Below are 1,153,433 nucleotides of genomic sequence, written 5' to 3'. Positions count from 1 at the left end.
GAGATATTTCTCCCACCCAGCATGGGTATGTGTAAAAATACACCCCAAAACACATTATACTACTTCTCCTGAGTACGGCGGTACCACATGTGTGGCACTTTTTTGCACCCTAAGTGCGCTAAGAGGCCCAAAGTCCAATGAGTACCTTTAGGATTTCACAGGTCATTTTGCGACATTTGGTTTCAAGACTACTCCTCACGGTTTAGGGCCCCTAAAATGCCAGGGCAGTATAGGAACCCCACAAATGACCCCATTTTAGAAAGAAGACACCCCAAGGTATTCCGTTAGGAGTATGGTGAGTTCATAGAAGATTTTATTTTTTGTCATAAGTTAGCGGAAAATGACACTTTGTGAAAAAAAACAATTAAACTCAATTTCCGCTAACTTGTGACAAAAAAAAAAAGTCTTCTATGAACTCACCATCCTCCTAACGGAATACCTTGGGGTGTCTTCTCTCTAAAATGGGGTAATTTGTGGGGTTCCTATACTGTCCTGGCATTTTAGGGGCCCTAAACCGCGAGGAGTAGTCTTGAACCGAAATTTCTCAAAATGACCTGTGAAATCCTAAAGGTACTTATTGAACTTTGGGCCCCTTAGCGCAGTTAGGGTGCAAAAAAGTGCCACACATGTGGTATCGCCGTACTCAGGAGAAGTAGTATAATGTGTTTTGGGGTGTATTTTTCCACATACCCATGCTGAGTGGCAGAAATATCTCTATAAATAGACAATTGTGTGTAAAAAAAATAAAACAATTGTCATTTATGGAGATATTTCTCCCACCCAGCATGGGTATGTGTAAAAATACACCCCAAAACACATTATACTACTTCTCCTGAGTACGGCAATACCACATGTGTGGCACTTTTTTGCAGCCTAACTGCGCTAAGGGGCCAAAAGTCCAATGAGCATCTTTAGGCTTTACAGGGGTGCTTACAATTAGGCACCCCCCAAAATGCCAGGACAGTGAACACACCCCACAAATGACCCCATTTTGGAAAGTAGACACTTCAAGGTATTCAGAGAGGAGCATAGTGAGTCCGTGGCAGATTTCATTTTTTTTTGTTGCAAGTTAGAAGAAATGGAAACTTTTTTTTTTCCTTTTTTTTGTCAGAAAGTGTCATTTTCCGCTAACTTGTGACAAAAAATAAAATCTTCTATGAACTCACCATGCCTCTCACTGAATACTTTGGGATGTCTTCTTTCCAAAATGGGGTCATTTGGGGGGTATTTGTACTATCCTGGAATTTTAGCCCCTCATGAAACCTGACAGGTGCGCAGAAAAGTCAGAGATGCTTGAAAATGGGAAAATTCACTTTTGGCACCATAGTTTGTAAACGCTATAACTTTTACCCAAACCAATAAATATACACTGAATGGGTTTTTTTTAATCAAAAACATGTTTGTCCACATTTTTCGCGCTGCATGTATACAGAAATTTTACTTTATTTGAAAAATGTCAGCACAGAAAGTTAAAAAAATCATTTTTTTGCCAAAATTCATGTCTTTTTTGATGAATATAATAAAAAGTAAAACTCGCAGGAGCAATCAAATAGCATCAAAACAAAGCTGTATTAGTGACAAGAAAAGGAGGTAAAATTCATTTAGGTGGTAGGTTGTATGACCGAGCATTAAACCGTGAAAGCTGCAGTGGTCTGAATGGAGAAAAAGGCTCTGGTCCTTAAGGGGCGAAAAGACTGTGGTCCTGAAGTGGTTAAGCTACAGGGCGGAAGGTTAACTAACCATTCTCCCAGTAAAGGTCTCATTTTATACAGTAACCTTTCAATAGCAAGTATACCGCAAGTGGACTGTGTAGCTGTGCCTTTAAAAGACACCTGAAGTGCAAGGAATATGTTCCCTGACATTTTTTTTCAACAATACAGATTGCCTGGCGTTCCCCCTGATCATCTGCCTCTAATACTTGGGAAAAGTTTTGGCTGACTTTCAGTTTAGAAGTCAATGCTGAAATATTCAAATCTACGCGGAAACAATTAAAACTCTTCCAGCAAGTTGGGCTTCATTTGTATACATCATCTGGAGTTGTTGTCTCTTTGCCCTTTTCAATAATGCAGTAAGATCTGCCCGTGCAATCTCTACTTTGTTTCTTTAATGTAATTTGGCAGTTTAGAGCCAAAACGGTCAATAAGCTTCATCAGATTTCACAATGAGCTTTTGTAGTTCAGGCCAATGAAAGCTAACTTGTTGGAATGAATGTCAATAGCCTTTCACGGGGGTGCAAACCACTTACTTGTCTCTGGCTGCCAATTTAGGTTTTTCTTTACTGTGGAAAGGAACTATGGAGATAAATAGCAGATCATGATCAAAATAATTGTGTTAATGCATCGGATAAAAAGGAGAGCCACCGATGGAGGGATACTGATTCTCTTCACTTTATCTTCAAAACAATTGTGAAATTCCAGTTTAACGGTAGTGTTAACATTATTTTTTCCTTAAAGTGGAATGAAACTCAATATTAACTGAAACAATTAAAATAAATCCTCTAATAAGAAATTATTTATTTAGCTTACCTATCCTATAGTTTTTAGTGTTCACTGTCAGATTTAAGATAAATGTGATATGAAAAAAGAAAATAATATTTCTGCTGGTTTCCATCTTAACTGTTTCTCTGGGATGCCAAAAGTGACATAATTTCTGCCCATTTCTTTCTTTTTTTTTTTTTTTACCCAGCTCAGCGTTAATTTATGGCTTATTTTACAGATTACTGTCCCTCCCACAGCAAACATCACCTAGATAACAGGCTTACGTCCCTGTGTAGTGTCTTCAAATGTTTTTAGGGGGGATTCAATTATTATTATTATTATTATTTTGTATTTATATAGCGCCGACATCCGCAGCAATGTACATAGTATGTAGTCTAGTCACTAACTGTCCCTCAGAGGAGCCCACAATCTAATCCCTACCAGAGTCCTATGTCTATGTATGTATCGTGTAGTGTATGTATTGTAGTCTAGGGTAAATTTTTTTTAGGGGGGAGCCAATTAACACTTATCTGTATGTTTTTGGGATGTGGGAGGAAACCAGAGTGCCCGGAGGAAACCCATGCAGACACGGAGAGAACATACAAACATCTTTGCAGATATTGACCTGGCTGGGATTCGAACCGGGGCCCCAGCGTTGCAAGGCGAGAGCACTATCCACTACGCAACCGTGCTTCTAGTCATAGTGTCATTACCTTATCTGAAAGTGGAAGTTTCTATTATTTGCATTTAAAGATAAGCTTGTGACTTTAGCTTGGGAAAGACGTCCCACAATCCTGTTTGCTCTGTACAGTTCTGCAAAGGCACCCAGACTAGGTAAAAAAAAACATGAATTAAAAATGAGGGTACATGTAGTGACCTATTTTAGAAAAAAGGTTTTTACATATATATTTGGTGCACTAACTAAACGTCTCTTTACTTGAGCCCATCTCTGCCTTACGTTTACAATATCACAGTACCATCTTTGCTAGCTAGAACTGCAGAATCTGCAGTCTTGTTGCATGGGGGATGCCATATTTTTTATTTTGATCATTTTAAATGTTGGATATTCTGTATATGAAGCTGAACAACCAATAGTATTGAGTGAGAACTGAAAGCTGTTGCAGAAAAGTGATCTAAAGTGTTATATATGCTGCTCTCCTGCAGGATGTTTACGTATGGCACAGGGACACAGCAGGGTCTAACAGTCAGGCAGTGCTGTTAACATTACTGAAACTCAAGAAGAGACTTTTTAGTGAGAGAATGTTCCAATACCTAGGTTCTCAACACATGAGTACATGGAGTTATTTTATTTGCCCTTGAAATGTATGATACATTATGTATAAATAATCCTAATTGGGTATTTAAAGGATCTTCTCAAAAAATTAGCATATTGTGATAAAGTTCATTATTTTCTGTAATGTACTGATAAACATTAGACTTTCATATATTTTAGATTCAAATACACACAACTGAAGTAGTTCAAGCCTTTTATTGTTTTAATATTGATGATTTTGGCATACAACTCATGAGAACCCAAATTTCCTATCTCAAAAAATTAGCATATTTCATCCGACCAATAAAAGAAAAGTGTTTTTAAAACAAAAAAAGTCAACCTTCAAATAATTATGTTCAGTTATGCACTCAATGATTGGTCGAGAATCCTTTTGCAGAAATGACTGCTTCAATGCGGCATGGCATGGAGGCAATCAGCCTGTGGCACTGCTCAGGTGTTATCAGGGCCGCCATCAGAAATTTTGGGGCCCCTCACACATCATCAGGTCTGGGCCCCCCTCCTTGGGCCCACCCACTGGTTGCTGTGCCTGCCCACTAGCCACCCCACCCCCATGTATGTGCGTGAAGTGCGCTGTAGTGAAAAAATGTGCATGGCACCGACACTGAAAAAAGCGGCATGTAAAGCATGATGCGGCAAAAATTGCGCGTGACCATGGCATATTGTGGGAGTACCCAAATAGTAGTCCCCCGTTAGCAAATGAGATAGGGACTTGAAGGTCCGTTCTTATCCTTAACCGTTCTCTTTTGTCCCCCTCTTTTCTCCCTGTGCCTCCTTTGTCCGCCTCCAGCAAATTCAGTCCTTCCAGCGCTTTGAGGGGGGCCCAGGACCCCCAGAAGTCCTGGGCCCCTCACTGCAGTGTTAGTTGTCCCCACCTGATGGCTGCCCTGGGTGTTATGGAGGCCCAGGATGCTTCGATAGCGGTTTTAAGCTCATCCAGAGTGTTGGGTCTTGCATCTCTCAACTTTCTCTTCACAATATCCCACAGATTCTCTATGGGGTTCAGGTCAGGAGAGTTGGCAGGCCAATTGAGCACAGTAATACCATGGTCAGTAAACCATTTACCAGTGGTTTTGGCACTGTGAGCAGGTGCCAGGTCGTGCTGAAAAATGAAATCTTCATCTCCATAAAGCTTTTCAGCAGATGAAAGCATGAAGTGCTCCAAAATCTCCTGATAGCTAGCTGCATTGACCCTGCCCTTGATAAAACACAGTGGACCAACACCAGCAGCTGACATGGCACCACAGACCATCACTGACTGTGGGTACTTGACACTGGACTTCAGGCATTTTGGCATTTCCCTCTCCCCAGTCTTCCTCCTGACTCTAGCACCTTGATTTCCGAATGACATGTAAAAGTTGCTTTCATCCGAAAAAAGTACTTTGGACCACTGAGCAACAGTCCAGTGCTGCTTCTCTGTAGCCCAGGTCAGGCGCTTTTGTCGCTGTTTCTGGTTAAAAAGTGGGTTCATGCTTCCATCTGTTGAAAAGCTTTATGGAGATGAAGATTTCATTTTTCAGTACAACCTGGCACCTGCTCACAGTGCCAAAACGACTGGTAAATGGTTTACTGACCATGGTATTACTGTGCTCAATTGGCCTGCCAACTCTCCTGACCTGAACCCCATAGAGAATCTGTGGGAGATTGTGAAGAGAAAGTTGAGAGACGCAAGACCCAACACTCTGGATGAGCTTAAGGCCGCTTTCGAAGCATCCTGGGCCTCCATAACACCTGAGCAGTGCCAAAGGCTGATTGCCTCCATCCCACGCCGCATTAAAGCAGTCATTTCTGCAAAAGGATTCCCGACCAAGTATTGAGTGCATAACTGAACATAATTATTTGAAGGTTGACTTTTTTTTGTTTTAAAAACACTTTTCTTTTATTGGTCGGATGAAATGTGCTAATTTTTTGAGATAGGAAATTTGGGTTCTCATGAGCTGTATGCCAAAATCATCAATATTAAAACATTAAAAGGCTTGAACTACTTCAGTTGTGTGTATTTGAATCTAAAATATATAAAAATCTAATGTTTATCAGTACATTACTGAAAATAATGAACTTTATTACAATATGCTAATTTTTTGAGAAGATCCTGTATAATAAATTAAAAGCAAAACAACATGTTAAAAAAAATTATATGCAATTGTGGAGAATGCTTAATAAATATAAATGTGTTAAGAGGCACTTGAGATAATGTTATCCACAATAAGGGGTACTTGGCCAACAAAGACATATGCAAAGGTGTACAAGCTAAAATAATGTTGCAAAACACAGATGTAGCTATTTAAGCTAACATTGTGTGGAATTCTATTTGTGAGGGAAGCTTACCCACAGCGTTGTTTGAAACTGCTTTGTTTGCTGCAGCATTTGTAGGCTTTAAAAAAGATTGTGCACTGAATGAATTTTAGTGATTCAGGCTGAGATGGGTCTTATGAAGTAAATATTATAAAAACACTTGCCTATTTGCTATAATTCTACTTTTCTTGGTTTATTAAGCTCTGAAGAGTATGGAATTCTTAAGTGTCGGATATGAGACTTAAAGCTCATCTTCAAACAAACTTTGCTTTGGGTAGATTAGCAGAGGGATGTACCTTCTAAGCTCGCCGCATGCACTCATACGCTGTCGCCTGCAACAAACAGGTCGGCCAAGAATCATTTTAAGAAAAAAAAGTGTCTCAATGGCCGTAAAATACAGCAATGATCACGGGGGCGTAATGATCATGCCTGCAATGGAGGTGGGGGGGTTTTGGGCTGTGGGGGAGAAGCCTGGGGGGCTCGACCAGGACCGTTTTTAGGGATAGGAGGGGCTTGCCTCTTCCGTGTTCCATGCGCCGGAGGTCTGGTCTTCTCAGTTGCTGCGCCTCGCTCTTCTTTTGATTCCCAGCCAGTGTCCGCAGGGGGCCTAGTCATTTTGATTTACCCCCCTGGATTATCATCCATGTAGACTGGATCCGTCTTGGTGGATTGGTTTGGTTGGTAATCTGTGTTAGTCGTTCGTATTGAACTATAACAAGTTATTGCTCCATTTAAACTACTCAGGTGTGGCAAATTTCTCACTTCTACTAGCAATCCAATTGGTGGATCGTTAGTCACAAACCATTGGGTATCTAACGCTCATTTTTTGAAAATGGACCATGTGAAATTTGATTCCATTTTCAAGCTGCATACATTTCCTTACAGAATTTGCATCAACTCGGAATTATTTGCATATCCCTGACTATTCCTAGGGATAAAAGCTTCAGGGTTAAATGTCTACAAATGAGTTTTTATAATTCATTTAGTTTGATGGGGGGCAATGAGAGGGTATACCTGCACGTGGGGCCTCCTGCTGGTGACATTGTCTACGATTATGTCTGACCAAACCCTCTCACCTGAATTTTGCTGAGCTTATGCAATTCCTGGTATATTTGGTATTGCAGACTCTTGTGTATACCATTACACGTACCACCAAACCTCCTTTCCCTTTCTCCCATGATTTGGTCATATAGACCAGTGGTGCCCAACCTTTTTTGGCCCGAGGGCCGAACTTTAAATCAAGAAAAATCTCGAGGGCCGGAACACATGCATACAAATTTTCGATGTAAAACTTTAAACGTTTTTCTAGTAACAGTTAACATGGTGTTGGAAATGGAAAGAAAACGACAATATAAGAATTGTTGTACTCACCATTTGAAGCACATTTTTCTTAATGAGAAGTTTGCGGCTGTTTTTCAGAAACCAATTTCTGGATATTTGGCTCCAAATTTGTAACATTTATTATGGGGCTGAGTGGGCTGCCCGCTCTGTGTGGGGCTGAGGAGGCTGCCCTGTCTGTGTGGGGCTGAGGAGGCTGCCCGCTCTGTGTGGGGCTGAGTGGGCTGCCCGCTCTGTATGGGGCTGAGTGGGCTGCCCGCTCTGTGTGGGGCTGAGTGGGCTGCCCGCTCTGTGTGGGGCTGAGTGGGCTGCCCGCTCTGTGTGGGGCTGAGTGGGCTGCCCGCGGAGGAGGAGAGGATCGGGTGGTATTGCGTAGTAAAGTATCGGCGTAGTCCCGCGCATACACGAGAATGTGCTGGTATTCAGCCCCGGGTAGCGCTGGGATAGTTAGAAAGCCTCGCTCATTGGTTAGTGCAGGAACCTTCCTCCAATAGGAATCAGCCTAATTCCTATTGGAGGAAGGTTCCTGCACTAACCAATGAGCGAGGCTTTCTAACTATCCCAGCGCTACCCGGGGCTGAATACCAGCACATTCTCGTGTATGCGTGGGACTACGCTGATACTTTACTACGCAATACCACCCGATCTTCTCCCCCTCCGCGGGCAGCCTCCTCAGTCTCCCCCAGCCTCCCCCTCCGCAGGACACCGCCGCGCGGGCCACAGAAACTTGCCTCGCGGGCCACAAATGGCCCGCGGGCCGTAGGTTGGGCACAGCTGTTATAGACTATCCTACATCCGGACCCAGCCCAAAGAATGTTCTGAAAAGTGCTCCGCCAGTCGCTAAACACATTGTTGGGAAGGGTAAGCTCTGTATCACCAAGAAAGGAAAGGCTTGACATAACCCTATTTCACAATTCTTTCTATGAATAAAGTTGTCTATCCTATCCTTTCTAAAAAATGAGTCAAACAAGCTGCTTCCTTCTGAGGTGTAAGGCCCCTACCCTCTCCCCTGTCGGTGTCTTCATTATTCAGCAGGGCTTGCGACCCTCTTAAGGCCCCTTTTACTTTGTATTGGAAATCTGCTTTGCATTGCCCTTTTATACCGCAAGGGGCCACAAAAGCAATACAAGGCCTTGCACACTTCAAGAGGAACTTAAGCGAAAAGGGCAAAAAAAAAAAATCCATACCTCGAAAAATAGAAGAGACCAAAAAATGATTGTTATTTGTTATGCAATTTGTCCATGTTGTTTGATCCACAATCAGTCTGCACCTATTGTCTCCACCCCACCCTTTAGATTGTAAGCCTCTGGCAGGGCCCTCCTCCCTAGTGTTTCCAGTTTGATTATGCATTCTTACTGACAATCACCCCTCTTGTAGACTAGAACAGTCTCTATTTTGACCTATGACACTGTATTGTTATCAAATCATTTGCTTGATCTTGTTTTGTTGTGAGTTTCCTTTATGTCCTACCTTGTGTGTTAACCCATTTCTCTATTGCGCAGCGCTGCGTTATATGTTGGTGCTTAATAAATATAATAAATAATAATATAATCCTTTTTACTGCTGGTAGACAAGAAGAAAAAATAGACAACACCAACTGCCATTATTTATAACACCCACTGACATTGCGATAGGCTGAAAGGTTGTTTTTTTTTTATTGCTATGCACATACACAGAGACCAATACTAGCTGCATGGCACTTGGAAACAGCTGTTATTTCCCTCAATGCAACAAGGTTCACAGACCGGAAACTGTCAGGACCTAGGCCCTGACATCACACTGTGTGAGGGGGGGGGGGGGGGGGTTTCACCACAATATCAGCTATACAGACCCCCCCCCCGCCCCCCAACCCTGATGATCTATTCAAGAAAAGTTATGGGAAAGGAGGTATCCGCTACTGATTGTGATGAGGTTCAATGCATGGCTACAGTTTCTCGTTAATGTGGTGCGTTCAGAAGCTGCCTATCTGACGCAAGGGCTGTATCTCGTTACCGCATGCACTGCGCTTGATGCATGGAGCATGCTGTAAGTCTATAGAGGATGCAGGTAGTGTGAACGATGAAGTGTGGCATGGATGCCAGTAATCCCAGTGATGTACTTCCTGCCCAGCAGGGAGTATTTCCTGCCCAGTAGAGAGTATGTCACAGAGCGAGGGTATGCCTATGCATATGACTCTTAATGCGCACTCTGCTGCAGGGTCATATGACTGACATATTTTACCAAGTGGCAGGAGCATTTCACTTCACAAAATATGTGTAAAAATGGCACTTATAACAGATTTAGTGCTTCACTATATAATTTTGAATGCAGGATTTTTCAGCACTGTTTTATATTACATCATAATCTTACTGGTAATCCTACCTTGCTTCCCTGAACTGAATTTTAAGTACTATTTTTTTCTCCTTTTTAATTCATCTGACATGTTTATTATTTCTATTATAAACCTAACTACCCCAGCATGGGATTTATCCCATTAGCAGATTCACATTACACAAAATATGCTCAGGTCCTGCAGACTGATCTGACGAGCTTCCCAGTGTCTTCTGCACTAAGCTGACTCCCTCAGAAACAACTTAAAGGGGAACTTCAGCCTACACAAACCTACTGTCATCAAGTTACATTAGTTATGTTAATTACAATAGATAGGTAATATAATCTCTTACTCACCCTGTTTTAAAAGAACAGGCAAATGTTTGTGATTCATGGGGGCCGCCATCTTTGTCATGGGGGCAGCCATCTTTTTGGTTGAAAGGAGGTGACAAGGAGCAGGAGACACAGTTCCAACTATCCTGTGTCCTGATTACCCCTCCCAGCTGCACACGCTAGGCTTCAAATGTCAAATTCAAAATGTAAAAAAAAAAAATTGCACCAAAACAGCAGAAAGAGAACAACAAAATCAGAAATCCCATCATGCTTTGCACAGCATCAGGGGAAAAAAGCCCGGGCAGTTTTCTTCCGTGCAGCTAAAAATGAGGCTTGTATGAGAGAAACAAAGTTCTAATGCTGTGAAACTGTTAAAGTCGATTTTTAGTCCGGATGTTCACTTTAACAGTCAACACAATGGATCCAAATGATCTTTAGGCTGCTTACACACAGGGACGTTACAGGCGCACGTTAGTGCGCCTGTAACGCTCCCCCAATGCACAGCAATGTAACTCAAGTGGGCTGTTCACACAGCCCACGTTGCGTTACATGTAACGCTGTACGTTGCCCGGAAAGTGCAGCATGCTACGGCGTTAGAGCGGCTATAGCCGCGTTAGACTGTTTACACATGCGCAGTAGGGGGCGGAGAGGAGGCGGGGAGGCTACAGTAGCCGCGCACATGGCTACTTAATATTCACTGCACTGGCGGCCGCTGATTGGCCGGCGGGACCACGTGATGCGGAGTGTCTCGCTCCGCGTCACGTGGTCCCGCCGGCCAATCAGCGCCACTCTGGGAGACTTTATCGGAATAGAGCCGCCTAACGCGGCTCACTCTACTGTCGGCTCTTGCAGCACCATATGTTGTTAGGTGCACGTTATGCGACCTTAACGTGGCACCTAACGCAACGTCTTGGTGTGCAAGAAGCCTTATTGCAAACCACACAATAATGTAGCGGAGCGAATCCATAGCAGACAATAAAAATTTCTTTAAAACAAAATTTGCTTTTACCACAGATCAATTAGATATATTAAATGTCATTGATTTCTTTGTTTCCTTCCAAGTGGCTGATGAGCTTTGTGTTTATTGTGGAGAGAGAGAAAGCTCCTATGTGGACTTCAGAGCTATTGGAGACATCATAGATTAGTACAGAGTGACCATTCAGTATCAAGGAGGGTGGTCCATCATTGAATATTTGTTTAATGTAAAGGGATTGATTCGCTATGGTTCTTCTCAGGCCTTGTACACACTCGCATGAGCCAGGCTGCAAGCATGGGTGTCAGCTGTGTATCCAACGAAGCGCTGTGTTGCTATGAGGGACGTCACACAGGTGGAGCGGCACAAACTATGGGATCGGTGGGGGTATCTGTGTCGCTGGGGGATGGGATTGCTTGTGGGCTGGGGCTACCGGCTGCCATAGATACCTGATAATCGGCTGAGGCAGTTGATAACGACTGATACGTCAGGCGTGTGTACGAGGCTTTAGATGAAGGGGGTAGGGCGTATCAGAACATAGGAAGAATTTCTAATACCTTTGTGAATTAGTCTCCTACTTCTTCACCCTCGTTGTCCTCCCGCCATGAATGTAACCTTTGTGTTTGTGCACTTCTATTTTACGTAGAGTTGAAGATGAGTTATGCAGTGGACTTTGGATGGATAGGTCGGTACCATCACAGTAGTAATAAAAGCTCTTTATTAATTACAGTTCTTTAAAAACTGGCATCAGAGGCAGTAGCAGAAGTGATGCAGTTCACATGTGTCATTAATTTTAGCTCTGCTTTAAGGCTGCTTACACACAGGGACAGCAACGCACAGCAATGTAACACAAGTGGGCTGGTCACACAGCCCATGTTGCGTTACATGTAACGCTGCACGTTCTCCCGAAAGTGCAGCATGCTACGGCGTCGGAGCGGCTTAAGCTGCGTTAGACTGTCTGCACATGCGCAGTCATGTTGGGGAGGAGCGGAGAGCGGCCAGGCACATGGCTAATTAATATTCACTGCACGTTGTGACGTGCAGTGTTTACTTCCTGGAGCGGCCGCTCTGTGCGGTGATTGGCCGGCGGGACCACGTGATGCTGCATGCGTCCAAGAGTACGCATCACGGCATTGCGGACACCAGAGTGAGCTGCACAACACGGCTCACTCTGACGTCCACATAGAAGAGCATCAGGCGTCGCGTTAGGTGCACGTTATGCGACCTTAACGTGGCACCTAACGCAACGTCTTAGTGTGCAAGTAGCCTAATACTAGTAAACCTATTGCTGCATTGACTCAATGTGTTTATTCATCTAATGTTTTTTTGTGTGTGTTTTTTACAACAGCAATTGGCGAGCCCTACAAAAGCGCTGCCACTTGGCTCCAGGCCTAAATGAGTTTTCACAGAGTGAGCACAAGTGTCTGCAGAAGGTACCATGCCTTTAAAAACCGTGATGCCCCCCCCCCCCCCCCCCCATCCCCACAAGAGATAGGAGTGCATATTGCATTCAGCAATCATAGCTACTTAATAATCTGGCACTTGACGGTCGCAAAAGTTTTGTGAGGGAATTCAAAGTCCAGTCCAGATTTGCTGGATCATTGATTTTCTCTCAGTAATGCATGTTTCTTGGTAATCCTAGGTATATTGTGGCAGCTTTAACAAAAAAAAATTTTTGTCTTGAAAGACGGAAGCAGATCGGGTGCAAAAATGATCAAGGTTTCTGATTGGCTGCTGTGAGCAACTGCTCCACTTCTGCACGTGCTTTGCGTTGATTTGCTCCAGTTTTCCTTGCCCTGGACTTGATAAATCTATCCCATTATTGCTTACTGTATAACCTAGCCAATAGGCAGTCCTCTCCCAGCTATGTTTGCTGTACAGACATGGGGACAGGGTTAAGGGCTATTCTGGGTGAACAGCCGTGATATCCAGCCAGTCAGGATAATGAATGCTTTCTGTTTCCACTCACTCATAAGCAGCTCTGCTCTGAGGTGTTTATCCGTGGTGCTACATGTTGTACTCCGCTTATTTTTCAGCCTGGATAGAACCAAAGAAATAATGCCATTTTATTTTTTTAGCTCCATAAATATGTTTTCATTTCCAAGGTTGACTTATAAAAATTCTCTTACCCTTTATTTGTTGTTGTTTGAGAAGAAAATGCTAAGTGCTTTTTTCAGTGAACTTTTCAGCCTGTTTTATGGTGTTCTCTGCTTCATGATAAAATAGACAGACAGAAGTTGTTTTCTAGGTTTTTTTCATTCAACCAATAAAATCTAAATTAAATCTAAAATTCAGCTAAAATTGTAGCTTGAAGATGAAATAGTACAGCGCATTTGATAAACAGTTATCAGCTGTTGAATAGGAACTGTTGAGCGCTAATACTCCACTGTAGCAACACAAAAGCTGAATGCTAAGACATGGTACGATTTTACCAGAAGAGAGTTACCGGTATTGATCTGGATAAGCTCTCAAGAGATGCAGTCTCTTCTTCATCTACACAGATTTTAAAACGAGGCTCAGGAACAAATTATATCAGTGGCTGTGTCAGAGCTTGTTGTGAAAAGCTCAAATAGGCGCTACCAAACTTTCCAGTCAACTATCCTAACATCTACCACAGTCCACAGATCCTCAGCTTCTGTATACTCTGTTTCCCTAACAACTGCATTGTGTTGTCCTTTTCACATGGTTAGTGGCAACTCCAAGGTTTGTTTCATATGCTGGGAATACACGGTTCGTTTTTGCCTTCGTTTAAACCTTCGTTTCGATTGTGCCTTTTGTCCTTTTCGATCCCGAAATAATCGGTCATACGGTTAATATCACCACCCACGGTTTCGGTTTTTTTTTTCGATTCTGATGGTTTCGTTTTTCCAATGATCGAAGGCTGCAAAGAAACGAAACGAAAATCCCTTTTTACAGGGACGGACTAGCATAAACGAATATATAATCGATCTGAACAGCCATCAAGCCTACCAATGGCTCGATTAGATGGATAAAGAGAGATAATATCAAACATGTTCGATCACTAGTCGTTCGTTTTTGGGGTCTATTAATCGAAACTATAATGAGATTATGACTATTTTCACATACGTTTTCAACACTCGATTCGTTTACCGAACGAATCGAAGGTTTAAACGAAGGCAAAAACGAACCGTGTATTCCCAGCATTAGACCTTTCTTACGTAAGCAGTTGAAGGCAGAGCCTATGTTTCATTCATTTACCTGGGCTTTTTCAAGGCTTAATGGAGACTCTCCATTGAGCCTTGACAACGCCAAGGTAGTTGGGCGAAACATGTAGTTTGGAAGGTGGCAGAACCAAACACGCAGCTGACAGACCTCTGTTTGAACCAGCCCACAACTGAGATAACTCTGGAGCGGTACATGTTTTCACTTCCAAAGATGATTTCTAACATTTATCTTACCCTTTATTTGTTATTATTTGAGAAGAAAATGCTAAGTGCTTTTTTTCAGTGTGCTTTTCAGCACACAGGGTAAACAGGGTATCAGAGGTGAATGCCATCCCAGGACTTCCCTATTTGTTTGTAAGTTTTTTTTACTTACTAAAAACAGATTACTTTTTACACATTGGTGAGTACCGTGATTTAATTTTGTGCATTGTAATCTCCACTTACCCCGTCCACTGCAATACACATTTTGGCATTGCTCCAATTCTGTCCCACCTTCCGCAAAGCAACAGAACACTTTGCTGACCTGTAGGCTAGCAACACATCTGTTATGGTCAGGAGACATGAGCCTGGGTGATGGTCAGTAGACATGAGCCTGGGTGATGGTCAGGAGACATGAGTCTGGGTGGAGATTATAAGATAGATGAGGGGGTACAAAGTCTATGGTGGCAGTGGGCACAATGTGTTAGGGTGAGCGGCTTGGGAGGAATTAGGATATGTAGCATGTGAGGTTTATAAATGAGGAATTGGTGGGTAGGAGAGAGTCCAAAGAGAGTCGAATATATTACCTAGGAGTATAGATGTTTGGGTGGATAACTGGGGATCAGGAGAGGTCACTTGGTAGGCGAGGATTAGAAATGGTGCATTAGGGCATAAGAGAGGTGACATGGGTGGGAGGAATGAAGAGGAGGGGTTAGTAGGTGGGTATGTAAGAGGCAAGAGAAATTACATTAGGGTGCAAGGACAGAGATGGTAGGCCGTTGAGATGTAAGCCAAGATTCAACCAAATAGTATTTGGCATTTCATATGGACCCCAGTTACCCAGACTGTACCAGAACTCTTCAGGAGGATTATGAAATACAGACACTAATGATTAATTAACTGACAGCTTCAGGCAGTGTGATGAGTGAAGGTTAGGAGATGTGTCATTAACCTCCCTGGCGGTATGATTATTTCGGGATTTTAGGGTCTTTTCAGCATGTTTCAGACCCTAAAATCAGGAAAAAAATCATGCTGCCAGAAAGTCAGCAGCAGCCTCAGCACTCTCACCTCAATTTTCCCTCCGTCCTCCGGGTGGTGCTGTAACTCTGTAGTGAGATCACTGACAGCGATCTCACCAGAGTGTTCAGAGCCTTGGAGGACAGAAAGAAGAATCTCCCGCTCTAGCGTGGACTGAGCGTAAAGCTTTGGACACACTTATAAGGCATGTTGCCTGCAGGGCTGTGGAGTCAGAGTCTGAGCAATATTGGGTACCTGGAGTCGGTGGTTTTATAAACTGAGGAAACCTATTGAAAATCGATCTAAATGCATTATTGGATCATTAGCTATAGTGCAACTCGATGGGCCATCCATCTGCTGCCAGCAGCAGATCAACCTAGATTTTCCATCCTGTCAGATCAAATCAATCGAAATCGGCCGCAAATCGATCGATCAGTGTATGGGCCCCTTAAGAAATAAAACATTAGCAACAGAGACATACGTTTAATATTGTTTCCCGTACAGGAAGAGAAACTCCAGTTGTTATCTATGCAAAAGAGCCATTGAGTTATTGAGCTCCACGACTTTCAAAGTCGCAGAGAGCTCTGTCTTCTGAAGCTTGTTATCTCAAGTGTCTGGCACTGTATTTTTTTTCCTGCAGAGAACCGTTCAAAAGTTCACTAGCCTGCTTTGTAAAATCATTTAGAATGCTGAGTAGTGTGTAAATTGCAAATATTAGAAAATAATGCAATGTTATAAAAAAACAAACAAACAATATAACTGAAAATAAAAATATGAGAATATTTTCTTTGCTACTAATGTTCTAGTAATTATTCGTACTACACATACAATTCTTTTATCATTTTTTATTTTTTTATTTTTTTGCCTCAGTGTCTCTTTAAGAGTAGGTACTTAAATTTTAGTTTAGTGAGTTTAATCCCACTAATGTAAAATGTGCATCAACTTAAAATTATAAGTATGTCATTGATAATTTCTTGCAGCAGGTCCACAGTTTTAGGTACATTAGCCACTTTTTTTTTCAGTTCCTCACATAATAGCTCCTCTCCTCCACATGCAAATAGCAGCCTTCCAATCACACGGGCATTTTATTTTGTTTCAGCCCTAATGTACACCTGTAAGGGAAAAAAGTGCCCCTGGAAGTACTTACCTGGGTAGGGGGAAGCCTCTGGATCCTAATGAGGTTTCCCTTTCTCCCTCCACCTGCCCCATCCAGTGCCGGCAGCACAGAGCAGAAGCCGACCACAATATATACTGTACATCTGCTCCTGCACAGGCTCAGTAACGGCTCTCTGCTTGGGCTCCAGCAGCAATAGCTGAGCCTGATTGGGTCCACTTTACTGTGCAGTCGGCTTTCGTCTGAGCCGTAAAGTAGACCTGATCGCTACTGTGCATGTGCACACATCAACAAGCGCCAAGAAGGAGTGCTTTGGGCGGTCTCAGCGCTGGATCCCCTCTGCTGTGGAGGAAGGGGGAAGCTTCTTTAGAATCCAGAGGCTTTCACCTCCTGAGGTAAGTAGCCCCCAAGGGCTTTTTTTCCCCTTACAAGTTTACTTTAATTTTACATATCTCGATAGCAGAAAGATTTGTCTAAATATTAATTTCTGCTAAGCTATAAAAAGGAAAGGGATTTCGCGGTGTGTCTCTTTCAAATCGTAGACCTCCAAAGCTGAATTAGATGAATCTGTGTGGCGGAGAGAATTTAAAGGAATAGTATCCAACTTCATCAATTTCTGGCAGTAGCATAAATCAAAATTCAATCAACAGTCTGATGGAACACAGCATATCTTTTTGCTGTGCAGTGTCTTATTTTATTTATTTTACCTTATAGATTGCGTCCCCTGAGAAACTGACGGCGACGGGGAATGGGGCAGCTCATTATATGAGAAGGGATTCCTCTATGACAGTGTAGCAGTGCCTATCCTACTTTCCCCACATCATAGCGCATTATTCAGCGCATGACCCGCCTAAGTAGCCTGCTATGAGGAGCGAGAGACAAGACAACCTCTCTCGCTCCTACTCTGCCCAGCCAATCTGCCCCAGGAGGCTTCTGTGTGTCGGGCTCGGGCTGCCGTCGCCGCATCGTCATTGCTGTTTGCTACGGAACGGCAAACACATTAGCTGGAGGAGGGCGTGTCATTGCTCCTGAAAGCATTGGAAGCAGGAGCGGAAGGGGAGGAAGGCTCATGACACGCCCTCCTCCAGCTAATGTGTTTGCCGTTCCATAGCAAACAGCAATGACGATGCGGTGGCGGCAGCCCGAGCCCGACACACAGAAGCCTCCTGGGGCAGATTGGCTGGGCAGAGTAGGAGCGAGAGAGGTTGTCTTGTCTCTCGCTACTCATAGCAGGCTACTTAGGCGGGTCATGCGCTGAATAATGCGCTATGATGTGGGGAAAGTAGGATAGGCACTGCTACACTGTCATAGAGGAATCCCCTCTCATATAATGAGCTGCCCCATTCCCCGTCGCCGTCAGTTTCTCAGGGGACGCAATCTATAAGGTAAAATAAATAAAATAAGACACTGCACATCAAAAAGATATGCTGTGTTCCATCAAGACTGTTGATTGAATTTTGATTTATGCTACTGCCAGAAATTGATGAAGTTTGATAGTATTCCTTTAAACATGAGAATATGGAACGATTTACTCATAAAACAGCTATGTAAAAATGTCCTTAAAGCAAAGACGAAAATGCCGGTATTTAGCAGCTCGGAATGTGCACGTTCTCTGAGACACAGTGGGTGATTCATGTTGTGTGACTCATGTCATCATCTTGTTTCTGCTGTGCCGTTACGACCTGTGGCTGCTTACATAACAGTGGTATGTGTAGTGGGCCATGCAATGTGCATCCTGAGACCCAGTGATGGGAGATGACAATATGTAACAATGACCTGTCAACTCGTGAAGCACATTCATTTCTTCTTTCTTTCTTCTTCACTAACCATTATGGCCAGTTGGGCTGGGCAACATGTTCTGAAGCTTCCTCTCGTTTCTAATGTAATAGACTACCTTCCAAAAGCTTGACTTCAGCCAGTCTGAAGTCCTGTGAAAGTTTTAGCTCCCTGAGGATTCACTGGAAGTAATATCTTTGTCAGAGCTGTCGATTACAAAGGTGCGAAGGTGACCTTTTGCCCAGTGAGTCCATGCTCCAAGCAGTCAACTGGTGCATTAACTATAGATGGTGTGCAGAAAAGGTTGCTGCGTACAGTTCCAGAACCAGCTCAACCAGATGAGGTACAATTTTTATATTTTTACTGAATGTTATGTCAGAGTTTCATGCAGCTTTAACACCGTATTAATGCCATTTGGTGGCACTAGCCCAATCCTGAGGAACACTCTGCTCCTTACCAGTGAGACTCCTGCCAGCCGCATCTTTTGCCTGGTGAAAACCATGAGAACAGGTTTTAGACCTACAACTCATCTCTTCCCCCCCAATCATTGTGCCTGTAAATGATGCTTTTTTCAGAGAACACTATTGTGACTATGAATAATTTAGTTGTTATGAGGTCATACATAATGAGACTCAGCAGTCCGCTGTTACATGTTTCGTGGGTCTAGCCTGCTTCATCAGGCAAAGTATAAGAGCGCAAAATGTGTCTCATATGGCTCAGTAGATACCTGGAGCCTCCAGAGGCAAAATTCTGCATACTGGGAGCTGGTGTCACATCCATACACATTAGACCTGGTAGAGGCTTTGATTGGCTCAATTCAGTTTCCATCCTGGGTCAGTGAAGGCTTTGCATGTTAGAATTTTTTGCCATTAACCACTTCAGTACCAGCAGTCTTTAGCCCCTTAAGGGGTGGCGTAGTGGTTAGCTCTCTCGCCTTGCAGCGCTGGGTCCCCGGTTCGAATCCCAGCCAGGGCACTATCTGCAAAGAGTTTGTATGTTCTCTCCGTGTCTACGTGGGTTTCCTCCGGGCACTCCGGTTTCCTCCCACATTCCAAAAACATACGGATAAGTTAATTGGCTCCCCCTAAAAAAAATTGGCCCTAGACTACAGTACTTACACTACATAATATATAGATATATGGCAATGGTAGGGATTAGATTGTGAGCTCCTTTGAGGGACAGTTAGTGACAAGATATATATATATACATTGTACAGCGCTGCGTAATATGTCGGCGCTGTATAAATACTAAATAATAATAATAATAATAAAATAAGGACTAGAGACTGTTGGTACCAAAAACGGGGCTTACCGACATCACTCGGCACAGACCCGCCGATCTTGCTGTTCGCCCGTCGCTGAAGCTCACTTGCTTTGCCGTCGCTTTGACAGCAGAGCTCTGTGAGCCGGTCAGGAGCAGATTTCGTTGGCTTCTGACCCTGTGATCACAATTATTATTATTATTATTATTATTTAGTATTTATATAGCGCCGGCATATTACGCAGCGCTGTACAGTGTATATATATATCTTGTCACCAACTGTCCTTTAAAGGAGCTCACAATCTAATCCCTACCATTGCCATATGTCTATATTATGTAGTGTAAGTACTGTAGTCTAGGGCCAATTTTTTTAGGGGGAGCCAATTAACTTATCCGAGTGTTTTTGTAATGTGGGAGGAAACCGGAGTGCCCGGAGGAAACCCACGCAGACACAGAGAGACCATACAAACTCTTTGCAGATAGTGCCCTGGCTGGGATTCGAACCAGGGACCCAGCGCTGCAAGGCGAGAGAGCTAACCACTACGCCAATGTGATTGGCTGACAGTGATCACAAGGTCAGGAGCCAATGAAATCCGCTCCTGACTGGCTCACGGAGCTCTGCTGTCATAGCATCGGCAGGGTGAGTGGGCTGCAGCGACAGAAAGCAGCACAATCGACAGTTCAATTGTTTTTTGCCCCGAATGAAATTATGATTGATGTGGCTTTTTGTCAATGCGGCTTGCACAGATAACTAGCAAAGTCGATCAGAGTAGTCACTATCCGTTAATTGCACTCATTGTTATACTCGGCCACACAAGTGTTTGACTTCTAAGTAGTTATCAGTGAGCATTGCTGTAAAAAAGTAGTTTAGAGCCCTGAATTCTTAACCCTTACAGTGTGTGTGTGTGTGGGGGGGGGGGGGGGGGAGGGTAAAGGAAACGGGAATACAGCCTAGTTCTGAGTAGTATTGGGACTGTACATACATATGTTTATCTCATTGTGTCACTTCAGGTACCCTTGAAGAACTATAATTAGAGCTTCACTATTATAAAATTTGCTTTTTTATATCAGGTGTAAGAGGCTGATATGCTACTGGATGTCAGCATTTGTGAGCAATCATGGTCTTTGGCTGTACATTTCCATTGTACACCTCCTATGATTGTCTCCAATTTTGTAATCCTGTACTGTACTTTAAAAATAATCAAATTTAGACACACATTTTGATAAAACAGCACATTGTTTCAGTGATGGTGAAGTTCTTTCAAGGTCCTTTATATGTTACAGCATCTCTTAAGCCTTTCTCTCTTCCCTTAGCTTTGTTCTTCCCTGCAGTTTTCATTGTCATATGTCACTTTGCTAAAAGCTGCTTTTGTTGACGTCTTTGTGGGCTTCCTCATTACAATATGTGCTATGATAACTGTCATATATTTCCTTCGGTCTCCTACATATATCACAATTACCTGTTACTTGAAGATTTACCGTTTGCTATAAGCAGCCAGCTGTCTTCCTGCAGACAATCACCCTGTTACCTTGTGTCTGCTCATTCATTATTGCTATATATCACTCCTGAGATGAGCAATTTAGCGGTATATTTTCCAGCACCGCATGCTAAATGCAAGACAGTCACTAGGGCTAACATTTCCGTGTCGGCTTACACAAAAAGCATGCTATTTCAAAACAAAACAGCAAAGATGGTAGGATGTAAAACGGAGCTTCTGCCCATAGTTGTCAGACGGCTTATATTTTAAAAGCTGTTGCATAGGATGTAACGCATGCACAGAAAATCTGAGGATTAAAAATGTGCTTTAACCTGCCCCTTCATTGACTAACACAGTGCGCATCAATGGGGGGAAATGAACATGTATTGCCCTTTGCCGCTGCCATGCATTGTGCGCATCAACAGAGCGGTTACTAGGCTAAATTGCTCCCAGGGCGAGGTGGTAAAAATTGCTCCCCCCTCACAAGGAAGCTTTTTGCGATGTGGTATTTAGCCCTCCAGTATAGCAGAAGTAGAGTAAGCGGCGCTGCAGACAGAGAAGACCGGCGGCATGATCCTCTATCGCATGGAGCCCAGAAGAGGGGAGTGTTTGCTGTAACCTGCGCCCGCTGTGCTTAATCTCTGCAATGGAGGGGCCCAAGGTGAGGGAGGGAGGAGTCACCCTCCCTCCCCGCGGCTGTGTCACAATGTGACCACAGCTTTTCTGTCCTGCACTGCAACCCCCCTCCTGCATTGCGCTCTGGATGGACACCCGCCTTGCCCGCTCCTAGAAATGGGGCCGTGCATCAACACATGCAATTCTAGTAACACACTTTTAAAGGACTTAAAAGACAACTAAAGTGAGAAGAATAGCTGCCATATTTATTTCCTTTTAAACAATACCAGTTGCCTGGTAGCCCTGCTGATCTATTTGACTGCAGTAGTGTTTGAATAACACCAGAAATAAGCATGCAGCTAGTCTTGTCAGAACTGACAGTAATATCAGAAACACCTGATCTGCTGCATGCTTTGTTCAGGGTCTTTGGCTAAAAGTATTAGAGACAGAGGATCAGCATGATATTCAGGCAACTGGTATTGCTTAAAAGGAAATAATGGCAGCCTCCATGTCCCTCTGGTTACAGTTGTCCTTAAACTTTTTTAAAATACATTTTTGTATAGTTCTCTTTATAAAAAATGAAGATGAGCTCATAGATTGTTTGTCTTTCGCTAGTTGTTGTTGACCACTTCAGAATGGCTGCATCAAGTGCACTTCCTATATTTGAGTGCATCTGTGATTGGAAATAATGGGAGAAAATGAAATTTAGGCTTTATATAATTTCCGGTGTTTAGTTAGCTCAGAATATCGTCAATAAAACTCCCCAGTAGTCAGCAATGTCATGCTATAGCCAGGCTTGCTCACAAGATGCTGGCTAAGATGGCTGACAAGAGCAAGGATTGAATCTGTTTGAGATCCTCTATTCAATTAGTAGGCTAACTGATCAATACTATTGTCCATTACTACAATAATTGACTGTCAAAGCCTCTGGGTAAAGAGAAGAAGACACCGCTTATTGAAGTTGAGTAAAATCGCTTAGTAGCATTAATTGTGTGTCAGTGACTACTCAGGGTAGGCTTTTGTGAGAAGTTTTTTTTTTTCCCCAGTCGAGCTCAATATTATTGGAGAATATACTAAGTTAAATGATCACCTTGCAGACTTGTTGAGTGAGATGCTGGTAAACAAGCATCATTATTTAATCATGTACAGTATGTGTATGGGATACACCTTTGGATGTTATTTATTAAGAACTGTAGGGTAGGTGCAAACAATAAAAAAGGAACCTTCAGTTTGATATGTAGAATATAAAAACATGTTGAAATTGGTTTTAAACTAACTGCCCCCCCCCCCACTCCCTTCTTCCATAATGCAACAAACACCAACCCCCCTCCCCCCCCCCCCCCCCATGCTCGTCTATGGTGGTCTTCAATTCCTCAATTTTTAGACACGCAACCCAACTAAGTGGACATTTAGGCCACTTAAGTTGTGACCACTCTGTCCCCTTCCACTATCTCTCAGGCTACATCCCAGAAACCCCAGTGCCGATCCAACATTGTCACACTCCTGGCCACATTGTATTGCCATGCCAACCTCCTCTCAATCACTATACTAGGAAGGAGGTCAGTGCCCCCTCCCTTTCCAATTAGTAGTGAATAGAGAGATGCAAGTGACTTGATTATCAAACCAACTTTCAGAAGCAGCTGCAGAAGTTTGGGCCACTGCAGTTATGTGGTGAGTCAACTCTAGAAGGTGATGAAGACCCAAATGAATGCCTCAGTGTGATGACATTACTAGAGCTTCCAGGGTCCTGTTAGTGGGAATGTGGGAAGAGAAGGACCCTCCTTAATGCTGGTGGTCAAGCGTGGAACATAAGGTTTAAACAAATAGAAAATGTAGTTGATTTCACTAGAAAAGTCTTTGAATATTAAATGTCAGTAGAGCATTTGACCCATCAAGAGAGAGGGTTGCATTTTACAGCTCAGGGCCTTCTGCTTGCAAACAGAAATGATTAATTTCTTTTATGTAATTTCTCCAATGAGAGTTATGGAGAGAATGGATATTTAGTTTAAGTGATCTAGCGCAGAGACTCTACTTTGGTACGTATGACTATTTGACTCTAAGCAGCCAAAGACTACAGCTGCTGACAAACCACCAGTTTCCCCATGCTTTTTGCTAAATGAGAAATTATGAAGGAGAAACTTATCATTCTAGTTATAATTTTCACGTGTAACATAGTAGGTAGAGGATGTCAGGACACCTTCTGGAAAAAGACACAGGGAACAAAAACGGGGAGCCCAATGGTGCAGTACGTCGAGATAATTGGGTAATTGTAGAAAGTAAAAGTCTACTCACAAAGGTGGGTTGCAGGGGGGCAACCGACTGCAGAAAGCAGGTGGAGTCAATGAACCCGACTCCACTCGGGGAGGTCACAAAGGACCTGGATGCGGTCGCCCTCCTTGGAAAAAAGAAGGGGACAGATGTCCACCGTGGTGTGCACCACGTGTGGTCTGTCTCCACCCCTCAGACGGGGACCGTGTGGGGGTACAAGTGCACTAGACGATTGTAAAGAGGCGCCCTGGTGGTTGATAAAAGCATCTAAAAGCAGTTTAAAAGTAACAAAAATTTGAGGTAGCTTACCTCAATAACGACAAAGGCAACGCCTCTAGCTAGAGGCGCCTTGAAGCCGGCTACCGGCATTTAGTGGCACTTCATTTGGCCTGAGGAAGTGGGCGAGTTGCCATGAAAAGTGTTGCCTGTGCTTATTATTTTTTTACTAATAAATATCCATTCCTATATGGGTGTGTCCTCATTGAGGCACTCGTATTGGCCTGAGGAAGCGGGCTTGGACCCGCGAAATGCGTTGCCTGTGCTACAAATAAATCTTTTGTTTTTTTACAAGGATTTGTCGTCATGTGTAACAGCCACTGCTAGCTTCTGCTATATAGCATTGTTAAGACAAGGCATGCTGCTCATTCAGCTCATTACAAACCCCACCTTATGTTAGGACCAGCTGTTGTACAGAAAGATATTTTGGTGAATAAGCATCTTGAAGTTGCAGAGGGTGGACTGTAAAACATGATTAGCTTATAGGTAAGACATTCTGCTGCGTTTTCCATAGGAGCAAGGAGCAATGAATGGAGGCACTTACACTTTAACCTCTTGCCGCCCGCGTCACGCCGATGGGCATGGCCGCGGCGGCAGCCCCAGGACCGCCTAACACCAATTGGCGTAAAGTCCTGGGGCTCTGTTTTGCAGGAGATCGCCAGGAAGGTTAACAAAGTTGCCCAAACTTTCGCATCCCACTGTTTGTTCCCTAAATAGCGTGCTCTGCATTATTCTAGGTACTACCCTGATTTGATTGTATAAGGCATAGCTGTTATACTTGTTGTTGTTTGTACTTTCATTATACACACCAAACTACTGTATAACTTTTTTCTCTCCTTTCTGCTGATAACTTTGTAATAACTGAATGTATTATTGTCATTATTACTTATTCTTTTGAAACAATAAATTTGGTGTATTGAGTTTAGTTGAATTCAGTCCTATAGTACGAGTCTGCATGTAAATTCTGAATATTTTAGATGAAAGTTCAGCTAAAAGTTGAGTGTTGTGGGAATAAAGGATTTCTTGGTATTAGTTTGTTTATAGCATCATTGGTATTTGTGTTTTTACATCATTGCTGATAAACTAAGTATTGTTTGAAAATAATATTTTCTTTCTTGTCTTCTAGGGGTGTGTCCTGTCTGTGAGACGATCATTACTTGGGATTATAGTTCCATCATCCATTCATGTATGGCTTGGCTAAAGTTACAGCCCCTTGCATCAACTTTCCTCCACTTCGGACTTATTACCTTTATATTGTTTCTCCAAAGCCTTCAAACTCATGCTTCTGCCACAGGACACCCCTCAAGTGTTGGACAAAACAACAGCTGCGTTGGTTCCTATGAGTGTAAGGAAGGTGTCATTTTGCCAATATGGTACCCAGAGAACCCATCCATGGGGGACAAAATTGCCAGAGTAATTGTTTACTTTGTGGCAATGATTTACATGTTTCTTGGGGTCTCCATCATTGCAGATCGATTCATGGCATCTATAGAGGTCATAACATCGCAGGAAAGGGAAATTGTCATCAAAAAACCTAACGGAGAGACCTCTTCAACAACTATTAGAGTCTGGAATGAGACCGTCTCTAACTTGACCCTAATGGCACTTGGCTCTTCAGCCCCTGAAATCCTTTTGTCATTAATTGAGGTTTGTGGCCATGGGTTTGTTGCAGGAGAGCTTGGTCCATCAACTATTGTTGGGAGTGCAGCTTTTAACATGTTCATCATTATTGCTCTTTGCGTTTATGTCATACCTGACGGAGAAGTTAGAAAGATCAAACATCTGAGAGTATTTTTTGTAACTGCAGCTTGGAGCATTTTTGCATATATATGGCTTTACATGATTCTCGCTGTCTTCTCTCCTGGGGTGGTGCAAGTATGGGAAGGTCTCCTTACTTTATTCTTCTTTCCTGTCTGCGTTGTCCTTGCCTGGGTTGCAGACCGACGTCTTCTTTTTTATAAATACATGCACAAAAAGTATCGGACAGACAAACACAGAGCAATTATGATCGAGACAGAAGCAGACCATCCCAAAGGAATTGAAATGGATGGCAAAGTTATGAATTCTCATTTTCTAGATGGAAATCTACTAACCATGGACACTAAAGAAGTGGATGAATCTCGTAAAGATATGATTAGGATCCTTAAAGAGCTAAAGCAAAAACACCCAGAAAAGGACTTAGACCAGCTGGTGGAAATGGCAAATTATTACGCCTTGTCACATCAGCAAAAGAGCAGAGCTTTCTACCGTATACAAGCTACCAGAATGATGACTGGAGCTGGTAACATCTTGAAGAAGCATGCAGCTGAACAGTCTAAACGATCCAACAGTATGCAAGACATATGCATAGATGAATCAGAAGAATTTGTATCAAAGATTTATTTTGATCCGTGTTCCTATCAGTGTCTTGAAAACTGTGGTGCAGTTTTATTGACTGTAGTTAGGAAAGGTGGTGATATATCAAAGACTATTTTTGTGGACTACAAAACAGAAGATGGTTCTGCCAATGCAGGTGCTGATTATGAATTCACAGAAGGAACTATAGTTTTCAAGTCTGGAGAGACTCAAAAGGAGTTTTCAGTTGGAATTATTGATGATGATATCTTTGAAGAAGATGAACATTTCTTTGTGAGGCTTAACAACATACGAATAGCTGAGGCACCAGAACCAGTGGAACCTAATACTTTTAGCTACCCAAAAGCAGTTTTAGTCTCTCCTTACGTGGCATCAGTTACTATCCTGGATGATGACCATGCTGGGATATTTACATTTGAATGTGACATCATTCGAGTAAGTGAGAGTATCGGTGTGATGGAGGTTAAAGTCCTAAGGACATCTGGAGCCAGAGGCACAGTGATTGTCCCTTTTAGGACAATAGAAGGAACTGCAAAAGGTGGTGGAGAAGACTATGAAGATGCGTATGGAGAACTGGAATTCAAAAACGATGAAACTGTGTAAGTAGCATTTCTACATTTTATATAATTTAGTCTTTTTTAGTGTGTGCAGCGAATCCCAGAAGCAACGACAGCAAATATTCACCACAGTTTTAAGGCATTTAATTGAAAGAGGGGGTATTTGATCATTGGAATTTGTCTTGTTCATCTGAAGTCTTAAAGTACTTAATTGTATTTAGCGTTATGTTTCTGTTGGCAAGATACAGGTGGCAAAACAAAAGGGATTTGTTCATTTTTATGTGTCTTGTTTTTGAAAATGTGCTACTTTTGTAACTGTCAGCTAGACAGTGAACGCTTACAGTGAAATCTACCAGAAACTGTTAAATTAGTACTAGGTGAAAGCAATGTGCTCTTTCCTTATACTGTATGCCTTCGGGTCCCAATGGCCAAGTCTTTTAGCTGCAGGTCAGATTCTATTTTTCAATACTGCTACTTAATTTGAGGTTAACACAGCAATGTTGAACTCACAAGAACCTTCACTGTATTATAGAGAGGGTGCCAACATCACTTGGCTTTTTCTAATCTATTCAGACCACAAGTATTCACGTAATGCTAAACTCATGAAAACTTTTAGTTTTTAATAAAATGGAAGAAGATTAAAGCTTCATTTCGGCTTTTCATTTAGTTCTTCGCCCTTTAGGAATAGTTCTCCTCATATCATGTTTTAGTGAATGCTGTCAGCTGTCACTGTGCTGTGAGGTAATTCTTTAAAAGAACCCCAAGAACAGTGATTTGTTTTCTCGTACATTTAGAACCTTTGGAAGGTTGTTTTTTTTTGCTTTTAGGATAAGATGGTAAGTTTTCATAGACATTCCCTTGAGGAAAATTCTTGGAGACATGTATAACTTATTTGACCAAGTGGTTTATTTCTAAGGCCCATATTGCCTAGTCTTGATCATGTGATCATGTATGCCTTCTGATTCCTGTTTAGGCTAAAACAAGAATCAGAGGTGAGATGATCACATGATTATGACCAGTTGCTGGGGGACTTGTAGATCAGTTTCCTGTTCAATTGGTCATATGCTTCTCCTTGAATACTTGTCAAAGTAAATCAGAAATATTTTTTAAAGCACTGCAATCAGTTAATCTGATCAAGTTCTTTCACAGACTATGCTTTCAAAAACAACCAAATCAGTTCCACCAAATTGCCAGAATGTTCTCTCTTTTTCAATACCATATGTAAAAAGTATTCAAAAAAGTCCAGCATAAAATAATCATATACAAATACAAAGTCCAGCGATCGGTTTCTTCAAAATGTGCGCTCTATGCAGGAGCCCCCTATTGGCTGTCTGCTACATCGGACAATGTTACCGCATGAAGAGTGCGATTTACCAGCTGATCAGAGCTGGAGGCATTACCACCGAGGAGACTGACTGACTATCTGACACAATGCCATAAGGACACATTAAAGGAAACGTGAAGTGAGCGTGATATGGAGGCTGACTTGTTTATTTCCTTTTAAATAATGCACATTGCCTGGCTGTCCTGCTAATCCTCTGCCTGTAGTACTTTAAGCCATAGACCCTGAACAAGCACACAGATCAGATGTCAAATGTGACAAGATTAGCTGCATGCTTGTTTCGAGTGTGGGATTTAGAGCCTACTGCCCAGAAAGATCAGCAGGACTGCCAGGCAACTGGAATTGTTGTGTCATGTAAGTTCTCTCCCTGCCAGGGTTTCCGGTGGTGGATCTTCAGATGATATTGAGCGCTGTATACATTTTTTTTGTCAAAGTAAATACTTGTAGAATAACGTGGCCATCTCTATATTTTCTAGTATGGTGACACCTGGCTTTTTTATTCCATGTAGGAAAATAGTAAAGACCTAACATGTATTCTTTCTCGTCTTCATTCCCTTCAGAATGTTTTGCCCTTTGTGGGCATTTACCCAGCATGCATTTTCTACTTTTACAGAGATGTGTTTGCATTCGCTTTCCAAAGAATATTATGCAGAGTCTCCTTACCTATAGAATATATTTCATGTTTAGTGTGAGTGATTGTACGGTACATAATTGAGAGTCAATGCAAATATGGAGAGGAAAAAGCACTTGCATAAAATTCAGCAGGGGTGGATACTGCCTGCCACACTGGGCTTACCTGCAGCATGCTCCAATGGTAGTCCACAATTTCAATCAGAAGAGAAGAAGGAGATGGGCACAGCTGCTAAAATACCCTTTACTGTGGCTGGGTTGACACAAAAAAGCTTACAGCAGTGGGGGGGGGGGGGGGGGGCGCCGGGGAGGACAAGTCTGACAGCTGTTTCGCAGGAACTAGCCCTGCTTCATCAGAGGCGTCTCTGATGAAGCAGGGCTATTCCCTGCGAAACAGGGTATTTTAGCAGCTGTGCCCATCTCCTTCTCTTCTGATTGAAATCATAATTGAGAGTATTGTAGTTTTCATCTGAGACATTTTACAGAGGCAGTTTGCTTTTTTTTATATGTATTTTCTATAAAGCCAGACATTTAAGTGATGGTCATTGTGGGAAGCACACTGACGATCAGTTGGGACCTCCTGCTGAAGAATTTCTCTGCGGGAGCTCCAGAGGGGAATAAACAGTCAGCATGGGTTTAACAGCGTATGTCCATCCAACATAGATTTTCCAATTTTGGATGGGTTTAGTCTTTGGAGACATGACAATTACTGCTGTCATTTCTTATAGATGGCAAACAATCCTGATAGTCCTAAAAAAGACCTAAACACATGATGCCCTTTATCTGAGGCCCTGTGTTTTATTGCAGATTTGGAAATATTTGTCAGAGTATATTCAGCCTCTCACCTAAACTGTATTTCCCTGTTTAATCAAATTTGCCTCTGCCTTAACCTCTCTAGTGTTAAGGAACCTCATAAGAGAGATACCCTCACATAGCATAACTCTGTTTGGTTAACGGGGTAAAGCCCGATTTACGCTTTATTGCAACAACTCAAAGTCGTTAGAAGAAAACATCTCACATCATGGGTCCTGCATTAAAGTGGACCTGAACTCTTGCACAGGACAGAAGTAAAACATAGAGAAATCCACCCTGTACACTTAGAGTTTAGCCTGTTTAATTCCCTCTTGTGACTAATCACAAGTGTAATTTGATCTCAGCTGTGTCAGCTCAGGGATCTTGACAGTCCTGGGCAGAGCAGCTAATTTGTAAACACAGAATGTTAACCCTTTGTCTGCTTCCATTAAAACAGGAAGTAGACACACTGCAGATTTATTGCATGATTTGTGCCAGTTGTAACAAAGAAATGTTTTTCTTTGAAAGTTATTGTGCTGTTGCTTATCTTTTGCAGCAGAGAGGAAGTTCTGAGTTCAGGTCCACTTTAAAATGCATCAATACACTACTGAACTAAGCCCTGACTCCTACGTATATGTTTGGTAGCGGCCACTGTCTCTAATATTGAGAATGGGATGTCTGCAAGCTTCTCACTGTGGGGGAATGCTAAAGAGTACTTATCTTTTCCCTATAGCATTTGTTTTAAAATTGATAGTAAAGCTTATAGTGCACACAATCACAAGGCTAGCACATTGGATTGGTTCCTTTATAAATTGAAACACAGATGTTCATTTTTCACTTGCAAGCACTGCTTATCCCATACAGATTGTTCAGAATTGTGCCAGTTTCCCCATGCCTTCTCGTGTTATTGAATTTTGCCTGGCTTCACTCCATAATTTCAATTTCCTCCAGATTTCATACATCAGCCTCATGCCTGGAATGGCAACTCCGATATTAACCAGAATCGCTATGTCTGAGAGCATCTGTGCGCCATGTGATCTCCTGTGACAATCATCTGTTCATTTTATCTGGCAGCGGTACTAATTCATGAGCATTGTTGCTGCAAGGAGCTGTAGTGGTCGCTTCCAGGGTTATGTGCCAAAGAAAAGCGTGAACCTGTAGTGGTCACTTCCAGGGTTACGGGCCAAAGGAAAGCGTGAACCTGTAGTGGACGGTTCCAGGGTTATGGGCCAAAGAAAAGCGTGAACCTGTAGTGGTCACTTCCAGGGTTACGGGCCAAAGGAAAGCGTGAACCTGTAGTGGACTGTTCCAGGGTTATGGGCCAAAGAAAAGCGTGAACCTGTAGTGGTCACTTTCAGTGTTATGGGCCAAAGGAAAGCGTGATCCTGTAATGGTCACTTCCAGGATTATGGACCAAAGGAAAGCATGAACCTGTAGTGGACGCTTACAGGGTTATGGACCAAAGGAAAGCGTGAACCTGTAGTGGTCACTTCCAGAGTTATGGGTCAAAGGAAAGTGTGAACCTGTAGGGGTCATTTCTAGGGTTATGGGCCAAAGGAAAGTGTGAACCTGTAGTGGTCACTTCCAGGGTTATGGGCCAAAGGAAAGCGTGAACCTGTAGGGGTCACTTCCGGGATTATGGACCAAAGGAAAGCGTGAACCTGTAGTGGATGCTTCCAGGGTTACTGGCCAAAGGAAAGTGTGAACCTGTAGTGGTCACTTCCATGGTTATGGGCCAAAGGAAAGCGTGATCCTGTTGTGGTCACTTCCAGGGTTATGGGCCGAAGGAAAGCGTGAACCTGTAGTGGTCACTTTCAGAGTTATGGGTCAAAGGAAAGCATGAACCTGTAGTGGACGCTTCCAGGGTTATGGGCCAAAGGAAAGCATGAACCTGTAGGGGTCACTTCCAGGCTTATGGGCCAAAGGAAATCGTGAACCTGTAGTAGTTGCTTCCAGGGTTATGGGCCAAAGAAAAGCATGAACCTGTAGTGGTCGCTTCAAGGGTTACTGGCCAAAGAAAAGTGTGAACCTGTAGTGGTTGCTTCCAGGGTTATGGGCCAAAGGAAAGCGTGAAGCTGTAGTAGCCGCTTCCAGGGTTATGGGCCAAAGGAAAACGTGAACCTGTAGTGGACGCTTCCAGGATTATGGGCCAAAGGATAGCGTGAACCTGTAGTGGTCATTTCTAGGGTTATGAGCCAAAGGATAGCATGAACCTGTAGTTTTCACTTCCAGGGCTATGGGCCAAAGGAAAATGTGGACCAGATGTTTCCAGTCGGTACATTTGACTCTGACTCATGATCGACTTTGACTCCAGGTACCCAAAATGTATCCGACTCCTCAACTCCAACTCAGACTCATGCAGGGCTATGGAGCGGGTACAAAAATCATTGAACTCTGACTCCTCAGTTTATGAAACCTCTGACTCCAGGTACCCAAAAATTGCTCTGACTTCAGAGCCCTGTTTTTTTTAAACCAAAGTCTGGTTTTGATCAATTCCCAATCTTTTGTTATTTGGCAAAGTCCAGTTCAGTTTTGTTACTTGGCAAAGTTTTTTTGGTGCAGAAGTTGGTTGATGATGGTGGTGTTCGTATCTCAAGAAGTTTATTATGGATATATCAGCATGCTGATTAGACTGTTCTCTCTTAGTTCATAATGTGCTTTTATTATCCATTTTATTTAGGAAATTAAATCACTGTCATGTTTGATGGTTTTACGGTGATGAATGTAATTGTCACACAGGCAGTCCGAGCAGTAATGGCATTGGAATAGCCGTTTGGGGATTTTTCTGTGCTTTAGTCCTGATTCTGTGTCTTGCCAATGACTCAATTGGCAACGTCCGTGCAGTAAGCCTGCTGTAAATAAACAGCAGTTTGGGTGCCTTTCATGTGGGTGGCTGGGAGGTGGTTGGCAGGTACGTGACTGTCTCTACTAAGTGCTGTTGTATCTGTTCCCTAACACACATTAGTAATTGCCTCATTTTAAGACAAACTAAATATTGAACACAAAGCATTGCCAAAAAAAGACTGTGGTGCCTGCCAGGAGAAGCTAACTGATGTCTGCAGTGAATGCTTTTATTATGATTCATCAGAGCATTCACTGTGTAATCTATCATTTGGATCGGTCGCCGCTTTTGGAAAAGAAAAGTTCAGATCTTAATGGAACTTGTCATCTCCATAACCCCTTTGGTTACATTCTATTTTGTGCATTATGTGCTGTGGAGCGGGAGCTGAGCTGGCGCTCTACTTTTATTTATTATGAATGTTACAAGTGAATTCCTTAGCACATACACAACAAAATCTCCACATATGGCCCTGATTAGAATCTTGGCTTACTGTATAGCAGATCCCTTCCAAACATTCCAAAGAGGAGCTGTCATGTTGAGAAGACTGAGGAGGTGTTTGCTTTGCATACATTATTTTTTTTTATGAGGGCCTGGCAGTTTTCACCAAGACGTAAGCCTTGCATTGGCAAAATGTCACCCATGAGAACATTTTACACTCTTATGGTACGCCGCGCAAACACATGTTACTTAAATCTGGGCACAGAAACTAGAGCTTGTTCGGTGCCATTTTTCACATGCAGACTTTAAAAAACAGTAAGAGAAGAACTGTGTTTTTTATTCTTTTTTTTTTTTTTTTATTCATGGAAATACCCCAGAGATCATACTGTGTGTGATCAGATGTGATCAGAGTACAGTAGTTATTGGATGAACCAGTTAGTATTCAGTTGTAAACGATGGCTGAATCACTTTGCCAGTTGTGATCAACATGCAACATAGAAAAGGCCTTATCTGTAGCCCCTAACATCGCCAGAGGAGCCTATGGCCAGCCGTGGTGAAGAGTCTTGCAACTGAGCAGTGAGTGCCATTATAATTATGTACCACCTTTGAGTTCCCATACTTCGCAGTAGGGATGCTCATTCGGATTCCGCGGAATTGAGATTTCCGCAATTCTGATCGGAAATTGAAATTCCGTACCGTTAAGCCTGAATCGGAAAATGTATAGTGGTAATCAGTAATAGCGGAATTTCCATGTGGAATTTCTTGTTGGAATTTTTGGGCCAATCAGAAGGATCGGAAGGGATAGACCCATCACAGAAGCTTAAAACACACTGATTTCTGCATTAAAATCGGAATTTCTTTACAAAAACCAACCAATCGTATGTTCGCAACCAGCTCCTAGCTACCTATCATCAGCTTTCCCACCCATTTTCTATATAAGAGAGGTGTGATAGTAACAACGCTTGTGGGTTTCAGTCTGGTGTTTTGGAGAGAGGAGAGACAGACCCATATTAGTTGTTTCTTCATAAAACAATAGTCTTTTTAAAGACTGTATATAAAACAAAAGTCTTTTTAAAGACCGTGAGAGAGAATTAGACTGAGTGTGAGTTAGTAGTAGTAGTAGGTGTATTGTGAGAGAGTGACAGTAGATTGTTAGTTTGAGTGATAGATTGTAGTGTAGTGTACTAGTAGTTGCTGTGTGGAAGAGGGTTAGAGAGAGCCAGCCAGGCCGCAGGCTTAGTGTTTGACAGGGTGAGAGAGTTAGGCGATTGATTAGTTGAGTGTAGTGCAAGTTTTTTTAGTTTTGTTTTCGAAGTTCATTTTTTTTGTTTTGTTTTTTTTGTTTTCTTTATTATGTTTTTGATTTATTTTCTTTATTTCACAGCCTTATTTTCTTATCTGTTTTTTAGTTTGTTAGGTGGATTTATTTTACTTTGGTTCTGTCGCTCATACCCCTTCCCTAATAAACTTTATTTGCCCCAAAACAATGGAGCGAGAGCAGCAGCAATTTCCTGCTACTCCTAAAAGAAAATGGAGTGATGGTGGTGTTGGTGGATCACGTCAAGTATGTGATGAGATTGAGGGTGGCAGCACCCCCTGATCAGAAATGTCTTCCCTATGTTCGCACGCAGGAAAATTTTGACAGAGCAGCAGGCGAACAGAGTTGTTGATTATTTTGATCAGGAACCCTCTACCCAGTCTGAGGAACTTGTAGCTAGTTGCAGCAGCACCAGTAGTGGCCAGGTTCCTCATGACCAGAACCCGACCACAGCTGCTTCTCTTGACGAGGATGCTTCCTCCCAGTACTCTCCTCCAGAATTAAAGCACGCCTTTCTAGATTAGTCGATAAGTATTTATCTACTTATATGTTGTTGTTTTTTTTCTGAGCTAGTATGGCTGATAGCTCCTCTTTAAGAGGACTTGTCACAAAACAGAAAATGTTCACCCTAAGTGAACAGGAGATCATGATGTCACTGGATTATGCCATGGCCCCCACAAAGATATGTGGTGCTCTGAGGCAGGCTGGAGGAGATGTGACACCCTCTTTGTTACATTCATAGTGAAATGGAGAAATGGAAAAGTAGGTTGATATAAAAGGGTTCCCCCCCCCTTTTTTTCTAAATGCACATGCAGAAGGTGCAGGAGAAGGGCACATTCATAAGAGTTTCCCTGAAACCCTTTAGAAGTGAACAGGGAAAGACTGATGCAGAGAATGAGAGAGACTAGAGGAGTCCTTTAGATCTAAAGAGGTGCCTCTTACTCTTGTCTACACACAATCCCTTTATAGTAAACTTTAAGGGACCTGGCCAGTTTAGTTTACTAAATCAGAAGTTACTATATTAAGTCTTTATACATTGTATATTAATATAGCACATGACTGGAACTTGGGGACAGAGGTTTACTATATCAGAGTTTACTAGAACGAGATTCTACTGTATAAGGCAGTTGTAATATGAATGGCGTGGTGCTGCATGTGCATATTACAACTGCTGACTACTGTGCTCGTGGTGGGAAGAGGGAAAGGGTGCACTCGCATGCAGGCTCTGTGATGTGTGTGATCGGGATGCACGCGTGGGCAGCGGGGGTCAACGTAGGGCCCTCCGGCGGATTCTGTACAGAATTGGGGAATTACTGGTAGGACAGAAGCAGCAAAGGATTGGCTAGTGTTTTAGGCAGACCACTTGTACCAAAAGAATGGTCACAGCTCTGGCCAGAAGTGGTAGAACATTACTGCAGCAGAACTCAGCTTAGTGCCGAGACCCACTCCTCAGCTGGTTAGACTTCTACATTTTAGCGAACATGTCTTACTGAATTGAAGACCTGTTTTTGGTAAATTATCAAACTGTTACCGCAAGTGTGACAATCTTAGGGAATTCGGAAAAAAGTCCAGTCTGTATTTATTTACGTGCGTGTGTGTGTGTGTGTGTGTGTGTGTAGGTGGATCTAGGGTGTGTGTGTGTGTGTGTGTGTGTGTGTGTGTGTGTGTGTGTGTGTGTGTGTGTGTGTGTGTGTGTGTGTGTGTGTGTGTGTGTGTGTGTGTGTGTGTTTGTGTGTGTGTGTGTGTGTTTGTGTGTGTGTGTGTGTTTGTGTGTGTGTGTGTGTGTGTGTGTGTGTGTGTGTAATTAAGGTTAGTTCTAGTTAGGTGTAGACTAAGGAGATATCTGTCAATGGTTCTGATCCATGTTTGAATTGATTATAGATATCTGAATTAATGCCATCAGTTGCATTTTGGCATTTGCAGTCAAGAACCTTTGATCCATCATGGAAGTAAATGGAATTCACATGCTAAAGTTCAGAGAAAGTCAAAGCTTTACTAGCACATCACACAGACCCAGTCATAATTAAGACATGTAGCTAATGAGTCCTGTCATCAGATAATATGTTGGACATTGTAAGCGTATTTTCACATTCCTGCATTTAATGAGGAATAACCACTTAGCTGTTCTTCTCTGCTGTCCAGTAATCCATCAGTTGCAGTAATTAATCAGAAGCCATTGCTGCCACCTACTATGTGGACCTGACTATGGCTTTGTGTATGATAATTAAAGAATGGACCATTTTGTTTGGTTATGTGGCAGTTGCTAAGAAATATGGCTGCATTCTTTAGCCTGTCAGTTAATTATGCAGAAAGAAAATATCTGCCAGGTTTCAAATGTCTGGGTTTCTGTCCACCCTGGAAAAAGAGGCACAGGCCCAGCCATGGATGTTCTCAGTGTACCCAAAGAGAAAATGAAGTGACTTTATCCTGACACCTGTTTATGTTCTGTAAGACATTTTAGTGCTCTCACTAAGCAGCCTCTTCATTTGAAGGTGAAGACGTTGCTCTGTGAGATGATGAAATGCCTTCTAGAGGAAAAAATGATGAGCTGTATAAACAAGAACCAAAAATATTTTCAGATTGAAAGTATTAAAGGAAAATATACTTTGTGAAACCAAATCTGTAACCTGCTTTAGTCCCTTTATCTGAAGTCTACAAAAGACTGTTTCACACTGAAAATCGCAATCGACATGACAAAGGTGCTTTAATGCAATCCTGATTTTCCCTATTGAACGCATGTATTGTGACGCAATTAGCATGTATGTGGAGGGGTTGCACGGCACAATTGCTGGGTAGCAAGAAAATCGCATAGCGCCACAATTTATTATTTAGTATTTATACAGCATAGCACCGTCATCTTTCACAGTGCTGTCCTGAGTATATTGTCTTGTCATTTAACTGTCCCTCAGAGGAGCTCACAATCTAATCCCTAAATATAACTATATATGTCTATGTACTGTATGTATGTTTGTGTCATGCAGTGTATGGGCTTGATTCACAAAGCGGTGATAACTCAGTTATCACGCCTAAAAGACTTTAGGCGTGATAACCTTTGCACCACTGAGTTATCACCGATTTGTGCTGCTCTTCGCGCGAAGCTACCGCGCGTACGCGCGCGCAAAGTCCCATAGGGCTTAATGGGAGCTTCGCGCGAAGCGCCGGGTGCTGCGCGCGCGCCTGCGCGCGCGCCGAAAACTTTGCACGCGAAAAATTCGCGCGAGTTTCTTCTTATCACGCCTAAACTGAGTTTAGGCGTGATAAAGGGCTTTTCACAGGCGTGCAAACACTTTGCACCGCTTTGTGAATCAAGCCCCATGTATCACAATGTAGGGCCAATTTAGGGGAAAGCCAATTAACTTATCTGTATGTTTTTGTGTTGTGGGAGGAAACTGGAGTTCCTGGAGGAAACTCACACAGGCACAAGGAGAACATACAAACTCCATGTAGATAGTGCCCTGGCTGGGAATGGAACCAAGGACCAAGTGCTGCAAGTTGCTAGGAGACTTTTTTTTCTTGTGTGTTTTTATACGTACTACACAAGTGCAAAAAATGCAGCAGGTTATACAATGCTTTACTTGGAGACTTGAGCTTGTGCTGCTAGTGAACCCGGCTCCATGTGTTGAAAATGTGGATGACAGTCTAATAAGGATCACAGTCAAGCCTATTGAGGAGCTGATACTCTCTTTGGAAGTCATGACATGACATACTTTACACCTGTAAGGCCCCGTTCACACTGCACGCGTTTCCAGCCGCGTTTTGGAAACGCGTGCAGGTGGCTGACACGCACGACATCAGACAGTGCATAGAGTGCACTGTCTGATGTTCACACTGCATGCGTTCCGGACCTGTGCGGTCCGGGAACGCATGATGCACGCATTTTTTGCCAAAACGCGTGGCTGTCCCATTCACTTTTCAGTGACGGGATCAGCCACGCAACGCATACAAACGCAGATGGCGTGCGTTCGTACGCGTTGCGTTCCGCGTGCGTGCCCGTCCGCGTTTGTAATGTGAACGCGGCCTTAGTGAATTACCAGTAGATAATAAATGGTATCATCCTTACTCCAAACTGAAGAATACTTGAACTCGCCTTAATATCATTTTATACTTGTGAGAAAAAGAGCACATTGGTAACTTGGGCACTGGGGATAGCTGCTAGTAGACTATTGGTAAATTAGCGATATTCTACTATTCTAATTGGGCTCTAGCTAATTCCAAAAGTAAAATATTGGTAATTCGTAAAAATATTGGTAATTGCCTAACCTGACCCTTTTCTTACTTGAACCCTCCCTCTAACAATCCGAGATAGATTATGAATAGAGCCCTAGGTAAGGCTGACTAGGGGCACATTTAGGTATCTATACTTGGGAGGGGGGTTACATAATACTGGAAGAATATCTGTCTTTGTGAGGTTGTTATGGGGCCCAATGGTTTTTCATGTGCCCGCCCCATAGCCCTGTTCCCTGCCCGAGTTGTCGACTGCCACCCACCAAAATGGACCAAAAAGCGGTCCCCGTGCCGAAAAAAGTTTGGGACCCCTGCTCTACAGGATCCAGAGCCTTCCCTCTCCATAGGTACCGTGTTTCCCGAAAATAAAACCGTGTCCTATATTAATTTTTGCTCCAAATGATGTGCTAGGGCTTATTTTCAGGGGATGTCTTATATTTCTATGAACACACAAGTTCCTGTGCTGTGTGTCCACCTGCCTCTCCCACTGTGCCACCTCTTCCTCTGCTAGATCCAGCTCTTGTGTGCCTCTGTGTTCCCCTTGTACCTTTAGTGTCTTCCTGGTGTCCCCCTCTTTACGCGTGTCCTCGTTCCCCTAAATGCCTGTGTCTTATGTAACTCTATGTCCTCCTGGTGTCCTCTGTGTTTCCTAATGTCCCCCTGCATCCTCCACTTACCCCTAGCTCCATGTCACACTGTCCCCATGTCATGCGATGTCCCCCAATCCTCCTCTTCCTCACAGCTCCATTGCTGCAGTGTCCCCGATCTTCAGCCTACAAATGTACAAATGTACGCATTGAACCAGTAATGCATAAAAATGTATGTGTTAATGTTCCTGCACTAGCGGGAATGCGTAAAAATGTACGCAATGCGTCCCGCCGACCTCCGAGGTCGACAAGCCGCCAGCGGGGGACTGGAGCAGCAGTGAGTGACTACGAGGGCACAGGATGGCTGCATGGGGCTGGTAGAAGCCCCAGGTAAGTGAAACTCATTTTTATTATTTTGCTGAACCTTCCCTTTAAAGGGATACTGTAGGGGGGTCGGGGGAAAATGAGTTGAACTTACCTGGGGCTTCTAATGGTCCCCCGCAGACATCCTGTGCCCACGCAGCCACTCACCGATGCTCTGGCCCCGCCTCCGGTTCACCTTGAATTTCAGACTTTAAAGTCTGAAAACCACTGCACCTGCGTTGCCGTGTCCTCGTTCCCGCTGATGTCACCAGGAGTGTACTGCGCAGGCACAGACCATACTGGATTTGTGCTATACACTCCTGGTGACGTCAGCGGGAGCGAGGACACGGCAATGCAGGCGCAGTGGTTTTCAGACTTTAAAGTCTGAAATTCCAGAAGTGAACTGGAGGCGGGGCCGGAGCATCGGTGAGCGGCTGCGCGGGCACAGGATGTCTGCGGGGGACCATTAGAAGCCCCGGGTAAGTTCAACTCATTTCCCCCCGAGCCCCCTACAGTATCCCTTTAAGTCTCAGAACAAGTCTATTTCCTTTCTTTCTAGATGTGTGTGCATTAGGCCCAGCAAAGCCTCACATTATGTCAGTGGTGCCGCTGTTCCATAGACTGCTCCTGCTTTCCCAGCGACGTCTGTTTCCTTTCAGAAAGCAGCAATTCATGCTTCAATTCCTTTTGCCCGCTTGAATCGCTCCCTGTGTGATCAATGCCAAGATTGTCATAAGCACATATAGACACACAGATAAGCATTCCTGCTTACATAGACAAGTGGATTGCAACAGCATGTTTCATTCCTACCACAATCAAAACTTTATTTATAAAAGCAAAGCCTGCTTCTTAATGCCTCCATATGCTGAACATGAACTGCCATGGCATAACAGGCTGTCCGCTCACGCACTGTATCAATCATGACCATCTTGAATTGGTTCAATAAGCGGAATAAGTCTGCTGTAGCTTTTATGCTCCAGAATGATGGATGTAGGCGTCTGCCCGTTCTCACAAATGAATAAGCCTCTCGTGAGTTGTGTGTCCTCTAGATAGTTGCAGGCAGCTGAAATGTAATCCGCATTCAGGAACTGCACTGGAGATAGAATGTTAATCCCACACTCCCATGACAGGACTGTAGAGGAGAGAGAAGGAGGCATAACTAGCACAATCCAGGATGGAATGACTGCTTGTCTGCTGTTTACACGGCCCCTTCAGATGTTACGTGCCAACAGCCTGATGTCATCACTTCCTTATTACCTTATGGACATTTTATGGAAGTGGTTAGCCCTGCATCTGGTTACAAGGCATCAGCCTAGCCAATGACTTAAGTGAAATATGAACTTTGTTTGTACAGATCTCCCCCTGTCAGGTTTAGCGTTTAAAATATCTCAGATATCAGCAATGGTCACCTGTCAGATATGGGATTGGCGTCCCCCAGATTTCACTGCTAACTTGTGTGACACTCACTAGTGTTTGTTATTTGCATTCTTCCCAGACACCTTTAGACACACTGGTCAGTATTGGAGCGACATTGAAACGTGACACTATCAGATTTTACTTTCTAGTTGGGGATTCCATGTCCGACACTATGCTTCATATTACTGATAGGAGGTTCACGCGAAGGGCCCTTTTACACTCAGTTGCTCTCAGTTAAAACGGAAAGAAAACTGATTTTCAAAGTAATGCCCATGTTTTCCTATGGCACCTTTCACACTTAACGCGTTTTAACTGAAATCTTCTTCCCAATGCACTGCTATGGAATAATGCGTACCAACGCGCACTAACGCATACTAACGCATATCAACTGATTAAGTGTAAACGGGGCCCTAACACTTTTTATGCATAATTACTTACTGAGATGGAAATAAAAGCACAGCTGCTATTGTTCAGTGTTCTCTCTCTGTTCTCTCTCTGTACTCTCTGTTCACAGAAGTCTGTAGTGAACTGCTACTAAGCTAGGTTGCTCTAACACTGTTTGAGTGCTTCCCGTGATTGACCCTTGCACTAGCCTTGTACCTTGTATAACGCTGCAGGCAATAACATTCAATCATATTGTGTGTCAAGTCCCACTTAGAGGGCACAGTAAGGGCCTATTTCCACTACACACGGATTCTGGATGCGAATTTCTGCATCCAGAAAGCAACAGGTTGGTGAATGGAGCTATTTCCATTCAATGCAAATTTTTGGACGCAATGCAGATTACCCAACAAGAACAGCATTATTTCCAAGGTAATTTTACTAATGAGTTGCTGGGCAGTACACATGACGTGATGTTGCTAGGCACTTTTCAAATCGCAATGCGTATGCATATTTAAAAATGCATTAAAAAATGGCTACGTATTTCCGGACGTGATTCGAACGCGTGCTAGTTGAAATAGGCTCTTAAGAGACAGAACTGCAAAGTCAGTCCGCACACAATGCATATAGGCCAGTGATCTGCAAACTTGGCTCTCCAGCTGTTAAGAAACTACAAGTCCCACAATGCATTTGCCTTTATGAATCATGACTGTGGCTGTCAGACTCCTGCAATGCATTGTGGGACTTGTAGTTCCTTAACAGCTGGAGAGCCAAGTTTGCAGATCACTGATATAGGCCAACTTTTAGGGGGCCATACATATCCCATCTCAAATCAAAAAATATAAAAGGAACGGGGAAGACCGGCAGATATGGCCAGACCACGCGGCTCATGTAGGCATAGATTTTAGTAGAACTTCCATACATTTGCAGGCTTATAGTAGGTACATGGCAAAGAAATGAACAGCGCTACTTAAAGCGGACCCAAACCAAACATTTTTTTAATTAAAAATATTTAGTTGCATTACTCTGACACATACAAAGATAAATAAACACTCCTTCAAACCTATGATCATTTCACTGCATGCTTTTCCCCCTCCTCTTTTCATAGCTAGGGTTATACTGGGGGCAGCCATTAGCAATTCCTCCATTGCCGGACACCATCTACTCCACCAGTTTGCCGGAAAAATCCCGGCAATTTGAAAGGAAGGGAGAGGTTCCTCCAATAAATGTCAAATATTTTATATTTGTCATCATGCAGCTGAAAAAAGGCTGCTATTTATTAATATAATTTAGAAAATAGATTTTATTTCTGAAATCTTGTATTTTTAATTTGGGTCCACTTTAAAAACAGATAAGTGCCTACCTGCAAGAGAGTGCAAGCCCCACTTGTGGGATAAAATATACACCTAGCATACACATAACCTGTCTACCACTGGAGGATGTTGGTTTCCTGTAACAGCTTGCATGCAACTTGTTAAGTACTCGTCCCTCCCACTGCAAAGAAGTCATCCTCATATGGCAGGAAACCTAACACTAACTAAATCCTAACCTATGCATATGCATAGCCTGGGTGCGCTACCAAGTAAAATCGAAAATTGAAAATTGCGCGAAAGGTGGATCAGCGCATTATAGTAGGTACACATTGCCAATAATTATATGAAGATTGCACAGAAGTGAGTTTGGCTTGGGAAAGATTTTTTTCAGCAACTTTTGGGAAACACCAGTACGTTTCGGGCATAGGCTGCCCTTCGTCAGGCCTTTGCATATAAGTTCTCCTCGGTTGATCTAAACTTAGGGATTTGATTTTATCACCAAAATGGGAATATTCGTTAAAGAATATACTGCAGACCACACAGCCCATAGAAGATGATGTGTAGTTTGGTAGTAGAGAAATCTGGGCAGCCGTTTTGCAAGTCTGTGGAAGGATTCTGTATCGCTACATCCATTGCTTTTCTCTGGAACTTGGTGAAATTGAATTACTCCTGGCAGAAAACATTTTGTCACATTATGTTCATTGCTATTTTTAGTAGAGGCATGACCATATATAAGTTGGCTTTTTATTTCTTAGAGAAAAGGATGTTGTTGTGGATAAAATATACTTGGAAATTAATTTATATGTGTTATTTTACTCTTGGAGAACATTAGATCAATAGTTACTGCTTTGTAATTTGATCGTTTGGCCACATGGGGCAGTGTTCCATCTGCAGATATTATTTTATTGTTATTGTGAAAAAGAAGGAGGCTTGCTGTTGAGCTGCATTATGATTAATACAATGGTAGAAATTATTTATACATAATAATAGCTTGTAGCCAAATGTTTTCATGTGCCCGCATTGAAACTAGCATTTTGCAATTTGGGGTTTGGTTTGTTTCCAACATTACGGCAATGTTTGCTGTGTGTATGTAATGAAAGCAAGTGGGCTTATTTAATTTCAAGTAATTTTCTTCCATCCACTGAGAAGAGATGGATTCTGCCCTACACCACCAGTGCCATCTGTCTAGTATGAGTAACATCCAGTGAAAGCAGATGTAGCCCAATCTGTGTAACAATCCAGTAGTTTGGGTCAGCTGATGTCTCTGCAGAGGAGGAAGCCTGCCGGCAGCTCTATACTTTGTACACAGATCTCTGAGTCACGTGACTTAAGGTGAATACTCACCTGAAGATGGTCCAGCAATAAAAGGATGGAGCTGCTCAACAGTATTGCACTACTCTGCACCCTACCAGTAATGTCTATTTCCTGTCCATATAAACCTATGTCATGGATTCCCCTCATTCTCCAGATAACCATGGATGAGCACCACCACACCCGATGTATACAGACTCAGCAGATGTAGTGACCTATAATGCAGGTCTAATTGCCTTTAGGACACTTAGGAGCCGTCCTCCATCACTCCAGGCTTGTCTGGATACTGTAGTCTTTAATACGCTCTCCTCTTGTTAATCAATAGTATTCACCATATAATCTCGGATAAAAAAACCCTCATAGTATAAAACCATTACATGTTTTAAAAATATAAAATAATATTGCGATTATAGACCATAGAAGAAACTGTTCTTAGTTTTTATATGGGCTCTCCCAAATGTATTGGGCTCCAGCTGGCTCTGCCCACCACTCCAAACATTACTAGCCACTTGCAGTACACGTGTAGGGGATGCCAAACGCTTGTAGCCACGTGCATCAGCTCTCAGTGCAGTATCCACGCTCCATCCTCCGGCCTGTACTCACGTCGCAAGATCGCAAAAACGATCATTCCAAAAAATGGCCAGTCGTGAAAATTGCGTAGAGGGTACAGGCCTTCAGGGTGCCCATACATTACTCAATTTTTGGTACTGATGTCTGGCCGTTTTGACCATAATGATCGGATCTGTCAGATATTGATGCCGCAATATGGCCTCCCAATCCATTGTTTCGATCGATGACAGGCCGACATCGGTCTAAGGGCTCTACCGGGTGTGCAGAAAAATCTTAGTTGCAAGGGCCCAATCAGGAGCGCGACATTCAATTTTCAATTTCCCAGCGACTATCCCCCCCGCGAGCGCTTGTACCATATGACACCTCTGCATGTAGTAACATCAGTACTTGTACCGATCACCAGAGGAGGCGAGGATTCGCGCTGGTGTAAAAAAACCCGGACTTTTGCACTCAGCAATAAGTGTGTGCTGGGGCTTTAAGAGGCAACAATGTTAAAGAGCGAACACTATATAGCCCATAAATTAGCACACCACATGTATACAAATATAACTAATTTTATTTATCAAAATATAGGTAAACACTACAATGTTTAAGACCAATTAAAAAAGCAATTAATCCTCTCCACAGATAGCCTGCACGGCTGAGTGTAGTGGAACTATATCTATAATATGAACTGATGGACACTTCTATGTATGTCCCTTTAAATGCCAAAATATTCTATATGCAACAAATATGCATACGTTTTGAAACCTTGATATATGATGTCAGTATATACAGTATGTACACAATTGCCCCTGTATAGTGATTGATGTTTTATTTCAGCGGTGGCCAGATTTGGGGTTGACAGTGCTGCATAGGAATGTATGCGCCGACTCGTATGCATATGCATACCTACTTCCTGCATTCCAGCGTGGTCACGTATTTACAGGAAGTGCTCACCAATGGTGGATGACATCACTACCGGTAGGTCACATGTGCGGCTGATCTGAATGCGCACACGTGACCACCCTCAACACTACATATATCGGCACTAGACGCCGATCACACTAGGAGCAACCCCCAGCATCTCTTGATAAAGAGGCTTGGACGTTGCGAAACCGGTGGAGCAGTCCGCCGAGGGCTCCCTTCTCCTCTCCATGCTTTTCCCACCATACTCCTGGTCTGGGTATAGTATTGCCTCTCATCTTTATCACTACCTACTGTTACTGTGATCATTGTCGCCTCATCACCTCACTTGTCAATCCCCAATCCTACACTAAGGTTTCTATATGTATGCACTTTATTGATTTGATATACTTGTATGGATGTTGATATTCCTCATATGCACTGTTTATTTGTTTGATGCAATACTAGTGAACCCGGGTTCTACAACCCATAGGTAGTTCTAACTGAACACCTTGGGCTAATAAGATACTATTAGGTGTGATCATATACCCTTGCATATATTTGGGATATTATTGATGCTGTGCAGGCTATATGTGGCGAGGATGAATTGCTTTTTAATTGGTTTTAAACATTGTAGTGTTTGCCTATATTTTGATAAATAAGATTAGTTATATTTGTATACATGTGGAGTGCTAATTTATGGGCTATATAGTATTCACTCTTTAAAACAATTCGCGCTGGTGTGACAAGTTAGCATTCAACACCCACCACTGGGGAAGGGGGGGGGGGGGGTTAGCGGGAAGAAGGAAGAAGGGGGCATACACTTAATGGGGCAGGAAGCGACGCTATCACGATTTCCAATAGATTTTTTACTTAAATCTATTGGAAATCTGTCTGCAGTGTGTGGGCTGGAATTAGATCCCTCTTTAGTCAGATGTGATCAGCAAGGCATCTATCTGATGTGATTTTTTTTTTTCTGGAAAAACTGTGCCACATCTGAAAATGTGTGTATTGCCATTGTCCCTTATCTTTACCATGTGTCCAGTGCAGATAGGCGAGTTCACAGCTGCAAGGCATTCCAGTCAGACACAGTGGGGGAAGAAGGCAAAACTGGGAAGATGAGTGACACTGGGGGCAGCGAAGGGTGCTAAGGAGTTTGTAAAAGGTAGAATAACATTGTTTTCCTTCACAGGTTTAGTCTGCTGCTGGTTGGCACAGCCCCGGCTGGACAGAATTATAAATGATTTGGCAGGTTTTATTTGTGTGGTATTTCTGTGCATTTTGCTGTGTGCCTGGAAGGAATGCTTTAAAGGGATACTGTAGGGGGGTCGGGGGAAAATAAGTTGAACTTACCCGGGGCTTCTAATGGTCCCCCGCAGACATCCTGTGCCCGCGCAGCCACTCACCGATGCTCCGGCCCCGCCTCTGGTTCACTTCTGGAATTTCAGACTTTAAAGTCTAAAAACCACTGCGCCTGCGTTGCAGTGTCCTGGATCCCGTTGATGGCACCAGGAGCGTACTGCGCAGGCCCAGTATGGTCTGTGCCTGCGCCATGCGCTCCTGGTGACAGCAGGGGAAGCGAGGACACGGCAACGCAGGCGCAGTGGTTTTCAGACTTTAAAGTCTGAAATTCCAGAAGTGAACCGGAGGCGGGGCCGGAGCATCGGGGAGTGGTTGCGCGGGCACAGGATGCCTGCGGGGGACCATTAGAAGCCCCGGGTAAGTTCAACTCATTTTCCTCCAACCCCCCTACAGTATTCCTTTAAGTGGTGGTTGCCTAGCAGCACAGAATATTGTCATTTATGTAGTTGGCAGGATGGAGGAAAGGTATGCCCCTGAAAAGTGAAATATCAGGCGTTGCAGCTCAGAAACATTGTGTACAAATAAGTCTGATATCTGTTCCCATAGTCACCGCTAAGAACACTGTGATAAGAGCATCCATACGGTACATTTGCATGTAGAATGGGGACTGCTGAGATTGGGACTCCATATCAAGTGTACGTACATCATATCAAAAAATTCTCCGGACGTGTGTTTCTCCATTGAGAGAAACTTATATTTAGCCAATCAAAGACTCTAGTTTCTGGTTAATTAAGCAGCAGCCAACTAATGAATATGCAGCTTCTGACTGTCTCTTTCTCTGCCTGGGTTATGAAAATGTACATGTTAGGACAATTTTTTGCTCATCACCAGTCCTTCCATGTAAAATAAAGTCTGTAGAGACCTATTAGTAAAGATAAGGCAAAACAATGCAACTATGCAAAAGACCTACTAAAAAAGATTTATTTTACAAACTACACATACAGAAATGTTAAAAACAAGCCATGGGGCGCATCCCATTAAACGTAATGCATGTATAGTATTTTGACTCAATATATAAGAGCTATGATACAGACTCGCAATGCAGTCAGTGCATGTTTCTGGCAATGTTCCAGGGAACAAGACAAAATGGATTTGGACTCCAGCCCAATAAGGTCTGGATAGCAACAGTCCGGCGTAAAGGACAGATGGGGCAAATGTTATCCTACTCTACTCTATCTATAGGACAAATGATAGCAAGTATAAGGCCTGGCTCACACTGGCAGATCCTAATGGAGGGCAAAATATTTTGTTAATCAATAGGATCTGAAAAACCAAAAACAGGAAAAAGTAGCCCTACAAGCACCACGCTAGAACAGATTATAGAAAATGAATGAAAAATCATCTTTATTGTAACATCAAAAATATAAAAACATGTAAAAACAATGACATGGGTCTGGGGTCCAAAATAACAATAGATAATGTATCAGCACTGATGATAATGGGCAAAGACAATACTGCAGTGCATGATAAATGTACAGATACAACAAACTCTCACAATAGCCAACAAGGGTAAACAACACTGGAGTAGGGAATAAATGTTTCAAAACTGGTACAAAATTGATATTTAATAAGGTGCAAAAAATACAATGAGATAATCTGTATACCAAGAGGTAGTATATATGAAAAAAAGTGACAATGTGCAGCAAGGTAAAAAATAATAATAAATATTGTGCAAAAACAGTAGTTGTAAACAATCGAAGAAATGTGAGAGCATGTGCAAAAGATGCACTGAAGTGCAACAGGGTATCTGGGGAACAAACGCAATACTCACTGGTGGATGGCTAGGAAGAAAAAGAGGGGACCCCAGGCTCACGGAAAGCCTTAGTGCACCTCGCGGGAAAACGCCCGCTTCTGAGGCTGTGGATCAGCCTCGGAAGAAGCACCGCCGAGCGAAACGGCCGTTAGGCTATCGTTTTTGCCCTGCACCCACCACTGCCACCTCTGATATGGTAGGACATCCTCCCCTTGCAACTGTTTGAATGCACAAGATGTTTGCACATGACGATTTTTCTACAGATGATGATGTTTTGTACCTACCTTTTTGAATGTTACAATTTTTTGACACAACAATGGTGATTTTATCCACAATCAGAAACACCATTAAAACAGTTATTACTGCAGTGCCTGATTCAACTGTTCTTCTTTTTTGATGCTGATCCAATGTGTATGTTTCGCTATTTGGTCATGAGCACGCAGTGTCTGTTATAATATCAAGGTGGCCTTTAGAATATCCATCCATCCTCCTTCCCAGTAACACGGCTAGAGACTCTGTAGTGCCGGCAACCGCTCACTTTTTGATAAAATTGATCCATGTAGTAATCCTCCACAATATTATAATGACATGCAGCCGCACGATTGGCAAGAAGAGCCGAGCAGTAGCTGTGTGTGTAGCCTGGAAGTCAGGCAGAGTATTCCTGTAGCATGCAGCAGTACCAAACAATCCAGCAGACAAGCAGAGAAAGATGCATGTAGTACAAGAGCAGCAGAGAAAGGGCAGGGAGATGGTGGTTCCTTGCAAATGTCCAACGATGTATACTCAGAAGTCCTCCTAGAGGGAGTGGTGCCAGGTGACAGCCAAAGCCACCCAGAAGTCCATGCAAACCATTTAATGAATGCTGGTCTAAAAGGGGTCCAGAAAGCCAAGCTGGGGTCCTAAATGAACTTAAAGTGGACCCAAATTAAAAAAAGATTTCAGAAATAAAATATAATAAATAGCAGCCTTTTTTCAGCTGCATGATGACAAATATAAAATATTTTACATTTATTGGAGGAACCAGGGCCAGCGCTACCATAGAGGCAAAGGAGGCAGCTGCCCCAGGGCCCCAGAGCTTGTAGGGGCCCCCAGTGGCTACAAGAGGAAAACAAATTTTTCAAATCGACCTTATAGTTTTTGAGAAAATCGATTTTAAAGTTTCAAAGGAAAAAAAATACACATTTAAAAACCAGCCGACTTTAATGGTTAATAGCAAATCCACCTTAAATTCTAGAAACCCTAAATTTGCAGGATATGTTAAAGAGATCATTGGGAATAAGAGGAAAAAACTATTTTTCAAAAAGACCTTATAGTTTTTGAGAAAATCGATTTTAAAGTTTCGCAGGAAAAAAGTATACTTTAAAGAGACTCTGTATTGTTAAAATCGCACAAAAGTAAACATACCAGTGTGTTAGGGGACATCTCCTATTACCCTCTGTCACAATTTCGCCGCTCCCCGCCGCATTAAAAGCAGTCAAAAACAGTTTTAAAAAGTTTGTTTATAAACAAACAAAATGGCCACCAAAACAGAAAGTAGATTGATGTACAATATGTCCACACATAGAAAATACATCCAGACACAAGCAGGCTGTATACAGCTTTCCTTTTGAATCTCAAAAGATCATTTGTGTGTTTACCTTCTGTCCCCTTCTTCTCTCATGCACTGAACATTACAGGCTTCCTGCAGACAGCTCTGCCTGTGTTTGTAATTCCTCAGTATGTGTCAGCCAGCTACTTTCACAGCCTAACAGAGGAGGATTTTTATCCAGCTCTCTTCTATCACTGATAAGATAGCAGAGAAGCTGCTGGCTTATGTAAATAAAACACACACTGGAGTGTGCAGAGAGGAACAGACCAGCAGGGAAGAGTTGGCAGCCTTCCAGACACAGGCCGACAAGTCTGACAGGGGAAAGGTACATTGATTTATTACAGAGACCGTAATAGTACAAAGTGCTGCAGTGAGCCAGAACAGATTAGAATAGGTTTAGGAACTTGTAGGATGGTAGAAAAAACGTTGTAATTTTTGTTACAGAGTCACTTTAAGGCTAGTTACACACCAGGACGTTGCGTTTAGGGGACGTTATAGGGCACATAACGTGCCCCTAACGCAACGCCTGGTGCTCTCTGGTGTGGACGTCGGAGTGAGCCGCGTTGTGCAGCTCACTCTGGCGTCCATGATGCAGTGATGCGTACTCTTGGACACGTGCGGCATCACGTGGTCCCGCCCGGCCAATCGTCGCTCCAGGAAGTAAACACTGCACATCACTGAGTGCAGTGAATATTAATTAGCCATGTGCCCGGCCGCTCTCCCCTCCTCCCAAACATGACTGAGCATTTGCAAACAGTCTAACGCGGCTTAGCCGCATAGAACGCACAGCATGCAGCACTTTGCTGTGTTACAATATAACGCAACGTGGGCAGTGTGAACAGCCCACTTGTGTTTCATTGCTGTGCGTTGGGGGAGCGTTACATGCTGCACTAACGTGCGCCTGTAACGTCCCTGTGTGCAAGAAGCCTTAAATGCAGTAAATGTCACTTTTAGTACCTAACGGTAGTGTACTTTTACATGTATCAAAAGAAAGAGCAATAAATTTCCTGACAGGGTTTCCAGGGGGTCCATACGCAGCCGCAGCGCTTTGGCCAGGGATCGCTATACAGCTGCAATATGGCTGTATGAAGATCCCTGGCATTTTTTTCCTATTTTCCCAAAAAAATTTTTTTTTTTATGTTTAGAGTGTGGAATTTTTTTTTTAATTATGTGGGGTCCCCCCTCCTGAAACTGTTTAACCCCTTGTCCCCCATGCAGGCTGGGGTAGCCAGAATGGGGAGCTCCGACCGATTGGGGCTTCAAACCCTGACTATACCAGCTGCAAAAAAGGTCCCTTACTGCCAGTTTTTGCTCCGGGGTATCTTTTGGGGGGGGGGGCAGGTTTATTTTGCCCTGGGGCCCCATTGTTGCTTAAACCGGCCCTGGGAAGAACCCCTCCCTTCCTTTCATATTGCCGGTACAAAATCCGGCAAACTGGTGGAGTAGATGGTGTCCAGCAAAGCAGGGCTGTGGAGTCGGAGTCGTGGAGTCGGGCAATTTTGGGTGCCTGGAGTCGGAGTCGGGAAAAAATGCACCGACTCCGACTCCTAATGAATTTGTAACTGTAATTAAAATAGAAAATATGATAAAATGTTCTATTTCTCAGATAATAGTCATTAAAATAATGTATATATACAGTATATATACAGTAATAGCTGTGCTTAGTCCACAAAAATGAAATAAACCAGTCAAAATTAGTTACTTGTGCTGCTTCAATAAAGCAGTCCCCGTATTTTTAAGGTCAGATATACATATATGATTGTGACTGTATATATGATGTGTACACAGGAATCTCTTATATATACTAAATAACATCTATGCTGTAAGAATAAAGCCTGATGTGTAGCTGTGTCACTAATAGAGATGGTCAACGAGATGGAAATAATTCTGCATTGATGCTGATTTATGCAAATGTATGCACTCCCTTTGCTGATGAAATCAAATAATGTGATATGTTATTAAAATTTGTTTTGGTGACTACAAATTAAAGGGTAACTGAGACGGATGAAAAGTAAAGTTTTATACATACCTGGGGCTTCCTCCAGCCCCCTTCAGGCTAATCAGTCCCTCGCTGTCCTCCACCACCCGGCTCTTCTGCTATGAGTCCTGGTAATTCAGCCAGTCAGCGCTGTCCGGCCGCATGCCGCTCCCACAGCCAGGAAGATTCTGCACCTGCGCAATAGTGCTGCACAGGTGTAGTATGCTCCTGGCTGCGGAGTGTGTGCATGCGCACTACACCTGACTGGCTCAAGTACCTGGACTCATAGCAGAAGATCCAGGTGGTGGAGGAGGACATCGAGGGACTGATTATCCTGAAGGCGGCTGGAGGAAGCCCCAGGTATGTATAAAACTTTAATTTCATCTGTCTCAGGTTTACTTTGTTACACAGTAGTACTATACTCTACATATGCACTCCCCACAGAGCTGCAGGGAATCCACTGAGAATGCTGTGCACATTGAACACAGAGGTGTTGTCTGTTTACAATCTCCTCATTCCCCTGCAGAGTACCTGCACATCATTCTTACATGTACCCACACTTACATTGCCTAGGGCCTGATAGATGTTCTTGGTTCCGGTTTGTACCTTTTACAAGTACTCTTACCAAGGACTAGTTTTAGTCTAAAGGGAATAAATATAGTAGTCTACATATCCTTCTCACTTCAGTTGTCTTGTAAAATTCCTAAGCGTTGGCAGTTAAGAGATGAATTTCGTGTTACATACTTTTAATCAACAAAATTGTAATATGCAAATTAGAGGAGTCGGAGTCGTGGAGTCGGAGTCGGTGGAATCCTAAACTGAGGAGTTGGAGTCGGTGGATTTTTGGACCGACTCCACAGCCCTGCAGCAAAGGAGGAATTGCTAATGGCTGCCACCTGTATAACCCTAGTTATGAAAAGAGAAGGGTGAAAAGCATGCGCTGAAATGTTCATAGGCTTGAAGGAGTGTTTATTTATCTTTGTATGTGTCAGAGTGGTGCAACTAAATATTTTGAACTAAAAAAAAAAAGTTTGGTTTGGGTCCGCTTTAATAACAGCAATACTGCAGATTTTCAACATGTATCTTGTATCAACTAGGGATCTCTCTTTTGCCAGCCAGGCAGAATCTGGCTAAATATCAGCTGTTGGCAATAGAACCGGAGGGCAGTTTAGGGTCTGGAGGTTTCTTGAGTTCGGGACCAACAGAGAAGGGGTTGGCCATTGGCAGGCTAAAGCAGGGTTCACGTTGTGACGGGGGCTGCCATACTGTATTTTATTTTACTTTTTTATTTTAAACAATACAAATTGGCTGGCTTGCTGATCATCTGCCTCTTATACACAAAGCTCTCTCTATACACATGTGTTTGCTTGGGTATATAGAGACTGAAATAATAATGTGGAGTTGAAAACCACTTACTAAATATATGGTGCAGTAGGCAGACTATAACCAAGGATGAGCGGAACGCTCTGTCCCGTCTATCTCCTTCACAGGAACGAGCTAAGCTGAGCTGAAGCCACAGGAGGCAGATCTCCACCCTGCTGTCAGCCTCACTGGAGGAGGCAGATCTTCCCACTGCTAGCTGGAGCTTGCAGAAAGGTCAGGGATGACTCATATGATGATGTGCAGCAGGGGGAGGGAGAGGCAGATAGCAGGGAGGAACAGCTGCTGTTAGTCTGCCTCTTCCTGCAGAACAACATTCGTCTAACTAGACGAATAATTAGAAAGGAGCAGGAGAGAGACAGCACAGCCGTTTCTAAACCAGACGAGGAAAAAAAGGTTTGTACTTATGAAAGGAACATATCTATTCGTTTAAATAGCATTTTGAAAGACGGCCACATAACTCCTTTAAAGCCATAGACCCTGAACAAGCATGGAGATCAAATATTTTTCTTACATTTAGATTTGCTGCATGCTTATTTCAGGTGGATGAGTCAGACACTACTGACGCCAGAGAGATCAGCTGGATGCCAGGCTTCTATTATTGTTTAAAAGGAAAGAAATATGGCAGCCCTTATAAACCTCTCACTTCAGGTGTCTATTACGATGTCTAAAGATGCACAAACCATGCGGTCTGCAGGGATCTGAATTTCATCTCAAGGGGCACAGTTTAGGGCCAAGTGCTGTACAGAAATGTTGCAAGGTTACAGCTTAGCAATGTTTTCTGCTGCTATGAAACAAGGTGTAGGGATTGCCATGTGGCCCACAACAGAGCAACTTCCAGCAGAAGTGATGAAGAGGAGAGCAGTCTGCTGTGAGACAACCTGGCAGCAGGGCCGCTTTTAGTCTTTATGCCGCCTGAAGCTATACATTGTGAGGACGCCCCTCCCCTTACCCAATCTGTGTGTGCAAAGACGGACTGGAGAGGAGAGATACTTTGTGCTTTGCATTGCAGGCATTGGCACTACATTAGCTCCCTCTACTTTCTCCAAGACCACATCTCCTTCCTGCTGTCCCTCAGCATCTGATTCCCCCCCCCCCCCCCCCAAGATGCTGGGTATGTGCTGCATCGGCGCTGCATCACTTACCTGATCTCAGCAGATTAGCAATGGGATCACCAGCCACATGTGAAGTCCTGCTTCCTCTCTGACCACAGCGGTGCCTCATGTAACCCGGCAGCACATAACGGTCACATGAGGCACCACTGTAGCCATGGATAAAGGACGCTGGAAGGGCGGATGGAGATTCCGCATCTGGAACGCTGAGAGCAGGTGAGTGAAGCGGCGCCACGCATCTAGGGAGGGGGAGACATGTAGTGTAAGGAGGGGGGGACTGCCTTTTATTGCCCTCCTGTTGCTGCCCTTAAACATGTGATTCACGTTGCTTTGAGAAAGAACCGCGCTGCCTGGCAGTCCAGATCCCTGGGATAGAGGAGGAGGCTGTACACACACTAGATTCTCAGCACAGATGGCCCAGACCCCTTACCCATTGCAGGGAAAAGTTGCTAGCTTATCATTGTGCGTTTGCTACCAAGTAAAGCTTGCTTGAGCTGGAAGAGGGAATTGTACACTAGTGTACTGGTGACAATTTAAAGTGCACCTAATAATCTAATTTTCCATTGATTCCAATGAATTACTTGCTCGTGATTTACTAGTTTTATCACCTAAATGGCTGCTTCAGTTTGCGACGTCCATGTCTTTCACGCCAGTTTTCATAAATGTCCCTCCATAATGGGGAACAGCGGTACACTTCTGTGGCATGACAATTTACTTGTCTGTCACCACTCTCGTCTTGACATTAGCTTTCCCCCTGCGCTGATCAATAAACAATTAATTTTGCCTATTTGCAGGCTGTGCCTCCCAGCACAGCCCTTCCTTCTGAGTCAAAAGGTACAAAAACAAGAGATACATCTGTGTGAGCCCGACAACAACCGAAAAGCCTTTCTACACGATTGTAAGTGACATTGTATACACCACACTTCATATGTTATTATTGTAAGACAGAAAATATTACATTTTAGCAAAACAGCATCTCAGAGGAATTGTTTTACAGTGCAAATGCTTTTAAAGCCAATCCTTCAGTCCCTCTGGATGTCTCAAATGTTTATGCTCAGCAACACATCACAAAGCTGTTGTGAGATTTCAGGTGCAGCCCAGATCCGCAAAGTATAGTTAAGATTATTCTACAGCTAGTCTGTCTTCTCCCTAGTGAGCCATAAGAGAGAGTGTCGTGAAACTTGGGGGGAAAGTGCAAAGCAGCTTAAAGGGACTCTGAGCAGTGCAGAAACTATGGAAAGATGCATATCATTTTAAAGCTCTCTTTCTCCTCTTTCCAATGATATATAAATCTCCGCCCTATGCTTTTTAGTTTTCGCTATTTTCGCGATTGAAATTGCCGCAGCTGCGATTTCAATTACGAAAATAGAGAAAACTAAAAGGCGTAGGGCGACGATTTAGGGGTCGTCAGAAAGAGGAGAAAGAGAGCTTTAAAATGATATCCATCTTTCCATAGTTACATTGTATTACACAGGGTGACTTTTTCTGCTGAATGGAGCTGCTGACTTTGAGAAAAAGTCGCCCTGTGTAATATAATGTACCTATGGAAAGATGGATATCATTTTAAAGCTCTTTCTCCTCTTTCTGGCGACACCTAAATCGTCGCCCTACGCCTTTTAGTTTTCTCTATTTTTGCAATCAAAATTGCAGCCGCGGCAATTTCGCGAAAATAGCAAAAACTAAAAGGCGTAGGGTGGTTTATATATCATTGAAAAGAGGGGAAAGAGAGCTTTAAAATGATATGCATCTTTCCATAGTTTTTGCACTGCTCGGAGTCCCTTTAATAAAGCTTGTTCCAGATGAAAGTGGGATAGTTGAAAAATCAGTATTGTGCAGAAATTGTACAATTTAAAATGCATGTGTATAAAATGGACATCTGTTCCAGAGTGGAATGCACTATGAATGCATTCTTTCCTGTGGTGCGGTCACTTACAGTAGGGTATAAAAATTCGACAAGTTTTGTAATAGTCCATAATGTCATGGGGAATTTTCAAGGCTTCCTTTATCTTTTAAGACACTTACTGAATACCAGTTGCGCAGTCCAACTAGAAAAACTGTGTGAGAACTAGTAAGGAGAGCATCCTGCATCTTTTCATAGATTCTTTCCATAGACTGTTTTTTTTTTTTTAAGAATAAAGAAGATACTACGAATGCCTTCCATAAAGAGATCTGAGATCTGTCTCAGTTTTTACTGCCTACTGTAAGTGACAGAAACAGGGAAGGAAAGTAATGTATGGTTCATTTACTCTGGGAGAAATGTACTTCTTATAAGTATCCGTACACATGAATTTAAAATGTTACAATTTTTCTGTCATAGTGGTCCTTTTAAAGACTACCTCCAGTATAAAAAGACAGAGTCTGCCACAAAGCAAGACCTATAATTGCTTTCTTTACAACCTCTCAGCATCCATTCTACAGAGCAGAGATCCTCCCATCTGCATATGCAGCAATTAGGGAATCACTCCCGTCTCAGTAACAGCTGATATTGGGCAAGGCAGCTTCAACCGCTTTTCCAGTGAGGCATCTGAAGAGGCTCTGATGAGAGAACAGGAAATACCAGAGTAATCACAGGAATGTCCATTAAATGCAGCTTATTAAAGTTATTGAATATAGAGATGATTTGATAAAAAATAGTCAATATGGAGATATGCATTCAATTGTGTGTGTATATAGCGTATGCCAGTGTTAGTTCAGGAACTTTAATCCAAGACTGAACTTCATCCCAATACGTAGTTAATAGCCCCTTTCCCATGAGGAATGTTTACCTTTTCTCTAATAGATCATAAGGGGGATCTGTATGCCTGAAATTGTGGTGAAACTCCTCCCACAGTGTGATGTCAGGGCTGTGGCCTTGACAATTTGCTGTCTGTGAACCTTTTTGCATTATGGGAAATAACATCTGTTTCCAACTGCCAAGCAAGCAGTATCTCCCTCTGTGCATGGAGGTCTTAGTAAACAAACATTCTGCGGAGATCACCTGGCAGGAATAAAGATGCCGCCACCGGTGTTAAATTTCAGAATATATATATATATATATATATATATATATATATATATGTATATGTGTGTATATATATTATAAAATTTGGATACACGAGGTGTCATGATGAGATAGACAAGGGTATGTATATACAGTGCCTAGCACACATATAACTATGCTATGTTCCTTTTTTTTCTTTCTCTGCCTGAAAGAGTTAAACATCAGGTATGTAAGTGACAGTTCCTGTCTGAATCATGACTGGGACAGACTACAGAGTGACCCTCACTGATAAGAAATTACAACTATAAAACACTTTCCTAGCAGAAAATGGCTTCTGAGAACAGGAATGAGATAAAAGGGGTAATACTTTAGATTTTAGCTTTGGCATACCTCAATGAATGTGTCATTGAGCAAAAACCAATAAAACAGTAAAAACTTAGAAACTAGATTTAAATATAAAATAAAACTGTGGAACCTCTTAAAAAGTCATTTTTAGGAGGAGGATAGATACAATTGTTTAATTCATTCGTTTATGTTCACCTCGGGTGTCCTTTAAGGGCTCCATACATTTGAATATTGTTTTTTAACATTTAGAATAATGCAAGGAACACAGAGAATCTGCTTAACATGTTCACCCTGACAACATCATTTGCAGCTGGTCACCCTGATGGCTAAATCACTACGCGATGGTTGTCACCTACTCAATGGCTGTAACCTGCATAAAGTCACTGATGATGACTGGAACATCTATTATTCATTGTGCACATAGCTATTTGATCAAAGCTGGGTCTGATATATCCTTGCAATAGGCAGAGAGCTTACTGAAATGATTGAATTCTCTAATTTGCAGCCGCTTCTCCCATCCCTTGCCTGACGCAGAGGCTGTGTTATTTGCTCTGTGAGTGTGTGAGCTATTTCCCTTCTGCACAGCTCTCACAGGCATTCACTGTTATTTGCTTTCACATCTATGTCTCTTTAGCTCGTGCTGGGACTGACTGCTTCCTTGCAGATTGGATGAGGTGCAGGGGTTAAAAGGTCAGAGGGTCCCAAGAGTGGTCTGTTAAAATGTCCATTATCAAGAATAGTAGAAAAAAATCCTTTGTTTCCTACTTATTATTACCCATGCAGTTATCATAGCCATGATTTAGAGACACTGAAGCAAAAAAAAAATGGATATAATGAATTGGTTGTGTAGTACAGATAAATACTAGAAGATTAGTAGCAAAGAAAATATTCTCATATTTTTATTTTCAGTTATATCGTTTTTTTTTTTTTTTTTAACATTGCATCATTCTCTAATATTTGCAGTTTACACACTACTCAGCATTATAAATGATTTTATAGAGCAGGCTAGTGAACTTTTGAACTGTCGTCCTGTAGGAAAAAAAAACAATACAGTGGCAGACACTTGAGATAATAAGCTTCAGAAGACAGAGCTCTCTGCGACTTTAAGTCGTGGAGCTCAATGGCTCTTTTGCATCGATAACAATTGGAGATTCTTAACTCTTCCTGTACTGGAAACTTGTGTCTCTGCTTCTAATGTTTTATTTCTTAGCTGTACTACACATACAAATCATTCTATCATCATTTTTTTTTTTTTTTTTTTTGCTTCAGTGTCTCTTTAAAGCCGGATTCATCTCTGACATAATATTTAGGCTGCTTACACACTAAGACATTACAGGCGCACGTAAGTGCGCCTGTAACGCTCCCCCAACGCACAGCAATGTAACACAAGTGGGCTGTTCACACAGCCCACGTTGCGTTACATGTAACGCTGCACGTTCTCCCGAAAGTGCAGCATGCTACGGCGTTAGAGCGGCTTAAGGCGCGTTAGACTGTGCACATGCGCAGTCATGTTGGGGAGGAGCGGAGAGCGGCCAGGCACATGGCTAATTAATATTCACTGCACGTTGTGACGTGCAGTGTTTACTTCCTGGAGCGGCCGCTCTGTGCGATGATTGGCCGGCGGGACCACGTGATGCCGCATGCGCACAAGAGTACGCATCACGGACGCACACCGCGGCTCACTCTGACGTCCACATAGAAGAGCACCAGGCGTCGCGTTAGGTGCACGTTATGCGACCCTAACGTGGCACCTAACGCAACGTCTTAGTGTGCAAGTAGCCTCAATAAAAAAGTGTTTTCTCAGAAGTTGGATGCTTTATGTTTATACTTAATAATAATAATAATGATAATGATAATTATTATTGTGTATTTATATAGCAGGAGTCAGAAATCCCATTCCTTGAAGGGTACCCTCAAAACTTAGATTTTAATTAATACTGAAAGGAAACCAGAAACGTAAGAAAAAAAAAGTTTTATACATACTTGGGGCTTCTTCCAGCCCTATGCGCACGGATCGCTCCCATGCCGCCATCCTCAGCCTTCTCCGGCTCCGGTACCAGGTCCTGTAAGTTCTTCCAGTCGCGGCCAGTCTGCGCAAGAAAATTGCGCCCTCTGCGTAGCTCTGCGGCGGCTGCCCTCTCACTTCAGTTGTCCTCTAAGAAGCATGTGGTTTAAGCATGTTTGCCGTCATTACTTTTCAGTGAAATTGAATTTTTTTTTTTTGTCTTCAAATTATTCAGTATATGAAATGTAGAAAGAAAGAATATATGAATCCGTGAAACTGGCATTGTCTGTTTATTACTTAGGCCCAACGAAACACACAATGACAAAACCCAACACATCACTTTTGTCATTTCAGATAATAAAGCCCCATCTGGCATACAGGCTATTATTATAAGTAGAATATCGTTTTTTGAATCCTTTGTGAGATGGCTGAGCCACAGCAATTCACAATGGAGGATTTGGGGAGATGTATGTACAGTGATTGACAGGAAGTCTTTGATATACCAATCTGCGTCCTGATTCTCAGCAGAAACGTCACCTTGCTTTTCCCATTCAAATTTCTCTGCATTTCATTATCATGTATTTAATAACATGAAGGAAAATGGCATTTACAATTCTAAGCAGATCTGCTAATGTTATCCCTTGTCAAAGGTTCAACATTAATCTTACCACATCTTAAAGAGAACCCGAGGTGGGTTTGAAGAATATTATCTGCATACAGAGGCTGGATCTGCCTATACAGCCCAGCCTCTGTTGCTATCCCAAACCCCCCTAAGGTCCCCCTGCACTCTGCAATCCCTCATAAATCACAGCCACGCTGCTGACAAACAGCTTGTCAGAGCTGGCTGTGTTTATCTCTAGAGTGTCAGTCTGCTGCTCTCCCCGCCTCCTGCAGAACTCCAATCCTTGCCTGCATCCCTTCCCTCCCTGCTGATTGGAGGGAAGGGACAGGGGCAGGGAACGGAGCTATGCAGGAGGCGGGGGAGCAGCTGAGACTGACACTACAGATGTAAACACAGCCTCACAACACGGCTGTGATTTATGAGGGATTGCAGAGTGCAGGGGGACCTTAGCGGGGTTTGGGATAGCAACAGTGGCTGGGCTGTATAGGCAGATCCAGCCTCTGTATGCAGATAACATTCTTTAAACACACCTCGGGTTCTCTTTAAAGGAAAACTTAAATTTTCATTATAATTATGCACAATGCACTGTGCAATAGAACACCACTTAAAACTATTTTTTAGCAAGTCCCTGAACTCCAGTGTATTCACTATACAGACTTTTCTGTAGTCCCTAGTGATATGGCAGTTCTGTATGTCTAATGCAAGGTACACACCATACAATTTTCTGTTATGCTGGGAACACACGGTACGATTTTCCGTGCGATAGATGGATTAGATAGATAAAATTCGTCATGTCCGATATTGCTCCCGATCGTTTCCGTGCTCTATTTCTCATAGCGGTGAATGGAAAAAGATAAGAAAAATGAGTGAAAATAAGAGAATCGAGAGCAAAATCGAGTGTGGAATTGTGCCGAAAAACGATCGGGTCGCAAAATCGCACGAAAAAATGTAGCTTGTGTACCCAGCCAGATAGATTTACCTGCCAGATAGATAATTTCCAACATGTTGGCAATTCTCTATCTAACCATCTATCTGCCTAGCAATTAGGCATTGTTCTACTCAGCAGGAGATAACCAGAAGACAATGCACCAGAGATAGTGACCAGTCTCTACAAAAAATAATCTAACAGAAAAATCTAACAGAAAATTGTATGGTGTGTACTAGGCATAATGAACTGTTTCACTCTATATGAAACCTCAGACACCATGGGGATTAGCTTACTACGGTCCTCTCCTGAACAGGGGCGCAGCTAAGGTTTTTGTGGCCCCAAGCAGCCCATATTTTGAGTATAGGTAGCCAGGTATGGGTGGTGCCCCATACCACCCATGATACCTCAGATTTGGATTGAATTTTCTTAAAATACTCTCCACTTTGTAAACTCCACCTACTTTCCCACCTAATATTGGAATGTGGAACAATGTCCCCTGTGTGAGCTGGCCTCCTCCATGTGTCCCAGTGGAAGGAGGGCTGATTGGCAGCACAGTCAGGAAGGAGTAGTGAGTGGTAAGTTGGCCACACTTCCCCTTACAAGCAGGCCATGCAGCTCCGTATGAGAAGGAGATGCAGGACTGAGAGCAGTAGCACAAATAGCCTACCTGCTGTGCTTAATAGCAAAATTAAGGTATTCTCACTCTTTTTTTTTCATACATGGAGTGTGTTACATTGCGTTTTTGGGGAAATGAATAGGGAATGTGAATGGGGAATGGAGACAGGGTTTAATGTGTACCTGAGACAAATGGGTCATAAGGATTCATACTTACCTAGGGCTTCCTCCAGGCTCTTGTGGTCCGTCTGCTCTCTCGATGTTCCCTCCGTTGTGCTGCTGTCAGCTCCGTAAGGTCCACGACTTGGCTGAGTCGCAGACTATTGTGCAATTGTGGTCCTGGCCGAATGCACCACTCATTCATGATCCCGAGGCTGGGAGCATTCTGCGCATGCACGGTGTGTTGAGGCTAACTACGTTTGCACAGATTGCCCTAGGCCACAGGAGTGCGATGGTGTGGTGAGCACGGTGGGGACAATGCATGCGCAGTAGCTCGCAACAAAGCTGGATTGTGGGCTACACTGCCACAACAGTGGGCACCAGAAGGACATTGAGAGGGAGTAAATGGACTACAGGGGCTGTAGTCTATTGGTGTGGACACACGGATGTAACTACAGTAGGAGAGACACTAATTTGCTAACCTGCCAGCACTCCTCAAATGTTTTGATAGTATCCAAATAAGGGTTGCACATTTTTGCCATGCAATGTCTAACTTTTTCAAAAACCCACCTTAGACTTGCTGGATCACTCAAGTACCTTTGTAAATCAACCCAACATTTCTTACTGTACAACAGGCCTTTGTCTTCTGTTGGTTCCAGATGATGCACTCCCAAGACAACGGATGGCGTGAGTGGTTTTGCTTCTCAATTTAATTTGCATTACTAGCGAACATTAGTGGAAGTGGTGTGCGCATGCCCATTAGTACGTCGTTCACCTTGGAACTCCTTTAAAGTGAACCAAGCACCTTTTTTATCATTCAGGACATTTCTATAGCACATGAAAAATGCATGCCGACAATCTGTTCATTATTAAAATAAACTTTCATTTTACCTTGTATTTTACATTCAAAGTAGATTAATTACCCTGTTTCAGCAGGGCTGCCCGGCCGTCCCCGGCCGCAGAGCTTTCAGGTTCCTAATTGTTTTATTGGGCTAATTACCAAGAGGTAAACAATGCTATTAGACAACAAAGGGGGTTAGTAATTAGGACTGTTTCTTCAAAGACCTAGTTTGTGTCAATGTGTCAAGATAGCATCTCTGACTTCTGTAAATAAGGAATGTGAGAAGGGGAGGGGGGAACATGGCAGCTTCTATGCCAGGAGAGATTCCATTGAAAGAGAATGTGCTCAGTTCCCTTTAACAAACAAGCAAAAAAGAGAAAAAAAAATTAGGCTTTTAAAACCTCTATAAGCAGAAAAAAAAAGTGGAACAAGGTTTTGCAGGTAAACTTTGCACTGAGATCTTAAGTGCCATGTGACCTCCACCCGATTCATGCTTGCTTGTAGCCATGGTAGCACTTTGCTGTCTGTATCACAACCACGGCTGCCTCTTCATACTTTGCAATCATACATGCTCATCATATACAAGGATTCTTCCAGTGTGTATGGAGTGCTTTCAAATACGTTCATAGATCTCAACCAGCCCACTGTGTTGCGGTCTATCCATTAGATGAATATGTGGGATACCCAACTGTCAGAGCTGCTATTTATGCACCATGGGTGCTCCCTCTATTACATTACTCCCTAACCCACCGGGTTCATGACCCCCACCTTCCGGGAAGTGTAACCGCACAGGGGGAGAAGCAGCACACGGGGTGCCAGATAGTTATGCCCAAGCCTAGAGCATAATGTTGCACTGCCTATAGAGGGGGGGCATTTATCTGCAGAGATAGTCAGTAACAGAACAGCAGGACTACCAGTGGCACATAAAGAAGAGCTTTGACAGTTGTACATCCCACATTTATACCAGACTGGATAGACTGCAGAGCATTTTGTAATATCATGAGAGCAGGTTGGAATATGGGACAGCATCAGTTGGATGGATTTTGTTGTATATGATGTATGCCAATAACTGCAAAGTTGACAGCAGTAAGCAGCATCCACAGGTTCCCATACTAATGGGAGCATGTCTGTATGAACTCATGTACTACTGAAATGTTTAGAGGTTTAATAACCTAGTACACACTTTCAATTATGATTGGCCAATCACTGACCAATTTTACCACATCCATGTAGTCTGAAGGTTAACAGATATTGAAAACTATCAGCAAATTGTCTAGGTAAAGCCTTTCACTACATGGAGGTGGTAAAATTGGTCATTGATTGGCCAAATATAATTGAAAGTGTATATCAGGCTTTAAAGATAATCTGTATTGTTAAAATCGCACAAAAGTAAACATACCAGTGCATTAGGGGACATCTCCTATTCCCCTCTGTCACAATTTTGCTGCTCCCCGCCGCATTAAAAGTAGTCAAAAAACAGTTTTAAAAAGTTTGTTTATAAACAAACAAAATAGCCTCCAAAACAGGAAGTAGGTTGATGTACAGTATGTCCACACATACAAGATACATCCATACACAAGCAGGCTGTATACAGCCTTCCTTTTGAATCTCAAAAGTTCATTTGTGTGTTTACCTTCTGTCCCCTGCAGCTCTCATGCACTGAATAGTGACAGGCTGATCGTTTCTTCCTGCAGACAGCTCTGTGTCTGTAATTCCTCAGTATGTGTCAGCCCAGCTCCTTTCACAGCCTAACAGAGGAGGATTTTTATCCAACTCTCTTCTCTCACTGATATCAGAGAGCAGAGACGCTGCTGGCTTATGTAAATAACACACACACGGGAGTGTGCATAGAGGGGCCTGGAGGGGGGCGTGCATAGCAGATCAGTACTGAAGAGTTGGCATCCTTCCAGACACAGGGCTACAAGTCCGACAGGGGAAAGATACATTGATTTATTACAGAGACGGTGATAGTAGAAAGTGCTGCAGTAAGCCAGAGCACATTAGAATAGGTTTAGGAACGTGTAGGATGGTAGAAAACAGGATGACATTTTTGTTACAGAGTCTCTTTAAGGTGCATATACCCTTCCAATTTTGATTGGCCAATCACTGACCGATTTTACCACCTTCATGTAGTATGAGGGCCAACAGACTTTAAATACTATGAACAGTGGAAGTGGCAAAATAGGCCAATCATAATTGGATGTATGTACCAGGCTTTACCTACACAATCCGCTCACAGTATTCAAAATCTGGGCCTCATACTACACGGAAGTGGTAAAATTTGGCCAATGATTGGCCAATCAAAATTGTGTACGCACCCTCAAACCTGGTACACACATCCAATTTGTATTGCCCAATCATTGGCCAATTTCACCACTTACCTACCTGTACAATCTGTTCATAGTATTCCAAATCTGTTGGTCCTCATACTGCATGGAGGGGGTAAAAGTCAAACTTTGTATACTGTACTGTATGTACTGGTGCTATACTGTATAAACAGGTACAGATACTGGTGCTCTACTGTGTGTGGTACCCAGTATACAACAACCAGCCAATCACGGCAAGCGATGTACCCTACCGGCGATTGGCTGGTTGTTTTATACAAAGCATGCTTGGACTAGTCAGCTATCCCTGTCTCCAAGACTGCTTGTACAGCACCGCCCTTGCTGCTGCATACAGCGAGGATGCGGCCACGGACGTTTTTGTACTCCTCCCCCCCCCCCCCCCCCCCCATATGCGGCAACCGCAGATTCTCCAGTCTGGCTCGGACATTTTAGCACCCACCCTATAAGACGACCCCCGACTTTTGACAATATTTCTTATACGCCAGAATATACAGTATGTTATTTATGTATAGCACTTTATTGTGCATCTGTGTATGGAGGGTGGAGATTGATGCATGAGGCATCCCTATCTGAGTACAATATATTCACCAGTTCTTGGGAATTATTCGCTGCTTTTATTTTTGTTTCAGCAATACCAGTTGCCTGACAATCCTACTGATCTTTCACTTGCCTGAAACAAGCTTGTTCAGAGTCTATGGCTAAAAGAAATAGAGGCAGAGGAGATCAGCTGGATAGCCAGGCAATGTTCATTTTTTTAAATGGAAATAAATATGCCAGCCTCAATATGTCTCTCACCTCTTTTATTTTATTTATTGTAGTCTGTGTTTCTTTTTAAGGCTACATTCGCACCGCGCCGGGTTCCCAATGTGGACGTCATTGTATTGGTTGTACAATCTGCTGTGTCTATCTACATAATCATGGTTCCTGTTGTAATGGACATGTCATAGGTGCTTTGCTGTCCATGACATGTCCATGTTCTGTGTGGTGTCCAGACAAGTCATGCAGTGTCTGAACTTAGCATTTTGTTTTCTCAAAAGACATAAATGACACGTGTCGTTCATTATGGATATTTCTGAATGCATCCTATAAATAACATTGGATCTATCGACCTGACCATTGGTGTCTGCTGTAGGGACCTTCATTGGAGCTTTCTGGTATTAATATGGGAAAGGTAGTCCTGTGGACGGGAAATAAGGGATGATGGGGTTGACTTGCTAAGCTTACTTGCTTTTCACCTGAACTGTAATGCTAGGTACACACTAGGAGATTTTCTGGCAGATTTATTGTCAGATCGATTATTTCCAACATGTCCGATCGGATATCTGATAGTTTTCGGATAGAAGTGAATGGAAAACACTCGGAAATTGTAATAATCGATCTGACAGAAAATCTCATGGTGCGTACCTAGCATAAGAGCTAATGTATGAGATAGACAAGTTAGATAATTCATGACATAACCAGATAAGGAGAGATACATTGAGTTAAGTACTATAAGGAGAGATAAATCAGAAGTTAAGTATGGATAAATTGTGAATTGATAGTAAGATGAGATGATTCAGCAGAAGAGCTTTGTCAATCAGCCCCATTGTCAGGATCTCCTTAAAGTAGCCATACATCTAGCGGTGATGGGCAGATACAACCAAGAGACAAATCTCTCTCTAATCAAATCTGATCACAGAGAGATCTGTTGACTGCCCATACACCACAGGCGATTCCCAATTTCATGCTGAAATCGATCTGGAATCGGCCTTGTGATGCCGCATCCGTCTGCCTCGTGCCCTGACGCTGTTCCCTAATGATAAATGTGCCCCGTGCAAGGTATACCTTACCTGTCTGCAGCCACCGCTTGTCCCCCATTGGCTTCCGGGTGCATTCTGCTGTCCATACATGCGAGCCCCACAGGGTTTCATAGTTTCCCAGTAAGGGAACATGTGACGTTAAATACATGCGCCCTAACTAGGAAACCACGTGGGGTGCGCGTGTACAGTATGTAGAAAACCACGTGGGGTGCGCATGTACAGTATGCAGAGCGGGATGCACCTGGAGCAGCGGAGGGACACGCACAGGCCACGGACAGGTAATATATACTTCACACTGGGCACCGGGGGGCCATTTATCATTGTGGGACAGCGCCAGGGGTTTTGCCGAGTTTGTTGATCATCACGAAATTGCACGGCGGCCCAACATCTTGCAGCATGCGTGATCGACAATGTGAATTTTCATCCCGAAAATTGGTCACATTGTCGCTTGAACATGCACTAGGCAGCACCGTTTTTCATCCAATTAGATTATAATGATCAAATCGGTTAGTCGATCGGCCGCCAAGTCACCTGATGTATTGGCCACCTTTACTCTGTACAGAAAATATTGTATTTGTAGATGTCTCTGTCTCTCTAGGATACATTTCTCTACTTCCTGTATGGACATGTAGTGATGGAAATTGTTGTTGATGGGGACTCAGGGCAGCAATACAAATTTAAAAAAACAAATTCAACCTTATCAAACCATCCAAAACTAATTTTATTCCTAGAATTTGGCTCCTTAAATTGATTTTTTTATGCACATAGGGAGCATCTAGGTACTTAGGTGAAATGTATTCAGGAAGCCACTCAGCTGAGTATATCTACCTCTGCTTGGGACGATACCGTCTGATATCAGATGCTTGAGAACAAATGTCTGTTTCTAGAGTTACACTTCCTAGGCTTGACATAAATAAGCGAATATTAATTCACAAATGGAAATGATTTTGATTTTAATCAAGTAGTCAAAGTTGTGGAAATTGGGCATTTTTTCCTCTTTCGAAATATTGTTGACCTTAGATGGACGGATAATGGATGGGCATACTTACAAATGAATGTAAGTGGGGATCACTGTGCACATGATGAGCTCTCGATGGCAGGTCCATCATTTTTGTCTACAAGGCTGAAGACTTCTACAATGACTGTGTCATTTCTAATTTACATCCCCCCTACATATTTCCTCTATTCATAGTACTCACTATATGGTCCTTGTTCAATTCACTTTTTCTCCTATGCTTTCTTGTAGGTGATATTTTTACAACTGCCTTTTAAGCGACTAGCAAGCAAGAACATACTCAGAATAATATTAACAGCACTTTTTCACCTGCTTTTTGGTTTTGTTCATTTACTAAATGCTGAAAATGTATTTTAAACAGAAAATTACCTCCTAGGAGAACAAGTCAAATAAGGGCCTGCCATATTTTTTGGACAATAAGACACACTTTTTCTCCCCCAAAAGTGTAGAGGAAAAGTCACTGCATCTTATGGTCTGAATGTGCAGTGCCAGGTGAAGGATGGGATGGGATGTTCGGGGTTCTGGTTTATAGTGGGTACCTGGTAGGTGGAGGCAATGCTGGTGTATAATGGGGGAGTAGTGTATGAGGAGAGGAGACTGGCAGATGTAGGGCTGATGGTAAGGCTGGGCTGGGATGGAGGTGCGGTGAATGGGGGCTACTGGTGAGGCTGGAATGGGCTGCGGTGATTGTGGGATTAGTGTAGCTGGTAGGAGCAGTGACAGTTGTTTTAGCTGGAAGGTCCACCGGAGTTACTTTAGCTGGTGGGTGTAGATTTGGAGATAGAGGCCCATATAAAATTAACTTTTTCTCCTGAGTTATCTCCTTGGAGATAATTTTCATCTTTTCTTTATAATAACTTTTCAGCATTTTACAATTGGATGCACCAGGCTTTGAATTTTTTTCCCCTGCTTTTGTCCTCTATACCTAGTTGCGTCTTATGGTCCGAAATATATGATTTTGCAAAAGTGCGGAATGTTGGAACATGATTGCTTTGCTGGATACTGTGTCCTCCATGTGTGTGAATAAACATTTTTATTTTTAATTTGGATAACCTCTGATATTAATCTAAACAGACTATCTGAAACCTGGACAAATAAGCGGCATTGTACAGCAGGGAGTTGCATTAGTGGATTTACCGTAGTTGGATCTAGTTATTATGGGCCTTCCCTATGCATACAATTTCTACACTTGCTACAGTGATGGGATCTGTTCTCTCTGGCAAATAAGAGTTCTTCATTTATTCCTGGAAAGAAAGCAGTGGCTGTTCCCTTCAGGGAGCCATTGTACTCTATTGGAGCCCTGTAGTATTAATCTCTGCTCCCTCTTGCAGTCTTTACAAGTTTTGCTGGCAGCTGAAAACATAATCTGTATGCACCAAATGCCTTGTATTACTGAACTTGGCTTGTGCAGCGCACAGCAAACAATTATTAGAAACTTCACAACACATTTTAGCGGCAGTGGAGAGGACTGAGGCCTGGCCTTTAAAGCTGGTCAGGCATATATTTCTACAAGGCTGAAATGAGTGTGAGTTCTTTGTAATGCCTTGACAATAAATTACAATAAAGCTGTTGAAAGCAAAATTGGCCAATGCTAGTAACAAAATGAAAATATTTTGTTTCAGATAGTTAGGAATGGTTTAGATTCGGTTCACATTGGAGAAAAGAAAGGGCCATAACAGAACGGACACTAACGGAGGTGAAGGGATCTTATGTTAATCAAAAGGATGCTTTCACATTGCTCTGTTTGATTGGGTCTGTACTGCCAAATGGACCGCAAGTTTGGGTCTGCATCGTTTTTTTCCTGATTGACGCCTTGCGTCACATTGACCTCGCTAACCAAATGAAACATTCCACAGATCCGTTTTTTTATGTGAACCAGGCCTTAAACTCTTTACTGGGATGTATTTCTGTCAGTTTTCCCCACTGTCAAATTTTCACTTCCTTTCTGTTCCTGGGATGTCCATGAACTTTTGTAGCATTACTATGGACAATGTGGTACTTGGCAAATGATGAAGAGCAATGAAAACATCACAGGAATTGTAAACCTTCTCCACTCTTCAAAAAAAATTAAATCTTATTGCTGAATCCATCCCTGTTAGTTATCAACTTCCTGTAAGGACAGGAAGTGAGGTAGCTTGCCCCAGATGGAGACTAAAGCACCAATGGAAACCTGAAAGATATTGATATACCGTATTTTTCAAACTATAAGACGCTCCTGACCATAAGACACACATAGGGTTAGCGGTTAAAAACCCAGGGGAAAAATATATATATATAGTAAACCTGGTGCATCCATGGTGAAGGGGTATGTTGTAGATTATGCCTCCTTTGTACCTTATGCCCTGTTTTATCTCGTATGTCTCCGTGTCCCCTATGTGTCCACCTCTGTCCTCCTTGTGTCCAACTCTATGCCCTTTTGTGCCCCCCTTCTGTCCTCCTCTGTGTCCCTTTGTGTCACCATGTCCTCCGTTTTTCCCCTTGTGTCCTCTTCTGCATGGGCACAGTACAGGGAGTCCCCGACATAGCTCAGGGTTGAAGGTTCATATTGGTAGGCATTCACAAGTCAGAAACTCCCTGCATTTGGACTATTAGAAGCAGTGACTTTTTTCCCCCCAATTTAGGGGGAGAAAAAGTGAGTTTTATAGTCCAAAAATACAGTAATCTTTAAAACAGAGCCACTAACATGTAAAATACACTATGATCAGTTTAAAAAGGGCGGTAGTGGTGGACTCATTCATAGAAAAACAACTTTTTTTAGGTACAATTCCACTTTGCATCGCATTTCGCAGTATAAAACCCGCTTCTTCGGGCAATAAATGATATATGTGAGTGTCTGAGAACCAGTTTCTGTAGGCTCGGTGCCTTGGAGGTGAGCACTACTGCAGCACTGGCTGTGTCCTGTGGCAACTAGATCTCAGCACATGGGCATAATCAATTCAATTGATCAATATTAATTGATTATACCCACGTGCTGAGATCTGCTTGCCATGGCATTCAGCCAATGGTGCTCAGTGAGGACAGATATTGCCATATGAATAATTCATGAGACTAGTATTAATGCCTGTGCTATAAATAAGCTATAGTGATCCAGTTGGGGGTGTTATGCAATCTGCAATTAAATGTGGTAGGAGAGGTAAAAAGTGACTCAAAACAGCATAAAAAGATGTGTGTTGCTACCTGCTATGATCTATGCAATTTTCAAGTCTTGTCTTCAGGTCTGCTTTACAATGAAGCAGAAGGATCAGTTTATTATTTTCCATTGATGCCTGTGACTATGTATGTTAACCCCTAATTATCTTTTCTGCTTAAGAGAAGCATCAAAGTTATTCCAGAAATAAATATCCCCAAGGACCTTTTTGCATACCCCAAAAATGTGTGGCTTTGTTTTAGTCCACTGGGAGTGTCATTTGAAGGAACAACATTGGTTTAGAAAGAGGTCCAAAACCTTGTTTCCTTACATAGTTACATTATTAAAAACACATTTGTGCTTTACGTTCAAGCAGATTTGTAGAAGGAAAAAAAAGAAAACACAACAACAGCTCTTCACTTTCCGATACCCCAGATGATCTAGTCGAAGTTATCAAAGGAATACAAAGTTTAGGCTTATGTACTTCAGAAGGAAAGAAAATACCACTTCCTGACTCCATAAACAGATACCATCCTGGATATAAGCATTCTTCTGTTAGTTTTTGGAAATATTGGTAGACCCCCCAGCCTCTCCTCCCCCACCCTTTCGTCACTTTGAAAAGTTTGTAGTCCCTCCTCCGCCCCCTTGAGTCGCTTCCACCCCCATCCTCCACTTGATTCCATTTAGCCTATGAAGAGCTTGATAAGTGTGATGTTGCTTAGCAGCACAAAAATGCCTCGGTGTTGAGAAGTGTGATGTTGCTTAGCAGCACAAAAATGCCTCAGTGTAGAGAAGTGTGATGTTGCTTAGCAGCACAAAGATGCCTCAGTGAAGAGAAGTGTGGTGTTGCTTAGCAGCACAAAGATGCCTCAGTGTAGAGACGTGTGATGTTGCTTAGCAGCACGGAGATGCCTCAGTGAAGAGAAGTGTGGTGTTGCTTAGCAGCACAAAGATGCCTCAGTGTAGAGACGTGTGATGTTGCTTAGCAGCACGGAGATGCCTCAATGAAGTTACATGTCAGTGGTTTTTCAAGTTTTGATGCTCACCAGTGAGACCAGCTAGACCCACCAGGCACACAGGGCACCTGCATGATACCACCTGGTAGACTGGCAGATCTCTGTAGGATAAATGCAATAAGTCTTATTTAGCTGATCTGCATGTCTGAAGAGAATTGAAAATAGTCATATTCTTTTTACCTGAGGTATTCTAGTAATCTTCCTGGTGAGACCGTGTTGGTATCCTCCATTCTGAAGCAAAATGTTGTTGCTTTTCTGGCCACTGGAGGGTCCAGGAAGCAATAGTAGACCATCTCTCCATTATAGTGTTCTAGCCAATGGAGGGGAAGCTTTCCTTTCCTCAGGCTCTACACCTTCCGGTGTTGGGAAAGCACAATGAATATAGACATTTTGATTTTCCTTCCTTTTTTCATTACAAGTGAACTCATTCTTTAAAACAGAAAATGTTTTTAAACATTTTGTGACATGTTACTGAACACGGCTGTAGATGCCTGTGGTGAAATGCATGAATATATGGATTGATTTCTTGATTTACAATCCCATTTCCCAGCATACGCATGACGGATTGGCTTCAATAACACTGGGACAAGAACATCTGTCTTTCACTTCTCCTGGTGACAGACAAGTGGCACAGCTGCTATGGGCACCTTTTCCTTTAAATGAATTGGCCCTGGAGCTTGCAAATGTCAAGTGTCGCCTCCTTAATGAAAAATACATTTATGAAGTGTTAAAGTTTAATGATCTCATCCTATATTTCCACTTGTGTACTAGTCTGGGAATCCTCAAGGATAATGAATTATTCTGAGTGTATGCAGTATAAAAATAAGTATGTGCCCCCCTTTCACATTCCCACTGCTGGTATGCTTGGCAGCCCCTTCCTGCCAGTTGGAGTGACAGAGCACCTGACTGCTCTGATCTCGTTTCTGCTTAGAGGAAAGGATTCCCTGTGCATCAGCAAGGGGCTTGAAATAGACGAGTTCAGCCGATCCCTCATCTGTTTGATCCAGTCGTGTCTGAATCCGTTAAACCTTACCTTAGAAGAAGGCTATGCAGATGCAGGCAGTGTAGCTGTTTATGGTTGCATAATGTTATCACTTCTTGTGTGTGCAATATTTGGGTACATATTTTGCACATTTATACAACAGCTTTTTGAAGGAGGTTGTAACATCTAAAAATTAAAAATGTTCTGCTGAAGGAGGTATCTGAGCCAGTAGTAATGGAAACCTTATTACTGGCTCCGATGCCTCTGGGGGCGGGACCTAGAAGTCCTGTCTCAGCCAATTGCCATCTGATGCAGAGCCGGTAGCCAATCCAGGAGGAGGCGTTGTAGCCCCACGTCACACATTGAGATGGGGGACCAGGAAGTTAGAGAAGCCTGAGCCTTCCGGTGCAGTGTCTGGTTCATCCACGTTGCACCAGCTAGGGAGTGGAAACTATTCTGAGCCTCACCGCTGCTCCATGGAGAAAGCATGCCTCTTCATTGACTCCCTGGCAGACTCCCATCTTCTTCCTTCCGGTCAGAATGCATGACGGCTGGATCAGGTGATCGTGGAGATCAGGAGGTGGTGAGGTAGGAAGGATTTAGCAGACGCCGCTGCAATAGCGATGTGGGGGAAACTTTTTGGCGCAGGTCCAAATTTTGAGAGCGAAAAAGTGTGTTTTATGGACCAAAATATGCGGTATGTGCCCATATAGCCATCCTATCCAGATGTTTTTGCAATATGTTCCTGAGAGTTGATGATTTTGCACAATTTTGTATCATCTGCAAACATAGCAAAATTGCTTTCTACTTCATCTACTAGGTCATTAACAAATACATTGAAGTGGACTGGACCCAGTACTGACCCCTGTGGGACCCACTGCTAAGTCACCCATTTTGAATATTATCCATTGACTACAACTCTTTTTCTGTCCATTAGTTCCCTATCCATGCACACAGACTCTTCCCCAGTCCTTGCTTCCTAAACTTTTGCACCAGACTGTTGTGGAGAACAGTGTCGAAGACCTTTGTGAAGTCCAAGTATATCACATCTACAGCATTCCAAATATCCACACTAGCATTAACCACCTCATAAAAGCTGACCATTATAGTCCAACAGGAAGGGTCCTTAGTAAACCCATGCTGATGCTGAGAAATAAAATTATTCTCTACTATGGAGTCTTGTATATCATCTCTTAGTAACCCCTCAAATAGTTTGCACACAACTGATGTTAAACATAGAGGTCTATAATTTCCCGGATCTGATATTTTGCCTTTCTTAAATAATGGGAAAATGTGGGCTTTATGCCAATCTATTGGAATTCTGCCAGTTGAAAGTGAGTCACAAAAGATAAGGGGATTTATTGATAACTGAACTTAATTCCCTTAGCACCCGGGGATGTATGCCATCCAGGCCAGGTGCCTTATCCGGTTTTATTTTAGTTAGTCTTGCCTTCACTTCTTCCTGCATTGAATTTTTAATATTAAAATTGGAAGATTGGGATCCTTGCGCACCTGTAATTTGCATCAATGATGGCTCCCTGGTGAAGACCGAAGCAATGCAAGCAATTTTAACTGAGCAAAGTCACATTATCAGGCAGGATGAAGCAGAAAATGGGAGGGTGATAGAGGGAGCATCACAGCAAGCCTTCAGGTTCATACAGGAGGTTTTGAGGCAGGAAATGGGAGTGATAGAGGGAGCATCGCAGCAAGCCTTCAGATTCATACAGGAGGTTTTGAGGCAGGAAATGGGAGGGTGATAGCAGCATCGCAGAAGGAACTTTGGTTTCTCTTAGTTGTTTAGCAAGAAAGGAGGTTGCCATACACAGTGTGAAATGGACCTAATCGTTATCGGAAGCATCTACCAATATACAAAATGCCATAATAAAAAATGTCACACAGAAAGTCCAAGTGTTTGGCATTTAACAATTATTTTTGGATAAACCTCAAAATAACTGAAATGTATACTGAATAAAAATACATTATAGCTCAGCTTTAACATTTTGAATTAATAAGTAAATGTAATGTATAAAGTGCAGTAACCCGTAACGCCCAGCTGGCAATGCTGACGTTGTTGTGACAGCTGTAAATGGATGAAGGGTGAAGCTTGGTTGCTAGGGTTAGGGTTGCAGCACCTTTCATGTCATCGTGGCTCATCGCACTGGCTTATTAAATAAACCCCTAGGTGCCGATAAATAAAGAGATTCTGGCCTACAGCATGCATAGAGTTAGAGAGACGGATGCTACTAAAGCTATATGCAGACATTAGATAGATGGCTGTTGCTCAATCTAACCATATTTGGTAGCAGGGCTGTGGAGTCTGTACAAAAATCTTCCAACTCCGACTCCTCAGTTTATGAAACCACCAACTCCGGGTACCCAAAATGGCTCAGACTCCTCGACTCTGACTCCTTAGTCTAATACTTACCAGGGCTGTGGATTTTGTACACAAATCATCCGACTTAGACTAAACAGTTTATGAAATCATCCTCTCCAACTCCGGGTATCCAAAATTACTCCAACTCCAACTCCACACCCCTGTTTGGTAGTACTGGGCTATGATGAATTCTCTCTTTACTAAAGGGAACAATTGTGCTAGTAAACGGAAAGCTGGCTTTTTTTGATTGACTGATGTTGTATTCCCTTGCAGCAGGAGGGGTCTCTTGTAGGCATGGTCGGAAATACCGATTTCCAATACTGATGGAATTACGCATTCCGAGAAGTGTTTTTCCAATTTCTGAGTAAATCAGAATATCTGATTTCATCTAAATGTTTTGGGGTTTTTTATTTTGTTTTTGTCCTCCGCAGCAGAGGTGACTCTTAGTCTTCCTTTCCTGGGGCGGTCCACATGTGAGCCAGTTTCTGATGGTTTTTGAGACTGCACTTGGGGACACTTTCAAAGTTTTCCCAATTTTTCGGAATGACTGACCTTCATTTCTTAAAGTAATGATGGTCACTCCTTTTTATTTACTTAGCTGCTTTTTTTCTTGCCATAATACAAATTCTAACAGTCTATTCAGTAGGACTGTCAGCTGTGTATCCACCTGACTTCTCCACAACGCAACTGATGGTCCCAACCCCATTTATAAGGGCCCGTTTCCACTAGCGCGAATTCGCATGCAGACAACGCATGCGGATTCGCATAAGCAATACAAGTGGATGGGACTGTTTCCACTTGTCAGTTTTCATTTGCGTTTTTATGTGCAGGATTTTTCTGCACGGTAGACCCTGCAGAATTCGCTTGCGTGTGGAATGCAGACGAATCGCAGACAATGCATTTAATAGGGAAATCGCATGCGTTTTTTGCATGCATTTTTTCCCGCGATTTCGCGTGCGATTTCGCATTGAAAGTAATGTAAACTGACACAGGCAGTGACATGGTTAAAATCGCATATACCCTGTCTATTTGAAATCGCATGCGAAATCGCGGCAAAAAACGCATGCGGAATCGCATCCGCATGCGATTTTGTCAGCGGTGATATGCGGCGATTCCGCACCACACTAGTGGAAACGGGCCCTAAGGCAAGAAATCTCACTTATTAAACCTGACAGGGCACACCTGTGAAGTGAAAACCATTTCAGGTGACTACCTCTTGAAGCTCATCAAGAGAATGCCAAGCAGTAATCAAAGCAAAAGGTGGCTACTTTGAAGAACCTAGAATATGACATATTTTCAGTTGTTTCACACTTTTTGGTTATGTACTTCCACGTGTGTTATAGTTTGGATGCTTTCAGTGTGAATCTACAATGTTCAGAGTCATGAAAATAAAGAAAACTCTTTGAATGAGAAGGTGTGTCCAAACTTTTGGTCTGTATTGTGTGTGTGTGTGTGTGTATATGTATATGTATATGTATATATATATATATATATATATATATATATATATATATATATATATATATATACCGTGGAGGAAATAATTATTTGACCCCCCACTGATTTTGTAAGTTTGTCCAATGACAAAGAAATGAAAAGTCTCAGAACAGTATCATTTCAATGGTAGGTTTATTTTAACAGTGGCAGATAGCACATCAAAAGGAAAATCGAAAAAATAACCTTAAATAAAAGATAGCAACTGATTTACATTTCATTGAGTGAAATACGTTTTTGAACCCTCTAACAATAAAAGACTTAATACTTAGTGGAAAAACCCTTGTTTGCAAGCACAGAGGTCAAACGTTTCTTGTAATTGATGACCAAGTTTGCACACATTTTAGGAGGAATGTTGGTCCACTCCTCTTTGCAGATCATCTCTAAATCCCTAAGGTTTCGAGGCTGTCTCTGTGCAACTCTGAGCTTGAGCTCCCTCCATAGGTTTTCTATTGGATTAAGGTCCGGAGACTGACTAGGCCACTCCATGACCTTAATGTGCTTCTTCTTGAGCCACTCCTTTGTTGCCTTTGCTGTATGTTTTGGGTCATTGTCGTGCTGGAACACCCATCCACGACCCATTTTCAGTTTCCTGGCAGAGGGAAGGAGGTTGTCGTTCAGGATTTCACGATACATGGCTCCGTCCATTTTCCCGTTAATGCGATTAAGTTGTCCTGTGCCCTTAGCAGAAAAACACCCCCAAAGCAAAATGTTTCCACCCCCATGCTTGACGGTGGGGACGGTGTTTTGGGGGTCATAGGCAGCATTATTCTTCCTCCAAACACAGCGAGTTGAGTTAATGCCAAAGAGCTCTATTTTGGTCTCATCAGACCACAGCACCTTCTCCCAGTCACTCACAGAATCATTCAGGTGTTTATTGGCAAACTTCAGACGGGCCTGCACATGTGCCTTCTCGAGCAGGGGGACCTTGCGAGCCTTGCAGGATTTTAATCCATTGTGGTGTAATGTGTTTCCAATGGTTTTCTTGGTGACTGTGGTCCCTGCTAATTTGAGGTCATTCACTAACTCCTCCCGTGTAGTTCTAGGATGCTTTTTCACCTTTCTCAGAACCATTGACACCCCACGAGGTGAGATCTTGCGTGGAGCCCCAGAGCGAGGTCGATTGATGGTCATTTTGTGCTCCTTCTTTTTTCGAACAATCGCACCAACAGTTGTCACCTTCTCTCCCAGCTTCTTGCTAATGGTTTTGTAGCCCATTCCAGCCTTGTGCAGGTCTACAATTTTGTCTCTGACATCCTTGGACAGCTCTTTGGTCTTTTCCCATGTTGGAGAGTTTGGAGTCTGCTTGATTGATTGAATCTGTGGACAGGTGTCTTTTATACAGGTGACTAGTTAAGACAGGTGTCCTTAATGAGGGTGACTAATTGAGTAGAAGTGTCTAACCACTCTGTGGGAGCCAGAACTCTTAATGCTTGGTAGGGGTTCAAAAACGTATTTCACTCAATGAAATGCAAATCAGTTGCTATCTTTTATTTAAGGTTATTTTTTCGATTTTCCTTTTGATGTGCTATCTGCCACTTTTAAAATAAACCTACCATTGAAATGATACTGTTCTGAGACTTTTCATTTCTTTGTCATTGGACAAACTTACAAAATCAGTGAGGGGTCAAATAATTATTTCCTCCACTGTATATATATTATATATTTTTTTTTATTAAGAGTAGCTATCAATACTATAGAACGGGTAGAGGCGCCCAATGCGTAAAATATAGACTAATGAGCTATTAACCTTATAAACTGAGGGGGAATCTTACCTCTCTTGAAGAAATTGGACCAGTTTATTGAAAAAAGGTCTGTTATTCTGGCACATAAAATTGACAACGTGTTTCGTGGGTACTTGCCCACTTCGTCAGGTCAGTGAAAAAAAAAAGGTGCCTTAACTGCTATGGCTGTGTAGCAAACATGCGCGCATCAGAGGCGCTCATGCTTGCTACACAGCCATAGCAGCTAAGGCACCTGTTTTTTTCACTGACCTGAGGAAACGGGCAAGTAACCCCGAAACACGTTGTCAATTTTATGTGCTTGAATAAAAGACCTTTTTTCAATAAACTAGTCAAATTTCTTCAAGAGAGGTAAGATCTCTCTGTTTATAAGATTAATAGCTTATTAGTCTATATTTTATGCATTGGGCGCCTCCACCGCTGTTTTAAGTGTCTTGTCATACCTCTTTTAGAGGTGATGGTTTTTTAGTTGTCCTAAAGAAGTTCCGGAGTGCGACCACCCAGTTCCTGCCACAGACCTGGGAAACAGAGTGAGGACTTTTAATTTCCCGCCTTCTCTGACGGTGGTTGCAAGGATTTGCAACCCGCCTTTGTGAGTATTACATCCTTAGCAATTTGCTTTCCTGAATCTTACACAATTCTGTACCATTGGGCTCCTGGTCTCCTTTTGTCTTTTAGATTAACCTGAGGTTGTTATAATCACAGCACCCATCGACATAAGTTACCAATACTATAGTAACTGTTTGATAAGATTGACCAAACCATATTTATAGAATTTCCTGATATAATTCCCAAGCAGTGGGATAAAACTCTGAGAAAACATTCAATAAAAATGTGTTTTCCTACTTTTTATTACCCTTACAGTTATCACATTTGCTTTTGTGTGCAAGTAATATTGTCTGTCTACAAATGACAAGTTCCCAAAGTACAGCTTATCTGCTCTGAAAGCTGCCATTCCATTTTACTGCATAGCTGCTATATTTATATATTAGAATGTATCAAGTGATTACTTCTCAGCTCTTTCTGGTTCAATGTGAGCAGTTTAGTGTCCGCATGCTCCTGGCTGAATACAAATTGAAGCAACAAAGGAATGTAAACAAAAATAATCTTATGACCTATCCAGATGCGGCCAGAAGCTTTCCACTGAAGAACAGCTGTGTTTAAAGTGTACCAGAGATGGTACTCTATCGCAAATGTATACCTCTTTATGCTGCTTCCTCCATCCCCATGAACAGCACTTTGACTTTCCTCGCTGTTCTCTTTAGCCCCTCCATTCTGGCGGTATGACTCCTGGTAATCGGGTCAGTCGCTGTCAGTTGAGGGCTTCCGCGCATGCTCGGCCACGTGCACATTCCCGCCATGCTCCCTTCCCCTGGAGCAGTACTACTACGCAGGCGCAAAGTGCTCCAGTAGACGAGAGCGTGATGAAAGGTGCGCACGTGGCCTAGCGGCACATGTGCAGAAGTCCGCAACTGTCCGAATTACTGGGAGACGTACCAGCTGAACGGAGGGTCCTAAAATGATGCCGAGGAACTCTGTGCTGCTCATGGGGCTGGAGGAAGCCCCAGGTAAGTATAAATTTGTGATAGTGAACCATCTCAGCTTTATCAAGTATACATTTTACAGGGTAAAAAATTGATGATCAGAATGCAGTTTGGACTGTAATCTCTGGGGCAGGGTAATGGTCCTTGTGCCTTTTTTGTAGAAATGGTCTTCCACGCTACATGACAGAGGATTTACTGCACAGATAATTCCAGTAGCTGCTCAGAATGTAATTGCTACACCCACAACTCTTCCACTTTGTCAGCAAGAAGATTAGTAGTCATTTAATAGCCTTTAAGCGATATGCTGAACGTATCCTCCATTGTAATAGATCCCAGGGTGTGATGTAACCGTGTCAAACGCTTTACTAGCTGTATCATCTGTGTTCACATTCTGCCTCCCACCAAGCCTTTTATCTCATGTAATTACCATGTTAAATGATTGCTATAATATGATGCTGCTGCTGAGACTTTTACTTTTGTGTATTCATGGTGGATTTTTAAGTGGACATGAGGGGGAGTTGTGCGTTAGGAAAAGCCAAGAGTTGCTAACTTTACATAGTTCATTTGGATGAAAACAAACTAGTCCTTCAAGTTCAATCAGTAGGAAAAAGGCATATATGTGGTGTGTAGGGCATACATTATTATTATTATTATTATTATTTAGTATTTTATATAGCGCCGACATATTACGCAGCGCTGTACAGTGTGTATATATATATATATATATATATATATATATATATATATATTGTCTTGTCACTAACTGTCCCTCATAGGAGCTCACAATCTAATCCCTACCATTGCCATATGTCTATATTATGTAGTGTAAGTACTGTAGTCTAGGGCCAATTTTTAGGGGGAGCCAATTAACTTATCTATATGTTTTTGGAATGTGGGCGGAAACAGGAGTGCCCGGAGGAAACCCACGCAGACACGGAGAGAACATACAAACTCTTTGCAGATAGTGCCCTGGCTGGGATTCGAACCAGGGACCCAGCGCTGCAAGGCGAGAGAGCTAACCACTACGTTCCCAATAACAGCATAGAGGGCGCTATTGTGGCTGGGAACGCGAAGAATCACTCGTGTTCCTAGCCTGTAGGCGACTGTCGCCGAAACTAGAAGCAGCCGCCGGTGGGCTGAGGGAAGCCCCAGGTGAGTAAAACTCATTTTTTTATTTGACTTAAGTATCCCTTGAAGTCTTGTCCCTAATCTATCTTTTTATTACCATTTGAGGACTACTTCACAGATTAGACATAACATTTTCTACTATTACTAACATTTAGCACAATGTAGCTTCTTCTTTAGTAGGTAAATACTTCTATTTACACAGATCCATGACACAAGCTAAAAAACCAGACATTAGAAGAGGGAATTGGGAGTTCAGTTCCAAAAGGAAGGACAGTTGTGAGCTATGGGTTAGAGCTATAGAGGCTGCCACCTTGACCTTATTCACAAATGTTATTGTCCTGAATGTAATTTTGATTTTTGGTAATTTTTTAAATCCCTCCCCTGAAGTGAACAGACATTCTTCAGACTCGTCTCCCCCTGTACACGTTTCTGGGGGTACATTGGCAACATTGAAATAAGTAAACTAGAAATATATACAGCTAAAGCGGAACTGAAAGGAAAAAAAACACTTACCTGGGACTTCTGCCAGCCCCTAGCAGCCGTCCTGTCCCGCGCCAGTCCTCCCGGATCCTCCAGCTAGTTTTGTTACCGCCAACGTGGCAACTAGTATTAGCGCAGGACGCTGTTGCGAGTGGGAACTCACAGAAAGATACATGTGGCTCGGGGCGCTCAGGCACAGTTGCCGTCAACTTACAAGTCGACGGTACAACAGTAGCGAAACTAGCTGGCGGCTGGAGAACGGAGGATTGTGAAGGACCGGTGCTGGACAGGAAGGCTGCTAGGGGCTGGTAGAAGCCCCTGGTAAGTGAAACACTTTGGTTTTTTTCTTTCAGTTCGGCTTTAAAGGGTATCTGAAATACAGGGAGATAGACATGTGTAAGTATAGTCTCAGCGCTGCATGTGCATTATGCACATCCTGTATCCTTCCCCTCACAGGCATTCTGAAGCTACACCTCCCTACTAGACCCCGACAGCTCTGATAGGCTATCAGTCAGCAGGGAGGCATGGCCTCAGCTGATGAACAAACCACTCTCCACCTGCATGCTCATGTGACTAAAGGGGGAGTGTTTCAGACTGACTAGTATTGAGTAGACAGCTGTAGGTCTGGACATGGAAATTAAGTTCTATGAACAACATGCTGCAATAATGTTCTATTAAATGCAGTTAAAAGCTGTGCCTGTTTTAAGATGGCAGTTTGCACAGCTTTCTAATGAAGGATGCACTGTATTAATATCTACAGCTGGACATGGTAATAAACATACTATGATGATTCCTGTGTTGGAACTATGCGGACAGCAAAGGCATGCTTCATGAATGCGGGTCATACTGTACTGCAGGCTGCCTCTGCTGTTGCTAGGCCACTGCTAATAGTCATAAGAAAAACCCATTATGCAATCTCAGTGAAATAAGTGAAAACCTCAAAAAACACACAATCCCCCAGCAAGTCTCTAGTTCTCAGTATATACCTGTGTGAATATTTACATTGCTGTGTTTGCTTGGTCTGTGCAGAAGAAATCCTAGGTGCTATAAATAATGCCTAGAATTATATATCCAGAGAATATGCATTCCGATACATGCTTTTACATCCACATTTCAAGTGTAACTGTCGGGCATAAAATCAATTCTTTATTTTTATCTGGTAAATAAGTAATATGGATGCTAACCAGGCAATCCAAAAATTAAAAATCACTCTTGGATTTCTTATCCATAAAACAACATTCCCCAGTTTCCCTAGCTCCTATTTGGTACATCTGCCGCACAAAGGAAGTTGCAGGTATGCTGGGTTGTCTCTTTTTTGCTTCTTTACTTTCCTAACAGACTTAACTAATGCATCCTGATTGGCTGAAGCCTCTTCCCCTCCTGTTTTCCCCTCCTGCACATCTGTTCCTCTCTAATTGGTCAATATTTCTTATGCTGAAACAATACACTTTCAATTGCAGAGCTGGGTGGGAGAAGATTGGGAGGAGGGCAGGTAATGCATACAAAATTGGGCAGAGGAGAGTAAGGGAGGAAATGACATCAAGATTAGCTTTAAGATAGACAGTTAAAATGGAGAATCCTAAGAAGGATTTTCTCTTTTTTTACTATAGAAAACTCACTAAAATCAAAATGTTGACAGTGCAATACGTATGTTATGTAAGCAGAGCAAGTATTTACTTATATATGTTGTTTTTTTCTGAGATAGGATGGCTGACAGCTCCTCTTTAAACATAATCTGTTAAAAATATGTTTAGGTCCATTCAGATTGTTAGGATGGATTTCTACCTTTCTAGGCCAGTTTTTCCTGCCATTTAATTACTGTACATCGTCTTTCTGCAACTCTGTCTGCTATATCTTCATATGAGACTGGAAGGGACCCCTCTGGTGCAGTCCACAGCAACTTTCACAGTTCCCGCCAATTCAGGCTCATGTTTCTTTAATGCAAAGTGTGTGAAACATAACTTGCAAAGCACAAATATTTTGTGCATCGCATTTAAACCATTTTTACATTATCAGTTTTGTATAGCCTGGCTGTCTGGCATTGCAGATTGCATACATTTGAAAACGGCGCCGGTAGACTTGGGTCGCAGGATACAGCGGTATATGGCTGATCCTGCTTCTGCACAAGTCCCGGCCAGTGTTAATTACTATTCCCCCTCCAGGCCGCCATGGATAGTGGGGGAATGATAGAATTCAGCTTCCAGCTATTGCTGGAGGCCGAATTATTGTGTTTTTTTAAGCAACTTCGGCTCAGTCTTCTGACGGTGCCGACGTTACTCACTGAGCACTGTGTGATGTGATTCCCATTATAGTCTATGGTGGCGCCGGCTCCGCCCAAATCTAGCAGCGCCGAAAAGCACTGCTCCGTGCAGATCTGTCTTCCTGTACATCTGTCAGATGCTGCTTAAAGGGACACTTAAGTCAAACAAAAAAAATGAGTTTTCCTCACCTAAGGCTTCCAATAGCCCCCTGCAGCTGTCCGGTGCCCTCACCGTCTCCCTCCGATCCTCCTGGCCCCGCCGGCAGCCACTTCCTGTTTCGGTGACAGGAGCTGACAGGCTGGGGACGCGAGTGATTCTTCGCATTCCCAGACACATTAGCACCCTCTATGCTGCTATATGGTATATGATATATGCTATAGCAGCATAGATGACGCTATTGTGGCCAGGAACATAAAGAATCACTCGCGTCCCCAGCCTGTCAGCTCCTGTCACCGAAACAGGAAGTGGCTGCCGGCGGGGCAAGGAGGATCGGAGGGAGACGGCAAGGGCACCGGACAGCTGCAGGGGGCTATTGGAAGCCCCAGGTGAGTAAAACTCTTTTTTTTTTTTTTTGACTTAAGTGTCCCTTTAAGTAAGATAACAGCATGTCTGTTGCGACTCCGACAAAACCAGCGTTGGAAATTTGGGCACACCAGGTGCTGCCATAGACTGTAATGGGAATTGCGGTTATAGCGCTGCTCAGGTATTCATTTGGGCGCCGTCAAGACATACTGCCTAAATTACAATAAAAATTGCATTATGTCTTCCCCCACAGTCCACGGGGGCCTGGAGGGGGAATAGTAATTAACAACGCCAAGACTTTTGCACAAGCAGGGTGAGACGTTTTTGGGCTTCATCCTATGGCCAAATTTCCCGGCCCCTTCATTACATGTACACGTATCTGTGACCTATCTAAACCGCTCCCATATCCAGTCATCATTCACATTACTTAAACAGGGAGGAGCTGGGATAGAGTACAGCCTATGCACTTCAAATGAGCCCGACCGACCTTGCCCACCTCCTCCATGTGCTCCATGGGAGGAGGTGGGTGAGTCCAGGTGATGGCTCTGTGCTGCAGAACCAAATCCCATGCTTTTGTCAGCTCGTTACTTTGTACAAAGATCTGGTCATGTGACTGATTTTCCCAAAAGGAATTTCTCTGGAAGGGCTGCATCAAATATGATTGTGTGAGTAATGACATTGCCCCCGTCCACCATTCCTAACAATTACAAATCTGAGAGGATGAACCAGGGCAAAATTTGGGCAAGAAACTAGAGCCCCCAACCCCCAGGAAAACCTAAATGAAAGAACATGTAAGCTGCCATTTATTTATTCTAAGTGGCCTGGCTGTCATGCTGATCCTCCTGGTTTCAGTAGTGGCCTAGGTCATACACCTTGAACAAACAGGCAGTGGAGTCAGAGTGCCTGAGTGCATATTCATTGGATTTAATGCTTAAAGGATACATGAGCAAAAAATAATAAATGCTGATCTACTTACCTGGGTCTTCCTCCAGAGTCTCTGTGTCCCTCATCGCAGCCACTCTTCTGGGGTCCCCTTCGTAGCAGCTTCTGGGGCTTCGGCATCAGAGGCTTCTGTTCATGAGTCAGTACGCGCATGCGCTGTTCAAGGCTACGCCCACGTGCCCAGGATCCTTCTGGGCAGTCACAGTACTACTGCAGAACACTTTCGGCCATTGAGCTTGTGTGAGCCCACTTGAGTATGCACAGAACCACCATCCTGATTGAGTCAGCGGCCACTACGGAGGGGACCCCAGAAGAATGACCGACAGCGGAGCTGCAATAAGGGACGCAGACTTCAAGCGGCTAGAAGAAGCCCCAGGTAAGTTGATCAGCATTTTTTTTTTTTTTTGGTCATGTATCCTTTAAGGCCTCATTCACATTAACCAACCCAGATGGCCGCGTGTTCTGAACGCCATCTATTTTACTGTGTGTTGCGGCACTGATTCCGTGCACTACAGTGCATGAATGGGTCAGTGCTGCCTTTTGTTGAAAATGTGTGCAGCGGTGCAAAATCGCAACACACTGCTGCACAGTGCATAAAGTAAAAACATCAGACAGTGCAGTCTTGCCAAAATGCGCAAGGCAATGTGTATAGTGTGTCTGAGCCCATAAAAAGGAAGATAATTCGTACAGCAGCCAGAAGCCCGGAACATAGTAGCTTGCATGGAGGAAGTAAATAGTTCAGCTGTCCTGGAAAGCTGGCAGTCACATGACTACTTTTTTCCTTTCTGCCTCCCGATTCCCAGAAGTGGGACCTGCGTCACTAGTTACTAATGGAGAGCCTATCCAGCTGTGGGATTCTGGGACGGGTGGTGTTCCCCCAGCTTGCATAATGCATGACAGACTAAGAAGATCTGGGACTTGAAAGTAATTGTGCAGAGCAGTCATGAGATTATCAGATTTAAAGTGCAACTCAAAGTTTATTAAAATGATACGGCATATGTTCTTGCTGCACAAACCATCTAATAATGTAATGTTCTTTAAAGCCCTCGCTCAGACTTCTGTTTTTCAAAGCATGTTGTGTGAAATACTGTATACTGTAATCTGCAAAGCACAACATTTTGTGCATTAAACAAACTATTTTTACATTTATATTTTTATTTGTTGTTTTCCTGGCTGGGTTTGCAATGCTTCTAGTTCTATTGCCAGAGGCAGCTTAGTTATACTGCCCAAACTCCTCCCCCTATCCCATCAACCACAAGAGGAAGTAGAGGAGGAGCTGGGAGGGGAAATCAGTCAGTCGTTCACCTGACCCTGCCCACCTCCTTCATGCGCTCTGCAGCAGGAAGGGATGAGTGAGGTCAAGTGATTGCTCTGAGCAAAAGAAGAAATCATACTGCCCAATCAGCTTTATACAGCAGAGTCACGGTTAACCGGAACTCAACTAACCAGCAGTCTCAACCAACCAGCACAAATCACCAGCAGTACCTACAATGTCTTCTTAGGCTGTTTGTGGGCTCTGTTGTGCTTATAGACTGGATTCCTTGGCTTCCCCAAGGTTAATGTATTTTCAATAACTGTATTTTAAAATGTAATACAGAGTTCACAGTATGTATATAGAGTGGGGTATAGTACTGTATTAACTAGGCCTATTTTTAACATTAAGTCTCAAACAACCAGAAAGCACACTTATCTAGCATCAGCCGATCCCCATCGGTGCCGGATAATCAACACTCTACCGTACTTTGTGCTAAGATCTCTAGGTCATGTGACTGGCTTTTCCCGAGGGAATATATCTGGAAGAGCTGCATCAAATTTTAAAAAATTGTGTATTTGCATAGTCCACTGTTACCAACAATTACAAATCTGGGACAGTAAACTAGGACCTGCCTTTTCAGTTCAACCTGCAACCATTTTTATGTCTAAAGGGGAACTGTAACCAAGGCTTTAACCACTTGAGGACCTAGGGCTTTCTACCCCTTGATGACCGGCCACTTTTTTTCCATTCAGACCACTGCAGCTTTCACGGTTTATTGCTCGCTCATACAACCTACCACCTAAATGAATTTTGGCTCCTTTTCTTGTCACTAATACAGCTTTCTTTTGGGGCTATTTGATTGCTCCTGCGATTTTTACTTTTTATTATATTCATCAAAAAAGACATGAATTTTGGCAAAAAAATGATTTTTTTAACTTTCTGTGCTGACATTTTTCAAATAAAGTAAAATTTCTGTATACATGCAGCGCGAAAAATGTGGACAAACATGTTTTTGATTAAAAAAAACCCATTCAGTGTATATTTATTGGTTTGGGTAAAAGTTATAGCGTTTACAAACTATGGTGCAAAAAATGAATTTTCCCATTTTCAAGCATCTCTGACTTTTCTGACCCCCTGTCATGTTTCATGAGGGGCTAAAATTCCAGGATAGTATAAATACCCCCCAAATGACCCCATTTTGGAAAGAAGACATCCCAAAGTATTCACTGAGAGGCATAGTGAGTTCATAGAAGATATTATTTTTTGTCACAAGTAAGCGGAAAATGACACTTTGTGAGAAAAAAAAAAAAAAAAAAAAAGTTTCCATTTCTTCTAACTTGCGACAAAAAAAAATGAAATCTGCCACGGACTCACCATGCCCCTCTCTGAATACCTTGAAGGGTCTACTTTCCAAAATGGGATCATTTGTGGGGTGTGTTTACTGTCCTGACATTTTGGGGGGTGCTAAATTGTAAGCACCCCTGTAAAGCCTAAAGGTGCTCATTGGACTTTGGACCCCTTAGCGCAGTTAGGCTGCAAAAAAGTGCCACACATGTGGTATTGCCGTACTCAGGAGAAGTAGTATAATGTGTTTTGGGGTGTATTTTTACACATACCCATGCTGGGTGGGAGAAATATCTCTGTAAATGACAATTTGTTATTTTTTTTTACACACAATTGTCCATTTACAGAGATATTTCTCCCACTCAGCATGGGTATGTGTAAAAATACACCACAAAACACATTATACTACTTCTCCTGAGTACGGCGATACCACATGTGTGGCACTTTTTTGCACCCTAACTGCGCTAAAGGGCCCAAAGTCCAATGAGTACCTTTAGGATTTCACAGGTCATTTTGAGAAATTTCGTTTCAAGACTACTCCTCACGGTTTAGGGCCCCTAAAATGCCAGGGCAGTATAGGAACCCCACAAATGACCCCATTTTAGAAAGAAGACACCCCAAGGTATTCCGTTAGTAGTATGGCGAGTTCATAGAAGATTTTATTTTTTGTCACAAGTTAGCGGAAAATGACACTTTGTGAAAAAACACAATTAAAATCAATTTTCCGCTTTTGACAAAAAATAAAATCTTCTATGAACTCACCATACTCCTAACGGAATACCTTGGGGTGTCTTCTTTCTAAAATGGGGTCATTTGTGGGGTTCCTATACTGCCCTGGCATTTTAGGGGCCCTAAACCGTGAGGAGTAGTCTTGAAACGAAATTTCTCAAAATGACCTGTGAAATCCTAAAGGTACTCATTGGACTTTGGGCCCTTTAGCGCAGTTAGGGTGCAAAAAAGTGCCACACATGTGGTATCGCCATACTCGGGAGAAGTAGTACAATGTGTTTTGAGGTGTATTTTTACACATACCCATGCTGGGTGGGAGAAATACCTCTGTAAATGGACAATTGTGTGTAAAAAAATCAAAAGATTGTCATTTACAGAGGTATTTCTCCCACCCAGCATGGGTATGTGTAAAAATACACCCCAAAACACATTGTACTACTTCTCCTGAGTACGGCGATACCACATGTGTGGCACTTTTTTGCACCCTAACTGCACTAAGGGGCATAAAGTCCAATGAGTACCTTTAGGATTTCACAGGTCATTTTTGTTTCAAGACTACTCCTCACGGTTTAGGGCCCCTAAAATGCCAGGGCAGTATAGGAACCCCACTAATGACCCCATTTTAGAAAGAAGACACCCCAAGGTATTCCGTTAGGAGTATGGTGAGTTCATAGAAGTTTTTATTTTTTTGTCACAAGTTAGCGGAAATTGATTTTAATAGTTTTTTTTCACAAAGTGTCATTTTCCGCTAACTTGTGACAAACAATAAAATCTTCTATGAACTCACCATACTCCGTACGGAATACCTTTGGGTGTCTTCTTTCTAGAATGGGGTCATTTGTGGGGTTCCTATACTGCCCTGGCATTTTAGGGGCCCTAAACCGTGAGGAGTAGTCTTGAAACCAAATGTCGCAAAATGACCTGTGAAATCCTAAAGGTACTCATTGGACTTTGGGCCCCTTAGCGTACTTAGGGTGTAAAAAAGTGCCACACATGTGGTACCGCTGTACTCAGGAGAAGTAGTATAATGCGTTTTGGGGTGTATTTTTACACATACCCATGCTAAGTGGGAGAAATATCTCTGTAAATGACAATTGTTTGATTTTTTTACACACAATTGTCCATAGAAATTTCTCCCACCCAGCATGGGTATGTGTAAAAATACACCCCAAAACACATTATACTACTTTTCCTGAGTACGGCGGTACCACATGTGTGACACTTTTTTGCAGCCTAGGTGCGCTAAGGGGCCCAACGTCCTATTCACAGGTCATTTTGAAGCATTTGTTTTCTAGACTACTCCTCGCGGTTTAGGGCCCCTAAAATGCCAGGGCAGTATAGGAACCCCACAAGTGACCCCATTTTAGAAAGAAGACACCCCAAGGTATTCCGTTAGGTGTATGGCGAGTTCATAGAAGATTTTATTTTTTGTCACAAGTTAGTGAAAAATGACACTTTGTGAAAAAAAACCAATAAAAATTAATTTCCGCTAACTTTTGACAAAAAATAAAATCTTCTATGAACTCGTCATACACCTAACAGAATACCTTGGGGTGTCTTTTTTTTCTAAAATGGGGTCACTTGTGGGGTTCCTATACCGCCCTGGCATTTTACAGGCCCAAAACCGTGAGTAGTCTGGAAACCAAATGTCTCAAAATGACTGTTCAGGGGTATAAGCATCTGCAAATTTTGATGACAGGTGGTCTATGAGGGGGCGAATTTTGTGGAACCGGTCATAAGCAGGGTGGCCTTTTAGATGACAGGTTGTATTGGGCCTGATCTGATGGATAGGGGTGCTAGGGGGGTGACAGGAGGTGATTGATGGGTGTCTCAGGGGGTGGTTAGAGGGGAAAATAGATGCAATCAATGCACTGGGGAGGTGATCGGAAGGGGGTCTGAGGGTTTGGCCGAGTGATCAGGAGCCCACACGGGGCAAATTGGGGCCTGATCTGATGGGTAGGTGTGCTAAGGGGTGACAGGAGGTGATTGATGGGTGTCTCAAGGTGTGATTAGAGGGGGGACTAGATGCAAGCAATGCACTGGCGAGGTGATCAGGGCTGGGGTCTGAGGGCATTCTGAGGGTGTGGGCGGGTGATTGAGTGCCCTAGGGGCAGATAGGGGTCTAATCTGATAGGTAGCAGTGACAGGGGGTGATTGATGGGTAATTAGTGGGTGTTTAGGGTAGAGAATAGATGGAAACACTGCGCTTGGGTGGTGATCTGATGTCGGATCTGCGGGCGATCTATTGGTGTGGGTGGGTGATCAGTTTGCCCGCAAGGGGCAGGTTAGGGGCTGATTGATGGGTGGCAGTGACAGCGGGTGATTGATGGGTGGCAGTGACAGGGGGTGATTGATGGGTGGCAGTGACAGGGGGTGATTGATGGGTGATTGATAGGTGATTGACAGGTAATCAGTGGGTTATTACAGGGGAGAACAGATGTAAATATTGCACTGGGGAATTGATAAGGGGGGGTCTGAGGGCAATCTGAGCGTGTAGGCGGGCGATTGGGTGCCCGCAAGGGGCAGATTAGGGTCTGATCTGATGGGTAACAGTGACAGGTGGTGATAGGGGGTGATTGATGGGTGATTGATGGGTAATTAGTGGGTGTTTAGAGTAGAGAATAGATGGAAACACTGCGCTTGGGTGGTGATCTGATGTCGGATCTGCGGGCGATCTATTGGTGTGGGTGGGTGATCAGATTGCCCGCAAGGGGCAGGTTAGGGGCTGATTGTTGGGTGGCAGTGACAGGGGGTGATTGATGGGTGATAGGTGATTGGCAGGTGATTGACAGGTGATCAGTGGGTTATTACAGGGAAGGACAGATGTAATTAATGCACTGGCGAATTGATAAGGGGGGGGGTCAGAGGGCAATCTGAGCGTGTGGGCGGGTGATTGGGTGCCCGCAAGGGGCAGATTAGGGTCTGATCTGATAGGTAAAAGTGACAGGTGGTGATAGGGGGTGATTGATGGGTGATTGATGGGTAATTAGTGGGTGTTTAGAGAAGATAACAGATGTAAACGATACATTTGGGAGGTAATCTGACGGCGGGTTTGCGGGCGATCTAATGGTGTGGGTGGGTGATCAGATTGCCCGCAAGGGGCAGGTTAGGGGCTGATTGATGGGTGGCAGTGACAGGGGGTGACAGGGGGTGATTGATGGGTGATAGGTGATTGGCAGGTGATTGACAGGTGATCAGTGGGTTATTACAGGGAAGAACAGATGTAATTAATGCACTGGCGAATTGATAAGGGGGGGTCTGAGGGCAATCTGAGCGTGTAGGCGGGTGATTGGGTGCCCGCAAGGGGCAGATTAGGGTCTGATCTGATAGGTAACAGTGACAGGTGGTGATAGGGGGTGATTGATGGGTGATTGATGGGTAATTAGTGGGTGTTTAGAGTAGAGAATAAATGTAAACAATGGATTTGGGAGGTGATCTGATGTCGGATCTGTGGGCGATCTATTGGTGTGGGGGGGTGATCAGATTGCCCGCAAGGGGCAGGTTAGGGGCTGATTGATGGGTGGCAGTGACAGGGGGTGATTGACGGGTGATTGACAGGTGATTGACAGGTGATCAGGGGGATAGATGCATACAGTAAACAGGGGGGGGTGGTCTGGGGGGGGGTCTGGGGAGAATCTGAGGGGTGGGGGGTGATCAGGAGGGGGCAGGGAGCAGGGGGGGGGGATAAAAAAAAAAATAGCGTTGACAGATAGTGACAGGGAGTGATTGATGGGTGATTAGGGGGGTGATTGGGTGCAAACAGGGGTCTGGGGGGTGGGCAGGGGGGGGTCTGATGGGTGCTGTGGGCGATCTGGGGCAGGGGGGGGAGAAATCAGTGTGCTTGGGTGCAGACTAGGGTGGCTGCAGCCTGCCCTGGTGGTCCCTCGGACACTGGGACCACCAGGGCAGGAGGCAGCCTGTATAATACACTTTGTAAACATTACAAAGTGTATTATACACTTTGTATGCGGCGATCGCGGGGTTAACATCCCGCCGGCGCTTCCGTATAGCCGGCGGGATGTTGCGGCGAGCGAGCGGTGACAGGCGCCGGCGGAGGATCGCGTCACGGATGACGCGATCGCTCCGCCCATGCCCTTAAATGGACCGCCGCCTCTGTGGGTGAGCCGGTCCTTAAGGGCTCCACTTCTCGGCCGCCTCTGTGCGTTAGGCGGTCGGGAAGTGGTTAACTTCATCCCAATCAGCAGCTGATACCCCCTTTCCCATGAGAAATATTTACCTTTTCTTGAATAGATCATTAGGGGAGTCTGTGTGGCTGATATTGTGATGAAACCCCTCCCACAGTGTGATGTCATGACCATGGTCTTGACAGTTTCCCGTCTGTGAACCTTGTTGCAAACAACATGAACAAATTACATGGCAAATATCAAACATTTCTTGATCTCTCTTCAATTTTTTTTTAACTTCTCACTTTGCATTGTATTGATTTATTTATTTCTCATTTTCGCTAAAGTTCTTCTTTAACTTGCTTCCCAGAGTTAAACTTTAAGATGTGATTCTCTATAGCTGGTAACTGCATGTAGCAGCCTGATCTTACATTAGAAGTTCCCATTCTAGATTCTGCTGAGACATTCACCTTCACCTACTCGCATTGCTTCTGCCTGTTTAAATCCATCCAGCATTATGTGAGGTTCAGTATTCTGTTCCGATCCTGCTTCATTCCATGTCCGCAGCCAGGGACAAAGCTCTCGGGGACCCACTTCTCTGGACAAATACATTTCAAAACACTGATGAATAATGAATTCTGCAGCTACATTCATGTCAGGCATCTATTACCATTTATATTGCATCCCAAGTGTCAAGGACTGTCTCTAAGTGCCTTTGGCTTTTAATTTCTTTTAACCGTGGAGTGGATTGCTGCTGCACAGCACAGCCAGTACAGGGATTACTATCTTAACTAGGGCTCCATTCAGTCACGACCCCTCTAGCACATCATAGAGCTGGATGATAGACTGTACTTTCTCCCGTTACCTGCTGGAAGAGGAAGGGGATAACAGCATTTGTCCTTATGTAACACAATTAGTATTGTAATTGCTTTTCACTTCTGTAGAGTATCCAATGCTTTGTTAATGGCATTTTAGACGTTATTTTAATACCTTGGTATATTTTTGGCCTTCAGCAAAGAACATTTTTTTTTAAATGAATGTAACATTACTGCATAATCTTTTGAAAAGAGACGATAATTTAGCAACCAGGTGATATAGAGCCTTGATTCCCAGCACATGGTATGAGGACTCCGGGGGGTACTTGTTTGGCTCAGTATAGTAAACATGGACAGCTAATTGAATGCAAACTTCCAAACTTTTGAATATGAGAATAGGGAACAAACTGCAAAGCAGAGAGTAAGTAGCGCATGAAGCATGTCACAGCGAAAAGTGGGCATGACCAAATGGGAGTGCCTAAAACTCAACAAATGTCATATGACGGCAAATACTGCAATATTTGCAAAAGTAAAATCAAATGCTTTATACAACTCGTAATAACAAATGTTTCAATCCTGCAGAATCTCTGTGTAGTGTGTATTGGTGGTTCTACTATTCTAGAATATTGGTGATGTTATTCAAACTACACATAAATTGTATGTATCTGTACTTGTGTCACTGGTTGTCCTGATTGCACAGTATGTTGAGCTGCTCATGTATTTATGCTCCCTATTGTTGTATGTTTTACATGTTGTACAGCACTACGGATTATGTTGGTTCTCTATAAATAAAAATAATAATAGAGCTCCCTCATTATAGTGTTTATCATTTGTGTCCCATTGATTGTAGTGCCCCTCTCGTTATAGCACCCCTCATTATAGCGTTCAATCCAAGAGACCACGTGAATGCTGATATTTGGCAGTAGGAGGCCATGTGAATGCTGATGGTAGGCAGTAGGAGGCCCTGACAATGCTGATGGCAGGTAGTACAAAGCCCTGTGAATGCTGATGGTAAGCAGTAGGAGGCCATGTGAACGCTGATGGTAGGCAATAGGAAGCCCTGTGAAAGCTGATGGCAGACAGTAGGAGGCCCTGACGATGCTGATGGCAGACAGTAGGAGGCCCTGACGATGCTGATGGCAGGTAGTAGAAAGCCCTGTGAATGCAGACGGTATGGTGTAGGAGCCTTTTTGTATGCTGATGGCAGACAGTAGGAGGCCCTGTGAATGCTGATGGCAGGCAGTAGGAGGCCCTGACGATGCTGATGGCAGGCAATAGGAGGCCCTGACGATGCTGATGGCAGGTAGTAGAAAGCCCTATAACTGTTGATGGTATGTGGTAGGGGGCTCTGTGTATGCTGATGGCAGACCATATGAGGCCCTGTGAATGCTGATGGTATGCTGTAGGAGGCTCTGTGTATGCTGATGGTATGCAGTAGGAGGCCCTGTGAATGCTAATGGTATGCAGTAGGAGGCTCTGTGTATGCTGATGGCAGGCAGTAGGAGGCCCTGTGAATGCTAATGGTATGCAGTAGGAGGCTCTGTTTATGCTGATGGCAGGCAGTAGGAGGCCCTGATGATGCTGATGGCAGGTAATAGAAAGCCCTGTGAAAACTGATGGTAGGCAGTAGGAGGCCCTGACAATGTTGATGGCAGGTAGTAGAAATCCCTGTGAATTCTGATGGTAAGCAGTAGGGGGCCATGTGAACGCTGATGGTAGGCAAAAGGAAGCCCTGTGAATGCTGATTGCACACAGTAGGAAACCCTGAGAATTTTGATGGTGGGCATTCAGAGGCCCTGTTATAATATAGGTTAAAATCATGAGACTAGTGTGAGCAAAGTGCCTCTCTGTTGGTTATTTGAATACCATTATGTTATTTTTACTGGTACCATTACAATTATTCTGATGCCCGTATCTGGGCTGAAACACTCAGGGAGTATGTTTTACTTTCTCTCTATGCAAGCACTGCCAGCATCTCCTTGTATGCACCCAGACTTCTGATTAGCTCTGTGCAGTGTAGCGGCTCCTGCTATGGCACTTCATATGCAGAGATGCCAGAGAATAATTGGGGTTTTATGGATATCATTTCTCATGAAAGGTGTACTTGACAGTTATACATTGTAATTCTGTTATTAAATGTGCTCACTGTAATGTGTCAAATTAAGAGACCTCGCACTGAAGCAATACTTTTTTTTCGCAGTTAGCTCGAAACAATAAATACACTTTAATGCTATTGGCAAACAACAAAGTAGCTCCAGGAATATGTGTGTTTGCTTGAATCGGTGGCCAACTGCAATAAACCGTTTCAAGTGTGCCGGGAAAATGTCACATAAGGGGGATATACAACATCAGCTTTGATCATCACTCGTGGGTATCTTCTGACACGGGGAAGCTTCAGACCAAGAACAGAGCTGGAGACGTGTCATTGTCACCGGCGTATGAATTTCTGGCTTTCTGTCATTCACAGACAGCTTATTTGGATGTGTGGGCTTCATTTTACAAGTCTGACAACCGGATTCATGTATTAACTTTATCCTTCCCAGTTTGTTTGCCAGCAGTTTCTGGCCTTGATTGCTGCACACGGCTCTGTTTTTTTTAAAGGGAGCTCGAAATGAGTGTTATAGTGGCTGCCATATTTATTTACTTTTTGAACAATACCGGATGCTTGGCAGTCCTGCCGATCTTTTTGAGTTTAGTAGTGTCTGAATTACACACCTAAACAAGCATGGGCTAATCCAGTCGGACTTGAGTCAGATAACCTGATCCGCATGCTTGTTCAGGGCCTATGGTAGAAGGCCCTGAAAGTATGAGACACAAAAGATCAGGAGGACATCCAGGCAACTTGCATTGTTTGAAATGAAATAAATGTCAGCCTTCATATCTTTCTCAACTCAGGTTCACTTTAAGGGCTTGTTCACACTATGAGCGCTTTCGTTTTTTTTAAGTGCTGGCGATTTTGAAAAGCACTTTAAAAGCGCTTGTGTAATGTTACTCTGTGTGAGTGTTCTTACATGAGCGATGATCTTTCTTTCCGAGCGCAAACGCGGCTCCTGCACCATTTCCTGAGCGTTTGTCCTTCATTGCAAGGTATAGGAAAATCGCTAAGCGCTCTAAAAAGTGCTTTGAAAAGAGATTTTGGCCTCAATTCATAAAAAAGTGTTCGGTGAAGTAAATCAGTGCGGGGAAACTCCGCGCTCGGTATTTCTGACTTCTGGGTGGGCATTCATAAAATGTTGCTAGTTGCGAGATAGCAGAGCGGAGATTTCCCGCTGTAGGCAGGCGGTAGGCTGTCGGGAGCCTTGCAGAAACACAGGAGCTGGCCGAGTCCCTCCGTGCGGTGTTCTCTCTGCTGCTGCTTGGGAGGTCTGTCCCATTCACTGCACTGTATTCCGCACGCTTCTCGCCACATCAGAGGGAGCGGTAATCTCCGTCTGCATACCGCTTCCTCTAATCTTTATGAATTGACATTTTGTTACTTTTGTTAAGATAATCACCTCACAAGGCGGTGATTTATCGCTCTTCTCAGGAATGTCGGCTTTTCATGCGGAAAAAGCCTTTATGAATACAAGTTTTGCTATGTGGTCGGTAAAGTGAGCTGTTTTCAGCATTTCCGCATGCGGGAATGCTTTATGAATCGAGGCCTTTGTGAGCGCTTTTGCTCACAATATACTGTATTAATTACATTCAGTTCACTTCCTGATTGTTTTCCGGAAGAAAAACTCAAATCGCTTAACAAAAGCGATTCGAAAAGTGCTTCTAAAAATCGCAAATCGCTCTGAAAAAGCTTTAAACAACGCTTGCGATTGCGCAGGTGATTTATAAAGTGAACAAGGCATAAGTCATCCTGTGAGGATATAAACATTCCAGTTGATGTGAATAAGTTTGAGGTTCAAGCTCCTAGGCATTTATTATTATTATTATTATTATTATTGCCTTCACTGCTTGGCTAGCTGTTGGTCATTTCATGAGATGTAGAGGGACTCTACATCTGCAATACTTTTTCTGTCCAGGCTGGTGACCAGCCATTGCAGTGTTCTCCCCAGGCTCTTTTAGCCGGGTGCTCCACCCGGCTACTTTTGGTGACCACCCGGCTGTCATCGGCTTACCTCCTGCTATCCTATAAGCAGACTTATGCAGAGAAGCACCGGCCCTGCATTCTATCATCTCACCCCACCCGGCTACTTTTTCATGCCACCCGGCCGGAAAAAATTTCTGGGGAGAACACTGCATTGCTTGGATGGTATCTCTGTAAGTACTCTTGTAATAATCCCTAGTTACAGGGTTACAATTTTAAATTTCCAGAGGGCAGTACAATATTCCCAAGAGTGTAAATACAGAATTATCTGAGGGCAACTATAGATGATATGAGGATAACTACAGATTATATGACACGAACTACAGATGATCTGAGGGTAGCTACAGAGATTTATCTGAGGGAAACTATAGATGATATGATAACTATAGATGATCTGTAACTAGAGGTGATCTGAGGGTAGCTACAATTGGGCCATTTTTGACTGTTACATACCAGAGGACAATTTCTCTGTAGGCTCTCTGCAGAGATGTAAATCCCTCATACTACTAGTTTGACCGCTACTAGTCTACTGGTAGTCTACTAGTCTTCCACAACTCCATGATAAGTGGGTGCTGGCATTGTTCCTGTATGGCCATGTGTGTTGCCACAATACCATGATAAGTGGGTGCTGGCATTGTTCCTGTATGGCCATGTGTGTTGCCACAATACCATGATAAGTGGGTGCTGGCATTGTTCCTGTATGGCCATGTGTGTTGCCACAATACCAGTTGGATTACAATTGGATTTGTGGAATAGGAACAGTGGAAAGATATTTTTTCTTTCATTAACACCATACATAAAAGTGTAATTGTGGCAAGTACCAAAGCACCCAGAGACCTACTGAGTTATTTTTCCTATAACAGGCATGCAGCTAGTGCTGTTTAAAACTGCCTATGCTGTAATGGCCTTCCCATAAAAATAGTAATGTCCCCGCAGAAGTATTGACCTCTTTCTAGATATATACAGTCCTGTTCCCTGGTATTTTCATCTTCCCTCATCAACCCTTGCCATGTCCCCCCACAGGTATCATTCCACACTGCTTCCCCCATACAGCATTGAGCAGGGAACCAGCACTGCTGGTTTAAGGCACACCTATAGCTCATTCCATTTCCAATGCCATATAATCCAACATGCAGACAGCTATTTCAGTGGGAGCAGACAGTGTAGTGTGCTGCTGTGGTCTGGCTGTAGCCTGGGGCAGATGCGTTACCACCATAGGCTATATGGGGAATGCATCGCCTATTCTGGGATTATCACAGATGGTATCGAAGTCCAGCCCATGTACTGCAATGGATCCAGTGGATCCTTTACAGACTGACAGATGTGAACAGCTCCTGTATATAAAATAGGAGCCAATCACTGTCAGTTTTGCAATGAGCAGAGGGTGGACAAAAACATTTCCAGCTTAAGTTGGAGCACAGCCCAAGTGTAATGCTTTTTCAGTCAGATTAAACACTGCCATGTTTGTTAGACGGGGTCAAACACCCCACTGTGTGCCCTGCATTGCTAATTTATATACTGCGTATGATATTTTAACCAAATCAATAACAACAACAACAACAACAAATAACATTTGTAAAGCGCTTTTCTCCCGTGGGACTCAAAGCGCATAAGCATGGCTCCGACCATCGTGGTACAGAGGAAGAATTTTATAAATCTGGAAATGCCAGGCTAAACAGGTGGCTTTTCAGTCTGGATTTGAATAGCTCCAGGGATGGTGCTGTCTTTACTGGGTGTGGTAGGGAGTTCCAAAGAGTAGGGGCAGCATGACAGAAGGCTCTGTCTCCAGATTTTTTGAGGTGCACTCTGGGAGTGACCAAGTTTATAGAACTTGCTGATCTGAGGTTGTGAGAGGTGTGGTGCAGCTTCAGCAAGTCCTTCATGTATCCAGGGCCCAGATTGTGCAGGGATTTGAATGTCAGCAGTCCAATCTTGAAGAGTATTCTCCATTCTACTGGTAGCCAGTGCAGTGAGCGAAGGATCGGTGTAATGTGACAGTGGCGAGGCTGGTTTGTTAGCAATCTGGCAGCAGCATTCTGCACTAATTGCAGGCGACGCAGGTCTTTTTTGGGGAGGCCAGCATAAAGGGCATTGCAGTAGTCCAGCCGTGATGTGATGAAGGCGTGGACTAGGGTTTGAAGATCCTCTGGGGGAATCAGATGTTTAATCTTTGCAATGTTCTTCAGATGAAAGAAGGAAGATTTAACTACAGATGAAATTTGGTTTCTGAAACTCAATTCCCCATCGATTAGTACGCCAAGGCTGCGCACAAGGTTGGAGCTGTTTATGTCTGAATTCCCAATCCTGATTGGTGTTGCTTTAGGATAGAGCTGTTTTGATGGCGAGCACTGGCTTTGGACAAACAGGACCTCAGTTTTGTCAGCATTCAGTTTCAACCAGTTATCATTCATCCATGCCTGAAGCTCAGCTAAGCAAGAGTTTATTTTTGGGGTAGGGTCTGTTCCACCAGGTTTGAAGGACAGGTATAGCTGTGTGTCATCGGCGTAGCAGTGGTACGTCAGGCCATGTCGTTGGATAAGTGTACCGAGTGGCAACATGTAGATTGCAAACAGCAGAGGGAATAGGATTGATCCTTGTGGCACTCCGAATTGTAGAGGTGCAGGTTTGGACATTATAGGTCCTAGGGATACTCTCTGTGTTCTGTCAGTCAGGAATGATCTGAACCACTGGAGGACTGATCCACTGATGCCACAGTACTCCTGCAGTCTGTTAAGCAGGATTTCATGGTCAACTGTATCAAAAGCAGCTGAGAGATCCAACAGGATTAGGATGGAGCATTCCCCTCTGTCCCTTGCCATGAGCAGATCGTTGCAGACTTGGATGAGGACTGTTTCACAGCTGTGGTGTTTCTTAAAGCCAGATTGTAGAGGGTCCAGGATGTTGTTTACTGACAGCCTGGTTTCAAGTTGCAGATAGACAGCCTTTTCAATAACTTTACCTAAGAAGGGGAGGTTGGAGACAGGACTGTAGCTGCTCATAGCATCTGGATCCATGGAAGGTTTTTTAAGAAGGGGCTTGATGATTCCTTCTTTTAGAGAGGTAGGAAACCTCCGTGCTTGCAGAGAGCAATTTACTATTTTGTGAAATGCTGGACCAAGCAGGTCAGGGCATTTCAGCATATGTTTAGTTGGTCCAGGTCGCAGGTTGTCTGGCGGAGACGACAGAGGATGTCTGAGATCTCTTCCTCACTAATACTTTTGAAATCAGTCCAGGGTGTTAGGTTGTTTTTGCAGCTATTTCCATTAGTTGCAGGAGTCTTGGGTGCTGTGGACTGAATGAGAGACCGAATAGAAGATACTTTGTCAGCAAAGTAGCAGGCAAATTTCTCACATAGCTCCTTTGAGGGAGTTATAGTGGGTTTTAGACAGGATGGATTACATAGTCTATCAACTGTGCGGAATAGTTGGGCTGGTCTGTTGGCGGCCTTTGCGATCTCCTGTGATAGGTAGGAGGATTTTTTCTTGGTGATCGCATTTGGGTAGCTTTCCCGGTGAGAGACAAGAGTGTGTTTATCTTTTGAATTCTGAGATTTTCGCCACTTCCTTTCTAGTCTGCGCACTTCTTTCTTTAGGTCCTTTAGTGAGCTGTCAAACCACCGTGCATGGTGAAGTGGTGTAGATCGTTTGATGCGAAATGGAGCGAGGGCATCATAGGCAGATGACACTGCATGGTTGTATATCAGGACCATGGAGTCTGGGTCTGCGCAATGATTGGTTAATGCGTCGAAGTTGAGGATATTCTGAACGTGCTGGGGTGAGACATCTTTCAGTGAACGGTATTTTATGAGTTCTTTCCCTCTGTGTTTTATCGCTGGTGCTGTCAGAGAGAAGTGGATGGTGTGGTGGTCTGACCATACCACTGGGTTTATATCCATGTGTGATATTAAAAGTCCGGAATGAAATATAAGATCCAGGGTGTGCCCTTTCGTATGGGTGGGGAGGTTGATAGCCTGAGAGAAACCCAGTTCATTCATTATGAGAAGTAGTTCACTTCCTAGCTGGGAGTCGTGATCATCCACCCATGCATTGAAGTCTCCCAGGATGATCCATCTAGGGTGTTCCACTGTTACGCAGGATAAGAGTTCAGATATTTCCTTAAGAAAGGCTGGACCATTTTTTGGGGGGCGGTATATGAGCAATATGTTGATGTTTACTTCTGCTGACAGTTGAGCTGCAATACATTCAAAGGTTTCAGTGGGGAATATGGGCAGGGGCCTTATGTTCAAGGAGGATCTGAAGCATATGGCAATCCCCCCACCCTTGCCGACTTGTCTCTCACAGTGCAAGATTGAATAATTGGCCGGCACGGTTGCTTCAAGAGTTGGGCCTGCATGCTTCCCAAGCCAGGTCTCTGTCAAAAAGGTCAAATCAGAGAGCTCTATTAGGTCATGTATAGTTGCAGTCTTATTATTTATCGATCTGGCATTGCAGAGTGTAGCTGTGATTAAGCTTTTCTGAGGGCAAATATGTTTTTTATACTTGGATCCACTACCTCTCCACCCCCTTCTGCATTTCCTGAGTATCCCAAAGGATTTTAAGAGAAGAGCCAGAGAGGTGTTAATTTGTAATTGATTCTTGGGAGGGCAGGCAGAGAAAAGGTCCTTTGATGAGTATTTGTATGTTGACATTAGAGACAATAGACTTGTTCAGATAGCTTGTACTTCTGGAGTCCTGCTGGGATCAAAGGGGATCTGTGCAAAATCCTTTCATTCCTACACAGAGTTGGATCATAGATTTATTTTAAGTAAAGTTCCTTGTTTTAGAAGATAAATGATAACATAAATGTGGAAAATAGTCACTTGGTGCATATGCCTTGGATAATGTATAAAGGATTACTCACAGAGTGGAGTGAGGGCAATCACAGGCAATCAAGTTTCCAGAGAGGTTGAAGGTCTTGTTTCAGGTCAGCTGTTAGAAGGCTTGGTGTGTTCAGCAGAGGTAAGCTTCATGGAGGATTTCAATCCAGTTTAAATCTCTGCCATCCAAAGTAATCCGATTGTTCTGGTTGGTTGTAGTTGTAGCCTTGGTCGTGGTGGGTGGAATTCCTCTGTATTTTGAGTCCAGTTTCAGCACAAATAGGTTTAAAGGTGTAGAAATCTGAGACAAGGTCTGGAGCAGCTTAAGAGAGCTGCAGCCCGGCTGGGCGCGCTCAGACAATAAAAGTGATGTATAGACATTGGTACATATAGGATTTGTCATCTGGACCATGTACTGCAACCATATGAGTGGTTGACATGTGCTGTACTTCCTCCCCTCCAATGTTTTGCTTTCTCCGAGAAAAATGAAGGGTTAGTACTTAATCTTATACTTGCAATTATTAAGTACTAGTTGACCTAAGCCCGTTTAAAAAAAAAAAGGGCTGTAGGTCTCTCCACACCGCCGCCAGTCAGTGTGCGCAAGCATGCACCTGCCCGCTCTGTTCCCTGGCCCTTCATCCCCTCCCAACGGTCTGTACGGACACACATCCACAGACAGGAAGGATGACGCAGGCACAGTTAGGGGTTATTATAGAGGATACACATTAGAGAGGGAAAGTATAGAGTTTCAATTCTTGATGGTTATCCGTAACCTCCAAGTGTCTGTAAGATGAAAGAAAACCAGGAGCCAAATGGTGTGGTATCGTTGAGTGGACTTATGTAAGAGATCTATCTATCTACTCACAAGGGTGGGTTGCAAAACTTGCAACCACCATAAGAGATTGTGGTAATTTAGCAGTCCCTGCTCGATGTCCCAGGTCTGTTAGTGCAGATGCTGGTTGGTCGCTCTCCTTGGATAGTTCAGAGGCTAAAACAAATCCTTGTGGCTATGAACCCCGAAGGGTATGCAGTGTTCTCCCCAGAAATTTTTTCCAGCTGGGTGACATGAAGTAGTAGCCGGTTTGCATGAAAAAGTAGCCAGGTGGGGCGATATGAGAGAATGCAGGGCTGGTGGTTCTGTGCGCAACTATTACAGCATAGGAGGAGGTGAACTTATGACAGCCAGGTGCTCACCAAAACTAAGCCGGGTGGAGCACCCGGCTAAAAGAGCCTGGGGAGAACACTGGGTATGAACTGTACTGAAAAACACACTGGCGGGGCCCCCTTGATAAATGACAACTATAAGCCATGCTATAATGAGAATGGTATGTCTTACCTTCTTAGAAGAGCAATCCAAGTGAAATGGAAAAAGTAAATGTATTCATGCTCGTTAAGACAACTCATTATTCATCAAGAACACGCCCCCCACCAGTGTGTTTTTCAGTATCATCAGAGAGGGGGCTTGTATTGTTGATGCATTGCAGAGGAACTTCTTTAGACAACACGATTGTTAGTTTTGGCACTCTCGCAAGTCAACTTATTTCTCTTCAGTCTGTTGTCTCCAGTCATTTCTCACGTAATTATGGACATCACACGGCTGTGCAATCTACTCTGTGCCCATACAACACTTCCTTTCACATACTGTGGCTAGGGATTTACCATTACTGTTTCAGGATTAGGTCCCTAATCATAGATTAATCTGGCTAGTGAGTCCCTTAGATAACTCATATGCTAACCATCTGCTAGCTGATCCTTTTCTTGACAGTTCTAGTCACTGCTGGGAAATACTCTGGTTGCAGACTTGCTAAATTATTAGCATATCGCTAATTCCAATTCTTGGCTGGATATTAAAACTGCAGCGGTAGAGAGAATTTATTATTGCTGAAATTTGTGGACAGAAAAAAAAAATTAATTACTACACTTGTTACAAATTACCTGCTGCCAGCAGGTACAAATTAGGGTACGTCAAACTTCAGTTCTTCAAAGTGATGGTAATGATCAGGCTGATTGATCAAAGCTCAGACAGTCAAAGAAGATGATGAAAAGAATTGAACGCACTTAATACTCTTATCATTTTTTGAAGACTTTTCATGTGTCGTGGTGATCAGCCTGGTGACCTCATGGGAACATTCAGCAGCTACTCGTCCCACCTCTCCCAGCCCTGCTATATCTAAAATAAAGTAAGGTTTTACCTACCTAAAACAGAAGTTATTTGCAAGTATTCAGTGTTAAAGAGGAACATTAACCCAGGATGGAACTTCATTCCAGTCAGTAGCTGATACCCCCTTTCCCATGAGAAATCTTTACCTTTTCTTGGATAGATTATCAGGGGGTCTGTGTGGCTGATATTGAGGTGAAACCCCTCCCACAGTGTGACTTCATGACCAAGGTCCTGACAGTTTGCTGTCTGTGAACCACGTTGCATTGTGGGAAATAACTGCTTTTTCCAACTGCCCAGCAAGGAATATTTCCCTTTGGACATAGAACTCTCAGAATGAACATTCCATACAGATCAACTGGCAGAAATAAAGGTGTCACCACCAGTGATACATTTTAGAATGTAAATTGGGGAAAAGAAAGGTTTTACAATGTGCAAACACTCACTAAATAATAACATGAATATTGTAAAAAATTAAACAATTGTGTAATGTTATTTTTACTACAGTTCCTCAAAGAATACAGTATATGAACCATTCTTCAGGCCCCTGAAGAGTCAGGCATATATCCAGAACTGCTGGTTTATGGCACACCTATAGCTCATGACTTTTCCAATAATCCAACATGCATACAGCTGTTTCACGAAATATTGACCTTCGTTAGTGCAAGGTATGGCTGGATGTAGCTCTTTGGATAGGACTTGGCTGGTAGATGGGTTACATAGAACGCAGTTAAAACATACTTAAAGTGAAAATTGGATTAAAAAAATTAGATACTTACCTCAGTAGTGGGAAGCTACCTGGATAGCGCAGAGGCTTCCCCCATCCTCTAATACCACATTGTTCCAATGCTAGATCCCTCTAAACATATCTGTCAAAGACTTGTCACATATGCTTCTTGTGGCAGTGCAGTCAGGAGGTAATTTGAACAGAGCATGTGCAAGTTAAATCTGCTCATGCCCAGTATAATGAAGCCGCTTATGCCTGGCTTTTTTTCCTCCATGAAAGAGGGCTTCATTCTGTTGGACACGCACAGAGTAGGAGTGCAGTTACAAGAAGAGAAGTGTTCTGTCCAGAAACAGAGGGCTAGAGAAGGATTTTGGAGGCCTTTGGATCATCTTCAGGCTTCCGACAACTTTGGGAAGTATTCAAATCTTCTGTGCAGGTTTATTTTAAGTTAAAGAGAACCAAATCCCTGAATGGTTATGCTTTACATACTCCTGCAAGCTCCAATAATTGAGTTTCTGTATTCCTATCGGATGTGAATCTGCAGGAATAGGAATCTGGAAGATTTTCATTGGATGGAGAACACTGGAGAACAGAAGTGATCTCACCAACATGGTCTGGAGTTATTAAAAGTTGTTTATTACATAGCTAAAGATTGCAACCCTTGCCCTAATCCTATTGTGCCTTAGAGGAGATTGTGGATGAGCAGCTATGTGATTCCAGTAAGATACATGCATCTGCACAAAGCATTTTTAAGAAGTCCAGGGCTACATGGATCACTTTAAAAAATAAAAAAAATGAAACAGAAAACTTATTGCTGTGGTTGTGTCCACATGGTTGGAATCACACAACTGTTAATTCACTACCCCTTCCATTTTCTTGTTTCTTACACACATCACTATTGTATTCCAGTTAGACTGCTACAGCACTCTCTTAATCCATCCTGAACTCTGCTGCTCAGCTTTTCTAGCATCAAGGCGTTTGTGCTTGTAACCCCAATCACCTGCTACCAAAATCTGCCCCTTAGGGCAGATTTGATTTTTTTTGTTACTTTTTTCACTGTGCCCCTTTTCTTTTGGGTCTACTTCTACTAGTTTCTGCCTTTGGGTGATAGGGGGATGGCTGCAATTGATCTACATAACCTCTCTGATTGTAAACTGCAATAATCCTGTACTTTCAACTAATGGACTTCTCACAAGCCCCTCACCTCCTCAGGAGCTGCTTTCCATAATGCTTTCAGACTCGCTATCCTTCAAGATCTTAAACTGACCTGGGACATTTTATCGAACTGCCATCCTAACTTGGTCTCGTCCTCTTCTACGCGGGCAGGAATTAGCTTACTGACTCCCTTTATCTTGTGTTTCAACCACTTATTCCTTTTGATTGTAAATTCCCACTGACAGGTCCATCTCTCCTAATATATAGAATTACTGCAGGATGCCCCGCTATTTCTGCTGTGCACCTCCCACTGGGCACACTGTATGATTGTATATTCTCTATCTAAATTTGCTTGTATGTCGTAATTGTATATATACATAGCTTGTATCAACTGTAGGAATCTATAACAATAATAATATTATAATAGACTGATATGAATACCTAGTAACATGCTGTGTATATAAATATTATTATTTGTGCAATTTTGTCTATATTCATATGTCTGTTTGTATACCTATATTTCCTCTTTTATACATCAAGATTATATTTTCATGTGCTCTGCATTTCACAGCAGTTGATTTTAGCCTGGAAACAGCAATTACGTTGCAAAAATATGCTTTGTATTGTATTACGTCGGTGTTGGCCATAAGGAAAAGAACATCAACATGAAATTACAGTCATAATTGAAAGTGCATCTTATGTTGTATTAATCATATCAAACGTCTGTTCAGAACTATTTTTGTACAATACATCTTGCTTGCGAAGTTATTTTTAATACTGCAGTACTGAGCAAAAATAACAAATTCTCTTTCCGCAAGCGTAAAGCTTCAATTGAACCAAAACAGTTGATGGGGCATATAAAAACAATTGTTCTGCACATTCTGTACTACAGTGGCCCGTCTAAAGCAGAACTGCCCACACACCACAGAAATAAACTGTGACTTAGCAGTCGCATCACATCTCTTATTATGTGTTCCACTAACTACAGGTTAAAATTACAGAAATCTTACCTCTGACTTGGCCTTCACCTCTGACATTGCCTTCATCTCTGACGTTGCATCATCTCTAACATTGCCTTCACCTCTGACGTTGCTTTCACCTCTGACATTGCCTTAATCTCTTGCTTTCACCTCTAATGTTGCCTTTATCTCTGACATTGCCTTGGTTCATGGCAGTTCCTTGAGGTTGCTTTTGTTCATGGCAGTTCCATAATGTTGCCTTTGTTCACGTTAGTGCTATGACATTGCCTTTGTCCATGGCAGTTCCATGACATTGCCTTTGTCCATGGCAAACATTACATTTGTCCATGGCAGTTCCATAAGGTTGCCTTTGTCCATGGCAATTCCATAAGATTTCCTTTGTCCATTAGAGTTCCATCAGTTTGCCTTTGGCTATTGTAGTTCCATGACATGGCCTTCGTCCATGGCTGTTCCATGATGTTGCCTGCAGCCATGGATTTTCCATGATGTTGCCTTCGTCCATGGCTGTTCCATGACCTTGCCTTTGCTCATAGCAGTTTCATGACATTGGAATTCCCTTCACAGGATAAGTACCAATGAAAAGCGGCATTCCAGCAAAGTTGGCCGTTAAAAAAAAAAAAAAAAAAAAAGTTTGATTCTGTGTAATAGGCCAGCAAGCCCATACAGTTAGTCTACCATCTGCAGGCCACCCTATAGAATCTGCAGTTTGAGGTCTGTTGCTCTACTAGCCCTGAAACATCAGAGTGTAGAAACACATATTTCATATAGAAGAATTCTAGACAAATAAAGTGTGATTTGCCTTCTTAAAACAGAAGGTTATTTGTGTTAATTCAGCTTTAAGTGAACATCTGTGGTTACCCACAATGAATCACTACTGAATATGCAAATTATCTCTTTATGCCCCTGAAGCCAGGCTTGCATCCAGAACCACTGGTGTACATGGTGTATAGCAAGCCTATAGCTTTAAATTTTACAGAGCCACAGACTTTTGGTCCTCATCAGTGCATGGCAGGGATTGATATGGCTCTACGGGATAGGGCTTGGACCAGCACAACAGAATACCCAAGCAGCTCGGGGTATTCCGCTACACAAATATAGGAATACATTTAAAAACAAATCATGCATTTTTTTGAGCATTGGTTTCTCCTGCTTCTAAAAAAAGAAAGTGTAATCTTTCATCCATAGCCTAGGCTCTGAACATACAGTATGCGTACCCCATGGGGAGTACTTTGGTTGGGCTCTGGGGGTATATAAGCCAACCTGAATATGTACTTTATGGTTAAAGAAAAAAAGTATGAAGTAAAACAATTGTATGTGCAGTCCTAATCCTAAGTGGGACTTTCCTGGAATCCCAAATCTTGATTTATAAAATGTATTATAGATAATTATTTATTTTTATAAATTATTTATAAAACATCATTACTAAATACTGTATAGTTTGCTTTTAAGAAGGTGGGAACTCTCTTCTGATCTTGCAGAGTTCACATCTACAAAGTCCTTGCTAACCTTCCTTGAAAGTTTCTTACGTTTTTGCTAAAGTCAATTTTTCAAAAGCTATGCCACCTTGCATTAACCCCCCCCCCCCCCCCCCCCCCCCACACACACACACACACACCTCTGACGGTTTACAAAATCCTTTGTGCTTTAGCGCTCCGTATGACGGGAGGGAAACTGTCAGACAGATTCTGAGCTGGCTTTGTGGTCCTCTTTAAACCATGGCTGTTTTTCACTTTCATGAGTTCCATGTTCTGCTGGTTTGATCAGAAGCGAGTAGACCTCTCTATCGGCTGCCATCTCTCGCACAATAGCAAGCAGGACACAATCGAGGCGGTAATGAAGAGTGTGTCAAATTGGGTTATAATAGCGGCTCGTAACGTGTGCATGGAAGCGCATGGAGAAGCTGCTGAAGTGATACTGATGGCGCCTTTCTATTTTTACCACCTGCAGACACCGGCACATTGAAAGGTTTTTATTTTAGGGAAGAAGAGTCATGTTTTATGATGCATAACATATTGTAGAAGAACAGCGGGTTATCTTTAGCTCCAGTTAAAGTAACAAAGGAGTTTTGCAATAGCAATTTTATTCTCTGTAAACCCTTTTTCTGGAAGGTGGCGTACTGCATAGAACATATTACTGGCAATGTAAAATATCATTGTGGATAGTGGCGTATGCACAGTATAGCAGCAGATGAGTCATTCCCTGTCGTTGAAGTGGTCTTGTGCTGTATATAATGTGCTATGAAAAAAATACATTAAAAATTTCAATGAGCTAGTAAGGAGATTTAAGGGGCCTGACTTACTAAGGCATCCCCACACATCTGCAGTGGGGAAATGATAAATGATTAAGCAAGTGGGCAACATGATGGCGTAGTGGTTAGCACTCTAACTTTGCAGCACTTGGTCCCCGGTTCGAATCCCAGCCAGGTCAACATCTGCAAGGAGTTTGTATGTTCTCCCCGTGTCTGCACGGGTTTCCTCCGGATATTGTTTCCTCCCACATTCCAAAAACATACAGATAAGTTACTTGGCTTCCCCCTAAATTAGCCATAGACTATGATACATGCTTTACACGATACATACATAGACATATGGCTATGGTAGGGACTAGATTGTGAGCCCCTCTGAGGGACAGTTAGTGACAAGACAATAAACTCTGTACAGCACTGCATAATATGTTGACGCTATATAAATACACTGGGAAAGTGGGTTCTTCGTAAATGTAGGACAAGGGATTATTTTAGTGTAGTTATTTTGTACTCGAGTATAGTAGCTGTCACAATCCACATCTGCTGGTGACGTTATGAACTGCCTGCCTGAACTTCCTCCATTTCACCAGCAGATGTCCTTGCCCTCCTCAGGCTGTTTGCAACATGTTCTTCTCTCTGCCTACCAGTAGAGGGCTCACTCCTTCAGGAACTGTATGTCTCTACAGACTATTGCTGGGAGGAGATCTGTCACCTGACCTTCCAGCATCAGTATTTAGCCAAGCCTGAAGATTCTCCCAGTGTTAGTTAATTATTCCCATGTCCTGACCTGACCATCCTAGCCCGATTTCCCTGTCCTGGTTTCTGTACCTGTTCCTAGTTGCCCTGTTTCCCTGTGATCTATTGCCTTTCTATGTATGACCTTGCTTGCCCTTTGACGATTCTCTGCCTAAGAGACTACTTATGTATGAACTTGTGTATGATCTGGTTTTTGAACTCGGCCTGTTGTGACTACCCGATATGTCTGGACAGAGGCGCTCACTTCTGCATCTAGACCCATTGAGTTATACTCCTGTTTGCCCGATGAAGCAGGATCACACCTGCGAAACGCGTTGCACTAAGTGGAGTTAAATAAAACGTTTTTTGTATTGATATATTGTGACTCAATTGAGTTCTATATTTTTGAGGGAGGTAAGTCCACCTGAACATCCCCCTCTTTTAGACTGTTTTTAAACGTTTTTATTCTACTCTGACGCCTCTGTACACCAAGCCTTGCTGAAATCTTGATTCCACCCTCGGTGGAGGGCTGCTACCCCATTTCTTATCTACAGAGAGCGACATCTTAATAACCTGAGTTGGGTCAGGTTCTAATACTCCCCACCTGCACTTGAAGTGGTTGCCTATGGGTAACCCATGTTTGTGAGTATTTCTAAATATTTTGCTTTAAACCACAACCAACTTAAAGGGGAACTTCAGCCTAAACAAACATACTGTCATTAAGTTACATTAGTTATGTTAATTAGAATAGATAGGTAATATAATGTTTTACCCACCCTGTTTTAAAAGAACAGGCAAATGTTTGTGATTCATGGGGGCTGCCATCTTTGTCATGGGGGCAGCCATCTTTTTGGTTGAAAGGAGGTGACAGGGAGCATGAGACACAGTTCCAACTGTCCTGTGTCCTGATCACCCCTCCCAGCTGCACACGCTAGACTTCAATGTCAAATACAAAATGTAAAAAAAAAAAAAAATTTGCACCAAAACAGCAGAACGAGAGCAACAACATCAGAAATCCCATCATGCTTTGCACAGCATCAGGGGAAAAAAGCCCGGGCAGTTTTCTTCTGTGCAGCTAAAAATGAGGCTTGGATAAGAGAAACAAAGTTCTGATGCTGTGGAACTGTTAAAGAAACACCAGGCCTTTTCAGTGCTGCTGAGTCGATTTTTAGTCCGGAGGTTCACTTTAACAATACTAAACCATATTGGGCTCTCGATTTCTCTTTGTTCTTCCAAGCAAATTCTATAATGTAATAGCCCAGATTTGAATTTGGGACCCAGGCGAGAGTACCATGCCACTTCTATATCTCTGACGGATACATGACTCTATACCTTTCTGCTGCTGCTGTACTGTAAAATTACAGGGTGAAAGTCAATAATATAAGTCGTTTTAACTAGAGAGGAAAAATGCATTCAGTTGTTCTTTAAACGTATTCAAGGATAAATATGTGCAAATGTAACAATAATATGCTATTTCTATAAATGTCATGCTGCTATTTTGGTCTTCAAGGTCAGTCAGTGTGACATAGGCCGGCACATACACATGGAGAGGCAGAATCTTGCTTGACATGCACACAGCATCCATTTTGTATGCACAGCAGCACATTTTTACATGCCCTCAGAGGCTGCTTCTCTCGAGACCATGAAAAGTCCTGGAGCTGTGTGTTCATCGGACCACAGTGACACCCCCCAAAACATCATTTCATGTATCCCCAAATCCCAGAATGGCCAGGGGCCTGTGGGTCAGTCACACAAGGAAGTGAGGCCACTAGTAATTGAAACGCAGGTGCCCGGTCTTTTTTTTTTTTTTTTGTGGCACAGGGAAGGTTTTGCCTGGTGAACAGAGTCAGCCTTGTCACAAGTGCCTGTCTCTTTCCATCTCTGTGTGGAAGCGTTGCTGTAGCTCCTGGCTAAAATTCTGTCTGAAACATTTCTCCCTTCCTCCCACTGCTATCTCTCCAGCACAACCTCTCACGTTTATGTTTCTCAGTCTTTCCATTTCCCTGTCCTGCTGCTGGGGAGGTTTACAGAATTATTCACCAGTAACGCTGCGTTGTGCCGGCAGCACTCTTATCACAGGAGAGCTGATAACAAGAGCAGCCAAGCAACCTGCCATTATATAATGACATGTAGTTTTATGTAATGACAGATTCATAAATAGATTAAGGGAAATGAAAGTAATGCGGTGGGCGGCGGCATGCAGCCTTGGTTGTGCACATGCGCTGAGCACTCCTGGCCATGGAACAAGGATGCTCGCCAACGGCCAGCGTCTGTGCATTACTTTTAAGTCCTCGCCGACACAGAAGTAGCTGCAAGCAACAAACAGTTTGTCACAGGGGCAGGTAAACCGTCCTTCCCATCTCAGTTTTATTTATATTTACTGAGGAAAATGTGTGTGCTCTCTAATTGCAGTTGAAGTGAAGAATTACAGCATACAGTGATGGTTTCAGGCAATCTTTGCTCTTTTTCAGGCTGACATAACAAAGAATGCTAACTCAAAAAGAAAAATTAGAAAAGTGGAAGTGTTGTGCTGCAACCCTGCATATGCTTTTCTATTGCGCTGGGGACAGAGACTCCTCTGCTGATTATTTAGTATTTCTAGCGCTGACATCGTCCTTAGCACTTTACAGAGTACAGCAAAGCCCACGTTACCCAGAACTCAGGCATCCAGAAATTATATTTTTGGCCAGTTGCTCAAGCAACCAGCAAGCACACGTATCGGACATCAGGCTGAATACTGGGGACTTTGCTGTGCATAGTCATGTCACATGGTGCCCATTATAAAAACTGTGATTTGCTGCAATTTATGGAAATTCGGTCACACGGAGGCGCTTGATATAAAATAGTGGGTGCTGAGTCTTTCCGCTTTGCTAATTGCAGCTTTGCATAGCGGGTGGCGAGTTTTCAAAGGCTGGGCACCTGCTATTGGTGTAATGGTTAAGGGCTTTGCCTCTGACACAGGAGACCAGGGTTCGAATCTCGGCTCTGCCTGTTCAGTAAGCCAGCACTAATTCAGTAGGAGACCTTTGGCAAGTCTCCCTTACACTGCTACTAACTATGTAACTGCCAATAGAGCGCGCCCTAGTGGCTGCTGCTCTGGCGCTTTGAGTCTGCAAGGAGAAAAGCGCAATATAAATGTTATTTGTCTTGTCTTGTCTTATTTTATCAGACTCCCAAATTACCTTACTTTGCCATGGATTGCGGTTCGTGGCGGGAGAGGTATCGTTTAGGTGCCACACGGGGGGCAGGGTTAGGTATGGGTAGAGAGAGGGTTGATTGTTAGGCAGAGGGAGGGTTAAGGGTTTTTGAAGTGGTAGAGGGAGTGTTCTGTATGAGAATAGGGTTAGGTTCAGTCATAGTAAAATACCAGAATTAAAGATAATCTGTAAATGGAAAAAAACTTACCTCGGGAGGGGGAAGCCTCTGGCTCCAAACGAGGCTTCCCCGTCCTCCCCCTTCTCTCCATTCAAGCGCCGGGACCCCCCCGAAGTGCGGTGAGGTAAATATTTACCTACAGCGATCCTGTGCTCCTTTCAGGTAAGGCGGAAATAGCAGAATATCCGCTCTACTGTGCAGGCGTGAGTCCTTTGCGCCTGTGCAGAAGAGCGGATACGATCAGGCTCGTCTATTTCCGCCTAGCACGAACAAAGAGCCGCTCGTGTGCCTGCGCAGGATCGTGGAGAGGTAAATCTATCACCGCTTGTCGGGGAGGATTTGGGGGAACCAGAGCTTGATTCCTCCAAGCTTCAGGGAGCATTGGGACCCTGAGGCTTCCCCCTCCCAATTATTATTATTATTATTATTATTTAGTATTTATATAGCGCCGACATATTACGCAGCGCTGTACAGTGTGTACATATACATATATATATACATATACATATATATATACATACACACACACACACACACACACATACACATATCTTGTCACTAACTGTCCCTCAAAGGAGCTCACAATCTAATCCCTACCATTGCCATATGTCTATATTATGTAGTGTAAGTACTGTAGTCTAGGGCCAATTTTTTAGGGGGAGCCAATTAACTTATCCGTATGTTTTTGGAATGTGGGAGGAAACCGGAGTGCCCGGAGGAAACCCACGCAGACATGGAGAGAACATACAAACTCTTTGCAGATAGTGCCCTGGCTGGGATTCGAACCAGGGACCTAGTGCTGCAAGGCGAGAGAGCTAACCACTACGCCACCGTGCTGCCCAAGGTAGGTATCCCCCAGAGGGTTGGTTTTTTTTTGTTACAGGTTCTCTTTAAGTAGTAGTAGTATACTGTATCAGTAATTTGACGATATTTTACAAGCAGCAATCCCCATGCACCCTTTTTTTCCAGGCACCTTTATTACATGAAACTTTCTCAAACTGTAAAATGTGAACTTTATAGCCATTAGATTATATCATTGTTGCAAAGTTTTTCCACTGTTCTCGTAATTCTCTGGGCTAATGTGGTTTCTTAGTGGAAGCAGATTCTTTAACCTTGTCCATATCTTATTTTTGTAGCATGATCAAAATTCAAAAAATAGAAAATTCTTGGAGTTGTTTTTTTTTTCCAGTTTAAAAGGGTTCTGTGCAGGGTTAAAAAAACAAAAAAGACACTAACCTGGGGCTTCTATCGGCCCCCTGCAGCGGTCATGTCCTGCGCCATCCTCCTACGATCCTCGGTTCCCCGCTGCTGGTCCCGGTCTAATGTTCATCTAACTAGACGAATAGTGCTCACTCCCATGGCGCAGTACGCTCCACACCACATGTGAGAGATTGACAGCAGCGTTTACGTAGTAGAGGACGACCTTGAGGTTGGCCTCTGCACCGGCAGGGACACTGGGCCGGTGGCTGGGAGTGGAGCTGCGGCGCTGGATGTATCGGCGGCAAGGGGCTGGAGGAAGCCCCAGGTAAGTAGATCGGGGAGTAGCATATTTTGGCTGATAATTCCTTTAAAACAATGCAGAGCTAATGACCCTTTGAGCTTCCCTGCTGTAAAATCTTATCTGAAATTGTCTTTCACAGTTTCTTTGATGTATAAGTGCTTCAGAAAATAGCACTTCTCTCTGACTAAATTAGTCGGAGAGCTCAGAAAAGCTCGTTTGCATAGATAACAAGTGAAGTTTCTTAATGCTTCTTGTACGGGAAACAATATGAGGCTCATATCTGTGCTTCTAATGTTTTATTTCTTAGCTTTAATACACATACAATTCATTATCTTATAAGTTTATTTTCACTTCAGATTCCCTTTAGGACATCTGTTTTTTGCACCTTATCGAGCATGCCAACCTGAGATTTTCCAGCATGTCCGATTGTTACATGCGATCGATACATGCAACCGATTTCGGCCCGAAATTGGATTGATTGTCAACTAGGCATGCTCTTGATGGCACGGATTTTTATAATATGAATTATAATTGTCTTATCTGATGGTTGATTGGCCGCTAAGTCCACAGATGTATGGCCACCTTTATCTAGAGCTGTGTACATTCCAGAATGATACATGAACTGATAAGCGGTAAGTGCTGTGATCTTCTAAGAAAAAGAGGGGTTTTTTTTTTACTGACACCACAAATTTTTTTCATGGACTTTACTGACAGCCCAGATTTGTTGACTTTTTTTACTGACTGTCAGTAAATTTACTGGCGGTTGGCAACACTGACGAGCGCCTGCACGTGGCTACTTTCCGCCACCTGTGGGTAGCCGGGAAGTGGTTAACATAAATCTGTTGGGCTTATTATCATCAGCCTTTCCTGAGTCAAATAGACATGTTTTGTTTCAGAAGCTGGGCTGAATTTGAATGCTGTTTGACTGCCTCATTTACATAGATAAAAGTACTTTTTTTTTTTTTTACCCTTGCAATTCAAGAAATAGAAAGGGTTCTCAAACAAGTTGGTAGTAGTAAGTAGTGACTAGTACACTGTGTATGCATGTTTATCTCCTGTCACGTCAGTTAAGTTACACAGCTGAAGCGAGAGGTATATGGAAGCTTCCATATTTAATTACTTTTAATCAATACCAATTGCCTGGCTGTCCTGCCGATCCTCTGCCTCTAAAACATTTAGCCGTAGCCCCTGAACAAGCATGCAGCTGATCAAGTGTTTGGGACATTGTCAGATCTGACAAGATTTGCTGCATGCTTGTTTCCGGTGTTATTCAGACACTACTGCAGCCAAATAGATCAGCAAGACTGCCAGGCAACTGGTATTGTTTAAAAGGAAATAAATATGGCAGCCTCCATATTCTTCTCACTACAGTTATCCTTTAACCACCTCATGACTGCTCCCCCAGGACTGCCTAATGCCAATTGACATCAAGTCCTGGGGAGGACATTAGCAGGGATTGCGTGCCCATCCCCGCTTGAGTGACGGAGCTCTGCTCTGTCAACAGTCTGCCAGCAGCGATCATTGCTGGCAGACTGTAAAAAACAGAAACGGCTGTTTGGTTTGCTTGTACAGCACTGCGATCTACTGCAGTGCTGTACTGGGGTCAGCCCTGTCACTTGGCTATTCCCTGGAGCTGCTCACTACGCGATCCCCTCTCATAGTCTGATGCCTATGAGAGAGGATTGCCCTGATTGTTTCTCCGGGGGGAGGTAATCTTAAACAAAATTTCTATTCAAAAAAAAAAAAAACAATAAAAACAAAATAAAGACTGCAGAAAGTTCTGTTGGTGGGCATAAAAGGGAGGAAGACTCATTTGGCTGCTAAGTTGTATGGCCGTGCAGCACATTGTTAAAGCTGCAGTGTGCTCAATTGTAAAAAATAGGGCACTAGGGGGTGTAAGCCTGTGGTCCTCAACTGGTTAAATGTATTTAACCGTACTTGCTAAGTAAAACAATATGATTTTTTTATTTTTGTTCTTGATATAATGAATGATTCACGATCTCTGCGCCCAGTTGACACTTATATTAGCTGCAGATTAAAGAGACAAGGGTAGCCCCTCCCTTGTCAAGAAAGTAAATGATAAACAGTTTTTCTTAATCTGCGCAGATTAAGAAAAAGTGTTCTTTATAAATTTAGCCAAATTTTTACTTACTGTAATACTCTTCAGGTTAGTGAAACGTGTTCTAGCATCAGACTTTAACCAGTGGTGAAGTTTATGTAAAAGGTGTCAATGTGCCTTGCAGCAGAATTGTAGGTCCTGTTGTTATATTCGTTTTATAGCATTACCCCAAAAGAAAGTACTGCCAGAGGACAAATTAGAAAGTTTTGAGTTGATTTTTGGTAGTGATATTATATCTCCTTTAACTGCTTTCATGTGAGAGAAGATAAATTAAAATTATCTCAGAAACTGTCAGTATTGTGCATTGAGTGACTGCCAATTACAGTTTGAGAAATCATATTCAATGTTTTCTTTTAGCGTGAGTTGTCTAACGATTTGCATACATGATATAAAAGAACTTCTTGCAGTCTAGCCAATCTGTGGATGTTTAAATGTTTGTGTTTGCCATTACTTATAGTATACCTTGCTGTCTCCCCAGGCAGGCTGAAAGCCTGGCCGAGTCGTGCTTTGTCGCGCTTTGTCGCGCATGCCCAGCCAGGCGCGCTCCCTTGTCTCGCTCCTGCGGTTGGGAGCATTCTGTGCTTGTGCAGTATTGCTGCACAGGCGTAGAATGTTCCCAGGGACAGGAGTGCGACGAGGGAGTGCACCTGGCCGTGTAAGCGTGATGAAAAGCGACTCGGCCAGGCTCTTTTTGAATTGCAAGCGACAGGAGCCACCCGGAGAGACGGCTGGGGACGAGCGGCCTTAAGGGGGCTTAAGGAAGCCCCAGGTAAGTATGATACCTGAGACGCTTCTCGTCTCAGGTTGCCTTTAACCCCTTCCCTACCAAGAACGTACGCTGTATGTTACTTGGCAAAATGTCCCTCGGGAAACATCTGGGAGGGAGGCTGACATCATTCCTCCCTCCCTCCACATAGCCCCCCCTCCTGTGGCCTTCCTGGGTGGCTGGAGTAGCGTCGGAGTGTAATTGCTCACCCGATTACTGGCTCCATGCCCGTGTCCCAGGCCGGTGCAGCCATCCTTTCTCTCTCCCCTCTACCTCCTGTATGACGCGCATTACATACGCGTCATACAGATCGGTAAAGCAGAGAGGAGCCTGCAGCCGGAGGAAACACAACGTGGAGCCAGTGATCAGGTGAGTAATTACACCCTGCCCGCTGGCCTGCTGCAGACATACAGGGGGGCCACAGGAGAGAGGCCCATGTGGAGGAAGGGAGGATGATGTCCGCCCCCCTCCCTGCAGAGGTGCCATACCTGCTAACTATACTCTGTGGGCTCCTATACCTACCTATGCTGGGGCAACTATACCTGCTACCTATACTGGGGTTACCTATATTTACTACCGATATTGGGGTACCTATCTCTGTTACCTATACTGGGGCACTTATTCCTGGCTACCTATACTGGCTGCCCCTATACCTTGCTACCTGTACTGGCGCACCTATTCCAGGCTACCTATACTAGCTGCACCTATATCTGGCTACCTGTACTGGCGCACCTATACCAGAACAAGAAAACGTGGGATACCAGTACATATCTGGTATCGTTGGATTCAGCAGAATCAGGGCTTTTACAAACATTAACATTTTTATCAGTAAATGTATTTCTTCTTTGAAAAAAAAACACAAAAAAGCTTTTATTTTTTATTTCACTTTTTTTTTACATGTTTCACTCAAAACTTTAGTTATATCGCCAGAAAAAGAACAAAATTTTGTTTGTGTTCAAGCCCAATTCATTATGGAGAAAACAATATGTAATGTGTCCTATTTCATGTAGGTTTTCTTGATAAAAATCAAAGTAAACCTAATGAGTGCAAAATGTCTAAAAATGGTTTGGCAGCAGATGTTCGTGTTTAGGACAAATTGGTTGGCAGGGAAAGGGTTAAAACCTTGCCCTGTACAGATGATTCTTGGAGCTTTACCTTCTGTCTCCCAAGCTTCCCTATCAGTCCTGGGATGGATGGTATCTTTTGGAAAACTCAAGACTTGACCGCACTCTTGCAGTCCGTATCTCTAAAACTACTGATCGTTTTGACATGCAGATTTTTACTTATGTCATTTACAAAGTAAATATAAGCCGAGGGGATGCTGGAACAGTTGCAATGTTTCCCTGCCTGCATCGCCGGTTCAGTAATTGGCTTTGCTTGTTTGCCTGTCGTTACCCTTTAACCCCTTAAACCACATTTTGTTTTTAACTTTGTTCCTGCTGCCTGCAGAATAATGATGAAGCTTGTCAAATAATTGCTATGCTTGTAATAGACTTGTAAAATAAATATTTGTTTTATTTTATTTCTTTCATTTTACTACAACCCAGTCGGCCATATTTTCACGCTGATCAATAGCTGGTACGGTTTTAATATGCACTGAAATGAATGATCTTATAATTTCCAGAATATCGAATTCCGCAGAGTAAGTAATGTAATTTTTATAAATAACACATTGATTTGAAATTATCTAAGCTCGTTTAACCAATGCAGCATGTGGCCTGCATTCTAAAGCTGTTTCCCTGTACTATTTGGGTCAGGCTTTGGCTCTGTGATGCCACCTGCTGCTCAGCTAAGTAATGTCTCTTCCACAAAGCAAAATATACCGTGTTACATTGAAAATAAAACCGTGTCTTATATTAATTTTTGCACCAATATGTGCTAGGGCTCATTTTCAGGGGATGTCTTATATTTCTATAAGTTCCTGTGCTGTGTGTTGTCCTGCCTTCCCCCATGTGCTGCCTCTTCCTCTGCTGGATACACCTCTTGTGTGCCCCTGTGTCCCCCGTATACCTTTAGTGTCCTCCTGATGTCCCGCTGTACACCCGTGTCCTCCTCTATCCACTGTCCTTCCTTGTCCTCCGCTGTCCCCGTGTCCTGCAATATTCCCCTTGCATCCTGTTCTTTTCACCCGCTCCATTATCTTATGTTACTAATATAAATGTGAAAGTTTGGATGTTTGTTACTCAATCACGCAACAATGGCTGAACGAATTTGAATGAAATTTGGCACACACATAGTACATTACCTGCAATAACATATAGGAGGAGACATTACTTAACTGAGCAGCAAGTGGCATTTTTATCCCCATAACCAAAAAGTGGGCGGAGACAAATACAAATTTCACTGGGAAAATGTAAACAGCAGCCATTATTACACTGTTAATTTCAGGGTTCTTAAACTTTGCACAGTTGGTCACTGGGTGACTGGTATTAATATTCAGAAACGTGGGTGGAGTCTACAAAAGCCAATCAAAATTCACCCATTGATTTTCAGGGGAATATTTAATTGCTGCCATTCTTGCACTGGTAATGGCACAAGCCTCAAACCTGGTACAGTCACTGGGTGACTGGGGTCTAAATTCAGAAAAGGGGTGGGGCCACAAACAGCCAATCAGATTTGTTTAATTTCAATGCAAATACCAAAGACAGCTAAGCTCACAAACTAATTCATTGAGTATTGTGTGTTAGTGTTAGAAAAAGTGGGCAGAGCCAACACCAGCCAAATACATGCCCGGGCAATGCCAGGCCATCAGGTAGTGTATATATATATATATATATATATATATATATATATATATATATATATATATGTGTGTGTGTGTGTGTGTGTGTGTGTGTGTTGGATTGAGAGGGAGAAAAAAAAGTAGTTTATCTAATTCTGGCAGGGAGCCAGGAAGTTATCAATGATATAATAATTCTAGTATTTTTATAGCGCTTTTCTCCTGTCAGACTCAGTGTCTGAGAGCTGCAGCCATAAAGTGCTCACTAAGTAGGCCATCCTGCAGCATTGGAGAGTCTTGCCCAGGGACTCTTTAATTTGTAGGTACTGGCTTCAGCCAAGATTTGAATGCTGGTCTCCTGTGTCAAAGCTGTTGCGCTTAATATCCCAACATTTTGCCCATGTATCTATTTTATGTATAGTAGTTATCTTATGTATAGTAGTACATGTGTAAATAATATCAACAGCTTGCTTTCGCATGTCCTCCGCTGTCCTCCTCCTGATCTTACCTCCAATGTTCCCATTGGTTGTTGGCCTGTCCTTGCACTGTCGGAGGACTGTAATACATTTTGATTAGTGCATGCCATAAATGTCACTTAATCTGCTTTATGAATGTAATTATGTTGTGATTTTAGAGAGCAAAGGAGTCACTTTTATTATGATTATCCATCACACTTGCTATTGAGGCCCATAAGTACTGGGCTGACTAAAGCTTCATCTGGTAATTCTAATAATGGATCCTGCCTCACTTTTATCAAGGAAAGCAGCATTTCTCATGCATGTTGGCCTTGAATATTTATTATTTGAAGTATTTCAATGTGCCCTATACATGTGCATTTAAAGGGAATCTGAAGTGAAAATAAACTTTTGATATAATGATTTGGCTGTGTAGTACAGCTAAGAAATCGAACATTAGCAGAAGAGATTTGAGTCGAATATTGTTTCCAGTACAGGAAGAGTTAAGAAACTCCAGTTGTTATCTATGCAAAAGAGCTTCACTGAGCTCTACGACTTTCAAAGTCGCAGAGAGCTCTGTCTTCTGAAGCTTATCATCTCAACTGTCTGTCACTGTGTTTTGTTTTTTCTGTTGAGGAAAGTTCAAAAGTTCATTACCCTGCTCTGTAAAAATCATTTAGAATGCTGAGTAGCATGTAAACTGCAAATATTAGAGACTGATGCAATGTCATAAAAAAGCCCACTGCACCTGCGCATCCAGGGCCATGTGCATAGTTGTTTGCGTTCCCATCTGCAAGAGCATCCTGCACAGGCACAGTACAAGAAAACCATGTACTGCGCCTGCGCAAGGACACTCTTGCAGATGGGAACGCGAACAAAGATGCGTGTTGTCTCATACCTCGTACTGCGCCTGCGCAAGATGCTATTACAGACGGGAACGCCAACAAGAATGCATGTGACCCTGGCTGTGCAGGCGCAGTTGTTGGGAAAAACAAAACTATGCCTTGGCGAAGGAACTGAGGATCGTTGAGGACTGGCGCAGGCACAGGACAGCTGCAGTAAGGGAAACTTTTTCTTTACTTGGTTTTTGTTTCTCTTTCAGATGCTGCTGACCTATCCTCCTGCGTCACATGGTACTATAGTCTCCCACGCCACATGGAACAATATCGTCCTGCGTCACATGGGACAATTTTGTCCTGTGTCACTTGGGACAATATCCTCCAATGTCACATCGGCAAGGAGCGGAAATTCAGCGGGAGTCAGGACCGCCAAATTTCTTCTTGACAATAATTACAATGGGTCCCTATGGCAGCACCCACACTTCTGCCGCTGGCGGTCACCCAGATTTCCTGCTTCCTTTTGGGGTACTGCTATGTATTGCCAAAGTTGCAAAATTGCTGTTAGTATTGTGGGAATCTGTGCAGGTCATTAAGCAATGTCACTGCTCTGGGGTAAACCTAATCTTTACCTGTAAGGTTTTGTTTTGACAGTTCTGTATTTCTCTCCAGTAAGGAGTAGGTGGAATATGGTGAGGACAGAGTGAGAGCGATCGATGACCATCTTCTCGGTTATCTTCTTCTCCTACTGCTGTAGAAGTTCTGTTGAGAGGGCAGGTTGCAGCCAGTGATCACCCCTGCTGATTAGATGATTTGTTTCATGCTGCTCGGAGGCGAGATTTCCCAACTAGAGTCTCTTATCATGTCTTCCCCCATTATCAATTGCAAAAGAGTTTTATTGTTTCTGCTGTATCCTCATAAAATAAGCGGTAAACGGAGCTTCAGTCTTTGAACCTCTGGTAATGGGGAAGTTGTACGCTAAGATACAGGGATTTTAGAAGCAGTTTAATTAGTAATAAAACAAATTGAAAGATCAGTTTTGGCTGTACCCATCCATTAACTGGGGAAAAAAATCATTAGCGGTTATACACTGTGCAAGAGTTTGCTGCTGTCTTGTATTTGATCATATCTGCAGAATATGTTCACAGCAGACGTCTAGGTTTAAAGTCTACTTCACATCAACCCTCTTTAAGACACAATGTAGTTTGGTGGGGATTAGTGAATTTCCCAGTGCGATGAACATAACTAATCTACAGTACCTCTGATTCCTCCAATATCGCACATAACGTAACACGTTAGGTGGTGACTGTATGAACTTTTGCTCAACTCCGTGGGCTTGCAAAAGACTAACTTGAATCTGACTTCGTACACATAGCTACTTTACAAAAAAAACAGCAGTCTCTTGACTGATGTGGGAGCTGCTGACAGGCCGTTTCAGCTGTACACTCCGCATTCTATATACTATAGGACTGTGTTATCTTGTGTACAATTGTGCTCATAAGTTTACATACCCTAGAAGAATGTATGCTTTCGTAACCATTTTTCATAGAATATGACTGATGACACAAAGGCCTCAATTCACTAAGATCATGCTAGAGATAATAAGGCAAGAGAAAACTTTCCTCCACACGTGAGAGAGTTATCTTACCTCTTCATTCCTTAAGTTACCTCTCCTGTAGTTAATTTACCTCCTCTGTAGTTAATTTACCTCCTCTGTAGTTAATTTACCTCCTCTGTAGTTATTTTCACATGCAGCTAATTAACAGCCTGTCTTTAACTCTGGAGTTATTTTAAGGATTGGAGAGTTAATTTAAAGACAGAAGAGTTAACTTTAGGCTTGCCTGAGGTAAAATGTTTCCTGAATACTACATGCCTTATCACCAACTCTAGAAGAGTTATTAAAGACAGGAGATAAGCTTAGTGAATTGAGGCCAAAGACTTCTCTTTCACTCATGGTTAGTGGTTGGCTGAAGCCATTTATTGTCAACCAACAGTGTTTACTCTTTTTAAATCATAAACACTGTACATTTAAGGTCTCACCAGAGTGACTCAATGATACTGAGGTCAGGCCACTGAGATGGCCACTCCACAACCTTCACTTTATTGTTCTGTAGTCAATGACAGGTCATATTTCACAGTAGGAATGTTGTTCCTCTCATCATAGGCCTTGTTGACTTCTCTCCAAATGTAGTATTTATGGTTATGGACAAAAAGTTTAATTTTAGACTCATCACTCCAAATGACTTTGTGCCAGTAGGTTTGAAGCTGGTCTCTGTGCTGTTTGGCATATTGTAAGCGGGATACTTCATGGCATTTGCATAGTAATGGGTTTCTTCTGGCAACTTAACCATACATATCCTCTTTCTTCAAGTGCCTCCTTGTTGTGCATTTTGAAACTGCTACACCACATTTTTTTTGAGTGCTCTGTATTTTATCTGAGGTCATTTGTGGGTTTTCCTTTAGTTGGTCTACCTGACAGGGGTTCTTTTGCAGCAAACCCATAATTTTAAACTTCTTAGCGTTGGAACACTGCTGATTGACGTTCTCAATTCCTTAGATATTTTCTTATATCCCTTTCCTGTTTCATAGAGCCCAGCGACCTTTTCCAGGAGATCCTTTGACATTTTATTTTGCTTTCCTCATGAATCAGATTCCCAAAAAATGTCTGCAAGTGGTATATAAAAATATTAATATTCACATTCATTGAAGTTGCCCTTCAGTACTGAAAATATATAAAATATTTATAAAAAATGACACAAGGTCAATAACCAAAGCTGCTGCCTTCTACAGCTTTCTCTTTGTACTATCTTTGTACTATATACCAAGTTGGCATTAACAAAACTGGCAGCACACTGGCAAGAGACGCTACAGATTTGTAAAGGTAATTAAGCTCAACTTATTTCCATGGGTATTGTTTTCTTTTAGGTTTAACCTTGCTCTGTTAATTAAAATGGATTGCTAATTACTACTAAGACTGCCAGATGGTTTGACTTCTTCCCATGGGTTTTCAGAAGTTTCTGTCTTTCCTTACACCTTACAGTGATTACAGTTCATTGATATCTCTAGTTTGGTTTATATTGGAAGTGTCCGTATCTCTGGCCATGTTGCAGGAGCAAGCCTTGAGCATTATTTTTGTGTGTGTTTGGATGAAGGTAGGCTGCTTGGAGGGGGCTATAGATGGGGAAAGGTGTTTTAACTTAGGGGGATTATGCTTAAGTTATGCAGTAGAAATAGTTGGGAGAGGAGTTTATAACGTCACAGTTGGTGATCACATTTGCAATATATACAGAAGATCAAACACAGTATATAATGTGCAATATGTACAATAACCTTAACAAAAGCAATAACCCCTCCACAGTGAATTAATCTCAAACACGGTAAACAAACCAAACTTCCAACATGTACCTACACTATTTCTCATGCAGAATGACTGGGGTGGCCAGTATGGGATTCCACCACCTGAACAATACCACACAGTTCTTCACTTGGGAGCTCTGCAAGACAGTGGCCAGGGGCTTAAAGTGAACCTCCAGATTAAAAATCTACTCAGCGGCACTGAAAAGGCTTGGTGTTTCTTCAACAGTTTGACAGCATCGGAACTTTGTTTTTCTTACCCAAGCCTCATTTTTAGCTGCACAGAAGATAACCTCCGCCTGATCAGAGAAATCTGCCAGGGCATTTGTCCCCTGATGCTGTGCAAAGCATGATGGGATTTCTGATGTTGTTGTTGTTATCCTTCTGCTGTTTTGGTGCACATTTGTTTTGCTTTTTTATTTTGAATTTGAGATTTGAAGCCTAGCGTGCGCAGCTGGGAGGGGTGATCAGGACACAGGACAGTTGGAACTGTGTATCATGCTCCCTGTCACCTCCTTTCAACCAAAAAGATGACTGCCCCCATGAAATCACAAACATTTGCTAGTCCTTTTAAAACGGGGTGGGTAAGAGATTATATTATCAATCTATTTTAATTAACATAACTAATGTAACTTAATGACAGTAAGTTTGTTTAGGCTGAAGCTCCCCTTTAACTACAGGGGACCAGCACATGCAACTGTAAGAGGTCTCCAAACACTGCTTCCCTTCCTCTGATACAGGGATCATCTTCTATATCGGGTGTTTTTGTGGCTACACTTGTTATGGGTGTAAAGATTACGATATCCACACTTGTTTTATGACCCTTATAAGATGGGCCTCCAAGCTGTGACGGTCACAAGGAATAAGCAAGCAAAAGGGTGTGAACGTTAAGGGACCCCATCATAGTTTTGCTGGGTCGCCCCGTGATTTATACTTGTGTCCTTGACTGAGATCCTTCCCAACACCTCCCCCCCCCCCCCCACCCCCATTGCAGTGCACCCTGGTCTATGTCAAGTACCACTTGTGTTAGTATGGAAAAAAAGTTAAATGAGGTTGTGCAGGGTCACTTTTTTAAATGAAATGAAAAAGAATTAAAGCGTGGGTGCAAAAATGACTTGGAGATTGGACCCAGAGATTCCAAGGACCGCAAAACACAAAGGGGACAAATACCAGGAGCCAATAGTAGGATATTGCAAAGTACAAGAAGATTCTTAAGTAAAGAGGATTACTCACACTTATCTGGCTGCAACAAGGATGTGACCACAAATAAGGCCTGCAGAGGATTCCTCTCCAGTGTCTGGGTTTGTGAGGATCCTTACTGGTCCCGCTTCTGATGATGATTAGGTCAGCATCAGAAGGGGGCTTTACTATAAAACATTTGCTGAAAATTAGGTGTAAAAATGGTTGGCTAACCTCTCCTGAAGAATATAGCAGCCAGTACGACTGGTAGTTGAAAAGTTTATTGCACAGAAATAGGGTCAGATAATGTGTGTAGCCTGCGTTCCTCGCTTCCTCATGGCAATAGTACCCAAAAAAGTTGCCGTGCTGTTTTTAGGATCACATTGTAGAGCCTAAGACAGTAAGCTAGGTGTACTCACTAGATTTTAGTCTGTTGCCTCAACCAACTGATGATGTTGATCTGTCATGTAAGTCCAACCTCTACTGTTCTTCTCATTTGTATTCTCCCCCTGCCTTCTCCATAGGACAGAACTGGTGTCTGAGCAGTTACTGTAGTTTTTGTACAACCATTCTTCCCAGAACCTTCGCAGGGTTTTATGAGTTCTCCAAGCAAAATTGGCAAAATGGGGTGTATGCATATTTATTGACTTTCATTGCAGGCTTCCTATGAATATAACTTTTTTGTGCTTTCCTAAAGTGGTGCTGTGTATTAAGAGGTATATGGAGGATGCCATACTTATTTCCCTTTAAACAGTGTTACTTGACTAGCTGTCCTGCTAATTCTCTGCCTCTAAACTACTGACCCAAAACTTGTATGCAGATCAGGTGTTCTGACCACACTATCTGCATGCTGGACAGCCAGGAAATTGGCATTGTTCAAAAAGGAATGCATATGTTGGTTTCTATAATCTCACCCACTACAGGGCCACTTTAGACAAGACAAGAACAGAGCATTGATATAGTGGTTTTCTCCTGGTGAACTCAACACTTCAGGACTGCAGCCCCTTAGGGCACACTTCTGAGCAATCAGGATCATTAGGGAGCCATGCTCCAAAGACTCCTTACTGTTTTACTTACTGGCTTGAGTCAGAATTAGAACACTGGTCAAAGGCTCAAATCTCACATCAAAGTCAACAGCCTTACCAGTACACTGTCCGGCTGACAAATTATTTATAGTGTGCTTTTCTCCTGGTGGACTCAAAGCGCTTCAGGGCTGCAGCCCCTTGTGGCACACTCCATTGGTGACCAGGATTATTAGGGAGCTTTGCCGAAGGACTCTTTACTGTTGTGCATACTGGCTTGAACCCTGGTCAAAGGCTCAAACCTTACTTTAACCAGCTGAGCGGTCTGGACGAGCTCAGCTCGTCCATCACCGCCGGAGGCTGCCGCTCAGGCCCTGCTGGGCCGATTTTCATCAAATAAAAAGCAGCACACGCAGCCGGCACTTTGCCAGCCGCGTGTGCTGCCTGATCGCCGCCGCGTGTGCTGCCTGATCGCCGCGCAGTGCGGCGACCCGCCGCGTGCAGCGGCGAAAGAGGGTCCCCCCAGCCGCCTGAGCCCAGCGTAGCCGGAACAAAAAGTTCCGGCCAGCGCTAAGGGCTGGATCGGAGGCGGCTGACGTCAGGACGTCGGCTGACGTCCATGACGTCACTCCGCTCGTCGCCATGGCGACGAGGTAAGCGAAACACGGAAGGCTGCTCATTGCGGCCTTCCGTGTTACTTCTGGCCGCCGGAGGCGATCAGAAGAATGCATCCGGAGCGCCCTCTAGTGGGCTTTCATGCAGCCAACTTTCAGTTGGCTGCACGAAATAGTTTTTCTTTAATTGAAAAAAAACCCTCCCGCAGCCGCCCTGGCGATCTTAATAGAACGCCAGGGTGGTTAAAGGGATCCAAGCGTTTTTTTTTTTTTTTTTTTGCAGTGTGCCCTGGTTTGTAATAGCTGTAGGAGCTGCCATTCCCCCCCCCCCCTCCCCTTTCCTCTGCCCTTCTTTATCCAGAGGAAGGTGTAAATGTAGTCAAGTGTGACTTCTTTAAACTGTTTGAAGTACAGTGCCCCCCCCCCCCTTTCTGAGGCCGGCTGGCCGTGGAAGTAGGTCAATAAAATCCTTTAACAAACATTTAAATGTAAAAAGAAGGGATGGAATTGGATTCTTCTTTAGTAATGAGCCACATTGTTATCATGCATTTTTAATGGGCTATTGAGATGCCCTGGGGGCTAAAGGTGGACACTAACATTCCAATTTCTAGCAAAAAAATTGTTCGAGCGATCATAAAATTCTGAACGGAAGTGAAATCGTTCGCTACACCATCAACGAACCAATCTTTGCTTCCTATCTATCACACCCAACAAGAAAATGCAAATTTTGGTTTGACAAAAATCTAATCGGCCGACTATTTTTATAATCGTTCATAATCTATTGTGCCCATCAACGGAGATAATTTACAACCAATCCGATAAGAATTTCTGATCGCTCGAACGATTTTTCCCTAGAAATTGGACCGTTAGTGGCCACCTTTAGAATATTGTTGGGTTCATTTAAACCAATATACTATACAGCTGACCCTGACATTTAATAAGCACTACTATTCCATAAACATCAAAAATAAGATATGTGGCCTCCTTTATCAAACAGCATTTGAAGTAAGGACCTGTCTTTGAGACTCAGAGCCTTCAGATTGCCTTCGATCCTGGTGAAGAATGACAGGAAGCACAAATGTGCGCCTATACACCCCTCACCATATGTTACAGGAGACATTAGTGTGGAGCATTGCCTCTGTATATCGGCAATTCTCCTCTCTCAGCATGACTTGCTACAGTGATCAGACTGCCGGAGCAGAAGATTCCTGACAGTTCTGATGGTTACTTTCTGCCTGCAGGCTTTACATTTGACCTCACACCTTGCATGTCCTATTTCTGTGTATTTTATTTCTTGTAAAAAAAAAAAGTACTCTGAGGAGATTTCCAGCTTAAATAGTCTGTTTCTGGAACTGCTTTAATGAAGGGGCATAAAGGACATTTGCTTCAGGCCCACCTAGTGACTTAGAAGTAATTGAACTTGGGCTGGGGAGGCTGGAAGAATGCGGAATATCTAATTCCCATCCCTAGGTGATGTAGAGAGGTATTAGACCCCAATGTCTAAAAACAGGGAAATGACATCACTGTGATCATGTTAATCTGGAGATATTAAAAAAGGAAGGAGCCCTGTGGGGGTTATGTGCAAGTTCTGTAGCAGAAACCTTGAATGTGAGATGTTTACCCGCGAGGCCTCGTTCACACTGTGTGCAGTGAAGTACGGTATAAAGACCAACTGGGTTTTCTAAGAGTTTAGATGTGTGGATTTTTTTCCATTCATTAAACCTAATGGGCAAGTCTCTTTTTTTTTTTTTTTTTTTCCCCGGCCATGCTTACTGTGTAATGTAGTGACGCTGCTCCTAGCTTTAGGGGATGCAGAGATGACAACCACATTGGGGCCCCTGCAAGGAGGGGTACACTAGGGGAGTACATGTTGACTGGGCACCGCTCAGTTGGGGTGCAGGTTGACCCGACTCTCCCTGATGCTGCTAAACTTCAAGGTGGTGTTAAATATCATTCCCCCTCAGAGTTGTCGCAATTAGGATGGAGATGCAATTTGAAGTCTGCCAAACGCCATTGCCCCGAAATACCGCTACGTAGGTTGCGCATCATAGCATTGCTGCTATGACGGCGCCCAGCTATGGCACTTACCGCCTGCGCGCCAAAAATAACCTGCTTCGACAATAGGGACCCTCCTTCAGACACTGTATTAGCTCTTTGCTGGTGCTATGCTGGTAATGATGACCGCTATATGTGCTTTAAGTAGTGGTAGTCATTAGCAAACTATTACCCTGCCCTGCTTACACCTCTTGTGCGAAGCAGGTTGATTTGGCGCATGGCACTCAGCGCCGAAACTAGGTGCCCCGTAGCAGTAATGTAATACTACGCGGGGCATGCAGGCGTAATTCGGAGTTCCTGCAGTTGCCGATCCCCGAGTTACATCTCCCTCTGAGTTGACACCACCAGGGATTTTTGCATCAGCAGGGAGAACCATTGTTCGGATAGCCCTGCGTCCAACTCACCGGCGACGCATAAATACGTACACCACTGCAGCTGCCAGCCCTTGGCAGGTTTTGGTGCCCCATGCTAATTTTTATGCATAGAGTGCGTGAGGGGGCTCAAAGTAAAACTCACACTGGGGCCCATCGCCCCTTAGCCATACCAATAGCTATGAAAATGAAATGCAAAGATATGCGCCCATCAACTGTACACCTTCTATATTATTATCTTTAGTGTCAATAATTCTGTTAAAGAATAACTGTAGTGCTCATGAAAACCCTGTGGGCATTGAACAGCTTTTACCAGGTGCTGGGGGGGAGACTCATGAAGTCTGACGACAGTCTCCGCAATAGCCCTGGCCTCTCCTCTGATGATATATATCAACCCTAGACTCCGGTTTCTACTCCACTACCAGCACCATATAGCCCTATGTTAGAAGAGGTTTTGATAATCATATGCCTGAATTACCTTGCTAAATGTCCATAAGATTTCTCATATTCATGTTTCCGCTAATTTCATGTTAGTTTATGTATAACATTGTTGCTTGTTCATGATGTATTATATATTGGACCATATTGATGATTGTCTTATGAAAATGTTATGTTGCTTTAACTTTTCTGAAAAAACAATATTGATAACAAAGAGTAACTGTACTGAAAATGACGTAATTAATAAAATTGCTTATTCTTTACAATATTCATTTATACTAGTGACCTTAGCCCGTTTAAAAACGGGCTAGGTCTGTCACTGCATTGAGACACTGAGGGGAGCTGAAGGGAGGACGGGGCCAGAGGCGGCGGCCTCTGGCCCCGGCGTCCTCCCTTCAGCTCCCCTCAGTGTCTCAGTGACCCTCCCTGCACATGCGCTGTGCAAAAAAGCACTGACACAGGGCTATAAGGGACGCAGGGACACTTGCAAATTATATATAGAGATTTAGTCAGTGTTTGCCTCTCCCTGATTTAGATTCTGAAATGTATCACTGTTGGTGACCTCTTCAGTTCTGCCAGGTGATCTGTAGGAAATGTTCGTTTACTGAGAGTTCTATGCGCAGAGAGAGATATTGCTTGCTTGGCAGTTGAAAAAAGCCATCATTTCCCATTATGCAGCGAGGTTCACAGACAGAAAACTGTCATGACCATGGTCATGATGTCACACTGTGGGAGGGGTTTCACCACAATATTAGCCACACAGACCCCCCGATGATCTAATTGAGAAAAGGAAAATATTTCTCGTGACAAAGGGGATATCGGCTACTGATTAGAATGAAGTTCAATCCTTGGTTACAGTTTCTCTTTAAAGAGACTCTGTAACATAAAAACCTCCCCTGGGGGGTACTCACCTCGGGTGGGGGAAGCTTCCGGATCCCAATGAGGCTTCCCACGCCGTCCTCTGTCCCACGGGGGTCTCGCTGCAGCCCTCCGAACAGCCGGCGACAGACCCGACTGTAATTTCAATATTTACCTTTGCTGGCTCCAGCTGGAGGCTGTGGCTGCTTTCGGTACGGAAATAGACAGAAATACCCGATCTCCGTTGGGTCCGCTCTACTGCGCAGGCGCCGGAAACTTGCGCCTGCGCAGTAGAGCAGACCCAACGGCGATCGGGTATTTCCGCCTACTTCGGAGCCGACAGCCGTCAGAGCGCCTGCGCAGGAGCCGGGAAGGTAAATATTGACGTCATCTTTCACGGAGGGCTGCAGCGAGACCCCTGAGGGATGGAGGACGCAGTGGAAGGCCTCATTAGGATCCGGAGGCTTCCCCCACCCGAGGTGAGTACCCCCCAGGGGACGTTTTGTCGTTACAGTTCCTCTTTAAGTTTCAACAGGAGGATACATTTAGTTATCATGCATTCTTTCACATGGAGAGCTGAACTGCATGCACCAGCTACCAAGAGCCTTCTGGCTGCAATGTAATGCAGTGGATTGGCACTGTTTATAACCCCATGTATGTCGGCGCTAGACTCGCAGTTTGGTTACATGGCAGCAAAAAACCACCTGCTGTCACGTCTCTGGCAGACTGCAGATACCTACCAGCTGCCCACATTGCATGCTTCCCAGTGCCTGCTGGGTGCACCTCAGCAGCTGGGAGAAGGCCGAGTCACCACCTGCAGCTGCCTGTGTGAAACCCAACCAAAAGAGGAATTTTGTAAAAGCTGACCTGAACACAGAACTGTCAGGACCATGGTCATGATGTCGTACTCTAAAAGATAAGCAACAGCATAGTAACCTAGAAAGAAAAAAACATTTTTGTTGCGGCTGATACAAATCCTGCAAAAATGTGCGTCTACTTCCTGCTTTAATGAAAGCAGACACAGGATTCACATCCTGTGTTTACAAATTAGCTGCTCTGCCGAGGCAGTCAGCTGACACAGCTGAGAGATCAAATTACAGTTATGCTTTGTCACAGATGAGGGGGAATTAGAGAGGCTAAACTCTCTAAACACATACAGGATGCATGTCTCAATGTAAGAGCTCAGCTCCACTGTACTGGAAATTAAAGAAACTGGGCAACAATGAGAACAATTGCCAAAGCTGCTGCCCACAGTCGTGGCTCAAAGACAAAACTATGAATGAATCTGAATGAGATATCCAAAACAAGCAGTGATATAATACAACAGCTCTCCTGGTTTATGCTTTTATTACTCAAGGCCTTTTTTTCATAAAGGAGCAGCATAGAGCTGGCAGGGCTTGAGGAATGCAGTTCATTTTCCAACATAATTTTATTTAAAAAAATCTGACAGATCAAATTCTGCAGTGTTGGGAATAAATTGCTTCTTAACCTACCGCTGTTAGATCTGGTAGTAATCTGTTTAATTTTGTTTAATCGGCTTTACGTAACTTCTGAAAAGAACAGCATGACAGCCAGGTAACTGATACTTAAGGAAGAAACTATTGTAGCTTCTATACTCGTCTAACTGCAGGTTTCCACTGTATGGAGAATATTGCTGATTTGGCTACCTCTGCTCCCCTCCCCAAAGGCAGATTATTTCGGTATATTGGTATTCAAAGAATAATTTGGGTGTTGGACTTATAGCCAATACTGCTGGAGGGGACAGTTAGTGTTAGGCGTAGGGTGGTGTGGGGGTTGTTAGGGGTTGAGTTAGTGTTAGAAGGAGGAGAGGTGGGAGGATTGGTGTTTGGCTTAACGTAGGGCAGTGGTTCTCAACCTTTTCAACACATGAACACCTTTGTGAGTCATCCCTAAACAAATGTACCCCCTACCGAATAAGGCATTGTGGTGAAAAAGTGGGTGTGGCCATGACCCGATGTGGGTGGAGCCAAATACAGGTGCACTAGTCACGTAGTATAACAGCACACACAATTAAAATCTATAGGCCTCAGCAAGGAAAAAGGTTGAAAAAAGAACAAATTGTACACGTCTGCAAATGGCGCTGGACGGAAGATCCTCTGCCGCCTCCTTTGCCTTCCCCTCCCCTTCCCGTGGCCTGCTCCTCTGCTCAACCATCCCTGCCCCACCCTGAAAAACTATATTTTCCATATACAATATACATACTGTGTCTGCAGCACAGTTTAGAAATGGTTATCCACTGTTGAATCTCCCCGTAGTGCCGCTATGCTCCATTCACAGGCGCTTATGGGGAGATATGTAGTAACCTAGCTAGCTCTCTGATTGGCCCAAATGCTGCCTGTCACAGCAGCGGCTCTGATTGGCCGTGCTGGTGTTGCGGGCGGGTGCACCCGCTGCTGTGACAGGCAGCATTTGGGCCAATCAGAAAGCTAGCTAGGTTACTACACATCTCCCCATGAGCGCCTGTGAATGGAGCATAGCAGCGCTATGGGGAGATTTATGAGCGGATATTCATTTCTAAACTGTGCAGTAGTTCTCCGCCATTTTGTCCACGGCCCCTGGGGGACCCCCTGACAGGAACTGATGTACCCCCAGGGGTCCGCGGACCCCAGGTTGAGAACCACTGACGTAGGGGAAAGGTTAGTTTAAAGAGACACTGAAGCAAAAAAAAATGATGATGTAAAGAATTGGTTGTGTAGTACGGATAATTACTAGAACATTAGAAGCAAAGAAAATATTCTCATATTTTTATTTTCAGTTTTATAGTTATATGTATTGCATCATTCTCTAATATTTGCAGTTTATACACTACTCAGCATTCTAAAAGATTTTACAGAGCAGGCCAGCAAACTTTTGAATTGTCCTCTGGCAGAGAAAAAGAAAATAGTGACTGACAGTTGAGATAACAAGCTTCAAAAGAGGAGCTCTCTGCGACTTTGAAAGTCGTGGAGCTCATTGGCTGTTTTGCATAGATAACTGGAGTTTCTCTTAACTCTTCCTGTACTGGAAACAATATTAGATTTATGTCTCTGCTCCTAATGTTTTATTTCTTAGCTGTACTACACATACACATACAAATCATTATATCATAATTTTTATTTTGCTTCAGTGTCTCTTTAAGGAGTAGGGTTTATGTTAGGGGTAAGTTAGTTAAAGAGATAGAATAGCAGCAGTATTGCCCAAATTCTGCTATTGACGTCACCCAGCACCCACATTTCCCAACACCCTTTTTCAATGTATGCCTCTCCCTTTTCTCCTTGTACAAGGCTGAAAGAGTTTGTTTGCAATCAGGGCAGTGAAGTCCAGGAATCTGAGTAATTGTTGGGTACCTGGAGTCGGAGTCGGTGGTTTCATAAACTGAGTGTAATGATCCACTCCGCTGTCTGCACAGGCAGACAACTGTTTGACCTTTCTTTAGGTCTGAGTGTTGCAGGTCTCTGGAAAAGAGACCTGTCTTCGCTTTGCAACTTTCAGAGTTGCTCTGCTGGTGAGGAATTTTCATATACTTGTCATGCAAATTGTTAAGCTGCCTCCTTTGATGGCTTGCAGTATAAATACCTTTTGCTCCCAGAATTCCTTGCTGGTCATGATGGTTTGTTCCTGCTAAACTCTCCTGTAGTGTCAGCCTTGCTATTGTTTGCGAAAGATTATCTTAGAGTATTCCTTGGGACTGCACTAGGCATCCCTTCTAGTGCAGCCAGGTTGTATTATCTGTATTGCCTTGTTCTGTCTCTCTGTCTCGATTGTCTTGTCGCCAGCGGTGGTCAACAGGAAATCGTTCTGTCTGTCTAGGGGTGCTAACCAGAGCTGCGGTTGCTACTGGTAGCCCCATCTGTTTGTCTGTCTGGATCACATCTGCTCTAGCGGTAGCAGCGGTGGTTCCTTCCGTATCCTGCCTTAGGGGTGCTAGCCAGAGCAGCGGTTGCTACTGGTAGTCCCATCTGTCGGTCTTGTCTGGTACGAACGCTTGCTGTAGGCTTGGTGAGATAACTGTTTAGCAAGCGTTCACGTTCTCTATTTCATGTTTGTGTTTCATTGGTTAGTTAGGGTGGCACGCTTATCACTGGGCGCCTAACGCGCGGTGATCATGTCTTAAACGCGTTCGCTGTTGCGAATGAGTGCGGTGTTCGCGTTTAGCTAGCGTTTATTTTCCTTGTTATTCTGATCGTTGTTTTGTGTTATGTCTTTCTTGTTGCATTTGTGCTCTGTCTGATTCAGTCTTGTGTCACTCTTGGCAATCGCTACACTCGCGATTGCGTTCCCACTTCGTTTCCGTTGTTGTGTCTTCGCCGTCGCTGGGTGGCGACTGGATTGGTGGACTCACATACATTCTGTCTCTGTGCTCTTTCTCTACACTTGTGCTCAGTCTAGTTCGGTCTTGTGTCACTATTGGCAATCGCTACACTTGCGATTGCGTTCATACTTTGTTTCTGCTGATGTATGTTCACCGTCGCTGGGTGGCGACTAGATTGGTGGACACACATTCATTCTGTCCCTGTGCTCTCTTTCTTTTAGGGCTATCCAGTCCTGCATTGCTTCAACTCATGCAATTCCCATCTGGTTACTGTGGCCGTGCAGAGGCTGTGTTCATCTGCACTCCACAGGTCCATCTGCCGGTGGGAATCTCCCTCTACAGGTGCATAGCACCTTAGCTGGGTTCTCTCTAATAACACACTTGTGGAGGATTTCCGTAGTGTCGGCGCACGTCCTGTGCACTAACCACGGAAATAATTCCACAATCGTTACACTGAGGAGTCGGAGTCTGATGATTTGTGTACAGACTCCACATTCCTGTTTGCAATACATAGGTCTAAATTGCATTTTGGTGCTTCGAAATCTAACTGTCAAATATAAAGTTAGCAGTGCATCTCTCTGACCTGGGCTTTCTAAGGGAGCAATGGAAATCGGAGACGGGAAAGTAATCTGGATAGCAAGCTATTGGATTTCATTCTGGCCATATAGAAAGCTATAGGGTCCCGCTTGTGCAATTGGAGATTCACTTTATTGCCACAGTCTTATTTGGTAAACATATCTGGTGTTGCAGGATTTAAAGTGAAATTAACATAATAAAATTGCTTATATTTCCTACAATGCAACAAGGTTCACAGACCACCAACTGTCAGGACCTTGGTCATATCACATCACACTGTGGGAGGGTTTCACAACGATATCAGCTACACAGACCCTGACTATCTATTTGAGAAAAGGTAAAGATTTCTTATTGAAAAGGGGATAGTAATCTACTGATTGGGATAAAGTTAAATCCTTGGTTAAACTTCCTCTTTAAGCACTCATCCCAGTGTCATAAAGTAAAGAAGTAAATACATCTCTGATAAGCTGTTCCATGTCTTTCTATTTCTGTAAATATATTGTATTTGATTTCTGTTTTGAAGGGTTTCGTCTCATCATTTCTTCTTTTCTGAAATATCTTTGAATGCCCAGGGGAGGAATAGAACTGGATACACAGCATAATTGTGAAATCTGGTGCCTCATTAAGATGTACAGTAAGTACCTTAATGATTCGGAATATCTCCTTGGGAAAGGATCAGCCGTGAGAAAAACTCATAGTCCTAATGGCTTGTATGCGGTTATTATTCTGGATAACGCATAGGAGGAGGATGTCCAAACCTTAACCCGTCCTTTGGATGCCCTGTTGTGAAGACTGACTGTCCAGCTCTTTGTGGAAGTTGGGGATCCGCACATCTAGTTCCTCTAGAATGCCTTCAAGGAATCCTTGTGGGTTTAACAGATGGCCACAAATGTACTTCTTTATTTAATATGATGGTAAAAGAAGTGAATCACAGACAAGAGAGCAGCCTCCTGCTCACTAATATCATGGTCTAGGCTTGACGCTGTTAAACCGTTGGGCCAAATAACCATGTAGGCATGACTGATGGATCCAAGAACTTAATTTAAGCTTGCTATTAAAAGGAAATTACTATACTTTTTACTTTGATGGTGGGTTATACAGATGTCAGGAAAAGGCTGGAACTGCGTAAGCCAATCTTTCTTTTTTACCACTGCAAATACCACTGCAAAGACAAAATCCAGGAATTGGCTGGATTTGTTTCAACTTTAAGTGCTACCTTTCATTATATTGGTAAAAACTCATCAGCAGCTGCTATGGGGGCTAAGAAATTGTCGTCATCCAGTTGATGTGTTAGACAAAAGGATGTTCAGAGTCACTTCAAGGACTTCAGTCCACTCAGCTTCTGGTTACATTCAGCACAGACTGAGCAGGATAGTTCATGTAGCCTGTGTGGTATTTTGATAAGTAGCTGGCCGGTAGTGTATCTGAACCTTGAGCCTTCCAGGTGCTGAATATCTCCGAATGCAAAGCAATGCTTCATGATCAAAATTGATTTTGAATTCCTGGGTTTTTACCCTTTAAGATCCTTACAATTTTGGCATGTCAACGTTGTCTCTGTTAATACAGCAATAACTTTTTATTACCTATCCCATCAAAGTGATACATATACTGTATTTTTGTTTTCAGGACAATCTAGGCTTTCTATGGGTAATTTTTTTTTTCAAGTATTACCATATTTTTCAGACTATAAGATGCTCTTGACCATAAGACACACCTAAGTTTAAAGGACAAAAACCAGGAGAAAAAAAAAAAATACTAAACCTGGTGCATCCATGGTGAAGGGGCATCTTGTGGATTATGCCCCTTTTGTACCTCATGCCTCTTGTGTCTCCCTGTGTCTCTCATGTGACCACCTCTGTCCTTCTTGTGTCCTCCTCCTATGCCCCTTTGTGTCCCCATGTGTCCTCGTCTGCATAGGCACAGTTCAGGGAGTCCCCGACATTGCGGCGGGTTGGAGGTTCATATTGGCAGGCGTTCACAAGTCAGAAACTTCCTGCATTTGGAATATAAGACACAGTGACTTTTCTTGCCCACTTTTGGGGGAGTAAATGTGAGTCTTATAGTCCAAAAAAATACAGTATTTGATTTCACAGGCATTTTATTGAGGAAAATTAGGCATAAATGCTAAACATTACTCATTTTTTCATATTTCACCCTTCCTAATTCCTAAATGACAAGTGCCATAGATTTAAAACACATTAAAATACATTATTTGGCTCATCTCAGTTAAAATGGTACCATATATGCCATATTTCATCACGTGTTTGGCATAATAGAGCGATCTTGGAAGCATAATAGATTGACTATGACAAGTTCAAGTACCCTCTGAGCCCAGCAAAAGTACCCCTTGGGATGCGCATACCATGTTTTGAGGACCTAGAGCTCCCTTAAAGGGAAGGTTCAAGCAAAATAAAAAAATGAGTTTCACTTACCGGGGGCTTCTACCAGCCCCATGCAGCCATCCTGTGCCCTCGTAGTCACTCACTGCTGCTCCAGTCCCCCGCTGGCAGCTTCCTGACCTCGGAGGTCGGCGGGACGCATTGCGTACATTTTTACGCATTCCCGATAGTGCAGGAACATTAACGTATACATTTTTACGCGTTACTGGTTCAATGCGTAAATTTTTACGCATTGAACCAGTAATGCGTAAAAATGTATGTGTTAATGTTCCTGCACTAGCAGGAATGCGTAAAAATGTACGCAATGCGTCCTGCCGACCTCCGAGGTCGGCAAGCTGCCAGCGGAGGACTGGAGCAACAGTGAGTGACTACGAGGGCACAGGATGGCTGCATGGGGCTGGTAGAAGCCCCCGGTAAGTGAAACTCATTTTTTTATTTTGCTTGGACATTCCCTTTAAAGTAAACCTGTAGGAAAAAAAAAACATCTCCTGGGGGGTACTTACTTTGGCAGAAGGAAGTCTCTGAATCCTTATGAGGCTTCCCCCATCCTTCTCAGCAGCCCCGATCCAGCGCTGGCTCCACAGAGAAATGGCCACTACAATATTATCTGCGTAGTAGCTGCTTGCTGTTCTGGGTCTGGCAGAAATAGCTGAAACCAATCAGGTCCTCTCTACTGTGCAGGCGCAAGCCTTCTGTTCAGGGGCGTAGCAATAGGGGGTGCAGAGGTAGTGACCGCATCGGGGCCCTTGGGCCAGAGGGGCCCCGAAGGGCCCTCCCTCAACTACAGTATTAGCTCTCTATTGGTCCTGTGCTCATAATTATCACTTCTATAGATACTGTGAATGGTGGTAATCACTAACAAACTGCTCCCCATCCCCTTCTTGCACCTCTGACACTGTAGTTGCCATTGGCAGTTTTTGGTGCGCAGTGTCAATTGTTATGTATAGAGTTCTTGGGGGGCCCCACTGTAAAACTTGCATCAGGGCCCACAGCACCTTAGCTACGCCACTGCTTCTGTTCTTGCACTGTAGAGTGAACCCGATCAAGCTCAGCTATTTCCGCTGGAGCCCGAGTGGCAAGCTGCTACTGCTGTTCATGGGTCTCAGCAGTGAAAGCGGTTAGTGCACCTGTGCGATCCACCCACTAGCCCTTGTCGGTGGACTTTCTGGGGGGCCATCGCTGGATCAGGGGTACTAAGGACGACGAGGGAAGCCTCATTAGTATCCAGAAGCTTTCCCCTCCCGAGGTTGGTACCCCCTAGAGGCACTTCTTTTCACTACAGGTACTCTTTAAGCCCCGGCCTTTGGGAGACAACAAGATACTGATCTGTGTGGGTAAATTTCCTCTAGACATCTGTGTATAATTATCCCCCTTTATGTATTCAGTAATTCAGTCCATGACTGCCATGTTGTGGTTTGTGCGGCTTTCCCCAGTGAATTTCAGGTTTTTATCTATTGAGTTTGAGTTCAGGCAAAGGTTGTACATCACTTGTTTTGATTTTGATCCATGTGTCATACACGTGCCTGAACCTGTCACCAGTCGTCATTCTAGTAATGTGCTTAGGAGTCTCCTTTCCACCGTTTCCTCAGGAGAGCGGATGCATCGTAGCATTCATTTTTATTCTACCAAAAAGTGGCATTCCACCTTTTTGGGGTCTGAGCATGGTGATTACTTGTACAAGGATAACACAAATGCCAAGTATAAAGAGGAAGGATGTGTCCCAGTTTTCTTCTTGAATGAGTGGTGGTGTAGAGAATAGTATGGTTTTGTATAAATACACATATTTATATACTGTACCGTGTTTCCCCCAAAATAAGACTTTTATTATTTTTTTTCTCCAAAACATGCACTACAACTTCTTTTCAGGGGATGTGTTGTATTTACGTGAACAATCTATATGTATTCTTAAACAACAAAAAAAGCAAGAATAGTTATTTAAATATAGTCTTGTCAATGCATTCTGGAACATCATCATAACTTTCCAAACCCTGAATTCCATCATGATCTTCACAGAATCAACTATTTCCTTTTTCCAATTACAACAATCTGTATTTACCGGGAGTTCAGCACTTGCCAACCCTTATTGTTCTCCTGAGTTTTCTCCCAGGAGATAATTCTTCATCCTCCATTTTAAAACAACTTTTCAGCACTTAGTAATTGAACAAGTACTAAAACATAGTTGGAAAAGTTCTATCAAAATCATTTTGAGAATTTTCTTGCTTGCTGGAGGTGTTGACAACATTTTATGACTAAGTATCTTGCCTTTTAAGCCACCAGCAAGCAACAACATACTTAACATAAATTACTATATTATTAATTAAGATATAGTTTTCATCTTCTCTACATTTTCAGGATTTTACTGTTGAAAAGTACCCAAAAGATGGTGAAAAGATACAATCAAATTTATTTTGAGTATTTTTTTGCTTGTTGGTGGCTTAAAAGGCATTTTATGAGGAGTTGTGAAAATATCACTTAGGAGAAATTTCATACTAGCAAGAGAGTATAGCTTGCAAGTCTCATACCTTGTTCCCCGCATTGACTGACTGTGAGAAGGTCCAAGGATTCAGAAAGCTTTGGTCCTGCAAAATTATGTGTTGAGTGATCACTGTTGTGAACCCTTTCTTTTGCAGAGTGCTTTGAATTGTCTCTCTTGCTAGCATCTCCATTGTTTACCTGAATTGTAAGCAGAGCAAGGCCAGAGTCCACTCTTCACTCCTCTGTAGGGATAAGCACATTTGGCTAATCATGTTCATTACGCAAAGGCTTTTCCACAGAGCCCCTGTTATACTGAGATTGTACCTCCAATCACCTTCACAGATTAATTCCTAACTTGTGAAACATGCACAAGTGTGAATAACTGCTTGTATCCATGGGAATAGCAAAGGAGCTATGTTCTAGGTAATTTAATATCAGCTTAATTATAAAAGAGCAGGACCAGTGAATGTTAGTAAGGGCACAATGTTCAGCTTCTCTGTGGTATAACACAGGAAGGACTGGTACAGATAGGACATGCTTTGTCATTTTATACTATTAAAGTGACACTGAAGTGAAAAAAACCACAACTTATGTGTAAAAAACAAAAACCTTTATAGCTTTTTAACCACTTGCATACCAAAGTCTCTGGCCCCTGAAGGACCAGAGACTGCTTGATAAAAGAAAACCGGGGCTCATCGACGTCACTCTACACGGACCCGTCTCTCTCCCTTTTTGCATCGGTCTCTCGTTACTGCAGAGCTCCATGAGTCGGTCAAGAGCCGACTTTTATTGGCTCCTGACCCTGTGATTACTGTGAGCCAATCACAGTGATCACGACTCCGAGCTCTGCTGTCACACCAACAGCAGAGCAAGTGGGCTGCAGCGATAATAATCATAATCCGAACATTTGTATAGCGCTTTTCTCCTGTCAGACTCAAAGCCGTCAAGAGCTGAAGCCACTGTGGTGCGTTCAAGAGGCCACCCTGCAGTGTTAGGGAGTCTTGCCTTGAACTCCTTACTGATCCTAGCCAGGATTCAAACCCTGGTCTCCCATGTCACAGGCAGTGCCCTTAACCAGTACACTATCCAGCCACTGATGGGAGATCAGCACGATCAGCGGTAGAGTTCGGTACGGTAATTAAAACTACGCCCTGTTTAAGAGTTAAAAAGGAAAATGTCTTTATCTTGCATTAGAGATGTAGGATAATGTCTGGATGCTTTGTGTGTGAGAGCTGTATAATAAAGCTGTCCTGTGAGTATGAATATGCTAAGTTTGCCTTCCAGCTGTGCCAGGCATTTAATGCAGCAGCTAATGTTTGTCAGAATTAGCCACCAAAGCATCCTGTACCGTTTAGCTGAGGTGGACAGCTTGATGTCTCCACGTGGCGCTCCATTCATTGCCAAGCCTGTCAAATGAGGGAAATGTATTACCATTTAACAACCTACCCTGTGGTCTGTCTCCTCCAAAGGGTATTTCCTGTCAGCATTTAAAGTTCATATTCTTTTTGCATTCAGCAGATCTCAGTGTGCATAGCTTTGCTTTGTCTTGTGGTTCCGTAGAAAGGACAGAGTGCCAAGTCAGATACGTTGCTCTGGAAGAACAGAGTCCTGACATTGCAGTTTGTGAGGGAGATGCTCCAGGTGGAAGATGCTTTAACACAGCATAGCGTTCATCAGTAGATCCAGCAATTAGCAATCATTATAGGAAGTCCTTTCTAAAAGACCATCTAAGCCCATGGCAGCAAACACAATGCCACCCACGATAAAGTATATATTAAAGATACAATACAGTGGTTTGGGAGAGGGGATTAGTCAAATCTGGTCTAGGGTGGTGAACAGTAAAATCTGGCCATAGTTAAAAGCAAGGTATAACAAGACAATACCGTTAATTTGCAATTACAGCAGTTTCTATCATGCTGTGAGATTTTCTTGCATTTAAGACTTTTCATTTTCAGTTCAGGCACAAAACTGGTTTTACATTTAAAGCCAAAATAAACATACACACGTCTTGCTTGCCATCAATCTCTTTCTACTTTACTGCATTCTGTTTGTCCCCTGTGAATGGAATTCTCCTTCCTCCGTTTTGAAAGTGGCCATTACCCCATGACAGCTCCCTGGTAATATTGCCCACTTGACCCATAGGGAAACACAGACATTACCTTGCTCATCAGTTGTCTTTTCAGTTATAACTGACAGCAACTGATATATTTCAGTTCTGACAAAATCTTGTCAGAACTGGCAGGAGTCATTGTAAGAAGAAAATGGTGAGCTTCTGAGAGGAACTGACGGCAAGGTAAGTATGTAATATTCATTTGCTGGTACATCATGCGTTTATTTTAAATAATTTTGCTTGGTTCAGGTTTTCTTTAAACCCCACCCATCAATACATACTACACCTCAAACCCCTCCCCTGTTATGCAGATGGTAAGCTAGAACCATGTTCATATTGGTGTTGGTTTTCTCCATTCAAATCCTTTATTACTCAGTAAAATGTATGTGCTTCAATAAATTGTAAAACATCTCACCCCAGCGTGTCTACTGGGAAATCCGCCCTGCATGGAACAAGATTCCCATACATTGGACTCTTTTTATTTTTCTCTCTCTTGATTGAAAGGACTCTGGTTGCTCACCTAGAACATTGCTATTTTGCCCTCTGCAACAATGTCCTCATTCCCTGAGGCAACACTGTTTTTTCCTTTTTGCAAAGCTTAGGACGAGTTAGAATAAATGACAGATAGTTCTAAAGCCTGTGGAAACTACTGTGATGACATCACTGTATTCTACATCCTCCTGAGACCTTTTGAAAATACCAGGAAGTAGCTTATAGTATGCTTTCTTCATTCTCTTAGTCCGGGTCAGGTTGCCTAGGTTACAGCAAACCATATGGTCTAATTAGTTACAATGTTACCTATTGTATGCAGCAAAGGCAAAGGTGTTGCTTTTGCAGCATGCAGAGAGAACTACACATGTAACAATCTAGGCAGCACCCCGCAGTTGGAGAAAAGTGGAAATAAGATCTGCAAAAAGAGTTATTCGTACGAAACTAGTAAAACATCTTGCCTCGCCATATACCTAGTATTTATGACGCTGTCCCTTTAAGCAAGTGAGTGCTTGTTACCATGGGGAGATCGTCAAATTAGCATTTTCTCAGCATGGGATTTATCTCTGCTACAAGCCGTTATTTTTAGAAAATGATAGTTATTTGTAGAAAGATGTCACCATGACGAAGAGGAGGTGACCTCCTACTTACAATGATACATAGTCAATGAGCATAAACACAGCACCTTTATTTTTCTTAAAGAGAGGAAAGAGGTTGGCTTATTTTTGCCTGCAGGGTCCATAATTCTTTAGCCATATTTTCTGAGACGTAATTGCAGCGTTTGTAGGCTGAAAATGGATATTTTTCTCTGCAAACAAACTTTTATTTCAACTAAATATCCCCCCCCCCCCTTGTGTAGGAAAAAAAATGGCTAAAGAGAACCTGGACTGAAAATAAAAAGTCAAAATAACCATAAACAGGTCATACTTACCTCCTGTGTAGTCTACTCCTCAATCTCTTTCTCCTCTCCTGCGTCCCGTTTGTCCACTGTGATCAATCGTATTCTCCGTCCTCCATTTTAAAAATGGCCATTACCCCATAACAGCTTCCTGGCTAGCACACTGGTAAACTGTAATATCACCCACTTGAGCCATAGGGAAACATGGACATTACCTTGCACATTCAGTTGTAACTGACAGCTGCTGATATATGACTGACAGAAGCTGGTACATTTCAGTACTGACAAAATATTGTCAGAACTGGAAGGGATCACTGTAAGAAGAAAATGGTGAGCTTCTGAGAGGAACTGACGGTGAGGTTAATAAATATAATATTAATTTGCAGCTACGTCATGCGTTAGTTTTAAATAATTTTACTTGCTTCAGGTCCCCTTTAAGGTTTGCGCTATACATTACAAAGATATTGGCAAACATTCGTTCAGCTTTCCTAAATTATTTTTTGTACATTTACAAACACAGAGAGTTCTTAACAGAACATGCAAGTTAGGCAATCCGCTGCAAAAAGAGTCAATTAGTTCAGACAGGGGCGCCTCTAGCCATTTTGTCACGCCAGGCGAGAAAACCTATGGCGCCTCCCCCCCCCCATGAAAATAATCGTAATGCGGCAGTGTTTCACCAGCAAATACACGTACTGCGGAAGTGTTTCACCAGAAAATAATCGTATTGCAGCAGCGCTTCACCAGAATATAATCGTAATGCGGCAATGTTTCACCAGAAAAATAATCATAATGCGGCAGCGTTTCATCAGAAATGACACTTATTGCAGCAGCATTTCAACAGAAAATACACATAGGCAGGGCTCCACTTTTATGAGGCAAAAAGGGGGACAGAAGGAGGCACAGGGGGATTAAATAAGGCACACAGAGCGACATAAGAAGGGTCAGAAGAAGTCACAAAGTAGTACAGAAGGAGGCACAAAGGGGACAAAAGAAGGTACAATGGGCAACAAAAGGAGGCACAATGGAGGACAGAATGAGACACAAAGGACAGAAGGAGGCACAGGAGGGCGGAAGGAGGTACACAAAGGGGCAGTGGGCGGTACAAGGGGACAGAAGAAGCATGAGGGCCAGAAGGAGGCACAACAAATGACATGAGGGCCAGAAGGAGGCACAACAAATGACATGAGGGCCAGAAGGAGGCACAACAAATGACATGAGGGCCAGAAGGAGGCACAACAAATGACATGAGGGCCAGAAGGAGGCACAACAAATGACATGAGGGCCAGAAGGAGGCACAACAAATGACATGAGGGCCAGAAGGAGGCACAACAAATGACATGAGGGCCAGAAGGAGGCACAATGGGGGACAGATTGAGGCACAAAGGGGGACAAATCGAGGCACAGGAGGAAAGGAGGAGACACGGGGACTAAAGGAGGCACACAGGGGAAAGGAGGAGGCACGATGGGGGACAGAAAAAAGCACAAGGGGCAGAAGGAGGCACAGGGAAACAGTAGGAGGCACAAAGGGAAACAGAAGCATGCACAAAGGGGAACAGAAGGATGCACAAAGGGGGACAGAAGGAGCTACAAAAGGGTGACAGAAGAAGGCAGAGGGGGATGTAAGGAGGCACAGGGAGACAGGAGGCAGAGGGGGACAGACAGAGCCACAGGGAGACAGAAGGCACAAAGGGGCACAGAAGGAGGCACAGGGGGACAGAGGAAGACGCAGGGGACAGAGGTGGCACATGGGGACTGAAGAGGCACATGGTGACAGAAGGAGGCAGAGTGGGACTGAAGGAGGAACAGGGGGGCAGAGATAGCACAAGGGAACAAAGAAAGGCAGAAGGGGACATAAGGAGGCACAGGTGGACAGAAGGAGGCACAGGTGGCACAGGGGGACTGAAAGAGGCACATGGAGGCAAAAAGAGAGACAGGAGGCATAAAAAGAGACAGAAGAACAAACAGGGGGTCAAACATGGCACAAGGTACTGAAGGAGGCACAAGGGACTGAAGGAGGCACAAGGGACTGAAGGTGGCACAAGGAGACAGGAGGCACAAAAGGGACAGAAGGAGGCACAAAGGGGGGGAAAAAGGATGTACAAGGCACAGAGGGACACAGTGGCAGCTGCCAGCAACTTACGCTAAGCAGATGCAGCAGAAACGAGTAATAGAACACCCGTGGAGGTGGGGCTTAGTCAGGGGGGGTGTCTTAATCCAGCAACATGGCGCCCCCAGGACCAATGGCACTCCAGGCAATGGCCTGTACTGCCTATGCCTAGAGGCGCCCCTGAGTTCAGATATGCAAAAAGAGTAATACAATTTCCTGCTCAGTGCAGCTAGTTTGCCAATGTGGACCAAGCCATACGGATCCGGTGAAAGGAAGACCGGATCCGTTTGTCTTAAAAATACAGTGTGAACCGGGCCTAAGAAGGTTGCATGACATCCTAGCTTGGGAAGGGCGGGGTTATATTCTAATATAGAGCAATGCAGATTGAAGCGTTAATGAGGCTGAAACCAGGATAATTTAGGGAACAAAGGGTATCCTGAATACTTTATTCCATTTTCACTGTCATTACGGTTTAAATAAGGGAAAAGCAGGTGCTGGGGAATGTGGTCTGATTACATGCGAACGATCATTAACCCTCTGCTCATTTAATTCTCCCCCTGGGTCAGAGTAGATTTGCATGTTAGAATTACATGCAGAACAATGGGAAGTCCAGGCTTCAAAGTGCACAAATTCCATGCTTACAATGAACTGCAATGTGTGCTTCCTGGAAACTCACAACTGGCTGCACATCAAAAAGGAAGCAATTTTCAGTATTTAGTATTACATGATAAAAAGATGTGTGCAGCACTCTTATAGGCGTCAAGCAATTGTTTTTATTTAATTGAAGTGGAATTTCACTTTAAATATTTTCACGAGCATTATATGAGTATCGTCAAATGGGAACTTTTAATTCATATTGAACTTTTTTCTTTTGAGCAAGGAGTCACACTTCTGTTTAATACTTTTTTTTTTAAAGGATCACTGCCATGAAAATATTACAATTTAAAATATATGTAAACAAATACAAATAAGAAGTACATTTCTCTCAGAGTAAAATGGACCATAAATTAATTTTCTCATATGTTGCTGTCAATTACAGTAGATAGTAGAAATCTGACAGAACTGACAGGTGTTGGACTAGGCCATCTCCTCATGGGGGGTTCTCAGGGTTTTCTTTATTTTTGAAAGCTCTTAGTGAATGGCAGTTGCTCCATCCAACTGCCAAAAAAAGAGTACAGTGAGCAGGGAGGCTGGCCAGCATCTTTGTATAAATCCTTTTTTAGGGGGTGTCTTTATGAAATAATAAAGGCCATGTGGAGATTCCCCAATGTAGAGATGGACTAGCCCAAAACCTGTCACTTCTGTCCGATTTCTACTACTTACTGTAAGGGACAGCAACATAGGAGAAAAGTAATTTATGGCTCTGGAAGAAACACTTCTTATTTATGTGTTTACATTTATTTTAAATGTTAAGATTTTTGCGACAGGTAATGTGCATTGTTTAAAAGGAAACCAATATGGCCACATATCCCTCTCAGGTGAGTTGTTCTTAGACCTGGGCAGTGACAGACATTGGTTGTATGGCTCTAACAAGAGAATGCAAAATTTGCGATCACCTAGCGATTGCAATTTTGCGTTGCCTATTCCGTGATTTTTCGGCAATTGTAATTGGCAATTTTCATTCCAGTGAATGAAACTCGCAACACAATCGCCGGGAAAATGCTTCATTTTGCGGACGGCGATAATCGCAAACTTGCCACAAACGCTGCAGTGAGAGTAATCCCATAGGATTATTGAGCGGCGCTTCTGCAGCAGCGCTTTTGCAGATCCCCGGTGATCAGCAAAGTGCAAATTGCCATGTCCGATTATAAAAACAGTAATCAGATTCGATTTTCGAACGACCCAAAATTTGGATTTTCTTGTCGGAAGCAAAGATTGGTTCTTTGATGGTGTAGTGATTTTAACTTCCGATCAGAATTTTCTGATCACTCGAACGATTTTTCGCTAGAAATTGGATCGTTAGTGGCCACCTTAAAGAAAACCTGTAACTACAAAAAGTTCCCCTGGGGGTACTCACCTCGGTAGGAAGAAGCCTTTCAGATGTGATCGAGGCTTCCCCCGTCCTCCTGTGTCCCACGGCAGTCTTGCTGTGCCCCTCCGAACAGCGGGCATGTAAATTTTACCTAACCGGCTCCAGTGCAGGCGCAGTATCTGCTCGGAGATAGGTGGAAATACCCGATCGCTGTCGGCCCGCTCTACTGCGCAGGCACAAGTCTCCTGCGCCCGCATAGTAGAGCGGACCCGACAGATCAGGTATTTCTGCCTATCTCCGTACGGTTTGCCGCAACAGCGCCCCTGCTGGAGCCAGGAAAGGTAAATAAATCAGCGCTTGTCAGCCTTGTCGAGGGAGGATTCCGGGACACTTCGGGGGAGCCAGCGCTGGACTGCCTGCAACGATAGCAGAGGGGGAAGCCTCATTTAGACCCTGAGGCTTCCTCCTACCAAGGTGAGTACCCCCCCAGGGGACCTTTTTTGTTACAGAGTCTCTTTAAGCAATTTAAAAGGAAATACCAAAAGCACATAACCGATCGTGTTTAGAGGTAGCAGTGGATGTTTGTAATCCAGTCCTCCCCAACCATATTCAATGTATCTTGATCCTCTGCAAAGTAAAATATTTTATCCTCTAATAAAAGGTGGCCAAGCCTGTTTGAAAGCAAGGAATAGTTATTTTTTCCAAATAGAACGGAGTTGGTTTCATGTTTGGTTAAGGTTTTCCTGGTTCCTCTGGGACTGTAGAAATCCAGGGACCTGGGTTATTAGAGGCCACTTTATGGCTGATCTAAGGCATCATCTCTCTTGAGGATTTAGCTGGGAGCTATTTAGTAGGGAAAGCGAACCCGAGGCAGTTGGGTATTGATTAATGTTGGCGTGAGTACTCGGGGGATCACTGATTTCCTCACTATAGGCATCCAGCTGTCCCAGAGGAGACAAGAAGGTATTATAAAGAATGCTGCTGTAGTGTAAATCTTAAGCATAGATTTTTAACAAAAGCTTTTTTTATTGCTTTTATAGAACATGTTTTATCAAACAGAATCCACAATCCTTCCCCCCCCCCCCCCCCCCCCCCACTAAGAAAATGCTAAACAGACAGAATTGTAGATATAGCAGGACAAAGTCCTCCTGAAACTGGATCCTCTCTAACCAGAGTTTGTGAAGGTTACCATACTAAATGCCAGAAAATAGCACCATCACTTCCACATTTGGGAGTCTGGGACAACCATCATTTAATTGCCTTATTGCCCATTTTGTGCATTTAGCCATACCTGGAACTTCTTCAAGCCCCCAATAATTTAAAGTAAACCAGAGTTGAATAAAACAGAAAAGTAGATATTTACCCGCGGCTTCCTACAGTACAGCAGCATAAACCGGAGCTGATCACGGCTGAACAGAAGACCGCGGGAGGACGCCAAGGGACTCGCATGTGTTTATGCTGCTGGAGGATGCAGTGGGTAAGTATCTATTTATCTTCTTTATTCAGCTCTGGTATACTTTAAGTGGCATCTCAGTTCCTATGTCCTCTCCCCTTCGTCATGCTGCTGTGGCCCCTCTCTTTAATAGCTCTGACCTAGCTGGGTTGCAGCTACAGTACATGCTCCGTCTCACCATGCACCTCCTCCCATCACAGTGCTCCTGAAAGACTGCATACAGCAGCCATGGCCGGGAGCCTGCTGCGCAGAGTGCTCCCAGCCATGTCTGCCATACACAGCCACTCAGGAGTGGGATCAAGGAGGCACATGGACAAGACCAAACATGAGCAGTAGATGCAACCCAGCCAGGTTGGAGTTCTAAAGGAGGACCTTACGGAGGGGAGGAAAAACATTCTGACAGGCTACTTAGATTATGGTGGCTGAGAAGAAGCTCCAGGTATGCCTAAATCTTGTTTTTGTCTTTTAGTTCAGGTGTGTTTTAAGTATGAAATTTACAGTTTCCAAATACTCCAGTCATGTGCATACAATATTTGATGACCATTTATCTTTGACTTTATAGGTTTATAGTTAAATCAACAATGTATATGTAGCACATTCTAACACTCTTTTGTCATGTATGGAGTATATCCCAGTTAGAAGACGCTTAGAGTGTGGAAAGGTTAGTGCTCAAAATTGGTCTTGCAAGAAATGTGATAGTTGCAAGTAAATATATAGTAGGGTGTTGGGATCTATACATTTAGAAACTAACACAGAGAAGGAAACTACAGAATTACTCTTGACTAAAGCTTGTCCCAAGTGTGCTATGCCATAATTTTCTGTTTACTACAGGCCTTCTGATGTCCAAGATCACTCCATAACAAAAAAAAATTAGTATTTATAGGGGTACTAACAACAACTGTGTAGGTAGATGGGGAGATTAAACTGGTCTCCTCTCAGTTCTGTAGTGAATTCTCTGGGGAAAAAATACCCACGAAATGAGTTTTGTAAGATTGTAAGAAATGGCTTTAGTAAATTGGTTGTTTATACCCTTCGTGGTGTGTGGTATTCTCTTAGGAGGTGACCGACCTCTTGTCATCCCATTGTAAAGAGATTTTAAGTATTTTATTTTCCTTGGTCTCCTACTATCAAGTCCATTAATGTATATAATAGAAGTATGTGATCGTTGATATGTGGCAATCCAATAAGACAAGAAGCTGTAACCACGAGGAAGGAGCATCTTATAGGTATCTAGCTACGGAAAATGTTAGCGCTATATAAATAAAAATATTGAATGTGGGAGGATAGACCATTGAGCTACAAAGAAGGGGAATGCTTCAGGGACTTCAAGTAGTCAAGGGCTGGGAAAAGATCAGAGGTCACTGAGGAGAGGGCCTGCCAGTTAATTTGGGCGCCTCCGTGAGCGTGGAAATTTAGCCTTCGCACAGATTTCAAATTTTAATTATGGCTACAGCAACACCCAGTGTATAATTTAATCTAGCCAAACACTGGAGGGACATCGCAAATAGCAGCAGGGCTGTGAAGTCGGTAAAAAGATACTCCAACTTCTCAGCTTGTGAAGCCACCAACTCCTACTCCAGGCACCCAAAATTGCTCCGTCTCCTCGACTTGACTCCACAGCCCTTGCAGGGCTATGGAGTGGGTACAAAAATCAACTGACTCCAACTCTGACTCTAACCGTTCTGTTTAAGAAACCTCCGACGCCAAGGACCCAAAAATTGCTTCGACTCAGACTCCACAGTCCTGGGCAGAGGGACAGATAGCAACAGCAAGTGTAAGTGATACGGAGCATGATGTTCTGCCGAAACCGACATTGGCAAAGTAATAAAGGGATATTCGTGAAATTACACATATTTTTCTATCTGCATTAGCCAGTGCTCACTAGTAGAATATCAGCAATATTGCATACTCTCTACTAGCAGCTCCATCCAGTGCCCAAATTTCCAGATTTTCTTTTTCAGTGTATGTGCCAGAGAAGGCTCACTCTTGTCTGCATGTGTCTCACCTCCATGGCACAGTTCACTTATTATATGTACAGTATGTAAAAATAATTTTAACAGTATTTTTTTACCTACTTTTTGGTAGTTTTTCAATTGCAGAATGCTGAAAAGTTATTTCAAACAGAAGATGAGACATATTATTATTTATTTATAAAGCGCCAACATATTCCATGGCGCTGTACAATGTAAGAAAACAAACAAGGGATACATAATGATACAGACAATGATATACATCAAATATGAACACTGATACAAGATACAGCACTGCTGATTACAATTTGATTTAACATGATGACTAAAATGTATAAATGTCTAACAGTGTGCAAGCAATTAAATTAATAACATTCCATGACACAAAAGGGTGAGAGCCCTGCCCTTGCGAGCTTACAATCTAAAGGAATGGGGTGGAAACAAGAGGTGGGGATGTATACAGTGTATGTACAGGCAGTGCGCAATTAGGTTATTTAGTGCAGTGTTTCTCAACATTTTATTGGGATGTACCCGTTTTAAAATCCTGTACTCAACAAGTACCCCCTAGCATAATAAACATTATCACAAGTACCCCTTGACAAATAGATATTTAACCATAGTACATGATATTTGGTTCTAAACAATTTCCAAGCATTTACTATTGCTTTTAATTAGCTAAAACACTAATTTGGTGTTATTTAAATAAGATTTATAATTTTCTAAAACTCTAAATTTGTTATTCTTGGGTAATTATATCAAGCCTGAGTACCCCCTGGAACCATCAGAAGTACCCCCTGGGGTACGTGTACCACACGTTGAGAACCTATGATTTAGTGGGTGCATGGCCTAAGCTAGAGAATATGCTTGTCAGAAAAGGTGGGTTTTGAGGGAGCGTTTTAAGATTTCAAAGGTGGGAGAGTGGCCGATGTGTTGTGGAAGGGCATTCCAGAGGAGGGGTGAGGCACGTGAGAAGTCTTGTACACGTGAATGTGAGGAGGTAATTGTAGAAGAGGATAGAAGAAGCTCATGTGCAGATCTGAGATTGCGGTTGGGTTGGTATCTGGAGACTAGTGAGGAGATGTACAGGGGAGAGAGATTGTGGAGAGCTTTGTAGGTTAGGGTTAAGAGTTTGAACTGAATCCTCTCATTAATTGGTAGCCAGTGAAGAGCTTGACAGAGAGGGTCAGCAGAGGAAGAGCGAGAGGAGAGATGATTGAGTCGAGCAGCAGAGTTCAGTACAGAATTAGGAGAAAGGAGATCTTAGGAGAAATATGCAATTTACTTTTTCACCTGAGTCTTCTCCAAGGAGATACTTTTTCATCTTCGATTTTAAATAACTTTCCAGCAAAAATATCACCTAGGAGAAAACTCAGGTGAAAAAGTGAATTGCATATGGCCCACTATGTCTTCTGATTATTTTTCCACATAATCACATTCTTCATTTAAGCGTTTGTTACATCATCTTTTTCCAAGGTTTCCTTGTGTAGCAGAGAAACACAAATGGCTGTTACTTTTTGGATAAACCTTGTAGTGTTTCCATGCTTTTGTCTGCTTGTTTTTGATTTTTCTTTTGTAGTCTTGTGTATCATTGATTTAGGCTAAAGGGCAGATAGGATTAACAAATAAAAGTAGTTCCGTTTTCAGAAATCAGGCTGAGAAGTGCTCGAGATTCCCTTGTCCTTTCCCAACCCCCTTTCTCTGATTTTAGATTTTGCAAACTAAAAATGTAAAAAGCCATATACCTTTTCCAACACTCACTCACACTGTCTGCTAGAGTCTGATTTATCTCCTCAGACATGAACTTTAGATACTGAAATGTCACCTAGAATTGGACTTTTATTGTAGCTGTTACGCACACTATTGGAATTTGGCTTTCATGTATAGACCGCAGTCACACTGATTAAAAACACCTTTTAAATTGTATCTTTGGTCACAGATATGGGAGAGCAGCACTGTCAGAGTGACCAGGCTGAACCCCTGTACGCTGTTATGACCTGAGATTGCGTTTGTTAGATCCTGAGATTATAATGCATTAATGGTCTGAGAACTTCTCATGAGCAGATAGACCATTTTCCCATATCCTAAGCTTTACCATTGGGCAGTGACTGATCAGATCACAGCTATTGCTCAAAAACTCATAGGTTTAGGAAGTGGGAGGAGGCCTGGCCAAGCTTGGTTTTTATCAGGGTGTTCTGAGTCATTGTCTTAGTGTTGGAGCTCTAAGGTAGCTGTAAGGCTTTGTTCACTGTGGTATGGTGTGACGTAAGGCTTGGTTTACATATAAAAAGTCATCCCTGTGAGTTTTTGACAGTAGGCATCAGTTTTCTATGGGTTTCTATAGGTTTCTGTGGGTGTGTTCTCATTTCCGGTCCAGTCAGGTAAACTCATAGAAAACTGATGAAAAACTAACAGGTCAGGATTTGACTGGACTGGAAATGCTCAGATTTATGTGTGAACCAAGCCTTTCTGTTGCATTGTAACACAGCTTTCCGCACTGCAATGCAACACCTGTGCAACGTTCACGGTGTGGCTGGTGCAATAACAGTGACAGTAAAGCATACTTTTCATTGCCTGTAACTGTATGCAGTACAATGTGCTGGTAACATGGGGCTCAACTTTCCCATTCTGTTGCGATCCTGCTGTTACAGGTGTAGGAAATGCAGGACAATAAAATGAACTTACTTACATATGGGGCCCAAACATTTTTGGGGGAACCTCAGAGCAAGATTGCGCTTTCTGTAAAAATCCCTGCTGTGGTAGAGGTAAAAGGTGTCGCCCATCTCCTACCCGACCGATTTCACTTTCTGGCATCACCATGTGTTCTTAATAAATTGTCTACTACACTTAGGGCTCATTCACACTACAAGAGTTTGCATAATTTCCAAACTTTATAGCAATCCTCACTATGGTCTGATATAATCAAAGCATGGTCTCCAAACCTTCACATGTTAAAAATTGTATGTTATCAGTAGACTGAATAGATACTATCTTTGGTGGGTTTAGGGATGATATGTTGCCTACTTGGTAGTTGGGGGTCTTTTTTTGCTTTGTATCATAATAATTGGAGGCCTTCTGCCATCTTGTTCTAGTGTTGTGAATTAGGGATGGCCCTGCCTAGGAGAACTCATGGAGAAGCATGTGATCAATAGAGAGAGCCCGAACAATTTGTTGGTGAGCAGTATTCATCGGCTGTTCGCATTCGCGGCTAACAGCGAACATTTGGCGTGTTCGATTCGTCCCCTATACATTATCATTGAGCTAAACTTTGACCTCTTATCTCACAGTCAGCAGACACATGGCAGCCAATCAACTAGCAACCCTTCCTGGACACCCCACCCCCCTACCAAAAAGCAGTTGCGGTGGCCATATTAGGATTCATTCTCTGCTGGCTGCTGACTTAGTGATAGCAGGGTTAGACTTGCTGCAGATAGGTAGGGAAAGCATTAGCTAGGCCTGTGTTCTTGTTCCTCACTTGCTGTGAAAACACCCCAAACAGCCCTTTTGAGGGCTAGCACATCGTTCTCCTGTTTTTTTTGTTTTGTTTTTTTTGTCTTGTTTTTTTTTGTTTTTTTTTGATAGTACTATTGCATTTCTGTGTGTGAGACACTCCACAGCCCACTGACACCCAGAGCTGTGCATAATGTGATTTCTGCGCTTTAGAGATTAAAACCCAACTTTGCGTCAACTCCGTAATTTTTGGTGGGATTTTAGAATGGATCCACCTCCTGCATGCCACAGTCCAGGGGTTAGACCCCTTTAAACAACTTTTCCATCACTTTTGTGGCCAGAAACAGTCTTTGTAGGTTTTAAAATTTGCCAGATTTGCCTGTTCGCAAACATTTGCGGAAAATTCTATGTTCGCGACATCTCTAGTGATCAGTTTGATCAACTTATAGATTTGTAACGTACCCAAACGAACAGAAGAGATGGCACACCACTGGCTGCAAACAATTTTGCTACATCAGGAGCAAGTGCACACTACATGTTACGGATATTACATCCTTCTAAACCTTTTAACACCTGAAGAAGGATGTAATATCCATAACATGTAGTGTGCACTTGTTCCTAATACAGCAAAAAAGTTTTCAGCCAGTGGTATGCCGTCTCTTCTGTTTGGGTACGTCCTGAAGCCGTAGGAGTAACCGGGCTGAGACAAGGCACCGGCAAAGTTACGGGTTAAGTCAACCATTCACACGTGTTCTCCAGCAGCTCCTGTGGGGGGATATAGATTTGTAACGTTTGATTTGCTGTGATGACTTCCTGGTTTAACGCATAGTCTTGACCAGCAAATCAGAGCCTTACAAATCTATCAGCTGATCAAACTGATCACATGCTTCTCCGTGATTTCTCCTAGGCAGGGCTATCTCTATCGTGTATTTTTTTCTGTCACGCCTGTCCTGTTGGTAGGTGCTGCTGTTATATTTTAAAATGCTCAATAAAAGTTACATAAAAAAAAAATTGTATGATATTAGATGGCAAACAAGGTTTGCTGGATCGCTCTAGTTCTCCAACATTAGAAAAATCAACCCAAATGAGTTCTGCAGCCAGTGAATGCTGGTGTTTCCCTTTCCTTCTGGGTATCTCTGCACTGCACTTGATGTATGGCTTCCTATCCCTCTGTGACATGCCTTTGCCTACTGTTGCTGCATATGTATGTGCTGCAGACTGCGATGTGAGCTGATCCACAAGGAATAGCCTGCAACGTTTTATTATCAGAACTTGCTTTGCACGCCTTTTTTTCTTCCCTTCGTCCGTCACCTCCCCTGCATCACCATAGTAACACAGGATTTCCACAGAAAATAACTCTAAATATAGATTTCAAATCCCCATGCTTTCGGCTAAAAGCCTAGAGACACAGGAGATGGCTGGGAGGATTAGGCTGCAAATGCAGAAAATTGTAGACAAAGTGGATTGAAGTGGAAAGGAAAATGGCAGATTGTTATCTTGGAAGCTTCGGGTCATTTCCAACTGAATGGCTGCACATGCAGGCTCCCTGCCTCCTCACACTGCTGTGTCCCATAGGCAGCACAGCCTAGCCTGGATCATCACCTCACAAGATCATCTTCTCCTCATCTCAGCTCTTCAAGTGTGTGCAGTTATTGTCCTACATTTACATACTGCCGTCTTACCTTCCAGGGAGTTTTTCACAGTTGTCTTCGTTGGTCGGTTTTTGAAACCTTACAAAGCCGGATTTCTGTTGTCTTGCTTTATAAACACATTGGGAAGCAACAATCACTAACATGGGGACAAATTGACTAAGCTGACTAAACTTACTAAATTGTGATCCTGCGGCAGGGGCGTAGCAATAGGGGTTGCAGAGGTTGCGACCGCATCGGGGCCCTTGGGCTAGAGGGGCCCTGAAGGTCCCTCCCTCAACTGCAGAATTAGCTCTCTATTGGTCCTGTCCTCATAATAATCACTTCTATAGATACTTTGAATAGTGGTAAGCTCTAACAAACTGTTCCCCATCCCCTTCTTGCACCTCTGACACTGTGGTTGTCCTTGGCAGGTTTTGGTGCGCCGTATCAATTGTTATATATAGAGTGCTTGGGGGGGCCCCATTGTAAAACTTGCATTGGGGTCCACAGCTCTTTAGCTATGCCACTGTCCTGTGGCCTAGTACAGGACTTCCCAACCTTGTCCTCCGGTACCACCAACAGTGCACGTTTGGTGGAAATCCAGGTAGATAATCAGTTCTGCTGTGACACTAATTACCCCACCTGTGTATATGTGTGGTTTTCTGCAAATTAAGTACTGTTGGTGGTACTTGACGACAGGGTTGGGAAGCCCTGGCCTAGTACACCACTGCTGCTGCAATCACTGCTTTGGGTGTGATACATGTCCTGTCCAGACAGTGTCTGACCATAAAGTATGAAGAACCACACATTGTCTCATATCTGTGCAATCTCTCCATTGGAATGCAGATTATAACTTGCGTTTGCATATTTTCCTATACAACACCAGGTAGCGCACTGGCGGCTGATTTATGGGCGAGTGAAAGAGACCTGCAACCTTGTAGCGTGACGCCTAGTAACAACATTTACTGTATATACTCGAGAAAAAGTCTAGACATTTAGGTTTGATTCACTTCATAAAAGTATGGGGGTCAACTTATACACGAGTCACAAGCCACATTGAGTGATGTGTGTACTAATAGTGACATTCCCATTTGCAGCTATTTACCCAGTGGTAAGTTATACTTTAAGGAAAAGAAATGCCAAGGAATCACAGGTCTGAAAGTCCTGGCCACAATAATTAACAAGGAAAGGGGCAAGGGGGAAATACTGGGCGGCATAAAAGGGAGTGTATAATTGCAGCACTTGTGGGCCTGGAGGAGGTATTGGCTGCACTTAAGGGACAGGAGGGGGTAATGACAGCAATGCTGTATGCATTGCAGTCATTAACCCCTCCTGGTCCCCAAGTGCAGCCATAAACTTTGCTGCATAGACTTATACTTGAGTCAATTAAAAAAAATCCAGCTTAAGAGGGTTGACTATTGGAGTCGACTTATACACAAGGTCAACTTGTATTTGAGTATATCGGGTATTTGCATTCCCACACATACACTTATGAGGTGAACGAATTTGTCTAGACTGCAGACCATAGAAGTTGAATGCCAGTCCTCGAGGGCCATATCCATGTCAGTGTTTAGGATAGACTCAGAAATGTGTTCTACTTGATGAACCACACCTTTACTCATTCACTCCCTTCATTTAATTTGAGCTGTTCCAAAAATGTGTGAGGGTCTTAGACTTTGAGGAATGGAGTTTGACATCCCTGGTCTAGACCAAATAAAACCTTGTCGGGCAAATTCATATAAGCTGGAAAATCAAATGGCTCAGGAGAAAGGATCCGCTTTGAGTCTGCCAGGAGAAAAGCGTGATATAAATGTTCTGTCTTTGTTTGTGATCCGATCCTAAAGCCCCCTTCATCCATTATTTGTATGACAAAGCAGTACCATAATCTGATTGAATATATAGAGAAATGCCACTGATGGTACCCACTGGCTGCCTATTACTCCTATTTATAAGAGGTAGACTTTTATTCAAACCCAAAACCAAAGACATGCTTCACTCATGCCTCATGGATAGCACTGCCCATCAAGATGCTTCACTCATGCCTTGCTGATACCCCTGCCCGTTGACCTGCTTCACTTATGCCTCACTGATATCCCAGCCCATAGACATACTTCACTCATGCCTCACTGATACCCCAGCCAGTCGACATGCTTCACTCATGCCTCATTTATACCCCAGCCCATAAACATGCTTGACTCATGCCTCACTGATACCCCAGCCAGTAGACATGCTTCACTCATGCCTCACTGATACCCCGGTCAGTAGACATGCTTCACTCATATCTCACTGATACCCCAGCCCATAGAGCTACTTCACTCATGCCTTACTGATACCCCAGTCAGTAGACATGCTTCACTCATATCTCACTGATACCCCAGTCAGTAGACATGCTTCACTCATGCCTCACTGATACCCCAGCCCATAGAGCTACTTCACTCATGCCTCACTGATACCCCAGCCCATAGAGCTACTTCACTCATGCCTCACTTATACCCCAGCCCATAGACATACTTCACTCATGCCTCACTGATACCACAACCCATAGACATGCTTAGTACCTATCTCACTGATGTCCATATACATGCTTCACTCATGCCACACTGATACCCCAGCCCTGTCCATACACATTCTTAATTTATGACTCAGTGACACCCCAGCCCATAGACATACTGCAGCAACATACACCCCCCTTTTCCCCACCAGTCTGTAGACCTGCTGCATGTATGCCTTACTGACTGCCCATCCCCAGTCATGGCCGATCAGCTTTCTGCCTAGCACAGGGTTAATACTGCATGCTAATTGTACTGCTATGCATAAATAAAATATGATAATAATATGTATAGCCTGATGCCTAGCCCTGGAGATAACAATGCCAAGGCATAGACCACAACACATGCAAATGCAAATGCAAGGTCTATGTATAAGCAGTCTGCCCGGAACAATGACATTCCACAGCATCAGCTTTTTACAAGAAATACGAGGGCCTGCATGAAAGGGGCATAATCTGACACACGCCGCTTTTATGTTCAACATTTGTATGGTGGTTGTTATACGAAAATTACAAAGGGTTGGGATCTCGAGGCCTGTCAACATTTTGTTGCTGCTGTTTTGTGGTTTATAAACAGCTAAAAAAGGAAAATATTCTGTTAGGACAACTGAAGCGAGAGGAATGTAGAGGCTGCCATATTTATTTCCTTTCAAGCAATACTGGTTGCCTGGCTATCCTGCTGATCCTCTACTTCTAATACGTTTAGCCGTAGCCCCTGAACAAGCATGCAGCAGATCAGGTGTTCCTGACATTATTGTCATATCTGACTAGATTAGCTGCATGCTTGTTTGTGGTGTGATTCACTCACTACTGCAGCCAAATAGATCAGCAGGTCTGCCAGGCAACTGGTATTGTTTAAATGGAAATAAATATGGCAGCCTCCATTAACTTCTCACTTCAGTTGTCCTTTAGGATGCATGAATTAGCCTAAATGCTGTACTGTGTGGCTTAGCTTTTATCAGGGAGAAGCGATAAATAAACCATGGACTATCTCCTCAAAACCTGTCCTGTATGAGTTGCACAGGCTTTATGGTTGATTATACATCGCATTACAACCCACTGGAAGCAACCCAGTCATGTGCCGCACAGTCTTCCCTTATCCCCCTACATAGCAATAGCACAGGGCCACACCCACCTCACCCACTGAAAGCACCTGCACTATGTGCCACGCAGTCATCCCTTCCCTGCCCCCCCCCCTGCATAGCAATAGCACAGGGCCACACCCACCCACTGAAAGCACCTGCACCATGTGCCACGCAGTCATCCCTTCTCCCCCCTGCATAGCAATAGAACAGGGCCACACCCACCCACTGAAAGCACCTGCACCATGTGCCACGCAGTCATCCCTTCTCCCCCCTGCATAGCAATAGAACAGGGCCACACCCACCCACTGAAAGCACCTGCACTATGTGCCACACCGTCATCCCTTCCTCCCCCCCCCCCCCTTGCATAGCAATAGCACAGGGCCACACCCCCTGGAAGCACCTGCACCATGTGCTGCACTGTCATCCCTTATTTCCTCTGCATAGCAATAGAACAGGGCCACACCCACCTCACCCACTGGAAGCACCTGCACCATGTGCTGCGCTGTCATCCCTTCTTTCCTCTGCATAGCAATAGAACAGGGCCACACCCACCTCACCCACTGATAGCACCTGCACCATGTGCCATGCCGTCATCCCTTCTCCTCTCTTCATAGCAATAGAAAGGGGCCACACCCACTGAAAGCACCTGCGCCATGTGTTGTGCCGTCATCCCTTCTCCTCTCTGCATAGCAATAGAACAGGACCACACCCACCTCACCCACTGGAAGCACCTGCACCATGTGCTGCGCTGTCATCCCTTCTTTCCTCTGCATAGCAATAGAACAGGGCCACTCCCACCTCACCCACTGATAGCACCTGCACCATGTGCCATGCCGTCATCCCTTCTCCTCTCTTCATAGCAATAGAAAGGGGCCACACCCACTGAAAGCACCTGCGCCATGTGTTGTGCCATCATCCCTTCTCCTCTCTGCATAGCAATAGAACAGGACCACACCCACCTAACCCACTGGAAGCACCTGCACCATGTGCCACGCTGTCATCTCTTCTCCTCTCTGCTTAGCAGTAGAACAGGGCTACATCCTCGTGATGCGTCTGTATGGCACTTGGCCCCCAACTATTGTCACAAGACTCCAGTCCCGACCCTGTAGGGGGCTCAGGGAGGGATTTGGAAGAAAAACACTCGGCAGGTAGTTAGACCTTTCCATTAGAAGAAATTAGATAGAATGTAGAATTAGCACTGAATTTTCTTTTTTAAACAGTTATCTGGGAGAGCTGGACTGCAGCATTTATAGCACTGGGTAATTCAAGGGAACCTAAAGCGAGGCTTCCATATTTATTTCCTTGTAAGCAATACCAGTTGCCTGGCAGTCCTACTGATCTCTTTGCCTGCAGTAATGTCTGAATCATACACTCGAAACAAGCATGCAGCTAATCCAGTCAGACTTCAGTCACAAACATCTGATTTGCATGGCTTTTCAGGGTCTACGGCGAAAAGTATTAGGGCCCATTTCAACTAAAGCATAGTTTTCTGCATGCATTTTCTGCTTGCAGATTCGCTTTTCAATACAAGTCAATGGGCCTGTTTCCATTACAGGTGAAATTCGCTTCCCCCTGCAGACGAAAAAAAAACCGTCTGCCTCTTACACAATTTAAGCATTTTCACGTTAACGCGCACGCATGTTCGAGTATGTATTTACACATGCGGAAGTCAAATAGTAATGGATGGCGATGGTAAAATAACATTTAAAAAATTGTGTACGCGTGCAAATTCGCATGAAAAAAAACACCTGCAAACGCACATGAATGTGCATGCAAATACGCAGGCGTTTTTTTTTTAGATGCAGATTCGCCTAGGTGTAGTGGAATTGGGCCCTTAAAGGCAGAGGATCAGCAGGACAGCAAAGTAATATACAGTGGGTTGCAAAAGTATTTGGCCCCCTTGAAGTTTTCCACATTTTATCATATTACTGCCACAAACATGTACCAATTTTAATGGAATTCCACGTGAAAGACCAATACAAAGTGGTGTACACATGAGAAATGGAACGAAAATCATACATGATTCCAAACATTTTTTATAAATAAATAACTGAAAAGTGGTGTGTGCATAATTATTCGGCCCCCTTTGATCTGAGTGCAGTCAATTGCCTATAGACATTGCCTGATGAGTGCTAATGTCTAAATAGAGTGCACCTGTGTGTAATCTAATGTCAGTACAAATACAGCTGCTCTGTGAGGGCCTCAGAGGTTGTCTAAGAGAATATTGGAAGCAACAACACCGTGATGTCCAAAGAACACACAAGACAGGTCAGGGATCAAGTTATTGAGAAATTTAAAGCAGGCTTATGCTACAAAAAGATTTCCAAATCCTTGAACATTCCACAGAGCACTGTTCAAGCGATCATTCAGAATTGGAAGGAGTATGGCACAACTGTAAACCTACCAAGACAAGGCCATCCACCTTAAATCACAGGCCGAACAAGGAGAGCGCTGATCAGAAATGCATCCAAGAGGCCCATGGTGACTCTGGATGAGCTGCAGAGATCTACAGCTCAGGTGGGAGACTCTGTCCATAGGACAACTCTTAGTCATGCACTGTACAAAGTTGGCCTGTATGGAAGAGTGGCAAGAAGAAAGGCATTGTTAACAGAAAGCATAAGAAGTCCCGTTTGCAATTTGCCACAAGCCATGCGGGGGACACAGCAAACATGTGAAGGAGGTGCTCTGGTCAGATGAGACAAAAATTGAACTTTTTGGCCAAAATACAAAACGCTATGTGTGGTGGAAAACTAACACTGCACATCACTCTGAACACACCATCCCCACTGTCAAATATGGTGGTGGCAGCATCATGCTCGGGGGGTGCTTCTCTTCAGCAGGGACAGGGAAGCTGGTCAGAGTTGATGGGAAGATGGATGGAGCCAAATACAGGGCAAACTTGGAAGAAAACCTCTTGGAGTCTGCAAAAGAATTGAGACTGAGGCGGAGGTTCACCTTCCAGCAGGACAACGACCCTAAAGATAAAGCCAGGGCAACAATGGAATGGTTTAAAACAAATATTCATGTGTTAGAATGGCCCAGTCAAAGTCCAGATCTAAATCCAATCGAGAATCTGTGGCAAGATCTGAAAACTGCTGTTCACAAACGCTGTCCATCTAATCTGACTGAGCTGGAGCTGTTTTGCAAAGAAGAATGGGCAAGGATTTCAGTCTCTAGATGTGCAAAGCTGGTAGAGACATACCCTAAAATACTGGCAGCTGTAATTGCAGCAAAATGTGGTTCTACAAAGTATTGACTCGGGGGCGAATAATTATGCACAACCCACTTTGCAGTTATTTATTTGTAAAAAAATGTTTGGAATGATGTATGATTTTCGATCCACTTCTCACGTGTACACCACTTTGTACTGGTCTTTCACGTGGAATTCCAATAAAATTGATTCATGTGGCAGTAATGTGACAAAATGTGGAAAACTTCAATACTTTTGCAACCCACTATACATTGTTTAATATGGAAATAAATATGACAGCTTCTACATCCCTCTCGCTTTAGTTTCCCTTTAAAGCGTATCCGAGATGAAAAACTAACTATAACAAGTAACTTGTCTATATATCTTATCAAAATTTACATAGTTTACACAGCAAATCTAGCTGCAAACAGTTTCAACAGTTCATGATTATTTATTCCTATGATACAATGAGAGCGCCCATGTTCTGTTTGTCACATTACACAAAGGCAAGCTGATCTGTATCTCCAGCCCTCAGCCTGTGAAAACTTCACCCCCCTCTCCTCCTCTCTCCTCCCCTCTGCCTCTGAAATCTCTGGCTAGTAACCTCCTCCTCCTGCCCAGACTGGGCTCCCACAAGCCCTTGCTACTAAGGCTCAGAGTGCCAAGGCTCTCTAAAGAAGCTATGGGCGAGGCTTGTTTAGTTTATAGGGAATTTGTGAATTTAAACAAACAAAAAAAAGTATTTGGCTTGAGGAATGCCCTATAAACTATATGAAAGGAACACAATTATGCAATGAGTAAAATTACATCTCGGATCCACTTTAAGCCTTAAGCCTAGTAGTGGTTGGCCAATTTTACTACCTCCATGTAGCACGAAGTCCAACAGATTTTGAACACTATGAACAGATTGTGCAGGTGAACCTCTCATTCTACATCGAGATAATAAAACTGGTCAGTGATTGGCCAATCAAAATTGGATTTGTGTACCAGGCTTTACAGTGGAAAACAAAGAAAAAGGGAATGTAGGCAAGTTCTAAGTAGGTTTGGTACTATATATACACATTTCTTTCATCACACTGCATGTCTCTGTGCATTTTAAAGCCTTTATTACTGTGTCCTCATAACTTCTGGCATATCTTGGAGGGAATAATACCCATTCTTTTGTAAACCGTAACCTTGGCATTAGGTTTCCTCTTCGTCTGTAGAGAGCGGTGGCCACAGGTGCCTGCTGACTTCTGAAGACACTCACACATCACAGTTGTTCTGATCCTGTGAAAGAAGCCTGCGGTATTGGGCAACCTTCATCTCATTTCCATGTAACAGTGAAGTGTGGGAATACAGCTCCCTGTGCTCATGTAATGGAATAAGGACTGGCGATGCTGCTTTATATGTGGCATAGCAGTCTGGCCACTTACTGTGCTCTGTCAAAATTGATTTCCTAGCTGTATTATGAGGAGCAGCATTTAGTAGATCCCATTCCTCTGGAGGATGGAGACATTTGCTCCAGATCATTATTCTTTACAGTCCTCTAGGAGTTTGTAATGACGGATGATTTTTATCACGCAATTTGGATTACAGCGATTCGGCATAGCTAAGGCATTATGTAGGAATGCTTTACAGCCCATCTCCAGGCATGGATCTAAATATACCATCTGATAGCTTAGTAAGCAGAGTGGCCAAATGTTACCGTCTGCAGCAGAAAGTGCTTTTTACAATGTTGTCATTGGAGCTTAGACTGGATAGTGTACTGGTTAAGGGCACCGCCTCTGACATGGCAGACCAGGGTTTGAATCTTGGCTAGGGTCTGTACCTATTCAGTAAGGAGTTCAAGGCAAGACTCCCTAACACTGCACGGTGGCCTCTTGAGCACGTCCAAGTGGCTGCAGCTCTTGAGCGCTTTGAGTCAGACAGGAGAAAAGCGCTATACAAATGTTTGGATTATTATTATTATAGACAATCCAGTTGCAGGTGGTAATAGCAGGATTTGTGGGAGGGGCTGCTGCTTTGCCATGCCGTTCAAATTGCAAAAGGGGTGAGGGACGGACTAACTATTTTAGGATGTTTGCAGTGTGCAGCGCTGGAGGTCTGTGCTACAGGAAGTAGATATTGAAGGGTATTCTGAGATTGTGGTGAGCAAGGGGAAAAACGTTTCTTAACTTTTAAATATCCAGTGTTCCAAGAAGGGAAAGAAATTTAAAGGGACACTTAAGTCTCTGTAAAAAAAAATGAGTTTTACTCAACTGGGGCTTCCAGCAGCCCCCTGCAGCTGTATCGTGCCCACGTAGACTCCATCAGATGCTCCTGGCCCCGCCGGCAGCCACTTCCGCTTTCGGCGAAAGGAGCCAACAGGACAGAAACACGAGTGATTCTTCGCGTTCCCGGTCACAATAGCGCCCTCTATGCTCACTCGCGTTCCCGGCCTGTCTGCTCCTTTCGCTGAAACCGAAAGTGGCTGCCGGCGGGGCCAGGAGCATCTGATGGAGTCTGCGTGGGCACGATACAGCTGCAGGGGGCTGCTGGAAGCCCCAGGTGAGTAAAACTCATTTTTTTACAGAGACTTAAGTGTCCCTTTAAGCCTATTGAAGTCAACAGCTTCTGATCAGTCTGGCGTATGGATGCAGAAACACCGATACACGTCCGCAGCAGTCTAAAGTTGCACATACATCTACCGATTTGGCAGCCAATAGACCATAATTATCAAGTCAATGCTGTCAAAAGTATGCCTGATCAACAAGGCAACTATTTTCATGCTAGGTGTCGGGTGGACATGCTTGATCGGGGGCGCGGCGGTAATTATGACAAAGAGAACGCAATGTAAACCCCTGCTGTCTGCCCTCTATCCAGTTTAAAATTCCCCCCAGGTGCCCCGTGCTGTCATGTTTCACCTGCCACAGTCTGTCTCTGTATCTGCACTCGTTCTGGATTTGCATGATTGCATTGTGTTATAGCATGTAGGAATGTGTGTGATGCAATGCACCAGCAACCACATGGGGCACAAATCTGGAAGGAGTGCGGAGACGGTGGTGGATGGCAGCAGGTAAAATATAACTGCATGGGGCAAACATTTTACACTAGGGAGGAAATAGGCCGGGGGCGGCATCATGAGGCCGATTCCTGAAAGATTGCATACAGAAATTGATTGGGAATCGGCCTGCGGTTTATGGCGCCCAACAGATCTCTCTCCAATTCGATCAGAGAGAGGCTGCATTCTCACTACAAAGTAGCAAAACGGTAGCGCCAGTGTTCTCCCCAGAATTGTTTTTCCAGCCAGGTGGCATGAAAAAATAGATGGGTGGAGCAATATGAGAGAATGCAGGGCTGGCACTTCTCTGCTATCAGCAGAGGAGGAGGTGAGCAGATGACAGCTGGGTGCTCACCAAAACTAGCGGGGTGGAGCACCCGGCTAAAAGAGCCTGGGGAGAACACTGAGCGCTACCGTTTTGCATGGGTGATTTTACCTCGATTAGCACTGGACACGATTCAGATCTCGCGGCAGTGAGATCACTGCCATATAGTTATAATTGCACTAGCGCTTTAAAAAGCGCTAGTGCTTCGGCAATTAGCAGGAATCGCCCGTTAATCGCCCTAGTGATACCTTGCCCAGAGATCTATCTTTTGGTGGATCTGCACATGCATCCTCTGATGTATGGGCACCTTAAGGGTTAATATCATAAGATCATCCTGTTGCTTGTCCAGTAATGTGGTATATCCCACAAGACATTACAATGGAAAATCCTCACTAACGGAGGAGAGAATGAATCCAGAGAGATATGCTATAACAGGACACAGAGAACATGATTATTGTTTTCCTCTCAGCCATCATATTTTCCAATCATAACATTCACTTTGAAACCTGACTATTCTGGTTTCTCCTATGTAATGATAGAACTGCATCTTTATATTCCGAGGTTTATGTGTTGCAATGCAATTGTACTAATTCATGTGATTTGACAAAGGTAGTGGCTCCTGAGAAATAATCCTGTAAACTTCTCTCGTTAGTGCAAATGAAAATAAAACCACAAACCGTACACAACTTTTTTTTTTTATCTAACCTGTAATCTTATAGTGTATAGTGCAGCTATTCTCAGAGAGGGAAAGCATCTAGGGAATGGGTATCCACACTTTTTAGGCCAAGGGCCACATCACAGTACTTGAGTGCTAGGGGGCCAAACAAAATTTTTTTTTGGGGGGGGGGGGGGGGGGGGGGTGAGTATAATTATGTTGGTTAAGCAGAGATATGCCAGTGACAATTTGTGAAATAAAGCGTTTCCTTGGTAAAATAACCCATATACTGTGTCATACTGTGTGTAGTTAGCACAGTGGCAGCTGCTAAACCGTGCCTGTTACTGCTGCTGTCGGGGCCAGATTTACTTGGGAGCACCTCTAGCTACCTAGCTACTTAAAGGAAACCCGAAGTGACATGTGATATGATGAGATAGACATGTGTATGTACAGTGCCTAGCACACCGATAACTATGCTGTGTTCCTTTTATTTCTTTCTCTGCTTGAAAGAGTTAAATGTCAGGTATGTAAGTGGCTGACTCAGTCCTGACTCAGACCGGAAGTGACTACAGTGTGACCCTCACTGATAAATTTCCCTTTTTATCTTTCTTGCTCTCAGAAGCCATTTTCTGCTAGGAAAGTGTTTTATAGTTGGAATTTCTTATCAGCGGGGGTAACACTGTAGTCACTTCCTGTCTGAGGCATGACTGAGTCAGCCACTTACATACCTGATATTTAACTCTTTCAAACCGAGAAAGAAAAAAAGGAACACAGCATAGTTATTTGTGTGCAAAGCACTGTACATACACATGTCTATCTCATCATGTCACATCGGGTATCCTTTAACCATTTCAGCCGCCTGGGCGGCTGCTCTGCTGCGGTGCCACGCTTCGAGGGGGTGCACCCGTGCTGTCCCCTGGTAGCCCTGGGATCAGTGAACGGGAACATGGTTCCCGATCACAGATCCGTGTCCCCAGCAGAAAAAGTGAAGCGCTCTAACTATAGGCTTCAGTCTTTCTGCAAAAAAAAGTTTTCCCCGTCCACCTTGTGCTTCCGGTTAACGAGAAGCACAAGGAGAAAACAAAAACTCAACTCAAATAGTAAAACTACATCTACATATTTTTTACATTATAATTGTTTATTTCCCACACCAAAATATTACCCAAATAACATTTTTAATGGAAAAGAATTACAATTAAAAAACAAAAAAAAACAAAAAAAAAAAAACATAAATGGTTACCTAAGGGTCTGAACTTTTTAAATATGCATTTGAAGGGGGTATACTACAAACATTTTTTTAAATTATAAGCTTGTAAATAGTGATGGACGCAAAACGGAAAAAATGCACCCTTATTTCCAAATAAAATATTGGCGCCATACATTGTGATAGGGACAAAATTTAAATGGTGTCATAACCGACACAAACAGGCAAATAAAAAATACATAGGTTTTAATTATGGTAGCGTGGATTATTTTAAAGCTATAATGGACGGAAACTGAGAAATAAGGATTTTTTTCCATTTTTTTCTTATTAATCCTGTTAAAATGCATTTATAAAAAAATTATTCTTAGCAAAATGTACCACCCAAAGAAAGCCTAATTAGTGGCGGAAAAAACAAGATATAGATCAATACATTTTGTTAAGTAGCGATAAAGTTATTAGCAAATGAATGGGAGGTGAAAATTGCTCTGATGCATAAGATGAAAAATCCCCGCGGGCTGAAAGGGTTAATACTGAGGGTACCTCCTGACTAATGCTAACCTGTAGCTATAACAGGGAAGAGAAGTAAACGAGAGGTGACAGCACACTTGGTGGGGGTTTCTAGGTTCATGAAGAGCAAAGTCTAGGGTGCCAGGATATCTGTGCCTATAGGCTCTTGTGCGGTAAATCCTGGCCTGGCTACTGGCATAGTAGCAGCTGCTAATCAGTGGCTGCTGCAGTGGTGGCTGATAACCTACATGCAAGCAAAGGGGGTGGCAGAGCAGCAATACAGGGCGGCACCACAGCTACGGCCTGCAGGCTGCATGAAATTGCAGAGAGCTGTGAGTGCCACTAGAAAAGGCTAGAGGTATTGGTGGGAGAGCTGCTGTCATAGTGCTATGGTGCCAGCCTTTGATGTGGGGACTGCTAGGCAAGGAATACATGAATATTGGGGGGGCATAATGCCACCAGCTATACTGTGTGTGTATGGAAGGAAGAGAAGGGGGACATCAGAGGATGCAGGGGTTAATTTTGCCCCAGAGCCCCATTGTAGCTAGAACTGCCTGTGCATTTCTTGGTGGTGAATGTTGCATTGGGTGTACCAGTGTTAATGCTTCTGTGACTGTTGTTACACCTTTGCTTGGAATATAACTGGCTGCTGGAGATAACATTTCCTCTGTCCGTCTTTTCATCAGAAATCCTCCAGCGGCTGTCATTTCTTTGCCTTTCTATAGAAAAGCAAATCAGCAGGGAAAAAGGGTTTCTTAATGACAGCTTTCGCAATAATGTAAAGAAAACAATATATTTTCTTCCAGGAATACATTTGAAAGTTTCACATCATTACATTCTGCATAAATAGACATGTTCAATTTCTTATAGAAATAAACTTCTTTATGTACCTCCTCGGTACAGTGCTTCTCATTCACAGCTTTACTGAACTCCATGTCTGAATATATTGCTTTCTGTATTGGAGGAACTTTCACATTATTCTCCTGCTACCTCCCACCCAGCCTTGCGATAACCCCCTCTGTTCCATAGCTGGGAAATGGTGCCATGTATGTTTGCTGCTGCTTTACTTTGCACCAATGTTCTTTAGATCATGTTAGGCTCGGTCCAAACTTGTCCGGTTCCCGATCGGATCTGTGTCAAACGGAAAAACCATGGAGAACTTAAGACACAACGCTAAGTACACACATGCAATCACCGTCGCTCAGAGGGATTGGAAATTGATACCTCGACCGACAGTTTTAGCTGTACAGATGCACTGCTCCTGTTACCATGGAGGGGGGTGGAGGGATGGCAAATGGTGCATGATGGCGAAAGAGGGGTGAAGAAGAAGAGCAGTTGGGCAGCGCTGTCTCTTGCTGACACACCAGGGAGGGTCAGGGCAGTGGCGCACTAAGGTGATGTCACCCGGTGTGGTAGATCATGGTGTCACCCTCCCTCTCATGGTATCGCTCCCCCCCCCCCCCCCCCCTGCCCCCCAAAAAAATAAATGAAAAAAGAAAAATTAAGCAGTAGAATCTTAAGAAACACATTTTACAAACTCCAGGAAGATTACTATCAGTACAGGCACAGAGTGACCGTTAATACTGTACATAATGGAGGTAGCAAAGATCAGCTCAGCAGACACTGCAGCTAGTTTACTATCACTACAGGGACAGAGTCACAGCTTACACTGGGCTCGATTCACTAACATGCGTTAAGCCAGTTAGCATGTCTAAAGCCCTTGTGTGCGCAAAGTAGGGCGCTAGGTACTTTGCACCCGCCTTTGCACGCGGTGCGCTGTTAAAGTTGCGCGGTGATCAGCCTATACAGTTGCACTGGGTGCCCCTAAAAGGTCGCACGTGATCCGACGTTATCGGCGTACCTGGTGCAACCTTTTAGGGGCACCCAGTGCAAATGTATAGGCTGATTAGTGCACGAACGGTGCGATGATAACTTCCCCCCCCTCCCTCCAGTAAAATAACTAGATGTGTGTCCCCCCCCCTCCCCCCCCCCAACACACAGCCCCCTCTCCAGTATAACACACACACTGTAGTAGCTAGAAGTGTCCCAGTCCCCCTCCCTTCAGTGTGGTAGCTCCTCCACCCCTCCTAGCATTACTGAGCTGCAAAGTGGGGGGACAGACAGGCAGCACACTCACCTCCTCCTTGTTATTCCAGGGGCTGCAGGTCTTGTCTCTCTTCTCTGTAGTGTAGCTCTGCACTTCCTGCCTCTGACATCGGGCACTAGAGCCCAAACGGAGGAGCAGGAAGTGCAGAGTAGCTACGCTACACAGGAGACTGACAGACCTGCATCGTCTGGAGCAAGGTTAGAGGTAAGCGAGTGCCTGCCTGCCTGCCTGCCTATTACCACTGCTGCTAGTGGGAGAGCTGCAGCTGTCAGCCTGTTAATGTAAACGCCATCCACAGGCTGCCAGCTGCAGCTCTCCCAGTAGCGGCAGTGATAACAGGCTGATAGCCATGGACCCGCTAGTCTTCCTGTCAGCCACACGTCAGGACCAGGTGGACCAAGCCAGGGGCTCCTCAAGCACTTCAGGCAGCCTCTTCCAATCCCGGTCAGGACGCCACTCTTCCTTCCTCCCTGGCTGGAATTACAAAGTAATTGTCGGGTCTGGCAGCCGGCCAAGGAGGTATCAATCTGCCGGCCAAAATAGTCCCCCCCCCCCCCCCTCACCTGCTATTTGTGGGGACTCGGGGAGGGAGGGGGGCCCAGCACCCAGCTTTTGTTATAAATATTTGTTTAAAAAAAATCCACTCTGCTGCGGGACCCCTGTGGCGTAGGGCTGGGGGCGGGCCCCATAATAATAGCTACTGCCCTGCCAAGCTATCACCTCGCACGGCACCCCCCAGCTCTCACGACAGCACCCCTGCCAATCAAGCTGGTGCGCATCGCACTAACCGCCCCCCCTTATGACGCTTATGGGTCAGGGGCTGCTGTACACGCACCAGATTTTTGGGAGAGGCACCTTTAACAGCCACCTCGGACAAGTTCAGTCTAGTGTGCGTACAAACCTTTATTTTTAAAATGGCCAGGTATATTTCCTTTTAAACAATACCAGTTGCCTGGCAATTCAGCTTCTCTTCCTGGCTTCAGTAGTAGTAGTAGTAGTAGGATCACTCGCGGGTTGGGGGTTGGCAGCCACTGCACACACACCTATCAGCTGACGCAGTTGTTATCGACTTAGTCTGGCGTTTGTATGGGCCTTATGTCTCCACTGCAGCCTCAAGCTTTGCTCTCCAGCAATGCAGTGTTGTCCTTGTGGTGCTTCTGTCCACAGCTTTCCGGCATTTTAGCCTGTTTTAGTCTGTCCCCACAGACTGGGCTGTGCCAATCATTGTTCACGCCACCTTTAACGTCCACTCCTAAAGCTAAACCCCTTCCCAGCGCCTTAACCCTAATGTTCTTACGCTAACAAGTAAAGCCAACCCCCTCCTCTCCATTCTCCTAACCCTAATCCTTTCTAAAATAATACCAAACAGCTAACTATCCATGATTTGTTTTCACTCCTAATGCTAAATTGAAGTTACAGGGACTGATAGCTGAGCACCTAGCAAGGTATACAATTAGGACACAGGACTAAAAACAAGTACCGGGGATTGGGTATAGATAATTTGGGCACTGGCTCTTTCATACAGTCCAGCACTGCTATACATCTTCAAGGTAGGGTGACCAAACACCATAAAAAAAAGAACACAGACAACAGGAGCCCAAACAGTGCAATATGTCACAAAAAGAGTGATGAAAAACAAAAAGGATTAAGGTACACAAAGGAGGGTTGCACAAGGGGCAACCAACTGCTGAAACCAGGTGGAGATCTATAAACCCGGCTGCACTTGGGTGTCCGGCTGGAGCTGGATGTGGTCGCACTCTTGGGAAAAACAAAAATGGACTATCAATGGAAAAGAAACTAGGTACCAACGTACACCCCTTCCAAAGGAGGGTGAAAAGCACAAAGGGGGTAAAAGGTGCCCCGAAGTAGGTAAAACTGAGTTAAAAACACGTAAAAATTAAAAATAGAGGTGGCTTGCCTCAATGACAAGTTCATATGAATTTGAATAAGCACAGGCAATGAGTTTTGTGGGTCTGTGCCTACTTCCTCAAGTCAAATAAAGTGCCAGAGTTCAGGGCCGGTTTAATCAACAATGGGGCCCCAGGGCAAAATAAACCTGGGGGCCCCCCCAACAGATACCCCGGAGCAAAAATTGGCATTAAGGGACCTTTTTTGCAGCTGGTATAGTCAGGGTTTGAAGCCCCAATCGGTCGGAGCTCCACATTCTGGCTACCCCAGCCTGCATGGGGGACAAGAGGTGAAAACGTTTCAGGAGGGGGGACCGCACATAATTAAAAAAAAAAAAAAAATTCCCACATTCTAAACATAAAAATGAAATTGGGAAAATAGGAAAAAAAAATGCCAGGGATCTTCATACAGCCATATTGCGGCTGTATAGCGATCCCTGGCCAAAGCGCTGCGGCTGCGTATGGACCCCCTGGAAACCCTGTCAGGAAAGGTATTGCTCTTTCTTTTGATACATGTAAAATTACACTACTGTTAGGTACTAAAAGTGACATTTACCGCATTTAAAAGTATACTTTTTTTCCTTCGAAACTTTAAAATCGATTTTCTCAAAAACTATAAGGCCTTTTTGAAAAATGTTTTTTTCCTCTTATTCCCAATGATCTCCTTAACATATCCTTTATTTAAGGTGGATTTGCTATTAACCATTAAAGTCGGATGGTTTTTAAATGTGTATTTTTTTTCCTTTGAAACTTTAAAATCGATTTTCTCAAAAACTCTGAGGCCGATTAGAAATTTTTTTTCCTCTTGTAGCCACTGGGGGCCCCTACAAGCTCTGGGGCCCTGGGGCAGCTGCCTCCTTTGCCTCTATGGTAGCGCCGGCCCTGCCAGAGTTGTATCACAGCCAGGTACGGAGCGCCTCCTTTTTAGCTGTTTTTAACTTGGTTTTATGTACATCTGGGCGCCTCTTTCCCCCTTCCTGCTATACCTCTAGCACCACCAAGCCAATAAGATTCATTGTCTTTATGTTGGCATCAGAAAACTATATGCCAAATCTATATACTTTGATAGTGATCTCAGCCCAGTTTGGTGCTCTAGGCAAGACATCGGTCACCTTATTTCCTTGCTGCTAATAACGCACACTAATATTTCCTGTAAAACAATGGCTATACTAATTAGGTCACTATTTTTTGCTTAATGGAGGCACCTAGTAGACGAGATGGCTAATTTCGGCACAGAGCTTTGCCGATCATTTGGGCACCGCCATAGGCCGGTATGTGAGTAATTTGGGTGCCAGCAATTGCTGGACCTTAAATTAGGGAAAAAAAGGTTATATGGCTGCCATATACCTTTATATGCCACCCTAGACTTGCAGCTGGCACAGGTTGACCCGTCTTACGGCTTCACCCTGCACCAAAATTTGGCCACGCCGTTTTTAAATATACTACTTAGTAGCTACTTTCATACTACTTTGGGTGGCTAGTTTTTATATTACTCCCTATGAACTAATTTCTTCCATAATGTATCCAACAGATATATTTGATAAATCCATACACATCAGTGGTGTACTGTGTCACAAGAGCCCCACTGGGCGTGAACACGCAAAACCGTCCGATCCGATTCTAGCACACAGATTGAGAGCTATGGACGCAATCTGCGTAGAATTGGCGGAGTTTGAGCGTCACGACGCAGTAGGGAGCCTGTGAGGTTACGAAAATACACTTTTACTCCAACCCAGGGGTAGATTTGCCACCATCTCTGTTTTCTATCAGCCCAGAGATAACTGCTAACTGGCTATAGACCTGTGAAACAAACAACCGGTTAAAACTGTGCAAGTCCTATCTATCTATCTATCAAAACAGTAGCGTCCCTTCGGAAGTTTAGGTCTCGTCCGTGTATACTGAATAGAAGGTTTTACTGAGAGGTAAAGACCTTTTAAAAAGCCTTTATTTGTTACAATATAAATAATTAATATATACAGACAATCGTGAACAATTAAACGATGAGAGACAGTGATAACACAGTACATAAAAGAAAAAGGGATAAAAAGAACGAATACTTATGATTCTGTGGAAAGTCCGTTCGGGAAAAGACAAAGTTCCTTTGTTGCAGTTAGTTCGCAATATGGCCGAACCACATGGCCGTTGCTCCGCCTGCAAGATGGCCACTGCTATTTCCCCAAGCAGTGGCAGTCTTTTCGGTATGATGGAAAGTGGGGGAATTGGCTGGGGGTCCTCATGCAATCAGTTTTGAGCACTGACATTTCTGGGCGGAGTCTCAAGCTCAGCCCAGGGGCGTGTCAGGCAGTGAGTTCTCAGGGGAGGAACTTCCAGCCATCCACAAAATATGTCCAATTTCATACCCCGCCGGGGTTTTGTCGCACATGCAAACCGATTTCATATTCAGATTGGGCTGAGAATACACGTTCATAGGACATCAAACTTGCAATATTTGGGGCGCACGGGGACCCCATTATTCATATCTCAGCCCCTGCTCGGGTTACCTGGCTATGTCTAGTATCACCATATTCTACAGAATTAGGGAAACAAAATTATGTAATTTTCATATTCCTCCCATGGATGGTATTTGCAAAATGTGACAAAGTTATCAACACCATGCATTCCATACTCAGTTTAGTCGGTGCCGTCAAGACTGGGAGGAATGTAGGTGTCAATAGACCTCATGCTGTGCTAGCTTCCCCTGTTGAATAGACTCTGTTGGTATTTCAGCTCTGCCCAATTAGCACATTAGTGTCACCAGAGCTTTTCCGGGAGCCTTAACAGGATTTCTTGCTAAACCAGGTTGCTTTAGCCATATGCTAACGCAGGCCCATTCAGCCCTCATGGCAAAAGGGGGGGGGGGGAAGGCAGGAAGGAAAAACTTCTATTTTAAAAATAAAGAATGTCAGTTTTCCGATCACGGTTGCGATCGGACAATCGGCCGCGAATCCTCGGACGACTGGGCGTCGCCCGACGTCACATACTGTGCATGGTTCTTTAGTGTCCCTAGCAGCAGGTGGTTCCCTAGACGTTTGCCTATGCATAGAAACTGCTATGCATCTTCTGGTAACCATGCCTCTCTAATGATTAAGTATCTATGCTAATAGTTTAGCCTTCCAGGGATGAAGAGACGTAGAAAAAGGCTTAGGCTGGCCTCACTATGAAGCTTGGTAGTGCGGTGTGGCCCGCACACCGCGCCACGCCAAAAACAGTCCTTCAGGGATTACCGTTAGTATGCGGTAATCCCTGACTGGCATTTGGCCAACAGGAAGTGACGCTCACTTCCTGTTGGGCAATCAATGACATGCACTGAAGCGTATTTCTAAAATACACTTCCGCGCATGCACGTTGCTGAAAACTGCAGCATGTTTTTTTAAAGAGACGTGCATTACCATAGATTTACATAAGTTCTGGTCCAACGCAGGTCGCTGCAGGAGCCGCATGGTAATGTAGGTATGCGCCCATGTTAGATAGGTAACTTCTGGTGCACCGCGGTTAATATGAACTACCCCATAGACTTAAAGGGAGGGGGTACACCAAGAGCCCAATAGTGTGATATTGTATAGAAGATAATTAATAATGAGTAATATAACAATTTAATACTCACAAACCAGGGTTACCATTAGGCAACCACTGTGAAGGCAGGTGGGGAGATTAACCTGACCCCACTCAGGATTAAAAGTCGCTCTCTGTAGATGGGAAGAAGATGGGTACAACCCTCCACCAAGGGTGGACTTAGCAATATGTAGAAGCTTTCCAGAGGCGCCAATAGAATAAAAGTCACTTAAAGTGAACCTTAAGTGTCCCAAAAAAAATGAGTTTTACTCACCTGGGGCTTACCTCAGCCCCCTGCAGCTGATCGGTGCCCACGACGAGTCGCTCTGATGCTCCGGGTCCCGCTGGCGGCCACTTCCGGTTTCGCCGTCAGGACCCGTCAGGCTGGGGAACGCGGCTGATACTACGCGTTCCCAGCCAAAATAGCACCCCTATGCGGCCATATGTCCGCATACGGGTGCCTATGCGGACATATGGCCGCATAGGGGTGCTATTTTGGCTGGGAACGCGTAGTATCAGCCGCGTTCCCCAGCCTGACGGGTCCTGACGGCGAAACCGGAAGTGGCCGCCAGCGGGACCCGGAGCATCAGAGCGACTCGTCGTGGGCACCGATCAGCTGCAGGGGGCTGAGGTAAGCCCCAGGTGAGTAAAACTCATTTTTTTTGGGACACTTAAGGTTCACTTTAAACGAGCTTAAAACCGATGGGGCAGTGGTGGGCCTATCCCATCCATGCAGACAAAGCAAACAAAGGAAGGACTGTGGCATCAACAGTCAAACAACAATTTATTTATACTCCACAGTAAAAATAAGCAACGCGTTTCACGGGCTCAATCCCGCTTCATCAGGCCAATCAAAAAGGAGCATACAGCTTAACAGCATCAAAACCACAGAGGCGCTCAGTGTGGTTTTGATGCTGTTAAGCTGTATGCTCCTTTTTGATTGGCCTGATGAAGCGGGATTGAGCCTGTGAAACGCGTTGCCTATTTTAACTGTGGAGTAAGTGACTGTTATTCTATTGGCGCCTCTGGAAAGCTTCTACATACCCCATAGACTCATTTCCCAGGGGCATGGTGCGGTAAATTTACCGTACCGAAACGCCCCAGTGTGAAGGGGCTCTCAAGCTGTTGGCGGTGAGAATGCAGGCTGCTGTGATCCATTACAGGAGGTACTTTTACGTTTATATGTTGTGAGCTCATTTTGCAACTTAATTTTAAAAGCGTATTTTGAATGCATTTACTAATAAATGCATAGACAATAAGTGTGCAGTAGCACTTTAAACGTTTAGAAGCCTGCCATTTGTTCACTTTGTTGTTTCATTTGCATTTGATGGTTTGCCAGGTGAATGGGGACATTTGTGTGCAGTTACTAAAGCGCATCCTTACATAAATGCACCCAGTGGCTCTGAGCCTTTGTTAATTCACAGAGAGATTTGTTTGGTGAGCCATCAGAAAGTTTGGGAATGAAGTCTGAATTGATTGCAAAGCAGTAATAAATGTTGCATAAACTGTGCCTCTTGATTTCAGTGTTGAAGAATAATGGAAATATGAAGGACTCTTGTCTGCCAGGGAAATGCACGGATGGAATAGTGATGGCAAGAGACCAATCTCTTGAATTATAATATTGGTGTTCTAGTGTATAGACAAGGTTATTCAGTTGCTGTATCTCTATCACTGTCTGCTAGCAAATAGGCTGATTGTTCCCATCACAGTGCCCGGGGCCAGATGTGCTTTTCAGCTACCTGGCTGCCAAATACTAAATGTGACGCTTTACTTATTTACAGTCCCAGTTCAGGCACAATTTCTCATATGCATTTAATAGAATGGTATTTTAAAGCAAACCTGTGGCATTCTTGTAGATACTTGACTCAGTAAAGTGAAGTCTCTAACTCTGAATCCTCCAGAGGCGGAAAAAGCCAAGGCCTCTCAGCTCCATGCTAGTATGTAGATGTGAGCAGTCTGCACAGTGCAGAGGTGCTCAAGGCCTTGTCGACGAGCTTTCGGGACGGTTCTAGACTTTTTTTGCTGCCTGAAGCAAACTTGTGAGAATTTGCTCCCCCATTTTGGAATGATCGCACATCACCCAACAATTTGCACTGCACGTTATAGCCGCGGTGCGAAAAATAACCCCCACACTCCGTATAGGTAGATGGTTAGTCCCTGTTTAGGGTAGCCAGGTATAGGTGCACCAGCATAGGACAGGTCACTTACCCGGGTCAGTGCTGTCTGGCGGCTCGTCCCTGTCTCTCCTCCTTCAGCGGCGAACAGCATCACTTGCAGTTTTTGCCCAGCGCCGCCCCCAGGCATGTGCTGCCTGAATGTCGCGCCTGAGGCTGCATCCTGGACGATTCGTGGTCCAGAGGCACCCTCTTCCAAGGTAAATGGCCAAATTGGGCAATTTTTTCCCTACAGATATACTTTAAATAATTTACTGCATTCTGTTGTAATGCAAAATAAAAACGAATAATAGCTGTTCATACCCAGCCTATCTGGAACCCTCTACCTTAGTCACATGGGCATTCAGGGGAAGAGTGATTGCCACCTGAAGCCACAGCTCCCCTCTGATATCTGGCTGTAGACTGACCAGGAGGAGGCGGCTAAGCAGGCAGCTGGATTTTTCTAAGGATTTATGTGCAGCACCCAAAACTATGATTAAGGACTAGTATGTCCGAAACACATCAGCTGTGATCGATGTGGATTTATAGATACGTCCAGCAATAAAGCAGGCTTGGTGGAGAGGTGCGGACTCTTTCTTCTTTCGCTTGTTGTTTGGGTCCTGCTAACCTAGTTGAGCACTGCCCAGTAACTGCATGAGGTGAAGCAGTAGTCTCAATATTCTAACGATTTCACCAATACTGCAGTATTTCCTTTATTTTTTACAAAAGCATTCCCTGAAAAGGATCTATAAAAACATAATAGCCGGCCTCCCTACTCGCTTGCACACTATTTTGGCAGCTGGGCTGAGCAACTACTGTTCAGTAAGTGCCAGTGGCGTAGCTAAGGAGCTGTGGGCCCCGATGCAAGTTTTACAATGGGGTCCCTGAAGCACTATATACATAACCATTGATACGGAGCATCAAAATCTTCCAATGGCAACTACAGTGTCAGAGGTGCATGAAGGGGATGGGGAACAGTTTAATGATTTCCTCTATTCAAAGTATCTATAGAAGTGATTATTATGAGCACAGGACCAATAAAGAGCTAATACTGTAGTTGAGGGAGGGCCCTTTGAGGCCCCTCATGCCCAAGGGCCCCGATGCGGTCGCTACCTCTGCACCCCCTATTGCTCCGCCCCTGGTAAGTGCTTTTGAAAATAAAGAAATCCCTGAAAATCCCCCTTATGGGAAGGTGTATTGCTCTAAAAAGTATCACATTTGTCAGAGTTTTACAGCCTACTGTGAGTGACAGCAACATAGGGGGGAAAAAAAGGAATTTGTAGTACATTTTACTCTGGGACAAATGTACATTTAAAGAGACACTGAAACGGGAAAACAGTACGATATAATTGGTTGTGTAGTACGGATAATTACTAGAACATTAGTAGCAAAGAAAATATTTTTATTTTTATTTTCAGTTATATAGTTTTTTTCATAACATTGCATCATTCGCTAATATTTGCAGTTTACACACTACTCCACATTCTAAATGATTTTACAGAGCAGGCTAGTGAACTTTTGAACCCTTCTCTGCAGAAAAAAAGAAAATACATTGACAGACACTTGAGATAACAAGCTTCAGAAGACAGCGCTCTCTGCGACTTTGAAAGTCGTGGAGCTCAGTGGCTCTTTTGCATATATATAACAACTGGAGTTTCTTAACTCTACCTATACTGGAAACAATATTAGGCCCAGTGCACACTGAGCGATTTTTGGAGCGATCCGCCGGCCGCATCCGCCTACAAAAACGCTTGTCTAATGTATTGCAATGGGATGGTGCACACCGGCGGTTTGCGGTTTTTGCCAAGCCGCAAACGCGCCTCCTGCTGCGCGTTTGCGGATTTCGGAAACGTTTCGTCCTCAATGTAAAGTATAGGAAAAACGCAAACCGCTCTGAAAAACGCTACTTCAGAGCGGTTTGCCAGGCATTTCTATTACAGTAACTGTTCAGTAACAGCTTTTACTGTAACAATATGTGTAATCTGCTACACAAAAACGCACCCAAAACCGCTAGGTATGTTTAGAAAACCTCTCTAAACATACCTAGAATCGCTCTGAAATCAGCTCCCAAAACCGTTAGCGTATTGTGGATCTGCTACTGGTTTTGGTGTGCACTGGGCCGTAGACTTATGTCTCTGCTCCTAATATTTTATTTCTTAGCTGTATTACACATACAAATCATTATATCTTTTTTTTGTTTGTGTCTCTTTAATACTGTGCATACATATTTATTTTACTTTTTCTTTTTTCTTTTTTTTTTTGTGTGATAGTGGTTCTAATCTATTAACAGCCCTGTCTGAGCTATCTTGTTACTTTAGGCAGGGCAGCAGCAGCTGGATAAACTTGGGCTGCTCTAATACAGCCTGATGCAGAGTGGACACAGGGAGCAGTCTCATATTTTCTTGTTCCATCCATTGGGTCACCTATTCTTCCTCCAGAGAGAACGCTGCAAAGCCAGGATCCTGTTCTGACTCCCAAACACATATGACGTGATCAGGACTGAGAGGGTGACATCAGCATTGCAGCGCCGCTCGGTGGTGGAAGAGGGGTGGTGTAAAAGTCTCTTCCACCACCGAGCAGTGCTCCAACACTGACCACACTTTCTAAATCTCTTGGAACCCAGAAAATGTTGGCATTGCAGCACCTGCTCCAGAGGGAGAGGCAATCCAGCGTCCGGACAGGTAAATATGAAAACACTCCCTGCGCCAACTCTGCATTACAGGCTGCTGGGGGAGGCACACTAGGGGAGCATTAAAACATGGCGCTGCAGCACATGTTGAAAAGGACCCAAAAGCTTAACAGGCAAAGGCACAATCTGCTTATGATGTAGCAGTTCCTAATAAAAGCAATTGTTTTATTGCGTTAGTTGTTCACAAGTTTCAGACACGGAGTTATAATACCGAAATGCTTGCTTTGTTATGATAGTGTTGTGAAATATAGTGATCTAGGGAGTATCAAAATTGGTAAATTACAAAAATTGTGTTTCATTTTTCCCAGAGCTGCAGTAATACCTTTATGCACCATTATGCTGTCTCTGTAAACATTCATTAACGTTTATTAACAGTTCATGCTCAGAGGCAGTTTTGTTCTCTCATCTCTGCATATTTTGCTTTGCAATGCATTATTGTATTCTTGATATTTTTTATAAAACTGACAATTTACCTTAAAGGAATACTTAAGTCAAACGAAAAAAATGACTTTTACTCACCTGGGGCATCCGCTATAGCAGCATAGAGGGGTGATATAGCGGCTGGGAACGCGGAAAATCAGCCGCGTTCCCAGCCTGTCGGCGGATGTCGCCGAACCCGGAAGTAGCCGCCGGCGGGGACAGGAAGATCGGAGCGGGGCTGCGAGGGCACCATCCAGCTTCGGGGGGCTGAGGGATGCCCGAGGTGAGTAAAAGTCATTTTTTTCGTTTGACTTAAGTATTCCTTTAAAGTACAACTGAAGTGGGAGGGATATGGAGGCTGCCATATTTATTTCCTCTTAAAGGAAACCTGAGATGGGTGGTATTGGTGTATTTATATTTACCTGGGGCTTCCTCCAGCCCCATGAAGTGTGTTTGCTTCGTCTCCGGTTGCTCCATTCTCTTATAATACCCCTCAGTAATCTGGCTGCGCGCACAACCCCCATCACGCTCCTGCAACCTCATCACGCTCCAGACTGAAAAGCCAACACGTTATTGTATTTTATTGTCTTGTAAAAATCTAGCATTAATAAAGGCTCGTACAAACGTGCAACTTTTCCACTCATCTATTGTCCAGACTTGGTTTGTTGAATGATAGTTGGGCATGTGTACGCGTAACGAATGACTAGACGAGTGATTGATAACAAGCGGTTTGCCTGATACAACCAGTGGATCAACTCACATGACTGTTGGACTGATATTGTGCAGTTGCCCACACATGTACAAGTCGTTTGAATGACGTCTACTTGTTATAAATGAGGCCATATCGTACAGTCCGTCGTTCCGCTTGTGTGCGCAGTATGCGAGTTTGTCGTCTAGTTTGTTTGGCTGTATGGAAATACAGGTCATATCCACGGTAGTTGTGCAGCCGGTCATGTAGTCTGGTTACGTGTGTGCTTTTGTTGGATGTGTGTACAGGCCTTAAAGGACATCCGAGGTAAAAATAAACTGTTGAGAAAAACAATTGTATCTATCCTCATTCTCCTAAAAATTACTTTTTATTTGTTTTTTTTAGATATCTCACAGTTTTTTATTTTATATTTAAATCTAGTTTTTAAGTTCTTACTGTTTCATTGTCTCTGCTCAAAGACACATTCATTGAAGTATGCCAGAGCTAAAATTTATGAATTATTGACCCTTTTTATCTCTGTTCTGCTCCCAGAAGCCATTTACTGACAGGAACAGATTTTATGGATGTAAGTACTTATCGGTGAGTGATATGCTATAGTCTGACCCAGTCCGACCCGGACAGAAACTGCCACTTGCATACCTGATGTTTAACTCTTTCAGGCAGAGAAAAAAAAAAAAAAGGAACACAGCCTAGTTATTTGTGCGCTTGGCACTGTACATACATACATATGTCTGTCTCATCATGTCACATGTCACCTCAGGTGTCCTTTAAGGGTTTTTCCTTGCTTTGTCACTGAGCGAATAACCACTATTGTCTGGCACCTCTCCCTTGGCCAATAGCCCCTGCCTCCACTCCCCATAGCCAAGCAACATGTTTGACCACTTTCGGAACAAGTATTGTGCAAACAGAGCGACTGTCAGTCATAAAGCATGTGTACAGTATTCGGCTTTACACTGAAATGGCTGATAATAGTAAAATGGACCACACACAAGTTCTTAGTTATAAATGTTAATGAACAGATCTTGGGCTTTGCTTAGATGTGGAAACTTGGACTCGAGTCTTTGTAGATGTGTTTATTTTCCATAGAAGGCACTTGCATTTTGTTAGCAGGACAGGATGTGCAATGAAATGGACTGCACTGGGATAGACAATAATGGAACACTTGGCATTGGCTGTGCTGTGCTCTCTGGTACACAGTGGATGAAAGATGTGCAATGTGTAATGAAATGTGACAAGAAGTAAATCCAGGAGCGCTTTCTGCAATACTGTTACATGCGTTCTGGATTAAGACTAGCTTAGCCGGCAAAGCCACCTGGATAATGTTTTATAATCTCTATTGTTTTGGTGACAATCTTGTTGTGTTTGAGTTGGTAACAATTGTGACAAGTAATCGCAGGAAACTGGCCCTTATTTCCTGCAGACACTTTGTGCCATTGAGCACAAGAACAAGACCTGACTTTTAGAAGATCTTTTTATTAACCACCCTGGCGTTCTATTAAGATCGCCAGGGCGGCTGCATGAGGGTTTTTTTTAAATTAAAAAAAAAACTATTTCATGCAGCCAACTGAAAGGCGGCTCAGGCGGCTGGGGGGACCCTCTTTCGCCGCTGCTCGCGGCGGATCGCCGCAGAGCGGCGGCGATCGGGCAGCACACGCGGCTGGCAAAGTGCCGGCTGCGTGTGCTGCTCTTTATTTGATCAAAATCGGCCCAGCAGGGCCTGAGCGGCACCCTCCGGCGGTAATGGACGAGCTGAGCTCGTCCATACCGCTAAGGTGGTTTTATGTGGACCTGTATTCTGAGGTCGTGTAAGCCTGCTCGTCATTCACTGGATGGGTGGAGACAATCCTGGCACTGGCACAAGGGTTGTATAATAACAAGGGTTGTAGGTAAACAGAGGCGCCACTTGGGATAAAATACACTAACGTCCAGTTAAAAGGAGGTAGCGGTGGACCTACCTCTGGCAATACAACAGAGAGTGGATAAAATGTGAAATATTTTACCACAGGAAGTAGTTATGACAAATTCTATATCTGCAATTAAAGGATACCTTAGCCCAAACGAAAATGTAAAAACAGGGGAGCAGGCATGTGTAGTGGGCTCTCCGTATGCCCACTGCTCCCCCCAATCTCCTCCAAAGCCTTCCATTACTGTGTACCAACCCTTCAAAGTTACTTCCTGGTCAGGTGCATCAGTGAAGATTGCACAGGCGCTGCCTGGCGCCGCGGATCTTTGAACTCGCACCCGTGGCCGGAAACGCTATGTGCCTGCACACTATGTCACAACTACGTAGTGCGCATGCATGGAGTGCTCCTGATCAGAATCACTTGTTTTGCCATGTACAAGGGGAGTTGCACCCGGAATTGGTTTTGGCTCATACAGGTTCTGGAAGGATGGAGGAATAATGTCTGAAAGCCAAGAGCCAAGGCTAACATACTACAGCGCCACCAGTCACACTTTGCATCATCTATTATCCCTAATGAGACATATTGGGGGGGGGGGGGGGGGGGCAGAGGGAGGGTAAGGCTCAGCAGTGATGACCCAGTTCTTCATGAAAGAAACCTACTGTGATGGCTGGTGCTGCTGAGGATACCGATTGCTGGCATCTGGCAGTGCTGGCCAAGGTGTTCTAGTTCAAAAGGTTCAGTAGTGTTCATTTCTGTGGTGAGTCCCGACTCCTGGGCAGCAATCGGCAGGAGTCAAGGATTTGTGTTGCCAGGCAGTGCCTGCGCAGTCTTCACTAACCATTTCCAGCCAGGATGTAGCTTTGGAGGGTTGGTACACAGTAACAGAGGGTGCCAGAGGAGAACAGGAGGAGCGGTGGGCATGAGGAGAGCACACCACACATGCCTGTTACCCCAGTTTTTAATTTTCTTTTGGGCCAAGGGATACTTCAAAAGAAGTTTGAATGCTTTTCTTGCACTGGAGAACATCCGCGGTTATAATTACTAGGTTTTACACAGCAGATTTGCTCTAGGGATTTTATCTGCCATTTGGAGCCTGGAAGGAATTCTTTTCCCTTAAAGTTAATTGGTCAAAGCCTTGTAAGAGTTTTTTTTCCCCTTCCTCTGGATCATCTGGGATATGTGAGGGTGAAGGAAAGAAAGGTACTAGTTCTTGCTTATTTAATTTTTCTGGTCTAACTTGGACAAGTGTCTTTTTTCAACCAAACTATGCATAGAGTTACCCAAATACAATAAAACCGATATGCTGTAAAAACTCTACATTCGTCTTTGAATCTCGGATAAGCCTGCTCCAGGCCCCAGTTGCTGTATAAATTCCCCCTAACATACTTGGAGCATGACCTGGGAAGGCCACATCTTTGGTGTGTTTTGAAAAGGGCAATTAAATGCCCTTGTGTGCAGCGTGTGTAAAGGTCAGCTTCACCTCATAAAGGTAACTGTGGTCATAGAACTGTGAATGTGTCATTATTATAACATTTCTGTTTTGCTGCTCATGCAGCTCTTCATTCACTGTCTCCACACACAGCAGTATATGTTTGATATGAGTGTAATTAAGGCTGAACTGCAGATATCTTGTTCTACCTCTCAGACATGGCGGTCACCACCAGAAAACAGTTTTTTTTTTTTTTTTTTGCTAAATTAGGCCTTTCACACTGCAGACTGAACTGTACACTTGTCGGGTAAGTGGAGGGCATCGGGCAGTTGCTTTCATTTCACCACCTTCAGCCTCCCGTGTGAAAGAAACCTAAGTGCAAAATATTATTATTATTTAGTATTTGTACAGCATTGCGGAACATGTCAGTGCTATATAGAGTATATTGTCTTGTGAGGAGCTCACAATCTAATCCTACCATAGTCATATGTCTATGTATGTGTAGTGTATGTATGAAGTCTAGGGACAATTTAGTGGGTAGCCAATTACCTTATCTGTTTTTGGGATGTGGGAGAAACCACTCAGACACGGGGAGAACATACAAACTCCATGCAGATAGTGCCCTTTCTGAGATTCTAACTGGAGACCCAGCATTGCAAAGCAAGAGCGATATTCACTACGCAACTGTGCTGGCCAGCAGACTGAAACAAGGCTTGAGAAGTGTCATAGCCCTGCAGAGAGAGGCAGATTTACCACTGCTAACCAGCGTTGTAGTGCTATCAATGCAGAGCTACAAATAGCCTTTGGGGATTGCCACGGTAATGCGTGGTAATCTCCCTTCTGGCTGCAGGCCAAGCAGGAAGTGAGGCCCTCTAGCGCCCACTTCCTGTGGCTGAAGCTTGAATTGCAACGAAGTGTATTGAGAAAATACGCTTCAGTTAGGCCTGGTTCACATTAGCGTTCGCTGTCCGGATTCGCCTGATCGGATCCGGACCGTATACTGTACAAACGGAACGTACGTTCCGCATAGCAATGCAAAGTCTATGCGGACGTTCACATGCGTCCGTTCCGTACAGAACGGAGCCGGATCGGATCCGGACTCCGGACACTTTTACAACATGCGCTATTTTTCGGGTCCGGATCATCCGGCCCACGCACCCGGACCGGAGCCTGACTGCACCATCCGCAAATAGAAACCAATGGGAAACGGAAAGCACAGAACACACTGGCTACAAACACCTGACGTTCTACCCCACTTCCTATGCGTATTCTTGCTGCCATTTTGGATGGGGACACATGGGCCAAGCATTTCTGGAGTGGAGCAGCAGTGACTAACGTGCTGGAGCTGTTTGGCAGTATGTCGGAGGTGGAGGTGAGGCCTAAACAGCGGAGGACCTGATTCTACAGGTGCACCTTCTGCTGACCTCCCAGACCCCAACAATTATATAGTTTTATTTATAACTTTTACCAAACTGATCGTGATCGCAGCCTTATTTATACCTGATGCAACCGGATCGGATCCGGATCGGAACCGTACGGTTCCAATCCAGATCCGGTCAGGTCATCCGGTCCGTTTGGCACAGAAACGCAAGTGTGAACGGGGCCTTACTCGTGCATCAAATTCGCAACTTCCGTTGTATTGCTCCATGCCAGGTTTGAAATGCCCATAGACGTTCATTGGCATAGCATTACCCTGCCGTAAAACAAGGTAAGGCAATGCGCCAGTGAGAAAGAGGCAAAATGTGCAGTCACACCCTTTCTATCAAGACAGTAGCCACAGCAGCTATTATGATGCCCAGGAGATAGGGGCCTTGTCTGACCCATTCATTGACCTTTTTTTTGTTTGTCCCCTTCAGCCTGTGATATGATATGCAAAATCTTTTCAGCTACCGTAATAGCGTACAGTTTGTAATAACTTACGCTGACTTTGTAGAATCGCTCACACGCTCTTATGATCTTCCGCCCATAGATGACACATAAGTATATCGCAAACCTGATGCCCTGTAGTAACGAAGAGAAAAGAAAAGCTTGAGAGCCAAGGTTTCAGTGATCTGAGCCTCTTTGTTGATAGGAGTCGCACATCAAGCCTCAAATGACAGTACAGAATATATACACATTCATATTAAAGATACCTGTAAATATGCTGGCTTATGTGTCTGTCTGAAGCTGAAGACCTCTTTAGACCTTTGAAATAATGCTGCCTGAACTCCATATCATCTCATAACTACAATGCTTGTGTGTTCATTTCAAGCTGCCATTATTTACCATGTATAAGTGGCATTGACAGATGCATGTATGAGACCAAACAACTTCTTTTGTTAACCAATGGGAATATCACGAAGCATCTTAAAGTGTAACCAAGGTGACGTGACGTGATGAGATAAACGTGTCTGTACAGTGCCAAACATTGCTAACTAGGCTGTGCTCCTTTTTTTTTTCTTGTACTGCCTAAAAGAGTTAATCTTCAGGCACGTCAGTGAAAACTTTTGTCTTATCAGAGCCTTGGAAGATTATAGCGTAACCCTCATTGATAAGGAATTACAGCTATAAGCTATAAAACTTTTCCTGGCAGAGAACAACTTTTGAGAGCCAGGGATAGATTAAAAAAAAGGTCAACAGTTTGTGTGTTATAATTCTGGGACTATTGATACACAGCCATTGAGCAGAGACAATTAAACATTAAGGCCTCTTTCACAGTGGGACGTTGAGTTTGATGCAAACGTTAAAGTCACACAACGTGTCCCTAACGCAGCGCATGTAGGTTATGACATTGGACGTTATTTTGCACTGCGTTATGTGTCTCTTGGTGCACCGTTTTCGTCGCATACTGAGGGAACGAAAATGGTGCATGTGTTATTTAAAAAAAAAAATTACTGAGCATGTGCAAAACAAAACGCAGCAAATGTATTGCTAAACGCACAGCATGCAGCACTTTCTAAATATTGCTACACGTTACACAAACAAACAAAACAACAAACAAACACAGAACATTTATATCGCGCTTTTCTCCTGGTGGACTCAAAGCGCCAGAGCTGCCGCCACAAAGGCACGCTCTATAGGCAGTAGCAGTGTTAGGGAGACTTGCCCAAGGTCTCCTACTGTATAGGTGCTGGCTTACGGAACAGGCAGAGCCGAGATTCGAACCCTGATCTCCTGTGTCAGAGGCAGAGCCCTTAACCAGTACACTTTCCAGCCACCCTCACAGTGCACACAAAACGCAACGTGTGCACTGTGAATGTCACACAGACTTTGTATTGCTGTGCGTTAGTCTGTGTTATAATTTTTTGTAACATGCGACTTTAGCGTCGCACTGTGAAGGAGGCCTTAATCTACTTTGTAAATGTTAAAACATAACCTAAAACCATGGCTTACCTAAAAAAAGGGACATTTTTAGGAGTAGGAGGATAGATACAATTGTTTATCTCATCAGCTTATTTTCACCTTGGGTTCACTTTAAGTAGTGAGAAAAATAAGGCCTAGTGGGTAGAAATCACTGCAAGACTTCCAGGATTATTAATATGCCAGTCTGGAATAAATCACCAAGCAATCTCATTTTTTTTTTTTTTTTAACTAAAAATAACCTTAGCTGCTTCTCTGCATTGCCTTAATTTCCTTATTGCTATGTTAAACAACCAATAACTAATGGAGCATAGTTATTTTTTTTCTTTTCTTTACATTCTTTCCTTCTGCTTTTCCCTTTGACACCTATTATTTTTCCATCCACAGCAAAACAATTCAGATCAAAATAATTGATGACGAGGAGTATGAAAAAAACAAGACTTTCCACATTGAACTGAGGGCGCCACGCGCTGTGGACATGAGTGTGCAGAAAGGTGTAGTAGCAGCTTTGTCACACTAACAGCCCGTGCTCCTGACTTCTGCTACCTGTAACCTAGGGATAGGCAGGCAGTTCTTGGCACTCCCGTTATTAGCGGCCCACATTTCTCAGGCTGAACTTCCAGCATCCTCTATAATAAAGCCCTACTGTCTCTGCGTCCCATGTCCCTGTGTGTGTCCTACATGCGCTCTGCGCATGTGCAGGGACGCAGAGACATTGAGGGTGAGTGACGTGCGGCGAGCGATGATGGGCAAAGGGGCGGGCGCGCATGGTCGGGCGTCGGGCGGGCAGGTGCGGCCGACGTGTGCAGCAGAAATGTGCATGCGCGGCGGCGCATGCGCAGTGACAGACCAAGCCCGTTTTTAAACGGGCTTAGGTCCACTAGTGAGGAGATAAAATGCTGGGGTTCTTCAGCCACAGGCGGAATGCCAAAAGCTGCTCATCCCTGCTTTGATCGCTGCTCTCCTCACCTCTTCCTTGTTGCTTGTGCTGTGTCTAACAAATAATAATACCTTCTGTTAACAGTCACTTACTGAGAATGATGCTTTAGCCAGTTGTATTAGTGAGTTGCCTACCGCTTTATCTATCTGTGCTACTAAATGGTATTTTTTCTGAAACCGAAAAGGCGTTACAGGGTTGTGGGTTAGGTTATGGAGAACCACAACCAATCAAGTCTCCTACTGAGTAAAGTACTGCAAAGTACAGTTCTTCCTTCTCAAAACAGGCGGTGTTTGCAGGTTCACCTATTCATGAATGGTAAGTGACACCCATGATGCATCAGTTCAGAACAGCCAGTGAATATGGTGTTTATGGTTCACCATAACTTAGCTGAGTACCTTGTAACCCTTCTATCTCACAGGTTCTACCATAGGGCAATATCATCCTATGTCTTGCACCGATGAAAGCTTAAATAGCCTAAAACAGCTCCCTGCAAGTTTGAGTGATTACTCTGTAAAGGTGTTCATACATCACTCGAAATTGCAACTCAATCGACCTTCCAATTCGATAATTTTATAGAATTGGAAGAGAATCGGTGCCCCAACATGGCCACCCAACCTATCTTTCAATTGATTTCTGGCTGAAATTGGTTGGAATGATCGATCAGACCTTCTGGAAAATCTCGAGTGCGAGGGCTCAAATGGGTGCGCTTCTGTTACAGCGTGTGATATCACAACGCTCAACGGATGTGACAGATCCATGGCCAGTGTTCCCCCAAGTGTAAAGTGTCTGTCACCATTGGCGGTGCAGAGACATATAAATATGTATTTCTGCAGTGTGTTGATACAGCAGTAGGCTCCTCCCATGATCCCCGCACCGCATAGGTGTAAAAGGGGCCTAAAAGTCTGTCTTGTCTGCCAGCAGGAGTCCTGGCCTCCTCCGATCTTCTACCTCACTACAAACCCCAGTATGACATGGCAATGCTGCATGTGTGACATCACGTGCTGAGCCACGTGTGCCGGCGCTGAAGACTGGAGGAGGCAGGACTCGCACTTGCTGGACAGTGTGTGGGCAGGCAATAGATTGGTCTGATGGGTTGATCTGGCCATATGTTGAATGATGTATGGCTAGCTTTAATTTTATAAGCTACAGGAGTGTTATAAAACAGATGTTCTGGGTGTATGCCTGGCTTTTCGGGGGACATAAAAGTTTGCTTTGCAGATTCCAGCCACTTCATTGAAGTGAAGTTTCATTGGTGTTAATTTTGCCTCTATAAAACAAGTATTCACCTTCACATGAGCATAAAGTGTTTTTATGCCTTTTACAAACCTACACTGCTATATCTGAAGTGGTGGCCATAACACATCTTCATCCAGGAGATCTTCCGTGAAACACCCAGTCATCTCTACACATTACACGTGTGCATTGATAGGCTCATAATCTGGGGTGGCCAACTGCTTTCCCCCAACCAGTCACAGAAGCCGTTTTATGTATAAACAGGTTAATGTAGAAGCAGTGGAAAAACTTTACTTTTGTTTTGGATACAGTGGTGAAGTGTTAGCTCATCTGTCATGTTTTTGCTGCTGCCTTTGACCCCCTTTTGGAAATTTCTCAATTGCTTTCTCTGGGACAATGAAGTTGAGTTTACCTTTATGGTTGTCATTACACTTCCTTTTCGAAGACTATAAGACCCACCTAAGGTTAGAATAGGCATTGGGTAGGCTGATATTTTACTAATAGTGGCTTATCCCAGTGCCCAACTGATGCAGTGTTGTGATAATACGTACCCCAGAGATTCACCTAATTTCCTGTCACAGAGGGTGTGTCTCTGTGACAGGAAATTAGGTGAATCTCTGGGGTATGTATTATCACAACACTGCATCAGTTGGGCACTGGGATAAGCCACTATTAGTAAAATATCAGCCTACCCAATTCCGATCCTAACCTTAGGTGGGTCTTATAACCTGAATATATACCGCATCCATATGCTGCTCACATCTGCCCCTTGCTCTGGTCCTGCTGCTGTACACACACTCCTTTTCTCCTTCATCTCCAGCTGCTGATATACACTGCGGCCATCTGCCGCTATACATGCTCTGGTCCCCATACTTCCTGGTGGGCTCCGTGTTAGTGGTTTCCTCTTACTGGTGGCTCAAGTGCACAAGGGACACACATGATGTGCGGCACACGTGCTGGTGGGGTCAGGTAATAAATGGGAACCACAAATCAGGAAGTACGGAGCCCACCAGGAAGTATACGGACTGGAGCCTGTATAGCGGCAGGAAGCCACAGAAAATATAGCAGCAGCTGAAGACAGAGAAAAAAGAGAAGCTTGTGTTCAGCAGCAGGAGTGGAGCAAGGGGGAGAGGAGTGCGGTGGCTGGATCAGGTGAAAGCTTGCACTGAAGTGGTAGTGTAGTGTTGTTTAGCTGGCTGAGCATCAGGGTCTAGTGTAGTGTAGTGCAGTGCAACTGGTGGGAGCAGCAGGGGTTAGGGCCCGTTCACACTGCACGCGTTTCCAGCCGCGTTTTGGAAACGCGTGCAGGAGGCCGACACGCACGACATCAGACATTGCATAGAGTGCAATGTCTGATGTTCACACTGCATGCGTTCCGGACCTGTGCGGTCCGGGAACGCATGCTGCATGCAGATTTTGACAAAACGCGTGGCTGTCCCATTCACTTTTCAGTGATGGGATCAGCCACGCAACGCACACAAACGCGGATGGCCATGCGTTCGTACGCGTTGCGGTCCGCACGCGTTCCGCACGCATGGCCATCCGCATTTGTGATCTGTACGGGTGTAGTGTAATTGGTCAGTGTAGCTTAGATAAGGTAGCTTAGAGACAGTTTGGGTGTAAAAAGTCCACAAGATGCCTCTGCTTTATAAACGCACGTGGTTTACTATATATTTTCTCCCTTATTTTTGTTCTCTAAACCTAGGTGCGTTTTATTGTTCGGAACATCTTATAATCCGAAATATATAGTCCCGTTTCCAGTCTGATTTACAGCTGAAAGGGAGGCTTAGCCAACATAAATCCTGCAAACCCCAACTGGGTAGCTAAACCACATATTTAATGCACCATTTGCTGTCCATCTGAAAGAAGCATTAAGGTGGGCATATATCATATAGATGACTGCCAGATTCAACCATCAGATTGCTGTAATCGAATTGGATCAGAGAGGGATCTATTACTGCCACATACTGTACACAGATTTTCAATAAATTATAACATGAAATCTATTGAAAATTTGTGGAGCTGCCACCCCATTTCAGGTCCCCTGGTCTCCCCCATCTAAAATGTGAATCCCCCAGGCCATGCAGAGTGTTGGCAGCAGAGCTTAAGCTCATCTGTCTGCTGACACACTCTTCCTGTGTATTTTCTCCATCACCACCAGGGGTGTCTGTACCCCATGACCAGACGACATGTACATGATCACGTTACATACATGGGTCTCGGAGTACTTGTGGCAATATAGAGAGGACCCCAAACACAGGATGAGTTGAGCCGGTGAATAGATGAGCTTAAAGGAGTCATCAGGGAAAAATTAATAAATGCTCCCAGCATGTCCCTCGCCGCAGCTCTCCCCACGACCGTTCGCCACAGCTCGCTCCCGGTCCCCGGCGATGACGTCAGGCCGACCTCCAGGTCTGCCTGTACAGCGCCTGCGTGAGCGGCGCCGTCAATTACTGCCACGTGGGCCGGAGCGGACTGCGCAGGCGCAGTAGTTGGAGACCTGGAGGTCGGCCTGACGTCATCGCCGGGGACCGGGAGCGAGCTGCGGCGAACGGCTGCGGGGAGGGCTGCGGCAAGGGACATGCTGGGAGCTTGGGGCTGGAGGAAGCCCCCGGTAAGTAGCACTTATTTTATTTATTTTTCCCTGATGACTCCTTTAACGATACAAGTCAGAAGATGGAAAGGATTCTGAGTGCTCCGGCTGGAGAGGTGAGGGCTCCACTGCAGTTATATGCTGCATGGGGCGGGGCTTACTGTTAGCTTGCAAAAGGGGGAGAGAGAGCACGGGTGGGTAGCCCTGCCGCCAGCCCGAATACGTGTTGTTTGGTCCATAAGATGCACAGACTCCACACACACAAACTCTTTTTTTTCTCTTTTTTTTGGGGTAGTGGAAGGGGGGGGGGGTCTCTGGAGTAAAAAATGCAGTAATTGAAATGATTCATTCCTGAATTTGACTGGTCCAATTCCAAGCTGCAGAACTTTGCATTAACTTGACATTATTGGCTTCTTCTCGACCATCTCTACTAAAGATGTGCCGCTAACTGTGCAAATTAACTGATACTGATGTGTTATAGATTCAAGGGAACTTCTAATATCTCTAACTCGTCCAAGTAATGTGACAACTCAACAGAACTGCAAAGGAATAAATCTACAGACACACAACACAAGGACCTAGAGAAAAGTTGTATTTCTTTTTACCATTTTTAACCAGTCAAAACATTCCATTCAAAGCCTGACTGCACATTTTATATTCCCATTCAAAACCATGATATAGGAAAGAGAAACAGACTTAAAATGATAACCATATTTAACACAATCATAGACTCTGTTAACCTCCGTGGCGTTATGATTATTTCCACGTTTAGGGTCTAAAATCTGCAATTTTTTTCACAAGCTTTTAGACTCTACAAACAAGAAAAAAAAAATACATACCACTGAGAGATCTACAGTCAGCAGCTCCTGCATATAACTCACTCAGGCACGGGATTGCCGCTCTGTGCTGCGGATTTCTGTCCCGAGCCTGACTCGGGATTACCGCTAAGAGGTTAAGGCCAGTTCACAGTGCACTAATCAGTGTAAAAATTGATCCGTCAAACAGATCAGCTTTTTTTTTTTTCTTAATTAACCATCAGTTTTCCATCTGTGACCCAGCAGTCAATGCGATGCATCCATCGATCTGGAAAAATCATGGCCCAAAAAGCTTGAGCTCCTCTCTGCCCACTCCACCTGCTTGAATAGAGCAATGTGAACGGATCCTATTCACAAACGTTAGGATTCGGTCCATTTAGTTCCTTTAAACAGTTTTTAATGCCAGTGTGATCCGGCCCTTAAAGTTTACTAGAGATGAACTAAATTAAAAGATTTATACATACTTGTATTATTATTATAATTGATTTATATAGCTACATTGTCATTCATATATGACAGAATTGCCTCTTATTTATGTGTTCATATGGTATAGTCCTGTACAAATTTTGGTAATCTTAGGATGAGAACAAAGTACCAAAACCTAACCTGATAACAGTCTTTACTAATAGAGTACATCAGTCAGTACTCACACTTTTTGAGACTACTGCAGAGAAATTAGAGAACACATGTTGGCAGCTACAGGTCAAGATACATTTCTGTTTAATTATAAAACAGGTTGCAAAGGTGCCCATACATCTAGCGATTTTGCAGTCCAATCAACCACCCGATTTGGATAAAAATACATGTCTCAACAAGCATGACCGATCAACGATTTGATTGATTTTTGGCTGAAAGTGGTCAAATGTATTCAAGCATGCTGGAAAATCTGTGACTTTTGGGCAGTTGGGTGCGCAGCAGTAACGGGGTTTGATATGGTGACGACAGACGGACCTGGCTGCTGTCCCGCCCAAGTGTAAAATGTACCCCACCCCCCAGGGGCTTGTGTGCAGTGTAAATTCTCACCTGTCCAGCTGCCACAGCCCCAGGCCTCCTCTGCTGTCAGCCCTGATCAGATTCAGTCAGAGAGAGATCTGGGTGATGTATGGGGACTTTAAGGATTTGGGACTTTGTGCTAGATGTAGATCAAATTTTATCTTTTGTTAGTGGCTTATCTGCAAGATTTGTTTTGTTTCTCCTTTTAATACATTTTCTTGGAAATTTAACATACAAAATGGTCACTACACCCATTTATGATTTACATTGCAAGTTAGCTGCTATCTTGAAGAAACCAGTTATTTATGCCAGCGTGCCACCAACACTGTTTTGGATAAGCAGTGTAATCTGTCATCTGCATGTGCAATCACGTCTTGACAAAGCACAGATGCCAGGTTACTATGGTGCTGAAGTATTTCTGTCTCCTGGCAAGCAGCCGTACAGCTGCGTGAGTTGCTGGATCCTAAACAAACACCACACTATAACAATGCTCGTGTAGGCAACACCGTGACAGGCAGCTGACCCTCTCCAGGGATCTTTCTCCATTAGCAACTCTAAAAATAGCTTTCAAGGACTTGGCAACAGGTACCATAGAATTATGGTCAGGAAATAGTTAGTAAATGCCTTCAATCTGTTTATGGTCTTCCAGATGATATATGTTGTCAATTAGAGGACAGTTAATTTTCAGTAAAGTGGTTTATAGCTTGGCTGTTGTCATCAAGGTGACTTGTATCCTTGTCTGGAAGCCCAGATGGGTGGCTCTGTCACTCCCTAAATTATTCAATATAAGACATCTGCCAGGGCCATCAGTGGCCTTCCTTTTCAAGACAGATAATCATAACTTTCCATAGATTTGTTATTGTATATTCTAAATAAAAACCGTAGAACTGTTGTGCTCATCAGTCTATCACCACGCTCTTGATGTTGGGCATAGAATCTCATCATGGTTTGCAAATCAGATTTTATTAAATATTACATAAGATTGGAGAAAAGAAAAGTATAACCTGAGAAGGAAGGAAAGGGGGCAAACTTCCAAGGAAGGGAAGACAAAAGGAAGGCAGAGAACACTTAAAAAGCAAGTGTAGAGGTGTGTAAGATATCGAATTAAATAAATCTACCCTTATTATAAATAGTATGGCTGATTTTTTTTTTTTTTTTTATCGGAATATAAATCGTAAAGCTTTGTTTATCTGTTCTGTACATTGAATCATTGAATCATACGTTGAGTAATCATTGAGGCATCAAATGGGGTTTCAGGTCTCTACCTCAAGGAGCTCATTATATCCAGTAAGCCAACTTGATGCTGTAGGGCTTATGTTTGTACCCCAGTACTCTACAATTAGTTTCTTACCCACCAAGGTGGAAAACATTAAGAGGTCCATAGATAACTTGGTACTGGGTTGCGAACCCTGTCCAAAGATCACCTTCACTTCATTGATACAAACGTCTAGGCCTGTATTTATCCTGAGAAGAACCACAACATGTTTCCAAATTTGCTGGATTAGGGGGCAGGACCACCACATGTGGGAATAATAATTTAGAGTCAGTCGAGAGCATCTCCAGCAGATGGAGGGGACAGAACTGTATAATTTATTAATATTATTTGCAGTAGATTACCATTACTTTATATTGCATGAACTGAAGTAATGTATTTTTAGGCAACCAGACATTCTCTATAAAGCTTGACCAGTTTTTATAATCCAGGGAAATTTTCAATTAGTTTTCTCATTTTCTCTTGCAGAAGAGACCTGTATAGAAGTGACAGGCACAGGGACCTGTTTTCATTAAGGCCTAGTTTCCACTTGTGCTTGGACATCGCGTACAATTTGCGTACAATGCTTTGTATAGGCAATGCGAATTTTTGCGTTACTTGCCCGAAAATTCACATTAGATCCATGGTTACAGGAAGTTGTCAGCAGTCTTGACTAAGCTGTTACTAGGCAGATTGTGTTATATTTAACTAATGCGAATTTTCACGTACGGAAATCCGCATAAAAACTTGTAAATATTTGCATGTGAATTTTCACCAATCAGAAAAATCTTATCCGATTTTTTTGCAGGCGAAAATGTCACGCTATATTGGAAACGTAGCCTAAGTATAACAAAAAAGTTATATTCTGACGTCTTGAACAATAAAGTTTAGTTGTAGACAGGTAGGAAATGTACAAACTCGTTTAAAATGTGGGGAAATAGCCATCTTACCCCCTATAACTGCTAATGAGTCACAATAGGGAGAGTACAGGGACCAAAGTGGTCAGCAGGTCATTTGCTAAAGCTAGCAGGTCCTTGTAATGACCCCTAATACACAACTGCTCGGACATTCAAAGTCTGAACTGAACTAAGACCGATCTCAACATCCAAGGAAGTTTACTGTGACATGGCTGTTGCATTTTCCTACACCTAGTCCCCAAGTCCACTGCCCCTCAGTATATCTCTTGAGAGGGTTTAGACGGTAGAACATTTGTAGTTTAAAAAGGTAAGTTTCCTAATCAGCGCACAGTTACAATAATACTACAATAACTGTGCAATATCAATTTAAATATTCAACTTCATCTATGAAACTCCAGTGGATCATACAGGTGAAACCCATAAAATTAGAACATTGTGCAAAAGTTATTTCAGTAATTCATCTTCAAAGGTGAAACTTATATATGGAATAGGAACTCTTTTCAGGTGTTTTGGATTAATTAGCTGACTAGAATCGGACACTTTGAGCCTAGAATACAGGACATTGTCACAATATTCGAATGGTCAGAGATTTTGATTTTGGGGTTCTCATAAGCTGTAAACCATAATCATAAAAATTATAACATGGTGGCGTAGTGGTTAGCTCTCTCGCCTTGCAGCGCTGGGTCCCTGGTTCGAATCCCAGCCAGGGCACTAACTGCAAAGAGTTTGTATGTTCTCTCCGTGTCTGCGTGGGTTTCCTCCGGGCACTCCGGTTTCCTCCCACATTCCAAAAACATACGGATAAGTTAATTGGCTTCCCCTAAAAATTGGCCCTAGACTACAGTACTTACACTACATAATATAGACATATGGCAATGGTAGGGATTAGATTGTGAGCTCCTTTGAGGGACAGTTAGTGACAAGATATAGATATGTATATACATTGTACAGCGCTGCGTAATATGTCGGCGCTATATAAATACTAAATAATAATAATAAACAAATAAAGGCTTGAAATATCTCGCTTTTACCGCTTGCTGCACAGCCATACAACTTAGCACAAAATGAATCTTCTCTCCTTTTCTGCCCACCAACAGAGCTTTCTGTTGGTGGGACCTGATCGCTGCTGCAGGCTTTTTTTTTTAATTAATTTAATTGTCTTTTTTTAAAATAAATTTTTATTTTTGTCAAAGTTTTCCCTCCTCCCCAAGGTCCAATCAGAGGGATCAACCTATGAGAGGGGATTGCGTAGTGAGCAGCTCCAGGGGACAGCCAAGTGGCAGGGCTGTCCCCAGTACAGCACTGCAGTAGATCACAGCGCTGTAAAGCAGAAAAAAATGGCGGTTTTACCCTCAATCAACCTGCCAGCAATGATCACCGCTGGCAGGTTGTTTACGGAGCGGAGCTCCATCTCTCAAGTGAGAATGCATCCTTGCTAATCTGCAGCTAAAGGACTTGATGCCAGTCAGTGTTAGGCGGTACTGTAGCTGCCATTCTCCCACTGCCAGTTGGCGTTAGGTGGTTGGGAGGGGGTTAAACAATACCAGTTGCCTGGCAGCCTGCTGATCTATTTGGCTGCCGTAGTGTCTGAATCACACACCTGAAACAAGCATGCAGCTAATTTTGTCAGATCTGTAAGGCCTAGCGCACACCAGAGCGGTTCGTCTGCAGTTTGCGATCCGCTTGCAGGTGCGGATCTGCTAGGGTAATGTATTTCAATGGGCTGGTGCACACCAGAGCGGGAGGTGTTTTGCAGAAACGCATACTCCCGGGCTGCTGCAGATTTTGGATTGCGGATGCGTTTCTGCCTCAATGTTAAGTATAGGAAAACCGCAAACCGCTCTGAAAAACGGCACTTCAGAGCGGTTTGCCAGGCGTTTTTTGTTACAGTAGCTGTTTAGTAACAGCTTTACTGTAACAATACATGAAATCTACTATACCAAAACCGCTACACAAAACCGCAAAACGCTAGCTGAAACGCTGCAGAAAAATAAGAAAAAGCGTTTCAAAATCTGCTAGCGTTTTGCGGATCTGCTAGCGGTTTTTGGTGTGCACCAGGCCAAAATGTCAGAAACGCCTGATCTGCTGCATGCTTGTTCAGAAGGATCAGTAGGACAGTCAGGAAACTGGTATTGCTTGAAAGAAAATAAATATGGCAGACTCAGCTGTCCTTTAAACAAAGTCATGATTTTTTTTTTAGCTTGAAGTGAATGCATTGTACAAGCTTCACTGGTAGCTCCAAGGTACATTGTTTGATACTGATCAAGGACAATATGTTCATGGAGATTGTATGCTGTTTAAGGGCTCGTTCACACTAAGGGCGTTTTTGCCCTTTTTTTTTTTTTCAAGTTCAGTCGATTTTCAAAATAACCCTAAAAACGCTTGTGCAATGATTCCCTACAGGGGGTTCACATCTGAGCGGTTCGTTTCCAATCTCCTCAGCAAAGCGGTGCCTGTACCTTTTTTGAGACGATTCCGCCTCAATGGATGGTATAGGAAAAACGCAAAACGCTCACAAAATCATTTTGTGCAGCGATTGCGTTCGCGTTTTTAAGCATAATTACATTGTATTTATTATTTTCCGGGTCAAAGAGTTCACTTCCTGACAGGGAGTGAATTGAAAACGCTCTGGAAAAGCGCTCAGAAAAGCGCTTTTAACAAAAACACCCCGCCCACCCAAGTGCTGGGAATTGTAATAAAAAATTGCGTAAAAAAAAAAAGGTCAATGCGATCGGAACGCAATGTGAACAAGGCCTAAGTGCTTGCATGGGTTTCCTCTAGGTTCCCCACCATACTTCCACAATCCCATCAAAATTAGACGTGTTGATAGGGATATTGGCACATAAACTGCTTGAGGTGCTGCATAATGCGTTGGTGCAATAAAAATACTGATAAAATATTAGTGATAAATTTAGAAAATAGAAATTTGTATTTTGTCTGATTACTAGTGCTGAATGGAAAATTTGCCCAATAGGCTATCTGCTCTTACCTAAAAAGATAAATTGGCTGCTGTCAAACCAAACATGCTAACAACTGATTGCTTACTGCAGCTGTGTTAATTATCTGTCAGCTACCTTATGGGGAATTAGTAGGGAATGTACAGACATCAAGGAGTTCTGAGGTAAGTGACCCATACCAAATGATATGTGGCAAACCATTTCATAAAGTGGAACAAACTTTAGTGATCAAGAAACTGTGAAGGTCATTGGGACTATACAGTAGTGGATGTTTTGTTTATCTCCTAACACACAAATGGAAGTTGTGACATTAGTGATCACCTCACCTGTAAATCATGGAATAAATTCACAAAACCTACTGTTCTGAAGCCCATTTCATCAATCACCAAGACCAAGCACAGATCAGGGAACCCCACAAATCAACCTCCTGCTGGAAGAGTCCATAGCTTAGAGTCATGTGACTGTCCCTTCAAAGGTGCCACGTTGCTCCTTGTTGCTCTTCAAACTTCTCACTGTCCAGTAGTGTTCTATTTATCTCTTATACTTTTCTTCCTATAGCTTGGAATCGGGAAGTATCAGAGCTAAATTGAAAAAAACAACCCTTCCTACTGTCCGGTGCTGAAATGTTGCTGAATGAGGCTGTTCGGGTTGCAAACCACATGGTGCTGAAATAGAACATCAACACCACTGTCCAGATGCTGCGTACTCTCTAGGCTACACCTCCCTCCTATAGGAAAATAAGTGAGGTTGGAGTAGTTGTTCCCCTTACCACAAAAACCCACTCTGCATCCAAGAGACATCATAATTCCTCCTCCTCCCCTCTCTGCTGTGGAACATACCTTCTTCTCTGCGCACATCTTTCCTCCTCCTTCACTCCTTGTGGCGGCACATTTCTCCTCCTGCCCTCCTTGTGGCAGCACCTATCAGTGTCTGGGATTTGTAAATAAGACCTGAAAGAGCAATAATGTACAGATGTTGAACTGCAACCATACTCGTTTCCTTCACGTAACGCAGCCGGAAATGGCTGTATACTGTAATGTCACAACCAGCTTATTAAACACAAGTATTTACCACTTGTCCGAATGTGGAATGAATCGCTTTTGTTTTCATTTTCACAAGATACGGGTTGAGCAAGTCTCTCAAGCTTGATTTGCAATAGTTAATTATTACTGTGGCCATTGCTGTATTGATGAGGACACCTTAATGAATGTTGTCAATAATGTAATCTAATTTGATGATCTCCCAGCCAATGGCTTTCCCATTCATTAGAAGGAAAAACAATTATTTCTAAACACCTCATAATCTGTTATTATCTTTGCCTTTTCACAACAATTGGTTGTGTCATTTTAATTCATTTTGTGCAGTTACATTTTATTTTGCCCTGTTAGGGCCCGTTTCCACTATAGCGTTGCGAAATCGCCGGCGAATCACCGCAGGCAAATCGCATGCGGGTGCGATTCCGCATGCGTTTTTTGCCGCGATTTTGCATGCGATTTCGCATAGGTAAGGCTGTATGCGATTTTAACCATGTCACTGCCTGTGTGAATTAACATGGGTACCTATGCGAAATCGCGACAAAAAACGCATGGGGAAAACGCATGCGATTTCCCTATTAAATACATTGCGTGCGATTCGCCTGCATTCCACACGCAGGCGAATTCTGAGGGCCCTACCCTGCAGATTTTTTCTGCACAGAAAAACGTGCGGGGAAACGCACAAGTGGAAACAGTCCCATCCCCTTGTACTGACTGTGCGAGCCCGCATGCGGATTCGCGATAGTGGAAACGGGCCCTTACATTAACACAGTGAATGCAGTATGTTACGTTTGCTAATGCTACCATTGTTGAATGACTAATAAATTAAGTTAGGTATTTCTGCAGATATTGAAGTCATTCTTTACAGTAGAAGAGTGGTAAGAGTTGTAATACAGTTAAATAGTTCTGATCATGGCTGTGGAGTCGAAGTTGGAGTCGGAGTCGTGGAGTCCGAGTCGGGGCAATTTAAGGCACCCGGAGTCGGAGTTGGAGTCGTTGATTTCATAAACTGAGGAGTCGGAGTCAGGAGTCGGATGATTTTGGTACAAAATCCACAGCCCTGTTAAGTATAAGACTAAGGAGTCGGAGTCTGAGCCATTTTGGGTACCCGGAGTCGGAGTCGTGGTTTCATAAACTGAGGAGTTGGAGTCGGAAGATGTTTGTACCGACTCCACAGCCCTGGTTCTGATAATGTGAAATAAAGAATCCTCACTAATAAAGTAAATATTGAGTGATATGCAAGGTGGTATATGGTTAGTAAGCTGCAGGGCATTTATGAAAATGACTTCTATACAGATTGTATTGTAGCCTAACAGCAAATCACCCTTTGGAAAACCTTACACTTTGAGGGTGTTTTTTTCACATGAAATGTGCGTTTGCAGTGCAATGCCCCGCCTCATTGCACAGCAACGCACAAATTACCTAACATATAACTCTGAGGTAAGGCAGAGTGTGCCATCAGTCGTATGCATAGCGCCACACCCCTCACCCAGTGACATACTCCCTTCTGGACAGGAAGTACATCACTAAGATTCCCAAATTTCCCCTTTCCCATTGTTCCGCCAACATTTTCTGCACCACAGCAACACTTTAAAATTCCCTGCATCGCCCATTGAATTGCATTACTTCCGCCGCCGCTGAAGTCGGCCGGTAACGCGCTGCTGACTTTGGGGCGGCTTGGTGGTGGATCAGGCACTTTCGCTGTGACACGGTAAGTGTGCTAGACCGCATTGCCTTGCCTTGCGTTACCCTGCAATAAACAGGGTAATGCAATACAGGTTTACAATGCAAGTGTAAAAGGGGCATGAAGGGTACATCAGGGACATGGAGGTCATGCCAGTAGAAATTTGCATTTCATTACATCATTACAATATTTCTCATTTTACTGCTATGAAGAATGAAGGCTGTAGTTAAAACCCTGATGAAGAGAATGTTCTCTTCATACAAGATTTACTTCACCTTTTAGGAATTTAAGACTTGCTTGCCTGAGTATTCAAAGACAACATAAGGCAGCTTCAAACTGGATACAGTTTTTGTGTTGTAGAAGACATTTTGTCACTGGTACAAGCAACTTCCTTAAGGTGGCCATACATCAGGCGACATGGCGGCGATTGACCATCTGATCCGATTATTATAATCAGATAAAAATCGGTGCTGCCAAGTGCATGCCCGACTGACAATGCAACCAAATTTGGGGCGATAATGGTCACATATATATCAGTTAGACATGCTGCAAGATGTCGGGCTGTCAAGGTCAGTCTGGTGCATGTCGGCAACAGCGAGCGATATCAGGACGAGCAATGCATGTGATGAAACCCCCCGCGTTATAAATGTGTATGCAATGTGTGCATTTATACATTACCTGTCCTATGTCCCAGTGTCCATCAGTCTTCTGAATCACAGCTCTTTTGTTTGCCCCATACACGCCGCAAGAGTGACATCACACACCAGCGGTGTATATGAGGCTATGGAAGAGCGGCGCCTTCAGAAGAGGGATGAACACCGCGATACGGGACAGGTAATGTATAAATGTACACATTACATACATTAGGGGAACAGCGGTGAGGCGATGCTGAAATTGATCGGAAATCAGCCTGCAGTGTATGGGGCAGTTGACAAATCTCTGTCTCTCTAATCAGAGATTTGTCTCTTGGTCGATTCTGTCCATCATCACTAGATATTTGGCCATCTTTAGTTGAAATAAAATGAAAAAAGAAATACCAAGACAAAACACAGATAATCAACGTATTTATGGTTAACAATCTAGCCAGATCACATTTATAATACTGAAGTAAATTGTTTAAGTTGCCTGAATGATAGTGTGTGTTTTAGTAAAGGTGTTCAGAACTGATGATACTCATTTGAGAAGCGCATGCTATCGATCTGAGGAAGCAGTCGCCGCACAACAAAACATGTTGTCTGTCCTGTGCTATACTTTTTTTTTCTTCATTAAACTCTGAACTTCAAACAGTGTTGTTTTTGAAGTTAAGAACACCACTTGCCTTCCTTTAAACTGTTTTTAGATGTTTATTTTTTTTAAATAATATTTTGGAAGCCTATAAATTGTTGTTGTACAATTAGTACAACCTAGTTAGGGAGTCGAAAATAGTTTTTTATGATCATTTAATTGTAAATCATCTGAATCTGAAAGAGGCTGCTAGTGATGCTCTGTAGATAGGCATCATTGCTAGCTGTCTCACCATGTATAATGTATAAAGTAAAAACTTCAGTGTTAATGTACTATGATAAGTAAGTAATTCTTTTGTTTTACACACAAATGACAATCCTAGAAGACATGCAGTGCAGCTGCTATCCACAGCTATTGTTCATCCCTATGACTGTGGAGGACAGGTGAATATGCACCCTGCATCCCAGCACTGACTCCTGTGCTCTGACAGTCCCTAGCTGCCGCCTGCTAGGTCGGATGCACATAAGTACCTTGTTGTGCCTCATGAGACAAAGGAATGGATTAATTAAACGCTTGCATTCTCCTTCTTTCCCCATGTTTCACAACAACGCAGAGCTATGAATTACGATGGTAAGACTGCACTTCCTATTGTTATAGTTAGTAAAAAAAAAAAAAGTATTATCTTGTTTGCTTGTTTTTTTAATGTGGATATACTTAAAATGAAGGGGCATTGAAATAAATCAGCATTACTGCTCTTTAACCAAAGGCCACAATTCACTAAAATCATACTAGTGATTAATAAGGCATGTGAAATGAATCACCACACATCAATCAGTATTTTAAGTGTTAATTCACTAAAGAAGCTTGCCTTATTAAAGCGGTATTGACAGATTATCCGTCCATACAAAACATGCTGTGAACAGTATAAACGTGCATACACATCAATATTCTCCTGCACTGTATACTAGACCCTTGCTAGACACATTTTGGCAAGTTACAGGCAAAAAAGTTATAAAAATTAATTTTATCACTTTTTGCACAGAAATCCTTGGGAAATTGAACGCCAGAGAGGTTAACATGTAGTGATAAGTTTTCATAGTCCCCTTAACCACCTTACGACCACTTAACTCCTCCTTAACAGAGCTCCTCTAGGCCCACCTAACGCCGATTGTCGTCAAGTCCTGGGGGAGGAGATCAGAGGGGATCGCCCATCCCCGCTTGAGTGATGGAGCTCTGCTCTGTCAAAAGCGTGCCAATGGCGATTGCCGCTAGCAGACTGTTAGACGGCAAAATTTCTTTACATTGTACAGCGCTGCGATCTATGGCAACGCTGTACTGGGGACAGCCCTGTCACTTGCTTTCCCTGAGAAAAGTTATGCGTGCTCAAACACCAAGTTTAACCCTAGCAAGTCTGGCTTTGCAAATCTGGCCTAATTGGCTATTCATGAGGCAATGCTCATGCAAATATGCATTTGCTTTCGCATGCCAAACTATGCAGGGTCAAAAAAACAATACTGCAGAGCGGTCGCCCTGCGGGAATTAGTTCATGCTACATTAGCACTATCCAGGAGCGCCACGGGGAGGCTTCCCAATGCCCCCTGGTGTTTGAGCACGCATACATTTTCTCATGGAAAGCATTTTTTGTAAATAAATATTTTATTTACAAGTTGTAAAAATATCACCTAGGAGAAAACTCCTAGGTGAAAAAGTGAATTGCATATGGGCCCCTGTCTTTAACTTTAGAATTCTGATCTTATTTTAAGGATTAAAACTTTAACTTTAGAAATCAATCCTTAAAGGGACACTTAAGTCATCCCAAAAAAATGAGTTTTACTCACCTGGGGCTTCCAATAGCCAACTGCAGCTGTCCGGTGCCCATGCCGTCTCCCTCCAATCCTCCTGTCTCCACCGGCAGCCACTTCCGGTTTCGGCAACAGGAGCCGACAGGCTGAGAACGCGAGTGATTCTTTGCATTCCCGGCCACAATAGCGCCCCGTATGCTGCTATAGCATATATCATATACCATATAGCAGCATATGGGGCTCTATTGGGGCCGGGAAAGCGAAGAATCACTCGCATTCCCAGCCTGTCGGCTCCTGACGCCGAAACCGGAAGTGGCTGCCGGCGGGGTCAGGAGGATCGGAGGGAGACGACGTGAGCACCGGACAGCTGCAGGGGGTTATTGGAAGCCCCAGGTGAGTAAAACTAATTTTTTGGGTTGATTTAAGTGATCCTTTAAATTAAGTACAGGGTGCTTATTTTAAAGTTTGCCTGAGGTAAATTGCTTAGTGAATACTAAATGTTTTATCACCATAGTGATAACAGTATTAACAGCACAGAATTGTTATAAAAGACAGATGAGCTTAGTGAATTGAGGCCAATTCCTTATATTGTGGTTGGAAAAATAAATATTTTAATGACTAGAACGGAAGTGGAACTAGAGCAGGGACCAACATGCAGTCTGAGGTAAAAATTCAGGGCTACTCAAAAGGATCATAAAACTGTGTCACACTTTGAAGTAAAAAACGATTATAAAAACTTGTTAAAACAACAACAACTATAAGGTACTGTTCTCAAGTGCTTCTGGGACATTTACAGTAAATGAGTGTCTAGGAATACATTCCCATTAAACAAGGCAACGCTCTTCGTTATACATACGCCACAAAGACATATAAAAGATCTGCTTCTAGAGAGCGCTCTTCTAATATCTAATTTCTGTCTGATACATTGATTCTTGTTTGGGGATTTACACACCTAAATGCAGTATCTTGAATCCTGTGATGTTCTGTAACGCTGTACACTATTGTCTCTATTGTGTTCCTACAGGAAAACCATAAGGGTAAAAATAATAGATGAGGAGGAATACGAAAGGCAAGAAAGTTTCTACATTGCCCTGGGTGAACCGAAATGGATGAAACGCGGGATATCAGGTGTGAGCCTGTTACTACAACCCCTCCCCCTCTTCAAAATTAAACCAATAACATTTTTTTCCATTTTTCATACCCCTTTTCCTTTAAACATCCTTTTTATTGTTTCTTAAACAGTCGCATCTTCCCTCCTGTGTATTCCCGCTCTCTCCATTTTTCGGTCATCTACACTTGGTTCCTTCTCGCTTCCTTTTGCAGTTTTTTTTTTTTTTATTTAATCCAATTAATTTATGCAGATCCATTCCTATCCATCCTGGCTGTAACAATTTATTGCTCAATATATCATATCAATGAGATAATATGGTGCATGGCTTATGTACTTTGTGTAGTTAGTTACTTTGCCTGCTCTCTAATGTGTTGCCATGATAGACAGTGACCTCTGTGAATCAGATCTAGCTTTCTTTGTATGTCAGAAAAAAATATTAATTTATGGTATAATATAGATCTATAAAGGGTGATTCTAGAGCCTTTTCTACTTGCTTAAAGGACACTTGAAGTAGTAAGAATGTGGCAGTGGTCTCACTGCAGCAATCGCTGGTGATTTGCAGAAAATGCAAATGTGGTGCATTTAGCGTTTTCCCGCAATTTTAAAGTGATCGCAGTTCAAATGTTAATCGCAGAGATGTCCAGTAAAAATACAAGTGGTTTCCATCAAACGGGGGGTATTTGAAAAAAATGTTGTGATCAATTGTGCTTGGGCATCGTGAGTTGTTAAGGATGCAACAGCATGGATCCTTAATGCCCCCCGAGCAGGATCGGTTGATGGCCTCTGTACACACACAATGATCGTCACCTGAAATGGTCGTTAGCATCCGGTTATCCTATGGGTATACGTACCTTTTACTTTATTCCCAATCGGTGTGCAGTTGTGTTGCTTGATTCTTCACTAGGGAGTTTATTCTGTCCTGGTGCAGTTTACAGAAGTGAATACAAAAGTATTTGGTAGTATCTGGCGAATTTCTAAAGGTGGTCCACCCCTACTTGCACTAGATTTTTTTTAAACTATCATTTCGGGCAGCGGAATTTTAGTTTGTGTGCATAGCTTGTGAGCGTCATACATGCAAAAGCTGCGCCTAGAAATTTGAGTGCAGGGTAAAGCCAAAAGTCCAGTCGGTGTTAATTACCATTCCCCCTCCAGGCCGCCTTGGACTTAGGAAAAATACGCAATTCATCTGGCAGCTATTGCTGGTGGCTGAATTACACTGTTTTTAAAGTAATTTGGGCTCCATATTTTGACGGCACACAGATTATTGCGTGAGCACCGCTATAGCCATAATTCACATTATGGCCTAAGGCGGCGCAAGGTGCGCCTACATTAACAGAGCTGTTATGTCTCAGGCAGCCTAAGCAGATTATAATCACATGTGACACTACTCTGGTTGTGCCATAAGCTTATGCAAGCATGCAGGATCTTTTATTTCATCAAGCATGACTTGGTTGAGGCTGGAACTGGGCTTGGCAAGCACAGGTCTAAATACATCAATACAAAACAAGACCACAGCAATTTCAACAAAACAGATTAACAAAAGGATCGCCTACATTTTACAAAGTGCATCTAAGTTCTATCAAAATCCAGCAGAATGATCAGTGGGGAAGAAGGTTGGGGGGGGGGGGGGGGGTAGTGCGTGAAGAGAGTTCAGAGAGTTGACGGCTGAGGGGAAGAAGCTGTTCCTATGCCTTGCAGTCCTGGTGCCGATGGACCGAAATCTCTGACCTTTCAGGGAGCCGACTGAAGAAGCAGAAGCCTGGAGATGAGAGATCGTTGGCGATCCTCAAAGCTCTGGTGCACAGTCTGGGGTTGTAGAGGAGGTCCAGAGAGGGGAGTGGTTTCCCAATGATCCTCTCTGCTGTTCTGATTACCCTCTGTAGTTTGTGTCTGTCACTGGTGGACGAGCCAGCGAACTAGACCAGGATGGAGGAGAAGAGGACAGATTAGATTGTGGCGGTGTAGAAACCTGTCAGCAGTTTCTGGGTAATACCAAACTTCTTCAGTTGGTGGAGGAAGAATAGCCTCTGCTGGGCTTTCCCTGGGTGGAGGGGGTGTTAGTTTAGCAAGTCATGTCATTGGAGTTGTTAGTGCCCAAGATGTGTGCACAGGAAACTCTCAATTTCCATGCCATCGATGCAGATGGGAGGTGGGGGGAGGCATGCTTCCTCAAATTGACGAACAACTCCACGTTTTTTGCGATGTTGAGGACCAGGCTGTTCTCCCTACACCAGCAACAAATTCTATCCACCTGATGGCGGTACTCCTGCTCATCATTATTGGTGATGAAGCCAACTATGGTGGTGTCATCAGCGAACTTGATTACTTTGACAGAGTTTGCTGTGGATCTGCAATTTAGGAGAATAGGAATGGAGACAGTACACATCCTTGAGGTGCCCCCGTGTTGGTGGTCCTTGGTTGTGAGTAGATAGCACTAAAGGTGAGTACACACATCAGATAAATGTCTTTGGAAACTGAAAGATAACAGACAAATTTTACCCCCTTCCATATAGTATGAGAGCATACTCTACACAGTCTATTCTATTAAGCTGAACTCCCCATCAGAAAAAATCTTTGCAAGATGCTGTGCAAAAAGATGCTGTACACATTCAAAAGATCAGTATCTGCAAAATATCTGTTCCTGCAAAAGATTCGTTCCTGCAAAATGCATTCATAGTCTATGATATCTGCAGATCCTCATACACACCTTGTTTAACAGATATTCATCTGCAGATCAGATCCTCCAGGATGGATCTGCAGATAATTGTCAGATCTGCAGACGAATGTCTGTTTAACAAGGTCTGTATGAGGTTCTGCAGATATCATAGACTATAAATGCATTTTGCAGGAACAGATCTTTTGCAGATACTGATCTTTTGAATGTGTACAGCATCTTTTTGCACAGCATCTTGCAAAGATTTTATCTGATGGGGAGTTCAGCTCAATAGAATAGACTGTGTAGAGTATGCTTTCATACTACATGGAAGGGGTTAAATTGATCTGTGATCTTTCCGTTTCCAAAGACATTTATCTGATGTGTGTACCCACCTTTAGCTTGATGGCCTTGGATCTGTTATTAGGGAAGTCTATGATCCACCGAGCTAGGGTAGGGTAGGGACTTCCAGCGGGGCAAGGTTCTCCTAAAGTATTTGGGGGTTGATGGTGTTAAACGCTGAGCTAAAGTCTTGGCAGAGCACTTTCAGATTTACAGTGGGTTGCAAAAGTATTCGGCCCCCTTGAAGTTTTCCACATTTTGTCACATTACTGTCACAAACATGCATCAATTTTATTGGAATTCCATGTGAAAGACCAATACAAAGTGGTGTACATGTGAGAAGTGGAACAAAAATCATACATTATTCCAAACATTTTTTACAAATGAATAACTGCAAAGTGGGGTGTGCGTAATTATTCGGCCCCCTGAGTCAATACTTTGTAGAACCACCTTTTGCTGCAATTACAGCTGCCATTCTTTTAGGGTATGTCTCTACCAGCTTTGCACATCTAGAGACTGAAATCCTTTCCCATTCTTCTTTGCAAAACAGCTCCAGCTCAGTCAGATTAGATGGACAGTATTTGTGAACAGCAGTTTTCAGATCTTGCCACAGGTTCTCGATTGGATTTAGATCTGGACTTTGACTGGGCCATTCTAACACATGGATATGTTTTAATTTAAACCATTCAATTGTTGTCCTGGCTTTATGTTTAGGGTCATTGTTCTGCTGGAAGGTGAACCTCTGCCCCAGGCTCAAGTCTTTTGCAGTCTCCAAGAGGTTTTCTTCCAAGATTGCCCTGTATTTGGCTCCATCCATCTTCCCATCAACTCTGACCAGCTTCCCTGTCCCTGCTGAAAAGATGCACGGGGGAGCATGATGCTGCCACCACCATATTTGACAGTGGGGATGGTGTGTTCAGAGTGATGTGCAGTGTTAGTTTTCCACCACACATAGCGTTTTGTATTTTGGCCAAAAAGTTCAATTTTGGTCTCATCTGACCAGAGCACCTTCTTCCACATGGTTGCTGTGTCCCCCACATGGCTTGTGGCAAACTGCAAACGGGACTTCTTATGCTTTCTGTTAACTATGCCTTTCTTCTTGCCACTCTTCCATAAAGGCCAACTTTGTACAGTGCATGACTAATAGTTGTCCTATGGACAGAGTCTCCCACCTGAGCTGTAGATCTCTGCAGCTCATCCAGAGTCCCCATGGGCCTCTTGACTGCATTTCTGATCAGCGCTCTCCTTGTTCGGCCTGTGAGTTTAGGTGAATGGCCTTGTCTTGGTAGGTTTACAGTTGTGTCATACTCCTTCCATTACTGAATGATCGCTTGAACAGTGCTCCGTGGGATGTTCAAGGCTTTGGAAATCTTTTTGTAGCCTAAGCCTGCTTTAAATTTCTCAATAACTTTATCCCTGACCTGTCTTGTGTGTTCTTTGAACTTCATGGTGTTGTTGCTCCCAATATTCTCCTAGACAACCTCTGAGGCCCTCACAGAGCAGCTATATCTGTACTGACATTAGATTACACACAGGTGCACTCTATTTAGTCATTAGCACTCATCAGGCAATGTCTATAGGCAACTGACTGCACTGAGATCAAAGGGGGCCGAATAATTATGCACACACCACTTTGCAGTTATTTATTTGTAAAAAAATGTTTGGAATCATGTATGATTTTCGTTCCACTTCTCACGTGTACACCACTTTGTGTTGGTCTTTCATGTGGAATTCCAATAAAATTGATTCATGTTTGTGGCAGTAATATGACAAAATGTGGAAAACTTCAAGGGGGCCAAATACTTTTGCAACCCACTGTACCTCGCTAATGAAGCTGTAGACATGTACATCTTTAATGGTAGGTTCATATTCAAAAAAGTATAATTTTACCTCCTTAAAGTGAACCTCCAGACTAAAAATCTACTCAGCAGCACTGAAAAGGCTTGGTGTTTCTTCAACAGTTTGACAGCATCAGAACTTTGTTCTTCGTACCCACGCCTCATTTTTAGCTGCACAGAAGAAAACTGCCCAGGCATTTTGCCCCTGATACTGTGCAAAGCATGATGGGATTTATGATGATGATGTTGTTCTGCTGTTTTGGTGCATATTTTTTTAAAATACATTTTGAATTTGAGATTTGAAGCCTAGCGCACGCAGCTGGGAGGGGTGATCAGGACACAGAACAGTTTGAACTGTCTCATGCTCCCTGTCACCTCCTTTCAACCAAAAAGATGGCTGCCCCATGAAAAAGATGGCTGCCTCCATGAAATAACAAACATTTGCCTGTTCTTTTAAAACTGGGTGGGTAAGAGATTAATATTACCTATCTATTTTAATTAACATACTGTAACTAATGTAACGTAACGGCAGTTTGTTTGTTTAGGCTGAAGTTCCCCTTTAAAACAGAAGTTCTAATCAAGCGCGATAATCACATTTGATGCAGAAAAAACATTTGATACGGTTAATTGGAACTGGACAAAGGTTTTTTTTTGCAAAAATGGATTTCCAGGGGGCTTCCTGAATTTATTTTGTGATGATCCAAAAGCTAGAATATGCACCCCTGAATTCCTATCTCACCCAATCCAACTACAGAGGGGGACAGGGCAGTGTGCTCCTTATGGGCCCTTTCATCCTACCATGGAAGGTCTTTAAATATATGCCATAAGAGGGCACCCTTAGTTTTGCACCTGGCATTCTGCATAAAAATGATAGAAAATGGATAGACAAAGGTATAACCAAACTGGGCAATCTACTGGATTTGGAGGACAATACGTGGTTAACATTTAGAGAGGTTTGATACAGATGTGGTGTTCCAGGGACAGATTCCCTGCTTTTTGAACAAGTGCAATCATTTGTTAGAGCCAATTTACATAATATATCATCTATAGTACATATAACACCTTTTGATACCTTCTCTAAGCCAAAAGGGGATAAGATCTCCTTATCCAAAAAGAATTGGAGATGTAGACATTCAAGACAAGGTGAAAAACATGTTTAGCTGGAATAAGCACTTTACCATTCCTCCGGTTGAGAAACGCATATTAGATGGTAATAATAATGTAATGAGAGTGATGTTTAGTGAACAATGAAGTTTAGGAATAAACTGCATAACAATGCACTCACCGAGGACCTAACTATGCTTCTATTTAACTCTCCTGAGGAGACCACAACACCTCCTAAAATGTATGACCTGGCCCGTATTGTGTTATTGGCAGCTCTCAAGACCATATACAACAGGTGGATTTATGCCACTCCCCCATCTATCTGGGACCTGCGGGAAGAATTGAGACACATCTTGTTACTACACAAACTGGAAGCTTGTCTCCATAAAGAAAAGGGTACCAAACAATTCTTTACTCATTAGAAAGCATTCTTCAGTGGCGTAGCTAAGGAGCTGTGGGCCCCGATGCAAATTTTACAATGGGGCCCCCCAAGCACTCTATACATAACAATTGATACAACGCACCAAAACCTGCCAATGGCAACTACAGTGTCGGAGGTGCAAGAGGGGATAGGGGGGGCAGTTTGTTAATGATTATCACTATTCAAAGTATCTATAGAAGTGATTATTATGAGCACAGGACCAATAGAGGAGTAATACTGTAGATGAGGGAGGGCCCTTCGGGGCCCCTTTGGCCCAAGGGCCCCGATGCGGTCGCAACCTCTGCAACCCCTATTGCTACGCCCCTGGCATTCTTGTTACACACTGTGTCCCCACATGACTTTGAGGAACTCCAGTGAAAATAATGTAATAAAAATGCTTCATTTTACAATAATTATGTATACATGATTTAGTGTCAGTGTTTGCCCATTGAAAAATCTTTCCTCTTCCTGATCTACATTCTGACATTTATCACATGGTGACATTTTTACTGCTGGCAGGTGATGTCAGTGGAAGGAGATGCTGCTTGCTTTTTTGGCAGTTGGAAACAGCTGTAAACAGCTGTTATTTCCCACAATGCAACAAAGCTCCCACGGTGTGACAGGTTTCACCACAATATCAGCCATACAGAGCCCCCTGATGTTCTAAGAAAAGGAATAGATTTCTCGTGGGAAAGTGGGTATCAGCTACTGGTTGGGGTGAAGTTCAATTCTTGGTTACAGTTTCTCTTTAAAGGCTTTGGTCGCCGCTTTCAAATATACCTCTTGGTTCACATAAAAGCAACTTAAAGGTACCCTAGGAAGATTAGAGCTGTGTACAAACTGACTCTTACTTTCCAACAGTGGAAATGGTTATTTACTTGCCAAAAACACATTGGTCTTTTAGAATGTCAGAATGAGGAGAAAGTGATTAGGTGGGGGAGGGAGGATGACTAAAGGGGGAGGGGAAAGGTTTTCTGTAAACACCCGTTAAAGGAAAACTGTAGTGAGAGGTATATAGAAGCTGCCATATTGAATTCCTTTAAGCAATACCAGTTGCCTGGCTGTCCTGCTGACCCTCTCCTTCTAATATTTTTAGCCATAGCCCCTGAACAAGCATGCCGCAGATCAGGTGTTTCTGTCATTTTTGTCAGATCTGACAAGATTAGCTGCATGCTTGTTTCTGGTGTGATTCTGCAGGCAGATAGCTCAACAGGGCTGCCAGGTACCTGGCATTGCTTAAAAGGAAATCAATATGGCAGCCTTCATATGCCTCTCACTACAGTTCTCCTTTAACTTGATACATTCACAAAATTGTATTGCATGGTTTAAAATGTGAAAAACGTATGGGTGGAAAAAACGAAGTTCTTAGCAAGGTTGATCCTCACAAGAGCGAGAAGCAACCTTAATAATGAATCACTTTAAGGATACATGTAAGCCAAGGTAACATCCCCTATAAAGCAGCAGCAGGTGGCCTTTGTTTTCCCATCCCCCCATAACATTGTTAGATGGCCTTTGCCTTTCCCCCACATAGTAGAATTAAGTGACCTTTGTTGTCCTTCCCAGAGAGTGGAGATAGGCCTAGTGCACACCAGAGCGGTTCTGCTGCGGTTTGTGATCCGCTTGCGGGTGCGGATCCGCTAGGGTAATGTATTTCAATGGGCTGGTGCACACCAGAGCGGGAGGCGTTTTGCAGAAACGCATACTCCCGGGGTGAGGCATTTTTTGGATTGCGGTGGCGTTTCTGCCTCAATGTTAAGTATAGGAAAAAACACAAACCGCTCTAAAAAACGGCAGTTCAGAGCGGTTTTGCAGGCGTTTTTGTTACAGTAGCTGTTCAGTAACAGCTTTACTGTAACAATATATGAAATCTACTACACCAAAAACGCTTCACAAAACCGCAAAACGCTAGCTGAAACGCTACAGAAAAAGAAGAAAAAGCGTTTCAAAATCTGCTAGCATTTTGCGGATCTGCTAGCGGTTTTTGGTGTGCACCAGGCCATAGGGAGTGGAGGCACCTTCCTAGGCCTGGATTTCCTGTAGAGTGTACAAAGCAAAGCACTCTCACCTGTCCAGCAGCATGCTACCTCCTTTTTTGTTCAGCCTTCCTCCATCTCCATCCCTGCTGGTGCCTCTGCTCCATGGATGGAGAAGGAAGGACACTTAGGGCTCTTTCATAGTGGGACGTTAGTCTGACGTTACAGCAGCCTGTAACGCAGACCAACTCACAGTAATGAAAAATCAATGGGCTGTTCACAGTGCCCACGAGTGTAACGCTGCACGTTAAATAAAAGTGCAGCATGCTGTGCGTTATACTCGTTTTCGGCTGCGTTAGACTGTTTGCACATGCTCAGTAACGTGTTGTTTTTTTTTAAATGTGCCGCATGCGCCATTTTTGTTGGATCCGTATGCGTCAAAAAGTATGCATCACGTACGCATCAAGAGACGCATAACACAGTTCAATGTAACGCCCAAAGCTAACATGCGTTGCGGTAGGGGCACGTTATGCGACCTAAACGTTGCATCAAATGCAACGTCTTAGTGTGAAAGAGCCCTAAGTGCTGGTCAGGTCAGGACCTAGGAGGGACCACTATTAAAGTAGACCTGAACTTTTGCACAGGACAGAGGGAGAACATAGAGAAATGCACTCTGTATGTATTTAGAGAGTTTAGCCTGTCTAATTCCCCCTCATCTGTGACTAATCACAAGTGTAATTTGATCTCTCCCATGTCACCTGGCTGCCACAGCATATAAGTTCATTTGAATGCACAGGATGTTAATATGTCTGCTTCCATGAAAAGAGGAAGTAGTAACAGTGCAGATTTATTTCAGGATCTGTAGCCGCTGTAACAAAGAAATGCTTTTCTTTAAAGGTGTTTATGCTGTTGTGTATCTTTTATAGCAGAGAGGAAGTTCTGAGTTCAGGTCCACTTTACCTAAAGGGTGGAGACCTGGAGAGGCCCATACAGCCAGCTCTAGGGATCTGGGCAAGTGCCCAGTATGCCCCTGTAGAGGTGCTGGCCCAGTCTATAGGTGTGCTATAAACTAGTAGTGGAGTGATTTGGAAAGTGCACTCACTATCCTTAAGTGATGCATTATGGGAACTGTTTCACGCTAACATCTAGAAAAAGCTTGAAAATGCATTGTTTTAAGAGGGTAAAATTATAGTGTTTCCCAGGATATGGCTATTTAGTCTTTACTACTATTATAAAATACTTGGTGATGTTGGATCCACGTAACTGAACGTAGTGCCATGCAATTAAAATAAAGCAGTGGTGTAACTAGAAATCATGGGTTACCCCAACAAACCTTTGACCCCCCCCCCCCCCCCCCCAATGTCCATACGCTTTCCCATGGAGACCCTCACAGCCCATCTGTCAAGGGTCTTAAGACAAGTGTGGACATCATAATCTTCACAAACTCATAACAAGTGTAGCCACAAAACACCTGATCTGAATGATGGCCTCCTTTATTGGAGGAAGGGATGGTTAGAAGTTGGGACCTCCTCACAGCTCTGGACTCCCCCTGTGGTTGCAGGAGCTGCTTCCCTGTAGTTAGGCCACTGAAATAGTGCATCTATCATGATTGAATTTGCTGCCCCGCCAGCCGAAGCAGATCTTTTTGGCCCCCGAAGCTGGGCGCTGCTATAGCACTCATGCTTTGGTGCTATCGCCAGACCCTGAATTACTTCTCCCTCCATGTTGCTACCACTCGGAGAAGGAATAGTATTTAATGCCGCTGGGAATTAGAGCATTGGCAGGGTGAGCTGTCATTCGGCTCAACTTGTGCCTTGCTTACTGTCAACATTACAATACGTATGCCCATCAGCCAATGTATGGACATCTTAAACTGCTTGTAGTTCCTGGACTTAGATTCTACGTCCTAATTAGTGCTTCTGTAGGTTTTAGGATGTAGAATCTACTTCCTGCATTAAAAACCGACCGCCGTGCACATGCATGATTCTGTGAATGACTGTTGCTAGCTAATAGCAACAGTCATTCAATAAAGTTAAGGGGAAAAAAGTTTTAAAAGTTAAAAAAAATAAAGTGACATGGTCCCAGTAAAATAAGTGTTTTTTGTTTTAATCGCAAGTTAATTTTTAACCCCAGCCAAGCCTGTTCACCCATAATTAACCCGTGTTATACCTAAACCTGTTTATAAACTTCTAATGACTGCTGCCTATAGCAATTTAATGCGATCGCTGGGGCAAAGGTTTCAGGCCCCAATGGTCTACAGATGCATCACTCTGCCATTGCCTAGCGATGCATCTGCACAGCACTATGGCCCCCGAACTGTTGCCCTAGTGAACGCAGCCTATCGCCACAGACACGCTGGCTGGGGATAACGGTCCGCAACATGCCCAGCTAGTAAGAAAATATGGCATATGAGTTATTGGTTTAACCCGGAAGGGCAAAAATTAATTTTTTGTGTGTTTTATAACTGTGGGACGGGTCATGTGAAAATTAGGATGGGTGAAACATAAAAAAAGGGTATTTTCTGCATTTACACCTAATTTTCCCCCATAACATGAGTAATTAAAAAGTCACTTCTGTATCAAAACAACACAGCTAAAGTGTCAAAAATGTCAGGAAGCTTAAAGTGGCCTAAAATTAAAAATACAAGATTTCAGAAATAAAATCTATTTTCTAAATTATTATAATAGATAGCAGCCTTTTTTCAGCTGCATGATGACAAATATAAAATATTTTACATTTATTCCTTTCACATTGCCGGGACAGAATCTGGCAGATTGGTGGAGTAGGTGGTGTCTGGCAAAGGAGGAATTGCTAATGGCTGCCACCTGTATAACCCTAGTTATGAAAAGAGAAGGGTGAAAAGCATGCACTGAAATGCTCATAGGCTTGAAGGAGTGTTTATTTATCTTTGTATGTGTCAGAGTGGTGCAACTAAATATTTTGAATTAAAAAAATGTTTGGTTTGGGTCTGCTTTAAGGGGTAAAAACCATAGAATGCAAACCAGTTAAAGGATACCTTAGTCCTAAATAAATTCTGTAATTTATGCTCTGTGTGTATGCGGGGAGGTTGGCATAGGCTTCCTGCACTACCCGTGGTCCGGCGTCTGTCTACATTTAGATGTAAATCGGCTCTTTCCAAAGTCATGGTCGGCGATAGTGCAGTATGTCCGTGGGTGTATACGTGCACTCCTGTGGGAAGACATAGCCGGCGTGTGCCCTATGACCTGGACATACTACGCGCACATGCTGCACAGTATGTCTGCTTGGACACCTTTTGACTGCGCTTCCCGCCCCTAGTACAGTGTGCGCTGGCTACGTCTTCCCATGGGAGTGCGCTCGCATACTCCAATGGCCTGCGCCGACCACTGCTTTGGTACGAGCAGCTTTACATCTAAACTGAGACAGATGCTGGACCATGGGAGGTGCGGTAAGTCTATGCGCACCTAACCCCCCCCCCCCCCCCACACACACACACACACGACATCAATTAAATAATTAATTTAGGAATAAAGTATCCTTTAGGGCCTGTTCACACTACTAGAGCTTCTCTAAGCGCTTGTGATTTTAAAAGCTCTTGCTTATGTTATCCTATGTGTGTGTGTTCACACTGGAGCAATGTGATTTTTTTTTTTCAAAATCCCCCTAGCATTGCATTAGCAAGAGCTTTTCAAAATCACTAGCGCTTAAAAAGCTCTTGTAGTGTGAATAAGCCCTTAAAGGGGTTCTGTGGAGGTGCTCAAAAGATAAAATCCGACACTTACCTGGGGCTTCTATCGGCCCCCTGCAGCTGTCATGTCCTGCTCCGTACCCCGCCTCCGGTCCCGGTCTAATATTCGTCTAAATAGATGAATAGTGCTCGCTCCCATGCGCGTCATCAGGAGCTTACTGCGCAGGCACAGTACGAAGTTTTCTTGTACTGCGCCTGCACAGTAAGCTCCCGATGATGTGCTCTGGAGTGAGCAAGCACGCAGCCGGCAGTGTCATTTTTTGCGTGATTACACTGGGACCAACGGCGGGGAACGGAGCATCAGAGGAGGACGGCATGGGACATTACAGCTGCAGGGGGCTGATTTTTTTTTTTTTTATCTTTTTAACCCCCTCTACAGAAGTCCTTTAAGTTAGATACAGTTGTTGTACAGTTGTACAGAGGCGCCAAAAGTATAAAAGTAGGATAAAATGTTTTAAAAGAGAACAATGGCGGGGTTAGTGGTGGACTTACCTCCACAAAATAGACACAGAAAAATGTTGCTTAATTCAACAAAAGCAATTTATTTACATACTCCGGATAGAGGCAACGCGTTTTGTGGGCACATCCCACTTCATCAGGCAGTAAAATTGGAGTACAATTGACTCATACGTTCTCAGTACAAGCTTAGCGCCTCTGACAGGTGGGAAGTATTAGACCTGGGGAGGTAAGTCCACCACTAACCCTTCATTGTTCTCTTTTAAAACATTTTATCCTACTTTTATACCTTTGGCTCCTCTGTACAACTGTACAATAAGTGTGTCCACCCCTGGTGGAGGTGACTTGGTTCCATTTTTTCCGATCTAGAGAGAGCGACTTCTTAATCCTGAGTGGGGACAGGTCTAATACTCCACACCTGCCTTCAAAATGGTTGCCTGATACGGTAACACTGATTTGCGAGTATAACATTATACTTCTTCTATACCCATGTTAGAGTGCATACTACACTATATTAGGCTCTTGGTGTGTGTCCCCCCCCCCCCCCCCTTAACCTTTAAGGAATATCTAAAGTGTATATCTAGCTTAGCTTAGCTTAAAACAATAATTCTCTTTTTCAGAGAAATCTAAAGAGTACAGATGTCCCTACTGCCAATGGCCTCTTTATTATTATTATTATTATTATTTAGTATTTATATAGCGCCGACATATTACGCAGCGCTGTACAATGTATGTATGTATATATATATATATATATATATATATATATATATCTTGTCACTAACTGTCCCTCAAAGGAGCTCACAATCTAATCCCTACCATTGCCATATATCTATATTATGTAGTGTAAGTACTGTAGTCTAGGGCCAATTTTTTAGGGGGAGCCAATTAGCCTATCCGTATGTTTTTGGAATGTGGGAGTGCCCGGAGTAAACCCACGCAGACACGGAGAGAACATACAAACTCTTTGCAGATAGTGCCCTGGCTACTCTCTACACGCTAGATAGCCAACTGAGTTCTAAGCAATGTTTCTGTAGAGCACTTGCCCACAAACTTTCGTCCGATCCCTGCAGGCGTACGAGGCTTAGAAAGCTCTGCAGCAAAAGGGTTAGAGCTATCTAATAACAGAAAATCAAATGCACTCACCAAAAATGATGTGGTCCTATGTGAAACATGACAAACTGATTTCAGTTGTAGATTATTCTGTATGATAACAGATACACAAGTCGTATGCATGAGAACACTGATAGCTTGCTTATCTAACATCCTGGGTGAATAAACGGTCAGGAAGAAAACATTACTTTTTGTGGCATCAATATGTGCAATTAAAGCAGAGCTCCACTTTCCCTAACTTCTTTGACTGCTCAGAAATTGTCCCTTCTGCCACTTGGAAAGTAAAGCTGGCACTTACATGGCTTAGATTTAGACCAATCAAATGCAGGAGCTGATGATTTTGATTAGTTGTGTAACAACAAGGGCTGTAGAGTCGGTAGATAAGGTCTTTGACACGGACTCCTCAGCTTCTAGTACTTCTGACTCCTCTGTAAGGATGGTCCGTAAGATGCAGATTAGTTCAAGTTTGTGGAGAATTCAGGTGTGTGCTTTAATGTGGCCATACATCTCTCGACTTAGCAGCCAATGGAAACATTTGATTCGATAATTATCAAATCAGAGGAAAATCGGTGCCTCCAAAAGACCATACCTGATCCAAGAATCAGCCAATTTTGGGCTGAAACTGGTTGCATGTTTAGATTGGACATGCTGGAAAACCTGGGGCCGATGTGCTTAATCGTGTACATGGTAGTAACGGTGTGCAGTATTTGCAAATTGCGAATGCGGCGTAAACCCCCATCCACATCCCGCCAAATGCTAAATGGACCACCCTGATGCCCGTGCTTTAATACTTTACTTGTGTCACACATTGCCCCCTGAGCATCTGCACTCTTCTTCCTCATTGGTCCCCATGTGGTCGCCAGCGTATTGCACATGGGGTGTGTGTGTGTGTGTGTGTGTGTGTGAGGTCACATGGACAGCAGACAGATACAGTATTGTGCATGGGGGGGGGGGCAAGGGGGAACATATAACATTAGGGGGACAGCGAGGCAACAGGGCGGTGTCACAAGGCCAATTACCAAAAGATTTCATGTTGAAAATTGATCAGCAATTGGCCTGCGGTAGTCAGTATGACAGCCAACAGATCTCTCTCCCATCAGATTCAATCAGAGAGAGAACTGTCGATCGGCACCCAAAATTGCGTGATTTATGGCCACCTTTAGACACAACTGATGCCACAAAAGTTAGCAGGACAGCCAGACAACTGCTATTGTTTACAAGATAAAAATATGGCAGCCTCCACATTCCTCTAACTTCAGGTATCATTTAATATGCTACGGTATTTTAGGCTAGTTTCACACTGAAAGAACATTTGCAGTGGCCTTCAATGTAATGGAAGCAGAGATTATATTTTAAAAGAGGTTTGCTACTGTGTTGCTGGCTACTGAATGGAATCGCACAGCTCAACACAATGAAATGCATGTAGCAGTGCGTTGCTGGAACTCCTAGCTGCACAGCACTTCAGTGTGGACATTAGACAGGGTTCTGAAGGCACTTTCTGATGTTGCTGTGGATATCAAAATGCATTGCTGACACAGATGGACTACACTAGTAACACAACTATGCACTGGACATTATTCTTACATCAAAAAGTTTTTTGAGAAATGGGACATTTGAACTTTGAGCTCCCTGCACTCAATAGACCACCCTGCAGTGTTAGGGAGTCTTTCCCAAGGACTCCTTACTACATAGGTACTGGCTTCAGCCAAGGTTCAAGCCCCGGTCTCCTATGTCAGAGGTGGTATCCTTAACTAGTACACTATCGAACCACAACGTAATGAGTTAAACATAGGCACATATAATACTAGCCCTAGTAAGACATTTTCAGAAGTCCCTTTTCAGTGCACCAAAAGTAAAAAATAAAACAACTTGATGTTATCTCTGCAAAAGAGTTTGTGAACAGTTGGTAGAATTTAGTCCAGTTTGCTGAAAAGTAAACAAAGGCTAAAACAGCTGAGAAACAGTGAGATAAGGTTTCTAATGCAGCATAAAGGTCCATACCCACGATGCAATTTTTTGTAGTGATTTTTCCACCTACCGCAAGTTTTTACGCAGTGAGCAGTTGTTTGTGTGATTTTTGCACCGTGGGTACATTCTTTCACAATGTATGGCGATCATGACTATCATGGCGGATAGGATCTTTAACCACTTTACCCCCGCCCGTACGGATTTCTCCATCCCTTTTTCCATCCTTTAATCCCCAGGGATGGAGAAATACGTACTTTGCGCACTCCCGCCGCTGCCCGCGCTCCCGCTCGTAAACACGCCGCCCGCCGCTAGTAAACACGCCGCCGCCCGCACGCCCAGAGATCAACGAACGGGAAAATCCATTCCCGTTCGTTGATCTAAGCCCCGCAATGATCTGCTGCCGCTCGGCTGAGCAGCGCAATCATTGTGAGCAATAACAAACTCCCAGCCTCTTTCTACTTCCTGCAAGCGTCCGGAAGGTCGCATGAAACAAAAAGTTACTGTTGCCATCTTGTGGCCAAATAGTAAAAATACACCCTAAGCATTTTTTACACACAAATAAACTAGTTTTACACAAAAAATTAACTCCTTACCTCCCACACTCCCCAATTTATTTTTTTTTGTAATTAAAAAATAAATAAAAAAATTACAATTTAAAAAATACATAAATAGTTACCTTAGGGACTGAATTTTTTAAATATTTATGTCAAGAGGGTATAACACTGTTACTTTATAAACTATGGGCTTGTAATTAGGGATGGACGCAAAACTGAAAAAAATGCACCTTTATTTCCAATTAAAATATTGGCGGCAAACATTGTGATAGGGACATAGTTTAAATGGTTTTATAACCGGGATAAATAGGCATATACATTTAATGGGTTTTAATTACAGTAGCATGCATTATTTAAAAACTATAAAGGCCGAAAACTGAAAAATAATACATTTTTTCCCACATTTTTTCCTATTTTCCCATTAAAACACATTTAGAATAAAATTATTCTTGGCATAATGTGCCACCTAAAGAAAGCCTAATTGGTGGCGAAAAAAACAAGATATAGTTCATTTCATTGGGATAAGTAATGATAAAATTATAGACGAATGAATGGAAGGAGCGCTGAAAGGTGAAAATTGCTCTGGTGGTCAGGGGGTAAAACCCCTCAGTTGGGAAGTGGTTAAGATCCTTAATGACTCCTTCACAAAGTATCATGATTGGTTTGAACTATCATTCGCACCCAACGTGTGCCATCGCGTGTTCCAGCGGTAGAAGATGGATCGGAGAATGCTTGTTCGTAGAGTCGTATTCCCGTAGGTTCCCTGATCCATATTCAGGATATTGATATATGGGTATTCAGCTTAAGTGCAGGAACATTCAAAGGGTCATTACATCTCTTTCACTTTCAGCTTAACCTCCCTGGCGGTATGCCCGAGCTGAGCTCGGGCTATGCCGCACAGGAGGATTTCTCAGGCCCTGCTGGGCCGATTTGAGTAATTTTTTTTTAATTACACGCAGCTAGCACTTTGCTAGCTGCGTGTATACCACGATCGCTGCCTATTCGCTGCTGCCTGCCGCGTTAGAGGGCCCCCCCGAGACCCCAATCAGTGCCAGGCAGCGCTGAGGGGTGGATCGGGACTCCCTCTGACGTGGTGACGTCATCGCGATCATCGCCATGGCGACGAGGAAGCCCTAAAGGAAATACCGCTCAGAACGGGATTTCCTTATGGGCAAGCGCGCCGGCGGCGATCGGAGGGTTGGGAGGGATGCCGCAGGGAGGGGGGGCATCATGTAGCTAGCGCTAGGCTAGCTACATGATAGAAAAAGAAAATATGCATGTGGCCGCGGGCAAAAAAAACCTGCCTGCGGCCACATGGCCATGGGAATCAGACTGCCAGGGAGGTTAACAAGGCAGAGTGTGGATTCTAAACAGTAGCTTGATGCAGTTTGAAAAATTAAGCCATTCCACCGAAAATAAAAATGAGACTCATTTTCATGTTACTACTGTAATGTTCTATTTATCTTTTGTACTACACATAAAATTAATTATCTTGTGGGTTTATTTTCATTTCAGTGTGGCACTTATGTGGTTGTGGTATATATACGTCCCACGGGACTTCAGTTCCTGCCCAGGGGCATAGATATTAGTCAATGGTTGCGGATGGTGGGTACTCACCACCATCCATTAGAGGGGAGATAAATGAATAGGAATCTAAGTCTCCTTGTCAGTGATCGCCAGCATCGGTGAGATTCCTGCAACATGGTATCTTCTTGAGCAACATGTCTACGCATTACGTTAATAGGAAAATGCGCAAGGACATCTTGTGTCCAAATAGTAAAATTACCCCTACATTCATTTTTAAACCCACCATTATATTTAAAATGAATCCCTTACCTCCCAACCTCTCCCATAGTTACTTAAACAAATGATATGCTTATAAAAAAAAACTGAACTTTTTTTTTATGTATGTCAAAAAGGTATAATAATGTTATTTATGAAATTATAGGCTTGTAATTAGTGATGGACACAAAACTGAAAAAAATGCACCTTTATTTCCAAATAAAATATTGGTGCCATACATTGTACTAGGGAAATATATTAAACTTTTTAATAACCGGAACAAATGGGCAAATAAAAAATGTGTGGGTTTTAATTATGGTAGCATGTATTATTTTAAAAATATAATGCCCAAAAACGGAGAAATAATATTTTTCCACCCAAAGAAAGCCTAATTGGTGGCAAAAAAAACTAGATATAGGTTGTTTCATTGTGAGAAGTAGTAATAAAGTTATAGGCAAATTAATGGAAGGAGCGCTGAAAGGTGAATATTGCTCTGGTACAGAAGGAGAAACCCCCCTCAGTAGTTCCCAGGGAACTGTATAGGGGAGGGTGTGGGGCATGCACAGAATGCACCGACTGATGCTACTGAGCCAGTTACCGGGGCTAATTGCGTCTGAACAGCAGACCACTAGAGAACGGTGAGGGAATCTCACGTGCTCATCGGGCTGGAGGAAGTCCTGGGTAAGTATCAAATCTGCAGCACTATTCATCTCTTGTACACTTCAAAGTGTACCTGAGATGGGGAAGAAAAAAAAATTATACATACCTGGGGCTTCCTTCAGGCTGATTACTCCCTCGCCGTCTTCCCAGGCTGCCTTGATCCTCTGCTAGGTGGCCCGGTAAATCCACCAGTTGGCTTCCGTCAGTGCATGCGCAGTCCATCCACGTGTACACCCCCGTTGCGCTCTTGTAGCTGGGAACATAATGAGGGAGCGCATATGGCTTGGCCGTGCATGTGTGGCTAAGCGCAACTTCTGAGATGTACTGGGCTGTCCAGTGTGGGATTGGAGTAGCTTGTGGAGATAGCAAGGGAGCAATCAGCCTGCAGGGGCTGGAAGAAGCCCCAGGTATGTATAACATCCTCCCATCTCAGGTTCCCTTTAAGACTAATGCACATTTTTGTTTCATCATTGCTTTATTATCACAATGCAGTACCATTCCATTTAGCGATTACTGTGGCCCAAATTCCAGAGTTGTATGGATTTTTTCATATAGGGTCCATCCTAATCACATACATTATTGTCAAATCACTCAGCAGTTTTCAGTTCCAAGGAATTATCAATAGAGTATCATTTTTTTCAAGGTCCATTAAATGAATTAATTATTGTGGGTTTTCCAAGAAATGCCTTAGAGGTCCATCTAAATCACTGGAGCGCTGCCGGGGTGATGTATTATAAACAAGTTTATGCATAGCTGGATTGTAACATGCCCATTAATTGGCTTTTATACTTGCAAGCTAAGCCTTACTGGACACACTATTTAGGAATCTGCGGAGCATTGCTGAAAAGCCACTGCGTATTCCCGCCTTTATATTATAGAAATGGCACCCCGATTTAAAAGAAACCATCAGGTTTAGTAAAGCATCTAATAAGGTATTGCAAAACGTAAGAGGTTTTCCAGCTTCAACAAGAAAATGAATGACACTCCAATAAGGCAGAATCGCTTCTCTGGCATCCCTGCTGTGCATCTGTTTGAGAGAAAACCCTCAACAGCTCAGAGGTCACTGCTGTGCTCAGAGCGGAGGAGAGATCGGAGTTCACTCAATAAAGCTTACATCTTGCATGTCTGGAGTGAACAGGACAATCCGTCACAAAGCAAGACTAATGCTGGATCCACACCATACGATTTTTTGGGCTGATTTACCTGCCAGATTGATTATTTCCAGCATGTCTGATTTGAGGATCAATTGTTTGTTGAGCTATTTTCTGATCGTTTTCTGTTCGTTTCTATGGAAATCGATCAGAAAATCGCTCAAAAAAGATCGATCCTCAGATCGGACATGCTGGAAATAATTGATCTGGCAGGTAAATCTGCCAAAAAATTGTATGGTGTGGATCCAGCACTAGGGGCCTGGCACACCAGAGAGCATTTTATAGGTTTTTAGTTTTTAAAAAAATGCTTCCATTGACTTGCATCAAAATCGTGGTAAAATCAAATTGCAATTTTTGATGTATGTTTTTTTTTTTTTATTGTGATCGCGTTAATGCAAGTCAGTGGAAGGAAAACGACCCGCAAAATGCTCTCCAGTGTGCCAGAGTCCCTATCTCAACACACATGCAGTTATCAGATACAAATACTAAAATATAAATGTGTAATTAACAGGGCTGGAACAAGGTTCTCCAGCACTAAGGGGCGGAGATTCTAAAATGTATGCACCCCCCTCACACAAAGTGTGCCCACCCCAATGTTGGTATCAGATGTGGTTGCCACATTAAGTAGCCCCCCCCAGTATAGGTAGCCAGCTGTGCCCTCAGTATTGGGTAGGTACTCCCCACCCCCCCACCCCCAGTCATGGACATCCATAGAAAATTTTACTGGGGGGGGGGGTCAAGCCATGAGGCGCGCATGGCAAGCCATGTGGCACGCTATGCACTAAAAAATGGGGGGGGTTGTGCGGCGTGCCATGCTGAAAAATGGGCATGGCCATGGACCAGGAAGTGGGTGTGGTCATGGGTGGAGCCAAATTTACATGAACTTTGCAATGGTGGAATATTAGACTAGGACTATGGTAGGGATTAGGTTGTGAGCGCCTTCATCACAGTGCGTGCCAGTTTAGGTAATGACAGGGAATGCCCATGTTTAGTGACAGGTGCCCCCCAGTTTCGGTAGTGACATGGACACCCACTCGCCATCAATCGCTCCCCCTTCTTTGGCCATTCCTGCTGCATCCCAGCAGCCAGCGTCCGAGACCTCAGAATCAGATGGCGACCAGTGAGAGCGGGCTCATGGTACCCAGTGCACCGCGCTGCATATGTGGAAGTGATGTCATTTCCGCATATCAGTGCGGTATCCGCAAGGTCCTAGCGTCCGCACTCACTGGTTGCCGGCTGATTCTGAGGTCTCACGTTGGCTTGCTGGGATGTAGTGGGGACAGTCGGGGGGGGGGGGCAGCAGCCGGCCAGGGGGGAGCCGTTTCCCTACCTTGCCGTAGGCTGCAGAAGCCCATGCCCCCAGTTTAGGCAGCCAGATGAGCTCCCAGAGTTAGGCATCCTTTGCTCCCCACGCTGGATAGCCATACCAGCCCCCAGTATTAGACAGCTCCCCCAATGAAGAGTCCTGATCGATGCCCACAGGTGTGAACTTAGCCGGGATCTCACAGCTCGCAGCACGTCCTCTTGTCTTCCTTTAGTGACAAACATAATGAGAAATGCCACTAGAGAAAGCCAAAAAGAGATGTATTTGTTTATTCATTGAAGTATTTATATAGCGCCAACATATTACACAGCACTGTACAGAGCATATTGCCTTGTCACTAACTGTCCTTCAGTGGGTCTCCCAATCTAATCCCTACCATAGTCATATGTCTATGTATGTATGTATCATGTAGTGCAGTGTTCCCCAACCCTGTCCTCAAGGCTCACCAACACTGCATGTTCTGTGGAAATCCACAGAGGTATTTGATCAGCACTGCTTAGACACTAATTACCTCACCTGTGAATGTACTGTTGGTGGGCCTTGAGGACAGTGTTGGGGAACTATGATTTAGTGCATGTATCATAGTCTAGGGCCAATTTAGGGGGAAGCCAATTAACTTATTTTTATGTTTGTGGGATGTGAGAGGAAACCAGTGTGCCCAGAGGAAACACAGGCATGGGGAGAACATGCAAACTCCTTTCAGATGTTGGCTGGGGTTCGAACCAGGGACCCAGCGCTAGCCACTAGTCCACCATGCTGCCGGCAGTTGTGACATGGCTGAGTTCCCAGCATGGTGAGGTGGATAGACCTTGTACAGGCTCCAATAACGACTCTACATCAGCCGTGGTGGGGGGCACTCCTGGGGGCATGCCCTCAGGTCTGTGCACTCGGAGGCTGGTGCCTTCACTACCTCTGCCTCAGCCTGGCTCTGGTAATTGGGAAGCCCCAGAGCAGACTTCCATGCCAATCCCTTTCTGGTGTGCCTATCCTAACGGCGAATGATGACATCCTGCACAACGAGCTCATCCTCTATGGAACACATACTTGGGTATATGAAATTTGGAGAGCTGACCATGGGATGTTAGTTGCAGGGATGACTGCACTCAAATCAAGCAGAGGAGAAAGAAATATTGCTTTCATACACCAATTAGCAACTGTAAAGTCATTGAATGGAGATGCGAATAACATGGATTATCTCATTACAATAACATATGTCAAAGGGCAGCAAGTAAATAGTTCTTGAAGGGGATTACTTGGAAGCAGGAATTCACTATTTATGATAAAGACACATTATTTCCAGTTCAGCTCTAAAGAATGAATGGACTAATGCCAAGCACACATTATTTCAGCTTAGTAACATGTAAGTATGTAAAACACAGTTATTCTACAGTACATAGAGACTGTGATATGGGAGCGTCCAAGTTTTCTGCCAGTCAATGGATTAGTGCAGGTGTGGAATAAGAGTAAAAAAACTCCTGCTCTGTGCAAAGAGGTCAGAGGTCCTAGTTGTTGAGCAAATGGGCATGTTGGAAATATTGTTGGCCCAGCACCCATTGCACGGTGTACATATGTGCATGAACAATCAATGTCTCAAGAACCGACAAGATTTTTTTGAGAACAAAAGATTGGACAGAACACCCACCCAGAATACAGGCTTTGGTTTTTCCCACCAACTGAAAAATCGACCACAATGATCGATTGCTAACAGGTTGGCCAAGTATTGACTCCTTAGGACTGCGTAGCTCTGATACTGTTTAGTACATACAGGTGAAACTCAAAAAATAAGAATATCGTGCAAAAGTTCATATTTTTCAGAAATTCATCTTAAAAGGTGAAATGAATAAAGTAACTAGACTTATTACATGCAAATCAAGATATTTAAAGTCTTTGTTATAATTTGGATGATGATGGCTTACAGCTTACAAGAACCCCAAAATCAAAATCTCAGACCATTTAGCATATTGAAAAAATATTCATTATTTTTGGCTCAAAGTGTCAGACCCTTTAGCTAATCAATCCAAAACCCTTGCAAATGGTTCCTATTGCATATATTAGTTCCACCTTTTAAAGCAGCAGGGTCAGCCATACTATGATAGGAAAAAAACAGAAGTAGATAACTACTTGTTCTCCTTAATAGATGTATTATACTGTCCTCCTTTTTATTTCAGTGAATTTTATATTATAAATAAAGAGAATTCTGTTTCAGGCGTTTGCCATCTTGGTTTCCTCTGACTGAAGCCAATCCTGATGTAATTTCCTCCCTTACTCTCTTTTTTTTTTCTCTCCTAGAATCTGCTTTGTCATAGCTAGCTTGCTTTGTAAACACATGAGATCACAGGCATATATTGTATTTCAGCAGCACTGAATTGCCCTCAACCAATCAATGAGGAGCAGAAATATGGGAGAGGATTGGCGTACAGCCCACGTTTTCCCATTTTTAAGAAGGGCAAAAAATCAGATCCAGGAAATTATAGACCTGTAAGCTTAACATCCGTTGTATGCAAACTATTTGAGGGGTTACTAAGAGATACTATACATGACTTCATAGTAGAAAACAATCTTATTTCTCAGCATCAACATGGGTTTACTAAAGACAGGTCCTGTTTGACTAACATGCTCAGCTTTTATGAGGTAGTGAACGCTAATGTGGATATTGGGAATGCTGTAGATTTGATATACTTGGACTTTGCAAAGACCTTCGACACAAAAGTCTGGTGCAAAAGTTGAGGATGCAAGGACTGGGGAAGAGTCTGTGTGCATGGATAGGGAACTGGCTAATGGACAGAAAACAAAGAGTTGTGGTCAATGGATCATACTCAAAATGGGAGACTGTTAGCAGTGGGGTCCCACAGGGGTCTGTACTGGGTCCAGTGCTCTTCAATTTATTTATTAATGACCTAGTAGATTCAGTAGTGAGCAATGTTGCTATTTTTGCAGATGATACAAAATTGTGCAGAATCATCAACTCTCAGGAAGATGGGGACATATTGCAACAGGATCTGGATAGGATGGCTATATGGGCACATAAATGGCAGATGAAATTCAATGTTGAAAAATGTAAAGTCATGCATTTTGGTCGTACCAATGGTCTAGCACCATCCAAAATAAATGGGATACAGTTGGGGACATCAAACTTGGAGAAGGACTTAGGAGTACTCATCGACAACAAGTTAAATAATCACACTCAATGCCAAGCCGCTGCAGCTAAAGCTAACAACATTTTGGGATGCATTAAAAGGGAAATAAAAACTCGAGATGCTAGCATAATATTGCCCCTGTTTAACTCTCTAATAAGGCCACATCTGGAATATGGAATTCAGTTCTGGGCACCACATTACAGGAAAGATATTGCAGTTCTAGAGCAGGTGCAGAGACGAGCAACAAAATTGATACGTGGTATGGAAGGTCTCACTTACCAAGAAAGGTTAGATAAATTGGGTTTATTTAGTCTAGAGAAAAGACGCCTTAGAGGGGATCTAATTAACATGTATAAATACATCAGAGGGCAATATAAAAGCTTGGCAGATGAGCTTTTTGTCCCTAGGCCTTCTCAAAGGACTAGAGGACATGATCTGCGCATGTAGGAAAAACGTTTTATCCATTTATTTAGGAAAGGGTTCTTTACAGTAAGAGTGATTAAGATGTGGAATGCATTGCCACAGGAAGTAGTTATGGCAAACTCTATACCTGCATTTAAAGGGGGCTTAGATGCTTTCCTTGCGTTGAAAGACATCCATGGCTACAATTACGGTACTAGGTAATGCCTAATGATGTTGATCCAGGGATTTTATCTGATTGCCATCTGGAAACTGGAAGGATTTTTTTCCCCTTTGGGGCTAATTGGACCATGCCTTGCAAGGTTTTTTTTTTGCCTTCCTCTGGATCAACAGTGATATGTGAGGGAGCATGCTGGTGTTGTACTTTGTTCTCTGGTTGAACTCGATGGACGTATGTCTTTTTTCAACCCAAATAACTATGTAACTATGACAAACTTCCCTCTCCCCCTTCTCCTTAGCAATGGCGAGGCTGACTGAGATCAGATCTATTTTCTATTGATTTTTTTGGCTGACAATCCCCCTTTAAAGGACCACTATTGCAAAAAAAATTGTACAATGTATAATACAAACTTGTATGAAGTACATTTCGCCTAGAGTAAAATGCATGATAATCTGCTTTTCTTCTATGTTGCAGTCGTAAAAATGTGACAGATCTGACAGGTTTTGGTCTAGTTCATCTCCTCATGGAGGAGTATAAGTATTTCCTTTATTCTTTACAAAAGAACTCCACGGAAACGATCTGAACAAAGATGCCAGCCGTCCTCTCTAATAATTTGCACACTATTCTGGCAGTTGAACTGAAGGGGAGACCCTCTGTTTTCATAAAATGTATACAATGTGTTTAAAGAACTCTGAAGTGCAGTACAGTCTAACACAGCAAAGTGTCATTTTATGCAGTTTAGAAAAACATTTTTCCCATGAAACTTTAAACTCAATTTTTTTCAGAACGACTCTGGTCTCTTCACACACTTTTTATCATGTTCCAACTGATCTCCTTAAAATACGGGACACTTGGTGACGATAGCATGTACAGGGGCTTTGCCATTAACCACAGAAATCTGTGCTGTGCCATTGACTTCAATAGAAAATGCCTTCGGAACACAAAAGTCGAAACATGAAATTCGGTATTTGCCAGCAGAACTCAGAATTTCGATGAAATCAGAATGTGGCTATTCCTATCAACCCTTTTTGCCAGCATCATCTAATACCCAGTATCTTCAGCTTGTTTTAATTAAAGAGATTAACAGAGTTCAGAATTCTCTGGGGTAGGCATATAATTAATTAAATGAAGACAAGCTTTGCTCAAACAATCCTTCTGGCAAACAGATAATAAAATTAAATAAATAAATAAGTTAATTGAATAAATTCTAAAAGTAACAATATGGTATTAAGAAAATAAGAGATTTGCAAGACAAGACAAATAACATTTATATCGCGGTTTTCTCCTGGCGGATTAAAAGGCCAGAGCTGCAGCCACTAGGACACGCTCTGTAGGCAGTAGCAGTGTTAGGGAGACTAACCTAAGGTCTCCTACTGCTGGTGCTGGCTTACTGAACAGGCAGAGCTGAGATTCGAACCCTGGTCTCCTGTGTCAGAGGCAGAGCCCTTAACCATTACACCATCCAGCCACTGCAGATTTTGCAGAGGGTGAGGTTAGGGTTAGAGCATAAAGTGAGGATTGGACAAAGGGCAGAGAGGTTAGAATGAGGCATAGGGCAGAAGCTGAGATTAGGGTTAGGCGTAGATCAGGATGTGAAATTGGGGATAAGCTCAGAGGTAGGCAGGGAGGTTAGGGATAGGCATGGGCAGGGCCAGATTTTTGGAAAAGCCACGAGACCCAGGCCTTTGGTGGCTGTAGCCCAAGGGGGCACCTGGACATGAAATAGGGGCTACTACATATGAAAGAAAAGGTTGCAAATGGGGAGCAACACATGAAAAGGGAGGTTGATTTCCAAGGGAGCTGTACATGCAAGAGAGAGTCTGCAGTACAGGGATGATACACATGGAGGGGAGGCAGCACATGGAATGGGAGGGGCACTTGGCCTAGGGGCGAAAAAAAGTATAAATCCAGCCTTTGGCATGGGGCAAGAAGAGAAGTTACGGTTGGGCGGGTGGTGGGGCTATAATTGGGCACTGGGCAGGAGGTGAAGTTAGAAATAGACACACATCAGAATATGAAATGAGGATTAGGTATAGGGCAGGAAGTGATGTTAGGCATAGAGCAGTAGGCGTGGTTAAAATTAGACATAGGGCAGGAGTTGAGGTTGGGGATAGGCAAAGGGCAGAAGCTGAGGTTCGGCTTATGATTATTAAGTGATAAGTAAGAGGGTCTTACAGGAATTGTGAGCATGTTTGGAAATCTTTACTGCCAATATCCAGTGTCAAATCAATGGACACCCACATCTAATGTTCTGTAGACAGGATGCATGGAATTCGGTATCACTGCAGATTTTTAAAGAATACCGGTTGAAAATTATGTATTAGGGCTTGTAAAATTCAAAGAACAATAAAATTACTTATATTTTATTCAGAGTTTCCTCAAAATTCTTGTGTGTTGCTTACAGTTAAAGCTGGTGCGTTCTTTTACATGAACAGAATTCTGATACACAACGGTTATTGTTGGATGTTTAGAAGCCGCTACATTCAGAAGAACTGTATAGAAAGGTTCAAGTTGGCAAACAATAGACAAAAGTAGACAATGACCTACTGTCTCAGTATAAAGGAATGTACACTCTTTTAGTAAAGTAGGTGACTTTCATTTGTTCCTCCTGTCCATGTAGGATGATCAGAGGCATCCACAGTCATAGGAACACACTGTGTAACACAAAAGTAGTTAATAGATCATGGCCACCTACCATCATGGACGAGGCTGCATCTTTGGCTCCTTTGTTCTTAACGATTTTGCTGCTGATTTTCTTGTAAGCTGTAACTGCATTTTTCTTTGGGCTAGTGTTACCTGACTAATAAAAACATCTCAGTGATATAGTGATCTGTGCATTGTCCTCAACACTTATCTTTATTAAATGGGACCTCTCTAAAAGAAGTCATTTCGTTTTGGTCTCTGGCAGACTCTGACCCATCCTGAATCATTATGATGAGCTTGCTGAAAAGCTGAATTATAGTGAACCCTGGGTAGTAAAACAACAGTATTGTATTAATTGCATTAGAGGAGGCATTATAAGCAGTTACTTTATGTCCCGGAACTGTATCCTTACAGCCAGCAAGTTGTTAAATTCCCAGAATCCTGGAGTGTGCTTAAGTAGACCACCAGGCAGTTTTCACAGCACCTCATAACTATAATTGTAAGTTTACCTATTAAAATGTTATGGCTGTCATAAGATGATTATTGTAGTCTGTGAATCAGTTTTCTTTATAATTGTTGGGCCTCTTTCACCAACGCAGCTGACAGGTAGTAATAATGGTCATTTCTAGGAGAACTCATGCATGTGATCAGTTTGGTCAGGTGATAGATATGCAAGTCACTGATTTGCTAGTCATGATCATATGCTAAAGCAGGATGTGATCACAGCAAATCAGAGCTTTGCAAAACTATCAGCTGATCAAAAAATCACATGGTTCTCAACTAGTTCTCCTGGACGTGACCATAAGTATTGCAGAGCATCCACCCGCTTTGAGCTGCTGGCAAGCATGTGCAAGGTCTCTGCATGGGCAGTGCAGCTGCTTCTGCCCTCTGCAGTGAGCCGCGCCTGCCCACTAACGTTACCTAATAAAGAATCTTTACCACAGGAAGCAAAATGGATTACTTTAGTCGTGTTTAAAACTAACAACATGGATGGATTTAGTTATTAAAGATAGTCTATAAGATGCAAGTATTCCGAGAATGCACATGTTACACAACAGAAGTGTTTGATTGCTCAGTTTTCAAGCTGCATAACCTTAGCATAAGACTTATTTGCAGCTTTTAGCCCATCCCTCTTGGTTTTCTGCAAACATGTTGGCAGCGCTTTCCACCTTCATGGATGTGGAGAGAGAGATTTTTTGAGACAGAATGGTGGAGGGCCAGCTACAATACATGGAGTTCTTGTGGTGCCAATAGTCGGTAAAACATGCATATAAAAGAGTGGATTGGCTTGCAATACCCCACCCCCCTGCAAAAATAAATAAATAAAATCACATAATTTGCCAGCAATTCCCTTAAAAATCATTTGGGATCGTTTCCCACCAAAATACACATCATTTGTCAGCATTCCCCCAAAAATACACATCGTTTGACAGCATTTGCCCCAAAATACACATCATTTTGACATTAGTATTAGGTTGGGTGGCGTTTCCCTGACGAAAAACACACTGGGAGTCTTTTCCCCCTCACAATAAACACAATGGGCAGTGTTACCCCCTTTCAAAAAACACATTGGACATGTTCCCCTCCCCCCATAATTATCACATTGGGCATTGTTTACCCCTCACAAAGACACATTGGGTGGCTTTTCTGCTCTATCACACAGAAAAGGAAGACTGCACAATGACAGTGTATGAAATTGTCGTAGTGCCATAGACAGGTGCAGAGGTCCTTAGATACAGGAATCTGTATGTGTATGGTCTAGAAAGTGTCGTCACGGACAACTGCTAGTTGTGACCGAGTCTTACAGAGTGTGGTTGAAGGGTAACAGCATTGTGTTAGCTTGAATAAGGCTGCCCCTCCTTTTGATTTTGGTTGAAACCCCGTCAGGAACTGTCTCTGCAGGTTTGCAGTGGGGCCAGTTCCTGACACTACTCTTCTATATTACAGACACACATATCTGCAGCAGCGTGCCTGGTGTGATGAGAGCTATCAGTGCTAACAACGCACAGAGAAGGCAGACTACTCTTTTATAATGCAGACACACATATCTGCAGCAGCAGGCATGGAAGTATTTTGCAGTGTGACCGGGCCCTGCAAAGTCACCAGTGAAATTACTGAATTCTGGTGTGGTGGAGAAGTTGCTCTGCAGGGAAACCCCTCTGGCAGAAGCCCCCCGCGTGGACTGCATTTTCAGAATAGCGAGATCTCATTACTGCAGGAGAATGCATCTTTATGTGTTCCCTGAATTCCCTTGAGCTGGCAGGGAGAAAATATCCTGACAAAGAGGAAGACACAGCACGCTGTGATATTTTTCTTTCTGCAGCCTGTGCTCTTATTTTCTCTTCTTGCTGAGCATCCATCACCTGATTTATCTCAGGAATACAAGGCCAGCTTTTTTTTTGATGGTCTTGACTCATGTAGGTCCTATCCTTAGGAGCAGTTCTGGGGAAACTGCTACCCACTAGTGGAGAAACAAAGATTGGCAGTTTATAGCTCTTCAATATGGAGTAATGAAAAAGGGAAATTTCGGTACTTTTCCGTTAGCCGGGCGCAACCGATAGATGGTGCTAATTACATTAATAGTCACGTAACAGAAGTGTAACTTGGAACAAATGTAATGTAATGTAAGAGTCACGTAACAAATGAAATGTAATAGTCACCGTTAGCCGCCCGTTCCTCATGTGTTCCGTGAGCCCGTTATCCACCGCCGGCTTCAGCTCTCTCTCCTCCCCCTGCCTCTCTCCTATGCAATACTGGCAGCCAGGGACATGCGTGTCCCCCCAGAGTTGTACGTCGCGGCAGGGAATCCTGCCATTCGTTCTTGTAGAACGGGTGCTGGCAGAAGCAATGTCTGCAGCCTCCCCGCTCTGCTTGTTTCTTGCGACGAACGACTCTCGGGGACACGTGTGTCCCCCCGCTGCCAGTGTTCTATAGGAGAGAGGCAGGGTGAGGAGAGAGAGCCGAAGCCGGCGGTGGTAACGGACTCTCGGAACACATGAGGAACGGGCGGCTAACGGTGACTGTTAAATTTCATTTGTTACGTGCCTCTTACAATGCATTACATTTGTTCCAAGTTACACTTTTGTTATGTGACTATTAATGTAATTAGCGCCATCTATTGGTTGCGCCCGGCTAACGGAAAAGTACCGAAATTTCTTTAGGTAATATTTTTTTCAAAAGCCTTTCTTTAAAAAAACAAAAAACAATTCTTTCATAATGAGTAAAATTCACTTTTTCAAGAGACCTAATCTTAAGTTATGTACACACATGCGATAATAGTTGTCGGTCATAGCTCGGGAAACAATCCCGTGTGCGACAGTTCGGGGACAAATGCATCGCTAGCCTTCAGGCTAGTGATATGTTCTGGTGCTATGGAGAGAGGTGGATGGACGATGATGGGCACACGATGTAGCAGATTCCTGCAGGTGAGGATGAGCAAAAGTAGCATTGTGATTGGTCCTGTTTAGGGGTCATTAAGGTGCTGACATGACCAATCTTTAATGACTCCGAAGCAGGAATGGTGGGTGGCTGCTGTATACACAGAACGATTGATGGCTGAAATGATTGTTGGCCATTTTGGCTGATAGTTATCACATGTGTACATACCTTTGGTCTTATTTTTTGCTCTACATAACATCCCAACCCTTAACAGATGGGAGTGGAGGGAGAAGGTACTCAATTTAAACTTGAATGAGGGGTAGGGTATCGAAAAGCAATTTTATTGGCTTTTAAAAGGATGACATGTTCCAGAATCAACTTTATTTGCAAACTACCCTACCATTGACGTGCCAGTGTATGTGCTGTACTTAATGCATGTACTACTGTTCCACTGTATTGTACTGCATTCACTGCATGGAATGATATTCTTGCCGTCACAGCAGGTACTGTAGCCCCTGACCCCACTCTCTTGCCCATATGCTAACCCACACCAGCCGTAGACTCTCACTACTCTCTGCCCATTCACTTCAAATTGTTTTAGTGAGAGTTACACCACAGTCCAACTGGCGGCAAACTGTGTTGGTGAAACAGTCATTCATAATCCTGTGATTACATTCCTTACGAGGAAAATAAAAAGGAACACTGCCTAGTTCTCTGTAGGCTCGGGACTGTCCATACACAATGTTTATCTCACAATATCGCATGTCCGTTCAGGTACCCTTTGAGCTGGTACATTGTCTTATTTTAGCTTAAGCCATCTCTGTTCCATGCTGTTTACAAATGAGGTAAAGCTATATGATTGCATATTGTTAGTGGTGTTACTGAATTCGGATTGTTATCCTATAAAAGCTGAGCTGTAATATATTCAGCACTCAAGAGTTAGCCAGTCCATCAAAGTGTTTGAATCTCATCTCAGGTATGAGAGCTGAAGCTGAAATGCATATACAGAGAGCACTATGAGGAACACCAGCACTACATCAATGCAGAGCTGCAGAATTGTAATCTAGAGAAAGCTAGCAATGCGACATTACAGAGAACTCTGATATGGAAGCTAAAATTACAACAAATCAGAACATGCCATGGCAAAAGCTACCACCATAATCAATACCATTTCACTGTGGTAGAACCTGGAAGTAAATTATACATAGTATGCCATAGTGCAAGCTGCAACTACAACAATGCAGACTAGGCTAAAGTGAATATTACAATTAAAAAAGGGAAACCTGACAGATGTGAGAAGTGTGGAAATATAAGGCATGGCCTCATGAAGGCTGGCCAGTGCAAATATATACTGTAACAATAACAGTGATGCAGATTACAAAATGGCAAAATCTGACACTCCAGACAGGCATATAACTATGTCTCATAAGCCCCCTGCAAAATGGCTAGAGGGCCCCCCTTTCTACATTCAGACCCCCTCCCCCATGCCCGGTGGGGAGGAGTGGCCCAGACTTCTTCCTTCCTCCTCCACCAGGGCCCCTATTATGTGCTTTCCTGGCTGTGCACATCTATTCATACCCACTGATCTGTGTGGCGGCAGTGGCAGGGCTTACCTCTTTCACCATCAAGACTCCTGCATTCCCGCTGCAGCCACTACGTGTCCTCTGATCTCGGTCCCCCTCCTCCTCTGAGTTTCTCTGAACGTCGCATGACTTCATGTGATGTAGGGAAGACCAAGAGATAGGCATAGACCAAAGGAGACCTAGTGGCTGCAACGGGAGCACTGAAGAGACCATCGGTGGAAGAGGTAAACGTTGTCCCTATCGCCGCTCTGATCAGTGGGTCTGGATGATAGGACACAGCCAGGGTAGCCCGGGAGATGGCCCTGGTGGAGAAGGAGGAAGAAAAAAGTTCGGGCCCCTTCTCCCCACGCGGATCCCACCCTTGCGATTGCAGAGGCTGCTACCTCATAGTTACTCTGACTGCAGAAAGAAACAATACCTCTGCATCATATGACCTCTCCCTGCCATTCACATTCTTGCTGAAGCCAATCTAGGGACACGTGCCTCTTACATTACAACAGACTGTCACTGCTATATGCTGCATTCTTATAATACAATAAATAAATAAATAATAAATTCTTCTCAAAGAGATTCAGTCTATCCCTTTCACCTTGCAGTCTTAATAGCAGTGTGAAACTAACCAATCAGCAGCCCAATCCAGAGCCTGAAAACAAACTCATCAGCTTGTGGTCCTGAGGTGAAATTTTCAAGTTAGGCTTTTTAGAAGTCTAATTTCACACACAAAAATATGATCACTAATTATATGGCATTTTTATATATATATATGCCTAGAGATGAGTATTAGGCACACATTTAGCAATGGAGTTGGCCATAGATCTATCATTACAGATGGTTTTTGCTGCCTATTGCAGGCAATGCTCTCCCCCCACCTCTATAGCAGTGGAAATACAAAGGCCATTTCCTGCATATCAATGGTTCCAGCACTGACAAGGTGCTTGTTACATCTCTCTCTGCAGCTTGACACATATCAGTCAAGCTTGCTGTATCTTAGCCTTTGCCCTCTGCCCATAAAACCATCTTGTTCTGCTGTCCTGACAAAGCTCTCGGGACCCTTTTAAGAATCATGACCTGCCTACGTGAAGGTTTTTAGCAAAGTTCTGAGCCTGGGGTATTGATCCAGTGAAAATGTCTTTATGCTGCAGAAAGTATATTTATTAGATATTATCAACGTACCATAAACTGAAGCTCCACCTACACATCTCAAGACCTGATCTTTTTTCTTTCTTGTTTTCATCAGAAGAAAAAGCAGGACATCAGATACCCCAAACCTGACCCTGTGTTATGTTGTATTAGGATGACATAAATTAAACAAATGATACAATCAAATTAGTGCATTTAGCAGTTTATTTTTCATTGCCGGAACACGATTATTCCTCCCCATTGTTGTACTAAGCAGATTACGATCGTCAAGCTCTGATGCTAACAGATGCTGACACAAGTGGGAAGATCTTCCAGGAGGCCCTCCTTTTGATCCCCAATCTGAATACGGCAGTTCTAAAGAAGTTATAATAAGTATTAAGTGATGGCAACTAAACAGGCACTTGCAGTATATGTATAGTTGAACAGGAAGTGTAATATGGCCTGGAATTTATGCTACTCAAACTCAAGAAAAGACAAAAAACCCTTTGACATGCCTTTGAAATGACCTCACACACAGACTTGTTTATAGGTCCAAAAGACATCTAGCTTGCTCCTCTCTCCTCCTGCTGGTCTTCCAACAGGTAGGTTAGACAATGCTTCCAGATAACTATTTATTGTACACTGAGTGGTCAGCAATACAGGGAGTGAAAAACAAAAGGTCTGGATCAAAGTCAAGTGCCTCTGTGGCTTTGATACCAGTCTCAGTCTGCGTTTATTTGATGAGGAGGTAAGTCCTCCACTACCGCCCCTTTTTACAGTTTTTAAAAGTTTTTACCCTAATTTGGCTCCTTTGTTCTAAGCTTCGTTTCATATTGCTAAGTCCACCCTTGGTGGAGGGGTTTTACCCCTTGTTTCCTGTCTACGGAGAGTGACTTCTTATCCTGAGTGAGTATAAATACATACACGTCCTTGGATCCGATACCTTGGCGACTTAAAGACCACCTCCAGCCAAAAAAAAAGGGTCTGAATGGCTATGCATATACTGTATGTAGTCTATGCGCAGTGTACAGTTAGATGAACATATAAAGTTTACATCTGGTACATCGTAGTGGATAGAACAGGCTCGCATCTATATCTGTAGTAGCACTTCCTTATTTCTGAAGTACACCCTCAGCATGGTGTGTCCCCTTCCAGCCTGGTTCCCTCATCTGCCCCTCCCCTGCTCTCTGCCTGCCTGGCGCAAATTACTTCTCTTTTCACAGTGTGTAGTAGAGAGAAGAGACAGGAAAACTGCTGCAGCCGTATTATTATCATGTCTGTTTGCTAGAATTCTTATTTCAGATGTCTGTCTGCCTGCCTAGATTAAATCACATGAACATGAGGGGTGGAGTTATGACATCAATCCCCCAGCATCCTTTGCTACTGTGGTTTGGAAAGAAAAAAAATGCCAGGGCCCAATTTCACACTGGAGGCGGGGATTTCAAAACCATATGGGGGATACGGACCCTGGGGGTGAAAAAAATCACACTTTATTATGTGTGATTTTATATAACTTATTAGGTTTTAAGCAAACTGTAATTTATAATTAGATACTCTTTAACATACTACACTATATTAGGCTCTCTGTGTTACTTTCTTTCTTTCTACATGCTGACATAATGCAGCTCTACATTGGGTCAAATTGGATGGTGGCATTTCCAAACCTTGAAGTGATTTTTTTGACTTCGTCCCACAAATGCTCAATAGGATTGAGGTCAGGGGACTGAGCTAGCAATGGAAGCAGGTTAAAGGAGAACTGTAGAGAGGTGTATGGAGGCTGTCATATTTATTTCCATTTAAGCTATACCAGTTACCTGGCTATCCTGCTGATCCTCTGCCTCTAATACTTTCAGCCATAGACCCTGAACAAGCATGCAGCAGATCAGGTGTTTCTGACAATTTTGACAGATATGACAAGATTAGCTGCATGCTTGTTTCTGGTGTGATTCAGCCACTACTTCAGCCAAATAGATCAGCAGGGCTGCCAGGCACCTGGTATTGCTTAAAAGGAAATAAAAATATGGCAGCCTCCATATACCTCAGTTCAGTTCTCCTTTAAACTCTGATGTTCCTCAAACCAATCTGAGACCGATTGAGCATGGTGACAAGGGCCCACAGCAAGCGTATTTTCCTATTTTCCTAAAGCCCATCCTTTGCAAAGTCCATCTTGTTGTGTGTTGGGATATGCTTTGTGATGCACCTGCATTGATTTCAGCTGTAATTTGCCATGTTATTGCCCTTCTGGTGCTGTGGACTATGCATGATACTTGCCACTGAAAAGTTCCCCAGTGTGAACCAGGCCATACACCACTGAAAACGAAGTACACTCTATCCTACGGCACTGACAGCTTGTTGTACTGGCAGAAGTACAGTGGTTAAAAGGAATTACAGTTGCATTAAAGCACACCTGAACTCAGAACTTCCTCTCTGCTCTAAAATAGAAGCAACAGCATAATATCCTTTAAAGAAAAACATTTCTTTGTTACAGCTGATATTAATCCTCCAATAAATCTGCAGTGTGTCTACTTCCTGCTTTTATGGAAGCAGAGAGGGTTAACAAATTAGCTGCTCTGCTGAGGTGACCAGCAAAAAGCTGAGGCTTCAAATTACACAGGTGATTAGTCACAGAAGAGGGGGAATTAGTCAGGCTAAACTCTCTAAATACACGCAGAGCACATTTCTTATTTTCCTTCTGTCCTGTGCAAGAGGTCAGGTCCACTTTAAATAAAAATGCTCTAAAACATACATCAGTGCAGTTTTCTTTTTTTTTCTCATTAGATTGTGAGCCCCTTCGAGGGACAGTTAGTGACATGACTTGATCAATGTACTAGGCAAAGCACTTCGGAAAATGTCAGCACTGTATAAACACAAAATAATTACTGTATGCCATACCCAATTTAGGTATGCACCCAAGTGCTGTTCTTTAGTAAGTACCCTCTAGAGTCTGCATATATTGTGTACTAATTGGCATGTGCCTTGTCATTGCCAGCACCCCTCATTTGCATATAGATTTTTTTTTGGTCTTTGTGTTTTAGACAATGAAATATATTCAGTGAGCTCAGTGTTTTATAATGATGAGCTATCTGCCAAGACTTTGAACTCTTGAGACAAGTCTACTTTGAAAACCAGACACAGACCCTGGAGTCCCAAATCAATGGACAAGCCTGTCAAAGCCTCAGCAGACATAAAGCCCATGGAAAGCACATGTTAAAATGATTCATTTCTGTGAAATTTTGTCATAAACTTTCTCTGGCAAATTTCCAGGGCTGGGCATAGTTTTGGATTTTCACAGAATTTTTGACATACTGTATATACTCGACTAGAAGTCTAGTAATTTAGCTCACTAAATTAAAGTTCAGGGGTCGACTTGTACTCTAGATGGACCGACACTTCTTACTCATAGGCGAGGGGGGGCACCTCTCTCTCTCTCTCTCTCATCCTTTGTAGAGCAAGCCATAGCGGCCAGCATGTTTAATAATACCCTCCCCCATCTACCTTTGCTTGGAAAAGCCCTACTTTGTATAGCTTTCTTTTCATATGAGGTTTTAGAGGCATCCATTGCCTATGAAACATTTTTACCAACCAATGTCTGAAAACACGGCGGTAATGTGTGTACTTTTAGTGACATTCCCTTTTGCACCAAAAGAAAGGACAAGGGGAAATATGGCTGGACTTAAGGGATACCAGAGCTGAAAAGAATGAGAAACCGGGGGAGCAGGCATGTATGAAGAGCTGTCCTGATGGCCACCACTCCCCCGTTCTCCTCTGTCCTCGCTGTAGGACACGTGCAGCCCAACCAGAGCCTGCTCACTGATGTCCGACTGCAGCAACCCGGAAGAGGCTGCTGGGGGGATGTTAAGCTACGAAAGGAGGTGGACAGAGGAGAATGGGGTAGCAGTGGCCATCACGACAGCTCCCCGTACATGCCTGCTTTCCCCTGTTTCTCCTAATCATTTCAGATCTGATATACTTTAAGGGCCTGAGGGGTTAATGGCTGCAATACATTGTGCAGTGCATTCGTTAACTCCTCCTGGTACCCAAGTGCAGTCATTAACTTTGCTGGGTAGACTTATACCTGAGTCAATAAAACATTCTAGCCTAAGAGGGTCCAATTTTGGAGTTGACTTATTCACAAAGTCGACTTATATTCAAGGATATGTGGTATTTTTACATGCTTATGACTTAAACAGAGCCTTGGCCAATAGGAACCTTTTTGACGTATAGCACAACTAATTTGTTAAAGGAGTCATCAAGCAATGTCTCCTTCCCACCGATCTACTTACCTTGGGCTTCCTCCAGCCCTTTGAAGCTGACATGTCCCACACCGCAGCTCCGCACGGCTCTCAGCCACCGGCCCGGAATCCCCGCACGGTGTCTGTAATCCTCTAATGCGCCTGCGCGAGCGCTGCTGTCAATCAATTCCACTTTGTTCAGACTGTACTGTGCAGGCACAGTAGTTCTGCACCTGCGCAGTACAGACCGGACAATGCGGACTTGATTGACAGTGGCGTTCGCAAAGGCGCAGTAGAGGATGGCCTGGTGAGGCATCGCGCTGGAGCAGTAGAGGACAACCTCGAGGTCGCCCTCTGCATCGGCGGGGACCCCGAGCTGGCGGCTGAGAGTGAAGTTGCGGCGTGGGACATGTCAGCTGCAAGGGGCTGGAGGAAGCCCTAGGTAAGTAGATCGGGTGGTAGGAGACATTGTTTGAGGACTCCTTTAAATGGCATAACAGAAATTAAACATATAATTAGGAATGGTCAATTATATGCTAATTTACAAGTGCATGCAAATTACATGCAAGCTGTTGTGTGTGATTAGTTCATGCCAAAGACCCATAACATTTTAACAGTAAACGGGGCAAGCATTGACACTCTTGCCTGATCTGAAGCAATGCAGTCCCTGATGTAGTAAGCTGCAATGCATTGTGTATTTCACAGATGTCAAACTCCAGTCCTGTAAGGCAATATCCATGCCAATGTTTAGGATAGACTGAGAAATGGAGAAATGCATTCCACTTGATGAACCACACCTTTCCTGATTCAGCTCCATCAGTTTGAGCTGTGCTCCACACTTGAGGACTGGAGTCCAACATCTCTGTATTCAGACACATTTCTCTCATTACCAGCATTGAGATTTTTTTTAAAGATTTTTTTTACTATACTAGCACTTCTGTGGCATCCCTCCACATGGACTAGCATTTGCTCCCCATTCTAGTGAGTGTTCCTTATGTGTCCATTTTATTGTTGATTACAGATATTTAGTAACCTTGCCCTAGCTTCCCTAGCTCTAGAACCATCACAGATGTTAAAAGACAACTGAGTCGAGAGGGATAGGGAGGATGCCCAAATGTCCTAGCATGTCCCCTTCTCTCCCTCTCCTCCCACACTCCCACCCTAACATGCCCCAATGAAGCGGCTGCACAATATAACCTTGCCCTCTCCTCCACTTTGGATCAAGCTGCCCTCTCAATCTTCCGCCCTAACAAGCTCCCCAACCCCCAACCTTGGCACAACACCCCCACACGTAACCTCAGGAAAGAAACTCAAGCAGCCGAACGGAAATGGAGGAAATCACGTCTCAATTCTGACTTCCGAGATTACAAGGCCAAACTGTTACTCTTCCACACTGCCCTCTCTGAGGCTAAACAAAGGTACTTTGCATCACTGATTGGAACCCAAGCTCCCAACCCTCGACAGCATTTTGCTACCTTTAACTCCCTCCTCAACCCCACTCTTCCCCCTCCCAGCTCCTCCCTCTCAGCTAACGACTTTGCCAACCCCTTCACCACCAAAATTGCAACAATACGCAATGAAATTTCCCTCCTCCATCCCTCCCTTCCCAACGCCTCTCAGGTGGTCCCCTTGCTTTCCCTCCCAGCTGCTCCCCTGTCTCATCCACCCCTCACCTCTTTCGCTCCTGCCACCATTGATGAAGTCAGCCTGCTGCTAGCGGCTCCCCCCCCCCCCCTCCTCCTCCACCTGTGATCCTGTACCCACAAATACTCTTCGTCCCCACTTCCCTGACCTGGCCCCAGTCCTCACCTCCTTGTTCAATCTTGCCCTTTCCACAGGCACCTTCCCCAAAGCATTCAAACAGGCCACTGTACTTCCCCTGCTGAAAAAACCCTCACTCGACCCAGCCCTACCCTCAAACTACCGCCCAATCTCCCTCCTTCCCTATGCTTCTAAACTCCTCGAATGCCTAGTCCACCAACGCATTACCCAATACATCAACACCAATACCCTACTTGACCCCCTACAGTCTGGATTCCGACCTGCACACTCAACTGAGACAGCCCTCACCAAGGTGGTCAACGACCTTACCCTTGCCAGGGCCAAAGGCAGTTATTCCATCCTGCTCCTCCTTGATCTCTCCGCAGCATTTGACACTGTTGACCGCCCCCTCCTCCTCCAATCACTACAGTCCATGGGCATCCATGGTCTTGCCTTGACCTGGATCTCCTCCTACCTATCCAATCACTCCTTCACAACTTCCTTCAATGACTTCTCCTCAACCGCTGCCCCCCTCGCAGTTGGGGTCCCCCAGGGCTCTGTTCTGGGCCCCCTTCTTTTCTCCATATACACTTCCTCAATTGGCAAGCTTATCTCCTCCCTGGGCTTCAAATATCACCTCTATGCCGATGACACGCCGATTTACCTCCATACCCCCTATCTCTTATCCACCACCATAAACAAGGTCTCCAAGTGTCTCTCAGCAATTTCCTCCTGGATGTCTGCTAGGTTCCTGAAGCTTAACCTAGACAAAACTGAGCTCCTGATCTTTCCACCCCATGCTGCTGCACCCCTCCCAGATTTCCACCTGACAATCGATAACACAACCATTCACCCTACCTCCCAGGCCCGCTGTCTGGGTGTCACCTTGGACTCTGAAATCTCCTTCATCCCACACTTTAAAAACATCACCAGAGCCTGCAATTTCCACCTCCGTAATATCTCCAAGATCCGCCCCTTCTTAACTCCGGACACGACCAAACTGCTCATCCATGCCCTTATCATCTCCCGCCTTGATTACTGTAACTCCCTCCTTTCTGGCCTCCCCTTGAAACGCACTGCCCCCCTGCAATCAGTGATGAACGCGGCTGCAAGACTTATCCATTCTTCGCTCCGCATCCACATCTCCCCTTTGTGAACCCCTGCACTGGCTCCCTATCCGTTTCAGGATAACTTTAAAGATTCTATGCCTGGCGTATAAATCTGTGCACAAAACCTGCCCTACCTACATCTCGGAGCTTGTTCACAGGTATACACCAGGTCGCCCCCTCTGATCCTCCCAACGACCTTCGCCTCACCACCCCACGCATTTCACACTCCCATGCCCGCCTGCAGGATTTCTCAAGAGCTGCCCCCACCCTCTGGAACGCCCTTCCACCACCCATCAGACTTGCTCCCTCTTTCAACTCATTCAAGCAAGCCCTCAAAACCCACCTCTTTATGATGGCCTACCCACCACCTACCACACAGTAACTCTCTACTGAATATTTAACAGCCCCACCTAGTATTTCCACCCCACCCTTTAGATTGTAAGCCTCTGGCAGGGTCCTCCATTCCCTAGTGTAATCTACAGGATCATGTGCTCCTGTCCTATGACAGCCTGTACTTGTATTACTGGGCCTACCTAACCAGCCCATATTGCATGATCTTGTATTTTGTACAATTTGCATGTATAACTTTGTTCTATGTTGTATAACCTTGTTATGTCTGTCATCCTTGTATCATTGTATATATTTATTGTCCAGCGCTGCGTAATATGTTGGCGCATTATAAATTCAATAAATAATAATAATAATATTTATTTCCTTTTAAGCAATACCAGTTGCCTGGCTATCCTGCTGATCCTCTGCATCCAATACTTTTAGCCATAGAACCTGAACAAGCATGCAGCAGATCAGGCGTTTCTGACAATATTGTCAGATCTGACAAGATTAGCTGCATGCTTGTTTTGGTGCTTTTCAGACACTGCAGTCAAATAGATCCGCCGCTCATCTTCCTCCTGGGAAGTGGGTGCAATAAAATTCTGTTAATACGTGAATTTGTCTTCACTGAGGTAAGCCACCTCACTTTTTAAATTTCATTTGTTTTTAATGCATTTTATCTCCTCTGGGCGCCTCTTTTCCCTTTATTCTCCTGGGAAGGGCTGTCTTGGGCATGTCTCCAAAGACTGCCAAAGCTCTTTGCCCACCTCCACCCTCACTGTTGCAGTCGGCCCCAGCTCAGCAGCCACCAATTAGGCAGTGGCTGCCAGGCTGTGAGTTGGCCGCAGCAATGCAGATGGGAGTGGCCAGAGTCTCAGCGACAAATTAAAAAAAATAGCCAGGGCCCATTCTGTGAGGCGGGTGGAGGTAAGTGGTTATCTGAACCCCCCCCCCCCTGTAGATTCCCTGTTTATGGTTACTAAAGAGCCTCTTTAAGCATTGCCTATGCACAGTAGGTCCAGTTTAAAGGGAACCCGAGGTGAGAGGGATGTGGAGGCTTCCATAATTATTTCCTTGCAAAGAATGCCAGTTGCCTGGCCATCCTGTTGATCTTCTGGCATAAGTAGTGTCTGAGGCAAACGCCTGGAACCAGCATATGGCTAATCCAGTATAACCTGAGTCAGCTGAGTCAGAGTACCGGATCTGTTACATGCTTGTTCAGGGTCTATCGCTAAAAAAAAATCAGGAGCACTGCCAGGGAACTGGTATTAATTAAAAGGAAATAAATGTGGCAGCCTCCATATCCCTCTCACCTCGGGTTCCCTTTAAGCTTGCATGGAGTAATACACTGGGGGTATCATTTGTGCAACTATAATATAGCGCTTGTTGTTTTATTTACCACCATTGAATTGTTCTCTGATTCAGATGTACCACCTAAGCAAATAACAATGACCACAAGCCACAACGATTCCGCTAGGTTACAATCAGGACATGGTTGTGCCATGCACTTAGGGATCTCTACTGCTGTTCCTTTGCTGCCAACCGAACAGATTCTCCCACCACAAGGCCATTCTGCAGAAGGGCTCTATGCACCCGTCCCACACAGAGAAAGTCCCAACACTGGCACTAGCCACACACTTTGCCAAAACTGCTGGATCTCAGAATCATTAACGTATAAACTCCCAGTGTTCACCGCAGGCTCTTTTAGCCGGGTGCTCCACCCAGCTAATTTTGGTGAGCACCCGGTTGTCATCGGCTCACTTCTTCCTATGCTGTAAGCAGAGTTTGCACCAGCCCTGCATTCCCCCGTTGGCCCTCAACCGGCTACTTTTTACATGCCACCCGCCTGGAAAAAATTTCTTTGGAGGACACTGTACTCCAGTATGGTGGTTTTGACTTCTATTTTATTATATAAGCTGGAATATTTTCATTTTTTCTGACTGGTCTCAGCAGCCCACCTCAGTGCTTTGCAGCCTTTCTGTGTGGAACGTATTTGTCATTGCACCAAAGAACAATGCAAAGTCCTCACTCAGCCCATCATGATAATTTCTTTTGGCTTGTTCTGCTATTTTTGCATACTGAAGCAGATGGAATGTCCACCTCCAAAAATGATTCCAGTAGCATGGGGAAGGTTATGCAGGGATGTTCTCATGCTGCCCTCATTTAATTAACAACACAGCATGTAGCTCAGCACAAACCTTAATGAAGAACATCCTCCTATTATCACATGAGCAAAAAGAATGATCATTTTGAAAAATACGGTATATTTAGATGTTCCTCCACATCTGAAAGGAGAATACAATCTTCTGATACAGAACACCTGGAAGAAAACACTGTTCAATGTCCGTATAATCGTACACTGTGGCAGGAGGTGACACGCACACATTACGGATCAGGTCGTTTGGGCATGGGGATCGTCAGGCGTCTTATAGATGGGAATGCAAATTATCGGTAATCAGCTGTTATTTTTTAACAATGCAATGAGGTTACTCTGTAACCTGTCAGGACTTTACACTGTGGGAGGGGTTTAACCACAATATCAGCCATACAGATGTCCCTGATGATGTCCCTGATGAAGGTTTCTTGTAGGAAAAGGGGTATCGGATGAAAGTCAATCCTTGGTTAAAGTTCCTCTTTAAACACAGCAGAGCCCACAAACAGCCTAAGAAGTTGACCTTCACCACTGTGAGTACTGCTGGTGATCTGTGCTGGTTGGTTGACACTGGTGGTTAGCTGAGTTCCAGTATTTTACTGTTATTAGGTTAAGCGATATATTAGATCTTGAGCTCCTGTAGGAGACAGTTAGTGATAGGACTCTGGACCCTATAAAGGGCTGCAGAAAATGTATTTGAATGCAGATGATATAAATACACAATCAATATAATGGTTTATAAGTATACCTTGAATTAAGCAGATCATAAAATACATGTTTTGGTGTACATTCGTTTGCAAAGTCCACAAAATAGAATATGGAAATAATGGGATCTTCTCCATTCAGTTCATCTCCTCTCTACATCTGGGAATTGTAGCCCCTTCTCAGCGCCAGCAGATGAAGATTTCCTGCAATAGCTTCATTTTATGAAATCCTTTATTTGACAGCAAGGAAACATATTGTTGACCCGAACGTCACCATATTTTCTAATGCAGGAATGTTTATGTGCCTGCAATAGCTAAAGCACACATTTCTCATACTGGTACATTGTGTGGTTGCCACTGTAGTTTGGGCACAGGCCAAGATGGAGCTCAGCCATGGACTCTACTTCTAATTAGGCTAGCCGTAAGAGGAAGCTGCAGGCGGCCATCACGCTCCCCACTGATTATTCCACTGACATTTTTTTTCTATTGACGTGTGGATTTGCAAATTAGAAAAGCACATTCAGACATACCAGATTGTCAATTTCAAAAATTGCTTTCCAGTATATGAAGAAATCTAATATAGTGAATGGTAATGTAAAAAGCAAAGCATAAATGTGACATGAAAGGGATTAAAATATTTAACCACATCAGTCTATCTAGACGACTATAGTCCATAGAGTCTATGTGACCAGTGTTATAGCGGCTGGTGCGCGCGCGCGCGCGCCCCCCGCTATTACCTGGCGGCATTTCCATAGCAGTAATTGGGGAAGGGAACTGAGGGTTCCCTTCCCCAATTGCAGTGCCTTGAGTGAATAGACGTGAACCTGATCAGGGGCCATGTCCATTCATAAAGACATACCGTAACTAATGTAAAATTGCAAAAAAATAAACACTACCTAGTAAACCAGGGTAGTGTTTCTAGCGCCATTAAAAAAAAAATATACAAATACAAAAAAAACAATGAATCCCTTCCAATTCCACCACCCCAGTTACCATCATTTACGTAAAAAAAAAGGTAAAAAAATATAATAGTTGCCTTAGGGACTTCACTTTTTTTAATATATATGTCATGAAGGTATATTACTGTTATTTCAGTACATAAGAGCTTACAATTGACTGGACACAAAAAAAACCCAACAAAGATACACCTTTACTTCCAAATATAATATTGCCGCCATACATTGTACTAGGGACATAATTTAAATGTTGCGATAGCAGGGACTAAAGGGCAAATAAATTGGGTGGGTTTTTTATTTTTAGTAGCATTGTATATTTGAGCATACTTAGGAGGATGGATTTAGTGTATTTAGTGTATTTTTTGTTTTGCCTATAAAATGCATAGAAGATAAAGTAGTTACTGAAAACTAGTATCACCCACAAAAAGCCTAATTTGTGGTGAAAAAAAAAACAAGATATAGATCATTCACGTGTGATAAGCATTGATAAAGTTATGGCCAAATGAATGGAAGGCATGCTGACAGGTAAAAATGGCTTTTGGCGCTAAGCTAAAATGGGCTGTAGGCTGTAAGTGGTTAAGAGCCTTAACAGTGATGTGCAGTGGGGTATTTAGCGTCCATGGAAAGTACTGAAATTGCTTCCCACCAGTCAGAGCCCCCTACTTCCGTAATATTAGCTTCCTTCCATACCCTCACAGGCAGAGCAAGCCCTTCCTTCACACAATCGCACAATCTGAACCACTCACACACTGAATCAGGGCACTCCTCCTACTCCCCACAGTAACACATTATCAGGACAACCCTTCTCCCAGGCAGAGCACCCCAACCCCATCAATACCCCCAACTCAAACACACAAAATCAGGCACATCTCCTACAAGTAGAATCTGCCCTCACCCACAAAACCAAGACACAAGTTCTCCCACAGGCAAAGCACTCCCCCACAAAATCAGGGCACATATTTTATGTATATTATATATACCGGTAGGCTTTGCTGTGCTCAAATACTGGGTTCTATAGCTCCCCGGGGTTAATATACTTTGAATTACTGTATTTTAACATTTAGTGCAGTGTTTGTGGTATGTATATAGAGTGGGGTATAGTACTGGATTATACATGTCCACCATCAGATAGCGCTTCCTTATAAGTTTCAGATCAAACAGTCCTCAACACCTCCACCAGCTTCACCCTGTGAAGTCCACTCTCGCCAACAGCGGTGGGCCAAGGTTACAGTGGCCTTCAGCGTCTTTGGGGCATTAACAGGTTCCCCATGCCTCAGAGCGATACTCTCCACTCATGTTCCTCAACAGCAGCACTTTGTCCTTAGTCACTACAGGCACATTAATTCATTCCACATGCCTCATTCAGTCACCACTCACTGATCCTCTGAATGAATCACGTGGTGACGAAACCGGTATGGATGAGCTATACACGGAAGCTGGATGGCGTGGAGGAGAGGGGAGTATAGCAGCGGTGGCGGCGAGCTTTGAACCCTGGCTTTCAATCCTACACGGCGGTCAGCCCGGGAGGCCGCACGGGGTGGAGCCCGTTGCAAACTCTGCAAGCTCTATCTATTCCTTTGAACATGTGAGTGTAATGTTTAAATAAAGTCTGTTAAATTAAGTAAGCTGCACAATGAAGGCTTTTTATTGCTATTGAGGTACTTCCATGGATTAATGTGCCTGCAGAGTGACTAAGGACAAAGTGGAGGAACACGAGTAGAGAGTATCGCTCTGAGTTGTGAGGAACCTGTTAATTCCCCAAAGACGCTGAAAAGCCACTGTAACCTTGGCCCACCGCTGTTGGTGAGTGTGGACTTCACAGGGTGAAGCTGGTGAAGGTGTTAATGACTGTTTGATCTGAAACTTATAAGGAAGCGCTATCTGATGGTGGACATGTACAACTGGAAGAAATAACTCATTCTTAAAGCAGAAGCCCACCTGGCTAAAGCCATTTCCATTTTATACTGTTTGCTTCCCTGGACTGCAAACATTTGTGTATTATATAGATCATATTGATAAAGAACTTGTTTATGAATATCACATTGATATAATTAACCAGTGGAGTTCAAGCACTGTACATTTTTTAGAAAGTTGCTTATAGTACTGTATTAGCTAGGCCTATTTTTAACATTGAGCCTCAAGAAACCAGAAAGCACACTTATCCGTCATCAGCCGATGCCTGTCAACTAAGACTCTACTATAGATATACAGTGGGTTGCAAAAGTATTGTCACATTACTGCCACAAACATGCATCAATTTTATTGGAATTCCACGTGAAAGACCAATACAAAGTGGTGTACATGTGAGAAGTGGATCGAAAATCATACATCATTCCAAACATTTTTTACAAATAAATAACTGCAAAGTGGGGTGTGCATAATTATTCGGCCCCCTGAGTCAATACTTTGTAGAACCACCTTTTGCTGCAATTACAGCTGCCAGTCTTTTAGGGTATGTCTCTACCAGATTTGCACATCTAGAGACTGAAATCCTTGCCCATTCTTCTTTGCAAAACAGCTCCAGCTCAGATTAGATGGACAGCGTTTGTGAACAGCAGTTTTCAGATCTTGCCACAGATTCTCAATTGGATTTAGATCTGGACTTTGACGGGGCCATTTTAACACATAGATATGTTTTGTTTTAAACCATTCCATTGTTGCAGCGGCTTTATGTTTAGGGTCATTGTCCTGCTGGAAGGTGAACCTCCGCCCCAGTCTCAAGTCTTTTGCAGTCTCCAAGAGGTTTTCTTCCAAGTTTGCCCTCCATCCATCTTCCCATCAACTCTGACCAGCTTCCCTGTCCCTGCTGAAGAGATGCAAACCCCGAGCATGATGCTGCCACCACCATATTTGACAGTGGGGATGGTGTGTTCAGAGTGATGTGCAGTGTTCGTTTTCTGCCACACATAGCGTTTTGCATTTTGGCCAAAAAGTTCAATTTTGGTCTCATCTGACCAGAGCACCTTCTTCCACATGGTTGCTGTGTCCCCCACATGGCTTGTGGCAAACTGCAAACGGGACTTCTTATGCTTTCTGTTAACAATGCCTTTCTTCTTGCCACTCTTCCATAAAGGCCAAGTTTGTACAGTGCATGACTAATAGTTGTCCTATGGACAGAGTCTCCCACCTTAGCTGTAGATCTCTGCAGCTCGTCCACAGTCCCCATGGGCCTCTTGACTGCATTTCTGATCAGCGCTCTCCTTGTTCGGCCTGTGAGTTTAGGTGGATGGCCTTGTCTTGGTAGGTTTACAGTTGTGCCATACTCCTTCCATTTCTGAATGATCGCTTGAACAGTGCTCTGTGGAATGTTCAAGGCTTTGGAAATTTTTTTGTAGCCTAAGCCGGCTTTAAATTTCTCAATAACTTGATCCCTGACCTGTCTTGTGTGTTCTTTGGACTTCACAGCGTTGTTGCTCCCAATGATCTCTTAGACAACCTCTGAGGCCCTCACAGAGCAGCTGTATTTGTACTGACATTAGATTACACACAGGTGCACTCTATTTAGTCATTAGCACTCATCAGGCAATGTCTATAGGCAACTGACTGCACTCAGATCAAAGGGGGCCGAATAATTATGCACACACCACTTTGCAGTTATTTATTTGTAAAAAATGTTTGGAATCATGTATGATTTTCGTTCCACTTCTCATGTGTACACCACTTGGGTTGTGTTGGTCTTTCATGTGGAATTCCAATAAAATTGATTCATGTTTGTGGCAGTAATATGACAAAACGTGGAAAACTTCAAGGGGGCCGAATACTTTTGCAAGCCACTGTAGATAGACACACACACACAGTCTCTGTAGACTTACATAAGTGATCAAAACCTCTATTTAGTCAAGTAACAAAATAACATACAGTAGTTAAATTATTTAAAGCAAGTTTGAAGCTTAAAAAAATAAAGTAACAAAACAGATAATTACATAAGGAGAGGGAAGGCTCTGGGTCCTATAGGAGCCTTCATGTTCTCACCATGTCCTTGTTACCCCGTTCCTACTTAGGTATCCGTTTTTTTATTTTCCCTTTAGACTTCCTTTAACCACTTTACACCCACAGGTGCGGATATTTACGCCCCTTTTTCCACCCTGCCAGGGACGGAGATATCCGCACCTCCCGCCCCGCTACCACCGCTGTCCGCGCTCCCGCTCGCTCGAGTGCGCACTCCCGCGCTCATGCATGCCACCGGCCGCTCGCCCGGAGATCAATGAACGGGGAAAACCGATCCCATTCATTGATCTAAGCCCCCCGCAATGATCGGCTGCTTCTATGAGAAGCAGCGCGATCATTGTGGAGAAAAAAGTTTCCCAGCCTCATTGCTCTTCCTGTATGCGTCCTTCCGACACTTACAGGTCGCATGAGCAAAAAGTTACTGTGGCCAAATAGTAAAACTACACCCTAAAGCATTCTTCATACACAAATACATTAGTTTTACACTATAAATTAACTCATTACCTCCCACACATTACCCAATTTTTATTTTTTTGGTAATTAAAAAAAAAATACAATAAAAAAAAAAAACATAGTTACTTTAGGGACTGAACTTTTTAAATATTTATGTCAAGAGGGTATAACACTTTTACTTTATAAACTATGGGCTTGTAATTAGGAATGGACGCAAAACTGAAAAAATGCACCTTTATTTCCAAATAAAATATTGGCGCCAAACATTGTGATAGGGACATCATTTAAATGGTTTTATAACCGGGACAAATGTGCAAATACATTTCATGGGTTTTAATTACAGTAGTATGTATTTAAAAACTATAATGGCCAAAAACTGAAAAATAATGAATTTTTTCCCACATTATTTCCTATTTTCCCATTACAACACATTTAGAATAAAATAATTCTTGGCATAATGTCCCACCTAAAGAAAGCCTAATTGGTGGCGAAAAAAAACAAGATATAGTTCATTTCATTGTGATGAAGTAATGATAAAGTTATAGACGAATGCATGGAAGGAGCGCTGAAAGGTGAATATTGCTCTGGTGTTTCAGGGGTAAAACCCCTCAGTTGTGAAGTGGTTAAACATAATTTTTAAAAGCACTACAGGATTACCCTTTAAAATGTGTATTTTGAGTGCTTTGTGTTTTTCATTTGAAGCCTAGCATGTAGTTGAAGTAATATTACTGCATTTCTTGCTTTGCATCCACCTTCCTATTAACCAGCATTATACTTTCCTTGTGTGATCCCGCTTCACTCAGTCATACCATGATTCTTGTTTTATCAAATACAAGAGGCACATTTTAATGCTTAATTTATCTCTCTCTCTTATCATTTGTGTTTAAAGCTCTACTTCTGAATCAAGGTAAGTCTACTCTTTGAATTGTAATTTCACCAGGAAATTTACGGGCAAGATAATATGGTTGTGTCCTTACATGGCTAGAGCAATGTGTTGTAAATAAGAAACATGTTGTGTGTGTGTGTGTGGGGGGGGGGGGGGGGGGGGGGGTAAATTACAGGCCAAAGTAGGTGTTGACCAGTATGGAGGAGGAGGATTTGGTTGGAGAGGAGCAGAGGTGGGGTGGGAGGCAAGAATAATGCATTAAGTGGGTGAAGGAGGTTATAATTGAGCACCAGGTGAGAGATTGAGGATAGTGTGATACCCAGGTGGGTGAGAGATTATGGAGAAAATAACACGTTTAGAATGAAACATGGGGAAGGGAGTTTAGAGTGAAGTATTGGTGGGAGTTAGGTTAGAGTAATGCCTCGCAAGGTTAATGTTAAAGGGAACCCGAGGTAAAAGCTATATTGAGGCTGCCATATTTATCTCCTTTTAAACAATACTAGTTGCCTGGCAGTCCTGCTGATATTGTTGGCTGCAGTAGTGCCTGAATAATACACCCAAAACAAGCATGCAGCCTATCTTGTCAGATTTTTCTCAGAAACATTTGTTCAGGGTCTATGACTTGGCCTCGTTCAGATCATTCAGCGCAGATGGCTGTGCGATCGGAATGCAATGCGTATGATCACACGCCATCTGCGCTGTGCTGCAGATCCCATTCACTACAGTGAATGGGATCTGCGCTGCGATTCCCGAAAATGCATGCAGCAGTGTGATAGTGCAGCGCACTGCTGCACAAAGGAATATGATGGGAATGGTAGAAGGGCTGTCTATGCCCTTCTACCGCTCTTGCGTGTCACACACTATACGAAAGTCACACACTATACCAAAGTGCGCATGGCAGCAAGTTATAAATGCAGAGGATAAGAAGGACTGCCAGGCAACGGTACTGTTTAAAAGGGAATAAATATGGCAGCCATCATATATCTTTCACTTTAAGTTCCCTTTAAATTTAGGTCCAAGCCAAGGATAGTTTAAAGTGTGGGGAGTATGTGTGGTGTTTAACCTCCCTAGCGTTCTGGATGAGCTGGGCTCGCCCAGAGACGCTGGAGGGTGCCCCACTCAGGCCCCGCTGGGCCGATTTTAATTAAAAAAATGTTTTAAACACGCAGCAAACACTTTGCTTGCTGCGTGCTGGAGACGATCGACGGCAATGTGCCGCTATCCGTCACGTAACAAGCGCCCCCCCCCCCCAGACCCCGTGCTCTGCCTGGCCAATCAGTGGCAGGCAGCGCTGAGGGGTGGATCGGGTCTCCCTGTGACGTCATGACGTGCGTCGCCATGGTGGCGACGGGGGAAGCCCTCCAGGAAATCCCGTTCAGAACGGGATTTCCGGACGGGCCATTGTGCCGGCGGCGATCGGAGGGGAGGGAGGGACGCCGCACAGAGGGGACAATCATGTAGCTAGCGCTAGGCTAGCTACATGAAAAATAAAAAAATAAAAAGTGCAAAAAACGTGGGCCGCGGGAATCAGAACTCCAGGGAAGTCAAGAGTGATTTACAGGGTTTTAGGGTGAAGTTAGAATATGTAAGGGTATTTATGAGGCTAGCATGAAGCATAGAGCAGTAAGCAGGGGTGAAACTAGAAATAAGTGCAGAGTGGGGGAGTTTGTTAAAAACACTTCGAGTGTGATTCAGAATTAGGCACAGGTAAAAGGAAGGGAGTAGCCTGAGTTTTTAAGTTAGAAACAGCTCGGGTAGGAAATTACAATTAGGCACAGTGCAGGAATATAGTTAGACAAATTAGGCTCAATGTAAGAGGTGGTTATGTAGCCACAGCATTGTTTAGGAAGTCATACTAAGACATAGTTCTGGAAGGAGAATAGACAAGTTAGGCACAGGGCAGGGCAGAGGGTACCATTAGGCACACCATTGTGGAGGGGAGCTATAAGATAGGAGTAACACTGGGGTGGAGGTTTGTGTTTGCAAAACGATGGGTGTGTAACAGTTGTGGTGAAACATTATGCAGACTCCACCACTATGTCCACCTCTTGTCCCTGTCAGACCATTATCATATTAGTCGTACCTCGACCAACCAAAACTACCTCCCCACCTCATCTCCACTAGGTGTCTTCTCCAGTGAATGTAATGTACATTTGAGAGATATGTATTTGGCAGTGGCAATACTGCTCCTTGGGAAGGAAGTGTTTACTTCAACTTCCTGCTAAAGCTGCACATGTGATTTTCACATTATCCAGTTTCACTTCGGGCAAAGGTTTGCCTTATTGTTGGCTGTCAATGATAATTTTTACTTTTACCAGAGAATGAATGATGCAACTTGATAACTGTGCGCAACAACTCTGTTTCTGCCCATGTTCATTGAACATCTGAAGAAAAGAAACTGCTGAGATTAAATAGGCGTTCAGTATATTTTATTGCTACATAAATGTACACTTTAGAATTTGCTGTTGACATACTGGTTAGTTGACCTTTCCTCAACCTGATCATTAGGTGAACTTTGTGTTGTGCTGGTGAGCATTGTGTGTTGGGGGCACTGTGTTTCATCTGTTTTCACGTAAAGAAAGATCGAAATACGACATGATCTTGTGAGCCCTTTTTATCTTTTCTTCTAATCACCTTGATAGGGTGGATCCTACTGTGACGCATTATTTTAGCCTTGCATAATGACAGACAAACACACACACACCACTATTGCTAGCTTTGTATTGCATGATGCGGTACAAAGCTAATGCATCTATTGCTTGCTTACTTTTCCCACATATACAATTAAAGAATGCCCTTTCCCTCACTTTGTTCAGTTGATACAATGATTGGTCATCAAATAAAAAGGGCTTTCATTTTGAATCAATTCCTAATCTAAAATGTAATATATTAAATAAAAATTGGGTATTGTATACAGGATCTTCTCAAAAAATTAGCATACTGTGATAAAGTTCATTAATTTCTGTAATGTACTGATAAACATTAGACTTTCATATATTTTAGATTCAAATACACACAACTGAAGTAGTTCAAGCCTTTTATTGTTTTAATATTGATGATTTTGGCATAAAGCTCATGAAAACCCAAATTTCCTATCTCAAAAAATTAGCATATTTCATCCGACCAATAAAAGAAAAATGTTTTTAAAACAAAAAAAGTCAACCTTCAAATCATTATGTTCAGTTATACACTCAATACTTGGTCGGGAATCCTTTTGCAGAAATGACTGCTTCAATGCGGCGTGGCATGGAGGCAATCAGCCTGTGGCACTGCTCAGGTGTTATGGAGGTCCAGGATGCTTCAATAGCGGCCTTAAGCTCATCCAGAGTGTTGGGTCTTGCGTCTCTCAACTTTCTCTTCACAATATCCCACAGATTCTCTATGGGGTTCAGGTCAGGAGAGTTGGCAGGCCAATTGAGCACAGTAATACCATGGTCAGTAAACCATTTACCAGTGGTTTTGGCACTGTGAGCAAGTGCCAGGTCATGCTGAAAAATGAAATCTTCATCTCCATAAAGCTTTTCAGCAGATGGAATCATGAACCCACTTTTGAACCAGAAACAGCGGCACAAGCGCCTGACCTGGGCTACAGAGAAGCAGCACTGGACTGTTGCTCAGTGGTCCAAAGTACTTTTTTCGGATGAAAGCAACTTTTACATGTCATTCGGTAATCAAGGTGCCAGAGTTTGGAAGAAGACTGGGGAGAGGGAAATGCCAAAATGCCTTTAGTCCAGTGTCAAGTACCCACAGTCAGTGATGGTCTGGGGTGCCATGTCAGCTGCTGGTGATGGTCCACTGTGTTTTATCAAGGGCAGGGTCAATGCAGCTAGCTATCAGGAGATTTTGGAGCACTTCATGCTTCCATCTGCTGAAAAGCTTTATGGAGATGAAGATTTCATTTTTCAGCACGACCTGGCACCTGCTCACAGTGCCAAAACCACTGGTAAATGGTTTACTGACCATGGTATTACTGTGCTCAATTGGCCTGCCAACTCTCCTGACCTGAACCCCATAGAGAATCTGTGGGATATTGTGAAGAGAAAGTTGAGAGACGCAAGACCCAACACTTTGAATGAGCTTAAGGCCGCTATCGAAGCATCCTGGGCCTCCATAACACCCGAGCGGTGCCACAGGCTGATTGCCTCCATGCTAGTGTTGGGCGAACAGTGTTCGCCACTGTTCGGGTTCTGCAGAACATCACCCTGTTCGGGTGATGTTCGAGTTCGGCCGAACACCTGGTGGTGTTCGGCCAAACTGTTCGGGGTTCGCCGAACTACTGAATGCATGGCCGAACAGGGCCCCTGTTCGGCCGAACAGGGCCCTGTTCGGCCGAATACTGCCCCCCATGGGGTCGCAGGCATAAGGGGGGAGCATGCCCCGATCGCGGGGGGGTCGGAAATTCCCCCCACCCCCTCCGCTAGCGCTCCCCCCTCTGCCCGCTTCCCCATACAAAAAGTTTGAAACAAGTTCAATAGTACCTGGGCTGGTGGCACTGGCTGGCAGTGGAGTGAGGAGGAGGAGGAGTCCGAGTAGCAGAGTGACGTTGAGGCCGGGCAGCGGGCGGTTCAGCGCTAGTACCCTTGTGGTACTTCCGCCCTTTCTCTGACCTCACGTCCTCTGCATACGAGGGTACGCATCACGCGTACCCTCGTATGCGTCATCACGCAGAGGACGTGAGGTCAGAGAAAGGGCGGAAGTACCACAAGGGTACTAGCGCTGAACCGCTCGCTGCCCGGCCTCAACGTCACTCTGCTACTCGGACTCCTCCTCCTCCTCACTCCACTGCCAGCCAGTGCCACCAGCCCAGGTACTATTGAACTTGTTTCAAACTTTTTGTATGGGGAAGCGGGCAGAGGGGGGAGCGCTAGCGGAGGGGGTGGGGGGAATTTCCGACCCCCCCCGCGACCGGGGCATGCTCCCCCCTTATGCCTGCGACCCCATGGGGCCCCCAAAATGGGCATGTTCGGGGGTCCCATTGACTCCCATTGAGTTCGGCGTTCGGGCCGAACATGCCGAACATCTGGCCCATGTTCGGCCTGTTCGGCCCGAACCCGAACATCCAGGTGTTCGCCCAACACTACTCCATGCCACGCCGCATTGAAGCAGTCATTTCTGCAAAAGGATTCCCAACCAAGTATTGAGTGCATAACTGAACATAATGATTTGAAGGTTAACTTTTTTTGTTTTAAAAACACTTTTCTTTTATTGGTCGGATGAAATATGCTAATTTTTTGAGACAGGAAATTTGGGTTTTCATGAGCTGTATGCCAAAATCATCAATATTAAAACAATAAAAGGCTTGAACTACTTCAGTTGTGTGTATTTGAATCTAAAATATAAAAGGCTAATGTTTATCAGTACTTTACAGAAAATAATGAACTTTATCACAATATGCTAATTCTTTGAGAAGATCCTGTACAGTACCCATCCTTAGAGGTCACCCTCCTGGATTTAGTCCTAATCTACTGCTAACTCAAACAGTTTGTGAATGCGTCACTGGAACGTCTGACTGCAGCCTGTGACAGTTCATAGATACCTGGTTCAGCCAAGCAGCATGTGTTGTCCAAAGAAGGGGGGGAGGAGCCTCGCCATAGCAGGTAAAGCAGTTGGCCAAGAAAATTCCACCATAGAGGATTGCTAGTCACCTGTGTTTTGAAAGACAAAGAAAGCGGCAGAAAGTCTATGCAACCAGCACACCCTTCGACTGAAATTACCATAACTGACTGATTGTTTCCGCAATCTGTCTGAATGTGTACATCACAAGACTTAGATTAAAGGTGCCCATATATCTAGCGATTTTGGTGACTGATCAACCAAGAGACAGATCTCTCCCTGGTTGAAACTGACTGGAAAGAGATCTATTGCTGCCATAAACCGCAGGCTGATTCCCAATCGACTTTAGTATAACATTTTTTGGGAAATTGGCCTAGTGACTCCACCTCGTAGCCCCTGGCCACTGCCCCCCCTAAATGAAGATGTACCACCCCCCCATGCATGAATACTTGTCTACTACTGGTTCCATCATCAAACTCTTCCTCACACACACATGCTTCACTGGGTTGCCAGCATATAGTATGTGGGGGCCACGTGCAATATGCCGGCAACCATGTGAAGCATGTGTGTGAGGAAGAGTGCAGAGATGGAGCCAGCGGTAGACAATCCCAGGTAAAGTTTTCATGCACGGGCACTGGGGGGAGGGGGCCCATTTTACACTAGTACACTACAATCCTGGCCAAAAGTTTTCAGACTGTCAAAAATATTGGAAATTAGAAAAGTTGGTGCTTAAGTTTTTATAATAGCAATTTGCATATACTCCAGAATGTTATGAAGAGTGTTCAGATGAAGTGCATAGTCCTGCTTTGCCATGAAAATTAACTGAATCCCCCAAAAAACTTTTCCACTGCATTTCATTCTGTCATTGAAGGACCTGCTGAGATCATTTCAAGAATAGTCTTGTAAACTCAGGTGAGAATGTTGACGAGCACAAGGCTGGAGATCATTATGTCAGGCTGATTGGGTTACAATGGCAGACTTGACATGTTAAAAGGAGGGTGATGCTTGAAATCATTGATCTTCCATTGTTAACCATGGTGACCAGCAAAGAAACGCATGTAGCCATCATTGCGTTGCGTAAAAATGGCTTCACAGGCAAGGATATTGTGGCTATTAAGATTGCACCTAAATGAACAATTTATAGGATCATCAACTTCAAGGAAAGAGGTTCAATTCTTGTTAGAGAAGGTTTCAGGGCATCCAAGAAAGTCCAGCAAGTGCCATGATCGTCTTATAAAGAGGATTCAGCTGCGGGATCGGAATGCAACCAGTGCAGAGGTTGCTCAGGAAGGGCAGCAGGCAGGTGTGAGCGCATCTGCATGCACAGTGAGGCAAAGACTTTTGGAAGATGGCCTGGTGTCAAGAAGGGCAGCAAAGAAGCCAATTCTCCCCCCAAAAAACATCAGGGACAGATTGATCTTCTGCAGAAAGTATAGTGAATGGACTGCTGAGGACTGGGGCAAATTCATATTTTCCGATAAAGCCCCTTTTCAATTGTTTGGGGCATCTGGAAAAAGGCTTGTCAGGAGAAGAAAAGGTGAGCGCTACCATCAGTCCTGTGTCATGCCAACAGTGAAGCATCCTGAGACCATTCATGTGTGGGGTTGCTTCTCATCCAAAGGAGTGGGCTCACTCACAATTTTGCCAAAAAACATAGCCATGAATAAAGAATGGTACCAAAACACCCTCCAACAGCAACTTCTTCCAACAATCCAACAACAGTTTGGTGAAGAACAATGCATTTTCCAGCACGATGGAGCACCGTGTCATAAGGCAAAAGTGATAACTAAGTGGCTCGGGGACCAAAACTTTGAAATGGCCTGGAAACTCCCCAGATCTTAATCCGATTGAGAACTTGTGGTCATTCCTCAAGAGGCGGGTGAACAAACAAAAACCAACTGAGGCCCTGTTCACACTGCATGCGTTGCCGTCAGGATTTCGGCAACGCGTGCAAGAGGCAGACACGCACAATATCAGAAAGTGCATAGACTGCACTGTCTGATATTCACACTGCATGTGTTCTGGACCAGTGCAGTCGGCGAACGCATGCTGCACACATATTTTTTCACGAAACGCATGACTGACCCATTCACTTGCAGTGAATGGGATTAGCCACGCAACGCATGCAAAAGCAGATGGCGTGCATTCATACGCACTGCGTTCCGAAGGCACGGCCATCCGCTTTTTATGATGTGTACAGGGCCTGATTCTGAGGAACTCAAAGAAGTAATTATGAAAGAATGGGTTGCTATCAGTCAGGATTTGGCCCCGAAGTTGATTGAGAGCATGCCCAGTCGAATTGCAGAGGTCCTGAAAAAGAAGGGCGAACACTGCAAATACTGACTCTTTGCATAAATCTCATGTAATTGTCATTAAAAGCCTTTGAAATGTATGAAGTGCTTATAATTATATTTCAGTACATCACATAAACAACTGAAACAAATATCTAAAAGCAGTTTAGCAGCAAACTTTGTGAAAACTAATATTTCTTACAATCTCAAAACTTTTGGCCATGACTGTAGACCGCACCGGAGGTTACGTCACGTTTGTCGCTCGTCCAGATATTGCATGTTGTTACTGCCACGCACCCAATTGAGGATGTTGGCCCGAGATTTTGCACCATGTCCGATCGATTCTTGCAACCAATTTTGTGGCTTCAATTTTTATCTGATTTGATATTTATCGAATCAGATAGTCGATCAGCCGGCAAGTTGAGTAATGTACCTTAATGGCCACCTTAATGAAATAAAAAATACGACCTTCGAAAACAAGCATTGAGGTATGTGATCGTACTTCATCTTAGTGGATTTTGCTAGTCATTTGGTCGTGTGGTAAAAGTCCTCTCATCAGAGTACGAGCCAGGCTAGATCTTACATGCAGTTCATGTCTAGCTTTATCGTGTGAAAGGCATCTCACATCACTGTCATTACTGGAGTAGATGCCAATTAATTCCTTGTTTTCTCACAGGAAATGGGAGGATTTTTTGCATGTGACATGTGGGCCCTGATTAGATCAGTAACAGAGTACACCAAGCATGAACCAGAGGAGACATCCATCTGACTCCGCTAGAATTAATTGAAATTTTTAAAACTGCAGTTTAAATCTCAAAAGCTACAAGACATAAAACTTACACAGACACTTAAATAATGACAAATGTCAACACGTAGAATTAGTGCGTCTGGCAGCTGAAGTTCTCGGGTTGCTGCTAAATGAATAATGAATGTTTCTGTTAAATTATGTTCACAATATTTTTTTCAGTAGTTAATTATCACATTTTTAGATGACTTAGTGAATCAGAGTATGTCTGAGCAACTTTTCTCTCAAGTACTTGTGCCTCAGAATCGGTATACGCCATTTCTGAAACTTGTAAACGTGTATGGAAAGTGTAGGACGGTTAGAGTGGAACTTTGTCCGGGCTTTTGATTTTAGTTTTGTACAGGGTGAGAAATGCTTAAAACTGCTGCTAAGTTTTTATTTTTAAATTAGTAAAAGAATATACCGTACATGTTATGTTACGGGCAGCAGTCCTTCCTCACTGGCTATTACATGCAGTGTGCACATTGCTTATATTAGGCTCTTTTTAGCCAACTTGTGCCTCGCTTGTTTCACCATTTCCTAGGAGTACTGGTAGTTTGGCTTCCTTATGGAGTTGGTGTAGCCACAGGGCAAGTGGTGCCGGTGACCAGGGGTTATACTGGGTGAGGGTGAACATCAGACACTTTAGGTCCTATATCAGATTTTTTCTGGTTTCCAATTTCTGAAGGACCTATGTCACTCTCTCCATGACGTGGGGGCAATTGGATTCCTCCACACATATGCTGAAGTAGCTAACCACACCTCCTCCTCAGCACCATAGCTGGAGGAAAACCCCCTGTACATAACTTGGACAGGTGTGCTTTGCCAATGTGGTGGAGGAGGCTTTGCCACCTTCCCTCAGCTAGGGAGCTGCACTTTTATGGACCAGATAGGCTCATATTGCTCAGGGGGAGGAGCCCCATGCCAGTGGGCTCCAAATTCCCTTGGAATACCAGTCTGCATAAGAAACAGATGGTTAACATTGCTTGAAGGTGGTCCCTATGCTGTCCATTTTTTGTTTGTTAAAGAAAATGTGTACGGTCACTTTAAATTTGAAAAACTTTGCCAACTGACTCTTATGGATTAAAGTATGGAAAAGCTAATCAGCTCAAAGCCAATGCGAACTGATGCTGCACATGGTATAAAGGAGTATTACCACCTAAACTTTAAAATCCATTTTCTCAAAAAACATAATGAATGTGATTGGGACAGATTCCCTTATCCCTAGCCAGAAAGACACAAGATTAGGCATCAGACCACGAGGATAAGCATCAGGAACGGAGTTGGGGAACTAATTAAGGCTGCTTTCACAGTGAGACATTACAGGCGCACGTTAGTGCAGCCTGTAGCGCCCCCCAACGCACAGCAATGTAACTGCAATGGGCTGTTCACAGTGCCCACGTTGCGTTACATTATAACGCTGCACGTCAATCTAAAGTGCAGCATGCTACGGCGTTAGAGCGGCTTTGCTGCGTTAGCCGGCTTGCACAGGCGCAGTGATTAGCCACATGGCTAATTAATATTCACTGCACTGTGCTGACGTCACTGGCGGGACCACGTGATGCGGAGTGTTCCGCTCACGTGGTCTCCACCAGCGCATGCGTACTATAGTACACATCACTGACACATCAAAGAGCCGCTTAACGCGGCTCTTTGCTAACGTCCTCTGCCACCACCACTATGCGTTGTGTTAGGTGCACGTTATGCGACCTTAACGTAGCACCTAACGCAACGTCTTAGTGTGTAAGAAGCCTTAAAGAGGAACTCCAGTGAAAATAATTTAATATAAAAAGGTGCTTAATTTTTACAATAATTATGTATACATGATTTAGTCAGAGTTTGCTCATTGTAAAATCTTTCCTCTCCCAGATTCACATTCTGACATGTATTACATGGTGACATTGTTACTGTGGGCAGATTATGTAGCTGTTGTGGCTTTAACAGACAGCTATAAACAGCCATTTCCTGTGTGTGTCATTGTTACATTGTGGCAGTTTGCCCAGAGTACCGTACGGTACCAGAGCCTCTTGTGGGAGGGGTTTCAGCACAAAATCAGTCATACAGCGCCCCCTAATGGTCTGTTTGTGAAAATCATTATATTTTTCATGTAAAAGTGGGTATCAGCTACTGATTGGGATAAAGTTCAATTCTTGGTCGGAGTTTCTCTTTAAGATAGCTGAATGATGTGGTAATTTAAAATGGCAGCTTAGATGAGAGAAGTGTAGCGAATCCTTCGCTGACAGTCAGAGGCAAGGAAGACATTTCATACTAAAATTAGGGTGCCGTTTGTGAATTTGCAAAATTGTGTTCGCTACAGAGGATATGCAGCTCAGTGGCTCCGCATTATATTTCTGACTTTGGGCAAATTAGCATTTGCAAACTTTCTGCTTCTCAAACTCGGAGGCTTATTTTCATGTGTGATTCCTGAAGTCAGTAGGAATTCATGAACACTCACATGTGATTTTAAAGTTAATCAGATTTTTTTTCATGCAAATTTACCTCATTTATAGTTGGAGTAAATTTCAACATACAAACGCATATATGTAAAAAAAACACACAAGCGAATGTTGATTCAAACAAGGATACAAAAATGGCAAGTGCCGAATCGTGGAGAATGCTTTTCCGTAAAGACAAGTGTGAATGGTCCCTTACTATTCTCCTCTTTTTCCTCCCTTCGGAAAATGTGTTTATAATTTTTATTATACAATCTAACTATACATTTTTGAAGAAAGTAAAAAAAAATGTAACTTCCTTCGAATCCTTGGACCAGCACTGTACACTTGCAAAAGCAGCACTGGGAAATTTGGGCGCAGGGTGAAGCCCAAAAAAAAAAAAAGATTCACCCTGCTCCTGAAAAAGTACGCGAGGGGTAATTACTATTCCCCCTCCAGGCCACCAAAGACTCAGGGAAAAGTAATTTGGGCGCTGTCAAAAGACGGAGACTGTCTGAGCACCGCTATAGCACTGATTCACATTACAGCCTATGGTGACGGTTGGCATTCTCACATTTTCCTGTACCATTTTGCACTATTTCAACTGTACTTTAGAGTACATGGTGCCCACAAATTGACAGCTTTAAACCTTATGGAAAAAGAGCTCCACAGGACTCATGTTTGAGCCTCTGGAATAGTGAAGCAATTGCGGCAAGGGATTGAAGTGATTTACTTTCAGAAACCTTTGGAATGACTGCGTTTTTATCATGTGTAGAAAGTAAGGTATCGGTCACAACTTTGCATTCCGATCCACCATAAGAATCCAGTGTAAATGGCTCCTATGCTTAACGTAGGATTCCTTTCTTCTATGCTGAATTGTACAGTTTTATTGCCAAGTGTGAACCAGCCCTTAGGGGGTTGAAATTAAGTTTTCAAAATCTGCGAGGCAGGGGTCACACTTGCCAAAAGTGCAGCTGTTTTCCACACTGGGAAAATGCACATAATGCTTCCCAATGCAAAATCCCAGTGCAGTTTGTGCGGTTTCCTGCTGAAGGGAAAAATAACGGCATTGCTGCTTTTTCACCTCCAATTCCTTATTGCTGACAAGTAGCTGCTCTCAATAGGCTGTTGATCAAAATTGCAGATTCATCCACAGAAAAATGCTTCCATTTTCTCTGCAGACTCAAGTGTGACCCCTTCCTCATCTCCTAATCTACAACATTGTGCGTATGGAGCGAAACTGTATAGGATTGTCTTTCTTTTCCTCAACAAGTGTCAAATTCTACCTTCAAGGCAATTTTTCCTACAGAGAATGTTCAAGTATTTGAGCAGCTATTGTGTTATACAAAAAAAATATATCCTCAAGTGAAGATGAAGCCTAGACATGTGTCAGTAAAATTCATGATCACTGCACGTCATGTTTACTTGCAGCATAGGTCAAAAGTTTAAATGCCAAGATCTCTTTGGAGCAGACAGTTCTTAAAGAGAATCTGTACTCTAAAATTCTTACAATAAAAAGCATACCATTCTATTCATTATGTTCTGCTGGGCCCCTCTGTGTGGTTTCTGCCACTCCCTGCTGCAATCCTGGCTTGTAATTACCAGTTTTAGGCAGGGTTTACAGACAAAAAACATGGCTTCTAACCAGCATGTGATAGGCTGAGAGAAGCTCAGTCTGTGACTCATACAGAGCAGGGGGCGTGGAGAGGGTATGTATAGCTTCTACCTATCACAAGCAGAGCAGCACATTCCTGCCTGAGTGCCTGAGCCCGACAAAGCCGTCAAAGGAAAGAAGATTAGATTAGATGGCAGAGATAATACAGCCACCGTGCAACTAGGAAAGGCTGCAGTAAGACAGACCACATTAGAACAGGTAAAGGAACTTATAGGATAGAATAAATGTGGCTGAAAATTGTGTTAGAGAGTCTCTTTAAGAATCTGCTGAAGGGCAGAGAGGGGGATAAAATAACTTATGAGACTGTGATGCATATTGCAAAATATGAAGGCATTAGGCTGTTAAATGCAGATTACTTTACTGTATTATCAAATTATGCACCATTGCTGAGAATTGTGAAGTTTTTAGGTGAATTTTCAAACCATTTTAAAGGACACCTAAGGCAAAAAAATATAAAAAAAGACACAGGGACACCGAGAGCCCAATCTCGTGTAGTATCGTCTGGTTAGTATTGGATAAATACGTAAGGTAGTATAGATATACTCACAAGTGTGGGTTGCAATCCAAGCATCCACTGTTATGCGCATGTGAGGAAATACCGTCCTCACTCTGCCTTTGTGGGAGTTGGTGTGGCAGCTCCAAAACAAAAAAATAGTCTTTTACTCAGGATGAGATAGAAGACTAAGTAAGCTCCTCTTTGGGAGGCTACTGTTAATACTGGGGGGAGGGTAGGAGGTGCCCAAGATATCAGTACTTACACTATAGATAGGTAATGAGGTCTAGCTTCAAAAATGCAAATTTTTCTTAAAAATAGATTTTATTATGCACATCAGACAACGTGTTTCACGGATGCAATCCGCTTCATCAGGTCAAATTCAAGTGCCTTAGGTGTATAGTAGGTGCCAATAAGGTCCTGAGCTAGACCTCATTAACCACTTTAAAACCCTTGCTACGCTTATCTACTCCCCACAGAACTTCACCTGGAGCTCAGGGGAGTAGATAGGCGTACTTGTGGTTAACAGTGTGCTGTATGCCCAATAAGCTATCTGATTATGTATATAGGATATAATTTTAACCGTGACAAGTGAGAGAATGGATTTTGTGTTGTTTGACAACTGAGGGCTAAGTCATGTAAGTCAAATAAAAAAAACAAAAGTGACAGCATTGAGAAATAATACTACATAAATAGTTACCCTAGGGACTTAGCTTTTAAAATATGTATGCCATGAGAGTGTATTACTGTTAATCATGAAGATAAGGGCTTTTAATTACTGATAGAGTACAATGAGAAAACAAAAAACACAAACCAGAAAATAATATGTTATCGCCATACATTGTACTAGGAACATTATTTAAATGTTGAGATAACCAGGACAAATTAGCAAATACAATGTGTGGGTTTTACCTATGGTAACATTGTTTATTTGAAAACTATAGTGCATGAAAATAGAGAAAGAGTGTATTTTTACTTTTTTTTTTCTTATTTTTCCCTTTAAAATGCACAGATAATAACATAATTACTAAAAGCAAATATCACCCTCACAAAGCATAATTTGTGGCAAAAAAACAAGATATAGATCATTTACATCTGATGAGTAGCAATAAAGGTATTGGTGAATGAATGGGAGGAGCGCTGAAATGTGAAAATTGCTCTGGTTTTTAAGCTAAAAACCCTGTGGTGCTGAAGTTGTTAAAGGGAACCAGAGATGAACGTTTCACACAAAATAAACATATCAGTTGATAGCTTGTAAAGAATAAATGCTCTACCTGATAATTTTGCCGCTCTGGTGTGCCTTTTTTAGTGTTTTTTATCCATTATTGCTCCAGGAAAAATCAAATATGGCCGCCGGCTCATATCCCTTCTCCTTCTGGGTTATCAGTTGTTCTGGATGTGCTGTCTAGGCTATATGAGACTATGCTGCTATCTAGGCTAAATGCAGCCTTTCATCTATGTGCTTTCATTTTGGTATGATGTACAGCTGCCTGTAGGAAGTCTCTCTCATAGAAATGAAACTGCCCATATTATCAGTATCTAGTGCACACAGAGCACACAGGGATCATATTACAACCACAGAGCTTCTCTCTCAGGAGCAGCAGCCTCTCCCATATCATCACAGCTCTCAGTATGCAAAGCAGGAAATCTAAGCCAGGAGAGGGGAAGGCTTGGGCTTGAAAAGACTACACAGAAGAGTGACTCAGCTATAATGATTCCAGGTCAAACCTCGACTGAATAGTCGGTGGATTCTTATCACAGTTGCTAATAGACTAATTAAGCAGATAACAATGAAACTAAAAGCAGGGTAGGTGTTTACTGTCAAGTTCCCACTGATAAATGTAATAAAATACATGAGGGTGCTTCATCTCTGGTTCTCTTTAAAGAGTAACTGTCAGGCTGCAGAAGCTAATTTAAACCTCTATTCTCCTGTGTTAAACAGTTTAGAAGGAAGCCCAAAAGCCATTAGTGAAGATAAAAATCTCAGTTACCTTTGATGTGTGCTTATCAGCAAAGCTGTTATAGACCCATAAGGACGCAAGCCGCATACTAAACTGCAAAGCATTCTGGGGCCCTCCCCTCGGCTGCTAATGAGACGTTACAGCAGCTTGTAATCAGTCCAGCGCGTAGCACTGATAAATCTCCGGGCAGAGTACACTGCAGGAGTCAGCTATTGTTCCTAGCCACATGGCTCATTAATATTCACTGCACACTGTGTTGTTCAAGTACGAGCTTATCTGTGATCAGGAAGCAGGCAGGACATGACGACACATTTGACAGAAAAACATGGAGCCTGCCATGAGCTGTCAGGAGCATCTATCTCTGCATATACTATATACAAATTCTGTGAAATCCAAACGTGGACAGTGAAATGCATATGTAATGTAAGTACAGCCAATCTTTAGCTACTGATATATGTGTTTATTTTCTCTGAGACCTTATACCTAACAGCTCCTCTTTAAGGTAAGACATCTTACCTATCTATAGTGTGAGTACTGATATCTTGGGCGCCTCCTTCCCTCCCCCTAGTTATTTGTGTGCTGGGCACTGCACATACCCATGTCTATCTCATGATGTCACATGTCACCTCGGGTATCCTTTAAAGGTTGCAAGGGCAAAGACCTCCCCCTAGTTTTTCTGTTTAATCAATGTTATCAATGAACATGTACCAGTATTGGTGATGTCTTCAAACTACACATCGATTGTATGTATTTGTACTTGTGCTGCTGGATGTCCTGATTGTGTTGGACTGCTCGTGTATCTATGCTCACAACTATTGTCCATACTATTGTTGGTACCATATGCAGTGCTATGGAAGATGTTGGCACTATAATAATAAGGTTGTAGCCTCTTCATAGACTGACATTTACTTCAATGCAAAATGTGATGAAAATATAAACAGAGGTGCCAGAAGTAGAGTAAAAAACTTAAAATCCATTTAAAAAGGGAGGTAGTTGTGGACTTACCTCCCCAAGACAGTCAATTAACAACTTTTATTCATAACTCAGGCTACAACAGGAGTAACTGCGGTAGGGAGACAAAAGCACATGCATCTTCCATCCTAATCAAAATTGGTTTATTGCAACTGTAGTAACATGGTGATCACAGAGGAAATAACAACTGTAAGTGTACCTCAAAAGTTGTGCTGTAGGATGCCGGTGGAGGAAGTGGGAGGTGAGTGACAATGGTGGGTCAATGGACAGCCATTTCGCGTTCCACTAGACGCTTGGTCACGCTGCTTTCCATGTGGATGCGAAACGGCCGTCACTTGACCCACAAAGTCCCTCACCTCCCACCTCCTCCACCGGCAGCCTGCAGCACAACGTTTGAGGTACACTTATGGTTGTTCTTTCCTCTGTGATCACCATGACGTTACTACAGTTGCAATAATCCAGTTTTGGTTTGAACGGAAGGTGCACATGCTTCTGTCTCCCTACCGCAATATCTGAACACTTTCTTCTACTAAGTTTAATGGAGCACACGTCCAGCAGCGGTGAAGAGGTATTCAGGCTGCAGTGAAATTCATGTTTGCCAGTGTGACACTTATACTGACCGGACACTTTTAGTGGGGAGTGCGCCCCATTATATTTCTTCTTTAGATATACATACAACAGGAGTAAATGTTATATGTTGTGAGCCAGCAAAATGCCTTCACTTTTTCTTTCTGCTGTCTTCTCACTCCTATCACTTTACCGAATGGCTGTTTGTTAGTTACCGACAGCTCCAGGCTGGAGGCAAAATGCAGAACATCTCATTTGTTTTACCGCATGTTTTCCTCTTTGTGAATTGACATACATTGAAGTATTTACTTCACTAGTTGGCAATTTTAGTTATACTATGCAGTATAACTTGACATTTCACAATATGTTTAGTAAAATCAGATGTTTTCTGCTTTACCGAATGTAGTAAGGCTTTGTCATGTCAGGCTGTCAGGCTTCTCATGAAGTAATATACTGACTATATAATAAAATGTCACCTTTAATAAGGTAATGAAAAGTGGGAGAGCTCTCAATCTACACTAACAAACATATATAACAATTAATGTGCAGGAATTGCATATGTCATCATATAATAGCTCAGGTCAGTTCACCTATATTGACTAGCAATACCATGCACACTGCAAACAACTAAACACTAAGTTGTCTTACATGTTTCGCCCCAATATCGGGACTTCTTCAGGAGTGATAAATGTAGTTCATAAATATGTACACAAATAAATACACAATGTCAATTGCTTTAAAGAGAGGAGGCTTTTGCAGTGTTCCCCAAACCTGTCCTCGAGGCCCACCAACAGTGCATGTTGGTGGGTGAGGTAGTCAATCAGCTCTGCTGAGACACTAATTACGCCACCTGTGCAGGTTTGTGGTTTTCTGCAAAACATGTACTGTTGGTTTGCTTTGAGGACAAGGTTGGGAAACTCTGCTTTACAGTGCAAGCTTGGGCAGGCTCTTTTTATTTTGAATTGTATTGATCATAGCATTTCCAAAACAGACAGTATATTCAAATTGTTCACCACTTTGTAACTATGGAAACAGTGTTCTGTTTGGAGTGCAGATTTTAACAATGCAAGAGACCTTTTTACTCATTGGCAAAACCTGCACCAATCCATAACCAGTGTATTTTATAGTGTTTCACACTGCCCTCTGACCAACAATATCCTAACATTCCCCTCCCCTACAACATATATACTCCTTTTCCATAGCAAACGTACAGCCTTAAAGGGAACCTAAAGCAAGCGGTTTATATGCATTTCTCTTTAAATATCTGCTGATCTCTTTGGCTGCAGTAGTGTTGTGAGTCACACACCTGGAACATGCATGCAGCTAATCTAGTCAGATTTGTGTCAGAAACATGTGATTTGCATCTTTGTTCAGGGACTATGGCTTATATGTATTAGAGGCAGGACAGCCAAATAATTTGCATAGCTAAATAAAGGAAATAAATATGGCAGCCTCCAGATCACTCTCACTTCAGGTTCCCTTTAACTGCTAAATTGAAATAATCTACTATAAAAATAAAAAATTGACGCTTACATATGAAAAGCAGTATTGACCACCACATATGTACGGCAGCAATAACCGCCGCATATGAAATGCCACATTGATCCCACAAACACACACATATATCAGTATTAACCCCTACATATGAAAGGCTGCAATGACCATCACACTTTTACAACTACTTTCACTGTGAATTGAACTGCTTATTTAATTGAAGGGAAGTGGAACAGCTGAGCTGTTCTCTTCTTTAAAACTTCCTGTGGGTGAAGAGCGCCATGAACAGAGGTAATTATGGAACAGCTAATGTCCTGCCAGCTGCAACATCACCCCAAAGGCCACAGCTTCCAAAGGCCACAGCCTTTTTGGACTTCCCTACCATTTCCTCCCTTGTTCCCCACTGCCCTACTTCCCTACCCTCTTCCTCTGGTCTTTGACCACAATATGTCAAAACAGCAAATGATAGAAGTTGATAACCTTGTGGTTCCTTCACCTTGTTTACCTGATATTTAAGGAGTAGTGACATTTTAGTATGAGCCTGGTAATACTGACTACATCGTTATTTGTGAGAACTAACCAAAGGTTCATATCAAGGTATGCACATTGAAGCTGTCCTATCCCAGTATAGGAATCGTCTTAAAGATAATGTTTTATGGAATTTTGTAATATTGTGCTCATATATAGATACTATGGTTTTGCCACTATTTTGGGGTGTTGATAGTTTTGATTATATTTATATCCATATAGGATGTATGCCTTTGCATAGATCTTTTAAAGTGTACCTGAGGTGACGTGACATAATCAGATAGACGGGTATTTACAGTGCCTAGCACACAAATAACTATGTGTTAAAAAAGCTGTGTTCCTTTTTTTCTTTCTCTGCCTGAAAGAGTTAAATATCAGGTATGTAAGTGGCTGACTCGGTCCTGGCTCAGACAGGAAGTGACTACAATGTGACCCTCACTGATAAGAAATTCCAACTATAAAACACTTTCCTAGCACATAATGGTTTCTGAGAGCAGGAAAGAGATAAAGGTTGTCAATCGTTCATAGATTTTAGCTCTGGCGTACTTCAATGAATCTGGCATTGACCAAAAACAATAAAACAGTTAAAACTTAAAAAGTAGATTTAAACATTAAAATAAAACTGTGGAATATTTAAAAGTCATTTTATGAGAAGGAAGAGAGATACAATTGTTTATTTCATTCGTTTTTTTGTTTTGTTTTTTTTTACAAAAATTAAGCAGAATCTTCTCCCTGTATACAAAGGAGGCTGTAATCCCAGGCACCACTATAAATATGTATACGATCTATATCTGTTAATGGACATAAAAACATTACTCAATAATAACAATAATAATATCACTCAAAAACATAATTCAACACACCCATCCATGTGTCGGGGTGTGCCTGGCCTGATGACCGTTTCACATAACAGTCTCCTCTGAGGTCTGTGTCACATAGCTAAGTTTATAGACTAGAATTCAGATTCATACACTTTGTCTCAAGTGATGTTTCTCTTGGAATCCATAGACTTGAAAGGTATAGACTTCTTGATTGCACTGTACCTTTTCTGTGAGACATTATACTGTACAAGCCGGCAACGCAAGCAATCAAGGTTCAAAGCACAGTGTCATCATTCAGAAAACTTTTATGATCTAATGGTTGATTACCGGAGCACTCCTTTAGTTCTTAATAGTTTTAAAAGATCAAAAGAGATGATTAAAGGAAGGAAAAATGTTTTACTCATCTTTTTGCCAATGTTAGGAGCTTTTTGTTGAATTTATTTTAACATGCATAAGGAGAGAAGCATTCAGCAGAATAAGGGGCAAAGTATGCTATAGAACAGAACAGCAGAACAGAGAATTTTTGCCTTCCATATGCAGATTATGAGGCTGAATTATAGACCACTGGAGAGGTCTTAAAGTGGTCAGCATTTCTACTTTGCTCTAAAAGATTCCTTACAGCTTTAACGCTTCTATCCCAGAAAACAATGGTAACAGAACATCACTGAAATGGTTAAACAAAGCACTTTGTCCTGCTATTCAGCTTCAAATCCGCATCCAGACTGGAGATAACAGTATCTTTGCTTACATTCCAATGTTGATACATTTGTGTGTAACAAGTAAAAAACACTCTCTGAGAAGTTGCCTCTGCTTCAGGCACGCACACAGTTCATTAGAAGACTTTACTATATAACAAAAAGCAGCTGGAATAAAATTCAATGGCAGCTTTCAGGGCAAGAAAAGCTACATTTTGAAAACTTGTAATTTGTAGACAGACAATATTACTTGTGCACAAAAGCAAATATGACTGTATGAGTAATAAAAAGTAGGAATGCACATTTGTATTGAATGTTATGTCAGAGTTTCAGACCACTTTAAAGTAAACCTGAAGCTAGTTGAATATAGAGATTGCCATCTTTTATTACCTTAAAAAAAAAACCTAAAAAAATAAGTCAGTTGCCAGGTGGACATGCTGATCTTTTGGCTTCAGCACTAGACTGACCTGTCCCTAAAACCATCTTTCCTGATTAATCAGTGTGCAGATGAGCTACTGTACTCTACTGAACAGCTTATTCTGTCCTGGGGAGAGGGGAGAACAAGCAGGTAGCATCCCTCTGAAACTTGCAGCAGAAGCTAGACCACCAGCAAAGGTCTAAATGTGTGATTGTTAAAAGGGATTCTGCTGACGTCCGGGAACACCCACACTCACACTAGTTCTTCAGCTGATCACAATTATTTTGGATAATTGAGTGCAAGCCATAAACATGCAGAAACCTCATAGTGAGTGACGTCAGAACAGAGTCTGGTCCGTATACTTTGTAGTTGGGGCAAAGATTCTTAAAGGAACACTATCGCGAAAATTTAAAATACATGTATGTAAAAGTAACATTTCTCCCAGATTCAAATGTGTTATAAAATTACTTTTCTCCTGTGTTGCTTTCACTTACAATAGGCAGTAAAAATCTGACAGGTTTTGGACTAGTCCATCTTTTCACAGGGGATTCCCAGCATTTTTTCTATTCTTTACAGAAGCACTCCCTGAAACTAAATACAAAGATGCCAACAAGCCTTCTTACTTGTATTCAGACTATTTTGACAGTTATACTGAGTGACTGCCATTCAGTATATGCTTTTGAAAATAAAGAGTGAACCCTGAGAATCCCCCATGAAGAGATGGAGTGGTCCGAAATCATATATGACAGAATTTTACAACCTAGTCTGACAGTGACGCAGAAGAAAAAGTATCGTGCATCGTACTCTGGAAGAAATGTACATTTTATACATATGCATTTTAAAAATTTTCACAATAGTGGTCCTTTAAAGGGGCACTACAGCAAAAAACTGTAAAATTAAAAATATGTGCAAACATATACAAATAAGAAGTACATTTTTTCCGGAGTAAAATGAGCCATAAATTACTTTTCTCCTATGTTGCTGTCACTTACAGTAAGTAGTAGAAATCTGACATTACCGACAGATTTTGGACTAGCCCATCTTCAAATGGGGGGATTTTTAGGGATATATTTATTTTCAAAAGCGCTTAGTGAATGGTAGTTGCTCTGTCCAACAGCCCAAAAACTGTCAACCAAATAGGAGAAAACCTGGAGGTTGGCACTACAGCGGCATAGCATACATAACTCTGTATATAGAACATGCAGTGGATAGAGATGAATTTCAAGCACACCCCTTCTCAAGAACTTCTACAGCGTGCTCTAGCTGTAGAATATAGATGAGGGTAAATGAAGATGGAAGGAAAGCTGGCACTGCTGCAAATGTTCAATTTATTGCTTCAGGTTTCAAAAAAGTGCAAAAAGTACAATGATGATAAAAGCTGCAATTGATGGTGCACATACCAAGTGAGAAGAGGCGTTGGTGGAGGCCTCCGTAGAAGTGCTGTTTAGCGAGAGACGGCTGTCAGGCATCCTGTGCCCTGCACCTACCACCACCAACGCCTCTTCTCACATGGTATGTGCACCATCAATTGCAGCTTTTATCATTGTTGTACTTTTTGCACTTTTTTGAAACCTGTAGCAATAAATTGAACATTTGCAGCAGTACCAGCTTTCCTTCCATCTTCATTTACCCCCTGCCAAAAAAGTGTGTAGGGAGCAGGGAAGCCGACCAGCATCATTGTTTAAATCCTTTTTAGGGAATATCTTTATAAAGAATAAAAGCCTTGCTGAGAATCCCCTATGAAGAGATGGACTAGTCCAAAACCTGTCACTTCTGTCAGATTTCTACTGCCTACTGTAAGTGACAGCATTATAGGAGAAAAGTAAGGCCTGGTGCACACCAGAGGAGTTTTTCTGAGCGTTTTGAGTTTTTAAATCTGCTGCTAATGTTATCCTATGTGTCTGTGCACACTGGAGCAATGAGGTTTTGTAAAAAGCCCCATAGCATTACATTGGGAAGAGCTTTTAGAGGTTTCAAAAGCTCTTCCCAATGTAATGCTATGGGGTTTTTAACAAAACCTCATTGCTCCAGTGTGCACAGACACATAGGATAACATTAGCAGCAGATTTAAAAACTCAAAACGCTCAGAAAAACTCCTCTGGTGTGCACCAGGCCTAATTTATGGCTTATTTTACTCTGGAAAAAAAAATGTACTTCTTATTTATATATGTTTGCACATATTTTACATTTTACAGTTTTCCGCTGTAGTGCCTCTTTAAAGAGGATCTGTAACGTCAAAATATCCCCTGGGGGTACTCACCTCGGGTGGGGGAAGCCTCCGGATCCTAATGAGGCTTCCCACGCCGTCCTCCGTCCCTCAGGGGTCTCGCTGCAGCCCTCCGAGAAAGATGACGTCAATATTTACCTTCCCGGCTCCTGCGCAGGCGCTCTGACGGCTGTCGGCTCCAAAGTAGGCGGAAATACCCGATCGCCGTCGGGTCTGCTCTACTGCGCAGGCGCAAGTTTCCGGCGCCTGCGCAGTAGAGCGGACCCGACTGAGATCGGGTATTTCCGTGTAGTTCGGAGCCGAGAGCAGCCACAGTGCCCCCGCTGGAGCCTGCAAAGGTAAATATTGAACTGACAGTCGGGTCTGTCGCCGGCTGTTCGGAGGGCTGCAGCGAGACCCCCGTGGGACAGAGGACGGCGTGGGAAGCCTCATTAGGATCCGGAGGCTTTCTCCACCCGAGGTGAGTACCCCCCAGGGGATCTTTTTGATGTTACAGAGTCTCTTTAAGTTTTTTTATAAGTATAGAAGGAAAGGATTATCAAAAAAGAGAAGCAAGCTGTATTTTTTTAAACTATACTCAGCGGTGGCAGCTTCCATGTTCACACAAATCAAGAATGTCTGACTGCTCAAACTGCTCTTAAAGAAAATCTGTAATTAAAAAAACTCCCCTGGGGGGTACTCACCTCGGGTTGGGGAAGCCTCCGGATCCTATTCAGGCTTCCCCCGTCCTTCTTGGCCCCACGGCGGTGATGTAAATATTTACCTTTGGGCTTCAGCACAGGCGCAGTATCCGCTCTTCCCACGGAGATAGGCGAAAATAGCCGATCTCCGTCAGGCCACTCTACTGCGCAGGCGCAAGTCTACTGCGCAGACGCAAGTCTCCGGCACCTGCGCAGTAGAGTGGACTCGACGGAGATCGTCTATTTTCGCCTATCTCCGTCAGAAGAGCCGCAACAGCGCACCCGCTGGAGCCCGAAAAGGTAAATATTGCACAGGCTGTCGGGTTTGTCGCCTGTGCGTTCCGGGGGCTGCAGCGAGACCGCTGTGGGACACAGGAGGATGGGGGAAGCCTCGATAGGGTCCAGAGGCTTCCCCCTACTCCATCAATTAATTTGAGCTGTGTCAAAAATGTGTGAAGACCTCGGCCCTCGAAGGACTGGTTTGACATCCCTGATATAGAGGCTTCCCTATTTAGTTCCTTCTAAGCAATACCAGTTGCCTGGCAGTCCTACTGGTCTATGTGGCTGCAGTAGTGTCTGAATCACACCAGAAACAAGAATGCAATTAATCTTGTCAGATCTGACAATGTCAGAAACATCTGATCTGCTGCATGCTTGTTCAGGGTCTATGGCTAAAAGTATTAGAGGCAGAGGATCAGCAGGACAGCTTAAAAGGAAATGCATAAGGCAGCCTCCATATACCTCTCACTTCAGTTGACCTTTAATTCAGTACCAGGGAGTAAGTACACCAGGCTGCACCTGGATCCTATAAGGTCCAAGGATGCATAGTTGAGAAATTAAATCAATTGGATCTCGACCTGCATTTAGCAATTATAGTTCAGTTTATTAGCGGTATCATAGCAGCAACACAGCACAAAACAGCTTCCTCACCCTTTAAATCACAAGAGATTGCAAATGCAGTTAACAAACCAGCCCAACTGTTCCGCACAGTGGAAAAACTCTGCAACCCAGCATGTCAAAAACTTAATATCGAGTCTTCAAAGGACCTCTGTGACCAATTTGCCCATTTCTTCACAGACAAAGTCTCCGCTATAAGGTCCGCCATCCAACTTACAGCATCTGAGCCTAATATAGCGCCGAAGACCATTAGCAGAGACAACTTAACACCTTGGTCAAACTTCAAAGAAATTGATGAAGAAGTCACATCAAGCATCCTCCTTCACGTCCGCCTAACTACCTGTGACCTGGATTCTGGCCCAACACAGTTCATGTTGAACTGCCCCGACCTGTTCGTACCGGTATTCCTCAAAATTGTTAACTGTTCCTTACAATCAGGGATATTTCCTGCTTTACTGAAGGAAGCAATCATCAGGCCTCTCCTCAAAAAACCCTCCCTGGACCCAGATGCAATGACCAGCTACAGACCTGTCTCTAACCTCCCCTTTCTGGGCAAGCTAATTGAAAAAGCTGTATACCTCCAGCTAGAAGCCAGAATCCTACAAAATAACAGTTATGACCCATTCCAGTCTGGCTTCAGGAAACACCACAGCACTGAAACTGCCCTCATCCAAATATGCAACCACCTGCTCATGGCAAGAGACAGAGGAGAGTGCTCGATCCTCATACTGCTAGACCTTTCTGCAGCCTTTGACACAGTTGACCATGACATCTTGATAAACAGGCTACAGGAATACTGCGGCATTGATGGCATAGTACTTCAGTGGTTCCAATCCTTCTTAAGTGGCAGAACCCACAAAGTGTCTATGGGGCCCTTCCTGTCCACCCCTGTAACACTTAAGTATGGGGTGCCCCAGGGCTCAATCCTCTCTCCCCTGCTTTTCACGATTTACATGCTACCGTTGGGAAAACTAATCCAAAAACATGGCCTGACATACCACTGCTACGCAGACGACACCCAACTATATCTTTCCTTCAAGCCTGGTGTGACAGACCCAACTCTAACTATAAACGCCTGCTTACGTGAACTACAGCAATGGATGAATGACAACTGGCTGAAACTAAATGCAGACAAAACTGAAGTCCTTCTGATTGGAGGGCAGAGCATGATAACAAAACAACTTAACTTGCAGTCTTCACCACTGGGAATAGGAGGCACGGATCTACGCAGCTCTGATCATGTGCGTAGCCTGGGAGTTCTAATTGATGGGGATTTAAACTTCAGAATTCAAATCTCTGCGGTGGTGAAATCATCCTATTTTCACCTGAAGAACATTGCAAAAATCAAGCACCTCATACCCCCAGAAGATCTGCCAAGCTTAGTCCACGCCTTCATCACATCCCGACTGGACTACTGCAATGCTCTCTACACTGGCCTTCCAAAAAAGGTCTTGTACCGCCTACAGCTGATACAGAATACTGCTGCCAGACTGCTAACCAACCAACCCCGTCACTGCCACATAATGCCAGTCCTGCATTCCCTTCACTGGCTACCTATAGAATGGAGGGTCCTATTCAAGATCGGCCTACTGACATTTAAATCCCTGAATAATCTAGGCCCTGGATACTTGAAAGATATGTTACAGCTGCGTAGCAATCCCCGCATTCTCAGATCCACAGGTTCTAATAATCTAGTCATACCCAGAGTCCACTTGGAAACTTTTGGTCCCAGAGCCTTCTGTCATGCTGCCCCTATGTTTTGGAACTCCTTACCTCAACAGATCAGGACAGCCCCATCCCTGGATGTGTTTAAATCCAGACTGAAAACCCACCTGTTCAGTCTGGCATTTGCAGAAATATAACTTTTGTTGTGTGAATACTTCATCCTACTAACTACTGAATCTGAGAGAGCCTAAGCACTTTGAGTCCTATGGGAGAAAAGCGCTATAGAAATGTTATTGTATTGTATTGTATTTAAATACCCCCATAGAGTTCCACACTTATGTCAATCATGGAAGCATGTGTGGGAAGAGCAAGTAGGCTCTTTTCACCGCAAACTGATTCATACCTATTTTGAATCATCTCCAGAAAAGAAACGGGTAGGCATTTGCAATTATGATGGGTAATAGTCGTCCAAACCACACAGACCTTAAAACCTATAATTCATTCACTGTACTGGTTGAAGGAGAGAGTAACGTCATACAGTCTTATTGAGTCCAAATGTGGGAAAAGATAGCTTAGAGAAAGCTGCCATCCAAAAAAATTGATGTCAAAACTTGTCAGACCAATTGATGTAATGAGAACGCTGGTGGTGGAAAAGTCCTCTTTAAATCAATCCAGGTTAATTAAAAGCCAGGAAAAAAAAAACTATAAAGCAAATGTGTTACAAAAGAAACAGTCCTAAAGCAATACATTTCATTATTATATGGTCAATATGATGCAGTATTTGAGGAGTAACTAATGAACAATGCTGGTTTGTTTTGTCTTCTCTAGCAGCTGACATGGTGACAAGGAAACTCACGGTGGAAGAAGAAGAAGCTAAACGAATAGCCGAGATGGGAAAACCAATTTTGGGAGAGCACCCGAAGCTCGAAGTGGTCATTGAGGAGTCTTATGAGTTCAAAGTGAGAAAGTCAACATTTTGTCAAACAAATGAGTTAAATGCTTTATGTTCCTGGGAAGTTTAAAACTGTTCCTAGTTCATTCATATCCAAACGAATCACCCCAACATGCCGGGGTGTAACTACAAATCATTGTGCCCCTCAGGAAAGCTTTGACAGGGCCTCCTACTTATATTCCAGTCCCCCCTGGAGACCCGCAGGGTCATATAAGAGGTGCAGCTATCATAGCCACTTTTTTCCATATAATAAGCATGCACACCATCTCACCCATTAATAGATCTAGCTACCTTAACCCCCTAAACACCCCCCCCCCCTCCCCCATAGCAACTGCAGCTGCCATAAACCCGTCTTCAGCTCCATAGCCACTGCAGATTCCATAGTATCCGCAGCACCGGATTGCTCTAAGACTACAAACCCCCCCCCCCCCCCCCCCATTGTTTTTCTCTTATATACTAATCGGGAACTTTTGTTTAAAAACAACTAGTCAGCATCTGTTCTATGGGAATACCTACCTGCATCAATTTCTAATTGAACAACATCTCTGCATATGGATGCTAACTTACTACTTTCCATATCAATTTTCTGGTAGAGCACAGTAGACAAACTCATAAAGAAGACTAACCTTGCCTTGGTGGTAGGGACTCATTCCTGGAGGGATCAGTTCATGGAAGCAATCACCGTTAGTGCTGGTAAGAAATACAAGTATTAAACAGATTGTTCAATTCAGTAATGTAAAAAAAAAAAAATCTTCTTGTGATATATTAATATGTAATAAAGCTTTGTTGTACCACTTCACAGGATGGTACTAGTCTGAAATATAATACATACTTAACAGAAAGAAAACCATGTGGTAGGAATCGCATTGCCCATTGTCTGTCACCAAATGATTGCTCCATTCCTGGCACATCCCTTGCGTACCGCACATGTAAGGGTGTACCACAGTATTTAAAAAAATGTGAATGCAAATACTGTACATTTGATAGTGTGAAAGGAGCCTTACAACCGATTTGTGGTTCTTTTGTACCAACTTCAGGTCAACATTCAATGGTCATGTTCAGTAGATGTTGAAGATGCAAATCACATATATTTCTGAGATTGTTACATAAAAAATTGGTCATTTTGATTACCTAGGTCTTTACTATTTCACAGCCATCGCAAGAAAGTAGACTTGAGAATGGGAACACTCCATTCTCTAGTTTATCTGGTTAGGTTTGGTTAGATTAATACTACAAGTTTGATTCTACCCTACATTTGTAGTGGACAAGACCTTTAATAAGTTTATAAAACCTTTTGAAGCATATCTGTTAACTTTACTTTGAGATTAATCAAGTTTAACTTCCCTGTATATAGATTTACTCCACAAAAACTCAAACTCGTGAAATAGCATTACCTGTCACCAACAGTGCCAAAGTCTTTGGGAAAAAAAAGTTTGCCCTTTTAAACTTTAGAATTTCTAATTTTCAGAGTGGTAATTTCAGAGGTATAAAGGGAACAAATGATTCATCACTTAATAATGTACAATTAATTGCACATTAGAGTTAGTCTCTATAAGCAGCCTGAAAAGTATTTACTTGGTCTGGCAATTTGCTATTTAAGTGTCTGTCCTCTGTGGCAGACCGGGTAGATTGCTGCCATTTACAGCTAGCCAATGCCAAAGAGCATCAATGTGAATATATCTCGTCACTATCACGAATGGGAAGTTTTAATTAACAGTCTTGCTGTGGAAGTTTAAAGTGCTTATCGGGATTATGTGGCATTTCATTTTTGAGGTCTACATGCAGAGTTTTGCAAAAGCTGTTAAAAGTTAACTGAAATTCTCCAGAGTTCACGCAATTCTATGTCATCTGCACTTCTAATGTAGTTGAACTTTTGTACAAACATTGTGTTCATTGCTGTTAAGAGAAAAAATGAATTTGTGTTTGATTCAATCTTAAAGTTACAGGTAGTCCCCGGTTAACGAACGAGATAGGGACGGTAGGTTCATTCTTAACCTGAATCTGTTCTTAAGTCGGAACACTGTGCCATCTCTGCTCCCTGTGCCTCCTCTGTTCCCCCCTTCTGTGCCACATCTGCTCTCTGTACATGCTTAGACAAGTTTAAAAGCCATTTTTTCTTTAAATGTTTTAAAATTGATTTTCTCAAAAACTACAAGTCCAATTTGGAAAAAAAATGTTTTACTTGTTCCCATGGAAACAGAGAATCCATGCCATTCGTATCAGCGGGTTTTTCATAAGTCAGGCATTCGTAAGTCGGGGACTACCTGTATTACAATAAATAAGAAGTCAGTCAAAACTTTGTTTTTTTTTAAATTCTGTTAAAGTTAGAGGATGGTTACAACTGCTGTCAGAATTATTTTATGTTTGAGAATTCCTCATTAGGAACCTGAAGTGAGAGGAATACGGTGGAATATGGAAGGCTGCCATCTTCACTCCCTTATAAATAAGGGCAGTTGACAATGGGCCTTCGGCAAAGTATCAAAGGCAGAGCATCAGCACAGAATTCGGGCAACTGTCATGGTTTCTTAGCGAATTAAGATGGCAGCCTTCATATTCCTCCCACTTTAGGTTCCCTTTAAGAACTGCACACCTTCTGTGTAGCACCCGTGGATCCAGTATGGGTTCTTGACCTAATGGTGGATTGTTCCACGAGCAGTTAGAGCTCCAGTTCAAAATAAAAAAAAATTGTGTTTTACAAATTGAAATTGGTAATGGGTTAAATTACACTTTCCAATTATTTTTTTTTCGTTTTAAAGCTGCTAGTGGATTCTAAACCTCTGTTGGCATATTTAAGGGTGGGGAGACACCGAGAGCCCGATATAGTGCAGTATGTTTTGTAAATATGGATGGAAATTAGTATAATGAGATTTATACTCACAGACGTGGGTTGCCCTCCAGGCAACCACTATATAGGCACGTGGGGAGATTAGACCTGTCCCCACTCAGGATTAAGAAGTCGCTCTCTGTAGTTCAGAAGAAAAAAAGGGAGCCAGTCCCCTCCACCAAGGGTGGACAACTTTGTGTAGTACGGATACAGAGGCGCCAAAAGTGTAAAACAAGATAAAAAGTTTAAAAATGGGGGGGTGATAGGTGGATCCACCTCTCCCAGGAGCAAACAAGAAATCAACACTCTCTCTTGTTTGCTTTTGGGAGAGGTGGATCACCCCCCATTTTTAAACTTTTTATCTTGTTTTACACTTTTGGCGCCTCTGTTGGCATATTGTTTGGCTGCCTAGAGCGGGTGGCAGGGAGCAGTTATATATATCTGTTGTGAACAGTTTCTTCTCTTCCTCCACCGGCGGCTCTGAACTTCCGATAGGTCTTCTAGTTTCGCATCACATTATATGACATGTTATCATGATACAGGAGACCTTGTCAGCGCTACAGAGCCACCCGGAGGTAGAAGAGGGGTTATGGAAGAGATGGAAAAGACTTTTCCATCACCCCTCTTCCACCCTAGATACTGATTACGTCATATCATGTGATCGGAACCGAGAAGACATGTCAGAATTGCATCGCCCCTTCAGAGGAAGAAGAAGTCGATCCAGCCATCCAGACAGGTAACTACGAAAGCTCCCAGATGCCCATTTTGCATTCCCTGCCAGGCTGGGGAAGGCATACTTCCCCAGCAGGAAAATTTTGGCCCTACAGCCAAATAAAGTTTTATTTTATTTTGCTGCTAAAGGCTTAAATCAGTGGGGAATATTAAGCAAAGTCTACTCCTAGCTTTTTATACACCTGTCCCTACTGGTTCATCTGTTATCACGGTTTCCTCCACTGTTTAAAAGCAATCGATAGACTTTATTCTATGGTTTTCCAAGCAAGTAAACTTTTGTCCTTTCTGCCATTTATTTAGCTGGAGATGAAGATGAAGATGAGTCGGGGGAGGAGCGCCTGCCGTCCTGTTTTGATTATGTCATGCATTTCCTGACTGTCTTCTGGAAAGTACTATTTGCTTGTGTGCCCCCCACGGAATATTGGAATGGATGGGCTTGCTTTATAGTGTCCATATTGATCATTGGCATCCTCACTGCCATCATTGGGGACCTTGCTTCTCACTTCGGCTGCACCATTGGCTTGAAAGACTCTGTAACAGCTGTGGTGTTTGTGGCCTTTGGCACGTCAGTGCCCGGTAAGTAACGCATCATTTACTGAAATGTTGTAATGTGTGGAAGGTCACAGTATTATGTCCTTGTTCCTCATGCAAAGCAACTAAAAAAAACCCTGAATTCAACATATGAAAAAAAGAGAACCTGCAAGATATCTACCTTCAAGGCTGAGAAGTTCAGAGCTGCAGCACCCAGGAAGTGAGTGGACACCAGTCACTGTGGCTCCTGGTCATGTGACTTCTGCCATCACTGTGATCAAAGGAAGGGTTTGCTATAGGCAACAAGGGGTTACAGATAAACAGATTTTTGTGCTTTTCTATAATACAGTACATATAGTATTTGTACATGTAGTATATGCTGAAAATACAAAAGTTGCTGCTGTATATGGCCAGTCATGGCTATGTCAGTAGGACACAGATAGCTGCTAGCAGTGTAGAGCTATTAACTCAAGCCAAGAAGTTCCCTCACTATTACCAGAAAACATATTTAGGAGTTTGCAAGAAAACAGAGTAAACGTAGGAGAGGTGGCCTATGCATTCTGCAGTGAGTTGCAGCATTGTCTTTAACTCATTTTATTTAAAAAAATAGATTAACTATGCAGAACAGTTGTAGCAAATACAGTACAAGTGTGTCAGTGACTCAACAGCAAAAAACAAATGATACACAAAAGTAGTACAAACAGCGTACTGAAAGGGAACATAGCATCATTGTCCACAGCTGTTCTGGTGAAAAATACTGAACACTGAACGGTTTCCAACTTTCAAGTAACAAACATCAAGCAGCACCCTCTAACACCCAACACCTAGTAAGAGATCAGTCAAGACAGATTTAGATGGACATGTTCAAATTAATCTTTTTTCCACATTGTCTTTGTAATGTGGAGTTTTTACTCTTCTGATAAAGCATCTCAAAATTTAGGGAACACCGATAGACAACTCTCAATCATCCCTGTGAAAGTCGTATGTGGCTCCATTCCCTTCAGCTTCCTGATGGTTTTTATTGATTATTGAGTATGCACAAGTCTAGTCAGCTAAAGTCTAACAAGATTTCCAGTGCTGCTGAACACCTCCAAAGCACAACATGCAAAACCTTTGTTAGAATTTACCGGTAGCTGTATTTCAACGAGTCCTCCAGGACGGCTGGACAATAGAAAGGAAGACTGTTCTGACGCTAAAGGCAACACACTATGATTAATTGCACCCTATATATCTTACTCCACAATCTACCCTCCTCAGTTTTGTAAAGTAATCCAAAGAAGGAAAGGGAAGAAGAAAAAGAATACATAACTCAGTTACCCCAAGGAAAAGAAGACAACTAGGGAGGGAACTAAGCCCATCCTGGAGGACTCGAAATACCATTACCGGCAAGTTCTAACTAGGGTGTAACCCGTGTCCTCCTGGATGGCTGGACATGAGAGACCAACAAGAAATCTTTACAAATTACCTTAGGGATGGATGACGTTCTACAACACCTTTCTCCTAAAAGTCAGGTCTCGACTTGACAGCAAATCAACTCTGTAGTTCTTGATAAAGGTTTTATGACTAGTCCAGGTTGCTGCTTAACACATCTGTTCTAAGGATGCAGCTGACCTTTCTGCCCATGAAGTGGAGAGGGATCGTGTAGAATAAGCATTAATCGTATTTGGGATAGACTGACCTGCATCACTATATGCTGTACTAATTGCTTCTTAAAGGGGAACTGAAGAGAGAGGTATATGGAGGCTGTCATGTTTATTTCCTTTTAATCAATACCAGTTGCCTGGCAGCCCTGCTGGTCTATTTCTCTGCAGTAGTATCTGATGAAAACCAGAAACAAGCAGGCAGCTAGTCTTGTCAGATCAGACTTATAAGTCTGAACCACTGAAACACCTGATCTGCTGCATGCTTGTTCAGGGGCTATGGCTAATAGTATTAGAGGCAGAGGATCAGCAGGGCTGCCAGACAACTGGTGTTGTCTAAAAGGAAATAAACATGACAGCCTCCATATACCTCTCTCTTCAGTTCCCCTTTAAAGCCATTTAGCAATCGTTGACTCAGGGATTCCTCATGGTCGCAATTGTCACACGTTGCTAAACTTTAACTCATTTTCGTGAAACAATGTTGTGAAAATAATCAATGGTCGGAAAAATTCACCCATCGTGGGAAAAAAAAAGCCATAAAAATTGGGTCATGTGTATGGACCTTCTGGCACACTAATTGGTTTAGGGGCCCCATGATCCCTTGCATCAATCATTGCTGCCTGGGGAAAGGGGGGGCATCAGGGACTCTCGTGAACTCTTTATTTTTTACTTTAAACGTTTTACTATTTTTTTTAATCAGTGATCACTGTTACTTAGAGTAACAGTGAGAATTGAGGGACTGGGAAAACATTTAGTCAGGGGATCAAATGATCTCGTTGACCAATCACTGCTGTCGTTTAAGGGAGGGGAGTTATTACAGGCAATTGTTAAAGGTCATGTACTGCATGTATGCATTTTTTGAGACTGATCGCTTTAACATCATCGGTGATGGGCAAAAACTGCCATCTTGCATAGGGCCACATTTCATCTTAATCCTTTTCTGTTTGCAGTGCAGTGGTATTGTCCATTGCAACACAACAGACATGCCATGCAATTTTCCCATCAGATCGATGGATTGATTGATAATTTCTAGCAGGTTAGATCTGCTTCCAGTCGAGAAAGAGATCGATTTGTGCAGTACTGATCTCAAAAGCGATCTCTTTCTTGATTGGAAGCAGATCCCTCTTGCTATAAATAATCAATCTGATGGGAAAATTGCATTTTTTATTTTTTTTTTTAAATCCGCCTTTATTTCATTAAAAGACGGATATAGTACAAAGAAGTACAGTGGTTCTGTCAGATTTTAACTGCTTACTTTTTCGGGAAAGCAAAAAATAAAGTGTATAACAGACAGTACTCAGCCTTTTCTGTCAAAGTATGTACTTGTAACTAGATGACATCACTCCAAACCCCAGTTGCCAGTATCTGTAAGCAGTGCTGCCACTGTTGTTCGAACCAACAAGCCTCAGCATTGTGATTTGACTGTTGTAAATGTAGACATTTCCCCTTTACTGCTAATTTTCAGCTTTTACAGAATTGCATGAAAGCTTTATTGTCATGATGAAATAACAGACCTGAAAGCATGTCAGGCTGGAACACAGAGGACAATATGTAGCATTTTCTAATGCACGGGGTATTCTTTTTCTTCCCCTAGATACATTTGCAAGCAAAGTGGCGGCTACGCAGGACGTGTATGCAGACGCCTCTATCGGAAACGTGACTGGGAGCAACGCTGTCAACGTTTTCCTGGGGATTGGTATAGCCTGGTCTGTTGCTGCCATCTACTGGGCATACCAAGGAAAAGAGTTCCATGTATCAGCTGGTACCTTAGCTTTTTCTGTCACCTTGTTTACTATATTTGCATTTGTCTGCGTCAGCGTCTTGCTGTATCGGAGGCGGCCTAGCATCGGCGGGGAACTGGGAGGCCCCAGAGGCTGCAGACTTGCCACAACTTTGCTGTTTGTAACCTTGTGGTTACTTTACATCTTATTTGCCACTCTGGAAGCCTACTGTTATATCAAAGGATTCTAATTAAAAGAAACCAAGCTTAAAAGCCAGCAACAAACCTGCCGCACTCAACTGTCGGCAGTCTCCTTGAGGAGGATCTCCAGAGCAGAAAGGATACCAGCCAATCAGATCTCTGCTGGAGAGACATGACATCACAATCCAAAGGATGGTGTGACTGGTATCATTGGTTGATGTGCATTAAAATCAAATAGCAGAACTCTGAATCCACGAGACCCCTCTAAAGAGGAAAGCAAAGCGCATTCTTGCCAACTGCTGACAAACATTACAGTGGATACACTTTAAATACTGGTCAATTTTTGAGTCAAATATACCATATGGGGGCTATATGTGCCACCCATGGTACCAAGAAACATCATACTAGACCAATGGCATAATAACCAGCAGCAATTTCCCTTCTTATGGTTTATTTTATTCTTTTTTTGTTTTTGAGATTTTGTTTTATTCTCCAGAGTCACTTTAAAACAAAAAACAAAACCTTTGTATTCATTTCATATTTATACTTAACCGTTACAATCAATTAAAAGGAGAAACAAAAATCTCAATAGTCACAAAAATTTGAAACTGAGGATACAGCAGTATCTTTATATAGGTCCATGGTTTTGTCATTCGATCAAATTGCAGACTGAATATTGCAAGTGGAAGAGCCTAGGGAATCTGCAGAACGCAGTCACCGATTGGGCGTACAATACATGGGAAGAGCCAGATGTCACCACCCTGACTACCAATGCGGATGGAGAGAGCCACAGAAGCCTTTGTATGATGTAACCGGCTGAAGTCACGGTTTTCACCTGTGTAAAATCAGATTTAAGCTCGAGTTGTTTTTAATCCAACAACTTTTATCCAGTTTTGTTTTTGGCCAATCTATTGTTGAAGCGTATGATAAAAAGGAATAAGCAGTGTAAGCTGCCATCTGGTTACCTAGGGGTTCAGTCCTTAGAGATGGGGTCTAGCAAGACATGTAAGTCATACAGAATATCAGAGAACTAGACTGAATGTTTGCTTTGTTAAAAGGACAACTGAAGCGAAAAAACACAAAAAACTTATGATAAAATGAATTTTATGTGTAACATAGATAACAAATAGAACATTAGTAGCAAAGAAAAGGGTCTCATTTTTATTTTCAGATATATAGTGTTTTTTTTTTATATATATAACATTGCATCATACTGCCACAGTTGCAGTTTAGAATCCACACTCTGTTTTTTAAACTCTAAAGCAAAGCAGAAATAATCACCCTTTGAACTTTCCTGCAGTAAAACCTTATCTCAAGCTGTCTCTCACGGTTTCTTTGCTTCAGAAAACAGTACTGTATTTGACCCAGTGGGTCGAGAAGCTCGGAAAAGCTCTTTTGTAAAAATAACTGAAGGTTTTTTTTTTAACTCTTCCTGTGCTGGAAAACCATATGAGACTTTTCTTTGCTACTAATGTTCTATTTCTTAGCTGTACTACATTTACAATTTATTAGCTTATAAAAAAAAGTCAGCTTCAGGTTTGATTTAAAGTCAAGTCCATCCAGAATTGTGTACAGAATTCTCAGGGACTTCATCAGCAAGATCCCATTTATGCTGGTTTAAATGGTTTTCACCGCAGGAGGACACTAGAAGGTTGTCACTCTTAGGGGCAGTCAGGGGTGCTGAGAGCTAGCACAAGGAGCACGTTATGCTCATCATACCCAAGTAATATCCAGAAGGAGAGGCAATTCTCGGTGCAGCTTTTATTGGGGATCATGGGCCATAATAATCCAAACAATACTAGCTTGTGGAGTGTGATCATCCATCAGTTACGTTACAGTCATAGGTTAAAGCGGATCCGAGATGAAAAACAAACTATAACAAGTAACTTGTCTACATATCTTATCTAAAGTTTAGATGGTTTACACAGCAAATCTAGCTGCAAACAGTTTTAATAGAATATGATTATTTATTCCTGTGATACAATGACAGCAGCCATGTTGTTTGTAAACATTACACACAGGCAGGCTTATCTGTATCTTGAGCCATCAGCCTAATCCCCTCTCCTCCCTCCTCCCCTCTGCCTCTGAAATCAATGGCAAGTAACACCTCCCCCTCCTCCTGCCCAGACTGAGCTCCCATGAGCCCTTGCTACTGCCAAGGCTCACTGAAAACCTGTGGGCGTGGCTTTTTTAGTTTATAGGGAATTCGAGTATTAAAACAAAAACAAAAAAAGTATTTGGCTTGAGGAATGCCCTATAAACAATAGGAAAGGAAAACAATTATGCAATGTGTAAAAGTTCACCTCGGATCCACTTTAAGCATATACAGGAATTTTCAGTGCACTTATACTTAGAACTGGGCTACAGCTGAGTCACGCTCGCACTGCTATTGACCACAATACATTTAGAAAGCACTTAAAATGCAGAATAGCCACATATGTTCCACTGAACGGAATGCAAAGGAATTCATATGGAAAGAAACAGAAACCCATCGTAGGGCGTCATTCACACTATGTGCTTTGCCGTGTAACACGTACACCATCAGCTACAACTCTCACACATTTCACGTTTGCAGTGGTTTTTGTTATCCCAACCTGCTGAGCATTTGGGAATGACACACACACAAAGCAGAAATGTAAACATGCTCATTGGGTTGTATGGGCAACTGATTTGCATACACAATTGTGCAATGCAATGTCTGTAGTTTTGAACTAGGGCCAAATTCTTCAGGAATGCATGTCAGTTGCTAGAAACAAACCTGCAGCCAATTAGCTTTAATACTGTACATTCACTTTGCCACAGCTACTTCATGTCATGTGACTGCTGCATCCAGTCCAGGGATAGACTAGTACATTTTCTGCTGCAGTCCATGAATCTCCACAGTAATAGAACCAGCCAGCAATTTTGTGAGTCTGCAGATTCCTTGAATGCTGGGTTTGTGCTGTGACTCTTTGTGTATGACTGAATATGATCAGACAAATGGTCATCAGCTGGTGATCATGGTAATTGCCCTGTCTGTCTTCAGTCCTAGGCACATATATGAAGGATCTGTCCCACAAAGAGGACAAGTCACACACAAGATAGCCGATTTGCTGCAACATCCAAAAATATATTTTTGCCACCTCTGCCACGCCTTGGTAAATAGCAATGGACTTTGTAGCTGGACTGCTTTAGGTCCTTTTCACGGTGGTGGGTTGTTGCGTAACAGCTGCTTTGTAGTGCGGCTTACTGTGCCGCAAAGCACCACATATTCGACATTCACAGTGTGGCGGGTGCAGTATAGTAACTCACTGCATGCAGTGTCTTACTGCTTAACGCCTGCGTTAACAGCAAAAGTGAAGCATACTTTTCATTGTATGCTTCACTGCATGCGGCCTAATGTGCGGTGCAACTTTATTGTTGCGTTCCTGTTACACAGGGAACACTATGCAATGTCCCACTGTGGACTTGGCCTCACTGTTAATGTGCAGAGGTGAGCATTGGTGAAGATCTGTAAAATTTTACCAAAATGTAAATTTACATTCAGCAGGCAACAGAATCTGCAGAGGCTGGACTGGGTCGGGAGCTGTTACTTAATAAATACATTGGCATCCTTTAAATCTTTTAAGGCCTCTTTTCCATGGACAGTTGATAGGCAGTGAAATGCCTCTCAAACTCTCACAACTGCTTGCTGCTGCCTGGTAACTGCTCACTGCTGTCTGATAACTACTCACTGCTGCCTGGTAACTGCTCAGTGCTGCCTGGTAACTGCTTGCTGAGCACACAGTTCGATTGCTCGTGGAAAATAGGCCTTAGGCCCCATTCACACTTGAGTGTTTTGCCGGCGATTTCGGCAAAACGTTCAAGCGCTAGCGCTTTTTAAAGCGCTAGTGCCTTAATACCCAATGTGCCCGTTCTCACTTGAGCGATTTGCAAATCGGCAAAAGCAAATTTGTATCCTGCACCATTTTCAGGTGATTTCCTGGCGATCGCGTTTAGTGCTATAGAAGCGCTAATCGCAATAAAAACGCCAAGTGTAAATGGCGATTTTTTTCACGTTAAACGCCAAAAATCGCCTGAACAAATGTGTGAATGGGGCCTGACTCTTGTTGCATCCTTGCTCAGGTCATGCAAATTCAGGTTCATTTTGAACCAGACTTTGGGCCTGATTCACAAAGCGGTGCAAACTGTCTAGCACGGGTGTGCTAAACAGTTAGCACGTGAAGTGCCGTTCGCGGACTTTTGCGTGCGCAATTTGCCGCACTTTGCGAGCGCAAAAGTCCGCGATCGCACGAATCGCGGCACTTTGCGAGCGCAAAAGTCCGCGAACGGCACTTCACGTGCTAACTGTTTAGCACACCCGTGCTAAACAGTTTGCACCGCTGTGCGAATCAGGCCCTTTGTATTCTGGACAAGATTAAAGCATTAATGACCCTTCATATAATGCTGTGTATTGGTGTATGGCCCCTGTGCATTGAAAATTAGTCAGCAGACTCTTTTTTTTCCATGACTAGAATTACTGCTTTTCTAAAAATCTTTACTTAAAATGGAAATGCAATTGAAGTAAGCCTGGCGTTGCTTAGCTCTCAGTAGCCACAGATCTGACCAGGGTCACACCGGTTATTGCCATCAGAGAGTTCTCATTGGAACCAGTATAAAGCTAACCAACATTTAACCAAATACAAGCCTCCTAAAACTACCATCACTTCTGAATTGACTTGTCATTTAAATAGATGATCCCATTGGGTTTTTGCACTTGTATTAGGTTTCTATTATGTTTTCCTGCGTTGCTTTTCCTTCTGTTCTTATTAGCCACCAAATGTCAGCTAATGTGATATTTACATGTTACTAAATCATCATGGTTTTGATGTCCATTTAGCACCTACCATTTGCATTACTGCCTTCCAGCTCATTGCACGCATAGATATGGCACAGGAAGTGCCCCTGTCATTTCGCTGTAGTCCTTTCTCTGATAGAGAGGGGGAAATGGGAGGGTGATAGGAGGGAACATCGCCAGAAAGCCCACCTCTTCCTGTTTGAAAATTGGGTGTGGGGGGAGACAGAAGTAGAGGAACGGCCAACACACAAAGGTACGCGAGTCCAGCATGAACATACCTCTATGTTTACCTTAGGTAGCTCTGCCTTGGGTTCAGGTATCCTTTAAAGGACAACTGTAGTGAGAGGTATATGGAGGCCACCATATTTATTTCCTGTTAAACAATACCAGTTGCCAGGCAGCCCTACCTATCTATTTGGCTGCAGTAGTAGCTGAATAACACCAGAAACAAGCATGCAACTAATCTTGTCAGATCTGACAATATTGTCAGAAATTGTTCAGGGGCTATGGCTAAAAGTATTAGAGGCAGAGGATGAGCAGGATAGCCAGGCAACTAGTATTGCTTAAATGGAAGTAAATAGGGCAGCCTCTATATACCTTTCACTACAGTTCTTTAAAGCAAACTGTCACTGGGTCTCCAGGAAAAAGGGTCAATGCGATGCTAATCATTTTGGCTGGTAAGCAGATGTAATGTAAATTGTATGCAGCTTTGCATCAACCCAGAATCCTTTGCATCTCATTGACCATCCATGGTAAAGACAAGGCAGGAGACTGCTGCAGCATCAGCTTCCAAGTGAAACTGGTTGTTGGGATGATATAACTAAACTAGGTTGATCTCTTGATTTTTGCCTTAATTAATCACCTCAAAGAAGTAGATCTGTAGGTTGGTGCTGCAGTAATTCCCTGGCCAGTCAGTCATGTAGAGGCTGTTTACATACAACTCAAGTCTTAAAAGTAAAATTCTGCTTTTTTGTTATGTAACCAGTTTGGCTGTACATATTGGAAGGGTTAATGGTAGGTATTTGTTTCAGACCCGATTCACACTGGTATTTTAAAGCCAAACAGATCCGCTTCAATAGATCTGTAGGTTTGGTCCACACTGGCAAACAGATCTGTGAAAACTGATCTGATCACCGATCGATCGGATGCGTTTTCACTCCGGTCTGCTGAGCAGACGGGGAGGGAGGGAGAGTTTCTAAGGATTCCGTCTCTTCCCCTTGTGTACCACATTGCGTCACGTCACGTGACTACTATGCTTCCTCCTTAAACATGGAAGGAGGAAGCCTGGTAGTCACAAGACACGACATGGGAACGAAGGGGAAGAGACGGAAGTCTGGGTAAGAAACCCTCCTTCTTCCCTCACCCGTCCAGGTACAGTTTAGCTTCCCCAGTCCCCACATCTCCCCCAGACCACCACCCCCAGTGGTGTGGAGAAACGTTCCATTCTCTTATAGCTCCCAATGCAGGGCTTTAGCTTCCGTTTCCATTTCGCTGGGCTCAGCAGTCCGGAAAATTTGGTCCGGCAAGAAAGTTGCGGTCCGTTCAGTGCATGTGAACTGTTCCATAGGTTAACATTGGATCCGTTTGCATCCGTTCTATTTGTACAGTATACAGTCCAATCCGTTCTGCTAATGGACCAGTTTTTAGACGCAAGTGTGAACCCGGGCCTAAGTAAGATCATTTTGTTCTATGTGCATATCAGTCATTCCACAGTATTTCTAATGGAAGTGAGGAGTTGGGAGAGCCACATTTCCTGTTAGTCACTGCATCAGTCTACATCTTGAAAACAAGTAGAGAAGCCTGTTGTCCTGCAGTATGTGGGCCATTTCTGCTGCATTCATACTGGGGCTCAACATACCTGTATCTTAAAGTGAATCTAACTTCCTGTCTGCTCTAAAGCTCCAGCCACAGCATGATAACCTTTAGAGCAAAAAAAAAATCTTCATTACGATTAATGGAAATCCTACAAAGCCCTGAAGAATTTAGTTTGGTATGACTTTCCTGGGAGCAGTGAAAGGGTTAAGCCACAGTGTTTCCTGTAGAAGCACAGATGGTTTCTGATTCATAGCTCCTGATTAAAGCTAATTGGACCCTTTAATCTAGCTAAATAAACACAGAGCACAGTGAAGTGAATTTCGTTTGCAAATATATGTGTAATCAAGATTTTTCATTGTGTGCTATGCAAGAATTCAGGACCGCTTTACAGTGGGTAGAATAAATAATACAACCTGGTAGGATTTCCTGACAGGCTTATAGCAACTTTACTCTTAACAGACTACATAGTACAGTTGCTAAAGCAGCAGAGAAGAGCAATATGAGCTTACGGGCAGTTTGGAAAATTCTTATCTGGCTGCAGCTTGAAATAGAAAGATACTTCTTCATAATGTTAAATTGCCGATCAGACTTGAACAGCACCCATCAAGGTTTATGGCAAGTCTTTTTTTCTACCGCCTAAAATTACAATTTCCCTTTAAATTAGGATTGTCCGGCTGTATACTTCAAGACTGAGCATTCTCCAGCAGCTGCTAATTGTATTTTCCAACTAAACATGTTAAGAGGCTGTAAATACACTAGTAGGGCTAGTGCACACCAAAAAGCGATAGTGTAATCGCAAAGGCTCGGCGCTTTTGAAATTATTTTTCTCTGTAACAAAAAGGCTTGGAAAATTGCTCTGATCTAGCGCTTTTCGGAGCAATTTTGCACTTTCCTATGCTTAACATTGAGGCTGAATCACTTTAGAAATCAACAGAAATAACCCGCGTTTGCATTTGGAAATCACATCGCTCTGGTGTGCACCATCCCATTCAAATACATTAGCCAATCGCTTTTTAAAGCGCCGTCGTTTTTTAAAAGCTCTCAGAAGCACTTTTGGTGTGCACCAGCCCTTAGGGCTCTTTCACATTAGGGCAGATTTTCTGCGTTTCAACGCAAAGGGTAAAGTTTGCGTTACCCAAGGTGAAATGGAAGTCCATAGACTTTCATTTTAGCTTTCACATATAACGCAGCCTTTTTGTGCGTTGCGTTACACTGCACCCAGGCGCAGTTTTTCGGCCGACGCTAGCTTTATGCGTTACAATGTTAGTCAATGTAAAACGCACACTATGCGCGTTTTTAATCCGTTAACGCAGGCAATCAGTCCCAGAATGCAACAGAGGAACAATGTAGAAAGTTGAAAGCTAAAAGAAAAAAAAAATTACCTGCGTTTTTCTATGTGCTGTAACGCATTGAAAACGGATTAAAAACGCACACTCACTGCAGTGCAACGCATATCAAAACGCATTAAAACGCATACAACAAAACGTATGCTTTGAGCGTTCTCCAACGCAAGCTCTGATGTGAAAGAGCCCTAACAGAGAACTCTTACGCTGAGGATACTTTGTGTGAACTGGTCATACACAGGCTGTTTTTTGCCATCTTTTCTTCAAATTGTTGTTAGAAACAGGAGAGGTACAAAATGCATAAGTTATAGGTATACAGAGGCGCCAAATGGATAAAAGTATCTAAAAAGTTTAAAAATAGAGGAGGTAGTGGTGGACTTACCTCTTCCAAGCAGACCTAAGATAATATTGATGTAATATCTATACAGCAGTTTATTTATACACTCCAAAAAATCAAACAACGCATTCCGCAGGATTGACCCCACTTCTTCAGGCAATAGGGATGGAGCATATACAAACAGGTCTGTAATTCAGCCAAGCGCCTCTGTCACAGAAGTGCTTGGCTGAATTACAGACATGCTTGTAAATGCTCCATCCCTATTGCCTGAAGAAAAGGGGTCAATCCTGTGAAACGTGTTGTATGATCTTTTGGAGTGTATAAATAAACTGCTGTATTGATATCACATGCATATCATCTTAGGTCTGCTTGAAGGAGGTAAGTCCACCACTACCTCCTCTATTTTTAAACTTTTTACATATTTTTATTCTTTTGGCACTACTGTATACTTATGTTTCTTATCTACAGAGCGACTTCTTAAGCTGTGTACACACTTGAAAGATTAATGAAAGATCAGAGACCAATTTTACCACCTTCCATGTAGTATGAGAGCATACTCTACACCGTCTATTCTGTTGAGCTGAACTCCACATCAGATAAAAATCTTTGCAAGATGCTGCACACAAAGATGCTGCACACATTCAAAAGATCAGTATCTGCAAAATGCATTCATAGTCTATGATATCTGCAGATCCTCATACACGCCTTGTTTAATATTCATCTGCAGATCTCAAAATCCATCCTGGTGGGCCTGATCTGCAGATGAATGTCTGTTAAACAAGGTGTGTATGAGATCTGCAGATATAGACTATGAATGCATTTTGCAGGAACAGATCTTTTGCAGGAACTGATCTTTTGCAGATACTGATCTTTTGAATGTGTACAGCATCTTTGTGTATATCATCTTGCAAAGATTTTTTATCTGATGGGGAGTTCAGCTCAATAGAATAGACTGTGTAGAGTATGCTCTCATACTACATGGAAGGGAGAAAAATTGATCGGTGCTCTTTCATTAATCTTTCAAATGTATACTGCACATAGCTTTAGTCCTGAGTGGGGTCAGGTCTAATCTCCCCACTTGCATTATCAGTAGTTGCCTGAGAGGTAACCCTGACTTGTGAGTATATTTTATTTACTCTATCATCTCTTCCTCTACTACCAGTACATACTGCACCATATTGGACTCTCTGTATCCCTCTTTTGTTTTATCTTAAAAGGCATAAGCGTAAACATACAAAGGTTCTCCATGGATGGAGTGCAATGGAGAATGCAAGTAATGATGTAAACCTGGCATGGGATTTCTGAAACTTGTCTACTAGGAAGCAAAACTTTGCAAAGCTCTTCTGTGTCATAGCAAACCATAGAAGAGTTACCCAAAATGTTTTAAATTCTGAAATGGTGGCCACTTACAGGGAGACATTTTTTGTAATAAATTCTAGAACAATGTAAATGTATTGCACCAAGTTCACACTGCAGGTATATAAATGTACATAGAAGTAAAATAAACCTGGTTCTCTAACTCTAGTCCAGGCATGGGCAAACTCGGCCCTCCAGCTGTTACGGAACTACATGTCCCACAATGCATTTGCCTTTATGAGTCATGACTGTGGCTGTCAGACTCCTGCAATGCATTGTGGGACTTGTAGTTCCTTAACAGCTGGAAGGCCAAGTTTGCCCATGCCTGCTCTAGTCGTTGGCACCAAATGGTGGTGGTACATTTCTCTCTCTCTCTCTTTCTCTCTTTATGGTGTCTATTAACCCACCAAAGCCCCCTACCTATCAGCTATAAAAAAAAAAAAAAAGAAAAAAGAAATCTGACCAATGGTCCGTCTTATCGCTACTTCACATTAGTGTCCATGTGGACAGGATGGCCACACACCCCTCAGTCGTGGTAACATTCTGATTCCTTTTTGTGGACTTCTGGTCTGTCCTTACAGTCAGGTTGCTCTGCAATCCTTATGGTATTTTGTGTTTCCTGATCACTACATCCACATGCAGGGTTTCACATGTCCTGCCATCCTCCAGCATGGTGCAGGTCTTGGATCCTCATCAGCAGTGGAGATCATTCCTACACAATACTGTGAATCAAAGAGCATCTAGTGTAAAAACAATTTTCTACCCTAAGATACCCAAAATATATGCTTACAAGAATGCATGTGAATAGCCATATATCCAATAAACAGTAGTATGAGGTGGAAGATTGCACCATCTTGGTATCCATTTCAGACAGCCACAACTACACCATCTCTACAGCTCCACTAAGGCCTCTATCCTATGCGCGGTTGAACTGCTTGTCTGGCAGCTCAGACTCAAACTGCGTAAAATGGTGCAGGTACATTTTGGCGCACCATGTGCCACCATAGGCCGTAATGTGAATTACAGCTATAGCAGCGCTCAGACAGTAATTTGTGCACAGTTAAAAGACAGAGTCCAAATTACTTTAAAAACAGCCATTTTTTAGCTTCACCCTGTGGCAAAATTTCCCATGACACCGTTTTTGCATGTATGCATTCAGCCTTCCGGCTACTGGCTACAAGTTCCATTTAGCTGCAATTGCATGCAGATGAATGTCAGTGTTTGCAATAACAGCGCATGTCGCTTCTGAAGATGGCAACCGCCGTGCTCAGCAGATACAACTCCATGGCGGGCTGCCTATCCACTGCCTGTGCTGAGTGCTAGCAAGTTCCCGGCTGGTGAACAGGAGCAGCTTACAGGCAGTGAAAAGTCCTGCCTTCAGCTGCTTGTAGAAAAGAGGCATTACAGGATGCTTATTACAGCATGGTTCAGTCCAGATTGTGTTCTTCACAGAAGTGCATACTTGTGACTACAGTTACACAACTGCTGTTACAAGTACCTTTAAACAAACCTCCCTGTTTTAGGAGCCATTCAAGGATTTCACACCTTGCCACTCAAAGCGAGGCAATTTATACAAAAATCCAGGCCAGGTTTGCTGAATTACTTTACATTCTAACTACTAACTGGAGCCCGAGGGATCGTGTGCCAATCCCTGCCAAGCAATAATAATCTGAAGCATGTATGAGGGATTAGACGTCCTCAAAGTTTATATTACCTGGCCAGTGCTATAGTGTCTGGCTTTTCAAAACTTAGTTCACCTAACCTCGGGGGGAACTGTAATGTGTCCCAATCATTTCACTGTACAGATGATTAACCTCTTAAATAAAAAAAAAAAACTAAAAAAAACCACCCAATATTTCTCTGCATGCCCACATCATTTCCCCTAATAATTATAGCCATTGATCCATAGGGCTCGATTCAGTAAACCGTGCTAAGTGTTAGCACACCTGTGAAAAGCCCTATAGCATGACTAAAGTTAGTTTAGGCATGATAAATTCACATCTAAAGACTTTAGGCATGATAACTAGGGTGCTAACTGGGTTAGCACCCTTTACTAAATTCACATCACGCGCACAGTCCCGCACGCAAAACTTTGCGCGCGCACGGCGAAAACAGTGCACCTGATGCGCCTATAAGGTCGCATTGGGTGCGACCTTAATGTCGCACCATGTGACGTTAAAGTCGCACGCAATGCGACCTTATAGGCGCATCAACGCACCATTTTCGTCGCACCGCAATGCAACATTTCGCGCACACCGCGCTGTGGGCACGCAAAGTTTTCAGTGTGGGATTTTGCGCGCGATGTAAATTTAGTAAACGGTGCTGACCCAGTTAGCATCCTAGTTATCACGCCCAAAGTCTTTAGGCGTGCTAACTGGGTTAGCACCGTTTACTGAATCAAGCCCATAGTATGTATATAGTAGATCAGGAGTTATAACACAAGTGTGCCTCCATACTTGTTGCAGGTGTGACATTGATTCCAAAGCAACGAGGTCAGCATAACAGCCAAGCAAATAACATTTTATAAAATGGAACAGGAATGGCCACCTCCACATTCCTGAAAATTCCATATATAATCAGACCAAAGCTCTAGCTGATGAACTTAGATTGGTTCATGTATTGAGTTATGTTGCATTTTAGCAATACAGATAAAAAAGACAATTGAGGCCCTTATGAAAGCCTCCATATTCCTCTCCTTGCAGACTTCTATGACCCTTCAACTAATGTGCATAAAATGTTGCACACGCATACAACAGGATCAGCGGTTTGATAAAATATATAAAGACCTGATCTTAAAGTGCTTACAGTCTTTCATGGTACCTGTATGCATTTTAATTGTGCAGAGGTTCATTTTGGCACGCAGTGCAGACATTTCTGTTGGTTTTACATGAAGGGCTTGTGGAATTTTCCAGGCAACAAAAGGAGGACATTTGCCTTTGACTCAGCAAAACGAGACCTATCAACAGGCAGGTTATTAATGATGCTCAGGCATTAGAAGTTGAAACAAAAAAACAAAACAAAAAAAACGTTCTAGTCATTCGCTGTATTCTAGGGACAAAATTAAAAAAGACAGTTTGTCAGTAACGGTTATGATAGTCTTAAGAAAAATGAACATAATGAACATAACATAAACAGATTACACCAGAGGTGTTGTTCCTTAAAGCGGACCCAAACCAAACATTTTTTTTAATTAAAAATATTTAGTTGCACCACTCTGACACATACAAAGAAATAAAAACTCCTTCAAACCTATGATCATTTCAATGCATGCTTTTCACCCTTCTCTTTTGATAGCTAGGGTTATACTAGGGGCAGCCATTAGCAATTTCTCCATTGCTGGACACTATCTACTCCACCAGTTTGCCGGAAAAATCCCGGCAATTTGAAAGGAAGGGAGGGGTTTCTCCAATAAATGTAAAATATTTTATATTTGTCATCATGCAGCTGAAATAAGGCTGCTATTTATTATTATAATTTAGAAAATAGATTTTATTTCTGAAATCTTGTATTTTTAATTTGGGTCCACTTTAAAGAGAAACTCCAACCTAGAATTGAACTTTATCCCAATCAGTAGCTGATACCCCCTTTTACATGAGAAATATGATGCTTTTCACAAACAGACCATCAGGGGGCGCTGTATGACTGATTTTGTGCTGAAACCCCTCCCACAAGAAGCTCTGAGTACTGAGGTACTCTGGGCAAACTGCCACAATGTAACAATGTTCACAGACAGGAATTAGCTGTTTACAGTTGTCTCTAACAGCCAAAACAGCTAGGAGCAGCTACATAACCTGCCCACAGTAAAAATGTCACCATGTAATAAATGTCAGAATGTAAATCGGAGAGAGGAAAGATTTTACAATGAGCAAACACTGACTAAATCATTTATACATAATTATGGTAAAAAATGAAGCACTTTTTTTACTACATTATTTTCACTGGAGTTCCTCTTTAGGATTTAACATTTATTCTACAGTTTTAAACTCAGTAGTGAAACTATAGCAACCTGGGGGCTACGGGGCCAGTTCCTTCTCGCCCTTGTGCAGAGTAGCACAGTGGAGCAGTGTAATATTTAGCTGCTCCACTGCTGAGTTGGGACTCCTCTGATCTTCCTGACAGTTGCGCGCTCTATGCTGTATACCTCTGGCTCCTAACGCATGTCATCGAGAGTTGGAGATGTGCAAGCACAGAGCCAGGGCCAGATTTGTACTCTTTACCGCCCAAGGCCACTTTCCGCAGCCACTCCCCTTCAGTATAGATAGCCAGATGACCCTTCCCCCTCCATCCAGTATAGTTAGCCCACTGACCCTTCCCTCCTGTATAGGTGGCCAGATGACCCTTCCCCCCCACCAGTATAGGTATCCTAATGACCCCTCCCCCCATCCCTCTAGTATAAGAAGCCAGATGACCCTGCTCACCCTACCGTATAGATAGCTTGATAACCCACCTCCCTCCAGTATAGGAAGTCAAGAAACCTTCCCCCTAGTATAGCCTGCTGCCCATCCGCCCTTGATCCTGTGGTGCCCTAGGCCAGTGATGGCTAACCTTGCCACTCCAGCTGTGTTGGAACTACAAGTCCCATGAGGCATTGCAATACTCTTAGCTCTAAGCTTAACTCGGGTAAGCAGAGGCATGATGGGATTTGTAGTTTTGTAACAGCTGGAGTGCCGAGGTTAGCCATCACTGCCCTAGGCCATAGCCTATGTGGCCTTGGCTTAAATCTGGCCCTGCATAGAGCATGCTGCTGCTGGGAAGAACAGAAAAGACATGACGCAATGCTGGAACAGGTAAATATTACACTACTCTAATGTATTACACTGCAATGTGGGGAGAGGATGCTGGAGGAAACAGGCATGTAGGTGTGTGTGTGTGTGTGTTTTACCAGCCACATGGGGGATTTGGAACCAATAAGAGGGCCCCCATGCTAATTTTGCTAGGGATTCCCATGGGTTGTTAGTACATCCCTGCACAAACTGACAAGGTTTCTACTAGAAACACTGTCACTGGTGTGCTCCTCTGGAGGGGAAGGCAGTCTGCTGCAGTTTTTTTCTGCTAAAAATGATCTGCCACTGCTCCCGACCCAATCAACCAATTCCATCGATTTTGGCCGAAGAAATTCGGAATTCCAGAAATTGATCAGAGTGGCTGGATAGTGTACTGGTTAAGGACACCACCTCTGACATAGGTGACCAGGGTTTGAATCCTGGCCAGTATCTCTAAGGGCTGGTGCACACCAAGAGCGCTTCTGAGCACTTTTAAAATTAGTGCCTCAAAAAGCGATTTGCTAATGTGTTTGTATGGGACTGATCACACCCGTGTTGATGTGATTTTTCCCAAATGCAAACATAGCTCCTGCAGCAATTTGGAGGTGATTACGTCTCAATGTTAAGTATAGGAAAAGTGGAAATCACTCTAAAAAGCACTGAACAGAGCCACTTTTCCAAGCATTTTTTGCCCAAAGCTGTTCACTTCCTGATCAACGTTTACAAGGATTACAAAATCATTACAACAAAACACTCCAAAATCACTAGGCATAAATAGAAAATAGCGAGGCACATGCCCAGAATCGCTACAAAAATCGCTAATTTTGCGATTAAGATTAGTGATTTTTGGTGTGCACTAGCCCTAACATTGCAGGGTGACCTATTGAGCATACCAGTAGTGGCTGCAGCTCTCAAAGTTGTGCTTTGAGTCCGACAGGCACTATACAAACCTTAATATTATTACTAGAGAGCAATCAAGATTCAGGAAAACTGGGTCTACAAAACAACAAATTACATGGAGATGGAAAGTGGACCTAACAATGGAGATTTACTAGAACATGGATGTTACAAATCTGAATCTTGGAATTGGGACCTTGCTTCACCGTGCAGCTATATTAGGAAGTGTACGAGCGCCACCTATTGTTGTTAATTTTAGAAAATGGATGTTAGTTTGGAAATATCTGAGTAAACAGTGAATTAGGGAGAACGCGCAACTTACACAGTAGGGATGGCCAATGAGATGCAAATAATTCCAGGTGGATACAGGACTCTGCAGTTTTTGCATGAAAATTTATACAGCCTGAAAATGGACCAATTGAATCCTGAAAAGGTTGAATTGATTTGACCAGTTTGCATAATGATGCATAAACTCTGAATCATTTGCATCTCATTGACTGTCCACAATGTACAGTAAAGAAATCTGATTGTGTGAGAGGGATAGAGTGGCCGTTATGTGGTGTGTGGAGAGAAGGATGGATGACGGGATTTAGCAGAGACAAAACTGTGAAAACTGTTTGCATTATTGAGGGGTTTTAAGGTAGCTGGACATGGTGACACCTGTTTAGTATAATAAAGTTTATTTAAAAAAAAACCAGAGAAACGCTAATTGGAAGCGCTGTACAGTTTACAGCGAAACGAAAAACACAATCACCCTAGGAGTTGCTACACACAGTAAATGATGAAAGTTCCAAATGCTTTGCGATTTTATGTGAAGTAAGTTCAGAGATTTTTACTGTAGTTTTCCATGAACAGAGTGGTGCACCCTCCCCATCTTTACTTAAAGGAATTATCAGGCAAAAAAAAAAAAATGAGTTTCACTTACTACCAGCCCCTTGCAGCCATCCTGTGCCCTCGTAGTCACTCACTGCTGCTCCAGTCCCCCGCTTCCAGCTAGTTTTGTTTTTGCCGACCTCTGGGTTGGCGGGCCACTTTGTGTACATTTTTACGCATTTCAGCTGATGCAGGAGCATCAACACATACAATTTTACGCATTGAACCACCAACGCGTAAAAATGTATGTATTGATGTTCGTGCATCAGCGGGAGTGCGTACAATTTTACGCAATGCGGCCCGCCAACCCCAAGGTCGGCAAAAACAAAACTAGCTGGAGGTCGGGGACTGGAGCAGCAGTGAGTGACTACGAGGGCAGAGGATGGCTGCATGGGGCTGGTAGAAGCCCCAGGTAAATGAAACCCCTTTTATTTTTTTTTGTTGCCTGATAACTCCTTTCAGCCTTTGAGATGATCTTTTATATTCAATCACATTACATTTTTCTTTTTCTCCTACCCCAACCTTTTTTTAAATGTATTACTAAGATCAGATTCAAAATAAAATTGTTCAGATTCAAACAAATTTGTCCTAAAGCAATAACATTTCTGAACTATTTTAGTGAAATGCAGGGCTTAAATTATTTGGAAACCATTGCATTCATTTTTTTTCCACTGATAATACAACATCCTCAGCATCTCAACTTTTTTGGAAATGATTGTGCAGCATTGGGTACTTCTGTGGATGTGCAATCAAACAGGAGTTTCAAAGAAAGGGCGCTATACAAACTCTTCTAGAGGAATAGAGATGGTCAATGACATACATAAATAAATAACTTGCAAGTAAATTTAATGTATACTTCAGGCAGCCTGGAACTCGGCCAATCAAATGTATTTCCTGCAGATTTTGGTCAAATTCCAAGCTGCGTATAATCTGCATTTATTTTGCCTGCATGTGAAATTTATCATCTCATTGACCATCCTTAGTTATAGGAAATAAAGTCCTGAAGGAAATGTTCCCCCAGGGTTGGTGTTGGCCAAGAATAGTGATGTTAGCTATGAGTAGCTACGAGTATAGAAATGTTATTGTATTGTATATTGTATACTCGTAATCAAAATTTAAATTAGAAAGTGCTGCCCGCAGCAGAGGGGGGTTAACTTACCTATGCCCCTGCCTATAGCCGATGCATTTCACTTGCAGCCTGCTAAACTCTACTACTTCCTCCTTCAAACCTGGAGGGAGAAAGTAGTGGCATTGCGTGGACCGCGGTGGCATAGGTAAATTAATCTCCCCCCTCTGCCATGGGCAGCACTTTCTAATTTAAGTTTCGATTAAGAATAGCTATGTACTCATAGCGAACATCACTAGCTAAGAATACAATGCCAGTAGGACGCTGTAGCGATTTTCTCCTTTGTCAGTCCAGTTTTCAGGTTAAAATCAACCTAGTGTAGCCAAGGAGGATGAACTTTATGGTGCGATTGTGCCACATAAAATAGGATAATTAGTTTTTTTGTTTGTTTTTGTTCTTTTACCGAAGCAAAAATTGGGCCCCTGCAGAGAGCAGCCAATCAAAACCCTTGTTTTGCTTAACATCTGAACTTGGGTTTGTTGCCAGGCAACGGCTGCAAATTTCCTTGCACCTGTTTTGATCATTGAGCCCCTGCAAGTGTACTCTTTTTGGTTTATAAAGAGACTATGATCTGGTCTAGGCTTAATCATTCAGTCTGTAGACTAAAGTAATATTTTAACCTAAAATGTCTGAAACCTTAAAAATACATTTACTGTATGTAGCAAACTAGCTGCAACCCTGCATAATGTGACTCAGCAGAAGTGCACAACTTTCTACCAGTCCTATACTGTGATGCTCTAGTCTTAAAACATTAATTTGAGATGGAGGGGGAAGAATGAAATGGTTCTGTTGACTGCTAGAGGTACCATCTCTGATGAGAGATCGTACCTTTATGTGATATATTCAAAGCCTTTTGTTTTTAATCGATTGTGCAGTGCCTTCCCAAAACGTCGTTCTTTGTCACTTTATCCCATTTCAGCAGAAGCTCAGATCCTTTCCTCTGACAGATATCCAGGCAACACATTCAGCACCACATGTTGTACAGTGACTACATAAGAGGACATTTCAGGTCATGGTGCCTTTTTTTGTCTGCTATCCAATGAAAATTTTAAATTGATGAAATTCATTTTTACAAAACGATCAGTGTCAAATTACATCTTAACCCATCCACACTTGGGCTATAATAATTTATTATAAAAATATTAAAATCATTGCAATACCATCAACCAGCACTTAGTGACTTCCGTAGAATGTTAAGAGTATGGCATGATCTTTAACCGGTACCCAAATGGTATTAATCCCAGACTGCACTTCTTACAGATAATAGACGGCATGAGTAGTACAAAGGGCCCAACTTATTACCGCTCTTGGTGGCTGGAGAAATAAAAAGAACCCACGTGATCCAACAAACCTGACCTGTTATTAAGTGACAAACGTCTACCACCACCAGCTAGATCCTAGAAAACCCTACTGAGGAATGCTTAGAGAACTAGGCAAAGTATTGGTCATGAATTGTAGTGCCATGAAGTGAAAGCCAGAGCTGGAGTTTGTATAGGGGCAAGCTGGGTAATTGCCAATAACAGCCCCCCAGGTCAGGGCTCTCAGAGGTCCTAGCCAGGATTGTTCTTCAGCCACAGAACACCCCAATTCCAATGTTGAAGTCAAGTGGAAAGTATTGGTTAAAGTAACCAGTTAAATTGATGGGCTTGGTCCAGTGATCTCTCACATCTATCTTTCCCTGCTGCTGCATGTCGAATGAGGAAGATGGGACTCAAAAGAGGATAACCCATACCCATAAAGGGATCACCAATTTTACCCCAAATCAGCCCTGGTGCAAACATTGTGTGATAAATGTATGCTAGGTTTGCTGGACCAATTAGATTCTCTACTGATCTCTTGTGTTCATCTACCTTGGTGAACCTTAGAAAATCAGGTCCTGCCAGCCTAAGTTAGATGGAAATTAAAGGTGTGTTGAGTGGCAGCCATCAGGTCCAGTCTGGTGAACGCCATTTCCGCTTGAATAGAACTTAGGCCCAATGCACACCGAGCGGTTTTTGGAGCGATCCGCCAGCCGCATCCGCCTGTAAAAATGCTTGGCTATTGTATTGCAATGGGATGGTGCACACCGGCGGTTTGAGGTTTTTGCCAAGCCGCAAATGCACCTCCTGCTGCACGTTTGCGGTTTTCGGAAGCGTTTCGTCCTCAATGTAAAGTATAGGAAAAACGCAAACTGCTCTGAAAAACGCTACTTCAGAGCGGTTTGCCAGGTGTTTCTGTTACAGAAGCTGTTCAGTAACAACTTTTACTGTAAAAATATGTGTAATCTGCTACACAAAAACACACCCAAAACCGCTAGGTATGTTTAGAAAACCTCTCTAAACATACCTAGAATCGCTCTGAAATCCGCTCCAAAATCTAGCGTTTTGTGGATCTGCTAGCGGTTTTGGTGTGCACTGGGCCTAACTTGGTAATATGAAGTAATATTAGAAGGCAAAAAGTAGTGCTTATGAATCTTATGGCAGAGGTATCTGCTTTGTTTAACCCACATGGACTTTTGAGATGAGTTATACTGAAGATACAATCAGGGTTGGTCACCAGAGTGCATTAGAAAAGTGTGCTACACAAGTACAGGTTTATATACACACTAAATCATAACTATAGAAAACTAATGCCAATGATTTTTTAATGCCATGACGCTCTCCATATATGGATAGAGTCAAAGGGCCAAATCCTCTGCAAGACTTTCTCATCACAGTTGTCTGTATAAACAAACCCTAGCTTTAAGAGATAGCCATGCAAGTTGCCACCTAACTGAGCAATCTTACGGAAAACTCTGAAGGGTTAATATAAGCCAGACACAGTACTGGAATACATTACAATGTACTGTCATACTAAATAGTTGTTGGTATAGTTGCACAAAGCTTGTACAATCAGATTGTAGTGTGCTTGGACATACTTGCTAGAGGGATACATCTAAACTGCAGTCCACAGAGAAGTTTACTAAAAAGAAGCCAGCAAAATACCCCAAACAAGATACCTTACATATTTCTGATAAGCTTCAGCCATGTTTAACAATTACTTCTGACTACTGTTTATTTTACATAGGTCAAGTTGCAGTTTAGGTTTGCACAAGAGGAAGCCTGGTTCATTTGAACTAATGTACACCAGAGGTTCTCAAAGTGTTCTTTCCACAAATCTATGTTTCATGAAACTTTGAGATCCACTGTCATATGGCTGCAACACAATCTAAAGAGAGGTCTACCATCTAAAATGTGCCTGATTGGTCTATGAACGCTTAAACAAACTCTTACCTACATAAGAAAATGACATGGTCTAAACTGCAGCTAGGAGAAGCTACAGACATGTTTTTGGGTTACCTACCCCTATTCCTTCTGTCATTTCAGACAGTGCAGGCTCCCCCACTTTTAGCCTGCTTTAAAATTTCAACTTGAGTTAAAGGTATGATAGGTATTTAAAAGGGGGAGAATAGGTCACTGCAGACAGCAGTTGAAAGTAAGCTAGTGTATATCCTCATGGAACATATGGAAGGCTTAAATCAATCTATGTGGAGTGGTTCATTATACATCTATCAAGTACTTTAAATAAGAACTCTACTAATAAGAACCAAACTTTTAAGAGCACTGGTCATGAAACTGCAATATACAAGCATTTTACAATGCCGAGGCATGTGTACACGTATATCTCAGGTGCACTGTACAGCTCACTAATGATAAGTCTGTTTTACCCATGTGACCTGAAACACTCTGTGATAGTTCCACCTTTTCCACTTCCCCTAATATTGGTATAAGCTATTTTGTACAATGTGTAGCAATGTTTGTTATTGGTGCTTGTACCTGTTTCTTGGCCTTTATCACTTACTGTAGTGACAGTGCAGCACACATACAACTGTAACATGCAATAGGTACCCAGTGTGTTTACCGTGAACCGATCTGACATTGGGGGTAAGGGTAGAATGCCATATTCCACCTGCAAAATTCCTACTGAACTACAAGTCTCTCTGAAGCGATATATGGACTGGTCTATAAGCAATTATGTACAACCATTATTTAAAGGAGAACTATATACTTCCTTCATAAAAAGCTTTACAGATAGCCAGTAGCCAACAATTCAAAAATATATTTATTTTTTGGGGTTGGGGGGGGGGGGGGGACAAGAAAGCCATTAGCAAACAGCTTCAGCACAAAGCCTAGCCTGTCTGCACCCCATGACCCTTGCCACTAAACAATCTACACTGATTGTATGCTAAGATAAGCTACTTAATGATCACCGAGCCATTTCAGGATGTCTTGTGCAGCTACAAAATCCTGCCTAGGCCCCAGGAGCTCAGTCTAGGCCAGTCTGTTGATATGGAAAGCATCATACCATTGTTATCACCACCGTAGGCTGCTCTGCTGATGAGAAAACAATTTTCTCCACTGTTCGGGCACAAAGCCTTACTGAAGCGTACCTGTTATACGGCCACCGGTGAGTTGGGCGCAGGGCGAGCCGAATGATAGCTCACCCTACTGCTGCTAAACTCCTCGGTAGCGTTAAAGACTATTCACCCTCTGAGTTGGAGCCACTTGAGAGGGGGGGGGGGGGGAGATGTAATTCGATATCTGGCAGTCGCCAGATCCCCGAATTACTTTTATGCACCCGACACAGGAAATTACCTGATTCAATATTGAAGTGGTCTGGTAACTCTGCCCTGACATTTAAGAATCTCTAGTATATTGTCTTAGTTCTTTAAAATAAAACATTTTTCAAATGGCAAATTGCTTGATAAAAAATAAAATTAGTTGATTGCCCAAGAGTTTTTCAACCCAGCCACAAATATGTGTAAGTAGCACAAAGTCACCCAAATGTGGTCATTCAACAATGCATAAAGTTTATATAATTGCCAAACCCGTGTGGTTATTGATGGAAACCAGTGCTAATGCGCCAGACGTTCAGCATGCAAATGGCACTAGTCTGTTTCAGGCTGATGTAGTACATCATATTGCATATGGAAATGTTGTGAGACAACTAGGAAGGAACATAAAATTTGCAACAAGATTAAAGAAAGAAAAAAAGGGGGGGGGGGGGGGGGGCAATACTGAAAATATCTGAAACAAACCCTGCAGCTGCAATACAGGACAAACAGAATCTCTTTGTCCTGCACATTCAGACCAGTGTTTGTGATTTTTTGCATCGAAAATGCTATTTTCGATTGAGAAAATATTCGTGAAAATACATTGTATTTTCGCAAAATGGTCAAAGGAAATATGTTTGCAAAAACACCCAAAAATTCAGACTTATTACAAAATTATTTTTTTATGCCATTTTCGCTAAACTTGGATTATTTTAGCAAAAATGTATGCGGAAAGAATATCGTCATTTTCATTCATCACTGTTTCAAACATCATGTTGCCACTGCTAAGGGTCAAAGTGAGGAAGCACAGACAGCTGTTAGACTGGATCTGTGATCAGCAATATACTTGCTTTAGCGAGTTTACTCTAGTTTAGCGTAACATTTGTGGCAGCAGGGTTTACACACAGTCTCTGCTTTGTGTTGCAGCCCTATTTAAACAATGGGGCTCTGCTGTCTTCTCACATTTTATGGGAGTAAAATCAATAATGTATTGTATTGTGTTTGGCTACCAATTATAATTTTTAAAGCTTTTGATGAAGGAATCTTTAATCCAGAGTTATCCTTTGAGTGCGTAAATTCACAAAAAAAAAAATATTGTTAAAATAAAAATATCTATTAAAAATTATATGGAAGAAAAAGTTTATTTTGATACATAAATACAAGCTATTGTTTTATTTCCAAGAACTGAGTGATCTAATATTGTTATATGTGGGATATTTGTTTATATGAAGTGCTCTTATATTATTATTATTATTATAATTATTATTATTCACGCTCACCTTCCCTGCTTTGCTTGTAATAAAAGCTTCCCAGCGCACCTCACCATCCCATTTTATCTATTGCTTTATATTCATACTAGTTTCCTTTGCAGGGTCCTTTCTTTCTGTATCAACATCAACAAAATATGTACCTTTATGTTTCCACTGAAAAATCTAATAGAATTTGTCTTTAACACAGCTTTACCTTTTCAGTCCTTTTATTGAATGACCTGTAATGTAAATCTGTTTCAACTGTTCGGATATTTCACATGTACCCGAGACCTGCACTAAATTCTTGATGCCCTTTGGTGAATTGAACCAGTAGTTGGCCTTTCTGGCGGTAACCCAGAGTCAGACTCTGGGTGGAAAAAAAAAGATAGCAGCGGTAACCTGAGCTTGACTCTGATTAGCCACCGGGAGGTCTATGCAGAGCCTGCAGTACAGTGCAGTGTTTCAACTCGCCTCTCCTGGGATCCAGACGCTGGCAGCCTTTCTTCCAGTCCTCCGAGGCTCTGGAACCCTCAGGTGAAATTGCTGTTAGTCATGACGACAGATGGTGGTCTCATGATAGGGTTACAGCACCACCTGGAGCATGGATGGAGAATTGCAGCGCTAAATCCCAGGGAGGTAAGTGCAGGGGGTGCCGCAGATCTCACTGTGGTATGTTTTTCCCTCCTTGTTTTATGGTCTAAAAGCGTGCAAAAAAATGCACCGCTTTTAGACCCTAAAATCCATAAATAATCATACCACCAGGGAGGTTAAAGGACACCTGAAGTGAGAGGGATAATTGAGGCTGCCATATTTATCTCCTTTTAAACTAAACCACGTGCCTGGCAGACTTGCTGATTTGTTTTGTTGCAGTTGTGTCTGAATCAGCCACCTGAAAAAAGCATGCAGCTAATCTAGTTAGATATTTGTCAGAAACACTTGATCTGTATGCTAGTTCATGGTCTATAGATAAAAGTATTAGGCCCGGTTCACATTAGCGGTTGTTTGCCAAACGGACCGGATGACCTGACCGGATCCGGACCGGATCCGGATCGGAACCGTACGGTTCTGATCCGGATCCGATCCGGATCCGGTCAGGTTGCATCAGGTGGTAATCAGGATGCGATCCGGATCCGTTTGGCAAAGTTAACGTAAAAAAAAAAAAAAAAATGTTGGGGTCTGGGAGGTCAGCAGAAGGGGGACCTGTGGAATCAGGCCCTCTGCTGTTTAGCACTCACCTCCACCTCCGACATGCTGCCAACATACTGCCAACACCTCCAGCTCGTGCTGCTCCACTCCAAAATGCTTGCCCATGTGTCCCCAGCCAATATCGCCGCAAAAATCCGCATAGGAAGTGGGGTAGAACATCCGGATTTCTCAGCCAGTGTGTTGTGCGGCCTCCGGTTCCCATTTGTTTGTATTGGCCGGATGGTGCAGTCCGGCTCCGCCCCGGATACGGCTGCCGGAGGGGCCGGATGAAAAAATAGCGCATGTTGGAACGGAGGCCGGAGTCCGGATCCGGCCCGGCTCCGGTTCTGCAGAACGGACCCATGTGAACGGACGCATAGGCTTTAATTGCTATGCCGTGCGTCCGTTCCGTCCGTTCTGCAGGCGGTGCGGCTCCGGCACGGCGATTCCGGAGGGCCACCGCAAGTGTGAACCGGGCCTAAGAGGCAGAGGATCAGCAGGACAGCCAGGAAATCTACATTGTTTAAAAGGAAATAAATATGGCAGCCTCCATTTACCCTCTTGCAAAATAAAACTTGAAAGGACATTTGAAGTATTTGGATAGATTAGAACATCTGTTAGGCTTTAATTTTATCAAGTCCCCTCTTGGGGATATTTCCCCTCAATCTAATGGACTGGTGTCACCTACAGTGAAAAGTTACTACTTTTATGAAGTAATTATTGCTGTCCGCATTTACACATGGAAGGTTCCCTAACTGCACAGAGATGGGACTATCTCCAATATGGGAACACGGTAATAGAATTCTGTCGATGCAAACCTGTCCCCCATGTATTCAAAACTAATGCCTTGTTAACATTATAAATCGCCAGTGCTATCCCAAGCGCTGAGCGATTTATTGAGCGATTTTGGAAGTGCTTTTGTGTAGAGAGGTTTTTTTTTTCCACTTCCTGACTTCAGTCAGGAAGTAAACTCTTTGCCCCAGAAATGAATAAGTACAATGTATTTATTCATTAAAAGCGCTCGGGAAATCGCTTTTCAAAGCGCTTAGCGATTTCCCTGTCCTTTCTGTTGAATCACAAACGCTCTGAGAATGGTGTAGGAGCCACATTTGCGATTGGATAGAAAGCTCATAGCTTATGTGAGAAAACTCACATAAGCTAACATTACAGAATCGCTTTTAAGACAAGTTTTTCAATCGCCAGCGGTTTGAAGTAAATCTCCAACCAACATCTTTTACTGCTTTTTTACATTCTAAGATATATCCTACCAAAACAGAATTATTGGTTAAAAAGAATATAATCTCTCGTCATATAGTAGGTTGACAAGTTCTTCTCCACAATGATAGGTCAAGTGTGGCTTCTCACATGAGGTACCAGTGTCACTGTCTATGTACAGAGCCATGCTAATCCAACATGCACCCAGGGATGGGCTCAGAGTAGTCAGCTACTCTAATTAGTCATTAAAATGAGGCTTAATTGTCTCAGGTGTGCGGCTGGTAGACAAGGGGTTATCTTCCCGGAATGCGTATCACGTCTCGCATGCAGCCTATTGGACACGTTGCACGACTCACTAGCACGCACTGCCTCCTTCAAGCCGGAATAGGTTGTGTGTGTGTGAGACATGATACGCATAGAAGCCAGCGGAATTCTGGGAAAGTAACCTCTCGTCTCCCAGCCGCACACCTGAGGCAATTAAGCCTCATTTTAATGACGAATTCGAGGAGCTCACTACTCGTGAGCACATCCCTGCATGCAACTCTGTACAAACTGCTCTCATTGCATTTCAGCAAATCTGGAGATGTGGTTAGTATGATTTGCATATTCAGCAGTAATGCATTGTAGGAGACATCATATGCTCACTCCACTCCAAAGGGCACGGCTGCGCAAGCGCAGTGGTTTTCTGACTTTACAGTCGGAAATTCCAGAAGTGAACCGGAGGCGGGGCCCGGAGCATCGGTGAGTGGCTGCACTGGTACAGGATGTCTGCGGGGGACCATTAGAAGCCCCGGGTAAGTTCAACTCATTTTCCCCCAACTCCTACAGTCGTCCTTTAAGGGTAAGTACTGTATGTAGAGGCAAGAGGTCAGCTCAACAATCAGACAAGCAGCATTTTCAAAGGGAGTCACATTCCTCAGTCTGAGTTTCCTTCAAGTTGCTCATAGACTGGAGATGAAGAAGATCAGACCTCTGGGCCTGGGAGACACATATATAAGCACATGGACAATAAATCCTATCTACGAAAACAAAAAAAAGACATTGGAGCAGGTACTCAAGGCTTCCTGAGCAATCATTCATCCTCTGAGGGCAGCATTTCTCCACAGTATGACAATTAGATTAAGCAGGCTTTAGATCTAAATTGAAAATGAGTAGAGTGTGATTGCTATTTCTCTGAAGTCTATGAGTATCCTGCCCACTTATCTTCAGGGTCTTTTTAAAAGCAGGCCATTGCCAATATTTATTTTGGCTATGGTATGTTTGGAAGTGGATAGATGCACACTCCGTTCAAATCCTGTTAAGTCTCGAAATATGCACTTTGTGGGTTTAAGGGACTCAACAAAGTAAGAAAGTTGCCTTTGTATAAACCAGTTGGGGGTGTCCTCCAAGGGGGGGGGGGGGGGGAGAGTTGGTCAAAGAGAATGTTTATGTTTACCTAATTGAAGGACCTGGGGCCTTGCCTCTCTGTCCCTGTCTGAGGCCGGAAACCCACTAGGAGCGATTTTCTGAGCGATTTGCGATTTGAAAACTCTTGCTAATGTAATGCTATGGGTGTGATCCCACTTGAGCGATGTGATTTTATAAAAAATACCCCATAGCATTTCATTAGCAAGAGCTTTTTCAAATCACTAGCGATTAGAAATTGCTCCTACTGGGTTTCTGGCCTAAGAAAGAACTGCTATGTAGGCCAGTGCCGAAATCAACATTATCTAAGACTGGGATTAGTGGGCCAGGAATGGAAGATGGGTGGCAGCCCTCCCTCGATTTGTCATATCCATGAAGGATTTCTGCTATCCAGAAAGGTAGCCATTTGTGTCTAGTTGTCTAGAGAATGACTCTCGGATCCACACATCCACTTTGAGTTATTCTGACTGTTTAGAGGTGAAAGGGTTTCAAGATCGGCACCAGGGATTGTCAATTAGATGCAAATTTTTCCAAGTTGATGTAGGATCATGCAAAGCCTGCCAAGGAGGAATTCGATTGGGCCATTTTCAAGCTGCTTATATTTGCATGCAAAATATACATAATGGGGCTAAGTCATATTCTCCGATGGAGCCCTTTCCGATTGTTTGGGGCATCTGGAAAAAGGCTTGTCAAGAGAAGAAAAGGTGAGTGCTACCATCAGTCCTGTGTCATGCCAACAGTTAGGCATCCTGAGACCATTCATGTGTGGGGTTGCTTCTCATCCAAGGTAGTGGGCTCACTCACAATTTTGCCAAAAAACACAGCCATGAATAAAGACTGGTACCAAAACACCCTCCAACGGCAACTTCTTCCAACAAGCCAACAACAGTTTGGTGAAGAACAATGCATTTTCCAGCACGATGGAGCACCGTGTCATAAGGCAAAAGCGATAACTAAGTGGCTCGGTGACCAAAACGTTGACATTTTGGGTTCATGGCCTGGAAACTCCCCAGATCTTAATCCCATTGAGAACTTGTGGTCATTCCTCACGAGTAGGGATGGTCGGAAATGCCAATTTCCAATTCCGCATTCTGCCATTGCCAAATACCGATTCCGCTTACCACTACCAATTTCCGCATTCCAATGCGGAATTTTTGCCGGAAATCGCGGAAATTACGCGCAACTTTTAACATCGGTTTTCTCAAAAACTATAAGGTCTTTTTGAAAACTTTTCTGCATCTTGTTTAGAAGATTTTGTTTAATAAACCCTGAAAATTTGGTGTTTTTAGGACGTACGGGGGCTTTGCTATTAATCGCTAAAGTCAGCGGATTTTTCCTGTAATGTAAAATGCAGAAAATCTGCTTCTGCCTAATAGAAAAGCCCCCGTAAGTCCTAGAAACACCAAATTTTCAGGGGTTATTAAACTGAATCTTGTGAACAAGATGCAAAAAAAGTTTTCAAAAAGACCTTATAGTTTTTGAGAAAATCAATGTTAAAGTCGGGCGGAATTTCCGCAATTTCCGGCGGAAATCCGCCTAACGCACTTGCATTATCGATTTCCGCATTCCGATGCGGAAATGCAATTTCCGATCGGAATTTCGGTAATTGCATTTCGGCGGAATCCGAATGAGCATCCCTACTCACGAGGCGGGTGGACAAACAAAAATCAATTCATTCTGATTTACTCAAAGAAGTGATTATGAAAGAATGGGTTGCTATCAGTCAGGATTTGGCCCAGAAGTTGATTGAGAGCATGCCCAGTCGAATTGCAGAGATCCTGAAAAAGAAGGGCCAACACTGCAAATACTGACTCTTTGCATAAATCTCATGTAATTGTCAATTAAAGCCTTTGAAACCTATGAAGTGCTTATAATTATATTTCAGTACATCACATAAACAACTGAAAAAGATCTAAAAGCAGTTCAGCAGCAAACTGTGAAAACTAATATTTTTGACAGTCTCAAAATTTTTGGCCAGGGCTGTACTTTTGAAATTTTTACTGCCTTATTGTCTCTGCTCAATGACACATTAGTTGAAGCATGCCAGAGCTAAAATCTATGCACTTTTGACCCTTTGTATCTCCTGCTCTCGTAAGCCATTTACTACCAGGAAAGTGTTTTATGGCTGCAATGCTTTATAAGTGGGGGTTATACTATAATTCTGACCCAGTCCCAACCCAGACAGAAATTGTCACTTGCATATCTGATGTTTAACTCTTTCAGGCAAAGAAACTAAAAAAGTAGCACAGCAAAGTCATTTGTGTGCTTGGCACTGTATATACACATCTTTCACATGTCACTTTGGATGTCCTTTAAATCATTCCATTAACCACTTGACGCCCACCTTGCTACCCCTCCCCCCCGAAGACCAGGCTGTTTTTTGCAGCACACTGGGCTGTGCAGCCTCCTACACAGCCCAGCAAAGGAGCCCAGCCATCGGACTCGCCCCCTTTTTTTTGTCCCTAAGGGGACATGCTGGCGGAGGGGTCCAATCGCTGCAGCAGTTTTTTTTTTTTTTTAGCCTCTATGAGGCTCTTTCTCCCTCCTCCCCTCCGTGCACTGGAAATGGAACAGGACGGCGATCCGTCCTGTTCCACCTCTTATAGGCATCAGCCTATGAGAGGACGGCGATCCCCAGCCAATCAGAGGCCGGGGATCGCCGATCTCGTACAGTGCTGCCGCGGACCGCAGCGCTATACGCATGTGCTGCTGGGAATACTATGTGTTGGTGTACTGAACTGATTGGGAAAATGACAGATTAGCCAAAAGGTTGCCGTGGATTGGCTTGTGTGCACTAGGGCTTAGTCATGTGTGCTGGGCCAGGTGGTTGTAGTTAAAGGAGAACTGTAGTGAGAGGTATATGGAGGCTGCCATATTGATTTCCTTTTAAGCAATGCCAGTTACCTGGCAACCCCGTTGAGCTATCTGCCTGCAGAATCACACCAGAAACAAGCATGCAGCTAATCTTGTCAGATCTGACAAAAATGTCAGAAACACCTGATCTGCTGCATGCTTGTTCAAGGGCTATGGCTAAAAATATTAGAGGCAGAGGGTCAGCAGGACAGCCAGGCAACTGGTCTTGCTTAAGAGGAAATCAATATGGCAGCTTCTATATACCTCTCACTACAGTTCTCCTTTAAGTTGTCCTGCAGTGGACAGCTGAAGCTATTATTTAAACTGAGGTGAGAGTGATATGGAGGCTGCCATATTTGTTTCCATTTAAACAATACCAGTTGCCTGGAAGCCCTGCTGATCTTTTTGGTTGCAGTAGTGTCTAAATCACACCAGAAACAAGCATGCAGCTAAACTTGTCTGATAAACACCTGATCTGCTGCATGCTTGCTCCAGGTCTATGGCTGAAAGTATTAGAAGCAGATGATCAGCAGGGCAGCCAGGCAACTGGTATTTCCTAAAAGTAGATAAACGTGGCAGCCTTCATATACCTCTCGCTTAAGTTGTCCTTTAATGGTGCTCCAATCATCTGGAAAATGCAGACATTTTGTAGGGGATGCATACCTTTGTTATAACTAACACAGCAACAACCTGTTCTAATCCTCAGCGAGGTGAATTGGTATTTCATACAAATTCCTCTGTAGAGAGATCAAAATAGATTTCTGACTTAAAATGGACTTAAAACTAAGCTTCACGCTTATGGAACATCCCAGCCCCAGAGACCCACCTGGGCTGTTGAATGATGAAGTTGCTTATCTCTGTTTTAAGAAAGATCAAAGTCTCCTATACAACAGTTTAATAAGTTTCCTGATTAAAAATAAACAAAAAAATTCTAACATAGTGCAAATTTCAACTGACCCAAAAAGGAAGAGATTCTCATCAAATCCACCCCCTGGTTAAAGGATACCTGAAGTGACATGTGATATGAGATAGACATGGGCATGTACAGTGCCTAGCACACAAATATCTATGCTGTGTTCCTTTTTTTCTTTCTCTGCCTGAAAGAGTTAAATATCATGTATGTAAGTGGCTGACTCAGACAGGAAGTGACTACAGTGAGACCCTCAATGATAAGAAATTCCCCTTTTTATCTCTTTCTTGCTCTCAGAAGCCATTTTCTGCTAGGAGTCAGGACTGAGTCAGCCACTTACATACCTGATATGTAACTCTTTCAGACAGAGAAAGAGAAAAAAAGGAACACAGCATAGTTATTTGTGTGCTAGGCACTGTACATACACATGTCTATCTAATCATGTCACATGTCACTTCGGGTATCCTTTAATGCTTTGATTGGAGATGCTTGCTTTGATTGGCCAAATGTAATGCCCTTCCAAATGGAGCATGAAGAATTTTTGCTGTTCATTTTTCCTGGGTACACACTGAGTATTAAGGCAAATGCTCATAGGCAGTTTTTAAGCTTCACGTTTTATCACCAGACAGGTTCACTTTAAGCTTGGCTTACTAGTAAACTGATCATTTACATGGACAAAAGAGGAGGATGTAATCAGAGTAGCCATGGGTCTGAGCACCCAGGAACCATTGGGCCATACCCTATAGTGTGCATCAACCCCCTCCCCATATTTGATCTACTCCGAAGAGGAGCTCCTAGCAACAGGTCTTCATATTTATTTACAGCACACAACACAGCCTCTCCAGTGTATTAACAGTCCATTGAATATTTGCTTTTCTTTCTTAATTTTGTTAATACAAGATTGATAGGAGTAATAAAGCCCACAGTATGCTGCATGCAGTTTATTTGGAAGAAATGGGGACAAAACAATTTCTCAGGGGCTTGTATGGTGTTGAGAATCCATTATTTAAAAAATCATAAAGAAAAAATATTTCTTTAATAAAATCTGGGTGCGATTTTTTTTCATGAATATGTGTCTAGTGGGCATAAATTTTGTCAGTGGAGATTTTACTTTACGCTCCCACTGGCAATGACTGCCAAAAGTCATATTTTAAAGCCAATAAACAGAGAAGATAAAAACAACTGGTAAACTACTTGTGTCCTTGTGCTGCTGCTAAACATACGGGGGCTCAGCCGGGATTTCTGGACTAATAATGGAGGCCCAGAATTTATATTTAGATCATCAGGTAATCCAGGTAAAATATAATAGGCCGAAATATCAAATAAAACCAATCACAAGAAGCAGAAGTATTTCAGACTATTCGGATATGGTAGCCTTTCCACCACCACCCATGGAGCACAAGTCTGGAGGAAACTGCATGGACATCCATGATTCTTAAAGGAGAACTGTAGGGAGAGGTATATAGTAGCTGCCATATTGATTTCCTTTTAAGCAAAACCACTTGCCTGGCTGTCCTGCTGACCCTCTGCCTCTAATATTTCTAGCCATAGCCCCTGAACAAGCATGCAGCAGATCAGGTGTTTCTGACATTTTTGTCAGACCTGACAAGATTAGCTGCATGCTTGTTTCTGGTGTGATTCTGCAGGCAGATAGCTCAACAGGGCTGCCAGGTAACTGGCATTGTTTAAAAGGAAATCAATATGGCAGCCTCCATATACCTCTCACTACAGTTCTCCTTTAAGGCTTATTCACCACAAAACATAACCAATGTTTGTTACCGGGGAAAACCGTCACATCGTCATATCAGCCACTGATGGACCAGTGAATATTATCAGCACTCAGGGCTGGAACCCACAGGAGCGCTTTTGGCAGCGTTTTGGCAGCACTGCGATACGCTAGCAGTTTGCCAAAACGCTGGGCTAATGTTAATGGATGGGGCAACTTCCACAGGAGCGTTTGCGTTTCTCAGAAACGCAAACGCAGGACATGCAGCATTTTGGGAGCGTTAGCGCTTCAATGCAAAGTATTGAAACGCTAGCAGAAACGCTCAGCAAAACCTAAACTGAGCGGTTCTGCTAGCGTTTTGCGGTTCAGCACACTGTAACAAAATTAAAAATTATTCACAGGACCAATCAGGATAAAAACGCGAAACGCAAAACGCTACACAACCGCTGAGGAAAAAAATACACTGTTGCAAAACGCGACCGAAAACTCGCATGAATCCGCTTGCAAACCGCTCAGACAAAACTCTAGCGGTTGCGTTTAGCGTTTGCGGTTTGCAGTGGGTTCCAGGCCTTAAAGTGAACCTAAAGCCAGGCAAAAAAAAATGAGATGAACTCACCTGGGGCTTCCCTCAGTCCCCTGCAGCAGCAATAGCAGCATAGGGGGCAATATACAGGCTGGGAACGCGAACAATCACTCGCTTTCCCATGCCTGTCGGCCGGCGACGGCCAAAACAGAAGTGTTCGCCGGCGGGTTCTGGAGCATCGGAACGGGGCTGCGAGGGCACCGATCGGCTGCAGGGGGCTGAGGGAAGCCCCAGGTGAGTTCATCTCATTTTTTTTTTGCCTGGCTTTAGGTTCACTTTAAAGGACAACTGTAGTGAGAGGGATGTGGAGGCTGTCATATTTATTTCCTTTTAAACAATTCCAGTTGCCTGGCAGCCAATCTGATCTATTTGGCTTCAGTAGTGTCTGAATGCGGCTAATCTTGTCAGATCTGACAATAATGTCAGAAACATCTGCATGCATGTTAAAGGTTTATGACTAAAAGTATTAGAGGCACAGGATAAGAAAGATAGCCAGGCAACAAATATGGCAGCTTCCATATCCCTCTCGTTAAAGTTGTCCTTTAGAAGACAGAACAACTGAAGCGAGAGGGATATGAAGGCTGCTTTATTTATTTCCTTTTACCTGTTTGGCAGTAATCCCGAGCTAGGGTCGGGGTGGAAAACTGCTGCTCAGAGAAGTAATCCTGTCCTGTGCTCGGGGTAGCTGCCGGAGGCTGTGTGGAGAGCAATGCACACAGCCGGGCGTTATTATATACCTCCCGGGGGATTCCGTCATCTGCTGCCATTCTTCTTCTTCTCCTCCGGGGCTCTGCTTCCTCCTGCTGAGATCGACAGCCATCGTCATGACGACAGCCGGCAATCTCACTTTAGAGTTGCAGTGCCACCCTGAGGATGGATGCATAACTGCAGCGCTGGAGCCAGGGAGGTGAGCAATTATGGAACTACTGCAGATCTCCATGGCAGCATGATTTTTTTCTAGGTTTTACGGTCTGAAAGGGTGTAAAAAAAATTTGCACCGCTTTTAGACCCTAAAATCCAAAAAGAATCCTAACGCCAAGGGGATTAAGCAATACAGTGCGTGTGTGTGTGTGTGTGTCACGCGAAAACGCCTTGACCGTTTTGAACGAAACTTGGTATGCAGATCCCTGACTACCTGGGATGATATGTTCTGGGGGTCTTGCGTCCCCCCTGCACACCTGGGCGGAGCTACAAACAGCCAATCAGATTCCACCCATTTAAGTGAATGGAAAAAATGTGTAAAAGGCTGCCATTCTCACAGTAATCAAGCCAGAGTCTCCACACTTGGCACAGTTGGTCACTTGGTGACCGAGGTTACAAATCCAGGAAAAGTGGGCGGAGCACAAAACAGCCAATCAAATTTCAGCCATTCATTTTAAAAATGGGAAAATGTAAACTGCAGCCATTCTTACACTGTTAATCGCAGGGTTTTCAAACTTGGCACACTTGATCACTGGGTGAATGAGATTAATATTCAGGAAAGTAGGTGGAGCCTACAACAGCCAATCAAAAGTCACCTATTGATTTTCAAGGGGAATATTAAAACTGCTGCCATTCTTACACTGTTAATGGCAAAGGCTTCAATCTTGCTAGTCAGTCATTGGGTGACTGGGGTCCAAATTCACTAAAGGGGCGGGGCCACAAACAGCCAATCAGACTTTCTTGGTGGATAAATTGCTTCCATTCACACATTTTTGATGCCAGGAACCTGAAAGCTCACAAACTTGGTCGAGTGACTGTGTGTTACAAGTGTTACAAATGGTTACAAAAAGTGGGCAGAGCCAAAAATAAAGTTCACTAGGAAAATATAAACTGCAGCCATTCTTACACTGTTACTGGCAGGGTTCTCAAACTTTTCACAGTTGGTCACTGGGTAAATGGGATGAATATTCAAGAGAGTGGGTGGAGCCTACAACAGCCAATTAAAATTCACCTGTTGATTTTCAAAGGGAATATTTACATTGCTGCCATTCTTACACTGTTAATAGCAGATGCTTCAAACCTGGTACTGTTAGTCACTGGGTGACTGGGGTTCAAATTCGGAAAGGGGGCGGAGCCACAAACAGCCAATCAGATTTTTTTTAATTTCAATGGGAATATACAAATTATTGATACCAAAAGCCCAAAGCTCATAAACTCAGTCATTGAGTGACTGTATGTCAAGGTTAGAAAAAGTGGGCGGAGCCAACAACTACATTTTTTTCCAGGGGAAAATATAAACTGCAGCTATTCTTACACGGTTGATGGCAGGGTTCCCAAACTTGACACAGTGGGTCACTGTGTCACTGGGATTAATATTCAGAAATGCCAATCAAATTTCACCTATTGATTTTCAAGGGGAATATCTACATTGCTACCATTCTTACACTGTTAATGGCAGAAGCCTCTTACCTGATAGGTGACTGGGGTCCAAATTTACTAAAGGGGGTGGAGCCACAAACAGTTAATCAGATTTGTTACATTGATTTCAGCCATTCTGTTATTGGCAGGGTTCTCAAACGGGACACAGTTGGTCAATAGATGACTGGGATTAATATTCAGGAAAGTGGGTGGAACCTACAACAGCCAATCAAAATTCACCTATTGATTTTTAAGGGAAATATTGAAACTGCTGCCACTCTTACACTAATAATTGCAGAAGCCTCAAACCAGCTACAGTCGGTCATGAAGTGGCTGGGGTTCAAATTCACTAAAGGGGTGGAGCCACAAACAACCAATCAGATTACTTTACTGGATAAACTGCTTCCATTCACACAATTTTGATGGCAGAAACCCAAAAGCTTAAAACTTGGTCACTGGGTGACTGGGATTAATATTCAGAAAAGTGGGTGGAGACTTAAAAGAAAATCAAAATTCACCTGTTGATTTTCAAGGAGAATATTTAAATTGCTGCCATTCTTACACTGTTAATGGCACAAGCTTCAAACCTGGTACAGTTGGTCATTGGGTCACTGGGGTTCAAATTCAGAAAAGGGGTGGAGCTACAAACAGCCAATCAGATTTGTTTTATCTCACTGGTAAATTACAAATTATTGATGCCACAGACCCCAGAGCTCACAAACTTGGTCATTGAGTGACTGTGTGTCAAGGTTACAGAAAGTGGGCGGAGTCAAAACCAAATTTCACTAGGAAAATATAGACTGCAGCCATTCTTACACTGTTAATGGCAGGGTTGTCAAACTTTGCCTAGATGGTCACGGTGTGGTCACTGGGTGACTGAGATTAATATTATGGGAAATGGGTGAAGCCTATAATAGCCAATCAAAATTCACCTGTTGATTTTCAAGGGGAATATTTGAATTGCTTCCATTTTTGCTCTGTTAATAACAGATGCCTCAAACCTGCTGCAGTTGGTCATTGGGTGACTGGGGTTCAAATGCCGGAGAGGGGCAGAGCCACAAACAGCTAATCTGATTTTTTTAAATTTCTATGGGAATATACAAATTATTGATGACAAAGACCCCAAAGCTCACAAACTTGGTCATTGAGTATTTGTGTGTTAGGGTTAGAAAAAGTGGCCGGAGCTAACACCAGCCAAATACATACCCGGGCAACGCCGATTCATCAGCTATTATTCATAAAAGTGGATGGAGCCTACAAAAGCCAAAATTCATCTATTGATTTTCAAGGGGAATATTTCATTACTGCCATTCTTGCACTGTTAATGGCACGAGCCCCAAACTGGGTACAGTTATTTATTGGGTGACTGGGTTCAAATTCAGAAAAGGGGTGGAGACACAAACAGCCCATCAGATTTGTTTCATTTCAATGCAAATTATTGATGCCAAAGACTGCAAAGCTCACAAATTTGATCATTAAGTAATTGAGTAATTGTCTGTTACTGTTAGAAAAAGTAGGCAAAGCCAACACCAGCCAAATACATACCCAGGCAATGCTGGGTCATCAGTGGGTGGAGACAAATACAAATTTCACTGGGAAAATGTAAACCATGCAGCCATTCTTACACTGTTAACTGTAGTGTTCTCAAACTTTGCACAGTTGGTCACTGGGTGACTGGGATTAATATTCATAAAAGAGGGTGGAGGCTACAAAAGCCAATCCAAATTCATTTATTGCCTTTCAAGGGGAATGTTCAATTGTTGCCATTCTTGCACTGTTAAGGACACAAGCTTAAAGGGACACTGTAGGGGGTCGGGGAAAATGAGTTGAACTTACCCAGGGCTTCTAATGGTCCCCCGCAGACATCCTGTGCCCGCGCAGCCACTCACTGATGCTCCAGCCCCACCTCCGGTTCACTTCTGGAATTTCAGACTTTAAAGTCTGAAAACCACTGTGCTTGCGTTGCTGTGTCCTCAATCCCGCTGATGTCACCAGGAGCATACTGTGCAGGCCCCTATGGTCTGTGCCTGTGCAGTACACTCCTGGTGACATCAGCAGGAGCGAGGACACGGCAACGCAGGCATAGTGGCTTTCAGACTTTAAAGTCTGAAATTCCAGAAGTGAACCCGGGCGGGGCCAGAGCATCGGTGAGTGGTTGCACGGGCACAGGATGTCTGTGGGGGACCGTTAGAAGCCCCGGGTAAGTTCAACTCATTTTCCCCCAACCCCCCCTACAGTATCCCTTTAAAACCGGGTACAGATGGTCATTGGGTGACTGGGGTTCAAATTCAGAAAAGAGGGTTGAGCCACAGCCAATCAGATTTGTTCATTTCAATGTAAATTATTGATGCCAAACAATGCAAAGCTCACAAACTAAATCATTGTGTGTTAGGGTTAGAAAAATGGGCGGAGCCAACACCAGCCAAATACATACCCGGGCAACGCCGGGCAATCAGCTAGTGTAAGCCAATATACAAAGAAAACAACCCTGAAAAATGCTCTCCGGTGTGACACACCACTCAATTATGATTGGCCAATTACTGACCAATTTTTCTACCTCCATGTAGTATGGTCAACAGATATTGAAAACTTTGAGAAGATTGTGTCGGTAAACCCTCATTTAACTTAGGGCTGGTGCACACCAAGAGCGCTTCTGAGTGCTATTTAAAACGCTTGTGCTTCGAAAAGCGATTGGCTAATGTATTTGAATGGGATAGAGCACACCGGAGTGATGTGCTTTTTTCCCAAACGCAAATGCGGGTCCTGCAGCATTTTTGCTGTTTTCTGAGGCAATTTAGCCTCAATGTTAAAGAGACTCTGTAACATTAAAAAGATCCCCTGGGGGGTACTCACCTCGGGTGGTGGAAGCCTCCGGATCCTAATGAGGCTTCCCACGCCGTCCTCTGTCCCACGGGGGTCTCGCCGCAGCCCTCCGAACAGCCGGCGACTGTGCCGACTGTCAGTTCAATATTTACCTTTCCTGGCTCCAGCGGGGGCGCTGTGGCGACTTTCGGCACGGAAATAGACAGAAATACCCGATCTCCGTCGGGTCCGCTCTACTGCGCAGGCGCCGGAAACTTGCGCCTGCGCAGTAGAGCAGACCCGACGGTGATCGGGTATTTCCGCCTACTTCGGTGCCGAGAGGCATCAGAGCGCCTGCGCAGGAGCCAGGAAGGTAAATATTGCGTCACGGCTGTACGGAGGGCTGCAGCGAGACCCCCGTGGGACGCAGGACGGCGTGGGAAGCCTCACTAGGATCCTGAGGCTTCCCCCACCCGATGTGAGTACCCCCCAGGGGCCGTTTTGTCGTTACAGTTCCTCTTTAAGTATAGAAAAGGGGAAAATCACTCTGAAAAGTTCTAGATCAGAGCGATTTTCTAAGTGTTTTTGTTACAGAAGCTGTTCAGTTACACCTCTACTGTAACAAAAAATAAAAACCGCTACACCAAAACGCTCCACAAAATCGCTTGATTACAAAAGGCATGATTAGAAAATCGCTAGGCACATGCCTACAATCACCTAGGAAATTAACTTCAAAAAGCGCTAAGCGTTTCCGATTACGCTTGTGCTTTGTGGTGTGCACTGGCCCTTAGAGCTGGTCAGTGATTGGCTAATCATCATTGAAAGTGTGTACAAGGCTTTAGTCATAGACCCTAAATAAGCATATGCAGATCAGATGTTTCTGACGTTATTGTCAGATCTGACAAGATTAGCTGCATGTTTTTTTTCTGGTGTTATACAGACACTACTGCAGCCAAATGGATCTGCAGGGTTGCCAGGCAAGTGATATTGTTTAAAGTGTACCTGAGACGAAAAGCGTCTCAGGTTCCATACTTACCCGGGCTTCCATAAGCCCCCTTAAAGGGAACCTAAACTGAGAGGGATATGGATGTTTCCTGTTAAACAATACCAGTTGCCTGGCAGGCCTGCTGATCTCTTTGCCATATTAGTGGCTGATAGAGATGGCCCGAACCTCTCCCGAAAGTTCGGTTCGCACGAACTTTCGCGAACCGCAATAGACTTCAATGGGGAGACGAACTTGGAAAACTAGAAAAATGTATGCTGGCTACAAAAGTGATGGAAAAGATGTTTCAAGGGGTCTAACACCTGGAGGGGGGCATGGCGGAGTGGGATAGATGCCAAAAGTCCCGGGGAAAAATCTGGATTAGATGCAAAGCAGCGTTTTAAGGGCAGAAATCACATTGAATGCTAAATTGCAGGCCTAAAGTGTTTTAAAACATCTTGCATGTGTATACATCAATCAGGAAGTGTAATTTGAGTACTGCTTCACACTGACACACCAAACTCACTGTGTAACGCACCGCAAACAGCTGTTTGCGTTGTGGCGGCCGTGCTGGACTGGTGCGCACCATGGCGAGATTGCTCTTACTCACTTAGTGATGTCAGGTAATGTCTGACTGTCTTATCAACTTTCGACTGTTCTTTCTCTACTATTGTTAAAGCTTACATCTATTTTTTAAAATACTTGTTCTGCTTGCTGTTCAGTAACTGCAACAAGAATCTTTTATGGAGGGCAAGTCTGCCATTGCGAGTGTCCACGGGTAATGACTGGTTCAATTCCGGTCCGGAGTGGGAGCCTAAGAAACGGCTACCACCACCACATATCCAAGGAAGGCAGCAGGCATGCTGTGGGCAAAGGAGCAGGAATGGCTACCACACATCCAAGAAAGGCAGCAGGCATGGCATGCACGTCACGAGGTAGTGACCAAAAATAACAATACAGGAGGACTTTCGAGGCCCTGCTGTATATGAGATGAATCAACTTTACATCCTTTAACGAGATCCTGTTATAGAGGGCAAGTCTGCCATCCATTCAAGTGAAAGGTATGCACTGACTGCCAGGTATAATACAGTGTGCAGATGCAGTGAAAGGTATGCATTGACTGCAAACAGCTGTTTGTGTAGTGACGGCCATGCTGGACTGGCGCACCATGACGAGAGTGCAGGTGATGGCGGCTTTCCAGCCCATATGGTCGCCGGGCTGAGGTAGCTGAATGACAGAACAGTGACTGTCCAGCTGATCAAATTTAGTCTGTCCACAATGAAGTAACAACCTTATTATCTTGGGTGTGCCCCCCCTCCCCGAGACACTCTTATAGCCGGCGGTCATTGCTTCATTGTGATAAGCAAGCCCCTTCACCGCGGCAAGGTAATGTTCACGAAGGGGAATTGGCACATGTACATGCCTTCTGTTTTATTGTTGCAACTGCAGTGCGGCCAGAAAAATTAGGCAGGCATGTACATGCACCAAAAAAATCATTAAAGCGCCCGCTGCTAGCAGCGGCCTTAAAGGGACTCCGAGCTCTGGCTAAAATAAAAATTTTCACTTACCAGGGGCTTTCTGCAGCCCAGTGCTGGTCGGGACGTCCCACGCCGGCCTCCTGGCTCTTCTCCCCATGGCTGTCCATATAGGGCTGTCCGGCGGCTCGCGCATGCGCCGTGCTGTCACGCCGGCCGCCGTGATGACGCGAGGCGGCCGGCGTGCGACGTCATTGATGAGGTTTGCGGAAGAAGGAGCCCCGACACTCGCCAGTGTCGCCCGGAGAGCCGCCGGACAGCCCTATATGGACAGCCGTGGGGAGTCCCGACCAGCACTGGGCTGCAGAAAGCCGCTGGTAAGTGAAAATTTTTATTTTAGCCAGAGCTCGGAGTCCCTTTAAAAAATCAGGAATCCGCCCGGAGTCCTGGACCCTGTTGGTGGAGGAGGAGAAGGCAGTCAAGCGGCCTGCGGGCAAATATGCTGTGTGGGGAGCGACTTAGTCTTGGGGCAGGCAGTCACACGGCGTGCAGGCAGAGATGCTGTGTGTAAGGACTGACTTAGTCTTCGGGCAGGCCTGAGCGTGCTTTGCAGACCAGGCATTCGTGGTCAGAGGGACCCTTGACCCAACGCTGTGTGCCAGAGATGTCACCACTTGCCGTTCAACATCACGGTACAGTTTAGGTATCGCCTTTTTTGAGAAAAAATTGCCGCCTGGTATCTTCCACTGCGGTGTGTGGCTTTGCTTTTGTGTGCTGCTTTTCCTCAGGTGGTCATCCCATTGCAGTTTGTGCTTTGTAATCATGTGCCTTCGTAAGGTAGTTGTTCTTACCTGGGTCTTGGTCTTTCCACGGCTCAATTTTCGGTGGTAGAGAGTACAGATGGCATTGCTCTCATCTGAGGCAGACACACAAAAAAATTTCCACACCGCAGAGCCCTGGGGTGATGGCACTTTGGTGGTGGTGGCCGACTGAGTGTTAAGTGGGGTGCCAGAATCAGAGCAGGAGGAGGAAGATATGTCATGCTTCCGTGCCGAAGCTGAGAAAGATTAGGTGTTCTGTGTTAAATAGTCAATTACGTCCTGACAATATTGGGGGTTGATGGCATGTGCCTTCTACTGAACACTGTACTTTGGTCGAGGGCCGCACGAAATCACGACAGCGCGACCTCGAACAGACCTGCCAGATGGCCTGCCTCTGCCTTTTGTTTTGTCCATATTGGGGGGAAGAAGTGAAAGGTATGCACTCACTTGACTAATACAATATGCAGTCACACAGGTGCAGTTAACAGGTATGCACGGAGTGGTATATCACACTGCGTGCACTCACATAGGTAGGTGGGTGCACTGAACACAACAGGTAGGTATATGCAGTGATGGGTATTACAATGTGCACCTGTCACACACAGACAGGTAGCGGACAGGCACAGTGACACTGCATGCGCTCCGCGCACGTAGGTAGGTGGGTGCACTGTGAACAACAGGTAGGTACGTATATGCAGTAATGGGTATTACAATGTGCACCTATTATACACAGACAGGTAGCGGACAGGCACAGTGACACTGCGTATGCTCAGCTCACGTAGGTAGGTGAGTGCACTGTAAACAACAGGTAGGTAGGTATATGCAGTACTGGGTATTACAATGTGCTGGGCCTGGCTGGCAGTGGCACACACACAGTATGAATTAGCAAGGCTGTCTATGCAACACAAGTGTCAGTGGAAAAAATTCTAATTGTGGCGCTAGAAATAATTAATCAATTCACTTGGGCTGCAAAGGTAAAAAGGGGTTATACTCTCATCCCCACTTTAGAAAAACATAGAAATTGAATAATACCTGCGCCTCCAGTAGTATAATACTACAAATCTTTAATAAAATCATTTCATACAATTCATAGAAATAAATGATGATAATGAGCTTCAAACACACTTGTATACAGATCGCTTAACTATCCAGCAAGCTGACAGCTTTCCTTACTGATTCCCTCAAATCAGCCTCCAATCTATCTATCAATAGTGCACTATTGAGCCCACCAACACCATAAATCTCATTTCTTTCTAATAAATCCTTTGAAAAAATTAAAAATAGTCTATTGACTCGTCCTCCAAATTGCACTTAGACACATCCGTGACAACGGGCAAAATCCATTAAGCAGCACACTTAAATCCACCAGCAAAGTAAAATTCAAAGCACTCTCCTCATTAGGGTATGGTTTCCGTATTTTGTAATGGCGGAAATAATTAAAATGGCAAAAATGAGCTTAAAATCCGCCTCATAGGTACAGTTCATATCACTGAGGTAAAAATTCTGTAATTTACAATGGCGGAAATGATTGTATTGGCACAAATGAACTTGAAAGTCCGCCTAGAGCAGGGGTGCCCACACTTTTTCAAGTCGCGAGCTACTTTTAAAATGACCAAGTCTAGGAGATCTACCAACATACGCACGCACGCACGCACGCACGCATGCACCCCCCCCCCCCCCACACACACACACATATCCCAGCATAGTTAGGCACATGGTTGGTCACAGAATCCTTCCCCCACAGAGTGTCATAATCCCCCCTCCCCATCACAGCATAGTTGTTAAAAAATGGTCACAGAACCCTTCTCTTCAACACCCGTCCCCCCTTCACAATCCTTCTCCCCCCACAGCACATGGCTCCTATAATCAAATCTATAAACACATCTATAAACGACCCCCCCCCCCCTCCAACCACCACAAAGAATTAGGCTCAATCAAGCAATCCCCCCATCTTCATCAAATCTGAAATTCCATTTGCCCACCTTGCAAAGCAGTCTCTTTAGCCCCCTTTCTGTGCGCAGGAAATCCTCCATTCAGTTGTCTCTGCTAATCTCACAAGAGCGGGGATGACTGTTAGCCACTGAAGATCCGCGGGACTTGGGGAGGCGTGGCCACATGGCTTGCATCACAGAGCCTGAAGGGGAAGGAGAGGCTTCCCATTTGCTCTTCTCCCCTTCAGCCACACCTCTCCCCATGAGCCGCGCCTCTCCCCTTCAGCTGCCGATCCTGGTAGGAGAAAATGACAGCCGCAGCTACATAGTTTCAGAGCCGGAATTAACAATTTGACAGGACGCGGCCGGACGGCCGCGATCTACTCAGAGGGCGGTCGCGATCTACCGGTAGATCGCGATCGACGTATTGGGCACCCCGGGCCTAGAGGGTATGATTCATATCACTCTTTTCACTGAGGTTTAAATTCCGTACTCTATACCGGCGGAATATAGGCAACATTAGATACAGTATTACTAGCAGCAGTGGATAATACACTCACGGAACCTCTGGGTGATGTGAATGGACAGAGTTATTCAGAAGTCCGTATAGTTCACAACGGCGTTGAGTCCCGGCCGGTGACTCTCCAAGTGATGTTCAACTTGTTGCCGTATCGACCCAACGGCATCACAAATGTCAGTGGGACACACACAGAAAAAAAAATAGATCACAAGAACAAGATTAGCTCTTAAAAGAGCTGTTGTGGGGTGCTATTTTAGCAATAAGAATCAGCAAGGCGCAAGCTAAGAAGCCTACCAAAGCCTAACTAATCTTTCCCTATGAGAGTCTGCTCTGTCTGCAGCAGCTGTCCCTTCTCTATTTACTGCAGGCACACGAGTGAGTATAATGGCCGGCGGTGCTTTTATAAGGGTGGGAGCGGCTCTAGGAGGGAGTATAGCCGGATTGGCTACAATGTGCCTGCTGACTGTGATGTAGAGGGTCAAAGTTGACCCTCATGATGCACTATGGGGGCGAACTGAACGTCGGATCGCAAACCACTGAAGTTCGCCGGGAACCGTTCTCCAGCGAACCATTCGGGCCCTCTCTAGTGGCTGAATCACACACTTGAAACAAGCATGCAGCTAATCCAGTCTGACTTCAGTCAGAGCACCTGACCTGCATGCTTGTTCAGGGGCTGTGGCTGAAAGTATTAGAGACACAGGATAAGCAGGAGAGTCAGGCAACTGGTATTATTTGAAAAGTAAAAATACATATTCTTCTCAGTTTAGGTTCCCTTTAAGGCCGCTCGTCCCTCGCCATCTTTCCAGATGGCTCCAGTTACCTGAAATTCAGTCCACTTCTGCGGGCGGGAGGATTCTGCGCTTGCGCAATACTACTGCGTAGGCGCAGAACAGAACGGGAGCTTGATGGGGGAGTGCGCCTAGCAGGGCCACGCATGCATGTTGAAGCGCGACTCGGCCAGGCTTTTGGGCTGAATTGCGGGGGGGGGGGGGGGGGGGTTGGGTGGGCCGGAGCCACCTGGGGAGATGGCAAGGGGCAAACAGCCTTAATGAGAACCTGAACTGAAAATGAAAAGTCAAAATAACCATACACAGGTCATACTTACCTCTCGTGTAGTCTACTCCTCAATCTCTTTCTCCTCTCCTGCATCCCATTTGTCCACTGTGATCGATGGAATTCTCCTTCCTTCATTTTAAAAATGGCCATTACCCCATAACAGCTTCCTGTTCAGCAGACTATTAAACTGTAAAAATCTATTAACCCTTCGCACTCTCGCATGCAAATGTTCAAACAAATGCATTCACAGATTCACTCATCCAAGCACCACTGTTATCCCTACAGCTAAGTTAAAAGCCAGGGTCTTAGTTCACAGAAGAATGCATTCTTATGCTTAGTCATCTATACTGCGCAGAAGTACCCAGGTAAACATAGGTGTCCTAACTCTGGCCCTGTAACATGCATAGTGCAGACATGCAAACATTCATTGCATCAAACCTATCTAGGGATTAGGAGCACACATCCTGACGTCTTCTCCTGTGACAGATAGCACATCTTACCAATTGCACAAGGGAGCTAATGTAATGTATCTATGCGCACCATGCACATACATCAGCATAAGCTGTTTGCATGCTGACAAAAAAACACATACAGGGGAAGGTGGGAGTGTACTGAATTGAAACCCTAGCCACAGGGGTCAGTAATGTCCTAACTAGAGGCGATGTGTCTGGATATATGTGTTTTTTTTCTTATTAAACTGTAATATCACCCACTTGAGCCATAGGGAAACATGGACATTACCTTGCACATTAAGTTGTAACTAACAGCTGCTGATATGTAACTGACAGCAACTGGTATATTACAGTTCTGACAAAATATTGTCAGAACTGGAAGGGATCACTGTAAGAAGAAAATGGTGAGCTTCTGTGAGGAACTGATGGTGAGGCTAGTATGTAATATTCATTTGCAGCTACATCATGTGTTTATTTTAAATAATTTTACTTGTTTCAGGTTCCCTTTAAGGAAGCCCCAGGTAAGTATGGAACCTGAAACACTTGTCTCAAGGTTCCCTTTAGAAGGAAATAAGTATGTCAGCCTCCTTATTTATCTAATTTTAGCCCTTTAAAGAGACACTGAAGTGAAAAATAAAATTATGATATAATGAATTGGTTGTGTAGTACAGATAATTACTAGAAGATTAGTAGCAAAGAAAATATTCTCTTATTTTTATTTTCAGTTATATAGTGTTTTTTATAACATTACATCATTTTCTAATATTTGCAGTTTACACACTACTCAGCACTCTAAATGTTGTTACAGAGCTGTCTTGTAAACTATTAACCTGTCCTCTGGGGAGAAAAAGAAACTACAGTGACATTTGACAGTGACAGTTGAGATAACCACATTTGACAGTGACAGTTAAGAAAACAAGCTTCTGAAGACAGAGCTCTCTGCAACTTTGAAAGTTGTGAAGCTCAATGACATTTTTGCATAGATAGATTCCAACAAAGCAGTGCTCCAATCCAAAATTCCTTCTATCCACATATCAAGGAAATGAATCACCCTATAACAATAAGCAGTACATAGCGCAATACTGTATGTATATAACAACCCCCCCGTTATAACTTCAGGACATAAAGAGTGGTGCCTTCACCCAAAGAAACACTTAATGGGGTGCAATCCCACAAGTGGGTTACACTCACTGTGTTTGATATGATAGCGTCTCAGCCCTCCTGTGATCTGGGCGTGGGAACCAACTAAGCCTTTAAAAGACAAAACCAGGAACTTCTATAGTGTAAAACTGCAAATCTTTTTAATCGCTAAAAAATAAAAAGAAAAAGAACAGAGCGCTTATCTGATCGTAACAGCATCTGCCGCAGTCGGATCTCGCTGCACGCCTTCAGTGTTATTCTTTCGTTCGTCTTGCTTTCTGGATAGTGTCAGGGCAGCCATCAGAGGGGAGACAACTGACACTGCAGTGAGGGGACCAGGGCTTCTGGGGGTCCTCCCAAAGCGCTGGAAGGGCTACATGTGCTGGCTGCGGGCCTTTGGCTCACTAACCAGCACACCACGTTCCAGCACTGAGAGAAGAGTGACTTCAGCGCTTGAATGTGGGGAGCAGATGAGTGAGCCTGCTACAGCGGACTTTATGTAGCCACCTACATGTAGCTACAGGCTACCTATATACTGGGCAACCACCTATACCTGGCTACCTATACTGGGGCTGGAACCACCTATACCTAGCTACCTATACTGGGGTACCACCTATTCTTGGCTACCTATCCTGGGGTACCATCTATACTTGCCTACTTATACTAGGGGCACCTGTACCTGGCTAACCTATACTGGTGCACCACCCATACCAGGCTACCTATACTGGGGGAAACTATACCAGGATACCTATACTGGGGGAAACTATACCAGGCTACCTATACCGGGGCACCACCTATAGCTGAATACCTATACTGGGGGCACCTGTATCTTGCTGGCCTATACTGGGGCACCAGCTCCACCAGGCTACCTATACTCGGGGCATCTACACCAGGCTACGTATACTGGGGAACCACCTATGCCTGGATACTTATACAGGGGGTACCTATACCTGGCTAGGGCAGGAGGACGAGCTGAGACAGAAGGGGACAAGAGAGCATTTAAAGGATACCTGACGTGGCATGTGACATGATGAGATAGACATGTATATGTACAGTGCCTAGCACACAAACAGTGCAGTTTCTAGGCTAAAATGCACCCAGGGCGAGGGTGTAAAAATTGCGCCCCCCCCCCGAAGCAAGGTATGGGTGCCCACAGTGTAGGTTAGCCAGGTCTAGTTGCACTCAGTATAGATTCCCCCAGAATAGGTACCCCAGTATAGGTAGCCAGCTATAGGTCCCCCCAGTATAAGTAGCCAGGCATAGGTGAGTCAGTATAGTTGCCTCCGGTATAGGTTAGCCAGGTAGGTGCCTCCAGTATAGGTAGCCAGTATAGTTGCCCACAGTATAGGTTAGATAGGCAGGCGTCCCCGGTATAAGTTAGATAGTTAGGTGCCCCCACTACAGGTTAGCTAGGTGGGTGCCTCTAATATAGGTAGCCAGAATAGTTGCCCCCCGCATAGGTTAGATAGGTAGATGCCCCCAGTATAGGTTAGTTAGGTAGGTGCCTCCAATATAGGTAGCCAGTATAGTTGTCACCTGTATAGACTAGCTAGGTAGGTAGGTGCCCCCAATACAGGTTAGATAAGTTAATGCTCCCACTATAGGTTAGATAGGAAGGTGCCCCCCAGTATGGGTTAGGAAGGTGCCCCCCAGTATAGGTTAGATAGGTAGCTGCCCCCCAGTATAGGTTAGATAGGTAGCTGCCCCCCAGTATAGGTTAGATAGGTAGGTGCCCCCCAGTATAGGTTAGATAGGTAGCTGCCCCCCAGTATAGGTTAGATTAGGTAGCTGCCCCCTCAGTATAGGTTAGATTAGGTAGCTGCCCCCCAGGTTAGATAGGTAGCTGCCCCCCAGTATAGGTTAGGTAGGTGCCCCAGTATAGGTTAGATAGGTAGCTGCCCCCAGTATAGGTTAGATAGGTAGGTGCCCCCCAGTATAGGTTAGATTAGGTAGCTGCCCCCTCAGTATAGGTTAGATTAGGTAGCTGCCACCCAGTATAGGTTAGATTAGGTAGGTGCCCCCCAGGATAGGTTAGATAGGTAGCTTCCCCCAGTATAGGTTAGATAGGTAGCTGCTCCCCAGTATAGGTTAGATAGGTAGCTGCCCCCCAGTATAGGTTAGATAGGTAGGTGCCCCCCAGTATAGGTTAGATAGGTAGGTGCCCCCCAGTATAGGTTAGATAAGGTAGCTGCCCCCTCAGTATAGGTTAGATTAGGTAGCTGCCCCCCAGGTTAGATAGGTAGCTGCCCCCCAGTATAGGTTAGGTAGGTGCCCCAGTATAGGTTAGATAGGTAGCTGCCCCCAGTATAGGTTAGATAGGTAGGTGCCCCCCAGTATAGGTTAGATTAGGTAGCTGCCCCCTCAGTATAGGTTAGATTAGGTAGCTGCCACCCAGTATAGGTTAGATTAGGTAGGTGCCCCCCAGGATAGGTTAGATAGGTAGCTTCCCCCAGTATAGGTTAGATAGGTAGCTGCTCCCCAGTATAGGTTAGATAGGTAGCTGCCCCCCAGTATAGGTTAGATAGGTAGGTGCCCCCCAGTATAGGTTAGATAGGTAGGTGCCCCCCAGTATAGGTTAGATAAGGTAGCTGCCCCCTCAGTATAGGTTAGATTAGGTAGGTGCCCCCCAGTATAGGTTAGATTAGGTAGGTGCCCCCCAGTATAGGTTAGATTAGGTAGGTGCCCCCCAGTATAGGTTAGATTAGGTAGCTGCCCCCCAGTATAGGTTAGATAGGTAGGTGCCCCCCAGTATAGGTTAGATTAGGTAGGTGCCCCCCAGGATAGGTTAGATAGGTAGGTGCCCCCCAGGATATGTTAGATAGGTAGCTGCCCCAGTATAGGTTAGGTAGGTGCCCCCCATGATGGAGGGGGGAGCCGCAGCCGCGGGGAGGGCAGCCCGACCTCTCCCTCCCTCTCCCCGGGCCGCCCTCCATGCGATCCCCCCTCGGACGGAGTGCAGAGTAATGCGCAGGGAAGCGCTACAGAAAACTACTCACCTCGCTGGCTCCAAGCGCTGCTCTCTCGCCGCCAGTCTCATCTCTGCTTACACGCTGATACACACACACGCTGCTAAACAGGAAGCAGCGTGTGTGTGTATCAGCGTGTAGGCAGAGAGAGGAGACTGGCGGCGAGAGAGCAGCGCTTGGAGCCAGCGAGGTGAGTAGTTTTCTGTAGCGCTTCCCTGCGCATTACTCTGCACTCCGTCCGAGGGGGGATCGCATGGAGGGCGGCCCGGGGAGAGGGAGGGAGAGGTCGGGCTGCCCTCCCCGCGGCTGCGGCTCCCCCCTCCATCACAGCGCCCCCCTCCCAGCAGCGCCCCGGGCGGCGGCACGCCCCGCACGGGGGTAGAAACGGCCATGCACACAAATAACTATGCTGTGTTCCTTTTTTTCTTTCTGTCTGAAAGAGTTAAATATCAGGTATGTAAGTGACCCTCACTGATAAGAAATTCCAACTATTAAACACTTTCCTATTAGAAAATGGCTTCTGAGAGCAAGAAAGATATAAAACGTGGAATATCTTATCAGTGAGGGTCACATTGTAGTCACTTCCTGTCTGAGTAAGGACTGAGTCAGCCACTTATATACCTGATATTTAACTCTTTCAGACAGAAAAAGAACACAGCATAGTTATTTGTGTGCTAAGCACTGTACATACACATGTCTAGGTCATCATGTCACATGTCACTTCGGGCATGCTTGAGGAGCAGTGGCAGTAGCCACCATTTAGCAGCCACCACTGTGCCAGCAGTAGCAGCCACCATTTAGTAGCCACCATGAGGATTCCGGACAGTGGTAATGTGATAAATAGCATGCTATCTATAACATGTTCCATGTACCTGACACAGAGGATTCTAGGAATAAGGGTTCACGGCAACCGTGCAACTGTGAACAAGTGTAATACAAACACAATAGACAAAACAACTCAAGGTGACAAATCCATACTGAATACCGAAAATGAACAGTAACTAAAGACACCAAAGAGAGATAGCCAACGCGCTTCTTAGCTTACTATCTCAAAGAATATGTACACTTTGCAGATTTTACTATTTGTATGTGAAGGAAGAAGTTCGAAAAGGTACTAATTAATGGAATGTTTCAATTCCAACACATAAGTCTTTTAAAAGCTGGCTAAAAAGCCATCAGCTTTTTTTAAACCCAATTCTCGCAGCTTTATTTCTACTTCTTTAAAGGGCAAACCCCTCCTTTAAATGCATGGCCTCCTCCACTTCCCCTCAATAGCCATGCCACACCTCACCAGATTGCTAGATTCAATGATTACTTTACAGCAACCCTGTAACATCTGCGGGCACGCAGGGTGTCTCCGCAGCAGCCTCGGTTCCCTGCTCGGAGGTTTTTCCTGTTCCGCTGTTGTCTAGCACGCCGAGGACAGAATTGTCATTGGCACATAGGGTTGCTGTATCGCGTAGACAGGACCTTTATGCTGGGAGGAGGCGCGTCAGCTGACCCGCTGGTCGGCTGACGTCAGAGGGGACTCACGCCGCTCAGGATTGGCTAATTGTAGTGGGCGCAGCTGTGAGGTCTCCTCTGCTTCTTAAGCCTTCACGGTTCACTTGTAACCTGTCTGCTGTTGCGAATACATACGTGTTAGCGCTCAGACCTTAGACTAGTATCTGGTGTGCTTTGATCTGGGAGGAAACCAGGGATTTCACACAAGACTAGGACTATTGCTTTATTGTATTATTATTGATATTCTGTGTATGACTCTGGCTTATCTCTGACTCTGCTATTGCTTTACGTTTCTGTACCTCTGCCCATCTGATCTAGTTGCTGAACCTCTGCCTGAATACCTACTACTCTTTTGCCTACTGATTCTGTACTGTATCTGCCTCTGAGTTGGCGAACCTAGTCTGTCTGACCTCTCTACTCACCAGTGGGCCCTTGCTACTGGTGAGGTGCTCTTCTGATAGTACCCACCAGCTCCTCTGGTGAGGTTTAGTTAAATCTACTCAGTTACTGTTTCTGATAGTACTCACCAGCTCCTCTGGTGAGGTCTCGTTAAACTAATCAGTTACTGTTGCACCAAGCACATCTCATTCTGTGTTCCTGTTAGCTATACTTGCATTATTGGTGATTCTGCAGATCATCACATAATCAGGTATAGCGTCTGTATTATTGGTGATTCTGTAGATCACCACATAATCAGACGCCTGTGTTGCTACACCAAAACGTTATACAATCGTTACAAACCCCTAATGGAAAAAAAATTGAACTTAAAAATTTCCCAGGATCGCATAAAACGCCCACATAAGCTGGTATAACAATATCCAATAGTTATTCTTATTGGATAAAGTGTTATAATCAGCTCGGAGTCCCTTTAACATTTTTTTGCTCGGTCATACAACCTACCACCTAAATTAATTTTACCTCCTTTTCTTGTCACTAATACAGCTTTCTTTTGGTGCTATTTGATAGCTGCTGTGATTTTTAGTTTTTGTTATATTCATCAAAAAAAGACATGAATTTTGTCAAAAAAATGATTTTTTTTTAACTTTCTGTGCTGACATTTTTCAAATAAAGTAAAATTTCTATATACATTTTTGTCCAAATTTATTGTGCTACATGTCTTTGATAAGAAAAATCCAATAAGTGTATATTTATTGGTTTGGGTAAAAGTTATAGCGTTTACAAACTATGGTGCAAAAAGTGAATTTTCCCATTTTGAAGCATCTCTGACTTTTCTGAGCACCTGTCATGTTTCATGAGGTACTAAAATTCCAGGATAGTATAAAAACCCCCCAGATGACCCCATTTTGGAAAGAAGACATCCCAAAGTATTCACTAAGAGGCATGGTGAGTTCATATAGATTTTATTTTTTGTTACAAGTTAGCGGAAACTGACACTTTGCGACAAAAAAAATTTAAATAAAAAGCTTCCATTTCTGCTAACTTGTGGCCAAAAAATAAATAAAATCTGCCACGGACTCACCATGCCCCTCTCTGAATACTTTGGGGTGTCTACTTTCCAAAAATGGGGTCATTTGTGGGTTGTGTTTACTGTCCTGGCATTTTGGGGGGTGCTAAATTGTAAGCACCCCTGTAAAGCCTAAAGATGCTCATAGGACTTTGGACCCCTTAGCGCACCTAGGCTGCAAAAAAGTGTCACACGTGGTATCGCCGTAATCAGGAGAAATAGTATAATGTGTTTTGCTGGGTGGGAGAGAGATCTCTGTAAATTAGATTATTTTTTTTTTTTTTTTTGCACACAATTGTCCATTTACAAAGATATTTCTCCCACCCAGCATGGGTATGTGTAAAAATACACCCCAAAACACATTATGCTATTTCTCCTGAGTATAGCGATACCACGTGTGACACTTTTTTGCAGCCCAGGTGCGCTAAGGGGCCCAACGTCCAATTCACAGGTCATTTTGAGGCATTTGGTTTCTAGACTACTCCTCACGGTTTAGGGCCCCTAAAATGCCAGGGCAGTATAGGAACCCCACAAGTGACCCCATTTTAGAAAGAAGACACCCCAAGGTATTCCATTAGGTGTATGGTAAGTTCATAGAAGATTCTATTTTTTGTCACAAGTTAGCGGAAATTGATTTTTATTTTTTTATTTTTTTCACAAAGTGTCATTTTCCACTAACTTGCGACAAAAAATAAAATCTTCAATGAACTCATAAGACACACAAAAGGTATTCTGTTAGGTGTATGCTTTCTAAAATGGGATCACATGGTTGGGTTCCTATACTGCCCTGGCATTTTAGGGGCCCAAAACCGTGAGTAGTCTGGAAAACAAATGCCTCAAAATGACTGTTCAGGGGTATAAGTATCTGCAAATTTTGATGACAGGTGGTCTATGAGGGGCCGAATTTTTTGGAACCAGTCATAAGCAGGGTGGCCTCTTAGATGACAGATTGTATTGGCACTGAAGTGCAGGAAGCGCAGGATGTTCTCAAATCGTGACCTGGACATGGCAGCAGAGAACATGGACATGTGATGTATTAGGTGCGTAGACCAATAAGACTTCAATACATTCTTTTTGACTAGACCCATGTTAAGGAGAAGGCCCCAAAAAATGTTGCATTTGGAAACTTGGAGTGGTTTCCACCGAAAAGGCTGGGCATGGTAGCTTCTTGGATTGGCGGTTGCGTATTGTGTGGCATAACGGTTGGTCTCAGCCTCAATTAAGTCATAGAGACCAGCAGTGATCAGAAAAATAAAATCTGTCACTGCGGTGGGGCGGGTGAGGGTTTGGCCGGGTGATCAGAAGCCCGCAGTGGCAGATTATGGCCTGATCTGATGGTTAGGAGTGCTAGGGGGAGACAGGTGGTGACAGGAGGTGATTGATGGTTGTCTCAGGGGGTGATTAGAGGGGAGTATAGATGCAATCAATGCACTGGGAAGGTGATCGGAAGGGGGTCTGATGGGGATCTGAGGGTTTGGCCGAGTGATCAGGAGCCCACACGGGCCAAATTAGGGCCGGATCTGATGGGTAGGTGTGCTGGGGGTGACAGGTGGTGATTGATGGGTGTCTCAGGGTGTGATTAGAGGGGGAATAGATGCAAGCAATGCAATGGGGAGGTGATCATGGGGGGTCTGGGAGTGTGGGCGGGTAATTGTAATTAGAGGGGAGAACAGATGTAAATAATGCACTGGGGAGGTGATAAGGGGGGGTCTGAGGGCACTCTAGGGTGTGGGCGGGCGTTTGGGTGCCCGCAAGGGGCAGGTTAGGGTCTGAGCTGATGGGTAGCAGTGACAGGTGGTGACGAGGTGATTGACAGGTGATCAGGGTGTGATTAGAGGGGAGATTAGATGCAAGCAGTGCACTGGCGAGATGATCGGGGGGGGGGGGGGATCTGAGGGCGATCTGAGGGTGTGGGCGGGTAACTGGGTGCCCGCAAGGGGCAGATTAGGGTCTGATCTGATGGGTAGCAGTGACAGGTGGTTACAGGGGGTGGTTGATGGGTGATCAGGGTGTGATTAGAGGGGAGAACAGATGTAAACAATGCACTTGGAGGTGTTTTGAGGGCGTGTCTGCGGGCGACCTGAGGGTGTGGGCAGGCGATCAGGTGCCCACAAGGGGCAGGTTAGGGTCTGATCTGATGGGTGGCAGTGACAGGTGGTGATTGATGGGTGATTGACAGGTGATCAGTGGGTGATTACAGGGGAGGATAGATGTATACAGTACACAGGTGGGGGGTCTGGGGAGGATGTGGGGGGTGATCAGGAGCCCCCAGGGGGCAGTTTAGGACCTAATCTAAAATATAGCGTTGACAGATAGTGACAGGGAGTGAGTGATGGGTGATTGGGTGCAAAGGTGGTCTGAGGGGGTGATCAGGGGGGGGGGGGGGGGTCTGAGGGGTGCTGTGGGCGATCAGGGGGCAGGGGAGGCAGGATCAGTGTTTGTGTGTGCTTACTAGGGGGCTGCCTCCTGCCCTGGTGGTCCCTTGATCACTGGGACCACCAGGGGAGGAAGCAGCCTGTATAATTCGATTTGTATACATTACAAAGCGTATTATACGCTTACTATGCGGCAGATAGGGGGTTAACAACCCGCCGGCGCTGCTAATTGGCCGGCGGGTTGACGACACAGGTTGGCGGAGCCTAATGCCTTCGGATGCGTGCGTATCACTGCGCGCGATCCCCGGCAATTCCGTCCCCCAGGTACCGACACCTATGGGGGTTACGCGGTCCTGGGGGTGCCACTTTGCCGATGCCCATAGGTAGTGGTCGGTCAGCAAGTGGTTAAAAATAGATTTGTGTTTTTAATAATATTGTTTAGTTTTATTTTGATCTGGATTCTGAGCCATGTATGATTTTACTGCTGAGAGATGTTGAAGGACCATTTCTAATAAACAAGCAGAATGGGGCCTGTTCATTGTACTTTGAAGGGGGGCTGAAGTTTTGCATCTCTGGGATCTAAATATGTTTTTATCTGGACTGAGCTTTTTTTTTTCTTGTTTATCTTTTTCCCCTGCATTTAAAGTGGGCCTGAACGCTTGCAGAGGACACAAGGAAAACAGAGAAATGCACCAGGTGTGTTTTTAGAGAGAAGAGCCCATCCTCATCTGTAAGTTATCACAAGTGTAATTTGATTTCACCCTTTGTCTTCTTCTATGAAAGCAGGAAGTAGACACACTTCAGAGTTATTGCAGGAGTTCTATAAACTAACACAGAAATGATTTTTCTTTAAAAAAGTTATTATGCTGTTGCTTAACTTTTAGAGCAGAGAAGAAGTTCTGAGTTCCAGTTCACTTTAGGATACCACAACACACACATCTGCAGCTTGTTAACATCTAGTTTATTGAATCATTTCATTTTATAAGAGATTTTAAAGACAAGAGTAGTGATGGCCATTTCTAGGAGAGCTCATGGAGAAGTATGTGATCAGTTTGGTCAAGTGATAAAGTCTCTTGATTTGCTTATCGTGATCATGAGCTAAAGCAGGATGTGATCACAGCAAATCAGAGCCCTGCAAATCTATCAACTGATCAAATCACATGCTTTCTCCATGAGTTCTCCTAGACATGACTATAACTAGAGAGGAAAGTCGTGGATGCACATACCAGATAGACAGACGCAAATCTTCACTGGTCATCTGAATGGACAGACACAGAGCTTCACTGGTCATCTGACTGTTCGCTCTCTTCTTGTGTATCTAGAAAGTGAAAGAGGGAATGGCCACATCATCATAAAGGATATAAGTAAAACAGTGGCTTGTGATCATTTTCAGTTGATTACTTCACATGTCGCTTGCAAAGATTTTGCAATTCTAGCTCAATTTATTAGTGCTAACATAACCACAAACAGCACAATGTTTCGTCACATAGGCCCAGGTTTTGTATCCTTTGCAATTGATTGTACATCCCCTGTGGGAACCGGGTGTATGCAGGTTGACTCCCTGGTGCTACAATTAATAGTGGTGTGTGGCTATCCTTTTTCTCTTACTTCACATATGCCCCCTGCTGCCTCTCCTGTAATTGGCTACAATTGGAATTACTGGTAAGTAGTAGAATATCTGTAATTTTACCAATCTTCTACTAAAGGCAATTCCCTGTGCCCTTTTTTTTCCAAGCGCCATTGTTTTTACATGTGCAGGAGACAGAGATGGCACAGTATTTTGACTTTTGGAGAGATAGGTTAAGAATGAACCTACAGTCCCTATCTCATTTAACTGGGGAACTGGGGAATACCTGTATACAGTGCACAATGCTCCTCTTCCCCTCTCCATAGAGCAGCAGGGCATGCTTTTCCTCTCTCCCCCCCCCCCCCATAGAGCAGCAGTGCATGCTTTTTCTCCTCCCGTCCCCATAGAGCAGCAGTGCATGCTTTTTCTCCTCCCGTCCCCATAGAGCAGCAGTGCATGCTTTTTCTCTTCCCGTCCCCATAGAGCAGCAGTGCATGCTTTTTCTCTTCCCGTCCCCATAGAGCAGCAGTGCATGCTTTTTCTCTTCCCGTCCCCATAGAGCAGCAGTGCATGCTTTTCCTCTTCCCGTCCCCATAGAGCAGCAGTGCATGCTTTTTCTCCTCCCGTCCCCATAGAGCAGCAGTGCATGCTTTTTCTCTTCCCGTCCCCATAGAGCAGCAGTGCATGCTTTTTCTCTTCCCGTGCCCATAGAGCAGCAGTGCATGCTTTTCCTCTTCCCCTCAACGTAGAGCAGCAGTGCATTGCTTTTCCTCTCCCCCCCCCCCCCATAGTGCAGCAGTGCATGCTTTACCTCTTCCCGTCCCCATAGAGCAGCAGTGCATGCTTTTCCTCTTCCCGTCCCCATAGATCAGCAGTGCATGCTTTTCCTCTTCCCCTCACCATAGAGCAGCAGTGCATGCTTTTCCTCTTCCCCTCACCGTAGAGCAGCAGTGTATGCTTTTTCTCCCCCCCCCCCCCCCGATAGTGTGCAGCAGTGCATGCTTTTCCTCTTCCCCTCCCCATAGAACAGCAGGGCATGCTTTTCCTCTTCCCCTCCCCGTAGAGCAGCAGTGCATGCTTTTCCTCTTCCCCCTCACCGTAGAGCAGCAGTGCATGCTTTTCCTTTCTCCCCCCCATAGTGTGCAGCAGTGCATGCTTTTCCTCTTCCACTCCCATAGTGTGCAGCAGTGCATGGTTTTCCTCTTCCTCTCCCCATAGAGCAGCAGTGCATGCTTTTCCTCTTCCCCTCACTGTAGAGCAGCAGTGCATGCTTTTCCTCTTCCACTCCCACAGTGTGCAGCAGTGCATGGTTTTCCTCTTCCTCTCCCCATAGAGCAGCAGTGCATGCTTTTCATCTTCCCACTCCATAGAACAGTACTCCCTGAATCCTGCTCATCATAGCTCAACTTCCACTCTGTACTGGGATCACTGCACAGACGAGAGGAGTATCTGATCAAACCCGATGGGCCAGAATTTATAACCACATTTTCCAGTTTAGGGCCCTTACACATTTAAACTGATGCACTAACGTAATTTAACTTTTTCTGTTTGCAGCCCACACCTACTGCATTGCAACAAAATGGTGCTTTACTCCCCAATGCAGAGTTGTGTGTCCATGTGCGCCATGATGCACTAATGTTAACAAATGGCAACCCAAGTTTACCTGAAAAGAATGTGACCTTTAATCATGGTGCGCATGCGCCTTTTGTGAATCTTGCACATTTTTAGAGGGAAAATTGACGTACAAAATTGATCAGCTGTGCGTTGTACCGCGTGAGACTGTTTGGGACTTTGTTGTGGTGCAACTTTTTTTATTCTTACTGCTGCAACACAACGCATTTAGTGTGTAATGGCGTTTAGAGCAATCCCCCCAAGTGTCTGTGCTGAGGCCACTGCATTGGTTCAGCGGCTGACATCACTGGGGTGTTTCCACTGTTCCACCACCTAGAAGTGTGCGCACAGATGGGGGAACTCAGCATTTCAGTACTGCCACAGACACCGGGGCAAGGTAAGGCCGCTGGGAAATCAGACTAGCTGAAAAATATTCTTACAGGTTTAGTCTAAAGTTGAGTTTTGCAAGAGCTATCCAAAAGTGGTTAAAATCATGGCCAAATACAATGATTATATTTTTGTTCCTGTTATGTCAGAGATAACATCATGATCACTGTGTACAATGGGGTCTCAGTCACAGTGTGTGATAACATGAAAACCTGTGTCCCGCAAGATCTGGAGCCTTTACCAAACTCCCTTTATAACCTACAGATAAATCACCTGTCATGGTTGAAAAGTAGGCACTATCAATGTCCACAAGATAAATGTAGGGCATTTTAAAGAGACTCTGTAACTTTAAAAAGATCCCCTGGGGGGTACTCACCTCGGGTGGGGAAAGCCTCCGGATCCTAATGAGGCTTCCCACGCCGTCCTGCGTCCCACGGGGGTCTCGCTGCAGCCCTCTGAACAGCCGGCGACAGGCCCGACTGTAATTTCAATATTTACCTTTGCTGGCTCCAACGGGGGCGCTGTGGCTGCATTCGGCTCGGAAATAGACGGAAATACCCGATCTCCATCGGGTCCGCTCTACTGCGCAGGCGCCGGAAACTTGCGCCTGCGCAGTAGAGCGGACCCGACGGCGATCGGGTATTTCCGCCTACTTTGGAGCCGACAGCCGTCAGAGCGCCTGCGCAGGAGCCAGGAAGGTAAATATTACGTCACGGCTGTACGGAGGGCTGCAGCGAGACCCCCGAGGGACGCAGGACGGCGTGGGAAGCCTCATTAGGATCCGGAGGCTTCCCCCACCCGAGGCGAGTACCCCCCAGGGGACGTTTTGCCGTTACAGTTCCTTTTTAAATGTAATGCTTACAAAATTGCTGGAGGTAGGTACACACCAGGCAGAAATGCTAGCGTCAATGCGTATAATGTAAGTCAATGGGATGCATGAAAAACCGCATATGTTTGCGTTTTGCAATGTGTGTTTTAGAAAACACTGAATTTGCTGCTTGTTTTTCTAAAACCCACCTAATTACGTCAATGGTCACGCAGAGGAATAGCGTTTTGAAGCTTTTTTTTTTTTTTTTTTTTTTTTAAACAAAAACAAGTTTGAAATATTTCCACTTTCTAGTCATTTGCATAAAACGCTGAGAAAAAAAAACATCCAAAATGCATTTGTGATTTATATGCGTTACACCAGAAAACCGCTTGTGCGAAACGCAAATACACATAAAAAGCACAAATGCATATGCAGCAAAATGCAACCTTTCATGCAACGCCTAGTGTGTTCCCAGCCTCAACTGGAACAAGTCTGCTGATGAGGTATCCTGATGTTTCCCATTATGTGTACTTGCTCCATAGGAATTGGGATCCTTTCACACTATGCAAGTTGCAGAAAAGTGTGATGAGATCATATAATACAATGAAAGTATGCTTCACTGCAAATGTGCACATGATGAGTCACAACCTGGCACGTGACGAAACGCGTAGGGCGGAGCTTGGAGGACGCACGCTGTACTACCATTGATCGAAGGAGACGCGGCCTGGGCATGTGAGAGGTGACCGGAGCTGGCGGCGATGTGGTATTGTGATATGCTAATATACAAGAAAATTTTATTGAAAGCAGTTTTAATTTGGGGGCCATTGGGAGCCTATTAAAGCGGTTTTATGCTATGAGAATACGCTTGATGTTTTTAAGGTTCTTAACGGCATGGATGTTTTGTGATATGCAGTATTGACAAGAAATCTTCTGGTGAGCAGGGAAGGAAAGGGGGGGGGGGGGGGGGTGTGTGATCCCCATCTACCCTGGTGATAGCACTTTTCATCCCTCACGCAGTGTGTGCGATTGCACAAGGGTGTCACTGATGAGACCATACTCACTATGAGAAGGCCTGGTCTGCTGTGTTTTTACTTCTAGGAATTGCTTGGATCACAAACGATGATACAGAATACTGGCGCGGCTATAGTGTGATAATTTACGTGACTGGGACTTGTCTCTGTGCATAGTCAGCAGCCTATCAAGGAGAGTGAGGACTGAGCGCAACATCACGGTGAAAATGTGCACATGACTGACGGGCTCCACCACACCTATTATGTGCATACCGTAGAAATATGTCTGGTGCGATGGAATGGATTCAGTGTGAAAGGACCCTAACAGAAGACTTGTTATTACAACTAGCAAAAGTCCAAGAGTGGTTAGTACACCATTGGTAAATTGCAGAAATATTTATTACTCAATGCATGCGTCAATATCACTTCTGCAATTTACCAATGGTGTGCTAACTAGTCTTGGATTTTCGCTTATTGTACTGGGTTATGCACCCAACTTCAAACGGCAAGGTGTGCCACTTCCAAACCTTCTACCTAACTGGTATTACAACTAAGTCAGTCAATCAGAGCTGGGGATCCCTGGGCATAAATTACTTTGGAGCCACCCTGACCCACAATCATCCCCCTCCCTTCAAATGTAGCATTAGGTGACCCCTTTGTGTCATCGTCCCCCCCCCCAAAGATAGTATGGAGCCACAGAGCCAATTGACAGCCCCCTAGTATCCCCTTAGGCCGGGTTGCTGCAGGGTACTTGGTGTGGAGCGCACTCACCTGTCTGGCCAGCACAATGCCTCCTGTGTCTTTCCATCCCACAGGCATGTAACTGCTCACCTGACATGCCGCCGGGTCACAGAGAACAGGTGCCGGTGTTCGGGGATGTAGACAGGACACAGGAGGTAGCGCTATTAGCATGCATGAGTGGGGCCATCATCCGGCTCTGGGGCAACTGCCCAGTTTTGTCTCTAGACAAACACTGGCTCTGCAGTCAGTATTTTTATAGGCAGTGTTACTATAACAGAGAGATCAGGCAGATGTACTCAGTCTATCAGGTACTGGATGCATGTAGTATAGTCACCTTGTGATTGGCCTGGAGAAAGGAGTGAGTACAGGAAGTCCTGTATAGCGGCCTTCTGCTTCTGGAACTGCTCCAGCGTCATCTTCAAACTGATGTCCATGGGAATCGTCACCTGCAATATAGAAAGGAACCTCTCAGTGGCTTGTGCTGCTGCAGTTCCCTGCGAGTGGCAGAGGCTACAGCTTGTGCAGACAAACATACATTTCATCATTGTAGGTGACAGTGTTGTGACGGACGAGCCGTCAGACCAGAAAACGCAAATACAATCGGTTTCCTGCCTCGATTGTCGTTGCGCTGCCAAATCAGAATCTTATGTCTGTGGATACCAGGCAGTCCAGCCTGGGGGGTCTCTGCTGTCTTCATAGGAGTTAGTCAGCAGAGTCTTTTCATGGAAACTGGCCCTGTGACTTGCTAATTTAGCCAGGGGTGTAAAACTCAGTTTGACCAAGCTAATCTCACACTCAGGTGTTAATTAACAAACCAAAAGGCCTTTTCATACAGGGAGAGCCCAGAGAGCTAGTCACAGCTTGAAACCAGACAGCCTGGCTGCAGCAATAAGCAGGAAGAAATGAATGTTGTATATGGTTTTTTGCATATTTAAGGAATACCTTTCAGGTGAGAAATGTGAAAGTTATATCATTCTGCTAGTCCGGATCTTGTGAGTATTTTGATATTAAATTGGGGCCACTGGCATAACCAGAACTCAGGGGATTCCACTGTTTTTTAACCAGGCATGCAAACATGCCCAAGTTTGGTATCATATGAATTGGCCTAGTCTGAGAAATATGAATATGTGATGGTCATGTGTATGCGGAAAGCGGAAGCCGAGATAAGACAAATGTCATATTTGGTGGGCATAGAGCACCCACCCAGGGAGCTCACCGCCCCTGTCCAACCCCTGGGCTGTACATGAGGCTCCACCCAAAGATGTGCATTGTTCAAAAGTGTTTGCGAGGGACTCCTCCCTCATTCCTCCATTTTCCACCTTCATGAACGCACGGCCACCGTGAGGAACAAGTGGTGGCCATTTTGCCTGGACTTTAAAATTGAGTTGAACAAAAGGACTTTACCAAGGACTTTATGACTCTTAACGATTGGTGTCAGCTAAACAGATTTTCTGATTATTGGTGATCTGCAGTATCACCAATAATACAGACGCTATACCTGATTATGTGGTGATCTGCAGAATCACCAATAATGCTAGTATAGCCAGAGACTACAGACAATACTGCAGCCAAAGATCACCTGAGGAGCAGGCGAGTCTGGCTGTACAACAGTTAAAGAGCACCTGAGGAGCAGGAGCTACTGGTAATGCTGCAAGGTTGATCACCTGAGAAGTAGATGATTCAGACAGTACTGTAGCCAGAGGACACCTGAGGAGCAGGTGCCACCGGTAAACTGCAAAAGGTGATCACCTGAGGAGCAGGTGGTTAAGACTATACTACAGCTATTGGATACCTGTGGAGCAGGTATACAGACAGTACTACAATAAAGCTTCACCTGAGGAGCAGGTGACTGCTACAGATCCCTCACCAGTGGCTAGGCCCACTGGCGAGGATAGAGAGGTCAGACAAGCAGAGTAGGCAACATACGGACAGACAAGGTACAAAGACAGAAGGCTGATTTAGTGTTGTTTTCAGGCAGGGTCGGCAATGTGAATGAGATAGGCAGAGGTACAGAGTCAGCAAGCAGGAGAATAGTCAATGAAGGCAGAAGGTCATAACAGATAATACAATGTAATTAGTACTTTAAGCTATCAACAGAATCTGGATCCCCAGCTCTGGCCGGTTCTAGCACACTTTGGGATCTGACTAAGGTCTGAGCGCTCACACGTAAGCATTTGCAACAGCAGACACGGAGCAACGGACAGTCTGGTACTATATATACTAAGTTGCTCCGCAGCGCCGCCCCAGCCACTCAGCCAATCCGAAGTATTGTTGGAGTCAGCTGACTTGACAGATCAGCTGACTCCCCTTCTATTCGCATAAAGGTCCTGTCGCCTGGCGCGCGCGTAGCCCTCAATCTATGTGCAATGGAAGGATCAGGCAGATCACCAGCATGAAACTGCGCGGCAGAGGCCGCCGGCTGACACGCGGAGACAGCCGCCATGCCGCCTGTCTTCGCGGCGGCATCTCCGCTATTCCTAACAAGGACATCTTTCTATGAAACTAAGTATTTTTTCTCCCTTTCTTTTATTTTTCATACTGGCTATTAATGTTTCAATAATTGTTGATTTTAATTATTGTCTGTATATATTAATTATTTATATTGCCCGTGAATAAAGACTTTATCAAAGTCATTCACTGCTCCGCTACCCTGCTACTCAGCCGCACAAACTGAACCAAGACTTCTGAAGAGACGCTACTGTTGTTACTAGCCAGACAGAATAGAGTGTGTTTAACCGTTTTTATTTGCAGGAACAGTCAGTCAGTCAGTCAGTCAGTCGGGTCCACTGGCCCATACCAGTGGTGGTGGCAGATACCCTGAAATAGTGTGTAAAGTTGTAATTACCGTACCTCACAGGCTCCCTTCTAGTCGGGCTGCTGCCCAAATTCAGCCGACTTCCGTGCACCGATTGCGACCACAGTTTGCATGGTCTGTGTGCTGAAACCGATTGGAAGGCAATTTGCGGTCTGGCCACCAGGGCTCTTGTGACAAGTGTGACAAGCCTTCTCTGTACAGGCAAGCACTCCCAGCTGAGCAGCATCTTGTGTGCAATAATTCTCTACGGAGAGGTCCTGGCTTTAGGCCTGGAACCCGCTAAGAATTGCTGCAGCGCTGTGCGCAGCAATTCCTAGTGCGATTGGGATCATGATTCCCAGATGTTTAGAAGCGAGGTACAGTAAAGAGTACAGCGCTTCTGATTAGCAAGTCACATGTTTTTTTTTAAATAAAACTTTATTATACTTACCAGGTATCTGACTTTTGTCCATTGCCCCGCCCCCTAATGGTTATAGGAGTTTTTCTAGGACCAGAGAAACACCTGTGACCTCTTCATTTAGGGGATGGGGCTATGGACAAGAAGACACCTGGTGAGTATAATAACGTTTTTATTTTCAATCGTTGTCGGTCCCACAAAGCACTGCAAAATCACTTTGCAAAATTGATTTTGCAGCGCTTATATACTTAGCATTGAGTGCCAACGTGCTCAAAATGCTACAAGTCCTGCAATTGCCCTTAATCTCAATTTCACTGGTGGGTTCCCCTCCACTCACTTTCAATGGCAAAGCGTTTTTGGGAATCGCCGGTGTTTCCAAAATGCTGCCATAAATGCGCTAGTGGGTCCGATCCCTTAGAGAGATTTGATAGCAATTCACTAGAAAAGCCAGTGCATCCCATGCTGTCTCCTCCTCTCTCCAGGCCCCCAAAATTTCATGTAAATGTTATGCAGCTTCAAGTTGGACTAATAAAAACTGACATCGTTTTTTGGATTGTATCAATTCCAAGCTGCATATAATTGATATGAAATTTTAATGCAAGGAGAAATGATTTGCATGCCATCAATCATCCCTTGTAATCACCTTCCCCCTGTGCTGCTGACAATAATTTCAGCTCAGTAGCCTCATTTTCTATCTAGGTCCTCCCTACTGTGCATGAAACAGAGCGTATCATGAAACAGCCAGGCAATTTGCATTGTTTAACCTCCTGGGCGGTATGCCAGACACTGTGTCGGGCAAGAGAATTTTGCTAAAAGCAGTATGCTGGACACAGTGTCAGGCATGCTGCTCAGAAGTTGTTCTGCAGTATTGTCCCCCCCCCCCCCCCCCCCAAGACAAATAAAATCACTTTAGCTGATCCAGTACAGCTGCCCCTACCCCCCTGGGATCTCCAGCACTGTGCCATTTACTTACCGTGCCTCCAGCCAGCACCGATTACATCACCTCCGCCGCACAGCTCCGTTCTTGAATGTTGGGAGCATCGGGACTCGGTGATGTGACGTCATGATGTAATCAACATCAGGACGTCACGTTCCACATTTCCCTCCTGTTTATAATTAATACTGTGGGTTGTGGCTTGATTATATATGAAAATATTTACATTCACATTTCTGTGCTCATGCTTGCTTAAGCCTTGGTTATCTGCAAATGTGTCTCCACTACAGGGATTGGAGACTCAAGCAAACACAGCCTTCTATTCCCCTTTACTGCAAATGGGTATGCACTACAGCAAGTCAGGGCATAGAAGTGAAATGATCAAAAAGAAAAATCAGGCTCTGGCCGTGAGCTGGAATAATTGTCTCACACGTTGGCCTGGCCATCCCCCTCCAGCATGCCATCATAATCTCCTCCCAGATCACCGTATGATTCTTCATCATGCTGTGCTAAGGCTGCATACATAGTAGTACTCATATGCTTATCTATCAATCTTGCAAAAAAATGTTCTCAGCATTGGAAAAATACAGCAGGCTAACAGGAACAGAACTATAAGAACAGTTAAAAATGCGATACCAAAACTCTGAAAAAAAATGAGGTCCAGCTTCCAAACCAGTTCTGTAACCAGTCTGTTATTGGGTTTGAAAACCCCTGAGTTTCGTTTTAGCTCTTCAGATAGGTCTTTTAACTGCTGAAGAGCCACTGTCACCTTTCCATCAGGGGACGTATTATCTGGAATGTAGGTACAACATTGTTCCCCAAAAAATTCACATACACCCCCTTTTTCTGCCAACAGCATATCTAATGCAATTCTATTCTGCAGTGCTGTTAATGATGTTGCTTTCAGTTGCTCTGCCAAACCTTCGATAGCATCTCTAGTATAATTAACAAATCTTTGCTGATTGTAGTAAATATAATTAATCCAATCCACATTTTTGTTAACTGTTGGCCATAGGAAAATTGACTTTGGTGCCTTCCTTTTACTCCGGTGTACCTTTTTATCCACCAAAATTTTAAAAGACTCATAGGGCAATATAGTTACATGTTCTATCATCCAGACAGGGGCACACAACCCTTTGCATTCTGGTGGCAATGATGATTCTGCTTTGTTAGGTTCACAAGTCCACCAAGTATCTTCTAACTGCCATTTTGTTCCTAGGCTCAACCCTTTATCATTTGTTACCTCCACTACTTCTCCACAATACTTAGTCATTGGATGGTTACTGGGGGCAGATCTATTATAGCACATAAGATTGCTGGCTGTAGCAAATGCAGGCTGCGGCGTGCCTGGTACCTTCATACGGGCTCTCTCTGTGATACAGTTCCGTGGTTGATTCACACTTATACGCTGTATCATACATTCTAATTCAGTCCCACTCGCCACTACTGGTACCAGAGCAATCTGCGGTCTAGCCGCTGCACATACAATACAGTCAGACACATTCATTTGGTTTGCAGTAAAAGTTGCCAAAGTAGTCCAAAAATTCCATCGGTCACTAGAACCTTGTTACTAGTCACGTTCATCTTGTTAATACTGTTCGATGAGGATGGGTCAGTAGTCTCTTTGTCTATCCTGTCGTTGCTGTTCAATGGAGGTCGTTCAGTCATTGTCATTCCAGGGCTCTTCTTCTTTTTCCCTTTAAAATGCTATGGTTTTAACCCAACTTCCCCTATGTAGCCTTTTAGGTATCTGTTACCCCTTTTTTTATCTCCTTTTCACCACAGTTCAAGATAAAGAACTACACCTGTGCCTTAGGAAGAATCTTCTAATATCTTCCCACAGCCTTTGAGATCGTGGTCGCACTGAGGTTCAAGCAAATGTTCCCGTCGCCTCAGGATCTCAAATTTCCGCCCCTCTTTTCCCCGTGGTGCTAACTATCAAGAACAGATTGTATCTGGCTACTGTTTTAAAAAGAAATGACCGCTAAGCACTCTTCTTGATCAAAATGCAAACAACATTTCTTTTATTTCAAAACCACCGAAGCTTCATGTGAGTGTTCGTAGTAAGCTGTGGCTCTGGATCTTTAATTAATATGGACTCGGAAAGCCCATGTGCGCCCTCTTACAATAGCTCAAATGTTCCCATGTAGTTTTATTTTAATTTAGCCACCATCCCTCCTGTTGACACATGTAAGACTCATGTGTCATAACCACAATTCAATTGAACATAGCCAGTCAAAGGAAGGTTAGTAGGTCAGCAGTGTACAGAGCGACTTGTAAGTAAAGTCTTAGACTGCAAGTCAGCAGAGGGAGCTGTAGTTGTAGACGTCAGGACTGCCAAGTCGTTGCCCCGGGAGATCAGGGGACTGGGATGTTGCACACATGTGAATGGCCAGTGGTATGGGAGCCCGGAAAGCATCCATGCAATACAGAAACAACTAAGTGGGACGGGTGGGCTCCCCAGTTGCTGACACCTAACCCTGCTTACGCCATTAAGCCGCAAACGTATGCATGATGGGAAAGCATACAGACTGTCAGTAAGAACAGTGGGGGACGGAATCCCATATGACAGGCTGGCGTAGGGAAAACGATAAAACACACAGCTTGAGCAAAGACGCAGAAAGAAGCTTATCTATTCTACGATGTTCTTCAGCTCACCACTGTAAGACCAGCTTAGTTGTCGATTTATTCCCTCCTGTGCACATAGAACAGATCCGCAAAGATCTGTTAATTCCTCTGCGGAAAAGTCACCGTGCTGATGCGGACGGGGAAAAACAGCCTCTGGTCAGTAGACAACAAAGAAAACAAAGGTTCAGGGGGCCAGGGTGGTGCAGCTTTGGACAATGATACGTAGGTGCCCAAGCAAACTGGCTGTGCAGCATAGTTGGGGCGGAAGGGGGGGGTTGGATGGATGGATGGATCTGATGGGGTGGGGCTGGTGGGGGTGGGGCTGGTGGCGGGCTCTTGGCAGAGAACTACAGTCATGCATCCCTCTGCGCAGTTCGTCATTAGACAAAGCATTGTAGTCAAAATATTTCCATCAAAGTAATTTTACTTAACTTCTTCTAACATACCCATAAATTATACAAAAAAAAAAAAATTTAAGCTATTTTGGTTCCTGGACGTAGAAACTACGTCCAGGAACCATGCGCGCTACCGCGGCCGAACGCGCACGTGCACTCCTGGCCGCGGATTCGGTAGCCAAGGAATCAATGTATCGGGCTATGGTGCCCGATCACTGATTCCTCTACCCCGCTGAAAAAGCGACAGCTTCTCTCGGAAGCTGTGCTTTTTCTGGCTGTTCCCTCACCGATGCGTCACTCTAAGCGTGTTACGCTTAGAGTGACGTCATGTAAACAAACTCATGGCCGCCATCTTGTGGCTAAAAAGTAATACTACAACTGTAAGGAAAAAAAAATAAAAATGAACACACATTTACATTATAAATCTATTGTTTACCTCCCACCCTCCCAAAACTACCCAAATAAATTGTTTACTATAAAAAAAAAACCATTACAATAAAAAAAAAAACATGTAAATATTTACCTAAGGGTCTAAACTTTTATAAAATATCAATGTAAATATGAAATATTTCTTTTTTTTTTATTTTAAACTTGTAAATAGTGATAGATGCAAAATGGAAAAAATGCACCTTTATTTCCAAATAAAATATTGTCGCCATACATTGTGATAGGGACATAATTTTAACGGTGTAATAACCGGGACATATGGGCAAATATAATACGTGAGTTTTAATTATGGAGGCATGTATTATTTTAAAACTATAATGGCTGAAAACTGAGAAATAATGAATTTTTCCATTTTTTTTCTTATTCTTCCTGTTAAAATGCATTTACAGTAAAGTGGCTCTTAGCAAAATGTATCCCCCAAAGAAAGCCTAATTGGTGGCGGAAAAAACAAGATATAGATCAGTTCATTGTGATAAGTAGTGATAAAGTTATAGGCTAATGAATGGGAGGTGAACATTTCTCACGTGAAAACGATGGAACGCGAATGGGTTAATCATGTGACAATCAAACAATCAGTCGATGACAATGACCCATATTCCACAGCAATACAGCAATCAATTGTTCCCAGAAAAAGAAAATCATCATATTTGCTCTTATAACTAAAAGTAATATTTGCTGTTTTTTTTTTGTTTTTTTTTATATCCCGCTTTCTGGGTTTCACAAAATATATATATTTCTTTCAAACAAACCTCTTATCTTGCTACATGCATTCTTTCAAATCACTCTGTTCTGCCTGTATACACACACACACACACACACACACAATCCACCATCTAGCTGGGATCAGTAGTCCATGAGGCTTATTGCCCCCTCCTCAGAAATGTGGGCGTAACCCATACTTCCACACAGATCCCAGGCAGAAACTCCACTCGAATTTTACAGAATTTAAACACATTCCAAGTAACCGACATTCACAGACAGACAAATGCAGACAGTAAGAATCGCTTTTAAATCTCCAATCTTCAGGCAAAACATCAGACAAACAGATTATAAAACTTTTACAGACATTTCTGTACTGCTGGAACCACACAAACAACAAGCAAACAACAGCTCATAACTTGTACTGGTGGAGGAAATCTCTCCTGTAGCCCCCCCTCCTCTCCTTCTGTTGGATACGGTTGGATACATATACCTCCCAAGGCTCTAGTGATTTAGATTTCAGAGCTCCTGAATTCCCAGCTTCACATCTCTTACGCAATCCTTTTAATACCACACTGTAACATTCTATTTTGACATTCTCGTGTCCATCAATAAATTCACTTACACATTTGCCTTCTTACTAGGGTGACCTCAAGGGTGCAGTGATTTTCCACAACTGCGGTACCCTTAACCACACCACGTCACTGTGGACCTCGAGCCCCCTCTGGGGGCACTGTCGGGCCAGGTGACCTTTCAAACCACATTCAAAACATTCTCCGCGTTCTCTGCGACCTTCGTATTCTTTAGATCTGCGCTTTTGTGAGCACGTGTGGCGGCTACCATCATTCACATAACAATTACTTTCATCCTTGTTGCAATCATAAACATATGCAGCAGCTTTCTTCCCTTTCTTCTTGATCACACATACAGGGTATCGGGTGCATTCTATAAAATCACTCGGTCCGCAAATTCTATGATCCAGCACATACTGTGTGACACACTTGCATATCCCTTCAGTCAAAACTTCACGTATAGCAATCTTAAATCGTTCATACGGGGAATCTGTTGATTCGGCAGCAGGGGGAGCTATACCTCTATATTTACTGAAAACCTCCATCACTTTATCCAGTAGCTCATCTATGTCTAATCCGTTTACATTATCTTTCACCTCATGTGTCTGGGAGGCCCCATCCACCTTTTGTGGGAGGGGCTTGGTTTGGTCTTGGGGAGGGTTCTGAGAAACCTGACATGCAGTACATGGTACCTCCTCCAAGTCTTTGTTCTCCGTTCCTGACCAATATGTTAAGACTTGGCCCCTTCTCGTATATGCCTCTAGTAGCCATCTTTGAGCCTCTGGTAAACCATATTGCTTTTCTAAAATCACATTACCCTGAGCATCACATTTAATTTGAGAAACAAGTTTTTTTTGTTTTTTTTTACAGCTGTCAAGATGCAGATGTCCTAAAAACCCATATTTATCCCCCCACAGGCTGCGATATTTCACCCAATTTTTACTTTTCCTGCGCATAACACATTCATCATTAGTGGCCATAATTTTGCCTGTACCTTGGCCCATTTACAACGCTCCCCCAGTTCACACACTTACACAAAAGGATTATTAGTCACAGGGTCCCCCCCGGAAAATATACTGCCTTCTATGCACAGAGATATAACAATTCCTGCATTTACAGCGCAAAGATCTTACAATTCCCGCTGAGGCAGCGTGCCTGCACTAAGATAGAAACTTTCCTGCTAAGGCACCTTGGGGGCTGCAGCTGGGGACCTGACCCAACTCCGCGTGTGGAACTTTATGTAGGGGCACACACTCCAAGATACTCTAATTTTGCGCAGCCCTGTGTTTGAAAAGTTTCAAAAATAAAAAGTAGTACTTACAATTAAGAAGCTTTCAGGACACCCGAGAACTTTGTGTAGAATCCTAAGCAGGCGATTTCACTGACCTTGGCTGAAGAAGTCTCCCGGTTCGAAATAAACCGTATGTCACAAGGACATGAGACCTAGTTGCGTTTGGCCACCTTTTGGAAGGGAATATTTGCCCCTGTGGACTTTCACTGGCCTGCTATTAGATTGATCGCCAGTCACAAACGCGCTCCTAGGCCTCAATTCTTTGTGACTATAGGTTCCGGTTCGAAGGACCAGATGTTAAAGGAAATAAACTACAACATGAGGCTTCTCCAATTTGTGCCAATGAAAATGAAATCTTTATTTACTCAGCCAAGGACTTTCTCACATGCCAGCATATAAAAACCGCAGCTAACACAGCTCCGCTGGAGAAAGTGTTTTTTTTCCTGGTGTGCAGAGTCTTTTAAACCCTAATTAATATGATAAAATATTCCTCCTTTCAGGCAGTTCTTTCTGGTAAGTGTCCAATCAGCATCATATGAAGGTGACTCAGTCCTCCTTTTTTGGGCAGGGTTACTTGACTTCTCTCTGTCCTCCATGAAAGTGAAAGTTAACTTTGGAGGAAGTCTTCTGAAGTCAGTTTCTTGTTTCGTTTCTCAAAGTCAGACCTGCCCTCGGAGAACTGGTTCAAACTGCCCTTTCAGATTGCTCCTTTGTCCTCTGGAAAACTGGAATTCCACTGCAAAGGACACAATAAGCTGTGCACAGTAAATGGTTCAAAAACATATATAACATATGTTCAGTGATATTGTGATAACTCTTTATTTAAAGTGTCATTCTAGCATACTGGTCTGATTATATAAATGTGATTCTTATAGCCACGTGAGAATATAAAAAATAGAACATGAGATTAATTATAAATCTTAATAATTCTTTCCACACTCTCGAATGTCTTGTCTTGCGATGTTATGTCTTGCGATGTCTTCTTATGTCTTGCGATGTCTTGTCTCTCAATGTCTTGTCTCTCGACGTCTTGTCTTGCGATGTCTTCTCTTGCGATGTCTTCTAATGTCTTGTGACGTCTTTTCTTGCGACGTCTTGTCTCTCGATGTCTTGTCTCTCGATGTCTTCTCTTGTGATGTCTTGTCTTGCGACGTCTTCTCTTGCGATGTTATGTCTTGCAATGTCTTCTCAGGTCTTGCGATGTATTGTCTCTCGATGTCTTGTCTCTCGATGTCTTCTCTTGCGATGTTATGTCTTGCAATGTCTTCTCAGGTCTTGCGATGTCTTGTCTTGCGCTGTCTTGTCTCTCGAATGTCTTCTCTTGCGATGTTAAGTCTTGCGATGTCTTCTCATGTCTTGCGATGTCTTGTCATTCAATGTCTTGTCTCTCGACGTCTTGTCTCTCGATGTCTTGTCTTGCGAGGTCTTCTCTTGCGATGTCTTCTAATGTCTTGTGACGTCTTTTCTTGCGATGTCTTGTATTACGATGTCTTGTCTTGCGATGTCTTTTCATGTCTTGCGATGTTTTTTCTCTCGATATCTTCTCTTGTGATGTCTTGTCTCTCGCTGTCTTGTCTTTGTGATGTCTTGTCTTTGTGATGTCTTGTCTCTCGATGTCTTCTCTTGTGGTGTCTTGTCTTGCGACGTCTTCTCTTCCGATGTTATGTCTTGCAATGTCTTCTCAGGTCTTGCAATGTCTTGTCTCTCGCTGTCTTGTCTTGCAATGTCTTGTCTCGCGATGTCTTGTCTCACGATGTCTTCTCTTGCGATGTCTTGTCTCTTGATGTCTTCTCTTGCGATGTTATGTCTTGTGATGTCTTGTCTCTCGATGTCTTGTCTCTCAACGTCTTGTCTCTCGATGTCTTGTCTTGCGACGTCTTGTCTTGCGATGCCTTCTAATGTCTTGTGATGTCTTGTCTCGCGATGTCTTGTCTCGCGATGTCTTGTCTCTCGATGTCTTGTCTCGCGACGTCTTCTCTTTCGATGTTCTGTCTTGCAATATCTTCTCAGGTCTTGCGATGTCTTGTCTCGCGATGTCTTGTCTTGCGATATCTTGTCTTGCGATATCTTGTCTCTCGATGTTTTGTCTTACGATGTCTTCTCATGTCTTACAATGTTTTGTCTCTCGATATATTCTCTTGTGATGTCTTGTCTTGCGATGGCTTATCTCTCGATGTCCTGACTCTCGATGTCTTGTCTTGTGATGTCTTGTCTCTCGATGTCTTCTCTTGTGATGTCTTGTCTTGCAACGTCTTCTCTTGCAATGTTATGTATTGCAATGTCTTCTCTTGTCTTGCGATGTCTTGTTTTGCGATGTCTTGTCTCTCGATGTCTTGACTCTCGTTGTCTTGTCTCTCGATGTCTTGTCTTGTGATGTCTTCTCATGTCTTGCGACGTCTTCTCTTGCGATGTCTTCTCTTGCGATGTTATGTCTTGCAATGTCTTCTCATGTCTTGCCTTACGTTGTCTTGTCTCTCGATGTCTTGTCTTGTGATGTTTTGTCTCTCGATGTCTTGTCTCTCGATGTCTTCTCTTGTGATGTCTTCTCTTGCAACGTCTTCTCTTGCGATGTTATGTCTTGCAATGTCTTCTCATGTCTTGCGATGTCTTGTCTTGCGATGTCTTTTCTCTCGATGTCTTCTCATGTCTTGCGAGGTCTTGTCTTGCGTTGTCTTGTCTCTCGATGTCTTGTCTTATGATGTCTTGCGATGTTTTGTCTCTCGATGTCTTGTCTCTCGATGTCTTGTCTTGAGATGTCTTCTCTTGTAAAGTCTTCTCTTGCGATGTTATGTCTTGCAATGTCTTCTCATGTCTTGCGATGTCTTGTCTTGCGAGGTCTTTTCTCTCGATGTCTTCTCATGTCTTGCGAGGTCTTGTCTTGCGATGTCTTCTAATGTCTTGTGATGTCTTTTCTTGCGATGTCTTGTCTCTCGATTTCTTGTGTTGTGAGGTCTTCTCATGTCTTGCGACGTCTTCTCTTGCAATGTCTTGTCTTGCGATGTCTTCTCTTGCGATGTTATGTCTTGCAATGTCTTCTCAGGTCTTGCGACGTCTTGTCTTGTGATCATTTTTCATGTCTTGCGATGTTTTGTCTCTCGATGTCTTGACTCTCGATGTCTTGTCTTACGATGTCTTCTCATGTCTTGCGATGTCTTGTCTTGCGATGTCTTTTCTCTCGATGTCTTGACTCTCGACATCTTGTCTTACGATGTCTTGTCATGTCTTGTTTTGCGATGTCTTGTCTCTCAATGTCTTGTCTCTCGATGTCTTGTCTTGTGATGTCTTCTCATGTCTTGCAATGTCTTTTCTTGCGATGTCTTGTCTTGCGATGTCTTCTTATGTCTAGTGACGTCTTTTCTTGCGATGTCTTGTCTTGCTATATTGTCTCGCAATGTCTTGTGTCTCTATGTCTTGTCTCTCGATGTCTTGTCTTGCGATGTTATGTCCTGCAAAGTCATGTCTTTTCTTGCGATGTCTTGTCTCACGATGTCTTGTGATGTCTTGTCTCGATGTCTTTTCTTGCGATGTCTTGTCTTGCGATGTCATGTCTTTTCTTGTGATATCTTGTCTTGCAACGTCTTCTCTTGCAATGTTATGTATTGCAATGTCTTCTCTTGTTTTGCGATGTCTTTCCTCTCGATGTCTTGACTCTCGACGTCTTGTCTTACGATGTCTTGTCTTACGATGTCTTGTTTCGCGATGTCTTGTCTCTCGATGTCTTGCGACGTCTTCTCTTGCGATGTCTTCTCTTGCGATGTCTTCTCATGTCTTGCGATGTCTTGTCTTGCGTTGTCTTGTCTCTCGATGTCTTGTCTTATGATGTCTTGCGATGTTTTGTCTCTCGATGTCTTGTCTCTCGATGTCTTGTCTTGAGATGTCTTCTCTTGTAAAGTCTTCTCTTGCGATGTTATGTCTTGCAATGTCTTCTCATGTCTTGCGATGTCTTGTCTTGCGAGGTCTTTTCTCTCGATGTCTTCTCATGTCTTGCGAGGTCTTGTCTTGCGATGTCTTCTAATGTCTTGTGATGTCTTTTCTTGCGATGTCTTGTCTTTCGATGTCTTGTCTTGTGAGGTCTTCTCATGTCTTGCGACGTCTTCTCTTGCGATGTCTTGTCTTGCGATGTCTTCTCTTGCGATGTTATGTCTTGCAATGTCTTCCCAGGTCTTGCGATGTCTTGTCTTGTGATGTCTTCTCATGTCTTGCGATGTTTTGTCTCTCGGTGTCTTGTCTTGAGATGTCTTCTCATGTCTTGTGATGTCTTGTCTTGCGATGTCTTTTCTCTCGATGTCTTGACTCTCGACGTCTTGTCTTACGATGTCTTGTTTCGCAATGTCTTGTCTTGTGATGTCTTCTCATGTCTTGCAATGTCTTTTCTTGCAATGTCTTCTCTTGCGATGTCTTCTTATGTCTAGTGACGTCTTTTCTTGCAATGTCTTGTCTTGCTATATTTTGTCTTACAATGTCTTCTCTTAAGAGGTCTTTCCTTGCGATGTCTTGTGTCTCTATGTCTTGTCTTGCGATGTTATGTCCAGCAAAGTCATGTCTTTTCTTGTGATGTCATGTCTCATGATGTCTTGCGATGTCATGTCTCACGATGTCTTGTGATGTCATGTCTCGATGTCTTTTCTTGCGATGTCTTGTCTCTCGATGTCTTGTCTTGCGATGTTATGTCTTGTGATGTCTTGTCTTGCGATGTCATGTCTTTTCTTGTGATGTCTTGTCTTGCAACGTCTTCTCTTGCAATGTTATGTATTGCAATGTCTTTTCTTGTCTTGCGTTGTCTTGTTTTGCGATGTCTTGTCTCTCGATGTCTTGACTCTCGAGGTCTTGTCTCTCGATGTCTTGTCTTGTGATGTCTTCTCATGTCTTGCGATGTCTTGTCTTACGATGTCTTGTCTTGCGATGTCTTGTCTCTTGATGTCTTGTCTTGTGATGTCTTCTCATGTCTTGCAATGTCTTTTCTTGCGATGTCTTCTTATGTCTAGTGACGTCTTTTTTGTGATGTCTTGTCTTGATATATTTTGTCTTGCAATGTCTTCTCTTATGAGGTCTTTCCTTGCGATGTCTTGTGTCTCTACATCTTGTCTCTCGATGTCTTGTCTTGCGAGGTTATGTCCTGCGATGTCATGTCTTTTCTTGCGATGTCTTGTGATGTCTTGTCTCGATGCCTTTTCTTGCGATGTCTTGTCTCTCGATGTCTTGTCTTGCGATGTTATGTCTTGTCTTGCGATGTCATGTCTTTTCTTGTGATGTCTTGTCTTGCAACGTCTTCTCTTGCAATGTTATGTATTGCAATGTCTTTTCTTGTCTTGCGTTGTCTTGTTTTGCGATGTCTTGTCTCTCGATGTCTTGACTCTCGAGGTCTTGTCTCTCGATGTCTTGTCTTGTGATGTCTTCTCATGTCTTGCGACGTCTTGTCTTACGATGTCTTGTCTTGCGATGTCTTGTCTCTTGATGTCTTGTCTTGTGATGTCTTCTCATGTCTTGCAATGTCTTTTCTTGCGATGTCTTCTTATGTCTAGTGACGTCTTTTTTGTGATGTCTTGTCTTGATATATTTTGTCTTGCAATGTCTTCTCTTATGAGGTCTTTCCTTGCGATGTCTTGTGTCTCTACATCTTGTCTCTCGATGTCTTGTCTTGCGATGTTATGTCCTGCGATGTCATGTCTTTTCTTGCGATGTCTTGTCTCACGATGTCTTGTGATGTCTTGTCTCGATGCCTTTTCTTGCGATGTCTTGTCTCTCGATGTCTTGTCTTGCGATGTTATGTCTTGTGATGTCTTGTCTTGCGATGTCATGTCTTTTCTTGTGATGTCTTGTCTTGCAACGTCTTCTCTTGCAATGTTATGTATTGCAATGTCTTTTCTTGTCTTGCGTTGTCTTGTTTTGCGATGTCTTGTCTCTCGATGTCTTGACTCTCGAGGTCTTGTCTCTCGATGTCTTGTCTTGTGATGTCTTCTCATGTCTTGCGACGTCTTGTCTTACGATGTCTTGTCTTGCGATGTCTTGTCTCTTGAGGTCTTGTCTTGTGATGTCTTCTCATGTCTTGCAATGTCTTTTCTTGCGATGTCTTCTTATGTCTAGTGACGTCTTTTTTTGTGATGTCTTGTCTTGATATATTTTGTCTTGCAATGTCTTCTCTTATGAGGTCTTTCCTTGCGATGTCTTGTGTCTCTACATCTTGTCTCTCGATGTCTTGTCTTGCGATGTTATGTCCTGCGATGTCATGTCTTTTCTTGCGATGTCTTGTCTCACGATGTCTTGTGATGTCTTGTCTCGATGCCTTTTCTTGCGATGTCTTGTGTTGCGATGTTTTCTCTTGTGATGTCTTGTCTTGCGATGTCTTCTCATGTCTTGCGATGTCTTGTCTTGCGATGTCTTGTCTCTCGATCTGTTGTCTCTCTATGTCTTCTCTTGCGATGTCTTCACTTGCGATGTCTTCTAATGTCTTGTGATGTCTTTTCTTGCGATGTCTTGTCTCTCGATGTCTTGTCTTACGATGTCTTGTGAGGTCTTCTCATGTCTTGCGATGTCTTGTCTCGCAATGTCTTGTCTTGCAATGTCTTGTCTTGCAATGTCTTCTCATGTCTTGCGACGTCTTCTCTTGCGATGTCTTCTCTTGCGATGTCTTTTCTTGCGATGTTATGTCTTGCAATGTCTTCTCTTGTCTTGCAATGTCTTGTCTCTCGATGTCTTGTCTTGTGATGTCTTCTCATGTCTTGCGACGTCTTGTCTTACGATGTCTTGTCTTGCGATGTCTTGTCTCTTGAGGTCTTGTCTTGTGATGTCTTCTCATGTCTTGCAATGTCTTTTCTTGCGATGTCTTCTTATGTCTAGTGACGTCTTTTTTTGTGATGTCTTGTCTTGATATATTTTGTCTTGCAATGTCTTCTCTTATGAGGTCTTTCCTTGCGATGTCTTGTGTCTCTACATCTTGTCTCTCGATGTCTTGTCTTGCGATGTTATGTCCTGCGATGTCATGTCTTTTCTTGCGATGTCTTGTCTCACGATGTCTTGTGATGTCTTGTCTCGATGCCTTTTCTTGCGATGTCTTGTGTTGCGATGTTTTCTCTTGTGATGTCTTGACTTGCGATGTCTTCTCATGTCTTGCGATGTCTTGTCTTGCGATGTCTTGTCTCTCGATCTGTTGTCTCTCTATGTCTTCTCTTGCGATGTCTTCACTTGCGATGTCTTCTAATGTCTTGTGATGTCTTTTCTTGCGATGTCTTGTCTCTCGATGTCTTGTCTTACGATGTCTTGTGAGGTCTTCTCATGTCTTGCGATGTCTTGTCTCGCAATGTCTTGTCTTGCAATGTCTTGTCTTGCAATGTCTTCTCATGTCTTGCGACGTCTTCTCTTGCGATGTCTTCTCTTGCGATGTCTTTTCTTGCGATGTTATGTCTTGCAATGTCTTCTCTTGTCTTGCAATGTCTTGTCTTGCGATGTCTTCTCTTGCGATGTCTTCTCATGTCTTGCGATGTCTTGTCTCTCAATGTCTTCTCTTGTGATGTCTTATCTTGCGACGTCTTCTCTTGCGATGTTATGTCTTGCAATGTCTTCTCATGTCTTGTCTTGCAATGTCTTCTCTTGCGATGTCTTCTCATGTCTTGCGATGTCTTGTCTTACGTTGTCTTGTCTCTCGATGTCTTGTCTTGTGATGTTTTGTCTCTCGATGTCTTCTCTTGTGATGTCTTCTCTTGCGACGTCTTCTCTTGCGATGTTATGTCTTGCAATGTCTTCTCATGTCTTGCGATGTCTTGTCTTGCGATGTCTTTTCTCTCGATGTCTTCTCATGTCTTGCGAGGTCTTGTCTTGCGAGGTCTTCTCATGTCTTGCGACGTCTTCTCTTGCGATGTCTTGTCTTGCGATGTTATGTCTTGCAATGTCTTCTCAGGTCTTACGATGTCTTGTCTTGCGATGTCTTCTCATGTCTTGCGATGTCTTGTCTTGCGATGTCTTTTCTCTCGATGTCTTGACTCTCGACGTCTTGTCTTGCGATGTCTTCTCATGTCTTGCAATGTCTTTTCTTGCGATGTCTTGTCTTGCGATGTCTTCTTATGTCTAGTGACGTCTTTTCTTACGATGTCTTGTCTTGCTATATTGTCTCGCAATGTCTTGTGTCTCTATGTCTTGTCTCTCGATGTTTTGTCTTGCGATGTTATGTCCTGCAAAGTCATGTCTTTTCTTGCGAGGTCTTGTCTCACGATGTCTTGTCTCGATGTCTTTTCTTGCGATGTCTTGTCTCTCGATGTCTTGTCTTGCGATGTCTTGTCTTTTCTTGTGATGTCTTGTCTTGCAACGTCTTCTCTTGCAATGTTATGTATTGCAATGTCTTCTCTTGTTTTGCGATGTCTTTTCTCTCGATGTCTTGACTCTCGACGTCTTGTCTTACGATGTCTTGTTTCACGATGTCTTGTCTCTCGATGTCTTGCGACGTCTTCTCTTGCGATGTCTTCTCATGTCTTGCGATGTCTTGTCTTGCATTGTCTTGTCTCTCGATGTCTTGTCTTATGATGTCTTGCGATGTTTTGTCTCTCGATGTCTTGAGATATCTTGTCTCTCGATGTCTTCTCTTGTGATGTCTTCTCTTGCGACGTCTTCTCTTGCGATGTTATGTCTTGCAATGTCTTCTCATGTCTTGCGATGTCTTGTCTTGCGAGGTCTTTTCTCTCGATGTCTTCTCATGTCTTGCGAGGTCTTGTCTTGCGATGTCTTCTAATGTCTTGTCTCTCGATGTCTTGTCTTGTGAGGTCTTCTCATGTCTTGCGACGTCTTCTCTTGCGATGTCTTGTCTTGCGATGTCTTGTCTTGCGATGTTATGTCTTGCAATGTCTTCTCAGGTCCTGCGATGTCTTGTCTCTCGGTGTCTTGTCTTGAGATGTCTTGTCTTACGATGTCTTCTGTCTTGCGATGTCTTGTCTTGCGATGTCTTTTCTCTCGATGTCTTGACTCTCGACGTCTTGTCTTACGATGTCTTGTCTTGTGAGGTCTTCTCATGTCTTGCAATATCTTTTCTTGCGATGTCTTGTCTTGCGATGTCTTCTTATGTCTAGTGACGTCTTTTCTTGCGATGTCTTGTCTTGATATATTTTGTCTTACAATGTCTTCTCTTATGAGGTCTTTCCTTGCGATGTCTTGTGTCTCTATGTCTTGCGATGTTATGTCCAGCAAAGTCATGTCTTTTCTTGCGATGTCATGTCTCACGATGTCTTATGATGTCTTGTCTCTATGTCTTTTCTTGCGATGTCTTGTCTCTCGATGTCTTGTCTTGCGATGTCATGTCTTTTCTTGTGATGTGTTGTCTTGCAACGTCTTCTCTTGCAATGTTATGTATTGCAATGTCTTCTCTTGTCTTGCGTTGTCTTGTTTTGCGATGTCTTGTCTCTCGATGTCTTGATTCTCGATGTCTTGTCTTGTGATGTCTTCTCATGTCTTGCAATGTCTTTTCTTGCGATGTCTTGTCTTGCGATGTCTTCTTATGTCTAGCGACGTCTTTTTTTGTGATGTCTTGTCTTGATATATTTTGTCTTGCAATGTCTTCTCTTATGAGGTCTTTCCTTGCGATGTCTTGTGTCTCTACGTCTTGTCTCTCTATGTCATGTCTTTTCTTGCGATGTCTTGTCTCACGATGTCTTGTGATGTCTTGTCTCGATGTCTTTTCTTGTGATGTCGTCTTGCGATGTCTTCTCATGTCTTGCGATGTCTTGTCTCTCGATCTGTTGTCTCTCTAGGTCTTCTCTTGCGATGTCTTCACTTGCGATGTCTTCTAATGTCTTGTGACGTCTTTTCTTGCGATGTTTTGTCTCTCGATGTCTTGTCTTACGATGTCTTGTGAGGTCTTCTCATGTCTTGCGATGTCTTGTCTCTCGATGTCTTGTATCGCAATGTCTTGTCTTGCGATGTTTTGTCTCACAATGTCATGTCTCGCAATGTTATGTATTGCGATGTCTTGTCTCTCGATGTCCTGACTCTCGAAGTCTTGTCTTACGATGTCTTGTCTCGCGATGTTAAGTCTTGCGATGTTATGTCTTGCAATGTCTTGTCTCTCGATGTCTTCTCTTGTGACGTCTTCTCTTGCAATGTCTTCTCATGTCTTGCGATGTCTTGTCTCTCGATGTCTTGTCTTGCGATGTCTTGTCTTGCGATGTCTCGACTCTCTATGTCTTGTCTTATGATGTTTTGTCATGCCTTGTCATGTCTTGCGATGTCTTGTCTCTCGATGTCTTGTCTTGCGACGTCTTCACTTGCGATGTTATGTCTTGCAATGTCTTCTCATGTCTCTCGATGTCTTGTCTCTCGATGTCTTGTCTTGTGATGTCTTGTCTCTCGATGTCTTCTCTTGTGATGTCTTGTCTTGCGAAGTCTTCTCTTGCGATGTCTTCTCTTGCGATTTTATGTCTTGCAAGGTCTTCTCTTGTCTTGCGAGGTCTTGTATCTCGATGTCTTGTCTCTCAATGTCTTCTCTTGCGATTTCTTCTCAGGTCTTGCGATGTCTTGTCTTGCGATGTCTTTTCTCTTGTTGTCTTGACTCTCGATGTCTTGTCTTACGATGTCTTGTCTTGCGATGTCTTGCAATGTCTTGTCTCTCGATGTCATGTCTTACAATGTCTTGTCTTGTTATCTCTTCTCTTGTCTTGCGATGGCTTGTCTCTCGATGTCTTGACTCTCAATGTCTTGTCTTGTGATGTCTTGTCTCTCGGTGTCTTGTCTCTCGGTGTCTTGTCTCTCGGATGTCTTCTCACGTCTTGCGATGTTTTGTCTCTCGATATATTCTCTTGTGGTGTCTGTCTTACGATGTCTTGTCTTGTGATGTCTTGTCTTGCAATGTTATGTATTGCAATGTCTTTTCATGTCTTACCTCTCGATGTCTTGTCTTGCGATGTCTTCTCATGTCTTGTCTTTCGATGTCTTCTCTTTAGATGTCTTGTCTTGAGGCACCTTCTCTTGCGATGTTGTCTTGCAATGTCTTCTCCTGTCTTGCGATAGCTTGTCTTGCGCTGTCTTGTCTCTCGATGTCTTGTCTTGCGCTGTCTTGTCTCTCGATGTCTTGTCTTATGATGTCTTGTCTTGCGATGTCATGTCTCTCAATGTCATGTCTCTCGATGTCTTCTCTTGTGAGGTCTTGTCTTGCGATGTCATGTCTTGCAATGTCTTCTCAGGTCTTGCGATGTGTTGTCTTTCGATGTCTTGTCTCTCGATGTCTTCTCTTGTGATGTCTTGTCTTGCGACGTCTTCTCTTGCAGTATTATGTCTTGCAATGTCTTCTCAGGTCTTGCGATGTCTTGCCTTGTGATGTCTTGTCTCTCGATGTCTTGACACTCGATGTCTTGTCTTGCGATGTCTTCTCATGTCTTGCAATGTCTTTTCTTGCGATGTCTTGTCTTGCGATGTCTTCTTATGTCTAGCGACGTCTTTTTTTGTGATGTCTTGTCTTGATATATTTTGTCTTGCAATGTCTTCTCTTATGAGGTCTTTCCTTGCGATGTCTTGTGTCTCTACGTCTTGTCTCTCTATGTCATGTCTTTTCTTGCGATGTCTTGTCTCACGATGTCTTGTGATGTCTTGTCTCGATGTCTTTTCTTGTGATGTCGTCTTGCGATGTCTTCTCATGTCTTGCGATGTCTTGTCTCTCGATCTGTTGTCTCTCTAGGTCTTCTCTTGCGATGTCTTCACTTGCGATGTCTTCTAATGTCTTGTGACGTCTTTTCTTGCGATGTTTTGTCTCTCGATGTCTTGTCTTACGATGTCTTGTGAGGTCTTCTCATGTCTTGCGATGTCTTGTCTCTCGATGTCTTGTATCGCAATGTCTTGTCTTGCGATGTTTTGTCTCACAATGTCATGTCTCGCAATGTTATGTATTGCGATGTCTTGTCTCTCGATGTCCTGACTCTCGAAGTCTTGTCTTACGATGTCTTGTCTCGCGATGTTAAGTCTTGCGATGTTATGTCTTGCAATGTCTTGTCTCTCGATGTCTTCTCTTGTGACGTCTTCTCTTGCAATGTCTTCTCATGTCTTGCGATGTCTCGACTCTCTATGTCTTGTCTTATGATGTTTTGTCATGCCTTGTCATGTCTTGCGATGTCTTGTCTCTCGATGTCTTGTCTTGCGACGTCTTCACTTGCGATGTTATGTCTTGCAATGTCTTCTCATGTCTCTCGATGTCTTGTCTCTCGATGTCTTGTCTTGTGATGTCTTGTCTCTCGATGTCTTCTCTTGTGATGTCTTGTCTTGCGAAGTCTTCTCTTGCGATGTCTTCTCTTGCGATTTTATGTCTTGCAAGGTCTTCTCTTGTCTTGCGAGGTCTTGTATCTCGATGTCTTGTCTCTCAATGTCTTCTCTTGCGATTTCTTCTCAGGTCTTGCGATGTCTTGTCTTGCGATGTCTTTTCTCTTGTTGTCTTGACTCTCGATGTCTTGTCTTACGATGTCTTGTCTTGCGATGTCTTGCAATGTCTTGTCTCTCGATGTCATGTCTTACAATGTCTTGTCTTGTTATCTCTTCTCTTGTCTTGCGATGGCTTGTCTCTCGATGTCTTGACTCTCAATGTCTTGTCTTGTGATGTCTTGTCTCTCGGTGTCTTGTCTCTCGGTGTCTTGTCTCTCGGATGTCTTCTCACGTCTTGCGATGTTTTGTCTCTCGATATATTCTCTTGTGGTGTCTGTCTTACGATGTCTTGTCTTGTGATGTCTTGTCTTGCAATGTTATGTATTGCAATGTCTTACCTCTCGATGTCTTGTCTTGCGATGTCTTCTCATGTCTTGTCTTTCGATGTCTTCTCTTTAGATGTCTTGTCTTGAGGCACCTTCTCTTGCGATGTTGTCTTGTAATGTCTTCTCCTGTCTTGCGATAGCTTGTCTTGCGCTGTCTTGTCTCTCGATGTCTTGTCTTGCGCTGTCTTGTCTCTCGATGTCTTGTCTTATGATGTCTTGTCTTGCGATGTCATGTCTCTCAATGTCATGTCTCTCGATGTCTTCTCTTGTGAGGTCTTGTCTTGCGATGTCATGTCTTGCAATGTCTTCTCAGGTCTTGCGATGTGTTGTCTTTCGATGTCTTGTCTCTCGATGTCTTCTCTTGTGATGTCTTGTCTTGCGACGTCTTCTCTTGCAGTATTATGTCTTGCAATGTCTTCTCAGGTCTTGCGATGTCTTGCCTTGTGATGTCTTGTCTCTCGATGTCTTGACACTCGATGTCTTGCGATGTCTTCTCATGTCTTGCGATGTCTTGTCTTGCGATGTCTTTTCTCTCGATGTCTTGACTCTCGACGTCTTGTCTTGCGATGTCTTCTCATGTCTTGCGATGTCTTGTTTCGCGAGGTCTTGTCTCTCGATGTCTTGTCTTGTTATGACTTCTCATGTCTTGCGACGTCTTCTCTTGCGATGTCTTGTCTTGCGATGTCTTCTCTTGCGATGTTATGTCTTGCAATGTCTTCTCAGGTCTTGCAATGTCTTGGCTTGCGATGTCTTATCTCGTGATGTCTTATGTCTTGCGACGTTTTGTCTCTTGATCTCTTGTCTCTCGATGTCTTGTCTCTTGATGTCTTCTCTTGTGATGTCCTGACTTGCGATGTCTTCTCTTGTGATGTTATGTCTTGCAATGTCTTCTCAGGTCTTGCGATGTCTTGTCTTGTGATGTCTTGTCTCTCGATGTCTTGTTATGACTTCCCATGTCTTGTGATGTCTTCTTTTGCAATGTCTTGTCTTGCGATGTCTTCTCTTGCGATGCTATGTCTTGCAATGTCTTCTCAGGTCTTGCGATGTCTTCTCTTGCGATGCTATGTCTTGCAATGTCTTCTCAGGTCTTGCGATGTCTTCTCTTGCGATGCTATGTCTTGCAATGTCTTCTCAGGTCTTGCGATGTTTTGTCTCGCGATGTCTTGTCTCTCGATGTCTTCTCTTGTGATGTCTTGTCTTGCGACGTCTTCTCTTGCGATGTTATGTCTTGCAATGTCTTCTCAGGTCTTGCGATGTCTTCTCTTGCGATGTCTTGTCTTGCGATGTCTTAAGACGTCTTTTTTCCGATGTCTTGTCTCGCGATGTTGTCTTGCGATGTCATGTCTTGCGGTCTTATGTCTTGCGATGTCTTTTTTTGCGATGTCTTGTCTCACGATGTCTTGTCTTGTGATGTCTTCTCATGTCTTGCGATGTTTTGTCTCTTGATCTCTTGTCTCTCGATGTCTTGTCTCTTGATGTCTTCTCTTGTGATGTCCTGACTTGCGATGTCTTCTCTTGCGATGTCTTGTCTTGCGATATCTTGTTTCTCGATGTCTTGCGATGTCTTCTCATGTCTTGCGATGTCTTGTTTCGCGATGTCTTGTCTCTCGATGTCTTGTTATGACTTCCCATGTCTTGCGATGTCTTCTTTTGCAATGTCTTGTCTTGCGATGTCTTCTCTTGCGATGTTATGTCTTGCAATGTCTTCTCAGGTCTTGCGATGTCTTCTCTTGCGATGTCTTCTCTTGCGATGCTATGTCTTGCAATGTCTTCTCAGGTCTTGCGATGTCTTCTCTTGCGATGCTATGTCTTGCAATGTCTTCTCAGGTCTTGCGATGTCTTGTCTCGCGATGTCTTGTCTCGCGATGTCTTGTCTTGCAACGTCTTCTCTTGCGATGTTATGTCCTGCAATGTCTTCTCAGGTCTTGCGATGTTTTCTCTTGCGATGTCTTGTCTTGCGATGTCTTATGACGTCTTTTTTTTCCGATGTCTTGTTTCGCGATGTTGTCTTGCGATGTCATGTCTTGCGGTCTTATGTCTTGCGATGTCTTTTTTTGCGATGTCTTGTCTCACGATGTCTTGTCTTGTGATGTCTTCTCATGTCTTGCGATGTTTTGTCTCTTTATGTCTTGTCTCGCGAAGTTATGTCTTGCGATGTCTTGTCTCTTGAGGTCTTGTCTCTCGATGTCTTGTGATGTCTTCTCATGTCTTGCGATGTCTTGTCATGCGATGTTTTTTCTTGCAATGTTTTGTCTTGCAATTTCTACTTATGTCTTGCGACGTCTTTTCTTGCGATGTCTTGTCTCTCAAAGTCTTGTCTTGTGATATTTTGTCTTGCGATGTCTTGTCTCTCAAAGTCTTGTCTTGTGATATTTTGTCTTCCGATGTCTTGTCTCAATGTCTTGTCTTGCTATATTTGTCTTGCGATGTCTTCTCTTGTGATGTCTTGCGATGCCTTCTCTTGCGATGTCTTTTCTCTAGATGTCTTGCGATGTCATGACTTGTCTTGCGATGTCATGATTTGCGATGTCATGATTTGCGATGTCTTGCCTTGCGATGTCATGTCTTTTCTTGTGATGTCTTGTCTCTCGATGTCTTGTTTTGTGATATTTTGTCTTGCGATATCTTCTCTTCTGATGTCATGCGATGTCTTCTCTTGTGATGCATTTTCTTGTGCTGTCTCTCAATATCTTGTCTTGCGATGTCTTCTCATGCCGTGCGATGTCTTGCCTTGTGATATGTCTTGCGATGTCTTCTCTTGCGATGTCTTTTCTTGAGATGTCTTATGTCTTGCGATGTCTTCTATTGTGATGTCTTGCGATGTCTTCTATTGTGATGTCTTGCCTTGCGATGTTTTGTCTCTCGATGTCTTGTCTTGCGATGTCATGTCTTGTCTATTGATGTCTTGTCTCTCGATGTTTTGTCTCTCTATGTCTTCTCTTGTTATGTCTTGTCTTGCAATGTCTAGTCTTGCGAGGTCTTCTCATGTCTCTCGATGTCTTGTCTCTCAATGTCTTGCAATGTCTTGCGCCGTGTTTTCTTGCGATGTCTTTTTTCTCGATGTCTTGTCTTGCGATATTTTGTCTTGCGATGTCTTCTCTTGTGATGTCTTGTCTCTCGATGTCTTACCTTGCGATGTCATGTCTTTCGATGTCTTTTCTTGTGATGTCTTCTCATGTCTTGTGATGTTTTGTCTCTCGATGTCTTGTCTCTCGATGTCTTGTCTTGCGATGTTATGTCTTGTGACGTCTTTTCTTGCGATGTCTTGTCTCTCGATGTCTTATCTTGCGATATCTTCTCATGTCTTGTCTATTGATATTTTGTCTTGCGATGTCTTGTCTCTCAATGTCTTTTCTTGTGATGTCTTGTCTTGCGACGTCTTCTCTTGCGATGTTATGTCTTGCAATGTCTTCTCAGGTCTTGCAATGTCTTGTCTCGCGATGTCTTGTCTCTCGATGTCTTGTCTCTCGATGTCTTCTCATGTCTTGCGATGTCTTGTCTTGCGATGTCTTTTCTCTCGATGTCTTTTCTCTCGAAGTCTTGTCTTGCGATGGCTTCTCATGTCTTGCGATGTCTTGTTTCGCGATGTCTTGCCTCTCGATGTCTTGTCTTGTTATGACTTCTCATGTCTTGTGACGTCTTCTCTTGCGATGTCTTGTGTTGTGATGTCTTCTCTTGCGATGTTATGTCTTGCAATGTCTTCTCAGGTCTTGCGATGTTTTGTCTTGCGATGTCTTGTCTCGTGATGTCTTCTCATGTCTTGCGATGTTTTGTCTCTTGATGTCTTGTCTCTTGATGTCTTGTCTCTCGATGTCTTGTCTTGTGATGTCTTGTCTCTCCATGTCTTCTCTTGTGATGTTATGTCTTGCAATGTCTTCTCAGGTCTTGCAATGTCTTGACTCTCGAAGTCTCGTCTTGCGATGTCTTCTCATGTCTTGTCTCTCGATGTCTTGTCTTATGACTTCATATGTCTTGCGACGTCTTCTCTTGCGATGTCTTGAGATGTTATGTCTTGCAATGTCTTCTCAGGTCTTGCGATGTTTTGTCTCTTGATGTCTTGTCTCTCGATGTCTTCTCTTGTGATGTCTTGTCTTGCAACGTCTTCTCTTGCGATGTTAGGTCTTGCAATGTCTTCTCAGGTCTTGCGATGTCTTCTCTTGCAATGTCTTCTCTTGCAATGTCTTATGACGTCTTTTTTTCCGATGTCTTGTCTCGCGATGTTAGGTCTTGCGATGTCATGTCTTGCGATGTCTTTTGTTGCGATGTCTTTTCTCACGATGTCTTGTCTTGTGATGTCTTATGTCTTGCGATGTTTTGTCTCTCAATGTCTTGTCTCGCAAAGTTATGTCTTGCGATGTCTTGTCTCTCGATGTCTTGTGATGTCTTCTCATGTCTTGCGATGTTTTGTCTCAATGTCTTGTCTCTCAATGTCTTGTCATGCGATGTTTTTTCTTGCAATGTTTTGTCTTGCAATTTCTACTTATGTCTTGCGACGTCTTTTCATGCGATGTCTTGTCTCTCGATGTCTTGTCTTACGATGTCTTATCTTGCGATGTCTTCTCATGTCTTGTCTATTTATATTTTGTCTTGCGATGTCGTCTCTCAATGTCTTCTCTTGTGATGTCTTGTCTTGCAATGTCTTCTCAGGTCTTGCGATGTCTTGTCTTGCGATGTCTTGTCTCGCGATGTCTTGTCTCGCGATGTCTTGTCTCGCGATGTCTTCTCTTGTGATGTCTTGTCTTGCAACGTCTTCTCTTGCGATGTTATGTCTTGCAATGTCTTCTCAGGTCTTGCGATGTCTTGTCTTGCAATGTCTTATGACGTCTTTTTTTTCGATGTCTTGTCTCGCGATGTTGTCTTGCGATATCATGTCTTGCGGTCTCATGTCTTGCGATGTCTTTTGTTGCGATGTCTTGTCTCACGATGTCTTGTCTTGTGATGTCTTCTCATGTCTTGCGATGTTTTGTCTCTTAATGTCTTGTCTCGCGAAGTTATGTCTTGCGATGTCTTGTCTCTTGAGGTCTTGTCTCTCGATGTCTTGTGATGTCTTCTCATGTCTTGCGATGTCTTGTCTCTCGATGTCTTGTCATGCGATGTTTTTTCTTGCAATGTTTTGTCTTACAATTTCTACTTATGTCTTGCGACGTCTTTTCTTGCGATGTCTTGTCTCTCAAAGTCTTGTCTTGCGATATTTTGTCTTCCGATGTCCTGTCTCAATGTCTTGTCTTGCGATATTTGTCTTGCGATGTCTTCTCTTGTGATGTCTTGCGATGCCTTCTCTTGCGATGTCTTTTCTCTAGATGTCTTGTCTTGCGATGTCATGACTTGTCTTGCGATGTCATGATTTGCGATGTCTTGCGGTGTCTTCTCTTGTGTTGTCATGTCTTTTCTTGTGATGTCTTGTCTTTCGATGTCTTGTTTTGTGATATTTTGTCTTGCGATGTCTTCTCTTGTGATGCATTTTCTTGTGCTGTCTCTCAATATCTTGTCTTGCGATGTCTTCTCATGCCGTGCGATGTCTTGCCTTGTGATATTATGTCTTGCGATGTCTTCTCTTGCGATGTCTTTTCTTGCGATGTCTTATGTCTTGCGATGTCTTCTATTGTGATGTCTTGCGATGTCCTCTATTGTGATGTCTTGCCTTGCGATGTTTTGTCTCTCGATGTCTTGTCTTGCGATGTCATGTCTTGTCTATTGATGTCTTGTCTCTCGATGTCTTGTCTCTCTCTGTCTTCTCTTGTTATGTCTAGTCTTGCAATGTCTAGTCTTGCGAGGTCTTCTCATGTCTCTCGATGTCTTGTCTCTCAATGTCTTGCAATGTCTTGCGCCGTGTTTTCTTGCGATGTCTTTTTTCTCGATGTCTTGTGATATTTTGTCTTGCGATGTCTTCTCTTGTGATGTCTTGTCTCTCGATGTCTTGCCTTGCGATGTCATGTCTTTCGATGTCTTTTCTTGTGATGTCTTCTCATGTCTTGCGATGTTTTGTCTCTCGATGTCTTGTCTCTCGATGTCTTGTCTTGCGATGTTATGTCTTGTGACGTCTTTTCTTGCGATGTCTTGTCTCTCGATGTCTTATCTTGCGATATTTTCTCATGTCTTGTCTATTGATATTTTGTCTTGCGATGTCTTGTCTCTCGATGTCTTGTCTCTCAATGCCTTTTCTTGTAATGTTTTGTCTTGCGACGTCTTCTCTTGCGATGTTATGTCTTGCAATGTCTTCTCAGGTCTTGCGATGTCTTGTCTCGCGATGTCTTGTCTCTCGACGTCTTGTCTCTCGATGTCTTCTCATGTCTTGCGATATCTTGTCTTGCGATGTCTTGTCTCGTGATGTCTTCTCATGTCTTGCGATGTTTTGTCTCTTGATGTCTTGTCTTGTGATGTCTTGTCTCTCCATGTCTTCTCTTGTGATGTTATGTCTTGCAATGTCTTCTCAGGTCTTGCGATGTCTTGACTCTCGAAGTCTGGTCTTGCGATGTCTTCTCATGTCTTGTCTCTCGAGGTCTTGTCTTATGACTTCTCATGTCTTGCGACGTCTTCTCTTGCGATGTCTTGCGATGTTATGTCTTGCAATGTCTTGTCTTGCGATGTCTTGTCTTGCAATGTTTTGTCTCTTGATGTCTTGTCTCTCAATGTCTTCTCTTGTGATGTCTTGCCTTGCAACGTCTTCTCTTGCGATGTTATGTCTTGCAATGTCTTCTCAGGTCTTGCGATGTCTTCTCTTGCAATGTCTTATGACGTCTTTTTTTCCGTTGTCTTGTCTCGCGATGTTATGTCTTGCGATGTCATGTCTTGCGATGTCTTATGTCTTGCGATGTCTTTTGTTGCGATGTCTTTTCTCACGATGTCTTGTCTTGTGGTGTCTTCTCATGTCTTGCGATGTTTTGTCTCTCAATGTCTTGTCTCGCGAAGTTATGTCTTGCGATGTCTTGTCTCTCGATGTCTTCTCATGTCTTGCGATGTTTTGTCTCTCGATGTCTTGTCTCTCAATGTCTTGTCATGCGATGTTTTTTCTTGCAATGTTTTGTCTTGCAATTTCTACTTATGTCTTGCGACGTCTTTTCATGCGATGTCTTGTCTCTCGATGTCTTGTCTTACAATGTCTTATCTTGCGATGTCTTCTCATGTCTTGTCTATTGATATTTTGTCTTGCGATGTCTTGTCTCTCAATGTCTTCTCTTGTGATGTCTTGTCTTGCGACGTCTTCTCATGTCTTGCTATGTCTTTTCTCTCGATGTCTTGACTCTCGATGTCTTGACTCTCGATGTCTTGACTCTCGACGTCTTGTCTTACGATGTCTTCTCATGACTTGCGATGTCTTGTTTCGCGATGTCTTGTCTTGTTAGGACTTCTCATGTCTTGCGATGTCTTCTCTTGCGATGTTATGTCTTGCAACGTCTTCTCAAGTCTTGCGATGTCTTGTCTCTCGATGTCTTCTCTTGTGATGTCTTAACTTGCGACGTCTTCTCTTGCGGTGTTATGTCTTGCAATGTCTTCTCAGGTCTTGCGATGTTTTGTCTTGCGATGTCTTGTCTCTCGATGTCTTGTCTCTCGATGTCTTGTCTTGCGATGTCTTCTCATGTCTTGCGATGTCTTGTCATGACTTCTCATGTCTTACGACGTCTTCTCTTGCAATGTCTTGTCTTGCGATGTCATGTCTTCTCAGGTCTTGCGATGTCTTGTCTTGCGATGTTTTGTCTCGCGATGTCTTCTCATGGCTTGCAATGTTTTGTCTCTTGATGTCTTGTCTCTCGATGTCTTGTCTTGCAATGTCTTCTCAGGTCTTGCGATGTCTTATGACGTCTTTTTATTCCAATATCTTGTCTCGCGAAGTTATGTCTTGCGATGTCTTGTCTCTTGATGTCTTGTCTCTTGATGTCTTGTGGTGTCTTCTCATGTCTTGCGATGTTTTGACTTTTCATGCGATGTCTTGTCTCTCAAAGTCTTGTCTTGCGATATTTTGTCTTCCGATGTCTTGCCTCAATGTCTTGTCTTGCGATATTTGTCTTGTGATGTCTTGCGATGCCTTCTCTTGCGATGTCTTGCGATGCCTTCTCTTGCGATGTCTTGCCTTGCGATGTCTTGCCTTGCGATGTCATGACTTGTCTTGCGATGTCATGACTTGTCTTGCGATGTCATGACTTGTCTTGCGATGTCATGACTTGTCTTGCGATGTCATGACTTGCGATGTCTTCTTTTGTGTTGTCATGTCTTTTCTTGTGATGTCTTGTCTTTCGATGTCTTGTCTTGTGATATCTTATCTTGCGATATCTTCTCTTCTGATGTCTTGCGATGTCTTCTCTTGTGATGCATTTTCTTGTGATATTTTTCAATATCTTGTCTTGCGATGTTGTCTTGTGATATTATGTCTTGCGATGTCTTCTTATGTCTTGCGATGTCTTCTATTGTGATGTCTTGCCTTGCGATGTTTTGTCTCTCGATGTCTTGTCTTGCGGTGTCATGTCTTTTCTTGTGATGTCTTGTCTATTGATGTCTTGTCTCTCGATGTCTTGTCTCCCTATGTCTTCTCTTGTTAGGTCTAGTCTTGCAATGTCTAGTATTGCGATATCTAGTCTTGCGATGTCTTCTCATGTCTCTTGATGTCTTGTCTCTCGATGTCTTGCAAAGTCTTATGTCTTGCGCCGTGTTTTCTTGCGATGTCTTGTTTCTCTATGTCTTGCGATATTTTGTCTTGCGATATTTTGTCTTGTGATGTCTTCTCTTGTCTCTCGATGTCTTGCCTTGCGATGTCATGTCTTTCGATGTCTTTTCTTGTGATGTCTTCTCATGTCTTGCGATGGTTTTGTCTCTCGATGTCTTGTCTTGCGATATGTCTTGTGACGTCTTTTCTTGTGATGTCTTGTCTTACGATGTCTTATCTTGCGATGTCTTCTCATGTCTTGTCTATTGATATTTTGTCTTGCGATGTCTTGTCTCGCAATGTCTTTTCTTGCAAGGTCTTGTAATGTCTTCTCATGTCTTGCGATGTCTTGTCTCGCAATTTCTTTTTTTGCGATGTCTTGTCTTGCGATGTTTTGTGTCTCGCGATGTTATGTGTAACATCACATGTCTGCATTACACCAAGCGTCACATGATGCTAAATCATGTGACACTTGGTGTAATGCAGCGCACACGCAGCCCAGGGGAGGCAGAGGAATCAGCGTGCTTCTGAGCCGATCGCTATGCGCATGCCAGAAGTGAAGAGGGGATGACACTGCACGCACAGGGCACAATATGTCCGGGTGGGGGGTCAATAAAGTCGCCGGACACCGGCAGGAATATTAGAGGAACGGCGGCAGATGGAGGGGGGCAGGGGGCGCTAAAGGTATGTGTTTGTATTCCCCCACACAATACAGCAATATTTTTTTGTCAGCTGTGGTAGCCTTTTGCGCGCAAAGTTCCTAGAGTAGCGGCACATTGCGTGCGCAAAAGTCAGCGATCGCGCGAATCGTGGCACATTGCACACGCAAAAGTCCGCGAACGGCACTTCACGTGCTAACTGTTTAGCACACCCGTGCTAAGCAGTTTGCACGGCTTTGTGAATGAAGCCCAAAATATGAAGTTGCTTTATATTATATAATATGCATTGGCTACCCTTCTCTTTATAACATATCAATATACCAGGCTGCATACAAACATACTATTGCCTGCTTCTGTTTAAATAAAACATGTATGTTTTCAATAAAGTAATAGTGTAAAAAAAGGAAAAGGAAAAAAAGGGACCTTGGAAAAAGTGAGAGCAGCAAGGAAATAGAACTACAATGGACTGCACTACATATATACCAGTTGAAGGTGAATAACCCTAAAGCCCTAACAATAAGGCCTTTTTTAAATGGGATGTCGAACTGCAACCTTGTCAAGCAGTTCAGTCTCCCAACTGCCATCAGAAGATCTATTGATTTTGTTCCGATAAGTTAACCGCACATTTGCATATGTGTTGTATTCCAGTGAATGTGTCAAATAGAATTTTATTTATAACATGTCTGATGTAATGGACACAAGAGTCTTTCTGTGAAGAGTTCACAGCAGCCGTGTTACTGCTCCCCCCCTTTGTTCCACTATTTCCCTCTATGTTAATTCTGTCACCCCTTGTGCCTCCATGATGCTCCCTCGGTTCCTCTATGCCTCCACCGTGTCCCCCTCTGCACCAGCAGTGCCCTCCACCCATACTTTCTCTGCACTCTGTGCCTCCCTGAGCTTCTTGTTTCCTTCTGCCTCCACTGTTTCCCCCTGTGCGATCTCTGTTTCCCTCTGCCTCTACTGTGTCCCCCCTGAGCTACCTCTGTTTCCCTCTGCCTCCACTGTGTTCCCCTGTGCTGTTTTCCTCTGCCTCCACTGTGTCCCCCTGAGCTGCCTCTGTTCCCCTCTGCCTCCACTGTGTTCCCCTGTGCTGTTTCCCTCTGCCTCCACTGTGTGTCCCTGAGCTACCTCCGTTTCCCTCTGCCTCCACTGTGTCCCCCTGAGCTACCTCTGCTTCCTTCTGCCTCCACTGTGTCCCCCTGAGCTACCTCGGTTTTCCTTTGTCTACACTGCGTCCTCCTGTGCCTTCAGTAACCCCTTGTGTGCCGCTTCTGTCTTCTGAACAAACAGTATCCCCCCTCCACTCGGTAACAGTTTCCTACAATTAGTACAAGTCCACATTTAAACCCCCCCCCCCCCCCCAACTGTGCAGCCTTTTCTCCCTTGCATGTAGAGTAGCACAGCAGTGGTTGGCAGTGTTGGGGTGCATTACCTGCTCCAGTGTCACATCCGTATCACCTTCCTCTTCAGTGCAGTCATCCATTCTCACTCACCTCCATTCTGCTCCAAAAAAGCTCTGTAATAGGATATAGAGATGAGACATGCAATTAGCATGGTGCAAGGTACAAGCATAGATAAACTGGTGTTTATATTACTATATAAGATTCAACTTAAAGTGCAAATGCCGAAAATTCTGAAAAAAAAATATTGTGTTCTAAAAAGTCAAACAGCAATATGTCTCCACTGGCTCAAAAATATACACAGGCAGTTGTATTTGATGAAAAAAAGATTCCAGATAGAATCCAACGTATATTTACTTAGCCAAGGCCTGACTGGAACTTCCTTACTAAAGGTGCCCACTAATGATATAATATTGAGGTACACTTATACCAAATCGATGTAGTAGAATGGTAAACTGAGTGAATATACATTGAATGGATACTTTAGATAGTCCATCATATTACATAAAAGTGGTAAGATTGTACAATCACGTATCACTGGTGGACACTTTTACTTACAAAGGTCTATACCAGAATGATGAGACAAATGGCAGCCATGCAGAAAGTGGGACACTGACTAAACTCACAGGCGAGCTGGAACATTCTATTACAAAATGTATTATACCAAACATACAGAAAGGCTGTTATCACAGCACACAAGCCTTACACATCTATCACCTTATCAAACTGTTCTCATAGTTCTACAAATGAGCAACTGCACACAGCACCAACAAAAACAGGAAAAGGATGAGTGGAATAGTTGGCAAGTCTCTACTGAGCAAGAAACTGAAGGCTATGTGGGCACATATGAGCAAGAAAGTGAGGGCAATGCCAACAGATAAAAGCTATCAGCTAAAGATCTTATTGGAAGCTACATAAACTACCCTCCGGTCAACTAGAGGCTAGTGACGAGTCTGTACAGTGTTGTTGGCCCTGCAATGTCACCCGAGAAATTGACTCCTGATCCCTGCCGGGTGACATGCATTGAGCATGTGTGCAGGCCTTTCCACTACCTGGGTCAGTTTGCGTTGTAGAAGAATTTTCCACTCACTCCTAAAGTCCTGATCTACATGCTTCTTGTGGGTCAGGGACTTTCCGCCAGGCTTGCTCAAATCCGCTCCGGGAGACATCCGGATATTTGCTAACCGGATAACTCCAAGTAAAGCTGTGCGGGGGGGGAGGGGTTGTATCAATCTTACCCGTATGATGCCTTCGGTCCATCCCTGGCGCCTCCCACAATGCGCTGCATGCGCTGGTCACATAACTACAAAACACTTCCTTCTTCCGGGTTGAAGGAGGAAGTGTTTGTAGTCACGTGACCGGCGCATGCGGTGCTTGGAGCGCATCGTGGGACAGAAAAAGACGTCATACAGGTAAGATTGACCCCCCCCCCCAGCTTTACTGGGAGATATCCGGATAGCAACTATCCGGATGTCTCCCGGACCAGATTTGAGCAAGCCTGCTTTTAGCACCATTCAGGATACATTTAGCACTGGCAGCCTTCGTATATCATATGTTTTGGCGTAGAAGATGCTCCGGCATATAAGATGCTCCGGCCTATAAGATGCACATAGGTTTGAAGGACAGAAATCATGAAAAAAAGAAAAATACTAAACCTGGTGCATCTATAGTGCAGGGGCATCTTATTTACCCCCAAAGAGACTTTATCCTACCTACACTGATTACTCTCCCAGTCCCAGCTACTTCACTACACTCACAGCTACACTGACTACTCTCCCAGGTACTCTCTCTCAACATTCCCAGCTACACTGACTACACACCCATCTATACTGACTACACTCCAATCTAACTGCATGGTCTTACCGATCCAGCGAAGTAATAGCCCTCCGTAGCTGTATACAGACAATTCAGCCGATGTATATGCTAGTCCTGCGTGACCTTCCAGGTTCACTGGTGCCCTCTAGCTGTGCATGTCATGCGTGACCTGAAGGTGCAAGTACACCATGCGCAGCTAGAGGGCACCAGTGAAACCGCAAAGCGGAAGCCACACAGGAAAATGTATACAGCGGAGGAGATAGAGCGCATTGCTGGGTAGGTAAGAGCTTGTTGAGGAACATGTGGCCAGACCTTTGGAATATAAGATGCACTGACTCTTTCCCCCTCCCCCCAATTTTTTTTTTTTTTTTTGGGGGGGGGGGGGGGGGGGGATGGAAGTGCGGCTTATATGCCAAAGAATAGGTTATTTCTCTGGTTTTCTTTTAATAAATTATACTCCACAAATTTACCCATTGAATACTGGGGTCGCTGGAAAACCAAAGTAGAACTAGTGTTAAATGTGCAAAAAGAGGAACAGAAGCCAAGAACAACCGATCTGAGCGCTTTAATAAAATCACATTTCACAGATCTACTCAAATAGTTTTAGCCTAACAAATATGCTGTTTCATCAGATGCAGACACAGTTCAGTCTCTTGTCAGCAGTGTAATCAGTATATGGGCTTCACATGGAAACATAAACCAGCAATGTGATAAAGAAAGCCAAGTCGCCTTCCTTGCACAGGCTTATCATCCAATTGTGTTTGCGATCCTGCTTCCCAGTGCACAAACTATTGCAATATCCCCTAACAGATATAACAAAAAAAAAAAAGTGAAATACACATTTAGCTGGCCAGACTCTAAATCTCAATGAAAGACTCAATGGGTCACAGGGCAAACTAACAATATGAAAATTTGTATTAAAAAACGAAACAGTACTAAACAAAATACCTAAAACATGTAAGATATACTGGGAACCAACAATCCATAAGACATGCTTTTAATTTTGCTTTGCTTAACGATTGCTGACCATGGCTGCGGCCGTCACAACAGCTTAAATTGCAGGGCAATATATTAGATTGAGTAGCATGAATGAATTCTCTGTACGGAGATAGTAATCCTCGTCTATATTCACATCACTTACATCCGTGCTGACCAGGGCTGTGGAGTCGGAGCAATTTTGGGTGCCTGGAGTCGGAGTCGGGCAAAAAAGCACTGACTCCGAGTCCTAATGAATTTAAACTGTAATTAAAATAGAAAATATGATAAAATGTTTTATTTCTCAGATAATAGTCATCATAAATAATTTATATATACAGTAATAGCTGTGCTTAGTCCACAAAAATGAAATAAACCAATCAAAGTTAGTTACTTGTGCTGCTTCAATAAAGCAGTCCCCGTATTTTTAAAGTCAGATATACACATCTGATTGTGACTGTACAGTATATATGTGTACACAGGAATCTCTTATATATAGTAAATAACATCTATGCTGTAAGAATAAAGCCTGATGTGTAGCTGTGTCACTAATAGAGATGGTCAATGAGATGGAAATAATTCTGCGCTGATGCTGGTTTATGCAAATGTATGCACTTTGCTCATGAAATCAAATAATTTGATATGTTAAAATTTGGTTTGGTGACTACGAATTAAAGGGTACCTGAGACGGATGAAAAGAAAAAAGTGTTATACATAACTGGGGCTTCTTCCAACCCCCTTCAGGCTAATCAGTCCCTCGCTGTCCTCCTCCACCCCCTGGATCTTCTGCTATGAGTCCCGGTAATTCAGCCAGTCAGCGCGGTCTGGCCATGTGCCACTCCAACAGCCAGGAGCATTCTGCACCTGCGCAATAGTGCTGCGCAGGTGTAGTACGCTCCTGGCAGCGGAGTGTGTGCATGCAAACTAAGCAAGACTGGCTCAAGTACCTGAACTCATAGCAGAAGATCCAGGTGGCGGAGCAGGACAGCGAGGGACTGATTAGCCTGAAGGGGGCTAGAGGAAGCCCCAGGTATGTATAAAACTTGAATTTCATCTGTCAGGTTTACTTTGTTACACAGTAGTACTATACTCTACATATGCACTCCCCACAGAGCTGCAGAGAATGCACTGAGAAGGTTGTGCACATTGAACACAGAGGTGTTGTCTATCGCCCATAAACCTGGTTCGGATTGTGCATGAAGAATGTGTAATAGAGAAAGAATCGCCTCATTCTACTGCAGAGTACCTGCACTTCACTCTTGCATGTACCCACAGTCACATTGCCTAGAGCCTGATCCTTGTTCAGATGTGTAATAGAGGAAGAAACCCCTCCTTCTCCTGCAGAGTACCTGCACATCATTCTTACATGTACCCACAGTTACATTGCCTAGGGCCTGATAGATGTCCTTTTTTGTTACAAGTACTCTTGCCAAGGATTAGTTTTAGTCTATGACTAAAGGGAATAAATATGGCATATGTATGTCTACATAGCCTTCTCACTTCAGTTGTCTTTTAAAATTCCCAAGCGTTGGCAGTTAAGAGATTAATTTTATGTTACATACTTTCAATCAACAAGATTGTAATATTCAAATTAGAGGAGTCGAGGAGTCTGAGTAATCCTAATATGAGGGGTTGGAGTCAGTGGATTTTTGTACCGACTCCACAGCCCTGGTGCTGACATCAATTTGTAGGGGGCCTCCCCTCTAAACAGCAATTGTCAGAAATGCAAGACGTCAGCTTGTTCCACCATAGGATGTATGCTTAATACATGCTTAGTCATCCAGGACACTGTGCATTACCATCTACAAATCAGCTGAGTGTTTAGCAAGTCTGCAGCATTAAATTGGGTGCTCTCACCCCATCAGTTGATTCCCTTAGCTCACATGTCCTCCGGTGTCTTAAGCTCCAAGAATTTTCACATAACCGCGGCATTGCCATATATGTATTTGGTGTGAACAGCTGATCCCACCCGAAAGTGGACACAGTATTCCGGACTAGGGATGCTCATTCGGATTCCGCGGAAATACAATTTCCGAAATTCCGCCCGACTTTAACATCGATTTTCTCAAAAACTATAAGGTCTTTTTGAAAACTTTTTTTTGCATCTTGTTCAGGATATTCTGTTTAATAAACGCTGAAAATTTGGTGCTTCTAGGACTTACAGGGGCTTTTCTATTAACCACTAAAGTCGGCGGATTTTTACTGTAATGTAAGATGCAGAAAATCTGCATCTGCCTATTTTCTGCATTTACATTACAGTAAAAATCCGCCGACTTTAGCGGTTAATAGCAAAGCCCCCGCAAGTCCTAGAAACACCAAATTTTCAGGGTTTATTAAGCAGAATCTCCTGAACAAGATGCAAAAAAGGTTTTCAAAAAGACATTATAGTTTTTGAGAAAAACGATGTTAAAATCGGGCGGAATTTCCGCGATTTCCGGCGGAAATTCCGAATTGGAATGCGGAAATTGCTAGCGGAATCGGTATTTGGCAATACCGGAATGCGGATTTACCGCGGAATCGGAAATTGCCATTTCCGACCATCCCTATTCCGGACACCAGGACCGCCCACACAAGATGCTGGTGATGGATGGTAGCTGGCAGAGCGGCTGGCCAGGACCCCTGGACTTACCATCACTGGCCAGAAAATGAATTCATGTTTCTCAATCTAATATATTACCTTGCAGTTTAAGCTGTTGTGACAGTTGTGGGCAACAACCACGAACAGCAATCATTCTGTTATATTCATATAGTTAGACAGCACTGTGATGCATTGCGCCTTTCATTGAAATGATTTATAATTAGGGTTGCGCCCCACCCCTTATCATTTGGGCATGGTAAAGAATATGTACTATGACTTATGCATGTCAGTTGTTGTTTGCAATCTCCATATCTTCCACCCACAAACTTTATATTTTTCAGAAACCTCAACCTTTTCTATTATCTTGTCTCTCCTTTTTATGTCTTGTAAGGTTTCTTTACATTTGTTTTGTCACTATAACAATCACACTATCTGCCAGTTCTGTATTATGTACCAATGCCTGTATTTTTATGTATACCAATGTATGTTTTTAATGTACTCATGTTTGTTTGTTTTTCTCTGTACAACAGCAAATGATGGAAATATATAAACCCATAATGATAATAATAACCTTGCCAAAATGATGCACGTTAACCATGATATAACCTAGTGCTGTGAGAAGATGGACCTTCCGTATTAGGAGAGGCTAAGAAGATCTCCTCCAGACTGACCTTTGTTTTCACCCAGTGGCAGTGACTATCTGCCAGTACCACCTGTCTCTGATGTCACCACTTACTGTCTCCTAATGACAACACTATCATCTGCCACAGTCTGTAAGGGCCATTTTCCAAAAAGTGGATTGCCCCGTGTTGCTGATGGCAACAGCACCAAGATTTACATGTATGTAATCCGTGTGCGCCTCTTCCACTAGCTTGGTTCGTTCTCTCCCAAATTGCAAACGCCAACAAGTGTAATTTTTGGCACCATTGTGCTCCATTCCCAACAGCTTCATGCGGGTTGCGTGATCACAATACAGCACAATTGCACTTGTGATCACGCCTCCCAGTGGAAAAGGGCCCTTAGGCACAGGAAACATTAAACAAGGAATATGATTAAGAAACAAAAATGTAACATATTTAATGCAGTCTTCCTGTATGAATACTAATGTGATGTGGAAAGTGAGAAAAAAAAATGGTCCTCATCTTTTATATGACATACTTAATGACACTACCACAAATTCTGAATCAACTAGCCTTGTACAGCAATGCCAGACAAAAGCTATGATGGAAGCCTTCCATGTTCCCAAATTGGAATGGGCTGGAGTACTGTTCAGATTAGAACAACTCTGCAATGTTCATATGTAACCCTGGCAGCATTGCAGTCAGCATTCTTCGAAGGTTCTAAAGTGCTATTATTAGTGGCATATCTAGGAAATATAGCACCTAGGACAAGCACTGACCTTGTGTGCCTCTTTTGCCGATTTTGACAGGACCAATTACAGGCTATGTATAATTTGAATTAATTGTGCATGCAATTTAGAAATCATAAGCATCTCATTGACTATATGATCAGTTGATGGCCTGGAGTCACAAAAGAATCAAGTTCTTTGAAGCTGCACACGCTCCCTTGAAAACTGCACAATAGGATGTAGCGTGACCATGATACTTGCATGGCTGCTACTACATTAATTACTGCAGTAACGGTCATGCTAGTTTAAACAGACTCAGAGACAAACTAAAGTACAGCTCTGATATTTACCCGGGGGTTCCTCCCACCCCATAAACAAATCTAAGTCCCACACCGTCCTAGCCGTTTAGCCGCGGTGAGCCCCGGTAACAGGCAATTCAATCACACAGCAAATGGGATGCAATTATATTGCAATGGTACATCGGCAAGTTAGCAAAGCAGTTTGGCATAGTCCATCGTAATAATGCGAGAAATCGGGTTTACAGTTGTGGTGAAGCACACTTTTTAGTGAGTTAGGATAACAATCAGTCACAACGCAGAGATAGGACAGTGAGTTCACATGTAGAATCATTATGCAATGCAACGCACATAGGTCCATATGATATTAACTTTTCTCCGGAATTTCCTCCAAGGAAGTATTTTTAGAACGTTACCCATAAAATACCTTGTGAATCTGAAATGAATGTGAAAAAAAACACCCAAAAACAAAACAAAACGTATACTTACCTATGGAGAAGAAAGGCTCTGGGTCCTTTAAAGCCTTCCTGTTCATCTCCTGGTCCCCTCGTTCCAGCGCCGTCAGTCCTTCCGTGAGCAGTCTTCAACCAATGGGTGGAAGACTGCTCTCTGCCACCGCGGGAGGCTTCGGAAGTCTTCGGGAACCAGAGTGCTCCGTACTGTACATGCACACTCTCTCACGCACTCGAACATGTGCAGTACGTAGTCACCCATTTAAGGGAGCACTCACATTCCTGAAGCCAACCACAGCAGGATTTCTGAGCGGGGGATCCAGCGTTGGAACGCGGGGACCGTGAGAGCAACAGGAAGGATCAACAGGACCCAGAGCCTTCCCTCTCCTTAGGTATCTGTTTTGGTTTGTTTTTTTTAGATTTACTTTAGACTTGCTTTAAAGGAAACCCAAGATGTAAAAAAAACTGCAGTAATAAATAATTGTATCTATCCTCCTGCTCCTAAAAAATACTATTAGAATCCTGCAGGTCCCCCCCCCCGCGTATACCTTTATATAATTTGCGGCAGAGGAGGACGGGTCCCGAAGGGGGGCAGGCCTATGAGCAAGCGGCGTTCGCGGGTGGGTGAGCGTGCGGGGTGGGTGCACGCGGCTAATTTAACCACTTAATGTTTACAGTACAGTATATCTACTCCCCTAAAAACTTCATCTAAGCCTCAAGGGAGTAGATATTCGTAACTGCCACAATCACCGCTGTGCGTGCTCTCACGTGCTCACGCACTAGTTCTCACTGCTACATGTTAGCCTGGAGATCAATGAATGGGAACGCAGTTCCCATTCATTTTTCTAGTTCCCCGTGTTCATGATCGCGACATCAATTAGATGCCTGCGGTCATTTGTAAACACTGTAGTTACACTTACACGCATTAGTTCCTGTTTGTGTACTAAAAGCATGCGCAGGAAGCTAGTAACTGAGGACATCTTGTGGCCAAAAAGTAAAATTACACCTACAATCATTTACTTTAATAAAGAGACCTACACATAATTTAAAATTAACCCCTTACCTTCCACTCTCTCCCATAAATACCCAAATAAAACTTTTGCATTTAGAAAAAATAATAAAATAAAGTAAAAAAAAACAAAACAACATAAATACTTACCTTAGGGACTGAACTTTTTTTATATGTATGTCAGGATATTACTGTTATTTTTTTAAATGATGGGCTTGTAAATAGTGATGGACGCAAAACTGAAAACATGCACCTTTATTTCCAAATAAAATATTGGCGCCATACATTGTGATAGCAAGATAATTTAAATGGTGTAATAACCAGGACAAATGGGCAAATAAAATACGTGGGTTTTAATTATGGAAGCATGTATTATTTTAAAACTGTAATGGCTGAAAACTGAGAAATAATGATTTCTTTTTAATATTCCCATTAAAATGCATTTAGAAAAAAAATAATTCTTAGCAAAAGGTACCACCCAAAGAAAGCCTAATTAGTGGCAGAAAAAACAAGATACAGATCATTTTGTTGTGATAAGTAGTGGTAATGTTATTGGCAAATGATTGGGAGGCGCACTGAAATGTGAAAATTGCTCTGGTCCATAAGGTAAAAATACACTCAGGGCTTAAGTGGTTAAAAAACAGAGAGACCAGAAGGGGGGAGGGGAGTTGGGGGCACGGCCATAGCCTAGTGCCCATTTTTAAACGGGCCTTAGGCCTAGTCAGCTATGAAAAGAAAGTTTAATGTTGTATTGTCTCATATGCAGTCTTTCAGTTTCCCAGAAGCTAAATATATGATTTATTGGCTTTTTTTTTTATCTATCCCCTGCATTCAGAAGCTATTTTCTGTCAGGAAAGAGTTGTATGGCTATAATACCCTTATTAGGGTTACACTATGGTCTGACTTAGGCTCTTCACACACAATACAATCTTGGTTGGTGAATCTTACCACTTTCATGTAGTATAGAAGCTTGTCAAAACAATCCTTTCAAAGTATTTTAAGTCTGTTGGTCCTTATACTACATAGATTCAGTAAATTGGTACGGTCAAAATTGTATGGTGTGTGGCCACCTTTAGTCACAACTTGCGGTTGCTTGCATGCCTAAAAAAAGAAAACTCCAGATAAAAATTGAGAGCCATTGTGTGAACTCACCACTTAACCTCCCTGGCGGTAAGCCCGAGCTGAGCTCGGGCTATGCCGCGCAGGGGGAGATCTCAGCCCCTGGTGGGGCGATTTTCATTTTGTAAATTGCTGTGCGCGCAGCCAGCACTTTGCTAGCCGCGCGCACAGCTTGATCGCCGCCGCTCTGCGGCGATCGGCCGCACGCAGCGGCTGAAGAGGGCCCCCCCCCCCCGCCAGAGCCCTGCGCTGCCCGGATCAATGAGTTCCGGGCAGCGCTATGGGCTGGATCGTGTGTCCCTGACGTCAGGACGTCGGCTGACGTCCATGACGTCATCCCGATCGTCGCCATGGCGACAGGAGAAGCCAAACAGGGGAACGCGTTGTATACGCGTTCCCCTGTTTGCTATTGTTGCCGGCGGCGATCGGACTAGAGGGCCACATGCGCCCTCTAGTGGTGTTTCATGTAGCTACCACTCTGGTAGCTTTACATGAAACTTTAAAAAAAAAAAATAAAAAAAATTGGAATTCTGCAATTTTTGCAGAAAAAATTACCCGCCAAGGAGGTTAAGGGATACTTAAGTGTATTAAAAAAAAAAAGTTTTTAACTTACCTGGGGCTTCTTGCAGCCCCCTGGAGTTGTCCTGTGCCCATGACATCCTCCTGATTCCCTCTGGCCAGCAGCGATGACCCCCACAAAGCTGGACCATCCCTGGCTACTGCTATAGCAATTTCCGCATACTGCGGTACGCAGTATGCGGTACGCAGTAGCAGGCGACTGGCCAGTGGGGGTCGCCCCTGCTGGCTGGAGGGACTCAGGAGGACATCGTGGGAACAGGACACCTCCAGGGGGCTGCAAGAAGCCCCAGGTAAGTTAAAAAAAAATTCTTTGATCTAAGTATTCCATTCAGGAAGAAAGCTAGGCTTTCCCATCCAGTACAATTGGAAATATCAAACACACACAAAGACATGTATATAGCACTTTCCTCCTGGCAGACTCAAAGTGCTTCAGAGTTGCAGCCATTTAGGTTGCACTACAATGATTGCACACAGCGCTGCAGCAATCACTAGTAGGTTCCAGGCCTTAAGGCAGTGTTGCCAACTCATCCCTTTAATTACTGACACATCTAAGTTATACAGGTTCTGGGGCTATTTACACACAATCAGTGCCTTAACTGCATCTACCTAGCCACAAAACCTGTATAATTCATATGTGTCAGTAATTAAAGGGATGAGTTGGCAACACTGCCTTAAGGTGGCCAAACATCAAGCAACTTGTCGGGCAATTGACCAATCGATGCGATTATTATAATCAAATTGGATGAAAATTGGTGCTGCCAAGTACATGCCTGACTGACAATGCGACCAATTTCGGGATGAAAATTGGCCGCATTCTCGATCGCGCATGCTGCAAGAGGGTGGGCCAACTTGCTTGATCGGGTGCGCAGCGGGAAGCGACGTGCAATTTTGCGACAGTCGACACGAAGCCCCTGGCCCTGTTCCTTCCCCCCCCAATGAAGATTGTCCCCCTGGTGCCATGTACCTCCGCTGCTCCGGGGGCATTCCCCTCTCCATACCTGCACACCCCACGTGGTTTCCTAGTAAGAGCGTGCGCATGACGTCACACATGTGCACCCTTACTAGGTAACCTCGTGGGGCGCGCGTGTATGCAGAGGAGATATCCCGCAAGCCGCGGGGAAAAGCGTAGGCCCTGGACAGGTAATGTATACTTTACACGGGGCACATTCTTCATTAGGGGGCACAGCGTCTGGGTGGTGGATGCGGTGCACAAGGCCAATTCCAGATCGATTTCAGCATGAAATTGATTGTGAATCAGCCTGTGGTGTATCGGCAGCTGACAGATCTCTCTATTATCAGATTCAATCAGAGAGAGATTAGTCTCTTGATCGAATCTGCCCATACATCTCTACATGTATGGCTACCTTTTGGGTGATTTCATTCACATTATTCAAATTGCCTTGCACATCCCAAAATATAGGAAAGCAACTCAACTCAATAGCCACTCAACAGTGTTGAAAAGTTGCATCACAAGTTACAAATGTGATGTGACACATACAGAAATAGCATAGAAGTATAGTGTGAAGTTTCTGCTGCATTCCTGGGATTACTAACCACTTAAGCCCAACTGGACGAGATTTCTCGTCCAGTTGCTGCGCGCGCCCGCGGGCCCCCCCCCGTGCGCGCCCCCGCTGCTGGCCGCTAGCCCACCGATCAGTGAAAGGGATTATAAATCCCTTTCGCTGATCGGACCCCCCCGGAGAAAAGCCGACAGCGTCTCTTCAGACGCTGCGGCTTTTCTGAGCTCTGGTCTCCTTTCCTCTGCCTGGGAGCGAGATCGATCGCTCCCAGGACTTTTTGATTCTGGCCATCTTGTGGCCAAATAGCAAATTACACCTTAAAAAAAAAAGTTTTAAGAATAAACCTATAAATATATTAAAAAAAAACCTGTTTACCTCCCACACCAAAAAATACCCACATACAAGTTTAAATTAAAAAAAAAAAAAATTACAATAATAAAAAAAAAAAAAAAACATAAATAGTTACCTAAGGGTCTGAACTTTTTAAATATTCATGTCAAAGGAGTATATCAATATGATTTAATAAATTATGGGCTTCTAAACAGTGATGGACGCAAAACGGAAAAAATGCACCTTTATTTCCAAATAAAATATTGTCGCCATACATTGTGATAGGGACATAATTTTAACGGTGAAATACCCGGGGCATATGGGCAAATACAATACGTGAGTTTTAATTATGGAGGCATGTATTATTTTAAAACTATAATGGCTGAAAACTGAGAAATAATGAATTTATTCCATTTTTTTCTTATTCTTCCTGTTAAAATGCATTTACAGTAAAGTGGCTCTTAGCAAAATATACCACCCACAGAAAGCCTAATTGGTGGCGGAAAAAACAAGATATAGATCAATTAATTGTGATGAGTAGTGATAAAGTTATTGGCAAATGAATGGGGGGTGAAAGTTGCTCGGATGTAAAAAAATTTCAACCCTTCGGGCTTAAGTGGTTAATACATGCAGATTTTGCCCAGAACTCCATCCTGGCTACAACAGCCCTGACCAGAAGTGACATTTAGCCAATGATGAGAGTAAAGGGGCCCATACACTCAGCCGATATTTGGCAGATCGCAAATCGATTGACCAATCAATCAATTTGCGGCCAATTTCTATCGATTTCAATCGATCTGACATGTTGGAAAAATTTGGCTTATCTCTGGAGATGGCTTATGAATTTGCATTGGACCTAATGGAAATCTGATGGCAACAAAATGCCATCAGATCGATTTTCAATCGATTTCATACTGACATCTATTGGAAATCTGTTCCCAGTAAAAAATGTTTTTAAACACATCAGATAGATCAAAAAAAATCTACTGATGATCTATCTGCTGCTAATCTAATGAGTGTATGGCCACCTTAACAGCTAGCCAATGACATGAAATGATGGGAGATTATGAAAGTGACAGCTAGCCAGTGAGGAGAAATGACAGCAGACAATGATAGTGAATTAAAGCAGAAGATGGGAATGACAGTTAAGGGGGTGATGAATGAAAGCAGAGGATGGGAATGACAGTTAAGGGGTGATGAATGAAAGCAGAGGATGGGAATGACAGCTAAGGGATGATGAATGAAACCAGAGGATGGAAACGACAGCTAAGGGGTGATGAATGAAAGCAGAGGATGGAAACGACAGCTGGGGATGATAAATGAAATCAGAGGATGGGAATAACAGCTATGGGGTGATAAATGAAAGCAGAGGATGGGAATGACAGCTAGGGTGTGATGAATGAAAGCGAGGGATGATGAATGAAAGCAGAGGATGGGAATGACAACTGGGGGATGATGAATGACAACTGGGGGATGATGAATAAAAGCAAAGGATGGGAATCACAGCTAAGGGTGATGAATGAAAGCAGAGGATGGAAATGACAGCTAGGGGGTGATGAATCAAAGCAGAGGATGAGAATGACAACTAAGGGGTGATGGAAGCAGCGGATAGGAATGACAGCTAAGGGGTGATGAAAGCAGAGGATGGGAATGACAACTAGGCGGTGTTAAATAAAAGCAGATGATGGGAATGACAGCTAGGTGATAAAGGGAAGCAGAGGATAATAATTACAACTAGTGGGTGATGAATGAAAGCAGAGGATGAGAATGACAGCTGGGGGATAATGAATGAAAGCAGACGATGAGAATGCTAGCTAAGGGTGATGAATGCAGAGGATGGGAATGACAGCTAGGGGTGATGAAAGCAGAGGATAGGAATGACGGCTAAGGGGTGATGAATGAGGATGAGATTGACAGCTGGCAATTAGTGGGTGACTGACAAGCTGTAACAAGCAGAAACTTACATAATCCCGGTGTTCCAACATTTTAGCATACCCGACAGAATAGCATACAAATGCTACTGAGCATGTGCAAAGTCATGCAGGGCATACATTAACCCCATAATACCCATCAGCAGCATTAACCTTTTCAACCCCAGTTAGCTGCCTGTGTGCTGGTGTGCAATCTCCACTATCCAAGTGGACATAGAGTTAGAATAAAAAGTTGTCCGAGCGAAGCGAGGACCGAGCCCGCAGCCCAGCGAGCGAAGCGAGCGGGCAAGGGGACACTGATTCTACTAACAAGGGGTATATCACTTTAAATGTATGCTATTCTGTCAATGTATGCTAGTTAGTTGGAACACCGGTGGCAGTCGATCAACCATCTGGAACGCCCTTCTGGTCAGCGCGGCACTGCAGCTTCTTCCCTCTAGGGTCTCCTCCTTAGTACCTGTACAGCTCCGAGCCTCCGACAACCGAGTCTCCTCCCTCTTCTGTCATCTTACGTCGTCTTTACTTTACGAGTACACCGAGCGAGGCTTCCAAGTCCTCCGACTCGCGGCTACTAGCGCTCGAGCACCGCTCCTTCTTTGTTTTAGGGCATTTGGGCTGTACTAGTGGCCGCAGCTGTGGCCTGGTGAGCTTTACTGCATCTCTGTCCTGCCCTCCTTCCTTTCAGCGACGCTTATTATGGGGAGGGCACCTGTACAGCCACCGCGGCTCTAGCCTCCAATTCAGCTATCTGCGGCTGCAGACTTCACTCCCGCCATGTGTAGCTCCTCCCCTCACTCCTTCCATCCGCGGCTCCACACCTCACATCAGCCATCTGCGCCTCTTCCCCAGGGGAGGACTGGGACCTTTTGGCCTGGGGGGACAACACAAACTAGAGGCCCGTTTCACGGCATCCCCAGCCCAAAGCCATATCTTTCTTGTGTGCAAATCTTCAAATTGTGATGACTAACACACACACACACACACACACACACACACACACACACACACACACACACACACACCCTGATGCCTAACCCCATTTCTCCGCACAATCTACCTGTCTGTGTCTGATGCCTAACCTTAAAGAGTTATCAGGCTTTTTTTTTTTATGAAAATAAGTGCTACTTACCCAGGGCTCGTCCAGCCCCAAGCTCCCAGCATGTCCCTTGCCGCAGCTCTGCAGTCAGCTATTCGCTGCCGCTGCCTCCCAGCCCCCGGCGATGACGTCAGGCCGACTGCGCCTGTGCGAGCGGCACTGTCAATCACCGCCACATGGACCAGAGCGTACTGTGCAGACGCTGACACTCCGGTCCACGTGGCGGTGATTGACAGTGCTGCTCGCACAGGCGCAGTACAGGCCGACATCCAGGTCGGACTGGTGCCATCGCCGGGGACTGGGAGGCAGCGGCAGCGAATGGCTGACTGCAGAGCTGCGGCGAGGGACATGCTGGGAGCGTGGGGCTGGAGGAAGCCCCGGGTAAGTAGCACTTATTTCATTAAAAATGCCTGATAACTCCTTTAAACAAACCCCCCCCCCCCCCCCCCCCCCCCCACACACACACACACACAAACCTATCTACCTGGTGATGCCTAATCCCACTCCTGCCCACCCACCATACAAACTACTTGTCTGACACCTACTCCCCCCCCCCCCTCCAACTACCTGTTTGACAGTGCCTAACTGCCTGCCTCCCCCCTCCCCTGCCGCCAATCACACCACAAGAAGAGAAAACGTTCCCCCTCAGGCCAGGGTCAGAATGGGGATGATTATCACACGAAAAAAAAACTCAGAGGGCACTGGCCTGGGCAGAGAATTGAATTTGACAGCAGTAGCAGGCAGGCAGCAAAGTGTGAGTAACTCAGTGACAAGAAGGGAGAAGAAGTACAGAAACAAAATTTATAAAAACCACCTTCTCCTCTGGCGACCTGGACCCGACCTCCTCTATCCTCCTGTCTCCTCAGTCCTACACTTCCTCCTCCTCCACAGCAGCAAGCAGCTGTAGGTGGCATCTCCGACTCCCAGCCCCCAGAGTGTCCGACTCCTCCAGCCAGGACAGCCAGCCAGCCACTCGTAGCCGCAGCTCCAGGCCCCCAGCCCCCCCAGCACAGAAAGCTGAAGAGTGAGACAGCTCACTCCGACGACACCTCAGGCACAGCAGCACAGGGGAGGACTGTGTCCGACTCCTCCAGCCAGGCCAGCCACACATAGCTGCAGCTCCAGGCCCCCAGCCCCCCCAGCACAGAAAGCTGAAGAGTGAGACAGCTCACTCTGATGACACCTCAGGCACAGCAGCACGTTGCGGGCGGCAATGGCTCCAGGCGGGGGGCGGAGTCAAGCAGGGTCAACCCACCGGGCCGGAGAGGACCTAAGCTATTTGTGTTCTTGTGCCGCTCACATCCACCGCAGGTGCAGCCACGCACAAGGGCACACCACAGCCGGCCGCCTCAGCCCCTTCTCTGATTGGATACTTCAACTTGCCGGGAAATATTGCGCGAGGTTGCGATCCCCACTGCGAACCTGTCACCTGTGGTATGTCTTCTGGCCCTAATTACTTAAGATTTGGGCGGCCCGGGGGGCAATTGCCCCCCGTCCCCCTGGGCCAGTCCTCCCCTGCTCTTCCCGTCACTCCCGCCATCCACGGAACCTCCGACCACTCCAGCGACCCGCAGATCCTGTTGTCTGACAGACGCATCTGACGTCATTTGCCTCGCAGCGGGGCTTCCGTAGTGACGCGCGGCTTCCGGCGCTGGTTCCGCACTCTTCCTTCCTCGTGAGGTGTGTACTATGTGCGCGGTGCAAGTGGCCGCAGCTCCCCGTGGGGTATGTGCGCGGTGCTAGTGGCTGAAGCTCCCCGTGGGGTATGTGCGCGGTGCAACTTAGTGGCTGCAGCTCCTCGTGGGGTATGTGCGCGGTGCAAGTGGCCGCAGCTGTAGGCGCTGCTAACCCTGAGGTGGCCACAGCTGTAGGCGCTGCTAACCCTGAGGTGGCCACTAACGTGCCAATGGAAAAGTAATGGTGCTTAAAACACTATATTTACTTTGTGCTGTAATGTAAGCAGGTCTTAATAGGCAAGTATCCGGTAGCACACGCCACCAGTCTAGTATGGTTTTGTCCCTCTTTATATATATATATATATATATTTAAAAAAAAAAATTGACACTAAACTTTATTCCTATCCTTTAAATTGATATATTACTAATTTTAAAATGTTACTTTGAAGGAAAATGAACCAGGATAGAAATGACCAGTGTGGTTTGAATTATAAAACATATTTTTCTTATGAAATCTTTATGGTATGCGTGACTAGGGGTGTGGCAGGAGCGTGGCTTAAGTGTCCCTCTTTCTCATCTCAAAAAGTTGGGAGGTATGCAGGTACCTCCCAACTTTTTGAGGTAAGAAAGAGGGACACTTAAAGTAAACCTAAAGCCAGGCAAAAAAAATGAGATGAACTCAGGAGGCCGCAATAGCAGCATAGGGGGCGATATACAGGCTGAGAACGTGAACAATCACTCGTTCCCATGCCTGTCGGCCGGTGACGGCCAAACCGGAAGTGTTCGCCGGCGGGTCCTGGACCATCGGAACGGGGCTGCGAGGGCACCGATCGGCTGCAGGGGGCTGAGGGAAGCCCCAGGTGAGTTAATCTCATTTTTTTTGCCTGGCTTTAGGTTCACTTTAAGCAACACCCCTGATCACACCCCTAGTCACGCATACCATAAAGATTTCATAAGAAAAATGTTGTTTTATAATTCAAACCACACTGGTCCTTTCTATCCTGGTGCATTTTCCTTCATATTAACATTTTAAAATTAGTAATATATCAATTTAAAGGGAAGGTTCAGGGAGGGTGGGTAAAAAATAAAAATCAAATTCCACTTACCTGGGGCTTCCTCCAGCCCGTGGCAGGCAGGAGGTGCCCTCGCCGCCGCTCCGCAGGCTCCCGGTGGTCTCCGGTGGCGCGCCCGACCTGGGCAGGCCGGCTGCCAGGTCGGGCTCTTCTGCGCTCCAAGGCCCGGAACTTCTGCGTCCCACGCCGGCGCTCTGACGTCATCGGACGTCCTCCGGGCTCTACTGCGTATGCGCAGAACTACTGCGCATGCGCAGTAGAGCACGGAGGACGTCCGATGACGTCAGAGCGCGGCGTGGGACGCAGAAGTTCCGGGCCTTGGAGCGCAGAAGAGCCCGACCTGGCAGCCGGCCTGGCCAGGTCGGGCGCGCCCCCGGAGACCACCGGGAGCCTGCGGAGCGGCGGCGAGGGCACCTCCTGCCTGCCACGGGCTGGAGGAAGCCCCAGGTAAGTGGAATTTGATTTTTATTTTTTGCCCACCCTCCCTGAACCTTTCCTTTAAAGGATGGGAATAAAGTTTTTAGAGTTGATCAAACACATTTTTTTAGTAGATACATATATATATTTACATATAAAGAGGGACAAAGTCCTGAAAGAGGGGCAAATGAGGAATAAAGAGACAGGGCACCCAAAAAGGGGCTGTCCCTCCGAAAGAGGGACATTTGGGAGCTATGATCACAGGTGCTGCCATTCATTTGATGAACACACATCTGCTTTCAGGCAGTGGTATGCTGGAGACATATTACATTACAATGGCATAATGTACATGTGTGTGGAGCTACTGTTCAACAAACTGAGGCTAACATCGCACACCAGTACTGGGCAGATGAGTATAATTAACACCTTTAAGAATGGATGCAGAGAATGGAAGAAGCAAAAGGCGCAAGTAGACCAATTGGGTGCCGCCATAGGCAAAATATTGGTATTTGGACGCTGATATAGCACCCACTATATCTATCGGTCACCGCAGGCACCCAAATGCCAATATTTATGTGGTGCCCAAGACATTACATTTTTTGGGATTTTTTTTCTGTGGGGGGGGGGGGGGCGTCCTGTTTGGTAGGTAGTGTCAGCGGGTGTGGGGAGGGGGGTTGTTTAGTTTTAGGCATCAAGCAGGCAGTGTGTGTGTGTGGGGAAGTTTAGGTGTTAGGCTGCAGGTAGGGTATGAGGGGAGGTTTAGGCATTAGGCAGGTAGTGTGTGCAGGGGGAGGGGAGTGTAGGATTAGGCAGTTAGTGTGGGAGGAGTGTAGTATTACAGGAACGCAACTGAAAGAAAAAGTTATACCGCATGTTTCAGCCGTATTACGTCTCATACAGTCAATGAAAAGTATCCCTTACAGTACCTGTTAATGTGCTTTTGCAGCGTGTTACCATACTACAACACGTTATACCGCAATGCTACTGCCACGTTGCATATGTGGTGGATTAGAAGCAGTAAGCCGTGTTACAAAGTGGCTGTCGTGCTGCACCACTGTAATGTGACAAATGGGATTATATATTTTTTTTATGACTAAAACCTCTTAGGCTACATTCACAGTGGTGTGGTGCTGCTGCATTAAGGCTGCTTTGTAACACAGCTTGCCGCACTGCAATGCACCACTTATGTGATGTTGGTTTGGTAAGTGCATTGTGATATAACAGCATTGTGTGGCATATAACGACAATGTGACTTTGTGACAAATTGCATGCAGTACGTTACCACTAAACACATGTTAACAGTGAAAGTGAAGCATAATTTTCATTGACTATATGCAGGTCCAAATTTAGATCACAGGTGCCTATAGGCACAGATGTCCTGGCACCTTAGACTTCTCCCTCCATTAACCTAGAACGCCCCACCACCGCTGTCACTTCTCTCTTACTTCCCTTGACCATCATAGGGATCTACAGGTGCCACTTAGTATTAGGTAGCCAGAAGAACCCTTAATATTAAGTAGCTAGAGGTGCCCCTCACTGTAGGGAGATCTCATCAGTGGATGCTGAGCGTACTCTGCATATGGAAGGAGGGAGGTGCTCAGAGTGGCGCAAGCCGACTTTCCGTCATCAGACGCCTGTAGGCACGTGCCTTATGGGAAATCCAGCCCTGACTATATACTTCACTGTAACCAATGTAATGCATGGGTAACTTGTGGCAGAGCTTTCCCATTGTTTTCCTGCTTTTACCAGGAATGCAACACAACTCCCACTGTGAACCTAGTCTTAAAATGCCTATTTTGAAATCCATATTGCACTCTTTAAGTGTACCTAAGGGCAAACCCACTAGAAGCCTTTTCTAAGAGCTAGTGGTTTGAGAAAGCTCTTGCTAATGCAGTGCTATGGGCAATTTTTATAAAATCACATCGCTCAAGTGGGCTCACACCCATAGCATCACATCACAAAGTGCTCAGAAAAGCTCTCCTAGTGGGTTCTAGGGCCCAGGCCTGAGATGGGCTTACTAAGAGATTTGATACTTACCTGAGGCTTCCTCCAGCCTTATGAGCACCGATATACGTCTCTTGCCGTCCTATCGTGCCTCCGTTCGGCCACAATCAGCCCTGGTAACTGACTCAGCTGCGCCAGTCAGGCTCTTATGCTTATGAGAGTAGGAGCCGCTGCAGAAGAGCCGACTGTTGTGACTGAGCCAGATTACCGGGGCTGATTTTGGGCGAACGGAGGCACTCAGTTTTAGTGAGCCCATCTCAGGTTTACTTCAAAGGAGTCGTCAAGCAACTCGTGCTGCCCATAGTACTAATTCCCTGGGGCTTCCTCGAGCCCCTGCTAGCTGCTATGTCCCTCGCCGCAACCCCGCTGGCCCCTATTCCCCGAATGTGCGACTGCAGGGTTGCTCGAATACCCCCAAATTCTATTCGAGTTAATTCGAATCTGGATATGCTCAAATCCAGATTCGGTTGTGATCACGAATAGAAACAGATATCCGATTCGAGTGTGGTTTTGAGTCAAATAACTGCATGTAATTACGAGTCGTGATTCAAAACCCGCCAAATTTAACGGTTAATAGCAAAGCCCCCTTAAATGCCAGAATCGCCAAATTTGCAGGTTATGTTAAGAAGAAAAGTGGGAGCAAGGTTCTTTTTAATGAATTGAATCGAATGAATCAGCTCTGAACTGATTCATTTGATTCAGTTTATTAAAAAGAACCGGATCATTCATGAACCGGTTAGTATAGCTGAGAATGCGTCCTGTGAGGATGCATAGCTGTCGGCTCCCGCTGTCTCTCCACACCTACCTTCACCTGTCACCCTCACCTAGCCTGGCACACCCATAGGTGGGCCAGGCTAGGTGAGGGTGACAGGTGAGGAGGCGGGGAGGACAGCGGGAGCCGGCGCTATGCGTCCTATGTGGACACATTCTCTGCTATAATTAGTATAGCTCGTCTGAGATCTTCAATCAACTTAATTGAAGATCGCAAGATTAGAAAATATTGGCGTGGGACATTTTCAAGGATATTGGCGTGTGGACTTTTTTTTTTAAAGGTACAGTTAAGTATTTCTGGTTACTTAAGAACATTAAAGGACTTTTTCGTTGTTGAGTTTTTATTTCATTTAACCCTTTGTGGAAATGGGTAAGGGGTACTTTGTACCCCTATACTCATTTCTCCTGGGAGGGTGGGCATCTGGGGTCCCCTTCTTAAAGGGGACTCCCAGATGCCACCATGAACCCCCCTCCTCCTGGGGCACCGGAGGTGGGGAAGAGCCCCTTGTCCATGGATTGGACAAATGGCTCGGGGGGGAGAGGGGAAGGCTTGGCCACCCCTCTCCCAGGAGCTTCACATACAATGGACCATGCGGGCTGGTATAGCTCAGGGTGCGAAGCCCCAGTTGGCCGGGGCTCTGCATTCTGGCTATCCCAACCTGCATTGGAGGCAAGGGGGTACAGCGGCTCGAGAGTGGGTATCCCACGCCATTTAAAAAAAAAAATTCCCACACTCTGAACATAGAAAAAAATTAAAAAATATATATATATTTTTTTAAATATTGTTTCCCACTATCTTTTTAACATATTGCAGATTTGGTGTTGCTATGTAAGGGGCCTTTGCTATTAACTGCTAAAGTCAGCGTGAATTGTTTCCCACGATCTGTCATTGACCGGTATTGAAATGTATACATTTTTTCCTTTGAACTTTTAAAATTGATTTTCTCAAAGTATAAGGTCTTTTTTTAAAAAATGTTTCCATTGCTTACACTTTTCTTCTTAACATAACCTGCAAATTTGGTGATTCTGGCATTTAAGGGGGCTTTGCTATGAACCGGTAAAGTTAGCAGGTTTTGACGGTTAATAACGGGTAGTAATGGCCGTGATCATGGCCGGATTTGGACCAAATCATGGTGCATTCGGATCTGAATTCGTCATTGAGATGCAATCACAAATTCCGATCAGGATGTCTGATAGTAAAAAAAAGGCATACCCATGATCACGAGTTTGTGATGAGCAACCCTGGGTGCAAGCCCCGCTGTCAATCTCCTCCCGTTCCGGACCACGTGGAGCTGATTGACAGTGGTGCTCGTGCAGGTGCAGTAGAGGATGACCGGAGCAGTACTTTTCAGCGCTGCTAGATTTGGGCGCAGCCATAGACTGTAATGGCAATCAGTCTATAGCGGCGCTCAGTGAGTAACGTCGGCTCCGTCAGAAGACGGAGCTGAAGTTGCTTAAAAAATACAATAAGTCGGCCTCCAGCAATCGCTGGAAGCCAAATTATTTCATTCCCCCACTATCCATGGCAGCCTGGAGGGGAAATAGTAATTAATACGGCCCGGACTTATGCAGGCGCAAGAAAAGCCATATACCAGCTGTATCCTGCGCCCAAGTCTACCGGCACCGATTTCAAATGTACGCGAGGATGACTTGGTGGTCGTCCTGTGCACCGTTGGGGAATAGGGGCCAGCAGAGCTGCGTCGAGAGACATAGCAACTGCCAGGGCCTGGAGGAAGCCCTGGGTAAGTAGTACTATGGGTAGAATGAGTTGCTTGACGATATTTATGTGGAGGTAATGTGTTTTTGTTTTTTTACAGTGGTGACCATAAGCATCCTAAAATATGAATTAAAGGAAGTTTTAAAGAAAACAGATACCTAAGGAGAGGGAAGGCTCTGGGTCCTATAGACTCTAGAGCATTCCCAGTCCTCCTACGGTCCCTGCTGGCTCCCCCATTAGACCATTGACTTCAACTTTGATCACAAATTAATTCTTTTGAAATGAATATTGATGGTCAATGAAATGCAAATAGTTCTGAATTGATGCTGGATTATGCACAATTTTGTATGCAGCTTGAAAACAGACTAATCAATTCCTGCTCAAGTGGCATTCATTTGGTTTGTCTGAGGCCTGGAACCCACTAGAAAGCGCAAAACGCAATCACTATCGATTTGCAATTTTGGAAACGATTTCCTTGCTCCTATACAATTCATTAGAATTGAAACGCTCCAAAAATGCTGCATGTCCTGCAATTGTGATTTGCTTAACCCCCTTGGTGGTATGATTCTTTCCGGATTTTAGGGTTTAAAAGTGGTACAATTTTTTTGCACCCTTTCAGACCCTAACACCTGGAAAAAATCATGCTGCCTGGGAGATCTGCACAGCCCCAGCAATCACTCACCTCCCTGGCGCCAGCGCTGCAGTTATGCCTCCATCCTGCGGGTGGCTCTGCAACTCTAAAATTAGATTGCTGGCTGTCATCATGACGACAGCTGGCGATCTCACCAGAAGGAAGCAGAGCCCCGGAGGAGAGGAAGAAGTATGGCGTCCGACGTCGGGATCCCTGGGAGGTATGTAGAAATGCTCCCGCTTGCATTGCTCTGCATAGAGCCTCCGGCGGCTACACCCGAGCAGAGGTCGGGATTACCGCTCTGAGCTGGGCTTTTCTGCCCCGACCCTAGCTCGGAGTAACCTCCAAGGAGGTTAATCACAATCGCTGTAGTGGAATCTGTCCCATCCATTTACATTGGCACAGCGTTTAGGGAAATTGCTAGCAATTGAAAGTGTTCCTTAAACCCTAAGAAAAATGTTCTAGTTCCCAGACTGTGGAAGGTTACATACATTTCCAAAACCACTTCAACTCAGAATAATGTGCGTACTTTATATCAACATATTTAAGAAATTGGAAAAAAAAAAAAAAACTCAAGTAGTCTGGTATTGCCTAGGAAGTCTGAACAATACTAGCTCACATGATTCTTGGTATAGAGGGCTATCCTGTATGATGGAGGCAAACTCTCCCCCTTGTCCAATTTCCAGGATAGGGGGCTTATCCACACATCTAGTACCGGGAAGGGGGGGGGGGGGGGGGGGGAGTGGTGGAATCTGTCTTTAATAATGGGTAAAAATGTGTCTCCTGCTAGAGGAATAGGTTTTGTACTCCATACCTATTTTTAAAAATGGGGGTGAATAGACAACACTAATATCACTTTTAAACAGATTTATAACTTAACCTTTTCGGGACCGCGTGAATGAGATCCTACGCCGCACTTGTGGCTGTTCTAGCCTGATGCGGCGTAGGGTCTACGCCGGCCCGCAGTTTCCGCTCCCGACGCGATCGTGCGCACCCGGAGGGGGGGGGGATTAAGCTGTCATATGACAGCCGACATCTCCCCCGAGTGATCAGCAGCCATCGCGTATGGCTGGTGATCACATGATCACTACGATCGCCGTCCGATCGTAGTGATCAGTTTGACAGCTGTGGCGGCAGAGGGGAAAAGAAGAGGATCCACTCACCTCCCTGCCATTCCCGCGACGATCGGCGCCCCCCTCCGCTCTGGCCGACATCTCCACTCCGCCTGACGTCAGCGCCGGGTCCCGGCTTGATGACGTCATCAAACCGCGAGCCGGAACTGATCGTCAGACAGAATGGAGATGCCGGCCGGAGAAGAGGGTCCCATGCGGCTCATCGCCGGAACCTGGAAGGTGAGTGAAGGCTGCTGGCAGAAGGGGGGGGGGGGGGGCACAGGCCACCATGGGGGGACACAAATCCAGCCAGCCACAGATGGGATTCGGCCGCCTGACTCTCCCCAAACGCGCGCACCCCCCTCCCGCGCAAAATGCTTGGTCCTTAAGGGGGGGGGGGGGTAGGAGGCCGGTCCCGAAAAGGTTAAAGCGGTATTGAAACCCAGAATTTCTTCTTTGCGCTAAAAGATTATTTACAGCATATAAAATACTACTATATTTTTTTTTTTTTTTTTTTTAGCAGGACAGCATTCAAACAGCTAAACACAGAACTTATTTTTCAATAGAAAGCTCCCTGCAGTGAGTTTCGAATCCGAATAGGTGATAACATTATCTTTTGTTTACTTAATTGCAGCAAGAGAGGAATGTAAACATTCCCTGGCAGAGGTGAAACTCCTAAGGTTTGCACATCAGACACAGCTCAGAAAAATTCACTGGGTACAATACAGTCTAATCTCCTTATAGTAAACTTCAAGGGAACAGGAAAAGGGGTTTACTATATCCGAAGTTTACTATATCAGAAATGGTCGTAAAATTAGCCCAGCATGCCCGGGTGCATTCTCTGCTGCAAAGGAGAAACTCTGTCTTACCAGTGGAGGTACAGTGCCTCCATGGGTGTGACTTGCATGTGTCCTGCAAAACTTTCTGCTCACACTTGAGCCAATCATGAAGCCTTTCTTCAAAATGCAGCCAATCATAATAAGCTACTTGCATCTGTAATGCGAGTGGCTCTGATAGCTCCACGGGCGGGACTTGGCACTACACTCTCCACTCTCCTTAGTTTTGCGGTGAGTAGGCCCGCTCTGATCTGCACTACAAGTGCAAGTGTTCTGCACTCCACATGCTACCAGGAGTGTCATTGCTAACAAGGGAAAAGATGCCCAGGAGTGCGTACAATCCCGTGGGAGGACTATGACGTTAAACATGAAAAAGGCCGTTCCCCAGTTTGTATTCTCACATGTCTATGAAGGTTTCCATTGTGAGTAAAAACGTTTCCCATATTATGAAGAAGGTCTGTCACCTGTGTGAGTCTTTTGGTGTCTATGAAAGTTTCCTCTGTCATAGAAGCCTTTCCCGAACTCTGAACATGAAACAGTTCTCTCCCCAGTGTGTATTTTCACGTATCTACTAAGGTTTCCATTCTGATAAAACATTTCCCACCCTCTGAACATGAATAAGGCTTCTCACCTGTGTGAGTTTGTAGGAGTCTCTGAAGGCTCTTTCTATCATGAAAATGTTTCCCACATTCTGAACATAATAGATGCCTCTCACCTGTGTGTCTCATCATGTGTTCTACAAAAGTCTGAACTTGAATATGGTCTCCTGTGTGAGTTTTTTGGTGTCTATGAAAGTTTCCTCTGACATAGAGATCTTTCCCACACTCTGAACATAAAAAGGCACCTCCCCAGTGTGTATTCGTATGTGTCCATGAAGGTTTCCATTCTGAGTAAAACATTTCCCACCCTCTGAACATGCCCTCTGAACATGAATAAGGCTTCTCCTCTGTATGAGTTTTTAGGTTTCTCTGAAGGCTCTTTCTATCATAAAAAGTTTCCCCACATTCTGAACATGACAGAGAGGCCTCTTACCTGTGTGTCTTATCATGTGCTTCACAAAAGTTTGAATATGATCTGTCACCTGTGTGAATTTTTTGGTGTATATGAAAGTTTCCTCTGACATAGAAATCTTTCCCGCACTCTGAATATGAAAAAGGCCATTCCCCAGTGTGTATTCTCACATGTCTATGAAGGTTTGCATTCTGAGTAATAACATTTCCCATACTCTGAACATGACCAAGGCTTCTCACCTGTGTGAGTTTTTAGGTGTCTCTGAAGGCTCTTTCTTTTAAAAAACTTAGGGGACTAAGACTTTTTAGATTTTGGCCTTTTTTAGATTAAGTGACTGGGTTTTACACACGTTGTAGAAAATCAGGTCTTAAAGAGAATCTGTAACGTCAAAACGTCCCCTGGGGGGTACTCACCTCGGGTGAGGGAAGCCTCAGGATCTTAATGAGGCTTCCCACGCCGTCCTCCATCCCTCAGGTGTCTCGCTGCAGCCCTCAAGACAAGATGACGTCAATATTTACCTTCCCGGCTCCTGCGCAGGCGCTCTGACGGCTGTCGGCTCCGAAGTAGGCGGAAATACCCGATCGCTGTCAGCTCTGCTCTACTGCGCAGGCGCAACTTTCCGGCGCCTGCGCAGTAGAGCGGACCCGACTGAGATCGGGTATTTCCGTCTACTTCTGAGCCGAAAGCAGCCACAGCGCCCCCGCTGGAGCCAGCAAAGGTAAATATTGAATTGACAGTCGGGTCTGTCGCCGGCTGTTCGAAGGGCTGCAGCGAGACCCCCGTGGGACAGAGGACGGCGTGGGAAGCCTCATTAGGATCCCGAGGCTTCCCCCACCCGAGATGAGTACCCCCCAGGGGATGTTTTTGATGTTACAGAGTCTCTTTAAGTGTTGCAATATTCTAGTAATTATTGTGAGTTAATGGAATTATTATAGTCCACATTTTAATTTAATGTAGATAATGTGACATCATAATAATTATTGCAATAATCTAGCACTAACTGTGAAAATGGGCCAATCAAATGCAGCATTTCTAGCATCTCATTGACCATCTTTAATTACATGACAAGTAAACTTTAAGCACTAAACTGGCTTGTGTTTTTAGGGAGCCCACTTGGCGTCTGTACAACCGACAGACACGCAGCAAACATTTGGCCATCAAGAAGATAAATGAAATCCAGAAGAACATTGATGGCTGGGAAGGTAAAGATATCGGGCAGTGCTGTAACGAGTTCATCATGGAAGGTTCTTTGACCAGTCAGGGCCAAACACGAACGGCACATCTTCCTGCTCCTGATGACCTGATGTTTAGCTGCAAGATGAACCATGGCCAGTCCCGCATCCCTGGCTTACAGCTCAGCTGAATACCACCTGAAGGAGAAGTTCATCATGTGGAAGGTGCAGGTCGTCGACCGGGAAGACACGCCGGAGTACAAACATGCTTTCGAGCTGGTCTCCAAAGATAAGAACTCTATTATTTTTGCTGCCAAGACAGCCGAGGAAAAAAACAATTGGATAGCAGCTCTGATCTCGCTGCAGTACCACAGCACATTGGACCGTATGTTGGACTCTGTTCTAATTCAGGAAGAGAATGAGCAGCCATTGCGTCTGCCTAGTCCAGATGTCTACTGCTTTGTGGAGGAGGACTCGGAGGAGAACATGGTTTTCAAAGAAAATGTGCAGAGCAGAGGTGGAATCCCCATTATAAAGGGAGGGACTGTGGTCAAACTTATCGAAAGTCTGACCTATCACATGTATGCAGGTAGGTTAATGCTGTGTGTCAACATTAAATTTTTCCACCTGTCAAAACTAGAAGGATGTGAAAATGAACTAATGAGATAAACAATTGTATTTATTTTCCTACTCCTAAAAATGACTTTTTTTTTTTTTTTACATATTCCATGTTTTTATTTTATATTTAAATATTTACAAAGTAGATTGAATGTTTTGTTGCCTCTGCTCGGTGGCAGTCTAATAAGTTTCCCAGAGTTAAAATTCATAAACTATTTATCTTTTTTTTTATCTCTTGCACTCAGAAGTAGTATTCTGCCAGGAATACTTTTATGGCTATAATCTGCTTATCAGTGAGGTCTACTATATTCCCTACAAGGTACAGACAAGGGAGAAGCTGTCACTTCCATGCCTAAAAATGAACTCTTTCAGGCTGCAAAATACAAGTAAAACAGCCTGGTTATTAATGTTTTGCAGTGTACATACGCTTACAGTATTTATCTCATAATGTCACACATCGCCTCTGGTATACTTTAAACTTTACAAATCAAAGCAATGGTCATTAAGGTGGCCATACAGATTCACATTCGACCATCAGATAGATTTCTGTCAGATGCCTGTCATGTCGAATCTGACAGGAATCTATCTGATGTGTGCCGCACACTAGGAACAGATTTCCAATAGATTTCAGAATGAAATCTATTGGAAATCGATCTAAATGCATTATTGGACCATTATATCCAATGCAACTTTATGGGCCATCGATCTGCTGGCAGTAGCAGATCGACCTAGATTTTCCATCCTGTCAGATACATCAAATTGATCGAAATCGGCCACAAATCGATCGAAAGATTTGGTAGAATTGATTTCTGATCAATCGATTCCATAGAATCGATCGATGGCTGAAATCGGCCAGTGTATGGGCCCCTTTTGAGACTTACCAGATTCTATCTTTTAGATATCAGCCAACAAGTGTTTTACCATGTTTACCTATAGCTGTTAAGAAAATAATTGGGAATAAGGATACCATTAAGTACTGTAGATAACTTAATGGTTTGAAACAGCATTCTAAAAACCTTTTTTGTTGCCAGCAGTTGAGACTTTAATGGCAGTGTGTTGAGTTATTTTGATGGGACAGCAAATTTACACAGACAGCTTTACACTGTATAAAAAGTCATATCTTCAGTGTTGAATGAAAAGATACAAAATATTCACAAACGTGAGGTTTACTCACTTTTGTGTGATCCACATACCTCTGTGCATGGTCTGTTTCTCTTCTCATTCCCCCTAGTCTCCATCATCACTCCTTGAAAAATATGGCTTTTGGCTAAAGCCACATTTTCAGACAGGAGGATGCAGGCTTGCCACAGTGTTTTGCCCTATCACCCCCCCCCCCTCCCCCCTCATTTCCTCTTTCTTCACCCCTAAGGAGATGGCATGGTGCAGGGAAGAGAAGGGAATTGGAAGGGTGATGGGGAGGGAAACATTGCTGTAGGCGTGAGGAGTGATTAACCACTTATTGAATTGTGCAGTCCGTTCATCCCCTGGTCACCTTACCCCTGTACACCTCAACACCTTCTTGGATCCAGGTTTGATGTACCTTTTTCCTACATGTAAACACTGTTTGATCTTTGGCTGAAGGACTGAATAAAAGTGCTTAAAGGAGACAGTTGCACAGTATTTTTTTCAATGTACCATGTTTTCTCAAGTTGCGATACTGTTTAAACTTGCTGCACGTCTCCCAGCTTGAACTGTATGCCATTTTTAGAGGTGTTTATGCATGAGGTGAGGACTCCATAATGCAGACTGCAGAGGTCAATTAAGGCCCACCCTCCAATGAACTTAAATCTGAGTGCCGAGTGAAATTTTGTGCTATAGTGTACTAGTCACTTATTGAATTAGGTACAGTATATCTACGCCCCCGCAAAGTTCATCTTAGGTCTAGAGGCGTACTTGCCGCCGTTCGTTAGCCCAGAGATCAATGAACAGGAACGCAGTTCCCATTGATTAATCTAAGTCCCCGCTTCAATGAACGCCGACGTCTATGAGATGCCTGTATTCATTGTACCTTCCTGTTGTTACAGTGCCATGCATTACTTCTGATTCACGGAAATAATGACTGAGGACATCTCCAAATCAATACCTTTTACATGTATAAACGCATATAATGACATATAAAATTTTACACATTGCATGCATACAATGTTATCTGTGAATGAAGATGGTTCATTTTTGCATATGTGTTACACTGTTATAGAGAGTAACAGAGAGACAAAAAGCGGAAGAAAGTTGAAAGGAGAAGGAACAACCACGTTTTAACAGTTCACATGCCTGACTCTTCTTCAATGTGAAAAATACGTGTGGAGCCCCATGTGTAAGAGAACAGAAGAGAGACAACACAGAAAAAGAGAAACCAGTGTACATGCATTAACACACAAAGTGACAAACAGGAAATATTACACATGACATGCATACAGTGTGACCTGTAAAAAAAGATGGTTCATATTTGCATACATATTATATTGGGGAAAAGAATAAAAGTGAGAAAAAAAAAGTGGAAAAAATGTTAAAGGATACTACTGTGTCGTCCTCCTCCCCAATAGCCACCCTATTCCTCCCCAGGTTGTTTCTTTTGTTCTGTTATATTTAATGTTGGTATTCAAATTCTGCATAGTGAATGTGAACACATGGATATGCCCGACCGCAACCGTCATAACAATTCACATACCCAACTCTTCTTCAACATGAAAAATACTTTTCTTTGAGAGACAACACAGAAAAAGAGAATTCAATGTACACGAATTAACACATACAATGGTAAATATACAATATTACACATGACACACATACAATATAACTTGTAAAAAATGGTTTATTTGCATACATATTACATTAGAAAATAGAATAAAAAATAGGCAAAAAGTGTAGGAAAGTTGCAAGGAGAAGGAACAAATGCATGGTTTAAAAGTTCACATGCCCAACTGTTCTTCAACATAAATCCTGGTCAAATCACATCTGTAAGAGAACAGAAGAAAGACAGCATAGCAAAAAAAAAAAAAAAAAAAAAAAATCCATCTTACATGCATAAACACATACATTTAAAAATACGAAATACTACACATGACGTGCATACAATGTGACCTGTAAAATAGATGGTTAATATTTGAAAATATATTATACTGGAAAAGAGCATAAAAGAGAGGCAAAAAGCACAAGACAGTTGAATGGAGAAGGAACAAATACATGCTATAACAAATCCCATGCCCAACTCTTCTTTATCCCTTTCCACTCGTATGTCCCGCATAACGGGACATCGCAAATTCCGCGTTGCACTCGTATGTCTCGCTATCCCTGCAGCGGCGGTTTGCAGCGCATCGCGACCGCTGAAAACTGCCGATCACTGTGCGAGTTTTGGTGGGCATGTATTACTACATGCCCACACTGTCAGTGCCCCCCAGCCCCATACCGAGTGGCCGGCATCATCGCTAGAAGGAAGTGACATTTAGATTTAAATGTCACTTCCTTTACTTTCCTGTTTTGTTTTTTTTGTAATAAAAAGTAGTTGCTGGTACATTTTTGCAGATTCCATTCTGCAAAAAAAAATGAAAAATAATTGCAGATTAATTTTTTTTCTTGCAGATTGCCTGCAAGGTATATACTGTAAATAATGAATGGCATCCTATGGGATGGACTGGGGGAGAGTGTAAATAGTAGCCAGTATTTTATTGCTAATCTGCCCAATCGAAATACCAACGATTGCATTGTGTGTAGGGACAGTAAGACCCCGGATATAATCACCTATTATTGTGAAACTTGCTCACGCAGGCCCGGATTACACCCAGGAAACTGTTTTTCAATTTACCATACCTTGGATTTCTCCTCTGCTACCAGCCAATAGAAGATGCCAAACTGTCCAAATAAGGTATCAAATTAAACGTTAAAATGTGTTCTTTAAAATAAGATATACCATGTGACGGTGTTATGTTCCATGTTAATATGGGAGAGAGAATAAGAGGGAGAGCGCATTTCTTTAAAACAACTCTGAACAGAAATGACTTCCTTTAGGAAAGAACTCAGAGTGGAAAGGGTTAACATGAAAAATACTGTTGAGGCCCATCTGTAAGAGAACAGAAGAAAGACAACACAGAAAAAGAGATACCAACTTACATGCATAAACACATACAATGACAGATATAAAATACAACACATGAAATGCGCAGAGTGAAGTGTAAAAAAAAGATGGGTCATATATGCATACATATTTACTGGGAAAAAAAAGAATAAAAGAGAGACAAGAAGTGCAGAAAGGTGAAAGGAGATGGAAGAGACAACATAGCAAAGAACAGTCTATCTGACATGCACAAACACATACAATAACAAATATAAAATAGTACACATGACAGTTGTACAATGTGGTTCGAAAACAGTAGAAAACTAGTGGTATGTGGTAAGTTGAGTGCGGAAAATCATAAACCACCCTTAGTGGCCATGGCAAAAAAATATCTTGCCGGTGGGATAGCGAAATTTAGTGTCCCATCATTCCCCTCTTTGTGCATGCAGCCCCAACACCCCAGAGGCATGCTCCTATGCTAACCTCTTGGGGGCGTGGGAGGAGTCTGCCATACTCTTGGACGATAAACTATTCCGGGGGTACGTCAGACAATGGTCGAGGTATATGGACGACATCCTGGTGGTGTGGCCTGGCTCTGATGAGCAATGTGCACAATGTATGCAGTATCTCAATCAGAATACAGTATATATGCATTTTACCTCTGAAATTAATGTTCTGAAATCACGTTTTTGGATGTGAAGCTAGTAGTGGAGAATTAGAAAAATACTTTGTGAGATAATATATGGAAGGGGTATGGCCTGATTGAGTACAAATATGCTGTTTATAAAAATACAAAACTTTATTAATCACTTGCAAAAAAGTACAGAATTTACCATAAAACCACATGTATGACAGCGGAGAACCCCATATCCCTCAACAACCCTAAACCCACAAACCCGCTATACCCAAATCCCTCTTGATCCACACATCCTACCTGTGGACTCAGTGCACATAAGTTCATGGATGAGAGCTGCGCAGCTCAAAAAACAAAAAGCACAAAAGAGTCCAATCTAACCATGCAGATTGAAGCCCAAATTCCTTGTTGATATTCCATGTATGGAGAGAGATTGGGAAGATGGAATAACAGGTGTCCTCAACTCCCAGCCAACCATGCAACAGCCACCTTGGATATTAGTAGCTCGTTAGTGTTCACATATGCTCAATATACTTGTGCCTCTTGATAATATCCATGCTGATGTGTGCACATTGATGTCTGTATGCCCGAGAATTAATTCGGTTTGCACATATGAGAAGCCAAAGCAATGCAGCATTCAATGGAAGCAAGAGTCCATGCAGCAGCAACCCAGACAAAAATGGACAGGTATTGGCATAGAGCAGTTCATTGCAGGTGAGCACATTCAAGCTGAAAGCAGATCATGCAGCCAGTTGTGTAATGGCGGCAGCCATAAAGCATGATGGCAATATGTATCAGTCAGAGCATGTGGATTGCCCAGTGGGCTCTTACTGGTTGTGGCAGAGTTCCTGCGGATGTCTGCAGCATTGGCCGGGAGGAGGTGATGTCCAGAGGAGCATGGGAAGTCAGGCACCAGGGGGATCCGGCGTCATAGGATAGGACGGCGTCCTCGATCGATTTCGCCAGCTACTACCGGCTTCTTCAGGAGGCGTAGTAGTGGAGAATGATGTGCTAATCAGCAAAGGATTTAGGAAGACTACTGCCACCGACTCTATCCTCCACGCACATAGCTTCCACCCAAAACACGTTATTGAAGCCATTCTGTATGGCCAATATTTAAGATTGAGGAGAAACAATAGCGGTGATACATATTTCAACATTCAGGCTAGAGAACTCACTTCTAGGTTCAGCAGGAGAGGCTATAATCCAGAACTCTTGACAAAATCCAGACTAAAGGCCTTAAGACAGGAGAGAAGTAGCTTACTAGCTCCCAAAACAAAACGTGAGAATGGTCGTGATAGAACCACGTTCACCTTCGATTTTTCTCCAATGGCGGATCGGGTTAGAAAAGCTGTATATTCCAATTGGTCTATGATTTTCAGAGACCTTGATCTGGTATCTGTTCTAAAGGATCCCTCACGTATAGCCTTTAGACGAGCTCCCACGTTAGGTAATCTGCTGACCAACAGTGAGTTTTCCATGCCAAAACCAAAAGATTGGAGTGCATCATTACCAAAAGGCAATTTCTGTTGCGGACAATGTAATTTATGTAAGAATTTATGGACAAGGAAATGTGTAAGACTAGGTAAAGAAATGTTGCAAGTGAAGGATTTCTGGCAAACAACGAGACCCATGAAAGTTAGACTAGAGGAACATATTAGTTCCCTAAAATCAGTCAAGGGAAATGGTGGTTGTATAAGATTTGCAGGATTGGAGAAACTGGAGATCCCTCCAATGGGAGGGGACAGAGAAAGATTCTTGTTGAGAAAGGAAACAAGACTGATATAAAAAAACGAAGCAATAGATGGGCCCTTTAGGCCTTAACGATAAAACTGAATTATCTTGTATGCTTGACCCTTAACCTTTTTGACGTTTTAATGTTGACCGTATTGTGTTGTATCCAAGTCTGTACTGATGCTGTATTATATAGAAGGCTTAATTGATCCTAAAATCGCAACACTTGCTCGTGCTCATCAAAAAAATGTTTTCTATTCCAAATTGTTACCATCAATTGATGGGTTGCTTAGTTATATGTTAAAATATATTTAAGATATGACTATGAATACTCTATTTTTGGAAATTTGTTCCTTATACTTTTTCATCCTAGAGTGGACATTATTTGGACTGGCGCGACCTACCTGTTCTTTGTTAGATGTGGGCTAACAATATTGATTGGTTCTAGCCTTGTAGCTAGATGTCGTAAATTTAAGATTTATGTGGCATTTTGGTGAATAAGATGTCTTCCAAGTGATGTTATGTTTGCTGACACTGTCACTTCATTTCACTGCTTTCTGATTGCCCTGTTCGGTGAGGACGCCTACATTGCGTTTAAATGTTGGCCTTTTTCCCGCAGTGGTTTGGGGAAACCACTGCGCAGTTCTTAGCATTGCCATATATTAAATATGACTGGCTTTGTTGGGGCTGCGTGTGCATTGAGGGGAATGATGGGATACTAAATTTCGCTATCCCACCGGCAAGATATTTTTGTTGCCAAAGCCACTGAGGGCAGTTTATGATTTTCTGCCCTCAACTCACACAGGGCGGCGCCCCGACTCCAGGGCAACCGATCTTAGTGCCACAGGACGTGACGTTCCCGGAAGAGGCGGAGCTTCACTCCGAGATACTCCAGGACACTCTCTTCCATTCTACAGTTGTACACAGCGTTACCAAGCGTCATGCCAACGCGAAACGGCCGCCGCTCCACCACCAAATGCTTACCACCACCAAATGCTTACCACCCACCTCCTTCACCGATGACCCTGCTACCATTGAACATGTAAGCAATGTATGGAACCACACTGTAATTACACTGGATCTGTTTGAGTGTTTTGATGCTGCATTGAGTATTGACTGTCACTTCACTGTTAAATTTGTGGGACGGAAGGTGCACGCTTGCTCTGCCTTTTTTTCTTTCAAGCAAAAGTTGTACAATGTGACCTGTAAAAAAGATGGTTGTTATTTGCATATATATTACACAGGAAAAGAGAATAAAAGAAAAGGGGGAGTGGCTTGACGCTGAACCAAGATGGCTGCATGAGAGACGCATTCCTGCGCTGCTTCCCGCTAAACTGCCTGCAGCTTTAACCTAGCGCGATGACGAAGAACCAGAACAAGGCTACTGGTACTCCTAAACCTCCTGAAAACCAGGGCACACAACTCAGCAAGCAAATCCCAGAGATGTTCCAGACTCAAAACGCTTTTACCAATTTAGCGCCAATGTCTGGAAGTTTGTTGGACTCTCGTATTGCTCCACAGGAGACTACCACTGAATGAAACATCTTAGACATGCTGAAGGAGATCCCAACTACCTCCATCATGCAAGAAATAGCTGCAGACATCAAGCGGACACCTACCGCCGCAATAGCAGATCTCGAGGAAGTGACAAGCCTGGCGCCTAGGTTAACCACCCCTCCCTTTGAACAGCACGGAGCCGAGATGGCGCAGCATGTCAAGGCCCTTCACACCTATTCCGTCTCCCATGAGACACAGCTTATGGACTTTACCATGAAAACTGAGGACCTCGACAATCGAGGACGGAGGCATAATTTCAGGGTGCGAGGGATACCCAAGTCGGTGGCTGCCGACCAGATCAGGTCAGCCATATCTTCCATTTTTAATAAGCTGTTGGACAGAGAACCTGCAACTCCCATAGTTATTGAGAGGGCTCATCGTGCACTGCGGCCCTGAGGTAAAGAAGATGATCCTTCCACGGACATAATGTTGCCTCCAGAGTACAACTTTATCTCTGCTCTAAAAAGATACATAACAGCATAATAACCTTTACATAAAAACATTTCAGATCCTAAAATTAATCTGCACTGTTTCTACTTCCAGATTTATGGAAGCAGACATATTGTTAACATCCTGTGCTTTCAAAGGAGCTTATCTACCATCTCTGCTGTGGCAGTCGTGACACAGGGGAGAGGTAAAATTACAACTTGTGATTAGACACAGATGAGGGGAATTAGACAGACTAAATTCCCTAAATACATACAAGGTGCATTTCTGTATGTTTTTCTTCTGTACTGTGCAATAGTTCAGGTCCAGAGGATATTATGTAACGGGCGAAGAGTCAGGATGCAATTTATTTTAATAAGGCAGAGGTAAAACTGTTCCATGATCTCTCACCCATTACCCTGCAGACTAGGACCCTTGCTCGATGAACTCCAAAATCATAATATGCCCTAAAGGTGGTGATTTCCTTTCTAATTTATAGGGTTGAGGTGACTAAACCTCTTCTGTCTGTGTTGCAGTGCATCCTATGGCGTCTATAGAGTTTAATGTGGGTACATACCCATCTATACAGTACACTTTCACATAACACCGCACTTCTATATACAACCAGTCTAAGTTATTTTAAATGAAACAGTATGGTCTCACGTATATGTGCAAAGCATATCAAACATTTTTTATTGAAATAGGTTAATAGTATTTAAAACCTGGGATATGGGATATGGGATGAAGGGAAGGAATAGAATCCATAAAAACAAAAAGACACACTGCGGGGCTATTAATAACACTTTGCTGGCCAGCTTAAAGTTACAGCATACCATACATACGCGCATTCACCACAATCAACACAACCTGAATAGCAGTCTATATATGGACAGTGGTACCACTTTGATATTTCCTTAATCTGCACTAAGTCAAGATGGCCATGATTCCAAAATTCAACTTTAGCTCAAAATAGCATTTAAGCGCCAGCAAGGTACTTAGGCTCTATAGGTTGCGGAGAGCAAGCGGTTTAATGGCGTTAGGCAGTCATTAGTATGTGCTTTATAATATAACAGCAAAAACTTCAAGGCGGTCCTTCAATCGTGAGTAGCCTTGAATAGCCTTTAGGCGCTGATAGAATACCTATACTGTGTAGGCAGCGGAAAGCAGGCGGTTAGGTAGCGTTAGGCAGACAGTTGTTTAGACTTCAGCTTTGAAACAACAAACCAGCGAGGCAGTCCTCCAGTTATAAGCAAACATAGGCACTTCATGCAATAAACAATCAAGTAGCCCTTATAGAATGTGCAGTCAGCTGAATACGCTGATATCTCACCACTCCTGGTCACTGCTGTGATTTCCGGTCGGCCTCTCGAGTAGTATTGCGCCTGCCGCTTCAGATACGGTCAGCGTTGGGCAGCGGTGTGCGGACCCTGGGGCAGCTGGCGTCCCAGCTTGCTAGCTCACTGGGTCTCCGCATACACCTTTCTCCTCCTTTGGCGTCTTCCGTATCTCCGTATCCTATCTCTGAGATACGGAAGACGCCAAAGGAGGAGAAAGGTGTATGCGGAGACCCAGTGAGCTAGCAAGCTGGGACGCCAGCTGCCCCAGGGTCCGCACACCGCTGCCCAACGCTGACCGTATCTGAAGCGGCAGGCGCAATACTACTCGAGAGGCCGACCGGAAATCACAGCAGTGACCAGGAGTGGTGAGATATCAGCGTATTCAGCTGACTGCACATTCTATAAGGGCTACTTGATTGTTTATTGCATGAAGTGCCTATGTTTGCTTATAACTGGAGGACTGCCTCGCTGGTTTGTTGTTTCAAAGCTGAAGTCTAAACAACTGTCTGCCTAACGCTACCTAACCGCCTGCTTTCCGCTGCCTACACAGTATAGGTATTCTATCAGCGCCTAAAGGCTATTCAAGGCTACTCACGATTGAAGGACCGCCTTGAAGTTTTTGCTGTTATATTATAAAGCACATACTAATGACTGCCTAACGCCATTAAACCGCTTGCTCTCCGCAACCTATAGAGCCTAAGTACCTTGCTGGCGCTTAAATGCTATTTTGAGCTAAAGTTGAATTTTGGAATCATGGCCATCTTGACTTAGTGCAGATTAAGGAAATATCAAAGTGGTACCACTGTCCATATATAGACTGCTATTCAGGTTGTGTTGATTGTGGTGAATGCGCGTATGTATGGTATGCTGTAACTTTAAGCTGGCCAGCAAAGTGTTATTAATAGCCCCGCAGTGTGTCTTTTTGTTTTTATGGATTCTATTCCTTCCCTTCATCCCATATCCCAGGTTTTAAATACTATTAACCTATTTCAATAAAAAATGTTTGATATGCTTTGCACATATACGTGAGACCATACTGTTTCATTTAAAATAGGTGATTTCCTTTCTGCTTGATAGCTAAAAAGAATGGGGGAGTTGTGAAGTTATAGGTACCTGCTGACCTTCCAAACTTCTGCCAAGCACTGTGATTGCCTAAGCTACAGATTCTGGATAGGTATGCTGCGATGGGACTAGCTCCAGCGAATGGACATTGTAGAGTGAGATGGCCCTCTACATCTGAATCGCAGGAAGAATCTGTGCAATCCGTGCGGAGTCCCAGCTACGATACCATAGAGAAAGCTCAGAGGTTAACTGAGTCCTATCTGCATCACAATCAGCTACAACAGCCCAGACCTCTATGGCCCGGGCTTCTAGCCATGTTGAGGCCTAGTCTACCTGAAAGTGTGCTAAGTATCTTATTTCCTTAGTATGACTATATATGTTATGCTCTATGATATTTTGCCTGTATACCATGGCTAGTATGGCCTTTGCGCCATACTAGTGTTTCCAGCATAAACTGATGACATTCCACTTTGTGCAGCTGCCTTGTTACTGGTTCCAGTACTCCACTCAAGAAAGATACTTCTAGCTGGAAACCCTTCAGCCTCCTTTTATACTGGTCTCTCGCACACCTTGCAAGCTATACGATTGTGACATTCTACCACTGACCAGTCACAGGCACCAACACCTGAGCTTTTCACAATGACATTACATATATATGAACAGGACTCAGCTTTTTAGTTTTGGCACGTTTGGGTCATTTCATGTTCTTATTGTTATGTTTGCTTTCAAGTGCAGGATTACATATATAATGCTTAGTATGTTTATTGCTCTGCTAAGGATTTCCTTTTTCTTATCCCTTTGTTTTCTGGTTCTTCTACATGTTTGCAATTACAATGCTGAAATGTTAACCTGCACTGACTACAGTAAACTTTAAGCCGATGGGAGTAGTGGTATGAGAGTGTTATTACCACTTGATCAGACTTATTATTTTGTGTGGCACTGAACCCTATCGGACTGAGTACTCAGTCAGTTCAAGTATTGGGCTGACTAATCTGAATATTGGTTGGGGCCCACTGCTTCCCCTTCCCATTATCCCTCTTTCTCTTTTGGGCTACCCCTCTACTCAACATCTTCTACAATGACCTCCCCTTCTGAAACTGGGGATATTCCAATCTCCTGGAAAATATGCTCCTACAATGTCCACAGGCTTAACACCCCTCAGAAAAGATCTATGCTCCTTGACAGACTTTACAAAGAAAGGATCCCTAAAGCCCTCTTACAAGAGACACACTTTCACTCTGATGCGGTCCCTTGACTAGTTTACGAACACTACATGTCCCACTTTCATGCTGCTACCCCACAATCTAAATCTAAAGAAGTATCAATTCTCTTGCATAGAAACTGTGATTTCCAGGAAAAAAATATGCAAGTAGAGCCAGAGGGATTTAATATCCTTATAAGGGGTACTGCTTACTCAAGAGATATCACTATAGCCACCTTATACTTCCCCAATACTGGTCCGGTGGGGTTTTAATGTTCAGAGTTAGGGAAAGATTTCTGACAGAGGAAACTTTCATAGACGCCAAAAAACTCACACACGTGACAGACCGTATTCATGTTCAGACTTTTGTAAAGCACTTGATACGACACACAGGTAAGAGGCCTCTGTCATGTTCAGAATGTGGGAAAACTTTTTATGATAGAAAGAGCTTTCAGAGACACCTAAAAGCTCACATAGGTGAGAAGTCTTATTCATGTCCAGAGGGTGGGAAATGTTTTACTCAGAATTGAAACCTTAATTGACACATGAAAATACACACTGGGGAGCGGACTTTTTCATGTTCAGAGTGCGGGAAAGACTTCTATGACAGAGGAAACTTTCATAGACACCAAAAAACTCACACAGGTGAAAGACCAAATTCATGTTCAGACATTTTGAAAAGCACAGGATAAGACACACAGGTAAGAGGCCTCTGTCGTTCAGAATGTGAGAAAACTCTTCATGATAGAAAGAGCCTTCAGAGACACGTAAAAACTCACAAAGGTGAGAAGACTTGTTCATGTTCAGAGGGTGGGATATATTTTACTCAGAATGGAAACCTTATCAGACACATGAGAATACACACTGGGAAGCAGCCTTTTTATGTTCAGAGTGTGGGAAAGATTTCTATGACAGAGGAAACTCAGACACCAAAAAACTCACACAGGTGACAGACCGTATTCATATTGAGACTTTTGTAAAGCACATGATATGACACACAGGTAAAACGCTTCTGTCATGTTCACAATGTGCCTTCAGGGCTGATTCACACTACAAGAGCTTTTTAAACACTAGAGATTTTAAAAGCTCTTGCTAATGCAAAATCACATTGCTCTGACGTGAAAACACACATAGGATAACAGTAGCAAGAGGTTTTAAAATCACAAAGCGCTTAGAAAAGCTCTTGTAGTGTGAACAAGCCCTCAGAGACACCTAAAACTCACACAAGTGAGAAGCTCTATCTATGTTCAGAGGGTGGGTAACATTTTACTCAGAATGGAAACATTAATAGACATATGAGAATACACACTGGGGAGTGGCCTTTTTATGTTAATAGTATGGGAAAGATCTCTATTACAGAGGAAACTTTCATAGACACCAAAAGACTCACACAGGTGACAGACCGTATTCATGTTCAGACTTTTGTAAAGCACTTGATAAGCCACACAGGTAAGAGGCCTCTGTCATGTTCAGAATGTGGGAAAAAGTTAGTAATAGAAAGAGCCTTCAGACACACCTAAAACCTCACACAGATGAGAAGCCTTGTTCAAGTTCAGAGGGTGGGAAATGTTTTACTCAGAATTGAAACCTTCATGGACATATGAGAATACACACTCGGGAGCGGCCTTTTTCAAGTTTAGAGTGCAGAAAAGATCTTTATTAAAGAGAAAACTTATATAGACACCAAAAAGCTCACACAGAAGACAGACCGTATTCATGTTCAGACTTTTGTAGAGCACATGATGAGACACACAGGTAAAAGGCCTCTGTTGTTTTCAGAATGTGGGAACATTTTTATGATAGAAAAAACCTTAAGAGACACCTAAAAACTCACACAGGTTGTCAAAAACCTGGGTGGTTTTTGCCTTTTTCATGATTGCCAACTCAGTAAAGGACCAGCCCTTAAAGCGTTGCTATCATATAAATCCGGCATAGTGGGGTCTGAACCCTCTATAACAGTAATTATAGATTGACGGTATACCTTGAAATGAATCAGAGCACTCAGTATATGATTTTATATAAAAAAAAATGTATTTGCTTATCATACAGCATATATATAAAATATGAACAGTTCCAAGTAGTGTTTCCTTATAACAGTATTCCATCTTATCAAGGCTTTAGAGCCAAGCAATTATCAATCATCTAAGTACATTCAAAAAAGAATATAACAGTTGTGTTATGTAGAATAAGATCAAAAGTAGTCTCATCTGTATCAATAGCTATGTATCTAGTAGCTGTGTAAAACTTGTAGTAATCTTCTTAAAGAAATAGCATAAAAAATAGCTTCTAAAAAACTTCTTGCTAACATCTTAATAAAACTTAATGCTGAAAAATTAATAAAGTAAATCACCAGAATATTAAGCATATTACCCCTTCTCTGTCATCTCTTCAGCATCTAGAACCACTTGTGGGAAGGTAGCTTCTGCCTCATGTGTCTTCTCAGGAGATTGTTGGGCTTCTGCAAACTATGAGCTTTCAGCCTCTACTTTTATAGGGGTTGGAGGCAATATGGCTGCCTAATCTGGACTTTCCCTGGATCCCAGACTCTGATTGGCTAAAGCTTTCGTGCGTCAATGCTTTATCATGTTTTGATTACCTAAGTCACAATATTATTGTTTATAAATTCTTAATTACCTTATCTTGTGGGAATTAACGTCATTTGGAGTGCTTGACATTTTGTTTAGGTCATTTCTGACGCACGTAATTAAAAAAGGACGTCAACAGCCCTCTTGTCTGTTGGCTGACCCAGACATGGAGACTAAACAATGTCATTCATGACGCATTTCTGATAAAGTGTTCGCTGCTAATTATGTTGGAATATCTTGGTACTTCCCCAGACATGAGATTGGTCAGGTTGACACTGTAACCAGACCTGTGAGAGCCTTCAGCAATTTAAGGCTTATTGAAACATACAGGGCTTCTAATATACTTATTTAAATATAAAGCTTATTATATAATTCTTCTTAAAACAATTAATCATATAAGACATAATTGCATATTTAATCTTAATAATATAAAATCATTTTCCATATATTTGTCTCTCTGATGAAGAAATAAATATCTAATTTCAACCGGCAGAGGTCAGCCTTTCATAACAAATAACAAACAGTATTAATAATGTTGATTTCATAAGACCGCCAGGTGGCATCATGGAATGATCTTTAACTAATTGGGAAAACAACTTCTTTGTTTAATATTTATATAACTTGTTCCCAAAACATCATGTGTTATCAGCTTTCTGAGACTAGAGCACGTCAACAATTCTTCCAGAACCAAAACAATCCTACGAGAATGTTTTACTTTCTCATCTTCCACGGGTAGACTACAGATTTTAAATGTCTTTCAGAGTAATAGATTCTATTATATAGGGTTTAACAATAACTATTTCTTTCTCTAGAAGGACTGTATTGATCATTATTATTTAGATTAATAATATCCGTGTGTAATAATTTTTGCAGTAATGTTAATTTTAAACCAGCATTCTGTCTTACACATACTGTGCAGTCTAACCTTGACATTAACAAAGAATGTTTTGGCTTCTTGTAACCAGTATATCAACAATCTTCCAGCTTGCAAGTTAAAATCTTTTAAGCTTTACAGCCTGGAATATGCTAATCACAGAGCAATATTAAAGAAGTACTATAACTTTACAGTTCACATTGAAATTTTGCATAGAACATTAAAGCTTAAACCATACACTTATGACAGCTTTTTCCTGCATAAATAAAACCGCTAGAATTCTGACATCCCCCCTTGCAGGAAAATGATGGCAGATGATTAGCGATCTCCGTAGTTGTAATATTTCTCCAGAAAAAAATAATTCTATAATCAAAATTAAAAGTAATGCAATCTTTCATTCTTGCAAAACCTTTGCTCATTAAGTAGCGTTGTCAGCTGTGTTGCCTGCCTGACAATAGACTCAATAGTAAGATTAACATCTTCTCAATAAACACATTTTGCTGATCTAGATATGGCTATAGTCTTGTATATAACACATGTATGGATTCACCCTTGAATCTGTAATTTCTATCACTGTGGTAGCTTGTGTAGATATGTAGGAAAATTCTAGGCATATTTGTCACCCATTTTAAGACATATGGTAAAACGTAAAGTTCAAAATGTATAAACAGAAATTATACCGTTCATGTGGTCCCTAGGTTATTTTGAACACAATACATTCAACGTTTTATTGTTAGCTTACAACAGGTTAATTAGTTAGTTGGTTAGTATTATGTATTAATACAGTTAATTACACCTTTCTCATACCACAAGGTTTCTTTCACAAATGGTATGTAGTGGAACAAAGTATGTGTAGTTTGCCAACAGAATCCCATAAAATAATGTCATCTTTCTATTTAAATAATATAGATATCATATAAAAAATGTAGGCATGGAAAAGTTATTTAGCAATTCAAATTGCAAGCTAGCTAGTTGCAGTAGCTGTTTTCAAATATGTTCTCAATAAAGCATATATATGAACATCTCATTGTTGAAGTTTCTTCTCCACTTCATGTTTCCAATATTATGGAGTAAATCTCTCTCTTGGATTTATCATGATCTTTACCACTGATTTAAAAGTCTCTTGAAACTTATGTTGTAGCCTGTCAGCATTCTTGTATGTAGAACTTGGCATGTTTATTTTCTCAAAAAGTCAAATGTGATAGATTATCTTGTAGATTAAGTGTGATATACGGTTGTTTTCTTGTTAAGCACAGTCTCTTCTCATGGCAATATTTAATGTAGTTACACGCTTGATCCTGGATATGTCATGTGTAGATCTTCTCTCTGATTGAAGTAGTTCTCCACACTAATCATTCATTAGTATTGGAATCAGTAGTCATTCAGAATTTTCTTTTCTGGAAACTTCTTTAACAGGTATCATATGTTTCATATAGCTTTCAGTCAAGTCGCTGTAATTCTTGTGTACGACATGCAGTTCTCATGATAGGATCCCCCCTTGTGCCGCTTTATAGCTATCTAGTATCAGTGCAGTGTTTTACTAGCAGTTTAATCTGCCACTTTAACGCATTATTGACAGTTCAGGCTGTTTGGAACATTTCATCTGTAATGAGATCTGAGAAGCCTTATTCATGTTCAGAGGGTGGGAAATGTTTTGCTCAGAACTGAAACCTTAATAGACACGTGAAAATACACACTGGGGACTGGACTTTTTTTGTTCAGAGTGTGGGAAAGACTTGTATGACCGAGAACATTTTCATAGACACCAAAAAATGCACACAGGTGACAAACCATATTCAAGTTCAGACGTGTGTAATGCACACGATAAGATACACAGGTATGAGGTAAAAAATAAACATACATAGGTCATACTTGCCTCCCATGCAGTCTGCTCATCAATCTCTTTCTCCTCTCCTGCATCCTGTTTGTCCACTGTGATCCCTGGAATTCTCTATCCCCCATTTTAAAAATGGCCATTACCCCATAACAGCTTCCTGGTCAGCACACTGTTAAACTGTTATATCGCCCACTTGAGCCATAGGGAAACATGGACATTACCTTGCACATTCAGTTGTAACTGACAGCAGCTGATATATAACTGACAGCAACTGGTATATTTCAGTTCTGACAAATTGTCAGAACTGGAAGGGATCACTGTAAGAAGAAAATGGTGAGCTTCTGAGAGGAACTGATGGCAAGATACGTATCTAATATTTATTTGTAGCTAAACCATGTGTTTATTTTAAATAATTTTCCTGAGTTCAGGTTCCCTTTAATAGACACATGAGAATACACACTGGGAAGTGGCCTTTTATGTTAAGAGTGTGGGGAAGATCTCTATTACAGAGGAAACTTTCATAGACACCAAAAGACTCACACAGGTGACAGACCGTATTCATGTTTAGACTTTTGTAAACCACAAGATAAGACACATCGGTAAGAGGCCTCTGTCATGTTCAGAATGTGGAAAACATTTCATGATAGAAAGAGCCTTCAGACACACCTAAAACCTCACACAGATGAGAAGCCTTGTTCAAGTTCAGAGGGTGGGAAATGTTTTACTCAGAATTGAAACCTTCATGGACATATGAGAATACACACTGGGAAGTGGCCTTTTTATGTTGAGTGTGGGAAAGATTTCTATTACAGAGGAAACTTTCATAGACACCAAAAGACGCACACAGGTCACAGACAGTATTCATGTTCAGACTTTTGTAAACCACATGATAAGACACACAAGTAAGAGGCCTCTGTCATGTTCAGAATGTGGGAAAACTTTTCATGATAGAAAGAGCCTTCAGAGACACCTAAAAACTCACACAGGTGAGAAGTCTTGTTCATTTGCAGAGGTGGAAAATGTCTTACTCAGAATGGAAACCTTATCATACACGTGAGAATACACACTCGGGAGCAGACTTTTTTATGTTCAAAGTGTAGGAAAGATTTCTATGACAGAGGAAACTTTCATGGACACCCAAAAAAAAAAATCTCACAAAAACATGAATAGGCTTCTCACCTGTGTGAGTTTTTAGATGTCTCTAAAGACTCTTTCTATCAGGAAAAATGTTCCTACATTCTGAACATGACAGAGGCCTCTTACCTGTGTTTCTCATCATGTGCTCTACATAAGTCAACATGAATATGGTCTGTCACCTGTGTGAGTCTTTTGGTGTCTGTGAAAGTTTCCTCTGTAATAGAAATCTTTCCCACACTCTTAACATAAAAAGGCCACTTCCCAGTGTGTTTTCTCATATGTCCATAGGAAAAATTTCATGATAGAGCCTTCAGAGACACCTAAAACCTCACACAGATGAGAAGCCTTGTTCAAATTCAGAGGGTGGGAAATGTTTTACTCAGAATTGAAATCTTCATGGACATTTGAGAATACACACTCGGGAGTGGCCTTTTTCAAGTTTAGAGTGCAGAAAAGATCTTTATTAAAGAGAAAACTTTCATAGACACCAAAAAAGCTCACACAGAAGACAGACCGTATTCATGTTCAGACTTTTGTAGATCACATGATGAGACACACAGGTAAGAGGCCTCTGTTGTTTTCAGAATGTGGGAAAATTTTTATGATAGAAAAAACCTTAAGAGACACCTAAAAACTCACACAGGTGAGAAGCCTTATTCATGTTCAGAGGGTGGGAAATGTTTTGCTCAGAACTGAAACCTTAATAGACACGTGAAAATACACACTGGGGACTGGACTTTTTTTGTTCAGAGTGTGGGAAAGACTTGTATGACCGAGAACATTTTCATAGACACCAAAAAAATGCACACAGGTGACAACAAACCATATTCAAGTTCAGACTTGTGTAATGCACACGATAAGATACACAGGTAAGAGGCCTCTGCCATTCAGGATGTGGGAAAACTCTGCATGTTAGAGAGAGCCTTCAGAGACCCCTAAAAACTCACACAGGTGAGAAGTCTTTCTGTGTCATCCTTCTCACAGCATATTTTAATTAGAGATGGCTCGAACCTCAGATTTTGGGTTCGCGAATGCGAACTTCCTCAAAAGTTTGCGAACCGCAATAGATTTCAATGGGGAGGCAAACTTGAAAAACTACAAACACTCTTTCTGGCCACAAAAGTGATGGAAAAGATGTTTTAAAGGGTTTAACACCTGGAGGGGGCATGGCGGAGTGGGATACATGCCAAAAGTCCCGGGGAAAATTATGGATTTGACGAACAGCAGGGTTATAATCCCTAATGGGCAGAAATCACATTGCATTCCTAAATTGGAGGCATAAAGTGCTTGAAAACATTTCATGTATACATGGATCAGCAGGTATTGTAAGTAGTGTACTGCTTCACACTGACACACTAAACTCACTGTGTAACACACCGCACCGCAAACAGCTGTTTGTGTAGTGACGACCGTGCTGTACTGGTGCGCACCATGACGAGAGTGCAGGCGATGGCGGTTTTCAAGCCCATATGGTCGGGCGGAGGTAGCTCAATGACAGAGCAACAGTGACTGTCCAGCTGATCGAATTTGGTCTGTCCACAATGAAGCAATGACCTTATTATCTTGGGTGTGCCCCCCCAACACTCATATAGGTCATTGCTTCATTGTGATGTGCAAGCCCCTTCACCGCAGCAAGGTAACAATCACGAAGGGGAATTGACACATGTACATGCCTTTTGCTGTGTGGCGACTGACTTAGTCTTGGGGCAGGTAGCAGCGGCAGGCAGGCAGGCAGAGACTTAGTCTTCGGTCAGGCAGTCACACGGCCTGCAGGCAAAGATGCTGTGTGTGGGGAATAACTTAGTCTTAGGGCAGGCAGTAGCCGTCTGGGATCCATGCCTCATTCATTTTGATAAAGGTGAGTTACTGAACACTTTTTTTGACCTAGACGACTTCTCGTCTCACTGACAATGCCTCCACCTGTGCTGAAGGTCCTTTCTGACAGGACGCTTGAGGCAGGGCAAGCCAGAAGTTGGATGGCAAATTGTGATAGCTCTGGCCACAGGTCAAGCCTGCGCACCCAGTAGTCTAGGGGTTCATCGCTGCTCAGAGTGTCTATATCCGCACTTAAGGCCAGGTAGTCAGCTACCTACCGGTTGAGGCGTTGGTGGGGGGTGGATCCAGAAGGGCTAAAATGAGGCATTGGACTAAAGAATGTCCGCATGTCCAACATCACCATGAGATCGCTAGAGCGTCCTGTCCTTGACTGCATGGACAAGCGAGGAGGAGGTGGATTACTGGCAGTGGCACCTTTATTCCGTTGTGCTTTGACATCACCCTTAAACGCACTGTAAAGCATACTTGCCAGCTTGTTGTGCAAGTGCTGCATCCTTTCTGCCTTCTGGTAATTTGGTAGCATCGCCGCCACTTTGTGTTTATACCGAGGGTCTAGTAGTGTTGCCACCCAGTACAGGTCATTCCCCTTGAGGTTTTTTTTTATATGGGGGCCGTCAAGACCCCATTTGCACAAAGTTGGATGCCGACCTATTAGCCATCTCCTCTTGCTCTTCCTCAGTGATGTCAGGTAAGTTCTCCTCCTCTCCCCAACCACGAACAATACTACAGGAAAGGTGAGCAGCATAAGCCCCCTGCGATGCCTGCTGCGTTTTTTCCACCTCCTCCTACAAAAAAACACCTTCCTCAGCTGACTCCTCTTCCCCAGACGACTCCCCCTCTTCCCCCCTCCTATGTGCTGCCGCAGGTGTTGATGACAAATCTGGTTCTGGTCGTGATGTTTCCCACGACTCTTCCTCCTCTTCCTGTTCACGCTCATTTACAGCTTGATCCACCACTTTACGCATGGCACGCTCCAGTAAGAAAGCATATGGGACTAAGTCGCTGATGGCGCCTTCACTGCGACTCACCAGGTTTGTCACCTCCTCAAACGGATGCATGAGCCTGCAGGCTTTACGCATGAGTGTCCAGAACTTCGGACAGAAAATGCCCAGCTCCCCAGAGCATGACCTTTGAGTGTAGCTGTACAGATACTTGTTGACGGCTTTCTCCTGTTGTAGCAGGCGGTGAAACATGAGTAGCGTTGAATTCCAGCAAGTCGGGCTATTGCAAATCAAGTGCCTAACCGGCAAGTTGTTTCTCTGCTGAATATTGGCCAAGCACGCCATGGCCATGTAGGAATGCCTGAAGTGCCCACACACCTTCCTGGACTGCTTTAGGACCTCCTGTAAACCTGGGTACTTACACACAAATCTTTGGATTATAACATTCAGCACATGTGCCATGCAGGGTACATGTGTCAACTTTCCCAAACTCAGCCGACAAGAGATTGCTGCCGTTGTCACACACCACATCTCCAGTTGGTGCGAGGTCAGCCACTGATCCACCTGTTTGTTCAGAGCAGCCAGGAGAGCTGCTCCAGTGTGACTCTCGGCTTTGAGGCAAGACATGTCCAAGATGTCGTGACACCGTCGTACCTGGCATCTAGCACAGGCCCTGGAGAGCTGGGGGTGTGTAGTTGTAGAGGAGATTGCAGCACCAGTAGAGTAACACTGCCACTCAGCGAAGAGGATGTAGCAGGAGGAGAAGAGCAGGAGGTGGCAGCAGGCCTGCCTGCAAGCCGCGGAGGTGTCACAACTAGGTCTGCTGCACAGCCAGGTACTCCCTGCCTGCCAGCGAGCACTAGGTTGACACAATGTGCTGTATAAGTAATGTACCTGCCCTGACCGTGCTTTGCAGACCAGGCATCCGTGGTCAGATGGACCCTTGACCCAACACTGTGTGCCAGAGATAACATCCCTTGCCTTTCAACTTCACGGTACAGTTTGGGTATTGACTTTTTTAAAAACCACAAATTTTCGGAAGGCCTCACAGTCCACTAGCTGGTATGGTAACAACTGGCGAGCTAACAGTTCTGCCAAGCCAGCTGTCAGACTCCGGGCAAGATATTTCGCTTAAACATTTCCTTAATGGACACCTGGCTGCTGTGGGCAGAGGAGCAGGAACCGCTCAAGGTGAGAGGCGGAGTGGAGGAGGGTGGCTGTGAAGGTGCAAGGGATAAAGTGTCTGAAAATGATGCACCTAAAGGAGGAAAAGGAGGCGGAGGTTGTCTTTTTATTATTATTATTTGTTATTTATATAGCGCTAACATCTTCCGTAGCGCTGTACATAGTACAAACACATAATGGGGAACAAATATACATACGAAATACAAGACACTGTACAGTCCTGACATTGACTACAATAAGTACAAATACATACATAGTTGATGTGTAGTTGGTACATGTGCATATGTTAAAGTTACAGCAGTATGAGAAACACTAGGAGGAGGTCCCTGCCTTTGCGAGCTTACAATCTAGAGGGTAGTGGGGAGGAAACACAGGGGTTAATGGGTGAGCCAGTGTGTCTTTGCGTTTGTGTGCTGCTTTTCCTCAGGTGGTCATCCCATTGCTGTTTGTGCTTTTTCATCATGTGCCTTCATAAGGCAGTTGTCCCTACGTGGGTGTTGGTCTTTCCACGACTCAATTTTTGGTGGCAGAGAGTACAGATGGTATTGCTGTCATCTGAGGCAGACATGCAAAAAAATTTCTACACCGCTGAGCCCTGGGATGATGGCACTATGGTGGTGGCGGCAGCAGCTAACCTTGAAGCGCATGTTGGCTGGCTGTCCATAGGTGGCGATACATGCCGCTGGACACTGCCACAAGCTGTTTCTGATGACGAGCTCCCCCTGCTTCTTTCAGCAACTCTTTTCCTCCTACTTCTCTCTGACTCCCCCTCTGAACTGTCCCCCTGTTCATCTTGTCTATTGAGAATTCACGTGACATCCATGGCAGTATCATCATCATAATCATCCTCCACAGCTTTGCTTGTATCAGACACCTCCAAAACTGCACCAACTTCATCATCCTTACACCTTACGTCCATACTGACGCCTAACTCTGACATATGAGGTGGTGTAACATGCTTAGCACCTTCATCTTTTAACAATAATGGCTGTGAATCAGTTAATTCCCCACCAAATAACTCCTGCGAAGTGTCAAATGGGGCGGATGTGGTGCTAGTAGTAGCAGTGGTGGATGCCGGCTGAGTGTTAATGGGGTGCCAGAATCAAGGCAGGAGGTGGAAGATATGTCAAGGTTCCGTGCCGAAGCTGAGGAAGATGAGGTGTTCTGTGTTAAATAGTCAACTACGTCCTGACAATCTTGGGGGTTGATGCCACGTGTCTTCTAAACACTGTACTTTGGTTGCGGGCCGCTCGAAATCATGCCAGCATGACCTCGAACAGACCTGCTGGGTGGCCTGCCTCTGGCTCTGCCTCTGCCTGTTTGGTCCATATTGGGGGGGATCAAGTGAAAGCTATGCACTGACTGGACTAATACAATGTGCAGTTACAGATGCAGTGAAAGGTATGCACTGACTGCTGATATAATACAATGTGCAGTCACAGTGATGCAGTGAAAGTATGCACTGACTGCTGGTATAATACAATGTGCAGTCAGTGTCACACAGATGCAGTGAAAGGTATGCACTGACTGCCGGTATAATACAATGTGCAGTCACAACACAGATGCAGTGAAAGGTATGCACTGACTGGTATTATAATACAATATGCAGTCACAGAGATGCAGTGAAAGATATGCACTGACTGCTGTTATAATACAATGTGCAGTCACACAGATGCAGTGAAAGGTATGCACTGACTGTGCTGTACCTGGCACAGTATAGCAAGGGCCAGCTGCAACAGACAGGGTTGTATATGCAGTGTCAGTGGCACACACACAAAAACACATCACAAGAACATTAGCTCTCAAAAGAGCTTTTTGGGGTGCTTTTTAGCAACAAATATCAGCAAGGAGCAAGCTAACAAGACTAACGCTTTCCCTATCTCTGCAGCAACCTCTCCCTTCTCTCACTAAGCAGGCAGGAAACAGAGTGAGAAAATGGCAGATGCAGCAGCATTTGTATAGGGGGGGCGGGGGTCCAGGAGGGAGTGCAGCCTGATTGGCTGCCATGTTTCTGCGGACTGTGATGTAGAGGGCCAAAGTTTAGCCCAATGATGTGGTAAAGGAGGCAGGTTTGAACTAGCTAAGCGTTTGCGGTTCGCCGGCGAACCGCTCTAACAGCTACACATCAGGCTTTATTCTTACAGCATAGATGTTATTTAGTATACTGTATATAAGAGATTCCTGTGTACACATCATATATACAGTCACAATCAGATATGTATATCTGACTTAAATAATACGGGCACAATCGTAAGACAGTAGGAGGCGCCCTTTATGTTTCAAATTATTTTGCTATTAGTTATGTCTATATATATACAAGATGATATGGTTCGCCTACCTTAGTAAGGGAGACTTCCTCTTTGTATAGTAAAAATATATTTACTTTATTGATGACAAGCACTGGACAACGCGTTTCGCGGCACAAACCGCTTCCTCAGGTCAAATAGGGTGCTTAAAACAAAAATAAATATTGGCATTCAGAATCTCATACATATTATAATAACTCTATAAAACAATCAGTGCAACATATATAAAAAAATAGATTAAATTAAAACGATAATAAATGGTTGTATCTAAACCTATGTGTGCAGCCATGTTAGGTTGAATGTTGGGTGCACCAGACATAGTTTGACGCATGCCTAAAATCAATCCTGTAATATCACTGAGACAAACAGCTAATTGTGCACTCTGTAATATCTAAAAATGGTCTCAAATTGACAACAAGAGGGAGGGATGGGTGAAAAAGTAGCTGGGGTGAAGGTGGAGAGGACTTAGTAGCAGCACCCCGCTGGGTGGATGGGCTCTGGTAGCAGACCCCTGTGGAGTGGTATAGAATAGATAAGACTCTGGATTATCAGTGAGATAAGGGAGCTGTGGCGCTGAAAAACATTTACATGCGCCCAGTACGGTGTGGTGCAGTGAGATGCGGGGGCTGCCCGCATAACAGGTTGAGAGTCATGGATGGCAGTACAGGTATAGGAGAGAAAGAGGAGCAACGGTCCACACCTGGTAGCTATGACCTGTGTAAAAGAAAGGTGCTCAACTAATTGTCAGGGACAGAGCTTCTGGGCGCCAAGCCTGTTTGTACGGCGTGGCAAGGTAAAATACTCTTACAACTTCCGTATACGAATACGGGACGGGGTCTGGGTGCCCGAGGGAAGGGGCGGGATCCTCTCCGGCGGCCCTTCAGATAGGTCACTTGATATGGGAGGGTGGTGATGTGTCCGTTGCGAAACAGCCGGAGGCAAGGCTGGGGAGGAGTCTAACGGGGATGCATGTGATGCGTTGCTATAGACGCATCACCACGCTAGTGAGGGAAGGAGGGTCTGTGGGGCGGGACGGCAGAGGGATCATATATGACTGACCTGCGTGAGGTCTGACCAGAGGGGAAGGTGGGGCGGGGAAGTGACTGGTATAGACACGTAATGTGTCGTAAGGCAGTAACGCCGCGCTGGTCAGGATGGGAGGAGCGAGGGGCATGGGAGTGAGGAGTGATACTGTCACTCACGGATTAGATCATGTTGTGGTCTGCGCATGTCAGGCTATAGGTAGTCAAGGGAACGGGGACGCTATGTGGGAAACATAACAGTGTCTCCCTCAAATAATTGAGGGAACAATCGAGTGGTGGGCAGCCACGGGCAGAGGAACGCCCGTAACACGGCGCGTCCCTACGCACGCAGCAGGTTGGTGGCTGACCTCGACTAGCGGAAACCGCTAGACTCAGGTGCATGCAAGATTGTGTAAAGTTGCATGGCGCCTGCGTTGTGAAAAATGCACATGTCAGCCCCACTCAATGTGTGTTCCATATCTGTGCACCAGCCTATTGAAATACTGTTGAGTAATTGTTCATCCTAAATAAATCATGTGATGTAGATAATAGATGTTATAATAATTAATAATAAATATACATATGAATATAAACCTGTGGCCAGAATATGAACAGGACTCAAGTCATATATATAAAAAAACTTATAAAAACACTGTGTGTGCCACAATATACAGCCACATAGTAATTTACAGTATTGATTGCAGATGTTCTTGTGACCAAAAGTAGTTACCTATACATAGGTCTGGGGTAAGTGTTCATTAGGACCATTTTTTGTGGATACTAGAGGACCGAGGGGGCGGGATAACCCAGAAGGGGATCCTATATGGATATGGAATCCCACCTATCATGTGCTGCACGAGAGATAGGGTGGGAGTGTAATGTGAACATCGATGTTAGGAGTTTTGTTGGAACTACGTCTATCTAACCTGTTGGGAGTATGGATCTACCAACAGGTGCAGATATTCAGATAACTTGTAGGGTTGTTTCTTAGACTATCGATTGGGTATGGTGGACTTATAGATGGGGGAGAGGACAGGTTATCTTACAGATTGTGTTCTAGGCAAATGTTCAAGCCCTCTGGTTGGAGGGTTCTTAATTTGTAGACCCAGTACATTTCTCTGGCTTTTAATTTCTCCTTTCTATTTTGTATATCTATGGGTATATGCTCTATGGGGCATACTTTTATTCCGGAATGACTTTGCTCATGTTTTTCTTTACAGTGCCTAGAAAGTCCATGTTTGTCATAGCCTTTAGTAATATTCCGCCTATGCTGTCCCCATCTCTCTCTTAGTTGCTGGGTAGTGCGGCCTACGTATTGGAGACCACATTCACATGTCAATAAATAGATGATGAAGGTAGTGGCACAATTCATGTGTTGAAATATTCTATAGGTGTCTCCTGTTGAGGTAGACCTGAAGGTTACTTGACCATTCGTAATTTTCTTACAGCAGAGACATTTCTTTTGTTTACAGTCCTCGACTCTTGGTGTTCCTGACAGTTTGGGTATTGTCCTTATTTTGCACTTTTTCAGTTTACTTGGAGCCAATTCATTCTTGAGAGATTTCGCCCTTCTGAAGGTGCATTGTGGTTGTTCCTGAATTTCATTTTTCAAGTATGGATCACTTTGGAGTATGGACCAGTGTTTGGAAAGTATTTTCCGTATTGCAGTATGGTTACTGGAGAACCGAGTGATAAAATTAGTCTGTTTCGGACGATCTTCGGGTTTTGAGGGTTTTAAGGGTTTTGTCTTGTTCGTCAGGATCGTAGTTCTGTCCGTACAACACAAAACCCTTTATCACTCGGTTCTCCAGTAACCATACTGCAATACGGAAAATACTTTCCAAACACTGGTCCATACTCCAAAGTGATCCATACTTGAAAAATGAAATTCAGGAACAACCACAATGCACCTTCAGAAGGGCGAAATCTCTCAAGAATGAATTGGCTCCAAGTAAACTGAAAAAGTGCAAAATAAGGACAATACCCAAACTGTCAGGAACACCAAGAGTCGAGGACTGTAAACAAAAGAAATGTCTCTGCTGTAAGAAAATTACGAATGGTCAAGTAACCTTCAGATCTACCTCAACAGGAGACACCTATAGAATATTTCAACACATGAATTGTGCCACTACCTTCATCATCTATTTATTGACATGTGAATGTGGTCTCCAATACGTAGGCCGCACTACCCAGCAACTAAGAGAGAGATGGGGACAGCATAGGCGGAATATTACTAAAGGCTATGACAAACATGGACTTTCTAGGCACTGTAAAGAAAAACATGAGCAAAGTCATTCCGGAATAAAAGTATGCCCCATAGAGCATATACCCATAGATATACAAAATAGAAAGGAGAAATTAAAAGCCAGAGAAATGTACTGGGTCTACAAATTAAGAACCCTCCAACCAGAGGGCTTGAACATTTGCCTAGAACACAATCTGTAAGATAACCTGTCCTCTCCCCCATCTATAACTCCACCATACCCAATCGATAGTCTAAGAAACAACCCTACAAGTTATCTGAATATCTGCACCTGTTGGTAGATCCATACTCCCAACAGGTTAGATAGACGTAGTTCCAACAAAACTCCTAACATCGATGTTCACATTACACTCCCACCCTATCTCTCGTGCAGCACATGATAGGTGGGATTCCATATCCATATAGGATCCCCTTCTGGGTTATCCCGCCCCCTCGGTCCTCTAGTATCCACAAAAAATGGTCCTAATGAACACTTACCCCAGACCTATGTATAGGTAACTACTTTTGGTCACAAGAACATCTGCAATCAATACTGTAAATTACTATGTGGCTGTATATTGTGGCACACACAGTGTTTTTATATATATGACTTGAGTCCTGTTCATATTCTGGCCACAGGTTTATATTCATATGTATATTTATTATTAATTATTATAACATCTATTATCTACATCACATGATTTATTTAGGATGAACAATTACTCAACAGTATTTCAATAGGCTGGTGCACAGATATGGAACACACATTGAGTGGGGCTGACATGTGTATTTTTCACAACGCAGGCGCCATGCAACTTTACACAATCTTGCATGCACCTGAGTCTAGCGGTTTCCACTAGTCGAGGTCAGCCACCAACCTGCTGCGTGCGTAGGGACGCGCCGTGTTACGGGCGTTCCTCTGCCCGTGGCTGCCCACCACTCGATTGTTCCCTCAATTATTTGAGGGAGACACTGTTATGTTTCCCACATAGCGTCCCCGTTCCCTTGACTACCTATAGCCTGACATGCGCAGACCACAACATGATCTAATCCGTGAGTGACAGTATCACTCCTCACTCCCATGCCCCTCGCTCCTCCCATCCTGACCAGCGCGGCGTTACTGCCTTACGACACATTACGTGTCTATACCAGTCACTTCCCCGCCCCACCTTCCCCTCTGGTCAGACCTCACGCAGGTCAGTCATATATGATCCCTCTGCCGTCCCGCCCCACAGACCCTCCTTCCCTCACTAGCGTGGTGATGCGTCTATAGCAACGCATCACATGCATCCCCGTTAGACTCCTCCCCAGCCTTGCCTCCGGCTGTTTCGCAACGGACACATCACCACCCTCCCATATCAAGTGACCTATCTGAAGGGCCGCCGGAGAGGATCCCGCCCCTTCCCTCGGGCACCCAGACCCCGTCCCGTATTCGTATACGGAAGTTGTAAGAGTATTTTACCTTGCCACGCCGTACAAACAGGCTTGGCGCCCAGAAGCTCTGTCCCTGACAATTAGTTGAGCACCTTTCTTTTACACAGGTCATAGCTACCAGGTGTGGACCGTTGCTCCTCTTTCTCTCCTATACCTGTACTGCCATCCATGACTCTCAACCTGTTATGCGGGCAGCCCCCGCATCTCACTGCACCACACCGTACTGGGCGCATGTAAATGTTTTTCAGCGCCACAGCTCCCTTATCTCACTGATAATCCAGAGTCTTATCTATTCTATACCACTCCACAGGGGTCTGCTACCAGAGCCCATCCACCCAGCGGGGTGCTGCTACTAAGTCCTCTCCACCTTCACCCCAGCTACTTTTTCACCCATCCCTCCCTCTTGTTGTCAATTTGAGACCATTTTTAGATATTACAGAGTGCACAATTAGCTGTTTGTCTCAGTGATATTACAGGATTGATTTTAGGCATGCGTCAAACTATGTCTGGTGCACCCAACATTCAACCTAACATGGCTGCACACATAGGTTTAGATACAACCATTTATTATCGTTTTAATTTAATCTATTTTTTTATATATGTTGCACTGATTGTTTTATAGAGTTATTATAATATGTATGAGATAATGAATGCCAATATTTATTTTTGATTTAAGCACCCTATTTGACCTGAGGAAGCGGTTTGTGCCGCGAAACGCGTTGTCCAGTGCTGGTCATCAATAAAGTAAATATATTTTTACTATACAAAGAGGAAGTCTCCCTTACTAAGGTAGGCGAACCATATCATCTTGTATATATATATATAGACATAACTAATAGCAAAATAATTTGAAACATAAAGGGCGCCTCCTACTGTCTTACGATTGAGCTTATCACCCCACTACGTGGGGCCTTCACGACCGGTCGGGGAGTGAGGATTTTTTTGTGAAAGGAGCAGCGACCAACCTGAAGAAAAGACCGAGTGGGGACGGGACTTCCCCACATGCTTGATTTAATGGTTGCCTCTCCAAGCAACCCACTTTTGTGAGTAGTACCATACTCATTGTTTAGACTCTTTTACCTGAGGATAATACACCACAAGGGCTCCCGGTGTCCCTGTGTTTTTTTCTTTTTATCTACACAGCCCCTAAAAAATACGGGGACTGCTTTATTGAAGCAGCATAAGTAACTATTGATTGGTTTATTTGGACTAAGCAGAGCTATTACTGTATATATAAATTATTTATGATGACTTTTATCTGAGAAATGGAACATTTTATCATATTTTCTATTTTAATTACAGTTTGAATTCATTAGGAGTCGGTGCATTTTTTCTTGACTCCGACGCAAGGTACCCAAAAATTGCTCTGACTCCTCTGACTCCACAGCCCTGCCTAGCTATCCTCTGCTGCCATTTGCAGTAGTACCCCTGTTACATGTGCAGCCCTCTGAGCGGCCTTCCCATTCTATTTAAACTCACCTGATTTCCCTATTTTTAGGAAGCATACTCCATAAGTCGCAAATAATTCTGAATTGATGCAGAATTGTACAAATTCTGTACCTAATTTTATGCAGCTTGAAAATTGGCCAATCAGATCCCACTAAGATAGATTTTGATTGGCCCGTTTTCAAACTGCATACGTTTCTATGCAAAATTTGCTTAGTTCTGTATTATTTGCATGGATTATTTGTATCTCGCTGACTATTCCTAATTTGCAGCTATTCTACATAGCAATCCAACTAAAGTATTCTTCTAATCTATTGACCTATAGCAGGGGAAGAAAACCTATAGCTCAGGAGCCAGGTGTGGCTCATTTGATACATACATTTGATACATCTGACTCACAGACAAATCAGTAGAGGTTGATTCACTAAGCTACACTGCTCAAGCAGCGCAAGTAAAATTTTCAAAGTAGTGCACGCTACAGCTGTAGCATGCACTGCTAACTAACTCGCGCTACCCCAAAAGGAACGGCTGCTCCAATTGTCCCACTCTGGACCCTGTCAGGTCCAGTAATTTTGTAGAACAAGATCCCCACACTTTGATTGGCCCAATAGGCTGCCTGTCACTTGAAAGACAGCCTATTGGGCCAAAGTGCAGGGATCTCATCCTACAAAGTGAATCAACCCCCATGTCAGCAAGCTAATTGTAGAAGATGTTAGTCGGTATTTCTCCTTTCTGGCTCTCAGGGAAATTGCTGATGTTGCTGAAACCCAAGAGAAGCTGAAGACGTGTCTGACACTTCCGCTGCCCGGCGGATTGACTGTATACACCTCACCATGGCAACAGGGACGTGAGCCCTACTGTCCCAGTTTGAAACATATTGTATGGCTCTTACGGAATTATACTTTAAAATAAATGGCGTTTATGGCTCTCTCAGACAAAAAGGTTCCTGACCCCTGACCTATAGTGTGCCTACCTTTCATAGGCAAGTCATATCACTAATGTCCACAAGGTGGAGCTCCGAACACAGTCTTTATGTCTGACATGCGCAGTGATTCATCTTTGCTTCATGAGATGCCTCCAGCGAGTAGGCAGGCTCTTGTTGTTTGGCAGGAATGTCAGTGTGCTTTAGGACAGGCAGGAGACGACTCTCTTTTCCTTGTACCGCAGCCAGTCTGTCGGCGGAGGTTGTTTCTTAGTTACCACGGCAACTGACCTTGCAACTGTGCGGGAAATGATGCAGCCTCATGACATCAGCATCCGTTCCCCTGCCTAAAGTTCTTTCAAAAATACTCTCCATTCATAAATAATGTAATAACCATAGCATAATTATAATTACATCACACCTATTGATTTATTTTACTATTTATTCTAACTTTTTGCATATTCTACATTTTACCATTTTTTTTACAGCACAGTGCACTGAATCACTGATTCTGGACTACATCTTAGGACACGAGCAGATTGGTACGTTGTGGAGCAGCCTTCACCACGTTCACAGTGTGGCAGGTGCGTTGTGGTGTAAAGGACTACGGCATTATTACTGCTCTGTGCTAAAGCTGATCAGTTTAAGGTTCTGGGGCTTCTTGCAGCCCCCTGGAGTCATCCTGTTCTTTACATCTGAGTCCCTCCATCGAGCAGCGGCAACCCCCTCAAAGCCGGAGCGGTTGCTGCCATTTGGAGGCTACTGCGCATGTGCGTCCTGAGCCCTATATACACTGATTGCGTTCTGCTGCCAGGAGCCGTCTACCCATGTGCAGTAGCCATTTTCAGTTACTGTGCATGAGCAGAATGCTCCCTGCTGCATGTATATGGTCAGGAAGTGTGTGGCCGGCCAGTTTGTGTGAGTCGCTGCTGCTTACCAAAGAGACTAGGATGGACGGCGCATGCACAGGATGCCACCAGGGGGCTGCAAGAAGCCCCAGGTAAGTGTTTATTTTGCCTTTAGATTTCCTTTAAGAGCTATTAGTAGCAGGTAAACAAGAATCAATAAAAGTATGAAGTGCAGTGCAAAGAAAAAGTCCCAACATAAAAATATTGCTTAAGAAGAACCTGACTCTCAGGGTCCATACTTACCTGGGGCATCCTTAAGCCCCCTTAAATCCGCTCGACCCTCGCTGTCTCCCCAGGTGGCTCCTGTCACCTGCAATTTGGCCGAAAGCCTGGCCAAGTTGCGCTTCGTCATATGGCTGGGAGCCTCTGTGCTTTCGCAGTACTACTGAGCAGGAGCAGAATGCTCCCAGGGATGGCAGCACATCGGGCCGCGCATGTGGGACAAAGCGTGACTTGGCCGGGCTGTTGGGCTGAATTGCGGGCAACAGGAGCCACCCGGGGGGAGACGACGAGGGACAAGTGGCCTTAATCACCGAGCCCCAAGCCTGGTGAACTTTGCGAGCGACTCCTGCACTTTGTCCATATTTTTTATGGCTCCTGTTTACCTGCTACCTAATAGCTCTTAATTATACAATCAGTTTTAGCACTTTCTTGTTCATATTTCCTGTTATTTGACTCATGTATATATGTTAGCATATTTGCACTTTATGGATTAGCTATACAATATTTAATCTGTGGCTATCTTTTGGTAGTTTGAAGAGTTGTATTTTGCATAATCTATCCAATTATTATTATACTAATAGACCTAAGCCCGTATAAAAACTGGCTCTAGGTCAGTGTTCCTAGTTTACGTGCTCACCCGCCAAGCCCGCCACCGGGCGCGCGCGCCTGCTCACCCACCGCCGCACGCGACCACCGCCAGCTCACCCGCCGTACATCCGGCCGCCTGCTCACACGTCGCCCGCTCGACTCCCTGGCCCCGTCCCCGGCCTCCTGTCTCTGGGTCCGTGCTGCGCACATGCGCAGTGGCCAAAAGCATGGACAACGCTACACAGAGACAGGAGGCACGGACAAAGGGGTTTTATTATAGAGGATTATATTTATTGTGTATGTCACCGGTCCCTATCACTTTGTGTCATTTGAATTTGTTTTATTGTGTGTAGCTTTTCAGTAAATCATTTTTCATTACTTGTATCAGAGTGGTGCTGTCTATGGGATGTCTTTTTTACATTTGTCTTTGTTACATGAATTGTGCATTATTTTTTCCCCAGCACACACTGAGGCTAAGTTCACAGTGGGACATTAAAGTCGCACGTTAAAACAACATTTAACGCAGAATAACTCACTGCAATGAAAAATCACAGTGCACAAGTTGCAATGGTGACTAACGCTGCACGTTAAGTGAAAGTACTGCATGCAGTGCGTTATACACGTTATTAGCTGCATTGTACTGTTTGCACATGCTCAATAATGACTTAGAAACATACTTTTCATTGCCTGTATGCTCTACTGTATGCGACGATAACGGGGCATTAAGTTGCGTTGCGACTTTTTGGGGGCATTGCGTTGTAATTTGCGTTGCGACTTTAACGTCGCATCAAAACGCAACGTCCTACTGTGAATCTAGCCTCACTGATTCATCAATAATTAACATGTAATCCAAATATAATTGTTTTGGTGCTTATCCAAGTTTAGTTTTTCTCATTTGCTGGTAATTTATGGCTATGGGATCACATTGGGCAAATTGCAGGGCAGTGTCTGCGGGGGCTGTGTAACTGCAAAACCCTTGAGGCCGGTTTCCCACTGGGGATTGGTGGCAGCAGTGCTGTGTGGCCAGGGAGCCACACTACCAAAAACAGGCCTGCAGGGATAATGCGTTACACAGCCATAGTAACAACGGCTGCATCTCCAGCGTTCGGGGCACTTGTGGTGGGCACACCAGGACCCCAGATTCTGGGCACCTTTGCCGAGGTTGGGGGCACTAGCCCCCAACCTATGCCCCTAGCGACGCCGCTGGCGTGGTGTCAGGCGGGCGAGCCCCCCTGGGGCACCAGGCCCGTCACTGATGTGTCAGCTCTCCACCCCCGATGGCAGCCCTGTAGCTGCTTATCTGAAACCTGATCCGCTGCTCACTTGTATTTACAAGCAAGGCTGAGGTGACTCAGCGATTGGAGGAGAAAAGAAAAAAGTAAAGGGCAGAAATGACATCAGGATTTAGCCTAAACTGTGGGCAAAAGACATGGCCCCCACCAGGAACAGAATTCCCTTCATTTACTATATAAAATTCACTGAAATATTGAAATCAAAACGTGGACAGTACAATACATGTGTTATGTAAGTAGATCAAGTATTTATCTACTTATATATGTGTTTTTTTCCCAGGCATAGTATGGCTGATCCTACTGCTTTAAGTGCAGAACCGCCTCGGGTTCTTAAAGTAAATCTGAAGTGAGGAGACTTAATTCAGGTTTGATACTTACCATAGTAAAGGATACTAGAGGATAATAGAGGACAGTAGAGGATAGTATAGAGTCTTCCCGTTCCTCTTCATTTGCAGAGCCATCCTCGGTTGTAGCTATTCCACCTAATAGTTCTTCGGAATGCTTCAGGCAATCTTCGGAACTACTCATTTCCTTGAGTAGTTCTGAGAATGAGTGAATCTGTACTGCACATGCGTGAGTCTGAACTCGTGCATGCGACACAAGTCCTTGGAACTACTTTGGGACTCGAGTAGTTCCAAACATTGCATGAGGAGTGCAGAACAGTGAGTTTCCACACTGTAGGGCTTGCTTTAACACTGGGGTGTTGCATTGTATTGCATTATAATGTACACATACATTTGCAATGTGATTATGTGCACCGTGATTGACAAACACTTTGTGCATCAACTTGTGCGATTCTAGCAACTCATTGCATCTTCTGTGTTATAACAATGGAATCAGTTGCATCACATTGCTGATGAGGTGTGGACTGTTCATAGACTTTAAATCACACCATGTTATAGTGTGCTAAACAGTGTCCATTATATCGCAATGTGTTAGTATGAGAGTACCCTTAGTCTCTGCACAGCAGCTGTCAGAGAAGAAGTGGGAGAAAGAGCCCAGTGTTGCCATTCTTGGAATACTAGTTTCCATACAGGAAGAGAGACAGCGTTAAAGGATACCTGAGGTGACATGTAACATGATGAGATACAGATGTGTATGTACAGTGCCAAGTGCACTAATAATTATGCTGTGTTCCTTTTTTTCTTTGTCTTCCTGAAAGATTTAAACATCAGGTATATACAAGACAGTGCATGTCTGAGTCGGGACTGGGTCTGACTACAGCATAACCCTCACTGATAAGAAATTACAACCATAAAACAATTTCCTAGCAGAAATGGCTTCTTAGAGCAGGAAAGAGATAGAAAGGGTCAATAGTTCATAGATTTTTGCTCTCGCATACTTCAATGAATGTGTCATTGAGCAGAAACAATCAAACAGTAAAAACTTAAAGTGGATTTAAATATAAAATAAACCTGTGGGATATGTAAAAAAAAAGTTGTTTTTAGAAGAAGGGAGAGCGATACAATTTTTTTATCTCATCAGTCTATTTTCGCCCTGGGTGTCCTTTAAAGGGACTCCGAGCACCTCTCATGGGCATGCCTTTAAGACTCCGACCAGTACTGCAAAGTACTTAAAGATGCATACCTTTCTGTAGCTTGAGCTCTCCTCTTTCATTTGATGCCTGAATCGCCATTCTACTCCAAATATTTTTCATTCAATTTAAAAATCGCTGCTGCCATCTTGGCTATGTTATAAATTCCGGGTCACCCCTGTCTTCTCTGTTAGAGAAGTGCATCACTGAATGAAGCAGGAAGAGGAAGTGACATGCATGGCCATTGCAAGAGGCTCCTCCAGAGGGGTCATAGCACGACTTTGTTGGAAGTTGTCTGTCTTAAAGGCATACCCATGAGAGGTGCTCAGAGGCCCTTTAAAGGCTAGTCAATGTGCTGCTGTGTATGAAGCTGTTTGCCTGGTAATAGTATACATTGGTATATATGGAATACAATATAGTTCACATGGCTAGGGCTGCTAAGTGAAATGCAAATAATATTGAGTTGATACAAGATTATGAAAATGTATGGAAATATGTGCAGCTTGAAAATGGACCAAAAGAATTATACTTCAGCGAGATTTGATTGGTCCATTTTCAAGCTGAATAAATTTCCATATACAATCTGCATAAAACGGCACCAACATGGAAAACCAGAAATTAAAATGCAGTACAGCATCTTTGATCATTATTTTTAATTTACAAAAGACGAGCAAAATAAACATGAATGCTATAGTCACAAGAGGAAAACTTGCAAAGAGGGACAGAGTCTAGAATCTAGTAAAAGACAAAAAGGGGTAAAGAAGACCTGTACAAATGGCACTGTACAATTTACATATACATTTATATACAAAACAAAACACTTCTCTTCTCCTCCAGAGTCACAATGAGTTCACTTACTAATTTGTCAGTAGCAGATTCTCTTTTTTAATTAAAAAAAAAAATCTAAAAAAAAAGGGGAAAAAGGCAGAAATTTCTTGTTTTTCCATATCAGATAATGGAATAAAAATGTTATGTATAAAGTCCACTTAAAAGTGCAAACGTTGAGCGCTCCATCGGCTGCCTCTGATTGGTTCGGATGCAAAGAGTCCCTTTCCTGTTCTTCATACCCCATACTACGTACGTGTACGGGCTTCTACACCAGCCGGCCAACTGCAATACAATACATGCTGCTGTTATTTCATTCATTGGCAATTTATCTGCATTTCTTGGGAAGAATGTTGGTATTGTATAGAGCACTTCTAGACAGAAGGTGACATCAGTTACTAAGCAGTAAGCTGTATGCAGAAGACACTACAACTTAAAGCGGATCAGAGATGAAAAACTAACTATAACAAGTAACTTGTCTATATATCTTATCTAAAGTTTAGATAGTTTACACAGCAAATCTAGCTGCAAACAGCTTCAATAGAATATGATTATTTCTTCCTGTGATACAATGACAGCAGCCATGTTGTTTGTAAACATTACACACAGCATTTTCAGCACTCAGCCTGTGACAAAAACCTAATACCTCCTCCCCTCTGCCTCTGAAATCTCTGGCTAGTAATACCTCCCCCTCTTCCAGCCCAGACTGAGCTTCCGTGAGCCTTTGCTACTGTCTGAAAATGCCAAGGCTCTCTGAAAGGCTGTGGGCGAGGCTTGTTTAGTTTATAGGAAGTTAGAGTATTAAAACAAAAAGAAAAAAGTATTTGGCTTGAGGAATGCCCTATAAACAATAGGAAAGGAACACAATTATGCAATGAGTAAAAGTTCATCTCTGATCCACTTTAAAGGATAAGTATTCTTATAAATATATTAAATCGGGGTTGCACTTCCTGAAACCACCAAAAAAAAGTCTGAGAAGCCCATGGATACCTATTTGTGTACACTGTGTACCATTTTTAATGCTGCCCTCTGTACCCCTATGTGAAGGTTTTACTTGCATATCTAGGATTTGTGCATAGGTCTCATCATTGCTCTTTGCTTTACATCCTATTCCTGTGAATGTCCCTCTACCTGGACACACAATTGTGGGAAGCGGCATGCAGAGAAGACCGATCAGGCATGAATAAAGATCACAGATGCAGGTATAACTTTCACACATAAATAGGCAGCACTAGGGGAATGCAGGCATATTTCAAGGACAGCAGAGCTGGTGGTACAGTGTACACAGCTTGCATGCCGTTATAAGGGAAATCTGAACTTTGAAAAAATGGATAATTAATTTATAATGCTATCATTGCAATCCTCTTTTCAAGACAATTTTTGCAATTGTATTTTAAAGACATTTCCAGGAGAAAAATAGTTTTGGATAGGTCTATGTCCCCAACAGTGTGAATTTCCATCAACAAACTATGCCCATCTATTTCTTTTATTATAAGTATGGACTGAATTTGCATCACTTCCTGTCCAGGCACAAAGCTAAGTGAAACAGGCAGGAACAAATACAATATCTGTCTGCTGGGTTGGGAAGGGTTAGAATCCTTGACTGGTTTGTATTACGGTTGTCCTCTGCCTGACTCGAGGACAACCACATGGACAGCGCTATGCTGGGGCACCGCCCCGCTCTTTCCCCCCATTGGGAATCTCGGTGCCCACACCCTGCTCAGTAACATACAGTTAACTGTTCTGAGACTCCAGCAGCGTACACTGAACAGAATAGGGTCTGTGGGCCTTTAAAAAAATAGGGTGATAATCCTGATTCAAAACGTCCTGTCTGTGAAATACAAGCTCTAGTCGTCAGCAATACTTAGCTACTAAGATAAGAAATTACACACACAGTGTTTCTCTCCCTCCTGCCTCTTCCCCCTCTCCTTGCTTGTAGAGTTGTGAGACACAGGCTGGGGGCTGGAATGATTTGTCTGTGACTTTTCCGCATATGAGCAGCTAGCTCGCAAGTGAGAATTAAAGCATGCCAGCCAACTAGCCAAGTACATCTGTAGGTAACTTTTCTTCAATAATAGCACCATCATTTGGACAATCTGCTCCACTCAAAAGCCTCTTGCTTGTGAGGTTTACATTTGGTTCCATTGCTGAACTAGTTAGCCTTAATTTTACCACCTGCGCTACGCAAAAAATATCTAAAGCTCGCCATACAAACATTGATTTTGATCTCCCAAATGGGCCCCACCAGCCAGCCATCGTGCTTCCTTTCACCCCCGAAAAAAATGTGAAGCTGGAGCCGCCACTGGACAATTAGTTTCATAATAAAGGCACCACAGCTTCACTGAGGTCCCAGGAGCAGGAAATAAGGTACAATCTAATAATTCCAATAATAAATTGGACAGCAATACACAACCTCACAATTATAAACTGAAATAAACGAAAAATCCTTAAACTAGACTTTAACCCCCTTGGCATTATGATTCTTTCTGGATTTTAGGGTCTAAAAGCGGTGCAATTTTTTTGCATGCTTTTAGATCCTAAAACCTGGAAAAAATCCTGCTACAGCAGCCCCAGCACTCACTCACTTCCTGTAAAGGGACCCATACACTTACCGATTTTCCTGCCGATACACAGCCGATTCGATCACTGTGATCGAATCGGCTGTGAAATCGTCGCGCAAACGCTGACCGAACGATCAATTTCCGTCCAAAATTGATTGTTCCCGTTGATTCCCGTTATCCTGTCCGTGCAGAAGATTTCGTTCAATCGCCGGTGGGTCAGGAGTGCGTTGATAGCGGCGTTCGAATGCCCGACACCTGACGCAATACAGCGGCAATACATTACCTGATCCGCCCGGCGCGTATCCCCACTGTCACCGCTGCTCCGTCTCTGCGCTGGGCTCCGAGTACGACAGGCTTCACTTCTTCCTGTCCGAGCAGGAAGTTTAAACAATAGAGCGCCCTCTACTGTTTAAACTTCCCCGAACAGGAAGTGAAGCCTGCCGGACTCAGAGTCCAAAGCAGAGAAGAAGACAGCGGAGACCGGGGGACTCGCGCCAGCCAGATCAGGTAATGTATGCGGGGCCGAGTGGCGGCAGCAGGGGAGGACTGGGACCTTTTGGCCTGGGGGGACAACACAAACTAGAGGCCCGTTTCACGGCATCCCCAGCCCAAAGCCATATTTTTCTTGTGTGCAAATCTTCAAATTGTGATGACTAACAGCCCCAGCCACACACACACTATGTACCTGATGCCTAACCCCATTTCTCCGCACAATCTACCTGTCTGTGTCTGATGCCTAACCTTAAAGGAGTTATCAGGCTTTTTTTTTTTGTATGAAAATAAGTGCTACTTACCCAGGGCTCGTCCAGCCCCAAGCTCCCAGTATGTCCCTTGCCGCAGCTCTGCAGTCAGCTGTTCGCTGCCGCTGCCTCCCAGCCCCCGGCGATGACGTCAGGCCGACTGCGCCTGTGCGAGCGGCGCTGTCAATCACCGCCACATGGACCAGAGCGTACTGTGCAGACGCAGAACTACTGCGCCTGCGCAGTACACTCCGGTCCACGTGGCGGTGATTGATAGTGCTGCTCGCACAGGCGCAGTACAGGCCGACATCCAGGTCAGACTGGTGCCATCGCCGGGGACTGGGAGGCAGCGGCAGCGAATGGCTGACTGCAGAGCTGCGGCGAGGGACATGCTGGGAGCGTGGGGCTGGAGGAAGCCCCAGGTAAGTAGCACCTATTTCATTAAAAATGCCTGATAACTCCTTTAACCCCCCCCCCCACACACACACACACACACGCACACACAAACCTACCTACCTGGTGATGCCTAACCCCACTCCTGCCCACACACCATACAAGCTACTTGTCTGACACCTACCCCCCCCCCCCCTCCAACTACCTGTTTGGCAGTGCCTAACTGCCTGCCTCCCCCCTCCCCTGCCGCCAATCACACCACAAGAAGAAAAAACGTTCCCCCTCAGGCCAGGGTCAGAATGGGGATGATTATCACACACAAAAAAACTCAGATGGCACTGGCCTGGGCAGAGAATTGAATTTGACACCAGTAGTAGGCAGGCAGCAAAGTGTGAGTAACTCAGTGACAAGAAGGGAGAAGAAGTACAGAAACAAAATTTATAAAAACCACCTTCTCCTCTGGCAACCTGGACCCGACCTCCTCTATCCTCCTGTCCCCTCAGTCCTACACCTCCTCCTCCACAGCAGCAAGCAGCTATAGGTGGCATCTCCGACTCCCAGCCCCCAGAGTGTCCGACTCCTCCAGCCAGGACAGCCAGCCAGCCACTCGTAGCCGCAGCTCCAGGCCCCCAGCCCTCCCAGCACAGAAAGCTGAAGAGTGAGACAGCTCACTCCGACGACACCTCAGGCACAGCAGCACAGGGGAGGACTGTGTCAGACTCCTTCAGCCAGCCACTCGTAGCCATAGCTCCAGGCCCCCAGCCCCCCCAGCACAGAAAGCTGAAGAGTGAGACAGCTCACTCCGATGACACCGCAGGCACAGCAGCACGTTGCGGGCGGCAGTGGCTCCAGGCGGGGGGCGGAGTTAAGCAGGGTCAACCCCCCTGGCCGGAGAGGACCTAAGCTATTTGTGTCCTTGTGCCTCTCACATCCACCACAGGCGCAGCCACGCACAAGGGCACACCACGGCCGGCCGCCTCAGCCCCTTCTTTGATTGGATACTTCAACTTGCCGGGAAATATCGTGCGAGGTTGCGATCCCCACTGCGAACCTGTCACCTGTGGTATGTCTGCGGCCGCTGCGTATAGCAGCGGCCGGCCCTAATTACTTAAGATTCAGGCAGCCCGGGGGGCAATTGCCCCCCGTCCCCCTGGGCCAGTCCTCCCCTGGGCGGCAGCGGCAGCTCCACAGATATGGAATCGATTTCATGCTGAAATCGATTCACAATCTGTTTGCAGTAAAGGCAGCCATACGATCCCTCTCTGATTAGATTCGATCAGAGAGGGATCTATCTGTTGGTCGATCTGATGGCAAATCGACTAGTGTATGGCCACCTTAACCCTATAGTGAGATTGCCGGCTGTCGTCATGAGGACAGACAGCGATCTCACCAGGGGGAAGCAGAGCCTCAGAGGCGAGGAAGAAAAATGGCGGCCGACGTTGGGATCCTCTGGGAGGCGAGTTAAAACTCCCACTGTGTGCATTGCTCTGCATAGACCTCCCGGCTGCTACCATAAGTTCAGCTCGGGGATACCGCTCCCGGCATGTTTTTTCCCACCCGAGCTGAACTTGTTATTACCTCTAAGGAGGTTAAAGGAAAAATTGTGCCTTAGGGAATTTGTCATGAATGGTCATTGCTCAGACTCCTATGGCTAGTACATACAATACAACTTCCCAATAGATCATAACAATTATTTCTGACATGTCCAATCTGCTCCGGGACCAACTTTATGCAGTAATCATCTGAAAATCAGTCCTGTTATCAAATGGGGGCAGATTGGACATGTTGGAAACAATCAATCTACCAGGAAGATGTACTTTTGTGTATCAGCCATTAACTCCCAAATCTCAAATCATTATCACAATGAAGCTTTTTAATCAGGCATAGCTGTTTACCTTGGGTATTTAAGTTCTCTGCCTCTTGAGAGTAGTCTTTTTAGTTGCCTGAAGTCTTTGTCAGGAAAGAGGAGGAACAGAAGGAATGAAGTCAGGGAGTACAGTAGACAATCCCTGTGAGGCTCCCCTCACAGTGGAGATTCAGATTACAGATGTCTTTTTGTGATTGTTTCTCTTTAGATCTTTCTTTACATAAAGTTTTAAAAGTAACAACTGATCATTAAAACAAACACTTTCCTTTTTTCCACCATTTACTATAAGAGATGAGCAGAGATATTTGTGTATTTGCTATTTAGTATAGTCCAGGATATATTTAGTACAAAACATATTCTCACATTGAATAACTGCTCTAACATTAATAGAGCAATGTTCCTATGCAGGACAGGAAGTGCATAGGTGGCTAAAGAGAGCAGATGCCACTTAGCTCAGTAAGCTGCCCCTATTGTGTGTAACCCCGTCATAATCTGCTATCCCTGCTAATAGTAAAGGCCATTTTCTTGGTGTTAGCCACTTAACCTGCCAAGTAAAGCAGGCCATACACTGGCCCGATTTGCGCCCGTTTCGACAGCAGATTCGATCACTGGGATCGAATCTGCTGCCAATCGTTCACGCTACACGCCGAATTTCGATCCATTTCGTCCGATCCCGTCGATCGTGCCGTGCGGAAAATAACCGTCGATCGCCCGCGGGTAAAGAGCGCATCGCTAGCGGCGTTCGAGTGCCCGACGACCGACGCAATAGAGCCCGCATACATTACCTGCTCCGCCGGCGCGACTGCAGTCTCCCGGTCACCGCTGCTCTGTCTGCGCTCTGGTCTCCAGGTCCGGCATGCCTCACTTCTTCTAGCCCGGCAGGAAGTTTAAACAGTAGAGCGCCCTCTACTGTTTAAACTTCCTGCCGGGCTAGAAGAAGTGAGGCATGCCGGACCTGGAGACCAGAGCGCAGACAGAGCAGCGGTGACCGGGGGACTGGAGTCGCGCCGGCGGAGCAGGTAATGTATGCGGGCGGGCGGGGGCAGCAGCAGCAGCACCACCACAACAGATTGTGAACGGTTTCAGGCTGAAATCGGTTCACAATCTGTTTGCTGTAAAGGTGGCCATACGATCCCTCTCTGATCAGATTCGATCAGAGAGGGATCTATCTGTTGGTCGAATCTGATGGCAAATCGACCAGTGTATGGCCACCTTTAGTCTTTGGATTTTGGGAAGAAACCAAAGTGAAGAAACCACACAAACACAAGAGGAACATACAGGCTAGGAATTAACATGTGGCTATCACTATCAGGATGAGAGTGCTAACCACTGCACCACCTTGCTTCACAGTATGAATAAATGTTAGAGTAAGCCCAGCATCTTCTTCACTGCATATCTCCTTTATTACAACACTGAACTGACAAGCAGCTTTCCATTTGGGCTCTGAGGCACTAAGCTTATCTCATAAGTTATTTTGCCTTAGGTTTGGTTCCCAATTGCGACAGACCTGGACAGATTCGCAATAAGCACATCTGTCCAGATACTTCTTATCTCATTTTGTGCTCTGTCGCAGATCCGTTGTCTGCACCACTCAGTTCCTGCCGACACTGCTCGAGTCCTTGGCGCTCAGCAAGCCGTCATCGCCAACAAGCGTTGAAATACGAATAGACCTCCGTTCGTAATGTGCCACTTGTCACCAATGACGACCTGAGCACCGGTGGAACTAGAGTGCCAGCAGCAACCACCACAGATAAGAGAAGATGACAGATGGAGGCAGAAGGTGACAGAAGAATGGATGTGGTAAAAAGCCAAGTACGGACACCATCCGTAGGTAACAGTAAAAAAGGGCGCAGGAGGCTAGTGGACAAATCGGGCGCCGCCATTCACTCCTATAATAATTATCGTTTACTGGGCGCCGAACAGGAAAAAAGGGCGCCCGAGAATAATAACGTTTTCCAACGGCCCCCCGAAGATTTTTCATGTTTTATAACTGCTTGTGATGATTTACGTTTCTTATTTCAATAAAACATTATTTTAAATGTTATCCCATACTGTTTGTAAAACATTATTATTCACGAAACAAAGCGATCAGTACGTAATGTAAATTGTAATATATTTTATCCCTTACTGTTTTTAAAACATTATTCTACACACAATACAGTGAGCACTAAGGAGGGTCTTAGGTTTAGGCACCAACAGGGGGGTCTTAGGTTTAGGCACCAACAGGGGGGTCTTAGGTTTAGGCACCAACAGGGGGGTCTTAGGTTTAGGCACCAACAGGGGGGTCTTAGGTTTAGGCACCAACAGGGGGGTCTTAGGTTTAGGCACCAACAGGGGGTCTTAGGTTTAGGCACCAACAGGGGGGTCTTAGGTTTAGGCACCAACAGGGGGGTCTTAGGTTTAGGCACCAACAGGGGGGTCTTAGGTTTAGGCACCAACAGGAGGGTCTTAGGTTTAGGCACCAACAGGGGGGTTTTAGGTTTAGGCACTAACAGGGGGGTCTAGGGGTTAGGGGTAGGTACAGGGAGGTTTACTTAGGCACCAACAGGGGGGGTCTTAGGTTTAGGCATCAACAGGGGGGTCTAGGGGATAGGGGTAGGTACAGGGAGGGTTACTTAGTAATTTTTTTTTTAAAACGTTATTATACGTTTCACTATTTAAACGAAAGATTAACGTTTTTACAATTGCTGATTTAATGCACATTATTTAATGATTTATAACTTTATAAAACATTAATTTTAAACGAAATACAGTACGATACATTTTTAAACGTTATCCATGCTTATCGTTTAAAACCCCGCACCCTTTTTTCCCAGCGCCCCTTTTTAACGTACGCCCATCCGTACCCTTAGGCTTGCATTGTATCTGTCGGCATTTGCAGTGTATGCTATGTCCGTAAAAAATGCAGCAGGTCAGGACTTTGTGTTGCGTCTACTGCAGCGCTGAAGACAGATCCATTAAAAATCACAAGAGGAAGCTTAAGCTATTTTTAACTTAAGATCCATTTGCCTGTCCGTCGTCACATTGCAGAAAACTTACAGAATTGGTGTGTTTTCGTTGCTAGTGGGAACCGGCCCTTGTCTGTTTTTCCCCATATAAATGTAACCAGGGCTGGATTTGTGGGCAGGCCAGGTAGGCCGTGGCCTAGGGTGGGGCTTGCGTAAGGGCGACATTGCAACTGACAGCTAATCAGCTGTATTATAATTACCCATTTCGTAGTGCTTTGCTTGTGTCCTGTATCGCTGACACGTCTGCATGAAGTCAGTGATATGTAGCCCTGCTTGTCTGACTGTCCTCGCTCGCAGCGCTGCATACACGGGTGACAAGCAGTGCCCACTTCCTGTATATACAGTAGTTGCGTGCACCGCTCACTCTGACTGTGTGCCACCAGGCTGCTGATGGTCTGCAGCTCTGCAGTGAGTGAAGGGAAGTTAGTGAAGGAGAGGCGACTTGGCAGGCAAGGCTGTACACTCGCTGATTGTGCAGGGGAGCCCGCAGTCAGGCAGCAATAAGAACAGACATGGTATGTAAGATGAAAGTCCTCCTACTGACCTGTAACGCAGTCTGGTAGCGGTATAGATAAGTTTACTTGCTAGATACTGGTTAAAGTATTGTCTCAGCCAGCCTTGCCTGATTTATTGCCCATTCTGTCACTCCACGTATTAAGTATCCTTTCCTCCACCTCTTACTTTTCTTCCGTTCACCTTCTCCCTCCCTTGTTCTCTCATGTTGTGCACTATTTCTGTCCATTTTCTACACTCTTCCCCATCTTGTTCCCCCTCTCCTTTAATTCCCCCATTGTGTGCTCCTCTCTCTCTTTTTCTTCCTATCTCTATCCTTTCCTCCACTATTGCTCATCTACCTTTCCCATCTCTCTCTCTTTTGCATTTTGATTGTCCTTAGAAGAACTCACAATCTAATCCCTATCATAGTCTAACATTTTGCCATATTATTATAAAGCATTTGTATAGTTACAGTAGTACATAGTCATATCACTGACTGTCCTCAGAGGAGCTCACAATCTAATCCTACCATAGTCATAGTCTAATGCCCTACCATATTATTATTATTATGTATTTATATAACACTGGCATCTCCTGCAGCACTGTACAGAGTACATAGTCATGTCACTGACTGTCCTCAGAGGAGTTCACTATCTAATCCTACCATAGTCATAGTCCAATCTACACGATATGATTCTTTGTGCGATTTGATTACAATTCTATTTACGATCCGATTAAATCCGACATGTCTGATCGGGATTCGATTCAATTCGATTTGCCATTGCAAAACAATGGCAAATCGAATTGAATCAAATCCTGATCGCACATGTCAGATTCAATCGGATCGTGAATATAATCGCAATCGAATCGCACAAAGAATCGTATCGTGTACATGGGGTTTAATGTCCTACCATATTATGATTATTATGTATTTATATAGCACTGACATTTTCTGCAGCACTTTACAGACATGTCACTGTTTGTCCCCAGTGAAGCTCACAATCTGTGATATAATATTGTGCATACGCTCACATGTACACACACACATAAGGTGGTGGTGGGTGGGAGGCGGTTTGTTGACTACTGGCCTAGGGCGGTAAAAAGTACAAATCCGACCCTGAATGTAACAGCTTTTCAGTACCGGACAAGCTACAAACCACTGAAAATAAGGTGAGAAAACTAAGGTCAAGGTTAATTTGACAAGGAACAGCATATTTTTAGTGCCCACTTTCTTTGAAATCTGCAGAAACATTAGTTTATAGATTACGTGAGAAATAGGCAAAATAGCTCATGAAAAAAATGTACCAGAAACTGACTGGTAAAATGATGACTAAAATCCTAAACTGGTTTCCCTAGGCTGCTACATGATGCACACCATTATTGCTCCCTGCAGTGGGAATTCAAGCTTTTAATATCTGAAGCTATGTTGTTAGATAGAGGCTCAGAAAGTTGCTAGGACTGAACAGTGAAGCAGCAGGAAACTCCAGTGACAGCAGTGACACGCATGCTGCTCTAAACTACAGTACAGACCTGCCAGCAATACAGGGAATACATATTTCACTGAATTTCTCTGTTGCTATATTCAATACTCACTGAAAGGGTTAAGTCCAGGTCTTCTTCCTGGAGGAAAACTGCCAGGATTAGTACCTGTGGAAAAATGTTGAGGATACTATAAGTATAAATAAAAAAAATCGATGTTGTAATTTTACAACTTGTAATATACCCTATGCATAGTGATCTAAATGAGTTTAAAGTAAACCAGAGACGAAGCACCCTCATGTATTTTACCATATATATCAGTGGGAACATTAGAGAAAACATCTACTCTGCTCTCTGTTTCACTTTTCACTGCACAATATGCCCGTTATCAGGCCTGATAAAATTCCCGACTGAGCATTCAGTCTGGCTTTGCCCCATAATGATTATAGCGGAGTCAGTCTTTAGTGATGTATTTTCAAGCCCAAGCCTGCCCCCTCGTGTCTCTGATTTCCTGCTATGTATCCTCATAGCAGGAAATCAGAGCCATGAGGGGGCGGGCTTGAAAAGACATCACAGAAGACTGACTCAGCTATAATGATTCCTGAGCAAAGTCAGATTGAATGCTCTGTCGGGATTCTTATCAGGGCTGATAACAGGCAGACTGTGCAGTGAAAAATGAAACAAAGAGCAGAGTAGGTGTTTACTGTCATGTTCCCATTGATATACTGTATATGGTAAAATACATGAGGGTGCTTCGTCTCTGGTTCTCTTTAAACACCAGAATACATTAGACTCTCCTTATAATGAACTCTGATATAATAAACCACTGGCTAAAGTAAACTCAATTGCCCGACCATGAATAGAAGTATAATGAATCTGGATATAATAAACGTCTGATATAGTAAACTACTTGGCCAGGTCCCTTGACGTTTACTATAAGCAGCATCCCTGCAATAACATGTACATTTGTTTCAGAATAAAATGCACTATTAATGTATTTTTTCTTACGTTCCTGTCACTTATAGTAGGTAGTTAAAATCTGACAGATCTTACAGGTTTTAGATTAGCCCATCTCCTCATCTGGGATTCCCAGGATTTTCTTTATTTTTCAAAAGCACTTACTGAATGGCAGTTGCTTTGTCTAACTGCTAAAACAGTGTGCAAGTGTGTAGGTAAGCTAGCTAGTATCTTTGTATAGTTCCCTTACAGGAAGTGATTTTGTAAAGTATAAAGGAGATACTGAGAATCCTCCATGAGGAGATGGACTAGTACAAAACTTGTATTTTAAATCATACACATTTCCGTGATAGTGGTCCTTTAAGTGTATTTGACAATTGAATGATACCAATGAATATGATTATTTAGCAATATAAGTGTGTTTGAGAAATCATATTATCACATTTTGGAAAAACCTGGCATTATTACAAAAAGGATTGAAGACAACGAGGCAAGGGAAACCGTATTTTGGGGAAAATATATTTTCTCACAGATTGTATTTTCTAGAAACAGTATCCTTTGGCAAAACTGAAATATTTGCATACAAAACCAAAAAACAGATTTCACCAGACAGCAGGTGAAGCCAAGTAAATAGATACTGTTCATTCTATACTGTTAAATGGCCTCAATTCATTAAAGGAATACTATCGATGTATGCATTTATTTTTAAATGCTGTATGTTGTAGCACACATTAGGACAAGTACTAGGAGCAATTTGATTCCTCACACAGCTGTTCCTCTCAGCTGTAAAATCCTCCGTCAGTTTTGGCCGTCAGTGTTTGATACAAATGTATCTATATGCTGAGGGCTCCCAGAGGGCTAAGCCCATGTCTGCACAGGGGAGTTGCTATCAACTCCTCAGTTTATAGTTTAATTATCACCTTGCTGAAAGAATCTTATTGATATGGTGGTAAGGGGTTAAAGATTCTAGCAATGTGTGTTTATTATCTTTGCTTCTCTTGACTGATAAAGATACTAATAATGCTAATTGTAGACAGTGGTCTGCCCCTCTCAGCAGCTTGTAAAGTGGATGCAGCCTGGAGTGAATCACCACAAGCAGGCAGCCAGACTGAGTGTAAACACAGACTATTGTTTATAGCTAGTTATATTCCAGCAATATTCCAGCTCATTTAGTTACCTGTTACCACCTCAGATCAGCCTATTTCTCCTCATGTCTGCTGATTGCTGTGAGTGACACTGAAATATATTTGTGAGCTGTGTGACAGAGTAACCAAGCAGCTCAGGGTGACCCAAACTACTATGAGCTGTGTGAGAAATGAATTTTTAAGCAGGGATAGCAAGAGAGAGACCTGGGTGAATAAATAAAGTGCCCCTAGCACTAGTGGTAATGTGTACACTAATATACAGTATTAAAAAAAAAAGTCGTTTCAATCGATAGTACTCCTTTAAGCAGTTTAGATTAGTCTACTGATAGTTTGGTGTAAAGCAGTTGCATCAAAAGGGAATTCACTAATAACTACCAAATGGTTTATACCTGTTTTGGACCTGGTCTAAAACATTCGGTAATTACCGTATTTTTTGGAATATAAGACGCACTTTTTCTTCCCCAAAACAGGGCGGGGGGGGGGGGGGGGGATTGGGTGCGTCTTATATGCCAAATGCAGCAAAAAAAATGTTGCAGAGTGCGCAGGGAAGCGCTTACTCATCTTACCGCCATGCTCCTCTTCCTCTCGCTTCAGCCATGATCCTCTTCACCTCCTCAGGCGCAGTTCTCGGGTGCCACCTCCGCCACCAGGTCCTCCGCTCCTGTGAAGGGGAAAAAAAAAAGCATTACTGGCATTGTCTCCCTCTCCTGCCGCGATCCGCTCGGCGCTGCCACTCACAGAAAGCCGCCGCCGCCCCCTCCGCCGTTACACACCGAGTGTCCATCCTCTTGCCCTCTTACTTCCTGTTTACATCACGTGCAGCCGCTTCATGCGTAGCTCCAGCCGCGTTGCGCTCGGGCTACGCATGACGCGGCTGCACGTGATGTAAACAGGAAGTAGGAGGGCAAGAGGATGGACGCTTGGCGTGTAGTGGTGGAGGGGGCGGCTTTCCGTGAGTGGCAGCGCCGAGCGGATCGTGGCAGGAGAGAGGGACAATGCTACTAATGCTTTTCTTTTCCCCCTTCACAGGAGCGGAGGACCTGGCGGCGGAGGTGGCATCCAAGAACTGCACCTGAGGAGGTGAAGAGGATCGCGGCTGAAGCGAGGGGAAGAGGAGCATGGCGGCAGGAACAGGTGTAGTATTCATGTCATTGTAGTGCAGCTTAGTGTTAGTATAGTACAGTGTAGTGTAGTGAAGCTGTGTGTTGTGTCAGTGCATTGTAGTGTAGCATAGTGTAGTGAAGGGTATTGCAGTGGTGTGTTGTGTTAGTGTAATGTAGTGTAGCATAGTGTAGTGAAGTGTATTAATGTGTTGTAGTAGTGTAGTGTATTGTATTGCTGTGTAGCTTAGTTGTTAGGTCAGCAGGGATTAGTGTAGTGTAGATAGAGTAGCTTAGAGGCAGTTTTAGGGGGTAAAAGGTCCATAAGACACCCCTGCAGTGTAGAAGCACCTAGGTTTAGTTTATTTTTTATTCCCTTATTTTTGCCCTCTAAACCAAGGTGCGTCTTATATGCCGGAGCGTCTTATATGCCGAAAAATACGGTAAGTTGTTAACCTCCTTAGCGGTAACCCCGAGCTGAGCTCGGGGTAAGCCGCCGCGGAGGATATCTCAGCCCCTGGTGGGGCGATTTCTGTTCTGAAAAGTGCTTTCTGTTCTGAAAAGTGCTGTACGCGCAGCCAGCACTTTGCTAGCTGCGCGTCCAGCTCGATCTGCGGCGATCATCCGCAGGCAGCGGCGGAAGAGCCCCCGCCAGAGCCCTGTGCAGCCCAGACCAATCACTCCAGGGCAGCGCAAAGGGCTGGATCGGATGGGTCTGACGTCAGGACGTCGGCTAACGTCCATGACGTCATTCCGATCGTAGCCATGGCGACAGGAGAAGCCAAACAAGAGATCGTGTTCTATACGCAATCTCCTGTTTACTTTTGTTGCCGGCGGCGATCGGACTAGAGGAACACATGCGCCCTCTAGTGGTGTTTCATGTAGCTACCACTCAGGTAGCTACATGAAACAAAAAAAAATTCAAAAAAAGTGCAATGCAGCCTCCTTGGCCGGAAAAATTGAACCGCCAAGGAGGTTAAAGCAGGGGAAATGAGCAAAAGATGCAATTCACAAACGAGTAGCTATGACTGACAACCTTTTCCTCTGATGAGCTCTCCTCTGGATACAATTAAACTCCTGCATAATCAATTCAAAAGGTTCCATCCTCACATCTAAAATACCTCACCGAATTACTTTACCGACAGAAATCAGCTGGCCTAATCTGTGTCAGAAAAAGTGGGTGTGGTTACTCCTTGTTTGCCTTTGTGAATTGCATCTTTTGATCATTTTCCCTGCATTACCGAATGTTTTAGACCAGGTCTAAAAACTGGTCTAAAACATTACACCAAACCATCGGTAAACTAAAAACCATCAGTAGAATAGTCTAAACTGCTTAGTGAATTGATGCCAATGAATCTACCAAAACCCACAATGTCCCTATAAAGTTATTTCTCTCTAGTTTTCCTTTATACATTGCAAGTGCTCAATTGGCCTCTAGATGGCAGCATAACACTGGCTGAAAAGTCTGTTTGCATGTCAACCAACCACAAACCTTAAATTACTGAGAATGCATCAGAAAATGATTTGGTAATTGATCTAATCTAGTTCTTGCTTTGTGGTCGTTACACAGCAAGCAATAATTATACGCTTTTTCATCTATATATGTACATGTGGTGGTAATGCTGATTTCTCCAAGCCTGCTGTGATAACACAAATATGAGTGTTATTAAGATGACATAATAAAAACCTCACCAGCCTCGGCTAAACATTTTCTGCTATTATCTGTTAGAGATAGATTAGCTCTGTTTTCTATTACTGATATAATTATAATGATTACATGCCAAGATCCAGTACAGTTAACCCCCGCAGCAGGCAGCAGACTTGCTTCCAGGCTGTGTAGAAATGATGGATTTTGAACAAATAACAGGAGTTTCTTGTTTCCCTAGTGTACATTTTGTCCACATAATAAGAAGAATATGCAACCAAAAAATCCCTTTGTTCTTCAAAAACGCACTGTATTAGACGCATGTGCTAACTGAGGCCTATTACACAATACATGACATCGATGTCTAAAGCATCGCTGCACTCAGAGCAGAAATATCAGTACCGCGTAAATGCGTACAGGTGAAATGACCGAAAGGGATGGTCGGAAATTACGTTTTCTGATTCCATGGAAATTCCGATTTCTGCCAATACCGATTACCAATTTCCAAGGAGAAATTTTTTGTCATTTTTTTGCAGTCTCTAATCAGCCAAATACTTCCGAGTTGACTCAGAAGTATTCAACCAATCAGAGAATGCAGAATTTTACCGCGGTAATCAGAATACCATGGAAATTTCAATCACAAGACTCGGGAATACTCTCTAGTATCTGAGTCTTGTGATTGATCTAAAATCTAACGGGAAAATTCTGCATTCTCTGATTGGCTAAATGATACCAAGTTCTGTGATTGGGCTAAAATTACAGAGTTCCGGTAAATCTTTTGATCCGAAATGTGGAAATTTCGATTCTTCGGAATACGAAAGAGCATCCCTAATGGCCAGCAGGTTCTGTCTGGATCTTGGCCCAGCTGCAGTGGTCAGTATAAAGTGGGCAGCCATTACTCTAGAAGTTATAGTTTTGGATCCCCATAAAATGACATTGGGAGCCTCCTCCATAGAGGCTGAACATGGAGCGTCTGGACAATGACCATAGCCTAGAGCAGCTGCTTCCCCATAGCGGAGGCTGAACATGGAGCGTATGGACAATGACCATAGCCTAGAGCAGCTGCTTCCCCATAGCGGACGCTGAACTTGGAACGTATGGACAATGACCATAGCCTAGAGCAGCTGCTTCCCCATACTGTACACTGAACATGGAATGTATGGACAATGACCATAGCCTAAAGCAGCTGCTTCCCCGTAGTGGAGGCTGAACATGAAACGTATGGACAATAACCATAGCCTAAAGCAGCTGCTTCCCCATAGCGGAGGCTGAACATGGAATGTATGGACAATGACCATAGCCCAGAGCAGCTGCTTCCCCATAGCGGAGGCTGAACATGGAACCTATGGACAATGACCATAGCCTAGAGCAGCTGTTTCCCCATAGCGAAGGCTGAACATGGAACGTATGGACAATGACCATAGCCTAGAGCAGGTGTTTCCCCAAAGCGGAGGCTGAACATGGAATGTATGGACAATTACCATAGCCTAGAGCAGCTGTTTCCCCATAGCGGAGGCTGAACATGGAATGTATGGACAATGACCATAGCCTAAAGCAGCTGCTTCCCCGTAGTGGAGGCTGAACATGAAACATATGGACAATAACCATAGCCTAAAGCAGCTGCTTCCCCATAGCGGAGGCTGAACATGGAATGTATGGACAATGACCATAGCCCAGAGCAGCTGCTTCCCCATAGCGGAGGCTGAACATGGAACGTATGGACAATGACCATAGCCTAGAGCAGCTGCTTACCCATAGTGGACGCTGAACATGAAACGTATGGACAATGACCATAGCCTAGAGCAGCTGTTTCCCCATAGCGGAGGCTGAACATGGAACGTATGGACAATGACCATAGCCTAGAGCAGCTGCTTCCCCATAGAGGACACTGAACATGGAACGTATGGACAATGACCATAGCCTAGAGCAGCTGTTTCCCGATAGCGGAGGCTGAACATGGAATGTATGGACAATGACCATAGCCTAGAGCAGGTGTTTCCCCAAAGCGGAGGCTGAACATGGAACGTATGGACAATGACCATAGCCTAGAGCAGCTGTTTCCCCATAGCGGAGGCTGAACATGGAACGTATGGACAATAACCATAGCCTAGAGCAACTGTTTCCCCAATGAGCATGGAACAAGGGACTACTATACAGTGGTTTGCAAAAGTATTCGGCCCCCTTGAAGTTGTCCACATTTTGTCACATTACTTCCACAAACATGAATCAATGTTATTGGAATTCCACGTGAAAGACCAACACAAAGTGGTGTACATGTGAGAAGTGGAACTAAAATCATACATGATTCCAAACATTTTTTACAAATCAAATACTGCAAAGTGGGGTGTGCGTAATTATTCAGCCCCCTTTGGTCTAAGTGCAGTCAGTTGCCCAGAGACATTGCCTGATGAGTGCTAATGACTAAATAGAGTGCACCTGTGTGTAATCTAATGTCAGTACAAATATAGCTGCTCTGTGATGGCCTCAGGAGGTTGTCTAAGAGAATATTTGGAGCAACAACTCCATGAAGTCCAAAGAACACACTAGACAGGTCAGGGATAAAGTTATTGAGAAATTTAAAGCAGGCTTAGGCTACAAAAAGATTTTCAAAGCCTTGAACATCCCACGGAGAACTGTTGAAGTGATCATTCAGAAATGGAAGGAGTACGGCACAACTGTAAACCTACCAAGACAAGGCCGTCCACCTAAACTCACAGGCCGAACAAGGAGAGCGCTGATCAGAAATGCAGTCAAGAGGCCCATGGTGACTCTGGATGAGCTGCAGAGATCTACAGCTCAGGTGGGGGAATCTGTCCATAGGACAACTATTAGTCGTGCACTGCACAAAGTGGGCCTTTATAGAAGAGTAGCAAGAAGAAAGCCATTGTCAAATATGGTGGTGGCAGCATCATGCTCTGGGGGTGCTTCTCTTCAGCAGGAACAGGAAAGCTGGTCAGAGTTGATGGGAAGATGGATGGAGCCAAATACAGGGCAATCTTGGAAGAAAACCTCTTGGAGTCTGCAAAAGACTTAAGACTGGGGCGGAGGTTCACCTTCCAGCAGGACAACGACCCTAAACATAAAGCCAGGGCAACAATGGAATGGTTTAAAACTAAACATATCCATGTGTTAGAATAGCCCAGACAAAGTCCAGATCTAAATCCAATCGCGAATCTGTGGCAAGAACTGAAAACTGCTGTTCACAAACGCTGTCCATCTAATCTGACTGAGCTGGAGCTGTTTTGCAAAGAAGAATGGGCAAGGATTTCAGTCTCTAGATGTGCAAAGCTGGTAGAGACATACCCTAAAAGACTGGCAGCTGTAATTGCAGCAAAAGGTGGTTCTACAAAGTATTGACTCAGGGGGCTGAATAATTACGCACACCCCACTTTGCAGTTATTAATTTTTTTTAAATGTTTGGAATCATGTATGATTTTCGTCCCACTTCTCACGTGTACACCACTTTGTATTGGTCTTTCACGTGAAATTCCAATAAAATTGATTCATGTTTGTGACAGTAATGTGACAAAATGCAGAAAACTTCAAGGGGGCCGAGTACTTTTGCAAACCACTGTATATGGATGATTTTTTTTTTAAAAGAGGGATAAATGCATCAAAAGGGCGCCTGTAAGGGCGCCTGGGCACGGGATATAGCCGAAATTATAAGTTGTAATGCAAAACAATATTTTTCGATTATAGCTTATAAACGAAAATCTAGTGCTACATAGGTTGCATAAACGGAAACAAAACGGCAAAATACTGTCTATGTGAATTCTGAAATGAAACGTCAAATAGCGTCTATAACAAAAAACGATATTTACACTTGTATTAAGCATAGTAGAACAATGGTAGATTTTACTGCAATTATACCTAACTATACGCTCACACAGATCTCTCCCTAACCCCTAGACCCCCACCTTTGTGTAAATTTACATAATTGAATAAATTGTATATATTACAAATATTGTATTGTAACCATACCTAACCCTACTCTCACACAGAACCCTCCCTGTATCTATCCCTAACTCCTAGACCTCCCTGGTGGTGCCTAACCTTAACCTCTCCCTGGTGGTGTCTAGCCCTAAGACCTCCCTGGTGGTGCCTAACCCTAAGACCCCTCTGGTGGTGCCTAACCCTAACCACCCCCTGGTGGTACCTAACTCTAAGACCGCCCTGGTGGTGCCTAATCCTAGGACCCCCCTAGTGGTGCCTAACCCTAAGACCCCCCTGGTGGTGCCCTAAGACCCCCCTGGTGGTGCCTAACCCTAAGACCCCCCCTGGTGGTGCCTAAACCTAAGACCCCCCTGGTGGTGCTTAACCCTAACAATCCCCCCGGTGGTGCCTAACCCTAACTATCCCCACTGCACAAACACCCTTACACACATTTAAACAATAACATATTCAATCCTTAAAATACTTCACTATACATAACTTGAATATAATAATTTATATATTTGTAATAGAATAAATAGTGTTAAAATCACGTACACATTCATAATATTATAAATAGAAAAATGTATGTATGTATATATATATATATATATATATATATATATATATATATATATATATATATATATATGTATGTATGTATGTATGTATGTATGTATGTATGTATGTATGTATGTATGTATGTATGTATGTATGTATGTATGTATGTATGTATGTATATATATATATATATATATATATATATATATATATATATATATATATATATATATATTAGAATAAATAGCCTTACAATCACGTACGTATTGAAAATCTTAAAATAACGGTAATATTAAAAGCGATATATTAGTAAGTTAATAAGTTTGAAAACTATAATCGGCGCATTATAAGTGTAAAAAACAAAGTTAATACCAAAAGCAATGTATTTCTAATACAATAAGGTTGAAAAGCATTATACATATGAAAACGAATTTTAAAATGATAATATAAGTGTAAACAAAGATTTACTTGTTACAGTCCTTAAAGGGATACTATAGGGGGGTCACGGAAAAATGAGTTGAACTTACCCGGGGCTTCTAACGGTCCCCTGCAGACATTCTGTGTTGGCACAGCCACTCACCGATGCTCCGGCCCCGCCTCTGGTTCACTTCTGGAATTTCAGACTTTAAAGTCTGAAAACCACTGCGCCGGCGTTGCCGTGTCCTCGATCCCGCTGATGTCACCAAGAGCACACAGCGCAGGCCCAGTATGGTCTGTGTCTGCGCAGTACACTCCTGGTGACATCAGCAGGAGTGAGGACATGGCAACGCAGGCGCAGTGGTTTTCTGACTTTAAAGTCAGAAATTCCAGAAGTGAACTGGAGGCGGGGCTGGAGCATCGGTGAGTGGCTGAGCCAACACAGGATGTCTGCGGGGGACCATTAGAAGCCCCGGGTAAGTTCAACTCATTTTCCCCAACCCCCCTACAGTATCCCTTTAAAGCGAAATTTGAAAATGGAAAAATAAGCAAAACCACCTATAAGCAAAATTTAAAAACGGAAAAATAAGTAAAACACAAAGTGTAAACTAATTTGTAAACGATATTTGTAATAAACATTCTGTACACGAGAAAATTTGTTAACACAATCCCTGCAACCGCTATTTCTCTATTGCCCAAATTTCCTGTTGGGCGCCCAATAAACAATATTTTGCATTGCAGTCTATGGCGGCGCCCTTTTCGACCATTATCCATATGCGCCCTTTCCTACTGCTTCCATATGCCGCATAGCACATGAGGGGCTGTTGGGAAGTGGAAGGGCTATTGCCTCACATGCTGGAGAGGGATGGAGGCCACTGTCTAACCCCTCCCTCCCACCAGTAAATAAAGCAGTGTGTAAGGGCAATGGCATATTAAACATCAGGAGGGGCGAGCCCCTGCTGACACTGAATCAGCATAGGAGGTTACGGAATTAGTGAAGTCGGAACAGCTAGGCGGAAGTGGCTATAGAGCCCCTCCCCCCCCCCCTGGTCCCCTTGTTACAGCGGTAGCTCCTCCATTTGAATCCCCTGTGGCGAGGGACTTCGGGAGCTGAGCTGCTTCCCCATAGCGGAGGCTGAACATGGAACATATGGACAATGACCATAGCCTAGAGCAGCTGCTTTCCCAATGAGCATGGAACAAGGGACTACTATACAGTGGTTTGCAAAAGTATTCGGCCCCCTTGAAGTTGTCCACATTTTGTCACATTACTTCCACAAACATGAATCAATGTTATTGGAATTCAACGTGATAGACCAAGCAGCTGCTTCCCCAAAGCGGAGGCTGAACATGGAACATATGGACAAAAACCATAGCCTAGAGCAGCTGCTTCGCCATAGCGGACGCTGAACATGGAATGTATGGACAATGACCATAGCCTAGAGCAACTGCTTCCCCAAAGCGGAGGCTGAACATGGAACATATGGACAATAACCATAGCCTAGAGCAGCTGCTTTCCCATAGCGGACACTGAACATGGAATGTATGGACAATGACCATAGCTCAGAGCAGCTGTTTCCCCATAGCGGAGGCTGTACATGGAACGTATGGACAATGACCATAGCCCAGAGCAGCTGTTTCCCCATAGCGGAGGCTGAACATGGAACGTATGGACAATGACCATAGCCTAGAGCAGCTGTTTCCCCATAGCGGAGGCTGAACATGGAATGTATGGACAATGACCATAGCCCAGAGCAGCTGTTTCCCCATAGCGGACGCTGAACATGGAACGTATGGACAATGACCATAGCCTAGAGCAGCTGTTTCCCCATAGCGGAGGCTGAACATGGAACGTATGGACAATGACCATAGCCTAGAGCAGCTGTTTCCCCAATGAGCATGGAAGAAGGGACTATTATATATGGATGATTTTTTTTAAAAAGAGGGATATATGCCGCACGTGCATCAAAAAAGGGCACCTGGGCACGGGATATAGCCGAAATTATAAGTGGTAATGTAAAATAATATTTTTTCGATTATAGCTTATAAACGTAAATCTAGTGCTACATAGGTTGCATAAACGGAAATGAAACGGCAAAATACCGTCTACAACAATAAACGAATTCTGAAATGAAACGTCAAATAGCGTCTATAACAAAAACCGATATTTACACTTGTATTAAGCATAGTAGAACAATGGTAGATTAAATGACATGAATAGAATAATTTCTATTATTTGTAATAGTGTTAAAATCAAGTACACACACATATATATATATATATATATATATATATATATATATATATATATATATATATATATATATATATATATATATATATATATATATATATATATATATATATATATATATATATATATACTGTATATATATATATATATACTGTATATATATATATATATATATATACTGTATATATATATATATATATATATATATACTATATATATATACTGTATATATATATATATATATATATATATATACTATATATATATATATATATATATATATATACTGTATATATATATATATATATACTGTATATGTATATATATATATTTATACAAATCGCCTTACAATCATGTACGTATTGAAAATCTTAAAATAACGGTAATATTAAAAGCAATATATGAGTATGTTAATAAATCTGAAAACTATAATCGACGCATTAAAGGGTGTAAAAAACAAGTTAATACCAAAAGCGATGTAATAGAATAAGGTTGAAAAGCATTATACGTATGAAAACAAAATTTAAAATGATAATATAAGTGTAAACAAAGATTTACTTGTTACAATAAGTTAAATCTCCTATAAGCAAAATTTAAAAACGGAAAGATAAGTAAAACAAAGTGTAAACGAATTTGTAAAAGATATTGTAATAAACCTTATTCTGTAAATGAAAAAATTTGTTAACACAATCCCTGCAACCGCTATTTCTCTGGTGCCCAAATTACCTGTTGGGCGCCCAATAGCCGATATTTTGCATTGCAGTCTATGGTGCGGTGCCCTTTTTACCCCCTCCCTCCCAACAGTAAATAAAGCAGTGTGTAAGGTAAATGGCATATTAAACATCAGGAGGGTGGAGCCCCTGCTGACGCTGAATCAGCATAGGAGGTTACAGAATTAGTGAAGTCGGAACAGCATGAACTAGGCGGAAGTGGCTATAAAGGCTCCCCCCCCCCCCCCTTCCCGGTCCCCTTGTTACAGCGGCAGCTCCTCCATTTGAATCCCCTGTTGCGAGGGACTTCGGGAGTCCTCCCAAAGACAGTCGGCTCTATAGTGCGCACGCACCAGTGCTTGAGAGAGGGAACTCGCGCGTGCGCAGTATGGGACTTCTGAAGTCTCCCTTCGGCGTAGATGAAGGCAGTATTTGACCAAATTGGTTGAATACTGCTACGCGGAAGCCAGCGCTGGAACGGGGAACAGGTAATTATCTGGCTTGTGAACAAAAAAAAAACAAAAAAAAAAGGAAAAAAATGATTCCCATTCACTTTAATGGGCGGAGCAATAGTATGTGGTCAGTAGAAGGTGCCTGGCTCTTCTACTGACCACATATGCTATTGCTCCGTTGTTATTGCCTGATAAAGCGGGACCAAACCTGCGAAACGCGTTGCATATTTGGAGTTCATAAATAAAATATATTGACTGTCTTTACTACAGTCGTGTGTCTACTTGGAGGAGGTAAGTCCACCACTACCTCCTCTATTTACCAAGAATTTGTTTTTTTAAGCTCATTTAGCTTCCTTATATCCTTTTGGCGCCTCTGTTCTCCTGCATAAGATTATAGGGACAGTCATCCTATAAAGTAAGCATGTGGTGTTTGAAACATGGGTGCCGGCCGTGCTGTCTTTTTTAAGAATGGTTAGTGCCCTTGCTGCTGTTACTAATTTTAAGTCCTGACAATTGAGCTTGCTCTGCGTTACTACCTCTCCAGCAAGTAAAGTCATGGGATGAGCAAGAGAGACGACTATTAGGAGCTTCCTACAAAAGTCAGCAATGACAACCCCTATATTTCTGTCATCACAGGCTCAATTAACTGCTATGAAACAAACATTTAACCTTTTCCCCTAATTTCATACAAGGCATGCAGCATTTTCAGAAAACTGCATTCACAGACAGATTCCTGTCTTCTTCCTGATAGAAAAAAAACTATTATTCCCAGCAATACCAGCACTGGGCAGGACATTATTTGGGACATAAAGTTGAAGCTACAAGTCCATCTACCTTCTATTTCTGGCAATAAATCACTGGTGATATCACGACACACAGTGCGAGAATGACTGCACTGCCAGAAAATGTCCAAACTATTCAGACAAACACTTTCCCATGTCTGCTTACAGACACTTACAGGAAAACGTCTGGATCAGCAGAGCAGAATTACCACGATCACCTTGAAGGTATTTTCCTTTGCTTAGCAGGAATGACAAAGTCTATTTCACTTTACTCAATACGACACTACAGCCGCTGCAGCATAGTGAGCATACTAATGGCAAAATAATAATGCAGCATCACTTTAGCATCCTAATAGCAAACTAGTGCATAACATGATTTCAAAATAGATATGCCTTGTTGCTACAAAGTGATATTGTGCCACTGAATGAGTTCACCAGCAAACAGCCTCATTGACACCCTAGAAAAAAATAGTCTGAGGCCTCATTCACAGTGGGACGTTGCGGAGCTGCTTTATAAACCCTTATAACGCAGCTTACCACACTGCAATGATAAGCCTATGGGGCATTTACAGTGCGACGATAGGGTCGCATTGTAACAGGCACAGGCAATAACAAGTGTGCTGCAGGAAAGCTACTTGTCATTGCCTGTATGCTTTACTGTACCTACTGCGGTAACGCAGTGTTAACCTCCCTGGCGGTCAATTAGAACCGCCAGGGGGCAGCACAGCACTATTTTTTTATTTATTTTTTTAAATCGTAGCTACCCTAGCTACACCCTCTCCGATCGCCTCCGGCGATCAGCGGAAGCAGGAAATCCCGTTCAGAACAGGATTTCCTGCTGGGCTTCCCTGGTCGTCATGGCGACGGTCGTCATGGACGTCGTGACGTCATCGGGAGTCCCGATCCACCCCTCAGCGCTGCCTGGCACTGATAGGCCAGGCTGCGCAAGGGGTCTGGGGGGGGGGCGGCGCGGCATGCCAGGCAGCGGCGAATCGGCGCGGAGCGGCGGCGATCGGGAAATACACGCAGCTAGCAAAGTTCTAGCTGCGTGTACAAAGAAAAATTATGCAAATCGGCCCAGCAGGGCCTGAGAAATCCTCCTGCGCGCGTAGCCCGACCTGAGGTCGGGCTTACCGCCAGGGAGGTTAATGTGCGTTACCACCTTTTTTTGCATTGCGGTGTAATGCTGCGTTGCGACTTTAACGTTGCATTACAACACAATGTGCCACTGTAAATGAGGCCTGAGAAAATCCGCCAAAAACCTAGTAGTGCAGGGTGCACATTGCGTAGATCGCGATCTACCAGTAGATTGCGAAGGACATCTTGGTAGATCGTGCACACTTGAGTGACGCACACCCTGCATGCAGTTTCTGACTCAGGCAAGCTTAGTCTGCCCATGTTAGTGCATGTAGCGTCATGTTGTGCACGGAAGTGAGAAAAGACCGGTATTTAAAATAATGGCTCATCTCCTATTAGCTTTTTTTCCTCGTTTTCTCCAGTGAGATATTTTCAAACCTTACCAATAAAATATATTTAATGCTTTCACCATGCAAGAAAATTCTCTAAGTTTGATATTAGATTTCCATCTACATCTTAGTACTTTTTCAGTTGCTAAGTGCTGAAAAGTTATTTTTTAGAGAAGATGAAAAATGACCTCATTGGAGAAAACTCAGGAGAAAAGTTAATTGGATAAGGGCCTATAGGTCCATTCCACGCTGTCCTATGTGTACTACCCCTCATAAATGCAAATAATCTGAAAGGACATTTAATATCATACCTGGATCTTTACGTACACCTAGACATCCTTTTAACTCTGTGAGGGAGATGGATTTGTCCTTATTAAGGTCACAGTAGTCAGTGAACTTCCTGGCACATTTCTTGGGCTTGGCTTTCTTCTTCACATATCTCTTGAAGGGCTTCATCTCCTTCTTATTGATGTCCTCACTGCCGTTGCTGTCTAGCTGGTTAAAGTACCAAACAACTACCCGTTCTTCCAATGTGTGGTTGGGATCTGGTTCTGAAAATCTGCAACAAGATATTTCTGGGTGTTATGGAAAGTGAGTTTATTATAGTATTTTATATATGACTTTTCTTCTCACTGATTCACCTAAAAAAAAAATAAACAACTAAGGGCCCAAACACAATTTTCCACAGCAATGGTTTCCTAGAGGCCTGTTTCCATTAGATGCAAAATTTGTATCCAGAAAAATAAATTGGACAACAGAGTTACTATTTTTCGGGATGCCGCGTGCATTGTCGCATTCAAGTTTTTTGGCACGTTCTTGTGTGTACTAACAATGTCAATGGGACTTCCTTCCTGGATTGAAACAGAAATAAAAATACTATGCAATTTCGCATTAAAAATGCATATTTTCTCATGCGGATTTTGCATCCAAAAAATTGCATGCAATCAGCATGCTTCTACTGGAGACAGAGTACATATATTATTACTGCCCGGCCCCTTTGGCACAGGGTGAGCCAAATGACGGCTCACCCAGCTGCTGCTCATACTTCAGGTGGCGTTAATTACGATTCCCCCTCCGAGTTGTAGCAAGCAATACGGGGTTCGGTTATCAATCAATTACACTGCTGCGCGGCCATAGACATAATAACATTAATAACATTATGTGTATGGCAGCACCCAGGTCAGGGTCAATGCAGGGCGGAGCGCACATCAATATGACATGCCTTGGAAATATACCATTAGGCTAATGCTGATCATGAATAGTTTATTTAGTAATGGCACTAATTTGTAAAATTAACGGCTAAAAATAAAAAGTTAGTACAACACAGTTGAGAAGGTGCTTCTGATCATTTGTTATATTCATTTACCACCAGCATATTATTTAAGCTGACCATACACATATAGATTTCCACTCAATGGTTTGAAACGACCAATTCCTCTCTACAGAAAGGAGTCAATTCCTACCACACTGGACATCAATTTTAAATAAACTCAAGAAGTAATTGAGTAAAAATAGATTGAACTACAGCACTGCAATGCAACACCACGGGCCATTGATCTACCACCGCTCCTGCCCCGCCGTTGAGAGACCTAGAATGTAATGCCCTTGCTATGATTGAAGAAAGGATGGGGGCGGGGAGGTGCACCACTTAACCCACCCATATATTTTTGGATGCGGTCTGTGAACCGAAACATTCAGAAGTAACCCACACAGATACAGGCACCACTTAACCCACCCGTATATTTTTGGATGTGGCCTGTGAACTGAAACATTCAGAAGTAACCCACACAGATACAGGGAGAACATGCAAACACGGATGGTACCATGGTGAAATTCAAACCCCCTGGAGATCCAAGACTCTTAACCATTTAGCCACCATGCTAATTGAATTGCAGTGTGGGAACAGATTTCTCCTGGGCAGTGATGACGTTATAAGGAAAACAAGTAGCTAAATAAAGTAGCAACGGTTTAAACTTCAGCACATTTCCTAGCATATAGAGGCATGGAGACAACCATCCCAAGGCCCCAGAGATGTCTCAGCCACTAAGCTAAACTTGCATTGCTCTGCAGGAGCTCATATTTTCCTGCTAAGCAAAGAAGTGGCTAAAACAAGGATTCAAAATCAAGCACATTTTCTAGCTGTAAGAATCATGGAGACAACCAATAAATGTATGTTTCTGAAATGAGATGACTGTGTGGGATTCTGTTACAGACTAATCTGAAAGGATACCGTTTGTTTAGATACAGAGTGCTTAGCCAATTTCTTTAATGTTTTGATACAGGCAATACAGGTTTTCACAACAAGATACAGTCTTTGCGGTTTCAGCCCGAGGGGATAGCTATAGACACGTTTACAGTGTTCTGCCCCTCGGTTTCCCTTAAAAACCATAAAAGTCAAATTCTTGGGAGTCCTACATGTTAACTCTCTTCATAAACGCAACCACAAAACACTTCTTTAAAGGCTTTCCTAGAGCTCCATGCCACACAGGCCGCGTGACTCAGATATCGGGAGTTCAGTCTAATAAGGCCTTGGGTTGACTTGCTAATAGAGGTGAGGGTGGCTGCTGCTTTGCGCTTATTCTTATGATGAGATGTTGGTGTTTTATGCTGCCCAGCTTGCGTTTAATGACTAACCTGCCGCCTGCTGCTGGGGCAGCGGAGTTGATGGCTTGCACCATGTCTGTAGTGAGAGCATCCAGTAGACTGGTGATAAACTCCAGCTTCTTTGCTTCTGGACAGCCTAGGAAATAAAAAGAAGAGCTCATTGCAATGAGTGAAAACACTACGATTTAATGATTTAACATGATCATGTATGGTCAAATGAAGCCGCCTCATGTAACTATTGTAATATGTCTGATAAGTAAAATAGCAAAAGAGTTAACCCCTTCTGTGCTAGTGGGGGTCTGAAGTGGTCGCCACATCAAATAGCAAAATATTAACCCCTTCTGTGCTAGGGTCGTCCGATGTGTTCCCCAAACGACATAGCAAAAGATTAACCCCTTCTGTGTTAGGGTAGTCTGACGTGTTCACCAAACGAAATGGCAAAAGATTAACCCCTTCTGTGCTAGGGGGTCTGATGTGTTCATCAAACAAAATAGCAAAAGATTAACCCCTTCTGTGCTAGTGGGGGTCTGACGTGTTCACCAAACAAAATGGCAAAAGATTAACCCCTTCTGTGCTAGGGGAGTCTGACGTGTTCACCAAACAAAATAGCAAAAGATTAACCCCTTCTGTGCTAGGGGGGGTCTAATGTGTTCATCAAACCAATTGGCAAATGATTAACCCACTTCTGTGGTAGTCTGATGTGTTCATCAAACGACATAGCAAAAGATTAACCCCATGGGCTTGATTCACTATGACAAATAGCATGCCTTATCCGAGTCAACACTCCTTATCAGAGGTAACAAGACTTATCAAAGTTAACACACCTTATCAGAGTAGCATAGCGAGCGCTACAAAATTATGCCTGCTAATTGGCAATGACGAGAGCTGCCCTGAGCTCCTGAGGGTTTGTAGCGCTTGCTATGCTACTTTGGTAAGGCGTGTTAACTTTGATAAGGCATGTTATCTCTGATAAGGCGTGTTAACACGGATAAGGCATGCGATTTGTCTTCATGAATCAAACTGCTTCTGTGCTAGGGGGGGGGTCTGATGTGTTCACCAAACGAAATGGCAAAAGATTAACCCCTTCTGTGCTAGTGGGGGTCTGATGTGTTCATCAAACCAAATAGCAAAAGATTAACCCCTTCTGTGCTAGGGGGGTCTGACGTGTTCATCAATCCAAATAGCAAAAGATTAACTCCTTCTGTGCTAGTGGGGGTCTGACGTGTTCACCAAACCAAATAGCAAAAGATTAACCCCTTCTGTGCTAGTGGGGGTCTGACGTGTTCACCAAACAAAATGGCAAAAGATTAACCCCTTCTGTGCTGGGGGGGTCTGACGTATTCACCAAACAACATGGCAAAAGATTAACCCCTTCTGTGCTAGGTGGGTCTGATGTGTTCATCAAACCAAATAGCAAAAGATTAACCCCTCCTGTGCTAGTGGGGGTCTGACGTGTTCACCAAACAACATGGCAAAAGATTAACCCCTTCTGTGCTGGGGGGGCGGGGGGTCTGATGTGTTCATCAAACCAAATGGCAAATGATTAACCCACTTCTGTGCTAGGGGGTCTGATGTGTTCATCAAACGACATAGCAAAAGATTAACCCCATGGGCTTGATTCACTATGACAAATAGCATGCCTTATCCGAGTCAACACTCCTTATCAGCGGTAACACGACTTATCAAAGTTAACACACCTTATCAGAGTAGCATAGCATTTTTTTTACAATAAATAACGTAAACTTCCTATTGGTGCCGTTGTCTGAAAATCTGCATGAGAGCTTTTGGAGAGCATACAAAAACTCAGCTTCAATTTGGAGTCTGGTGCGAATGGAACTTCCTGACTGACTTGGAGATGACAATCCTGACATCCTACACCTTATCATAGTGGTTTGTGCTGATCCACTGAGCTGTCCATACTGACATTGTCCACACTGATATAAGGTGAGTGTCTCTATGTATGGGGAATGCATATGCCCCCAATGAAGAGATGTTCTTATATTTTTTTTTTAACCCAGTGACATGACAAAAACAGAGTAAATCAGCTCAGAAAAGGGAAAATTTACACTTGACATCCAACAAATAAAGCTGCCTATACACTAGTAGATTTGTGTTAGGTCAGTTAACCACCTTAGCGGTATGGACAAGCTCAGCTCGTCCATTACCGCCAGAGGGTGTCGCTCAGGCCCTGCTTGGCCGATTTGGATCAAATAAAAAGCAGCACACGCAGCCGGCACTTTGCCAGCCGCGTGTGCTGCCTGATCGCTACCGCTCTGCGGCGATCCGCCGCGAGCAGCGGCGAAAGAGGGTCCCCCCAGCCGCCTGAGCCCTGCACAAAAAGTTTCGGCCAGCGCTAAGGGCTGGATCGGAGGCGGCTGACGTCTGGACGTCGGCTGACGTCCATGACGTCACTCCGCTCGTCGCCATGGCGGCGAAGTAAGCAAAACACGGAAGGCCGCTCATTGCGGCCTTCCGTGTTACTTCTGGCCGCCGGAGGCGATTAGAAGAACGCCTCCGGAGCGCTCTCTAGTGGGCTTTCATGCAGACAACTTTCAGTTAGCTGCATGAAATAGTTTTTTTTAAATTTAAAAAAAAACCTTCCGCAGCCGCCCTGGTGATCTTAATAGAACGCCAGGGTGGTTAAAGAGACACTGAAGCGGAAAAAAAATTATGATATAATGATTTGTATGTGTAGTACAGCTAAGAAATGAAACATTAGGAGCAGAGACATGAGTCTAATATTGTTTCCAGTACAGGAAGAGTTAAGAAACTCCAGTTGTTATCTATGCAAAAGAGCCATTGAGCTCCATGACTTTCAAAGTTGCAGAGAGCTCTGTCTTCTGAAGCTTGTTATGTCAACTGTCAGTCACTGTATTTTCTATTTCTCTCCAGAGGGACAGGTCAATAGTTCACTGGGCTGCTCTATAAAATCATTTAGAATGCTGAGTAGTGTGTAGACTGCAAATATTAGAGAATTACACAATGTTATAAAAAAAACACTATATAACTGAAAATAAAAATATGAGAATATTTTCTTTGCTACTAATTTTCTAGTAATTATCCGTACTAGACAACCAATTCATTATGTCATTTTTTTTCTCGCTTCAGTGTCCCAGCTTAGCGGTATGGAAGAGCTCAGCTCATCCATGCCCGCCGCGCTGGATTTCTCAGGCTCTGGTGGGCCGATTTTCAAAAAAAAATTTCCAAACACGCAGCTAGCACTTTGCTAGCTGCGTGTTTGTACCAATCGCTGCTGCACGCCGCCGATGCGTCGCTACCCGCCGCGTAACATGGCCCGCCCCTCCCCCCCCCCGAGACCCCGTGCGCAGCCTGGCCAATCAGTGGCAGGCATCGCTAAGGGGTCCCGATCCGGGACTCCCTCCGACGCCATGACGTGGATGACATCATCCCGAACGTCGCCATGGCTTAACGGGATTTCCTGTTTGCTCTGATCGGAAGGGGTGGGGGGATGCCACTGCACAGCGGCTATCATGTAGCTAGCGCTAGGCTAGCTACATGATTTAAAAAAAAACATTTTTTAAAAAATAGTGCTGCGCAGCCACCCTGGCGCATTTAATAGAATGCCAGGGTGGTTAAAAAGGATTAATATTTTCCAGATATTGATGGTTTATGCTACCACTATGCACCATTCTGCACAATGAGAGATCAGAGAAGTTGTGTCCTGTGCCATACACTACAAAGCTATGCAGAGCCTCGGTAGCATGCCACTGCTTCTGCCTGCAGCCCCTGCGCACTCATGGAAGCTGCCAATGGGATAGATTGTGGAAAGAATCAGCATTACCAATCTATAAATACAATCAGTATTTTAACTGCGATGTCAATAGAAAATGCAGTAGTTTCAATAGATTTTCATTAGATTTGATGCTTAACTACTTCAGCCTTCAGAGTTGTTGTCCCCTTATGCATCAGAGTAATTCTCACATTTTAGTGCTTCTCCCAATTATTCACCGATAACTTTATCACTACTTATCACACTGATCTATATCCTGACTTTTTCACCACACACTAGGCATTTTGGTCGTGATTTTTTTTTTAGTTATTATATTATTCTCTATGCATTTTAATGGGGAAAAAAGCGAATCCCCCCTTCATGCCCCCCCCCACACACACACTATTTCTCTATTTTAATAATTTTAATGAGCAATGCTACAATAGATAAAAACCCACACATTTTATTTGCCCATGTATCCTGGTTATTCCAGCAATTAAATAATGTCCCTAGTTCAATGTATTGGGATAATATATTTTTTGAAAATAAAGGTTTTTTTTTTTGTTATAGTGTTTTTTGTTTTCTTATTGTACCCTAGCAATAATTGCAAGCCCTTATTTGCAGACATAACAGTAATATACTGGTTCATGGCATCCATGTTTATGAAGCTGAGTCCCTAATGTAACAATTTATGTATTCTAATTTAAATTGTGTCACTTTGTTTTCTTTTTACAAGCTTTTTGATTTGGTTCAGAACATATGAAAATAAAAATGTTACTGCTTTTGATTCAGTTTGTCCCTAAAAAGAATTTACAAGACATAGGCCTCAACCCTAAAACACCCAAAATTGATTCTGCAACTTATCATGGTTAAAATAATACCAAATATCTCTCATTTGATAGCTAGTTGGGCATCTAGCAGGTCATTAACTCTAGGGATGATCAATGAGATGCAAATATTTCTGAGTTTATGCAAATGTATGTATATTTTTATGCAAATATATGCAGCTTGAAAATAGACCAATTAACATAAACCTGGGTGGAACTTGATTGATCATTTTTAAAGCTGCATATATTTACATAAAAATTTACACAAATGTGCATGAACTCGGAAATATTTGCATCCAATTGATCATCCCTAATTAACTCCAAAGTGTGCATGTAGCTTTGCACAGGACAGATTTTTCCACAAAGTATTTTTGAGCCATGCTTTCATATCCATATCCCCAGGATCAGAAAAAGGCCACAAATGTCGCCATTATGGAAAGTTAACAAGCAGCGCAATTCAAAAGTGGGTGTTTTTTTTATAAACTACTGACTTTCCTAAGTTTGATAAACATTTTGAAAATATTTTTTTGGGGGATGGAAGGAGTTTGTCCCTACCTAAGTTTTATTTGACAAGGGTGCAAGCTATGAGGCACATCAAAATGTACTCTACAACTCATTAGGATTACAATGTGGTCATGTATATAATAACATTTGATAACAAACTCGATGCACAACAGTCCATTATTCTCAAGATGCACCAATGGCCTTTTCGAAGGCCATTTTTTTCTGCACTTATTATTACAGCTCCATTCTTTGTTGGCATAACCCCAGAAGAGTCAGAGCACTTTAGAAAAAGCCTCAAATGTCACCACTATGCTAACAACCAGAGTTATTCAAAAGTGGGTGTTTTGTAATCCACCGACTTTGGTCATAAATATTGGGTTCAGGGTCGCCCACAATGCAAAATACAGCTATATTAGCGGTCGCAACTTGCTGATAATTCTATGGGGGCCTATGGCGGTGTCCAAATATCCTGCTTCCCCAGTTTTCATATTAAAGCCACCAAACTTCAATGAGGTCTCAGGGACAGAAAGTAAAGTAAAATCTCCCACTCTAGAGAGATTACAGGGATGGAAGTAAGAGAAAAGCAGCAGTGAAGCTAGGGCAGATTTCGCACAGTAGTGCTTCCTTTCTCCTCTGAAGCTAACCTAAGCTCAGCAGGAAGATGTCTAATGGACAGTGTACTAATGATCACCGCCATGCAAAGCACACACAGCAAAGCACATTACCACTATAATGTAGCAGATAGTACAGTAGCAGATAAAGACCTTGGGCAGCTCTCTGTAATAGAGGTGCCATTGCAGTCACCTCCTCTGCAATCCTTTCTCCTGCATTACAACATAGAGGTCCTGTAACTATTTTTGCTTTAAAGGCCTTAAAGAAATAGTTATGCTCCTCCTGCAGTCAAACATGGATAATACAAGAATGGTTTAAATATTACACTGTGGCACCAGATCATGCAACAAATGTCAGGCTGGGAAACACATTCAGCACAGGCTGAGGGCTCTTTCACACTAGGAGCTGCTCCGTGCGTTTTGACGGATCGCGTCTAGGATGTGGTAAGTGGGGTAACATGAAAGTCTGTCAACTTTCATTTTATCTCTCACATTAGACAAACTGTTCCAGAACGTTGCGTTGTAGGGCTTCTGGGAGCTTTGAATTGTCCAGTCACAGCGTTTCCTCGCTAGGTAAATTAGAACTAGCATTGCAGATCAGCGTCGAACCACAACTTCCCAACGTCATGATATTATGACATAAGTCAGTATGCGTGCACGAAATCGGGTTCGTGCATGCGTTATGTAATGTGAAAGAGGCCTGAGGGTTTCCTTCATATCAGCTGCCATGGCCGGATTTATACATTTTGTGCCCCTAGACCAAGTATGTTGTGGCTCCCCTTTTATGTGCAGCTGTGCCCACTCCCCCCTATTCCATTTCCATGTGTATCATCTATGTACTGTAGCCTCTCTCTTTCATTAACAGCTCCGTTGGGCATCAGTTTCCCTCTTTCAGGTGTTGCTCCACATTTTCAGCCTCCTTTTTCATATCTAGCAGCCCCTCTTACATGTTCAGGTGCCCCCTTGGGCAGCAGCCGCTCAAGGCCCAGGCTTTTGTGGCCTTTCCAGAAATCCAGCCCTGCCGGCTGCACTACTCCAACACAATACATGACAGTGACCAGAGCCCATGTGTATCTTTATATGTTTTCTGATTCACCTGGTTTATCCAATAATAATCACTGTAATGTTCTTCACAACTTTCTCTCTGGATCTATTGTTTATTTGTCTAGAAGTTAAGGCCCGCTCATTTGGCTCTCATTATATTTGTGTAGCTGGCCACAGTGAACAAGGTAACAGCAAATGTATCCCTGAGCCCCTCTCAGTTCTATTCTTCTCGCAACATCAACAGTCTTCTAATCCATGTAAGAAGGTCAGATTCTCATACAATGAGCTGAGATTGAGAACAGAGCAAAAGGAAACACAGATGCTTTTAATTTCAGCTGTCCATGTAACTTATGGACCAAGCACTGTTTTTGTTAAAAGAATTTCTTAGCTTGTGCTACTTTACATCAGGCTGCTGGCGGACATGAGAAGTCCCTGTTAACCCCTCCAGTGCTGCTCAAGAAGGTTCATTTGCAAAAGAACAAATTAGGGTGACACTGCATTATTGGCATAATGGGGTTGTTTGTTTTTTTCAGCATTATTGTGTATGCCATCTACACCAAACAACTTGTCAGAATAACAATGGCTGACTAAGGGCATTAGACTGATAGCTTAAGGATTCTGGAGTTTGCAGATCAGAGGCATTGCTTATTCCTAAAACATCGAGGTACCTTGTTATTGTTCTATGTGCAAAAACACTAAGGAACATTACTGCCTGGCTAAAGGCTGGCACAGACTTCACTATTGCTGCGCAAATAAACATCTCAACACACCAAGATATGAACAAGCAGCATAGCTTTGCCAAGGATTCCTGTTCAGCTCCATGGATTGGAGGGGTGGGAGAGAGGCAGCAAAATCCTCTGAGTGGAGGAGTACTGCAAAGCAGATTAGTTAGGCCTACAGTTAGGCGTTCAGCTATTAAATAGCCAAACTCTGGCTATTGGTGGAGACATCGGTGGGGGTCATTTAGCGGGGCTCAGAGTTTGGCTATTATGTAGCTGAACTCTGGATACTGGTGGAGATAGCAGCAGCAGGGCCTGGATAGTGGCTGGGTCAGTAAGCGGAACACAGAGTTTGGCTATCCTGTAGCCGAATTCTGGATACTGGTGGAGATAGCAGCAGCAAGTCCCGGATGGTGATGGGGTCAGTAAGCAGCACAGAGTTTGGCTATCCTGTAGCCGAATTCTGGATACTGGTGGAGATAGCAGCAGCAGCAGGGCCCGAATGGTTATGGGGTCAGTAAGCGGCGCCCTAGGCTCTGCTGTAGCCAAACTGCGTATATCAGCAATAGAGGTTAGTGAGCAATGCAAGGCGTTCGGCTATCATGTAGCCAAACTCCAGATACCAATGGAGGTTGTGGTGGGGGTAAGCAGTGCTCATTATCGGTTAGTGTTAGGCATAAGTGTGTGTGTGGGGGGGGTAGTGTTAAGGGTAAGCAGGGGAGAGGTTAGTGTTAGGTGTAGGGGTTAGCTGTAGGTAGGAGAGAGGTTAGGTGTGGGTGGGGTTAGTGTTAGGCATAAGGGGGGAGTTTGTGTTAGGTGTAGGTGTGGGGGGTTAGTGTTAGGCATAGTGGGGGAGAGGTTCGTACTATATGTAGGTGGGGGGTTAGTGTTAGGCGTAGGTAGAGGGGAGGTTAGTGTAGGTGGGGGGGTAATGCTAAGCATATGTGGGGCAGGCTACTGTGAGGTATGGGTTAGGCAATAGTAGAATAATCGGTAACATAACCAATATTCTTACTAACGGCTTGATCCAGTACCAAAATTACCAGGTACCTCGTTTAAATGTATATGGAATACTACAAAGATTAGTCAGCAGAATTTAACCTATTGAATCAGTATTCCCACGGGAAGAGTTGTCCAAGGAAGACTACAGCACTGTCACTATTTAAGTACAAAAGGATTTCTGCTTTAGCAGACAGCGTGACCATCCCCTAATGTCTGTACATTGACTATGATTATTCCCAAAAAATAATGTTGTGTGCATTGCAGAAAATCATGACAGATGATCACTGCCAGAATACAGTATTTAGTCCTATTTTTTATATTTCAAATTGTTACACTTTAGGACTCGAGCGTACAGACTGTTACCAGGTTGTATAAGTCAAAGAATTACATCAAATCAGTGCTATGTAAACTTCTTTTTATGATTCTCCCCTCTCTGACTAAACTTACTTCAGTGGTCTGGAGCAGCTGACCTCCAGGGAATGCAGGTCAGTGTATGAGCTGTGATTGGCTTAGGTTCATCTCTCACTGCAAATATGCTGCCAGACCAGCAATCTCGGGACCAGCCAGTCATGCACAGCTAGACAATGTAACTTGCAGAGAATCAGTTTATGTACAGTGTTAGCAACCTAACAATGCCCCAAAACCCCCACAACAAAAGACAGTTCACTGTGACAATGTATCCATTTCCTCAGTGGCTAAAGCAAAACAAACACAATTCAGACTAGTCTTCCAGATAGTGACACTAAAGTGGGATTAAACTCCCTAAACTAAAATGTAACCAACTACTTTTAAGTACATAAAAGAACATTTTAAAGCCCCCCTGTGTAAAAACGTTTACTTTCAATGCAGAGAGCAGTTGCTAATTGGCAAATATAATTGCCAGCTAGAAACTCTCTGCTTGGTCTCTTCACTTTGCACCCCTTCCCTCCCTGGGGGTACAGGGTGAAGACACCAGGCAGAGGGCTTATCCTGGTCAGCAATAATTACATTTGCTGATTAGCAGAGCAGTACACACTTTCACTGCTCTTTTCACTGAAAGTAAATGTATTTGCACACAGGGAATGCTTTAAAATGCTCTTTTAAGTACCTAAGAGAAGGTACTTACATTTTAGTTTAGGGAATTTAATCCCAGTTTAAATCGTATTACGGTACATAAATTGGAAGTGGTAGGACACATATGATTTCTAAGGCGACTCTACTGAATGTAAACTAATAACTCTGTACTGGAATGGTTGGATAGTGTACTGGTGTACTTTGACACGGGGGACCTGGGTTTGAATCTCGGCTCTTCCTGTTCTGTAAGCCTTCACCTATTCAGTGAGGAGACCTTGGGCAAGACTTCCTAACACTGCTACTGCCTATAGACTCCATAATACTGCTACTGCCTATAGAGTGTGCCCTAGTGGCTGCAGCTCTGGTGCTTTGAGTCTGTTCTGTGTCTTGTCTCTGACTTTTAATTAGCTTCCAAAGACATAACAATAAAAGTTGTTTAGGAGATACCTTTAATTACTAACTGTACAAGATTCCTTTGCAAGCTTTCGCAACTTTGAGTTTCTTCTTCAGCTTGCGAAAGTTTCTTCTTCAGGCATGTTTTAGAACTGGATCAGGACCATACAATCCCCTATAATAAAACCCCTGTGTCCCTGCGTCACATTGTCCCTGTGTAGCTGGACGGACCCGGACAGCAGTTGGGACTGGAGGACGGAGCCGTGTCCGCGGGCGGAAGGGTGACCGGTGGGTGTGTGCACGCCGCAAAGTTAAAAAAAAAAACAGACCTAGAGCCCCTTTTTAAATGGGCTTGGGTCTACTAGTAGTAATATAATGTATGGTTCTGATCCAGTTCTAAAACATGCCTGAAGAAGAAACTGTTTCACAAGCTTGCAAAGGAATCTTGTATAGTTAGCGATTAAAGGTATCACCTAAACAACTTTTGTTGTTATGTCTTTGGATTCTCTCCATGAGTAATACCGGACCACACGCAACTGTTTTAATTAGCTGTCCCTCATAGGGGCACACAATCTAATCCCTACCACAGTCATAAGTCCATCCTACTCTAGGGCCAATTTGGGGGGGAGCCAATTAAATTATCTGTATGTTTTGGGAGGAAACCGGAATGACGGGGAAACCCGTGCAGACATAGGGAGAACACACAAATTACATGCAGATAGTGTCCTGGCTGGGATTAGGGCCGGTTTAAGCGACAATGGGGCCCCAGGGCAAAATAAACCTGGGGGGCCCCCCTAACATATACCCCGGAACAAAAATCGGCATTAGGGGACCTTTTTTGCAGCTGGTATAGTCAGGGTGTGAAGTCCCAATCGGTCAGAGCTCCACATTCTGGCTATCCCAGCCTGCATGGGGGACAAGGGGTTTAAAAGTTTCAGGAGGGGGGACCCCACATAATTTTTTTTTTTTTAAATTCCCACACTCTAAACATAAAAAAAAATTGGGAAAATAGGAAAAAATGCCAGGGATCTTCATACAGCCATATTGCGGCTGTGTAGCGATCCCTGGCCAAAGTGCTGTGGCTGCGTATAGACCCCCTGGAAACCCCGTCAGGAAATTTATTGCGCTTTCGTTTGATGCATGTAAAATTACACTACCGATAGGTTTGCTACTAAAAGTTACATTTACTGCATTTAAAACTATACTTTTTTCCTTCTAAACTTTAAAATCGATTTTCTCAAAAACTATGAAGTCTTTTTGAAAAAGTGTTTTTTCCTCTTATTCCTAATGATCCCCCTAACATATCCTGCAAATTTATGGGTTCTAGCATTTAAGGTGGATTTGCTATTAACCATTAAAGTCGGCAGGTTTTTAAATGTGTTTTTTTTTTCCTTTGAAACTTTAAAATCGATTTTCTCAAAAACTATAAGGCCGATTTGAATTTTTTTTCCTCTTGTAGCCACTGGGGGCCCCTACAAGTTCTGGGGCCCTGGGGCAGCTGCCTCCTTTGCCTTAATGGTAGCGCCGGCCCTGGCTGGGATTTGAACCGGGACCCAGCGCTGCAAGGCAAAAGTGCTAACAACTATGCCACCATGCTGCCCAAATACCTTTGGTCTGATAAAACCTTATGAAATCAGCCCTTAGTTTTTCTAAAAAATAAAAAACCAAGCCTATACAGTATTTTTTCAGCTTAATTTGTATAAAATACCACAATGCCTAAAAGCATATAATAGCGATGCAGAGGACTATGAAGCTGAAGATTTATCCTCGAGGGCATAATGTTCTGGCTTATGTTTTCTTGCAGAACCTTCAAAGCAAAAGGTGTCTTAAGGAATACAAATGACCCAACCGAAGGCTTGAATTTATCCCTAAACAGCAGATCTTTCAAAAGCATTTTTCAGCATGGACACGCTCTTATTTCAAGCTAGGCTTTCCAGCTACATTTTCTCCGGCGCACGGTTTACACAGCGGCTCGTGGACTCCAGGTGTTTGAGGTTAAAAACTGTCGGACTTGCCAAGACAAACTGAAAAAAATGTATATGAGATTCAGAAAGGCTGTGAAATCAATTCTATATGTTGCTGCCAGTAACTATGCAGATAATGTAGCAGCTCAATTTATCCTATTGATATAAATGTTACCACTTCTATTTATTTTATTTGTACTACTATATGGGGAATAAGCCAAATCTCGCCATCGTTTCTGCTGGAAACCTTGGCCAGCTTTGCCGAGAGGAGAAATACTATAAATTACATCTGTGTCCCTACCTATTTTATTATAACCTCCTGCATAGATCTAGAACACACTGCAGTTTCTTCATAAATGGCTGAGAACTTCACTGAGGCTTTATATAAACAGTAAAAACTGAACGCAGCCAAGCAACTGTTACCAAATACAAGTTCAGCCCTATAAGGAGCTTGTGAAACTCACCAGCCTCGCAAGTATTAGGAATTTATATTACCTTTATGAAAGAAGGAAGAATGTCAGTCTAATTAAAATGCAGGATATTGTTTTACAACGAGGAGCTGTTGGAATCACTAAGGGTCTGGCTTAAAAAAAAAAAAAAAACTAAAGAAAAAAAAAACTAAACAAAAATGTTTCTCTTGCCAATAATTTGCTGTATATCCCCAATTTGTTTTCCATTAAAGCGGACCTGAACTCAGAACTTCCTCTCTGCTCTAAAAGATAAGCAGCAGCATAATAACCTCTAAAGAAAAACATGTCTTTGTTACAGCTGATACAAATCCTGCAATAAATCTGCAGTGTCAGCTTCCTGCTTTCATGGAAGCAGACAAAATCTGTGTTTGTAAATTAGCTGCTCCACCTGGCAGAGGAAATTCCTGAGCTGTCACAGCTAAGAGATTAAATTACAGTGGTGATTAGACACAGATGGAAGGGAATTCCTTCTCTCTAAATACAAACAGGGTACATTTCTTTATGTTTACTTTAAAGGAGAACTCCATGGAGTGTCAGTGATTTCGGTTTTGACTAGGAATAGCATTTGTGTTTTACGGCCCTTTTTAACTTTTAAAAAAAGTTGTCCTTCATAAGTCTAGTCAGCTGCAAAGTTTTAAAAACTCTCTCTAGTCAGCTGGCCGACTCAATGATTCGACTGTGTCTGGACATAACAGTTCAAACAGATTGTTTGCATTACAGTTTCAAGGACAAAAGGGTTATCTGGGAAGACAGAGGTAGTGCTTGAGGGAAGCCGCTTATCAGTCTTAACATAGCAGGGGGTATGAATAAACAGGCCATCTATCACACTCCAGATCAGGGCCGGATTTACCATAAGACACTGTAGGCACGGGCCTACAGGCACCTTTTGATGCAGGGGCGGCTCACTCCCCTCCCCTAGCGCCTCCCTCCTTCCCTGTGCAGAGTCCTAAGCAGAGCGTAAATGAGAGTTTAGTCACCTGGCTTTCGACATTCCAATGACAAGATCTCCCTTCAGTCGGGGCACCACTAGCTGGCTATCTAATGCTTAGGGACACACCTGTGGCTACCTATGACTGGTAGGGGAGAAGTCACAGCAGGGTCAGATAGCACAATTGCTGTGCGGTTCAGCGGGGGTTTGTGGGTTTCTGGAGGGCAAAGTTTACGATGCCACGACATCTGTGCCTATAGGCTCCTGTGATGTAAATCCGGGCCTGCTCCAGTTACGTTTGTATTATTTTCAGTAATTTTTCAAAGCATATTCCAAGCAAGGGAAAAACAATATTCAAGGATTAACTGCTATAGCTGATATACTTTTATTCAGCACATTCTGCCATTCCTCCTAAAAGTGAAAACATTTTTATCAAATTAAAGCTTGAACTGCATACAGACTTGCAATATCTGTCATGTGACATGACTGTTAGTGATAATTTTATAGGCAGATCTATTGCCTCCACCCCACTACTCTCTAAATTCACAAGGGCAGAGACCTCCTCCTAGTGTGTTTTATTCTGCTGTAATTTATCATATGAACATGGACCAGTACTGATGATGTATCAAACCACACAACTGTGCATGTATTTGTATTGCTGGATGTCCTGATTGTACAGTGTGTTGAACTTCTCATGTGTTTCCCAATATTTGTTTTATACTATGTACAGCACTACGGAAGATGTTGGCGCTATATAACCAGTTTGGCCTTTCTGGACGAGCTTTCTCGTCCAGAAAGGCACTGCTGCTTTCAATGCGTGGTGCGCGCGATCGGTGCGCGCGCACCCGCCGCCCGCCCCCCGATCAGTGAATGGGAATATAATTCCCATTCACCGATCTAACTTCCCCGCAGAAATACCGACGCTTTCTCTCCAGAGAGCGTGGTATTTCTGCCCCCAGGAAACAACTCCTCTGAATTTTGGTTCCTGGATGCGAGATCGTTCGCATCCAGGACTTTTCTCACTCAAATAGTAAACTGCACCCACATACATTTTTAATTAAAGAATTTGCTTATTTTACATGTAAAATAAGCAGTTTCCCTCCCACACCAAAAATTACCCGCATACATTTTTTATTAAAAAAAAAACCAACATAAATAGTTACCCAAGGGTCTAAACTTTTTAAATATACATGTCAAGAGAGTATGTTATTATATTATTTAAAATTATAAGCTTATAAATAGTGATGGACGCAAATTGAAAAAATGCACCTTTATTTCTAAATGAAATATCGGCACCATAAATTGTGATAGGGACATCGTTTAAATGGTGTAATTAACGGGACAGATGGGCAAATAAAATACATGGGTTTTAATTATGGTAGCGTATATTAATTTCAAACTATAATGGCCAAAAACTGAGAAATAATGAATTTTTTTCATTTCTTTCTTAAATTTCCTGTTAAAATGGATTTAGAAAAAAATAATTCTTAGCAAAATGTAGTACCCAAAGAAAGCCTAATTAGTGGCGGAAAAAACAAGATAAAGATCAATTCATTGTGATAAGTAGCAATAAAGTTATAGGCGAATGAATGGGAGGTGAACGTTGCTCGGATGCATGAGGTTTTCGGCACTGCGGTGCTGAACAGGATAAATAAAAATGATTGATGTGGAGACACTCTGCTCAGCTCCTTGCCCGGCAGCCTGTTCTGTTCTACGTTGAGCGGAGGGTATAGGATATGCAGGAGGCATCCTGCTGCAGGACCCTGAATGGAAGTTCCTGCATGGACAACAGAGGTCCCAGTTCTTCCATGATGGACCCCTTTTTTCAAAACTTGCCTCAGGCGGCAAAAAGTCTAGGGCCGGCCCTGCACGGCAACGCTGTACTGGGGACAGCTGTGTGACACGGCTGTCTCCCTGAGAGTGTGAGAAGCGATCCGCTGTCATAGGCAGAAAGCTATGTTGGTGGGCAGAAAAGGGGGGGGGGGGGGAATCACTTGTGTGCCGAGTTGTGATGCCCTGCAGCGAGGCCTTAAAGCTGCAGTGGTTTGTAATAAATGGCCAGGTGTTTAGGGGGGTTTAAGCACGTGGTCCTTAAGTGGTTAATACCGGACCTTAACCTACCCCATTAACCTCCCTGGCGGTTTATTAAAATCCGCCAGGGGACAGCAAATATGTTTTTTTAATTTTTTTTTTTTCATGCTCAGCGGCATCCCCCCAGCCCCTCCCAAAACGGGATCTCTTGTAGGGATGACGTCATCGGGGAATCCGATCCACCCCACAGCGCTGCCTGGCACTGATTGGCCAGGCAGCGCACGGGGTCTCGCCTGGGGGGGCCCTGCATCGCGGCGGGCAGCGGCGATCGGGTGAGACACGCAGCAAGCAAAGTGCTTGCTGCGTGTTTTAAAAAAAAATTATTCAAATCGGCCCAGCGGGGCCTGAGCGGCGACCTCCGGCGGTAATGGACGTAACAATGCGTCCATACTGCTAAGGAGGTTAAGAAAAAAACACTTTCTGACACATACCCATAATTTCTCCCCAACATTAACTCCTTTCCGATGAAAAAGACTCTTCCTGGCTCTATAACCGTAACTTGCCCTTTAACCTCCTTAGCGGTAACCCCGAGCCGCGGAGGATATCACAGCCCCTGGTGGGGCGATTCCTGTCCTGTAAATTGCTGTACGCGCAGCCAGCACTTTGCTAGCTGCGCATCTAGCTCGATCGCCGCCGCTCTGCAGCGATCATCCGCACGCAGCGGCGGAAGAGGCCCCCCCCCCCGCCAGAGCCCTGCGCAGCCCGGACCAATCAGTCCCGGGCAGCGCAAAGGGCTGGATCGGATGGGTCTGACGTCAGGACGTCGGCTGACGTCCATGACGTCATTCCGATCGTCGCCATGGCGACAGGAGAAGCCAAACGTTCTATACGTGATCTCCTGTTTACTTTTGTGGCCAGCGGCGATCGGACTAGAGGGACACATGCGCCCTCTAGTGGTGTTTTATGTAGCTACTACTCAGGTAGCTACATGAAACAAAAACAAAAAATTTAAAAAAAAAGTGCAATGCAGCCTCCTTGGCGGAAAAATTGAACCGCCAAGGAGGTTAATATTAATTCCTACCTAACTTTGTTATTGTTAACATCTTCTTTCATATACGGTAACTCTTTGTATCTACTCTATGCCTAACTCTAAGGGCTGGAACCCACAGGAGCGCTTTTGGCAGCGTTTTGGCAGCACTGCGATACGCTAGCAGTTTGCCAAAACGCTGGGCTAATGTTAATGGATGGGGCAACTTCCACAGGAGCGTTTGCGTTTCTCAGAAACGCAAACGCAGGACGTGCAGCATTTTGGGAGCGTTAGCGATTCAATGTAAAGTATTGAACCGCTAGCGGAAACGCTTAGCAAAACCTAAACTGAGCGGTTTTGCTAGCGTTTTGCGGTTTAGCACACTGTAACAAAATGAAAAATAATTCACAGGACCAATCAGGATCAAAACGCAAAACGCAAAACGCTAGGCACCCGCTGGGGAAAAAAATACAATGTTGCAAAACACGACCCAAAACGCGCATGAATCCGCTTGCAAACCGCTCAGACAAAACGCTAGCGGTTGCGTTTTGCATTTGCGGTTTTCAGTGGGTTCCAGGCCTAAAGCCTCGTACACATGCTAGATTGGACTTGAGAATCCAGCATTTGTACAGGGATGCCTCAAGGGCCCCTCCGTATCCCAGCTGCAGGAAGGTGCTCCATCATGTACCATTGCCCCTCCTTCCATCACCATGAAGACTGTACATCCTGCTTGGCTATTCTTAAGCAACGCATCTGTACAACTATCGTTCCCCAAAGTGTGGACTGCAGGATCCGGTTCGAACCTAATTAGCAACATGTATTGGAGGTGTTTGATCACTATAAAGAGGAGCTGTCAGCCATACTATCTCATAAAAAAACACCTCTATAAGTAGATAAATACTTGCTCTACTTACATTACACATGTATTGCACTGTCCACATTTTGATTTTAGTGATTTTTCTATAGTAAAAAAAAGAGAAAATCCTTCTTAGGATTTTCCATTTTGTCTGTATCTATCTTAAAGCCAATCCTGACATAATTTCCTCCCTTACTCTGTCTGTGTATCATTGCCCACCCCCTCCCAGTCTTCAGACGCTCTCACCCAGGTCTGCAGTAGAAAGTGCATTGAGAAATATTGGCCAATCAGAGAGGAACAGAGGTGTGGGAGAGGGAGGGGGAAACATGAGGGAAAGAGGCTTCAGCCAATCAGGCTGCATTAGTTAAGTCTGAGGGGAACGTAAAGAAGAAAAAAGGATAAACCCAGCAGGCCCTGCAACTTCCTTTGTGCCGCAGATGTGCCAAATAAGAGAGAGGGAAACTGGGGAATGATGTTTTATGGAGAAGAAAGTGATTTTTAACTTTTGAATTGCTTGGTTACCATCCTTATTACTCGTTTACCAGATAAAAATAAAGAATTGAATTTTTGATTTTATGCCCGACAGTTACTCTTTAACCAATACTCATTTTCTTAACCTATTTAAACTTCAGCAACAGGTGCCCAGTCCTGCACTTATATGCTTCTGATATAGTAAACTACTTGCCAAGGTCACTTGAAGTTTATTTTATGGGATTTAACTGTACCTGCAGCTATTGCTCAGTTATTTGTGGATACATAATCTGCAAACCACAGCAGTGAGAAATATAAACTGAATAGGGTAGAGTCAACTTGCAATAAAAAAACCCACCGCAATGTGGCTTATTAAGGCCGCATGATGTTCAATGCCACACAGACAGATTCTGCAATGTTACCAACACCAACATAGTGTAAGGGTCAACAAATGTAATATAATTCCAAAATTTTAGTTGACCAATTCCAGATAATAGACATGTCTTTAACCACTTGACCACTACAGGTTATGTACCACTTTATGGACGAGAGAAATTTTTACATTTCAGCACTCCTCCTGTTTATTCACCAATAACTTTATCACTAGTTATCACACCTAAATGTTCTATACACTTTATTTTTGACACCAATTGGGCTTTTTGTAGGTTATCCTTTTTTTTTTTTTTTTTTTTTTTTTTAGTAATTACAGGTTTGTTTGTTTTTTTTTTTTTCTATGTATTTTAAAGGAAAAAATGAGGAACGAAAATGAAAAAATTCACTTTTTCTCCATTTTCAACCCCTATAGTTTTAAAACAATGTTGCTTCTTGGAACATGTTAGGGCATTTCCTAACACTTGCATGTCCAGTGCCATTGTTCCCTTTGGTGCAAAAAAGGCGTTTGATGCAGTTAATTGGACATGGACCACTAAGGTCTGAAAAAAATGGGCTTTCAGGGGGCATTCCTCACCATGTTCTCTTTCATATATAAGAAACCGCAGGCCCGAATATTTAAACCAGGGTATTTATCCTAAACTTGTATACTACAATGTAGAACCAGACAAGGGTGTCCCCTATCCCCACTGCTGTTTAATATCGCACTAGAGCCCCTGGAAAGAACACCATATAAGGAATTAGGGAGTTCAGATAGGGCATATGAAAATAGACCAGACTTTATTCTATTCGCAGACGACCTATTGTTATTCTTATCAGAACCACAGACAGAGTTGCCTAACGACTTAACAACCATACAAGAGGTGGGGCAGCATTCAGGTGTTAAAATGAATGCCAATAAAAGTGAAATTCTGCCTTTGTCCAAGCTGGCTGACCTCCAGGGTTTTGGATAATTAGGGCTTAAATTAGCAAAAGAAAAAATTAGGTATTTGGGAATAGATATAGGTAGAGATCCAAGCTCCTTGTTTATATTCTCGCAATGTTTCGCCGTTAATCAAAACGGTTATTGAGGAGCTGCAGGGCTGGAGTAACATTCCATTAGAGGTAGCCAGAAGATCTGCCCTTCTCAAAATGATCAGCTTCGGTAGACTGCTCTACCCGATGCAGGTGTTTGCCGTTACTATGGAAGCATTCTAATGTGGAGACTCTAAATAGGGCTTTCACTAAGTTTATTTGGTGTAATAAGCGAGCACGTATTAAGTTGAGCAGACTGCAACTCCCAAAGGAGATGGGAGGCCTAGCTATCCCAAACATAAGAAGATACAATCTAGCATGTGTCTTTTGACATGTCCGAGACTGGATTGCAGGCACGGAGGAATTTTCTAACACAGCCTTGGAATGTCATGTTGCAGAACCCCTAGATCTCACAGGGTTGCTTCACGCAAATTGGGGAACCTTACCCATACGGCTGAAACATAGCTTCATTTATAGGGTCATGCTCATAGCCTGGAGGCAAGTGCGGAAATTGTTTGGTCTACCATGGCGGATTTCAAAGTATGTCTCCTTTGAAGGCAACCCAGGGTTTCAACCGGGTCTGATGAAGGCAAATTACCTAAGATGGACGGATAAAGGTATTACCAAAGTGGGAAACCTACTAGATCTGAGGTTGCATAAATGGTGTGAGAAAACGCGGAAAAGCCGCCGCATATGCCAAGAGCAAGGCGGCTGACTCCGCGTCCAAAGCGGCGGTTTGCACGCATAGACACGCGTCTGGTAGTATGGTGGAATGCGGAAAAGCCGCCGCATGTCCTGACAGCAAAGCGGCTGTTTCCGCGTCCAACGCGGCGGTTTGCATGCAGCAGCATGCGCTTGGTGTGGCTGGGTCTGTTAGTGCACATAGGCAGATGGAGAGCTACACGCGTGCGGGCCTGAACTCAGGACCTTTATACCAGCAGGGGAAGTGTCAGCTGATCAGGAAGATCAGCTGATTCCTGCAGGACTCATGATTGGCTGAATGACTCGGGCGGGGCGGCAGAGTCCAGCAACTATATATTCTGCTGCTTGTCAGTTGCTGGTTGTCTGCCATTGCTAACACTTGCGTGAAGGCACTCAGACCTTAGCTAGACCCGACAGTGTGCCAGAACCGGCTGGAGCTGGGAATCCACACTGAGTCAGATTCTTGATAGCTTAAAGTACTAATTGAATTGTATTATTTGTTAGACCAGTTCCAGGGTGTTGAGATCAAGGCCCTCACATCCAAGACAAGGGAACTGTATTATCATTTATGTTATACTCCAGACTAGTTCCAGGGTGTTGATGATCACGGAACTCACACCCAAGACTAGGGAATTGTATTATCATTTATGTTCTGCTCCAGACTAGTTCCAGGGTGTTGTGAATATGGACCTCACACCCCAGACTAGGATTGTATTATTACTGTGTTACGTTAGCCCAGTTCAGGGCAAAACCTTACATATTAGCAGCAGGGCTTCCTGCAACCCAGCCTTGGTCCCTCGCTCAGGGGTCCACAGGCTACAGGAATATCACCCACCGCTCAGGGGTGAATTCCTCAGGAGTATAGGCCGCCAGCTCCACTGGTGGTCTTTACTCAGAGTTGTTACTGTTGCACCAAACACTTACACTCTCTCCGGTGTCTAGAGGTTAGACATATCTGATTATTGACGATTCCACAGATCCTCAATAATCGGGTATATCTGTATTCTTGGGGATACTGCGGATCGCCAAGGATCAGATTCTCTCTCTGGTTGCTGACACCAATCGTTACAAATGGTTAACCTTTGCTGAGGTGGTCAGGAAATATGGTGTTCCAAAGGCAGACTTTCTGTCATATGGACAGGTTAGATCCTATGTGGGGACACAATAACGGGAGATATCCACTATGGCTAACATCCTTACCTTTAACCTCCTTATCGGTAATCCCGAGTCAGGCTCGGGACAGAAAGCTGCAGCTCAGAGCAAGAACCCCGAGCTGCATCCATGGGAGGTGTGTAATGTGCAGATCTATTTAGCAGTATAATTTTTAGGGTCTAAAAGCTTGTCGGAGATACAAAAGGAGCTAGTGGGTTTAGGGGCGCAAAAGCTGGCTATAAGGAACATGACAAGTCGGAATAAACATTTTGTGGTACCAAATCTAGAGCTTAGAATATTAGAGGGTAATAATTGGGTTAGATAATTGATCATCAGTGAAAAATGGAGAGAATCCCACCTGCTCATGATTTTCCAGGCTATATATGCTTCTAATATAAAGTATTGGGTACCCAGACCAGGATATGTAGACTTCTGTCCAAAATGTAAACCTTAGTGTAACGATAGGTGTCAGCACACAGAGAGAATCTGATTATTGGTGATCTGCAGTATCACCAAGAATACAGATTATACCTGATTATTGATAATCTGCAGAATCACCGATAATCTAAGTATAACTAACCTCTGGACACCTTTATAATGTGAGTGTTTGGTGCAACAGTAAAGACTCTGAGTAAGACCACCCGAGGAGCAGGTGGTCTTTGGCAGTATGGGCGATACTGCCTTCTGAGAAGTGCAAAAACCTTCCAGCAGCCTGAGACCTCCAAAGGGGTGGAGTCCCAGGCTGAAATTAGGAAAGACCAGTGAGTGAGTGACACCTGAAAGGTGGATGTCACTAGCAGGTCTGGAGACTATCTCTTAAGGAGAGAGATAGCTCTCAAGGTATACTATACCAGCCAATGGGGTCGCAAGGTGCAGAGACAGCAGGAAGCGCGAGATTATGTACATGGAGGAGCGCTCCTGCTGTGACTCTCTGGGTGGCCAATCATTGCTCTTGCTTTGATCTCCCCGGGCATCCGATCGCCGCTAATCCGCACACCCCCGGGCATGACATCGCTCCCTCTCATCAGCGGAACTCCGTGCAGCCCCGATCAGCTGGAAGCATCTTGCACTGCAGGCTCGCTCTGTATCACACAGCAGCTGATCTGCTCTCCCCGTGCATGGGATCACTGCCTGTCATCAGATGTTCTCTGTGTGCTCCTCATCGGCCCCGATCACTAGAAAAACGTCGCTGCAGGCACATCATCAGTATGCACTGTCGAACTCACCGATCCACTGCATTCTGTGAGGAAGGGTATGTACGGTGGTTTGTTTTACTCTGGGAGAGTACACTTTTTCAAAACTGTGATTGTTTAATAATTCAGCTCTTTTTCTTGGGGTAGTGGGTAACTACTAATCACACTGTCCCACAGCAAAATGTGGATGGGTTTTCCATAGAACATGTCCTTCCATGCAGATCAGGGTGGCTCCCATACTCTCATACTAGTGTGCTTTAGCAGGACTCTATATGCTAATTAATGAGTGGTATGAATGGACTTGGTACTGGTGGTATGAGTGTAGGCAGGAGTTATCTGCTACACAACTCATTTGTGTTGCTTCTCTCAGCACCACAAAAGTAAACATTTGCGCTAACAAGTGTTGAAGCAAAGAAAAGCGAGTAGGGGGTTGGGAGGGGAAGTCTCAGGAGCTGCTACATTTCCTATCCTCGGCTTATATGCGAGTCAGTCATTTTTCCTGGTTTCTGGGGTAAATGTTGGGGGGTCGGCTTATATGCGAGTCGGCTTATATGCGAGTATATACGGTATCTATGTTTACCTTTGCCAATCGTGGAAAAATGTATCTTTTTGTAAGTCAAAACCCACACATTTTATTTGCTTGTTCATCCCGGTTATCACAACACTGAAATTATGTTTCTAGTACAATGTTTGGTGACAATATATTATTTTGAAATTAAAGCGTATTTTTTTTAATTTTGTGTTTTGGTTTCCTCATTGTATTCTACAGTATAAGTAATTACAATCCCTAATTTGCAAAATAACAATAATATACCATCATGACATACATATGTAAAAAGCTAAGTCTCTAATGTAACAATTTATGTACTGTATATTCTGGCATACTACTTTTTAACCCAGGAAAATCTTCTCAAAAGTCAGGGGTCGTCTTAAATGCCGGGTGTCATCTTATAGGGCTGGTGCTGAAACTTCTGAGCCGGACTGGAGAATCTGTGGTTGCCGCATACAGTAGGGGGAAGTAAAAAAAATGTGGCGTCCGCATCCCTGGCCTGCCGTATGCGGCGACTGTATGAAAGCAGCAAGGGCGGTGCTGTACAAGTATGGTAGAAGAAAAGCCACTCACCAGGATTCCTGGAAAGAAGGGACTTAACGCGGTCCCAATGAGGAGGTGAGGGGGTACCTCACTGGGAAAGCTTTGTATACAACAACCAGCCAATCACCAGTAAGGTACATCGCTTGCCGTGATTGGCTGGTTGTTGTATACTGGGTACTACATACAGTACAGCACCAGTATCTGTACCTGTTTATACAGTATAGCACCAGTACATAGAGTACAGTATACAAATGTCCAAGAGTCAAGAGGGATAGTCTTGGGTGAGTATATCCCAAAAAAAATATTTTAACTTTAAAAGTTGGGGGGTCATCTTATATGCCGGAATATACGGTATTCTCTTTTAAATTCCGTCACTTTGGCATTTTGGTAACTATAGGGGCGAGGGAATGACAGAAACATTTTTTCACTAGATGCCGCATTCCTGCATAGAAAGCTGAATCACAGCCTTCTATGCAAAAAGAAAGTGAAACATAGCTTCTTTTTTTTTTTTTTTTTCTACACCAACAATGAATGATCTCTGCTGTTCATTCATTGTCAATCAGGCTCTTTGGTTGGCTTTGGGAACATCTTTTCCCATTCACCAATCTCTGCTGTAATGGCTGGCGATGGGGGAGAGCGCAAGCTCATGCAAAGACGAGTATCTACTTAAGATGAAGACCTGCAGGCCATTGATCTACTTCCCCAGATTCATTAAGTCGTTAAAGTGAACCTATAATTGTTTTGTTTACTAAGCACTTATAAGTCAATGGTAACGTATCTGACACAGAGGGGAACAATGTCAATTTAAAAAAAAAAAAATCCTACTTGGTTCTGCTTCTGCTCTGCTTCCATCTTATCATTGTCACTAATACAAAATTAGCCATAGCCTTGTGGCCTGCTGCTGACTGATGCCTATTTCACAACCAACACGATCACTTACCCACCCTCTCAGGTTCAGAGAAGGGGCGTGACACTCCTGGCTGTTCCTTTGCATGACATGTGTGAGTGATAACAATATTGACTACATGGCACAAGGGGGACCACACAGCGGCCCTTTCACCCGTATGTTGCCATTTGTACTAGGGAACTTAAGAAGCCCACAAAAAAAATAATAAATAAAATAGGTGGCCACCCTTTAAAGTTTCAGATTTACAGACTGCTTTAAGCACAAGACACAATTCACTTTTTCACCTGAGTTTTCTCCTAGGAGATAATTTTTCATTTTCAATTTAAAATACATTTCCAGCACTTTTCAACTAAAAAAGTACCAAAATGTAATTAAAAGGGGACTAATAAAATTATTTTGGGCATTTTCTTGCTTTCTGGTGGCTTAAAAGGCATTTTATTGACAAGTTTAAAAATGTCAACTTGGAGAATACTAAGGAGGAAAAGTGAATTGCATATGGGCCAATGTTACAAAGGAGGGATAGAGGCATTTCATTGGCATGTACAGTATTATAAGGGTATTGAAAATAAGCTGTCCAACCTTGCAGCTCTCTGTCCTTAAAGGGATCTTCTGCATCTGTATTTTTCCACCTTGCATCACTTTCACACACTGGAGTTTCATATCTACATTGGAATACAACACAAGAGAATCAGAGGTTGTGTCCTGCCCGTATTTTCTGTGGAAGCTGGAAGATCACGCACCGAGTAGATGTTCCTGGTAAAGGGCGTCCCGTGTCTACTAGAACACACCAGCAGTAGCCTGTGGATTGGTGACACTGCACTGGCTTGTACAGTCCTCCTGGAGCACACTCTGGAATCACAATTCCCTCTCGTGGATTATCTCGTGCCTCCTCAAGGGCACTCTGCCTCTCTTGGTCACAAGAGTTCACTTTCTCTACAGGGAGAGAGCAGAGAAGTTGATCAGTAATACACAGACACAGCTAGTAAATTGACATTGTGCAATTTCCCTCCCTTCCTCATTAGGACCTTCATGGGGAAGCAAGTGAATAGACTGCATGTTAAGTTTGGCACCACTATTCTCCTAATGCAAACTACTGGCTAAATGTCGCTTTGGTCACCAGTCACTTTGTCAGTAACTAGCTAAGGTACATCAATTGGCTGCTGGGTTCGACTATAGTATGGCTTCTATGATCATGACCTGCTCATCTCTCCCTCTCTGCCAACAAAAGGACCTGAATTCTCACACACTGGCAAGCCAAGTCTTGCCAGCTATGAAGATAACTAAAGTGTTGTTGAAGACATACATAAAAGTCATTGGAGTTGATTCACTATAACAAATAGCTTGCCTTATCAGAGTTAACATGCCTTATTAGCATTAACACGCCTTATCACAGTATCATAGCAAGCTCTACGAACTTATGCCTGCTAATTGGCAATGACAAGAGCTCCACTCGTCCTGCCCTGAGCCCCTGCGGGTCCAATCACTTTAAAGGACATTATCCACGCACTTTGAGTGGCCCAATAGGCTGCCTGTCACTTGACAGGAAACTTGACAGGTAGCCTATTGGGCCAATCAAAGTGTGGGGATAATGTCCTTCAAAGGGACTGGACCCGCAGGGGCTCAGGATAGGACGAGTGGAGCTCTCGTCATTGCAAATTAGCAGGCATAAGTTTGTAGCGATCTCTATGCTACTCTGATAAGGTGTGCTAACTCTGATAAGGCATGTTCACTCTGATAAGGCATGCTAACTCTAATAAGGCACGCTACTTGTTATAGTGAATCAACCCCATTGTTTGTCTGTTTGTGACCATGTGTGACTTCTGCTTCCTGTTTGAATTAAATAATATAGAACATTAGTTCATGGTGAGTTGAGGGAACTGGAACCAATAATTCCTCATCCACATATCCCTAGATTTTCATTTCTTGTCCCAACTAAAGCCTAAAAGCCTCAAACTTAAAGCCTAAAAGCCTCAAACTGTATGCAGGATGGAGTAATTAGGTATGTAGATTTAAATGATAACTGCATCCACAGCGTACAGCAATCCAAAATGCTCCTTCTAGCCTAATGAGTCTCAGCCCCAAGATACCAGCTCCCACCTGGCCTGCACCTACTGGCATTGGGGATTATGTGTTCTGAATAAAAGGAGCCAATCCTTTTAGACAGGAAAAAGGAACTGAACCAACTGAATTGGAATGGAATGGAAATGGATCTGTTTACCAGATAAGTTCTATCGTGAACCAGCCCTAATTGTGTTTTTGTGGGGAAGAGAACGCGCACAAATATAGACAAGTGTGACCCCTCCCTCAAACATTGCTAAACAGCACAACTGCCAAGTAAACAGTACATTTTTAATAAGACATCAGTAATGGCACCTTCCTTATTGCTTCAGGATGCCTTTAAGGTTATATTTATGCTATAAAGCTGAACTTGTGCCAGTACAGTTGGCAACGATGGCACAGAGAAGTGCTCTGTATGACTTCAGCTGCTGTCCTTAAATTAATTCCTAGTTTTCTTAACTGAACTGTGATAGAAGTCTTAACTATTAACACCATCTGATTCAAAAAGGAAGCTCTGTACTACTAAATGACCAGATGCTCTGGTTAATGGCGAGCCTTAGAGAAAGCTTTCCGCTCCTGGAGAGCTGAACCAATGCACCTGCATTTTTTCAGATGGAGAAAGACCCTCCTCTGTTATCTTTGTAAATTAGCTCCCATTTCAGCTGCCAGACTGACTGTGTGTCCTGCCACTGAATGATCAGAGAAGGGTGTTTGTGCGCAGGCTACGAATGAGAATATTAGCACTGTACCTGGGACAGCATTGCTCGACATCACCCCTACGCTTTGCCTTTCGGTATACAAACAGCTCTACAGTTCAGCATGGGTTTGGCTGCATGACAGCAAAGAATATCCCCAAAAAGCCTTGTCTTGGCCCTATCCCGTAAACTGACTGCCAATCCAAGTCTTGGCGTCATTATTGTAACTGGAGAAAGCTTCTGCAGCTTAGACACAATGAATTAGTTATGAGACCAAGGGAACACATTCACAGTGACATGTCCCCTCATCCATAAAAGGAGCATGCAGGTGAATTATGAGACGACAAAGTTGCTTGGATGGAATCCAGGTGAAGTCCAAGCCAACTTACACACATTACTCTAACGGTATGGCAGTACGGTATACTTGTGTTCTATACAATCAGTATATTTAGCTATGACAGCGCAGGTCTATTCATACGAAAACACAACCCTCACTATGCAAGGAACACTACTGAGCTGCCCAGAAAGCTGGGCCTGTACAAATATTTTTTGTTTTCCACTTTATCTAATGTAAATATTAACATGTTAATAGGGCTTTACTTTGTCCGTGAGAAATTGGTAGCTGGTCTAATTGCAAAGCCTAATGTGTTCTGTTTGTTATTTTTAACTTGCTAAATGTGATGGTGTCACTGCCTACATGTGCACAGACGTGAAAAGCAGACACTGGGCCTCCTGATTTATTATCCCCCTGCGAGGCAGCAATGTTCCACGATTGGAGAAATACACTGATCACAGGTATAAAAATGCCACACATAGCATCTACCCCATTCACAGGGTGATTACTGTCTATTGTTATGGAGCTATATGTGGCAGGAGATAACTAATTGCTAGTGATACAACTGTGTTCATTTGTCTGAGCTTTGCTAGCTCCAAGCTCTCCCACTTTTGGTCAAAGCTAATTATCTTGTAAGGAGGATCTTTAACCACTTAAGCCCACAGGGTTGAGATTTTTTTTACATCTGAGCAACTTTCCCCTCCCATTCATTTGCCAATAACTTTATCACTACTCATCACAATGAATTGATCTATATCTTGTTTTTTCTGCCACCAATTAGGCTTTCTGTGGGGGGTACATTTTGCTAAGAGCCACTTTACTGTAAATGCATTTTAACAGGAAGAAGAAAAAAAAACGGAAAAAAATCATTATTTCTCAGTTTTCAGACATTATAGTTTTAAAATAATACATGCCTCCATAATTAAAACTGACGTATTGAATTTGCCCATATGTCCCGGGTATTACACCGTTAAAATTATGTCCCTATCACAATATTTTATTTGGAAATAAAGGTGCATTTTTTCAATTTGCGTCCATCACTATTTAGAAGCCCATAATTTAATAAATCATATTGATATACTCCTTTGACATGAATATTTAAAAAGTTTAGACCCTTAGGTAACTATTTATGTTTTTTTTTTATTATTATTATTGTAATTTTTTTTTTTTTATTAAAACTTGTATGTGGGGATTTTTTGGTGTGGGAGGTAAACAGGGGATTGTAAATGTTTTAAAATGTATTTATTGAGTGTTAAGTATTTTTTGGTGTAGTTTGCTATTTGGCCACAAGATGGCCACAGTCAAAAAGTCCTGGGAGCGATCGATCTCACTCCCAGGAAGAAGAAAGAAGACGGGGAACTTTTTGATCTCAGAAAAGCCGCAGCGTCTGAAGAGACGCTGTCGGCTTTTCTCCGGGGGGGGGGGGGGGGGGGGGGGGGGGGGCCCGATCAGCGAAAGGGATTTGCTTAAGTGGTTAAGGTACATACACACGCCGGATTTTCGCAAACGACCAGTCGTTTGTACGTCAAATCGGGCGTGTGTACAGTCTATCGTTCAGCTGATAAGACTGGACTTGAGCGATCCGATTTGACGTGCAAATGACCAGTCTTTCAAAATCCGACGTGTCTACGAGCCTTCAGTTTGCATCACCTGCAAAACTGTTGATTTTGCTCAAACTGTTCTAGTGAGCTGTCTGACTCATACCCGTTGAATGAGTCTGAAATATAACACAAGAGAAGGTGTAAAACAAACACTAAAATGTCACCCAATTCCAAAATGAAAAACTCAACAGTGTTCTTGTCCTCCTTCTAGGGGTGTACACAAATATTGAGTACTCCTAACATATATACAGTATATATGTGAATGGGCAAATTATGTTATATACAATAGGGGGCAATCAACAAACCGCATCTTTCATAAAGGGGTCATAAAGGGGTACATGTTGTAGAAATGCTGAACAAGCAGCACTGCCTTAAAACATCTACATAGTTCTTTCATATATTGGCCCATATGCAATTAACTTTTTCTCCAGAGTTATCTCTTAGGAGATCATTTTTATCTTCTCTTTACATTATCTTTTCAGCATTTTACAACTGAAAAAGTTCCTAAAAGTTTGTGAAAAGGTACTATCAAAAGTATTTGGTGGTGGCTTAAAAGTCATGTGAAAATACCACCTTGGAGAAAAGTCAGAAAAAAAGTGAATTGCATATGGGCCCTTGAATGGTGGAAATGTCCTGCGGCAGGACAGCCCGGGGCAGGGCGATAGCACTGCACCAATTCCCTGTGCATATTACCCTGCTGCAGAATGTGTGACTTGGTAATAGGCCTTAATCTTCCACTTGAAGAGCTATCAAAAGGTAATCACGGGAAAAAAATCATCCTTTCTATCACAAGAGATTGCAAATGCAATTAACAAACCAGCCCAACTGTTCCGCACAGTGGAAAAACTCTGCAACCCAGCATGTCAAAAACTTAATATCGAGTCTTCAAAGGACCTCTGTGACCAATTTGCCCATTTCTTCACAGACAAAGTCTCCACTATAAGGTCCGCCATCCAACTTACAGCATCTGAGCCTAATATAGCGCCGAAGACCATTAGCAGAGACAACGTAACACCTTGGTCAAACTTCAAAGAAATTGATGAAGAAGTCACATCAAGCATCCTCCTTCACGTCCGCCTAAATACCTGTGACCTGGATCCTGGCCCAACACAGTTCATGTTGAACTGCCCCGACCTGTTCGTACCGGTATTCCTCAAAATTGTTAACTGTTCCTTACAATCAGGGATATTTCCTGCTTTACTGAAGGAAGCAATCATCAGGCCTCTCCTCAAAAAACCCTCCCTGGACCCAGATGCAATGACCAGCTACAGACCTGTCTCTAACCTCCCCTTTCTGGGCAAGCTAATTGAAAAAGCTGTATACCTCCAGCTAGAAGCCAGAATCCTACAAAATAACAGTTATGACCCATTCCAGTCTGGCTTCAGGAAACACCACAGCACTGAAACTGCCCTCATCCAAATATGCAACCACCTGCTCATGGCAAGAGACAGAGGAGAGTGCTCGATCCTCATACTGCTAGACCTTTCTGCAGCCTTTGACACAGTTGACCATGACATCTTGATAAACAGGCTACAGGAATACTGTGGCATTGATGGCATAGTACTTCAGTGGTTCCAATCCTTCTTGAGTGGCAGAACCCACAAAGTGTCTATGGGGCCCTTCCTGTCCACCCCTGTAACACTTAAGTATGGGGTGCCCCAGGGCTCAATCCTCTCTCCCCTGCTTTTCACGATTTACATGCTACCGTTGGGAAAACTAATCCAAAAACATGGCCTGACATACCACTGCTATGCAGACGACACCCAACTATATCTTTCCTTTAAGCCTGGTGTGACAGACCCAACTCTAACTATAAACGCCTGCTTACGTGAACTACAGCAATGGATGAATGACAACTGGCTGAAACTAAATGCAGACAAAACTGAAGTCCTTCTGATTGGAGGGCAGAGCATGATAACAAAACAACTTAACTTGCAGTCTTCACCACTGGGAATAGGAGGCACGGATTTACGCAGCTCTGATCATGTGCGTAGCCTGGGAGTTCTAATTGATGGGGATTTAAACTTCAGAACTCAAATCTCTGCTGTGGTGAAATCATCCTATTTTCACATGAAGAACATTGCAAAAATCAAGCACCTCATACCCCCAGAAGATCTGCCAACCTTAGTCCATGCCTTCATCACATCACGACTGGACTACTGCAATGCTCTCTACACTGGCCTTCCAAAAAAGTTCTTGTACCGCCTACAGCTGATACAGAATACTGCTGCCAGACTGCTAACCAACCAACCCCGTCACTGCCATATAACGCCAGTCCTGCATTCCCTTCAATGGCTACCTATAGAATGGAGGGTCCTATTCAAGATCGGCCTACTGACATTTAAATCCCTGAATAATCTAGGCCCTGGATACATGAAAGATATGTTACAGCTGCATAGCAATCCCCGCATTCTCAGATCCACAGGTTCTAATAATCTAGTCATACCCAGAGTCCACTTGGAAACTTTTGGTCCCAGAGCCTTCTGTCATGCTGCCCCTACGTTTTGGAACTCCTTACCTCAACAGATCAGGACAGCCCCATCCCTGGACGTGTTTAAATCCAGACTGAAAACCCACCTGTTCAGTCTGGCATTTGCAGAAATATAACTTTTGTTGTGTGAATACTTCATCCTACTAATTACTGAATCTGAGAGAGCCTAAGCGCTTTGAGTCCTATGGGAGAAAAGCGCTATAGAAATGTTATTGTATTGTATTGTAGTGCCGCCCCCTGCTCAGTGATGCACTTCCTGCTGGACAGGAAGTACATAACTGGATTACCATCACTCTGCACTTGTGCGCCATGCTGCTAATGTGATTGGGCATTTACTCTTACTGTGTTGCCATGTGTCGTTATAGACTTGCATTGCTGCATAATCCATGTGGTAGGCACAGATCATGCAGCAATCCACTGCAGAGTTTGTGGCCTTCTGTCGATTACTTCCATCGCATCACGTCGCCCCACACTGCGTAAATCTCCATAGACTTACATTGCCCTTGCGACGAGCTGCGGCGGACGAGAGTAGCGTGATGCAATGCGACACAGGAAGTGTGAAAGAGACCTAAAGGTAGTGGTGTTTTCTAATTTTTTTACTTTAAATATCAAATGCAAACTATCCATTTGGAAATATTCGCCGGTAATTAGGGTCATGCCTTGCCAATGTTTGCAGTCTCAAGGAACAATAAAGTTCAATTATCCCAAGTTAAGTGTCTCCTTCTCTGACTGTCAGGGCTGGCAACCCCTGAGTCAACTCACATACTTTGTCTACTCATAATAAATCACACTTTATAGTCACTGATGCTAGTTTTCTTTTCTAATAATATCCAAGTTAACATCAACATGTTTTATGAGTTTCTGAATGGGCGCACACAAACACAATAAACAAAGGTACACGTAGTCCCAGAGTGGTAATTCTGACCAGCAGACTGTGAAACCAGAGCTTTATGGCTGTCCCTTGAAGAAAAAACAAAAATCTGATAGACTAAAATACAAAATACCACAAAAGGTATATGAAATGTAGAAATGTATGGCTGGTGATGTTCTGGCACTTGCGCTGACTCTGAGTGTTCATCTGCGATGTTTGGCACGTTACCCTTGTAGTGTGGGGTGTCAGCACGGGCCTGGAGACAGGGAACTTACTGTGCCTCTATCCTTCTGCATCACTTAAAAATTGGTTTTAATAAAGAGAAATTAATCGTCCAGAGTTGAGGCTGTCACAGAACAGTCTGTCTCATGACATTTTAAACAGAAAAACAGAAAAGTGTCTCAAGCCACTGAAGTAGTTGTACAGTTCATCAACTATATGTCATAACACACAATAACCATTTAATTAGGTCTGAAGTGAGACTTTTCAAGGTTTTTTTTTTCTGACTCATGCAACAGTCACTTCTCATTCCATTTATTATGAGTGCTGAAACTGACACAGATGGTTCATGCTACTTTGTTTCATAAGGTTAACTGCATCCAAACAGAACATTGACTGTTCAGAGTCCTTCATTGGGTGCTTTTTCATGGTCTGTGGGAGTCTGGATCTTAGAGGCTGTACCCTCACACAGTCTAATCTTTAAAGACCAAATAGAAGGCATGGACTAAACCCAAGCTTTTAGAGACCAGGCCTTAAACATATCAAATCAAAGATAGCTTTATTGGCATAACCAAGCTTCAATACAGGCATTACCAAAGCAGGGGGAATGGGGGACCTGGGATGGGGTGGGGTGGGGGTGCAGTGAGTTAGCAGTTCATGGAAATTGTTTTGGGGTAAGTTTACAGTTCATTTATGCTCCTCTCAGTCTGTGGCATGCTGTGACATAGTGTGTGTAGCGATAGTCACTGTGGATTTTTCTCCTAGTAGAATGCAGTGTTTTCTCCCATCCGCTAATGTGTGAAAGTCTGGAAATAGTTCCATCAGTTTCTTAAATCACTTTATTGTCAGTCAGGACTGCTTAAGAAACAAAGGAACCAATGCCTTTGAGCCAGGAGTCTACCCATAAGAAAGAAGTACAAAGTTGGAGAAACAACTGGAGGCACAGCACACTGGAGTAATAACACTAGTTCTAATACACAAGGGGACTTAACCAAATTTTATTTTGACAATTTACTGAGTACCAAATGGCTAACCATTAAGAACCATGAATCAAGCAGAGCAGGAGGAGTGAAAAAAACAAAATGAATATAGAAAGACTGTGTGTGTTGTCTTAATTCAGATTTCATATAGAGGACCTATCATTGGTGTTTGTGGATTATTCCTTTCTCCCCTTCTTTGGATTTTTTTTGGGGGGAAGACGATATAGACTCTTCATTCATGACATTGATCAGGTTTCAAGCAGTATTGTCTTGCCTCCCTCAAACCTTAAGTCAGGGGAAAAAAAATGAGTTTAACTCACCTGGGGCTTCCCTCAGCCTCTGCAGCTGATCAGTACCCTCGCAGCCCCGCTCCGATGCTCCTGGACCCGCTGGCGGCTAATTCCGGTTTCGCTGTCACCGGCCGACAGGCTGGGAACGCGAGTGATTCTTCGCGTTCCCAGCCACAATAGCACCCCCTATGCTGCTATTGCGGCAAGGAAGCCAGGAGCATCGGAGTAATCAGCTGCAGGGGGCTGAGGGAAGCCCCAGGTGAGTTAAACTCATTTTTTTCCCTGACTTAAGGTTCACTTTAAGCAGTGAAAAGCAAAGTCTCCTAGACATAAACCACTCAGAGGCCCATATGCAATTCACTTTTTCTCCATAGTTATCTCCTAGGTGATATTTTTAAACTTGTCAATAAAATGCCTTTTAAGCCACCAGAAAGCAAGAAAATACTCAAAATAATTTTGATAGTACTTATTCCCCTACTTTATGGTACTTTTTTAGTTGAAAAGTGCTGGAAAGTTATTTAAAATTGAAAATGAAAAATTATCTCCTAGGAGAAAACTCGGGTGAAAAAGAGAATTGCATATGGCCCAGAGTGTTGTCTCCAGAGCTGCATATTGTTGCTAGTACTGTCATTCATATATTGTATTAGTCTAAATCCAGGACACCTGGGCCCATATGCAATTCACTTTTTCACCTGAATCTTCTCCTAGGTTATATCTCACAACTTGATAATAAAATGCCTTTTACACCACCAGCATGAAAACAAATACTCAAAATTAATTTTGACCGTACTTTTTTACCCACATTTTGGTACTTTTTCCATAAAGTTCTAAAAAGTTAATTTCAATTGAAGATGAAAAATTATCTCCTAGGAGAAAACTCCAGAGAAAAAGTGAATTGCATATGGCCCATAGAGCCTTATTCAATTTACTCTCCTAGGAGATAACATTTCATCTTCTGTTTAAAATAACTTTTCAGCACTCTACAATTGTAAAAGTACCAACAAGTAGGTGAAGCAGTACTCTCAAAATTATTCAATTTCCAAGCTAGCTGGTGGCTTAAAAGGCATTATATTGAAAATGTGTGAAAATGTCACCTAGGAGAAAACTTAGGAGAAAAAATGAATTGAATAAAGGCCCTAGTTAGAGAACTGACTAGAAAAGCATCCTAACCTTTGATGTTGATATTTTCCAGGCCAAAACATGTTAACTGCTAAACGACTGCTCAACGCCGATTGGCTTGAGCAGTGCGGCAGCCCCAAGACCACTCCATGCCAAGTGGGGTGAAGTCCTGGGGCGGGGCTTTGCAGGAGCGCACGCATCTCCGCATGAATGATGGAGCTCTGCTCCGCCATCAGTCTCACAGCAGCGATCTCCACTAGGAGACTGTTAGACAGCGAAACCGCCGTCTATTTACTATGTACAGCGCTGCGATCTACAGCAGCACTGTACTGGGGACAGCCGTGTGACACGGCTGTCCCCCTAGGAGGCACTAAATCGATCCGCTGTCGTCGGCTGAAGCCTATGACAGCCAATCGCGCTGATTGGCTAGCGGAGGGAGGGAGGTATAAAATTAAAAAAAACAAAAAACATTTATTAATAAAAAAAATATTTATAAAAAAAAAACATTGGGGGAGCAATTACAGCCCACCAACAAACAGCTCTGTTGGTGGGCAGAAAAGGATGGGGGGGGGGGGGGGTAATCACTTGTGTGCTGAGTTGTACGGCCCTGCAGCAAGGCATTAAAGCTGCAGTGGCCCTATTAGTAAAAAATGGCCTGGTCACTAGGGGGGTTTAACACCGCGGCCCTCAAGAGGTTAAGCAGATATTAGTGAAAAATGATTTTCTTATTCAACAATGAATCCTGTTAACATTGATGGAGTTCTCATGTAAAAAATTATTTTTACATGAGCCCTTACAGATTGCCCAGTGCCCACTGCTCAATAATGCACAAATAATTGCATTACTTATTTGCCAAATTACACCATAGGAGCTGAAAAAACGTACATGTTTTTCGAGTACTTTGTTAGCCTGGTAAGAAGATTGTTCCTCTCTGTGCAGTTTGTCCAAACCCCTCCCACTGTATCTAGATTCTCCTACTGCGTTTAACCCCCTCCTTCCCCCTCCCCCCCCCCCGTGTTTATCTCACTAATCCTACTGTTGATGCTTATGGTGGAGGTTTTAGTAGTCGGAGGAATAGATATAATGTAACATGCATGAAGCTGCTTAAATGACAACTGAAGTGAGTATAATTTGGAGGCTGCTATATTTATTTCCTTTCAAATACCAGTTGCCTAGCTGACCTGCCGATCTATTTGGCTGCAGTAGTGTTTGAAAAACACCAGAAACAAGCATGCAGCTAAACTTGTCAGAACTGACAATAATGTCAGAAACACCTGATCTGCTGCATGCTTGTTCAGGGTCTGTGGCTAAAAGTATTAGAGGCAGAGGATCAGCAGGACAGCCAGGCAACTGGTATTGCTTATAAGGAAATAAATATGGCACTGTCCATTTCCCTCTCACTTCAGTTGTCCTTTAAAAACAGGAGAAAGTCCCTCAATGAGTACAGAACCAGCTACCCCAAGGGCACCCAATCCTGGACAGACAGGCCACAGTAATGTAAACAATACGCAAGTGATGCCTTGTTGACTGCTTCATCAATGAAACAGGATTGCTGGTATCTGCCACACATTAGACAAGCAATGCTGTATCCACTAAGTAGTACATGGTGAATTTTATGTATCTTCTGATATGAAAATGCCTTGTTGAATTGCTTAGGCTGGATAAGGTAAAACCAACAATCAATGTTCAGGGAGCAATTTTTTTAGCGTATTAAAAAGAAAATGTACCTAAAGCTCCTTTAAAAGAGAAAAACAAAGGTCAAAATACAAAAGTGAAAATGTGTGGCGTGGACGATCTGGATCCAGCAAAGTGAGATCACTGGAAAAGATCGCCAAATGCAGGCAGAGCAGGTTTTTCATTATTCGCTCATCCCTTTCAATGCATAAACAGCTATGGTTCCAGCGAAAGCTCCAACGCCTCATCGGCAGAGAGTCTTCCCGCTGGGCCCCACAGAGCAGTTTAGCGAGAACAACGTGAACGGATTCAAGACCATAACTCAATTTACAGGTCCTCTTTATTTCGAATGCAGTGAACAGATGAAGCTAGCAATGTTAACATTACGGCACAGACTGTAAAAATATCTTTTGAGCAAACACATGTAATAGATTAGGTCATTCCTTGCTGCATGCTCGGTTTATATGAGCGCTCAGTCTTCACCTGGCAACCGGCCGCAAGACAGTCAAGAGACAGACTGACAGGTTGAAGGTTGTAAATAAATAAACTTATTTTTCTCTTTCTCCTCCACTTCATTGCGAGCCGGGTGTTTACAAGTGACCCTCACAGATGTGACCTATGCCACGGCGAAGGTATCACGGCACACATTGCAATATATTATTACAGCATTGCAAAAACTTTCCATGACATTCATAAATAGCAGTTGAAAGTGTTATTAAAATGTGGTGTTTTAGTGTCTAGGAGCAGAACATAAACCTTGCAGTGCTGGAGGGAAGCTTCTAAGACTCACTATTTAAAAGGTTTAGGTTATATGCTTGGATGGCCTATAAACACAAGTGTATGAGTTATAGTTTCAGATGTTCCCATGAGCCTTTATACAAATGGCTTGCAACTCAGGTTTTACAGATGTGTATATAAATGTATATATAACGCACTCTGTGCCTAATCCTCTATAGAGCCATGAAGTATATTCAGCACAGATAAACTTTGTTAGGACTATATTACTCATAGCGGGCCTTTCTCGCTAGATAGATGCTGGGTTTTTGTCATTTCATACAGTTTGTGTGTGTGGACTGCTCAGTGTCTTCTGGAGTTTTTCTTCAAAGTGTATTGGAGCGTGAACTGATCTTCAGCTAAGCCATAATAATATATGAAGACACTTATTTAAACAGATTCTAAGCTCACTATTATAAAAATTAACCGGTGCTTCCAGTAGACAGCAGGCGCTGTAAGCTACTGGCTGTCACATGGTTGCCAATGCTGCTGAGTCAAACTGTTACTGTAGGTCCTGACTAGACAAGGTCAATGGGATGCTATTAAAGTGATACAAGGAAAAATAAGTCACATACTCAACTATGGAGAGGGAAGGCTGTGGATCCTATGCAGCAGGGGTGTCAAATACAAAGTGGGCCGAAATTGTACATTGGGACCTAGTCGTGGGCCATGCTTAATGTGAATGTCTACTGGCCACCTTACTCCCTTATGAAGTTCCCTGGTGTCTCTAATGCCCCACCACAAACCACAGTTCCCTTCTGTCTAGAGGTTCTCCCTCCCCTATACATCTCCCTGGTGTCTAGAGGCCCCCACCTTCCCCATACAGTTCCCTAGTGTTTAGTACTTTACCCCACCTCCCCCATATGGCTTCCCTGGTGTTCTAGGGCTTCACCTCCAATATAGCGTCCATGGTGGTCTAGAGTGGGCCAAACATAATGCAAAGTGGGGGACTCTCTTGAGGGCCAAATTTAATGGCTCTGAGGGCTAGATTTGGCCCGGAGGCTGGAGTTTGACATGTATGCTATAGTGCCTTCCCTGTCCTCACTTGGTCTTTTCTTTCCAACACTGTTACCCCGTTTCACGTATTTGACCAACTGGTCTGATATGCCATCGGGGATCCTCTGAAACACTTGCATCCCTGAGTAATCCCGAAGACGGGTGGCACCATACTGTGCATGGACAGGGGCGCACTTGTGCATGCGCAGTACTGAGCCACCCGTCTTCGTAAGAACTCAGGGAGGGCTCCCAAGGGCAGCAGATTTGAATTGGGAAAAGCACTGGAACCAGGACACCATGAGAGGACCAGGAATGCTCTATAGGGTCCAGAGCCTTCCCTCTACATAGGCAAGTATGTGACTATTTCTTTGTCACTGCAGTTTTGCTTTAATTCTGGCTTGCATGCAAATACATGCTGCTTGGAAATGGACCAATTAAGCATACTTCCTGTCTATATTAAGTGCTATATTAATTGGTCCCACTCCAAACTGCATACACTTTGCATACTAGCCAGAAATATTAGCATCTCATTGACCATCTCTAGTCTAGATTCCCATTTGCCATTTCGAAACCCTTAAAGGGGAACTATGGCGAAAAGTGTAACATTTAAAATATGTGTAAACATATACAAATAAGAAGTATATTTTTTTCCAGAGTAAAATGAGCCAGACATTACTTTTCTCCTATGTTGCTGTCACTTACAGTAGGTAGTAGAAATCTGACAGAAGTGACAGATGTTGGACTAGTCCATCACTTCATGGGGGATTCTCGGGGATTTATTTATTTTCAAAGGCACTTAGTGAATGGCAGTTGCTCTGTTCAACTGCCAAAAAACTGTGTAGCAAGCAGGGAAGCTGGCCAGCATCATTGTTTAAATCCTTTTGAGGGAATATATTTATAAAGAATAAAGGCATTGCTGAGAATCCCCTATGAAGAGATGGACTAGTCCAAAACCTGTCACTTCTGTCAGATTTCTACTACCTACTGTAAGTGAAAGCAACATAAGAGAAAAGTAATTCATGGCTCATTTTACTCTGGAAAAAACGTAATTCTTATTTGTTTATTTTAAATTTAATTTTTTTTGCCATAGTGCCCCTTTAAAGGACCACTATCATTAAGCGCTTTGAGTCCCCAGGGAGAAAAGCGCTATATAAATATTATTGTTATTGTTGTTAACCACTTCACCACTGAGGGGTTTTACCCCCTGAGCACCAGAGCAATTTTCACCTTTCAGCGCTCCTTCCATTCGTCTATAACTTTATCATTACTTATCGCAATGAAATGAACTATATCTTGTTTTTTCCGCCACCAATTAGGCTTTCTTTAGGTGGGACATTATGCCAAGAATTATTTTTTTCTAAATGTGTTTTAATGGGAAAATAGGAAAAATGTGGGGAAAAAAATAATTATTTTTCAGTTTTCGGCCATTATAGTTTTTAAATAATGCATGCTACTGTAATTAAAACCCATGAAATGTATTTGCCCTTTTGTCCCGGTTCTAAAACCATTTAAATTATGTCCCTATCACAATGTTTGGCGCCAATATTTTATTTGGAAATAAAGGTGCATTTTTTTCATTTTTGCGTCCATCCCTAATTACAAGCCCATAGTTTATAAAGTAACAGTGTTATACCCTCTTGACATAAATATTTAAAAAGTTCAGTCCCTAAGGTAACTATTTATGTATTTTTTTTAATTGTAAATGTTTTAATTTTTTTTTAATTACAAAAAAAAAAAAATGGGGAGTGTGGGAGGTAATGAGTTAATTTTATGTGTAAAAGTCATTTATTTGTATGTGAAAAATGTGTAGGGTGTAGTTTACTATTTTGCCACAAGATGGCCACAGTAATTTTTTGTTTTAATGCGACCGCCAAGCTTCCTTCCGGAAGCTTGGAGGAATTATAAGGAGGCTGGACACGTGAGTTTTTTCTCACAATGATCGCGCTGCCCATAGGAGAGCAGCGGATCATTGCGGGGCTTAGATCAACGAACGGGAATGGATTTTCCCGTTCATTGATCTCTGGGCGAGCGGGCGGCGGCGTGTTTACTGGCGGCGGGCGGCGTGTTTACGAGCGGGAGCGCGGACAGCGTCGGGAACGCGGAAAGTACGTATTTCTCCGTCCCTGGTTGTTAAAGGATGGAAAAAGGGGCGGAGAAATACGTACGCGCGGGGGTAAAGTGGTTAAAACATGTAAAATGTATACTCCATACATGGAAAATGTACATTTCATCCACAATAAAATGAACTATAATTTACCATTTCAACTGTTGCTGTCACTTATAGTAGATTTTCTTAGTGGACAGATCTGACACATTTTGGACTAATCCATCTCCTCATTGGGATTCTCAGTATTTCTTTTCTTGTTTATAAAATCACTTCCTGGAAAGGATCTATACAAATATGCTGGCCAGGTTCCCTACTTGTTTGCAGACTGTTTTGGCAGTTGGTTTAACAACTGCTGTTTATTAAATGCTTTTGTAAATAAAGAAATACCAGAGAATCCTCCATGAGGAAATGGATTAGAACAAAACCATATTGTTTGGAATTTCACTTGCTACTATAAGTGACAGCAACATAAGAAAAAAACTAATTTATAATGCATTTTACTCTGGAAGAAATCAAACTTTTTTTTATCTATGTACCTTTGTAAATGATCGCAGGCATCAAAGAGGTGCTGCTGTGATCATTTATTTACTTCTGACAGGAACCCATGCATGCATTACTTCCTATTTAGCATACTATAGGTATGCAATAAAAAGTAATGCGTGTGGATCTCTTGTGGCCAAATAGTAAAATTACACCTACACACAATTATTTTTTTTAAACGACCCAGAAATACTGTACATTTAAAATTAACACTTTACCTCCCACACTATCCCATAATCATCCACATTTTTTTTTTTTTGCAATAAAAAAAAAAAATACAGATTAAAAAAATACATAAAAAGTTACCCTAGGGAATTAAGAGTTTTTTTTAATATGTATGTGCTTGTAAATAGTGACGGACACAAAACTGCACCATAATTTAGTTGTGATAAGTAGTAATAAAGTTATAGGCGAATTAATGGAAGTAGCACTGACAGGTGAAAAATGCTCTGGTTTTTAAGGGGAAAAACCCTTGGAGGTGAAGTGGTTAAGGTTTAAGAATTAGTAATGCGTAATGCAGTGGCAGAGCCTGCTGCATGCTACCAAATATGAGACCGAGAAAATCCCATTTTAACCCATTAAAAAAAAAACAACATTGATAATTCTTAAAGGGACTCTGAGCAGTGCAGAAACTATGGAAAGATGCATACCATTTTGAAGCTCTCGTTCTCCTCTTTCCAACAATATATAAACCGCCACCCTACACCTTTTAGTTTTCGCTATTTCGGCCACCGCAATTTCGATCGCGAAAATAGCAAAAACTAAAAGGCGTAGGGCGGCGGTTTATGTGTCGTTGGAAAGAGGAGAAAGAGAGCTTCAAAATGGTATGCATCTTTCCATAATGGTATGCATCTTTCCATAATGGTATGCATCTTTCCATAGTTGCTTGTATTAAACAGGACGACTTTTCCCCAAAGTCGGCAGCTGAATGGAGCTGGCGACTTTGGGGAAAAGTCGTCCTGTGTAATACAAGTAACTATGGAAAGATGCATACCATTATGGAAAGATGCATACCATTTTGAAACTCTCTTTCTCCTCTTTCCAACGACATATAAACCGCCGCCTTACGCCTTTTAGTTTTCATTTTCGCGATCGAAATCCCATTTTCCGCAATTTCGATCGTGAAAATAGCAAAAACGAAAAGGCGTAGGGCGGCGGTTTATATAAAGAGAGCTTCAAAATGGTATGCATCTTTCCATAGTTTCTGTACTGCTCGGAGTCCCTATAAAAATGAAGCAGACAAGGATGGACGACAATAACACGTCATCTGAAATTATCACGAGTCTCTGCTTTGAGTGACATTAGTATAATGTCTTCATTTAGCTAAAGTGTGGGCATCATCAGGGCTCTCTATAGTACAGTCCTGAGACATACAGTATAACCCAGTCGTGACTAAGCTAAGGCTCTACAGCATCATTATATGTGAGTTTATCAATAAACAAGTGATTAAAACTGGCGTTCATATAGACATGTGTTTAGGCACACAATGGTTTTACTTTTTGTTCATCTTTTCAAAAAAGTCTTTGTTGAATTAAGCCAGCCTGTCAGCAGAAATTAGACAAAACTCATCATTTGGGACAGTTCTAAAAACACTATTCAGCAGCTTAGTATTCAAAATACTCAAATGTTTTGGGGTTTTTTGTGCGAAAAGAGCTAACCATTGTGCCTTGCATTTTTGATCACATGACCAGAAGCTGCTGTAAGAGGGAGACAGATTTCAGGTTCTGTGGGTGTGGCTTCTCCCAGGGTCTATATTACATCATCTCCACTGTTTAGACTGGAAGTGGGCCAGCACAGTGTGAATCTGTCTGAGTAGAGTGCAGTCTATATAACATTCAGTGATGCAGGAAGTGGTCTGTGTCTGGATTCCTCACCGCGTATTTTACAAGTGATTTATTTGGCATCATCTAATAAAGCTGCTTCTACACAGACATAAACAAACTTTGACAGTTGTGGGCCTTCGTTCACAGATCTAAAAAAAAAAATTTGTGCTTGAATCGGGTCTTCAAATGCTTTCAAAAATGTCCAATGTTATGATTTGAGAGGACAATTCACTAATTTGACCAGTACCTAAGTTGGCTCTAGACTACAAAGGACATATGATCCTCGTAGGTATTAGATTGAGAGTCCATCTGATATGGATATTAACAGATACTGTGTCCTGCAGAAGACGCCAGCTCTAAAAAAATACCAAATGATAAATAATAATACAATAATAATAAAATCAAAAGAAAAGTTTCTGTCCACCATTATGGATAAAGTATAATAAAGCTACTAAACTGACTTAGGGTTAGGAATTGCTGAATGAGAAGTGAATTCCAAGCTGTTTTAGGATCCCTTTAAAAAATATATGAGTGCATCTGATGCAAAACAACAAGGCTTTGTTGCAAATCTCTGTTACTAAATCATCTCTTGGAAATCTCAATGGCAGTCTAGTAGCTTCTTCACAGCAACATATGAAGAACCCACATAAAGTGTATAAATGCTTGTACTGTAAGTGATTGCTGATAGCTTATGACAGAACTAAGCACAGAAAATTATGCTTTCTTTTGGGCTCACTTATTCCCACTGAGCAGTTGCCCTGCAATGTACACTGATATTCAGCCGCATATACATTGTCCCTGGTTTATTTTGACACTGAGAACCCTGTATGCTATTGGTGCAATTTCCCCCTATTGTAATTACTATCCCCCTAAAACCTAGCACAACCTTGCTACAAAATACATACTGTATGGCTTTCTCAGTATTAAGCTTAACATCCCTAAATACTGCCTTCACCTCCAAAAATGAGCATAACTCCCTAGTGCCAAATACTACTCTCCCAACTCGAGCATAGCCACCACTGGCACAAAACACTGCCCCCACCCATAACACACACACACAAACCGAGCATAGCCACCACTGGCACAAAACACTGTACACACACACACACACCGAGCATAGCCACCACTGGCACAAAACACTGCACACACACACACACACCAAGCATAGCCACCACTGGCACAAAACTCTGCCCCCACCCATAACACGCACACGCACACACACACACACAAACCGAGCATAGCCACCACTGGCACAAAACACTACACACACACACACACACACTGAGCATAGCCACCACTGGCACAAAACACTGTACACACACACACACACACACACACACACACACACACACACACACACACACACACACACACACACACTGAGCATAGCCACCCCTGGTACAAAACACTGTACACACACACACACACACACACACACACACCGAGCATAGCCACCACTGGCACAAAACACTGTACAGACACACAGACACACACACTGAGCATAGCCACCACTGGCACAAAACACTACACACACACACACACACACACACACACACACACTGAGCATAGCCACCACTGGCACAAAACACTGTACAGACACACACACACAGACACACACACTGAGCATAGCCACCACTGGCACAAAACACTGCACACACTGTAAACACACACACACACTTAAAAAATTACTATATCCCCTGCCAAATCAACCGTAACCCAACTAGACCTTGAAGAGATAGTATAATGAAAATAATGCAATGAATAAATTTGAGTTTATTCAATATTCATTTTTAAATTATTTACTCTGTGTTTTTTCATTGTAAAATTTTTCCTCAACATGCTGAGATTTATCACAGGTGACGACACTTTTAATCCAGTCAGGCAATCTCTGCAGAATGTTTGTTTACTGAGAGTTCTATGCAAAGAGGGAGATAGTTCTTGCCTGGCAATTAGAAATTTCCCACAATGCATTAAGGTTCACAGACAGGAAACTGTCAGGGCCATGGCCCTGACATCACAGTGTGGGAGGGGTTTCACCGCAATATCGGTCATATAGATGTCCCTGAAGATCTATTGGAGAAAAAGTAAAGCTGTCTCCTAGGAAAGGGGGTATCAGATACTGATTGGGATGAAGTTTAATCCTGGGTCAAAGTTCCTATGTAATACAATCCCCTCCTAACCCCTCTTCCTACACCAAAAAAAAAAAAAGTCCATTATAACTTACTCTCTCCTCAGTGCAAAATACTACTCCCCTCCCGAACCTAAAATAACTTCTCTAGTGCCTTAGACAATCCCACACCTCAAAACAATATGTAAGCAGCCAATGAGCTCTGCTCTGATAAGATCCTACACAGCGAAGGTCCAGCTAACATGACACAGCCAAATATGCAATTTTGGTACAGGCCACTGGGAGTCATGTGTGGCTTTGCTTTCAGCTTCTTATCGTGTAACTGACTTTTCAGCAGTGCTGGGAGTTCCTTTCATTTGTAAAAAAGGGAAAAACAAACCACCGCTGCGACAAGACTAGCCAGTTTATGATATCTGACATATTGCTGTTCACAGTTCATAGCATTTGAAAAAGATCGTGTCCTATGTGGCTGAGTTCCACCAGGTTTAACAGAACTGTGGAATTGTAATGTACTTTGCTGGAGTCCCACTCATCTCAATAACCAGAGATATGCCTGCTGAAAAACTCAGAAACCACTGGATTAGCTCTTACCAGCAAGTGCAGTTTATCATTCACACATAATCAATATCATGACAAATTTATTCAATTACATTTCTGTCTAGAAAAGGAAGCCAAGTATAACAGTGGGCACTGCACCGTACCTGGCTGCCTCATGCTCGACCCGTTCAGCTTGGCATCTTTGATAACGAGGTGCTTAATCCACAAGGTTGGCGCTGTGATGTCTACAAAACAAAAATATATACACTGCTAGTTTGCTTTCTAAAAAAACGAATATTATTATCAAGTATTTCTGAACCGAATAGCTAACAATTTTTGACTGATTTCGTTTTTTTAGGAAATAAAGAAAATTATATTATTCTAATATCTCCTCATGACCAATAAGTGTTATACAGACGTAGAACAAACACCCGTTATCCTACCCACATACCACACAGTGACCATGCATTAATGATAGCGTTTCCAGTGATATTTGCGCACTACAGGTTATAGTAGTATCATATCTCACTATTCAAAAAATTATAATTTTCTTATTGACTATTAGCTCAACGATGACACCCCCTCCCTTCCTCCTTTCCCTCCAGAGAAACTTACCCTCCATACTCACCTACAGGGTCCCAACTTTGGAGGTCACATGCTCCACCCAGCAAAAAGACAGCCATGATCCTCATGGCCACTTTGGGTATGACTGAACAGTCCTGATACATGCATTTCTTAAACCTCTTTGCCACTCCAATAATACCACACTGCCCTGCCACATTATGCACTGTCACCACCCCAGCTATTATAATGAAAGGAGGAGAATACCTTAGTTACTATAGGAGCCACATCCCCTACCATAGATAGTGAAGGCAGGGGCGATTGGTGCATGCAAAAGGGAGGAAGGATTAGAGAAAAGAGAGAGAAAAGACATATTTTGTCATAAGATTATGTTAAGTAAACTTACAGTTGGATGGGTAAATGCAAGGTGACCCATCTTTTTCCCCCACCCAGGGTTAGTCCTGACAACTATTTCAGTGTCACTAATCTGATGTGTCTAGTACAGGCATGGGCAAACTTGGCCCTCCAGCTGTTAAGGAACTACAAATCTTCCAATGTATTTGCCTTTATGAGTCATGACTGTGGCTGTCAGACTCCTGCAATGCATTGTGGGACTTGTAGTTCCTCAACAGCTGGAGGGCCAAGTTTGCCCATGCCTGGTCTAGTACCTAATGATGGAATAACAAGATACTGCAGAGCCTCATAACCCGGAAACAATTGTACGGAGCTACAAGGACTCCTGCTCTGTGCGTCTATTTGCTCCCGAAAGCACTGTGAGTTTAGGACTAGTCTGTACACCAGAGTACCGTTGCCATGGATGAAAAGAAGTGCAGTTTGAACTTAAAGGACAACTGAAGTGAGAGGCATATGGAGGCTGCCATATTTATTCCCTGTTAAGCAATACCAGTTGCCTGACTATTCTGCTGATCCTCTGCCTTTAATATTTTTAGCCATAGACCCTGAACAAGCATGCAACAGAACAGGTGTTTCTGACATTATTGTCAGATCTGCCAAGATTAGCTGCATGCTTGTTTCTGGTGTCAATCGATCACTACTGCAGCCAAATAGATCAGCAGGGCTGCCAGGAAACTGGTATGGTTTAGACGGAAATAATTATAGCAGCCTCCCTATTCTTTTCATTTCAGTTGTCCTGTAACATCAGTTATGAAAACTCTTAGCTGGCTTTGAAATTTAATGGAAAGATATTTTTTTTCATTATGTACATTTGGAAAAATACTTGAAATGTTAAAATGTAAGTGGAGTTTCCCTTTAAGCCTTGAAATATCTCCAGCCAACACAAAAGGCATGAAAACTAAAGTGGCACCAAGTAAGAGCAGGTGGGCGCATACGATATATTGCAGCGTGCCATAGATGCGGTTGCCTTCAATGCCTTGTATGTGACAGCACATGGCCTGAACTGGATGGAGGTGATTTCCTGAGTCATAGAACTCCATGTGCTGGGAAAAGGAAATTGCTGACCTGCAGGTCATTATCACTTTTGCAAACCATCAAGTGGTGAGAAGAAATACAAGAAACAGGTGTTCATCACAACTTTAAATGGAGAGATTAGAGACAGTTCAGCAGTCCCTTAATCTGGATTGTGAAGTTATTGTCTGTCAAATAAATCACAGTCATTGAAGTGTCAGGAGCAGATTTTAACATAATATATTGCTGACTCAAAAATACACAGAAATACTTCTAAGGTCAAACCATGTGTACTATGGCTTGTGCACCACAAACAACTAGTCTCCTGCTAGAGTACGTACTGTGACGCCGCCACATCAGTTGGGCACCCAGGTGGTGCAGCGAATAGTAAAATACTGGTAATTTAAATTACCAATATTTTATGATGCATTTAATTATAACATCCTCCACCATCTAATGCCCAACCCTAGCTCCCACTTGCAGGTGCCAAACCCTAAACCCCCCCCCCCCCCACCTAATGCCCTACCCTAACCTCCCCTTGCAGGTGTCCAACCCTAACTGCTCTCCCACCTAATGCCTAACCCTAACCTCCCCTTGTAAGTGCCCCCCCCCCCCCCCGTTTAATGCCTTACCCTAACCTCCCCTTGTAGCTGCCCAACCCTAACCGCTCCCCCACCTAATCCCTAACCCTAACCTCCCCTTGTAGGTGCCCCCACCTAATGCCTTACCCTTACCCCCCCTTGTAGGTGCCCCCACCTAATGCCTTACCCTTACCCCCCCTTGTAGGTGCCCCCACCTAATGCCTTACCCTAACCTCCCTTTGTAGTGCCCAACCCTAACCCCCCCTCCCCCCACTTAATGCCTAACCCTAATCTCCCCTTGTAGGTGCCCAACCCTAACCCACCCCCCACCTAATGCCTAAAGCTAATCTCCCCTTGTAGTGCCCTACCCTCTCCCACTTAATGCCTAACCCTAACCACCCCTTGTAGGTGCCCAACCCTAACTCCCCCCCACCTAATGACTAACACTAACCTCCCATTGTATATGCCCAACCATAAACCCCCCTAATGTCTAACCTTAAACTCCCCCACCATGGGTGTCTAGCAGTAACCTATAATCAGGTGCCCAAATGACCAATAGTTGTAGCCAATCGTCTACAATCACTTACAACCACTTCACTCTAAGTAGCAGCCGATTGGCTACTAGCTGTGTCAGGTACCCCAAACAGCACAGAACTGAGGAGGTCAATATTCTTAACTTTGGCCTGAAGTAAAGATCTGTATAAATAATTGTATCTACCTATGAAAAAGTGGTTAATGCGTTTGAGGAGAATGAAAAAAAAAAATAACCATTTATAATATTCAGTGCATTGCTTTTCTGCTGTTCATTTAAAGTGGTAGCATGGTGTTACATTGTATGGCTTATCTAAATTATTGCCTTGCTTACTTCACAATTATTATGTAAAGGAGGACTTGTAAATGAACAAAGTATGATTGGGCAGCATGTTGGCATAGGGGATAGTACCTCCATCCTGCAGCATTTGAGTTCCAGGCCGAAACTTGCCCATGACACTAACTGCATGTAGTTTATATGTTCTACCTTGTTTTTCTGTGAGTTTTCTCAGGGCACTCTGCTAGTATGTTATACAATACAATCATATTTGTAAAGTGCTTTTCTCCCATAGGACTCAAAGCGCACAGATATGTCTAAGATCAATACAGGGTTGCAGGCTGGACTGTACTACAGCGGAAATAGTCAGGTGTTCATAAGTGCCAAACTAAGCAGGTGGCTTTTCATTTTGGACTTAAATGCTCCCAAGGATGGAGATGTCCTGATTGGGTGTGCCAGGGAGTTCCAAAGTGTAGGGGCAGCATGATAGAAGGCTCTGTCTCCAAAGGTTTTGAGGTGTTACCAAGTTATTAGATCCTTTTGATCTAAGATTGTGGTGGTGTGATGCAGTTGCAACAAGTCCTTCAGGCATCCAGGGCCCAGATTGTGCAAGGATTTAAATGTCAATAAGCCAATCTTAAACAGAATTCTCCATTTTATTGTTAGCCAGTGGAGTGAACGAAGGGTTGGTGTTAAGTGGCAATGGTGGCGTTGGCTAGTTAATAGCCTTACAGTGGCATTCTGTACTAACTGCAGGCGGTGCAGGTCTTTGCTTGGAAGGCCTGTATAGAGAACCTTGCCTTTAGGGATATTCGGCTATGGCTGTGGTAGGGATTCAAATGTGAGCTTCATTGACAAACAGTGAATGGAATGGTTTGATGTGCTCTGTGTAGTGAACTGGAAAATGCCAGGGCTATAGAAAATAATCATAATGTGCTCTCTTTTCTTTTGCTCATAAACTCTTGGTGGCATGTTAGTATGTTAGAGAAGTGGTGAGACCATATTTTCCCCATAACTATGTCTGCTCCACAAAGTGTCCCATTTCCTTGTCTTAGAAGTTTGGGAGGTATGCTAAGAGCCAGCTGAAACAGTGATGTATCAAGATGATATGGAAAGGCCAATGGTCTAAACAGCCGGCAGTTACAAGTGTGAAGACAAGGCGGTAACAATAATAGTGATCCAGTTAATAGATCAGGACAAGCATCTGAAGCTCAGAAACACAGTATGATACCATAAGAGACCCTTTTGCTCAGGTACCTGCCAGATCCATTGACCTTCCTTCAACTCTACTGCTTTTCTGTGATGTCAGTTGCTTACAGGGAAATCCATGCATGCAGTTCTTCTTTTTAACCACCAGATGGTGTGCATGCCTAAAAATATAACTTTTCACTGGGGATGCGGAACCAGAGAAGAGCTGGAGGCATTACAGCTTGAGGAACAAATAACCTTGATAAATGATAAAAATAAGGGCCTGTACACACTGCTGAGCTGCGCTTTGGAAATTGCATGCATTTTTTAATCGCAAGATCTTATGAAAAATCATGAAAATAGTGAAGACCTGTACACACCAGTGCGATGCGTTTTTTCTATTTTAATGAAGGCTTTGCGATTTTAAAATCGCAAGCGAATTTAAAAACGCAGCGCAAGCGCAGCAGTGTGTACAGGCCCTATGGTGGTAAACACAAGAGCCAATCGGCAGGTTTACCTGCTGGAAAAGGGGGAGGGGGGAGTAAGAGAACAATGTGATAAGTCAGAGATTTGGATGTCTTAAAGCAGACCTGAACTGAGAGGGATATGGAGGCTGCCACATTTATTTCCATTTAAACAATGCAGACTGCCTGGCTGTCTGCTGAGCCTGTGCCTCCAATACGTTTAGCCATAGACCCTGAACAAGCGTATGCAGATCAGGTGTTTCTAAATGCAGTCTGACTGGAATGGCCATATGCTTGTTTCGGGTGTGGGATTCAGACACAACTGCAGCCAAAGAGATCATCACCAGGACTGCAAGGAAACTGGTATGGTTTAGAAGGAAATAAATATGGCAGCCTCCATATCCTTCTCACTTCAGGTGTACAGTTTTGCTGTTTATTTAGTGTTTGCCATTACTTAAGTTTAATTTTCTAAAATTGTGTATTAGCAAGTATTCATATAATACTGAACATTAACCTCCCCGGCGTTCTATTGAGATCGCCAGGGAGGCTGCGGGAGGGTTTTTTTTTAATTAAAAAAAAACTATTTCATGCAGCCAACTGAAAGTTGGCTGCATGAAAGTCCACTAGAGGGCGCTCCGGAGGCGTTCTTCCGATCGCCTCCGGCGCCCCCCAGAATAAACAAGGAAGGCCGCAACGAGCAGCCTTCCTTGTTTGGCTTTCCTCGTCGCCATGGCGACGAGCGGAGTGACGTCATGGACGTCAGCCGACGTCCTGACGTCAGCCGCCTCCGATCCAGCCCTTAGCGCTGGCCGGAACTGATTGGTCCGGCTGCGCAGGGCTCGGGCGGCTGGGGGGACCCTCTTTCGCCGCTGCTCGCGGCGGATCGCCGCAGAGCGGTGGCGATCAGGCAGCACACGCGGCTGGCAAAGTGCCGGCTGCGTGTGCTGCTTTTTATTTGAAGAAAATCGGCCCAGCAGGGCCTGAGCGGCAGCCTCCGGCGGTGATGGACGAGCTGAGCTCATCCATACCGCTCAGGAGGTTAAACAATGCTTCACAGAAACTGAGCCTTATCCTGCATTATCAGAAGCATAACTACAAATTGGTAACATTGAAAGAAGACAAGGACGGCAGAGGCTAAGATGGATAGACAGCATATGTGAAGCTATGAACATGCCTACGCAACAATTGAGCATTGCAAACCTTATGCATTCTGAACAATAATCCAGGACACATAGAGCAGGAATGGGGCCTTCAAGTCTGATTTTGCTCCTACATAGTTATAAAAAGGCCTACAATGTACTTATAGCTGCATCACAAAGCCTTGTTCACAAACTGCAGTGATTTGCTACAGACCGCAATTAAAACAGGAAATGCTCTCCAGACTAAAGGTTTTCTTTCTTTGTTAGCAGAAAATCTTTCAAGTGCATTTAACACAGTTGTGAAGGGCTAGCAACAGAACACTGTGTTGCTCCACTGCAGAGGCTGGAATTCAGTAACATTCACTAGGGGGCACAACATTACTCCCATGAGGCCAGTTTCACACTGCCCACCGGCGGTTTTGGTGCCTTGCGACCGGCACCTCTAAAGCAAGCCTTCGAGGATTCCCGTCGGGCAGCAGGCCAAGCAGGAAGTGAGTCTCTCTAGTGCTCACTTCCTGTGGCTGAAGAAAGGAACTGTGCGGAAGAGTATTGCTAAAATACACTTCTGTGTGCCACAACGCTAAATTGAAAAACGCGTCGCCTTAGACGTACATGACTTCTGGTCCGCTGTATGTCACTGTGTAAATCGGCGGTAATGTAGGTATGCGCTCGCGTCGGGGATGCAGAGTATCCAATGTTATATACATTTTGACATTTCCCTGCTAACAATTTGTTATATCTAAAGAGATTAGCTGTATGAATGTGTATTAAATTGACTCGTTTCACCTCTTGCAGTCTCTCTAATCTTTACCCCCCCCCCCCCAATACGCTTTCATCTTAAAACTACTATAAGGTCCATCCTAAGGCCACTTTCAAAAGGACGGCTGAACTGCACATTTGTCAAGCAGTTCAGCGTCCTGTCTGCGTCCTATGAGCACCATTTGGGTGCAATTTAAATGCAGCTGAATGGCAGTTGTAGTAACACCGTGCATGGCAGCAGTGGTGTTACTCCACAGCAGAAAACACTGTACAAGAGAAAGGTGTAGTGTTGAATTATGCTATTCATATGGAGTGAAAAGCCCTCTTACCATCTCCTTCAAAAACAGGCCGGGTCTCCATTGTAGGGGTCGCCTTGGATCCATCATCTGAATTGAGAGTAAGAAAAAAACGAAAGGAAACTACCATTATTGAGGTTAATGCTATCTACTCTGCAGAATTGTTGAATGGTTGGGGTTTGCACGTGGCCCGGCCACGCTGACACACACACACAAACACACGCATACACACAAATACAAAGAAGTACAACAAATCTCCAAATCAAGACATAAACATAACTCTGCACTCATGCAGTAGTGATTACTGAAATTATTTATAAGACTGTGATTATCTCTTACTGAAATGTTATGGCTCCTTTTTCAAAAAGTATTCCTATTTTTATAGATATTTGTTAGAGATGGTGTTATTTTCTTTACATTTTGAGACAATAGCCATGAGACTGGGGAGATCCGCCTCTTTCTTTCATAAGCATGCACTGTTTTATTACATTTGTTCTGTTATGAAAACTTTAAGAAAAACTATTAAAACTGAAAAATATTTCCTATTAACTGATTCATACAAATATAAAAACCACTTAAGAATATTTCATTTCTACCATCAGCTGGTCATGCAAAAGAGCCCTCTGTAAAAAATGACAACCTACAAAAATCTTTGAAGTCATACCTGCAAGCTGAAATCACAAATATGATGTGTTCCCTGTATAGTATTTTTAATAGATAAAAAATATATATGTTTTTAGTACTGAGCACACAAAAAATGGCAAAACAAAAGAGAAAGAAAATAAAGAAAGACAAAAAGATTAAAAACAACAGTTCCTTGTAACACTGTTGTGTTCCTCAACTGTTCACATAAAGTTCTCCCATAAAATCTTGCTGTGTGCTGATGCCTTTATAAAAGCTAGATCTGCATCATTGCAAGTATTAAAAATCACAAACACAATAATTAACATCAGACTGTCTGCATGTGAAAGAGAAATCACTTTCTTTCCTTCAGAGTAGTAGATGGCAGGGATTCAGTGCTGAATTAATGTGTAATGAGTGTAATGGCTAGTGTTAGTTATCCTTTTTAAGCCTAGTATCCTAAACAAAAAAACTCAAGGTGACCAAAACAGATTTCCCTAGAAGTCATGGAACCTAGCCATTCTTATAAAAAGGTAAGTGAACATATGAGTGTTGCCCACTCAACCCAACTCTCCATGAAACTAAAGGACATAACTATAATTGCATATATGTAGTTCTGGCTGTGGTGTTTCCTGAGCGTTTGCAGGAAGGGGCATGGAGAACCTGTCATAAGGTGGGTGGAGCAGCTGAGGGGGTGGAGGATAGCACTGCTTCCAGGTTGAGATCCAGGCATCTGGCAGTTGGACTTGCCCAGAGCTTGGTAGAGGTGCTCCACTATACTAATCAGCATAATAGATTTGATAGGGCCACTCATAAGTAAATACACAACAGTACATTCTATGTGTTAACATTAGCGATGGAGCAATTGGTGCTGATGATCCGTAAACGTACAGATATCACAGATCTGCAATAAGGGCAAGTTCATCACAAGTTTTGTCTCTATGGAGATGACGTTATTATGGTTATCACCAACCCTATCACCACTTCGCCCAACGTGACGGATACATTATTACAGTATAAGTATGTTTCAAGTTTCACTGTTAATAGCGCTATATCCAAAGCTATCTCCTTTAAGCCATTTAAAGGACCTCTATTGTGAAATATTTAAAATACATATGTACATTTCTCCCAGATTAAACTGCACTATAAATTACTTTTACACTGTCACAAAAGGAAGAAAAAGTGAAACACCTATTTTCTTTACCTCCAGACTTTACATATATGCACCATATAGTTCAGTTGTGATAAATTCACAATGCAGGTAGACCAACTACCAACCACTTCCAGGGATATATCCCAGGTCCTAGCCTGATACAGGAACTCTAGAAGTCTTCCCTGTGCACAGTGAAAGGATTATTATGGTGTGTTGGCTATTGTGCAAAGATCCATGCACATGCTAGATTTTATAAAGGCTCAGGTCCACGTCAGTATCAAAACAGTTTATTTCCACCTATAATATGTGATTTAATGTGAAGACGTTATGCTCCTCACACTAAACAGCATTTGCTTTTAAAACAACGGACATCAGGCTAAATTTGACTTTGTTTGACTACCTAAGTTTATCTCAACATGTCACATATCAGGTCAGGTATCCTTTAAAGCAGGAGGATTAGCCTTACTATGCCAGGGAATAAAAACACATATATAAGTAGATAGATACTTGATCTACTTACATAACATATGTTTTGTATTGTCCACATTTTGATTTCAGCGAATTTTATATAGTAAATGAAAATAATTCTGTTCCTGGTGGGAACCACGTCTTTTGCCCACAGTTTGACGCTAAATCCTGATGTCATTCTTTCCCTTAACTTTTTTCTTTTCTCCTCAAATCACTAAGCCTTGCTTGTAAACACAAGTGAGCAGAGGATAATGTTTCAGCTAGGCAGCAGTCTGATCAGCCAACCAGTGAGAAGCAGGAAGGTGGGAGGGTCATTGGCAATGACACCGAAAAGAGCCTGGGGGACTGAGAAAATATAATAACAGCAGAGATTCCTGAATAGTTTGGAGAGCTTGTACTTGCAGGGTGAGATTTCTGGCAGCATTTAAAACACACTGCAGTGTTTAAATAGAATTTGTTTTTTGTGGCTGACAATCCTGCTTTAAACTATTTGCAGCCACATATGGCAAAGCTATATGTGCGCTGCACGGCCATTTTTTTTTTTTGCAGCTGGGGAAGTGTGCCTTCCCCAGCCTGACAGGGTATGCAGAGAGCAACAGGGAGCTTTCCTATTCACCCGTTCCGGACGTCTGGATGGCGTCTCCTCTCCTCCACTGGTGGTGGTGCAATGCCGACATCCTCTTTGGAGTTCCGATGACGATAAACATGTAATCGTAACCCAGGTGGTGGTGTCAGCGGTACAGCGCTGCCCAGTGTTGGAAGAGGGGTGGTGCACCACCGACACCATCCCCCTAGGTTATGATCGCATGTCATATCATGTGATTGGAACTCTGAAGAGGATACCGAGAGTGCAGCGCCGCCGATGGATAAAAAGGAATAGCCAATCCTGGAACAGGTAAATATAAAATAGCTCCCTGCGCAGCTCTGCATAGCTGCATTAGGCAGCTAAATGGCATATGACGTTAGAAGACACCCTAGCATGCATTATCTATCTCGAGATAATGCCTGCAGGGCTGTTAATAGGTTTAACACATCTGCATCATGCATCTGGACTGATGTTTTTTGTACCTATAACTAGGTCTACAGTGAGAGGTGGGTGTGATCACATGCAAGAATGTAATTTGGGGTGTTGCGGGTGATGGGTGACAGAACTTAACTATCTAATGACCGCCTAACACCCATTGGCATGCAATCCTGGGGGCATGTTTTGCAGGAGATCGCGGGTGCCGATCCATGCGCATCTCCACTTGAATGATGAAGCTCTTCTCCGTCATCAGTCCCCCAGTGGCGAGCGCCGCTAGGAGACTGTTAGATAGCGAAACCGCCGTCTATTTACACTGTACAGCACTGTGATCTATGGCTGGGATGTACTGGGGACAGCTAAGTGACAAAAACAGTGACAAAAGAACTAGCTCCGTTTATTTAAAAACAAAGCAAAAAAATATTTACAAAAAACTCCCCAACCATTCTGGGAGTGATCAGAGCCCACCAACAGAAAGCTCAAAAGGGAGGGGGGGGAATCACTTGTGTGCTGAGTTGTATGGCCCTGCAGCGAGGCCTTAAAGCTGCAGTGGCCTAAATAGTAAAGAACAGCCTGGTCACTAGGGGGGTGTAAGCCCACGGTCCTCAAGAGGTTAAGGGGCTGGGTCTTTGTGTCTGAATGCGCCTGACACTTAAAAGACCAGAAGGACAATGAACTTCTTAAAGGTAATTTTAACAATCAGAGTGGTGTAACATAAATCACTCATTAACAATAATAATAGAACTATCAAAATATAGTCACAGTCACTGCCACTACTTGAGTGAAACAAGAATCCTTGCAGACCTGGTGAAATGTCCATTTAAGACCTCTGGTGACGCGGCTTACCTCTGTGAAATAGCTGTAACGTGGGGGGTGCACTTCCCACCTGGGGCAGCCTGCTAATCTGTGCCTGCTAATACTGGTTCTTTCCACTGGTTAAATGTACCCCAACTAGATCAACCTAGCATGGTAAAAGCATGTTGACACTAATGTCGTTAGCTATGAATAGCTACAAGTACATAGCTATTCGTATTCAAAATTTAAATTAGATAGCGCTGCCCGCAGCAGAGGTAGAGGGGGGGGGGGGGTTAACTTACCTATGTCACCACCTATAGCCGATGCATTTCACTTGCGGTCCACGTAACTCCACTACTTCCTCCTTTAAACCCGGAAGAAGAAAATAGAGTTATGTGGACCGTGAGTAGATAACCTCACTAGCAGACACGCATGTTAGTGTAATGCGAAGCTCTATATCTGCAGTGCTATCCTGTGTAGGTAGAATGTGAGGGGTAACAGAATCCGGGCACTGACAACAAAGCGTAATGCCAAAGTCACCTTTAATCCGTTCCCAGCAAGCCTGACATAGCAAGCAGTGTAACAGGCGGTAAGCCTTATACCATTGATATCATTGTATACAGTATATAAATGCACTTTGTTACGGTTAGTGCACTCCTATGTTAGCATCTGGATACATTGGATGTATACCTCGTCCGCCATTAGGATCATGCAATATACATCAGGTTGGTGCAGATGTTTCCTTGCTCCCTTGGTGTCTCTACCATGTATTGTCCACAGGAATAACAGATAGCACTTTGTGCAATTTGGCCTGACGAAGGGCCTTGTGTGCCCGAAACGAGCGTGTCGTTGCCTCATCAAAATTGCATTAAGTCTACAACAAAGTTCTTATTATTGCTATTGTCCTGTATTGGAAGAATCTGCAAGGAACCTCTTACAGAGATACTTTTAATGAATCCCTTTGCAATTTTGTGTCAATAAAGTTTTTGATATTTTTGTACTCAAAAAGATCCTGTATGAACTTTTTTCTGTGATCCTTTCTATATATATGAACACTGTTTGCTAGGTCAGGTTTGCTGGGAATGGATTAAAGGTGACTTTGGCATTACACTTTGTGGTCGGTGCCCAGATTCTGTTACTCCTCACATTCTACCATTGCAAGTTTGTATCTGGTGACACGATCACTGCACCTGTTTCTCCCAGCAGTGCCAAGGCATCTAGTGCCGGTCTACTTCTCTAAATCTCTCTATCCTGTGTAGGCTTTACTCTCTCTGGTTTATTTTTGTTGTTTGAAGAGTGGAGTCTATTCATTCTTTCTTTTTGTAGCGGTTGAAACTCAGTTTTGTAAGATATATATTTTTTGTACATATAGACGCTTTAAAATAAGACGATGTAGACAAGCAACCACAGCTTGTGTCTGAGCTCTTTGGCTGACACAGAGCAATAAGCCTTTAATGAAAATAATAGTGACATTTTGACAGAGATGTCTCCTCACGGGAGATTGAAGATGGGTGGAGATCTTCAGCATCTGCTTTTCCATTCCCATGGATGATTAAAGAATGCCTGCGCTAAAAGATCTGAACTTTTCTTCTGCAGTAATGATGCTTTTGATTTAAAATCTATACTAATATCAGAAATTACATCCACATTGCTGGAGGATTGTGCTCCAGGGATGAGCCAAGATACAGTACCTTCAGCTGGTATTTAAATGAAACAACCACAGCCAGACATTGAGGAATTCTAGGTACATCAAAGTCTTAATATATGGAACATGGCAAAGTTTCATTTTGAATTTTGATGACGGCTCATTTCTTGTCTCACAGAGGTGTAATTAGAAATCATGGGGCGCTGAGCAAAACTTTGATCCCCCCCCCCCCCCCCCCAAAAAATGTTCCTACCCCTCTGCCCCGGTTACCCCTACAGCCAAGTGGCCCTTTGATCCCTCCCTCCAAAAAAAACATGTTCCTACCCCTCTGCCCCCTACAGCCAAGTGGCCCTTTGATCCCCCCGCAAGAAAATGTTCCTACCCCTCTGCCCCCTGGTGAACCCTACAGCCAAGTGGCCCTTCAATCCCTCTCCCCCAAAAAATGTCCCTATCCCTCTGCCTCCTGGTGACTCCTACAGCCAAGTGGCCCTTTGACCCCCCCCCTTCTCCCCCCAAAAAATGTTTCTATCCCTCTGCCCCCTGGCGACCCCTACAGCCAAGTGCCCCATCTCCCAGGAATCATATAACAAGTGTGGTCAATAGTGATAAGCTGAAATTTAGGTTTTTCATAATTACAACAAGAAATTTGCAATTACGACACAAAACTGTTATTTGTAATTATTAGAGAATTCATTATTGCGTGTCGTAATTTCACGTTAAATCGTAATTTTGTGTTTAATTTCATGTTAATCATAATTTATTGCAAAACAAGAAAATTATACGAAATTACAAAATTACCAGTGTACATGAAAATGTGTCCCTTGAGATACTCATAATTACAAAAAATGTAGTAATTATGAAAATGTAATAACCTAAATGATCGTAATTACAGAAAACAAATTGAGTATGGTCATATTTACGCTTAACCAGTTCACCCCCAAGGGTTTTTATCCTAACTGACCAGAGCAATTTTCAGTTGTCAGTGCTCCTCCCTTTTATTCCCTAATAACTTTATTACTACTTATCACAATAAAATGATCTATACCTCGTTTTTTCCGCCACCAATTAGGCTTTCTGTGGATAGTACATTTTGCTAAGAATTTTGTTATTCTAAATGCATTTTAATGAGAAAAACAGAAAAAAAATCATTATTTCTCAGTTTTCAGCCATTATAGTTTTAAAATTAAACATTCTCCTGTGGATAAAACAAACACGTTTTATTTGCCCAGTTGTCCCGATTATTAAACCGTTTAAATTATGTCCCTATCACAATGTATGGCGACAGTATATTATTTTGAAATATAAGTGTTATTTTTCTGTTCTTTTTTTTTTTTTCCGGCCATAACTACAAGCCCCTATGTAATAAATTAAAATTAATTCCCCCCATAAAATATAGAATAAAAAAGCCCCTAAGGCAACACATTTTTTTTTTAAGCTGATTTTTTTTTTTACAAGTGTTTTTTTTTTGGGGGGGGGGGGGGGTGTTGGAAGTGTAATTTTATTAATGATGTGTATATACTTGAAAATTCATCCACAAGATGGCGCTAGTGAACACATTATAGGAAGTGTTCACTTTATTTTTATTTTTTTTACTACACTTTAATTGTTACATTTCCTGTTTATGTGAATGGACGTAGCCGCTGTTCGCAGTCACGTCCATTCACTCCAGGCACTGCGATTGGGTAGAGGACCGTTCGGTCTTCTTCCCCAATCACCCAGCACGGGATCCCGACGGGAACAGCGGCGGTAGCGCCGCGCACACGGCGGTAGCAGTGGCGGGAATGCGCGACGTATTATAACGTCATGTTGCTGTTAATAGCGGTAAGCATGACGTTTTACTACGATAGGATGCCGTTAAATGGTTAAAGTGAACCGAGCATCATTTTTAACACCCAGGGCAGCTCTATAGCAAATAAAAAATGCATTCTAAAAATGTGGTTTATTATTCAAAAAAAACTTTCATTTTACCTCATTTTTTACATCTAAGGGTTAAAATAGCCACTTTGTCCGACCGACCTTAAAGGACCTGCAGATGCTGAGCAGGAGATGGTGGAAAACAGATAAGAAATCACCTCATTAGACTTAATTGACCACAAACAAACCCCCATTGTACTTCAAACAGAAAACTTCAGTTACAGTTGAAACATTTCACACCTAGCCTAGATAATAGCAGTAGTAAAATAGCAGAGGAGTGAGCTTCTGAACAATGGCAGCCCTTTCAGTTATTTGAAGCCAGGAGATGCTTAGATCCCTTTAATTTTGCATTTTTTTGCAATTACAATTTTTTTCAATATGATCGTAATTACAAAAATTATGGGAAATTTCACAAAATTGTAATCAGCACATTATGATCATCACTAGTGGTCACCATGAAAGTCCTATTCATGAAGGCCCTACTTCACAACTCAAGTCTTGGTGCCGGATACCACAGTACACCTTCTGGGGTCTTATAAAGTCCATGCCTTGATGGGTCATCAAAGCTACTTTGTGTACAATCATTTTATTGACCAGTTGTATAAAAAATATTTCTAACAGTGCAACAATGAAAATGGGTAGCAAGGAATCTACCCTTTCCACAAATATGTAGTAAGAGGTCCACCCTTTCCACAAATAGGTAGTAAGAGGTCTACCCTTTCCACAAATAGGTAGCAAGGAATTTACCATTTTCACAAATATGTAGTAAGAGGTCTACCCTTTCCACAAATAGGTAGAAAGGGGTCTCCCCAACCCCCCTCCCCCCCCCCCCCCCGCGCGCGTACACACACACACACCATCATCATCAAAGTTATTTGGGAGCCACATAGGGGACTTTTTAATGTTTTGCCTGATAAGTGATATAACTGCATATCTACAGTGCTATTGTCATTAACTGATCTGCCTGGTCTGCTCTTGCTTACACTTTGACCCTTCACAGACTTTGTTCCTGTACGAGTCCTATCTCAGCGGTTTTCCACTATCTATCTATCTATCTATCTATCTATCTATCTATCTATCTATCTATCTATCTAGTGACACTTCTAGCATAAGAAATTAGCAAATATTGTTTCCACCATTATTTATGTAATACATGATAGCAAGGAAATATAATGGACACATTTTTATTTTAAAATATAATATTGTTTTGGTCAGTTACTTTTAAGATGATTTAATGTAATGCTGTTATTGTTCCAAAATGTATTTGAATATTGTGATGTTTTATTTCACAGGTGTGCTACTGCATACATTTGAAATCGGCGCCGGCAGATTCGGGCACAGGATACAGCGATATATGGCTGATCCTGCTTCTGCACAAGTCCCGGCCGTATTAATTACTATTCCCCCTCCAGGCCGCCATGGATGGTGGGGGAATGATATAATTCGGCCTCCAGCTGTTGCTGGAGGCCGAATTATTGTGTTTTAAAAGCAACCTCAGCTCCGTCTTCTGACGGCGCCAACGTTACTCACTGAGCGCCGCCATAGCTGTAATTTCTATTACAGTCTATGGTGGCGCCGGCTGCGCCCAAATCTTCCTGCGCTGAAAAGCACTGCTCCGGTGCTACCAACTCCTGTTTCCTCACAAGCAGTAACAGCAACAGACCAAGGCACAAATCAATTTTTCTCCTGAATTTCCTCCTAGGTGATATTTTAATTAATTGTAAATAAACCAGCAAGAAAGAACATTTTCAAAATAATTTTGACAGTACTTCTTACCTAAGGCCCGGTTCACACTTGCGGTGGCCCTCCGGAATCGCCGTGCCGGAGCCGCACCGCCTGCAGAACGGACGGAACGGACGCACGGCATAGCAATTAAAGCCTATGCGTCCGTTCACATGGGTCCGTTCTGCAGAACCGGAGCCGGACCGGATCCGGGCCGGATCCGGACTCCGGCCTCCGTTCCAACATGCGCTATTTTTTCATCCGGCCCCTCCGGCAGCCATATCCGGGGCGGAGCCGGACTGCACCATCCGGCCAATACAAACAAATGGGAACCGGAGGCCGCACAACACACTGGCTGAGAAATCCGGATGTTCTACCCCACTTCCTATGCGGATTTTTGCGGCGATATTGGCTGGGGACACATGGGCAAGCATTTTGGAGTGGAGCAGCACGAGCTGGAGGTGTTGGCAGGATGTTGGCAGCATGTCGGAGGTGGAGGTGAGTGCTAAACAGCAGAGGGCCTGATTCCACAGGTCCCCCTTCTGCTGACCTCCCAGACCCCAACATTTTTTTTTTTTTTACGTTAACTTTGCCAAACGGATCCGGATCGCATCCTGATTACCACCTGATGCAACCTGACCGGATCCGGATCGGATCCGGATCAGAACCGTACGGTTCCGATCCGGATCCGGTCCGGATCCGGTCAGGTCATCCGGTCCGTTTGGCAAACAACCGCTAATGTGAACCGGGCCTAATTTTTATAACTTTTTCAATTGCAAAGTGCTGAAAAATTATCTCCTAGGTAAAAACTCAGGAGAAAAAGTTAATTGCATGTGGGCCCATGGCCTTTTAATCAATTCACTTTTTCTCCAAAGTTTTCTCCTAGGTGATATATATCCACTTCCTTATATCCACTTCCTTATTAATAAAACGCTGTTTAAGCCACCCTCAAGCAAGAAAATACTCAGAATAGCTATGACGGTATTTTTTCACTTGCTATTTGGTACTTGGGCTGAAAAGTTATTTTAAACAGAAGATATATAATTATCTCCCAGGAGAAAACTTAAGAGAAAAAGTGAATTGAATAAGGGCCTATGTTTGATTGTGGTATAGATAAAGTATAATGTTGTTTAATATGGTAGCATTTTATTTATTTATCTGATCATGTAATGTAGCACTTTGAACGTTACAGCATGTATTTTCATATTGAAATATTTTATTTCACAGTCATGTGCCAAACTCTAATATGGATCTTAAATAGTAGCAGCTTCCCCAAAAATGAGACAGCACCTTCTCTTTGCTTTTTTTTCAAGAATATCTTATAGTAATGTTGCATTTTTAACCTGTTTAACAAATGTCTTCATTGTTTTTAAAGTTTAGCATATCATTGTAATTAATTTCTCCGGATGCAATGTACTATGTAAACTAAGTGCTTCCAGCTTTATTTGTCTATTAACATACGCATACGCATACACATATATGGTGTTGCGCTGATCCACCTTTTGCGCAATTTTCAATTTTATTTGATTAGCCGCACCCAGGCTATGCATATACATAGGTTAGGATTTAGTTAGTGTTAGGCCCCTCCCATGGAGGATCGACTTCTTCGCAGTGGGAGGGACGAGTACTTAATAGGTTGCATGCAAGCTGTTACAGGAAACTAACATCCTCCTCCAGTGGTAGACAGGTCATGTGTATGCTCAGTGTGTATTATATCCCACAAGTGGGGCTTGCACTCTTTTGCAGGTAGGCACTTGCCTGTTTTTAAGTAGCGCTGTTCATTTCCTTGCCATGTCTATTAACATATTGCACTTCTAAAGTTTAGAGAAGAGATTATGATTACAGGAGTTCAGTATCCCGTGACAGACCTGTTAATTTAATTCAACAGACCCACAGCACATGTACAAACATTTGCAACGTTTTATAATGTTGTAATAATTTTTAATATTTTTATAATGTTTTTACATTTTTATTACTCAGTCTAAGACTATTTGTGCTTCAGTATTCATTTTCGCATCATGTTTCTTCTACAGGTGTCATGGGTGATGGCAAGACAAGCAATGGCAATATTTGTCTAGTATTGCAGGACTGAGACTTTGGCAGAAGGCAGAATACATATGGAGGGATTTTACTGAATAAATTAGATTGCTGACAAATGCTAAAGTCCCTTACTCACAGTGGGATATCTGAGGGGGCCTCTGTTGGCCGACAGGGATTGGTACACAATCGAAGCTGTACAGGTACGTCATTAGTCTCCTGGCGAGGGATGAGTCTGTTGCTATGCGTGGGTGTGGAGGGGAGAGGGAGAACAAGTGGCGTGTGAGGGGCAGGGGATTGGGCAGAACAATGCATTTGCGCGGTGCTCGTGTATCAGGATCACTATAGATCTGGCACGCCACATGCTGATCTGTACGCACGCTGGTCTGACTACAGATTTTTGCCCGTATCGGTCGTTATTGTCCACCATGGCTCAGTTCATAGTTCAGACCAGCCTGTGCATGTAGCTTGAGTAAAGAACCTTTGTGGCCACTGCCAGTGTTTAAAGAAAGGTATTTTGGAGAAGTGACTTATGAATGGACAAAGTAGAGGGTGAGCAGTCACCCTGGAATGAAAAAATGCAGAGACACCAGGAGCCCTAATGGTGCAGTATGTCACAAATGATAGAAGCAAAATAATATAAACAGAGGGTACTCACAAGAGGAAGTTGCAACAGGGCAACCAACCACTGCAGGCAGGTGGAGATCAATATATCCACTCCACTCGGGTGTCCAGGCTAGTCGGAGATGGTCGCACTTTGAGGAAAGAGCCCTAGGGGCCTGTAAACGGGGTCCAAGGGTATCCCGTACCCTGAGCTGGGGGAAGGGGTATACAATGCATAACAAACAGGATGAAAAGGTGCCCAGAGAATTACAAAATGAATTAAAAACAATCAAATAAATACAATTTGAGGTGGCTTACCTCAATTAAGACAAATTTATATAAGAACTTTAATAGCACTGGCAACACGTTTCGTAGGTGCCCGAATCTTGGCTCTTCAGACAGCGAGGAACTTGATCTGGCCTGAGGAGGTAAGTGGGGACCCACGAAACGCATTGCCAGTGCTGTTATAGATCATTTTAATACGAATTTGTCTTCATTGAGGTAATCAACCTCAAACTTTATTTATTGTATTGTTTTTAATTCATTTTATCATTCTCTGGACTCCTTTTTATCCGGTCTGTGACTAATGAATGGTTGTAATACTTTTGCTAAACTGAGACCAAGCTGAGGCTCAGATTGCAAGAGAAAAATGATTACATTGATTGACATTTTTAAAAATGTACCAAGAAAACCCCCCAAAACAAAAAAATCAACACCAAATAATATCTGATCTAAAAAAGCAATTATAATCAATCATTGATTTTGAGCCACTAAAAAGATCTGAGAAACCCATAACTGGCTGTTTAGCAACACCGCACCGCACAGTATGTTATGTAACTGTGAGGGTTGAGGCCCACATTTTTGGCAATGTTTTGGGATCGCTTTCAATTGCTAGCGATTTCCCGAAATGCTTTGCCAATGTAAGTGGATGGAGCAGATCCCACTGGAGCGATTGAGGTTAGGGAAATCGCAATCACAAGACATGCAGCCATTTGTGAGCATTTCCATTCTACTGTATTGTATAGGAGCAGGGAAATCGCTTCCAAAATCACTTGCAAAGTGCTATCACAAATTGCTAGCAATTGCGATTTGTTATGGGTCCCAGGCCTGAGTCTGATTCCTTGACTTTCTCTCCCCTACCCGCAAACCTTCACTGCTGCCCATGGCAAGAATTTTCACATAAATGATACATAGACGCACAGATTGGCTAGCAGGGCACAGGAAGGGACAGGGGAAACTGTTATGCAAAATCAGAGCCATGCTGGTGTACAGGCTGCATCTGTACAGGTTTCTGTTAATATGGAAGTGTTTGGAAAGAGTAGGGGGCCATCGGGCAAAATCAGTAAGAGTTTATAATCGCATTATTTATCAAGAGGAAATTTGAACGATTATAGTTACATTATTTATGAGTGGGCAATTTGGACTTGATTTGGCCTATTTATCTTATAATAACAAATCCTGTAAGTACATCCACAATTTCACCAATTCAGATTTTTAATCATTTGAAATGTAAATGTCTGCCATATTTTTAAAAGCCGCCTCACGTGCTTATAAAGATTCTTAGTTCACAAGCAGTTAATGTGTCACTGACTTTAGTAAATTAAACTGGACATTTATTCTAATATTCTGGAACAGTGATGGACAAGATAAGGAGCCTTACTGCCTGTTTAATAAATGCAATGAAATCTAGTAAATCATGTGTGGAATTTGTTGGCCTTCGATAAAACAAGCAATAGTCCAAAAATGTGGGTCTTATAGCGAACCTAAAGTGAAAAAAACTATTGTATCTATCCTCCCACTCCTAAAAAATTTAGATATTCCAGAGTTTTAGGTTATGTTTAAAAACATAAACTTAAAATTGTTTAGTCTCAGCTCAATAACAAAGTCTGTCCAGTGTCTCAGGCCTAGAATCCACTAGCAGTATGTTAATAAGCCATTTCTAAGCGCTTGTAATTTTAAAAACTCTTGCTATTGTAATGCTGTGGGCAGGGCCGCCATCAGAAATGTTGGGGCCCTTCACGCCTTATAAGGCCTGGTCTCCCCCCCCCCCCCCTGGGCCCACCCACTGGTTGCTATGCCCGTCCACTAGCGACCCCACCCGTGTCCGTGCGCAAGGTGCCCTGTAGCGAAAAATGTGCATGGCTCCAACACAGGTGATGCCCCAGTATAGGTAGCCTAGTATGGGTGGTGCACCAGTATAGGTTGGACAGGTACAGATGCCCCCAGTATAGGTAGCAAGCTATAGGCGCCCCAGTATAAGTAGCCAAGTATAGGTGGTTCCCCAGTATAGGTAGCCAGGTATAGGTGGTGCCCCAGTATAGGTATCCAGATATAGGTGGTGCCCCAGTATAGGTAGCTAGGTATAGGTGGTTCTAGCCCCAGCATAGGTAGCCAGGTATAGGTGATGGTCCAGTATAGGTAGCCTGTAGCCAGATATAGGTGGTGCACCAGTATAAAAAGTCCGCTGTAGCGGGCTCACTCATCTACTCCCCACGTTCAAGTGCTGATGTCACTCTTCTCTCAGTGCTGGAATGCGGTGTGCTGGTTAGTGAGCCTCAGGCCCGCAGCAAGCACATGCACCCCTTCCAGCGCTTTGGGGGGGGCAGGGCCCCCAGAAGCCCTGGGCCCCTCACTGCAGTGTCAGTTGTCCCCCCCGATGGCTGCCCTGGCTGTGGGTGTGACCCCACTTGAGGAATGTGATTTTGTAAAAATCCCCAATAGCATTGAATTAACAAAATCTTTTCAAATCACACGTGCTTAGAAAATGCTGCTAGTGGGTTTGAGCCCTCACAGTGGTAAAATATATGAACTACTGACCTTTTATCTAGCCCGTCACTCAGAATCCCAATTACCTGCCAGAAAAGTATTGTATGGCTGTAATTCCTTATCAGTGAGGGACACTGGGTCCTGACTGGGGAGAGGCTGTCTGTTGCATAGCTGGATATTAACTCTTTTAGGCAAAAAAAGCAGAAAATAAAAACAGCATATTTATTTGCTTGCCACTGTACATACACATGTCTATACACATGTCTATCTCGTCATGTCACATATCACTTAAGGTTCCATTTAAATAAACACACAACAGAAGGTAAACTACATTAAGGTAAAAATTAAATGTATTCAGCTGAATGAAGATTCAGTATTGCCTTGAACAGCATAGCATAAAGAAAATTCAATAGGTGTAATATACAAAATTTCACAAAGCCATTTTAAAATGTTCAGTGGTATGGGCAAAATAAATATATATAAAAAATATATAAAATGTTTTACTTAGAAAATAATGAAAGAAGACTTGTATTTTACTAAGCACATAAATAAAAGCTGAAAAAGACAAGGGGGAAAAGTGTCTAAACCAGTGCAAGGAAAACTGGTACAAAAGTGTAATGGATTGCGGAGACACCACCGCGCGGTCTGACAGCGAGGTGGCCGGTTCCGCGTTCAGACCGGCGGTTTCTCCGCAGCAGCATGCGTCTGGTTTGTCTGAGCCTAGTAGTGCACACAGATGGAGAGCTACGCGCGCGCGCTAACAGGCAGGCCCTTTATGCCAATAGGAGAGGGATCAGCTGATCAGGACGATCAGCTGATCCCAGCGCAGTAGGTGATTGGCTGAATGGGACTGGGCGGCGCTGAAGAGCGCTCTGCTATATATACTTCTTGTTTGTCAGTTGCTGGTTGTCTGCCGTTGCGAATGCTTATGTGTTAGCACTCAGACCATAGTCAAATCCCTCAGTGTGTTTGAACCAGGTGGACCTGGGAATTCACACTTAGCCAGATTACTGTGTTATTACTGTGTTATACTTTAGACCAGTTCCAGGGTGTAGAGACCACGGACCTCACACCCAAGATTAGGGATACTGTGTCATTGCTGTGTTATACTTTAGACCAGTTCCAGGGTGTAGAGACCACGGACCTCACACCCAAGATTAGGGATACTGTGTCATTGCTGTGTTATTCTTTAGACCAGTTCCTGAGTGTTGAGACTACGGACCTCACACTCTAGACTAGACCTCTGCTTGATATCTGTTATGACCTATTGCTCTCTCGATCTCTGATTCGGTACCTTTGCATATCAGATTACCTGTTGCCAACCCTGCCTGTCCCTGGTTACCGAATCAGCTTTCTGTCTCTGTACTTTATCTGCTCGTGTGTTGCCGACCCGGCCTGGCCGACCCTTCTACCTGTGGCACCCCCCCGGTGGGGTGTCCAGGAGTTGCAGGGACTCCCTGTCCTTCAGAGGGACCTCTCTGCAATCCAGTTAGGGACTCTATTCCATAGGAGTCCTTTGACTGCAGTAGAGTCTGATTCCCAGCAGTTCAGGGAATCACCGACTCTCTGGTTATCTCCAAACTACTAGGAGATACTCGTTATACGGTCTAGGGTCACCTGCTCCTCAGGTGATCCAGGCTCATATACTGTTGCACCAAAACACTTACATTTCATCAGGTGTCCAGAGGGTAGTTATACTTGTATTATTGGGGATTCTGAAGATCATTAATAATCAGGTATATATCTGTATTCTTGGTGATACTGCAGATCACCAATAATCAGATTCTCTCTGTGTGCTGACACCGATCGTTACAGAACGGCAGACCTGAAAAACAAAATGGAGGCACTTAACAGTGCGTCTTGATACACTCACCACCTCGGTGGAAAATTTCATCAGAGTGCTGGATGGTCAGCAGGCCCAGATCTCTGCTTTATCTGGGTCCTTACAGGTCCTTCAAACGGCTGTAAATTCAGTGCGATCTCCTCCAGTTACAGACTTGCGTATGTCTGTACCCGAAAGGTTTTCTGGTCATAGATCTGACTTTCAGAATTTTAAGAATCGTATAATGTCGTATTTTGAACTGAGACCTAACTTGTCAGGAACAGAGGCACAGAGAATTACATTTATTAAGACCCTGCTGTCAGGAGATGCTCAAACTTGGGCATATAGCCTGCAGACAGGGCACGAGGCGCTGACATCAGTAGAGGAATTTTTTAAGTCCATGGCCATAGTTTATGATGACCCGGACATTGCCTCTACTGCTGAGCGGAAGTTAAAAACCTTGCGTCAAGGCAAGGATCCAGTAGAAGTCTATGCAGCTGAATTCAGAAAGTGGTCTGTGTCAGCTAGGTGGGGGCTTTTGCACTACTAGATTGTTTTTTATCGGGGTTGTCAGACGCAGTTTCAGAGTTGATGTTGGGACACCCTGAACCAAAAACTATTGATGAGGCAATCTCTTTAGCAGTACGGGTTGATCGCCGTTTACGGTATCAGAAGCAAACCCGTGGTAAGAACGTGGTCAGATATGTCTCTTACTCCTCTCCTCCACCCGTCTCACCTCCGTCAGAACCAATGCAAATTGGTCAGTCCAAGTTGACGCAGATGGAGAGGAATTGCAGGAAAACAGAACAGCTCTGTTTATACTGTGCAGAGGAGGGCCATAGAGTGCAGAATTGCCCCAAGAAGTCGGGAAACGCTGCCGCCTAGGTGTAGTCAGAGGTAATACCCTAGGCGCGCAGTCTTTACCTCTAGACAACAATCGTTTGCTCCTTCCCTGTTCTGTCACATGGAAGGGTCAGACTGTTACCACTGAAGCTTTCGTTGACTCTGGTTCAGCGGCTAACTTTATAGATTACGACTTTGCAAAAAAATTGGGAATTCCTATACTCCCATTGGACCAACCGATTCTGGTCACTGCGGTAGATGACTCTCCTCTGCAAAGTAAACATCCTTTGTCCCGTACTCCGAATTTAAGGTTCAGTGTTGGGGTACTGCATGAGGAGAATCTGCAATTTCTGGTATTGGGTATGGCAACCTCCACCGTCATTCTTGGCATGCCCTGGTTACAACTTCACTCCCCTCAGATAGACTGGGTTTCAGGTCAGCTAACGAGCTGGTCGACCCATTGTTATCATCATTGTCTAGCGAAAGTAACCATGGGTAATACCAGCATTCAGGTTGAAGGTGTGCCAAAACAATACGCAGAGTTTGCTGACGTCTTCTGTCCCAAGTCGGCAGAAAAACTTCCCCCCCACCGTACCTTGGATTGTCCCATTGATTTGAGATCCGGTTGTATGCCTCACAGGGGTCACCTCTATAATCTGTATGGGCCTGAGAAACTAGCTATGCAGGAATACATCAGAGAAAACTTGGCTAAAGGGTTCATCCGTCCCTCCCGTTCACCAGCAGGGGCAGGATTCTTTTTTGTAAAGAAAAAAGATGGAGGCCTTCGTACTTGCATTAATTATAGAGGCCTAAATAAGATAATGGTGAAAAATCGCTTACCTTTAATTGACGATTTGTTCACTCAGGTGACCAACGCCAAGATTTTCTCAAAGCTAGATCTTAGGGGTGGATACAATCTGGTGCGTATTAGAGATGGTGACGAATGGAAGACAGCCTTTAACACGCCCAACGGGTATTATGAGTACCTAGTGATGCCCTTCGGGTTGTGTAACGCCCCGGCTGTCTTCCAGGAGTTAATTAACGAGGTATTCAGGGAGGTGTTGGGGAAGTTCGTCCTAGTCTATCTGGATTAGCAGGGTGATATCGGTGACAGAAAGGCAAAAATGAAGAGATAAAATGTGTACCCACTAGAGCGGAGAATGGACATTTTTATTCCATTCTCCGCTTATCACTAAACAGACAGTGAACGGCTCAATTTTATCCATTGCAGTAAGCAGACCGCACTTCTGTGCAGTCTGCGATAATCCCGGACAAGAGGATGGAGTGCCCCATATAGCTTACGGGGGAGCGCATCCATCCCAGGCTGCATGTGGACCATGGTGGACCATCAGAGTGGCCACTACACTGTCCGCTCCCGCTGGCTGCACGTGGTCCACCACCAAGTGGGAACAAAGCCTTACTTTGATTTGTCTTATTCCAAGCTGCATACAATTTGCTTTACATTTGCTCGCAAGCTGGAATTATTATGTCTAATCTCAAGCAAAGAAAAGTTAAGTTTGGTTATGCTTTTGATCAATCCTTTTCCCATTTACCTAAATGGATCATAAGAATTATAACACTCTATTCTACATGCTCAGTAAAAAGAGTTCTTACTGATCCCAGACAACCAATGATGCGTTAAAAGGAGTTTTTGACAACAAAATTAGCTATATGTTTCATGATAAATGATGAGCAGCAACCTCGTTAAATCCATAATGATAACGACTGACATATTTCACGTCAGTGACGCCTTGCCATCAATCACCGACTGACTACACGCAAGATAATAATAAACTTAAAAGGAAATTCTGGCTATTGGGACAATAACACATCTGCACTATGTTAGGCTGGCTATCAGTGGGTTTTATCAACAATACTTCCACAGCTTCTAATCAGAACTAATACAAAGTAGAGCATTTGAAGCGGTAAGTTATTGTCAGGATACAAGCTATATGCTAAGTAGCAAAAAAGCACAAAATAATAGAAAACAGTAAGCTTACACTGAATAAATGAATTTTCCTCTGCTGCTTTGTTGTCATACAGACGAGAGACTTCAAAGGTTATCCAGGCTACAGATGTGAAATTAGCATGCAATGAGGACGGCCGGGGAACAATTCGCCTGGCTTTGTGGCAAACACGAGTTATGCTTCTTTTCCCTAACTCACTGTGCAGGTGCATCTCTGGGAGAAAATAGACCGCTTCTAAGGAGGGAGAGTGCAAAGCACAGAATGTGCCTGGCTGTGACAGCAATTCTTCTTCTCCCCTCTTCTGATTAAAAGCAAGGCACTGGAAACAGCGGGAAGCCCTCTCAGCCCCTAATGGCACCATTCAAAGCCTCTTGTGTTTGCCTTTTTGATTCTTGATTGACAAATTCACTGTGTGGCTCAGGCAATGGCTACCGAGAGGACAATGTTCATTGGCTCTGCCTATTCTTGCATGGGACTTTTCAGAAAACCAAACACAAGTGCACAAGATTCTTGAATGCAAGTCAAAGCAGAATGAGGAGACTCTGGTGAGTGAACTATAGAGGAGTTAATTGTGTGCAGCGTACAATACACGTATTCTGATAGCACACAAAGAACTTTCTCACTCAGGTCCTTCAATAGCATTATGTCAAAAGTCCCAGAGCCCACTGCGTTAATAGCAACCCTCTTACTTTAAAGCTGAACCTTTGCGATTATTACAACACGGGGACTCAACAAGGTGCAATTGTATCAGTAGTACAAACTCCTTATACAATGTAATAGAAAGTTTACTATTTGGTTTAAAGGTGAACTTGTGGATAGTGAATCTATACAGCAGTCTTTAATTACAGCAGATACCATAAGGTATCAATAAAATTAGATAGGGATGCGCCTGGGATCACCGTATATACTTGGCTATAAGTCGAAAAATGTAGGACTCGCAATGTAAAATTGTAGGGGTGGCCTTATCTGGGAGTCAGTCCTAAATCGATCCACTTATAGCCAGGAAGCAAGAGGGGGGGGGGGAGGGTTCCCCCTTAGCTTAGAGCAGCAGCTTGGTTGAGATTTGGAGGAGCCCTCTCTCCAAAAATACTGTTAAAAACAACTAAAATCCTAAAACAAGCATTTGGTGTAATTCAGCTATCTCAGATCAATATTCAGTATCTGCTGTCAATCCCTTGAACTCCCTCTATTCCCTCCCACCTCCAGTGCTCGCCCCCCCTTATGCCCCCTCAGTTGCAAAATTGATAGACTGTCTAGTGAAATGCGCTGCTTTTGTCATTTTAGTGTGCTTTGTTGTACTATTACTGTACTCTGTTGTACTATTCCTACTATTCCTTCCTAGTCCTGTCCACTGAGCCTTGTTGTACCATTCCCACCTCTACTCTGAACCGTGCAAGTGCCAAAACCAATTGTGGGCATGGCCCTTGTGCTTGGTGAATAAAATTCTTCTGATTCTGATTAATTACACAGTTGATCTTGTGCAAAATTAATAAAAAGTACAAGTTTAAGAAAATTAATAAGGCAACTTAATAAAGAAAATAATACTTCAAATAAAATGCAATAGTTATGCACACGTGTTCTATAAAATGTTACAAAATAATAATACCCTCATGCATGCATACATTCACTCATTGAGCCACCACTTGAGCTGGGGGGAGGCAAAAAGAGTGCAAAAATGTGCAAATTATGCTTAGAATTGGTTAAAAATGAATAGAAATAAAATTGCCTAAAAAGTCTATGCAAGCTATTAGTTTATATAAGTTGTGATGAAAAGTGCCTCCAGTCCTGCAGGGATTAATTAGACCAGATAATTAACTGTATTGCAAGCTTATGACACCATCATAAAAGTTAGCTGCAAGCCAGGTGAATTTGCAAGTTGAATGCCCAAGGAATAACATAAAAAAATTCAGTACATTTCTGTCCTGCACCTGCACATATCCCAGTTGATCCAGAGGAAGGCAAAAAACCCTTATAAGGCCTGAGCCAATTCCTTCCCAAGAACAGGTGGCAGTCAGATTGAGGGCTGGTGCACACCAGAGCGGTTCTGGAGCATTTTTTAAAACGCTTGCAGGTGGAAAACCGCTTGGCTAATGAAAGTGAATGGGATGGTGCACACCATAGCGGTTCGTTTTTTCCACAAACGCAAACTCGGTGCTGCAGCATTTTTTAGATTTCTGAGGCGTTTCTGCCTCAATGTTAAAGTATAGGAAAGTGGAAAAATGCTCTGAAAAACGCTAGATCAGAGCAGTTTTCCAGGCGTTTTTGTTACAGAAGCTGTTCAGTAACAGCTTTTACTGTAACAATATTTGTAATCTGCTACACAAAAACGCTCCAAAAAATGCTAGGCATGTTTAGAAAACCTCTCTAAACATGCCTAGAATCGCTCTGAAATCTGCTTCAAAAACCTCTAGCGTTTTGCAGATCTGCTAGCGGTTTTTGGTGTGCACTGGGCCAAAATCTGTAGATCAACTATGTCGGATATTATAGCCGTGGGTGTCCTTCAATGCAAGTAAAGCATCGAAGCCTCTCGAGTGTTTGCAGACCTATTTACGAGTACATTTTGCATGAGAGAACTATGCATTTTCTGTTTACCATAAATGTATGTCTAGTTCATATATCTCTGAGATGGACAGTTGTGAATAAAAAGTTCACTAGCACTATAGCTTTCAGTTTTACATAAGGGGGCATAAAAGGGGTATATTATTGACACACAGTTCTAGATGTGTATTAAAATAGAACAAAGCAAAGCAAAGAGAACAAAAAATACAAAAAGAAGAAAAAATACCCAAGAAGATTAGTAAGTGGGAGTGAGGCAGGCACCACAGACTTTCATTGCTATAGGCTGTAATCATCCCAGAGAGATTCACACTACCCAGCAGCAGGAGTGGCAGGCACTGAATTCCGCCTGAGGAAGTGGGCACAGACCCATGGAACATGATGCCAGTGCACATTAGAGTTCATTCTTATTATACGAATTTGTCTTCATTGAGGTAAGCCACCTCGCACCTTATTTAATTTTAGTAGTTTTTAAAGTGGCACTGAAGCGAAAAAAAATTATGATATAATGAATTGGTTGTGTAATACGGATAATTACTAGAACATTAGTAGAAAAAAAAATACTCTCAAATTTTTATTTTCAGCTATATATTTTTTTTTATAACATTGCATCATTCTCTAATATTTGCAGTTTACACATTACTCAGCATTCTAAATTATTTCCCAGAGCAGGCTAGTGAACTTTTGAACTATCCTCTGCAGAAAAAAACCAAAATACAGTGACAGATACTTAAGATAATAAGCTTCAGGAGACAGAGCTCTCTGCCACTTTGAAAGTCGTGGAGAGATCAGTGGCTCTTTTGCATAGATAACAACTGGAGTTTATTGAAGAGACTCTGTAACAAAAAAAAGTTCCCCTGGGGGGTACTCACTTTGGGACGGGGAAGCCTCAGGGTCCCAATGAGGCTTACCCCTCCCCTGTAGCTGCAGGCAATCCAGAGCTGGCTCCCCGAAGCGTCCCGCAATCCGTGCTAGACAAGCCTGACGAGGCTTGCTATAATTACCTTCCCTGGCTCCAGCAGGGGCGCTGTTGTGGTTTTCAGCACAGAGATAGAAGGAAATATCTGATCTTTGTCGGGTCTGCTCTACTGCGCAGGCACAGGGGACTTGCGCCTGAGCAGTAGAGTGGCCCGACAGCGATCGGCTATTTCCGCCCATCTCCGAGCGGAGAGCCGATACTGCGCCTGCGCTGGAACCGGAAAGGTTAATATTTACATCCCTGCCGTTCCCGGAGCTTTTTTTGCCGCCGCCGTGGGACACAGGAGGAGGGGAAAGCCTCGATAGGATCCGGAGGCTTCCCCCACCCGAGGGGAGTACCCCCAGGGGAGCTTTTCTTCATTACAGGTTTTCGTTAGCTCTTCCTGTATTGTAAACAATATTAGACTCATATCTCTGCTGCTAATGTTTTATTTCTTAGCTGTACTACACATACAAATCATTATATCATAAGTTTATTTTCACTTCAGATTCCCTTTAACGCATTTTTTATCATAGCTTGGGAACAGATTACTAAACTAGAAGATGGTATTTTCAGATCTGCAACCAGATATAGGCTATAATATCATCATTTTGAGCCTTATAAGGTCAGGAGGCTTCTATAAAATCCTGGTACACCATACTTTCTTGATTGAGGTATTGGCCTCGATTCATAAAAAGCAGTGCGATAAAGAAAAAATCTTGATGGGAAAATACCGCACTCGGTATTTTCCTGGTCTGTGTGCTAATTCATAAAGATTTCCCCAGCTGCCTTTGAAGGTCGGTAAATTACCGCAGCCCCATGAGCGGTAGAGTAGAGCAGTGTGGCGATTCTCTCTTTTGCTCTGCACAAATGACTCCACAAATGACTCCGAAAGATGACTCGCACAGACTTTCCCTGCCTGCTCAAATGACTCACACAGACGGCTCTCTGGCTCTCTCCACAAATGACTCAAACAGACTTCGGCTCTCTACACTTTGCATTCATCAGAGGTGTCGGTAACTTGTTAACGCCTCACCAGAGATGTCGGTAACTATGGTCAGGTTTACCGCTTGTTGCAGGCTTTTTGAATTAACATTTGCTGACAATTTACTGACATGTGTTGGCGGTAACTACAGCCAAGTCGGTAATTTATCTCCCTGGTCGGTAATGTCAGCTTTTCATGCGGTAACAGCCTTTATGAAATGACACTTTGCTAAGTGGTCGGGAAAGTCTGCTGTTTTCAGCATTACCGCATGAGGTAATGCTTTATGAATCGAGGCCATTGTGTTTTTTAGGGTTCTGCTGATTTAATTAAGAATAAGGACCTGCCTAATATCGTTCTACATTTTTTTAAAAACTGTAGTGTTGAGCTTCCACTACGGATTTCCTAGTTGAAAATATCTGTGAGTAAATTAAATTGACACCATGTATAGCACAAATATTTTTTCCTGTTTAAAGTGACACTTAAGCCGACAAAAAAAAAATGAGTTTTACTCACCTGGGGCTTCCCTCAGCCCCTGCAGCTGATCGGTGCCCTCGCTGTGTCCCTCCGATCCTCCTGTCCCCGCCAGCGGCTACTTCCGGTTTCGCCGTCACAAGCCGTTAGGCTGGGAACGCGAGTGATTCTTCCCGTTCCCAGCCACAATATCGCCCCCTATACTGCTATTGCAGCAAGGAAGACCGCAATAGCAGCATAGGGGGAGATATTGTATCCGGGAATGCGAAGAGTCACTCGCGTTCCCAGCCTGACGGCCGGTGGCGGCGAAACCGGAAGTAGCCGCCGGCGGGGCAGGAGGATCGGAGGGACACAGCGAGGGCACCGATCAGCTGCAGGGGGCTGAGGGAAGCCCCAGGTGAGTAAAACTTTTTTTTTTGTCGGCTTAAGGTTCACTTTAAGGCTTCAAAGTGTTCTTTTGCAACCTCCTGGCAATGCCTTTACATTTTAATTGGATGTCCAATCTCTGAGCATAGTGGTGGGGCATACAGGTAAAGGGCATACTTACTTTCTCACTAGAAGCCAATGCTTGTCCAGGAAGCTCTGGACAAACTTGCAGATTACAATTTTTCATCAGTAAAAAGAAAATGCTGCATCATTCTTAAAAGTGAGAAATGGCTGTCCTAGTTGTTTTCTTTTATTTGCTTCCCTTTATCTTTTATTTAGTTTTCTATTCTTTTCTTTCCTAAGTCTACCCATTTTTAACGGTGCACTGTAGTTTGAGTCTATCTGGCATGTTGGCTGTCCAGCCATCTGTGGTCCAGAGACCAGATCAGATCTTCATAAGGTACAAATAATATTCCCTCTTAGAGAGTTGCATACAATGAGACATGGGTTACCCAGTGATCAGGACCGAGGGGGGATAGCTCCCAATGGACTTTGTTTGCTGATTATTTCCAAATTGTTGTGGGTTTAGGATTATTGGGCTCAATTCACGAAGACCTGTTTGATAAACAGAAGTCTAATCAGCTGTGGAGTAGGTCTTAGCAGCAAGCTGTGTTCTGTTATGGTTAAGCATACCTTAAGATCTGCATGTTCCCTTTTAGACCCTCTGAATTTGTGCATTCGTTTTTCTTAACATTTTTTTTAATAGCCTGAGGTTAAATGAATAAACATAAAACACACCATGCTTAAGCATAAAACACATCATGCTTGGATGTTACCAGTTGCTCCTCTGCATCTTGGAGCAGGAGTCTAAAGAATTAATGTCTACAGGGCTGCAGGGAAAACCACTTCCTGTGCTTGATCTCTTCTCTGCTGCCTAGGGAAGAGAAACTTGTCCTGCCCGGAAGTATATCGGCAACAATGGAGGCAGTAGTAGGACGGGATGACGCCTCCTATTGACTGTCTCCTTTGCCTGTAATATTTTACCGAAGGCTGATGGTTGGTTACCATTACTGACAGCACTAGGCTGGCAATAACAAATAAACATCTAAATTGGATTTATTGAATGTTCTAATCTTTGTGAATTCACATTTTTTGGGATATTTGGTGCATTAGTTGGTAATTTGCCTCACTGGTCAGTAACTTCAGCTTGCCATGCAGAAACAGCCTTAAGGTAGCCATACACTGGTCGATTTGCCATCAGATTCAACCAACAGATAGATCCCTCTCTGATCGAATCTGATCAGAGAGGGATCGTATGGCTGCCTTTACTGCAAACAGATTGTGAATCGATTTCAGCATGAAACCAATCACAATCTGTGGAGCTGAGCCTACCCGCCAGCTATACATTACCTGATCTGGCCGGCGCGACTCCCCCGGTCTCCGCTGTCTTCTTCTTTACGCTGGTCTCCGGTCCGGCTGGCTTGCTTCACTGACCTCCCTGTCCAGGGGAAGTTTAAACAGTAGAGGGCGCTCTACTGTTTAAACTTCCTGCCGGGACAGGAAGTTCAGTGAAGTTGCAGCCCTGGAGCTTGGAGCGGAGAAGAAGACAGCGGAGACCGGGGGAGTCACGCCGGCCAGATCAGGTAATGTATCTACGCTGTATTGCGTCGGTCGTTCGAACGCCACTATCGACGCACTCCCGACCTGCCGAGGAGCGAGAAAAATCTTCCACACGGACGGATCAACGGGAATCGACGGGAACGATTGATTTCGGATGGAAATCGATCATTCTATTCATTCTATCCCTATCCACAGGCACCTTCCCCTCAGACTTCAAGCAGGCCACTGTACTACCCCTGCTCAAGAAACCCTCACTCGACCCCTCGCTACCCTCCAACTACCGTCCTATCTCCCTCCTCCCCTTTGCCTCAAAACTCCTTGAGCGTCTGGTTCACAAACGCCTGACCCAGTACCTCAATGCCAACTCACTGCTAGACCCACTCCAATCTGGATTTCGGCCTGCCCACTCAACCCGAAACTGCTCTCACCAAAGTGGTCAACGACCTTGCCTTAGCTAAAGCTGAAGGTAAATACTCCATTCTCTTCCTCCTTGACCTGTCAGCAGCTTTTGACAGAGTAGATCATCCCCTACTCCTCCAGTCCCTCCAGTCCGTGGGCATTCACGATCTCGCCCTGTCCTGGCTTTCATCCTACCTCTCCAACCGCTCCTTCACGACCGCCTTCAATGAGTCCTCGTCCACCCCCAACCACCTCTCGGTGGGAGTCCCCCAAGGTTCGGTCCTTGGCCCCCTACTGTTCACCCTATACACATCCTCCATTGGCAAGGTTATCTCCTCCATGGGTTTTAACTATCATCTGTATGCAGATGATCTACCTCCACACCCCTGACATATCCACCACTACTATGGACAAGGTCTCCTCCTGCCTATCAGCCATCTCCTCCTGGATGTCCGCTAGGTTCCTGAAACTAAATCTAGACAAAACGAAATTTATGATCTCCCACCCCGGCCATCCACGAACCTCCCAGATGTGCATGTCACTGTTAACCACACTACCATTCGCCCTACCTCTCAAGCCCGCTGTCTGGGTGTCACCCTGGACTCCGCACTCTCCTTCACTTCCCACATCCAAAATCTCACAAAGTCCTGCAACTTCCACCTTTGTAACATCTGTAAGATTCGCCCTTTCCTGACCTCTGCCACCACCAAACTCCTCATCCATGCCCTCATAATTTCCCGCCTTGACTACTGCAATGCCCTGCTATCTGGTCTCCCTATGACCCGAACAGCCCCACTGCAGTCCATCATGAATGCGGCAGCCAGAATTATCCACTGCTCCCATCGCTCCACCACGGCAGATCCCCTCCTAGAATCCCTCCACTGGCTTCCTATCCAGTCCAGAATCAGATTCAAGATACTGTGTCTGACCTACAAATCTGTCCACAAAACCTGTCCAACCTACATCTCCGATCTTACTCAGAGGTACACACCTAGCCGCTCATCTTGCTCTTCCAATGAACTTCGCCTAACCGCCCCCCGCATCACCCAGTCCCATGCATGCCTCCAGGACTTCTCAAGAGCTGCTCCAACACTATGGAACTCCCTACCTCCACTATTAAGGCAGTCCCCTCCTTCAACATCTTCAAGAAAGCCCTCAAAACTCACCTTTTCACTCTGGCCTACTACCCCTCACAGGTGCTCTAAACCTACAGCTGAACTCTAGTCCCCTACCATTCATGTCCTTACCTCTCCCTCTAGATTGTAAGCCTTTGGGCAGGGTCCTCCTCCTTTTGTGTCCTACCTGATCTTGCACCTCCATTACTGTGAACCCATGCTATGCATCTGAGTGAACCTAACTTGCCTAATCTCCATGCTCCATCCAGTCACTGACTAAGCATTACCTGGTACTCCTACTATGGTGCGTGATCTGGTTTTCTTGTATTCCTGTATTGTCATATTGCTGTATGTCACCCCTAAATATTGTCTGTAACCTAAATTAATGTTCAGCGCTGCGTAATATGTTGGCGCTTTATAAATACAATAAATAAATAAATAATTCTGTCAGCGTTTGCGCGACGATTTAACAGCAGATTCGATCGCAGTGATCGAATCTGCTGTATATCGGCGGGAACATAGTTAGGTGAATGGGCTCCTTTAGTGAATTGACATTTTTTAAGATGTTTAGTAAACAGCTGTTTGCTACGTTAACAAATGCGGTAATGCTTTGTGAATTGATCCGATTGTGTACTATCAGATGATTGACCTCTGTTCTGTTCTGTTGAGTCACCTTATGCCATGTTTATTTGTACCTTCTAAAACTGCAAATTAAAACTATTGGAATCAAAAAGTAAAAGATGGCACCTTGGAAACAATTCTTTACAAAATCAGCTTTGTCATCTTTAAGATGACAATGTATATTTACAGGTGACATTTCTAAATTTGGGCTTCTACTGTTAATAGGTATAAAGATCTAGAGAACCTCATAACAGACCACAATGTAGTGAGTGTGGAGACCCACCTTGATACCAAATGCAACCTTTGAGGTGAGATCTAAAATCGTTCCTCATCCTCTAATAGCTACTGCTTTATATTCACACAGTAAAGAATCTCTGGAATTCTCCATCCTCAACAATGTTTGCTCTGCATCACATTATATAAATGAAAATGACATGATTCATAGAGACTACAGATAACGTAGCACAGATGTATCACACTGTCATCTGCACAAGCCATACATGAAGAGCACTGCTCCACATTGCATTGATATAAACATACAAAAGATACTTTAAGTTGAAGTCTTTATAAATGGATTGATTACCGGTACTCACTAATGTTTTGTGATTAAGCATCAAAGCCATAAGGGCCCGTTTCCACTATTGCGGTGCGGAATCGCCGCATATCACCGCTGACAAAATCGCATGCGGATGCGATTCCGCATGCGTTTTTTGCCGCGATTTCGCATGGGTATATGCGATTTCGCAGGGTATATGCGATTTTAACCATGTCACTGCCTGTGTCAATTTACATTACTTTCAATGCGAAATCGCACGCGAAATCGCGGGAAAAAACGCATGCAAAAAACGCATGCGATTTCCCTATTAAATACATTGCCTGCGATTCGCCTGCATTCCACACGCAGGCGAATTCTGCAGGGTCTACCGTGCAGAAAAATCCTGCACAGAAAAACGCAAATGAAAACTGACAAGTGGAAACAGTCCCATCCACTTGTATTGCTTATGCGAATCCGCATGCGTTGTCTGCATGCGGATTCACGCTAGTGGAAACGGGCCCTAAGAGACACATTAATCACATAGTTAAAATATGACCATTAGTGATATTAGCTTTAACTCATTCAGTAAAAAAAAACAAAGGGTCTGTAAAAGACCACATTCTGCGTTTTAGACTTTTTTCCCCCTAAATTTTCTAAGATTTTCACACATGCAGTAATAGTTCGGTAATTTAAAGAAAAAAGTGACAATTCACTAAGACTTTTAACTCATGCAATATTTAATTTGGTATTTTAAAGTGTAACTGTCGGGCATAAAATAAAAAATCAAATTAATTCTTTATTTTTATCTGGTAGACAGGTAATAAGGATGCTAATCAGGCAATCCAAAAGTTAAAATCTCTATTACTTTTCTTGTTTATAAATGATCATTCCCCAGTTTACCTGACTCTTATTTGGTATGTTGCCACAAAAATGAATTTGCAGGGCATGCTGGGTTGTCCTTTTTTGCTTCTGTACATTAGTTAAGTCTGAGGGGAAATAAAGAAGCAAAAACACAACCCAGCATGCCCTACAACTTCCTTTGTGCGGCAACGGACCAAACAAGAGTCAGGTAAACTGGGGAATGATCATTTATAAACAAGAAAAGTAATAGAGATTTTAACTTTTGGATTGCCTGATTAGCATCCTTATTACTTGTTTACCAGATAAAAATAAAGAATTGATTTTTGATTTTATGCCCGACAGTTACACTTTAAGGAATCATTCTGTATTTCATTAGGTATTTCATTACTGCAGTGCAGACAGGATAGTGGATGTAAGATGTGTTTTTTTTTTTTTTTTTTTTTAATCATACTGACAAGCAAAGTGCAATTCCAAGCTGCATAAAATCAACATAAAATTTTTATCAGTTCAAATCCATTAGTATCTTTTTAAAGTGAACCTAAACTGAATAATAAAAAAAGTCAGTTTAACAATCTCCTGTCTGCCGCAGCAACCCAGTTTTGTTCTTGGCGAATCTCATACTGCGCATGCACAGGACGCTTCCGGCGATGGGAGTGTGATCCAGGACGCAAGTGGCCAGGGCTGCGCAGGCGCAGTGGCTATCGACTGGCTGAATCGCCAGAAATGAAACTCAGTCACTGCAGGGGACCGGAGAATCGGTTTGTCCTAGCATGGGCACAGGGCGGCTGCAGGGGGCCGGTGAATTGGTTTGTCCTAGCATGGGCACAGGGCAGCTGCAGGGGGCCGGTGAATTGGTTTGTCCTAGCATGGGCACAGGGCGGCTGCAGGGGGCCGGTGAATTGGTTTGTCCTAGCATGGGCACAGGGCAGCTGCAGGGGGCCGGTGAATTGGTTTGTCCTAGCATGGGCACAGGGCGGCTGCAGGGGGCCGGTGAATTGGTTTGTCCTAGCATGGGCACAGGGCGGCTGCAGGGGGCTGGTAGAAGCCCCAGGTAAGAAACTGGCTTTTTTTTAAATTGGTTTAGGTTTCCTTTAACCATTTTTAATTACTACCTAATAATATTGTGAAATTAGTGAAATAGGTTTTTATTGTTAGCTTTCTTATTTTCTTGAATAGTTTCATTTGTTTTCACCTTTCCTCTGCTTTGTTTACTCCCTTCTATCACAATACCGCATGGCTGTTTGTTAGTTACTGACAGCTACAGGCTGGAGGCAAAATACCGTACATCTCACTTGTACCTACTGCATGCTCTAATCTTTATGAATTGATATTTATTGAGGTACTTACCGCACTAGTTGTTAATTTACTTCCCTAGTCTGTAATTTTAGTTTCCCAAGTGGTAACAGGCTAACAGCCTTAGTGAATTGATATTTCCCAAAATGTTTGGTAAAAGGAAATGCTTTATCTGCTTTAACGAATGCGGTAATGCATAGTGAATCAAAGCCCATATATGCAAAATAGTATAAAATAACATTTGTAAGCTTAAAATATAGTTACATAGTTAGTTTGGTTGAAAAAAAGACATCCGTCCTTCCAAGTTCAAGCAGAAAAAAAAACACAAAAAAAACACACCATCCTGAACCTGCACATATCCCAATTGATCCGGGGGAAGGTGAAAACCTTACAAGGCCTTGGCCAATTAGCTGTAGAAGAGAAAAAAATCCTTCCCAACTCCCGAGGGTAGTCAGATAAATCCTGGCTCAACTTTTCCTGGAATTACCTAGTAATTATAACCGTGGACACCCTTCAATGCAAGGAAAGCATCCAAGTCTTCTTTAAATGCAGATATAAAACTTGCCATAACTACTGAGGTAAGATATTCCACATTTTAACCACTTTCACTGTTAGGACCCCTTTCTAAATAGATGGTTAAAACTTAACGTTAACCTCCATACGCAGATCATGTCCCCTTGTCCTTTGTACAACTCAATGGACAAAAAGCTCATCTGCCAAGCTTCTGTATTGCACTCTGATGTATTTATACAGTCCCCCTTTTTCCAAGCGAAATAAGCCCAGTTTGTCCAACCTTTCATGGGAAGTGAGATCTTCCATCCCTCTAATTCAGTTGCCTGTCTTTGTACCCATTCTAGAGGTGCCAAAAACTGTATCCCATATGCCAGCTGTGGCCTCACAAGTGATTATACAGAGGGAGTAGTGTACTGGCATTTCAAGATATTATTTCCCTTTCTATGCAACCCAGAATTTTATTTGCATTAGCTACCGCTGCTTGGCATTGTATACGATATATATATATATATATATATATATATATATATATATATATATATATACTGTATATATTGCCTGATACTACTAAAGGATATATTGCAACACAAGAATGGTGCTTCAGTGATCCTTTAATTGTTTAGAAACTAAATATATATTAAAAGTGTAATTTGAATGTGTCTTGAGAACACTTTGTAATTTTGCAAAGTTATGGTGTCTGAAAAAAAGGGAATTTTCAAAGTGGCTTGGAGCTCACATAAGATATTAAAAGGGGTACCCAATAAGTGTTCCTACTGCTTACTACCAAAGCACACAGTAGGTGGAGTCAAATAAAGAGGGAGGAACCAATCCAAGAAAACATTTTTTACTGTGCTGGGTAATGTTAATGCTCTCTGACTGCTCATTGTTTACATGCGGCCTCACACTGTTTCCCAAAGGAATGAAGTCCTAATCTCCCTCTGACGACATTCCACATACGTGTGTACGAGGCTTAAGTCTGCCAGGGTTAGTGAATGACACCTCGAGGAAGGTCATTAATAAGGGCAAAGGATTCCATACAGAGTGGTAATAGGGTGCAGCTGCTGTGTCAGGTCAGTGAAGGAGGATGAGACAAACAGAAGTTAGTGAACATCAGAGAGCGTGTGCAAATCTAAGTAGCGATAGCTTGGACTCCGTTGTGTACAGGTGTACAGCTGTGTACCTGTGCAGGGAGGTAAGGAAGAGAGCAGCTAGTGAATAAAGTAAGAGGGATATGTAGGCTGCCATATTTCTTTTATTTTAAATAATACCAGTTGCCTGGCAGTCCACCTGATCTCTTTGGCTGCAGTACTGTCTGGATCACACACGTGAAACGATCCTGTGGCTAATCAAGTCAGACTTCAGTCATAAACATCTGATCTGCATGCTTCTTCGGGGCTCTATGGCTAAAAGTATTAGAGGTAGAGGATCAGCAGTCAGGCAACTGGTATTGTTTAAGAGAACTATGGCAGCCTCCATATTCCTCTCACTTCAGGTGTCCTTTAATAATCTGTGATCAAAGAGAGGGGAAAAGGTAGTAAAATAGGAGTATAAAACATATAAATGTATAACGTGCACTACTATTCCATTTTGAAAATCTAGTATGTCCTCTAACTCAAGCTAAATTTAGTTCTCAGTTTTATTTGGATTTGACATGCCTGGTCTAAAGTATAAAGCTGTTTATTGAGAAGTCTGTAAAATGTAAGATGTAGTCACTGGATTTCAGTGGATTTCAGTAAGGCAACAGCCTTTCAAAATGTCCAGAAACAAAGTTATCTTACCAGGGTACAGATTAAGGCATGGTAGACAAATTGGCTTCCTAATCAGCAGGACTTTCACCCAGGGAAAAAATACAGAAAGACATTACATCAGGCAACACAGAGGAGGCTTGGGAGAGACCATCTCTCCTCTTCAGCAGTTTATAAGGACTTAAAGTGCTCAGACTTGATTATTGGTATACAGTTAGACAAAACATCTTAGAGCTAAATCCTGGCATCTGCTAAAACACTTGAACAGCAGAATCATGATGGATTTCCCTTTTATTTATATATATTTTTTTAATGTAATTTTGTCTTAAAGCTGAACTCCAGGCAAACCATAAAAGCCTTTACTTAATCCACTTAGGTATTAAATAAAATGTCTCTTCAACGGAAAGGTGTTTCTGTATATGACTCCTGGCATAGTATCGGAGTCTTTCTCCTGAAATGCATTGCACACTGGTTCTAGCCTTTGGAAAGGGAATGGCAACCCTGTGCTGTAAACAAGGAAGCTATCAGAGGAAGCTCCAGCCTTGGAGAGAGTCACATGATCCACTGTTCAGCCACTAAAAATACTACAAAGTGGAAAGGGTGGAACTTTCACTTTTGAGGACTGCGTATGATTTAACAGACATTTATCTATGGGGATGACAGGACCAACTTTCTTGTACAAACATCTTACTAATAGCATGCAAGTTGGAATTATTAGAATGTCTGACCATCTTGGTCCACCATAGAAAAGAATAGAGGCATAATTGTACAACAATCTATAAAACAGGAAGGAAGATAGTGGTTGGATTAGACTTTACACATCCAACTACATTTTTAGTGCACATACCAGGCTCTACACTCTGAACTTCCTTACAAGGCATGGAAGCAAGAAATGTGGGCGTCAGAGGTGCCACAGAAGTTTGGGCACCCATGTTAATATTGGTAAATGATGGAAATTGGGACGCTACATGCTCTAGTTTCCATCATTTACCAATATCAGCATTTGCGCCTCAGTAGCAACTAAACTTCTGTGGCCCCAATATTTATATTTTTCTTTTAAAGCAACAAGAGTGGTAATTGGTGGGTTTGCAGCGGCGGGATGGTTAGGCAGCTTGTGGAGGGGTGGGTTAGGTTTAGGCATTGGTGGGGGTCGGTTGTGGTTAGGAATCATTGGAGGGATTGGTCAGGTTTGGGTATTGTGGGGGGGGGGGGGTCAGTTAGGGTTAGGCATCCATGGGGGATTGGTTAGGGTTAGGCATTGTGGGGGCAGTCAGTTGGTCAGTTAGGGTTAGGTATCCATGGGGGATCGGTTAGGGTTAGGCATCGTAGGGGGGGGGGTCAGCAAGGGTTAGGCATCCATGGGGGATTAGTTAGGGTTGGGCATCATGGGGGGTCAGTTAGGGTTAGGCATCCATGGGGGATCGGTTAGGGTTAAGCATCGTGGGGGGGTCCAGTCAGGGTTAGGCATCCATGGGGGATCGGTTAGGGTTAGGCATCGTGGGGGGGGGGGGGGGGGGAGTCCAGTCAGGGTTAGGCATCCATGGGGGATTGGTTAGGGTTTGGCATCGTGGAGGGGGTCAGTTAGGGTTAGGCATCCATTGGGGAATTGGTTAGGGTTAGGCATTCGTGGTGGGAATCGGTTAGGTATCGCTGGGGGAAATCGGTCAGAATTAGGCATCGGTGGGGGGATTAGTTAGGGTTAGGCATCGTGTGTGTGTGTGGGGGGGGGGGGGGGGGAATTCAGCTAGAGTTATGCATCGGTGGGTGGATTATTTAAAGTTAGGCATCGGTATGAGGATTGGTTAGGCATCAGTAGAGGGAGGGCTCTAGGTGAGAATAGGTTTAGTGATAGTAAAATTAACGATTTTTACTATCCGAATTACCACTGTATAAGAGTAGAATATTGGTAACTTTACCAATATTCTACTAGTGGCTATTTCCAGCACCCAAATATCCTTAGCGCCCCTTTTGCATGTATGCACAAGACATATCTGCTGTTAATATGCACAGTATTGTCAGCATGTTGTGGCCTATAAGGAGAAATGGAGGAAAGCCAAGACAGGTGGCTGGCTATGCTTTCCAACTTTACTACCAGGTAAAGCATTTCACATATATTTTATACTAGCTGGACGCCCGGCATTGCCCGGGTATGTATTTGGCTAGTGTTGGCTCTGCCCACTTTTCCTAACCCTAACACACAATTAATTAATGACCAAGTATGTGAGCTTTGCGGTCTTTGGCATCAATAATTTGCAATGAAATCAAATTAATCTGATTGGATGTGGCTCCACCCCTTTTCTGAATTTGAACCCCAAATCACCCAATGGCCAACTGTACCAGGTACAGGTGATTAATATTGCAAGAATGGCAGCAATTAAATATTCCCCTTAAAAATCAATAGGTGGATTTTGATTGGCTTTTATAGGCTCCACCCACTTTTCTGAATATTAGTCCCAGTCACCCAGTGACCAACTGTGCAAAGTTTGAGAACCCTACCATTAACAGTGTAAGAATGGCTGCAGTTTACATTTTCTCAGTGAAATTTGCATTTGTCTCCGCCTACTGATGACCCGGCATTGCCCGATTATGTATTTTATAGGTGCTGGCTGTGCCCACTTTTCCTAACCCTAACACACAATTAATCAATTACTCAATGACCAAGTTTGTGAGCTTTGCGGTCTTTGGCATTAATAGCCTGCATTAAAATGAAACAAATCATATTGGCTGTGTGTGGCTTCACCCTGTTTTATGAATGTAAACCCCAGTCACGCAATGATCAACTTTACCCGGTTTGAGGCTTGTGCTATTAACAGTGCAAGAATGGCAGCAATGAAATATTCCCCTGAAAAATCAATAGGTAATTTTTGATTGCCTTTTGTCAGCTCCACCCACTTTTCTGAATATTAACCCCAGTCACCCAGTAACCAACTGTGCAAAGTTTGAGAACCCTACCAGTGTAAGAATGGCTGCAGTTTACATTTTCCTAGTAAAATTTGTATTTGTCTCCGCCCACTTATGACCCGACGTTGCCCGCTTATGTATTTGGCTGGTGTTGGCTGTGCCCACTTTTCTAACCCTAACACACAATTAATCAATTACTCAATTACCAAGTTTGTGAGCTTTGCGGTTTTTGGCATCAATAATTTGCATTGGAATGAAACAAATCTAATTGGCTGTTTGTGGCTCCACCCCCTTTCTGAAATTGAACCCTAGTCATCCAATGATCAACTGTACCAGGTTTGAGGCTTGTGCCATTAACAGTGCAAGAATGGCAGCAATGTAAATATTCCCTTTGAAAATCAATAGGTTAATTTTGATTGGCTTTTATAGACTCCACCCACTTTTCTGAATATTAATCCCAGTCACCCAGTAACCAACTGTGCAAAGTTTGAGAACCCTGCCATTAACAGTGTAAGAATGGCTGCAGTTTACATTTTCCAGTAACATTTGTATTTGTCTACGCCCCCTTTTTAGTTATGGGAATAAAAAGTATCCTATACTTTATTCCAGGTAATATACTATGTGTGTGCCAAATTTCATTCAAATCCGTTCAGCCATTTTTGCGTGTTCGAGTAACAAACATCCAAACATCCGAACTTTCCCATTTATTACCGGTATATTAGTAGGATTTCAGCTGTTCATTTAGTAGTTTGCCTGGAGTTCAGCTGTAAAGTTGAACTAAAGTCATGATTTAAATGGAAAAAACAAAATCTATGGCAGGGAACAGACTTGCATGTCTTTCCATAATCAGCTCACTTTTCGATCAATGAATGACTGTGACTCTGTTATAACAGATGTCTGTCTTTGGGAGTTCCATCCTCCTATACACTGTCTACACTAGATGTAACTATTTTCCCTCTCTGGTTCTCTTCATAGCTGCCTGATAAAAATAGCACAACTATGGCTAAAAAAAAAGTTTTATGAAAATAAATATAACGGACCACATCTCCCGGCATGCATTGCAGTGGGCGCACGCATGACACTGCTGGGAAGTTGAAAATTCAGTCCTGTGCTGGTAATAATCACTCCTGTAGATGCTTTGAATAGTAGTGATCATTAACAAACTGTTCCCCATCCCCTTCTGGCACCTCTGACTCTGCGGTTGTCCTTGGCAAGTTTTGGTGCGCCATATTAATTGTTATGTATAGAGTTGCTTGGGGGGGGGGGGGGCAATGTAAAGCTTGCACCGGGGCCCATAGCTCCTTAGCTACGCCATTGAGTCAAACATTTGATCTGGATGCTTCTTCGGGGTCTATGACTAAAATTATTAAAGGCAGAGGATTAGCAGGACAGCCTGGCAATCTGCATTGTTTAAAAGGAAATAAATATGGGAGCCTCCATAATCCTTCTCAGGTAAGTTGTCCTTTAAAGGGACTCTGAGCTCAAGTAAAAAAAGAAAGTTGTACTCACCCGGGGCTTTTTCCAGCCCAGTGCTGGTCGGGAGGTCCCACGACGGCGTCCTGGCTCCTCTCCTAGTCCCCGCTCCGGAATGGCTGACCGGCCGCAGCCCGGGCGACACTCTGCTGAGTGTCGGGCTGTTCCTTCCGCGTATGACGCGGCTGACGTCACACGCCGGCCGCCTCGCGTCATCACGGTGGCCGGCGTGGCAGTACGGCGCATGCGCGCTTTAATTGCGCATGCGCAGTACTTTCACGCCGGCCGCCGTGATGACGCGAGGCGGCCGGCGTGTGACGTCAGCCGCGTCATACACGGAAGGAACAGCCCGACACTCAGCAGAGTGTCGCCCGGGCTGCGGCCGGTCAGCCATTCCGGAGCGGGGACTAGGAGAGGAGCCAGGACGCCGTCGTGGGACCTCCCGACCAGCACTGGGCTGGAAAAAGCCCCGGGTGAATACAACTTTCTTTTTTTACTTGAGCTCGGAGTCCCTTTAAAGGATAACTGTAGAGGGAGGTGTATGGAAGCTTCCATATTTATTTCCATTTAAGCAATACTAGTTACCTGGCTATCCTGCTGATCCTCTGCCTCTAGTACTTTCAGCCATAGACCCTGAACAAGCATGCAGCAGATCAGGTTCTTTTTACAATTTTGACAGATATGACAAGATTAGCTGCATGCTTGTTTCTGGTGTGATTCAGACACTACTTCAGCCAAATAGGACCAGCAGAGCTGCCAGGCAACTGGTATTTCTTAAAAGGAAATAAATATGGCAGCCTCCATATACCTCTCATTACAGATCTCCTTTAACCACTTGAGGACCACAGTCTTTTCGCCCCTTAAGGACCAGAGCCTTTTTCTCCATTCAGACCACTGCAGGTTTCACGGTTTATTGCTCGGTCATACAACCTACCACCTAAAGGAATTTTACCTCCTTCTCTTGTCACTAATACAGCTTTCTTTTGCTGCTATTTGATTGCTGCTGCGAGTTTTAGTTTTTATTATATTCATCAAAAAAGACATGAATTTTGGCAAAAAAATGACTTTTTTAACTTGCTGTGCTGACATTTTTCAAATAAAGTAAAATTTCCTATACATTTGAGCGCGAAAGTTATTCTGCTACATGTCTTTGATAAAAAAAAAACCATTCAGTGTATATTTATTGGATTGGGTAAAAGTTATAGCGTTTACAAACTATGGTGCCAAAAGTGAATTTTCCCATTTTCAAGCATCTCTGACTTTTCTGCGCACCTGTCAGGTTTCATGAGGGGCTAAAATTCCAGGATAGTACAAATACCCCCCAAATGACCCCATTTTGGAAAGAAGACATCCCAAAGTATTCAGTGAGAGGCATAGTGAGTTCATAGAAGATATTATTTTTTGTCACAAGTTAGCGGAAAATGACACTTTCTGACAAAAAAAAGAAAAAAAAAAAGTTTCCATTTCTTCTAACTTGCGACAAAAAAAAATGAAATCTGCCACGGACTCACTATGCTCCTCTCTGAATACCTTGAAGTGTCTACTTTTCAAAATGGGGTCATTTGTGGGGTGTGTTCACTGTCCTGGCATTTTGGGGGGTGCCTAATTGTAAGCACCCCTGTAAAGCCTAAAGATGCTCATTGGACTTTTGGCCCCTTAGCGCAGTTAGGCTGCAAAAAAGTGCCACACATGTGGTATTGCCGTACTCAGCAGAAGTAGTATAATGTGTTTTGGGGTGTATTTTTACACATACCCATGCTGGGTGGGAGAAATATCTCCATAAATGACAATTGTTTTATTTTTTTTACACACAATTGTCTATTTATAGAGATATTTCTCCCACTCAGCATGGGTATGTGGAAAAATACACCCCAAAACACATTATACTACTTCTCCTGAGTACGGCGATACCACATGTGTGGCACTTTTTTGCACCCTAACTGCGCTAAGGGGCCCAAAGTTCAATGAGTACCTTTAGGATTTCACAGGTCATTTTGAGAAATTTCGTTTCAAGACTACTCCTCACGGTTTAGGGCCCCTAAAATGCCAGGACAGTATAGGAACCCCACAAATTACCCCATTTTAGAAAGAAGACACCCCAAGGTATTCCGTTAGGAGGATGGTGAGCTCATAGAAGATTTTTTTTTTGTCACAAGTTAGCGGAAATTGATTTTAATTGTTTTTTTTCACAAAGTGTCATTTTCCGCTAACTTGTGACAAAAAATAAAATCTTCTATGAACTCACCATACTCCTAACGGAATACCTTAGGGTGTCTTCTTTCTAAAATGGGGTCATTTGTGGGGTTCCTATACTGCCCTGGCATTTTAGGGGCCCTAAACCGTGAGGAGTAGTCTTGAAACCAAATGTCGCAAAATGACCTGTGAAATCCTAAAGGTACTCATTGGACTTTGGGCCTCTTAGCGCACTTAGGGTGCAAAAAAGTGCCACACATGTGGTACCGCCGTACTCAGGAGAAGTAGTATAATGTGTTTTGGGGTGTATTTTTACACATACCCATGCTGGGTGGGAGAAATATCTCTGTAAATGACAATTGTTTGATTTTTTTTACACACAATTGTCCTTTTACAGAGATATTTCTCCCACCCAGCATGGGTATGTGTAAAAATACACCCCAAAACACAATATACTACTTCTTCTGAGTACGTGTGTGACACTTTTTTGCAACCTAGGTGCGCTAAGGGGCCTAACGTCCTATTCACAGGTCATTTTGAGGCATTTGGATTCTAGACTACTGCTCACGGTTTAGGGCCCCTAAAATGCCAGGGCAGTATAGGAACCCCACAAGTGACCCCATTTTAGAAAGAAGACACCCCAAGGTATTCTGTTAGGAGTATGGTGAGTTCATAGAAGATTTTTTTTTTGTCACAAGTTAGCGGAAAATGTCACAATTTCCGCTAACTTGTGACAAAAAATAAAATGTTCTATGAACTCATCATACACCTAACAGAATACCTTGGGGTGTCTTCTTTCTAAAATGGGGTCACTTGTGGGGTTCCTATACTGCCCTGGCATTTTAGGGGCCCTAAACCGTGAGGAGTAGTCTTGAACCCAAATGTCTCAAAATGACCTGTGAAATCCTAAAGGTACTCATTGGACTTTGGGCCCCTTAGCACAGTTAGGCTGCAAAAAAGTGTCACACATGTGGTATCACCGTACTCAGAAGAAGTAGTATAATGTGTTTTGTGGTGTATTTTTACATATAACCATGCTGGGTGGGAGAAATATCTCTGTAAATGACACATTTTTGATTTTTTTTACACACAATTGTCCATTTACAGAGAGATTTCTCCCACCCAGCATGGGTATGTGTAAAAATACACCACAAAACACATTATACTACTTCTCCTGAGTATGGCGATACCACATGTGTGACACTTTTTTGCAGCCTAGGTGCGCTAAGGGGCCCAACGTCCTATTCACGGGTCATTTTGAGGCATTTGTTTTCTAGACTACTCCTCACGGTTTAGGGCCCCTAAAATGCCAGGGCAGTATAGGAACCCCACAAGTGACCCCATTTTAGAAAGAAGACACCCCAAGGTATTCCGTTAGGGGTATGGTGAGTTCATAGAAGATTTTATTTTTTGTCACAAGTTAGTGAAAAATGACACTTTGTGAAAAAAACAATAAAAATCTAATTTCCGCTAACTTTTGACAAAAAATAAAATCTTCTATGAACTCATCATACACCTAACAGAATACCTTGGGGTGTCTTCTTTCTAAAATGGGGTCACTTGTGGGGTTCCTATACTGCCCTGGCATTTTACGGGCCCAAAACTGTGAGTAGTCTTGAAACCAAATTTCTCAAAATGACTGATCAGGGGTATAAGCATCTGCAAATTTTGATGACAGGTGGTCTATGAGGGGGCAAATTTTGTGGAACCGGTCATAAGCAGGGTGGCCTCTTAGATGACAGGATGTTTTGGGCCTGATCTGATGGATAGGAGTGCTAGGGGGTGACAGGAGGTGATTGATGGGTGTCTCAGGGGGCGGTTAGAGGGAAAAATAGATGCAATCAATGCACTGGGGAGGTGATCGGAAGGGGGTCTGAGGGGGACCTGAGGGTTTGGCCGAGTGATCAGGAGCCCACACGGGGCAAATTAGGGCCTGATCTGATGGGTAGGTGTGCTAGGGGGTGACAGGAGGTGATTGATGGGTGTCTCAAGGTGTGATTAGAGGGGGGAAATAGATGCAAGCAATGCACTAGCGAGGTGATCAGGGCTGGGGTCTGAGGACGTTCTGAGGTGTGGGCGGGTGATTGGGTGCCCGCAAGGGGCAGATTAGGGTCTAATCTGATGGGTAACCGTGACAGGTGGTGATAGGGGGTGATTGATGGGTAATTAGTGGGTGTTTAGAGGAGAGAAGAGATATAAACACTGCACTTGGGAGGTGATCTGATGTCGGATCTGCGGGCGATCTATTGGTGTGGGTGGGTGATCAGATTGCCCGCAAGGGGCAAGTTAGGGGCTGATTGATGGGTGGCAGTGACAGGGGGTGATTGATGGGTGGCAGTGACAGGGGGTGATTGATAGGTGATTGACAGGTGATCAGTGGGTTATTACAGGGAATAACAGATGTAAATATTGCACTGGCGAATTGATAAGGGGGGGTCTGAGGGCAATCTGAGTGTGTGGGTGGGTGATTGGGTGCCCGCAAGGGGCAGATTAGGGTCTAATCTGATGGGTAACAGTGACAGGTGGTGATAGGGGGTGATTGATGGGTAATTAGTGGGTGTTTAGAGGAGAGAAGAGATGTAAACACTGCACTTGGGAGGTGATCTGATGTCGGATCTGCGGGCGATCTATTGGTGTGGGTGATCTGATTGCCCGCAAGGGGCAGGTTAGGGGCTGATTGATGGGTGGCAGTGACAGGGGGTGATTGATGGGTGGCAGTGACAGGGGGTGATTGATAGGTGATTGACAGGTGATCAGTGGGTTATTACAGGGAATAACAGATGTAAATATTGCACTGGCGAATTGATAAAGGGGGGTCTGAGGGCAATCTGAGCGTGTGGGCGGGTGATTGGGTGCCTGCAAGGGGTAGATTAGGGTCTAATCTGATGGGTAACAGTGACAGGTGGTGATAGGGGGTGATTGATAGGTGATTGATGGGTAATTAGTGGGTGTTTAGAGGAGAGAAGAGATGTAAACACTGCACTTGGGAGGTGATCTGATGTCGGATCTGCGGGCGATCTATTGGTGTGGGTGGGTGATCAGATTGCCCGCAAGGGGCAGGTTAGGGGCTGATTGATGGGTGGCAGTGACAGGGGGTGATTGATGGGTGGCAGTGACAGGGAGTGATTGATAGGTGATTGACAGGTGATCAGTGGGTTATTACAGGGAATAACAGATGTAAATATTGCACTGGCGAATTGATAAAGGGGGGTCTGAGGGCAATCTGAGCGTGTGGGCGGGTGATTGGGTGCCCGCAAGGGGTAGATTAGGGTCTAATCTGATGGGTAACAGTGACAGGTGGTGATAGGGGGTTTGATAGGTGATTGATGGGTAATTAGTGGGTGTTTAGAGGAGAGAATAGATGTAAACAATGGATTTGGGAGGTGATCTGATGTCGGATCTGCGGGCGATCTATTGGTGTGGGTGGGTGATCAGATTGCCCGCAAGGGGCAGGTTAGGGGCTGATTGATGGGTAGCAGTGACAGGGGGTGATTGACTGGTGATTGACGGGTGATTGACAGGTGATTGACAGGTGATCAGGGGGGATAGATGCATACAGTACACGGGGGGGGGGGTCTGGGGAGAATCTGAGGGGTTGGGGGTGATCAGGAAGGAGCAGTGGGCAGGGGGGGGGGATAAAAAAAAATAGCGTTGACAGATAGTGACAGGGAGTGATTGATGGGTGATTAGGGGGGTGACTGGGTGCAAACAGTGGTCTGGGGGGTGGGCAGGGGGGGGTCTGAGGGGTGCTGTGGGCGATCAGGGGGCAGGGGGGGGGGAAATCAGTGTGCTTGGGTGCAGACTAGGGTGGCTGCAGCCTGCCCTGGTGGTCCCTCGGACACTGGGACCACCAGGGCAGGAGGCAGCCAGTATAATAGGCTTTGTATACATTACAAAGCCTATTATACAATGTAAATGCGGCAATCCGGGTGCTAGTAACCCGCCGGCGCTTCCGAACGGCCGGCGGGTTACTACGAGCGGTGGGCGGAGCCAGTCCCCGGCGGCTGATCGCGTCACGAATGACGCGATCGCCGCATAACCACTCCCGCAGCCGCCCCCGCCGATGGGCGTATTGCGGTCGTTTGGGCCCGGACTTTGCCGCCGCCCATCGGCTGGGGGCGGTCCTCAAGTGGTTAAGCAAGAAAATACTCTAATTGTAACAGTACGTGTTCACCTACTTTTTCAGTTGCAGAGTGCTGAAAAGTTATTTTAAAGAAAAGATAAAAAATGATCTTTTAGGTAGGAGGATACTTACAGAGAACCCGAGGTAGGCCAGATGGGGGGCAGATGGGACACAGAAGCATATTCTCTGTCTGATGACATGCCTCTGTGTCTCCACAGCGCCACTCTCTTCCCCCCCACTGCCGCACTACACTTGGAGAGAAACATTTTGTTAGAGGGATTCCCTGTTTAAAACGCCTGACAGAGGCGTTCATGCAGGGTTTCCTGAGCTGCCATTGGGCCGCTCTCTCTCCCTGGCCGCAACTCCTGCCACTCCCCCAACTCCCTGCACGCTATGATAGACACACAGGGCCATATGCATTTCTCTTTTTCACCTGAGTTTTCTCCTAGGAGATAATTTTTCATCTTTGATTTTAAATAACTTTCCAGTAATTTTCAACTAAAAAAGTACCAAAACGTTGGGGAAAAAGTACTAACAAAATTATTTTGAGCATTTTCTTGCCTTCTGGGGGCTTAAAATGTATTTTATTGACAAGTTTAAAAATATCACCTAGGAGAAAACTCAGGCGAAAAAGTGAATTGCATATGGCCCACAGTCTCTCAGTACAGTGTTGCTACCCAGAGATCACGAAAAGTAAAAGTGGGCCATTGCAGCCCACTGGAGCAGTGGGGAGCAGCGATTTTTGCAGCTACCTGATCCGCTCAGCCCCACGGATCAGGTAGCCTTCCTTTTTTTTTTTTTACTTTTTGAGCCCACCTTGTGCTCTCTTTAAGAACTAAAGGCCTGATTTAATTAACTTTTTATCTTGTGTTTTTTCTAAGTGATATTGTCACATTATAAATAAAATGCCTTTTAAGCCACCAGCAAGCAAGAAAATGCTGAGAATAATTTTGACAGTACTTTTTCCCTTACTTTTTAGTACTTTTTCAATTGCAGAGTGCTAAAGTTATCTTATGGTGCCAATACATGGTACAATTTTTTCCGATTAGATAATTTAGATCGATTATTCCGTTAGATCAAATTTAAAGATTTTTCCAACATGTCCGATTGAATTTTAATTGAAAAAAATGGGATAATCGTTCGTTTTTCTTGATAAAAAAAAAAAAGATTCTTTTCAACTTTTCGATTTAATCATTTTGGTCGAAAAAATGAGAAAATCAAATGTTTTTATTGTACAATGGATGGGCACCATAAAACAGAAGATGATAAAGTATTTCCTGGGAGAAAAAGTGAATTGAAACAGGGCCAATGCTTTTTGTTTAGCTCTATGTATTGTAAGGATTAATACGTCACAATTTCCCTTTAACTGATAGACACAATAAATGACTTGAAAAGGGAGTCCGTTTATGAGCTGACAGGCTGATTGTATTGGGAATATATTTTGTTTTTGTTCTTGAATTACACAATCCTAACATTTCTTTTAGCTTCCATCCACTAATGTACAGTATTTATGTGCTGCTCACTTTAAATGTGTGTAACAGGACTGCAGTGTATATATGAGGAATTCACAGTGACTGCCCTTGAGGCACCATAACATGCACAGAATTTCTTCTATTCTGATGTACAAAGAGATATAATGGGATATAGTTGTGAGATTATGATGACTATCAGAATGTACTCTTAAGAAGGCTATAAATAAAGCGGGGCATGCCTTCGGCTACAGAACTCCCCGTGCGAAGATCCCTCAGCACGCTTTACCAACTCACGCAGGAGGAAAAATAAATACAATTTATATGCAATGTAAAAGTCCAGGAGTGCTCTGTCTCTTAAAGCGATACTCCACCTCCAGTGCCTTTTTGTAACTTCAAGTAAAATTTTACTTTGATTATTAAATTGCCATAAATGTAAATCGCTGCCATACAAGTCTTGGTGCCATCTAATATTATTAAAATAATTAACATTTACAGCCAGCTAAGAATTTACATTATGACATAAGTTTAAATCACAATTCATTCATCCTTGGCAATAGTATTCAGTATTCTGTTTGGAGTACTGCTGCCATTACACAGTCCAGAAATACTTGCCTTGCTGTAGAAGGAATTACCTGCACGCAGCAAGAGACTGTGTTATTCATTTATAAGTAATTTCCTCTATAACTTTTTATCCTTACAGAATTGTGTCTAATCATGGATACGCTTATTGTATGTGTGGGACACGAATGCATCCACTGCTAGAGTGGGGGCCGCTAAATAAGATTGATCTTGACACTAAATAGGGGGCTCGCCTACATTCTATGGACAGGTGGAACCAACAATTTTGGTTTTTGGAGGTGCTGTGCATCTGCAGTCTTCATGTCCCCCCCCCTTAAAAAATGGCTCTGCATGTATCTGCCCTTGAGCTACTCAACTATTAAGGTGGCCATACATCTAGCGATGATGGGCAGATTTGACCAGGAGACAGATTTCTCTCTGATCTAATCTGATCAAGAGAGAGATCTGTCAGCTGCCCATACATCGTAGCCTGATTCCTAATCAAATTTCAGGAATCGGCCTCAAGATGCCGCATCTGTCGACTCCATCACTGCCCCCTAGTGTAAATGTGCAGCCGTACCTGCATTTATACTTTACCTGTCCGCTGTTGCCCATCTATCTTCGGTTTCCTCTATTTTACACACTGTCGGTGTATAGCACATGTCGCGTGTGTGATGTCACACGCGACACGTGCTATACATTAACAGCTTGTGGGCTGCTGGTGTATTTTATGTCACCCGTGAAGAGATTTGCAAAGAAGTACAGCAGAAAGCCTCCCAAGTCCATGTGTGCAAAGCTCGTTGCATCATACTCAAAAATAGTGAAAGCTGTAATTGCTTCCAAAGGTGCTTGAAGTAAGCACTAAATAAAATGTATGAATACTTATAAAAATAATACTTATAAAACTATAATATTTCAGTTTTTTCTTTTTATTACATTTACAAAATTGTCTAAAATTGTATGTATGATTCCTTATCAGTGGGTGAGCAGATGCAGTCATTAGAATAATTGTGCAGAGATCAGAAAGTTTTTTTACTCCGTGCCCTTAGTTGTCAGTCTCTCAGGACAGGGAAAAAAAATGTCTCCCCCCATGGGGCCCCACTGCGGCTGCATCCCATGCAGGGTCTATTGTTATACCCCTATGTAATAGCTAGACACGCAATAGGTTTTTGATTGATACCAACCTCCAATAACACCTGCCCATGTGTACTATCAGCAACTATCCTATATGTACTGCTTTGATGGTTGGCCAATGAAGTTCTCATGGCGACAGCAGAGTAATATGACCCTTACTAAATTCCCCTTTTCTCCTAAGTTTTCTCCTAGACGATCATTTTTCATCTTCTGTTTAACATACCGTATATACTCGCAAGCAAGCCGAATTTTTGACCCCCCAAAAGTGGGCCAAAAGTTGGGGGGTCGGCTTGCTTGCGAGTCATGTGTGGGTGGGTGGGTGGATAGGTGCTGTCCCTCCCCGCTCCCCCCGCGGCCACCGCTGCTATTACCTTAGGCGGCGCCGCTGCCTCTATCCCCGTCCTCCTCCGGTAACTCATTCACAGCAGCGCGCCCCCCGCTGCTGTGATGACGCAGGAAACCATAGAGAGCGGTTCCCATAGTAACGGCATCACGCTACAGGAAGCCGCTCTCTATGGTTTCCTCGTCATCACAGCAGCGAGAGGCGCGCTGCTGTGAATGAGTTACTACCGGAGGAGGACGGGGATAGAGGAAGCGGCGCCGCCTGAGGTAATAGCAGCAGCGGCGGCCGCAGGGGGAGCGGGGAGGGACAGCACCTACCCACCCATACTGGGGCATTATGCTAGCTATATGGGGCACTATACTAGCTATAATGGGGCACTATACTAGCTATACTGGGGGCACTATACTAGCTATACTGGGGGCACTATACTAGCTATACTGGGGGCACTATACTAGCTATACTGGGGGCACTATACTAGCTATACTGGGGGCACTATACTAGCTATACTGGGGGCACTATACTAGCTATACTGGGGGCACTATACTAGCTATAATGGGGCACTATACTAGCTATACTGGGGGCACTATACTAGCTATACTGGGGGCACTATACTAGCTATACTGGGGGCACTATACTAGCTATACTGGGGGCACTATACTAGCTATACTGGGGGCACTATACTAGCTATACTGGGGGCACTATACTAGCTATACTGGGGGCACTATACTAACTATACTGAGCACTATACTAGCTAAACTGGGGCACTTCACTAGCTATACTGAGCACTATACTAGCTATACTGAGCACTATACTAGCTATACTGAGCACTATACTAGCTATACTGGGGCATTTTACTAGCTATACTGAGTACTACCTACCTATACTGAGCACTATACTAGCTAAACTGGGGCACTTCACTAGCTATAATGAGCACTATACTAGCTATACTGAGCACTATACTAGCTATACTGGGACATACTAGGGGGATCACGCGGCCAGCGTTTCCTACCCCCGGCTTACATGAGGGTCAATCATTTTTTCCTGTTTTTTGGGGTAAAAGTGGGGGGGTCGGCTTACATGCGGGTCGGCTTGCTTGCGAGTATATACGGTAACCCTTTTAGCGCTCTGCAAGTTTTTCTTTCTTCTCACAAAAGACATTTTACTGATAAGGGCCCACATGCAATTCACTTTTTCACCTGAGTTTTCTCCTAGGAGATTTTTTTTTAAAGTCTTTTTAAAATAGATTTTCAGCATTTTGTAATCGAAAAAGTACAAAAATTAGGTGAAAAAGTACTATTACATTTATTTTGAGTATTTTCTTGCTTAAAAGGCATATTATTGACAAGTTTAAAAATATCACCTAGGAGAAAAAGTGAATTGAATGAGGGCCCCAAGCCCATATGCAGTTAACTTTTACTCCTGAGTTTTCAGCCCCTGAGCTTTTCAGCACTGTGCATTAAACAAAGTACCAAAATATAAGTGAGAAAAGTACAATGAAAATTATTAGTAGTATTTTCTTGCTCTCTGGTGGCGTAAAAGGCATTTTATTGACAAGTTGAGAAAATATCACCTAGGAGAAAACTAAGGAGAAAAAGTGAATTGCGTATTGGACCCAGGCCCATATGCAATTCACTTTTTCACCTGAGTTTTCTCCTAGGAGATAATTTTTCATCTTCAATTTAAAATAGTTTTCCAGCACTAAAAAGGTAGTTGAAAAAGTGATATTAAAATTATTTTGAGTATTTTCTTGCTTTCTGGTGGCTTAAAAGGCATTTTATTGACAAGTTTAAAAATATCACCTAGGAGAAAACTCAGGAGAAAAAGAGAATTGCATAAGGGCCCCAGTTCCATATTTTTCAGAAGTTGAGCTTTACTTAAAGGAAAGGTTCAGGGAGGGTGGGCAAAAAATAAAAATCAAATTCCACTTACCTGGGGCTTCCTCCAGCCCGTGGCAGGCAGGAGGTGCCCTCGCCGCCGCTCCGCAGGCTCCCGGTGGTCTCCGGTGGCGCGCCCGACCTGGCCAGGCCGGCTGCCAGGTCGGGCTCTTCTGCGCTCCAAGGCCCGGAACTTCTGCGTCCCACGCCGGCGCTCTGACGTCATCGGACGTCCTCCGTGCTCTACTGCGCATGCGCAGTAGAGCCCGGAGGACGTCCAATGACGTCAGAGCGCCGGCGTGAGACGCAGAAGTTCCGGGCCTTGGAGCGCAGAAGAGCCCGACCTGGCAGCCGGCCTGGCCAGGTCGGGCGCGCCACCGGAGACCACCGGGAGCCTGCGGAGCGGCGGCGAGGGCACCTCCTGCCTGCCACGGGCTGGAGGAAGCCCCAGGTAAGTGGAATTTGATTTTTATTTTTTACCCACCCTCCCTGAACCTTCCCTTTAAAGGACACCCGAGGCGAAAATAAACTAATGAGATAAACGATTGTATCTATCTTTCTTCTCCTAAAAATGACTTTTTAAGATATTCCACAGTTTTATTTTTTTAAAGAAGAACTCCAGTGAAAATAATGTAGTAAAAAAAGTGCTTCATTTTTACCATAATTATGTACAAATGATTTAGTCAGTGTTTGCTCATTGTAAAATCTTTCCTCTCCCCGATTTACATTCTGACATGTATTACATGGTGACATTTACTGTGGGCAGGTTATGTAGCTGCTGCTAGCTGTTTTGGCTGTTAGAGACAGCTGTAAACAGCTATTTCCTGTCTGTGAACCTTGTTACATTGTAACAAACTGCCAAAAGTACAGCGGTCCCAGAGCTTCTTGTGGGAGGGGTATCAGCACAAAATCAGTCATACAGCGCCCCCTGATGGTCTGTTTGTGAAAAGCATTGTATTTCTCATGTAAAAGGGGGTATCAGCTACTGATTGGGATAAAGTTCAATTCTAGGTTGGAGTTTCTCTTTAAATCTACTTTTTAAGTATTACTGTAACTGTTTTATTGTTTTTTGCTCAATGACACATTCATTGAAGTATGCCAGAACCAAAAATGTATTAACTATTGAACCTTTTTATCTCTTCCCTGCTCTCATAAGCCATTTTCTGCTAGGAAAGTGTTTTATAGTTGGAATATCTTATCAGTGAGGGTCACACTGTAGTCACTTCCTGTCTGAATCAGGACTGAGTCAGCCACTTACATACCGGATATTTAACTCTTTCAGGCAGAGAAAGATAAAAAGGAACACAGCATAGTTATTTGTGTGCTAGACACTGTACATACACATGTCTATCACATCATGTCACATGTCACCTCAGGTATCCTTTAATAATCACTTGTAGCTATCACAATACAAGCTAAAAATCTGTCCTTTAATCCTTGTGTATGAATTAACAAGTTGGTTAGCTTTACACTAAACTGAGTGTGTCTAAATGATGTATGCCATGGTCAGGTAATGGAGTGTGGAACAATAGTAGCACAAGCAAGCATGGAAATAGAAGAGATATGGCAATCTACCCTTATGCCTTGGCTGTGAAGCTAATAATATGACAATATGCTCCGAGTCAGAAAAATGATGCCCATTATAATGTTACCTTGCAGTGTTACTTATCACTGAATGACACTGGGGTGGCTGAAACAAGCCAATCACTAACAGCTGTTGCATCGGCAACGGGTTAAGAAATGATTACTGCACAACTGAAAAGACTTTGCGTAATTTTAACCTTGTATAACTCTGTAACAGTATCTCTGAAATGTGTACGCTAACGTGAGTCTTGAAGGTTAAAAACTATGCAAGTAATAAATCATGTAATCGTATGATGAAATTTCATTTACTAGCATGGTTTTTTTCCCATGAAACATTTTCAGCAATAAATAACGGCACTTTCTACACATCACCAGCAGGTCAGAAGTCTCCCTGTGACTCGGCTGTTATTAGGCTTGTCCATCATGCCGCTTTGCTATGATTAATCACGAGCTGTCATTTTTTCCCCAAAACAGGAACACCTCAAGAGTTTTCACACTATTTAAACTATGAAGTAAATGATGAGGTCTTAGACTTGGCACAGGAACCTGGCAAGCGTTGTAAAAAAGTATACAAAAGCTAAGGGGGTATTCTAAAATTAGCCGTCATGGGAATAGGCAGATCATAAAGAAAGAGTTATTATTCGTGAGGATCCCTCGTACACAGCAGAACCTCAAGCTAGATACACAAATACTTTGCAGTTTCATGGCTACTTTATTTTAAAGCAGACCTGAACTTACATTGTGTGAGAGCCTGATTTGACTGGCATGTAGGTAATGCTCGATACACACCATGCATTTTCCTGTAAAATAGACGGATCGAATAGATAATTTCCGACAGGTCCAATCTGATTTCTGATCGTTTTTCGGATCGATTTACCAATCACTTCTATACAAGATCAACTGAAAAAAAGATCAAAAATCAGATAGGACACGTTGGAGATTATCTATTCGACTATCTATCTGATGGGATATTGCCTGGTGTGTACCAGGCCTAATGTTTTTCAGAATATACTCCTCCTCTTATGTAAACAGTAACCCCCGTATGATCAAAACATTATCTTATTCTGAATCAAGGGCGCCATATTTGTTTAAGGGCTGGTTCAGGCTTACGTATTACTGTACCGCTGATGAGATGGGTACATTCGGCTCACTCTGCTGCCGCTCAAATCCCGGAGGCAGTAAATTCTATTCCCCCTCTGAGTTGTAGCAACTTTGAGGGAGATGTAAATAGCTGGATAACCGAATTAACTTTGTGTGGGGTGCTCAGCATTGCACTAGTGCTATGATGGTGCACAGCTTCGGCCGGGCGCTGAAATATTCTACTTCACGGTTCAGATGGACATTTGCGGAAATCTGTCCCTGGCGTTAATCTCTTGGGATCCAATTGAAATGAATGGGAGCTTTCATCTCATGTCTTTTACTGTGTATTTCCGTCCTTTAGTCAAGCGCTGCAGTCGAGATATCCCAAATGCTACATGTAGTTATGTCGGTGGCATTCGTGGTTATGGTCTATCGTCCTATGGCGTGATGCAATGATGAATCGACAGTAAACACTATCCAATGCTTTTCTGTGTAGTAGTACAAAACTGCTGGGCCACGGTGAAACGAGCCACCAGCAACTGGCCACGTGAACTGGCCCTAAGTGTCCAGCTCGTTCAATAAATAATTTACTTTAAAAAAAAAAAGCTAGCATCCTTTTACTGCAGACCTACAGAGAAGCAGGGAGTGGGTAGGACTGCCTGCAGTCCTTTGGATCCAAGTGTTGTACAGATGTGTTCCTAGCCTACAGACTAGCAACATGTTCGCTCGCTATGGAGGAGGGCAGAGGGACAATGGCATGTCACCTCAATGATGAAGAAATGGAGTGGGAGAGGGAAGGTGGATGACAAAAGCCTCAGTCTGCACTTGGATGAAAACTGGCAGGCTGGATCTGTCGCCAACTCATCTGAGCCCCCGTACACGTCATGCTGACTGTTCTCACAGCATTTAACTTAAAGGGATACTGTAGGGGGGTCGGGGGAAAATGAGTTGAAGTTACCCGGGGCTTCTAATGGTTCCCCACAGACATCCTGTGCCCGCGCAGCCACTCACCGATGCTCCGGCCCCGCCTCCGGTTCACTTCTGGAATTTCAGACTTTAAAGTCTGAAAACCACAGCGCCTGCGTTGCCGTGTCCCCGCTTCCCCTGATGTCACCAGGAGCACACGGTGCAGGCACAGACCATACTGGGCCTGCGCAGTACGCTCCTGGTGCCATCAGTGGGAGTGATGACACGGCAACGCAGGCGCTGTGGTTTTCAGACTTTAAAGTCTGAAATTCCAGAAGTGAACCAGAGGCGGGGCCGGAGCATTGGGGAGTGGCTGCGTGGGCACAGGATGTCTGTGGGGAACCATTAGAAGCCCCGGGTAACTTCAACTCATTTTCCCCCGACCCCCCTACAGTATCACTTTAATACACTGAATAATTCATATCACTAACCTTAAACAAAAGGAACTCACATTCTAATGCTCACCACAATCACAGTCTAATATGTGGCATACTGCCTCAGAAGAAGCCCTAACAGGCGAAACGGCCATCAGACAATCAGTGCCCCCTGCACCCACCGCTACACCACCTATCAGGTTTGTACACTCTCATTAAAACCACTTGCCTTTTTGCCTGATCTGTGCAGCGTGGGCTCTCCAGCCCACAGCACAGATCAGGATAGAGCCAGGGTGACCAGACTTCCCCCTCTTTTTCCCCACTAGGGGGATGTCCTGCTGGGGGGTCTGATCGCCGCAGGCAGTTCACGGAGACACCATCCGTGAACTGACATGGAAAAACCACTTAACACCTAGGTCCGCCGATCGCCTGACCGTGGTCGTTAAGTGGTTAAACCAGCAAGGTATGAGCTGTATGTACACTTTTTAAAATAACTGCAGCAGTGCTGGACCTTGTCTCTCATTCTTCCAATATGCGGGACAGCCAATTAATCTACTCGTATTAAACCAACAAAAGAAAAGGATACTTCTGTCCTTCCTGATCAAAATAATCCTTAACACAACGGCAATATGTCCTGTCACCCTGCCTTTTTACATCATGGACAGCCTGGTTCCTTACCTGCATTTCCACTCAACATGGTGATTGGCCACATTCTCAGATGAATACCTGGTTGTTACAACACATCTGAATGACGAAATGGATGAGATCTGCCCACTGATAAACTGCCAGTATACACAGCCTTGCCGCCAGTGATTTAAGGGGCCCATACACTGGTCGATTTCAGCCATTGATCGATCGATTCTATAGAATCGCTTGATCAGAAATCGATTCTATCCAATTCCCCATTTGATTGATTTGTGGCCGATTTCAATCGATTTGATCTATCTGACAGGATGGAAAATCTAGGTCGATCTGCTGCTGGCAGCAGATCGATGGCCCATCGAGTTGCATTGGATCTAATGGTCCAATAATGCATTTAGAAAGATTGCCAAAAGATTTCATTCTGAAATCTATTGGAAATCTGTTCCTAGTGTGTGGCACACATCAGACAGATCCCTGTCAGATTGGACTTGACAGGCATCTGACAGAAATCTATCTGATGGTCGAATCTGCTGCAAATCTATACGTTTAAAAACACACGATTGGTTTGCACGATGGCCAGGGGCCCCGGACCTCTCTCACTGGCCGGGGCCCCAAAGCCAACATGCGATACCTGGAGGGGAGTGCAGGTGGGCCTGGACCTCTCACACCCAGGCTCTGGACCTCTCACATCCAGAAAACCCACCAACACTGCCTCCATACTGAATGCTAAATTCAACACACACAAGCAATAGAACACAGCAGTACATGCATCCAACTACATTTAAGTGGTCAGCAGGTGCTCGTCAGCCAATCAGGATGCACTGTCATACACCCTTTACCTGCCATACCACATCTAGCAGTCATTAGCATTCAGGTGTGAGGCTTCAGTTGGACGCCATCGCAAGATTGCGTCGCTAGCAGGACCGCCCCTTGCAGGCATCCCTTCCACAGGGGTCCTTCCCTAACCGCTCACCTGTCCGCCATGTCCTAGAGCTGACGAGCCCCTGTTGACCACTTAAATGTAGCTGGATGCATGTACTGTTGTGTTCTATTGCTTGTGTGTGTTGCAAATCTATAAGTGTATGGCCACCTTAACTCGTGATTACCGCTAAGGTAAAGAGTGTCCTGTATGTTTGTATGGGGACTGCATCTTCAGCAATTCTGGGGCTGCGATTGGGCCCATATGATTTTATCCATGCAAGTTCATACCGGACTGTGATTGGGTCCTGCTGATTTGTCTATATTGATATATGATCAGGTACTGGTTGTCCCAGAAGAAGTGATTGAAATTGGCTATAGATATTGTGGAGAACTTCAAAAACACCAATTGATGCCATCTGAACTTTGAGTTACCTACTTTGAACCAGGAACTTTCAAGATTTTATGATCTTATGTGTCCATACAATCTGTGGAGTATCAGCAGTGGCTCTACTGGGGATGCCCAGTTAGTACAGGAGCTATACATTGTCCATGGCAGGAAAGGGACAAGACATGCCATTTTAATGTGTTGAGGAAGAGACAAGCTTACTTGCGGGACTTTGTACGGTCTTTTATAGTTCTTTAATTGTAATAAACTGTTTTGGTATATATAGTTGTATTAAGGATTAATTTGATCAGGGGGGACAGAAGTATTTTTTCTTCTTTTGTTCATTTGCACTATGCTACATCCTTGCCTCTATAGTTGGTTCATTAAAGGACAACTGAAGTGAGGGGGATATGGAGGCTGCCATATTTATTTCCTTTTAAACAATACCAGTTGACTGGCTGTCCTGCGCATCCTCTGCTTCTAATAGATCAAGTGTTCCTAACTTTATTGTCAGAGCTGCAGGCTTACTTCTGGTGTCATTCAGACACTACTGCAGCTAAATAAACCAGCAGGGCTGCCAGGCAACTGGTATTGTTTAAAAGGAAATAAATATGGCAGCCTCCATATACCTCTCACTCTAGTTGTCCTTTAACCTGCTGGTATGTTTTCAGGATCCAGGAGGTAGCTAGACTGCAAGGCAAAAATGCTAGATACTTACGTGCACACATGTATACTTTGTGCGCACACACACCATTCTCTCTCTAACTTTTTATAACATCAGATTTTAATATGGAAAGCAAATGAAAACACAAAGTTTCATGATTATAGTACAGCATTTTGGACAAGTTCCCTTATTTGAGCCTGGGCTTTGTGTTTATTGATCTTCTAAAATAGGATGTTTAATATTTATTCCCTGTGTTTACTGAGGTCAGTTAATAGACGGAAATGTATCGTCAAGGTTTGTGTTGGAAGCAGCACTGGACTGGTAAAATTCTGCTTGCTTTACTCTTCACTTTTTTTTTTCTTCGCTATGTTGGACAGAGTTACCATCTTAGCATGGCAAGGTACTGGGAACAAGACACTCAGATCCTGGTTCAAGCCATGTCACTTTCGCAATTCTGTAGCAGAAATAACTGCAAGTTGTTACTTAATGCGGACCCCCAGTGTATATTATACATTCAACATGTCCCCTTCTAATAGCATTATAATGACTGTACCTGCTGTGTCTTTACCCTCTGAATCCCTCCTAATCCCCAGGGCCGCCGGCTTCCATTGCGCAGCCCTGCTCCCCTTCTAAAAACATAGTGTTGTTTCTATCTCGAGTAGAGAAAACACCATGACATTTTTAGCGGGACGAGGGGGGGGGAAGCTATGCTCCATAAGCTGGCAACCCCCGGTATACAGCAGGGATTCGAGGGTAATGACACAGCAGGTAATTATAACTCTATGGAATATGGAATATACACTAGCGGTCTGCTTTGACCTCCCTGGCGGTGCATTTCTGTCCGGAATTATGAGTCAAAAGCGGTACATTTATTTCAAAAATTTTAGGCCTTCAATTTTTCAGTCATAACTCACCAAAATATGTCTGATTAAAAGCCTGGAAGACATTCTGCATATAAATATAAGAATGGAAAACACATTTGTTGATTTTATTACATTAAAAAATTGGTAACTAATTGGATATTCTGTCATCCTGTGGTTTCAAATTAGCTTATCGCCATCTCTGCCTTGGCAGTCAGGTGACACGGGAGAGATCAAATTTTGTCGAATATAGAGAAATGAGGAGAAATTAGACACGCATATATATATATATATATATATATATATATATATATATATATATATATATATACAGTATATATGTATATACACACAGTATATACATATATATGCAGCGTATATATATAAAATAAATGCAGATCAGGCTTTTTTTTATTTTATTTTCTTCTGCCCTGTGTGACTCTTCAGGGCCACTTTATTTTTTTGTCCCGTCCCGTGACGTCACCCCGCGCTCTGATTGGCCGCCGGGTCCCCGGAACAAGAGTGTGGCTGTGGGGATCCCGGCGGCCAGCGATGCAGGGACAAAGGCCAGGGGGAGCCAGGGGGAGATTCTGGAGTCCCGCTGCGCAGCAGCGATCGCGCACGGGACTCCTACGCAGCAAGGAATTCCCTAGCCCGACCTGAGCTCGGGCTTACCGCTCGCAGCTCATCTCTCCCAGCCCGAGCTCAGGTCGGGCTTACCGCCAGGGAGGTTAAAGGATATAACTATACATGTCAATTGTGTGCCATGGCATTTATGGCAAATGTGTAAAGGTTTGCATAGCAAGAAATAGGCTTCCATAACTCTACCATATAAAAGTGCAAAGATAATGTGCCACAATGCATTGGGAAAATCAGACCTACAGTGGCTTGCAAAAGTATTCGGCCCCCGTGAAATTTTCCACATTTTGTCACATTACTGCCACAAACATCAATCAATTTTATTGGAATTTCACGTGAAAGACCAATACAAAGTGGTGTACACGTGAGAGGTGGAACAAAAACCATACATGATTACAAACATGTTTTAAAAATAAATAACTGCAAAGTGGGGTGTGCATAATTATTCAGCCCCCTGAGTCAATACTGTGTAGAACCACCTTTTACTGCAATTACAGCTGTCTTTTAGGGTAAGTCTCTACCAGCTTTGCACATCTAGAGACTGAAATCCTTGCCTATTCTTCTTTGTAAAACAGCTCCAGCTCAGTCAGATTAGATGGACAGCATTTGTGAACAGCAGTTTTCAGATCTTGCCACAGATTCTCAATTGGATTTAGATCTGGACTTTGACAGGGCCATTCTAACACATGGATATGTTTTGTTTTAACCACTTCAGGATTCTGCGTACGCTTAACTACGCCCCTGAATCCTGAAGTGGTTTCCATGGGGCCGTTCCATGTCAGTTCACGGAGGGTGTCTCCGTGAACATCCTGCGAGCCTCCGATCGCGGCTCGCAGGGTAAATGTAAACACGCGGGGAAGATCTTCCCTGGTGTTTACATATATACGGCGCTGCGCAGCAGCAGCGCCGTAGAGGAGATCGGCGATCCCCGGCCTCTGATTGGCCGGGGATCGCCGGCATCTGATAGGCTAAAGCCTATCCTATCTGGCGCAGGACGGCTTTCCGTCCTGCGCCGCACACAGGGGACGGGAGAGGGAGGGAAGGAGGCAGAGGGAGGACTAGTGCTGTGGAGGGGGGCTTTGAGGAGCCCCCCCCCCCCGCTAGGCACAGCAGCGTGGCGGCGATCAGACCCCCCCAGCAGGACATCCCCCTAGTGGGGAAAAAAGGGGGGAGGTCTGATCGCCCTGCCTGATTTCTGATCTGTGCTGCGGGCTGAAGAGCCCCCGCAGCACAGATCAGCCAAACCACCCGGAATCCGGAAGTGATTAAACAATTCCATTGTTGCCCTGGCTTTATGCTTAGGGTCGTTGTCCTGCTGGAAGGTGAACCTCCGCCCCAGTCTCAAGTCTTTTGCAGTCTGCAAGCGGTTTTCTTCCAAGATTGCCCTGTATTTGGCTCCATCCATCTTCCCATCAACTCTGTCCAGCTTCCCTGTCCCTGCTGAAGAGATGCACCCCCGAGCATGATTCTGCCACCACCATATTTGACACTGGGGATGGTGTGTTCAGAGTGATGTGCAGTGTTCGTTTTCCGCCACACATAGCGTTTTGCATTTTGGCCAAAAAGTTCCATTTTGGTCTCATCTGATTAAAGCACCTTCTTCCACATGTTTGCTGTGCCCCCCACATAGCTTGTGGCAAACTGCAAATGGGAATTTTTATGCTTTTCTGTTAACGATGGCTTTCTTCTTGCCAGTCCTCCATAAAGGCCAACTTTGTGCATTGCACGACTAATAGTTGTCCTATGGACAGATTCCCCCACCTGAGCTGTAGATCTCTGCAGCTCGTCCAGAGTCACCATGGGTCTCTTGACTGCATTTCTGATCCGCACTCTCCTTGTTCGGCCTGTGAGTTTAGGTGAACGGCCTTGGCTTGGTAGGTTTACAGTTGTGCCATACTCCTTCCATTTCTGAATGATCTCTTGAACAGTGCTCCGTGGGATGGTCAAGACTTTGGAAATCTTTTTGTAGCCTTAGCCTGCTTTAAATTTCTCAATAACTTTATCCCTGACCTGTCTGTCGTGTTCTTTGGACTAAATGGTGTTGTTGCTCCCAATATTCTCTTAGGCAACCTCTGAGGCCGTCACAGAGCAGCTGTATTTGTACTGACATTAGATTACACACAGGTGCACTCTATTTAGTCATTAGCACTCATCAGGCAATGTCTATGGGCAACTGACTGCACTCAGACCAAAGGGGGCTGAATAATTACACACACCCCACTTAGCTGTTATTTATTTTAAAAAAATGTTTGGAATCATGTATGATTTTCATTCCACTTCTCACGTGTACACCACTTTGTATTGGTTTTTCACATGGAATTCACATAAAATGGATTCATGTTTGTGGCAGTAATGTGACAAATTGTGGAAAATGTCAAGGGGGCCGAATACTTTTGCAAGCAACTGTACGTTCACTAAGCCCTATTTATTTCATTTGACCTGATCCCTGCTCTTGACTTTCATGAAGAGCGAGAAAGTCCATAATGCTCTACACATAGTGGCTGCATTGTGAGCCGGTCAGGATACAATCACATCTTGCCTAGCTGCGTACCCATGCACAATGCTTGTCACCCTGGGGATTGGAACTCACTCCCTAGGGCAAAAGTTTGGGAGCTGAGCACCGTACAGATACCTCACTCTGCTATAGCAACTCAAGGGATGACAAGGCCACACAATGGAGCAGATTCAGGTGGGAGAGGTGAGGAGTGGAACAATAGACTCAGCCCCCAACTGTTGCTTAAGGTTCTGGCATGGTACATCACGAATAAGCTTCTTCAGCTGAGAACTAGCATCTGTACGAGGCTTAAGCCCAATTCAGCCAATGCTAAATGCTTCTCTGCAAATGACCAGAGAAGCATTTGGCATCGGTTCCCATCGTTCAGTAAATGCGTCCTGTTTTGACCTCCGACAGGAGAGGACGGGATCAAGCGTGGAATTACATGAACAACTGTAAAAGTGTTTGAAAAGCTCCCCTTAACTGAAATATCATTATAGCTCAGGTTGTCTGAGCAATATCAAGATCTCTGATTCAGCTAGGGAGGCACAAACCTTGGTACTGGACTCTTCATTATGTCTCGACTTTTGACCTCATTGTAGAATATAAGCAAGAACTTGAGAGAATTCTCATTCCAAAGTCCACGTCTCACCTGCAGCAGCAGCTACATTATTAGGATAAAGTGTGCAATATTCACCCCAGACTTTATTTCCATATTACAAGTCTTTACTAGAAAAAGGCATGTTTCCTAAATGTATACGATATGTTTAATAAGGACCTCCATCCTCGGTAGTCCAGCAGTTCACCCATGAAATAATTGGTTATTTTTTTTTTTTTTTAAAAACTCTCTAGTAAATGTTACAGAGAACATTAAAGTGAACAGATCGAAACAAGAGCATTTAAGAGAACAGAAACTCAACGCCATTCACTACGCATCTGACTAGCTTCCATGTACTACGTGAATTCTTAAAGCAAAAGTAAAAATAAACTAATCAGTTAAACAATAGTACCTATAGTCCTAATCCTAAGCAGTACTTTCCTGGAATCCTGCAGTCTTATTTTGTATTTTAAGGTTAAAACTTATCTTTAGACTGACTAAGGGTTTAGAGGGTTGTTTTGGTATTCAGCTATCATACTGTAAAGACAACTCTTCAAATACTGAACTTGTTATCTGTTTCCTGCACTCAGTTGTGTTCTTCTCATCCACATAGATCCTTAGTTAATTCACCTTTTCTACTAAGTTTTCTCCTAGGAGATTATTTTTCATTTTCTATTTAAAATAACATTTCAGCACTTTACAATCGAAAAAGTAACAAAAAGTAGGTGAAAAAGTAGGATAAAATTTATTCAAAATATTTTTTTTGCTTGCTGGTGGTTTAAAAGGCATTTTATTGATAAGATGTGAACATATCACCTAGGAGAAAACTCAGGAGAAACAGTGACACATATGCAATGAACTTTTTCTCCTGAGTCTTCTCCTAGGTGATATTTTCACACATTGTCAATAACATTTTTAAACCACCAGCATGCAAGAAAATACTCAAAATAATTTTGACAGTACTTTTTTCACCTACTTTTTGGTACTTTTTCAATTGCAGAGTGCTGATATTATTTTAAAGAAGATATGAAAAATTACCTCCTAGAAGAAAAGTCAGGAAAAAAGGTGAATTGCATATGGGCCAGTGTCCCTTAATCAATTACTTTCTCCTGAGTTTTTCCCTAGGTGATAATTTTTCATCTTCTCAAGATTCAGCACTCTACACTTGAAAAAGCAGTAAAAACAAACAAAGTTCTATTACAGGAATCATCAGGCATTTGAATCCCCCCCCCCCCCCAATCTACTTAACCGTGGCTTCCTCCAGCTCCTTCAAGGTGACATGTCCCGCGACACGGCTCCGCTCGCGGCCCGGTGTCCCCACCGTTACTGAGGCCGACCTCAGGGTCGATCTCATACTGTACCTGCGCTAGCGCCGCTGTCAGCCACGGCCACATTGTCCGTAGTGTACTGCGCAGACGCAGAACTACTGCTTCTGTGCAGTACACCGCGGACAATGTGGCCATGACTGACTGCGGTGCTCGCGCAGGAGCAGTACGTGTCCGACCCTGGGGTCGGCCTCAGTAACGACGGGGACACCGGGCCACGGGCTGCGAGCTGAGCTGCTTCATGGGACATGTCGCCGTGAAGTAGCTGGACGGAGCCATGGGTAAGTAGATCGGGGGGAGGAGGGGAATTCAAGTGCCTGATGATTCCTTTTTTTTTTTTTTTTTAATTCTTTATCCTGATGATTCCTTTAAATGAATATGGGTATTTTCTTGCTTGCTGGTGGTTAAATTATTGAGGCATTTTATTGACAAGTTTGAAAATGTACCCTAGGGGACAACTCAGGAGAAAAATAAATAATTGCATATGGGCCAGTGAATTGAATAAGGCCTGATCCAATTCACTTTTACTTCTAGGTGGTGATATTTCACACCTTGTCAATAAGATGCCTTGTAAGTCCTCAGCAAGCAAGAAAATATTCAGAATAATTTTGACAGTACTTTTTCACCCACTTTTTGTTTCTTTTTCATTTGCAGAGTGCTGAAAAGTTATTTTAAACTAAAGATAAAAATAATCTCCTAGGAGAAAAAGTGAATCGGATCGGACCCATAGAGTTTTACGACCCTAATTAGTTATCAGTTAGAGCTACCCTACACTCCAACTACAAACATAGTATCATTTATATCTGTGGATTGTTAACTCTTATGGCCTAATATACACGGTACGATTTTCCATGCGATAGATGGATCCGATTGATAAAATCCGTCATGTCCAATATTGCTCCCGATCGTTTCTGCGCTCGATTTCTCATAGCAGTGAATGGAAAAAGATAAGAAAAATTTATGAAGATAGGAGAATCGAGCGGAAAAAACGATCGGGTCGGAAAATCTTAGCGTGTGTACCCAGCATAACAGTAAGAAAAAAGAAAAAGGGAGCACAAGCAGGTTCTAAGTATGATCTGATCTATACAAACATGTTTATCTCATCATGTATCGTGTCACTTCAGGAACACTTTAAAAAATGGATTTCTGCAGATTTTTCCACTCTTCAGTCTAATGTGGATTTTTTCATCTAGAGCCAGATTAGATACTGAACACCAAAGAGAATTATCTGCCAAGAAATATCAATGCCAGGGTTGCTTGCACATTTTTTGCCAAAGTCATTTTCACATTGAAAATGCTATTTTTTCAATGCATAGATTTGGAAAAAATGGGAAAAAATGATATTTTACCGGGGAAAAAATATATGTTAATTTTAGTGTAAAAATTCACAAAAATGTGAAAAATCACAAACTTATTACAACATGATTTACAATTGGATTTTTCAAATTTGAATTTTACAATTTTTTCACGAAAATGAATGTGAAAAGAATATTGGCATTTTCATTCATCGATCAATGCATGTTCCTGCATTTAAACATTCATAGCTGCCAAAAAATGTAATGACATTAAAATTAAAACCGAAACTGAGGAAATTAGAGGTGTGGTAAATTTTCTGTACAAGACACGATCCACTTTAAAAAGGAGCTCTACTACCTGTAGCTTTTATCCTTCTCCCTTCCTTTCAACTATGTCACACACAGTCTGAGAAGATTTTGTACATTGAACAAGTTTCAGATAACTGTTTCCCATGCAGCTTTGTTCACCCAACCTGTAAAAAATGAATATGAGGCCTTCCAACTGATGAAGCCTCGATACAACATATTTAGGATCAGATCAGTACCAGGAGAAACTGTATGTAAGCCACACCAACACACTCACAACAAAGAATATATCCCCTCAACTCGCCCTACTTCTAATTGGGACAGAATCTCTGCCTCCTAAATTTAAACCGGCAATCTGTCACACTATTTTTGCTATACATCATTTAATATTCTCTAACTGGAAATCTCAAGACCAAAACCACATTGCCCAAGCTATATCGATAGCACATAGCAACATCTCTATGGAAAACAGAATTAGAGCTAGGCTGGGCTCAACTCATAGCAGCTTTTTCTTCCCAAACCCACAGGTTATAGCTTAAAAGAATACCTCTTAACTCTAGATAATGGATTTACCAAGATAGTAGTTTACAGCATATTAGGGTGTACCTCAACATGTTGTAGTATAGCCATGTTTATATGTTATGTTTCTCCTAGGACATTATTCTAGGAATAAGGCTGAATTGTATTGAGCAAGTGTATGTCACATTTATAGTTCGATACTATCTTTTATATAAAGGTATAATACAGTGATCAGAACTCTCATTTCACTAGAACTATATACTTAGCCTTTGAGCTGGCAGGGGTGTACTCTTGTACATTACACCCGCCAGATTGCTAATATATCAATAGCTCTCTCTGACAACCCTATGGGTCATGTTAATGCCAGAGAGATCGCTATACTGTTAATACCTAGCTAGACAAGTTTGTAGTTCCTATCAGACTATAGATAACCGCTGTATATTATACAACCAGCTTGATCTTTGTAATCGTATGTTGGCATGCTATAATACGCATATTATGTATATCAATATACCTTTAATAAAAAGTTTTATGATGAAAAAAAGAAAACAAAGAATATAACGCTAAACTAGTAATGTCATTGCCCACTTCTGGGTGATGCTAGTAAGGAGAGAAGCGGCATTCTTGTATTACTGTGAGTTTGTGCTTTCAATGGAACTGTTGCATGCTATTGTCACCCTCATTACACATTTCCAGTTTTGTTTTGTTTTTGTGAATCAACAGAAATGACAGTGCTTTGTTAATGTTTTTTGTTTACTACATTTAGTATTTAAAAGAGGTTAAACATATTTTACTTAGGTAAATATGAAATTTTACATATGAATATTTCATGTTTACCATTTGTAGCCAGCAGGTGGAGCTCCCGAGCAGAGACCGATAGTCCTGAGGTCATTGCTTTACGGCCACCTGTGAGATCAGATCATCATTATTATTATTTCTGCATTTATATAGCGCCAACATATTACGCTGCACTTTACAAAGAGCTATTCACATTGCTAACTCACTGGCCCTCCAAGGGGCTCACAATATAACCACAATTTTGTGCCAATTTTTAATAAAAAGCCAATCAATCTACTGATACAGTATGTAGTTAAAATATGGGAGATAATGTAGTGGCTGAAAAAAACCCACGGAAAAAATGAGGAGAGCATAGAAAACTATGAAGGTTAGAGACAATGTAGACTACACTAAGTAAATAATAATAATAATGGCAGTATTTGTATAGCGCCTTTCTCCTGTCGGACTCAAAGCGCTTGCGAGGCAGCCACTAGAGCGCACTCAGTAGGCAGTAGCAGTGTTAGGGAGTCTTGCCCAATTAACTCCTTACTGAATTACTGGCTTACTGAACAGGCAGAGCCGAGATTCGAACCCAGGTCTCCCATGTCAGAGGCAGAGCCCTTAACCAGTACACCATCCAGCCACAGCCACAGCAAATGTTAGGTTAATGTAGATAATTCTGAACCTATTGTTGAGAGCTGTTCCTAATGCTGGGAATACACGATGAGTTCTTATTTTGGTAGACAGATGGCTTGATAGATCATTTCTGACAGGTCCGATCTCAATTTGTTTGTTTATCTGATCGATTTTCTCACAGAAGTGAATGGAATTTAAAAAACAATCAGAAAATCGATCAGCCAGTAAAATCTGCCAAAAACTCATTGCGTAGTCCTAGCATAAAGAAGAAGCTTCTGCTTCCCAAACCTGTTTCTAGGTAGCCCTGAAGATTACATGTACATTGGTAAGATTGCTCTAGGTAGTCTTTGTGTCTCATGTAAATTGGTAAGGTTTCTCTAAACAACCCTTATGGCTCTATGTATATTGGTAAGGTACCTCTAGACAGCCCTGGAGGTTCCATGTACATTGGTAAGGTGTCTCTATACTGCCCTGGAGGCTCCATGTATATTGTAAGGTGTCTCTAGGCAGCCCGGAGGCTCCATGTATATTGTAAGTTGTCTCTAGGCAGCCTGGAGGCTTTGTGTACATTGGTAAGGAGTCTCTAGGCAGCCCTGGAGGCTTCATGTACATGGTAAGTTGTCTCTAGGCAGCCCTGGAGGCTTTGTGTACATTGGTAAGGTGTCTCTAGGCAGCCCTGGAGGCTCCATGCACAATGGTAAAGTGTCTCTAGGTGTCACTAGAGGCTCCATGCACATTGGTAAGGTCCCCATGCAGCCATGCAGGCTTTATGTTTATTTTTAAGAAGTCCCTATGCAGCCTTTATATTCATTGGTAAGATGCCTCTGGGCAGAGAGCTTCTGATGTGCTTTAATACTACAAAACCCATGAGTGACATGCATTCACCCTGTACTAAATACTTATCTGTGATCTGTAATACAAAATCTAACATAAAACAAAAATGTATATATTAATGTATAATTATCTAAATAATAATAACAAAAATAAAACCGTTATATTTTCCTAAGTACAATAAGTAGTAGCTACCTAAGGGACCAATAACAGGTCTTATTTTCCTGAAATCCAAGTTCACCAATGGCGTATTAATCATAATGTGAATTAGCATTCAAATACTGTAAGTTAATTTGTGATTCTGGGAGGATATTTGGAGAACATGACTGATCATTATTTACTGAGGAGTGTCTGGGGAAAAAAATTCTGTGTAAGGATGCAACCACACCTGGGCCCCGGGACCACATGGGCCCTCCTCCATTCCATGCATTAGATCTTTATTGGCGCAGTAGTAGTAATGATCACCTCTATGTGTACTTTGCATAGCGGTAATCATTCACAAACCATTGTCCTCTGCTTACACCTCTCTCACACAGTGGCTGTTCTTGGTGAGGGAGGCCTTCTTGGCGCATGCTGTATAGCGTCTGAGTTTGGTGCAGCTATAGCAGCAATGATACAGTCCACGGCCAACACACAAGTGATTCGGGCATCTGACTGTCAGACCCTAAATTACTTCTCTCTCCATGTTACTACGACTACGACTCTGAGGGGGAATAGTAATTTGGCTCTCCCTGTGCCATAGTGACCAGGCGGTGAAAGCCAATGTAGGTATTCTTGGAAAACCCTTTTGGAGGTCTGTATTGTGCAGTTGCAGCGCTGGGTGGGGAGTTTAATATTTGCACTGGAGCCCATGACTCTGTAGCTAAATCAAGATTTCTTGCTCCTGAGATCTCCATCCAAGCACTTACAATGGCTGAAGGAGACCAAGTTATTCGTTAAGGAAGCTTACAAATGGTTTTCCATGAGAAACCATGGTAGGTGGTAGATGTAATTCAGCACTTTGTATGGGCATTGGGAGCATTTGTTATGTCATTCTGGTGATGGAATAAATCTGCAGCTTGGTAAGTGTAAAACTTTATGAACTTTGCATTCATGATCACCTTACCAGCTTTATCATAGCTACTTAGCTTTCCTACACATCTCAATTCTGAAAATCAAAATAGTACTTTAATAGTTTCAAAAGAAGAATTAAAGTATAACTAAACTCAAAACATCTTCTGTACTCTGAAATATTAGCTACAGCTTAACCTTTAAAAGGGGGGGGGGAGGGGGGGTGGGGCTTCATTACACTTTATGGAAATCCCCCCCAAAAACTGAAGTTTTACTTGGATTCACTTCACTAGAAGCACTGAAAGGCTCAACAAAAGCAGGCAGGTGTACCGCTACACTCCACAGCAGACGGAGCTGGACCTGGGTAACCACCCCGTAAGTAAAGGAAATAAGAAAAGGGTCCACCTCAATGTCACACGAGGTTTGAGGACTTATCCCAAAACAGAAAAAGGATGGACAGCAGAGTGTTCCTTTTGCTGTTTTGGGATAAGTCCTCAATAAACCTCATGTGACATTGATGCGGACCCTTTTCTCATTTCAAGCACTGAAAGGGTTAAGCATGTGTTTACACATGGCAATGAGCTGTCACAGCACAGCTCAAACACAGCTCTCAGCTCTGATTTACAGCTGCTCATAAGACACTCTGATCTAGCTAAACAAGTACAGAGCACAGTCCAGGGAATTTTCATTGTGTGATGTGCTAGAGTTCGGTCCACTTCAAATGCAAAGTTGGTGATGTTCCGGTTTGCTTCGGTGTAGAATCCACAAATGATATCCCAAGATGTTTTACCACCACAGACAGTACTATAGCTAGTCTACTAGTACATCTTAGGATAAGTCTTATGTGGCAGGGTTGTTTTTCTCTGGTGTTTCTCATGTTTCTCATTCACAATCTACACCACTTATAAAGTTATTGTATAGTGATGCGTAATATGTTGGTGCTTTATAAATTAAGGATAATAATAAATAAAAATGTTCTCAGCAGTGTGTTAAATTGGACAGAGGCAGAGAAGTTGAAAGCATTTAAAGTTCCCAGCCTTCACCAACAACTATGAGAAATTTATTAAAAAGTTTTGAGAACATAAATGAATAAACCTCTTGGTCCAAGCTAAAAGGGTTTAAACGTGTTATATTGCCATTTCAATTTGCAGCCACCATAAATTTCTATAATTTACTGTTTTGTGAGCATGATACACATAAGTTTTTAAAATAATTAACTGCCCAGAACATTCTCTCTTCATTAATAAGTAGTTACCTGTGCAGTAACTTTTGTTACACGTTTTAAACCCACTAATTAATCCAGAGTTTGGCAAGGAACACCAATGAACACTTTGGGATGACTGTGTTTTGTAGAAACAAAAATCAGGGTGGTTAAACAGGACTTTTTTGCCATTGATTCCTGCAGTGTTTGGAGCAGAATGTAAGAAATTACTTTTTCTTAACAAAAATAGAATTAAACGTAAGGCTGGGTTTAATCAGTTCCTGTCAGCTATAACAGAATGAACAATTGAAGAAGAAGGAATTTTTCATGTTTCACTATGGGTCAGTTTACATCAGTGGTGTAGCAACAGGGATGCAGAGGTTACAACAGCATTGGGAGCCCTTGGGCCAGAGGGGTCTGCCTCAAACGGAGTATTAGCTCTTTATTGGTCCTGTGCTGGTAATAGTAATCATTAACAAACGGTTTCCCATTGCAATCTTGCACGTTTAATACTGTTGTTGTCCTTAGCAGGTTTTGGTACGCCATATCAATTACTATATATAATATATATATATATATATATATATATATATATATATATATATATATATATATATATATATAGTGCTATGTCAGCTTGCACCGGGGCCCATAGCTTCTTAGCTACGCCACTGGTTTAAATCCATATTATAACACATAGATGTAAAGTGACTCATAGGGAAATATGGAACATTTCCTCTCATCAGTTGTCCTGTGTGTTGCTTTATAGCTGATAGCAACTGATTTGGTGTAAACCCAGCCTAAAGCACCCCATGGCCAATTCAGCTAAGTTTTTGGCATCCTCCCAGCACACTGGTGCAAGCTTTATCCTGTGTCTTGTGCAAAAATGTTCACACTGGCGAAAAAATAACAATGCTACTGGAGGTCATGAGCTACTCGATAAAAAACCTTCACTCTGGAGTAGTTATGCTACCATGGTTTCATGATTAGGGGTCCCTGTATGGCGCCAAAATGCTGCCAAGCTCCAGTTCTGTATCATGCATAGAAGAAGAAACGTACAGTTTCGAAAGCTTGCAAAGAAATCTTGTACAGTTAGTCATCAAAGGTATCACCTAAACAACGTTTGTTGTTATGTCTTCAGATTCTCTCCATGACTAATACCAGACAAATGCAAGTAGGCTGATTTCACTTATGAGTGAAAATAAAAAAAAACAAAAAGTTTCACCTAACACAATTTTCCGTTCCCCCCTTACAAAGCACCCTTGTCCCAATATTCATGGGTTGCATCTACTGCAGGTGCACCAGGTGAAAATTACAATCGCTCAGCTAAGCAAAGCAAAGCAGGCTCATAGTCTTACAGGTAAACTGAGTGACTCAGAAAGCTGGAGCTGCTTCTAAAAAAGTGTCCATCCATCAGTGAACAATTTCTAGGAATCATTGCCTTTCTTTGTTGTTAAAATATTTTACCTAATATTCCCTCTTCCCTTTCAGGTCTCTTCAACTCCCAACAAGATTAATATTGACCTAGAACACATCTGGGAAGACATTCAAAAGACATTACAGAAATCTTCTGCACAATAAAAGATATACACTGAAAAAAAAAAAAGATTTCTAGACCGTCAACTTGTTCCCATTTTCCTCTTTCAATTAATTTGCAGTCTGCTCTAGATTCAGTTTTCTTTCAAAGTTGAGACCTCAGGCTTTCTACATACCGTATATCTACTAAAATTCATTTTTTGATTAATTCATTGATCAAATCCCTCTCATACTCAACTAAAATTGACTTTCTGTAAACTTTAAATTTATAATCTTAAGTAAACACAAAATCCTACTTTCCAAAATCTCTCATATAATTTGATTTTTTCATAAACAAAAAAGGATTACAAGCATGGAAAATGGTTCTAGATGGATCGAAAAACAAAATCTTTTCCTCCTCACTTTATATCAAGAAAGATCTCCTGCACCTTACTTGGTCAAAATATGTCATCAGAGCTTTCCTCCATGCAAGGGTACAGCATCTGGGAATGATGCCATAAGATGAGTGTAGTGTGTGGCATCTGTGCATCCAGTAGGAAGATGAAGGTCTTTGGTCTATTTGGTCAGTTCTCAGGAGGCACAGAACCTACAGGAACCTTTTCCTAACATAAGTAACAAAGACGGTCCATACAACAAACTTGTGGTAACAGATGGTTAGCTCAGTCAAACAAGCAAAAAGAAGAACTCCAACCACCATAATTTAGCAGGGCGAGTGGATTAAAGTTTAAAGCGGACCCAAACCAAACATTTTTTTTTAATTAAAAATATTTAGTTGCACCACTCTGACACATACAAAGATAAATAAACACTCCTTCAAACCTATGATCATTTCAGTGCATGCTTTTAACCCTTCTCTTTTCATAGCTAGGGTTATACTGGGGGCAGCCATTAGCAATTCATCCATTGCCAGACACCATCTACTCCACCAGTTTGCCGGAAAAATCCCGGCAATTTGAAAAGAAGGGAGGGGTTCCTCCAATAAATGTAAAATATTTTATATTTGTCATCATGCAGCTGAAAAAAGGCTGCTATTTATTATTATAATTTAGAAAATAGATTTTATTTCTGAAATCTTGTATTTTTAATTTGGGTCCACTTTAAGCTAGGTTATCACACCAGTTTGAAAGTTCAGAGTTTATTCCATCAGTATACAATATATTCATAATTTATTCCATCAGTTAGTCTACATTGCTAGCTGACAATTGTTTTGGGGCTCCAAGGCTGTCCCGTTTCTCAAAGCACAGTGCAGACAAATCGGCATTCTGAACTTTAGGACTTGTGTGCTAACCTAACAAACTTTAATTTGTATAATGATTGGTGGCATGGCTTACCACCTAGGTTATTCACCCAGGACTCTCTTACGAGAGATGTGCCATTTTGATCCAATCACTAGCAGGGTGAGTGGGGGTAAGCCTGGGTATGCCTGCATTACACATCTATGTGTCACAGGGTCATCTTATGTGCCACATTTGCAGATTCCGGCTGGTCCACTAGATTGACTGACTATGGAACCAATGAACACCAAAAACAGGAAGTGTGGTGTGTGCAACCACTGGTTGGACAATCTCCATAAGTAAGTTGATCGGGCCTGCACTCACCTCTACTAAATGCACCCATGCTGCAGAGCAGTGGATAAGAGTCCTCCTTTTAGGAGTGCTTCAATAAATAAACAGTTTCTATGTACTAATTTGCCTGGAGTTCCTATTTAAACTACTGTCTGAAAAACTACAAAGGGCTAATGCTATTTATACTGTACTTTTAAGGGTTGCTCATGTTTATAGAGCTCTGCTGCCCAAATTGACAAATTATGCTTTTCTGTCTGCTGCTTATTACCTGGTTAAAAACGTACATTGTTGAATTATTCTATGGTTGCATGACAGAATATGAACGTCTCGAAAGCAGTCATGGAACTTTGTTGACCCTTGGTCAATCTTTATATCTGAGAACAACGTAGCCTGATTTAGGTCTCACTCACATAAACAGTGGATGCAGCCACAATTATTCCAGTGCCAGTGGCGTTCTCATGGTGGCGCTATCATGGTGACAGGAGCAGCAGTTGTGGCTCAACCGCTGCTGTGAAGATCAGGTCAGCACTGTCACCAACACAAATACATGTGAATGGGCTCTAATAAGGTATTGTGACATCATTATCTCTCAACAATCATTAACACAAGAAAAACAGTTATGTAATAACACATAATGGAGTACCTGTGATGAAACGCGGATGAAACGCGGAAAAGCCGCTGTCTCTCAAGGCGAGGCGGCTGTTTCCGCGTCCAGCATGGCGTCACAACGCGGAAAAAACGCCGCATGCCGCTTAGGCAGAGCGGCGGAATCCGCATCGGAGGCGGCTCCCGCACTCAGTTCACTGGATACATTGCAAGACAGTACTGGTGTGGCTGGGACGGATAGTCCACCAAGATTCAGACTTACACGCGCGCGAGCACAGAGGCAGAGTTTAAATAGCAGTTAGAAGGGTGTCGGCTGACCAGCTGGGTCAGCTGACAAATTCCACTGCTCTCATTGGACCAGCAATTAGGGAGGTCCTGGAAAGGTCCTAGAGTATATATACTGCTGGTTGTTCACTTGCTCTTTGTCTGGCATGCGATCACATATGTGGAAGCACCCAGATCCGTAGTCAGATCCGCAAGTGTGCCGGGACCAGCTGGAGCTGTAATCCTACACTTAGCTAGATTTTGTTGATAGCTTAAAGTACTAGTTTGATTGTGATTATTTGTTATGACTTTTGCCTGCCTTGACTACCCTTCTGAACTCTGATCTTGTACCTTGATATTTCTGATACTCTGTTGCCGAACCCCGGCTCGTTTCTAGACTCCGCCTCAGCCTCCTGATTCTGTACCTCGATATTTCTGATACCCCGTTACTGAACCCTGCCTGTACTTAGACTCCGCCTTTGCCTCCTGATCTTGTACTTTATCTGTCCGTGTGTGTACGACCTGGCTTGTCCGACCTCGAGAACCGACCTTACCGTTAGAGGCGGTTCCTCGCTCTGTTAGCGACCTTTCCTCCTGAGGGTCACTTCCAGACATCCTTCCTACTGTCAGTCTGACTCCTCCCGTCTTGGAGAGCTCAGGTCTGCAGAAGGAATCTGTGCAGTACTCCTTGTTGCACTGAGGCCTAGTCCTCAAAGTGTTACTGTTACACCAAACACTACACTCTACTCAGGTGAACAGAGGTTAGCTAGTATATCGGATTATCGGTGAGACTGCAGATCACTTATAATCTGGTATATATCTGTATTCCCAGTGATACTGCAGATCACCGGTAATCAGATCCTCTCTGTGCTTCACCGATCGTTACAGAACGCCAGACCAAATACAAAATGGACGCAAACACTGATTGTCTGGGTGTACTTGCCACTTCGGTGGACAACATCAATCAAGTACTGGGCGCCCACATAACTCTTATTGATGCCCTATCAGGGTCTGTACAAACCCTCCAGACATCAGTGGATCATGTGCGATCCTCTCCTAGCTCTGACATACGTATGCCTGTACCTGAAAGCTTTTCCGGCCACAGATCTGACTTCCGGAATTTTAGGAGTAGAGTATTGTCCTATTTTGAGTTGAGACCCCAATCTTCGGGTACTGAGACCCAGAGGGTCACGTTTATAAAGACTTTGTTGTCTGGCGACTCCCAGTCTTGGGCATATAGCCTGCCCGCCGGAGACAAAGCTCTTACCTCTGTAGAGGAATTCTTTAAAGCTATGGCAGTAATTTACGACGATTCGGACCTTGCTTCGACTTCTGAGCGGAAGCTCAAGCTTTTGCGTCAAGGCGAAGGTCCGGTCGAAGATTACGCGGCCGAGTTTAGGAGGTGGTCAGTTACGGCCAGGTGGGACACTTATGCCCTATTAGATCGTTTCTTGTCAGGGCTGTCCGATGAGGTCTCTGATTTGATGTTAAGCCAGCCCGAGCCCAGAACAGTCGATGAGGCCATCTCAGCGGCCATCCGAATCGACCGCAGGCTGCGCTACCAAAAACAGACCAGGGGTAGTTCCCGTGTCAGAGGAGTATCTTACACTACGGTCCCAGTGACTCCACCTCCTACTATTTCACCTTCTCCTGTCTTGCCTCCATCCGAGCCGATACAGATTGCTCGGTCAAAATTGACCCAGGTAGAGCGAAGACGGAGAATGACCGAACAGCTGTGTCTGTACTGTGCTGAAGGGGGGCATATAGTACAGAACTGCCCTAACAAGCCGGGAAGATGCTACCGTTTAGGAGTGGTAGGGGGTAGCACCCTAGGTGCCCGGCTCATACCCTTAAACGAAAAACGTTTGCTCCTTCCATGTATGATTACATGGGGGGACAAATCTGAAGCCACAGAAGCCTTTGTTGATTCTGGCTCCGCGGCTAACTTTATGAGTTCAGAGTTCGCAGAAAAGTTGGGCATTCCGCTCACCCCAGTAAAACCACCTATCCAGGTTACTGCTGTGGACGACTCCCCGCTGCAAAGGGACCGTCCGCTGTCTCAGACACCAGAGGTGGAAGTCACTATTGGGGTTCTGCATAACGAAAGTCTAAGTTTCTTTGTATTACACATGACCACCTCCACAATTGTTTTAGGAATGCCCTGGCTGCAGCTCCATTCGCCACAGATTAATTGGGCTACAGGACAATTAACTAGTTGGTCAGACTTCTGTTCCCAACAGTGTCTAGGGAAGGTGACTTTAGGTCAGACCAAGTTGCATGTGGAGGGGGTTCCCGAGCAATACTCCGAGTTCTCGGATGTATTCTGTCCCAAGGCTGCTGACAAGTTACCTCCTCATCGCCCCTTTCGATTGCCCCATCGATCTCCGTGCCGGTTGTATGCCTCCTAGGGGTCACCTGTATAATTTGTCTGGACCAGAGAAAATAGCGATGCAGGAGTACATTCGTGACAATTTAGCCAAAGGGTTCATTCGCCCCTCCCGGTCGCCTGCAGGGGCCGGATTCTTTTTTGTTAAGAAAAAAGACGGAGGGCTGCGACCATGCATCGACTACCGTGGCCTGAATAAAATCACGGTGAAGAATCGTTATCCGTTACCATTGATAGACGATTTATTTACGCAAGTCACCAACGCTAAGATCTTTTCAAAATTAGATCTGAGGGGTGCATACAACCTGGTCCGCATTAGAAAGGGTGATGAATGGAAGACGGCCTTCAACACTCCCGACGGGCATTACGAGTACTTAGTGATGCCCTTCGGGTTGTGCAATGCGCCAGCCGTCTTTCAAGAATTAATCAACGAGGTATTCAGGGAGGTGTTGGGTAGGTTTGTACTAGTATACCTTGACGATATACTAATCTATTCCAACAACCTCCCCGAGCACAGGGTCCACGTTAAATTCGTGTTGGACAAATTGAGGCAAAATATGCTGTATGCCAAGGTGGAGAAATGTATTTTCGAGGTGACCACTGTCACATTTTTAGGGTATGTGATCTCCACCTCAGGCCTGTCAATGGATCCTGCCAAGGTCACAGCTGTCCTGGAATGGCCACAGCCAGTGGGGTTGAAGCCCCTGCAAAGATTTTTAGGTTTTGCGAATTACTATAGGAGGTTCATAAAGGGATACTCCACGATGATTGCCCCTCTTACCAGTCTCACAAAAAAGGGGGCAGATACCAACCACTGGTCTCCTGAGGCTGTGGCAGCTTTTTCTCACTTGAAAAAATTGTTTTGCTCTGCACCCATATTGAGACACGTAGACACCTCTTACCCATTCATTGTGGAGGTTGATGCCTCAGAAGTTGGAGTAGGGGCTGTGCTGTCTCAACGCTCTGGGCTGCAGGGAAGGTTGCACCCGTGTGCCTATTTCTCTCGGAGGTTTTCACCGGCAGAGAAAAACTACGACATAGGCAACCGGGAACTTCTGGCCATTAAATTGGCATTTGAAGAATGGCGCCACTGGTTAGAAGGGGCAGAACACACGATCACGGTGTATACTGATCACAAGAATCTGGAATACATCGAGGGGGCTAAGAGACTAAGTCCCCGACAGGCCCGTTGGTCGTTATTTTTTACGAGGTTCAGATTTATTATCACATACACTCCAGGCAGCAAAAACATCAAGGCAGATGCCCTGTCCAGATGTTTCGAATTAGAGACAGCACAGCCCCCCGCTCCTGAGTCCATCATCCCGCAGAGGCTGGTGTTAGCAGCCACAGAGACCTGGGAGGATTGGACAAAGGTTTTGGGTCCCTTTCAGCAGGATGTCCCTGAGGGAAAACCGGAGGGGGTCTTGTTTATCCCACTGTTTTTTCGTCTACAGGTCTTACAAATGTTTCACGCCCATAAGAGTGCTGGTCACCCTGGTGCTGCCAGAACGCAGGATCTGATTGCCAGGTGTGCTTGGTGGCCTTCTATGGCATCAGACTGCAAGGAATATGTCAGGGAATGTGCGGTATGTGCCAAAAGTAAACCCACCCGGCAGGCACCTGTCGGTACCTTACAGCCTTTACCCGCCCCGAGTGAACCATGGACCCACTTGTCCATGGATTTTGTGGGTGAGCTCCCCAGGTCTGAAGGCATGTCGGTCATTTGGGTGGTAGTCGACCGCTTCAGCAAAATGCCCCATTTCGTGCCTTTGAAAGGACTCCCCTCGGCCCAAGAATTGGCTGACCTATTCATCATCCACATTTTCCGGCTGCACGGCATTCCGGAGAACATTGTGTCCGATCGGGGAGTCCAATTTATCTCTAAATTCTGGAGGGCATTTTGCCACCAAATGGGCATGAAGCTGTCTTTCTCGTCAGGCTACCACCCACAGACGAATGGGCAGACTGAACGAATTAATCAGTCTTTAGAACAGTTTTTAAGATGTTACGTTGCGGAGGCACAGAATGACTGGGTGAAGTTTCTGGCTTTTGCAGAATTTGCGCAGAATAATTTAAAGAGTTCTTCTTCTGGTTTTTCCCCGTTCCAGATTGTGACAGGGAGGTCGCCCAAGTTCTCCCCTTTGCCAGTTGCCTCTTCTCCGTTCCCAGCACTGGAGGATTGGCAGAGGTCACTCAGGGACAATTGGGGAATTGTTAGAGATAATTTGCAGAAAGCGTTCCAAAGTCAAAAGGGTCAAGCGGACAAGAGACGTTCCATGGAATGGAAGTTTCAGCCAGGGGATTTAGTCTGGGTGTCCACACGTCACTTGACCCTGAAGCAGCCTTCTGCCAAACTGGGCCCCAGGTTTGTGGGTCCGTTTTCTGTGACCAAAAAGATCAACAACGTCACTTATACCGTTGATCTCCCCGCCAGCATGCGTGGGGTGAGATCATTTCACATATCCCTGCTCAAACCTGCAGTCCATGTGGGCCCTACTCCTCCTCCTCCTGTCCTGGTGGATAGTCATCCTGAGTTCGAAATAGAGAAAATTTTGGACTCTCGCATTGTCCAGAACTCGGTACAGTATCTGGTACACTGGAAGGGATATGGCATTGAGGAGAGACAGTGGGTACCGGGGACTCGCATGCATGCGGATGAGTTGAGGAAAGAGTTTCATGCCTTACACCCCGAGAAGCCTGGTAGGAGTTGTCCGGAGTCCACTCCTCGAGGGGGGGGTACTGTGATGAAACGCGGAAAAGCCGCTGTCTCTCAAGGCGAGGCGGCTGTTTCCGCGTCCAGCATGGCGTCACAACGCGGAAAAAACGCCGCATGCCGCTTAGGCAGAGCGGCGGAATCCGCATCGGAGGCGGCTCCCGCACTCAGTTCACTGGATACATTGCAAGACAGTACTGGTGTGGCTGGGACGGATAGTCCACCAAGATTCAGACTTACACGCGCGCGAGCACAGAGGCAGAGTTTAAATAGCAGTTAGAAGGGTGTCGGCTGACCAGCTGGGTCAGCTGACAAATTCCACTGCTCTCATTGGACCAGCAATTAGGGAGGTCCTGGAAAGGTCCTAGAGTATATATACTGCTGGTTGTTCACTTGCTCTTTGTCTGGCATGCGATCACATATGTGGAAGCACCCAGATCCGTAGTCAGATCCGCAAGTGTGCCGGGACCAGCTGGAGCTGTAATCCTACACTTAGCTAGATTTTGTTGATAGCTTAAAGTACTAGTTTGATTGTGATTATTTGTTATGACTTTTGCCTGCCTTGACTACCCTTCTGAACTCTGATCTTGTACCTTGATATTTCTGATACTCTGTTGCCGAACCCCGGCTCGTTTCTAGACTCCGCCTCAGCCTCCTGATTCTGTACCTCGATATTTCTGATACCCCGTTACTGAACCCTGCCTGTACTTAGACTCCGCCTTTGCCTCCTGATCTTGTACTTTATCTGTCCGTGTGTGTACGACCTGGCTTGTCCGACCTCGAGAACCGACCTTACCGTTAGAGGCGGTTCCTCGCTCTGTTAGCGACCTTTCCTCCTGAGGGTCACTTCCAGACATCCTTCCTACTGTCAGTCTGACTCCTCCCGTCTTGGAGAGCTCAGGTCTGCAGAAGGAATCTGTGCAGTACTCCTTGCTGCACTGAGGCCTAGTCCTCAAAGTGTTACTGTTACACCAAACACTACACTCTACTCAGGTGAACAGAGGTTAGCTAGTATATCGGATTATCGGTGAGACTGCAGATCACTTATAATCTGGTATATATCTGTATTCCCAGTGATACTGCAGATCACCGGTAATCAGATCCTCTCTGTGCTTCACCGATCGTTACAGTACCATAGCAAAATCATTACAAGAACCTTTACCATTATGACTTCCATTTAAAGGACACCTGAACTGAGACAGATATGGAGGCTGTCACAGGCATTTCCTTTTAAGCAATACCAGTTGCCTGGGTGCCTCTAATGATTTTAGCCATAGACTCTGAACAAGCATGCAGAACAGATGTTTCTGACTAAAGTCTGACTGTGCATGCTTGTTTCAGGAGTGCATTTCAGACTCTTTAGCCGAAATAGCTCAACAGGACTGCCAGGTAACTGGTATTGTTTAGAAGGAAATAAATATGACAGCCTCCATATACCTCTAAGTTCAGGTGTACTTTAAAAGAAAAACAGAATGGCACCAGACATATAAATGAATATTCCCCACCATAATAAGGTGCCTTCTTAGCCAAGACAAATGCTCTGTATCCTTGGATAGCGCCCAATCTCGGATTGTTCCTCAACACAGCACTCCATGCACGTTCTGACACTCCTACCTATCATTCTATATTGTTAACCTGCATGTCTTCTGGTGGCTGAGTGGATTGGAAGATGCCAGAGAAGGGTAACTGTGTGGACAGACCACAGAGTGTGCTCAAAGCCTGGCAGCTTTTTGGTCCACAGAAGACATTTCCTCGACTAATAAAGGTGACAGTAGTTAGTGAGATGTATTACTAATAAGGAGACAGTCCACTTTCATTAAAATACAGTAGCTGTTTGCTGCAGCCTGTTTTGGATAATTACCTCGGGAGGCAGAAGCCTCTGGATACTGGAGCGGCTTCCCCGTCCTCCTCAGCCAGGCCGATCCAGTGGTGAGACCCCTGAAACGCGGCCGCACTGCTCCTACGCAGTAGCACAGACCCACTCGAGCTGCAGGAGAAAAAGCCGAGCTCTATCGGGTTTGTGATACTACACAGACGGCTCGCGCAAGCGCAATAGCATGGACCCTATCTGGCTTTTTCCTCCAAAGCTCGAGTGGGTCCATGCCAGTGCGCATGCATGGACCATCGCCAAGCAGTTTTTCAAGGTCCCAGGGCTGATATGGGCCAGAGGAGCAGGACAGGATGCAGAAGTTTCCCCCTCCCCGGTAAGTACCCCGTGGGGCACATTTTCTTCCTACAGGTCCAGTTCAAACTCCAACTACACTTCTCTACAAGCATGGCAACAGTATTTTGTCCAAGTTAAGGACTGCCCAGATATTTCCATCTTTATGCTCAGAGCAGAAGCCCTTGTTACACTCTTTGCCAACTTGGCGCAATCATTTCTTCATCAGTAGACTGCGACACCCCCACCTAATGGTTTACATAAGCACATAACAATACGGTAAAACAGATGAAATACAGTTTGCCCTTATTCCTTGCAGTATACAGATTTGAGAGTAAGGGGTTATTTTGTTTTCCTCAACACCGTTCGGTGGCTGCTTTTTGAAGTCCAGACACAGTGTTTCTATATGCATTTAATAAAGCATTGTTTATATGAATTATGCATAGAAGACGCTCATGAAAAAGAAGGGAAAATACCTCCTGAACCAATTCATAGCTCCTCTTTTCCTCCTCAACAATCTACAGATGCCTGCTTAGCTCACCCTATCTCTCCTCCAAGAGAGTTTGAAGCTAGTAGTAGTAGTAGAGACAGTCAGCCAGTGTGTGTGGGGGGGGGGGGGGGGGCAGCTTCAGCTGACTGACCAATCACTCTCCCCCAGGGCTGGATTTATACTTTTAGTTTCTTGTTTCTTGTTGACCAAGTTTCTTGTTGACCCCTTCCATGTGCAGCAGTGTCCTCCTATTCCATGTGCAGCCACTGCAGCCTCTTTCATGTATAGTTCTATTGGGCAGCTACCCTCTTTTATGTGTTTTTCCCCATTTGCAATCTCTCTTTTCAATTTGCAGCCTCCTCCTCCATATTCAGTAATCCCTCCTCTATGTCCAGCCTTCCCCTCGGCCGGCAGCTGCCCAAAGTCTGGGCCTTTGTGGCCTTCCCAGAAATCTGGCCCTCCACCCACCCGTCTTACCCATATGACTAAAGGGGGAATGAACCAGACCAGAGCCGGGCCGAGGCGCAGTGTAGGAGGGGGCGCACAACTCACTCAGCTATCATTACCGTATTGTGTTTGAAGCAGCGAGAAATAAGAAAAGGGGATACATGGCAGTGACTGCAAGCCAGATAACTAGAAATTAAGGTGTTGGGGGGGTTGGGACACTGCTTAGACTAATAGCAAGCAGTGTGTGACGGCCGGGGTGGGAGGGATTGAGGGGCGCACTTTGGTGCCCCAGCCTTGAGTGCTGGAGGAACCTGTCCTGGCTATGGTTCAGACTAGCTGTGTGTGAGCAGACGGTCTGTCATTTGCTATGTACAAAATGAACTAGAACAGGTACGGTAGTTTCCTTTATTGTTTTGGAAAAAAACAACACTTTCCAAACTTTGTGTGCACAATTCATTTAAAATATTGTAGTATTACATGCATATGAAAAGTGTGTCATAAGTGGGGCTATACTAGTAACTGAAGATAAACCTACTGGATTGGCAAGTCACTGCACATCACAGAGCTTCACTCACCTCTCCTGCCTGAGTTACCCTGGCTTGGAGGCTTATCTGTCACTGTACCTGCAAAAACAAAACACACAAAATAAACAATGACAAACAATGAAAATATAAAAACTGCTAAATATATTAATGAGTTTGCTTGGCTGCCATAGAAACTTGTTAATAGAATCAAAGGTATTCTGTATGATTTAGCAGAACACCTATGTGAACAATTAGAATCCATATATAAAGCATCTTTACAGCAAGCTTTCTAAAGGCCCAGTGACTAAAGCTGGTTAGGGATGTTAAAAAATAGCCGGTCCTGCAGATGCATACATGAAAAAAAGGCGCAGGGGTTTGCCTCAAAAATTGGCAATATTCTACTACTGAATTCCGATAGTAAAATATCAGTAATATTTACCGATGTTTTACTATGGCTAAACCTAACACTACTCTCACACAGAACCCTCCTTCTAACAATGCCTAACCCTAAGACCCCCCCGATGGTGCCTAACCCTAAGACCCTCCCTGGTGGTACCTAACCCCCCCCCTCCCCCTTTGGCATCTAACCCTAAACCCCCCTAAACCTTTACTCCCCTCTCTGCCCTCTCTGCCGCATTGTGGCGATATGCGGCAAAGGCAAGAAAAGTTCGGCACTTGCAGGCGCCCGATTACCAGCAATCATTTTAAGTATTGGTGCTGATAGAATGCCCGGAAATGCAAATAACAGCATTGCATAGTGGACGCTCAGCTATTTGCATTTCCGCAAGTCCTGGTACCCGCAATTTGAATGATTACCAGTATCGTGCGCCTCCGAGTGCTGAAATTTTCCTACTCTTCATCATTACCGCTACTTAGGCAACTCCAGGTGCCAAAATTCCCTGTGTTTGCGGCATATCGCGGCCATAATAAAAGCCGTGATTTGTGGCAAAGAAGGTCAATTTCATCACCGAGGTGCCCAAATTTCCTTTCTTTGCTGCCAAGCGCAGCTTTTATAATAGGTGTCAATGGCGATGATGGGTTTTTTTTGGGGGGGGGGGGGGGGGGGGGGAGTTGTGAAAGGGCTCCTGCGGCCTTTTTTCCTGCTTTGCTGCAGATCAAGATAGGAATATTATTCTCCAGGCAGCCCAATGAGATTGCTAACTAATGTAATAGTTGGAAAAGGGGCTACTGCAGAATGTAATGGTGTTTAATATGTATGGAACAAGGATTGCCCAGGAATGGTGGCCTCAGGGATAAAGATAATAAATCCAACCCCAGTTTCATATGAAGGTAATTCCGTGCCTGAGCTTATTTTAAGCCTAAAGGATATATATATATATGTCATAAAATACCTCTGACTATGAAGGGGTTAACGTGCAAGAGACAGGAACAGGAATTATAATCCGTAGATACGTTTCATAGCTCAGCAGCAGAGTTATCTTCATTCGTTTCAACATTAGCAGCCATGCAATGATATTACCTAGGCTTTCTTCGATACCTGAACATACAGGAGTCTTGTTCTGCACAGAGGATCCACTGACAGGTTTACCGTCAGGTGTAACGCACCAGCAATATCCTGTGTAAGTGTGACATTGCACCTGGCAAAAGAGAATAGAGACATTGTAACAGGACTACAATTTATACATTGTATTATAAACTGGAACAGTACTGCTGTGTTGGCTACTGCACTGCCTCTTAAAAGGGAGTCTATAGGATTTTTAATTTATTTATTCAATTCAGTACTAGAAAAAAATATGAGTATTGCATATACAGAGCTTCCAGTCAATAAGTGGGGCACCCAGTAAAGAGATGATTGATAACATCCTCAGTTTACTCTATTGCTGCTGCTGGGATCAGATTACACAAAATGCTCAGTGGCTCACACAATACTGATAAGCAGTGTGTATTTACAATTACTCAGGTTGGGGTGAGCTCTGAGATGGCTCCCACGATGCATCACTGCTAAATATGCAAATCATCTGGGAGCTCTGGTTCACCAAGAGCTTGCTGGGTACTTTGTAACAATACTGATACACTCTTTACTAAGGGCTCATTCACACTTCATGCGTCGCTGTAAGTGGTGATGCACCACACATTGCGTATCACACACAAGTCCATTGACTTTCCTGTTATCGTTCATAATATCGTAGTGTTTACTCACTCTCCGACATAACACAGCAGCTAGGGACTCTGGACATGTTATTGCACGACGCATGCAATTCCCTGTTGCGTTACATTGTTTTGGAGCTGCTGTTTGCACTAAAACATATCCACCACGCAACACCCCCGCCAGGGATGCCTTGTGTGGGGTATGTTGAAAAATAATCCCATCAGGCCTCCTTCACATCACCAGCGCAAATTGGCCATGCGATCGGAACGCAACACGTACGATCGCACGTCATCTGCGCTGCTATGTGCTGCGCTGTTGATCCTATTTACTGTAGTGCTGCGCTTTCCGGAAAAATGCATTCAGCAGTGAGATAGCACATCGCATATGATGTAAATGCACTTCTGCTGTTCTTGCTTGTCGCACACCAATGTGCTGCCGAAATGTGCACGGCGGCATGTATGAGGAGAATGAGGTCTTAGTGCACACGTTGTCTTGTGCAAATGAGTCCTTAATTACTTCCAACCACACAAATAAGACAAACAGGAGGTGGCTGCAAACATACAAGCAATGCTGGGCTTTTTGTGTCTTGCAATGTAATTATAAATAATAATCCTAACATTTGTATAGCGCTTTTCTCCTGTTGGACTCAAAGGGCACAAAGCGGCGCTAACTGTTAGCACGCCTGTGAAAACCCCCTTAACACGTCTAAACCAGCTTTTCACGCGTAAAACTTTACGCGCGCACTGCACAGAGCGCAGGGCGCTCCGCGAGAAGTGCTCATTAAAGCCTATGGGACTTAGCGCGCACATAGGACTTTGCGCGCGTAAAACTTTGCGCGCGATCTGATTGAGAAATCCGGTGCTAACCTACTTAGCACCCTGGTTAACACGTCTAAAGACTTTAGACGTGCTAAGTAGGTTACCACTGCTTTGTGAATCAAGCCCAAAGTGCTCAAGAGCTGTAGCTACTAAGGGCGCTAAGGGCGCACTCAATGGGCCACTCTGCAGTGTTAGGGAGTCTTGCCCAAGGACTTCTTACTGAATAGGTACTGACCCTATCCAGGATTTGAACCCTAGTCAGGAGTCAGTGTTTGGCCTTATTTATATATCAATTTTACTTTAATACTGAATTATACTTTAATTTCACCATAAAAAAGGCAATATCACAGATCCCATTTCCTCATTAAAGTAAACCTGCCATGAAATAATAAAGAAAAAATAAACACACAGCTTCCGCTCCTTCTCCATTGTTGAAAAATCTTATGGCCTGTCCGTAATGCTGATCCTCTGGCTATGATGGCTATGATGCTTCCTGACTCACCCAAATACATTATTTTCAGAGCTAAACGGCTCTGCCATTAGAAACTATAGAAACATTTTTGTTTACATCGGAATTCTTCACATCTTTACAAAGTGCACTGTCTGAATTTTTAGAATTTTGGGGAGGAAAGATCATTCCTCAGATAGAGCTCAGAAAGCGTTAGGGATCTGTCTAGGATTTATGTTTGCAGCACGGAAAAAAACAATACTTTTTCTTCTGTCTAACAGAGATTATCTTGGAAATACCACTATGAAAGATGATACTCCTATTTAAAATAAGAGATCAGTTTGTCTTCCGAGATCATCAGAGCCCTGAGGTTTTTGCTATTTTAGGACATTAGCTGCAGCGCAACATCAGGCTCCATTAACAACATGTGTTAGGAGGTGCCTTTGTCCTTGGGGATCGGGCCAATACCCTTTTAGACATTTATTAAATTACTTGATTTATCCTGTGAGGGTTACAGCGTTAACAAATCTATTTACTGACTTTAGTAACCTAAAAGCTATGCTTGTTCAAGGGTTACAATGTCTTCCTCTAAAGATCTAGAACACATCTATGGTATTGTTGTTACACCTATGGATAAACTCAATAAGAAGACTAGAATAACATGATAAATCAGTCCCAAGTGGCTTTCTGATCTGTAAAGCATTTATAATGTTCTATCCCTCAAGCATTGTATTGATTGCAATATACTTATCATCTATAGCAGCCTATATACAGCATGCACTCTAATCACCTGTTCTAATCATTCTACACTGTTCTGTTCTGCCAGCTTCCTCATCTCTTTTCCTGCGCACGGCATACTCCCACCACTTATTTCAGATCTTACTCACATATCTGCAATCCGTAGTCGGGTCTGAGCATTGCCTCTGTTCCTGACTGTGCCCAGGAAGCAGAAGATTAATTCACAGGAACAGGGTGGATAGCAGAGAGCAATGATTTGATATAAAATATATTATTATGGAATTTTTTTTTAAATATGAAATAATACAATTTATAGAGGACTGTCCACTTTTAGTCCACTTTTAGTCCACTAATGTCATATCCATGCCAGTACTGTATCTAGGTATGGACAGAACTAAGATATTGGTGAACCAAGTCCACTTCTCCACACACAAAACACACTGGTAATAACTGGCTTAAGTACAAATTGACTGTGGTTGGAACATTAGAATATAGGTGGCCACTAACGATCCAATCTTTTTCATCCAATCCTACCAGATCTATGTAGTAGAAGAGTAAACTGAGTGAATGTATTGAATGGATACTATAGGCAGTCCCTTATATTACATATAAATGGTAAGATTGGATGAATAAGATTGGATCATTAGTGGGCACCTTAGACTATGACTGGGTTTAGATTAGCTCCTCTTGGAGACAGTGTGTATACACCAGTTGTTTTTCCACATGAAAAGGCAGCCAGCTGATTTGTAGATCTCTTCACAGTTGCAAAATGAGTAGAGCATTTTATGATGATCAGAGGGCAATCTGAGCCTGAATTATTAAATTTCTGTTATAAATGCACAGCCTTTAAAGTTCTAATTCCAGTGGACGATAATGTTATTCACCACTAATACAGATAAATTGTGGACTAATGACTGTAGAAGTTTTTCTTTTCAAAAAATTTGTATTGAAATTTACAACATAGTATTATTACAAGGTACATTTACGCCCACACAAGGTGAGGGAATTGTCATAAACAACACAAATGGATACCAGCAGCCCACATGCTTCATATACTGATTTCCAATAGAAAGGAGGCCCATAACTTTAGTTGATCATCATAATAAACGTCATTGGGGATCACCTCCCAGGACAGGTGGCCTCTACAAACAGGGCAATACAAACCAAAGACACCTATCTCCCGGGGGCGTGGCAAATGTGCATGGAGTGAGGACATGCTTTTTCTTGCTCTCTCCTGGCCGAGCACAATCTTGCCTCATCCCCGCGCAAAAGCCCCTTAGCCACATAACATGCCAAAATACGGGCCACCGAGAGAGGGAGGACCGGCGGAGAAACTGGTGTACCGACACGACAATAGCAGGCCTAGAGGAGCAGGAGCAGACTGCAGACCAGACCGTGGATGCAACAATGGGTAAGAAACTACGCCTCCCCCCTCCTGCCACAGTGGTCGAGAGGAGGGCGCCCATTGAGCAACACCAGGGGAGACACAGCCTCTGAAGCTTCAAAGCAGGGAGAGGAAAGTGACAGCGAGCAGCCTATGCATGAAAACAGTGAGTCAGAGGTGAATGAGCCCACCAGAGCAGAGCTTATGGAAGCTATAAGGGGGACGCACGTCAGTGAATGCAAGATTAGACACCATACAGACGGAACTCTCTTTTGTGAAGTATGATATGTCCAAACTGTGTGATAGAACCACAGAGTGTGAACGCAGAGTGGGGGCTGCTGAAGATGAACTGAGACCATTACAATCTGCTGTTGCCAATGTTCAAAGGGTATCAGACTACCATTCATTTAAATTGGACGATCTGGAGAATCGTTCTAGGCATTCAAATCTGCACTTTATGGCTTTCCCCAAGAAATCTGAGGGAAACCGGTCTGAAGAGTTTCTGAAAACATGGATGAAAGATGTTTTACCTGATTTTACTCCATCACCAGCTTTTTGCTCACCAGCTTTTTGCATCGAACAAGCTCATAGAGTCCCTGGTGGTCCCCCTAAGCCTGGTGCCCCCTCCCGACCTCATTATTGCAAAGTTGCTGAACTATCGAGATAAACTGGAAATCCTGAGAGCTGCCCGGAAAGTTCTGGAACTGAAGTATAATGGAGTGAGAGTTTCCATCTTTCAAGATTACTCGACTGAGATTCAAACATAGAGGGCTACTTTCCTTAACATAAAGAAATGCCTGAAAAATAACCAAGTGCCATATAGTATGCTATATCCTGCAAAACTTTGTGTACAGTTTAATGACAAAACCTATTTTTTCATTGACCCCAAGGAAGCGAGTCAGTGGCTGGAACTGCAGGGCCTTACTATGCTTATGCAAGATGCACGTGCAGGAAAATAGGGTGTGCTAGACCCTATATTCACGCTCACTAAGATGATCCTCATGATGTATATGTGTATTAATATGACACTTCCATTTGTACGTACTGTAGCTCAGGATTATACACTATTGGTCCCATTTGTGATCTCTTTATGCAGGGGAAACTAAAATAACAACCGATCTGTGACTGATTTTTGATATAGCATAGATAAAGGCATAATAGCTTTAAAATGTCCTCTGACTTTATTTATCTGTCTGATTGTGGATCTTGATTTTCCTTTCAAAATTAAATGGAAATACTTCTTGTTATAATCTGTATGTTAATGGATGTAAGATCTGACGGATGACACTTCTTTTACTTAGTTCTACACTGCTGAGATATATTTGAGATAAGAAATAACAATGTGCCTTTATGACTAATCCTTTTTTCTCCAAGTCAGGCTTAAAACTTAACTGTTAATATTTAAAATATCTGTATGCCTTCCTGATGTAACTACAGGACTCTGAGAGTAGTCCTTGGGGTACCAACCCAAATATGGATAGATTAAGCAAAGGTGGTAAATCATTTCCTGCATTGCTAAAATGGATGGAGGCCTATGACCTGAGAGACCTGTGGAGATGGAAATTCCCTGAAGATAGGGCATATACTTGCTACTCAGATACATATAAAACTCTCTCCAGAATAGATATGGTTATGGGGTCATCTGAATTATTGACGTGTGTACAAGAGGTATAACACCTAGGACATGGTATCTCATACCATTCACCGATCATTTGATCTCTGACTCTACCAGGGCCTAGAGAGATGGGAATTTGGAGAATGGGTCCATGGTGGTTGGAAGATCAGGTAGTCTTAAATACATGTAAAACACATATGGCACACTATTGGTGTGAAAATGAAGGTACTACAGACTCCTTAACATGCTGGGATGCCAGTAAAGCAGTCCTTAGAGGTGCATTCAGCACTGCCATGACAATATTAAGAAATAATGACATTGCTCTACACTGAAAAATATGCCATTTTGGAATGGTCTAAACTCACTGAATCACCTTCTAGTGAACAATATATGAACTGGGCGTCAGCATGTAGGCGCTTTGAACTCAAACTATTGGACAGAACCAAGAACAGGGACCTCATTTTTTCACAAAAGGAATTTGAACTAGGAAACAAGTGTAGTAGAATTCTGGCTCATCTCTTGAGGGGGAGCTCAGAGAATATGGCCATGCCTAGAATTACGAACAAACAGAGTACTATATGTTCACATTTGCTTGATATTGCTGAAGCCTCCATATCTTTTTTGAAGACTTATATTCCACTAAAATAAGTGAAACAGACGGGCAGACTAGCAAATTCCTTGATGGCCTTACGCTACCATCTCTAACTAAGGAAGCAGTAGAAGCACTTGATGCCCCTATCTCAATATATGAAATAGAGACAGCTATACTCACATTTAAAAAGGGAAAAGCACCGGGTCCAGGCGGCATTCCCATTGAGTGGTACATTAAAAATAGGAGCTGGATTGCCCAAAGGCTCCAAACTGTATAAGTATATGTTCCAATCCCAAACTATTCCCAAATCTACGTGTGAGGCCCTTATAGTCCTTATTCTCAAACCTAATAAGCCACCTGACTCATGTGAATCTTATCGCCCCCATATCATTAATAAATGTTGACTTAAAGATTTTAACAAAGGTTCTTGCTCTTATGCTAGGAATACACGGTTCGTTTCTGCTGGTTAATTCTCCACTCGATCGTTTTTGCCGTCCTTTTATCTTCTGCTCGTTTTTTCTTTATTGTCTTTTTGCATTCACTTCTATCAGAAATCAAGCGGTGAAACGATCGAACGGGAGATTGGACATATCGGAAATTATTTATCGAGCCATCTATCTGCGGCAGAAACGGAAAGAAAAACAAAAAACGAACCATGTATTCCCAGCATTAGGCTTCAGCAATATATACTGTATGTCAAATTATACACCCAGATCAAACAGGTTTCATTCCTGGACGGTCCATGCGACTTAATATTCAACGCCTTTTTAAAATATACAGTTCCCTCATGTGAACTCAGGTACCAGAATAATACTTTCCCTAGATGCGAATAAAGCATTCGACTCTGTCGAGTGGCCATATTTGATCTTGGGGAAGGTTTCATTAGTTGGTTTCGGATATTATATAGTGAACCGATGGCCCAGATACGTGTCAACAACCATGTGTCTGATAAATTTAAGGTGGGTAGAGGTACTAGACAGGATTGCCCCCTTTCACCCTTCCTTTTTGCTATCACTATCGAATCTCTGGCACAGGGCATAAGAAAGTCAGAACTACTTATGGGTCTGCGCATTAACAGAGTGGAAGAACACATATTGTTATATGCAGACAACATACTCAAATACCTAGCTGATCCGGGACCCTCTCTCACTAACATATTTGATATTTATGAACAATTTGGAACTATCACTGGTTTGACTATTACTTGTTCTAAATCCATCCTTTTTGCGTTAGATAGCTTTGATAACTCTATTATTTTTACACGCTCTAGACTCAAGGTTGTTGACAAGTTCAAATATCTGGGGGTGTGGATCACTAGGCAAAACTATGCATTTATACAACACAATCTTACTCTCGCATTATGCCATGTAGAAGAAAAGTTTAAAGCCTGGAATTAGCTCCCACTAAATATGTATGGTATGGTTACAGCTGCTAAAATGGTACTGGCCCCCAAATTGTTATACTTACTACAGACGTCCCCCGCTTGGACATCTCTACCCTTTTTTAAAAAGATAGATTCAATGGTGTCCAGCTTTATCTGGTTGGGTTCATGTGAGGAAACGCTGAAAAGCCGGCGCTAATACTCAGAGTGAGGCGGCTGACTCCGCGTTCAACAGGGCAGCTGGCGCGCAGTCGGAGCGCGGAGAAACCGCCGCATGCTCAAACGACAGGGCGGCAGATTCCGCATCCAATGCGGCAAGTTGCACGCATAGGCCTGCTCCTCTCAGTAATGCGGAATGCGGAGAAAACGCAGCACGCACGGACAGCGGTGCGGCGGTTTCCGCATTCAACACAGCAGAAACATTACAACACATGACTGGTGTGGCTGGGACTGATAGTCCACACTGGTTTAGGAGGACGCGCGCGCAGAGAGGCAGGGCCTTTATGGCAGTCAGAAGGGGGTCAGCTGACCAAGCCGGTCAGCTGACAAGTTCAACCAGTTCCCATTGGTCCAGCACTTAGGGGAGGCGCTGGAGAGTGCTTTGCTATATATAGTGGGTACTGATCATTCTCTGGTTGTCTGCCGTTGCGATCACTACGTGGTAGCACTCAGACCTTGTCAGTATCTGTGTTTATTAGATAGTTTCGTTGGTGTTGATGATCACGGAGCTCACACCTTAGCCTAGGAATTCTGTTATTATCTGTATTATTATCTAGACCAGTTTCCAAGGTGTTGATGGCCAAGTAACTCACACCTTAGTCTAGGAATTCTGTACCATCTGTATTATTGTTATTATCTAGTCCAGTTCCTGGAGTGTGTGAATCTAGGAGCTCACACTCAAGTCTAGGCATTGTTGATTATCTGTTATGACCTTCTGCCTTCCTGACCATTCTTCTGATCTCTGATTCTGTACCTTTCTCTTTCTGATACCTTGTTGCCAAACTCTGCTAGTCCCAGGATTCTGCATCTGTCTCCTGTCTCTGTACTGTATCTGTCCGTGTGTTTACGATCTGGCCTGTCCGACCTCGAGAACTATCTCTCCTGTTAAGAGATAGTTCACAGATCTGTTAGTGACACTGCACATTGGTGTCACTCACGTTCTGTCCTTCCCACTCTCTCAGCCTGGCTCCGCCCCTTGGGGAGCATCAGACCTGTGGAAGGAATCTGATCCAGAGCAGTGTCTCTTACTGTCTAGCACCTATCTTACAGGTGCTTTCCTCAAAGTATTACTGTTGCACCAAACACTCTCATCTCTCAGGTGTCCAGAGGTTAGAAGATATATCTGATTATCGGTGATACTGCAGATCATCAATAATCTGGTATATATCTGTATTCTCGGTGATACTGCACATCACCGGTAATCAGACCCTCTCTGTGTTACACAGATCGTTACAGTTCACAACCTAGATTGGCTCTAACCACCTTACGTTTACCGGTAAACAGCGGTGGTCTAACACTGCCTGACTTCTTTACCTACTATCTGGCAGCACAATTGGTACCTATTCAGGGGTGGTTGAGTGACAATAGAACTGCTGTCAGTCTGTGTGTGGAGGCAGATATGACCTCTTCTTTTGAGGCCTTGTGTGGCTCTATATACAGATCTGACATACCTATTGACAGTGGGGGTTTGACACTTATTAAAGGGACACTTAAGTCAAACAAAAAAAATGAGTTTTATTCACCTTGGGCTTCCAATAGCCCCCTGCAACTGTCCGGTGCCCTCGCCGTCCCCCTCCGATCCTCCTGGCCCCGCCAGTAGCCACTTCCTGTTTCGGTGACAGGAGCTGACAGGCTGGGGACACGAGTGATTCTTTGCGTTCCCAGACACATTAGCACCCTCTATGCTGCTATATGGTATATGATATATGCTATAGCAGCATAGATGGCGCTATTGTGGCCAGGAGCGCGAAGAATCACTCGCGTCCCCAGCCTGTCAGCTCCTGTCACCGAAACAGGAAGTGGCTGCCGGCGGGGCCAGGAGGATCGGAGGGAGATGGCGAGGGCACCGGACAGCTGCAGCGGGCTATTGGAAGCCCTAGGTGAGTAAAACTCATTTTTTTTGTTTGACTTAAGTGTCCCTTTAACCACACAGTTAAGATATATAATAAAGCTCTTAAGCTTATTAAACACACACGAGATCAATGGTCACCCAGCTTGCCACTATGGTTTAACAAAAATTTGCACGAATAATTGCCCTTATCACCGGATAATTTTTGGCGCATACATAATGTTAAATACTTACATCAAATATTTGATGGAGGTAATTTCAAAGATTTTTTTAAATTAAGGACAGAGTTTAACATTCCGCAAAAATCTTTATTTAGATACTTCCACCTTAGACACGCCATAAGTAAGCAAATGGGTCTTTCAAATGTCAATATAGCACCATCTAATCTAGAATTATTATTGCTAAATAACGATACTGAAAAACAAATTACCCCTTATCATAATTTTTTTGCTACAACATACTTTAAAAGACAAGATAGAATCGGAGCGCTGTAGGTATATATAGGACTTGCCTGTTAGTTGCAAGTTGTCTGTCGTTGCGAATACATACGTGTGAGCACTCAGACCTCAGTCAAATCTTACAGTGTGTTAGAACCAGCCGGAGCTGGGAATTCACACTTAGTCAGATTCCGCTGATAACTTCTATTGTATTATTGTATTGTGTATGCAATAGACTAGTTACCAGGTGTTGAGACCAAGGACCTCACACCTTAGACTAGGAGATTGCTGTTGTGCTACTGTTATCTACTAGATTAGTTCCCAGGTGTTGAGACCAAGGACCTCACACCTAAGACTAGGAGATTGTTGTTTTGCTACTGTTATCTAGACTAGACTAGTTCCCAGGTGTTGAGACCAAGGAACTCACACCTAAGACTAGGAGATTGCTATTTTGCTGTTGTTATTCTAGACTAGTTCCCAGGTGTTGAGATCAAGGACCTCACACCTAAGACTAGGATTGAGAGATACTGTTTCCCGTTATGATCTCTGGCTTTCCTGACCACTCTCCTGTTTACTGATTCGGTACCTTTGCCTATCTGTCTACCTGTTGCCAACCTTGCCTGTACCCGGATACCGAATCAGTCTTCTGCCTCTGTACTTTGTCTACTCGTGTGTTGCCGACCTGGCCTGTCTGACCCTTCTGGCCGTCACTCATTCCTTGGGTGATCAGCCTTACTGTACTACCTGTGACACTAACTCTCCAGGTGTCCATTAGCTGCAAGGGCTACCTGCTCCTCAGGAAGTCCCTCTGGCAGTCCAGTCAGTGGGCTCTACCCCATAGGAGTCCACTGGCTGCAGTACAGTCTGATTCCCAATCCATCAGGGAATCCATGGCTGCAGTACAGTCTGTATCTCATCCTCTTAAGGAGGTCAGCTCTAGCACAGTCAGTGGTCACCTGCCCCTCAGGAGTCCACTGGCTGCAGTGCAGTCCAATTCCCTGCTCTTCAGGGAATCCTTGGCTGCAGTAGTGTCTGTATCTCCTGCTCCTCTGGAGATAACCTTTTCTTACTGTCGCACCAAACACTTTACCACATTAGGTGTCCTGTGTCAAGCTATACTTGTATTATTGGTGATTCTGCAGATCACCATATAATCAGGTATAGCATCTGTATTATTAGTGATCCTGCAGATCACCAATAATCAGAAATACTCTGTGTGCTGACACCAATCGTTACAGAACGACAGACCAAAAACATTATGGACGCACTCCACAGCCGAATTGACGGATTAGCCAATTCGGTGGATAATTTCATCAGGGTGCTTGATGGCCAACAGACTCAGATCCCCGCTTTGTCTGGGTCAATACAGGTCCTCCAAACGGCTGTGAATGCAGTGTGATCCCCTCCAGTTACAGACCTTAGAATGTCTGTACCTGAAAAGTTTTCTGGACATAGATCTGACTTTCAGAACTTTAGAAATCGAGTGCTGTCCTATTTTGAGTTAAGGCCTGACCTTTCGGGAACAGAATTTCAGAGAGTTACATTTATTAAGACCCTTTTATCAGGGGACTCACAAACATGGGCATATAGCAGGCCACTGTACTACCAGGCCACTGTACTACCCCTGCTCAAGAAACCCTCCCTCGACCCCTCGCTACCCTCCAACTACCGTCCTATCTCCCTCCTCCCCTTTGCCTAAAAACTCCTTGAGCGTCTGGTTCACAAACGCCTGACCCAGTACCTCAATGCCAACTCACTGCTAGACCCACTCCAATCTGGATTTCGGCCTGCCCACTCAACCGAAACTGTTCTCACCAAAGTGGTCAACGACCTTGCCTTAGCAAAAGCTGAAGGTAAATACTCCATTCTCCTCTTCCTTGACCTGTCAGCAGCTTTTGACACAGTAGATCATCCCCAACTCCTCCAGTCCTTGGGCATTCACCATCTCGCCCTGTCCTGGCTTTCATCCTACCTCTCCAACCGCTCCTTCACGACCACCTTCAATGAGTCCTCATCCACCCCCAAACACCTCTCGGTGGGAGTCCCCCAAGGTTCGGTCCTGGGCCCCCTACTGTTCACCCTATACACATCCTCCATTGGCAAGGTTATCTCCTCCATGGGTTTTAACTATCATCTGTATGCAGATGACACCCAGGTCAACCTCCACACCCCTTACATATCCACCACTACCATGGACAAGGTCTCCTCCTGCCTATCAGCCATCTTCTCCTGGATGTCCGCTAGGTTCCTGAAACTAAATCTAGACAAAACGGAATTTATGATCTTCCCACCACGGCCATGCACGAACCTCCCAGATGTGCATGTCACTGTTAACCACACTACCATTCGCCCTACCTCTCAAGCCCGCTGTCTGGGTGTCACCCTGGACTCCGCACTCTCCTTCACTTTCCACATCCAAAACCTCACAAAGTCCTGCAACTTCCACCTTCATAACATCTGTAAGATTCGCCCTTTCCTGACCTCTGCCACGACCAAACTCCTCATCCATGCCCTCATAATTTCCCACCTTGACTACTGCAATGCCCTGCTGTCTGGTCTCCCTATGACCCGAACATCCCCACTGCAGTCCACCATGAATGCGGCAGCCAGAATTATCCACTGCTCCCATCGCTCCACCATGGCAGATCCCTCCTAGAATCCCTCCACTGGCTTCCTATCCAGTCCAGAATCAGATTCAAGATACTGTGTCTGACCTACAAATCTGTCCACAAAACCTGTCCAACCTACATTTCCGATCTTACTCAGAGGTACACACCTAGCTGCTCACTCCGCTCTTCCAATGAACTTCGCCTAACTGCCCCCTGCATCACCCAGTCCCGTGCACGCCTCCAGGACTTCTCAAGAGCTGCTCCAACACTATGGAACTCCCTACCTCCACCCATTAGGGCAGCCCCCTCCTTCAACATCTTCAAGAAAGCCCTCAAAACTCACCTTTTCACTCTGGCCTACTACCCCTCACAAGTGCTCTAAACCTACAGCTGAACTCTGGTCCCCTACCATTTTTGTCCTTACCTCTCCCTCTAGATTGTAAGCCTTTGGGCTGGGTCCTCCTCCTTTTGTGTCCTACCTGATCTTGCACCTCCATTACTGTGAACCCAGGCTATGCATCTGAGTGAACCTAACTTGCCTAATCTCCATGCTCCATCCATTGACTGACTAAGCATTACCTGGTACTCATACTATGGTGTGTGATCTGGTTTTCTTGTATTCCTGTATTGTCATATTGCTGTATGTCACCCCTAAATATTGTCTGTAACCTAAATTAATGTTCAGCGCTGTGTAATATGTTGGCACTTTATAAATTCAATAAATATTATTAATAATAATAATAATAATATAGTCTTTATGCACAGCATGAGGCTTTATCATCAGTTCAGGGATTTTTTTAAGGCTATGGCCATTATATATGATGATCTGGATATTGCTTCCACCGCTGAACGGAAGCTTAAGACTCTGCGTCAGGGTCGAGATCCGGTAGAGGTTTACGCAGCAGAGTTCAGGAAGTGGGCTGTATCAGCTAGATGGGGAACATATGCACTGTTAGACTGTTTTTTGTCGGGTTTATCTGATGCAGTTTCTGAATTGATGTTAGGACATCCTGAGCCTAAGTCCATTGACGAGGCAATCTCCTTGGCAGTACGGGTAGATCGCCGCTTACACTATCAAAAGCAGACCCGGGGTAGGAATGCTGTAAGATATGTCTCCTACGCCTCCTCTCCACCTTCGTCACCTCCACCTGAGCCAATGCAAATCGGACACTCTAGATTGACGCAGGTGGAAAAGAATCGCAGGAAATCAGAAAGACTCTGTTTATGCTGTGCGGAGGAGGGTCACAAGGTTCAGAATTGTCCTAAAAAGTCGGGAAACGCTTCCTCCTAGGTGTAGTCAGAGGTAATACCCTAGGCGAGCAGTCTTTACCTCTAAACGATAATCGTTAGCTCCTTCCCTGCTCTATCACGTGGGAGGGTCAGACTGTCCCCACCGAAGCCTTCATAGACTCTGGTTCTGCGGCTAACTTCATAAATTATGATTTTGCAAGAAAATTGGGGATCCCCTTACTCCCTTTAGACCAACAGATTTTGGTTACTGCAGTAGATGACTCTCCTTTGCAGAGTAGACAACCTCTTTCTCAGACCCCTGTGTTGGTGTGTAATGTCGGGGTGCTACACAAAGAGAGTTTACAATTCCTTGTCCTGCATATGACAACCTCCACCATTATTCTAGGTATGCCATGGTTACAACTTCACTCCCCTCAGATTGACTGGGCGTCAGGTTAGCTAAAGAGCTGGTCGGCCCATTGTAATCATCCATGTTTGGAGAAGGTAACCGTTTGTGCCACCAAGATTCAGGTTAAAGGTGTGCCAGTACAGTACGCGGAATTCGCTGATGTGTTCTGTCCCAAATCTGCAGATAAACTCCCACCTCACCGTACCTTCGATTGTCCCATTGATTTAAGATCTGGTTGTATGCCTCCAAGGGGTCACCTCTATAATCTATCTGGACCTGAGAAAGTGGCAATGCAGGAGTATATCAAAGAAAATTTGGCCAAAGGCTTTATCCGCCCTTTCCGCTCACCAGCTGGGGCAGGATTCTTTTTCGTACAGAAAAAAGATGGAGGCCTCCGACCCTGCATTGACTACCGAGGTTTAAATAAGATTACAGTGAAAAATCGTTACCCATTGCCCTTGATTGACGATTTGTTCGCTCAGGTGACCAATGCCAAAATTTTCTCTAAATTGGATTTAAGAGGTGCATACAACCTGGTACGGATTAGAGATGGTGACGAATGGAAGACGGCGTTCAACACGCCCGACAAGCACTACGAGTATCCAGAAAAAGTCTCTGCTGTTTTGGAGTGGCCTCAGCCTGTAGGTTTGAAGGCACTCCAAAGATTCTTGGGCTTTGCTAATTACTACAGGAGATTCATCAAGGGGTACTCCCCTCGGTAGTTTCACCCCTCACCAGTCTTACCAAGAAAGGGGCTGACACTTACCACTGGTCAGCAGAGGCACATTCTGCTTTTTCTACCCTGAAAAAACTGTTCTGTTCTGCACCCATTTTGAGACATGTGGATGTCACCTTCCCCTTTATAGTGGAGGTCGATGCCTCAGAGGTTGGGGTTGGGGCTGTACTGTCTCAACGCTCTGGTTTGCAGGGCAAACTTCACCCGTGCGCCTACTTTTCTCGTAGGTTCTCTCCAGCAGAGAAAAACTACGATATTGGCAACCGAGAGCTTTTGGCCATTAAACTAGCTTTTGAGGAGTGGCGACATTGGCTGGAAGGGGCAGAGCATACTATCACAGTTTATACGGACCATAAGAACTTGGAGTACCTAGAGGGGGCCAAAAGACTTAGTCCTCGTCAGGCCCGTTGGTCTTTATTCTTTTCAAGATTCAGATTTGTTATAACGTATACACCAGGTAGTAAGAACGTCAAAGCTGACGCCTTATCTAGGTGTTTCGAGCCCGAGACAGTGCAGCCTTCAACCCCTAAAACCATCCTACCTCAGAAAGTAGTCCTGGCAGCTACTGAGACCTGGAAAGACTGGACGGCTACTCTGAGTCCTTTTCAACAGGATGTTCCAGATGGGAAGCCTGAGGGAGTTATGTTTGTACCACTACCTTTCCGCCTGCAACTCTTACAACTGTTCCATTCCCATAAGAATGCGGGGCATCCTGGGGCTGCCAGAACAGATTTGTTGGCTAGATGCGCCTGGTGGCCTACGCTAGCAACAGATTGTAAGGAGTTTGTAAGGGAGTGTGCAGTTTGTGCTAGAAGCAAACCCTTTCACCAGGCACCTGTGGGTACACTACAACCCTTACCAGTGCCAAGTGAACCATGGACTCATTTGTCAATGGATTTTGTAGGAGAACTCCCCAGGTCTGAGGGCAAGACGGTCATTTGGGTGGTAGTAGATAGGTTCAGTAAGATGGCTCATTTTTTTCCTTTGAAAGGACTCCCCTCGGCCCAGGAGTTGGCTGATCTCTTCATCCAGCACGTTTTCTGGCTGCATGGCATTCCGGAGAATGTGGTGTCAGATCGGGGAGTCCAGTTTGTGTCACAATTTTGGAAAGCCTTTTGCCATCAGTTGGGTATGGACCTTTCATTTTCATCAGGCTACCACTCACAGACCAATGGTCAGACCGAAAGAGTTAACCAGTCCCTTGAGCAGTTTCTCAGATGTTATGTGGCAGATGCACATTCCGATTGGGTGAAGTTTTTGCCATTTGCGGAGTTTGCACATAACAATCTGAAGAGTTCCTCTTCCGGATTTTCCCCGTTTCAGGTGGTTTCAGTTTTCCCCGTTACCTGTGGCCTCTACCCCATTTCCGGCCTTGGAGGATTGGCAGAGGGCATTGAGGGAAATTTGGGAATGGTTAAGAGGAATTTGGGGAAAGCCTTCCAGACTCAGAAGAAACAGGCAGATAAAAGGCGGTCTGTAGAGTGGAAGTTTTCTCCAGGGGACATGGTGTGGGTATCTACTCGGCATTTAGCTTTAAAACAACCGTCACCCAAACTAGGACCTAGATTTATAGGACCATACCCAGTGACCAGAAAGATTAATAAAGTCACTTATGCGATTGATCTCCCAGCCAGCATGAGAGGTGTGAGATCATTCCATGTGTCTCTGTTGAAGCTGGCAAGTGCATGTGGATTCCTCTGTCCCCCCCCCCCCCCCCTGTGATGGTCAATGACCAACCTGAGTATGAGATCGAGAAGATTCTAGATTCTCGCTTAGTGCAAAATTCCGCGCAGTATCTAGTCCACTGGAAGGGGTATGGTCTGGAGGAGAAAACCTGGGTGCCGGATTGTTGCATGCATGCTGAAGAATTAAAGAAAGAGATTCATGACTTACACCCTGGGAAGCCGGGTGGGAAATGTCCGGAGTCCAATCCTCAGGGGGGGGGGGGGGTACTGTAATGAATAGCGGAGATACCGCCACGCGGGCAAGCGGCAGGGCGGCTATCTCTGCGTTCCAGCCGGCGGCCTCTGCCGCGCAGCAACATGTCACTGGTTCGCCTGGGGCTTCTAGTGCACACAGATGGAGAGCTACGCGCGCGCCAGGCGACAGGACCTTTATGCTAGCAGAATGGGAATCAGCTGATCTTGCCGATCAGCTGATCCCAGCTAGGCTCCGGATTGGCTGAGTGGCTGGGGCGGCGCTGCGGAGCGCTGTATGTATATATATATAGGACTTGCCTGTTAGTTGCAAGTTGTCTGTCGTTGCGAATACATACGTGTGAGCACTCAGACCTCAGTCAGATCTTACAGTGTGTTAGAACCAGCCAGAGCTGGGAATTCACACTTAGTCAGATTCCGCTGATAACTTCTATTGTATTATTTTATTGTGTATGTAATAGACTAGTTCCCAGGTGTTGAGACCAAGGACCTCACACCTAAGACTAGGAGATTGCTGTTGTGCTACTGTTATCTACTAGACTAGTTCCCAGGTGTTGAGACCAAGGACTTCACACCTAAGACTAGGAGATTGTTGTTTTGCTACTGTTATCTACTAAACTAGTTCCCAGGTGTTGAGACCAAGGACCTTACACCTAAGACTAGGTGATTGCTATTTTGCTGTTGTTATTCTAGACTAGTTCCCAGGTGTTGAGATCAAGGACCTCACACCTAAGACTAGGATTGAGAGATACTGTTTCCCGTTATGATCTCTGGCTTTCCTGACCACTCTCCTGTTTACTGATTCGGTACCTTTGCCTATCTGTCTACCTGTTGCCAACCTTGCCTGTACCCGGATACCGAATCAGTCTTCTGCCTCTGTACTTTGTCTACTCGTGTGTTGCCGACCTGGCCTGTCTGACCCTTCTGGCTGTCACTCATTCCTTGGGTGTTCAGCCTTACTGTACTACCTGTGACACTAACTCTCCAGGTGTCCATTAGCTGCAAGGGCTACCTGCTCCTCAGGAGTCCCTCTGGCAGTCCAGTCAGTGGGCTCTACCCCATAGGAGTCCACTGGCTGCAATATAGTCTGATTCCCAATCCATCAGGGAATCCATGGCTGCAGTACAGTCTGTATCTCATCCTCTTAAGGAGGTCAGCTCCAGCACAGTCAGTGGTCACCTGCCCCTCAGGGGTTCACTGGCTGCAGTGCAGTCCAATTCCCTGCTCTTCAGGGAATCCTTGGCTGCAGTAGTGTCTGTATCTCCCGCTCCTCAGGAGATAACCTTTTCTTACTGTCGCATCAAACACTTTACCACATTGGGTGTCCTGTGTCAAGCTATACTTGTATTATTGGTGATTCTGCAGATCACCATATAATCAGGTATAGCATCTGTATTATTGGTGATACTGCAGATCACCAATAATCAGAAATACTCTGTGTGCTGACACCAATCGTTACAGACATACCATAAGACGGTCATTGCATCAAAAGACAAAATAATACAAATTAAGTGGCTTCACCAGTCTTATCTGACCCCGGCGAAACTAGCTAAATTTAGTCCCCTACATCATAGCTCCCCAACCCTGTCCACAAGGCCCACCAACAGTACATGTTTTGCAGAAAACCACACACAATAACAGGTGAGGCAATTAGTGCTGCATCACAGCTAATTAACTACCTCTGTGGATTTCTACAAAACATGAACTGTTGGTGGGCCCTGAGGACAGGGTTGGGGAACACGGCCCTACATGATAGTAAATGTTTTAGATGTGGAATGGAGGGAGCGAATTTCATGCACTGTGTTTGGTTCTGTCCTCTAGTACAGAAATATTGGAAGTCCGTAGTTCATTTTCTACAAACTAATCAATGTCTTCCGGTATCTTTATCACTCCATCAATGCATGTTGGGGGTTCTCGCTGATACGCCATGTAAGAAACATAAAAAAACAATTGATTAGATTATTAGTGTTCTACGCCAGAAAAATGTTAATATCAAAATGGAAATTACCAGTGATACCTACACTCAATGAATGGAAAAACCTGATAATTCTAATCTACCTTTATACAAACTAATGTACCAAGCGAGAGGCCACCCAGCTGTATTTGAGAACATCTGGGGACGATGGGTTAATTACTTCTCAACCGCAATACCTAACCTGGATATGATGTGGCCATTTCAGATATATATCTTTAATAATATTATACCTCTATAACATAGGTAATGGACTATGTGAATTTACTTATATTGTAATACTAAGATATCTCAAACCTTATATAGTTTTTTTTATATGAATATAGTGTGGAAATACTGTGCATTTATCACCATTGTAACACATCCGAAACTTGTACAAATGGCTTCACTTGTTGGAATAGTTTTTTTCTTGTTGTTTGTTATCTTTAACTCTTTTGAGCAAAAATTAATAAAAATTCTCTGTTAAAAAAGAAACCTATCGCCCAATAGCTAGAAGTGTAGAGAAATATCATAATACAAATAAAACAGTAAGTCAGGCAAAGAACCGGACCTAAAAGTGAAAAGGAAGAATGAAGAGTGATTCAAAAGTGGTAAAGGAAAGAGACAGAAGTAGAAAGAAATAGAGAAGAAGCAAGAAAAAGAAAAAAGGAGAAGGGGAAAAGGATAGATGGAAGAGCCTCTCGCTAGGAACCAAATAGTTCATCAAACCATTACAATATATAGCCTTATCAATAAACTCAAATTACACCCAAGACTATCACACCTCAGTAAAAGAATGAGGGGTCCAGTGCAAGTAATTACGCTCAGATTTGACTTAAATAAAGCGAAAGGTAATGTAGGAGATTTCCACAAGCAAGCAATCACTTTCTTAGCTGCAATGAAGATGTGTGTGGCCACCTCTGGGGACTTTGGGATTCCGGATTTGGTGGTGGGATAAATTACCTGGTAAACTCTGAACCAGAATCTATGGGCCCTAGGGCAGGACCACCATATGTGCAAGCAGGGGCGTCGCTAGCCCTGTTTTAGGGGGGCACGTGCCCCCAATCTTTCCTGGGGTGCCACGGATCTCCCGGCCGCCGCTGCCCCCTCTGTCAGCGGCTCCCTCCAGCCGCCGCCGCCGCCGCGTCTCAGACCTCAGGATCAGGCGGCGAGCCGGCGACCAATCGTGCGGGCGCTAGGACCCAGCGCCCGCACTGATATGCGGAAGTGACATCACTTCCGCATATCGAGCGGGTGCGTCCAGCGCCCGCTCGTACATTTGGTCGGGTCGCCGCTGATCCTGAGGTCTGCTGAGAGGTAGGGGGGGGAGCGGCGGCGGCTAGAGAGGGGGCCTCCCTGTCACTCACTCACTCACTAAAGGGGCTCCCTGGCACGCACTCACTCCCTAAAGGGGCTCCCTGTCACTCACTCACTCACTCCCTAAAGGGGCTCCCTGGCACGCACTCACTCCCTAAAGGGGCTCCCTGGCACTCACTCCCTAAAGGGGCTCCCCTGGCACGCACCCACTCCCTAAAGGGGCTCCCTGGCACGCACTCACTCCCTAAAGGGGCTCCCTGGCACGCACTCACTCCCTAAAGGGGCTCCCTGGCACGCACTCACTCACTAAAGGGGCTCCCTGTCACTCACTCACTCCCTAAAGGGGCTCCCTGGCACGCACTCACTCCCTAAAGGGGCTCCCTGGCACTCACTCACTCCCTAAAGGGGCTCCCTGGCACTCACTCACTCCCTAAAGGGGCTCCCTGTCACTCACTCCCTAAAGGGGCTCCCTGTCACTCACTCACTCCCTAAAGGGGCTCCCTGTCACTCACTCACTCCCTAAAGGGGTTCCCTGGCACTCACTCACTCCCTAAAGGGGCTCCCCTGGCACTCACTCACTCCCTAAAGGGGCTCCCCTGGCACTCACTCACTCACTCCCTAAAGGGGCTCCCCTGGCACTCACTCCCTAAAGGGGCTCCCCTGGCACGCACCCACTCCCTAAAGGGGCTCCCTGGCACGCACCCACTCCCTAAAGGGGCTCCCTGGCACGCACTCACTAAAGGGGCTCCCTGGCACGCACTCACTCACTAAAGGGGCTCCCTGGCACGCACTCACTCACTAAAGGGGCTCCCTGGCACGCACTCACTCACTAAAGGGGCTCCCTGGCACTCACTCACTCCCTAAAGGGCCTCCCTGTCACTCACTCACTCCCTAAAGGGGCTCCCTGTCACTCACTCACTGCCTAAAGGGGCTCCCTGGCACTCACTCACTGCCTAAAGGGGCTTCCTGGCACTCACTCACTGCCTAAAGGGGCTTCCTGGCACTCACTCACTGCCTAAAGGGGCTCCCTGTCACTCACTCACTACCTAAAGGTGCTCCCTGTCACTCACTATCGGGGTCCCTGTCACTCACTACCTAACTGGAGGCGCCTGTCACTCACTAGCTAACCTGGGGGTCCCTGTCACTCACTACCTAACTTGGGGGGGCTACCATATTAAGGGGGCATTCTGCCTATTTATGTGAAATGCTGTCTATTTATGTGCCTCATGACTGCTGAATGTGTCTTGTTGGGAGCCTTATGATTTGTTGGGGGCCTCATGATTGCTGAATTTGTCTTGTTGGGGGCCTCATGATTTGTTGGGGGCCTCATGATTGCTGAATTTGTCTTGTTGGGGGCCTCATGATTGCTGAATTTGTCTTGTTGGGGGCCTCATGATTTGTTGGAGGCCTCATGATTGCTGAATTTGTCTTGTTGGGGGCCTCCTGATTTGTTGGGGGCCTCATGATTGCTGAATATGTCTTGTTGGGGGTCACATGATTGCTAACTGCGAGACTATGGGAAAAGCTGAATCCTTATCATATGAGACAATAGCATTAAACCTACTTTTTTAGCGTTTTAAAACAGAAAATAAAACTGGGAGGTTCTAAAAAATTGAATACATTTTTCAGGAGTAGGATGGATGAAATTGTTTATCTTCACAGTTTATTTTCAACTTGGATTTTCCATAATGTTCATGTATGAGTTAAAACGTTTGTACAGTATTTAGTTTAAATTGCTGTTGCCACTTTGCGATAGATACCGGTAAGTGACTTTTGGATTGCAGTTTGGGCACTCGGCCTCCAAAAGGTTCGCCACCACTGTCCTAATCTGATGTCCCACCATTGCTAGGTTCATGTAAATTTGTCTCCACCCGTTACCACACCTATATTCTGGTCCATGGCCCACCCATTTTTTGGTGCGGCGCGATAAGCACGCCACACAACGTGATCGTCATATTTTTGGCACGCTAGCTGCAGTGTGCTGAATTCTGCTGCCTACAGTATGTACAGTATACGCTGTTCTCTAGTGCTTGCACTGTGTGCTGATTTACCTCCAGTGTGTACAGTGTAAGGTGTTACTCTGTGCCTTTATTGATTGTAAACCAGCTGTATTGTATGCTGATCCCTGCTACTTTCAGTATGTACAGTATTAGCTGTAAAGCCTGGTACACACATACAATTTTGATTAGCCAATTTTAGCTCTGTTCATAAAATTCATTGTCTGTTGGCCCACTTACTGCACGGGGGTGGGAAATTGGGGGTCAGTGATTGACCAATCAAAATTGTATGTGCGTATACATCTTTGATCTATGCCTATACTGATTGTAAATGATCGAAATAAAGGACAGGGGGCTCCGTCCAATATTTCGATGGGCAGGCCAGTTATCCGTAGCTTACACCGCTGCTAAGTTCATGTACATTTGGCCCCACCCATGGCCACGCCCACTCACCGCATGGCCACGCCGCATGTACCTCCCCTCCTGGTGCCCACAGGTGCCACTGATCTCCAGGGACCCTAGAAACGCCCCTGTGTGCAAGGATGTAACCCATTGTCCACAATTGTAAAAAAAAATAATCCATTAGTTTTATTATCAAATTTAGCTAATTGGGCCGGTATTAAATACCATAGTAAAAGTACATTATACTGGAGATTATTTTAATGGTTCCAGAGTTCCTCTTTAATTAATTCAAGTCAGGCTTGCTGGACAATTTATAACAACCTTTATGGAGATGCATGAAGTTCATTGGCGACGCCTCAATAAATCAGGTCCATTAAAATTAGTTTCACCGATGGTCACCCTATACAGATATGTGAAAACTTGATTACAGAAGGAACTACACAGCAGAAACTGGCAATGTATGTGTAATTTCCGTGCATGCTCAGAAATGCATTGAATGTGCTTTATTGTTTGAGTGACAGGTCTGCTTCAATGCAATCCATGGCTTGGCTGTTCCTGGTTACCCCAGAGAAGATCTCACTGGCATGTCAGCTGGGTTACAGGCTGCACATAGTAATATATGGTGCATTACTCATGTGTTACAATTTTAGATGCTTTAGAGAAATTAATGCTCTTTCTGTGATAGAAGAGTCTGGCTCCAGCATAATGCTTTCATTGCTGTTTTATCTTTTTATGTAGTAATCTATTCCCCATGTAGATAAACAATTCCACTGAAAAAAAATCCCTCAAATGGTTACAAAGCGAGAGTAATTTGATGCACCCTTATTATGGTGACATAATACAAGACAGAAACTGCTTCAAACAAAAAGTTTCCAGACTAAATTATTAGTAACTCTTCGTTATCAACCTAAATATATCATATTTTGCATGTATCTTTTTTTTCCATAGGCAGCGTGTTTATGGTAAGGTGGCAGAAAAACCTATGGATTTTGGTAACTTGTTTTAAAACTGACAAGTTAAATAAAATCTACAGTATGTTATGTCTATTAACATTTTACAAGTAAACGGTATTGATTAATATGGGTTGCATCTGGTTTATTCTGTTAATAGAGAGGAAGTAATACAGTATGTGTCCCACTCATGTGAGACAAGAGGAATTTCGTGTGTAATGTGATGTCAGAACTATGTCAGAACAGCACTCCTGGCACAACTGTTCCATCTTTCATGAAGCTTGTCACCTGCCGTTAGCAAGAAGTACATCTGGGATGCTGATGTACAGGAGGTTCTCATTTTACACATTTAATTTACACAAATTTAAAATAACACAATCTGACAGTTTAGGCATTTCATTTTATACGATTTCCTTGAAGTAACATGAGTTTTCCAGTTGTATTGCTGAAACTAGAATGTTAGGAGAAGCAGTAATACACGAGATACGAATGTGTTGACTTTTATGCTTATAATGCTTTGCTTGGTGTACCAAGAGTCACTGAGATTTGGTAAAATGCACTGATTAACTGAGATTTGGTACACTACACAGACTCACTGGGATTTGGTACGGTATACAGACTCACTGGGATTTGGTACGGTATACAGACTCACTGGGATTTGGTACGGTATACAGACTCACTGGGATTTGGTACAGTGCACAGTCTCACTGGGATTTGGTACCATACACAGACTCACTGGGATTTGGTACGGTATACAGACTCACTGGGCTTTGGTACGGTATACAGACTCACTGGGATTTGGTACGGTATACAGACTCACTGGGATTTGGTACGGTATACAGACTCACTGGTATTTGGTACGGTATACAGACTCACTGGGATTTGGTATGGTATACAGACTCACTGGGATTTGGTACGGTACACAGACTCACTGGGATTTGGTACGGTATACAGACTCACTGGGATTTGGTACACTACACAGACTCACTGGGATTTGGTACGGTATACAGACTCACTGGGATTTGGTACGGTATACAGACTCACTGGGATTTGGTACGGTATACAGACTCACTGGGATTTGGTACAGTGCACAGTCTCACTGGGATTTGGTACCATACACAGATTCACTGGGATTTGGTACGGTATACAGACTCACTGGGCTTTGGTACGGTATACAGACTCACTGGGATTTGGTACGGTATACAGACTCACTGGTATTTGGTACGGTATACAGACTCACTGGGATTTGGTACGGTATACAGACTCACTGGGATTTGGTATGGTATACAGACTCACTGGGATTTGGTACGGTACACAGACTCACTGGGATTTGGTACGGTATACAGACTCACTGGGATTTGGTACACTACACAGACTCACTGGGATTTGGTACGGTATACAGACTCACTGGGATTTGGTACACTACACAGACTCACTGGGATTTGGCACAGTACACATACACACTGGGATTTGGTACAGTACACAGACTCACTGGGATTTGGTACCGTACACAGACTCACTGGGATTTGGTACCATACACAGACTCACTGGGATTTGGTATAGTACACAGACTCACTGGGATTTGGTACAGTACACAGACTCACTGGGATTTGGTACAGTACGGTACACAGACTCACTGGGATTTGGTACCGTACACAGACTCACTGGGATTTGGTACCGTACACAGACTCACTGGGATTTGGTACAGTACAGTACATAGACTTAAGCTGAATATTCACCATAGCGATGCAGGAAGATGGATCCAGCGACGTTCCACAACAATGACTGCTCCCCAATCCATCTTCCTGCCGGCGGGTACACACGACATCCTGCGGTGGCACACGACCAGCGTGAACAGGAAGTAAAGCGTTTGCAGTATTTTGCATGGAGTCGTTAGGGACCCTTAAAGATCTGATCCAACGTGACGGTCATTATCGCCACATGTTGCTAAATGTCATTCAGGTGAATAGCGCACATGCACCCACGTCGCAAGATCATAGAAACGCTCACTCACAAAAAATCACTGGTTGTAAGAAAAATCATCTGGAAAATCACATAGTGGATACGGGCCTTTACAGAGGCTCACCGATGTCTGGTATGCTGCAGAGAATTGGTGCTCTGCAGAGGTTACTGAGATTTCATGCTCTGTCTGCAGAGATTCAATGGATTTTGGAACTCTTCAAAAACCAACTGAGGTTTTGTTCTCTACTTTTTATCAGAAGCTATTATTGCTTTATTTGGAATCTTATTAATACAGGCCAATCTTGGAACACAAGTGCATAAAGAGTAAATTCTGTTACTCCTTTAAAGTGAACCCGAGGTGAAAATAAACTGAGGAGATAAATAATTGCATTTATCCTCCTACTCCTAAAAATGACTTTTTTTTAGGTATCCTATGGTTTAATTTTACATTTAAACATTTACAAAGTAGATTAAATGTTTTGTTGTCTCCGCTCGGTGGCAGCCTATTAAGTGTCCCTACATGAAAATACATGAACTATTGACCCTTTTCTATCTCCCTTTGCTCTCAGAAGTTGTTTTCTGCCAGGAAAACTTTTATGGATGTAAGTTGCTTATCAGTGATGTTTACTATATTCCCGACAACGTAGTGACAAGACAGAAGCTGTCACTTCCATGCCTAAACATTAACTCTTTCAGGCAGCAAAATACGCGGAAGCATATTTTTTTCAATACACTTCCTTGCAATTCGTATTTCGGCCGCAGGAAGTGAGCGCTAGAAAGCCTCACTTATAGTTTGGCTTGCTGCCAAAAATTAAATCTCCAAAGCTTATTTTTAGCATTGTGGAGTGGAGCGATTATCCAATGCGTACATATTAACATAGTTACATTAAGGCCTCTTTTGAATGGGCACCTGTTAGCAGCTCTCCTGCACCGGCCGGGCGCCTGTTAGCGCTCGGTACTAGCACTAGACAGGCACCCCTTCCCCACATGGAGTCACATCTGGCCATGCTCAGACGCCACACCAGGTAACAGTACCATGTGTCAAGCGCTGACACGTGTGATGTTACAACCACTGCCATTCAGTTGCATTTTAATTGTACCTGACGGCGCTCATAGATGGCAGACGGGACTCTGAACTGTCCAACAAGTTCAGCCTTCCATCTGAAAGAGGCCTATTGTGAACTCTGGAAAAACTCTCTATATTCTGCTAAGCTAATATGAGAGCACCATGATTAATATTATACAAATATGATGGGAAAACATTATGATAGGGGTGCCAGGTTGAACATTTGAGGACATTGTAGGGGGCACATACCTTTCCAGTTACTTTATGCCTGCATGTTCCCCATTCAGGAAACGCCTGAGAACCAGTGATCAGAATTCCAGCCTTCTTCCTGGCTAATATGTGCATAGTCTCAGCAAGCCATCTACCAAGAGTGCTGTATATCTCCCTCTCTCACAATATTAGCACATTTTTAAGTGCTTACTGTATAGCTATGTTTTAGCCAAATTATTTCAGTTCTTTTCTTTGTCTTCAGACTCGTATTCACATTTTTGTTGCCTGCCATGAGGACATACTACAGCTGTCTACAGTTATGGTCACACAGGCACAGCAGCACATTATTGTCTCTACAGGCCTGTGTGGTATCAAGCAAAGCCCGTTCATCACCTGTTGGGTGTTCAGGGGTCTCAAACTCAATTTACCTGGGGGGCCGCAGGCGCAAAGTCAGGATGAGGCTGGGCCGCATAAGGAATTTCACAATCGCGGCGCATCACCGCCTCTGCCCGCCCCTCTCACTCTTCCTTTTGAGAGAGGCGGGGAGAGGCGGCGATTGACGTCAGGAGGGGCAGAGCTGAAGCTGAAAGCTCTGCCCCTTCCAGGAAATGCCGGCGGATTGCCCCCCGGGCGATTTAGGGGCTCTGCAGCCCTCGTTTAGCGGCAGGGATGCGGCGGATTACTTGGGAGCACTGAAGCGAACTATAAGGAAGCTTTTGCCGGTGAGGGCCACAAAATATTGTATCGAGGGCCGCAAATGGCCCGCGGGCCGCGAGTTTGAGACCCCTGCTCTAAGATAAGCATAATAGAACAAAACAGTTAATGTTACAATCTTAAAGCGTACCAGAGATAAATATAAAAAAAAAAATCATACATACCTTGGGGCTTCCTCCAGCCCCCTCCGGCCTGATCATTCCCTCAGCGCCGTTCTCTGTCGCCTCAATCTTCCGTAAAGGGTCCCGGTATCTTCGGCCAGTCAACACCTGCACAGTGTGGCTGCGCACTCTCCCCGTCTCGCTCCTGCGCCTGGAGAGTTCTACGCCTGTGCAGTAATACTACAAAGGCGCAGAGAGCTCCCGGTAACGAATGCGCAGCGGGGTGGGCATGCACAGCCAGGCCGCGCATGCGCAATAAGCCCCTACTGGCTAAGATACCAGGACCCCTTACAGAAGATCGAAAAGGGAGAGGACGGTGCCGAGGGAAAGGCTGGAGGAAGCCCCAGGAATGTATGATTTTTTTTTTTCTATTCATCTCTGGTTTCCTTTAATAGGCCCATACACTTGCTAGATTTACTTTTAAAGGCCCTCTGTAGAGAAAAAAGTAAGTAGTTAAAATCTGACAGAACCAACTGGTTTTGGACTAGTTCATCTCCTCATGGGGGATTTGACGGGTTTTCTTTGTTTTCAAAAGCATTTCCTGAATGGCAGTTTAACTGTCAAAATAATAAGATACCAGCCAGCCTCCCTACTCCCTGGCACACAATTTTGCCAGTTAGACTTAGAAACTGCCATTCAGGAAATGCTTTTGAAAGCAAAGAAAACCCTGAGAATCCCCCATGAGGAGATGGACCTGTTGGTTCAGTTAGAGTCTAACTGCTTACTTTTTTCACTGTAGTGGTCTTTAAGAATCGTTACTTAATTGATGAGGCGACATTACTGAGAACCAGCGTTGTACAGACATGGCTGCTTGGCTACTTTACAATCTATTTAGGGAGAGGAAGGAGGATTTGATGGTGCACCAGCAAGTTATTTTGGTGGCTGGGTACGTACGAGCACCCTGGGCCCATTCATCACTCTTTGTTTAGGGCAGGGGTCTCAAACTCGCGGCCCGCGGGCCATTTGCGGCCCTCGATACAATATTTTGTGGCCCTCGCCAGCAAAAGCTTCCTTATGGTTCGCTTCAGTGCTCCCAAGTAATTCGCCGCATCCCCGCCGCTAAACTAGGGCTGCAGAGCCCCCAAATCGCCCGGGGGGCAATCCGCCGGCATTTCCTGGAAGGGGCAGAGCTTTCAGCTTCAGCTCTGCCCCTCCTGACGTCAATCGCCGCCTCTCCCCGCCCCTCTCTGCGAAGGAAGAGTGAGAGGGGCGGGCAGAGGCGGCGATGCGCCGCGATTGCGAAATTCCTTATGCGGCCCAGCCTCATCCTGACTTTGCCTCCTGCGGCCCCCAGGTAATTTGAGTTTGAGACCCCTGGTTTAGAGTTCTTCAAGACAGATCAGTAAACTATGTCAGGGGTCAGCTGTCTAGTCACTAGATTTTTGGTCAAGACTCGAGAATGGCCTTGTCACTCATAGATTATCTAGTGTGTGTGTGTGAGCCTTTAGCCAGCAAGGTATAAAAAGAATTAACAAATCTTTTCATTCTAGTTTCACATATGGTGCAGTGCGACTGTCCTGCAGCAGGAGAGCCCGGTACAGGACAATTGTGCTGCACCATGTCCCCTTGTACATTACCCTGTGGCAGAGTGCGCCGAGAAGGTAATATGCATAGCTCCTCCCCTAGAAAAGTGATGTGCTCCCTGCTGTTTTTTGGTCGATTGACCCATTTGCGTCGCACCGCCACCGCAAAAATCTAAGTAGATTGTGGTGCCATAAACTCCAATACAAATGCCTGCCATTCAACCTTTGCGCTTGTGTGACCACTTCCACCGCATCGCATTGAGTGTAGTGTAGCCAATCTCATTGAGATAAATGGCCACTACGACAGAGGAGCAGTGGGGTGCATACTGCCCTACCTCCTTTATACAGTTCCCCGGTGTCTATTGGACTCCCACCCTCGCCTTTGCAGTTTCCTGGTGTCTAGTAGGGATGCTCATTCAGATTTTGCGTAATTTAAATTTCCACATTTGTGATTGGATTCCAGTCGGAAATTGGAGAACTGAACGGAAGTATTTGGCCAATCAGAGAATGCAAAAAATGACAAAAAATGTACTCCTCAGAACTCGAAAATAGGATTTTGGCGGAAATACCGCATTACTCAGTAGTTTTAGCCCAATCCCAGAACTCAGAAGCATTGGACCAATCAGAGAATGCAGAAGTAACTCGGAAGTATTTGGCCAGTCAGAGAATGCAAAAAATAACCCAAATAAAAGGCTACTCAGAAATCGGAAATCCGCGGAAACGGAAATTGGCAGAAATTGGATTTTCTGCGGAATCGGAAATCGGCATTTCTGGCCATCACTAGTGTCTAGTGGCCCCCTCCTTTTTCTTCTACCATTCCCTGGTGTCTAGTGGCCCCCCCCTCCCTCCACCATACAGTTCCCTGGTGTCTACTAGTCATATAGGCTTAGTGCTCAGGTGCTTGAAGGTCAAATATAATGCAAAGTGCAAAACTACTGGCGGGCCAAAATTGATGGCACTGCGGGCCTCTTAGAAGAATGTATTGGGAAATTTCAGAGAGAAGAGGACACACCACGATAGCTGGTCCTGTTTGGGAAACCTTTTTTCAGCCAAGTATCTGAATTCCATCGGTTTGACAGCAATCCTTCTGGTATCCCCAAGGTGGCAAAGAATTTCCGAATACTTTATGATGCTTTTTTTTTGAGGTTGTGAATATTTTAGATCAAATGTGATCTTCAGGCAATTACAATCTCAGCAGCGAGTATTTATTTTGGGAGCAGCTCCCTTCCAAGGTTGTCAGCTTGATGCTAAGCCAAAATCTGATGTCAGAGAGCCAAAGCTAATAGCGTGGCCTGAATGTTTTCTTATCTGTCACACAAACGTGTACATTTATTTTGTTATTACTTCTTTATGATAATGTCAATATTGATTCAAATTAATGACTTCATGTGGTATTTAAGTAGTCGGTGTATTTCCAAAGTGTTGAATAGACCTCATTCTCCATATGCCAGGGTCTCTACGAAATAACAAAGAGTAGGCATACATCTCCATAGGAAGAGAGAGAAACAACATTTTCAATGATCAGAACTGGTTTACAACTAAATTTTACAGCCTTGCTAATATAATTTAATGGAAATCTTTGGTGAGAGAAATATGGATGTTGTCAACGTTTCTGAATTTATGAAAAAAATTATACATGACTGGCTGATGTGCATATTCTCTGCCCCAATACATTCTGAGTCACTGACTGAAACCGAGTATGCTTATCAGTTGCCTGACTTAAAGAGGAACTCCAGTGAAAACAATGTAATAAAAGTGCTTCATTTTTATAATAATTATGTATAAATGATTTAGTCAGTGTTTGCCCATTGTGAAATCTTTTAAATCCCTGAAATACATTCTGACATTTATCACATGGTGACATTTTTACTGCTGGCAAGTGATGTAGCTGCTGCTTGCTTTTTTGGCAGTTGGAAACAGCTGTAAACAGCTATTTCCCGCAATGCAACAAGGTTCACAGACAGGAAACTGCCAGGAGTACCACGGTCCTCAGTTTCTTGTGGGAGGGGTTTCACCACAATATCAGCCTTACAGAGCCCCCTGATGATCCATTTGTGAAAAGGAATAGATTTCTCATGTAAAAGGGGGTATCAGCTACTGATTGGGATGAAGTTCAATTCTTGATCACGGTTTCTCTTTAAAGAGAAGCTGAACTGAAAATAAAAAGTAAAAATAACCATACACAGGTCATACTTACCACCTGTGTAGACTACTCCTCAATCTCTTTCTCCTCTCCTGTGTCCCATTTGTCCAGTATGATCAATATCTCCATCTCCATTCTCCATCCTCCATTTTAAAAATGGCCATTACCCCATAACAGCTTCCTGGTCAGCACACTGTTAAACTGTAACTGTAAATCAGCCACTTGAGCCATAAGGAAACATGGACATTACCTTGCACATTCAGTTGTAACTGACAGCTGCTGATATATAACTGACAGAAACTGCTATATTTCAGTTGTGACAAAATATTGTTAGAACTGGAAGAGATCACTGTAAGAAGAAAATGGTGAGCTTCTGAGAGGAACTGACGGTGAGGTTAGTATGTAATATTCATTTGCAGCTACATCATGATCATGTGTTTATTTTAAATAATTTTACTCGCTTCAGGTTCCCTTCAAGTCTGCCTGCACAGACTGCATGTTTATTGCAGATGTGTGACACTACTGAAGCCAAAAGATGAACATGGCAGGAAAGTAACTCACATTTTTTTTTAAAAAGGAATAAAGATGGTAGCCCCCATATGCTTCTTACCACAAGCTTCCTTTATGGCAAGGCTAAAATTACATAAGCATGTGATGTAAGTATGCGATACCCCTTTTATACTTGCTTTGCTAGTTTGTGTTACCGCAGGGTAACTGTAACGGTTGGGTGTCGTAGCTTAGATGTCTGATTATGTGGTGATCTGCAGAATCACCAATAATGCAGACGCTATACCCGATTATGTGTGATCTGCAGAATCACCAATAATACCAGTATAGCAGACAAAGAGCAGAGTGTGTAGTGATTTGGTGCAACCGTAACTTTAATAGCAATGAGACCTCACCAGAGGGGCTGGTGAGGTAATAACAGTACACTAATCGTGCACTAGCGTACAAGCTCCAGCAAGCTGAAGAACAAAACTGAAGAGGCTGAATCTCCCGAGGAGCGGGTGATTCAGGAAGTACTGCAGGCTAAGGGATACAGTAATACTACAATGACAGATTACCTGAGGAGCAGGCAATTAAAGCTGTACTGCGGCCTAGCAGAACTGTTTCACTAGAGGAGCTGGTGTAGCTAACACCTCACCAGTGGCAAGGGCCCACTGATGAGTAGAATGGTCAGGCAGGCAAGGTTCGGCAACAGAGAGGTAAGTATCAGAACGAGATCGTGAGACAAGAGAGTAATCGGTAATCAGGCAGAGGTTCAGCAACAGGAAGGTACGTATTGGTACAGAATCGTGAGACAAGAGAGTAATCGGTAATCAGGCAGAGGTTCAGCAACAGGAAGGTACGTATTGGTACAGAATCGTGAGACAAGAGAGTAATCGGTAATCAGGCAGAGGTTCAGCAACAGGTAGGCAGATAGGCGAAAGTACAGGATCAGAAAGCAGGATCAGAGTAAGGGTAATCGCTAAGAGTCATACACAGGAGATCAATACAGTAGCAATAACCTAGTCTGGGTGTGAACTCCTTAGCATCAACACCAGGGAACTAGCCTAAGGTCTGAGCGCTAACACGCAAGTATTCACGACAACAGACAAAGCTTGAATGAAGCCCGGAGGCTTAAGAAGCAGAGGAGACCCCACTGGCACGCCCCCTTGCCATCAGCCAATCCTGGGCGTCGTGGGACTCCTCTGACGTCAGCCGACCAGCTGACGCCTCTCCTCCCGGAATAAAGGTCCTGTCTATGCGCGCGCCCGCGCAAGACAGCGACCCTGTGGGCATGAGAAAGCCCCGTCCTCGGCATCCTACACCCCGAGAAGACGGGCAGGGGCAAAGAGACGGCCATGGCGGCGGAAGCGTTTGCCGCAGCCGACATCCCCCAGACCACCTCCGCCGGATGAGCAAGCGACAAGATGGAGGCAGCTGCAGCGGCGGTATCGCTCGCCGCAGCTGCCATTACCTTCCTCACAGTGACGCAATGACAATGCAAGTGAATGGGGCCAGAAGTATTTCATCCGCCACAGTCCTGACACACAGCCTGCAGTGCATTACCACAAGCACCACACTTAACCGACGGTGATTGGGGTAATGGAAGTCTATGGCCAACGTGAGTAGTGAAAACAATGGATTGCGGTGCAGTGCGGCCTGGCGGGAATCCCAGTGACGCACTTCCTGCTCAGAGGGCAGAACACACATGAAGAGGAGACCAGCAAAGAGCAGTGCATATTTAATTAAGAGGCATGCCAGCACACACAGACTCTGTAAGTTAGGCAGAAGCAGCAGAGCAGAGGGGGAGACTGACAAAGATCAGCTGAGTCTAGAGCTGATGCTGCCCCCTACAGTCTGCTGCCTTGAATCATGTGATTCAGTCGGCTTCATGGTAAGGCCACACCTGTGCAGTAAGCCCTGTGCTACTGGGTAAGCAGAGCCGCGCCCATGAAAGAATAGGAGCTTGGCCCTGATCAGCTGGGGGGTCCCGAGCAGCTGCAGAGGACCAGAAAACAGCGTGAAAATCGTAAAAAATTTTAATACATGTCAACACATACAAATAAGAAGTACATTTGTTCCAGAGTAAAATGAGACATAAAATTATTTTTCTCCTTTGCTGCTTTCACTTACAGTAGGTAGTAGAAATCTGACAGAACAGAGAGGTTCTGGACTAGCTCATCTCCTCATGGGGAACCATTCTCAGGGTTTTCTTTATTTTCAAAAGCACTCAGTGAATGGCAGTTGTTCCATCCAACTACCTAAAAAGTGTGCAGCGAGCAGGGAGGCTGGCCAGCATCTTTTACAAATCATTTTTAGAGAGTGTCTTTATAAAGAATAAAGTCCATGCTGAGAATCCCCCATGAAGAGATGGACTAGTCCAAAATCATGTTGGCTCTGTCAGATTTCTACTACCCACTGTAAGTGACAGCAACATAGAAGAAAAGTAGTTTATGGCTCATTTTACTCTGGAAGAAATGTACTTCTTATTTGTATGTGTTTGCATGTATTTTAAATGGTAAGATGTTTGCGATAGAGGTCCTTTAAGCATAGGAGAGGATGGAAAGTGAATGCAAGGGTAAGGGACAAGTTTTCTTGTGAGCCAAGGGAGTGGGTGTAACTGTGTATTGGGGAAATTAACAGAATATCAGGAGTACCCTTTAATAACCACTATCTTGCACCAAGATCATATGATATAAGGAAACCAGACTAAGATGAAGCATACCCGAGAGGTCAGACAAGTCTACGTAAATTAGCTAATACGAAGCAGACTATACAGAAATATCTACTGAAAAGGTGCAGATCACAGAATGTAAGCACTGCTCGCAGCCTGTGCCAAAATAAAGGCAATCCACTGCAAGAATTTGGCAGAGTGTAACCTGTATGGTCCTTATCAGAAATTCTCCATGAATTAATTACGGATCGAGCAATAAAAATGTCTTCTGCTATAATTCTTCTTAAAGGATCTGCTCTGAAGAAAGCTGGATAATAAAGTCATCTGTTATCATGCAAGGAAGCTGCCAAAGCCTGTCTTGTGTGAACACAGACTCCCCATGTTTGAGGTGGCCATGATTTGGGGCCTAAAAGAGCAACATTTCCTATGGGCTAATCTAATTAAATGTCAACTCAACAACAGCAACAGACTTAAAGGCATCCAGACCTGCAACATTGTCCTTGTTTAAGTGGTAATATGTACAGTATGAGATAAGAGAAAAAGTAAAAAAAGAAAATCTGTGCCGCCAAGTGAATGTCCAACCGACAATGCGACCAATTTCCATCCAAAATAGGTAGCATATATCCAGGGCCGGTTCAAGTAATAATTGGGCCCTAGGGCTAAATTAGCCTGGGGGCCCCCAACAGACACCCCCCGACCAAAAAAGTGTCATTAGAGGCCCTTTGTTGCTGCCAAATTTCCCTCCTGGGCCCCTGAGCTGGCTGCTGACCCTCCCCCAATCACCTCCCAACTTAACAGACTCTGCAGAGTCCCTGGGGAGCAACAGCTAAGATGGGGGGGGGACACATTGGGGGCCCCTACAGGCTCTGGGGCCCTGGGGAAATTACCCATTTTCTCCTATGGTAGCTCCGGCCCTGCATATATCAGACAGACATGTTGCAAGATGTTGGGCCGTCATGGTCGGTCGGGTGTGTGCTGGTAACAGCGAGCAATATCTAGACAAGTGATGAATGAGTGAACAAGTGAAATCCCTGGCGCTGTTCCCGCAATGTATACATTTATGTAATGTGCGCATTTATACATTACCTGTCCCGTGTTGCAGTGTCTTCCAAATGCCCCACCCCATACACGCTGCTGGCGCACAGCACATCGGCGCATGTGACGTCACAAGCCACGGCGGCAGTGTGTATGCGGCTATGGAAGAGCGAGGATTCAGAACAAGGATGGGCGCAGCAACACGGGACATGTAATGTATAAATGCACACATTACATAAATTTATACATAGGGCAACAGCGGCGAGGCCAGGGGCTCAGTTGATTCCTGAGAGATTTCATGCTGAATTTAATCCGGAATCGGCTTGCAGTATATGAGAAGCCGACAAATCTCTCTCTAATCAGCTTTGATCAGAGAGAGATTTGTCTCTTGGTCTAATCTGCCTATCATCGCTAGATGTATGGCCACGTATATAAAGAGATCCTGTTACAGGAAACCTAAATAGCTATGATAGTTGAGCCAACTAAGTGCCAAGATACACCACTTACATTTGTTGGCTCTGCTACAATTAGTGCTGCCTTATTGGTTTTTCCTTCATGGCAACTGCCAACATCTTCCAATAAGTGATGTGTGTGCTCTGCATTTATCTACTGTATCCTCCCAAGTATTGTTTTACTAGGGATTATTGATCGTCATGCCTAGGAGAACTCATGGAGAAGCATGTGATCAGTTTGGTCAGGTGATAGATAGTCTCTGATTTGCTAGTCTCAATCATGTGCTGTGTAGGATGTGCTCATCGCAAATCAGAGCTTTCCAAATCTATCAGCTGATCAAACAAATCACATGATGCTCCATGACTTCTCCTAGAAGTGGCTGAAAATAATCCTAACATGGAGAAAATATTCTAACATGAACATGAAGTCAGGAGGCTGTAACTAGTACAGTAAAAAGAAAAGAAAAAAACCGCAGGGGTACCGGGAGCCCTTATGGTGTATTATCTTCACGTAAATTGGATAAAAACAAGAGTAAATTATACTCACAAGTGTAGGTTGCTGTAAAGGCAACCACTTGTATAGGCATGTGGGGAAGTCCCGTCCCCACTCGGTCTTTGAGATGGTCGGTCGCTGCTCCTTAGGAGAAAAAGGCTTCACTTCTAGTAAGTCGTGAAGGACCCCACGGATGGGGTGGTAAGACGTCGTTTTACGAAGAGGATAGGAGGCGCCCTTTGTGATATTTCGGTAATTGATTCTTGTACAGAGACTCCACTTGATAGAGAGTAGAAAGGTTTTTTATTTAGCACTATAGACAACGCGTTTCGCGGCTTAAACCGCTTCCTCAGGTCAAATACAGGTGCTTTCAAAATAAACAAATGAACAAATAAAATGAATAAAATGCATTGGACACTCATTGTAGGATTAAATAAAAAATAATAATAAATAAAAATTAAAAGGTTATTAAAAGAAACATAATGTAGTTCTATTTAAAAATTACCGATAAGATCTATACAATAAGAGATATCATAATGTAGTGTTGTTATATAATAATGGTAGGTAAAAAATGAGTTATAATCAACCTGATAAGCATCATAGTAACATGTATATGATAATATCAAAATTAAGACAAAGGCATATGTGACTCACCGGTAGTGATATACCACCCAGCTATGAACACCCTATATATGTATAGGGAAAAAGGTAAAGTTAAAGATAAGTGGCTATGTGAATATGAAGGGCAGGGATAATATGGATCAGTGGATCCAAAGCACCGGATGTGGGCAGTAGAAGGTGAGAGGCATGGGCAGACCCAAAGTATGTCCATTAGGTAGGCAGGGGTTGTAGATAGTGAGACTCCATAGTGGAGAGTATGTATTTATAACGGGGGGGTGGTCTCCGTTGAGGGCCTCTGCATGTATACGATAGGCTAGCAAAAACTACAGATAATGAAACTCCGTTGTGGAGGTGGGGTAGGGTGGAGATATATAAGGAAAGGGGGTCCCCATCGGGGGATCTCTGCGTATGGGTATACCGAATTGGAAAGGAAGCGTAGCTGTATGTGTACAGCATACGGTTGGGCTACTATCAGACCGTGGCTGGGAAAGGGTGGGGAGTGTATATAGGTCACTGTCCGGGAGATGGCTCCTGGGAAGAGAAATTATATATGTATAAGGCTTACCTTAGAACGGCATACGAGATGCCTGAGCGCCAAGATGTGGGTAGTTCCGGTGGGAAGGAGTATGGAAATATATAACCCGGAAGAGAGAGCTGCCGGGTTGAAAAACACATGTGGAGGTAGGCGGGGGAACTGTCAGAAGGATGGGGGGCGTGGCGAAGGTCCGAGCTCGGACCAATGGAGGCAATGCGAGAGCGAGATGTGGAGGCGGGACGTGATGCGCTCCGTGCCTCGCTATAGAGTGCAGAGTGGGCGGGGAGACCGGAGCTGGGGACTCCCTGGTATACGTCAGGGATGGAGGATGCGGACGTGTGTGTGTCTGCCGGCGCCATAATGGTTATGGGCAAGGCAATGGGCACGGCAGGGAAAAGGAAACTGTATTCTTCTGGGGTGTGGGAGTGAAATAAGTATACCAATTTTTTATATAGTAAAAAAAATTAAGGAATAGGCTCAGATTATAAACGGAGATCCTAGATGTATTCAAATGTAAAAACAGAAGCCATACAAAGACTAGCTGAAGTACATTGCTGCCATCTTGTGGCCAAATCTGGACGAAACAGGTCACTCTGTTGTTTATATATCAGAAACAGGTAAATGTAGAAGAAAAGGAAATGTACTCAAATTCAGGTAGACATTAGCCAATAAGGGACCTGTACGCTTATATGGGTACATACATACATATGTGCACATGTGTACAAAATATGCCCACATGTGAAAACATTTTCATAGACAAAATTAAATATATATCATCACAAGAGTAAAAAATGAAAAATGAGGATATAAACTGTGGCACATCCGGGATCCGACGGAAGATTCCACGGATCAATATATATAGTTGGTGCTTCCAAGTGGTAATAACCACATAGACTATTGTATACAGATGGAAGTAGTCCAACATGAAAATGTTTTCACATGTGGGCATATTTTGTACACATGTGCACATATGTATGTATGTACCCATATAAGCGTACAGGTCCCTTATTGGCTAATGTCTACCTGAATTTGAGTACATTTCCTTTTCTTCTACATTTACCTGTTTCTGATATATAAACAACAGAGTGACCTGTTTCGTCCAGATTTGGCCACAAGATGGCAGCAATGTACTTCAGCTAGTCTTTGTATGGCTTCTGTTTTTACATTTGAATACATCTAGGATCTCCGTTTATAATCTGAGCCTATTCCTTAATTTTTTTTACTATATAAAAAATTGGTATACTTATTTCACTCCCACACCCCAGAAGAATACAGTTTCCTTTTCCCTGCCGTGCCCATTGCCTTGCCCATAACCATTATGGCGCCGGCAGACACACACACGTCCGCATCCTCCATCCCTGACGTATACCAGGGAGTCCCCAGCTCCGGTCTCCCCGCCCACTCTGCACTCTATAGCGAGGCACGGAGCGCATCACGTCCCGCCTCCACATCTCGCTCTCGCATTGCCTCCATTGGTCCGAGCTCGGACCTTCGCCACGCCCCCCATCCTTCTGACAGTTCCCCCGCCTACCTCCACATGTGTTTTTCAACCCGGCAGCTCTCTCTTCCGGGTTATATATTTCCATACTCCTTCCCACCGGAACTACCCACATCTTGGCGCTCAGGCATCTCGTATGCCGTTCTAAGGTAAGCCTTATACATATATAATTTCTCTTCCCAGGAGCCATCTCCCGGACAGTGACCTATATACACTCCCCACCCTTTCCCAGCCACGGTCTGATAGTAGCCCAACCGTATGCTGTACACATACAGCTACGCTTCCTTTCCAATTCGGTATACCCATACGCAGAGATCCCCCGATGGGGACCCCCTTTCCTTATATATCTCCACCCTACCCCACCTCCACAACGGAGTTTCATTATCTGTAGTTTTTGCTAGCCTATCGTATACATGCAGAGGCCCTCAACGGAGACCACCCCCCCGTTATAAATACATACTCTCCACTATGGAGTCTCACTATCTACAACCCCTGCCTACCTAATGGACATACTTTGGGTCTGCCCATGCCTCTCACCTTCTACTGCCCACATCCGGTGCTTTGGATCCACTGATCCATATTATCCCTGCCCTTCATATTCACATAGCCACTTATCTTTAACTTTACCTTTTTCCCTATACATATATAGGGTGTTCATAGCTGGGTGGTATATCACTACCGGTGAGTCACATATGCCTTTGTCTTAATTTTGATATTATCATATACATGTTACTATGATGCTTATCAGGTTGATTATAACTCATTTTTTACCTACCATTATTATATAACAACACTACATTATGATATCTCTTATTGTATAGATCTTATCGGTAATTTTTAAATAGAACTACATTATGTTTCTTTTAATAACCTTTTAATTTTTATTTATTATTATTTTTTATTTAATCCTACAATGAGTGTCCAATGCATTTTATTCATTTTATTTGTTCATTTGTTTATTTTGAAAGCACCTGTATTTGACCTGAGGAAGCGGTTTAAGCCGCGAAACGCGTTGTCTATAGTGCTAAATAAAAAACCTTTCTACTCTCTATCAAGTGGAGTCTCTGTACAAGAATCAATTACCGAAATATCACAAAGGGCGCCTCCTATCCTCTTCGTAAAACGATGAACATGAAGTGCAAGCCATGTTACCATATGGAAGCATTAAAAAATAGAAAGAGTAGTCAATAAAGAATAAGCTATAAATATATAATACAATATTTACAAATACGTTATAGATATATTAAATAGGCCTTAAATGTTTTCTGATCAATAGCACTATTGTAGTGCATTTGTGGTTTTGCTATACAGTGTTGTTACTAGACTAGTACAAAGGCCTGCCTGTTGTAAAACGGGCTCTGGGCCTCGGCCGCGACCACCCCGCAACGCGCACAAGTTTACGACCCAAAGAGTAGATTCTGTTGACTTCAATTTGATGAATGGCATTCCTTCGCTCTGAGGTGGTGGGAAACCCAACATTAAAATGGGCACCAAACAGATTGGTACAGTGTGAACCCAAAATATGCGTTTCTCTTGCCCTGCCATAGTTATAATTATCAGGTCCCAGTGATAATCCTGCCAAAATGCTAATTTTTGCTGCTAAGATCTTCAAGCACACCTGAACTGACATGTGATGCGATAAAAATAGGTACATATAGTACTACAATACACATAATCTGATTAATACAACAAAAACAAGAGTTGATTCCTACCCGGAGTAATTTATATATGTTTAAAATATAACTTTTATTATCATAATTAAAAATCCATATGTATTATATCCAGATTTGTGGTGGGGGGAATCTTTATAGTATATTAGCAATCTTGTTGAGGAGTAGGTTGATCAGAACTTATTTTTGGACTTAATAGTCCAATGTCTGATCAAGAGACTGTAACCTACCTCAGTTAGGATATAATACATATGGATTTTTAATTATGATAATAAAAGTTATATTTTAAACATATATAAATTACTCCGGGTAGGAATCAACTCTTGTTTTTGACATATAGTACTAGTCCTACTTAAAGCTTTCCTGTGCTCACTTTTGAATGTTTAAGCATTGCAGGAGGTAATAAGCCAGTGCTTTATCCATGCAAATTAGGCAGTTTATCTGTTTTCACAAAGACTGCTAATAACAACAGGGGATCCACAGGGATCCGTCATGGGTCGTGTGCTTTATAGATGCGTTCTGTTGCTATGGAGGGGAAAGTAGGAACAACAGCACGACGGAGCAACTTCCAGCGGGAGGGGTAAGGAGGAGAACAATGCTGTACCCGAGCAGCATGTCTGTGCAGCACTCCTTGTAAAAACCCTAATGATCGATTGATGAGATTTCAGGGTTACTAAAATGAAAGGGTATATGAATCTGTTCATCACTAAAGACAAATGACTCACTCAAGCCTATTATATTGTGAGGATTATCATATCTGAGAAATATATATCTGCTCATACAGTATATGCTACCCCAAGAGCACTGCATCTTCCTATGTTACACAATGACTTAAAACACACTTGAACTGAGAGAGATATAAAGGCAGACATATGTACTGTATTTCCTTTTAAACAATGCATGTTGCCTGGCTGTCCTGCTGCTCCTCTGCCTCTTATACTTTTAGCCATAGACACTGAACAAGCATACAGATCAGATGTCTCTGACTTAAGCCTGACTAGATTAGCCCCATACTTGTTTCAGGTGTGTTTGATTCAGATTTTCATGCAGCCAAAGAGATCAGCAGTATGCCAGGCAACTGGTACAGAGTAAAAAGAAATAAATAGGGCAGCCTCTATATCCCTCTCAGTTCAGATGTCCTTTAAATAAAACTATAAAAGAGAGAGAAATCGAGAGCCCAATATGGTGTAGTATGTCAGAGATACGAAGGGAAATGAATAGGTGAGATGGTTATAGTCACAAACATGGGTTACCGCTCAGGCAACCACTGTATAGGCAGGTGAGGAGATTAGACCTGTCCTCACTCAGGATTAAGAACTCGCTCTCTGTAGATCAGAAAAAATGGGGTAGGGTCACCCCTCCACCTGGGGTGGACTCAAGTATACTGGTAGGTGATCAGAGGCGCCAGCAGAATAAAATTAATATAAAATTGTTAAGAATTGCCGGGAGGGAAAGTGGTGGACTTCCCCTCAATAATTAGACACCAAGGTCTGTCATCGAATCAAACGAATACATTTATTCAATAGTACCCCAAAATCTGCAACGCGTTTCGTGGGAGCAGACCCACTTCTTCAGGCAATAAAACGGGGACAACAAGCACTGTGAACAAAGGACAGAGGGTATTGCTATAAGATTGCCGCAAATAACAAACATACAAAAAAGAAAAAAAAAATCACAAAACGATGATATAGCAATGATCATATATCAAAAATCAGGATAATGGTAATGTAACAAAAGTAGGGACTAAATCCATAGGTGGCACATGAGCTAAGTGGAGTATCCAGACGTATACATAGGGGTATCAACATATGTACAGACAACAAAAGTTGATGAAATTATAATAACAACAATAAGTATAAAAGATAGGGACAATAACTATATATACTAAGTTCATACGTTTGCTAGATCAAAAGCCATAACAATGTAAAACAGGATGGTAATATATCAATAAAAGAACAAAAATCAAAGTTGGCAATTAAATTTGTACAGAAGATAAAAAGGATGAAAAAATAGGGATAATAATTATGTGTTAAATACTTAAGGCATTAAAAAAAAAATATATATAAATATATATATAAAAAAGTGTATATTGCTGAAGGAGTGTCCCAATAAAGGGTGTAAACATTTCAAGGTCATGATTGACCCTATTTTTCCATCCTTAAAACATGAAGGGACGGGAAAAAAAAGGGACTAGGTATGTGCTTAGTGTCAAAGAACCCGTGGTTTTGCTAGTAAGAGATGGCCATGGGGTATAAGGTTTTGCATTAGAGATACCACCATTAAAGACAAGGCTATAGGAGTAAAGGATACAGGAAAGTATGAACACATGGGGAAAGATAAAAATAATAATAATAACACCACCTGGGACAGCGGTTACATGGTGCTAGAGTCATATTAATTAGTGACATGTTTAGGTGAACATATTGGGGCAAAAAAAGGGGGGTTAAAATTAGGCAAAAAAAAAGGGCATAAACAGCATAAATAACAGATGCACACTTACCAGCAATCAATGTGCAGTGAATTTAGCACCTCTGTACTGGTTCTGAGGATGCTGGCTGGTTTAAATGTGAAAGCAGAATGTCATCTAGCCAATGGGAAGGCTCGTTTGATGTGGGAGGGAGGTGTGAATGGTCATGGTGATATTGATCTAGCGAATCAGACTGCGGGGAGCCGCTGAGTCTGATTGGGCTGCTCTTTTTGGTGGGAAAGTGTCATCAGTGATGCGTACTGTCATGGGCGGAGGGAGGGGGGGGGGGGGGAAAGCAAAACTTATCTGGACAGTTTCCCCTCTTTTACTCTTCTCCTCCCCTTCCCTCTTTCTTATCCCCTCCCCCCCTCCTTTTTCCCTTCTATCATTTCTCCTTCTCCCTTCCCCTCCCCCCATATCAAAGAAATGCAAAAAACAGGGACAATTGGAGAGAAGAAAAAAAACAGGGACAATTTCTAAAAGTGCATGATATACAACATCCTGATATGCAATACCAGTGGCAAGCTATCCAAAATATATACATATATATAAATCTGCAACAAAGAAATGCAAAAGACAGGGACAATAGGAGATAAAAAAGACAGGGACAATTGAAAATAAAACGTAAAAATGCGTTAAACAGATCCATGTTAAAATACACGATACATAAATAATAACAGATTGTAAGGTATAAAATAGTAAAACAAAATAGCCATTAACCACCTTAGCGGTATGGACGAGCTCAGCTCGTCCATTACCGCCAGAGGGTGCCGCTCAGGCCCTGCTGGGCCGATTTTGATGAAATAAAAAGCAGCACACGCAGCCGGCACTTTGCCAGCCGCGTGTGCTGCCTGATCGCCGACGCTCTGCGGCAATCCGCCGCGAGCAGCGGCGAAAGAGGATCCCCCCAGCCGCCTGAGCCCTGCGCAGCCGGAACAAATAGTTCCGGCCAGCGCTAAGGGCTAGATCGGAGGCGGCTGACGTCAGGACGTCGGCTGACGTCCATGACGTCACTCCGCTCGTCGCGATCAGAAGAACGCCTCCGGAGCGCCCTCTAGTGGGCTTTCATGCAGCCAACTTTCAGTTGGCTGCATGAAATAGTTTTTTTTTAATTTAAAAAAAACCCTCCCGCAGCCACCCTGGCGATCTTAATAGATTGCCAGGGTGGTTAAAAGAGAGCAGCCGGGTCCAAGCGGTGCGGAGCGATCTGGAGAATCCTGTAGGAGTGGGCGCAATTTGCTTGGTGCTATGATGCTCCGAAGGTTGGGTGCTCTTCTGTAGGTGATTGGTGGGGTTTTGGGTAAGATTGGCCGTAGGTAGGGGTCCTGTAGCAGGATTTCCCATCTGTTATTAAGTATATTTCGGATCTTTGAGTGTTGCGCATTATATTGGGTGATGAATCTAGGAGGGCCTGTCCCTGTTTTTTGCATTTCTTTGATATGGGGGGAGGGGAAGGGAGAAGGAGAAAGGATAGAAGGGAAAAAGGAGGGGGGGAGGGGAAGGGAGGGGATAGGAAAGAGGGAAGGGGAGGAGAAGAGTAAAAGAGGGGAAACTGTCCAGATAAGTTTTGCTTTCCCCCCCCCCTCCCTCCGCCCATGACAGTACGCATCACTGATGACACTTTCCCACCAAAAAGAGCAGCCCAATCAGACTCAGCGGCTCCCTGCAGTCTGATTCGCTAGATCAATATCACCATGACCATTCACACCTCCCTCCCACATCAAACGAGCCTTCCCATTGGCTAGATGACATTCTGCTTTCACATTTAAACCAGCCAGCATCCTCAGAACCAGTACAGAGGTGCTAAATTCACTGCACATTGATTGCTGGTAAGTGTGCATCTGTTATTTATGCTGTTTATGCCCTTTTTTTTTTTGCCTATTTTTAACCCCCCTTTTTTTGCCCCAATATGTTCACCTAAACATGTCACTAATTAATATGACTCTAGCACCATGTAACCGCTGTCCCAGGTGGTGTTATTATTATTATTTTTATCTTTCCCCATGTGTTCATACTTTCCTGTATCCTTTACTCCTATAGCCTTGTCTTTAATGGTGGTATCTCTAATGCAAAACCTTATACCCCATGGCCATCTCTTACTAGCAAAACCACGGGTTCTTTGACACTAAGCACATACCTAGTCCCTTTTTTTTCCCGTCCCTTCATGTTTTAAGGATGGAAAAATAGGGTCAATCATGACCTTCACATGTTTCCACCCTTTATTGGGACACTCCTTCAGCAATATACACTTTTTTATATATATATTTATATATATATATATTTTTTTTTTTAATGCCTTAAGTATTTAACACATAATTATTATCCCTATTTTTTCATCCTTTTTATCTTCTGTACAAATTTAATTGCCAACTTTGATTTTTGTTCTTTTATTGATATATTACCATCCTGTTTTACATTGTTATGGCTTTTGATCTAGCAAACGTATGAACTTAGTATATATAGTTATTGTCCCTATCTTTTATACTTATTGTTGTTATTATAATTTCATCAACTTTTATTGTCTGTACATATGTTGATACCCCTATGTATACGTCTGGATACTCCACTTAGCTCATGTGCCACCTATGGATTTAGTCCCTACTTTTGTTACATTACCATTATCCTGATTTTTGATATATGATCATTGCTATATCATCGTTTTGTGATTTTTTTTTTCTTTTTTGTATGTTTGTTATTTGCAGCAATCTTATAGCAATACCCTCTGTCCTTTGTTCACAGTGCTTGTTGTCCCCGTTTTATTGCCTGAAGAAGTGGGTCTGCTCCCACCAAACGCGTTGCAGATTTTGGGGTACTATTGAATAAATGTATTCGTTTGATTCGATGACAGACCTTGGTGTCTAATTATTGAGGGGAAGTCCACCACTTTCCCTCTCGGCAATTTTTAACAATTTTATATTAATTTTATTCTGCTGGCGCCTCTGATCACCTACCAGTATATTTAAATAAAACTAATAACTGGATTTTTTTCTTACAAGTTGAAAAACCTTTGTTTGCAGTAACAAGCAGTTTTGGAGCTCAACACAAATAAAAACCTTTTGAAACTAACAGGCACTTATCAGAGAATGCAGAGTCAACTCAGACGTATTTGGACAATCAGGGAAAAAATGACCCCCCCCAAAAAAAAAGACTCCTCGGAAAACAGAAATCTGAAAACAATAATATGCATTGGCGGAAATTTAAATTTCTGCGGAATCGAAAATCGGCATTTCCGTCCATCCCTAGTCCCAACACAGAGCTTGATCAATACAAATAGCCCCTTTCATTGATAAACATTTAAACAAGACGATTCATAGTAGTTAGAAAAAGTTAAATGCCATTTCAAAGGCTATTGCAGTGTTTGTTCAGGCTTTTCATCCACGGTGTGGTCTAGACTGCTCGACTTATTTTTGTCTACATAAATTAAACAATTTTCTATTAATGACACACGTATCACCATAAGCATAAATTACCAGTTTAGTAGCCTCAGTAAGTTTCCCCGCAAAGCTGCAGCTAGGCCTGAATAATCTCAGATTTTCCTTGGAGGAGAATAAATATTGATATCTCCTGTGCAGAAAGGCCAGGTTGTTTTTCAAGAGATCCCCAAACTGGACACAAAATATTCGCTTTGTCACCAGCTCAGCAAGATTTGCTGCTCTAATGTTCCCTTATGTAAACAGCACTGTAAGGTTCTCCATATATCACTAACGCTCCTGCGTCTGGGTGAAAACCAAGTCTTTCCAAAAGTCTTTCTGTGGTTTTAATCCTGTGGTGTTGAATGGTACGTGATGGGTTACACATGCTGAAAAGGTCTAGGAAAATGAATGCATAATTAGCCTGACGGGGGTATATCTTAAATAGAGTTCTCTCCAACATCAACATGTTTGACTAAAGCCATGCTAATTAATGTGGTGCATGAGGAACCCCATGTTTTCTCATGTGTGTATCCCTCTTACCTAAGCAGTAAGAGAGAAGCTACAGTACAAAACCAGGGGTGGTCCTATGAAATGTAAATATTCTTTCATGATTGGCTGCCTGTCCTCTCCCTCCTCCAGGTGACAGAGCAAATTATGATGAATGTGGCTGAAAGCAGACCTGTCACTAAAATCACACTTCACATTAATCATTGGGACACATCATCACATGCTATATATATATATATATATATATATATATATATATATATATATATATATATATATATATACTCCCAGGGCAGCACGGTGGCATAGTGGCTAGCTTTGCAGCACAGTTTGTATGTTCCGATACATACACTGGACAATACATATAATGCTACTCTGATAAGGCGTGCTAACTTTGATAAGGTGTGATATCTTTGATAAGGTGTGATATCTTTGATAAGGTGTGATATTTGAGTTATCACGGTTTAGTAAATCAAGCCCAAAGAGTGAACTGTAACCAAGGATTGAACTTCATCCTAATCTGTAGCTGATGCCCCTTTCCCCATGAGAAATCTTTACCTTTTCTCAAAAAGGTCATCAGGGGGGCTGATATTGTGGTGAAACCCCTCCCACTATTTCACTGCTCCTCCACCCATATTCATGCATTTTAACAAAACTGGTGACCGCCTGTTTACAAAAGCTGTACAAGCCTATGCATAACAGTGTCTTGCACATTGTAATTAAAAGTCATTCTGCCAAGTTCAATGCAATAAATTCTGTCCACTGCTTCCCATGTTCAAGAGGTGCCTCCAGCCATGCTGTTGTATTTTATTCATTCAACAACACATGAAACTTTGCAAACTGATAAACATGGCTGCCCTCTGTACTAAACACACATTTACTTTAAATTAAACTGTAACATATGTAAATCAGAAAAAAATATAAAACTAAATTTACTTTTAATCTGTAAAGAGTCTAAGGCCTGGAACCCACTAGCAGCTCTTTTCTATGCACTTGTGATTTGCAAGGCTCTTGCTAATGCAACGCTATGGGTGTTTTTTATTTTTTAACTTCTTGCCGACCATATAACGCCGATGGGCGTGGCCGCGGCGGCAGCCCCAGGACCGCCTAACGCCGATTGGCATCAAGTCCTGGGGCTCTGCTTTGCAGGAGATCGCGCGCAGGCTGCGGGTGAATCTCCTGCTCAGGGGTGGGGCTCCATCTATTTACATGTACAGCATGAGAGCGATCAGCTCTCATAGGCAGAAGCCTAAGACAGCCGATCGCTGTGATTGGCTGGCAGGGGGTGGGGGGGGGGGGACAGGGGGAAAAAACACAAAGATACACATTTTTAATAAAAAGAGATAGAGATAAATATTTATAAATAGACAAACATACAACTGGGGGGCGATCAGACCCCACCAACAGAGAGCTCTGTTGGTGGGGAGAAAAGGGGGGGGGGAAATCACTCGTGTGCGGTGTTGTGCGGTCCTGCAGCTTGGTCTTAAAGCTGCAGTGGCCAATTATGCAAAACACAGCCTGGTCTTTATGGGGGTTTACCACTGTGGTCCTCAAGTGGTTAAATCACATCCCTCAAGTAGGATCACACCCATAGCATTACATTAGCAAAGGTTTTTCAAATCACAAGCGCTTAAAAAAGTGCTGCTAGTGGGTTCCAGGCCTAAAACTGTTAAAACAGAAGTGACTGAATTTTCCATTCAAAGGTATAAATATCACAATTCTACAGAGAAGAACAGAAAATAGTATTCCCAGTGTCCTCCAAATACACTGATATGTTTAGAGGCTGTTAGTGGAAAGATCATTATTCAGTGAAGAACCCGAAAGGTGAATGCCTTGTTTAGGATTTTTGCTTGCAGCAGGTTCGAAGCATTTGTTCTGCATTACCTAAGAACAATTTGGAATTAACATGAAAGAGAAGATGGTCCTCTTTAAAGTAAGGGTCTTCCCAGACATCAAGGTACTCAGTTATGAGCTATTTTAGAGCACCAGCTATCCAGCTCCATAAAAGAAATCCGGAGACCGCCAGTCCAGCGCGGCTTTAGAAAATGCAGCTGCCTGGCTAAAATATATTACTGTTATTTTTAGTACTTGCTGACTCATCATCTGAGGCAGAAATACAGGAAGTCAATTAATGCAAAACTGAACTGAAATGTTATTGTATTACAAAGCCAGTGCCCCCTCCAGCCCAGTACCATTCTTCACTCAGAGGTGTACTCACTTTTGTTGCCAGTGTTTTAGACATTAATAGCTATGTGTTTAGTTATTTTGTTTAGGGTCTATGGCTAAGGACCAGTTCACAAAAACGTTTTCACAGCGGTAAAAAAAAAGGTCGTGGTGCTCGTCATTTAAAGAGAAACCATGACCAAGGATTGAAGTTCATCCCAATCAGTGGCCGATACCCCCTTTCCCAAGATACATCTTTACATTTTCTCAAATGGATCATCAGGGGGCTCTGTATGGCTGATATTGTGTCGAAACTCCTCCCACAGTGTGATGTGAGGACCATGGTGCTGACATCACACTGTGGGAGCCATGTTGCATTGGGGGAAGTAACCGCTGTTGTCACCATGCGATAGATGTCAGAATGTAAATCAGGGAGAGGAAAGATTTTACAATGGGCAATCACTGACTAAATCATTTATACATAATTATTGTAAAAATTAAGCAGTTTTGTTCATTAGGTATTTTTTCACTGGAGTTCCTCTTTAAGCACTGTCAATTCAAGTGAATGGACTTCCACTGGCAGCATCGTTTGCCATCGTTTGTGTAAACTTCACGCTCTATCGCATTGTTTCCCATTCGTCTCGTGTTTTCCTGGATGCTACATGTAGAGTCCACGATCGCCTAACCATGGTGCTTCAGTGTCCCCTCGCGGGGGTCAAACCATGACACAAAAAATGAAACGATGGAAAGTGCCGCCAGAAGCTGCCAAATGCTTTTCTGCTCACGTGCAGACGCCCGTCTGAACCAGCCCAAGATATTGGAGGCACAGGATCAGCAGGGCAGCCAGGCAATTTGGTTGTTTTAAAGAAAATAGAAATGTCAGCCTCCATACCCCTCTTACTTCAAGTGTGCTTTAAGTTTGCAGTCCCTGCCTGCGTCCTATCAGAACACAATAGAGCTGCAGAAACATAAGCGTATGTGTGCTTATACTATTGCAGTCACATGAAAAAAGGCACCTGGAAAAAAGGGCTGATATTCTACTACTGTACTGAATTCCGATAGTAAAACATTGGTAAAATTTACCGATATTTTACTGTGGCTAAACCTAACCCTACTCCCACACAGAACCCTCTCTCTCTACGATCCCTAACCCTAAGACCCCCCTGGTGGTGCCTAACCCTACGACTCCCATCCCGGTGCTGTCTTACCTCAAGACTCCCTCCCGGTGGTGGCTTACCCTAAGACCATCCATAGTGGTGCCTAACCCTAAGACCCTCCCTGGTGTTGCCTAACCCTAACAACCCCCTCCAGTTGCGCCTAACCCTAACCCCCCTTAACCTCCACTGTCCCCTCTACCGCAAAGCCGCAATGTGCAGCAAAAGTAGTTACATTTTCATGCCGGGGGGGGGGCACCCGATTACCGGCAATCACTTTAAATATCGACACCCAATAGAATCCTGGGCGCCAGGGCTTGCGGAAATGCAACCAGTGACACTGCATAGCAGGCACTCCAAATGCAATACCGCTATTTGCATTTCCACAAACCCCGGCGCCTAGGATTCTATCGGGTGCCTATATTAAAAATGATTGCCGGTATTCGGGCACCTAAATGTACCTACTTTTAATGATTAACGCTACCTTGTTTGCTGCATATTGCGGTCATTATAATCGCCATGATTTGCATCAAAGAAGGTACATTTCGGCACCCAATAGAGGCCGCCACACGTCCAAATTTCCTTTCTTTGTGCTGTATTTTTCCAAAAAGGGCTCCTGCGCCCTCTTTTCCTGCTTCGCTAATTCACTGACCTTTTAACAACCGCTGATATAATGCAGACAAAACCCAATAGCAGCCATTTAAAAAGAAATCTGATTTCCTGGATCGCTTAGGTCTTCCACTGTACACAAGTTTTAGTAAATTAACCCCAAATTATCAGAGGCCTAGGATCAGCAATACAGCCAGAAAAACAGCATTTTCACAGTGCAATCAGCAATGGCAGCCTCCATATTTCTTTCATTACAGGTTTCCCATGGTCAGTTCTTTATTAGAAAAGCCATTATTTCTAAGAGCAGCTATTCCCATGGATGAATGCTTATCAGATGCAGCTCATAATATCTGTAAGGTATCTGGGCTTTAAGTACACCTCTATACACAGTGCAAATAAGCGTTGCTAAAATAACAAACCTTATTGCATATGTGAATTTGCTATTGGCAGTGTTCGCTATTATCACAATCATGAAAGCAGAAAGAAATTACTTTGCAGGACTGCAGAATGTTATTTGCCTTTGCAAGTAGAACATAAGAATCCCATTGGGACGTGCATCCCATTTCTATATAATCATGCTTCTTCCCAGCTAAGCCGTAGCATGTGTCTATTCTTCTCCCAAGACTTGCGGCCTCCCTTATTTACTCCCTTCATTGAGAATATTTATTGCTAAAAACATACCTCACTCCTCAAATGTAACATTAGGAAATACTGAGGAATAGTAAATATAATTCCATTTGTGAGTAACCTGGACACATTTTAATGCACATATCGCTTAAAGAATGAACTCTGGGCTAGTGGAAAATGTTCCATACACGTTCCTAACTCTCCTCTGATTAAGTTCATTTTAAGGGCAAATGTGCTCAGACGTTTGAGCTGAGTTTGACATGGTTTTGCTTTAGATTTAGGAATAACGTCTGTGAACGGCAGTGCAAAAGCAAAATAAACATAATATGCAAATATACCATGATAAACGCTGTATTTTCAAAATCCAAACGCAGCAGAATAGATTATGCTGACTTTAGAAAAACACAGTTTAAGCAAACACAGATCAAATGTGACTCAAACAAAGCGAAACCACCAGTACAGAAGCCTGTATGGCCGCCCCACCTCCCTCCCCCATGTTCACCTTTTACCCTATCATTTATCTGGTTCTTGATGCCTGACCATAACATCTACTCCTTGTTACAGCCTTCCGATACTTAACCATTGTTCCTGATACAATGCTTCTATCAGCTTCTGCCCCTGCCTGAACTACGGGAGTGCAACAGGCATGCGCGGTGAAGCATAGACTGGACAGATTGGAAACCATACAGTGGGGCACAGCAGAGAAACAGAGGGGCCCAGGATGTTGGCGATGGAGGCCACAGCAGAATAGGGCTGGAGGAAGCCGCAGGTAACTAAAAAAGCTGATAGAAGCATTGTCTCAGGTTATCTTTAACCTTCTAGCACGAACACCTAAAGCTAACCTCACTCTGCCCTATGTCTTTAACCTTAGCCTTCTAATCAGCACTTAACCCTAGCCAATAGCCCTATATTCACCTTTTGTTGAATTTCCTCCAGTATCCAATCCTCAAGTACCCACTGTTGAATTTTCTGTTTACTATGCAGCAGCAGATGACGTTTTTACTGAGTGCCAATGGTCGCACACCTGAAAATAAATCCTGTTTAGTGGGCACAGGTGAAAAATCTTTTTGTTAGGGCTGCAATAGTGCCGAATCCACCTGCTGAGAAGATATCTAACCATACATGAAAGCTTCTGATTGCTGTAATCAGGTTCTCAAAATACTTTTTTTTTTAAATAGGACACTTTCATTCACAAAAAATGTGTCAGGTGTGCTCTCACCTGATGTAGGATTTCAGCTTCTCAACAGTTCATAGTATTTTTCATTTAATACAACAAATGTTTTCAGTGGTTAGCAAGTGTGGACTCCATCCAGGCTAGTTCAGCAAGAACAAAGAAAAGAACTGGCACATCCAAAGTGGCCAACGCTTCGGAGCAACGTAGGACCTCTTTATTAAGGCAATGTTTGCTCGGAGGCAAAGATCTGTCTAGTACTGTGCAAATGTTCCTGAAAAGGAAGTGGCTCCTACGTGGTTAGCTCTTTTCCTTGTCGTATACTGCATAGAGGGCGTCATCCCTCTTCTCAGCTGTTGTACTCCCCTTAAAGACTATGGGTTTGATCCTTTAGTGACATTTCCACATCTGATATTTTGTCTTTGTGCTATTTTCAATCTAAGGTAGGATTTAACTGTTGTACAAATCATCATATTCTATTTGTATTTACAAATAGTAGAAGGAAAAGGAGAAATCCGGGCACCAGTTCAAATTGTCACCTTTATTGTCCCCTCAAACCTCCCGATATAAATTGCAATAAAATTGGCCTGACAGCCATTTCGCAGAGGAACCCTGCTTCACCTCCACCCACCAGTATTTCACACCTTTGTTGAGAGGGTGTGGCGGGAATTCCTTCAGAGGCCTTATTGGTGATTGCATTTATCAACCTAAAAAGTGCAAGTAATCCTTTATACAAAATCTTTTTGTACATAGACATTTTACAATGTTGAATCCTATTCCTTTTGTGTCTTTTTGGTCCTTGGATTTTCCAGGTCTATCCAATTCCAAGTTGTTGCTTTCTGTGTGACTCTTGGAGAGGTTTCCGCCCATCATGCTGGAATCTCACACATATGGCGAAAAAGGACAGCTATAAAAATCCAAAAGAAGTTCTAAATTCTTAACACGATATTTAAAACTAACATATATTTTTCCTCCTGAGAGAGGATCATCGTTAAAGCCAGACAATTGGAGAACTTAAGAAGGAAGTCCGCAATGGCAGCCTACATTCCTCTCATTATAGTCTTTTTTTAGCCAGCAGAGTTGAATAGGAAATTGCCCAAAACTTTCCAAGTCATGATCAACATCCTTCTGACTGTCGCTCATCTGGTGCAACTGTTTGCCTTCTGTACTCAGAAGTGTAATGCACAGCTGCATGTGAATAATTAGGATTGCCTACACAATGTATCCTTGTATGGCTAGCTTTAGGGTCCCTTTGTATAACATTAGCAAGCATTCCCCTCCGCTGCCAATACAGAAACCTCTATTGTAAAATAAGAGCACTGTATACTTATATGACTCTGGGTTACAGAACAGTGGAAGTAAGCAATGCACAAGATAAACTTCTGTAATAGCTCCATACATCTCAATTCTGATTTTATTTAGCAGAAGAAGCTGAGGCAGGATATGCTTACAGTCCTAAACTGTGTTTACAGAAATTCCAGCTCCAAGTATCTTGGCATTCTTCTTTCAGCCGGTACTGAACTCCTGGAATGTTGGATAATAAGACAGCTTCAGAGAAGGCAGATTCCAAATATTTCACCTAGCAGGCTATGGGCAGAGTGTTAGGAGGAAAATCCTGTAGAACGAATGCTTTATAACTGCAGATATATGTGTATAGTGGGATGTATGAGGATAGAGCAATCCAAATGGTAACTTATAAGGATGGAGAGTCAGTGGCATAGCAATAGGGGATGCAGAGGGTGTGACTGCATCAGGGCTCCTCCAGGACCTCCCACGCATGTGCAGTAGACCTGGACTGATGCGACTGAGCCAGTTACTGGGGCTGATCGCGGCTGACCGGCACACTGCTGGAGGACGGGAGGGAGTCACACGTGCTTATGGGGCTGGAGGAAGCCCCGGGTAAGTATCAAATCTTTATTGCATTTGATCTCTAGTCTTATGGTGCCCGTTAACTATACAATTCTCGTTCATTTCCAATCACTATCGTAATCGATCTAACCAATTTGATCACATTAATGGAATAGATTGTTTCAGATCGAACCTATTGACCAGATCGGATTGGTTATATAATCACTTTAGGCTAAAGCAAATACCCCCCTCAACTGACCTGATTACCATACCGATAGCCTTGTCTTTATTGGGGGGGGGGATTAATAGGGCTTCAATGTATGTATTTTATAACTATTTCTACATAAAGTTTATATGTATCCTCTGATCCAAAATGAAAAAGTAGCACTTAATTGTTGCTGCTAGATTTTATTTCTTGTTTGTTCACAGGCAGCCTGTTTACACCCAAACACTGGCTGCCTCGCAAACCTGTAGCTACAGCACCTACACTGCAACCTGCCTACTTTGCCAGCATCAGCAACACACTAAAAGCCTGCATGCATTTGCAATAATGGGTGTTCAAAACAATTGTTCTTGAACATTTTAGACAGCCTGTCCATGCACACAATGCTTGGTTATGTGCTGATCAGTGTTGGAGGGGAGGGTGAGCTGCTGGCCCATGCGGTGCTACATGACCACAGCCCTCAGACATGGTTTTCCAGCATACTCTATTGCTAATGAGCTGTCAGGAGACACATCTGTAAAAAGTGTCTGAAATGAACCCATTCTGGAGCAATTACTCTGGATGACCAAACTTTGCAAGTGTGTGTGAGACTTTATTATAAGCAAAGGTCAGATTGCTTACAGATCAAGCTTTAGTATATCCTGCTGTTCCTATAGTCTGTCTCAGCATCAGTCACAGGCATAGGCAGCTACATCAGCTAAGGAAGGAACATGTGGGAATAAAGAGGGTGGAAAGGGTCCAGGATAGTTTCAGCATTATCTATGTGGGCTGACTTATTAAGACAAGTGTTGAGCAAAGAAAACCAGAGAATAAGTGAAGCAGTGCTCCAAAGCACCAATAACATTTCAATGGTGGAATGAAGCAAGGATTTTATTTAGTTTCATCAACCTACTTTTCCACAGGTTTGTTGGCACCTGTTAGATAAATTATCCCTCATAATTTGTTAAAATGTAACTAATCAGTGTTTTTAAAATGGATCTTCTACACTACAACTACAAGGTCTTTAATTTTTTTTTTATGTTTTGACTTGTTCCACAGAATCAAATTTTACATTTTGCGCCGTTTATATGGGTGGGTCATTCGTAAGTCAGTTCTTGGTAAGTAGGGGACTCCCTGTAATTTAGTAACTTTCAAATTATAGATATTATTTAAAGGGATTGCAGGCAAAAAGTACTGGCCCGTAGCTGGCATTTAAAGGATAGTCTTTTGGCCTGCCGCTCAGATAGGATGGAAATCGCTTCAGCTACTGAGGTCTATTTTATGTTAAATTCTTCTCACGATATCTCCCCTGCCCTTCTCTGGGCTGCTCATAAGCCTGCTCTAAAGCTAAATACTCACTACCCGACGGAAGAAGATGGAGCCAGCAACATGTTCCTGACGACAAGGGTTCCACGATCCATCTTCCAGCTGACGGGTATGTGCAATATCAAGCGATGTTACACAACAGGCGCGAACACAAAGTCAAGTGATTGCGGTACTTTGCGCGGAGTCGTCCGGGATCTTAAATATCTGATCCGTCATGCCGATCTTTATTGGCAAACATCACTATACATCATTTGCGTGATCGTCTGCCAGTACCCAAGTTGTAAGATTGCAGAAACGATTGAGGTATTTACTCCTGGCCTTTTACAATCAGAATCAGATTTATTTCGTCAAGTGCGGCAGTTGCCACACCCGGAATTATTTGTGGTACACATTGGCATAGAGCATAGTACAAGAACAACAACAAAACATCAACAACAAAACATCAAAACATAACTAGCCAGTAGCAATACAGAAGTGCATTGAATAACAGATGCAGGCATTTAACCAAGGTAGAATTTGGAGTTGCATGGCCCCTTTTTCACGGTGGTTTCCACTTTATATGATAACCTTGTTACTGTTATTAGACTACACGGAACATCCTCTAATTCCACTTGCTTTATGCCTTGGCTATTGAACCCTTCACCGCCGCAAATGTTCTAATACTGATATTCACGGTTATGGTGATCTAAATCAAAAGCTTGTCCTCTTTGCGGACGACGTGCTCTTGTTTCTGTCCCAAATATAACATCCCTTCCTATTTTGTTTCTGGTTCTAGAATCCTTTGCTGCCCCTCGGGCCTGAGAGTAAATGCTGCAAAGTCCACTGCAATGCCAATTAACCTTCCTCAACCGGCAGTTAAACTTCTGGAAGCAAGTTTTGAGTTTCAATAACGTTTTCAGAAATGTAAGCATTTGGGGATTTTCCTTACTCCATCTCTTCTGGAGTGAGGAGTAATTATATGAAGCTAATTATCCTCCTTTATTTAGTTGAATATTAACCACTTAAGGACAGCCTTAAAACCCCTTAAAGTGGACCCAAATTAAAAATACAAGATTTCAGAAATAAAATCTGTTTTCTAAATTATAATATATAGCAGCCTTGTTTCAGCTGCATGATGGCAAATATAAAATATTTAACTTTTATTTGAGGAACCTCTCCCTTCCTTTCATATTGTCGGGACAGAATCTGGCAAACTGGTGGAGTAGGTGGTGTCTGGCAAAGGAGGAATTGCTAATGGCTGCCACCTGTATAACCCTAGTTATGAAAAGAGAAGGGTGAAAAGCATGCACTGAAATGCTCATAGGCTTGAAGGAGTGTTTATTTATCTTTGTATGTGTCAGAGTGGTGCAACTAAATATTTTGAATTAAAAAAATGTTTGGTTTGGGTCCGCTTTAAGGACCAGACACTTTTTTTTACATTCAGACCACTGCAGCTTTAATGGTTTATTGCTCAGTCATACAACCTACTATCTAAATGAATTTTGGCTCCTTTTCTTGTCACTAATACAGCTTTCTTGTGGTGCTATTTGATTGCTGCTGTGATTTTTAGTTTTTATTATATTTATCAAAAAAAACATGCATTTTGTAAAAAATAAAATGATTTTTTTAACTTTCTGTGCTGACATTTTTCAAATAAAGTAAAATTTCTATATACACTTTTGTCTAAATATATTGTGCTACATGTCTTTGATCAATAAATAGGCACTTTTTTTTGTTTGGGTAAAAGTTATAGCGTTTACGAACTATGGTGCAAAAAGTGAATTTCCCCAGTTTGAAGCATCTCTGACTTTTCTGAGCACCTGTCATGTTTCATGAGGTGCTAGAATTCCAGGATAGTATAAATACCCCTCAAATGACCCCATTTTGGAAATAAGACATCCCAAAGTATTCACTAGGAGGCATGGTGAGTTCATAGAAGATTTTATTTTTTGTCACAAGTTAGCGGAAAATGACACTTTGTGACAAAAAAAAATTAAAAAAAGTTTCCATGTTTGATAACTTGTGATAAAAAAAATGAAATCTGCTGCGGACTCACCATGCCCCTCTCTGAATACTTTGGGGTGTCTACTTTCCAAAATGGGGTCATTTGTGGGGTGTGTTTACTGTCCTGGCATTTTGGGGGGTGCTAAATTGTAGGCACCCCTGTAAAGCCTAAAGGTGCTCATAGGACTTTGGGCCCCTTAGCGCACCTAGGCTGCAAAAAAGTGTCACACATGTGGTATCGCCGTACTCAGGAGAAATAGTATAATGTGTTTTGGGGTGTATTTTTACACATACCCATGCTGGGTGGGAGAAATATCTCTGTAAATGAGAATTTTTTTTTTTACACACAATTATCCATTTACAGAGATATTTCTTTTGCAGCCTAGGTGCGCTAAGGGACCCAACGTCCTATGAGTACCTTTAGGATTTTACAGGTCATTTTGAGGCATTTGGTTTCAAGACTACTCCTCACGGTTTAGGGCCCCTAAAATGCCAGGGCAGTATAGGAACCCCACAAGTGACCCCATTTTAGAAAGAAGACACCCCAAGGTATTCTGTTAGGAGTATGGTGAGTTCATAGAAGATTTTATTTTTTGTCACTAAATGTCACCTCTAAAATGGGGTCACTTGTGGGGTTCCTATACTGCCCTGGCATTTTAGGGGCCCAAAACCGTGAGTAGTCTGGAAACCAAATGCCTCAAAATGACTGTTCAGGGGTATAAGCATCTGCAAATTTTGATGGCAGGTGGTCTATGAGGGGCCAAATTTTGTGGAACCGGTCATAAGCAGGGTGGCCTCTTAGATGATAGGTTGTATTGTCACTGAAGTGCAGGAAGCACAGGATGTTCTCAAATCGTGACCTGGACATGGCAGCAGAGAACATGGGCATGTGATGTATTGGGTGCGTAGACCAATAAGACCACAATACATTCTTTTTGACTAGACCCATGTTAAGAAGAAGGCCCAAAAAAATGTTAAGTTTGGAAACTTGGAGTGGTTTTCACCGAAAAGGCTGGGCATGGTAGCTTCTCGGATTGGCGACTGCGTATTGTGTGGCATAACGGTTGGTCTCAGCCACAATTAAGTCGTAGAGATCCACGGCGCAGAACAGATGAAAAAAGTCTAGGGCCGATCCTAGATTATCTGTCTCCACCTGGACTCCAGACTGGGCGGTGAAAGGGGGCAGTAGGGGTGCGGCGGAACCAGGGGATTGCCAATTGGGATTTGCCAGCACCTCTGGGAGACTATGGGTAGCACGGGCCCGTTTTGCTGGTGGCTGCGACTCGGGTCTTAATGCACGTGCCACTGAACCAGTTACTACTACCATGCTGGTGCTCGCTCGCCACTTCACCAGGGTCTATGGTAGTACTGGTACTAGGTCCAGGAGATGCTACGCTACTGGTGCATGCCTCACCAAGAAAACTCGGATCAGCGCTAGCACCACTCTGCTGCCTATGAGTCTGATCCTGCACCACCTGCGGTCCAGTGACATGGGGTGTAGTACGCCTGGCTCTAGCCAGGACCTCATCCTCGTCATTGCTATCGGTCAGAGAGCCACTGCTGTTCACCGGTTCGTATTCTGACCCGGATGATTTATCGGATGAGGCTTTCCAATCGCACTCACCCCACTGGGCCAGAATCTCGGCGGCCTCTTCAGCGGAATACCCCTTTTTGCCATGGTGGACTGCTAAATTTAGGGGGTATTCCTCTAAGACTACCCAGGAAAAAGAGCACCTACCTAGTAAAAGGGAGTACTTGTGAAGTATAAAGCTGTGGTCACTGAGTTTTGATTAAAAAAAAAAATCAAAACTGATCTTTACAGCGCCACAGCTATTGTACAGTGTTTTTTGCAGTGATCAGAAAAAAAAATTATGTCACTGCGGTGGGGCGGGCTGAACGCAAGTGCAGGCGAACGATCAGGCCTGATCGGTCAAACACTGCATTTTAGTGTATCCTAGTGACCCTAATGTAGATCTGACTGAGATCAGTAATGATCACTTACAGATACTATATAGTAGCAATGCTGATTAGCGACAGTGATGATGCTAATCAGCAACTAATTAGTGACTGCATTGTGGTGGGCTGGGTGCTAACTGATGCTAACTACCCAACGAAGGGCCCTAGCTAAATAACTGGCCTAACTGTTAACACTAATGATACTAAAAAAGTGACAGTTTTCACTGATCATTGTTTTTAGATCACTAGGATAGTAACAGGGGGGGGGTGATCAGGGGTGTTCTGAAGGGGATCTGAGGGTGTGGGCGGGTGATTGGAAGCCTGCAGGGGGCAGATTAGGGCCTGATCTGATGGGTAGGAGTGCTAGGGGGTGTTGGGTGGTGACAGGAGGTGATTGATGGGTGTCTCAGGGGGAGATTACAGGGGAGGATAGATGCAATCAATGCACTGGGGAGGTGATCGGGAGGGGGGGGTCTGAGGGGTCTCTGAGGGTGTGGGCGGGTGTTTGGGTGCCCGTAAGGGGCAGGTTAGGGTCTGATCTGATGGGTAGCAGTGACAGGTGGTGACAGGGGGTGATGGGGTGATTGATAGGTGATCAGTAGGTGATTACAGGGGAGAATATATGCAAGCAATGCACTGACGAGTTGATCAGAGGGGGTCTGAGGGTGATTGGGTGCCCGCAAGGGGCAGATTAGGATCTGATCTGATGGGTAGCAGTGACAGGTGGTAACAGGGGGTGATTGATGGGTGATTGATGGGTGATCAGTGGGGAGAAAAGATGTAAACAATGCACTTGGGAGGTGATCTGAGGGCGGGTCTGCGGGCGATCTGAGGGTGTGGGCGGGTGATCAGGTGCCCGCAAGGGGCAGGTTAGGGTCTAATCTGATGGTTGGCAGTGACAGGTGGTGATTGATGGGTGATTGACAGGTGATTTACAGGTGATCAGTGGGTGATTACAGGGGAGAATAGATGTATACAGTACACAGGGGGGGGGGGTCTGTGGAGGATCTGACGGTGTGGGGGGGGGGGGTGATCAGGAGCCCCTAGGGGGCTGATTAGAGCCTAATCTAAAATATAGCGTTAACAGTTAGTGACAGGGAGTGATTGATGAGTGATTAGGGGGGTGATAGGGTGCAAACAGTGGTCTGAGGGGGTGATCAGGGGGGGTTGAGGGGTGCTGTGGGCAATCAGGGGGGAGGGGGGCAGGATCAGTGTGCTTGTGTGTTTACTAGAAGGGCTGCCTCATCCCCTGGTGGTCGCTCGATCACTGGGACCACCAGGGGAGGAGGCAGCCAGTATAATACACTTTGTTAGCTTAACAAAGTGTATTATACATTAGTAACAGCGAGATGCTAATTGGCTGGCGGGTTGATGTCGCGGGTGGGCGGAGCCTAATGCCGGCGGATGCGCCGGCTGATTAGTCCCTCAGGTGCCGCTGCTGATCGGCGTTACGTGGTCCTGGGGGAGCCACCTTGCCGCCGCCCATAGGTAGTGAGCAGTCGGAAACTGGTTAAAGTACGTAGCTGATTGAGATAAATACAACATTTCTTGGCTGGGATGTAATTTAGCATGTAAACTTATACTTAACTTTCCCTAAATTCCTAAATGATTGTACTATTTCCAGGTTCTTCCAATCCTTCCCCATAAGAAACAACTTTCCTCTACTCCCTCTAAAATGAATAGAAATTATCCTGAGATATTGCCTTTAGATCTCTTTTTTTGGGGTCATTTAAATTTACTTCCTGCAAATGAGATTCCTTGGGCCTTTGATTGGTGGAAGGATCAAGGTTTGATAACGGTTGACAGATTCTGGATGGCGGATACATTTATATCATTTTATCACTTCAGATTCCAATATTGTCAGATTAGGTACTATATTTTCTTTCTATTTAAATTCCCGTTCCCCTCCTGAGACCCTTTGAATTGGTTTGAAAATCTTTACTTTAACCACTTCCGGATTTCTGCTCCGCATAGCTATGCCACTGTAAACTTTACTCATGGATCAGGAGCATAGATATGCACATCTGATTGTGTCCTCTGCTTGTGAACGTGCGCACACATGCGTGCTCCCGTCTCTGTCTCGCCGACCCATGATCAGTGAATGGGAACATGTGTTCCCAAAGCCATTCAAAGTGCCTGTAATGAATGAGCAACGGCATCAGTGAGATGCCAGTGGTCTGCCGGTGGTAATTCGGAAAATGATAGTAAAAACCACATAAACAACACTTCTGTTGTACTATTCACAGTATACAGGAAAAAAGTGTGGGGACATCTAGTGGCCAAAAAGTGAAAATACACCTAACAATACATAAGTAGTTACCTTAGGGACCTTTAAATATGTATGTTATGAGGGTATATTACTGTTATTATTGCAAATAAGGGCTTGTAATTATTGATATAGTATAAAGAAAGGCAAAACGGAAAAAATGCACCTTTAATTCCAGATAAAATACTGACGCCATACATTGTACTGGTGACATAATTTAAATGTTGTAATAACCAGGACAAGATTTGTGGGTTTTAGATACAGTAGGAATTTTTTTTTTTCACCAATAATGGCTGAAATCTGAGATTTTTTTATTTTTATTTTTCTTATTATTCTCTTTAAAATGCATAAAAAGAACATTAATTCTAGTAAAATGTACCACCCAAAGAAAGCCTAATTTGTGGCAAAAAATATATATATATATATAGATCATGGTGTGATAAGTAGCAATAAAGATATTGTTGAATGGATGAGAGGAAAACACATAAAAATTGCTGTGGTTTTTAAGGGGAAATAACCTGTGGTAGGGAAGTGGTTAAATTTGCTGGATCTAGGGGGTCTATTTTGTCCATTTATTGGGGTCTCATTGAGGTGGGTTCAGAGGTTGAGGCTTCTTATATAGTTGGGTGGGAGATGGATTGACACACTTCTACCGATCTGAAATTATTGCCTTGCATTTGAAAAAATGTTGTTTTCACATCTTCCTCTAATATTTTAAAAGATACTGCTATCAAACACCTTTATAGATGATATTTTACTCCAGACAGGTTGCATCCTATTTACCTCTCAGTATTTACCTTATGTTTCATGGGTGTGGGAGTGATGGTTCTCTGTCGCATATATTTGGGATTGCCCAGTTGCTTAAAGTGGATGCGAGATAAACTTTTACTCATTGCATAATTGTGTTCCTTTCATATAGTTTATAGTGCATTCCTCAAGCCAAATACTTTTTTTTTTTTAAACTCTAATCCCCTATAAACTAAACAAGCTTCGCCCACAGTTCCTACAGCGCCTAGGCACTCTGAGACCCATGTAGCAAGGACTTATGGGAGCTCAGTCTGGGCAGGAGGAGAAGGAGGTTACTAGTCAGAGATTTCAGAGGCAGAGGGGAGGAGGGAGGAGGAGAGGGTAGTGAGGTTTTCACAGGCTGAGGGGTGGAGATACAGAGTAGCATGCCTATGTAATGATCACAAGCAGAACATGGTTGCTGTCGTATCACAGGAAGAAATAATCATATACTGCTGTAGCTGTTTGCAGCTAGATTTGCTGTGTAAACTATCTAAACTTTAGATAAGATATACAGACAAGTTACTTGTTATAGTTAGTTTTTCATCTCGGACCCGATTTAAGCTTTTTTGGGCTGAATGGTCAAAGCATAAAACTCATTTGTTTGCCCTGTTGCATGTCTATTGTGCTGAAGACTTGCTCTGAATATCTTGTTTTTGTTTTGTTTTTTTAGTAACATCAATCATTCTATTTTCTAGTTTTGTACTGTGTTTTTTATCCTAAATAAAGCCTTGACGTATACAAAATGTACTGGCCCAAGAAACTCTTGAACAGTACTTCCTAATTAATGGATGCAAAATAAACACACATGGAAACCACGATAAAAAATATGATCGTAGAGCAGCAAAATTGCAAGGACAATTGTACTCCTTGCCTGAATGTTTATACCAATAACAGATCTGACCACCTTAATACCATCCAGAGCAAAATTCACTGTTTTTCACTTGTTATAGGTGTAGTCCCATTTCCCAGAATGCCTTGGAGGCAGAGCTGTCACGGTTTACTGTGTTGGTCTTTGTCTCTGCAGTATCTCTCCTTGAGATGCATATCTTTCTGTATGTAATGTTTTTGGAAGTGTGCAGTGTGGTGAATAATTTCTTCCTGAAAAATCAGAAGCATGAATAGCTACAGTCCCTCAGAATGTGCACAGTGATTGTGGAGACATCTATTGTGAAACATTTTACTTCTTGTTAGGATTGTATACTGATACAATTATTGTCACAATCACAGAGGACACTTTGCTTTGTAAAATATTTGCCTCTATCCTCTTAAATCTTTTCTACGTAAAAAAAAAAATAATACTAAGGAAATAGATCTGTGCAGGTATCCGTATGTGTTACTATATATATATATATATATATATATATATATATATATATATATATATATATATATATATATATATATATATATATATATATATATACACACACAGTAGGTTGCAAAAGTATTCAGCCCCCTTGAAGTTTTCCACATTTTGTCACATTACTGCCACAAACATGCATCAATTTTATTGGAATTCCACGTGAAAGACCAATACAAAGTGGCGTCCATGTGAGAAGTGGATCTATAATCATACATCATTCCAAACTTTTTTACAAATAAATAACTGCAAAGTGGAGTGTGCGTAATTATTCGGCCCCCTGAGTCAATACTTTGTAGAATCACCTTTTGCTGCAATTACAGCTGCCAGTCTTTTAGGGTATGTCTCTACCAGCTTTGCACATCTAGAGACTGAAATCCTTGCCCATTCTTCTTTGCAAAACAGCTCCAGCTCAGTCAGATTAGATGGACAGCGTTTGTGAACAGCAGTTTTCAGATCTTGCCACAGATTCTCGATTGGATTTAGATCTGGACTTTGACTGGGCCATAGATATGTTTTGTTTTAAACCATTCCATTGTTGCCCTGGCTTTATGTTTAGGGTCATTGTCCTGCTGGAAGGTGAACCTCCGCCCCAGTCAAGTCTTTTGCAGTCTCCAAGAGGTTTTCTTCCAAGTTTGCCCTGTATTTGGCTCCATCCATCTTCCCATCAACTCTGACCAGCTTCCCTGTCCCTGCTGAAGAGATGCACCCCCCCGAGCATGATGCTGCCTCCACCATATTTGACAGTGGGGATGGTGTGTTCAGAGTGATGTGCAGTGTTAGTTTTCCGCCACACATAGCGTTTTGCATTTTGGCCAAAAAGTTCCATTTTGGTCTCATCTGACCAGAGCACCTTCTTCCACATGTTTGCTGTGTCCCCCACATGGCTTGTGGCAAACTGCGCACAGGACTTATTATGCTTTCTGTTAACAATGCCTTTCTTCTTGCCACTCTTCCATAAAGGCCAACTTTGTACAGTGCAACTAATAGTTGTCCTATGGACAGAGTCTCCCACCTGAGCTGTAGATCTCTGCAGCTCGTCCAGAGTCACCATGGGCCTCTTGACTGCATTTCTGATCAGCACTCTCCTTGTTCGGCCTGTGAGTTTAGGTGGATGGCCTTGTCTTGGTAGGTTTACAGTTGTGCCATACTTCTTCCATTTCTGAATGATCGCTTGAACAGTGCTCCGTGGGATGTTCAAGGCTTTGGAAATCTTTTTGTAGCCTAAACCTGCTTTAAATTTCTCAATAACTTTATCCCTGAGCTGTCTGATGTCTTCTTTGGACTTCATGGTGTTGTTGCTCCCAATATTCTCTTGCACAGCCTCTGAGGCCGTCACAGAGCAGCTGTTTTTGTACTGACATTAGATTACACACAGGTGCACTCTATTTAGTTATTAGCACTCATCAGGCAATGTCTATAGGCAACTGACTACACTCAGATCAAAGGGGCCGAATAATTATGCACACACCACTTTGCAGTTATTTATTTGTAAAAATGTTTGGAATCATGTATGATTTTCGTTCCACTTCTCATGTGTACACCACTTTGTGTTGGTCTATCATGTGGAATTCCAATAAAATTGAATCATGTTTGTGGCAGTAATATGACAAAATGTGGAAAACTTCAAGGGGGCCGAATACTTTTGCAACCCACTGTATATATGTGTATATATATATATATATATATATATATATATATATATATATATATATATATATATATATATATATATATGCCTCCCCTAAATTAGCCATAGACTATGATACATACACTAGGCATAGATACTGTACGTAAACATATGACTATGGTAGGTGGGATTGAGGGAGCCCCTCTGAGGGACAGTTACAAACAATCTCTTTCAATGGAACCTGTTTGTTAGTGTATTGTCTTGTGTATATTTTTTTTAACCACTTAATGACAAGCAGACTTATAAAAACGTCCTGCTAGAGCCTCTTAACGGCTCCAGGACGTTTTTATAAGTCACAGTGCTGCTGCCGCTGTGCGCGTGCGTCTTACTGAGTGTGCATGCGTTCCCACAAGCGTGCATGTGAAATTAGTGAAAAAAAATCCATAGAAAAAATACACCTTTATTTCCAAATAATATATTGTCACCATACTTTGCACTAGGGACATAATTAAAATCTTGTAATAACCAGGACAAATAGGCAGATAAAATGTGTGGGTTTTTATGCACAGTAGCAGTGTTTATATTAAAACTATAGGGGATGATATCTGAGAAATAGTGTATTTTTTCATTTTTTCCTTGTTTTCCCTTTAAAATGCATAGAAATAAAGTAATTACTGAAAACAAATATTAACCCCAAAAAGCCTAATTGGTGGTGAAATAAACAAGATATAGATCATTTCATTGTGATTAAGCTATTAGCAAATGGAAGGGATGAGCACTGAAAAGTGAAAATCGCTCTTGTCCGTTAGGGTAAAAAACACTTTGGGGTGAAGTGGTTAAACAAAAAACAAGGCTTTATTCATTAGTATAATAAGATTACAAGGCATTCAATAGTACAGAATACGTGTATGTGTATATATATTTGAAAACTACCGAGTATTTGTAGAGATCTGCAATTATAACTGCGTTATTACACACTTTTGCAAATGCTCCATTGGTTTCAAATGTATATCAAAAAGTTGTATAATCAGCTGATGGCTCCCCTTTGTTTATGGCACAGTCCTATTTCCAAAGCTTATTGGTTATGTCTCACTCTTTGATCATGATCAGCCAATCTAACCTGATAAATTGGTCATGTGCTCCTTCCAGGAGAAATAATAGGAGAATCGATCATCTCCGCTGCATGTGTCTGAACCATAAGCAGTTTTCCTATAGCTGAATAATATTACACAAGATTGGATTGCACTTCCAAAAGCATAAAACTCAGCGTTTACATAAATGCTTTTAACTTTGGACAGTCTTTCTATATTCACAGTTGCCAAAGTTATGACTGATGGAAGAGTTAGAACAATATGTCCAGGACAGAATCATCAGTCATCTGAATCAGGCTGGAGGCTGCTGTGACAATGCAGGCGCTGCCAAATTAGCCACTAGTAGGGAGTGAAGTTAGAGTGGAGGCAACAGGCGCCGTTATCCAAGCAGCTTGGAAGAAACCTGAGCTCATGTTCATCGCCTTCACTGGCAGCTGAGCCTGGAATAATTGCCACCAGAGACTATTATCTAACCTCTGACCACATAGTCAGCTTTAATACTAATAAAGCCGAGCAGAAAACTGTAATTTACAGTGTAGAAACATTATACCAAAACTTCAAAAAATAGCTCTGTTATTGATGAAAATTATTAAATCTCTTTAAAAAACAGGAGCTGGTAAAATGTTTCGATTGAAAGGAAACATATACTGCTAGTAATGTGGGAGCCGCCCACTTTTTCCCTTTTTGCTACTTTTTTACAAAATGCTCCATATCTGGCTGTCTGGCTGGTCCGTCTGAATCACTGATTAAGAAAAAGTATGCAAGCTAGATGTACAATATGTCATTTTTCCTTTTTTTAACCTTTTCAAGTTACATTTAACTCAAATTAAATTTTTGCTTTTAAACAGTAACTACTTAAAGACCGAGGTGATTAAAATCTACGCCCTGTTTTGGTAGTTACCTGACTGGCAGGGCATAGATTTCAATCACCGCCGCAGCGTGTATCCGCCATTCGCGTCGCTCCCGCCGATCTCGCCGCTTATTCCCCACTGCGTCCCGTCGCAGCTCTCTTGCTCTGCCTATCTCTGTGATGGCAGAGCCCTGTGAGCCAGTCAGGAGTGGATTTCATTGGCTCCTGGCCGTGTCTATCAATGTAAGCAACTCCCATAGACTTACATTGATAGACACGGTCAGGAGCCCATGAAAGCGGCTCCTGACCGGCTCACATGACTCTGCCGTCATAGAGACGGTAAAGTCTATGTCCTGAGGATCCCGGCGTGCAGCAGTGATGGAGTTTGCGGTGGGTATATACGGCGATTCGTCGGGATTCAGTCATTATTGTACCAGCGGTCTCTGGTCCTTAAGGGGGCAGAGACCACTGGTACTTAAGTGGTTAAGGCCCTGTTCACAGTGATCAGTTGCATTGCAGAATAACTCACTACCCATACAACACTATAGGGCTGTTTACATCTCTGTGTTGTAACTAATTGCGTTAAAGCAGACCTGAACTCAGAACTTCCTCTCTGCTCTAAAAGATACGCAACAGCATAATAACCTCTAAAGAAAAACATTTCTTTGTTACAGAGGATACAAATCCTACAATAAATCTGCAATGTTTCTACTTCCTGCTTTCATGGAAGCAGACATATGATTTGATGTAACTTGAATTAAGGTCTATTTCCAGTCTTTATTCACACACATTATAACGTGAGCATTATGCAATGGACCACTGTGAACCTAGCCTTGTCATAGAAAAAAAAAACCAAAACAAATATCAAATACTATAAGACTAGTCTGATGTCATTTAATTACATATTTACACCTTACTGAAGTTAACTGATATTGCTAACGGACAAATTAACAGACAGACTTGTAATTAGGTTATTAGTTAGCAAACAGAGGAGAGAAATTTCTCTGCTTCCCCCTGGATACAGTAGTAACTTTTCTGCCTTGTTTATACAGTACACTTCCAACACAATCCAACAACTCTGGCCAGCAATGGCAATCTTATTAATTAGCAGTTACATTAAGTGAAAAGTCTGAGTGTTAACCCTTCCAATCCTTTGGAAATCAGTCAAAAGGTTTTAGCTATTAATGTTATGCTGTGCTTAATGCTTTAGACCATAGATGAAATTTACATCACTCTCAGGTTCACCTTGAACACCTGTCAATTTAAGCCAAACCAAAGAAACCTAAATATTGCTGAAATTCGGTTTTCTGCATTCAGGTGTGTATTTAAAGGACCACTGTCGCAAAAATCTTAAAAATTTAAAATATACAAATAAGAAGTATGTTTCTTCCAGAGTAGAATGAGCTATAAATTACTTTTCTCCTATGTTGCTGTCACTTACAGTAGGTAGTAGAAATCTGGCATTACCAACAGATTTTGGACTAGCCCATCTTCTCATGGAGGTTCTCAGGGTTTTCTTTATTTTTAAAAGCACTTAGTGAATGTCAGTTGCTCTGTCCATCTGCCAAAGAAGTGTGCAGCGAGCAGGGAGGCTGGCAAGCATCAGTGTATAGATCTTTTTCAGGGAATCTCTTTATAAAGAATAAAGGCTATGCTGAGAATCCCCCATGAAGAGATGGATTAATCCGAAACATGTCGGTAATGTCAGATTTCTACTACCTACTGTAAGTGACAGCAACATAGGAGAACGTAATGTATGGCTCATTTCACTCTGGAAGAAATGCACTTCTATTTGTATGTGTTTTCAATTTTAAGATTTTCGCGACAGTTAGTCCATTTTCATCCATTGACATCTGCATTCCAGTTTTTTTATTTTTTTTAACCACTTCCGCCGCCCAGACGTGAAGCTCACGTCCGGGCGGCTGCTCTGCTGTGCACCTGTGCGCGATCACAGGCGCGCCCCCGTGTCCCCGCTGTGTCCTCCGGTAGCCGTGGGATCAGTGAAAGGGAACATGGTTTCCCGATCACCGATCCCTGTCCCCCGCAGAAAAACCAAAGCGCTTATCCGTGAAGCTTCGGCTCTTCTGCCCGGAAAAATCTCAGCATCGCCCTTGTACTTCCGCTTAGAGTGAAGTACAAGGATGGAAAATGAAAATGAAGGTGGCCATCTTGTCTCCAAATAGTAAAACTACATCTACACATTTTTTACATTACACTTAAACATAAACAACATTAAAAACTAACTGTTTATGTCCCACACCAAAATGTTCCCCAAATAAAATTTTTAATGAAAAAAAAAAATTACAATTAAAAAAAAAAAAAAACATAAATAGTTACCTAAAGGTCTGAACTTTTTAAATATGTATTTGAAGGGGGTATACTACGAACATTTTTTAAATTATAAGCTTGTAAATAGTGATGGGCGCAAGACAATATAAGGGGGAGAGTTCAATCGTTGGAACAAGCAATGCTCTTGGCCAAAGCGCAATATGTTAGAACGTCCTCTTGTTCATATTGGCAACACTGGCAAGACATAATGAGACAGTGGAGATTAGAACTAGTCTCTATGACTAAAAATTCACTACTCCACCAGTCCCAGAGGATTTTTGAGTTTGGGGAAAATAACAGTAAGACTTTAGCATGGCTTTCCAAAGACTTTGAGGGTAGTGCGGCTGTCCCCGCTATAATGGATGCACATGGCATTGTATTAACAGACCCTGAAGACGTTAACAATACTTTTATCCAATATTACCAAGCTTTATACTCCTCAAGAGCCCATTATACTACTTACGAACTCCTAGAATATTTAGGTACTGTAGATACTTCTGCCCTATCCCAAATAGATAGGAATCTTCTTGATCAAGATATTACGGTAGAGGAGGTACAAAATTCTATAGCAGGTCTCAAACCACATAAATCTCCGGGACCCGACGGGCTCCCCTCAGAATTCTACCATGCGTACAGCGGTATACTAGCCCCTAAACTGACTAATATTTTTAATAACATTTTCCAGGGCGAGTCTCTCCCTACCTCCTTCTCTGATGCAATAATAATAATACTACTAAAACTGGGAAAGGACCCCTATCAATGTGGCTCCTACAGACCAATCTCACTTCTAAATGTAGATGCTAAGATATTGGCAAAAATACTTGCTAATCGGCTACAACCGATTATTACCTCCCTTATCCACTGTGACCAATCTGGGTTCATGCCACATAAAGGAACGGACATCAATATACGTCGACTATATACTAACATTTGTATCCCAGATACTACCTCTGGACGTAGGGTAGTGGCTTCTCTTGACACCGAAAAAGCCTTTGATTCTATGGAGTGGCCCTACCTTTGGCACTTATTAGAGCAATATGGCTTTGGCCCTAAATTTATATCGTTAATCAGGGCCCTTTACTCTTCACCCGCAGCACGTATAAAAACAGGAGATGTAATTTCCAGCCCATTCAGGCTCCACAGAGGCACTCGACAGGGATGCCCTCTGTCGACATATTTATTTGCCCTGGCTATAGAACCAATGGCCATACTGATCAGAGAGTCTGAGAGACTATCGGGTATACAAGTCGCTCCAATGAGGAACGGATTTCGTTGTATGCTGACGATACTCTCTTGTATCTTGGTGACCCAGATTCTTCCTTAGTGGAAGCACTGGAGATAATAAGGGTCTTTGGGATATACTCAGGTCTACGAATTAACCGTGAAAAATCAGTAATGATGCAGATAGATGAATTTCCCATAAATACCTCCAACTCACCTCTTACATGGGTAAAGACATTTAAATATCTCGGGGTAAATATTACTGCCTCGGCAGCCGACTTCTTTGAACTGAATGTTCTTCCTATTTTGCAAAGTTTCAAACGGAAAATTGGTGTGTGGAAGGGCCTCCCACTCTCCCTAATTGGCCGTATTAATTTATTCAAAATGATCTTTCTTCCCAAATTCCTATATATCTTTCGTCAAGCACCCGTTATAATCACAAAAAAGTTTTTTCGCACTCTTAAGTCCCTTATAATTATGTTTATATGGCATGACCAACCCCCTAGGATAGCATTATCTACACTCCAATTACCGAGTAATCATGGCGGGCTAGCCCTTCCAAACTTATACTTATATTACTGTGCTGCAGTATTGGTATCCGTTCGTTGGTGGTTTGCGCAAGACACATATAACCCGGCGGTCACAGTGGAAGCTGCCAGATTAGGATCATATGAGAGACTCACCCTGTTAGTGTTTAGAGGATCAAGCAATGATGCAAGAGTTACAACCCCAATGAAGACAACAACTAAAGTCTGGCAGGACATGATCAAGCTGAGCGGCGGGAATAAAACACTGTCGCCACACTCTCCACTTTGGGATAACCCCAACCTTTCACACTTTGAAGACATACCTGATCCCTTGCTTTGGGCTCAGTATGGCATTAAAGCAATACATCATATAGTAGAGGATGGGAAACTCCTGTCATTTAATCAACTTAAACAGCTCTACTCCCTTAAAAATAATATGTTTTTCCATTATCTCCAGGTCAGTCATGCCTTTCGCTCACAATTTCCCGGAGGCAGAATACTCAACCTAGGTTCATGCCACTTAGAAACTACACTAATGACGCGAATCATAGATAAAACACTATCCACATTATATTATGAGCTACTGCATACTGAAACTAAAGGGTGGGATAGATGTAAAAGTAAGTGGAACGAGGATATTGCGGGAATCGATAGCCAAGACTGGGAGGATATCTTGGAAGACTTTATCAAGCTCCCGATATGTTCTAGAGATAGACTGATTCAAGTTAAGTTCCTGCATAGGACTTACATGACCCCAGTACGGTTGAACAGCATTTCCCGTGAAAACAGTGCTACTTGCCCTAAATGCAACCAACAAGACGGTACCTTTTTTCATGTATTTTGGCAATGCCATGTCATCGCTACGTTTTGGACCGAAGTTTTTCAGATAATTAATGCTATTTTAACCGTTCAAGTTGTTCTTGATCCTAAGTTGGCGCTCCTGGGGATACTGGGCGAAACCTCCGTCAATAAGCATGCTCAGTATCTAATTCAACTACTTACCTTCTATGGCCGCAAAGAAATACTAAGAGTATGGAAGGGTGCTGGGGGCCCCTCGATTAATCATTGGAAAAAAACAGTGAACCAATCTTTGACATTATATAAACTGACCTATTTAAGTAGAAATTGTCCAAATAAATTTGAAAAAATTTGGTCTCCATGGATTGGTAATCCAGATATTACCTCTGACACTCCTTCCTAAGCTAAAGGTATAATCTTTAATATTAATAACTTTGATCTGGGTATAGTACCTGATGGTGTGGTGCTGGGGGGCGGGGGTGGAGGCGACCTAACTAACCTGTTCTTCCCTTCCTCTGTTTATTTTCTTTTTCTCTTCTCTCTCTTTTTAAGCTATATACCCTGCATTAATACAGAAGTATAATTTGATGTACTATAATTAAGTTAGGACGACGTATCTAATGCTCCTGAAACAATTTGGGCTCCCTGGACGCTATGGACAATTCTTAAAAGAATATCTAGGAAGGAGCCACTATGTACTAGAGTATCCTGTACTATGATTTATGATATTGTTGACCTCTGATTGTATATAAGCTTAATTCTGTCCTGTTGTGGCCTCATGGCAATGTTTTGTTGTATTAAAATCAATAAAATGATTTGTTAAAAAAAAAAAATAGTGATGGGCGCAAAACGGAAACAATGCACCTTTATTTCCAAATAAAATATTAGCGCCATACATTGTGATAGGGACAAAATTTAAATGGTATAATAACCGAGACATACGGGCAAATAAAATACATAGGTTTTAATTATGGTAGCATGGATTATTTTAAAGCTATAATGGCCGAAAACTGAGAAATAATGACTTTTTTCCATTTTTTTCTTATTAATCCTGTTAAAACGCATTTACAGTAAAGTGGGTCTTAGCAAAATGTATCACCCACAGAAAGCCCAATTAGTGGCGGAAAAAACAAGATATAGATCAATAAATTGTAATAAGTAGTGATAAAGTTATTAGCGAATGAATGGGAGGTGAAAATTGTTTCGATGCATAAGGGGAAAAATCCCCGCGGGCTGAAACGGTTTTAACAGGTACCTGGAAACATATGGAAAGCTTATGAACACTGTTGGAAAATGGATGGAAATGGCCATCAACAGAAAACCTCCAGCATTTCTTTCAAGGACTTCACTAACCCTAACATTGAGACTTAGTAGTCCAAACTGAAGGTAAACTGAACTAAGGGAAAGTCAATCAAAATGACTAGGCAGGCTTTCATAAGTCATTCTTTATGCACTTCATGTCAGGACTGCGGCCAATAGAAAATACCTCGGCGTGCGACGTACACAATATTCTTAACCTCTTGAGGACCGTGGGCTTAAACCCCCCTAGTGACCAGGTCATTTTGTTCTAAATTGGCCACTGCAGCTTTAAGGCCAAGCTGCAGGACCGCACAACACAGCACACAAATGATTTCCCCCCTCCTTTTGTCCCCACCAACAGAGCTCTCTATTGGTGGGGTCTGATCGCCCCTGCAGTGTTTGTTTTTTTAAATATAAATATTTATGTTATTTTTTTTTTTATTAAATTCGTGTATCTTTTAAAAATATTTTATTCCCTCCATCCCTCCCACCCCCCAGGCAGCCAATAACGGCGATCGGCTGTCATAGGCTTCAGCCTATGAGAGTCGATCGCTCTCTCGTTCTCCAGGGGGACAGCCATGTCACACGGCTGTCCCCAGTACAGCGCTGCTGCAGATCGCAGCACTGTACAATACAATTAAGCAGCGGTTTCGCCGTTACAGTCTCCAGAGCCGCTCGGAGACTGAAGGCGGAGCTACGCTCCGCCCACCAAGCAGGAAATGCGCGCGCATCCTGCGCGCGATCTCCTGCAAAGGCAAGCCCCAGGACTTTCCGCCAATCGGCGTTAGGCGGTCCTGGGGCTGCCGCCACGACCACACCTACCGGCGTGTAGCCGTCGGCAAGTGGTTAAATGGATAAACACCAGATCTGCAGGGAACGTATGTGTACAATATAGCCATTCTGCATAATTCTGATTAAATTATACAAGCTATAGGCCCAAATGTATCCATATATGAAATATAAATTCATTACTCTAATTACTTTAGTGGATTTGATCCTAGAACTGACAATAATAACACTTGTTTACACTCAAATTAACTTTCTTAAAACATATTATGGCTCAAGTAAAATAAAAATACTTTTTTTTTAAATGTACTATACCCCAGATTAAAAGTCTGTGACGTCAGGCTTCATAATAGCTTAGCTGGGCTTACTCTTGAAACAACTACACAATGGACATTATTCCTACATCACCTACGTTTGTTTATTATGTTACCACTGAAATAATATTTTATCATTACAATTTCAATCAATCAGGTGTCAGTACATTCTGATGACTCCTGAAACAAATAAATGTACCCGACTCCACAACTTTGACTCTATGACTAATTCCAACTTAACAGCACTGCTCCAAAGTAGTAATGGGCACAAGTTTCACATAATCTTGCTAGTTCTCAATTGCGATGCAAAATCCACATGACAAATTTTGGGGGGAAAAAATCGTAATTCATTTCATTTGTAAATGTAATTAGGAACATCCTTTTCGTGCAATTTCGTCTTGACTTTAGCGGTTATTAGCATACATTGTCACCAAAATTGCTACAGTGTCTCTTTAACTACTTGGACCGCTTCACGCCGATTGGCGTGAATGGCCGTCTATGGGGATAGCAGGAGATCGCGCGCAGGCTGTGCGCGCATCTCCTGCTTGGGTCGCGGACCTCCGCCCTGCCTTCGGTGGGAGACTGTTAGACGGCGGTTTTGCCGTCTAATTACTTTGTACAGCGCTGCGATCTGCAGCAGCGCTGTACTGGGGACAGCCATGTGACACGGCTGTCCCCCTGGCCCACAGGAGAGCGATCGGCTGTCATAGGCTTATGCCTATGACAGCCAATCGCATGATTGGCTGGCTGGGGGGAGGGAGGGAGGGAAGGGAATGGGGAAAAAAAATAGTAACATTTATTTAAAAATAAATGAAATAAATATTGATAAAAAAAAAAGTAAACAATGTGGGGGCGATCAAAGCCCACCAGAGCTCTGTTGGTGGGGGGAAAAGGAGGGGGGAATCACTTGTGTGCTGTGTTGTGCAGCCCTGCAGCTTTACCTTAAAGCTGCAGTGGCCCAATTAAGTAAAAATGGCCTGGTCACTAGGGGGTGTTTAACACCGCAGTCCTCAAGTGGTTAAAGACCTTGTAGTTTTTGAGAAAATCGATTTTAAAAATGCAAAAGAAAATGGTTTTTAAACTCTGAAAAATGACAATTTAAAAACCATTTTTTCTTTGTATTTTAAAATTGATTTTCTCAAAAACTACAAAGTGTGTTAGAATTTTTTTTTAACTTATTCTTACTAGTCTCCTTAACATACTGTACATAGCAATTTTGGTGACAAATAGTGATGAGCATGAATTTCGCATAATTGTAATTTCACATTGTAATTCGCAATTACGATGCAAAATAGTAATGCAAGATTAAGTCGGAACAAGATTACGCAAAATTATGAATGGATTACGTAAAAATCAATTGAACGTCCAAATCGTAATTACATATAACATTAATTGTGAAAAATGATGCAAAAATTTCACGTAATCGTAATTAGCAGGTTGCAATCATTACTAGTGACAATAATATGTATGGGGGGGCTTTGCTATTAACTGCTAAAATCAGCATAAAATTACCCAGAAATTACCCAAAATTACGAATGGATCACATGAAATCAATTAAATCTCCAAATTATAATTACGCATAGCTGTGTAATAGCGAAATTTTGTGTAATTGTAGTTGGCAGATTACGGTCATCACTATTCCAAAGTGGTCAAATACTCAAATGACAACTATGTCTGATAAAGCCTATATTGCAAGGATATCATGAAGCCATTTTCTCAGCCTGGGGCTTATCTTTTACACTTTTGCAAACTTCCTCAAGTTGATACTTTTTAGTTCACACATTTTAACTACTTAACCCGAAGGGTTTTTCCCCTTAAAAAAAACAGAGCAATTTTCACCTGTCAGCACGCCTTCCATTAATTCGCCTATAACTTTTTTACTATTTATCACAATGAAACAATCTATATCTTGTTTTTTTCGCCACCAATTAGGCTTTCTTTGGGGGTTACTTTTCACTAAGAATTATTTTATTCTAAATGTGTTTTAACAGGAAAAATTAAAAAAAAATGCCACAAATTCATGATTTCTCAGTTTTTGGCCACTATAGTTTTAAAATAATACATGCTACCATAATTAAAATACACACATTTGATTTGCCCATTTGTTCTGGTTACTGCAACGTTTAAAAATTTTCCCTAGTACAATGTATGGTGCCAATATTTTATATGGAAATAAAGGTGCATTTTTTCAGTTTTGCGTCCTTCCCTAATTACAACCCCATAATTTATAAAGTAACAGTAATAAACCCTCTTGACATACATATTAAAAAAAAGTTCAGTCCCTAAGGTAACTTTTTATGTTTTTTTTTATTCTAATTTTTTTTTACGAATTTTTTTGGGAGGAAATTATGGGGGAGTGTGGAAGGTAAGGGGTCAATTTTAAAAGTAAAAATAGGTCTTTTTATTTGAAAAACTGTTTTGGGATGTAATTTTACCATTTGACCACAAGATGTCCTCACGCATAACTTCCCAGAGGAAGCAATGCGTGGATGTGTAAGTATCAGCTTTTATGAATGGCGGTGCTGTCTCTTAGACAGCGGCAGTCATTCATATGGGGACTTAGATCAATGAAAGGGAACTGTGTTCCCATTCATTGATCTCCTAGCTAACTATTAATGGCGGTAACGTTTACGGGAGCGCAGGGGGGGGGGGCAAGCAGGAAAGAACTTAGTAGCTACATCCCTGCACAGAGTTATGGCATTTTGAAGGGACGTAGTTACTCGTCCCGGGGGAGGGGAATTGTTTAAAGTGTACCCGAGGCGACATGTGACATCAACATTTGCATGTACAGTGCAAAACATATTATTAACCAGGCTGTTTTTCTTTTTTTTTATTTTGCTGCCTGAATGAGTACATTTTCATGCATGGAAGTGACAGCTTCTCACTTGTCAGTACCTTGTCAGGGAATATAGTAAACATCACTGATGAGCAAATTATAGCCATAGAGTTTTTCCTGGCAGAATACAACTTCTGAGGGCAGGGGAGAGATAGAAAGGGCTATTGAGCAGAGACTATAAAACACTCAATCTACTTTGTAAATGTTTAAATATAATATAAATCCATGTGATATCTAAACAAAAAGGTATTTTTTGAAATAGGAGGACAGATCCAACTGTTTATATCATTAGTTTATTTTGACCTCTGGTTCACTTTAAGGCAAAAGACACACCCCCACCACACCTACAGCCACACCTCAAACAAACTTCCTGTCTGGCACATTATGAAGAATTAAGGCGCACAATACATGTTTTAAATATTCAAATTACCCTGGCCTGTTCTTCTGTCACTAATCTTATTTTCAAGATTAGAAACACAATCATTTACAAACTAAACATATCATTTTTCACAATATTACCACTTTTTTTTTAAATTAGGCGAATATATTTAATTTGATAGCTCAGCACAAAAACTTAAAAAAAGGAAGAAAAACGATACTAGCTTTAATGGGGAGGGGGCTTACACGTGAGTCAATCACTTTTTCCTAGTTTCTGAGGGAAAAGTGGGTGCATCGGCTTATACACTGGTCGGCTTATATCCGAGTATATACAGTAGTTAGTGAACGATGGACCTGAGAACGGGGGAGATTGGGAGAGAAGAATCAATGCGCTTTCTATTGTGCTTTCTATTTTTTTATTTTTTTTTATACAATTTGAAAATGACAATCATTTTTTAGATTGATTGCAACATATGACAACTCTGTGTATCACACGTTTGTGTTCAATTTTTCACCAATTATGTGAAAAAATATTGAACACTGTCATTTGAGAGTTAGTGTAAGGCAGCGCTGTCCAACTGGCGGCCCGCATCCGGCACGCCAGGCCTCCTGCTGCGGCCCGCTCTTCTCCCTGAGATGCAGGCATGGCTTGCGGTATGGGCGCCATGCCTGCTCCCTCATATAGTGCCCTCTCCTGTGTCCCCGCTGGCGCTGCCTCACAGCTCAGACCTCACAGATCGCAGCGACTGAAGCAAGCAGAGTGCACATGGTACGTCACATGCGAAAGTGGCATAATTAATCACTTCCGCATGTGAAGTTCAGCTGCGCGGGTGCCATGTGCACTCTGCTTGCTTCTGTCACCGTGATCTGTGAGGTCGCGCCAGCGGGGACACAGGAGAGGGCATTGGCGGGCAGCGCTCAGATTCTCCCCCCCCCCCCCTCCACGAGTGACAGCAGCTCTGCCCACAGCCCCCCACACGAGTGACAACAGCTATGCCCGCACCCCCCCCCCCCGTGAGTGACAGCAGTTCTGCCCGCACCCCTCCGCCCCCCGTGAGTGACATCAGCTATGCACCCACCCCATCCCCCCTCCCGCGAGTGACAGCCGCTCTGACCGCACCCCCCCTCCGCGAGTGACAGCAGCTATGCATGCACCCCGCCACCCCCCTGCGAGTGGCAGCGGCTTTGCCCGCAACACCCCCCCCCCCCCCTCGACTGACAGCAGCTTTGCCCGCATAATCCCCCCACCACCACCCCCGCAAGTGACAGCAGCTATGCATGCACCCCCCCCCCCCGGAAGCGACAGCAGCTATGCCCGAAACCCCTAACACCCCCGCGAGTGACAGCAGTTCTGCCCGTACCCCTCCGCCCCCCCGCGAGTGACAGCAGCTCTGCCTGCAACCAACCCCCCCCTGCCCCCCCCCCCCCCGCGACTAACAGCAACTAACAGCAACTATGCCCGCACATCACGCTCCCCCCCCCCCCCCCCCCCTGCAAGTGACAGCAGCTATGCCCGCATAACAAAATTGATAAAAAATCCCAATCGCTGGCGTTTGTGATTTGTGATTGTGATCGCTAGTGAAAAAGAGCTCTCACACATACCCTCACACAATAATTCAATGTAAAAGGAGAATCTAATATATGAAATAGACTCTTTAAATGCAAAGTGGGATATATTTCAAGCCTTTATTTGTTAGAATTTTGGTGATTATGGCTTACAGCTTATGAAAACCCCCAAATCAAAATCTCGGACTATTAGAATATTGTGAAAAGGTTCAATATTCTAGACTCAAAGTGTCAGACTCTAATCAGCTAATCAATCCAAACCACCTTCAAAGGGTTCCTATTTCATATATTTTTTTTATAAAATAATAATTAAAAAAAAGGATTTTTTTGAAGCATAGAAATGAAAAGTAACATCCATCTCTATACACCATCCTATTTCATATATTAGTTTGACCTTTTAAGTTGAATTACTGAAATAAATGAACTTTTGCACAATATTCTTGTAATGCTTGGGGGTTATACTTTGACCCCCCCAGAGCAACAAGGCTGGTAGCTGAATAATGGAAGAGGCTACACAGGCTGGCCAGAGCAACTGCAGCTCTGGGCTTCCAATATCGCTACAAATAAAACATAATGGCAGCGCAGTGTGATGTTGCGCTGCCTTAGCGATTGCAAGCATTCAGACAGGTACAAGACAGGACTAGAGATTGGAGCGTAACTAGTAGCAACCGCAGCTCACAGTCATGTCCACAGAAGAAGAGCAAGCAGGCTAACAACAGTCACCAGCAAGCATCCACCCAGGCAAGACTAGAAGATAGAACGTAACTAATAGCAACTGCAGCCTATAGTTACGTTCCCAGAAACTAGAGTAGCAGGAATACTATCAGTCACCAACGTGGTGATGGCAGAATCCAAGCTATCTGGATAATGGACTTCACTGACCCACCGCGGATGCAGCGAACGTCCATCAAGCATGGAACTAGGCAATACACAAAAATATAAAAATAACAAACGGCTCAACTAACGGATAAATATATATTAGCAAGACTGCATATATATTTATTAAGAAACTAGCTAAAGCCCAAGTAATAAGGTCGCATAGAACTACAATAACAGAACTATACAGAGTAACAAGATGCCCAGCAGACCAGCGTACTGACCGCTATGACGGGCAGGGTCTAAAATGGGAGGCAGACTTTTATGTGGACCTCAGCCAATGAGTGCAGGCATGCAAACTCCCACACAGTTCAATGGTAATCACTCAATCCTGAGTTATGCTTCGTACACACTTGCGATAACTATCGTTTGCAAAGAACGATAGTTACCAGACGAACGATATTGGAAAGATTGGTATGCAACGATGGGATGCAGCGATCATTATACATATTTTAATGATAGTTCTCGCAGAAAAGAACGATCAGAAGGAAATGTTGCGTACATATTTATATAAAATAAAAAAAAAACCACTGACATGGAGTTACAATAGATACAAATATATGATTGTTAACTTGAAAACAAAGTTTAATTGAAATGAGCAATGTAACAATCTTTACAGCCGCGCTACAAACGAAGTACTGAAGCTGGGCAGAATTCACCGCAGGCGCATTGGCCCTTGTAACGATCGTTCTCTGCCGATGTCTGTACACACTATAGTTTTGTAACGATTGTCGGTAGATATGATCCGTCAGGTTGGATATTTCCATCTTCCCGATGTCGTTCTTTTGTCGTTCGTGTTAATGATCGTTGGGTAAAGTTCTTTCCCCGATTGTCGGCGGAATGATCGTTAATGAGCTGTTTCAAACGACCATAGTCGCCAGTGTGTACGCAGCATAAGTCTGATTACCATTTGCTAGCTGGCTGTGAATGCAAAGGACTCCCATAAGAAATACATGCAATATTATGCAACAACATGCATGCAGGAAATCCAGGGCTATCCGGCCGCAGCTCAGCTGCAACAAGCAATTGGTGGAATGATGACAGCATCCTGAGCTGCCCAGAACTGCAGAGTGATTGCAAATGACAATGAGAATTATTGTGAATGCACAACCAAATGCAAGCAGATAAGCCAGAACTGTCCGTTTGCAGCTCCACTGCAACGGACAGAACACGCTACAGGAGGGATCCTGACAATTCTAATTTTTCGAGTTTCACCCCTAGATTTGTGTGGTCGTCAATATGGTTTTTAGCTACTTTATTGTGCTATGCTGTAATGCTGTCTGCTTTTATTTCAATCCTGCGAAGAACCCCTACTCCGATAGGGAGCTCCTGCTACAGTATGTTTAATATAGATACTGTCTGTCTCTCCGTACTGTTATTTTACAGCTAATCGTTATGAACCATATACTGTACATTATACATTGTATTGACTACTATTCATTTGTTGATCTCTTTAGTGAAACTTTAGAAACATAAGAGAGCTGATATTATGAGAGAAGCAGCACTTAATACCAAGCTGAGAACTCTTTGTTAAAGATGAGCCGTTGCTTCTAGCAGATACAAAAGCCAGTCAGGTGGTATCTCAAGTGAGTGGCTGTATTTAGAACATCTGCGATACATAATGAAGCAAATTACTCTTCTATACTAAACATCTCTGCTGCTTAATATTTTGAATTCTCTTTTAAATAAGCCCAATGTTTTATGACAAGTTCATTTGTTTTTTGAGTGCCACAATTTTAGAATTTACCATCCCTAAGAGAAGTGTTGACTAGCGCCCCAGGTTCAGATGTATAATGCAGTAAGGTCCACATAACGTCATTATTTACTCACTTGAGTGAAGGATCCATCCTCATTGCATTCTGGGACAAAGATGGCTTCCTGAGGCTTTTTTGCTTGTTCCAGGGCTTGAGCTCTCTCCAGGCGACACTTACTCTGGCCAGCATCTGGGAAGTAGATAGCAGCAGCTGATTGATCCTTGTAATTTTATTGTGTGGCCACAACATGTTGGAACATACACCACTATATTCCCTATTCAATCACTGCTATATTATATGTGTGAAAATGGAGAAAATGCCTTGGTTCAGACAGAACTGTTAGAACATAGCTAAAGAAGGTAAAGGCACAAGCCATCAGGGCAGGTTCTCTCATGAAGCAAGGTGAAACATTTGCATCAGGCACAGATATTGCAGGGCAAAGATATTACAGGGGTAGCATGTTTGTACTGTGTGTTTACACTAACAGTATGCAGTCATATAAAAGGGGAAGTGAGAGGAGAGTGAGGTGAAGAGGTAATCATTGGGGAAAAGCAACTCGTTGTGCTGTGTGAGGAGTCTGACAGTGAGTGAGGAAGGGGATGCAGGAGAGCAGCAGTGTTTCATTTGACGTGCACAGCAGAAGGGAGGAGATGGCACTGCTGTCCTGACTGAGAGGGAATGGAAGTGCTCTTGTATAGAGCTGTATAGGGCACTTGTATAGAAGCTGCCATCTTAACAAAAAAACATGCTACTTTAAAGCGGATCCGGGATGAAAAACTAACTAGTAACTTATCTATATATCGTATCTAAAGTTTAGATAGTTTACACAGCAAATCTAGCTGCAAACAGCTTCAATAGAATATGATTATTTCTTTCTGTGATACAATGACAGCAGCCATGTTGTTTGTAAACATTACACACAGGCAGGCTTATCTGCATCTTCAGCACTCAGCCTGTGAAAAAAACCTAATCCCCCTCCTCCTCCCTCCTCCCCTCTGCCTCTGAAATCTCTGGCTAGTAATACCTCCCCCTCCTCCTGTTCAGACTGAGCTCCCATGAGCCCTTGCTACTGTCTGAAAATTGTGGGCGAGGCTTGTTTAGTTTATTGGGAATTAGAGTATTAAAACAAAAACAAAAAAGTATTTGACTTGAGGAATGCCCTATAAACAATAGGAAAGGAACACAATTATGCAATGAGTAAAAGTTCATCTCGGATCCACTTTAAAGTGGGATAGAACTCTAGCATCACAGTCAGAGACGCATGGCATAGTACCAGACCTGTTTTTGTATATGCTCCATCTTATTGCCTGAGGAAGCGGGTCACTCCCGCGAAACGCATTGTATTTTACTTGAGTATGTAAATAAATTGTTTTGCTGAAAATTGATTGGCATTTTCTTGTGTCTGACCGGAGGAGTTAAGTCCACCACTACCTCCTCACTTTTAAAATGAGACTAAAGCGAACAAAAATTGCTATTTTTACCTTCTGGTTCGCTTCAGTAGTCTCATTAGATGTAAACCACCACATCCCCGAAAACGAGGGCTTTAGATCCCCCAAATCCCTGGGGGGCAATCCGGCTGACGCTTCCTGAAGAGCTTTCAGCTGCAGCTCCTCCTCTACTGATGTCAATCTCCACGGATCGCCGCCTCTCCCCGCCCCTCTCAGTCTTCCTTCACAGAGAGGGGCGGGGGAGAGCCGAAGATCTGCACGGCGATTGACGTCAGGAGAGGCAGAGCTACAGCAGAAAGCTCTGCCTCTCAGGGCAACACAATCCACGACCAAGATGGTTGTGGATGTTTGCCCCGGGATTTGGGGGGTCTAAAGCCCTCGTTTTGCGGCGGTTTACATCTAATGAGACTACTGAAGCAAACTAGCAGGTAAAAATAGCAATTTGTGTTCGCTTCAGAGTCTCTTTAAATGTTTTAGACGTTTTAAATCTTTTTATCTTCTGGCGCCTCTGTATCCATACTACATTATACATATCCACCCTTGGTGGAGGCGTGTTACCCCTTTTTTCCTTAATCTGCAGAGAGCGACTTCTTAATCCTGAGTGGGGACAGGTCTAATCTCCCCACCTGCTTTTACAGTGGTTGCCTATGCGGTAACCCTGATTTGTGAGTATATTGCACATACTCTTTCCACACACCTTCATTTACCAGTGCATACTACACTATATTGGGCTCTTAGTGTCCCTCTTTTTGTTTCTTTTGCATTTTCTTGCATGGCTGCTGTATTTACATATTAAAATCGATCTAGTGATAATTTCTCGATCGATAAAATAAGCCATAGTTACTTTTCGCCTATGTTTCTGTCACTTACAGTATGCAGTAGAAATCTGACATAATGACAAGTTTTGGACTAGTCCAGCTCTTCATAGGGGATTCTCAGCAAGGCTTTTATTCTTTATAAAGATATTCCCGAAAAAGGATTTAAACAATGATGCTGGCCGGCTTCCCTACTCCCTACACAGTTTTTTGGCAGTTGGACAGAGCAATGGCCATTCACTATGTGCTTTTGAAAATAAATATATCCCTGAGAATCCCCTATAAAGAGATGGACTAGTCCAAAACCTGTCACTTCTGTCAGATTTCTACAACCTACTGTAAGTGACAGCAACATAGGAGAGAAGTAATTTATGGCTCATTTTACTCTGGAAAAAATGTACTTCTTATTTGTATAAGTTTGTACATATTTTTAATTTTACAGTTTTTCGCTGTAGTGCCCCTTTAAATGTAAATAATCTTTTAGAGCAAAGAAGAAATGCTGAATGTTATACCACTTTAATGACTGGAATGCTGATCATCTGATGCTCTCCAACTAGAAGTGTAACAAGTATCAGAAAAGTCAGGTGAGAGTCCAAATACCTGATCCATTAATCACATGTAAAAGATTTACAAATTATTATTTGTAATATTTACAATTATTAATACAGCCAGGAAACTAGCATTTTTGGAAGAAGAAGAAGATGGCGGCTCCTATAGCCTCTGAAATGATAAGTGTACATAGAGATTTACAAAATTGTACCACATAATGTGAAACAGAACCAAGAAACATCACTGTGATGTGAAATAATTAGACTGTGCAAATGGCTTCAAGGAAACCTGTAAAAAAAACAAAAATTAGCTACTAACATCTTTAGAGGGAAGCCTCTGGGCAACATAAACTGTACATCTACTACTAGCTTATACCCTGCATGAGGAAAGTACTGCATATTTGTCAATGTATGTTTTTACACCCTCTCCCTTCTGGATCTCATACATTCCCAACTTTCTTGTCTCTCTTTGTTCCATGTTGCGTTTCTCTCTCCTCTGTCCTGACCCCACCCTCTTCTCTGTCTAGTTCCTTCTCTCTTCTCCCTTCAAACGCTCTCTTTCTTCTCTGTCATCCCTTTCTCTCCCCATCTCCCCTCTCCCTCATCCATCATGCCCCTTAGCGTTTTCTACACCCTTTCTCTTATTTCTCTCTCCCTTTTCTTGCGTCCACCCTTAAACCTCTCTTCTTTATGTCTCCTAACTCCTCTGTTTAGCCTGTGTCTCTTTTCTCCATCTGACTTACCTTTTTTCTCCCAAGCAACCCCTCTCTCTCCTCTGCCTCACCCTTCCCTCTCCTCTGTCCAGCCCTTCTTTTTTCTCCCTCTTGCCCTTCCAACTGATGGGAAACATTTGTAGGAAGGTACACCGCTCACCACACCACCACACCAGCCAGGAGCAAGACCGAGCATAGCCAGGCTAAACAGAGGAAGGGAAGGTCCGCTCAACCGGATGATAAAAGTCCAATCTTTATTCAAAAAACATCAGTACTGGACAAAATACATATCAACTCACACGTATCCGAGTATGTACTTGCTCCTTAGTCATAGCTTTGACTATGACTAAGGAGTGAGTATGTGTCTGATACGTGTAAGCTGGTATGCCTTTGTCCAGTACTGATGGTTTTTTTAATAAAGATCAGAGTTTTATTATCCAATTGAGCGGACTTTCCCTTCCTCTGTGATGAAAACCATTATCAGGATATTGAAGCACTGGAAATGTCCTGCCAGCAACATTTTGTCTACACAGAGGGGCAGGGCCATATTTTACAGTAAAGCCAGTGTGAACAAACCCTTTATCTCCTTTACCACAGACTCTCTCGCCTTTCTCTTTCTGTCGACTCTTCCTCCCCAACCTTTACTCCTTTAGTTTCTCCCACCCTTTAGTAATCATTTATTAAGATTATCTATGTACATTATCACAGTACCTATGTTTCCCTAGCACACCTGGCCTATATTTCTTAAAGAGAGACTGTAACGTGGAAATGAAATCACCACCAGTGTGAAGCTGATGGCAGGTTTGTCAGGGAAAAACCCAGTCTTAGGCCTAGTGCACACCAAAAACCGCTAGCAGATCCGCATATAAAGCGTTTTGCTAGCGTTTTGCGGTTTTGTGTAGCTTTTTTTGTGTAGCAGATTACAGATATTGTTACAGTAAAGCTGTTACTGAACAGCTACTGTAACAAAAACGCCTTGAAAACCACTCTGATCTGGCGTTTTATCAAGCATTTTGCGTTTTTCCTATACTTAACATTGGAGGCAGAAACGCCTTCGAAATCCAAAAAATGCTGCAGCCCGGGAGTATGCGTTTCTGCAAAACGCCTACCGCTCTGGTGTGCACCAGCTCATTGAAATACATTACCCAAGCGTTTCCACATCCGCAAGCGGATCTAAAAATGCTACCAAAACCGCTCGGTGTGCACTAGGCCTGAGCGCGGAAAAATTCCTGCTGCAAATAGAAATCCATCTGAAAAGATGAGCCTCCTCCCACGGTGGGGCCTAATTAAGATTCGACCTACTGATGCACAGCCTTGTGGGTAATGACACTACATGCAGCTCAAGGCAGGGCTTTTGCGGCGCTGAAGATTGGCATGGTTATAGCAGTAATGCTATGTCGCATCCCACACACGGGTAATTTAGGAATTACTTCTCCCTCAGAGTTGCTACGACACCCCCCAAAAAAAAATTTGTGCGGAAGCAGGGTGAGCCATTATTTGGCTCACTCTGCAGCAAAATGACCAGGCGGCGTATTGCCATGTACGTCATGCAGCCCATTCCTCTCTACCCTCATAGTGTGTATGAGCTATGAGTGCAGAGATAGCAAGCCTTTAATATCAATAGCATAATATAATACTGGATACATGGGAGAATCAGACACAGAATCGGCATTCAACCTAGTGGGGAGCAGAGAAATAACAGCAGCAGCAGCACAGGATCAGACACAGCACCGACAGAGCAGCCTAGTGGGGAGCAGAGAAATAGCAGCAGCACAGGATCAGACACAGCACTGACATAGCAGCCTAGTGGGTAGCAGAGAAATAACAGCAGCAGCACAGGATCAGACACAGCACTGACATGGCAGCCTAGTGGGGAGCAGAGAAATAGCAGCAGCACAGGATCAGACACAGCACCGACAGAGCAGCCTAGTGGGGAGCAGAGAAATAACAGCAGCACAGGATCAGACACAGCACCGACAGAGCAGCCTAGTGGGGAGCAGAGAAATAGCAGCAGCACAGGATCAGACACAGCACCGACAGAGCAGCCTAGTGGGGAGCAGAGAAATAGCAGCAGCACAGGATCAGACACAGCACTGACATGGCAGCCTAGTGGGGAGCAGAGAAATAACAGCAGCAGCACAGGATCAGACACAGCACTGACATGGCAGCCTAGTGGGTAGCAGAGAAATAGCAGCAGCACAGGATCAGACACAGCATTGACATGGCAGCCTAGTGGGTAGCAGAGAAATAACAGCAGCAGCACAGGATCAGACACAGCATTGACATGGCAGCCTAGTGGGGAGCAGAGAAATAGCAGCAGCACAGGATCAGACACAGCACCGACAGAGCAGCCTAGTGGGGAGCAGAGAAATAACAGCAGCAGCAGCACAGGATCAGACACAGCACTGACATGGCAGCCTAGTGGGGAGCAGAGAAATAGCAGCAGCACAGGATCAGACACAGCATTGACATGGCAGCCTAGTGGGGAGCAGAGAAATAGCAGCAGCACAGGATCAGACACAGCATTGACATGGCAGCCTAGTGGGTAGCAGAGAAATAACAGCAGCAGCACAGGATCAGACACAGCACTGACATGGCAGCCTAGTGGGTAGCAGAGAAATAGCAGCAGCACAGGATCAGACACAGCATTGACATGGCAGCCTAGTGGGTAGCAGAGAAATAGCAGCAGCACAGGATCAGAGACAGCATTGACATGGCAGCCTAGTGGGTAGCAGAGAAATAACAGCAGCAGCACAGGATCAGACACAGCATTGACATGGCAGCCTAGTGGGGAGCAGAGAAATAGCAGCAGCACAGGATCAGACACAGCACCGACAGAGCAGCCTAGTGGGGAGCAGAGAAATAGCAGCAGCACAGGATCAGACACAGCATTGACATGGCAGCCTAGTGGGGAGCAGAGAAATAGCAGCAGCACAGGATCAGACACAGCACTGACATAGCAGCCTAGTGGGGAGCAGAGAAATAGCAGCAGCACAGGATCAGACACAGCACTGACAGAGCAGCCTAGTGGGGAGCAGAGAAATAGCAGCAGCACAGGATCAGACACAGCATTGACATGGCAGCCTAGTGGGTAGCAGAGAAATAACAGCAGCAGCACAGGATCAGACACAGCACTGACATGGCAGCCTAGTGGGGAGCAGAGAAATAGCAGCAGCACAGGATCAGACACAGCACCGACAGAGCAGCCTAGTGGGGAGCAGAGAAATAGCAGCAGCACAGGATCAGACACAGCACCGACAGAGCAGCCTAGTGGGGAGCAGAGAAATAACAGCAGCAGCAGCACAGGATCAGACACAGCACCGACAGAGCAGCCTAGTGGGGAGCAGAGAAATAGCAGCAGCAGCAGCACAGGATCAGACACAGCACCGACAGAGCAGCCTAGTGGGGAGCAGAGAAATAGCAACAGCACAGGATCAGACACAGCACTGACATAGCAGCCTAGTGGGTAGCAGAGAAATAACAGCAGCAGCAGCACAGGATCAGACACAGCACTGACATGGCAGCCTAGTGGGTAGCAGAGAAATAACAGCAGCAGCACAGGATCAGACACAGCATTGACATGGCAGCCTAGTGGGGAGCAGAGAAATAGCAGCAGCACAGGATCAGACACAGCACCGACAGAGCAGCCTAGTGGGGAGCAGAGAAATAGCAGCAGCACAGGATCAGACACAGCACCGACAGAGCAGCCTAGTGGGGAGCAGAGAAATAACAGCAGCACAGGATCAGACACAGCATTGACATGGCAGCCTAGTGGGGAGCAGAGAAATAGCAGCAGCACAGGATCAGACACAGCATTGACATGGCAGCCTAGTGGGTAGCAGAGAAATAGCAGCAGCACAGGATCAGACACAGCACCGACAGAGCAGCCTAGTGGGGAGCAGAGAAATAGCAGCAGCACAGGATCAGACACAGCACCGACAGAGCAGCCTAGTGGGGAGCAGAGAAATAACAGCAGCACAGGATCAGACACAGCATTGACATGGCAGCCTAGTGGGGAGCAGAGAAATAGCAGCAGCACAGGATCAGACACAGCATTGACATGGCAGCCTAGTGGGGAGCAGAGAAATAGCAGCAGCACAGGATCAGACACAGCACCGACAGAGCAGCCTAGTGGGGAGCAGAGAAATAGCAGCAGCACAGGATCAGACACAGCACCGACAGAGCAGCCTAGTGGGGAGCAGAGAAATAACAGCAGCACAGGATCAGACACAGCATTGACATGGCAGCCTAGTGGGGAGCAGAGAAATAGCAGCAGCACAGGATCAGACACAGCATTGACATGGCAGCCTAGTGGGTAGCAGAGAAATAGCAGCAGCACAGGATCAGACACAGCACCGACAGAGCAGCCTAGTGGGGAGCAGAGAAATAGCAGCAGCACAGGATCAGACACAGCACCGACAGAGCAGCCTAGTGGGGAGCAGAGAAATAACAGCAGCACAGGATCAGACACAGCACTGACATGGCAGCCTAGTGGGGAGCAGAGAAATAGCAGCAGCACAGGATCAGACACAGCATTGACATGGCAGCCTAGTGGGGAGCAGAGAAATAGCAGCAGCACAGGATCAGACACAGCACTGACATAGCAGCCTAGTGGGTAGCAGAGAAATAGCAGCAGCACAGGATCAGACACAGCACTGACATGGCAGCCTAGTGGGGAGCAGAGAAATAGCAGCAGCACAGGATCAGACACAGCACTGACATGGCAGCCTAGTGGGGAGCAGAGAAATAACAGCAGCAGCAGCACAGGATCAGACACAGCACCGACAGAGCAGCCTAGTGGGGAGCAGAGAAATAGCAGCAGCACAGGATCAGACACAGCACTGACATGGCAGCCTAGTGGGGAGCAGAGAAATAACAGCAGCACAGGATCAGACACAGCACTGACATGGCAGCCTAGTGGGGAGCAGAGAAATAGCAGCAGCACAGGATCAGACACAGCACCGACAGAGCAGCCTAGTGGGGAGCAGAGAAATAGCAGCAGCACAGGATCAGACACAGCACTGACATGGCAGCCTAGTGGGGAGCAGAGAAATAGCAGCAGCACAGGATCAGACACAGCATTGACATGGCAGCCTAGTGGGGAGCAGAGAAATAGCAGCAGCACAGGATCAGACACAGCATTGACATGGCAGCCTAGTGGGGAGCAGAGAAATAGCAGCAGCACAGGATCAGACACAGCATTGACATGGCAGCCTAGTGGGGAGCAGAGAAATAGCAGCAGCACAGGATCAGCCACAGCACTGACATGGCAGCCTAGTGGGGAGCAGAGAAATAGCAGCAGCACAGGATCAGACACAGCATTGACATGGCAACCTAGTGGGGAGCAGAGAAATAGCAGCAGCACAGGATCAGACACAGCACTGACATGGCAGCCTAGTGGGGAGCAGAGAAATAGCAGCAGCACAGGATCAGACACAGCATTGACATGGCAACCTAGTGGGGAGCAGAGAAATAGCAGCAGCACAGGATCAGACACAGCATTGACATGGCAGCCTAGTGGGGAGCAGAGAAATAGCAGAAATAGCAGAAAATAACACAGTATGAAAAGCAGTCCTACTGAAAATTGTGGCAACATTTTGCTGCAATTGCGTTTGCAGTTCTTGTTCAAGCATTGCTCCCTGAATGAGAATTACAAACAGAGCTGTGGCATAATAGAAGGGATTTTGCAGCAATCTTCAGGCCCTAATCAATCTGGATACATTTGAGTATCTATATAAGGAAAAATGGGGTGCGTCTTCAACTAAGGGAACAAAAAAAAAACCTCCAGCTCTTTGTGCCAGTAGTAAACATGATTCCTCCCATCATCCCATGCTGCGTGAAACACTTTTTCTATACCACACTGACAGGGAAAGAGGATTCTTTTTCCTCTCTTTTGCTTATCTCTTCTTACAGTTCCTTTTTAAAATCAAAGTATTCTCCTCACAGTTCCTCTTTAAAAATATATCTGCTATAAGGTGGAAAAAGTTTACAATCTCAGCTGGACTCAATGGACAATACACAGAGATGTTTGGAGACCAGTGAATTTTGATTACATTATTACTTAAATGCACCTTCAGTGAAAAGATGTTTCTGTCAGTTGGATTTCCAGGATCACTCATGTTTGACAATAATATCCAGATTACTCTCCTTTTCACACTCTCTTCTTCACATTATTTATTTTTCTTTCTTTCCATCGCCCCCTCAACCTTGAAACTCACTTTTCACTAGGCAAAAACCAGGGGTGTGTATGGCTGGGAAGCCCAAAGTGGTTCCCCTCCCTGGAGCCCTATTTAGTCTTAAAGGGATCCAAGCAGCTTTCTTTTTAGCAGTTTGTCCTGGTCTCCCCTTCCCTCTGCCCTTATTTATCCAGAGGAAAGGTGCAAATGTAATCAAGTGTGACTTCTCTAAACTGTTTAAAGTAGAGTGTCCCCCCTCCGCTGCAGAAAGCTTTTGTTTGATCATTGCTCCGTATCTGCCTGCTCTTTCTGCAGACTGCAGGCCACCGAAGAAGGGCAATTAAAGCAGCCTCTAACAAACATTTAAATGTAAAAAGAAGAGGCAGAATTTTTTATTTCTTTTGGGGGGGGGGGGGGGGGAGTAATGCGCCACACTGTTAGCAAAAATGCTTCTGGTTTTACTTTAAGCTTCTAGTTTTCAAATGTAGACCTAATAAAAACAATTACTTTTCGTGACAGGCTATTTCCATTCATCCTGGCCACGGTGAAAACAGTATTACACTTTTCTGTGATTGGAGTTGAAAATTAAGAACATTATTTTTTTTTTTTTTTCACTTTCAAAGTGGAAAAGGATGACTAAGTAACCCCTTATCAATTCATGGGAAGTTGATGCTGCAGCTGGGAAAGAAACCTGTACTCCTTCACAGACTGAGTACTCTGCCCTGAAATGGTTACTCAGTGTCCTGGTTTGGCCAGTAACAGCTCTTATACTGCTACGGCGGCATGAAAGTCTGCAATAATGACACATCGGTCATGCTGTGTAAACAGGTATCACATGACTGATGACACAGTGGGAAAAGCAAGGGAGTGGAGACTTTTGGCCCATACTCACGGGCAACTTTTTGGCCTGTCGCCAGCACACGTGAGCGTGTGCGCGACAGGCCGGCGACCGCTCCTCGCCAGGTCCCTCCGCGTATACACGCGGAAGAGGGACCAGCGGTGCGACGGAAGCTGTCGCCGATGTTCCTTCTCCCCCCGCCGGAAGCTCCGTATTCCTTTATATATGTTGCTGTCGCTAGTCCGCATACTCACGCGGACTAGCGACAGTTGCGGCGGAGTTGCAGCGGCGACTGTCACCAAGCGATTGAGCGGTTCAATCACCTGGCGACATCAGCAACGGGCGACAGTTCGGGGTGCGCGCCCGTGCAACGACGCATACTCACGGGCGACCTGTTGCTGCAACACGCGCGCGCCGCGTGTTGCGGCGACAATTGTAGCCCGTGAGTATGGGCCATAAGTTCTGGGAAGGATCTTAACCACTTGAAGACCGCAGTGTTGAACCCCCCCAAAGACCAGGCCAATTTTTACATAATTGACCACTGCAGCTTTAAGGCCAAGCTGCAGGGTCGCACAATTCAGCACACAAGTGATTCCCCCTCCCCCCTTTTTCTCCCCACCAACAGAGCTTCCTGTTGGTGGGGTCTGAACCCCCCTCAGAGTCTATTTTTAAAAAATAAATATTTACATTACATTTTTATTAATACATTTTGCTTGCTTTGTTTTTTTTTTTTCAAAACCCCTCCCACCCCCCAACCGGCCAATCCTGGCGATCGGCTGTCATAGGCTTCTGCCTATGAGAGCCAATCGCTCTCAAGTGCCCCAGGGGGACAGCCGTGTCACATGGCTGTCCCCAGTACAGCGCTGCTGCTGATCGCAGCGCTGTACTAACAGAAAAGACGGTGGTTTCGCCATTTAACAGTTTCCTGAGCGGCGATCGCTCCTTGGAGACTGAAGGTGGGACGGAGCTCTGCCCCCCAAGCAGGAGATGCGCTCGCAGCCTGCGCACGATCTCCTGCAAACTGCAGCCCAATTGGCATTAGGCGGTCCTGGGGCTGCCGCCACGGCCATGCCCATTGGTGTGGAACGGTTGTACAGTAGTTAAAGTGTCTTTTTTTTTTTTTTTTTTTTTTATAAAGCAGTGCTTTATCTGATCAGCTGGAACAATCAGATTGCAGAGGCAGCTCTCCTGAAATCTAATTAGAGACCATAAACCATGTGCGTGTGTGTGCGTGTGTGTGTGTGTGTGTGCGCTCGTGCACGCATGCATGCAAACACTCCTGATAGCAGGACAGTGAAGAAAACATCAGTGTTTCTCTGGGGGGTTGATGAATGAACAGCAATGCCAGTGTGATTTTATATCAGTCAGAAATTTCAGACCTAGATTTTCAACCCTCAAATAAGTATGAGGGATTCAAAGAAAATTCCATTCAGGATTAGGTCCACTGATAAAGTTATTTATCTACCACATTTTACCCTCAGGTTTGCTTTAAGCTTGTGGATTTATTAATGCACTGGTAAGAATGCCATACATTTGGAGAACAGGGCTTCACATGCAATATTAACATTATGACTGAATTAGGCTCACCAAGAATGGCCAGTGGTTAGAGACTCCACAGCTACATTGCTACTGCCTACCGAGTGCACTCTAGTGGCTGCCTCACAAGTGCTGTCCAACAGGAGAAAAGCCCTATACAATTATAGGAATTATTATTCCACTCAATTAATTGTGGCCGGCCCTCTACCATGTAGTCTGAAAAAAATTGGTCCTTCGTGTCCATGAAGTTGGACAGCACTGCTATATGCTAACATCTTTCCCGCTGCAGCTGTGGGTAATGTGATACTTTAACTTTTCACTTGCCACTTTCTTTATTTTAACTCTCAGACCTCTTATACATATGATTTTCTTTAATAAACTAAGAACCTCTTATTTTGCAATAGTGCCCCTTTAAATAGAGTTCCTAGTTTCCTTCTGAATGGACTAGGCTCAGATTCTGATGTTTGCATGTAATGTAAAGTTAACAGACTTCACCAACAAGTATGTTACCTTTGCATTTTCCTTTATGCACCACATTCAGGGCGGCATCCTTGCACTTGGCTCTCTGGAAATCACATGTGGATTCATAGGTTCGGCCATCTGATGCACAAACTGGTCTGTACTGTGTCCTGATACAGTGAGGGTTGCACTGGGGGTCTCGGTCCCGTTCACTTATTAAATACTGTAGAATAAAAAAAAAGTACAAGTATGTAAGATACAAGCAGAAAATATTGTACAGTAGTTACTGTTATAACATAAACTTGGTTTCCCCTGCTCACAACATGAATTTTTTAGAAAAGTTTAACAGTCGTTGGGATTTAAAGGAGACAGTATTGCATCTCTGGACTTCCACTAGGCTTAAGCCTTTTATATTTTGCCACCTAATACAGTAGTAGACCTTTTTAAAGCAGCAGAGACAGCCATACTATCCCAGACAAAAAAAACACATATATAAGTAGATAACTACTTGTTCTACTTACATAACATATGTATTGTACTGTACATATTTTGATTTCAGTGAATTTTATACAGTAAATGAAGATAAGACTGTTCCTGGCATTTGCCATCTTAATTCCCTTTGACTGAAGCCAATCCTGATGTAATTTCCTCCCATACTTTTTTTTCCTAGAAACTGCACTGTCATAGCTATCTTGCTTTGTAAACACATGTGAGCACAGCATAGATCGTATTTCAGCTTCACACTGAACTGCCCTCAGCCAATCAGTGAAAAGCAGGAATGTGGGAGGGGTGATGACAAGCTTCCTTCTCTTCAGCAATGGCCAGGATTACTGAGATAAGATTTATTACAGCAGAAACATTTCTGAATAGACTGGAATGCTTGCAATGCCGGGTAAGGCTGCAGGTGCATAATACACAAAAAGCAGCGGGTAAATGGAATTTTATTTTGTGGCTGTCAATCTCTTTTTAGAAAAGAAAAAAGAATCCAGTCCAGGTTTGCTAGACCATTTATGTTCTCCATTTTGTTTCTAATGTCCTCTGGGTTGGGTAAATCAACCCTCAAAGTGTATTATTTTCTTTGAAGGACAATGGAAGTGAGAGGGATATGGAGGCTGCCATATTTATTTCCGTTTAAACAATACCAGTTGCCTGCCAGCCTGATGATCCTTCATGCATGAGTAATGTTTGAATCACACACCTGAAACAAGGTTAGTCTACACCTGAAACAAGCATGCTCAAATCCAGTCAAGCATCGGTCAAACATATGATCTGCATTTTTGTTCAAGGCCTAAAGGTGCGTACACACATGCGACTATAGCCGTTTGTAACGATCGTTCCCCGATCTTTACCAACGACGATCGTTACAAAAAACGAACCAACGACTATTAAGGCAAACGACGAACGAGGCAAATCGCTACAAAACAAAGTTCTGTCTTGGCGGATTTTTACCACCGACGATCGTTAGCAAAAGTGGTACATCGTTGGAAACGATCGTTCGTACCAGGCTGGACATGCGTATTTCACTTTTTCTCCAAGGAACTTTACAATTTTATGCGCAGGCACATTAAGTGCTTTTACGTGGTGTAACGTTCGTTCTAACGATGTGATCGTTACACACTTTTTACAACTAACTTTACTTCGGTCGTTCTTTCGTCAATTAAAAGTTCGTTCGTCGTCCTCAACGAACGATCGTTGTCGCATGTGTGTACGTAGCATAAGGCTAAAAGTATTAGAGGCTCAGCAGGACGTTTAGTCAATTTGCATTGATTAGAAGGAAATAAATATGTAGCCTCCATAACCCTTTCACTCCAGGTGTCCTTTAATAGCTGCCCTTCCCTATCTAGCCTGACAGGGTTCCGTAGATAGATTTATGAGTGTTTGGCACTGAAATAATAGACTGTTATTCAAAGAAGAAGCAAAGTGGATCTGTTGTCCTGTCATCTTAGGGCTGGTGCACAACAAGAGCGCTTTTAAATGCTTTTGAAAGTGCCAGCATTTCAAAAAGCACTTGGCTAATGTGTTCCTATGGGCTAGTTTACAACAGAGCAATGTGATTTCCCAAATGCAAACGCAGGTCCTGCAGCATTTTGGAGGTGATAACGCCTCAATGTAAAGTATAGGAAAACTGTAAAATCATTTTAAAAATTGCTGAACAGAGCGATTTTCAAAGCGTTTTTTTGTCAAGTGCTGTTCACGTCCGGGTCAAAATGTACTTCCTGTTTTGTCACAAGAACTACAAAACTGCTAAATGCTTTAACACACCAAAATTGCTAGTAATAAACAGAAAATCACTAGGTACATGTCAGGAATCATTACTGTAAATCGGCACTAAGCGTTTGCGATTACACCTAGTAATTTTGGTGTGAACTAGCCCTAATAATGCTAGGTACACATGATACAATTTTCTGGCAGATTTACCTTCCAGATTTATTTTTTTCAACATGTCCGATCTCAATTTCGATTGGTTTTCCGATTGATTCCCATAAAGGTCAACAGAAAATTGTATCGTGTGTACATAACAAGAGTGGATATCAGAGTAGCTTCTGCTGCTATATTCAACACAATGGAGCACATGAGACAGGAGCTATTAAAGTGAAGCCGAGGTGAAAATAAACTGATGAGATAAACAATAAGGGCCCTTTTCCACTAGCAATCGCTAGCGTCACGCTAAACGCTAGCAATTGCTGAATCGCAAGTGCAGGAAACTTCCCGGCGATTGCGTTTGAGTCAAAAACGAATTGCGGTAGTGGAAATTACCTACCGCGATTCCTATGTTAAAAAGCAAACCGTAGCGATTTCAAAATCACTAGCGGTTTGCGATTTTGCGATTCAGCATCGCAAACGCTGCTAGTGGAAAAGGGCCCTTATATTTATTCTCCTACCCCTACAAATGACATTTTTAGTCATTCCAGCATTTTATTTTATAATTAAACCTTTAGAAAGTGGATTGAATGTTTTGTTGTCTCTGCTCAGTTACAGTCTATTAAGTGTCCCTAAATAAAAGTACATGAACTATATTGACCCTTTCTCTCTCCCTCTGCTCTCAGAAATTTGCTTATCAGTGATGCTTACTATATCCCTGACAAGGTACTCAAAAGAGAAAAGCTGCCACTTACACTCTTCAAAAATTAACTCTTTCAAGCAGCAAAATAAAACAAGTAAAACAGCCTGGTTATTAATATGTTAAGTACTGTACATACACAGGTTTATCTTATCATGTCACATGTCGCCTCAGGTACACTTTAAAGGGACCCTGAGCAGTGTGGTAAATTTAAAATTGGTACTCCCCTGGGGCTTCCTCCAGCCCACCGTAGGTTGCGAGGACCCCTGGCATCCTCCTGGCCCCGTTCTGAGTCCCTGTGGCAGCTCCGTTACCGGCGACACTCCCGCTGAGTGTCGGGCCAAGGCTTCCTGATCCATGACACTCCTCGTCATCAAGCCGGCCGCTACGCAGCATCGCGGTGGCTGGCGTGACAGCCCTGGGCATGTGCGCTTTTCTAACTATGAACCATGCATGCGCAGGACTGTCATGCCGACCAACGCAATGATGCGTAGTGGCCGGCTTGATGACGAGGAGTGTCATGGATCAGGAAGCCTTGGCCCGACACTCAGCGGGAGTGTCGCCAGTAACGGAGCCACCAGAATGGAGCCAGGAGGGCTCCGGTGGACCTCGCAGCCTATGGTGGGCTAGAGGAAGCCCCAGGTGAGTACCAATTTTAAATTTAACCCAGGGTCCCTTTAACCTTGATGGCAATATTGACGGTTATACACGTCAATACAAATCATGCTGTGAACAGTATTGGCATGCATACACGTCAATACTCTCCTGCACTGTATACTACACCCTTGCTTGACACATTCTGGCAAGTTACAGGAAAAAAAAAAGTTATGAAAATGAATTGGATCACTTTTTGCTCAGAAATCCTGGGAAATTGAACGCCAGGGAGGTTAAATGACACTGAGCTGAGCAGCACTGGACTCTCTCTGGCGAAATCAGTAATCTCAGCTATGAACGATATGTGGAAGATGAGTGAAATATGATCAAGAGGAGACACACCACATGGAGGCCTAGATGCCCAATAGGCCAGAGTGATGGATAGGAGCACTTGAGAAATGGTTGTTGTTTCATCCTATTCTTAGCTTTGATCACTTGAATAAATTAAGGATTATTAAACAGTGTTGGTTTGGGCATGGGATCAATCCCACATCTGTTCATTTTGGTGCTGCTTTTGGTTCATCTGAGGGTCGCCTGGGGATTTCTTCTATTTCTTCTCTTTTGCATTAGGGGATTACTTAGGTAGTTTTCCAACCTATACTTTGCTTTATGGGGTCTCAGAGTAAGGCATGGCAGGGGGGTGCTTCAAATAGGCACCACTGGTGTGTGTATGTAAGTGGGCACTGGGTAAGGAGGGGAGCTAGGGTTAGGCATTAGATGGGATAACTAGGTTTAGGCACCAGAACAGGGCCTGGGCACCAGAAGGCACAGTTTAGCCTGTTAGCTTTGCTTTAAGCACTTAGATGAAGCGCATTTTCCTATCACTGAGGGGAAGAAAACTGTTGCCTCTGCTGATATTCAGCCTCTACTCAGCTCATCTTTAAAAGCTCCAGCTCCCAAGTCAATATATCTGAGATGTAAGGACCAGAATACCACATTTCAGATTAAAGAATGGATGGATGGTGTGAAATGTAAAAGGAGACCGACAGAGAGATCCGTTCTTTTTTTTTTTTGTAATATAATCTTTATTAACATTAACATTTATAAGTTGGAGTAATTATACATATGGCAAGAAAATGTATGAATACACTGTGACAGTATGCATTTAGCACATCCAATATATACGTCAGCTTTTCAAGGTACTGCAAATTCAAATGTTTTTTGTGATACTCTGTGTTCTGCACAGGATTTTTAGAGTTTTTGATATAGCAATGTGTAAAGTTTGAAATTGGTATTATATATTATTGATCATCAAATAAAGAGCTATCCAATAACGGAAAAAGAATAATGAAGAACAAATAAATGGTCGGGGGGGGGGGGGGGGGGGCGGGACATGGAGGTATCAATTAGTTATGTTTAGGTATAGAAAAATTGCGTAATAATTGGTCAATTTCTCAATTCAGTTGTGAGCTCTCACCTATATATTGCTTATAGCTGTCCGAGTCTTGGAATTCTAACCAAGAGAACCACACGGCTCGATATTTATCTATTTTGTCTCTGGCAATAGAGAGATCAGTTTGACCTTGTATCAGTTCAGTCCCAGCTGCCTAGCTCAGAAGAACATATTAGCAACTCCCTAAAAAGCAGCCAGAGGGCATGAAAGACACATCTGTATCTGTGAAGACTTGAAGCTATTACGTTAGCAGAAACTACTGTGACACTAAACATAGAAGTTATGTTAACTGTATCCTGAAACTGACTGGTGCCCAAGTCTGTTTGACCGCAGTGCTAATGACCAAGATCCCACAGATGTTTCAGGAATTCTTCCCCTTATCAAGCCTATTTCCTAGAACAAGCTTGATGAATGGAGGAATTCCCCAAGTGCTGCCAGCATTTCATTCTCTGCCGGCTTCTTTTCTCTCTATATAAAGTTATGTTTACTGTATATTTTCCCATACAACAGGGCTATTATGCACCTTTCTGGAACTGTCACTTTCAGCTTACTGCACTATTTTTAGCTAAAGTTTTGTGTGAATGGATGTCATTAATGAGAATTAGATAAATAACTTTTGCTGTTTTGGGCATGTGAAGTACAATAGCTAAGTGGTTAGCACTCTTGACTGTAACGCCTGCGGCCCTATGTGATTTCAGTTGGTATGTTCTCCTTGTGCTAATGTGGGTTTCCTAGAGATGATGCACTTCCTACTCAAATCTCAAGCTAGCCACAGCTTGTGTGTATGTGGTAGAAAGATTAACTTTTTAGAGAGGGACAGATGTGAATAGTATCATGTACATTAAATACACTGGTGCAATTCACTTTATCTCCTCAGTTTTCTCTTAAGTGATATTTTCATACCTTTTCATAAAATGCATTTTAAGCCACCAGCAAGGAAGAAAATACTCAAAATAAATGTGATTTTTTTTAACCAACATTTGTGTATTTTTTCAATTGTAAAACGCTGAAAGAGTTTAAAGAGGAGATGAAAATTGTCTCCTAAGAGATAACTCAGGTGAAAAAGTGAATTGCATATGGGCCACTGTGTTGTGGAGGCCCCCGGTTGGTGTACATGATGTTTGGCCGCACTTGAGTTGCGCGCAGAGTAAGCTGAATGAAGAATCACCCGCATGCCGCTCAATACCCTGGCAGCATTAAATACTATTCCCTCTCCTAGTTGTAGCAACTCGGAGGAAGATGTAATTCCGCATCTGGCAATCGCCGGAGCCTCGAATTACCTTTATGCCAGATTCGCAGCATAACACTTGTGTGATGGCTGCGCCCAGCTTCAGTGCTCAGCGCCAGGCACCGAAATGACCTGATCCACCCAGTTGGTGTTCCAGGAACCTACAACAGTAAAAACCTTCACCTCAAGGACATTTGCACCAGACCTCCAGCCAACAAAGCACACTAGATTAACTTTTTCACTGCACTTATGACTTGAGATGGGGGGTGAGTACCTCCAAATGCCAAAAGAAGGCTCAGCAAAGGGTGTTCTTGCTGAGACAATTGAAAAAACGCAGGAGCTGCTGACCAGCTTCTATACTGCCACCATTGAGTCTATTCTGTGCTCCTCTATCATCGCCTGGTATGCAGGTACAACCACCTCTGAGAATTACATACTCCAAAGGGTGATTAAGGCACCGGAAAGGATCATTGGGACACCCCTACCACCTCAGGACCATCCCCACAAAAACCACCAGGCACCGGAACAGTTTTCCCCCCCTAAGCAGTTCTCCTTCTAAACTCCTGAACTTGAGCCCCATTCACAGCTAAATCCCGGTATACCTGCACTACTGACTACTACCTCTGCCTCATCATCTGTAGGTCTGTATTCTATGTTCATTTGTTCACTGTATGTAAAATGTCAAATGCTGATGTGTGCCACAAACAATTCTGAGTGCAGCAACTGTCGGTAAATAAATCTGAATCTGATTCTTATCTAACCAGCATTTCAGGAATGCAGCTGGTTTAGACACCGGGTGTCCTTAGATGGGCATGCGCAGCCATGTGTCCATCTTATTCCCACCAGTGGCGCGGTTAGAATCTTGGTGCAGCCAGAGGGAATTTTCAATTAATTTGTTTAGTAGTTGAGCAGTGAATAGGCCACTCTTTTACTTTTGCAGCCAGAGGAGCTGCTGGGAGTTATAGTACCACTGGATTGCTTCTTGCCCTAGTAAAAGTTCTGCCTTGTCTATTGCTTCTTTGCCTATGATATGCAATATACAGTATGCGTATGTGCAGCCCAGTCACAAATGCGGCCCCTTCACCCTCCCAACGAGATGGGGGTGCGTGCACGGCACAGGGGGTGAATACGCCGCTCAGCCCGATTGGCGCCACTGAAGCCTTTCCAACAGAGAAGATTGCAGATGAGTGGTCCTGCCTGGGAGGACGGCGAAGGAGCCCACCAAGTACATGGGGATGGGGGAAGCCGCAGGTAAGTATAAATTGTTCTCTTTAACTTGTCTCAGGTTTATTTTATTGGAGTCTCGGTGTTGAAAATTATTAACAATATTCTACTCTGTACAGTTAATTATTCAAACAGCAAAGCCGGTAATGGTTTGGACAGTCTTTACTCCACAAAGAATACAGAAATCGGGCTTGCAAAGAAGAGACATTGCATCTTCAGCCAAATTTAGAAGTTCATGGCTGGCTGCCAACCGAAATGGAAAGGGACTTCAATTCTATTTCTGAAGGACTTTTATTTTGCCAATTACAATGACAATTTTGTTATAATGTATATCGTGGTGCTCTGTTCACATTTTTATGATAAGATTTAAAGTGGAATTGAAGATAATTTTAAAACAAAAAGTTTCACTCATCTGGGGCTTCTGCAAGCTCCCAGCAGCCGTCCTGTCCCACGCTGGTCCTCCACGATCCTCCGTTCTCCGCCGCTGCTCCGTTTCTCGACTGGTAATTTGAGGGGCCACTGTGCCTGCGCAGCCCTTCCAAACGCATCCTTTTTACACGTTCCCATCTGCAAAAGTGGTATTGCAGACTGGAACGTGAAGAAGGATATGCAGGTGCAGTGGCCTGGCGGCCACACCGGAAGTAGCTGGCGGCGGGAGAACGGAGGATTGTTAAGGGCCCGGGTGGGACAGCACGGATGCTGGGGGCTTCCAGAAGCCCCAGGTAAATGAAACTGTTTGTTTTACAACTATCTTAAGCTCCGCTTTAAATGGAAATGCAAAAGCACTGCATGTTGCATTTTTTTCTTTTTGTGCCAGTGGGCTTGTGTCCAGTACAGTATAACTGAATGGGAATTTGCAATTGCAGCAAATATCTCATAACAAACACACACAAAAAGCTTGAATTTGTGTTTAGTAGTGGAAAATGACCCTAGAGAGTGTACTATATCAGTTCTTTCTAGCTATTAAAATTTTCAACTGCATATCCTCCAGAGCAATTTGTTTTCTTTGTTTTATTAGCTAAATTCCTGCAAGGTCTTTTGTGAAAGTAAAAAAAAAACAGTTCCTTAGAGAACAACAGGGCTGAGCTATCAATCCTCAAGTCTGGAGACTTAGCCATACACATACAGATTGCTACCAGATGTGATAGGGAATTGACTCAGAAAGGAATCACTCCACACACAGTAGATTAACTTTAAAGCGATTTCAGCTGAGAACCTACTGAAAATTGATGGATGGATGCAATATGAAACGACTACAGCTCAATCAACCTTGATATCTGCATGGAGTTTGTATATTCTCCCCATGTCTGTGTGGGTTTCCCCTGGGCACCCAGATTTCCTCCCACATCACAAAAACATACAGATAAGTTAACTGGCTTCCCCCTAAAAAAATTGGCCCTGGACTGTAATACTTACACTATAAGATATATAGACATATGACTATGGTAGGGACTAGATTGTGAGCCCCTCTGAGGGACAGTTAGTGACAAGACAATATACTCTGTACAGCGCTGCGTAATATGCCGGCGCTACATAAATACTTAAATAAATAAATACATTTTCCACCCTGGCTGATCAGTAATATGAACCTGTTTTTAAAACTTTTTAGGGTAGGAACACACTAGGCAGTGCGTGAAAGTTAGCATATTGCTGCATATGCATATACATTTGTGCGTTTTCAGTGCGTTTTGCGTGTGTTTTCAGTGCATTTGCATTTTACATTTTTGTTCCGCCCATGCGTTTTAATTGCATTTGCGGATCGCATTTATAAATCGCATATACGTTTTGTATGCGTTGTATGCTAATCAACTAGGAAGTCAACAGGAAGCGGAAATACATCATCAAACTTGGTTTTAAAAAAATAAAACGTATAAAAAACGCACTAAAATGCAATACCTCTGCGTCACCATTGACATTCATTATTTGCGTTTTAGATGCGTTTTGGAAAAATATGCAGCAAGTCCTGAGTTTAAAAATAAAAAACGCACATTGCAGAAAGCAAACATATGCTTTTTTCCATGCGGCCCATTAACTTGCATGATGTGCGTTTTCCACAACGCTAACATTTCTGCCTAGTGTGTTCCTACCTTTAGGCTCAGCTCACTAACAGCGTCCATGATTATCTCTCCAACCTGGTGGGCTCCTCTTTGAATTCACCTATTTGGAGAATGCCAGCTAAGGCTCATGAAGATCAAGAGACATACATAAACAAAAGCACATGCTATCCAGGCAAATGGAGAATGAGGATGGAGACAGGGATTTTTTTTTTACCTGCCCTTTATCAGTTAAGACATGTGTTGTATAAAGCCTGATACACACTTTAAATTATGATTGGCCAATCACTGACTAGTTTTACCACCTCCATGAAATATGAGGGACAACAGATATTGAATACCACCTCCATGTAATATAAGGATTTACCTAGGTAAACCCTTATATTACATGGAGGTGGAAAAACTGATCAGTGATTGGCCAATCATAATTCAAAGTGTGTACCAGGCTAGAGAACATTATTATTATTTAGTATTTATATAGCGCTGCGCTGTGCAGCGCTGTATAGAATAAATTGTCACTTATCTGTCCCTCAGAGGGGCTTACAATCTAATCCCTACCATAGTCATATGTCTATGTATGTATCATGTAGTGCATATATCATAGTGTAGGGCCAATTTAGAGGGAAGCCAATACACTTATCTGTATGTTTGTGGGATGTTGAAGGAAAATGAAGTGCAGTGTTTTTCAGAACAAATGTAGGATCTAATTAAAACAACCGCATGGAATAATAGACTACTGGATTCACGCCTGGTAAAAGTGAAAGCTGTACAGTCATTTCTCTGATAGACTTTAAACATCCAGACAGATCTGGCAGAGGAAACAATACACTTTTGTAAACCCAGCATTCACAGCATCCCAGATCAACAAGACCAGTGTTTTCCAGACCTGACCTCAAGTCCTACTAAAAAGGCAGGTAACTTCACATATGCACAGGTAGAGTCGGAGTGATTTCCAGAAAGGTTGCAGAGGCCCGGGCCCATGGTAACTGCAGCCCAAGGCGGGGCTGGACCTGAAAGGGGTTTGCTGCATGTGGACAAGGATTCTGCAAATTAAAAAGGGAGGCTGCAAATGAGAAGCAACACATGAAAGAGGAGAGCTGAGCATGAAAGAGAAGGGCAGCTGCATATTGGGTGGTACCATGAAAAGGGGGTCTAACCATGGAATGGGAGGGTCGCTGCGGCAAATGTATGGGGAGCTACAAAAATCAGCAAATGGATAGGGAGCAGCAAAAATATGAATTCAGCATTATTTCAACATCTCAGGTGCTAGGTGGATACTACAGGGTGGAGCATGAAGGACCGGCTGTCTGCCACAGGGATACAGGCAGACACCGGCTGGTCCCTGTTCACCTCTTACTCTATCCAGGGCCGGATTTCTGGCAAGGCCACATAGGCCATGGCCTAGGGCACCAGAAATTTAGGGGCGGCTCAGTGAGGGGCAGTAAAGCTATTCTATGCAGCCATCCATATCTACAAGAACAGATTTAACCTTCAAACTCCCTGTCCTGTACTTGTGTCATCCCTGCAAGACCTGTAAGCTCTATCCTGCAGGTACACTTCAGCCTAACTCTCATGGTGACTCAATGGGTCCATCATTAATGAGATAACAAACATAACATACAAGTTCTTAAGGAAAACATAACTTATAATCTATACGCATATTACTAAAATAGTCATCTGTGACAACTGACATCCAATGAGGGAAAGTAAGTAGAATTCTCATTGGGGCACACAGAGATAACAACCAAACAGACGGTATAGTTGGCCTTGGGCGGTGAAAAGTACAAATCCGGCCCTGACTCTATCCCTGTTGTGTGTGTCCTCTCCGGCTAAATTGAAGCCTGTGTTGCCTGCATTTGCTGTTGTATGAGAGCGTTAACCATACGGCAGGAAATTGAGGCGACACAGCAGTCTTCCTGTATAACTGCCCTCCAGGCAGGCAGCCCAGGCAGTCTTTCATGCGCCACCTGTCAGGAACCGGCCCGCGGCACGCCTGCGTATACGGTTCCCGACTGCGGGTTTGACCAGATCAAGCGGGGAGCAGCCTTATTCGAGCTAAAACAAGGCTGGGACCCCTCAGAACACCTCTCACTGCCACCACTAGCGGTTCGCTAGACACTTTCAATCTGCTGTCGAGTCCTCAGCGCGCAATCCGCGTTTTCGTATTCGGGTCAGCTTTGCGCTTAGGCTGAATACGGGAACGCCACGCACCCACCCACCCACACACACACACAGTTGCAACCTTACACTGTAGTGAAGCAAAAAAAAACACTAACAGTCGTTCCGAACGATACTGTTAGCCACTCTGCTGTCGCTACTCGCACTGGCGTTTTTCGTACGTTGTGTCAGCTGCGCGCTTTAGGCCAACGTATGAAAAACGCCCCCACACACAATGCAATTACAATTTCATATGGTAGTGTTGCTCAAGCGTACAATTAGGCATGAAACTTATACACGGTTACACTTCAGTCTCTTCTAGGCTATGAGTGTTAGTTTAGTACAGCAGAAGTCAAGCTTATTAAATAATGATTTAATATTCCATAAAACATAGAACAATGCAGAACTTAATATATACAAAAGATTACAAAAAGACAAAGTAAAAATGTTACAAGATAAAAGTTACAAAAATAAGAGGTTACAAAGATAACACACACGGATATTTGCGTAAAAATAAACGGGGGAAAAAAGAACGTTACCAGCTTAGGTTAGAACGTTGTTTGACGGGAGGACGCCGTTTCGACCAGGAGTCGCGATTATCCCTAGCTATTTGCTACCTCCGAGAGAAGATGATCACTAGGTATCTGTCTCTGCTTTTTATACTCTGAAGTGTCCCCTGGGGCATTTAATGTCCAGCCCCCAGGAACTAATGCAGTTTCCCCGTTTGTGACATCACCGAACGCTTGTCATAATCTTTCTTGTGATATGCAAACTTTAAAGGGGTTCCTGTTTTAGCTTCTTGAAGTTTGCAGAATTCAATAGGTGAGATTGTATCCTACCAGACATCAAAAAGCTTCCTCCACATTATTTCCTTGGTTAAAGTGTATTTTAGCACATACCTGAAAAGATTGAATTTTGGTTACAGGTAGCAGTTTGCCTGTAATTGCCTGTAGACAGACGCAGACAATCACACCCGGGGCAGCAGATCAAAGTGACTGCTAGTGTCCTAATGAGCCGCTTCCTTGCTTATTGAAGGTGACTGGTCCATTCACTGAAGACAATGGCAGCTGTCTACATTAATACAAAAGATCACAGCGTACAGTTCCTCTGGACAGCCAGAAACAGGTAATGAGGTTCCCTTTTGTCTGTCTATTGACACCCACCTCTGAAAGATATACAGCAGACATAAAAATGATAGAATGTTTCTGTACTCCCTAATATCATCAGCACCTCAATATATCTCCACACCACCCTGTAGAAATGACCAATCAGATGCTTATTAGCTCAGCATGCGTGCAAAATTGTAATGCAAATTATATGCAGCTTAGAACTGTCCCAGTTCCAAGCCGCATACACATAGCATTATATCTGGAATTATTAGCATCTTACTGGCCATCCCCAGTGGATAATGGCACAACCTTAAAGGAATGCTGTAGGGGGGTCGGGGAAAATGAGTTGAACTTACCCAGGGCTTCTAATGGTCCCCCACAGACATCCTGTGCCCGCGCAGCCACTCACCGATGCTCCGGCCCCACCTCCGGTTCACTTCTGGAATTTCCGACTTTAAATTCGGAAAACCACTGCGCCTGTGTTGCCGTGTCCTCACTCCCGCTGATGTCACCCAGGAGCGTACTGGGTCTGTGCAACACAATCCTGGTGACGTCAGCGAAAGGGAGGACGAGGCTGCTCAGGCGCAGTGGTTTTCCGACTTTAAAGTCCAAAATTCCAGAAGTGACCCGGAGGCGGGGCCGGAGCATCGGTGAGTGGCCGCGTGGACACTGGATGTCAGCGGAGGTCCATTAGAAGCCCCGGGTAAGTTCAACTCATTTTCCCCCAACCCCCCTACAGTATTCCTTTAACCATCTTTTTAAAGATACCACCACAGTTTTTAAAGATACCACCACAGTGGGTAAAGCCAACAGCTCCACCGATGTGGGGATATTGTTTCAGTGGATGTGTCAGGCACATTGACCACAATCTCCTTTTCTACAACAGTATCAAAAATCTGTTTATCTGATATGAAAAAATATCAGCTCAACACATTATAAAAACATTTCTAGTATCCGGCACCATGACAAGCAGCAGATTCTTTAAAAGTCCTGTAACTTGCAAGGTGGGTTCTCAATAGATCACTTATTTTTCCAGCACATCTCACAGATGGTCAGCCAAACCAAAATCTAGACAATTATAAGGCCAAAGACAACGTGTTTCATCAGACCAGGCCATCTTTTTCCTTTGCTCTGTGGTCCAGTTCTGAAGATGTGGTGCACATTTTGTAAGTGCTTTCGAACATAGATATTTAATTTATGTATCTGGGGGCATAGTGACTATAACATTTTGGCATTTGGAGAACCCTGATAATGCATTCATGCGGCGAATGAGAGCTCTGTGGGAGGAGGAGTATCCTGATTGTGGGTGGAGCTCTGATTGTATGAAGAGGTTGCTGTACCTATGAGGTAGGTAGGATGCTAATATTTAGGGGTTTCTGATGGGGGGCGGGGGGAAGGGGGGGGGGGGGCAGTCCAAATTCAGTGTTTGCCATGGGTGCTATTTTACCTAGGTACCCCACTGCCTGCTTTAAAAACGTTACCTGTTGGACTTGCTTACTAATGCATCCCACCTCTTGACAACTGCCAATGTAATAAGATTCACTGTTGCATTTATAGAGGAGCTGTCAGCCATACTATCTCAGAAAAAAACACATATATAAGTAGATAAATACTTGCTCTACTTACATAGCTCTACTTACATAACATATGTATTGCACTGTCCACATTTTGATTTTAGTGATTTTTATATAGTTAATAAAAAAAGAGAAAATCCTTCTTAGGATTCTCCATTTTAACTGTGTCTATCTTGAAGCCAATCCTGATGTCATTTCCTCCCTTACTCTCCTCTGCCTGATTGTGTATGCATTGTCCGCCCTCCTCCCAGTCTTCAGGCACTCCCACCCAGCTCTGCAATAGAAAGTGCATTGTCTCAGCATGAGAAATATTGGCAAATCAGAGAGGAACAGAGGTGCGTCAGGGAAAACAGGGGTGGAAGAGGCTTCAGCCAATCAGGCTGCATTAGTTAAGTCTGAGATGAAAGTAAAGAAGCAAAAAACGACAACCCAGCATTCCCTGCAACTTCCTTTGTGCATCAAAGTACCAAATAAGAGTCAGGTAAACTGGGGAATGATCATTTATCAACAAGTAAAGTAATAGAGATTGTTTAACTTTTTGTTTTACTTGTTTACCAGATAAAAATATAGAAATGATTTTTGATTTTATGCCCGACAGTTACACTTTAACCACTTAACGACCGCCCCCAGCCGATGGGCGGCGGCAAAGACCGGTCCCAAACGACCGCAATACGCCCATCGGCGGGGGCGGCATCAGCGGCGGCTGTGCGGCGATCGCGTCATCAATGACGCGATCGCCGCCGGCAATAGGCTCCGCCCACCCTACTCGGAAACCCGCCGGCCAATCAGCAGCGCCGGCGGGTTTCAAACCTCCGCGATCCGGCCAATCAGAGTGTATAATACACTTTGTTATGGTAACAAAGTGTATTATACTGGCTGCCTCCTCCGCTGATGGTCACTCGTCGTGCGACCATCAGAGAGGACAGGCAGCCCTATCAGACAAGTATACCAGCGCACGTTGCCCCACACAGACCCCCCGATCGCCCACCCCAGCCCTCAGAACCCCCCCTGACCACCCCAGCACACCAGTATCTGCACCCCACCACCCACCTAAAAACCCATCAATCACTCCCTGTCACTATCTAGGGACGCTATCCTCTAGGTTAGGTCCCTAACTGCCCCCTAGGGTCCCCTGATCACCCCCCCTACCCTCAGATCCCCCCCAGACCCCCCTCCCAGACCACCCCCCTGTATGCTGTATACAGCTATATAGCTGCCTTACCCACTGATCACCTGTCTATCACCCATCTATCACCTGTCTATCACCCCTTGTCACCACCACCCATCAGCGCAGACCCTAAACTGTCCCTTGGGGGCACCTGATCACCCACCCAGACCCTCAGATTGCCCTCAGCCCCCCCCCCCTGCTGATAACCTCCCCAGTGCATTGTTTACATCTATTCTCCCCTGTAATCCCTCACTGATCTCCTATCGTCACCCCCTGTGTCTGCCACCCACCAGATCAGGACCCAGTCTGCCCCGTGCGGACACCTAGTCAACCCCCCACACCCTCTGATCGCCCTCAGACCCCCCCCCCTCCCCCCCCCCCCAATCACCTTCCCAGTGCATTGTATTTGATTGTGCTGTAATTGCATTTGATTGTGCTGACATTCAATTTCATTGTGCTGACATTCAATTTGATTGTGCTGTAATTGTATTTGATTGTCCCGTGATTGTCCCGTGATTGTCCCGTGATTGGCCTGTGATTGGCTTTGATTGGCCTGTGATTGGCTTTGATTGGCCTGTGATTGGCTTTGATTGTCCCGTGATCGGCTTTGTCCCGTGATCGGCCTGTGATTGGCCTGTGATTGGCTTTGATTGTCCCGTGATTGGCTTTGATTGTGCCGTGATTGGTTTGATTGGCCTGTGATTGGCTTTGATTGTCCCGTGATTGCCTTTGATTGTCCCGTGAATTGAGTGCCCTGTGATTGGCCTGCGATTGCCTTTGATTGTCCTGTGATTGTTTCTGATTGCCTCTGATTCCCCACTCACCACCACCCCCCTGTCACTATCCTAGTGATCTAAAAACAGTGATCAGTGAAAACTGTCACTTTTTTAGTATCACTAGTGTTAGCAGTTAGGCCAGTTAGCTAGGCCCCTTTGTAAGTGTCAGTTAGTGCTCAGCCCACTGCACCACAGTCACTAATTAGCGTCATCACTGTCGCTAATCAACATTGGTACTATATAGTATCTGTAAGTGATCATTACTGATCGCAGTCAGATCTATTAGGGTCACTAGGATCCACAAAAAAAACGCAGTGTTTGCCCGATCAGGCCTGATCGTTCGCCTGCACTTGCGTTCAGCCCGCCCCACCGCAGTGACAGAATTTTTTTTCTGATCACTGCAAAAAACACTGTACAATAGCTGTGGCACTGTAAACCTCAGTTTTGATTTATTTTTTTATCAAAACTCAGTGACCACAGCTTTCTACCTCTCAAATACTCCCTTTTGCTAGGTAGGTGCTCTTTTTTTCTGGGTAGTCTCAGAGGAATACCCCCTAAATTTAGCAGCCCACCATGGCAAGAAAGGGGTATTCCGATGATGAGGTTCTCAGGTACATGGCCCAGTCGGATGAGGACGATTGGGACGCCTCATTTGATGAATCTTCCGGGTCAGAGTTTGAACCTGAATTGAGCAGTGGCTCACTGACCGATAGTGATGATGAGGTTGAGGTCCCGGCTAAAGCCAGGCGTACCACACCCCATGTTGTTGGACCGCAGGTGGCGCAGGATCAGCCTCAAGGGCAGCAGAGTGGTGTTCGTGCTGGTCTGAGATTTCATGGTGGGGCAGGCACCAGCAGCACAACATCTCCTGGACCTAGAACCAGTACTTCCGTAGACCCTGGTGAAGTGGCGAGCACCAGCATGGAAGTTGAAACTGGTTCGGTGGCACGTGCAGTAAGATCCCAGTCGCAGCCACCAAGAAGACGGGCCCGTACTACCCCTAATTTACCAGAGGTGCTGGCAAACCCAAATTGGCAATCCCCTGATTCCGCCGCACCCGTACTTCCCCCTTTCACCGCCCAGTCTGGAGTCCAGGTGGAGACAGATAATCTAGGATCGGCCCTAGACTTTTTCTATCTGTTCTTCACCCAGGATCTCTTGGACTTAATTGTGGCAGAGACCAACCGTAAGGCCACACAATATATAACCGCCAATCCGGAAAAGTTCCTTGCCCAGCCTTTTCGGTGGAAACCAGTCCAAGTTTCCGAAATGAAAATTTTTTTGGGCCTTCTCCTTCACACGGGACTAGTAAAGCAGAATGTGTTGCGGTCTTATTGGTCTACGGACCCAGCACATCATGTTCCCCTGTACTCTGCTGCCATGTCCAGGACACGATTTGAGAACATCCTGCGCTTCCTGCACTTCAATGACAACGAAACCTGTCATCGAAGTGACCACCCTGATTTTGACCGGCTCCACAAAATTCGACCCCTCATAGACCACCTGTCATCCAGATTTGCAGATGCTTATACCCCTGACCAGGACATCTGCGTAGACGAGTCCCTCATACGCTTTACCGGGCGCCTTCGCATCAAACAGTACATCCCAAACAAGCGCGCCCGGTATGGGGTGAAACTGTATAAGCTCTGTGAAAGGGCCACAGGCTATACATCTTATTTTAGGGTCTATGAGGGAAAAGACTCCAAATTGGAGCCGGTCGGATGCCCTGACTACCTGGGGAGCAGTGGAAAGGTTGTGTGGGACTTGGTGTCACCCTTGTTCCAGAAGGGGTACCATCTTTTTGTGGACAATTATTACACAAGTGTGGCCCTCTTTCAGCACTTAAAAATAGAAAAAATCCGATGCTGTGGCACCGTGCGGCCTAGTCGCCGGGGCTTCCCCCAACGGCTCATTACCACCAGACTTAAGCGGGGGCAGAGGGCCGCCTTGTGTGCTGACGACCTGCTCGCGGTGAAATGGAAGGACAAGAGGGAGGTTTACTTCCTGTCCACCATTCACGCAGACACGACAGTTGAAATTCAACGGCGAACTGAGGTCATTGAAAAACCCCTTGTCGCCCACGAGTATAATACTAACATGGGAGGGGTGGACTTCAATGACCAGAGGTTAGCGCCCTATTTAGTTTCCCGAAAAACAAGACGCTGGTATAAAAAAGTGTCTTTTTACCTCATTCAATTGGCAATTTACAACAGCTTTGTTCTCTACAGTAAGGCTGGGAGAACTGGATCGTTTATTCAATTTAATAAACAGATCATGATGGAACTCCTGTATCCAGGAGGTGCCGTGGCCCAACCCCAAGATGCAACTAGCCGGCTGCATGGAAGGCATTACGCCTATCCAATTCCGACTACCCCAGGTCAACGAATCCGAAGAAAACGCTGTCGTGTCTGCAGCAGGGCTGGAATAAGGCGTGACACCACCGTTTATTGTCCCACCTGTCCTGACCAGCCTGGCCTATGCCTAGGGGAGTGTTTTGAGAGGTACCACGAGCAGGTACACTATTAGAGAGTAGGGAACTCCACACACAGCGGTAGGCACACAAGGGTCTCTCAGTGCTATTTCACACTGCTGCGATGCGTTGGGGCAAAATGCCTAGCAAAAGTCACACTTTGCGGTCCCCCCCTACGCCGGAAGTGCTTGACTTAACGCTAGTGCATGCCTACGTTACTGCGTGGCTTCTGTGGCAATATCGATCGGCCCGGAAGTCATGTTAGTCTATGGCGACGCAGTCCATTACTAGGCCGAATGCTACTCTTGTGGTATTGTCTGAAGGTCTGTTTTGGACGATACGGTGCGGCGGGCTCGACCCACCGGATATGTCAATATGCAGTGTGAAACCAAACATCGGGTTTCCAGGGACCCTAATACACAGGGCTGCCAGAAACCTCTCCTTTCACTTGGGACAAATTGCGTAATGTATTTCGCCACAACTCTGTGCGATTTGCACTTCGCACATTGTTCCATGGGGGAGGAGAGGTTTGTCCTCGGGAGGTAAGTTAAAAAAAACAAAAAAAAACAAAAAACAGGTAAGCAAAGAAGTTAATGTTTGGTTTGCAATGTTAAGTTTTTAAGTAAAAAAGTTCAAAGGTTATTAATGTTAATGAAGTAATTGCTTTGCTGCTTGCTTGTTTTTTGGGTTTTTTTGTATTTTTTTTTCTCTTTTTCCATCCAATAACCTTCCAGGTGGACCGAGCGAACGACTAACCAGCTGCAGTACTGATGGTGCATCCTGACAGAACATTGCGCGTCTGTCAGCTTACACACAAGTCGGTGCATGCAGCGCTGCAGGACGAGATTTCTCCTCCGCAGTCAAAAAGATACGTTTGCCGAGGCATATGGGCCGAGGAGTGGTGTTGGGGATTCATATGCTTTGGCAAACACTTTGTATCAAAAAAGAACTCTGGCAATGATTTGTTCATCCACATCGGTCGGTGTGAATGGATAAATCAGGTTTGCCAGGGCATACGAGCTGGTGGGTTTGGATTTTTGGGGCGGCAGCTCCTATGTCCTGGCAGACGCCTTCCCCTCCTTTTTGTATTGTTTTGTCTTTTTTTCTTCTCTCTTTTTTTCTATCCAGACTGACCAATCAGCTGCAGCACTGATGGTGCATCCTGACAGAACATTGCGCGTCTGTCAGCTTACACACAAGTCGGTGCATGCAGCGCTGCAGGACGAGATTTCTCCTCCGCAGTCAAAAAGATACGTTTGCCGAGGCATATGGGCCGAGGAGTGGTGTTGGGGATTCATATGCTTTGGCAAACACTTTGTATCAAAAAAGAACTCTGGCAATGATTTGTTCATCCACATCGGTCGGTGTGAATGGATAAATCAGGTTTGCCAGGGCATACGAGCTGGTGGGTTTGGATTTTTGGGGCGGCAGCTCCTATGTCCTGGCAGACGCCTTCCCCTCCTTTTTGTATTGTTTTGTCTTTTTTTCTTCTCTCTTTTTTTCTATCCAGACTGACCAATCAGCTGCAGCACTGATGGTGCATCCTGACAGAACATTGCGCGTCTGTCAGCTTACACACAAGTCGGTGCATGCAGCGCTGCAGGACGAGATTTCTCCTCCGCAGTCAAAAAGATACGTTTGCCGAGGCATATGGGCCGAGGAGTGGTGTTGGGGATTCATATGCTTTGGCAAACACTTTGTATCAAAAAAGAACTCTGGCAATGATTTGTTCATCCACATCGATCGGTGTGAATGGATAAATCAGGTTTGCCAGGGCATACGAGCTGGTGGGTTTGGATTTTTGGGGCGGCAGCTCCTATGTCCTGGCAGACGCCTTCCTCCTCTCTTTTTTTTTTTTTCAAATTTTTTGGCAGATATTTTTTCATCCACATTGATTGATTGTTTGACGTTCATTTTTCCTTTCAGCCCACAGTGCATTACCCTTATGCCCAATATAAGGAGTATAGCAGAAACTCCTAATACTGGCCATACATGTAATGATTGCAGAGACCCTAAAATGCCAGGACAGACCCCACGAATGATGCCATTTTGGAAAGAGGACACCCCAAAGTATTCCGTGAGGTGCATGGTGAGTTCATAGAATGTTTTATTTTTTGTCACAAGTTAGCAGAAATTGTGGTTTTTTGTTTTTTTTCACAAAATGTCATTTTCCGCTAACTTGTGACAAAAAATAAAATTTTCTATGAACTCACCATGGCCCTCATGGAATACCTTAGCGTGTATTCTTTCCAAAATGGGGTCATTTGTGGGGTTTGTTAACTGTCCTGGCAAGTGGGCGGGGTGCTAAATTTTGAGCACCCCTGTAAAGCCTAAAGGTACTCATTGGACTCTGGGCCCCTTAGCGCAGTTAGGGTGCAAAAAAGTGCCACACATGTGGTATTGCCGAACTCGGGAGAAGTAGTATAATGTGGTTTGGGGTGTATTTTTACACATACCCATGCTGGGTGGGAGAAATACCTCTGTAAATGACAATCTTTTGATTTTTTTACACACAATTGTCCATTTACAGAGTTATTTCTCCCACCCAGCATGGGTATGTGTAAAAATACACCCCAAAACACATTGTACTACTTCTCCCGAGTACGGCGATACCACATGTGTGGCACTTTTTTGCACCCTAACTGCGCTAAAGGGCCCAAAGTCCAATGAGTATCTTTAGGATTTCACAGGTCATTTTGCGGAATTTGATTTCCAGACTACTCCTTACGGTTTAGGGCCCCTAAAATGCCAGGGCAGTATAGGAACCCCACAAATGACCCCATTTTAGAAAGAAGACACCCCAAGGTATTCCGTTAGGAGTATGGTAAGTTCACAGAAGATTTTATTTTTTGTCAAAAGTTAGCGGAAAATTGATTTTTATTGTTTTTTTCACAAAGTGTCATTTTCCACTAACTTGTGACAAAAAATAAAATCTTCTATGAACTCACCATACTCCTAACGGAATACCTTGGGGTGTCTTCTTTCTAAAATGGGGTCATTTGTGGGGTTCCTATACTGCCCTGGCATTTTAGGGGCCCTAAACCGTGAGGAGTAGTCTGGAAATCAAATTCCGCAAAATGACCTGTGAAATCCTAAAGGTACTCATTGGACTTTGGGCCCTTTAGCGCAGTTAGGGTGCAAAAAAGTGCCACACATGTGGTATTGCCGAACTCGGGAGAAGTAGTATAATGTGTTTTGGGGTGTATTTTTACACATACCCATGCTGGGTGGGAGAAATACCTCTGTAAATGACAATCTTTTGATTTTTTTACACACAATTGTCCATTTACAGAGTTATTTCTCCCACCCAGCATGGGTATGTGTAAAAATACACCCCAAAACACATTGTACTACTTCTCCCGAGTACGGCGATACCACATGTGTGGCACTTTTTTGCACCCTAACTGCGCTAAAGGGCCCAAAGTCCAATGAGTATCTTTAGGATTTCACAGGTCATTTTGCGGAATTTGATTTCCAGACTACTCCTTACGGTTTAGGGCCCCTAAAATGCCAGGGCAGTATAGGAACCCCACAAATGACCCCATTTTAGAAAGAAGACACCCCAAGGTATTCCGTTAGGAGTATGGTAAGTTCACAGAAGATTTTATTTTTTGTCAAAAGTTAGCGGAAAATTGATTTTTATTGTTTTTTTCACAAAGTGTCATTTTCCACTAACTTGTGACAAAAAATAAAATCTTCTATGAACTCACCATACTCCTAACGGAATACCTTGGGGTGTCTTCTTTCTAAAATGGGGTCATTTGTGGGGTTCCTATACTGCCCTGGCATTTTAGGGGCCCTAAACCGTGAGGAGTAGTCTGGAAATCAAATTCCGCAAAATGACCTGTGAAATCCTAAAGGTACTCATTGGACTTTGGGCCCTTTAGCGCAGTTAGGGTGCAAAAAAGTGCCACACATGTGGTATTGCCGAACTCGGGAGAAGTAGTATAATGTGTTTTGGGGTGTATTTTTACACATACCCATGCTGGGTGGGAGAAATACCTCTGTAAATGACAATCTTTTGATTTTTTTACACACAATTGTCCATTTACAGAGTTATTTCTCCCACCCAGCATGGGTATGTGTAAAAATACACCCCAAAACACATTGTACTACTTCTCCCGAGTACGGCGATACCACATGTGTGGCACTTTTTTGCACCCTAACTGCGCTAAAGGGCCCAAAGTCCAATGAGTATCTTTAGGATTTCACAGGTCATTTTGCGGAATTTGATTTCCAGACTACTCCTTACGGTTTAGGGCCCCTAAAATGCCAGGGCAGTATAGGAACCCCACAAATGACCCCATTTTAGAAAGAAGACACCCCAAGGTATTCCGTTAGGAGTATGGTAAGTTCATAGAAGATTTTATTTTTTGTCAAAAGTTAGCGGAAAATTGATTTTTATTGTTTTTTTCCACAAAGTGTCATTTTCCACTAACTTGTGCCAAAAAATAAAATCTTCTATGAACTCACCATACTCCTAACGGAATACCTTGGGGTGTCTTCTTTCTAAAATGGGGTCATTTGTGGGGTTCCTATACTGCCCTGGCATTTTAGGGGCCCTAAACCGTGAGGAGTAGTCTGGAAATCAAATTCCGCAAAATGACCTGTGAAATCCTAAAGGTACTCATTGGACTTTGGGCCCTTTAGCGCAGTTAGGGTGCAAAAAAGTGCCACACATGTGGTATTGCCGTACTCGGGAGAAGTAGTATAATGTGTTTTGGGTTGTATTTTTACACATACCCATGCTGGGTGGGAGAAATACCTCTGTAAATGACAATCTTTAGATTTTTTTACACACAATTGTCCATTTACAGAGTTATTTCTCCCACCCAGCATGGGTATGTGTAAAAATACACCCCAAAACACATTGTACTACTTCTCCCGAGTACGGCGATACCACATGTGTGGCACTTTTTTGCACCCTAACTGCCACACATGTGGTATCGCCGTACTCGGGAGAAGTAGTATAATGTGTTTTGGGGTGTATTTTTACACATACCCATGCTGGGTGGGAGAAATCACTCTGTAAATGGACAATTGTGTGTAAAAAAAGTGAAAACATTGTCATTTACAGAGCTATTTCTCCCACCCAGCATGGGTATGTGTAAAAATACACCCCAAAACACATTGTACTACTTCTCCCGAGTACGGCGATACCACATGTGTGGCACTTTTTTGCAGCCTAACTGCGCTAAGGGGTCCAAAGTCCAATGAGCACCTTTAGGCTTTACAGGGGTGCTTACAATTTAGCACCCCCCAAAATGTCAGGACAGTAAACACACCCCACAAATGACCCCATTTTGGAAAGTAGACACTTCAAGGTATTCAGAGAGGAGCATAGTGAGTCCGTGGCAGATTTCATTTTTTTTTGTCGCAAGTTAGCAGAAATGGAAACTTTTTTTTTTTTTTTTTTTTGTCACAAAGTGTCATTTTCCGCTTACTTGTGACAAAAAATAATATCTTCTATGAACTCACTATGCCTCTCAGTGAATACTTTGGGATGTCTTCTTTCCAAAATGGGGTCATTTGGGGGGTATTTATACTATCCTGGAATTCTAGCCCCTCATGAAACATGACAGGGGGTCAGAAAAGTCATAGATGCTTGAAAATGGGAAAATTCACTTTTTGCACCATAGTTTGTAAACGCTATAACTTTTACCCAAACCAATAAATATACACTGAATGTTTTTTTTTTTATCAAAAACATGTTTGTCCACATTTTTCGCGCTGCATGTATACAGAAATTTTACTTTATTTGAAAAATGTCAGCACAGAAAGTTAAAAAAATCATTTTTTTGCCAAAATTCATGTCTTTTTTGCTGAATATAATAAAAAGTAAAAATCGCAGGAGCAATCAAATCGCACCAAAAGAAAGCTTTATTAGTGACAAGAAAAGGAGCCAAAATTCATTTAGGTGGTAGGTTGTATGAGCGAGCAATAAACCGTGAAAGCTGCAGTGGTCTGAATGGAAAAAAAGTGGCCGGTCCTTAAGGGGCGAAAAGACTGTGGTCCCGAAGTGGTTAAAGAAAACCTGAGATCTTGTAACTGTGCTTGTTTTTGTATTTATACCTACCTGGGCTTCCTCCAGCCCCATGAGGACTGTGGGCTACCTCACCATCCTCTCCTGAATATGTTATGCCTTTTTTCACCAAAAATGGAATTTCCCTTAAAGTATTTTTTTCACACATATTTTATCCCATGAACTAACCCTTTTGAAATATATACCAATTTTTAATGTTAAGTTCTACAAAAAAAGTCAAGAGACCAAATACAAACCCACAGATTGTGTCTACATGTGTTTGGAATTAGAGCTCATTTTTACAGTTCAACAATAACATTTTGTATATATTATTACTGTTAGTTCATGGGGAAAACTGAGTGTGAAAACAGGCTTTAAAGACACTTTATATATTTCCTTATCGTATAGCCTCACATAGGAGCCAACCCTAGAATTTCCTGTCCACATGTCCCAAAATACCATGAAGTGTCCCTGTCTTATATGTACTAAGAGTCCTCACATATAGAATATGTATTGGACAGTGGCAGAAATGAATTCCTCCCTCTTGGCACTGCTACTTCAAGGTCAGTTGCCTTGATGAGTCAGAAGGCTGAAGTAATGGGACAGCTCCTTGAGAGGAGCTGCAAGAGGTGGAGATTCCCTGACTGAGGTAAATCTCTGACATGCTGTCCAATGCAGTACACTGTGAACTCTGTGCTGGAAGGTCCATGGTACCCACACTACATGTTGATTGTGCACATAAATGCTAACTCTCAGATGAACTCTCATGACTCTCATTCTGAAAAGCCTTCTTATCAGATTTAAAGTTCTTAGTGTATCTGTAGGTAGATTCGGTATTACAAATTGTTATCTTTAGTGACAGTGATGAGAGAGAGACCATAACAGGATATGTGAAAAAGTTTGATTAGTCCCAGGTTCAATATCAAAAAAGTAATATAACCAGATTTTCTCTCATAGATGTGATATGAAGAAAAGTCTAAAGATGAATACTCACCACCCCATGGAGGAAGATGGATCCACCGACGTCCCCCTCGCGACGAGGGTTCCATGATGGGAAGTTGAGCAATCGCTGTACTTTACGTGGAGTCGTCGGGGATCTTAAAGAGCCAATTCCCTGTGACGATCGTTATTGTCACGCAATGCTAAATTACATTTGCGTGATTGCGTGCCTGTGCCCACATTGGGAGAGTCCGGAAATGATAGTTTGTCGCTCAAAATACCGCAGCTTGTCAGAAAAATTGTATGGAAAATCGCGTTGTGGGTACAGGACTTAAACCCAGTAACGAAGAATATAAAATGTTACCTCCTGCTCTGTGACTAGTGCATGAAGATGGGCATTTAGTCATGTTCTGTAACACAAAGGAAGTGTTTCTTCCCAAACGGGACTGTTGCTATGAAAGAAAGTGAGAAGTTCCAGATATCGATTCTACAGATGCATGCACCATGTGATGCAGTGTTCTCCCCAGGCCTAATTAGGTGGGCGGGCCGCCCGGCTGTTTTGAAACCCCGCCCGCCTGTTTTGAAACCTGGTCGGCACCATTTTTCAAAGTATTTTGTCATTCTGAGCGGCGATCCTCAAGAAAATGGCTGCCGCACAGGGGACACTTTTTTTAAGCCGACGTTTGCTCACACTGGAGTAAGCTGCGGGTCCCTCCCCTCCCAGAGTGTCTCTCTCCTCTCCCTCCCCGCCTCTATGCAGACGCTTCCTCTTCTCCGGTTTCACTACTCAGCGCAATGCTGTCACGTGCTGCCTGGCTGGGCTCCTTCGGACACATCCTCCAGAGCCAGCGCGGGTGGATTCAATAGAGAATTACATGATGCAGCCAGACAGATCGGGATGAGGACACGCATACATGCTTGAAATTCCTTTGGGTGAGCTGCTTATCTGTGCTGTTTCTTCTCCCCCCCCCCCTCACTAATCACTCCAAGCTCTAACACCTCTCACTTCAGCGTTCTGCATTAACTCCCTCACTGCTGGTTAGGAGTTCTTAGTTGGAATATGTGCACTGTCACTTTCACTCTTTTCTAGGATATGATAGTTTTCTTGCCTTGCAATTCTGCCCACATCACCATAAGCCTGACCTACTCTCCCCCACCCCACTAGCCACCAGCCTGACCTACTTACCCACCCACATATTCCACTAGCCACCAGCCTGACCTACTCACCCACCCACTAGCCACCAGCCTGACCTACTTACCCACCCACCTATTCCACTAGCCACCAGCCTGACCTACTCTCCCCCACCCCACTAGCCACCAGCCTGACCTACTTACCCACCCACATATTCCACTAGCCACCAGCCTGACCTACTCACCCACCCACTAGCCACCAGCCTGACCTACTTACTAACCCACCTATTCCACTAGCCACCAGCCTGACCTACTCACCCTCAACCCACTAGCCACCAGCCTGACCTACTCACCCCCAACCCCACCAGCCACCAGCCTGACCTACTTACCCACCCACTAGCCACCAGCCTGACCTACTTACCCACCCACCTATTCCACTAGCCACCAGCCTGACCTACTCACCCCCACCCCACTAGCCACCAGCCTGACCTACTTACCCACCCACCCACTAGCCACCGGCCTGACCTACTTATCCCCACCCCACTAGCCACCAGCCTGACCTACTTACCCACCCACTAGTCACCAGCCTGACCTACTTACCCACCCACCTATTCCACTAGCCACCAGCCTGACCTACTCACCCCCACCCCACCAGCCACCAGCCTGACCTACTCACTCCCACCCCACTAGCCACCAGCCTGACCTACTTACCCATCCACCCACTAGCCACCAGCCTGACCTACTCACCCCCACCCCACTAGCCACCAGCCTGACCTACTTACCCACCCACCCACTAGCCTGACCTATTTACCCACCCACCCACTAGCCTGACCCACTTACCCACCCACCCATTCCACTAGCCACCAGCCTGACCTATTTACCCACCCACCCACTAGCCTGACCTATTTACCCACCCACCCACTAGCCTGACCCACTTACCCACCCACCCATTCCACTAGCCACCAGCCTGACCTACTCACCCCCACCCCACTAGCCACCAGCCTGACCTACTTACCCACCCACCTATTCCACTAGCCACCAGCCTGACCTACTTATCCCCACCCCACTAGCCACCAGCCAGACTTACTTACCCACCCACCCCACTAGCCACCAGCCTGACCTACTTACCCACCCACCCCACTAGCCACAAGCCTGACCTACTTACCCACCCACCCCACTAGCCACCAGCCTGATCTAATTTGTCACCCATCCACCCCACTAGCCCGACCTACTTACCCACCCACCCCATGAGCCACCAGCCCGTCGTACCTACCCACACCACTAGCCAGCAGCCTGACCTACCTAACACACTAGTCCACCTCACTAGCCACCAGCCTGACCTACCTACCCACTCCACCAGTCTGACCTACATTTGACATTGGGGTAATGGTTTATGCATTGGAAATTTTGAGTAATAGTTTCTACATTGGACATCTGGGGTAATGGAAATGCTGCCTTATATATTTGTTTTTTGGGGGAAAACGTTGTGTAATTACCTTTATGGACAATTTGCCTAGCTGTGTTTTGGGGAAAAAAATCAGGGCCCTTTTGAGTTAAACTGTTACAATGCAGTTGGCTACGCCCATGTCATAGCCACGCCCATTTTCCAGCATATGTCATGGTCACGCCCATTTTATGCCACCCGGCTACTTTTTCATGCCACCCGGCTGGAAAAAAATTCTGGGGAGAACACTGTGATGCATGCTGGCATCAAGCATTAGATAGTGTCACTATAGATTGGTTGTCACAGATGTAGTCATGCATATGTTTGTTTTATTTATTCATCTAGCTATTTGTGTGCGTGTATATATATATATGTATATATATATATATATATATATATATATATATATATATATATATATATATATATATATATATATATATACTGTATATTTCGGCGTATAAGACGGCCGGGCATATAAGACGACCCCCCCAACTTTTCCAGTTAAAATATAGCGTTTGGGATGTACTCGCCGTATAAGACTACCCCTCGTCCAAGGCACACTAAATAAAAAATTTTAAAAAATCATATACTGGTGCTATATATGAACAGATACTGGTGCTGTACTGTATGTGGTACCCAGTATATAACAGTATATAGGCAATTGACTGGTTGGATTGGTCAACTCTCCCTAAGCGGATTGGTCAGCTCTCCTTGTCTACCTGTTTATCAGAGCGGTATGGAAGAATAGATCTCGCTGTGCCCATAAAACAAGGCTCTTTTACCCTTCTGCCCCACCCTTGTATCCTATTTACCTCCTTCTCTGCCTCTCAGATCTCGCACATGTGCACCTGTGCCGCTTCACTTCAGTCCTCAGCAGCGAGATCTGAGAGTCAGTAACAGGATTGGGACTATCACCCAGCATCAATGACACCCGGCGTATAAGACGACCCCCAACTTTTCAGAAGATTTTCAATGGTTAAAAAGTAGTCTTATACGCCAGAATATACAGTATATTTCATTTACTCAGTGATGTGTTAGTTCTTGTTTTATTGTGCATTTTATTAAACGCCAGGTTTGCTTGTTGCATATACCCTGGGCACTTACCACTTCTAAGCAGTATGCAATTTGAGTTTTCAGTTGATTAGTATTTGGTCATCATTTTTATTATTATTAACTGGTATTATATAGATTGGTTGCCATTGGTGGGCTATATTGTGGGGTGGAACAGAACTCCTTATCTTATTGTGTTTATAGCAATTAGCTGGTACTATCTTTATCTTCAACAGAGCACATTGTACAGCCATTTGTATCAAGAGTCTCTTAATGATTGCACGGGGCTGCTCACCTCAATCTATTCTTATGGGGCAGCTCACTACGTAGGGCACGTTTACCCGCGTCTCCATGGAGACGCGTGGTCTACTTCCACCCTTAACATTCCGGTATTCATGGCATCCGGTTTTTACATGGATGGGTGCACCTGAGCCAAGAAACCGAGCCTAACTCACCAACTGGAGGAAGTCTGCAGATAAGCAGAGACACAGACTATGGGGCCAATCCAATTCACTTTTTCTCTTACATTTTCTTGTAGGTGATATTTTCACATCAATAAAGTGGCTTTAACCCCTTTGGCGGTCTGATTCTTTCCGGATTTTAAGGTCTAAAAGTGGTGCAATTTTTAGCATACTTTTGGACCTTAAAATCTGGAAAAAAAATCACACTGCAGAGACATCTGCAGCATCCCAGCATTCACTCACCTCTCTGGGATCCAGCGCTGCACCTCTCCCTCCCTCCTCCGGGTGGTGCTGTAACTCTATAGTGAGATTGCCGGCTGTCGTCATGATGACAGACGGCGATCTCACCAGGGGAAAGCAGAGCCTCGGAGGAAAGGAAGAAGAATGACGGCCGACGTCATAATTCCCGGAAGGTGAGAGAAAAAGGCCGCTGTGCGCATTGCTCTGCATAGACCTCCCGGCAGCTACCACAAGTCCAGCTCGGGATAACCTCTCCTAGCTTGTTTTTTCAAACCGAACTGGACTCGTGATAAACACTAAGGAGGTTAAATCCATCTTCAAAGGAAGAAAACACTCAGAATAACTTTGACAGTACCTTTTCACCTACTTTTTGGAACCTTTTCTATTGCAGAGTCCTGAAAAATTATTTTAAACACAAGTTAAAAAATGATCTCCTATGAGAAAACTTTAGAGAAAAAGTGAATTGGATTAGGCCCTATTTGCATTACAGCTCCAAGGACAAAGATGTTATCATTAAACACAAAAGAATGCATGTGAAAACTGCTTATTCATTTTAACAGGGGTGATGTTCATTAATCTCACACCTACGGCAAAGTTATATTCCGCGTAATCTCACTCCACGATGTATGCAGATTTCAAGTGCCGAAATACTGTTTCAGCAAGCACTTCAAATATAATATAAGCAAAGGGAAAACAGTATTCAGATTAATGTCAATAACTATTACAAGGGGCGAGAAATGTAGACTGAACACATCTCGGAGTTCTCCTTTAACAAGGCAGATTGAGAGAGCAGTGATGATGTGCAAAACCGCAAGAAGGATTCAGCTTTCAATTCTAACATCATTGTTGAGCAAAATGAACCAACACCAGTCATCTGGGAATGTCAATAAACACTAAACTTTTCCATGGATTAAACAAAAGAAAGTATTTCATTGCAGAGTCCCAAAATCTGACTTATAAATCCAGTTCAGGCAGATTTTTTATGGGCATTGAATAGAATGTTACCGTACAGACAGACCGCTGCATACCCTCTTCACATAGCAGTGGTGGTTGGCAATCCCTCTACGAGGCAGCAACACAGAACAAGAAAAATGCCCACAGCACACCATATGAAGATAAAATCCACATTGCTTAATTGGTTCATCCAAAGAGGCAGGCTGGTAGAAGCATTTCAGACACACAGGTCCTTAGTCATAGCTCTAAGCATTGCTATGCACAATTATGTCTGCAGTGCAGTACCCCATGCAGTGACATTGAAAGGGTTTTCGCACTGCAATTCAGCTGCAATTCTGAAATCCAATGAATGCCCCTAAAAAAAACAAATACATGAAGGCCTGATGTAGTAAAGCTCTGCAAGCTGTAAATGAATGGATTATAGGCAGCCGCAGCAATTAAAAATTCCAACATGCAAACCATTACTGACCAATCAAATGTAAGAATTGTAAAAAAAAATGGTGGCATAATGGTTAGCACTCTCGCCTTGCAGCGCTGGGTCCCCGGTTCGAATCCCAGCAAGGGCAGTATCTGCACAGAGTTTGTATGTTCTCCCCGTATCTACATGGGTTTCCTCCGGTCATTCCGTTTTTATCCCACATCCCACAAACATGCAGATAAGTTAATTGGCTTCCCCCTAAATTAGCAAAGAAATGAACAGCGCTACTTAAAAACAGATGAGTGCTTACCTGCAAAAAAAGTGCACACCCCACTCATGGGATTCAAATACACAATGAGCACACACATGACCTGTCTACCACTTGGAGGATGTTAGTTTCACTAACAATTTGCAATTTGCTAGGTACTTGTCCCTCCCACTGTCGAAGAAGTCTTTCCTCCATGGGAGGGGACCTAACACTAACTAAAACCTACCTATGCATATGCATAGCCTGGGCGCGCTACCAGTAAATTTAAGAATTGCGCAGAAAAAGTGGGATCAGCGCATAGCCTAGACGACGATACATACATAGACATATGACTATGGTAGGAAATAGATAGTAAGCTCCTCTGAGGAACAGATAAGTGACAAGACGATATACTCTGTACATCGCTGTGTAAGATGTTGGCGTTATATAAATACTAAATAATAATAATAAACAAGTCTACAATAACAACTAGTCATCACTGTGATGTCACTTCCAGCTATCACTATCTACCTGTTACCACTATCTTCCTATTACGTTCTGCCCATCACTATCTGCCTATCACTAGAATATACTTATCATCACAGGCCTGTCGGTAAAAAACACAGATCATTAGCTGCTTTTGTTGATATTATTTTGCTGTGATTGATATTTTCTGCCTGTCATCTGTATCATTGCTATCTGCCTATCGCTGGTATTATCTGCTTGTCATTGTGATACCTGTATATCATTGTTATCTGTGTATTGTTGATAATAACTGCATTTCATTAAAAGCCAGTGCGGATCATTATCAGCTCTTCAGTGCACACTGAGCAAACAGTAGGCGGATGCCGATTATTAAAGCAACAATTGCAATATTGATTGTAGTTCTGTTTTAACCCCCTTGCCGTTATGATTCTGTCCGGATTTTAGGATCTAAAAGCGGTGCAATTTTTTTTGCACCATTTCAGACCCTAAAACCTAGAAAAAACCATGCTGCCCGGGAGATCTGCAAAAGTTTTTTAATCACTCACCTCCCTGGCTCCAGCGCCGCAGTTATGCCTCGATCCTCCGGGTGGCGCTGCAACTCTAAAGTGAATTTGCCGGCTGACGTCAGCCCCGGAGGAGAGGAAGAAGAATGCCAGCCGACATCGGGATCCCCGGGAGGTATGTAGAAACGCTCCCGCTGCGCGCATTGCTCTGCATTCAGCCTCCGGCGGCTACCCCGAGCAGAGGTCGGGATTACCGCTCTAAGCTGAAGTTTTCCACCCTGACCCTAGCTCGGGATTACCGCCAAGGAGGTTAAAGTAGCAGGGACAGCCATACTATCCCAGGAGCATACCCCCCAACCGTCCCGTTTTCGTCGGGATTCTCCCGATTTGGGCGTGCCCTCCCGCTATTCCGGGCCCCCCCCCCTCTTGAATCCCGACGGCTGGCAGAGAATAGAGGCGGAAACTCTATTGTCTCTGGCATCCGACCTCCATGTGCTTCCTGTTTACTATGACGTCACAGGAAGCACATGGAGGTCGGATGCCAGAGACAGTACGCGTGCATCAGCGGTAAGAGGACCCGACTGCCCGCTCCGCTGCGCTCACTCTGCCTATAGGGAGGGGAGGAGAGGGGGGCACATGGACATACATTTGGGGGCATTCACAGAGGGAGGGAGGGAGGAAGTATTGAAGCCGGGCTCCCGCATCCCTCATTACCGTGGCTGGAGCCTCGATCAGTTTTTCCGCCTCCATTCTCTGCCCAGGCGCCCCCCCCCCCACCTAAAAGTGGCACCCTCCTCCCCACCCACGGTGATGGGCATTCTCCCCCCCTCCACTGACAACCCCCCTAATTAATGTTAATCACATAAGGGGACACTGGGGGCACATTAGGAGGGAGGGAGGGAGAAGCTTAATAGCGTCCATGCGGCATCCATGCCGCATACGCATCCCCGGGCTGGTGCCTCGATCGGGTTTTCTTTTCCCCCCCTCGGCCACCCTCACCACCCTCCTCCCCCTCCCACTGGCACCCTCCCTTTCGGGAGTAATTAATTAAAATTTTTTAATAAAAAATAAAAAAATAAATAAATAAATAAATTAGTGGGCGTGACTAGGGAGTTGGGGCGTGGCCAGGGGTGTGGCCTAAGTGTCCCGCTTTCGACACTTAAAATGTTGGGAGGTATGCAGGAGTAAAAATAACACATATATAAGTAGATAAATACTTGTTCTACTTACATAACATATATATATATATAAACCGTGTACTGTCCACGGTTTAATTTCAGTGAATTTTATACAACAAATAAAGAGAAAACGGTTTCAGGCATTTACCCTCTTTACTACCTCTGACTGAAGCCAATCCGGATTTAATTTCCTGCACTCATATTTAGCTTGCTTTGTAAACACGCAAGCACAGCATAGATCGTATTTCAGCAGCTTCTGCAGACAGGTGAGGAGCAGGCATGTGGGAGGGGAGATAACAAGCTTCCCTCTACTCGGCAATGTTTGAAATGGAGCCAGGCTGACTGAGATAAGATTTATTACAGCAGAAACATTTATGAATACATCGGAATGCTTGCAATTCAGGGTCAGGTTGTAGACTACATAATAAACACAGAGCAGTGGGTAAATGGAATTGATTGAATGGCTGACAATCCCGCTTTAAGAGACATTATAACTGCAGTTACAGTATGTGTGAGTATACAAACAAAGCTGCAAAATAAGTAATCTAATTTCCAAATGTTATATCCGTTTGTAATGACCTTGGAGTTCTCCTTGAGGTTTTGCTGCCACTGCTGCAGTGCATACTGTTCTGCTCTGTCTCCTCACAACGGCTGGATGGGATCTCTCTTGTACTTGCACGGTGCCATCCACACTGATGCTGCTGCAGGTGCATTGAGACTGTCAGAATTTTGAATCGGCACTCCATTGCCTTGTATGGAAAGGAGCTACTCTCACCAAACATCATCACAGCCAGCATTGTGTTGCATTATTCAACATTGCTTCCTATGTGATTGGGTCCGAAAGCCGCCATCCCATTCTATATGCCCTTTATATGATTCCAGCTCTGTACTGCAGGTCTTTCAGGCTAATAAGCCATGTGGAGAGCATCCGTCTCTATTAATTACCATTCTGACCCACATCTGACGTTGTGAGAATTCATCAACACATTTTGGGAATGAGATTTCCCTTTTCCTAATGGTGTTAAGAACATTTCAGATCATATTGCCATGTGTGGGGGTCAAGATGAGTTCACAGCAAACTGTTTATCTATGAGTGCAATGATTAAAGCACCGAAAAAGTAAATATAGTCCTTGAAAATGCAACTATCGATGCCAATTTCATCCGAGATACAAAAATATTGACGTAGTCCTCCAGCTATCACACTTACTTTTCCATCTCATAGACATTAAGCAGGGCGTGTTACTTGGTAATGATGGTTCATATACATCTACCTGATGCAGGAGCCATCGCTGATACCATTGACTCAGGGGCGTAAATTCATGGGGGAAGGCCCTGTGACCTGTGGGGCCCAGAGTTTTAGGCCCTTTTTATACTTTTATTTGAAACCTACATTGCGTTACCCTGTTTTAATGCAGGGTAAAGCATCGGCAATGCAAGGTAATGGGGCCTAGCACACATACTGCGTCACACTGGAAATGCCCGATCCCTCACTGCAAAGTCAACAGCGTGTAACTGTCTGACTTCCACGGCAACGCAGCGGCAGTGGGAGTAATGTCAATGGGCATCTCAAAGATATTAAAAATGTTGGCGCCAGTGGTGCGGTGTGCATGCACGGAACAACAGGAATACGACAGGGAAACATGGGAATCCCAGTGATGTACTTCCTGTCCATCAGGGAGTACGCCACTGAGCGTTTTATTGATGAGATGTAAAATGTCACCTAGGAGAAAATTTAGGAGAAAAAGTGAATTGGATCAGGCCCAATATTTCACACTGTGGCCCATATGTAATTAACTTATTCTCCTAAGTTTTCTCCTCATCTCTTTAATATAACTTTTCAGTACTTTGCAACTTAAAAAGTACCAAAAAGTAGGTGATAAAGTACTATCTACCTTATTTGGTGTATTTTCTTGCTTGCTGGTGGCTTAAAAAGCATTTTATTGACAAGTTCTAAAATACTACCTAGGAGAACCAGGAGATCAGGAATCAGGAATAGTTTATTTCGCCAAGCATGACTGGGTCATGCCCGGAATTAGGTTTGGCACAGTACATTTGGCTCAGAAGAGACATCAATCGATAACATAGAGCAACAGGAGCAGAAATTTACAATTACACATGTCAGTGACGGTTACATTTGCATTTCAATATCATTTACATTGCACATTTCATTTGCATTTACAGTTTACATACTAGAGCAGCAGTTGGCTCTGTCCGTGGCAGTTCTATATGTTGAGGGGGTGCCCTGATGGGAGTATGTGGAGAGAGTTCAGGAGGCTGACAGCTGAGGGAAGAAGGAATTACTGTGCCTAGCCGTCTTTGTGTAGATGGCCCGGAGCCTCCGTCCCAATGGCATCGGACTGAAGTAGCAGTGGCCCGGGTGAGAGGGGTCGCTAGCGATCTTCAGGGCCCTCGATCTCAGTCTTTTGTTGTGTAGGAGGGCAAGTGAGGGGAGAGGTCTCCCAATGACCCTCTCCGCCACCCTGATGACCCTCTGAAGTGAGTGCCTGTCACTGGCGGTTGCACCAGCATACCAGACCAGAATGGATGAGCAGAGGATCGACTCAATGGTAGCGGAGTAGAAATTGGTCAGAATCTCTTGGGCCATGCCAAACTTCCTCAGCTGGCGGAGGTAGTACAGTCTCTGCTGGGCTTTTCTCTGTATCGCCGTGATATTGGGCCTCCAGGTGAGGTCACTGGAGATTGTGGTGTCCAGGAGGCGAGGGCAGGGTACTCTTGACACCTCCGTACCATCGATGTGAATTGGGGGTGGAGTGAAAGCAGACCTTCTGAAGTCAACAATTAGTTCTACAGTTTTGGCGGTGTTAAGCACCAGCCTGTTCTCCTTGCACCAGAGGGAGATTCTCTCCACCTGCTGACAGTACTCCTTGATATTGTCCTTGGTGATGAGTCCAATGAAAGTAGTATCATCGGCGAACTTGATTACCTTAACTGAGTCTGCCCTGGATCTGCATTTGTTTGTGTAAAGGGAGAACAGCAGTGGAGACAGGACGCATCCTTGAGGCGCGCCTGTGTTCGTGGTCATACTTCGTGAACTGATGTTCCCCAGCCTGACGACTTGGGTCCTGTTGGTGAGAAAGTCTGTGATCCAAAGTCGTAGGCTTGGGTGCACTCCCAGTGCAGCTAGTTCTTCCTGCAGAATGCGTGGACAGATGGTGTTAAACGCCGAGCTGAAGTTCAAGAGTAGTATTCTGGCGTACGTGTCTGGTCTATCCAGGTGGTCGTAGATAGTAGAACAAACAGCGCTGGGCACCAGCTACATTTGCTTCCAGTGAAATTTATTGACGGATATACAAACAGAAGTCAAGCCAAGGGGGTAATAGGTCTGAAAGCCGTTTCATGGTAAACCCCTTACGGTGGGTGAGTGTGTCTACCTTATAGATTTATCTATTTAAGGGGAACTGAACATTATACTGGGTCCTTTGACCTCTGAGGAAGCGGGTTTACCGTGAAACGGCTGTCAGACCTATTACCCCCTTGGCTTGACTTCTGTATGTATATCTGTCAATAAATTTCACTGGAAGCAAATGTAGCTGGTGCCCAGCGCTGTTTATTCTACTATCTCCTGATTGCAAGTTGTTTGGCTGGTGCACACTACATTTCCAGGGGGCAGGTTGCTGGAGTTTAGCAGACATTGAGTGCTAGCTGAATCCTTTTTCTCCTTGTATCGATACTACCTAGGAGAAACTCAGGAGAAAAAGTTAATTGCATATGGCCCAAGGTGTGAAAATATCACCTAGGAAAAAACTCAGGAGAAAAGGTGAATTGCATATGGGCCCTCAACTCTGTTGAGAGCAAGTTCCTTTTTCTAAACAAAATACTCAGATGTACCGTCTGTCAGTGCCTCGATTCTTTCTGAATTCATATAGATGTTTTCTGTCACAATGCTTTTCAGAGACACATCAACAATCTTGTTTCTGTAAAGCCAGAAAAAACATGGTCCTCTCTTCTCCTTGCCAGACAGTCATACAATGTGGGACTTGTCCTCTCTCATTGCGCCATAAAGGTGGCACCAGACATTACATACATTTCAGTGTCATTTCCAGCTTTTGATAAAAAGACATTAACAATGGCACATTATCAAAACCCTAGAAAAAGCCGTGTGTTTGAGATCAGCTCTCAGAGACTTTCCCCCGAACCTTTTTCCCCCGCCAGTAACAAGTTAATATCTGTATTGTATCATTATCAAAGTGATGTGCAGATAACTGTTGTATAAAGCAAGACATCAGGTATAGGGCTGTTTTCATATTGTGTGTTGTGTAAAGCAACACGTGTTATTTCATACCCTGTTCAATTGCTATGAAACACGTGTTTTTGCATGTGTTTTATACACAAGTACACTGCAGGCAGCACATTCGAATAATGCAATAACTTAAACAGTGATGTAAACATGTTCACACCTTTGTAAGGGCAGTGCCATCTCATATGCTAAACTGTAGTGCTTTTACACAACGCACATACTGTCAAATTGCAACAGCAACTGGTCTGAGTGTATTAAGTGATGAAAATGCTAATCCTTTCAGAACTTTTTCTGCTGTTATGGTTTGGAGTTATCACATACTTATGGAACATTGGCCTTTTAAATGCCATTGCCAAACAGTTGCATGCTGGGGGGGGGGGGGGGGTCTTTATCTAGAATATATTCACCCTTCCCTTTATTTCCCTGCTTAGGTGCTTAGCTAAAATATGATCCTCTGCTCACATGTGTTTACAAGCAAGGCTGCGGTGACTCAGCGATTGGAGAAAAAAAAAAGTTAAGGGAAGAAATTACATCAGTATTTAGCCTCAAACTATGGGCACAATACATGGTTCCCATCAGGAACGCAATTCTCTTCATTTACTATATAAAATTCACTGAATTCAAATCATTGTGGACAGTACAATACATATGTTATGTAAGTAGATCAAGTATTTAACTACTTATATATGTTTTTCTCCCTGGCATAGTATGGCTGATCCTACTGCTTTAAAGTAAAATGAGAAAAATACAGCAATATCAAGGGTTCCTGAATTTAAATATATATATATATCACACACACACACACACACACAGTATCTATGTGTGTGTGTGTGTGTGTGTGTGTGTGTGTGTGTGTGTGTGTGTGTGTGTGTGTGTGTGTATATATATATATACATATATACAGTATATATATATATATATATATATATGTGTGTGTATATATATATATATATATATACATATATACAGTATATATATATATATATATATATATATATATATATATATATATATATATATATATATATATATATATATATATATATATATATATATATATATATATATATATATATATATATATATGGATACAGTGTTGGACTGGGAGGTGAAAAAAAAGCTGAGGAAATCCACTGGCTGGCCAAGCAGCAGTAATCCGGTGTTATCACTCCCAATGGAAACCTGCAGCAAGTCTTCATTGTGAGCAGCAACACAACTACTGCTTGGCCAGCCAGTGGATTTCCTCAGCTTTACCACCTCCCAGTCCGACACTGCCTAGATAGGTGTATAGAAAGGAGGCTATTTTTCCAAATAGTCAACAGGTGTCTTAGCAGTGATGGAAACTGAATCTGCCCTAACCCAAACATGAAGATAACACTAACGGAAAATCCCCACAGTGACTACCCATAACTCTAAAAGGGCCCATACACTGGTCGATTTCAGCTTTCGATCGATCCATCAATTTGATCTAATTGATTGATCGATAGCAAATCGATGCATGATCGAACAGTTGTTCGATCAATTTGCACCCGATTTTGATCGATTTCATCTATCTGACAGGATGGAAAATCTAGGTAGATCTGCTGCTGGCAGCAGATTGATGGCCCATAGAGTTGCACTGGATCTAATGGTGCAGTAATGCATTTAGATCGATTTTCAATAGATTTCCAATAGATTTCACAAAGAAATATGTTCCTAGTATGTGGCACACATCAGGTAGATTCCTGGCAGATTCAACCTGACAGGCATCTGACAGAAATCTATCTGATGGTTGAATCTGCTGCAAATCTATCAGTGTATGGCCACCTTTAGACAAGCAGATTTAATCAGACAATTAGTCAGGTAGTACAATGATGGTTAGACTGATCACAAATTATCTTGTCAATGGAGTTGGGGCGTGGGACTAGTAACTCATACTCCATTTCTGACCAATCTTTCGGTAACTCGTTTGTGGAAGGATTGTTAGAAATCTAGCATGCCTACAAATGTCTAACTGAAGTAGCTTAAATCCCAATGTGCAAGAAATATACTTAAAACAATCCTGGTATTAGGATTTGCATAGAGTGCCAGGACTACTGCTTACGGTGCAAGATCTGGTTAGCCATGCCAGTCCATAGTTACAAACTAAAGGGATCCGCAAGCCAGGCAAGGTAGGTAAAAAAGCTGGTATTCTTTATTGATATTGTCCTTTTTTGTGTGGAGTTATCAAGAAGGAATACCAGCTTTTTTACCTACTTGCGGATCCCTTTCGTTTTTATCTACTGTGGAAGCCTTGTATGCTTTATGAATGTGTAAAAAGTATTTCATATATACCATAGTTTCTAAATTTCAAAGCAGAATTCAAAACAAGTTAGAAGAACCCCCCCATCCCAGCCATGAAAATGTCAAATGTAGTAATAAAATGATAATTTAGTATATTCCCAAGTACAGGGTGTTCCTCATATCAGCTTGATAGTCTTCCTCACGGCTTCTGTACTTCCAGACTTACTCGGACCCCCCCACCCCCCATTCCCCTGCCAGATGCATTGAGATGAATGGAGTGAGGTGTTATCATCATGTGATGCATCTTCTGGGTCTGACAGGAAAGAGACTCAGCGCCCACTAGACTGCTACTTGAGAAGTTGTATATACTGTAAGCTGTATATAGGGTAAGGTAGAGGACAGTAGTAGGCGGTGGGGGATTTCAGGAAAGGTTTCCCAACCTGCCTGAAATTATGCTTTAGAGTAAAACTACCATAGTTATTGAGACTCCTTTATCAAAAGGCTGACGAAGCCTAAAATTAAGTGCATTCAGGTTGCTTCGGTAAAACCGCTCAGGTCTATATATCAAGACTAATACATAAGAACATGGAAAATAAATTCCACTTTAGCTATAATATATGAGTCAATCTGCATTTAAAACCGCAAAGATCTACAAATGTTCCTTCTAATGATACGTTAATGTACCTCACAATATGTTCAACATTACGAGACCATAAATTGTGTGGAAGTGAAGGATATTCATGTCATCCTTGGGCTACAGAACAGGAAATGTCTTCCCCATGCAAGACTGAGCAGCTTATGTGGACAACACCTGACAGCGACGTCTCCCTGTAACTTACACGTATAAGCTGAGGGTACCGAAAGACAGAAATACATTCAGAATCATTTGTAAGATTAACTTGATAACATAAGTACAGTTGTAAACGTTGTGGTTTCTGCTTTTAAAATGTCATGTAGTAACTTTATATATCATGTCTGTGATTTCCAAAGTTATTTTCAAGTGCCAATAGCGGTCAGTGTGTTTCTGAGGACTACTCCACACTTTACCCGAACTCTATATATCACGTCTGTGAATTCCAAATATATTTTCAACTGCCAATTGCGGTCAGTGTGTTTCTGAGGACTACTCCACACTTTCCCCGAACCCCTACAGTATATATCACGTCTGTGAATTGCACATATATTTTCCAGTGCCAATAGCGGTCAGTGTGTTTCTGAGGACTACTCCACACTTTACCCGAACCCTATATATCACGACTGTGAATTCCAAATATATTTTCAAGTGCCAATTGCGGTCAGTGTGTTTCTGAGGACTACTCCACACTTTACCCGAACTGTATATATCACGTCTGTGAATTCCAAATATATTTTCAAGTGCCAATAGCGGTCAGTGTGTTTCTGAGGACTACTCCACACTTTACCCGAACCCTATATATCACAACTGTGAATTCCAAATATATTTTCAAGTGCCAATAGCGGTCAGTGTGTTTCTGAGGACTACTCCACACTTTACCCGAACCCTATATATCACAACTGTGATTTCCAAATATATTTTCAAGTGCCAATAGCGGTCAGTGTGTTTCTGAGGACTACTCCACACTTTACCTGAACCCTATATATCACGACTGTGAATTCCAAATATATTTTCCAGCGCCAATAGTGGTCAGTGTGTTTCTGATGACTACTTCACACTTTACCTGAACTTGCTTCCCAAGGACAGCCATGGTCTAACAAGAACTAAGGGTGTCAAACGCTATCACGTAAGGAGCCAAAATCTAAAACACAGTCTAAGTTGCAGGCCACATTGTTTATTAAAATTTGACATTTATTGTCTCGACCTAAGTGGCGTAACAATATTGATCGTGAAGGGCCCTCTCCTCTCCCTTTTGCTGAGTAGTGCAGTGGAGCAATTTAATATTTACCTGCTCCAGTGCTGCTTCGGGGCATATGTGATCTTTCTGACAGCCACACGCTCTGTGCTGCATACCTCTGGCTCTGAATGCATGTCACATGCTCAGAAGCTGGGGGTATGGAAGCACAGAGCGTGCAGCTGCTGGAAAGAACAGCAGAGGCCTACGCATCGCTGAAGCAGGTAAATATCACACTGATCCATTGCACTTCTCTCCCACACGAGAGGGTTTGGATCCCAGGACCTGTGGTCTAAGCAGAGAAAATGCAAGTTTATTAATGATCAACACTATGCAAAATATGTATAGTGATATTTAATTTAAAGGACACCCGAAGCGAAAATAAACAAATGAAATAAACGATTGTCTCTATCTTCCGTCTCCTAAAGATGACTTTTTAAGATATTCCAAAGTTTTATTTTATGTTTAAATCTACTTTTTACGTTTTAAATGTTTTATTGTTTTTGCTCAATGACACATTCATTAAAGTATGCCAGGGCTAAAATCTATGAACTATTGACCCTTTTTATCTCTTTCCTGCTCTCAGAAGTCATTTTCTGCTAGGAAAGTGTTTTATAGTTGGAATTTCTTATCAGTGAGGGTCACACTGTAGTCACTTCATGTCAGTCAGGACTGAGTCAGCCACTTACATACCTGATATATAACTCTTTCAGGCAGAGAAAGAAAAAAGGAACACAGCATAGTTATTAGTGTGCTAGGTACTGTACATACCCACGTCTATCTCATCATGTCACACGTCACTTCGGGTTTCCTTTAAATGTCCCTACCATGAAAGTCTAAAGGCTTGTATACACACTTGACTAAAGGCGACTGATAATGACCGGCTCAGACCATAATCAAGCGTGTGTATGGCAGCCCCGACCTGTGATCGATCCGCAAAGCAGATCTACCCACCCGAGGGCCAGCAAAATACTTTGAAGATGCCGCTCCCCCGCCCTCCACATGATGTCACGCATGCAACGATCCTTCATCCCCCCACACAGCAACAGTACACTTTGTCAGCTAAGTAGCCGATACATCTGTATGGTCGGCCCAATGATGTTGCCCAAGGTGTGTATGCACCTTAATGTTCCTACCAATAACCTTATCCGTATCATTTTGGGAAGAAACCGGAGTGCCTGGATCAAACCCATGCAAACAAAATGAGATCCTACAAACTCCATGCACATAAAGTCTTGGAGAAGTTTTGAGCTTGGAACTAAGGGCCGGTTCACACTTGCGGTTCCCTGCCAAACGGACCGGATGACCTGACCGGATCCGGACCGGATCCGGATCGGAACCGTACGGTTCTGATCCGGATCCGATCCGGATCCGGTCAGGTTGCATCAGGTGTTCATCAGGATGCGATCCGGATCCGTTTGGCAAAAGATAGTAGAAACCGAATAAAAATGTTGGGGTCTGGGAGGTCAGCAGAAGGTGGACCTGTGGAATCAGGCCCTCCGCTGTTTAGCACTCACCTCCACCTCCGACATACTGCCAACATCTCCAGCACGTTTAAAGTCACTGCTGCTCCACTTCAAAATGCTTGCCCATGTGTCCCCATCCAAAATCGCCGCTACAATACGCATAGGAAGTGGGGTAGAACATCCGGATTTTTAGCCAGTGTGTTGTGCGCTCTCCGGTTCTCATTGGTTTGTTTTGATGGTGCAGTCCGGCTCCACCCCGGATACGGCTGCCGGAGGAGCCGGACCAAAAAATAGCGCATGTTGGGTCTTATGCCGGAGTCCGGATCCGATCCGGATCCGGTCCGGACGAAACGGACGCATGTGAACGGACGCATAGGCTTTCATTGCTATGCCGTGCGTCCGTTCCGTCCGTTCTGCATGCGGTCCGGCTCCGGCACGGCGATTCCGGACGGCGACCGCTAATGTGAACCGGGCCTAACACTAGCAGTAATATGTCAGGCCCTGTTTTGGATGACCTTTCCAAATGGTAGTACATAAACTGTTCATATGCTGCTTTTACAGTTCTAAATTGACCCTGTACACTCATTATCACCCCCATACTAAAAAGCTGATGCCATCAGCCAATACAGAGTATGGGTATATTCTCTAGCTTGCAATTTAAAACAGAACTAAATCAGTAATGCAAATGCAGTGCATAATCGACCCAAAGTCTCATTTTAAGTTATTTTAAGCACACCTACATATAAGTACGCTAAAATTACAAGAAAAGTCAGAATAACAGATGTGGACTGATCTGGATGTACACTGATTTGCTGGATGTACAAGTTATGCCTATGACATGGGTGAAGAGAGTGAGGACAGATGCCGGCAGAGTCTGTAAATCCATCATATGCTGGAGGAACACAAAGGAAGAAACGTATTCGGATAGCACCAGAAATTTTCAGTGATAGTGTTATTCACCTTACCACAGTGAATACAAAGCCATTGTGTCCAATAAAGAACACAGTAATTTCAGTTCTTAATATTGTATCAATAGCTCATGCTGCAGGGGCTGGGACATCATTGCCTATCATGCCTAATCATATCGCAGCAGGTATGGCCACCAACGGACAGTCGCTGTTTGGGATGGTTATCCCGTCCTTTGTCAAGTGGTAGGTACCTACCTACTGTGGTAAGATGAATAAAACTATCACTGAAAATCTCTGGTGTTGGTTGACCATGCTTCTGTAGAAGATTAGTCTGTTGGTGGACCATTGCACACAGGGCCGGTTCTCTTTATGAAGCAAGGTGGAACATCTGCCTCAGGCACAGTGATTACAGGGGCAGCTACACTAACAGCAGTCAGAGTAGGAGGAGAAATGAGAGGAGAGTGAGGTGAAGAGGTCATTATTGGGGAAAAGCAGGTTGTTGTGCTGTGTGAGAAGTCTGACAGTGAATGAGGAGGGGGGAGGCAGGAGAGCAGCACTGTTTCATTTGACTTACACAGCAGAAGGGAGGAGGTGGCACTGCTGTCCTGACTGAGGAGGAATGGAGTGGCTGAGGGTAAGCAGTTTGTTTGTCACAGACTCACAGCCTAGACTAAGCATCACTGGGAGGGCAGGGTTGCATACCAAAATAAAGCAATATATAGGTATAGAAAGTGTTTCTGATATTGAGACCAGGAAAATGATTGTAAAAGCAGATATCATGAATAATTTACTGCATTCTACTATACATCACTATAGTGTCTCTTTAATTACCATTCACTTCAATGTTGGCTTGTACAGTACATTGCCTGGCCTGTGTCAGCTCAGCTGGGTATTATTGCCCATATACTGCTACTGTAGAGAGGATGAAGCTAATTTTCGTCTTTCTTTCTGTGTTTCCGGGAAATATTCAAGAACACCGCCACCCTCCGTTATGTACACTTAGCAAAACCACGGTTTATTTTACAGCAGGAGGTGAATGGAAACCTATTTGAAGTGGCGAGAAGTACAAGGTTTTGCGCAACTATGTAAAATAACAGGAGGATTCGCAGTGATGAATATTACAAAAACACAAAACAACCTCAAGCCAACTCCTCTAGGAACAAACATCCTACATGAATACGCTCCTTGAAAATAAGACTTCTTCAAGTGATGATTCAGCAGCTATGTATTCCTGTACTTTTTTGCTGTTTATCTTCATGCTGATCAACATGATAGGTGGTTCTGCGTACTGTCTACAGTCTGAAAGCTTGTTTTCATTCTAGCTTCCCTTGATGGCTCTTTTTTTTTTGATGGTATCTTCACGGGTCTCTTGTGTTCCGTTCCATTAATGGAGGGGCTGACATCATCAGAACAGCATAACCCTTGGCTGGGATCCTCATGTGCCTCTGGGAGTACAGTCCAATTGAAAAGTCAGAAAATTACAGGATCAAGGTGAAAGGGGAATGGGAAACTAAAATGTAGAACTCCAGGCAATAGGTTTAAAGCAAACTCATGATATAATGAATTGTATGTGTAGTACGAATAACCAATAGAAAATTAGTAGCAAATAAAAGAGTCTCATGTTTTTATTTTCAGTTATATAGCTTTTATAACTTTGCATCATTATTATTCTTATTATTAATTTATCATTCTGTTATATTTGCAGTTTACAAACCACACTCTATTTTTTGAGCTATAAACAAAGCAGAAATAATGTCCCTTTGAACCTTCCTGCAGTAAAACCTTATCCCAAGCTGTCTCTTAGGGCCCGTTTCCACTACAGCGAATCTGCATGTGTTTTGTGCATGCAGATTTGCATAGCCAATGATAGTAAATGGGCCTGTTTCCACTTGTCAGGAAACCTGTGCAGTTTGCTATGCAGAAAAAATCTGCACAGCAGAGCCATCAGAATTCACTTGCCGCACACACAGCGTGCGATTCGCCTGTAATGTATGTAATAGGAAATTTGCATGCGTTTTCGCCATGTGAATTTCCATGCGAATTCGCATAAGTTTTCGGGTAAAAATCAATGTGAAAGCACACCGGTATTGACATGGTTAAAATCGCACACTTACAAAAATACACAAAAACGTACGCATTTTCCGCATGCAAATTTGTTTACACGTTTTCTGCAACGGGGTCGCACCGCACTAGTGAAAACGGGCCCTTACTGTTTCTTGGCTGTTTAAGTGCTTCTGAAAACAGGACTGTACGGTATTCGACCCAGTAGGTCGAAAAGCTCAGAGAAGCTCTTTTGCATAGATAACAACAGAAGTTTTTCAACTCTTCATGTACTGGAAGACGACATGAGACTTTTTCATTGCAACTAATGTTCTATTTCTTAGCTGTACTACACATACAATTCATTATCTCATTATCTCAAGTTTATGTTCACTTCAGATTTGCTTTACATACAATGTTTGCAGAGAAAATAATTATTTGTCACCTCCCCCAGTTAGTGTCCCTCTACTTCCTGCCCTCCTCTACACTGGCAGTGAAGTGGGCAGTGTATGTTTTAAACAGCCTGTTCACTACTTTTGTGGCAGACCATAAGAGGCAACAATAAGTGGCCTCAATGCAATTCATTGGGTCACTTACTGCTATTTTGTACTTCTTGGTCACAGTTGACTGTACATTTCTCCATTTAAATTAGATTTGCAGATTGCCAGTTTAGGATAGTTAATTAATTAGAGTGCTATCAAGTATGATCACCAGTGACTAAATGTTCATCCTTTTGTAAAGTCACAAAACTAGACTTCTTCACTGGTGGTATGGTGGAAAGCATTCACACCTTGCAACACTAGAGGCAGAGGTCCAAATCTCAACCAAGACTTCGATTTTCTCCCACATCCCAAAAATATACTGACAAGTCAACTAGTTCCTTCAGATATTGGCTTTCAACTATGTATTACTATTATTATTATTTATTTACAGTATATAGCACCAGCGTCTTTTGTGGCCCTGTACAACACAATACAAGTTATAACAATGCAAAACAAACAATACACTAGTTAGGAATACAAGAAAATGGTGGATTACAGCTGATGAACTACAACTTTTACATGGGGAGGGGGGGAAGATACAGTCTAAAGGTTCGAGGCATAGGACATTAGGTGAAGGCAAGCTGTGTACGAGATGGTAAGAATGGCTGTCAGCGGTAAGGTCCTAAGTAAGATAGTATGTTTGCCTGAAAAGGTGAGTTTTCAGGTTGCGCCTTAAGAGGATTCGTTTGGCTACGTGGTGGATGGGTTGAGGTGGGAGTTTGAGAGGAGGTGAGAGGATCGAGGGAAGTCTTGTAAGCGGGAGTGAGAAGAGGTGACCAGAGAAGAAGACAGAAGAATAATGTTAATGTAAGAATAATGTTAATGTAGCGTAGTAGAGATTGTGTGTAAAATGGTATCTGGAAATAAGTTTATTTAAATAAGAAGGAGCTAAGTTGTAAAAAGCTTTGTAGGCGATCGTCTGGATTTTGAATTGTATTCTTTGTGTAACTGGCAGCCAGTGAAGGGGCTGACAAAGGGGGATAGGGATGGAGGAGCGGCAGGAAAGCTAACTGAGTAGTGCAGCAGAGACTGTAAGGGAGGTGGGGGGGGGGGGAAAGGTCAGCAGGTAGGCCACAGAGCAGAGTTGCAGTAGTCGAGTCTAGAAATAACCAGGGAATGCACAAGAAGTTTGGCAGTGTCCTGTGTGAGAAAAGGTTGGATGCGGGAGATGTTTATTAGGTGAAGACGACAGAAGAAGGGTTTGTCAATGTGTGGTTTGAATGAGAGACTCTAGTCCAATACTAGCCTTGGGGACAGGCATTATTGATGTGCCATCAACAGTGATTTCAGGCAGGGGCATTGAGGTGCAGGGATGGAAAGATCACCATTTCAGCCTTGTCCATGTTGAGTTTCAGAAAACGGGAGGACTTGAAAGAGGAGATTGCATTGAGACAGTAAAGAACACGAGCTGTTAGTGTAGCTAAGTCAGAAGCTGAAAGATAGATTTGGGTGTCGTCAGTGTATAGGTAATATTGAAATACTGATGTGATTATGTGTTCTATATATTATTATACATACAGTACTGGGAGGTAAGGGAACAATATAAAATTTCCACTGGGGCTTATGACTCTGCAGGTACGGGCTAAAGATAAGAGGCTAAAAGGAATCTAAAGCAATCCCTCCATCCTTTCCACACTAAAAAAGCTATAGTTAATATAATATTGCCTTTGGAAAATCAATAATATTGTTTCACACAAAAAAATATAATGTTGCCTTCTTAAAACAGAAGATATTTTGCCTCTTTAGCTTTATGTGAGCCCAGCTTTTTTTAGGAACATAAAGGAACGATTTGCATATTAACCAAAATTAAGAATTCTGGGAGTTTCCCCCTTGTCCACCTAAGGCTGAATAATTGCAAATACCTTCTGTTTTAAGAAGGCAAAATTTGATCCACCATAGTTTTGATTGTATGAGGGTCAACTGGAAAGTAAAGACCATCAAGACCATTCTCATTGAATCCATTAATTTAATTTTAGATACACTGTATCTTCTGAAGTAGTAGTATTTAAATTATCTTACACCATGCTTTGCTATACATATAATCCGACTTTTTGGCTTTCCCTTAAGTTTTCTTACAAACCACAGAGCCCCAGACAAATTGGTTTAGTGTTGGTCAAAGTTAAGGTGGCCATACACTGGTCGATTTGCCATCAGATTCGACCAACAGATAGATCCCTCTCTGATCGAATCTGATCAGAGAGGGATCGTATGGCCACCTTTACTGCAAACAGATTGTGAACCGATTTCAGCCTGAAACCGTTCACAATCTGTTGTGGTGGTGCTGCTGCCGCCCCCGCCCGCCCGCATACATTACCTGCTCCGCCGTCGCGACTCCAGTCCCCCGGTCACCGCTGCTCTGTCTGCGCTCTGGTCTCCAGGTCCGGCATGCCTCACTTCTTCTAGCCCGGCAGGAAGTTTAAACAGTAGAGCGCCCTCTACTGTTTAAACTTCCTGCCGGGCTAGAAGAAGTGAGGCATGCCGGACCTGGAGACTAGAGCGCAGACAGAGCAGCGGTGACCGGGAGACTGGAGTCGCGCCGGCGGAGCAGGTAATGTATGCGGGCTCTATTGCGTCGGTCGTCGGGTACTCGAACGCCGCTAGCGATGCGCTCTTTACCCGCGGGCAATCGACGGTTATTTTCCGCACGGCGCGATCGACGGGATCGGACGAAATGGATCGAAATTCGGCGTGTAGCGTGAACGATTGGCAGCAGATTCGATCCCAGTGATCAAATCTGCTGTCGAAACGGGCGCAGATCGGGCCAGTGTATGGCCAGCTTTACTGTGAATTTGAAAGCAATAGATCTGCTTCCATTTCAGGTCAAAGCTCTGTGATCAACGGGGTGTGATTCATTTTATGCTTCAGGAAACCAAACCAAAGTGCTTGTTATATTGTTATCGCTGGAAGTGTTTATTTTTCAACATATCTCTGCTTTTGCTAAATTGAGATGTGCTCCTGATTTTTAAGGTCAGATAGACTCAGATTATACTGGGGAACTCCTTGATGGTTATCTACAATTGTTGAGTGAACTACCTGAGGTATGTTTTGCTGGGAACTCGGCCGGATATCTGGAGATTTAACTGACTGAAATAGTTCTGTCCAACAAATTTCAGGTGCTGAGAATATTAAAGGGGCACTATGGTGAAAAATTGTAAAATTGAAAATATGGGCAAACGTATACAAATAAGGAAGTATGTTTTTTCCAGAGTAAAATGAGCCATAAATTACTTTTCTCCTATGTTGCTGTCACTTACAGTAAGTATCAGAAATCTGACAGAAAAGACAGGTCTCTTTATGGGGGATTCTCAGAGATTTATTTATTTTCAAAAGCACTTAGTGAATGGCAGTTGCTCTGTCCAACTGCCAAAAAACTGTGTAGCGAGCAGGGAAGCTCGCCAGCATCATAGTTTAAATCCTTTTGAGGGAATATCTTTATAAAGAATAAAAGCCTTGCTAAGAAACCCCTATGAAGAGATGGACAAGGTAAAGAGATTGATGAACAGATTACACAGGAGGTAAGTATGACCTGTGTATGTTTATTTTGACTTTTAATTTTCAGTATCGGTTCTTTAAATTCAGCAAATTTAGATTTTTCAAAAATGAATACTCAAATAAATCCTATATAAACAACACCACTAAATTACTATTTTAGCTATTTCAATGCCATAGTAAACTCTTGGAAATTGTTTAGAAACAATTACCATTTACTACTAATGAATATAGGGGGGGACTTGGTGAGCACAGGATTTCAATAAAATCAACAGTTGCTTATGAGAAGGACTGTGGTATTTACTCTTTAGTAAATAGAGAAATCTATTTCACTATCAGAAATAGAAGTCCACAGACTGATTCACTCCATGCTTTCTTGTATCTCCAGACTCCGGCAGGGAGGTCTTTTCTCTCGAGCTCCCAGGTCTTCCCACCCGCTCTGGCCATGACAAGAGAGTCTCAGTCTGCTTTTTGGATTTGTATTTATTTCCCATTTCTGAGAATGCAGTGGGAGTATAGAGACTTTTCTTGTTGTAAGAAGAAGAATGAGACAGATAGGAGCAGGACAGAGAGCTCCAATGGGAAGATCTTGACTCCTGGCGTCCCTTACTGATATTAACTAGTGGGAAATTCAGATAACTACCTCTCTGTGGGGAAGCTTGCTTTTATATAATTTGTCAATGTACATTTCTGGTTCATAAAAATCCTGAATAATCTGTATATTGATCTGCAAGAAAAAGCCATACTAGTTAAATAGCTGGCCTTGGCCTAAACTGGGGTGTGAATGGATAAGCATTGCTGAAATAACCTTGCTGTCACAGAAAACTGTAAAACAAACTGTTGTTATTCCTGTCATGTTAAAGTGCACCTGAAGGCAAATAAAAGGAAAAAGTTATATACTAACCTCAATTCAGGGAAGCCTCTGGATAATCCTGAGAATTTCCCTGCCCCCCTCGACCCGCTGAACCTATTCAACAAGCACTTGTCGAACAGGTTTACACTGCCACAGCAGCCACACTACCATCCTCGAATGAGCACATCCGCACTGCCAGGATCAAGACGGCCTGCACCTGCGCAGTAGCATGGAGCCGTTCATGCACGGCTTTTTTCTCCATGCACAAGCGGCTCCATGCTACTGTGTAGGCCATCAGTGCACCTACACAGTGCGGCCACACTTGTTTACGGGCAGGGGCACAGTCCTGAACTTTCAGAGGGTCCCGGCCAGTGCAAGCGATCTTGAGAAAGATGTGGGAACCCTCTGGAGGATCCGGGAGCTTGCCTCTACTGTGATAAGTAACTTTTTTCTTTTGTGAAATCACAGGTTTGCTTTAAGGCAGGGGTGTCAAACTCAAATACAAAATGGGTCGACATTGAACACTGGGACCTAGCCGTGGGCCATCCTTAATGTCTACTGGCACCCTTATAAAGTTCCCTGGTTACTCCCCTCCAACTCCTATACAGTTTTCTGGTGTCTAGTGGCCCTCCCTGCTATACACAGATCCCTGGTGTCTAGTGGCCCCCACCCTCCCCTATACAATTCCCTAGTGTTTAGTGCTTTGCCCCTACCACCCCCATATAGCTTCCCTGGTGTTCTAGGGCTTCACCTCCAATATAGCCTCCCTGGTGGTCTAGAGTGGGCCAAACATAATGCCAAGTGGGGAAACCCCTTGGGGGCCAAGTTTAATGGCTCTAGGGGGGTCTGCGGGCGGAGATTGACATGTATGCTTTAAGGCAATCTGTATTTTTAAAGAAACTCTGAAGGAAACCAAGTCAAAAGAAAAAGAATGTGATGATGATGAGAATTATTATGTTTTTGAATAGCAGTGGCATCCTCTGCAGCGCTTTACAGAGTATATACTGTGTTCATAGTAGTAACTGTCCTTCAGAGGAGCTCACAATATAATCTCTACAATAGTCACAGCCTATCGAAGCAGGTAGTTTTGGTGCCGAGCGCCGGCCAAGTTGGGCACCACTATAGCAGCAATGTTATAGTCCGTAGCCGGTGCTTGGGTAATTCAGGGTTACTTCTCCCTCCAAGTTGCTGTGAGAGAATAGTATTTAATGCCACCGGGAATTTGAGAGTCAGCAGGGTGATTTGTCTCACCTTGCACCCAACTCACCGGTGGCGTGCCTATGCGTACACATAGCCTATTGTCTCTACCATGATTAAAGGCGAGGGACCAATTAAAGCAAAACTTATCAGTATATTTTTGAGCTAGGTGAGCAATCCAAAGTCCTTGGAGAAAATACAAACTCCACACAGGCCAGGAACTGAACAAGTTACTCTAGTGCTGCAAGGCAAGAATACTAAAAATTCCATGATCAGAGGATAGCCACAATGAAAACTGTGATACACTCCCACTGGACAATTGAGGAGCCCTGTAGCAGTGTTCCCCAACCCTGTCCTCAAGACCCACCAACAGTGCATGTTTTGTGGAGATCCACAGAGGTAGTTAATCAGCTCTGCTGAGACACTAATTACCTCACCTGTGCATCTGTGTGGTTTTCTGCAAAACATGCACTGTTGGTGGGCCTTGAGGACAGGGTTGGGGAACTCTGCTGTAGAGGATTCAAATATAAATCTGCTGGGGCACCAAGTCACATTATTGTAGTAGCAGTTCACATTGGTGTGAATGGGTGCTGGGGGAACCGCCGTCACTGAAGTTTTTAGGATTTAAGAGTTAAAATGATTAGGACAGCTTGTAACACTCAGAATGTGGTGGGACATTACAAGAGGTTTTTTCATGCTGAACTACTTTGGAAAATGGGTAAGGAGTGCAAATGTAACCCAACACTCATTGGGGTTGATTCACAAAATACCGCGAGTTACATTACTAGCATAACCACTGGTACTTGAGTAGTGCAATTGTTGCAATGGTAGTTCACGCTACTAATACAACAGTCATGCTACTTGAGTACCGTATGTTGCGCTAATAAGATAACTCACTGTACTTATTGATGGAAATAAGGGTAATACGGCCGTGCACTGTCTTTGCATGGCTGTATTACCGTGATTTTGTGACGCAACCCCATTATCTTGAAGGGAGATAGGTTTTAATACTCCCCCCAAAAAAATAATATTACTAGTCACTGGATATGGGGATGAGCCCCTTGCCATTGATATTGGACAAGGGTGCACTGTATAAGGGGTGGGGGTGCCTCCAACCCTTGCAGAGTACTCCCCACTGTCAAGAGCCATATGAGCTTGTATTATTCAGAAGCTGGAGCTCAGTGCTTACAGGCATAGTTTTAGTGGGCAGCACAAGACTGCACTGGAAACAATGGGTTCAAATTCTGTGTAGGGAGGGAGTTGGAGGAGGGGGAAAGGGCGTGCTGTTTTTTAAAGAGGAACTCCAGTGAAAATAATGTAATAAAAAAGTGCTTCATTTTTACAATAATTATGTATAAATGATTTAGTCAGTGTTTGCCCATTGTAAAAGCCTTTGTCTCCCTGATTTACATTCTGACATTTATCACATGGTGACATTTTACTGCTGGCAGGTGATGTCACTTGAAGTAGCTGCTGCTTGCTTTTTTGGCAGTTGGAAACAGCTGTAAACAGATATTTCCCACAATGCAAGGAGGTTCACAGACACAAAACTGACAGGACCATGGTCCTCACAGTTTCCTGTGGGAGGGGTTTTACCACAATTCCTGGCCATGGTTTCTCTTTAACTATCAAAAAGTAATTAATAAATAAAAAAATGAAGGTTTAACATAATATCATATTTGATTAACCAAAATGTCATCAATCCTGAGAGATTTCTTTTTCCCTACATGGAGCAGGTGGAAAATGTTTCCCTTGTCTATAGCTATTTTTGACATACAATGCCTCCCACATCTAAACACTAAATAAATCAAGGGAAAAGACTGCACTGCAATGATAAAAGCAATGTTAATTTCTCACAAGCAAGTTTGTTCCCACATTTGGAAGGAGAGGTCATTTTTTCATAGTACAGTACTATTACTACATCATACAAAAAGCCTTAGTAAATTAGTTTCAGTATAACAAAAATGTAGGGCTCATTCACCCGGACAGCCAACAGTGGTGTGTCTACTGCTTGTCAACTGCACCTGTGTTACAGGCAGCTGCGAGCATCTTGCTCAGGCAGTAGTATGGTTCTGCATTGCACAGTAACAGCCACCGTGTGTAACACTTTAAGGCAGGGGTCACACTTTTCTTTAAATTTTCTACACTTTTCAGAAAACTGAAAGACAAGTGTGATCCCTGCCTTACAACAGCTTTAGCAGTAATTTATAGAGAAAACTGACAAATTGCGCAAGATGTCAGTTTTTCTACGCGCAAAATCTGCATTCAAGTGTGACCTAGCCCAGAGAGGTCTGACTGAATGCTGGACTGACAGGTGAAAGGACTGAATGAAAACTGGACTGACAGGACTGGTAGATAACGGGAATGAGAGGTGGCAGGACTGAATGATGATTGGACTGACAGATCACAGGACTGAATGAGGACTGGACTGACAGAGCTGGCGGTTTGATGGAACTGACATGTGATTATAACAAACACCCACAGCGTGTCAGCCACTGGCACATTTGTGGTTACAAACACCACCACTTGGTTACATTACATAGAAAGGCGCAAGTGTCTAGTACATTTGCATGCAAACCATATTGGAAGCTAAAGTTCCTCCTAGTTTAATAAATGTTAGCACTTGTCTTGGATGCAGGGCATGCATTTTTCAGCCTGTGCGATTAACCATTCAATTGCAACATGTGTGTAGGGATGCGCAGCCTTTCCCCCCCCCCCCTACCTTTCCTTAACTTTGTAACTATGTAACTGTCAGGTTAGCTGCTCCCAGCCCCTCCTCCTGAGTTTCCGGTTTGCATCATAAGTAGTAGCAGATTTGCATATGATTTGCATCTGAATTGAATGCGAAGTGTGCAGAAAATCTATTTAGGTGCTGCACACTGAGCTGGTGGTCATTTCAGATGCAGCCTTAGTGGTATGCGCTGGCGTTCTCCTCGCTGTTCAACCAAATGTAAGTTACACATTCTTTATTTTTAATTTTTTGCTTAGCTGCTCCCAAGGTTTTAAATTTAGGTTAGGTCACTTGCCCGGAGGTTTGCCTCACTGTGGCGCAAGTGTCTAGTATAATATACTTTGCATGCAAACCATATTGGAAGCTAAAGTTCCTCCTAGCTTAATAAATGTTAGCACTTGTCTTGGATGCAGGGCATGCATTTTTCAGTCTGGCAGAGGCGGTGTATGCCTGTGCGATTAACCATTAAATTGCAACATGTGTTTAGGGATGCGCAGCCTTTCCCCCCACCTTTCCTTAACATTACATAGAAACCCTATTGAACTGGTTTCTCAGCAGATCAACAGTTAAACCTCACGGTTGAGCTGTACATGTGACTGAGCAGTTGCCCCATATGCAGGGGTACTACTTAGGATGTAATATAGAGAAAGCATTGCAGCAAGTGACAGAGCGATGCACTGGCATTCCACAGCTTGTACGGAGCGATTTACAAATGTAATTCACCCTGGCCACTAGATGTCACTGAAAGATTAGTTGGTCTTGCCTTACGTCATACACTGCAAACTAAAAGGCTTGGTATCTGAACTGAACTGCAAGCGCAGATATCTGGCACTGTACACAAGAGTGGTAAAAATACATTATTTGTATTTAAATAATGTTGAGTTATTATGTCGTGCACTAAACAACTGTTCCACAAAACAGCCAACAATCTCAGGCCCCTAATGTCATCTAGGGTCAATTTCAGTTCTCTTATTGGTACAATTTAGTTGGAATAGTTATGGAGTCATAACATGTCTGAATATTACATATTGTTGGCTTATGAAAAAAAAGTCAGGGAAATGTGAGGCAAAACTCTACGCTAACTCAGCTGTGAAAAGTGGAATGTACACTTCTGTTATGAAAATGCCACATGGGTATGGACCAATATGTATTTTTAGAAAATGCTGTACATGATAGAACATGCTGATAGATTAAACCTCATTATTAGTAATATTAACAGCTTACGGTACTTTTCTATGTATGTACTGAGTGACTACTGAAAATCATTTTTGTAGCAGGGTGGAGACCCACTAAGTAGGTATCTTCCAGATCGGTTGTAGTGTATAGGTGGCCATTAACGATACAATTCGTTGGACGTTCAATTATAAATGATCAAATCAAAGAATTAAATGTCCAAAGAATCGTATTGTTAATGGCCACCTTAACTGATCACAGCTGGAGGGATATCAGTGTGTGTGTGTTCACAGCTCGTGGGTAGCCAAAGCTCAGACAGACAGCAAAGGAAGGAGGTGAACCATTTTTAAAAAGTATTGCTGAAATCTCTGCATTGCAAATAGTTGTCCTGAGGGAATTGATATTATTTTTTTAAGGGAATCCATGTTAGAGTGAAAGGATAACCATACTAAAGGCAGATTCTAGTCACAATGGGGCCCTGGGCAAAAAATAAATGGGACCACCATACACTCTAATGTTAAACATCGGCTATTGGGCGCAAAACTGGACAATTCAGGCGCCCATTAAATAGTGGGACATTTTTTGTTTTGAGAATCAGTGGTTTGTAAAATACTGTTTCAAATTCACTTTGACAAATATCATTTTTTGTAAATTATCGTTTTAACATTTTGAAATTTGTTTTGAGTATTATAATTTTATAAATGATGATTTTAACATATGGAAATTCGTTTTGAGAATTATAATTTTGTAAATTATCGTTTTGAAATGTATTATCATATAAATGTATCGCTTATAGTTTAGAAATGCACCATCTTATAAATGTACCGCTTTTTGTATTTACGTTATTTGCAACAGAGAAAGAGGGTTTTAGGGTTAGGCGTATTTACCAATGTTTTACTATGCTTATTACGACTGTAAATAGATTTTCTTTTTCATTGTTATATACTATATTTTGCGATTTAAGTTTCACCCCTGGCACACTTTTTATTACCGTCATTTTAACATATTTATTATTCTATTTCAGGCAAAGTTGAAGAAATCATAAAAATATCCTAAATATTTGGCTTTGCAATACTCAAAATCATTAAAAATTACTTTTTACTAATTTTACTAATTTTAACCTATATTTACTTGCAAACCAATATTTTCCTCATCATTGTCAGAAAACAATGATTTCAGCTTTATCCTGCGCCCTTTTTTCACAGCGCCACTATTTCATGCATGCGTTTCGCAGCATGCTTGCTGCAATTGGTTGTAGCAGTGGTCATTGAAGCAACAGGCACTTTGATTGGCTTTTTGAATACATTGCCACCAATCAAGCTGGGGTGGGTCCCACTGGGAATTTAGAAGCATGTATTTTCAAGCAACAGGACAGAGTGCCACTAGTTTTGTTTTCAATACAGCTTAACAGCTTTTTGCAAGCATATTGTATTATTGATGAGGGTCCAATATTTAAGTACCATACATATAAGTATGACTATACAAACACTTAACATTTTCTAAAAGGGTAACTTAGGAGGGGAATAAAAACTTGAAGTGGACCATCTGTACCAACCAGATGACGTCCAGCACCAGCTCACTGGCACGACAAAGATTAGAGATGCATCTGGCCGAGAGAGCATGGTTTATTTGCTTATGAACTAACACTCTTTTTGGAGGTTGGCTTTGGGTCTAAAGTCTCATACACACGTTCAACAAAAGTCTTTTAAATGCACAATTATCAAACAACTTTTGTTGTTGAAACAAACCCAAAAAAGTTATTTGCTATTGTTCAAACAACTGATAAGACGCAGCTTAAGTCAATCCAACTGTAAGGAGAAAAAACTTTTTTTAATACTAAAGGTCTAACAAAGGGCATACGCCCAAAACAAACTAACGTTGTTGCCTGGAAACGTATTTTGCTTACTACTCCAAGCCAGAATTTATTATTGCATGAGGATGTGATTGTCGATGTGCTTAGACTACATCTGTGATCTTCATGAAGACTGACCCATTGGATTGTCTTAATTGCTTTCAATAAAGAATATTTTTGTATTTTGTGTAGATAGAGATTTGAACTCTTTCTCAAAATGCAATATTGTTGTGATTTCTCAGGACATATATAATCTTTTACTAAATTTCTGAGACAGCACTTTATTCTGACAGGAGGGGCAGCAGAGAGCTCAAACTCATCCACTTCTAGACAAGACAATGATAATCACACAAAGTTATCCAATACCACTGACAGCATCAACAAAATGTGTCAACCATCAGTGTCCAGCTATCGCCGTGGTTACATCCTCTGCTGCAGTCTGCTGCACAGACATATCCAAATATAAAGCAGTCATATTGTGCATTAGCACCAGTAGCCGAGCTTGTGGCTTCTAGCTGTTAATGGAAGAGGTCATTTATCCATCAAGATTTTGCTAAAACAAAACAAAAAAACAACTTTCCCATAGGCATGCAAATAAAGCAAATTAGCATTCAATTTGCTAATGATGATTGCAAGTGCTAATAAACTTAGTGTAAAATCTGGCACTCATTTGTAAATGGGTATACCTAGACATAATGTTACTAAATTGCCTCCTGTGCCTCTTCTAAATGAGACAGAAAACAAAGAGATTGTCTCTGTCTGTCATTCACTCTAATGGCTTCATGGGCCTCTGCCTTGGCAGTTTGAATTATAGGGTAATCCTTTGCTCTTCTGCTATCAGGTTAATTGTAAGGGAATACCTCCCAATAAATCCCCCAGAGAGCTTCTCAGATGACTTTATGGCTGCTCGGGGACCACCAGCATCCCTGTCTGCAAACTCTGTGATGTCAGCCATACCAGCAGTCTTTCATCTATAGAAAGAACAGCTGTAGATGCCACCACTCTACTTCCTCTGCACAACAAGCTTTACACATGAGCACTCCCATCAGTAAACACATGCAGACATCTCAACAAACCTGCAGCTGGCGGGAGTGGAACAACATGGGCTGACAACAAGTTTACAGAGAATTCCAGGCAAGACACGCAATTCACCATAGGTACAGCCAATCACTATTTACCTCTCTTAAAGTGGACCTGAAGTCTTGCACAGGACCGAAGGAAACCATAGAGAAATGCACCCTGAATGTATTTAGAGAGTTTAGCCTGTCTAATTCCCCCTCATCTGTTACTAAGCACAAGTTGTAATTTGATCACTCAACTGTGTCAGCTGACTGCCATGGCAGATACCTAATAGGTAAAGACAGGATGTTAACCCTATGTCTGCTTCCATGATCCATGAATCAGGAAGTAGACAAACTGCAGATTTATTGTAGGATTTGTATAAGCTGTAACAAAGAAATGTTTTTCTTTAAAGGTTATTACGATGTTGCTTATCTTTTAGAGCAGAGAGGAAGTTCTGAGTTCAGGTCCGCTTTAATTATTGAGTGAAGTCCAAATTTGTTTTCTGAAAAAAGAAGAAATTTGCATATTTCACCTCCATGTGATTCCCATAATGCATCACGTCAAGGCAGTCAGTGGAATATTAACCACTTCCGGATTCTCGGTGCGTATATATACGCCCCTGAATCCTGAAGTGTATTCCATGGAAAGTTCCATGTCAGTTCACGGAGGGTGTCTCCGTGAACACCCTGCGAGCCGATCGGCGACTCGCAGGGTAAATGTAAAACACACGGGGAAGATCTTCCCCGGTGTTTACATGTATAAGGCGCTGCTGCGCAGCAGCGCCGTAGAGGAGATCGGCGATCCCCGGCCTCTGATTGGCCGGGGATCACCGGCATCTGATAGGCTAAAGCCTATCCCATCAGGCGCAGGACGGAAATCCGTCCTGCGCCGCTCACAGGGGGAGGGAGAGGGAGGGAAGGGGAAGGAGGCCAGAAAGCGCTGCGGAGGGGGGCTTTGAAGAGCCCCCCCGCAAGCGCAAGCAGCCGGCGGTGATCAGACCCCCCCAGCAGGACATCCCCCTAGTGGGGAAAAAGGGGGGGGGAGTCTGATCGGCCTGGCTGCTAGCTGATCGGTGCTGCGGGCTGGAGAGCCCACGCAGTACCGATCAGCACAAAATGTCATGGTATAGAAGTGGTTAAAGTCAATTCTTTATGTGATGGAAAGCCGGGCATACATTCGGAACTTGGATTATCCCACACCTATAGCTTCTTAGGCTCAGTTCACCCTTTGGGCATTGTGAAGCCTGTAAAAGCAGGATCGCAAAGCGACAGAGTGGAAAAGTCGCACTGTGTACTACGAGTACCATGCGGCACATGCGATGAGCTCAGTTCACTTACTCAAGAGACGCATATCCTGGGAGTGCCTGACGATGTATGTAAGGCTGTGTTCCTACTGCAGCGGAGAACGAACATTTTTTTGTCCGCTCATCGCTAAACAGGCAGTAAACAACTCTTATTTTATAAATTGGAGCCGTTCACACTTGTCATGCTGCAATGGATCTGTGGGATCCATTGCAGTAAGCAGATCGTGATAGTCCCGGGCAGGTGGATGCATTCCACCATAATACCTATGGGTGAGCACATCTACCCCGGGCCCCAGCCGGACCACTGCAGAGATTTGGAGCGGACGCTACACTGCTCGCTCCTGCTGGCCGTACCTGATCCGGCAGCAGATGGGAACAGAGCCCAAAACTATACATAGCATTTCATTCACCATCAGCCAGCGTTTAACTTGCATATGTTTACACAATTATCATTATTTATTGCATTTATAAAGTGCCAACGTATTACACAACGCTGGACAGTAAATAGTGTATTTTTTGGACTATAAGACTCACTTTTTCTCCCACAAAAGTGGGGGAAAAAATCACTGCATCTTATAGTCCAAATGCAGGGAGTTCCTGACTTGTGCACGCCTGCTGTTACTAACCTCCGACCCGTCGCAATGTCTGGGACTCCCTGTACTGTGCCTATGCAGAGGAGGACACAGGGGGACAAACGGAGCACACAGGGGGACACAAAGGGGCATAGAGGAGGACACAAGTGCCACACAAAGGGGTATAGAGGGGAGGACACAAGAAGTACAAGGGGGCATGAGGTAAAAAGGGGGCATAATCCACAAGATGCCCCTTCACCATGGATGCACCAGGTTTAGTATACATTTTTTCCCTGGTTTTTGTCTTCTAAACCTAGGTGCATCTTACGGTCAGTAGCATCTTATAGTCCAAAAAATACGGTTCATACTAAAATACAAAAGATGACAGACGTAACAAGGTTATACAACATAGTACAAAGCTGTACAAGGCAAACAGGGTAAAAAACACACACAATAAAGTACAACCTAACTGAGAGTCTTTTTGTTGGTTTTGGTATTTGACGGCAGTAAAAAAATTCCCCAAAAGACCTTAGTGAACTGTAGTGACATAGAAGAATGCAGTACCTTATTCAGGATATCCACTTTTACAGTAATGTTCAATGTTTCAGCATCAGAAACACTTCCTATACAGTATCTATATATCCCATACTCACTAAGCGATTTTTACGAACAATTTTTCACGTCGAATGATTTTCTTCGCAATATTGTGCAGCACCATTTAATGAAAATGTATTTAAATATGTTTCACGATCCACGCCACCCAAGGCGATCATTCATTTTTTGAACTATCACCATGTGTGATTAAATCATCGACTTTCACGAGTTTTACTGTGACTGCGACTTTGGACAGTACTTTTTCACCTACTTTTGCTATTTTTTCAATTGCAATGTGCTGATAAATTATTTGAAATAGAAGATTGAAAAAAAAAATCTCCAAGGAGAAAACTTAGGAGAAAAAAATGAATTGCACACGGGGTCAGGTGTCCCACTAAAGGTGGCTTTTGACGTTTGAGATGATGAGATAACAAAACATGGAAAGTTGAGGTGAAAATACAATTCAAAGACTTTTTTGTAAAGACACGCGGCAGTATAAACAGTGATGATTAAAAGCTTCTCGGAATTATTCATTCCATCTACTGTAAGAAAACACTTCCACATTATGACTCCTTTCCGGAAGAGAGTTGATGCTTAATGGGAAGATGTCACGATTTCTGGGAACTGGTATTTGGCAACGGTTTGTCCTGAAACACAAACACAAGCACCGGGAGGGTAGTAACCATATAAGCTGATTGGTGGCTGGATCCTACTTGAAACATTAGGACTGATGATATACTAAGTACTCCACAGCTTTAGAAACACTGCATTTTCACTATAAATGATCAAGCAAACCTGATCTGGAATCTATCATTAATCTGATATTAGGTGATGAAGTTTGGATCATATCAGACAATAGCAAGGATTGCTGAAAGGTTGGTAAAATAGTAGTCGTGTGATTGGAGTCACCTGCACACATTTGCAGTGAGAACGTTGTTAATTCCAGGTCTGGATTTATTGGAAAAAAAAATCTTTGCAAGGTGACTGTAATCACATAGATACTAATTATCAGTTTAATAAACCTTGTTATGGTCTGATTTGCAAGAGTTGAAAACTTAATCAACTAATAAAGGTTCATACTCACCTACCAAATATCTGTCCAACTATCTAACAAACTTGTCTGTTGAGATTTTTTTTGAACAAATCAAGTCCAAGTTTCAGGATCACTTATATTCCCCTGTGTTCTCCAGTCCTGGAGTTCTTTAGGAAATCAAGGCCATGAATACTGCAGGGATTATTATCATTATTTAGTATTTATATATTGCTGACATTTTCCGCAGCATTGTACAGTAAACATAGTCTCATCACTAATTGGCCTTCAGAGATCCTCATAATCTAATTCCTACCATAGTCATATGCTCTTAGCAGTCTACTGCTGATTTTTAGGGGGAAGCCAAATGTGGGATGTGGGAGGAAACAGGAGTATCTGGAGGAAACCCACGCAGACACGGGGAGAACATACAAACTCCTTGCAGATAATGGCAGGGATTGGAACTGGAAACCCAGCATTTTAAAACGAGAGTACTATCCACTACGCCACCATACTGCCAGGCGAGCAACCATCTGTGCATGATGGTGTAAGCAAGGACATGGTACAGACAAAACTGATAGCTGTGTCAGCTGTGCAGATTATCAGTGAAGTTTTGACTGAGCATTTAGGGGATCCCTTCCCTGGGGAAAAAGGTACTTGGTTTTTTTTCTGTACACTGTATCAGGATGAGGATTGGTCAAAATGCATCAAGTGTTTCGTGATCATTTTCAGAATGGGCAGGATAAGAACACAGATTGACAGTTGGAGAGAATTTCAATGCTTTCCTGCTTCCACCCTAAGTACTTGGTTGTTGTAGAACTTTAAAATATCTGATTACAGACTGGACACACGACTGAGCAGATGAAAGTAAATATTTATATGTTGCTTTCTCGATGGAAATATGTCCAGTGCCAAATGCTTCAGAAGTAGCTAGATGTCCTACGGTCACATTCATCCTCCATGTGCACTACAGAGTGCATCATAAAAATAAAAAAAATACAAAGACAAACACTTATATAGCGCTTGTTTTTAATAATGACCCACATTGTTGGTATGCATGTTTAATGTGCTATTGAGATACTCTGGGTGCTAAAAATGGTGCTTGGTTCACCCCTAGTTAACTTCCTCTAGCAGTGTTGCGTGTGTGTGGTCAGCAGAGTGATTCAAGCCAGAGGCTCACATCCAAGACCAATATATTACTTTTACAAAGTCATAAACTTCACAATAGCGGGGCGGGCCAGCCCTAGTACAATGTACATTAAAACACAATCCAGTCCAATTCTCCACAGGCACAACAACTGCTCACACTTCATACATGATTCAGCGCTGAGCGAGTGTAACTGAAATAGCCAACCTTTCAAATATACACTGTGTGTGGTCAGCTACACTAAACCCCACAAAAAAGACAATACCTGCGTCTTTGGATCAACGCCAGTCAGCAAAGATATTCATGAAAAATGACGTTACTAAGAAAAAATATGTAGCCTTGTTCCGTGCACCTTGCAAGTTCATATTTCGTAGAGATATATTGAAAGTCAAAATGCAAGAGAAAGCTAAGGGATCCAATGTTATGCCGCATTAGAAATTTGGCAGTCTGTAAAGGCCAAGAACATCTTATCTTATTTGAAAGTTATGTTGCCAGGTCTCTAGATTAAACAAGAGCATTACTTGTAGCTTGGCAAGAACTTACCCCTAAATGCCTCATATCAATCACCTGAATTCTCCGCTGTAAACATTTACATACAGTTTCCAGAGATGCTTTGCTGTTTGATGCCTGTGTCTGCGGAGTGCGGACATCACTCACAACAACTGCAAATAAGGTGTGCCATAAAGACCATAACAGCAGAAAGTCGTATAATGGGCTCAATTCTGGTAGCGTTTAGTAAATAATTACCTCATGGAATTGGGTTTACCTCAAGAGGGAAATCAACTTTTGAATTCTAGTAGTTTAAGGAAAGTTTTACCTCATGTAATTTCATGAGGTAATTCATGTGATAATTTTCGACTAAAAATGTGTGGTATTTAGTAGTGAAATACCTCACTCTTGAATTCTGAAGAGAAATAAGGGGCGTGTTTGCATGTCTTTTACCTCACATAATTAGACCTACCTCTACCACATGATAAATGTAGTGCTGTGACAGAATTGTGATATCTGTCACATAACATGGAGCCTTTTCAGCTTGTTCTGTGTTCAGAGCCCCCATATTTTGCTGAAATAAGTAAAAGTAATCTGACCAACGAAACCCCCTCCCCCAGCTTCCATTTTGTTTTAAAAAAGAAAAAGTGCTCCAAACCCTGTACAATCCTTCATCTGCCGCGCCCCCCCTCAACATTGCCATTCCCCAACCTCTGGTTGGATAAAAAAGTAAAAATGCTCCAACCCACAGCCTCTATTTTTTTTAAAAATTAAGTAAAACTGCGGCAAACACAGATTCCCCCCCCCCCCCCCATCTTCCTCTGGTTAAAAGTGCTCCGAGGCGCCCCCCCAGCAGCCTCTAAAAGTATAAGTGCTGTAACCCCCCCTCAGGACCCCCAGCCACTAAAAGTAAAAGTACTCACACCCCCAGTCTCTAAAAGTGCTGACCCCCCCCCCCCCCCCCTAGCCTCTAAGGGCCCTTTTCCACCAGCGCGTTTGCGCTGGCTGAATCGCAAAACCGCAAACCGCTAGCGATTTTACAATCGCTACGGTTTGCTTTTTAACATAGGAATCGCGGTAGGTCATTTCCACTACCGCGATTCGCTTTTGTCGGGAACGCGAACGCGCGGCGGAGCGATAATTGCCGCGATTTTGCTATGCAGTGCATAGCATAGCAAAATCGCGGCCGCAAACGTCGGGGGAATCGCCGGTTTTGCGATTCAGCAATCGCTAGCGTTCAGCGTGAACGCTAGCGATTGCAGGTGGAAAAGGGCCCTAAAGGTAAATGAGCTGGATTTTTTTTTCTTCTTAATAATGGATGCCTATAAATTTACTTTTCATAGGTTGCTACATAATCAAATACACCTTCCCTCCTCAAAAAAAAAAAAAAAAAATCTTCCAAAGACTATCCTAACTTATGGAGGACAATTAAACTATATTACTTATTTGCTGCAGGCTTACCACTGAAATACCACATGTTTTACCTCATGTTCGGAAATGGAGAAAAATCTTTCAGAATTGATAAAAGAAGAGGAAAATATCTCATGAGGTATTTTACCTACAAAAAAAAATATTTACCTCACATAGTTACCAGAATTGAGCCCATTGTGTCAACAATACCACAATGTTTTCCTATAAAACAATATGTGATACTACAACACAATTTCCCAATCAGCCATAGAACGCTTTAAAATGTTAAAAGATAAAAAGTGCTGATCTGCAAATCATATCAACTCTGAATTTAACTTAAAGTGAACCTGAGGTGAGAGCTATATAGAGGCTGCCATACTTATTTTATTTTGAACAATACCAGTTACCTGGCAGTCCTCCTGATCTATTTGGCTGCAGTAGTGCCTGAATAACACCAGAAACAAGCATGCAGCTAATCTTGTCACTTTTGACAATATTGTCAGAAACATCTGATCTGCTGCATGCTTGTTCAGGGTCTATGGCTGAAAATATTAGAGGCAGAGGATCAGCAGGACAGCCAGGGAACTGGTATTGCTTAATAGGAAATCAATACGGCAGCCTCCATATCACTCTCACCACGAATTTACTTTAAAATAGTACAAAGACAACATAGCAAAGGTTGAAACTGAAAACTGCCAGGCCCAGCAACACATTTCAAAAAAGTTTGTACACAGGTCTTATTTACACTGTGTTGTATCACCTCTTTCAATAGACTCCTTGGTTCCCAACGTCCCAAACATTCACAGTCTTGTTTACCCATTTTTTCTCATGATAAGTTTCCTGCTGCTCAACAGTGTTGTCATAGTTTTTGCTTCATATTTTCTGTTGGTCACCGGTTTAGTACCCAGAGCCTTTTACTATGGAGCTGTGTTATTGTAATATGTGCAGAATATGGTTTGGCATCATTTCACAGAAATAAGCAAGGGTTTCCCTATACAAGGTGTTACCTGCATGGCCTATGCTGCCCCAAATCCTGTATATATAATTCTGCATTAATGGGGCATTACCAGATGTGCAAGATACCCATGCCATATGCACTTATGTACACCCATACCAGATTCTTGCTATTGAACTGTGTGGAATGGTCCTTTTCCACCTGAAAGATATGGCATCCATGTTTTCCAAAAATGCCATTCAACAGACACTACAACAAACATTATGAAATCTAATCATATGGTGCACAGCACCGAAACAAGAGACATTTGCTAGGCATATGGTAGGCAATGTGAAATACGTATACCACTTTCCTGAAATATAAGACCTTCCCCGAAAATAAGCCCTAGCATGATTTTTCAGTCTCTTTGTAGTAAATATTTAATATAAGACCCCTGTCTTATTTCTTTTTATCAATCAACTTTTTATTAAAGCAAAAAGAAGCATACAAAATAAAACATCATATAAAACAAAAGCACAATTAGAACAGCGAGCAGGATGAATAACATTCACAATGAAAGCATGTTATACAGGGGACACATGTCCTGAATAGGAAACATAAATATCAACAATAAAACGATATATTAAATTGCATAGTCTACCCTGTAAGCCCAATAGGTTCGCCAAATCAATCACAACATAAATCATAAATTGAAAACCTACAGTACAACCGTACATCTAAAACACAACCTCCTGTCTTATTTCTGGGGGGAACTGGGTAGGTATATTTCACCCTACATGGTCCCTTAGATATTGGGAAACTGAGTAGGTATGATTCCTTCTTCATGGTCCCTTAGGTATCAAAAACGTACAGATGCTGGTGTGAAAAAAATTTAATGGAAACCACTGACATACTTTTAAAAAGATTAATTTACAATTAAAAAAAGGTCATTGCCATAGAAACAAGACTAATATCCAATATAAATATTGCCTTAAAGAGAACCCGAGGTGGGTTTGAAGAATATTATCTGCATACAGAGGCTGGATCTGCCTATACAGCCCAGCCTCTGTTGCTATCCCAAACCCCCCTAAGGTCCCCCTGCACTCTGCAATCCCTCATAAATCACAGCCATGCTGCTGACAAACAGCTTGTCAGAGCTGGCTGTGTTTATCTCTATAGTGTCAGTCTGCTGCTCTCCCCGCCTCCTGCAGAACTCCAGTCCCTGCCTGCATCCCTTCCCTCCCTGCTGATTGGAGGGAAGGGACGGGGCAGGGACCGGAGCTATGCAGGAGGCGGGGGAGCAGCTGAGACTGACACTACAGATGTAAACACAGCCTCACAGCACGGCTGTGATTTATGAGGGATTGCAGAGTGCAGGGGGACCTTAGTGGGGTTTGGGATAGCAACAGAGGCTGGGCTGTATAGGTAGATCCAGCCTCTGTATGCAGATAACATTCTTTAAACACACCTCGGGTTCTCTTTAAGCAGTTTGGAAAATAGGTCACTGTAATCAATTTTAACAAATAAAAGGCTTACGCTTGATGGCGCCTTAAAAGTTCTGCTTCACCACAATAACATTCCACCGTCTATAGACATTGTCAGTTTTGCTGACAATAAAAAGTCATAACTATACACCTCCATAACTTCCATACATTTTGGTTTTGACTCTTGCATTAAACAAGTGTCACTTTTCTGCACAATCCCACCAGAGGGAGGTGACCTCGGGCAATCAGAAGTCAATAACACTCAAGCCCTGTTGGAAGCTTTCTACACAACTTCACAGTTGTCTAAACTCAGCCCTTTCCTGTATATTGTTCTCATTGTTGAGCCACGCAGAAGCTCTTTTTTTTTAAAAAGGCATTTGGGCACTTCTGCCACCAATTGGACACTGCTGTTGTTAGGGTTACCCCATGCCGAGTATGATTCAGAGTGGCGGATCATTTCACTGTTAACACCATTCACAAATGACTTCAATTGAACAGAGCTTCAGCTGTATTTGCTCTAAAGGGATTTAAAAGACACTGGCTCTGTTCTGTTGTTCAAACTTGACTCATGATGAAAAAAGAAACCGTGTATTTTCCAGGAAGCCAGGACATTATGCTTCCCACTTCGGGACCTTTCACGTCTTTTTGCTTAATGCCATCTTTTATGCTTTCAGAAGCAATGTGGTGTAGACAAGTACTAAAAATACAAGCTATTTATTACCTAAATACACATGTAATACAAAACTGTTAAAACTAGCAACAGTACAACAAAAGTGCCAAAAGAAAGTTGGTGGTAACTTGGCAACTGCTGGCACACTTTGGAAAGCATGGAGAAACGTATTCCAGTCTGCAGCAAAGAAGTCATGGAGGATAACATTTCTAGCTTACATATGTGTGTATGTATATATATATATATATATATATATATATATATATATATATATATATATATATATATATATATATATATATATATAGTGATCTAGAAAGTGGGTCATCTAGAAAACAAAGGCAATTTGCTTTTATCTGCCATGCAAGCTATTCTTTATGTTTAATTTAACTTGCATCTGTCAAGTTAACCTCTTCTCTTCCTTCATCTCCCATTTATCACATGGCTGCAGAACACTGGTAACTGTTTGTTCAGCAGCATTAACAAAGCCCCCACCCCTTCTATGATCAAATCCTCCTACCTATAGGTAAGGAGTGTGGTGCTACTACAATTGATTGGGATTGAAAGCCTTATAAAATGATGCAATAAATGCTAAAATAAAGACGGTTATTATGTGGATAAATAATTTGTTTACCCATCACCCTTTAGTTTTCTCAGTGGAAAGTGACCACCCACCAACCAATAGCCAAATGGAGGCAGGCCCTACTCAGCTGTATTTGCTTTTCAAAAGTTTGCATTCACTGCAACCCAAACTGAGTGCCATTCTACTACATTACTACTTCCATTACCTTCTACAAACATATTACTACTATGGGAACTTGCTCTCCCCTTTTTATTAGTTGAAAATTCTTTGAAACTCAAGTGTCAGAAGCATGTGATTAGAGTATAGCTATATTAAGACACAAGGTATCCTTGTATTGTACTAACATTTGGGTAATTTCTGGTCATGTGGTAAACAGAATTAGAGGTGTTTAATAAGTGGGACCTGGTCTGTGAGGACACTTGGCCAAAAAATGGAGTTTAGACTTGTCAGTAGAATCTTAAGTCTTTATTAACTTTCATAGGATAGTGTTAGCAAGAAATACAAAAGTTGATAATGGCCCGATATGGCAAGTCATTGACTCTTCCCAGATCAGAAAGTCAATGACTGCCTAAGCACACTGCACACTCAATCTCCATCAGATCTTAGCAGAACTCTATCAAGCATCAATCGGACCAGTATCCTTGTACCGCTTGATACCGTACAACTCTATGTAGCCATTGATCCCGGTCGCTCCTCCCTCACTCATTCGCTCAAGGATTATCAACACTATCAAGAAATCTCCAACTGGTTCCATCAAAGTGATTGAGTTGGCTGGAACAATCGATACGCATACTCTCTGACAATCAAGATTAAAAAATTGTCCACACTAATCACTGAACTGTGTTTAGTTATCCTCAAATAGCATCTCAAAAGATATGCTAATATTTCACCACCATCTAGAGTCTATGATTAGTCTTTAGTCACATATAACAGAACATGTTTTATTTTTTAACAGAAATCGATTGCCAGAATAATTCACAATAGGTATGCAGCATCTTGTGTTGTGAAATCATTAACCTCTGCCACAGGCATGTTGAGTCTTAATGTAAAATAAACATATAAAGAGAAGGAAAAATTCCTACATTTGAAGTCCCTGGGAAGACACTAATACAAACAAGTGATCAATTAAGATAAGAGCCTGAAAATGAACACAGCCTCATTCCTCAATTAACCTGTGTGTTTTCATATTAATTGTGCTGCAATTGGTTCCTTCCTAATGATGGTCTTTGTTTATCAGATTGTAAAGGAGAATGAAATAAAGTGAAAGCAGTCAGCCATATTACACATCATCCATCATCTGGAATGGTACTTCTGACCCCCTGCAGGTTTTTGTTTTCAGTTTTTCTATCCCCTGCACGGTGCTTTATGCTCAGATGCTGCGTATGTATAATAATCCTATCTACATACAGTTAGTGTAGGTTCATGTTTTCCCATTTCCAATTGTAGAACCTATCATGCTATTAGTTTAAAGAGGAACTGTTGTAAAAATATCGTTATTAATAAAATCATTTCTTTTCTTACAATGCTCATTTATAATATTTACCGTAGTCAGTGTTTGCCCATTTCTTTCATCCTGTCAAGTGATCTCTGCGGAATAACTGTTTATTGAGAGTTCTAAAGCCAGTAGAAAATACACCTGGCCTCCCAGAATGCTCTGGAGTTTAGAATTCTGCATGTCTAACCATTGTACTGGTTAAGTGCTCTGCCTTTGACATGGGAGACCAGGGTTCGAATCCCGGCTAGGGTCAGTGCCTATTCAGTAAGAAGTCCTTGAGCAAGACTTCCTGTCACTGTAGGGTGGCCCCTTAGTGGCTGCAGCTCTCGAGGAGAAAAGCTCAAAAGGAGAAACGTGCTATACAGTATAATCTCATTATAGTAAACTCCAAAGGACCGGGAAAAGTGGTTTACTATATCAGAAGTTTACTACATCAAAAATTGTCCTTGAAATGGTCCTGCGTGCCCTGATACTGTACATTCTCTTCTGCAAAGGACCAACTTTGTCCTCCCATTGGAGGTACAGTACAAGCACTTGTACATTTGGTGGACTACAAGGTTACGTATACCTTAGGGCTGCATAGCCAGGCTGGACAAATCACTGGTACAGTATCAAGGTTTTCTTAAAAATTGCAGCCATTGCTGAATAGAGGCAACCACTCTCTTCCTGTGAGTGGCTCAGATACCTCTGTGGGCCGGACTTGCAGTACATAACCAATCATGTTAAGTCACTTGCATCTGTAATATGTTACCTCTGCGGGCAGGACTTTGCACTCCTCTTCACTCTCCTTAGTTTTGCAGCGAGTAAGCCCGCTCTGCAGAGGTGGGACAAGGTTCTCCAGCACCCAAGGCTGAGACACCAAAGTGCGCCCCTCCATCCCTCCCCCCTCAGCTGTCACACACTGATTGCTATTAGACTAAGAGGTGCCACAGGGCCCACAACCTCTCCAACACCTTAATCTCTAGTTATCTGGCTTGCAGTCACTCTCATGTATCCCCTTTTCTTATTTCTTTCTGCTTTAATTACAATTGGGAATGACAGCTGAATGAATTGTGCGCCCCCTCCTACACTGCGCCCTGAGGCTGGAGCCTCTCCAGCCTATGCCTCGGCCCGGCCCTGCCGCTCTGATCTACCCAAGTAAAAGTAGCATGTACTGCACTCCACACGCTACCAGGAGCGTCATCGCTGACAAGGGAAGAGTTACCCGGGAGTGCGTACAATCCTATGGGAGGACTGTGACGATACATTTATCGGTGATTGAAAACTGGATGTTTAATGCTGCATTCTCTTTAGTTTATGTTCACATTATTCCTAATTTTTCCCCAGGCTGCTTATTTGTACAGTACTGTATATCCAGCAGCAGGAACATTGTTCTAGTCTTAAAAATGTTATCAGGCATTAGCTCACTTGCAACCGGCCTGAAGAGAGCAGCAGACCATGGGTTTCACACTGACATATGACGCATGCGCCACCCAATGTTTACTATATCCAGAGTCACGGTCACGTAGGGGCCAAAAAACATGTTTACTATAACATAAGTTTTATTATATAACAGTTTACTATACCAGACGTTGCCCCCATAGACTTATAATGGAGATTGGCCGGGACCTGGAGAGGTAGTTTACTATACCAGAATGTACGATACCAGAGTTTATTATAACGATATCATACTTTATAGGATTATAATATACAGCAATATATAGCTACATTAAGTATTTCTGATGCATTCTACTATATGTCCCATCAGTGCCAATTTAAGGCAATTTCTGTTGTGGATTTCCACATTTGCAGATCTAGATTTCCATAATCGTGTTAGGTCTTGTGTTGTCCATACTTATTGACATGTACAGGGTTTCACATACACATTTTCCTATGCATCAGTTTGTATAAGCCAAAATGTGTGAGGCTGCACAATATACAATAGATGCGAAAACACATTAGCCAGAATTTATTTAGGTTTTTTATTGCACACTCAAAATGCATTGCAGGGAGTGCATAATTATTAGGCAAATGAGTATTTTGACCACATCATCCTCTTTATGCATGTTGTCTTACTCCAAGCTGTAGAGGCTCGAAAGCCTACTACCAATTAAGCATAATAGGTGATGTGCATCTCTGTAAGGAGAAGGGGTGTGGTCTAATGACATCGACACCCTATATCAGGTGTGCATAATTATTAGGCAACTTCCTTTCCTTTGGCAAAATGGGTCAAAAGAAGGACTTGACAGGCTCAGAAAAGTCAAAAATAGTGAGATATCTTGCAAAGGGATGCAGCACTCTTAAAATTGCAAAGCTTCTGAAGCGTGATCATCGAACAATCAAGCGTTTTATTCAAAATAGTCAACAGCGTCGCAAGAAGCGTGTGGAAAAACCAAGGTGCAAAATAACTGCCCATGAACTGAGAAAAGTCAAGCGTGCAGCTGCCAAGATGCCACTTGCCACCAGTTTGGCCATATTTCAGAGCTGCAACATCACTGGAGTGCCCAAAAGCACAAGGTGTGCAATACTCAGAGACATGGCCAAGGTAAGAAAGGCTGAACGACGACCACCACTGAACAAGACACACAAGCTGAAACGTCAAGACTGGGCCAAGAAATATCTCAAGACTGATTTTTCTAAGGTTTTATGGACTGATGAAATGAGAGTGAGTCTTGATGGGGCAGATGGATGGGCCCGTGGCTGGATTGGTAAAGGGCAGAGAGCTCCAGTCCGACTCAGACGCCAGCAAGGTGGAGGTGGAGTACTGGTTTGGGCTGGTATCATCAAAGATGAGCTTGTGGGGCCTTTTCGGGTTGAGGATGGAGTCAAGCTCAACTCCCAGTCCTACTGCCAGTTTCTGGAAGACACCTTCTTCAAGCAGTGGTACAGGAAGAAGTCTGCATCCTTCAAGAAAAACATGATTTTCATGCAGGACAATGCTCCATCACACGCAACCAAGTACTCCACAGCGTGGCTGGCAAGAAAGGGTATAAAAGAAGAAAAACTAATGACATGGCCTCCTTGTTCACTTGATCTGAACCCCATTGAGAACCTGCGGTCCATCATAAAATGTGAGATTTACAAGGAGGGAAAACAGTACACCTCTCTGAACAGTGTCTGGGAGGCTGTGGTTGCTGCTGCACGCAATGTTGATGGTGAACAGATCAAAACACTGACAGAATCCATGGATGGCAGGCTTTTGAGTGTCCTTGCAAAGAAAGGTGGCTATATTGGTCACTGATTTGTTTTTGTTTTGTTTTTGGATGTATATTTGTGAATGTTGAGATGTTATATTGGTTTCACTAGTAAAAATAAATAATTGAAATGGGTATATATTTGTTTTTTGTTAAGTTGCCTAATAATTATGCACAGTAATAGTCACCTGCACACACAGATAACCCCCTAAAATAGCTAAAACTAAAAACTACTTTCAAAAATATTCAGCTTTGATATTAATGAGTTTTTTGGGTTCACTGAGAACATTGTTGGTTGTTGTTCAATAATAAAATTATTCCTCAAAAATACCACTTGCCTAACAATTCTGCACTCCCTGTAGATATGATGAGCCAGTTCATTGTACTGACAGTTCTATTTTTTTTGCACTGCATTAAATATGAAAGCACTACACAAAGTGTGAATAGCCCTTATGCATTTTTTTAATTAGCCACAGTGTTCTCCCCAGGCTCTTTTAGCCGGGTGCTCCACCCGGCTAATTTCGGTAAGCACCCGGCTGTCATCAGCTTGTCTCCTCATCCTCTTACTATGCTGTAAGCAGAGTTGCACAGAGAAGCATCTCCCCTGCATTCCACCGTCATCCCCCATCCCCAAGCTACTTTTTCATGCTACCCGGCTGGAAAAAAAATTCTGTGGAGAACACTGAGCCAGTAGAGAAATATTTGACTACGCACAGGATTTTCTCGCCTCTGTTTTTAGTGGAAACTGATACTTCCCAATCAGTGCTAAGTCAATCTCCAGACAGTGACAGCACTTATAAGATGAAGTGGAGAGGAGCTTAGTATATTCTCAATTCCATACATCAAGACGTTGGGATTTGGTGCTTGGGACATAAATTCTGTGCCACCTGGACTTGGATTGAACGTCAAAAAGTGCAAAGCATCTAACACCCTACCCAAACTGAAATCTAACCTTCAGGAGATCCCTTTACTCTAACCTTAATTGCTTAGTAACTTCCCTCTGCCTACCGACCCCTTCCCCTAGCTGAACACTTTCTTCTCCCCTTAACCAGAATTTTAATACTCTCTTATGTGTAATACTTATTAACCCATTTTGTAACTCTTTAAAGACCATTTTTGAGATTTTTCTTCATCTTTTCTTCTCACCTCAACCCCTCATCATGCCTTACTCCACCGCATACCAGCCCAGGTTCCTGTTGTATGGAACCCTCCTTTGTGCTTTGGACTATTATTCTACCCATAGTGTGTAATTGAGCTTTCTAGGTGGTAAGCTAGACTGAGCAGAGTTAATTTCTTTTAATGTGTCACAGTTTGTGCTTGTCGTGTATGCCGGTTTGCCATTTGCACTGCCTATTAATTGTACAGCTCTGTGCAATATAATTGTTTTACATCATAAAATGATACTATGAGGACAGAGAACAAGAATGCAAGGGAAGTTGGCTGATAGATCATCTCTGCTCCCCCCCCCCCCCGCTTCACGCACGCACACACACACACACACACACACACACACACAGAATGCCCTATGGTGCATCCTACAGGTCTTATTGCCAAGGATATGCCTTCTCCCATAGAAAACATTGGGTGGCTGGAGAGTGTACTTGATAAAGACACTACTTTTAATACAGAAGACTAATGTTTCTGTTACCTAAAGTACTTTGAGTCCGACAAGACTCAATAATAATGTTAACAACAATTGTTAACATAATTTATTATTTGAAAGCAAGTGGTTAATGTAGCCATGCCTCTCCCATAGATAGGAATAGGTATGGTGGGTGATTGTCAGAATTTACTTTGCCTTCCTCCAAGAAGGCAGTGCAGTAGGTCAGACTGTTATGACCCAGCTCCAGAATACCCTGGTGAATGAATGGAAAAGATCAAATCAGTGCATCGCATCACCAAAGGCCTTTCACCACTGATTTTGTAAGTATCTTGAGATTTTTAAGGAAAGTTTTTTGTTGTTGTTTTTATGGAGACTAATATTGCTAACCCCTGACCCTAAGTTAACCGATTCCTCTACTTCCAATAATCCTCCCATATTACTAAGCTACCTTAGTTGACTTAAGTAATCAAATAAATATAATCCCCTTTCTTTCATAATGGCACATTAATCATACTTGAAACAATTTGACTAATGATGAAAACCGTGAAGAACAGTTAGAACATAGTTGGCCATATACAGGTCAGTGTCTGGCAGATTCAATTACTTTAACTGAAACTGCCATTGATCTCTTAACCAAAACTTGGAAGTTTAGTCATCTGCACCAACTCTCCAACCTTTGGAATCACTTTACGGGCTTCCTAAAAATTCATTTTTTTCAAAAAAGCGCTCTAAGTTAGGCCATTTCCTTTCAACCTCTAGCTAGTTTGTGCACCTTACAAAATATAACCTAAAAAATCACTGGCTCTAAGCATACATATTGCAAATTACCCCACCTCTTGTTTCCTCTCTATTCCTCTAAATTGTAAGCGTGCAAGGGCAGGGCTCTCTTACCCATTTGTATCTTAGAATGTGCTATACACTTTGATAATCCTGTGACATTTGTCACTGCAATTACTACGTCTACCAATGATGTGTTATGTACTAATGTCTACGGTGTTCTACCCTAGCCTTATAAGCCAGGCGCTCCGCCCGCCTAATTTTCTCCAGCACTCGGATGTTTTCCTTGCTCTCCTCTTCACTCCCCTCCCCGCTCCACATTGCTGCAAACCTGAATGTTGTAATTCAGGCAGCATCCTCTAGGTGGCAGCAGCGCAGTACAGAGGTACAACAGATGATATTCCTCACACTCTATGCTCCTGACACAGTAGAGACCTGCTAGCTGCTCTCATCCTCATTAATATGCACTGCAGCCCGAGCTGTCCCAACCTTCTCACCAAGTGTAACGATCGGTGTAACACAGAGAGGATCTGATTACCGGTGATCTGCAGTATCACTGGGAATACAGATATATACCAGATTATAGATGATCTGCAGTATCACCGATAATCCGATATACCAGCTAACCTCTGGACACCTGAGTAGAGTGAGGGTGTTTGGTGCAAACAGTAATATTTAGAGGACTGGGCCTCAGAGCAGTAAGGAGTACTGCCCAATTCCTTCTGGACTCTCCCGGAGGGAGGAGTCAGGCTGAGAGAAGGAACGACAGAACGAGAGTGACACTCAAGAGGGAGTGTCACTATCAGGACTGTGAACCGCCTCTAACAGTAAGGTCGGTTCTCGAGGTCGGACAAGCCAGGTCGTAAACACACGGACAGATAAAGTACAGATTCAGAAGGCAGAGGCGAAGTCTAAAGCACAGGCAGGGTTCGGCAACAGGGTATCAGAAATATTGAGGTACAAAATCAGAAGGCAGATGCAGAGTCTAAGGACGAGCCGGGGTTCGGCAACAGAGAATCAGAATGACAAAGCACAGGATCAGAGTTCAGGAGAATGGTCAGGCAGGCAGAAGGTCCTAACAGATAATCACAATCAAACTAGTACTTTAAACTATCAACAAATCTAGCTAAGTGTAGGATTACAGCTCCAGCTGGTCCCGCCACACTTTCGGATCTGACTCAGGTCTGCGTGCTACCACGTAGTGATCACAACGCCAGACAACCAGCAACTGAACAGCCAGCAGTATATATACCAGAACACTCTCCAGGCCCCTCACTAATTGCTGGACCAATGAGAGGTGTAACAACTGTCAGCTGACCGGCCTGGTCAGCTGACTCACTTCTGGCTGTTATATAAGCTCTGCCTCTGTGCGCGTGCGTGCGTGTCACTCTGAATCTTGGTGGACTATCAGTCCTAGCCACACCAGTACTGTCTTGCAATGTATCCATTGGACCGGGCGTGGGAGCCGCCGCACCGCTCACTACACCAGCGGCGGCTTCCCCACGCTCAGCCCCCTTGTCAGGGACACTGCCATGCGGCAAGTCCGCCGCCTCCAATGCGGATTCCGCCGCTGCCAATGCGGATTCCGCCGCTCCCAATGCGGATTCCGCCGCTCTGCCTATGCGGCATGCGGCGGTTTTTCCACGTTGTGACGCCATGCTGGATGCGGAAACAGCCGCCTCACCCTGAGAAGCGGCGGCTTTTCCGCGTTTCCTCACAGTACCCCCCCCGGAGGAGTGGACTCCGGACAACTCCTCCCAGGCTTCTCGGGATGCAAGGCATGAAACTCCTTCCTTAACTCTTCCGCATGCATGCGGGTCCCCGGTACCCATTGTCTCTCCTCAATGCCATACCCTCTCCAATGCACCAGATATTGCACCGAATTCTGGACCATGCGTGAGTCTAATATTTTCTCTACCTCATACTCAGGTCTCTCATCCACCATCACAGGAGGAGGAGGAGCGGGGCCCACATGGACTGCAGGTTTCAGCAGGGACACATGGAAAGATCTTACGCCCCGCATGCTGGCCGGAAGATCTATGGCATAAGTGACGTCGTTGATTTTCTTGGTCACTGAAAATGGACCCACAAACCTGGGACCTAATTTGGCTGAGGGCTGTTTCAGGGTCAAATGACGTGTGGAAACCCAGACTAAGTCCCCTGGTTGAAACTTCCATTCCAGAGAACGTTTCCTGTCAGCTTGACCCTTTTGACTTAAAAACGCCTTCTCCAAATTACTCTTAACAATTCCCCAATTGTCTCTGAGTGACTTCTGCCAAGCCTCCAGTGCTGGAAACTGAGTGGAGGCCACTGGCAATGGGGAAAACTTAGGCAACCTCCCGGTCACTACCTGGAACAGAGAGAATCCCGAGGAGGAACTTCTCAAATTGTTGTGCGCAAATTCCGCGAAAGGTAAAAACCTAACCCAATCGTTCTGCGCCTCAGCAACATAGCATCTCAAAAACTGCTCCAGTGATTGATTGACCCTCTCCGTCTGCCCATTGGTCTGTGGGTGGTAGCCTGACGAGAATGACAGCTCCATGCCCATTTGATTACAAAATGCCCTCCAAAATCCTGACACAAATTGGACTCCCCTATCTGACACAATGTTCTCCGGGATGCCGTGCAGCCGGAAAACATGAATGATGAACAATTCGGCCAGTTCCTGAACTGAGGGGAGTCCTTTCAGGGGCACAAAATGGGCCATTTTGCTAAAACGGTCGACTACCACCCAAATGACCGACATGCCTTCAGACCTGGGCAGTTCACCTACAAAATCCATGGACAGGTGGGTCCATGGCTCACTCGGGGTGGGCAAAGGCTGCAACCTTCCCACAGGTGCCAGCCGGGAGGGTTTACTCTTAGCACATACCGCACATTCTCTGACATATTCTTTGCAGTCTGTTGCCATAGAAGGCCACCAAGCACACCTGGCAACCAGATCCTGCGTTTTGGCAGCTCCAGGGTGACCAGCATTCTTATGAGCGTGAAACATCTGTAGAACCTGCAGACGAAATGGCAATGGGATAAACATAACCCCCTCAGGTTTTCCCTCAGGGACATCCTGCTGAAAGGGACCCAAAACCTCTGTCCAATCCTCCCAGGTCTCTGTGGCTGCTAACACTAACCTCTGCGGGATGATGGACTCAGGAGCGGGGGGCTGTGCTGTCTCTGGTTCGAAACATCTGGACAGGGCATCTGCCTTGATGTTTTTGCTGCCTGGAGTGTACGTGATTATAAATCTGAACCTAGTAAAAAATAAAGACCAACGGGCCTGACGGAGACTCAGTCTCTTTGCCCCCTCGATGTATTCTAAGTTCTTGTGGTCAGTGTAAACCGTGATAGTATGTTCCGCCCCTTCTAACCAATGGCGCCATTCTTCAAATGCTAATTTAATGGCCAGCAGTTCCCAATTGCCTATGTCGTAGTTTTTCTCTACAGGTGAAAACCTACGGGAGAAATAAGCGCATGGGTGTAATCTGCCCTGCAATCCTGACCGTTGAGACAGCACCGCCCCCACCCCAACCTCCGAGGCATCAACCTCTACAATAAAGGGGTAAGACGTGTCCACGTGTCTCAAAATGGGCGCTGAGCAAAATAATTTTTTCAGATGGGAAAAGGCTGCAACAGCCTCAGAGGACCAGTGGCTGGTATCTGCCCCCTTTTTTGTGAGACTGGTAAGGGGGGCAATTATTGTGGAATACCCCTTTATGAACCTCCTATAATAGTTCGCAAAACCCAAAAAACTCTGCAAAGCCTTTAATCCCACTGGCTGTGGCCATTCCAAGACAGCTGTGACTTTGGCAGGATCCATCGACAGGCCTGAGGTGGAAATCACATACCCTAAAAACGTGACGGTGGTTACCTCAAAAATACACTTCTCCACTTTGGCATAAAGCATATTTTGTCTCAATTTGTTCAACACAAATTTAACGTGGATCCTGTGCTCAGAGAGGTTGTTGGAATAGATCAGTATATCGTCGAGGTATACTAGTACAAATCTACCCAGCACCTCCCTGAAAACCTCATTGATTTATTCTTGGAAGACGGCTGGCGCATTGCACAACCCGAAGGGCATCACTAAGTACTCGTAATGCCCGTCGGGTGTGTTGAAGGCCGTCTTCCATTCATCGCCCTTTCTAATGCGGATCAGGTTGTATGCACCCCTCAGATCTAATTTAGAGAAGATCTTGGCGTCTGTGACCTGCGTGAACAAATCGTCTATCAATGGTAATGGATAACGATTCTTTACCATGATTTTATTCAGGCCACGGTAATTGATGCAAGGTCGGAGACCCCCGTCTTTTTTCTTAACAAAAAAGAAGCCGGCCCCAGCAGGCGACCGGGAAGGGCGGATGAAACCTTTAGCTAGATTGTCGCGGATGTACTCCTGCATAGCTACTTTCTCTGGTCCAGACAAGTTATACAGGTAACCCCGGGGGGGCATACAACCGGCACGGAGATCGATGGGGCAATCGAAAGGGTGATGAGGAGGTAACTTATCTGCCGCCTTGGGACAGAATACGTCTGAAAATTCAGAATATTGCTCGGGAACACCCTCCACATGAATTTTAGTCTGCCCTAGTGTCACTTTTCCTAAACACTGCTGGGAACAGAAATCGGACCAACTGGTTAATCGTCCTGCAGCCCAACTGATCTGTGGCGAATGGAGCTGCAGCCAGGGCATACCTAAAACAATCGTGGAGGTAGTCATGTGTAATACAAAAAAACTTAAACTTTCCTTCTGCAGGATCCCAATAGTGACTTCCACCTCTGGTGTCTGAGACAGCGGACGGTCCCTTTGTAAAGGGGAGTCGTCCACGGCAGTAACCTGAATAGGTGGTTTTACTGGGGTGAGTGGAACGCCCAACTTCCCTGCAAACTCGGAGCTCATAAAATTAGCCGCTGAGCCTGAATCAATAAAGGCCTCTGTGGCTTCAGATTTGTCCCCCCATGTAATCGTACATGGAAGGAGCAAACGTTTTTCTTTTAAGGGTATGAGTCGGGCGCCTAGGGTGCTACCCTCTACAACTCCTAGGCGGTAGCGTTTCCCGGCTTATTAGGGCAGTTTCGTACCCTATGCCCTCCTTCAGCACAGTACAGACAGAGTTGCTCCGTCATTCTCCGTCTTCGCTCCACCTGGGTCAATTTTGACCGACCGATCTGCATCGGCTCAGGAGGAGGCAAGACTGGAGAAGATGAGGCAGAGGAGGATGGTGTTACCAAGGGTGCAGAGGGAGGTGCCGCGTAAGATGTGTACCTGACACGATGACTACCCCTGGTCTGTCTCTGATGGCGCAGCCTGCGGTCGATACGAATGGCCGATGAGATGGCCTCATCGACCATCTTGGGCTCGGGCTGGCTCAACATTAAGTCGGAAACCTCATCCGACAACCCAGACAGAAAACAGTCCAAGAGGGCATAGGTGTCCCACCTGGCCGTGACCGACCACCTCCTAAATTCCGCCGCATAATCTTCGACTGGACCCTTGCCCTGCCGTAAAAGCTTAAGTTTCCGTTTAGAGGTCGCGGCAAGGTCTGGGTCGTCGTAGATTACTGCCATGGCTTTAAAGAATTCCTCTACAGAGGTAAGAGCTGTATCTCCGAGAGGTAGGCTATACGCCCAGGTCTGGGAATCGCCAGATAATAAAGTTTTAATAAACGTGATTCTCTGGGTCTCAGTACCAGAGGATTGGGGTCTCAATTCAAAATAGTATAACACTCTACTCCTAAAATTGCAGAAGTCAGATCTGTGGCCTGAAAACCTCTCGGGTACGGGCATCCGTATATCAACGCTAGGAGGGGATCGCACCTCATCCACTGAACTCTGGAGGGTTTGAACAGAGCCTGACAACGCCTCAATCAATGCTTTGTGTTCCCCCAGCACTCGATTAACGTTATCCACCGAAGTGGCAAGTTCCCCCAGAGGACCAGTGCGTGCGTCCATTTTGGTTATGGTCTGGCGTTCTGTAACGATCGGTGTAACACAGAGAGGATCTGATTACCAGTGATCTGCAGTATCACTGGGAATACAGATATATACCAGATTATAGATGATCTGCAGTATCACCGATAATCCGATATACCAGCTAACCTCTGGACACCTGAGTAGAGTGAGGGTGTTTGGTGCAAACAGTAATATTTAGAGGACTGGGCCTCAGAGCAGTAAGGAGTACTGTCCAATTCCTTCTGGACTCTCCCGGAGGGAGGAGTCAGGCTGAGAGAAGGAACGACAGAACGAGAGTGACACTCAAGAGGGAGTGTCACTATCAGGACTGGGAACCGCCTCTAACAGTAAGGTCGGTTCTCGAGGTCGGACAAGCCAGGTCGTAAACACACGGACAGATAAAGTAAAGATTCAGAAGGCAGAGGCGAAGTCTAAAGCACAGGCAGGGTTCGGCAACAGGGTATCAGAAATATTGAGGTACAAAATCAGAAGGCAGATGCAGAGTCTAAGGACGAGCCGGGGTTCGGCAACAGAGAATCAGAATGACAAAGCACAGGATCAGAGTTCAGGAGAATGGTCAGGCAGGCAGAAGGTCCTAACAGATAATCACAATCAAACTAGTACTTTAAACTATCAACAAATCTAGCTAAGTGTAGGATTACAGCTCCAGCTGGTCCCGCCACACTTTCGGATCTGACTCAGGTCTGCGTGCTACCACGTAGTGATCACAACGCCAGACAACCAGCAACTGAACAGCCAGCAGTATATATACCAGAACACTCTCCAGGCCCCTCCCTAATTGCTGGACCAATGAGAGGTGTAACAACTGTCAGCTGACCAGCCTTGTCAGCTGACTCACTTCTGGCTGTTATATAAGCTCTGCCTCTGTGCGCGCGCGCGTCACTCTGAATCTTGGTGGACTATCAGTCCCAGCCACACCAGTACTGTCTTGCAATGTATCCATTGGACCGGGCGTGGGAGCCGCCGCACCGCTCACTACACCAGTGGCTGCTTCCCCACGCTCAGCCCCCTTGTCAGGGACACTGCCATGCGGCAAGTCCGCCGCCTCCAATGCGGATTCCGCCGCTGCCAATGCGGATTCCGCCGCTCCCAATGCGGATTCCGCCGCTCTGCCTATGCGGCATGCGGCGGGTTTTCCGCGTTGTGACGCCATGCTGGATGCGGAAACAGCCGCCTCACCCTGAGAAGCGGCGGCTTTTCCGCGTTTCCTCACACCAAGCTTCTGAAGTGCCATTCCTTCTGCTATGCCTAAGACAGCAATGCTTCTGGACCTGAGAGGATTCTCAGAACCTGCTGCAGCTACCGACACTTAGGGAGACTTCATAAAGGCAGACGGGTAAGTGTGCCCTCACCTGTATTTGGCTGTGTCACTGGACCTCCCCTGTATACAGTTACACAGAAAGTAGTAGAAGTAGTTTCCTAACCGCATCTCCACTACCAGAAAGTGACATCGCCATGCTCTGTATGGTATGGCGTACAGCCATGCAAAGGAGTTTCTGCAGTTAAATTTTTCAGAGGCAATACTTGAGGCAATAGGATAATCTGAAGCCTCCTTAAATTCAGGTACCTCTTAAAGAGAACCTGAACTGAAAATAAGAAGTCAAAATAACCATACACAGGTCATACTCCTGTGTAGTCTACTCCTCAATCTCTTTCTCCTCTCCTGTGTCCCATTTGTCCTCTGTGATCAATGGAATTCTCCGTCCTCCATTTTAAAAATGGCCATTACCCCATAACAGCTTCCTGGTCAGCACACTGTTAAACTGTAACATCGCCCACTTGAGCCATAGGGAACATGGGCAGTACCATGCCCATTCAGTTGTAACTGACAGCTGCTGATATATAACTGACAGCAACTGGGATATTTCAATTCTGACAAAATATTGTCAGAACTGGAAGGAATCATTGCAAGAAGAAAATGGTGAGCTTCTGAGAGGAACTGACGGTGAGGTTAGTATGTAATATTCATTTGCAGCTATGTCATGTGTTTATTTTAAATAATTTTACTCACTTCAGGTTCCCTTTAAGTATGTTTGCCCTGACTAAAACGCTGCATCCCCGCGGCTGTAATCTAACTAAATCCCCCCAAACTCCCCGGGGAGCAATCCGGGCAGCGCTTTCGTGAGAGGCAGAGCTTTCAGCTGCAGCTCTGCCTCTTCATGCGTCTATCCACCCGGATCACCGCCTCTGCCCGCCCCTCTCAGTCTTCCTTCACTGAGAGGGGCGGGGGAGAGACGGAGAAACGCGCTGACAGACGCGTGTGAGGCAGGGCTGTGGCTTATAGCCCTGCCTCTCACGGAAGCGCACAGGGCAGCAAAATCCACAACCAAGAAAGTCATGGATTTTACGAGGGGAGTTAGGGGGATTTGGTTAGATTACAGCCGCAGGGATGCAGTGTTTTAATTAGGGCAAACATACTTAAGAGGTTTTTGCAATAAAAACTTGAATTTAAGGAGGCTTCAGTGTCTCTTTTAATCTGATTTATTTGTATTAGTGGTGCTTCAACGTTCTGTCCATTCTATGATGAGCAAAACATTCTCCCAGTGTGCAAACGTGTGATTACCCGGAAAGACAAGCCAACCAGAGCCATCTGTTATACGAATGGCTGTGATTGGCTCATCGCTATCCTCTCCCTCTCTATGGGGAATTTCTGTGCTTATCCTTGTCAGATGTGTGGAGACATGATAAGGATATTCAGTGAGGAGACCTTGGGCAAGACTGCTGTTGCCTATAGAGCGCGTCCTAGTGGCTGCAGCTCTGGCGCTTTGAGTCCACTAGGAGAAAAGTGCAATACAAATGTTCTGCGTCTGTGTTCTAAAGCCTACAGTAGTGTGTGTGTGTATAGTGTAGTGTGTGTGTGTATAGTGTAGTGTGTGTGTGTATAGTGTAGTGTGTGTGTGTATAGTGTGGTGTGTGTGTGTTTACATATATAGACTCTATATTTTGTGTATACCATTGTCCATATTATTATGTACCCCACGTTTGTCTGTTACGCCACAGAATATGTTGGCACTGTATTCAAAAAGAATACTGGTAATTTCACTTATCTCTTATGCTAGGTACACACGTTGCGTTTTTGCGGTCGATAGATGCATTCGATTGCTAATTTCCATCATGTCCGATATTACTTCCGATGATTTTACCACTCGATCTCTCATAGAAGTGAATGGAAATTGATAAGAAAAGATAAGAGAATCGAGCGGGAAATGGAGCGGAAAAACACATCGTGTGTACCCAACATAAGTCTTGTGCTGAAATGTACACGTCTAGGATGACAGAAAGCCATTCCTGGAAGCCATAGTTTGTGGACTCCTATGGTTTATGTGCGTGACTCATGATGAAAAAAGCTTACCGTCGCTCAGTACTACAAGGATATATCACCCAAAAGAAAATCTGATGATCACTTAACGGGCAATCATTTCTTCCTGTGTAGTAAAGTATTCACATCACATGTGAAGGCAAACAGCATTATCTGTGGAAGGTACAGGTCTGCAAGCATATGGTCACCATGTGTTTGCTGGCTCTTCAGTACGGCTTCTGTTATGTCCAAGAAACTGCAGTCCAAGCTTAGGGCTAATGCTAAGCATCCCAGTGACCCGACTTCCACTCTCCTCTTTCATGGAGGATTTTAAAAGTGGGGATTGAGCTTCTGCATTTTTTTGATAAATGTACTGGGCTTAGTTGTGAAAATTGCTTTTTTAAATGTACCTCTATTACTTTTACTGAGTTAGATAAATCCTGCAAATGAATTATTTATATTCATGTGAAGATCCACCTCCACCATCTTTAGGTCTTACATTTTTTACTGCTGCGGTCTGTGTTGCTTTTCAGCACTGCTAGCTTGGTGCAGAGCCTCAGTGACATGTGTAAATTCAGTGTTCTTACACTTAGTGAGTAAAATGTCTTAACCACTTCCCAACCACGTGTTGTTCCCCTGAAAAGCCAGAGCAATTTTCATATCACGCTCTTTCCATTAATTCACTAATAACATTATTGTTATTAATCACACAGAAATTATCTATATATTGTTTTTTCGCTACCAATAAGGCTTTCTTTGGGTGGTAATTTTTGCTAAGAACTATTTTATTTTACATACATTTTAAAGGGAATAATAAGAAAAAAAATGAAAAAAATCATTATTTCTTAGTTTTTGGCCATTATAGTTTCAAAATAAAACATGCTGCTGTAATTAAAACCTACACATTTTATTTGCCCATTTGTCCTGGTTATTGCAACATTTATATGGCGCCAATATTTTATCTGGAAATAAAGGTGCATTTTTTTCAGTTTAGTGATTTTTAATTCTATATATCTAATTCAAATCCTTTATTTGCAAAATTAACAGTCATATTCCTTCCTGACATACATATTAAAAAATCTATAAGTTTACAATTTGTTTTTTCTTGTTTTTGTTTTTTAATTGTGTCTTTTTTATTTTTTTAAGTGTTTTATTTGGGTAACTATAGGGTAGTATAATGAGTGTAATGAGTTAAAATTTAATAAAACGTATGTATAACTATATATAAAGTGTATGTGGGTGTATGTTTCAGTGCATTTTACTTTTTGGCCACAAGATGGCACTACACTTAACTTCAGAGAATGGTAGACAGTACTCGGAAGTAGTTAGTGTATCTGATACGTGAATGAAATGCGGGCGTCAGGGTGATGCTGGCTTTTCATTCATCGTGGGGACAGCGATCGGGATGGGAACAAGCTGTTCTCAGTCCCTGATCACCTTATCGGCGGAACTGCAGCGGAAATTAATGGTGAAAGTGTGTCGATTGTGAGCAGCGAGGTAAACAACGCGGGTACGTGTATTTACGCCCCTGGTGGCGTAAGTGGTCTGAAAGACAGTATTTCTACTTTGCTCTAAACGATTCCTCACAGCTTGAAAGCTACTGTCCCAGAAAAAAAATTCTAGCAGAACATCACTGAAATGGTTAAACAAAGCAATTTCTCCTGCTATTCAGCTTCAAATCTGCATCTAAACTTGAGATAACAGTATCTTTTTTACTTGTTAAACACAAATGTATCAACACTGGAATGTAAACAAACACTCTCTGAGAAACGGTCTCTGCTTCAGGCACACACAGTGTTCAGAATAGCTCATTAGAAGATTTTAATATATAATAAAAAAGCAGTTATAATAGAAAAAGAATAAAATGCAATGCAAGCTTTCAGGGCAAGAAAAACTATACTTTGGAAACTTATAATTTGTAAACAGACAATATTAGGTGTGCACAAAAGCAAATATGATAACTGTAAGAGTAATAAAAAGTAGAAAAACACATTTTTATTGAATGTTATGTCAGAGTTTAAGACAACTTTAAAGTCCCTGATACACATTTTTACATGCATCTGATAGCACATCAAAATTCAGTTTTTGCAAAATAAAAAAAGAAAAATACCTGCTGCCTCAATTTATACACCACGGTCAAAGAAAGAACCAGGATGCCTCCTGGATGAATTGAAAACTTTTGCTTTTAATTTATATCACAGTGACAGCAAGTACGTCGTTTCAATTATCCAGACATTCATTAAGTGCTCAGCAACACGCAGCACACTGGATGAGCACTTGCAGTTCATCCAGGTGGAGCCCCGGCTCTTTCTTTGATTGTCGTTCACAGTGAGTCCAACAGGAGGAATCTGGAACATATGCTTATGGTGACCAGGGTGGGGGGAGAACAGACATTGCACAGAGGTAGGTAGATGCAGGATGAACATACCTCTGTGCTTACCTTAGTTAGTTTTTGCTCAGGTCAGGTATCCTTTAATTTAGAAACTTTTTCAGTAATGCAAAAGACTTGCATTATTGACTTTTTTATTTTAATAATTTTTTTAAAATAAACATAAAACATCATAACATCGAATGACATTATACACAAACTAGCATAGTTTACTGATACACAACTGTGAACACTCCATTCTGCATGCTTACAGGATCTCGGTGTATCGCAGTAGCTCAGGATGACGGTTAATAAAAGTTTCATACAGTAGATGACAGTTTGAGGGGGAGTTATCTATGGTCTAGGCTGTCAGGAACATGGATTGAGAACATGGATTGAGAAATCATATAGATCTGCTGTTCCAGCCATCAGGGGTCTTACGTTGCCCAGGTAGGAGTCTTCAGACCCAATAGAACTGGTTGAACTCGATGGACGTATGTCTTTTTTCAACCAAAATAACTATGTAACTATGTAAGAACCATGTCAGGTAAGACTGTTGAAGTTGGGATTGAATGTTTGAGGATGTCTTTCAATCAAATCAAACCACCAACTGAAGGTACAGAGAAGGTATCCTTATTTATGTTACTGGTATATTTCCAGTGTCTACTGTCTGTAAATTATGACTCATAGCTGACAATACTCACTACTGTGTGATGCAATGCTCATACCAGCCTGTGTGGAAGTACAATTTCCAAGTGGGGAGGGGAATGTGCACATTTTAGAAGCAAAGATTTGAGGCACTGATCATCTCATAATGCAGTTACCGTATTTTTCGGACCATAAGACGCACTTTTTCTCCCCCAAAAGTGGGGGGGGGGGGGAAAGTACCTGCGTCTTATGGTCCAAATGTAACAATTGGGGCCAGCGCCAGGAACCCACACATACACTGCGGTCAGATAGCTGATCCCTGCCGCCCACCGCACAATGCCACAGCGTATCACTCCCTTTAATTGCAATTTTCACGTGGCCTCCTCCCATAGTCCTGCTTCAGATGCCGGTGGCCGATGTGGGTGCTCACGGCCGCTGCAGCGCCAGACACGCTGACCCCTGCCGTCACACTTCCACTTGGCCTGATGTTTCCGGGGTCAGGGTCGGCTGTCCGGCGCTTTTACAACAAGTTTCCCCCTCCAGAGGACCGGCTCGCTCTTTCTGCGCTGTCAGTCATGGGCAAAAATGCTGATCCCTGCCGCCCATCGCACAGCGGGATCGCTCACTCTCTCTCCGGGCTTCCGTCTTCACATGTTCCTATGAGAAGCCGCCAGCCAATCGGGTGGGGGCCGATGGTCCTGCGGGCGGGAGCAGGCTCTGCCGTTCTAGCCAATCACTGCACTCGCTGATCTCAGCGAGTGCAGTGATTGGCTAGAACGGCAGAGCCTGCTCCCGCCCGCAGGACCATCGGCCCCCACCTGATTGGCTGGCGGCTTCTCATAGGGACATGTGAAGACGGAAGCCCGGAGAGAGAGTGAGCGATCCCGCTGTGCGATGGGCGGCAGGGATCAGCATTTTTGCCCATGACTGACAGCGCAGAAAGAGCGAGCCGGTCCTCTGGAGGGGGAAACTTGTTGTAAAAGCGCCGGACAGCCGACCCTGACCCCGGAAACATCAGGCCAAGTGGAAGTGTGACGGCAGGGGTCAGCATGTCTGGCGCTGCAGCGGCAGTGATGGACAGCGCACCCACATCGGCCACCCGCATCTGAAGCAGGACTGTGGGAGGAGGCCACGTGAAAATTGCAATTAAAGTGAGTGATACACTGTGGCATTGTGCGGTGGGTGGAGATCTGATTGGCCGGGTTTTCCCAGGCATCTGAAGGGGGCCATGTGGGAGATGGAGTAGCAGGCCATAGGACATTCACATAACAGAGAGGGGGACACAGAATAAATACACAAAGGCCATAGGGGGACACAGGACTGACATAGGGGGGACAAAACAAGGGCTGAGTAGCACAAGGAGGGACACAAAAGGTACAAGGTAGACATAATTTGGGGGGAAAGGTCCATAAGATGCCCCTGTGCCATGGACGCAGCAGGATAAGTATAGATTTATTTTTTTTCCTGATTTTTGTCCACAAAACCTGGGTGCGTCTTATGGTCCGGAGCGTCTTATGGTCCGAAAAATACGGTAGTTTACAATCACTACACAGGCACAGAGTAACACCATTTACTGTGTTTAATGGAGGTAATATTCCAATATTTCATAACAGACTTCAAAGAATATTGCCACCTTTTAAGACATGTTAGCTAGTGAAATAACGTAATTGAAAAAGTGCTTAATTTTTACAATAATTAAATGATTTAGTCAGTGTTTGCCCGTTGTAAAATCTTTCCTCTTCCTGATTTACATTCTGAAATGTATTATATGGCGACATTTTTATAACTGGCAGGTGACGTCAGTGGAAGTAGCTGCTGCTTGCTTTTTTGGCAGTCGGAAACAGCTGTTATTTCCCACAATGCAACAAGGCTCCCACTGTGTGATGTCAGCACCTCAGTGCTGTGAGGTGCTGACATCACACTGTGGGAGGGGATTCACCACAATACCAGCTATACAAACCCCCTGATGATCCGTTTGAGAAAAGGAAAAGATTTTTCATGGGAAAGGGGGTGTCAGCTATGGAGTGGGATGAAGTTCAATTCTTGGTTACGGTTTCTCTTTAAATATCGATACATGAACACTATAAAGCTAGACTAAATCTCAACAGTCATTTGCTCCCCCACCTACAATTTATGCTGCATCCAAGTCAGGACCACTAAGAGCTAGGTGGAAACAACTATTGTTAAGATCATCTATTTACAATCAGCCATTTCTGCATAATGGGAAATGTCCATTCTATAGATTGGGAGATTTCTTTACTGCAGCAGTTTGGCAACAATCTCTCTTATTTTAAAAACTAACCAGCAGGTGGAACTACAGACATATATAAATGTATTATTATTGATTTATAAAGTGCCAACATATTAATTTGTAATGCTTTGCATTTTAAAAATATATAGGCCCATGTGCAATTAGCTTTTTCTCCTGAGTTTTCTCCTAGGAGATAATTTTTTCATCTTGTATTTAAAATAATTGTCTTATAATAATTGAACTTTGCAATTGAAAAAAAAGAATAGGTGAAGGGGTGCTACCAAAGTTATTTTTGCTTGCTGGTGGTTTAAAATGCATTTTATTTGCACATTGTGACAATATCAGCTAGGAGAAAACTCACGTGAAAAAGTTAATGGCATATGGGCCATCATTTTTTAATACTAAATACCCTGGCCTTTATTCAATTCACCTTTTCTCTTAAGTTGTTTCATTGGTGATGTTTCATCTTCTGTTTAAAATAACTTTTCAACACCCTGCAATTGAAAAATTACTAAAAAAAAGTAGGTGAAAAAGTACTGTCATAATTATTTTAGTATTTTCTTGACTACTGTAAAAGCACTTTATAGATAAGGTGTAAAATATCACCTAGGAGATAACATAGGAGAAAAAGAGAATTGGATAATTGTATTGGCCCAATACATGCACCAAATATATACATAAAACACATATGCAATTCACTTTTTCTCCTTAGTTTTCTCCAAGTTGATATTTTCACACCTTGTTAATAGAATGCTTTTTAAACACCCAGCAAGCAAGAAAATACACCAAATAATTTTGATTGTACTTTTTTTTTACTACTTTGGTACTTTTTCAATTGTGAAATGCTGAAAGGTTTGTTTTAAAGAGAATATGAAAAAGTATCACCTAGGAGAAAACTAAGGAGAAAAAGTGAATTGCATATGGGCCACTATAACCAGCATTTAAGTGAAGCAGAAGGATAATTCAGTAGATTAAAAAAAACCTGTTTTTACAATTGGTTGTGATGGATAGGAAATACAGATTGGTTCATTGACAGTGAAATAATCAATGTATTACATTCTATTTCTGATCACAGTTATCTGATCCCTCAGACAATTCTTCGCTGAAAATTACTGGGCACCTTAAAGCTTTCTCCTAGGTGATATTTTCACAACATATCAGTAAAAATACTTTTAAGCCAACAACAAGAAAGAAAACACTTCAAAATAATTTTTTACAGTATTTTTCACCTACTTTTTGGTGCTTTTTCAAATAAAAAATATCCTAGGAGAAAACTTAAAGAGGAACTCCAGTGAAAATAATGTAATTAAAAAAGTGCTTGATTTTTACAATAATTATGTATAAATGATTTAGTCAGTGTTTGCCCATTGTAAAATCTTTCCTCTCCCTGATTTACATTCTGACATTTATCACATGGCGACATCTTTACTGCTGGCAAGTGATGTCACTGGAAGGAGATGCTGCTTGCTTTTTGGCAGTTGGAAACAGCTGTACACAGTAAAACAGCTGTTATTTCCCACAATGCAACGAGGTTCACAGACAGGAAACTGCCAGAACCATGGTCCTCACAGTTTTCTGTGGGAGGGGTTTCACCACAATATCAGCCATACAGAGCCCCCTGATGATCAATTTGTGAAAAGGAATAGATTTCTCATGTAAAACAGGGTATCAGCTACTGATTGAGATGAAGTTCAATTCTTGGTCACGGTTTCTCTTTAATAGAAAAAGTGAACTGAATAAGGGCCAAAATACATTTTGCAAAGTTAATTCCCCCAAAAAGGTTTTTTTTAGTTGCAAAACCCATTGTAAAGCAGAAACTTCCATAGTCTCTAATCACTATGAGCTACTTGTTGCATAGTTCTATCAGCTAAAAATCAGATAGCTTAAAAAAAAAAAAAGCACCAGGTCAATTAAAAATATTACCCATGCATTACACTGTAAAACTTCTGACCTTTTAAAGCATTTAGTTATTTTGTTGTTAAAAAGTAGTAGCCTTTGCCTAACAAAAAAAAATGAGGAACCTGGTGCAGCAGTTTATTGTTGCTAATCTGCATTCCCATTAATGTCTAATGGGTTACATAGCAGGGGGGCAGGTGTGACAGTTTTCCCCATTGGAAAAACATCTTTCTACTGACTTCTGACAGTAATCATTGACTGCCAGTCTCTATGGGTTAAATGGGGAGAGCAGTGCTACCCCTTTTCAAACTGGAAATCTACAGTGGGGTGCGAAAGTTTGGGCAACCTGTGGGCAGCACGGTGGCGTGGTGGTTAGCGCTCTCGCCTTGCATCGCTGGGTCCCCGGTTCGAATCCCAGCCAGGTCAACATCTGCAAGGAGTTTGTATGTTCTCCCCGTGCCTGCGTAGGTTACCTCCGAGCACTCAGGTTTCCTCTCACATTCCCCAAAAAACATACAGATAAGTTAATTGGCTTCCCCCTAAATTGGCCCTAGACTACAATACATACACTACATGATATAGACATAGGACTCTGGTAGGGATCAGATTGTGAGCTCTTCTGAGGGACAGTTAGTGACAAGACTATAAACTGTACAGCGCTGCGTAAGATGTCGGCGCTATATAAATACTAAATAATAATAATAACCTTGTTAATCATCATGATTTTCCTGTATAAATCGTTGGTCGTTACAATAAAAAATATCAGTTAAATATATCAAATAGGAGACACACACAGTGATATTTTAGAAGTGAAAATAAGTTTATTGGATTTACAGAAAGTGTGCAATAATAGTTTAAACAAAATTATTCAGGTGCATAAATTTGAAATGAAATCAATATTTAGTAGATCCTCCTTTTGCAGAAATTACAGCCTCTAAACGCTTCCTAGAGGTTACAATGAGAGTCTGGATTCTGGTTGAAGGTATTTTGGACCATTCCTCTTTACAAAACATCTCTAGTTCATTCAGGTTTGATGGCTTCCGAGCATAGACAGCTCTCTAACTCACACCACAGATTTTCAATTATGTTCAGGTCTGGGGGCTGAGATGGCCATTCCAGAACGTTGTACTTGTTCCTCTGCATGAACGTCTTAGTGGATTTTGAGCAGTGTTTAGGGTCGTTCTCTTGTTGAAAGATCCAGCCCCGGCGCAGCTTTAGCTTTGTCACTGATTCCTAGACATGTGTTTCCAGAATCTGCTGACACTGAGTGGAATCCATGCGTCCATCAACTTTGACAAACCCCACAGCCCCACAGCATGATGGAACCACCCCCATCATTTACTGTAGGTAGCAGGTGTTTTTATTGAAATGCTGTTTTTCCTCCATGCATAACGCCCCTTGTTATGCCCTAATAACTCAATTTTAGTTTCATCAGTCCAAAGCACCTTATTCCAAAATGAAGCTGGCTTGTCCAAATGTGCTTTAGTATACCTCAAGCGGCTCTGTTTGTGCTGTGGGCGGAGAAAAGGCTTCCTCTGCATACAGCATCTCCTTGTCTAAAGTGCGCGGAATGGTTGAACGATGCAGTTACTCCATATGCAGCAAGATGATGTTGTAGGTCTTTGGTGCTGGTCTGTGGGTTGAATGACTGTTCTCACCATTTGTCGCTTCTGTTTATCTGAGATTTTTCTTGGTCTGCCACTTCGAGCCTTCACTTGAACTGAGACTCTGGTCTTCCATTTCCTCAATATGTTCCTAACTGTGGAAACAGACAGCTGAAATCTCTGAGACAATTTTCTGTATTCTTTCCCTAAACCATGATGGTGAACTATCTTTGTCTTCAGGTCATTTGAGAGTTGTTTTGAGACCTCCATGTTGCTACTCTTCAGAGAAATTTAAAAGAGGAGGGAAACTTACAATTGACCCCCTTAAATACTCTTTCTTATAATTGGATTCACCTGTGTATGTTGGTCAGGGGTCACTGAGCTTACCAAGCCAATTGGAGTTCCAATAATCAGTTTTAAAGGTTTTGGAATCAAAAAAATGACAACAGTGCCCAAATTTATGCACCTGCCTAATTTTATTTAAACAATTATTGTGCACTTTCTGTAAATGCAATAAGCTTCATTTCACTTCTCAAATATCACTGTGTGTGTCTCCTATATGATATATTTAACTGACATTTTTTATCATAACAGTCATAACAGTTAGTGACAAGATATATACAGTGGTGTGAAAAACTATTTGCCCCCTTCCTGATTTCTTATTCTTTTGCATGTTTGTCACACTTAAATGTTTCTGCTCATCAAAAACCGTTAACTATTAGTCAAAGATAACATAACTGAACACAAAATGCAGCTTTAAATGATGGTTTTTATTATTTAGTGAGAAAAAAAAACTCCAAATCTACATGGCCCTTTGTGAAAAAGTGATTGCCCCCCTTGTTAAAAAATAACTTAACTGTGGTTTATCACACCTGAGTTCAATTTCTGTAGTCACCCCCAGGCCTGATTACTGCCACACCTGTTTCAATTAAGAAATCACTTAAATAGGAGCTATCTGACACAGAGAAGTAGACCAAAAGCACCTCAAAAGCTAGACATCATGCCAAGATCCAAAGAAATTTAGGAACAAATGAGAACAAAAGTACTGTAATTGAGATCTATCAGTCTGGTAAAGGTTATAAAGCCATTTCTAAAGCTTTGGGGCTCCAGCGAACCACAGTGAGAGCCATTATCCACAAACGGCAAAAACATGGAACAGTGATGAACCTCTCCAGGAGTGGCCGGCCGACCAAAATTACCCCAAGAGCGCAGAGAAAACTCATCCGAGAGGCCACAAAAGACCCCAGGACAACATCTAAAGAACTGCAGGCCTCACTTGCCTCAATTAAGGTCAGTGTTCACGACTCCACCATAAGAAAGAGACTGGGCAAAAACGGCCTGCATGGCAGATATCCAAGGCGCAAACCACTTTTAAGCAAAAGAACATTAAGGCTCGTCTCAACTTTGCTAAAAGAACATCTCAATGATTGCTAAGACTTTTGGGAAAATACCTAGTGGACCGATAAGACAAAAGTTGAACTTTTTGGAAGGTGCGTGTCCCGTTACATCTGGCATAGAAGTAACACAGCATTTCAGCAAAAGAACATTATACCAACAGTAAAATATGGTGGTGGTAGTGTGATGGTCTGGGGTTGTTTTGCTGCTTCAGGACCTGGAAGGCTTGCTGTGATAGATGGAACCATGAATTCTACTGTCAACCAAAAAATCCTGAAAGAGAATGTCCGGCCATCTGTTCGTCAACTCAAGCTGAAGCGATTTTGGGTGCTGCAGCAGGACAATGACCCAAAACACACCAGCAAATCCACCTCTGAATGGCTGAAAAAAACAAACTGAAAACTTTGGAGTGGCCTAGTCAAAGTCCTGACCTGAATCCTATTGAGATGTTGTGGCATGACCTTAAAAAGGCGGTTCATGCTAGAAAACCCTCAAATAAAGCTGAATTACAACAATTCTGCAAAGATGAGTGGGCCAAAATTCCTCCAGAGTGCTGTAAAAGACTCGTTGCAAGTTATCTCAAACGCTTGATTACAGTTATTGCTGCTAAGGGTGGCCCAACCAGTTATTAGGTTCAGGGGGCAATTTCTTTTTCACACAGGGCCATGTAGGTTTTGAGGTTTTTTTTCTCACTAAATAATAAAAACCATCATTTAAAACTGCATATTGTGTTAAATGATGTTATCTTTGACTAATAGTTAACGGTGTTTGATGAGCAGAAACATTTAAGTGTGACAAACATGCAAAAGAATAAGAAATCAGGAAGGGGGCAAATAGTTTTTCACACCACTGTATATACACTGTACAGCGCTGCGTAATATGTCGGCGCTATATAAATACTAAATAATAATAATAATAACAACCAACGATTTATACAGGAAAATCATGACAATTAACAACGTTGCCCAAACTGTTGCATCCCACTGTATGTTGCAGTTGGAAACCTATGTTATTTCCCACAATGCAATGAGGTTCACAGACAGCACACTGTCAGGGCCATGGCCCTGACATCATACTGTGGAAGGGGTTTGACCCCAATATCAGTCATACAGATGTCCTTAAGGATCATAAAGGTAAACATTTCTCCTGATTAGGATGACGTTCAATCCAGTGTTAAAATTCCTATTTAATACTATAATGCATGGATGACATCTGTACCTGAATTAGGACTTGGAGTGGCCCAATGTATGCCAGGGCAACAGGGAGGCAAGTACAATAGAGGCAGCGTAAGGAGATAATCTGACCTGCTCCCCGTTGCTTTTTTTTTTTTTTACCTCCCCTATGAAAGATGCATGGCTTCCAGCTACAGTCCTGCATAAAAGCCCTGAACTGCAAGTACAAAGTCTGTTTCACATTTCTTGTCTTTGATAAGTATTATACCATTTTTTTTAGCGGCATGTTTACAGCTGGGAATGCAGCGAATAAATGTGACCCGGTGATTTACTGTAATAAAAATGTCTCCCGGCAACATCATTTTGATGAGCAAGCCAATAAGGATTAAATCAGGCTTGCCTGTCCTTCCATTTATTGATGCCAGAAACAGCATTTTTTTAGGTTCTTATTAATAACATCTCTCTTAAAACAGAGTAATACTTCCCAGAGTTATTCATCTGTTCTGAAGTTGTCAGAAGTAATTACCGCAGTTCACCAAAGTGCGTCCACACTCACACACACATTCACACACGTATGCATTATGTTCTGTGCTCTGAATTTACAAGACAACTTAAAAGACAACCCGTGGTTCTACACAACTGCGGTTTAGCAGACCCAGCAGCCTGGATTGAAGTCCGTGGCAGAGCCGTCAGAGGCCAGAACTTATAGGGGATCACATCTGAGTAAAATGGTACGTGTTTACATACTCCTGCTCACATAATTAAACAGTGGCACGCTAGAGATCCTGAATGACCCCGGGTCAAATTATCCAATTATTACACTAACTTATGTGGCACTGGCAGTATAATATTTCACTATACCTTACAGAATATTTGGAACATCCACATCCCAAAAAATTGTAATCATGCTCACATCTAATGCCTTTCTTATTAGTATACAAACACCTGGGCTAATTTCTACAGAAAACAAAAGTACCAGCATGTCTTTGAGTTGTGAGAAATAACAAGAGAACCAACAAGGAACCATCCTGTTTTTTTAATTATTATTATTATTATTACTGGACATTTATATAGCACTGACATCTTTTGCGATGCTTCACCTAGTCCTGTTACTAGCTTACAGGTATTGGATTGAGAGTTCCTCTGAGAGTAAAGGCTCATACACACCAGAATCATTTTGCAACAAATCTTTATCTAAGAACCACCATTTGCGAGATATCACGTAACATCGTTTATCAAAAGTTCATTCAACGATATTCAAAGATGAGAGATTAGTTTTGAAAGACGGTCATGATGGATCCTGTTTGTGCCCATCGTTTGTTCTCGCCTTAAGCAATTGCGGAAAATGGGCTGGGGATTGATCACTCATTGCATCTTTTGTGGCCGTGTATCCCGATCCCTCTTCTGAGGTCTTTTGGGTATTCAGCTTTAGTCTAAATCAAAATCTATGGCCAATTTTTTGGAGGGGACCAATTACCTTGTCTAACTTGTCTAAATGTTTTTAGAATGTGGAAGGAAACTGGAGTGCCCAGAGAACAACAACATGAAGGATGAACAATTTGTCCTTGAAAATATTTTTCATTAAAGTAAACATGCCGGTTTTTCTATATTCTATGCTTAATTCCAAATTAAAATTAGTGTTATCTTGGAAATTTGTGTGCATTTTAAAAGTAATTTGTAGTTTTTCTTGAGATATCGACTTTATTGCTATTGGTTACTACTAAACCTTAATCCACTGCAGGTGGAGAGGATGACTTAACCCCACTCCAGTTTGGGGGAGGTACTCGATCTGCCACGCTCCAAGAAGGATTGAATGAAAACCCAACCACACCACTAAGGACAGGTAGATAATTGTTGGAGGTACCAAAATTTCCTGTTCCTTTCTTATTAATTTGCAATATTTCATAACATGCTACCAAAAAAAAAATCAAATCACATCAGTTTTCTCTTAAAGCGGACCTGAACTGAAAACTTTCTCTCTGCTCTAAAAGATAAGCAACACATAATAACCTTTAAAGAAAAACATTTCTTTGTTACAGCTGATACACATTCTGCAATAAATCTTTAGTGTTTCTTCTTCCTGCTTTCATGGAAGCAGATATATTGTTAACATCCTGTGTTTACCCATTACCTTACTGACGTGGAAGTCAGCAGACACAGCTGAGGGATCAAATTACAAATTGTGATTAGTCATAGATGAGGGGGAATCAGACAGGCTAAACTCTCTAAATACATACAGGGTGCAGTTCTCTCTGTTTTCCTTCTGTCCCGTGCAAGAGTTCAGGTCTACTTTAAATAGGAACTTTACTGAAAAATAGTAGTAGGGGCAAAGAAAAAAAAAACATACACAAATCAATACATTGCAAAGTGAGAAGTTAAAACACAAAAGCCAGATCTATAAATGATTGATATTTGACATGTAATTCCTTCATGTTTTTTGGTCCACAATGAGCCTGTTGGTAATCAGCCACTTTAAATTAATGCTACCTCAGCACTCAAAGCATGCTTACCAATTGTCAAAGTAAAGGAGGTAGAATATCAGCACAACAGCAAAGCAAGTAGCATAAAGTAAAATAGCAGCAAATACAGTCCTCCCCAAACCTTCATCAGTCTGGACAGGTCCAGCGACCTGGTCTTTTATCTACTTGTGCTTCTGCATCAAAGTACGAAAATTCCATAAAATGGAATAAAATGATTGCTTTAGAACTAGTTTACCTGGACAGGTAAGCTATTCAGCATACAGAGAGTGATCGCCACTAGGCCACTCTAAAATGCAAACAAATGGGGTCATCCACATGCACGGTTGAGGCCGGTAGTTGAGGTTGGACACTGTAAAATTGAAAACTATCACATGAAGCATTTGTCAAATGATTGTTGCTCACTCAGATGTTGCAATATTGTGCCTTGCCACTTTCACTCCAAATACCTCTCACACAGTGACAGTAGCTTCAGCTGCTCATATGAATGAGACCTTACACTGGGTGTAGCATAGACTGCACACCATGAGAATGATTTTGAAGCAGACAGCCACAGACGACCAGCAACAGGCCTCTACATGCATGACATAGAGCAGAGGCACAACTACAAATCATTGGGCCCAGCAATGAAACTTTGATGGGCCCCCCTTCCAGGGGAGTAACTACAACCTACCAGCCCCCCAGCAAAGATCTGCCAACTAGGGAGGCTGCTCCTGTCAGCAAATACAGAGTTAAATGCAGAGGCAGTGAGGAGGAGTGAGGAGGACCTGTCCCCCCACCAGAAGCAGGTAACGTATAACGTTCCACTGCCTCCGCTTTGCATTTGGTAACAGGAGCTACCCGTGATGGCCGGGGTCGCAGGGGCTATTGTTACAGCCCTTCCCCTTTCTGCATTACTAACCACCCCCCCCCCCCCCCCAACGTGGTACATAACTCCCTCAACCCATTACAAATGTGGCCACCTCAACCCTCCACCCCACTCCGTGGCTTCTTTACAGCAAATACAGCCACTAACACACCCCCTTCCACCAACCCCCAACACCAAGCATGTGTGGCCACCAAAACATCTAATTTCAACCACTCCTAAAAGTACAGACACCATGTCCCTCCCCCCATGACAAGTTGACAAGTGCACCAATATTCCTCACCCCTACAAGTGTGCCCCCCCCCCCCCCCCCATATCAAGTGTGGACAGTACAACCCACCCCCACCACCAGCAAAAACACACATAAAATGTGCAGCCATTATTCTCCCTAACCCCGTGTAAGGTATGCAATCCCCAAAAGTGGAAGGGCTTACCAAAAGCACCTGAAGCTCATTAATTGTGTTTAAGTGTGCAGACCTCATAGTATAGCAACCTACACGTTGTACTTCTCTATGGCCAGTTTTGTATAGCTGGCTTCACTGTATAAATAGAAGAGGAATCTCCAATGACTTGTTGCCCCTACACAAGCTATAGCTACTGGTTACGGAGTTTGTGCATGTCATTCCACAATCTCTCTTTCAGCAGCATAAGCCATGGCTATGTTTGCCTTCATTGTCCTTATGTATGCAAGTAATTAGCCATTCATTATTTACGCTCCCCTGTGAACAAGTAGCAATGATTTGTCTGTGTAAATGTTGGGTGTTTAGACACGTGTTGCTAAATAAATCACTGATAAAAGACAAAAAAACATAGACAGAAAACGAAGAAGGAAAAGGGAAGGGCCTTCAACTTTTGTGATATTTTATGTTTTAGGAAATACACTTATCTGCTGGATTGTTTATATAGATTTTATCTGACATGTACAGTACAGGGTAACACGTTGAAGCTGAGTGATGTCATCCCATATTTGAGCAGCTTAAAATAAACCTGAGAATGATCTGACATAAAGATGTGCGCAGAGAGCAGATGTCATACGCTTATTTGCTCCCCTTGCAATCTGGTACCTTCTGACACATTTGTGTATGGGCCTCATTCCCAATGCTAGGTACACACGATGCGATTTTCTGGCAGATTTACTGCCAGATTGATTATTTCCAACATGTCCAATCTGATCTCCAATCAATTTTCCATTCACTTCTATATACTCAATGAGTCACTACTCTCATATGCTCTACTGTCGCTACTCTGCATGGGAGAGAGGGGGCTGAATTGGGGTGTTCTTTTGCCTACCTAGACTTGGTGAGGGGGGAGCTACTTCTGACTACCTATACAGGGGCCCCTGTGGCCAACTAAACTAACAGAAACATTAACTTTGGCTTCCTATACTGGGTGCACCTCTGGCTGCCTATACTGAGGGGGCTACATTTGTCTACCTACACTAGGGTGCCATGTTACCTATATTGGGGTGCTCCTCTGGCTACCTATACTGAGGGGACTACCTCTGGCTACCTATAATGGATTGGAGTACCAATTCTTGGAAGCCCTCTGGCTATCTATACTGTAGGTCAAATCTGGCTTCCTATACTAGGAGCTACTTTTTGTTGTCTATCCTGTGGGATGTTACCTAATATTGGGGGGTACCTCTGGTTACCAGTACTGGAAGGCTACTTCATACTGGGGGGCACCTCTGACTACCTAATATTGTAGAAGGGAGGCACAAAGGAGCCTGATTTGGAGGGGGGGAACCAAAACTTTGCTATGGGGCCCTTGATTTCTTCTTACAGCCCTGTTTTACCTAGACTAGTACCTTACCTGTTTCCAGCCTTCCCTTGCACCCATTTTACCCTGTTCTTATCCTGAATTCCAGCTTTGCCCCAACATTGTATCTCATCGCCTGTTTGTATTTTGCATTTATTACTGTAGTTAGCGTTTAGTCTTAGGCGCCCTAAGACTAAACGCAAAAATAACTGTGCTTCTGTATGCATTTAGTCTTAGGCGCCCCTCCGAGGGACAGTTTGTGACCATACAACATATTCTGTACAGCGCTGCGTAATATGTCGGCGCTATATAAATACTTAAATACATAAAATAAAAAGTCAGGAGGACTTTTAAAGAAATCCTCTGCAGTCATGTTTCAGGTTTCAGGTTTCAGAGCGTGCTAGAACTAATTTTGGGTGCCCTGCTGAGAGAGATAGTTTAGGTCAGTGTTTCTCAAACCTATCTTCACAGCCCACCACCCGTGCATGGTTTGCAGGTAACCTCACATGTGCACATGTGGGGTAATTAGTGTCACAGCTAGGTGGATTCCACAAACTGAGAAGCTAATTACCCCACCTGTGCATATCTGAGGTTACCTGTAAAACAAGCACTGTGAAGACAGGATTGGGAAACACGGGCTAAGTAAATGAAATCGCAATTGCTAATGTCAATTTACAGTGTGAAACCAGCCTGAAGAAAATTACTCAGAACTCAGTGAACTGCAAGACAATCAATCGCTATTCAAAGAAATTAATCTAGATTACTTGCTGGATACATCTAGACCAGCCTTTCTCAACCTTTTTTACCCTAGAGGAACCCTGCAAATAGATTTTGGATCTCAAGGAACACCTGCAAACAATGTTTTGATCTCAAGAAACCCCTGATCTCAAGGAATTTATTTTGCAGGAGGCATGGTCTTTAAAAGTATGTGTGGCTGTTTATTTCACTACCCCTATTACACTGCCACTCATTATACTGTCTCCTTATCCTAGTGCTTTTTATTAATGTGCTCATGATTATTCTGACCCCCAATTTAGTGCTTATTTTTACAGTACCCCCTATTATAATGTGCTCTATTTTACTTCCCCCACAATGGGGAAAATGCCAAGGAACCTCTGCAGAGTACTCAAGGAACCCTGGTTGAGAAAGCCTGATCTAGACTGAACTGGAAAATGCACAGAAAAAGAAGAAGGGGTAGTGAAAGCGCTAAGATGATTAGACAGCATTCATAACGCTATGTGTGATGGCCATGCAAGGTGGCTCATAGACAGTCCTGGGCCCATATGTAATTTACTTTTTCTCCAGAGTTATCTCCTAGGAGATCATTTTAATCTTCTCTTTTTTTTTTTTGCTTGCTGGTGGTTTAAAAGGAGTAAACTAAAGGGAAAATGTTAATTACATATGGGCCCTGGTGTGCTTAAGTCCATGATTGCATAAAGAGCTGGACTCTGCTAAACTATTAAAGATCTAGAAACTGGGATACGTCTGTCATGTCATGCCCATGACAGTGGTGAAAACAGCCCCACAGTCTCCAGAATCTGTAGTGTCCGTATCTACAGCCAGTGCGTCAATCTGCACTTCTCCAGCGGTAAGTATCATATAGTACCATTTCCTAACCCTTATGGCAGATTTATCCTTCCAGCCTTTGACCAGCCAGATGTTGCACTCCGGTTACAGGTCCCAGACAACAAGGAGAGCGAATTCAAAGGCATTTATAACACATGCAGACACCTTGTGATGCCTGCATCCTGCATATGGATTTATCTTGTAAAAGTTCACAACATGTCAAGTTACCTTTAACAGAAGAAGAAAAAAAAGAAAGATCTGAACCAGCGTCTTTCTCCCTGAGAACACAGAAGCAAACATGCTTCGAATTTTTCTTATTACAGCAAAATCTAGGCATGATTTATTAATGGGAGCTTCTCACATTTCGTGGTGGACCGACCCAGTAACATTTGCATAATATAACACAACATACGCTACTAAGGCCCATATGCAATTAACTTTTTATCACAAGTTTCCTCCTAGGAGATCATTTTTCATCTTCACTTTAAAATAATTTTAAACCCCCTGCAAGCAAGAAAATACTCAAAATAGTTTCACCTTCTTTTTGGTAGTTTTTCAATTGCAAAGTGCCGAAAAGTTATTTCAGACTGGTGTCGCACATGGTACGTTGCGGTTGCAATAGCACCGCACGCACCATTTTGTTTTTAAATCACCCTGCGGCAGAGTGTGCCAGCAAGGCGATCTCCGTAGCTCCGCCCCACTCAGTGACCTACTTCCTGCTGGACAGGAAGTACATCACTGAATTTTGACCAATCAGCGCATGTCCGTTGCACCGCCACCATTGACCTTATTTTTTTTTTTTTATTTAATTTTTTTTTTTTGCAGCAGCAGGAGGTGTCACTTAAGCCATGGGACCTAGCGGTGGTCCCATGGCGGTCATTTTGGCGCCGCAGTAGGTGTCGCTTAAGCCATGGGACCTAGCAGTGGTCCCATGGCGGTCATATTGGCACCGCAGGAGGTGTCGCTTACGCCATGGGACCTAGTGGTGGTCCCATGGCGGTGGTTTTGGCGCCGCAGGAGGTGTCGCTTACGCTATGGGACCTGGCGGTGGTTCCATGGCGGTCATTTTGGCGCTGCAGGTGTCACGTAAGCTATGGGACCTTGCGGTGGTCCCATGGCGGTCGTTTTGGCACCACAGGAGTTGTCGCATAAGTTATGGGACCTGGCGGTGGTTCCATGGCGGTGGTTTTGGCGCCGCAGGAGGTGTTGCATAAGCTTTGGGACCTGGCGGTGGTCCCATGGAGGTGGTTTTTGCACCGCAGGAGGTATCGTGTAAGCTTTGGTACCTGGCGGCGGTTTTTGTGCCGCAGGAGGTGTCGCGTAAGCTTTGGGACCTGGCGGTGGTTCAATGGCAGTGATTTTTGCGCAGCAGGAGGTGTCGCGTAAGCTTTGGGACCTATACAAAATGGTTAGGATAGGTGAGATAGCTAGGGAGCTGGTTGCTAACATAGGATTGATTGGTTTTTGTTAACACTGTAATTGGTGCTGAAATAATTCCGATTTTCATGCAGAAATCCATTTGGGTGGTTTTTGTAAGCCTCTGATTGGTGCAGAAATTCAGATTTTCATGAAGAAATCCTGTTGTTTTCACTTTAAACTTCTTCTAGGGGCTTCCTTGTGACTGGCTAACAAAATTCCGCATTCCGCTAGAATTACGCATCGTTCCGCGGAATTTCAGCTATAGCGCTAAGGCAATTTCTTTCCGATTCGACAGAACGGAATCACCAAATTCTGGCCGGAATCGCGGAAAACGGAATTCCGCGGAACGCAGTGAGCATCCCTATTTAGGAACAGAGCCTGTTTATTAGTAGGGGGAAATTGTATATCAGATTCAGTACAGTGGTTGGTACTATAGCCTTGCAGCACTGTGTCCCCGGTTCAAATCCCAGTCAGGGCACTATCTGCACGGAGTTTGTAAGTTCTCCCCATGTCTGCATGGGTTTCCTCCAATCACTCCAGTCTCCTCCCACATCCCAAAAACACACAGATTAGTTAATTGGCTTCTCCTAAATTGGTGCAAGACTACTATACATACAGTACACAATACATACATTCATAGACATATGGCTATGGTAGGGATTATATTGTGAGCCCCTCAGAAGGACAGATAAGTGACAATACAATATACTCTGTACAGCGCTGCAGAAAATGTTGGCGCTATATAAATACTAAATAATAATATATCCGATTCAGTTCAATAGGGGTTGAAAATATTTCAGCCTCTGCAATCTAACAGGACATTAAAACGTTACACTGAGATTTACCACCACTGACATACTGTGGTCTTTGCAGTAATGGAAGTGCAGGTAAATGACCAGTGCAGTAAAACATGGACCATGATTTGCAACAAAGCTAATAACTTTTGTTCAGAAGTAATAGTTAGAAGTGACTCTGGTTGAAGAGTCCCTAGGTGCCCACACATTAATCACTGTCCAGAACTGATGTCAGATGAATCAGCAGCAGTGACTGAGATGTCTGCCCTTATCTTGTGACCTCTGCATCCACAGACACTACTTCCCATTGAGTAGGTTCAGTTGGCCAGCAGCTATTCTTCCCCTGATAGAAGTTCCAGGGGCGTTTACGATCATGCAGGTTTACGCACTCAGTAAATGTTGTTTGGCGATCAGCTTGAGGGTGTGTGATTCAAGTAATGTGTGATGTCTATGGTCAGCTTATAAACCTAGACATATGTTGTGACTTCTGTATCAAGGGTGTTGCTTGGAGTTTCAGAACAGTAGCGGTACTGTATGTGGTATTCAGAGTGAGTCTTTGGTTCTTGTGGAGAGGGAGCAGGCAAATGGCGAGAAACACTGATAAGAAGATCCATGCCAATCATGAATGAAGTATAAGGGTCTTGTTCAGGCATGTGTACATGAGAAAAGGTTAAGCACATTCCAGTGACCTGAAAGTATTGTAGAGATGCAGACCTGGACTTTATCCAGGAGGAAGATTATGCCTGGTATGGCATGTTTATTACCAGGGGGTATTAATGTGTGTATGTTATCTGTGATAAAAGAGGAAGAGTCAGAGGAGGGGGTAGCACCACATCCTGTCTCAGGAGGGGGAAGGGGGAGGTAATGAGCTATGCATTGGAGGTGGGAGAAACCATCAGGTCCCCACTATCGAGAAGGTTGTGAACTTTGGTCAGAAAATGGCTGAGTAACAATCTACATCTTAAGGCTCGTAGCCACGTCACAATTTTTTGTGTGACGACCAGCGATCTTTTGAACGATGAGTGATCATTCCCACGATCCTGCGAATTGAGTACATGCACGCGATTACACAAACTATGTTTTGCGGCGTGCTGTGATTACGGCCGTCACGACGGATCGGATCTTTAAGACTCCCGACGACTCTCATGCAAAAGCCACAATAGTTTAACCTCTCGTTTGCACCCGCTGTGTGCTGTCACATGTTCATGCTGCTTTTGCTTTACTTACTTGGGCTTTCTCCAAAGTCATTTGTGTCCTTCGCCACAACTCCAGTCTTCTCCTGGGTCCCGCTGGTAGCCTCTGAAGGGTTGGTGTTTTCTGCACAGGCGCAGTCCACTCCCAGTGACCTGGGTCGCACATGCACAGAAGACTTCGACCCATCGGGAGGCGGCAATCTTTCAGAGGCTGCCAGCAGGATCCAAGAGTAGACCTGAGATGCGGTGAGGGAAGCAAATGAATTCTAGGGGCTGGAAGAAGCCCTGGATAAGTAAAGCTACATTTATTTTGCTCACCTCAGAAATCCTTTAAGAAAAGGCTAAAAATCAACCACTTTTCCCGCGCTTTTGAGACTACAGAACACAGTGTCACAGTAATTTGAGTTCCCAGGGTGAAAAGTGCTATACAAATACTATTATTACTATTATTATTGTGTTTCTAAGCAATTACTATATAGCAAATAGAAATGTTGTATAAAATACAGCTTTACTCTTAAGGCGCGTACACACGCCATACTTTAGCAAACTACGGGTCCGTCAGACCCTCCCGCTGGGCGGACGTTCTGCCGACAGTAGGACGTGTGTACACGCTGTTTGCTAAAGTATGGCGTGTGTACGCGCCTTTAGCAACCATTATGTCTGGTTTGATACTGGATCATTGAAAAATAGACCTACATCTACAGTATCACTGTACATTACCTGGCAGAACATGGTCACAGCATGAGACATGGTCACATCAGGGGGGGAACCATGTTTGCTGATTTCATTATTGTCTTATTTTATTTAACTCAAGCAGAGTATATCTAATTGGAAAGAATAAGGCCCGGTTCACATTAGCGGTTGCTATCCGGAATCGCCGTGCCGGAGCCGTGCTGGAGCCGGACCGCATGCGGACCGGAGGAAACGGACGCACGGCATAGCAATGAAAGTCTATGCGACCGTTCACATGCGTCCGTTTCGTCCGGACCGGAGCCGGACCGGAGCCGGACTCCGGCGTCCGTTCCAACATGCGCTATTTTTTGGTCCGGCTGGTCCGGCTGACGTATCCGGACCAGAGCCGGAATGTTGCATCCGGCCTATGGAAACCAATGAGAACCGGAGAGCGCACAACACACTGGCTATAAAAACCGGATGTTATACCACACTTCCTATGCTGACTCTATGGTATAGTGGCCATTTTGGATGGGGACCACATGGCACCAGCGTTCACAGAGTGGAGCAGCAGTGACTTCATGCTGGAGCTCTTTGGCAGCAACATGTCTGACGATATGTCTGATAACGAGGGGGTGAGGCCCTACACATCAGAAGACCTCATCCTACAGGTGCAGCAGGTACCAGCCCTGTGGGACAAGGGGGATGCGGACCACAGCAACATCAAAAAATGCAGAGGCCTGTGGAAAAAAATTGCCAAGCTGTATGTGGAGGACTTTGAGCAGTTGAGCAAGAGACAGCAAGGCACAGAGGGTATGTTGACTAGAACTTTTTTGGGGGGGCTTGTGGTTAGCTTGTGATGTATTCCACTTTTGCTATGGATTTGTGTCACCCACGTGTTGCCCACCCACCTGTTCCCCACCCACCTGTACCCTACCTGTGATGTATCCCACCCACCTGTGATGTATCCCACCCACCTGTACCCCACCTGTGATGTATCCCACCCACCTGTGATGTATCCCACCCACCTGTACCCCACCTGTGATGTATCCCACCCACCTGTACCCCACCTGTGATGTATCCCACCCACCTGTACCCCACCTGTGATGTATCCCACCCACCTGTGATGTATCCCACCCACCTGTACCCCACCTGTGATGTATCCCACCCACCTGTACCCCACCTGTGATGTATCCCACCCACCTGTGATGTATCCCACCCACCTGTACCCCACCTGTGATGTATCCCACCCACCTGTACCCCACCTGTGATGTATCCCACCCACCTGTGATGTATCCCACCCACCTGTACCCCACCTGTGATGTATCCCACCCACCTGTACCCCACCTGTGATGTATCCCACCCACCTGTGATGTATCCCACCCACCTGTATCCCACCTGTGATGTATCCCACCCACCTGTGATGTATCCCACCCACCTGTATCCCACCTGTGATGTATCCCACCCACCTGTGATGTATCCCACCCACCTGTACCCCACCTGTGATGTATCCCACCCACCTGTACCCCACCTGTGATGTATCCCACCCACCTGTACCCCACCTGTGATGTATCCCACCCACCTGTATCCCACCTGTGATGTATCCCACCCACCTGTGATGTATCCCACCCACCTGTACCCCACCTGTGATTTATCCCACCCACCTGTGATGTATCCCACCCACCTGTACCCCACCTGTGATGTATCCCACCCACCTGTGATGTATCCCACCCACCTGTACCCCACCTGTGATATATCCCACCCACCTGTGATGTATTCCACCCACCTGCGATGTACCCCACCTGTGCACATAAAACATAAACAATGACCAATTATTAAACATCAATTTATTGTATAAAATTAAGACATTTAAAAATCACTTAAAAACTTGAAACTCCAAAATAAACACATTTCAAAAAAACATATTAAAAACCAAACATTCACCCTCGTCCTGGTGGTGTGGTAAAATAAAGTCTCAGTTGGTCCCTGTTCCGCAGTGACACTACCCTTGGCCTGGTTGCATACCTCCGCAGGGGCATTAGTGGAAGCACATTCGGGGGTTCCGGAGTCTCTCTTTCCTCCTGCCGCACAAAGTTGTGGAGGATGCATGCTGCCTTCACCACGACAACTGCGTTGCCCGGTTTCAGCAGCATGGGCGTGTGGAACACCCTCCACTTTGACACCAGGATCCCAAATGTGCACTCCACCATTCTCCTTGCACGGCTCAACCAAGCATTGAAGTGTAGCTGGCTGGCATCAAGTCCCCTGTCTGGGTACGGACGCATTACATGGTCGGACAGGGCGAAGGCCTCGTCCCCCACAAACACATAGGGGTAGGCCGGTGCCCTTGTCCCAGGCCAGGGTCTGTCACGGGGGAGACGCAGTCTGCCTTCCTCCATCAGCCGGCAAAGGGTCGTACGCTGGAAAATTCCAGAGTCATTGGAACTACCGTACGACCCCACGTCCACGTACACAAACTTGTAGTCCGCATCTGCCACTGCCATTAGAACAATGCTAAAGTATTTTTTATAGTTGAAATAATGGCTGCCACTCCCCACGGGTTTCTGAATCCGGATGTGTTTCCCATCCAGTGCGCCAACACAATTAGGAAACTTGCACTCGGTCCAGAAGCCCTGGGCGATCTCCTCCCATTTCGTGGTGTCTGGCACAGGCATGTATCTGGCCCTCAGTCGCGTCCAAAGGATCCTCGAAGTCCTCACGACGATGCCTGCCACCGTGCTCTTCCCAATACGAAATGTGACATGTAGCGATGTATATGTTTGTCCAGTTGCGATGTACCTACAAGAGAAATAATCGAAATCAATTTTTCATGTCGTTACAGGAGAAAGGTTCAAGACAAGGTGGCGCAATATACGTGATGCATACGTGAAATGGCTACGGAAGAAAAAAACTTGCCGAACGAAGTGGCAGTGGCGGGGGAAAGCGACAAAAAGACTACCAATTTGCCAAGCAATTGTCTTTCATCAATGCAAGCCTGGAACCTAGACTGTAAGTACCACTACTGTGGGCAGGAACTGAGAGCTCATTTTTTAGCAGACAACTACCATGACTTCGGCCATGTATTGCTATAAACTGGCCTCAATTCCCATGGCTAGCGAACTTTTCTCACAAGCTTTATCAAATGTTTGGTAGAAACGGTTGATAAAGTGTTTGCTAGTGTTTGCTAGCTCTGTGAATTGACGCCACATGCTGTTTGGCACACCAATAAATATTGTTTTTATCTACAGGACTGAAGACAATTTGGAGCAAGAGGAACCGACCCAGGAGGCACGGTTCAGCAGTGAGGAGAGCTTGGTGGATGATGACGTCGCCGATGTAACCTATTTCCCCGAGGAGAGGAGTGGGAGGAGGGAGTCCTTGGCTATCACAGCTCTCTCCTTTGATGATGACTTGGTAGAAGAGAGCTTGGATGTTGAGGTTGCAGGACCGAGTGTGGAAGAAGCTGCACCTCCACAATCGACCGCTATGGAAGCTCCAGGGGAACAAGAACAAAGTGAGGAGCACCAAGAGACTGCAGCACAACCAGCGCGCAGGGCAACCCCGACACAGGCCAGAGGACGGGAAGATGCTGCCACACCACCAGTGAGGACCACCCCACCAGTGAGGCGTCGAGGTACCCTCCCCCCAACAAGGAGAGAGACAGAGTCCGAGATGTCCGGGGCTGTCTCCGGACTTCTCGGGATTCTTCAGAGCCACCAAACTCTCATAACCCGGCAGTTGCAAGATGAGGACAGGGGCCATATCATGGAGCAGTACAAGTCCCACATCACTTCACTGCAATGTGAGCTCGACGCTGTACATGGGCACTACAGGGACGAGCTTAAAATGATGCATGAGATGCACAGAGGAGAAATCGACCAACTGCGTGCGCAGCATCATCAGTCGGTGGGCCAGCTGCAGAACATGATGCAGCAAATGCATCAACAAAGCAAGGAACTACTGAAATTGCAGGCACACCCGTGTTTTCACACTGTGATGTCTCTAATACCATATTTGGAAAAGGTGCCTTCCCAAAACATGATGGCGTGCCATTCCACTTTGCTGGAGGTGATCAAACAACACATGGACACGCCATTATTGCAACCACCAATTTTTAGACCCCCACAACCAACAGCGCTGCCCACCTGGCAATCATCACAGATGTACACCGGCTACAGAGGCAGTCAATATGGGCCACCGCTGTCAGGGTCCAGCTCATCCACGACCAGCACCCAAGAGAGTCCAGATTTCCAGGCAGCAACTCCCACCTTTTCTAGTAGTGGTGCCGATCAAATTTGAAAAAAAAAGTCAAATTGTTCCTGGACATGCTCCTCTGAATACCTCCGATCCTCGGAGGAAGGATACCATCCCGGGGCTTTTTAGCCCAACCTTTTCCCTGCCCCATCTCCTTCAACCAAGGTTCAGAGGTGTTCAGATGACCATGTCAGGGAACTTTTGTTTTTGCTGGACTTGAACTTTAGGGCCTGGTGTCCCCGAAAGACACTACCTGGGTCCCAACCTTGTGCCTGTTGCACTGCACCTGTAGTCCTGCACCTGTGCCTTTGATTCCTCTTGTTCCTTACTTTGTTGTTCCTAATCACTTGCACAAGACCCTTGGTGCCATGGGTGAAGGACACCTTCACTGGTCGGTGAGAGGCCTAGCCTTTTCACTGACCTGTGTCCTTCATCCATGGCTCAGAGGGTCCTGTGCCAGTGGTTAGGTTTTAGAAGCACTAATAATTTAGGGCCTGGTGTCCCCGAAAGACACTACCTGTAGTCCTGCTCCTCTGCCATCGGTTCCTCTTGCTCCTCACTTTGTTCTTGTTCCTAACCACTTGAACAAGACCCTTTGAACCATGGATGAAGGACACCTTGACTGGTCGGTGAGAGGCCTAGCCTTTTCACTGACCTGTGTCCTTCATCCATGGCTCAGAGGGTCCTGTGCCAGTGGTTAGGTTTTAGAAGCACTAATAATTTAGGGCCTGGTGTCCCCGAAAGACACTACCTGTAGTCCTGCTCCTCTGCCATCGGTTCCTCTTGCTCCTCACTTTGTTCTTGTTCCTAATCACTTGCACAAGACCCTTGAAACCATGGATGAAGGACACCTACACTGGTCGGTGAGAGGCCTAGCCTTTTCACTGACCTGTGTCCTTCATCCATGGCTCAGAGGGTCATGTGCCAGTGGTTAGGTTTTTGAAGCACTTCAATTTATTAGGGCCTGGTGTCCCCGAAAGACACTACCTGGGTCACAACCTTGTGCCTGTTGCACTGCACCTGTAGTCATGCACCTCTGCCATCGGTTCCTCTTGCTCCTCACTTTGTTCTTGTTCCTAACCACTTGCACAAGACCCTTGGAGCCATGGATGAAGGACACCTTGACTGGTCGGTGAGAGGCCTAGCCTTTTCACTGACCTGTGTCCTTCATCCATGGCTCAGAGGGTCCTGTGCCAGTGGTTAGGTTTTAGAAGCACTAATAATTTAGGGCCTGGTGTCCCCGAAAGACACTACCTGTAGTCCTGCTCCTCTGCCATCGGTTCCTCTTGCTCCTCACTTTGTTCTTGTTCCTAACCACTTGAACAAGACCCTTTGAACCATGGATGAAGGACACCTTGACTGGTCGGTGAGAGGCCTAGCCTTTTCACTGACCTGTGTCCTTCATCCATGGCTCAGAGGGTCCTGTGCCAGTGGTTAGGTTTTAGAAGCACTAATAATTTAGGGCCTGGTGTCCCCGAAAGACACTACCTGTAGTCCTGCTCCTCTGCCATCGGTTCCTCTTGCTCCTCACTTTGTTCTTGTTCCTAATCACTTGCACAAGACCCTTGAAACCATGGATGAAGGACACCTACACTGGTCGGTGAGAGGCCTAGCCTTTTCACTGACCTGTGTCCTTCATCCATGGCTCAGAGGGTCATGTGCCAGTGGTTAGGTTTTTGAAGCACTTCAATTTATTAGGGCCTGGTGTCCCCGAAAGACACTACCTGGGTCACAACCTTGTGCCTGTTGCACTGCACCTGTAGTCATGCACCTCTGCCATCGGTTCCTCTTGCTCCTTACTTTGTTCTTGTTCCTAACCACTTGCACAAGACCCTTGGAGCCATGGATGAAGGACACCTTGACTGGTCGGTGAGAGGCCTAGCCTTTTCACTGACCTGTGTCCTTCATCCATGGCTCAGAGGGTCCTGTGCCAGTGGTTAGGTTTTTGAAGCACTTTAATATTAGGGACTGGTGTCCCCGAAAGACACTTGGGCAGCTATGCCCTGCAACTCTTCCAGCACAAAGTTGGTGGTTGGTGTTCCTTAAAACTGACCGGGCTATACCATAGATATGTTATTTTTTGTCTTCCATGTTGGAAGAATGTTTCCATGTTGGAAAGTAGTTGTTTTTGCAATAAAAAAATTTGTTTTTACATACCTCAGTGTGATGAGTAGTTGTTCTTGTGGTGTGACTGCTCTCCTGAACGTGGTATCCTTCTTCCTAAGGTCATCCTTCACCATCTCCAAAAGGGTATCAAACCTGTCAGGAGATGGAAAGGAAGAAGCTGTAAAGTATGTTGTGGGACAAGGTGTTGGGTGGAGGATGGGGAGGTGTGTTTACAGAGGTTTGGGAGTGTTGTGGAGGGTGGGGGTGTAGTGTATAGCTAGGTATACAGGGGTGTGGGGGTCAGGGTGGTGTGTTTAGCTAGGTATACAGGGATGAGGTGTTGTGGGGGTGAGGGTGGGGTGTTTAGGAATGGTGGGGGTTGGTGTATTTAGGCCTAGATACTTACAGGGGAATAGACATCCGAGTGTAGCTGTAGAACTTCTGTGGGTGTCGTCTGAGGTCCCGGTAGAGGGCCTGGAACTCTCCCTTCCTCTGCCTCCTGGCTAGTAGAGGGTGCACCCACCATCTCCTGCGAGGAGCACTCCTTCTCCCCACATAGTAGTAGGTAAACAACAGGAAGGAGAGAATTCCCAGGTAATAAGCGTAAAAAATGACTGGATCCATGGTCCCAACTGCTGTCTCTGTATCCAAGGATGGTCTCCACACGTCCAGCTGTCTCCAACAATGACCCCAGAGCTTCTGCTGACCTCCCAGAACCCCAGGTATTTATACAGGTTGTTATCTCTTTAAGAATCCGGATCCGGACCGCAACCGTGTTCATACCGCACGGAAACCGTATGCAACCGGACCGGATCCGGACAGGAACCGTACGGTTCAGGTCCGATCCGGCTCCGGTGCGGTCCGGACATCCGGTGCGGTTTTTGCAAAACCGCAAGTGTGAACGGGGCCTAACCGTGTGTAGTGATAACAAGTACTGTACACAAAGGAGCTATTTCCAGCCTGTTCCCACATACCCACTAAAAATTAAAAACAGAGAAAACAGGACCTTAGAAAAACCTAGGAGGCACAAGTTTTGTCTTTAATCTCATAAAGAAAATAGGCTTTGGACTAGGCTTTGGTATGTGCCACCCATTGATCTGTGTAGGTCAGCCTCAAGTTACCCAAAGATAACTGTTCCCTATTTTGCCTGGATTAGGTGACAATGTCTGGGGGATAAACAGCCCCACTACAGGTGATTAACCAGAGAAAATTGTGGATGTTTGCTACTGATCTCTTTTGTGATAAGCAGCAACAGCATTGCTAGCTGACTGTATGTCCCACCCCTTATGCTGTGAATACACTATGAGTTTTTTTCAGCAGATAGATGGCTCGATAGATAATTTTCGACAGGTCCGATCTGATTTTGATCGTTTCACTGATCGATTTTCTGATCACTTCTATACAAATCAATCAGAAAAAAAGATCGGAAATCAGATCGGACCTGTGGGAAATTATCTATCGAGCCATCTATCTGCTAAAAAACAATTCCCAGCATTCGGTCCAGATTCAACTATGTACAGATTCACAGTGTTTCCCCGCATGCGAGTGTTAGGGGGGAAGCGCTGACTATCTCTTCAGTGACTTGCCTTCCAGATATCACTGCGTCTTGCTAATCTGGATGGAATGCTGCAGCCAAATCCCCTAAGCAGTACAAGGCACTGTTTAGCGATTCCGGCTGCGTATCAAACCGGGAACCTGGAAATGGCAGTGGCTCCTACTGGAAACCACAGCCACAAAGATGTGTGAGACCGCACACTAGCGATGTCGGGGAATGGGCGTGCAGCGGATCCACCCCTGTACCCACAGGGTATAGCGAACAGTTTCTCCAAGATGATCCGGCACAGCTCTTTTAATCAGAAAATTATTTTATTGGATCATGAAAGTACAAACATTAAAGCTGCATAGTGGCTACGGTCCACCGTTTCGGACCATCACAGTCCTTGTTCACGCCACACAGCCGCTACTGGAAACCGGCCCCCTCGTATTGATCATCAGGAGGGCTGTGTGGCTGATATTGTGGTGAAACCCCTCCCATAGTGTGATGTCAGTACCATGGTCCTGACAGTTTTCTTTCTGTGAATTAAGGGAAATAATGGCTTTTCCATCTGCCAAGCAACCAGTATCTTCCTCTGTGCATATGTATAACCATTACAAAACACAACCTTTTAGCCTACCGCAATGTTAGTGGGGGGAGGAGGGGTTATAGATAATGGCAGTTGGTGTGGTCTAGTTTTTTTCTTTCAATTCAAAGGTAAACTGACCAAACACTTGAAAACCCCACTAAAGAATACTGTGCAATTACTACTGGGATGCAATTCAAGTTACTATATTAACAACATGGGCTTCTGCAATAAAAAATAACTTTTATTACAATATGCTAAAACATCACATAATCATGTTAAAATCCCTATAAGGGACAATGAGCATTATCCCCACAGTGTGCACTGTATATTAAAACGGTGTACTACACCATATGACTTAGTCTGTGGCCTACAGACTCAAAAAAATCGTGGCAAAAAATTGTACATGTATAGCTGAGACAGTTCCAGATAGATCATTCCTCTCTGTATAATATCCAACTGTATATCCTTCCACTTTCATGGATCCATATCTATTAATGAATGTATCGCCATGATTCTATAATGTAAATACAGTCTGTAGGTAGACTATTGATTCCATCAATCAAAAGAAACTTCTGCACCTTGCCAGGACAATGTTTGCCATCCAGTTTGCCTTAGTAATAATTGTATAACATAAATGATCTCATCAATCAGCCCCCGTTATTTCACACATCATCACAGTGGTATTCCGTTTGTCAGGCTGGGCGTTTGCCGTGCAGCTGCAGGTGACGTCTCACCCTCGCAGAGTAATCCACAAATCATGCTGATGGCCCACTGGGAAACAGTCCATATACATCACCCCACGACTGGATTCACAGTGACGGGGGTTAGGCGGTTCTTGTAGCAATCAATGTGCCAATCTGTTGGGGAAATTGCACCACAGCGTCTACCGGTTTCACCGTCCACGCCGGCTTTCTCAAGACAAAGCTAGTGTTTTTCTTGTCTGCCAGTAGTAAAGATGAGGACGTGCAGGCTCATTGAGGATCAAACAACATGAACAAATTGCAAGGCGAAGAGCAATCACTTCTCCTTTGCAATTAATTGATTCATTTCCCCCCCCCCCCCCCCCCACTACTATTTTTCGGTAAAGTTCCCTTTTAAGGTGGCAATACACTGGCCCATATGGCCAGCAGATACTGTAGATCCCTCTCCGATCATTATCTGATCAGAAAGAGGATCCATCTGCTCGAAGGTCCCTATACACTACACATAGGTTTTGAATCAATTTCAGCATGAAATCTTTGAAAATCTGTGTGCCTGCCGGGTCTCCAGCCCCCCACCACACGGTTCTGTGTGGTGCCAGTGTCCTCCTCACTTCCTGTCCGAAGGCACCTGTGTATTGTAATGCAGGGGACAGACACTAGGGGCGCTGTGACCACTAGAGTGTCTATCTCCTGCATTACGTCACAAAGTTCCCTAGGGACAGGAGCTGAAGAAGACGAAGTAGCAGTAGGGACCAGCAGAAAACGGGCTGTGTGGCAAACAGGTGAGAGTACCTTCTCGTTGGGCATCACTAGCGGTGGGCACCCGATCGTTGCCGATCGAAATTTTCCGCCCAGACTGATCGACCCAATTGACCAAATTTGGATAGATATCGCTCAATCATTCGATAGAGCAGGCCAGATTCTGCACCAATTTTTCACCAATTCGATCAGAGCGATCGAATCGGCTGTATATCGATGGGAGAAATCAATGCGTGTATGGCCTGCTTTACTCCCAATACAAGCAGGCAAATGTTTGCTGTTGTTACTTACGAAACGCAATTAATGTTTGTCATCACAGCAGCTTGTTTGAAACCATAAAAGCAAGCAGTATGCAAGAGCGCTGGCACTCACTGGCTACCTGCTGGATCTGGTTCAAAGATGAGTGGAACTAGGGATGAGGTAGCCAGCCCTAGAACTCGCACTTTCAATGAAAGTCAACAACATCAGGTCCCTTCTGTCTAGACTGGTTAACTTTCTCAGTGACCTGCTGAGTGGCTCTAATTTTCTCTCAGGCATTTATTTACTGCACCTGGCCATACTGCTCACTATAGCACTATAGTTGTTGTAATACCCTTTTTCTAAACCGCTGTGTATCCAAGCCTTCAAAACTGCATACCAAACATGTCAAATACCAGATACTCTGCAGGCCTGCAGCCTTATCCTCAGGCATGGTAAAAAAAAAAAGTGCAACCTACATTTACACCCCTAAGTACAAATTATTACTTTACTACATGTTATTACTTTAACTTTGCATAATAGTGTATCAAGTGATTATGTACCAATGTCTGTATTTTATGTGCCCCTGTTTGCCTTCTACTCCGTACAGTGCCACGTAAGATCACGGTGCTATATAAATCAATAATAATAAATAAAATGTAATACATAATAATAAACATTACAATCCTAATCCCTTACAGATTTTTTTTTCTGTTAGTGTCCCCATTTTTGAAAAGAAAATAAAGAAATCCTAAAAATTACTCATAAGGAGATGGATTGGTCCCCAACCTACTGTTAGTGACGGCAACATGGGAAAAACATGGGGGAAAAAGTCACATGTATGTAGTTAAAATTTTAAGTGAAATGTAATATGGCCAGTTACTTACCAGAGAGGGCGATCGCGCGTGCGCAGTATGGAGTGGCCATTCTTTGGACGCCCGAGTGCTTCCGAAGTCTGCCGAAGGCCACCCAACGCAGAAGAGAGCAGTCCACGACCAATTGGTCGTGAACTGCTAACGAGGAAGCCTGCGGTGGAACGCGGACACCGGGAGAAGAACGGGAAGGCTCATTAGGACCCAGAGCCTTCCCTTTCCTTAGGCACGAATCTGTTGTTTTTTTTTTTTTTTTAATGCTTCAGCCTCCCTTTAAAGGGAACCTGTACTGAGTAAAATTATTTAAAATAAACACATGAGGTAACTTCAAATGAACATTACATAATTACCTCGCCATCAGTTCCTCTCAGAAGCTCACCATTTTCTTCTTAAAGTAGTCCCTTCCAGTTCTGACAACATTTTGTCAGAACTGAAATGTATCAGTTGCTGTCAGTTATAGCTGAGAGGAGAATTGATGTGCCCATGTTTCCCCATAGCTCAAGTGGGCGATGGTACAGTTTAATGGCCCATACTCACGGGCTACAATTGTCGCCGCAACCACGTGGCACGCGCGTGTTGCGGCGACAGGTCGCCCGTGAGTATGGCGCGCGCACCCCGAACCGTCGCTCGCCGCTGCTGTCGCCAGGCGATTGGCGCGGTCAATCGCCTGGCGACAGTTGCCGCCGCAACTTTGCCGCAACTGTCGCTAGTCCGCGTGTGTATGCGGACTAGTGACAGCAACCTCAATGTAGAACACGCCGCTTCCGGCGGTGGGGGGAGGAACATCGGCAAAAGCTTCCGTCCCACCGCTGATCCCTCTTCCGCGTGTGTACGCGAAGGGACCTGGCGATGAGCTCTCACGTGTGCTAGCGACAGGCCACAAATGTAGCCCGTGAGTATGGGCCATAACAGAGTGCTGACCAGGAAGCTGTTATGGGGTAATGGCCATTTTCAAAATGGAGGACAGAGAATTTCATTGATCACAGTGGACAAACAGGACACAGGAGAGGAAAAAGAGATTGATAAGTAGAGTACACGGGAGGTAAGTAAGACTTGTGCATGTTGATTTTGACTTTTAAATTTTCAGTTCAGGTTTTCTTTAAGGTCCGTACTTACTGGATGGATCGGGGAACCCTCAGCAATCCGAAAAGCAAGCATTGCCCGATCCATCTTTCCACCTGCGGGAACATGTGACGTCACATGACAGGCACAAACATGAGTTCAAATGATCGTGCCACTTTGCGCAGGTGTCATCGGGGATCCTAATGATCCGATCCGTCGTGATGGTTATAATCACCGTACCTCGCAAAACATATTTAGCTTAATCCTGCACACGTAACTACATCGCAAAATCACGTAAAGGAACGCTCGTCATGAAAAAAGACACGTAAGTACGTAGCTTTACTGAGCCAGCTGGTCACGTCCGAAGGGATCTGCCAGACCTGCCAGATGCAAACCTGTCAACCAGTGGGATACATGCCCCCAAAATGTTTACAGAGTAATATTACTACAAGCCTTCAGATATAATATTTTTTCTATTAGGATTGGAATGAACATATGTTTTCTATCTGAAGTTACACTGTATGAGAAACGTGATCAAAACATTAGCAAATTGGATTTTAAAGATCTATGTTGTCACACATGTGGCTGACATACGACTGCTTCTCCAGCACAATGGATGGTCAGATATGCAGGTAAGGATCCAGCCTTCCCCAGGGGTTCCCATTTTTTGGCTGGTAAAAAAAGAACTCCGAGCTCAGAGTTTCTGAACTGTAGAAATGACGGGGAGCCGTGCACAAACACCACCGGTGTCAGCTTATTGTGAGCAAGAAATAAAACAGGAAGCCTTTCCAGCCTATTAGAGGCTGAATCAGGTGACAATCATGTCATTTCTCTGAGCATATTGAAGACTGTCATATACTGGCAGGTATCTCACAAAGAATGACAGGCTTGGTTCACACATAAAAAGGTATCTAGTCATCTATTTTACCACATATAGTGAATGCTGCTAGACCACAGGTGTTGAACTCCAGTCCTTAAAGCGGACCCAAACCAAACATTTTTTTTTTATTCTAAATATTTCGTTGCACCACTCTGACACATACAAAGATCAATAAACACTCCTTTAATCCTATGAGCATTTAAAGAGAAACTCCGACCAAGAATTGAACTTTATCCCAATCAGTAGCTGATACCCACTTTTACATGAGAAAAATAATGATTTTCACAAACAGACCATCAGGGGGCGCTGTATGACTGATTTTGTGCTGAAACCCCTCCCACAAGAGGCTCTGGTACCGTACGGTACTCTGGGCAAACTGTCACAATGTAACAATGTTCAGACAGGAAATAGCTGTCTGTTAAAGCCAGACCAGCTAGAAACAGCTCCATAATCTGCCCACAGTAACAATGTCTCCATGTAATACAAGTCAGAATGTGAATCTGGGAGAGGAAAGATTTTACAATGAGCAAACACTGACTAAATCATGTATACATAATTATTGTAAAAATGAAGCACTTTTTTTATTACATTATTTTCACTGGAGTTCCTCTTTAAGTGTATGCTTTTCACCCTTCTCTTTTCATAACTAGGGTTATACAGGTGGCAGCCATTACTTCTGAGCTTAGTAGGAGGTTTTAGATCATGGGTGTGTTTGTCATCAGCTACCCTCCCCCACAGGGGCATCGTCTATGTGAAATCTCACACTAGCTGAGATCACCTCCCCTGTGACATCATCAGTAGCAGCCTGTGTTTTGTTTTTGCTTTTTATCTCCTCCACCAGTCTGCCGGATTCTGTCCCGGCAATATGAAAGAAAGGGAGGGGTTCCTCCAATAAATGTAAAATATTTTATATTTGTCATCATGCAGCTGAAAAAAGGCTGCTATTTATAATTATAATTTAGAAAACAGATTTTATTTCTGAAATCTTGTATTTTTAATTTGGGTCCACTTTAAGGGCCAAATCCATGCCAGTGTTTAGGATGGGCTGAGAACTGGAGGAGTGTGTTGTACTTGAGGAACCACACCTTTCCTGATTCAGTCCTATCAATTCATTTGAACTGTGTCAAAAATGCGTAAGGACCTCGGCCCTCATGGACTGGAGTTAGACATCCCTGTGCTAGAGCGACCATTACCTTTCTGTGTAAACAACAACAACCCACTACTGTGGCCCAGTGGTTAGCTAGGCTAGACAGGAGGCCACAACTGGAAGAGACTATCCTGCTCTCGCAGGACGGGACTGAGCAATTCACCTATACTTGGGATGGTTGGGAGAGGTTTAAATACTCAGATGACTATAAGAGGATATCCTCTGCGACCTGATAGACACCTCTTCTCTCTCTTATGCCTTTTTTATTCTGCATACTTTTCACTACTTTTCTTACCTTTTTCTTTTCTGTTTTCATTTCCTTGGACTTCGCGGTCATAACTAAATAGGAGGCAGTACTATCGTCTTGTTCTGGTCCTTAGATTGTGATGGTTGATGCTTTTTAGTTTTTTCTTTGGAATTATGATCAGCTCTGGACCTGTTGTTTAATACTGCTGATGTGCCATTTTGTCTTGAACACAGTTCTGGTACATTATGATCAGGCCCGAATTTACATCACAGGAGCCTATAGGCACAGATGTCCTGGCACTCTAGACTTCACCCTCCATGAATCTACAAATCCAGCACAAGTGTGGCTAGGTCAGCTTTCAATTCTAACGTACTTCCCTTGCCCATCATAGGTAGCTACAAGCGTCCCCCCTTAGCATTATGTAGCCAGAGGTACCCTCAGTATTAAGTAGCTAGTGGTGGCCCCAACTAAAGGGAGATCTCGTCAGTGGAATGCCAAGAGCTGGACGAGTAATATACGCTCTGTTCAGGACTCTGGGGAAGGAGGGAGGCACTAGGGGAGGGGAGTGAGCCACCTTTCCATCATCAGGCACCTATAGGGGTGTGCCTACAGTGCCTTATGGTAAATCCAGCCCTGAATATGATATGCTATGACATTTCTTGTTATTTGCAATGTACTTTTTCGTTTCAAGGGTGTTTATTAAAGTGAAAACGCTAGTACATGAACATTTCACAGCAACGAAAATTTCCCCACGCAGGGGGAATAGCTTAAGAAACAGCATCAAAGATAGCATAGTTATGAAACATTCATGAAAACAATAAGAGAAAACACATTTTGTGTAATATATGACTACAGGAAAGGAGGGAGGAAGGAAGGGGAAGATAACATAGAATTAAACAGGCATGGAAGACCCATGGGTGCAAAGCACAACATGCCAATGGGTCATTGGTGTGGGGGGGGGGGGAGGAATATGGGGAGGGGGAGGCTTTCTCATACACTACCTATAAAGTGAGTGTTCATCTCATGAGGGAAAAGGAATATAATGAGGGGGACCTATATACCCCAGGCGGCCAACCTATATATGCCATGTCATGCCAGAGGGTTACGGCTAAAAGGAATGAAGAACATAACTAAGGCCATTATTATCCTGCCATTCTGCAATGTACTTTTTGACACCTATGTATATGGTATACTTTGCATGTTCTCTTTTGATCAATCAGACCTGATGAAGGCGTGGTCTACGCCGAAACGTTGTGACGTCAGACGGCATCCCCAGCGTCCTGGCTCCGCCCACTGCCTCCGACTCCCACGCCAGTTCCATCGGCTTCCGCAGCTCTGGCCAAGCGCGGGATTGAGGAGAGGAAAAACGGCAGGCTTGACAGGCGCATGTATCATCAATACACTGTAAGTGTAACTTTTACCAGCGTGTCAAATTTTAAGTAAAAAAGTTATTGCACCAGCGATGCGCTCTTGTTTTCTTGTTGTTCACTGAGTGCTGGAGCCTCTTCCAGGGCGACTTTTTCTCAAAGGAAAAAGTCACCCTGTGTAATACAATGTAACTATGGATGGATGGATATCATTTTAAAGCTCTCTTTCTCCTCTTTCTGACGACCCCTAAATCGTCGCCCTATGCCTTTTAGTTTTCTATATTTTCAAGATCGAAATCGCGGCAATTCCATTTGCGAAAATAGTGAAAACTAAAAGGCGTAGGGCGGCGGTTTATATATCATTGGAAAGAGGAGAAAGAGAGCTTTAAAATTATATGCATCTTTCCATAGTTTCTGCACTGCTCGAAGTCCCTTTAAATCTATCAGAAATAGCTGTGCAGTGTTTGGGCAGGCAATAGGACCTTCTCTGATCGTATTCGATCACAGCGGGATCTATCTAGTGGTTGATCTCATTATTAAAATCACTCTTCCTGGATGCACCAGGTTTAGGTTGGTGTATCAGATGACATTTGCACATACTGGGCAGGAAGCAGTCCGTACAGAGACAAGGGAATTATTATCAGCCACAACAAACGCTTGGAAAATGTCTGCGCAGAGCAATGGGAACTGCCAGTACTCACAACTGTCCGCTAACTGCTGAGTAGTTAACGCCTACATGGCCAGATTGCCATGTGCTGCATGAATGACTTTCAGATAGCGGGCTGTCCACCATCCAGCCAAGCTGTCTAGTCTAGTTTAGTTTGCTGTGGCTGTCCCTCGAGATTTCATACAAGCATTTGATGAATTGCTTCACCATTTGTTTTTAATCAGTAAATATTATCATTTCTGATACTAATTTGGATAGCTGGATATTATGAGATATGTGGTTTTCAGTGGGGCAGAAAAAAAACATAATATTATGACTATTATTAATTGTTTGCTTATTTATTCTCAATGAACCAAAGTACACAGCCACATACAGATGTAAAACTTAAAGGGAACCTGAGTGAGAGGGATAGAGTGGCTGTCATATTTATTTCCCTTTAAACAATACCAGTTGGCTGGCAGCCCTGCTGATCTCTTTGGCTGCAGCAGTGTCTGAATCACACTCCTGAAGCAAGCATGTGCCTAACCTAGTTAACCTTCAGTTAGAGCACCCAATCTGCTTGTCTGTTCAGGGTCTCTGGATAAAAATATTAGAGCCAGAGGAACAGCAGGAAAGCCAGGCAATCTGTATTGTTTAAAAGGAAATAAACATGTCAGCCTCCATATTCCTCAAACTCCATACAATTTACATCATATATCTCTGTTGCATGCCAACTTTCAGGTCCACAGTCGTGCGCGTGCGTGTGTGTGTGTGTGTGTGTGTGTGGGGGGGGGGGGGGGGATGTAGAGAACACATTTAAAGGTGGGTACACACATCAGATAAAAGTCTTTGGAAAATGACAGATCACAGACCAATTTTACCCCCTTCCATGTAGTATGAGACCCATACCTACACGGTCTATTCTATGGAGCTGAACTCCCCATCAGATAAAAATCTTTGCAAGATGCTGCACACAAAGATGCTGTACACATGCAACAGATCAGTATCTGCAAAAGATTAGTTCCTGCAAAAGATCAGTTCCTGCAAAATGCATTCATAGTCTATGAACTCTGCAGATCTCGTACACACCTTGTTTACTGGACAATCATCTGCAGATCAGATCCACCAGGATGGATCTTCAGATTTGTAGATAATTGTTTGATCTGCAGATGAATGTCCATTAAAGTAGGTGTGTATGAGATCTGCAGATATCATAGACTATTAATGCATTTTGCAGGAACTGATCTTTTGAATGTGTGCAGCATCTTGCAAAGATTTTTATCTGATGGGGAGTTCAGCTCCCCATCAGAGTATGCTCATATACTACATGGAAGGGGGAAAATTGGTCTGCGCTCTTTCATTTTCCAAAGACTTTTATCTGATGTGTGTACCCACCTTAAAGCGGATCCGAGATGAAAAACGAACTATAACAAGTAACTTGTTTATATATCTTATCTTAAGTTTAGATAATTTACACAGCAAATCTAGCTGCAAACAGCTTTAATAGAATATGATTATTTCTTCCTGTGATACGACAGCAGCCATGTTGTTTGTAAACATTACACAGAGGCAGGCTTATCTGTATCTTGAGCCATCAGCCTAATCCCCCCTCCTCCTCTCTGCCTCTGAAATCTCTGGCTAGTAACACCTCCCCCTCCTCCTGCCCAGACTGAGCTCCCATGAGCCCTTGCTACAGCCAAGGCCCTCTGAAAACCTGTGGGCGTGGCTTTTTTAGTTTATAGGTAATTAGAGTATTAAAACAAAAACAAAAAAGTATTTGGCTTGAGGAATGCCCTATAAACAATAGGAAAGCAACACAATTATGCAATGAGTAAAAGTTCACCTCGGATCCACTTTAAGAAAGGTGATTGATTTATGATTGAATTGATTCAGGCCCATTTCTAGGCACAGACTACATAGGCATGTTCTTTTGGCGCCACTTAGTGTCCAGGGCATGCATCACACCCTCTCAGAGTTGCTGAAGTCTGAATACCAAGCAGACGCCTAGCAGCCTCTGGGAGGAGCCAGCACACAGCATGTATTTGGACAATACAGGAGCAGCTCAGCTAAGGACAGAACACAGGAGGTTCCTTTGTCTCCTCTACTGCTACTGATAGTAAAGGTGGCCAAACACTAAAGCAGGCCATACACTGGCTCGATTCACGGCCGTTTCGACAGCAGATCCGATCCTGGGATCGGATCTGCTGCCAATCGCTTGCGCTAAACGCACCCGCCGATCCGATTCCCTCCCGAAATCGGATCGGACCGTCGATCGCGCCGTGCGGGAAATTACCCTCGATCGCCCGGCGGTAGGAGCGCGTCGCTTGCGGCGTACGATTCGGGCCCGATCCGAGCATGTATACATTACCTGAAGCTGGCTCCGGGGTCCTCTTCTCCTCGCTGCACCGCATTTCCGCATGTCCCAGTGTACGCTTATACTTCCTGTGTCACTCCGGTGACCAGGAAGTTGAAATAGAGGGCGCTCTATTTGAACTTCCTGGTCACGGAGTAACACAGGAAGCGCCGGGATGGAGCAAGAACAGCGGTGCGGTGCAGTGCGGAGAAGACGCCCGGGAGCCAGCCTCAGGTAATGTATACGGGGGGGGGGGGGGGACAGGCGGCAGGAGCAGCTGAACAGATTGTGATCGGTTTCAGGCTGAAATCGATTCACAATCTGTTTGCAGTAAAGGCAGCCATACGATCCCTATCTGATCAGATTCGATCAGATAGGGATCTGTCAGCTGGTCGATCTAATGGCACATCGACCAGTGTATGGCCACCTTAATAGATTTGCAGCAGATTCGACCATCAGATAGATTTCTGTCAGATGCCTGTCAAGTCTAATCTGACAGGAATCTATCTGATGTGTGGCACACACTAGGAACAGATTTCCAATAGATTTCAGAATGAAATCTATTGGAAATCGATCGAAATGCATTATTGGACTATTAGATCCAATGCAACTCTATCGGCCATCGACCTAGCAGCAGCAGATCAACCTAGATTTTCCATCCTGTCAGATAGATCAAATTAATCGAAATTGATCAAAATCGGCTGCAAATCGATCAGTCGATAGATTCAATAGAATCCATTTCCGACCGATCAATTTGATAGAATCGATCGATCGATGGCTGAAATCGACCAGTGTATGGGCCCCTTAAGGCACCTGGTTGCATTGTAAGGTGGGGGTTAGGGGTAGACAATATGTGAAGAGGAAACACACAACATTCTTGTAGGTGAAGTGCAGCCAGCAATGTTTAATTAGTGCAAAAGCATATGCAGATGCATGAAAGATGCATAACTGTCTGTGGATGCATAAAAGTGTACAGTGGTGTGAAAAACTATTTGCCCCCTTCCTGATTTTTTATTCTTTTGCATGTTTGTCACACTGAAATGTTTCTGCTCATCAAAAACCGTTAACTATTAGTCAAAGATAACATAATTGAACACAAAATGCAGTTTTAAATGATGGTTTTTATTATTTAGTGAGAAAAAAAGACTCAAAACCTACATGGCCCTGTGTGAAAAAGAAATTGCCCCCTGAACCTAATAACTGTTTGGGCCACCCTTAGCAGCAATAACTGCAATCAAGCGTTTGCGATAACTTGCAATGGGCCTGATTCACAAAGCGGTGATAACTCAGTTATCACGCCTAAAAGACTTAAGGCGTGATAACCTTTGCACTAGCAAAGTTATCACCGCTTTGTGCTCTAACTCGCGCAAAGCTACCGCGCGTACGTGCGCGCGCAAAGTCCCATAGGGCTTAATGGGAGCTTCGCGCGAAGCGCCGGGCGCGCGGAAAATTTGCGCGAGTTTCTTCTTATCATGCCTAAACTGAGTTTAGGCGTGATAAAGGGGTTTTCACTCGCGTGCAAACACTTTGCACCGCTTTGTGAATCAGGCCCAATGAGTCTTTTACAGCGCTCTGGAGGAATTTTGCCCACTCATCTTTGCAGAATTGTTGTAATTCAGCTTTATTTGAGGGTTTTCTAGCATGAACCGCCTTTTTAAGGTCATGCCACAACTTCTAAATAGGATTCAGGTCAGGACTTTGACTAGGCCACTCCAAAGTCTTCATTTTGTTTTTCTTCAGCCATTCAGAGGTGGATTTGCTGGTGTGTTTTGGGTCATTGTCCTGCTGCAGCACCCAAGATCGCTTCAGCTTGAGTTGATGAACAGATGGCCGGACATTCTCCTTCAGGATTTTTTGGTAGACAGTAGAATTCATGGTTCCATCTATCACAGCAAGCCTTCCAGGTCCTGAAGCAGCAAAACAACCCCAGACCATCACACTACCACCACCATATTTTACTGTTGTATGATGTTCTTTTGCTGAAATGCTGTGTTACTTCTACGCCAGATGAAACGGGACACGCACCTTCCAAAAAGTTAAACTTTTGTCTCGTCGGTCTACAAGGTATTTTCCCAAAAGTCTTGGCAATCATTGAGAAGTTTTTTAGCAAAATTGAGACAAACCTTAATGTTCTTTTTGCTTAAAAATGGTTTGTGCCTTGGATATCTGCCATGCAGGCCGTTTTTGCCCAGTCTCTTTCTTATGGTGGAGTCGTGAACACTGACCTTAATTGAGGCAAGTGAGGCCTGCAGTTCTTTAGATGTTGTCCTGGGGTCTTTTGTGGCCTCTCGGATGAGTTTTCCCTGCGCTCTTGGGGTAATATTGGTCGGCCGGCCACTCCTGGGAAGGTTCATCACTGTTCCATGTTTTTGCCATTTGTGGATAATGGCTCTCACTGTGGTTCGCTGGTGTCCCAAAGCTTTAGAAATGGCTTTATAACCTTTACCAGACTGATAGATCTCAATTACAGTACTTTTGTTCTAATTTGTTCCTGAATTTCTTTGGATCTTGGCATGAGGTGCTTTTGGTCTACTTCTCTGTGTCAGATAGCTCCTATTTAAGTGATTTCTTGATTGAAAAAGGTGTGGCAGTAATCAGGCCTGGGGGTGACTACAGAAATTGAACTCAGGTGTGATAAACCACAGTTAAGTTATTTTTTAACAAGGGGGGCAATCACTTTTTCACACAGGGCCATGTAGATTTGGAGTTTTTTTCCTCACTAAATAATAAAAACCATCATTTAAAACTGAATTTTGTGTTCAATTATGTTATCTTTGACTAATAGTTAACGGTTTTTGATGACTAGAAACATTTAAGTGTGACAAACATGCAAAAGAATAAGAAATTAGGAAGGGGGCAAATAGTTTTTCACGCCACTGTATGTATGTCAGTATGTGCATGTGTACATGTAAGCATATGTATTTGTGCCAATGGCCTTGAGTCACAAAAGATTAGGGAATGATCTCTGACTCTGACAGGTCTACTTATAAAAACATCATGAATCCTATACAATCTATAAAGATGTGGTGGGCACATTACTAGTGCTCCAGCACATCTTTTCCACTGAACAGCACCATGGACTGTATTGCAACCATGCATGATTGTATTCTTAGGCATTCACTAGGAGTTCCAAGGCAAGTCTCCCCCAGGGGTTCACCCAGCTGAGCTGACTGCATTTTAGAACAATACCCTTGGATAAATATATTCAAGGGACTTAAAAAAACACCCTCAATCTGCATTAATATGCATGAGCCTACAACCTTCAGTCTGAGGGATCTAAAATCTCTCTCTTGGCTGGCAGTTTATAAATGCACACATACACAGAGAACTGAAGCACAGAGTAAGTGGTTGGCACTCCAAAATTATGGTTAAAAAAAACCTTTATTTCATGCTGCACCACTGTAAGAATGTCGAGGCAGACATTCTTGCTGTTGCCGGTGCGCACTGACGTGTGGGGAGGCTTCCTACTGATGATTAAAATTGATTCTGCTTTTCTTGATAAAGAGGCACATGGCTGCCTCGAAATGTTGGATTGCAATTGTGCAGCATTGAATAAAGTTTTTTTTGAACCAAAGTTTTAGAGGACAACCACTTACTTCTTCTATATTCTATACTACTGGATGATGCAAGATCCACAGGTTTGAGCAACCACCTAACGGGCTATACCACATATGGACTGCATTGCCTACAACCTATTTGACCGTACACAGAGAAGGCTGTCCTCAGATGAGACACAGTGTAGAGGCTGCCTCTCCACTGCTCATTTCGTGAGCTAGCAAGTGCTCAACAGGTGCACAGGAGCAGAAGGAGGCAAAAAGGAGGAATTGAAGATGGTCAACATGACGTACATCCTTGCAAACCCCAGTGAATGTTTGGAATTACCATTTGCCCCCCATCCAACCCCCGAGATATGCTAGATTTTTGTCTCCTGCGAGGGTGCTTTACAACTATTTTAGGTGACATTTTTACTAGCAGCCCCTTTACAGATGGCTCACACTGAGCAACCTGCCCTGTCCTATGGATAGAGGTGTGGGGAGGACAACCAGAAGGTAACCTGCTATGAGATAGGAAATACAATAACAGTCAGTCAAGAATTATCCACCTCTGCAGACTGCAGACAAAGAAGCCACCAACCCTGTGGTGGATTGCCACCTGAGACAACCATGAATAACTGTTTCATGAGACACATATCTTGCATGTGAACTGTACATAGCTTAAAGGTAGCCATACATCTAGCAATGATGGGCAGTTTCATCCAAGAGACAAATCTCTCTGATCGAATTTGATTAGATAGAGATCTGTTGGCTGCCCATACACCGCAGGCTGATTCTCGATCAATTTCATGGTGAAATCTCTCAGGAATCGGCAGAGTCCAGCCGCTGTTGCCCTAGTGTAAAAATGCAAACAGTCCAAAGGATTGGTTCGCACACCAGCTTCCCAATGAGCAAAAGTGTAGTTTATTATTCCATGACGTGTCAAACATTATGCATAGTGTTTGACACGTCATGGAATAATAAACTACACTTTTGCTCACTGAGAAGCTGGTGTGCGAACCAATTCTTTGGACTGTTTGGATTTGCATTGGATGTTGCTTTGCATCCTTGATTCAGCACCCTGATGCTTACAGCAAGGTGTGCCGCTCCTAACCTTACTCCTTGCTAGTGTATAAATGTACATGTATGTGTGCATTTATACATTGCCTGTCCTGTGTCGCAGTGCCTGTCTATGTTCCGAATCCCCCGCTCTTCCATTAGCCCTATACATGCCGCCAGCGCAGCAAGTGTGTGACGTCACACATGCGCCACCAGCTATGTGCTGGCGGCGTGTATAGGGCTAATGGAAGTGGCGGATTCGGAAGTCGGACGGACACGGCGACACAGGACAAGTAATGTATAAATGCGCACATACATGTACATTTATACACTGGGGGAATAGTGGAGGGGGTTTCATCTCGTTTGATGTTCCTCACGATATCGTTCGCCGTTACCACCACGCACCCGATCAATCACGGAGTCCAGAATTGGTTGCATCGTCGATCGGTCATGCACTTGGCAGCACCAATTTTCATCTGATTCGATAATAATTATCGAATTGGATGGTCGATCGGCCAAGTGGCTAGATGTATGGGTATCTTTAGTTTGGTTGTCCATTACAGGTACACTTTAGGATGGTGCGTATTTTCTGACTACCACCGTCCCAGAGATCAAGCTGCCTGCCCTGGTCAAGTACCATTTACAGAATGCTGGCAACGGTCCACGATGCAAATATTTATCCAGGAGTCTCCTATTACTTGAAGGACAGGACCTCTTTATATCCCATGCCCCCATAGTCTCAAATCTTTACTTAAGGTCCCTTTTCACTGCAGTCCAGCACATAATGACAAACTGTCAACCCTTCTTTTTCTCCAGCTGTGTTTTGACTAGATTTTGAACTGTGAAACGACTTTCACAACACAGCCGTCAACAAGGCAGACAAAGAGCTGCAGTATTTTTGTTAGGCCCAACCTATTCCACCATCAGTCCTATTATTCTGATGTATGCATCTGTGACCTAAGCAGAGAACACCTGCAACTCAGAAAAGCTGCAGCCAGAGTTACAGATTCCACATACAGGAATCATGTTTTTCCAGGCAAGTAGGGCTTATTTCCTCCTGGATTTGCCTCTGGTCATTCACACAATGATCAGAGCCAAAGTAATAAAGACAGCTATACAAAAAAAGTAAAAACATGCCCTGAAGAGGAACAGTACTAAGAAAATCACTGTGAAATAAATTCAAATTTAAAAAATTCTTCCATTGACTTCATCAGCGACTAAGTGAGTGCCAGTTGTTCAAACTGTAGCCTTCAGCCAACGACTGATCTATAACACATTGCTGCCAGCCAGGACTCTATGTTATGGACAATAAACTTCTTGACAGCAAAGTGGTGTGATGCATTAAAAAAGGAACATTTTGTTGTGCTCAGTTATACTGAATGGGGCAATGTGGAGGTATCGTGTTCTAGTTTGAACAAACCCCAAGGGCTGCAAACATTTCCACCTATAGCAAGGGATTTGAAATATATCCAAGCTATGCTTACTGGATTACAGTATTCAAGTTTTCGTACAATGTTCTCCAACCTGGGAATACATAACATGAGCCCCCTGTGCTGCAGGACTCCACAGCAGTTGTGCGGTCTGCTGTGGCTACAGGCTATTTGACAGAAAGGTATCCATGCTATGAATCCAAAACAGGAAAATAACTACAGGAGGAGCAGCACCTGAAACTGCAGGAGACATAGAGCTGATTTCATCCATCAGGCCAGGAGTTGTTGTTTTCACATGTTTATGGGTGGCTCCTGATGGCCACACTTGTTATATGACCCCTGGCAGAGTTCCGGGCTCCTGGAGAGAACAACAAAAACATTTGTGCAGCACTTCTCCCTAGGAGGCAAAGCACATAAGCTGGTCTCAGTTCAGTACATAGTTGTGGTTTGTGACATGTTACAGGGGAAAAAGTTATGTGATCATAAATGCCTACATTAAACAGGTGGCTTTTCAGTTTTGATATAAATGCCTCTAGAGTCAAAGCTGTCTTGGTTAGGTGTGGCAAGATGTTGCAAAGGCTAGAGGCAGCATGACAGAAGGCTCTGGCTCCAAAGGTTTTACGTTGGACTCTGGGGTTGGTCATGTTATTGGTTCCTGTTGATCTGAGGTTGTGAGAGGTGTGGCATAGGTGCCAGAAATCCTTCAGTAATCTGGGGCCTAGGTGGTGAAGAGATTTGAATGGTAGCATGTCAACTTTGAAGAGGATTCTTCTTTTTATGGGTAGCTAGTGGAGTGTTCAAAGGATTGGTGTTATGTGGCAATGGCAGGGTTGGCTTAACAGCTCTGCGGCAGCATTCTGTACTAGCTGGAGGCGGTGTAGGTCTGTATTTGGTATAGAGAGCATTGCAATAGTCCAGCCATGATGTGATGAAGGCGTAAACTAGGGTTAGAAGATCCTCTGAAGGAATGAGGTGCTTAATTTTTGCAAAGTTCCTTAGGTGAAAAAATGAATGTTTCAGAACAGCTGAAATTTGATTCCTGAAGATTAATTTTTCATCAATCAATACACCCAAGCTGCGCCCAGTGTTGGAGCCACCAAAGGAGGATGGAAAAAGGTGTGTGAACATTGAAGTGGCCCCATCAACGTTTTCCTGGTTTGCCCCATAATTTGTAGTTACACCCCTGTTTCTTAGTAAATATGGCACTGTTCCACTAAAAACTGTATTCCACAGTAACTTCCCAATATCTTCACACAATGTGTGAGTTCTCCTGAGAAGTATCTGAAGGGTTAAGAATTAGTCATCTTTATGTCTTCGTACTTAATAAAGTCTAGAGCTCTGATTTTCCAATAGAGAATAGTTAGCTTGGGTTTTGCAGTGACCTGCATGATTAGAATGGAAAAACAAGCAAAAGGCGCTCTGTGACTTGTGCTAGACCATGTGCATGGAAGTGTGTATACAATAGCTAACATGATAAATTAAAATAAAACTGTCAGGAGACTGTCAATCTGTTTTACACATTAGCTCCTGGCAAGCACTAAACAGTTGAAACATAAGCAAGTGATTGTTCTCGCCAATGTCTGTATGTGCATCTGAAACAAGGAGAGCAGTCAAAATATGTGAATATATTCCAGACCGCTTGAACGTGTGCTTCGCCTCATTGAATTTCATGCAAATATTGCCTTATTTGTGCTCCCTGCTTACACTATTTTATTGCGACAGCTCCTTCTTATAAGTTCTCGTTTTTTTCTGAAGTTTTTATTAATTCCACATAAACGCCCACCACCTATCTTCTATTTTACTAGAGTGCGCTCTAGTGGCTGCCTTGCAAGCATTTTGAGTCTGACAGTAGAAAAGCGCTATACAAATATTGGAATTATTATTATTACTACTCTCTAATACCATATAGCATGGGGCATACGTTCACACCCTTGTCCCCCATGGTGACCCCCCAATCAGTAGGCTATCTTCTAGCAATCATATTGTAAGTGTGACCATCATGACTCCTTCCACCATTGACAAGTGTGGCCACAACATCTGCTCTTGCCTCCGTTTATGAAGAAAGAAGGATAAGAAGATAAGGCCCCGCCCCCACTTCCCCAGTCCTGGGACTCCCTGACATTGTCTACTACATAATCTTTTAATGTTTATTGGGGCAGATCCCTATGGTGCCTGAACTACAGCTGTGGCACTCAATAACGGCCAGTTGTCCAGGTTATGACCTTCAACCCCAACAGCCAAGATGGACAGCATAAGGAATGGGCCATATCGTCATTGCTTTCACTACCTAGGGAAGCCTTTATAAAGCCACAAGAAGGCAGATATAGTGAAGGCAGTGGGAACACAGCCTATAGGTTGTAAGACAGTGTAAAACCAGGTAAAATCAAAAGATGAAGGTGGCTTGCCTCTCAGGACACTGTTATTGGCCTGGTAAAATGGGCTTACTCCCACGAAACGCATTGCCAGTGCAAATAAAAATTATTTTCTTCCACTGATTGTGTCGTCCTGAAAGGCAAGCCACCTTCATCTTTTGATTTTACCTGGTTTTAACCTAATTTTATCAATCCTGGGTGCTTCTTCCCCATTGTTGTGCTAGGTTTATCTCCCTTTCTTTTAGAAAGGGGAGAGAGTTTTTGGTCTGCAGTGGGTCAGCCACTGGCAGGCCTTGTGTTATTTTGTGTATAGCGCTCCCACCTCAAATTTACGTAGTTACTGACTAATGCAGCAAAAGGATAAATAACATACATTAGACAAGACAAGACAAGACAAATAACATTTATATTGCGCTTTTCTCCTTGCGGACTCAAAGCGCCAGAGCAGAGCAGCAGCCACTAGGGCGCGCTCTATTGGCAGTAGCAGTGTAAGGGAGACTTGCCAAAGGTCTCCTACTGAATTAGTGCTGGCTTACTGAACAGGCAGAGCCGAGATTCGAACCCTGGTCTCCTGTGTCAGAGGCAGAGCCCTTAACCATTACACCATCAGCCAACAGCCAACATTAAGGCACATAATCTATATATGTACAACATAGAGTCCAGGTAAACACTTCTGGTTACAGTCCACTCCAAACATCCAGTTTTATGCAGCCAGTTATTTATAATTAGACAGTTCCACAGTTCCTGGTACTATATGCCAACCAAGCAAGGTTAACAGTTATACTCTCACCAATGTCCAAAGGCTGATAGCACAGATATCAGCAAGGCTCGCTCAAATACTAGTGTCAGCTCTCCCAGCAGGCTTCTTCCTATGTACAGCTCAGAGGAGAGAGGGAAAGCACATAGCGTGAACCCGTTTAAAACAGCCGTGCAAATCGCTCCCTTCACCAGTGAGAGCCCTCACCACACACAGACTCCCTGCGTGTTAGTGCATCCACATGCAGCCCGTGCAACCAAAAAAGGCCAAATAAGCGCTCACCAGATGGTAAGGCTGACCCTGTTAAGACCAGCTTTCTCACTTGTGGTGCCGCTTAATGGTGATCTTTACTTATGCCAGATACTTCCTCCTTAAACACTCAAAACAGAAGCCTCGCATAATTCCATTTAATAATAATCATAAAAACATAAAATCGCACTCACATATGTATAAAAGTTATGCACATATCATAAAAGGATCGTCCTCATCCCCTCCTGGGCATCTGCGTATCTACTGCCGTCGCGTCTGAGGCCACGCCCTACTGCTTTCGTCACGTATGACTCATCAGGGGCTTGCAGGCCTTAATCCTTTTCCAAGAGTGAGACCACTTGCATCCAGCCACACCTGGAGGTACTCGATTGGAGACGGGCTTAAGTTTTTTACCTGCTTCATGTGGTTGGTTGCCGCTCTATGCAACCTATTATTGTGAGTATGATTCTTCTTAAAGCTTTTTCCCCACAAAAAGAAGTGACATACTATACAATTGGGCTTCTGTTGTTTTTTCCAAGGTGTTCATCTATCTGTCAATGTATCCCTATCATTTACACTGGGATCATTTACACTGCAGCGATTGTGCTGCATGTAGCATTTTTGGAGCGATCACAATAGGGATTCTCATTCACTGAATGAGAATTGCTGTGCAATCGCAAGCATGATCAGAATGCAGAATTGCAATCACTAGGCCCTTGCAATCACAAGTGTGAATGGGCCCAACCAAGGGGTATAAGCAATTCAAGTAACTTCATGAATAGGCTCTCTCTCCAAGTGTGTCAGCTGGTTTACTCCAGATAGTAGAGTGTAAACACTGATGATTATCTTGCAGATAAGCAGGTAACAACTATATATCTACTGTATACAAGTATATGGATTGTCAGCTGCTCTGAAGCATCATTATTTTAATGCACCCTTATGTTATTGTGGTGGTAACTTAGCAATTGCGTGAAGAAAACACTGCTGTCTAATTCATACAACCATGAACTAGAAATCAGTACCATGGTAACAAACTTAAAGGGTGTAAACACAATGTACAGCAGAACAAGTGTTGACAATGTAAAATAAACAATGTAGAGAATACTACAAGACTACATCAGAATAGTTGTCTTTGCATGAACCACAAAATGTGGTAAGACTTGTAATCTTTACCACAGTGCCTATTTGTATACATACCCAACCCTAACTGCCTGTGGAATACTGAACTCCTGACTGGTCGAAGACAGCAGTTTAGGTTGAGGAAGCACATCTCTATAATCTCATTTTGGATCATAAACATGCTTTGACTAAAGACAGGTCTTGTATAATCAACTTGCTCAGTTTTTTTTTATAAAACGGTGAATACAAAACAAGTTTTTGGGAAAGTAATTGATGTAGTTTACTTGGTCTTGACACTGTTTTGCAAATTAGCCTGTAGATGATGAGAATGCGAGGACAAGAGAGAAATGTATAAACATGGATAGAGAACCGGCAGAGGAACAGAAGGTAAAGGATAGTAGTAAATGGTTAATACTCAAAATTGCAAACGGTCAGCAGTGGAGTCCCACAAGGGTCAGTACTGGATCCAGTTCTCTTTAACTTAATCATTAATGACCTAGTAGATTGACTACAAAGTAATGTTGGCATTTTTGCAGGCAATACTGAATTATGTAAAATTAGCAACACTCTACAGGACAGTTACGAACTACAGAAGGATCCTGACAGTATTGGTATATGAGCAGGCATAAAGCACATGGAATTTAATGTTGGATGGCAAAAAGTAGAATCCAGCCATGACCACAAGGTTAAAACCTTGAGGCAAATAAAATAAAGCATATAAAAGAATGTCTGTCTTAGTAGGACTCAATCTCTACAATACTTTAGCATTCTCTCTGCTTTAGCTGCAAGTCATGGCTGAAAAGCTAATGATTCATATCTCACCCTCAGATTTCCAAAGGTCTGTATGCCTGCCTATATACAAGTCATAAAGCCACTCACACTGAAGAGTAATACTGCGGCTGGTAAGTGGAGAGGGAGCACAGTGTTAGGAGGACCTCAAAATTCTTCCAGCCTAAAGGATATGTTTATCATATGCAAATATATTAGTTTTTGTTTCTGTATCTTATGTTCTGTTCAGTGGCTGAACTCCACAGACCTGTCTTTTTCAGTTTGTGTCACTCTCTAGCTACGATGGCAAATTACACATATGCTGTTTATTTTTATAGACCAGGAATGTTATAGGTTGCATTATTACTGGATTAGTCCTTCTATAAATACATATTATATATGCGAATATGTTTTAACCCAAACCACTGGTGAAAAAATTGCAAGATTATAGAAATCCTAATAAAATGTCCTACCGCGGAACACAAAAAAAGTGTGTCCATTTTCAGCAGAGTAAAGGAAATTTGAAGAGGAAAAGGGAATAAATGCGTTCTATAGAGCAGATTCCTCTGTTACACAAATATACAGATCAGTGCTGTCCATGGTGGTGGGTGTCAGGGGCTGGAGGTGATTTCTGGAGGGGGGAAAATGAAAATAAAAAGTGAAGGGGGTCTTCCATCACCAGTAGATAGTAACCATCCACATTCCTTTCAGCTACAAACCCCATTAACAGAGATAACCGTACTCTTCAAAATGTTAGCAATGCTAATTCCTATATTATTCCTAATACAGAAATGTCCCCGTTATCCGGAAGTAAGGCAACCAGAAGTCTCAACTAACCAGCATGCCTGACGGGATAATGGGACGACATGCTGGGAGGCGTACATGGAGGATGCCAGAAAGCCACCAGGAGCCCGCTAGGAGCTACAGGACATCACCAGAGGAGTGGTGTGTATTGAATACTGCACGGGGGTAGGTTTGTGCCTTTTAGGTCAGTTGCTCAAGCAACCGGCAAGCACATGCATCTGGCACCAGGCGATCCCTGCTAGTGCCGGATACTGGGGACTACGCTGTACTTCTCTCTTTTGAGTGACTTTTTATACTTCTTAAGGAGCTGAACATTACTATGCAGCAAAGATGAAGTAAACTGAGAAAAAAGTAGGAACACCTTATCCCCTAATAGCTAGTGACACTCCCTTTGAGTGAACAAACTGCATTGAGATGCTTCTTGTAGCCAGCAAAGTACTAGTTTCTGACTTCAGTGTGAGGAAAGTTTGCCCCACACCTCAATGCAGAATTCTTTGAGCAGTGTGATATTTGAAAGATTTTTTGCATGTACAGTCCGTTTCAAGACACCCCACAGCATCTCAATGGGATTAAGACTTGGACTTTGACTCGGCCAGTTCAGGACTCTCCATTTCTAAGTTTTTAGCTAGTCCTTGGTAGATTTACTGTTATGTTTTGGGTCATTGTCGAGTTGCCCGGTCCAGTTCTACTTCAGCTTTTATTTTCTATACTATACAGATGGTGTAACATATTTCTCAAGCACCCCCTGTCCAGGTCCTGCTGTAGAAAAGCATCCCAAAACCATGACACTCCCATCTCCATGCTTCACAGTTGGTATGAGATTCTTTTCCTGGAATGTTTTATTTAATTTATGCTAAATGTGTTCAAAATAATTCAATGTTAGACTCCTCTGTCCAAAGAACATTATTCTAGAAGTCCTGGTCTTCGTCTATGTTTTCTCTAACCTTTGTGTTTCTCTCTTTCTAGTTGTAGAGGCATGCACTTTCACATCAACAGTAGCAAAAGCCTGCTGTAGGTCCCATGATGATATTTTGGGTTTTTTGGAGACTTACTTTACCATCTTGAGGGCTGCTTTTGGGACATTCTTGGTTTGGCAACCACTTCTGGTCATGTTGGCAGTTGTTTTGAAAGTCCTCCACTTGAAGACAATTTTTGGACAGTAGAATGCCTCATTGTAAATTCTTATAAGAACCCTCAACAGACTTATAAGCTGCTACAATCTTCTTTCTGAAGTCCTCAGACAGCTCTTTTGATCTCACGATGGTGTTCTTTCTCACATCAACAGCCAAGAGTACACAGAACTAAATATCTGAGGTTTAAATTGGACAAATCTCCTTGCCAAAAATACTCAGTCACAATGTTCTAGTCATGTGCACCTAGTGTGTGTGTGTGTGTGTGTGTGTGTGTGTGTGTGTGTGTGTGTGTGTGTGTGTGTGTGTGTGTGTGTGTGTGTGTGTGTGTGTGTGTGTGGTCATTTTAAGTGGGAATAAATATGGGGGATTCTGATTTGTTTCTCCCCAAAAGTTAAATTTTTGTAGAATTACATTTTACAGAAGGCTTTGAAAAGTTTCTTCCTCATTTTTAATTACTTGAACTTTCAAGTATTCTTAAAATTAAAAATTAAGATGAAATATCCATATGTCCATTAATGTTACAAAAACATACATGCTTTTATAGGGTGTCCTAATTTTCTCACGAGTGTGTGTGTGTGATGGATGTGTGTGATGGATGTGTGTGATGTGTGTGTGTGTGTGTGTGTGTGTGTGTGTGATGGATGTGTGTGTGATGGATGTGTGTGTGTGTGTGTGTGTGTGTGTGTGTGTGTGTGTGTGTGTGTGTGTGTGTGTGTGTGTGTGTGTGTGTGTGTGTGTGTGTGTGTGTGTGTGTGTGTGTGTGTGTGTGTGTGTGTGTGTGTGTGTGTGTGTGTGATGGGTGTGTGTGTGTGATGGGTGTGTGTGCGTTTGTGTGTGTGTGATGGGTGTGTGTGGATGGAGGTTGCAGAGCCATGAGGATCCAATGATTCATAAAGAAGTACACTCCTACCAGAAGTTCATGAAGGGTAAAAATACAAGCTAACCATAATTGTGGTTGAAGCAAAAATATGTCCATAAAAAAGTATTGTTTTTCCTACATCTGAGCATGAACCAATCATGCCAGTTCTGGTCACGTTAGTCAAGGCTAGAGAGTTGCCGCCCATTCCATGGAAAGTTCTCTGTGTGTCACGCAGTGAGTTGCCAGCTTCTGCTGCACATGCATGTTATGTGCTATTAAGAGATAAAGAGTATAAAGTTTACTCTCCCATCAAGAGAAACAAAGAGCAGGAACATTGAACAATCACACATTTGCTAACATTTTTGTACCATAAACATGCAGGAATTAACCCCTCTGAGGTAAGAATTTTAGCAATGACTCCAACATCTGCTGCACTGCTTGTAAATATTGGACCTTCAAAGCCCCCTGATACAGCAGCACTGCTGGAAGAAAGTGTCAGAAGACAAACTGCTGAGTTTGAGAATTTTCAAAGGCTGAATGTCTTAAAATAAGGCTCCGTGAGCTTCCTCTAATCAGAAGCTAAGCCGTGACCCAGGAAGTACCTCCCAGGTCGCAGCTTAGCTTTCGATTGGAGGAAGCTCACAGAGGCGGGCAGCGGCGGGACAGAGGCGGGGGAGTGCTGAAAGAATGACAGGTTGCAGGTAAATAGAAGGCGCTTTTTTCAGGGGGGCACAGCAGACCCTGGGGGGGGGGGGGGGGGGGGACTAGAGGCGGCAATAGAGAGACACAGAGGCATGTGATTATGCACAGAACATGCCTCTGTGTCCTCTTAAGATTTAGAATACCTGCCTCGGGGTCTCTTTAATGCAATTGTCCTGCATTATTGATTTTAGCCCAGTTATAAGATACAAGCATGTCACTTGTATTGTCCACAAAACACCAAGTGTGCTAATGCTGGAAACACGATGCGATTTTCAATCCAATCCACGGGTAATCTGATGGGAAGTTCTATTTTGTGTACACGTCAAAACTGCTCCCGATTGATAAAGGGATCGATTTTCCGATGATAACTTTGCAAAATGGAAGAGGGAGGTCTTGATGATGGTCAGAAGATTGTGGAGGCCGTAAAAAGATTACTGCTTATATTCTCCATTATAAGCCTCTCTCTAGGTTTGATATTGTCATACAAACATAAGTTTGTCCATTATCTTATCATCTATGTGATAATAATGTATTATAAATGGGCCTCATACCTTCTCAAAATTTATTGATGAACCTTCCATTTTAGCCCTGGACTTTTCATGAAAGAGAGCCCAACCAATTATTTTCTTTACCTGGTCTAAGGAGAGAAAAGGGGACTGTCACACATTTGTACTGATGCTTGGAACATCCTCCAGTTTCAGTTGGGGAGGGGGGCTATCCAAATTGCAATGAAGTTCCATTACTTGTACTTCTATTGCAAGCTCCGAGCTGCCTGATGTGACCTTATGGTGTGTCTAAGCACATAACATTGAAGCAATTATTTTATTTGTAACCAGAAGGACTGGCTTTATTCTTTCCATCTGAAATGAATGGGATTTGGTAAATTAATAGGACTGTAAAATAATGATGACATGTACTTTGGTATTATTTAGCAACTAGTTTTCATATATACATACAGTATATGAAACAGTAATAAGTGTTGTCAGAAATTACTTCTACTTGGCAAGGCTGTTGAAGGCAAAAATAGATACAATAAAAGCTAAGAGGTCTGTAGCTGTATCTACCAGCAAACATTTACAGTCTCGAGATCATTCTGAGAAAAGTGTGATGACCAATCATGACTCATAATTTCAGCATTCGGATTCTTGTTACAAACAGCACAAGCAACCCCTGAGCGCTGACTACTTTTCACAAATGTAAAACTGTTCCAGAAACAAAATATGCTACAGGAAAGGATCCAACCGCTTTCAGCTTTTGAGCCACAGTAAAATAGAACAAGTGACTGTGAGCTAGAGCAACTCGTCTCCGCACATAGCAGGGCATCCGCTGTCAGCGCATTGCCATTGGGACTGCTGATGCCAAGAATGATCACTTATAGCAGACAGCGATTAGGAAAGTTAGGTAAGAGTTATGGAGGATTTGGTTAGCAGTAGGATCAGAACTAAATAGGGCAAATTGTAATAGCAGTAACAGCAATGGCTAAAAAAGTGTATTAAAGAAGAGGGGTAGCCAGAATATACTATTCATGGGCCAGAGGTGCTTGTCACTGCAGGACAGCTTCCTTCCTGTCAATTTTGAATAAATGTAGCTGTCGGGCGGGTCAGTGAGATGAGCTAATGTGGCACAGAACGAAGGAAGAATAGATGCCAGACTACATTTCCCAGAATCTCTGCATTTGGCTCGGTACCCATATGTGCAGAGAACAGACCCGTTAGGAATGTTTTCTGCAACTCCGCTCAACACAGGAAGCAGATCCATTTGCCAAAATGCAGAGTTCCGAACTTTTCCAGAACAGACCGCAAAACGCAGAGTCCATGGACGCAATGAAAGCCCATGGGAACGAATAGTGTCTGTTCTCACTGGGCTGGTCACCACATCCGCTTCATTTGTTTTGCCTGCCACCACACAAATACTCACATGTCCCGGTTCCACCACTGCTGACTCCTCCAATCGGTCCCGAAGCCAGTAAACAGATTGGTGCCAGGCAGAAGCATGGGGCTCACTGTTGTATTGCAAAAGACCAATGGGAATCCTCAGCAACAGGGGATTCCCATTGGTTCATGGTGAACCAGGACTGTGGAGTCGGTACAAAAATCATCCAACTCCGACTCCTCAGTTTATGAAAGCAGAGACTCTGACTCCAAACACCCAAAAGTGCTATAACTCCTCAACTCAGATTCCACAGCCCTTGCACGACTATGGAGTGGGTACAAAAGTTATCCAACTCCAACTATTCGGTTTATGAAACCACCGACTCAGAGTACCCCAAAATTACACGGAATTTGACACCTTGACTCCACAGCCCTGTGGAGGACCAAAGAAAATGCTCCCTGTTGCTAGGGCAGCATGGGGGCTTAGTGGCTAGTGCTCTCGCCTTGCAACGCCAGGTCAACATATGCAAGGAGTTTGTATGTTCTCTGCATGTCTGCGTTGGTTTCCTCTGGGTACTCCAGTTTCCTCCCACATCCCAAAAACATACAGATAAGTTAATTGGCTTTCCCCTAAAGTCAAAATCAGAATCAGAATCCTTTTTTTTCGCCAAGCACGACTGGGTCATGCCCGGAATTGGTTTTAGCAACAAAACAGGCACATAAAAAAATTGGCAATAACATTGAATCTCGGTGACACATGGACAGTAAGAAGATATGTTACTGCAGCAGCAGTGAGAAAAGGACAGTGCGAGAGAAAGGCAGACATTTCCTTGGCGGCCATAAAAATAACAGTGCAAAGAAACAGAAAGATAAGTAACAATGAAGGACAAAAAGAACAGACTTTTTTTTAGATAAAATTAAAATAACACTTTCAGTAACATGGGCTCAGCAACTAGAAAGGTGCATCCTCGGGGTGGGGGGGCTTAGTTGGAGTTTAAGAGTCTCACTGCTGTGGGGAAGAAAGTGTCTCTGTGTCTCGTTGTTTTGGTGTGGATAGCACGAAACCTCTGGCCCGATGGTAGCTGTGTAAAGAAACGATGACCTGGATGTGATGGACCATTGGCAATCTTCTTTGCTCTGGACCCCAACCTGGAGTTGTGAATGAGCTCCAGTGGGGGGAGGGGCTTCCCAATTATTTTCTCCGCTGTTCTGATGACCCTCTGTAGTTTGTATCTGTCACTGGCCGAAAGTTTGTATCTGTCACTGGCCGAGGCACCAGTGTACCAGACGAAGATGGAGGAGCAGAGGACCGACTTGATAGTGGCAGAGTAGAAGGACTTTAGAAGTTCTTGGGCCATGCCGAACTTCTTTAATTGACGCAGGAAGAAAAGCCTCTGCTGGGCCTTCTTTTGGGTTAAGATAGTGTTCGCCTTCCAGTTCAGGTCGTCTGAGATTGTTGTGCCCAGGAGGCGAACATTGGATACTCTTTCAACTTCAGATGCATCTATGTAGATCGGGCCGGGGCTGGTGCTCTGCCTTCTGAAGTCGATGAGCATCTCAACAGTTTTGGTAGTGTTGAGAACCAGCTTGTTCTCCTGGCACCAGTGGCAGATCCTGTCCACCTCCTGCCTGTAAGCCTGCTCGTCGTTCTTGTTAATGAGGCCAACAATGGTGGTATCGTCAGCGAATTTGATTACCTTAACGGAGTTGGTCATCGATATACAGTTGTTAGTATAGAGCGAAAACAGGAAAGGTGACAGGACACAGCCTTGAGGGGCTCCAGTGTTGGTAGTTCTTGGCCTGGACGAGATGTTGCCCAGCTTTACAATTTGGGACCTGCCTGTTGGGAAGTCCAGGATCCAGCAGCGAAGGGTGGGGTGGACGTCAAGGTCCACAAGATTGTTATGCAGTATCCGGGGGCTGATGGTATTGAAAGCCGAGCTGAAGTCCAGAAGGAGCATTCTGGCATATGAGTCTGGACTGTCCAGATGGTCTGTGATGTACTCCAGGCAGATGTTGATCACGTCGTCAGTGGATCTGTTCGCTCTGTACGCAAATTGAAACGGGTCCAGTTGGTGTAGTGTGGAGTCCTTAAGGAAGGATAGGATCACTTTCTCAAAGATCCTTATGACAACGATGTGAGGGCCACTGGTCTGAAATTATTAATGTCCGTGAAACCTTGCTTTTTCGGGACAGGGATAATGGTGGATTTTTTAAAGCATGTAGGGACCTTTCCTTCATTTAGGGACTTGGCCCTAGACTACGACACATACACTACACGATACATACATCGACATAGGACTATGGTAGGGATTAGATTGCAAGCCCCTAAGTGACAGAAAAGACAATATACTCTGTACAGCACTGCAGAAGATGTTGGCGCTTTATAAATACTTAATAATAATATTAATAGTAGGTAAATTTGGTCTATTTTAAACCAATGGGTAGCCTCATGCTCCTTCCATCCTCCAGTCTGTGTACCGGGTTTGGGGCTGAGCAGAGGAGTCAGCAACAGCGGAACTGGAGGACAAGTGAATATTTGTGAGTTGGCGAAGCGGACGGAGCAGACGCGGATGGTGCGGACGTGCTGTGAATGTGTTCTTACCATGCCAATTTTAATCCGTTCCAAGTGTAAACCCCACCTTACAGTAAAAAACATGAGTCTATAAGGGGAAGTGGGGCCTGTAGTCACAGGAAGTATCTAATAAGACCTCAAAACAGCAGGCTCTAGAAGCACTTTGTCTTTATGGATATGTGCACAGCTGTAGACATGCATAGATTCACAAGGGATTTTTTAATTTGAAAAGTTGATTTCCAAAGGGAATACTTTAAATAATTTAAAGTAATCAACATAATTGCTTTCAGAATTTTCCTTTTTTCAACATTGGGTTTAGTTGGTCTTTAAAGCAATGTGGCAAGAGGTGCGGAGTCACAGCAATTGCTAATCCTATCAACTAGCTGCTAGTGTTGGTAACTAGTTGTTATTACAGTCAAACGTAACAAACTACATCTAGGTCTACTCACGATTACCAGTTATAGTGATTTAGTTATAGTGATTTCCTCCGAGTGACATGACAATTTGATATAACAATACGCCAAAGTTAGTGGCAATGGCAAATCTGAGTTAAATTAGTTAATTAGGACTAGTGCTACAAATCCAGCACTGCGCTGCTAGTCCTACCTCTTAGAAAAGCTGTTTTCCACAGTGTAATGAGTGCACAGCCTGCTCCTACCCCGTGTCTGGCTAACAATTCCGAGCTCTTACCACAAATCTCACATGATCTGCACAGAGGAGGCTGGAAGAAACCCCAGGTATGTATCAAACTTTTTGGCTAGGTTCACACTTGGTACATTAAAGTGGACCCAAACCAAAAATGTTTTACTTAAAAATATTTAGTTGCAACACTCTGACACATACAAAGATAAATAAACACTCCTTCAAGCCTATGAGCATTTCAGTGCATGCTTTTCACCCTTCTCTTTTCATAACTAGGGTTATACAGGTGGCAGCCATTAGCAATTCCTCCTTTGCCACACACCACCTACTCTACCAGTTTGCCGGATTCTGTCCCGGCAATATGAAAGTAAGTCAGGGGTTCCTCCAATAAATGTAAATTTTTTATATTTCTCATCATGCAGCTGAAAAAAGGATGCTATTTATTATTATAATTTAGAAAATAGATTTTATTTCTTAAATCTTGTATTTTTAATTTGGGTCCACTTTAATGTATCCGTGGCTCCGTTTTTCAGCCCGGATCAAAAACGGAGCCACGGATACTAATGTTGAAAATAGAAGCCGCCTTCACTCAAAAAAAACCCCGGATCCGTCTGCGTTCAGGGGGATCCGTTTTAAAAACCTGAACAGACGGTCCAGATTTGCTGCATTTTAGCTAAGATGGGGGACCCAGGTGAGGGGGGGGGGGGGGGGAATTCGATCTGCAACAGACCAGTGTGGACCTAGCCTTAGGGCTCTTTCACATTAGGGCAGATTTTCTGCGTTTCAACGCAAAGGATAAAGTTTGCGTTACCCAAGGTGAAATGAAAGTCCATAGACTTTCATTTTAGCTTTCACATATAACGCAGCCTTTTTGTGCGTTGCGTTCCACTGCACCCAGGCGCAGTTTTTTGGCCAACGCTAGCTTTATGCGTTACAATGTTAGTCAATGTAAAACGCACACTATGCGCGTTTTTAATCCGTTAACGCAGGCAATCAGTCCCAGAATGCAACAGAGGAACAATGTAGAAAGTTGAAAACTACAAGAAAAAAAAATTATCTGCGTTTTCCTATGTCCTGTAACGCATTGAAAACGGATTAAAAACGCACACTCACTGCAGTGCAACGCATATCAAAACGCATTAAAACGCATACAACAAAACATATGCTTTGAGCGTTCTCCAACGCAAGCTCTGATGTGAAAGAGCCCTTAGTCCTCTTCCCTCTGGTTCCCTTTAAATACGAATTATGCCTATTTTATGAACAGCACTGCAAAGTTACTACAGTATACACTGGCAGTTAAAAACTATAACTAGTATAACTAGTTTTTAGAAGATCACAAAAAGGGACCATGTAGTAAGAGAGGTATGGAAACTGATATATATATATATTCTTTTAAACAATGGCACTTAGCTGTGTGTCTGCACAATCTACCTGAAATAATCATGCAGATTTATTTATTTTTGTGAGTCCGTGGCTTAAAGTATTGTATGCAAAGGATCAGCAGGACAGCCAGGTAATCAGCATTGTTTGAGCAGTACAATTGCGTAGATTGCATGGGTTTTCTCTGGGCAATCTGGTTTCCTTCCACATCCCAGAAGCATAATGATAACCCTCAAACTGGCCTTTGACTATAGTAGGCACAGTACACACCATGCAATTTATGTCAGATAGATGGGTCGAATCAATTATTTCCAACAGATCTGATCTAACTTACGAACATTTTTCTGATCGATTTTCCGATCCCTTCTATACAAAATCGATCAGAAAAACGTTCGGAAATCAGATTGGACCTGATGGAAATAATCTATCCAACCCATCTATCTGACAGGAAATTTCATGGTGTGTACTAGGCATTAAGCCCCATCTACACCATACAATTTTTTGTGCGATTCGATTAAATCCGATATGTCCGATCGGGATTCGATTCATTTTGAATCAAATCGAATTCCAAGCGAACATGTCGGATTGAAATCGAATCAATGAATCAAATCGAATTGCACAAAAAATTGTATGGTGTAGATGGAGCTTTAGACTACGGCTATGGCAGGGATAAGATTGTAAACTCCTCTGAGTGATATTAGTGACATGGAGTCTGTAAAATGCTACTGAAGATGTCAGCGCTATATAAATACATGAATAGAAATAAATAAAAATGGCATCCTCCATATTCCTCTCACTTCAAGGTCACTCTCATACTTAACAGATAATAATATAACAAAATGTATATTAAGTTGAACATGTTCAACAACAACTGTGAGAAAAAAAATTAAAGGCTAAATACCCTTTAAATCTGATCTAATATATAATCTAATTATATAAATATAATTTTTCTCTGATAAAAGAAAAAAAATTGATCTGGAAATATAGATCATTTTACCTTTTTAAGTAAGGTGCCCATTAACGGTACAATTGTTTCACCAAATGTGATCTCTCAATGCGATGTTTACAATCAAATTGTATAGAAAATTTGCCATTTATGAAGGCAAATCGATAAGAAACGATTCTTTGGCCGATTGCTAAATAGGATAAAATCGATCTAAAAGTTGGATTTAATGATCGAATTTGAAAAAAGAAAGTATCGTTCAGTGAACGTGAACAATCGATAATTGCCTTCAGATTAGTTACGGTCGTTCAACTCTCATCGAAAGATCGCGTTTAGTGAAAAATTGTACCGTTAATGGGCACCTTACTGATGAAAGAGCCACCACTTCCAACCAATGTGTGACAGAAGACTCAGCAGCCAAGGCCTGGAGGACACACAGGTGCACAGCAGAGAGAAACAGAAGACACAACAGTGCCCACCGCAGCGGCATGTCAACTTGACACTCCTATTCCAATATGCCTTTTCCCTCTTCCAAAGACATAAGATTCTTCTGCTAAGATTACGGTAAAAACTGGCATAGTCTGGTAGGTGCTAATACAGACTGCGAGCGCCCCAATGAAAGCATTACAATGAATGTAAGGTCTTAGAGGTTTTAGTAGGCCAATATTTCAAGACACTTGATAACTCTTAATCCAGGTTGATGCCTGTTCCATACAGTATTTGTTCCTTATCAATAAACATCTACACTTTGGTTGTTAATAGCGGTCACTTGATGGTTTTGGAGCGGAAGCCATACTTTCAAGCATCTAGCTGACTAAGCATTATACAGCCATTTACTTAAAACCACACAGACAAAAGTACAGTTAACCACTTAATGACCACAGGCCTACACCCTCCTAGTGACCAGACTATTTTTTACAATTCAGTGCTCTGCAGCTTTAACGGCTTGCTGCAGAGCCATACAACTTAGCACACAAATGATTTTGTTCTCCTTTTGTTGCCGCCAACAGTGCTTTCTGTTGGTGGCATCTGATTGCTGCTGCCATGTTTTTTTCTTTTTTTAATTAATTCTAACGTAATATTTTTTTTTTATAAAAAAGCTTCCCTTTACTTTTAATATATTCCTCCCCCCTCCCTCCCCTGACAGCCAATGACAGCAATCGCCTCTCATAGGCATCAGTCTATGAGAGTGATCGCTCTGTGATCGCTCCAGGGGACAGCCGAGTGACAGGGCTGTCCCCAGTACAGCACTGCAGTAGATGGCAACGCTGTACAATGTAAATAAACCTGTGTTTCTTCTTTTAACAACTTGCCAGCAGTGGAGCTCCGTCACTCAAGCAAAAAACACTCCCCCAGGACTGGACACCAATCGGCATTAGGCGGTCCTGGGGGAGCCACCTTGTGCCCACCAATTAGGCGGTCGTAACAGCCATTAAAACCAGCAAGTCCATTTGGCTTTGGCAGCCATGGACATTATGCTTTTTACATAGAATTTACTTAGGAATGAAATTGGGCCACTATAAATCAAAATGGGACCTTAGGCAGGGATCAAAATTGTTAAAGGACATCCGAGGTGAAAATAAACTGATGGGAAAAACAATTGTATCTATCCTCAGTCTCCTAAAAATGAAGTTTTTTTTAGATATTTCACAGTTTTATTTTTATATCTAAAGCTAGTTTTTAAGTGTTTACTGTTTCATTGTCTCTGTTGAATGACACCTTCAGTGAAGTATGTTAGAGCTCAAATCTATGAATTATTGACCCTTTTTAATCTCTTTCCTGCTCACAGAAGCCATTTACCGACAGGAAAGTGGATTATGACTGTAATTACTTATCAGCGAGGGTTATGCTATAGTCTGACCCAGTCTGACCTGGGCCAAAACTGTCACTTGCATACCTATTGTTTAACTTTTTTCAGGCAGAGGAAAAAAAAAAGGAACACAGCTTAGTTATTTGTGTGCTTGGCACTGTACATAGACATGTCTATCTCATCATGTCACCTCGGTTGTCCTTTAAAATCATAGGCGTTTTGCCGCTACGCAAAAATGAAAGTAATACTTTCCTGTGGGCCTGCTGCGTTTTGAGGAATACTCTGTGATTGTGTATAGCGTTTAAAAAAAGATTCATCGCGGACTACTTTTTCACATGCAATTCCTCATTACAAATCACTGGGTAGGTTTTGTCTTTCAGTACCTGCAACACATCCCTTTTTTCTATAAGCTGCACTGGTAAACCCTCGAAATCCACAGACACTTCACAGAACTGCCACAGTCAACCCCGCCACAATTAAACATCTGCCAGGCACACTTTTATGCACATAAACATTTCTAACTACAGTAAAAAAAAAGCACGTGTTCAATTGCAGACAAATGCACATATCATGAGGAAAATCGCTTGCAAGGAATCATCTGCGTTTCTCGCAGACACCAGTGAGATCCCTCCCTTAAAGTTTTATCATAATAAAATGATCAATTAGTGACATCTGTGATGTTAAAGGAGCCATGAGCCACCTGGTGAAGGCCCGACCAATGTTCTACGCTATGTCATATATGCATAGACTGGACATCGACTTATAATCAAACTGAAAAAGTCACAAAACAACCTGGCCAAGGATAGAAAAGAGATGGAAGCAGATGATGGACAGGTGTCGAGACGCTAACCAGAGGGGTTGAAAAATCCTTAAGTGGTTCCTTTGATCTGTGATGACTAAGCAGAGATAAGCTGGTGCCACATGTTTGACTGGATAGGGATCTGCTTGGCATGTGTTCTCTAGTGAGAAACTGCTGATGAACAATTAGAAGGACCCATAAATAGGCACTTAGGCACTCAGGAATCCCGGGTACCATTTGACACGTGTATTGTAAGTTGTAAGTCATAAAATCTAAATGGAACCTGACAACTCATAGGTAAACGGGTAAACTTTCTAGAATGATTCTTGAAGAACACAGACTTTGGATGTGAAATATTGAAGTCTCACCTTAGAGGTGGACAACAGAACGTAAGGGCCATTTCACACGGGCCTCCGGGCAGCAATAAAGGACCGCCGCTGAGCTAGTACTGTCGTTTACTATTGTTTGCGCAAACGCCACATTTTAATCTTGATTTTTCCCATCGTCTTCCTGTAGCTTCCAGGATTGCTAAGCGCTGTGCTTCTGACACCCGTCTGAACCAGCTCTTAAGGCCTGTACCCACTACGCAATTTCACTGTGATTTTTCCAACAACTGGTAATGTTTAGCAAGTGACAAGCAATCGTATCCGCAATCTCGCGATGTGGGTACAGGCATGCGATTACACGAGCAACACTTGGTGAAGTGCGTCCATAATGATGGATTAGATCTTTAAAGATCCCTAAATGACTCCCGTGTAAAGTACTGCGATCGTTTGACTTCTTGTTCGCCCCCGTTGTGTGCCGGATAGGAAGATGGATTGGGGAAACCCGTTTGTCGGGAGGCGTCGCTGTGAGGTTCCCCGATGCATCTTTAGGTGAATATTCGGCATTACACATAGCAGATACTCAGTAGTTTGATATCAGCTTTCTGTGACTCTCTGGCCCAGTTTACAGTGGTCAGTTGCGTTGCAAAATAATTATGCATGTCAGCTTATTTCCCATACAGTCCTATGCGCCTGTTCACAGTAACTGATTGCGTTATTCCAACTCGCTGCATGCAGGCTTTGTATTAAAGTCTATGGCCAGTCTCCACTGCAGTTCACACTCATTATAATGTGTGCATTATGCAACTGACCACTGTGAACCTGGCCTCCATCACCTAGGATTCAGGAACATTGTGCATCAGTTATATTTAAAAGGAGAGAACCGAGAACCAAATATAGTGTAGTGGGTACTGATAATTGGGAAATTGGGTAATATGAAGAGAGAGTACTTTTGGCGCCTCTGTTCTTCATTACGCTATATTGTGCATCAGTTACTCGTTGTTACTGGTTTTATCTGATTCATTAAAGGCTTGTATTTTCTATGGGACGTTGTGCTCAACCCCACTTTTTTAAATTCGACTCTCCATCACCGCAGTACAGACACTGCTGATGGGTTTGGGCAACCACTGTCGCTATAGTGCCTTGAAAGAAATAGTCAGCATAATCATAATTGAATTAGAACCCTCAAAGACATTATTTCAAATCCGTTTTCTGAGTTTAACTCATACCAGGTAATAAACAGATGTAGGATGATTGGAAAAAAGGCATCAGTGTCTGTGCTGCAATCTGTCAACAGATAAATCGTTCAGCAGCTGGAACAATTATTACCGACGGACTGCCACCTCGTGTCTATAGACAGGATGTCCCAAAGTAGTATTCACAAATGAGAAAGTAATGTAAGTGTACTCAGATCAACATTCTACCATTTGTCATGTCAAGATCAGGAAACGTCCTTGCAATTTACAAGTCTAGCTCAAATCATTTTTTCTGAATACACTGTATACTTTCAGGTTGACAACTTGTAGAAACCATTCCCCAATGTGGTAATGCGGTATCCTGCGATTTGCGATTTGATTCCGATTGCTAACGGAACGGAAAACGCAAGGTACATTATATTTACATTAATGCAATCCAATTGCGTTGCAATTTTGGACCAAACGCAATCGCTACTACACTGAGTATAGTAGTGCAATCGCATAGTAGGAATTAAAAAATGATTGCAATCGCAATTGCATTTCATAGTGGAAAAGAGCCCATACTGTTTAATCCACAATTTACCTGGTCAACCCAGCCTGCTTTGATGCTTGTGTGTCTTTAGAACAAGTAGCAACTCATTGCAAAGTTCAGTTAGATTCTCTAAGCTTGAGAAATGAGATAAGTGGTCCTCAATATGGAGATAGCAATTGTACCACTGCTAATTCACCTTTCAGAAATCACTGCTATGGTCTGATATGACCCAGACAGGAGTTGCAAACTTTTGCCACCTAAACTCAGGACAATTTTAATAAATTCAGGTCAGGATTGTTGCATAATCATTTATGTTTTCTAATGGCCACCAACCCAGTAGAACCTTATCTAAGCAGGTCTAAGGCTAGGTTCACAGTGGGTGTAGCGTTTAGTTCCCTGTAACAGCAGGAGCGCAATGCAATGGGTAAGCGGCACTGCACGGTATCTGCATGTTGTGGCTCATGCAATGAAGCATACACTTAATGAAAAGTATGCTTCATGCGCCACTGTTAACGCGCATGTTTTGCGGTAACACACTGCATGCAATACATTGGCATGCCACCCGCGTTTATACTGCAACGTACCTGCTGCACTGTGAACTTCACATAAGTGGTAGATTGCAGCGTGGCAAGCCGCGTGACAATGTGGCCATTATGCCGCACCGCAATCCGCCACTGTGAACGTAACCTTATTGTAACTCTTATATTCTGAGGTTTTCAACCAGCAGTTTCATTCTATTTCTTGGTTTATAAGAAGCCGTGAAGCACAAAAGTAAATAGCAATTTAAGCACATCAACCTAGTACAGGAATAATTTCCTAGAAATGATCAGCTGTTTCCCTATTGTTTCCAATAGGAATGTCAAAGGCAGCTTGGCACCACATACACAATCTGCAGCCTGCTCAAGAGTATAGGCACAAGACGCAGCATCTGTGTGCCAGAAACGTAGTCTATTCCTACCAAAGCATCAAAGCTGATTGTGTCTATGGATCTCTGAGTCCACTGAAAGGTGTCAAAATAAAATGACCTCAAATTGAGACACACACTAGGAAATGACAGAAGTCAAACATATATGTATTCTGTTAATTCTACCGTCCTTTAATATGAAGAGGCATCAGTGTATCATCACTGCAACATTTACATTATGTCAAAAATTGCTTTGTCCCAGGATAGCCAATGGTTGCACTGATATTCGCGATTCTCGGCTACAAGTGCTGAACACTTGCAGTCATGTATTTTCAGTTACTCAGTTATTAAAAAAAGTATCACCCTAACACACTACTGTATTTTTTTGTTCTGTTATTAAAGTTTTTGAAACTCCATCTAAGACAGCTTTGGACAAAAAACAAAAAAACAAAAGCTGCATATTAAGTTTCTAATAAAACACACAATGCAGAAAAAAAAAAACATAGAATGGCATCTATATTACTTTTAGAATTAAAACATTGTTCCCATTATTCACAGCGCAATTTCTACACAATACTTTCATTCTGCATTCCCCGCATTTCATTATAAACAAACCACACAGGCTGTAAAAATCCACAGAAATGAGATTTTTTTTTCTCTCTATAATTTTCAGAAAATCATATTTTTCATCCTTTTCCCACTAAAATAATAATTCAGCCGTTCTTGCTTTTCCCCGAGCTTTGAAATGTTTCCCAAATAATTTCGCCTCGCCAAGGTTATTGGAGTGCAGATGTGAAACATTCGTAGGCTGCAGGGCTGAGCTGGGTATGTTTAAAAAAAAGTGCTTTTCAGGGAATGTAACAGACCATAGCTAAACACAGTGAGCAAATGTATATATATATATATACACAGGAGCACAATGATGAAATGACTTACCCTGGGTCCAGTCGTTCTGTGATTCTGAGACTTTGGCACATGCAGCAGAACTAGAAGAAACTGGGATGCAACAAGAATAAAAAGACTTCTCTGGTTCATTCTTTTTTTTTTTTTTCAACAGGTGCAAAAGAAGTTTTTGAAATGTTTATAAACTTTTTTTCCCCCTGTCGTCTTCCACAGTTGGGAACAACACAGCCAAGTGTAACACTACACACTTATTAAAACAAACTGGGAGAAGGCATGGTATGTGGACAGGCACAGATGTTGTCTCTCCTGCAGCTCTTGCCTTGTCCCGTACCGGCAGCAGGTTTAAAGTATTAACACTTCCATTGGGATCCCATATAAACCCGCCTGTAAAGGGGAGGGAGTGTAGGGGGTGGTATAGCTACCAACTCTGACCCTTCTACTTTATGGGATACAGGAGGCTGCTGCCACCTACTGGCCAAAGGCAGAGCGCTATATATACAGTACCACGCTGAGAGATTGAAATTTGCTTATCTGCGGTGTTAAAGGGTTTGCGAGAAGCTTATTACCCTTCCCTTCTATGTATATATAGGGATCAAAAGAGAGGTTTTCTGTCAGGGGCTATAACTATTGTGTGTATAATTAGAGAAAGCATTTAAATAGACAGGGTGTGAAGATTTGTGCATAGGCAGTTTTTCAAGTTGTAATTAAGCTACGTACGCACTTTTAAAGACCCAGTATGAGGAAAAACTGTGAAATGTAATGTATATACGTAAATAAAAAAGGTGTACGTTTCTCCCAGAGTAAAATGCACGGTAAGTCACTTTGTACCTGTGTAGCTGTCAACTACATTATGCATTATTAATCTGACAGGCTTTGGACTGGTATATTTCATGAGGGATTCCCTTTAAAGAGAACCGAGATGGGTTTGTGACATCAATATCAGGACACAGAGGCACATTCGGCATACAATGCCCAGCCTCTGTGTCCTTATAGTGCGCCCCCTCCCCCCCCCCGGGCTCTGCTGTCCCCCAATATAAAAACCGCCAGGCTAGCGACACACAGATTGTCGCTAGTCGGCTGTTTACCTTTCTGCTGCCATTCACTGGCGCTCCCCGCCTCCTCTATAGTACGGCTCCCCGCCTATGTCCCTCCCCGCCTCCGTAAGCCGATTGGAGGAAGCTTACGGAGGCGGGGAGCAGGGCCGGGCCGAGTCATAGGCTGGAGAGGCTCCAGCCTCAGGGCGCAGTGTAGGAGGGGGCGCACAATTCATTCAGGTGTCATTCCTAATTGTGTATGAAGCAGAAAGAAATAAGAAAAGGGGATACATAGCAGTGCCTGCAAGCCAGATAACTAGATATTAAGGTGTTGGGGAGGTTGTGGGCCCTGTGGCCCTCTTAGTCTAATAGCAATCCGTGTGTGACAGCTGAGGTGGGAGGGATGGAGGGGCGCACTTTGGTGTCTCAGCCTTGGGTGCCAGAGGACCTTGTCCCTGCTCTGGCGGGGAGGGAAGGGACATAGGCGGGGAGCCGCGCTATAGAGGAGGCGGGGTAGGGGCAGTGAATGCAGCAAAAAGGTAAACAGCCGACTTGCAACAATCTGTGTGTCGCTAGCCTGGCGGTTTTTATATTGGGGGACAGCAGAGCGCAGGAGAGGCCTGGAGGCCGCACTATGAGAACAAAGAGGCTGGGCAATGTATGCCGAATGTGCCTCTGTGTCCTAATATTGATGTCACAAACCCACCTCGGGTTCTCTTTAAGGGCTTGTTCACACTATGAGCATTTGCTTTTCTTTTTAAACACTGGCGATTTTGTAAATCGCTCTTTAAATGCTCTAAAAGCGCTTGTGCAATGATTTCCTATGAGAGTGTTCATATATGAGCGCTCCGCTTCTATTGAATCGCAAACGTGGCTTCTGTACCATTTTCTGAGCGTTTGTGTTCAATAAAAAGTATAGGGAAATTGCAAAGTGCTTGAAAAAGCGAGTTGAATTGCGATTTTCCAAACGCTTTAATGAACAAATACACTGCATTTATTCATTTCTGGGTACAAGAGTTCACTTCCTAACTAACGTCAGGAAGTGTCAAAATTGATCGCTCAGCAAAAGCGCTTTCAAAAGTGCTTTTCTAAGCGCAAAGCACAGGAAAAGGCACTCTTAAAATTGCTGGACAAATCGCTCAGCGCTTGCAATTGCGCTAGCGATTTGTAATGTGAACCTAAGATGGCATACATCAATCGACTTGACGGCCAATTGACCATTCCAATTCATCATTATTATCGAATCAGATGAAAATAGCTGCCGCCACGAGCTTTCCCGTTCAATGATTCGACCAATTTCGGGCCAATATGGTCAAATGTATCAATCGGACATGCTGGGAAATCTCGGGCCATCGTGGTCAATCGGGTGCACAGTGCAATAATCGCAAATTACAAACGCAATGGAAATGCCCAGCCACTGTCCCCTCAAATGTTTCATGTGCCCATGCATTTACCTGTCATGTCGTCCCCTGAGTGTCCGCGCTGTACTTCCGCATTCAGGTCGCACTACCGGCAATATGGCACATGTGACGTTACACCTGCTATAACGCTGGCAGCCACGCGGGGCGTCAATGCCAAAATACAACATGGACACTCGGGGACGACACGACAGGTAAAGTATAAATGCATGTGGACTGGGGGGGGGGCACAGAAAACATTTGTGGGGACGTGGTGGCGGGCGGTGAGGCGGCATTACAAGGCTGATTTCTGAAAGATTTCATGCTGAACTCGATCAGAAATCGGCATGTGGTGTATGGGCAGCTGACAGGTCTCTTTTGTCGCAGAGTGGTTAGCCTCTTCCCCGCTCCACATTTACTACAGCAAGTGCTGCCATAGACCATGCAATGTGGCAACATGTAGAAAATGCATCCATTCTGAAGAGGCCTCAGGCAGAGACACACCCCTGCCAGTAATAGGAAGCACAGGTCCCTGTACACACTTCTGCTGGAAGGTATCATTTCACATTAACCAAAAGTGTACACAGACACACACACTCATATATTCACATACAGTATATTAACACCCACTTTGTAGAGCACACCTGTTCCTCCCATGCGCTGCCAGCAGCTCAGAGCTCACAGGTCAGAAGCTGCACTTTCTTTCAGATCTTCTGTAGCTGTTCCTGAGGGGAGGTGGGCGGAGCCCAGCAGATCTGCAGCTTCCTCTTCCTTCTCTAGCCATGCTGGCTGTGGCACAGTCTCTGCACAGAAGGCAAGGCAAGCATAGGCCTCACTAACTAATCTTATGTCACTCTGACAGGGACACCACAACATTAAGGGCCTGTTCACACTATATGCGTTCCTAGCCGTTTTCAGGGAACGCGTACTGGTACCAAAAAACGCATAGAAACGGCTCCTAATGCTTTTGAATGGGCTAGTTCACATGTATGCGTATGAGACGCATACGTTTCTCATCCGCATTGCTGCACGCAGTTCTGTGCGATACGCATAGAAACGGACGCAATGAAAGTCTATGGACGCGTATCAAAAACGCGTACTATTGCGTTTTTAGCGTCCGTTTTCCTCTGCGGTTCCCATAATTCTTTTTTTCCCCCTGGGTCACGTGTGTGTGCAAAACGCAATAGAAAACGCATTCAAACGCAAGAAAAACACATGCGTTTTTCAACTTGCGTTTCTTTGAATTTATACGCGTTCTACAAACGCAGCAAGTATGAACAGGCCCTAACATTAGTAGCAACAAAAACTTCTCTGCAGAGCCAGTAATTCACCCAAAAAGCCTGATTTGCCAACAGACAAAAAACAGGTTCCCAGTTATGGTTCTACTCAGTGGCGTAGCAGCAGAGCCTCATTGGGAACTTTACACCACCCCCACAGCACTATAAGTGTAAAGCTACATACACACATTAGTTAAAACGACTAATTAGCTTTTAGTTAAAACGATTAATCAGCTTTTGACCAATTCTCGGTAAGCAACTGCGCATGAATGATCCACAGCTCCCAACTGTCCCTCTTTGGAAACCCTCTCCCTCTTTCCTCCTCATTTGTCCCTCTTTCAGGGCTTTTCCCCTCTTTCTATGTAAATATATATATTTCTCTACTAAAACGGACGCTCGCAGGAAGTACAAGGAGGCTGTGAGTGTTTGTTATTTTTCACAATGATCGCGCTTCCCATCGGAGAGCAGCGGATCTTTGCGGGGCTTAGATCAACGAACGGGAATGGATTTTCCCGTTCATTGATCTCCGGGCGAGCGGGCGGCGGCGTGTTTACTAGCGGCGGGCGGCGTGTTTACGAGCGGGAGCGCGGGCAGCGGCAGGAGCGCAGAAAGTACGGATTTCTCCGTCCCTGGGGGTTAAAGGATGGAGAAAGGGACGGAGAAATTTGTACGGGCGGGGGTAAAGTGGTTAATGTAGAATGTGAAACCATCTCTTCCTTGAAGCATAATTACACCCACCTCTCCAGAGGCTTAGCAATAACCAGCTAGTTTTGTGCAATGTGTACATTTTAACGCATTGCGCATGCAAAAAAATGTACGTGTTAATGTCTGCAATAGCTTCCTGCACCAGCGGGAATGCGTGCAAAGGACTCCGAGTCAACAAAAACGAAACTAGCTGGTGCCGGGGGACCAGAGGAGCCATGAGTGTCTGCGAAGGCACAGGATGGCTGCAGGGGCTAGTAGATGCCCCAGGTAAAGGAAACTCATTTTTTTTAGAGTAAAGGTTCCCTTTAACCAGTTCGGCCTATCTGGACGAGCTTCCTCGTCCAGATAGGCACTGCTGCTCCCGCCGCATGGTGCACGCGATTGGGCGCGCTCCCGCACACGCAGCTGCCGCCCGCCACTAGCCCCCCGATCAGTGAATGGGAATATAATTCTCATTCACCGATCTAACTTCCCCGTAGAAATACCAACGCTTTCTATCCAGAGAGCGCGGTATTTATGCCCCCAGGAAACATCTCCCCTGCTGTTAAGTTCCTGGATGCGAGATCGTTCGCATCCAGGACTTTTTTCACTGTGGCCATCTTGTGGCCAAATGGTAAACTGCACCAACATACATTTTAAATTAAACAATTACTGTATAATATTTTACATTTAAAATAAGCAGTTTCCCTCCCACACCAAAAATTACCCACATACATTTTTTATTTAAAAAAAAATACAATAAAAAACAAACAAAAACAACATAAATAGTTACCCAAGGGTCTAAACTTTTTAAATATGCATGTCAAGAGAGTATGTTATTATATTATTTAAAATTATAAGCTTATAAATAGTGATGGACGCAAATTGAAAAAATGCACCTTTATTTCTAAATGAAATATCGGCACCATAAATTGTGATAGGGACATTGTTTAAAAGGTGTAATAACCGGGACAGATGGGCAAATAAAATACATGGGTTTTAATTACGGTAGCGTATATTAATTTCAAACTATAATGGCCAAAAACTAAGAAATAATGAATTTTTTTCATTTCTTTCTTAATCTTCCTGTTAAAATGGAGTTAGAAAAAAATAATTCTTAGCAAAATGTACTACCCAAAGAAAGCCAAATTAGTGGCGGAAAAAACAAGATATAGATCAATTCATTGTGATAAGTAGCAATAAAGTTATAGGCGAATGAATGCTGAACCGGTTAAGAGTGCCTCAATTTGAGGGCCCCATAAAAGTTTTGCTATGTGGCCCCATGAGCGCTAGCTACACCACTGCACCCCACCCATGTAGGCTTTAAAGGAAAGGTCCAAGGAAAATTTTTAAAAAAGGATCTACTTACCTGGGGCTTCCTCCAGCCCCTGGCAGCCGATCTGTCCCTCGCAGCAGCTCCAGGGTCCCCTCCGTTGCAGATGCCAACCTCACCAGCTTGGCATCTGCACGGCTGCACCACTTGACCTGGAGCGTTCTGCGCAGGCGCGAGCGGCACAGAGGTGCACTCACACAGGTGCAGAAGATGGAGACCTGGCATCTGCAATGAAGGGGACTCCAGATCCCCGGAGCTGCAACAAGGGACAGATCAGCTGCTAGGGGCTGGAGGAAGCCCCGGGTAAGTAGATCTTGCTTTTTTTTTTCCTCTGATGTGTCCTTTAACTTAAAGTATACCTGAGATGGGTAGTGTGGGTATATTTATACTTACCTGGGGCTTCCTCCAGCTCCATTAGGTGCATGGGGGGGGGGTCCCTTACCATCCTCTCTGGCTGCTCGGTTCTCTTGTAAATCCTCCCGGAAATCTGGCCAGTTGTGCACTTTTGCGCATGCGTGGCCCGGCCACACGCACCCCAGCCGGGCTCCCACACTTAAAGTACTACTGCGCAGGTGCAGAACGCTCCTGGCTGCAGGAGCGCAACGAGGGGTACACGTGCGGCCAAGCTGGGCATGTGCACAAGAGTTGGTCGGATTATTGGTGGGATTTACAAGAGAATGGAGCGACTGGAGGAACCCCACGCACCTAATGGGGCTGGAGGAAGCTCCAGGTAAGTATAAATACACCCACTCGGCCCATCTCAGGTTCCCTTCAATAAAGAAAACTTTTATCCCCCTTATCAGTCATTGCATGCTGTGCCTACTACTGAAACTGAAAGCACTAGACATCTGAGTGCTCCCCTACTTCATATGACCTTTGGGAACCCAGCTACATGCAACTCGCACTAATTCTTTTCATAATAACAAGTCTGAAATTCCCTTGTGCTATGATTTTCTGGCTAAAATAAATGAATCTTTTTTTTGCTTAAAAATTACAGCTGGATAGACTTTAACTACACCCTTACAGATCAATGCAGTGGCGGACATACAGCCATTTTTTTTTTCCTGGGGGGCCCCCGACTCCAATCCTCCCCCTCTCACCTCGGGGCCCCCCCTCATGCAGCGGGAGAGCGGCAAATGCAGGAAGTCTCCGGGGCTCCAGCAGGCACTAGAGGTTCAGCCGCTTGGTCTCCGATGTCTCTCTCCTCTGTATACTGCTCGCTACTAAACCAGGAAGTAGCGAGCAGTATACAGAGGAGAGAGACATCGGAGACCAAGCGGCTGAGCCTCTAGCGCCTGCTGGAGCCCCGAAGACTTCCTGTATTTGCCGCTCTCCCGCCGCGCATACTGGGAGGGGGGCCCCCGAGGTGAGGGAGGGAGGATAGGAGTCGGGCCCCCCACCCGGATAGCTACCCACCCACCCTGCTACCTACCTACCTACCCACCCAGCTACCAACCCACCCACCAGGCTACCTACCTACCCACCCAGCTACCTACCTAGGGGCTACCTACCTACTCACCCGGCTACCTAACCACCCACCCGGCTACCTACCTACCCACCCACCTGGCTACCTACCTAACCACCCACCCACCAGGCTACCTACCTACCAGGCTAGTTACCAACCCACCCACCAGGCTACCTACCCACCCACCTACCTACCCACCTGGCTACCTATCCACCCACCCGGCTACCCAGCCACCCACCTGGCTACCTACCCACCCACCCACCAGGCTACCTACCTACCTACCTACCCACCCACCCAGCTACCTACCCACCCACCAGGCTACCTACCTAACGACCCACTAGGCTACCTACCTACCCACCCACCAGGCTACCTATCTACCCACCCGGCTACCTACCTACCCACCCACCCGGCTACCTACCTACCCACCCGGCTACCTAACCACCCACCCGGCTACCTACCTACCCACCCACCTGGCTACCTACCTAACTACCCACCCACCAGGCTACCTACCTACCGGGCTAGTTACCAACCCACCCACCAGGCTACCTACCCACCCACCTGGCTACCTATCTACCCACCCAGCTACCCAGCCACCCACCTGGCTACCTACCCACCCACGAGGCTACCTACCCACCCACCAGGCTACCTACCCACCCACCAACCAGGCTACCTACCCACCTGGCTACCTAACCACCAGGCTACCCAAAACCAGGCTACCTACCTACCCACCCACCCACCAGGCTAGCTACCCACCCACTAGGCTACCCACCCACCTACCTACCCACCCAGCTACCCAGCCACCCACCCGGCTACCTACCCACCCACCAGGCTACCTACCCACCCGGCTAAGGGCTACCTACCTACCCACCCACCAGGCTGCCTACCTACCTACCCACCCACCAGGCTGCCTACCTACCTACCCAACCACCAGGCTACCTACCTACCCACCCACCCACCAGGCTACCTATCCACCCAACCACCCATGGGAGCTGCGCGCCGGATGGAGGCTGGGACAGGAGGTCTGCTGCTGCAGGTGAGTAAATGGTTGTTTTTTTTATTTATATTAGCAGGTGTATGTTCTGGGCAGGTCTGCCACATGATTGCATGTATTTTCTGGGCATATCTGCCGACATGATTGCACATATTTTCTGGGCATATCTGCCGACATGATTGCACGTATTTTCTGGGCATATCTACCGACATGATTGCACGTATTTTCTAGGCATATCTGCCGACATTATTGCATGTATTTTCTGGGCATATCTGCCGACATGATTGCACGTATTTTCTGGGCATATCTGCCAACATGATTGCACGTATTTTCTGGGCATATCTGCCGACATGATTGCACGTATTTTCTGGGCATATCTGCCGACATGGTTGCACGTATTTTCTGGGCATATCTGCCGACATGATTGTACGTATTTTCTGGGCATATCTGCCGACATGATTGCACGTATTTTCTGGGCATATCTGCCGACATGATTGAATGTATTTTCTGGGCATATCTGCCGACATGATTGAATGTATTTTCTGGGCATATCTGCCGACATGATTGAATGTATTTTCTGGGCATATCTGCCGACATGATTGAATGTATTTTCTGGGCATATCTGCTCACATTATGTGTATTTTCTTGAGAAAACCTGCACAATTATGTGAATTTTCTGGGGAAAGGGTCACCAAAACTTGGGCCCACTGTCTTTGCGTAGCACTTTTCAAGGGAACCTGAGGTGAGAATAATATTGAGGCTGCCATATTTCTCTCCTTTTAAGCAATACCAGTTGCCTGGCTGCCGTGCTGGTCCTCTGCCTCTTATTCTTTCAACCATAGACCCTGAAGCAAGCATGCAGCAGGTCAGGGGTTTCTGACAATATTGTCAGAACTGACAAGATTAGCTGCATGCTTGTTGCTGGTGTAATTCAGTTTATTACTGCAGCCAAATAGATCAGCAGGGCCGCCAGGCAACTAGTATTGTTTAAAAGGAAATAAATATGGCAGCCTCCATATCACTCTCACCCCGGGTTCACTTTAAATTACAGTTAGCCCCGCCCTCATCCTGTCATTGCCACGCCCATTTTTTGCTTCGCGCGCCGCAGGTCATAGGGGCCCACAATTGCAATTTTGCACAGGGGCCCACTGCTGGCTGTGTCCGCCACTGGATCAATGAATTATTCTGCCAGCAGGGTCAGCATGCCATTTCAGGGACACTCAACAAGTCATCTATCTCCTGGTGCTTGACACCGTTTACACTTATGGCACCTACAGTGCTGCCCATAATTATTCATACCCGGGCCTTGGAAAATTTTGACTTAAAGTTACTTTTATTCAACCAGCAAGTAATTTTTTGACGGGAAATGACATAGGTGTCTCCCAAAAGATAATAAGATGATGTACAAGAGGCATTATTGTGGCAAAAAAAAATTCTCAGCTTTTATTTACATTTAAGCAAAAAGTGTCCAGTCAAAAATTATTCATACCATTCACAAACAGTCTGTGGGGAAATCAAAAGTTCTAAAAGTGCTAAAATAAAGGAGCTCAGTGAGGACCTGCGGCTGCGCATTGTGGCTGCAAGAATAGGGCTACAAGGCCATTTCTACATGTTTTCAAGTTCCAGTGGCTACAGCACAAAGTATTATTAAAAAATACAAGATGTTCCGCACTGTGGAAAATCTCAGAGGATGTGGTCGGAAGCGAAAAGTGACACCTGTGCTGGCCAGGAGGATAGTGAAAGAGGTGAAAAAGAATCCAAGGATCACCACCAAGGCCATCCTGGTGAATCTGGGCTCTGCTGGTGGCAATGGCTATTATTCATAAAAGAGCTGTCGGTAAGGAGAATCAGTGCGGGAAAACACCGCTGTCGGTATTTTAGACTTCTGGGTGGGCATTCATAAAAAAAGTGTTCACGTGCGATAGTAGTGTGGAGATTTCCCGAACTAGGCTGGCGGTAGGCTTGCGGAGACACAGGAAGCTGCTGAGTTGATACATTTCCCCGTATTCCGCTCTACTGCAGCTGCCTGGGAGGTCTGTGTCTCCATTCACTTTACATTGTTATTGCCACATAAGAGGGAGCGGTATTGTAACGATCGGTGTCAGCACGCAGAGAGAATCCGATTATTGGTGATCTGCAGTATCACCAAGAATGCAGATATATACCCGGTGTGAGGTCCTTGGACTCTACACCCTGGAAGTGGTCTAAAGCATAACATAGAACTGACACAGTATCCTAGTCTTGGGTGTGAGGTCCGTAGTCACAACACCCTGGAACTGGTCTACAGCATAACATAGAATAAGCAAGAGAAAGTATTCTAGCTCAGTGTGGATTCCCAGGTCCTTCCTGGTTCAACCACACTGTAGGATCTGACTATGGTCTGAATGCTTCCACGTAAGTGTTTGCAATGGCAGACAACCAGCAACTGACAAGCAAGCAGAATATATAGTAGCTGAACTCTGCTGCCCCACCCGAGCCACTCAGCCAATCATGAGTCCAGCAGGAATCAGCCGATCATCCTGATCAGCTGACACTTCCCCTGCTGGTATAAAGGTCCTGACTTCTGGCCCGCGCGCGTGTAGCTCTTCATCCATCTATGTGGACTAACAGACCCAGCCACTCCAAAGGCATGCTGCTGCGTACAAACCGCCACCTTGGATGCGGAAACAGCCGCTTTGCTGTTAGAACATGCGGCGGCTTTTCCGCGTTCTGCCACACTACCAGACGCGTGCCTACGCGTGCAAACCGCCGTGTTGGACGCGTAATCAGCTGCCTTGCTTTCAGCACACGCTGCGGCTTTTCCGCGTTTTCTCACAGGTATTTCCCGTACTCATACTGCTTGAGGTTATCTTTATGAATTACAATTTTGTTACATTTTTTACGAAAATCACAGCACAAGGCGGTGATTTATCACTCTGCTCGGTAGTGTCAGTTTTTCATGCGGAAAGAGGCTTTATGAATGCTGAACTTGCTGAGTGTTCGGTAAAGTCAGCTGTTTTAAGCATTTCCGCATGCGGAAATGCTTTATGAATGATAGCCAATGTCTCGATGCAGACAATCCAAAGGATACTGCACACTGTTGGGTTCCACGGATGCAGACCAGGAAGGATGCCACTTCTCCAGGTAAGGCACACAAAGGGCTTGATTCACAAAGCTGTGCTAACAGTTATACTGGTGGACTTGGACAATGCTGGGAGATGCTTGCTCTGGCTGCCTCTGATCAAGAACATGTTCTGTTCACATTGTTAACTTGCAATAATCATGGCCCTCTTTTTTTGTTCTCCAGTTCATGTATTTTCAGTCAACAGTGGCAAGGAGAAAAAGAATCTCCTAACATTCAAATTCCCACTGAACCAGGAAGAAAAAGAAATGGAACCTATCAGAGCTGGAAGCTCCATATAAAGATCACACTGTATCCTCCACCTCATAACAAACAACACAAAGTAAAACATGATTTCCCTATCATAACTCAGCATTTCAAAATATGTTGCCAAATAGCATTTTCCCAGGCATATGTTTACTTTACGCTTTCAAAATTTGGCACCAGAGCTGTGAAAACTAGTTCTGCCCTCCACCTTAGCCATAATCTCTCCATCATAAAATACTAATCCCCATAGAGATCAAATTAATATTATCTCTCCTAAATCGGTTGAATGTCCACAAGTCATTGGGCCCACCAGGATTGCCCATTGTTCTCAAAACAAGTGTGGCCACTACCTGCCTAAACCATTAGCTTGTGACCTGACCTTGCCTGCCTGCTGCTGCCATGGCCTTGGGCTTATTCTTGTCCATTTAGTCACCTTTCATATTGGATCTCTGCCTATTCCTCGACTCCACCCCCCTCTACACACTGCAGTGTCTTCTCCTGTTTTCCTTGTCTCTGGTGAGACAATCCTACAGGCTGTGATTTGCAGCAAAGCAGTTCACTGCCCACCTGACATACCCACCCATTGCAGGACACTCTGGTGAAGATCAATGGCTACTTAGACTTTGCACTTTGGTAGAGCCATTTACCTCCATCCAAGATGTACTTACTCCTTTGTAACATTACTGAGAACCCTGAATAATATATGTGAAAAATACCAACATTTGGAATTCCATCATGCTTTCAAAATTACCTAAATTTAATTATTATTTGATAATTTAAACCCAACTAAACACATAACTGAACAAGGCGAACCCGCAAATGCCCCATCTTGATTAGTGTAAAAGTATTACTTTTAGAGTTTAGGGTTTTGTATTCAAAAAATAATTGAAATTGTCTCTTGTGGTAGTCATCTGTCTAAGAACTGTATTTTGGGGGGTACTAAAGTTTTTTTTTTTTAATTAAGAACTACATAACAAAAATAATAAAACATAAAACATATACTCAATAATCGTTTATAGTGTACATAAACAGCAAGAGAAGCTACAGTGAAATTCAACACTACACAATGCCAAATAGTACTATGGTTATAAGCAAGTCCTCCAAGTCGTTTTTTGGGGTTTAGCCCACAATCTGGAAGCTTATGATAAAACAAAACGGAGTAAACAGGAAAATAAAAAGAGCACTCAGAAAAAAATACAAACATTTGCAAAAAACAAATGAAGTTTGTAGAAGCTCTATGTAGAACAGCTGAACCGAATACAGAGTAAACACAACCCACAGCCCTTTGCCAACACGTACTTAGTGGAGTGGACAAGGGTAAGCTCCTTCTAGAGCTCCATCTCTGCCATTACTACATTTATGTCCCAAGAATCCCATACCTTCTGAAATTAAGCCATAGTATTGTTCTTGGACGTGGTCCTGATTTTAGAGTGAACCCGCTCAACAGTAGGAGGTGAAGTAGACTTCTAATAGGCGGCAATTGCCAATCTGGCCGCCACCAAGATGACATCCGCCATCTTCTGGGTTGAGATGCGGGTATTATTAATGGGTAAGCCCAAAACTAGTATCTAGGGGTTTCGACTAGTCTTACTAACAAAATATCTAATTGCTTTCCTAAAGCTATTCAGTTTTGGGCAGTACCCCAAAAATATGATCCAGCATACCCTTATGACCACACCAAATATTTTTCTTAAGGCCGGTTTCACACCTGAAGCAAGCATTGCAGTGCAATGTACTGCCTTCATTGCACCGCAAAACCAGAAACTACATTCATATGAACATGCGACAGAGTGCGGGGACAGGGTCTTATGCATAGCGCCGCTCTCCTGCACACTCTTTGCCGCCCGTTGCTGCACCTCGCCCAATCACGTACTCCCTGCTGGACAGGAAAGACATCACTGGGATTCCTATCATATTTGCATCTTTCCGTGAATGTGCTTTCATGCTTTCAAAAGTACCTAAATAGCATACATAATTCAAACCCAACTAAAAACTTAACTGAACAAGGCGAACCTGCAAAAGCCCCATCTTGATTAATGTAAAAGTATTACTTTTAGAGTTTACAGTTGTGTATTCAAAAAAACAATTACAATTGTCTCTTGTCATCTGTCTAAGAACTGTATTTTTGGGGGGTACTAAAGTTTTTTTTTTTATTATTAAGAACTACATGATAACAAGAATAATAAAACATATACTCAATCGTTTATAGTGTACATAAACAACAAGAGAAGCTACAGTGAAATTCAACACTAAACTCAATGCCAAATAGTACTATGGTTATCAGCAAGTCCTCCAAGTCCTCCAAGTAGTTTTTTGGGGTTTAGCCCACAATCTGGAGGCGTATGATAAAACAAAATGGAGTAAACAGGATCAAACAGGGAAATAAAAAGAGCACTCAAAAAAAAAAAAAAAAAAGAACAACCTTCAGCACTAAGTAAACAGATACGTGTAACCCTCTAGAAGAGGGTCCCAAGATTTTGCCAATGTATTTCTATGTGAGAGGTAACTTTAGTATCTAAGGCTGAATTTCGCCTTAGATGTTAGCCTAATGGAGCCAAAACAGCGCATGGGAGAGGAGTGGAGGCACTGTAATGGTCACATAGACTGTTGCTAAGTGACCAAAGCACACAGAGCTGTGGAATTTTCCAGAAGCCCTGTGCGACCTGTGAGACACTACAGGCACGGAGAAGCAGGGAGGGGTGGCAGCATGAGGGGAAAGCCTTGCCCACAGTCGGCGGGGAGAGGGGTAGTTCCCCCCTCTCCCTCACCTCGGGGCTCTCCCCTCTGCGCTCCCCTCCAGCTCGTAAGTGTCTGTGGGGCTGTGGTGTGCAGCGAGCGGCGGGCAGATACATACCTGCTTCCGTGCGTTCCATCGAAAACTTCTCCCTCTAGCGGCTGACGTCACTTCCGGAAGTGACGTCAGCCGCTAGAGGGAGAAGTCTCCGATGGAACGCACGGAAGCAGGTATGTATCTGCCCGCCGCTCGGAGAAGCAGGGCGGGAGTGGTGTAGCCGGAGGGAACTGGCTAGAACCAGCCAGCGCACGCCAGAGAGCAAGGAGAGCGGAATTTAGGACGAGACAGGAGGCAGTGGTGAGGAGCGGGTAAGGAGGCCACAAGTAGAGGAAGGCAACAGCAGTCACCCCGGAGGCTAAGAGGGGACCCGGCAGTCACGCAGAGACTACAGTGGAGCAAGTCACTTCCGGAAGTGACGTCAGCCGCTAGAGGGAGAAGTTTTCGATGGAACGCACGGAAGCAGGTATGTATCTGCCCGCCGCTCGCTGCCCACCACAGCCCCACAGACACTTACGAGCTGGAGGGGAGCGCAGAGGGGAGAGCCCCGAGGTGAGGGAGAGGGGGGAACTACCACTCTCCCCGCCGACTGTGGGCAAGGCTTTCCCCTCATGCTGCCACCCCTCCAGCACCCACAAAACGGCCGCGAGCGGGCCCCGGGAGGGGGGGGGGGGCCCGCTCAGAAAATCTGCAGGGGGGCCCGGTGGGGCCTAGTTACGCCCCTGATTACGTGTAAAGGCCTTGCTATCACTAAGAGACATTAACAGCCTCCATAAGTACCCCGCAGAGCTGACACAGCCCCCCGCTTGCATTAAGTCCTGTTATAGAGACATTGTTCCTGTCAAGTCCGTTTCAAGTCAAGAGTTAAAGTTCATGTGCTCTTCTATGCTCTGTTCTGAAGTGTTACTAAGAGTTTGATACAGGAAGTGAACCAAAGTGTGATTTATATTACCTAAAGAAACCGGAAATTACTAAGGCAGTGAGAGTAAAGAGAACCTGTCAGTATTAAAGAAGATAAGTAAAAGAAGAGGAGTTGCATTGCATCATTAAAAGTGTGCTACAGTAAGAAGTGAACTGACATCTGACCAAGATACAGAGTTAACTTACTTGGAGTACCAGTTTTGCAACAACTCTAAATTAGAGTTTATTCAGCCTAAAAGTCAAAGTGCCTTAAAAGAGAGTTATATTGTGGGAGAGTGATCTGGGTAGCATAGCTGTGTGCATTGGTCACTTTATATTTTATTTTGTTTATTTTTTTTTGCCCAACCTTTTTGATTATTTGATTTATACTTTATTTTGTTTGTTGTTTTGGGAGGAGGCCCTATCCAGACAGGTGGTGCTAAGTGTAAAGTGGGTTTGGTGGGATAATGCCAAGGGTAAAGAGTTTGAGAGATCTTCAGAGCAGAGTGAACATCCTTTTGGGCTCACCCAACAAACTGTGAAACTATACCGTACCATCTTGAAGACTGTCACGAGTTCCCCCAGGTTTTGCTGAGCAATATAGCTTGGACTTTGAATTGCTCAGTAGACCATCCCCTTCCCCAGCCCATTCCGCACTTAATGGTACTGTGATGTAAACATGCTGTGAAGTGGTTGATTATTGTACAAGAAGACCTTTGTAGCTCAACTTTCATATATAATTTGTTTGTAACTTAACCTTTTTATTCCGCAGCATTTACCGGTGCACCGGCTGTGAAGACTAGAAGGTTGTGTATTTTGACCTGTGATGTGCATGGGAGGTGTATTGTGTTATTGAAGTGTTACAGGTTGATTGAAGCTACAGTGACCACCGTTAGGTCACAAATAAAACTTTGATAATTTTATCTGAGTCAGTGTCTGGTGGATTCCTCTAAGCCGGAGCCCAGTGCTAACAGATAAATCGGGTTACATCAGAATCAGAATCGTTTTAACATGGAACAATACAAACGTTAGCAAAAAACAAATGAAGCTTGTAGAAGCTCTATACAGGACAGCTGAACCGGATACAGAGTAAACAGAACCCACAGCCCTTCGCCAACACGTACTTAGTGGAGTGGACAAGGGTAAGCTCCTTCTAGAGCTCCATCTCTGCCATAACTACAATTATGTCCCTAAAATCCCGTACCTTCTGAAATTATGCCAAAGTATTGTTCTTGGACGTGGTCAGTTAGTCCATGCTCCTGATTTTAGAGTGAACCCACTCAACAGAAGAAGGTGAAGTAGACTTCCAACAGGCAGCAATAGCCAACCTGGCTGCCACCAAGATGACATTCATTATCTTCTGGGTTGAGATGCAGGTATTATGAATGGTTAAGCCCAAAACTAGTGTCCAGGGGTTAAGAGGTACATTCTTTCGAATAGTCTTACTAACCAAATCTCTAATTGCTTTCCTAAAGCTATTCAGCTTTGGGCAGTAACCAAAAAATATAATCCAGCATACCCCTATGACAACACTCACGCCAGCATAAGTCTGATATTATAGGATAGATTTTGTGGCGATGATCTGGAGTACAATTCCAATGGAAAAGTAATTTATAAATATTTTCTTGTGGCCGGTTTCACACCTGAAGCAAGCGTTGCAGTGCAATGCACTGCCCCCATCGCACCGCAAAGCCAGAAACTACATTCATATGACCCTGTGGCAGAGTACAGGTTCCTCTTGCACACTCTTTGCCGCCCATTGCTGTACCTCGCCCAGTCACGTACTCCCTGCTGGACATGAAAGACATCACTGGGATTCCTGTAATATTTGCATCTTTCCGCGCATGTGAGCTGCACTGCCGCCAACAAATTTCAAATTTTTGCATCGCCTATTAACTTCCATGCATTCTATCACTGCAGAAGCCGCACGGTAACACACTGTTGACTTTACGGCGGGTTGGGAACTTCCAGGCAAGACGCGATGGGGTAAGTGTACTAGGCCACATAGACTTTCTTTGCTGTTGCATTACCCTGTGTGCAGAAAGGATAATTAAATGCAAAGAAAGAGGCCTAGTGTAAAAGGGGCCTAATAGTGATGCAGATAGAGGTGTGATGAGCATTCTCCCAGATTTTTGCCACTGTGCTGGCGTACAGGACCCAGATAGGGCCCCCTCCCATCTATCCATATATTTATGGTTACAAAATGTTTCCAAAGAAGTCAGTATTATAGTATTGTATAATGAAGAGATCATGTCCTTTTGCCTATCAGAGTTGTCCATCAGGGGCTCAAAGGAGTTGATTTATCAAACAGCGGTAATATTACCATACACGCACAGTGCATGGCAATATTATCTTCACTTACTGTACATGCGTAAGTACCGCAAGATACGCCAGTAGCATGACCCTAGGTACTCCAGTAGTGCGACTGTTACTACGGTAATGCAGGCGTACATCAGAAACTTCAGGGCATCTGTGCATCCACAATTTATAATGTACAAGGTACAGTATACAACATGCACAAAAAAGTCAGTCAGTGGCATGGCGGAGGGGGATCAATGGTGAAATGTTCCTCCAAAAATACATATTTTACACTTTTTCATGCTTATATGCCAAAAATCTCACTCTCATGCACGATTGCAGGACTACACCAGGGCTGCCCCCACTCTCTGGAACTTGCTCCCACCAGCCATCAGACTCACCCCCAGCTTTAATACCTTCAAACAAGCCCTCAAGACTCACCTTTTCATGCTCGCATACCCTCTACATCAGCACCATAATACGCGCTGTTGGACACCATCTCAACAGATGCACCTAGTGTCTCCACATACACCCTTTAGATTGTAAACCTCTGGCAGGGCCCTCCTCCCTAGTGTTTCCAGCTTGATTATGCAATCTTACTGTCACTCGCCCCTCTTGTGGACTAGAACAGTCTCTATTTTGACCTATGACACTGTACTGTTATCAAATCATTTGCATGATCTTTATTTTGTTGTGAGTTTCCTGTATGTCCTACCTTGTGTGTTAACCCATTTATCTATTGTGCAGCGCTGCGTAATATGTTGGTGCTTTATAAATACAATAAATAATGATAATAAAAAAATCACATTTAGTTTCAAGATTTTTCAGAAAAAGGTCTTTAGACGGGATGCCATGTGTTATGAACACAAAGGAGATGGCACACTGAAAGCTTCTGAAGTGAACTGTATTAACAGCTGATAATACAGTTTAGTTGAGAAGCTTTCAGTGTGCTGTCTCCTTTGTGTTCATAGTACTGTGTCGTGCAGGAGTGGTGTCTCTGCAGGAGTTGGTACCAGCTTCCAGGTCTAGAGTCACAGACCTGTACTGGTGAGGATAGTGTGTTTTTTGTCGACAGGGATGCCATGTGTGCCTGCCTCAAAATTGTCATGTGCAGCCAGTGTCTGAGATACTGGAGAAATGTTGTATTTATCTGCCTAAGCATTTTAAATTGCAGCCACAGTATGTGGGGCCTGAAGAATTGTGCAATTACCTGCCTTAAACATTGTTCTTGCAGCCACACTGGATGCCTGGAATATTTGGAAATTACCTGCTGAATAAATATTCAAATTTCAACCTCTGTATGAGACAGAGGCCAGAAAAATTGGGCAATTACTTGCTGAATAAATCACTAAATTTCAGCCTCTATATGAGGCCTGGAGTAACTGGCATGCACCAGGGTAATAATGCATAATAATCATATTACACAACCCTGGTGTAACTCTCTGATATCCACACATTATTCATTTTTATAAATGTCAAGTAATCGACATTGCTGTGTGCTAGGTGACTTCGTTCGTCTGTCACAATTCCTCCAGCTGAACTGAATGTCCTTTCTGACAGGATATTTGAGGTGGGGCAAGTCAAACGCTTCATGGCAAATTGTGCCAGCTCTGGCCACAGGTCAAGCCTGCACACCCAAGTCCAGAGGTTCTTCGCTCCTCAGAATGTCCACAGTTAACCCAAGGTAGCCAGATAACTGTTGGTCAAAGCATTCCCTGAGGGTGGATCCAGAAGCAACCAGTTGAGGCATTGTACAGAAAGACCTCATATCGGACATGATTGGTACATCACCCTCAGCAGCAATTTGCTCTTGAATGCAGGAGAGAATTACTGTTGGCATCTCTTTGGCTGTTAATGGCTTTTCCTGTACCACTACCATGAAAAACGGAATACAGCATCTATCTCTGCTTGGTATGGAGATGCTGCATTTTGTCCACCCTTTGTGACTCTGGTAGCATCTCCACCATTTTCTGTTAGTACCGAGGGTGTAATAAAGTTGCCACCCAGTACAGGTCAGTCTCATTAATGGATTTCGTCCAGGTACAGCAGATAATGGCAGGATCAAGCGCTGGATTTTCAAGTGGGGAGGGGTTCCTGAAAAGTCTCTCTCAGCCACGCACAATATAATAATATAGTAGGACCATAGACTTTAAATATGATAGGGATTAGATTGTGAGCTCCTCTGAAGACAGTGACATGACTATGTACTCTGTTATGTGCTGCAGAAGATGTCAGTGCTGTTTAAATACATAATAATAATATGGTAGGACATTACACTATGACTATGGTGGTATAAGATAATGTGAGGAGCTCCTCTGAGGACAGGCAGTGACATAGGTATGTAGTCTGTAAAGTGCTGCAGAAGATGTCAGTGCAAAATAAATACATGATATTAATAATATGGTAGCACATTATCTAGGACTATGGTAAGATTAGTTTGTGAGATCCTCTGTGGACAGTCAGTGACATGACTATATACTCTGTAAAGCACTGTAGAAGATGTCAGTGCTATATAAATACATAATAATAATAATATGGTAGGACATTAGACTATGACTATGGTAGGATTAGATTGTGAGCTCCTCTGAGGACAGTCAGTGACATGAATATGTACTCTGTAAAGTACTGCAGAAGATGTCAGTGCTATATAAATACATAATAGTACTTAGAATGAGACAATGTTGATTTTTTTAGGGGTAGGAGGAAAGAGATGGTGAGACAGAGCCAGGAGAGTGGGAGAAAGAGATAGGCGCTCGTCCTGCGCCATTTTTACATAGTTATTTGGGTTGAAATAACACATCCTGTACGTCCATCGAGTTCAACCAGAAAATAAAGTACAGCACCAGCCTGCTCCCTCACATATCCCTGTTGATCCAGAGGAAGGCAAAAAACCCTTACAAGGCATGGTCCAATTAGCCCTAAAAAAGGGGAAAAAATCCTTTCTGACTCTAGATGGCAATCAGATAAAATCCCTGGATCAACATCACTGGACATTTCCTAGTAATTATAGCCATGGATGTCTTTCAATGCAAGGAAAGCATCTAAGCCCCCTTTAAATGCAGATATAAAATTTGCCATAGCTACTTCCGGTGGCAATGCATTCCACATCTTACATCTTAATCACTCTTACTGTAAAGAGCCCTTTCCTAAATAAATGGCAAAAAAACATTTTTCCTCCATGCGCAGATCATGTCCCAAGTCCTTTGTAAAAGCCTAGGGACAAATAGCTCATACGCCAAGCCTTTATACTGCCCTCTGACGTATTTAAACGTGCTAATTAGATCCCCTCTAAGGCATCTTTTCTCCAGATTAAATAAACCCAGTTAGTTTATCTAACCTTTCTTGGTAAGTGAGACCTTCCATCCCTCGTATTAATTTTGTTGCTCGTCAGAGGCGTAACTGAGACCCACGAGCCCCCCTGCAGAAATTTTGAGTGCCCCCCCCTCCACCTGGACCTGCTCAGGGCAGTTTTGGGGGGCTGGAGGGGTCGCAGCATAAGGGGAAAGCTCTGGCCACGCTCGGTGGGGAGGGGGGACGGTCCCCCCCCTCCCTCACCTTGGGCTCTGCACTCCCCTCCAGCTTCAATAACCATACGTGTGCAGTGGCGGGCAGTGGCAACTACATACCTTCCATGCGCTTCTCTCTCTAGTGTCTGACGCGACTTCCTGCTTATACAGGAAGTCGCGTTAGAGGCTAGAGAGAGAAGCATCCACGCTGGAACGCACAGAAGGTATGTAGCTGCCCGCCGCTGCACACGTATGGTTATTGAAGCTGGAGGGGAGAGCCCTCGTCCCCCTTCCCCGCCGAGTGTGGCCATAGCTTTCACCTCATGCTGCGACCCCTCCAGCCCCCAAAACGGCCCTGAGCGGGCCCCCCCCCCCTCCCCCCGTGGGCACATGGGCTGCAGCCCCTATTGTTATGCCCATGTTGCTCGTCTGTGCACCTGCTCTAAAACTGCAATATCTTTCCTGTAATGTGGTGCCCAGAACTAAATTCCATATTCCAGAGGTGGCCTTACTAGAAAGTTAAACGTGCAATATTATGCTAGCATCTGAAGTTTTTTGTTTCCCTTTTAAATGCATCCCAAAATTGCATTAGCTTTAGCTGCAGCGGCTTGGCATTGAATACGATTATTGAACTTGTCATCGATAAGTACTCCTAAGTCCTTCTCCAAGTAGGATGTCCTCATCTGTATCCTGTTTATTTTGTATGGTGCTAGACCATTGGTATGACCAAAATGCATGACTTTACATTTTTCAACATTGAATTTCATCTGCCATATATGTGCCCATATAGCCATCCTATCCAGATCCTGTTGCAATATGTCACTATCATCTGCAAAAATAGCAACATTGCTTTCTACTGCATCTACTAGGTAATTAATAAATAAATTGAAGAGCACTGGACCCAGTACTGACCCCCTGTGGGACCCGACTGCTAACAGTCACCCATTTTGAATAAGATCCATTGACCACAACGCTTTGTTTTCTGTCCATTAGCCAGTTCCCTATCCATGCACACAGATTCTTCCCCAGTCTTTGCATCCTCAACTTTTGCACCAGACTTTTGTGGGGAACAGTGTCAAAGGCCTTTTCAAAGTCCAAGAATATCACATCTACAGCATTCCCGATATCCACATTAAAGTACACTACCTCATAAAAGCTAAGCATGTTGATCATACGTGACCTGTCCTTAAAGAGAACCAGAAATCCTGTAAAGAAAAGAGGTTATACATACCTGGGGCTTCCTCCAGCCCCATACGCACGGGTCGATCCCACGCCGCCGTCCTCCGCTGCCCGCAGCTATGAGAACCGGGACCCCGCTCTGCCGTCAGTCGGACTCAGTCTAGCGTAGCAGAGGTGCGCTCATTCCGTATCTCTGCAGCAGTGTATGGAGAGATACGTAGAGGGCGCACTTCTCCTGCGTAGCCTGGCTCCAATGAAGTCAGCGACGGGAGCCGGTTCTCGTAGTTGCGGGCAGCGGAGGACGGCGGCGTGGGATCGATCAGTGCGTATGGGGCTGGAGAAAGCCCCAGGTATGTATAACTTCTTTTCTTTACAGGATCTCTGGTTCCCTTTAATAAACCCATGCTGATGCTGAGAAATCAGATTATTTTCTATTTTTATATGCTTCAGTGTGTTTGCTACTGCGGTTCTTCTCTCTGTAAACCTAGATCACTAGGAAATAGGTGCGCTCCGTCATTTATATATATGGTGTTACAGAAATGGGGAGGAAATCTTGAAACGAGAAGAAAAAGTGGGCATCAGTCTGAGTGCCCTTTTCCACTAGTAGCGGATTGGAAAACAGTAGGACTTTTAAAACACACAGTGATATTTCTATTAGTGTGACGCAATTTTTATCTGATCACAGTCGCCAGTCCTGTTGCATTTTTCTTGCAATTGACCTCCTATACAAGGTATAGGTAGGCAGGAAAATCGCATAGCGATGTCATTTTTTCCCCCTCTAATCTTTTCTCCCATTGCAAATCGCAATTTCAAACATGCCACAATTGTGCCATATATACATTAAATCACACAAAAAAATCCTCCCAAAAAATTGCTGTAGTCGAAATTTCGAGAAAACGTTTCTCAGCAGATAAGGGATCTTACAACTCTTTAGAAACAGGCCCCAAAGAAGCAAGAAAATAGCCAGCAATCTGCAACAACAACAAGAAAATCCCCTCCAGCCCAATAAGCATGAAAAATCTCATAACGTAAGCACATAGGATAATACGATTGGCCAAACTCTTGCCTGCACACAGTGGTGAACGGTCAGTAAATCAGCATTTAATCCCAGTGCAGTGGTGGGCTGTGGTCAGAGCCTGATGTAACTGCAGCTGCTACATGAAAGTACATGAAAGACATCTTGTAAGCACCTGTAAACATCTGTACAAAATAACTAATTTCTGCAGAGCCAATGGAATTGTGCAGTCCATTCCTTCCATTTGTATTACAGCACCATCTGGTGTTGAGAGTAATGTAAACTATCTTACTAATACAACTTTCAGCTGGCTAGGTTGCTTTTCACTGAAGACCTGTTAGACTGGATTCACAGCATGCTGGAGTGGTACCACGTCCATGTTGATGTATGCGATATGATTCTTAGCTGCCTCCCCTATTGTCATCCATTTTCTTCCGTTGATGCCTGTTTTGCAGATGTTTTTATCAAAATGAATTGGAGTAACAATATACCGATCTGTCTCACACAGGGACGGATTTGTACTCTTTACCGCCCCAGGCCACTGTCACCAGCCGCCCCCTTTCGGTATAGGTAGCGAGATGACCCAACCCCACCTTCCCTCTAGTATAGGTAGCCTGATGACCCCCAGTATAGGTAGCCAGATGACCCCTCCCCCTTTCCCTCCAGTATAGGTAGCCAGATGACTCCCTTATCCTCTTGCACACTGCACGCGATTCCGATTCAGATTCCGCTTTTTAATCAGTTTTTACATCAGATTCAGATTCAGATTTGCAGTGTGCAGGGAGCAAACTGCAAATCAGAATCTGAATCGGATGTAAAAACTGATTAAAAATCTGAATCTGAATCGGAATCGCGTGCAGTGTGCAAGAGGCCTATCCCTCTTTTTCTCACCCCCCTTCAGTATGGGTAGCCAGCTCGCCTTCCCACCGCAGCAGCCATCCATGTCACTCATTTCGCCACTCGTCTCCAGTGCTGAAGCTTACTCTTCCTTTCTGTCTCCAATGGTGCCCAAGTCCATAGCCGCTGGCCACATTGCAAATGTGCACTGAGAGCAAGGTGACTGCTGTACAGGCGGCTAACAGCAGAGTACCATGGTCAGGTGCTCGCCTGATCTCCCTGCATTGCAGCATTTGCAAGCTTACAAATGCTGCACCAGTTTTGCCTGCTGCTTTGGTGCCCTTTCTCCTGTGGTGTTCTAGGCCATGACCTAAGTGGCCTTGGCCTAAATCCGGCCCTGGTCTCACACTAGTAGCTTCTCTAGTAGTGAAAAAGCTGATCAACAAAGATATTTTCCAAAACATATCTATCTATCTATCTATCTATCTATCTATCTATCTATATATATATTTTTTTTTTTTTTTTAATCTGTTATGTTTTGATAATATTAATTTTGAAAATGTTGCTGCAAAAAATATTATGCTTGTTTACTGGTCCTGAGCTATGTGTCCTTTTTTTGTTTAACTAGAAAAAAAATGTTGCGCCCTCCCCCCTCTTTTAGCCCCTGGGCCACCACACAGGCTGGTGTGGCCAGAATGGCTAACCTGGCCATTCTGGGGCTTTCAGTGGTGGACAATGCGGAACAATGCCAGTTTGCATAGTCAATGGTACAGGGGTTCTGCAGTAGGGAGGAATAAATCTCTTACAAAGGCCCCTTGTCCATGTTAAAGACAAGAATCTTATCCCAAACCTCATGCTACGATGGTAGGGTAACTACCCACACTTGTGTGGCTATGCACCTCCTAGTGGGATAGGTTGTGGTGAATAACAGAAGCCCCCCTTAATAAGGGAGCTTACAAATATGGGATGCCCCCTAGAATTTCAAATTACATTTCCTGTATTAAAAAAAAAAAATCTTACTTTTCATACATGTCTCTATCATTGTAATCCTCAATCTTTTTAGAATCCTGACTGAAAAACTACCCTTTCTGAAGAGGCGCCTTACTCGCGGCAGATAGCAGCTAGTGGCACTTTATTTGGCCTGAGGAAGTTGGTTACATTCCCATGAAACGCATTGCCAGTGCTTTCCAATAAAAATTCATTTCATATATGAATTAATCTTCTTTGAGGTAAGCCACCTCATACCTTTCTACTTTTATTTTGTTTTAAATGCATGTTAACCAATTTTGGGTCCTCTTCCCCTTTTTCTTCTATCATTGTAATCCTCAATCTTCTTAGAATATTGACTGAAAAGCTGCCCCTTCCCTCCTTTCCTCCCCTCCCCCTCAACAACTGTCCAATCCACAACACTGCTGACTGCGAGCCCCAGCAAAAAGAAACTTTGAATGTTCAAATGTTCCATAGCTATTAAGTATTAATGTGGTATGAAATTCAGCATTCCTTCCATTTTACAATATTATTTACAGCATTCAAACAAGTAGGGGGCCCATACACTGGTTGATTTTAGCCATCGATCGATCGACGCACGATCGATTGGCCGATCAGTCGATTTGATCTATCTGACAGGATGGAAAAATCTAGGTCGATCTGCTGCTGGCAGCAGATCAATGGCACATAGAGTTACATTGGATCTAATGGTGCAATAATGCATTTAGATCGATTTTCAATAGATTCTGAAATCTATTATAAATCTGTTCCTAGTGTGTGGCACAGATCAGATAGATTCCTGTCAGATTCGACCTGGCAGGCATCTGACAGAAATCTATCTGATGGTCGAATCTGCTGCAAATCTATCAGTGTATGGCCACCTTTAAACACAGCACTTCAGTGGAAAGCTCCTGAAAGCTTCTGGCCACATCCTAAGAGGTGATAACATTATCTTTTGCTTACATTCCTCTGTTGGTACAATTAGTATACAACCAGCAGCTGTACTGAGCTGAGAAGCAGAGAGAGCAGAGAAATGATCACTAGATATATTTTAATATATAAATACAGCAGCTATGAATAAAATGCAATGGCAGCTTTCAGAGCAGATAAACTATAATTTGGGAACTTGTAAATTATAAACCGGCAATATTACTAGGGAATAGATTGTGAGCACTTCTGTGGACAGACTCCAATAGGGATATGCCCACATGCGGCGCGCGAGTGTCACCACGCACTGGAACATCGGCGTGGCCATGATGAGTCATGGGCAGACTTAAAAACAAAACAAAACACAAAATAAGTAGCGGTGTTATTCACAGAGATTAGGTCCGACCAGATACATTTTAGATAAAATATTCAAGTAGTTACATGCTTCATGATAATTCATCAAGTAGTCTCATGGCAGCAGATTTTCCAACAAAATGCAATCAGATTGGCAGCAGATATCCCCACTAAATGCAATCAGATTGGCAGCAGATATCCTAACAAATGCAATCAGGTTGGCAGCAGATACCCCCACAAAATGCAATCAGATTGGCAGCAGATACCCCCACAAAATGCAATCAGATTGGCAGCAGATATCCCCCACAAAAATGCAATAAGATTGGCAGCAGATACCCCCACAAAATGCAATCAGATTGGCAGCAGATATCCCCCCACAAAATGCAATAAAATTGGCAGCAGATATTCCCCCAAAAAATGCATTCAGATTGGCGGCAGATTTCACCACAAAATGCAAGTTCCCCCCAGCTTGGAAGGGGGGGCAGCGGGCACAGAGCGGCGGGGAGGGGGAAAGCCTCCCCCCTCACCTAGGGGCCCCCCCTTCTGCACCCCCCCCCCCAGTTAGGTAGGCAGGTGTCTCAGTTGTCCCCCAGGCAGGAAGGGGGGGCAGTGGGCACAGAGCAGTGGAGAGGGGGGAAAGCGTCCCCCCCTCCCTCACCTAGGGCCCCCCCTTCCGCGCTCCCCCCTGTCCAAAATTGCAGCCAGCAGCAGCGAGCGCAGGAATCACTTACCATCCGAGAGAATCAGAGAGCTCTGTGTGCCGCTGCTGGTTCGGTCTCCTGCACTGCAATGTCCAATCACGCTCTCACAAGTACTGCGAAAGCGTTATTGGACAGTGCAGTGCAGAAGACCAGACCAGCGGCATGCAGAACTATCGCTCTCGGATGGTAAACTATTCCCCGCTGCTGCCGCTAGCTGGCTGGCTGACTGCAATTCTGGAGGGGGGAGCGCGAAAGGGGGGGCACCTAGGTGAGGGAGGGAGGGGAGACGTCCCCCCTCCCCGCTGCTCTGTGCCCACTTTCCCCCCTTCCTGCGCTTAGCCCCCCTCCTTTTCAGCACTGGGACCCTAGGAGGCGTGGCGGCCGGGGCCCACCGATGGGACCAGCGGCACTTCGGCGGCTCAATACGAGCCTGCCCGAGGTGACATGATGAGATAGACATGGGTATGTACAGTGCCAAACACACAAATAACTGTGCTGTGTTTCTTTATTTTCTTTCTCTGCTTGAAAGAATTAAACATCAGGTATGTAAGTGGCAGTTCCTGTCTGAGTGTGACCCTGTAGCGATTGGTGTCAGCACACAGAGAGAATCTGAACGTTGATGATCTGCAGAATCATCAACAATACAGATGTATACTTGATTATGAATGATCTGCAGAATCATCAATAATACAAGTATGACTAACCTCTGGACACAGCCGTCTCAGCCATTAGGCAGCTATAAATTTTTGCCTAGGGTGGCAGGAGGAGGGAAGAGCGCTGTTGCACTGAGTAGTGAGATGCCTCTCAGCTCACTCAGGGGTCAGATTACAACAGCAGCTAAAAGCAACGCCTGACTCCACTCATAGCTGATTAATTCAGTTCCTTCAGCTCAATGATTCAAAGAACCACAGTAATGAATGAGTCAGTGAGAGAAGGCACTGGTCCCAGCTCACTCAGTTCCAGCTCACTCAGTCAGGGATCCATCGGAGTACAGCATCAGCTTCTGAGTCCTGACTGATTAAGTCAGTTACTCTCTCTCTCTCTCTCTCTCTCTCTCTCTCTCTCTCTCTCTCTCTCTCTCTCTCTCTGCTACTGGTAACTAAGTGGATTTAGAGAGACTTAGTGAAGCAGCCAGGCATGGACTGTCCCCCAGGTCGCCTTTCATTCAGTGATTTAGGGCTGGTCCAGTGCCTGGTGTATTCAGGTTTGTTGTTGTAAGGCAATGTCAAACACTAAGCTAGCAGATAAAAGTGCAATTAGAGGGCAGGCAAGCTGGTAAATATACACAACATAATGCAGAGCTTGCCTGGAGGGTCTGTGGGAAAACATCTGTCTGGTCTCTCACCATTGTTAAAATGACTGCATGTGCAGATAAAGTGTTAAACAAGTGGAAAAATGTTGACAGTCCCGACACTCCAGGAGGGCTGCTTTCTGACTTGTGTTAGAGACCGGCAGGGACAGGAATACTATTACAGGTAAGTAGTCTCTGTGTAATGTAGGACTGCAATACAGAAAAGCTCTCTGCTCCATCTCAGGCTATTCTCAATTTTTCCACTCTGCCTCTCTCTGGGCTACTGCACGACAAAATCACAATAGCAATCGCTAGCAGTTTGCGAATGCGACTTTGTGAAGCGATTTTTGAAAGAATCACTCCAAAAAATTAGAAAAAATCCCAACGCTGCTGTGGGAACACCGTCATAGGGTAACAATAGCCCAGCGCTTTTCAAATCACGGTCGATTTGAAAAGCGCTTAGAAGGACTTCCGGTTCCGGCGCCCGCATGGAAGCTGTGGAGGAGAAGAGCTCCGGCTGACTGTGAGCCTGCAACCCCCGAATAGGACCAACTAATCGCCCGCCAGCGCCTCAGAACTAGGCGAACAGCATCGCCACACTCTTGTGGGTCTGCCACAAGCCGCATGGACCGGTACCTGACGCGCTCCACCGCCGCAGGACAAAGCGAAGCAGGCCCAAAAAAAACTAAGATTGCGGGCGGCAAGTCAGCAAGCGGCAGCACACCAGCTCGCCAAAAGGAGAGGAGACATTCACCATCCCCACAACGGGAATACTCGGACTGCGACTCGGATGGAAGCAGATCCACATATAGGGGTAAGGACACAGACTTTAACATAAATTACAAGAAGCTGGCAGCTGAGGTAGGGAAGGCCCTCGCCCCTGACATACAAGCTACCATTGAAAAGGCTATGGCCAACTCCCTTAGAGCCCTCAAGAAAGATCTGGCTGACCAGAAAGGGCGACTGACAGAGGCGGAAAAGAGACTGAGCACTTGTGAGGATGACCTGAATACAGCTAATAAGCAAATTGAAAGTCTGCAGCACGACAACTCAGTAGCTTACTCCAGAATAGAGGGTCTAGAAAACAGATCGCGCAGAAACAATATACGCTTTGTGGGAATACCAGAGGAGATTAAGCCAGAGCAGCTACAAGCCCTATGCGCAGCCGAAATACCTTCACTATTAGGCCTGCCAGGTCCAATAAAAGTGGAAAGAGCGCACCGTGTGGGCCCGCCAAAACCTAAGGGTAAACAAAACACCCCCCGCATGGTAATGGCGCGCTACCTAGATTATGCGGATAAAGTAGCACTCCTAGCAGCCTACAGAGCACAAGCACAAGATCTAACGATCCTTAACACTACAGTTCGTTTATTCAACGATTTTTCTGCTGAGGTGTCGCAGAAACGAAAGGCGTTCTCAACAGTCTGTAATTCACTGTATAGCAAGAGCCTGAAATTCGCTCTTATGTACCCAGCGGTGCTCAAGGTAACCGACCATGAAAATAGAGTCCACACCTTTCAGACGCCTGGTGAAGTGCAGTCCTTTTTAAAGCACTATACTCCAAGATCAGAGGAAGCTCCACCTAGCCCCAAAGATGCGACCTGAACACCTGAGTTGCAGCCACAATGGAATTATTACAGGCAAAGACATATAAAGACCCCATTTCTGACTTTCTCTTTCCATTAGTATTATCCATTTCAGAATTCAAGAACCTCAGGAACTTCTTCCTTTAACAGATAGAGATACTCCGATTTGGTTCTAATCCCATTTCTTACAAGAGTTATAGTACATGTTTATTACCTGTTTTTTCTTTCTTTCTTCCTGTTTATGCTCTACCCAGGTTCCCGGACTGGGGTGAGTGTTATTTTCTCCTTCTTATGAATACATGTTTATTAGCTAGCCATAAGTTACTGTTACAACCGCATAATTGTATGTATAGCAACGGTCCTCCGGGGGAAACGGGACCCACGTATAGGTCTTCGGAGCAGCTGGTTTAGAGTCTAGTGCGGGGAAGAAGAGAAGTCTTTGCTGTAATTATTTGCTAAGGGTAGAAATGGGTTGGGGAAGTGTTATAGGGGGGGAGGGTGAGGGAGGGGATAGGATAGGGAAACTTCTCTCTTGGTGTGCTACGTATATCCGTAATGTTGTAAAAAATGGAGCTGCAGTACGATCTCTCCTGATGAGTAGAGTTACATAATATGAAAATTCTTTCATGGAATGTTAAGGGTCTACAGACTCCTGAAAAAAGATCCCAGGTAATAAGGCATCTGGGGAAATTCAAGCCTGACCTCTGCTTACTGCAGGAAACCCATCTGAAAGCTGAACAATTTAAATTAATGCAGAAATTTTGGGTAGGAGCAGTTTATGGCTCCCCTGCAGTGGGCAGAAAGGCGGGCGTCTTAATCCTAATTAGCCGACGTTTTGAACATAAACTGCTAAACCAATGGCATGACACAGAGGGCAGAAGGTCAGTGCTGCAACTCCAGTTACAGGGTGAAAAGATCGTAATCTATAATGTCTATGCTCCAAACCAAGACCAAGGGCCTTTCTATGCAGCATTACAGAACCAACTCCTACGGGAAGACTCCGCTGCCATAATTCTGGGGGGTGACATGAACACAGTACCAGACTTTTGGGAAGATAGAAGCCACCCAAAACGTTCATTACGTAATAGAGACAGATTTTTACAACCACTACTAGACTCCTGTGGCTTAATAGACACATGGAGACACACCCATCCCCTTGACCACGAATATACCTTCTATTCGCCAAAACATAAAACCTTTTCAAGACTTGATGTCTTCTTAATTCACTTATCCCTCAAATATAGGATAGTAAAAACCTCAATAGAAGACCTAGTGATATCTGATCACTCACCAGTCCTGTTAGAGCTGGAAGATTGCCAACCAAGAGGCGCAGGTTTTCTATGGCGTATTCCCATTAAATTTTATGGCAGCGAAGACTTTGAGGAGAAAATGAAAATGTGGTGGCAGGAATATGCCAGTGACAACAAAGAACATTTGACCAACCCGATCTTATATTGGGAAACAGCCAAAGCAGTTCTCCGTGGCAGGATCACATCATATGTGGCCGCCAGAAGTAGAACAGCCCATGAGAAATACCAGGCAGAAATGACCAAAGTCAGAGAAAAATACAAAACATACCTAAGGCACCCCAGCAATTCAAATAGAGAAGCATGGCTAGACACTAAGCGTAAGGGAGATCTGTGGTTCAAGCTACAAGCAGATCTCCAGAAACCATATACAGCTCTTACTTTCCATAAATTTGGCGAAAAAACAGGTAAATTGCTAGCTAATATTGCCAGACAGAAAAGACTAGCACAGGAACCACGACAAATGAAAAACACACAAGGAACGTTTACTAGTGATAGAGCAGACATAAACAAGCTGTTCTGGGACCACTTTGCGGATTTTTACAAGTCAAAATTAACTAACCCTTCCAACATAGCAAATGCACTGGCAGATTTGCCGCTGTGCAGATTGACCCTGGAACAGATTGAAGAACTAAATAGAACTATAACCACACAAGAAGTCAAAGAGACTATAAAAAACCTTTCAAATCAGAAAACGCCAGGGCCAGACGGCTTAACAGCCGAATTTTTTAAAATCCTCCAGCTGGAAATAGGTGAACCCCTCACAAAAGTATATAACAAAATCCTAGATGAAACTAATTACCCTGAAACGGGGAACATGGCGTACATAAAACTCCTACCAAAGGAAGGAAAAGATCTGAGTGATGTAGGGGCATATAGGCCTATATCACTACTAAACCAAGATGTTAAAATACTGTCTAAAATCTTGGCTGACAGGTTGTCCTGCGTAATGCCCGGCTTAATACACGAAAGCCAAGTAGGCTTCATGAAAGGGAGATCCGGAGTTACTAACATACGAAGAGTTCTGACCGTGTTAGAACATGCCAGAGCTTACCCAGATACCTTCAAATCATCAGCAATTTTGATGTTAGATGCGGAAAAGGCTTTTGACAACGTGGAGTGGGATTGGCTGCAGGGGGTTATGGACAATATGGGATTCAAGGGTACCTTCATGAATGCAATTAGAGCAATGTACAAGGAACCAAAAGCATGCATAGCAACCACAGGATTTGTATCGGCCCCCTTTTTAATACAAAAAGGCGTAAGGCAAGGATGCCCATTATCCCCCTTACTATTTAATATTGCCCTAGAGCCCTTGGCAATAACCTTACGAGCACATATAGCTGGCATCAAAATAGAAGAAGTGCAGGTACAACAGGCAATCTTTGCAGACGACCTATTGTTATTCCTAAGGGACCCGCGTTCACAGATGTCTCAGGTCTTTCAGATTCTTCAAGAATTTGAGAAACTATCAGGCCTCAAAATAAATAAAGAAAAATGCGAACTCATGCCGCTATCTAAACGGGCAAATGTGCAAACCAGGGCAGGACTAGGGGTAAAACTATCCACCACCTACATCAAATACCTGGAAATCAAAATACCAAGGGATCCCACCCAACTTTATACCCTAAACTATACCCCGCTTTTTAGCCAAATTGTAACACAACTAGAAAAATGGACCACTCTGCCCCTGGGAATAGCAGGTAGAGTGGCTCTGATAAAAATGTCCACGATGGGGAGACTTCTGTACCCCCTGCAGACAATCCCGCTCCTCTTACGCCATAAGGATATCAAACTCATTGAGATAGCATTCACAAAATTCATCTGGAGAGGAAAAAAGCCCAGGGTAGCACTAACAAAACTGCAACTCCCTAAAGATTTGGGCGGCCTAAACCTGCCAAACTTACGGAGATACAACCTGTCAGCCTTACTGAGACATGTCCAAGATTGGGTAAAGGGGACGAGTAGGTTTTCAAACACCGCACTAGAGACAGAAATAGCCAAACCCTGGTCCCTACTAGGCCTTCTGCATTCAAAACTAGCTGAAATACCTGTACGTCTGAAACAAAATGTAATATTCCGGGATACAATGATAACCTGGAAGGCTGTACGCAAACTACTTAAACTCCCTTACCGCGTTTCAAAATACATGCCCATCTGGGGAAACCCTCACTATCCTGCTAGCATTTCCCAAAAGCAATTCTCAGACTGGGATCAAAAGGGGATATCCAAGTTAGGTAATTTACTAAATATAAAGACGGGAAAATGGTTCACATTCAGTGAACTTAGAGTCAAATATGATATAAATAAAAATGATTTTCTCCCATACATGCAAATTAAATCACTGGTTCGGTCTCACATAACACATATAGAAAGCATAGCCCTACCGGATGCATTCGACAACCTAATTAACCCAGGAGGCCCGGTACGCTCCTTAGCAGAATTCAATGTGAGTCTAAGCAGGAATGATGAGGCCAGGTATATTAAATCCACCTACAAATCATGGAGAAAAGATTTCAATGAAGAAACTATTGAGGAACATATTATCCAGGGGTTTAATACTTTTAGAGATAATATCAAAAATGAAGTACATAGAACCTCACAACTAATGTTTATACATAGAGCAAAATATGCTTTTAACATCAAATACCGTAATCCCCCTAGCTACTATGTTCCTGCCTGTCCTAAATGCAAATTCCCAGATGCAGGTTTGACTCATTGTGTGTGGGAGTGTTTTGTGGTGGATCATTTCTGGACTAGAGTTGTATCATATGCAAACGCTATATGCGAGAAAACTATACTCAAAGACGCGAAATTATGCTTGTTTAACTATCATAATGGAGAAGGAGATAATGGCAACACCAAACCATCGGCACTATACCATATCATCCTAGCAGCAGCTAGAAGAGTCATTTTCCAAGTTTGGATAACCCCACAACACCCCACTATCTCACTGCTAAAAAAGGAACTAGCACAACTCTTCTTGATTGAAAAATTGCACACGTTACAAGCAAAAGACAAAAGGACCAAAAGTTTCTTCAAAGTCTGGAAGAAATACATCCAAGGAACTTTTACACAACCTGAAATTAATCTACTTATGGGATCTTTTGTTTGGACTAAATGGTACCTGTTAGAGCAGATAGGAGGAACTCTAGGAAATCTGGAGTTCAAACCAGGAGAACCAAACCATACCCCCTGGTCACAGCAAGAAAACGCTGAGGTTGGCACGCTTTTACAAAATGGCACAACATGAAATGTTGAATGTTCTGTATAGACCTTTACTTTATCTTATTCTACTTTAGGTTTCAGGAATGTATTTAAGCACCTTGCAGCATGCAGAATTCACACCAAGAGAGAAGGGGTTTGGGAGAGGGGGGGGGGGGGAGGGTTGTCTGAATCTAAGGGTTTTTAGTGGGGGGAGGGGTTCGGGAAGGCCTTCTCATAAGGCGGTTTAATAACCATAAAGGACCATACAGTGGCTGTCTCTATATAATCGGAATATGTTTGATTGTGTTCCCTGCGTGGAGCGGTTGATTTCAGAGACCCAAACACTGTAGTTTTTTGTATGGAAACATGCTGGAAATTCGAAATAAAATATTTTTGAAAAAAAAAAAGCGCTCAGAAGCACTCTTGGTGTGCACCAGCCTCCTTTATTCACCTTTGTTTCCCTCTTTTCCTAGTGCTGGCTGGCTGTGTCTTCTTGTCATGCAGGAAAGCTAAATAAAAGTGCAATCCTGGTGAGGCAAATATCTTCTTCCCTCTCTTTCAGCTTTTCTCTCCTCATTATTTCTCTGCATAAGGGCTCAGACACACTATAAGGTAGCGAAAGCGTGTGTGTGTGTGTGTGTGTGTGTGTATAGTGTAGTGTGCAGTGTGCGTGCATGTGTATAGTGTGTGTGTACTGTGCGTGTGTATAGTGTGTGTGTATATAGTGTGTACTGTGTGTGTATGTGTGTATAGTGTGTGTGTGTGTATGTACAGTATAGTGTGTGTGTGTGTTTGTATAGTGTGTGCGTGTGTATAGTGTGTGTGTAGTGTGCGCATGTGTATAGTGTGTGTGTACTGTGCGTGTGCATAGTGTGTGTGTATATAGTGTGTACTGTGTGTGTATGTGTGTATAGTGTGTGTGTGTATGTACAGTATAGTGTGTGTGTGTTTGTATAGTGTGTGCGTGTGTATAGTGTGTGTGTAGTGTGCGCATGTGTATAGTGTGTGTGTATGTATAGTGTGTGTGCACGTGTGTATAGTGTGTGTGCATCCGTGTGTATATAGTGTGTGCATGTGTATAGTGTGTGTGTGTGTGTGTGTGTGTGTGTGTGTGTATGTATAGTGTGTGTGGTGTGTGTGTATAGTGTGTGTGGTGTGTGTATAGTGTGTGTGTGTGTGTGTGGTGTGTGTGAGTGCATGCCGCAATAAGTACATTTTACAGCCAGGGTAAGAGACTACTGGCTGCTAACAGGCCGGACTCTCTGAGAGGCGGGAGTCCTGGTTGCAGCTGACACCTGGTGGAATGGTGTTACTGTTAGTACAGTTAGACCGAGCACTCAGGGAGAGTGACAGCTTGGGTGGTCGGGCAGGCCAGGTCGGCAACACACGAGCAGATCAGGTACAGAGAGAGAGAGAGACTGATTCGGTAACCGGGTACAAGCAGGGTCTGGCAACAGGTGGACAGATATGCAGAGGTACCGAATCAGAAAGCAAGAGAAAGGTCGACAGAGCAAATGGTCATAACATATAAGTACAACAAAATCCTAGACTGGGGTGTGAGTTCCTTGGTCTCGACACCCTGGAACTAGTCTAGAGTATAACGCAGTAATAGCACAGTGTTCCTAATCTTGAGTGTGTGGTCCTTGGTCACAACACCCTGGAACTGGTCTAAAGTATAACACAGCAATGACACAGTATTCCTAAGCTTGGGTGTGAGGTCCTTGGTCACAACACCCTGGAACTGGTCTAAATGATAACACAGCAATGACACAGTATCCCTAAGCTTGGGTGTGAGGTCCGTGCTCACAGCACCCTGGAACTGGTCTAAAGTATAACACAGCAATGACACAGTATCCCTAAGCTTGGGTGTGAGGTCCGTGGTCACAACAGTGACACAGAGGTGCCTGGCTCTTCTACTGACCACATATGCTATTGCTCAGTTGTTATTGCCTGATGAGGCGGGATCAATCCTGCGAAATGCGTTGCATATTTGGGGTTCATAAATAAAATATATTGACTGTCTTTACCACAGTCGTTGTGTGTCTACTTGGAGGAGGTAAGTCCACCACTACCTCCTCTATTTACCAAGAATTTGGTTTTTAAGCTCATTTAGCTTCCTTTTATCCTTTTGGCGCCTTTGTTCTCCTGCATAATATTGAGTCCACCCTGGGTGGAGGGTTGAACCCCCTTTTTTCTCATCTACAGAGAGCGACTTCTTATTCCTGAGTGGGGTCAGGAAAATCTCCCCACCTGCCTTTACAGTGGTTGCCTAATGGTAACCCTGGTTTGTGAGTATTAATATTTACTCTATTTAATAACCATTTACCAGTACATATTACACTATTGGGGCTCTTGGTGTTCCTTGTTTTTAAAGTATAACACAGCAATGACACAGTATCCCTAAGCTTGGGTGTGAGGTCCGTGTTCACAACACCCTGGAACTGGTCTAACATATAACACAAACGTAATCTGGCGTGTGAATTCCCAGGTCCTCCTGGTTCTAACACACTGTGAGATCTGACTGGTCTGAGTGCTCACACGTTAGTATTCGCAACGGCAGACAACCAACAACTGACAGGCAAGAAGTATACATAGTGCAGCGCTCCTCAGCGCCGCTCAGTCCCACTCAGCCAATCACCCACTGCGCTGGGATAAGCTGATCGTCCTGATCAGCTGATCCCTCTCCTATTGGCATAAAGGTTCTGCCTCCTAGCGCGCGCGCGCGCGTGTAGCTCTCCATCTGTGTGCACTACTAGGCTCAGACAAACCAGATGCATGCTGTTGTGCGGAAACCGCCAGTCTGAACGCGGAAACAGCCGCCCCGCTGTCAGTCCGCGTGGCGGTGTTTCCGCAATCCATTACAGTACCCCCCCTTCCTGAGGAGTGGACTCCGGACACTTCCCACCAGGCTTCCCAGGATGTAAGTCATGGGGCCTGATTCACAAAGCGGTGCTAACAGTTAGCACGCTGGTGAAAAGCCCTTTATCATGCCTAAACTCAGTTTAGGCATGATAAGTTTAGGTGTGATAAGTTTAGGTGTGATAAGTTTAGGCATGATAAGTTTAGGTGTGATAAGTTTAGGCATGCTAAGTTTAAGCGCCAACTGCGTTAGCACCGCAGTGCACAGCTGATCAAAAGTTTTACGCTAGCAAAGACTGGTGCACTTTGTATAAAGTTTAATGGCGCTGCTTTGCGTGCGGGACTTTGCAAGCGATCTAAACTTATCTAAACTTAGCATGCCTAAACTTATCACACCTAAACTTATCACACCTAAACTTATCACACCTAAACTGGCTTTTCACCAGCATGGTGCAATGGTTATCATGCCTAAAGTCTTTTAGGCATGCTAACTGGGTTAGCACCGCTTTGTGAATCAGGCCCATGAAATTCTTTCTTCGGGCCTGATTCACAAAGTGGTGCTAACAGTTAGCACCCTGGTGAAAAGCTCTTTATCACGCCTAAACTCAGTTTAGGCATGATAAGTTTAGGTGTGATAAGTTTAGGCATGATAAGTTTAGGTGTGATAAGTTTAGGCATGATAAGTTTAAGCACCAACTGCGTTAGCACCGCAATGCACAGCTGATCAAAAGTTTTGCGCTAGCAAAGTCTTAATAACGCTGCTTTGTGTGCGGGACTTTGCACGCTATTTACACTTATCTAAACTTAGCATGCCTAAACTTATCACACCTAAACTTATCACACCTAAACTTATCACGCCTAAACTGGCTTTTCACCAGCGTGGTGCAATGGTTATCACGCCTAAAGTCTCTAACTGGGTTAGCACCGCTTTGTGAATCGAGCCCTTTAATTCCTCCGCATGCATGCGGGAATCTGGCACCCAAGATCTTTCCTCCACACCATATCCTTTCCAGTGGACCAGATACTGTACGGAATTCTGCTCTAAGCGAGAGTCCAGGATCTTTTCAATCTCATATTCTGGTTGGTCATCAACCAACACAGGGGGGGGGGGAGAGGAATCCACGTGCACCGCTGGCTTCAATAGAGACACATGGAATGATCTCACACCTCTTATACTGGCTGGGAGATCAATCGCGTAAGTGACATTATTAATTTTCTTGGACACTGGGAATGGTCCTATAAATCTAGGACCCAGTTTGGGTGACAGCTGCTTCAAGGCCAAATGCCGAGTGGATACCCACACCAAATCTCCTGGAGAGAACTTCCACTCTACGGACCGCCTTTTATCTGCCTGTCTTTTCTGGTTTTGGAAAGCTTTCCCCAGGTTCCTCTTAACCATTCCCCAAATCTCCTTTAAAGCCCTCTGCCAATCCTCCAGAGCCGGGAACGGTGTAGATGCCACCGGCAATGGAGAAAACTTAGGTGATCTTCCCGAGACTACCTGGAATGGGGAAAATCCTGAAGAGGAGCTTTTCAGGTTGTTGTGCGCAAATTCTGCGAACGGCAAGAATTTTACCCAATCGGATTGCGCATCTGCAACATAACATCTGAGAAACTGTTCTAGGGATTGGTTAACTCTCTCGGTCTAGCCATTGGTCTGTGGGTGGTAGCCTGATGAGAATGCAAGGTCCATATCCAGCTGATGGCAAAAGGCTCTCCAAAACTTAGAAACAAATTGGACTCCCCGATCTGAAACTACATTTTCCGGAATACCATGCAGCCGGAAAATGTGCTGGATGAAGAGATCAGCCAATTCCTGGGCCGAGGGGAGTCCTTTCAAAGGAACAAAATGAGCCATCTTACTGAATCTGTCCACTACCACCCAAATGACCGTCTTGCCCTCAGACCTGGGGAGTTCACCCACAAAATCCATGGACACATGGGTCCATGGTTCACTTGGGACTGGCAAGGGTTGTAAGGTACCAACAGGGGCCTGACGAGAGGGTTTACTCCTAGCACATACTGCACACTCTCTTACAAAGTCCTTACAATCTGTTGCCAATGTAGGCCACTAAGCACATCTGGCCAGTAAATCCTGAGTTCTGGTGGCCCCGGGATGACCAGCATTCTTGTGGGAATGAAACAGTTGCAAGAGTTGGAGACGGAAAGGCAGTGGCACAAACATGACCCCATCAGGCTTCCCCTCTGGAACATCCTGTTGGTAAGGACTAAGAGTGACTGTCCAATCCTTCCAGGTCTCAGTGGCTGCCAGAACTACCTTCTGAGGTAGAATGGTCTCAGGGGCTGAGGGCTGTACTGTCTCGGGTTCGAAACACCTGGATAAGGCGTCGGCCTTGATGTATTTATTACCAGGGGTATACGTAATTACAAATCTGAATCTTGCAAAGAACAGGGACCACCGGGCTTGACGGGGGCTAAGTCTCTTGGCACCCTCTATGTACTCCAGATTCTTATGATCTGTATAAACTGTGATAGTGTGTTCTGCATCTTCTAGCCAGTGTCGCTATTCCTCAAAAGCTAATTTGATGGCTAAAAGCTCCCGGTTGCCTATGTCGTAGTTTTTCTCTGCGGGTGAAAACCTACGAGAAAAGTAGGCACATGGGTGGAGTTTGCCCTGCAAGCCTGATCTCTGAGACAATACAGCTCCCACCCCCACCTCTGAAGCATCAACCTCCATGATAAAGGGAAAGGTGACATCAACATGTCTCAATATAGGTGCGGAACAGAACAGTTTTTTCAGTGTAGAAAAGGCAGCATGAGCCTCTGCTGACCAGTGGTGAGTATCAGCCCCTTTCTTGGTGAGACTGGTGAGGGGTGAGACTATTGTAGAGTACCCCTTTATGAACCTCCTGTAGTAGTTGGCAAAGCCCAGAAATCTCTGGAGTGCCTTCAGTCCTACAGGCTGAGGCCACTCCAGGACAGCAGAAACCTTCCCTGGATCCATTGAGAGGCCAGATGTAGAGATAATGTACCCCAAGAAGGCAACCGAGGTCACTTCGAAGAGGCATTTCTCCAGTTTGGCATAAAGCAGATTCTGTCTTAACTTCTCTAGAACAAACTTAACATGCTTGCGGTGTTCCAAGAGGTTGGAAGAAAAGATCAGTATATCATCCAGATAGACCAAGACGAACTTCCCCAACACCTCCCTGAATACCTCATTAATCAACTCCTGGAAGACAGCCGGAGCATTACACAACCCGAAGGGCATCACCAGATACTCGTAATGCGTGTTAAAGGCCGTCTTCCATTCGTCACCATCCCTAATACGAACTAGGTTGTATGCACCTCTCAGATCTAGCTTCAAGAAAATCTTGGCGTTGGTAACCTGAGTGAATAAATCGTCAATCAAGGGTAAAGGATAACGATTTTTCACTGTGATCTTGTTTAAGCCTCGATAATCAATGCAGGGACGAAGGCCTCCATCCTTTTTTTTTTTACAAAAAAGAATCCTGCCCCTGCTGGTGAACGGGAGGGACGGATGAACCCCTTAGCCAAGTTTTCTCTGATGTATTCCTGCATAGCTAGTTTCTCAGACCCAGACAGATTATAGAGGTGACCCCTGGGAGGCATACAACCAGATCTCAAATCGATGGGACAGTCGAAGGTACGGTGGGGGGGGGGGGGGGGGAGTTTATCTGCCGATTTGGGACAGAACACGTCTGCAAATTCTGCGTATTGTTTTGGCACACCTTTAATCTGAATCTTGGTGTTACCCACGGTTACTTTCGCTAAACAATGATGAGAACAATGGGTAGACCAGCTCGTTAGCTGACCTAAAACCCAATCTATCTGAGGGGAGTGAAGTTGTAACCAGGGCATGCCAAGAATGACGGTGGAGGTTGCTATACGCAGGACCAGAAATTGCAGATTCTCCTTATGTAGCACCCCAACACTGAATCTCAAATCCGACGTTCGAGACAGAGGATGTCTACTTTGCAGAGGAGAGTCATCTACAGCAGTGACCAAAACCTGTTGGTCTAATGGGAGTATAGGAATTCCCAAATTTTTTGCAAACTCTTAATCTATAAAAAGTTAGCCGCTGAACCAGAGTCTACGAAAGCTTCAGTGGCAACAGTCTGGCCCTCCCATGTGACAGAACAGGGAAGGAGCAAACGATTGTTGTTTAGAGGTAAAGACTGCGCGCCTAGGGTATTGCCTCTGACTACACCAAGGCGGCAGTGTTTACCGACTTTTTGGGACAATTCTGCACTTTATGACCCTCCTCTGTACAGTATAAACAGAGCTGTTCTGTTTTCCTGCAATTCCTCTCCACCCGTGTCAATTTGGACTGTCCAATTTGCATTGGCTCTGGCGGAGGTGAGACGGGTGGAGGAGAGGCGTAGGAGACATATCTCACAGTGTTCTTACCGCGGGTTTGTTTCTGATACCGTAAACGGCTATCAACCCGTATTGCTAAAGCGATTGCCTCATCAATAGTTTTTGATTCAGCTGCATAGACTTCTACCGGATCCTTGCCTTGACGCAAGGTCTTAAGCTTCCGCTCAGCAGTAGAGGCAATGTCCGGATCATCATAAATTATGGCCATGGCCTTAAAAAATTCTTCAACTGACGTTAAAGCCTCATGCCCAACCTGCAGGCTTTATGCCCAAGTTTGAGAATTCCCTGACAAAAGGGTCTTAAGTGTAATTCTCTGTGCCTCAGTTCCTGATAAATTGGGTCTCAGTTCAAAATACGACATTACTCGATTTTTAAAGTTCTGAAAGTTAGATCTATGACCAGAAAACCTTTCGGGTACAGACATGCGTAAATCTGTAACTGGAGGGGATCGCACTGCGTTCACAGCCATCTGAAGGACCTGTATGGACCCAGACAAGGCAGTGATCTGGGTCTGATGACCGTCCAGCACTCTGATGAAATTCTCCACCGAGGTGGTGAGTGCATCAAGACGGCTGTGGAGTGCGTCCATTTTGTTTTTCAGGTCTGCCGTTCTGTAACGGTTGGTGTCAGCACACAGAGAGAATCTGATCGTTGATGATCTGCAGAATCATCAACAATACAGATGTATACTTGATTATGGATGATCTGCAGAATCACCAATAATACAAGTATGACTAACCTCTGGACACCTAATGAGTAAAGTGCTAGATGAACTGAAGGCTATCTCCCGAGGAGCGGGAGATGTAAACGGCTCGGCCAAGAGCCACTTGAGGGGCAGGTGGCCCTGGGCAGTGCAGAAACTATCTCCTAGATAGTGAGGACCTGGTAACCAGGGATAAGGATATCAGATGGTAAACTGTACTGCAGCCAGGGTAAGAGACTACTGGCTGCTAACAGGCCGGACTCTCTGAGGGGCGGGAGTCCTGGTTGCAGCTGACACCTGGTGGAATGGTGTTACTGTTAGTACAGTTAGACTGAGCACTCAGGGAGAGTGACAGCTTGGGTGGTCGGGCAGGCCAGGACAGCAACACACTAGCAGATCAGGTACAGAGAGAGAGAGACTGATTCGGTAACCGGGTACAAGCAGGGTCTGGCAACAGGTGGACAGGTATGCAGAGGTACCGAATCAGAAAGCAAGAGAAAGGTCGACAGAGCAAATGGTCATAACATATAAGTACAACAAAATCCTAGACTGGGGTGTGAGTTCCTTGGTCTCGACACCCTGGAACTAGTCTAGATTATAACGCAGTAATAGCACAGTGTTCCTAAGCTTGAGTGTGTGGTCCTTGGTCACAACACCCTGGAACTGGTCTAAATGATAACACAGCAATGACACAGTATCCCTAAGCTTGGGTGTGAGGTCTGTGGTCACAACACCCTGGAACTGGTCTAAAGTATAACACAGCAATGACACAGTATCCCTAAGCTTGGGTGTGAGGTCCGTGGTCACAACACCCTGGAACTGGTCTAAATGATAACACAGCAATGACACAGTATCCCTAAGCTTGGGTGTGAGGTCTGTGGTCACAACACCCTGGAACTGGTCTAAAGTATAACACAGCAATGACACAGTATCCCTAAGCTTGGGTGTGAGGTCCGTGGTCACAACACCCTGGAACTGATCCAATGACACAGTATCCCTAAGCTTGGGTGTGAGGTCCGTGGTCACAACACCCTGGAACTGGTCTAACATATAACACAAACGTAATCTGGCTAAGTGTGAATTCCCAGGTCCTTCTGGTTCTAACACACTGTGAGATCTGACTGGTCTGAGTGCTCACACGTTAGAATTCGCAACGGCAGACAACCAGCAACTGACAGGCAAGAAGTATATATAGTGCAAAGCTCCTCAGCGCCGCCCAGTCCCACTCAGCCAATCACCCACTGTGCTGGGATCAGCTGATCGTCTTGATCAGCTGATCCCTCTCCTATTGGCATAAAGGTTCTGCCTCCTAGCGCGCGCACGCGTAGCTCTCCATCTGTGTGCACTACTAGGCTCAGACAAACCAGACGCATGCTGCTGTGCGGAAACCGCCGGTCTGAACGCGGAAACAGCCGCCCTGCTGTCAGACCGCGCAGCTGTGTTTCCGCAATCCATTACAGACCCTCACTGATAGGAATTTACAATTATAAAACACTTTACTAATAGAAAATGGCTTCTGAGAGCAGGGAAGAGATTAAAAAAAAGGGTCAATAGTTCATAGACTTTAGCTCTGGCATACTTCAATAAATGTGTAATTGCGATAAAACAGTAAAAAAAACTTTAAAAAGTGTATTTAAATATTAAATAAAACTGTGTAATATATTAAAAAGTCATTTTTAGGAGAAGGGTTTATTTAATTCGTTTATTTTCACCTCGGGTGTCCTTTAACCATTTCAGCCCGCGGGTATTTTTTCACCTTATGGATGAGAGGAATTTTCCCATTTCTGCGCTCCTCCCTTTCATTCCCCAATAACTTAATCACTACTTTTCACAAAGAAATGATCTATACCTTGTTTTTTTCTGCCACCAATTAGGCTTTCTTTGGGTGGTACATTATGCTAAGAATTACTTTATGCTAAATGCATTTTAACGGGAATAATTAAGAAAAAAATTGAAAAAAATCATTATTTCTCAGTTTTCGGCCATTATAGTTTTAAAATTCCACATGCTACCATAATTATAATCCTCACATTTAATTTGCCCATTTGTCCCGGTTATTGCAGCATTAAAATTAAATCCCTAGTATAATGTATGGAGACAATATTTTATTTGGAAATAAAAGTACATTTTTCAGTTTTACATCCATCGCTAGTTTTTATCCCATGAATTTATAATAATATGCCCTCGTGACATACGTATTCATTTTGTTCTATTGCCTAAAGTCAGTAGATGTAATTTTACTATTTGGCCACCAGATGTCCCCGCTGAGCAAAATCCTATGTAGCGTACAAGTACGCTACATAGAAAACAATGTGTTGCTACATTGTTACTAGAAGTCCTGCGACGAGATTAATGAATAGTTCAAAAATCTAACGATCGGGCGGCGGACAGCAATTCACTTTTTCTCCTGCAATATCTCCTAGGAGATAATTTCATATTCTCTTTAAAATAACTTTTAAAGGACTTATGAGGCCAAAACCTGTAAAAAAGTAAAGTACCTGCATGTTCTTTAAATGCACGGAGGACGCCATCCGCGCCCTCTGTGCAGTTCCGCCGGGTCACCTTAGTGACATCGCTTCGCCGTGCACTCGCAACCCCACAGGCCGGGTCGGGCTCTCCAGCCACTCCTAATATGGCCGCCAGAGCTGGCCGCGCCTGCGCAGTCCGCACAGTCTGCCACGAGTGCGGCTGCGCAGCTCTAGGACCAACCCCTCCGAACCACGCACTATCGCGTGGATCGGGGGGTTGGCCCTAGAGCTGCGCAGCCGCACTCGTGGCAGTGCGGGCTGTGCAGGCGCGGCCAGCTCCGGCGGATATATTAGGAGTGGCTGGAGAGCCCGACCCGGCCTGTGGGGTCGCGAGCGCACGGGGGAGCGATGTCACTAAGGGGACCCGGCGGAACTGCACGGAGGGCGCGGATGGCGTCCTCCGTGCATTTAAAGAACATGCAGGTACTTTACTTTTTAACAGGTTTTGGCCTCGTAAGTCCTTTAAGCATTTTGCAATTGAAAAAAGTACCCCACAGTTGGTGAAAAATTACAATCATAAAAATGTTGAGGATTTTCTTGCTTGCTGGTGGTTTAAAAGGCATTTTATGACAAGTTTTGAAAATATCACCTAGGAGAAAAGTGAATTGCATATAGTCCCAGGGCACATATGCAATTCTCTTTATCTCCTAAGTTTTCTCCTAGGTGATAATTTTTCAGCTTCTCTTTAAAATTAATTTTCAGCATTTTGCAATTAAAAAAGTACCAAAAGTAGTAGAAAAAGTACTATCAAAATTATTTTGTGTATTTTCTTGCTTACTGGGGGTGTAAAAGGCATTTTATTAACATGGTGTGAAAATGTCAACGTGGAGAAAACTAAGGAGAAAATGGGAATTGCATATGGGCCCAGCTGAGGTTTTATACTACAAAAGAAAAGCCTTTTAGCCTATTGTATGGCTCTGATACAGTTCTGTATAATGCCTAAAGAAGAAACTTAATGTTTCAAAAGCTTGCAATAAACCATCTAAAAAGTTTAAAACATGAGGAGGCAGTGTTGGACTTACCTCCTCTAAGCAGACACAAAAATTACCAATGTGTTTGTCAAATAGAACAAATTTATTTACATACTCCAGGGGACAGTGCAACGCGTTTCGCAGGTTTGATCCCGCTTCATCAGGCAAGAACGGAGTGTGACAGAGGTGCCTGGCTCTTCAACTGACCACATATGCTATTACTCCGTTGTTATTGCCTGATGAAGTGGGATCAAACCTGCAAAACGCGTTGCACTGTCCCCTGGAGTATGTAAATAAATTTGTTGTATTTGACAAACACATTGGCAATGTTTGTGTCTGCTTAAAGGTGGTAGCTCCACCACTGCCTCCTCATGTTTTAAACTTTTTTAGATACTTTTATCCTTCTGGCGCCTCTGTATACATACTATGCTATATCCAATCCACCCCTGGTGGAGGGGTGTTACCCCCTTTTTTCTTCATCTACGGAGAGCGACTTCTTAATCCTGAGTGGGGTCAGGTCTAATCTCCCCACCTGCCTATACAGGGTTTGCGTTTGAGGTAACCCAGCTTTGTGAGTATAGCTTATTACTCTATCATACTTCATTTTAACTACCAGTGCATACCACTATATTGGGCTCTTGGTGTCCCTAATAAACCATGTACAGTTAGTCATCAAAGGTGTTACCTGAATCAATGTTTGTTGATTTGATTTCTGCATTTCTGCTCCTCTGCTAACACCAGACCACACTTTACTTCCTGGTTGGCTTGAATTTTTTTAAATTCAGGATATCCCCAAATCCTTTTTTATTTAATTTTTTTAAAGGTACACTATCACGAAGAATTGTAAAATTTAAAATGCATAAATATAAATGTACATTTCTCCCAGAGTAAAACACACTATAAATTAATTTTTCCTATGTTGCTTTCACTTATGGTAGGTAGTAAAAAAGCTTACAGATCTGAAAGATTTTGGACTAGTCCTTCTCCTCATGAGGGATTTTCAGTATTATCTTTATTCTCTACAAAAGCACTACCTTGAAAGGATTTATACAACAATGCCAACTAGCTTCCCTACTTCTTTGCACACTATTTTGGCAGATGAACTGAGCAACTGCTGTTCAGTGAGTTGTTTTGTAAATAAAGAAATAACAGAATCCCCCATGAGGAGATGGGTTAGTCCAAACCCTGTCAGATTTTACTATCTATTGTAAGGGACAGCAACATAGGAAAGTAGTAATTTATAGTGCATTTTATTCTGAGAAAATTTTACTTTTTATATGTCTGCATTTTAAATTTTACAACTTGTTGCGATAGCGGCTGTCAAACCAGCAGGCAAAGAAAAGCTGAGAAAAAATGCCCAGTATTGTGCTTCTAGATGCATAAACTTGGCTTTCTTACTGACTTGGATTCTAAGTTATTTGGCACAACTCATTTTGTGAACTTTTCTGCATTCCAGAGACTGAGGAGGTATTTTATTGATAAGGTACAAAAACATCCCCTGTGAGACAAGTCAGAAAAAAAGTTTACTGGATCAGGACTAAAGTGCCAATGGCTGCACTCTTTTCTCTAGGCTTCATAAACTGGCCAAAGGGCTGGAACCCACAGGAGCGCTTTTGGCAGCGTTTTGGCAGCACTGCGATACGCTAGCAGTTTGCCAAAACGCTGGGCTAATATTAATGGATGGGGCAACTTCCGCAGGAGCGTTTGCGTTTCTCAGAAACGCAAACGCAGGACGTGCAGCATTATGGGAGCGTTAGCGCTTCAATGTAAAGTATTGAACCGCTAGCGGAAACGCTCAGCAAAACCTAAACTGAGCGGTTTTGCTAGCGTTTTGCGGTTCAGCACACTGTAACAAAATGAAAAATAATTCACAGGACCAATCAGGATAAAAACGCAAAACGCAAAACGCTGGGCAAAAAAATACAATGTTGCAAAACACGACCAAAAACGCGCATGAATCTGCTTGCAAACCGCTCAGACAAAACGCTAGCGGTTGCGGTTTGCGTTTGCGGATTTCAGTGGGTTCCAGGCCAAACTCTTGCTTCTAGTCCCCATACACTGCAGCTGTACACGTCCTCATTTCAGCCACACAAGTGCTCTCTAGAGAGTCAGATTAGCGAATATGAAAGCAATTAAAATCATTGGCAAGTTATTTATGGTACGGAGGTGAGGGGATTGCTGGACAGCACAAAACAAGTGCAAGGAAGGGATAAGAACACTTTTGTCTGGGGCGAGCTCTCCAGATGTTTGCAGCTCACGTCTGGCAAGCAGAAACGCTTCGACTTTGCAGGTGTTATTTTGATGAGGTCAGGGTCAGCTGAGTACGAGGGGACAAGAAGCAATTTCAAATGCCAAGCCTTCAAACTGTGACTAAACAGAAAACCTGTGCTACAACGTGTGTGATATATATATATATATAGATATAGATATAGATAGATATTGATATAGATAGATATAGATATATATATACATACACACACACACACACACACACTCATTTATATATCATAAATCACAAATAAATGAAAGAAGCTAATAAGTAAGCTGTAGGTAATTAGGTATTAGTTCAGTAATAAATGTATTAAAGGAGTTATCAAGGCATAATAAATGAAAATAAGTGCTACTTACCCGGGGCTTCGTCCAGCCCCAATCTCCCAGCACGTCCCTCGCCGCAGCCCTGCAGTCAGCCGTTCGCCGCCGCTGCCTACCGGTCCCCGGCGATGACGTCAGGCCAACCTTTAGGTCGGCCTGTACTGCGGCCATGCGAGCGGCGCTGTTAATCACCGCCACGTGGACCGGAGCGTACTGCGGTACATGCTGGGAGCTTGGGGCGCCCCTGATGAGTCACGCGTGGTGACGAAACGCGTAGGGTGGAGCCGGAGGACAACCAGGAAGCACGCCAGGACGCGAGAAGCGGGGAACTAGGCGGCGGAGGAACGGTGCAATCTTCAGGCCTACCTGTGAGGCACGGGGGAGAGCCCGTTAAACACTCTAAACGCCAGACTATCTTGCATGCTTGTGAGTAGTTTTTTATTCAATAAATCTGTTAACTTTTACGGAGTTACGCTATGGACTCTTTTCATCTATGAGGCACACTGAGGAAATACAGCCTGCTAAGGACTAAGAGTGAGACAAGATCTTCAGCTTGAAGTACAACACATTGGCTATCCGGCAGCAGATCGTTAAGGAATACATCAGAGCCTACTTTGACCAGTCTCACAGTGGTCAATTTGGACAGGTGAGTGCGGTCCCACAAGGGGGCTCTGTATGACTGATATTGTGGTGAAACCCCTCCCACAAGAAACTCTGAGGACCGTGGTACTCCTGGCAGCTTCCTGTCTGTGAACCTTGTTGCATTGTGCTGTTTACAGCTGTTTCCAACTGCCAAAAAAAGCATGTTGCAGCTACATTACCTGCCAACAGTAAAAATGTCACCATGTAATAAATGTCAGAATGTAAATCAGGGATTTAAAAGATTTTACAATGGGCACTGACTAAATCATTTATACATAATTATTGTAAAAATGAAGCACTTTTTTATTACATTATTTTCACTGGAGTTCCTCTTTAAGGCCTCTTTTCCACAAGCAGCTGAAAGGCAGTGGATTCACCACCTGTTAGCTGCTCCCGTCTACCGGCTGAACCCTTGCTAGAGAACAGCACTGGTGGTGGAAAGGCCCCTCCCCATGTAGTTGCATTTGAACACGGGAAGTATATCAAGTGACCTTGATGAGAGAAAGAGAAACTCAAGAGATTAATACGAGCTCAATATGGTGTAGTACGTCTGGTATTCGAAGTGGATAATAGAGTAAAAAAAGTGAGTACTCACAAACCAGGGTTGTCAAAAAGCAATCACCTTCAGCATGTGTGAGGAACACTCGCACTCGGGTTGATGACTGGTTTCTCGGCAATGTGGTTGCTCTCTCTAAAAGGAGGGTAAACATGTAGTCGTGCGGAGGGTGAGAGGCGGCCAGTATGTATAAAATGGATGTTAAAATCAAATGTATAAATAAGATAAGGGTTGCTTATCCACTTCACCCCCAGCGGTGCGGATTTCTCCATCCCTTTTTCCACCCTGTTAACACCAAGGGACAGAGAAATCCACACCTGACGCTGCTCCCGCTGCTGTCTGTGCTCCCGCTCGCTCGTCCGCACGCACCCGCGCTCATGCACGCCGCCGCCCGCTCGCTCAGAGATCAATGAACGGGAAGAACCGTTCCCGTTCGTTGATCCAAGCCCCTGCAATGATCAGCTGCTTCTACGAGAAGCAGCGCACTCATTGTGGAAAAAAAAAAACCAGTTTCCCAGCCTCATAACACTTCCTGCTTGCAGGACGCATAAACAAAAAGTTACTGTGGCCATCTTGTGGCCAAATAGTAAAACTACACCCTAAAGCATTTTTCATATAGAAATGCATTAGTTATACACAAAAAATTAACTCATTACCTCCTACACTCCCCATTTGTTTTTTTTTTGTAATTAAAAAAAAATTACAATTAAAAAAAATACATAAATAGTTACCTTATGGACTGAACAAGAGGGTATAACACTGTCACTTTATAAACTATGGGCTTGTAATTAGGGATGGACGCAAAACTGAAAAAAATGCACCTTTATTCCCAAATAAAATATTGGCGCCAAACATTGTGATAGGGACATAAGTTAAACGGTTTTATAACCGGGACAAATGGGAAAATACATTTCATGGGTTTTAATTACAGTAGCATGCATTATTCAAAAACTATAAAAGCCGAAAACTGAAAAATAATAAATTTTTTCCCACATTTTTTTCCTATTTTCCCATTAAAACACATTTAGAATAAAATAATTCTTGGCATAATGTCCCACCTAAAGAAAGCCTAATTGGTGGCGAAAAAACAAGATATAGTTCATTTCATTGTGATAAGTAATGATAAAGTTATAGACGAATGAATGGAAGGAGCGCTGAAAGGTGAAAATTGCTCTGGTGCTCAAGGGGTAAAACCCCTCAGTTGTGAAGTGGTTAACCAATGATGAAGGTCTAAGCCTATATAAGCAAAGGAAGTTTATTGCACAAAAAGACAACGGGCCAGATTTATCAAAGCATTACCGACAGTTTTTTCTTCTTAACCACTTGCCGACCGCCCACAGCCGATGGGTGACGGCAAGGGCTGGGCCCAAACGACTGCAATACGCCCATCGGCGGTGGCGGGCGTGGTTATGCGGTGATCGCGTCATTCATGATGCGATCAGCCGCCGGCGACAGGCTCCGCCCCCTCGCGCTGAAACCCGCCGGCCGTTCGGAAGCGCCGGCGGGTTACTAGCTGCCCGATCGCCACTGACAAAGCGTATAATAGGCTTTGTAATGTATGCAAAGCCTATTATTCAGGCTGCCTCCTGCCTCGGTGGTCCCAGTGTCCGAGGGACCACCAGGGCAGGCTGCAGCCACCCTAGTCTGCACCCAAGCACACTGATCTCCCCCCCCCCTTCCCTCTGATCGCCCACAGCACCCCTCAGACATTCCCCCCCTGCCCACCCCCCAGACCACTGTTTGCACCCAATCACCCCCCTAATCACCCATCAATCACTCCCTGTCACTATCTGTCAACGCTATTTTTTTTCTATGGCCTAAACTGCCCCTGCTTCCTCCTGATCACCCCCCCCCACCCCTCAGATTCTCCCCAGACCCCCCCCCCCCCATGTACTGTATGCCTCTATCCCCCCTGTAATAACCCACTGATCACCTGTCAATCACCTGTCAATCACCCATCAATCACCCCCTGTCACTGCCACCCATCAATCAGACCCTAACCTGCCCCTTGCAGGCAATCTAATCACCAACACCATCAGATCGCCTGCAGATCTGACGTCAGATCACCTCCCAAGTGCATTGTTTACATCTGTTCTCTCCTCTAAACACCCACTAATTACCCATCAATCACCCATCAATCACACCCTACCACCACCTGTCACTGTTACCCATCAGATTAGACCCTAATCTGCCCCTTGCAGGCACCCAATCACCCACCCACACGCTCAGATTTCACTCAGACCCCCCCTTATCAATTCGCCAGTGCATTATTTATATCTGTTCTTCCCTGTAATAACCCACTGATCACCTGTCGAACACCTGTCAATCACCTGTCAATCACCCCCTGTCACTGCCACCCATCAATCAGCCCCTAACCTGCCCCTTGCGGGCAATCTGATCACCCACCCACACCATCAGATCGCCCACAGACCCGACGTCAGATCACCTCCCAAGTGCATTGTTTACATCTGTTCTCTCCTCTAAACACCACCTAATTACCCATCAATCACCCATCAATCACACCCTATCACCACCTGTCACTGTTACCCATCATATTAGACCCTAATCTGCCCCTTGCGGGCACCCAATCACCCGCCCACACGCTCAGATTGCCCTCAGACCCCCCCTTATCAATTCACCAGTGCATTATTTACATCTGTTCTTCCCTGTAATAACCCACTGATCACCTGTCAATCACCTATCAATCACCCATCAATCACCCCCTGTCACTGCCACCCATCAATCAGCCTCTAACCTGCCCCTTGCGGGCAATCTGAACACCCACCCACACCATCAGATCGCCTGCAGACCCGCCATCAGATCACCTCCCAAGTGCATTGTTTACATCTGTTCTCTCCTCTAAACACCCACTAATTACCCATCAATCACCCCCTGTCACTGCTACCTATCAGATTAGACCCCTATCTGCCCCTAGGGCACCCAATCACCCACCCACACTCTCAGAACGTCCTCAGACCCCCACAGACCCCCCCCCCCTGTGTACTGTATACATCTATTCTCCTCTGTAATCACCCGTCATTCACCCGTCATTCACCCGTCATTCACCCGTCATTCACCCGTCATTCACCCGTCATTCACCCCCTGTCACTGCCACTTATCAGATCAGACCCTAACCTGCCTCTTACGGGCAATCTGATCACCCTCCCACACCATCAGATTGCCCCAGACCTACCCTCAGATCACCTCCAAAGTGCATTGTTTACATCTGTTCTGCCATCTAATCACCCACTGATCACCCATCAATCACCCCCTGTCACTGCTACCCATCAGATTAGACCCCTATCTGCCCCTAGGGCACCCAATCACCTGCCCACACCCTCAGAACGCCCTCAGACCCCAGCCCTGATCACCTCGCCAGTGCATTGCTTGCATCTATTCCCCCCTCTAATCACACCTTGAGACACACATCTTGAGACACCTCCTGTCACCACCTGTCACCCCCTAGCACACCTACCCATCAGGTCAGGCCCTAATTTGCCCCGTGTGGGCTCCTGATCACTCAGCCAAACCCTCAGATCCCCCTCATACCCCCTGCCGATCACCTCCCCAGTGCATTGATTGCATCTATTTCCCCTCTAACCACCCCCTGAGACACCCATCAATCACCTCCTGTCACCCCCTAGCACTCCTATCCATCAGATCAGGCCCAATACAACCTGTCATCTAAGAGGCCACCCTGCTTATGACCAGTTCCACAAAATTCGCCCCCTCATAGACCACCTGTCATCAAAATTTGCAGATGCTTATACCCCTGAACAGTCATTTTGAGACATTTGGTTTCCAGACTCACGGTTTTGGGCCAGTAAAAATGCCAGGGCAGTATAGGAACCCCACAAGTGACCCCATTTTAGAAAAAAGACACCCCAAGGTATTCTGTTAGGTGTATGTATGACGAGTTCATAGAAGATTTTATTTTTTGTCAAAAGTTAGCGGAAATTGATTTTTATTGTTTTTTTCACAAAGTGTCATTTTTCACTAACTTGTGACAAAAAATAAAATCTTCTATGAACTCACCATACACTTAAAGGAATACCTTGGGGTGTCTTCTTTCTAAAATGGGGTCACTTGTGAGGTTCCTATACTGCCCTGGCATTTTAGGGGCCCTAAACCGTGAGGCGTAATCTAGAAAACAAATGCCTCAAAATGACCTGTGAATAGGACGTTGGGCCCCTTAGCGCACCTAGACTGCAAAATAGTGTCACACATGTGGTATCGCCGTACTCAGGAGAAGTAATATAATGTGTTTTGGGGTGTATTTGTACACATACCCATGCTGGGTTGGAGAAATCTCTCTGTAAATGGACAATTGTGTGTAAAAAAAAATCTAATATTTGTCATTTACAGAGATATTTCTCCCACCCAGCATGGATATATGTAAAAATACACCACAAAACACATTATACTACTACTTCTGAGCACGGCAGTACCACATGTGTGGCACTTTTTTGCAGTCTAACTGCGCTAAGGGGCCCAAAGTCCAATGAGTACCTTTAGGATTTCACAGATCATTTTGAGACATTTGGGTTCAAGACTACTCCTCACAGTTTAGGGCCCCTAAAATGCCAGGGCAGTATAGGAACCCCACAAGTGACCCCTATTTTAGAAAGAAGACACCCCAAGGTATTCTGTTAGGTGTTTGACGAGTTCATAGAAGATTTTATTTTTTGTCACAAGTTAGCGGAAATTGATTTGTAGTGTTTTTTTTTCCCAAAGTGTCAATTTCCGCTAACTTGTGACAAAAAAAATCTTCTATGAACTCACCATACTCCTAACAGAATACCTTGGGGTATCTTCTTTCTAAAATGGGGTGACTTGTGGGGTTACTATACTGCCCTGGCATTTTAGGGGCCCTAAACCATGAGGAGTAGTCTAGAATCCAAATGCCTCAGATTGGTGATTGCCAACAGACACAAGACTGAGCAGGACAGAGCACGAGAGTAGCAAAAGACACAGCAAACAAGAACAATCAGAACATCAAGGAAAATAACAAACGCTAGCTAAATGCGAACACCGCACTCATTCGCAACAGCGAACGCGTTTACAACACGATCACCGCGCGTTAGGTGCCCAGTGATAAGCGTGTCACCCTAACTAACCAATGAAACACAAACACGAAATAGAGAACGCGAACGCTTGCTAAACGGTTATCTCACCCAGCCTACAGCAAGCATTCGTACCAGACAAAACAGACAGGTGGGGCTACCAGTAGCAACCGCTGCTCTGGTTAGCACCCCTAAGATAGAATACAGAAGGAAGCACTGCCACTACCACTAGGGCGAATGCAATCCAGACAGACGGAGCAGCCAGTAGCAACCGCAGCTCTGGCCTACACTCCCAGACTGATAGAACGATTTTCTGTCGACCGCCGCTGGCGACAAGACAATTGAGACAGAGAGACAGAACAAGGCAATACAGATAATACAACCTGACTGCACTAAAAGGGATGCCTAGTGCAGTCCCCAGGAATTACTCTAAGATATTCTTTAGCAAACAAGCAAGGCTGATTCTCCAGGAGAGTTTAGCAGGAACAAACTATCATGACCAGCAAGAAATTCTGGGAGAACAAGGTATTTATACTGCAAGCCTTCAAAGGAGGCAGGTAGGCAATTTGCATGACAAGTGTATGCAAATTCCTCAGCAGAGCAACTCTGAAACTTGCAAGGCGAAGACAAGTCTCTTTTCCAGAGACCTGCAGCCCACAGACTTAAGGAATGGTCAAACAGCTGTCTGCCTGTGCAGACAGCTGAGCGGATCATTACATTCTCTTTTCTGTATCAATACAGCAGATGTATTGGTTACCTCAGCAACAGCAATTTCCCTCACACACTGCACTGCCTGAGAAACTCCTCCTATTTTACAACAGTTTAAGAAGGAATCTGAACTACCTAGCGATTTCTTAAGATGTCTGAGACAGTTCTACACGTATTTCTAAAAACCTACTAATATTTTGTCTCAGACACTCTTCATAAATGTCTCCCAATGTGTTTTGTAGGCTAAATTCCAACTTCTTCAGGTCAATAACATGCCAGAATAGCAGCAATTTAAAAGCTCTGAGCAGTAGAGCCCCTATCCCCCCTTGAATTTACTTTGTCTGGATCTTTGTTGAAGAGGTATGGTCATTCAACGGATAGCTGAAGTGGACTTACGGTTATGGTTATTATCTACTAAACTTGGTGTTAGGCCACTTTCACAGTGGCCATTGCGTTGCATTCGCTGTGACAGCAGGAACGCAAGGATTCTGACAGCAGCACTGCAGGTTATGCTTGCATTGCGGTCGGTACTGTGAAGAATACAGTCAATGAAAAGAATGCTTTAATTTTAGTGGTGGCGCACTCCATGCAGTGCGTTACGATGCCGCAACCCGTTGTACTGCTGCATTGTGATCATTCATCGCATAGGTGGTGCATTGCAGTGCGGTAAGCAACGTTAGAAAGCAAACGTTACACTGCACCTCAACGCACCACTGTAAAAGTAGTCTTATGGTAAAACTTAATATCTGGGTTTATGGTTACTGGAGGCACCCATGCACTGAGAGACTTCTCACAGTTACTCCCCTATTGCCTGAGGAAAAACGGGCTTGACCGCAAAATGCGTTGCAACAAAGTGGAGTAAAATTCCAATAAAATTGAGTTTTATACTGAAATATACCCATTGTGTCATTTGTTGGAAGGTAAGTCCACCACTGCCTCTTGGCCCGATTTCTGGAAAGGCCACCAAGGCTCGGGCCTTGGATGGCAGTTGGCCATAAGGCGGCTGGACATGGAACAGGAAGGGGCTGCAAATGGAATACAAAGGCTGCAAAATAGGAGCAACACATGGGAATAGGGAGCTGCTGCCCAAGGTAACTGACGGAGGCTTCTGTACATGAATGTTAGACAAGAAAGAGGGGGCTGCACATGGACTGGGGAAGGGGGGGGGGGGTTGCTGCATATGGAAGGGAATCTGCTAGAAGGTTGGCCTAGGGGTGGAAAAAAAGTATAAATCCGACCTTGACCTCCCACTTTTAAAATGTTTTTATTGCATTTTATTATTTCTGGTGCCTCTGTTTATCCTATTTAGTATAAATAGGATACACAAGTATATAAGCGCTTTACAATAAATATTAGTACAGATATGACCAAACAATACACCAAAAAAGATTGAGGTGGAGCGCTATCAGTAATATGAAAACAGGAAAAAAACACAGATAAGCGCTCAGACAGTCCTACAATATGCAATGGAGACACCCCTTATATATTCTCAGCTGATCATGCAGATGTATTTGAAGATGGCATCCAGGGTTAAAGACACAAACATATCTCCCCCCAAAGTATAACGACTCACCAGATGGTGCGGCCCACGGGGCCCGTCTGCGCAGCAGGGGTATTGGCCACCCCTCAGCCTCTCTGGCAAGTCTCCACAGAGTCCTTAGGTAGATGAACCTCCAGGAAAAATATGAGAGACGCTTCACATAGCGTAAAAGAGATTAATCCCGTATTTATTAAAAATAAATGTATTTAAAATTGAGCAATGCTCATGATACACTAATACAAATGCGGTATGGGGCTTAGGCCAAGCATGCAGCCAGTGCTCAGAGGCAAGCGCCGGAGAAAAAAAAACTCCGCAATGCAAAAACCCCGCCGCCAGGTTAAAACAAAGATGGCGCCCGTCAGCCAATCACCGTGTCCGGTGACGTCAGACGCAACGCTGCTCCGTAGCTCCATCCTACGCGTTTGGTCGCTATGGCGACTCCTCAGGGGCTACGGAGCCAGTAGAGCAGCGTGTTTAAATAGCGTATGTGGGCATGCGCGCTAGTGGCTGCCTGCTAAATACGGGATTAATCCCTTTTACGCTATGTGAAGCGTCTCTCATATTTTTCCTGGAGGTTCATCTACCTAAGGACTCAGCTGTGGAGACTTGCCAGAGAGGCTGAGGGGTGGCCAATACCCCTGCTGCGCAGACGGGCCCCGTGGGCCGCACCATCTGGTGAGTCGTTATACTTTGGGGGGAGATATGTTTGTGTCTTTAACCCTGGATGCCATCTTCAAATACATCTGCATGATCAGCTGAGAATATATAAGGGGTGTCTCCATTGCATATTGTAGGACTGGACTGTCTGAGCGCTTATCTGTGTTTTTTTCCTATTTAGTATAAAGACAAGAAATAGAGCGCACTCAGAGAACCAGTGGTAGGAAAGGCAGGGATGCCTGGAGTAATCTCACCTTAGAAAGTTGCTGGCAAGCCTGTACAGGTTTGTCCAGCGGCTGCGCATGTGTCTCTCTGGTCGGGGACCAGGCTTGGCAGACCTTTTGCCTGATGAAAGGACTTGCCTCCTGAAACGTGCATAGCAAATAAACCTGGTTATACCACACAGCAGCCGCCATAGCTCTTCTTACATGCACTGCTACATTGACAAGTGTTAATCACTACTCCAATTGCCTGCGAGCTGTTTATACAGTCACACAGAGCAACAGGGACATTTGGACACCCCCATTACTGCATAACACTTTGCACTAGTGCAACCTACCATAGCCTGTGGTGTGGCCGCATAGTGTAGAACTTGCACACAGTCCAGGCAGAGACCTGAAAAGACACAACCACGGATTCTAGCTCTGCCTTCCTACGGAGGAGAATCTGGACACTGCCAAGCCTGGTCCCCGGCCAGAGGGACACATGCACAGCTGCAGGACAAACCTGTACAGGCTTGCCAGCAAACTTTCTAAGGTGTGATTACTCCAGGCATCCCTGCCTTTCCTACCACTGGTTCTCTGAGGGCGCTCTATTTCTTGTCTTTATCCTAGATTTCATGGCCACTGAGGTATATTCTTAAAGAGCAGCACAATTACACAAGCCTCACTGCTCGCTCCTTCTAGCCATGGAAGTACCTACCTATACCATTGCATCTGTTTATCCTATAACAGTCAGTTTGTGTACGAGTATGTGCTAAGTTAGGCCTAGTGCACACCAGAGCGGTTCTGCTGCGGTTTGCGATCCGCTTGCGGGTGCGGATCCGCTTGGGTAATGTATTTCAATGGGCTGGTGCACACCAGAGCGGGAGGCGTTTTGCAGAAACGCATACTCCCGGGCTGCTGCAGATTTTGGATTGCGGATGCGTTTCTGCCTCAATGTTAAGTATAGGAAAAACGCAAACCGCTCTGAAAAACGGCAGTTCAGAGCGGTTTGCCAGGCGTTTTTTGTTACAGTAGCTGTTCAGTAACAGCTTTACTGTAACAATACATAAAATCTACTACACCAAAAAAACGCTTCACAAAACCGCAAAATGCTAGCTGAAACGCTACAGAAAAAGAAGAAAAAGCGTTTCAAAATCTGATAGCATTTTGCGGATCTGCTAGCGTTTTTTGGTGTGCACCAGGCCTTAATGTACTGGCTCCCGTGTACCATCCCATGCATCAGTAATGAGCTGGACAGAGCAGATGCACTGGACAAAATGCGTGATCACCAGTAGTCTCTGTAACCAGGGGCGCTTTTAGGCATAGGAGGTACAGGCCATTGCCTGGAGTGCCATTGGTCCTGGGGGCACCATCTTGTTGGATTAAGCACCGCCCCTATACAAAGCCTTGCCCCTGACTAAGCCCTGCCACCATGGGTGTTCTATTACTTGCTTCTGCTGCATCAGCTTAGCGTAAATTGCAGGCAGCTGCCACTATGTCCCTCTGTGCCTTGTGCATCCTTTCCCCCCCCCTTTGCGCCTCCTTCTGTCCCTTTTGTGCAACCTTCAGTCCCTTGTGCCATGTCAGTCCCTTGTGCCTCCTTCTTTCCCCCGTGTGCTTCTTTCAGTCCCCCTATGCCTTCTCTTGTCCTCTTTTTCTGACCCTTATGGCTTCTTCTGTCCCCCTGTGCCTCCCTATGACCTCCTGTGTGCCTTCTTCAGTCCCCCTGTGCCTCCTTCTGTCCCCCTTTGTGCCTCAAGAAAGTGGAGCCCTGCCTATGTGTATTTTCTGGTGAAACGCTGCCCATATTGCGTATTCTCTGGTGAAATGCTGCTGCATTTACATGTATTTTTCTGGTAAAATGCTGCCACAATAAATGTAATTTCTGGTGAAATGCTGGCGCATTACAATTATTTTCTAGTGAAATGCTGCCGCATTAAGATTATTTTCTAGTGAAATACTGCCGCATTACGATTATTTTCATGGGGGGTGCCGGAGGAGGGGCAGGTGCCACAGGTTTTCTCACCTGGAGTGACGAAATGGCTAGAGGCACCCCTGTCTGTAACTACCATCTGACAGTCTATTTTAGGAAGACTCTGGATTAAAGCTCTGGATTAAAAATGTAAACTCAAATAACGTTTCCCATTTATCTTTGCAATGGATGGAGCTGAAGCGAAGGGATTGTGTTTTTCATAACAGAAAAAAATAATAATCTTCCTTTAATTACTGCTGAGAAAATCACAAGTAAATTAAACATGATTTGAAAGGTTTGGCACCAGGATTGAGGTTGCACTGACTCTTTCTGCACCTGCGTTCTCCATGAATGGTAAGATTCTGCAGTGTGTTTTCCCTAAGAACAGATTGAAATGCGATAAACTAATGAAACAAAGCACAGTCTACTGTGTTGTTGCCAACAATTTGACTTCAAAACTAGGGAAAAGATTGGCTTTTGGCAACTCAGTCAGCCCTCGCCTAAATCATTCCACAAAGTATAAGGCAATAGTAAGCGTTGCTAAAAGGTTTGTGAATTAGCACTGAGTAGCTGCATTCATCCACATGGAGAGCTGATTGTATTTAAAGGACACCTGAACCAAGAGGGATATGGAGGCAGCCATATTTATTTCTTTTAAACAATGCCAGTTACCTGGCATCCTGATAATCTTTTTGGGTGCAGTAGTCTGTGGCTCACACACCAGAAACAAGCATGTAGCTAATCAATCTTCAGTCAGAAACCTCTGATCTGCATGCTTGTTCAGGGTCTTTGGCTAAATGCATTAGAGGCAGAGGTTATTTTTTCCATAGTCAGGCAACTGGCATTGTTTAACCACTTCTCTACCACAGGTTTTTCCCTTTGAAACCAGAGCAATTTTCACATCACGCTCCTCCCATTCATTTGCCAATAACTTTATCTCTACTTGTCACACTGAAATGATCTGTATATTTTTATTTATTTTTTTGCGGGACAAATTAAGCTTTCTTTGGGCTGTACCTTTTGATAAGAATTATTTTATATGCATTTTACCGGAAGGGAAAAGAAAAAAAAATCATCATTTCTCAGCTTTCTGCTATTATAGTTTAAAAATCAAACGCGCTCTAGTTGATAAAACACACCGATTTTATTTGTCCCGGTTATTACAACATTTAAATTGTGTCCCTAGTACAATGTATGGCGATAAAACTTTATTTGGAAATAAAGGTGTATTTTTTTCTGTTTAGTGGTTTTTATACTATAACAATAATTACAAGCCTTTATATACAAAAATAACAGTAATATACCCTCTTGAAACACATATTTAAAAAGCCCCTAAGATAACCACTTATGTATTTTTTTAAATGATGTAATTTTTTAAAATATTTTGTAAGTGTTTTATTTTGGTAATTATGGGGTAGGCATGGAAGGGGTTAAAGAAAATAACATAAAATGTATAACATTTTTCTATTCGATACCGTATAATAGTATATATGGGTGTATTTTTACTTTTTGGCCACAAGATGGCACTACACATAGTTCCCGATTACTGTAAACAGTAGATGGGAACTAGTGTGTGCTTCTGTTTACTTTTGGTTTTGTGAATGAGAGCCGGCAGCAGCGAGATGCAGACTCTCATTCATCACAGGCACCGATTATGGAACGGCGGAATTGCGACGAAGCAAATGGAAATGGCGCGGCTGCCGCGAATGGCAGCAGTAAACAACTGTCCCTCTTTTGGAGGGACAATCCCTATTTGGGAACCCTGTCCCTCTTTCCTCCTCATTTGTCCCTCTTTCAGGACTTTGTCCCTCTTTCTATGTAAATATATATATTTCTCTACAAAAAATGTGTTTGATGGACTCTAAACTTTATTCCCATCCTTTAAATTGATATATTACTAATTTTCAAATGTTAATATGAAGGAAAATGAACCAGAATAGAAAGGACCAGTGTGGTTTGAATTATAGAACAACATATTTTTCTTATGAAATCTTTATGCTATTCGTGACTAGGGGTGTGATGGCGGCGTGATCAGAGGTGTGGCTTAAGTGTCCCTCTTTCTCATCTCAAAAAGTTGGGAGGTATGAGTATACATGCCGCAGATCCTCAACTGGTTAAGGAAATAAATATGGCAGCCTCTATATACTTCTCACTTCATGTCCCCTTTAATTTAATTAATTTGCGAGAACCTGGAAAAAAATCACTAAAAGTGCATGCGCGTACCTGCAATAACGCATCTGCTAACTCACTAATCTTTCAGTAACTCTTACTGTAGGCCAGTCTGACCCTAGTGAGGGATACAGACCCTTGTGGCAGCTAATAGTCACCAAAATTGCCTGAACAAAAAAGGCAGGCCAGAGGTGCAGGACCACTTTTGATCCCCAACTTGGGGATTTCCTGGTAAATAAGTCCCAATGTATTCACCTGTCCTGATCTATCCTGTTTTCTGTTTCAAAATGTTTATTGAACAAAAAACAGCTTAAAGGGAACCTGAACTGAGTAAAATTATTTAAAATAAACAAATGACGTAGCTGCAAATGAATATTGCATACTTATCTCACCATCAGTTCCTCTCAGAAGCTCACCATTTTCCTCTTACAGTGATCCCTTCCAGTTCTGACAATATTTAGTCAGAACTGAAATATACCAGTTGCTGCAGTTATATATCAGCTGCTTTCAGTTACAACTGAATTTGCAAGGTAATGTCTATGTTTCCCTATGGCTCAAGTGGGCGATATTACAGTTTAACAGTGTGCTGACCAGGAAGCTATTATGGGGTAGTGGCCATTTTCAAAATGGAGGACAGAAAATTCCATTGATCACAGTGGACAAACTGGAGTAGAAAGAGATTGAGGAGTAGACTACACAGGAGGCAAGTATGACTTATGGGTTCATGTTTATTTTGACTTTTAATTTTCAGTTCAGGTTCTCTTTAACAATGTGCAGTTGTACTGTATATCCAAGAGAAAAGTAACACATATGACAGTCACTATAAAAGAAATGTGCATCATTACAATTGCGGAAAAATGAACAGGACCAGGTGAGGCTTGATAATAAGTACAGGACTCAACCTCATTCAATAATGGTGGGCCTAAGGTCTAATAAAGAACAGTAAGGCTGGTTTCACACTGCAAACTGGCGTTAGTAATGCGGTGCGTAGCGCCCACTGCACCACATTGCAATGCCAGAAACAGGCCTTCAGGGAACACTGCGTTAGTACACGGTGTTCCCTGTCTGGCATCTGTCCAAACAGGAAGTGATGCACGCTTTCGGTCTCTTCCTGTTTCAGGGATGCGGAAGTGCACAGAAGCGTATTGTAAAAATACACATGTGCGCCGCGACGTCACAATGCCAACATGCTTAAAGAACCCTGCGTCGTCATAGACTAACATGACTTCCGGGCTGACGCAGATAACCGCAGGAGCTGCACAATAACGTAGGTTTGTGCCAGGGTTAAATCGGGCACTTCCGGTGCAGCCTACCGCAACGTGGGAAGTATGAACTTCCCCATAGGCTATCATTAGGCTGCAGTAGTAGTGCGTCAATTTGATGCACCGCCCCAGTTTGAAAGGGCCCTTAGGAGAATAGACTCCGGAGAGAAGGAAGAAGAAAAACTGAGAAAGAAAGGATTGGGAATAGGAATGAAAAGGAAGTGACGCAGCCCACCCACCTTGGTCAGCACTCCACCCACCTCTAGATCTATCCTGGTTTCAGCAATGGTTGGGCTACCTGTGGTCCCATGTTGCTGGCCCACTGGCTGGGATGAACCCATATATCTATAACATGGTTTTTCCAGTTGTTTGACAGCCGATTAATGAGCAGCATCAGTGCATTGGGAGCAGCCTATTGTTGAAGAAGCGTTGGTCCTTCCCACAGACAGTGCCATGCAGGCAGTACCATACTGATTCTCCGATTTTGGGGAAGAAAAGCTTATGTGAGACAGAAAACTGCATGCTTTTTGATTTGACTCTAGATTTGACTCTAGTTTTTTGAGCCAGAAAGGAGTGTTATCCCTTAATGGCAGTGGCACGGATGCCTGCTGGGGCTGCACTTCACGTTCTGAAGGCCCATCTTACAAGAGACATAACAAAAATGTGGCCATTGTGATCAGGGGCATAGCAATAGGGGTTGCAGAGGTTGCGACCGCATCGGGGCCCTTGGGCCAGAGGGGCCCGAAGGGTTCACCCTCAACTGCAGTATTAGCTCTCTATTGGTCCTGTGCTCATAATAATCACTTCTATAGATACTTTGAATAGTAGTAATCATTAATAAACTGTTCCCCATTCCCTTCTTGCACCTCTGACACTGTAGTTGTCAATAGCAGGTTTTGGTGCACCGTATCAATTGTTATGTATAGAGTGCTTGGGGGGCCCCAATGTAAAACTTGCATCAGGGCCTACAGCTCCTTAGCTAAGCCCAGGGGCATAACTAGGCCCCACCAGGCCCCCCTGCAGAAATTCTGAGGGCCCCCTCCCTCGGGGCCCGCTTGGGACCGTTTTGGGGGACTTGAGGGGTCGTAGCATGAGGGGAGAGCTATGGCCACATTCGGTGGGGAGGGGGGACGGTCCTCCCCCCTCCCTCACCTCGGGCTCTCCCCTCTGCGCTGCCCTCCAGCATCAATACATTTGGGTATGCAGGCGGCGGGCAGCGGCAGTTACATACCTTCCGTGCGCTCCAGCATGGAAGTTCCTCTATCTAGCCTCTGACGCGACTTCCTGTTTTATACTCCCACCCCCACCCCCCTGCAGTTGCATGGGCAAGATGGGCTGCTTTCCTATAGTTCGCCCCTGTTAGTGTGCCACTAGAGAGGAAGAGCAGTTTCTCGCCTTAGTGGCCTGAAAACTTCTGTTGTGCCATTTTAACTTATGATACCACTACCATGTCTTCTCTAGATGTCTTCTTTGTAAAAAAATCAGAAACTACCTTAGTTCAGAAGTCCACAAATGCACACATTTTTAACCAGTTAAGGACTACAGGCTTAAACCCCCCTTAAGACCAGGCCATTTTTTTGCTAATTTGGCCACTGCAGCTTTAAGGCCTTGCTGCAGGGCTGTAAAACTCAGCATACAAGTGATTCCCCCCTCCCTCCTTTTCTGCCCACCAACAGAGTTCTCTTCGCTCCTGGTGTGTTCGTTTTTTTTTTCGTAAATATTTTTGTCTTTATTTTAGAAATAAACTTCCCTATTTTTTATTTATTTTTACCCCTTCCCCCCCCTCCCCCTGCCAGCCAATCAGTGCAATTTGCTGTCATAGGCTTCAGCCTAAGACAGCGGATCGCTGTCTTGCCACTCAGAGGGACAGCCGTGTCATCAAAGGCAGTACTGTACTATGTAAATAGACGTTTCGCCGCTGGAAGACTGATGACGGACCGAAGCTCCATCATCCAAGCGGAGATGCGTCCAAGCGGAGATGCGCCCAAGCATCATCCTCCGTCATCCAAGCGGAGAACACGCCCCCAGGACTTTACGCCGATCAGCGTTAGGCACTCCTGGGGGAGCCACCGCGTTCACGCCCAGCGGTGTCAAACAGGTTAAAGCAAGAGGGATAATGGAGACTGCCAAATTTATTTCCTTTTAAACAATGTCAGTTGCCTGAAGGCCCTGCTGATCTGTTTGGCTGCAGTTGTGTCAGAATCATTCCAGAAACAAGCATGGAGCTAATCTTGTCAGATGTGACAATAATATCAGAAACACTTGACATGCTGCATGCTTGTTCAGGGTCTATGGCTAAAAGTATTAGAGGCAGGGGATCAGCAGGATTCCTGGTAACTGGTATTGCTTAAAAGGAAATGAATATGGCAGCCTCCATATACCTCTTGTTTCAGTTGTCCTTTAAATCATGCTCCCCATCTCTCCATAATAGCAGGAAACATTAATTCTATCTGAAAGGAATTTTAGGAAATATCTCATTTTACTGGTCTGGGATCACATGACCAATGTCCACGCCTTCTTTCTAACTTGTAATCCAGGACATGTCCTTCTTATAAGATTCTGTGTGGGCAAATATCACATGTAAAGCCAGGAAGAAGACCAGAGGTGCCAAAAGAGTAAAAATAGGCTGTAAAATTGTTAAAAATGCTTGGGAGGCAGTGGTGGACTTACCTCCTATAAGCAGACACAAGAAACTGTCAATTAATGAAACAAGTAATTTTATTGGCATACTCCACAATAGGTTGCAACGCCTTTCGCAGGCAATCTCCTGCTTCCTCAGGCAGTTAAAAGGGAGAGCATACAACTGTGAACAGAGGCAAAACAGGGGTGACTTCTTAATCCTGAGTGGGGTCAGGACAATCTCCCCACCTGCCTGCACAGTGGTTGCCTTGGAGGTAACCCTGGTTTGTGAGTATATAATCTTCTACTCCATTCATATTCCATATTTCCAGTACATACTACACTATATTGGGCTTTCTGTGTCATCTCTTTATTTATCTCATGCGGTATTTTAACACATTGTTTGCAATTCACCACTGTGAGAGGATAGAGAGAGGAGTGTTTTCAGTAGCAGGCGATAATGGAGCGATATAGATGCCAAAACCGAGTGATAAATGGTCAGTAGTTATGCGGTGTTAATGATTTGCATGCAATACTTTGCCTCTCTGGATGCTGGAAGTAAAGGTTTGTGAGTAGGAGGAAAAGGTTATTACCAGCACATGACCGCAGAGGGTTTCCCTCCCTGTTTTTTTGACACTCTCCTTCCATTACAAATCCCTCCCTCTGTTCTGCATATTAAAGGGACTCCGAGCAGTGCAGAAACTATGGAAAGATGCATATCATTTTAAAGCTCTCTTTCTCCTCTTTCCAATGATATATAAACCACCGCCCGATTGAAATTGTCGCGAAAATAGAGAAAACTAAAAGGCGTAGGGCGACGATTTAGGTGTCGCCAGACAGAGGAGAAAGAGAGCTTTAAAATGATATCCATCTTTCCATAGTTACTTGTATTACACAGGGCGACTTTTTCCTAAAGTCGGCAGCTTCATTCTGCTGAATAGAGCTGCTGACACTGGGGAAAGTGTCATCCTGTGTAATACAAGTAACTATGGAAAGATGCATATCATTTTAAAGCTCTCTTTCTCCTCTTTCTGGCGACACCTAAATTGTCGCCCTACGCCTTTTAGTTTTCTCTATTTTCGCGATTGAAATCGCGGCCGCAGCAATTTCAATCGCGAAAACTAAAAGGCGTAGGGTGGCGGTTTATATATCATTGGAAAGAGGAGAAAGAGAGCTTTAAAATGATACGCATCTTTCCATAGTTTCTGCACTGCTCGGAGTCCCTTTAAGCATATTAAGCAATATTAAGTAGATGGGTGAAATGGAGGAGGTATTTGGATACATTTTCACACTCCCTTCCGATTAAAAATGTATCCAAATTCTTTCTTCGTTTCGCCCATCCACTTAATATTGTAAATGCTTAATATTGCTTAATATTTTAAATAAACTGCTCTCTGGTGCCTGAAATATGTACAGTATAAGCTGTTACTTTGTGCTGCTAGTAAACTAACTGCAGAGTTAGTTGCAGCAGCTGTGATAAAAACCACATATCGCCAGGTACATGCAGGAGATAAATGAGATCTAAAATAACAAATGGTCACACCCCCTTTTTTCCCCTGGTGAATTGTGATTTTGAGAAAAAATAACGAATAACTATCGCCTATTTATCGCACGAATTTCACATGAATTTCTACCTGTCGGTATTTCACCCTATACCTCTGGAGAATTGCTATTTTGAGATATCACAGGAGGTAAATTACTTACCATGCGATAAATAGGTCGGTAACCTCTAGTGAATTAAGGCCATTATCTGGAACATTCAGTTGTCCTTTCAGATATAACTAACAGCAACTGATATATAACTGACGGCAACTGATATATTTCAGTTCTGACAACATTTTGGCAGAAAGAAGCATTACAAGAAGAAAATGGTGAGCCTCTGAGAGTAACTGGTGGCGAACTAAGTATGTAAAATTCATTTGCAGGTACATCGTGGGTTTATTTTAAATAATTTTACTTGGTTCAGGTTCCCTGTAAGGCCTAGTGCACACCAAAACCTGCTAGCAGATTCGCAAAATGCTAGCAGATTCTGAAACGCTTTTTCATATTTTTCTGTAGCGTTTCAGCTAGCGTTTTGCGGTTTTGTGTAGCGGTTTTGGTGTAGTAGATTTCATATATTGTTACAGTAAAGCTGTTACTGAACAGCTTCTGTAACAAAAACGCCGGCAAAACCGCTCTGAACAGGCGTTTTTCAGAGCGGTTTGTGTTTTTCCTATACTTAACATTGAGGCAGAAACGCATCCGCAATCCAAAAAATGCCTCACCCCGGGAGTATGCGTTTCAGCAAAACACCTCCCGCTCTGGTGTGAACCACCCCATTAAGATACATTGACCAAGCGTATCCGCAGCCGCAAGCGGCTGCAGAAACGCTGAAAAAGCCGCTCGGTGTGCACCAGCCCAAAGATAGAAGCTGATTGCATTTAATTCAAGCTTGAATTAAATAGCCATTCTTCACAGCTAAAGAAACCGATGCTGTATGATCCTGAAATGTCCTCTTTAAATTATGCTCTGCAACCAGATGTGCACAGACACCTTCTATCAAAACAAAACTGAAACGGCCAGACATTAAGATGGCTTAACCGGTCCATTCATAAGTGAGCACCGCTATTTGGAGTGTGACTTTATTGGTCACAGATGTACAGAGCAGGCAGGTGCAGCAAGAATCCCCTCACTGTTTTCCCACAGCTGCCAGGAAATCCCCAATACCATTTCCACTGTGTCTGAAGAGTCAGCAAACAATTATACAGCACACTCCTGATGGCACCAGGATGCTAAACTAGCCGTCAAAAGTCCTCAAAATGTGTCTCCAATGCCTTCCAATAAAAAAATGCTGCACCTATACAGACTGATACAAATACATTTCATTTAGCACAATTAGGTTATATCAGTATAAAATACAGTCGATGTAATACATATTTGAGGTGCAGTAGGCCTGGACTTGCTTTGGTTCAGATAGGTGTAGGGCATACATGTCAAACTCCGGCCCATGGGCCAAATCTGGCCCTTGGAGCCATAAGATTTGGCCCTCAGGTGGTTTCTCCACTGTGCATTATGTTTGGCCCACTTAGGACCACCAGAGAAGCTATATTGGAGGGTAAGCCCTAGATCACCAGGGAAGCCAAATAGAGAGGGGGAAAGCAATAGATACCATGGAACTGTATAGGAGAGGGAGGGGGCCACTAGACACTAGGGAACTGTATAGGGAAAGGAGGGAGGGAGGACCAGTAAACATCAAGGAATTGTATAGGGGAGGGAGGGAGAACCACTAAACACCAGGGAACTGTATAGATGAAGGATAAGGGCCACTAGACGCCAGGGAACCATATAGGTTAAAGAGGGGGGTTCTAGACAGCAGGGTACTGTATAGGGAATGGAGGAGGGCTATTAGACACAAGGGAATTTTATAAGGGAGAAAGGTGGCCACTAGACACTGAGGTTGGCCTGCGACTTGGTCCCAGAGCTCAATTTTGGCCCACTTTGTATTTGAGTTTGACACCCCTGGTGTTGGGGAAGCACATTTAACAACGTATTAGTTTGAGTTAGGTTAGATCAGTGTTACATAAAAATACATTGCATCTATAATTGTTCCAATCTGCCACTCTACAACAAAAGGATATTTTCTCATATGATCAGTAAATCCCAAATTCTCAAAGAATTATAAGGCTAGGTTCACAGTGGTCCATTGCATAACACACGTGCAATATTGAGTGTGAACTGCAATTGGTGACTAGACATAGGCTTTAATGCAAAGCCTGCATGCAACAAGTTAGAATAGCATGATCTGTTTGCAGGCCCATAGACTTGTATGTCCCCCCCCCCCCCACGGTGTGCATGTGCAGTTGTGGGCAGCAACACAGTTGTGGGTGGCGACTGAGTGCGCTGTCACTGCACAGTGGATTACTGTGCTTTACTGTGGGCGGCACAGGCTTTAGTGTGGGCAGCAACTTAGTGCAGCGTCACTGGTGATGTTCACATTGTGAGCGGGGCTTTGTGCGGTGGTTTGTGCGTGCTCGCAGGTACAGCTGTGCATCTGCAGGTAAAGTTGCATCCATGTCATTGTATAGTTGTGCTACTCACAGACTACTGAAGCAAATACTGTAGACGATTAGGACAGCCAGATAACTCATTTTTTAATAGCAGCCTCACCATTCCTATCAGTTCTAGTAATAATAAATAATAATAATCCAAACATTTGTATAGCACTTTTCTCCTGTCGGACTCAAAGAGCTCAAGAGCTGCAGCTGCAGCTCAAGAGGCCACCCTGCAGTGTTAGGGAGTCTTGCCTTGAACTCCTTACTGAATAGGTACTTGACCTAGCTTAGCCAAGATTCGATTTGAACCCTGGTCTCCCATGTCAAAGGCAGAGCCCTTAACCAGTACACTATCTAGCCACCAGTAAGCAGCAGAGGACAGTTCAGATCTGACTCTATGGGGTAAGGGGGTTGTCTGTCTAACATCAGTACTGAGCGCTAAGGGCCCATTCACACTACAAGAGCTTTTTAAACGCTAGAGATTTTAAAATCTCTTGCTAATGCAATTCTATGGGTGATTTTTACAAAATCGCATCACTCCAGTGTGAACACTCACATAGGATAACAAGAGCTTTTAAAATCACAAGCCCTTAGAAAAGCTCTTGTAGTGTGAACAGGCCCTAAGGCCTCTTTTCCACGGACAGTTGATAGGCAGTTAAATACCTTTCAAACGCTCACAACCTCTTGCTGCGGCCTGGTAACTTCTCACTACTGCCTGGTAACTGCTCACTGCAGCCTGGCAACTGCTTGCTGAGCACACAGTTCAACAGTCTGTAGAAAAGAAGCCTAAGGCCTTTTTTCCATGGACTTTTGAACATTGTGCTCAGCAAGCAGTTACTAGGCAGCCGTGAGCAGATACCAGGCAGGAGTGAGCAGTTGTGAGAGTTTGGCCTCTTTTCCATGAACTGTTGAGCTGTGTGCGCAGCAAGCAGTTACCAGGCAGCAGTGAGCAGTTGTGAGAGTTTGAGAAGCCAATAAACTGCTTACCCTGCTCATACACAAGTCTTGGCGGCATTAATTACTATCTCCCCTCCAGGCCACCATGGATAGTGGGGTAAAGAGGTTATTTGGCTTCCAGCTATTGCTGGCGGACGAATTGCAGTGTCCTTGTAGGTGCCCAAATCAGCCACTGAGCGCTGCTATAGCCGTAATTCCTATTACGGTCTATGGTGGCGTCGGCTGCGCTCAAATCTCCTGTGCTGTTTTTACACTGCTCGTATTGTACACTGCCCCACTGTGGCCTTAGCCTAACTGCTTAGTCAGCTCAGTCATTAGTTTCCAAAACTGATTAGAGCTACGCAAAGGTCTGGTTCTACCAAATGGTACCACTTATTGGGCTACACTCACAAACGGCTGAAGTAATACTGTATGCGGTATGTTTGATTTTATTTATGTATTTATTTTTTAAATCCTCTTTTTTTTCCGGCATGTGGTAGTCTGTTGCCGAGTTACCAAACTATTTGAGAATGGGACAATAATTAACGTATTAAGCGCAAAAATCAGTCATTTACTTTACTAGTCAGTAATTTAACTTTTCCAACCTGTAGTGAATTGACTCATTTCTAACTTAAAATAAGCTGGGTTTTTTTTTTGCATTATCGAATGTGTTAATGCATTGTGAATGGAGGCCCTTGTGGAGCAAAAAGACCAAAAGCTGAATTTCAGCTCTGATCAACCGAGATCTACAGATGATAAATAAAATGCTAATAATTGTGACTTCCATGCAAATTTAGGCCTCCTTTCCACGAACTGTTGAGCTTTGTGCTCAGCAAGCAGTTACCAGGCAGAAGTAAGCAGTTATCAAGTAGCAACGAGCAGTTACTAGGCAGCAGTGAGCAGTTGAGAGAGTTTGAGAGGCATTTCACTGCCTATCACCTGTCTGTGGAAAGGAGGCCTAAATGTAAAGTATAGTATAGGTAGCTTGGGTAGTGAGCCAATCAAATTTTGATCTAAGCTGCTTGCAATTTACTTTAAATTTGCACGGATGACATTGGCCTCCATTCACAATAAATGTGCGGTAAATACATTTTTGACAGAAAATTACCAGCGGACATTACAGGTTTTTTTTCCTACATGCACATTTTTTTTTCTGAGTGTGAGTAAAGGTCAGTAAAAAATGCGGTAACAGGACTGTAATAGTTCAAAAAGTTGGTAAACTGTCATTAAAACTGCTTAAAGGACCTCTGTCGCTAAAATCTTAAAATTTAAAATACATGTAAACATATACAAATAACAAGTACGTTTCTTCCAGAGTAAAATGAGCCATAAATTACTTTTCTCCTATGTTGCTGTCACTTACAGTAAGTAGTAGAAATATGACATTACGACAGATTTTGGATTAGCCCATCTTCCCATGGGGGGTTCTCAGGGTTTTCTTTATTTTTTAAAAGCACTTAGTGAATGGAAGTTGCTCCGCCCAACTGCCAAAGAAGAGTACGGTGAGCAGAGAGGCTGGTGAGCACCATTGTATAAATCTTTTTCAGGGAATGTCTTTATAAAGAATAAAGGCCATGCTGAGAATCCCCCATGAAGAGATGGACTAGCCCAAAACCTGTTGGTAATGTCATATTTCTACTACCTACCTACTGTAACATAGGAGAAAATTAATGCATGGCTCATTTTACTCTGGAAGAAATGTACTTCTTATCTGTATGTGTTTTAAATTTTAAGATTTTCGCGACAGTTCCTTAAGGGCTCTTTCACATTAGGGCAGATTTTCTGCGTTTCAACGCAAAGGGTAAAGTTTGCGTTACCCAAGGTGAAATGAAAGTCCATAAACTTTCATTTTAGCTTTCACATATAACGCAGCCTTTTTGTGCGTTGCGTTACACTGCACCCAGGCGCAGTTTTTCGTCTGACGCTAGCTTTATGCGTTACAATGTTAGTCAATGTAAAATGCACACTATGCGCGTTTTTAATCCGTTAACGCAGGCAATCAGTCCCAGAATGCAACAGAGGAACAATGTAGAAAGTTGAAAACTAAAAAAAATAAATAAAAATTACCTGCGTTTTTCTATGTGCTGTAACGCATTGAAAACGGATTAAAAATGCACACTCACTGCGGTGCAACGCATATTAAAACGCATACAACAAAACGTATGCTTTGAGCGTTCTCCAACGCAAGCTCTGATGTGAAAGAGCCCTAAGGCCTCTTTCACAGTGCGACGTTAAAGTCGCACATTAGAAAATGTTTTAACGTGGACTAATGCACAGCAATACTAAGTCTGTGCAATATTCACAGTGCACACGTTGCGTTTGTGTGTAACGTGTAGCATTATTAGAAAGTGCTGCATGCTGTGCGTTACACATGTTATTAACTGTGGTGGACTGTTTACACATGCTCAGTAATGACCTGGAAGCATACTTTTCATTGCCTGTATGCGACGATAACAGGGCATAGAGTTTCGTTGTGACATTTTGGGGACGTTGCGTTGTTAGTTTGCGTTGCGACTTTAACGTTGCATCAAACCGCAACGTCCCACTGTGAAAGTAGCCTAAAATATCATTTTCTGTGAAAAAATTCTAAAGTTCAGCAAACACCATTTAAAAAGCTGTAATTGGATGTAAAGGGAAAAATAGCGCCAGGTACTTACAGGTGATTAAAAAAAGGTTAATCAAGGAAGGAACAATGTGCTCTTTTCATTATGAATTTCATTTTTTTATGGAATTTACAATTAAAATACATTTTTACCGACATGTTGCCACACTTTAATCACATTTTTACCGCACTTTTTCTGCAAATGGTAATTTTAGGTGGAAAAGATTGTGAATGTGGATATGGTCATACTTCAGTCGGTAATTTTCTGACACTACATTACCACATGCGGTACCTCATTGTGAATGAAGGCTAATGGATGGTCAGTGTGTAATTTGATTGGTCCATTTTCAAGCTGCACAAGTTTGCTTGCAAAGTTTGCATAATCCTGCATCAACTCAGAATTATTTGCATTGCTTTGACCATTCTGAGTGGATACACAACAAAAAGTGTGGCTAAAACACAGAACACTGCCTGCCCAAGTATACAACAATGACATGCTAATCATTTCAAGCTATTATAAATGTATGCAAATATAGGCAGCTTGGATATAGACCAATCAAATGAAGCAGCTGCTACATTGCTGCCTAGTAACTGCTTGTTGCTGCCTGGTAACTGCTCACTGCTGCTTGCCGAACACACAGCTCAACAGTTCATGGAAAAGAGGCCTTAATTTATTTCCAAGTGCATAAAATTAACATAATATTTGAATCAGCTCTGACTAATCTCATTGACCATCCCTATCTGAGTAGCACCGCTGGCCTGCAGACAAGAAAGGTTAGTTTGCATGAGGTAGAATGTTCCAGCAATAATTTTCCATGAAAAAATACAGCCTTCCAGGGCTGGTTGTGAGCGATTGCACTCAGTTTGCCAATTGGCAAAGCAATACAGCAGTGTCACCCTATGTGCGTTCTCACTGCAGAGTTTTGATTTTGAGAAAATCAAAAATGTGCTGCCTACCATTTATAGAGCGATTTTTCTTAAATGTGCAAAAACGCACAATCCTTTCAAATCGATCTGTAAATTGCTTTGCAAAATCGCAATTGCTAAGCACTTAGCGACTGTTTTGTAGTGTGAACTAGGCCTTACAGTTATTACTTGTTTATCAAGCAAACCTCAACACTGCAATTCTGAAATGCAGATGCACAATAGCGAATGAACATAGCGGGCTTTATTCACAAAGCATGTTCTCACCTTAACATTTCTACACAAGCAAATGAAGGAATAAAAACAGGATGAAAAATGCCTTAGGCCACATACACACATCAGACCATAGTCTTTTGAAAATGAAAGATCACAGACCAATTTTACCCCCTTCCATGTAGTATGAGCGCCATACACCTACAGTCTATTCTATGGAGCTGAACTCCACATCAGAAAAAAAATCTTTGCAAGATGCTGCACAGAAAGATGCTGTACAGACACAAAAGATCAGTATCTGCAAAAGATCTGTTCCTGCCAAAGATCTGTTCCTTCAAATTGCATTCATAGTCTATGAGATCTGCAGATCATCATACACACCTTGTTTAAGTGACATTCATCTGCAGATCAGACCATAATCTGCAGATCTGAAAATCTATCCTGGTGGATCTGATCTGCAGATGAATGTCACTTAAACAAGGTGTGTATGATGATCTGCAGATCTCATAGACTATGAATGCAATTTGAAGGAACAGATCTTTGGCAGGAACAGATCTTTTGCAGATACTGATCTTTTGTGTCTGTACAGCATCTTTCTGTGCAGCATCTTGCAAAGATTTTTTTTCTGATGTGGAGTTCAGCTCCATAGAAAAGACTGTGTAGGTATGGCTCTCATACTACATGGAAGGGGGTAAAATTGGTCTGTGATCTTTCATTTTCCAAAGACTATGGTCTGATGTGTGTATGTGGCCTTAACTGATATTAATTTAATCAGAATCAAGTGTTTGTTTTTTTTGTGGTTGTTGTTTTGCTTGGAAATTCCTTTGACGTTATTTTATAGATCGAGAAAAAATTGGTACTTATCCGTTAGCCAGGCGCATCCGGCAGGTGGTGCTAATTACTATTCCCCCTCCAGGCCGCCATGGATAGTAGGGAAAGATGTAACTCTGGTGGAGTTCTGTCACCACCTAGAGGATGCGCCCGGCTAAGGGCCCGTTTCCACTAGGGCGAATTCGCATGCGTGGCCTGCATGCGAATTCGCATAGGCAATGAAAGTGGATGGGACTGTTTCCACTTGTCATTGTTTTCGTGCGTTTTTCTGTGCAGGATTTTTCTGCACGGTAGGACCTGCAGAACTCGCCTGCGTGAGGAATGCAGGCGAATCGCAGCCCATGTATTTAATAGGGAAAACGCACGTGCGTTTTTTGCCGCGAATTCGCGTGCGAATTCGCATGAAAAGTAATACAAATTGAGTCAGGCAGTGACATGGTTAAATTCGCATAGACCCTGCCTATGCGAAATCGCATGCGAATTCGCGGCAAAAACCGCACGCGGAATCGCATCCGCATGCGATTTCGCCAGCGGTGGAATCCCAGGGATTCGCACCGCACTAGTGGAAACGAGCCCTAACGGATAAGTACCCCAAAAAAATTTTATGTGTGTAATTTGTTTGGTTTTGAATGAAATTGTGATTCAAATATGGGTACTTATCCGTTAGCCGGGCGCATCCGGCAGGTGGCGCTAATTACTATTCCCCCTCCAGGCCGACATGGATAGTAGGGAAAGATGTAACTCTGGTGGAGTTTTGTCGCCACCTGCCGGATGCGCCCGGCTAACGGATAAGTACCCAAATATGTTTTGCGCCGTTTTTTCCTCAAACCTGTCAAATTCCCACCACAATTCCTATTCTGTGGCCCTATATGCACACTTGTGAGGTTACCCACAACTTTACATGGTGATTACATCTTGCTGTTTGTGAAATTACCTCTGTAAGGCCTCTTTTCCACGAACTGTTTACAGGCAGTAAAATGCCTCTCAAACTCTCACAACTGCTTGCTGCTGCTGTCTGGTAACTGCTTGCTGCTGCTGTCTGGTAACTGCTTGCTGCTGCTGTCTGGTAACTGCTTGCTGAGCACACAGCTCAACCGGAGCAGTGCTTTTCAGCGCTGCTACCTTTGGGCGCAGCCAGCGCCGCCATAGACTGTAATGGGAATCAGTCTATAGTGGCGCTCAGTGAGGAAGGTGGGCTCCGTCAGAAGACGGAGCCGAAGTTGCTTAAAAAACACAATAATTCGGCCTCCAGCAATCGCTGGAAGCCGAATTATTTCATTCCCCCACTATCCATGGCGGCCTGGAGGGGGAATAGTAATTAAAACGCCCCGGACTTGTGCAGAAGCAGGATCAGCCATATAACAGCTGGATCCTGCGCCCAAGTGTACCAGCGCCAAATTCACATGTACGCCAGCTCAACAGTTTGTGGAAAAGAGGCCTAAGGCTTCCTGTGTGCTCAGCAAGCAGTTACCAGGCAGCAGTGAGCAGTTACCAGGCAGCAGTGAGCAGTTACCAGGCAGCAGTGAGCAGTTACCAGGCAGCAGTGAGCAGTTACCAGGCAGCAGTGAGCAGTTACCAGGCAGCAGTGAGCAGTTACCAGGCAGCAGTGAGCAGTTACCAGGCAGCAGTGAGCAGTTACCAGGCAGAAGTAAGCAGTTGAGAGAGTTTGAGAGGCATTTCACTGCCTATCAACAGAACTGTTTACAGGCAGTGAAATGCCTCTCAAATTCTCACAACTGCTTGCTGCTGCCTGGCAACTGCTCACTGCTGCCTGGCAACTGCTTGCTGAGCACACAGCTCAACAGTTCGTGGAAAAGAGGCCTTATAAAAACATCCTGCTAGAGACTCTTAACGGCTCCAGGATGTTTTTATAAGGCCTCTTTTCCACGAACTGTTAGGGCTGGAACCCACAGGAGCGCTTTTGGCAGCGTTTTGGCAGCACTGCGATACGCTAGCAGTTTGCCAAAACGCTGGGCTAATGTTAATGGATGGGGCAACTTCCACAGGAGCGTTTGCGTTTCTCAGAAACGCAAACGCAGGACGTGCAGCATTTTGGGAGTGTTAGCGCTTCAATGTAAAGTATTGAAACGCTAGCGGAAACGCTCAGCAAAACCTAAACTGAGCGGTTTTGCTAGCGTTTTGCGGTTCAGCACACTGTAACAAAATTAAAAATTCACAGGACCAATCAGGATAAAAACGCAAAACGCTACGCACCCGCTGGGCAAAAAAATACAATGTTGCAAAACACGACCAAAAACGCGCATGAATCCGCTTGCAAACCGCTCAGACAAAACGCTAGCGGTTGCGTTTTGCGTTTGCTGATTTCAGTGGGTTCCAGGCCTTAAGCTGTGTGCTCAGCAAGCAGTTGCCAGGCAGCAGCAAGCAATTGTGAGAGTTTGAGAGGCATTTCACTGCCTGTAAACAGTTTGTGGAAAAGAGTACTTAGGGCCCTTTTCCACTAGCAATCGCTAGCGTTCACGCTGAACGCTAACGATTGCTGAATCGCAATTACCGGCGATTCCCCGACGTTCGCGGCCGCGATTTTGCTATGCTATGCACTGCATAGCAAAATCGCGGCAATTATAGCTCCGCCGCGCGTTCGCGTTCCCCGCAAAAACGAATCGCGGTAGTGGAAATGACCTACCGCGATTCCCATGTTAAAAAGCAAACTGTAGCGATTGTAAAATCGCTAGCGGTTTGCGTTTTTGCGATTCAGCCAGCGCAAACGAAAAGGGCCCTAAGTCAAGCAGTGCTGCTGCCGCTGTGCACGTGAGATTAATGGGAAAAAAACACCATAGGAAAAAATACACCTTTATTTCCAAATTATATTTTGTCACCGTACTTTGTACTAGGGACATAATTAAAATCTTGTGATAACCAGGACAAATGGGCAGATAAAATGTGTGGGTTTTATGTACAGTAGCAGTGTTTGTATTAAAACTATAGGGGGTGAAATTGGAGAAAGTGTATTTTTTAATTTTTTTCCTATTTTATTCCCTTTAAAATGCATAGAAAATAAAGTAATTACTGCAAAAAAAATATCACCCCCAAAAGCCTTATTGGTGGTGAAAAGAACAAGATATAGACCATTTCATTGTGATTAGTGGTGATTTAAGCTATTGGCAAATGAAAGGGATGAACAATGAAAGGTGAAAATCGCTCTTGTCCATTAGGGTAAAAACCGCTTTGGGGTGAAGTGGTTAACAATATATGCATTACGATAGAGGCCACTGCAAGAGAGGGACATCATTTCCAACGCTGGGACAATTTGGGCTGGTGCACACCAGAGCGGTTCTGGAGCGTTTTTTAAAACGCTTGCAGGGGGAAAACCGCTTCACTAATGAAAGTGAATGGGTTGGTGCACACCATAGCAAGAGCATAGCGCTAGAATCGCTCTGAAATTTGCTTCAAAAACCTCTAGCGTTTTGAAGATCTGCGGGCTGGTGCACACCAGAGCGGTTCTGAAGCATTTTTTAAAATGCTTCAGTGTTCTCCCCAGACTTTTTTTTCCAGCTGGGTGGCATAAAAAAGTAGCCGGGTGGGGCAGTATGAGAAAATGCAGGGCCAGTGCCTTTCTGCACAATTCTGCTTCCAGCATAGGAGGAGGTGAGCTGGAACACCCGGCTAAAATAGCCTGGGGAGAACACTGTGCTTGCAGAGGGAAAACCGCTTGGCTAATGAAAGTGAATGGGATGGTGCACACCAAAGCAGTTCGTTTTTTCCACAAACGCAAACTCAGGGGCTGCTGCATTTTTTTTATTTTTTTTTTAGATTTCTGAGGCGTTTCTGGCTCAATGTTAAAGTATAGGAAAGTGGAAAACTGCTCTGAAAAACGCTAGATCAGAGCGGTTTTTCCAGGCATTTTGTTACAGAAGCTGTTCAGTAACAGCTTTACTGTAACAATATTTGTAATCTGATACACAAAAACACTCCAAAAAAACACTAGGCATGTGTAGAAAACATGCCTAGAATCGCTCTGAAATCTGTTTCAAAAACCTCTAGCGTTTCGCAGATCTGCTAGAGGTTTTTGGTGTGCACTGGGCCTTTCATGTTGAGCATGGTATGTTTTTGTTTTTTAGGCCCCTTTTCCATGGTCAGTTGATAGGTAGTGAAAGGCCTCTCAAACTCTCACAAGTACTTGCTGCTGCCATGTAACTGCTTGCTGAGTACACAGTTCAACTGCCCGTGGAAATGAGCTCTAAAATTAAACCTCTTTTCCATGAGCAGCTGAAGGTGGTGAATTAACTGCCTGTCAGCTGCTCCCGTTCCCACTGGCCGGTGGGGATGGTCACCGATTTGCAAAGTCTTCCGAGTTTTTATGCAAATGTATGCAGTTTGAAAAATGGACCCAGGTTTAAATTGATTAGTCCATTTTCAAAGTGCATACATTTGCATAATTTCAGAAGAATTTGCATCTCTGTGATCATCCCTACCGACTGGGTGCTTGCTAGTAGGGATGGTCAATGAGATGCAAATAATTTCGAGTTGATGCAGAATTATGCACATTTTGTATACAATTGTATGCATCTTGAAAATGGACCAATCAAATTTTACCTCAGCAGGATTTGATTAGTTCATGGTCAAACTGCATAAATTTGCATAAGGCCTGGAACCCACTAGCAGCGCTTTTCAGAGCATTTGTGATTTGAAAAGCTCTTGCTAATGTAATACTATGGGGTGGATTCATAAAGCATTACCGCATTCGTTAATGCAGAAAACAGCTGACTTTGCCGGGCACTTAGGAAGATGTCAATTCATAAACCCTGTTACCACATGAAAAGCTGAAATTACCGAGCAGTGAGGTAAATTCATAAACCAGACAACGAGCCGTAAAGCCACGAAACAATACCGTCTGCTTTGAAGTGGCAAAAAGAATACGGAGAGAATAGACTGTGGGAGCATGACTCAAGACTGGTGCACACCAGAGTGGTTCTGGAGCATTTTTAAATCGCTTGCAGGGGGAAAACCGCTTGGCTAATGAAAGTGAATGGGATGGTGCACACCAGAGCGGTTTGTTTTTTCCACAAACGCAAACACGGAGGTTGCAGAGGTTGGGGCCCTGGGGCAATTGCCCCTATTTGCAGCGCCATCCGTAGCTGTCAGGCTTGTTTGTCACCCCCACCGCCTATGCCACCGTATCTGCCCAGGCTGCATTAAAGGGCTTTTTATAGGTAAGCTGTGCCTCGCTATCTTCTTTACTTCCACTTGATGGTACATTCACATTGGCAGGTTACCAGGGCCGGCACTTTCATAGAGGCAAAGGGGGAAATTCAAGGGGACACTAAAAGTGTCTACTCCCCACCCCTTCTCTGGGTACGAGGCTAATTTGCACTACCTCTGCCAGGGTTAATACGCAGCCAATGTCCAAAGCATGTATGTTGCTGCCGCGTGTGTCCTGCCTGGATTAGGTAAGACTCCGCTGTGCACACTCTACATTTGTGGGGGAAAGGAGGATGAAAATAATGGGGATCCCAACAATGCTTTTGAGGGGACATAAGATGGGCACCTGTTGATATTGTGAGATGGGTGCAGCCTGGCAGCCAGCTGGGGACAGACTTGAAGGGGGTGGAGCGGTCAGTAGGGCCCCCAATTTACTTTTCCCCCGGGATCCCATAGTAGCTAGAACCGGCCCTGTGCATTACAAGTGTGGTGCACATTTCAAAATGCAATGGGTCCATCTGCACACTGTGCGGTACTGCATCATGTGTGTGTTAAGTCTCATTGATCCATGCTTTTTATGTACTGTATGCTTCACTGTATGCAATGTCCACATTGGCCTCAATTCACTAAGCTTTAACAAACACTTTATCAAACGTTTAATAATTTCCCTCATGAGTAAAATCTAATTTTGAATTCACTAAGGTGTTACAGATTTATTGAACATTTTATCGATAAAACATCTGATAAATCTATAACACCTTAGTGAATTCAAAATTAGATTTTACTCATGAGGTAAATTATCAAACGTTTGATAAAGTGTTTGATAAAGCTTAGTGAATTGAGGCCATTGTGATCCAACCTTATGGAGGAAAAAAAATTATACACTTTTTGCTGTGGATAGCGAAAGAGAAAAATGTGTCATGGCCAAAAGTCTACATTGTTTCCCCCTAAAAGTCCCTGATGAAGACTGCTCCCTGACCTACGCAATGTGTAGGTGGGCAAGATCACATCCTGTGATCAACTAGCTTGTTTCTGCTCTGAGCTTTTCGCTCATTGCCGCTAATCACGGGTTTTATAATTGCCGCAGATGGCCACGCCCTTATTTTCCAGAGCGCCTCTGGTGTCCATTTTACTGTTTCTTTGTTTTTTATTTTTGTTTTTTTGTTTTTACCAGAGGCACCCTCAGTATTAATTAGCTAGAGGTGCCTTCAAGTACTGGGTAGCTAGACTTTAAAATTCATTTGAATGCTTGATATATTACTGCTTCCACATCTATGTGCACAAGGCTTGAAATCATCTATTGTCACTTAACCGTAGATTTTCCAACTCTTGAATGTGTTCAGTTTGATTGAAAACTGGCTGAAGTGTATGCAGCTTTGTCATCCGTTACAGCTATCGTCATTGGATGGGACTGGAAAGAATTATCTGCTACAGCACTCCTATTGAAATTCTGCATGTCAAGGGCGAGAGCAGCCTCATCTGAAATGACTAAAACAGACACACACACACTGGTCAAAGGGCTTCATCAAAAGAAACGTTATCATAGCAAACACAGATCTATGTTCCTCCTATACAAATCTTATTTTAAGTACATCCCTTGATCCTGCCCATCTAGCACAGTGCATACTTCTATCAGGTCTAATCTGTATTGAAATGCACTCCAAAAACAATAAAATGACAAATCACTAGCATGAGATAACAATACAAGAAACATACTCGAAATATTTCTCTGCCACTTCACTGCCAAAGCTGACAGCTCTGCAACGTGAGAGTCTTTTATGTGATTATATGGAAAAATAAAGAATGCAATCTTTGCTATCCATCAGTTGCTTTTTTCCCTCTCAGCTATATTAGTCTGGCTTCAGCCGCGTCTAACTGTGCCAATATCTGCACACTCTCTCTCCCGATAGGTTAATCATGCTTAGATTACATCTGCGAATATTGACTTCACAAAGCAGCCTTCTAAGAGATCTGCCAATACGTACTGTCTGAAACATTAGCCAAGACCTCACAAAAGGATCAGTGACAGAGGTTATCAAATACCATTCTAAGCGGGCTTCGGGTGTGCCAATTTTAGGGTTTGCCTCCAAAAGAGAGTTGATTGGGTCCCACACTTACTGGTAAGAAAAAAATCATTTATTTTCCACAAAATCTATACAGGGAAAAACCACAGAAGCCTGTGGCTGTATCTGACACTGACTGCATGATTTCTGAAGGGGATGGAGGAAGCCAGGATGAGAATGGCTGTGGGAATATTTGGTTTTTATCTGTTCTGTGGAGAATAAACAAACTTTTAACCAGTAAATGTGGGACCAGAGTAACTTAACTACGCCCAGACTGGACTGTAATAAAGGATTTTAAAGAGGAACTGTAACCAAGGATTGAACGTCACAATCAGTAGCTGATGCCCCCTTTCCCATGAGAAATCTTGACTTTTTCCTGAATAAAGCTGCTCTTGACAGGACTAAAGATTATGCCACATGTGATAAATTTAGGTAATCGGACACAATTTTGAATCGCTATGTCCCAGCAGAAAGTCATTTTTGTGTTTTTGTAGCATTTCTGCAATTTTTCAACCAAAGTTTAAGATAATAAAACATGATACAAAATTGCAGTAAGGGTATAAAAAGACAAACAGTTAGGCCTAGTGCACACCAGAGCGGTTCTGCTGCGGTTTGCGATCCGCTTGCGGGTGCGGATCCGCTTGGGTAATGTATTTCAATGGGCTGGTGCACACCAGAGCGGGAGGCATTTTGCAGAAACGCATACTCCCGGGCTGCTGCAGATTTTGGATTGCGGATGCGTTTCTGCCTCAATGTTAAGTATAGGAAAAACGCAAACCGCTCTGAAAAACGGCACTTCAGAGCGGTTTGCCAGGCGTTTTTTGTTCAGTAACAGCTTTACTGTAACAATACATGAAATCTACTACACCAAAACCGCTACACAAAACCGCAAAATGCTAGCTGAAACGCTACAGAAAAAGCGTTTCAAAATCTGCTAGCATTTTGCGGATCTGCTAGCGGTTTTTGGTGTGCACCAGGCCTCAGAAAATAACAGTGAGAGATAACACAGGTATAAAGAATACAGTGTAGAAAGACAGTAATAGACCCAGACATTTCAGTATGACTATTTAGTACTATACTGAAGAATGGCTATGTACACATAAGACCCTAAGACTAAGGTAAGTAAATGAAACATCAGGTTTAATGCACTAAACTTTGAAATTAGGTGAGGCGCTCAACAACACAAATAACATGTCACTACACACAATACAATGGCAATACACAGTGTAAATAAAATTGTATATCAGAACAATATCAATTATTTCAAGGATATATGTACATAGCATTAAACAGGAAACAGTCCACCTGTGGAGAAAGACAGATAAAATTGCATTGCATTAAACTTTCAAAGTCCACCTAGACTTGGGGGGAAGGAGATTTATCCTTAATAATCATATATTCCTTATATTTTGTCCACAACAGGATCCAGAACCACCATAGGTCCACAATTATTCTACTTGAAGCTTGATCCCACTTTTAGCTCCACCTAATCTGATAGCCAGATAAAATACGCTCACCAGCAGATGTGGCTGACTATATCACAAATCAGCAGGCAAAGCATATATGTATTGTAATCCCTCGTAGCAGATCGCCTTCTCCCTGAATGATGCTCAGAAAAACAGGGACAACATAGCGTAATCCAGCTTTAGCAACACACCATAACACCATAAGTGCTCCCTGCGTGACTTCAAACAGTGTGACACCATGGTGATATATGGATACGAATGCACGCTCACCAACTGAACTGGCTGATCCTGTGATGACCAGCTACAGCGCTTTCCTGTGGACCTATGGTGGTTCTGGATCCTGTTGTGGACAAAATATAAGGAATATATGATTATTCAGGATAACTCTCCTCCCCCCCCCCCCCCCCCAAGTCTAGGTGGACTTTGAAAGTTTAATGCAACGCAATTTTATCTGTCTTTCTGCACAGGTGGACTGTTTCCTGTTTAATGCTATGTACATATATCCTTGAAATAATTGATATTGTTCTGATATACAATTTTATTTACGCTGTGTATTGCCATTGTATTGTGTGTAGTGACATGTGGTTTGTGTTGTTGAGCGCCTCACCTAATTTCAAAGAATTTTGTTAGGGTGTAGACACCCCCTTCAGTGCGGCGATCCAACACATCCTACAAGTTGTGAGGAACCTCATTCAAGTAGATTCAATTGTAACCGTTGGTGAAGCTGTGTTAGGAATGGATTAGTCACCAGCTAGAGGAGCGCACAAACCACTTATCCTCATTTAGTGCACTAAGCGCCAATAAGACCAAGGGGACCAAACTTTGAGAAAGTAGTCCTCCCTTTTTGTTTAAAGAGTCATTTTTTTTTTCAAGAAGATATACAGTAGTTCTTGAAGTCTGTTTTTGCGATGTTGAGGGAGGAAGACTCATTAAGGCCTTGTTCACATTTTTTTTAAAGCGTTTTCTGACGATTTTCTGTGCCTTCGCTAGTTTTTGTGGGCATTTTTTGTAAGCGCTTTTGCAGAGTGCTTTCGTCTTTTGATCCTGAAAAAATAAATAAATTTAAACTCACACGCAATCGTTTGCCAAAGCGATTTTGTGAGCATTTTGCGTTTTTCCTATACCTTCCACTGAGGCAAATCGCCTCAAATGGCCCAAGCACCACTTTTCAAAGTGGATCGCAAACGACCCGCTCTGATATGAACTCTCTCATAGACAATCACTGCACAAGCGCTTTCAGGGCGATTTTTGAAAATTGCCCGCACTTAAAATTTTACAAAACCGCCTATAATGTGAACAAGGCCTTAGCGATTTGTATAGCGATTTCCCCAGCGCTTTAATGAATAAATACATTGTATTTATTAGTTTCCGGGGGGCAAAGTAATCACTTCCTGACTGACGTCAGGAAGTGATTTAAGAAAAGGCTCTGCTAAAGCGCTTACAAAAGCACTTAAAACACAGTGATTAGCAAAAAAATAAAATGTGCTGAGTGCGGGACGGGTGATAGCGCAACGCAATGTGAACAAGGTCTTATCTAATTTTTATGGATTTGCAAATAGATTTTTTTTTCTTTATTCAGTGATTTAAAATGGTTTTCAGTTGTAAAACAAGCAAAAATGTATGTCAGCCGCTTTTAAGCAACTACTAACAGCCATCAGGATTAGGGAGTGAACTTTTGACAGTTCTCTGCTGCACATGTGCCCATTGACAAACTTCTCCTCCACAATCCTGGCTTTGAGTAGGCTTCATCTTTTCACAGCCTCTGATCCAGTCCTGTCTCCCTCTCTCTGCGGGGCTAGTTAATATTTGCCAAGACTTCACACCCTCAACCGTTTGCTAACGCCGACACTAATCACGTTACGGGGAGCAGGTCAGCAGTGAAGGAAGAAAAATTCGTGTGAACAAGTCCCTAGGATGGCCCTGATGCCTCACACCTGCATGGCCTATTCAGCTGCACTGTTTACACATTGTCAGCCACAATTAATTCTTTACAACAACGCTCTAGTGATTGCCCTCCCATTGCACAGGGACCCCATTCTGAGCTCTTGTGTATGTTAAATTGAGCATAGGACTCTGTGATTAAATTTTGTAACTCCAGTCCCCTCCCTCTCCAGATTTTTTTCTCCCCTGTTAATAAGGATTCTGGGGATTGTGAAATGCTGGCACTGGCGTAAAAAGTTAATTACAGACAATCAAAACTGGGAGAAGTAGAATTTATATGGTAAATATTCACCAGAGCACAAGGAGAGGTCTGCCCAGTTATGCATACTACGGATGCCCTGGGGCAAGCAAAGAAAGCCACTGCTAGCAGAGCAGAGCTGTCACAATGTATGAGCCCAGATGACTGAGGCTGTAAATAGTTTTTTACCAAAATGAAAGGACACATGAACTCTCCTCGGCAGTGTCAGGGATATATTCAGGACAAGATGACTGTTAAAAGTGGAGCTTGGGGGGCAATTAACAGTTTATAAACTTAATGTACACAGATATTCAAAAGAACAAAAAAAAAGTGAGTGTATGAAGGACAGAAAAATGTGTGAAGGTAAACGCATAAGACCCAGATATAACAAATATATTCAAATTGACAATTTAATTTCTAAGCTAATATGGAAATTAGAGTTCAAAATGTTCAGTCCAAATGCCAAACAGTAATAGTCTACAAATCCTAAGCAAACATACGGCCTGTCCTGTGATTGTTCAACCCTGTGCTCTCAACCTGGCTTCTACATCTGGAGAACAATAGTCATCCAAAACCTATGGGTGACTACTGAGAGCTTTCACTTTTATGCTGGGCATACACTTATCCAATTATGCGCCGGATCGAGCCGCTGGCTCGATGCCAGCGCATCCCCGCTCGTGCGCGTGGATCGATTCCCGCTCATCCCCGCCGGCGCTCCTTATCAGCTGCTCGATTCCCCGCTATTGTCCGCCGGCGGGGATCGAGCGGGGAATCTATCCGGCAGGTCATCGGACCTGCCGGATATTATCAATCGAGCCATCAGCGGCTCGATTGTTAAGGACTAGAAACTCTGTGTATGCCCAGCATTAGATGCAGGTTACATGTGCTTTAAAAACTATGCTAATCGGAAATATTGAAGTAACTCTGAAATGAAAAAAAAGTATGATATAAAAACTACACTCTGTATTTAAAACTACAAAACCAAGCAAAGCTAATGAACGGTTCATGATGAACCTATCAACTTTCCTGCAGTAAAACCTTATCTGAAGCTCTGTCTCAATGTATAAGTGCTTCTGAAAATAGGACCGTCTCCGACTCAAGTTGGGTCGAACAGTGCAGAGAAGCTTTCAAGAAAACGTTATTATGAACGTATTCAATAAAAACAACAGCCTGCATTGACCATCATTTGGTCTATGCAGGCTGCTGTTTTTATTGGAATCGTCCATCATAAAGTTTCTACTTGGATTCACTGAACAAAGTGCGGACCTTTTTCTCTTGGAATTGTTCTGTTGAGTCACTGTCTGTGGTCAGGCACTGTCCGGATCCTGAGAGCCTCTGTCATGTTGGGAGCCATGTAATTAAACAGGAAAGAAGGTTCCCAAAGTTGGGGGTGATCTTGTGATACAGCAGGACTCCAGTGGATCTAAATATTATACTGAAGCAGAAAAAGCGTGAAAAAGGACAGCGCTGGGTGTGGGTGTAGGTGACCTGTAGCCAAAAGGAATGAAAAATGCTGCATCAGAAAACTACTAATTGGGCACTACAACCTGTACCGAGCCAATTCTAGTAAGCAAACTAACCATGAGTCTCCAAGGACATGCTTGGCTATAGAAAGACGTACTGGCACGCAAATGATATGGAAAGACAGATTGGCACTCAAAAAAATGGCTGCACAATCCCAAAAATAGGCAAAAAAAATTCCAACATATCAGCTGACCATAGTGGCCAACAGCTCAGGCTAGTTAGATGGTTTGGTCTATTGTGTTACCAATTGTAACTTTCCTAGCGACTCTTTTGGCTACTGTTATTATTATTATTATAATTATTTTAGTATTTATATAGCGCCGACATATTACGCAGCGCTGTACAGTGTATATATATCTTGTCACTAACTGTCCCTCAAAGGAGCTCACAATCTAATCCCTACCATTGCCATATGTCTATATTATGTAGTGTAAGTACTGTAGTCTAGGGCCAATTTTAGGGGGAGCCAATTAACTTATCCGTATGCTTTTGGAATGTGGGAGGAAACCGGAGTACCCGGAGGAAACCCACGCAGACACGGAGAGAACATACAAACTCTTTGCAGATAGTGCCCTGGCTGGGATTTGAACCAGGGACCCAGCGCTGCAAGGCTGTAGTAATTGTTCTGTTGTGTATAGTGCTGTGATTGTTGCTTTTCCTTTTTTAAGTGGTTTGGTTAAAAAAAAACTAAATAAACTTTGTGTGTGTGTACAGTATATATTGCCTTCTGAATCACACAACTAGAATGAGGTGCTGCAGGCCAGTCCAATGCTAAGGGAAAATTAAAATAAACAAAGTCAAGCTAAATAAGAATGGATCTAGAAAAACATTAAACAATTATTTATGAAACCATCATATGCAACAAATGCAAAGTGTAGTTTAAAAGCACGCAAAAACTTCTAGATTATAATTAAACACACACATTTTGCAACAAGATGCATTTGTTTTTATCCTTTGATGAAATATTTGATCACATTATGGTTAAAATAAAATGATTAATGTTCTGTTGATACAATTTTTATAATCTTCAAATCAGACAGCAAAAATAAATATAATGAAATAGTGCACTGAATAAATGAATGCTTCATTCTTTCAGAACAGTGTATATTTTATCTTCCTTTTAATTATACTTTAATTGCAAAACCATAGTATCTAGAGTGCTAATAATTTGTGCCTTTAGGCTTGTGACCTAATGGGAAATCTTGGCCTCCCAGCAATCCCTCTGCCACGCAGGTGCATAGCCACAAAGCAGTTCAAAGGCAGCATAATGTTATTTGCTAAACACGCCATCCTTAAGATTATCCCAGCTGTATTTTCAACATGTGGCAGAACACACAGGCTGAGAAATGGAAGCCTGACACCAGCGGCTTAATGGCACTGTGACCTTGAATGAAGCACCTTGTTTCACTTGGGGCCACAGGCATGTTTCATCTCACCTTGTGTTAATAATCAGCCTAAGTAAAATATATTGTGGAGATCCACCTGTTGGGGTAGAAAAAAATGAGTAGACTACAGAAACACACTGGTAGGTTTGGTAATTTATTTTTTTTATTTTTTTGTATAACTTTTTATATTCTGCATACAACAAACCCCACTTAAACTCAAGTACTCCTTAAAATACTTTTTCATAAAGTGTAGAATAAAAAAACCCTTTTGTTTTCTGCAGTAAAAAAGGGGAAGAAAGCTGGACCAGCAGTGTGTTTTTGTGTTTTGTTTTTTCAATGAAGATGAACTACAAACATTTTTAACTTTTTTTTTTTTTTTTTTTTCCCTTTATAGAGTGATGCGAATTTATGAACAAAACATAACTACATAGTATTTGTATTATATTAACAACTTTTTCGAAGTCCCCAATTTAGACACAAAGGCCCATATTCAATACTCTTTTTCACCTGAGTTTTCTCCTAGGTGATATTTTCACAACTTGTCATAAAATCCCTTTTAAGCCACCAACAAGTAAGAAAATACTCAAAATAATTTTGATAGTACATTTTCATCAACTACTGGGTACGCTTTCAATTGTAAAATGCTGAAAAGCTGGTTTAAAGAGAAGATGAAAATTATCTCCTAAGAGATAACTCAGGTGAAACCGTTAAGGCTGCTTACACACAGGGACGTTACAGACGCACGTTAGTGCAGCCTGTAACGCTCCCCCAACGCACAGCAATGTAACACAAGTGGGCTGTTCACACATGTAACGCTGCACGTTCTTCCGAAAGTGCAGTATGCTACGGCGTTAGAGCGGCTTAAGCCGCGTTAGACTGTTTGCACATGCGCAGTCGTGTTGGGGAGGAGCGGAGAGCGGCCAGGCACATGGCTAATTAATATTCACTGCACGTTGTGCCGGCGGGACCACGTGATGCCGCATGCGTCCAAGAGTACGCATCACGGACGCCAGAGTGAGCTGCACAACGCGGCTCACTCTGACGTCCACACCAGAGAGCACCAGGCGTTGCGTTAGGTACACGTTATGCGACCTTAACGTAGCACCTAACGCAACGTCTTTGTGTGCAAGTAGCCTAATTGCATATGGGCTAAAGACCCCTATGCACTTCACTTTTTCTCCTGAGTTTTCTCCTAGGTGATATTTACACAACTTGTCATCAAATGCCTTTTAAGCCACCAGCAAACAAGAACATACTCAAAATAGTTTTGATAGTATTTTTTCACTAACTTTTAGGTTCTTTTCAATTGTAAGTCATTTTAAAGAGAGTGTAAAAGTTATCTCCTAGGAGATTACTCAGGAGAAAAAGTAATTGCATACGGGCCAAAACGTTTGTGTAAATTCAATTCAGCGTTCGTGTAATTTTAATAATGCATAAACAAGATTGCAAAAAAAGAAAAAGAAACCTGCTGTAGTACTTATAAATTAAATGCTTTCTGCACCAATTCATAGATCTTTGTATACTACTTGGTGATGGCAATAGGGCATGGGAGATGGTGATAGCTCTAACAACTGAAGCTATGCCTCTATAAAGAAGAGTAGATTAAATGAATCTTCTTTTTAACAATGTTTATGAATAATCACTTTAAAAAAATCATATTCTTTTTAATGCACATTAATCTGTTTTTTTTATCTGGAACGTAAAAAAAAAACATACAATATTTTTTTCAATATAAAATGAGCAAATAGTGAATATTATCTAAAGTTACTACCTCGCTTAAACTGCTACTTTCTTACTCCAGAAATATCAATAAAACTGAATAAAACCACCTTCTTGAGGTGCATTTAATTATCTTGGAAATATAAAAAAAATCTACAGCAAATGTTTGCTTATGCAATTGTTAAGTTATGTATACACTACAAAAGGTATATTTCTGTATGATTAATATTTCCCTTACTGAAACTCCGTAGGGACATTTGTTAAAAAGAACTGTAGTGAAAAGTAACATTATGAATACCTTTTTTTTTTTTTTTTTTTTTTTTTTATATACAATATTCACTTTTTAAAATTATTAAGGCAATGTTCACCCATTGTACAGTGTTTCCTCATCCTGAGTTACATTCTGAAATTTATCACCGGTGACATCTTTAGTCCTGTCAGGTGCAGCTCTGTGGAATGTTTGTTTCTGAGAATTCAAAAGCCAGTTAAAATAATGCCCGGTGTCCCAGAATGCTCTAGGAGCAGAATTCTGCATACCTAAACAGACTAGGCTAAGCATCAATGTAGGGAGGGGTTACATACAAATCAACAGAAATGTATAGATCTAGGAAGTGTTTTTGGTGCTGAAACCAGAAAATTACAATAAAAGTAGGTGTCCTGAATAATTTACAGCTTTCTACTATGTCATTCCAGTGCCTCTTTAATAATGATTGTGCCACTCCTACTGGCAGCTTTGTACTGCCTGATGTACTAAAACTTATGGAAACCAGTACAAAGCTAAAGGAAGCCACATCGCACACCACAGCCCCCCGAGCTCTCAGTGCTATTGTTTTAATAAGGAATGGGCATGTTAGGTCAATGATTGATAGATTAACCAACCATCAATTGGCATATCCTTATTTTCAACAATGTTTTGTTAGGCCTAGTGCACACCAGAGCGGTTCTGCTGCGGTTTGCGATCCGCTTGCGGGTGCGGATCCGCTTGGGTAATGTATTTCAATGGGCTGGTGCACACCAGAGCGGGAGGCGTTTTTCAGAAACGCATACTCCCGGGCTGCTGCAGATTTTGGATTGCGGATGCGTTTCTGCCTCAATGTTAAGTATAGTAAAAACGCAAACCGCTCTGAAAAACGGCAGTTCAGAGCGGTTTGCCAGGCGGTTTTTGTTACAGTAGCTGTTCAGTAACAGCTTTACTGTAACAATACATGAAATCTACTACACCAAAAACGCTTCACAAAACCGCAAAATGCTAGCTGAAACGCTACAGAAAAATAACAAAAAGCGTTTCAAAATCTGCTAGCATTTTGCGGATCTGCTAGCGTTTTTTGGTGTGCACCAGGTCTCAGTGTTGTTAGTTTTATACTAAATCCAACAACTAATCTATTTAAAAAAATCACTTGTATGCCTAGCCGTACGATGAACTATCCAGGACTGCAGGGTACACACGGTATGATTTTTCCGCACGATTTTCTGACCCCATGTTGTTTTCCGCTCGGTTCTGCGCTCGATTCTCTTATCTCCGCTCGTTTTTCTTATCTTTTTACATTCACTTCTATGAGAAATCGAGCGCAGAATCCATCAGGAGTAATATCGGATATGAGGGATTTCATCAATCAGTTGCATCTATCGCATGGAGAATCGTATGGTGTGTACCCTGCATAAGGCCCCATTCACACTTACTAAACGCTTGTGCTTTTGCTAGCGTTTTGGTCTGGCGTTTTTTGGCGATTAACGCCATTCACACTTGGGGCGGTTTCCCGTTGATGGCGATTAGCGCTTCTAAACGCGATCGCCGGGAAATCGCCTGAAAATCGCCTGAAAATGGTGCAGGATACAACATTTTTTTGGGACCGATTTGCGTTTATAACTTTATAAATTCCTCAAAATAAAATATCTATCTATCAGGGGCGTAACTATAGACCCTGCAAGGGATGCAGCTGCAGGGGGGCCCATAAGCCACAGGGAGCCCTGTCCTGAGAGACTGACAACTAAGGGCAAAGAGAGAAAAATCTTTCTCCTCTCTGCACGATTGTTCTAATGACTGCATCTGCTCAGCCACTGATAACGAATTATACAAAGTTTTGTAGACAAAGATTTGTAGACTATCCCTATTCAGTGTGTAGGGGAAGGGGGCCCCATCCAAAGTTTTGCAGGGGGGCCCCGTGAATTCAAATTACGCCTCTGATATATATATATTTATTAGTGAGGAGGAGAAACTATTTTTGTGAAACTACATATTTAGATAATCATAAATATAAATGTAAATATAGGTATTTAACCTCAGATTAGAGTAAAATTGCAAATATATACTTTTTTTTTTTTTTTTTAAGATATATTAAGTGGTCTAGCAAACATGAACTGGATTAATAAAACCTTCCCTACTAAAAGAAAGCTTGTAACAAAAAATTGCCCGGGGGGGGGGGTACTTAATCGAGAGGGGGAAGCCTCTGGGTCCTTTTGAGGCTTCCCCCGTCCTCCTCTGTCCCACGATGGTTTTACTCTGCCCCTCCGAACAGCGAGCATGTAAATATTTACCTTTCCTGCTCCAGCACAGTAGCGGCTCTCAGTTCAGCGCAAGTTGCCTGCGCAGTACAGCGGACTTGACTGGGATCGGCTAATTTCGCCTTATCCCGAGCCGAAAGCCGCTACTGCACCTGCGCTGGACCCGGGGAAGGTAAATACAGCCTGTCAAATTGGCTTCGGAAGGGGCCCAGCAAGATCACCGTGGGACAGAGGACGACGGGGGAAGCCTCGATATAATTCAGAGGCTTCCCCCTCCCGAGGTAAATACCCCTTTGGGCACTTTTTTTTTTTTATTACAGGGTCTCTTTAAGATGTTAGGTTTAAAAATTTTAGGGTAGGAACACACTAGACAAAATCGCATATGCGTTTTCCACTATGTGCTATGGGAAACGCATATGCGATTCTGCCTAGGGTGTTCCTACCCTCACCTGGGTCATTTCATGTCCTGGCCTGGGTTGCTGTGAGGTTTGTGAATTAGTGGTTGTATATTTGCAGTTAAGTACAGATTCTACAGCAGCTGTTTGTTTTTTGTTTTTTAAATAGATGAGATCGCAATTGTACCATTTCTGAGGTGCCCAGTATGAGAAAACATTTAACCACTTAAGGACCGCCTAACACCGATAGGCGGCGGCGGGTTTAAGTGGTTATTACATGGAAATGGCCGCTCGTTCGAGCGGCCTTTCCATGTAAGTTCACGGAGGGTGTCTCCGTGAACAGTGTGCGAGCCGCCGATCGCGGCTCGCACGCCTAATGTAAACACGCCGTAAGGCAGATCGGCGATCCCCGGCCTCTGATTGGCCGGGGATTGCCGGCATATGATAGGCTGAAGCCTATCCTTCAATGCGCAGGACGGATATCCGTCCTGCGCAGCTTTGATCACGGAGGGGAGGGAGGTAAGAGGAGGAAGCGCCGAGAACGCTGCGGAGGGGGGCTTTGAGAAGCCCCCCCCCCCCGCTAATCCCAACTAGCCGGCGGCGATCAGACCCCCCCGGCAGGACATCCCCCTAGTGGGGAAAAAAGGGGGGGAAGTCTGGTCGCCCCAGCTGCCACACGATCTGTGCTGTGGGCTGAATAGCCCACGCGCAGGGGCGTAGCAATAGGGGGTGCAGAGGTAGCGACCGCATCGGGGCCCTTGGGCCAGAGGGGCCTCGAGAGGGCCCTCACTCAACTGCAATATTAGCTCTCTATTGGTCCTGTGCTCATAATAATCACTTCTATAAATACTTTGAATAGAGGTAATCATTAACACACTGTTCCCCATCCCCTACTTGCACCTCTGACACTGTTGTTGCCATTGGCAGGTTTTGGTGTGCCGTATTAATTGTTATGCATACAGTGCTTGGGGGGCCCCAATGTAAAACTTGCATCGGGGCCCACAGCTCCTTAGCTACGCCACTGCCCACGCAGCACAGATCTTCCCAAACACCCCTGGTCCTTAAGTGGTTAAAAAAGAGAGGTTAGTATTGGTCTTACCTCTTCTGTAGAAATTGGCCAGCAAAAACCGAAAGTATATGTTTTTTATCAAGCACTAAAATGGACAATGTGCCTTGGGGAACCTCGTCTGCTTATTAAGGAGTATAGAACAGTGTCTGTGAGTTTGGGGCAAAATGATGTCCTAGAAGAGCTCACTCGTATTGACCCAAACTCACAGGATATGTTGTTGTATAGATAGATCTCTAGCTACTTTAATCTCTGACTAATACTGGGGGGTACTTCTGGATAACTAACACTATTGAATGGCACATCTGGTTTTGCAGTACAATCTGGGACACACTGGACTACCTAATATTATTTGGGGACACATCTGGCTATCCAAAACTAATAACTAGGGGTGTACTGTGCTACCTAACACCTGCCATTATGAAGAATAGTGTTCTTGTGAGTAGCGTTGCAACCTTTGGCAGCACTTCTGACAAAAGAAGGTGTGTATGTGGGGGGCACCAAAGTCTAGTCTCCTTAAGTGCATTGTTAAACTGGCCCTGGGTATGCATGTTTAGTTGCTGGCACTTACAGTGTGTGTGCTTTTGTGTATACATACTGTGTGTGCGTGTATACTGTGTGTGTGCTTTTGTGCATACATACTGTGTGTGCGTGTATACTGTGTGTAATCGCATCCAACTCAATCTGCTCTGGAGATAGTAGGATGAGCAAATGGTGCTCTGCTGCAGGGACAACAGTCGGGCTGTTTTTTTTAAGCACACGTATTCCAGAGCGTTGCCTGGAGTGCAATGCCCCTGAATTAAGCCACACCTCCCGAATAAAGCCATGCCCCACAGGTATTAGTGCCTCCTTCTGTCCCCTTGTGGTGCCTCTCTCCCCATGCATCCCTCTGTTCCCCTATGCCTCTCTCTGTCCCCTTGTGCTGCCTCTGCCCCCATATGAATCCTTCTGTCCCCTTGTGCTGCCTATCCCTCCCATGCATCCCTCTGTCCCCCTTTGTGCCTCAGGTGCCCCCTCCATTATGCATCCACACTATATGGCACGTGTGTGTGTGTTGTGGTATTTTTTTATTTATTTATTTATTTATTTTTTTTGGGGGGGGGGGGGGGGGAGACACAACAGTAGTATGATACATGTGACCAGTCGTTGGTAATCTGACACGTTAGATCAAAAATTACCTTGTTAACAATGTCGTTTAAATCCTGTGCTGATGGGAGATTTTCTTCTGAAATGTTCGAACAGTTCTCTAGGTTAGGTGACAAACCCCGGAGTCTGTTTATAGCTTTACATTATGCTAATTCGAACCCACTCTGACCCAATTTATTTATGTTTTTAGATGAGTAATGATTGAGAATTTCATAGGTTTTGTATTGTTTTAGCTTTTTTTTATCAATTAGCTGATGTTTATTGTGCATTGTAAGATGTTATAGGTAGTTCACAGGTTATACAATTGAGTTAGGATATTTTTGTCAGTGTGTTTTTTTTTTTTAATTGTATTTGTAATGTTTAAATAGTGCTGAACACCAATAACCAAGGCCTCTTTTTTCCACGGACTGCTGATAGGCAGTGAAATGCCTCTCAACCTCTCACAACTGCTTACTACTGCCTGGTAACTGCTCACTGCTGCCTGGTAACTGCTTGCTGAGCACACATCCATGGAAAACAGACCTAATATAAGAGCATGCGCTGAACTGACTTATAGCGTTTGCACCACCTAGTGGAAATGTACATAATGCAGTCAGAAAAATCATTACCACTACAACCCCATGCACTGTATGTCTTCTAGTTTAACAGTGAGGCCTGGAGCCCACTACAAAACGCAATCGCTAATCACAATCGCTAGCGTTTCTGTGAGCGTTTTGTAAGTGATTTCATGAGCGTTTTTGGCAGCGATTGTAAAAGTGTATTCTGTTTGCCAGCGGTTGTGTAGCGATTAGCGTTTTTAATTCTGATTGGATATTAATTTTATTTATTTTACAGTGTGCAGTAACTTCAAAACACTAGCAAAATCGCTCTGTGTAGGTTTTGATGAGCGATTATAGCAGCGTTTATATACTTTGCAGAAACGCCAGCATTTTTGAGCGTTAGCGTTTCTGCAATGTAAAGTATATAAACGCTGGCATAATCGCTCGTCAAAACCTACACAGAGCGATTTTGCAAGCATTTTTACATTACTGCACACTGTAACAAAATGAGAATTAATTGAAAGGACCAATAAGAATTAAAAACGCTAATCGCAAATCGCAACACAACCGCTGGCAAATTACACTTTTTTTAAAATCGCTCCTGAAAACGCTCATGAAATTGCTTACTAACCGCTCATACAAAACGCTAGCGATTGCGATTAGCGATAGCGTTTTGTAGTGAGTTCCAGGCCTGAGGCAGAGAACACACTAAGCAAAAATGCTAGCATTGCGGAAAACACAACAAAAATGCACATAATGCAAGTCAATGGGCCACATGTAAAACGCATATACTTGCGTTTTGCAATGTGCGTTTTTAAAAATGCTGGTTTTGTTGCATATTTTTCAAAAACGCACATAATAAAAGTCAATGGTGACGCAGGGGTATTGCGTTTTAGTGTTTTGCATGTGTTTTTATTTGCGTTATTGAAAAAAAAAAGTTTGCTGTATTTCTGCTACCTATTGACTTCCTAGTGATTCGTATAAAACGCTCATCAAAAACCTATGCAAAACTCATACAAGACGAATATGCGCTTTGTATATGCGAAACGCAAGAAAAAAACATGTGCGGGGGGGAAAAAGCAAACCGCAAACGCACTAAAAACGCACAAACTCATGCATCAAAACGCTACGTTTCCCGCACTGCCAAGTGTGCACCCAGCCTAAAAGTTTTTTGTCACAGTGGGTAGCAAAAGTATTCGGCCCCCTTGAAGTTTTCCACATTTTGTCATATTACTGCCACAAACATGAATCAATTTTATTGGAATTCCACATGAAAGACCAACACAAAGTGGTGTACATATGAGAACTGGAACGAAAATCATACATGATTCCAAACATCTTTTACAAATAACTAGCTGCAAATTGGTGTGTGCATAATTATTCGGCACCCTTTGATCTGAGTGCAGTCAGTTGCCTATAGACATTGCCTGATGAGTGCTAATGACTAAATAGAGTGCACCTGTGTGTAATCTAATTTCAGTACAAATACAGCTGCTCTGTGAGGGCCTCAGAGGTTGTCTAAGAGAATATTGGGAGCAACAACACCATGAAGTCCAAAGGAACACACAAGCCAGGTCCAAGACAGGTCAGGGATCAAGTTATTGAGAAATGTAAAGCAGGCTTAGGCCACAAAAAGATTTCCAAAGCCTTGAACATCCCACGGAGCACTGTTCAAGCGATCATTCCGGAATGGAAGGAGTATGGCACAACTGTAAACTGTAAAGGCCATCCACCTAAACTCACAGGCCGAACAAGGTGAGCGCTGATCAGAAATGCAGTCAAGAGGCCCCTGGTGACTCTGGACGAGCTGCAGAGATCTACAGCTCAGGTGGGAGACTCTGTCCATAGGACAACTATTAGTCATGCACTGTACAAAGTTGGCCTTTATGGAGGAGTGGCAAGAAGAAAGCCATTGTTAACAGAAAGCATAAGAAGTCCCGTTTGCAGTTTGCCACAAGCCATGTGGGGGACACAGCAACCATGTGGAAGAAGGTGCTCTGGTCAGATGAGACCAAAATGGAACTTTTTGGCCAAAATGCAAAACTCTATGTGTGGCAGAAAACTAACACTGCACATCACTCTGAACACACCATCCCCACTGACAAATATGGTGGTGGCAGCATCATGCTCGGGGGGTGCATCTCTTCAGCAGGGACAGGGAAGCTGGTCAGAGTTGATGGGAAGATGGATGGAGCCAAATACAGGGCAAACTTGGAAGAAAACCTCCTTGGAGACTGCAAAAGACTTGAGACTGGGGCGGAGGTTCACCTTCCAGCAGGACAATGACCCTAAACGTAAAGCCAGGGCAACAATGGAATGGTTTAAAACAAAACATATCTGTGTTAGAATGGCCCAGCCAAAGTCCAGATCTAAATCCAATCGAGAATCTGTGGCAAGATCTGAAAACTGCTGTTTACAAACGCTGTCCATCTAATCTGACTGAGCTGGAGCTGTTTTGCAAAGAATGGGCAAGGATTTCAGTCTCTAGATGTGCAAAGCTGGTAGAGACATACCCTAAAAGACTGGCAGCTGTAATTGCAGCAAAAGGTGGTTCTACAAAGTATTGACTCAGGGGGCCGAATAATTACGCACACCCCACTTTGCATTCATTTATTTGTAAAAAAATGTTTGGAATCATGTGTGATTTTCATTCCACTTCTCACGTGTACACAACTTTGTATTGGTCTTTCACGTGGAATTCCAATAAAATGGATGCATGTTTGTGGCAGTAATGTGACAAAATGTGGAAAACTTCAAGGGGGCCGAATACTTTTGCAACCCACTGTATATTCGGTGGATTACCCAGGTGTGGAAAAATTAACAAAACCGAAACTAATTATTCTTGCAAGCAAGGACGGGTGGGAGCTTCTAAATAGTCTCATGACAACAGTACTCCACAATTCTCAAATAGTTCTTCTTTCAAACCTTGGCAACAGTACTGATGAGCACAAAATTAAATGTACATTTTAATAACCTTAAATGGCTTTAGGGCCCATTCACACTTGCTGATCGCAAAACGCTAGCGCTTTTGCTAGCGTTTTGCTATGGCGATTTTGCATGATTAACACAGTAAAAATCGCCATTCACACTTGGCGATTTTTTTTTTCACGATCGCGTTTAGCACTTCTATAGCACTGAAACGCGAATTGCCAAAGTAAGAACAGGGCCCGTAGACTTTTATTACACTAGCGCTTTCAAAAGCGCTAGCGTTTGAGCGTTTAGCCGAAATCAACGGCAAAACGCTCAATTGTGAATGGGCCCTTAATATTTCAAAAACCATGCCTCTCTGATTGGCTGTCTAACCACTAGAGGATGATCAATGAGTTGCAAATACTTCCGAAATTATGCAAACTTTTATGCAAATTTATGCAGCTTGAAAAGGGACCAATCAATTTAAATCTGAGTTTAAATTGAATGGCCCATTTTCAAACTGCATAAATCTGCATAAAAAGTGCATACATTTGCATCAACTTGGAAGAATTTGCATTTCTTTGATCATCTCTACTAACCACCTCTCAGGGCTTTTATCAATTATCCTCCAATGCTTGATGAACAGCTTCAGATCCAAAAGGATGGGTGACTATACGCTTGGTGGAGAGCTTCAGGGTAGGAACACACTAGCCAGAATCGCATATGTGGTTTCCACTATGTGCTATGGAAAACGCATATGCAATTCTGCCTAATGTGTTCCTACCTTCAGGCTACAGATTCAGGTTTCTGCCTGGAACAAACTGCTTGTTGACTAGGGATGGACAATGAGATTTAAATAATTTCAAGTTGATGCAGCATTATGCCAATTTTGTATGCAAATCTATGTAGTTTGAAAATGAATCCACTCCTGCTGAGGTAACATTCGATTGGTCCATTTTCAAGCTGCACAAATTTGCATACAAAATTTACATAATCCTGCATCAACTCTAAATTATTTGCATCGCATTAACCATCTCTATTGTTGACACAGTTGCAAAAAGTTAAAAAAACAACAAGTATTTGGGTTGATCCGAGTACCTCTTGAGGGATAGCCAAGACAACAGACTGAAAGACTGACTACTTCTACAGCAATATTTTTATGGCAGAACAGTATGAGGCCCGGAACCCACTAGAAAGCACAACGTGCTATTGCAATTGCTAGCGATTTGCAAGCGATTTTGGCAGCAATGTCCCTGCTCCTATACAATACATTAGAATGGAAATGCTCCCAAAATGCTGCATGTCCTGCGATTGCGATTTCCTTAATCGCATTCGCTCTAGTGGAACCTGTCCCATCCATTTACGCAGAGCGTTTAGGGAAATCGCTAGCAATTGAAAGCGCTCAATAAATGCTCAAAAAAATTCTCTAGTGGGTTCCAGGCCTTAAGGTGGGTACACACGTCAGATAAAAGTCTTTGGAAAATGAAAGATCACAGACCAATTTTACCCCCTTTCATGTAGTATGAGAGCCATACTCTACACAGTCTATTCTATGGAGCTGAACTCCCCATCAGACAGAAATCTTTGCAAGATGCTGCACACAAAGATGCTGTACACATGCAACAGATCAGTAACTGCAAAAGATCTGTTCCTGCAAAAGATCCATTCCTGCAAAACGCATTCATAGTCTATGATATCTGCAGATCTCATACACACCTTGTTTAACGGACAATTATCTGTAGATCAGATCCACCAGGTTGTATCTTCAGATCGGCAGATAATTGTCTGATCTGCAGATGAATGCCCATTAAACAAGGTGTGTATGGGATCTGCAGATATCATAGACTATGAATGCATTTTGCAGGAATGGATCTTTTGCAGGAACAGATCTTTTGCAGTTACTGATCTGTTGCATGTGTACAGCATCTTTGTGTGCAGCATCTTGCAAAGATTTCTGTCTGATGGGGAGTTCAGCTCCATAGAATAGACTGTGTAGAGTATGGCTCTCATACTACATGAAAGGGGGTAAAATTGGTCTGTGATCTTTCATTTTCCAAAGACTTTTATCTGACGTGTGTACGCACCTTTAGTGTGAAGATTCTACAGTATATGGCCAGTTCAATGAAACCGCACACTAATCAAGTATTATTTCTTCTAGTTCTGGAGTCATGAATGCCACCAGAGAAGCAAGCTGGAGGTTTGATGGGTCTGGCAATGTAACTTTTACTGATCCCAGCCATGAATTGCTTGGCTATATTCTAGATGCAAGCTCAGTTATTCTACTCTGTATTATCATGATGTCTTTTGGCTGCATGATGCAACTCTCAGAACTAAAGAGGTATATTCTGAGACCTAAGGAGCTGGTCATTGCTGTCTGCGCTCAGTATGGGATCATGCCACTCTCTGCTTTTTCCTTGAGCCATGCTTTTAAGCTAAGTGCCATAGAATCCCTGGCCATTCTCATCTGTGGCTGCTGCCCTGGCGGAAATCTTTCCAACATATTTACTTTAGCTGCAAAAGGTGATATGAATCTGAGGTAAGACATACTGCATTGTGTATAAAAGTTTTTTGTTCCATCTGCCCTACTGACTAATATTTTGTTAATTGCAAAGAACATGCAGACTGGGCACTGTCTCACCATTATTTTATTGCTTCCATCAACATAAAAGCCATCAAATTGTGCTTCAGATGTACATCTGCATGTGCATTGGCTAGTCAGTGGTGTGGCAGGTGGGATCAAGTGGGTACAGGGGTGACAGGACTGGCACTACAGCCATTTCACACTATACAGTGCTTGCTCATGTGAAGGCCCGGATTAACATTACAGGAGCCTGTAGGCACAGATGTCCTGGCACCCTAGACTTTACAATCCATGAACCTACAAACGCCCACCGAAATGCGCCACAAGTGTGCTGGCTGCCCCAGCTGTAACTTCTGCCCTACTTTCCTTGCCCATTATAGGTAGCTGAAGGTACCCCTTAGTATAAGGTAAGCCAGAGCTATCCTCAGTCTTAACGTGAACCCGAGGTGAGAGTTATATAGAGGCTGCTACAGGGGTCTAGTCCTGGGAAAAGAAGTGAGTGGACTCACCCGAAAAAACCCTGCGCCGTGTGCCAAAATGGGTGTGGTCAAGCATACGCTGGGTGTGGTCAAGGGTGGGGCCAAATATACATGACCTTAGCAGTGGTGTAAAAGGTCTGCTGGGGAAGTTTGAGCTCTGCCATAGTGTTTCCGACAAAAATAGATGTAATCTGACAGCATTTCACCAAAAAGACACGTAATCTGGCAGAAGTTCCTCCAAAATACAGATAATATGGCAGTGGTTCCTCCAAAATAGACAATCTGGCAGCAGCAATTCCCCCAACATACAGACAAGCTAGAAGCAGTTCCCCAAAATACGCAAAACCTGGCAGCGGATCACCCAAAATACATGTAATCTGACAGCAGTGGTCCCCCAAACATACACAATCTGGCAGCAGTTCCCCAAAGTACACCTAATCTGGCTGCAGCCGGTCCCCTAACATACACATAATCTAGCAGCTGTTCCCCAAAATACAATTAATCTGTTAACAGCGGTTCCCCAAAAGTACAGATAATCTGACAGCAGTCTCCCCCCCCCCCCCAATGGGTACCCCAGCATAGGTAGCCAGGTCTATAGGTGTCCCCAGTATAAGTAGCCATGAGTATAGTTGTCCCCAGAATAGGTAGCCAGGTGTATAGATGTCCCCAGAAAAGGTGGACAGGTGTATAGATGTCCCCACTATATGTAGCCAGGTTGTATAGATGTCCCCAGTATAGCCAGGTCTATAGGTACCCCCAGAATAGGTAGCCAGATGTCCCCACAAGGAGGGGAGGCAGCGCAGAGAAGAGGGAGCAGTGGGCACAGCAGGGAAGGGGGGACGTCTTCACACCCCCCCCCCCCCCCCCCACCTTGGGGCTCCCCCATCCTCCCTCTCCCCTCCAGAACTAAAATTTGCGGGCAGCTGACAGTGGGCGGGACTTACCTCTTCCTTGTTCCAAGCGCCGGGAAGTAGTGATGTCCACTGACTCACTATAGAAGGACACAGAGGCTGGTCATTGTATACAGAATATGCCTCTGTGTCCTAATAGGATTTCACAAACCCACCTCTGGCTCTCTTTAAGCTAGTATCAGCCACATCTATGCAAAGCTGACCTTTACTAGTTGTCAGAATCAGGGACACAATACAGTAACAGCAATAGCTCTCTGCCTTTTGATAATTTGTGCACCTCTGTCAGCTTATAAAACCCTACTCTCTATTAACCACAAGCCAGTGTAATACATAACATGTACAAATGTATCTTCTGTACCCTTTTTTTTTTTCTTTTCTCTCTTGTAGTGTTTTGATGACTTTTACTTCCACTGTTCTTGCACTTGGGGTGATGCCATTGCTTCTGTACATCTATTGTCTTGGAATGGATCTTGGGCCAATGTATGGAAGGGTTCCTTTCATAAAAATAGGTATATCTTTGCTGATTGTTATCCTTCCATGTTGTGCTGGTATATTGCTGAACAGCAAGAGGCCACAATACTCAAAATACTTTACGAAGGTAAGAAAATTGTGTGTGTGTGTGTGTGTGTGTGTGTGTGTGTGTATGTATAGATGATATTCAACTTTGTATTAAGACCACTGCAAGGGATACTTACAGGCTAGTGAATTAGGAGTTCGTCAGTTGCAGAGGAGTGTACTTGCCAACAGTGTAAGTTCTTCATTCTTGCCTCCAGGCTGCATTTGTCCATAGAGATGCAAAAATTATGGCCTTAGATGTTACAGGTCCATCCTGAGCCCCTTGGTGATAGCACAATATCATCAGTCTTACCCTTGCATCTCCACCATGGAACTCCATAATCCAGACCGATATTTGGCTGCATAGGGTTTTGAGCTGGCATTAAGATGAGAAATATGTAGCCAATAGTGTTGGTGTTTTAATTCTGCAATATGTGGTTTAGAAGAACCCAAACACGCGTTCCGCACCATTTCAGCTCGGAACAGGATGGGGTGGGGTGCATTTCATTTAAAGGGGCACTATGGCGAAGATTTGTAAATTTTAAATTATGTGCAAACATACAAATAAGTACCTTTTTTTTTTTTTTTTTTTTTTCCAGAGTAAAATTAGCTATAAATTACTTTTCTCCTATGTTGCTGTTACTTACAGTGGATAGTAGAAATCTGACAGAAGTGACAGGTTTTGGACTAGCCTATCTCTTCATAGGGGATTCTCAGGGATTCATTTATTTTCGAAAGCAATTTATAGCTCATTTTACATACTTCTTCTTTGTCTATGTTTGCACATATTTTAAATTTTACAACTTTTCGCCATAGTGCCCCTTTAACTTCCTCCTTCCAGCTTGAAAGGAGGAAGTATTGAACACAAGTCATAGTACACAAGTCCTAAAAAGGCAGAATACAGGCCAGGTCTCCCAATCTGAATACTATAAACATGTTCACATCTCCACAACAGGGTGCTATGCTAACTGTACCTCCCTTAAGCTGCATACACACGTGCATGGTGCATCAACAGCTATCTACACGTCTCGCCAGAAAGGCAGAGACGCGGCGGAAGCTGTCTGTGAATGGAGCATCCCCTGGCCGGATGCTCCATTCACTTGCATTGGGTCTCCTGTCGCTAGTCCGCATACACACACGGACTAGCGACAGTTGCGGCGACAGCTGCTGCCGGCGATTGACCAAGTTAATCGCCCGGCGACAGCTCTGACAAGCGACAGTTCGGGGTGTGCGCGGCATACACACGGGCGACCTGTCGTCGCAACACGCGCGTGCCACGTGGTTGCGGCGACAGCCGTAGCCCGTGTGTATAAAGCTTAAAAGAGAACCCGAGGTGGCTTCCTAAGAATGATATCCGCACACAGAGGCTGGGTCTGCCTATACTGCCCAGCCTCTGTAGCTATCTCAATCCCTCCTAAGTTCCCCCTGCGCTCTGCTATGCCCCATAAATCACAGCCACTTTGTCAACACGCAGCGGGCTGTGTTTACCTCTGTAGTGTCACTCTCGCCGCTCCACCCGCCTCCTGCATAGCTCAAGTCCCCGTCCGCTTCCCTTCCCTCCAATCAGCGAGGAGCTATGCAGAAGGCGGGGGAGCACGCAGAGTGATACTACAGAGGTAAACACAGCCCGCTGCGACACACTGCATGTCGACAGCGCGTCTGTGATTTATGGGGGGGGATAGCAGAGCGCAGGGGGAACTTAGGGGGATTGAGATGGCAACAGACGTTGGGCAGTATAGGCAGACCCAGCCTCTTTGTGCGGATTTCATTCTTAGGAACCACCTCGGGTTATCTTTAATACTCTGACCAATTAGAGGTAGTGTCTTACAGAAAAATATCTGCAGACTCTAATTCGCCTTTCTGCTATAGTTGATTTGTTAAAAGGAAGCTGCTACAATGTAATCTATTTTTCATATTATTTTGGGATGTGGGATTCTGACCACTAGATGACTGACCTACTACCACTGTAGTCTAGATTCCTGAAGGATGTAGGTTTCATATTTAAATTGCTGCTTTTGTTTTGCGATTCTTCTGCATAATTATGTCAATAGATACAGAAACAATGAGTGGTCAGATGCTGATGTTGTGTGATTGGGTCCTCGCTTGCCATTAGTGTTCCAACCTATCCCAAAAATGTTTAAAACCTCATGAACACACTAGGTGAAACTCTACAAAGGCAGCCAATAACTAACCTCTAGCGTGGGTGCAGTGGCATCTCATGCTCTCTGATGCCTGGCCAGCGATCAGCCTGGTAGATCGATTTGGTTGGGTGTTGGCCAAGAGCATCGTTCTCCCTCTCACCCCACCTGCCGCATTTTGTCACTCCTGCAATACACCATCAGCCCTTCTGCCCCCACATAGCAGCAGAATACACTAGCTTAAAGGGCACTAAGCAACATTTTTTTTCTGCAGTGTGTCCTGATTTGAATAACTGTAGGAGCTGCCATGTTCCCTCCTCCCCTTCCCTCTTCCCGCACTTATCCAGAGGCAAGGTGGGATAAGAAGTTAATCATGTGTGACTTCTCTAAACTGTTTGAGGCACAGTGTACTATCTCCCCTCCTGCTGATGAAAGGTTTTATTTGCTCATTGCTACTGCTAATTAAATCGACCTTATCTGCCTGCAATTTCTGTTGATGGCAGTCCCTGCTGCCCGCAGAAGTAGGGAAATCAAAGCCACTAACAAACATTTAAATGTACAAAGAAGAGGTCAAATGGAAGGGGTTTTTTTTGTTTTGTTTGAGTCACATTGTTGGCATACATACTGTATGTGCTACTGAGATGCCCTGGGGGGCTAAAAATGCTGCTTGGTTTCCTTTAAGATTCAAGTTTGGCTCGGTGAAGACTAGTCAAATGTGTCCACATCAGCCTCCATAAACCATGAATCTTTGTAGGTGCGTTGTTTATCCCTTTTAAAAGAACTATTACTCATATGTTGGTGTTTTATAAGTCAATAATAATGTTTTCTAATTGTAGTTTAGTCACCCCAAACATTTGCTATTTATTGGTATTGTTCAAATATCTTACAAAAGCCAATGATTCTAATGCAAAATGTGTTCTAGCTTGGCAGAATTCTTGGAATTCCCTTTGCAATTGGCCTCATAGTTATGTCTGCATTTTACCTGAAAGGGGACATCTTTAAGATCTTTTCACCCTGGCTCATGGGAGCTGCTGCACTGCTACCGCTGACTGGTTATGTGCTTGGATATGCAGTTACTGTTCCATTCAAGGTTCAGGCTTCGTAAGTACTTTTTGAACTTTGTGAAACAGCTAAAATATTAGTTAGACCAGCTCTACTGGTAGACCAATCATTCACTTAAGCTGAATACTCAGATCCCAACATAGGAAGATCCTTTGTGCTGGTGGGCATAAGCGACGGCACATGATGGGCGCGAAAGGGAAGTCAAGTGATCGCGGTACTTTGTGTGGAGTCGTCGGGAGTCTTAAAGATACAATCCGCCATGGCGGTCGCTAAACGATTGGTCCTGTGCTCACATCGCAAGATTGCAGAAATGACCGCTCGTCGCTCAAAAATTGCCGGTCGTCGGAAAAATCGCCAGGTGGGCACGGCCTTTACACCCTGTATTGCCAAAGTAAGGTAAAGCAAGTCTCCAGAACATTGTGTACAAAGTGAAAAATAAAGACTCAACAAATTATGCAATAAAATGTATTGCTACAATATGATATAAAGATCACAAGATAACATTCATAATATAGGCATGTTATGCCTGGTACACACCATGCAATTTTCCATCAGATCGATGGTACTAATTTAAATAAATTGAATGCAAACTGAAATTGTATAGCTCATTTTACTCTGCAAGAAACATATTCTTGTTTGAATGGGTTTACATGTATTTTAAATTTTACTATTTTTGCGATAGTGGTGCATAAATGATTACCATTCTTGAAAGAACATATAAAGGTGGTCATTAACAGCATAGCACCAATGAAGACAGTGGTTGAAGGAAGACCCTTGGTGGCCCCCTGTGGTCCAGGGACCCTGGTTCTAGTTCTACATTGTATTAAAAATGTCTTCCTATTCAGAACATATATCTTACGAAAACAATGTTAAGTTAAAAGAGAACTCTAGCACTTGATTTCATAACATGCAAAAAGTAGAGAACATGGATAAAGTAGATATTTGTTATAACTACAGATACTGAAAGTCTGACAGCTTTAGCAGGTATCTGTTTAAAGGGAACCTGAATCGAAACGAAAAAAGTTTCACTTACCTGGGGCTGCTTCTAGCCCCCTGCAGCCACCCTGTGTCGGCACCGTCACAGATCGATCCTCCGGTCCCCCCGTGCCAAGTTCTTGCCGACTGGCCAGTCGATGGCCACTGCACCTGCGCAGCCCTGGCTGTGCACATCCTCGATCACTCTCCTTCCGCTGGGAGCGTCCTGTGCATGCACAGTATGGTGGTCTCGTTCTGCTGCGCATGTGGCAGGAGCGTGATCGAGGATGCGCGCAGACAGGGCCGTCCAGACGCCGTGGCCATCCAAATGGCTGAGTCGGCAAAAACAAAACTTAGTGGCAACAGGCGAACAAGGGAATGGTCCCTGACAGTGCAAACACAGGCTGGCTGCAGGGGAATTTTTTTTTATTTTTTTTTTTTTGCTTTGATTTAGGTTATCCATGTTATACAATGCCCTGGCCAGTAGAATGATGAGGTATAAACAAACTCCTGCATATATTCAGTCCATACATTCAATAATTACCTTTTTCAGATATGCAGAATACAATCTGAAAATCATTAATAATGTTTTTCTGCAATCTCAGTGCATATACTTTGGCAATGATTTTTTTTTTAATTTTTTTTTTCCTTCTGCTTTAACCCTCTAGGACTAGACGAACAATTTGCATGGAAATTGGATGCCAGAATGTTCAGCTTTGTAACGCAATCCTGAAAGTTACATTGATGCAGACATTATAGGTCCTTATTTTCTATTTCCTTTACTTTATCTAATATTTCAGGCAACATTAGGACTATTATTCATCCTCCTATTCCGCCTTTATGACAGAAAGAAAGCTTCAGGCAAGTATATTTCTTACCATCACTAATTTTTATATGAAAGATCAGAATTAAGGATGGGCTTATCACTAGCCAAGAACATATGATAAATGGTAGAAAACTATGGGCACCACCTAACAATAGTCAACAGTCATAACAATTACCATGCACCAATATTTCTTACATCGGGCCCTCACTGACTTAAAGGGATCTTGAGCAGTGCCTTTAAAAAAGAAATGTGGACTTTCGTAAATCCCCTCCCACAAGGGGACTGTGCTTAATGGGGGGCAGGGGTGTTGTTGAAAGAGGGCCTTGGGCGGTGAAAAGTACAAATCCGGCCCTACCTACAGTTGCACTTGTACAAGAACAAGTGTGCGACTACAAAAACATATTGGACACGCCCTTGTTAGATATGCTTAGAGGGACCCTTCGCTAGAGTGGTGGGTCACAGGATGATTGGGGAACCCTCTGGACTATCCAGGGGCTTCCCTCTACTCAGACAAGTATATATCCTTCTTTTTTTGGGGGGGGGGGGGGGGGGGTACACTTCACTTTTTTTTTTTTTTTTTTTTAGGGGGGTGCTTCGGGTACACTTCAAGTGATATTTGTATATTAACTAGTTAGCCACTAAGGGTTTTTTCCCCTTGTGGACCAGAGCATTGTTCATCTTTCGGCGCTCCTCCCTTTCATTTGCCAATAACTTTATCACTACTTATCACAGCAATAAGATCTGTATCTTTGTCGCTACCAATTTGACTTTCTTTGAGTGGTACATTTTGCTAAGAATTATTTTATTCTAAATCCATTTTTACAGGAATAATACAAAAAAAAATTAAAAATGCATTATTTCTCAGTTATCAGTCATTATAGTGTTAAAATAATAAATGCTATCATAATTAAACCCACATTTTATTTGCCCATTTGTCCTGGTCAGTATACCATTTAAATTATGTCCCTATCACAATGTATGGTGACAATATTTTATTTGGAAATAAAGGTGTTAATTTTCCGTTTTGCGTCCTTCACTTATTACCAGCCTCCTATTTGTGTGTGTGTGTGTGTGTGTGTGTGTGGTGTGTGTGTGTAAAAATAACAGTAATATACCCTCATGACATACATATTAAAAAAAAAAGTTGAGTCCCTAAGGTAACTGTTTGTTTTTTTTGTCATTTTTTTTAAATAAGTGTTTTATTTTTGTAACTATGGGAGAGGAGGTAATGGGGTTAATTTATGTAGTATTTTATGTATTTTTATTTAATAGGATGTGTATGTAGGTGTAATTTTACTACTTGGCCACTAGATGTCCCCCTCACTTCCGATGCGTGTATCTTTTACTGCATATACGCATTACAGGAAGTAACGCATGTATGCCTTACTTACACTTTTGTCAATGAACGTGGCATCCCATTGATATCGGTTTCATTGAGCAGGGGCACTTAGATGGGTGAATAGGAACTGTGTAAGGCCTGGAACCCACTGCAAATCGCTAATCGCAAGCGCCAGCATTTTGTATGAGCAGTTTGTAAGCAGTTTAATGAGCGTTTTAGGGAGCGATTTTTTTTTTTTTTTTTTTTTTTTTTTTTTTTTTTTTTTTTTTTTTTTTTGTGTGTATCAATTTGCCAGCGGTTGTGTAGCGATTAGCGTTTTAAAGTCTGATAGGTCCTTTCAATTAATTTTAAATTTGTTACAGTGTGCAGTAACTTGAAAACGCTAGCAAAATTGCTCCGTGCAGGTTTTGCTGAGCGATTAAAGCGGAATATAACCCTGCATTTCAACTTTACTCTAAAACATTATTTACAGTATATTATATGCAACCAGCATTTTTTTTTTTACTAGACCAGCATTGGAAGGGTTACACAGGGCTTTAAAGTTCCTGGAGATTTCTGCAGACGCATCCGAAGCTGAAATAGATACATTTTGTTTACATAAATGTTTCTAAGTGTTGAATGTGACTCACTCTCTCTGACTGAGAAGGAGCTTGGAGGACAGCCAAAGAATGTGTAACATTTATCAATAGATACATATAACTAAATACAATGTAACAATCTGAACTTCTGCATATCTCTCCACGGAACTTTAAACCTCTGCGTTTAACCCTTCCAATGCTGGTCTAGTAAAAAAAAATGCTTTTTGCATATAATATGCTGTAAATAATATTTTAGAGCAAAGTTGAAATGCAGGGTTATATTCCGCTTTAAGCCAGCGATGATATACTTTACATTGAGACACTAACTCTCCCAAAATGCTGCATGTCCTGCGCTTCCGATTTTCTGAATCGTAATCGCTCCAGTTGAAGTTGCCACATCCATTAACAGTAGCTGAGCGTTTTTACAAAATGCTAGCGGTTTCAAACGCTCAAAAAATGCTTTGAAAATCGCCCTTGTGGGTTCCAGCCCTAAAGGTGTATTTGAGTTAAGGTGTATTTCTTCCAATATAATGTTTATTATGGTCATATATAAGTGTCTCTGCATTAAAAAAATATTCTTTGTGCTTTCAGATATGGCTAAGATGCATTGTTCCGTAAATGAACCAGCAAGTGATCATAATATGAACTCAGCAGACACCAACAATTTACTGAGCTGAAATACCCTAAGAAAGTTATGGAGGCAATGCTGCAATGTTAAAACTGCAGTAAAGTTTATATTTTATTGAGATTTTGTAAAACTCAAAGTCAACAATAAAAAACTGTATGTAACAGCAAATAATCAACTCCTCTTGCATGATTAACAATCAATCAGGAAGGTATGGTTAAGTATACTTACACTGTCTATGTCCTAGGCGACATAACTTCGTGTACTTACTGTAATAGATACTGCCGCAGAGGCAAGCGGCATGGCGGTTATCTCCGTGTATCAGCCGGCGACCTTTGCCGCGCAGTTACATGCTGGTGCTCTGCCTGGTCCTTCTATTGCACATAGATTGAGGGCTACGCGCGTGCCAGGCGACAGGACCTTTATGCGAATAGAAGGGGAGGCAGCTGATCTGCCAAGTCAGCTGACTCCAACAGTAAGCTGGATTGGCTGAATGACTGGGGCAGCGCTGTGGAGCACTTCTGTATATATCGTACCAGCCTGTCAGTTGCTCTGTGTCTGCTGTTGCAAATGCTAACGTGTGAGCGCTCAGACCTTAGTCAGATCCCAAAGTGTGCTAGAACCAGCTGGAGCCGGGGATCCACACTTAGCCTGATTCTGTTGATAGCTTAACCAGCTGAGCGGTCTGGACGAGCTCAGCTCGTCCAACACCGCCAGCGGCTGCCGCTCAGGCCCTGCTGGGCCGATTTTAACGAAATAAAAAGCAGCACACGCAGCCGGCACTTTGCCAGCCGCGTGTGCTGCCTGATCGCCGCCGCTCTGCGGCGATTCGCCGCGAGCAGCGGCGAAAGAGGGCCCCCCTAGCCGCCTGAGCCCAGCGTAGCCGGAACAAAAAGTTCCGGCCAGCGCTAAGGGCTGGATCGGAGGCGGCTGACGTCAGGACGTCGGCTGACGTCGATGACGTCACTCCGCTCGTCGCTATGGCGACGATATAAGCGAAACAAGGAAGGCCGCTCATTGCGGCCTTCCTTGTTTATTCTGGGCGCCGGAGGCGATCGGAAGATCGCCTCCGGAGCGCCCTCTAGTGGGCTTTCATGCAGCCAACTTTCAGTTGGCTGCATGAAATAGTTTTTTTTTTATTTAAAAAAAACCCTCCCGCAGCCACCCTGGCGATTTAATCAGAACGCCAGGGTGGTTAAAGTACTAATTGCATTGTATTATCTGTTATGACCTTCTGCTTGCCTTGACTATTCTCCTGCTTTTTGATTCTGTGCTTTCGCCTATTTGATCCAGTTGCCGACTCTGCCTGAACTTAACTCTGCCGATCCTGCCTGTCTCTCCTGTCCTCACCAGTGGGCCTAGCAACTGGTGAGGGATTCATAGTATTGAGTCACCTGCTCCTCAGGTGATCTCACTAGCTGCAGTACAGTCTTCATCACCTGCTCCTCAGGTGAAACCCTGACTGCAGTACAGCCCTAATCACCTGCCCCTCAGGTGATCATTACTTGCAGCATATTTGTAAACACCTGCTCCTCAGGTGTCCACTGGCTGCAGTACAGTCTTAATCACTTGCTCCTCAGGTGAAAGCCCTGACTGCAGTACAGTCTTAATCACCTGCTCCTCAGGTGATTCTCGGCTGCAGTACAGTCTGAATCACTCGCTCCTCGGGTGATCTTATCTGTACTGAATTACGTCTCCAGCTTGCTAGGCGAATACTCTTGTGTTCTATTGAGATACCTATCTCCACCAGCTCCTCTGGGGTAGCGGGTATCTCTATCATTACTGTTGCACCAAACACCTGTCCTTACATTGGTTGTCCTGGTTCTGGCTATACTAGTATTATTGGTGATTCTGCAGATCACACATAATCAGGTATAGCATCTGTATTATTGGTGATACTGCAGATCACTAATGATCAGAGAAATCTGTTCTCGCTGACACCAATCGTTACACTTACTGTATACTCATTCTTGCCTAAGAAGCAGGAAGCCTCTGCATCCCAAAGGTTTCCCACAGCGTCCTCTGGTCTTCCTCCACTGCCAAACGTGGACCCTCCGCGCCTGGGCAGTAAGCTGGAGCCACTTGCGCTGGAGCAGCTCCATGCTGTCTTGCTCACACGGCTGAAGCATGACCGTGCTCATGCCAGAAGAGGAGTGTGGCCCCAATAATAAAGGGAACCTGAGGTGAGAGCGATATGGAGGCTGCCATATTTATTTCCTTTTAAGCAATACTAGTTGCCTGGCAGCCTTTCTGATCCTGTGTCTCTAATACCTTTAGCCATAGACACTGAACAAGCATATGCCAATCATGCACTCTGACTCAGCTAGATCGGGTTTTACTGGATTAGTCATACTAGGAATGTTTACAAGTAAGAAAATATGGCAGCCTCCATATCACTCTCACCTCGGGGTCCCTTTAAAGGACTTCCTAGTTGAACAAATAAATTTAGCTGTACTTACCTGGGGCTTCTTCCAGCCCCTACAAGTCATTTGTGTCACTCCAGTCTACTCCTGGGTCCCTTTTCAGATATTGAAGTATTGCCGAATACCCCCCCCCCCCCCCCCCCCCCAACGTAAAAAAAAAAGGGAAAAAAAACACAAGTTGTTCTCTGCTGCTGCCCAGCACTTTCCTTAAAGGGAACCCGAGGTGATAGGGATATGGAGGCTACCATATTTACTTACTTGTAAACAATCCCAGTTGCTTGGCAATCCTGTTGATCTTCTGGCATACATAGTGAGTCAGAACCATATGACGAGTATTGTGACATGTCAACAAGCATATGACTAAACCAGTAAAACCCGAGCCAGCTGAGACAGAGTACTTGATTCGTATATGCAAAACGGGTATTTTCTGCACTTTCACCTAATTTTTCCCCATGACTTTAAAATAATATAGTTTTGGGAAAAAAATCTTACCCAAAGAAAGCCTACTGAAAAAAACGAAAACAATCTATACCACGAAGATGGTATAATTCATTTAAAAATGTATTAAAAATTTTAAAAATGTAATTAAGCTGCATCAAAGCGACAAGTGTCAAAAAACGTCAGAAACCTAAAAGGGACACTGAGCAGGTTATAAAAACAGAATTTACTTACCTGGGGCTTCCTCCACTCCACCGTAGGCAGCGAGGTCCCCCGGAGTCCTCCTGCCTCCTTCCCTGGTCCCAGCTCCGGTTACAAGACGACTTTGTCTCGAAGTTGTCAGGTCTGCTTCCTGCTGCGGATGATTGCGTTATCATATAGTCCTGTAAGATTTAACGACGCATGAGCAGGACTCTCACGCCGGCCGTCGTGATAACGCATAGCTGGCCAGCATCAGGAAGCAGACCTGACTACTTCAGGCTGAGGCCGTCCTGTAACTGGAGCCGGAACCAGGGAAGGAGCCAGGAGGAAGCCGGCGGACCTCACGGTCTACGGTGGACTGGAGGAAGCCCCAGGTAAGTGTAAATTCTGTATTTATAACCTGCTCATAGTCCCTTTAAGGGGTAAAAAAACATGGAACGCGAACCAGTTAAGCATCCACACCCATGTGTGGATTTTGCTTCACCATATGTGTATAAAGTAAAGAGTAAAAAAACAAAACAAGATCGGAACTTACCTGGGGCTTTCTCCAGCCCACCGTAGGTCGGGAGGTCTCCCGGCCCCTCCGCAGAAATCACGATCGGCGACACCGGGACCGAGTGTTGGACTGACCCTTCCTGATTTGTGGTGCTCGTCGTCATCACGCCGGCCGCTACGCGTCATCACGGCGGCCGGCGTGACAATACTGTGCATGGGCGGTTTAGAGTTAGAAAACCGTGCATGCGCAGTACTGTCATGCCGGCCGCCATGATGACGCGTAGCAATGGAGTTATGTCCAGTTGCTTTCTAGTTTAAGATCAGTATGATTAAATAAACACAACTCTCTGCAATGTTCATACCCCTTGTATATACTGTATATTGTTTGCCTAAAGCAATACTTCATCCCAGCCAGATGTTCAAAGTAATGGTGTTTTTCCACTTGCAAGCACTATTGCAAGTCCAATCACACTGTGTTTGTACAAACTGATTTTTCCACTCGCCATGATTGCATGGTGCAGCCATCGGGAATGAAACTCGATTGCACCAAAAATTGTGCAAGAAAATGATTTTGTTTGTGAAAAATTGAAAAACGCTATTGGAAAAGGAGCACCGCGATTTACATATTATTCCACTAAGATCGGTAAAACACTTGTGACACTTTTTTTTTTTTTTTTTGAGCGGATGACAAGTGGAAAAGCAGCCTAAAGCAGTTATTCACAAATACTCTTATGGATAACATGCTTACAAAACAGGCTCTGGGAATGGAAATCTTGTACAATCACAGCAATCTATGTACCGCACTGCCCTCTAGTGGCACAATATGCTAAGTACACATGTATTCAAAAACAGTAAATATATTTTGAATGAAAATTCATATTGAAGATCAAGGAAACCATGTTAGAAAGTTGCATACATATTATTATTATTATTATTATTATTTAGTATTTATCTAGCGCTGACATCTTCCGCAGCGCTGTACAAAGAGGATACCGTCTTGTCACTAACTGTTCCTCTGAGGGGCTCACTCTAATCCCTACCATATGTCTATGTATGTCTTGTGTAGTGTATGTATTGTAGTCTAATTTAGGGGGGAAGCCAATTAACGTATCTGTATGGTTTTTTTTGGGGGGGATGTGGAAGGAAACCCACGCAGACACAGGGAGAACATACAAACTCCTTGCAGATTTTTTATTTTTTTAATCTATTTATTACCACTCTCGGAAAATGTGAAGCCTTTGACTTGACCTTTGTCTCTGTGGTTTACAGCAGAGGTGCCCATTGTGCCGATCACAATCTATCAGATCACAGAGGATTGCTGGATAGATTGTAGTCAGATACTGAAAGTAGTGGAGCAGTGCCAGCCAGGGCGCATCGAAGGTGTCCATGGTGCGTAGATTCTATGCTAGGTACACACCATACAATTTTCGATTAATTCCAACATGTCCGATCGGAATTTCGACAGTTGTGAGCTATGCATTTTTGCACATTGAAAACATTGCACTGTTTGATGCAGTTTAACGCTACAGGCCGATCTGCTGCCGCTGCTCTAGCATAAATCAATAATTTCAAGACTATTTTCAACAAAAATTGATCATAAATTACAATTGATGAGGAATGTTGCACAAATCTGCCAAGAAATGATGGAGAAAATCGATGCGTGTTTGGCTTGCCTAATTAATCCAATCTTCCATCTGTAAACTTGTTGGGTGAAGTCACACTGTAACTGCCTGTCCAATCCCTATTGTTTTGCCTTTGTGATAAGGCATTATGGAACTTTTTTAATTGCTTTTTTCGATCCATTTTAGTTCAGTTATATGAAAATCGATCAAGAAAACGATCGGAAACAGATTGGACATATTGGAAATAATCGATCTGGCAGGTAAATTTGCCAGAAATTGTATGGTGTGTATCTAGCACTAGACCTAGGAATGTCGATATAGGTCTGCAATAACCAATCTAGCCATTAGATGGTGTCATTAAAGGGGAACTGAAGAGAGAGGTATATGGAGGCTGCCATGTTTATTTCCTTTTAAGCAATACCAGTTGCCTGGCAGCCTTGCTGATCCTCTGCCTCTAATACTATTAGCCATAGCCCCTGAACAAGCATGCAGCAGATCAGGTGTTTCAGACTTTAAAGTCTGACAGATCTGACAAGACTAGCTGCATGCTTGTTTCTGGTGTTATTCAGATACTACTGCAGAGAAATAGACCAGCAGGGCTGCCAGGCAACTGGTATTGCTTAAAAGGAAATAAACATGGCAGCCTCCAAATACCTCTCTCTTCAGTTCCCCTTTAAGAAAGCCTTTCTCACACAGCTTGGCTATGGCTGTGTCCATTCATCAACAGGACCACTAAAGGGATAGAAAAGCTCCTGCGGCAGACAAATGTAGGCAAAAAAAAAAAGTTTTTGTCTCAGAATCCTCCGTGCTTCTGAAATCCCTAACCTCCGGTATAACTGAAACAAATAAGGCTGGTTCACACTGGCGCAGATGGAAAATTGCACATATTCACAGGTGAAAATCTGTTGTTAAAGAAGAGCTGTTAGCCATACTATCTCAGATAAAAAACAACACATATATTCGTAGATAAATACTTGCTCTACTTACATAGCATATGTATTGCACTGTCCACATTTTGATTTCATTGAGTTTTATATAGTAAATGAAAAGAATTCTGTTTCTATCAGTTTCCATCTTAGAATCCTGTGTCTGAAACCAACGTTGATGTCATTTCCCTTACTCTGTTTCCTCTCTTCTGCCTGATTGTGTATGTATATATGTATGTATGTATGCCCCCTCTCAGTCTTCAGGCACTCCCACACAGCTCTGCAGCTGTGTGCATCCTCACAAATCATTGTGTGACTTTGCAGACATGGTTTATCTGTATGGATCAGATTTCACTTTCTCAGCTTCTCAGCACAGGAAATATTGGCCGATCAGAGAGGAACAGAGGTGTGGGAGGAAAAAAACGGGAGTGACAGAAACTTCAGTCAATCAGGCTGCATTAGGTATGTATGAGGAGAACAGGGGAGGGGGGGGGGGGGACCCAGCATGCACTGCAACTCTCTTTTGCGGCAGATGCGGGACCTGGTAAATGATATTCTAAATAACGTAATGAAAAACAGAGGCGCCAACAGGATAAAATCATTTCTTAAAACTTTTAAAATTGCTTAGGAGGCAGTGGTGAACTTACCCCCCGCAAGCCAACACAAATACTGTGTATTCAAAACAATCAAATTTATTGGTATACCCTAGGGGTTTTTGCAACGTGTTTCGCAGGTATATTCCCGCTTCCTCAGGCAATAAACAATAGGAGTAAACACAGTACAGTCTCAAGGTCACGATAAGCGGCTCTGTGACAGAGGCGCTTATCGTGACCTTGAGACTGTACTGTGTGTACTCCTATTTTTTATTATGTAATGTTCTTCATTATGTTATAATTGATATCCACCCCTGATGGAGGGGGATACCCCTTTCTTTCTCCTGTCTACAGAGAGCGACTTCTTAATCCTGAGTGAAGACAGGCTAATCTCCTCACCTGCCTGTACAGTGGTTACTTGGAGGGAACCCTGGTTTGTGAGTATATATTATACTCGTTTCATTTACACAATTGTCAATACTTACTACACTATATTGGGCTCTCGGTTCTCTTTTTTCACGTATTCTAAATGATGTTCTATTGAGAAGAAAAGTAAGAGAGATTTTTTAAATTTTAGATTGCCTGGTTAGCATCCTTATTATTTGTTTACCATAGAAAAATAGAGAATTGATTTTATGCCTAACAGTTACTTTTTAACCACCCTGGCGTTCTATTAGAACGGCCAGGGCGGTGGTGCAGCACCTTTTTTTTTTTTTTTAAATCATGTAGCTAGCCTAGCGCTAGCTACATGATAGCCGCTGTGCAGCGGCATCCCCCCACCCCTTCCGATCGCCTCCGGCGATCAGAGAAAACAGAAAACCCCTTCAGAACGTGATTTCCTGTTAGGCTTCCCCGTCACCATGCCGACGATCGGGATGATGTCATCGACGTCATAGCGTCGGAGGGAGTCCCGATCCACCCCTTAGCGCTGCCTGGCGCTGATAGGCCAGGCTGCGCACGGGGTCTCAGGGGAGGGGCGTCTTTTACGCAGCGGGTAGCGGCGCATTGGCGGCGAGCGGTATAAACGTGTTTTTTAAAAAAATTTATGAAAATCGGCCCACCAGGGCCAGAGCAATCCAGCGCGGCAGTCATGAACGAGCTGAGCTTGGCCATACCGCTAAGCTGGTTAATGCTATTGCCTACAGGCATTATAGGAACTACCAAAAATGAAAAAACGAGGTGGCACTCAACTGGCTGCAAAAGATGCTGTATTACGGAACAAACCCTACACGTTATGGACACGACTTCAATTGAGCGCAATAAAAATGTGCAATCGCCATTAACCTGGTGTGCTGATGGACATGGTTACCTGCTCTCCACCAGGTGTATAACCGATAATACCACATCTTTTGGAGCCAGTTGAGTGCCGCCTCTTTTTTCATTTTTGGAACATACCCAGTACAGGCGTATCTGTGCGCTGTTTTCTGTTGGATTTTTCTACAAGGCATTATAGGAACTACACCAATATATACTCAGACAGTATATTTGTGGTCTTATACAGTAGTAGAAAACTGTACCCACAGTAGTAGTATACTAGCATTGACGACTGGTTCTGATGTTTCCTAGCATTGACGACTGGTTCTGATGTTTGAGTCACATTATTAGTAATTTGTACAAAGCTTAGCTTATTTAGCATTAATATGTTAGTGAATATATTAGTCCATTTGCACTTAGCCAAAATCATTGAGTGCAAGTTCTTTGGGAATGTATCAAGTACCACCTGGCCCCATCTGCTCCAGGGCCCCACAGCAGTTGCTAGTTATTGCTATGCCCCTGAACCCCATGCCTTTCATCATTATGAATGTGTGTGGGGGAAGGGAACATCTCTGCGTATCCCCCCAAAAAAAATCTGAGAAAGAATTGGGTGGTGGGGGGATAGGGCTGGGCCGAGGCAGAGGTGAGAGAGGCTCCAGCCTCAGGGTGAAGTGTAGGAGGGGCGCACAACTCACTCAGCTATCATTCTCCTATTGTGTTTGAACCAGAGAGAAATAAGAAAAGGGGATACATGGCAGTGACTGCAAGCCAGATAACTAAAGATTAGGGTGATGGGGGCCCTGGGGCATCTCTTAGTCTAATAGCAATCAGTGTGTGACGGCTGGGGTGGGAGGGATGGAGGGGCGCACTTTGGTGTCTCAGCCTTGGGTGCTGGAGGACCTTGTCCCGGCTCTGGATAGGGCGCACATGCCTTGAAAAATGGAGACCCTGTGAGGCTCCCGAAACAATTGTCAGACTGATTGTGGTTTTGAGCGCAATAAAAATGTGCAATCGCCATTAACCTGGTGTGCTGATGGACGTTGTTACCTGCTCTCCACCAGTAGGATAACCTTTGGGCTTGCCACTTGGTAGTCATTTTCAACAAAGTAGTTCAATGCCCACTAAGGGTAGCAGTCCACTAACCCTTGCCAGAAACTGTGTTGAGGACCAATGACTACATTGGCTGGATTCACACCATGCGTGTTGCATAACGCACGTATTATGTGTGTGAACTGCAATGGAGACTGGAAATAAACGTTAACGCAAATCCTGCATGCAACGAGTTAGAATAACGTAGTTCATTACAACGCAGAGATGTGAACAAACCAGAAGAATTGTATGGGCAATGAGTTGACATGCAAAATTATTCAGAAATGCAACTGATGCAGTGTGAAAGGACCCTAAGGCTACTTGCACACCAAGACGTTGCGTTAGCTGCCACGTTAAGGTCGCATAACGTGCACCTAACACAACGTATGGTGCTGCAAGAGCCGACGGTAGAGTGAGACGCGTTAGGCGGCTCTATCCCTATAAGTTCTCCCAGAGTGGCGCTGATTGGCCGGCGGGACCACGTGATGCGGAGCAAGACACTCCGCATCACGTGGTCCCGCCGGCCAATCAGCTGCCGCCAGTGCAGTGAATATTAAGTAGCCATGTGCGCGGCTACTGTAGCCTCCCCGCCTCCTCTCTGCCCCCCACTGAGCATGTGCAAACAGTCTAACGCGGCTATAGCCGCTCTAACGCCGTAGCATGCTGCACTTTCGGGAGAACGGCTGTGTGAACAGCCCACTTGTGTTACATTGCTGTGCGTTGGGGGAGCGTTACAGGCGCACTAACGTGCGTCTGTAACGTCCCTGTGTGTAAGCAGCCTAAAGGTACATACACACATCCAATTTTGATTGCCCAATGCCAATACTTCATGGAAGTGGGAAAAGTGGCCAATCAAGATTGAATATGTGTACCAAGTTTCAGACTCTGCTGCCTGACTTGCGGTTAAATTTTTAGCGAAGAATCGATTAGATAAATACTATCAGAAATAATGTCATAATCAATTATTTCACCATCAACAAACAAATCTGTACTTCCTATCCATCACAACAGATTATAAAAAAACATTTTCCCTATCGACAAAATTACAGTTGAACAATCATTTTAAGAATCATTCAGTCGATTGGAAACATCAACCGAGTTCATTTTCTGCCAATCCGATCACAATTATTGATATAATATGATCAATTGAATGTTTTTTTGGTAAAAATTAGATCGTTAGTGGCCACCTTCCGAAAGCCTACACAATCTGCATCACCCAATAGCAGCATCTCTTTGTGTCAATGCCCATAGTGCACCATGGGATTGAGGAACTTGAGGGGGCTCTCCTGTGGATGCCTCACCATCCTCAAGGGACTCTCTGCTGGCCTGCGGCTGCCCACTCTCTTCCTCCAGTCACCCAAGTAGCGCTTTACTGCGCATGCGCGGCCAGGTGCTCCTGGTGACAGGACCCTAATGAGGAGCCCACAACCTTAAGGGGGCTGAAGGAAGCTCCATGTAAGTACACTGTTAATGCTTTTACATTATTGGTCTCAGATACACAAACGAGATTTCAAAATAAATTCTTACAATTCTTCTGCTACAGCTTCTTTGAAGGCTTATTAGACTGACAAATGGTGTGCTGAAAATCATCTTATTCCCACAACAGTCTTATTGGAAGCGTTTGTAATAGTTGCGTTATTACTGGTCAAGTCAGTAAAATTATACACATTTTCATAACTTTGAGAATAGCACCATCTAGTGGAAATATCTACTAATAGCAATCGCACTGGCTTGTCTAGGTTCATTCTTATGCCTGGTACACACCATGCAATTTCCCATCAAATAGATGGTTGGAATAGATGGATGTCCAACAGATCCGATCTGATTACCAATTGTTTTTCTAATCGATTTTCCAATCACTTCTATACAAAATGGATCAGAAACACGATCGGAAATCAGATTGGACCTGTTGGGAAATTATCTATTCCACCCATCTATCTGATGGGAAATTGCATGGTGTGGTGTGTACCAGGCATTATAATAGAGTACCCAAGCAACTCAGTATTCTTCTGAATAGGTCCCGCCTCAGAATGATAAACTGGGCCTAAATAATGCTATCAATGTTTAGTCAGCTGCTTCTTTCTTCTGGTCGTTTGCCACTTTTTTTTTTTTTTTTTTTTTTTTACTGATAAGAATTGAAATGATTTGTGGCAAATATATCCACTTCAGAACTTCCACAATAAAATTCATAACCGTTAATTATGAGGGCAACCTAGTTTGCCATTTTGTGGATGTGTGAAAATTTCCATTGAGTACATTTGTCTTACTTTCTTCCCCTGAAATAGTAAAAAAAAAAAAAAAACCTTGGTACTTTGTGATGTATAAATACTAGGGATGATCAATGATATGCAAATTTTTCCAAGTTTATGCAAATTTGTATGCAAATATATGCAGCTTGAAAATGGACCAATCAGTTCAATCCAGTGGGACTTGGTCTATTTTCAAGCTGCATATATTGGTGTACAAATTAGCTTAAACATGTAAAATTTGCATATCATTGATCATCCCTAATAATTTAACAGCAGGGTTTTTAAAGTCATAACCAGTGCAGTGATCATTGGAAGTTAGCAATTTGTTGATCCTGTGATTTCTGTAAATGCCTCTTCATAGCCATCTACACAAATAACTATTTTCCCTTTTCTCTCTCCTGCCACCCATGCGGGAGAATCGAGCGTCAAAATCGACCCGTGTATTCCCAGCATAAGAATGGTATGCACTGAAGCCCAAGTAGCTGATTTACATACTGTTGAAAGGGTAATTTTAGCAGCTACTGCTCATGCGGAAGACTCTTGATTGGGCTGATATCTCTAAAGGTGAATCCAGTGCTTTTGCCTTATATGCCAACTTACCTACTATGCCTTACAACCCATCCTGCTAGTGATCTAGATGAGGCTGGTTTTCCTTGTCTGTATCCAACAGGTACGTCAAACAAACAATCTGAGTCTCTCTGAAGGACGAGCTTTAATCAAGTATTCTGTCATTAAAGGCGGTAAGTCTAGTGGATGATTCTTGGTAGGGTCATCCTGCATTTTAAAAGAAGGCAGCACCCACTCTGAATTAAAATGTAATGATGTAGCCACTTTTTTACAGGAAAGCTTGGACAGTACAGAGACAAACGCTATCTTCCAAAAAAAACCAAAAAACGATCAATGGGTCCTTACACCCTAAAGGCCTGAAACTCAGAAATCATGCGACCGGAAGTTATAGCAACTAAGAAAGCCGTCTTCATAGATTGAAATTAATCAGTTAATGTATTTACTACAGTATATCTACGCCCTCCGGAGACTTCATCCTAGCTCCAGGAGCATAGATAGATATAGAGATACGTACCTCACCGATGCGTGCGTTCACGTCATCACCAGTGAGTAGACTGATCAATGAATGGGAACGCATTCTCTAGCTCTATTCTCTTTCACTATGTTTAAAGCGGGATTGTCACCATAAAAATCAAATTTCAACAGCAACTGGTTTGAGCATATTAAGTGATAAAGATGCTAATCCTGCATTCAAAACTTTTTCTGCTGTTGTTATTTGGAGTTATCACACACTTAAGGAGCACTGGCTCTTTAGTAGTCAGTGCCAAACAGTTGCATGCTGGGGGTTCTTTTTATCTATCCTCCTCTTCCCTTTATTTCCCTGCCAGCTACTTATCTGAAACATGATACCCTGCTCACTTGTGTTTACAAGCAAGGCTGAGATGACTCAGCAATTGGAGGAGAAAAGAAAAAAAGTAAAGGGCAGAAATGACATCAGGATTTAGCCTAAACTGTGGGCAAAAGACATGGCCCCCACCAGGAACAGAATTTTCTTCATTTACTATATAACATTCACTGAAATCAAAAAGTGGACAGTACAGTACATGTGTTATTTAAGTAGATCAAGTGTTTATCTACTTATATATGTATTTTTCCCCCCCAGGCATAGTATGGCTAATCCTACAGCTTTAAGTAGCACCGTTCACACACTAATGAATTGTGTAGCGAAGGCCTTCCGCACATCCAACACTGATTCTTTATAGGCTGTGATCTTTCTTGATTCTGATAAGTCGGATTCTCATTCAAAGAAGGTTCTCTTCTTTCTGACCTTCTTGATTGATTTGACCGAGGAGGAGATCTTGAAAATCTTGATTGACTCCTAAATGAACAACCAGAAGGTGACATCTCCCTTTTAGACTCCTTGTGATTCTCTTCTTCTATCTATAATCTGAACCATCTCTGTCACAGAACACTCCCTAGTCCCTAGGTTCTGTCATCTTGCTCATGTGACCTGAAATAGAATCCCTGACTTTTAGATTTCTAAATATGCGGTGATACTCTTTTACCTCCTGGGAGGTATGCCCGACACCGTCTCAGGAAAGAAATATTAGCTGAAAGTGTATACCCAACACAGTGTTAGGAATGCTGTCCAGAAGGTTTTCCATGGTATAATGTGCCCCCAGTATAGGTCAGCTAAGTATACTGGAAGAGAAAAGCCAAGTAAAGGAAGGATGCTATAGATGCCCCAGTATAGGTGTCCCCCAACCCCTGAACCCCCCCTGCAGCGATCCCCGGCACTGTTACTCGCCAAGCCTTTCTCCAGCGCTGACTGCAGTGGCTCAGATCACAAACTCCCAAATTAAAAAAAAAAACCATATATATATATAAATTTATAAATGAATATTGGAAAAAAAAAAGCAATTTTATTCACAGGGCCTTTACCATTTACCAATTACCATAAGGCATAGTAGGCACGTGCCTACAGGCGCCCGATGATGCAAAGGCAGCTCACTCCCCTCCCTGAGCACCACTCTCCCCCCTTCCCTATGCAGTGTCCTGAGCAAAGTGTAAATGAGAGGTTACTCACCCTGCTTTTGGCAATCCACTGATCAGATCTCCCTTCAGTCAGGGGCACCTCTACCTACTTAATACTGAGGTTCTTCTAGCTACCCAATAGGGGAATTGGGGGGGGGGGGGGAGGTGAAAGCTGGGACAGCCAGCACACTTGTGGTGCGGTTTGGTGGGGGGTTGTAGGTTCATGGAGGGGGAAATCTAGGGTGCCAGGAAATCTGTGCCTATAGGCTCCTGTAAGCTAAATCCGGGCTTGACAGTTTCTCTTTAAAAAGTCACCAGCATTGCACACTGCAAGTTAATTGCACTTGTACACCAAATTATACAGCTCATTCAGATCTACCTAATTCAGTTTGAACTAAGTCCAGCAGAGCAAAGAAAAAATAAATAGTATTATTTAGAAATGCTCAATGAAATCTTTGCACTTTCTTTCTATGAAGACAATATTTTCAGTTCTTCACAAGAAGTGAAACTATGCTTTAAATATTTACACATTAATTCCAAGAGCTCATAGTGCTTACCTGTTTGTCTTCATCCACATGTTCTAAGCATTTAGTTTAAAGAGAATCTGTATTGTTAAAATCGCACAAAAGTAAACATACCAGTGCGTTAGGGGACATCTCTTATTACCCTCTGTCACAATTTTGCCGCTCCTCGCCGCATTAAAAGTGGTTAAAAACAGTTTTTAAAAGTTTGTTTATAAACAAACAAAATGGCCACCAAAACAGGAAGTAGGTTGATGTACAGTATGTCCACACATAGAAAATACATCCATACACAAGCAGGCTGTATACAGCATTCCTTTTGAATCTCAAGAGATTGTTTGTGTTTCTTTCCCCCTGTTCTCATGCACTGAAGTTTCAGGCTGCTCATTTCTTCCTGCAAACAGCTTTGCCCTTGTCTGTAATTCTTCAGTATGTGAAAGCCCAGCCAGCTCAGAGGACAATTTATCCAGCTTGTAAAAGATAAGAGAGAAGCTGCTCTAATCCTAAATAACACACAGGCAGTGTGCATAGAGGGGCCTGGAAGGGGAGTTCATAGCAGAACCACAACACTGAAGAACTTGGCAGCCTTCCAGACACAGGCTGACAAGTCTGACAAGAGAGAGATAAGTTGATTTATTACAGAGATGGTGATAGTAGAACGTGCTGCAGTAAGCCAGAACACATTAGAATAGCTTTTGGAACTTGTAGGATGATAAAAAACAGGATGCAATTTTTGTTACGGAGTCTCTTTAAGCACATATTGTATCTGTGAAAAAAAAACAGATCCCATCTATGTAAACTAACTTTCTACTTAAAGAGACTCTGAAGCGAGAATAAATCTCGCTTCAGAGCTCATAGTTAGCAGGGGCATGTGTGCCCCTGCTAAACCGCCGCTATCACGCGGCTAAACGGGGGTCCCTTACCCCCCGAAATCCCCTCTGTGCAGCCGGGGATCTCTTCCGGATTGAGGCAGGGCTAACCGCCGCAGCCCTGCCCCACGCGCGTCTGTCAGCGCGTATCTCCGCCTCTCAGCGAAGGAAGACTGAGGGGCGGGGGAGAGGCGTCGATGCGCCACTGATAGACGCGACTAGAGGCAGGGCTGCAGCCGTTAGCCCTGCCTCTAGGAGCAGCAAAATCTACGACCAATTTGGTCGTTGATTTTGTGTGTGTGGGGGGGGGGGGGGTTGGAGGTGAAGGGACCCCCGTTTAGCCGCGGGATAGCGAGCTCTGAATTATTCTCGCTTCAGTGTCTCTTTAAGGACTTTTACACACCCTGTTTAACCACTTTACCCCCACGCGTACGGATTTCTCCGCCCCTTTTTTCCCTCCTAAAAAACCAGGGACGGAGAAATCTGTACCTTCCGCGCTACCGCCACTGTCCGCGCTCCCGCTGCTCGTGCACGCCGCCGCCCGCTCGCCCGGAGATCAATGAACGGGAAAATCCATTCCCGTTCGTTGATCTAAGCCCTCCGCAATGATCTGCTGCTTCTTTCAGAAACAGCGAGATCATTGTGAGTCTCCCAGCCTCCTACTGCTTCCTGTAAGCGTCCTTCCGGACGCTTACAGGTCGCATGTAAACAAACACTCTGTGGCCATCTTGTGGCCAAATAGTAAACTACACCCTAAAAGCATTTTACATATACAAACATTACATTTACACAATAAATTAACTCATTACCTCCCACACTCCCCAATTTTTATTTTTATTTTGTAATTAAAAAAAAAAAATACAATAAAAAAAAAAACATAAATAGTTACCTTAGGGACTGAACTTTTTAAATATTTATGTCAAGAGGGTATAACACTGTTACTTTATAAACTGCGGGCTTGTAATTAGGGATGGATGCAAAACTGAAAAAAATGCACCTTTATTTCCAAATAAAATATTGTCGCCAAACATTGTGATAGGGACATAATTTAAATGGTTTTATAACCGGGACAAATGGGTTAATACATTTCATGGGTTTTAATTACAGTAGCATGCTTTATTTAAAAACTATAATGGCCGAAAACTGAAAAATAATAATTTTTTCCCACATTTTTTCCTATTTCCCCATTAAAACACATTTAGAATAAAATAATTCTTGGCATAATGTCCCACCTAAAGAAAGCCTAATTGGTGGCGAAAAAAACAAGATATAGTTCATTTCATTGGGATAAGTAATAATAAAGTTATAGACGAATGAATGGAAGGAGCGCTGAAAGGTGAAAATTGCTCTGGTGGTCAGGGGGTAAAACCCCTCAGTGGTGAAGTGTTCCTTCAGTTGCAAACTAACTATTTATCATTATGGCAACCAATAAACTGATTTCTCACTGTAATAAATTACATTTCTTAGCTGAATTAAAGTGGTCTGAAACTCAGCAATTCTTATTTGCTCTAAAAGATTATTTACAGCCTGCAGGGATGAGCGATGGATTAAAAACCTTTCATTGATCGAAGCCCCCCGCAGAAAAGCCGACAGTCGTCTCATCAGACGCAGCGGTTTTTCTGAGTTTCAAAAAGTTCCCCGTCTTCATTCTTCTTCCTGGAAGCGTACGATCACGCTTCCAGGACTTTTTTTTTACTGTGGCCATCTTGTGGCCAAATAGTAAAACTACACACATATCCATTTTTTAATAAATACATTTTTTTACATTTAAAATTAGCTGTTTACCTCCCACACCAAAAATTACCCACATACAATTTTGAATACAAAAAAAAATTAAAAAATAGTTACTTAAGGGTAACTTTTTAAATATGCATGTCAAAGGAGTATATTAATATATATTTTTTAAATTATTGGCTTGTAAATAGTGATGGACTGTAACGAGCGGTGTCAGCACACAGAGAGAATCTGATTGGTGATCTGCAGTATCACCAAGAATACAGATATATACCTGATTATTGATGATCTGCAGAATCACCAATAATACAAGTATAACTAACCTCTGGACACCTATATAGTGTTAGTGTGTGGTGCAACAGTAATGACTTTGAGTGGGACCACCCGAGGAGCAGGTGGTCCTTGGCAGTATGGGAAATACCTCCCTCTGGAAAGTACAAAGACCTTTCAGCAGCCTGAGACATCCAAAGGGGTGGAGCCCCAGGCTGAATAGCAGGAAGGCCCTGTGACTGAGTGACACCTGGAAGGTGGGCGTCACAAACAGGTCTGGAGACTAATCTCTCAATGGAGAGGGATAGCTCTCAAGGTCGGGCAAGCCAGGTCGGCAACACACGGGCAGATAAAGTACAAAGACAGAAGGCTGTTTTGGTAACCAGGGGTAGGCAGGGTTGGCAACAGGTAATCAGATATGCGTAGGTACCGAATCAGAAAGCGGAGGGATAGTCAGGAATGCAATAGGTCATAACAGATATCAAACAATGCCTAGTCTTGGGTGTGAGGTCTGTGTTCTCAACACCCTGGAACTAGTCTGAAGTATAACACAATAATAATACAGAAGTAATCTGGCTCAGTGTGAATTCCCAGGTCCTCCTGGTTCTAACACACTGTGGGATCTGACTATGGCCTGAGTGCTTCCACCTAAGTGTTCGCAACGGCAGACAACCTGAGACTGACCAGCAGTAACTATATATAGAGCGGCGCTCTCCGGCGCCACCCATCCCTGATCAACCAATAGCCACTTGCTCTGAGATCAGCTGACCAACCTGGTCAGCTGATCCCTCCTCGTTTGCCACAAAGGTTCTGCCTCTCAGTGCGCGCGCGCGCGTATTCCTCAACCCGTGTGCACTAACAGACCCAGCTACATCAGACGCACGCTGCTGCGTGCAAACTGCCGAGTTGGACACGGAATTAGCCGCCTTGCTGTCAGTCCGCGCGGCGGCTTTTCCGCAATCTATTACATGGACGCAAATTGAAAAAATGCACCTTTATTTCCAAATAAAATATCGGCGCCATACATTGTGATAGGGACATAATTTTTAATGGTGTAATAAGCGGGACAAATGGGCAAATAAAATGCATGGGTTTTAAGTACGTAGCATGTATTAATTTCAAACTATAATGGCCAAAAACTGAGAAATAATATTTTTTTTTCCATTTCTTTTTTAATATTCCTGTTAAAATGGATTTAGAATAAAATAATTCTTAGCAAAATGTATCACCCAAAGAAAGCTTAATTGGTGGCGGAAAAAAACAAGATATAGACCAATTCATTGTGATTAGTAGTGATAAAGTTATTGGAAAATGAATGGGAGGTGAAAGTTGCTCAGATGCAAAAAATAAACAACCCTTTGGGCTTAAGTGCTTAAACCAACTATCAACATTTTTTTTAAGCTGAACAGCATTCAAACCGTTAAACACAGCACTTCATTCTGCAGTGGAAGCTTGTGATCCGAACTTTTAGCTTGTGATACAAGGTGATAACCTTATAACAACAGAGGAAAGTAAACAATGGATAATTAGTTACAGTCAGCAACGGCTGAAACTGAACTACACAGAGCTGACAAGCAGACACAGACACAGAAATGTATCACTAGGTAGCGGCTGTATTAATGCTAGGTACACACAATGACATTTTCTGGCAGATTTCCTGCCCGATCGATTATATCCAACCTGTCCGATCTGATTTCGAACGATTTTTCCGATCGTTTTTCTGTTGAAGTGAAAGGAAAATTGATTGGATTGGGCAGGAAATCTGTCAGAAAATCTCTTATGTCAGAGTTTTATTCCACTTTAAAGAGAATCTGTATTGTTAAAATCGCTCAAAAGTAAACATACCAGTGCGTTAGGGGACATCTCCTATTACCCTCTGTCACAATTTCGCCGCTCCTCGCCGCATTAAAAGTGGTTAAAAACAGTTTTAAAAAGTTTGTTTATAAACAAACAAAATGGCCACCAAAACAGGAAGTAGGTTGATGTACAGTATGTCCACACATAGAGAATACATCCATACACAAGCAGGCTCTATACACCCTTCCTTTTGAATCTCAAGAGATCATTTGTGTGTTTTTTTCCCCCTGCAGCTATCTTCCACTGAAGTGTCAGGCTGTTTCTTCCTGCAGAGTGCAGACAGCTGTGCCTGTATGTAATTCCTCAGTATGTGAAAGCCCAGCCAGCTTAGAGGAGGATTTATCCAGCTTGTAAAAGAGAAGAGAGAAAAGAGAAGCTGCCCTAATCTAAATAATACACAGGCAGTGTGCAGAGAGGGGCCTGGAGGGGGGAGATGCATCACAGAACCACAACACTAAAGAACTTGGCAGCCTTCCAGACACAGGCTGACAAGTCTGACAAGAGAGAGAGAAGTTGATTTATTACAGAGATGGTGATAGTAGAACGCGATGCAGTAAGCCAGAACACATTAGAATAGCTTTTGGAACTTGTAGGATGATAAAAAACAGGATGCAATTTTTGTTACGGAGTCTCTTTAAGGAATTTAAGGCATAGAAAATGAAGAGTTAAAAATCTAGCAGACATTTGAACATCATGTATAAACAAGATTATATATCTATGAAATACTGCTTGAAGCTGCTACATCAGTCAAAGTTGACACTCCACTGTTAAATTTTCTGTGTCACTCATAAAACTGCCTGTGGATTTTTAAACACTTTTGTACCAGAAGTATCTGACCCCTTAAGAACCAGAGAATTCTGGGTAAAAGAAGTGGTAAAAGAAGTGGCTAAGCAACATCACACCACACAGACCAGTCCCTCTTGCTGGTCTCGCCGCTTTCCCTCCCCTGAAGTCCATTTGCTCGTCTTTTGGTATGACAGCAAAGCTCTGTGCTCTATGCCCTGACAGGCATAACAGGTCCCAAACAGGACATAGATTTCAATTAGTCCAGTCCCGAAGCAGTTAAATCCTGCCCAAAGACCAGTTAACAGCCTGTTACTATTTTCTCAAGGGGGAAGCCATCTTGCTGTGGTCAGTGACATCACATTTCCCATCACACCTGGCTGGTACCTAAAGCAGAAGAGTACATATCTCTTATTTATATGTGACGTACAAGCGCTACATTATTCAGATTTTTTTTACTGCTATATTAGTGTCTTTTTGACTCTGTTGTGAGCACCTTTGCAGTATAAATTTATTGGAAAACTATTGTTTTTAGTAGACCATAAAGTACAAAGTGGGCTGTACTCGTAATCGTCCAAGTCTTGCTGGAGTCTGGTCTTTTTGGTCCTAGATATAATCCATTCAAATGAGAGAAGCATTCAGTATTACATCAAAGATACCTTCATGGGGGGCGTGGCCTGGCACCGTGGTGGATGGCAGCGGCGTCTCACCTGCGGCTTTTAGGGCCTCTATCTCCGCTTCTGCCCGCCTGATTACCTGAAGAGGCCCCTCTCCCGGCTCCCAGTACCTCCAGCACCCAGCCCATGCAGTTTGGAGGAGATCCGCTGACTACCGCGCCAGAGGCCTCCTGATCGCGGCAGCAGCTTCAAATTGAGCCCCCGGCTTCATTGGGGCGACTAGGCCGCAATGTTTTTTGTTTTTTTTTGCTGCTGGAGCTTTTGTGGGGAGATCTTGGACTGCTGGCACCCACCCTGACCCTCTCCTGACACTGCTAGCCTCTGCAGGAGTCTTTTCTTTAGGCTCCATCTACATCTTTGGTGGGGGTAAGTGACTGTGGTGTGAGGGTCTGGAACACTATCCCCCCCCCCCCCCCTTCTATCATCTGCCTCCATACATATAAATATATACTTTTTTTTTCCCCACTTCTCCGTCTGCTATCACCTGCTATCTACAAGCTGCACCCTTAAAGGGACATACCACTCATCACTGTACTTTATACTGGTTGAACTCGATGGACGTATGTCTTTTTTCAACCAAAATAACTATGTAACTATGTAACTATGTAACTATGTAACTCCAAGATCATGTCGGAAGTCACCCCAGAGAGTTCGGCCCCACAAAACTTACTTACTTTGGAAGCCTTGGATGATAGGCTGAATGTGCTGTTTAGTAAATTTACGCTCTCTCTGACTGCGGAACTATCTATGTTATCTTCTGAATTGAGAGGTGAAATAACGTCTCTCGGTGACCGTACCAGTCACCTTGAGACTAAAATGGATCAGTTAGTGGACTATGCTAATGCTTTGGAGGAAGAAAATGCAGTTTTGAAAACCGATGTTGCGCTACTGAAAATGCAGCAGGAGGACCAAGAGAATAGGGACAGACGTCAAAACCTGCGATTTAAAGGTATCCCGGAAACTATTTTGGATGCAGATCTCCCTAAGTATCTTCTGGAGTTTTTTAAGCAATTGGTGCCATCTATCCCAGACGCAGATTGGAGGTTGAACAGAGCCCATAGATCTCTTGCACCTAAGCCTCAGCAAGGAGTTAAACCTAGAGATGTTGTGGTACGTTTTCACTACTATGACAGCAAGGAATCACTGGCGAAGGCGGCAAGGAATTTTCCACATCTGGACTTTAAAGGGGCCCAAATTCAGGTATTTAATGACATAGCTGTCTCCACCCTTGAGAAGCATCGTTCTCTACAGGCGGTGACGTCTATTCTGCAAGCACATAAAATTCCATATCGATGGGGCTTCCCGTTCAAATTGCAGGTTCGCAAAGATGGTGTGCAGCATTTTATGAGAGACATTTCAGAAGCTGACAAGTTCTTGGATAAGTTGGGTCTCCCCTCCCTCGTGAAGGATTACAAATCGCCGATGTCTCAGAAACATGCCAGATCTCCTCAGAAAGACTGGTCGGCTCTTCCCCCAAAAATGGCTAGAGTGTCCCGGCGCTCCTCTCCTCGCCATCTTGCTATGGACACTTGAAGTAATGTTTTCACCTACGCAGTTTTTGTGATTACTGGAGCCCGTCCTACGCACTGTTTGCCATGGGCGGGAGTTGGGCATCTCCACCCATTGCCAGTCACACCTCCACCTATGGGTTGTTGGCTTCGCCACCCCTTGCCCTGGTTTAGACTACAATCAGAGTGGGGTTTTTTTGGTTGTTCATACTGTCATGGCTATCTCAGGTCATGCAAAGTTCTTATTTTCCTATCCAAATTTCTATGTTCTTGATCTATCTGTTGAGTAATTACTGTTTTTACTTTTCTTTGACTGACCAAACGTTTAAAATTCTAATGTTATTTTGTACCATCTCATTCCGCCAATGCTATTCATGCACACCTGGTTTTTCTGCTGACATTTCTGAATGTGATCACCTATTAAATACACCATGGTGAAACTTGTATCATATAATGTGAAAGGGCTGAACTCTAACAAGAAGCGGGCTTTAGCTCTTAAGCAATTCCGTGAGTCAGAGGCAGATATAATACTTGTTCAGGAGACTCACTTTAAGCGAGGTGGCTCCTTCACCTTTGCCAGTAAACATTTCCCTGTCTACTATACAGCGAGCTGCCCCACAGGTAAGGGAGGAGTAGCCATATTGTTTAAACGGGACATGAATATTGAAGTGTTATCCACTAAATTAGATCCTTAAGGTCGCTATATTATCTTAAAATGTAAAATGGGAGATTTAACCTTTGTGCTTATTAATCTCTATGCTCCTAATGAGCGACAGGTGGCCTTTTTTTCAAAGGTACTAGCTTTCTGGCAGGACATGGACTGTGCTGCTGTCATTGTTAGTGGAGACTTTAATGTTATTCATTCCCCAGGCCTTTATTGGCTATCACCCAATAAATCAGCACCTTCAGCAGCCACTGTTAATCTAGCCAAGTCGTTCAGCAAACCTATTAGGTCATACCATCTCCTAGACGCAGTCAGGATTGCACTGTCAAACCAAAAGAGCCTCACTCATGGCTTGACTTGCAGCCAGATTAGAGCGCATAACCGTGGAAATCTCTAAAGGCTGTTTTTAACGTTACGGTGTGATGCGATCATCTAAATGCACCGCACCTATACTGCTGGTTTCTAGTGTGAAACTGGCCTGAACCGTAACCATTTGGTTGGTCTGCTGATGTTTCTTATCCAATAAAACTGTTTTCTAATTTGGCATATACCCTGAGCGAAGACCCTACTTCCTAGTTCAGACTATTCATTTGTAATTTTGTGACGTCATTCCCTCCAATGTGTGGTAGATGGTAGCCGGACCAGAGTGGGTGACATGGGCGTCCGCAGAAAATTTTCCAGGGGGGGGGGGTTACGTTGTGCTTACGCACGCCGAAAAATGGGGTTACGCTGTAAGCGTGCCGCACTGAAAAATGGGTGTGGTCATGGACCAGAATGTGGGTGTGGTCACTGGTGGAGACAAATTTACATGAACTTAGCAAAGGTGGGACATTAGATTAAGACAGTGGTGTCGAACCTTTTGGAGGCCGAGTGCCCAAACTGCAACCCAAAAGTCACTTATCTATCGCAAAGTTCCAACAGCAATTTAAACTAAATACAAATGTTTTAACTCATACATGAACATTATGGAAAATCCAAGTTGAAAATAAACTGTGATAAACAATTTCATCCATCCTACTCCTGAAAAATGTATTCATTTTTTTCGAACCTCTCAGTTTTATATTCTATTTTAAAAAGCTAAAAAAGTAGGTTTAATGTTATTGTCTCATATGTATAACATCTGCAAATATGGCGGCTGCGGACACGCAGAGCATACCCGCAGCCGCCTTTGTTCCCTGTTCACAGGCCTCATCCGTTCCGTCGGCGTCTAGCACGCCGGGAACGGTACTGTCTCTTGCTCATAGGGTCGCTGTATCGCACGCGCGGAGGCAGGACCTTTATGCTGGAAGAAGGCGCGTCAGCTGACCTGCCGGTCGGCTGACGTCAGAGGTGACTCACGCCGCTCGGATTGGCTGATTGGTGGGGGGCGCGGCTGTGAGCTCTCCTCGGCTTCTTAAGCCTTCACTGATTATTGGCAACTTGTCTGCTGTTGCGAATACACTCGTGTTAGCGCTCAGACCTTAGACAAGTATCCGGTGTGCTTTGATCTGGGAGGAAACCAGGGATTTCACACAAGACTAGGACTGTTATTATATTGTATTATTGATTACCTGTGTATGATTCTGGCTATACTTTGACCTTGCTACTGCTTATAGTTTCTGTACTTCTGCCCAACTGATCTTGTTGCTGAACCTCTGCCTGATTATCTACTACTCTTCTGCCTAACGATTCTGTACTGTATCTGCCTCTCAGTTGCCGAACCTTGCCTGTCTGACCTCTCTACTCACCAGTGGGCCCTCGCCACTAGTGAGGTGCTCTTCTGAAAGTACCCACCAGCTCCTCTGGTGAGGTTTAGTTTAAACTATTCAGTTACTGTGACTGATAGTACCTTACCAGCTCCTCTGGTAAGGTCTAGCCAAACTATACAGTCACTTTTGCAGATTGTGCCCACCAGCGCCTCTGGTGAGGCCTAGCCTTGTTGTTGCGGATAGTGCTCGCCAGCTCCTCTGGTGAGATCTATCTATTTATTCTACTGTGCACCAAACACCATACACCTTTATATATCTGCATTCTATACTTGCATTATTGGTGATACTGCAGATCACCACATAATCAGGTATAGAGTCTGTATTATTGGTAATTCTGCAGATCACACAATAATCAGACGTCGGAGTTGCAACACCCAATCGTTACAATATGATGATGATTCAGCTTTTCCCATAGTCTCGCAGTTAGCAATCATGTGACCCCCAACAAGACAAATTCAGCAATCATGTAACCCCCAACAAGACAAATTCAGCAATCATGAGGCCCCCATAAAGACAAATTCAGCAATCATGAAGGCCCCAACAAGACAAATTCAGCAATCATGAGGCCCCCAACATGACAAATTCAGCAATCATGATTCATGAGGCCCCCAACAAGACAAATTCAGCAATCATGAGGCCCCCAACAAGACAAATGCAGCAATCATGAGGCCCCCAACAAGACAAATTCAGCAATCATGAGGCCCCAACAAGACAAATTCAGCAATCATGAGGCCCCCAACAAGACAAATTCAGCAATCATGAGGCCCCCAACAAGACAAATTCAGTAACCATGAGGCCCCAACAAGACAAATTCAGCAGTCATGAGGCACATAAATAGACAGCATTTCATATAAATAGGCAAAATGACCCCTTAATATGGTAGACCCCTCTCACCTGGCATCTGAATTCTCCTCTACTGGCTGCTGTGCCTGGGTGGACTGGCAATACTGTTTTTGGCTGGATTAGGGATGATGTGTGGGCTGAAAGGCCTGGCAGTGATGCTGTGGCCTTGCTGGCGGTGATGCTGTGGCCGAGCTGGCGGTGATGCTGTGGCCGGGCTGGCGGTGATGCTGTGGCCGGGCTGGCGGTGATGCTGTGGCCGGGCTGGCGGTGATGCTGTGGCTGGCTGGCGGTGATGCTGTGGCTGGGCTGGCTGGCGGTGATGCTGTGACCTGGCTGGCGGTGATGCTGGGCTGTGCTTGGCTCGTTGAAGTAAATGCTGGCCTGACTGGTGGTGATGCTGTGGCCTTTTTGACAGTGATTCTGGGCTGGTTGGCTGGTGGTGATGCTGGGCTAGCTGGCCTAGATAGTTTACATAGTGACAGTTCAGGTAGTGACAGGAGCCCCCCAGTTCATTTAGTCACAGGAGCCCCCCAGTTCACTTAGTGACAGGAGCTCCCCAGTTCAGTTAGTGGCAGGTATCCCACAGTTTAGGTAGTGACAGGAGCCCCTCGTGTATGTAGTGACAGGGACCCCCCAGTGTATGTAGTGAGAGGAGCCCCCAGTTTAGGTAATGACAGGGACCCTCAGTTTAGGTAGTGACAGGTGCCCCCCAGTTCAGGTAGTGACAGGTACCCCCAGTTTAGGTAGTGACAGGTGCCCCTCAGTTCAGGAAGTGACAGGGACCCCCCAGTGTATGTAGTGACAGGAGTCCCTAGTTTAGGTAGTGACAGGGCCCCCCAGTTTAGGTAGTGACAGGAGCCCCCAGTGTATGCAGTGACAGGTGCCCCCCAGTTCAGGAAGTGACGGGAGCCCCTAGTTTAGGTAGTGACAGGTGCCCCCCAGTTCAGGTAGTGACAGATGGGCCCACAGCTCGACTCCTTTGCAGTCTGCACATGACACAGTCCCTCCCTGGCCGTGCCCGCCTTCTTGCCGACATCACAGACAGACAGTCTTACTGTTTCTGCCTGTGGGCTGGGCTCTGGCCGCATCCCCATCCCTGCGAGAGTGCAGAGTGTGTGTGTGTGACGTCACATCAGGAGCAGAGCTGCCCTTATCAGATTGTGCTGCTGCCTGCTACCACGTGACCCCCCGTCTCCATGGCCACTCGCCCGTCCCCTGCGATAGGCTATTTCACCGATCAAAATAAATCATCCAGCCAGGGGAGAGTGGGTGAGTGATAGGCAGCTCAGCAGCAGGACTGTCAGCCTCGGGGAGCAAGTGGTGGCCGCGGTTTCATACACTTCTGGGTTCGGGTGGCTGGGGGGGAGGGGGCAGCAGCTGGCCAGGGGAGGGCGGATGCCCCATTTTGCCCGACGTAGGGACGCCTATGGTGGGTGAGTGCATTAATATATGCGGTGTATTGTATAGGGTTATCCGACTATTTTAGGGTTAGTATAACCATTGGTAGATGTCCACGACATAAAAAAAAAAAAACATATCTCCAGCTCCATGTTAAGTACCAATAATCTTTATTAAAGAGAAATGCTTATTTAAAAACAATTTAAAAAGTTGTACACAGGTCGAGCCACAAAGTGTGGACAGTATGTTAAATGCACAGGTCTAATGACTAACACAGGGTAAAGAGGACAAGCCCTCTATTAAGCAATGAATCATTTAATCTAGGCTGCAGCAACAAACAGATGCACAACATGTGAAGCAATAAACATCCATCCGGCTAATATTATAAATCTGCGTGGCTACAGTTAACTAGTGAACACTTACCCTGGATGTGTTGGTATCCCCACAAGGAGGCCCGGCCCGGTACTTATCTAACACGTGTCGGACATCCGTCCTTCATCGGAGATAGTGTGCAATAAATGCATCTCTCCTTATGAAGCCCTGATCTACCGCGATCGCAAGGCGTGGCCACGCCCCCCCGCCGGACTAGGACACGTGTCATAGACGTGCATGTACAACATCCGGCGCACCGCCGGAATCAAGCCTCATTGTGATGCCAGCCAGCACCAGGAAGTATTCAATCCCCACTGGAGCACAAGAGTCATAAATCAAATATACATAACATAATATATACAATATTTCTGATCCACTATAAGCACGAGCAGGGCCGCCATCAGAAATTTTGGGGCCCCTCACACATCAGGTCTGCCCCCCCCCTCCCTGGGCCCACCCACTGGTTGCTGTGCCCGCCCACCAGCCACCCCAACCCCCATGTTCGTGTGCAAAGTGCACTGTGGCGAAAAATGTGCATAGCTCTGACACTGAAGAAAGTGGCATGCACAGCGTAATGCGGCAAAAAGTGGGCATGACCATGGCATGTTGTAGGTGGAGCCAAATACTAGCAACATACAGGTAGTCCCCGGTAAGCAAATGAGATAGGGACTTGTAGGTCCGTTCTTATCCTTCATTTGTTCCTCTTTTCTTCCTGTGCCTCTTTTGTCCCCCGTCTTACCTCAGTTTGTGCCTCTTTTGTGTCCCTCTGTGTGACCTCATGTTCCCGTCTCATCTCTTTTCTCCCTGTGCTTCTTTTATCCCCCTGTTACCTCTTGTCTCCTTCTGTCTCAGCTAGTCCACCTGCCCTAGTCAGGTATAGGTGCCCCCCAGTATAGGTAGCCAGGTATAGGTTCCCCCAGTATAAGTAGCCAGCTATAGGTGGTGCCCCAGTATAGGTAGCCTGGCATAGCTGGTTACCCAGTATAGGCCAGCAAGATACAGGCGCCCCAGGTGCCTCGCAGCCAGCACATGCGGCCCTTCCAGAGCCTGGGGGGCGGCCCCAGGGCCCCCAGAAGCCTTGGGCCCCTCACTGCAGTGTCAGTTGCCCCCCCCCCCCCCCCCCCCGATGGCTGCCCTGAGCACGAGAACATAGAAAGTTGGGAAGTAAACAAATACATACAAGAATTATATAAATATATACAAGCACTGAGAAAGCATATAGGCAACAACGGATGAAAAGTACGTGCGTATAATAACTACAGGGAAGAACTAATGCACCACTACCATCTAGTGGTCAAAATGTATAACACCGTCAGGCATAATAAATCTATACATAATTGTATGACTAGAGAAGCAGATAAACATCCTAAAAAAAAAAAAAAATGCAGCCATAATACAAGTATATATCTACAAATGTATCTACATGGATAAGGCTAAGCCCAGATGCCAATAGAATGTACATGTGGCATCTGGAGCTACAAGGATTATATATATTAAAAAAGTGAATATCAATTCATACAAAACAATAAAGTGCACTCCGTGCATAATAAAGTGAACAATTACGAACGTGTGTATATCTAAACACACAGTAAAGTGCAAAAAAGAGTTAATCCTAATATAGGAAATACAGTACATGAAAAAAAAATTATTTATTTTTTATATATAAGTGATTCGTATATCTTGAAAGATGATACGTCCATATGATTGAAGAATATTCATTGAAGTGCATAGTGACTGTCGTATAGAGTGGCTGTTGTCCAAATCCATATACTAAAAATCAAGAAAAAACAATATCATGAATAATTACTCACAGTGACAGTTACATACGCATGGTCCAAAATGTGGACCCCACACATAGGTGAGTGATCCCGCACTCAAAATTACTCAAGTGCACCAGTGAATTTGTGCTAACTGAAAATCCGTAGCAAAGTGATACTTACGGCACCGAGCTGCCGGATATCATGCATGTGCCAAAACAAAAAAAACAAAAAACAAAACTGTGCCACACATATTAACCACTGTAGCACTACCCCAACCATGAGATATACCGCAAAGTGAATTATAAAATCCCTGGTACTCACAACCATGACGCCCATGACGTCGGTGACGTCATCCCGCCCCGTCGCCATGGCGACCGGGGAAGCCCTACAGGAAATCCTGTTCTGAATGAGATTTCCTGCTTATTCTGATAGCCAAAGGCGATCGGAGTGGGTGGGGGGATGCCGCCGCTCAGCGGCTATCCCTGGGCTTGCTACATGATTTAAAATTTAAAAAAAGTTCTGCGCTGCCTCCTTGCCGGCGGGAATTAGACCGGCAAGGAGGTTAAAACATCCCAATGCTTCTTCAATAACTGATATATTTGATTCCACTGTGTGTTTATAAGGGGCACATATTTTTGTGTGTTATTTTTGGCAGGTAGTTGGATGTCCTGAGTGTCCATCCTGATACTCTTTTCCATACAGGCTATATTGGAGCATTGTTATGATTAGGGTTAGTAGTTTTTATCTTGATACATTGTTTGGTATATGTTATCCTGGTTGTGAGTACCAGGGATTTTATAATCCACTTTGCGGTATATCTCATGGTTGGGGTAGTGCTACAGTGGTTAATATGTGTGGCACAGTTTTGTTTTTTGTTTTGGCACATGCATGATATCCGGCAGCTCGGTGCCGTAAGTATCACTTTGCTACGGATTTTCAGATAGCACAAATTCACTGGTGCACTTGAGTAATTTTGAGTGGGGGATCACTCACCTATGTGTGGGGTCCACATTTTGGACCATGCGTATGTCACTGTCACTGTGAGTAATTATTCATGATGTTGTTTTTTCTTGATTTTTAGTATATGGATTTGGACAACAGCCACTCTATACGACAGTCACTATGCACTTCAATTAATATTCTTCAATCATATGGGCGTATCATCTTTCAAGATATACGAATCACTTTATATATAAAAAATATATAAAAATGTTTTCATGTATTGTTTTTCCTATATTAGGATTAAGGCCTCGTTCACATCAGGGCCGTTTCTGTGCGCTTTCCACAGCGCACTGCCCTGTGCGTTCAGCAAGGTATTGATTTTTCCATGTAACTAAATGTAGCTGGTTCACACCTATGCGCTGCGCTGAGCAGCGTTACAGAAACGTAGTGTTGCAGGCATTTCTGTGCGTTGAGCTGGAAAGCGCACAGCAATGCAAGTGAATGGGTCCGCTTTTTTAGCCATAGAAGCGCGTACAAGCGCATAGAAGCGCATGCGTTTTTTACCCCTAATTGGAGAAAAAAATACATTTACATACAAAAACAAAGTTTTATTGACAACTGCTGCTGCTACAGTAAGCAAAACGTGCTTTAAAGAAGCGCAGCGCAACGCACAGAAACGCGGACTAAAGCGCGCACAAGCGCATGCGTTTTTTACCATGCGCTTTAACACGTTTTTCAGCGCAGCAGATGTGAACGAGGCCTATAACTCTTTTTTGCACTTTAGCACTTTACTGTGTGTTTAGATATACACACGTTCGTAATTGTTCACTTTATTATGCACGGAGTGCACTTTATTGTTTTGTATGAATTAATATTTACTTTTTTAATATATATAATCCTTGTAGCTTCAGATGCCACATGTACATTCTATTGGCATCTGGGCTTAGCCTTATCCATGTAGATACATTTGTAGATATATACTTGTATTATGGCTGCATTTTTTTTTCTTTTTTTAGGATGTTTATCTGCTTCTCTAGTCATACAATTATGTATAGATTTATTATGCCTGACGGTGTTATACATTTTGGCCACTAGATGGTAGTGGTGCATTAGTTCTTCCCTGTAGTTATCATACGCACGTACTTTTCATCCGTTGTTGCCTATATGCTTTCTCAGTGCTTGTATATATTTATATAATTCTTGTATGTATTTGTCTACTTCCCAACTTTTTATGTTCTCGTGCTTATAGTGGATCAGAAATATTGTATATATTATATGTTATGTATATTTGATTTATGACTCTTGCGCTCCAGTGGGAATTGAATACTTCCTGGTGCTGGGTGGCGTGATGCCATTGTGATAATGAGGCTTGGTTCTGGCGGTGCGCCGGATGTTGTACATGCGTCTGTGACGCGTGTCCTAGTCCGGGGGGGGGGGGCGTTGCCACGCCTCCCGTCCCGATCGCGGTAGATCAGGGCTTCATAAGGAGAGATGCATTTATTGCACACTATCTCCGATGAAGGACGGATGTCCGACACGCGTTAGATAGGTACCGGGCCGGGCCTCCTTGTGGGAATACCAACACATCCAGGGTAAGTGTTCACTAGTTAAAGTGGACCCAAATTAAAAATAAAAGATTTCAGAAATAAAATCTATTTTCTAAATTATAATAATAAATAGCACCACTTTTTCAGCTGCATGATGACAAATATAAAATATTTTACATTTATTGGAGGAACCCCTCCCTTCCTTTCAAATTGCCGGGATTTTTCCGGCAAACTGGTGGAGTAGATGGTGTCCAGCAAAGGAGGAATTGCTAATGGCTGCCCCCAGTATAACCCTAGCTATGAAAAGAGAAGGGTGAAAAGCATGCACTGAAATGCTCATAGGTTTGAAGGAGTGTTTATTTATCTTTGTATGTGTCAGAGTGGTGAAACTAAATATTTTGTATTAAAAAAATGTTTGGTTTGGGTCCACTTTAACTGTAGCCACGCAGATTTATAATATTAGCCGGATGGATGTTTATTGCTTCACATGTTGTGCATCTGTTTGTTGCTGCAGCCTAGATTAAATGATTCATTGCTTAATAGAGGGCTTGTCCTCTTTACCCCGTGTTAGTCATTAGACCTGTGCATTTAACATACTGTCCACACTTTGTGGCTCGACCTGTGTACAACTTTTTAATTGTTTTTAAATAAGCATTTCTCTTTAATAAAGATTATTGGTACTTAACATGGAGCTGGAGATATGGTTTATTTTTTGATGTCGTGGACATCTACCAATGGTTATATTATGTCAAACTGTCCATAGACATGGATTTTGGTTGTGTTTTGTTTGTGCTCAATTGTTTCTGCTTTAATTTAGGGTTAGCGACAGTTTGGTTAATCAGAAGTCTTGCAGAGCATAACAGCAATTTTGGCCCACAAATATGTTTGGAACGTGTTTTTTTATTTAATCAGATACAGTGGCTTGCAAAAGTATTCGGCCCCCTTGAAGTTTGCCACATTTTGTCACATCACTGCCACAAACATGAAACAATTTTATTGGAATTCCACGTGAAAGACCAATACAAAGTGGTGTACACGTGAGAAGTGGAATGAAAATCACACATGATTCCAAACATTTTTTAAAAAATAAATAACTGCAAAGTGGGGTGTGCGTAATTATTCAGCCCCCTGAGTCAATACTTTGTAGAACCACCTTTTGCTGCAATTACAGCTGCCAGTCTTTTAGAGTATGTCTCTACCAGCTTTGCACATCTAGAGACTGAAATCCTTGCCCATTCTTCTTTGCAAAACAGCTCCAGCTCAGTCAGATTAGATGGACAGCATTTGGGAACAGCAGTTTTCAGATCTTGCCACAGATTCTCGATTGGATTTAGATCTGGACTTTGACTGGGCCATTCTAACACATGGATATGTTTTGTTTTAAACCATTCCATTGTTGCCCTGGCTTTATGTTTAGGGTCGTTGTACTGCTGGAAGGTGAACCTCCGCCCCAGTCTAAAGTCTTTTGCAGACTCCAAGAGGTTTTCTTCCAAGATTGCCCTGTATTTGGCTCCATCCATCTTCTCATCAACTCGGACCAGCTTCCCTGTCCCTGCTGAAGAGAAGCACCCCTAGAGCATGATACTGCCCCCACCATATTTGACAGTGGGGATGGTGTGTTCAGAGTATTGTGCAGTGTTAGTTTTCCGCCACACATAGCGTTTTGCATTTTGGCCAAAAAGTTCTGTTCTGGTCTCATCTGACCAGAGCACCTTCTTCCACATGTTTGCTGTATTCCCCACATGGCTTGTGGCAAACTGCAAATGGGACTTCTTATGCTTTTCTGTTAACAATGGCTTTCTTCTTACCACTCTTCCATAAAGGCCAATTTTGTGCAGTGCATGACGAATAGTTGTCCCATGGACAGATTCCCCCACCTGAGCTGTAGATCTCTGCAGTTCGTCCAGAGTCACCATGGGCCTCTTGACTGCATTTCTGATCAGCGCTCTTGTAACGATTGGGAAATTATTTCCATGGTCAGCGCAAAAGATGCGCGCTGACACTACGGAAATCCTCCACAAGCGTATAAAATACAGAACCCAGCTATGGTGCAATGCACCTGTAGAGAGAAAGTGAGCACAGAGACAGAATGTATGTGTGTCCACCAATCTAGTCGCCACCCGGTGACGGTGAACACACAACAGCGGAAACCAAGTGGGAACGCAATCGCAAGAGTGGCGATTGCCAACAGTGACACAAGACAGAGCACAAGTGTAGCAAGAAAGGCACAGCAAATAACAATGATCAGAACACCAAGGAAAATAACAAACGCACTCGCTAAGCGCGGTCGTCGCGCGAAAAGCGCAACAGCGACAAAGCACGCTAATGGCGCAGTCTCCGCATGAAAAGCGCAACAGAGACAAAACACGCCAACCCTAACTAACCAATGTTACACGAAAATGAATAGTGAACGCTTGCTAAACGGTTACCTCACCGAGCCTACAGCAAGCGTTCGTTCCAGACAAGACAGACAAAAGGAGTAACCAGTAGCAACCGCAGCTCTGGCCTACACTCCCAGACAGAGTACAGAAGGAACCTCCGCCACTACCGCTAGGGCAAATGCAATCCAGACAAACAGACAGAACGATTTCCTGTCGACCGCCGCTGGCGACAAGACAATCGTAAACACAGTAACTGACTAGTTTGTCAGAACCTCACCAGAGGAGCTGGTGGGTACTATTATAACACAGTAACTGACTAGTTTAGCAAAACCTCACCAGAGGAGCTGGTGGGTACTCTTATAACACAGATAGACAGAACAAGGCAATACAGATAATACAACCTGACTACGCTAGAAGGAGTGCTAGTGCAGTCCCAAGGAATTACTCTAAGATAATCTTAGCAAACAATTAGCAAAGGCTGAGACTCCAGGAAAGTTAGCAGGAACAAACCATCATGACCAGCCAGGAATTCTGGAAGGAAATAGTATTTATACTGCAAGCCATCGAAGGAAGCAGCTAAGCAATTTGCATGACAAGTGGATGCAAATTCCTCACCAGAACAGCAGCTCAGCAAGTTGCAGAGTGAAGACACGTCTTCTTTCCAGGGACCTGCAGCACTCAGACCTACAAAATGGTCAAAAAGCTGTCTGCCTGTGCAGACAGCAGAGCAGATCATTACAGCTCTCCTTGTTCGGCCTTTGAGTTTAGGTGGACGGCTTTGTCTTGGTACGTTTACAGTTGTGCCATACTCCTTCCATTTCTGAATGATTATTTGAACAGTGCTCTGTGGGATGTTCAAGGCTTTGGCAATCTTTTTGTAGCGTAAGCCTGCTTTAAATTTCTCAATAACTTTATCCCTGACCTGTCTGGTGTGTTCTTTGGACTTCATAGTGTTGTTGCTCCCAATATTCTCTTAGACAACCTCTGAGGCTGTCACAGAGCAGCTGTATTTGTACTGACATTAGATTACGCACAGGTGCACTCTATTTAGTCATTAGCACTCATCAGGCAATGTCTATGAGCAACTGACTGCACTCAGACCAAAGGGGGCTGAATAATTATGCACACACCACTTTGCAGTTATTGATTTGTAAAAAATGTTTGGAATCATGTATGATTTTCGTTCCACTTCTCACGTGTACACCACTTTGTATTGGTCTTTCACGTGGAATTCCAATAAAATTGATTCATGTTTGTGGCAGTAATGTGACAAAATGTGGAAAACTTCAAGGGGGCCGAATACTTTTGCAAGCAACTGTATACTGTGTTTCTGTTAATTATGAGTTAGAAGAGCAGAGGTGGATAAACTTTTGTTAATTTGTTTTAAACTGACACTTGTATCCAAGATAAAAAAAAATACATTGTTACCCTGGCACATGACAGTTATTCCAGACCTCCTGTCTGCCCTGGCCACGGGCACATCTATCCTGCACCACCACCAGTATGGCACCCCACCACCACCACCCAGTATCTCATTTGGTCCTACTTCGATTGGCTAAACCCAAACCAAAAAATATTATTACCCTGGCGCATGCCAGTTATTCCAGGCCTCATGTCTGTCTTGGCCACAGGCACAGTTAGCCACCACCACCAGCACACAGTATGTCATTTGGTCCTACTTGGTTGGCTGTATCCCCCCCAACCAAAAAAAAGTGATATTATTACCCTGGCGCATGTCGGTCAATTGGTCCTACTTTGGTTGGCTGTACACCAAAAAAAGATTAATATTATTCGTTTCCTTGGCGTATGCCAGTTACTTTAGGCCTCTTTCTCATACAGAGGCTGAAATTCTGATATTTATTTGGCAAATAATTGCTCAGTTTTTCTGATCTCTGTCTTATACAGAGGCTGAAATTTAAATATTTATTTGGCTGGTAATTGTCCAATTTTTCAGGCCTCACCCACTGAGGCTGCAATTTAACATTTTTAGGCAAATAAATGCAAAATGTTTCAGGCATCTCAGACACTGGCTGCACATAACAATTTTTAGGCAGACACACACGGTGTCCATTCTAAAGACCTTCATTTGAAAAATTTTGAAACTACAGGTGAAACTCAAGAAATTAGAATTTTGTGTAAAAGTCCTTTTTTTTCAGTAATTCAACTTAAAAGGTGAAACAAATACAGTATATGAAATAGGAACCCTTTGCAGGTGTTTTGGATTGATTAAAGTCTGACACTTTGAGCCTAGAATAGTGAACATTTTCACAATATTGTAATGTTCTGAGATTTTGATATTGGGGTTTTTTCATAAGCTGTAAGCCATGATCATCAAAATTATACCAAATAAAGGCTTGAAATATCTCGCTTTGCATGTAATGCATATATATATTAGTTTCACTTTTTAAGTTGGATTATTGAAATAAATAAACTTCAGCACGATATTCTAATTTTTCCAGTTTCACCTGTATATGTGATTTTTGGAATGAAAAAAAAGCCTCTGCGAAAAAAATACATATTTTTGGAGGAATATTTCCCCATTGATGCTCCTCCGCCATGCCACTGTCTAGGTTTTTGTAGATGTTGTACACCTTTTTAAAAGAAATTCTGGCTGCAGAGATGGCCTGAAGGTTTTTGATGTGCACCCTGCCATTAAGTCAAAGGGCTCGCTGAGAATTTCTAGTTTGCAAACTTTTGGTTTGCAGAATCGCGATGTTCACCATGCCGTTTGTTGAAACACATACCTGGTTCCCCCAAAGTCTGGCACAGGGACAGAGGCAGTTGTAAACACTCATGTGGTGATCACTAACTATAGAATATTCAGATATTCAAACGCACCTAATCATATCAAACTGTAGTGGCTGTCACAGTAGAATTCAACTGGATTATTAATTATTTTGCAATCAGTGTAAAACTTAAAAAAAATAAACATAAGTAAATCATGTTTTGCCATGGTACTGCGTGTATACAGTATATGTTTAGTATAATTTGATGCAGTTGTTTTGTTATCATTTATCCAATTATTAGGTTGTGTAAGTTTTTTTTATTCATTTTTCTTCCTTCAGATATGGCAAGGAAGCATGGCTCTGTAGATGATATGGAAAATGATGGAAGCATGAAGCCAGCACACGTTACGAGGTTATATCACCCACTCTGTTCTGATTTTAATAATGTACATACACAGAATGGTGCACATTTATAGGGAGTCTGACACCGGTGTATGATGCACCCCATCTCATAGTTTAGTAAATTGCTTTGTACATTCAATGATGTAGAAATGCAACATAATCTATGATACAGTGTAATTTTTTTTAAGTTATATGCATAATTCAATAGATATAATACTCTGGATGACCCAGAGGCTTCTCTGATCCTCATCTACCCTGCTTGCTGGGACCTCTTCTTCGCAGTCGCACTCCCATCCATGTACAAGCATAGCCGCACTGCACAGGCGCATGTATGGTCTGCACCTGCATAGCAGCACGGCGCTACTCGCGCAGAGGAAAAAGTCGTGCACAAGTGGCTCCATGTTACTGGGCATGTGCAGGCCCTTCTTGCACCTGCGCAGTGTTGCCACGCTCACACATGGACTGGAATGCAGTTGCATAATAATATTTGACTGGTCCTTGTTGAATGTTTGAAAGGTCCCAGTGCTGAGTCGGTGGCCTTTGGATTATTCAAAAACTTTCCTCTACTGAGTGTCTACTAAGAGGAGGTAAGTCCACCACTGCCTCCTCTATTTAGACTTTTTATCCTATAGTATACTATCTTATCATCATTATTTGTGGGAAGCGTAAAATGATAGCTTAAAAGGTCTTAAAATAGGACTGATCAATATTGGCTTGATCACATTCTATGCAAAGTACTGTGGGGAGATCTATATACCGGCAAAACAACAAAAAGAAGAAAGCAATACTTGTATTACGGAATGTAGACCAATTCTAAAATAAAAAAGAATCACTGCCAGTGTTGAACATAATACTAGTTAGCCTTTCTCAATCCATGAGGGCTTAAAGGACAACTGAATTTAGAGGGATATGGAGGCTGCCATATTTATTTCCTTTTTAACAATACCAGTTACCTGGCTATCCTGTTGATCCTCTGCCTCTAGACAGCCACGGACCCTGAACAAGCATGCAGCAGATCAGGTGTTTCCGACATTATTGTCAGATCTGATTATTCATACACTACTGCAGGCAAATAGATCATCAAGACTGCCAAGCAACTAGTATGGTTTAAAAGGAGATAAATATTGCAGCTTCCGTATTCTTCTCACTTCAGTTGTCCTTTTTATGTGTTGGTCATGCTTACACTCTACTCAAGGAGTACAACAGGACTGCCGGAGGAAGAAGTTCCAGTCAAGTGATGGGAGAGGGAGCTTTTGAATAAATAATAATTTGAAGTTTCATTTTTTAAACTGGCAGCACCATTAATGACGACTTCATAAAAAAATATAAGCAGTTAAAATCTGACAGAACTGACTGACTAGTTTAGTACTAGTCCATCTCCTCATGGGATATTCTCATGATTTTACTTGTTTTCAAAAGCACTTCATTTCTTTAACTGCCAAAATAGTAAGATACCAACCAGCCAATGTTTGCACACTATTTTGTCAGTTAAGGCTTGTCTCCACTCGTCAGTTTTTCTGTGCATTTTCTGTACAGGAAAACTGCAATCAAACAATTGACAGCAATGCAAAACTGTCAGACAACTCATGCAGAAAAACTGACACACAGAAAAGCTGACGAGTGGAGACAGGCCCACTTAGCAACTGCTGTTTAGAAAATGCTTTTGAAAACAAAAAACTCTGAGAATTCCCCATTAGGAGATGGAATAGTCTAAAAGCTGTCAGTTCTTTTTTGATTGCCTACTTTTTTTTTTTTTTTTTGCTGGAGTGGTCCTTTAAAGGGACTCTGAGCAGATGTAAAAAAATGAAATCTGGACTTAGGGCTTGTTCAAACTATGAGCGTTTGCAGATTTTTTTTAAAGGAATACTGTAGGGGGGTCGGTGGAAAATGAGTTGAACTTACCCGTGGCGTGTAATGGTCCCCCGCAGACATCCTGTGCCCTCCGGTTCACTTCTGGAATTTCCGACTTTAAAGTCAGAAAACCCCTGCGCCTGCGTTGCCGTGTCCTCGTTCCAGCTGATGTCACCAGGAGTGTATAGCACAAGCCCAGTATGGTCTGTGCCTGCGCTGTGCGCTCCTGGTGACATCAGGGGAAGCGAGGACACGGCCACACAGGCACAGGGGTTTTCTGACTTTAAAGTCAGAAATTCCAGAAGTGAACCGGAGGCGGGGCCGGAGCATCGGTGAGTGGTTGCGCGGGCACAGGATGCCTGCGGGGGACCATTAGAAGCCCCGGGTAAGTTCAACTCATTTTCCCCCGACCCCCCCCCCCCCCCCCTACAGCATCCCTTTAAGCGCTTTTAGAAATCGCCCTAAAAGCGCTTGTGCAATGATTTCCTATGAGAGTGTTCAATGTAAGTGTTTTAATTTTCAGCAAATCGCAAATGTGCTACATGTACCATCTTCTGAGTGCTTTTGCTATGATGGAAGGTATAGGAAAGGTATAGTAAAAGCGCAAAACACTTGAAAAATCGCTTTGTATAGCGATTTCCCGAGCGCTTTTAAGAATAAATACATTGTATTTATTCTTTTCTGGGTCAGAGAGTTCACATGCTGATTGACGTCAGGAAGTGTCAAAATTAATTTCTCAGCAAAAGCGCTTAAAAATTGCTTATAAAATCGCTTTTGTAAGCACAAAGCACAGGGAAAAGCGATTTTAAAATCGCTCAACAAATCGCTCAGCGCTTGCGATTTGTAATGTGAACAAGGCAAGACTTGGGGCTTCCTCCAGCCCCCTGTAGCCGCAAAGTCCCTCGGAGTCCTCTGGGTCCCCTCTGTGGTCCCGCTGGTGGCTCCGAAACATCAGCGACTGGCTGGCGGGTCGGCTCTTCTATGCCTGCCCACGCGTCCATGTCACCTGGCGTGTACTGCGCCTGTGCACAACCACGGTGCAGACGCAGTACATGCCAATGACGTGGATGCGCAGGCACGAGTGCTCGCACAGGCACAGAAGGGCCGACCCACCAGCGGGTTGCCGATCATTGCAGGCGGTTAGCAGGACACAGAGGAGGACCAGGGCTACGGTGAGGGAATGAAACGGCTGCTAGGGACTGGAAGAAGCCCCAGCTGAGTAAGCATAGCATAGTTTTTACTCCTCGCCTCGGAAGTTCTTTAAAGAGGAGCTGTTAGGTATAAGGTCTCAGAGAAAATAAACACATATATCAGTAGCTAAAGATTGGCTGTACTTACATTACATATGCATTTCACTGTCCACGTTTGGATTTCACAGAATTTTTATATAGTATATGCAGAGAATGATGCTCCTGACAGCTCATGGCAGGTTCCATGTTTGTGAAGCCAAATGTGTCGTCATGTCCTGCCTGCTTCTGATCACAGAACAGCTCGTACAGAATAACACAGTGTGCAGTGAATATTAATGAGCCATGTGGCTAGGAACAATAGCGGACTCCTGCAGAGTACTCTTCCCGGAGATTTATCTGTGCTGTGAGTTTAGAAGCTGCTGAAACTTGATCCCGTCTTCTCCTTAGCAGCCGAGGGGAGGGCCCCAGAATGCTTTGCAGTATGGAATGCGGCTTGCGTCCTCCTTAGGAGCTTAGCTTTGGTGATAAGCACACATTAAATGTAAGAGAGATTTTTATCTTTAGTAATGTCTTTTTGGCTTCTGTCTAAACTGTTTAACACAGGAGAATAGAGGTTTAAATTAGCTTCTGCAGCCTGACAGTTACTCTTTAAGAGTTGTTATAGTGTCTAAAAACGAGGATCTGATCTATCATGTAATATACACAGTTCAAAAAAATAAAGGGAACACAAAAATAAGACATCCTAGATCTGAATCAATTAAATATTTAATACTTAGTTGTTTAAATAGTTGAATGTGCTGACAACAGAATCACACAAAAAATATCAATGGAAATCAAATTTATCAACCCATGCAGACGAATTTGGAGTCGCACTAAAAACTAAAGTGGAAAAAAACACTACAGGTTGATCCAACTTTGATGTAATGTCCTTAAACCAGCAGGGTCAGCCATAAAATTCCAGGGAATTCTGTTTCAGGCATTTGCCATCTTGGATTCCCTTTCACTGAAGCCAATACTGATGTAATTTCCTCCCTTACTTTCTTTTCTCCTAGAATCTGCTCTGTTATAGTTAGTTTGCTTTGTAGACATGTGGGCACAGCAAGATAAGATTTCAGCCTTGTGTCACACTGAACTGCCCTCAGCCAATCAATGAAGAGCAGGAAGTGGGAGGGGAGATGACAAGCTTCCATCTCAATGGTAATGTACCAAATAGAGCCTGTCAGACTGAGAGAAGATTTATTACAGCAGAAACCTTTCTTATTAGATTGGGATGTTTGCAATGCAGAGTAAGGCTGCATAATAAATACAGAGTAGTGAATCAAATGAAATTTGATTTTGTGGCTGACAATCCCTTTTTAAAGGACAACTGAAGTGAGAGGGATACAGAGGCTGCCATATTTATATCCTTTTAAGCAATACCAGTTACCTGGCTATCCTGCTGATCCTCTGCTTCTAATACTATTAGCCATAGACCCAGAACAAGCATGCAGCAGATCAGGCGTTTCTTACATTATTGTCAGATCTGACTGGATTAGCTGCATGCTTGTTTCAGGTTTTTTTTTCCATGAGCAGTTGATAGGAAGTGAAAAACCGCTGCTGCCAGGTAACTGCTTGCTGAGTGCACAGTTTACCTGCCTGTGGAAATTAGCCCTTATTCAGACACTACTGCAGCCAAATAGATCAACATGACTGCCAGGCAACTGGTAGTTTAAAAGGAAATAAATATGGCAGCTTCCATATTCTTCCCACTTCAGATGCCCTTTAAATCGAATAGAAAACTTCTGGGGTGACCATGGCTGGATTTCAGGCAAGGCCACAAAGGCTATGGCCTAGGGCACCAGGAAGTAAGGGGCAGCAGCAGGCTGGTACACTCATGTAGTAAAGCTGTCAAACGTGAACTGCACTGGTCAGGCAAGTGTCTGGGACTTGGGAGATGAAGGTACAACAAATGAGGGAGGACTTCTGTCTATGACCTGAGTTGTCTCTCACTGTCACTAGTCGCTTTTCGAGTCCAGCTGTGCCCTTTACTCAGCTCCAACTTGGATTGGAGCTACAGCAGGGCAGAAGGGGTACAAGTTATGCAAATTGTGTGTGCCATGTAATTTAAAATAGCACCACCAAGGGCTTAAAGTGAACCTAAAGCCTAGAAAAAATGAGATTAACTCACCTGGGGCTTCCCTCAGCCCCCTGCAGCCGATCGGTGCCCTCGCAGCTCCGGTACGATGCTTCTGGACCCGGCGGCGACGACTTCCGGTTTCGACTGACTTTCCAGGAGGCCGCAATAGCAGCATAGGGGGAGATATACAGGCTGGGAACGCGAACAATCACTCGCGTTCCCATGCCTGTCGGCCGGTGACGGCCAAACCGGAAGTCGGCGCCGGCGGGTCCAGAAGCATCGGAGCGGAGCTGCGGGGGCACCGATCAGCTGCAGGGGGCTGAGGGAAGCCCCAGGTGCGTTAATCTCATTTTTTTTTCTAGGCTTTAGGTTCACTTTAAGATGCCCATTAACGATGCAATGTTACCAAAAGATCAACCTTCCAATCCGATAATTGTAATCAGAGAGAAATGATTGGACGGAATCGAATGGGCCCATGGAATAAAAGTTATAACCAATGTGGTGATTTCGGATGGACTCGATCTGCAAAACAAATTGATAAAATGATTGACAAATCTATTATTTGTAGTCGATTGGCACCACCCTGTACAATTCAATCAATTGGAAGGTTGATCATTCAGGAAAATTGCATTAATGAGTACCTCTAAATATATTGATTACCGGGCCCATTCATAGTTTTAGTATATGGGGGGTTTGCTGTTGGTCAGAGGGCGGCTGGTGATGGTGACCTTGGGTGGTTAACTGTACAAATCCAGCCCTGGGGGTGACTTACATAAAAAATGCTGTTTTTGAGGCAAAAGAAAACCAGAAATGCAGAATTGTGGAATGTTGTCTAATCGTCATGAGTTGGAATACCTGTTCACAGGTGCCAGAAAATGGTTGACTATGCAACACGGATATCCAGCTATCCGAAATAGTGGTTAATCAACTAAAGCGATTCAAAGGAAAGCAAATCCTTGAAATATTCTTCAGATTACACTGAGGGAGACACTGCTATCCCCTTCCCCCAACTATATTCCCTTTTCTTCACTTTCCGTAAAAGGATAACAAACTTTTATTCATTTTTCATGTTTTGATTTGGAATAAAATGTGCACCGCTCTCATTGTATTTGTGTGTATGGAAAAAAACAAGCTAATGCAAGGATTTTGAGCTTTATTCACTTGGAAACACTATTATTCTAAACACAACTGAGGCCAGAAACCCACTAGGAGCGATTTTTTTGAGCGATTTGAAAACTCTTGCTACTGTAATGCTATGGGTGTGATCCCACTTGAGCGATGTGATTTTATAAAAAAAATCCCCCATAGCATTGCATTACCAAGAGCTTTTTCAAATCACTAGCGATTAGAAATCGCTCCTAGTGGGTTTCTGGCCTAAGGCTTATCAAAGATGCCATCCGTGTTCAATTTCTAGCTTGTCCCTCCACAGATCAGCAGTGTACTAGAAATTAACTATATGCAGCTCTTTCCTGCAGTGGATCCCATGCGTCCTGCAAGGTAGCCCCTCTCTTTAGGTAAAATGAATTCTAGTCTGACAGTCATGGCTTCAATGAACAAATCAATCACATACCCACCTGACTGAAAGCACTGGATTTCTGTCTGGACAGGAGCCGGCAGTCATCCAGCGTCCAAAAGCATATACTGTACAAAACAGGAATTCTTCCTATGTGTTTATCTGCTGCATGTAAATGGCCATGTTTTATGATTTTTAAGCTGTATCTTCCAGGGCTGTGGAGTCGGAGTCGTGGAGTCGGGCAATTTTGGGTGCCTGGAGTCGGGAAAAAATGCACCGACTCCGACTCCTATTGAATTTGTAACTGTAATTAAAATAGAAAATATGATAAAATGTTCTATTTCTCAGATAATAGTCATTAAAAATAATGTATTTATACAGTAATAGCTATGCTTAGTCCACAAAAATGAAATAAACCAATCAAAATTAGTTACTTGTGCTGCTTCAATAAAGCAGTCCCCGTATTTTTAAGGTCAGATATACATATCTGATTGTGACTGTATATATGATGTGTACACAGGAATCTCTTATATATACTAAATAACATCTATGCTGTAAGAATAAAGCCTGATGTGTAGCTGTGTCACTAATAGAGATGGTCAACGAGATGGAAATAATTCTGCATTGATGCTGATTTATGCAAATGTATGCACTCCCTTTGCTGATGAAATCAAAATAATTTGATATGTTATTAAAATTTGGTTTGGTGACTACAAATTAAAAGGTTACTGAGACGGATGAAAAGTAAAGTTTTATACATACCTGGGGCTTCCTCCAGCCCCCTTCAGGCTAATCAGTGCCTCGCTGTCCTCCACCACCCGGATCTTCTGCTATGAGTCCTGGTAATTCAGCCAGTCAGCGCTGTCCGGCCGCATGCCGCTCCTACAGCCAGGAACATTCTGCACCTGCGCAATAGTGCTGCACAGGTGTAGTATGCTCCTGGCGGCGGAGTGTGTGCATGCGCACTACGCCTGACTGGCTCAAGTACCTGGACTCATAGCAGAAGATCCAGGTGGTGGAGGAGGACAACGAGGGACTGATTATCCTGAAGGCGGCTGGAGGAAGCCCCAGGTATGTATAAAACTTTAATTTCATCTGTCTCAGGTTTACTTTGTTACACAGTAGTACTATACTCTACATATGCACTTCCCACAGAGCTGCAGGGAATCCACTGAGAATGCTGTGCACATTGAACACAGAGGTGTTGTCTGTTTACAATCTCCTCATTCCCCTGCAGAGTGCCTGCACATCATTCTTACATGTACCCACACGTACATTGCCTAGGGCCTGATAGATATTCTTTGTTCCGGTTTGTACCTTTTACAAGTACTCTTACCAAGTACTAGTTTTAGTCTAAAGGGAATAAATATAGTAGTCTACATATCCTTCTCACTTCAGTTGTCTTGTAAAATTCCTAAGCGTTGGCAGTTAAGAGACGAATTTCATGTTACATACTTTTAATCAACAAAATTGTAATATGCAAATTAGGAGTCGGAGTCGTGGAGTCGGTGGGATCCTAAACTGAGGAGTCGGAGTCGGTGGATTTTTGGACCGACTCCACAGCCCTGGTATCTTCAATGAGTCATCACCACCTAAGTAGTTTATAGCTTGTTTAATATATAGGCTGCAATCACAGACTTCTGTTTCGGGCTAAAAGCCCTTTTTCAAATTGCATTAGCCATGACAATGAAAAACACATAAGTGCATCTTTACAATCCACATATCTGTGGGCGGGGCCGAACAGCAGACCTGTAGGGGAGGCACAGGGAATGTAGGGGAGGCACAGGGCACGCTGTTTTGTCCATTGGGTGCTCCTTCAGCCTTTTTGTGTACATTATTTTTAGATGCATTAAAAGCCTTCATGATTGGTGCACCCAGACATTTCCTTACACGACATTCCCCCATATGACTGCAGACCAGGTATTAGGTTATTGTCCAAACTCCTCTAATACCCTTTCCCTCTCCAGTTTCATTATAAAGGGGTTAAATGAAAATGTGGCCTTGACAGATTGGGGATGTAGGAAGTTAAATTCTTTGCTTTATTACACACTATAAAGTGCAACTCCGCTGTAATACTAGCCTGAGTCAGGGTTGGTTTACACCAAATCAGGTTACTTTTATACCAAAACAAACCTTATGTACAGCTCCGATGAAGGAAATGTCCATATTTCCGTATGGCTCAATTCACTCCTACACAACGTAAAAAGTACACACTCTTCAATTTTAGATTTGCTAATTTTGCTACCTGCATGTAGTATGAAGAAACGAACACAAACCGTCTAAAAGGAGGGATGTAGGTAGACTCACCTCCCTCAAGTAAAGACCAGCCAATGAGCCGTCAATAAACAACAGTACTATTTATTGGGGATTCTCCAAATATGCAACGCGTTTCACGGGCAATTATTTTATTCTTGCTGGCGCCTCTGTTGTGTTCGTTTCTTCTACTGATTAGTCCACCCTTGGTGGAGGGGGTGCATCCCCATCATTTTTCCTATCTACAGAGAGCGACTTTTTAATGCCTGAGTGGGGTCAGGTTATAATTCTCCCCACCTGCCGTTCCAGTGGTTGCCTTTGTGGTAACCCAGCTTTGTGAGTACATCTACTGTTAATTTTTATCAATTCCATTTTAATTCTGACATACTGCACCATATCGGGCTCTCGGTCTAGTTTTTGTCTTTTAAAAGCTGCATGTAGTATGAGGGTCCACAGATATCAGAATATGAGCAGATTGTGTAGGTAAACCCTCATACTACATGGCGGTAATTCAAAGTGTGTAGGAGGCTTAAGGTGCCCATACACTGAGCCGATTATCAGCCGATCGATCTAAATCGATCTATCGCAAATCGATTGACCAATCGCTCAACTTGCAGCCGATCGATCTGACTTGCTGGAAAATCTAGGTCGATCTGTTGAGATGGCTTGTCATTTTGCATTGGACCTAATGGAAATCTGATGGCAAAAAAAATGCCATCAGATCGATTTTCAACAGATTTCATACTGAAATCTATTCCTAGTAAAAAATGTTCCTAAACACATCAGATAGATCAGAGATCTATCTGATGATCTATCTGCTGCTAATCTAACGAGTGTATGGCCTGATATAACTGTAATCCAATAAAGCAGAGCAGGAACTGTGGTGGACTACCTAAGCTGTCTCACAGCCAGCTGTGTCAATCACTCCGGTTCACACTGCACGCACGCACACCAGTCTTTTTCACTCCCGGGAGTCCCAGACAGCTGTCTGCAAACAGCAAACTTTGCCTTTTAAAGGGAACCAGAGACGTTGGGGGAAAGCTTTTATACATACCTGGGGCTTCCTCCAGCCCCATACGTACGAATCGCTCCCACGCCGCCGTCTTCCGCTGCCTGTATCCGCCGGTACCGGGTCTCGTCATTACCGACAGTCGCCCAGTGGACGCGGCCAAGTGTCCGCATCACAGGGGCTCCCTCCATATACTTACACGTTCAGCTGTATACTGCACAGCCGCAAGCGTAAGGGTATGGAGGGAGCCCCTGTGATGCGGACAATTGGCCGCGTCCGCCGGAAGTGACAGGACCCGGTACCGGCGATAGAGACAGCAGTGGATGGCGGCGTGGGAGCGATCCAGGCTTATGGGGCTGGAGGAAGCCCCAGGTATGTATAAAACCGTTTCCTATTTTTTTATTCAGCTTCCTCTCTGGTTCCCTTTAACTCTCCAGTTAGCAAGCATCTATCACGTATGGTGACTGTACGTTGTTACAAACACATATTAAATTGATCCTTGATGCAGGCAGAGTTCACACACAGGACTATTGCCAAAGCGCCTGTGATTAGTAGCTGTAGCATGTTGTTATAAGTGCAGGTAGCATGGTTGCCGCTGAGGGCTCTCACCACCTCTTTCGCGTAGTCCACGCACAACCCAGGTCTGGATTACAGTCCTATTGCCATGAAACACGCTCTGTTTGCTCTCACTCCGCACTGAATACCTCCTGTTTAACCCTCCTGGCGATCTATTAGAAACCGCCAGGGGGCGGGGCAGCGCAGCACTATTTAAATATCATGTAGAGAGCCTAGGTCGGCGAATCAGCGCGGAGAGGCGGCGATCGGAATGCACATGCAGCTAGCAAAGTGCTAGCTGCGTGTTGCAAAAAAAAAAAAGTATGCAAATCGGCCCAGCAGGGCCTGAGAAATCCTCCTGCGCGGCATAGCCCGAGCTCAGCTCGGGCTTACCGCCAGGAAGGTTAAAGTTCCTTCCTGCCGCTCTATGATCAAGTCCACGCTGTGTTAGCGTATCACTGCTCGGAAACCGGATGCGACGTCACCACCCTGCTCCTTCCATCACTAGTATCGGCTGCCCAACGGCCTTCGTCAGATGATCTGCCGTGTGTGTGTGTGTATGCAGTGTGAACCAGAGTGATTGAGAAAGCTTAGGTAGTCCACCGCAGTTCCTGCTCTGTTTTAATGGGTAAGAGGGGCAATTTTGTTATAGCATTGTGTAATAAAGATTAACATGCTTAGTAGACAATTGTGAATTTGTACAGGAATGGTTATCACAATTGGCTCCCCTGAATAGGGTATGAATTGTTCATATAGAGAATCAGGCGCAGGATATTGTTGTAGAAGAAATAACTGTAATCCTTTTCACAATTTACGGCTGCAAAACTGATCCATGAAAAAGCAATTTTCCAGCAATTCAGCACAAATTAGTATGACAGTGTATTTTCATTGATGTTTGTGTGCACATGCAGCACAATAAAGTGTAGTGAAAAACCATCATCGATACATAACTAGGTGGCCCAGCGGTAGTATCTCAAATGTATTTTCTGAAAAAGGCAGGAAACCATTAGGTGTGAACCAGCCCATTGGTTAGCACAGACTGCAACCTCCTGAGGAGCAGATCAGGAACCTCTTGGGGTTAATATTAGGTACCGTCATCCTACTGTTGCCACAGTTCCAGCCATTTGGGAGTTTTGAGTAACATTCACACCATGTCTTCTATGAGACTAAAGGCTCATACACACATCAGACTATAGTCTTTGGAAAATGAAAGATCACAGACCAATCTTACCACCCTTCATGTAGTAAGAGAGCCATACCTACACAGTCTTTTCTATGGAGCTGAACTCCACATCAGAAAAAAAATCTTTGCAAGATGCTGCACACACAGATGCTGTACAGACACAAAAGATCAGTATCTGCAAAAGATCTGTTCCTGCCAAAAATCCATTCCTGCAAATTGCAATGATAGTCTATGAGATCTGCAGATCATCATACACACATGATTTAACTGACATTCATCTGCAGATCAAGCAATCATCTGCAGATCTGAAAATCCATCCTGGTGGATCTGATCTGTAGATGAATGGCAGTTAAATCATGTGTGTATGATGATCTGCAGATCTCATAGACTATCATTGCAATTTGCAGGAATGGATTTTTGGCAGGAACAGATCTTTTGCAGATACTGATCTTTTGTGTCTGTACAGCATCTGTGTGTGCAGCATCTTGCAAAGATTTTTTTCTGATGTGGAGTTCAGCTCCATAGAATAGACTGTGTAGGTATGGCTCTCATACTACATGAAGGGTGGTAAGATTGGTCTGTGATCTTTTTTTCAAAAGACTATGGTCTGATGTGTGTATGTGGCCTTAGTGCAAATGTGGAACCTTAGGGCCATCGTTTATTATAACGTGTGTGTTGCAAAAACTAGGATTAGTAGGGCTGGTCAATGAGATGCAAAGAATTCCAAGATGCAGAATTGTGCCAATTTATTCAGATTGAAATAAAGTGGTCTAATGAAGCCAATGTGAGTTTTGATTGGTTTTTCAAGCTGCATATATTTGCATCTAATTGAACATCCTTAGTGATCAAACTAATGCTTCATACACACTTGAGATAAAAGTCTTTGGAAAAGGCAAGATCACAGACCAATCTTACCACCCTTCATGTAGTATGAGAGCCATACTCTACACAGTCTATTCTATGGAGCTGCACTCCCCATCAGATAAAATCTTTGCAAGATGCTGCACACAAAGATGCCTGTACACACTCAAAAGATCATTATCTGCAAAAGATCTGTTCCTGCAAAATATCCATTCCTGCAAAATGCATTCATTGTCTATGAGATCGACAGATCATCATACACACTTGGTTTAACAGACTTCATCTGCATATCTGGCAATCATCTGCAGATCTGAAAATCCATCCTGGTGGATCTGATCTGCAGATGATTGTCTGTTAAACCAAGTGTGTATGATGATCTGCAGATCTCATAGACTATGAATGCATTTTGCAGGAATGGATATTTTGCAGGAACAGATCTTTTGCAGATAATGATCTTTTGAGTGTGTACAGGCATCTTTGTGTGCAGCATCTTGCAAAGATTTTATCTGATGGGGAGTGCAGCTCCATAGAATAGACTGTGTAGAGTATGGCTCTCATACTACATGAAGGGTGGTAAGATTGGTCTGTGATCTTGCCTTTTCCAAAGACTTTTATCTTAAGTGTGTATGAAGCATAACTTTCCAGCCTTCACATTCTTATTACATCTTTAGCCCCGCTTCAAAGTGTAAAACTACTAAGGAATATGAGATGCTATCACTATTTCAAAGCCAAGTTTATGCAGCCAAGAATTGGAGAAGTGCTGCAGGTGCATTTAATTGGCCCATTCTCCAGCTAGGCCTGAACAATTTTAGGAAAAGATTGAATCACATGATTTGTCAGAAATTGCAATTTTCGATTCAATCCACGATTTTCTTCAAATCAAGCTTTATCACTAATTTTACAATGTGCACAGTAACATGTGCAAACATGCACCGACAGAAAATGACATACTATCAAACTGATAGTATGTCATTTTCTGTCATGTTTGTAAATGTTACTGCATTATGTGAATTTATCTATTAATCTAAAATGCAATTATGAGCAGAAGCCATGGCACACATTTCACGAGTTTAGAAAGCACGAGGAGCAGGAGCTCTTGGTGACTCTTACCACCTTTGGGCGTAGGGGAACAGCTTGTATTTTCACAACTAGGATAAGTTTGTGTGAGCAGAGTCCTTCCTTCGCTTTCTGAGTCTCTGCAGGCCTGTCAATCATGCTTTGCTTTGGCCAGTTATCAAGCTTAGCCTGTCCTGTAAACACAATTATGCCTTTGCAAAAATTTACAGTGCCCCACTGCAGACAGCAGCTTTGCAGAACAGCCAGTCACAGCACAGCCATCAGCATTATCACACTGACACGCTGTGCAAAGGAGGTGGAGGCTGTGCAGAAACCGTTGAGTGACAGGCTAACAGGCAGAGTCTGCAGTCCGTGATACTACTTTCCATATGCCTCCATGGCAGCATACAAATGGGTTAAGCCCCACCCCTACCAATTAACAGGACCTTAGCTATAAAAGAAAGTGACCCCTAGCGAGCAGCATTCTCATTTTTGTCCTCACCTCCGAACAGGTTCCTTAGTGTTTCAGCGCTATTTATTTTTATTTTACTCTTACCTCGCCGACATTCCTGCGGCGTTCCGGCCAGGTTCAGCCTCTCCTGGTCGCAGCCCTGTTGTCATGACTAAATGTCAAATTATTCAGGGACCTTATATCTGGGGTGATGGTAGGAGCTTGATCTAAATGATCTTTTCCCCCCTTTATGGCTGCTCTGCATGACTTAAATACGATTGCAGAGCACAGTGTGATCCTTCTCACCTTTTTTTCTTCATGTCTGCTGTCTGCAGTTGCACAGGTTAGTGGTGCATAGTTCAGCTTCTCCTGCTAGGTGTTTGCTGCGGCTGATTGTTCAGTGTGATCCCTCTCACCTGTATCTCTTTCTCTGTCTGCTGACTGCTCAGGCTCCATTATGTGAGGCATACTTCAGCCTCTCCAGGTCTCACAGTGAAAGGCTCTGAAGCACATGGCTTAGAGTGCATTCCAGCTTGGAACGCACAGCCATCAGACCAGGAAGTGTTTGCAGTAACTGCTCTCCAATCCCTGCTCTGGACACAGCAGAGATCTCCTCACAGCTGATCTCTCCTCCCCTCCTCTCACAAGGCTGGATACACACAGGACTGTGCTGGCTGCAACACTACCTCCCTCTATGTCTGGCGTAAAGGTAAAGGCACTATTATTTGCTGTCCCTCTGATGTAATGCTTCTCAAGCTGCAGGAGGAGGTAAGTTATTCCAAGTATCTTGGTAGCACTATGTACTATATTTTATCATCTGCCATTCTCATTATAAACAGTTATATGAACAGTATTGTGTACTATGTGCAATATAAATGACATAGCATTCCTTGCATGAAAGTATTATCTGATTTCTTATTTTTCTGCTACGTTTCATGTACCTCTTATCTTACTTATTTCATCTCTTGCGGTCCGTTGGACTGCATTCTGGATCACACTGTGCCAGAAACAGATAATTCTAAGGTCAATAGGTAAGAGTCATACAGGTAAGTGACCCCGCTTTTCTACAAAAAAAGAGAGCGCACCTTCCATAAATGGGCTGTACTTTTTTATATACAAGCCCAGGAAGAAGAGAACAAAGGAGGGCAAGTTCCCACCACAGTTCTAGGACATTAGTTCCTTATGTCATCAACTAAGATCCTGCTTTAGATCTTTATATCATCACTCAGGATCCTGCTCAAGGAGCGGGTAAATAATCTGCATGGGAACTGGAGGATCAGGTCCCAGTTAAAGGTACCATAGCCCCCCAGATTGCTGGGCTTGTGGCGACAGAACCATGCCAGGGAAATCAGTAAAGTAGATCTGTTTCCACCAGATGGAAAAAGAGCCAGAGTTCCATCAGATGCACACATCCAAGATGGTAAAGCAGGCTGTCCAGGAATCAATGGACTACTATGTAGGCTCTTTGGTCCCCAAGCATCCTCCCAGCAAATCAATGAAGATGCTGAATATCCTCAATCATCTATGGTTTAGCATGAATCCAATGAGAGTGAGCATACAGATATCTGGTTTCGATTTCTCCTTATGGTGCTTCAGACCTACAGCCATTACTGGGATGAGACGTCAGACTTTGATATCAGGTAGCAGAAGGACACGAGGAGTCTGTTCCTCATGTTAGAGGTCAGCAATATTATCTCCAGTGCAGAGAGCAATCTCTGCAGCATCATGGCAGTTTATCTCATAGGGCCTCAGAACTCTGCAGCAGTTTTTCTCAATCAAGGGGACCGAGGCAATAGCTTTTGGCTACTCAATAAGATATATCCAGAGTGATCTGTGACCATTGGGTAGGTGGACCTGATGGCAACCTACATCACCAAATGCCAGCTTGAGGAGATTGGCCCCCACATTCAAGAGCTCAGAATGCTCTGGCAACACCTGAAATTTCTGAATGGTCTTTGTTTTTTTTCCTCCAACTCCACTTATCTTCAAAATTCTGAGGAGATTCCTCCTAGAACAATTGGTACTCCTGGAAGTGGGTCCATTTTGGCCATGCCAGCCATTAGTCCCTCTAATTTGGAGCCTGAAGTTGGAACCTCCTATTCCTCTTCCCTTTAATCAGGATCGGACAGTGCCATCTTTTATGGATACAAATTCCTCTGATCTGCATGTTCTAGATGTTGCAAGAACACTTAGAGCCTATGTGAATGTAACAAGGGAGCTTCAGAAAATCAGAACAGCTCTGCATAATTCCATCAGGTCTGAGAAAGAGCCAGCTAACATCAAACTCAAAAGATCTCTTCATGGCTCAAATGAATCAACAAAGCCTTTTATTAAGGCTAGCCTATTATCAGGGTTTTTGACCTTGTCCCTCTGGGTGGCATCACAGTGCACTCTTCTCAGCTGTCCCCTGTGCCACCTTCGCTATCCGGGCAAAGATTCACCAGGCTGCCAACTGGTCCTCTGTCCATATTTCATTGCCCATTTCAGAGTCAATCCAGCAGCCTCCGCTTCAGTTTGAGAAAGAAAGTTATTTCTGAATCTGTTAAAGCCTTAATTGAAATTTGTGGTCAGCAAGTCTTGTCCCACCCTTACTTTTTTCTGCTAGTTAAATCCCATTTGTATGCTGCCATGGAGGCATATGGAAAACGGAAAATTGTATACTCACCTAACGGTAATTTTCCTTTCCATGTGCATCCATGGCAGCATAGGGATTTCCCTCCCTTTCCTTTTGTTGACTTAATGAGAATGCTGCTCGCTAGGGGTCACTTTCTTTTATAGCTAAGGTCCTGTTAATTGGTAGGGGTGGGGCTTAACCCATTTGTATGCTGCCATGGATGCACATGGAAAGGAAAATTACCGTTAGGTGAGTATACAATTTTCCGTTATTGATGGACAAAGGAGACTTCCCCCACCCAGCTAGTGATGTGGACTCAGGAGGAGATTGAGAGCCTGTGGGCGGAGTTTGCCATCCGCCCAGCCAATGCCATGGAAGCGCTGGGAGGAGTGAGCCGTCGCAAAAGAGAGCATGTGGGCGGAGTCTGCTGGCCGCTCATCTGATAGGCTGCGCCACTGCAGTGTACAAGTTGAGGAGAGTGTGAGCCACCTCCATCGCTGCAAGGGACCGCTGAGCCTCCGCTGCACGGAGCGGCGAGCTGTGCATAGCTGGAGAGGTGACTGCCTGCAGAGGGGGATGAAATCGCAACTATGCCTACTATCTGCTGCATGCTTATTCAGTGTTTCTAACATGTCAGAGCTGACAAGATTAGCTAAGTGCTTGATTTTGGCATTGCTCTGCTCACACTACTGCAGCCAAATAGATTAGCAGGGCTGCCAGGTATCGCTTAAAATATGGCAGCCTCCATAATCTTCTCACTCGAGTTGCCTTTTAACTGCAAAAACAGACCCCACATTTAGGACAGATCTGAGGTACTGACAGTACAGAACATGATATCTAGTTTTAGTTTTTCATTATCACTCAGTGCTGTTAGTACCTTCATAAGGAGGCATTCTTCATAGCTGCACATTAAAAGTAATTAACTTACACACTAATACTAGACCAGGGCTGCCCAATAGGTCAAAGCGATCTACCAGTAAAATGTTGCGACCGGTAGCTGTAAACCACCACGCTTTGCTGCTGGTCGCTGGCCAATAAGGATGCAGTGGAGGAGAGAGGCGGCGCAGCCACATTATGGCTGGGGTGGTGCACATATACCTGGCTAACATACAGTGAGGTGTGGGGGGGGGGGGGGGGGGAGGGAGGGGGGGGGGGTCGCACGCTAAGCTTAGCATTTGAAAGGGTAGTTCTCCTGGCCTCGGGGAATTTTGAAGTCGCTCGCGACCCGAAAAAGTGTGGGCACCCCTGTACTAGGCAACTGCTGATGTCACATCTTAACTACTAAAAAGATTTCAATATGTACCCACAGCTGATGCTTACATTAGGGACTGATGTTTAAAGAGCAAGTTTCTCTTTGCATTCAAATATCATGTAAAGGTTACACAGTTTGACCTTGGACCAATAAAAAAAAAAAAAAAAAAAAAAAAAAAAAAAAGGTTATATAGGTTATAGGTTGTTTGGTCCAATTGCAAACTACATGCAAGTTACAAAGTTTTAAAGCAACAAGAAGCAGACTCCCAACAACATGTATATCTTCCCTTTGAAGGACCAATGTAAGGGGAGGGGGGGGGGGGGGGGAATATCCCTGTCTCACTTCTGGAATTGTCTGACTTTATAGTCTGAAAACCACTGCACCTGTGCAGCTGCACCCTCGCTGATGTCACCAGGAGTGTATTGTCCAGGCCCAGTACAGTCTGTGCCTGCACAGTTTGCTCCTGGTGACATCAGAGGGAGAGAGAACATTGCTGGAGCAGGTGCAGTGGTTTTCGGACTTTAAAAAAAATCAGAAACTTCCAGAAGTGAACTGGAAGCGAGGACCGGAGCATCGGTGAGTGGCTGCGCGGGCACAGGTAGTCTTCGGGGAACCGTTACAAGCCCTGGTAAGATCAACTTTTTTTTCCCCACTACAGTACTCCTTTAACGACTTACAAGGCGAAATTCATAAAAAAAGCTAATTACCTCATGTGTAAGCAAGTCCTCGCTCGCTCAGCGCTTGTATTCTCTGCTGAGGGGGCGCGGCTGGCTGGCACTGTGTAGTAAGTCATGTGGGTGGTCATGTGGAGCCGCCCACATGACGTATCGGACGGAGAGATAAATCGCACGGAGAGAGGGCGGACACGAGCGGGGCTGTAATACTGCGCAGCTCCGGCTATGAGAGCTGTGCACGAGATCATTTTTAAAGCGGCGATTCTCGTAAGGTGACCCTGGGGAGGGTCGGAACCTGTAATGAAGACTGGATTAGCCTCATAAAGCACCTGACAATGACAGGGAAGGTGCTGTTCGTCTGCCCTGAGGTCTGCTTTTGCAATGAGGTAATTAGCTTTTTTTATGAATTTCGCCTCGTAAGTCCTTTAAAGGGAACCAGAGATGAACGATTCACACAATAAACATCGGTTGATAGCTTGTAAAGAATGCTCTACCCGATAATTTCGACACTCTGGTGTGCCTTTTTGAATGCTTTTTATCCATTATTGCTCCAGGTACCACAAACACGGTATGTTACCATCTACATTACACAGTAATACTACAAATGTAATACTGCTGTCACAAATGCAAGAAAATCATAACTAGGAATTCCTAACTAGCTACAGCTTGAAAGCAAAACGACCAAAGAAGTCAGACTCAAACTGATGGTTTAGTTTTTAATAAAATTTATTAGAATAGTATTTCACAAATGAAATTGCGGAAGCTGGCAGGTTTGTATGGCAAACACACAAAACAAAGCTTTATTTACAGCTAATAGCTCACAAGACAGGTAGCTCCCATCTTATGCTCTAGTATACAATCACATCAAAAAAGGGGTGAAATATATAAAGAGCTTTACACAAAAACTATACAATTGTAAACAAGCAGGTGGAAAATAAAAGACAGCTTGAGAATTTGTCTTCACTGGTCCACACTAAGTTTGTATTCTATTTTCCTGCTTGCTTTTCATGAACTTCATACTCCCCAAAAAATGGTAAGTACACTTTTCACAAAGGGAAATGGGATGGGTAAAGTATATAAAAAGTTCAGTTTCTGCTGTCAGCAGATCGAGATCTTGATCTAGACCTCTGGCGATCAGCAGATGCTGGGGATTTAGATGGACTTCTGGAAGGAGCCTTTTGAGACTTCTCTTGAACTGGTGATCTACTCACAGACCTGGATTTGCTGCGGTTGCTGCGGTTACTGCGAGGAGTACGGCTGCGGCTACGGGAACGGCTGTAGGACTTCCTGCTCCTGGAGCGGGACCTGCTGCGAGACCTGGATGAGCTTCTGCTGCGGGAGCGGCTGCGGCTTCTGGACCTACTGGAATAGGAAGAATATGTAAGTGGGTGCAAGGGATTCCTTTGTATGAAGTAGTACTACAATTCACTTTTAGCCACTCCAACATTAACCATGTCTTTTATAAAGAATTACCTTTACTGTTAGGACAAACCTTCAACATTCAGAACATTTTGATCATTGCCTGCTTATCTGTTTTGCAAATATCAACCCCACATTCACAAATCCCTTTACATGAAAACTAACACTCCTAGTGGAGTCCCAGCTTCAATTTTCCAGTCTCCAAACAAAATCACTGTCCTTCATGTTCCTTTGATTTTTGGCAGTTCTACTCATCTCTAGGAGGCGCTATTGGAATGAGAGCTGTCTACACTGACAAGAAACGATGTAGCTATAAAGGGGGCGGGGACAGAACAATTGCCACTTTCGGATCTGTGTAGCCCCCCCGATTGCTGGGTACACGCTGAGATTTTATGGTCGATTTACTGCCAGATCAATTTCCAACATGTCCCATTTGCTTTCAGATGGATTCCATATTAGGAAATCGGAAAATGCTCAGAAATCAAATCTGACATGTTGGAAATCGATCTGACAGTAAAGCGACCATAAAATATCATATAGTACCTTCTTTCCCCGAAATTAAGACATCCCCTGAAAGTAAGCCCTAGTAGGAATTTTGAGCATACTCAAAATATAAGCCCTACCCTGAAAATAAGCCCTAGCAGCAGTAATGGGGAAAATAAATAAATATGGAAACTTGTGTTATTACTGGAGCCCATAGTCTTGCGAGCAAGTAGACACGAGACACAGGAGCACAGGGGATAGAGGAGGACACAGGTACAGAGAGGGACACTAAAGGTACAAAGGGGAAAAAGTGACACAAGGTGGATCTAGCAGAGGAAAAGGTGTCACTGTGGGGGATGTCAGGAGGGGACACGCTCAGGAACTTGTGTGTTCATAGAAATAAAAGACATCCCCTGAAAATAAGCCCTAGCACATATTTTGGTGCAAAAATTAATATAAGACACGGTCTTATTTTTTGGGGGAAGACTATGCACCCAGCATTAAATGTCTCCACATGCAACATATGAAAATATCCTCCACAAACCTGTGCCTCTTGTTTCCTTCTATCAGTCTTATTTTTCTTCCATTGATTTCCTTGCCGGACAGTTTCTCAATAGCATTTTTCAGATCGCTGTAAGATGCAAACTCAACAACCCTTAAAGGGAAACAAGTACAATGGTATTAGAAGTCTTGGTATTTAAACAAAAACATGCATTTACTGTAAAAAAAAAACAATGTCGATCTAGTGAGGTGGGATATACAGTTCTTTTAAGGTGGTGGGGGCGGTACGACTTGGCCAGGGAACTAGTGATTTATGGTTTGCTTACAGCTGTCTGTATTCCATAGGATCAAACTGGGAGAAAATCTGATGTCTACCCAATTTTAGAACACAGATCTTCAAAAAGGTCTACTTTAAAGGTGCACACACCTATTCTTAATTAGCAAATTTTTCCACTTCCATATAGCATGTGGAACAGCTCTATAAATACTTTGGATTCATTAGGTAAGCTCATACTATTGTGGTGAGAGCTGGCACTACAGTTCATGTGTAGTTCAGTTAGGGTGGTGTGAGATAAACAAGGAAGTTTGTAGTGCTGGTAGTTTTCACTACCTACTGGTTAGGCAATACAAATGGAGAGTTAATGGTCCGGGCACTACCTCCCATTGCTTAAAACCCATTTGAAAATGGCTATTCATACAAGGGTTCTGTGTGTAAATTAAGGTTAAATGACAAACCAATGCACTCTGGTGCAGCTGTGTCCCAACAAATAGTTTCTCCGTGTACCACTTCTTCAGAGCTCTCAGAAAAAAGGTAATATTTGGTAGTAATCAAGATTGTGCCAATGTTTAAAATGACAGATGGGAGGCTGCGGGGAGAAATCTACTTACCCTGGGCTTCCTCCAGCCACTAGCAGCTGATCGGTCCCTTGCAACAGCTCCGTTTCCAGTATGGGCCCCCTCCATTGCAGATGCCAACCAGCATCTACTGCACATGATCACATGGTTTGGAGCATTCTCAGTAAAACCCTCCAGGCCACATGAGCGCAAGCAGCATGCCCACGAGGTTAACATCTTTAACTGAGAGGACCCTGGGCCACTAGCTGGAAATAGCTGCCAGGGGCTGGAGGACGTCCCAGATTTTTTTTTTCTTTATTTAGTTTGGACCTTCCCTTTAACTCTCAGACAAGGTGCAGAAAAAGCACATTCTAAATTAAAAATTTCGCCCCTATCCTCGGTACAGAAAACCCACTCAACTGGGGCTTCCTCCAGTCCGTGGCAGCTGTCCTGTGCCCTCGCCGCAGCTCCGGAGGCTCCCGGTCTTCTCCGCGTGTCACGTGGTCCGGCCGACATAAGGACGGTACTGCGCAGGCACAGAACTATTCTGCCTGCGCAGTACCGTCCTGATGATGTCAGCCAGACCACGTGACCTGCACCGTAGAACACAGAAGAGGCCGACCCGGAACCAGACCTGGCAAGGTCAGGTTCTGCAGTGAAGACTGAGCCTCCGGAGCTGCGGCGAGGACCCAGGACGGCTGCCACGGGCTGCAGGAAGCCCCAGGTAAGTGGATTTTTAACTACAGAATTCAACCAACTGTACATGTACACCGGCTTAAAGAGTTCAGCCTCACATATGCATGTGCCTGAAAAACTGAGTACAAACTTACCCCTCATTGAGCTTGGGTCTGTGTGCATCTGCAAAAGTCACTTCTCCGGCTTGTCTCATAAAGTCTTTCAAGTCCTAATATAAAATATACATGATTACAACAGACACCGAACACAACAGTGTAAAATAAAAGACTGAAAAGAAAGCAAAAATGTTAGAATAAGAACTTGACATTGTAATTTCACCATTCTTAAAGATGAAGAATAGCAAAAACTACAGTAGGGCACAAAATAAGTGATACAAAAAGTCTTCTATAGAGAAGAAAACTAGATTTGAGCTAAGAGAATACAAGTGTAAGTAGTACCAACATAGAAATACTAAAATTAGTTTTAATTTAAATATTATGGTACAAGTATACATAAGCCATTTATTTGGTGCCCGTGATGTCATTAAAAATATAGGTTACTTTACCTTTAATATTAAATCCCTAGGCTAGTCAACCACCAAACTGCATTAAGCGACTGGAGGAACCGTCATGAGACAAGCCCGACTGGCTCTTCACACCCACTTGTGGGCTACCCATCTGAATGGAAGCCTTTATATCGAACGACCCCTCCCCATTAGAAGACCATGGACGATGGCCATCATTTGTACTCCTGTGGTGTTACCAGGACTTTAAGCGACCAGGATTCCAACGACCACCTAATTTCGTATCTTTCAACTTTCTGCGATCTCGACCTCTCATTCGGAATCTTTACAGAAGAACATCTCTCTCAACTTAACGACCAGATTTCGTTAACTCTCAGGGGGTCGCTGCAACCCGGCACTTGCAAGTAAGTGCTCCGGTATGTCTAGACTGGCAACGGATCTAGGACGCCAACAGGCAATGTAGGAGCTCACTGGCAATTTCAACACGGCCCAAAAGTGACCAAGACAGAGCAATAACCAACAGGCGCTCCTCGTCACAAGGCCAACGAGACACAGATAGGCTGGCAAATAAAGGGTTTAATATTTGGTTAAAATTATGAAACAAAAATAAAATTCCCACCAATTTTTTCATAATCCCCATTAAATTTAAAAAAATTAAAAAAAAAACAAAAAACAACAACCATAAAGTCAACAAACCTGCCAGCTCACTCTTGAGGACAAGTTTTCTACTATGAGACGGTTTTCAGTTCTTATTGGCGGAGCACTAAGGAGAGAGAGAATGGTCAGTCAACATACCACATGAAGACATTCACTAGTTTGTATAAAACATGGGGGAAGTGGCCAAAATAAATGAAAAAAAAAAAAAAAACTTCAGAGTTCTTCTTTAAGGCACTTTTGCTTAGTACTGACCTCCTCTCATTTCGTGGGCGACGACTGCTAAAACGATCATTGTATCTTCCACGGCCAAGCCCTCGTCCACCACCACCTCCTCCGCCACCTCCTCTGGCACGCAGACGGGCATGCTCAATGGTAACCCTGGCGGGGGAAAAAAAAAAGTTTTAAGGTCAGAGCTGTGACAATATCTGTTCAAAGGTGCTAAGCAAAAACAAACAACCCCAAATCAGTCCTTGACTTGCACACCTAGAATGACCCCCGCACATGGAAAGGCTAGCAACTCAATGCTAGGTGGCTGGTTGAGGCTAGTGATGTCCGGTTCATGAGTGATTGGTTCATTTGAGCCGGGTTCTTTCCGGTGAGTTGGCAAAGGCAAAAATGCTGCTAGTGGAAAAGGGCCCACACACACAGCTGAAGGATGTCTGGGCCAATTAGAGCAGGGGAGGGACTAGCAAAGAGTTACTGCTAGCCACACCCTCCCCAGTGAAATGAATCAAATGATTTGGTTAATGATTGATTCGGCTATTTTTAATAAATCGATTAATTGAAAAGACCTGGACTTTCCATAACTAGTTGAGGCAGTGTGGTAAAAATGAAGCACATGTACAACTACAAGGTGTTGCTGAAAGATCTAGAGTCAACAACACTGATCTCATTTGTCATTTCTAGTGGGTGGTAAAAAAAAAAAAAAAAAAACTCTTCAAACACTTGTAGCTAAAACATCTGAAGTAAAGTTATACTGTACCTCTCACTGCAGAGTTCTTTGCCATCAAGCTCATAGACCGCATCATCTGCATCCCTTGGATCTTCAAATTCCTTGGTGGGGGAAAAAAAAAAATTAAAGTTTACACAATGAACATTAAAATCCCAAAATTTTACAACCTTAACATTTAGCACAGTAACTGCTATGCTGACTGCGTTCTAAGAGGGGAACTAGGAGGAGGAAGGCAAGAAACCTACATAAAATGTTTGGACTCAACCTTCTATACCACCATTCCCTTTGAGATTGAATGCTGTTCTGCCAATTGACATAGACGACGACATTGAAGGTTTTGCATTGAGGCCCTATACCAGTTAGGTTCCTTACGCCACTTGGCAAGGGGATAGCATAATCATGCTCCTTCACTTTTATTGATGCAAAGTTTGGCAAATAGTGTCTGAGAAGGGACTGACCTGGCAGCCAAAATTGACTGTTTTCAATATTGCAGCATAGGAAGATTTAGCATGGCTACAACATACCCTTGCACTTTAACCCAGGGTTCCTATTCAAACATCCTCAATTCAGAATAGTTTAATAACACTATTATATTCTGATCCTAACAGCTAGGGTACATCCACAGGTTTTACAATAAGGACTTACGAGGCGAAATTACTAAAAAAAAAAAAAAAAGTTAATCACCTGCCTCATCTTTTAAGGCACGGAGGACGCCATCCGCGCCAATCCGCCGGGTCCCCTCGCTCGTTAGCTCCCCCAGGCCGGCTGCTGACCCCACGGCCTGGGTCGGGCTCTCCTGCCTCTCGTATAATGGCCGCTTCCTCTGGCCACGGCTACGCAGTCCGGCTGGCCGCGAGTGCTGCTGCGTAGCTCTAGGGCCGACCCCCTCGGTCCACGCTACGTGGCCAGAGGAAACGGCCATTTTACGAGAGGCAGGAGAGCCCGACCCAGGCCTAGGGGTCGGCACCCGGCCCGGGGGGCACTAACGAGCGGGGGGACGCGGCGGATCGGCACGGAGGTGATTAACTTTTTGTTTTAGTAATTTCGCCTCGTAAGTCCTTTAAAAAAAAATCCTTACCACAAAACCAAATCCTCTCTTTAGGTCAATGTCTCGGATTCTCCCATAGCCCTTGAAGAACCGCTCGACATCTTTTTCTCTGGCAGCTGGGTTCAACCGACCAATGAAAACTCTACAACCACTCATGTCTGCAAAATTTGAGTAAAAGATCTGAAAATATATAAAAAAATGTTTAGAAGTTACAGAAATGTACCAAAGAAAGCAAGTGCAAAGTAGTGATTAAAGTGTTAGACTGAACAACAAAAGTTTGCTTTCCTAAAACAGAAAGAATTTGCGATAATTCAGGTTGGAGTGAGCTTGAGATGTCTCCCAGAGCAACACTGCTGAATATATGTAAATCAATGACTCACTGTAAATTTACCACTAGGTGGTGTTGGTGCACCTTGATTTTTTTCTGGACCTGGCCACGCCCATAGCTGCAGCAGTATTCTTTTTGCCCGATTCTAAATTGCTTTCATTGTCATGGGAATGATTCACCATGTGCTAAAACTGCTCATTTTTTTTGTAAGAAATGTATTAACATGCAGAGACCAACAATTGGTCCCTTGTAAAATCTCTCAGCTGGGTAAAATTATTAGTATGTGTAAATACACAAGGAAATTTAATGAAAAAAGCAATATAAAAAGTTATTTCCGTAAAAAGATTACCCTTAATGGTACGTCATAAGAGAGTCCACAAATGATCATTCTGTACATGGTGGGGCAGAGACTAAAGTCCGAGCATTATTGTTGCAATCAGATTGCAAAGCATGTGATGCAACAACTGTGGATGATAGTGTATTGAGTAAAAATGTGACCATTATTGCATTGGAGGAGTAAGCCTCAAATAACATTGGAATTTTTTCTCTTCAACATACCCCTTCACCTTTCAAGGTTAAAAAATACTAATTGGGCACTAGTTCTATCATCAGTAGCATGCAGCCACTGCAGCACCTGAAATTTATTTTCACCTGTTTGGCAAGAACTTAGCATAACGAAGTAGGAGTAGGATTGTACCTATAGAGCTTTTTGAATGCATCCACCAGCTGCAGCATTACAAACGCAAGTTGACTTGAGTTCCAATGTAAACTGCTCAATGTCAAGTGATGCAAGGTGGTAAATCTATCACTACAACTGATCAACCAGGGAATAATCCTTTACTGGCTTAAAACTGTCCTTACATTGTGTATAGCTAGCTTAAAGGACCACTGTCACAAAAAGTAGGCAATAAAATCAGAACCAAGAGTTTGGGCCAGACTATCTCCCCATGGTGGATTCTCAGGGTTTTCAATAGGATTTCCTGAACAGCAGTTTAACTGCCAAAAAAAATACCAGCCAGCCTCCCTACTCACTTGCACACTATTTTGACAGTTAGACTTTGCAACTGCTGTTCAGGATATACTGTTGAAAATGAAAAAACCTAAGAATCCCCCATTAGGAGATGGACTGGCCCAAAAACTGTGGGTTCAGTCAGCTTTTAACTACCAACTTTTTTCACAATAGTGGTCCTTTAAAACATCTTTGATCAGAGATCCGATGGATCTCCTGCTCTTCATCAAATGAACTACAGAAAACAAACCTGCCAATCTTTTGTAATGTATGACATGTGGGTTTCTATATTAATAAGAGGAAGGCAGGGAAGAGCAATCTGCTTCCCAGAAGCTGCAGCCTGCTTCCGCCCAACCCTTGCCTCCATTGCTGGAGTCCACTAGAAGGTCTAACATGGGTGTGAATGCTAAAAGATGGCGCCGGGTTCCCCATCAGTGGGCGGAGCCTTCTTCATCCGCATTCACAGCTACAAAACCACCTAAGAAATATTCAGAACGAACTAAAATAAAGTCACAAAACTAAATTGTGCTGCGTGTTGATAAAACATAAGCGCAAATCCAGCATGTAAATGCCCCAGAACAGCACATAAGAGATCATTTCCGTTTCCTCCTCGGCTAATCCCTAAAATATATAAATATCAGCATCCCCCGTGCAGAACACATACAGGCTGTAACAGGAGAATAGAAACCATAAACAATACACAGAGAATGCATAACTCAGCAGAAAATACAAACCGACCTCACGGTGTTCCTCTCACACGGCGAATGACGCAGCTCCGAGTCCGCAACTTGACAAAATGTTCCGAGCTGGGCGTGGTCACACAGGGGGCAGATTCCACCCCGAAAGCGACCAGTCCGTGTTCAGCTCTGCAAGGACTACGCATAACAAAAGGAGGAGCACCCTGCGGCCACACCCCGCCGCTCTCTGCCCGCTGCACGAAATGGCGGCTGGCAGGGCGTGGCGTGATCGTAGAGCGGGCTGATTGGCCGGAAGCGTCGCACAAAGACGATGAGTCAGGGCTCTGCAGTCGTGCGTGTTCGTGAAATGGAGGACGCCATGCTTGCTGTTATTGTTCTTATCTATTGTAAAAAAGGGCTCTTACAAAACGTATTATATATCTCGCTGTATAAAAATTAAACTTTTCAATAGGCAGGCCGTATTAGCACGATGCAGGTTACATGAATGGAAGCTATGAAGATACATTGAGGGGGCAGCATTTCATTTATTTTCCTTTGAAATGAAGATTTGGGAGGTCTGTCTCGTTAGGGCTAGTTGAATACTGAAGCCTCAGGACAGGAGGGTTTGGTCGGAAAAAGTTAAACGAGAAGGATGAGCAGCTGCAGGCAGGAGGAGGCATATTGGGTCTTAGCATTTAGGGCAATGGAAGTAATACAGACTGAGGTCATCCACAAATCTAATGTAATTATAATGTTGGCAATACACGGTCGTTTCTGAGCTGATTAGATGGTTAGATAGATAATTTAGGACATGTCCGATCACCGTTTGATTGTTTTGCCGCTCTATTTGTCATCAAAGTGAATTGGAAAAAGATAAAAACGAGCGGAAGATAAGTGGATTGAGTGGGAAGCGAGCGCCAGAAACGATCCGTGTATTCCCAGCATAAGACAGCTCCTTAGATTTTATAACCATTGATAGATCCCTGGATATGCTGGTATCCACACAAGTAGGCCCGGCTCGGTACCTATCTAACGCGTGTCTCCGATGAAGGACGGATGTCTGACATGCGTTAGATAGGTTCCGGGCCGGGGCCTCCTTGTGTGGATACCAGCATATCCAGGGTAAGTGTTTATTTATTTCACTGCAGCCGCGCAGACTTATAATATTAGCCAGAGGGCTATGTATTGCCAAACATGTCATACATCTGCTTATTGCTGCAGTCTAGATTGAATGATTTATTGTATTATAGAGAGGATTGTCCTCTTTACCCTGTGTTAGGTATTAGATCTGTGTACTGATTATACGGTCCACACCTTGGGCTCTATTCATAAAACCTTACCGCAAGTTTTCCGCTCAAAACAGCGGATTTTCCCGTCCATTTAGCAAAGTGGGCATTCATAAAAGCTGTTCCCGCATGAAAATCTACAATCCCCCAGCAGAGCGAGAAATTTCCGCCTTCTCCAGTGTTTTTCTAGATTTATCTAGAAAAAAGTAACAAAATGGCCATTCATAAAGATTAGAGGAAGCGGTATGTGGACGGGAAATACCGCTTCCTCTGATTTTGCGGATTACATACAAGTGAATGGGACAGACCTCCCAGAGAGAGCAGTGCACGGAGGGACTCTGCCGGCTGAAGTGTTTCCGCATGCCTTCCGACAGCTTACCGCCAGCTTTCAGCGGGAGATCTCCGCACTTGCATCGCAGCTTTCAAGATTTTTTTGAATGACCACCCAGAAGTGTAAAATACCGCTGCGGTATTTTCCCTCCAGGAGTTTTTTCGCCACAACTTTTTTATGAATAGAGCCCCTTGTGGTTCGACCTGTGTACAACTTTTTAATTGTTTTTAAATAAGCATTTTTCTCCAATAAATACTATTGTTATTTAATATGGAGCTGGAGATATGGTTTATTTTTGATGTTTTGGACATCTATCAATGGTTATATTGCGTTTAACTGTCCATAGACATGGATTTTTGTTGTGTTTTGTTTGTGCTCTACTGTTTCTGTTCTTGTTTAGCTCCTTAGATTCCACGCAATAGATCTCTGCACTGGAAGCTAATTGTAGGCTCCTTTTCTGCTCTAGTCACCTCCTGCCACACCCGCATTTAGAATTTCTGTATTACAAAACCGTGGAACGCTCTTTCATAAGATATGTCCCATGTGCTCTGATCTCTAATAAACATAACCTCAAAACTCAGCTGTTGTGGCAAGCATGTAATCTGGACCAAGGACAGTATCAATTATCCTGCTTGAACTTAAAGTGTAGATGCGGCGGCGATGTTCCTTATCAATCCTTTTCTACTCAAATGATAGGGGATAATGATACAAGCACTTTGGGGTTTTTCCCTTCAGTGCAGTTGAACCCCACTGATGAGGAGATTTTACAGGTACTTGAGGACCTACTAATGGAATCTGATCAAAATGATGAAGCGGTAGAAATGATGAACTCTAGAGTGTTAAACCTAGGAGATGTGGGTTCGTTCAGAGCTTGTAGGTTGGTACATCCCTTCCCCACAGTTCCAGGTTCTACTCTGGAACATTTTTTTGAATGCACACTTAGAGATGTTAGAGCTGTGATTTACGAATCGGTTGAGTCCAATCTCACCGTGGAGGAGGGGAAAGCTCTTAATTGGCTCAAGAAAAATCGCGAGGTTGTACTCAGAAAAGCAGACAAAGGGGGCAACCTCGTCATAATGTCCAATATGCAGTATTATTCAGAAGCTAGGAGGCAACTGAGTGACAGAGAGACATACCTACCTATGCCTTCTGATCCCACCACGCGATATCAAAACAAACTCCGCACTCTGTTACGTAAAGGTGTGGAGTTAGGCTTTCTCTCACAAAAATTAGCCACTGACTTGCTTCCCCTCTACCTACGGCGACCAGTGTGGTATCATATACCCAAACTCCATAAGTCCCTGACTTCACCGCCGGGACGACCCATAGTCTCGGGTTGTGGGTCCCTCACTGAGAGATTGTCCAGATACCTGGACCACCTCCTGCGCCCCCTGGTGGAGGGGGTGCCATCCTACCTCAGGGGTACGCTAGAGGTGTTGAGGATGGTGGAGCGTGCCACGTGGGTCCCTGGTGACAGACTGGCCACTATTGACGTGGTCAGTCTGTACAGCAGGATCCCGCACTGTATGGGGGTGGCTGCGGTTAGACACTATCTTTTACGTACTAATAAGGATGAGAAATTTGTTGATTATATATTGGAATGTCTCAATTTTGTGTTGACTCATAACGCCTTTTTGTTTGACCGCAGCTGGTACCATCAGGTGTCTGGGATGGCTATGGGGACCCCCGTGGCGTGCTCCTACGCTAACCTCTTCTTGGGGGCGTGGGAGGAGTCTGCCATTCTCTCCGAATCCAATCCATTCAGGAGACACGTCAGACGTTGGTCCAGGTATGTGGACGATGTCCTGGTGGTGTGGTCGGGGACCGAAAACGAATTTCAGGAGTTTATGCGATATTTGAACGTTAATGAGGTGAATATGCAATTCACCTCAGAAATCAGTGATCATGAGGTGACATTTTTGGATATCAAATTAATAGTAGAAGATGATCAATTGATTACGAAAGGTTATAGAAAGGATACAGCTACCAATTCGATTCTCCATGCACAGAGCTTTCATCCTAGACATGTGGTTGAAGCTATTCCCTACGGGCAATATTTAAGATTAAGACGTAATAATAGTAGGGATAATGATTTCAGTACACAAGCAGACGAACTCACTGCTAGATTTGCTAGGAGAGGCTACAATATGGACTTACTTAAGAAATCAAGACTACGATCCTGGAAACAGGCAAGGAAGTCACTGTTGACACCTAGAAAGAAAGACAACAGTAATGTCATAAGAACAACTGTTACGTTTGATTATTCCTCTATGGCAGATCGGATCAGGAAAGCCATACATTCAAATTGGTCCATGATTGGGAGAGATCCCGAATTGGCGCCGATCCTGCAGGGTGTCCCCAGGGTGGTTTTTAGGCGTGCCCCCACATTGGGGAACCTGTTAACTAGCAGTGAGTTCGTCTCTCCCAAAAATAAAGATTGGTTAAGTGCCATGTTACCCGTGGGGAATTTTCGATGTGGACATTGTAAGTGGTGTAGGAAGATGTTACCCCAAAGGAGCATTAGGGTAGGCAAAGAATTTATGCAAATAAGAGGATTCTTCACTTGCCAAACAGATTTTGTAGTATACGCGCTAATATGCCCCTGTGATCGATTCTATATAGGACAAACTACCAGACCAATGAAAATACGATTTGTTGAGCATATGAGTTCTATTAAATCGGGGAGAGGATGTACTCGACTTATTGAGCATATGAGAAATGAACACCCACATGAGAGATTTAATTTGAGATTCTTAGCCCTGGAGAAACAAGAGGTCCCTTCAAGAGGGGGCGACAGGGAGCGTTTGTTGTTGAGGAGGGAGACAAGATTAATCTTAAAGAGAACCCGAGGTGGGTTTGAAGAATGTTATCTGCATACAGAGGCTGGATCTGCCTATACAGCCCAGCCTCTGTTGCTATCCCAAACCCCCCTAAGGTCCCCCTGCACTCTGCAATCCCTCATAAATCACTGCCACGCTGCTGACAAACAGCTTGTCAGAGCTGGCTTTGTTTATCTCTATAGTGTCAGTCTGCTGCTCTCCCCGCCTCCTGCAGAACTCCGGTCCCCGCCTGCATCCCTTCCCTCCCTGCTGATTGGAGGGAAGGGATGGGGGCAGGGACCGGAGCTATGCAGGAGGCGGGGGAGCAGCTGAGACTGACACTACAGATGTAAACACAGCCCCACAGCACGGCTGTGATTTATGAGGGATTGCAGAGTGCAGGGGGACCTTCGTGGGGTTTGGGATAGCAACAGAGGCTGGGCTGTATAGGCAGATCCAGCCTCTGTATGCAGATAACATTATTTAAACACACCTCGGGTTCTCTTTAAAGACTGATGCAATGGGCCCTTTAGGCCTTAATGAGAAAATAGAACTGTCTTGTATGTTAGATCCTTGAGGGAATGAGTTAGTACATATTTCTTATATGGATCGTGATATGTTTAGTAGAGTGTGTTTTTTTTGTGTGTATGTCTAGTAGGGAGGATCGCTCAAACTCACTCTTATCAAGCGAACGACAGTCTGTACACACGCCCGATTTAGCGGGCGAACGACTGAACGACAGGACGTTCAAACGACCAGTCGTTCACGGAAATCCGCCGTGTGTATGGGCCTTTATGGCTGTCATGCAGATATTTTGGCTTTAGTCACCCTGGCAACATGCATGCAATCAGGGGCCAGTGATTCAGACAGTACAGAGGCAGTGATTCAGTCCAACAGTTTTATAAAAGAATATAAACCAAAGCTCTTTTATTTCTTCCACTTTAGCTTTAGTGATTCATTTACGGCCTGTTCACACCTTTTGCTGTGACTAATCCCTGAGCCTGACACACAATAGGCAGGAACAGGGACATGTACACAAACATGGAAAGTGTATTCAAAAGATAAAAAGTATGCTTCAGGCCTAGTTCAAGTTGCTCAGTTGTGCTGGAGAAATTCTGCCCATACAGTTCTATTGGCCTGTTTACAGTACTGTACACAGTTCATTGTAACTGATCATGTTATTCTAACTGGCTGCATGCAGGCTTTGTATTAAAGTGGACCTGAACTCTTGCACAGGACAGAAGGAAAACAGACAGAAATGCACCCTGTATGCATTTATGATCTGCAAAACGCTGTAGGTTTTTGAAGCAGATTCCAGAGTGATTCTAGGCATGTTTAGAGACGTTTTCTAAACATGCCTAGCGTTTTTGTGTAGCAGATTACAAATATTCTTACAGTAAAAGCTGTTACTGAACAGCTTCTGTAACAAAAACGCCTGGAAAACCGCTCTGATCTAGCGTTTTTCAGAGCGGTTTTCCACTTTCCTATACATTAACATTGAGGCAGAAACGCCTCAGAAATCTAAAAAATGCTGCAGCCCCCGAGTTTGAGTTTGTGGAAAAAACAAACCGCTCTGGTGTGCACCATCCCATTCACTTTCATTAGCCAAGCGGTTTTCCCCGTGCAGGCGTTTTAAAAAACGCTCCAGAACCCCTCTGGTGTGCACCAGCCCTGAGAGCGTTTAGCCTGTCTAATTCCCCCTCATCTGTGACTAATCACAAGTAGTAATTTGATCTCTCCCCTGTGTCACTTGACTGCCACAGCAAATAAGGCAGATACGCTAATATAACGTGTGAGTCGTGCAACTGACCACTGTGAACCTGGCCTATCTACACCTATTAAAGTGTGTGTTATGCAGTACTGCACTGCACCCCCCATGTTATGCCGGTTGGATTCCACCGCACTGCTAACGCGCCAGTGGGAACATACCTTTACAATACAATAGCAGCGCATTAGCAATGCGATTCTGTTGGCCAACGCAACGCAATTTCCCACCGGATCTAGCCTACTGGGAATGCTTCTGCCCCGGGAATGGAGTACACAAATAACAATACAGCTTTGCTTTGGTGATGTCTACCTTTCACACAGTTTTGCGAAGTTGGAGAATAAAGCTTGGTATATTTCCATGGGCTTGATGCACAAAAGGCTGGTAATTTTGCCGTGAGCAGGCAGCGCACAGCAATTTTACAGATTCTAACACCAGGAGAGCACCGCTGGTAACTCTATTGCTGCCATGCGCATTACCATGGTAACTTGCACGACGCATGTTACCACTGTAATGGGCTCGTTTCCCTGGTAACTAATAGTATAACAGGCGGTGCTCCCATGATGCTGGTAAAATTGCCACGTCCTGCCTGTGCACAGAAAAATTACCAACCTTTTGTTCATCGTGCGCTGTATGATCTGGAAAACAATTGTTATATCGCCTCTTCAGAAATCGGTTAATCGGACTTTGAATCATTTCACGGCCTTGCAGCTGTCAATGCTGATCAGATTTCAAGAAAAATGGTGTAGAACAACAATGGGAATGCTGCTAGCTTTATATTGCTTGATGCAGTACAACCCTATGCAGCCATCAACTGCTTCTGTCAATATCAATTTGTGTTTTTTGAATGCATTGCAATTGGTTGTGTCTCTAATGCTGGGCATACACGGGTCCATCCGGTGCCCGATTACCCGCCGGATCGACTCCCGCCGCGTTCCCGCTCGTCCGCGCGGATCGATTCCCGCTTGTCCCCGCCGGCGCTTCCTTATGAGCCGCTCGATTCCCTGCCATTGTCCGCCGGCGGGGATCTAGTGGGCGGGGATCAAGCAGCATCATCGGATCTGCTGAATATTATCAGCTGGCCGCATCAGCTGCTCGATACACGGTACAGAAACGTACCGTGTATCCCCAGCATAAGGTTCAATAATGTTGGATATTTTTTTAATGTGTATTCTAGACTGTTACAACTTTGCCATGTAACTCTGTGTCTACACTGTCACATGTTTAGTTTAATTTAAACTCTGTTCTCCCTAAACACTCATATGTAGCTTTTATTTTGAGGGTTTTTTTTAATAGAGGCCCACTGACATACTTAGGGCTGGTTCAGACGGACGTTTCGGCGGCGTCACATTCGGGGGTGTCACGGACGGTTGCGGGGACGCAGGCGCGTCCTGGAACCGCCCGTGAAGAAAAGAACGATCGCACTCGATTCCTGCATCGATTGCGCCTCAGATCAATAGAACCAAGATTTGACGTGTAGTATCCCTATGCCTAGGAACAGCTGGGGGATCTGTCTTAGCTGAAGTGACAGCCTGGGGGGAAGGTGTTAATTAGCTTGGACATATTCCCTGTGGAAGGCACAATTCCCCTTTTGGTTCTGGGAACCAGGTGACACTTAGCTGATCTCATGGAGATGTTAATTAACCAAAGGATGCCTAGGTACAGCCAGGCAGGCTACGAATCCACGGGAGGTCTTGACACCTTGCTCACTGGTAAAGATCAAAGGGAAGCCAGCTGTTAGGTTTATTCAGGATGTGTTCTAGCTGCTGAGTCTCATAGCATAATCCATAACTTCCCAGATCTGTCATATTTCTGGGGTTCCTGAGATGGCAGCTTCACCAAACGTGGGGGAAGTGTAGCATGAGCCCCGGTGCTGGTTCTGAGGAAGTTTCAGAACATTCTGAGGTAAGGACTGCCAGTTAGGCAGTTTGAAAATGCCCTGATGATACCACAGGGGTCCCACACCTCATGTCTGGTATCAGGGCGCTGGGTAAATCGAGACAGACCTGAAAATGTTAATAAATCTGCCCTGACCTGTACGGTTCTGTGAGATAGAGCCCATATATGGGTAGATATGATTTCTAGCCCCCAGGATAAGGGGAGGGCTCATCTCATCTTCTAAGGGGGTGTATGGCTCCCCGCCCTCACTCCCTCCTACTGAAGCAGGGGCATAAGAATGGCTGAGGACCCAAACTCAGTGTCCTCCACACTGAACCATCTTGCACTCATCAGATGCCAGCTTGAGGATATGCTGGCATCCACCTGGTCTGAACTCTGGACTTTGAAACCAAGAACTTTATGATTCTTCCCACAATAAGGACATCTTTCCAGGAACTAAGTATTTTTCTCCCTTTTATTTTTCATACTGGCTTTTACTGTTTTAATAATTGTTGATTTTCATAATTGTCTGTATATATTAATTATTTATATTGCGTGAATAAACGACTTTCCCCAAGTCATTCACTGTTTCGCTACCCTGCTTATCAGCACGCACAGAAATGATCCCGGGTCTCTGAAGATACGCTACTGTTTGTTTGTTGTTGGCTAGACAGAATATCGTGTGTTTAACCGTTTTATTCGCAGGATTAGTCAGTCAGTTAGTGGGCCCCACGGTCCCATAGTAACCGCGGTGGTGGCAGTTTACTCTGAACCAGTAGGTGACGTTGTAATTACCCGTGTCTCACAGGCTCCCTTCTGAGTTGTCTGCGGCTAATTCTTAACGGTTCCTGCGCATTGACTGCGACCAGAGTTCGCACGATCTGTGCGCTGGCACCGTTTAGAAGGCTAAGTGCGGTCAGCCACTGAGGGCTCCTGTGACAGTGGTGGCAGCGGTGGGATCTGTGTTGTGCTGAAAGTATCTACGATAGCGCTAGCGCTATCGAGAAACGAACTAATTCGTTGGTGTAGCTGGAAGGCAATATATTTTTTATATATACAGAGAGACTGTGTAGCCAGTACCCCTCCCCAAAAGTTTTATTTTATTTGGCGTGGAAATGTCCAGGAACTACAAGAAAATGTGCCTGGCGGACCTGCAAAATCTTTGCCAAGAGAGAGGCATTGATGTCGGCCGCAAGAAACAAGGGGACCTGGTAACGGAATTGTTTCAATGGGATACCCAGCAACTGCGTGAGCCGGGGGTGTCCGCTGAAGTGGATACCAGCCCATCTGACCCAAGTCAAGGGGAACCAGAGACTGAAGATTCTGCGCATACGGAGGTTGAGCATCCTGCGGGCCCTGCTGCAACAGTTACGCAGGAGAATGTCAGTGTGGACCCCAATCCCAGAGTTTCTGAAAGTACTCGCCTGGAACCGGCCAGTACTGGACTGTCCGTTTGTACTGATCCGCTAATGCAGCAGGCATTACAAAAGCTGATGGACACTGACCTGGACAAGTACCTGCAGTACATGCGTGAGGAGCGCCAAATGCGGGAGGAACGGGAGCGGCAAGCCGCAGAACGCCACGCGGAGAGGGATGCCGCTGAGCGGGAACGCCAACGACAGCATGAGCTAAACATGGCAAAAGTGCAACAGGCCAGCCGGAGTTCACCGCCCAGCCTCCCTGCTGAAGGAGCTGCACCACCCGTAAGTGCAAAATTTAAATTTGCTAATATTGAGAAAGACACAGACATTGACTTGTTTTTGCGGTCTTTTGAAAAAGCATGCTGTCAGTATCGTCTGTCCCAAGACCAGTGGGCCAGACATCTGACACCTTTGCTGCGCTACAAAGCGCTTGATGCCTTCGCAGAATTGCCTGCGGAGAAGGATAATGATTATGCTGCTATAAAAGACGCTATCATTACTAAGTACCAGCTGACGCCAGAAGCCTATCGGAAAAAGTTCAGGGCCTGGCAGAAAAAGCCTTCTGATTCGTACCGAGATGTGGCCAGCAGCTTGCTCACCACACTCCGCCAGTGGACACTAGGCCTCACCAAAGGGTCTTATGATGTCCTGGAGGACTTGATAGTCCTGGAACAATTTCTGAACATTTGCCCTGCTGATGTACGCCAGTTTGTGCTAGAACGCAGGCCGGCTTCAGCAACTGTCGCTGCAGACCTTGCTGAGACTTTTGCAACTACCCGGGTGGCTGATACCCGCAGAACTGTCCCATCCAGCTGGAGAGGAGGTCAGCCCAATACCTCGGCAGACCCTCCTGCCCCTGTGAGCCGTCCGCCACAGAGGCCACCCAGCGCAGCTGCTGCACCCAGGCCTGCAGCGCCTGGAGAGGTCACCTGTCACTACTGCCGCCAGCCCGGACACATGAAATTCGACTGTCCGGAGCGGAGACAGACACCACCAGCACCTGGATCATCTGCATCACCCGCACCTCACCCACAGCAGAGGCAGCCCGCCAGCGAACCACAGCCTGGATCATCAGATTTTGTCCTGTTTGCCCGCGGAAAGGAAATCCGCGACCGAACCGACCAGCAGCAACTTGTTAGAGTGAACGGCAAAGTTGTCACCGGATTCCGAGACACCGGAGCTGACATCACGTTAGTTCACTCACACCTTGTACCAAAGGAGAGCATCAGCTCCAGCCGATCCCTTGCCCTTACTGGAGTAGAGGGCACCGTTTTCCACATAGCCCACGCAAAAGTGAAGCTGGATTGGGGAGTGGGAGGAGTCCAAGAACGGGTTGTTGGGGTTATGAAGGATCTCCCAGTCCCTGTGTTGCTGGGGACTGATTTGGGCAAGCTTGTGTCTTACTATGAACCTGCCACGACCGCCTTGTCGCTCACGGAAGGAGACGGACTCTCCACCCACCACCAGGTACTTTATACACTTGGGGGAGCACCAGGGGGAGGTGGGTTGAATGTGCCCAGTTCAAGGGTACCAGGTTCAATAGTGCCTGCTTCAAAGGCACCTGAGTTTGATGTACAGACTGTCTGTTGTGATGATGCTATAGCTGTACCTGAGTTTACTGTACAACCTGTCTGTAATGAAAAAATGTCTATACCTGTCAATGTCATTACTGCATGCAATGATGATTTGAGTAATGTCCGTCTGTGCCATTCTGACAGTGTACCTGTGCTAGCAGTACCGCGCAGCTGCACTGCTCAGAACCCGAGCTCAGAACAGGTGGAGGGGGTTCCGGCCTCCTCCCCCTCCTCTGACCGCAGGGATGAGACCTTTCAGCCGCTGGCCTCGTGTGACATGAGCCAGTTGGCTGAAACTGACAGCGCCATATTCTCAGCCGCACTACAAAGTGACCCAAGCCTGCAGGTGCTCAGGCAGCAAGCCGCTGAGCCCCTCGCAGACGGGGCCGCTTTCAAGGTGTACTGGGAAGGTGGGAGACTGTACAGTGAGTCTGTACAGCCCCCTACAGGTAGATCCCACGCGAATACCAAGTGGCTTGTGGTCCCGAGTGCGTTCAGGGGACATGTGCTGAAATCCGCACATGGTAATCCTCTGACAGGGCACTCGGGTGTCCGCAAGACACTCGCCGGTATTCGGAACCAGTTTTATTGGCCCCGGATGAACAGGGATGTAGCAAACTACTGCAGGGCATGTGCCGTCTGTCAGGAGCTGGGAAGGTCCAGGGATTCCCGTGGGGTTCCCTTAGGTCCACAGCCACTCAGCAGGGGAACCCTGCGTGGGCTGGCTGTTGACCTAACCAACCCACTGCCCGTTGTCAGCAGTCCCGGCAGACACCACGTCCGACTGCAGTGGCGCAAACGCCCTGTCCAGAACGGTCCATGTTGGGTCAACCCTGAGGGTAGCAGACCGCGACCGGTCCAGGGGAACCGAGCCACAGGCTCCAATAGGTTTTCCCGCCGTACCGGCAACTCGAGGCCCGTCAGCCAGGTTAGCGGCGCCGCCACACATCGTGCGGATGAGTGGCTAAGCCGCGGACAAGGGGGAGGGCTGTCACGGACGGTTGCGGGGACGCAGGCGCGTCCTGGAACCGCCCGTGAAGAAAAGAACGATCGCACTCGATTCCTGCATCGATTGCGCCTCAGATCAATAGAACCAAGATTTGACGTGTAGTATCCCTATGCCTAGGAACAGCTGGGGGATCTGTCTTAGCTGAAGTGACAGCCTGGGGGGAAGGTGTTAATTAGCTTGGACATATTCCCTGTGGAAGGCACAATTCCCCTTTTGGTTCTGGGAACCAGGTGACACTTAGCTGATCTCATGGAGATGTTAATTAACCAAAGGATGCCTAGGTACAGCCAGGCAGGCTACGAATCCACGGGAGGTCTTGACACCTTGCTCACTGGTAAAGATCAAAGGGAAGCCAGCTGTTAGGTTTATTCAGGATGTGTTCTAGCTGCTGAGTCTCATAGCATAATCCATAACTTCCCAGATCTGTCATATTTCTGGGGTTCCTGAGATGGCAGCTTCACCAAACGTGGGGGAAGTGTAGCATGAGCCCCGGTGCTGGTTCTGAGGAAGTTTCAGAACATTCTGAGGTAAGGACTGCCAGTTAGGCAGTTTGAAAATGCCCTGATGATACCACAGGGGTCCCACACCTCATGTCTGGTATCAGGGCGCTGGGTAAATCGAGACAGACCTGAAAATGTTAATAAATCTGCCCTGACCTGTACGGTTCTGTGAGATAGAGCCCATATATGGGTAGATATGATTTCTAGCCCCCAGGATAAGGGGAGGGCTCATCTCATCTTCTAAGGGGGTGTATGGCTCCCCGCCCTCACTCCCTCCTACTGAAGCAGGGGCATAAGAATGGCTGAGGACCCAAACTCAGTGTCCTCCACACTGAACCATCTTGCACTCATCAGATGCCAGCTTGAGGATATGCTGGCATCCACCTGGTCTGAACTCTGAACTCTGGACTTTGAAACCAAGAACTTTATGATTCTTCCCACAATAAGGACATCTTTCCAGGAACTAAGTATTTTTCTCCCTTCTTTTATTTTTCATACTGGCTATTACTGTTTTAATAATTGTTGATTTTCATAATTGTCTGTATATATTAATTATTTATATTGCGTGAATAAACGACTTTCCCCAAGTCATTCACTGTTTCGCTACCCTGCTTATCAGCACGCACAGAAATGATCCCGGGTCTCTGAAGATACGCTACTGTTTGTTTGTTGTTGGCTAGACAGAATATCGTGTGTTTAACCGTTTTATTCGCAGGATTAGTCAGTCAGTTAGTGGGCCCCACGGTCCCATAGTAACCGCGGTGGTGGCAGTTTACTCTGAACCAGTAGGTGACGTTGTAATTACCCGTGTCTCACAGGCTCCCTTCGGAGTTGTCTGCGGCTAATTCTTAACGGTTCCTGCGCATTGACTGCGACCAGAGTTCGCACGATCTGTGCGCTGGCACCGTTTAGAAGGCTAAGTGCGGTCAGCCACTGAGGGCTCCTGTGACAGGGGGCATTGCGGCGGCTGCGCGGTCAGGCTTTCTGTAGCCTTCGCATTGCGTTGTGTTGCGGTCACGTTTTTATTCCCCTGGGGGGACGTCGCGGTTGGCCGCCCCCTGGAAGCTACATGTCGCTTCCAGGGGCAGCTCGAACGCTCGAGAAAATCGGGACCCGAACGCCGCGTTCGTGCAAACGCGCGCAAAAGCTCGGTGTAAACGCTCCCATTCACTTGAATGGGAGCGTTTACCGCGACGTTCCGAACGCTTGCGGTAAACGTTCCGCAACCGTCCGTCTGAACCAGCCCTTAGGCTGGTTGATCCAGTAATTCTAGTTATTTTTTAGGTGGAGATCTACTTGAAAGACGGAAGAGATCAAAGATCACTGCTGTAGCACACCAGATATTGATCTCAGTCTTGAGATATCAGACGATGTACGGGCAGATCGACACTGAGACAGATCTCTCTGTTCGCATCTGATTGGAGAGAGATCTGTTGCCTGGCCATACACCGCAGGTTAATTTCCAATCGATTTCAGCATGGAATCTCTTGGGAAACGGCCTTGTGACACCGCAATTGCTGCTTCGGCACCCCCGGTGCCGTCCCCCCCTAGTGTAAAATCACGCACATGCCCCGTATACGCCAGCAACCACGTGGGGCGCCTGTATGTGGATGGAGGATCGGGCACAGAGCCAGTGGCGGACACTGACAGGTATACTGCATGGGGCACATTTTACACTAGGGTGGGCCGCCCCAGGGGTGTCGTTGTTCGCCCCGATATTGTACGCCATTACCGCACTGAACCCGACTGAGCATGTCATCTTTCAGCATGTCTAATCGATACTTGCAACTAATTTCAGCCTGAAATTGGTCGCATGGTTAATCAGGTATGCTCTTCGCGGCACCGGTTTTCATCCGATTATAATAATTGAATTGGATGGTCAGTCAGCTGCCAAGTCGCCTGATGTACAGTATGGCCACCTTTAGGGGCAGGTTCGCTTGAGAAGTTTTGTCAGTTGCGTGTGGTCCAGTATTAGTTGTGGAGAGAATCCGAAGACATAACAACAAAAGGTTCTGATCCAGTTCTGTATCTTGCCTGAAAAAGAAACTTGAAGATTTGAAAGCTTGCAAAGAAATCTTGTACAGTTAGTCATTAAAGGTATCGCCTAAACAACTTTTGTTGCACTGTCTTGAGAATTTTTCTAAACCCAGGTGCTCAGTATACTTTAAGACAATGGTTAGTAAAAGTGCAGATGAGATTTGTAACCTGTGGTATTGTATTGAACAATTGAGGTGACGTGGCAAAACAATGTTCTTTCTATTCAGTGCATTCACTCTTTGTTCAGGAAGGGAGGAGCATGTAACTAGCCAAGCTGCTATTTATATAGACACAGTAGTTTGTAAATAGCTGTGTGATGTTACCAACAATACCAAGCAGCAGTGTACAGCAGCACATCCTGTGCGGCCATAGGGCCATAGACAGTGAATTTCCAGTTCAGTATTGAGACTGAAAAGATGCTTTTATGGGGATTGGGTAACTGAAGCTTATTGCTAACCTGTTTACTATAATCCAGAGGCTTCCCCCATCCCCCTCAAGCAAGTTCCAGCATTGGCTGATGGGACCCTCTGAACCTATTTGATAAGTGCTTGTGGAATAGGTTAGCATGGCCACGCTACCCTCTACTGAGGTAAAAGTGCCCCTAGATTACTCGATTTTGCAGCCGATCGACCATCCGATTTGATAATTATAATCGAGTTGGATAAAAATTGCTTCCACCAAGAGCATGCCCGATCTCAGATGTGACCAATTTCGGGCCAAAACTGATCGATTGATCAGGTGCGTGGCAGTAACGGCATACAATGATTGCAAACGACAAACTTGATGGAAACTCCTGTTGCTGTCCCCTCCTAATATTTTATGCCCCCCGGGGCAGTTTTACTTTGCCTGTCATAATGCCTGCTAGTGTTCGCTGTACTTCTGCAATCTGGCCCCACATGACTACTGGCATATAGCAAGTGGGGCGCATGCATGACAGGCAACCACATTGTGGCGTAAATGCTGAAGTATGAGGGCATCGGCAGCGTGGATGGCAGAAACTAAAGCATAACTGCAAGGGGGGGGGGGGATATAAAACATTAGGGGGGCAGTGGCCAGGGGGCAGCATCACAAAGCCAATTCCCATAAGGTTTCATGCTGAAATTGATTTGGAATCTGTAGTTTGTGGCGGCCACAGATCTCTTTCCGATCAGAGAGAAATCTGTCTCTTGGTCAAATGACTGCCAAAATCGCTAGATATATGGGGTGCCTTTAGTATCAAACTTTTTTCTTTGATAAAGTCACAGGTTTGCTTGAACCAAGCACATCAGAAAATGTTGTATTTGCAGCAGCTGTTTATAGAAAATCATTCAGATTTGTTCAATTCACTGGGTATATTTGTAACTTGATTTTTTTTTTTTTATATCAACTTTGATATGCATAATAATAATATAGAACCATGCACTAGAGCATTCTGCATAGTTCTGTTATCATTGAAATTTCCCTGTGATTTGATAATATATGTGTGGCATTGCTTGTTGGTTCTATAATAACTGCGTGTTATTGAAATCTGTTTGTTTTTAATATTACAGTATTTGCATACCATTCGAATTTGCCGAATATAATATTGATTTATTGTTGTACTTATAAGCAGTGGCGGCTCCAGGAAATTTTTTTAGGGGGTGCTATGCAGGTGCTGGACCAATTTCCGGGGGAGCTGACGACCTGCCGCGGCGAAAAATGGGCGTGGTCATGACCGGATGAGGGCGGGGCTAACTGTAATTTAAAGTGAACCCAGGGTGAGAGTGATATGGTGGCTGCCATATTTATTTCCTTTTAAACAATACTAGTTGCCTGGCAGCCCTGCTGATCTATTTGGCTGTAGTAGTGAACTGAATTACACCAGAAACAAGCCATGCAGCTAATCTTGTCAGTTCTGACAATATTGTCAGAAACCCCTGACCTGCTGCATGCTTGTTCAGGGTCTATGGTTGAAAGAATAAGAGGCAGAGGACCAGCACGGCAGCCAGGCAACTGGTATTGCTAAAAGGGAGATAAATATGGCAGCCTCAATATTATTCTCACCTCGGGTTCCCTTTAAAAGTGCAACGCAAAGACAGAGGGCCCAAGTTTTGGTGACCCTTTTCCCAGAAAATTCACATAATTGTGCAGGTTTTCTCAAGAAAATACACGTAATGTGAGCAGATTTTAACAAAAAACACGTCCAATGACCCCAATATGCACAATCGTTATCAGATATGGCTCCAATATGCACAATCGGTAGCAGATATGACCCCAATATGCACAATCGGTAGCAGATATGACCCCAATATGCACAATCGGTAGCAGATATGGCCCCAATATGCACAATCGGTAGCAGATATGGTCCCAATATGCACAATCGGTAGCAGATATGGTCCCAATATGCACAATCGGTGGCAGATATGGTCCCAATATGCACAATCGGTGGCAGATATGGTCCCAATATGCACAATCGGTAGCAGATATGGCCCCAATATGCACAATCGGTAGCAGATATGACCCCAATATGCACAATCGGTAGCAGATATGACCCCAATATGCACAATCGGTAGCAGATATGACCCCAATATGCACAATCCGTAGCAGATATGACCCCAATATGCACAATCGGTAGCAGAAATGACCCCAATATGCACAATCGGTAGCAGAAATGACCCCAATATGCACAATCGGTAGCAGAAATGACTCCAATATGCACAATCCGTAGCAGAAATGACCCCAATATGCACAATCGGTAGCAGAAATGACCCCAATATGCACAATCCGTAGCAGATACGACCCCAATATGCACAATCCGTAGCAGATATGACCCCAATATGCACAATCCGTAGCAGATATGACCCCAATATGCACAATCCGTAGCAGATATGACCCCAATATGCACAATCAGCATCAACTGAAAAAGAAAAGAAAAACCCATTTACTCACCTACAGCCAGAAGACCTTCTTTCCCGACCTCCTGTCCCGAGTCCCGACCTCATTGTGGCGCGCAGCGCCCGCGCGCCCACGATCCTCTTCCTTCCCGACGTCACGACGAGACTTCCTGCCTGCATGCAGAGAGCAGGGCTACGGGAAAATGGCCGCCCGAAGCCATGCACTGCAGACTCGAAGTCTGCAGAACAGGGCTCCGGGCGGCCATCTTACCGTAGCCCTGCCTGCTGCTCCGTGCTGCCGCTGTGTGAACTGACTTGGCGTCTTTTAGACGCCTGAAGTCAGTTCACTCCAGGGGGTGCTTTGGGGGTGCTTGGACAATTCTAGGGGGTGCTCGAGCACCCCCTTGCACCCCCCTGGCGCCGCCCCTGCTTATAAGTTAGGGTATGTTTACACTAGAAGCATGCGATTCGCATGTCATTTTTCAGCTGCAAAATTTGGGGTTTTTAATGCAAATTTGTATGCCCATATATGCGGGCTTAAGGGCCGGTTCACACTTGCGGTTCCCTGCCAAACGGACCGGATCCGGTCAGGTTGCATCAGGTGTTCATCAGGATGCGATCCGGATCCGTTTGGCAAAAGATAGTAGAAACCGAATAAAAATGTTGGGGTCTGGGAGGTCAGCAGAAGGTGGACCTGTGGAATCAGGCCCTCCGCTGTTTAGCACTCACCTCCACCTCCGACATACTGCCAACATCTCCAGCACGTTTAAAGTCACTGCTGCTCCACTCCAAAATGCTTGCCCATGTGTCCCCATCCAAAATCGCCGCTACAATACGCATAGGAAGTGGGGTAGAACATCCGGATTTTTAGCCAGTGTGTTGTGCGCTCTCCGGTTCTCATTGGTTTGTATTGGCCGGATGGTGCAGTCCGGCTCCGCTCCGGATACGGCTGCCGGAGGAGCCGGACCAAAAAATAGCGCATGTTGGGTCTTATGCCGGAGTCCGGATCCGGTCCGGATCCGGTCCGGACGAAACGGACGCATGTGAACGGACGCATAGGCTTTCATTGCTATGCCGTGCGTCCGTTCCGTCCGTTCTGCATGCGGTCCGGCTCCGGCACGGCGATTCCGGACGGCGACCGCTAATGTGAACCGGGCCTTAATGTACATTCTCATGCACTTTCACATATTTTTTGTTTATTTCCATTGTTCTACAATGGAGTTCCAAGTCCCATCGACATTATTCATCTTGAATGCGAAAACAGCACGTGGCATCTAAAAATAGTAACACTGCTGTCCGTTTTGTTTTCTGGGTGCTGATTTTGCATGTAATAGACACAGGCACATAGTAATTCATTGGTGTTTGAATTTGTGTGCTAAAAAATAACACACAAATTTGCACGGAAACAGGCCCTGAATTTTTTGCCGCACTTACAATGTGTTGTGATCACACTGCATTTTCACCACAATGTACCATGCATGTTACATATTTCTTCTTTTACACCACTAAACACTATCAAGGTGCCCATACATCAGAAGATGCATGGGCAGATCGACCAAGAGACAGATCTGATTAAATCTGATCGGAGAGAGAGATCTGTTGCCTGCCCATACACCACAGGCCGATTCCCAATCGAAAAGGAATTGGCCTTGTGACGCTGCATTTGACACACCCCCACCCCACCACGCTGTCCCGACTCAGAGGCATATCTAGGGAAAACAGCCTATGACAAACACTGAAATCGGACCCCAGGGACGGAGCTGCACCCTCCAAATATTGGGCTTGATTCACAAAGCGGTGCTAACTGTTAGCACGCCTGTGAAAACCCCCTTAGCACGTCTAAACAAGCTTTTTGCGCATAAAACTTTACGCGCGCAAAACTTTATGCACGTAAAACTTTACGCGCGTACTGCACAGAGCGCAGGGCGCTCCGCGCGAAGTGCCCATTAAAGCCTATGGGACTTAGCGCGCGTAAAACTTTGCGCACGTAAAAATTTGCGCGCGCAAAGTTAGCGCGTGATCTGATTGAGAAATCCGGTGCTAACCTACTTAGCACCCTGGTTAGCACGTCTAAAGACTTTAGACGTGCTAAGTAGGTTAGCACCGCTTTGTGAATCAAGCCCATTAAGTCTTGGATGAATTTGTTGTGTCCAAGTTGAGGTGAAGCATGGCCTGTAAGAGCTGGAACCCACAGGAGCGCTTTTGGCAGCGTTTTGGCAGCACTGCGATACGCTAGCAGTTTGCCAAAACGCTGGGCTAATGTTAATGGATGGGGCAACTTCCACAGGAGCGTTTGCGTTTCCCAGAAACGCAAACGCAGGACCTGCAGCATTTTGGGAGCGTTAGCGCTTTAATGTAAAGTATTGAAACGCTAGCAGAAACGCTCAGCAAAACCTAAACTGAGCGGTTTTGCTAGCGTTTTGCGGTTCAGCACACTGTAACAAAATGAAAAATAATTCACAGGACCAATCAGGATAAAAACGCAAAACGCTACACACCCCCTGGGCAAAAAAATACAATGTTGCAAAACACAATTAAAAACGCGCATGAATCCGCTTGCAAACCGCTCAGACAAAACGCTAGCGGTTGCGTTTTGCGTTTGCTGATTTCAGTGGGTTCCAGGCCTAAGTATTGCAAAAAGTCAGTCTATACATATTCCCCAAATAACAGGCAGCTTGTCCCCCCAAAAGATGTAACCAGGAACCAGGGGTTCTAGGCAATGAGCCCCCAGTAAGTTGCGCCCATGGCACATGCCATACCTGCACCCCTGTAGCTATGCCTCTGTCACCACTAATGTAAAATCCCCCCCCCCCCCCCCCCGGTGCCGTCCGGTGCAGTATACTTTACCTGTCCGTGTCTGTCGCTGGCTCCGTCTTTATGCACGCGCCTCACGTGGTTGCTAGCGTATATGTGGGGGGAACATTTTACATTAGGAAAACAGTGCTGGGGGTTCCATCGCGTTCGTAGCCTGATCCGACATCGCATGCAGTTACCGCGCACCCAGTTAAGCAAATTGACCCTTCAGCTTGTAGCTTGTCCGACCGATACATGAAACCAATTTCGAAAATGAATCAATCGATTCAGATGGTCGTCTGATGTATGGCCACCTTCAGAGACCTGATGACTGCACTTGACATGTGGCACATGCTTTATTTTTGTGTAAAAGTGATACAGAATATGTCACTGCTATATACATACTAAATAATAATAATTTGACCAAGTATAATAGGCATAATGTCCCTTGGTTCAATCAACAAAATTGTTTAATTTCACTATTTTTGTGTAGTCTCTGGCTCACCGACCAGGAACTATAAACTGTGGAATTAGGGCTTGTGACATGGGCTTTAAGACCCTGCGGAAGATGGAGTTAGTTTTAAAAGAAGGAAGCACACTCTGTTGCCATAGTAACGAACCCCCCCCCCCCAGCTTTCCCAACACTGCAGACTGCTGTTTCACATTACTGTGTCCTTGTGAACCTAGTTAACTCTGCCACAATGGCAGCACGATTGCAGACATGCTGATTAGCTGTGCTCAGTGGTCTCAGAAAACCTCCAACAAGCTAAAGGTGGCTATACATTTAGATGCCCACCTGACATGCCCAAAAGCTAGATCTGATCAGAGAGGCATCTATTCCTGCCACTCACTGCAAATTGAATAGGTTTCGGCTTGAAATCGAATAGAATTTTATTGAACCGCAGTGTTGCACTGCTTGATGCAGTTCAAAGCTACAGTCCGCCGGTCTGTGCAAGCAAGATCTTTCATGCAGAACAATCGATAATTTCAATCGATTTCATCTGGAAATGAATCAAAATTGCGATAGGGTAGGCAGGTTAAGGCATTGATCTCCAATACTTATCTTTACTAATATGAGCTTACATACCAAGGCCTCAAATGCACGCTATACCTTACTTGCCCTTACAAATCATTGAACTGCAATGCGGCTATGGCCCTTTTGGCTATGCACTGATAATCTCTATGACGGCAGAGTGCTGTGCACCGGTCAGGAGCCGCTTTCATTGGCTCCTGACCCTGTCACTCAATGTAAGCCAATGGGATTGGCTTACAGTAATGACAGGGCCAGGAGCCAATGAATACGGCTCCTGACCGACGCACATAGACCAGCGCAGTCATAGAGGCGGCAGGGCAGCACATTGCGGCGGGGGCGCGCGGTGAATGGGACGTAGAGTTTACTTCTGGTCAGAACCGCAGCGCCACCTGCCCGACGTACATTTGTACTGCGTCGGTCCCTAAGAAGTTAATAGTAAAAACTGTAAGGCCTGGGACCCTCAGCAGTGCTTTTCTAAGCGCTTTTCATTTGTAAAGCTCTTGCTGATGTAATGCTATGTGTATGATACAACTTGAAGGATGAGATTTTAAAAAAAAAGTCACCAATAGCATTACATTAGAAATAACTGACACTTAAAAAAGCACTGCTAGTAGGTCTCAGGCCTTAAGCTGGCTATACAGTATACAATTGTAATGTCGCCTGAGGGATCGGGTCCTGATCCTCATTGGGTGACATTGAGTGTGTATACAAAGCTTAATGCTGGGTACGCACGATGTGTTTTTTTCTGTCGATTTTCTGTCCGATCGATTACCGATTTGACTCTCATATCTTTTCTTATCTATTTGCATTCACTTCTATGAGAAATCGATCAGAAACACGATCGGAAATAAGATCAGACAAGTCGGAAATTATCTATCAAGCCATCTATCTAACACAAAATTGTATGGTGTGTACCTAGCATAAGCAAGATATTTGGCTGTGATGGCCCATAACAATCATCTCAGTTTAGGGCCTGTTTCCACTACACGCACATTTGATGCAGATTTGATGCAGATTGGATGCAGAATGGATGCAGAAAAACTGACTTCAATGAATGCCTATGGGCCTGTTTCCACTAAACGCGATTCTTCTGCTGCAGATTTTCCCATAGGCATTCATTGGAGTCAGTTTTTCTGCATCCAATCTGCATCAAAATCTGCGTGTAGTGGAAACAGGCCCTAAGTCTTCTCTAGCATGTGTAGGAGACTGTTGTATTGGGCACTCCTTTCTTCTTCCTTCCTTCCTGTACATCTGTTATTATGCAGGCATCTGTTCCGTGCCCTCAGGCAGAGGGAGGAGGAGGGGACACCTAAAAACTCCTTTATCCTCGACCTCAACACTAAAGTATCTTGAACATGTTTGTATTCAGGTACCTCTAAAGGCCTGTACACATGTCCTACCAAGTGCATGACCAATACTACCACATAACCAACACCACGACAAACCGCTGACATGTCAAGTATTTTCCCAACATAAACGACAACTCATTTGAATACTGCGTGCAAGCAAAATTACGATCTGCACAACATGGCTGCATTCAAAAGAAGTACGTCATTCTATCGAAGTTGTACACACATGGCCAACTGCACGATAGCAACCCAATAGTCGTGTGAGTCGATCACCAGATGGACCGGGCAAACCGCCTGTTGTCAGTCGGTCATCTTGTCTTTTGCTACGCATACATACGCCCATAGCTCCCAACTGTCCCTCTTATGGAGAGACAGTCCCTCTTTGGCAACTAAATCCCTCTGTCCATCTCTCTTCCTCCTTTGTCCCTCTTTCAGGACTGATGTATAGATCTATGTACTATCTATCTATGTACTTTATCTACTAAAAAAATGTGTTTAATGGGCTCTAAACAGTATTCCCATTCTTTAAATGGATATATTTCTTGTTATCAAATGTTAATATGAAGGATAATGAACCAGGATAGAAAGGGCCAGTGTAGTTTGAATTAAAAAACAAATTTTTCTTATGAAATCTATGCATGACTAGGGGTGTGGCGAGGGCATGATTAGGGGCGTGGCAAGGGCATCGCTTAAGTGTCCCTCTTTCTTATCTGAAAAGTTGGGAGGTATGCATGCCTGATTGTCGTCCAACAAACCAAAATCAGTCGACAATCAGGCGGTTTGGTTGAGCGTGTGTATGGGCCTAAAGTATCTGGAACATGTTTGAATTCAGTCACCTCTCAATGCATTCACAAAAAGCAAAGGGTATAAATTTACATAGTTATAAACACAATGCTGGTAAACCTGTATATATACAAAAAGCCTGCCTGTATTTCTTGTTTATAAAAACACTTCGTGTCTGTTGGAAATGTAAATGGCCTCACCCACTTTATCTTGAGAGGGAAGACAAAGGCACTCCACAACTGACCATTTTCGTACCTCCCAACTTTTCGAGATAAGAAAGAGGGACACATAAAAACGCTCACTGCCCCACCTCTAGTCACACCCCCACCACAACCCAAAACACGCATTCTATAAAGGGGTCAAATGCTGTTTCACACTGATTTTGCCACAATTTGTCATGATCACTCTCTCTCACTCACTCTAAACCTTTAGACTGTAAAGGTATCCATACACTTAAATGATTTCCCGCTGATATACAGCAGATTCAATCACTGTGATCGAATCTGCTGTGAATTCGTTACGCAAATGTTGACCGATCGACCGATTTCCACCCGAAATAGTTTGATTCAGTCGATCTGTCCAGGCAGGAAATTTAGCTCGATCATTGGCGGGTTGGGAGCATGTCGTTAACGACGTTTGATACAGCGACGACCGATGCAGCATAGCGGTAGCAATACATCACTTGTTTGCCTGCGTGAGTCCCTGCAGTCTCTTACTTCTTCTGGCGTCTGCTCTGTCTTCACTTCCTATCCTGTGAGAGGGCGCTCGACTGTTTGAAGTTCCTTGCCACAGGGGACAGGAAGTGAAATGAAGATGGAGGAGGACGGTGAAAGAAGTGAGAGACTGCAGGGACCCGGCGACTCGTGTCTGCGGACAGGTAATGTATAGAAGCCGGCTGGGGGAGCAGGGGCAGAGAGGCAGGCAGCAGTTCCACAGGTTGTGAATCGATTTAAAGAGACACTGAAGCGAAAAAAAAATGATGATATTATGATTTGTATGTGTAGTACAGCTAAGAAAAAAAACATTAAGATCAGATTATTATTATTATTATTATTATTTTTTATTTATATAGCGCCAACATATTCCGCAGCGCTTTACAAAGCACAATAAGACGACAAGGGGAACATAGATACAACTAACAAATATACAGCAGAGTTCCAAGCAGCACAAATATTGTTACAAAAACAGTAAACATTAGGAGGATGACCCTGCCCTTGCGAGCTTACAATCTAATGGGTAGTGGGGGACACACTAGGTAAGGGGGTGGAGGATGGATGAGGCAGTGATTCTTTGCCTCTGATTACATTGTGACAAATAAGTAAATAAAGGGCTATAGAATGTTATAAGCTTGTCTGAAAAGGTGTGTTTTAAGAGTGCGTTTGAAGATGTCCAGGTTTGGAGCATGACGTACAGGCTGTGGAAGAGAGTTCCAGATAAGGGCTGATGCTCGTGTAAAGTCCTGGATGCGAGCATGAGAGGAGGTGATCAGCTTAGAGGCCAGGAGAATTTCTTGGGAGGAGCGAAGGTTGCGGGAGGGACAATATCTTGAGATTAGTGAGGAGATGTATGGAGGAGACAACTCGTGGAGGGCTTTGTATGTTAGAGTCAGGAGTTTGAACTGGATCCTCTGGGTAATGGGTAACCAGTGGAGAGAACGGCACAGTGGGGCTGCATCGGAAGAGCGTGTGGAAAGGTGAATGAGGCGGGCCGCTGCATTTAGAAGGGATTGGAGAGGAGCTAGCCTGTTTTTTGGTAGGCCACAGAGCAGGGTGTTGCAGTAGTCTAGGCGGGAGATGATTAAGGCATGAACAAGCATTTTGGTGGCCTCTTGTGTGAGGAAGGGACGGATACGGAATATATTTTTGAGCTGGAAATAGCAGGTGGTGGTTAATGAGGCAATGTGAGGTTTAAAGGAGAGCTCTGAGTCAAGTATAACCCCCAAGCAGCGGGCCTTAGTGGTTGAGGTTATTGGGGTGTTGTCTACCGTTATGGTTGCAATTGGTGGGGGTGTAGATAGCAATGGTGGAAAAATCACAATTTCCGTTTTAGTCATGTTGAGTTTGAGGAAGCGGGAGGACATGAATGCAGAAACGGCACGTAGACAGTCAGTCAGATACATCAGTCTAATTGTTTCCAGTACAGGAAGAGTTGAGAAACTCCAGTTGTTATCTCTATGCAAAAAAGCTATTAACCTCCTTGGCGGTAACCCCGTGTGTGACACGGGGTAAGCCGCCGGAGGGTGCCGCTCAGGCCCTGCTGGGCCGATTTTCATAATTTTTGTTTTGCTGGACGCAGCTAGCACTTTGCTAGCTGCGCCAGCACTCTGATCGCCGCCGGCCCCTGCCCGATCGCCGCTATCTGCTGCGGCGCGGGCCCCCCCCCCCCTCCAGACCCCAGCGCTGCCTGGCCAATCAGTGCCAGGCAGCGCCGAGGGGTGGCCCGGGACTCCCAATGACGTCCCGACGTCAGTGACGTCGGTGACGTCATCCCGCCCCGTCGCCATGGCGACGGGGAAGCCCTCCAGGAAATCCCGTTCTATGAACGGGATTTCCTGATCGGAGATCGCCGAAGGCGATCGAAGCGAGCGGGGGGATGCCGCTCAGCAGCAGCTATCATGTAGCGAGCCCTCGGCTCGCTACATGATTAAAAAAAAATTTTTTTTTTAAAAAACTGCTGCGCTCCCTCCTGGCGGTATTTTTCATACCGCCAAGGAGGTTAAGCTCTCCGACTAAAGGGGCCCATACACTCAGCCGATTTTCTGGCCGACCGATCGATCCCGATCGATTGATCGTTTGCAAATCGGTTGGCCAATCGACCGATCGATGGCCGATTTCGATGGAAAATTTAGGTCGATCTGATGAGATTGCTTATCAGTTTGCATTGGCCTAAATGGAAATCTGATGGCAAAAAAATGCCATCAGATAGAATTCCAATAGATTTCAAACTGAAATCTATTGGAATTCTATCCTGGTAAAAAATGTTCTAAAAACGCATCAGATAGATCATCAGATGCATTTCTTATCTATCTGCTGCCAATCTGACGAGTGTATGGGCACCTTAACTTAGTCGTGGAGAGGGCTGTTATCTGACTTTTATTATCTCAACTGTAATTGAACTGTTTACTTTTCCTCTGCTAGAGGAGAGTTCATTACTTCACAGACTGCTCTGAAAGACTCATTTTGAATGCTGAGTGTTGTGTAATCTGCACATATTATAGAATAATGCAATTTTTATTATTATTATTATTATTTAGTATTTATATAGCGCCGACATATTACGCAGCGCTGTACAGTGTATATATATATATCTTGTTACTAACTGTCCCTCAAAGGAGCTCACAATCTAATCCCTACCATTGCCATATGTCTATATTATGTAGTGTAAGTACTGTAGTGTAAGTCTAGGGCCAATTTTTAGAGGGAGCCAATTAACTTATCTGTATGTTTTTGGAATGTGGGAGGAAACCGGAGTGCCCGGAGGAAACCCACGCAGACACGGAGAGAACATACAAACTCTTTGCAGATAGTGCCCTGGCTGGGATTCGAACCGGGGACCCAGCGCTGCAAGGCGAGAGAGCGAACCACTACGCCACCGTGCTGCAATGTTAGAAATAACACTATATACCTGAAAATAAAAATATGAGAATATTTTCTTTGCTGCTAATCTTCTAGTAATTATTCATAGTACACAACCAATTCATTATATCATAAATTTTTTTTGCTTCAGTGTCTCTTTAAAATGCTGAAATCGATTCAATATCTGTGTGCAGTGTATGGGCAGATTAGATCAGAGAGGGATCTATCTGTGTGTCGATCTAGTGGCAATCGATCAGTATATGGCTGCCTTAAAGGACTTACGAGGCCAAATCTCGAAATTTTGATCATTACCTGTTTCATATTAGAATCCATAGATGAATTCTTCCGCTCCCTCTGTCCCATTCCGCCTCAAATGTACTGTATTTATTGCATTGCTCCCAGGCTGCGACCCGACCGCACAGCATGGGTCGTCTCCTCGTACTGCGCAGGCGCGGATCTTGGCGGCGGCCATCTTGATTGTGGCATAGGAGACGACCCGTGCTGTGGGGTCGGGTCACAGCCTGGGGGCAATGTAATAAATACATTTGAGGCGGAATGGGACAGAGGGAGCAGAGGAACTCATCTATGGATTCTAATATGAAACAGGTAATGATCAAAATTTTTGAGATTTGGCCTCGTAAGTCCTTTAAGGCCTTTTGGCCAGGGCTCTTCCCCTTTTGTCTCACAATGCTGTGTAATGGGTGTACATACCTCCCACCCCTGCGTAAAAATATGTAGTTAATTTGTTCACTGCTGTTATACCCTCTTGTCTTGTATCAACTGTTGTATTGTATACTTTGTATTGTTGCAACCTGTATGCTATTGTACAGCGCCATGGAAGATGCTGGCACTATATAAATGAATAATAATAATAATCACTCCCAGGGAGCTGTATGCAGCGTTTTTGCGCTTGCTAACACTGCACACCACAGTCTGAATTCTCCCAAAGGCAGCCACTGCACTAGCAATCCCCAGCAATCACAGCGCAAACACTGTGCAGTGTGAAACAACCCCAATGCTGGGAATACACGAGTCGACCCGGCGGCTCGATTAGCCGCCGGATCGACTCCCGCTCATCCCTGCGGGCAATTCCTTATCTTCCGCTCGATTTTTGCAATTGTCTGCCCACAGGTATCGAGCAGGGAATCGATCCGCGCGGTGATCGGACATGTCGGAAATGATCAATTGAGCCATCAGCAGATCGATTGATAAGAAGAAAACGCACCGTGTATCCCCAGCATAAGAGCAAGAGACATTTTTATAATTCCCATTAACATAAGCATCATATGGATTTACTGGATAGATATAAAGTTTATAGTCACATGTTGTATTGGGTGGTCAGTTTCAGGGGGTGCTGAGTTGGAATGGATTGTGCACTATTACAGAGGAGGCTAAGCAGTTGTGGGTAGTAGATGCTAGCTCCTACTAACCTCCTCTCTCCCCATAGCATCTCATACTATACACCCTGCACCCCTTCCCCACATCACCCACTCTTGTTATGTAGTCTGTGTCCGGAACCCTAGTACCCTCTATACCTCCGATGACACACTGTCCTTGCTACCCACCTTTTCATCTCAGCTAATTGTCCTCTCTGCTCCCTCTCTCCCCAGACATGATGTGTTTGCAGAAACAAACCTGTGGCTAGCAGGAGAGGAGGAGAGCTGCCTGCAGCCATGTTGTCTGTGCTCAACAGTGACTGCAGAGCAGTGCAGACTGTAACTGGGCTGCCTGAAAACATGGGAGATACAGGCAGGGTCGGACTGGGACACTGGGGGCCCACCAAAGAAATTTCAACGTGGGGCCCACACATCCCATGATTGTAGTGAAAAAAGGGCGTGACCATGCATCGGAAGGTGGGCGTTGTCATGATGTATTATGGACAGGGCCAAATGCGCTTTGAGTCCTATGGGAGAATTGTATGAAATGTACATGATCTTAGCAGCATTGTAATTCAGAAACACTGCTGCCCAGTAAAACTTTGCATAGAGTCCCCTCCTTTAATATAAAGTAATGTCCTACTTTGCAGAGGTTGCGACCACAGAGGTTGCGACCGCATAGGGCCCTTGGGCCAAAGGGGCCCCGAAGGGCCCTCCCTCAACTACAGTATTACCTCTCTATTGGTCCTGTGCTCATAATAATCATTTCTATAGATACTTTGAACAGTGGTAATCATTAACAAGCTATTTCCCATCCCTTTCTTGCACCTCTGACACTGTAGTTGCCATTGGCAGGTTTTGGTGCATCGTATCAATTGTTATGTATAGAGTGCTTGGAGGACCCCATTGTAAAATTTGTATCTAGGCCTACAGCTCCTTAGCTACGCCACTGCTCTCAGCATGAGGGATTACAGCACTGAGAAGAGAATTTTTGTGCTGCAGGCAGCAATTGGAGCTCTGTCAGACAAGGAGGGGGGCCAACCAGAGACCTGGAGGCGGGGCCCACCGAGGGAAAAAACTGTACTACTGTGGCCCAGTCCGACCCTGGATACAGGCAGCACTGAGTGGCTGCAGGCAGCTCACTCCTCTCCTGTTTATAGACAGGCAGCATCTGCTGAGGACAAGAGATGCTCACCCCCTGGACACAGACAACAACACAGCAGGGCAAGCTGGACGGCAAGCGGGAAAAAGCTGCAGATTTGGCCTGTTGGGCATACACAGGCCGATGCACCCTTATCAATCGAGCCGCTGATGGCACGATTGATAATTTCCGACAGGTTCGATAACCCGCCAGATCGATACCCCGCTCGATCCCCCACGGGTGGACAATAGCGGAAGAATCGAGCAGAAGATAAGGAGTGCCCGCGGGAATGAGCGGGAATCGATCCGGCTGCCCGCGGGGACACGGCGGGAGTCGATCCGGCGGCTAATCGAGCCGCCGGGTCGACTCGTGTATGCCCAGCATTAGGGCCCGTTTTCACTAGATGCAAATTTAGGTAAATTTGCTGCACGCGAAGTCAGATAGCAATGCATTTCAATGGGCCTGTTTCCATTAGATGTGAAACATTCGCATCCAGGAAAAATCTGGACAGCAGTGCCACCATTGCCTGCAGGGAGTGGCAGTCGATCCCTAGGGTGATAGCCCAAGCTTATACAGACACGCCGTGCGGCGACAGCCAAGCAATGTGTACGGTTTGTAGTAAACCAATAAATTATAATTTTGCAGCTATAGACGTGTAAAGCCTAAAGATCTCAAAGATTTCAAGTGGCGGTGAGCCAGTAATCACTAGCCTCAGCTAAAGATGAAGGTAAATACTCCATTCTCCTCCACCTTGACCTTTCAGCAGCTGTTGACACAGTAGATCATCCCCTACTCCTCCAGTCCCTCTAGTCCATGGGCATTCACGACCTCGCCCTGACCTGGCTTTCATCCAACCTCTCCAACCGCTCCTTCACGACCTCCTTCAATGAGTCCTCATCCACCCCCAACCTCTCGGTGGGAGTCCCCCAAGGCTCGGTCCTTGGCCCCCTACTGTTCTCCCTATACACATCCTCCATTGGCAAGGTTATCTCCTCCATGGGTTTTAACTATCATCTGTATGCAAATGACACCCAGATCTACCTCCACACCCCTGACATATTCACCACCACCATGGACAAGGTCTCCTCCTGGATGTCCGCTAGGTTCCTGAAACTAAATCTAGACAAAACGGAATTTATGATCTTCCCACCCCAGCCATCCCTGAACCTCCCAGATGTGCATGTCACTGTTAACCACACTACCATTCACCCTACCTCTCAAGCCCACTGTCTGGGAGTCACCCTGGACTCCGCACTCTCCTTTACTCCCCACATCCAAAAGCTCACAAAGTCCTGCCACTTCCACCTTCCACCTTAACATCTGCAAGATCCGCCCTTTCCTGACCTCCAAACTCCATGCCCTCATAATTTCCCTCCTTGACTACTGCAATGCCCTTCTGTCTGGTCTCCCTATGACCCGAATAGCCCCGCTGCAGTCTATCATGAATGCGGCAGCCAGAATTATCCACTCCTCCCATCGCTCCACCACGGCAGCTCCCCTCCGTGAATCCCTCCACTGGCTTCCTATCCAGTCCAGAATCAGATTCAAGATACTGTGCCTGACCTACAAATCTGTCCACAAAACCTGTCCAACCTAAATTTCCGATCTTACTCAGAGGTACACACCTAGCCGCTCACTCCGCTCCTCCAATGAACTTCGCCTGACCGCTCCCCCCCCCCCACACACACACACACACACATCCCCAGGCCCATGCACTCCTCCAGGACTTCTCAAGAGCTGCTTCAACACTATGGAACGCCCTACCTCCACCCATTAGGGCAGCCACCTCCTTCGAAATCTTCAAGAAGGCCCTCAAAACTCACCTTTTCACTCTGGCCTACCACCCCTCACAAGTGCTCTAAACCCGCAGCTAAACTCTGGTCCCCTACCTTTCAAGTCCCTACCTCTCCCTCTAGATTGTAAGCCTTTGGGCATGGTCCTCCTCCTTTTGTGTCCTGCCTGATCATGCACCTCCATTACTGTGCACCCATGCTATGCATTTGCGTGAACTCAACTTGCCTAATCTCCATGCTCCATCCCGTGACTGACTAAGCATTACCTTGTACTCATACTGTGCTGTGTGATCTGGTTTTCTTGTATTCCTGTATTGTCATATTGCTGTATGTCACCCCTAAATATTGTCTGTAACCTAAACTAATGTCCAGCACTGCGTAATGCGTTGGCACTTTATAAATAAATAAAGATATGCTTGCCGAGCTCTCTGTTAATTAACATTTATTGCCCCTTGGAGAGGAGAGAGCAGGAGCTTTGTGCCTCAGTGCAAGTTTTACATTGGGCCCACCCAAGCACTACGTACATAACAATTGAAATGGTGGACTGAAACCGGCCAAGGACTGCCACAGTATTAAGGTGGCCATATATCTCTCGACTTGGCCAAGAGCATGCCCAATTGATGATGCGACCAATTTCAGGCTGGAATTGGTCACATTTATCGATCAGACATGCTGCAAGATGTCAGGCTGTCAAGGTCGATCAAGTGTGTGGTGGTAATGGCGAGCGATATCGAGTCGAGCTACGATCGCAGCGGAATCTCCCTATGTAAAATGTTCCTCCCGATGCAGTATACTTTACCTGTCCGTGTCCGTCACTGGGTCCAGGCACCATCCGCAATTCGCATACGCGCTCCCCACGCGGTTGCGGGCGTATACATGGGCGTCACACGTGTCCACATTACAGGATGCAGCATCACAAGGCCGATTCTCGGGAGATTTCATGCTGTATGGGCAGGCAACAGATCTCTCAGATCAGAGAGAGATCTGTCTCTTTGTCTATCTGCCCATACATCATCTGATGTATGGGCACCTTTAGAGGTGCAAACAGAGAATAGAGAACAGTTAGCTAATGATTACCACTATTCAAAGCATAGAAGTGATCATTGTTAGCACAGGACCAATAAAGGGCTAATACTGCTGTTGAGAGAGGTCCCTTCTGGCCTAAGGCCACTTGCTACGCAGAAGGTATTCCGCTTCTGTGAAATACAGTAGCGACTGCCAAAAAGGCCAACAAGGTTGATGAAGGAGTAAGGGGAAGATGGTGGACTCCTGAAAAAGCAGCAGACTCGGGCTCTGTTCCTACTTGAGCGTCTGTTCTCTGTTCAACAGACCGGATAGTGAACGGCTTTTATTTTATAAACGCAGCAATGGATTCACGGGATCCGTTGCAGTAAGCGGACCGCACTTGTGTGCAGTCCGTGATAATCTCGGGCAGGCGGATGCATTCCACTACACTGTCCTCTCCTGCTGGCCGCACGTTGTACAGCACAAGTGGGAACAGAGCCTGAGGCTGGTTTCACACTGTATATTGGCATTAGCGATGCTGTGTGTCGCGCACGCCGCTCCACAACACCAAAAACAGGCCTTCAGTGAACACCGCATTAGTACATGGTGTTCCCTGTCTTGCCACTAGCCAAGCAGGAAGTGACGCGCTTGCGGTCACTTCCTGCTTTGGGTATGCGGAAGCATATTGTAAAAATACGCTTCCGCGCATGTGCACCGCGACACCAATGTCGTCAAAGGACCCTGTGTCTTCATATAAAGTTATGAGTTCCGACCAAACGCAATGCAGACATCAAACCAACAAACGTTGATTCCGGTGATACCTTTAATGACTAACTGCACATGGTTTATTGCAAGCTTTCGAAACGTTAGGTTTCTTCTTCAGGCATTATACAGAACTGGATCAGAACCGTACAGGTATCACCGGAATCAACGTTTGTTGGTTTGATGTCTGCATGTCTGCTCCTCGACTAACACCGGACCACACTTCACTTGACCAAACGCAAGTCCCCCACGGTAATGAAGTATGAACTACCCCATAGTCTTTCATTAGACTGCGGTCCATGATCCCTCATCTTGGTAATAGCAACTGTTAAGTAAAACATGGCAGAGTGCAGAGGGTTATATTAGAACAGCGTTTCTCAACATTTTATTGGTATGTACCCCTTTTAAAAGCCTGTACTCACGAAGTACCCCCTAGCATAGTAATCATTATCACAAGTACCCCTTGACAAATATATATTTAATTGTAGTACATGATAATTGGTTCTAAATAATTTCCAAGCATTTACTATTGCTTTTAATTAGCTAAAATACTAATTTGGTGTTGTTTACATACAATTTATAATTTTCTAAAACTCTAAATTTGTTATTCTTGGTTAAGTATATCAAGCCCAAGTACCCCCTGAAACCATCATAAGTATTAGACTATCATTTAGTATTAGAATACTAAAAAAAGGAAATCATTTGCTCTTTATTATATATTGTGTACTGGTAGTGTGTGTGTGTGTGTGTGTGTGTGCGTGCGTGCGTGCGTGCGTGCGTGCGTGCGTGCGTGTACAGTATATCTTTTGCCTTTTTATCTGATGTATGTGTATGTATATGTATATATATATATATATATATATATATATATATATATATATATATATACAGTATATATGATCAGTGTACAGATACAGCCTGTGAATTGGATGCAGCCTATTACTGTGAGACTGCCCAGGCCTCTGCATCTTTTATGAAGCGCAGCCAGAGACAGAACCAATACAACAGCTTTATCTCGGAAATGTTCTGGGAGTATCTGTGACACTCAGATATCCACTTTCTGCAAAGTATTCATTACATAATAACATTAGCGCCAGCCGGTCACATGATCCCTGGATAAAAGGCCTCAAGCGAGCCTTCCCTCTAGAGACCTTGTCAGCACAGCTGAAGTAAACCATGGCGTTCATAGCGAAATCCTTCTATGATCTGCATGGCACCAACCTCCAGGGAGAGAAGGTGGACTTCAATGTGTTCAGAGGAAGAGTCGTTTTGATAGAAAATGTTGCTTCGCTTTGAGACACAACGGTCAGGGATTACACCCAGCTGAACGAGCTGCAGAACCGGTATCCACACCGGCTTGTCGTGCTGGGATTTCCATGCAATCAGTTTGGCTATCAGGTAAGCTGTTCTGTAAACATTCACCTGAGGTTCCAAGTGCTTGCATCATTCACTCAGTGACATGCAAAGAATGTGTGACTGCTTCAGGTAAACACAGAAGACTCCAGGAAGAGTTTCTGTACTATGTAGTGCTCAAATTGCCTATTTATACTGACCTATTATTATTATTACTAGAGACCTTAGCCCGTTTAAAAAACGGGCTAGGTCTGTCACCGTGCGCCTGCGCGCACTTGCAAGTCCACACACGCGCAACCCGCCGCACACGTCCACCGTGCGCGCACTCTCACACACGCCCGCCCCCTTCCTCCCCTTCAGTGTCTCTCTGTCCCTCCCTGCACATGCGAAGTACAAAAACACACACACACACACAGGGACATGGGACGCAGAGACATTAGGGTTTTATTATAGAGGATTAAGTGGATTTTGGGTGCATGAAAAAAGGGCGCCAGGAAAAAAAGGGCCTGGATCGTGGATAACAAAACCTCAATAACAATAAACATTGTTAATGAAATTGGTTAACGATAAATACCATTTTAAAACAGCCTGGAGATGAAAACAAAAATATGTTAACTTATAAAATTTTTGCACTGCTCACGTGGCAGGCTGTATCGCACTGCTCATGTGGTGATCTGTACCGCACTGCTGTATTGCACTGCACATGTAGTGGACTGTACGGCACAGCTCGCGGTGACGTATTATACTGTATTGCACTGTTCCTGGGACGGACTGTACTGCGCTGGCCACGGGGAAGGCCTGTATTGCACTGGCCATGTGACGACTGCACTGCTCATGTGAAAGGAATGTTCTGCACTGCACATGCGATGGCCTGTCTGGCACTGCTCTTGTGATGGAATGTTCTACACTGGTCACGTGATGGACAATCCCGCACCGCTCATGTGACGAACCGGTTTTTGCACTGCTTTGTGATAGACTGTTTTTGCGATAGACTGTTTTGCACTGCCTGAGTGAATGAACTGTATTGCATTGCTCACTGTGATGGACTGTATTGCACTACCCGGTTGACTTCTGCACAGGTTCTACATTGCAGTGTAGAACCTAATGATAGACAGTTTTCTGCTCTGACATCACTGCTTTATGCCCTCGGTGATGGTGAGCCAGAAATTACATCCATGCCTCCAGCACCACCTTTTCCCTCTCATACCTCCTTCACCAGGTCGCAGCTCCTCAAATGGGAAAAAAACGCAGACCCGCTCCCAGATGGCAGACTCCTATATGACTCTGTCTGGAGCCATGTGCAGGTAATCACTGCCCCTGCGCAAAGGCCCAGTAAGGGCCAGCGGAGAAGAGGATGTCGAGCTGGTGCCAGAGTGAGGCTAAGGAGGAAAGGTCTGCGGTCAGCCATCCCCGCAGTCCTCCTAGCAAACGTCCGCTCCCTCCCAAACAAGCTGGACGAACTGCAGCTCCTCAGCAACGAGAGAACTTGACAACAACACTCCAGTTTTCTGCTTCACAGAAACGTGGCTCCACAACGACATCCCTGATATTATTATTATGACATCCCTGGGTGCCTTCACCTTCCAGGCTTCAGCCTCATCCGAGCAGACCGCGACAGCATCCTCTCTGGGAAAAGGAAGGGTGGTGGCATCTGCTTTTACATCAACTCCACCTGGTGCTCAAATACCTCCATACTTGCCAAAATATGCTCCCCGGAACTTGAGCTTCTTCTTGTAAACTGCAGGCCACAATACTCGCCCAGGGAGTTCACCTCTTACGTTCTTGTTGGCGTGTATATTCCCCCAGATGCCGAGGTCAAATCTGCCCTGCGCGTTCTCAGCGACACTGTTACGCAATAGGAGTCGTCCTTCCCAGACTCTCTGTTCATTATAATAGGGGACTTCAACAGGGCCAACCTTCACCAGGAGCTGCCACACTTCCATCAGCATGTCACCTGCCTCACTAGAAACGCTAACACTCTCGACCACTGCTACACGGTCCTGAAAGATGCGTACAAGGCCATTCCTTGGGCAGCACTAGGCTCATCTGATCACTGCCTCATCCACCTGATACCCACCTACAAGAGGCGCCTGGAAACTGCAAAACCAGTCCTGAAGTCCACCAAAGTTTGGTCAAGTGAGGCTAAGCTACAACTTCAAGCCTGCTTCGACTGTACAGACTGGGAGGCCCTGGAAGCACCAAACCTGGACGAGTGGGCGGATAACGTATCTTCATACATCAGCTTCTGTGAAGACCAATGTGTACCAACAAAAACCTTTAAGCTTTATCCAAACGACAAACCGTGGTTCACCAAAAAACTACGTCTTCTGCGGAGATGCAAAGAAGCTGCGTACAAGGCGGGTATCCATGACTCACGAGCCGTATGGAAGGGGCTTAAGGTCGTCACCAACTATAAGCCCCCCCCCCTCAACATGCAACTCCCAGTACTGAGCTCGTCGAGAACCTCAGCGATTTTTACTGCAGATTTGAAAACCAAGCAGGGCCCCCAAAGCCGCCTGTTCTAGGTCCAAATCCACACTCTCTGAGGGTGAACGAGAGCGACATTCTGCGACACCTGTCAAGACTAAATGCTAGGAAAGCCTCAGGCCCAGACAGAGTGTCACCAGCATGCCTTAAAACCTGTGCACAACAGCTAGCTCCTACTCTCTCCTCCATCTTTACCAGATCCCTTCAGGAAGGCAAAGTCCCTGCATGCTTCAAGAGGTCAACCATCATCCCTGTCCCCAAAAAGCAGGGAGTCACAGACCTTAACAACTTCAGACCCGTGGCTCTCACATCCGTCATTATGAAAGCTTTTGAAAGCATGGTCATGCCCCTCCTAAGAGTCCCCATTGAGCCTCTGATGGACCCGCATCAGTTTGCATACAGAGCGAACAGGTCCACCGACGACGCTATTAACATCTGCCTGGAGTCAGTTTATGAGCACCTGGACAGACCGAACTCATATGCCAGGATCCTTCTCCTTGACTTTAGCTCAGCGTTTAACACCATCAGCCCCCAAATACTTCAGGAGAACCTGGCTGCACTGGAAGTCCACCCCACCTTGCGCCTGTGGATCACCGACTTCCTCACAAACAGATCCCAGGTAGTCAAGCTAGGCGCTATCCTCTCTCAACCAAGGACCACTAACACAGGGGCTCCACAAGGCTGCGTCCTGTCACCGATCCTGTTCTCCCTGTATACAGACAATTGCAGATCCACTGAAAGCTCTGTCAAAGTCATCAAATTCGCCGATGACACCACCATTGTTGGCCTTATTACCGATAATGACGAGCAGGCGTACCGGCATCAGGTTGAAAGTATTTGCAACTGGTGTAAATAAAATGGACTGGTCCTTAACACCACAAAAACCGCTGAGATGATCATCGACTTTAGAAAGCGGGGCCCCACTCCACCCCCAATCCACATCGACAACACAGAAGTCGCAAGAGTTCCTTGTGCTCGTCTCCTGGGCACAACCATCTCCAGCAACCTGAAGTGGAAGGCCAACACCACCTCTACCCAGAGGAAAGCCCAGCAGCGACTTTTCTTCCTTCGCCAACTGAGGAAGTTCGGTATGGACCAGAAACTTCTGACAAGCTTCTACTCAGCCACAATTGAATCTGTTCTCTGTTCTTCCATCCTGGTCTGGTACACAAGCTCTTCTGCCAGCGACAGACAGAAACTACAAAGAGTCATCAGTTCAGCAGAGAGAATTATTGGAAAACCACTTCCCCCTCTGGACCTCCTCTACAACACCAGACTGCGCTCCAGAGCTTCGCGGATCGCAAGTGATCCGTCACACCCGGGCTCCCGCTTTTTCAGGCGGCTCCGTTCAGGCCAGAGGTATCGGTCCATCTACACAAGGACCACAAGACACAAGAATAGCTTCTTCCCTTCTGTGGTTAAATCACTGAACTCTCTTGACCAACTCCCATCTCTCACTACCATCACCTCCTCCCCCTCTCCATAAACCGATCTCCCACTACTAGCCAGAATTGTCAGTTTTAACTATGTCTGCACTACCAAAACCCCGCATCTCCTTGTGGAATTGTTTTTTCGTATGTAATTACTGTATTGCTTTTGCCAAATGTATGCTACCATGTTTTTCCTTGTATCTCTACTGCGTGTCCTTTCCTGTTTTAAGCCCTGTTTTTGTGCCAAAACCAATTCCGAGCACGACCCAGTCGTGCTTGGCGAAAATAAAATGATTCTGATTCTAAATTACCCCTACTCTCACACAGAACTCTCTCCTTGTGGTGTCTAACCCTAACCCCCCCCCCTGGTGGTGCCTAACTCCCCCTCCCCCCTGGTGGTGCCTAACCCTAAGACCTCCCTGGTGGTGCCTAATCCTAATCACCCCCTGGTGGTGGTGGCTAACCCCCCTCCCCCCTGGTGGTGCCTAACCCTAAGACCTCCCTGGTGGTGCCTAACCCTAATCACCCCCTGGTGGTGGTGGCTAACCCTAACCACCCCCCCCCCCCCGGTGGAAACAGAACCCTAACCACCCCCATTGCACAAACACCCTTACAAACATAGAAACGATAACATATTTGATAACCTAAAATCTGTTCATGCAAACGATATACTATGACAAAAACTATAACATTGCATGTTTCTTAAACGATAACATAGTTCAAAAACGTTAATATTCTAATGTTTTTGGGCGCCATATTAACGATAAATGCATTAGAGCCTATGGCGGCGCCCTTTTTGTTCATTAGCCGCCGGCACCCTCTTTTCCTGCTGCCGTGGATTTATAAAGCGCTAATATATTATGCAACGCTGTACAATAAACTAGGTTACAGCCATTGATAATAGGGGTTACAGAAAACACTATGGGCTTGATTCACAAAAGAGTGCTAACTGTTAGCACGGCCGTTTTCGCGCGAATTTTCGCATTGCGCGCGATTGCGAATTTTCACGCGAAACGATAATGTTTTTGCGCGCAAACGCGAATTTTACCGGAAAATCAATATCGTTTTCGCGCGAAAATTCGCGTTTGCGCGCTAAACCGTTATCGTTTAGCGTGAAAATTCGCGATCGCGTGCAATGCGAAAATTCGCGCGAAAACGGCCATGTTAACAGTTAGCACTCTTTTGTGAATCAAGCCCTATACAGGTAATAAGCAGTAAACGCCTGATTCATTCAAACGACGGGTTGTCCGACCTGCCCGCGCGGTGGCCGTTCTGATGACAGTTTGCCCGTGAGTACAGTCTGTCGGCAGGCTGATGAGGCTGGTTTTGACTGATCCACTCGGCGGATCGGTCAAAACCAGCCTTATCAGCCTGGCGACAGACTGTACACACACTGTACACACAAGGATACTGTCGTCAGAATGGCCGCCCCGCGGGTGGGTCTGATGACCCGTTGTTTGAAAGAATCAGGCGTGTGTACGCACCTTAAAGGAGTTATCCGGGCATTCTAAAGAAAATAAAGGCTACTTACTGGGGGCTTCCTCCAGCCCCAAGCTCCCAGGACCTCCCTCGCCGCACCTCTGCGCGCAGCCGTTCGCCGTAGCTCCGTCCCGGTCCCCGGCGATGACGTCAGAGCGACCTCCAGGTCGCTCTGTACTGCGCCTGCACGAGCGGCACTGTCAATCACCGCCACGTGGGCCGGTGATTGACATTGTTTTACTCACCTGGGGCTTCCAATAGCCCCCTGCAGCTGTCCGGTGCCCTCGCCATGTCCCTCTGATCCCCCTGTCCCCGCCGGCAGCCACTTCCGGTTTCGCCGTCAGGAGCCGATTGGCTGGGAACGCGAGTGATTCTTCGCGTTTCGAGCCACAATAGCGCACTCTATGCTGCTATATGCTTGATATATATGATATATATATATCTCGCAGGGCAGCACAGCAAGGAGTGAGCAAGCGGGGAGCCGAGGTTTGTAGTGAGTCACTGCCTAGCTCTCAGCTCTCTGGTGGTTGGACTAGGCTACCTATAATTGAGCGGGGGTGGGGGGAAGGAACTTGCAAGGCTACCTATATTGGCAATCTACCTGCAGATTGACAATACTGACAATCTGTAGGCTAGCAATCTAATTGTAGTCTTTTTTTCCCACCAATGCCTCCTACTTTTCCCCTCCCATATGCCCTCTTTTCTTAAAGTGTACCTGTAAGAAAAAAGTGCCCGGGGGGGGGGGGGGGGGGGGGGGGTGAATAATTACCTCAGGGAGGGGGCCTTTGTATCCTAAAGAGGTTTCCCCCTTCCTCCTCAGTAGATGGGATCCACTGCTGGGAGCCCCAAAGCTCTCCTTGTTAGTGTGTGCGCATGCGCAGCAGCTGCTCTCTATTCAGGCTCCAGCAGCCCAATCACGTCCAATCTATTGTGCAGACACACTGGTTGTGCTTTTTAGGTGATAAAAGTGGTAGAATTAGTGAACAGGTTGAAAAGCCCTGCTCTAGACACACACACCACACTCGTTCTCAGAAACTATATTTGTTTTCCTTGACTGCAGTGCTTTAGTTTAGGTCTTCTTTAAAGGGCAACGGATGTGAGAAGAATACGGTGGCTGCCATATTTGTTTCCTTTTAAACTATAACAATAATGTCAGAAACACCTGATCTGCATGTGCTTGTTCAGGGGCTGTGGTTAAAAGAATTAGAGGCAGAGGATCAGCATGATAGCCAGGTAACTGGCATTGCTTAAAGGGGAACTAAAGTAAGAGGTATACGGAGGCTGCCATATTTATTTCCTTTCAATCAATACTAGTTGCCTGGCAGCCCTGCTGGTCTATTTCTCTGCAGAAGTATCTGAATAACACCAGAAACAAGCATGCAGCTAGTCTTGTCAGATCTGACTTTAAAGTCTGAAACACCTGATCTGCTGCATGCTTGTTCAGGGGCTATGGCTAATACTATTAGAGGCAGAGGATCAGCAGGGCTGCCAGGCAACTGGTATTGCTTAAAAGAAAATAAACATGGCAGCCTCCATATACCTCTCACTTAAATTCTCCTTTGACAGCTCACTTTTTTTTCACAGTAGTGGTCCTTTAAACAGTTGAAGGTACTTATCCGTTAGCCGGGCGCATCCGGCAGGTGGCGCTAATTACTATTCCCCCTCCAGGCCGACATGGATAGTAGGGAAAGATGTATCTCTGGTGGAGTTTTGTTGCCACCTGCCGGATGCGCCCGGCTAACGGATAAGTACCCAGTTGAAATTTGACAGTTGGAAAATGAAAGTTTAAAAAAGACAGTTAGAAAATGGCAGTTGAAAAACTGTTGAAATTTGGCAGTTGAAAAATTACAGTTGAAATTTGACAGTTCAAAAATTATAGTTGGAAAATGGCAGTTGGAAAATTACAGTTGGAAAATGGCAGTTGAAAAACGACAATTGGAATATGGAAGTTGGAATATGGCAGTTGGAAAATGGCCTGTCAACTGTCATTTTCCAACTGTCATTTTCCAACTGCCAAATTTCAACTGTGGTTTTTAACTGTCATTCTCCAACTGCCAAATGTTAACTGTCATTTTCCAACTGCCATTTTCCAACTGCCATTTTTCAACTATCAAATTTCAACTGCCATTTTTCACCTGCCAATTTCCAACTGCTGTTTTAAACTGCCATTTTCCAACTGTCATTTTCCAACTGCCAAATGTTAACTGTCATTTTCCAACTGCCATTTTCCAACTGTCATATTCCAACTGTTGTTTTTAACTGTCATTCTCCAACTGCCAAATGTTAACTGTCATTTTCCAACTGCCATTTTTCAAATGCCATTTTCCAACTGCCATTTTTCAACCGTCAAATTTCAACTGCCATTTTTCAACTGCCAATTTCCAACTGCTGTTTTAAACTGTCATTTTCCAACTGCCATTTTCCAACTGCCAAATGTTAACTGTCATTTTCCAACTGCCATTTTCCAACTGCCAAATTTCAACTGTTGTTTTTAACTGTTATTTTCCAACTGCCATTTTCCAACTGCCAAATGTTAACTGTCATTTTTCAACTGCCATTTTCCAACTGCTATTTTTCAACTGCCAATTTCCAACTGCTGTTTTTAACTGTAATTTTACAGCTGCCATTTTTCAACTGTCATTTTCCAACTGTCATTTTTCAACTGCCATTTTCCAACTGTCAAATTTGAACTGTTTTTCAACTGTCATTTTCCAACTGCCATTTTCCAACTGCCATTTTCTAACTGTCAAATTTCAACTGTTTTTAAACTGTCATTTTCCAACTGCCATTTCCAGCTGCCAAATTTCAACTGTTTTTAACACTTATTCTCCAACTGTCATTTTTCAACTGCCATTTTAAACTAATTTTGTAATTTTCCAACTGCCAAATTTCAACTGTTTTTTTCAACTGCCATTTTCCAACTATCCTTTTCCAACTGTTTCCTTCTTCCTTTCCTATTTTATTTGTTTTGCAAACACCAGCCTTGAGGTCCTCAATGTTGAATGTTGATTTGCTACCACATTTTATGTTTTAGGGATAGATTTGCATCATGATTTGCACAATTTAAAAGTGGCAATCTCTATTAAGTCCAAAACTAGGTGAAACAGTCACAGGTGTCAGATATGCATAACTGTGAAGAGGGAGTGGAAGAAAAAGCCTATGTTGGCATTTTATCTTCCTATCTTGCTCCCAAGTCTAATGACCCATTTATTGGCTTCAACTTTCAGGCCTGGAACCCACTGAAAACCGCAAACGCAAAACGCAACCGCTAGCGTTTTGTCTGAGCGGTTTGCAAGCGGATTCATGCGCGTTTTTGGTCGTGTTTTGCAACATTGTATTTTTTTCCCCAGCGGGTGCCTAGCGTTTTGCGTTTTGATCCTGATTGGTCCTGTGAATTATTTTTCATTTTGTTACAGTGTGCTGAACCGCAAAACGCTAGCAAAACCGCTCAGTTTAGGTTTTGCTGAGCGTTTCTGCTAGCGTTTCAATACTTTACATTGAAGCGCTAACGCTCCCAAAATGCTGCAGGTCCTGCGTTTGCGTTTCTGGGAAACGCAAACGCTCCTGTGGAAGTTGCCCCATCCATTAACATTAGCCCAGCGTTTTGGCAAACTGCTAGCGTATCGCAGTGCTGCCAAAACGCTGCCAAAAGCGCTCCTGTGGGTTCCAGCCCTCATTGTGGTTTTCTTTGCAGGCTAGCAGCACTTTTAGCCACCTTTGAAACTTGTCAACACATTCTCTACAGTGCTTGGTACTCATGTTCCTCCACGATGGTGACTCTCTTTTTCTTGGTTTACTTCAAATGTATTTATTTATTATGCATTGTGGTGCTTTATTGTTGCTGAGTTGTTTTTCAGATGAACATGCACTGTTTTTTCTTGATAAAGAGGTACTTTGTTGCTTTGCAACGCTGGAGTATATTTATTGCAGCATGAATTTACAGATCTTTCTGTACCAATTTTTTGGAGTGCCAACCACTTACTTCTCTTTACAAAAATGTATGGCACGTGTGTTGCTCTGCATTGCAGTATTAATTGAAATGAGAAAGCAGTGTGTTGGCACAGACATGCATGCAGCAGTTTATTGTCAGAACACACTGCTGCACGGCACAAGAGAGTCAGACACATTACTGAAATAAGCACAGCAATGCAGCAGTGCATCCTGACCTTCACGGTTGTTATCAAACTACCATTTTTAAAGGACCACTATAGTGAAAAAGTAAGCAGTTAAAATTTTTCAGAACCAACAAGTTTTGGACTAGTCTACCTCGTCATTGCGGATTCTCAGGGATTTCTTTGTTTTTAACCTCCTGGGCGATAATCCCGAACTGAGCTCGGGGAATGTCGCGCAGGAGGAGTTCTCAGGCCCTGGTGGGCCGATTTGCATAATTTTTTTTTGTTACACGCAGCTAGCACTTTGCTAGCTGCGTGTAACTTCCGCTCGCCGCCTATCCGCCGCTACCCGCCGTGGCCGCGCAGCCCCCCCCTCCCCGACCCCTTGCGCAGCCTGGCCAATCAGTGCCAGGCAGCGCTGAGGGGTGGATCGGGACTCCCTCTGATGTCACGACGTCCATGACGTCGGTGACGTCATCCCGCCCTGTCGCCATGGCGACCGGGGAAGCCCAGCAGGAAATCCCGTTCTGAACGGGATTTCCTGCTCACTCTGATCGCCGAAGGAGTGGGTGGGGGGATGACGCTGCGCTGCGGCTATCATGTAGCGAGCCCAGGGCTCGCTACATGATTTAAAAAATAATTTTTTTTTTAAAAAGTGCTGCGCCCCCTCCTGGGCGATATAATTGTATCGCCCAGAGGGTTAAAAGAATTTCCTAAATGGCAGTTGCTAACCCTAACTGCCAAAATAGTAAGATACCAGCCAGCCTCCCTACTCGCTTGCACACTATTTTGGCAGTTAGACTTAATGATGGGCGTTTAGCAAATGCTTTTGAAAACAAAGGAAACCCTGAGACTCCATCGTGAGGAGATGGACTAGTCCAAAACCTGTTGGTCCTATCAGATTTTAAAGCGGACCTAAACTCACAGCTTCCTCTCTGCTATAAGGAGATAAGCAACAGCATAATAACTGTAAAGAAAAACATTTCTTTGTTACAACTGAAATCTTACAAAAACCCTGCCGTGTTTCCTTTCTGGTGTACTAGGAGCACAAAAGGGTTAACCTCCAGTGTTTAAATATTTTGTATTTTGTTTTGCAGAAACTCAAAGACTAGGAGAAATAAACTATTTTAATCACACTTAATTTTCAAATAAAACATTTTTTATGAAAGGGATACTGAGCAGTCTCTGAAAAAAGAAAACCAGACTTACCTGGGGCTTCTTCCAGCCCACAGTAGCACGCAAGGTCCCCCAGCATCCTCCTGGCCCCCTCCGCTGTCCCGCTGGTGGCTCCGGTAATGCGCTGACTTTGGGTGAAGTCACCAGTGCACACGTCATCGTGCCGGCCGCCATAAGAGCCTTGCACATGTGCAGTTCAGACTTTTAAGAACCGCGCATGCGCAGGGCTCTTACGGCACCGGCGGGATGACGCCTTCTACACAACATCTATGAGGACTGTCGCACAGCAGGGATCGGGACCCAATCCCTTGGCTGGTGATGTGTTCTGTTGCAGGGGGAAGGGAGGGGGAGGAGGGCAGAAGAAGCAGTTGGGGTGAGGAGGAGAACAATGTCCTAGCCTGCACTTGGATAAGATGATCTGCCAGGCAGATTGCTCACTGTCGCATCAAGAGGGATTGTTGGTTGCTGTACACATGCTAGATGTGGTCTGAGCCACCTCTCCTGAGGAACATCTAATATACAGTATGTATGAGGGTCATCCGGAAAGTAACAGCCTTTTTAATTTAATCAATTAAAGCCTTGTTCACACTATCCGCATTGCTGTGGACATTTCAGCAATATACTGTATATAGTGTGTGATACGTAAGAACAACAGAGCTCTGATTTGGACTATATATCCTGCTGGGGGACTTTATGATTTGCTGGGGAATTGTATATACTGTATATAGCACAACACCTTTGTTTTGCACCTCCTGATGAAGCCCTTCGGGTGAAACATGTTGAGGGTCGTGTGTGTGTGGGCACTGTGTACATAGATATGAGGACCCCTTAAGTTATATGTCTGTCTACCCAGTCAATGGTTAAGCTGGCCATACACTAGGCCGATTCCCCGCCGATCGACAGCAGATTCGAACCTGCCGTCAAATCGTTAACGTTAACGCTAAATTTCGATCTATTTCGTCCCGAAATAGATCGGTCCCGTTGATCGCTCCGTGCGGGAAATTACCATCGATCGCCCGCGGGTAGGGAGCGCGTCGCTAGCAGCGTTCAAATGCCCGACGACCGACGCAATACAGCTGCAATACATTACCTGCTCCACCGGCGCGACTCCCCAGGTCTCCGCTGTCTTCTTCTCTGCTCTGGTCTGGTCTCCTGTTGGCTTCACTGAACTTCCTGTCCCGGCAGGAAGTTTAAACAGTAGAGGGCGCTCTACTGTTTAAACTTCCCCCAGACAGGAAGAAGTGAAGCCTGCTGGACCCGGAGACCAGATCAGAGCGGAGAAGAAGACAGCAGAGACCGGGGGAGTCGCGCCGGCGGAGCAGGTAATGTATGCGGGGCGGGGAGCGGCGGCAGCACCACCACCACAGATTGTGAACGGTTTCAGGCTGAAATCGGTTCACAATCTTTTTGCAGTAAAGGCAGCCATACGATCCCTCTCTGATCAGATTCGATCAGAGAGGGATCTATCTGTCGGTCTAATCTGATGGCAAATCGACCAGTGTATGGCTACCTTTAGTGTGGAGACAGTAATATAGCAGGACCACCCATGCAGCTGACAGAGGACTATACACAGTAGGTAGCACGGGCTGTGTAGCACAGGCTGTGTCATGTCTTCTCCATCTAGCACGTTCTAGCCTCAGTCTATTTCTCCTTGGGGGATAACTACACCCCACTCTGCATTTTTCACAGGAGTGGAGGGAGATCAGCAAGGACCTCCCCCCTCGGTCTTTATGTGTCATCACTTAGGACACAGAAGACACTCATAGAGGTGTCATGACACAGACATTCTCTAGTGTATACATATTTTAATAATAACATTTATAAACTTTTATCCGTATTATTTAGGGCCTGTCCAGTAGGACGATCATATTTCAGACATAAGGCCATATGCAATTCACTTTTTCACCTGAGTTTTCTCCTAGGACAGTGGTCGGAATCTGCGGCTCTTGAGCCGCATGTGGCTCTTTAGCCACTTGTGTGCGGCTCTTTTGCTCCCCGGGTTCCCCCAATCTCATTTCCCATGTGCTCTCCTAATCTCTGCAGGCTTTCTGCGCTGTGTCCACTGTAACAGATTTCCTCTGTACACCTTGCCGCGTCTCCATGGCAATTGACGTCACATCAGCGGAGACGAGGCTGCCAGGTGGAGCACAGTGCATGCAAGCGGGAGGAGGAGTGAGCGTGCAGCCAATGGGACACAGGACCGACTGAGCCTGCGACCTGCAACTTCATTTTGGGAACTTGTGAGGCGGCGGGTGCTTGGCAGATCAAGGCCACATGATGAGGGATTTGCCTTGGGGGGAACGAGCAGTCAGGCGGAGGTGGTGGAGCTCTTAATTGAGGCCACATGTGACATTGTCGGGACTTGGGGGGGGGGGGGGGGGGATCAAGGCAACGTGTGTGTGTGTGTGTGTGTGTGTGTGTGTGTGTGTGTGTGTGTGTGTGTGTGTGTGTGTGTGTGGGGAGAGGGTGGAACAGAGGCCACATGTCATGTTGTGTGGGGGGGGAGTAAAGGCCACGTCATGCTGTGTGTGGGGGGGCGAATAGAGGCCACATGTCATGCTGTGTGTGGGGGGGGCGAATAGAGGCCACATGTCATGTTGTGGGGGGAAGGAGTAGAGGCCACATGTCACACAGTGTGTGTGGAGAGGGTGGAATTGAGGCCACATGTCATGTTGTGGGGGAGAAGGAGTAGACGCCACATGTCACGCAGTGTGTGTGGAGAGGGTGGAATGGAGGCCACATGTCATGTTGTGGGGGAGAAGAAATATGTGCCTTTTTTCTTTATTTTAATGTGAAATATTGTTTTTGGTCATAATATAAGATTATTATTATGATATCTGGATTTTTTATTGTTAGTAGCTAGTAGTTTAAACCGAATCCTGTCTTTGAATGCAATTTGGCTTGCAAAATAATTTTTTTTCTTTGAAATGGTGATATTTGGCTCTTTCGACGAAAAAGTTTGCAGACCCCTGTCCTAGGAGATAATTTTTCATCTTTGAATAAAAATAACTTTCCAGCACTTTGCAACTAAAAAAGCACCAAAAAGGAGGCAAAAAAGTACTATCAAAATTATTTTGAGTATTTTCTAGTTTTCTGGTGGCTTAAAATGCATTTTCTTTACAAATTTAAAAATATCACCTAGGAGGAAAACCCAGGAGAAAAAGTTAATTACGTATGGGCCACAGTGCCTGATCTAATCCACTTTTTCTCCTAAGGAGATAATTTTTCATCTTCTGTTTAAAGTAACTTTTCAGCACTCTGCAATTAATACAGTACCAAAAAGTAGTTTTTCTGCTAGCTGATGGCCTTAAAGGGATACTGTAGGGGGTCGGGGGAAAATGAGTTAAAGTTACCCGGGGCTTCTAATGGTCCCCCACAGACATCCTGTGCCCACGCAGCCACTCCCCAATGCTCCGGCCCCGCCTCTGGTTCACTTCTGGAATTTCAGACTTTAAAGTCTGAAAACCACTGCACCTGTGTTGCCGTGTCCTCACTGCCGCTGATGTCACCAGGAAGGTACTGCGCATGCCCAGTATGGTCTGTGCCTGCGCCGTACATTCCTGGTGACATCAGGGGAAGCGAGGACACGGCAACGCAGGCACAGTGGTTTTCAGGCACAGTTTTTAAAGTCTGAAATTCCAGAAGTGAACCAGAGGCAGGGCCGGAGCATCGGTGAGTAGCTGCACGGGCACAGGATGCCTGTGGGGGACCATTAGAAGCCCTGGGTAAGTTCAACTCATTTTCCCCCGACCCCCCTACAGTATCCCTTTAACCTCCTTGCCGGTTCAATTCCTCCGGCAAGGAGGCAGCGCAGGAGTTTTTTTTTTTTTAAATCATGTAGCGAGCCTAGGGCTCGCTACATGATAGCCGCTGAGCGGCAGCATCCTCCCACCCACTCCGATCGCCTTCGGCGATCAGAGTAAGCAGGAAATCCCGTTCAGAACGGGATTTCCTGCAGGGCTTCCCCGGTCGCCATGGCGACGGGGTGGGATGATGTCACCGACGTCGGGAGGTCATAGGGAATCCCGATCCGCCCCTCAACGCTGCCTGGCACTGATTGGCCAGGCAGCGCAGGGGTCTGGGGCAGGGGGGAGCGACTCGGCGCGGCGGATCGGCGGCGAGCGGCGGCGATCGGAAGTTACAAGCAGCTAGCAAAGTGCTAGCTGCTTGTAACAAAAAAAATTATGCAAATCGGCCCAGCGGGGCCTGAGAAATCCTCCTGCGCAGGTTACCCCGAACTGAGTTCGGGATAACCGGCAAGGAGGTTAAAGGCATTTTTCTATAAAGTGTGAAAATATCACCTAGGACAAAAGTTAGGAGAAAAAGTGAATTGGATCGGGCCCACTGTATTTTATGATTATTTGTCCTTAAAAGTACCCCTGAATCGGGGGGAAAGGGGGGTAGGATGAATGCCGCGCCGAGGCAGAGGCAAGGGAGGCTCCAGCCTCATGGCGCAGTGTAGGAGGGGACGCACAATTCTCTCAGCTATCATTCCCCTATTGTTTTTGAAGAGAGAAATAAGAAAAGGGGATACATAGCAGTGACTGCAAGCCAAATAGCTAGGTGTTGGGGGCCCTAGAGAGCCTCTTAGTCTAATGGCAATCAGTGTATGATGGCTGGGGTGGGAGGGACGGAGGGGTGCACTTTGGTGTCTCAGCCTTGGATGCTGGAGGACCTTGTACTGGCTCTGGAATGATGCCCATGGTGGGCTAGATACCTCCTCCATAGACTCCTGATGCTGCCCTTTGTCTTTTGGGTTCCCTCCATTGAATACTTTTCCAGAAGTCATAATCACAATTAGGGCCGTGTGAAATACGTGGTGGAGCATGTACTGCCCAACAGATATGAAACACCAAACTCAATATCTCTAATATAACTGATTTTATTAATTTTTGAAAAAGTGAAAATGTTAAAAAACACATAAAAACCACATGGGATGGCCACCCCGCCACGACACAACCGCAACCACACTGACACACCAATCACACGCCGGCAACTACTTTATGGACTGTTCCTATGACAGAACCTGGCAGGTTCAGCAGCAGTGGGTATAGCTGTAAAGGCTAATGTTTTGCCATGACATAACAAAAGGAGAGACAGAGGGATAAGCAGGGCTAACATGCAGCAAGTTATTCTTGTTAATGCAATATTCCTTCCAGTGGATAGGATAATTGTATGAATGGACAGTCACTGTGGTGGTCGAGCAAGGTTAGTAAAGCAGTATGAGCATCCAATGTAATAATGCAGATATCCAGCACCAGTTGGCAAATGCAACAGCAATCAGCAGCCTCAATCGATTCAAAGTGGCAAGTCATGCATGGCCTCCACACATGTCATCGATTCCATAGCTCAAATGCATAACAGGTATGGTAAAGCTTGTCTCACCAATTGCGGAAGAGGACTCCCCGATTCCAGAAGGCAATGATTTCAGCGTCCCAAAGTGCTGTATACTTGCGTGGTATGATGCGGCCTGCAATCTGCAGCTAGTGGCATCAGAATCTGGGATTGCTCGTCAGTGTCCATCAATGTGTCCACGTGGACGGGTGGGTAGAGACCGGTGGAGCGGGTCTGCGTGAGTGATGGCGGAGGTCGGGGCGGCGTGGCGTCCCATGCACAAGGCGAGCAGCTCTCCCCCGACGTTTCGCCGGCTTCCGGCTTTCTCAAAGGGTGTGGCTGCTACACCGTCATGCTCTCCAACCTTTAATCTAACTAGCACCAATCACAGCATCAAACACCACCCATCCGCTTAACGTCACCTATATGCATGCAAGGAGGAGGGGCCAGGGCGGGAAACATAACAGGAGAGCGGGCGAGAAGCAGGTAGGCAAGGAAAATCAGCAGGGATAAACCCACCAGCAAAAAACGCCGCTTTTCCAGAAGTCCCCCAGAGTGACACAGAGCGATTCAGACCTGCTCAGACGGTAGTTCCAAACTGGAAGTGCACGGCAAAAGTAACTGCGCATGTGTGGTATGAAACTGGTGGTATGCTGCTCGGGGGCAACTTCCGGGATGCTGGGGAGAGAAGAGGGCTGGGCACGGGGACCAGGAGGGACTCTGAAGACAACAAGAAACATCAGGAAACTGAGGAGGAGGTAATCCAGCCCACCATGGGCTTCATTCAGTATTTTTTACCCCATTCAGGGGTATTTCAAGCATTTATCATATTGTTTTACAAGGTTTTCAAGCCCTTTGTTATAGCAGTATCACACTTCTCACCTATGAGTTGGAGGAATTGGGGATGTAAAGCTGCTGAACCAACGGGTAGCGGGGTTCTGCAGTCATGTGGTGCAGGTTTATAAGAGATAAACTGACAGATACAAGTTACATTACACAGAATACATTGGGCCTGTTTCACAAAGCGGCGATAACTCAGTTATCACGCCTAAAAGACTTTAGGCGTGATAACCTTTGCACTAGCAGAGTTATCACCGCTTTGAGCTGCTGATCGCAAAACGCACAGGCGCGCGCGCAAAGTCCCATAGGGCTTAATGGGCGCTGCTAGCGCGATTGCGCATGCAAAACAAGTAACTCCCGCGCGAGTTACTTGAGATCACGCCTAAACTTAGTTTAGGCGTGATAAAGGGCTTTTCACAGGCGTGCAAAGTGTTTGCACCGCTTTGTGAATCAGGCCCATTGTGTGGCAGATAAAGGCAAACTTTCTGGATGACCTTTGTACAAAGCTTCAGTCAGAATAAAGTCCACACGGATTGTCAAAAAAAGATAGCAGCGAGAGTCCTGTGGACACAACTTTATACTGAAAAAAGTATGAAATGCTTGCTTTACAAACAGTAGCAAATGGAATGTGGGCTGTATTTATTATATTCGTATTTTTCTGTAGATCAGTTTTAACTATAATACACCCAAAAGACCAATACTGTGCCAAAAATGTATTATTTCTCCTGTGGTTTCAGGCAAGATCTTATATAAAACTGACACATAAGTACTCCCAGTTTTCACCATTCTTCCTACTGCGTTCTCACTTGGGTCAGCTGTTCGTTTCCATTTTATGTATTTCTTATTCTGTATTGTCCATAAATGTTCATAATATGCTGTGGAATGTCTATCGTTAAGGAGCATTGTACGGCCTGGTGCACACCGAGCGGTTTTTGAAGCGATCTGCAAACCGCTTCCGCCTTGGAAAACGCTTGGCTAATGTATTTCAATGGGCTGGTGCACACCGGCGGTTTGCGGCTTTTAACAAACCGCAAACGTGGGTCCTGCAGCCCTTTTGCGGTTTGCAGAAGCTTCTCTGCCTCAATGTAACGTATAGGAAAAGCTCAAACCGCTCTGGAAAACGCTAGATCAGAGCGGTTTTCCAGGCGTTTTTGTTACAGAAGCTGTTCAGTAACTGCTTTTACTGTAACAATATTTGTAATCTGCAACACAAAAACGCTAGTCATGTTTAGAAAACGTCTCTAAACATGCCTAGAATCGCTCTGAAATCCTCTAGCGTTTTGAGGATCTGCTAGCGGTTTTGGTGTGCACTGGGCCTAAGTGTCCCTACTCCTGCCTGACATTAATTTCTGCTTTTGCTCTTTTTGAAAATAGCAGGGTCAGAGAGATGCACTGCTATCTTTACCTCTGTTAATCTTTTGCCCAAAAAGCTTTCTCTGCTTTATCCCTTGTGTCTGTGACAAGTCATTGGAACTAACAGAAATAGAAAGAGAGAGAGGTCAGTTGGGGAATAGAGGAAAACATTTAAGGCCTGTAACCCACTACAATTCACAAATTGCTAGTGCAATCGCTAATATTTTTAAGTATCATTTTGTAAGCGATTTCATGAGCGGTTTCCAGTGATTTTGGGAGCAATTTTAAAAAGTGTACGCTTTTTGAAAGCGATTGTGATAGCGATTAGCAATTTTAATTTTGATTGGTCCTTTCAAAATATTATAATTTTTTTTACAGTTTGCTCTAATTTAAAATTACACACAAATCGATATGTGTAGCAATTCATGAGCGATTTGCCAGCGCTTCAATCCTTCACTTATTTAAGCGCAAACGCTCCCAAAATTTTGCATGTCCTGCGATTGCGATTTTGCTAATCGCAATCGCTACTGTGGAATTTGTTACATTTATTTACATTGGCAAAGCGTTTAGTGAACTTGCTAGCAATTCAAAGCGCCCCCTAAACGATCAGAAAAGCGCTCTAGTGGGTTCCAGGCCTGACTCCCAACACAAGTTTTTAGAATTAAACTTAGATGCTGCAATTGTCTTTTTTTCTATCTCAGCTGAACAGTGTTTGCCTTATGCAGAGAAAACAAAAATGTATATATAGTTTTACCATTTGGGTCAGGTGTAGAGATGGTCGGTAACATGCAAATAAATATCTTTCCTAGAAATGAGAATTGACTTGGACAGCGATATCTCTACTAAAACAAAAAAAGTAGGATTTTTATTTGTCTTTTTATCTGCAGGAAAACTGTAAAAACGAAGAAATTCTGAATTCACTGAAGTATGTGCGGCCAGGAAAAGGCTTTGAACCGGTTTTCACACTCTTCCAAAAATGTGAGGCGAATGGAAAGGACACTCATCCAGTCTTTGCTTACTTAAAGGACAAACTCCCTACCCCCGATGACGAGCCCTGTGGCCTGATTACTGATCCCCGCTATATCGTATGGAGCCCCGTCCAGAGATCTGATGTCTCCTGGAACTTTGAGAAGTTTCTTGTGGGTCCAGAAGGAGAACCTTTCAAGCGCTACAGTAAATCCTTCCCAACCATCAGTGTAGAACCTGATATCCAGAGGCTGCTAAAACTTGCCAAATAATGTCATCTTTGGAGATATCAGTAGGGAAATATCTTGGAGGGAAGCTTAATTAAGTCAGGCTGCAATTTGTGCTTTCAGATGAACCTAGAATTTGCTTTTCCTGTAGCTGTTTGACCAAGCCGGAATTTTGCATGCGGGCTGATAAAATTCCTGGAGCGAATTGCTATTTAATTGATAGCTTCATTACTCAAGCTGTCAAATACTCATGCAAAAGTTCTAGTTCAGAAGAAAAAATGGTAAAACAACACACTGGATGACATCTCTAATTGTGTAATGCAGTGATCCTAAAGGAACACTTCAGGGAAAAAGTAAGCAGTTACTATCTATCAGGACCAACAGGTTTTGGACTAATCCATCTCCTCATGGGAGATTCTCAATGTTTTCCTTGTTTTTTTTAAAGCATTATTTGAACAGCAGTTGCCAAGTCTGGCTGGTATCTTACTATTTTGTCAGTTATGGTGGCCATACATGGTACAAGAAAAACGGTTGATTATCCCGTTAATTCGATCTAATTGATTGAATCAAATGAAAGTTGAAAATATTTTTCTTTTCGATCAAGAAATTTGAATGATTATCCCGTTTTTTCGAGAATAATCAGATCGGACATGCTGGAAAAATCTTTATATTCGATCTAACGGAATAATCAAACTAAATTGTCTAATGGCAAAAAAAAAGAAAAGTTGTACCATGTATGGCCACCTTTAGACTTAACAACTGTCATTCAGGAAATGCTTTTGAAAACAAAGAAAACCCTGAGAATCTCCCACGTGGATATGAACTAGCCCAAAACCTGTCAGTTCTGTCAGATTTCGAGTACTTACTTTTTTCGCTGGAGCTGGTCCTTTAACCACTTAACGACCAGCTAACGCTGATAGGCGGCGACTGGTCGTTTGTGGTTTACATGCCAGTTCATGGAGACTCCTTGAACAGTGTGCGAGCCGCCGATAGCGGCTCACACGCATAATGTAAACACGCGGGGAAGAAATCCCCACTGTTTACATCAATACGGCGCAGCTGCGCAGCAGCACCGTGACGGAGATCGGCGAACCCCAGCCTCTGATTGGCCGGGGTCGCCGTCATTTGATAGGCTGAAGCCTATCCTATCCAGCGCAGGATGGATATCCGTCCTGCGCAGCTCATAGGGGAAGAGAGAGGGAGGTAAGGGGAGGGAGCGCGCAATATCGCTGCGGAGGGGGGCTTTGAGGAGCCCCCCCGCTCGGCCACACGGAGCGGCAGCGATCAGACCCCCCCCCAGCAGGTCATCCCCCTAGTGGGGAAAAAAGTGGGGAAGTCTGATCACCCTGCTGTAATGATGATCTGTGCTGCGGGCTGTAGAATGCACGCAGCACAGATACTCTGCAGACAGCCCGGTCCTTAAGTGGTTAAATTACCTCTGAATCGGGGAAAAACCTTTCAATTGAAGCCCATGTTGGGTTAGATTACCTTTTCAGAAGTATCCTGGCGCTGCTCGTTATCCTCAGAGTCAGTCCCCCCCCCCATTCCCTGTCCCTGGTCTTTGTAACCTCCCGCACCTTCTGGATGTTCCTCAGAGCGTCACAGAGCTATACTGAACTGTGCAGACGCGAGTTTCAAACTGTGCTTGCGCGTTGAAAGAAAGCACTTGCAGACGAGCGCTTTGCTTTTGCTTTGCAGGCGTGGGTCAGGCCTGAGCAGTTCTGAAGCACCTGCTGCCACTAGGGGGAACTTCCTTGAAAAATATTCGACTGGAGCATTCGCCCCAAAAAATTAGAGCAGAGTTCCCCAACCCTGTCCTCAAGGCCCACTAACAGTGCACGTTTTGCAGAAAACCACAAACATGCACAGGTGAGGTAATTAGTGTCTCAGCAGAGCTGATTAACTACCTCTGTGGATTTCCACAAAACATGCAGTGTTGGTGGGCCTTGAGGACTGGGTTGGAGAACACTACTTTAGAGGACTGGGGACAAAAAATGGGGGACATTGAGCAGCGCCAGAACACTTCTGAAGGTAATCTAGCCCACCATGGGCTTCATTCATTCTTTTTGTTTGCCTGATTCAGGGTTACTTTAAAAGAAACCTACCTAAAGGGTAGAGACTGCCATTGCTTTGCTCTTCTGAATTTGCTAGATGCTTCGACATAGTGATCCCAAAGCTTAATGTATTCACCTAGTTATATGAGCTATTATAATTCATATTTAATATTGTTATATTTATTAATATTTGAATATTGTTTTTTCACTACAACACCAAACAAGTACAGAGGAAGCACCCGCCCCGGCCTCCAATATCGCTTTGCTCCACCATAAAGCTGATTGATGTGCTCTCACCTGCCTTTTCCTTTACAATATGGCTCCAACAAAACGTGCACTCAGTAATTCAGGGTGAAGAAACATGGGAAGATAGACTGGGCACTGTCTCATACAAATACGAATTCCACATAAAACAGCTCCCAGGTAATGCCGTTCCGGGTATAGGCCGGTGCCAAGCCTCGACTGGATTGCTCTAATGGTCCAGGTGCAACCAAAGTAAGAAAGGAGGCGGCACACCACTGGCTGCAAAAAGTTTGTATTGCGGAACAGACACTACATGTTACGGACGCGCAGGTCCTTCATCAGGTATACACCTGATGAAGGACCTGCATGTCCATCACATGTAGGGCTTGATTCACTAAACAGTGATAACTCATATCATGTCCGCACTAGCGTTTTCACGTGCAATCGTGAATTTTTGCGCATAATTGTGAATTTTCGGTGACAGCGAAACCGGAAGTAGCCGCCAGCGAGGACAGGAGGATCGGAGGGACACGGCGAGGGCATCGATCAGCTGCAGGGGGCTGAGGGAAGCCCCAGGTGAGTAAAACTCATTTTTTTTTTTAGGCTTAAGGTTCACTTTAAGGGGCACAGCATCGGGGCGGCAAGTCGGTGGATGCGGTGCACAACGCCAATTCCGGATTGTTTTCAGCATGAAATTGATCGGGAATCGACCTGTGGAGTATGGGCAGCTGACAGATCTCTCCCTTATCAGATTCGATAAGAGAGAGATTTGTCTCTTGGTCAAACATTTTTGTAGTGGAATTGGGCCCCGAGGGAAGGTCTCACTGTCACTGATGTAAATCTCACAAATGAAGTACATGAAGGCAATGAGATTCACTAATGTACTAGACTCTTATTACTGACATTCTTCTTGTTGGTGGATTCACTCTTTGAAGCAACAGAGCTCTAGACTCAGCCACACATTTACATTCCAATCTACAGTGTGCCCCAATGCATTCATTAAAATGTAACGAGTGTTCAGATGTTTGACTCATACTAGATGACTGTATTCTTTTAAATCTCTACGGAAGGGTACAAGAATGTTGTATCAGGACAGTGTCTGAATACCGTTTGTAATTACGCCTCAATAAATGTGCATAAAAACAGCATTCTTTGTGTATTTTGTTGCTGCTAATGCCGGTGTAGTGAAAAATTTTGCTACCCATCATATTTTGCAACTTGCCATAGAGGACAGTGTATGACTGTGTAGGCGTGGCTTCTCTCTGTTAACACGCCTGTAATTTTTTGCAACCACAGATCCCATTGGGCTAGAAGAGGAATTGTTCCTTCCAGGGGGGGTTATTAGTTGAGCAAGAGGGGGGGGGGGGTTGTTCCCGGGGGGGGGGGGGGGTATTAGTTGAGGAAGAGGGGGGATTGTTCCCTCCAGGGGGGGTATTAGTTGAGCAAGAGGGGAGGGTTCTGTGTGAGAGTAGGGTTTGGTTGGGTTGCATTTTTTGATACAGTTAGGTTAACCACCCTGGCGTTCTGATTAAATCGCCAGGGTGGCTGCGGGAGGGTTTTTTTTAAATAAAAAAAAAACTATTTCATGCAGCCAACTGAAAGTTGGCTGCATGAAAGCCCACTAGAGGGCGCTCCGGAGGTGATCTTCCGATCGCCTCCGGCGCCCAGAATAAACAAGGAAGGCCGCAATGAGCGGCCTTCCTTGTTTTGCTTATATCGTCGCCATAGCGACGAGCGGAGTGACGTCATCGACGTCAGCCGACGTCCTGACGTCAGCCGCCTCCGATCCAGCCCTTAGCGCTGGCCGGAACTTTTTGTTCCGGCTGCGCAGGGCTCAGGCGGCTAGGGGGGCCCTCTTTCGCCGCTGCTCGCGGCGAATCGCCGCAGAGCGGCGGCGATCAGGCAGCACACGCGGCTGGCAAAGTGCCGGCTGCGTGTGCTGCACTTTATTTGATAAAAATCGGCCCAGCAGGGCCTGAGCGGCAGCCTCCGGCGGTGATGGACGAGCTGAGCTCGTCCAGACCGCTCAGGAGGTTAAAGTCAATGGTTAGGTTGCACTTTCTGATAGCTATACGTATAAATAAATGCAACCGGTTGCAAAATCTGATAAAGTTGCAAAAAATTTCACCACACCGGTTCTACACAATATTGAGTCATGGGATGTGCTTAGGTTTTTTTTTACACATGGCTTCCCCAATATGGCTTCACTTTTGTTAGACAAATAACATGACAGAGTTTGTTGCCTGCTGTTTTACACCTGAAGTTAGATTGAAAGTAATGGGGATAAAAGATACTTACCTCAGTAGTCGGAAGGCCCTGAATGGTCCAGAGGTTTTTCTGTATCCTTATCAATGTAACATTTCCAGTGTAGGGTCCCACTTGGCTTCTGCCTGCTCTCCAGGCCATGGATACGTGCATCCGGACTAGGCATGCAAACGTAATACCCCCATGCCCAGTACAACAAAGCCACTCATCATGCACGTTTCTTTTCCTCCATGCACATGTGTTTCGTTTTACTGGGCATGCCCAAACTTTACTTGCGCATGCTCAGTCTAAGTGTGCTTATCCACAGCAGGAATGAAACCTATTGGACAAGCTTTTGTCAAGTAGATTAAAGGTGGCCATACATCTAGCGATGATGGGCAGATTCGACCAAGAGACAAATCTCTCTCTGATCGAATCTGATTAGAGAGAGATCTGTCTGCTACCCATACACCGCAGCCCGATTCCCCATCAATTTCAGCATGAAATCTCTTGGGAATCATCCGAGTCCACCGCATCTGCCGGCCTCGCCGATGCCCCCCTTAGTATATAAATGTGCCGCCCCCCCCCCCCCCATGTGTGCATTTATACATTACCTGTCCTGTGTCGCCCTCCCGAGAGGTGCCCATACACTTGGGGGACATCACCGGGGGTTTGGTTGCATTTGTTGCTCGTCCCGGTATCGCTCACCATTACCACCATACACCCCAAATCTGGCCCTCTGAGCCATCAGATTTGGCCCTCAGGTGATTTCTCCACTTTGCATTATGTTTGGCCCACTCTAGACCACCAGAGAACCTTTTTTGGAGGGTAACCCCTTGAAGGGAAGCCATAAGGAGAGCGAGGCAGCACTAGATACCAGGGAACTGTATAGGAGATAGAAGGGGGCCACTAGACACCAGGAAACTGTTTTGGGTGAAGGATTACCACTGAACAACAAGGAACTGTATAGGGGATGGAAGGTGGCTATTAGGCAGCAGGGAATTTAAGGGAGAGAGGTGGCCACTAGACATTGAGGTTGGCCAGCGGACTTTGTCCCAGAGCTCAATTTCGGCCCACTTTTCTATTCATTATTTCTGTTCGACACCCCTGCTTTAGGCTAATAAGCCTTCATCGGACTTAGTTCCTGCATATTGGCAAGATGTTACAAAACACAGCTTATATACACTGGACATTCAGTGGAGAAGCATTCTTTTGCAAACATAAATAAATGTAATTAGATGCCTTAATTGCCTCTTCAGGAGCGTCTTATAGGTATGCTAGCTAATTTATAACAAGAACTAGACCACTAGTTTGCTAAGACATTACATACCACAGACTCCGGGTGATGGGGAGACATCCTAAATCTAGAGTTCAAATGTTACTGGTCATCGGGGGAGAGTGCCTTCCACCATACTGGTACAGAAAATGTTAATTTAAAGTGAACCTGAGGTGAGAGGGATATGGAGGCTGTCATATTTCTTTCCTTTTAAAGAGACTCTGAAGTCTCATTAAAATCAAATTTTTATATTAAAAATGTCTTTAACATGATTGCCCTAACTAAAACGCTGCATCCCCGCGGCTGAAAGCTAACTAAATCCCCCCTAACTCCCCCTCTCAAAATCCACAACTTTCTTGGTCATGGATTTTGCTGCTTCCCCGGGAGGCAAAGCTTTCAGCTGCAGCTCTACCTCCATGCGCGTCTATCAGCGCATATCTCCGCCTCTCCCCGCCCCTCTCAGTGAAGGAAGACTGAGAGGGGCGGGCGGAGGCGGAGATACGTGGTGATAGACGCGTGTAGAGGCAGAGCTGCAGCTGAAAGCTCTGCCTCTCACAGAAGCGCTCCCCGCAGTGTGCTCCTTGGAGTTTGAGGGGATTTAGTTAGAGTTCAGCCGCAGAGATGTGGCGTTTTAGTTAGGGCAATCATGTTAAAGACATTTTTAATATAAAAACTTAATTTTAATGAGACTTCAGAGTCTCTTTAAGCAATACCAGTTGCCTGGCAGTCCTCCCGAACCTCTGCCTCTAATCCTTTAAGTCACTGACCCTGAACAAGCATGCAGCAGATCAGGTGTTTCTGACAATACTGTCAGATCCGACAAGATAATCTGCATGCTTGTTTCTGGTGTAATGCAGACACTACTGCAGCCAAATAGATCAGCAGGGCTGCCAGGCAACTGGTATTGTTAAAAAGAAAATACATAGGGCAGCCTCCATATCACTCTCACCTCGGGATCACGTTAACCTCCCTGGCGGTAAGCCCGACCTACGTTCGGGCTAGCCGCCGGAGAGGATCACATGGCCCCCTGACAATTTTTTAAAATAAAATTTGTTTTAAATGCTTAAGCTAGCACTTCACTAGCTAAATATGCCCCCCAAGTCCCTCAGCTCTCCCCCGATCCCCCCCGATCACCGCCGTTATACGCACCCCCAGGGATCCCACGATGGCGCAGCCTCCCAATCAGCTCCAGGAATCGCTATGGGGAGGATCGGGATTGCGCATGATGTCATGTACGATCGTCGCCATAGCGACGACTGAAGCTAAATACTGAAGCTGCGGCTCTCGCGCGATCGCGGACAATTAAGTATTGCTGGCGGCGATTGGGGGGATCAGAGGGGTGCCGGGGGACTTATGGGGGCATATTTAACTAGCGAAGTGCTAGCTTAAGCATTTAAATCAAATTTTATTTTAAAAAATCCTCAAGCGGACGAAGCCTCTGAAACTGCGTACCGCCAGGGAGGTTAAACAAACCTTATTCTTTCAATTAAAAAAAAACAACAATATGCAACTAAAGCCTTCAGAAGAGGAGACAACTTAGACAAATGTATTGTATTTGCATGTTGCATAATTTCCTGGAATAAGATTTCCTTGAACATTACACCCATGTTATGACTACAATAATTACACTCATGTTTATACATGCAGGACAAAGGGGAGATCAGATGAACCTGGCAATGACTGTGCTGAAATGCTGCAATAGTTACTCCAGACAAGATTGTCATATGTAGTGCTATACTGCATGTTCTGAAGCAGTGGCATAGCTAAGGAGCTCTGGGCCCAAGTGCAAGCTTTACATTGGGGGCCCCAAAGCACTTTATGTACAGAACAATTGATTTGCTGCACCAAAACCTGCCAATGACAACCACAGTGTTGGAGGTGCAAGAAGGAGATGGGGAACTGTGTTAATAATCACTACTATTCAAAGCATCTATAGAAGTGATTATTTACAGCACAGGACCAATAAAGAGTGAATACAGTGGTTGAGGGTGGGCCCCTTAGGGGCCCACTGACCCAAGGGCTACAGTGCGGTTGCAACCTCTGCACCCCCTATTGATACATCATTGTTCTGGAGTAACAATACACTCACTGAAGCTAGCTCAACATACGGTAGTCCAGGCAGAAGCAAAATTTGCAAGGGCAATTCCACTTTTTTTGAAAGGAACTGGATATTTTTCTAATTGGCTCTATATACTGCAACTCTGCAAGGATTATACTCAGCTTGATTACTTTGGTTTTGTGATTCCTGCCCTGGTGGGTTAGAGGTGTTCTGTCAGCATGTGGGTGAGTCCAGCTTAAAAGGCCTCTCACAGCAGCAACTCAGTGCTCTGCCTGAACACAGCTCTGTTCTGCTTATCCCTCTGTTGCTTCCTGTTGATACAGCTAATATTGACCTACTCTGTGTTCCTGGTATTGACCCAGGGCCTATCTGTACTTTGTCTCCTCTGCTACCTGCCTTGACTAAACTAGGATAACTGACCAAGCCTGTGTACTAATGCAAAAATACAAACCAGATAGTGAAAGTGAGGTTTATAGGACTATGTCAAAATGAGTACAAAATGCAATTGCACATAACAGCTGAAGTTATAAACAATTAATTTTTACTTCTTCAAGTTACAACAGACTATTCAGTCCACAAAATCACAGCCCAAAACGCAAGCATAAAAAAGGCATGGACATTTACAGTATCTCACAAAAGTGAGCACACCTCACATTTTTCAATTGCTAGATAGTGTCTGCTACTCTTGCAAGGATATTGAGTGTGTTAGGGTCAAAAATTGCATAATTCTCTAGCAAGAAAAGAAACCCAGTATAAACAGCACTACTCAGGAGATGATTATAAGGGTAAGTATCAAAATACAGCTTTATTAGAAAAACACAAATGCACTTTATGATAATTCATCAAATAAAAACAATTAAAAAGCAACCCATAAAACTCTGCCTGCAATCAATTACATACACGATGCAATGGTATAGTTACATGCATAATATAGGTCATAAATGAAAATAACAGTCCCACTGTAGGATCTGAAATGAGCCCTCAGGGGACTGAACCCAAGTTCATTATACATAGTGTGACACCTCCAATGTATTAATATGATGCAACCTGTACAATATTGTGCAAGAAATATAAAAAAAAACAAATGCAAATATAAAATGAAAAAGGCACAAAACTCTGCAAATAAGAATAAACAAAACTGCTGAAAAAATGGTGCTAACTGCAATGGCAAGACTGTGTACTAGAGTAGGAGCAGCCCATAGAAAAGTGCATGAGAGTATACTTAGCCCAGGAAAAGGATGAGGCAGGCAGGCAGGCAGGCAACCGTCCCCCTCTCTCCTTGAAAAAGCAGGGTAACACCCGCGGAACTAGTAGGTCTGTTTGAGGGGACCCTGCGTCTCTCTCTACCTCCTACCGATGCCTGCCTGCCTCATCCTTTTCCTAGGCTATGTATACTCTCATGCACTTTTCTGTGGGCTGCTCCTACTCTAGTCCAGGCCCTGTTGTGTTGGATTATTGCAAGGGTGTTGGCAGGGCCGGCCCACTCATGAGGCGGGGTGAAACATTTGCCTCAGGCGGCACATCTGGGGGGGCGGCACCCGCCTGTCCGTGGGTGGGGGGCCGCCCGCCGAGCTGGAGGAGTAAGGGGCAGAAAGGGGGTATTGGGCCTAGCGTTGGGGAGGGGGGTTGGACCCCCCCTCCCTCGCCTGGGTCCCCCGATCTGCGCTCCCCTCCAGCTGTAAATAGTTAAGTACCAGCGGCAGCGTATAGATTAAGGGGCAACGGGCGGGGATCACTCACCTTTTCCGCGTTCCAGCGAGCGCTCCACTGACGTCACTGCCACTGGTACTTAACTATTTACAGCTGGAAGGGAGCGCAGATCGGGGGACCCAGGCGAGGGAGGGGGGGTCCGACCCCCCTCCCCACCACTAGGCTTAATACCCCCTTCCTGCCCGCTACCCCTCCAGCCGCGGTGGGAGGCGGCGATTTTTTAAATTTTTGCCTCAGGCGGCAAAAAGTCTAGGGCCGGCCCTGGGTGTTGGGTGCCTTTTTTGACCCGAACCTCCCTATCTTTATTTGTGGAGTAGCCTGAAGATTATTGGTTTAAATTCCCATCCTGACATGTAAGCTAGTTGGCTAACAGTAGGAAAGAGATACTAGCAAGAGTCGAGATTGAAGGTGGGATGGAGGGCAGCACTTTAAGAATTTTTTAGATGCGATTGGAAATTTGAGCAGCTGCCCAGATAACCCCTATGCTGAGAGTACAGGCAGAACATTTTAATTTTAACAAGCTTGTGGTAGGTGATTCTGCAATAAGCTTGTTTTAGCCCTCCAACAGCCACAGCAGGGTGAATATCGTTGTCAATGATGGGTACAGTCTCGCTGAGAGCCATCCAGTCAATGGCAGTCAACAGGTTAAACATCTACAGCTAGTCTTACAGAATGCATCCCATCCTTGACCTGTTGACCTGAAACTGATGAAACTCACCCTGCTGTTTGCCACAATAAACACACAATTCAAAAGACTGCATGCAGGTAGAGATAAAAGCTGGTAAATAATTAATACTAGCTGGGTGAAGATCAGCTCAAACATTTCTCCAGTATCGCTCACTATTCTCAGGTTCCATGCACGGCAGTGAAAGTATGTGCAGTGTCAGCACACGTACAGTCATAAAACACAGAACAGCACAGCTACATACTATTTCTGCACACCATCAGACTTCAGATCTATTGTTAAAAGTATGGTGTCTGCTTGCTTACATTATTGTTATAGGTTTCAGGAGATAATCTACTTCATGTGTCATTCCCCTTCCTTGTTTAGTATGTTTCCATCTTTAGTGGTGGTGGAGCTATTTATAAAAAAACAAAACAAAAAAAACCACAAAATTGTCCTTTAAAGAGGAACTGTCGCGAAAATCTTAAAATTTAAAAAATGCATACAAATAAGAAGTACATTTCTCCCATAGTAAAATGAGCCATGAATTCTCCTATGTTGCTCTCACTCACAGTAGGTAGTAGAAATCTGACATTACCGAAAGGTTTTGGGCTAGTCCATCTCTTCATAGGGGATTCTCAGCATGACCTTTATTCTTTATAAAGACATTCCCTGAAAAAGATTTATACAAAGATGCTCGCCAGCCTCCTGGGCACACTATTTTGGCAGTTGGACGGAGCAACTGCCATTCACTAAGTGCTTTTAAAAATAAAGAATACCCTGAGAACCCGCCCCCCCCCCCCTATGAGAAGATGGGTTAGTCCAAAATCTGTTGGTAATTACAGATTTCTACTTATTGTAAGTGACAGGAACATAGGAGAAAAGTAATTTATGGCTCATTTTACTCTGGGAGAAATGTACTTCTTATTTGTATGTGTTTTAAATTTTAAGATTTTCGCGACAGTTCCACTTTAAAAAAAATAAATAAATAACATTGCTTTCATGACACCAACTTTATAAGAGGGTGATCAGATTTACTACAGTGGTGATCAATTCTTTGATCACTATACAGTAATTAAAGCAAACCTGAACTCAGAACTTCCTCTCTGCTCTAAAATATAAGCAACAGCATAATAACCATTTAAGGGAACCTAAACTGTTGTTATAAAAAATAGTTTCTCTTACCTGATGCTTCTACCAGCCCCCTGCACCCGCCCTGTGTCTGCACCGGTACTCAAAGATCCTCTGGTCCTCCACAGCTACTAAGTTTTGCTGACTGGCCAGTCGATGGCCACTGCGCCTGCGTGGCCCTGGATGCGCACGTCCACGATCATGTGGAAGGATCATTTTGTCCCAGTGCAGACACAGGGGGCTTGTCGAAGTCCCAGGCAAGTGAAACTCTTTTTTAAGATCAGTTTAAAAACATTTCTTTTTTCCCATCCGTACTGAGAATGCGTGAGCACGGTATGCACATGGCCAGTAAAACAAAGCCACTTGTGTGTGGCTTTATGTTACGTGCACAAGCATCTTCGTTCTGCTGGGCATGTTCAGGCCTTACTCAAGCATGCTCAGTACAGATGCTCTTGAACACACAGGCATTAGCGAGGCCGTAAAAAAGAAGAGGGTCCTATGCAGAACTGGTGCTTGTGGAGGATCTGGAAAGCCTCTGGACCAGCCATAGACTTCCTATTGCCTAAGTATCAAAATCTCGTATACAGATGGAAGTGAGGCCATGAAGAAGAAGAGGGTCCCATCCAGCAGTAGTGGGCTCAAGGAGGATCTGAGGAGCCTCTGGACCATCCAGAGGCTTCTTACTACCTATGTAAGTATCAAAAGCTTAACACCCCCCACCTACGAAGACTGTTGCTTGGCAGGTATTGGGACTCAATCCATCAGGCAACAGGGAGTTGAATGGTATCGCAATGTGTTGGGGGATTGCTCAAAAGTTAGGCAATGTTGTGGGGCTCCCATACACAGTAGATTCTGGCCTTTATTGGCCAAGTTTAACGGAATACTAAAGGGTACTTGATAAAAAAAAGATATTTACATATAAAGAGGGAAGGCTCTGGATTCCATAGAGACTTCCCAGTCCTCTCTCCATGTCCTCGTTCCACTACTGTCCTCCTGTAAAAGTTTTTCATCTAACTGGTCGAATAGGCCTTTGAGAGTCTTAGTGAAGGGTTTGGTAGTACTCGCGTCCCCGAGTGTTTCTGAAGACAAATAGGACCGTACATACACACACACACACAACGCAATGGGGGTAAAGAGGCGCCCAGGTAGGTATAAAACTAGGGGTGAGGTGGCTTACCTCAAAAAAGACAGTCTCATAAGACAAAGATATTTATTATAGCCCAGGCAGTGCGTTTCACAGGTCCAAGCCCGCTTCCTCAGGCCAGTAACAGTTCCGGAATATGTGAGCCAGCCAGACATCACGCCTCTCGAGGCACTCGATGTCTGGCTCACATATTCTGGCACTGTTACTGAGAGAGGCATTCGATGTCTGTCTGGCTTACATACCCTGGCACTTTTACTGGCCTGAGGAAGCGGGTTTGGACCCATGAAATGTATTGCCTGTACTATAATAAATATCTTTGTCTTATGAGACTGTCTTTTTTGAGGAAAGCCACCTCACACCTTTGAATTTTATTGTTGTTTTTAACCTAGTTTTATACATAACTCCTCACACAAAACGGTGAGAGGGGTCTGGACTGGCCTCACATGGTGGACACCATTGCAAAAGCCAGTTTCAGACCACTTCCAGTCCAGTCTGGACACCCCAAGTGGAGTCAGGTTAATTTTCTCCACCTGCTTCAAATGGTTGGTTGCCCCCCTGCAACCTTTGTGAGTAGCCTTTTATATACAGTATTTGCATTTCCCATTTCAATCAAACATACTACGCTATCTGGGTTTCAGTGTTTGTTTTCTGTGTCCGTTTCCTTTAGGTTGTTAAGACACCCCATGCAATTTCGTACACACAGAAGTTCTTATTATTATTTAGTTATTTATATATAGACGCAACATCTTCCACAGCGATGTACAGAGTATATTGTCTTGTCACTTAACTACTAACTATGGTGCAATCTCACCCAGCTCTTGGAATTTACCTGGACTTAGTGTCACGTGGTCTTAGATCATAGAAGCCACCCAAAAATGATAATCTTACCTATCGAGAGAGGATTGCACTTAAACTAAAACAAGCAGAGGATGTGATAATACGTCCAAATGATAAGGGGGCAATGTGGTCTTGTGGTCTAGAGAGCTGTACCTCGAGGAGGCGAGTAGACAACTCTCGGATTCCAGTACATACCAGCGGTTGCGGAGTAACCCCTATGAGAGAATTGCGCACGGTGATAATGAATGGGTTGATGATGCATTGGACGAAGGAATTCTTAATAACACAGGAGAGCTGTTATCTAAAAGTAACTACATATAGGGTCCCAGTCCTATATTTGATCCCAAAAATCCACAAAAATGTAAATAGACCACCAGGTAGGCCAATATTTAGTGCCATCGAGGGTCGAACAGAAAAATTGTCTAAATGGATAGACCGGAAGATCAAGGGCCTGGTTGCATCCCTCCCTTCCTTTGTTAAGGATTCGAGGGATGTCTTGCGGGTGTTGGAGAACCTGGAGATTGGCCCGGGGGCATCTTCATGGGTATCGACGTGGAGAGTTTATAAACGTTGATTCCCCCATGAGGTTGGACTGGAGGCCTTAGAGTTCTTCCTTAATAATGCACATCCAGAAACCCTGGTGCACAATGAGCTAGTGGTCGGAGCTATGAGGTATGTACTGGAGTACAATTGTTTCTTATTTGGTGATGCCCACTATAGACAGGTGTGCGGCACATCGATGGGTGCGGCTTGCGCACCTGCCTATGCCTGTTTACATCTAAGCTTGTGGTAAGGATGCGCCATGTATCCTTTATCAATGTTTGACTCACATGTCAGGGTTTGGCTTCACTTTATAGATGACGTGCTGATGATGTTGAGGGGAGGTGAACTTGATCTCGAGCAGTTCATGACCCAGTTTAATTTCAATCAGCGGAATATTAATCTTACTTATGTGTTCAGCGCAGATGAGGTATCATTTCTCGATTTGCTTATCACTAAGGGAGCGAATGTACTGCGGACTACAACTTTTCGGAAACCTATTGCAGGTAACGCCCTCCTCCACGCCACTAGCCACCATCCTCACCATCTCAAACGTGGAATACCCACAAGACAGTTCTTGCGTATATGCAGGAACTGTTCCAAAGACGTTGATTTTTGTGCTGAAGCGATGTCCATGTACGATAGATTTCGAGAACGTGGGTATCACCATGAGACGTTGTGCTCCGGTGTAGATAGTGCCCTTGAGACCTCCTGAATAGATCTCTTGCAAGGAGGGGAGAAGAGGAGAGGTGGGAAGGGCGTACAAAAGGACTCTGAATGCCCAAGATTTATATCCCCGTTCAATGCAAATTGGCAAAAAAATTGCGTTATTCTATCTCGACATTGGCTGATCTTAATGATGGACCTGGGTTTGGGTAAAGTGGTTGGAGATCGGCCACTCATGGTGGCTCGACGAGCCCCAAGTCTGAGAGATCAGTTTGTCCATTCTGTTCTGCCACCGAGGGTGACATGGCTACAGAAGCAGATACCGAATGGAATGCAAAGGTGTGGGGGATGTTCGGTGTGCTGTTTTGTGGATGTGAGTAGAACCTTTCACGCCCCAATGCAAGAACATGAATGGCAGATCCGTAGCTTTATTAACTGTAACTCTGAGTGGGTTGTATACTTTATCCAATGTCCCTGCCTTAGAGTGTATGTGGGGATGACGACGAGAAAGTTAAAAAAAAAGGGTATCTGAACATGTTAGTAACATTAATTGTGGGAGAAAGCCGAATGGAGAATTCCGCAGTGCCTTGGCTGAACGCTTTTGGACAGAACACACAGTATCTAACTGGTCTAAATTTTAAAGGGATCTATAAACGTTCTGGACTCTGTAGCCCCGAATGGGTTAAACCAGGAAATAGACTTTGCCCCGTTCCTGTGAAAAGATGAACTGAATTTGTATGTATCCCTGATATAACTAAGTGCCAATATATTTGAATTGACCTTGGACCTCACCCCGCTTCCTGGTATGATTTCAGCGCGCACCGCCCCAGAGGTGCACGCTGATGTCATAGCAGGAATCGGGGTGATCATATGGTAACGTACTGATCTGTGGTCCGTGGCTGGAGCTTTTCATGTGCATGTGTGATCTCCTGCATGTCGTTTTAACTATTAAATTTGGAGTCTGCATTCATGAAGTGAGCTCTTCCTTGGCTGACCGACTTTGTATGATATGCAGTGATACAAGAAGTGCTTCTGGTGAGTGTACCTACAAAGGGGGAGTTACACTTTTTTGTCCCTCATATGGTGGTGGCACTACCCCCTGGAGTGCGGCACGGGGTGCATATTGTAGCTTGTTACAGGCAATACTTGGCACCATGTGCATGTTTTAAATTATGTTACAGGGTTTTGCTCCCATCTGGTACAGTGAGGAGTGAGGAAGCGCAGTGATCTTGTTGGTGTTAAGTTACAGCGGTGAAGTGACCTTTTTTATTGCTGCAATCCCCTGACATTCTGATTTGTTCCATTGGAGCGCAGTGATACTTTTGTAATTGGTAGACTGGACAACTATTGATGGCTGGAGCTGAGTGAGCCCCTAAGGCAGAACACGACAGATTGGTGAGACACCAGCAGTGTGGAGCCGGTTTCATGCTCCTATTAAAGAGTCATCTGTTTCAAACATCAGCAGTGGTTTCTCTGTAGTCGAATTAGACAGTTTTCTACCCATGCTGTGGCACTATCTGTCTCACCACTCTGAAGAATTCCGGACTTGAGTGGTTACCGGTACCAGTGTGTGTGGGACAGCGCGGCATGTGTCAGAGTGTGTGTGAGGAGCGATCCGCAGTTGGTTTTGAGTGATTTTAGGTGAAGGTTCATTTACTGCAGACCAGTGGCGTAGCTAAGGAGCTATGGCGCCCCCCCCAAGCACATAACAATTGATACGGCGCACCAAAACCTGCTTAGGAGATCCACATTGTCAGAGCTGCAAGGAGGGGATAGGGAACAGTTTGTTAATGATTACTACTAATAAAAGCACCTATAGAAGTGATTATTACCAGAATAGGACCAATAGAGAGCTAATACTGTGGTTGACGGTGGGCCCCTTAGGGCCCCTCTGGCCCAAGGGCCCCGTTGCGGTCGCTACCTCTGCACCCCCTATTGCTACGCCACTGCTGCAGACTCATTTATATGTCTTTCCTATGTGATAAATAAAGATTTTGTACTTGTGGTATCCCCTAGAGCTGCTACACTTTTGTCATTCTCTAATCTTGACAGGATGAGAGCCCCCCCTTTATTTCCAGACTCACCAGATCTGTCGGCCAAGATGAGCCCGCATTCACATCAGGGGAATAGGCCACCCCTCTGCCTCTCAGCTGTGCTCCCTTGCTCCTGGTACAGTATTATCCCCCTTTAAGACCGCACAGGCACTGCTTGGACCACAGCCTACCCCTGATGTGAATGCGGGCCCATCTCAGCCGACATATCTGATGAGTCGGGAAATAGGGGGGGGGGGGGGGCGACTCTTGTTCTGTCAAGTCACTCACTGAAGTCTAATGATCTATGGACCTCTATGAGCGCTTAGCACACCTGTACTATTTTGTTCTGTTTGCTATATCACAATAGCAGTACATCGCTCCACCGTTAAGAGACTATATTTGATATAGATGTGTTTATGTGGTCCAAAGTGAACTGTAAGATATGAATTTTTCTTGCATTTATAAACAATTGACATTTCATGAATAACTGAGATGTAAAGTCAACTGTGAGCACCTTAGTACTTAGCTTGTTCTAAATCTTGTCACTTAACTGTCCCTCAGAGGGGCTCACAATCTAATCCCTATGAATGTATTGTAGTCTAAGGCCAATTTAGGAGGATGCCAATTAACTCATCTGTATGTTTTTGGGATGTGGGAGGAAAGCATAGTGCCCGGGGGAAACCCAGACAGACACAGGGAGAACATACAAACTCTGTGCAGATAGTGCCCTGGCTGTGAATTGTGAACCGGGGACCCAGCGCTGCAAGGCAAGAGTGCTAACCACTAAACCATCATGCTGCCCACGGTGTTCACACATGTGCAGTAGTGCCCATCTTCTGAAGAATTTGGAGACACAAGTGCTTCCTAAGCCTTTCAAGGACTCTTGAAGGTGAAGACTTCACGGGGGAGCAGCAGTGGACCGAAGGCAGGGAAAGTGAACAGGAAAGGCTTTATGTAGGCGAGTATCTCCCTTTTTTCAGGTTTTTGGACCATTGTAGTCCCTTACACACTCCAATGAGTTCTGGGTCACCATGAGCTTGCTGGTTAGTCTGTACCTCTCGGTTTACAAGCCCTACTCCATAGAGCCAAATTAATCCATGCCATGCACTGATGAGGATCAAACAATCCGAAACAGTCTGTATGCATGTTGGATTATTATGGCTCTGTACAATTTAACAAGCTGACACATCATTGCATTCCAGCGGTTCTGGAGGTGTGTTTAGCTTCTAAGGGTACAATGGTTAATTTGCATATATTCAGCAGTGGTGCTCTGGGAGACATCTCGAGCTCACTCCAACCTGAATTATCGCAAATTCTTTCTGTTTTAGGAAAGCAATTTTTTGTTTTTCTTAACATCTTAGTAAGGGGGCTTTTAGGACCATTGTAGTCCCTTACACACTCCAATGAGTTCTGGGTCACCATGAGCTTGCTGGTTAGTCTGTACCTCTCGGTTTACAAGCCCTACTCCATAGAGCCAAATTAATCCATGCCATGCACTGATGAGGATCAAACAATCCGAAACAGTCTGTATGCATGTTGGATTATTATGGCTCTGTACAATTTAACAAGCTGACACATCATTGCATTCCAGCGGTTCTGGAGGTGTGTTTAGCTTCTAAGGGTACAATGGTTAATTTGCATATATTCAGCAGTGGTGCTCTGGGAGACATCTCGAGCTCACTCCAACCTGAATTATCGCAAATTCTTTCTGTTTTAGGAAAGCAATTTTTTGTTTTTGTGTTTTTTTTTGTTTTTTCAGGTTTGCATTATATTTGCTTTAATCTGCCATGTCTATGTAGTCTTAAAAGTGACGGTCTGCACCAAACAGTGTTTAACACCCTCCCGATCGCATAACGCTGATCAGCGGCAGGAGCGTGGCAGCCCCAGGACGCCCTAACGCCGATCAGCGTCAGATCCCATAGGCGGGGTGTAGCAGGGAAAGCATGCGCGCATGTGCGATCGTTCCCTGCAGAGACACGGAGCAGACCTCCGTGATCTGCTTGCCAGCCTATGATCGCAGCTGGCAGGCTAGTAACGAAAAAACAAAACAAAAAGAAAAACGCTTTGGTTTACATCTGTACAGCGCTTCAATCTAGCACAGCGATGTACAGGGGACATTAGCTGTCCTTCCTATCGGCTCACAATCAAATCCCTCTCACAGGCTAATGCCTATGAGAAGAGAGGAAGTGGATGGATTGCCATGCAGGGCCAATTTAGGGGAAGAAGGGGGGAGTGAGGTGGAACTACAGATATTTAAAAAAAAGGCTCTTTTTAAAATAAAAAAAAACTAATGATCACAGCAGAGATCAGCGACCACCAAAAGAAGCCCCTACTAGTCACAAGAAAATGAGGTAAGATTCATTTGGGTGGCAAGTTGTATGCCGTGCAAAATATACAGTTAGAGCTGCACATGCCTAAACTAGGGTCACTAGGTCACTGGGGGGGGGGGGGGAGGTGGTGAACCTGTGGTCCTCAAAAGGTTAAAACAATATAACAATGGCGATTGACCATTACACTGCTTTTCAAAAAAAGGTACAGTGACAGTCCTGAGTGAAGATCACAAACTAATTTTATAAATATGTCAACCCAAAAGATTCCATTATTCAGCTATAACAGCATAAATGATCAGAAAGCCAAAAGGATTCCAACACCAGCCTATTCTCTGTAGCGTATGACTGGCACACCCATGCTCACCTCCACCCACACCATCATATGGCAATTTACACATAACCTGCCAAGTTATATAAGCTTTGCTTCAATAAATGTATGACAGAACAATCAGACCGAGTATAATCTCCTCCACAGACAAGGTTCTGAAAATCTTCCATGACGTCAGGCCTGTTTACAAGCTGCTACAGATGTGACTATGTGGCTTCTGCAAATCTGCGCCATCTTGTGGCAGTTTTTTGGCAGTGCGTTCTTTGTGTTTTCTGTGGGCAGTAAAACTGACATTTTATGAAAAAATATTGTTACGTTACAGCAACTTGTTGTCAGCAAGTAGCAGCATAAGGTGTTGTCTTCAGGGCCGGATTTGTACTTTTTACCGCCCAAGGCCAACTATACTGTCTGTATGGTTGTTCTCTCTGTGTGCCCCAATGAGCATTTTACTTACTTTCCATCATTGGATGTCACAGACAATAAGTATTTTAGTAATATGCGTATAGATTATAAGTTGTGTTTTCCTTAAGAACTTTATGTTATGTTTGCCATTTTGTTAATCATGGACCCACTGTGTCACCATGAGAATTAGGCTGATATGTACCTGCAGGGATAGAGCTTACAGGTCTTGCAGGGACGACACAAGTACAGGACACAGAGTACGAAGAGTTAAAGCTGTCCTTGTAGATGGGGATGGCTGCACAGAACAGCTTTACTGCCCCTCACTCACCCTAAATTTCTGGTGCCCTAGGCCATGGCCTATGTGGCCTTGCCAGAAATCCGGCCCTGGTTGTCTTACCATTATTCTCTTTGTCTGTAGGGCACCCCTGCACTTTAAATATTTTATGGAAAATCAGATTCCAACATGTCATGACAACACCCAAGCCTGTCATACATAACATGCCTGCATTAATATGATTAGATACCCTCCCACAGCTTGCAAGCATTCCAGCTTGACTGTAGACCGACAGGAATTTTTTCACCTACATACTTGATTATACATTCTCTATAATGATTTATTGATGTGTCCTAATTTAATTTAGCTTTTTCTTCAAAAAAAAATTACCACTTCAGTTTGGGTCACAAATTACGGTATTTTCTAAAAAGAATGACAAATGTAGTTTTGCTTCCGCCCACCTGGACAGCAGTTTACTGAGCACCAATATAGAAACAATACATTTTTCACGTGTTTAAATCACACATACTGTATTTAAAATAACACAAGTGCGGTACACCGAGGATGCCTGAGTAGGGGAAAACAAAGGTTATGAAAGTATCATCTGCCTCACATTATCAGTGCTGTTCTGTCCTGTTTCATTCTACTCAGGCAGGTTTAATAACTACAGAGATTCTGAGCTAATGGTACCAAGCTTACCACAGAGAATAGCTGTGTGGGGGTGCAGCTCAATAGAGATGAACATTTTACACAACACATAATAAACAATTTCAACATTACTTTACCACTGCATGACCCAGCTTGTCACAGAAAAGGAGCGGGTTCCCCAATGTGGAGGGGGTCGGCGGTCAGTAGTAGGAGAGCAGACCATGCCGAGGGAAGTCTCAATAGAATTCTGAGGCTTCCCTCTCTTTAGCAAAGTATTTCTTTCTAAGCCTGAGCTTTGGCTTGGGAGTTCTTTAAAGAAAACCTGAACTGAACATTAAAAGTCAAAATAAACATACACAAGTCATACTTACCTCCTGTGTAGTCTACTCCTCAATCACTTTCGCCTCTCCTGCGTCCTGTTTGTCCACTGTGATCCACTGCGCTCTGCCACAAGATTCAGGCTAAAAAACAAAATCAGAAACTCCACATCGCGTGATTCTGTCTAATATATGGCTTTATCACACCCGTGCTAGTGTAAAGCGTGATTTCATTCAAAATCCACCACCAACATCAATGGGGCTCACCAGATGAAGGCCACCTCGTTTTTCAGGTGGGTCTCAGACTCAATCTGTGTCTCACTCTGCTCATCAGTGAAGTACACCATCCGGTTTCAGTAAAACGTTTAATCTTGGTAAAAAACTTTAAAACAAAATACAAAACCTTCTCATTGCATAGTATGTCTGCACATTGAGCAATACATCCGCGCTTCTCGCTCCAATTGCCTACTTACAGACTAGTAGATTGATATAGGCACGTCTCAATGGTGAAGCTAGAGCTCCTTTGCAGCTACCCAGCGGTTTTCCGGCGGCGTCCCGCACTCTGAACGATCCCCGCTACTGCCACGGACATCACCTAGCTAACCACCGCGAGTTTCCGGACGTGATGACGTCACACGCACTGGCTCCGCCCTACGCGTTTCGTCCTCCAATCGGACTCATCAGGGGCTTCACCATTGAGACGTGCCTATATCAATCTACTAGTCTGTAAGTAGGCAATTGGCGCGAGAAGCGCGGATGTATTGCTCAATGTGCAGACATACTATGCAATGAGGAGGTTTTGTATTTTGTTTTAAAGTTTTTTACCAAGATTAAACGTTTTACTGAAACCGGATGGTGTACTTCACTGATGAGCAGAGTGAGACACAGATTGAGTCTGAGACCCACCTGAAAAACGAGGTGGCCTTCATCTGGTGAGCCCCATTGATGTTGGTGGTGGATTTTGAATGAAATCACGCTTTACACTAGCACGGGTGTGATAAAGCCATATATTAGACAGAATCACGCGATGTGGAGTTTCTGATTTTGTTTTTTAGCCTGAATCTTGTGGCAGAGCGCAGTGGAATATTTTACCCATCATCTGTATCTAAGGACATTTCCAAGCGAACTCACAGATTCTCAGGACATTCATACTAGGACGTTGGTATAATTTCTAGTAGCGCTGCCAGTAATAATATAAAATGTCCACTGTGATCAATGGAATTCTCGGTCCTCCATTTTGAAAATGGCTATTACCCCATAACAGCTTCCTGGTCAGCACACAGTTGAACTGTAACATCACCCACTTGAGCCATAGGGAAACATGGACACATCAGTTCTCCTCTCAGCTGTAACTGACAGAAACTGATATATTTCAGTTCTGACAAAATGTTGTCAGAACTGGAAGGGATCACTGTAAGAAGACAATGGTGAGCTTCTGAGAGGAACTGGTGGCAAGGTGACTATGTAATGTTCATTTGAAGTTACCTCATGTGTTTATTTTAAATAATTTTACTCAGTACAGGTTCTCTTTAAAGGAAAGAATGGGAGCGAATTTTTAAAAGTGCTCAGAAAGCGCTAATTAATCGAAAATACTCAGAAAAGTGCTTATAATGTGTTTGAGCCCTTCAGGGCCTGTTTCTACTACACGCAGATTCTGCATGCAGAAAACTGACTCCAACGAATGCCTATGGGAAATCTGCATCAGAAAAATCGCATTCAGTGGAAACAGGCCCATAGACATTCATTGGAGTCAGTTTTCTGCATGCAGAATCTGCGTGTAGTGGAAACAGGCCCTAAGGGCCTGTTCACACTATATGCGTTCCTAGCCGTTTTCAGGGAACGCGTACTGGTACCAAAAACGCATAGAAACGGCTCCTAATGCTTTTGAATGGGCTAGTTCACATGTATGCGTATGAGACGCATACGTTTCTCATCCGCATTGCTGCACGCAGTTCTGTGCGATACGCATAGAAACGGACGCAATGAAAGTCTATGGACGCGTATCAAAAACGCGTACTATTGCGTTTTTAGCGTCCGTTTTCCTCTGCGGTTCCCATAGTTCTTTTTTTTCCCCTGGGTCACGTGTTTGTGCAAAACGCAATAGAAAACGCATTCAAACGCAAGAAAAGCGCATGCGTTTTTCAACTTGCGTTTCTTTGAATTTATACGCGTTCTACAAACGCAGCAAGTATGAACAGGCCCTAAGGGGTACTTACCTTGGGGGGAAGCCTCTGGATCCTAAAGAGGCTTCCTCTGTCCTCCTCAGTAGAGGGTATTGAACACTGGGAGCCATGGAGAACTCCCTGAAAGCCGCTTGGTGTGCATGCATGTGCACTAGCAGCTTCCTGCTAGGGTGGTAGTAGTCAAGCCCAATCAGGTTTGCTCTACTGCACAGTTGCCTTTCACCTGCGCAGTAGAGTGGACCCAAACTATTTCCCAAGCTATTTTCGCCAGAGCCCAGGCAAGGCTCCGCTACTATGCCCTGCCGCAGCAGCAACAGAGATTGTTTTGGGGTTTTTATTGTCCAGGGGTCCCAGCCCAGGATTGGGCTGGCCAAGAAGCACCAGGGAAGCCTCAATAGGATCCTGAGGCTTCCCCCTCCCGAGATAAGTACCCTGTAGGGGCACTTTTTTTCCTTACAGGTGTTCTTTAAAGTATACGAGATGAATAATTAAATAATTTCATACATACCTGAGGCTTCCTTCAGCCCTCTTCAGTCTGATCGTTCCCTCACCGTCCTCTTCCGCCTCCTGCATCCTCCATTATGGCTCCTGTTAACTTCGGCCAGTCTGTGCAGTAGCAGAATGATCCCAGCGACGGGACTGCGGCGGGCTGCGCATGTACATAGTTACATAATTATTTTGGTTGAAAAAAGACATATGTCCATCGAGTTCAACCAGTTCAGAAAGCCCTTAGGGCTTGTTCACACTAAAAGAGATTTTTAAGCGCTAGTGATTTTGAAAAGCTCTTGCAAATGCAATGCTATGGGGGATTTTTACAAAATAACATCGCTCTAGTGTAAACACACATATAGGATAATACTAGCAGGAGCTTTTAAAATCACAAAGCGCTTAGAAAAGCTCTTGTAGTGTGAACAAGCCCATACTCCCGAAGTTACCAGGAACCATAAGGGAGGATGGAGGAGGCAGAGGACAGCGGCGAGGGACGGATCAGGCCGAAGGGGCCGGAGGAAGCCCCACATAGGTATGAATTGTTTGTTATTATTTATCTCAGGTTATCTTTAAATTGCTAGAGCAGAGTACCATTGCTATATATCAATTAATAATTCTACATAATAATGTGCCTGTGTCTCTGCTTCCCATGTCCCTGTGTCAGTGCTTTTTCGCTACTGTATGTGCCACACTGACAGCAGTTGGGACAGGAAGAAGATGGGCCAGGCCGGCGTGTGTGTGCATGCGCGCTGACAGACCTAGAGCCTGTTTTTAAATGGGCTTAGGTTGAGTAGTAACAGTAATCATACCTCCCAACTTTTTAAGATAAGAAAGAGGGACACTTAAGCCACACCCCTAACACCCCCCCAGAACACCCCTAGTCACGCATACCATAAAGATTTCATAAGAAAATGATGTAGTTTTATAATTCAAACCACACTGGTCCTTTCTATCATGGTTTATTTTCCTTCATATAAACAGCAGAAAAGTATATATATATATATATATATATATATATATACATAGATCTGTAAATCAGTCCTGAAAGAGGGACAAATGAGGAGGATGAAAGAGGGACAGTTGGAGCAGAGGCTATGAGTAATCATGTATTTTGAATAGTGTGGCTCTCTCCAGCACCCTGTAGAGCTGTCTGGGACTTTTAATGCCACAGGAGCTGCAGACAGCCCAGAGATATAGCAGAGAGATGTGCAGAAGCAGGATGCAGGAGAAGCAGAAGTTCTAGAAAGCCATTCCTGCTGCAAGCAGCTCAACTTCCCCATAGAAACAACGCCTGCTAAATATAACTTTGCATCTGCAATTCTGCATCAGCTTGCAGAGAGGCTGTCTTATGTTTTCCGGTCACATGATGGGGTGAGGTCATCACAGGTCCTGCTGCTCCCTGAAGCTGAGAACTTTGCAGCTTGTCTGTATTGGGGAGATCCATAAGTGGCTTCTATTTAGGGCTCCAGGATCGCAACAGCATGTGCGGAGGGTGTGTGCAGGAGGAGTACCCGGATCGGGTGAGACTGGGGTGGGGGAAGGGTGTGGTGCTGGCAGGGAGGGCTGCAGGAGGAGGAGAGAGATACTGATGACGTATTCTGAGTTGAGGTATAGACAGCTGGTCAGTATAGATGTCTATATTTCAATTGAAACAACCAGATAAATGTTGCCATTGAGATAATGCATTATATGCCTTAATGCTTCACTGGGAACAGTAAAAAAGGGCGCAGGAGGCTAGTGGACAAATCGGGCGCCGCCATTCACTCCCATAATAAATATCGTTTAATGGGCGCCCGATAGGAAAAAAGGGAGCCGGAGAAAAATGTTTTAAAAGCGGCGCCCGGAGACTTAATGTTTTATTACTGCTTCTCATGATTACACATTATTTAATGATTTATATATTTTTTAATATTATTTTTAAACGAAAAACAGTACAATATTTTTTTCAAACATTATTTTTAAACGAAAAACAGTCCAATATTTTTTTTATTACATTATTTTTAAACGAAAAAACCGCACAATATGTTTTTCAAACGTTATTAATGCTTATCACAGGGGGGTCTTAGGTTTAGGCACCAACAGGGGGGTCTTAGGTTTAGGCACCAACAGGGGGGTCTTAGGTTTAGGCACCAAAAGGGGGGTCTTAGGGTTAGGCACCACCAGGGGGGTCTTAGGTTTAGGCACCAACAGGGGGGTCTTAGGTTTAGGCACCATCAGGGGGTCTTAGGTTTAGGCACCAACAGGGGGGTCTTAGGTTTAGGCACTAACAGGGGGATCTAGGGGTTAGGGGTAGGTACAGGGAGGGTTACTTAGGCACCAACAGGGGGGGGTCTTAGGTTTAGGCATCAACAGGGGGGTCTAGGGGTTAGGGGTAGGTACAGGGAGGGTTACTTAGTAATTTTTTTTTAAACGTTATTATATGTTTCACTATTTAAACAAAAGATTAACGTTTTTACAATTGCCGATTTAATGCACATTATTTAATGATTTATAACTTTATAAAACATTAATTTTAAACGAAATACAGTACAATATATTTTTAAACGTTATCCATGCTTATCGTTTAAAACCCCGCGCCCTTTTTTCCCAGCGCCCCTTTTTAACGTACGCATGCTTCACTACCTTCTTCCGCAATTAATGTAATAGCTGTTATGATGTATGTATGTTTTAATTATGTATTAATGATGTGTCATGTTGATATTGTCCTCATTGTTTCATACAGTACATCAAATAATTCATGACAGTGGAAAGAGGCACCCAAAAAAGTAAAAAAAAATTCTAAAAACAGACTAACATGAAACAAATCAGTTTTGCCCCAGACATGGAGTTAGGGCTTGTTCACCTGCCCTTTTTTTAAACGCAGGCGATTTTCAAAACGCTTGTGCAATGATTCCCTATGAGAGAGTTCACATCTGAGCGGTACGTTTACGATCCGCTCAGAGAAACTGTGCATGTACCATTTTTGAGGTGATTCCGCCTCAATGGAAGGTATAGGCAAAACGCTCACAAAATTGCTTTGTGCAGCAATTGCGTTTTAAGAATAAATACATTGTATTTATTATTTTCCGGGTCAAATAGTCCACTTCCTGACTTGCATCAGGGAGTGAAAAACCGCAATCACTCTGAAAAACAGCTTATTGAAGCACTTTACAAATACCGTAGCGCCCACCCGAGCGCTGGGAGGAGGAAAAAAAAAAGCAAAAGCAAACGTAACGCAATGTGAACGAGCCCTAAAGATAGGGAGAGGCACACAGCCCTGCTTCTCACCCGATTTGGTCCAAAGGGCGGGGCTTCAGTCGAGTAGAGCAGGAGGAGACTTTTTAAAAGCCTTTTCTGCATACCTTTTAGATGTGAAAATCGGTATGCTCTTATACAGAAGAGCTCCTCCTGGAGAGAAATCCTGGCTCATGCACACAGCTTCCTGCCTGGCCGCTAACCTGCTCTACAGCTAGTGAGACCTTCCCAGCAGGGCTTAGTGAATTGAATCATGTTTATTCGTGAAATTACTGAACTTCTACTGCATGGGGGAAATCTTAGTGAATTTGAGAAAAAAACCTAAAATATTTTACCGAATTGCCCTTACTGAATTGAGGCCAACGTGTTTCGCAAGACTTCCTCAGGTCAAAGAACACAGTATCTGTAGGTAGAGCTGGATATAACCATCATGTCGCTAAGTGTCCCTGAAAGTAGCTCATTATCTAATGTCCCTGCCAAAGCCATGTATCATTATTCTAGTCAAGCTCAGTTAACCTCCTGAGCGGTATGGACGAGCTCAGCTCGTCCATCACCGCCAGAGGCTGCCGCTCAGGCCCTGCTGGGCCGATTTTCTTCAAATAAAAAGCAGCACACGCAGCCAGCACTTTGCCAGCCGCGTGTGCTGCCTGATCGCCGCCGCTCTGCGGCGATCCGCCGCGAGCAGCGGCGAAAGAGGGTCCCCCCAGCTGCCCGAGCCCTGCGCAGCCGGACCAATCAGTTCCGGCCAGCGCTAAGGGCTGGATCGGAGGCGGCTGACGTCAATGACGTCACTCCGCTCGTCGCCATGGCGACGAGGAAAGCCAAACAAGGAAGGCTGCTCATTGCGGCCTTCCTTGTTTATTCTGGGCGCCGGAGGCGATCGTAAGAACGCCTCCGGAGCGCCCTCTAGTGGGCTTTCATGCAGCCAACTTTCAGTTGGCTGCATGAAATAGTTTTTTTTTAATTAAAAAAAAACCCTCCCGCAGCCTCCCTGGCGATCTCAATAGAACGCCGGGGAGGTTAAAGACATTCCCCCAGTGAGCCTCAGAATCAGAATCATTTATTTCGCCAAGCATGACAGGATCACACCTGGAATTGGGTTTGGCACATTACAGAGCTCAACATCTACAAGGACATGAATAATAGTGAACTAAAACAAGAGACATACATGATAAGCATTTAAGAAGATACAACAGATAGTAGAGGCAGGCTATGAGGGCTCGGTCCATAAGTTCCAAGCGCGTCTGTGAGTCTAAGAAGGATGGGGTGGAGGTGAGACGTGGGTGGAGTTCAGGAGATTGACTGCTGAAGGGAAAAAAGAGTTCCTGTGCCTCGTGGTCCTGGTGGGGATGACCCGGAATCTTCGCCCTGACCGCAGGCGACTGAAGTAGCAGTGGCCAGGATGTAAGGGGTCCATGGCTATCTTCAGCGCCCTCGTGTGTAGTCTCGAGTTGTAGAGTAGATCAAGTGGAGGGAGGGGTTTCCCGATGATTCTCTCTGCTGATCTAATGACCCTCTGGAGTTTTTGTCTGTCGCTGGCGGAGGAACCAGCGTGCCAGACCAGGATGGAAGAGCAGAGGATAGATTCTGTGGTGGCAGAGTAGAATCTTGTGAGGACATGCTGGGGCATGCCAAACTTTTTCAGCTGACGGAGAAAGAAGAGTCTTTTCTGGGCCTTTGCCACGGTGGAGCTGGTGTTAGCCTTCCACCTGAGGTGGTTTGAGATGGTTGTGCCCAGGAGGCGGACGCAGGGAACTATCGCCACTTCAGTTCCGTCAATGTGGATTGGTGGTGGAGAAGGGGCATGCTTCCTGAAGTCGATAATCATCTCCACAGTTTTAGCTGCGTTAAGGACCAACCTGTTCTCCCTGCACCAGTGGCAGATACTGCCTACCTGCTGACGATAGGCACTCTCGTCGTTCTTGGTGATAAGGCCAACTATAGTGGTGTCATCTGCAAATTTGATAACCTTGACAGAATCTGCTGTGGATCTGCAGTTGTTGGTGTAGAGGAAGAACAGCATTGGAGACAGGACGCAGCCTTGTGGAGCCCCCATGTTCGTGGTCCGTGGTTGGGAGGAAATGTCGCCCAGCTTGACAGATTGTGACCTGTGGGATAGGAAGTCCGTGATCCAATGGTGTAGGCTGGAATGGACACCGAGTGTAGCTAGACCCTCCTGAAGTCTGCGTGGACAGATGGTGTTAAATGCCGAACTGAAGTCCAGGAGGAGGACTCTGGCATATGAGTCTGGCCTGTCCAGGTGGTTGCTGATGAGCTCCAGGCAGATATTGATGGCGTCATCGGTGGACCTGTTTTCCCTGTACGCAAATTGGAATGGGTCTAGGAGGGGCGTGGTGGAGGACTTCAGAAAGGACAGGACAACCCTTTCGAGGGTCTTCATGATAACGGAAGTTAGTGCAACAGGCCTGAAGTTATTGAGGTCAGTGACGCCCTGCTTTTTGGGGACTGGAATGATGGTGGACCTCTTAAAGCAGGCAGGAACCTTGCCCAACTGAAGTGACTTGTTGAATATAGTGGTGAGAATAGGAGCAAGTTGCCTAGAACAGGACTTCAGGCAGGCAGGGGACACTCCGTCCGGGCCAGAGGCTTTCCTTGAGTTCATAGTTGACAGGTGATGTATGACGTCTGATTCGCTCACAGCCATGGTGGGTGGGCTTAGACTCGAGTTGAGGTCCGCATGTGCCAGAGGGGAGGTGGGCGGTGACAGGTCCCCCGCCGGCAAGTCCTGGCACTCGAACCTGCAGTAGAATTTACTGAGTTCTTCAGCAAGTTCGATGCTAGGTGGAGCGTGTCGGGGAGGAGGCTTGTAATTAGTGGCAGCTTTAAGGCCTTTCCATACGGCTCGTGAGTCTTTTGAACAGAGGTTTTGTTCCATCCTCTCAGCGAACCCACGTTTGGCAACCCTCAATTCACGATTAAGGTCGTTCCTCGCCCTCCTATATTCCTCAAGGTTGCCTGATTTGTGCGCAGCTTCCTTGCGCTTCCGAAGTTGCCGTAGCTTGTTGGAGAACCACGGCTTGTTGTTTGGAAAGACTTTATAGGTTTTGGTTGGTACACAAGAGTCCTCACAAAAGCTGATGTACGATGTAACGTTCTCCACCCACTCATCCAGGTTGGGTGCCTCCAGAGCCTGCCAGTCCGTACAGTCAAAGCAGGCTTGAAGTTGGAGCTTGGCCTCGCTAGACCAGACCTTGGAGGACCTGAGGGCCGGTTTTGCAGACTCCAGACGCCTCTTGTAGGTGGGGATGAGATGAATGAGGCAGTGGTCAGAGGAGCCCAGCGCAGCCCCCGGAACAGCTTTGAATGCATTTTTCAGTACGGTGTAGCAGTGGTCGAGTGTGGCCGAGTCTCTCGTGGGGCAGGCAACATGCTGCTGATAGCGTGGTAGCTCGTGGCGGAGGTTGGCTCTATTGAAGTCGCCCACAACTATAAACAGAGTCCGGGAGGGACGTCTCCCACTGGGAAATGGAGCCGCTCAGGTCAAGCAGGGCAGAGTTGACATTGGGATCCGGTGGAATGTACACTCCAACCAGGACGAAGGAGGAGAACTCCCTTGGTGAGTATACTGGCCTGCAGTTAACAAGAAGGAGCTCAAGGTCTGGGGAGCATTTCCTGGCTAGTACTGAGATGTTGGGACACCAAGCAGAGCCGATATAGAAACAGATGCCGCCACCTCTCTTTTTCCCGGACAAAGCGGTGTCTCGGTCAGCTCGGATGAGGCTGAAGCCAGGGAGTTGTAGGGCCTCATCAGGGATATCCTTGTGAAGCCAAGTCTCTGTGAAGCAAAATATTGGGGTGTTAGCGCTGTACTCCCTCCTGTCACAGAGGAGGAGCAGTTCATCCAGCTTGTTGGGCAGGGAGCGCACGTTTCCTAGGAGAATTGAGGGGATGACCTTAGGCCTTTCCTCCTTAGCCTCAGGATTTTAGCTATGGTAGCCCTACCCCTAACGCAAACCTGATTTTGCTTCAGCTGGTGTATCAGAGCATGTCTATACTAATACTTCACAGAAGTGCGGGATTACAGTATGACCCACCACACCTTCATTTTTTAAAAGTGGAGACTTTGAATTGTGATCTATAGACCTCATTAAAGCTAAATATATGTGTAGAGGCTAGACTTTTATAAATAGAGTCTGAAGCGAATATAAATGCTGCTTTTTACCTGCTATTTACCTTAAGCGGTATGAGGAAAGGTGAAATGCTGCATTCCCACGGCAAAACGAGGGCTTTATACCCCCAAATCCCCAGGCAAAATACCACGACTTTCAAAGTCATGGATTTTGCTGCCCGGGGAAGCAGAGCTTAGCGTTGTAGCTCTACCGCTACTGAAGTCAATCTGCGTGCGGATCTCCGCCCCTCTCTGTGAAAGAAGGTTGAGAGGGGCTGGGAGAGGTGCCGATCAGCGGAGGTTGACTCTAGTAGAGGCAGAGCTACAGCACAAAGCTCTGCCTCTTACAGGAAGCGCTCCCCGCATTTTGCCCCGGGGATTTGGGAGGTATAAAGCCCTTGTTTTGCCGCGGGAATGCGTTTCACCTCTCCTCATACTGATTAAGGTAAATAGCAGGTAAAAAGCAGGATTTATTTTCGCTTCAGAGCCTCTTTAAAGGTGTCCCCCGATGTTGTTCACAACATCATTGGAGATTTATAGGGCGGACCACTAACTACCAAATGGTATCATTAAATTCTTGCTGTCCTTGCAGCAGGGCACCTCCCACTTGGCATCTTTTCTGCATAGAACAACAACAACAAAAATGTTCAGCAGTAGCGGAGCAACAAGTCTGTACAGTGACTGTTCTATTAATAATCATTTTAGATGACACTTACTGAACATCTGTGTTAGCCTTAACCAGCCGGGCGGTATGAACGAGCTCAGCTCGTCCATCACCGCTGGAGGCTGCCGCTCAGGCCCTGCTGGGCCGATTTTAGTGAAATAAAAAGCAGCACACGCAGCCGGCACTTTGCCAGCCGCGTGTGCTGCCTGATCGCCGCCGCTCTGCGGCCATCCGCCGCGAGCAGCGGCGAAAGAGGGTCCCCCCAGCCGCCTGAGCCCAGCGTAGCTGGAACAAAAAGTTCCGGCCAGCGCTAAGGGCTGGATCGGAGGCGGCTGACGTCCATGACGTCACTCCGCTCGTCGCTATGGCGACGATGTAAGCAAAACAAGGAAGGCCGCTCATTGCGGCCTTCCTTGTTTATTCTGGGCGCCGGAGGCGATCGAAAGAACGCCTCCGGAGCGCCCTCTAGTGGGCTTTCATGCAGCCAACTTTCAGTTGGCTGCATGAAATAGGTTTTTTTTTATTTAAAAAAAAGCCGCCCTGGCGATCTTAATAGAACGCCAGGGTGGTTAAGGTGCGTACACACCTTTGATGAATGACAACCATAGTAGATCGAGACCCAATGCCCTTGGGTGACATTGCTGGGCAAAAAATGAGTCAGCTTAAAGGAATCGGCCTTTGCTGGGGGTGAGTTGATCTGCCTGGCTGATCGCTAGCATGTTGGGGGTTAGACCCCCTGTACACACGCCCAATTATTGGCTGAGGCAGTCATTATCAGTCAAGCATATGTACAAGGCTTTAAAGGACAACTTTGAAAAAAAACAACTAAATGTAAATACTCCATCAATGGGTGTATTGTGTAACCAGGCTGTGAGTGCAAACGCATGCTAGTATAAACCCGTTAAGAGTTTGCCCCCACCAACCACCTCTGCCGAGAATCTAGAGTGCGTACAGCTGGCCTGATGTGTCACTGAAGGATCTGGTGTGCTGGATCATGTTGGTTTAAAACATTCTTCCCCTAGTTATCCAGCTCAAAGGAAGTAGTCATTCATTGGATGCGCTATCGTCTTTCCTCCTCCCACCATAGCAGCAGAGCACATTGTTATATCCTATAGCCTCCTCCAGGCTGATCGCTCCCTCGCCATCCTCCGCCTCCACCCGGCTACTTTTTCATGCCACCTGGCTGGAAAAAAAATTCTGGGGAAAACACTCCGGTCTGGGGCGTACCGTGCATGCACGGCCTACTACTAGTACTACTGCTCAGGCACATAACTCCTCCGGCCACTGGAGCTCCCGGGGAGCACGCGGCCAGACTGCTCCTGTGCTGACCGGCTCTGACTGGACGACTTACTGGTGCCGATTGCAGAAGATCCAGGAGGCGGCGGAGGACGGCGAGGGAGTGAGGAGCTGGCCCCAGGTATGTATCATTTTTTTCCTGCCCTATCTCAGGTACACTGTAGCCTCCCTGGCGGTAAGCCCGACCTGAGCACGGGCTGTGATTTCCATGTGCACAGCGGTAAGCCCGTGCTCAGGTCGGGCTCTGAAGAATCTTGCTGCTGCTTTGTTTACCTGGGTCCCGCGCGCAATCAGCGCTGCCAGCGGGACCCAGGTTTCTCCCCCCAACCTGTCTTCAAAGTTTTTCGGCCGCCGGGATCCCCAAGTCCCCTCTATTCTTCCGGGGACCCGGCGGCCAATCAGTGCGCGGCGGCGGCGGGGCGTCATGACGTCACGCGGCGGGGGCCGGGCTAATTTTTTAAAGTGGACCTGAAGAGAATGTGAAGAACAGAGTGAAATCGCCGTGTGTCTGTATATATATATATATATATATATATATATATATATATATATATATATATATATATATATATATATATATATATATTTACAAGTATGTATATACTGTACGTGTGTGTGCTTACATGTATGTATATACCAAATGCCAAAAGCCCAGGGGTCAGCTAAATGGGAGAAATGAAATTAAAAACACCTCACCTTCTACTAGCTACAAGGTGAGGTGTTTTTAATTTCATTTCTCCCATTTAGCTGACCCCTGGGCTTTTGGCATGGTTCCCACTAGAACGCTGATAAAAACTAGCATTTTTGCCTGGTTAGAGTAGGACTCACCAGATCGGGGACACTTTGGCGCAGTTGGTGAGCTTAAACGCGTTAAAGCGTAACCAAGAGCCCCTGTCACTGTTTTCCTGTTGTGTGCTGCAGTACCGTATGTATGTATGTATGTGTGTGTGTGTGTGTGTGTGTGTGTGTGTGTGTGTGTGTGTGTGTGTGTGTGTATATATGTGTGTGTGTGTATATATGTGTGTGTGTGTATATATGTGTGTGTGTACATGTATGCATATGCTTGGACATGCACATACATACATACATACATACATACATACATACATACATACATACATACATGTACATGCATACAGGAACGTACATGCATGTATGTACATGTTTGTATGTATGTATATATAGAGAGACTTTAGCCTCATTTGTCTCTAATCACAAGTTGTAATTTGATCTCTCCCCTGTGTCACCTGACTGCCATGGCAGAGATGGCAGAAAAGCTTATTTGAAAGCACAGGATAGTAACAATATAGCCATTTGGTTCCCAACTGCTTCTGAGTTAAGTGCTTCTGCCATACTATTACCGATTTTTGCCCAGATTTTGACTACTCTCTTATTTGTACAGTTTCAAAATGTTTAAGTTTCTTCATAAATTTAATTAATTCACAACATTTGTGTTCCAGTATTTTATTTATATGCAGAATGTCTAGCAGGCTTTTATTCTGTCATATTTTGGTAAATTATGACTTAAAAATTGGAGGCCGAAAATTCTAGAAAAAAATGTACCGCTTTTGACTCATAATTCCAGACACAAATGCACAGCCAGGGAGGTTAAGTAGTGCTGTAGTGTAAAAATTGCCCAATTTGGGTACTTACCTCGGGGATAGCCCATTCCAGTGCCGGCCCCGCACGACAGCTGTCTTTTTTGACAGCTTGCACACGCGCAGTAACACGTCCCTGCTGGAGTTTCAGCAGAGAAAGCTAAGTCCGATTGGGTTACTGTTACTGTGTGTGCGCGAACCACCTGGGCAGTAGCATGGGCCTGATCAAGCTTGGCTCACTACCTTCGGATATACACAAATTACCGTTACTAGTTATTAGTATATTTATTCTGTTAGGGTACGCCTTCAGTGCATGGATTCTCGATTCCCACAGATGAGTGGTACCTGATACAGTTTTTTGATTAGTTCAGCCTCTGATGATGTCATCACCTGGCGTTTGCACTAATACAGAGCCATTTCCTGACCTCACCAATCCCCTCCCTCAACAGCCCCCTGGAATCATCCTGTGTTCGCGCCATCCTTCCGAGACCCTCCAGCGAGCAGCAGCGATCCCCACAAAGCTGGCAGATCGTGGCTATTCGGAGGGTACTGCGCATGCACTGCCCTGAGCCGTGCGCACCCTGATCGTGTACGCAGTAGCGATTTTTCTTGTCTGCACCTGCGTAGAATGCTGCCGTGCATGTTAATACGACGAGGAGGTGCGTGGCCAGCCAGCTTTGTGGGGGTCGCCGCTGCTGGCCGGAGGGTGTTGGACAGATGGTGTGGGCACAGGATGACTGCAGGGGGCTGCAAGAAGCCCCAGATAAGTTAAACTGATTTTTTTTTTTCCGCTTCCCCCCTTTAGATTTCCTTTACTGGGTGCTGACACTGATGAGCTTAATTTTTTCACATCCCTTTTTTTTCTTCACCAGTGAAGCTGACACACTTTGGTATGTGAAATGGCTTCCTGTGTGTGAGGACAGAAGCTGTGAAACTCATGTGTTTGTATTTCAGGGTAACACCTGTTTGGAGACGGGATCGTTTTTGCTCAATTATGTGAGCTGTGTGAAATGCAACAAGCGAGACTTTGTCCTCATTGCCAACAAAACAGCCGATGACGAGGATGGAGAAGAGATCATCACTTTTGATCGTAAGTGTGTTCTTTTTCTAAATATAATGTGTAATACTGCCTAATGTACATCAGCAAGTGTGAGGACGACAGTAAGCTAGCCACTGATGTTCTATAAATATACTTCTGTTTATGGTATATAATGGAAGGGCATATTCTTAAAGTGGACCTGAACTCTTTCACAGGACAGAAGGAAAACAGAAAAATCCTCCCTATATGTATTTAGACAGCTGACCCTGTCTAATTTCCCCCTCATCTGTAACTAATCACAAGTGTAATTTGATCACTCTGCTGTGTTAGCACAGGAATCTCGGCATCCTCAGCAGAGCAGCTAATTTGTATACACAGGATGTTAACCCTTTGTCTTCTTCAAGAAGTAAACCCTGCAGATTTATTTTTTAAGGAAATTTTGGAGGCGCCCGGTCAAAAATTAATTAATAAATTTAAAACTTTATCTGGTAGAAGCAGCAACAATAAAAAAAGGTGCGGTCCTACCTTAAAGTTAAACATACATATATCCAGGCACATCGCCTCTAGTTAGGACATTAAATAAATTATTAGGGAAAGGGAGGTGCTGAAGGGGGTGTGGCTAAAAAAACAGCAAAAATCTATTAACCATTCGCACACTCACATGCAAATGTTCAAACAATTGCATTCACAGATTCACTCATCCAGGCACAACTGTTATCCCTACAGCTAAATTAAAAGCCAGGGTTTTAGTTCACAGAAGAATGCATTCTTATGCTTAATCACCTATACTGCGCAGAAGTACCCAGGCAAACATAGGTGTCCTAACTCTGGCCCTGTAACATGCATAGTGCAGACATGCATACACATTCATTGCATCAAACCTATCAATGGATTAGGAGCACACATCCTAACTTCCTCTCCTGGGAAAGACAGTGCATCTTACCAATCGCACAAGGGAGCTAATGTTATGTGTCCATGTGCACAATGCGCATACACCAGCATAAGCTGTCTGCATGCTGACAAACATACAGGGGAAGGGGGAGTGCACCGAATTGGACCCTAGCCACAGGGGTCAATGATAAGAATAAACATACATATATCCAGGCACATCGCCTCTAGTTAGGACATTAAATAAATTATTAGGGAAAGGGAGGTGCTGAAGGGGGTGTGGCTAAAAAAACAGCAAAAATCTATTAACCATTCGCACACTCACATGCAAATGTTCAAACAATTGCATTCACAGATTCACTCATCCAGGCACAACTGTTATCCCTACAGCTAAATTAAAAGCCAGGGTTTTAGTTCACAGAAGAATGCATTCTTATGCTTAATCACCTATACTGCGCAGAAGTACCCAGGCAAACATAGGTGTCCTAACTCTGGCCCTGTAACATGCATAGTGCAGACATGCAAACACATTCATTGCATCAAACCTATCAATGGATTAGGAGCACACATCCTAACTTCCTCTCCTGGGAAAGACAGTGCATCTTACCAATCGCACAAGGGAGCTAATGTTATGTGTCCATGTGCACAATGCGCATACACCAGCATAAGCTGTCTGCATGCTGACAAACATACAGGGGAAGGGGGAGTGCACCGAATTGGACCCTAGCCACAGGGGTCAATGATAAGAATAAACATACATATATCCAGGCACATCGCCTCTAGTTAGGACATTAAATAAATTATTAGGGAAAGGGAGGTGCTGAAGGGGGTGTGGCTAAAAAAACAGCAAAAATCTATTAACCATTCGCACACTCACATGCAAATGTTCAAACAATTGCATTCACAGATTCACTCATCCAGGCACAACTGTTATCCCTACAGCTAAATTAAAAGCCAGGGTTTTAGTTCACAGAAGAATGCATTCTTATGCTTAATCACCTTTACATTTGCATGTGAGTGTGCGAATGGTTAATAGATTTTTGCTGTTTTTTTAGCCACACCCCCTTCAGCACCTCCCTTTCCCTAATAATTTATTTAATGTCCTAACTAGAGGCGATGTGCCTGGATATATGTATGTTTATTCTTATCATTGACCCCTGTGGCTAGGGTCCAATTCGGTGCACTCCCCCTTCCCCTGTATGTTTGTCAGCATGCAGACAGCTTATGCTGGTGTATGCGCATTGTGCACATGGACACATAACATTAGCTCCCTTGTGCGATTGGTAAGATGCACTGTCTTTCCCAGGAGAGGAAGTTAGGATGTGTGCTCCTAATCCATTGATAGGTTTGATGCAATGAATGTGTTTGCATGTCTGCACTATGCATGTTACAGGGCCAGAGTTAGGACACCTATGTTTGCCTGGGTACTTCTGCGCAGTATAGGTGATTAAGCATAAGAATGCATTCTTCTGTGAACTAAAACCCTGGCTTTTAATTTAGCTGTAGGGATAACAGTTGTGCCTGGATGAGTGAATCTGTGAATGCAATTGTTTGAACATTTGCATGTGAGTGTGCGAATGGTTAATAGATTTTTGCTGTTTTTTTAGCCACACCCCCTTCAGCACCTCCCTTTCCCTAATAATTTATTTAATGTCCTAACTAGAGGCGATGTGCCTGGATATATGTATGTTTATTCTTATCATTGACCCCTGTGGCTAGGGTCCAATTCGGTGCACTCCCCCTTCCCCTGTATGTTTGTCAGCATGCAGACAGCTTATGCTGGTGTATGCGCATTGTGCACATGGACACATAACATTAGCTCCCTTGTGCGATTGGTAAGATGCACTGTCTTTCCCAGGAGAGGAAGTTAGGATGTGTGCTCCTAATCCATTGATAGGTTTGATGCAATGAATGTGTTTGCATGTCTGCACTATGCATGTTACAGGGCCAGAGTTAGGACACCTATGTTTGCCTGGGTACTTCTGCGCAGTATAGGTGATTAAGCATAAGAATGCATTCTTCTGTGAACTAAAACCCTGGCTTTTAATTTAGCTGTAGGGATAACAGTTGTGCCTGGATGAGTGAATCTGTGAATGCAATTGTTTGAACATTTGCATGTGAGTGTGCGAATGGTTAATAGATTTTTGCTACCTTAAAGTTGTCCCCTTAAGGGAAGTAAAGCTAGTAGAGATATATGATGAAAGAAAACTTCGTTTTTATTGATGCACAAAGACAACGCGTTTCACGGCTTAAGCCGCTTCCTCAGGTCAATAAAAGTGCCTTCAAGAATAAAACAATGACAACAACTCAGACACCACTGAAATATATATACACATTGCGATAAAGATACTACAACCGTCCTAAAACAGACATTTTCTATTGCTTAAAATATCTACAATGATCCACATAAAATCAAATTAATTTCATGTCAATTAATATTCATCATGTGTGTATATAACATGATGGGTTGCGTAATAATTTATATAAAAAAGATCCGTAAATCTATACATATATACACACATACAAATGTAACATACATCCATACTAGTTTATACCATGAAATTACTAAGCCCATATGTAGGGAGAAGGGATGGGGAAGGGGGGGGGGGCGGAGGAGAAGGGAAAGGAGGGAAGAAGGGTTTAGAAGGTTCAAAGACACACTTTTAGACTCAGTTTTTTAGAATGCAACTATCTGTATACTAGTGGACAAGCCACATGCAAAATATTGCTAAATATTGCTACTTATGGATGAATCCTCCCTTATTTCCCCCCCCCCTTCCCTCCTTTCCCTTCTCCTCCTTTCCCTTTTTGACCGGGCGCCTCCAAAATTTCCTTAAAAAGTACTAGTACCCCCGTGGTGTGGGAAGATCAATATCAGACAATAGTTTGATAGATCCTATCTTTTCTCGGAGTTGTGACCAATTGTCAAGGCCGAGTGGGGACGGCACTTCCCCATTTGCGAGAACGAGTGGTTGCCTCAATAGCAACCTACCTTTGTGAGTATATTACCGCTACATCTTTGAAAAATTATCTTTCCAACTAACGGTATTGCACCAAAGTGGGCTCCCGGATCTCCCTGTGTTTTTCTTTCCTTTACCTTCTGCAGATTTATTGTAGGGTTTGTATCAGCCGTAACAAAGAAATGTTTTTCTTTAAAAGTTATTATGCTGTTGCTTATCTTCTAGAGCAGAGAGGAAGTTCTGAGTTCAGGACTGCTTTAAAGCACTAGTTCACGCTTTATTAGTAAAGGTAAATGGGGGGCTACGCCATTGGTGACTCAACTTTCTTTCTTTATTCAGCCATTTCATTAAAATTCCTTTAGGAAAAGTCAATTACACTGCCCAGAAATCTTTTTAATAGATTTCAGCATGAAATGTATTGGAAATCACCCTAGCACCTCCACTTCCTCTTGTTGGGACCACTCAACCCCCCCCCCCCCCCTTATGTTTGTGGAGGGGTTCCACCCTCCTAGCCTCCTCCAGTGTCCGGCGTCACCGGGAGCACCTGTACCATGTGACACCTGCACATGTATAGTGACGGTGTCATGTGATGCTGGACACAGGAGGCCAGTACAGTGATGCTTTAGTGTTGATTTTACTACCGGTAATGTCTCAAAATGCTTTCTTGGTCTGAGAATATTTTGTCTCTTCTTTTTTTCAGATATGTGTAAAAATTGTCACCATGTGATTGCAAAGCATGAATATACATTCAGTGTGGTGGATGAATACCAGGTACAAGCTGTGTGTGTATTGTATTCAATAGAATGGATGTGATCTTAAAGAGGAACTGTAGGGACATGTAGTAGAATGCAGTAAATTATTCAGGGGGCCCACTTTTCATAGCATCAGAAACCCTTCCTAAATCGATATATTGCTGTATGTTGGTATGTAACCTGCCGTCACAGTGATGCTTAGCCAGGCTGTTTAATATGTGGAATTCTCCCCAAGAGCATTCTGGGAGACCAGGTATATTTTCAACTGGCTTTAGAACTCTCTGTAAACAAACATTCTGCAGAGATCACCTGACAGGACAAAAGAGGTCGCCACCTGTAATGCATTTTAGAATATACATCAGGGTGAGGAAAGATTTTACAATGTGCAACCACTGACTTAACCTCTTGACGACCAGCTAACGCCGATTGGCGTAAACTGGTCGTCTGCGGGTTACCATGGAAACGCCTTTCCATGTCAGTTCACGGAGGTTGTCTCCGTGAACAGCCGGAGAGCCGCCGATCGCGGCTCGCCGGCAAAATGTAAACACGCGGGGAAGAAATCCCCGCTGTTTACATCATACGGCGCTGCTGCGCAGCAGCGCCGTAGGGCAGATCGGCGATCCCCGGCCTCTGATTGGCCGGGGATCGCCGGCATCTGATAGGCGGAAGCCTATCCTTCAATGCGCAGGACGGAATTCCGTCCTGCGCATTACAGAGGGAGGGAGGTAAGGAGGCAGAGGGCGGAAATGGCTGCGGAGGGGGGCTTTGAGGAGCCCCCCCCCCCCGCAAAACGCAGATGGCCGGCGGCAATCAGACCCCCCCCCCCCTCGGCAGGACATCCCCCTAGTGGGGAAAAAAGGGGGGAAGTCTGATCGCCCTGGCATAATACTGATCTGTGCTGCGGGCTGGAGAGCCCACGCAGCACAGATCAGGCAAATCACCCCTGGTCGGCAAGTGGTTAAAGGACCACTACCGCAAAAGATTTCATTTTTTAACACCCCCACACAGGGGCGTAGCAATAGGGGGTGCAGAGGTAGCGACCGCATCGGGGCCCTTGGGCCTGAGGGGCCCTGAGGAGCCCTCCCTCAACTACAGTATTAGCTCTCTATTGGTCCTGTGCTCATAATAATCACTTCTATAGATACTTTGAATAGTGGTAATCATTAACAAGCTGTTCCCCACCCCTTTCTTGCACCTCTGACACTGTGGTTGCCATTGGCAGGTTTTGTTGCACCATATTAATTGTTATTTATAGCGTGCTTGGGGGGGGCCCTCATTGTAAAACTTGCATCGGGGCCCACAGCTCCTTAGCTACGCCACTGCCCCCACAGTAGTTACACCAAGCATATAAAAGTTTTACTGTGACATTTATTTAAATACCTAATATGGCCCTTTAACTATCGACATGTCACTGTGTCCTCTATGCGTCAGTTCCTGCACTAGCGCTGATGGACTTCTGTAACTGTAATCCCATCATAGGGGAACCCTTGGCAAGCTTTTTAAATGACAAATGGTATAGTCCTGTTTTTTTTTTTTTTTCACTTGGCCCCAACGGCCATAACCCGATAGAAACTCGCTCTGTAACCGGCTGTTCTTCCGACCCTCACTTTCTACATGTCAGCCAACTAGGGGAGCAGCTCTCAGCAGCACCGCTTCCCACTGCCCAATCACGCTGGAGCCGCTCTCCCGTCCATCCAATCACCGCTGCTCTTGCCTGCTTGCAAAGACTCACAAGCGCAGAGCAGCTTTGAGGAGAGTGGCGAGATGTGATTCATATGAATCATATGATTCATGTGAATCAACAAAGCGCAGAGCAGCTTTGAGTAGAGCGGCAAGATATGATTCATATGAATCATATCTCACCGCTCTCCTCAAAGCTGCCCTGCGCTTTGTAGATTCATTTGAATCATATGATTCATATAAATCATATCTCCCTGCTCTCCTCAAAGCTGCTCTACGCTTTGATTCACATGAATCACATCTCGCCGCTCTCCTCAAAGCTGCTCTGCGATTGTGAGTCTTTGCAAGCAGGCAAGAGCAGTGGTGATTGGATGGACGGGGAGAGCGGCTCCAGCGTGATTGGGCAGTGCTGCTGACAGCTGCTCCCCTGGTTGGCTGGCATGTAGAAAGTGGGTCCGGAAGAACAGCCGGTTACAGCGTGAGTTTCCTTTGGGTTATGGCTGTTGGGGCCAAGTAAAAGAAAAAAAAAAAGGACTATACCATTTGCCATTTACAACGCTCGCCAAGGGTTCCCCTATGATGAGATTACAGTTACAGAAGTCGGTCAGCGCTAGTGCAGGGACTGACGCATAGAGGATACAGTGACATGTGGATAGTTAAAGGGCCATATTAGTTATTGAAATAAATGTCACAGTGAATCTTCTATATGCTTGGTATAACTACTGTGGGGGTGTTAAAAAAATGAAATCTTTTGCGGTAGTGGTCCGTTAATAATTAATAAATAAATAGTGTAAAAATATAAGTAATTTTATTCATTATGTTATTTTCACTACAGTTCCTCTTTAAGTAAAAGTAGAAAAAGAGGCAATACAGAGCCCTGTGGAATGCTGCTGCATTGGAACATTCTGATATGGATGTCCAACCTCCGCTATGCCCCCCGCTTATGCTAGGTGCACACGATACAATTTTCTGGCAGATATGCCTGCCAGATCAATTTTTATTTTTTTTTCCTCCAACATGTCTGATCTGAATTTCAATCAACTTTCTGATCGATTTTTAACCACACTCCAAACTCTGCAGTAGCCAACTTAAAGGGACACTGTAGGGGGGCTGGGGAAAAATGAGTTAAACTTACCCGGGGCTTCTAATGGTCCCCTGCAGACATCCTGTGCCCGCGCAGCCACTCACCGATGCTCCGGCCCCGCCTCCGGTTCACTTCTGGAATTTCAGACTTTAAAGTTTGAAAACCACTGCGCCTGCGTTGCCATGTCCTCAATCCCGCTGATGTCACCAGGAGCATACTGCGCAGACACAGACCATACTGAGTGGCTGTGCGGGCACAGGATGTCTGCAGGGGACCATTAGAAGCCTCGGGTAAGTTCTACTCATTCCCCCCCCCCCCCCCCCCCCCTACAGTGTCCCTTTAACCACTTAACATCTCAGTCGTTTTCAGCTTATGCATCCGAGCAATGTTCACCTCCCATTCATTAGCCTATAACTTTATCACTACTTATCACAATGAACTGATCTATATCTTGTTTTTTCCGCCACCAATTAGGCTTTCTTTGGGGGGTACATTTTGCTAAGAGCCACTTTACTGTAAATGCATTTTAACAGGAAGAATAAGAAAAAAATAAAAAAATTCATTATTTGTCAGTTTTCGGCCATTATAGTTTTAAAATAATACATGCCTCCATAATTAAAACCCACGTATTGTTATTGCCCATTTGTCACGGTTATTTCACCATTTAAATTATGTCCCTATCACAATGTATCGCGACAATATTTTATTTGGAAATAAAAGAGCATTTTTTCCGTTTTGCATACATCACTATTTACAAGCTTATAAAAAAAAATAGAGAGAAATATTTCATCCTTACATAGATATTTAAAAAGTTTAGACCCTTAGGTAAATATTTATGTTTTTTTTTTTTTGTTTGTTTTTATAGTAATGTTTTTTTTGTTTTTTTTTTATTAAACATTTCATGTGGGCATTTTTGGGAGGGTGGGATATAAAAGTGTTTTATTTGGGGAAATATTGGTGTAGTGTAAGGTTTTTGGGTATTTACTTGTAGTTTTACTTTTTGGCCACAAGATGGCAATCTCGATTTTTTTTACATGACGTCACTCTAAGCGTACAATGTACGCTTAGAGGGACACAGCTTCAGAAAGAGCGAAGCTTCCGAGAGAAGCTGTCGCTTTTTCAGCGGGGGAGAGGAATCAATGATCGGGCTCCCTAGCCCGATACATTGATTCCGTGGCTACCGACTCCGCGGCCGGGAGTGCGCGTGCACGCGCGCGATCGGCCGCGGGAGCGCGCCTGTCCTCCTTGACGTTTTTATACGTCAAGGAGGACAAAGTGGTTAAAGAGACACTGAAGTCTCAAAAAAAAAATCTTTTTATTTAACAAATGTGTTTAACATATTAGCCCTAACTAAACCGCCGCATTCCCACCGCTGTAAACTATCTAAATCCCCCTAACTCGCCCTCCCTCTCCCCTTCAAAAACCACGACTTTCTTGGTTGTGGATTTTGCTGTCCTAAGCGCTTCCATGTGAGGCAGAGCTATGAGCTGCAGCTCTGCCTCTCCACGTGTCTGTCAGCGGCGGATCTCCGCCTCTCCCCACCCCTCTCAGTGAAGGAAGACTGTGAGAGGGTCGGGGGAGAGGCGGTGATCCGGGCTGACAGACGCACTGAGAGGCAGAGCTGTGGCTCATAGCTCTGCCTCTCACAGAAGCGCTGCCTGGATTGCCCCCCGGGGAGTTTGGGGGGATTTAGATAGTGTACAGCGTCGGGAATGCGGCGGTTTGGTTAGGGCTAACATATTAAACATATTTGTAAAATAAAAATACTCTTTTTGAGACTTCAGAGTCTCGTTAAGCCTCGTACCTACGAGGCGATATTTGCGCTGATGTTTCCCGAAGTCGGGGAACATCATTTAACATAATGTTAAACGATGTTGCCAATCCCCCCCCCCCCCCCCGACACAGTGAACGTGCTTCGTTATGCGACGGACACCTGCGGATGCGAAGATCCCCGATGACTCCATGCAAAGTACCACGATCGCTTACTTCCTGAGGCGTTGATTGACGACTGTCGTTAAGCGTCGCTGGACGCATCTGCCCGCATGATCTCGTGCACAGCCCCACAAACTGCAGGGACATGACTAGCGCGTCCCTGTGGCTGTAGCAGCTGCCGCTGCGGATGTGAGGCTCATGTCCCAGCTGCAGAAATGGTTAAGGTATCCAAATGCTAAGAAAATTGGCAACCAAATACTGTTGATTTTGGTAAGGGGATGTAATCATGTTGTTTGTGTATTCCAGCTGGTGGGTCTGTAAACTTTCAGACAGATAGCATTAAGCACACGGTTGACTAAAGATGGAATTAAACATTTGTGTCTCTTAAGGAGTTATCAGGCAAACTAGCCCAAATGGGTTTTACTCACCTGGGGCTTTCTCCAGCCCCTTACAGCCGACTGTCCCACGCTGCTGTCCCGGTCTCACCGCTCGTTATTCAGTCAGGCCGACCACGGGGTCGGCCTTACTGCGGCTGCACGAAGCACCGCTGTGAATCACGGCCACATGGGCCACGGCGAACTGCGCAGGCAAAGTAGTTCTGCGTCTGCGCAGTTCGCCGCCCCCAATGTGGCCGTGATTGACAGCGGCTCTTCGTGAATAAAGAGCGGCGAGACCGGGACAGTGGCGGTAGGCGGAGCGGTCGGCGTGGGACAGTCGGCTGTAAGGGGCTGGAGAAAGCCCCAGGTGAGTAAAGCCCATTTGGGCTAGTTTGCCTGATAACTCCTTTAAAGCAGAATTCTGAGGGGGAAAAACTAACAGTTGAAAAGAAAGGAGTTCCCCAGGATGCACCGCTGTCCTGCAGATGAGTGTCCCACTCCAGCACACTCATCTGCAGGACCATCTGAGATCAGCCCGTGCAGCGGTGAGTGACAACTCCAGCTAGCGTGCCAGCGTCTCTCCCACTGCGAAGAAGTCAATCCTCCATGGGAGGGGCCTAACACTAACTAAATCCTAACCTATGTACATGCATAGCCTGGGTGCGGCTAATCAAATAAAATTGAAAATTGCGCAAAAGGTGGATCAGCGCAACACCAGGCCGCCTCCGAATGGCCTCCATCAGAGATGCGCTGAGCCCCCCCAGGAACTACAAACGCACCTTGATTAGCCGCACCCAGGCTATGCATGTACATAGGTTAGGATTTAGTTAGTGTTAGGCCCCTCCCATGGAGGATTGACTTCTTCGCAGTGGGAGGGATGAGTACTTAATAGGTTGCATGCAAGCTGTTAATGGAAACCAACATCCTCCTCTAGTGGTAGACAGGTCATGTGTATGCTCGGTGTGTATTCGACTCCACAAGTGGGGCTTGCACTCTTTTGCAGGTAGGCACTAGTCTGTTTTTAAGTAGCGCTGCTCATTTCCTTGCTATATTGCTTAAAAGGAGATAAATATGTCCGTTAATTACAAGTTATTCTGATCATTTGCTCTGAAACAAGCAATATTATCAGGTAGCTTCAGTGATGTGTAAATATGCCTTTAAACGACATTAGAGCTGTCTTCTACTGTTTCATGCTCATTATTAACTGTGCTTAATGTTTTAAGCTCCTTATCGGTAATCCCGAGTTAGGCTCGGGACGGAAATCCGCAACTAACATTTCAAATTTCACAGCTTTTAGACCCTAAATCTGGAAATGATCATAACGCCAGGAAGGTTAAAGTAAAAATTTAATTTTGATGTTCTATCCCACTTTAAAGGGAAGGTTCAGGGAGGGCTGTAAAAAAATAAAAATCAATATCCACTTACCTGGGGCTTCCTCCAGCCCGTGGCAGGCAGGAGGTGCCCTCGCCGCCGCTCCGCAGGCTCCCGGTGGTCTCCGGTGGCCGACCCGACCTGGCCAGGCCGGCTGCCAGGTCGGGCTCTTCTGCGCTCCAAGGCCTGGCACTTCTGCGTCCCACGCGGGCGCGCTGACGTCATCGGACGTCCGCCGGGCTGTACTGAAGCCTCCTTCGGCCAGGTAAAGCAGTATTTGACTAATTTAGTCAAATACTGCTGCCGGGCGAGCCAGCACTGGAACGAGGGGACCAGGAGAGGAGCGGGAAGATTCTATAGGACCCAGAGTCTTCCCTCTCCTTGGGTAAGTATCTGTCTCATTTTTTTAAATGCGGTTCCCATTCACTTTAAGTGACTTATCAGAATATTGCTAGACTTGCCCTTACCTGCTTATGTTTCTCGCCTTTGTGATTTCAGGAGTACACCATGCTGTGCATGTTGTGTGGGAGAGCAGAAGACTCCATCAGCATTCTGCCTGATGACCCCCGACAGATGGCGCCTCTCTTGTGAAGATGATTATATATCAGCAGAGTATTTTTATGATCGTTTACCTTATGTATATTTCCTTTACCAGCATAAACCATCGTGTCTACTTGAAGTGCCAAGAATAATAGTGTGATGGTTCAACAAGCTGTTACAGTGTTTCTATATAACAAAAATAAAACATGTTTTGTATGGTACTGTTCAGTGTGACGTGTGCATTGCTTATACACTTGTGTGTCTGCCAGTTTAGACAATTTACCTGGGATCCACTAAGGATCCCTGCTTCGCTTGCAAGCACTTTGTGCAGCAATACCCCGGACAATTTGTGGTGTAATTTAGGGCTGTGGAGTCGGTATAAAAAATCTTCCAACTCCGGCTCCGACTCCTCAGTTTATGAAACCACCGACTCCGGGTACCTAAAATGCCTCCAACTCCTCGACTCTGACTCCTTAGTCTAATACTTACCAGGGCTGTGGATTTTGTACACAAATCATTCGACTGTATAAGCAGGTACAGACGACAGAGGGGGACACTGGAGGCACAGAAGAGGTACAGGGGACAGAGATCGCACATTGGTCCGATTTAAGAACAGATTCAGGTTAAGAACAAACCTACAGTCCCTATCTCGTTCGTTAACCGGGGACTACCTGTACTCACCAGGCCTCATTTCCACCTGTTTCTGGGTTGTAGCCACACCCCCTACCACAAGAGGTTATAGACTTCAACCATTGAGGCGCAGCTGACTTCTTATGCTAGGGGTTGCAGCTATGAGTTGGAAGCCAGACATCGTGAGACCCAGCAAGTATCTAAATTTTATTTAAAAAAACAGTCACCCACAAAGCCGCTGCAAAATCGATTTTCCACTTCTATTTTTTGATTGGAGCGCAATAGCTCCAAAATACTGCAGGACCCTTGATTATGACTTGGCCACATCGAGGCTGTGGGTTCACCACCACTGACTTTCAGCAGCAAAGAGCTTTTTGGGATCGTCGGCAATCCCAAAACGTCTGCTGAAAAAGGTCAAGTGGGTTTCAGGCCTTGACCTGCATTTGTCAACTGCTTGCCATGTCTTATTTAATTTTGATGGCAGTTAAGGGCGGTCTGTCAGGGTGCGTTTCCACTAGTGCGTTGCGGAATTGCCGCGGAATCTCCCGCGGACGAATTCGCATGCAGGAGTGAAATCGCATGCGGTTGTATGCGAATTTTACCGCAAATTTGCATACGATTTTGCATGGATGACGCTGTGTGCGAATTTAACCATGGCAGTGCCTGTGTGCTTTTTCATTGATTCCATGCGAATTCGCATGAAAATTCGCATTAAAAAACACCATGCGAATTCCCTATTAAATACATTGTATGCGAATCGCATGCGTGTGTGCGGTGTCCGAATTCGGATGGCTCTGCTGCACAAGAAAACGCTCCGTTTTCCTGACAAGTGGACACAGGCTCATTCACTTTTATTGGTTATGCGAATTTGCATGCGGGGAACGCATGCGAATCCGCGTTAGTGGAAACGCACCCTTAGTGCTGAAAGCTAACCTGAAATGAAAATAAACTCATGAAAAGTTTATTTCTACTCCTCAATACAATTTTTTAGAGGATCCCACATTCTTATTATTAACATCTTATGTGTTTAAAAGTTAAAAATGCAAGTTTACAGTTTTTATTGTCTCAGCTGAATAACACGGTATTTTATTGTTTTGCGTCTCCTGTGTTGAACTATTCGGCTCCCATGTTGAACTATTGACCTTATGTATCTACTCTACACATTTAAAAGGGTTTCTCTGCTATGCAAGAGTTTATTTTTAAGGCTTGTAATTAGTTATCAGAAAGAGGTGCTATAGTCCAATCATCCTGACTGAAGAGAAAAAAATGATTACCATCAAAAACACAGAGGTGTAACTACTGAGGGAGTAGCAGGGGCAGGGCTAGTAGACCCCTTAATACCGATCCGCCTTCTTTCCCTTCAATACAGGGATCCGCCCTCAGTAACAGGTATTACTGTGGCCACACTTGCTGTGGGTGAGCAAGTCATGATGGATGCATTGTTATGGAAAGGTGTGTGTTGTTTGGGGGGCCATAGTGGCTACATTTGTGATATGACCCTCTGCAGATACCCTACTTCTCCACAAAGTGTGGCAATCACCATGGGGTGAGTGGGAAGTGGTGCCAACATTGAGGGGTACTATAAAAGTTTTTTTTCTGGGAAACCAAATGATATGTAGTAGCCTATTTGTGATATAAAACTAGTGAAAATTCAAACATTGTGTGTCTTGTGGTTTCCCCTCCATAGCAACAGGATGTGTTACTGGCCTGCAGACTAACCATGCATTTGTACAGAACTTGGCCTCAAACTGTCACTAAAAGGATGATGTCCTGAGCCCTATGAGCGATAGTCCTTTTATGTGTATACAAGGCTTTACAATGCCTCTGCCACTGCTATTTCAAAAGTGGTCAGCACACTGTATTATTGATCGTAGATTATTGTATTCCTAGATTATTTTGTATAGATTTTCTGTACTCTGTTTATTCTGGGGGGTTTTGTATTCTGTGTTTTGCCATAACTGTTTGGTCACTAAGAAATTTGAACAGCAGGTGGCACTACTTCTCTGTACTGTGATTTCTAAAATTAGAGTAGCAAGTATACAGGAATTGAGTCTGAAGTGGGTGCATAGTACATATGCTTTCATTTTATATGAAGGGAGAGACAGTCTGCTTGAGCCCGCTAGGTGCCCATCATACATGGGTACCAGCAGAGAAATTGTTGTGGACCTGCTAAATCCACTGTTGCACAAAGGATACCACTTGTTTGTAGACAATTTTTACATAAGCGAGCCACTTTTGAAATTTCTCTATGCAGCTGAAACTCCATCCTGTGGTACCTACCTCCGCAGGTCCTACACAAAAAAATTGCTAAAGGGGGAATCCGTCAGTCTCCAAAGTAATGAACTCTTGGCCCTAATATACAGGGACCAAAGAGACGTACTGATTTTGTCAACAAACTTCACCAGTGGTCCTCAAACTACTTTTTCACTGCCCCCCTCCCCCCCCCCCCCCCCCCAAACACAAAATGTATAGATGTGGCCCACTGCACCTTTAAATATCGGTGGCCCGCATATAGAATAGCAGTGCTGGCACGACCCATCCACCCAGTGTAGATGCCAGCGAGCAGTCATTCGATGGCTTCCAAATCAATTCTGCATCAGGTGACACTGCTGTTTAATTGGACAGCAGATTGTCACCTGGTTATGCTCCACTGTCTGGTGCACAAAGACGTTCTTCGGGCACTGCATGGCTGCTGCTGGGAGTTCTCTTCTTTGCATGAATAGGGGGGATCAATACCTAGATTCAATGTAATGTTTTTCAACATTTTATGTATGTTCCGGCCCCCGAGCAGTCTGAAGTATGTTGAAAAAGCTTGGGGATCCCTGATCTACACGGAGGCTACAGTGACAATGATGTCTCAGCAAGAAGAATAGAAGAAGTCAGTAACCATTTCAGAGTACAGCAAGTACATGGGGGGTCGACACCTCTCTGATGAGATGCTTGCACCATATGTGTTCCTCGAAAAACAAAGGCCTTGTACAAAACGGTCGGAATTTATCTGCCGATGACAATGTACAATGCTTATGTCCTCAATAAAGCATCGGGCAATGTGAACACATATATCAAGTTCCAGGAACAATTGATAACCGCACTGATTCAACTATCTGGTTATTCACTGCCCACACCACAGACCCTCTGGATTGTGAAAATGTTATAAGACTTTGATAGGCATTTCCCTGCCCCGCTCCCCGCTAATCCATTAACAAACGATCCTTAAAAAAAAAGATGTAACGTGTGTACCAAACACCACATTAGGAGAGACAACAGATAACAGCCCCAAATGCCCATCGAAAACCAGGCCTCTGCATTAACAACTTTTTCAAAGTGTACCATACAGTTATCCATTATTAGCGATTCATTTTTTCAAACGAACTGTGTACAGCCTCCAACCACCGGGCCGCGGCCCACTGCTGGTCCGTGGGCAGTTTCCAGCTGGGCCATGGCGGGGCTGGCCTCTCGCCCCCCCCCCCACCCCCATCTGCGGCCGCCGCTCCTGTTACCTTATGAGCTGGCGGCCGCTTGCCCTTTTATAATCCCTAGTGGCCCCTCTCCTCCTTGTTCTATCGTCTATAACAGCAGCGCGACCCGCGGCTGCTAAGGAGGAAGGAAGCAGGAGAGCGGTTACCATAGTAACGGTGTATAGCGCCGTCACAGGAAGCTGCTCTCCTACTTCCTTCCTCCTTAGCAGCCGCGGGTCACGCTGCTGTTATAGACGATAAAGCGTGGAGGAGAGGGGCCACTAGGGATTATAAAAGAGCAAGCGGCCGCCAGCTCATAAGGTAACAGGAGGGAGGGGGCACTCAGTGATATACTGGGGCAACTATACTAGCTATACAGGGGCAACTATACTAGCTATACTTGGCTAACTATACTAAATATACTGGGGCAACTATACTAGCTATACTGGACTAACTATACTAACTATACTGAGCTAACTATACTTAAAATACTGGGGCAACTATACTAGCTATACAGAGGCTAACTATACTAAATATACTGGGGCAACTATACTAGCTATACAGGGGTAGCTATACTAAATATACTGGGCTAACTATACTAAATATACTGGGACAACTATACTAGCTATACAGGGGTAGCCCCTGTATATAACTATACTGGGCTAACTATACTAAATATACTGGGACAACTATACTAGCTATAAAGGGGTAGCTATACTAACTATACTGGGCTAACTATACTAAATATACTGGGACAACTATACTAGCTATACAGGGGTAGCCCCTGTATATAACTATACTGGGCTAACTATACTAAATATACTGGGACAACTATACTAGCTATAAAGGGGTAGCTATACTAACTATACTGGGCTAACTATACTAAATATACTGGGGCAACTATACTAGCTATACAGGGGTAGCTATACTAACTGCACTGGGCTAACTATACTGGGCTAAATATACAGGGGCAATTATACTAACTATACTGGGCTAACAATAATAGCTGCACAGGTGTAACTATACTAGCTATACTGAGCTAACTATACTAGTTATACTGGGCTAACTATACTAGTTATACTGGGCTAACTATACTAGCTAGACTGGGGTAACTACTAGCTATACATGGGTAACTATACTTCCTATACTTGGGTAACTATACTAGGGCAGCTTTACTCCTTATACAGGGGCAACTTTATTAGCTACCTATACTGGGGGCAACTATACCTAGATACTACCTACTTAACTATACACTCCAAATCTTCCGGGCCCTTCCAGAGAAAAATTTGGTCTGGATACCGGTCCCTGGGCTGAAAAAGGTTGGGTACCCCTGGTGTACATTATATACATTTTGTCATCTTTGTACTCTGCCTTCTAAACCCTGGCTGATGGCCATTCTCCAGATTATGACCCCTGGCTTAGCTGATGACCATTCTCTGGTTTCTGACTCCTGGATTGGCTGACGACCATCTTTGGTTTCTGACCCCTGAATTGGCTGACGACCATTCTCACATTTCTGACCTCTGGCTTGGTTGAGGAGCATTCTTTGGCTGCTGACATCTGGCTTGGCTGACAATTATTCTCCAGCTTTTAACTCCTGGAGAGATCGGGGGTATGGAGGTAAATTTAAGTATCATCAGCATAAAGGTGGAATTTGAAGCCCAGGGAGGAGATCAGTTTGCCAATGGAGAAAATGTATATTGAGAATAGAAGGGGCCCCAGAACAGAGTCCTGAGAGATGGGCAGGGGTTGAGTAGCTATTGAAGGAGGCCATAAATGAGCAATTGGAGAGGCAGGGGTAGATCCAAGCTTGCTTTGCTGCATCAGCTCTGTATGGTTCACAATGTGTGCATGTGACCCAATGCAGGACAGGTGACACCTTGTGTGCCATATGAGCATGCAGCAAAGCAGCTGGCAGCTGTAGAAGTGTGGAGGACTGGCACCCAGAGCTTTTGTAAGTGGTTTCTGCTGCGTGCTGCTCTGCAAAATGGAAGAAGCATACCCCTACGGCTTCCCGGGTAAAAGCCAGGCAGCTGAGACTGCTGGTTAATAGGATAACTGGAACTCTATCTAACTTTTGTTCTTTTGCTCAGTTTAGGTACCCTTTAACGACCGTGCCACCCCGATGGGCATGAATGCAGCGGCAGCCTCAGGACCGCCTAACGCCAATTGCCGTCAAGTCCTGGGGAGGGGTTTTAAAGAAGATCGTCATCAGTCTCCCAGCTTCGATCGCAACTAGGAGACTGTTAGATGGAGTAACCGCGGCCTATTTTCTCTGTACATCGATGCGATCTATGGCAGCGCTGTGCTGGGGTCAACCGTGTCACCTGGGAGGCAGGAGAGCGATCGGCTCGATTGGCTCTCATAGGCTGATGCCTATGACAGCCATCGGCTGGCGGGGGGAGGGAGGGAGTGTTATAAAATTAAAAATAAAGGAAATAAATATTTGTAAAAAAATAAACATCCCGGCAGGGATCAGAGCCCACCAACAGAGAGTTCTGTTGGTGGGCAGAAAAGGGGGGGGGGGAATCACTCGTTTGCTGAGTTATATGGCCCTGCAGCGAGGCCTTAAAGCTGCAGTGTCCTAAATAGTAAAAAATAGCCTGGTCACTAGGGGGGTGTCAAGTGGTTAATAATCGTGCATTAACGATTTCAGCCGCCCGATCACGTCCAGGCGGCTGCTCTGCTGCAGAGGCGCGCTTCGGCATGCTCCCGCGCGTGATGGTGGGCGCGTCCCCGTGCTGTTCCCCGGTAGCCCTGGGATCAGTGAACGGGAA

General features: G+C 43.9%; 7 protein-coding genes and 1 long non-coding RNA gene across 25 annotated transcripts in view; 5 read left to right on the top strand and 3 right to left on the bottom strand.

Annotated features, from left to right (window-relative positions):
- Positions 1-295,901, top strand: part of SLC8A3 (solute carrier family 8 member A3) — a 426,307-nt gene extending 130,406 nt beyond the window's left edge. The window contains exons 2-8 of one of the 2 annotated variants that reach the window (XM_068254069.1): positions 25,331-27,158; positions 209,840-209,943; positions 259,967-259,984; positions 286,945-287,075; positions 287,662-287,761; positions 290,925-291,200; positions 294,390-295,901. In XM_068254069.1, the coding sequence (XP_068110170.1) occupies positions 25,393-27,158; positions 209,840-209,943; positions 259,967-259,984; positions 286,945-287,075; positions 287,662-287,761; positions 290,925-291,200; positions 294,390-294,766 (2,772 nt within the window). In that variant the 5' untranslated portion in view covers positions 25,331-25,392 and the 3' untranslated portion in view covers positions 294,767-295,901. Of the gene's footprint in view, positions 1-25,330; positions 27,159-191,758; positions 191,866-209,839; positions 209,944-259,966; positions 259,985-286,944; positions 287,076-287,661; positions 287,762-290,924; positions 291,201-294,389 lie in introns of both variants that reach the window. The other variant, XM_068254068.1, reaches the window with a different exon arrangement.
- Positions 295,902-350,798: 54,897 nt separating this feature from the next.
- Positions 350,799-404,004, bottom strand: LOC137532985 (uncharacterized). The gene is made up of 4 exons (XR_011024095.1): positions 403,685-404,004; positions 389,308-389,391; positions 356,025-356,136; positions 350,799-350,884 (listed from the first exon to the last, which is right to left on the bottom strand). It is a non-coding gene; the product is annotated as an uncharacterized lncRNA (long non-coding RNA).
- A 1,972-nt stretch (positions 404,005-405,976) lies between these two features.
- On the top strand, positions 405,977-605,931 carry LOC137532982 (son of sevenless homolog 2-like). 6 transcript variants are annotated; one of them, XM_068254066.1, is made up of 7 exons: positions 405,998-406,048; positions 416,676-417,332; positions 449,619-449,714; positions 452,421-452,505; positions 546,977-547,183; positions 564,298-564,380; positions 605,729-605,931. In XM_068254066.1, the coding sequence occupies exons 2-4, from the start codon at positions 416,897-416,899 to the stop codon at positions 452,447-452,449; spliced, it is 561 nt and encodes a 186-aa protein (XP_068110167.1). In that variant the 5' UTR covers positions 405,998-406,048; positions 416,676-416,896; the 3' UTR covers positions 452,450-452,505; positions 546,977-547,183; positions 564,298-564,380; positions 605,729-605,931. The 6 variants fall into 6 exon arrangements, with proteins under 6 accessions (XP_068110165.1, XP_068110167.1, XP_068110163.1 ...); XM_068254064.1 differs by lacking the exon at positions 452,421-452,505 and having other exon boundaries at positions 405,977-406,003; positions 605,729-605,929; XM_068254062.1 differs by lacking the exon at positions 452,421-452,505 and having other exon boundaries at positions 605,729-605,929.
- SMOC1 (SPARC related modular calcium binding 1) lies at positions 454,313-872,749 on the bottom strand. 12 transcript variants are annotated; one of them, XM_068254051.1, is made up of 16 exons: positions 872,661-872,749; positions 869,633-869,692; positions 713,981-714,152; positions 701,473-701,585; positions 618,410-618,527; positions 616,981-617,028; positions 600,580-600,648; positions 535,638-535,727; positions 528,548-528,628; positions 507,887-508,079; positions 507,726-507,808; positions 483,096-483,201; positions 480,773-481,020; positions 465,157-465,210; positions 460,089-460,143; positions 454,313-454,784 (listed from the first exon to the last, which is right to left on the bottom strand). In XM_068254051.1, exons 1-16 carry the CDS (start codon positions 872,685-872,687, stop codon positions 454,748-454,750), a joined length of 1,554 nt encoding a protein of 517 aa, XP_068110152.1. In that variant the 5' UTR covers positions 872,688-872,749; the 3' UTR covers positions 454,313-454,747. The 12 variants fall into 12 exon arrangements, with proteins under 12 accessions (XP_068110152.1, XP_068110151.1, XP_068110154.1 ...); XM_068254050.1 differs by lacking the exon at positions 872,661-872,749 and having other exon boundaries at positions 869,633-869,948; XM_068254053.1 differs by lacking the exon at positions 872,661-872,749 and having other exon boundaries at positions 535,638-535,694; positions 869,633-869,948.
- A 98,446-nt stretch (positions 872,750-971,195) lies between these two features.
- On the top strand, positions 971,196-986,050 carry LOC137533600 (hepatic sodium/bile acid cotransporter-like). Its single transcript, XM_068254950.1, is given in 6 exon segments — positions 971,196-971,563; positions 973,386-973,596; positions 976,614-976,792; positions 978,397-978,467; positions 978,470-978,589; positions 985,923-986,050. Coding segments are annotated over 6 exon segments (1,077 nt in total).
- A 51,165-nt stretch (positions 986,051-1,037,215) lies between these two features.
- LOC137532979 (serine/arginine-rich splicing factor 5) lies at positions 1,037,216-1,045,783 on the bottom strand. Its single transcript, XM_068254049.1, has 8 exons — positions 1,045,675-1,045,783; positions 1,043,630-1,043,779; positions 1,042,582-1,042,652; positions 1,041,852-1,041,977; positions 1,041,639-1,041,705; positions 1,040,575-1,040,648; positions 1,038,954-1,039,064; positions 1,037,216-1,037,869 (listed from the first exon to the last, which is right to left on the bottom strand). The coding sequence occupies exons 2-8, from the start codon at positions 1,043,753-1,043,755 to the stop codon at positions 1,037,593-1,037,595; spliced, it is 852 nt and encodes a 283-aa protein (XP_068110150.1). The 5' UTR covers positions 1,043,756-1,043,779; positions 1,045,675-1,045,783; the 3' UTR covers positions 1,037,216-1,037,592.
- A 34,021-nt stretch (positions 1,045,784-1,079,804) lies between these two features.
- Positions 1,079,805-1,102,895, top strand: LOC137532978 (glutathione peroxidase 2-like). The gene is made up of 2 exons (XM_068254048.1): positions 1,079,805-1,080,093; positions 1,099,147-1,102,895. Exons 1-2 carry the CDS (start codon positions 1,079,872-1,079,874, stop codon positions 1,099,495-1,099,497), a joined length of 573 nt encoding a protein of 190 aa, XP_068110149.1. The 5' UTR covers positions 1,079,805-1,079,871; the 3' UTR covers positions 1,099,498-1,102,895.
- Positions 1,102,896-1,124,388: 21,493 nt separating this feature from the next.
- LOC137531911 (protein Churchill) lies at positions 1,124,389-1,146,789 on the top strand. The gene is made up of 4 exons (XM_068251926.1): positions 1,124,389-1,124,544; positions 1,134,900-1,135,035; positions 1,139,533-1,139,603; positions 1,146,527-1,146,789. The coding sequence occupies exons 1-4, from the start codon at positions 1,124,506-1,124,508 to the stop codon at positions 1,146,617-1,146,619; spliced, it is 339 nt and encodes a 112-aa protein (XP_068108027.1). The 5' UTR covers positions 1,124,389-1,124,505; the 3' UTR covers positions 1,146,620-1,146,789.
- Positions 1,146,790-1,153,433: the final 6,644 nt, after the last annotated feature.

This window comes from Hyperolius riggenbachi, chromosome 9, assembly GCF_040937935.1.
Source record: "Hyperolius riggenbachi isolate aHypRig1 chromosome 9, aHypRig1.pri, whole genome shotgun sequence".
In the NCBI taxonomy this organism is placed as follows: domain Eukaryota; kingdom Metazoa; phylum Chordata; class Amphibia; order Anura; family Hyperoliidae; genus Hyperolius; species Hyperolius riggenbachi.
This window is presented reverse-complemented; position numbering and strand designations above follow the sequence as displayed.

Bases quoted from the DNA above. Each gene is read 5' to 3' on its own strand.
- LOC137532982 (XM_068254064.1), top strand. From the start codon at position 416,897: ATGGCCAGTCCCGCATCCCTGGCTTACAGCTCAGCTGAATACCACCTG. The intron at 417,333-449,618 runs GTAGGTTAATGC...TTTTTTTTACAG, and splicing joins GACCTATCACATGTATGCAG to CACAGTGCACTGAATCACTG. The intron at 449,715-546,976 runs GTGCGTTGTGGT...TTTCTTCTACAG, and splicing joins CCACGTTCACAGTGTGGCAG to GTGTCATGGGTGATGGCAAG.
- SMOC1 (XM_068254050.1), bottom strand. From the start codon at position 869,731: ATGAACCAGAGAAGTCTTTTTATTCTTGTTGCATCCCAGTTTCTTCTA. The intron at 701,586-713,980 runs GTAACATACTTG...TCTACTTCCCAG, and splicing joins GCATAAAGGAAAATGCAAAG to ATGCTGGCCAGAGTAAGTGT. The intron at 460,144-465,156 runs GTGAGTATTGAA...TTCCTGACAAAG, and splicing joins ACCTGGACTTAACCCTTTCA to ACTTCAGGCAACTAAAAAGA.
- LOC137532979 (XM_068254049.1), bottom strand. From the start codon at position 1,043,755: ATGAGTGGTTGTAGAGTTTTCATTGGTCGGTTGAACCCAGCTGCCAGA. The intron at 1,042,653-1,043,629 runs GTAAGGATTTTT...TCCCCCACCAAG, and splicing joins AGAGAGGATTTGGTTTTGTG to GAATTTGAAGATCCAAGGGA. The intron at 1,039,065-1,040,574 runs GTAAGTTTGTAC...TTTCCCTTTAAG, and splicing joins AGACCCAAGCTCAATGAGGG to GGTTGTTGAGTTTGCATCTT.
- LOC137531911 (XM_068251926.1), top strand. From the start codon at position 1,124,506: ATGTGCGGAGGGTGTGTGCAGGAGGAGTACCCGGATCGG. The intron at 1,135,036-1,139,532 runs GTAAGTGTGTTC...TCTTTTTTTCAG, and splicing joins AGAGATCATCACTTTTGATC to ATATGTGTAAAAATTGTCAC. The intron at 1,139,604-1,146,526 runs GTACAAGCTGTG...TTGTGATTTCAG, and splicing joins GTGTGGTGGATGAATACCAG to GAGTACACCATGCTGTGCAT.